This window comes from Aotus nancymaae, unplaced genomic scaffold (genome assembly GCF_030222135.1).
Source record: "Aotus nancymaae isolate 86718 unplaced genomic scaffold, 86718_ANA_hifiasm-v0.15.2.pri h1tg000040l, whole genome shotgun sequence".
Taxonomy (NCBI): Eukaryota; Metazoa; Chordata; class Mammalia; order Primates; family Aotidae; genus Aotus; species Aotus nancymaae.
In genome coordinates this window covers 106542043-107695475 of record NW_026988454.1, presented here as the reverse complement: position 1 = coordinate 107695475, position 1153433 = coordinate 106542043, and the positions used below count along the sequence as shown (strand labels likewise).

Sequence of the window (1153433 nt, the reverse complement as noted above, 5' to 3'; positions counted from 1 at the left end):
GTCTTCTATTTTTACACAGTCCTTAGGAGTGGGGTTAGGTGTCCCCTAAGAGCACATGACATTTATCTTTTGATCTGTGTTTTAAATAATTTGTAGATTACTGGTCCGTGGGGAACTTACAGTAGTCACGGTCAGCCTCTCTTGCATGCTGACATAGGGTCAGGTGTAATCTCCAGGTTACTGGCAGGGGCCTGTGTTAAAGAGTTTATAGAGAAGTTACGCAGTGATGATGATTATCTAACTACTCTAACTTTATGCTCTTTTATACTATCCTGTTATTAAACATATTTATTGACCATTATCTGCCAAGCAATATGTGTCTCTCCAGGGGTAGGAAAGTAAAAAGATATTCCTGGATCTTAGAAAGCTTTCTGTTTAGGGATCTAATGATAATTATAAATACACAAAGAAATAAATGGATTACGTCCACTGATTCTTGTAGTTCCTTCCTATTCTCTGAAGGTCACAGCAGATGGTGTTTGTGTTCATTAATCATTTGTGAAATTGAACATTAGCAGCCCTGGGATAGTCATGGTTTTTGACAAAGTATTAACATTCTTTAGGCCTTGCAGGTTTTTCACTGGTATTGTGAAAGGTTTAGACTGTGTCATCACTCCTGTGCTCCACCCATACTGCTCTGAAATTCTCTGTGATCCCTTATTGAGACTATCGTAAAATAATGTTAACTAAGATTTCCCCAAAGCTTCACTGTGAAGCTTATTATTTCCACTTCTTTGGCCAAATTTTCATTTCAAAGGCTTTTCGTTCTTAACATCAGGTTCCTTCTCTGATTACAAAGACATCACTTACTACTTGGGGAAGAAAAGGCAGCTTTCAAAGCACTAAAGAGTGGCACCTTCGATCTCAATGGTAGTAATGTAATCATTAAACATGAGGTGTTTGAGCTGTCATTTATATTCAGGCACTAGAAATGATGGCTTTAATTCTTAACCGCATGTTACTCCAAATACCTAATCTCATTTGACTCATTCGACAGTTGTTTCCAGATGTTTTAAAATACTATATTTTTCTCTAATAAATATAACTTCTGAGTTATTTGTTAAAGAAGAGTGTAATGTGGCTAAGTTGTTTTTAGAGTAAGTAACTGTTTAGTGTTCCCTCATGATTCTTTTTTTAGTTTCAACCCTTCCTTTCCTTTTTCATCTTTATTGGCCTTGTCAAGTTTTTTGTTGCATCTCATCCTTTCCTCCTTTTGTCCCTTCTCTTCTTTTTTCTTCACGCTTCTCTTCTCTTCCCTCCCTTTTTGTTTTTCTCTTCCCTTCTTTTTTATCTGCCACTTCTCATTCCTTCTGATTTACCTTTCTACCCATTCGTCTTTCTTCTTTCTTCTCTCCCATTCCCTACTTCTTTTTTTTTTTTTTTAAAAAAAAAAAAAAAAAACTACACATTGCCCTGTGCCTATCTTCTTCACATTGCCCTGTGCCTATCTTCTTCACATTGCCCTGTGCCTATCTTCTTCATGGGACAACAAATCAGGGATCTCTCTCCACTCCTCCATGATCCGTCTCTACAACATAATTTCTAACAAATGCACAGCGTGAGTGCTGTCTGGACGCACCACAATCGGGTGTTATACTGTCTTCAATAACTTTATTGTTGTAACTAAACATGTTCTGTGTTAAGTCGAACAATAGAGAAAAAAAAAAAAAAAAAGAAAAAGAAAAACACATGTCAAATCCCACCACCTCAGAGATAACCATTGTTTTTTTGTTTTTTTTTGTTTTTTTTTTTTACAGAGAGAGAGAGAGAGAATAGGAAGGAGGAAAAAGGAAGAGAAAGAGAGAGAGAGAATGGGGAGGAGGAAGAAGGAAAAGAAAGAGGGAGAGAGAATGGGAGTATTGCTTTCTTGCCCAGGCTAGAATGCAATTTAGTAATGGGTATTGAAAAGCTCTTTTATACTGATAATTATACTTAATGATGTAGTCAGGAAGGAATAAGGGAAGAAGATAACAAACAAACAGCCAACCAATATTTAATTTAAACCTATGAAATGCTATGCGATTACTGAGGAGTGATTTACTTCCAATTATATAGTCACCTTTGGGATAGGTGTGAGGTGGTAATGTATGTTTTGTGTATTTGAAGTGGAGAGTTCTATAAATGTTTATTAAGTTTACTTGTTCCGGGTCTGAGTTCAAGTTCTGAATATCCTTGTTAATTTTCTATCTCGTTGATCTATAGAATCGTTAGCTCTTCTTGTTGCATTGATCCTTTTGCCGTTATGTAATGTCATTCCTCACCTCTTTTAATCTTTGTTGCTTTAAAGTCTACTTTATCAGAGGCGAGAATTGCATCTCCTGCTTTTTGTTTATTAGTTTATTTTTACTCTCTGTTTGATTGGTAAATCTTCCTCCTTCTCTCTGAGTCTTTGTGTATTGTTGCATGTAAGATGGGCCCGGATGCAGCATACCGATGGGTTTTGGCTTTTTATCCAATTAAAATATATATAAGTTTAATATCGGCGTTTGATGCTAGCTGGCTGTTTTGCCCATTAGTTGATGTTAATTTTTTATTGTGTTAAAGTTCTTTGCTTTTTGATATATTTTTGGAAAGGCTGATATTGGTTGTTCCTTTATATGTATAGTGCTTCTTTCAGAAGCTCTTGTAAAGCAGGCCTGGTGGTGGTGAACTCTCTAAGTACTTGTTTGTTCACAAAAGATTTAATTTTTCCTTCGCTCATAAAGCTTAGTTTGGCTGGATAGGAAATTCTGGGTTGAAAGTTCTTTTCTTTAAGGATGTTAAATATTGGTCCCCACTCTTTTCTGGCTTGTAGGGTTTCTGCTGAGAGATCTGCTGTAAGTCTGATAGGTTTCCCTTTATGGGTAACCTGACCTTTCTCTCTGGCTGCCCTTAGTATTTTCTCCTTCATTTCAACCCTAATAAATCTGGCGATTATGTGCCTTGGGGTTGGTCTTCTTGAAGAATATCTTTGTGGTGTTCTCTGTATTACCTGGAGTTGAATATTACCCTGCCTTGCCAGGTTGGGAAAATTTTCCTGAATGATATCCTGAAGAGTATTTTCCAACTTGGATTCATTCTCTTCATCACATTCAGGTACACCTATCAAACGTAAATTAGGTCTTTTCACATAGTCCCATATTTCCTGGAGACTTTGCTCATTCCTTTTCATCCTTTTTTCTGCATTCTTGTCTTCTCGTTTCATTTCACTGAGCTGGTCCTCGACTTCTGATATCCTTCCTTCTGCTTGATCAATTCGACTGTTTAAACTTGTGCATACTTTGCGAAGTTCTCGTGTTGTGTTTTTCAGCTCCATCAATTCACTTATATTCCTCTCTAAATTGTCCATTCTCGTTAACATTTCGTCAAACCTTTTTTCAAGGTTCTTAGTTTCTTTGCATTGGGTTAGAACAAGTTCTTTTAATTCACAGAAGTTTCTTATCACCCACGTTTTGAAACCTGCTTCTGTTATTGGAACACACGTGTAATCTATTAAGCCTTGTTCCGTTACTGATGAGGAATTGCAATCCCCTGTAGAGGGAGAGGCATTCTGATTTTGAGTATTCTCTACCTTCTTACGCTGGTTTCTTCCCTTCATTATATATTTGTCCGTCTGTCGTCTTTATAATTACCGACTTTCTAACTGGGTCTCTGACGTCCAACTTGTTGATTCCCTGCGCCGAAATCTGAGCAATCCACTGAGCCGGCCAAAACAGCGGTGTTAAGATTGATGGTGCTTTTCTTCCCGGGAATCTCCGGACTCTGCACCAAGAACTGGCGTGCTAAGGCACCAGCAAAACCGCCACGCCGGCCACAAGAGTCGCCCTGGCGACCCGTGGATCTCCTCCACTGGGAATCTCCTGGTCCGTGAGCAACTAATTTTCGTCTGAAAGTGTGGCGTCCTCTCGTTCTTTGCGCTTTCACTGGGAGGTACGTGCCCGAGCTGCTAATCATCAGCCATCTTGGATCTCTCTCCCCCTACTCCTATTTGTCTATTTCACCGTCTGTTGAACTACCTATTTATTTACAGTTCTTTATTTCTGTCATCTTTATCAGCTCAGTTCTCTACTTTGGTATTCTAAAAATCTGTACAAGTAAAATTAGAAGCCTATCTCATTATATTGTGCTTTGCTTTATTGTACTTTGCAGCAATTGCATTTTTACTGATTGAAGGTTTCTGACAACACAGCCTCAAGCAAGTCTGTCAGTGCCATTTTCCCAAAAGCACGTCCTCTCTCTTGGTGTCTCTGTGTCACATTTTGGTAATTCTCACAATATTTCAAGCTTCTTCATTATTATATCTTTTGTGGTGATTATCTCTGATGCTACTCTTTTAATTGTTTTGGGGTGCTACAAACCATGTGCACATATGACAGTGAACTTAATTCTTAAATGTGGTGTGTGTTTTGACCGCTCCACCAACTAGCCAATTCCCCTGTCTCTTTCCCTCTCCTTGGGCACAATATTGAAATTAGGCTACTTAATAACTCTCGCAGGGCCTTTAAATGTTCAAGGGAAAGGAAGAGTTGTGTGCCCTCACTTTAAATCAAAAGCTAGAAATGACTAAGCTCAGTGAGGAAGTCATGTTGAAAGCTGAGATAGGCTAAAAACTAGACCTCTTGTACTAGACAATTATCCAAGTTGTGAAAGCAAAGGAAAAGTTGTTGAAGGAAATTAAAAGTGCTACTCCAGTAAACACATACATGATGAGAGAGCAAAATAGCATTATTGCTGATAGAGAGAAAGTTTTATTGGTCTAGAATTCAATTTTGTTCAATCTGTGGCCTGCAGGCCACATGCAGCCTAGGACGGCTTTAAATGCTGCCCAACCCAAACTTGTAAATTTTCTTAAAAGATTATGCGATTTTTGTTGCAATTTTTTTTTTTTTAGCCTGTTGGCTGTTGTTAGTGTTAGTGTATTTTATGTGTAGCCCAAGACAATTCTTTTTTCAATATGGCCCAGGGAAGTCAAAAGATTAGACACCCCTGGATAGATCAAGCCAGCCACAACATTCTCAGCCAAAGTCTAATCCAGAGCAAGACTTTAACTCTCTTCAAGTCTGTGAAGGCTGAGAGATGAGGAAGCTGCAGGAGAAAGGTATGAAACTAGCAGAGGTTGTTTCCTGAGGTTTAGGGAAAGAAGCTGTTTCCAAAACATAAATGTGCAAAGTGAAGAAGCAAGTGCTGATGGAGAAGCTGTAGCAAGTTATCCAGAAAATCTAGCTAATTGATGGAGAAGGTGACACTAAACAACACATTTTTAACGTAGGCAAAACATCCTTCTAGTGGAAGAAGATGCCATCTAGTATTTCAGAGCTAGAAAGGGGAAGTCAGTGCTTGGCTTCAAAGCTTCAAAGGATAGGTTGACTGTCTTTTTAGGGGCTAATACAGCTGGTGACTTTTAGGTTTAAGCCAGTGCTCATTTACTATCCCAGAATATCTAAGGTGTTTAAAATTATTCTAAATCTAGTCTGCCTGTGCTCTGTAAATGGAACAACAAAGCCCAGATGAGAGCACATCTGCTTACAGCAAGGTTTACTGATTTTTTAAGCCCAGTGTTGAGACCTACTTCTCAAAAAAAAAAAAAAAAAATTCCTTTCAAAATATTACTGCTTATAGACAATGCACCTGGTCACCTAAGAGAGCTGATGGACATTAACGTTGTCTTCAAGCCTGCTAACATAACATTTGTTCTGGAGCACATGGATCAAGAAGTGATTTTGACTTTTAAGTCTTATTATTTAAGAAATACATTTCATAAGGCTATAGCTGCCATAGATAGTGATACCTCTAATGAATCTGAGCAAAATAAATTGAAAATCTGGAAAGAATTTACCACTCTACATGCCATTAAGAACATTTATGATCCATGGGAGGAGATCAAAATAGCAATGTTAACAGCAGTATGAAAGAAGTTAATTCTAACTCTTGTAGATGTCTTGGAAAGGTTCAAGACTTTTGTGGAGGACATAATTGCAGATATCGTGGAAATAGCAAGGAAACAGCAAGGGAACTATTAATAGAATTAGAAGAGGAGACTGAAGGTGTGGTATGGTTTCTTCAGTGTCGTAACAGTTTAATGGACGTGGTGTTGCTTCTCACAGACAAAGAAAGTGGATTCTTGAGATGGGATCTACTCTCTTGGTGAAGGTGCTGTGAACATTGTTGAAATGACAACAAAGGGTTTAGAATATTATAAAAACTTAGTTGGTAAAGCAGTAGCAGGGTTTGAGAAGATTGACTCTAATTTTGAAAGAAGTTCACCAAATGTAAAATGCTATTAAACAACATTGCATGCTACAGAGCAATCGTTTGTGAAAGGGAAGAGTCAATCTATCTGGCAAACTTTGTTATTGTCTTGTTTTAAGAAATTGCTAAGGCTACTCCACCCTTCAGCAACCACCACCCTCATCAGTCAGCAGCCATCAACAACATGACAAGCCCCCCCACTGGCAAAAAGATTACAACTTGCTGAAGGCCCAAATGATCGTTAGCATTTTTTAGCAATAAGGTATCTTTTGACTAAGGTTGTTCATTAGTTTTTTAGACATAATACTATTGCACACTTAATAGGCTATAGTATATTGTAAATATAACTTTTATACACACTGGGAAACCAAAAAATTTGTGTAACTCGTTTTGTTGTGATGCTCACTTTATTGTGGTGTCTGGAGCCCAATTTGTAATATCTTCAAGGTATGCCTATGTATGAAAGTCAAATTTTATTTTCTAATACAAGGCGATTTTTATTTTTTAATAGCTAAAATAGAAATAAAATGGACAATTACTCTTTAAACATTGTAAGGACAATATTCAACAATATGTTTCTAGTATTATTACATTTAAAAATTTTTTCCTTTTCTTCACAATGGAACATATGTGCAATGGTCATTTGATCAAAACCAAAGATTTGCTTCTTTTGGCACATACAGTGAAGTCCATCTTGCTTTAATTATATTCAGATTACAAACATCCTGTCACTAACTTCAGGATTTTCATTTTTCCAGTTTTCAAAATTTATTGTAAGTTCAAATTGCAATAAAATATTTAAATAAGTGTGCAAATACACAGTAAAAATAAATACAGTGATATTGAAACTGCATATTGACATGCTGGCAGCCCCATGTACAGTAAAATGAATAATTAGTAATTAATCGATTAAAGACTAGAATTATTAAAGTTGTTTTGAGTGTCAGTCTCTCATGCAGAAAAGTTCAGGATTTTGAAATGTCAGAAGAGCTAAGTAGAAAATCACTTATACATATAATTGAAAATTACAGCATATGGCCACAACTTCTATGTATGTTAATGTCAGAGAAAAACATCAGATCGTATACATTGAAAGAAATCTAGAAAGTGCTTTATTGCAGAAGCACTTATTTGTGTGGTACTAGGCCAATTCATGTACACTCATATCTCAGTATATTCTCTGAGAAATCTGTCACCTTTGGTTCATACTCAAAGCCATAACTCATCACTCTGTTATTAACATAGAGCCTTCAAACTATTTGAAATTCTATATTTTGTTTATGGAGTGGCTTTACTCCTATTTAGCATGTTAAATCTTGTTTGTGAAGGAATTAGAATAAGACATTTACAAGAAAAGAAAGGAGTTAAATCTCTCCAAGGTCATTGGATCCAAAATGTGATTCCACAGAAATTTGGAGGGGATCCAAAATATGATTCACCAAAAAGTAGGGGCAGGAGCCCTTGAGATCCTAAGTATGTGTGTGGATGTATCACACACAGAGTAAATGATCTGATAAAATCATTAATTACTTGAGTTAAGTGAATCATCTTTGATTTGAATGTAACAATGTAGAAATGCCATTGTATCCCAAATAATTCAGTTTATTTTGTATACATATGAGAAATATTTTTAATTTGTATAGAGCATGGTTAAAACTGAAACAAAGAGAAGATAGGTTTAGATAACATAATCAGTGATGATTCATTCCACAAAAAGGGTGCCAAGGTCTTTTCACTTAAGATACGTAGTGTTGCAGCAATTGCTAAAATATTGGCCACAACTCTTTGGGGAAAGCTTAATTGAGAGACTAAGAGAGGAGCCCTGTCTTTGAAATTAGTTAGAACTTTGAGCTGCAAAGGGGTGGAAACCGCAAGATTTACCCATGGACTCACGCATCCACACACATAGGTATATTGTGCAGAGTGGTAAGTAAGCCAATGATAGTCGCGATACGGTCAAGTTGTCTCCTTCTCCCTCACTGTTTTGCTGACATAGGACTTAAGGACAAATGAAAGTGAAATGAGCTGCCAGGTGCATTTTCTGGTTCAGATGTGGTTTAAGCAACTATGACTAGCAGAGTTCTATAAACATCAGCTTTGTCTCAGAATTGCAGTCTTGCAAGTTAGCCCCACTGTCAGCGGAATTAAGCACAATTATAGAGAGAGAAAGCTGGGAAACCAGGTTACTGTTCGTGTTTAAGCCACAAGTCCTAGAAATCTGTCTATACAAATCCAGCAGCATTTTACACATTTAAAAGATATAGTTCTTTATTTCTTATTTATTAACTTCCCTATGCGTAAGTGCTCTATAAACAAGTGAGGAAGCCAACGAAAAAGGTTATTTTGAAAAGAATAAAAAGTTGAACTAGAGTGGACTAGTTGTCTGATCAGATTTGTTGTCAGTTTCTGGGGTAATATAAAGAGAAAAGCACTTTATTTCAGTTGTGATACAGCTGTCTAGGCAGGCTTGATTAAAAGTGAATCCTAAGGGAAACTACTAATAAAGAATTGGTAGGTATTGGGATTATTTTAGATATTCTGATTATTTATATGGCTCTTTAACCAAGTTAAAACTAAAATCTTTCCAGGCTAGATATATTATTAATATTTAATGTTATTTGGCATTCTAACTAAATAAATTGGTGTCCACTTATACACTTGACACAAAATTATTTCTGTTTTTAAACCTCTACGTTATAACAGTCTGAGACTGCTCTTCTGCCACTAAATGTATATAACAATTTTACTTTTAATGAAAAGCTATTCCTAACATAACTAAACAAAATACATTTTCTTAAGACGTTTTATTTATAGTTTCTCATTTATAGTTGAGGCACACTATCCTTGTTAAATATATTTGGGAAGTCATTTTAAGAGTTCATATTGGAACACACATTTATTGGTTTTCCTACAGCATTTACTGTGCAAATGTCAGCATGCACCAAGAGTGACTTTATTGCCTTAAATAGACTCAGAGGTGGGACAGGAGGGCACATGACACATTCAACATTTCACTCCATGGGGCTCTTGTTGCCTGTGGTATTTTTGTCCAAATATGTCTTTGTTATAAATTATACTGCATTTCTGAAACTGAGGTTGAGAGAGACCGAACCCTACTTCCTGTGGTGTTCAGGGAATTATGTATGAGTGTTGTGAAATGAGGAGGAGGAGGAGGAGAGTCATGGTGGATAAGTAAAGGGTAGGTCCATAGATTTCTAGTTATTTCTCCTTAATAATTATACTGTGAGGGCAGAACTGAATTTACTTGTGATGTAAAAGAGTAGGTTTTATTCAAGACAGTGATGATACCTAAAATATGGAATAACCAACATGATGAGGCCACTGGTAAATTAGAACACATCAACTCAGTGACCTTTAAGCAGCTGTTACTCTACTGAAGGGGGTAGGAAATAGCACATAAATAAATAAATATTTTATTTACTTTGCATAATAAGTGTTATAAGTTAAATAAAGCATGGTGAAAAGATTAAGTGTGGTAGAGAGAGGGTGGGTTCTCTCTGCAATGGGTAGTCTGGAAGACCTCTCAGAGAAGGTAGCATATGGATAAGATAGAAATGAAAAAAAAGGAGCATTCCAGGCAGATGGGGCAGCTAGTACAAAGATCCTAAGTTAGAAATTAACCCAGGAGGTTAGGTGTAAAGAAAGAAAACCTATCGGATATCCAGGGAAGATGTTCACAAACCAACTGGATATATGAGTCTAGAGCAGAAGGGAGCAGTGAAGTCGGGAGTTTTGCAAGACATTCGTGGATATAAGACCGGACGGGATTATCCCGGGGAGAGTAATGAGAGAAGAGCGAAGAGAGATGGCGACTCCCAAGTCCAAACCCTGACAACAGGAGAATGAATAGCTTTGATGGCATTTGAGGAAAATTCTTAGTCTTCTACATACCTCGGCAATGGTTTTCAAATACCATTGGAGTTAACAGTAGTCACTATTTAAAAGTCATTTCCCCTACCTATTCAGCATTTTCAAGAGAAGGAGATCCTCATCCTGTTGCAAGTTTTGCCTGCCTTCAGATAGTGAGAGATGCATTCTGCTTGAAAAAGAATCCAGATTTACATCGGGATGACTTATTGGATAAATTTAATTAAGCTTTACACTGCTTTGTTATATCAAGTTGTAAAATACAGAGTTCAGCTCCCAGGGGCTGCTCTGAAATACATAATGACTTCAATTTCACTTTATTGATATACTAAATATCCATAACTATAATTTATTTAAACATGCAATTAATCCTTTCTTGCTATCGAAATAAGTTTACGTAACAAAGTTGATACCAGAAACACAAGAAAAAATGAGTCATGCTTTATAGCTAATTTGTATCACTACTTGGGTTGAAAACACAAGACTTAGTACTTTATTTTCTTATGATTAATATAAATGTACAGAAACTTTGCAGAATGACTTTAACATAATTAAACAATGGAAAATGCAAATTTTACAGAGAATCCTGAGATACCTGATATCACCTTTCTTCTGACAAAGTTCTCATTTGAAATTAACATCTATGTTTTTGATATAGATCTACCCATTTACCTAATCACTTTTATAGTACTCAATGCATTCCTGGCTATTCTTTCTGAAGCCCTTTAAAATATATTTTAAATATAAAATATAATTTATATTATCAAAAACCTAACCTCAGTTTAACGTAAGCAAATATCTGTTCAAATATTAAGAATTTCTGTATGGGTATTATAATTCTTTTTTCTTCCCCGCAAGATGGAGTGTCACTCTGCCCTCCATGCTGGCGTGCAATGGCACGTTCTTGGCTCACTGCAGCGTCCGCCTCCCAGGTTCAAGTGATTCTCCTGCTTCAGCCTCCTCAGTAGCTGGGATAACAGGCGCCTGCCACCACTCTCAGCTAATTTTTGTAGTTTTAGTAGAGACAGGGTTTCACTGTATTGGCCAGACTGGTCTCGAATTCCTGACCTCAGGTGATCTGCCCTCCTTGGCCTCCCAAAGTGAGCTAGCCTGAGCCACTGCGGCTGGCCATGGGTATTATGATTAAAAAATTTTTTTTACAGTTTCTAGTTTATAGTCAGCTCTCACTCTGTTACCTTCAGTTATTAAGACAGTATATCATTAGCTTTTTTAACAATTATGTACTTACTGAGCATTTAGAATTGTGCTAAACAGACATAATCTCTGCTGTCATAGGGCTTACAACCTAGTGGAGAGGGTGGAGGATGATGCATTTAAATAATGCATGAGACGGGATAACATGTGTCGGGGATTACTGTGGGAGCTCATTTCAGTGGCTGCTGTACTAGCCCCGGAGAGTTAGGGATGACACCGTGTTTCAGTGAGCTACTTACTGAGCCCTAATTAAGTATATCTAGTTATTTTAATTTTTTTTCCTTTATGAATCTGTACTCACATGGCTTTAGTTTGGATATTCTATACTTGTTCATGTTTTTCTCTGTAAGAATTATTAAACTTTGACATGAAGCATTTGAATCACCAATTACAGCCAACTTATTCTGTGAGTGAGAAAAGAAGTGGTTATTGTAAACTCAAAAATAACTGTTGAGGTACTTCTTTTACAAAATCTTTCCCCATTGCAAAATAATACATATTCATTGATAAACATTTGTTAAATACAGAAGAGTGAAAAGAAGCTTCAAAAAACCACCTGTGGAACCACCACTCAAATCCACTCTCGTGTGTGTGTGTGTCTGTGTGTGTGTGTCTGTGTGTGTGTGTATGTTTCTTTTGTTTTGGGGTGAATTTTCTGCAATTATAATTTTGCTCTTACATAGTTTTGTAGCCTGCTTGTTAGCTACATAACATCATAACAAGCTTTTCTGCATGCTATTAAAACCACTAGAGGCAGCTTTTAACATTCTTGTTTTGTTTTTGCATTTGATACTGGTGCTGATAATGTTGCTTAGTTAATTTAGGAAAAGAATGAAGCTGGAGATTCTAGATTGGTAAACACATTGACTTACTGAGAGGGGGATGTGCTTAGAGAGGGCATGAAAGCTTCCCATTCCCCCATACTCCTATACCTTGCCCTATACATTTGGCTCTTCCTGAGTTGTGTGCTTTATAGTATATCAGTTAAAAAAAATTGTCAAGGTGTTTGTAAATGCAAAGGCCCAGAATGTCCTAAACAATCTTGTAAGAGAAGTACAAAGTGGAGAACTTACATTAAGTAACTCTAAGACTAACTATTAAGCTATGGTATATGATTGACAAAAGAGATCTATGGAACAGAATAAAGAACCCAGCAATAGACCCTCCCTATATAGTTATGTCATATTCAACTAAGGCATGAAAGAAATTCAGTGGGAAATAGAATGTCTTTTCAGTAAATAGTCCTGTAACAACTATATTATGTGTGTGTGTGTGTGTGTGTGTGTATAAATATGTATGTACATAATCCTGTCACACACCATATAGAAAAATCAATTTGAGATGAATCAAAGACCTAAAGTTTAAAATCTGAAACTGTAAAGCTGTTTAAGGAAAATGCTTCATCAAAATGTAAAACTCTGTTCTGTCCATGTTCATGGCATGTTAACCACAGACCCTCCTGATCCTTGACACATTGCTCTGCTTATCCCTGACCCTCTCCAGGGCTTCTTGAGGGTATTGTGGTTGTTCATGTTATGGTCTCAAACTCCTGACCGGAGGTGATCTGCCTGCTTCGGCCTCCCAAAGTGTTGGGATTACAGGTGTGAGCCACCGTGCCTGGCCATGGGTAGTATAATTTTTTTTAATTTATTTTTTAGAAGTCTCCAGTTTATACTTTGGTCAACTCTTACTCTGTTACCTTCAGTTATTAAGGCAGTATATCATTATTAATTTGAGGTGGATTTGAGCAAATATTTCTTAAGATGAGAGTTTAACATTTCATTCTTTAAACTTGATCAAAATGTCCCAGTATAGAAGTGGCCTAGGCTGGGCACAGTTGCTCATACCTGTAATCCCAGCACTTTGGGAGGCCGAGACAAGTGGATTAATTGAGCCTAGCAGTTCGAGACCAGTGTGGCCAATATGGCAAAACCCTGACTCTACCAAAAATACAAAAAAATTAGCCAGGCGTGGTGGGGCGTGCCTGTGGTCCCAGCTACTCTGGAAGCTGAGGTGGGAGGATCAGTTGAGCCCCAGAGGTGGAGGTTGCAGCGAGCCAAGATCGTGCCACTGCTAACAGAGCGAGACCCCACCTCCAAATCAAATGAGGGGACTGGTCCATGATGTGGTCATTTGGGTTCTTTCTGGCTCTAAGTGTCCTTTGAGTTTATAAAATGATGGAGGAAGCGATGAATCCCTGTTAAAATGGCCCCAAATCTAGTTGGAGTGTTTCTGGACAGAAAGGTCCAGCTTCTTGTTCTCGCTGTCCAATAACGAGATGCAGACACACTGGCAAGAAGGGAGTTTATTTCTGCAACCGGTTACAGGGAAAAGGGTTGAGTAACTCACCAGACCAACTCCAAGATACAAGTTTTTTTCTAGTGCTTGTGTACATTTTAAGCTCCATGCCTACGTGTGGGAGTACACCTACAAGCCAGAATGTTTCATTCAATCTATATCTAATCTTTAACTAGAGTCTGAGATCTGGAAGGTTTTCTCTAGAGTCTTGGAAAGTTTCTGAAGTCTGCCCTAGTACAATGTATATGTGTACAAAGAATGCTTTTATTCAATCAGACATTAGGGTCTGAGAAAACTCAGGTGGGGTCATAATGGGTTTGTTTTCATATTCTAGTTCTTGTACTCAGGCACGAGTTTCTCCAGTTCTTTAATGTTTAACTTATACATACATCAGAGTTATAATGGAGGGTTAGTGGAAACTGACTCTTCTGGTTGCTGATGGGAACCTGGCCTGCTGCAGAAAGCCACAGGTTTTTGAGAGGCTATAGGTCTATTCAGATTATTTGACCAGCCTGGGCTGAGCACGGTGGGTCACAGGAAGAGGGGAACAAAAGCAGGAGGTGTAGCCCAGCCTTTGAGCAGCATCAGGGTATAGTTGGGGTGATGATCCAAGGCACACCCTAAAAGCAGTGAGGAAAGTAACCCTTGCTGAGGAAGCTAGGACTGTGGGAAGGACACTAGATGGCAATCAACAGAACTGAGTTCTTACCCAGGATGTGCCTTTGAGTGTGTGGCCCCTGGTGGACATTTTCTTCCTCCTCTGTAAAATGAGTGGTTAGATGGATCAGCAAGTGTTTCTTTACAAACTGTCATCAGCCGGGCTTGGTTGCTCATGCCTGTAATCCTAACACTTTGGGAGGCTGAGGCGTCGGATTACCTGAGCTAAGGTGTTAGAAACCAGCCTGGACAACATGGTGAAACCCTATCTCTATTGAAATTAAAAAAAAAAAAATTAGCTGGGCGTGGCAGCGCGCACCTGTAGTCCCAGCTACTTGGGAGGCTGAGGCAGGAGAATCGCTTGAACCCAGAAAGTAGAAGCTGCAATGAGATCGCACTATTGCAGTCCAGCCTGGGTGACAGAGTGACACTCCATCTCAAAAACAGCAACAGCAAAACCCTGTCATCTTGTTTTCATTACTTAAATACTTTAAAAAATTAAAATTATTTAAAATTAATAATAATTTTAAATTATAAAATAATTATAAAGCAATATAAATTATATAATTATTTAAAATAATTTTAAAAACTAATGCAAAAAAATAAATAAATGAAGCTGAACTTTGAAGGCTGATTCTGGAGAAACTGGGAAGAAGAATAAGAGGTGAGTTCTTGTCACTCTGGTGTAGGGAACACTTTTCCAACCACATGCTCACTGCTGAGCAAGCTTATGAACCTCCCAGATCTTTTGAGCAGGCAAAACAAATGCTATTTTGGAATTCCGACGTGAAGACTATTTCAGAAACCCAACTTGTTATCCTATAGGACTCTCTCCAAAAATGTGCCCTCTGCTTAATTATGAATGTAAAGAGGGGTTTCAGAAAAACACACACACACACACACACACACACACACACACACATTCACAAAACATAAAAAAACACACAAAACATAATAAGAAACAAAAATAAAGGTACCAATTCTATTTTTATGTAGCTGTATTATTAAATGAAACTTCATCTTAGATTATTACCTAACAGCTTTTAGCAGTTTTTATGACAGATATACACTTAAAGGCCTTCATCTCATTTAGTTCACATAGAAACCCTTCGAGGTCAGTACTGTTATTTTATCCTTTTTCCTGCTGAGGAACATGAGGCTTAAAGCCCTTAAGTAACATGACTGAGGTTTTATAACCAATACGTTTCAGAGTAGAGGCCAAAACCTGTGCCATCTTACCAACTATGCTACTGTGATTTTTGTCATCTGGTCCTTAAAATAATTCTACTTCGCCACTTTATATAATTGAAGACTACCCTTAGTGAGTCTTCCAGTGTTCTCTTTGGACTAAACGTTCCAATTTTTCAACTACTCTTCATGACATAATGGGTTCCAAAACCTGCCTAGTTCTGTGTGAATGTGGTTAATTTTTTATATAAATTCAAACCTCCAAATTTATTGCAGTTAAACTTAATAATGTTCATGTTGATTTATTATTTCACCACTTTGTCACTATTTTAATGTCTGTTTTGGCATCTAGCATATATGTTTTTTGTTGATTTCTGCAGATTGTTTTAATATGTGTCTATCCATCCAAATGATTACTGATCAGGGCCACACAAGAATATAGCACTTTGGCATGGCACAAGACACGACTTCATCAGGACAGCCTTGTAGTTTGGATGCTGGTAAAATAATAATTTAATTTTATTTGCATTTTAAGCCGTGCATAAGCCTTTGGAATTTGAGCATTCAGTATAAGCTCTCTCTGTAAATGGTTTATTTTTTTAATATGAATTTGTTTACAGGAATTATTCAATAAGTGCTTCCAAATGACATTGAATAATTATGTTCTAATGTCATTAACATATATTGTTTTATTCCCCCTCAACATCAAAAATTCCTATACTTTAGATCTGAGAAGGCAAATAGCAGCCAATACCAACAAACCCTGGAATTATGCTGTTGTGAAAGTGATATTGCTATCCCCTCCCTCCAGTTAAAATAAATTGAGGAGATAAAGAATAATTAGGTATTGAGCAAATGGGATTCCCATTTGAGATTTATAAAATGAATTGGAAGTATGTTTGTTGTTTTTATGAGTTTGATAAGATGGGTGATTCTACTGGTAATCCGTCTGTGGAGATGTTTGCACCTAATACCCTGTGACTAAGTGTGTCATGTATTTATATGCTCTGTGACCTGCTGAATATCATGCTGTGTGGATGACTGTAATCTGACCTATTGGGCCATGTTGTCATAAGTATTATTATGAAGCCAGCTTAGAATCTTTTAATGAGTTTGGATGTCAACAGTAGATATCAAATTGCACTTGACAGCTTGAATATTATAGTCAATTTTTAATTTAATAGAAACTTTTTTAATGTTTTAATTGTCATCTTAAATTTCTGGTAATCAGATGAGAAGACAAACACAATCTTGACAGCTGAAGAAAGGAAAGATATATGATTTTCAACTGTTGTGGACCATGGATAATAATTTTATATGACAGAGATGTTCTGAAACAATCCTTTATGAAACATTTTCTTACATTATGTAGGTAGACATTTGATACGTATCATAAAGTCAATTACCAAAAGAAAAGACAAATTTAAGATTTTTTTCCCCCTCAATATATGAGTTTGCAAAGTGTTTCTTAATGAAATTGCTTAACATTAAAGTTATATTAAATAACTAATTTATCATATAAGCTACAAAAACCAATTATTTCTAAATGGTAAATTTACTTGTTAATTTAAGTTTATTTTGAAATTTTGAAGGTTTTAAAATAAAAACATTTTGTACACATTTGTATCAGCTGCCTAGTGCAGCTGAAGAAAGTACCAAAAATATTGGCTTAAAAGAGCTGAATTGATTCTCTCATGCTTCTGAAGACTAGATGTTTGGAATCAGGGTGTCAGCAGAGAGCCCTGCTCTCTTTGAAGTGCTCTAGGGGAGAATCTGTTCCATACATTTCTGTTACCTCTGCTCTTGTAGGCAATTCTTGGCGTTCCAGTCTGCCTCTGTAGTCTCTGCAGTTCTCCCTTTGTGTCTGTCTCTGTGCCTCCTCTCTTCTTATAGACACAAGTCATGTAGTCATATTGGATTAGGACCAGCCCTGTTCTAATATGACCGCATCTTAACTTGATTACATCTGCAAAGACCTTATTTCCACATAAGGTCGCATTCACTGATACTGCAGGTTAGGACTTCAACATATCCTGTTGGAGGATGTAGTGCAACTCATAAAGCTTTCAGTAGATGGAAAGAAACAGCTTAAAACAGAGATTGGAAAATGGACTGCAGTGATGTTAACACCTGTGATCTTTTTTTAATATTTGTTTCAGTCAAAATTCTGACTTTGGGTTATTGGCTTAAACATTAAGTAATTACAGCCTTAGACTTTTGATTTGAGAAAGTTGAAATTTCTCTTTGGAATATTTTTCCACTGACCCATTATTTCAGAAGCCTTTTCAGTGAATCCTCTGAGATCAGTTTGGTTGTTTTATACTGTAGATTATTATATAGTTACAAATTGTATGATATTGCTGATGGTATGAAAAAAATCTCTTTTCAAATCTTTAAATCTCTTATGATCAAATTTATTACATATGTATAGTAATTATACTGTAACAGACTGTGAACATGTAAAACAGTCGCCATATCATAATAATAGTAGGGTCGAAGTGCATTACCTTACTTATTCCTTAAAATACCCCAATGAGATAAAGACTGTTGTTGTTATTCTGTCTACCTCTGCCTAAACTGAGGCTTATGGACATGTGTAACTTGTCCAAGAGCTTCATCGTAATTGATGAAGCAGAGTTTTAACCTGGAAGTTTGACCCTACAGGTGAACTCTTATCTTCTGTGCTATATGTTTTTTGTTTTTCTATCTAAGGCTCATGACATTGCTCATCAGTAAGTTTTTTTCATTAAACTTTTTATTTGGAGATAATTGTGGTTTCATATACAGTTGAGGGCAATAAGCCAGAGAGATTCCTTGTATCCTTTACCCAGTTTTCTCCAGTGCTGCTGCCTTGCAAAACTATAATACTGTATCACAACCAGTATGCTGACATTGATACTGTCAAGATATAGAATATATATGTATATTTTTGTGTGTGTGTGTGATGGAGTTTGGCTCTTGTTGCCCAGGCTGGAGTGCAATGACATGATCGTGGCTCACTGCAATGTCCGCCTCCTGGTTTCAAGCAATTCCCCTGCCTCAGCTTCCTGAGTAGCTGGGACTGCAGGCATGCACCACCATGCCCTGCTAATTTTGTATTTTTAGTAGAGACAGGGTTTCTCCATATTGGTCAGATTGGTCTCAAACTCCCGACCTGAGGTGATCTGAGGCTTGGCCTCCCAAAGTGCTGGGATTACAGGCATGAGCCACCATGCCTGGTGATATAGAATATTTCTATAACTACAAAAATTCCTCTGATTGCCTGTTTATAGCCACATCTACCTTTCCCACTGTCATTTTAAGATTGCAGCATCTTACCAAATGGAATTATACAGCATGTAAACTTTGGAGACTGGTGTTTTTTCATTCAGCATAATTCTCTGGAGATTCATCCAGGTTGCTGCATGTATCAATAGGCCATTTATTTTACTACCAAGTAGTATTCCACAGTGTGGGTGTACCAGAGTTTAATATTCACCTGTTGAAAGATGTTTGGGTTGTTTCCATTGTCAGGCTATTATGAATAGAGCTGCTATAAACATTTGTGCACAGGATAAGTTTCAATTTTTCGTGGATAAATCACCAAAGTGCAGTGGCTGTGTTGTATGTTAGTTGCATGTGTCATTTTATAAATGAAACTGCCAAACTGTTTTTTCAGAGTAGCCCAATTGAAATAAATTTTTATGACTTATTTTATATCCTTTGTATTTATAGAATTTCATTGGACCGTACGTTCAATATCAAATGCAATTTTTAATATTTTTTGAGGCATGGATTTGTAAGGGTCACTTTTTCTCTGGAATGAGTCATTTAACTGTTAGATAAGTCTGCTCAGCTTACACGGCATAAGGATTCTTTTTTTTTTTCTCTACTCATTAATTCTGTGTATGATAAAAGAATATACTTCTTAGGAGTTTTTATTAGTTATTAATAAAATAATGCCTTTTAAAAATATATTTGAAGGCACACCTAATTAATTTTGTCCTTAAAGCCCTCTTAATATTCAGGGATTGAACTGTTGAGAGTGCTTTGTTAAGTCTATAACTAAATACGGGAATATTTTATTGCAATACTTGCTATGTAAGTGCCATTACCTTGATGTTCTCTGATAAAATTTGTTTATAGATGGTTCCTTAACAAGTATTCCTTGCAAATAGCTCTCGTGATAAGTATCTCTAGACAGTGGCTAGAACATAGCCTTTCCACCGGAACAGTATCAAATATATTTCATAGTAATCTTAACTCTTGTGCATAATATTGTAACCTCATTGCTCATTCTGTTATATTTTTCATATATTTTTCTGCGTGGTATCTGGCTATTGATTAGTCTTATCATCGTAATTATAAATAAGTTTTACTTCTCATTTCCATTTTTTTTACTTCAAATTATCTATGTCTTCATGGTTTTATTTGGTCTTCATGCCTTTTGAGATCTATGATTTCAGAGTTTACACAGTTGCAGAATGAATTTTTTACAGCTGCAAAATGTTTATTTGCACAGGTATAGCTCAGAAATTAGTATTTTAAAAGTACTTTATGCATTTTAACTTCCAAATAGGTAACAGTTGTTTAACATCACATAGGAATTCAAAAGTTACATTTCAAAAATAAAATGAGTAAGAGTTTAGGAAACTTGGATTGTTTATGAACAACTAGTATTTACCTATGACAGATGTGATGTATCATGTAATCACCAGATATTTGTTCCTTCATGGACTAGAATTTCACTGAGGTACAGTGAAAACTGCACCTCACCAAATCTTAGAAAACTATAAGCATAAGAATTGAGTCATTCCAGTGAATGCAAATCTTAGTTTTATTTTTGTTAAAAATGAGCATTATGTGCAAAAGAGAACTTTAATGAATGTTGAAAGGTTATTAGTGGTATGATATGAATATGAAGTCGGCAACTTTATGAAGATTTCTCAACCTTGGCACTGTTGACATTTTGGTGGGATTATTATGGGTGGCTGTCTCATGCATTGTAGTATGTTTAGCAGTATCCTGGGTCTCTAATCATTAGATGCTAGTAGCCCTCCTCCTCACAAGTGATTCTATTTAAAAATGTCTCCAGATGTCACATAAGGGGCAAATCTTCCCTTTTTAGAACCATTGAACTTGAACGAAATGTAATTGGGAAAAAGATGACATCGTAGAATGATTGAGAGATTTATGAATGTTTCAGCATGTATCCCTAGTACATGTCAACAGATTAATTTTAATTAGGTAGCAAAAGAAACAAATTTATTTCTTCGTGCGATAGTTTTTATACTAGCAGACAAGCTAGGTGTTCTTCCTTTTTCTCTTGGAGAAGAGAATGTTTCTGTAAAGCTTTACCATAATACTGCTTAGGGCAGGAAGACTGCCATCCCCAGAATTCAGATGCTGCATTGTGGAGCCAAGGATCCAGGTGTAGTTCTGGTTCTCTGGGTTTGGATTAAACTGTGACTCAAGCTGAGGGCTCTCCAAGAGACAGACAAGAACATGTTCTATTTTTATTCCTGTGTCGTCTTTACTCTTTGGGCTTTCTGTACTGTTAGACTTTATTTGTAAAACTTCTGAGCCCAGAGATGGGAACAGGATTGTTTCCACTAAAATGGTAAACGGAGACACCTTTTGTCTTCTGTGCTCCTCAGTTCTATTAGTTGCTAGATCTTTTCTGATCGTTGTTCCCCAGCAAAATTCATTGCTCAGTTGTCCATTCTTCAAGACTTTTCTGTATGATTAGTTTTTGACTCTTGTTCCATCTTTTTAGGTAAGGAGTTAATCAGTGGAAAAGGTTTTCTGGCCTACCCTCTCAAATCAGATTTGAATTTTGGTAGGCCTGAGACTGAAAAGACTGAGTTAAGTGGAAAATATAAAATATAAAATTGAGGCAGAGTCACTGACAAATAGATATCTCTTCAAGTCAGCTTTTCAATGCTTGTAGCACATCATAAAGCTATATCTTGAATTCGCAAAATGGAGATCATGACTTCAAAAGACTGGAAGGTCCATCATCTGATTGAGACAGCCCATTCCAGTATCTCACACAGTGTGAAGTAGTGACTGAATGATTGAATGAAGAACATTCTGTGGGCATTATGAGGGATGCAATGTGAGCCTGGATAGGCAGATTTTGACTCCTAAGAGAAATTCCTAAATTATCTTTCATGTCTTAAATTTCATTTCATGTACTCTGAATCTCAAGGATCCTTCAGACCATCTCTGGAATACTCTGTCTACTTCCTCACTGGGTTTTTGAACACTGAAACACTTTCCTTGCTATCTGTCTCTTCTCCAGTCCCCTGCTTCTGCCAGAATTGTTTTAAACAGAAGTTTTGTTGAATCACAAAAATTTGTGTCCTTCCATTCTTGGCTTTATCTTATCTATTCAATTTTATCTCTTACTCTTAGTAAAAAGAACCTGTTTTCCAGCACGCCAGGTTTTTTTTTATTCTTTTTTCTTTTCTTCTTGATTCCTGAATGTATCAAACTCTCATATTTCTTGTGTGCTTTTGCTTATGTTTTTATCCTTGTATAGAATGGACATATTTCTTCTTGCCACCTGATCAGATTCTTATTCATTGCTCCAGGTCCAGCTGAAGCCCACCTCTTGCTCAGGGCTGTTTATAGCTCATTTTCTCCCTATTGATCTCTCCTTTTATTCTTAAAGCACTGAATATGGGCATTACTTATTTTGGCCCTTAGCAGTATATGGCTTTCTTCAAAGTGGTAACTAACGGTTTTGTGTGTACAGTTTGCCTCCTCAGCTAATTAATACATTCCTGAAAGACCAGTGTTTTGTGTTTTTAACATTATATCTAGCATATTACTGTATGCATGACAGGTACTCAGTAGAGGCTTACATTAATGGCTGGCTAGGCATTGATTGTTTTCTAATTGTTTTAATTTGAGATACCTTGGCAAAGGAAAATCCAACAGCAATCTGTAAGAGAAATCTGCTTAGGTTATTTGTTATAGATATATGAATTGTGGTGCTATTAATGTCATTTTGGATATGAAATGTCATTTTGAGCTGCTGGTAATGGAAATGTATAAATAAAAGATAATAGTTGATATGTATCATAAAACATTCTATTGCGGAATTTTAACTTGATCTTGATTTTCTTCTTTTCAAATACCAGGTACTTCTCACCACTGCGTGAACGGACATTTGACAGTGCCATAGCCAAACATTTGCAAGCATGGAGACCTCATCTATGCTTTCCTCATTGAATGATGAGTGTAAATCTGACAACTACATTGAGCCTCACTACAAGGAATGGTATCGAATAGCCATTGATGTTCTGATTGAACATGGGTTAGAAGCATACCAAGAATTTCTTGCCCGGGAACAAGTTTCAGACTTTCTTGCTGAGGAAGAAATTAATTATATTTTGAAAAATGTCCAGAAAGTTGCACAGAGCACAGCACATGGTACTGATGATTCCTGTGATGACACATCATCTTCAGGGACTTACTGGCCTACTGAGTCTGATGTGGAAGCTCCAAATCTTGACTTAGGCTGGCCATACGTGATGCCCGGACTCTTAGGGGGTACCCATATAGATCTCCTTTTTCATCCACCAAGAGCACATCTACTTACAATAAAGGAAACTATTCGGAAGATGATTAAAGAAGCAAGAAAGGTAATAACATTTCTATTTTGAAATGAAAAATTTGAAACGTAGAAAAGTACAGAGAGTAATATAACAAATATGTATGTTAATGAAAGAATCTCTATATGTATAGGCCATGCCTATTATTTTTAGGAAATTTACCTGTTGATACAGAGGAAGGTTGTATTTCCTATATCTTGCATATATTTAGGAGAGTGGCATTAGGTACCTGCTAAAGAAAGAGATTTGCTTTTCTTCATAATGTGCTCAAGAGACCTCTTCTCCCCTAAGACTAAGGTATGTTGACTGGGAATAAGATGATTTGGCACTCATAATTTGAAAGCATCTAAATTTTTCTTCCTCTCTAAAAGAAAGTAGTTGGTGGATATGCTGAAGTTTTCTTTGTGCATAACAGTACTGAGTACTAATTCTTATTCTGAATGTGGTTTATGCTACTAAATAAGCCATAAGTTTACTTGTCTGTTTTCCTGAGTTGTGTGGAAACAGTATAAAATCGTCATAACATAAAATTCTAAAGTAAGATTCTGAGATATTTAGCATTTTAAGGCTTTGGTGTTCTTTATCAAATATTTATATTGTCTTATACATCTCATAAATCTTGTTTTAGAGCTCGTGTAAAACTGTAGAACTCTTTAATCAATCAACAAAAGTTACTAAGAGTTTTCTGTCTACTCAGCACCATGGTAGGTGCTTTGGAGACTACAACAAAATTCCCCAAGCTCAATCTAGAGTTTTAAAACATATGGGCAAGGCTGACTATGGTGGCACACGCCTGTAATCCCAGCATTTTGGGAGGCTGAGGCGGGCAAATCACTTGAGGTCAGGAGTTTGAGACCACTTGGTCAACATGGCAAAACCCCATCTCTAAAAAAAACAACAACAGCAACAACAACAAAAAATAAGCTGAATGTGGTGGTGGGCACCTGTAGTCCCAGCTACTCGGGAGGCTGAGACACGAGAATTGCTTGAATCCGGGAGGCGGAGGTTACAGTGAGCTGAGATCATGCCACTATACTCTAGCCTGAGCGACAGAGCAAGATTCTGTCTAAAAAAAATGTATGGGGAAAAAATTACAAGTTTTAATTACAAGTGTGTATTTTTTAGTTATGAACTGTATGTTACAAAAATTTAGATCTAAAAGGGACCTTAGGAAGCATGCATGCATGACATTGCTTTTTTCTATACCAATAAGACACAGAAATGCTTGCAAAAGTATGCTTTCATGAAGTACATAAATATAAGACCCTTGAATTCCTCAGTGACATGGCAGTTTGCAAGACAGGCAAGTAAAAGTTAGCGATCATGTAGGGAGACACAGTGTTCTGAAGCTAATGTCCAAGCTTTGCAGAAATGTGGTAATTTTTTCCCTAACCCTTCTGAGTTCAAATAACCTGTCTTTTAACTGTATTAACTCCTTTATATTAAATAAAGTACTAATCCATTCCAGTTGTTAAAAATTAGCTATAGAATCAGGCTCATTCTAAGTGACCACACTTTTATTGAGTGTATTGAATGGTCATTCAGTTTTCTAAATTGAACCATGAATATTTTTTTAAACAGTATTATCCTGGGCTCTGTGAAAAAGTTATATAACTGCATTTTGTAAGGCAACATACAAAATTTGAGGAGATGTATATGTGAGTCTTTGTAATGGCAAAATAATGAATATCAAGTATTAATGTTTGCTAATTTTGTTTGGGGACATGATATGCTTTTGAAGCACAATGTTAACAGAAAATTGAGAAAAATACATCAGTGAAGATTAAGATTCTTATGGTGGTAACTTAGTAGTAATGCATTTATCAAACTGCATGATAGCTAGTTTCATTTGGGGCATTGCATTGCTGTGACACAAAATATTAAATCAGGAGATATCATAAGTTTAGCACTCACTGGGAACTGAACATTAGTCATGGCCTTTTGATGTATTTTTCTTTCTAATGTGGCAGCTGTGTATTTAATGAGCCTCTAATATCTTCTACCTGGTCACTATCTGTTGAGAACTCCCACTTGAATTAGCAAGCTGAAGAAATTGAAGTCCATACTATAAAACAGTAATGTGATGTGTACTTCTCTTTTATAATATCAATATGGCATAAAAATAAGAAATTGTGTCTTTTTTTCTACTTATATGCATATATCTAAGCTGAATTCAAAGTAAGAGAATTATTTGATCTTGTAAACTGAATATACTGCCAATCTAATATAAATTATAACAGATGACTTAACTTTTTGTGTCCATGTTTTTTGTTTTGTTTTTTGTTTTTAACACAGAGACAATGTTTTCCTCTGTTATCCAGGCTGGTCTCAAATCTTGGACTCAAGTGATCCTCTTACCTCAGGCTCCCAAAGTGCTGGGATTATAGGCATGAGCTGCTACACCCAGTTGTTATTTTTTAAGGTGTTGAGGAATGTGTTAGTTTCTACCTGGATGCAATAAATATTGAAGACAAATTGGCTATCTTTGCATGGAATATGTATTTCTCAATTATTTTGGAAGATTCTTCGTATGTCCCCATATCTACTTAAAGATTTTTGAAGGATTAAATACTCTGGAAAAAAAGTTATTGACCCCATTTTAAAAAGTTAAGATTCAAATATTATGAAATAAAAGCTTGCCAGAACACATTGCTTTATAAAGAGTAAATGTGGTTTTCATGACTATCATTAACTCAACAGATGTCATGCTCTTATTATCTTTCAGAATCAATGGGAGCTTAATAGTCATCAGGATAGGCTTTCTGTTTTTGAATTTTTTTTTTCAGAGGATAAATTATCTTTATTGGTAACTCAGTTATTACCATGTAATTGCCATGGCATGGTAAAGGGATGATCTTCTTTTTAATAAAGTGTTTGGATAATGTGTATTTTAGTGGATAAAGTTTTTGTTTTTGTTTTTGTTTTTTTTTTTGCTTACAAATATCTCAGAAGGAGTCTTTTGGTAATCAACATTGTAAAACTCTACAGAGATATGAAGCCAAACCAGTAGGGCTAGACAACAGCAAAACAGAACCCAGGAAAAGATCTCAGATAAGAATTTAACTCCATTTTCACTTTTTTGTGTTTGCAATTGAGATAAGATACTTAGGAAAATCATGCCATTTTATGGAAAAATCTGAAATTAATGAAAAGAATGTAAAAGATATCTGCTTAAAGGCCCAAACGTTTGAAGTCTGATTATAAACACCAAGTTAACTTTCCAGTCTCTTGTGAAAGGAATTAAAAATGATTCTCAGTCTCAACTGTTTTTACTGGAAAGAGATGAAACATTTTTTGTTTTTGAATTTTAGTAATGTGTATGCTCTCATTTCTAGCTTAAGTTATATAGTTAAATGACCTCTTGATCATTTTGATTTTATAAGCAGAATGCGATCTTTATAGTATTTCAAAAATCTATACTTTTTTACTTATTAATTTTGTTTTTGCTATTTGTCACTTAGAAGTTGTTTAGAGTTTTTGTTTGTTTTCTTTGTTTTGTATGTTGCTTATTTTGTTTGTTTGAGAATTTCCCTTTAGGAAAATCCAATTGTAGATGATATCTTGTGCGCTAAAGCAACATATTTTAATTTACTGGTTCGTTTTTTAAAACCCTTTCTATTTTTCACTTTGTGATTGACATAATTACATTTGGGTCAACTTTATAAAGTCTGATAGTGTCTAGCAAGACTTTTCCCAGGTAATTATGTGTCTGTCAAGAAGTGTTCCCAAGATGATATATGCACATATTCCTAATTACTGTGAACTCCTCCTGTGAAAACATCCCCTCTAATTACTTTAAAAAGTCGTCTTTCATTAAAGCATTTTTTTCCTATCCGCTCAATGGTACGTATTTACAAAGTTATAACTTCTGAGAGTCTTGAACATCTGAATGTTTAACCACAATGTTATTTGCATCTTTGTTTCCTAATTCTAGGCTAGCTTTTTAGGTGAGATGTGAATCTTAGTCTTGTGAAATATGGAATCAAGACACATAAGCAAAAAAGTCTAGTGAGAAATAGGGCAGAGTAATTCTCGATGCACTCTGTACCACATTACCTGAGTTCAGGGCTTGGTTCCTCATTGAGTCACTGTTCTTGGGTGTGTCTATTATGGCCTTGGAAGGTATTAGTGATATAGAGAAATATTAACCATCGGTTGGCCCCGCAGCTGCAAAGAGGAAGATGAACAGATGATAGGGAGTCTTCCTGGAAGTGAGCTGATGTTGTAAAAGTAGACTAGACTAGAGGCTTTGTCGCTAGGACTCAACTAGTGTAGCATTAAACAAGTCATTGTACCTCCTCAAGTATCTTCATTTATTTAGGAAAAGATATAAAGCAAAAATGTTTTCATATTTTAAAAATCTGGTGTTTCTATCCAAATCTCTAACATTGCTTACCAATTTAAGATTATTTTGATATGTTATACTCCTTGTTCATGAATTAGTTCATGATAGAAATGATTTTTATTGTGTCATGATATGTTACTTCCATCTGCATCCCTTTGGAACCATGCCCTGCCCAGCTAAGTGATATTTATATATTTATCTGTGCTGTCATTAGACTAGAATTATCTCTGTCCTGATGTTGCTAATTTTTGTTAAGAATTTCCTCTCTACCCTATCCCTGTCCCAGCTCTCACTGTGAATTTTATCATTCTTTGAATTTGAGTCAAAATTGATTTCTTCCTGGAAATGTATTTTGCTTAGTCAAATTTAATGACATTACCATCCTGGAACATTAAGTTGAACATTTCTTCTGTAAACAAAATGCATTCTTGTTAATATATATTTATGTTTGAGTATGTGTGTGAGAGAGGGAATGAGAGGAGAGGGAGGGAAAGAAAGGGAAGGTAGAAGAAAGGGAGAGTAACAGGGTGGGAAAGAGAGGAGAGGAGGGAGGGAGGGAGAAAGAAAAAGATCTGGTTAAAATTGCACTGACTTCATCATGACAACTATTGCTGTGTCTGTATGGCAATACTCTTGTCTTTAACAAACTCCTGGTGCTATACAGAGAGACACACATTTCATATCTATTTTATGTTTGTTGAAACAAAAAATTAAAAAATTAGGAAAAGATGAACATGAAATTGTTATATGAGATTTCCAACTTGGTTGCACACCAAAGTCATCAGTATCTTAGGAATTTCAGATGTTTTACTCTGCAGTGTATTATTAGGTAAAGTCTAAGGATCACCAGTGACTTGTATTTTTAAGAAACTGTCTTTTAAAAATTGACAACTTAGATAAGAATTTAGCTTTAAAAAAAAAAAATAGTTACTTATAGGTGTCAGTAAGTTTACCAGAGACTTTGCTTTGCTAATACTAACCCATCCTCTATTAATAGTTGGAAAGGAATAATTTAAAAGGCAAGTTATTTAGGAGTACTCTTTTTTCTTTTCTATTCTTTTTTTTTTTTTGTTGAGACAGAGTTTTGTTGTTCTGCCTAGGCTAGAGTGAATTGGAGCAATCTTAGCTCACTGCAACCTCTGCACCCCAGGTTCAAGCGATTCTCCTGCCTCAACCTCCCGACTAGCTGGGATTATAGGCGCCATCACCATTTCCGGCTATTTTTTGCATTTTTAGTAGAAATAGGGTTTTGTTGGCCAGGATGGTCTCAAACTCCTGGCCTCAGGTGACCCACCCACCTCGGCCTCCCAAATTGCTGGGATTGCAGGCATGAGCCACTGCACCCAGCTGGAGTGCATAAAATTTATCTGATTAGGAGAAATGTTTTTGAGACTATTTTCTTTACTCAGCTGTTACTCTTTAGTACTTTTAAATTCACTCTCTCTTTTTTAATATAAAATAAGCTGTGAGAAACAGTTTTTGTAGAGACTGCACATGGTGTGTACAGTCTTTCTCTGAGCTCTGAGGTAGTCTTATTGACTACGGTACAAAATGTAGTTCTGTGTGTTTGGGGATCTCTGAAGGAGAATTTTTTATTTTTTGTGATTGTTTATATTTACTCATTCTTTCCTGTCTCTGGTTGAAAATAAAAACCACTTATTGAGTTACCTGCTGAAATGTGTAATATTTTCTGATGATACACCTTTAGTAGTTTGTAAGAATGGCAAAGCTAATTGTCATCATAAAACTTCATCTTGAAAAACTGAGATTTCTTAATGCCTAAACACCTAAATTCCAGAGGGGTAGAATTTAGCAGTTTTACAAGCTCAAATGCCTTCAGGGCTAAGCAACAAATATAACTGCAAAGGAGAAAGGGCAGGTGGTATTCCAATGGGGAATGAAAGGAACATGGAAGAAGAGATGACTTGACCTGACTTAGGGCATTCTTTAGGCATTTGTTACAGATGTGATGAGCTTAGGACCTTAGGTACAAATGTAGGCATCTTATCAAAAGTTAAGTTTCATGAAAATAAGGGGATATTACTTTACTTGTCTGTCCTCTCAATGAGGTGTAAAAGGTCATTAAGATTTGCTATGGGAGCCTTTTTGAGATGATGAGGGCTGACATTTTCACACACCGACATTTTGCATTTTAAGGATTCTGCCTGGTCTCTTAGAGTTGCTACAGATCCATCATCAGGCATATATTTTTATATCAATTTTTGATGTCTTTAACTTGTCATTCTTCAAATTATCTTGAAAAAAATGTTGCGACTTTTATCCTAAGGACTGGAACTCATATCTGATTTTGAATAATGAATTTATGTTACATAATTTAGTAACCGTATCAGGTAATATCTGTTGAGCACTTATGTGTTAGGCACTGTGCTAAGCACTTTACATGCATTATCTTAAGTTGACCTTCATAGCAACCTTGTGAAATATGTTCTTTTATCATCCACATTTTACTGATGAAAAATACTGCTTTCATGTGGTAGGTTGGTCGGTGGTAATGAAGCAGAGTGAAACCAAAATGATCATGACTAGGAAGTGGTAGTGATTACATATTCTTAATCCGAGATGTTTGAAGACCTGGTTGAGACAGTCTAAGACTGAGATCAGTTGGGTGTAGATGTGGAAGCATTGGTTTCTAAATAAGCCAGGTATAAGGTATCATGTGGTTGTTATTAGAAGTCAGAAGTAACTCACCTGGAACTGACAAAAGTTCATGATAAGTAGATGAGGCGCTAGTACCTAGAATACAGACCGGGCCGGGAGGCACTGAAAGAAGATGTGTTTCTGAGTTCAAATGTAAGGTAAATTTGAAGCAGGAAGAAAAGGAGAATCAGGTAATATAGTTGTCCTTTGGCCTCTGCTGTATTCAGCTATGAGGGAAATCAGTAAGTCTTTGGCCAACCTTATAGGTTAAAGGTATTGCAGGCCATTTATTCATTTAGCAGTTATTTTTTATTGCCAATGATGTATCAGATACTGTTCTAAGTTCTGAGAATACATAGGAGAGTAAAGTACCAAAGAAACCCTGCCTGCCCTTGAATGAAGTTTACCTACAAATGGGGATAATCAACTAATAAATAAGGAGTGCTACCAGGAAGAGGCGAAACACAAATATGGTTGAGTAAAGGGAGCTGGGGGTAGGGATGGAAAGTAGTTTGCAATTTTAAATAGAGTGCTCGGAGTAGTCCTTAACAAAGTAATATTTGAGCCAAGATTTGAGAAAAGAAGGAATAAGGATGCATATATTTGTGGGCAGTACACAGGAGACATACGGGAAGCTTTAGGATAGAGACACAGCTTCCAGCAGAGGCCAGTTATTGGATCCAAGAGAGCAAAGAGGAGATGAGTAGAAGATGAATCAGAAAGGAAACATGGAAACTAGATCTTGGAGATCCTCACTGGCCATTTTAAGGAACTTAGCTCTGGTTTTTGTAAATTGGGAATCCACTGGAGAATTTTGAGCAAAAGAGAGACATGATCAATTTTAAACCTGCTGTATTTTAAAAGGATACTTCTGGCTGCAGTATTTAAAATTGACTGTAGAGGACTAAGAATGAGCATATCAGATATTACTAACATAATTCAAGTATGGGATGATGGTATCTTAGATGGTCAGATGGTGGCAGTAATGGCTAGTTTTTAGGTATATTTTGAAGGTAGTGAAACATGGGATGTGAAATAGGTTGAAGAATATAAGATGACTTCAGCATTTTTTGCCTGAGCAGTTGGAGTGATGGCATTGTCATTTGAAGCTGGTGTCAGAGACCCCACAACTGGGATCAGGAAGAGGCATAGACACTGAGTTATAGAGACTTTTAAGTTACCACTACACCATAGCCTTTGGATGGTTGATCTGTAACCCCAGTCACTGACACTTGGCAACACATGTGTCTAAATATCTCTAGATGAGGGTTCACATTGGAACCCAAATAGTGAGACTGGCTTGGAGAATAGACCTGACCCTGAGAACTTAATTAACTTGGATAAGATTCACATGCAAAGGAGTGGGTAAATAGAGAGTATGAGATAAGAACAAGACTGATTAGATGCTCTCCCAAGACCTAATAAAACAGGAGGTTATCTACCCTGCTGAGAAGCAGAACCTCCCAACACTTAGTTTTTACAAACAAACTTTACAGGCGGTTATTTCGCAATTCCCTTATGCAGGGTCAGGTGAGTGGAAGACACACAAGGAGAAACTGGGAAGGGGTCACGTAGGAGGTTGCATTTTTTAACAGGCCATTTGGATGCATGGTTTTGATAAGTAGGAGATGAATGGTGGAGAGCCTGGCATTTTCAGACAACAGAGGAGTGTGAGAGAAGTGGGTGGAAAAAAAGGAAGGCAGAGTTGTTGAGAGAGGTTGATTAAGGTCAAATTGTGAAGGTCCTTTGATCAAACTTTGTGGAAGTGAATAGTGAGAAGTCGTGAGATTTTTTTAGTGATAGTGATGTTGTTAAATCTGATTTTGGACATATTAATATTTTGTTTTGGTTAATTAACACATGCAGAAGAATATAAGACAGGTTGTAACAGGCAGTGGGATAATAATCAGTAACAATCTGATAATAAGTTGAAGCTGACTGAAGTTCAATAGCAAACAAAATGTCTTTTCGAAGGGAAAATATATCTTCAAATTCCTACTAGAATAGAAAATAAATATAACTACTTAATTCTGTATCTTAAGGAAGGTGACCTTTTTTGTTTAAAAGCTATTTTTTAAGATGTCTTAATTATCTGATTTTGACTTAATACAATTTATTTCTGTCCAAAAATTTTTTAACTATCTGCATATAGTTTAAGTCTACATATGCTTATTGAGAGGCCCAGCTATGTGTAAGGTGCTCTGTTAATTCATACAGATGGGGGAAAAACCCACTTCAAGTGATTTAGAATCTAATGTTTGAAGGATAGGGTAAAAGATTCATGGGAAATATATAGGTAAAATCACGTGTGTTTGTGGGCATCCCCTGATGAGCTATGTATTATATAGGGTCTGGATTTTTTTCCACCTATTTACTCTTTAAGTATCAGAGGATTATAGAGACAGTTATTGAAATTTTAAAGTAGAAAAAACATGACACAGATAAAATGCCTCCAAAATATTTATTAGCGCATGTGTTTCACTAATGCAACAAATGTATATATTGAAGGTTTATTTTTTGTTATTATCAGGGTACATATATTCCTTATAGGCAATGTGGAAAAGTTCAAGAAAGAGTTAAGAAAAGGCAATCATAATTTCCCAATAGAGATAATCACTGCTACTAATGTTAGAAATTTTCTTATCTATTAAGTAGACAGAGAAATACATGTATACACAAATGTACGTGTATGTATTTTAATATCTTATATAAATCCCTGAAATAGAAGATTCATATGTGATATACTTGAGATCATATATTGTATAATATTTTAAAAATTGCCTCCTGTCTTTTTTCACTTAGGATTTTTCTTACAATAAAATAATTGATTTCTTGTACTAAAATTCAATGGCATAGCAAAATAAGGGGTAGCGGGAGCTGCCTTGTCTCCCACAGAATTTAAAAACAGTAAGATTGACTAACAGGGCAGTCTGTTTTTTATTAGAGCATGTGCTGACAATTGTAAATAATATTAGTGATAATATACTCCTTCATTACTGCCACCTCCACCCATTTCTTACTCATCCCTCTACCCCTTGGCATACCAGTGCTGATACGGTGAGAGTCTCATGGTAATATTCCTTCACAAATGAAGAAAGCCTCATGACTGTTTTTGCGTAATCATCAATAAGAAAAATTGGTAACTATGCATTTTCTTTTGAAAATGCAAACTTTCCTTTGGGCTATATTAATTTCATATTAATAATCACATGTTGATTCTTGTTCTTCCTTGAACTCAAACACAGGCAGTAAATAAACTTGATAGGGAAAACATTGTCATCTGGCTAAATATCAATCCAATATGTGCTGCTGAAAAATATAATCATAAAAAACCTGAGTCATAATAGTCATATTTCAGCCTGCTGAATTCTGGAGCAGTTACTAAAAAAACAAAAAAACAAAAAACAAAAAACTGAGGTTTGTGATCATGTATTCTTTTTACAGCTGGACAATGGGGATTTTAGAAAGTCCAAAGTCACCCGTTTGGCAACCATAAGCACTGACAGCAGTCGGGCATCTGGGTTTCTATTCTAAGATTATTGTATCATGTTGCTTCTCTAGTGGGAAGAAGAAATTTGTTAATGACACCCCTAATAGCTAATGTTTAATGCTATGTGCCAGGCAGTGTTTGAAGCACTTTATATATACTAATGCACTAAAACATTTATCTTCCCAACATTTGTCTAACATAGATAACTTTTTTGCCCTTTTTTAGAGGTGAGGAATAAAAAAGTTAAATTTTTTTTTAGGCTTCTGAAGTAGAAAATGGCAGGTCTGGTATTTAAGCCTGAGTAGAGGGCTCAAGACAGAGCCTGCTTGAGCTTTTATCCATTATAGTATATTACCTCTGATAGACCACTCCAGGCTGGCGCCATGCAAACCAACTGAACATTCACAACAATGCTTTTGTGCCAGTATTACTGCATTTCATTACTGGCTGTCTGCCAGATGGACTCCAACTCATAAGCATGGCATATATGATGAGGCTTTGTGCTTTATCTCCTGCCTCCCTCAATCACTTCCACTCCAGGGCTACTGGGTCCTGCTCTGGGCCTTCCATTGTAGAAGTATTCCTTCTTGCTTTTGTTCATGATTATTCACCTCCTTGGAGCATCCTTTCCCAACTTTTTGCCTCCAATTCATCTTTTAAAAATCCATGTTAAATTATACGTGTTTGAGAAAACTTTGATTCCCTTACCAGACTTCAATTAGTCATTCTCTATATTATTGTCACTTTATACTTGTTCTTTTTTAAAAAAATTTTTTTAAATTTTTTTTTATTGTACTTTGGGCTCTGGGGTACATGTGCACATCCTGCATCCTGCAGGTGGTTTGCTGTCTCCATCCTCCCCGCCCCCCCAAACCATCACCTATGTCAGTCATTTCTCCCAGTGTTATCCCTCCCATCCTCCCTGTCCTCGACTGTCCCTCCCCTTCCCTCCCCTCCCCTCCACCCCTCACAACCTAGCCCAGTGAGTGTTGTTCCTTTCCCTGTGCCCATGTGTTCTCATTGTTCATCACCTGCCTATGAGTGAAAACATGTGTTTTGGTTTTCTGTTCTTGTTTGTGTCAGTTTGCTGAGAATGATGGTTTCTAGATTCATCCATGTCTCTACAAAGGACAGAAACTCATCATTTTTTATGGCTGCATATTATTCCATGGTGTATATATGCCACATTTTCTTTGTCTAGTCTATCATTGATGGGCATTTGGGTTGGTTCCAGGTCTTTGCTATCATAAACAGCATCACAGTGAACATATGTGTGCATGTGTCCTTATAATAGAACGATTTATAATCCTTTGGTATATACCCAGTAATGGAATTTTTGTGTCAAATGGAATTTCTATTTTTAGATCCTTGAAGAATGGCCACACTGTCTTTCATAATTGTTGAACTAATTTACACTCCCACCAATAGTGTAAAAGTGTTCCTTTTTCTCCACATCCTCTCCAGCATCTATTGTCTCCAGATTTTTTTTAATGTTCGCCATTCTAACTGGTATGAGATGGTATCTCAATGTGGTTTTGATTTGCCTTTCTCTAATGACCAGTGATGATAAGCATTTTGTCATATGTTTGTTGGCTGCATACATGTCTCCTTTTGAAAAGTGTCTGTTCATATCCTTTGCCCACTTTTGAATGGGTTTGTTTGTTTTTTTCTTGTAAATCTGCTTTAGTTCTTTGTAGATTCTGGATATTAGCCCTTTGTCAGATGGGTAGATTGCAAAAACTTTTTCTCATTCTGTTGGTTGCTGGTTCACTCTAATGATTGTTTCTTTTGCTGTGCAGAAGCTCTGGAGTTTAACTAGATCCCATTTGTTTATTTTGGCTTTTGTTGCCATTGCCTTAGGTGTTTTAGTCATGAAGTCCTTGCCTGTGCCTATGTCCTGGATGGTGTTGCCCAGATTTTATTCTAGGGGTTTTTATGGTATTAGTTCTTATGTTTAAATCTTTAATCCATCTGGAGTTAATTTTTGTATAAGGTGTAAGGAAGGGGTCCAGTTTCAGCTTCCTGCATATGGCTAGCCAGTTTTTCCAACACCATTTATTAAACAGGGAATCATTTCCCCATTGCTTGTTTTTGTCAGGTTTGTCAAAGATCAGATGGTTGTAGATGTGTGGTGTTGCTTCCAATGCCTCTGTTCTGTTCCATTGGTCTGTATCTCTGTTTTGGTACCAGTACCATGCTATATTGATTACTGTAGCCTTGTAGTATAGTTTGAAGTCAGGTAGCGTGATGCCTCTAGATTTGTTTTTTTTGCTTAGGATTGCCCTGGCTATGCAGGCTCTCTTTTGGTTCCATATGAAGTTTAAAGTTGTTCTTTAAGATGAGATATGTTCTCCATTTTGTCATAGGACCTATGTTTTTTTTAGTGATTTTTTTAAACTACATTGTTTTTCTTTTTAAATTTATTTGCAATAATTTTTTATGCCGTATATGAATTATTTACCAGACACATATGTTGCAAATGTCTCTTATATCACATAGCTTATTTGTTCACTCTGGTAATGTCAATGGGTTAATGCTGATAGTGTGTGTGTGTGTGTGTGTGTGTGTGTGTGTGTGTGTGTGTGTTGGATTAACAGAAGTTCTTACTTTCAGTGTGGCCCAATTTTTTAATCTTTTTTTTTTTTGAGGTTAGCTATTTTTGTGTTTTATCAAAGAAATACTTGCAGCTGGGTGCAGTGGTTCATGCCTGTAATCCCAGGACTTTGGGAGGCTGAGGAAGGCAGATCACTTGAGACCAGGAGTTTGAGACCAGCCTGGCCAACATAGTGAAAGCCTGTCTCTACTAAAAATAAAAATTAAAAAATTAGCTGGATGTGTGTGGTGCATGCCTGTAATCCCAGCTACTTGGGAGACTGAAGGCATAAGAATTGCTTGAACCTGGGGTGCAGAGGTTGTAGTGAGCTGAGATCATGCCATTGCACTCCAACCTGTGCAGCAGAGTGAGACTCCATCTCAAAAATACCTTTTCCAAGATCAAGAAGATGTTCTCTTTAATTGCTTAATTGACCTCTAGAAGTTTTATTTTGTCTTTCATATGATGTGAGGTCAGGGTCCATTTTGAATTCCATATGAATATGCAGTTGCTGCCATATCACTCTTGTTATAACTCAAGTGACCGCTTATATATGGGTATATTTCTAGACTCTATTCTAATTTCATTGATTTTTTTTTTTTTTTTTTTTTTGTCATTTCTCTGCCAAGACCACAGTGTCTTGGTTATTATTGTAAGCTTCTGCATTTGGTAGTGTAAGTTCTCCAGGATTGTTCTTTTATCAGTATTGCCTTGGCTACTCTAAATCTTTTGCTTTTCTGTAGGAATTTTAGAATCATCTTGTCAACTTTCCAAAAAAAGTAATGTTGGGTTTTTGATTGGGATTTCATCGCATTTATAGAACAGTTTGAGTAGAGTTGAACTTTACAATATTGAGTTTTCTAATCCAGGAATAAGATATATTCCTCTATTTAGTTATATGCTTAATTTCTTTCTGTACAATTTTGTTGTTTTCCATGTATAGGTCTCACATATTATTTGTTTGATTTATTCCTAATTATTTGTTATTTTTAATCCTGTTAGAAATATTTTTTCATTTTAATTTTTTTTCTTTTTTGCTAACATACAAATATACTTTTTGTGTATTGACACTGGGTCCAGTGACTGGATTGATGTATTTATTAATTCCAATAGTTTATATATAGATTATTTTGGATTTTCTAGATATATTATCTGTAAGTAATGGTAGTTTTCTTTTTCTCTTTTCCAACCCATCTAACTTTTAAATCTTTTGATTGCCTTAGTATATTGGGTAAGTGTTCGATTGCTATGTTTAATATAATGTTGAATGTAAACAATACTTACTGTAAAAATTTTTTTAAAAAAGAAACTATCATGTATAGGAACTTCTAGTCCTGAAGAGTTTTTATCATGAGTTGTTGGTCATATGATTCTCCTCCTTTATTCTGGTAATATGTTAAGCTACATTAATTGATTTTTTAGAAATATATCACCAATGCAGTCTTGGAATTCATTTGAATTGGTTGTGTCATTTGTGTTTTTTTTCATTTAATTTATTTATTTTTATTTTATTTTAGGTTTTGGGGTACATGTGAAGAACATGCAAGAATGTTGCATAGGCACACAAGTGGCATTGTGATTTGCTGCCTTCCTCCCCTTAACCTATATCTGGCATTTCTCCCCATGATATCTCTCCACAACTCCCCACCCCCTGCTGTCCCTCCCCTATTTCCCCCCAACAGACCCCAGTGTGTAGTGCTCCCCTCCATATGTCCATGTATTCTCATTGTTCAACACCCGCCTATGAGTGAGAACATGCGGTGTTTGATTTCTGTTCTTGTGTCAGTTCGCTGAGAATGATAGTTTCCAGGTTCATCCATGTCCCTACAAAGGACACGAACTCATCCTTTTTGATGGCTGCATAATATTCCATGGTGTATATGTGCCACATTTTCCCTGTCCAGTCTATCATCGATGGGCATTTGGGTTGGTTCCAGGTCTTTGCTATTGTGAACTGTGCTGCAGTAAACATTCGTGTGCATGTGTCCTTATAGTAGAACAATTTATAATCCTTTGGATATATATCCAGTGATGGGATTCCTGGGTCAAATGGAATTTCTATTTCTAGGTCCTTGAGGAATCGCCACACTGTCTTCCACAATGGTTGAACTAATTTACACTCCCACCAACAGTGTAAAAGTGTTCCTATTTCTCCACATCCTCTCCAGCACCTGTTGTCTCCAGAATTTTTAATGATTGCCATTCTAACTGGCGTGAGATAGTATCTCAATGTAGTTTTGATTTGCATTTCTCTAATGACCAGTGATGATGAGCATTTTTTCATATGTTTGTTGACCTCATGTATGTCTTCTTTTTTAAAGTATCTGTTCATATCCTTTGCCCACTTTTGAATGGGCTTGTTTGTTTTTTTCTTGTAAATCTGCTTTAGTTCGTTGTAAATTCTGGATATCAGCCCTTTGTCAGATGGGTAAACTGCAAAAATTTTTTCCCATTCTGTTGGTTGCCGATTCACTCTAATGACTGTTTCTTTTGCCGTGCAGAAGCTGTGGAGTTTGATCAGGTCCCATTTGCCTATTTTGGCTTTTGTCGTCAATGCTTTTGGTGTTTTGGTCATAAAGTCCTTGCCTACGCCTATGTCCTGAATGGTTTTGCCTAGATTTTCTTCTAGGGTTTTTATGGTGTTAGGTCTTATATTTAAGTCTTTAATCCATCTGGAGTTAATTTTAGTGTAAGGTGTCAGGAAGGGGTCCAGTTTCTGCTTTCTGCACATGGCTAGCCAGTTTTCCCAACACCATTTATTAAACAGGGAATCCTTTCCCCATTGCTTGTTTTTGTCAGGGTTGTCCAAGATTGGATGGTTGTAGATACGTTGTGTTGCTTCTGACGCCTCTGTTCTGTTCCATTGGTCTATATCTCTGTTTTGGTACCAGTACCATGCTGTTTTGATTACTGTAGCCTTGTAGTATAGTTTGAAGTCCGGTAGTGTGATGCCTCCCACTTCGTTCTTTTTGCTTAGAATTGACTTGGCTATGCAGGCTCTCTTTTGGTTCCATATGAAGTTTAAGGTGGTTTTTTCCAGTTCTGTGAAGAAGGTCATTGGTAGCTTGATGGGGATAGCGTTGAATCTGTAAATTACTTTGGGGAGTATGGCCATTTTCACGATATTGATTCTTCCTAACCATGAACATGGAATGTTTCTCCATCTGTTTGTGTTCTCTCTTATTTCGTTGAGCAGTGGTTTGTAGTTCTCCTTGAAGACGTACTTTATGTTCCTTGTTAGTTGTATTCCTAGGTATTTTATTCTCTTTGTAGCAATTGTGAATGGCAGTTTGTTCTTGATTTGGCTCTCTTTAAGTCTGTTATTGGTGTATAGGAATGCTTGTGATTTTTGCACATTGATTTTGTATCCTGAGACTTTACTGAAGTTGCTTATCAGTTTCAGGAGATTTTGGGCTGAGACGATGGGGTCTTCTAGATATACAATCATGTCGTCTGCAAATAGAGACAGTTTTACTTCCTCCTTTCCTATTCGAATACCGTGTTATTTATGTTAAGCTTGATTATATTTGCTGTTATTTTATTTATACATTTTGTGTTTATGTTCAGAAGAAATACTGGCTTGTAGTTTTCATTTCTTATCATTGTTCCTTCTCAGTTTTTAGTGTCAAGGTTATGCTGCCCTCATAATTATGTTTTTGTGTTTTTTGTTTTCCCAGTTCTCTGGAAGAGTTTGTGTAAGATTTAAACCTTGAATATTAGGAAAAATTTGCCAATTAAGTTATTTGTGCTTAAAGTCTTTTTTATGAGCCTAATTTTAATTCTGGGTTGAATTTCTTCAGTAGGTCTATGGCCGTTCAGATTTTCTTTTTTTTTTTTTTGTATTGTTTGGTTTTTATTCTTTTTAAGTTATGTTTTTTCACATGAATTGTCTAGTTTACCTAAGTATTTTTATGTATTGGCATAAAATTATTTATAATATCTCCTCATTGTATTAATGACTGTTGGATTTGTGATGATTTTATCGTTTCATCTTTCATATTGGAGGTTTTTTTTATGACTAGTTTCTTGATTTTCTTTTTCGGATTTAGTGTGTTGATTTTTTTGTATACTGATATCTGATCTCATTATTCCCTTTTTCTTTTTAAAGTCCTCTTATTTTTCCAGGATTCTTGAATACTTGGAGTATTAATTTTCAGTGTTTTACTTTGTAATATATGAATTGGAAAATAATTTTTCTTTAAAATAGCTTTAGGTTTATTTTGTGAGATTTAATATTTATATTTGCCCTATTATTTACTTAAATGATCTTATAGTTTCAATTTTAATTGATCCTTTGGTTGCTGGATTATTCAGAAGTGTTTGTTAAATTTCCAAATAGTTTTGAATTTTTATCTTTTTGCTGATGAATTTTATTTGAATTATACTGTGATCAGATAATTTCCTCTGTATGACTTGTGACTTTGACAATATTTAAAGTATGTTTTATGATTCAGCCTGTGTTGCATTTTGGTAAATGGTTCATGAGAATTTGAAAAACACAGTTAACCATTGAACAATGTGAGTTTAAACTTCATGGGTCCATTTATATGTACATTTTATTCAACAAACACAGTAGGCTTTTTTTAAGGGTTCTGCATCAACAGCCAAATGCAAATTAAAAATACAGTATTCTTGCAATGCGAAACTTGCATCTATGCGGGCTATTTCCTAATGCTGGTTCTACAGGATTGACTGCAGGACTTGAGGATGCACAGAGATTGGAACATACAGAGGTCCTCGAACAAATCCCCTGTGTATTCGGAGGGATGACTGTATTGTATATTCAATAGCTGTTAGGTTTTAGGTGAAGTCTTCTGTTCATTAAGTTTTATTCTTGTATAGTCCTCCTTACTTTCACTTTGGACTTTTTTGTTTGTTTGTTTCATTGCTTGTTTTATCAATGATTATGGACCTGGTTATTACTAATTGTAATTTTTTTAAAGGAATATTTTGAGACTCTTCTTAGCTACATAGAAATTTCTCTTGTTTTGAAACAGTTCTCTTTATCTCTTAAAAAACTTCTTTATAATTTATTTAATTTGAAATTACATAACTATTTAATTTTAAAAATTAGTATTTTATATGTTTGTATATATAAAATGTGTATACATATTTTATATGTGTCTATGTGCACACACACACATACACTATCCATTGTATAGTATATATTTTCATCCGTCTATGTTCAACATTTCTCTGTGTAATTATGATATGTTCCTTATAAACAGTGTATAGTTATGTTTAAAAAATTAACTTTAACCACCTTTTGTCCTTTAATTGGTATAATTAATGTATAACATGTAATTACTGATTTCTTTTACTCGCCTCATCTGTTCTTTTTTTCTGAATTTTTTTGTAGGATCATTCAAATAGTTTTTATTATTTAGGTTCCTCATTTATGAGCTTGTTTGTTCTGTGTTATTTATATAGTAATAAATTTGCATTCTTGACATTTAGTATTAGAATTTAGTATTCTTAGTACAATCTAGACAGTACAAGGACCTTTGAAAGCTTTAATTCTACTAATGCCTGTCTTGCATCTTGGTCATTATTGTCATGAATTTGATGTATGTTTTATATCCAAGATATTTTTATTATTGTTTTAAGTTATCAATATTCATTTAGTTATATATACATATTCACTCTATCCAATGCTGTTCATTCCATATTTATTAAGATTCTGTCATCTGGGATAATTCTCCTTCTTCCTGAAGAATTCCCTTTAGGAATGATTTTGGTACCAGTCTGTTGGCAGTTAGTCCTTTTGCAATTTTTTAAAAATATGTTTATTTCTCTTTCCTTTTTCCAGATAATGTATACGTGGTCTGGAATAAAAGTTATTGTCATTATTATTGTTAATTAGCACTTCAGTGACCTTGAGTTATTTTATCTTTTGGCTTTCATAGTTTCAGTTGTAAAGTCATCTGACTTTTATTGTTGCTGATTTAAAGGTATATTTTTTCTCTGTCTACTTTTAAGGATTTCTTTTTGTCATTCATTTTTAATAGCTTTAACATTATGTAACTAGGAGAACACTTAAAAAATTTTTTTCCTCCTTGACATAATAGAGCTTCTTAAATCTGTATCTTAAAGTTTTTCTGCTGTTTTGGAAATATATTAGGTAGTGTCTCTTCAAATATAGCTTCTACTTTCTTCTGTTTCTTTTCTTCTTCAAGGAATTCTAATTACAGTTCTGGCATACATTGTTTTTTTTTTGTTTGTTTGTTTGTTTAACCATGTTCCATCTATCTCATATTCATTTTTGTGTTTTTTATAATTTTCTCTCTCTGTACTTCATTTTGTGTATTTTCTACGTAGCTATCTTTCAGTCACTAATCCTCTCTGCAGTTGAATCTAATTAACTATTAAACCCATCTGTTGAGTCTTTATTTTGGTATTGATATTTTTCAGTCCTATAATTCTCATTAGTCTATATATTCAATTCTCTGTTGAAATTTTCTTTCTTGGCATCTGTTGTCTTGAATGCTTCAATAACAGTTATGTCAGAGTCTGTTTTTGATAACAGCAATATCTGGATCACCTGTAAGCCTGTTTCTTTTGTCTGTTTTTATTTTCTTATTTTAAGCATTTCCAACATTTTAATGGATGAAAACCATCCTGCATTTTTTTTTCCTGTGTCTTATTTTCCCAACATTTCTTTAGGCAGTGCACATAATGAAACATGATTTTAACCATTATCCCAATGAAATGTTGTCTATTTAAGCTACTTACGATAAATCCCTGTGTTTAAAATAATGCTACTGTGGGGTATTGGTTCAAAGACCCCCACACCCCTCCCCCTACCAACCTGGAATATCAAAATCCATGAATGTTCAAGGCCCTTATATAAAATGATATGGTGTTTGCATATAACTTACATACATCTTCCTGAATACTTTAAATCACCTCTAGATTGTTTATAATACTGAGTACAATGTAAGTGCTGTGTAAATGTTGTTAGACTACATTTCAAAAATTTATATCTTTATTTTTTTTTGATCATATATTTTCTGGAATCAGGATCACAGATACAGAGGGCTGATTGTATATGCATACATATGAGGATGTATGTGTAGACTTTTCATTTTCTTCATAAAAGTAGAGAATGATCTCCAAGTTGTTGATAATACATTTTCAAATGTTTAGCTCTATTGGAAACATGATAGAGTTTAAGTACTCTTGGCCAAGCCTTAAAAAATTAATTATGGGTGTGTATTTTAAATATGGGATTATAAATATCCTACAGACATACGTAATTTAGTAGTAAAGTTTTTCATAACTATAAATTTTATATTTTAACTGTTTACGTTAAACTTGTTTTAAATGCATATGTATAGTCATGATCTATTCAAAACATGAAAAGAAAGCCATAAATAAAACCAAATACAAGAATTTTATTGCATCATATTCTTTACAGTTATTCTAGAAAATAATTATGTTGTAGATCACATAGGTTTGGAAAATGTAATGTCAAAAATTTTTTTAGTATACGTTCATTTAATCTGATTTTAAAAATCATTTGGTACATTGAAATAATAAATGTTTTATTTAACCAAGTACATCAACCTTTTTTTAAGTTACATTTTCATAATTTATTTCAATTCTCAGCAACCCAAGTTGAAAAACTGTGCAGCTAATTCCCAAAATAAAAGATTGCCTTGTCAGCTGCTTCTTTCTATTTTTGCAAAATTAGACCAATTCTCATTCAATCAACAGAGTTTTTTAAGGATTTATTTACATAGTTTCACAGTAGCAAAATTCCTGGAGCTCAAAGTTATAGATTTCTCAAAGCTTTGTTTGATGTTAACTTGTATGTCCATATTGTTTTATTGTTTAAGGGTGAGATCAAAGAAATTAAGAGTCTAAAGAATTATTTTAACATAATAGTACAGGAAATATGACCCAAAGAATGCACTCATCAGTTACACATGTGAAATATCTCAACTTCAGAAGCAGAAAAAGTCCATTCCCTGCTCTCCCCACATCTTCCCCCACCACCTGCCACCATCATAGTAGAAGAATTCTATAGGTTGCCATAACCTGTGTATCACTGCACTCAACTTATGTCATCAATGAGAAGAAACAGTGATAAGATCAGTTAAAAAATTTACACATTTTAGGAGGCTGAGGTGGGTGGAGCATGAGGTCAGGAGATGGAAACCATCCTGGCCAACATGGTGAAACCCCATCTCTACTAAAAAACACACAAATTAGCTGAGTGTGGTGGCACGTGACTGTAATCCCAGCTACTGAGGAGGCTGAGGCAGGACAATTGCTTGAACCTGGGAGTCAGAGGTTGCAGTGAGCCAAGATCATGCCACTACACTCCAGCCTGAAAACAGACTGAGACTCTGTCTCAAAAAAAGAAAAAAGAAAAGAAAAGAAGTGTACATATTTGTCCTGTACATTATCATTTTAAACTAGACTGAACCTTTTTATTCTCCTTTCCTCAACAAATCCCTGCTGTTTAACAGGGGCCATTCAGGATGAATTTTAAACTTCCCGTCTTTCTACCCTCAAAAGCCTAATTTCAGCTACCTTTTCTTCTAATTTGTTTTCTTCAGAGAAAAAAAAATAAAGTTGTGATCTTGAGCCTCCTGCGATTCTATTTACTTTTTATACCTTTAATTTGTATTTATGGTTGCCTCTGTGTTTCATCATGACAGTCCTCTAGAGTGAGTTGCTTGTCTCCCTACTGCTATTGTCTCAGGTTATTATTCCTTTTTCCTACTTTTTAACCATGATACATTTTTAAGGAGTAGTTTCCATCAAGGGCTCTACTTCCTTATTTCTCTTTGCTCCCAACCCTGCAGTCTGAATTTCGCTTTCCTTCCTCTCCTAGCCTGTGTCTCATAGGCTACTGTCATCCACATGGCTGAGACATGCCTGCGACCTTGTAATATCCTTTAGTCTCTTCCACTGCTCTGTAAGTAGTTGGCCTTTGATTCTCTTACCATTGGTTTCTATGATATTTCTCTCTTTGTTCTTTTCCTGTCTCTTCAACTGTTGTTTCTTGATTTTCTTTGCTCTTTCCATCTGTTGAAAGTGAATGTTTTAAAGACTTTTAGCCTTGGGTCTGTTCTCTGTGTTTTATTTCTTACTGCTCCTTTCCACTTTCATACTTGGGCACTTTCGCTGTTTCCAACCTGGTGTGGCCTGTCTTCTGCACATTAGCCTATGTAATTCTAGCTGATGGTCCAGCATCTTTACCTGTGGCCCCGGCCTATCAAATGCAGCATATCCAAAATAGTAGCTAAAAGTTTGGGAAACTCACTAAACTTTTTCTTATCCTCTCTCTCTGCTAAAGACATTATCACGTTCTTAGATGCTAAGACTGCGATGTCTTGAATCACATATTCATTCCTTTCTCATTGTATACCTTCACTTTTGTCATCAGGCACTGAGCTGGATTTCTTTCTTTCCTTCTTTTCTCTATGTTTTTTTTTTTTTTTTTTTTTTTTTTTTTTTGAGATGGGTTCTCATTATGTTGCCCAGGCTGGTCTAGAATGTCTGAACTCAAGTGATCCTCCTGCCTCGGCTTCCCAAAGTACTGGGATTATAGGCATGAGCCAGCACGCCTGGCCACAGGCACTGGGTCTTGGAAATTGCCATGTCTACCTCCTCCTAATGCTTTCTATTGCTACTATCCGTGTTCTGCCCTCTACGTTTCATAATTAATTACAACAGTCCCCTTAACTTATCTTGCTAAAGAACTTTTCTGCTTTATCCAATATTCTTAAAGCCACTGGCCTGAATGATCACTGATCATATCATTCTTTCTGAATATGTCTCTCTATCTTTGCACTCTGCAAGTGCCACTGAAGCCCTCACTTCCTCCAACAGCCTGCCTTTCTAGATTTAACATACTACTTTTTTTTTCTGCCTCTGAATCTTTTTTTCTTTTAACTTTTATTTTAAGCTTAGGGGTACATGTGCAGGTTTGTTATATAGATAAAATCATGTCACAGAGGTTTGTTGTACAAATCATTTCATCACCCAGGTATTAAGCCTAGTACTCATCAGTTATTTTTTCTGATCGTCTCTCTCCTACCCTCCACCTTCTCCAATAGTCCCCATTGTGTGTTGTTTCCCACTATGTGTCCATGCGTTCTCATCATTTAGCTCCCACTTATAAGTGAGAACATGTGGTATTTGGTTTTCTGTTCCTGTGTTAGTTTGCTGAGGATAATGGCCTCTTTCTCCATCCATGTCCCTGCAAAGGACATGGTCTCTTTCTTTTTATGGCTGCCTCTGAATCTTTCGTTTCTTTTTTTCTCTTTCAAAAATACTCTTCTCCATCTCCTCCTATTAATATTTTATATATATATGTGTGTGTATATGTATATATATGTGTGTGTATTTGAACACCAAATTTAAATGTTACATGTGATAATTTTAAAATATGTTTACAACACTTCAGCAATCCTCCCTCCAAAAGATGGAGCCAATTGCCTTCCTCTTAAGTATGGATGGGGCTTAGTGACTCCCTTCTAATGGGTAGAACATAGCAGAAGTAATGGCATGAATCATGGGTTATAAAGGTATCATGATTCTGCCTTGCTCTCTTTTGGATTACCCACTCTTTGGGAAGCCGGCTGTTGTGTCATGAGGTGTCTCAGGAGCTGAGGCCTCCCACCAACAGCTGTGTGAATGAACCATCTTGGAAACAGATACTCTTTCTCAGCCAACTTTAGATGACTGCAGCCTTGATCTTCAAGAGTCTGTGAGTTGGCACCACCCAGTCAAGCTCCTCTCAGTTTCCTCACCCACATAAACTGTGTGGCAAGAAGTGTGTGTTATTGTAAGCCACTAAATTGTGGTAACAATTTGTTATGCAGCAATAGATAATAAATACAGTGTATATTCTAGGAGATCTGATCTGTACTAATAAGATAATATTTCTCCTGAGAACTTTTTATTTATGCCATCAACCTGTTCCTTGTCACAGTCTATTCATATTGTGGTTGTTAACACATTTTATAATTTTGTGTATTAGGGCAAATTTTCCCAAGTCTATACTGTTTAATAACACATGTAAGTACATAAAAGCTCAAAATATGAAGCAAAGTTCTGATATCTGTTTAGTATCTTAATACTTCATATTTTGGGAGATTTCTAGATATAGTTGTTTATAATCACAAGATGGTTCTTAAAAGACATCCTCATCTTAAGTTTCACATTTCTGATTATGCCATATGTCTAACATACATGAGCCAATTAATTTTGATTCTACTACAGTAAGTTACATATAAAGCCAGTGTTTAAATCCAAATTAAAATACGTGAATATGTATCTATGTGTGTACAGGTAGATAGATAGACAAACATATGTATATATATAGAATAGAGGAAAATGATTCTTTTTTACAAGAACCTTCTTAAGTTTAGTGTCAAGGAGTTTCCTTTGATAATATTTATATGCAGAGAAACATAAAAGGAACCTCCAATGAGTAATTTATAGTGCACATGTATATATATGTGAGGTCTGAATATTTATTACTATAGCCATCCTACTTCTGTTTAGTTTGGAAATGATTTGACATTCTAATCACTTGAAGTGCTATAAGTGATAAAAGATCATTCGTTTTTTTCTCACTTTATTTTGACCCAAGTCAGTAAGTTTTATTATGGTCAAAGATCAACACTCTTCATTATTCTGTGAAGTAAACTGTGTTCCTTTCCATTTGGTCCTTTGTATTTTTCTGTAGAAGCTTAATTTAAGTATGAGGGGGAAGACTTCTTTCAGAGCTTATATTTATGTGTGTCTTTTGTGCTTTCATCACGTAAATGCTGTATATAGGTAGCCAGTGACCTTCAGGGATTGTAGCGTCTATTGATTTAAGTGGTTCTTGCAAGTGTTCTGTATCTGAATTCAGGAAGCAGTGAATCCGGCAAGAATTACAAACTTAAATCCTAGGAACTTTTTTTTTTTTCCTGACAGAATTTGATAAGATGCTACATGGGTCTATTTGGATTCTGATGAATCTCTTGATTTTGTTTAGGATGATAGTCTCATAGGTAATTTCAGGAAATATGTGCTTTCTGTAACTTAACATATTTGTATGATGTCTGCTAAAAAATGCACACTCATGCCATACAAAATGTACAAATACAATCTAGTTTATGCAGGTGTCTTATACTTGAGAGAACACAGTTAAAGAGATTTTAATTAAGAATTTGTGTCATCTTAGGGAACCTAAGAAATAGAACTCCACAGGGGTTTGGCCTCAACCATCTGGTGTTTAACAAATTTTGATTTTTACTGGAATAGAATACAAAGCCTACTACTTAAGTTGTTTTGTTTAGTTGATGATATACTGAAAAGGGTAACATACCCTTAGAATTTAGGATTCAAATACAAAGTGGCTTCTTTGGACAGAAAACTGTTAGAAAGAAGCAGGGACAAATCTCATGTTGTGCTTTTTGAAAAGACACTGTGAGGCAGGTTAGGGCGGTGGTCAAGAGGGTAAACTTGGGATCTAGACTGCCTGGCTTTGAATGTCAGCTCTACCACGTAGCTTTTACAAGGTCTTATGTATGATGCTGTACATGCCTCAAAGAGTCTTTCACTTGATCTTTGAAAACATTGTGGGTAAGGTATTATTTTCCCATTGTTCACATAGAGACTGAGATTTCAAGAGGTTAAGTAATTTGACCAAGGTCAGCAGCTGAATCCAAGACTGACACCTAAGTCTCTGACTGCAAAGCCTAGGTCTTAACTCATGTATTACCAGGGGTGTTAAAAGTACTGTATCGTGTAGATTCTGTAATTCAGGAGAGATGTAGGAAAACAATATCCAAAGCCTAAATCAGTGAGAAAAACATTACAAAGATATATTGAAGAAATGCTTACTATTGAGTATGAAGAGAACAAATTTGGTTTACCTAGAAAAGCCATGGTCTTGGAAAGGTCTTGAATGAATTCAATAGCATTTCAAGGTCTCCACAGTCTTTATTATTTTAGCCTTGCATAAAATTCTATTATACTTCCTTGGGACTTGTACATTTATTTTCGTGAGACATAGTGTCTTTTTCATATCCTCGGGTAGATGTACCAAATTGGTGCTTCTGACTTTTACTACTTTTTAAACTTTTAAAGCAGTATCTTTTAAGCAATATTACTTTTACAAGCAATATCTATTCAAACACAGTTATTGCATCAGAGTTTTAACACACATTTACATATCCAGCATCTTATATTCTGAAACTGAATATGTGAAGTTGACATTCATAGTTTTTATTTTGTATGTAGTGTATATGATGTGTATAATGGTTGTTTTTGTTGAGAGGGGCTTCAACTGAATTAGGGAAAAATGGATTCTGAAACCTGTAACCGGTAACATGGTATAGATTTAAAAAAAAAAAAAAAACAGACAACCATTGATAAAATAATTTATTAGTTGATTATAAAAAAGGAATAATCTTAACATTCTGCCTTTCTGGATTTGACTACCTTGTAGCATCCATCTAGAATGATGCAAAAAAAAAAAAAGAAAAAAAAAACAAGAAGCAAATTATCCACTGAGCAGCCAAAACAGACATGCCAAACAAAAGCTTGTTGGTAGAAGAGGCCTCCTGGTTCTACCCCAGAGCTCATTTACCCTTGTTTTACACATAATTCAAATAAGTTCCCTGATCTTTATTCCAAACCCAGATCAGATTACAAGTATGAAACTGGAACACAACAGGCCAATCCACACTGACAAGAGAAGGGAGTGTTAGCTTGACATCTAAGAGGAAAACAAGCAAGAGGAATACTGTTAAGCATACGAAGAATACCATAAACACAGCAGCATAAAGCAAAAGAATATGGCAAATGCCACTCTCAATATCCTTTAAAATTGTCAATGTCTCAGAGTATTTTTAAATAACACTAAATTAAAATTATGTTCTGTATACTATTTCTGAGAAGTCAGGAAAGTATCTTCTATATTTAATAATATTTTCCATTTAAAGTTGACAGAATGAAAAAAATAAAAATAATTTGATACTTTAAGAAGTCACATTTCTAAAACTGTCAGGAAAACTTTAGCCACAGTCTCTGGAAGGAAGAGTAACAAAAATCAATTATATTTGTTGAAAATTAAGCATAATTGGATATTATAGTTAAGTCTAGATTGTTAGAGGTCATACTGGAAGAGTAAGAATGTACAATACTATGAAAATATATTTGACACCATCCTGTTAGTATTTAGCTAGAATTTGTCTCTGTATTGCCTTCCCCGGAGTTCACCTTTTATCGTTACTGTTAATATTATTGTAACTGCCAAATTTCTTCCCTTGTCCTCTCTCTGAGACCCTTTAAGCTTTTTTATATCCTCAGGTAGATATGCCAATTTGTGCTTCTGAATTATTTTACTTTTTAAACTTTTGTTTAGAAACTGTTTGTCCCCAGTAAACCTGAGGACAGCTTTACCAGCTAATACTGCTGTTACACATGGGTGTGGTAGTAACCATGTTGTGATCTAAAGTTAAAAAAACAACAAACCAAAAAGCATCTGGACAGTGGGGAAATCACATATGGGAAACAGTCATGGGTATGATGATTAATCTAAAACAATATTTATAATCTCCTTGCTGATAATGAAAGTCTTGATTGCATTGTTAAGTATTCTCAGGAGTTTAAGTGTTACAAATAGGAAAGCCTTAAATGAGGTGCAAATTTATGACATTTACTTATATATCATTTTATTCTCTATAAATAGAATATAGGGATATAAGGCTCTAATTTTTTTTTTAGAACTTTTGACAGAAATCGTAATAACAGTTTCCATCTGAAAACTGCAGATGTCTGGAGAAAAGCAAAACAACATAAAAACCTGGCTGTTAAATTAGCTGTCAGAGTCTGGTCTAAATGTTTAATCTCTTATTGGGTAGCGTTATATTCTGGAATTTCTTAGTCTCTTTTTTTCTGAACTGGTAAGATAATGATTCAGTAAAAAAGAAATGTTAACACAAAGATGTCTAGAAGAAAAAGAATGAAACAACTCACGTGCCGTTTCACCATCAGTAATGCTTTTGGGAAGCACATAGGGATTAGATAAGTGTAAAACAGAAATGTTGCCTAAACTACTTATTTTCTAATCAGCAACCTTAATATTTAAGGAAATTTGGTGTTATAATTACAGCATAATCCAGAAAAACAATTATTTGGGGACAGAGAAAAGACTTGAATGAATAAGAGACATATCTGAATTATTATACATGTTTAAACTAGATTTATCAGACAATTGAAAGATTATGTTATCATGTATACATTTTGGTTGTATATAACTAATACATTTATTTTTTCTCTCTCTATTCAGTAGGTCTTTCTTCGGGTGGCTAATGATATATTCTTCCTCCCCTTTTGGGTGTTAGCTTAAATAGGCTTTCTAAGGATTCAATGTAGCTTTGTCTATATTTCCTTTTAGAATTAATGCTTGAGACAAACAAGGGGTGCCTGACATACTTGAACCTTCCTTTTGCTATTTTCTGATGTTCTTCTCCATCCAACCTGTCTCTAGCTCAGAAAGAAATTCCCTGCCAACTCCACAGCAGTGAAAGAGTATCAGGATTTCCTGGGAGACTTATTGCTAGCTCTGTTCAAGTGTGAATCAGGGTTGGTCCCACCCACTCTACATTGTTTGTGGACTCAGAAATGAAGATGGCTGGTCTTTGTAGGTCATTTGTTACTTGCTAAGAAATAGGACAAAGACCACAAAAAGTGAAGTGCCGCCCATCATTGCTAATTCATGACCATTGTCTTCTGGACATCCCTATCTGAGTGTTGCATAGACCCCAAATTAGGTACTTACTTCCCCTACTGAAGGCCTTATCGCTACTCCACTTCTGGATTGCTTATTACCATTTATATTTTCTGACTAGGATAATGGTATTACCATCTAACCACTCATTCAACATAGTAACATTGAAGTTATTTTTTAATTCTTTCCTCTTTCCCATACCTTTCTCTAATCCCGTCCAAATTTTTGTCAAGACCTGTTAATTCTGTCACCAACATACATCAGATTGGTTCTGTGTTCTCCATTCGCAGTGCCACATGCGGTACTTTACAGCTGCATGATCATTTGCCTGGACTGTTTCAGGAACCTTTTAACTTGGAGGTGGTCTCTTGCAGTGTTCCTTTTGACTTCTGTAAGGTTTAGTTAAAGTGTCTTTTCTATTAAGCATTTCCTGAACTTTCTAAGTTAGTTCATTATTGTCTTCAATGTGCCCCATGCACATTTTCTGTAGCACTTAATCATGCAGTGACTTAAATCTTTGTTTATGCCTTTTGCTCCAACTAGACTTTGAAGTCCTTGAGATAGGAACCCTCCTTATCCATTTAAAATTTTGTAGCTCAGAGTAAATGCCCAGCATATTTCTTAAATAAAAATGAGAAATAGAAAAAGTGAATTTTAATTTGTCATGAAATCTAGAGTTAGTCATATAAATAAAGTAGAAATTGAAAAGGCTCTATTGTTTTTGAAGAATGTTACATGTAACTGGTGAATGGGAGCATGGGTTCAAGGCTTTTCTACACATTTTTAAGGATTTCAGAAATCACAAGCATGAGTAATTTTGCATTGACATTTTAGGATTCTTTATTTGTAGTAAATGCAGCAACTCTCCACATGAATTCAAAATATGCATTTTATCTTTTGTTATACCCAGTGACTTCAGTGTTCTCTTCAACTTGTTTCTGTCAGTGTCTTCATCTGTTTAGGACTGCTGTAACAAGATACCATAAATGGAGTAGCTTTTAAATAGCAGATACTTACTTCTCACAGTTCTGGGGACTTGGAGGTCCAAGATCAAGACACTGGCAGATTGAGTGTCCGGTGAGGGTCCACCTCCTGGTTTTAGATGACTCTCATGTTGCTGTGTCTTCACATGAGAGAAGGGGTAGGGAGCTCTCTGGGACCACCTCTATAAGGGCACTGATCCTATTTATGAGGCCTCCCACAGGCTCCACCTCCTAATATATTGTCTCCTTATAGGTTAGGATTTCAACATAAGAATTTGGGGAAAACACAAACATGACTGTTACCATAGCAATGTTTTGTTCAATAGCTAGTGAAAGTACCAAACTGAATACTGCACAAATGTTCATTTTCAATTTTTTTCTGACTTGAAGGTAAGTTAAGCTCCAGGAGTGAAATGACCCAGAGCATATATTTCAATTATAATAAAATGAAACAAGTTACATTAAAACGGAAACCTAATATAAGAAGCAAGTTAAAATAACTTATCCTATGATATATAGTTTAGTCATGATTACAAAACACAGTATCACATTTCAAAGCTAATTTTTGTCAAAATTAAAATTTGTTACCTAAAATATAATCACGTACATAAAGTTATTGATGTAAAATCATTTCTGTAGCACACATAACCTTAATGGTGGGGCTTCCTAATATTTAATGTTTTCATATAAATACAAGTCACAACATGAAAGCAAGAACAAAGAACTCGTCTATTTTTAGATCATTGCCTTTCAGTGAGTTGGAGTGATGAGAAAAGGGCAAGGCCCCGTCCCACCCCATGCCAGCATATCAGAATCTCTGTGGGGTCTTTTCAAACTGCTCATTTTCTCTGGCCTCAGTAGGAAGCACCAGGTGTAATGTGAGCTTTTGCCTGAAAGGAGTGTACTATTCTTGAAGGATATTGAAGCAGAAAAAATGAGAGTACTGTTGGAGGAGGAAGTTAATAGCTGATCTGATTTCTGTTTCGTAGTTGAAAAATACAAAAAATAACCCGTATTTTTAAATATTCAAAATGAAGCATTTATTTTAAAGTTACTTGGTACCGCAGATTCTGTCTTTGCCCGTAGTCAAGTAAGTGTTGTTGATGGGTAAAAAAGGGAGACCAGATATGGAAATAAGTATGTGTCAGTGAGAACGTACACATATATGTAACACACATACATAGGAAATCCAATGTTTAACTTAGGAAGGCCGAATTGACTCTGTAGCTTGCAGCTAAAAGATGGTATGCCTCAAAAAATGTTCCTTTAACAAGAAAGTGAGAGATGGCAAAACTGATGAGTGTGATAGACCACCCCATTCTACTTAGTAAGAATGGCTGGGAAGTGTGGGTAAAGAACCACAAGCAATGTATCCATGTGTGTATCCAGTAAATAACAGCTGACATTCATAGGCTCAACATTCAGACAACTCTAATTGTGTATTCAGACATTAAAGAGCAATCATAGGTCAAAATTTAAAATTTTCTATTGGAACATGACTGCTCTTTGACACTATAGAAGTGTTGCGTTACTAACAACAAAAGCTATTGTCGATGTGTGGAAAGAACTGGGCATCTGTTTATCTAGCCAAGCCAGGATTCTTGAACAGACTAAAACAAGAAAGCCTGAAGGTTACAGATGACAAATAATTCAGAATACAATTTATATTGATCCTACTTTTCGGGCTGTTATCCTTGACAACTGTTGTATTCCTCTTAATACGTCTTCTATGTGTTCTTAGACTGTAAACACCAGTGGGACAGGGGAATCCAGTAAACACTTGGCTCGGTGTAGAATATCAGTAAGTAAAATTGTGTCAGCTTTACAACGTTTCTCATGATTTTTTTTTTTAAACACCGTATTTTATCCTCTTGAGCAAATGTGATAAAAGCTGGTTATAAGGCAAATAGTTTTATCCCTGAAAACCATTATGTTAAATAATTTTCTGTCATGAAATAATGTATAACACATCATGTATTTACTGAGAGAAGCTTTTAAAATGTGGAGATGCAGCAATAATATGATAGAAAAAAGTTGATAGCTTATACAGGTTCTTACTAAAAATAGCACTGTTTTCTTATTTATTTATTTAATGTTGAAACATAACATGAAAGAAACAACATAAAAAAAAGAAACAGTATTTGCTGGTTGAAGTTATGCTGTCAAGGTGCTAGGTTCTTTCGTGCAATGACCTTGAGGAAAATTTAGTATTATACATTCAGATCATTTTTTAAACCAGATTTATAGAGAAGCAATTTAAGGTAATTAAGCACTTTAACTCTGACAGGTTGATGTTATTTAGTGACAGATGTGTCATTTTTATGACAAACAGCTAATTTGAAGACTGTATTTCCTTCCTGTAAAGCCTTTACAGGTCAGCAGTCTTCCCATTCATGGTCCCTCTTACTTTGGAATCATGACTTTATTTTTATTCATAATATGCAAATTTGCTACCTTTTGCCTGAAATACTTTCAGCCCAGTTACTTTTTATTTTATTTAACTCATAGTGAAGGGATTGGTATATTGAGTCAACCATTATTTCCTATATATGTATGTTTTGTTTTTCACATTGACACCAAGCTATATGTTTAAAGATAGCAGAGCAATTGTGCTCCATGATCTGACTCAAAAAAGTAAAGCTTTGTCACCAAATGCCCTCAAGTTCCATTTCGGAAGCGTTTGCAAATTTACAAATTATGAATTTATTTATTCTTAATTATATTTCTCAATCTCCTGGCCTCAAGTGATCCTCCCTCCTCAGCCTCCCTCAACTCTCATTCTGGATCATATTTCTATTGTCTTGACTCTACCAACTTCTACAGGTAGAAATTTCATAGGTTCAATATCTGCTGTATGAAATTTCTTCTTTTCTGGGGTTACATTATTAGGAATTGTACAGGTGTCATGATTTCAGTCTTCAACTCTGTTATGATCATTGTCTTTCTGGAAGTTCTAATTAGTTTGTTTTTCTGGAGGCTACACATGCCCTCATTGATCATTATAGTTACCTTGCTTTGATATTTTTCTACATTTTTTTCCATATTTTTATGTTTGTCCTAAGATTAAAAGGACCACAGAATTCCAGGTAATAGCTCCCTTTATTTTGTGTGTCAGATTGTTCTCCTCGTTTTATTTCCAGTACTCTACTAGTGATCCCCACATAACCTGTAACTCAGTCAGGCAGATTAAGTCTTATTAAGACAGAATTTTTCAAGGAGTGCTGATTACTGTACTTGCTTTCTCACTTTGTACAAGAATCTTGAAGGGTTCTTTAGCTTTTCAGAGTAAAACAAATGATTGGTTCAGAATAACTGAACTCCAAAAGTGTAAGATGAGATTTATACACTTTATTTTCACAAATATTTAATACAAGTACATTTTGATAACTAGAAAAAATAGACTAAGTCAAATTGATGATAATATTCATGTAGTACAAGAAGATATATAGAAGATAATACAAATAACCTGATACAATTTGCACATAATTATAGATTTGTTTCTATGCGTGTATTTCCCTTTATTTCAGTGAGTTTATATTCAGCATTCTTTGAACTTGACTTATTTTTGTCATTGTTTTTCATTATATAAGTGTATCATAATTGTAATGCCTTATTTATTGGACATTTAAGTTTCTCACAAATGTAAGTGTAGAGAGTATAGTACTGAATGTGCAAGTATATACAGCTCTGTATATCTAAATAATGCTTTTCCTTAAGGGTAAGTCCAAAGAATTGAACTGGTCTGGCAAAGGAGTATGGCTTGGTTACCTTTTCACTGTAAAGAACATTGCTAGATTGCCATTTAGCAAAATTGTCTCCATTTCTACTATCACTGAGACTTCATGTGAGTATTTCTCATACCACCTGCTAACTTTGAGTGTTGTCACTAGCTTCAATTTTTAAAAAAGATGATAGGCAAAACATGATAGTTTAATTTGCAATCATCTGTTATTGAAGTCTTTTGTATCTGTTGATATGTTTCTTGGCCACTTATATTGGTCTTCATAATTATTCTTTTAGGGTATTAATCTTTAATATTTCCTAACTACATTAATATAATATTTCTTTGGTTCTTACCTGTTGTAAAATCATCTTCATAAAAACCATCTCAAATGTGTTTTTTACTCATTCTTTATTTTTTTCTGCATATCTATTTACTGGTCTGTTTCTTTTATGTCAGTCACATACTATTTTATTCTAGCATAATAGGCTGTTTAATTACTATTTTCTCTGAAAATTTTCTATGTAGTCTCACATTTCATTTTTAAGGCCAGTATTGTAATCATTGCCCCATATGTTTATGTACCTCACATGTACAGGGTAGGTTCTCATGTCACTTCCCAGCTCCTCCTCACTAAGAGTGAGTGTCGACCCTTATCCACATGGCTAGGAGAAGCCTTTTTTTTGTTAGGCTGAAAACTGTCCTCTCCTTACTAGACTGCTGTTGTGCCCTTTCATTTGGCCAAGATAATTCGCTGCTTATTTAAGGCTTCTCGGACTAATCACAGTTTAAAGTCTGTTTACATGTTGTTCATTCCTCAATTGTTAAGTAATGAGTCAGTGTTTTAAAAAAATTATAAATGACTCTTTCGCTCCTGAAATACTTTACAAAGTAGTTGGTCTTCACAGTTTTTAGTGGTGCTAGAGTATGATGATCAATACATATGCTGATATGTAGGCAGTTATCAAGTCCATATGAGAAAACGAAACTTTTAAAAGCAACCAGTAGCATGATCTTCCGCAAATTCTAAGCTACCTGTTGAGTGAATCTACAGGCACTACCATTTCTATGTAGAGGTACCGTTTTCCAAAGGTTAAATATTCTTCTAATCTAGAACATTGCCTCCCCTTACTTTCTAAGACAATTTAAGGAAAACACTCCTCCCCATTCCTTGCCCCACTCCACAGCTCTGTTTTAATATCTCTAACGGTGCCTGTCAGAGAAGAGAGCCCAATACATTTTTTGATAAAAAATAAACGTATGGATATTGGCCTCACCTCTGCCCATGCCAGTCATTACCATTTATTCCTTGGGTGGACCAAAGATGTTCTGACTGACGGTTAAGACATTAGACTAAGAGACTCAGATACTAAAGACAGTAGGACATTAGCCCTAGGGCTGTGAAGCCAGAACATGATAAGAGCCAGAGTTTGGCCATGGCTTTGCAAACTTAATGCAAACCAAAGTTGGTGTGGTAGGAGTGGGTGGCAAATACACCAGCTTTGTGGAGAAGGCAAGCAGTAAAGAGAAGCAAAGGAAAAATACATCCCAAGGAGCAGGGAAAGAGGAATAAAGACAGAAGAAAATTAGAGGAAAAGAAGAGAGCAGAGAAAGAAGGAAAGAGGGGGTAGAAAGGAGATCAATTGTCTGAAAGAAAGGAAAGACATTCTGGCAAGGTGTAAAATGATTGCCATAGGTGGTAGCAATGGTGGTTAAGGCAGGACTGGAATAGGTGGATAGGAGTAGCAGCTACATGGCACCTACTGGGAATAAAGTCTTTTCTGCATTTACTCAAAGAGCAAGTGGTAGAGAAAAAGAACCTAAGGTGAGCAGGGAGCATTTATTTGCTGCAAAGAAAATACAAGATGGTGGGGCTGTTTGGAACCAATGTTGCCCCTGCTATTCTGGGAGTAGCACAGCATAGTGGTAAAGTCATAGCTTTACTACTGACTGGGTGCCGGGAATCCTCAGGAAGCCAGTTCCCTCCCTATATGAAGCTCACAGTATGTGTGCGATTGTGCTGAAAGGACTAAATTATGAACCTGAAAATTTATAAAATTGACAAATAATACTTGTATGTATTTATCAGGTACAATGTGAAGTTTTAATATATGTATACATTGTGCAGTAAGTAAATCAAACTAATTAACATATCCTTTACCTCACAGTCTCTCTTTTTTTTGTGGTAAGAACTCTTAATATTTTTTATTCTTGGCTGTTTTGAAATACAATACATTATTATGAACTATAGTCAACACACTGTGCAGTAGATCTCAAAAATGTATGCCTCCTGTCTAAAACTTTTTGCGTGTGAAATAGTCTTTACTATTTTCTTAATTATACACTTGAGAAAATAAAAAGTTTAGAAAGGTTATGTAACTCAGTAAAGGCCAAAACTTATATGTTAACAAAATAAATAATAGAGGAAGATTTAAGAAAATTAAATAAAACTAAAACCAATATCAAGATTCATCCATAGGATCACAATCTTTTATCATCACAATCATAATATAAAGGAAATTCTCCACTTTTGTTTTTCCCCATTTGCCCCTATAAACATGTTTTTCTCTCCTATTGGAAGAACAAAATCCCACTGTTTTTCCTATTTATGTTTATTATGATTTTTCCTCTTTCTTTTCATGGTTAAGATTCTATAAAGAATAGCGTATATGTATTCTCCCTGACATTCTTCTTTTGCATTAATTCCACTCCACCTACTATTTGAAAAAAAATTTCTTATTAAAATAACCAGTAACATTCTAAATGAAGACACTTTGTTTCAACTGATCAGCCAGTTCTATCTCTATGGAAACTGTAGATTCTATTTAAATGACATTTTCAAAGGACCACAACATACAGACTGTCTAGTTGAATTTAAATATAAACTAGGTCATTTATACTACTAAGAGCAGATAAAAGTGCCAGAATCTGTGACAATTATCCTATATAGTTAACATACATGAAATGAATTGAGTTGGTGTTTTGGTACCTATTTTGTCAGATTTTATCATCTAAATTTAACCTAAGAAAACAATTATTTTTGTTTTTATTGATTTATTGTTTTGATACAGAGTCTGGCCCTGTTGCCCAGGCTGGAGTACAATGGCACGATCTTGGCTCACTGCAACTCCTGCCTCCTGAGTTCAAGCGATTCTCCTGCCTCAGCCTCCCAAGTAGCTGCGATCATAGGCACATGCCACCATGTCTGGCTAATTTTTGTATTTTTAGTAAAGACAGGGTTTCACCATGTTGGTCAGGCTAGTCTTACTCTCCTGACCTCAAGTGATCCGCTCGCCTCAGCCTCCCAAAGTGCTGAGATTACGAGCGTGAGCCACCATGACTGGCCGAGAAAACAATTATTTTTAGACTGAAAACTCAATCTAATATAGTATAGTGTATAGTTAAAGCAAGACTAGTTATTAACTATTCTCTCAGTTAACAGATTATTTTTAAAATGGTGATTTGATAGAGGATGTTGCTGAAAATTATATTTAAGTCCAAGTAATATGACTACATAACAACATACTGGAATAATACATTCACAGGTAGAGTGGGTATTATATAGTCTCTTTGTCTAATATATATTTGTGAACCCTTTTGGTTAGACATTCTTTCCTGATTATATTGAAATCCATTCTGTTTTATGAAGGCCCATTTCCATTTGTTCTATTATTATAATGCATTAAGGGTGAACAGTACCATCAAATTTAAACCTCATTACAGTTATATGGAGAAAGCCTACTTTTTAATATGTGCTATGCATCCATTATCAGCCTGTGCCTTTTCTTGCCAGTTAACTGTAAAATAAAACAGACTAGAAACATATTCCAGCCTCTTTTGTTGTTTATTTAGGTTAGAAAAGCTGTTATTTACATTAGTGTTACTATGTTTTAAATCAAACATTCCTATCATTGTTTTATTTAATCAAATTGTATTTAAGAATATGCTATTTTTTGTAGATTATTTTATTTACATACCTCAATGGTTTGAAAGTATTTGCATGGAAAATAACCAAACTACTACAAAGCTTTATTAAATGTGGCTAAAATATAAAAAGTTAAAAAAAATTCAGTATGACTTAAGTTTTTGAGTGACATTAGTAACCATTCTCAGAAACCTAGCACTGTATCTCTTCAGTTCTTTATTCTCTTTGCTCTCACTTGATCTTCACTTTCAATTTCAATACTTAACATCTCATTAGCTTTCAACATAAGGAACCTTCTGACAGGGTGAGACCGAGGAAGTAGAAGAGAGGTTTTGATGATATTTTCATATAGAATGTTTTATGAAGATTTTTATTTAAAAACAGTGTTATAGAATTTCAGAGTTTGAAGACACCTCAGAGGTCAGAGTTGACCTAATTTATGTATTGTTCAATGTACGATTTTTTTCTGTTCCATGCAAGGTTCCAGTTAAACACTGTAATGTTGCCAAATATTGGAGGATATATTAAGATTTGAAAGAATCTTGATTTCTGAAGCTAATATATTTTTTTATATGGCTTGGGAAGAGACCCAAGGCCATAAGTATTATGAGAACACATTTAGCTTTAATAAGTTACCATATGATTTTTATCAAAGGAATGACATAAGACAGATATGATGTAGAACTCTGTTATGAAGCAAAGTCTACCTGAGGAATAAAAAATTACTATTACTTATTTAAGGTTCTCCTTGGCCATAATTAGAGGATGAAAAAAAGTGGGCTCGATACTTTCAAAATAACAAGGCAGCTATTGCTGTCTAATTTGTTGACCAAGTGGATATTTCTGCCTTCTTAGGATTTCATGGGAAAAAAAAAGTCTAGCAATTACTGACAGGAGTGGGTGCAGTGTAAAGAATATCTTTTCTACTGATAGAAGTTGTATTTAGTGATTTCATGTTCGCTCTCAAACTTCTTATTCCCTTATCACTCTTCTTTCTTTCCTGTATTTCTTTATTAGAAACTAAGCAATTTCTTCCATGAGCTATTGTATTTTCACTGTTGAGATTCTAACTTTTAATAGGTAGGGTTCTTTCATTTTGAAAGTTATTCCTGAAGTATAGTTCTACTACTAAGGAGAAGAGCTCCTTTAAACACTCTGAAATCTGTCTTATCAATATTATATTCATTTAACATAGAGGAATATTTTCTGATTTCTGGTTTATTCTGATGACATATTTTTTAATTTCTAAATTAAAAATTTAGAAATTATAGTTTATTATAATTTCTCATTAGAAATCATATAATTTCTAATTAAAATGAGGTAGATTTTTCAAATAACTACTTGAAGTTATATTGTTTTAGAAAGTTTCTAACAATTTTTGCATCTAGTATCATTTATGAATATATTAAAAATCATAAGGGGTTTATGTACTTTTATAATTTAACTTCTCAGACTTGAGATTCTGTCCTAGACTTGCTTCAGCTATAGCTCACCATGGAGACAATGTATAATTCAATGCTACACCCAAATAACAGTAACATGGAAGTTGCCAGAACTTTCAGGCAGGATTCCAGAACATGGGGTACAGGTGTATTTCAAGAGTGAACTTTGAATCATACTATTCCTTGACCCTTCTTATTGGATGGAGCATAACCATACATCCGTGATCAATTTGGAGTCTATGTTCTAGAACCCCTCAGGTATACCCATTTTCCTTTGATTCTGGTAGGAGTCTGGAGTCATATGGTATAATAGTGGAGTACTGATCTAGAAGAAAATGAGTTCTAGTAATAACTTCATCACTTACTGTGTGATCTTAAAAATTTATTTCTATAATGTTTAGCTTTTTATTGCTGATGTCATTGGTGTGTGTCTGTATTAACGGAGATGATACTACTTGTCTAACACAACTCATTGGGCTGTTTTGAGAAATTTGATATTTACAATATCTTCCACAATGCAAGTGTTATTATTCCAAACTTACTAAGATTCATGTTTTTTACATTTATTATTTGTAGCATTTAGAATATATTTTAGGTTATACTTTATTTGAATATATGGCAGGTGACCTTTAGGAGTCTTCTAGCTGGTTCATACAGGTGTTCATGCATAAAATATTACCTAGAACGAGAAGACCAGTAAGCGAAGTAATAATAATAGTCTGTATATTCCAATCCAACTCCCTCTTGGAATGCTGTAGATTTCAAATGAAAACTATTAGGTTGGTGCAAAAGTAATTGCAGTTCTTGTAATTACTTTAAATGGTGAAACTGCCGTTACTTCTGCACCAACCTAATACTATGAGAGATTTCTGAGGTATTGCTTCATTTAGAAAATTACTATTTTCAGGAATTCAAAAGAAAAAAATTGAAATATTCACTAAATATATTTATTTGCATGTTTAGTATTTGAAAATAACTGTACCTGGTACTTTGGAGAAATAACAGTGAATAATAAGTTGTATTGAGTTATATTAGTAAGTTGGATGGGATACAATAATGAGAGGTCCACGCCTACCCTCAAGTAACTTATTACCCCCCAAGAAAGTAATAAGTAAGCAACAAGGCCGAATACAATAACCTTTATGCTAAAAGTATACCTAAACTGTAGAGGAGCATAAATTAGGATGCAGTTACTTTAGGCTCAGAGAATTGGCAAAGGCTTTGTTAAGAGGCCTGCAGGAAGGCTGTGCCTTTAAAGATGAGTTGGATTTTCACGGAGAAGAGAAGATGGGGATTTTCAACAGAAAGAACCACATAAGCATGGTATGGGGAAGTACATGGCCATGAGAGCAGAATACGTAGAAGATACAGTAACATGGTTTGAAAATAAGAAGAAAAGTTAGTTTTTGATAAACACTGAATACCATTTAAAAGAATTTTTATGTGATTCTGTAAATTATTTTTAGTTTATCTGAAAGATAGATTGGAAATTGAAAGCCAGGAGCTTTTTTCTGAGTCCCAAACCTTGAAAACCAGCTCACCATAAGAGTTTCCACCTAGCTGTTTCACAGATGGCTGGAACTCAGCGACCCAAAGCCAGATGCATTCTTTCCAACAGTCTCCCTATGTCTGTCATTGACAACACCAATCACCCCACAAGAAGCCTGGAAGTATATTCTTGTCATGTACCTGACCATCCAATTGACTGTCAGGTTTTATATTTGCCACTTAGTTTCTAAATATCTCTGGAATCTGAGTCCGTTGTTCTACATCTCAGAGCGTGCTATTCTCTGTACCCGCCCCTCCTTGATCTATTTTCCATCCTTCTCTGCCCTTTCGTTTTCCGAGGCTGATGGCACCGACTGCACCGACTGCATCGCCTGGGCTTCCTTGCTGCTTTTCTGGTGATGATGAGGTTGCCGAGCAGAGGCTCCAGCAGGAGAGTAGAACACTGGAGCGGGGCAGATTCACTTTCTATTTGCTTGCTTGATTTTTCTCTTGCTCCCTCACTCCTCGAGTGCCAGAGTTCTGTCTCCCATGCTGATTTCCTTAGCCATACTCACAATTCTGTAAATAGTCTTTTCATAAATGACTCAATTTTGTAAATGTCAGCATTGGAAACTCAGGGAAATTCGGATTCCCGCCAGAACCCTGAATGATAGAATCCCCTTTGCCAATTAAGTTAGATGCTCCTTTCTGGACTTCTGCAGCAGATTTCTGACTGGTCTTTCTGTGTGCAGACTATGTTTTTGAAGAACTGTTTTTTTTTCCAAACACGGGATGTAACAGCAGTTTGTAATAATAAGAAAATATTCATAATGATCAACATGCAACATACGATATCACATATAGAAGATGATCTCAGCTTTGTAAAAATAGGCATATACCAAGATGAAAGGGAAAGAACCATTTTCCCTGATTGTGAAATTATGGCTATTTTTCTTTTCTTGTCTGTTTTCTGTTATTTTTCTTCCAAGGGTACAGAGAAGGTGACCAAGAGAAGGAGAGAGAACGACACACAGTGTGTGTGTGTGTGTGTGTATGTGTGTGTAATAGAAAAATATTTTATAAATTTTTAATATTGAATGTTACCAACTATTTGTTTGTTACTTTGTTTTTTGATCCAGATGTTAGAATTAAAAGAAATACCCCTAAACTTTACTTAGGAAGTTTGAGTTAAAGTAAAGAAGTAAGAACAAAAGGCAATCTGACATTAAGTCTAAAAAAACATTAGATGATCTTTTAGCTGGATAATTAGTGATAAGGTTATCTTAAGAAATAGGGTTAGGGGCCTGTTTTAGATGGTCACAAATTGTAATTTAATTTGAAATAAAATATGTTATTCAAAATGTTACATATTGTCAGGAATTTACATTCAGAAGAATATTTTACAAAACCCTTGTCTTCCCTCCTCTCAGATGACACAGTATTTTGGGCTTCTTCTTAATATTTGGCTTTGTTGTGTTTAATCAGGTCAGTAATAATAGCTTAAGATTATATTTTTTACTGAACTGCTTCATGTTTTAATAATTTGGATAATTTTTCCTTGCTGTGACTATTGGGATGTTTTATTGTCCATCTGATATAATTTTTTCTTGCCATTTGATCTGTTTCTGAAAACAAAGTTTCAAGAAACCTAAATTATAGGCATATTTAAATTGTCTCAAAAATATTTCATTTGCCCAAGTTGAAATTCCAATTTGAATGTTGCTTATCACAACAGATATATCTTTTTACTGTTATTTGTGTCCTTATGTATGAAAGATGAAATTATTCATCCTTTGGAAATATGTAAAGTTTAAATAAGTTTTTAAATGACATTTCATATTTTTGGTACAATAACCACATTTAATGTATTGCACCAAGATAATTTTTATACTGTTTTTTCCTATGTTTTGCCCTCTGTCTCATTTTCTTCTTCTTTTTTAATCATTAAATTTCATGATCCCTATGTTTATAACTTAACTGTCTGCTTGAGGATATATTTATATGAAGCATATTTTATTTTCTCAAATAACGTATTTATTTAGAATATCAATCAGGTGTGATACATAAGGCTATGAAACTTTTTGAATATCACAAATAAAATGGTTTGGTTTAATGTAATGAAAATGGTTGGAGTGAATGTGGTTATTTTAACTTTAGATATAGGCAATCTCATTTTCAATAAAATGTCAAGTTTTAGATGTAAAATATGTAACAAACAGAAACAACTTTCCAAACCAGAACACTGACAAGTTCTTTTTTATGAACCTACCTTAGGAAAGTAAGTAAATTATATTTCATAATTTCCCCAGCCAAAAAAAAAAAAAAGATTCTGACAATGAGATTTTAATTATTGCTTGAAAACTTGAAAATAGAAATTTTGATAAAATACTAACTGCATCCGACAGCCCAATTGAAAAATATTTTCTAAGTTTTATAATTTAAAGTACATATTTATATATTGTTCATCTGTTTATAGATTATCTGTTTTCATTTATCATTAGGTGTTAAATACTTGTGAGAGGAATATTCAGTTAGTATTGTAAGTAACATGGCTGAAGTTGTTCAGTTTAGCCTGATGGGCCCCTGAAAATTTTTTTCTCACATTTTTAGCTTTTAGAACAACTGTTTCCTACCACCAAAAGTATGCTGTCTTTCAAGTTTCAGGCTTGAAAGTGAAAAATAATGCATAATTTGTAGAAGCTGTTGGTGTGAAAGTATCTTAGAGAAGAACGAGGAATAGTGGAGTGAAATAAACAGGAGATTAGGTAGATAGAAATTGACTGTTGGGTACACATGTAGGAATATATTACATTAAATACAAAATTGCTGCTTTACCAGTTCATGACTTAATGTAACTGCTTTACATTTAAGTTTTTTATTCAAGTGGAAATTACTAAAGAATAAATAGGACTATATTTTTGCTATGCACTATATTTTATTTTTTATGCTAGGTTAATTAATTGTTTATAGTTGACTTCAAAGTGAAACAATTATCACCCAAGTAAAGAATGCAACCTCTCAAAACGGGAGTAGAAAGTTTTGTTTTGCTGTATTTGTTTTTTTAATTGTTGGAAGAATAGTTAAGGTCAACATAAATTAAAAATAATGGCTTGAGATATGTGAAACACCTCACCAATCTTCTCTTTACATTTGGAGCTATTGATTTCTATTCTTCAAGTTATTGTCACCAACATTGTTATTAATAGTAGCAACTATTTAATGCTTCCTTACCACGTGTCAGTTCTCTAACAACTTGGTATTCATAACATCAGTTTTCCCAGTAACCCCATGGTGCAGGAAGTAATTATTTGATTTTATAGATGAGGAAATTGAGGCTCAAAGATAATTTTCTTCTCTCAGTTTACCTAGTAGAAAATGGCAGATCCCAGATTCAAATATATATGCAGAGACAGACACTTGTGGAAGAAAAGGAAATGCTGCAAAGTGACCTAGGGAGAATAAGGACAAAAATAAAAAGGGAAAATTTAGCAAGGATGATATATGAGTTTAAAAGAGATAAAAATAGAAGAAAACATGAGAAAGGGAATAAGATAGATGGAGTGAAAGCTAAGATAGGTGATTGAATACTTAATATCTTCTTATGGAAGTTTTCAAACATGTATGAAGAATCAGTTTCAGTAATTATCAACTTGTGGTCAATTTTGTTTCCTTCGTATCTCCCACTCCTGCTGAATTATCTTAAAGCAAATTTCATGTATCATATATTTTAAATTTTATCTGAATTGTTTCAGTGTGTTTGTCTTTTTAAAAAGGGCTTTTTGAAAACATATCCATGTGTAATTATCAAAGCGAAAGAATAAAAATAATCATTAATATTATCACATATCCAGTCAGTGTTGATCTTTTCTTGATTGTTCCCTAAATGCCTTTTTACAATTGTTTTGTTGAAATCCAAACAAGGTCTGGTCCACACATTGCATTTTGTTGATATGTCTCTTAGTAATCTTTTAATCTGTAATTTTCTCTCTTCCTTTTTGGTAAATAGGGGTGGGGTATTTTCTATTTTCTAGGTGTCTTTTAAACATAAGGTGCCAATGGGTGTGTTTCTATTTACATCAGCAAAGTACTGTGAAAAACTAGAATTTTTTCATGAATTATGTGTTGTATAACATTGCTGCTAGAAATGACAAAAACTTAGGTTATGTTACATATTAGAAATACCAAGTTTCATGACGTAGTAAAAAATAACCTATTTATTTATATCTTGAACCCAGCACTTACCTTCTGTCTCACCCTAGAGGTCACTTGTGAAACTCACTGAATTTGAATTTTTTCCTTATGCTGATTTCTGGTCTCTTTGCATTCTTCTTATCAATTTATCAGTCTCTTTGAATGCTGTTTGGGCATATATGTCAGAACCCATATGTCTATTAACTGAGGAATCTCTAATCCTGAGTCAAACCTACTTCCTGCATCAAAATTCCTGTATCTATAGTTAAAAAAAAAAAAGGAAGCATAGATAGTTACATGGGTGGATGTGAAGATGGATAGATGGATGAATGGTTAGATGGATCAATAGGTAGGTAGATTAAAAAGTAACATAACTTTTTATCACATTGTTTTGACTTAGTCTGATGGCTTTCCTTACCTTATGCACAAAAGTGAAATACTACTTTTGAATTTTAAGTGTTCTTATAATGCTACAATAATTTTCCATGAAATGTAGGTCTCTACACACTAAAGATTTCTCTGTTGTCCATCAGAAGCAATTAGCCATTGAGTCTTGTCACATCATCCTTTACAACTTTACCTCCAATCCTCCAACCCTTTTATTCCTGCTTTCGCCATCCACATTGGCATCTTATGCTAGACTAGGACTGAAACCCCCTAACTCCTCTACCTATGGCAGAAACTCCCATTTCTGACTCATCCTGTGTATACAAACACATTAATCTTCTCAGGTGTTGTTTTAATCATGTAATTCTTTGACTATAAAGTTATGAATGGGTCCTTGTTGTGCCTTGTAGAATCCATAGTTAGCCTAGCATTCAAGGACTTTCCTCTGCAATCTGGGGCAAATTTACCATTACAATCTTTCTAGCTTTATCACCATCTCTTTCTTACTAGAATTCCATTTCCCAACAAAATTGGGCCTCTAGCTGTTCCTGCTGTAGTGCTGCTTTGCTGTCGAACTGTCCTAATGAGTCTGCTCCTATTCCCCAAACCCATCCTCCTCTTCATGTACTATTTTTCAATTTTCCTTACACAGAGGAATTCTTCCTCCTTTCCTTCCTCTTTCTCTTTCTTCCTGCAGTGCCCTTCACTCCTTTTTTCATGACAGACACCCATTTATATCACTAAAGTACAAAATAATAGCTATCTCAGGACCATGGAAAATTACATTACTGAGAAAAAGCTACCTACCACGAGGTCTCAGGGGGAAATTTTTTTTTTCTTTAGTCACTTTGCCAATATCTAGATTCTGAACCTTAAACTTAGAAAGTAAAAGCCTGATTCACAAATTTATATTGACTAAGCTTGGAACACTGATGTCTGACAAAATAATTTCATTTTACAGTGCCAGTCGCAACTGCTCGATAGCCTTTAGATTGGTGTTTTCCAACTGGCTCATTCTCTTTTGGTGGCAATATATACACTAAGTCCCAATATATTTGAAAACTATAAAATCAGAACAAGAGGAGCTAATAGGATGTTGAAAATGCATCTGACTCAGATGCCATTACTAAAACAAATATACCTAGCCAATACTATAGAAAGATCAAGTTCATGCCTTTTGATACCCCTCCTCTCTTCTGGATAGTACACAGATGAACATGGGCAGTATTTGTCTCTGTGACTCTACTTTATTTGCATGACTTACCAACCAACTTCCACATTTTTCTACTGAAATGTCTACTTTTATATGTTATGTTGCTATCTTTCATCTGGCTATTATTACATCTTGCAGATCTTGCTGTCTGCTAAGGGACTTTGAATGCCAGTGCTTTCATTTCTTGACATTTAATTTTTAGAAGGCGGTCTCATTTCCCTTATTAAATGAGATCCACAGGGATGCCTCACTCAATGCAGGCCCTAGGTACTGATGACACAAAATTCTTAGTCATAAGCAATTATTCTCTTACAGTAGTTTGTTCTACTGTATTATATACATTTTATGGCAAGTATCATAATGATTTATAGTTCAACGCATGAGTCTCTCAGTACTGTATACTCTTCAAGAACAGGTGTCATGTAGATACTGCATCCCAACAAAAATTTATTGAATACCTGAAATATTTCAGTTATAACTACCTCAGAAACTAGATATAGCAGAGTAAATACTCTCAAGCTGAGTAGTTAATTATGGAAAGATCTAACTCAATCAATAATTACAAAACACATGTTTAGAAAGTTCAAATATGTTTTAGTCCAACCCAGAGGTTTTATTTACAACTAAAGTTTTCACTTAACTCTAAAATGATATTTTTAAATTTTCACTTTTAAATATTCTCTTCCCAATGTCTTCTTTACATAATTAAATTAATAATTTAATCCTTTCTCATTTTAATGCATGCTTGTATTCATGACTGGTGAAAATAAAAAAGCTAGAGAAAATTAAAAATATATAACAATGATGTACCTTTTGCCTTCTTGTTCAGAATTTTTACCTTGGTCAGAATTTTGAATAGGCTTTCTTATTTCAAATTAACAATTTTAAATAATAATTATTATAATACTTATTTTCCCTGTAATAAGTTTTCTTTTAAGTACCCTGTAATAAGTTTTCTTTTAAGTGAAAATGACCAATTATGTATACATATATAGTACAAAAGTGAAAAATTAATAGCTATTAAGAAATTAAGTAGAAAAATGTTTGTTACTTTTAATGCATGACTAAAAAGGTCTCTTAAAAAATTCCACCCGAAACTCTTTAAAAAATATAGCACTATCAGATGTATCCCAGTTTTTACTCTGAATTTTGATCCCATGTCACTTACTAAATATCTGTAAAATTCAATATGACAAAATTTTAACATTTAAAAATATTGGTGATGGGTTATAGATACTTGTATTATTCCTTCAACTTTTCTGTAGGTTTGCCAATTTTAATAATAAAATTGAGAATGAAGGAAAAAAGTCATATATAAATATTACATTTTGATATTCATTCCTAATGAAGTGATTCTATGATAATGAAGTATTAGAATACTAAAACATACACTTTGAAAAATTATGAATGCTTCATAGTTTCCTAGTAAAGTCTATTATTACTATCAAATAAATATATTTCTCCTTATGTTTTTACAAATACTGCCAGAATTTAAAACTGGGCCTAGTACTTCAGTAGCAGCAAGTCAGAGAACACTAGGATTTCTATCTCTGTAGTAACACAGCACACATCTTTATTTTAAAGAACATCTGTATTAGTCCGTTCTCACGCTGCTATGGAAAAATACCCGAGACTGGATAATTTATAAAGGAAAAAAGTTTAATTGAATCATAGTTCTGCAGGACTGGAGATGCCTGAGGAAACTTAACAATCATGGCACAAGGGGAAGCAAATGCATCCTTCTTCACATGGCAGCAACAAAGAGGAGTACAAAGTGAAGTGGGGGATTGCCCCTTATAAAACCATCAGTTCTTGGGAGAACTAATTCACACAAGAACAGCATGGAGGTAACCACCCCCATGATTCAGTTACTTCCCACCAGGTTCCTCCCACAACTTATGTGGGGATCATGGGAATTACAATTCAAGGTGAGATTTAGATGGGTACACAGCCATACCATATCAACATCCTTCTGACATACGAAGATTTGGATTGTGCACAAAGTTAGGAGCATTTTAATTGTTTTCTGGTTGAACAAAATCTACTTTGGCATCGCCTCCTCTCTCTCTGCCAGCATCCCCTCAAATGGTATAACTGTCAGCAGAGCTTCCTCTTATTCTTTATAAGGTGCATCATTTGTGTGATCACAGAGCTAGCTTATTCTAATATAGGAGAGGCTGAGGGGTCTTGAGCTTATTTTTCCACCACTGATTACTCCATCCCAATCGTCTGACATCTTGGCTTTGAGGGCCTGTGCTTGGGACATTTACCAGACTAAGTCTCAAAAAAAGTAACTTTTCAGGAAGTAGTGAGGAATTTAGAATATAAAAGATGATTGAATTGTTGAAATCAGTAAAAAAACTATGGCTCATCTTTGCAGTGTCTTTTAGGCCTACTCTTCTTTCTTTTTCCTCCTGATTCCTTGTAGATTTCCTTATTAGAGCAAAAGTTACTTTAAAAAACAAAGATGCTTACTTGCAGGGAGCCGACATAAAGATTTGCTTAAATTGGACAAAGGTAAAAACGTGATTTATTTTTTGTGGTATTAAGTATTTTCAAGTCTATGATACGGTGCAAAGAATGTGGAAAATAATGTATGCAAATTCCCTTCTGAGTTGCTGTACGTATGCTAGTATTCGTTCTGTAAATTCATGTTGCCATAACAGAACCCAAACATTCCCTGACATTTCCAATTGACTTTTGTTACAATACCCTAGATATTTCCCCCACTTTCACCAAGCAAGCTATGTACAATGTACCTTTTAATCCAGTTGCTAAAGAATTAGTGAGATCTCATTATTTACAATTAGGACTATAGATAACAAGTTGTGTTTGTATTCCCCTCGTGATATATAAATCAACTTTGAATAACAAGCTGCCAAGATGTCTAGTGTGACAGTTCTCATATTTTAGTATTTATAAATGAAGCTCTAATACTCTTTTATGATATCACTTTAAATCTATGTCTATTTATATTATTTTATCCATCATAATCTGGAGTGAATGAATGGTTGTTGAAACCATAGAATTTTGAAACCTGGTATATGCAAGATATTCTCTGATTTATTTGTTTATTATATTTAGAGGTGTGTGAGACTCAAAGTCATTTCAGTAACTTTCCCAGAATCACTTAATTTATGGCAGACCAAACCAGTACATATATAGATATAGCAATTAGGATAGATTCCTAAATATCTGAGAAATTATTAATACATCTATAATGTAAAACTGTAAGTTACTAAGCAACACTGTAGTGCACACAGTATATTGTATATAAATTCCATGCAAAATACATACTCTTACTTAAGCTGTAGAAGGATTTGGATCAAAGGTACTTCTTTACATCAACCTCATTTTTTTTTTCCTGAAATCATTTAGCTCATTGCTTTTGACAGGGTTTACAGACTTGGAAATATATGTCCCTTAAGTGATCATTTCCTTTTATTTCTGTTATTTAATTCTTAAAAGTTTTTCAATTGTGTTGAATATTGTTATAAATACTGTTAGTATAGAGCTCCATTAATCTGTTTTTTTAAAATTCAAACTCCCTATTAGTTTTTCTTCTGCTGAAAAAAATAAATCCTCCTCTCTGTATATAGGCAATTACAAAGGAAGTCTGAATCCCCTCAAATGAAACATAAAAGATATAATATGCAATTCTGAGGGTGATAATGACAGTTGTGTGACTAAAGAACGTTAACCTAAGGTACACTTGAATTTCGTTAAGTATCTAGGTCATACAAAAACATATGGCTAATAGCTCTGTATTGCAATAGACTACGAAGTGACAAACAACGTAGGATTCAACATAAAATACTGAAGATAGTGAAGCATATTTATAAGGAAATGCAAGTTTTCAATGACAACATTGTGATGAATGTTTTCTATGAAATCTATCATTTATTGTCATTTTTCTTATTAATGGTTTCTACCACACTTTGTGGTTATTTTGTGCATTTATTAAATTACAATAAAAATCATAAAGAAGGCTTTACATTCTCACTCAATTGTATGACTCAGTAGAACTTAGATATTTTCAGTATGCGTATTACTTTCAGACACATTTTCCCAGCACACTGTTTTGATAGATACTCTCTTTTCTAGCACTTTTATTGGTCTCCAGACTAAATGTAATAATGAAGCAAATTTTCAAGATCTTTTATAATCTGTATAGATCCTATGTAATAAAATTTATTTCATATTTGTGAGCATAATGATCTTTGTATTTAACTTTATGTTAATTCAATAAACATTTGTTAGATTATTACTCTCATCTTTTTTACCTTTGCTGCTGTATCTTAGCAATGCTAGTCTTTCTCTGTGGATGGCTAAAAATAATTTTACTCATTATTTATGGCTTATCCATGAAGCCCTATCGTCTAGTTCATTCTACTGTATACACACCTTTACAACCATGTACATATAGCCAGTTTATATTACTTAACACTTGATTATGTACTTTTTTGAATGGCTTTAAATTGTGTAATGCATATGAACTTATCAAAATATTAATTGACTGTGTATATAATATATACTGTTGGTGACCTCTGGGGTATGGACCACTTCAGGAAAATTTAGTATGGTAAGAAACATAAGTGAAAACGAATGTCCCTGGGTCACAATCTTGGAAATCTTTAATACTAAAAGATGAGAAATTTTATTCAAGTCTTCATGACCTGGGATATCGTTCTAAAAGTTTTCTAAGTCTCATGTTTCTGATGAATGCATTTCTTTATTTACCTTTTCAAATTATAATGTAAGAATTGTGAATTTGTGACAAGAACTGTGAATTCATGACAAGAATTAAGAAGCAAGAAAAAAATTAAGAAATATATATACTGTCATGGTAGTTTGATGAATACCAATTAATATAACTGGTTTCTGTATTAATATAATCGATTGATGTATATTTTGAAAAGCCTGGGCTAATCAGGCATGTAATTTTTCTCCAATTATATACAGCAATTGTGGCCATGTGTTCAACACAGTGCAATTTTGATAACTAACCAACCGTGTAATAATTTCAGATCAAGTTTGGCGAACCTCATTTCTAATTATTATTCTTTCCCAGGAACGTAACCCACCATTTAAAAACAAAAAAGAAAGCTACATTTTATTTTGCCTTTTTCAGCATAGCCGAAAATTACTGTAGATTTCAAGTAATTTTTTTCACACATCAACTGAGAGTGCAAAGAATCAGAAGCCCTGAAAAGCAACCTGGCTTTTTTGACATCAGATAAGCTTGTCAGAGATGTGTCATCTAGTCTCCTGGATCCTGATCCAGCATATTATTTGTCATGCAAGAAAGACTGTCATTTGTTTTGCCTTTAGTGTGACAGAAACATCCATTGGCTGAGTGACTTCAATTATTTTTTGCAAACAAAACCCTTTATGTATCCTAAATGTGTTTTTGTTCACATCAAATGTCTATCTAAAGTAATGTGTTACATGAGACTATCTGGCAAATTAAAAATAAATTTTTAGATATGCTAATTAAAGAATACCATGTTTTATAATACTGTTTCTATATTCAAAAAAAGTTCTGGTTAAAAAATTAGTGCCAGACTGCAGCAGACATATATTTTTAAAAGTTATTTTGTAAAATAAGTATATAATATGGACTCAAAAAATGTTAATGCCCATATTAATGCATAGCTAATGCATTAAATTAATAATTTTGGGTATGATTTTAAGACTTTTTGTGTTTTTGACTTTATGGAAAGTAGTCTAAAACATGGATGAGATTGTTATCACTAGTTTCTCCCTTCATCTGGCACTTCAAACCATTTATAAATAAGAAAAAGATTGTGGGAAGCTACTGGAATGATTGAAATTGTTCTTTCTAGAGAAAATCTGATGAGTATTTTTCACAGGTAGTTTGAAGAATGTCGTCACAGATAGCATTTGAGCATGGTCCAGTATTTTGTTTAAACACTGTAATTAGAGTAAATAGAAATGATTTCCTATGTTATCCATAACTTTGCTCATCTTCTAACATATTCACAATGTATCCATTACATTATGCTGTATATTACCATTTGCCTATTCTCAGGTCATCCATTCCCTCTAATTTCTTTACAATTTTTGTTCCCTGGTCTCTGTCACTCTTTTCAGCACTGTTCATCTGACTACCACCTCTGTTTCTATTTGTTGCCTACCATCTCTAGTATCTGCTAGTAAAAAATATTCTTATCTTTTTAATTTTTTTAAACTTTATGTTATAAAAAGTTTAAAAAGTAGAAGAATAGTATATGGAGCCCTTATGTACAATCAACTATCTTCAACAATTATTATTCATGACCATATTTTTTCATCCATTATAATGGGAAGTAAATATAAGGTATGATGTTTTCATCTGTAACTGTATTAATATGTATATTTTAAAGATGAGATATATATTAAATCTTTAACAATAATCCTTTAATAGGTAATGTTCTTCAATGCCAGCAGGATCTAAAATTCATCTGTCCTACCCTCATTTCATTGCCTCTCACATTCATGACATCTTCTTTCCTTTCAATATCAAGCTTAAAGCCCATGATCAGTCATTTCAGCCACTACACATTATATACACCTTCAATTTCCCTGCCCTCTTTCAGTGTGTTATACACTCATGGCAGAACCACAGCCATGGCTAAAGCAAACTGTCTGTCTACTGCATTACTACAGCCATGCCACTAAACATGGTTGAAGAATAACTCACAACCACATTGACTGGTCCCATATTAAATTTATGACCTGTTGAGTCTTAAAGCTAAACAGCAACCATATTATATTTTCTTAGTCTATTTCGTTTTTGACTCTCCTAGATGACTACGTAGTGCCCTTTTTCTCAGATCTTTAAAATGTCTTCTGGAATCTTCACTCTGAGTTGAAGACCTTGCTTCCCTCTACACTGAGAAAAATCAAAGAACCCAGAAGAGAACATCCAAAGCACCACTGTCACACTATCTCCCCACCAGCATCTCCACCTTTATACTTACCCCTCTGGCTTCATATAATAGACCGTTAATTACTAGTCTTTACTCTCTGTGATATATATATCTATATCTCACAGTCTAGTGCAAACGTAATATATATTTATTTTACGTTTGCACTATAAAATATAGTGTACTACGTTGTGCTATATTTTATCACTCTGTGATATATATATAAATAGATATAAATAGATATATCAGTGATATATATATATCTGTGATATATACAAGTAGATAAATCTGTGATATATAAATATATATATCTGTGATATATATAGATATATAGAGTGCACTATGTTGCACTATATTTATTTTATCACTGTCATATATAAATATATATATATCAGTGATGTATATAGATATATATCTGTGATATAGATACACATATATCTAATATATATATTATAAAATAAAAAATATATAATTACTTTATGTTTGCACTAGACTGTATACCTTTTGCCTACTAAAAGACATTGCTCCAGACATTCTCCCCTTCTCCACCTCACCTCCCACCTTGTCTTGCACTATTAATTTTACTCTAATGTAACATTTTATTAGCATAAAGACATACCATTATTTTTGTCACCTTAAAACAACATGTTTTTAGATTCTACATATGAGTGAGATCATGCAGTATTTGTCTTTCTGTGTTTGCCTTATTTCACTTAAAATAATGCCCTCCATTATTGTAACAAATGTAACAGATAGGATAATTGCATTCTTTTTATGGCTGAATAGTATTCATTTATACACACACACACACACACACACCCCACATTTTCCTTGCACATCTGTTGATGGGCACCTAGGTTGATTCTCTATCTTAACATCATGTTGTACATGCTAATTACATGCAACTTAATGTCAGTTAAAAAATAAAAAGTATAACTTCTTCTGATTCAGCTTTACCCCCACCTACTGCTCTATTTCTCTGCCTCCTATTGTAGTCAAATTACTGAAAAATGTTATCTATATCTGCTATATCTAGTATCTGCCTCAATTCTCTCTTAAGCCTTCCACTGAGGCTTTTGCTGTTCCCTCTCCACTAAAACTATTGTTGGCCTAACAGTAGGATCAGAACTTTCGAGTTCACCCTCCTTCCTACAAATGCACTGTCTTTATTGGTGTTCAGGATTCCACCTGTCCTTCATTTCCTCAGTCTCCTTTGCTGGTAGTTTTTCTGGTATTAGAAATTAACTTGGAATGTTAATTTTAACATTCTTCTTTACTTTAACATACTTCTTTAGCACTTGATACTTGGTCTTCTTCACTTCTCCGTTTTCTCTCATGTCTTATATTCAATCCATCCACAAGATCTTTGGACTCAAAAATATCCAGTTTCTGACCATTTTTCTTCATCAGTGACACTACCATCCTGGTCCTAAGCATCGTCACCTCCCACTTAAGTTGCCCTAGTAGTTGTAACTGGCTTCCCTGTTTCCATCCTTGTTAACAACATTTTAACAATCCTGTTCTTAACATGGTAGCCAGAACAAGCCTTTCAAAACATAACCAGATCACTTTATTACTTCAACTCAAAGCCTTAATGGCTTACAGTCTTATTCAGAAAAAAATACTGAAGGCTTTTAATGCCTTTAAGACACTGTGATAATTGTCTCATTCTCATTTCATTCCTGCTATCTCCTTTCTGTTTTTTGTATTGCCAGAGCAGAGTTGCTGGTTTCCTCTGCCTGCAACAATCTTCCTGAAGATAACAATGTGGATAATGTCATTTCCTTTTACCTCTGTTCAAAGGACACTGTCTCAAAAAGACCTTCCCTTCTGAATATCCAGGAAGCCATGATCCCCTATTCTGCTCTATTTTTTCCCCAAAAAACTTATAGCTTGCTACATAATTGACTTATTTATTATCTTTATTACTTATTATGTCTTCCCCCACTAGAAAATAGAAGCTTCACAAGGGCACGATTTTGTTTTTCTTGCATGGTCCATAGTAGGTGGTCAATAAATACGACTGGCACGTAGAAGGGGAACAACTTCTTAAATGATTTTTCCCCTTCTTCTAGCAGTATTTTACTTTCATTTCAACAATCGACACAGACTCTACAGGGACGTGTTCTTTAGGGCATTTCCTTCTCAATTATATCCCCTTTTAATTCACTTTTTTCTTTTGCTTATATTATCTGCTAAACTCATTTTAGGCAAGTACTGTTGACCATTAAACAACATGGGTGTGAACTGCTTCAATCCACTTATATGCAGATTTTTTTTCAACTAAACATGGATAGAATATCCCAGTATTTATGGGGTGTGAAACTCACATATATGGAGGGCTGCTTTCCATATACATGGGTTCTTCAGTGCTGACTGTGGACTTGAGTATGTGTAGATTTTGGTATATGCAGAGGTCCTGGAACCATTCTCCCAGTAAACTGAGGAACAACTGTATGTTTAATTTTTTGGTCTTCAAGTCATCTTATACTCTTTCTCCATCTTTCATCTTTTCCTGGGTATATTTCTATTTCTAGGATTTTTTTTTTTCTCTGTCTCAGTTCCTGAAGACCTTTATTCTTAATGACTAGTACAAAAAATCCTACTTTCCCCTGGAAATGTCTTTTAAGAAAAATTGTAACACTGGTTTCAACCTTGTCCCATTTATCTACCTTATAGACAGTCTTGAAATCCATGATTTGGATTCGCTCATTTTTCAAAATCCTACTGAAATGCAGATTTTCTTTAAATTAAAGCTAATATGAAAATGACATAGTGTTACAAATCTACATATAGTTATTAGCTTATTTTTAGTACGATTTTCTCTATTTTAGAAAATGAAATGAATATTTGTATGTACATATATATTACATATATGTACATTTCTATAATTAATGGTTTTATTTTATCTGACCTTTACTGAAAATAAGCAATTTCTTAATCGTTCTCTATTAAGGATCTAAAATTGTTTCATATTCTTATCTTTAACAGGTCATTGCTTTAGTGATGGATATATTTACAGATGTGGACATTTTCAAAGAAATAGTTGAGGCATCAACTCGAGGAGTATCTGTATACATTCTACTTGATGAGTCCAATTTTAATCATTTTCTAAATATGACTGAGAAACAAGGTTGTTCAGTTCAGCGTCTCAGGGTAAGAATTATGTGTTTTTTCTCAAGTATTTTGTGTGTCATTTTCAACTCAGTCAAATTTAAGGCATGTTAAGATAGATGAATGTAAAAGTTAAAAAGAAAAAAGTATCCATATTTAAGGTGATGGAATGACTGATCACAGAAAGGTCCCCTGTACTTTTCAGAATGTGACAGAAAGCACATCTTAATGAGGGCTTTGTATTGTGCTTTTATTGATTAATATTTAATACATCAGTTTTGCATGCACAGCTTTGAAACCAATGACTCAGGTGCTTCTATGGTTCAGTATGTATTGCTTATCAGAATCATTTGGCATAGTATTTTCTGTTATTTTTGACTTTTTAAAAGTGAGGTTAATTTTAACTTTAATTTATCATCAAGGCATTATAACCCAAAAGGGCTTATTATAGTCAGATCCTGAGTGATTTTTGATGCCATTCTATATAAATATAAAGTGAAATCTCCTATTTAAGCTATGTCGAAATGTATATTTTAAATGATTATTTTTCTTAAGGATTTAATATTTGGGAGTATTTTTTTAACTACCTCAATAATTTTTTTTTGCATTATGGTTCTATCATGATATGGATTTTGGTTTTCAAAATATTGTTTTCCTAGCCTTAATTTTTCTTTTTATTTATATATAATTCTAGAATATTCGAGTGCGAACAGTAAAAGGCCAAGATTATCTTTTTAAAACGGGGGCAAAATTCCATGGAAAAATGGAACAGAAATTTTTGTTAGTTGACTGCCAGAAAGTGATATATGGTTCTTACAGGTAAGATCATTATGTTTACCTTCAGTATTATCAATCATTTAGATGATTTATTAGATTCACATTTCAATATAATCTGTTAAGCTCTTTCTTAAAAATTAAAAAAAAAAAAAACTTCACTTGCATGGGAAGTGAGAGACCTAGGTTTGAGTTATGGGTCTGCCACTAAAGTGCATCAAGATCTTAGGCAAATCATATAACTTCCTTGAGCTTCAGGTTCTTCATCCAAAAAATGAAGACATTGACCAATATCTAAGCTTCCCCTACAGCCCTATGGTACCAACAGTGGTTTTGCTCCTTATGGAAACATTACATAGTATGGATTTAGTTACAATCATTTGTAAAAACAGAAGCTATTTACTACTTTAAATAGTGGTATTGGATTTTTCTTATTTGATATTCTTAAGAATCTGATCAAAGCAGAACTGGCTGCCCAGTCTAGGTGAGGCTAGCTTGAGAGTGTAAGCGCTGCCCTAATCTTCTCTTATAAATAAATCCCTGGCTTCAGTCCTGAATGAGATACATAGTGATGCTTCATAAACAGGCAAATAAAAGCACCAGCAAACACTCACGAACTGCTAGGTCACGTAGACAGGGTAGCTTCGTTATTAAAGACCAAGGGAAGAATCCAGAAGAGCTATGGATGTAAACATGAATGTGTAAGGCAAAATATTTGTCTCCTGTCTTAATTACAAAGTCCATGAAAAGGAGGTAACACATTGAAATGGTGGCCTTGGGCAGGTTACTTTATTTGGTTGTACTTTATTTTGCTCAGCTATAAAATGAGGAGAATCATAGAACCTGCCTCATGTCATTGCTGTGGGGATTAGATGAGTTAATGCATCTCAAACCCCTAATGTTAACTATTATTTTAGGACTTGATCTGTTACTTTCTGCCAATTCTCTCTTTAATCTCTGGCCCCTTTTTTAAAAACATGCTGTTTGGAGTTCCACATGAAAATATGTTATGAGCAGAAAATACAACTAGTGCTTGAAATTAGTGAGTCCTTTTAAAGACTCATTATGTGTGAATATATTTGTCCAGACTCACTTGGTTTTAGAGAGTTTTTCATTCAACTTTTATTTAAAGTTGAGAGTTCACCTGACTTATAGAATGATTGTTATTTAAACTCATAATTAATACTATTATTGTTATTTAACTTTTAAGATTATCTTCAACAGTCAATTTACCTCAACTTTGTTTTGCTGTCACTAGGTATTAATAAGTGCTAGTGTTGCAATGACTGTGGCTTTGATTAATGTGGGGGAAAATCAAACAACAGCAGTGACCAAAAAAAGAAAAATCATGTGTCTATATCTTTCTGTCTGTATCAGAAGCCAGAGACAGAATTTAAGAGGCAGAATTAATGGAATTCCCAGGACCATGGATTATAAAAATTCATCACAACTCTTAACTAACACTCTATTCTCTTTGTTATCTCAAATTCATTTTAAGTATATATTTTTAAATAATGCCTGGTTGTCAATCATTGCCCTTTTTATTATTTCTCTGACATTATCATTGACCTTTCCTATTGCTAACAATATTTGAACAGGATGTGGTAGACTAGCTATGAACTAGTTTGGTTAAAAGCGAATTTCTTTTTGGTTTAAAAACAGCCTTTGTCCCTCATATTCTAGTATTGCCATTGTTTTCCTCATAGGCAAGTTGAAAATGCCTTCTTTAATTCAGTATTCTTTGCCATGGGATGTCATTGAACTCTAAACTCCTACCATTCCTAGAGAGGCCCAGAATCTATATCTACTACAGTTACACATTATGTGACAGCTCACTCATCTTGATGATGATTTTATCTGGAAAACATGAGGAGTTTTTTCATAACATGATACTAACATTGATGAATGTTTAGTAAAGCATTGTCTCTAAATCAAACTGAGAGATAATTTTATAGGTTTTTAAATTTCTAATCTCATGAGGTTGATAAAAGTTACTTTCAAAAGACAAGTTGACTGAAGTTGGCAGCTCTCAGGTTCCATTTTTTTTTATTATATTTTAAGTTCTGGAGTACATGTACAGAACGTGCAGGTTTGTTACATAGGAATACACATGCCATGGTGGTTTGCTGCATCCATCACCCCATTATCTATATTAGATATTTCTCCTAATGCTATCCCTCCCTTATGTCCCCAGCCCCTGCTGTCCCTCCCCTAGCCCCCCAGCCCCCGACAGGCCCCAGTGTGTTATGTTTCCCTCTCTGTGTCCATGTTGTTTAACACCCACTTATGAGTGAAAGCATGCAGTATTTGGTTTTCTGTTTTTGTGTCAGTTTGCTGAGAATGGTGGTTTCCAGCCTTATCCATGTCCCTGCAAAGGGTCTCATCCCTCTTTATAGTTGCATAGTATTCTGTGGTGTATATGTGCCACATTTTTTTTATCCAGTCTAACATTGATGGGCATTTGGGTTGGTTTTAAGTCTTTGCTATTGTGAACAGTGCTGCAATAAACATATGTGTGCATGTGTTTCTTTATAATAGAATGATTTATAATCCTTTGGGTATATATTCAGTAATGAGATTGCTGGGCCAAATGGTATTTCTGGTTCTAGATCCTTGAGGAATTGCCACACTCTCTTCCACAATGGTTGAACTAATTTACACTCCCACTAATAGTGTAAAAGCATTCCTGTTTCTCCACATCCTCTCCAGCATCTGTTGTCTCCTGATTTTTCAATGATCACCATTCTAACTGGCATGAGATGATATCTCAATGTGGTTTTGATTTGCATTTCTGTAATGACCAGTGACGATGAGCATTTTTTCATATGTTGGCTGCATAAATGTCTTCTTTTGAGAAGTGTCTGTTCATATCCTTCACCCACTTTTTGATGAGTTGTTTATTTTTCTCTTGTAAATTTGTTTAAGTTTTTTGTAGATTCTGGATGTTAGCCCTTTGTCAGATGAAGATACTGCAAAAATTTTTCCCATTCTCTTGGTTGCTGGTTCACTCTACTGATAGTTTCTTTTGCTGTGCAGAAGCTCTTTAGTTTCATTAGATCCCATTTGTCTATTTTGGCTTTTGTTGCCATTGCTTTTGGTGTTTTAATCATGAAGTCCTTGCCCATGCCTATGTCCTGAATGGTATTGCCTAGGTTTTCTTCTAGGGTTTTTATGTTGTTAAGTCTTATGTTTAAATCTTTAATCCACCTGGAGTTAATTTTTGTATAAGGTGTAAAGAGGGGATCCAGTTTCAGCTTTCTACATACGACTAGCCAGTTTTCCCAACACCATTTATTAAATAGGGAATCCTTTCCCCATTGCTTGTTTTTGTCAGACTTGTCAAAGATCAGATGGTTGTAGATCTGTTGCGTTACTTCTGAGGCCTCTGTTCTGTTCCATTGGTCTACATCTCTGTTTTGGAACCAGTACCATGCTGTTTTGATTACTTATCCATCACAATGAAGTCGGCTCCCTCCCTGGGATGCAAGGCTGGTTCAGCATACACAAACCAATAAGTGTAATCCATCACATAAACAGAAACAAAGACAAAAACCCCATGATTATCTCAGTAGATGCAGAGAAGGCCTTCGACAAAATTCAACAGCCCTTTATGCTAAAAATTATCAATAAGTTAGCTATCAATGGAATGTATCTCAAAAAATAGGATCTATTTATGACAGACCCATAGCCAACATCATACTGAATGGGCAAAAACTGGAAGCATTCCCTTTGAAAACAGGCACAAAACAAGGATACCCTCTCTCACTACTCCTACTTAACATAGTATGGGAAGTTCTGGCCAGGGCAATTAATCAAGTAAAAGAAATAAAGAAATTTAATTAGGAAAAGAAGAAGTCAAATTGTCTCAATTTTTAGACAACATGATTGTTTATTTAGAAGACCCTGTCGTCTCAGCCCAAAATATCCTTAAGCTGATAAGCAACTTCAGCAGTCTCAGGATACAAAATCAATGTGCAAAAATCACAAGCATTCCTATACACCAATAACAGACAGAGAGCCAAATCATGAGTGAACTCTCATTCACAAAGAGAATAAAATACCTAGAATACAACTAACAGGGGATGTGAAGGACCTCTTCAAGGTGAACTGCAAATCACTGCTCAAGGAAATAAGGCAGGACACAAACAGATGGAAAAACATTCCATGCTCATGGTTAGGAAGAATCAATATCGTGGAAATGGCCATACTGCCCAAAGTAATTTATAGATTCAATGCTATCCCCATGAAGCTACCATTGACTTTCTTCGTAGAATTGGAAAAAGCCACCTTAAATTTCATATGGAACTCAAAAGAGCCCATATACCCAAGACAATCCTAAGCAAAAAGAACGAAGCTGGAGGCATCACGTTACCTGACTTCAAACTATACTACAAGGCTACAGTAATCAGCTTCCATTTTTAACCACACATAAAGATCATCATCGTTAGGTCCATGCTGCAACCAGCATACTGTTACTATTTAAACCTGATGGACTGTAAACCCCCAGCCAGGAACTCAGAATTTTTAAGTTAACTTCATGACTAATGTCCGACAGTGTGTTTAGTGGATCTGGGAGTAGATAGTTTTTTTATCCATGGAAATATTTGCACATATTTCTTAAAAAATCAAATATTATTAAAATATTTACAGTACAAAACAGTGGTTTTTGTTTTCCATCTCTAGCCACCTCTGGTCCTGATCTCCAGATGCAGTTGTCAGTTCTTTTAGTTCTTCTGATACTTATTTCATCCCTTAAATAACATGATTATATTATTCTTTTTTGATTTACCAATTTCACATATTATCTTAGCTTTTGATATTTGGAGAATTGTATTTCCTACATATTATTTCTTCTAGTCCCCATTCTTCCAATATAGTTCTATCATAATTTTTGGTTAAATGAGAAGTCCGGGCCTACATTGTTGAAACTGTCATAATGGATCACTGATGAGCCAAAGAGTGATGTATTTTTTTTTTTTTTTTCATAACAAAGTTAATAATGGCCATTTTGTTTTTATTCATTGTCTTTATTTTCTATTCTTTTTAAAAAATAAAAGTAGTTTATAAAACGTTATATAAAGAAAACATGTATTAATCCAACTGATACAAAAGTAAAAGAAAGGATGAAAAAACAACAAGCTTTGTAAATATGAATAATATATTTAAATATTTTTTGCCAAAACCAGAAGATATATATGATACACGTAGAACTTTGATTGTACCTTCTGTTCAACTATTGGTATAAAACCTAGCAGTGAAAATAAATGAAAATAAAAATGTTATGGAGCATGGATAAAAAAGTGTGATGATTTGTAGATAAAATTGCTGTTTATATAGAACACCCAGAAAAAAATCTTGTTTTCTATTTGTCTGTTGCTACTTTTTTCTTCAGTTGACCACACAGATTTTGCAGCGCATGAATGACTTTTCCCAAATGCTCAGTTACCGCCAACCATCTGTGACATCCCATCTGAACTAGCAGATCCTTAAATTGGAAGCACATCTGGGGGCCTGGTATTTCCCATATTTCTAAGTGATTTGATCCATGATTTCTTAAATCGCATTTTTCCTCGCTTTTGTTTCCAAGTCTTCATTTTTCTCCCAAGATTGCTCAAGGACTTTTAAGTTCAAAAATTTATAATTCTAGGTCATTTATGGCTTAACATGGGATGGAACTCTAAGTTGAACCATTTTTCTTCTGAATTGGTAAGGTATCCCATAGTCAAAGTTGCTGCTGAGAAGTTTCAACAATTACTATTAGTCACATTCGTTTCATGCAGCCATTTTTTCTTTCCTGAACCTTTCGGGATTTCTCTTTTTTCCCTATTAGTTTGTTTTTCTTTTTTCCAGTTTCTTGAGGTATAAAGTTAGGTTGTTGCATGAGATCTTTTAGCTTTTAAAAAATGTTTTATTGATACAAATATTTGTACATATTCATAAGGTATAGGTCATATTTTATTGCATGTGTAGACTAGGTAATGATTAAGTCAGGAGAGATCTTTTAGCTTTTTTAATATATATATTTATAGCTATAAACTTCCCTCTTAGTACTCTTGCTACATCTCATAAATTTCGATATCTTGGGTTTTTTATGTTCATTTGTCTCAAGGTATTTTCTAATTTCCTTTGTGACTTCTTTTACTCATTGGCTATTCAAAACTGTGTTGTTTACTTTCCACATATCTGTGAATTTTCCAGTTTTCCTTGTACCATCGGTTGCTAGTTTTGTTCTGTTGCGGTCAGATAAGATACTTTGTGTTATTTAAATCTTTAATTTGTTGAAGTTTGTTTTGCTTAACATATGGTCTGTCTTGGAGAATGTACCACGTGTACTTGAGAAGAATGTATATTTTGCCTTTGTCAAGTGTTCTGTATGTGTCTGTTAGGTGCTGTTGGTCTGTACTCTTGTTCAAGTTGTCTGTGTCCCTTTTGATCTTGTGTGACATTTGTATTCATTATTGAAAGTGAGCATTGAAGTCTCTTACTAATACTGTGTTGCTGTGTTCCCCTTCGATTCTGTTAAAGGTTGCTTTGTATTTTAGGAGCTCTGAGGTTTGCTGTACAAATACTTATAGCTGTTATATCTTCTTGATGAATTGACCCCTTTTTCATTATATAATATTTGTCTTTATCTCTTGTAAGTTCTTTTTTAAATTAAAATTAAATTAATTTTATTTTAATTTAAAAATGTTATTTCTTTTTTTTATCCTCTTTTAGCTTACATGTATCCTTAGTTTAAAGGTGAGTCTCTGGAAGATAGCATATATTTGGATGCTGGTTTTTTTTAATCCATTCAATTTATGTCCTCCAGTGAGGTAATTTAATCCATGTACCTTTTAACTAATTACTGATAGAGAAGGACTTACTATTGTCATTTTTTTTTCTGTATATCTTATAACTTCTTTGTTTTTCTTTCCCTCTTTACTATAGTCTTTTGTGTTTTGTTGATTTTTTTTCACACATATGCTTTGATTATCTTCTCATTTCCTTTTGTGTATGTTCTAAAGATATTTTCTTTTCAGTAGTCACTGGAATCACATAAAACTTTTTAAAGCTATAGCATTCTGTTTTAAACTGATAACTTCAATCACATGTGAAAACTCCACTCCTTTATAGCCCTGTTCCTCACTTTACGTAATTGTTGTCACAAATTACATCTTTATATATTATTTACCAATAAGCACAAATTTTAAGTTTTTTTTTTTAATCTTTCACATTTAAATTCTGTGAACCATATCTGCAACAGTGCATGTCACTTCATTTGTCTACATATTTACTTTTATTGGAGAACCTCATATTTTCATAAGGCTTTGTGTTGCTCTCTACCATCCTTTTATTTGAACTTAAAAGATCCACTTTAGCATTTCATATAGAGTAGATCTACTAGTAATGAACTTCCTCAGATTTCAGTTATCTGGGACAGTCTTAATTTCTCCTTCCTTTTGAAGGAAAGTTTTGTTGGACTCTTGGTGTTACCAGTGTTTTTCTTATAGCTCTTTGATTATATTTTCCTACTCCATTATAGCCTGCAAAGTTTCTGCTAAGAAAGTCACTGATAATCTAATGGATGCTCCCTTGTATGTGACAAATCACCTTTCTTTGATGCTTTTAAGATTTTCTCTCTGTCTTTGACTTTAAACAGGTCTGATTATAATGTGTCTTGGTATAATTCTTTTTGGATTTATCCCAGTTTGAGTTCTTTAAAATTCACACGTCAATTTTTTTCCTCAGACTCAGAAAGGTTTTGTCCAGTATTTCTTCAAATGAGTTATCTGATTCTTTGTCTCTCCTCTTTCTCAGCTTCTCATAATGCATATACTGATCTGCTTGGTAGTCCCATAAACTATTTAGTATATCTTTTTCTTCGTTCCTTTTTTTTTTTTTTTTTCCATTTTGCTCCTCTGACTCAGTGATTTCAGTGACCTGTCTTCAGGTTTATTCATTATTTCTTCTGCCTGATTAAGTCTGCTATTGAACCCTTCTAATGAATTATTCAGTTATTTTATTTTTCAGTTCTAGAACTTCCTTTTAGTTCTATTTTATAGTTTATTTTTGTTGATATTTTCATTCCATTGATATATCATTTTCCTGACTTTGTTTACTTGTCTGTGTGTGTATGTGTTGTTGTTTTTGTTTGTTTTTAGTTCATTGAGCATTTTTATATCAGTTATTCTAAATATTTTATCAGGTAGTTCATAGATCTGTGATTCTTTAGGGTCAGTTTCTGGAGTTTTATTTTATTTCTTATGATTGGGCTGAGTTCCCCTGCTTCTTCATATGCCTTGTAATTTTTTGCTAGTATTCAGACATTTTAAAAATAAGCAGTCACCTCCCCCAGTCTTTGTATACTGTCTTTGTTTGGGCAAAGACCTTGACCATTGAGCTCAGTCACAGATTTTTATATTAAAAGATCCTGATTGGCATTTTGACTGGCATGGTTTCTGAGGCCTACATTTACTAATACTGTATAAAGTGAGTGCAGTGAAGTCTGTCCTTTAGTGATTGAGGCAGCTGGCCACAAATCCTGTTTATAGCTCTTGGCATCCTAAATTACACTTATTCAGTAAACCACAGAGATAACAGTCTGAAAACTTACAGACTCTTAAAATATATGCATTAGCATAGCTGTATCTTACATTATATCACGTTAGAGCTATAAAGCATCGCAGCTATTATGCTGTCCATATCCTTGCGTTCGACATAAGGAAAGTGAAGCCCAAGCTTGTGTGGCTACAACTCAGCAGAAGCCAGGCCTCTCGACTTTTTCTCCAATACTAGCTTTACTACATTCTGCCACCATGGTATATATGAAATATAATTCAATTTTTATGCCATAAAATTTCAACACAGATGCAAAATACACAGCAAGTTTCCTATCTTTCTTTCTTTCTTTTAATATTCTACTTATTTATTTCTTTAGTGTTTTGGAAACAGTTGGTTTTTGGTTGCATGGATAAGTTCTTTAGTGGTGTTTTCTGAGATTTTGGTGCACCCATTACCCAAGCACACTCTACACAATGTGTAGTCTTTTACCCCTCACCCCTCTCCTACCCTCTCCCTCTAGTCCCTGAAGAGGTCATTATGTCATTCTGATGCCTTTGCATCTTCATATCTTAACTCTCACTTGTAAGCGAGAACATAAAATATTTGGTTTTCCATTCCTGAGTTACTTCACTTAGAATAATGGTCTCCAATTCCATTCAGATTGCTGCAAATGCCATTATTTTGTTCTTTTTTATGGTTGAGTAGTATTCTATGGTATATACATACCACATTTTCTTTATCCACTTGTTGGTTGATGAGCATTAATGCTGGTTCCATATTTTTGCTATTTCAAATTGTGCTGCTATAAACATGCATGTGCAAGGGTTTTTCATAAAATGACTTACTTTCCTCTGGTTGGATACCCAATAGTGGGATTGCCAGATTGAATGGTAGTTCTACGTTTAGTTCTTCAAGAAATCTTCACCCTGTTTTCCATAGTGGTTGTACTAGTTTACATTCCTACCAGGAATGTAAAAATGTTCGCTTTTTATCACATGCATGCCAATGTCTACTAGTTTTTGATGTTTTAATTATAGCCATTCTTGCAGGAGTAAGGTGGTACCTCATTTTTAATTTGCATTTCCCAGATAATTAGTGATGTTTAGCATTTTGTTTTGTATTTTTGTTGGTCATTTGTGTATTTTCTTTTGAGAATTGTCTATTCATATCTTTTGCCCACTTTTGATGTGATTATTTATTTTTTTCTTGCTGATTTGAGTACCTTGTGGATTCTGGATATTAATCCTTTGTTGGATGCAGAGTTCATGAATATTTTCTCCCACTCTGTTTACTCTGCTGATTATTACTTTTGCTGTGTAGAAGCTTTTTTATTCTATCTATTTTTGTTTGTTTGCTTTTGTTGCATTGGCTTTGGGGTTCTTGGTCATGAACTTTGTATAAGCCAATGTCTAGAAGAGTTTTTACGATGTTATCTTTTAGAATTGTTATGATTTCGGGTCTTAGATTTAAGTTTTTGACCCACTTTGAGTTGATTTTTGCTTAAGGTAAGAAATGAGGATCCAGTTTCATTCTTTTACATGTAGCTTACCAATTATTCCAGTACCATTTGTTGAATAGGGTGTTCTTTCCCCACTTTTTGTTTTTGTTTGCTTTGCTGAAGATCAGTTGGCTGTAGGTATTTGGCTTTATTTCTGGTTTCTCTATTCTGTCCCATTGGTGTATGTGCCTATTATTACACCAGTACCATGCTGTTTTGGTAGCCATAGCCTTGTAGTATAATTTGAAGTCAGGTAATGTAATGCCTGTAGATTTGTTCTTTTTGCTTGGTTTTGCTTTGGCTATGTGGGTTCTTTTTTGGTTCCATATGAATTTTAGGATTGTTTCTTCTTGTTCTGTTAAAAATGATGATGGTATTTTGATTGGAATTGCATTAAATCTGCAGATTGCTTTTGAAAATGCACAGCAAGTTTTTATTTGGAATTCTGGAAAGTAGTGGATTCAAAGCTATAATCTGAGTTGCATTGTTATTTAAAATATAAATATGAGGATGGGAAGACATGTATTATAAGCATGGAATGATGGAAAATATTCTAAATAATGGTAGCCAAAAAACCATACAAAAACATATTTTGTGATCGTTAAGTGATACTTTTTAGTAGAACTGTATGTTTTTATCAATCTTTTAACTTAAATGATTAAAATTTTTCCTTTTTTTTTTCTCCCCCGCCCCCAGCTATATGTGGTTATTTGAGAAAGCTCACCTCAGCATGGTTCAGATAATCACAGGACAACTTGTTGAGTCTTTTGATGAAGAATTTAGAACTCTCTATGCCAGATCCTCTGTCCCCAGTTCATTTGCTCAGGAAGAATCAGCAAGGGTGAAGCATGGCAAAACCCTCTGGGAAAATGGCACTTACCAGCATTCAATTTCTTCATTAGCATCTGTTTCCAGCCAAAGAAACCTTTTTGGTAGACAAGACCAGATTCATAAACTAGATTCTAGTTACTTCAAAAACAGAGGGATATATACTTTAAATGAGCATGACAAATATAACATAAGAAATCACGGATACAAACCTCATTTTGTTCCAAACTTTAATGGTCCAAATGCGATACGTCAATTTCAACCCAGTCAGATCAATGAAAACTGGAAAAGGCATAGTTATGCTGGGGAACAGCCAGAAACAGTGCCATACCTCCTACTTAATAGGGCTCTGAATAGAGCCAATAATCCACCTGGTAATTGGAAAAGACCTTCTGATAGTCTCAGTGTGGCATCCTCATCACGGGAAGGCTATGCACGCCACCACAACACACCTGCCCAGAGTTTTGCCAATCGACTTGCACAGAGAAAAACAACTACTCTTGCAGACAGAAATTCAAATGTTCGGAGGTCTTTTAATGGGACAGATAATTATACCCGCTTTTTGCAACAACGAATGCCAACTCTTGAACATACCACAAAGTCATTCCTACGTAACCGGAGAATTGAATCCTACTTAAATGATCATTCAGAAGCTACACCGGACTCAAATGGATCAGCTTTAGGTGACCAATTTGAGGGCTGTGATAGTCCTGAGAATTTGAAGGCCAGTGCCCTTTATACTCATTCTCGGCTTCGTTCCTCTTTAGTATTTAAACCCACTTTACCTGAGCAAAAGGAAGTTAACAGTTGTACAACTGGCTCCTCAAATTCAACTATCATTGGTTCTCAGGGAAGTGAGACACCTAAAGAGATCCCAGACACCCCTACACATGTACAGCACTTGACAGACAAACCCTTGCCAGAATCAACTCCAAAGCTCCCTTCGCAGTCAGAGGCACCAAAAATGCACACCTTGCAGGTTCCTGAAAACCACTCAATAGCCTTAAATGAAACTACAAACGGCCATACAGAATCAAATAACTATATATATACAACCTTGTGTGTAAATAAGCAGACAGAAAATCTGAAGAATCAACAGAATGAGAATCTGCTTAAAAGGCGAAGTTTCCCATTATTTGACAACTCAAAAGCCAATTTAGATCCTGGAAATAGTAAGTATTGTGTATATAGTACACTTACCAGGAATCGAGTTAGACAACCAGAAAAGCCCAAAGAAGATTTACTGAAAAGTTCTAAAAGTATGCACAATGTGACTCATAATATGGAGGAGGATGAGGAGGAAGTTACCAAGAGAAACCCTCCAAGCAGCACTACTACCAAATCAATTTCCATTGCTGCTTTACTTGATGTGAATAAAGAGGAATCCAATAAAGAACTCGCTTCAAAGAAGGAAGTTAAAGGTTCCCCAAGTTTTTTGAAAAAGGGATCTCAGAAGTTAAGGTCATTACTTAGCCTTACCCCAGATAAGAAAGAAAATCTATCCAAAAATAAAGCGCCTGCCTTTTATAGATTGTGTAGTAGCTCTGACACGTTAGTATCTGAAGGTGAAGAAAATCAAAAACCAAAGAAATCAGATACAAAAGTTGATGCATCTCCTAGAAGAAAGCGTTCTTCCTCATCCAACTCTCAAGGCAGCATCCACAAAAGTAAGGAAGATGTCACAGTTAGCCCATCTCAAGGGATAAATGCTCCACCAGATGAAAATAAAAGCACACCTTCTCCAGGCCCAGTTGAAAGCAAGTTCTTGGAAAGGGCAGGAGATGCCTCTGCCCCAAGATTTAACACTGAACAGATCCAATACCGAGATTCAAGGGAGATTAATGCAGTTGTTACTCATGAGAGAAGACCAACTTCTTCTCCAAGGCCAACACCCAATGAGCTTCTACGAACTCATTCAACTGACCGTCGTGTCTACAGTCGTTTTGAGCCATTTTGTAAGATTGAGAGCTCTATTCAGCCAGCAAGCAACATGCCAAATACCAGTATAAATCGCTCAGAAATAAAATCTGCGACTAGGGGCAACAGTTATGGCAGGTCTAGTCCAATGCTTAATTACAACACTGGCGTTTATCACTCATATCAACCGAATGAGAACAAATTTCGAGGATTTATGCAAAAGTTTGGAAACTTTATACACAAAAATAAATAGCTATTAAGATGCAAAATGCATGAGGCTATAAATATTTGTCCAGAGAAAATTGTGGACAGTCTTTGTAACATGCCAATAGATTTCCCTAAGAACAGAATGATGGGTATGATGTATATGTTCACCACTGTACTATATAAAGTTATTTTTCTGTGTGATGAAGTTAGGGTCTGCTGTATGTAGATAGAATTTCTCTGTAAACACATAATTTGTAAGTGGTAATGGTAAAAATATCAGCTATATTTAAATCATTTTCTTTAGACTGAAGATCTTAAGTCTCACTTAGAGACTTTTGCAGATGGTGTATGGTATATGGATTTTAACCATTTCCTTTTAAAAAGGTCATACTACTCTCAGTAATCCTTTATAATATGTCTTTATAGTGTTTTCATATCTTCAAAAATATAAGCAAATGGGACAAAGACTTTTTTTAAATTAACTTTAAATTCTATAGGATAACTTGTTATATTTTCTTAGTATTAATTTTTCTGTGGGGCATTGTACAGCTATTTGGGCAACAGCAGTACCATTTAAACTATTTTTTTAAAATTTTGCCTGAAGTGTTTGCAAAGTATCATCCTCATGTAGTATAATGACATTCATAGAAATTTATTTTCCTAAGCCTTTGAAAACTGTCTGGGATGTGCTTTTCACTACTCTGGACCCAGGGAGCCACACTCCTCTCATCCTTAGGCTGCTGATTTTTTTATAGTCATTCCTTACTTCATATTTATAACAAACCAGTAGGAATTTAGAAAATCTGAATGATTACCCCTCCTTTCTCTATTGTATAAAAGCTTTTAGAAATGTAAAATTCTGCCTTAATTTTTGTTAGATTGCCATGACAATGCTAAGGGGGTCTTGCTTTTGAAAATTCTTGATTTTTTTTTTATTTGAAATGGAATCTCACTGTATCACCCAGGCTGGAGTTCACTGGCGTGATCTCAGCTCACTGCAACCTCTGCCTCTTGGATTCAAGCAATTCTCCTGCCTCAGCCTTCTGAGTAGCTGGCATTACAGGCAGGCGTGGTATCACCACGCCCAGCTAATTTTGTATTTTTAGTAGAGACAGGGTTTCACCATGTTGGTCAGATGGTCTCAAACTCTTGACTTCATGATCCGCCCACCTCAGCCTCCCAAAGTGCTGGGATTACATGTCTTGCTCTTCTTTAAGTTGTGCCACATACGATATGACTGCATAGTGTTTTCATAAGAATATAATTGGGAAAATGAGAAGTTGTACTAGCCTAGTTCTGCCACGATTTAAGGATGATATTCAGATTATAAGATACCCTTTTTCTTACAATAACAAAGTATAAGCTCTGTATCTGTTCCAGAGACTTTAACTTGACTTTGCTTCATTCACAAAGAACAGAATTCAAGAAGCAATGTATCCTGTGAGAAGTGTGAAGTGTTTTTATATCACTTTAAATATATTACTTAATATATTCTAAGTTGCTGTGTGGAGCAGTAGACTATTGTTTTAAAAATGCAAGATTGAGACAAAATTTTAATATATCTCATTAATTAAAATAATGGCATTAAAATATCTATGTCATTAAAGTAATTTTCCATAGTGTTTAGAAACCATGAAAAAAAAAAAAAGAAGAAAATATGACAGGAAAAGAAAACCTAACAAAGCCCAGAACCCACAGTTAACCAAACTAGACTGACTTTGTTATTACCCATTCTTTGTTAATATTGGATGGGGATTTAGGATTATGAGCCATTAGGCAGTTCTGAAACGGAAGGCTCTGAAATTTAGTGCAATGTAACTTTGAAACTGAAATTATATAAAAACTAGAAGTTTAATCATGTTTAATTACAACCAAAAACCTGTTGCCCTTTTGTACAGAAATTTCCTTAATTTCAGGAAATATAGATAGCTTATGGAAACATCCTTCTAAATAGTTTCTGAGCTCTTCCTCGTAAGTGGAATTGAGGAGTACAGAATGATTTATTTCATCAACCCATGACAGGTAACTTAGGCTTTTGCACAGAAGATTTATTTTTCTCTGCCTTTTTTAAAAAACGTTTTTCTTGTTTCTTTTTTCTTAAAAAATACCTATATTTCAGAATACGTACATAACTTATCAAAGCCTCTGTGGCCAAGAAACTTTCCAGGGATAAGACTGAGCAAAAATATAATACTTCAAAAAATTTACAGCTACTGTTGAAGTTTTAAGCAGACACCATCACAGTTTGTGGATGAAATAGTTTTAAGCCATATACTTTCTCCCCGTATTAACATTGGGGGACCGATAATGTCACTTTGATGTACTTTGATATTAAAGTTTGGTAGTTTTTACTCTCTACATAGTACTGTACATTGGTTTGTAAGCAGAAACACAAGACAAATGGGTAAAATTTCAAAGCAGTTCTTGGCAGACAGCTAGAGAATAGTGTAAGTGACCTTGTATCTGAATACGCAGCTATCCCTCTGTTACAAGTTTGGGATTAACCATAATTCTGACATGGTGTTGAGGTATGGGTATATGTTGTCAGTCTACACTTGTGGAAGCAAATACCTTGTTTATTCAAGAAGATGTCTAGTGTCATCTAGATAAATAATGCAGAAAGTTTAATTCTGGCTGAATTGATCCACCTGTTCAACTGTCATTCCACAAGTATTTCTGTGTTCTGTGAATATCTGTTGATTTCTTAATGTGCCTGTGGCTAAGGGATGCAAAGTAGAATTGTTGTTTTACATTGACTATAGGTGTGACATGTACGATGCTGTTTTTATTTTTAATAACTTTATCATGATATTCAGGTAGATTCTGGATTCTAGAATATTTAAAACAAAAAGGATAAAATGATAAACTGAAGAGTCAACTTGTTAACTTTTCTTTTTTAAGAGATGGGTTCTCACTAGTATGCCCACTCTGGACTCCAACTCCTGGGCTCAAGCTTCCTGAGTAGCTCAAAGTTTTATATATGAACAATGTTATAAAGAAATATTCTTCCAAATGAACTTTTGTTTTTAGATCAATAAATAAATAATTTTGTACAAACATCAATATATCGTAAGCTGTTTTTTTTTTAATCTTTATACTCTACATTTCTGCATTCAAGCTCAGTCTTTCACTTAGTTATTCTAATCAGGAATTTAGATGTGTACATATTTTTAAATATTTCTCCATGAACTTTGAAATCATCTGTAAAACATTGTTTTGATTAGCAGTTTCATATATGAATTAATTCATATTTGAAATTCAGTGGCAATTCTCTTCCCTTAAGCAAAATACATACACACATTCTCTTTATTATTACTGTAACAGTGGTTACATTAAATAATTTTTACTTTTTTTTTTTTTTTTTTTGAGACGAAGTCTCACCCTGTCACCAAACTAGAGTGTAGTGGCATGATCTTGCCTCACTGTAACCTCCACCTCCTAGGTTCAAGTGATTCTCCTGCCTCAGTCTCCTGAGTAGCTGGAATTACAGGCACCTGCCACCATACCCAGCTGATTTTTGTATTTTTAGTAGAGATTAGGTTTCACCATGTCGGCCAGGCTGGTCTCAACCTTCTGACCTCAAGTAATCCGTCCCTACTTGGGATCCCAAAGTGCTGGCATTACAGACATGAGCCACTGCTTCTGGCCTAATTTTTACTTTAAAAGACAGAGAATCTCAAAAAAAAAAAAAAATTCTTTTTATCACAGACTATGATATAGTTGAAATAATGTGTATTGCAAATTAAAAGTTGTATCCTTTTGAAGGCAAATATGCTTTTTAACTAGTTAATGAATGGTAGATTCTGAGTTCTAGAATATTTAAAGTAAAAACAATACAAATTAATCATAAATGTCAATGTTTAAAAAAAACCTAGTTCAGTTAGAATGGTAAGGGAAATGGATAAGACTTCACTCTTGTGGCCATCTGAAGGGAAAGTTACAAATAGGTTCAGTTGGTTTAAGGAGTCAAAGACCATCCTGAGTCATTGGACCTGGGCAAGATGGAAGGGCATTGAAAGGGATATGTATGTATCCTGTCCAGTGAAATACTTCACATAAAGGGAATTACCTGAGCTTCAAGCAGTGAGAAACAGAAGCAAGAGATACATGGAAGATTATTTCTGAGTCAACAAAGGGGTAGTATGCTAAGCTTGGACATTTCTCCTGTAAAATTAATGTTTCAACAATCTGGTTCATTTATTTAATACTCATACTGGGGATCTACTTTGTTCCAAGTATGTAAGTTATAGTAGGCTTTTGATGGAAAAAATAAAAATTTACAAAAAAAAAAAAGGAGGTTGTATGGATAATCAGAGGCTCCCAGCAAGTTTTCATACGTGTTTTAAGAGTACCCCAAACTTAAAGCAAAAGTCTAAGTTACTTGAGGGCCATTTGTCCTAACATACTTGAAGTACTCCTAGTGCCAGAAAAAAGCGTGTACATAAAAAATACCTGATAAATACTAGATGTGTGAATCCAGTCATTTCCTAGCTGTACTTAGATATAGTCCATTAATATTCACACATTAAAATTGACATTTTATAACTACCTGAATAGGTATTTTTATTAAAAGATGTAGATAGGTTAATGCAGCAGGGATTCTAGTTTTAATTTCAGCCATATTAACTCTAGAATCTGGGCATCTTTAAAGATCCAGCAGTACTAGTCTTCCTAGGATATTATTTTTGTTCAGGAAAGAAAACTGACGAATTCATCCTGAAGGAAAAGAGAATAGAGCTCAAGAAATTAAGTTCAAAGGCAATTGGCACATGGGGGAAGGGAATGGTGATTTCGTGTTAGTCCTTTAGATTGTCAGCTAACGTAGGCAGATTGTGTGGAAACATAATTGAAGAATGGCTCCTCTAAAATCTCTATAGTGAAGACAGCCTGGTGTCAGGAGTGACAGCAGTAAGGACCTTCACTGAGGACCTCAGAACACTTGACATCTTGCTTTCAACAGCAGCTCTTGTGCTGTCGTTGAAATATTATAACAACTGCAGTTATAATATACAAAATTTGGCTTGGACAGAATGACCACTATTTTATTTTCATTAGAAAGAGGTAAATTTAGAGCTGGGCATGGTGGTACATGCTGTAGTCTCAGCTACTTGGGAGGCTGAGGCAGGATAATTGGTTGAATGTGGGTGGCCGAGGTTGTAGAGAGCCGAGATTGTGCCACTGCACTCCAGCCTGGTGACAGAGTGAGAGTCAGTCTCAAAAAAAGAAAGTTAATTTTTAAAAAGTCCAACAACAAAACCTTTTGGGGATTTGTTTTAAAAAACATTCAGTTTATACTTTAATTTTAGCATATTTTGCCTAAAAATTCCCTTTTTTAATATAAAAAAGCATTTTAATAATCTGTATCTCAATTCAATTGGTAGATTCAATTAGACTCAAGAGCCTACATTTTAGAAAGGAACTTTTTTGTTGTTGTTTGTATATTTTTGGTTTGTGTGCTAGTTGTTTTACACATTACCAAAATTTAATATTAGTTAACTGCTAAGGCTATGTCAGTTATTAAATTAACTATTCTAGTTAGTTGGGATCTACCATAAAGCTAAGAATTGAATGTACTTCTATAAAGGGAAAGTCGAAAATACTTGAAGTTTGATTTCTTGTTTTTCTCCTTCAAGCAGAATTTAATGTTGCTTTTTAAACACAGAAGGAAATTGTCGTTTTCCTAATTCATGTATGAAAATAATTATTTTGCTTTGCAAAGCATTTAAAAAATGTGTTTCATGTGATAGAAAATTAAACAACACTGGCTACACCATGTGCTTTCACAATGCTTGACACAGGGAAGGGACTTAATCAGTGCTGATCTCATTTGATTTTCAGAGGAAAAATTTGAGAGAGATATTTTGCATTATAATTTAAGGTGAAAGACACTGTTTTGAAACAAAATTAGAAATAGAAGAAAGAGCACAGAGCAGGTGAGAGGCTGAATGTTACTTCTGTCTTCTGGGAAATCACTTTTTGACACTAAACTTATTTGTGCTTGGTTTCCTTCATATTAAATAAAACGTAATATTTTACTTTGTGGGAATATGTAAATATTAAAGACATCTACCTTATGAAGGCAAATATTAGCATAGATCATCATCCCTCTTGCATTGTTTTTTTACTTAGGTAAAAGCAGTAATAATATTTAAGTTCTTAGTAGTTCTCTTCACTGGACTTAAAGTTTGACAAAAGGGTAGATTTCCAGATGCTGGAATTTAAGTATTTGAGAGTAAAATATATTTTAAAATGTCATCTAGCTTAAAATGTTTATGTATGAGCTTTAAGGGACCTATAACCAGAGGTCAGAGACTGGCTGGAATAGAGTGATTTAGAGGCAGAGCATGCCAGTAGCAGGTGCTGCTCCTAGTGCCCCCAAGACTGGACGTGTTCTGATGCAGCCACCCTGTGACATGCATAGAGTAACAATGACTCCATCCGTCAGAATGACAGAATCCATTTCTTGTTGGAATTCTAAAGACAATGATTTAAGATACTGTAAAAGGTTTTAATACCTAATGAAGCTGGGAAGTTATTTTTAAGTTATCTTTCATGTCAGGCAGGTACAGGAATGGGATTCTGCAGACCTTCTACTACAATAGTAACATATCTCAGTTTGGTTAATGGCAAAATCTGCATTTAAAGGTGGCAACCAGGATTGATTATTATGCATACTACCTTACAGATTTTAGATTAGTTACAAACTTTTCCATGTTAGACTCCATATTGACTCATCAAATTCATGCAAAGGTTTTTTCCCCCTATAATATTACTCAATATATATAATCAAAAACTACTTACAGGTCGGTTTTTTCAAGTGCTTACCTGATTATTTTCTTTTTAAACCTAGAAACTACCTTGTTCTTATTTCTCCCTATACCAGAGTAATACGCTAAAGAGCTAGGATGAGTTGGTATTTTAATTCAACATGCACAACATCAAATTAGCTATCACACATCAAACACTGTCTCCAGAATTATAGGGTACAGGTCTCAAATACCTTAAAAACATATCTGTAGAAATAATGTAAATAGGAACAATTATTGAAGGGTTAGAGATTATAGCACAATGTATAGGTGAACATATTTATTTTTGTCAAACTTTGTGATTTTAAATGTAGTAGTATGGATAACATCTTTTAATCCAAAAACTGATACGTTTGTTACTATTTAGATGCCTATATGGCTTCCTAATATCAGGAACTTAAAAATATCAATTTTTTATTTTTAACATATTTATTTGATCAGATAAAATTGATTTGAGGCTTGAAAATAGGCCTGAGGCAATAAATTTATTTGATCATTTAAAATAAGCTTGAGGCTTAAAAACAGGTTTGAGGTAATATACTTATTTTATCAGTTAAAATAGATTTCAGAGTTCAACTAAGTTGGAGGTGACAATAAAAAAGGCAGTTCAGTAGGACTGCATAGGATTCAACAGTATCACTAAACTAAGTGCTCCAATATAAAAAATGCTTATCATTTGTTGATGGCACATCTCAGGAGGCCTAGCTTGTCTCATAGAAAACAAATGAACTGGGTAAAGGGAAATGTATTTATTAATAAAAATAAAATGGCATTTAATTTTTTTAATCAGAAAAAAAATGGGTTGCATAAATCTAAGTAGTGACTTGGGATGCTTGGAGAACATATGAAACTGGAAGTTTCTCTGTAGTTGCAAAGCTAAAAAATAATCAGAATGTAATGCTAGAAAGCTCAGCAAAACAGAGAATTGGAGATGATTGTACACAGAACAGAACATAGGGAAGAGTGTACATTGAGGAAGACTCTATGTTAGGGTCAAGTTTAAACAAAGGATACAATTTAATCATCTGAGACAATATTGTTAACAGTATTGTTTTATTCAAAGCAATGTTCTTCAAATAACTAGAATCAGAAGAAACAATTGTCCAAGGAAGGACAATACATGAAATCAAAGCATAACTTTGTCCATGACCTGCCTTAATCTTCAACTATTAGACCAACCCCAGAAAACTATTCTACAGCAGATTTTATGATGAGCGCCATATGATGAAATTAGAATACTATCAGGGAGATGCTTAAAAGATTAGGAGCTTTATGAGAAGGTTAATATTTAATATGAATTACGGAAGATTTTTAAAGTGGGCATTGTATAAGAGGGACATTAATTCATGAAGGATTATTTCATGACATAGCACAATGTTTGCCATTATTTTTTAGCAAATACTGAAATAAATTTAGTGGTTCATCTTTAGTAGGCTTAAATTAAAAATAGAATAGTAAAGGAAATATTAGAGTATATCACAAATAGAAACAAGTATTTGATGTCATCTTAATTGTTCATATTTGTAAGTATTGGTCATTATGGAAAATGTATTTCTTTTTAAAACTATTGTTGAGAATTTCAAACATATACAAAGGTGAACAGATATTTGAATGAATGTTCATTATCTATCACCTGTCCTATATACCTATTGATATGGTTTGGCTGTCATCCAAATATCATCTTGAATTGTAGCTGTCATAATTCTCACGTGTTGTGGGAGGGACTCGGTTGGAGATAATTGAATCATGGGGGTAGTTTTCCCCACACTCTTCTCATGGTAGTGAATAAGTCTCATGAGATCCGATGGCTTTATAAGGGGAAACCCCTTTCACTTGGTTCTCACTTTTCTCTTGTCTGCCACCATGTAAGATGTGCTTTGCACCTTCTGCCATGATTGTAAGTCCTCCCAGCTTCATGGAACTGTAAGTCCATTAAACCTCTTTTTCTTTATAAACTACCCAACCTCAGGTATGTTTTTATCAGCAGTATGAGAACAGACGAATACCCCTATTAACCTGTGGATAAACCTGCCTTGTCCACATTCTTAATTACTTCACCATTTTGCATTGTTTTGGAGTACATCTCACAAGTCATATCTGTGTTTTCATTATGTATCTGTAAAATTTAAGGATTCTTTTCTAATGTAGCTATGAGTATAAATTATTTCTTAATATCATCAAACATCCAAAATGTTTTTCTTTGTTTGGTCATAGTCAACATTATACTTCACTTGAAATACATGTCCTTAATATTATACATTGAGGATTGACTTGATATTAGATGTGGAAAATTTCTGACAAAATATTTGATTTAATTTTTGATGGAGATGAAAAATGGCAAATATGGTGTATTTTAAACATCAACTTTTTCTTTACATTGCAAGTAAATAAGGAGAAAACTGGTATCTTTCCAGATTTGTAGTCCTTCCTCAAATATGTACAATTTACTACTCATTTATCAACCTTATTCAGACATCACTAGAATTTTTATTTATAGGTGTAGTTACTAAGCATGTTTCCTTATATTGATTTGTTTATTCACTGAAATTAAATGTCCATTATTTGCTACATAAACTAGAGTATACTTATCATCCCTTTTCTCTGGGAGCACAGTTCAGTGAGCAAAGAGTCACAAACACACAACTAGCATGCCACATGAGAAGCCATAGTAGAGATACTGCATACCAGTAAGATAAAGAAAGAGAGATTCTATGCAGAGAAAAAAACATATACTGTACAGAGAAACAAAAAAAGTATAAAAGGTATTTTTCTAAAATAAGCGTGTGTGGTTTGAACTCAGCATTTATGGGGGTGCAAAGGAGAAACAGTAAATGTTAGAAAATAGATTTTAGAGCCAAATTGTAAGGGGTCCTATGTACCTAGCTAAAGTTTAGGCTTTATCTTGGAAGCAGTGAGGAATTTTTGGAGGTTCTTAAGTAACAGAATGGCCTTTATTTTTATTTTTGGTAAAAATAAATCTCAAGAAGCGATACAGAAGATGAACTGGAAGGAGACTTGGAGATCAGCTAGGCAGCTGCTGCAGTAATCCAAGAAATTTGTAATGAGCAACAAACCAATACAGTGGCATTGGGGAAGAGTAGGAGAAAAATTGAGAAATATGGAATTAGAATAAAAATAAATTTATTTTTATTTTAAAGGGGGCTGAATTTTAGATAATTTCAAGATTTTTATCTTGGGAAACTGCATCGTCTTTTTAACTTAGATAAGGCATGTAGGAGGAAGAGCATGCTCGATGTGTGTTTGTGTGAGGGGCATGGGGCACAGTAATGATGAGTCATTGGCAGTTGAGTTATGTTTCAGTTGACCATGAGACACCTGGTTATAGGTACATAGCCATTAATGATATGTACCTGGAGCTCAATGGAGAAGAATGAGATAGACGGGGAAGTAATCTGCGTTGAAGTAGATAACTGAAGTGATTAATTCACTGGGTAAGATCGTGCAGAAAGAGACAGACAGAAAAAAAGAAGTAAAGACAGAAGAAAGAGAAGAGAAAATGGCAGGTATTTTTTGGCTTTTTTTCATTAATGTCTGCAAAGTAAATGAGTCTTCTCTGCTAAAAATTTGTTTATTTTATTACATGTTGTGTCTTTCAAATAGAGACTTCGCCTAAAATCTTTACTTGGAAACTCCTGATTAAAATCCATGATGCTTGCTATATATCTTAAATACTGCTTCTGCATTTATAATGTGTATAAATACATACCAAAATTTCTCAAGGTGCCAATAACCATAAAACTGCCTTAGGCTGAAGGTAACCACCAAAGAAACTTTTGATGGCTCTGATATTCTAAGTGTGTCATCTGTTGAATTTCTCTTCATCCAGATGGTCTATCATAATGAAAACTCAAACTGAAAAGTGCAACATTTTCAAAGATCTCTTCTAGCCTGATATCATTTGTTGAGTAAAGTTATTATATTTCACAGTAGAACCAGGCTTTAGCAGAGTGACTACCGCAGAACTATAAAGAAAGATCTAAGAGCTTGAATTAGAACTAGAATGACATTTAATGGGGCATGGAGTAAGTGAAGTTTCTCCAGTTGGGTTGATCAGAGGAAGGCAGAACTTAGAATACTGGAAGTATAATAGAGATGTTTTGTTACCAGTAGAGATGGTCCAAAATAGAGATGGTCAACATTTGGAAATACAAACAAAGAGTAAGATGAGTCCCCCCAAATATTGGCAAAAGGAGAATATAAACTGATGGTTTATCTCAGAGCAGTTGACATAGATAGTTATAGCTGGCCACAAGGGCCATTCATTCTACTGTTCCTTCTTCCTTCTGGGATTCTGATAAGAAAGCACCTGATGCCCCACCACCTTCAAGGTTTGTCTGAGAAATAGCATGACACTTAGACGTGGCAGGCTGTTGGGTGCTTCCTAATTGCACTCCTATCCTTCTCTGCCCCAACCCGTCCCTCTAACCTAACCGTGTTTACTCTCATACACCCTACTAGTATTCTTCCATCCTGGTGGAGAGTGGCCTATTCAATGACTTAGTCTCTGACTAGTTTGCTTAATATTTAATTATTTCACCCTTGCAGAATAGGAGAGAGTAGTCAGAGGCACATGCTTGGGGAGACATTGTATATTCTATGGTAAGAAATGGAAATGTAAGAATGAAGCAAGTTCGGGCGCGGTGGCTCATGCCTGTAATCCCGGTGCTTTGGAAGGCCGAGGCTGGTGGATCACGAGGTCAGGAGATCGAGACCATCCTGGCCAACATGGTGAAACCCCGTCTCTACTAAAAATACAAAAATTAGCCAGGCGTTTGGCACGCGCCTGTAGTCCCAGCTACTTGGGAGGCTGAGGCGGAAGAATCGCTGGAACACGGGAGGCGGAGATTGCAGTGAGCCGACATCGCGCCACTGTGCTTCAGCCTGGCGACAGAGCAAGACTCCGTCTTAAAAAAAAAAAAAAAAAAAAAAAAAAAAAAAAAAAAAAAAAAAAGAATGAAGCATAAATGCTTCAGAAATAGAAACTTGGTTTGGTAACTAGACAAGGTAGAATTAGCTACTTTGGTAAGTTAGATTGGCAAAGAGCATCATAGCACTGAGCTTCAAATTATGTATCTAGAGTTACCTTGAATATGATAAAGACCAGTTTTGGAGATCAAAATAAAATTGAGCTTGAATTTATAGCAAAAGTGGAACAGATAGGGCATTGTATAAATTGCATTTTAATTTAATCAAAAGAGTAAAATAGACAAGACTCGAAAGCATCTGGAAAAGGCATCAGTGGCAAACTTAAGTTACCTAAGCATGATTTCATGTGTTTGCTCCCGAACATCTTCATTACATACATCAAATTTCCTTTGTTTAAGACCAAGAGGCCTTAAACTTTACTATGCATCAAAATTGCTTGAAGAGCTCAGTAAAACTCAGATTTCTTGATGTCACTCCCTGAGTTTCTGAGTCAGTAGGTCTGGGGTGAGCCTGAGAATTTGTGTTTCTAAGTCCCTGGATGATGCTATTGCTGCTGGCCTGAGCATCATAATTTGAGTCATTGAATGCTAATTTTTTTTAGTAATACTAAGAAAACTCTTAAGTCTTAATTTCAGGAAAGGTTGCACTACTGGAATTTAATGTTGAAATCATGTTTAATAAATTGCACAAAGATAAAATATTAAAAGTTATTTTAGGAATTGTTTTCCTTCTTTATCATCTTTCATAAAACCTATCTCTCATGCACATTATTATACACATATTTGATGAGCTCTAGTTTATTTAATTGTATAGGGAAATACATTATATGCTCTTGTTTGCTAGTTCTACACACACACACACACACACACACACACACACTTCCTAGGAGCTGTATTTGGTTAAATTAGATTATATTTCAGAGAAACAATACTTCTTCCATCTTCAAGCTTAAAAATAGTTTCCCACATAAAATGTTCTCTCTTCAAGTTTTATAAAGTTAATTTTTTTGCCTTATCCAAATTTGTAGATTTTTGCTTACTTAGCTATAAAATGATATGCATGTCAGAAGTGGAGAGGAATTATATCTGTACTAGTTTATCTCATTGAGACAAATGTTATTTGTCATTGTACTAATTCATATTATTTTAAATAAATAACGTGAAATTAGACTGGGAATTGTGTACTCTATATAATTGCAGTTTTATTAAAATTTAATATGTCATTTGAGAATGACATTTTTTTTCTCTAAAGATTTTACCATATTCGTGACAAGGCAGCTTGTTTGCTGTTTCTACAGAGCTCTGTGTTTGCAATCAGTTTGATCTGGCTGCTTTGCAGAAAGAAACACACCCTCAAATACTGTGTACTTCAAGTGTGAATTCTGAAATTTTTGAGAAACCCATAGCATCATAGATAATTCTAAAAATTTTGAGTAGGAAACAATAAGGTGCTCCTCATAAGAGCCTCATTTTCATAAATAACAGCAGAGTCCAATTAAACTATCTTTTCACTTTTTTTTTTTTTTTTTTTTTTTTTGAGATAGGGTCTCACTCTGTCACCTAGGCTGGAGTGCAGTGGTGCAATCACAGCTTATTGAATCCTCTCAGCTTCCTAGAACCAAGCAATTCCCCCTTCCAAGTGGCTGGACTACAGATGCATACCACCATGCCAGGATAATTTTTTAATTTTTATTTTTTGCAGAGATAAGCTCCCATCTATATTGCTCGAGTGAGTCTTGATCTCCTGGTCTCAAGCTTTCGTACCACCTTGGCCTTCCAAAGTGATGGGATTACATGCATGAGCCACTGCACCAGTCCAAACTTTTACTTCTTGAATCAATTTTGTATAATCACAGTAAAGAGTTATTGGGTAGTTGTGTTGACACTATTCTAAGATGATGCACTAGAACTATCTTTTGAAACCACACTATTGGTTTATATATTCTGTTCAGATTAAATTTAAATAATGAATTTTAAGATATATTTGAATGCATATGACTTAGAGCAGGATCAAAAATTAAAATAAAAATGGAAAGATAATCAGGATTGGAAATTCTGTGCATTGTTACAAATGAAAGAATACCAGGGACTCATAGGCTTGAGAGAGTTCCCTTTTCATAAAGCATGCTAAGTGGACAAATGTTAGCTTATTGAGGCCAATTAATAAATTTAAACTTTACCAGCATTAATTATCCATTCAGAAATATCTGCCCCACAGGATGGGAGAGTCATAATAGAGACAACTATACAATAAATCAAGACTCAGTAAAATAGTATTAACTGGTATTTACTGAATGCTTATAACATGCTAAGTATTTTAAGTACATTATCTTAATTGATCATCATAGAAATTTTATAGCCTCAGTTTTACTAGCATCTCCATTCGCCCAATGAGAAAACTGAAGCTAGAAAACTCCTTTAATGGTCTCACAGGACAAGGAGCTAATTAGAGGGAGAATTAGAATCTGAACTGAGAAAATTAGCTTTCAAAGTCCATATGAGAAAAAATAATTTTAAAACAGAGTCATCTTTCATTGGATTAATCGACTGTGGTTCAAAATACATTGTATGCCCATTAATGTCTTAACCACAAAGACTGTTCAGATCAGATTTATTATCATAAATTTAGTCATATTTATCTATTTACTCTTTAAAATTAACTTATTAATCTACAAAATATAGATATGGTTCCTAGCAGAAATATTAGAGACAGGGAAAAAAGAGGAAAATGCTTGGATACTGTGATTGCATCTAAAAGCAAGATAATACTGAAAACTGTTCAGACTGGGCATGTTCTCCAGTGCTCCTGGTATTATATCCTTATCCTTTTCTTGCTTTAGGAACTTCAAGTTCTTTTCATGCATAGTCCTCTTACTTCTCCCTCAAGTTCCCTTTCTCCTTATTTTCCTTTTCTTCAAAATATAAATTTCCCTCTCTGCTACATGTATATCTCTCTTCATCACTGCAAATGATGAAAGCAAATCAAACATTATAAATGGCGAGGTTTGCTTTAGTTCAGCACAAGAAACTACGTGGCACATATCGAATTTCCCTGTGTCTGTCAAACAAAAGCACACAGCTTTCCTTGTAATACACATTTCCACAATTAAATGTTTTACTCAATTTTAATGAATGCTTTCTCGTTTATCATAGAGCCAAAATCAAAAATATCTTTTAAAGATTTGGTACCTGCTTTCAATGACTTTACAATACATAGGACTATGCAGAGTGACTGAAGTAAATTAATAGCTGTAATGAGAGACTGAAAGTGCAGTAAGAGGCATGTACACAAAATGCTAAGAGGACTCAGAGGAGGGAGAAAACATAACGTGATGAAAATTCATGTTTGCTTACTGCTTGAAAATAACTTAGTCTGGAAGCTAACTTTGTCCAAAAAATGAGTCAAAGATATACCAAAAAGTGAAAAAGAAAGTTTAATTTTTGGGCAAGATCTTTACTCTGTATCATTTTCTAATAACTGTCTCCCTTCTCCACTTAAGGTAAATACTAGTTTAACCAAAGTAGTGGTCTTCCAAGCTGTGCTGTTTATCTTTGCCACTAAGTCATAAACATAGATATCCTACCATCTAGCATAACAATAATTGGAGGACAACATCTTCCAGAATGGGTAGCCATGAAATAAAATGCAGATGAAGTGTTTCAGTCCAAAGATCCTAATACCATTGACAATGTGGATGGCATGGGATACAAATTACAAATTTGTTAATTCGTTAATCAATATGTAATCCCAAAACTAATTATTACTTAGCCACTGTGCCCCTATCTATACATGTCTGCAATTATTTTAAAAAAGATGTTCCTTAATCCTTCATGCCCCTGCTTGAGTGTCCTAACAGAATACAAAATAGTACTCTTGAATATTAGCACTTTGCCATTTATATAGTTAAAACACCAGGCTGTATGATTGTTTTAAACCATAATATCTAAAATTTAAAATTTGTCAAGGTGCAAATTAAAATATAAATGCATTTAAAAGTGGGTATTAAAATGAATATTGAACATTAGAATGTTGCCGTGAGAGAATAATTCTGACAGTGTAGTTTTTTTTTTCTTTGGTTTAATGGACCAAATCTTGTTGCCACTATTTCTGGCTTTTGAAACCAGGAAGGGATTATTTTTTCTCTTTACTGGTAATTAACTGAATGTATAATTTTGAATAATCATTTGTTAATTATTTCTTGGGCATGGTCCCCATACCTTTTATCAAATTTCAAAAGCCTAGCATATGTGCTGTGCTTTTGAAGTTAGGTTAAAAGTAGAAGTGTTTATATTATGTGGCTGGCAACCGTTCCACTTGAACTAGGACCAGAACTTCACTGTGCTGTGCAGATGTCAGCAAAACAAAACACTCTCCTAAATTCAGCAGCACACCACTTAACAGAAGTGGTAGCAGTCACCTTCTGCCAAACCTTTCTGCAATGTTCTAGATAGAAAATATGACTAAAGAGTCACTAAAATGTGATTCACTTTCCATGTGTGAAATTCACTGATTTTATAACAACCAAGCGCTTTAGTGACAGTGTGTAGTTGTTAAGAGTAGGGTCTCTGGGAGCAATCAGACATAGGTTTTTATATGTTTCACCACTGATTTTTAGAGTAGCCTTAGGTAAGTTACAGAATTCTCTGAGCTTCATTGTCTGGTAAATGGGGTCAGCAAAGCTTTCCATAAAAGGTCAGATATTAAATATTTTAGGCTTTGTGGGCCATAGGGTCTCATTATAATTACCGGACTCTGTCTTATAGAGCCTAATCAGCCATAGATAACATGTAAACAAATGGATGTGGTTGTGTTAGAAAAAACACTTTATCTATAGATGCTGCAATTTGAATTTCATGTAATTTTAACATGTCACAAAATACTATTCTTCCTTCGATTTTGGTTTCAACCACTAAAAAATGTAAAATCCATTCTCAGTTCATGGACTATACAAAAACAGGTAGCAGGCCAGACCCATGAACCATAATTTGTTAAATTCTAATCTATAAAACTGTAGTAACAATATAGCTCTCTTACAGAGTTCTGATGAAGAGCAAGAGAGAGAATGCAGGTACAATTTTGTTAGCATTATTTCGTACCTGCATTCTCTCTTACAATTTCTATTTAGGTAAGTGTGGATTTTACAAACTAGTCATCCTAGAAGCCAATTTGTACTGTTCAACTATGTTGTTATTGAGAGTAGTTTCATGTACACCTTTAGGGATAGCTCAAGAGACTGCATTAGACTCTCCTTCAGGCTGAGTTCTTGGCAGCATGAGACATCAGCACAGAGAAGCATTTTAATGCTCCAGGTGAAATCAAATGACTTAGCTTTGTAGCCAGGCCCTTGGTGCCACGGGACTTGAGTAATTCAAGGCTTCAGAAAGACCAACAACAACACTGAAGGCAATCTAATTTAGTGGATTAAACAAGGTAGCAAATGTCATTCACATCAAAGGATGTTTAAGTTTCTAAGTCAACAATACAAAGTATCCTTGTGATAAATACATTCAGAATTAGTCAAGTAAGCAGAGATTTACAGCACAGATTCAATCCATTGGGGATCTGGCATACTAAGCTCAAAAGTGCAATATCAAACATAGAGAGTAGAGATTGAAGTTGGCTGTGAGTTGGTGCATATTTGAATTTCCAGTGCTCAACAAGATGCCCCACCTGCCAAGTTTACAACAGTCACTTATTTCACTGATGGAAAATACTGGTCCTATTTGGTTTAGGAAAAATAATAGAAAGACTTATCTTTTAGTTCCATATGAAGTTTAAGTTGTTTTTTTCCAGTTCTGTGAAGAGGGTCATAGGTAGCTTGATGGGGATAGTGTTGAATCTATCAATTACTTTGGGCAGTATGGCCATTTTCACGATATTGATTCTTCCTAACCATGAGCATGGAGTGTTTTTTCATCTGTTTGTGTCCACTCTTATTTCCTTGAGCAGTGGTTTGTAGTTCTCCTTGAGGAGGTCCTTTACAGCCTTTGTTAGTTGTATTCCTATGTATTTAATTCTCTTTGTAGCAATTGTGAATGGGAGTTCACTCTTGATTTAGCTCTCTGTTGGTCTGTTACTGGTGTATAGGAATGCTTGTGATTTCTGCACATTGATTTTGTATCCTGACCCTTTGCTGAAGTTGCTTATCAGTTTAAGGAGATTTTCGGCTGAGATGATGTGGTCTTCTAAATATACAATCATGTCATCTGCGAATAGAGACAATCTGATTTCCTCCTGTCCTAACTGAATACCCTTTATTTCTTTTTCTTGCCTGATTTCTCTGGGTAGAACTTCCAATACTATATTTAATAGGAGTAGTGAGAGAGGTCATCCTTGTCTAGTGCCAGATTTCAAAGAAAATGCTTCTAGTTTTTGCTCATTCAGTATGATATTGGCTGTGGGTTTGATAAATAGCTTTTATTATTTTGAGATATGTTCCATCGATACCTAGTTTATTGAGGGTTTTTAGCATAAAGGGCTGTTGAATTTTGTCAAAGGCCTTCTCTGCATTTATTGAGATAATCATGTGGTGTTTGTCCCAAATGCCCATTGATGATAGACTGGACAATGAAAATTTGGCACATATACACCTTGGAATACTCTGCAACCGTAAAAACTGATGCCTTTGCATCCTTTATAGGGACATGGATTAATCTGGAAACCATCATTCTCAGCAAACTGACACAACAATGGAAAATCAAACACCACATGTTCTAACTCACAGGTGGGTGTTGAACAATGAGAATACATGGACACAGGGAGTGAAGCACCATACACCATACACCATACAACAATACGGTCTATTGGTGGGGACTAGGGGAGGGACAGCGGGGGGTAGGGAGGTTGGGGAGGGATAACATGGGGAGAAATGCCAGATATAGGTGACGGGGGGATGGAGGCAGCAAACCACATTGCCATGTATGTACCTATGCAACAATCCTGTAAGATCTGCACATGTACCCCAGAACTTAAAGTACAATAAATAAATAAAAAGACTTATCATGAAACATGTATGAGCCAAGCACTGCACTGTTATTTGCACATATAATACTTCATTTAATCTCTAATCAACATTCCACCGTATGTATTACTCCAATTTTACAAACATAGTAATAGGGCCAGACCGGGTCTATCAGGATCCAAAGCTCATTCTTTCTTATAGCATTAGAAGGGTGAAAATTTTCCTCTTTAATGTCCCTATTGTCTCTCAAAGTTCTGATAATCTAGCAAAAAATGTGCTAGTAGAACTAAACTGGCTTAGTAGAAGAAAGCAAGTTCTCTAGGTAAAGGCAGTGCTGGTATTCAGACTCACCTGGATTTTTTCATTTTCTAACCAGCCATTTCTCTGGCTGAAACCTTCCATCATTGCATAGTCCACGGGTGTTACTTGCCATCTCATAACTTCTCTGTAAATACATAACATATTGCAATTAGAGACTGCTTTATCAAAAAGCTAATAAAGAATGAGTAGGAGAATTCTTCATAGTGTATGTGGAGAAGTGCTGGGAGCATGGCGTGATGCCTAGGTTGGGTTCTATGCTCTGTTCACCAATGGTGGCCCTTGGGTTGAGGATGGGCCAATAGGCTACCGTCTTTGCCTTCAATAGTTAGATCTATGCCCAGTAGATGACATCATTCATCTGGACCCCAGCTTTGACCTAAAGAAGAGGGAACTGACTCAGAGTCTCCTCCATTGCTTCCTATCCAGAAGTTACTATGACCAAGCTTCATAGTTATATCGTGCTCTGCACACCAATGGTCTGGTGAGGGCTGGAATTTCAAGGAAGACACAGTCAAGGAGGATCAATTGCTGTCTTTCAGTTCTCTGATGACTGTCCCCTGACAAGGAGCACTATCTGAGCTGATGTGGCACTATTAGTAAAGAAATGTGATATAGACACTCTTTTGTGTCAATAACTGTTAAGAGTATACCCAACTTTCCATCAAGCATGTCAGAAGAGAGACTGAATATTACCTTTCTATTTCCTTTTTAGAAACTTATGTTACAAAATTGTTGTCATGGGAAGAGACAGTCAGAGGGTATCAAAACTTGTAGGAAATAAAGTGTTAGATATACAGATTATTAATTAATAATACTAACATGTTCTTTATTTTTTGAAGCTTAGGATACTCAGTTAATTTTTTAAATTTGCTGAGGTTCCTTTTTTCATTTCTAATAAATATACAATTTCTTCACTTATCATTGTTCATATTTATATAATCTTTTACTTAAAGGGCAGGCCCCTGAATTAAAATGCTTCAGGCATCACAAAATTTTAATCAGCGGAGTCCAAGGGTATGTTTCTTTTTTGGCATGCAATGGTGCCCAGCCTGATTTTGCTTGCTTCTTTGATAAACAGAAAACTGAAGGATGGGGAGTTGTGTCTTCTCTACTGCAAACTTTTTGCTTGTTAATATTTTTATAATATGTTTTTCTCACTGTCTGTGTCACTAGTGGTATGTCTGTGTCACCTCCCATATGTTCCCTGCCTTGGTCAGAGATAACTTGAAAATGGGCAACATCGAGCTTGCCTATGAACATTTTACAAGTTGTGACTATAGGCTTGAGATCGATCCATGTCTCATTTTAAAAATTGTTAGATGGGAATAATAGTTCCCATTTCACATAGCTGTGTTGAACATTAAAATCAGGCAAACAAATGGCTCAGAATGTTTCTGGCTTACAGGAAAATTTCAGTAAAATGTTACCTAACATTATATTTATAAGCATTATTTTTGTTAAACAGAACTGTAAGGCTGGAGCTGGCTTATCATTCTTTTCATGTTTACAATGGTGACAAAATCTTCCTCAAGGGTATAATTTGATAGAAGGCAACAACAAGAGAAACAAAAAAATAAGTGGGAGCTGTGTTTGATGAAGGAGGAATGTGATGAAAGATGAAAGAGTGATGTGTGGTACTAAACTGGTCCATCCACTGGCTCTGAAGGGCATGCCACCCCTTATCAAAAAGGGCACTAAATACATCTGAGACAATAGCAACTCTGTTAAATGTTCATCCTTCCAAGGCGACTACTTTGACAAAGTTCTGCAGACACAAACACATAGATGTCTAAGTTCTATTGTGTCGATAAGCAAATCAGACCTATAACTCATACAGTTCCACTTGAGTCTGCCCAACTCTCTTGATTAGAAGTCAGGAGGGGTTAATAGACATTCTGCCAGGCACATCTTAGAGCATAAAAGAACACAATAAAGACTGGCAGCCTGACAAACATTTCATAAGAATAAATGCAAGTAATTTTGAGTTCCTGGGAAGAAACTGTTTTATAAATTCAAGGCAGCCTTATATGTAACTTACATCCTGATGCTATTAAAATTGAGCTTGAAATATAAAAGAACAAAAAGCCCAGTCCTGCACAGTGTAAAGAGGAAGTAATATTAAATGATATTTTGTTTAAAATTATGTGTCTGAATTCATAGCTAATAATAATAAGAAAAATAAATTATTTCCATATAGTTAGATAAAATGCTCATACTGGCATTAATACAAAATAAATTTCTTAGTACTAGTGATGATATGTAGATTAGTTCTTTGAATGCTTTTTTCTGTAGTATGTAGTTATTTATTAGGTTGGTGCAAAAGTAATTGCAGTTTTTGCCATTGAAACTATTAGGTTGGTGCAAAATTAATTGCAATTTTTCAATGGCAAAATCTGCAGTTACTTTTGCACTAATCTAATGTTAAACATGTATTTCAGCCGGGCATGGTGGCTCAAGCATGTAATCCCAGCACTTTGGGAGGCCAAGGTGGGTGGATCACCTGAGGTCAGGAGTTTGAGGCCAGCCTGGCCAAGATGGTGAAACCCCATCTCTACTAAAAATATAAAAATTAGCCTGGCATGGTGACAGGTGCCTGTAATCCCAGCTACTCAGGAGGCTGAGGCAGGAGAATTTCTTGAACCCGGGAGGCAGAGGTTACAGTGAGCCAAGATTGTGCCACTGCACTCCAGCCTGGGTGACAGAATGAGACTTGGTCTTAAAAAAATAAAATGTATTTCAGTAGGCCAAATTAACAAATCCTTCTTATTTAAAAGTTACATGACCGGATCCAAATGGCCGATTACTAGCAGCTCAGGATTGTAGCTCCCAGTGAAAGCGCAGAGAATGAGAGGATGCCACACTTTCAGACAAATATTTGTTGCTCACAGACCAGGAGATTCCCAGCGGAGGAGCCCCACGGGTCGCCAGCGTGACTCTTGTGGCCCCGGTGCGGTGGTTTTGCTGGCGCCCTGGTGTGGCAGTTCTTGGTGCAGAGTAAACGGGACTGGGTCCCCTTTTGGTTGATGTTTGGAACACCGGGAAGGCAGAGTCGCCCATTCAGCTGATTGAAAAAGGGACTCAAGAAGGAAGCCAGACCAGAGATTCCCAGGCAGGAAAGCACCATCAATCTTAACACCGCTGTTTTAGCCGTCACAGTGGGTTGCTCAGATTTCGGTGCTGGGAATCAACAAGTTGGACGTCAACTCAGAGACCTAATTTGAAAGTCAGTAATTACAAAGACGACAGGTGGATAAATTCACAATGATAGGAAGAAACCAGCGTAAAAAGGCTGAGAATACCCAAAATCAGAATGCCTCTCCCTCTACAGGGGATCACAGTTCCTCATCAACAAGGGATCAAGGCCTGATGGAGAACGAGTGAGTTCCAATAACAGAATTAGGCTTCAGAAAGTGGATAATAAGAAACTTCTATGAGTTAAAAGAACATGTCCTAGACCAATGTAAAGAAACTAAGAACCTTGAAAAAAGGTTTGACAAAATCCTAACGAGAATAGACAATTTAGAGAGGAATATAAGTGAATTAATGGAACTGAAGAATACAATATGAGAACTCTGCGAAGTCTGCACAGGTTTTAACAGTCGAACTGATCAAGCAGAAGAAAGGATATCAGAGGTCAAAGACCAACTTAATGAAATGAAATGAGAAGACAAGACTAGAGAAGAAAGAGTAAAAAGGAATGAGCAAAGTCTCCAAGAAATATGGGACTATGTGAAAAAACCTAATTTATGTTTGATAGGTGGACCTGGATGTCATGAAGAGAATGAATCCAAGCTGGAAAATATTCTTCAGGATACTATTCAGGAAAACTTTCCTAACCTAGTAAGGCAGGACAATACTCAACTCCAGCTAATCCAGAGAACATCGCAAAGATATTCCTCAAGTAGAGCAACCCCAAGACACATAATCATTAGATTCACCAGGGTTGAAATAAAGGAGAAAATTCTAAGGGCAGCTAGAGAGAAAGGTCAGGTTACCCATAAAGGGAAGCCTGTCAGACTCACAGCAGATCTCTCAGCAGAAACCCTACAAACTAGAAGAGAGTGGGGGTCAATATTCAATATCCTTAAGGAAAATAATTTTCAACTGAGAATCTCATATCCAGCCAAACTAAGCTTCATAAATGAAGGAAAAATAAAATTTTTCATGAACAAGCAAGCACTCAGAGATTTCATCACCACCAGGCCTGCTTTACAAGAGCTTCTGAAAGAAGCACTATACACAGAAAGGAACAACCAGTATCAGTCATCCCAAAAACTTACCAAAAGGTAAAGAGTATCTCCATAATGAAGAATCTACATCAACTAATGGGCAAAACAGCCAGCTAGCATTAAATGACAATATTAAACTCACAAATATCAAGATTAATCCTAAATTTAAATGGATTAAATGCCCCAATCAAAGACACAGACAGGCAAAATGAATAAAAAGTCAAAATCCATTGGTACGCTGTATCCAGATCCATCTCATAAGCAAGGACACACAAAGACTCAAAACAAAGTGTTGGTGGAAGACTTACCAATCAAATGGAGAGCAAAGAAAAAAAAAAAACAGGAGTTGTAACTTTCGTCTCTGACAAAATAGGCTTTAACAGTAACAAAGACTAAAAGAAACAAAGAAGGACATTACCTAATGGTAAAAGGATCAATGCAACAACAGGAATCAATGATCATAAATATATATGCACCCAATATAGGAAAACCCAGATACATAAGACAAGTTCTTAATGACTTATAAAGAGACTTGGACTCCCGCACAATAATAGCGGGAGACTTTGACACCATATTGTTAATATTCGATGGATCAATGAGATAGAAAATTAACAGGGACATCTATGATTTGAACTCAGACCTGGAACAAGTAAACTCAGTGAATATTTATAGAATTCTTCACCCCAGGTCCACAGAACATACATTTTTCTCAGTATCACATTACACCTATTTTGAAAGTGACCGCATAATTAGAAGTAAATCACTCTTCAGCATTTGCATAGCATTTCACAGATTTAAATGAAATATTGTTTGGCTGTTTGTTTATTTTCTTCTCTTATTCCTTCCTGTCTCCACTGTTAAGCACAATTATCGGCAAAAAAGAGGTTTTTAACACCTATTTTTAGATTGCATTCCAGCCTGGGCAATAGAGCAAGACTCCTATTCTCTCTCCCTCTTTCTCTTTCTTTCAAAAAAAAAAAAAGAAATTCCTTATTTCTCACCTTTTTATTTCTCCAACTTATACTCTCTCTCATTTCTTTTCTAAATTCTGCCTTTAAGATCATTTTACTATCATATTGTTCTGTCTTCTACCCATTCCTTCCCCCCCACACACAAAAAAAGTTACATATCCTTTAGCAGTTACATCTTTTGCCACATATTTTCTCTGGTATATTAGAAAATGACGTTGCTTTTATATTTTTAATGATATAGCTAAATGTACACATACCGAAAGAAAACAAAAAATTGTATTGCAGAACTGAAGGACATTTAGAACATTCTACTTATTGAGCATTTTCACATTCATTCTTAGAAAAATCAATTTAATTTTTAAAGACATAATTTTCCTTTGATATATGGAATAATTTAAAATTATATTACACTATGTAAAATAATCTTCATAATTTCTTCCCACACATAGTTTGCATTTGACATTCATAATTGTGTCTCTAAAAATCAACCAGGGAAACTATCTTACTTAAGGTGATTTCTACATTGGTTAAATCTGCAATTTTCAAACTCTCCTATGACTCAAAACAGATCTCCAGGTGATTCTCATATACTAAATTTTGAGAAACTTTTGTACTAAACTATGGCAACTCCAGATTTGGGCAGTTACCCATCATGATTTTGCCTTTTCTCTCATATTTTATTTGACAGTAACATATATATTTTTCCTGCATAAATTAACATCCATATTATATCATTTATCTTATTGGCATTGTTCCAATGTTCTAGTGTTCGGAAAGAATTACAAAGCAGACACTATCTTCTGAGAAACACATAAAAATTATTTTAAAAAAACACATTAAAACCCTCTTTTACATAGAATGTGTTCAGATACTAGGCAGTTTCTTGAATTGAATTTGCTGTCTGTAAACTGCTCTTTTTAAGGCCACATCTATGAAAGAATCAAGATGATTTTAGTAAAAATGTTTGCATTATGAGATGTACTGAGCAGCATGAAATCTGTAGGTAAAATGTTTTGAACTCTTCTCTTCTGCTGTAGTTAAAAGTGGAGATCCTGTCAAAATGGTCACTCCAAGTTTAGGTCCATGATGATTGTATTCCCTGGAAAGCTCAGAAAAGGATGATCTTTCAATGATGCCAATGACACACTGCTCTCATTGGTCCCAGTTTGACTTTGAATGCCAGGCAGAATCTCTATCCCCGCAACTCAGCATGAGGCAGGGAGCAGAGGGCTGGCTGGAGAAAGGGTAGGACTATGTTGAACTGGTCATGGGGGCTGCAGTCTTCAATGCTATCATCAAGATTCGGGATGCTCAACTCAGCTAACTGAAAGCTTCCTCTACCCGCCATTGCCAGAGTTTCCCAATTGCTGTTACACTTTCTACTTGCCAGCCCCATTTCCCTACTAGGCTCTGCCTTGACCAACTGACCCTTGATGCTGTCCAAGTTCTGTGTTCCTCTCCCCTGGAAAACACTGCCATGAGTCATAAACACAAGTTGAATCCACCATGTGCTCAGCATTTGCATCATCTTAAGTGAGTTTCTCTATTAAGAGTTGAATTGATTTGTAGTTGCCACATCAGACCTTTTGAGGATGGACCTGCTTGAGCTTCAGTTCCTTTGGTCGGATCTTCTGCATGCTGCAATTTTATTCTTAGGCATTGGGTAAGCCAGGGTCAGCTGTCAGTTTTGTGATAAAGTTGGCCAAGACCTTATCTCTGTTTCTTACTGAGATTTCAGCAAACCTGAAATCTGAATTGTAGTCACCTGAGTTAATCATGTGGATATATTGATCATAACAAGATTATCACACTGTGGCAAATGCCTGGCCTTTCAATCTTCACTCTTTCTCATAAGCCTCTGAAAAAGACACAAATTGACTTAAAAGCTCTTACTGAGCCTGGCATAGACTTATAGCTCCTCTTAACTAACTAACTACTATGGCAAACTACTACTAATAGATCAGAAGAGAAAAAAAATCCTGAATCTTTAAAGACTTATTTTCTACAGAAAGACCCTTTTCTCCAAAGAGCTCTTTAAAAAATTTGTAGACCCTTCTTATGCAGTCTTGATAAATGTGATAGGAATTAGAGAAGATGGAAAGGGACAGAGACTTTTGATGAAAGTGATGCAAGTTAAGGTCTTTCAATAATTAAAAGACCCTCAGTACTAGTTAGAACAGCAATCCTTTCAAGAATATTAAGAGTTATTTCCTTCTCTGAACTTGAGTTTTATTTTTAAAGAGCATCAAGAAGAGTAAATTGCCAGAAAAATTAGAGGTATAAACATCCAGAAAGGGATATCCTATCCTTCAATTCCCTATAAAATATGATGCTAAGCAATGTGAATCTGCTAGTACTAGTACTTTCAGTTTCGGCTTCATTTGGGATTTGTTCCTTGTCCTGCCAATTCTGAGCAGAGGCTCATGGTTCTTTCCCAGTAATTGGGGGTGGAACACAGAGAAATGCTTGGACTTTGCAGATGTTGGGACCTCTTTCTAAAATATTCATGCATCCTGATTTCTTTCATTGCCTTAATTTGGCAGATTTTGTGGATTTTGGATGATTTTCAATGATAACTCCCTAAATTTAGATTACTAATCATAAAGTTATTTTCTAATACTAACACAAAATACACAAGCAATCATAAACTGTTATTAAAGACACAAAGTGATTATAAGGGTGAAACTGTAGACTTACATAATTTTATCCCTTTTTTATATGCTGCTTATTTCTTGAAAGGGATATTAAGAGGTTTATTTGCTAAAACCAAAATCCACAGTGTGTAATTCCTTTGCATTCTATAAAGAGGGATGATCAGTACATGACAGAGGTCTCGGGGTTCACTGAAATTTTTACGAGGATCTCTGATAAGAAATGTCTTTTCCCATTGCTCTGTATCCTTCCAAGCCCATTCACTGCTTACTTTGCTTGTTGTAACTACTAATAATTTCTATTTTAAGCTAAGTCCCAAAGCTGGTACAGAAGTTCCACATCTTGTATTCGTTTATGGCGAAGTTTAGGATATTATGTCTTCAGTGGGCAGGGAGGTAACATTAGTCACTGTGAAATACCAGGTATTGCTTAATTGTGAGTCCTGAGCAATGCAGTCAACTGCAGAGAGAGCATCTCATCAAGTGGTAGGAAAAAAAAAGACTAGGTGTGGTGTCACATGCCTGTAGTCCCAGCTACTTGAGAGGCTGACGTGGGAGGATCACTTGAGCCCAGGAGTTCAAGGCTATAGTGAGCCATGAATGTACCACTGCACTCTAGCCAGGCCAGCATCTCAAAAAAAGTATCTGTGGCTAAAATCTGGCTTGAAGTCTCCTAGATTGCTGTCTCTAGTACTAGCTGAAATAGTAATTTATTCACATTCTGTCATCATACTTACGAGTTTTTGTTTCCCCCGTTATTAGCTATGAGACTTTAGCTACAAACAAGTCCCTCATTTCCTCAAGTCTCAGGGACACAATTTTATTTGTCACAGCTACCTCTCTGTTCAGGTGTAAGATAATTTTGTGAAAGCACATTATGAACCATAAAGCCATATAAAGGTGAAATATTATTTTCTCAACAACTACACATCAGATGTTTACTATCAACAAATTAATACAATTAACAATGTACCGTACACCAAGAAAACTGTAGGAAACATGGTTCTTTTTCTCAGAGAGATAACCTTCTTGAAGAAATAAAACTACTATGCCGAAACAATCTACAAAAATATAAGAAAATATCATTATTATAAATGTAACTGGTATGCTGCATTCATTCACTGGGGGAAAAAGTTATGCTTTTTTTCCTACGCTTATTTTTAAATGGCACGAGCTCTAAGTAGGAGTAGTTTTCCCTCCAAAATTAGCCTCAGTTCTTATAGAGCAGCTCTTTTATTCATACCTACAGCCTTCAATCCTAAGGCACACCCACCTATGCTACGTACAATGGCTCCACAGGATTCCAGCATCAGCCACACAATGAACAAAGCTTCCATGGCAATTTTGGGTCATGGGCCAAATCCCTACCTTAAAACAAAGTTTCCTTTTGGGTAACCCTGGCATCATTTTATCAGGGCAAAAATGTTTTTCTATTTTAAATATTCAAACCTTAAAAGAAAGGAGTAGATGTTTCTTTCACAATACTTTTAGTTTTCTCCTTAATCTCTAAGTAAATTTCTGGATGCAGAGATGTACAGCAGGTAAGGCACTGCATTCATAATATACCACCAGTCAACACCAGCGCCTAAGCCAAAACAAAATATACCATGACTTAGGTCATGTGCTTTTTTTTTTTTTTTTTTTGCGGGGGAGTGATAACTGGGATGGCTTTCCGGTGACACTTCCAAAACTGAAGACTTGACATCTCTACCACAAGAGAGAGAAACAGCCAATAGTATTTGAAGAACATTTATTCTGGATAAAAATAAATAAAATTTTACAGTTTTATTTACCTCAATAATAATAAAGGTATTGAGAAATTCAAGGTAGGGAAGTGGCTAATGCTGGATAAAAATTAGCAGAAAAATATTCTTGGAGGAAGTTGAAAATATAGACCAGTAGATGTCCCATTGGTCTTCTAAGAGACAATTTAAGTATTATAACAGACCCATCTTTTGTTTGAAATTTTGCAGTGTTTCTCTGAATTCAGTATCATAAAGATTACTGAATTTATCTGAGGCAGGAAATTTCTGAATTTCTGAGGCAGGAAAAAAAATAATATCTTGGAAGAGTAATGCAACATCAATGATTACCTCAGATTTAATGATTTTTTAAAGATGTTTTGGTATTAAATCATTATTTCCCTCAGAATAACAACAAAAGCTAATATATTAATATAATCTGGTGTTAAATATAGCAATAGTGCTTATATTTGTTTTAGAAAATTTTAAATGTAAGCCTTCCATTTGGAAGAGCAGCAGTGTTGATACAGGTGGGCCACTAGTCTGTAATTTTGGATACTTTTTGGCTTAGAATAATCTCCACATGTCAAAACTGTTAATTCTGCTGTCATGAACTGAATGGACAGGGCCAAAAAAAAATTACTCACCATGAAAGAAAGGGTATGTTTTTTCCCAGTATGATACCACAAAGTCATGCTGAGGTAATGGTTTAGGACTGATTCTGTAACAGGGTTACCTCTGAAATTCATTCCTGCAAGTCTGCCTGTGGATGAAATACCATGTGGCATATGCATTTTAAGTGTGATAATAAACTAGAAAACACCATGTAATTTAATATAGAGATCTAAATAATAAACAATGACACTGATTCCAAATGACTTTAAAATCAAAAGTCTTTCTAGACATAATTCACAATGTGTACCAGAGCACTACTTTCTATGTGGGTCGTCAAAAGGATAAGAGTTTAGGGGATCAAAAATATTAATAATTCATTGCACCCAGATTTCTCACTTACTGCCTTCACATAATTAAAGATTTATTTTGATAATTAAATCTATAATCCATGTAGTGATTAAATAATGCTTAGTACCTCTCAAGTACTTGATTGATATCTCATTCAATGCATCTTACTGAGATTTCCAAGACCACCTAAATTACCATATGTATTATATATTTTTGTTTCTTGTATTTTGGATTCAGACTTTGAAAAGAAAGCCAGGAAACTGGCTCTAGCTTTGTGCTATTGTTTTCTACTTTAAATGGTTACTACTGCTTCCAAGAGAGGTCTCTCTAAACAAAAATTACAATATTAAATTAAGGAGGCAATTTAAAGAGTCACTATGAATATAATCTAACATGATATTTCTGACACTTCTAAATGATCCTGAATTTTTTCTTCCTTTGTTGCTTCCAGTGAGCCAGGGTGGTGACAGCTGCTTGATTCTGCTTTCCCTGCATTAGATGAAGTAGTTTATCATATCTCCCATACGAGAAGATTGGAGAGGTGCTGAAAATGTCTTCTATTCTGTAATTACTGTCACCCCACAAGCCATTGATGTAAATTAAGCCTACCTTAAAATCACCCCTTTTCTTTTCTTCCTTTCTTTATTATTATACTTTAAGTTCTGGGGTACACATGAAGAACGTGTTACATAGGTATATATGTGCCATGGTCATTTACTGTATCCATCATCCCGTCATCTACATTAGGTCTTTATCCTAATGCTATCCCTCCCCTAGTCCCCCACTGCCTGACAGGCCCCAGTGTTTGATGTTCCCCTCCCTGTGTCCATGTGATCTCATTGTTCAACTCCCACCTATGAGTGAGGACATGCGGTGTTTGGTTTTCTGTTCTTGTGTCAGTTTGCTGAGAATGATGGTTTCCAGCTTTATGCATGTCCCTGCAAAGGACATGAACACATCCTTTTTTATGGCTGCATAGTATTTCATGGTATATATGTGCCACATTTTCTTTATCCACTCCAACTATCTTTATCAACGATAGTTGATGGGCATTTTGGTTGGTTCCAAGTCTTTGCTATTGTGAATGGTACCACAATAAATATACGTGTGCATGTGTCTTTATAATACAATGATTTATAATCCTTTGGGTATAAACACAATAATGGGATTGCTGGGTCATACGGTATTTCTGGTTCTAGATCCTTGAGGAATTGCCACACTGTCTTCCCCAATTTACACTCCCACCAACTGTGTAAAAGCATTCCTATTTCCCCATATCCTCTCCAGCATCTGTTGTCTTCTGACTTTTTGATGATTGCCATTCTAACTGGTGTGAGATGGTATCTCATTGTGGTTTTGATTTGCATTTCTCTAACGATCAGTAATGACGAGCTTTTTTTCATATGTTTGTTGGCTGCATAAATGTCTCCTTTTGGGAAGTGTCTGTTCATATCCTTTGCCCACTTTTTGACGGGGTTGTTTTTTTCTTGTAAATTTGTTTAAGTTCTTTGTAGATTCTGGATATTAGTCCTTTGTCAAATTTGGAGATGGAGAGATTGCAAAAATTTTCTCCCATTCTGTAGATTGCCTGTTCACTCTGATGTAGTTTCTTTTGCTGTACAGAAGCTTTTTGGTTTAATTAGATCCCATTTGTCTATTTTGGCTTTTGTCACCATTGCTTTTGGTGTTTTAGTCATGAAGTCCTTGCCCATGCCTACATCCTGAATCATATTGCCCAGCCCTTTTCTGTAGGAAAATTTCCAACTATTGAGAAGACATCTTTAAGCAATAACTTACAAATTCAGTATGTTTGATAATTGAGAAGTTTAAGAGAGATGTTCAGAATCAAGAGATAATCTCTTTGAAGAAAGACATAGATATGGCATCAATACTTGGCAAGTGAGTTATGATGAATTGAATAGTGTCCCCTCAAAAGCATACACTGGCATCCTAACCCATAGTATCTCCAAATGTGATATTATTTAGGGTCTTCACAGAGATAAGTTAAAATGAAATCATTAGAGTGGGCCCTACACTGATAGGACCAGTGAGCTTTTTATAAAAAGGAGAACTTGAAATTGGGATAGACTGACACAGAAAGAAAATGATGTGAAGACACAGGTAGAACATCATGTGAAGATGGAGGCAGAGACTGAATTGTGCTGTCACAAGCCAAGTAACACCAGAAATCCACAGCCACCACCAGAAGCTAGGAAGAGGCAAAGAAGGATTCTTCCCCACAGGCTTCCAAAGGAGGATAGATGGGCCCGAGACCTCGATTTTGGACTTCTGGTCTCCAGAACTGTCATAGAATAACATGTGTACTATTTTCAATCATTCAGTTACTGGTATTTCTTACAGCAGCCCTAGGAAACTAATACAAGAAGAAAAAAGCTACCCAGACATGAAATAAAAGGAAAGGATGCTGAGAAATAAAGTAAAATATTATTCAGATAATTACTTATTAAAATAGCTTCTCTTACTATTTATCAGTTTATTATCTCCTCACTGCAGATGATTTTTGAAAATACATAACATGGTTTTGAAACCTAAAATAAATTCATCAACTAAAGCAAAACTTCTTTGACATTTTCATAAATGTCCTTTCAGTTTTTGCTTTGCTCATATGTGCATTTTTTAGGTCAAAAGAAACCTATATACATAATTATATTTTATTTTAAAGATGTAACCTATTGTAAGCATTTCCCCATAAAATGTCTTTGTAAACACCAATTTTAATGCCTACAGAATAGTCTATGATGTTATTGAACGCTAATTCACTTAACTATTTTGTCAAAGAATACTGTTTTTTCTTCCATTATAAATTTTCTATAAAACATATCTTCATTTGAATATATTTTAAAAATCTAGTCTTATATTTGGATCAAATGGTTAAACATTTTGGGCATTTGAAATGCATTAGCAAACAGTTCAATTCCAGAACTCATCAGCAGTATATAATAATGTTTATTTTACCACATACTTGGCAGAAATAAATATTCTCCTTAAAATTTATTTTTATGTGTGAATTTAGCATATATAAAAGTTTCTCAGGTTTTTAATGTCTACATTGTTTACTATTTGGATTGTACTTCTGTTTATTTATATTTATTTTAATCATTTAAGTTTCCAATTTTTTAAAATCTACTGAAACCTTAATTTTTAATATATTCCTATCAACTATTTTTGTTGTTTATTCCAAATGTCCCCTTTGTATTACTTCATTTAATTCTACTCAATTATTTATTTCTTAATGTAATTCAGCTTTGAATTTTTAAAAAAGTCAAATCTAAAGCTGATTTTATTTCTCATGTTTTCAGATGGTTTTAAACTCAGAAAGTTGTTTAAGGATTACTTTAATGTGATTAACTGAGTACACACTCTAGGCAACCCTCTCTTATCAAATGCTCAGCAGAATACTAAACAGAAAAAAAATTCATAGAACTAGGAATAAAAAATTCATAACCTCAGTGGACCAGAAATGAATCACTGAAACGTGGCAGACAACAGGATGAGATTAAAGGAGGGAGTCACAGCTCAAAAGTTATATACAAGAAAACTGATGATAGAAAAAATAAGATGGTACGTTGGGGGGGATGTGGGGAGAAGTTTTTCCAAGCTTGGACGTGATGCATGTGTTACGGAGAAAGGGACCATGAGTCAATAAGCAGAGTCTTGGTAGATGGGGATGCCCCAAAAGGCATGCAACCCTTCCCTCTCTCTCTTAGTTTTAAAGGCCAGGTAGAGGTTTTCGAGGGCAGGCAAAAGGCAAGAGATTGGTCATTTGGGTCAGAAAAGCATGGGGATGTACTGAAGAGCTAGAGACACCCAAGAAGAAATGTAAAATGAAAACGTCTGTGACCAGAAGATTAGCTTCTGATGTAGTTCTCTTTCTTTTTTTATAACATATATATATATATATATATATACACACACACACATATTTTTTTAAAGTATACTTTGGTTCTGGGTACCTGTGAAGATCATGAAGGATTGTTGCATAGGTATATATATGGCAATGTGCTTTGCTGCCTCCATCCCCCCGTCACCTATATCTGGGGTTTCTCCCCTGTTATCCCTTCCCAACCTTCCTACCCCTCGCTGTCAATCCCCTAGTCCCCCTCAACAGACCCCAATGTGTGATGCTCCCCTCCCTTTATCCATGTGTTCTCATTGTTCAACACCCACCTATGAGTGAGAACATGCAGTGTTTGATTTTCTGTTGTGTCAGTTTGCTGAAAATGATGGTTTCCAGATTCATCCATTTCCCTACAAAGGACACAAACTCATCATTTTTTATGGATGCATAGTATTCCATGGTGTATATGTGCTACACGTTCCTTGTCCAGTCTATCATCGATGGGCATTTGGGTTGGTTCTTTACTATTGTAAACTGTACCACAATGAACATACGTGTGCATGTATCTGTATAATAGAACAATTTATAATTCTTTGCATATATACCCTGTAGTGGGATTGCTGGGTCAAATGGAATTTCTATTTCTAGGTCCTTGAGGAATTGCCACACTGTCTTCTACAATGGCTGAGCTAATTAATACTCCCACCAACAGTATAAAAGTGTTCCTATTTCTTCACATCCTCTCCAGCATCTGTTGTCTCCAGATTTTTTAATGATTGCCATTCTAACTAGCATGAGATGGTATCTCAATGTGGTTTTGATTTGCATTTCTCTAATCAACAGTGATCATGAGCATTTTTTCATATGTTTGTTGGCCTCATATATGTCTTCTTTTGAAAAGTGTCTGTCATGTCCTTCACCCACTTTTGAATGGGTTTGTATGTTTTATTCTTGTAAATCTGTTTTAGTTCTTTGTAGATTCTGGATATTACCCCTTTGTCAGATAGGTAGATTGCAAAATATTTTTTCTCATTCTGTTGGTTGCCAGTTCATTCTGTGATTGTTTCTATTGCTGTACAGAAGCTCTGTAGTTTAATTAGATCCCATTTACCTATTTTGGCTTTTGTTGCCAATGCTTTTAGTGTTAGAGTCATAAAGTCCTTGCCTATACCTATGTTCTGAATGGTTTTGCCTAGGTTTTCTTCTAGGGTTTTTATGGTGTTAGGTCTATGTTTAAGTCTTTAATCCATCTGGAGTTAATTTTAGTGTAAGGTATCAGGAACGGGTCCAGTTTCTGTTTTCTGCACATGACTAGCCAGTTATACCAACACCATTTATTAAACAGGGAATCCTATCCCCATCGCTTGTTTTTGTCATGTTTGTCAAAGATCAGATGGTTGTGGATGTGTGGTGTTGCTTCTGAGGACTGTGTTCTGTTCCATTGGTCTGTATCTCTGTTTTGGTACCAGTACCATGCTGGTTTGATTACTGTAGCCTTGTAGTATAGTTTGAAGTCAGGTAGTGTGATGCCTCCAGCTTTGTTCTTTTTGCTTAGGATTGTCTTGGCTATGCGAGCTCTCTTTTGGTTCCATATGAAGTTTAAGGTATTTTTTTTTTTCTAGTTCTGTGAAGAGGGTCATAAGTAGCTTGATGGGGATAGCATTGAATTTATAAATTCCTTTGGCAGTATGGCCATTTTCACAATATTGATTCTCCCTGACCATGAGCTTGGAATGTCCTTGCATCTGTTTGTGTCCTCCCTTATTTCCTTGAGCAGTGGTTCATAGTTCTCCTTGAGGAGGTCCTTTATATGCTTTGTTAGTTGTATTCCTAGGTATTTTATTCTCTTTGTAGCAATTGTGAATGAGAGTTCACTCTTGATTTGGTTCTCTGTTAGTCTGTTATTGGTGTATCGGAATGCTTGTGATTTCTGCACATTGATTTTGTATCCTGAGACTTTGCTGAAGTTGGCTTATCAGTTTAAGGAGATTTTGAGCTGACGTGATGGGGTCTTCTAAATATAAAATCATGTCGTCTGTAAATAGAGACAATTTGACTTCCTCCTTTCCTAATTGAATATCCTTTATTTCTTTTTCTTGCCTGATTGCTCTGGGTAGAACTTCCAATACTATATTGAATAGGAGGGGTGAGAGAGGGCATCCTTGTCTAGTGCCAGATTTCAAAGGGAATGCTTAGTTTGCCCGTTCAGTATGATATTGGCTGTTGGTTTGTCGTAAATAGCTTTTATTATTTTGAGATACATTCCATCATTACCTAGTTTATTGAGAGTTTTTAGCATAAAGGGCTGTTGAATTTTGTCAAAGGCCTTCTCTGTATCTATTGAGATAATCATGTGGTTTTTGTCTTTGGTTCTGTTTATGTGGTGCATTACGATTACAGACTTGCGTATGATGAACCAACCTTGCATCCCTGGGATGAAGCCTACTTGATTGTGATGGAAACCTTTTTGATGTGCTGTTGCAATCGGTTTTCCAGTATTTTATTGAAGATTTTTGCATCTATGTTCATCATGGATATTGGTCTGAAGGTTTCTTTTTTTGTTGAATCTCTGCTGGGTTTTGGTATCAGGATGATGTTGGTCTCATAAAATGATTTGGGAAGGATTCCCTCTTTTTGGATTGTTTGGAATAATTTCAAAAGCTGTGTTACTAGCTCCTCTTTGTACGTCTGATAAAATTTGGCTGTGAATCCATCAGGAACTGGGGCTTTTTTGGTTGGTAGGTTATTTATTGCTGCCTCAACTTCAGTCCTTGTTATTGGTCTATTCAGAGAGTCAACTTCTTCCTAGTTTAGGCTTGGGAGGGTGCAAATGTCCAGGAATTTTTCAATGTCTTCCAGGTTTACCAGTTTATGTGCATAGAGTTGTTTGTAGTAATCTCTGATAGTAATTTGTATTTCTGTGGAATTGGTGGTGATATCCCCTTTGTCATTTTTTATTGCATCTATTTGATTCTTCTCTCTCTTCTTTTTTTATTAATCTGGCTAGCGGTGTGTCTATATTGTTGATCTTTTCAAAAAACCAGCTACTGGATTTATTATTTTTTGAAGGGTTTTTTGTGTCTCTATCTCCTTCAGTTCTGCTCTTATCTTAGTGATTTCTTGTCTTCTACTAGCTTTTGAGATTTTTTTGATCTTACTCCTCTAGCTCTTTCAATTTTGATGATAGGGTGTCGATTTTAGACCTTTCCTTGCTTCTCACATGGGCATTTATTGCTATAAATTTTCCTCTAGACACTGCTTTAAATGTGTCCTAGAGATTCTGGTACATTGTGTCTTCATTCTAGTTGGTTTCAAAGAATATATTTATTTCTGCCTTAATTTCATTGTTTATCCAGTTGTCATTCAGGAGCAAGTTGTTCAGTCTCCAATGTGATGGTGTAGTTTTGAGTGCTTTTCTTAACCCTGAATTCTAATTTGATTGCACTGTGGTCTAAGAGACTGTTTGCTTTGTTATGATTTCCATTCTTTTGCATTTGCTGAGGAGTGGTTTACTTCCAATTATGTGGTCAATTTTAGAGTAGGTGTGATGTGGTGCTGAGAAGATATATATTGTGTGGATTTGGGGTGGAGAGTTCTGTAGATGTCTATTTGGTTTGCTTGGTCCATATCTGAGTTCAAGTCCTAGATATCCTTGTTAATTTTCTGTCTCATCGATCTAATATTGACAGTGGAGTGTTAATGTCTCCCACTATTATTGTGTGGGAGTCTAAGTCTCTTTGTAGGTCATTAAGAACTTGCTTTATGTATCTGGATGCTTCTGTATTGGGTACATATATGTTTAGGATCCTTAGCTCTTCTTGTTTCATTGATCCTTTTACCATTATGTAATGCCCTTCTTTGTCTCTTTTGATTTGTGTTGGTTTAAAGTCTATTTTATCAGAGACTATGATGGCAACTCCTGGTTTTTTTTTTTTTTTTTTTTTTTTTTTTTTGCTCTCCACTGGCTTGGTAAATCTTCTTCCATCCCTTTATTTTGAGCCTATGTGTGTCCTTGCACGTGAGATGGGTTTCCTGGATACAGCACACCGATGGTTTTTGACTTTTTATCCAATTTGCCAATCTGTGTCTTTTGACTGGGACATTTAGCCCATTTATATTTAAGGTTAGTATTGTTATGTATGAATTTGATCCTGCCATTTTGATGCTAGCTGGTTGTTTTGCTCATTAGTTGACTCAATTTCTTCATTGTTTGCTCTTTGTCATTTGGTACGTCTTTGGAGTGGCTAGTACTGGTTATTCCTTTCTATGTTTAGTGCTTCTTTCAGGAGCTCTTGTAAGGCAGACCTGGTGGTGATAAAATTTCTCAGTAATTGCTTGTTCATAAAGGATTTTGTAATAAAGGATTTTGTTTCTCCTTCTCTTATGAAGCTTATTTTGGGTGGATATGAAATTCTAGGTTGAAATTCTTTTCTTTTCTTTTTTTTTTTTTTTTTTTGAGATGGAGTTTCACTCTTGTTACCCAGGCTGGAGTGCAATGGCGCGATCTCGGCTCACCGCAACCTCCGCCTCCTAGGTTCAGGCAATTCTCCTGCCTCAGCCTCCTGAGTAGCTGGGATTACAGGCACGCACCACTGTGTCCAGCTGATTTTTTGTATTTTTAGTAGAGACGGGGTTTCACCATGTTGACCAGGATGGTCTTGATCTCTTGACCTCGTGATCCACCCACCTTCGCGTCCCAAAGTGCTGGGATTACAGGCGTGAGCCACCGCACCTGGCCGAAATTCTTTTCTTTAAAGATGTTGAATATTGGCCCCTACTCTCTTCTGGCTTGTAGGGTTTCTGCAGAGAGATCTGCTGTGAGTCTGATGGGCTTCCCTTTTTGGGTAACCCGACCTTTTTCTCTGACTGCCCTTAACATTTTTCCTTCATTTCAACCCTGGTGAATCTGATGATTATGTGCCTTGGAGTTGCTCTTCTTGAGGAATATCTTTATGGTGCTCTCTGTATTTCCTGGATCTGAATGGTGGCCTGGCTTGCTAGGTTGGGGAAGTTTTCCTGGATAATATCCTGAAGAGTGTTTTCCAGCTTGGATTCATTCTCTCCATCACATTCAGGTACACCTATCAAATGAAGATAAGGTTTTTTCACATAATCCCATATTTCTTGGAGGCTTTGTTTATTTCTTTTCACTCTTTTTTCTCTATTCTTGCCTTCTCATTTTATTTCATTGAGTTTATCTTCAATCTCTGATGTCCTTTCTTCTGCTTGGTCGATTAGGCTATTGAAACTTGTGTATGCTTTGTGAAGTTCTCATGTTGTGTTTTTCAGCTCCATCAATACATTTATATTCTCTCTAAGTTATTTATTCTCATTAGCATTTCGTCTAACCTTTTTTCAAGGTTCTTAGTTTCTTTGCATTGGGTTAGAACATGTTCTTTTAGCTCAGAGAATTTTCTTATTACTCATCTTCTGAAGCCTGTTTCTGACAATTCTTCAGCCTCATTCTCTATCCAGCTTTGTTCCCTTGCTAGTGAGGAGTTTTGATCCCTTGGAGGAGGATAGGCATTCTGGTTTTTGGTGTTTTCATCCTTTTGCACTGGTTTCTTCCTATCTTTGTGGATTTATCTACCTGTGGTCTTTGTAGTTGGTGACTTTCAGGTGGGGTCTCTGAGTGGATGTCCTTTTTGTTGATGTTGAAGCTATTTCTTTCTGTTTTTAAGTTTTCCTTCTAACAGTCAGGCCTCTCTGCTGTAGGACTGTTGGAGGTCCACTCCAGACCCTGCTTGCCTGTGGATCACCTGTGACAGCTGCAGAACAGTAACGGTTGTTGCCGGTTTCTTCTGTTATCTTCATCCCAGAAGACTACCTGCCAGATGTCAGCCTGAGCTCTCCTTCATGAGGTGTCTCTGTGGATATACGGGGGTTGGAGAGCTGCTTGAGGAGACAGTCTGTCCCTTATAGGAGCTCAGGTGCTGAGCTGGGAGCTCCGTTGTTTCATTCAGAGCTGCTGGCTAGGTACATTTAAGTCTGCTGCAGTGGAACTCTTAAACATCTTTTTTTTCAGGTACTCTGTTCTGGGAAGATGGGGCTTTATTTATAAGTTCCTGATGTGCTGTTGCCTTTTCTCAGAGATGCCCTGCCCAGCAAGGGGGTAGTCTAGTAACAGTCTCCCAGCATAGCAGTTGCTGAGCTGCTGTGGGCTCTGCCCAGCTGCTGTGTGAACTTCCTTGTGGTTTTGTTTACAGAAGTACAGTTAGAACTGCCTTGGTAATGGCAGACTGCCTCAGTAATGGTGGACTGCCTCAGTAAAGGTGGTCTGCCTCAGTAGTTGTGGACTACCTTGGTAGTGGTGGGCTGCCTCAGTAATGGCAGACACCCTTCGCCTCACTGAGCTGTACCATCCTGGGTCCAGCTGTGCTTGCTGCAAAACTCTCAATCCAGAGTATTTCAGATTGCTGGTCTTTGTAGGGGAGGTACCCATTGAGCCAGATCACCTGGCTCCCTGTTTCAGCCCCCTTTTTTTCAGTTGAATGGATGGCTTTGTGACCCAGGCATTCCAGGCACCAGTTGAAATGTCTTCCCAGATTTGTGTGAGTTTTTGTGTGGAGAACCACAGCGCTGGCTGAAACAGCCATGCTGGAAACTCATGGTACTTTTCAGCTCAGGAATCTCCTGGTCTGTGGGCAGTAAAATCTCATTTGGAAATGTGGTGGCCACTCACCCTCTGTGTTGTTCTCACTGGGAACTGCATTACATATCTATTCCTAGCTGATCCATCTTGGATGTTTTTTTTCAATGTAGTTCTTTCTATAGCATCCTGCCCCTCACCAGTTTTCCTAGTAAAATGAGTACACAAGAAAAAAAATGTATCTGGGCATGTAGCAATGAAATTCTATGAAAAATAGACCTGAATGTCAAGAAATAATACCTAATGAAACAGCATGAAAAGAACACACAATTTTAGAAATGACAGAATTATCCTCAAAGTGATGAAGAAATTTAACACATCTCCCAAAACACAAAAAGAGCTAAGAGGATGTTTTGCAAGTACTAAAAGTTGTTAAAATAAATAAAATTAGCAGATAGAATAGATGTCAGAATGGACTCAAATGATTAGTGAATTAGTGAAGTACAAGACCAAATAAAAAATCTTTCCTAATAGAACCCATAAAGGACAGAGAATTAAAATGTATGAAAATAGAAGTTAGGAAACAAGGATGATAGATCTAAAAGTTTTAACATATGTCTAAAGAAATTTCATTATAAATATAATACTCAGAAAGGAGAAAATAATAATTACTATCAGAATGGAAGAAAGATATGCATTAATCTTGTTAACTGGGTGCTTAAGATATTGTAAAAACATGAAACAAAGCAAAACATCATACCTAGACATACTGGTAACATTTTAGAAAACCCAGGATAAAGTGAAACTTACTATGAGCTTCAAGATGAATGAAATTATAAACTCTAAGGGACGAAGTATCACATTAACGTTGGAATTCTAGTTGATAATTCTGAATATAATGGATCAGCACCTCTACTATCTAATTTTTTTTAAAAAAATCTCATTTAGAATATTCTAGAACCAAATGATTATATGCGTTAGGACGATATGACAGTTTCAAACATCTAGGACTCAAAGCTTACTCTCAAAATTCCTAGGTGAAGAAATATCGTAGAATAGATTTTTATCACAAAATGAATCCAAAAGGAAGACAAAGAAAACAAGAAACACAAAAGAATGAGGAAACTGTAAAGATTATTGAATTAGACCAGAAAATTGAGGTTAGTTCAGCCTGAAGATGGTAAAAAATGATTTCATAAAGCATTAAGAAAAACTGATAGTCATTGAATGCATCCCAACAACAACAAAAAAGATAATTGCACATGCAAGAAATGAGAAAAGGCAAATTTTACTTGATTGGAACTGTAGATTAAAACAAAAAGTTGCTTCTTTTTTGTCTACTAAATTGGAATGATACAACAAGTTTTATGATATAGGAAAACTAGAAATATTTTGTCCCATGATATAGGCAAACTGGAAATATCATTGATGCAAGCTGATAAGGCTTTCTGGTTGGCAAGCTATATTAAAAGTGATTAAAGTTCAGTCTTTTGATAAGGTATATTATTGATTGGATTCTTTAGTTGCCAGCAACAGAAACATTGGCATGTGTATATGTTTGTGTGTGTTAATTCTCATTATTCATGGTGGCTATGTTCCGTAAAATTACCATGAATATTGATTTAGAGGATATTGAACTATTACTAAAAGGAGAAATACTGGATTAGGTTACTGTGAGCCTCTGGTCACAAAATTTTTGTCACTCCCAACATCACTTATGTTATCTAGGTTTGTTTGCCAACGTCTTTGAAAAACAAGCCAGTCTCATTACCTTTGAAAACCTGCTCTTCTACATAACCCTTTTTCTGTGTGACAGTTGGCAAATGTTTTTTAATTGCCTCACCTGCCAGTTTAAATTTTCCATGTAGCATTGCTTTTTGAAATATGCAAACCTACCACCACTAGCTGAGAAGGGTTTAACATTTTCTTGACTGTGGTGACCATATATATATATATATTTTTTGGCTTTTAACCTCACAGCAATGCTGACCACTATGCTTCTTAAAAATTTGTAGTCATCACATGAATCCACACATTAACTACTTTTTAAAATCTTTTCCATAGTTTCATTACATCTTGTGTCCATGTTACTTTAGCACTTTCCAAAGCAGCCTCATGTACACATCAGTGAGTTTCCTTTCTTTTTGTAGACATACTGTATCATTGACTCATCATGTTGAACTCATGGCCAACAGCACTGTAACACATGCCTGAACAAAGATTATATATTACACCTTTCTCCTTAAGGAACATCACAGCCTTCTTGTGCTTAGAAACCAAGACAACGTTTCAACATAACACATAAAGACCATTTTATACATCAAAGTCACCCTGAGAAAAGCACAAAAATGTGAAAATGGCATTATGTAGACCGTGAAAGGAGCACATTTACCATGTGAGAACTGGTATAAGAAGGTGGAGATTTGCCTTGTTCTATCCCATCTGAGAATTTATGTGTGGGTGACTCCAAGTTTTCAGTCCCCTGTAATGTCAGCATATGACCACAAAGACATAGTAAATGTTAATTTTGGAGTTACAGATATATTTTAGCATGCAGGCAAATTGACAAGTACTGAATAATGAGGATTGACTGTGTGTATGTGTGTGTGTGTGTGTGTGTGTGTACATGCATGCGCAGAGGGGGAGAGAGGTTTATTAGAAGGATGTGAGTCAGCACTCATAGAATTAAAGAAAAATTGAACAATGAAGCCTAAGAAGTGGTATGGAACAAGGCACATGGAGATCTAGTTGGAAGGGAATTGCAGAAAGTCTCATCAGATGTCATAATAAGCGTGAATCAGACTTATGGATTTTCAGTGTCATTCTTTCTGAGATTCAAATTCCAGGAAGAGAGTCTGATGGGTCTTGTTAGGTTCATAACTCTCCTCAGATCTGGCAAAGGTTGAGTACCAAGGGTGACATCTCATCAAGACTGCAAGCATCGGACACTTGAGTTGCTATTACTGAAATAAGATGCCATGAATTTGAAAATGCAAAAAATAACATGTGCACTCTCTTCTCTATATCTGCTTCCTTAAATTTATACCAAGAAAAGAATCGTGGATTTAGGCTGGTGTTTATGTTGAAAATACTTAAACAATTTAAGTCAGAGTCATCTGATAGTTTTTTGTGCCAAGATTTGAAAACACATATTTACATGATTTCTGTTGCTGCATAAAAAGTTACCCCAGATAGTGCTTAAAACATTTATTAATTATCTAATGGTTTCCATGGGTTAGGAGTCCAGGGATGGCTTACTGGATCCTCTTCTCAGGTTATTGCAAGGCTGCAATCCAGGTGTTGGCTGGACTGCATTCCATTCTCAGGATTCTCTTCCAAGCTCATGTGGTTGCCGGCAGAATTCCATTTGTGTATATGTGTGATTATAGGAAGTCTCTATTTTCTATGATTTTGTGTGATTATAAGACTGTCAGCCAGGATTTGCTTTCTGCTACCAGAGGCCATTTGCAGTTCCTGGCTATATGGCCTCTCTTAGTCTCTCTCTCCACATGACACCTTACTTTTTCAAGACTTGTAGAAGAATGTTTCTCTTTGGGGATGGCTAAACTGTTTTTTTTTTTAAATTTTTATTTTTTAAAGAACTATCTTGATTATATTATATCTATTCAGGAAAATATCTCTTTTGATGAACTCAAGGGACCTTAGTTTTATCTGTAAAATAGTTGCACCTGTTATGGTGCTAATGTCCCATTATCTCTGCCAGATTCTATTCATTAGAGTCAAATCACAGGGAAGAGAATAATGCAGGGTGTAACACCAAGAGCTAGATCATCAGGGGCATCTTAGAGTTCTGTCTACCACTTTGAGGCATAATTAATTAATTGAAAAAATGTTTTATATACAATAATTAATTTAGAAAAATCTAAAACACCTCACATAATATTAAAACAGTGTAACAGTTAAAGGACAATGTAGAACTAAACTAAATATAACTAATGGTCTTCCCCTGAGTTGTATAATTAAGCATGATTTGTATTTAATCTTCACAACTTATTTTTAAATTCCTATTTTCTTCAGTAAGCAAGTGATGCTTTTATAATTAGAAAAGTTCTATCTAGGTTAAGAGCATGGTCACTGGAACCAACTGACTGAATTTTAATTGAGATCTGCAATTTAAAAGCTCTGTGATTAGGGTAAACTATCCACACTGAGCCTTTGTTTTTGTTTTTTAAATAAACAATCTGACTCCATTTCTGTTGTTTGAGTGCTATAAGTTTTTAAGCCCTTCCGCCCCTTATGGCTTCCCTGCCTCCTTTCTAGAGAATGTGATAAGAGAGCCTGAGGGTTCCTTCCTTTGGTTCTCATAAAAAGTTTAAACCGTACAAAAACCTTAAAAGTCAAGCCAGTCTCCTTTCCCTACTCTCCAGCCATTTTGGGACTGCTTGGGAGCCTGCCCTCTCCTCAGAAAAACTCATTATGTGAGTAACAAATATCTTTATACCCTCTGTGCATGTGTAGTGTCATCGTTCTCAACAACTCAACCAAATTTTGAGTGAGGAGGGTCCATTCTGCTTTTTTCAGGGAGACCACAACACTTTATTTGTGAAATGGAGTTATGAAGAGGATTGACATACTCATTTATTGTAAGGAGTAAATTTATTAATGTATAGAAAAGCACATAAAACAGGACTTGTACATAGTAAACATCTTGTAGGTGTTACCTGTAGATACTTATAAAAACTATTGGCAATCTGATTATTTACTTTATGTTGCTTATTCTGCAAACCACAATTGTTTAACAAATGAAAATTAACATAATGTTGTATGCTATAGCAAACATTTTTAAAGCCCTTTAGAAAAGAAAAATAATTAAATGCTATATACTGTAAGGCAATCTAGAGAGTAAATTGTGTTTTTAGTCATTTCCAAAATTAAAGAAAATTGACTTCATTTATTATAATTTGAATTTTGATTATTTTTAACTTTTAAATAACATATTATTATATATCAAACACCTATTTATCTAAAACTTAAAGCTACAGCATTCTTTTGCAAACACTTTTCCTTACTCTGTGGATACATAAAATGCTTATAAATGGATTAGAATTAATAATTTGTTCTTTTTAACCAGCTTCTCGAATTTATTCACTGGGCATCTGTTAGGCTTCCCATGTTTAAATCTACAAGACTATAGAATAAAAAATTATTAGAATGATGGTTTATGGTGTTAGAAATTTTTATTTCAGCTCTATTCATGATTGTCAAAACTTGGAAGGAAGCAAGATGCCCTTCTTAGGTGGATGGATAACCAAACAGAAATAGAAGTACATCCATCGATGGAAACTATTTAGAGATAAAAAGATATAAGGTATTAAGCCACAAAATAACATGGAAGAGCTTTCAATGCACTTTGCTAACAAAAAAGCCAATCTGGAAAGACTATATACTATATGCTTTCAACTATATAATGTTCTGAAACAGCTAAAACCATGAGCAAAATAAAAAGATCTATGGTTGCCCAAAGCTCAGGGGAGAGGACATTAAGGATACATAGATGGAGCACAGAAGATTTTTATTTACTATTTTATGTAATATTGTGATAGTGGATACATGTCATTATATACTGCTCAAAAAAGAAACTTGAGGCCAATATCTTGATAAACATCAATGCAAAAATCCTCAACAAAATACTGGTAAATTGAATCCAGCAGCACAAGAAAAAGCTAATCTACCATGAGGAAGTAGGCTTTATCCTGGGGATGCAACATTGCTTCAAATGCAAATCAATAGGCATGATTCATCACATAAACAGAACTAAAGACAAAACCACATGATTATCTCAATAGATGTAGAAAAGACTTTTGATAAAATTCAACACATCTTCGTGTTAGAAACTCAATAAATTAGGTATTGAAGGAACATATCTCAATAAGAGTTTTCTATGACAAACCCACAGCCAACATTATACTGAATGGAACAAAGCTGCAAGCATTTCCCTTCAAAACTGGCACAAGACATGGATGCCCTCTCTCAACACTTCTATTTAACTTAGTATGGGGAGTCCTAGCCATAGCAATCAGGCAACAGAAAGAAATAAAGGGCATCCAAGTAGGAAGAAAGGAAGTCAAACTATCTCTGTTTGCAGGCAATATGATTCTATATCTGGAAAATATTCACAGGCCTAAAACTCCTCCAGCTGATAAACAACTTCAGCCAAGTTACAGGATACAAAATCAACATATAAAAATCACTAACATTCTTATATACCAACAACAGCCATATCAGAAAGGCAGTATCATTCACAATTGCCACACATACAAAATTAAATACCTAGGACTATAGCTAACCAGGGATAGGGAAGTTCTTTACAATGATAATTACAAAACACTGCTCAAGGAAATCAGAGAAGACATGAACAAATGGAAAAACATCCCATGATCATGGGTAGAAAGAATCACTATTATTAAAATTGCTATACTGCCCAAAGCAATTTATAGATTCAATGCTATTCCTATTAAACTACTAAAGACATTCATCACAGAACTAGAAAAAAATTATTTTATAATTCACAGGGAAACAAAAAAAGAGCCTGAATACCCAAGGCAATCCTACACAAGAAGAACAAAGCTGGATGCATCATGTTACCTGACTTCAAACTATACTACAAGGCTACAGTAACCCAAATAGCATGGTACTCATGCAAAAAAAAGCCCATACCAGTGAAACAGAATAGAGAGCCCAGAAATGAGGCTACGTATCTATGACCATCTGATCTTTGGCAAAGCTGACAAAAACAAGCAATGGGGAAGACTCCCTATCCAATAAACGGTGCTGGCATAACTGGCTAGCTATATGCAGATTGAAGCTGGATCTCTACCTTTCACCATATACAAAAATCAACTCAAGATTTGTTGAAGATTGAAATGTAAAACGCAGAACTCTAAAAACTCTGCAAGATAACTTAGGCAATATCATCCTGGACATAGGAAGAGTCAAAGATTTCATGACAAAATCTAGTAAACAATTCTCGAGAAAAATTGGCAAGTGGGATCTAATTAAGCTTAAGAGCTCTACACAGCAAAAGGAAGTATCAACAGAGTAAACAGGCAACCTAAAGGATGGGATAAAATATTAGCAAACTGCATCTGACAAAGGTCTAATATCCAGCCAATATCCAGCATCTGTAAGGAGCTTAAACACATTTACAACAGAGAAACAAACCCATTAAAAAGTGGACAAAGGCCGGGCGCGGTGGCTCATGCCTGTAATCCCAGCACTTTGGGAGGCCAAGGCGGGTGGATCACAAGGTCAAGAGATCGAGACCACCCTGGTCAACATGGTGAAACCCCATCTCTACTAAAAATACAAAAAATTAGCAGGGCACGGTGGCACGTGCCTGTAATCCCAGCTACTCAGTGAGGCTGAGGCAGGAGAATTGCCTGAACCCAGGAGGTGGAGGTTGCAGTGAGCCGAGATCGCGCCATTGCACTCCAGCCTGGGTAACAAGAGCGAAACTCTGTCTCAAAAAAAAAAAAAAAAAAAGTGGACAAAGAACATGAACACAAACTTCTCAGAAGGAGACATACATGTGGGCAGGCAACAAGCATATGAAAAAAGGCTCAATATTACTAATCATTACAGAAATGCAAATCAAAACACAATGGGGTACCATCTCACACCAGACAGAATGGCTGTTACTAAAAAGTCAGAAAACAATAGATGCTAGCGAGGTTGCAGAGAAAAGGGAACACTTATACACTGTTGGCAGGAGTGTAAATTAGTTCAATCATTGTGGAAAGTGGTAGGGAGATTTCCTCAAAGAGCTAAAAGCAGAAGTACCATTCCATCCAGCAATCCCATTAATAGGTATATACCCAGAAGAATATAAATCATTCTACCATAAAGACACATTCATGCAAATGTTCACTGTGGCACTATTCACAATTGCAAAGACATGGAAAAATGTCCTTCAATGACAGATTGGATAAAGAAAATATGGGGACTCCATGTTTGGGTCCCCTTCCATGAGCACTCCCTTCATGGAAGCTGTCCTCTCTCCTGGATTTCTCCTCTGGAGTCCCCTTCCACATTCTCTCGTGGAAGCCTGTCTTCCCCTCCTAAACTTTCTCTCTCTCTCTCTATTCCCTTCCACTCAGTGTGGATGCTGCTTTCCTCTCCTGGATTCCATCTTTCTGGATTCTCTCACTCAGTGTGAGAGTTAGCTGTTTCTTTGTCTCTCCTTCTCCTGTTTCTCTCTCTCCAAATAAATCACTTTCTACAAACAAACAAAAATGGTACATATACACCATGGAATACTATGTAGCCACAATAAAGAATGAGATAGATCATGGCTTTTGCAAGAACATGGATGGAGTGAATGCTACTATACTTAGCAAACTAATGCAGGGGCATAAAACCAAATACCACATATTCTCACTTATAAGTGGGAGCTAAATGATGAGAACTTACAAAGAAGGAAACAACAGACACTGGGGTCTACTTGATGGGGGAGAGAGGAGAGGAGAAAGAATTAGAAAAGATAACTATTGGGTACTGGGCTTAATACCTGTGTGATGAAATAATATGTACAACAAACCCTCATGCCACATGTTTACCTATCTAACAAACCTTCACATGTACCTGCAAACCTAAAATAAAAGTTGAAATTTAAAGTCTATTCATTTTTTAAATGTTAGAATGATGTGAAACATTCTCAATTTTCTTTTAAATCACCAAAGAATGATTCAGTTATGTTGTGTTAGACCATTTTTGCATTGCTATAAATACCTGAGATAATTTACAAAGAAAGGAATTGTATTTTGGCTCACAATTCTGCAGGCTGTAATACCACAGCACCAACATCAGTTCAGCTTCTAGTGAGGCCCTCAGGAAGCTTACAGTCATGGTGAAAGGCCAAGGTGGGAGTTGGTGTATTACATGGAGAGAGCTGGAGCAAGAGAAAGTGAGGAAGGAGGTGCCACACTCTTGAACAACCAGATCTCATGTGAACTTGGAGCAAGAACTCACTCATTACCCTGAGGAGAGCACCAAGCCATTTATAAGGGATCTACCCCTAATCCAAACACCTCCTACCAGACTCTACCACCAACATTGGGAATTACATTTTAACATGAGATGGAGGAGACAAATATCCAAGCCATTTCATATGCTCATCATTATGTATCATTTTTATTATATTTATATCTTAAAATGTTGTTTTGCTCATGGTTTCTATTACTTCTACCAGTGTTTCAGAACAATTAAATAGGTAATATATTTTCTAAATAATCTAGATAAATGACTGACATTTACTACTTTTTTCCTTAAAATTAAAAGAGTCTCACAAAAGTTTTTTTCACATGCTGTATAGAATTATATACAAATGAGAACAGCAATATATACCCAGAGGTATTTAAGTTGTAATAAAATAGTGAAACTAGAAAGAAAATCCATTCCCTCATTAAATCACTGGCATGTACTGTTCCCCTGTGTAGAAGCAAATCATTAAAGCCAGAGAGTTATATTTAGACACAACACCACAGTGAAAGAACCCTATTCCTCCAGGAATATTGATTCTGTCCTTGAATTTCAGTGAATCAGGCATGTATTCTTTTACAACGTGCCATACATATTATTTCTTATTTATCCAAATAATTTCAAATAGAAGTGATTTAACTCTTAATTAACTTATTACTGCCACAAATATGTTTATCCAGAGACGAATTCAGGAGTGAGGAGCATAGAGATTTGAGGATGTGTTTACATGACACAGGGTGTGTAAGGGAGTGGTTAGATCTAGGTCTATGCTTAAGACATAAGTATTTTATTATACTTATATGATTTAAGATATTAGTATAAAAAATCATCAAAGCATCAATGTGCTTTGCCTCTCAGTGGCTGGGTGTAGTGTGTGGCTCACTTTTTGCCTCATGCATAGTAGAAGCTCAAGAAATGTTTGCTGTACATATACCATGGTAATTTGTAGCCAGCGTTCTTAGAGCTAGCCTAATTTGTGTGTAATATTGACTCTGCTCATCATTGTTTATGTGATTAGCTACTTGGATAAATCACATTACAGCTCTGAGCTGAGTTTCTTCATCTGTAAAATGAGGACAATAAGACCTACTTCTTAAGAGTTTAAATAAGATGGCATTAAAATATAAGTTCCGCAAAGTCTGGAATGTTTTGTTTTGTTTTGCTTTTCTACTTGGTTAATTGCTATAACCCAAGTGTGTAAAATGTGCTTCATGTGTATTTGGTGTTCTTTCTGTCTGTCTATTATCTATCTATCTATCAATTTATCCATCTATCTGTGAATTTAATGAGCTAAAATTGCTTAATACTTGCTAGATTGTTATAAGACTCTTCAAGTAGTGTAATTTTTACAACAATCTCATAAGATAGGTTTTATTAGTACTTTTTTGTGATAAAGAAGTGAGGCAAAGATAAGTAAATAACTTGCTAGAATGCTGCATATAGAGAATTCAAAGTATTTATACTGTGAGTCATATTGTAAATATATTCTTTACTGCAGACATGGTCATAGAAGGTTTCATCGCCTGTTGGGTAAAACCTATCCCAAGTTATATTGTTAAATTTGTGGCAATCTTCACCCCCACCTTGTGTGTCAAAAGCCACCCCCACTGGCTTTGAACATTTATGAGCTAAAGTTTAAGAATTGCCTTTAGAGAATAAAGTGAAAAAATGAATATATAAAGATATTTTAATGTACATAACTTTCAAAATCAAAAGCAATCTAATGGCTGCTTCCAGAGGAAGAACCCCAATATGTAGTCTCATATTCTAGGAGGAGGCTGAAGGTCCTAATCTGTGAAAAGGATCAAACAATAAAGAAGACTGTTTGCAATTTATAACTAAGTAACCTGTTATGATCTCTGTATTAGTTCATTCTCATGCTTCTGTTAAAAACTGCCTGAGACTGGATAATTTATAAAAGAAGTTTAATTGACTAACAGTTCCACATGGCTGGGGAGGCCTCAGGAAATTTACAGTCATGATGGACGTGGAGGCAAACATGTCATTTTTCACATGATGGCAAGAAGGAGAAGTGCTGAACAAAGAGGGAAAAGCCCCTTATAAAACCATCAGCTTTTGAGAGAACTCATTCATTATTATGATAACAGCAGCATGGGGATAACTGCCCCCATGATTCAATATCTCCCACCAGATTCCTCCCATGACACAAGGGGATTCTGGGAACTATAATTCAAGATGAGTTTCGGGTGGGGACACAGACAAACCATATCCAGCTCCCAGCTTCCTTTCTCTTCTTACTTCAACCCATGGGCTGTGTACAGGACTCCTCCCTTATCTGTGGGGGATACTTTCCATGACGCCCATTGGATGACTGAAACTATGGCTAGCACCAAACCCTAAATATACTGTTTTGTCCAACCTGATAACTGAGGAGGCTACTGAGTGGTTAATGGGTGGGTAGTGTATACAGCATAGAAATGCTGGACAAAGGGATGATTCACATCCCGGTAGATGTTGTGAGATTTTATCATGCCACTCAGAATGGTACACAATTTAAAATTGAACAATGACTTTTTTCTGGAGTTTTCTGCTTAACATTTGCAAAATATGGTTGATCATAAGTAACTGAAATTGCAGAAAACAAAACTGTGAATAAGGGGTGACTACTCTATATGGTAGTCCAACTATTGATTACAGTTCCCAGTATTCCTTTCAGCTAAATGTGGACATGCAACTAGGTAACCAGGCAATGGAATATGAATGGAAGTAATATGTGCAACTTCTGATTCAAATGGTTTTAAAATGTAGGTGCCTTTTCTCTTCTTTTAAGACAGGATGTAGATGTGAAGCTGAGGTAGATTTGACTAAGGAAAAGTTCAGCATTTTTGAGGATGACAGAGTTGGGAGGTACCTAATTGCCTTAATGACTCATAGAGTAGGGTTGTTTACCCTGTTTGGCTCACTTAGCTACTTTGGGACTTGTACATTTAAAAGCAAAAGTAACTTCTGTTTTGTTTTAATCATGAAAGGTTGAGGTCTGTTTGTCCTAGCAGCTTAGCTTATATTCCAAATAATGTATTGTTCAAACTAAAATGTAGGTAATAACAGTTACTTATTGAACTTATATTTTGTGCTTGGCCTTGTGCTGTATGTTTTGAACGCATAATTCTATTTATGCCTCAAAACAACCCAATGATGTATATACATTATTCTAAGACTTAGCTGAATTTCTTTTTTTCCAGCAGTTTGCTGTCAACCACAAGTCAAGAAGTGAGAAAGCTAGAATTGGAACTCAGGTTAGTATGACTCCAAACCTTGTGAATTTTAATGCAAAGTAATCCCACTTTTAGCATTTCCAACCATTCTTTTAGTCTCTCATTATAAAATGAGGTCTTCTATACCACACCCTATAATATCATTAAATAATTCTAACTGAAAAGAAAATGTTGTTGTTCTCATGACACTAAATTAATTTGTGCTAATTTTGTTATTTCCAGCTTGGTTTCATTTATTTACAAAGTATCTATTGAATATCTACTTTGTGAAGACTGTTTCTATAGTTAGAAGAACAAATTAGTACAGTACTTGTCTGGCTCAGAAAGTGGGAGAGGGCAGTGTACAAGTGGATCATTACATAACACAGTTCAACAACACAGTCTGTGTGTCACTTAACAAAATCTTGCTCAAGAGCAGACCACATATACAATGGTGGTTCCATAAAATTACAGTGGAGCTGAAAAACTCCTAGCCTGCCTTGTGACATCACAGCTGTTGTAATACATAGCATAACACATTACTCATATATTTGTGGTGATATCTGTGTAAACAATCCTACTGCACTGCCAGTAGTATAAAAGTATACAGGCTCAGAAATGTCACTTCATAGATTCTACAAACAGTGTTTGGAACCTGGTGAATCAAAACACAGGTTCCATTCTGTGATATGAAACAGCAAATCACAAAGCATTTTCACAGATAGCTTATGTCTAGTTTTCAGAGCTAGAAACTATTTACTATTATGTACCACATACTATTATGTATGATACACAATACTTGATAATAAATGACTATGTTACTGGTTATATATTTACTATACTACACTTTTATCATTCTTTTAGAGTGTATTCCTTCTACTTATAACAAAGTTAACTGTGAATTAATGGCTCCAGGCAGGTCCTTCAGGAAGTATTCCAGAAGAAGGCATTGTTATCACAGGAGATGTTAGCTCCATTTATGTTACTGCCCTTGAGGACCTTCCAAGGGGACAAGATGTGGAGGTGGAAGACAGTGACATTGATAATTTGCCCCTGCATAGGCCTAGTCTAATGTGTATATTTGTGTCTTAGTTTTTAACAACAAGTTTTAAAGGCAACACAGCCACCCTTTCCCTGCCTAAGCATTTCATCTGTGACCTGTTGTCCTTCTGAGATCCCAGCCTCCAGAGGCCTGTGATCTTTCCTAGGGCTCCCTTCACTGTCAGTGCCAACATCCAGCCAAGCAGGGAGCCAGGAGACTGGGTATCTTTGTGGATTCTGCTACTGTTTCTGTGGGAGGGAGGTCTGAGAAAGCCTGTCATGCTCGGCAGCTGTTGGCCTCCACTGCTCTCATTGATGGGGACTATCCTCCCTGTCAACAGGCCCTCAGTACAACTGCCCCACCCCTGCCTAATTGTTTCAGCTGTGTCCCGGTGCTCTCCTGAGAGACCAATTCCTAAAGTCCTGTGATCTTCCCTTGCACTGCTCTCATCTGAATGTTCTACAGCTGCCTGAGTATTCTGCCTGCCCCTGCCAGAGTGTTCTACCAGTGGCCTGGGAGCCAGCCCTCCCTTCCTTAACTCAGCCAGCACCTGAAACCTGAGGACCTGAGGACAAATCCACTGATCTGGACCTGCTCTAGTCCCTGTAGGATTGTGAGCACTATCCAGGGGACCATCTAGGGGCCTGAGGATTGGAGGAATGCCTGGCCCAGTACACAACCACTGGCATCTCCACACCAGCCTATACCACCACAGCTGACACTCACTTATATGTGTTGAAAGGCAGAGCCCCTCTTTCTCTCTATACAAAGCAGCAGTATTCAGGTATCAGAGAACAAGTGAGCCACAAAAATGTATCCACCCCAAGGTCACTCCCATGGAGACCTTGAGACAGGTATTTTCCATGGCTCTCAGCTACATTGTGGCCTGGAGATAGATAGCAGTATCTTTCTGAACTGAGAGTCCCAAGTCCTAAGAGAGGGATGTGACAGGGAAACAGTTCACATTCCTGCCTGCCCAGGACAGGGAGTTGGTGCAACCCCGTCCCCACTGCAGAGACCTCAGCACATTTCACCAGGAGCACAACCATCACCCCCATCAGGGCTGGTGCCTTGCTTGCCATGGGTGAGCTTGGTAGTTGGTGGTCCAACTAGGCCCAGCTTCGTCCTCCCCACCCTTTCTACTCCCTGCTGACCATGGAACTTCGGGCAAGGGGCACTCCACAGAGAAGCCCATCACCTGAAACACCAGAGAACACCTCCCAATAAGCAAAGATCAAGCACACACTCAACTGCTGTTACAGCCAACCCTTACATGTCAGTGCCACCTACTGGCCTGGAGGTTGAACTGCACATCACAATACAAAAGCTACTGATAGAAGTGCACAGGGCTAAAAAAGTAAAGCCAAAAGAATCCTAAACAACAGACACCACCGTCATACTTTCAAGGGTTAGGAAAAAAAAAATCCTACCCAAATAAAAGTAAATTCAAAAATAAGAAGTAACAGCTTCTCCAGGTGAAAAGGACCCAGTGTAAGAACTCTGGCACCATGAAAAACACAGTGTTGTGACACCCCTCAAGAATCACACTACCTATCTAGCTAGCAATGAATCCTAACCAAAGTGAAACTTCAAAAATGATAGATTTAAAAATTTAAATATAGATTGTAAGGAAGCTCAATGAGATCTAAGAGAAAGGTGAAAACCAGCACAAATAAATCAGAAAAGCAATGTAGGTTATGAATGCAGAGATAGATATCTGAAAAAAAAAAAAAAAAAATCCCAAACAAATGGAGCTTCTGGAAATGAAAACTTTACTGAGGGAGTTACAAAATACAGCTGAATGCTTTGAGGATAGTCTAGACCAAATAGAAGAAATAATTTCAGAGCTTAAAGACAGGTCTTTTGAACAAATCCAGTCAGACAAATATAAAGAAAAAAGAATTTTAAAAAAAGCACAATTTTTAAGAAATATGGGATTATGTATAGTGATAAGTTATATGCATTCCTTTTTTTTTTTTTTTCTACTTTGGGCTGTGGGGTACATGTGCACATCCTACATCCTGCAGGATTGTTGCATAGGTACATACATGCCATGGTGGTTTGCTGTCTCCATCCCGCACCCTCACCATCACCTACATCAGGCATTTCTCCCAGTGTTATCCCTCCCCATTCTCCCCACTCCTCCACTGTCCCAACCCTCCCCTCCCTTCCCCCCTCCCACCTAGCCCTATGAGTGTTGTTTCCTTCCCTGTGCCCAAGTGTTCTCATAGTTCATCACCCACCTGTGAGTGAAAACATGTGGTGTTTGGTTTTCTGTTCTTGTGTCAGTTTGCTGAGAATGATGGTTTCTAGATTCATCCATGTCTCTACAAAGGACATGAACTCATCATTTTTTTATGGCTGCCTAGTATTCCATGGTGTATATGTGCCACATTTTCCCTGTCCAGTCTATCGTCGATGGGCATTTGGGTTGGTTCCAGGTCTTTGCTATTGTAAACAGTGCTGCTATGAACATATATGTGCATGTGTCTTTATAATACAATGATTTATAATCTTTTGGGTATATACCCAGTAATGGAATTGCTGAGTTGAATGGAATTTCTATTTCTGGATCCTTGAGGAATCACCACACTGTCTTCCACAATGGTTGAACTAATTTACACTCCCACCAACTTTTCTCCACATCCTCTCCAGCGTCTGTTGTCTCCAGATTTTTTAATGATCGCCATTCTAACTGTCATGTGATGGTATCTCAATGTGGTTTTGATTTGCATTTTTCTAATAACCAGTGATGAGCATTTTTTCATATGATTGTTGGCCTCATCTATGCCTTCTTTTGAAAAGTGTTTGTTCATATCCTTTGCCCACTTTTGAATGGGTTTGTTTGTTTTTTTCCTTGTAAATCCGCTTTAGTACTTTGTAGAGTCTGGATATTAGCTCTTTGTCAGATGGGTAGATTGCAAAAGTTTTTTCCCAATCTGTTGGTTGCCTGTTCACTCTAATGATTGTTTATTTTTCTGTGCAGAAGCTCTTAAGTTTAATTAGATCCCATTTGTCTATTTCGGCTTTCGTTGCCATTGCTTTTGGTGTTTTAGTCATGAAGTCCTTGCTTGTGCCTATGTCCTGAATGGTGTTGCCTAAGTTTTCTTCTAGGGTTTTTATGGTGTTATTATGTTTAAATCTTTAATCCATCTGGAGTTAATTTTTGTATAAGGTGTAAGGAAGGGGTCTAGTTTCAACTTCCTGATACAGCTAGCCAGTTTTCCCAACACCATTTATTAAACAGGGCATCCTTTCCCATTGCTTGTTTTTGTCAGGTTTGTCAACGATCAGATGGTTGTAGATGTGTGGCATTGCTTCCGAGGCTTCTGTTCTGTTCCATTGGTCTATATCTCTGTTTTAGTACCAGTACCATGCTGTTTTGATTACTGTAGCCTTGTAGTATAGTTTGAAATCAGGTAGCGTGGTGCCTCTAGCTTTGTTCTTTTTGCTTAAGATTGTCTTGGCTATATGGGTTCTCTTTTGATTCCATATGAAGTTTAAAGTGTTTTTTCCAGTTCTGCGAAGAAGCTCAATGGTAGCTTGATAGGGATAGCATTGAATGTATAAATTACTTTGGGCAGTATGGCCATTTTCACAATATTGATTCTTCCTAATCATGAACATGGAATTTTTTTCCATCTGTTTGTGTCCTCTCTTATTTCCTTGATCAGTGGTTTGTAGTTCTCCTTGAAGAGATCTTTTACAGGCTTTGTTAGTTGTATTCCTAGGCATTTTATTCTCTTCATAGCAATTGCAAATGGGAGTTTGTTCATGATTTGGCTCTCTTTTTCTGTTGTTGCTGTATAGGAATGCTTGTGATTTCTGCACATTGACTTCATATCCTGAGACTTTGCCAAAGTTGCTTATCAACTTAAGGAGGTTTTGGGCTGAGACAATGGGGTCTTGTAAATATACAATCATGTCATCTGCAAATAGGGACAACTTGACTTCTTCTTTTCCTAATTGAATGCCCTTTATTTTTTTTTCTTGCCTGACTGCTCTGGCTAGAACTTCCAATACTATATTGAAGAGGAGTGGTGAGAGAGGACATCCTTGTGTAGTGCCAGTTTTTAAAGAGAATGCCTCTAGTTTTTGCTGGTTCAGTATGATATTGGCTGTGGGTTTGCCGTAAATAGCTTTTATTATTTTGAGATACGTTCCATTGATACCTAGTTTACTGAGAATTTTTAGTGTAATGGGCTGTTGAATTTTGTCAAAGGTCTTCTCTGCATCTATTGAGATAATCATGTGGTTTTTGTCTTTGGTTCTGTTTACGTGGTGGATTATATTTATAGATTTGCATATGTTGAACCAGCCTTGCATCCCTGGGATGAAGCCTACTTGATTGTGGTGAATAAGCTTTTAGATATGCTGTTGCATTTGGTTTGCCAGTATTTTATTGAAGATTTTTGCATCGATGTTCATCATGGATATTGGCCTGTATTTTTATTTTTTAGTTGTGTCTCTGCCAGATATAGGCATCAGGCTGATGTTGGTCTCATAGAAAGAATTAGGGCAGATTCCTTCTTTTTGTATTGTTTGGAATAGTTTCAACAGGAACGGTACCAGCTCCTCTTTGTACGTCTGGTAGAGTTTGGCTGTGAACCTGACTGGACCTGGACTTTTTTTGGTTGGTAGGCTATTAATTGCTGCCTTGACTTCAGACCTTGTCTATTCAGGGTTTCAACTACTTCCTGGCTTAGTCTTAGGGTGTTGCAAGTGTCCAGGAATTTATCTATTTCTTCTGGATTTACTGGTTTATATGCATAGAGCTGTTTGTAGTAATCTCTGATGGTAGTTTTTATTTCTGAGGAATTGGTGGTGATCTCCCCTTTATTGTTTTTTATTGCACATATTTGATTCTTCTCCCTTTTCTCTTTTATTAGGCTAGCCAGTCTTTATTTTGTTGATCTTTTTCAAAACCAGCTTCTGGATTTATTGATTTTTTAAAGGGATTTTGTGTCTCTATCTCTTTCAGTTCTGCTCTGATCTTAGTTACTTCTTGTCTTCTGTTTGCTTTTGAGTTTTTTTGATCTTGTTCCTCTAGCTCTTTCAATTTTGATGATAGGGTGTTGATTTTAGGTCTTTTCTTGTTTCTCACGTGGGCATTTATTGTAATGAATTTTCCTCTAGACACTGCTTTAAATATGTCCCATAGGTTCTGGTACATTGTGTATTCATTCTCGTTGGTTTCAAAAAACATTTTTATTTCTGCCTTCATTTCATTGTTTATCCAGTCATCATTCAGGAGCAAGTTGTTCAGTCTCCATGTGATGGTGCAGTTTTGAGTGCTTTACTTAATCCTGAGTTCTAATTGGATTGCACTGTGGTCTGAGAGACTGTTTTATTTGTTATGATTTCCATTCTTTTGCATCTGCTGAGGAGTGATTTACTTCCAATTATGTGGCCAATTTTAGAGTAAGTGTGACATGGTGCTAAAAGAATGTGTATTCTGTGGATTTGGGGTGAAGTATCCTGTAAATGTCTATTAGATCCGCTTGGTCCAGATCTCCTTTCAAGTTCTCGTTATCCTTGTTGGCTTTCTGTCCTGTTGATCTGTCCAATATCGTCAGTGGAGTTTTAAAGTGTCCCACTATTATTGTGCAGGAGTCTAAGTCTCTTTGTAGGTCTTTAAAAACTTGCTTTGTGTATCTGGGTGCTCCTGCATTGGGAGCATATGTATTTAGGAAAGTTAGCTCTTCTTGTTGCACTGATCCTTTTACCATTATGTAATGCCCTTCTTTGTTTCTTTTGATCTTTGTTGGTTTAAAGTCTATTTTATCAGAGAATAGGATTGGAACTCCTGGTTTTTTTTGCTCTCCATTTGTTTGGTAAATCTTGTTCCATCCCTTTATTTTGAGTCTACATGAGTCTTTGCACATGAGATGGGTCTCCTGAATACAACACAACGATGGGTCTTGACTTTTTATGCAATTTGCCAGTCTGTGTCTTTTGATTGGGGTATTTAGGCCATTTATATTCAACATTAATATTGTTATGTTTGAATTTGATCCTTCCATCTTGTTACCGGCTGGTTGTTTTGCCCATTAGTGACACGGTTTCTTCATTGTGTCATTGTTCTTTACCATTTGGTATGTTTTTGCAGTGGCTGGTACTTGTTGTTCCTTTCCACGTTTAGTGCTTCCTTCAATAGCTCTTGTAAGGTAGGTCTTGTAGCAATGAAATCTCTCAGCAATTGCTTGTCCGTAAAGGATTTTATTTCTCCTTCATTTATGCAGCTTAGTTTGTCTGGGTATGAAATTCTGGGTTGAATGTTCTTGTCTTTAAGGATGTTGAATATTGGCCCCCACTCCCTTCTAGCTTGTAGGATTGCTGCTGAACATCCACTGTGAGTCTGGTCTTTCCTTTGTGGGTGAATTGACCTTTCTCTTTGACTGCCCTTAGGATTTTTTCCTTCATTTCAACCCTGTTGAATCTGATGACTATGTGCCTTGGGGTTGCTATTCTTGAGGAATATCTTTGTGGTGTTATCTGTATTTCCTGGATTTGAATGTCGGCCTGCCTTGTTAGGTTGGGGAGGTTCTCTTGGATAATATCCTGAAGAGTGTTTTCCAACTTGGATTCATTCTCCCCGTTACATTCAGCTACGCTGATCAAGCTTAGATTAGGTCTTTTCACATAATCCCATAGTTCTTGGAGGCTTTGTTCATTTTTTTCACACTTTTTTCTCTTATTTTGCCTTCTTGTTTCATTTCATTGATTTGATCTTCTGTCTCTGATATCCTTTCTTCTGCTTGATTGATTCGGCTTTTGTAACTTGTGTATGCCTCATGAAGTTCTTGTGCTGTGTTTTTCAGCTCCATCAAGTCGTTTATGTTCTTCTCTAAGTTGTTTATTCTCTTTAGCATTTTGTCTAACCTTTTTTCAAGGTTCTTAGTTTCTTTGCATTGGGTTAGAACATGGTCTTTTAACTCAGAGAAGTTTGTCATTACCCACCTTCTGAAGCCTGCTTCTTTCAATTTGTCAAACTCATTCTGTCTTGTTTTGTTCCTTTGATGGGGGAGTTATGATCCCTGGGAGGAGAAGAGGTGCTCTGGTCCTTGATGGTTTTATCTTTTTTGCATTGGTTTCTTCCCATCTTTGTGGATTTATCTACCTTTGAGCTTCAAAGTTGGTGATTTCCGGAGGAATCTCTGACTGGATGTCCTGTTGAGGTTGGAGCTATATCTTTCTTGGCCTGTAGAGGCACTCCTGGACTGTCTCAGATTCAGTCAGGTTGCTGGGTGGGTGGTCCTTCCCTGGAGTTTGTTTGCAGGTGAGATAAGCCCCGCCTTCCCAATGGCATCTCTCCTTCCCTGAGCTCAATCTTCCTGGTTGGGGTCAAACTGGTGTATTTGCTGCCAAGCTCTCTAGCGCATGGGCTTTAGTTTGAGTTTTGTGGGGAGTGGGACCTGCCAGGCCTTATGGCCTCTTTCCCTGCTTTCAACTCTGCCTCTTTCTGTGGGATGGTCTGTCCCCCTGGCATTAGTCCAAACTTCCACTGGCAACTTGTGGAACCCAGCAGGTGCCATCACTTAGATTTGCATCGACAACCCATGGCTCCCCTCAGTCTGGTGGGGCTCTTGTGGACCATGGGTTGCAGGAGGGATGAGGTAAGCACAGGATCTGAATCAGAGCATTGAGGGGGTGAAGTCCCTGACCCTCCTAGCTGGCTGCACGTTCTGGTTGGGGACACGCCCCTCCCTGTCTTGGTTTGCCCTCCCTGGGTGGCTCTCACCCTGTGGCTCCTTTCCTGGGCTATTATTAGTGCCTTACCTGTCCCACCGAAGTGAACCCGGCACCTCACTTGGAATCATGAAATCCTGTAGTCCTCTGCATCTCATTCGCTGGGAGCTGCATTCCATTGTTGCCTCCTCTCAGCCATCTTGGCACACCCTCCCACATTATATGCATTCTTGAGGGAGAAGAAAAAGTAAAACATTGGGCAAACCTACTTAAGAAAATCTCCCTGACCTTCCTGGAGATATACACATCCAGATACAAGAAGCTTAGGCACACCAGGAAGATACTTTGCAAAATGAACGTTATCAAGCCATACAATCATCAGACTTTCCAATGTAAATGTGAAAGAATCTCAAAAGCAGCAAGCGAGAAGAATCAAATCACATTTAAAGGAAATTCCTTCAGACTAACAGCAGACTTCTCAGCAAAAAACTTACAAGCCAGAAGGGACTGTGGTCCCATTTTCAGTATTCTTAAAGAAAACAATTGGCAGCCAAGAATTTTGTATCACGCTAAACTAAGGTTCATAAATAAAGGAGAAATGAAGTATTTCACTGACAAGTAAACACTAGGTAAGTCATCACTAGACTGTACCTATAAGAATTGCTCAAAGGAACTCTTACATGAAAATAAAAGGACAGTACTCACCATTGTAAAACACATGTGAGTACAAAGCTCACAGGTTCTATAATTACACAATTGAGACTACAAAGCAGCTAGGTAACAACACTATGCCAAGAGCAAATCCTAACATATTTATATTAACTTTGAACATAAGCAGTTAAATTCTCCACTTAAAGGATATAGATTAGAAAACTGTTTAAAAAACAAGATTCAATTATTTGCTGCCTACAAAAGACTTATTTAGTGGGTAAAGACACCCACATACTCAAAGTAAAGGGGTGAAAAAAGATATAGCATGCAAATGAAAAACAAAAACAAGCAGGAGTAGCTATAGTTATATTATACAAAACAAACTTGAAATCAACAACAGTGAAAAAAGACAAAGAAGGTCATTATATAATATTATTAAAGGGTCAATTCAACAGGAAGGTATAACTATCCTAAATACCTGCTCCCTTGCCGGGCGCGGTGACTCAAGCCTGTAATCCCAGCACTTTGGGAGGCCGAGGCGGGTGGATCACGAGGTCGAGAGATCGAGACCATCCTGGTCAACATTGTGAAACCCCGTCTCTATTAATACAAAAAAATTAGCTGGGCACGGTGGCGCGTGCCTGTAATCCCAGCTACTCAGGAGGCTGAGGCAGGAGAATTGCCTGAACCCAGGAGGCGGAGGTTGCGGTGAGCCGAGATCGCGCCATTGCACTCCAGCCTGGGTAACAAGAGCGAGACTCCGTCTCAAAAAAAAAAAAAAAAAAAATACCTGCTCCCCACACCAGAGCACCCAGGTTCATAAAATAAATACTACTAGATCGAAGAAAAGAGATATATAGTAATACAAAAATAGTGGAGAGTTTACACCACACTGACAGCACTAGACAGATCACAGAGATAGGAAAACAAATAACAAAACTCTGGAACTAAACTGAGCTCTAGAGCAAATGGAAGTAACAAATATTTACAGATCGTTCAACAACTGTAGAATATACATTTTTCTTATCTGTGCATGGAATGTTAACAACTGTAGAATATACATTTTTCTCGTCTGTACATGGAATGTTCTCCAAAATAGACCATATGCTTGGCCATAACATAAGTCTCAATAAATTTTGAAAAATCACAATCATATCTAGTATCTTCTTGGACCACAGTGAAATAAAATTAGATATCAATACCAAAAGGAACTCTTAAACCTAAACAGATACTTGGAAAATAAATAGCTTCCTCCTAAACAATCTTTTAGTAAATGACAAAATTAAAGCAGAAAAAAAATTCTTGAAACCAATGAAAATGGTGACATCGGATATCAAAGTCTCTGGGATATGGCAAAAGCATGCAAGTGGAAAGTTTATGCCATTAAGTGCCTATATCAAAAAGATAGAAAGATCTCAAATTAACAACCTAATGTCACAGCGTAAGAAACTAGAAGAATAAGATCAAATCAAACCCAAACCTAGCAGACGAAAAAACAAACAAATATCAGAGCAGAACTAAATAAAATTGAGAAAAAATAATAATATAAATTGTCAATAAAAGAAAAAGTTCATTTTTGTTTTATTGACCATTATGACCATCTATAAAACTTAAAAAAGTTTCAAACATTAAAAATAAATTAAAAATTAAAATATTTTGTAAAACTTATAGGATAAAGACACAAAAAAGAATATATTTCTGTACAGCTGTAAAATGTTTTAAGATAAGTGTTAAATTGGAGTCAAAAATTTTAAATATTAAAAAGTTGAAGTAAAAACATTGCAGTCAGCTAAATTTAATTTATTATTAAAAAGAAATTTTTTAATAAACTTAGTGTAACCTCATTGTACCTATTTGTAAATTTTATACTAGTGCACAGTAATGTCCTAGACCTTCATAGTTGCCTGTCACTCACTCACTGACTCACCTAGAGCAATTTCTTTTTTGCATTTTTTTTTCCGCCAAGATGGAGTCTCACTCTGTCACCCAGGCTGGAGTGCAGTGGCATGATCTGGGCTCACTACAACCTCCGCCTCCCAGGTTCAAGCAATTCTACTGCCTCAGCCTCCTGAGTAGCTGGAATTACAGGCTCCTGCCACCACACCTGGCTAATTTTTGTATTTTTGGTAGAGATGAGGTTTCACCATGTTGGCCAGGCTAGTCTCAAACTTCTGACCTTGTGATCTACCTGCCTTGGCCTCCCAAAGTGCTGAGATTACAGGCCTGAGCCACCACACCCAGCCCTAGAGCAACTTCTAGTCCTGTTAGCTCCATTTATGTTAAGTGCCCTTTACAACAGGTACACCTTTAAAAAATCTTTTATACTATATATATATTTTTTTTTACCATACTTTTTTTATGTTTAGATATGTTTAGATACACAAATAACATTGTGTCACAATAAAAGCCTACAGTTTTCAGTATAGTAACAAGCTGTATATGTTTGTAGCCTAGGAGAAATAGCTGTACAATACAGCTCAGGTGTGTTGTAGTCTTTACTATCTAGGTTTGTGTAAGCACATTCTATGATGTTTTCACATAATCAAATCACCTAACAATGCATTTCTCAGAACATTTCCTGTATCCTTTTTCAAGCTACTCATGACTGTATAATTAAATTATTAGAGAATATAGGGATAGCATAGGGTAGCTGGAAAAAACTTTGCATAGTACAAAAATTTAAGTTGATGTTGAAGAATATTAAGTTTTGATAAGATGAAAGAGAGAGGGCATTTCAAGTGGAAGGTGAACAGCATAGGCAAAAATTTGGAGCCAAACTTGAGTCTAATATATTATAGACTCAATTATAATATATCTGAGAAATCAATTTCGTGAACTTAAGACTGTCACTATGTAGTACAACAAGGAGCGATCAACTTATATTGAGGCTAAAAGGTCAAGAAACTGATGTATGACTCTGGAACACTTGATTTTTTAAAAATCTCAAAATATCATCAGGATTGAAAGATTAAATGGGTATTTAAAAAAGATTCATTGATCTGATTTATGAATTGTGTTCAAAGGAGGAAGTACTGAAAATGGGGAAAATAGTTCAGTTATTGAAGTAATCCAGGAGTAAAATGGATATGTAAATACTGATTTACTGGGTTGAAACTGGAAATTTTTTAAAATGTTAATACTATAAAAGAAGACTATGTAATAATTGAAGACTGATGAGTAAAAATGATATTGCAAGTGTTGTCTCTAGATCACTATTTGGTATTTCTAATTCAAAAAATTACAGTGCTATAGGCAACAATTATTGGGTATCATTAATAGCTAAATATTCTCATCCCCTTTGTCCTATTATTGAGAGGTCAGGAGGGTTGAAAATGGAAGAAGTACTGTTAAGTTGGGGGTACTGAAGGATAGCACAAAATGGCATTGAGGAGTAGGGAGATGTGAGGGAATGCCTAGGTAGAGTGGCCTTTCTTTTATGATTTGTTGTTTCATTTGTTTTTGTTTGCTTTCATAATTTCAGAAGCAAATTTCAAGCTAAAAAAAGATTGGGAAATGATCCTTGACTAGATATCTAAGTTGTCTCAAAATTTCTAACAATTCTCCTAGTAACAGAGTAACTGACTAGTATTTGTTTTATGAATATGAAAATTATTACTTTTATTGCTTAAATACTGGTTTAAACATGAGAATCCTAGATGGTTTTTGCTCTGCTCTGTAGACTTTTTTCCCTTATCCAAAGAAAATGTATTAGTGTAAAAAAACCTACTTGCCTTTCATGTAATGTATAGTTGTTGGATATTGCATAATCATCTATATTATATACTCTTCCAAACAAGGATCCTCACATTTTATGCCACTGTATATATTTTTCAGGCTCAGGTAAAATAAATGTAAAAAGTTTTTTTCACAAATTAAAGTTTGATATTTTTCTACACAGATTTTACATTTTATTGTAGATGTACTCATATAGTTTTTATACCATTTACCAGTTGGCTGCATTCCAATTCTCAACATCTATTATTTCTGTAACATATACCAAGAAATTTAATTTATGTATTAATCTTTTTGTTAAAGGCTTTCTTCCTACTGAGAAGACAGATGAGATATTAAAATAAATCCCTTCAAACAGAGTCCCAGCACGAATGCACCACAAAACAGGCAATGCTTTTTCAAATCTCTAGTTGATGGTCTCATAGTATAAGAAAACTTCAGACTTTTCGCTTGTAAAAATAAAGTGCATAATCAGGTATAGTATAAACACATTTATTTTGAAGTGAAGGTACAGAGTTGGAGAATTAAAAATAAAAAGTTTTGTTAGTTTCTCCCTCTATCTCTCCCCTTCCAAAGGAACACCATTATATGTATTTGTGCACACATTCAGAATTATTCACCGTCACTCAAATATGGCAAAAAGAAAAGTTCAAAGAGAGAAGAAAAAAATGACAGAGAAAATGATATGACTGTTTCTAGAGTCAGCTTATTGGAATTTGTGTTTTCCTATCAAAAGTGACAGAGGTAATAAAAATCAAAACTTCTTGATTATAAAGACATCATCTCCAGTTAGAAGCAGAGAAAAACACATTGGGTGTTTATTACTGAAATGTAGCTGATGGCTGTATGATGATAATTTTTAATAAAATAATGTTATTTATTATTTATCCAGCAACATTAATAAATGTAAAAGAAGAAATTAAAATTTATGTAATAAATTTAGTATCTCAGGAATTAGTGGGAACAGAAAGATAAAAGTTAGTACCCAGTATGAGATTTGGGCATTCAGTATGTGGCATTGAATATCCTAATCATAGTAGTTGAATTGGTCAATTTGACAAAAATAAAAATAAAAGATATAGCACAAGGAGATCCATAAGTGAATATTGACTTATTAGATCAGAGAATCAGGTGCAAAGAGTAAACCAAGGACAGTAAAAGCCAGAGGTTAGATAGCATAACACGACCCAAACATGTTTACAGATAATGTTCAGTGAAGGTTATGTCTTGTCAGTAATAGCGAGATCATTGTGTGATGAAAGCTAATATGAGACTGAGCACAGCACAGAAGAAATCTAGGATCCTAAAACAGCAGATGTAAGAAATCCAAAAAATTTAAACCACAGGACACAGAAAAAAAAATAAGGCAGAATGAGGCCTGGGATTTTTGTCTCTAGACACCTGTGAAGAAACAACTTGCCTTTCCTTTATTGTGGAAGACCAAGTAATTAATCATTAACTTCACCTGTGATACATTCATGGTAATTCAGTGTATATATGTATTTAAATAATTACACAAAATTCTATTGAATACTACGTAGAGTGTTTTCTTTTCACATTATTCTTTCTGGTTTCTAATTGCATGGTTAATAAAGTGTCATGCCATTGCAAATGGGACATATCTAAAATAAATTTGGCAGCTGGCCATATGATTTGTATCTTGGGGGTCTAGGCAGAAGTTTTTTTGTATAGATCTTCTGACTTTCCATATAGGCAAACCCATATTACTCCAAGAGTTCCTGAAAACTAGTTCTATTTGGATACTATGGAGTAACTGACTCCTACATGTGACTCTGCAAAGGGAAAAGGATTATTTGCTATTTTGATGAGCCCATTCTAGCACTTAATATAACCTTTCTAAGTTATTTCATTGGTTTTATATTTCATTCCCAAGAAAAGGCAAATTATCGTAAGCATACTTTACAATGAATAACAAAAACAAAGGAAAGGCTGTGGTGGGTGGAAAAATAAAAATAAATAGTTATTCATATTTTTTTACTTATCATTTGAATTTGGACATGACTTTAAAAAAAACCAAAAACCTCTATTGTCTTAGTCCACTTGGGCTGTATAACTAAGTACCATAGGTGGGGCAGCTAACAAACAGCATTTATTTCTCACAGTTCTGGAGGCTGGGGAGTGTTCAAGATCAAGGTGTGTGTAGATTTGGCTCTTGATAATGACCCTCTTCCCAGCTTGCAGACAGCCATCTTCTCACTGTGTACTCACACACTGTTCCTAAGTGCATGCTTATGGAGAGAGTGAGAGACAGAGAGAATCTTCCTCTTCTTATAGAGGCACAAATCTCATCACGAGATTGTGACCCTTGCTAATCTAATTATTTAGGTCTCAAAGGCCCTACCTTTGAATACCTTCATGTTGGGGGCTAGGGCTTCCACATATGAATTGAGGGAGAGTACTAAGTCTACATTTTTTCATTTTCTTAAACTGTATTTTTTACATTTTTCTCTTAAGCATGACTCTTCCAATATTTCTAAATTTTGAAAGGAAGAAATGGTCAGGTCAATGCTTTGCCTTCCTTTTTATTTTAAATTCAGATCTTAGATTATAATTTTATAAATACAAATATTCTCTCTCTCTCTCTCCTCCCTTTGTCCTTTCTATTTCCCATCATTATTTGTTTAAAAAGCCTTAAAAAACATGACTTACAAGAACCTCTTGCAATTTATTTTTAAAGAACAACTATCTCAGATGAAAGACAGACTGAAACTCTTTGCAAAGTTGTGAAAGGAACTTTTTATATGCTAAAATCAGTTGTCTGTTTAAAACATTATTTAAAAATAGATTGTTGTTATTCCCTGCAATGTATCATTATAGCAAATATGGTCAGTGCCTCATATACATCTTTTACATTCAGCCTTTTAGCCCATGACACCCCAACTTCCAACTTCTAGTATAGAATAATATTTGCCTGTAGTCTCTCTTGGCACGAGAGCTCATTCAGCCTGAGCCCAGCACTGACAAAGATGTTGAGAATTTAATGGTACAGTGGAGTGGATAAAGGTCCCAGCTGCCTCAGCTGTGAGCTATGTGTCCTACACTTGCTCTTAAAGTTTGCTAGAACAATCAAGTTCTAGTGGTCCACAGTAGTAATGTTCTCGATAACATACATTTAATGTCCCCTTCTCCTTTTTTGTCTCGCTTCCCTATATACCTGTATTTCTTGATAGTCCCTCCCATGTAAACTGCTTTTCCTCAAATATTAGCTTAGGATCGAATTCTGGGAGAATTCAGACTAAATCTACCTCATTCCAAATATTTATGGAAATGGTGAAATAGTACTTTTGTAAGTAAGAACAGAGTCTGAAAAAGTTTTTTTTTTTTTTTTTTTTTTGGAGATGGAGTCTTGCTCTGTCGCCCAGGCTGGAGTGCAGTAGTACGATCTTGGCTAACTACAACCTCCGTCTCCCAGGTTCAAAGCAGTTCTCCTGCCTCAACTTCCCAAGTAGCTGGGATTACAGGCAAGCACAGCCATGTCCAGCTAATTTTTTGTATTTTTTAGTAGAGACAAGTTTCACCATGTTGGCCAAGATGGTCTCGAACTCCTGACCTTATGATCTGCCTGCCTTGGCCTCCTAAAATGCTGGGATTACAGGCGTGAGCCACCGTGCCTGGCCAGGAAAGGAATTTTCTTACAGAAGTTTAAATGTAAATGTAAATATAAGGAGAGTGATTTAAAACAAGGAAAATTCTGTTAAACTGAGCTGAAGCAATGGGATTTTATCATCTAAATTTTATTATTTTCAATTAGGTTTAAAAACGAAAGTTAAAAATGTTCTTATTAAAGGTCTCACAATACTTCTGTGGTTCTATTGACTCCTTATTTTCGTTCACTTTAATTCACTTTATTTCAGATGTTCATTATATCCAGACAGAGTGAACAATGCCAGAATAAATAGATAAATAAATATATATGTACATACATATACTTCCCTGAAGAGCTTAAATAGTAGTTATGATATCTATGTGAAACAGAATTAACTATCACTGAATATCCTGATTAGCCTTTTGAAATAATTGGAGTTAGATGAAAATGTAATTGTTAAAATGAAAAATTTGAGAAATTCTATTCTACAGGTCCTCTACTGGAATCACTATATTTCCTCTCAGTATCAGGGTCTATGACTTCAATTGCCAGCTAATTGCTAATGTATCCTAAATTTATTTCTCTATCCTTGACTACTCTTCTGAATTCTAAAATTATATATCTTTCTACTTTCTGTTTCTATTTTGTTGCCTAATAGGCATGTCAAATCCATTATGGTTAAATTATGCCTCTTCTGTTTGGCCCCAAAACCTATTTATCCCCAATTTTTTTCCTGTAAATCTGTAGAGAGCCCATTTATGTAACCAGTTGTTCAAGAACCTACGTCTTATTAAATTCAGCAGCTAGTTATGTTGCCTGTAGCCTCCAACCTACCTTGCAAATGGACTGTTCTCTCTAGCCTCATTGTCCCCTGACAATCTAAGCCTGTATCACTTCTCCTTGAGATCAGTATTCTTCCAATCTTGCTTCCATACAAGCCATTCTCTATTTAGCAGCCAGAAAGATCTTTCTACAAGATAAATTAAATTACATCATGCTTCTTGCCTTTTAGAAATCATACATTGACTTCTATTACAATTAACATAAAGATTCCTTGCCATTACTTCTATCCCCAATGTCATCTTCTACCACTGTTTTCCCCATTCACCATGTTCCATACAAACCATGCATAAAAGCCTCTTGATGTATTTCAAACAAATCAAATTCCTATTTACTTTAGAGTCTTCATACTTGACACCTGAAATACTTTGTTTGCATATCTGCACAGGTTGGTTTCTTCTTTCTACTCAGTTTGAACATGCCTTCCTTATTGAGGCCTTCTTAGCACCCAATCTAAAGTAGCTCCATCTGGGTACTCTTTGTGGCACTAGGTGTAAGTACCCCTAGTTTACTAGATATCATCAGATTGTTTTGTAAGTTTCACAGCTAAAGAGACCTCACCGTGCTGAGCACCACTGTATTTTCTAGTACCTATATCACTACCACATATCAAACAGGTGCTGATGAATATATATGTATAATGAGTATATGAACAAATAAATAAAAATAAAGGAATTTCCTGTAGATGAGGTACATGTTATCTTCAGAAATGCTGAGAGAAAAAAATAAGAGGGAAAGGGAAGATGATTGTGGAACAATATTCGTCAGGTAGGACTTTCTGAATGAGGTGAGTCACATTTGAACTTGAAGAAATATGGGCTTTGTTCTTGGAAGATAAATTTATGCAATAGACCTGTATTTCAAATAGATATTTGGAGATGAGCAGAGCTATTTCCAAATGTGAAAGAGAAACACTGGAGTAGGAACAGGGGCGTTGTAGAGCAAGACTGGTAAAGCTAGCTTTTAGTCTACAGGCTGAGTTCAGATTCAGCCTGGGGAATGAGAAGTTTGTAATGGTGAATGAATTACATTTTTAAAGAATCTGAATAATTTAGCACCTCATCTCGGAAAAAAAGCCTATAGTGTCTGGTATTTCAAGTGTTTTTCTAAATTGGTGCCTGGAACAAGATGTTAGAAGTGAGAACTTTGGAGACAAACAGATGTGAGTGTATGTGAAGGCATTAATTTGCCAGTTGTCTGACCTTGAACAGTTACTTAATCTCATCTCCTGCACTCCAAATTGCAGTGTTTTTTGCAAGATTAATTTTAAGAATATAAATAACTCAATGTCACGACTGACACCACAAGGATTAATAAATGTGTGATCATTATCATATTAATTAATATCTTAAAGCATAGTATCTGATGTGAGTTTCAAACCTGTTACTCAGATTGCTGATTTCACTATAGTAGTACCAGCCAGCTCATTATCTTGTCTCTCCACCCACCACTTGGGTGCTGACAAATGGTGATATCACTGATAAAAATGGTAGAACAAGCTTAGTTTCATAAATGTTTTGTAATAAAGAAAAATAAGTAGAATTACCTTATAGGTGGCAGAATAATGACATTTTGCATGTCACAAATTGCCATGTGGCTAAACCCTTAAGTGAAATATTAAAAACTAAGCTATATAAATTAACTTTCTCAGTCAAATCTTTGTACTCAACTAATAACGAAATGACAGTATTCTTGAAAAGTTGATTCATTCACTCACAAACACTCACTGAACACTGACATTGTGCCAACCAATGGTCTATATGCTTAAAAGCAGACATGACCTTTATTCTCGCTGAGCTTATGGTATTGTGGAAAAGACAAACATTAATAAATAATTCAAAAAACTAAAATTACACAGTGATAAGTGCTATAAAGAGAGTTACATGATTCCATGGAATTCCATAATGAAGAAAGCTTACTAGAAACATAAATTTCTATAAAAATATTTATAGGTTCTATTAACTTGAATTAAACACATGGCAAACTGAGAAAAGGGATCTATTATAAACCAAGTTAAAAAATATTTTTTAAAGTTTAGTCTTGGTAGTTTGCTTTGCTTTCTTCCCTCCTGCCTTTATTTCTTCTTAAAAAAAAAAAAAGGAATACATGTGCAGAATGTGCAGGTTGGTTACATAGGTATATGTGTGCCTTGGTGGTTTGCTGTACCTGTTGACCAGTCCTTTAAGTTCCCTCCCCTCACCACTCACCCTTCAACAGGCCCGGGTATGTCTTGTTTCCTTCTCTGTGTCCATGTGTTCTCAACGTTCAATTCCCATTTACGAGTGAGAACATGTGGTGTTTGGTTTTCTGTTCCTGTGTTAGTTTGCTGAGGATGATAGCTTCCAGCTTCATCCATGTCCCTGCAAAGGACATGATCTCATTCGTTTTTATGGCTGCATAGTATTTCATGGTGTATATGTACTACATTTTCTTTATCCAGTCTATCATTGATGGGCATTTGGGTTGGTTTCATGTCTTTGCTATTGTAAATAGTGTTGCAATAAATACATGTGTGCATGTGTCTTTAGAGTAGAATAACTTATATTCCTTTGAGTATATATCCAGTAGGGGAATTGCTGGGTAAAATGGTATTTCTGGTTCTAGATCCTTGAATAATTGCCATACTTTCTTCCACAATTGTTGAACTAGTTTACATTCCTGTCAGCAGTGTAAAAACATTCCTATTTCTCCACAACCTCACCAGCATCTACTGTTCCTTCACCTGAATGGTATCTCATTGTGGTTTTGATTTGCATTTCTCTAATGATCAGTGATGTTGAGTTTTTTTTGTGTGTGTATGTTTATGGGTGGTGTAAATGTCTTCTTTTAAGAAGTGTCTGTTCATATCCTTTGCCCACTTTTTGATGGGATTGTTTGTCTTTTTCTCATAAAAATGTTTAAGTTCCTTGTAAATTCTGGTTATTAGATCTTTGTCAGATGGGTAGATTGCAAAATTTTTCTCCCATTCGGTAGGTTGCCTGTTCACTCTAATGATTGTTTCTTCTGCTGTGCAGAAGCTCTTTAGTTTAATTAGATCCCATTTTTCAATGTTGGCTTTTGTTGCAATTGCTATTGGCATTTTTGTCATGAAGTCCTTGCTCATGCCTACATCCTGAATGGTATTGTCCATGTTTTCTTCTAGGGTTTTTATACTTTGGGGTTTTACATTTAAGTCTTTAATGCATCTGGAGTTAATTTTTGTGTAAGTTGTAATGAAGGGGTCCAGTTTCATTTTTCTGCATATGACCAGCCAATTTTTCCAGCACCATTTGCTGAATAGTAGATCTTTTCCCCATTGCCTATTTTTGTTTGGTTTGTCAAAGACCAAATGGTTGTAGATGTGTTGTGTTATTTCTGAGGTCTCTCTTCTTCACCATTGGTCTACTAATCTGTTTTGGTACCAGTACCATGCTTTTTTGATTACTGTAGCCTTGTAGTATAGTTTGAAGTCAGGTAGTATAATGCCTCCAGCTTTGTTCTTTTGCATAGGATTGTCTTGGCTATATGAGGTCTTTGATTCCATATGAAATTTAAAAGTTTTTTTCTAATTATGTGAAGAATGTTTATAGTAGTTTGATGTGAATAGCATTGAATCTATAAATTACTTTGGGTTATATGGTCATTTTCATGATCTTGATTCTTCCTATCCATGAGTATGGAATGTTTTTCCATTTGTTTATGTCCTCTTTTACTTCCTTGAGCAGTGGTTTGTAGTTCTCCTTGAAGAAGTCCTTCACATTAACTGTATTCCTAGGTATTTTATTCTCTTTGTAGCAGTTGTGAATGGGAGTTCATTCATGATTTGGTTCTGTGCTTGCCTATTGTTGGTGTAAAGGAATGCCTGTGATTTTTTGCACATTGGTTTCATATCCTATGACTTTGCTGAAGTTTCTTATCAGTTCAAGAAGTTTTTGGGATGAGATGATGAGGTTTTCTAAATATAAAATCATGTTGTCTGCAAACAGAGACAACTTCCTCTCTTCCTATTTGAATACACTTTATTTCTTTCTCTTGCCTGATGGCCCTAGCCAGAACTTCCAACACTATGTTGAATAGGAGAGGTGAGAGAGGGCAACCTTATCTTGTACTGGTTTTCAAAGGGAATGCTTCCAGCTTTGGCCCATTCAATATGACATTGGCTGTGGGTTTGTCATAAATAGCTCTTAGTATTTTGAGCTATGCTCAATCAATACCTAGTTTATTGAGAGTTTTTAACATGAGGGGATATTGAATTTTATCAAGCCCTTTTCTGCATCTATTGAGATAATCATGTAGTTTTTGTCATTGGTTCTGTTTATGTGATGGATTATATTTATTGATTTGCATATGTTGAACCAGCCTTGCATCCCAGGGATGAAGCCGACCTGATTATGGTGAATTAAGTTTTTTGATGTGCTACTGGATTCTGTTTGCCAGTATTTTATTAAGGATTTTCACATCGATGTTCTTCAGGGAGATTGTCCTGAAGTTTTCTTTTTTTGTTGTGTCTCTTTCCAGTTTTGGTATCAGGATGATACTGGCTTCAAAAAATGGATTAGGGAGGATTGCCTCCTTTTCAATTATTTGGAATAGTTTCAGAAGGAATGATACCAGCTCCTCTTTGTATTTCTGCTAGAATTCAGCTGTGAATCTGTCTGGTCCTGGACTCTTTTTGGTTGGTAGGCTATTTATTACTGCCTCAATTTCAGAGCTTGTTATAGGTCTATTCAAGGATTCAACTGGTTTAGTCTTTTGGCCTGTTCAAGGAGTCTTCCTGGTTTAGTCCTGGTAGAGTGTGTGCATCCATGAATTTATTGATTCCTTCTAGATTTTCTGGTATATTTGTGTAGAGTTGTTTATATTATTCTCTGGTGGTAGTTTGTATTTCTGTGGGATCAGTGGGAATATCTTCTTTATCATTTTTTATTGTGTCTATTTGATTCATTTTTCTTTTCTTCTTTATCAGTCTAGCTAGTGGTCTATCTAATATGTTGATTTCTTCAAAAAACAAACTCCTGAATTTTGAGAGTTTTTCATGTCTCTCTCTGTCTTTTTCAATTCTCCTCTAATTTATTTCTTGTCTTCTTCTAGTTTTGTATTAGTTTGCTTTTGCCTCTCTAACTGTTTTAATTGTGATGTTAAGGTGTCCATTTTAAATCTTTCTGACTTTCTGATGTGGGCCTTTAGTGCCACAGATTTCCCTCTTAACACTGCTTTACCTGTGTCCCAGGGATTCTGGTATGTTGTCTCTTTGTTCTCATTGGCTTCAAATAACTTCTTGATTTCTACCTTAGTTTAATTATTTACCCAGGAGTCAGTCAAGAGCAGGTTGCTCAATTTCTCTGAAATTGTGTTATTTTGAGTGAGTTTCTTAATCCTGACTTCTAATTTGATTACACTATGGTCTGAGAGACTGTTTGCTATGATTTCAGTTATTTTGCATTTGCTGAGGAGTGTTATACTTCAAATTATGTGATTGATTTTAGAATAAGTGCCATGTGACACTGAGAAGAATGTATATTCTGTTGATTTGGGGTAGAGAATTCTATAGATGTTTACTAGGTTCACTTGATTCAGGGCTGAGTTCAAGTCCTGAATATCCTTGTTAATTTTCAGTCTCATTGATCTGTCTAACACTGAGAGTGGGGCATTAAAGTCTCCCACTATTATTGTGTGGGAGTCTAAGTCTCCCTGTAGGTCTCTAAGAACTTGTTTTATGAATCTGCATGCTCCTGTATTGGGTGCATATATATTCACCCAATAAATATATTGAATTTTAGCTTTTCTTTTAGCTTTTCAAAGAATAGTTAGCTTTTCTTGTTGAATTGTTCCCTTCACCATTATGTAATGCCCTTGTCTTTTTGATCTTCATGTATTTAAAGTCTTTTTTTTTTTTTTTTTTGTCAGAGATTAGCATTGCAACCCCTGCTTTATTTGCATTCCATTTTCTTGGTAAATTTTCCTCTATCCCTTTATTTTGAGCCTGTGTGTGTCTTTGCATGTAAGATGCTGAACACAGCACACTGATGGGTCTTGACTCTTTTTCCAATTTGCCAGTCTGTATCTTTTATTTGGTGCATTTAGCCCGTTTATATTTAAGGCTAGTATTGTTATGTGTAAAATTTATTTATTTATTTAAGATGCAGTTTTGCTCTTATTCCCCAGGCTCAAGTGCAATGGCATGATCTTGGCTCACTGCAACCTCAGCTCACTGCAACCTCCGCCTCCTGTGTTAAAGCAATTCTCCTGTCGCAGTCTCTCGAGTAGCTAGGATTACAGGTGTGTACCACCATGCCTGGCTAATTTTTGTATTTTTAGTAGCAACAGTGTTTTACCATGTTTGTCAGACTGGTCTAGAACTCCTGACAAATGATTCACCTGCCTTGGCCTCTCAAAGTGCTGGAATTACAAGCATGGGCCACCGCACCCAGCCTATGTGTGAATTTGATCCTGTTATCATGATGTTATTTTCTTGTTTTGCACACTAGTTGATGCAATTTCTTCATAGTGTCATTAGTCTTTATATTTTGGTGTGTTTTTGCAGTGGCTGTTACCAGTTTTTCCTTTCCATATTTAGAGCTTCTTTCAGGAATTCTTGCAGGGCAGGCTTGGTAGTAACGACATCCCCCAACATTTGCTTGTCTGAAAAGGATTTTATGAAGCTTGTGAAGCTTAGTTTGTTTGGATATGAAATTCTGTTTTTTTTTTTTTTTTTTTAAGAATGTTGAATATTGGCTCCCAGTCTCTTCTGGCTTATAGAGTTTCTGCTGAGAAGTCTGCTGTTACTCTGACGGGCTTCCCTTTGTAGGTGACCTGGCCTTTCTCTCTGGTTGCCCTTAACAATTTTTCCTTTTTTGACCTTGGTGAACCTGATGATTATGTGTCTTGGGGTTGAACTTCTCGTGGAGTATCTTATTGGTGTTCTCTGTATTTCCTGAATTTACATGTTGGCCTGTCTTGCTAGGTTGGGGAAGTTCTCCTGGATAATATCTCAAAGGGTGTTTTCCACTTTGTTCCATTCTCCCCGTCTCCTTCTTGTACTCCAATCAATCATAGGTTTGGTCTTTTTATAAAGTCCCATATTTCATGGAGGCTTTGTTAATTTCTTTTTATTCTTTTTTCTCTATTCTTGTCTGTATGTCTTATTTCAGTAACGTGGTCTTCAAACTCTGATATCCTATCTTCTGCTTGGTTGATTTGGCTTTTGATACTTGTGTATGCTTCACCAATTTCCCCTGTGTTTTTTAGCTCTATCAGGTCATTTATATTCCTCTGTAAACTGGTTATTCTAGTTAACAATTCCTCTAACCTTTTATCAAATGTCTTAGCTTTTTTGCATTGGGTTAGAACATGGTCCTTTTAGCTCATCAAAGTTTTTCATTACCTATCTTCTGAAGCCTACTTCTGTCAATTCATCCATCTGATCCTCCATCCAGATCTGTGGCCTTGATTAGGAGATGTTGCTATCATTTGCAGGAGAACAGGTACTCTGGCCACTTGGGTTTTCAGCATTTTTTCATTGATTCTTTCTTGTCTCCATGAGTTTGTCTAGTTTTGGTCTTCGAAGCTGCTGACCCTTGGATGAGGTTTTTGTGGGAGCTTTTGTTATTGTTATTGTAACTTTCTGCTTGTTTTTCTTTCAGTAGTCAAGTCCCTCTTCTGTAGGGCTGCTGCGGTTTGCTAGGGGTTCATTTCAGGCCTTATTCATCTAACTTGCTCCCTTGCCTGGAGATGTCACTCAAGGAGGCTGAAGAGTAGCAAAGATGGGTTCCTGCTACTTCTTCTGGGATCTGTGACCTCAAGGGGCACCAACCTGATGCCAGTAGGATGACTCCTGTATAGGGTGACAACCCCCGTTGCAGGGGCTCACCCAGTTGGGTGACACGGGGAGCAGGACTTGTGTTATGGAGCACTTTGTCCCTTGGTGGAGAGGGTAGTGTTTTGCCGAGGGGAAACCCATTTGTCTGGGCTGCCTGGATTCCTCTGAACTACCAGGAGTAGAGGCTAAGTCTGCAGGTCCACAGAGACTGTGGCCACCCCTCTCCCTAGGGGCTCAGGCCTAGGGAGAGCGAAATTCTGTCCCTGAGCCCCTGGCTGGAGTTACTGGAGATCCTGCGGGGAAGTCCCACCCACCGAGGAAGGATGGGTCAAGGCTAGACCTGAAAAGGCACTCTGACTGCAGACCGCCACAGCAGGTGTGTTGGGCTATGAGAAGTCTTGGGAGCAAGCCGTCCAGCCTCCCCGGCTCCAGCTAGGTAAAAGCGCAGCCTAGAGTTGTAGAAATGAGTACCACCCTTCCCCATACCCAGGAAGTTCAGCATGTTAGCCAGTTGCAAGTCCCAGTACTGGCTGCTGCCTCTCCTCCACGGATCTCAAATGGTTTAGACCGCAGGCAGCTGCAGCGGGTTCTGGTCGCCCCTCCCCCGGGCGTGCTTAAACAGATTCCAGCTGAGAGGCTGTAGGAATCCACACGTTCTCGGGCTAGGACGCTAGGTGCCAGAGGTAAGTGTTCGTGAGTGAGGTCTTGGGATCCATGGGGTGCACGGTTCCGGTTCGTGGAAGCAGCAGTCTCGCTGACTGGGTAGCAGCTCATTCACTGCCTCCCCTGTCTTGCGTGGAGGGGGTCCTCTTCCCCGTGTGGCTCTCCGGTGGGTCGCCACACCACACTGCTCTTCCTTCTCTCCGTGGGTCACGCCAGCCTTCTAGTCAATTGTGGTGAGAGAACCTGGATATCTTTGTTGCCGGTGAAGGCTTCACACGCTTAATTATGTTTTTTTTTCCCCTATGGTAGGCTCCAGACGCCGCTGCTTTTAATTGACCACCTTGACCCCTCCCCGAAGTTAAATATTGTTTCTGTTTTTTTTATTTTTTATTTTTTGAGACGAAGTCTCACTCTGTCGCCCAGGCTGGAGTGCAGTGGCATGATCTTAGCTCCCTGCAACCTCCACCTCCCTGCTTCAAGGGATTCTCCTGCCTCAGCCTCTCTAATAGCTGGGATTACAGGGATGTGTCACGACACCCAGCTAATTTTTATAGTTTTTGGTAGAGATGGGGTTTCACCAAGTTGGCCAGGCTGGTCTCAAAGTCCTGACCTCCGGAGATCCACCCACCTTGGCCTCCCCAAAGTGCCCTGGGATTACAGGCATGAGCCACCACGCCTGTCCTAAACATTTTTAATGAGAATTTACTGAGATTATATTTAGCTGTTTTTCATATTGGCATAGGACAAGAAATTAAACATAGCCATTTGGTCTTTATTATTTACCACATATGCATGCACGTGTACATATATGCATGTATGAATGAATGTACGTATATATACTTGTGCTGCTTCATTCACCCCAGGATTTCTCAACTTACCTTCTCTGATACAATGTTTACCTCAATAAGAATATGTAGGGCTAAAAAATTAATCTCATGGAGGCAGAATAGAAGGGTATTTAGCAAAGGCTATGAAGAGTGTGTGTGTTTGGAGGGAGATGAAGAGAAGTTGATAAGTACAACTGTGCAGTATGATAGAAAGGATAAGTTATAATGTTCAATAGCAGAATAAGGTGACCATAGTTAACAACAAGGTATTGTATGTTTCAAATAGCTAGAAGAGAGGTCTTAAGATGTTCCCACCATAGAAATGATAAGTGCTTGAGGTGATGGATTGCCTAAATACACTGACTTGATCATTATGCATCCTATGCATGTAACAAAATGTCACAGGTATTCCATAAATGTATATGTACAATATTATATATCAATCAAAAGAATCTTCTATCATTGCTAGTGCTGGTGCAACATAAGTTCTCCCTCCTGTTTGACCATTTTGAGGAATTGCTTGTGAAGTGGTGTTTCTATAACAAACATCAACAGACTTCACTTCCATTTGTAAGTCAGTGACTCGTAATAAATTCTACAGTTTAACAATTTTTCCTAAGTCTAGAACTATATATGCAAATTAATACTAGATATTGGCACCTAAATGTCACTCTTTGGGGACGAAATTCAAAGTATCTGAAACATTATTATTCTTCAATTTGGATTCTCCTCATGTAATCCAGTTCTCAGTGAACATCCTCACCATCCATCTTGGTAACTTTACAACTTTGCTAAAACTTCCGAAACAAAGTACCACAGTCTGGGTGGCTTACGTAACAGAAATTTCTTTTCCACAGTTTTGGGGTTAGAAGAGTGAGGTAAAGGTACTGGAAGGTTTGGTTTCTTCCAAGGCTCTTCTTCTTGGTTTACAGGTGGCTCCCTTCTCACTGTGTTTTTGCTTGATATTTGTCTCTGTTCATCCCTTGTAAATCTTTGTGTGCCCCTATTTCCTCTTCTGCAGGCCACCAGTCAGATTGAATTTGGATCCACCCTAATGGCCTCATTTTACCTTAATACTTTCTTTAAAAGTTCCAAATACCATCACATTCTGAGATACTAGGGGGTAGGTATTCAATACAGGAATTTTGGGGGGACACAATTCAGCCCATAATAGTACCTGTATCAGAGTTTTAAAGGCTATTCTAGAGTATTTACTTTTCCTCATTACTTAATATTCATTTGGTGAACAAGTATTATCATTGTCAACTCTTGAATATTATCATATCTTCCCCCTTCTTTGTATTCTCATTGCTGCTGCCTTAGATACAGCCCTAATCTTCTCTCATCCGTATTGCATCACTATTCTGATTTTCCTTCCTCCAATCTAGTTCTTCCTCCATGTTGTTCTCTATATTGTTATTAGAGCAAGCTTTTTTGTTTTCAACATTGAAGCCCTTCAATGGCCAGCCCTTGCCATTGCCCTTGCCATTACCTGCAGAAACTATTCCTAGCACCGTTTTATCCTAATGATATCAGGCTGGTTCTTATAAGGGTGTAGGGTAATTTCTTTCCATGAATATGTACATATCATTACTCAGGCAAAGAACCCAAGAACGTTCTCTATCATTTCTGAAACTCTTCTCTGAGCAACTGACTTCTTTCTCTGTTATTCTGTCTCATAAAATTTAGCTTCTATCACCTTTTTAAAATAGAATTTTCTGTCTTCTCAACTCAGACTGCCACGCTCTGTTTGGATTTCCCTGTTCTGCACTGTGGCCTGTAAACTGCCTCCAGGCATTAAGCTGGGACAAGCCTTGTGTTCATCTCATTTGGTTTCCTGCTGTCAGGGGTCACAATTCCATGCTTCCTGGTGTCCAGTACCTGAAAATTGTTGCTTCATATATTTTTTATCTAGTTTTTAAAAGTTGTTTGAAAGGTAGAAGAATGAATACAATCCCTGTTAAAATTCTATCATGATCAGAAATAGAAATTCAGCAATATTTATATTTTAAAAGACAAAAATATGAGTTTATATTGATATTTACAGACATATTTAAAAATGCACTCTCTTTAAAATGTATACTTTTTTGTTAACATAATTATTTTATCATACAACATGTATAGAATAATTTCAAAATAACAATTTTACTATAACTAGAAACCAATGAAAAAACTGAAATATGATTAATTTTGCTTAGCATATATCCTATTGGAGACATTGTGATCTAAGTCAGATGGAATTATTGTTTTCTTTTCTGACAGATTCTAATGGAAGGACATTTTGCATTATACCTGATCCATGTTTCTCAAAACTGTCAAGGTCATCAGAAATAAGAAAAGTCTGAGAAACTGTCATAGCCAAGGAGGAACATGAAGGAGACATGATGACTAGATATAATGGGATGAGATGCTAGTGCACATACACACACGCACACACACACACACACAAGTAGATAAAAACTAAGGAATCTGAATAAACCATGGACATTGTTCGATAACAAAATACTGATTTATTAGTTGTAACAAAGGGATGATACTAATGTAATATGGTAATGGTAGTGGAAACTGTGTGTGGTGGGGGCACCTATGAAAACTCTCTGTACTAAATTATTCTGTAATTTTAAAACTGTTCTAAAAATAGTCTACTCAATTTTTAAAAAGCTGATTTAAAACTTAGTAGCTTTACACCATTATACTCCAGCCTGGGCGACAGAGCAAGACCCTGTCTCAAAACAAAGAGACAGACAGACAAAAAAACTTAGTAGCTGTTAATAGTAGTGAATCTTTGTTTTCCTTTACCTTGTCTTATAAAATTACATGTTGCTTAATTAGAAATTATTTTATTATAACTTAAATGAATAGAATATATATTAATTTCAGAATATATTTTAATATGTTCACATATAAATAAATCTGTTTACAGTTTTCCCAAAAGGCTAATTCTATGGTGAGAACAATTAAAGCGTTTTAAGCGGAAAAATCATAGTTCTTTCACTAATTATACCAATGTTTTTAATGTAAAAATTTCCATGTGTTCTGAGTCTTTTTTTTAAAAAAATTTCTATTCTATTTACTTTCTGTTCTTAATTTTAATATAATTATTTATTTTATTATTTCTTATCTATTTGCTTTCCCTATTCATCTGCCAGTACTGCATTGTTTTAATTATAGAGATTTTTTAAAATATTTATTTAGGGACCATTGTATTTTTATACATTGATATGTCACTTAAGAGCCAAGATACCATATGCATTAGTTCATGGAATTGCCAATTTACAAAGAAGCCAACATTATTGGAATGATATTTCTTTCTAGCAAAAGAACTTGACACGTATTTCCATGGTAAATGTATTACTAAAGCATTCTCAATCTAGTATTTGCAATGGCTGTATTTAGGTTTCCTGGAAATGAAAATTTATTTTTTTAGGCATGAGTTTGTTTACATATTTAACTTTTAAAATATTACAAGTTACTTTAGAAAAGTCTAATTATTTCCTTATATATAAAATAAAATGTTACATATTCAGAAAATTTTCAACTCATCTTCACATTGAATAAATGAAATAATACTATTAACTTATGTAGTTTTTATGCTTTTAGCTTGCCTTGTAGGAGGCTTGAATCACACACCCTTAGAAGATTATATGCTCTGATAAAATATGTTTAAGAAGATCACACTAAAGTATGGTGCCTCAGAAATAAAAAGAAGTTGAGAAAATAGCTCTCTGGGCTGCAGGTAAATAAATCTGTATTAAATACCAGCTGTTGATAGCTATTTAAATGTTAGTCGTGCCTTTGGAGTATTAAAGGGCAAGCATCACATTTATAATGTTAAAAGTTTTTGAGTAAATTAAAGGTGCAAATGTGCTTAGCAATTAGCAGTACTGAAAACATGTATTACTGATCTGAAGTTCTTCCATATCATGTATTTTATAAGAAAGTTTTAAATTTTAGTCTGAGGTTATTCATATTTCAATTTAGCCTGAGGCAGACATAGCAAGATTTGGAATGCATAGCTTCCTTCTGGTTGTATTACAGTCTTTCACTGATATCAGCCAAATTGGATTTTGCAAAGCTTACATTATTGCATTTCAGAAATTTTAGGTCATGCCATGTTCATTTTTTAACTTTAATTTATGCATATTTGCCTTTCACTATTCATTTAATGAAAACATAAGCCAGCTGGAAGTTCTCAGTGATTCTCTAGTCAGAAAAGCCAGCATCATGAGCAGAGTTGTGTGAAGAGGACTATACTATTTCAGAACTATCCCAGCGTAATTGGAATGCCTATATATAGACTGTTATCCAGTACAATAAATTGGCACCTGACCCGGTCTATTAATAAACAGCATAACCAAGTCAAAGGCAGAGTAGAAGAACAAGAGGCACAAGAGGGTGACAAAAGGCAGTTTGAGAAGACTGTATATAAAAGACTACTGCCTCAGCTCCACTTCCTCCTCAGGTGTGCCTTCTCCGGCTTTCAGAGTCTACTCAACTCATTATCTCGCTTGGAGTTGCTGTAATGAGTCAGTGAGGTGGCAAGACAGCAGATGGGATGAATAAACAATTACACAGCTCCTTAACAAATGTGTCCCCTCTGCCACTTGAGTAAGAGGAAATTTAGTCAGGGTGAGATAATGAGTTAAGGTGGAAAAATGCTTTCTAGGTGGCATCCACCTCACTAGTCAATCCCCTACCCCCACCAATGCACGAAATAAGATAACTTGTCCGCAGACACTGTTCATTCTCGTGAAGCACAAACTTAATTGAAAACCATGTGTTTTATTGTACATCGTTTTGTGTCCTGGGTGCTTAAGTATTTTGCAGAATGTTTTTTATTAGTATTGGCAAATATAGAAAATATCATTAAGTGTTTCGTAAGTACTAAATATGACAGGTTGTTATTTTAAAGCATCAATGTGTATATACTCATTACCAGGACGTGATATATTAAAGACAGTTACTACAAAAGTTGGCATTTGTTATATTGTCAAGATTTGCCAAAAAAAATTGTTTTCATATCTAAAACTCAGTTTTAACATTAGAATTACTATTTTAATAAAACAAATGCTTATATACATAGTTACACATATACCTAATTATTTATTTAAGTAGATGTTTGGTAAATACCTGTTTTCTCTAGTCAGAAAAGCTAACATCATATACAGAGTTGTATGAGGAAAAATATATTGTTCCAGAACTATTTCAGCATATACTAGGCTGTAATCTAGCATAAGAATTTCACATCTGATTCAGTCTATTAATGGCAAATGCTAATACTTTAATTAAAATAAAATATTTAATATTTTAATTTAAGTGATTATTATTTTAATTGATATTAGTATCTATTTAATTAGATGTCTTGATAAACATTTATTTAATGAATATGATAGCATTGAATTATAGGTTAAATTAAGCATCTTTTTGATATTTGTTTGAGACTGTCAGGTGGACATATGTGGACGGATAGAGTAATATTTGTTGTCGTTATACTTTAAAAATTACAGCTGTTTCTGCTTCAAAATATTTGTTACATTTTAACCAGCAACAAATTTGTAGAACTATTTCATTATCTGAAAACAAAATAAAACATTAAGTTATTAAATATTTGCTGTACACTATTTTTAGAGTCCTTTTTAATGTTGTTTTTACTCTACCTTTTTCAATGGCATGTTTTTATTAAAGTATCCATATTTTTTCTTGCATTTGGATCATATCAAAGTTCATAGGCAGCCAAGACAAGGAAGAAAATTTGCTATGTGCAAAATAAAATATTTGACAGCAAATTGAATCTTGGCTAACTGATAAACCATATATATAGTTACTACAATTTACTGAGTAGTTATTAGGAATTTGCCCTTGTGTTAGAAGAGAGAAATAGGATGTTGACACTATTTCTCTTAAATACATTGTGCCTTTTAAAGCTTTCCTTTGCATTGATAAAAATGTGAAGAAAAAATTAGAATTTTAAAAATTGCTATAATTCTTAAATTATAGCAATGCCATTTATGTCCGCTGCATATAAATCTTGAGTGCTGGAGATAAAGCTCTGTTCCTTGGCCCAGGGATCAACAATCTTTAGAACAGAACTTTCTAGACTCTCTGGCACATACTACACCCCAAACTGGCAAATGGTCATATCTGCAAAGGTCAATGTACTATGAGGCTTGGAACAATCCCTGATGACTAAGATGGAAAAAGAAAAATCAAAATAGAAAGCAAGCATAATGTTACTGATCAAATTTTGTTTGAGAAGCAGCTGTTATCAAATCTTTAATTCAGTTTGAAATGAGTTTTCTATATGTGGTATAGACTCATAGTTAAAATAAAAGTAGGTGAAAAGTCTTATTCTCAAAAAGTTAGTTAAATCTGTTGATAGACACAGTGTCTCTCACATTTGAATGAACCATATATTTGTATAGCATTGCCAGATTAATATCTCTAGGCTGGAAATCTTCCCCGAAGTACAGACTCAGTATCCTGCTATCTATTTGACACCTGAGGGCCTAATGGCCGTAATTAATATGTCTTCATAGTACCCCTAAAAAGTTTCTTTACTCTCAGACTTCTCCATGCTGGTTAATGGCAATGCCATCCTTCCAGCTGGCTCAGGCCAAGAACTTTGGAACCTTCATAATCCTTCCCTTTTTCTCATCCTGCCTACCTGGTTCATCAGACAGCCTCTTGGCATTATTATCACTCACCTGGATATCCTGAGAGCCTCCTACTTGCATCCCTTATAACCGCCTTTCCCCAACAGTTGTTTTTTTTTTTTTTTTTTCAGGGCAGCAGTTAGAATGATTCTTTAAAAACATCCATCTGATTATGTCATACTTCTATTCAAAACCTTGGAGTAAATACCAAAGTCCTTAAAATGGGCACGAGGTACTACCAAATGAAACTTCCCATTTTCTCTCTTAATCTTGGGAAGAAAGTACAGAGAGTTTCCATATCCCCACACTCAGTTTCCTGTACTGTTAATATCCTACATTATTATGGTACCGTTGCTACAGTTAATTTATGAATATTGATACTCTGTTATTAACTACAGGCCATCCTTTACACAGATTTCCTTAGTTTCAACCTTGTGTTCTTTCTCTGTTTCAGGATCTCATCCAACATACCACATTACATTTATTTTTTGTATCTTCTTAAGTTCTTGGCTTAAGGTGAGTTGAGTTTCTCAGACTTTCCTTGATTTTGATGATCATGACTATTTCTGCTTTGAGTAGTAGTGTATATCATTTGCAGAAACTGGGATCTCTGTTATGTTTTTCTCATGATTAGACTAGGGTTATGCGTTTTGTGGGAGAGGAGGTAAAAAGTCATTTTCAACACATTGATTCAAGAAGATATGCTGTCAATGATATCACAATTGATGGTAAACTTAATTTATGACTGAGTTAATGTTTGTCATGTTTATCAACTGTAAAGTTAATGTTTTATGCCCCTTTCCATATGTTATTCTTTGGAAGGAAGTTACTATGTGAGGGCGACATTTAAGTAGCTATGCTTTACTTCTATGAGGGCAGGAAATCTACATCAGATATTTAGCCGCCTTCTACACAGGGAATTTGTCTCTTCTCCCCCATTTACTTTTTTATTCGATTATTTAGGTTATGAGTATGAACGCTGGATATTTACTTTATAGTTTAGATTTTGATCTAATACTATTTATATATTTTATTGCTCGAATTATTCCCGCTTTGTTTACTGGGCGCTTTGTTAGTTGGCGCCTATGCTCCTTTGACTGTGTGTGTTTCATACTTCCTTATGTTTTGACACTTACAAGTTGCTCCAGGATCATACTTTTATTCCTGCTTCAGTTCTAGTATTAGGCATTTCTCTAAGATTCCTGCTATGAACTGAATGTTTGTGTTCACTCCAAAATTCATATGTTGGCATTCTAACATCCAATGTGATAGTATTAGGAGGTGGGGCCTTTGAGAGGTAATTAGGTAACAAGGGAGGAGTCTTTGTAAGTGGGATTAGTGCCCTTATAAAAAAGACCACAGAGAGCTCTCTAGTTCCCTTCCCACCTTGTGAGAATACAAGGAAAAATCAAAGCATTCAGCAACCTGTAATAGAGACCTCATCCCAGACCTTAACTGTCCTTGTGCCCTGATCTTGGACTTCCAACTTTCAGAACTGTAAGAAATACATTTCTGTTGTTTATAAGCCCCCACTCTATGGTACTTTGTTGTAATAACCCAAACAGACTAAGATAGTTTCTTTTATTGGGAAATTCTTTTAGAAACCACAATCTGAGTTCTGGGTATGCTCCCTGTTACTAGACTGGCATCACTTCTAGGCCTACTCAGCTGACAGAACAAAAAAATTCATGTATCTACTAACCTTTGTGCCTGTATATATCTGTAAATATTTCTATATGTATCTGTGTTTATATAAAACTAAACATGAGTTCAGAGTTCATACTGATGTCTTCTATGCTAAGCTATTACCATACGGATCATTCCAGCCCCCTCCTCATTCTTATCTATAAATTCCCACTCTTGGTTCTCATTGTCCACTTACCTAATTGTTCAATTCTAGTATACACGTATAACAGTCTCAGAGTTGCTAACCTCTACTCCCATGAAAAACAACTTTATCAACTAGAGTACAGGCTTGCATACAGCTTCTTTTATCTGTAGTCCCACAAATTTCACTTATTTCCAAAGTCAGCAAATTTTTCTCCTATCCTTTTCAGTTAGGCTATTTTAATACATTTTAAATATAGCTAAATTCTTTTGTCATTGTCTGAATTTTATAGTGAGATCAACTAACTTCCTAATTTAAAAAAAAATTATAGACTTTAAGATACACTCTGTGTAGTAAATTTCTATTTTACAAATGGTTTTCACAAATGCTTAGTGTTTTGTAGCATACTTTATTGAGTTATAGAGAATAGTTTCACCACCCTAAGAATCCCCTGTGTGACACTTACTAACCCTCTCCAAATCCCTGGCAACCATTGATCAAGTTACCATTACCATTATCATTGGTTGCCTTCCCAGATTGTCCAATAAAGAGAATCATGGATTAAGCCATTTTCACACTTTGTTCACTGAGCAATATATATTGACATTTATTTATATCTCTTCACAACTTGATGGCTCATTCATTTTTATCACTGAATAGCATTTCATTGTATGGATATATCACAGTTTGTCTATTCATATCTAAAGACAATTTCTGATGCCTCCAGTTTTTGGTGACTATCATGAAAGCTACTGTAACCATTTACATGCAGATTTTGTGTGGACATGAGTTTCCATATCAGTTAGATAAATACCTAGCAGCAGGATTATAGGATCATATTGTGAGACTACATGTAGAAAGAAATTGCCAAATTGTCTTCTAAGTTGGTTTCAGCATTTTGTATTCCCACCAGCAATGAATGTGAGTTCTTATTCCTCTGCATTCATGCCAGCAATTGGTATTGTCAGTGTACTGGATCTTGGCCATTCTAATAGGTGTGTAGTTGTATCTTGTTTTATCCTTTGTATTTTTCTTGTCACAGTTGGTTTTGTTCATCTTTTCATAAGCTTATTTGCCATCTATTTATCTTCTTCGGTGAAATTTGAATCTATTTCCTCCTTTTAAAAATTGATTTATTTTCCCAGTTTTTATAAGTGTTTTTGTATATTTTGGGTACAAGTCCTTTACTAGACCTATCATTTGTAAATTTTTTTTTCAGTCTGTTACTTGTTTTCTTGTGTGTTTTAAAAGCATCTTTTACAGAGGAAATGTTTCAATTTTAATGAGGTCCTAATTTTCACATTTTTTTTCTTGTAGCATACTTTGAGTGTATCTAAAAACTAATTCTCAATCCCAATCTCATATAGATTTTCTCATATGTTTTTATTTGTAAGTTTTACTGTTTATATTTTACATTTAGGTCAGAATAAATTTTGAGTTATTTATTGTTTAAGATATGTCTGTCTCTAGGTCTTTGATTTATTATTACTATTTTGTTGCTTATGTGTGTCCCATTGTTTCAGTGCCATTTGTTGAGAAGATGCTCCTTTCTCCATCTAATTGCCTTTGCATCTTTGTCAAAAATCTGTTTTTTATATTTATCTGGATCTATTTATGGGCTCCTTATTCTGTTCCATTAATCTATTTGTCTATTCTTTCACCAATACTGTATTATCAATATTATATCACGATTACTGTAGCTAACTAGTCATTACTGAAGTTAGGTAGTATCAGTCTTTCAACTTTTTCTCTCCTTCAATGTCGTGTTAGATATTCAGTTTTTTAAAGTTTTTTTTTGGTAAAGTTTATTAATAGAGTCAGTTTGTTTATACCTATGAACAAACTTGTGGTTTTGTCTGGGATTGTATTGACTCTATACGTTAATTTGGACATAATTGACATGTTAATAATACTCAGTCTTGCAATCCATCCAGTAGAATATCTCTCATTTATTTATTTCTTCTTTGATTTATTTAATCTAAGTTTTGTAGTATTATGCATATAGTTTCCTGTTTTGGATTTTTGTTTTTTTTCTTTAGATTTTTACATAAATATTCTTTTTCTGGTACTATTATAAATATTCTTGTTGTTTGTTTTATTTTCAAATTTCAATTGTTAATTACTGGTATAGAGTAAAACACTTGCCTCTTAAATATTAATTTTGTATCCTATAACCTTTCTATACTCAGTTATTTCAGGAGATTTTCTGTAGATTGTTTGAAGTTGTATACATAGACAATCATGTTATCTGTAAATAAAACCATTGTTTTTCAATCTGTAAATATTTTATTCCGTTTTCTTATCTTATTGCAATAGTGAGATCTTTCAGTATGATTTACATAGGTGAGATGAAAGACAACCACCTTGCTTTGTTCCAGATTGTGGGTGGAAATCATGCAGTCACTCACCAACAAGTGTGATGCTAGCTGTAAGGTTTTGTTTTTTTTTTAATGTATTCTAATTTATAGGCCAAGACAATATTTTTCTATTATTATTCTTTTTGGACAGTGTTCATTATGAATGGATGTTGATCATTGCTTTTTTGGTGTTGATGTACTCACATGTGTTTTCTTATTCAGTCTGTTAGTGTGATAAGTGATTTAGCATGATATACTTAACAATGAAAAATATCGTTTCAATTCAGTGACTTTAATTTTAGCTTACTACTCTGTTGATCTATTAAATAATATTTGTCCAACATCCTAGGCTTCTTATCAGTCTGTGATTCTAGATGGAAAAATTATGTTATTTGTATAAAATTGAATATCTGTTATTTTTAAGTGAGCTTATTTGTTCTCTCTTTCTCTATATACATACAGAACGTACAGTTGTTTTGAAAGCATTGACAACCTGCACAATTTACAATATTGTATTTTTTCCTGTAAAAATAACTCATGTCTATGAAATCAACAGAAAAAAATGAAGTTAAAAAGTTGTAGCTGTTTTCTATGGCTGAAAGTATTATTATTGTAGAATTGTGTGCCACAATTTCTTGTGCTTCTAATATGATTTTTTAAATAATAAAGTCACCCAATTTATTGAGAAAACTTATAGCACAAAATGATTTTCCTATGATAGCAATGGAGAAAAGAAACTCTATGGTAAGACATTGGGAAGAAATATGGTTATCTGTGGTCAGCTGAATGGAATTAGTTGCTTCTTAATATTCTATTGTTATTATTCATAAAATGTATTCATTCCTACTTTATTTTCAATACTTTTTGTTAAACAAGTGGTGGCAATCATTTTCCCACATGACAGACATTTATTCCTATATTTGAAAAATGAATCCTAAAAGTTAGCAGAGAGGTATTTTGTTGGCATTATTGTTAAGTAATGTTGTTTCTTTCTGATCATTGAAATAAGATATTTTATGCTCTATTTTGTTCTATCAAATTAGCTACTTTGGGGACATATGTAAACACAAAATACATAAGAAGTAAATAAATATTTTGTTTCATCTCCCTAATGGTATTCAGTGTTTAACAATTTCGTGTATTTTTAAAAATACTTTATATAAATACATACATCTATACACACATACTTTTATATCATTGAAACTATAATTGTTCTAATATATTTTAAGTATTTAATACTTAGAAATTTTCTACAATTTTGTTTCTGAAGAAAGAGAATTTCTAATGGCTTCCTAACATTTTATCATATGAATGTGCTAGATCTACTTACTCTTTCTTATTAGTGCATATTTGGGTTTCCTCAAAAAAGTACAATGCAGCAAGTGTTGTTGAAAAAACTATATAACCACATGCAATAAGAATAAAGTTGGATCATTATGTTACATTATATACAAAAATCACCTCAAAATGCATTACAGACTTAAACATAAGGCCTGAAACCATAAAACTTCTAGAAAAAAAAACATAGGGGAAAAACTCATTGACATTGACCTTAGCAATGACTTTTTGAATATGACACTAAAAGCACAAGCAATGAAAGCCAAAATAAACAAATGGGACTACATAAAAATAAAAAGCTTCTGTGTGTCAATGGAAAAATCAGTAAAATGAAAAGGCAACCTATGGGTTAGGAGAAGATTTTTGCAAACCATATATCTGATAAAAGGATTAATATCCAAAATATACAAATAACTCACACAACTCAATAGCAAAAAAAATCAAATAACTCAGTCAAAAAATTGGCAAAGGACTTGAACCAATATTTTTCCAAGGAAGACATAAGAATGACCAACAGGTATCTGAAAAGGTCCTCAAAATCACTCATTATTAAGAATATGCAAATCCAAACCACCATGAGCTATCACCTCACACCTATTACAAAGGCTGTTATGAAAAAGAGAAGATGTAACATCTTGGCAAGCATATGAAAAAAGAGAACTCTTGTACACTGTGGGTGATAATGTAAAATGGTACAGCCACTATGAAAAACAGTATGGAGATTCCTCAAAAAAATTAAAGAGAAGTACCTTTAATGCAAGAATCCCTCTTTTGGATATACCTCCAAAGAAAATGAAGTCAGTATCTGAAAGAGATGCCTGCATTCCCATATTCATTGCAGCATTACTCGTTATAGCCAAGACAGGAAAACAACCTGTGTCAATCAACAGATGGATTAAAAAAGAAATTGTTACATATATACATATATATATATAATATATATATGTGTGTGTGTATATATATATAATATGTATGTGTGTGTGTATATATATAATATATATGTGTGTGTGTATATATATAATATATATATATGTGTGTGTATATATATATTACTCTTACAAAAGAAGTTGTTTGTGACAACATGCATGAACCTGGAGGACATGATGCTAAGTGAAGTAAGCCAGGTATAGAAAGAAAATCTGCGCATTATTTCACTTGTATGTGAAAACTAAAAAAGTCAAACACATAGAAACAGGAAGTAGAATGGTGGGTTACCAGGGTCTGGGTGTGGAGTAAATGGGGAGATGTTGGTCAAAGTGTACAAAGTTGCAGTTATCTCGGATGAATAAGCCAAGAGATATAATCTACAACATGATGACTATGGTGAATAGTATCGCATTTTATACTGAAAATTAGCTACAAAAGTAGAATTCAAGTCTTCTCACCACAAAAGTGTATTCACTGTGGGTCGATGGATGTACTAACTTGCTTAATCATTTTACTGTGTGTATATATATCAAAACATGATGTTGTACACCTTAAATATATAAGATTTTTATGAAAAACAGTAATTTAAAAACCCAAAAAAGATTTCTATGTGTTTCTTGTCAAAATTTTCCATTTCTTGTATGGCTTTGTACAGCTAAAAATATACAATCCAACTGTACCAATCTGGGTAGACTTTAACAAATTATATTCTATTTAGAAGAGTTAAATCAATCTATATTTCATATAAAAACAGTACATGAGATACTTTGTTAAATCTAATTCAAAATTAGGGAGCATCACTAAAAACGAGTAAAAAGCATCTTTGCCAATGTAATAGTCAGGAATGGTATTTTGTTTTGATTTACATCTTAGATCTAAGTGAAACTTGACGTTTATACATTTTGCTTTTTTTCTGGCATGGGTTTAGGGTTTGCCTTTCCACTTTTAGCAGGTCTTTAGTAAAGAGATGAAGTATTTATCTTAGAATGACTATGCATATTTTAACCATCTTGTCACTTGCCTTTTACATTTATGGTCACTTATCAAGAAGCAGATAATTTAGTGTAAATTGACCATTTCCTCTGCACATCATTCATTGCTTTTAAGCTTTGTATGATTTTTACCAGTTAGAGATAATTTGTGTTTGTTTCTTTTAAAAATAGCTTTATTTGTAAATGTCAACCAGAAGTTTGTTATAAGATGAGGTTTTAAATTATTTTTTAAGATACATACTTAACCTAGTATTTGAGCAATGTCTACGGAAGATCTCTGTCAAATTATACATATGTGTGCTTGTATGATATGGTTGTGACCCCACCCAAATCTTACCTTAAATTGTAGTTCCCATAATCCCCACATTCATAGGAAGGACCCATTGAGAGGTAATTGAATCATGGTGGTGGTTATTCTCATGCTGTTCTCATGATAGTGAGTTCTCATGAGATCTGATGATTTTGTAAGAGGCTTTTCCCCTTTTTGCTCAAACTTCTCTTTGATGTTGCCGTGTGAAGAAGGACATGTTTGCTTCCCGTTTCACTATAAAGTTAAGTTTCCTGAGGCCTCCCCAGCCATGTTGAACTGTGAGTCAAGTACAGCTCTTCCTTTTATAAGTTACCCAGTCTTGGGTATGTTGTTACAACAGTGTGAGAACCGACTAATACAGTATATGTGTGCATGCCTGTGCATGTTTTCATTTCTTCCATTGCATTAATCTGCCTATGGGTTTACATATAGCCAACGTGTTATGTTAATTATTGTAATTTCATTAAAGACTATCTTTTAATATCTTATAGGTCAAGATTGCCATTACCATTCTTCCTTTGATACATTTTCACATCTTACCTGTTTTTCATATAGAAAAAATTTAATAATCATTTTAATCATGTTCTAAGATGTGTCTTATTGATTTTTTAATTAGAAATACATACTTTAAATCTTGGTAACAGTTCACTTTTTATATTTTCTTCATTAATTTATATTATCTTTCACAGAACACATTTTATCAAGTATCATCCAAGTAGTAGGCACAGAGAACACACTTAACAATATTCTTACAGTCTACTGTGCTATGTCTTTCAGTTTATTTAAGTATTTAGTAATATTCTAAATGGTAATTTATAATTTATTCTTATAGGTATTTCACATTGTATAATAAGATCATTTTATACAATGTAAGCTATAATATGAGTGATAGTAATTGTGAGCTATTGTTTTCACTTTATTTTATACAGTTATTACTATTTTCAGCTTTTTTCCTTATATTCTTTTTTGGCATGTAAACTATATGATAGGTTTCATTTGCTTTAATCTCATTTGGTAGTTTGGAAAATGTTTATTTTCCACTTGTCATCTTTTTAAAAACGTACAAGTATATTTGCCTGGAAATAGGAATTTTGCCACATTTTAGTATCTTCCATTTATGGTCTTCCTGGTCAATAATGTGTATTTTTATGCTCTTTCTATGAAACTTCACATTGTTAATAACTTACTTGTATTTGGTAGAGTATATTATCTTGGTTGCAATATGATTTATTTCTTTACCTAGTCTTGAACTAGGCAAGAAATATTTATACAGTTTGTTAACAAATTTGTGACATTTTGGAAAGTGTTTTTTGAAATAATTATTATATTCTCTTTACCTCATTGTTTTAGGTGATTTTAATAGAAACAGAAATATTTTCTACATTCCAAAATATTGCAAATATTTGTGGGTTGAGGCTGAATGTGACTCTGCAGTTACTATTGATTTCATTTTCTAAATTTCATAGGCAAAGTGGAACTTTTACATTCAAAGAATATGAAATCCAAGAGAACTGTCATATATGGGTCTAGTCCCTCTGAAAGAAACAGATTCTAGAAACTCAGGAGAGTGTAACCATGTCTCAAAGGGGTGAGTGGATAGCATTTTGTTTTCTTCATTATTATTATTAATTTTTTTATTGCCATAGGTTGTTGGAGAATAGGCGGTGTTCAGTTCTTTGGTGGTGATATATACATACATATATATATACATATATATATATTTACATATATACAAACACACACCCACACACCCACACCCACCACAGTTTCTTAATCCACTCATTGATTTGGTTCCACACTTTTGCAATTGAAAATTGTGCTACTATAAATGTGTGTGCAAGTATCTTTTTCATATAATGACTTCTTTTCCTCTGGGTAGATATCCAGTAGTGGAAATGCTGGATCAAATGGTAGTTCTACTTTTAGTTCTTTAAGGAATATCCACACTGTTTTCCATAGTGGTTGTACTAGTTCACATTTCCACCAACAGTGTAGAAGTGTTTTGTATTCACTGCATTTACACCAACATCTATTTTTTTTTTTTTTTGCTATGGCCATTCTCGCAGGAGTAAGGTGGTATTGCACTGTCGTTTTGATTTGCATTTCCTTGATCATTAGTGGTATTGAGGATTTTTCCATATTTTTGTTGGGTATTTGTGTATCCTCTTTTGAGAATTGTCTATTCATGTCCTTAGCGTGCTTTTTGATGAGACTGTTTTTGTCTTGCTAATTTATCTAATTGTAGATTCTGGATATTAGTTCTTTGTCAGATGTATATATTGTGAAAATTTTCTCCCACTTTGTGGACTGTCTGTTACTCTGCTGACCGTTCCTTTTGCCATGCAAAAGTTCTTTAGTTTAATTAAGCTCCAGCATTTGCTTTTCAGTTCTTGGTCATGAAACTCTTGCCTAAGTCGATGTCAAGAAGGGTTTTTCCAATGTTGTCCTCTATAATTTTTTTTTTTATTTATTTTTTTGTGATGAAATCTCTCTTGTCTCCCAGGCTGGAGTGCAGTGGTGCAGTCTCAGCTCACTGCAACCTCTGCCTCCTGTGCTCAAGTGATTCTCCTACCTCAACTTCCCAAGTATCTGGAACTACAGGCACCTGCCACCACACCCGGCTAATGTTTTGTATTTTTAGGGTATATAGGGTTTTACCATGTTGACCAGGCTGGTCTCGAACTACTGACCTCTGACCTCAAGTGAACCACCCACCTTGGCCTCCAAAATACTGGTATTACAGGTGTGAGCCACCACACCCAGGCTTGTCTTCCAGAATTTATATAGTTTCAGGTCTTAGATTTAAGTCCTTGATCAATCTTGAGTTAATTTTTGTATAAAGTGAGAGACGAGGATCCAGTTTCATTCTCCTATATGTGGCTTGCCAACTGTCCCAGCACCATTTGTTGAATAGGGTGTTTTTTCCTCACTTTATGTTTTTGTTTGCTTTGTCAAAGGTCAGTTGTCTATAAGTATTAGGGTTTATTTCTGCGTTCTCTATTCTGTTCCACTGGTCTATGTGACTATTTTTATGCCGATACCATACTTTTTTGGTGACTATGGCCTTATAGTATAGTTTGAAATCAAGTAATGTAATATCTCTATATTTGTTCTTTTTGCTTGGTCTTGCTTTGGCTACACAGGCTCTTTTTTGGTTCCATATGAATTTTAGGGTATTTCTAATTCTGTGAAGAATGATAGTGGTATTTTGATGAGAATTGCATTGAATTTGTAGACTGCTTTTGGTAGTATAGTCATTTTCACAGTATTGATCCTACCTATCCATAAGCATGGGATATGTTTCCATTTGTTTGTGTCATCTATGATTTCTTTCAGCTTATTTTCTTTAAGATACATTTTTGTTGACATTTACTTATAGGCAATCTACTCCTGAAAAAGCATTTTTAGTAGCTTTATTGAAGGTTAGTTGATGTGAAAAACTGCACATATTAGAGTATACAATTTGATGATACTGGGGCTTGTCTGCACAGAGTCCTGTGATGGGAACCATCTGTGGGCCTCTCAGCCATGGATACCAGCACTTGCTCCCATGGAGGCGGTAGCAGGGGTAAAATGGACTCCGTGAGGGTCCTTAGCTTTTGTTGATTAATGCACTATTTTTGTGCTGGTTAGCCTCCTGCTGCTAGGTGGCGCTTTCAAGAGAGCATCAGTTATGCTAGTATGGGGAGAAACAAATGGTGGGCAGGACCCTAGAACTTCCAAGAATGTATGTTTTGTTTCTTCAGTTACCAGGGTAGGTAGGGAAGGACCATTATGTGGGGGGGCAGGGCTAGGCATGTCTGAGCTCAAACTCTACTTGGGTGGGTCTTACTGCAGTTGCTGTGGGGGTTGGGGGTGGTTTCCACATCAATGGAGTTATGTTCCTAGGAGGATTATGGCTGTCTTGCTGTGTCTTGCAGGTTGTTAGGGAAGTGGGGGAAAGCCAGCAGTTGCAAGCCTCACCCAGCTCCCATGCAACCGAAAGGACCCGTCTCACTCCCACCATGTCCCCACCAACAGCACCAAGTCTGTTTCTAGGCAGTGGGTGAGCAGGGCTGAGAACTTACCCTGGGCTACCTGCCTCCCAGCTGTGAAAATAAGTAGGGCTTTCCTTCTTTTCCCACCTGTGGAATCTGTACACTGTATTCATGTCCTCCCCTAAGTTCTGGCCAGGAGGCTTCTGGATCAGTTCAAATTGTTGAAAAGTCAACTGGAGGTTTTCTTCTCCCTGTGGCTTTTTCCAGTGCCTCCAGCAGCCCTCCTCAAGGACCCTTGTGAGACAATGCAGAAATGGCTTGATAGGGGACCCAGTGAGCCCACAGGGATTTTCCCACTGCGTCCTGTAACCCTGTATTTTGCTTGGCTCTCTAAACTGACTCAGCTTCAGGTAAGGTCAGAATCTTCTCCTGTAATCTAGACCTTCAGATTCCCCAGTGTGGGTGTGTGTTTGAGAGTGGACAATCTCCCTTTCCCACTTCCATAGTTTGGGCACTCACAGTATTTGGGGTGTCTTCCAGGTCCGGCAGGAGCAATCTGTTTCCTTTAGAGAGTCTGTGGGTTCTCTTGGATTTCCTAATGTATTCCTGCAGTCATTTTAAAGCAAAAGTTCATGATGCAAGCCTCACATGCTGTTCTGTCTGAATAGGAGCTGCAATCTAGTCCTGTCTCCTGTCCACCATGATCCCTAAAGTTCTAGTGTTTTGTTTTCTATATTGGTGTGAGTGCTATAAGCATAAAGAGTTTATATATATATCCCCCTGTGTAATCTGTTTTATGATGTAATAAAATGTAATCTGACAATAAGGTTGTCTGGGGTTTTTTCCCTGTTAAAATGGATCTGTACATTTTTCTAATTTGGGAAATATGGTACTAAGAGTTTTGAGGAAGACAGTTTAAAAACCACTAATCTAGTATGCTTTTTTTTTTTTTTTGGTGTTTAAATGGGACATTTTTCTAATCACATCACCAGATTCTCTGTGTCCTAAAAGAAAAGCCATGGCACAGTGCTTTACTTTGAGAAATTCCATCTCCATGAGTGTATAAACCTTTGTATAATCTGTCTTTCCAATCTTTGTTTTCTGGTCCTTGTGGAATCCCAATGGCTTACTATAAACTTGTTTTTGAAACTCCTTCTCTTCCAAGTTTTATTTTAGACATTTGGATTTTTTTTCTTTTAAAAATAGAAATACAAAATTTAATATAATGGAAATCTACAGTAAAATAAAAATTGATTTAACAACAAGCAATTATTGAGTACTTGTTACATACACGATATAGTGCTGGAAGTTGGAGGCAAAAATATTAAAAAGATACGGTGTCAGCATTAAGAAATCTTACAGTTTACCTAGGAAAACAAACACATGTGAGGGAGTCAAATCAATTTATAAATATGGCCTTTTGATCACTTTATTTGAAACAGATTATTTTGTGGGGGCTAGGAGGTGAACTGTTGAGGACTTTTGCTCTTAAATCTGTAGCTTTTATCAGTTTGCACTGAATATTTACACAATATAACAGATAAACTAATCCCCTTCCATGCTTCTTTCTCATTTTCTTTCTTTCTTTCTTTCTTTTTACTGAATCTTGCTTTAATCTAAAATTTCCTTTCTAGCTATTGCCATCATTTTTCCCTCTGAAGTTTCTCCAGTCTCACCTTTCTTATCAGGTTCACATATGTCAGTCTTCACCTTCCACTGCATTTCTTGCCCTCTAAACTGACTTTTAACATTTGCCTCTGTTTTGCATGTGCTTTCAAATTAAACGTTTTATTTTCTTTAAGATACATTTTTATTGACATTTACTTATAGGCAATCTACTCCTGAAAAAGCATTTTTAGTAGCTTTATTGAAGGTTAATTGATGTAAAAAACTGCACATATTTAGAGTATGCAATTTGATGAGTTTGGGTTTATGCATATACCCATCATCTGAGCTCCAGTCTCATTCATCAAAATACCAAATCTCTCCTTTTTGGTGCTGAAAGGATGTCAAATAGAATTGTAGGGTTTTTTTCCCTTCTACCCACAAACTGTTGACCTCCTCATATTATTTATTTGCTCTGTTGCCCAGCCTGGAGTGCAGTGGTGTGATCACTGTTTCCTTCCACCTCACCCTCCCACGCTCAATTGATCCTCCTGCTTCAGCCTCCTGAGTAGCTGGGACTATAGTACACTACTATGCCTGGCTAATTTATATATATAGTAGAGACAGGATCTCACTATGTTGCCCAGGCGGGTCTTGAACTCCTGGGCTCAAATGATCCTCCAGCCTTGGGCTCCAAAAGTGCTGGGATTACTGTAATGAGCTACCACAACAGGCCCCTCCTCATATTTTTGGTCGTGGCTTGATTTTAAGATTCCTTGTTTTTTTCTAATTCTATTTTACCTCTAATCCAAATTTAGCCCTTGTCTCTATGATGAAGGAACTTCAAACTGGACTGCTTGTCACTACTGTAATTAGTACTACCTTTGTCCCGGTCACTCTTTACCAAGTTGCTTGACTCACTCTAATTTCTTAATGGGCTCCAGTTTTCTACATCTGTACTTCTGTAGTCTATTTTCCTATTGATTTCTACAGTCTTTCCTTCTCAGCCAGAAGCATTTTCGTTATAAATATATCTAATTATATCACTTCTTTGGTCCAGCACTCTAAACTTGGTCTGCCCGTCTCATTTAAAATAAAGATTGGAATCCTTGCTAAGTCCTACAGAGTCCTACACAACCTGGCACCAAAAATACCTCTGCTCTCCCTCTTTCTACTCATCCCCCTCATTCCATGCACTAGACTGCCTTGTTTCAGTTTCTCAAACACCTCAAGGCCATTCTTATCTCACAGCCTTGACATTAGCTCTTCTCTTGCCTGGAAAACTCCACCAATGGCCTTTACATCATTTAGGCCTCATCAATGGTAAGCTTCTCAGAGAGGACTTCCCTGCACACACTTTTTCCAATAGTACTTCTCCACATGTTCTATTCCCTTATTCCACTTAGTTATCATCATAGTGTTTATAACCACATAAAATTGTATCATTTATTTATTTTTGTTTTTTCTCTCTCCTCCTCCTGCTACAGAGCTTTCCCCATAACATAGAGACTACTTAGATTGCATTTACTTTTCCTCTGACAAGAATAATGCTGATACATGGTAGATGGTCAAAATATTGTTGAATAATTGTTGTTTCTATGGCTTTATTAGTAGAATAAAGAATATTTTTATGGAATTTTAAATATTTATAGAATTTATAGAATATGCTAATATTTACTTTTAATATGTATAAAATACTTCATACAATATATATCTTTCTGTATTTCTCAATATAATTTCATAATTTAAATATATCCTCTACCTTTTATTTACATTTTTTATTAAGTATTTAATAATGGTATTGGTAACATATGGAAGGGAGATATATCTTTAAATGCTCATTTTAATGTATGCTGTTCTGAAGTCTTATATACATGACCCACATTTCTTAATTTTATTTTTATTTATAGAATATCTTCAATATTCTACATATATGTACAGCAGCTTCATTTTCAAATTTTCTTGTTTATTTTTGTTAATAAAATATGTTTAATATTCTTTCCTTCTCTCTATATATTTTCAAATGAATATTTCTCTTCCAAATTTTATATTGAAAATTTATCTTTCTGATTGCATAGATTAAAAGTTTGAAAATGAAATGAGCATCCTGTGAAATGTTGTTCAGTTTCAGAATAACTGAGCATTATGTGAATGTCTTGAATATTTTCTGTTTTTGTTTCTTTATTGCTTTCTTTTCTATTAGATGAATATTCTCTAGTGTAGCATTTTAATTCCTTTAATAGTTACATTTTTTGAATTATTTTCTTAGTGGTTGCTCTAGGGTTTACAATAATAATCTTATCTAAATCTATCTCAGAATCATATTAACATATTCCAGTGACACATAGAAACTTTACTTCTACATAGTTTCAATTGCTCATTATTTTTATGTTTTGTTATTAGATTAATAGAAAACCAAAGGTATTCAAAGTTCTACAAATCAGCAGTATTCTAGTGCTAAACTCTGCAGGATTTGTAGATCTTGTCAGAACTTATTTTTTGGCTTTGTTTTGGTGAATCTACATCTATGGCATGATCCTTGCTTTCTGGTGTTTCAGCTGGATGCCAGAAATGTCATTGAGGTTTTTAGAAAATACCTACAACCCGGCAGGGCTAAAACTCCTACATCCTCTACTGCTGTTCTTCCTCTAGATCTGTTATTCTTCTATTTAAAAAATTATTGTTTATTACTTTTTGTAGAGATAGGGGTCTTACTTTGTTGCCCAGGCTGGCCTTGATCTCCTAGCCATTTTCAAACGATCCTGCCACCGTGGCCTCCCAAAGCACTGGGGTGAGTCACCACGCCTGGCTGAGATCCGTTATTTTTCTGTCTCTGTTCCATTGTCAACTATTTAGCAGCCCGAGGTGAGCTCATCCTGTGCATATACAACCCATTCCTCAGCAATGGACCCAAAAGGACACTCACATGAACTTGGAGTCCTTCTTGTGTTTCTTCTTTCTGAACTGCTTCCCTACAGATGCCAACTGCTTCTGTTATTCTAAATGCTGCCTTTCTAGCTCTGTAAGACTACTGTGTTTGCTTAAACCCTGACTTACAGTCAGCAGATTGTTCCCAGTGTTCATAGACTTGTACTGCCCATTTCTACTGCATGGAACAGTTTCCTTATATACAGATTTATGGCAAAGGGCTTTTAAGAAAATTTGTCACTTTACCTAGTTGAAAGTCTAAAGTTTTTCTTATATTTCTATCTTTAATAATAAGTCTGGTGTTCAAATAATCTCATCAGAAATCTGCTTTCTTTGGCATTGACTTCATTCTCTAGTAGGACATCAACCAGTATCTTCACACTTGCAAAAAAAAAAAAAACAACAGTTTATTATTCCTGTGGGGGAAGAATCCCCAGTAGTTCCAGTTGAGGTCCCTGCATCTATGTTTTTCTCCTAGATTAGATCATATGAACATCTTAAAACCAACATTGAAGGCAGGAAAATGAATTGCTCTGAGTGGCCTAGTTGGGAACGTTGCCCAGCTGAACTCAGGTGTGCCTACTCAATGCAGTAAAGCCAAACATGGACATTGGCATTGAAGTGACAGAAAGTGAGGGATTTTTTTATTGTAGAGCACCAAATACAGGAGTTGGACAGATAATGTTTAAGACCCCAACTCCCCTATGGTTTATGAGATAAGAGGTTTTAAAGATTGGGAGGCAGAGGTTATAGGCAAAGTTATAAGTCAATATATGGGGGCTACACATTGGTTTGACCTAAAATGGTGGGGCATCGCAAAGTGAGGAGCCACAGGTCCACAGGTTATAGGTGTATTTAAAGATTTTTTGATTTGAGATTAGTTATGGAAGTGAAGCTTTGTCTAAAAATTCAGAATTAGCAGAAGAGAATGTTAGTTCTGGCTTATGAGAGTGACTTTCTTTGGGGCTCCACAGGAAGAAATTTAGAAGAAAGGAATGTGGTCAGAGTTTAATCTTTGGTTTTCTCTTATCTGAGGTCTGTGTGTCAGCACATAAAGGCATAAACCTCTTAATCTGAGATCTGTGTTTGGTGAGGGTCTGGGTTTTTTGAAAAACAACTTGGGACATATGTCCCTAAGTTAAGATGTTATCTTTAGTTTATATAGGGAATCATTCTTGTGACTCTATTTTTTTTGTTGGTTATTATTTTAAGCTACTATTAACTTTTTGTTTATGAACTTGCTGATTTATTTTGTGGGACTTGCTAGGTGTCTGGAAATTCCTTTGAAAAAAATTTAAAATTTTTATTTTTATTTTTATGTTTTGGAGGGGATACCTAGCAGCCCCCTAATAGGATTCCCTGTTTCTTCTCAATGTCTAACATAATTGTGGATTAGGACTAATGCAAGCTCTCTGAATTACAGGGGTTAAGAATGGGAAGGAATGCTCTCTGAAAGAATTGGAATTGTTGCTTACAAGAAGGAATGGGTCCCTGTAAGACAAAATCAACAGATGTGATCTATGTATAAGCTTGTATTATTATTTAATAGATAAACCAGGACACGTTTGAAAGTGAAACTTTTCACAGAAACTATTTTTAAGGCGCATTAGTCATCACAGTAAGTGACTCCTAAACTCATACTAACTTGTAAAACAGAAGAGCTAGGTGAAACTGACATATAAAAGAGAAACTGATTTAGCAGGACTTAATGTGTTCCAAAGCCCACTGACTGGTTGAGCAACTTGAGTAGTTTACAAATTCTCACCAATCTCTGCCAGACCTTCCTTCCTTACTTTTTCCCTAAAACCACTGTACATGACTAACCCCAACCTTCACATTCCCTAAAACCACTGTATGACAAACCCCAACCTTCAAATTCCCTAAAACCACTCTATATGACTAACCCCAACCTCAAATTCCTCTTTTGAGACACTCTGAGACTCTACCAAGGCAGTGCTCTCCTATGTTCAACATGTTAAATAAATTCAGCTTCATATGGTCAACAGGTTTCACTGATAGTCTTTGTAAGGAGACTACATGATGTCCAGGAAAGTGACTAGACTTTTAAAGTGAAAACATGAAGTCTGTTGTGGCTGAAGCTGAGTGAGTAAGAAGAAGTATAATGGGAATTAATTTGAGAAGGTAAGAAGCACACACCATGGAAAGCCTTACTGGCCATTTTCAGGATTGATGTTATTCTAAGTGAAAAGTGAGACGCTGAAAGATTTTGAGAAGAGAAATGATATACATTTACTTCATGTCAAAGGTCTTGCTCTAGCTGTTGAGCTGGGAAAAAAAATATAGGAGGACAATGGTAGAAGAAAGTTGGCAAGTTAAAAAACTATTGAAATAATCAAGTCAAGAGATAATGGTAGCTTGGCCAATGTGATAGCAGTAGATATAGTGAAAAAAATATCAGACTTTGGATATATTTTCTAGATGTGGACCAATGGAATTTACTAATGGGCTAGATGTGGGAATAAGAGAAAAAGAACAGTCAGGGTTGATTCCAAAGTTTATGACCACAACAATTAGAAGGATAAAATTGCCACTTTCTTCTTGGTAAAGACTGGCATAGTACAGGCTTGTGAGAGAATTTGAGTAAATCAGTTTTAGACATTGCTGTGGGAAGAATCGTGGTCTTCTCAAAATTCATGTGTTGAACACCTATACCCAGTACCTTATATTGTGAATTTACTTCAATATAGAGCCTTTAAGAGATAAAGTTAAAATGAAGTCATTAAGACGGGTCCAAATACAATGACTGGAGTCACAAATGAGGACATTAGGACACAGACACACACAGGAAGCAGACAACCATCTACAAGCCAAGAAGAGAGGTCTCAGAAGAAACCAACCCTACGGATACCTTAATCTTGAATTTCTAGTTTCCAGAATTGTGAGAAAATGAATTTCTGTTGTTTAATCCACCTAGTTTGTGTCACTTTATTATGGCGGCCCTAGCAAACTTGGGAGTCATTGTCATACATAGGGTATTTAAGGATATTAAACTGGGTGAGATTATAAAGGGAATGACTGCAGAGAAAGAATAGAAGAGATCCAAGAAACAAGCCCTGCAAAATTCCACTTTTAGAGGTTGGGGATAAGAACAAAAATGTCTCAACAAAAGAAACTGCAAAAGAGTGACCACTCAGGAAATTGACAGACTAAGATATCCTAGAAACCAAGTCAAGAAATGTTTTATACACAGGAGTAATTAATGAATTGTTTTAAAGCCCCTAATTGTGCAACAGGTGGAAGACTATGAATTGCTAATTATATTTAGAAATGTGGAGATCATTGGTGACTCCATCAAAAGAACCTCTGATGAAATGGGAGAGGAGGTAAAAGTCTAATTGAAATAGGCTTCAAGTGGAGAAAGAGAGATGTGGAATTGAGACCAATTTACTTTTTTGTTTTATTCTGTGTCTAGCACAGAATCTGTATATTAGAATGAATCTGTGAATTAGATCTTAAAAGTTTTAATCTGATTTCCACATCTACAAAGGTAAAGCACAGAACCTTCATGGAAGTGATCTTTTAAAGTACCTTGAGAAGTTTCCTGCTGAGTTTCTCAGAAATCTTTCAAAATGTTAGTCATGATATGCTTTTATAGAGAAATTTACTTGGAGAATAGCATCCCTATCAATTATGTAATATAAGAATATGTCTCTGAAATTTTGTATACTATAAAACAGTAATAGCTTCTTTAGAACGCTATTTACTGTTTTTCATTTGATACTTTAATGGATTTCCTCAGAACACAAATAAATTACATCAAATAATTTCAACTGAAGAATTGTTTATATAAATTAGATTTACTAGTAAATTCTATTAATATACCTTTTTATATCAAGACATAAAGGCATTGTTTTAGAAATACAGACTTTCAAAAGAATGAAAACATTATCTAATGCCATATGGGACTTTTCTGTTACCTAGCAGCTTTAACTACATTAGGTTTTATCTGTTGGTTATTTAGGACATTTTAATATCAATCTGAATTGTGAAATTGTGGTTAATGCAATTTTAGCTGATAACAAGTAGATAGTCTGTGGTTTATTTTTAACCTTTTTTCTTAGAAGTTATTAACTCATTGTTTAAAACATTTTTTATTTTTCAAATCAACATAGTGCACATACATATTTAGGAAGCGCATAAGTAATATTTTGATATATACAATGTGCAGTAGTCAAATCAGGGCAATATTCTAGCACCCAAAACATTAATCATTTCTTTGTGTTGGGAACATTCAATATCCTCTTTTCTAGCTATTTGAAACTATATAATAAATTATTGTTAACTATAATCAGCCTCCATTGCTATAGAACACTAGAACTTATTCCTCCTATCTAACTGTAATTTTGCATTTCTTAACAAATCTATCCCTAGCCTCTCCTCAGTTTCACTTTCTCAGTCTCTAGTAGACATTAGTCCGCTGTCTACTTCTGTAAGATCAACATTTTTAGCTTCTGCTTATGAGTGAGAGCATGTGGTTTTCTCACTTTCTGTTTCTAGCTTATTTAACTTACCATAATGATCTCTAGGTTCATCCATGTTGCCCTGCATTTCATTCTTCCCTAGGGCTGAATAGTATTCTCTTGTGCATATATGCTACGTTATCTTTATCCATTCATCTGTTGATGGACACAGGTTTATTCCATATCTTAGCTGTTTTGAATTGTGCTGTAACAAACATGGGAGTGCAGATATATCTTGAATATACTGATTTCCTTTTCTTTGGATGTACACCCAGTAGTAGAATTGCTGGATCCAGTTGGAACTATCATTTCAACTAGAGTGATAGTTCTAGTTGTAGTTTTTTGAGGAAATTTCATATCATTCTTCATAATGATTATACCAGTTTACATTCCTTCCGATAGAATATAGGTTCCCTTTTCTCCACATCTTCACCAGCATTTGTTACTTTTTTATCTTCTTCTTAATAGCCATTCTAACTGAAGTAAGATGGTATCTCATTGTGGTTTTGTTTGCATTTCCCTGAATGCAATGCTGTTAGGCATTTAAAAAATACATTTCTTGTCTGTTTGTATGTCTTCTTTTGAGAAATGTCTGTTCAGATAGTTTGTTCATTTTTAACTAAATTATTATTATTTTGCTGATGAGTTGCTTATGTTTCTTGTATATTCTGGATATTAATTCCTTGTTGGATAAAAATGTTGTAAATATTTTCTCCCATCCTTAGGTTGTCTTTTCATTCTGTTTTTTTATTAATTGGTGTGCAGAAAACTTTTAGTTTTATACAATTTCATTTGTCTACAAAATTAATGCTTAAAGGACAATTGCATACTGAGGATGTTTCTAATATTTAAGAGCAAAAAGAGGCTATGTGGTAGATGTTATTAATGTATCTTCATGTTTATTCATTCATTAAGCCTGCTTTCATAAGTTCCTCTTTTGGGCCCTACATTATGCTGGCTATTCTAAATAAATAGGCTAAACAAACAGGCATGGTCCTTACTTCACAGATCACATAACTAGTAGAAGAGAAGACTAACAAATAACCAAAGAATACATAACTAAAATTTGTGATAAGCTCTACCATAGTAATGATATTAGCAGTGTAATTTCTAAGGTCAATTAATAAAAGTGTAATTGCTACTTGGGAAACATTTTATGAAAGAAACTGTAAAAAGATTTTAGTGGTCTATAGAATGCAAAGGAAAATACTTGAGATGGCATGATCAAGAAAAATCAGAGATGATAATTAATTTGAGATTTGGATAATAAGAGGAAACCCTTTAAGTAAAGAGTAGAAGACAGAGTGCTCCTAGCAAAGTCTTGAGTTAAAAAAGAATTTAGAAACTGAAAAATAATAGGAGCTCTCACTCACTAAGAATGAGAGCTCGTGTGGTTTGAAATAAAATTATAAAGACAGGGAGAAAGATGATCTTTTTTGGCCTTGTAGGATTTCATGCTAAGCCCAATGGGAGACTTTCTAAAGGTTTTAAACAAAGGAAAATAATGTTTTAGAAAGGTTGCTCTGCTTTCTGTGTAAAAAATGAATCACAAAAGTGTGTCAAGGAGACTGGAGACTCCAGAAATATTCTAAAGTAAGAAAGGGATTGTGTGGAGGAAATGGTTGTAGAGGTAAGTAGTGGATCGAACCACTTTTGGAAATAGAATTAAATGGACTTAGTGATAAATTAAATATACAAGATATGACAATACATTTCCACAGGATTTATAAAATCTTCCACTGAAGAATCTCATATTTTATGTGCCTCTCCAATGAACGGAAGAACAGTTATTTGCTATTCTAGAATTATGTCTAAATAAATGAAACCACTGTTTATGATGCTGATGTTTGTTTCTCAGTTATTATGTGCTCACATTCAAAATTCCTTAAAACATAAAGAATATAATTAAATATACAACTGAGAAGGATACATCTTATTAGTCAAACAGGAAAAGAATGCTGAATAGGAACTCTTTATAAAACACACACACATGCAAACAAAACAGACTCCTTTAGAATGCAACTCTTAAAACATTTTTTTCCACTCAGACACACAAAAAAATGTATTACCTCAACTTAGAGTTTATCATCTAAGGCATTCATTATAGGGCCCAGATGAAAGTCATGGCCTTCTTATAAGTAGAATCACTATTAAAAATCTATTCTTGGATTTCAGATGTGACTAACTAGTTTAAATATCTTTACAGCTTAGATCCATGCTGTTGTATTATAATAAGAAATAGTATTTCTTACCTGCTTACTCCGGAATTTCATTCTAGCTAACACAATGCATAGTTGAAACCAAAGAGAAAGAAAGTTAGTCAATAAAACTGCATTTTAGCTTCTTTTTAAAGACTTTTTCAATCAAAGATTAAAGAAAATAAATTATTATTTCTCTCATTTCTCTCTCTCTCTTTGAAAGAAAATAAAAGAAATGTCCCTTTTCAAGAAAATGGTGTAGGAAGGCAAAATGAATATAACTGATGCTGTTCTCTTTAGTTTCATCTTCAAATAAAACTCTTATCCAATTCAAGGAGAAAGATCTTTCTGGATATATGAGAACCAAATCAGTACTATTCATTCAAACATCGTATGGCTCTTTTAAAATGCCATAACCCAATGGATAATCTGGTTTTGTCTTTCTTTTAAAAATTTGATTTTATTGAGATTGGTTTTAAATTTATTCTCAATTCATTCTCCTCAAAACTTAAGCTATACTGTAGAACAGTTGAAGACACAAGAGATTTTAAAATGGCAGAGAAATAGGTGTGTACTCTAGAAAGCCTGGTGCACATTTCAAAATACTAGGAATAATTTTTGAGAGAAGTAAAGAACGTTTATTTTAAAAACTTGTTTCTGAATGCAGAAAACATGTTTTCATAAAGATGAACATCACAGTGGCATTCTTATTCTTATTCCATTATTTTAACTTTGCTAAGTGGAAAAAAATAATGTATTTTTTAAAAAGTGCCAGAGCAGCAGAGGATTTGAAATAAGAAATTAGATGTTTTTTCATTTAATACATTTTTTAAGGGTAGCTAATTCTTTTGCACAGTTGGGGAGATGTAAGAATATGGGGGCAGGGTGAAGTGAGGGTAGGGGTTAAGAGGGAGGGGCTTTAACCTTAAGTGGAAGAAAATTTTTACATCGAACATCTCTGAATCTGTAAAGTTACAAACATAGATGCCATCATTACTCCAGAAGGTTATGGAAAGGCAAAGTATAGTTGAGCTAAACTGGCTGTGATTTCCAGTAAGACTACCAATATTGTGTAAATAATACCTAGTTGACAAGGAATTGGAAGATCAATATCTTTAGTAGATGTTAATCATAGGTCAGATTAGGATACCTAGAGAGGTTATAGTTTAGCCTTCGTGGAAGCATACTAGGTGCATACTCCCAAGCTCTACCGGGCTTCCAAAGCATTTGGGTAAAGAGTGAGACCAGCCTAGGAGCAAGCCCGTCTCAGTTCAATGTAATTACCTCTTACAGTAGCTTTGTTCCCCAGTAGCAGAGGTCAGATTCTTATCTTTGATTTCCCTGAACAGCAGGAGTTGCAGCAACTGCTTAAAACTTGTTAGGAATACAAACTCTTGGATCCCAGCCCAGACTTAAGTCAGAAACTCTGGGGCTTAGGGCTCAGGAATCTGTGTTTTAACAAATCCTCCAGGTGATTCTGATGCAAGCTAAAGTTTGAGAAACACTTACACAGAAAGAGTTTTTAACCTTAGCATCCTTAAAAAAAAGTTGACTCATGAGTCCCACACCCAGACTTTTAATTTAATTATTCTTAGGTGCAGTCTGGATATTGCAATTTTTAAAATCTCTTGAAAGGTTTCTAGTGTTCAACAGGGTGGAAAATCATTGACAAAGGGAAGATTTGAGTCTCCAAAAGTGCATGTTGCCTCAATGGAGCTGGCTTTCTAGATGATTGTAATCAAGTCTTTCTTTACCCACATAGCCCACACAATCCTAATTTTCACCCTCACTTAATATTTCTTCAAAAACTGTTCAGAATGAAACTCTGAAATGATGTGTAATTTCTTGCAGACTCAAAAAAGGAAGGTGGGAACAAATGTCACAGGTTCCTCAAAACTCTGGATGAGGATTTTCCCTTCTTTCCTTTCCTTTTTCCTTTCCCGTGAGAATGTGACTCATTGCTGTCTGTTCTTGGTGTCCACATTTAAGTTCATTAATAGGTTTTCTCACATGGTGGCTTTGTGACTTTGTGGACTTCAGGGAGTCACTTTTCCATCATATTTTATTATATATCTAGGAAATCTGGCACTAGATAAAATGATTCATCCTTCTAATTTTCTACTTAAAATATTAAATTACACTATAGTCTGTGGTGTTCTGTAACATTCATTTCCTCTCAGTGGTGACTGTCACTGTCAGCTTTTATATCCCTCATCTTTGTTCATACTGTCCTATATATCTACAGAAAGAATATACATATACTTTTAAATTGTCACAGTTCTACTTCTAATGCTTCATTCAGTTGGTGAAAATTACCAGGTTTTATTGATCATTTTCATGACGAATGACTCAGCCATTTGTACAGATGCTTTATTTCAAAAATACTTGTGGAAAAGCCATTTCGAGATAATGAGATGGCAGCAGATACTCAGAAATATAATGGGTCATGTGTATACATAGCAGTGGCTTCTCTGAACCTTCCAGTGAATGTTTCGAGACAATAAATCCTTAGTCAGTTGGATCATTAGTTCCCTTAAAAAATCAGTACCCTTAAAAAAAAAAAAAGTACAGTTTAGCAGCTGGAAAGTATAGATTGTGGAGTCAAACTGTACGAATGAAGTGTGAGGCCCAGCTTTGTTGTCTAACACATGTGTGACCTCAGATAAGCTATCTAATCATTTACTGCCTCTATTTTTCATCTTTAAACTGGGAATGCAAATTATATTCTCAATTATGAAAGTCTTATGGATTAAGCCAGTTAATGTATGTAGAGAACTTAAAACAAGCCTTTTCACATATTAAGATCTCAGTACATCTTATTGTGTGTAAAGATCTTGCTATTCTCACATTCAGATTCATAAATCTAAGTTTTAAAAGTTGGAATCACTAAATAGTGCGAATCAAAACATAAACTCAAATTAGATTGCAATCATCTTTATATCTTTGAGAAAATTTTAAACAAATGTAATAAAACCCCTTGATTTTCACTGCTGTATCAAATTTTGGCTGATTGTCCCTGTGGGGACCAGTCACTGGGATCCCTCCATGCTCTCCACTAAATCTCATACAGATGTGATGCTCCCACAAGGTAGCAAGAAAGGAGAGAGCAAAAAAAGTATAGTTTTGCCTCAAAGTGCTGGTTATGAGCAGAGACATTACTAGAGTAGAAATTTAAATAACAGTAATAATGAGAATCTCCTGTCCAACAAGAACAAAACTTCATGGTTGAAATTACATCCAAAGCATCAAGCCCCTCTAATTATATGGAATGCTGAAAATAATGAAAACACATTTCTTGCATGGTTTATGGCTCATAAAGTATTCTTTTTATAATGCATTTTATTTGTGAAATATATTATGTTTTACAAATTATTTATATAGGTTAGTTCATTTCACTCACCCAACAGCAATGTGAAGGTAAAAATAAATGTCTTATACACAGAGCAAAGGACAATACCAGAACTAGACATCACACTCTCTGAGTTCTAGCCACCTTTTCAACTAAGTGCATTAATGTCATCAATTCTGGTGCTCCATAAAACGTTAATTCTATACATATGCAGAAATTTTGGGACAATCGTTCAACATTAACATTGTTTTATATTACACAGCTTGCATCTTTTTAATCATTTATAATTTGCTATTAAATAGTATATACAAAATACTTTGGTAGTCTGAACTATTCTACTAAAACGTCAAAAAGATAATTTGTATTGTACAAAGAAAATTTTTTTTAAGTTTTTGTTTCTAACATTATTTGAAGTATCTTCAGTAGTTACATACATTTTGCAGGAGAAAAGCGTTCCTCTTAGAAGGAAAAGCATTGGAAGCACAGAGGATAACTGAAAACAATTGACTGCACAATTCCTTCCGGAGTAACTACAGTAAGTCAGTTATACTGAATATATATATTCATATATGTAGGATATAAATGTATGTGTGTATATATGTATCTTTAGATATTTCTTACATATTCAAATCTGGTAGTTACTGCTTTTGTATACATTTTTAAAAGAAGGAATCTTGAAATAACTGGTATTTGGGTTTTCAGTGAATTTTGTATTGGCTCAATAATTATATAACTATAGTATTTGAAGAGAGAGAGCACGGAAAAGTTACGTTTTCATTATAAGCATGTTGGGGGAAAAGCCAAAGAAACATAAGAAGAGGACCATGTAAAAGATTAAGAACACGTACCATATCAAGCTATTTTTGCGACTGACTGGTTGTAACCAAACAATCAGATCACATCCATGTGGATATAGGAGAGGGATAGAGCTGCCTTTAGGAGAACAAACATTTTCACTTTCAGTTCTACTGGGAAGAGACTATTTGTGAGGAAGGATTAAATGGACAGAATTTAAACTATGGATGTCAAGTAAAGAAGTGGGGGAGAAAACTTAGTGTCTTTGAGCAGAATGTTGTCCAGTTATTATTATTATTATTATTTTAAGATAGTCTCACTCCGTCACCCAGACTGGAGTGCAATGGCATGATCTCAGCTCACTGCAACCTCCACCTCCAGGGTTCCAGCAATTCTCTGCCTCAGCCTCCTAAGTAGCTGGGATTACAGGCGCCTGCCACCACTCCCAGCTGATATTTTATTTTTTGTATTTTCATTAGATACAGGGTTTTGCCATATTGGCCAGCCTTGTCTTGAACTCCTAACCTCAGGTGATGCACTTGCCTCAGCCTCCCAAAGTGCTGGGATTACAAGCATGAGGCACCATGCCCAGCCTGTCCAGTTATTATTCATAGGAGTAGAGAGAAATAATGTCACTGCGGATGGTGGTGAATTTCTCGTAGCTATTCAGAAAGGTCGGGGTACTAGAAAGGATTTGTTCAGGTAACCAGGGCTGTGGATGTTTTGGCACTAGTCAAGTAGTATTGATGGTCACCTGTAGGAGAGAGCTTTGACCAACAGGAACAAAGTTACCAGCATGGCAGAAAAATGTGGAGATGGGGCCAAAACACCGAAAGTCTTATCTGTAGGCTCAGGAAAGAAAACTTTCCTGGAAAGTTTCTGCCTGGAAAACGTGCAGAGTTAGCTTAAGCACATTTTGATGGGGACTACATTTTGTTACTAGGATATTTCACTGGTAATTTGGCTATATTTTAAATAAATGAGACCTTTGTTTTCAGATGTTTGTAGAACTATGCCATAGGGATTAGGGATGTTAGAGTTACACTTCCCAAAAGAAGCAAGGTAACAACTCTTCTCAGTTTCAGTGAGCTTTATAAGTCTAGCAGAGCAAATGACATCTTTCAAATTAGTTTTCTTAGAATGTAGGGCTCCAGTTGTACATACATAACCATTTTATCCACTTTTTAAATGATTAGGAAAAAATATAGCATGTATACTCCGCTTCAACTTATGTTTAATATTGTTGTGTATTCACTATGATAAAAGAATATTAGAGATGAGAATTCAAGGCCTGGATAATTAAGTTACTTGTTCAGAACTTTTTTTTTTTTTTTGACAGAGTCTCACTAGGTCATCCAGGCTGGATGTAGTGATATGCTCTCAGCTCAGAGCAACCTCTACCTGCTGGGTTCAAGCAATTTTTCTGCCTCAGCCTCCCAAGTAGCTTGGATTATGGGCATGCACCACCATACCTGGCTATTTTTTTTTTTTATTTTTTATTTTTCGTAGAGATGGGGTTTCACCATGTTGACCAGGTTGGTCTCAAACTCCTTACCTCAAGTGATCCACCTGCCTCGGCCTCCCAAATTGCTGGGATTACAAGTGTGACACCTGGCCAGTTAAACTAAATGTTAATCAAAACACTCTATCTTAGAAAAAGTGTCATGAAGAATAAGTTATTTAATTTTGTGATTCTTCACTAACATGAAATGATTCTGAATTAGTCACTAGGACATTTTGTCATTATTGAAATAGATAATCACTGCAATTTACAAGATTTTCCTCCTGGACATTTTTCACAGATAGGAAAATATATCTTCTAAATAACTCTTGTTTTATTTTTCATAGGCTTAAGTTAGGGGAAAGGGAGCAAGTAACCTATACCATTATTAACAGGGACAGGGAGGGTGATACCTAGATTGGCTTTTGGACTGATGCAGTCCAGAATTCTTCTAGGGGTTCCTCACACACACTGGGGTATCTCTGGATGATTGAATACTTTCTAGACTTTATAGGATACTCTCAGAGACTCTAGATCAGATCGAATATCTGAAGTATAACACAAATTCTTGAAGGAAATTCAAACACAATCTAATCAGACTCCTGGTCTTCATTTTCTAATACCATCCCATTGAAGACTAACATGCTATAAAAACCTGATACATGCTAGAGTAATCTTTCTTACTTCTCTGCCTCCTTACCTCCCTCCCTTCCATTTTTGCTTCTTTCCTTTCTTCCCCTCTCTGCCTCCCATCCTTGTTTTTTTCCTTCTACAAGACTTATTTATTGAGTAGCCACAGTGTACTTAGATTGCTCTGGACAGATACAGCTAAATAAATTACATAATACGTAACATCAAGATGCCTGAATTGTCACATTAAATGGCGATACTTCAATAGAAGATATATCAAAAGAAAGTTATTAAAATAACAAATGAGTGACACATAAAGTTATTTCTTAAGTCTGCCATTTTCTCTGCATCCGTAGTGTCTGCCTTAATTTATAATAGTATCATCTCTCACATGAACTACTTCAAATAGTCTTTTAACCATTTTCTCTACCTCAAAGTTTAATTCTTATCATACAATTTTCTGTTGTTCTATTAGATGGCTTTTAAAAATAATAGTGGTTAGAATTTATTCTGTATTTACTTAGTACCAGGTAAGTTATCTTAAAAAAACTCTAAGATGGAGTACGATTGTCATTTTCTTTCTCAGACACAGCCTGACATGTGGAGAAGTTAAACATTTGGCCAAATTCATTCTAAAACTAGGGAAGCTGGGGAGCGAGTCTAGGTTGCGTGACTCAGGGGCCCTTACTTTAACTGATCTCTGCAGTGCTTCAGATTAAATTTGAAGTTCTACTGCTTCAAACAAAAGCAGCCTGATTTACAGAATGGTTCTCATTGTCTGTAGTTTAAATGTCCAAATCCTTTTTATGGCTCACGATTAACTGACATCTGATTTATCCCTGGCTTACACACTCTGGTCCCTGCTTTAATCCCAGGTCTCATATAATTTTTCTCATTCCAACTCCATGAACCAAATGCAGATCTGAAATGTTAGCTGCTGCGTGGCAGTTTTTGAGAACACTGTTTGCTCTATCCATATTCACAATGGCTAACAATTACTCATTATTTAGGGCTCAATTAGAACATTGGATTTTTCTCTCTTTTTTCTTTTCAAGATTTTGTCTTCCCTTTCACTGGAGTGCATTTTCTGACCTAAGTTTAGCAAAGTCCTCCTGTAGCACTACAGTGTCCTGTGTCTGCACTGTCATATCATTCAAGTTAGCTTATTTGTTATTAAGTTCAATGTCCATCATTAACACCAGATTGTGGGTTCTATGGGCATCAAAATTCACAGAGAATTAGAAACTAATTCTAAAGCAAGATTGAAACTATGCAGATAAGAAAAAATACAATTTTGTACTTGCTGAAATATGATCCCTGATGTTGGAAGTGAGCTTACTAAAACGCATTTGGGTCACTGAGTGGATTCCTCATTAACAGATTAATGCCCTCCCTTGGTGGTTGAGTGAAGGATTAGTTCTCATTCTGTTAGTTACTGTGATAGCTGGTTGTTAAAAAGATCTCGGCACCTCCTCCTCACTCTCTTGCTTCCTGATTTGTCATGTGATCTCTGCACATGCTGATTTCTCTTCACTTTTTTCAGTGGGTGAAAGCAGCCTGAGGCCTTCAGTAGACACAGATACCTGATCTTGAACTTTTTCAGACATCAGAAACATGATCCAAGTAAATCTTTGTTTCTTACAAATTATCCAGTCTCAGATATTCCTCTATAGCAATGCAAAATAGGCTAAGATAGTTGTTCAGAAGTATGTTGTTTAATTTCCATGTATTTTTACAGTTTTCAAAGTTTCTCCTCTTAATGATTTCTAGTTCTTTTTTCATTATGATCTGAGAAGATACTTGATATGATTTAAATTTTTAAATATGTGTTAAAATTTGTTAAGACTTGTTTTGTGGCCTAACATATGGTACGTCTTGGAAAATGTTCCATGTGCTAATGAGAAGAATGTGTATGCCGTAGTTGTTGGATGAAATTCTTTATAAATGTCTGTTAGGGCCATTTTTAAACTGTCTAAAATACAGTTTAAATCCAATATTTCTTTGTTAATTTTCTGTCTGAATAATCTGTCCCGTGTGAAAAAATGTGGTGTTGAAATATCCAAATATTATCATATTGGAGTCTCTCCCTTTGGATCTAATATTAGCTTTATATATATGGGTGCTCTGTTGTTAGGTGCATATATATTTAGTATTCTTATAACCTCTTGCTTAATTGATTCATTTGTCATTATATAATGACTTTGTCTCTTTATAGTTGGTGATTTGTCATTTTTTTGGTGTATGTGTGTGTGTGTGTGTGTTTTTCTGATGTAAGTATAGCTACTCCTGCTCACTTTGGGTTTCCATTTGCGTGGAATGTTTTATCCATCCCTTCACTTTCAATCTATATGTGTCTTTAGAGATGAAGTGAGTTATTATAGGCAGCATAGAGTTGAACTATGGTTTTTATCCTTTATTTCAGTTTATATCTTTTAGTTGGGGGATTTAATCCATTTACCTTCAAGGTTACTATTGATAGGTGAGGACTTATTCCGGACATTTTGTTAGTGGTTTTCTATCTGTTTTGCATATCCTTTGTTTTTTTCTCTTTCTCATTGTGGTTTTGTGATTTTTCTGTAGTGGTAACATTTGACTCTTTTCTCTTTTTCATTTGTATATTTTCTCTGTCAGTGAGTTTTATACTTTCTTGTGTTTTCATGATGGTAGATATTATTCTTTTGCTTCTAGATGTAGGTCTCCTTCAAGAATTTCTTGTAGAGCCACTCTAATGGTAATGAATTCCCTCCATTTTTATTATTTGTTTGGAAAAGACTTTCTGTTTCATTTTTGAAGAACAAGTTTTCTGGGTATAGTATTCTTAACTAACAGTTTTTTTGTTTTTTCCCAGCACTTTGAATATATCATGTCATCCTCTCTGGACCTGTATAGTTTTTACTGAAAAATCCGAGATTCCCTTATATGTGATTGGATTCTTTTCTCTTGCTGTTTTAAAAATTCTTTCTTTGTCTTTGACTTTTGGAAGTTTGACTTCTGTGCCTTGGAGAATATGTTTTTGGGTTGAATCTGTTTGGGGATATTTGAGTTTGCTGTATCTGAATGTCTTCCAAGACTTGTGGAGTTTTCAGCTTTAATTTTGTTAAATAGATTTTCCATGCTTTAAATTATCTCTTCTCCTTCTGGAAATCTCAGAATTCAAAATTTTGGGTGCCTTATCATACCTAATATGTTGTATAGGTTTTCTGCGTTCTTCTTTCTTTTTGGTCTTACCAGGTTATTTCAAAATGACTGTCATGAAGTTTAGAAAGCCTTTCTGCTTGATCTAGTCTGTTGTTGAAGCACTCCATTGTATTTTTATTTCATTCATTGAATTCTTTAATTCCAAGATTTCTGGGTTTTCATTAAAAAAAAAAGTAACTTCCGTTACATTTCTCACTCACATCATAAATTAGTTTTCTGATTTACTTGCATTTTTTATCTCTGTTCTTTTGTTTTCACTGAGTTTCTTTAATGTCATTATTTTGATTTATTTTTCAGACATTTCACAAATTTCCTTTTTGGAGGAAATTTGTTACTAGTGATATTGTGTTCTTTTGGAAGTGTTATGTTTCCTTGCTTTTTCATTTTTTTGGTGTCCTTATGTAGATATTTGTGCATCTAGTATAACAGTTGCTTCTCTCATTGCTTATGGGTTGGCTTTCTTAGGAAAATTTTTTTTTTCTATAGATGGACTTATAGTGTTGGTTGGGTAGGATGCTTTGGCTTTGATTCTGTGTGGAGGCAATAGTGTAGTATCCATATGATTTATTCAGCTGTTATTAGCATCAGTGGTGTTTGTGAGTTCCTCTGTGGCTTTCATTGCAATTGTTAGAGGAGGCTGTTGTTAGGCTTTGCTGGGGATGGGAATGCCAGGCAGGCTGGCAACTGGGCACCAGTGGTAGCAGTGGTGAGCAAAGAAGGCCTGTCCTCAGGCCCACAGATGGTATGTAAAGATGCTTATAGTGGTAAGTGGGGTGGATCAATCATCAGGCTCTCAAATGTTCTGCTCAGGTGCCAGTGACAGTGGGTGAGGTAGGCCTGTTCTCAGGCTCCTGAATGAAACCATTCATTCAGATGTATAGACACCAGCAGTAGTGAACAGAACGGATCAATCTTTGTGTCCCCAGATGCTGTGTGTGAAACCTGGTGGAAGCATCAGCAGGTAGTGTGGGCCTCTCCTCAGGCCCTGATGATATGTGCAGGTGCAGGTTGTGGCAGGTGGGTAGGATTGATCTCCAGACCTCCAAACAGTATGGTTGGGCACAGACAGCAGTGGGTGAGGTGGACTTGTCCTCAGGCATCAGGTGTTAAGCACAGATGCTGGCAGTGATGACAGTGGACATGGCAGCTCTGTCCTCAGACACCCTGATGGTACATGTTCATGGCAGTGGCAGCAAGTGGGGTGAGTCAATTCCTAGGTCCCCGTAAGATTTGTGTGGGTGCCAGCAGGTGGAATGGGCCTTTCTTCAGACTTCCTAATGGTGTAGTGTGGGCACCAGTGGCAGTGGGTTGATTGCCAGGCCCCCAGATGGCACATTTGTGTTCAGGAAGTAGTGGTCATGGCAAGTTTGTCCTCAGGTTCTGGATGACATTTGTAGGCTTGGCAATGTCAGCTGTGGGCAGGGTGGCCTTGTCATCAGGACCCTGAATGGTGCATGCAGGCACAGGCTATTGCAGGTGGAGTAGGTAGATTCCCAGGCCCCAGACAACATGTGCAGAGACTGATGGTGGCTAGTGGGGCAGGCCTATTCTCAGGCCTCCAAATGGTGTATATGGAAGCCAACAGTGGCAGGTGAGGCAGGTTGATCCCCATTGCTCCCAGATAACATAGTACAAGTAGTAGCCAGGGCATAACTCTCCTCAGGAACCCAGCTCTTTAGGTCATTTTCATCATTCCCTACCCTGCTCTCATGCTCAGGGCCAGAATCTTTCAAGGAGGTGCATGTAAATCATGAAACCAGGAGCTGCCATGTGTGTGCCCACCTGCCCTTGCCAGTGCCCTTGCCCACCTGCCTCAGCCACATATCTGAGTCATTCAGTGCTTCACACCAAGAATCAGTTCTTTTTTTTCAGTAAATGAAAACTTATGAGTTAAATATTTATTTCTCAAAATTGTAGTATGTTGAAATCCTTTCAGTATCTTAGAATATGAACTTAATTTGGAAATAAGAAAATGTGGCACATATACACCAAGGAATACCATGCAGCCATAAAAAACGATGAGTTCATGTTCTTTGTAGGGACATGGATGAACCTGGAAACCATCATTCTCAGCAAACTGACACAAGAACAGAAAATCAAACACTGCATGTTCTCACTCATAGGTGGGTGTTGAACAATGAAAACACATGGACACAGAGAGGGGAGCATCACACACTGGGATCCAGTGGGTGGGGATAGGGGAGGGACAGTCAGGGAGGCGAAGGATAACATAGTGAGAAATGTCAGGTATAGGTGATGGGGGGATGGAGGCAGCAAACCACCTTGCCATGAATGTACCTATGCAACAATCTTCCATGATCTGCACATGTACCCCAGAATCTAAAGTACGATTAAAAAAATTTGGAAATAAGGTTATTGCAAATGCAATTGGTTAAGATGAGATCCTACTGGAGATGGGTAAATACTTATACAATATAACAAATGTCCTTATAAGAAGAGGAGAAGAAACATAGAAACAGAGACACACGGAGAGAAAACAGTCATCTGATGATTGAGGAAGAGATTGGAATGATGTACCTACAAGCCAAGGAATCCTAAGGATTGCTGAGATTCATCAGCAGCTAACAGAGGCAAGGAAGTATTCTCTCCTACAGGTTTCGTTGAAAGTATGTGCCTGCCAAAACCTTTATTTCAAACTCTTAGTCTCTGGAGCTGTGAAATAATACATTTTTGTTATTTTAAGCCACTCAATTTGTGGTACTTTGTTATAGCAGCCATAGAAAAACAGTTTACTAAGAATATAAATATTTAAATTAACCTGGTAAATTGTATGTGCCCAAACATATACTTAACAATGACATGATACAGTCATTTCTTTTATGGTAAAACTGCATTTTTCCCCTTATACCATACATAAAATTAAATCTAGGTAGATAAAGCCACTAATGAAAAAAGAAAACCTTCCAAGTTCTTAGAAGAGTACCTTGAAAAACATATTTAAGATTGCCTTTACCAGTGTAGGAATAGATTTATATTTTTAAAGGCAAACACCGTGAAGTAAACATAGTTATGTAAAGACATATTAATTATAACTTTTTATAGCTGCATTATTTGCAATAGCCTCCAACTAGAAATAGGACAATGAATAATTAGATTGTGGTATTTTTATGCAATACAGTATTATACAGTCATGAAAATGCATGAACTAATAACAAGCTACCCTTATTAGCATGTAGGAATTTTATCAACATAATCTCAAAATAAATGTAATTTGCAAAATAATGCAGAGTATATAATTTATATAGATGTTTTAAAACATTTAAAATAACAATGTATTTTACTTATAATACAAACTTATGAAGAAAAATGCCCAAGTAAATCATGTTGATGGTAACTTCATCTCTGGTAGTGGGAACAAACCAATGGCCAGAGAGGAAATCTAAGAGTGTCTCCATGTAATGCTTAGTTTTGTATTTATCATACCTTTCAGGTTCTTCTTTATGTTATAATGATTTTAAACAATGACATATTTACAGTCCAGGTTGACTACTTCTGACCCACTTAAAATTTTAGTAATTTCACAGAATGTTTGTGTATCCTTGAAGGAGACTCCCTTTTTTCATGGAGATCTCTCTTAGAATATCCTCTCTGAGGGCACTAGGCAGTAGATTGATACCTCCCTTATTAGCCTTCTTCCTTTTGCCCGTAGGTCACCAGGTGAAAGCTTTCCTAGTTGCTATGTTTTTAAGACATGCCTTTGTTTTATATCCCTCTGAAATGAGTCCTTGCTTTTATTTCTCTCACTGAACAGAAAAGCAAATAACTCCTTTTTAAAAAACTTTTCTAAAAAAAAAAAAAACTTTTCTTTTCTTTTTAAATTGCCTTAAACCTGGCATGGAAAAATACATGTGGTTCACTGCTGATGACTTTTACATGTTCAGATGTAAAACTTTTACAAGTAGGTGCTTTTGCATCTACAGCCACTATTACAGGCTGAGTGCTAATCATTTTCGAATTCCTACCTGCTCAAAATATGTTTTGTAAATATTTCTAATTTCCAGGAAATTAGATAAGTAACAGTCATGCTTTTCATATTTGCTTTTTAAAAAAGTGGCTGCCTTGTCCCATTGTGAAAATCTAAAATGACTTATACTTTTTTTGTAGATTCTTACTTAGTTATTTCCTCACGTGCCCTTTGTCTTCCCATCCTCCCACATACCCTTTCAGAATCTGGCTAAGAAGGAGTTGTCATTCATTGGTCATGTAGAAGGATTATTTGAGGCAAAATACATTTGTAATTTAGGAAAGTTACCTAAAATATATTACTTTTTGAGATTTTTCTATTTTCACGTCACAAAACAGGGGTTCTGCTCAGTCTACCATAGGAATAGAATAGGAAATTATATTTGACCTTCCAAATATGTTTTACCAATGTTTTTGCCTGCCATTGCAAGCATCAAATGACTGGACAGGGCACCAAATAATGACATCATGGAGCTGTCCATCTTTTTACTGCCATCGGAGGTAGGCTTCTTGGACCTTGGATTCATTGTGCTGCTCTTGTGAGGAGGAAGAATGACACCAAACAGTGACTGTACACAACTACAGTGGAGTAATCCAAAGAGGGTCAGTCAAACTCATGTTATTTACAAGCACTGAGAATCAACTTAATGAACTGCTGTTGAATGAGAGTAATGGAAACTGTGTTGTCATAAGGGAAACAGAGATGGAAGACTAGACTGGGGTGTTTGCATAAACATTTTCAGGGGGCAAATTTTAAAATCACAGAGAATATAACTGCAGTGGAAGACCACAAGTTGTGTCAAAAACTAAGTAAAGGGTTCTGGGACAATAACGTGGAAAGAATCTACAAGATTTTATTGTTAAAAAACAAAAATCAAACTCCTTCAGCACCTATAGATGGGGGGGGGTGTGTGTGTGTGCGCGCGTGCGCGTGCACGTGCATGCGCACACATGTGTGTGTAGGAGGTGTAGTTGATCACTGTTCCAAAAGGCAGTTTGCACAGTGATTGTACTCAAAGTCAGAATCATTCATCAAAGACAAATGCATACTCATTTAATTTAACGAGCCCTTAGGATTACTCACAGACTTTTCAGTTACGTATTTGTATGTTTATTTAAAGCACATCTGAAGAGGTTGCAGTCATGGCTTTTTGGCTGAATGCTGCAGGTCAGCCCAAGAAAAATAGGCAAGGAAAAGGGTTGGACAAGGAGAAGGGTTCAATGGAAAGCAACAGCTAATGTTCCAGACTTGGCAGCAGTCAGGAGGACAGGTGGCAAAAATCTTTCATGCTGAAAAGCAGTCTGAAAGGTGACATTGAACATGGGTAATAGAGAAAGGTTTAGCACTCTGATTCCCCAATTTAGAAATGCTACTGAGAACCCAGTGTTCCATAGAACAAGGATCAAAATTCTCAGCTAAAGGCACTTTGTATGTAGAAAGGAAAAGGGCATTGCTATAAATATCAGATGCTTTATTGCATGGCGTGCCAAAGGGAAGATAACGAAAGCAGTATCATATTCTCTAAGGGTGAAAATGAATCTGGGGTGAATACTTCTACCAGAATCACAGAAGTGTGGATGTTAAAACACAAATGTGGGATCTTTAGCATTTTACAAGTATAATTGCCTTTAAAATTCAGACAAACTGTGTAGTACTGGTAACACAAATGTATAATATAGGGATAAAATGTTCAGATTTTAGGACAATATTAGAGACCTTCTTCAGGGTTTCATGCAAGTGATTAAATTCTTCAAGGACTTTGAAAAGATACATAAGAAAGCGAAAGAGAAAGGGAGGAGAATTGGAAACACTTATTTGAAAGAGGATGTAGAGAAGGAAGATGACGGAAAATTCAAGGTAATGAAGTAAACAGACAACTCATGTAATCTTTGATATAGAAAACTACGGAAATGTAGACTCCTGAGATGTAAAGACTGGAGAAAGGTAAGAAGAAGAAATCAGATTATCCTATCACCAGAGCTGTAAGTATCCATCACCAAATCCCAGACTGGCTACCCTCAGTGACAGTAGAGGCAGGAATAGCATTTCCAGTCAGTATTCAAATGCTGCCAGATAGCTACCAATGGATATAATTTTTGCCATCAGTTGGGCTCTTTTTCATGCCTGGATACTATTTAATTTCCCTGAATATTTAGAATTTCATATACTTCCTTTTCCTTTTTCCATCATTGGCACTCATTTTTCCCCCAATCCTTTATGATAAGCAGTTGAGTTTCTGAGTGAAATATCCTGATATTCTGAAACCTGTTTTTTTTTTTTTCTGTCTGTGATATTTCAGCAGCTTATAAATCTTCAAGGGAACTTTAGATTTCTGTAATTTCTGCTCTAAGATTTTGCCTTTATTTAATTATTTTTATTGCATACATTTATGTTGTACAACATGAAGCTTTGATATACTTATCCTGATATACATACATATAATGAAGTGATCAACAGAGTCAAATTAACATATCTGTCATCATATAATTACTTTTTTTGTGGCAAAAGTATCTAAACCCTACTCTTCTGGAAAATTGTCAGTATATAATGCAATATTTTTAATTATAGTCTGCAAATTGTACATTAGATCTCTAAATTTATTCATCCCACATAACTGCAAGTTTGTATTATTTGACCTATATTTTCTAATTTCTCCCTTTCTCCAGTTCACCCCAGTAACCACCATTCTATTCTGTTTCTACATCTTCAATTATTTTTCAAAATTTCACATATAAGTGAGAACGTAAATTTTCCTGTGTTTGGCTTATTTTACTTAGCATAATATCCTCTAGGTTCATCCATGTTTTTACAAGTGGCAAGGTCGTCTTTTTAAAGGCTGAAAAATATTCCATCGTATATACCTAATTTTTTAATTCATTCAACTGTCAACAGATTGTTTTCAGATCTTGACTATTGTGAATAATTGCTGTAATTAATATGGAAAAGCAAATATCTTTACAGGTAATAACTTTATTTCCTTTGAGTATATACATAGAAGAGGAATTACTGGATTATATGATTGTTTCATGTTTAATTTCTTTAGGATTTCCATACTTTTTTTCCATAATGGTTGCACAAATTGACTTTCCCATCAACAGTGTACGAGGGTATCCTTTCCTCCTTGCCCTCACCAACACTTGTTATTTCCTGTATTTTCGATAAAAGCCATTCTGACAGGTGTGAGATGATATCTCATTGTGGTTTTTATTTGCATTTTTCTGATGATTAGTGATGTTGAGCACCCTTTTATATAATGCCTGTTACTCATTTCTGTGTCTTCTTTGGAAAAATATCTATTCAGTTCCTCTGCTCATTTTTTAATGATGTTATTGTTATAATTATTACTATTATATGCTATTGAGCTGTGTGAGTTCTTTACATATTTTTATATTAACCCCTTAGCAGATATATGGTTCACAAATATATTTTTCCAACTCAAGCCATTTCATTTTGTTTAGTGTTTCATTTGCCCTGGAGAAGCTTTTTATTTTGATGTAGTCCTATTTGTTTAGTTTTGCTTTTCATACCTGTGTTTTTGGTGTCATATCCGAAAAATCATTACCCAGATCATTGTCAAGAATCTTTACTTCTATGCTATTTTTCTTCTAGAAAACACAGTTTCAGATCTAATGTTGAAGTCTTTAACCCATTTCCACTTGATTTTTTAAAAGATAAGGGTTCAATTTTATTATTTTGCATGTGGATATCCATTTTTCCCAACATCATTTATTGAGAAAACTATCCTTTCTCCATAGTGTCTTCTTGCTGCTCTTGTTGAAAATTAATTGACTGTACATACCTGGGTTTATTTCTGACTTCTCTATTTTGTTTCATTGACCTATATGTGTCTTTTTACGGCAGTGCTGTAGTGTTTTGATTACTATTGCTTTGTAGTAGATTTTCAAATTAGATAATATGATGCCTTCAGCTTTGCTCATTTCATTCAGTGTTGCTTTGACAAGTCAGAGTCTTTTGTGATTCTATAAGTAGAAAATTTTAAGATTGTCTTTTCTTCTACTGTGAAAAATGTCATTGGAATTTTGGTAGCATTTGCATTGAATCTGTTGGTCACTTTAGGTAGAATGGATATTTTAACACTATTGAAAATTCTTAGAATCCATGAACATGGGATATCTTTCCACTTATTTGTGACTTTGATGTTTTCATTAATGTTTTATATAGTTTTATGTGTACATATATTTTACATCTATGGCTAAATTTATTCCTAAATATGTAGTTTTATTTTATTTTTGAGATAGCATTCCTATACACTAAAAATAAACTATCTGGAAAAAAAAAATCAAGACATTGCCTTTTAAAAGACTTGAAAGGCAACCCAGTGCTTTCTCTGGACTGGACTCTCGAAGCCTTCTTGGCATTTCTTCCCTTCTCCACATTCCAGCGAGCACACCACAGTCTCTTCTTAGTAAGTGCAGGACCCAGACACTTAGGACTTTTTTTTTAGAACTTCTTTTCTATTCCTACTGATTATTTTTTCTCTAGCTGTCTCTCAGCCCTCCATCTTTACTGCCATCTGCTGGTTATGAACAGCCTTGTTCTTTAAATTAACAGCCTTGTTTTAGATCTACTTACTTAATATCAGGAAATAACCACAGCAATAATACACAGTAAAATATATATATTTAAAAATTATTGTGGACAAAACAAAAATTTTTTATATTGTGGAACTTTATCAAAAAACAAATAAATAAAAATGGATTTAATATTAGATAGAGATAACTGTTAACAAGGACAAAATTAAAAAGAGAAAGGAGTATAAAATGTCTTGGAGGTAAAAGTTTGTGATTGTATGTAGGGAAGACCTCTTTAAGAAGGTGACTTTTGAATAAACACTTGAGGAATTGGCAAACCAGCCATGTGGCTATCTTGTGAAGATCATGCTAGACAAAGAACAGCAGGAACAAAGGCCCTGAGGTGACAGCAAGCCTGGCATATTCAAGGCACAACAGAGGAGAAGGCATTATAGATGGAGAAGCAGCGGTGAAGGTTGTGAGTAGTTAGAGAAGTTTTCAGAGAGGTCATGAGAACCAGTGCAGGTAGGGCTCTTTTGGCCATTGTAGACATTTTGTCTTTGATTCTAAAGCAGGGTTCTAGATAAAAGAAAGATATGATCTGTTGCATATTTTAACAGTACTATTCTAGTTGCTTTATGGATAATATATTGTGTCTTAGAGATATCAACAGACTTACTTAACTTTCTGAGACTTAAAGCCCAAGTGCCTAACCAAAAATATATCTAGGTATACTGGTCAAATTGGTAACAAAAGTGGTTTAACCCAGAGTCAGTGAGTAAGACTTATGGACTTTATAGAATAATTTTTTTTTTTTTTTTTTGAGACAGATTCTAGCTCTGTTGCCCAGGCTGGAGTGCAGTGGCACCATCTCAGCTCACTGCAACCTCCACCTCCTAGATTCAAGCAATTCTCCTGCCTCAGCCTCCCAAGTAGCTGGGACTACAGGCACACACTGTCATACCTGGCTAATTTTTTTGTATTTTAGTAGAGACAGGGTTTCACTGTGTTGCCCAGGCTGGTTGTGAACTCCTGAGCTCAGGCAATCCACCCGCCTTGGCCTCCCAAAGTGCTGGGATTACAGGCATGAGCCACTGTGCCCAACCAAATAATCATGCTTCTTAAAGTATTGCGAGAAGATTGAAAATGCAACCTAAATGTAGAATGAGCAAGCCAAGGAAGCTATACATGAAATGCCTCTGTGACAGCAGTTCTCAAACTTCTTGATTTGGAGACTTCCCAGAATTTCTTATTCTTTAAAATTATCAAGGACCCCAAAGACCCTATGATTATGTAGGTTAAATACATTGATATTTACCATAATGAAGATTATTAATAATGATACTTTAAAAATAATTATGTGCTTGTTCACTCAAATAAGACAATAATAAATCCATTATTTTATGTTTACACAAGTAACATATTTTTTTGAGCAGTAACTATATTTCCCAAATAAAAACTTGAGTGAGAAAAGTAGCATCATTTTACATTTATGCTAATCTCCTGACGCCTGGCTTAATACATGACAGTTGATTTTTCTAATCTGCTTTACCATTTCTTCTGCTGAGAAACCACACACCATATAACTTGTGGAAAACTACACTGTATAATAAAGAAAGTATGAGAGTAAAAACCCAGATAATGCCTTTTTTGATTATTAAAATATTTTTGACCTGTGGACTTCCTGAAAAATAAGTCTCTGAACTACACTTTAATTTCCACACTACTGTAAAAAAGACAAGTTATTATATGTGTAAGGATCTACTTTGCTTCTTAAAACCTATGCCAATGTCTCAGTAATAGAGGCAAGACGAATTATTCTAAATCGGAATAAAACAGAATGAATATAGTAAAATTGTTCTTGGAAAAATATCCTAACCATGTGAGATTTGCACACCCAAATTGTCTTATATTGTTTAATTTAGCAAATTCTTTGTCTTTTTGTTCAAGTTTTGTTAATTTTATTTAGGAAATACATAGAATATTAAGTTATTTCAGGGGCACTATCTTTGTCCTGAAGTGTAACATTTTGGCAAGAGACAGAGTGAGAAAAGAAAAATTATGAGGAAGTAAAATGATTTGGATAAAGACCAATTCCGTGGGAGTAATAATTGGTGAAAGATCCTTTTTTCCTATTTTTATTCATGACTTGGGACAGAGTTTTAGTCATGAAGGTAAAATTTTTTATACTTCAGTGGACATGATGAGGTCTCCAAAACTACTTAAACTAGACCTCTCGATTCAATTTAAAGTCATATTCCAACATCTCAAGCTAAAAAGAAAATTGCAATCTTTAATTCTATTTCTGTGAATTTTTGAGGCAAATTTCAACAAAGATTCAATCATATTTTTAAATTAATTCAATCTTACTTTAAAAACAATAACATTTTATACAAATATATGTATAACAAGAAAAGTCTTTACTTCAGGAAAAAAATCTATCAGCTACTGTTTTATAGTGATCTTAATTTCTTTTAGTATATTTAGTGGCAGAAATTGTTTTATTTGATTGTGTTTCCTTTAGGAAAAAAATGCCCTTTTATTAGTTCGTGAACTATTACTAGCTTTCATAATACAAAATTTAAAAGGATTAACTTTCTACTTTGTCAAAATTATAATAGTAACCCATATTTAAAATATAATCAGAAAAAAACTTAAGATTTGGACATTGTATTTTTGATTTTTATATTACATGGTAGTTACACCATAGTGACTTCATAACAGAGAACTTAGTTCAATAGTTATTTTTATTTTATATTAATTCCTCAATTATTTACTTTTATATTACGTAGGACATACAAGGATAAGCAGGTTATATGTGATTTAATATTTAATCAGCACTTTAATAAAAATAATTTAAGTTGACACTGAAAAGAAATGTGACCTACAACATATCAGGGCATAGCAAAGCTTATTTTCAAAGCATGTGCCAGCAAATATGTATCTTGATAGGTACCTTCATTCACTCTGCTCTCAAGTTGTTATCTGTTATTCTTCAACACTTTCATGCTTTCTTGTTTTCAAACGTTGGGATAATAATATTAGCATGATTGTAGACCATTGTCACCAGGCAGGAAGCAAAAAGGGAATTATGAGAGTGGTCAGCATGTATTTTGTCAAGGGAAGGGGAAGCTTAGAGTAGAAGTGCCTTTGTATGTCAGAGGTGCGCCTTAGGAAGAAGAGGAGAGCAAAAGAGATAAATTTGAGTGTGGTTATTGAGAGGAGTTGATGGCCTTTGTCACAATGATTCTAACAAAATAGATTTTATCATAGGGCTTGACTTCGGTACATTTTGCATTTATCAGGAACCGAGCTTTATCATCTACAGTTTCCCTCTACCCCATTCTTAATCCTCAACCCCTGTACCCATTTTCTCACCACCTCATGATGTTAATTTTGTATTTAAGAATGTATCGCTCTTGTTTTAAAATAATATTTCAAAGGGCCAGGCACGGTGGTTCACATCTGTAATTCCAGCACTTTGGAAGGTCAAGGTGGGTGGATCACGAGGTCAGGAGATCGAGGCCATCCCGGCCAACGTGGTGAAACTTCGTCTCTACTAAAATACAAAATGTAGCCAGGCATGGTGGTATGAGCCTGTAGTCCCAGCTACTCAGGAGGCTGAGGCAGGGAAATCTCTTGAACCCAGGTGGAGTTTGCAGTGAATGGAGATCGCACCACTGTACTCCAGCCTGAGTGACAGAGAGAGACTCCGTCTCAAAAAAAAAAATTTCAAATATATCACCCTTTTTTGTTTTAATACAAATAGTTTAATAAATTCACTATGCTAATACTTTTATTTTCTACTCTTTAGAGATTTGTAAAAAAAAAAAAGAAAAAAAGAAATTATGTTCTCCCAGTTTCTAGTCCAGCATATCAGGAGTTAGGATGTCACCACTCTACCCTAATAAATACAGAGATGAACGAACTGAAAAATCAACTGTTTTTCGATCTGTAACAGAAGTGAGGACACAGGGCAAACCAGTGTCCCTAGGATTGGAAAGACAAATAGGCAAAGACAGGGTCATGGCTTACTGGAGTACAGACTCATGAACTGAAACTTAAATGGGAACAGGTGCTAGGGTAGGAAAATGGAATTGTAATTGACTAATTGCCGGAAGCTTAGTGTGAACAAAGATGATAGATAAAAGCTTCAGGTAGACCTAGTCACAGGGGAGCCCATACAGTTTTGTGAGTTTTATCTCCCGGAAAACTACTGAGATCTCAAGTGAGTAGTTGAGATTTTAGCCTCATGATTCCTGCAGTTGGATGGGAAAAGGAACCATCTTGAAATATGTCAGATATTTATTTCCTTAGCAAGGTTTGCCCTCAGGAGAAAGTATTTAACTAGAGCTGACCTATCTGGGAAAAAGGACATATTTAATTCCAGCTGGCTCTAGCCTTCCACTTGTAAGAAGAAAAATACTAAACTCATACCCACTCTAGTCACTAGGAGGTAAGGGTAGTAGATTGAGAAGCACTTCTGTTTACAGTCCTGAAACACAGGCTTACTAAAAGACTGAAACCTAATCAAAGACTGTAGAATGCTTTTCCTCCCTATACTCGTTACCTTCACATTACTAAAGTTCTATTTACAGCAGTTCTTTTACCCAATGCATCATGTTGGCTATGTAGAAAAAATTACCAGGTATACTAAAAGGCAAAAAATAAAGTTGGAGGAGACAGAGTCTCAGATATGACAGAGATATTGTAATGATCAGATTGGGATTTTGAAACAACTATAATTAATATGCTAAAAGCTCTAATAGATATAGGCGACAGAACACAAGAACAAATAGGCAATATAAGCAGAGAGATGGAAATTCTAAAAAAAAATCTTAATAGAGATCAAAAACACTATAACACAGATGAAGAATGCTTTTGATAGATTAATTGGTGAAGTGGACATGGAGGAAGAAAGAATCTCTGAGAATGAGGATATCTCAATAGAAACCTCCAAAGCTGAAAAGCGAAGAGAAAAAAAGACTTTATGCCCAGAATATGCAATAACCATGGGAAATTAAAAAAGGTGTAACAGACAGGTAAGGTGCATAACAGAGTAAGAAAAAAAGAGAAAGAAACAAATGTTTGAAACAAGAATTTCTGAAAACTTTCCCAAATAATTGTCAGATACCAAAACACAGATCTAGGAAGTTTAGAGAACACCAAACAAAATAAGTGTCCCCAAACCCTACACCCAGGCATATCATACTCAAACTACGGAAAATCAAAGATAAAGAAAAAATCCTGAAAGAAGCTAGAGGGTGAGAAAACATATGCTTAGAGAACAAAGATAAGAATTGCATCTGACTTTCAGAAACTATGCAAGGAAAAAACTAAAAATGAAACTGAAAATGTGTGGAGCAAAACATTTAAAGTGTTAAGAGTTTAACCCATCAACCTACGATTCTATACCCTGAGAAACTATTCTCTAAAAGTGAGGAAGAACTAAAAATCTTTTCAGATAAACAAAAATTGAGGGAATTTGCTGCTAGTAGATCTACCTTGTAAGAAATGTTTTTAAAAAGTTATTTAGAAAGTGAGAAAAAGATATAGGTCATAAACTCATATCTACATGAGAGATTAAATAATTGAAGGTAAAATAAAAACTTTTAATTTTCTTATTCTTAATCTAACAGATGTTTGTTCCAATTAATAATAGCAACAATGTATTCAATTATGTATGTTTATGTGTATATATGACATATATTATATATATGCTTATATACTAGTGAAATGAATTACATCAATGATACAAGGGATGGCAGAGAGGAATTAGAAATGTTTTTTAATTGTAAAGTATTTATGCTTCCCATGAAATAGAACAATACAGAGTTATTTGAAAGTGAATTTGTTATTACTTGTAAATGCATATTGGAAACTCTATGGCAACTACTAAAAAAATTAAGAGAATAATATATAGTTTCAATTTGTTAGAAGGAGGATGTTGAATGTTCCCAATACAAAGAAATGATAAACATTTGAGATGCTAGATATGCTACTTACCCTGATCTGATTACTATACAATATATGTATTAAAATAGAACTAAGCACGTATAAGTATGTATAATTATTATTTGCTGATTAAACAATACAATTTAAAAAGCAGAAAAGAAGTATAACTGATGTACTAACAAAAGAGATAATGTGGAATTATATAAGATATTCAATTAAAACCACTTCTGTGGTTTTTTGCGTTTTGGCAGAAAGAGTGAGAGACAAAAGTAAGAAAAATGAATAAGAGCAACACACAAGAAATAGTAACAATTATGGTAGATATTAAACCAACTGTATTAATATTACTTTCAATTTCAGTGGTCTAAATACGCCAACTAAAAGACAGAGATTGTCAGAGGATATCAATAAGCAAGGCCCAACTCTAAGTTGTCTACAAGAAACCCACTTGAAATATATAACACATATAGATTGAAAGAAAATAGATGAAGAAAGGTTTGCTGTGTCAACACTGATTAAAAGAAATCAAAAATACCTATTTTCAATTCAGACAGAGCAGACTTTGGAGCAAGGAAAGTTATCAGGAATAAAGAGGGACATTACATAATGATAAAGGGGTCTCATTTCTCCAAGAAAATATAACAATTCTTAGTGAATATGTGCTTAATAGGGTACATCATTGCAAAAAAGTGTCAAATTACATGAAAAAATGCTATAAAAATCACAAAAAGAAATAGAGGATTCCACTTTTATAGCTGGAGACTTACCACTCTTCTTTTAGAAGTAGATAGATTCAGCAGACATAAAATCAGGAAGGACATAGTTGAACTGAACAATACTATCAAACAGATATAATTGACATCTATAGATTATTTAACTTAACAACCGCAGAAAACACATTCTTCTCAAGCTCATGTGGAATATTCACCAAGATAGACCACATTCTGAACCATGAAACACACTTTAACAAATTTGAAAGAATAGAAATCAAACGTCTGCTCTAAAACTGCAATTTAACTAGCAATCAATAACAGAAAGATAACTGGAAAATCCCCAAACACTTGGAGGTTAAGCAACACTAACTAATAAATGGGTGAAAGAAGTCTCAAGGGAAATTTTAAAATTATTTTTAACTAAATGAAAATGAAAACATGACATATAAAAATTTGAGGATGGGAAGGGATAACACCAGGAGAAATGCCTGATGTAGTCGATGGTGGGCAGGGGGGATGGAGACAGCAAACCACCGTGGCATGTATGTACCTATGCAACAATCCTGAAGGATGCAGGGTGTGCACATGTACCCCAGAGCCCAAATTACAATAAAAAATTTGTGGGTTTGTGGGATACGGCCAGGCACGGTGGCTCATGCCTGTAATCCCAGCAGTTTGGGAGGCCAAGGCAGGTGGATCAAAAGGTCAATAGATAAGACCATCCTGGCTATCATGGTGAAACCTCATCTCTACTAAAAATACAAAAATTAGCTAGATGTGGTGGGCATGCAGCTGTAGTCCCAGCTACTTGGGAGGCTGAGGCAGGAGAATCACTTGAACCCAGGAGGTGTAATTTGCAGTAAGCAGAGATCGTGCCTCTGCACTCTAGCCTGGTGACAGAGTGAGATTCTGTCTCAAAAAACAAAAATTGTGGGATATAGTATAAGCACTGCTTAGAGAAAAATTATAGCATTAAATGTATATATTAGGAAAGAAGAAAGATCCAAAAGCAATAATTTAAGATTCCCTCTTAGAAAACGAGTAAAAGAAGAGCAAATTGAATTCAGAGTAAAGAGAAGAAATCCAACAGAAATTAATAAAATTGAAAATTGAGAAGCAATAAACATGAAAACAATAGCTGACCTTATTGATCTTTAAGAAGATCAATAAATCAATAACCCTCTAACCAGTTTAAACAAAAAAGAGAAGGGATAAAAATGACTAACAGCAGAAATGAAAGAGGAGTATCATTGTGGATTTCATGGATATTAAATGGATGGTAAAGGAGTACTATGAACAGCTCTATGCCCTTAGATTTGATAACTGACATAAAATTAATTCCTTAAAAGACACAATCAGCAAAACTCAAACAAGGAGAAATAAGTGATCTGAATAGGCTCCTATGTATTAAAATACATAATTAACAACTTTCCAAGAGAAAAATCATCAGGCCCAGATGGGTTCACTTGGTGAATTATATAAAAAATTTAATAAAGAAATTAATAATAAAGAAATTGCACCAATTATCTACAATCTCTTTCAGAAGACAGAAGCAAAGAGAATATTTGCTAACTCACCTTATTAGAGCAGAGTTACCCTAATACCAAAACTTGACAATGACATCACAAGAAAATACTGCAGATCAAAATCTTTCAGGAACAGAGGTGCAAAAATTTTCAATAAAATATTATGGAATCCAACAATGTATGAAAAACACTATACACCACAATCAAGTGGGATTTATCCCAGGTATACAATACTGGTCCAACATTGAAAAATGAACTAATGTAATTCATCATATCAAGAGACTAATGAAAATCATGTTCATAATATAATATTCAAAAATCATAATCATAGATGCAGAAAAAGCATTGATAACATCTGACATTGATTAATGATGAAAATTCCCAGTAACAGACAACCTACAGAATGGGAGAAAATATTTGAAAACTACGTATCTGACAAAAGTCTAGTATCCAACATCTATATGGAACTTAAACAAATTTACAAGGAAAAGCAATCCCGTTAAAACGTGGGCAAAAATATAAACAGCTTTTTCAAAAGAAGACATAGATACAGCAAGCAAGAGTATTTTAAAAAGCTACATATCCACATGTTTACTTATATAACAAATCTGCACATCCTACACATGTACCCCAGAACTTAAAATTTTAAAAAAACTCCACATCATTGATTGTTAGAGAAATGTAAATCAAAACCACAATGAGATGCCATCTCACACAAGTAAGAATGGCTATTAATAAAAAGTCAAAATGTAACAGATGCTGATGAGGTTTCAGAAAAATGTGAATACTTATACACTGTTAGTGGGAGTGCAAATTAGTTCATCCATTGTGGAAAACAGTGTGGTGATTCCTCAAATAGCTAAAAAACAGAACTGTCATTTGACCCAGCAATCTCATTACTGAGTATACACCCAAATGAATATAAATCATTCTACCATAAAGACATATGCACACATATGTTCATTGCAGCACTATTCACAATGGCAAAAATCATGGAATTAACCTAAATGCCCATCAATAGCAGACTGGATAAAGAAAATGTGGTATGCATACATGATGAAATACTGTGCAGCCATAAAATGAATGAGATCAAATCTTTTACAGGAACATGGATGGAGCTGGAGGTCAGTATCCCTAGCAAACTAACACAGAAACAAAAACCTAAATACTGTGTGTTCTCACTTTTAAGTGGGAGCTAGACGATGAGAACACATTGACATTAAAAGGAGAACAACAGACACTGGCACCTACCTGAGGGTGAAGTTTTGGAGGAGGGAGAGGATCAGAAAAAATAACTATTGGGTACTATGTTTAGTATCTTGGTGATGAAATAATATGCAAAGCAAACTCCTGTGACGCAAATTTACCTGTGTAACAAACCTGCATATATACTCCTGAACCTAAAATAAAATTAAAAAAAAAAAAAAAACAGTAAAATAGGAATAGAGGGAAACTTCTTCAACTTGATAAAGAATACCTACAAAAAACCTGCAACTAACATAACTCTTTTTGGTAAGAAACTACAAGTTTTCACTTTGAGATCAGGAACAAAGCAAGGATGTACCCTCTTACCATTGCTTGTCAACATCATACAGGAAGTACAAGCTAATGCAGTAAGACAAGACAATAAAAGGAAGAGGATACATATTGAAAAGGAAGAAACAAAACTGTCTTTGTTTGCAGCCAACATGATTGCCTATACAGAAAATCTGAAATAATTGACAAAAACTCCTGGAACTAATAAATGATTATAGCAAGAGTGTAGGATATAGGGCCAAGTCAATAGCTTTTCTATGTACCAACAATGAACAAATAGAATTTGAAATTAAAAAACACAATACCATTTAAAAAACACTCCCAAAGATGAAATACATAGATATAAATCAAACAAATGGAAAAATGACAAAATGTTAGAAAAAAAACAAACTAAATGGGGAGTTATTTCATGTTCGTAGAGAGAAAGACTCAATATTGTCAAGAAGGCAGTTCTTCCAAACTTAATCTATAGGTTCAATGCAATCTAAAAGTCTCAGCAAGTTATTTTTCATGCTATATTTTTCAACTTTTATTTTAGATTCAGGGATACTTTGTGTGATGCTGAGGTTTGGTTAATGAATAATCCCATCACTCAGGTACTGTGTATAGTATATAACAGTTATTTTTTCAACCCTTGCCCCCTCCCTCTCTCCTTCGTCTAGTAGTCCTCAGTTTCTCTTGTCATCTTCATGTCCATGAGTACCCAACTTTTAGCTATCACTTATAAGTGAAAACATGCTTCATGAACCTAAAACATGTTTTCTGTTCCTGTGTTAATTTACTTAGGACAATGGCCTCCAGCTGCCTCCATGTTGCTGCAAAGGACATGATTTTATTCTTTTTTATGGTTGTGTTGTATTCAATGGTGTATACATGTGACATTTCCTTTATTCAATCTACACTTGATGGGCAGCTAGGTTTATTCCATGTCTTTGCTGTTGTGAGTCACACTGAGATGAGCTAGTGCATCTATCTTTTTGGTATAATAATTTGTTTACTTTTGAATGTATCTCAGTAATGGGATTTCGGCAAGATACATATGTGTATGTGTGTGTGTATGTATATATTTATAGGCACATAGACACACAAACTGATTCTAAAGTTTTTCTGTATAGTCAAAAGAATAACTGACATAATATTAAGAATAAAGTTTGAAGGGCTGATACTACCCTAGTTCAAGATTTAGTGTAAAGCTATACTAATGAAAACAGTGCTGTATCAACAAAAGAATAGATAAGTATATCATTGGAACAGAATAAAGAGCCAGAAATAGACCTACATAAATATAGTCAACTGATCTTTGACAAAATAAGAAAGGCAATATGATGGAGAAAGTCTTTTTAATAAATTATATTGGAACAACTTGACATCTGCATGCAAAATATCTTGATGCAGACTTTACAACCTTCACAAAAATTAGATCAAAATGAATTGAAAATCTAAATGTAAAACATAAAACTGTAAAGCTCTGACAAGATAACGTAGGATAAAATTTAGGTGACCTTGCTTTTGGAAATGATTTTTTTTGGATACCACATGAAAGTCGTTATCCATGAAAAAAGGATTGGTAGGCTGGACTTCATTAAAATTAAAGTGTTTTTTGTTTTTTTTTTCTGCAAAAGATACTGCCAAAGAATAGAAAGATAAGCCACAGAATAGGGGAAGATGATTTCAAAAGATGTATCCAATAAAGAATTGTTATCAGAAATATACAAAAACCTTTAAAAGCATAGCAATGAGAAAACTAACAATCATTTAAAAATGAGCAAGAGATCTGAACACATACATTGCTAAAGAATGTATATAGATCCCAAATAAGCATTTGAAAAGATGTTCTATATAATAAATCATCAGAGAATGAAAATTAAAAAATAATGAGATACCATATACCTATTATAATAATCAAAACCCATGATACTCATAATACCACATGCTAGTAAGGAGATGGTTTGACAGGAGCTCTTATTCATTGCTAGTGGCTGAACAAAGTGGCAGAGCAATTTTTAAAGGAAATTTGACAATTTCTTACAAAACATAACATATTCTTACTAACTATGCAATTCAGCAATTGAGCTACTTGGTATTTACCCAAAGTTGAATACTTATGTTCACACAAAAAAATTGAACAAAATTATTTATAGAAGCTTTATTTATAATTGCCAAAACTTGAAAGCAACCAAGATGTGCTTCAATAGGTGAATGGAAAATAAATTGTGGCACACCTGGCAATTGAATGTTGTTCAGTGATTTTAAAAAAATGAACTATCAAAGCATAAAAATACATGGGTGAAACTAAACTGCATATTACTAAATGAAAGGCCAATTAAAAAGGCTATGTACTGTATAATTCCAACTAATATTCTGGAAAAGGCAAAACTAAAACTGTAAAATATTAATGGTTGCTAGGGATTGTAGGGAGGAAGGGATAAGAGGGGCATAGGATGGTCTGGGCAATGAAACTACTCTGTATAATACAGTAATGGTAGACACGTGTCATTATACTTTTGTCCAAGTCCATAGAATATTTAATACCAAGAGTGAATGCTAATGTAAACTATGGACTCTGGGCAATAATGATGTGTCAAAATAGGCTTATCAGTTCTAACAAATCTACCCCTCTGATGGAGTATGTGGGTAATGGGAACCCCTATGAATGTGTGGAGTAGGGACTGTATGGAAAATTTCTGTTTCTTCCTCTCAATTTTGCTGTGAACCTAAAACTGTTCTAAAAGTATGAGGTCTAATAAATTTTTTAAAATATGCCAATTCTACATTAAAATACCTTAATGTTCTACTTTGAGGATTATTTTCCACATTTCCTGGGCCATACAATTCTTGTTGAAAACAATCAAAGAATGCTGAGCTTTGGTTTCCCAATTGCTATATGAGATCTGCCATCAAAATACTCTGCTTTCTGTAATACCCCAGAGCTAACTTTCCTATGTACTCAACTCTGTCATGTAGGGAAGATTTTCTCGCTAGCTGTACTATAAAATAACTGAACTACTAGCAAAAGGCTCTGTGGAAGGTCTTAAAGAGTCTCAGCTGAGAAGAGTAGAAAGTTATTCTTCTGTTATCATAATTATTGGAGCATTGCTGTGGATCACAGAACTTGACAAGCAGTCTCTAGTTCATAGGTCATAGCTACATTGTCCTTCTGCTATAACAATACTGAGATTCATCACTTTCCCATAGTTCTATTGTGGTCATATTTGATATTCTCTTGTTTCCTTAGCATCAGATGGCCATAGTACACAACTGGGTAAGTTTCTAGAAAGGGCCAGCTGTGAAAGTCTAATTTAGGATTTTAGGTAGGTTTTCAGAGCAAGGTGGCAAGTTTAGGTAATTAATTAAGTACTGTACATGAAGAAGGTGGTATTAAATCTATGCCTACTAAACTGTAAGTTCTAAGAGGACAATAACATTGCTGCTTTGTTTTCCCAAAGTATTTGACTAGCTTTACAGTGCCACACATAGATTTGGCACTCAGTAAATTATATTAAACGTATGAATGATTGATTAGGCAATAGATGAGTATTGGTTGGTTTGTTTATTTGTTTTTTGAGATAGTCTCGCTCTGTCACTCAGGTGTGTAGTATCATGATCTTGGTTCACTGTAGCCGCAACCTCCCATACTCAGGTGATTCTCTCACTTCAGCCTCTCCAGTAGCTGAGAATACAGGCACATACCACCATACCTGGCTAATTTTTTATGTTTTATTTTTTGTAGAGACAGGGTGTCACTATTTTGCCTCAGCTGGTCTTGAACTTCTACACTCAAGCAGTCCTCCTGCCACAGTCTCCCAAAATGACTCAAGCAATCTTCCCACCTAAGTCTCCCAAAGTGCTGGGATTACAGTCATGAGTCACTGCACCCAGCCCCATGAGTGTGAGTTTTTATGTGTGTAGCTATTTACTACTTTCTTCCAGAAAAGACAAAAGGCAACTAAGTATTTAAGAGAGACTTAGCAAATTAGAGCTTTAGAATCCTGGGACCTGGGTTATTTGCTCTCATCCCAGTTTCATAACACATGTCAGGTTGAGTGAAGAGTAGGTCCACTGGTATAAACAGTGGGATCTCTGAGGACTGTCAGTAACAGTTGAGTCAGATAATGATACAAAATCACAGGAATCCGAAGTAGAATAAAGAAAGTAACATGATGGAACCTAAACATATTTTTGGTGACAATTTTAGTGTGCTGTTTTTGATGGCTCTTATGGCCCACTGGCTTTATTTCTCATTGTAGAATTTACATCATCTTGTATCATTATTCCAAACCCAACAGGGAAATTAGAAGATGAGCTTAAATGGCACTGAAATGTTCTGAGACAAAAAAAAATTAGATAGTGGCTAGACACCTATTTAAATGTTTATGCCTGGAGACGGATTCTATATTGCATTTAAATGGTACATGAGAAAAAAACTAATGAGGAAATTTTAATGACATAGAGACAAAATAGTTTTAAAATTTAAAGCAAAACACTTCTGTAATTAATACTATTTCCTAAAATACGAACAGCATGTGAATTTAGTAAATTATGTAGTTTCTAAAACTAATGCAATTTAATTGTAATGCTTCCCTTTTGTCTAATACTTTGTCTTACTTTGCATATATTCCTATTACCAACTTACTGATACTTCTTGCCAGGAAGACATTGGTTTTTACTTTTTATTTGTTATTTTTACCCTTTATTTGTATAGGTAGTTTCACTTTTTTAAACATGTTTAAGTTTATTCCATTCCTGTAGCAATATGTGTTCTACAGTGAGGAGCCTGTTTTTTCTGTGGGACAGAAAATGATTAATGTCAGTGGAGAGTAATATCTTTTTATATATCACAAATTGTCTAAGGTTGCAAGAACTCAGAATGCAATGATATTACTGACCATTGGTCATTATAGATGGAAATATTGTCTATTCAGATATACTTTCTGTGATTTCTATAAAAATAATAATGGTTTATATCTTCCCAATCAGAAAACACAAAGGTTATTTCAATTTAATTTTTATAAATGCTAGAAACATAAAAGAAACCAGACAACTCTAAAGATTCAGGGCATCATATGTTGATTTGTTTTAAAGATTGGGAAAGAAAGATATATTTTTCTTACTCCTAGATAAAAATCAATAATTTTGTTTATGAGTTACTTTCAAACAGTAATCTTTTATATGCTTAATATTTATGAAGCAATGAGTAGAAAAGAAGCTCCCATGACCAAACTGATTGAAAACATTAAGAAACCTACACATAATTCAGAAATTTCTCAGTGCATTAGTAAATTATTAAGACTTTTTTGTTATTAAGGAATTAGAACAATTTATAATTTTATAATACATCAATGTTTCCTCTGTCCCCCCATTTTCTTTTTTGTTTTGTATTGGTTTTAGCATATCAAAGTATATACGGTCCTGAGTTACAGATATATTTTATAGTGGATTAGATTTTAAAAGGTATTTAGAAACAGAATTGGATTTTAAAGGTATTTTCTCTTGCATTTTAGATTGCTTTATCATACACTTAAACTTCAGTGAGAAAAAAGGCTCCTCTAGTCTAGCAGTTTCTTTGACTAAGTGGTCACTATATCCAATATTTGCTCTTTGCTATTATTTTCCTCTGAAAGGTGTACAAATTTACATAATTATGGCTAAAAGTACTATTATTCAAACACATGGAATCAACCTAAATGCCAATCGACAATAGACTGATAAAGGAAATGTGATACATAAACATCATGCAATACTATGCACCCAGAAAAAGTAACAAGATCATGTTATTTGCAGCAACATGGATAGAGCTGCTGCCCATTGTCCTAAGTGAACTAATGGAGGAACTGAAAACAAAATACCACATGTTCTGACTTATAAGTGGGAGCTATGTGGACACTTATTGGACAAAATTTCAGGATACAAAATCAATGTACAAAAATTAGTATTATTTTTACTTACCGACAAAGTCGAAGCTGAGTGCCAAATTAAGAATACCATCTCATTCAAAACAGCCACCAAAAGAATAAAATACCTAGGAATACATCTAACCATGAAGATGAAAGATCTCTACAGCGAGAATTACAAAACACTGCTGAAAGAAATCAAGATGACACAAACAAACGGAAAATAATTCCATGCTCTTGGATGAAGAATGAATATTGTTAAAATGGCTATGCTGCTCAAAGCAGTTTATAGATTCATTATTATTCCTATCAAATTACCAATGAATTCTTTTACAGAGTTAGAAAAATATATTTGAAAATTGATATGGAACCAAAAAAGAGCCTGAACAGCCAAAGCAGTTATAAGCAAAAAGAAGAAAGCTTGACGCATCATGTTACCTGACTTCAAACCATACAACAAACCTACAGTAACCAAAACAACATTGTACTTATACTACAACAGACACCTAGAGCAATGGAACAGAGTAGAGAGCCTAGAAATAGAGCCACATGCCTACAGCCATGTGATATTCAACAAAGTTGACAAACAAGCAATGGGGAAAGGATTTTCTATTCAATAAATGGTGCTGGGATATCTGGCTAGCCATATGCAGAAGATTGAAAACTGGGGGTGGGGGGATTAGGAAGGGCTAACATTATGAGAAATGCCTAATATAGATGAGACGGAGATGGATGCAGCAAACCACCATGGTATGTGTATACCTATGTAGCAATCCCATATGATATGCACATGTGCCTCAGAACTTAAAGTATAATAATAAAGAAGATTTAAAACTGGACCCTCTTCATTTCACCATATAAAAAAAATCAACTCAAGATTAATTAAAGACTTAATGTATAAGGTCTTTAATTAAAAACCATAAAAAAATTAAAATCTATAAAACCCATTGAGGAATACATAGGAAATGTAATTCTGGTCGTAGGCCTTGGCAAGGATTTCATGATGAAGATGCCAAAGTGATGGTAACAAAACCAAAAATTGACAAATAGGATATAATTAAACTGAAAAACTTCTCTACAGGAAAAGAAACTATTAACAGAGTAAACAGACAACCTACAGAATGGGGAGAAAATGTTTTTGAGCTATGCATCCGAGAAAGGTCTAAAATTCAGAATCTATAAGAATTTAAACAAATTAATAAGCAAACAACAAACAACCTCACTTAAAAGTGGGCAAAGGACATCAACACATACTTTACAAAAGAAGGCAGACCTGCAGCCAACAAGCCTATGAAATGCTCAGCATTACTGATCATTAGATAAATGCATGTAAAACCACAGTGAGATACCATTTTATCCCAGTCAAAATGGCTATTATTAAAAAGTCAATAACAGATGCTGGCAAGGTTGTGAAGAAAAGGGAGCACATACATTGATGGTGATAGTGTAAATTAGTTCAGCGATTGTAGAAAGCAGTTTGAAAATTTCTCAAGGAACTTAGAATTACTGTTCAATACAGCAACCCCATTATTGGGTATATACCCAAAGGAATAAATCATTCTACCATAAAGACACATGTAGGCATATGTTTATTCACTGCTGCACTATTTGCAATAGGAAAAACATGGAATCAACTTAAATGCCCATCAACAGAAGACTGGATAAAGAAAATGTGGTATATATACATCATGCAATACTATGAAGCTGTAAGAAGAATGAGATCATGCCCTTTGCAGGAACCTGAATGGAGCTAGAGGACATTATCCTAAGTGAAATAGGAACAGAAAACCAAATATCACCTGTTCTTACTTATAAGTGGGAGATAAACTGCATATGCATCCATGTAGAGAAAGGAACAACAAACACTGGGGCCTACTTGAGGGTGGAGGGTGGGAGGAGGATGAGGATTGAAAAACTACCTATTAGAGACCATGCTTATTACCCAGGTGATGAAATAATCTATATACCAAACCTCCATGACATGCAATTTACCTGTGTAACAAATCTGCATATGTACTCCTGAATCTAAAATAAAAGTTAAAAAAAAAAAAATCCTGGTCAAAGGAAAGGAGGTATTAGCAGAGATTCCTAGAGAAGTTTATGTTTGATTTGCACCATAAAGGAGCCATAACTATGAAAGACAAAAACGAACTAGATACCATTGAAGTATTTAAAATTACATATTTCCACTATTTTATTAACAGCCATTAGGGTGAGTGGGTTAATGACAGGTAGGTATTGAAAGCTTATCAGTTTTCAGTCAGCATGCTGAGATCTAAATGGTTTCATGTCATCTACTTGTTATAGATTTGATTGTGTCTCCCCCAATTCATATGTAGAATCCCTGACCTCCAATATGACTGTATTTGGAGATAGGGCCTTTAAGAGACATTTAAGGGGGCCATAATGGTGGGGCCCAGATCCATTTCAACTGGTGTCCACATAAGAAGAGGAAGAGGTACCAGGGATTCCTGCACACAGAGTAAATAGAGTATGAGGATACAGAAGGAATGTGTCTGTCTGCAGGCCAGAAAGTGAGGTCTCACCAGAAACCATTCATGCTGACACCTTGACCCTGAACTTTCAGCCTCCAAACCCGTAAGAAAATAAATTTCTGTATTTTTAAGTCACCAAGCTTGTGGTATTTTTTTTTTTTTTTTTTGACAGCCCTAAACAGACCAATAGAGATTTTAGAACCCTGGCTAATAAACCTCTAAACCACCATATGTTGTATGAGCTATTACTATTCTCATTTTATTTTGAGAAATCTGTGGTTCCAAGACTTTATTATCCATCATTATGATCCCTAATCACATGGATTTCAATCTGAATAATATGATGTCATAGCGTATACTTGAAGTAGTCATTTGTTTTCCTTCTACTTTAGTTATTAAATTCTAATTTTATTATCTTGTGATGAAATTCTGTGATTTTAATGATTTCAACTTTGGAGAATAGAGGCTTTGAATATTAGGTCAATTTTTGACTTCGAGAGCTTGAGTGTAAGCATCTGTGAAAACAAGTCTGTTAATCATATTAATTTCTGTATGTCCACTTGTAGGCTTTGTTTACTTTGTTTCATGTACTTCATGAATTTTGATGCTGTGTAAATTTATTCGATGCATATTCATGTCAGTTAGTTGTTTAATGTAGTGTGTAAATGTTATCACTAAAGTCTTTTTCTCCTTTATTGCTCTCTGCCACAGTTTACTTTTTCTGTTAATTGTATCATGACCCTTCTTTAAAAAAATGAATTCCTCAGTACTTATATGCCAATATTTTATGCTTTATATATTTTCATTTACTTTATTGTAGAAGTTTTTCTCATATATAGCATCCACACTTTTGCACTTTTAATCAATTCAAGATTAAAATTTTAACCATTTATCACAAATGATTTTACATGTGTCTTTGATTTAGCACTTTTATTAATTTTATACTGGGATTTCTGCTTTTAAATTTCTTGTTGCTTTTTTTTTGAACATTTATCTCTGTGGCCTATATTTTCTTGCCTTTAAAATAAATGATTGAGTGTTTTCTTTCTGATAATTTGTAAGGTTTGTGGCTGTTTTAGCACTTTTGGTGATTAATATCTTAAGCAATATATTTATCATAAATATTTGATTTAGCAGCTGTAACAAAATCATTCATATTTACAGGATGTACCTCTCTGCTTCTGACATCAATAGTCGGATTATTTCTACATTATCAAAGTTTATAACATTTAGATTATTTCCTGCAACCACATTTTGCAGAATTGTTTACTTATAGCCAGTCCCTTTACCATAAGTATGCTATCCTTCTATTTATATTTTGTGTGGTTAGAGTTCGTCAAGAAGTAGCTCTTTCTGGCTGGGCACAGTGGCTCACAACTGTAATCCCAGCACTTTGGGAAACTGAGGTGGACAGATCACTTGAGGTTAGGAGTTTGAGACCAGCCTGGTCAGCGTGGTGAAACCCCAACTTTACTAAAAATACAAAAATTAGCCAGCATGGTGGTATGGGCCTGTAAACCTAGCTACTTGGGTGGCTGAGGCAGGAGAATTGCTGCAACCCGGGAGGCGGAGGTTGCAGTGAGCTGAGATCGCACCACTGCACTCCAGCCTGGGTGACAGAGCAAGACTCTGTCTCAAAAAAAAAAAAAAAAAGAAAGAAAGAAAGAAAGAAAAAGGAAGTAGCTCTTTCAAAGAAGATAGATTTTAGGTTTTGAACTCTCTTAGTTTATACAGGTTTGAAACAGTCTGACTTAGGCTTCAAACTGATTAACATTTCATCAGTGCCTAAGATGTGCAAGCCATTATTTTGAGGATATTTCAAATGTATAATTTAATTTTATATGGAATGGATAATGCTATTTCAAATGTTCAGAAGAGAGCACTGAGGCAAAGCAAGGTTAGGTGAGTTACTCACAGAAAAAATACTAGAATTTTACATCCTGGGATAACAAATTGTCTGATTATGCATTTACTAGAATTCACTTTATTTCTCTGAGGACATTGTAGGTACTATGTGTTAGTCCATTTTGCATTCCTATAAAAATATGTGAGATGGGGTAATTTATAAAGAAAAAATGTTTGTTTGGCTCTCAATTCTGCTGTCTGTAAGACTGGGCATCTGAAGAAAACCTCAGACTGCCTCCACCCTTAGCAGCAGGTGAACAGGAGCCAGGGTATTCAAAGATCACATGGCAAGAGAGGGAAGCAAGATAGGGGTGGGAGGAGGTGCCAGTCTCTTTTTAACAACCAGCATTTGTAGGAACTAATAGAGTGAGAACTCACTCATGAGGATAAGGCACCAAGCCATTCATGAGGGATCTGTCCCTAAGACCCAAACACCTCTCATTATCCCCACCTTCAATATTGAGGAGCAAATTTCAACATGAAGTTTGGGAGGACAGATATCCAAACTATAGCATATTGCTACAAAGGAGTCAAAAGTTTTTTACTTATAGATGGCTTTATTTATTTATTTTTGCTTTACCATACATACATTCCTTTGCAAAAATAGAGCATAATATAGGTTTTATTAATTATTGAAAATATTTTATTTCTTATATTTTATGTTTCATACCTTTTGTTACATTCCAAGGATGTTTTACCTTATTTTGTTTTGTGCCTCTTTTATAAATGTAGTCTTCTGTTAATTTCTGTAATAAACTTAAAGCACATACACATTTTCTTGATTTTTTAACATAAGCGTTATCTTCTGCTTTCCCCACTGTGAAAGACGGGAATATTACTATGACTGAAGTTCTACTCGCCATTTCTTTCTTCCTCTGCTGCCCTCACCTCCCCTTCCTCCTCTTTTGTTCCTTCCCTTCTTCCTCTTCCATCTTCTTTCAATGTCTATTCGCAATTCTTGGTATTCTTTGGCTTGAAGCTGCATAACTCCAATATCTGCATGCATCTTCACATGGCCTTTCCCTTGTTTCTTTGTGTTTCAAACTTACCTCTCCTTTCTCTTATAAGGGTACCAGTCACTGGGCTTAGGACCCACCCTGAATCCAGGATAATTTTATCCCACAATCCCCACTATATCAATGTTTTTTTTTTAATACTTAAACACAGTTATTACAAGATCTGTGCTAATACCTGTCTATGTTAATTTCATAATTTATGTCATTTCTGAGTCTGTTTCTATTAAGTAATATTTCTTATGTGTATCAGTCACATTTTCATGTTTTTGACATGCACATTAATTTTAATTGGCTGCTGGACATTGCAAATTTATGCTGTTTAGTCTTTGCTTCTGTCCTGTTTTAAAGAGTGTTGGTCTTTTACATGGTTGACAGTTAAATTAATCGGTCTTCATAATTTGTTGACTTTACTTTTAAGTTTTGTTCAGAGTGAGTCTAGAGTAGCCATTACCTTAGGGATGGTTTAGATGCTTTAATAAGGTGTGCCCTGAGTGATCAACAAGATCTTTCTACTCTGCTGGTGGAAATTTCAGTGAATTCTAGTTCTGTATGTACTCTGGGGACTATTCCTCTTAAAACTCACTGTTTCTCCCTTCCATGACCTCATAGAGTTGAACCCAGATATGTCTATCTTATGGGACAGAAAAGAGGTCATAGAACTCCATGCAAATCTCTGGAGCTCTTTGTTTTTTGCTTTGTTTTAAAAATCTAAGATTCTCCAATCTAAAACTTAATTCTGCAACTTCCAGCTGCCTCAGCTTCCCTGAAATCTGCTATCTGTCAACTCAACTCAGTGAAACCAACATGCCCTGCAGTAAGGTATTTGCTTGGGCAGAAAGTTGGAGTGATTATAGGTCTTTCTTTATTTTCTTTCTCTTAGAGATCACATTATCACATGGGTTGCATCCAGTAAATGGAAACTGTTATTTTATAAATTTTTTCTAGTTTTCTGGTTGCTTAAGATGAGACAAATATTCACTTTCTGATTCTAGTGTCCCTGTTGTATATTCTTACCTCTGTAAAATTTTCTTGTTACTGTGTCTTCAAATTATACAGCTGTTTACTTATATCTTTTTTCAATCTTTTGAGTTTGTTTTCAATTTATTTTAATGTCTCTTTCCTTCAGTAAGTCTTTTGCTAAAATACATTTGCTTGCCTCTTTTGTTGTTACGTTCACTTTGTAGGGGATTGGTGGGTAAGTAGTATCTATGTTTTTATTTCTATTCAGACGTTTTCTGTTTATAATTAATGAGAATGAGATTTTGTTTGGACCTTCTCTTTTTCAGACTTGTATGATAGTCAGAGGCATGACTTGGAGTAACTGTTCATTTGGTCATTCATTCTTGAAACACTTTCTTATTAACTTTACCATGTTCTCTGTCTTGGTGTTCACTTTTTGCATCATATTTCCACATTTTATTTTGTTTCATTTATTATTATTATTTTTTTTGTAGAGACAGTGTCTTGCTCTTTTGCCCAGGTTAGAGTGCAGTGGTACAATCATAAAGCTCACTGCAGCTTCAACTTCCTGGGCTCAAGAAACTCTTCTGCCAGAGCCTACTCAGTAGCTTGGACTACAGGCATATACCATCATGTAGTAAAAATTATCATGGATAATTTTTAATTTTTTTTTTTTTTTTTTTTTTTTTTTGTAGAGACAGAGTTTTGCTATGTTGTCCATCCTTATCTCAAACTCCTGGCTACAAGTAATCCTTCTGCCTTGGCCTCCCAAAGCACCGGGATGATAGGTGTGAGACACCATGCCCAGTCATCACATTTTATTTTATACGTCAGCAGATGAATCACCTAGATGATAAATCTGCAGTAACACTTGTGTCTTACAAGTAACCCTGTGTCTTACTTGTGTCTTTAGTTTGTATTTTATTCATTTCTTCTTACTCACGTTGATCATCAGCTGCAGAGCTAATTTTCTCTCTTGTTTGGGTCTCCGTCCAATTCACATACATCCAGTTTCTCTGATTTTTAAGTGTTCAGATTGAAAAGCACAATGAGCAATGCCACTATTGAGTGAAATGGTAACATCAAAACTTACCTCTTTTTCTGCCCCCCTTTATTTCTACCTGCCGTAGATTCTGCAGTCAAGTAACTTATTTAGTTTCCTGTGACTTGTTCATAATCTATCCTTTTATTTTGAATTAAAAACTTATTGGTTATGGTTTTTCAATAACTCTGTGCTTCCATTCAAATCAATCCACCCCCTACTCAGATTCATAGAGATAAGCACAAATTTTGTGTCCTTTATTATTTTATTAATATATCTTGAAGATTTTTGTTTTTGTGGTCTATGGTTGTCCATTCTCTTTCTCTCTCTCTCTCTCTCTCTCTCTCTCAGATAGATAGATAGATGAATAGGTAGGTAGGTAGGTAGGTAGGTAGGTAGACAGACAGGTAGACAGACAGATACATAGACAGAGTCATTGTTATTTGTTTCTTTGCGTATTTGGGTTATTTCCCTTGATTTTCGAAATATCCAACTATTCTCTGCCAAGATAAATGTGAGATTATGTTTGCACCACATGCTGCAGTGTATACAACAGGTGAGAAAAGCCAAGCTAGATATACGATATCTTACATTCGACTTATTTTACCTCGATAAGGTAATCTTTTCTGATGAACATAGATTGGCAGATACATGCAGAAAGTAAAGTTAATTGCTCTCCTTGATTTTGAGAAATTATCTTAGCAGGGTTAAAGCCTTACTTTCAAATGAAGAGTTTGTTTGAATGTGCGTGTGTAAAAATGGAAATGGGCGATAAACACTGCTTCAGCTACATCAAAGAAGATGTTACTAGAACTACCCCTTAAGGCCTTGTGCTTCTTATTTGTAGTATTATCACAGGTTGGGAATCCACTCTGATTTTTTTCTGACATGACAAAATTGCATTACCTGTTGTCTATCAAAACTTTTTCATCTCTTGAGCATTTATCAATTATGCTATTTCTCATTAGGAAAACTAAGTTACCTGTAGCCCTGACTCTTGGGATCTCTCAAAAGAATATTATGTGAATCATGGGTCATTTAGCTGTCAGTACTACTTCTTATTAAACAAGATATCTCCATTCCCTGGTTGTGGGGATATGTCCCGGTCTCAGCACTATTTTATTCCAAGGGCCTTGTTTCTTTGATACCTCCGAAAGGCTATCATCAGCCACTTTGGTGACCCTATGTCATATATCTCAAATCATAATTATCTTGACTTTGAGGACTGAATAGGAGAGGCATCTATTCTCCTATTTTATTCATATCTTTCTTCCTAACAAAAGCTTAATCGTCTCTAATAGAGATGTCTCCAAGTAGAAGTTGTATGATGCAGTGTGTTAGGCAAACAAAAAGCACAAAGCCTGCAGAACGTCCTTTATGCTAACACTAACGATGTATAGCTACACCATGCTGAGTACACTGAGCAATAACAGGAGGAAGTGTAGCAAATTGGAAAGAGTTTTTACTAGTGTTTGAACTCCCTTCCAATTTTGTTTTAATTATTATTTTTCAATAAAATATATTCATAGTTACTATAGGATTTCAATCAAATCTGAGTTTAGAGTGAACAAAATTTAAATAATCTTTTACTAGTTTACCATAATTAGAGACATTTGATAAATTAACAATGGATTATATATGTTTGGATATAGAATAGTATGCAAATTTTTGCAATCTTGGTCATACAAAGTAGATGTGTAAAAGAGGTGTGATGGGAGAAGAGAAAAAGGAAGATGGAAGTGTAGAGGAAGAACATTCTCATTTTTCATAGAATAGCCCAAAAATTACTGAAGTTAATAGAATAATAATAGAGCTATAAGAGTAAAATTTAAGTTGTAAACATAACCAAAATAAGGACTTAAGAATGTATCTATGTGTATGTGTGTGTACATATATACACACCTAAACATACATATGTGTATAATGGTAGATTAGGAGTGTAGTGTGAGAAATTTCTCAGTTTTGCAGTTGAGAGTCAGTTATGTTGTTTAAAAGTGATTGCTCAATGTGCCTATGTATGACATTTAAATAATGGTATTGTTTAAAATTGATACCTCAAGACATAGACACACACACACACACACACACACTCACACTGAAAATGTTGGGACCAACTGTTGAAAAGGCTACATGAAAGGAGACACAAGTTTTTTTGCCTCTGGGGGTTGGCTTTCCATAATAAATTCTTTGCTTTTTTTTAAAAAAAAGCTTGTTAATTTTAGACCTTTAAACATCTCTTTCTGGTTTTGTGAGTACATGTCTTTAGTTCAGGTTGAAGTATTTAATTCTGGTCTCATATTTTTTAATGTAAAAATTGAAAGTCAAAGATAAGAATAGATTAACAGAACATATCTCCAGAATTTTGTAAATCCAACCACCCCCTTTAAAGTGAAAACACACAAATTTATGCAGCACATTGTCTGGAATATGTCTTATTTCTTATGATGCCATCTTGAAGTAGAGGAAATAGTGTGAACTTAACGGTTAAAGTGACCTGCGTTAAAATACTGGCTGCACCATCTAACATCTTTACCTTCTGATGCCACCATGAAGATTAAAAGAGGTAGTTCATTTTAAATGACTAGTTCAGTGTCACATAGACAGTGCCAATTAATATTAGCTTTCCTCAGCCGATATAAAACAGCACATAGAAAAGGAATCTAGTTGAATGAGCACCTCTTATTTAAATGCTGAAGAAAATAAATTGTATAGGCTACTAGAAATCAACTTTTGGAAAATAGTAGGTACGTTAATATTTTTGTCATACAAAAACAAAGATAAAAATGCAAATTATTAATCAACAAAACAATGTGAGAGGAAAATAACAGTTGCATCTTTTTCCCTTTGTTAAAAACACAATATAATATGAATGACAGTAGGATACCTTTCTGAACATAATTTATAGCTTTGTATGAGAAAGTTCATTTAACCACATTTATTAAAATAAAATATTCAAATATGTTCCTTTCTCATTTTAATACTCAAAATAAATGAAGTTTCTGGTGCTTCTCACTTTATTTAGAGAAAAACATCCAAATGCATATTTAGGAAGAAAATTATTTTACTTGGAGAAGTTGAGTTTAATTAACATGATGGAAAGATAAATATCTATTTGGGAAGGTATTTTTTTGATAATAAGAAATCGGAGCCTGAAATGAAGTCAGGGAGAACTAGATGTAGAAAATGAGGGATCTATAGCTTCAAATAGAATCTTGTGGCACAGATTCAGAAAATGAAAAGAAGCTGAAAAATCAAATGTCAGTAATGCAGGAGATTTAGAGAAATTTGGGGTCACAGAAACTGCAGGATGGAAAGATTTTTCCCAAGTAGACAAATCTGTGAATGGGTGATTGAAGGGCTCAATGGTGAAGAAAAGGCCATGGTAATAATTAATCACTTACTTTTCAGAGAAATTCTTTCAGGGTTTAGGTAAGTAAAAACTGGGTCTGTGGGAGTCAATCCAGTAAACTACACTCTGCTAATGAGTTGTCCTTGGAAAGATCAAGCCCTAAAACAAAAGAAAATTTAGGTAGCTTTGATTGGCACGTTTTGGTACAGTTTGGTCTGTTTTTCATGTAATCAGTGTAGTGAAATTGTGTTATAGCAAGCACAGAGTTGTTGTTGATGAAATTGCCTTAATCTATGTCTTGGTTATTGAATCTGTTTTAAAATCATTCTGTGTTAGGCATGATTCATTGAAAAATATCACAATTTGAATACTGGCACCACTTAAGAAAGTAGCTTGTTACTTATGAACTCACTGAGTTCATAATTTCAGAATCAACAGAGTGATTGCCAAACCCAACAAAGGCCAGAGTCATGAAGGAGTCTGCCTCGAAAGTGACTATATACAGAACAAACCAGAAGTGCCACTTAACTCTGCTACCTGGGCAGCACACTGCTTCAGAGCTGTGCTGAAGGACAGAAAAATAGAAAACAAAATTGTTAATGTCATCTGTGCTTTGGAAAGCAAGGGCTAGACATTTTTTTTACCATGTTTTGCTGGAATTTTAGTGAAAGAGTAAATCAATATAAATATTCTCCAGTTGGTTACTCATTCTTCATCAGACGAAATTCAACAAATATGTATTGCATATCTTGCATGTGAGAAGTACTGTCACATAAATTCGATATTTTAAATTTGAGTGTAGCCGTTTAAATTGAAACTTGACCTATTTACATTTCTTTTTAGCTTCAGTTTTATATAGTGTATTGTTCTATCTTTTTCTTTTCTGCATTCTTTCTACCAACCACCACACTGGTCAAAACCACCATCATCTCTCACCTAGTTTAATAGTCAGCACTTTGTAGTTTCCGGTGACAGAAATCCAAATGATGACTTAGTTCTCCTTTCTGTTGGGTTTAGCTTGATTAGTATGCACACTCAGAAGTTCAAATTTACCTGATCTTTAGCATCAGCTTTCCCCAGCAAGGGAAGAGTTTCTTTCCTCAGCATCTATATTAGCTCCTCAAAAAGAACTGATTTTCCCCCTTTGGGTATATTATTAAATCCAGGACCAATATAATGATGAGAAAAATTGCTACTCTGGGCATCCAACCTCTGGATAGAAAGAGTGAAGTTAGCTTCAGCACACCACTTAGATTAGAAATAGGGGTGAGATGGTTCCCCCAAAGACATAAAAGATGAAATTAAAAAAAAAAAAGACTCACCCTATCTAAATCACTAGAGTCATACTCATCTCTTCACATTCAATTTTTTTCTCCCTTATCAATTCCTAAGTAAAAGTCTTTTTGAAAAATTATCATGACAATTACCTCAAAATAAAATAAAATTTCAAAACACCGAACAATAATAATAAGAGGCAATGTGATTATATATTCCCCATATTTGAAGTCTCTCAATGGTTTCCTATTGCCCTTAAAAATCATATCCAAAATCTTGAATGTGTTTTTAAGACTTTTTTAGGGTAGCCTCTGCCCCTCCAGATTTTCTGTGTGCCACCCCTTAGGCCCATGCTCCCCACTCAGCCATGTGGGTCTTCTTTCTGTGTCATTACAGGGTACCATGAAGTTAGTGGTTCTTTTTTAGAAATTCTCCTAAACCCAACTAATTCTTTCATTACCATGCTTACTCTACTCCCCACTGCTCTCCCCTGAACGCATCCTTTCACGCAGTCCACATTTACTGATTTTCAGATCTTAGAATAAAGATTACTTCTCAGGGCATTCCTTTCCTTCTGTATGAGATTCTTTAGATATATGTTGCCACGGCACTGTGCGTTTCTTCCTCCTAACACTTAGAAACACTTGCTATTGTTTTCTAAAAGTCTGCCTCTATTTTCTTTGACAGATTATTAATCCCATGAGGTTAGAAACCAATTCTAGTTTTTCTCACCACAATATCATCACTGTCCAGCATAGAACTTGGCACAGAGTAGGAGATACAGAAATATTTGTTGTATAAATATATATGGATCAATTTTAATTTATTGTCCTGCATGTGACAGTAGTTTACCCTCTCTTAGAGGTGCTTTTACTTCTTTGATGTAGAATCTAAATCTGTGAGGTATGAAGGTGATGAATTCTATTTGAATGAATTCTATTTGAATGAAGCAACCTAACTTGGTTGGTTTTTCTGAAATACAGTTCTAATATTACAAGGTACTCCATGTGTGCAGAGCACTGTCTATAAACAGTCAGTATATTTTCATGTTAAATAGTTAAACGTATTTCTTTCTTGAGATACTTTTGGGAGGCTGATATTATTAATTCTGAATAATTAATTTCAGTTTACAACTGTTGACTATTAAATTCTGACCTTAAATAACTTAATTCTGGTCTCCTAGCTATTAAGCAGTGACTGGGATCCAAATCAGATTCAGACAGAATCTGTCCTACTTCAAACCCTAATGTGTTTCAGTACTTCATTCTCTGCATTGCTGGTTCCTTTCTCTTGTTTGAAGATTCTTTAACTTGGTCAAGAATTAGGCTAGGGAGTAGTATTTGTGATTAATTTAATTCACTTGATTTCAAAAATGTATTTAATAGGCATGTTCTGCCAAACACATTGCTGAATACACAGAAGAAAACATACCTCTTACCATGTAAGTCTTTGATTATCTTAGTTTATTTGGGCTGCTAACAAGATGCCATAGACTGGGTGGCTTGTAAACAACAGACATTTATTGCTTACAGTTCTAGAGGCTGAGAAGTCTAACATCAAGGTGCTGACAGATGTGATATCTGCTGAGGGCTTGCTTTCTGGTTCACAGACGGCACTTTCTCACTGAGTCCTCATATGGTGGGAGGGACAGGCAGCTCTCTGGAGCTTTTTTATACAAGGGCTCTGACTTCTTCATCTAACCACCTCCTAAAGGCCCTATCTGGTAATACTATCACATTGGTAATTCAGTTTCAACATATGGATTTGAGGGATAATCATAATCATAGTCATTCAGACTGTAGCAATGATATATTAGGGAAAAGAGAATTAGGGAAGGGAAAAATAACTGAGAGGAGATAATTAGTAGGGTGTCATCAGATAATTAGTGTTCAAGGATCTTGGAGAAAGGAGAGGTCATTGATAAATGGCAAAAAAAGGAAAGCTCCAAGTCCTCCAATAGCAGTCACTTGTAGAAGATGGCAAAAATAACTTCAGGACAAGATAAGCATTCATAATAAGGTATTTAGGAACCCAAAGTATATTATGGTACTAAAAATAACAGCATACCCTGGCAAGATTAGAAAGTACACATAGATAAGTAAGAAGGTGAAAAAAATTGGAGAGATGACTCTGATTAGTAATGCCTTAAGTTTGGAAGATAGGAGAGTCAGAAATTAAACTCGGAGCCTACTGACAGTTATCCAGCCATGAAATTTTTGGTCCTGGATGAGGGCAGTGATGGTATGTCTTACAAACATACAGACTCTGAGACTGATTAGAGATGGAATGAAAGAATAAAAAAAGGTGTTTGGAAAATTGTTTTGGCTTAAACTTTATAGAAATAGGTGTGCTATGAACAGAAATGTGGAAATTAAATGATGAAACTTGGGTAAGTGCAAGAGTTGTTAAACTCAAATGTTTTCAAGAACCAGTCAAGCAGTAGGCAGGCATAAAGCAGGCTGGGGGAAGGAGGAAAGAGGATGATGGGAGACAAGGAGAGGCCAGTTGATATTCAGCAGCAGCCATTGGGAGATAGAAGTAATCAGATCATCTGACTTGCCAAGAAAAACTAAAAATTCAGAGATACCCTCACTTTAAGTGTTGGTAAATAATTCATTTTTTAAAAGGTTAACACTTTGTGGTCCACATAAGGTATTTACATATGCTTTTGGTAAGCTTTGGGGAATGATTAATGATATCTTGCCAGGAAACAAAGGCCTTCGGTCAGGATTCCATGGCATTAACATTAATTCAGTGGTTTTTAGGCATCACTCTTGATGGGACTCAATGAATTCCTATTTCACAACTCAAGAAAGCAAGAACAAAGGAAAACAAAAACATTTACATGCTTTTTTCTTGTCCTTTGAAGTTCTGAAATATATTACAGTTTTGAGTGGCTTTCTAAGCCTTTGTTTACAATCTCAAATGGACTATATTATACAACCTGAGTTACTCAGACATCTATTTTTTTATATTTTTGGTACAAATTCAGTAACAGCTTTGATGTGTATGTTTTGTGCTGATCTGCTGTATACATTTCAGGTGCTCCCTTTAAATCTCTGAAAATACAAATCCATGGTGTATAAGGGATGTTATTTTATAGAAATATTTAAGTGAAAACAAATTATAGCATGTCTTCTGAAAAAAATGTATTTATTAAACAAATATTTCTTTCGTAGAAAGTGTTAAAAGACCAACCAGTTTGCATGTTAAAAGAAATGGCTTTCTTTATATATATTAATGGAAAATCTGAAAGACATACATTTGAGAGAAGAAATTCAATGACTTTAAGATCATTGATTTGAGAATCCTGTATCTCTCTTTCTGTTAGGTCCATATTTAAAAATAATAGTTTCACTGCATGTCTGATGAGAATCTCTTGATTACTTTACAATACTTTTAAATGTACCTGCAACTATAGGGATGTATGGTTGTTATGGGGTAGAAGAAATTATTCCCCATTTTGATGCCCTTCCTTCATATTTGGGATGGGTCCAAGAGAAAGATAAACAACAATAATAATTATGCCACTACAATCTGCTTTATAATATAAATACTTTGTTAATTAATTATTATCTTAAATGATTTAATATCAAAACAATAAAGTTTCCTACCCATTTCAAGGGGTTGCAAAACAAGTTTGTTTTTTTTTTTTTTTTTTGTAGTTAGAACAAGGAGTCAAACATCCTGGGTTCAAGTTAGTCTTCACCACTTATAGTCTTAGGCAAGCCACTTATACAACTGGGAATGAAATAGTACGTCCTACACACAGTTGTTCTCCCTTATGTAGTTGGGAAGAAAGTAGCACTTACTACATAATAAGTGTTGCTCTGAAGTTTCAGTGTAACGCCATCTGCAAAATTTAGCCTATTGCCTAGAATAATAGTAAACCCCCTGTATGGATCAGGCAATATTTTATGTGCATTTCAGGCAACTGAACCTTCATTACATATCATTTGCAGCTTCTTGAAAATTCCTACTATCTATCTTGATATCATACTATTTTAAGGATTCTGTTGCATATACATGTATGGATTCAAATTATATCATATATTCACTGACTGATGAATATCTCATAGTAATCACTGAAAAGAAGTATTCAGCATAGCATTTACTAAAGGATAGGGTAAAGCAGTATTTTTAGGTTACTGCTGAAAATGCCATTAGAAATATCTTCTATTTGAGAGTAGAGTTGCATATATATATGAGAGTAAAATGGTTTTGAGTAACCAGTTAGTATTTTCTATTGGTCAAAGGAAATCCCAGTTCAAGTGTTTTCCTCAACTAAATCAGATTACTAATTATTCTGTTTTTTAATGTGTGGATTAATATACTCAAATTACTTATACCATCACAAGGAACATTCTAGATTGAAATCTAAAATTCTGTTTTCACTGCAGCAGTCTTGTCAAGTGTACTGAAAAAAAAGAAAAGAGAAAAATATTATTATAATGCCTTGAAGTATTAATGAAAGTTCAGTCTTAAGAAATTTTGCTGAATTTGTCAACTACGGACCATTCTTCATCCTTAAAAATGCATGGAATTACTCACCTCCTCCAGCTCTTACAGCTTTGTGCTGAATATTTTCTCCTATGAAGACAGATAGTAATTCAACCTTGAGTTTAAAAACTCTTACCAGCACCTTCCCTACCAACCTATCACAGCACAGCAAGATCTCAAGGTTACTGCTTATGTCATTACAAAAGAAATTATGAAATATAATAAAAGTTAGTGTTTTCAGCATTCCTTTTGACTCATTGAAACAAATCAAGAGGTGAACACATTGAAGAGTTATTTTCAGTGAAGGTGCAATTTGAGCATTCAAAGTATGTACTTACTTTAATTCATTTATTATGTATTTTTCCATTTATCCAAGTCAATTCAATAAATATGTATTAAATAACAACCATGTTTTAGAATTTGTCCTAAGGAATATTCTGATTATTAAAGATAATTTATTAAATATTTTGCCACTATTTTTCAATGTTTTGTTAACCACCAGGCCATCTACAAGTTACGTTTTCTCAGACATCATCATGGTAAATATATCAAGCTAGTCCCAACAAAACCCTGCGTTCAATTCAGCCTATCTGCTGATATTTTACACAAACCTTTTGTACATGCCTACATGCCCCTTTTGCTGGTATCACTCATGAGGGCTGGAAAGGGGCTTCTGTTTATCTTATCTATTAAAAAAGATACTTAACGTTTTCAATCTCAAACAGATGTGACTATCTGTAATTCAGGGAGTCATCAAAGCACCTTCTACTTTGACCATCTTTCTTTCCAAGGCAATTCTGCAAGTGATTATAAAAGGCACATAAGCAAATTACTGCTTGCTGGTTTATCTATATTTGTCATTTTCTTACTTTCGATATAGATGTCTTGTTTGTAGGTACAAAATATATTCTGGTAATTATTGTTTAAAATTTTATGATTTTTAAAAAAATTGATCATTTATAAAGTCTTACAGTATTATTTTTGCAATGGAAATTAACATGCTTACATAAATATTCAAATGCTATAAAAGGATATATGACTCAAAGTAAGTCTCGTTTCTACCCAGACTTCTTGCCTCCTAGTTATTTGCTCCCCAAAGCAACTACTGTTACTAGCTTCTTGTTTTTGGTTTCAGAGATAATCCATACATTTATGAATATATAGGTATCTTTATTTTTATCTGTGTCTCTCTGTCTCTTTTCAATATATAAAGGGATAGGCATAAGTAGATACACAGATAGATGACGTATAGCTACAGATAGATGACTTATAGCATGAACTGCACAAATGTATTTGTTTCTCACTTTTCTCTCCCCTACAGGTTCTTTTTAAAGCTATACACTATGAATTATTTTCTCCTTGACTTTTTTTTAATTGGCAGTGTATTTTGAAAGCCCTAATCTTTAAAAAATGTATATATTAGTATTGTTTCAAAAATAATACTTTCACAAAATGTTTGATTTGCTTTAGGTTTCTTTCTTATGATATCAAGTTTTATACATACATAAACTTCAAACAATAAGAATAATATTTTAAATATGCATCCTGATATAGCTTTGATTTTCTAAATTTACTGCTGATTTTTACAATCATCTGCTCATTGTAATTAGATGAGTGCTGATATCATTTTCTGTTTTGCTCACGGTCAGCCTCTGGAAGTATGCTACGACTATTGTAGTACTTCACAGGTGTTTCTAAATACGCCTTATAATTTTGCACATATTCATTTGCTTATGATTTGCTATGCTTAAAATTTTCTATTTTAAACCACCTATCCATAATTTTGGTTGAAAATATAATAGCACTAAAATCAGAAAAGAAAATAAAACTGATACATGTTAACTGTTTTATTATTATCAATCAATACATTTATGATGATGAGGTAAAAGTAAATAAAATTTTTAAATTGCATTTAAAAAAATTTTTTTAATGCTACATGAAATCAAACTGCTGTATGATAATCAGTGGTTTTATTCTGAAGGCAACTTTTTATATTGCTTCATAAGGAGATAAACTATATCCTTCAGATTGGGAAAATGGTGGATAGGAGGCAGGACTAACTTGCGGCTCCCACTCGGACAGACAGAACAACATGTGGAGACTCACATCATAAGCTTTTGCTCCAAGAACTACCACAGGAACATACCAGTAAAACCAAAAGCATTCACAGACCCTTTGAAAGAAGTAGCTTGTTGCTGTAAACTCTGAGAGACAGCTGAAAAATGTGACAGGGAAGTCCACCTCTGAATACACGTTCTCACCTCAATTCATTGCAGCTCTAGGTAAGGTTAAATTCTTCTAGGTGAGGTTAAATCCTTCTCTCCCTTGAGAACTTAGAGAACTGATACAAATTTAGAGAGCTGAAAAAAATATAAAAGTAGAAGCAGCAGCAGGAAGAGCCCTATAGGCGCTCCTGGCCCCTAAGGAAGCCCAGGGAACCCATTTCTGGCTTTATTTCACAGGTGTCCTTGGGGAAGGCTGTCAGTGGAATTGGGGAAAGACCAGGTTTTGACTTTATTTCACAGGTGTCCTTGGGGAGGGCTTCCAGTGGAATTGGGGAGAAGGAAATATCTGGCTGACTTTTGTAGTAGTTTCAACAAGAGTGCGAATTTTCCGGGGCAGAATGCGGGTGTTGGGGTGAATTTAATAAAATTAAAATTATATTGAGTACTCTCTCAGACCACAATGGAATAAAACTGGAAATAAACTTCAAAAGGAACTCTCAAAACCATGCAAATACATGGAAATTATGTAACATGCTCCTGAATGATCTTTGGGTCAACAATGAAATCAAGATGGAAATTTAAAAATTCTTTGAACTGAACGATAATAGTGACACAGCCTATCAAAATCTGTAGGATAGAGCAAAAGTGGTGCTAATAGGAAATTTCCTAGCCTTAAATGCCTACATCAAAAAGTCTAAAAGAGCACAAACAGACAATCTAAGGTCATACCTCAAGGAACTAGAGAAACAAGAACAAACCAAACTGAAACCTAGCAGAAGAAAAGAACAAAGATCTGAGCAGAACTGAATGAAACTGAAACAAAAAATACAAAAGTTAAATGAAGCAAAAAGGAACTTATTTGAAAAGGTAAATCAAATTGATAGAACATTAGTAAGATTAACCAAGGAAAGAAGAGAGAAGATCCAAAGCTCAATTAGAAATTAAATGAGAGATATTAAAACTGATAACACAGATATATGAAAGACCATTCAAGGTACTAGGAACACCTTTACATGGGCAAACTAGAAAACCTAGAGGAGATGGATAAGTTCCTGGAAATATACAAGGCTCCTAGATTAAACCAGGAAGAAATCAAATCTCTGAACAGAACAATAACAATCAGTGAGATTGAAGTCGTAATTTAAAAATTGCCAACAAAAACCAGGACCAGATGGATTCACAACTGAATTCCATTAGAAATTCAAAGAATACTTTTTTATATGCAGCCATAAAAAAGGATGAGGTCATCTACTTTGCAGAGACATGGGTGAAGCTGGACACCATCATTCTCAGCAAACTGACACAAGAAAACAGAAGACCAAATACCACGTGTTCTCACTCATGAGTGGGTGTTGAACAGTGAGAACATATGGATACAGGGAGGGGAACATTACTCACTGAGGCCTGTTGGGGGATGGGGGAGCTAGGGGAGGGATAACAGGTTGTGGAGGGATTGGGGAGGGATAACATTAGAAGAAATACCTAATGTCAATGACAAGGGAATGGATGCAGCAAACCACCATGCCTTGTGTATACCTAGGTAACAATCCTGCATGATCTGCACATGTACCCCAGAACTTAAAGTATCATAATAATAATAAAAGAAAAATAATTTCAAGGATTAAATAAAAAAAAGAAAATCAAATAATAATTGGTACCAATCCTGTTGATACTATTACAAAAGATAGAGAAAGAGGGAATCCTCCATAAATCATTCTATGAAGCCTGTATCATCCTAATACCAAAACTGGGAAAAGACATAATGAGAAAAGAAAACTGCAGACCAGTGTGCCTGATGAACATAGATGCAAAAATCCTCATGAAAATTCTAGCTAACTGAATCCAACAGCATATCAACAGCATATAAAAAAGATAATCCATTATGATCAAGTGGGCTTTTTTTTTTTTTTTTAGGAGTTTTGCTCTTGTTGCCCAGGCTGGAGTGTAGTGGTGTGAGCTCAGCTCATTGCAACCTCTACCTTCCAGGTTCAATTGATGCTCCTTCCTCAGACTCCTGAGTAGCTGGGATTACAGGCATGTGCCACCATGCCTGGCTAATTTTGTATTTTTAGTAGAGACAGGGTTTCTCCAAGTTGGTTAGCCTGGTCTTGAGCTCCCTATCTCAGGTGATCCGGCCACCTGAGCCTCACAAAGTGCTGCGATTACAGGCATTAGCCACCACACCCAAACAATCAAGTGGGTTTTATACTAGGGATGCAGGAATGGTTTAACATACACAAGTCAATAAATGTGATGTACCACATAAACAAAAGGAGAAAAATCATATCATCTCAATAGATGCAGAAAAAGCATTTGGCAAAATTTAGCATCCCTTTCTGATTAAAACCCTCAACAAAATCAGCATAGAAGGAACATACCTTAAGGTAATAAAAGCTATCTTTGACAAAGTCAAAATTATACTGAATGGAAAAAATGTTGAAGGCATTCCCCTTGAGAAATGAACCAAGGTGAGGATGCCAACTTTCACCACTTCTATTCAACATAGTACTACAAGTTTTAGCCAGAGCCATCAGTCAAGAGAACAAAATAAAAGGCATTACAATTGGTAGAGAGTAAATCAAACTGTTGCTGTTTGCCACTGATATGATTGTATAATTAGAAAACCCTAAAGACTCATCTGAAAAGCTCCAGTACTGATCAATGAATTCAGTAAAGTTTCAGGATACAAAATGAAGTTATATGAATCAATAGCACTGCTGTACACTAACATGACCAAGCTGAGAATCAAATCAAGAATTCAACCCCTTTTATAATAGGTGCAAAAAAAATACTTAGGAATATACCTAACCAAGGAGGTGAAATACCTTAGATCCCATTTGTCTATTTTGGCTTTTGCTGCCATTGCTTTTGGTGTTTTAGTCATGAAGTCCTTGCCCATGCCTATGTCCTGAATGGTATTGCCTAGGTTTTCTTCTAGGGATTTTATGGTGTAAGATGTCATGTTTAAATCTTTAATCCATCTGGAGTTAATTTTTGTATAAGGTGTGAGGAAGAAATAGGAACACTTTTACACTGTTGGTGGGAATGTAAATTAATTCAACCATTGTGGAAGACAGTTGATGATTCCTCAAGGATCTAGAAATAGAAATACCATTTGACCCAGCAATCTCATTACTGGGTATATACCCAAAGGATTATAAATCATTCTATTATAAAGACACATGCACTCATATGTTTATTGCAGCAGTGTTCAAAATAGCCAAGACTTGAAACCAACCCAAATGTTCATCAATGATAGACTGGATAAAGAAAATCTGGCACATATATACCATGGAATACTATGCAGCCATAAAAAGGATGAGTTCATGTTCTTTGCAGGGACAATGGACAAAGCTGGAAACCATCATTCTCAGCAAGCTGGCACAAGAACAGAAAACTGAACACTACATGTTCTCACTCGTAAATGTGTATTGAACAATGAGAACACATGGACACAGGAAAGGGAACATTACACATTGAGGCCTGTTGTGGGAGGCTAGAGGAGGAATAGCCTTAAGAGAAATACACAATGTAGATGACAGGGTGATAGATGCAGCAAACCACTATGGCACGTATATACCTATGTAACAAACCTGCATGTTCTGCACGTGTACCCCATTACTTAAAGTGTAATAAAAAATAAATAAAACAAAATAAAATGTCTCAGGTATTCAAGAATTTTTAAATCCAAATTTATTTCTTGAAACCTCATGATTTTTTGTCTCAAGACATTTCCATTTTTTTAACTTTTACAAAATATTGTCAGTATATTTGCTTGTGCTATGGCAATAGAAATTTACTAATTCCAAAGAGAAATGGAATTATATGTAAAGCTTGAGAAACTTTCCTCATCTAGGATCTATGGTGTGAATGAGGAAGTTCTTTTATTTATATGAAATGGCCGGTAAAACAGGTAGACTATATCACATAGTATAACATAGTTTACTGGCATGTATGAGACTTAAATTATTTTATTAACGCAAATTATTTTTGAGTCAACTAATTTTTAGTCTGCATAATCTTGAAAATGTTTCAATGTGTTTAGATTTAATAAGAAAAAATATATTTTTTCACAATTTTTTAATTTTAAAAATATTACAAGATGGTAAAATACCTCTAGAGGAGACAGAAAAGGAGAGAGTTAGAACTAAGAGCAAGAGGCAAAAAAAAAAAAAAAAATGAAGGAAAGAGGAGAAGAAAGGAAAAAAGGGAACAAGAGAGAATCACAGAGAGAAGTTTTAACCAATTTGTGGTTACAATTAAAAATCTTTCTTCTTGAAATACCAAGAATACAATTAATCTAAAAAAAATTATAATGTATTCAATTATACCTGGACATAAGCTTCCAAATAATTCTATTCAAAAGTAGTGGTTATTCTGAATAGTACTGTAAAGAGAGAGAGAGAGAAAAAAAACCTCTTATTCCAGTGGTACAGTTCAGAAACCTCTCCTCAAAGGTCATAATTATGAAAGGTACTTACAGTCTAAATGATGAGTTCCAAGTGATTAAGTTGGTTCAGAAACCTCTCTCAGAACAATAATTATGTCATAAAAGGAAAAGTGTGAAGAAGTCAAAGGCCACAGACAGCAGTTTTCCATCATTGCAAAATGGGCTTTCCTCACTCATTAGAGACTGGACATTAAATAAAACATCTGACAAAGACTGGGACATTCCATCTACAGTTGAAAATAAAAGAGAGAATCAATGAAAAAACTACATGTACAGTGTGATGTCAGATGATCAAATAAAAAGCGCATTAAATGGACTGAGAAAAGCTAAGTCATGATAATTATCTGAACATGGACACCATTTAGATAATGTCTGGAATATGGATCCATATTGTAAAAATGTCAAAGTTTATAAACCAAGGGAAATGTAAATGTGAGTAATGCTTAAGTACAAATTTATAATATTTTAATGCACTTGAATATATTTCTATATTAGATATTTGTCATAGCTCTGATAAATTAAGCGAGAAAGTATCATGGTAGCAGCTATTTTACTTTATAAGATAAATCCTCAAAGAGATTGAATCAAACAGATCTAAAGTCTTAAACAAAGGATTAGAATACAGTCTACTGAATCTCAAATAAGTGTCTTTTTTTTGTTTTTGTTTTGTTTTTTAATGATATATAATCATTGTACATATTTATGGGGTACATGTGATATTTTCTATTGTGCATGCAATGCATAATGATCAAATTATTTAGGATATTCATCACCTCGAACATTACTATTTGTTTGTTTTGGGAACCTGTAAAATCTTATCTTTTACCTATTTTGAAATATGTAATAAATTATTAACTATAATCACCCTATTGTACTTTCTTTAATTACAGAGCAATTGCACCTGTTGTAATTATTTTCTGCATACTCTCCATCCATAGGATTTGACTTCCTGGTTCTACCATGTAGAAACTGGAATTTCTATTGAGGTTTTAGCCAACATGCTGCACTTGACCCTGGGATAAAATCTCAAAAAAATATGGAAAGTGGAAAACATATCCTCTTGCCAGTTGCTTCTTCAAATTTTGACTTCCCTCCATAGTCTTACTGTTTTATCTTTTCTCTGTTTTTCTGTCTTTAAACTTTTATTTTAAATTCAGGCGTACATATGCAGGATCTACAGGTTTGCAATATAGGTAAACTTTTGTCATGGGGGTTTGTTGTACAGATTATTTTATCACCCATGTATTAAGCCTAGCACCTACTTGTTATTTTTTCTGATCATCTCCCTCCTCTCACATTCCACCTCCAAAAGGCTCCAGTGTGTGTTGTTACCCTCTACATATCTATGTGTTCTCATCATTTAGCTGCCACTTATAAGTGAGAGCATGTGATATTTGGTTTTCTGTTCCTGAGTTAGTTTGTTTAGGATAATGGCCTCCATCTCCATCCGTGTTCCTTTAAAGGACATGATCTTGGGTTTTCTTATGGCTGCATGGTATTCAATGGTATATATGTATCACATTTTCTTTATCCATTCTATCATTGATAGATATTTAGGTTATTCCATATCTTTGCTATTGCGAATAGTGCTGCAATGAACATATTTGTGCATGTGTCTTTAAAATAGAATCGTTTATATTTTGGGGTACATACACAGTAATGAGACTGCTGGGTTGAATGGTATTTCTGTCTTTAGATCTTTCAGGAATTGCCACACTGTCTTCCACAATGGCTGAAAAAATTTACACGCCCACCAACAGCATATAAGTTTTCCTTTCCTCCACAATTTCGCCAGCAACTGTTTTTTTTTTTTTTTTTTTTTTGACATTTTAGTAATAGCCATTCTCACTGGTGTTAGATGGTATCTCATTGTGGTTTTGATTTGCATTTCTCTAATGATCATCAAGGTTGAGCTCTCTTTATATATATATATATATATATAAATAAAATTGCATTTTAGGTTCTGGAGTACATGTGAAGAACATGCAGGATTGTTGCATAGATACATACATGGCAATGTGGTTTGCTACCTCCATCCCCATATTTGGCATTTCTCCCCATGTTATCTTTCTCTGACTCCCTACCCCCCACTGTCCCTCCCCTATTACCCCTGCAACAGACCTCAGTGTGTGATACTCCTCTCCCTGTGTCCATGTGTTCTCATTGTTCAACACTCACCTAAGAGTGAGAACATTTGGTGCTTGATTCTCTGTTCTTGTGTCAGTTTGCTGAGAATGATGGTTTCCAGGTTTATCCATGTCCCTACAAAGCATATGAACTCATCGTTTTTTATGGCTGCATAGTATCCCATGGAGTATATGTGCCACATTTTCCCTGTCCAGTCTATCATCGATGGGCATTTAAGTTGGTTCCAAGCTTTTGCTATTGTAAACAGTGCTGCAATGAACATACATGTGCATGTGTTCTTATAATAGAACAATTTATAATCCTTTGTATATATACCCAGTAATGAGATTGCTGAATCAAATGGAATTTCTTTTTCTAGGTCCTTGAGGAATTGCCACACTGTCTTCCACAATGGTTGAACTAATTTACACTCCTACCAACAGTGTAAAAGTGTTCCTATTTCTCCACAACCTCTCCAGCATCCCAGCATCTGTTGTCTCCAGATTTTTTAATGATGACCATTCTAACTGGTGTGAGATGGTATCTCAATGTAATTTTGATTTGCATTTCTCTAATGACCAGTGATGATGAACATTTTTTCGTATATTTGTTGGCCTCATGTATGTCTTCTTTTGAAAAGTGTCTGTTCATATCCTTTGCCCAATTTTGAATGGGTTTGTTTGTTTTTTTCTTATAAATCTGTTTCAGTTTTTTGTAGATTCTCAATATTAGTCCTTTGTCAAATGGGTAGATTGCAAAAATTTCTTCCCATTCTGTTGGTTGTTGTTTCACTCTAATTATCGTTTCTTTTGCTCTGAGAAGCCCTGGAGTTCAATTAGGTCCCATTTGTCTATTTTGGCTTTTGCTGCCAATGCTTTTGGTGTTTTAGTCATGAAGTCCTTGCCTATGCCTATGTCCTGAATGGTTTTGCCTCGATTTTCTTCTAGGGTTTTTATGGTGTTAGGTCTTAGGTTTAAGTCTTTAATCCATCTGGAGTTAATTTTAGTGTAAGGTGTCAGGAAGGGGTCCAGTTTCTGCTTTCTGCACATGGCTAGTAAGTTTTCCCAACACCGTTTAATAAACAGGGAATCTCTTCCCCATTGCTTATTTTTGTGAGGTTTGTCAAAGATCAGATGGTTGTAGATGTGTGGCGTTGCCTCCAAGGCCTCTGTTCTGTTTCTTTGGTCTATATCTCTGTTTTGGTACCAGTACCATGCTGTTTTGATTACTGAAGACTTGTAGTATAGTTTGAGGTCAGGTAGCGTGATGCCTCCAGCTTTGTTCTTCTTGCTCAGTATTGACTTGGCTATGCAGGCTCTCTTTTGGTTCCATATGATGTTTAAGGTGTTTTTTTCCAGTTCTGTGAAGGTCATTGGTAGCTTGATGGGGATAGCATTGAATCTACAAATTACTTTGGGCAGTATGGCCATTTTCACAATATTGATTCTTCCTAACCATGAGCATGGAATGTTCTCCATCTGTTTCTATCCTCTCTTATTTCTTTGAGCAGTGTTTTCTAGTTCTCCTTGAAGAGTTCCTTTACATCCTCTGTTAGTTGTATTCCTAGGTATTTTATTCTCTTTGTAGCAATTGTGAATGACAGTTTGTGCTTGATTTGGCTCTCTTTAAGTCCGCTATTTGTGTGTAGGAATGCTTGTGATTTCTACACGTTGATTTTGTATCCTGACACTCTGCTGAAGTTGCTTATCAGTTTAAGGGGATTTTGGTCTGAGACGATGGGGTCTTCTAAAAATATGATCATGTCGTCTGCAAATAGAGACAATTTGACTTCCTCCTTTTCTAATGGAATACCCTTTATTTCTTTTTCTTGCCTGATTGCTCTGGCTAGAACTTCCAATACTATATGGGATAGGAGTGGTGAGAGAGGACATCCTTGTCTAGTGCCAGATTTCAGAGGGAATGCTTCCAGTTTTTGCCCATTCAGTATGATATTGGCTGTTGGTTTGTCATAAATAGCTTTTATTATTTTGAGATGTTCCGTCAATACCTAGTTTATTGAGAGATTTTAGCATTAAGGGCTGTTGAATTTTGTTGAAGGACTTTTCTGCATTTATTGAGATCATCATGTCGTTTTTGTCTTTGGTTCTGTTTATGTGGTGAATTATGTTTAGAGACTTGCGTATGTTGAACCAGCCTAGCATCCCCAGGGTGAAGCCTACTTGATTGTGATGGATAAGCTTTTTGATGTGCTGTTGCAATTGGTTTGCCAGTATTTTGTTGAAGATTTTTGCATCTATGTTCATCATGGATATTGGCCTGAAGTTTTCTTTTTTTATTGCGTTTTAGGTTTTGGGGTACATGTGAAGAACATGCATGATTGTTGCATAGATGCATATGTGGCAGTGTGATTTGCTGCCTTCCTCCCCTTCACCTATATGTGGCATTTCTCCCCATGCCAAAATAGACAAATGGCCTGAAGATTTCTTTTCTTATTGAGTCTCTGCCACATTTTGGTATCAGGATGATATTGGTCTCATAAAATGATTTGGGAAGGATTCCCTCTTTTTGGACTGTTTGGAATAGTTTCAGAAGGAGTCGTACCAGCTCCTCTTTGTGTGTCTGGTAGAATTCGGCTGTAAACCCATCTGGACCTGAGGTTTTTTTGGTTGGTAGGCTATTAATTGCTGCCTCAATTTCAGCCGTTGTTATTGGTCTATTCAGGGTTTTGACTTCTTCCTGGTTTAGGCTTGGGAGGGTGCAAGTGTCCAGAATTTATCCATTTCTTCCCGGTTTACTGGTTTATGTGCTTAGAGTTGTTTGTAGTAATCTCTGATGGTGGGGGATATCACCACAGATTCCACAGAAATGCAAACCAGCATTAGAGGTTGAGCTTTCTTAATATGATTGTTGGCTGCATATACATCTTCTTTTGAAAGATGTCTGTTCATATTTTTTGCCCACTTTTTAATGATTTTTTTTCTTATATATTTATGTAAGATTTTTATAGACATTGGATGAATAGTTTGCAAAAATTTTCTCCCATTTTATAGGTTGTCTGTTTACTCTGTTGATAGTTTATTTTGCTGTGCAGAAGCTCTTTAGTTTAATTAGATCCCACTTGTCAATTTTTGCTTCTGTTGCAATTGCTTTTGTCAACTTTGTCATGAAATCTTTGCGTATGTCCATGCCCCAAATGGTATTGGCCAGGTTGTCTTCCAGGATTTTTATAGTTTTGTGTTTTACATTTAAGTTTTTAATTCATCTTTAATTTTTGTATATGGTGTAAGGAAGGGGGTTCAATTTCAATCTTCTGCATATAGCTAGCTAGTTATCGTAGCACCATTTATTGAATAGAGAGCCCTTTCCCCATTGCTTGCTTTTGTCAGGTTTGTTGAAAATCAGATAGTTGTAGGTGTGTGGTCTTATTTCTGGATTCTCTATGCTGTTCCGTTGGTATATGTGTCTGTTTATGTACTAGTACCATGCCATTTGGTTACTGTAGCTCAGTAGTATAGTTTGAAGTAGGGTGGCATGATGCCACCAGCTTTGTTCTTTTTGCTTAGAATTACCTTTGGTATTCAGGCTCTGTTTTGTTTCCATTTGAATTTTAAAATAGTCCTCTCTAGTTCTGAGAAGAATGTCATTGGTAGTTTAATAGGAATAGCATTGATTCTATAAATTGCTTTGGGCAGTATGACCATTTAACAATATTGATTCTTCCTATCCATGCCACATGGAAATATTTTTCATTTATTTATGTCATTTCTGATTTATTTGAGCACTGGTTTGTAGTTCTTGTAGAGATCTTGCATCTTCAGAGTTAGCTGTATTCCTAGATTTTTTTGTGTGTATGTGTGAATCTGCCTGTTTTTTATTTACTTTTCAGAATATCCATGTAGATTAGTGTCAAAGAAGATGTTTTACAGATATTTTAGGTGTAATCAGTAGGATAAATAGGGAATAGTTAGACTTACATCACTGTAGCACACTAGTGTTGATTTAAGATAATAGCATAATCATGAAGATATTTGGAAACATCTAAAAATTAACAGGAATAGATGCAAGTATTTCATGCACCATGCTTCCAAATCTAATGCTTTATTTCTGCATCTGATACTGAAGACTTCTTAGTCTTGAAATTTTTTGGCTTCTCCTGGTTCTTTTCAGCAATTCTGATGTTTGTTTTGTTTTGGTTTTATTTTGGTCAAATTTTTGTCAGCCTAAATCTTAAAGTCCAAGTTTCCTGGAAAACACTTTGGCATGATGCTTTGTTTATGCTAATTATGCAGTTTCATCAACTCTCCTCCTTTGATTACTGCTTACATGCTGATGACTCATAAATCTCTCCAGCTCAAACCTTATCCTAAGTTTTCTCACTCATAGATAGAAATGTTGACTAATCATATCCCCTTGTGTATCCAAATCTCCTCAAAATCAACATATCAGAAGTGGAAACTCCTTCCTAAATGTGTCAATTTCCACAAATATGCCACTAATATATAAGGTAAAGGCTTAAGCCTTACTTGTGGAAGTCCAATTCAGTTTTCACCAAAACAGGTTTTGAAATATAAGTAAGAGTTAATCAAATGAAAATGGCATGAAATCCCATGGTAGATTTAGGAGAATATGTGTGAGTTGGTGTTATTAAAATAGTGATGAAACTTTGCCATAAATGGCAGTATTAGTTATATAAACTAGAAATCTACAAGTTATGCCATAGTCTCTTCTTTTCCAGTCTTCGTATTCTGACATACACAATATCATGTTCTATAAATATTTTTTGGCACATCTTTTTTTTTTTTTTCCTTTTCTAGTTATTCCTTCCACCAACATCTAGTCTGAATAAAAGCAATGGCCACTTATCAGGTTCCCCTGATGCCAGTTTTGTTTGTTCTTAAATGCATCCTCTAGGCTCTTTTTAGTTTGTCCCTATAAAATACAAATTTGATCATGTCTTCTCAGCCAGTATTCTTCAATCATTCCACTTTTCCTGGAAGATGACATTCAAATTTCTAAAGAAGTTACCTTTGAGAATAAGTTCTCTTTAACTTTAACCCATTAGTCTCCATACTCTTCTATTTACACTGCTTTTCCCTTACTTTGGATTTAGTAATGCTAACCCACATGTATTTTCCTGGACCTCCCATTGGTTTTCACACCATCATGTCCTCATTTCTTTAACCCCGACTAATGTTTCAAACTCATTTTAAGCGTCAACTGAGATAGACTTCTGCAGGTAAGCATTAATCCCTTCCTTCATCTGTCAGTACTTTCATCCTTATCTACGTCAGAGGCACTGATCTATAATCTTTGATTTAAACATTTGATCATTAATCTGAGGCCTTTCTCTAAATTATGGACCTCTATATCTAGCTTCCTACCTAATCTCTTCACTTGTGAATCTCAAAGGCAGCACAAATTCAGTGGGGACAATATATAATTGCTTCTACTGCTGATTATTTTCTAGTATTCCCCATGCGGTGAATGTCACCACCATGTAGTCACTTTTACCAGCTGGAGAATTGCTAATCTTTTTTTCCATTTTCCTCTCCTTTATTCTTTAAAAGCAACCCAACCAGTTTCTATGAATTTAATCTCCAATATATTCCTATTTCTTTCAAAGATATCATCATTTGTCACATGGGCTATGTGTCCTCTTCATTCACAGTTCTCTTCCTCCTGTTTATTTCCAAGGCTGAAACCAAAATGATACTTTGAAAGTTAAAATCTGATGATATCAATCCTATGCTTACAATATTTCAATAACATCTCATTACTTTTAGGGTAAAGGCAATTGTTCTTAACAAAGCACATAGAACACGGCCTGGCCTTTAAATCTCCAATCTCTTCCTTGAAGAGGAATGATGTTTCCTTGAAACATCAAATGTTTTCTCCTTTCACAGGCCTTTTCTATGTTTTATATAGTTTTCTTTTCCTGCATTACTAATCTCCCACCCCAACACATGTATACATAGAAATGACTTATAAACACTACTGTTTTAAGTTGTCAGGTCGATTATTTTATCACGGACACCATCTGTGGCTTGGGCAAATCTTCATGTACAAAAGAAAGATGCTTGAGATTCATGAATCATAACCATCAGGATTTAACAGTTTCCAGAAGGAACTGGAAAGAACTAGAGCTAGGTAAATTTCAAAACAAAAATTAAGATTCCAAGTGGCGAAATTAAGCTGATGATTCACTAAGAGTGAGGTTGACTTGAATTAAACTAGCACTATGCAACTATCAACAAGGCTTAATGGATAGTTTCAAATATACTTAATAGCACATCAGCATTTTCTGCAATTAAAGATCCTTAAAAAATGTCACATCTTTAAGGATCAGCTGAGTGTTTTTACATATATTATTACTGTTATTATTCATCATGAATACACAATAATTCCCCTTTTATAAGATTATACCTTTTCAGATTTTTCCTGTTTGGGGAATTTATTCGGGTTATGAAAAGAAAAACGAATGTAATTTATCTTTTAAAAAAGCATTTATTTTAAACATTCAAATTCTAGATGTTCCTCAGAAGGTCCAAAGATAATTTAATTTGTATGAACTTCTTCAAAGATATTTGTAACTTAACAATCTTGTGTAGGTATTAAAGTTTTTACAGTCTCCTAAATTCATATAATTACTTATGTGGTTTTAAGGATGATAGCTATGAAATATTTTCAAAATTTAAAGTCATTAGTAACATCAAGTTTATTCATATAACACTAAAGTCAGTTAATTTATCATTTCAACAGACAAAATAGGGAAAACTTTTAAGTGGAAATAACAATTTTGAAAATAATTCTTGTATAAAATTTCACTGGGATAAGAAAATTAATATGTTTTAGATGTGCTAAGAATAGAATTACTCTATTGACAACAGAGTAATATAAGAGCACTTGTTGAAAAATAAGATGTCTTATCCACTTAGTTAATTATTTACTCTTTAAATATTTGTCATGCCAATACTGTGTGAAAAACTCTGCACGGGGTGCTGAGGATGCAAAGGAAAATGAGAAACTCCTGTTTCCAAGGAGCTAGTTAGTGAACCCAGAAACGAAGCAACTATGAAACCATGTGGCAAGCTTTAAACTCAAGTTAAAGGCAATGCATTTTAGGGGCACAGATGAAAGAACAATACCTTAAATTCATACTCTCAGCAAGGTTTTTGTGTAGACTAAGTAAACAGCATGACTTGTACGTGTGTTTTTGGCCGATTTTAAACATATATAGATATCCCTCTAATAAAATTAGTTTATTGAATTGAATAACACTTTAATTTTATATTTTTGAATAAACAGAAAAGTTAATGACTATCACAAGAATGAGTCTATTAAACACATTTGTATATATAATTTGTTAATTTGATAACAAGTAGTCATAATAAAAGTAAATTTGAGGGCAATCATTGTGTCTCCTAAACTCTTCATTACAATTCACATATTTTAAGTGAGATGAGTAACTTAAGAGTAGCAAGTAGGTTTTAGCCCTGATTAACTGCTACAGACTGTCTGAAGTGCAATAGAGAGAAGAATTCTAAAGATGTCTGGGCAAAGTGGAAAAGAATGTAGTTATTGATTATCTATATGTGCTGTGGGCACGAGAAAGGGAAATATTGACACACTGTGCATGCCATCCCTGGAGTAGATCAACAGCATTAGATGTTACACATTTAGCCTCAAGAACGGGGAAACAGACAGAATGTGATGCATTAAAGTTAAATGTTTTTTGTTGGGGGAGAAAGAGGTTGTAAACAGTCATTTAAAGATAAGCTACTCAGACTAAAATCAGCTCTTAAGCTCAAGGGAAAGAAGAAATGGTTAGGGAGTAAAGGAATGGAACAATGGAAGCCTACTCAGACCAACTCCATTTAAACCTCTCATTTATTTTTTGACTGCAGTTGTAAAGAGAAACAAACAAACAAAATGTTTGAAAGTGGAATTGCCTTATGTTTAGATGGGGTTGATCTTCATGAGATATTCTTTGCAGAAAATAAATCAACCAAACAGTAACTTTTAAAACCATGGGTTTTTTAAGTTAACTGAAGACTTTTGAACACCAATAGTGGATAAACTAGTGTTTCGTGCTGTTACATTCAAGCAATCCTTAAAAACTGGAATAGTTGATAATCTCAAATTAAGATCTCTGAAATTCTAATATCCACTGTGCAACAGTAGTCTTAGCTTGGTGGAATAATAAGCTTGATTTAATCGCCGATCAATACAGCATGTTTGTATTGAATACAAAATCAAATTAACACCAATAAGAAAAATGGTAGGACTTATTTTTAAAGTAAAATTTTTTTCCCTCAGTACAGTCTATCAAGCCTGACATTTCCTGTCTTCTGTGTCTTCTTTGCTCCTATATTTTCATTCTTTTTTCTCACACATTTTTATGCATGCAAAATTGAAGCTAACAGACCCATATTCTTTCCACTTGCTTTATTTCCATAAATATATGGGTGTAAGAGAGAAATTGTACACATATACAGACCACACACACACACACACACACACACAATCAAGCCATTTCTAAAATTCAGAAAGGGTATGCATAAAGTTAGGAATAATAAATGTCCAAAGTAAAATTATGATATCCATTTCAAAGCTTTCTTCTATTGCTGCATAGTGATCTGAAAGTCAGGAATAACTTATTGATGACTTCACTAACCTCAGTTTTCATGCCAGTATAGATACCTGGTGGCAATGAAACATTGTAGCTTCTAAGAAAGAAGACATTGTTATATATCTACATGTATTGTCTATCTATATATCTATTTATCTTTATTTCTATCTACATTTCTATTCATCTAGGTATATTTGTCTTGCTATTCTTTTGATCTCAAACATAGCTTTTTGTAGTAGGAATACATGTACTACTTGGTTACCTTTAATAGTTCTTTCTTAAATAATTTAATAATTTAACAGAAGTGAACCTAAATGGCTATTTTTCTTTTATAAAAATATTTCTTTATTTTATTCTATTGCCATTGCCATAATGTAGTATAAAAAGTGGTTTTTACAAATAGTTTTCCTTATTCGGCAAGCGAGAATATTTATGATTTAATTGGTGAAATGTTACTTAATAAACGTAACTGTCCTGATGAAAATCCAGACATCTTAGGAACATACATTTCTTATTTCTTTACTTTTTTCTTTGATCCCCCCACTTCTTATATACCTCTTCATTTCTCCACCAAAATTGTAGCAAAACAAACTAAACACATTTTATTTCTATGGGTATTTAGTGAATTTCATAAATTGGGTGGCACTGCTTTTAAGTTGAGGACATTGATTATTTGTTTTTTTTGTTTTATATTTTGCTTTTATCAAACAACCATCCAGTCCTAACCATTTCATCAGTTCATTTATGCACAATCTTTATTAAGAAACACCATAGCATAGTGTATTTTCTCTCCATATATAGATAAATTTTATTGCATTCTACAAAGAATAATACTGTAATCTATTTGGATAAAGGCATTTGCATATTTTTTACTTTAATTATCCTGTGACAAATATACATGTCTCCAGTAGACAGCTAGTTACCCTGTGAATCGCTACTTCACATTCACAGTTTGTTTCCTTACCTAGTAAAGCCAAATTCGTCATTATCTTCATCGAAAGATATAAAGGTATGTCAATGTAGGCTGTAAAATAAATCAGCAATGTGGTTTACTTTATATTCTCTGCTCATGGCAAAAATAAATGTCCCTTAAATAAGAAGGTCATAAAGATGCAAGCACATGCAAAAAATTTTATTTTAAAGATGTCATAATAACTTACAGAAAATGACACTGTACACTTTTATTTTTCTTACAGAGACATAATCTATACTAAATGAAACATTTAAAAGTCTACAAATGAACTTGCATATCTTATTACATTTTAATTCAATTCACTCTAAAATTTTCTATCAACATCTTATCAAGCCAAATAGAACACAATATGATAAAGAAATTTATATTTGTCATTATTTATTTTTCTCGGTTTATTGAGATATAATTGGCAAAAAATGTATAATATGATAATTTGATGTCCATATACATAGTGAAATGATTAAAATTAAGTTACTTAACACATACATCATCTCACATAGGTACTGTGTGTGTTTGTGTGTGTGTGTGTTGTGTGTATGTGTAGTGAGAGCACAAGATTTACCCTCTTAGCAAATTTCAAATATATAGTACAATGTTATTAATTATAGTCACAATGCTATATATGAATAAGATCCCAGATCTTATTCATCTTAAAACTGAGAGTTTGTACCTTTTGACCAACATCTCCCCATTTTCACCACTGTCCTTCCTCTCCCAGAGTCTGGTAACTACCATTTTATTCTCTCCTTCTATGGGATCAACTTTTTAAGATTCCACATATAGGTAACATCATACAGTATTTATATTTCTGTGTCTGGCTTATTTCACTTAGTATGATGTCCTCCAGTTTCATCCATGTCATTGCAAATGACAGGATTTCTTTCTTTTTGGTGACTGAATAATATTTCATTCTCCCTCTCTTTCTCTGTGTGTATATGAAATATTTTCTTTTTTATTCATTTGTCAGCAAACACTTATGTTATTTCCATATCTTGGCAATTAATAATACTGCAGTGAACATGAGAGTGCAGCCATTTCTTCTGAAATCTACATCCTTAGAAGGAAAAATAAAAACAAAGCCTTCTAATTACTCCAACAAGGATGAAGTAAGCTTCACTAGTAGCAAAGAATGTGGTGGAAAGCCCAGAGTAATGAAGCAGTGGAAAGATGAGGAATTAATGAAATGGCAACAGAAAGGGAATTGTAAAGAATCTACTGTAAAAAAACATTTGACCAAGTTTGGCTATTAATTGGTTTTGGAACCAATTAACACATGCATCATCTCAAATAGGTGCCATTTGTATGTGTATATTAATTGAGTTTAGAACAAAGAAATAAAAATGACTTTGAGGTCTCATGCTAGAGTATCGAGTAAAACACAGTCTTTTATTAGAAATAATGAGAAAAAGATAATTTTATAGAAAGATTTCAGTTTGGATAAAAATTATAGTTAGTTCACCTAAATGTGGTCTCCCATGAAAAAAAAACACAAATCTAAGCCCAAAAGGTTCAGGACTCTTGAAGACCTCTAGCCAATCAGAATATCATAAAACCTTCATAATACCATTACTTATCTGTTATGGCTTAAATGTGTTCATGAAATTTGCCCCAAAATTCATTTATCTCTCCTCTCACAAACTCCTCCATCTTTAGGGCATCCAATTACTTCAGTTTGTGTTAGTTGGAGTTGGAGTTTGGGTTAAAATTTTTGAATTTCATTAAAAGAGGGCAATAGATAAGTAAGCCTTATAGTACTTGTTATATCTTGATCCTGTTTCTAAACACTGCACATATACCAACTCCTTGGTTTTCAGAACAACTGTGTAAGTTATATGCTATCATTTTACCCATGTTATAAATGAGCAAACAGGCTTAAAGAAGTTTTAAATTCTAGGTAACTCAGCAAGTAGTAGAGCTGGAATTCAGCCTGGTTTCAGAAAGCTCACTTTAAACTGCAACCTAGAGGGTCTCTAAGGACTGCAGTAGCCTTGCTTCTTCACGGAAAAGGAAATTTGGTAATAACTTGAGGAATCACACTATATCCCCAGCATCTTTTATATTGAGAGAACACAAGACATGGTCAATTTTCATGGCTTTAAAATGTAGAACATTAATTGCATGTCTGCTTCCCTTCTCAGTCTATTTGATTAATAAAAGAAATATCTAATTAACGGCTACCAGCTATGCTGGTCTATTTGCTTTGCTAGACTGGGGAATAGGGTTTAAGTATTCCATACTAATAGAAATTGATCTCATACTCTCTTAACACATAGTTTACTTTGTATTCCACATTGTACTGAAAAAAAATATAAGGGAGTGTCTTGATTCTCTGAGGCTCAGAGCTAGTTAAAGGAAAAATATATAGACAATTTTGAAACATCTGGTTGTCATGGAATTGAGCTTGAGTCTTCAATGCCTGATTCTAAGCCTTGAATTTAATTACTAGAGTAAGAGTATGATTATAATAATGAGTCAAACTAACTAACGAAGAATGGCATCCTGTTCACGTGCACACTCTAACTTTGGTCTTCATTTACTTTGTCTGTGGAGTACAATGTAGGACATTGGGAAAAGAAATTTCTTTAGTTGAGAAGTCACAATTACGAAAGAATCAAAAATATGTCACCACATTTATGAATATAAATTACAGAATAACTCAGCATATACTATGTAATTTGATTTTCCTAATTACTCTTTAAAATAGTTAAAATATATTTTATCATCTCTGCTTTAGGAAGGAAGAAAATAAAACTCAAATTTAAGTGATTTACCCAAGTTGATAAAGCTACTAACTTGAATATAATTCAGGTCTCCTGCGTCCGGTTCCTGTGCAGCTTTGACTACAGCCTTAGTATTATTCATTAGGATAAGCAGTAAGAAAGTAACCCCCAAATCTCAGTCCTTAGCACCTCTAAGGCTCCTTTCTCACTTACACTTACATGGCCTTCTGGATTCATAGGGTGTCTTACTGGACATGGGACCCTAGCTGATGGAGCTTCTCCATCTTGTGGCTATGCCATCTGGAACTTGATGTGTCCTCAGTTGCTGATACAGGGGTAGAGGGCACTGAAGGGTCTCAGACCACCAATTAAATGTTTCATCAGTTCTTCTCATAAACCATTAACCAAAAATAGTCACATAGTGGAAAATCTCATTCCTCTGTGAGACCAGAAAGGGAGGAGAATTGGATGTGGGTGAGCACTAGGAGCCTTCTTTCAATATGACCTTGGATGACTAATAATCAAAGGTATGCAAATGAGCATTAAAAAACCCTTATGAAATAATTCCCCATAGCAGGGCTTTCTGCAATTAATTCCTATTTCTATGACAGAAATGCCAGAACTAAGAGATAAAAAACCCTTTAGAGTAGATCCAAAACACATCATGCATGCTAACCACATTTAAAGTGCAAACAGCCTGAAAGGCAGCCAGCTAAAACCTTCCTTACACTCTGAAAACAGTAGCCTGTATTGCTCTGAGATTGTGGATCCAACTGAATGTCAAAACAGAGAGAAGAAATAAATATATTCCTTTTTGCTTATTAGTTAATTCATTAAATTTTTTTCCTGAGAGCAAGACATTACGAAGTCCGAGATCTACTGTGAAGTATTGTGATACTTCAGACAGATAGGGCTGTGATTATTAATCAGTATTAATCAGTTGAACTCAGGAAACCTGAGAGAGTAGCTAGGTAAATGACCTGAACCATTTTATGTCTTGGAAATCCAAGAGACAGTATGATTTAGTGGAAAAAGAGTGTTCTGTGGGTCAAATGTCCTTGCTCTGGTTCTTGATTATGCCATTCACTGAGCCTCAGGCTGGCTGACTATAAAAGAGACATGAATATTAACACCTTACTTACTGGGTGACTGTGAGCCACCAATGTGACAGTATTTATAAAAGCACTCTTTAGGCTGTAAAGCACCAAAAATACCTTAGTTGTTATTGGAAATGTTTGAGGTTTATATAGATTTTTAAAAAGACTAAATTTCATGACACAGAAGAACTGCCATCTGACAGTGAAAAATGTGGCCATAGGAACTTTAGCCTTGAGTTTCTTCATTTCCTAGTTCTTAAGGCTGGCAGGTTAAATGCAGTATGTCCTGTTCTCCCTTCCTCTATGCAAGTGCAAGACAGTTCGAGCTTATTTTATGATGTAGAACAATGATCACTTTTAGAAATACATTTTTAAAGTTCATTTTACATGATCAGTAAATAAACCATGTATTCAGCAAAAAATAAATAAGAAAGAAGCTTTAAGATTTTAAGCAAGCTGAAAAAGTAGAATACTTACACTTTTTCTGTCCTGAAAGATTTGCCTATAAAGACATTTCATATGATCAATGTGATGAGACTTAACCCATTTTATGAAAGATGTAGTCTTCCTATTTGCCTCTAGCAAGTAAGATAAGCTCCTTTTAACAAAATGTTGTAAATCTTAGATCCTGCAGTTTTAACTGCTAAGGTGAACTTAATCAAATGAATGAATGACTTGGTCAAATACGTAAGACACTATTAATTCCTTGAATGTAAATCTCTGCTGCTTAAAACATGTGGCCAGTGTGGCAAAGCAATATGTGCATGCTGCTTGCTATGGTACTAGTATTTTATTTAAGCTAGTCGATTGAGAAATACATGTTAAAGTGTATTTTTAGTTACAATCACTGGTTGACATATATAAATTCCTTCTAAAATCCAATCCTCACCTTTACATTTTATTTAGAGCCAGAATTTAAACTGTGTCATTTAAAACTGCTTAAGCAAACAGAGGGTTAGAGGGCTCCCGAAAAGAAAATCATTCTTTCTATAGAAAGTTACTTTCCAGCACACTTATTGAAATATTTCCATATGGATAGCCTAACATGAGCAAAGCTCAACCTTGCCATGTCTCTTGCCTCTCAACTGTATATGTTTGTTCATTTATTCATTTAACATATATTTGTTGAAACCTGTCTTTGCTAGGCACTCTTCCAGATGCTATGAATAGAGCACAGTAAGAGGACAGAAAGTGACTTTGGGTTTGGGAGACCCTTGACATATGGAAGCCCCCTCTGAGGAGTTGGTGGTATGTGGAGACCTAAATCACTCAGCCAAACAAAATTGGAAGTGTAAATTGGGAGCACAGATTTCATTTGTGTCTGGAAGGAGAGAGTTTCAGGCACAAACATAGAAGCCCAAGGTAGGAGTGGCCCTGGTGTGTTGAGACAGAAGTAAATGTGGCTAACCTAGAGTGAGGAAGTTAAAGAAGGTCCCAAACATATGTCCTGAAAGTCCTCATAGGTCAGAATGAAAATTGTGGATTCATCTTTAGATGAGATAACAGCCACTGGAGGTTTGGGAATAGGAGGAAGGGATGAGACTAAGTTTGTGTTTTAAGGACTACCCTGGCTGCAGCCTAAAGAATAGACTAAAATAAGTTAGTGCATACAGGGACACTAGTTAGGAGACAACTGAAGCAAGCCAGAAGCCCTCCTCTATGTACCTGAGATTCAATTATTGGTATTTATGGGAAGATTGATATACTAAATTAACCAAAGACTGGAAGCCCCAGTAACCTGGTTTTGATATCACTGAGCTTATGACTTTATTTGGTTATTTGTTTAATATTCCTTGAGAGAGTTGGTAAATTCCAAAATCTTTAAGGTCTCAGTTCCACTTATCAGTAAAACATAATAGCTGTTTTCCCTTCCACATGCAATGGTGGCAGGATCAAAGGAGGTAATGTGTAATAAAAGCACTGGGTAAACCATAAACTTCAAAGGATGGTGTTTTATAAATGTTAGGCATTATTATGCATAATTACTGGTGTTGATTTGATTTTCAGAAGAAAACCCCTGTTTTCTTTAGATTGGTCAAAGAGGAGCCAAGCAACATTCCAAATTACTTGAAATCTTGCTAACTAATACCCAGAGTAAAGTAGGTAGACTCAGAAGACGATCGTTGGAGATTTTTTTTTTAGAAAGTGTGTTTTTCCTTGAAATTCAAGAGGTATAAAATTGACCAATTTGAAATACTTATAGCTGTTGGGGTAGCTTTTAAAAGTGTCTCCGTGAAATGTCAGAGTTGTCATTATGAAAGTGAGCCATGGTGGTTTAGTTAACTATGTCAAAGCTGCATCTCGGGACATGAGCACACCCATGCATAGTGCATATTATTCCTGGGCGCACCGACCTCTTATTGAGACAAACTGAAAAGCAAAATGATATGGTGCTCTGATGGTTGTAGCAGAATTTAATCTAGTCATTTTTTAGTGAGTGGAAAACCAACCAGATGTCTCCAACAATCTCCTTGTCTTTCCACATTACTTATTGCCCAGTCTTTTCTTCATTATATTGAAAATATTAAGGCCTATAGAAAATATTAAGGGCTACAATTGAATTGACTGGACAAGGAGTTCTTGTCTGTCTTTGTGAGTTCTAGTCTATTAGAGTCCTTTGCTCTGTATTGACTAATTATTCCCTTATAATTAGATTCAGTTCCTCTCCAAGCTTTTCACTCAAATCTTGCCAAGGTTTTCTGAGGGATGACTCCACAACCAAAACCTTTCTTTTCAGAAACAAGTGGAGATGAGCAAGGGTAGAAGGAGAAATCCGTTTTGAAAATGTTGCCCTTCACTCCCATGACGAATTTTTCAGCTAGCATCACAACACATTATTTATAATCCCAACTAGCATTTATAAATATTTAGATTTTACAAAATGCTTTTTAAAACCTGTTCAAAAAATTATCTCTCTCTCAAACACACTCACACACACACACACACACACACACACACACAATGAATGATCTAGCATGATTTTGTGATGCAGAAACTGAAGTATATGTACAAACGTATATCATAGAACCAGGAAATTAACCTGTCTTTCAAAATTCCAATTTTTTTCTACTGATTCATAGTTGCTTAGAAAAAGTGTTAGTATTGTCTTGCAAATGTATACGCACAAGTAATTTAATAATTTACTTACAGGCATATCTGCCCTGATGGAGATTAGGCACATAGAGGAAAAGAGAATTCGGAAATTGGCTGTGCCTAAGTTAGAATCCCTGCCCTTTCACTTACTAGCACTTCAACAAGTGCTTGTTGATTCAACAAATATGTATTGATCATATATCAAGTGACAGAAGCTTTCCTAGAAAAATGTGTTAGAAATGGCTCAGGTTTTCATGGTCTAGATGAGAAAACCAGGAAAGAGAGGCAAATACCTAAGTTTACAAAGTAAAGTTATAAGAAGAGATAAATACATGTAAATTATATTTTAATTACCTGTCTCTTATGTCAAACTGTGCTCCTATTGCTAATAAGTATACTAATTTTATTTAAAGAACATTACTTTTGTAAAATATTATTTCTATAGAAGAGCTTATAATTGATTTAAATAAAGATATGTCCCAACTGGATAATTCTAGGTTGTAAGATGTTTGAATCCAACTGTTGGATATTCAGAAATCTACAGTATTCATATTTACAGAAGCCTAGAGAGCAAACAATACAAGTTGACAGAATTTGGAGGAATAAGTCAGGAAATAAAAGCATTATTTTTAACAGAAAATGTATTAGGGGTGACTGTTAGCTTGTGCATACACATTCAGAACATTGCAAATATGAGATATGTACAAAGGAATTATTGCTTAAAAAAAAAAAAAGTAAAAGCTATAGAAACCCATGTAAAATACATACCAGAATTATTCTTCATAACTTAAAGTACATCAAACACCAAGAAATGGGAAATATATTATAAAATTATGTTGATAAAATATTCCATATTATAATCAAAGAAAGTACAAAAAAGTTCAATGTGGTTAATTAAATAGTAAAATCAAGATGTGACATATGCCAGCAACATAAAGCAAATTAAATAGTGAGATTTATCTTCCTCAAAACAGAAAACAACTTATTGAAGAGAATTAGATAAAGAGTTCCAAAGAGAAATGATGGCATTTGTCAGAGTACCTTTCAGTTGACCATTTAATTTTTAAATATTTTTATGTTTAAAACACATTAATGGTATATTTATTTTCTTGGATATAAAACTGTGTGTCAAGGATTTTTAAAACCTTACTATATAACTATATGTAAGCAGTTAATAGAAAACATCTTTTTCTTGTTTTAGAAACATTGTTTTCCACGTGTGGTTTAGCATTTTTTTTTTAATTAAAGAGGTAGCACTGAGATAAAATGCACATGCCAATATTTAATAATAATGTATTCTTTCCCCAGTGTATGTTACCAGACCCGTGAGTCATCTACATTTATTCCTATTCAAGGAAATGTCTATGATTCAAGCCCATTAAAAGTGGTCAACAGAAAGAATATTTTAGGGTAAGGAAATAACATGTTTGAATAGTACATATTTCTATTCCCATAACACCTCAGAATTTGGGCACAATCTACAAATAAATAAATAGATAGAGGCAGATTTTGATAGATGATAGACAGACAGATAGATAGATAATAGATAAATCAACCTGAACATTATATGTGAAACATTATATATATAAATATTTCTAGATAATCATAGAAGGTTTTAAACTATTGGGTGAAATGTGACAATTCAAATATTTTTAAGTTAAAAGAACAGCAGTTTCTGGTATTTACCAATTATGATATAATTAAATAATGTCCTGGAGAGCTTAGAAAGTCAACCTTTCAATTATGCTACTTCTTATAGTATGTTCTAGGTAACTAGCCTTTTAGTTTAGGAACTCTGTCATCCTTATCTACAAAGTCTTCTTTTGTATTTTTCCCTAGAAGTTAGAATAAAATGCTTTCCTCCAGTTTTTATAATTATGTCAATACAGCGTATCCCATAGACCCATCATTTGGGTCTTGCTATTGAAATGTTCATTCCAAATGTCTTTGCCTTTCCTGCAAGATTAAAACAAAAACCAATTTATTCTACAAGAGGATTTGCCAAAGACCAGAAAGTTATTGCCTTGCTTAGAAAATGTTTTCTATTCCTTTTTAGTTTTTTGTCTTATTTGGAATTGTGTGACTGACACAACCTTGCAGGGATCACAGCCAACCTAATGAAACATTTTTATTGTAATAACAGCTAACATTTATTTAGTGAATGTGCTTTGTGACAACTCTTTCCAAATACTTGACCCTTAGCATCTCATTTAATCCACACAATAATTTGATGAGGATGGGTAACAATGAGCTTCATTTAATACATAGAAAAATGAAACATATAGCAGGGTCAGCACCATGTTCAGGATCACTTATGTACTGTGGGTAGAGCCAAAATATGAACCCAGGTAGTCTGGTGCCAAGTCTTACTCCAGCTTTTCTATGATAAGGATTAAAGCCAAGTTTTGGGCAGCATTTAGTCATTATCAGCTTTTGTTCTCAATCTAGGCTTTTATATTAGTTTTATGTAATTTTCAAGTCCTTCAAAAATGAATAGAAGTCACACATTAGTCATGCATCATGTTTGGGAAAAGGAAACCATAACAGAGCTTGATTTCGATGCATTTCATTTCAGTTCTTTTATAAAAGTAAGTGTGCGTTGCCACCCTTTCCTGTACTGCCTTTTCATCTTCCACCATGACAGCTTTTTCTGCCTCTTCTGCAGACTCATCTTTTATGCGTCCTTCAAATATTGGTGGTGTACAGCAGTGGACCCCAAACTTTTTGGCACCAAGGATCAGTTTTGTGGAAGACAGTTTTCCTACAGACCAGCAAGGGGAAGGGGCGGGGGATGGTTTCAGGCTGAAACATCCACCTCAGATCATCAGGCATTAGTTATATTCCCTTAAGGAGCGCGCACCCTGCATCCCTCGCATGGGCGCTTCACAGTAGATTCTCGCTCCTATGATAATCTGCTCCCTCACCTGCCCACCCACCCGCCAGTATCCCTGGTCTACAGGATCTTTGGCTCAGGACCTTTCTCCATAAATTTCCAAGTGATATGACCAGTCAGCACCAAAGACTACCTGTTACATTAGTGGCTTCCAAATCCTCTTTTCTAGACCATGCTTATTTTGTGAGCTCTGGATTAATATATATCACTGTTTCGCTAAGAGTTATGCTAAGATCTTCTACAGGGATAAAAATGCCAGAATAGGGAGTCACCCGTGTTCTCCCTATTCAAACTGCCTTTTCTTCCCATTTTTTAAAAGTAATTATCCTCTCCATGGGCATATAACCTCAGAGAAAAGCCACCAGTCTACTTTGTTGCTTGTTTCATTGCCTTTCCCAGTCATAGTCTTCTAGTTACAAAGTATGTAGATTTTACTGACCAAATTCTGTTTAAATATGCTCCCTCCTTTTCATTCCTTGTTTTACTCATCTACTTTATCTTCATATTCTGACATATTGATTGTGTGATAGACCCCAAATCGTCTTTTTTTTTTTTTCCTCAACTGGTTTCATTTTTCACCTTAAAACCAGGTATCCCTTTACAAAACAAAGAAAAACCAAAACACATTCTTGACGTTGTTACATGCCACAGTCTAATCATTCCACATATCCACAGAAGGTGTCCTGGCTTATAGTGTGGCATACAAAGTCATCTCATAACATTCTTAACCAACTCCCTTTACCCTTTCTCCTCTCATACGATACCAAAGCCACATACCATACCATATTCTCTTCCCTGAATATAACACCTCTTACTTATTTTTTTTTTTTAACTGATATCCAGTCTCTTGGATCTCTCTTTCCCCTTATACTTACAACAACAATCCTACATTTCTACTCATCATATAAATTGTAATCCCTCAACAACAACAAAAAATGACCATCAGCAGGAAAATTTTTTTTTTCTCTTTGGTAGCACTTTGTGTTCTATCTACTGCTAGAGATAAGTTGTTGAATTTTATTTTTCTTAATTTATTGATTTTCCAACATAAATTCCAAGTTGAACAAAATACAGTATTAGTTGTACAGGCCATATAAAAATCTTCCCCTGTAAAATTGCTTGGTACATGGTAAACATGCAACAAATGCTACTAAGCTAATAAATGATTGAATAGTGGAGAACAATTATAAGATTTATATGGAACTGGCATATATTCAATGTTTATATCAGAGAGGGATAATATACAGTATAAAATGTCTAATTTGGATGCCATAAAAACCTGAAGGAAGGACACTGGCATTAATGCAAAAGTAATAATTCATTTGTATAGTAGCAAACAAATGCCACATTGTTATATAATTTATTTTACTGTACTAAAAAAGACTTGCAGGCATTAATTTTCACAATACAGATTTATAACAAAACAATGACATTTCAAGGTCAAAAAATGCTAATTCACTCCTGGGCAAATGCAAGACTGCCTTATTGGAAAGAAGTTAAAATAATTAATATTGCAGATAAAGTACCTGACATTTGATTAATAAAATCAGAATATCAGATTAAAGCAAAGGTTAGTTAAAAAAAAAAAAAGCTTTTTTTCCTCCTTAAGATGACTGTTACAGCCATTTTTTATGCCAATATATTTGTCCAAATTAATTTCTCTATATTATTCTGCCGAGGGATTTTGTTTAATTTCTCTCAAAATTCAAACTGTGTTTTCCAGATTTTAGTATGCATATGAATTACTTGGGGGTCCTGCTAATAATACAGTCTCTGATTTAGTAGGTTTGGAGTGGGGCTCATGTGTCTGCATATCTAGCAAGCTCCAAGGTGATTCTAGTGCTTTTGATGTGTGCACCATACTTTGATACAAAGTGTTTAGGGTAGTATTTCCATATTTTGTTGTACCTTGGAATAGCCAGGGGATCTTTAAAAACAACTGATGCCTAGTTTTCACTGCCAGACACTCTGATTTAATTGTATGGGATGCTACCTAAGCAATGAAATTTTTTAAAAATCCCAAATGTTTCTAAGAGACAGAATAATTTAGGGAGCTACTAGCTTAGGGGATATTTAAAATTATTACATACTTATTTTCTCCCAAAATGTAAGGTAATAATCTATTCTAATAAAATTATTTAATTACTTATGTTCAGATATTATAAATACAAAATATAGTTATTTTATTAGTTATATTTGTAGAGTATCTGCAAATTCATATTTGGATAAAAGTATAATATATACATTAATTCATATTTTATAAAAAATCTGCATAATTGATGAAAATAAATGCTATATTGTTACTTTTTCTAGTGAATATACAAGGGGAATATATGCTAACTAATAAACATAATGGCTTAAGAATACTATAGATTTCCATATACACATGCATACACGCAGTTATTTACTGATGTATGTAGCACTTATCATGGGTCAGATAATGACTTAAGTGCTTTACATATAAACTCACACCAACCTTATGAAATAGGTACTATTATTATCCCCATTTATAGGTATTGAAACTGAGAGGTATTTTGGCTAGGTGACAAAACCAACAAGAGGCAGAACTGAGATTTTCAACCCAAAGGTCTCTCAGGGTCAGTACAATGGACTGATATATGATGCTATCTTTTAATAATTCATTTTGATGATCTGTTGGGTGGATTTGATACTTCTTCCTTTTAATGTAGTGTCCCTTTGAAATTATTTCTTAAAGATGATGATGATACATAGTTATTTGCAATAAGAAAAGAGCTGATTGTATCTTACATGACTTTGTATCTGTTCTGGATGTAAACAGTTTAGCTCTGGGAAAGGTGTTTTACTGAAATCATGATAGGAGGTAGAATGAATCTGTAGAATGTGCCAGAATGGAATTGTTAGAGTTTGTTGTTAGAGATCATTTCTTTTTCAATAGAAATTAATGTCACTGATGTTTCCAATGGTGAGGAAAACCAAGGTTTATAGTACCTTTATTTACAGTAGCCAAATTATCTAATATTATAAGACTGATTAAAAATGGCAGCAAAGGGCAAAATTAATTTCAAATGTAAAAATACTCAAAATTTATTTTCTACTACATAGTGGTTGTGTGTGTGTCTTTGTACTCATTTATTTTTGTGGGAACTGCATCAATCTCTTAAAAGTAAATGATGACCAAAAGAATTCTAGAGGGCCTGTTTTGGTAAACAGGAGCTGTCTTCAGAACTCAGTTCCTCCCACAGTCTTTGATTGGAAATTATAGAAGAGGGCATTCCTTGCTCTTACATCAAATGAATGTCAGACACTAACAGCCTTACTTATCACTTACCTACCATGTGCTTCTCCATGTTACTTCAAACTTAAGTATAACAATTGTTATGCTGGAATCACCAGATTTTAAGAACCACCACTTTACAGGGATAACTGCACTGCAATTCAATTTTACAGAGAACTTCAATTATAAGAAAATAAAATGACTATTTTTGATAGATACTTGTTTCTTTTTCTTTCCTACTTTATGCTTTAGTTGTGAACTTACATATTACCACAAAATGAGGCAAGTTAGTATCTTTCACTCCAAACATTTGCATGAATACTTATAACATTAAGGCAATTGTCTAGTTGATTAGTGTAAACATGGCCAGAGGACCTTATAAAAAAGTAAGCTTTTTTTGTTCCCTGTCATTCCTTATGTTTGCTGTTCCTCTAAAGCTGTTTCTTTCTTTTTCTCAACCAAGTAGAGTTTTGTTTTGTGGAAAAAACATATTTTAATGCTAAAATTCCAAAATCTGTTTTCTCATAAATGTTACTGTTTATCAAAAGAGGTCATCAGTGTGTTTCACATTTGTACCAATATGGGCACCCAGCAGGCTTTAATATTACACAGCAGGGATCTTCTCTGAGACAGTGCAGATGTGGCCACTCTTTCCAACAAGTGAAAGAGGACACCACTGTGGGGAAAATGTGAGGTGAGCGAATTGCTATTACGATTAATACTTCATGTGCTTTCTGCTCCCTTCTTTCTATAAAGCATAAATACAAGAAAGGACAATTGAGGACATAGCAAAATATCTTGACAAAGCCAAACAGGTCATCCATAAATGAACAATAAATTAGAAATTGAATGTAAACCCTTTAATGCAGGTTTTAAATAAAATTTGCCAGCAGCATTTATATCTTGATATCATGAAACCAATGCTTTGACCATATAAACAACTTTTAAAAATATTCTAATGATAAAAATAAATTCAAATATACTTTGAGGTAGGATTTACTCATATTTCATTTCTATATTTAATTAAATCTATGTACAATTTGAAGACCTACTCTCAGAAAATATTTGAATATGTTATTTAAACAAGACAAATGTACTTGGCTTTCAGAACTTCTGACTGGAAATTACTTAGAATGTTTCATAAAGTTAAATCACTTTAATGCTGTATTTCACTAAACTTTACATTTTTAAATTATGATCAGTGTTGTTTGTTAAAAACAAAAAAGTATATTGCAATCATTTAAAGATTCTGTCTTTTACAGAAGCACCAAGGAATATTGCCAGTCATGATGTCACTCTCAGGTCAACCTCAGTTTCCAGGATGCAGCCCCAAAATGTGCTTACCAATCAGCTCACATTCTGCTGGCAACACGTTGATCACATACATTTAATATTCTACATTAAAAGTTTTTGCTAAGGTATGATTAACATTAAAAGTTGACTCTAAGTATATACAATATATACAACTTGATGAGTTTGGAGATAAGTAAATACTCAGAAAGTTGTCACCACAGTCACATCCATAAACACATTCATTAACTCCAAAGGATTCCTCCTACCCTTCTTCTTAATATTACTATTATTATTAATTTTTTGTGTGTGATAAGAACACAACATAAGATCTATATTCTTTGCAAATATTTAAGTATATAATACTTGAATAAGTATACAATACTTAGTATTTAAGTATATAATACTTAAATAAGCACTTCTGTAAGTACTCTGCTATACTGAAGAACTCTGAAACCTACTCATCTTGTATAATTGAGACTTTTTACCCTTCGGTCACACCTCTCCATTTCCATCTCCCCCAAGGCCCTAGACACCTCTGTTCTACTCTCTGCCTCTATGAGTTTGACTATTTCAGATTTCTTGTATAAGTGAGACAGGAGCATTTGTCTTTTCATGTCTGGCTTATTTCTCTAAGCATAATGTCCTCAGGTTCATCCACATCATTGCAAATGGCAGGATTTCCTTTTTAAAGGCTGAATAATATTCCATTTTATGTATATATCACATTTTCTTTGTCTATTTTTCTACTGATGGAGATGCAGGTTACTTCCGTGCCTTTGCTATTATAAACAATGTTTCAATAAACATAGGAGTACAGATATCTCTTTGAAATCCTGATTTCAATTCCTTTGGCCCTGTACACATTCCTTAGAGGATACTACAGGTTTATTTCTAAACAACTACAATAAAGTGAATACCCCAATAAAGTGAGTAACACAAATGTTTTGGTTTCCCTGTGCATATGAAAGTTATGTATGCCATACTGTAGTGTACTTAATGAGCAATAGCTTTATACCTAAAAATTAAATACCTTAATTAAAAACATTTTATGACTTAAAAAAATGCTGACAATCATGTGAATCTTTAGTGAGTCATAATCTGTTTTTCAGACCACAGGGTCTTGCCTCAATGCTGATGGCTGCTAACTTATTAGGGTAGTGATTGCTGAAGGTTGGGGTGACTGTGGTAATTTCTTAAAATGAGACAACAATGAAGCTAGCCACATGATGGACACTTCCTCTAACAAAATTTATCTGTGTAATGCAATGCTGACTGAAACCATTTTACCCACAATAGAACTTCTTTCAAAATTGAAGTTAATCTTCTTAAGTCTGCCATTGCTTTATCAACTACATTTGTGTAATAATCTAAATCCTTTCTTGTCATTTCAACAATGTTCACAGTATCTGTACTAAAAGTAGATTCCATCTTAACAAACTACTTTATTTCCTTATCAAGAGAAGCAACTCATCTCATAAAGATTTGTCATGAGATTGTAGTAATTCAGTCACATTTTCAGACTCCACTTCTAATTCTATTTATTTTGCTATTTCTTCCACATCTGCGGTGACTTCTTCCACTGAAATCTGGAGCTTCTCAAAGTCATCCATGAGGGTTGGAATCAGCTTCTTCCAAATCCTGTTAATGTTGATATTTTGGTTCTACCCACGAATTACAAATATTCTTAATGGCACCTTGAATGGTGGATTATTTCCAGAAATCATAAAATTTACTTTCCCAAGATCCATCAAAGAAATCACTATCTTTGGGAGCTATAGTCTTACAAAATTTATTTCTTAAAAAAGTAATACTTAAAAATCAAAATGACTCTTTGATCCATGGAATATAAAGTGATATTTTGTTAGCAGGCATGAAAACTACATTAATCTCTCTGTAGATCTCTGTTCAGACCACTTGGGTAACCAGTACATTATCAATGAGCAGTACTATTTTAAAGGGAATCTTTTTTTTCTAATCAATAGGTCTCAACAGTGGGCTTAAATTATTCAGTAAACCATGCTGTAAACACATGTGCTGTCATCCAGGCTTTGTTGTTCCATTTATGGGGCACAAGCAGAGTAGGTTTAGCTTAATTCTTAAGGTTATACCTGCATAACCAAGTTCTATTTTTAATTAATTATTTGAGGAATATTCACACTGCTTTCCATAGTGGTCACGTCAATTTACATTCTTCACAACAGTGTACAAAGCTTCCCTTTTCTCTACATCCATACTAACACTTGTTATCTTTTGTGTTTTTATTAATAGTAGCCATCCTAACAGGTGTAAGGTAAAATTTCATTGTGGTTTTGATTTGCATTCCCTAGATAATTAAAAGTGTTGAGCACCATTTCACATGCCTTTTGGTTATTCATATGTTTTCTTGAAAAATTATATATTCAGGTCTTTTGTCCATTTTTAATTGGTATATTTTTGTTTGTTTATTTGTCTTTTGCTAGAGTTATAGGAGTTCCTTAAATATTTTGGATATTAACTCTCTATTTGATATATGGTGTCTTAATAAGTTTGGGCTACTTTAACAAAATACTATGGCCTAGGTAACTTAAAAGAAAACATAAATTTATTTTCCAAAGATCTGGAGGTTAGAAGTTTGAGATTAGGATGCTAACATGGTAGGTTTAGTGAGGTCCCTCTTTGGGGTAGTATCCTCATATGGTAGAAAGGCAAAAGAGCTCTCTGGAGCCCCTTTTAAAAGTGAAATAATCCTGTTCGCAAGGGCAAAGCTTCCCAGAGGCCTCACCTTCCAGTATCATCACATGGGCAAAGAGCAGTTCAACATATGAATTTTGAGAGGACACAAATATTTGCATATGGTTACCAGGTATTTTATTATATTACATAGGATGCCTTTTCATTCTGTTGTTTTCTTTGTCATGCAAAAAAATCCAAATTGTCTATTTTTGCTTTTGTTAATTGTGTTTTTGGTGTCATATCCACAAAATCATTGCCAGAGCTGATGTAAAAGTTTTTCCCAGTGTGTTTTTTTCTAGGAGCTTATGGTCATATTTTAAGTTTAAATCTAATTCACTTTGAGTTGATATTTATATGTGGTGCAAGATTAGGGTCCAATTTTATTTTTTTTTTTACATATGGATATCCAATTTTCACAGCACTGCTTGCTACCCTCACCAAAGAACAGCTGTCTATGAATTCATAGGTGTATGTTTAGGCCATCTGTTCTGTTCCATAGGTCAACATGTAGTCATATATCACTTAACTGCAGGAAAGGGATACATTCTGAGAAATGCATTATCACATGATTTCATTATTGTGCAAGCAACATAGAGTGTAGTTACAGAAACCTAGATGATATAGCTTACTACACACCTAGACTGTTTGGTATAGCTTTTTGCTCCTAGCCTACAAACATGTATAGTATATGATTGGATGCTGAATATTATAGACAATTGTAGCACAATGGTAATCATTTGTGTATCTACATATATCTAAACATAGAAAAGGTACAGTGAAAATATGGCATTATAATTTTATGGAACCATCATCATTTATGCAGTCAGTCATTGATCAAAACATTATTATGCAATTTGTGACTATATCTGTTTTTATGATAGTACCATGCTATTTTGATAATTGTAGCTTTGTAATATATTTTGTAATTAGGAAGTGTGATATCTCTGTGTTCTTTTGACTCAAATTTGTTTTGGCCATTTGAGATCCATACTGGTGGATTCTAGTCATTCAAAACTAAGAAAAACAAACAAACAGAAAAAAATTAAGACCATATTAGCAGAAGAAAGACAATAACAAAGGTTAGAGCAAAACTATGTGATACGGAGAACAAAAAATTAGAAAAAATTGACAAAACTAAAACCCACTTTTTTGAAAAGATAAACAAAATTAACAAACCCTTACCTTGACTAAAAAAAAAAAAAAGAGACTCAAATAAGTAAAATTGGAAATGAAATAGGATACATTACACCTGATGCTAAAAAAAGATCATAAGGTATTATTATGAACAACTGTATACCAATAAATTGGATAACCTAGAAAAAAATAAATTCCTGGAAATATACAATCTACCAGACTGAAACAAGAAGAAATAGAAGCGTGAACATACCAGTACCAAGTAAGGAGATTGAGTAAATAATCAAAAACCTCCCAACAAGAAAAGGCTAGGACCAGAGACTTCACAGATGAATTTTACCTAACATTTAAAGTATTAGTAGCAGTCATTCATTATTATACTATTTTAAAAAGAAAGAGGGAACATTTTCTAACTCATTTTATGAGGCAACATTATCTTGATACCAAAAGTAGACAAAAATACTACAGGAAAATAAAAACTATAAATGTAGGAGTTAGTATGAATATAGATGCAAAAATCCTCAATAAAATACTAGCAAACTAAATTCAACAGTACATTAAAAGGAACATACACCATGACCAATGAAATTTCTCCCTAGGATGAAAGGGTAAGTCAACATATAAAATTCAATGTGATATACCACCTTAACAGAATGAAGTATAAAAATCGTATGATCATTTTCAATTGATACAGAAAAAGCATTTAACAAAATTTGACATTGGTGAGAAATTGAAGCTTTTCTGTAAGATCAGAAACAAAGCAAAGATGCCCATTCTTGCTTCTTCTATTTGGCATTGTACTTGAAGTCCTAGTCTGGGCAATTGGGCAAGAAAAAGAAATAAAAGCCATCAAATTGGAAAGGAAGAAGTAAAATTACCTTTGTTTGCAGATGATCTGATCTTATGTGTAGAAAACCTTAAAGATTCCACAAAAAAACCAGCTAGAGAAAAAAAAAAAAAAAAGAATTAAGTACAGTTGCAGAATGAAAAATCAATATACAAAAATTAGTTGTAATTCTACATAATGGCAACAAACTATTTGATAAGGCAATTTAAAAACAAACCCAATTATAATAGCATCAAAAATAATAAATCTTAAGAACAAACTTAAGGAGGTAAAAGGCTTGTACACTGAAAACTATAAAATGCTGATAAAAAAATTAAAGAAGATATAATAAATAGAAAGACATTACATGTCATGGTTTGAAAGAATTAACATTGCTGAATGTATATACTACCAAAGACAACCTGTAGAGTCAATGCAATCCCTATCAAAATACCAACAATTTTTTTTTACAGAAATAGAAAATCTTAATCTCAGCACTTTGGGAGGCCGAGGCAGGTGGATCACGAGGTCAAGAGATCGAGACCATCCTGGTCAACATAGTCAAACCCCGTCTCTACTAAAAATACAAAAAATGAGCTGGGCACAGTGGTGCGTGCCTGTAATCCCAGCTACTCAGGAGGCTGAGGGAGGAGAATTGCCTGAACCCAGGAGGTGGAGGAGGTTGCGGTGAGCCGAGATCGTGCCATTGCACTCCAGCCTGGGTAACAAGAGCGAAACTCTGTCTCAAAAAAAAAAAAAGGAAGAAAGAAAAGAAAACACAATCTTAACACTATTTAAACCAATTAAATAAATCTATAATTTTAATTTGACCAAATGTGTTATAATGAATTTCCTTTTATTACTTTGAATTTTTCTTTTTGAAATTTCAAAGCCTGGTTCCTAACTTTTATATGAAATACCAAATAACAAACTCACTTAATGAGCTCTGAGTCAGTTTTAGTAGTCAAACTTGTATTTAAATAGTGTGTTACATATTTACACAAAAAAGCCAAGGGGGTCTAAATCAACACTAATTCACATAACTACTAGCAATCTAAAATATCAGATGATAATTTTGCTGTTGTCTTTCAGGGAAGGTATTCAACCATTGGTATTACATGTTTTATATGAATGTGTGGTGTTTTATTTCAGAAACACTTCTCTGAATTGCCAAGGCCTAAGAGCCATTCATTTCAGAGGTGTGCGGAGGTGGTAGTCAGACATTTTCTACATGCATAATGTTAATTCATTCAAACATTAAAGAAAAATGTTTGTAAAGAGGTTAATTTTCAAGGTGACATAAAAATCAGATTGAATCATATTTATTTTAATTTAAACTCGGTTATCTTAGGAAATGCACATTGGTTTTGAAGAATATATGAACAAAGTTTGATTCATCTTATCTATATAAACATGAGAGAAATACCTAGATGAGAGTGAAAAATGACTAATTTTGTGACCATTGTTATATCATAGAATTAACTGGTTCTCTTCTACTTCTAAGCTGCGTGAGCTTGAAAAGTCCTCTAAACTTCAGGTACTATTCTCACTTGCAAAATGAGGGGAAAAACACCAGCACTTTTAGTATGGTGTTATGTGGATGAAATTTGTTAATATATGTCAAGTGTGTAGGTTTTATGCACTTTATATACAGTATTAGTAATATATTTGTTACATTATTATAGTTACATTGTTATTTTTGTTAATATTATTGGAACATTACTGGAATTATTGTGGCTCATTTTAAAGATGCTGCAATGGAGACCAAGAAAAATTAAGTATAATAATCCTAGTTAAGGTACAGCCGTTTCTAATGACAGCTTCCACTTGCTGCTTTTACTCCTACCACCTACATCAATTCTTCTCATAATTCGATATAAATACTATAACTTAAAATTTATAAAGAACACACAATCTTATTTATTATAACAATTTCTGTGGAGTTACTGTTAATCCAGAGATGAGGAATCTAAAACTCTAAATTATCAAGCAACTATTCCAGCTTTAAATAATAGTAAAACTGGTATCAAAACTAGAGTTTCTCTATGAGGCCAGTATTACTCTTATACCAGAGAAAGACAAATCTTTCTCTCTCTTTCTCTTTTCTCTGTCCCTCTCTCTCTCTCTTTCTTTCTCTCTCTCTCTCTTTCACACACACACACACACGCACCAGATCAATATAAGTTATAGATGTTGATGCAAAAATTTTCAGAAAATTAATAGCAAACTGAATCCAGCAGTATTTTTAAAGAAATATACACCGTGGACAAATGGGGTTTATTTCAGGGATATAAGGTGGGCTAAACTTAACGAAAATCAACCAGTGCAATAAATAATAGTAATATATTTTTTAAAAGAATAATTATCTCAATAGATGTAGAAAAAATGACAAGATCCAACATGTTTTCAAAATAAAATCGTTCCACAGACTAGGAATAGAAGGGAACATTTTCAACTTGACAAAGAACATCTACAACAAAACCTCAGCTAACATCATATTTAATGATGAAAGACTAAAAGCTCTGAATGCTTTCCCTTAAGATCAGAAAAAGACCAGGAGGTCTATAATTCTATTCAACATTAGAAAGACAGTTCTAGTCAAGTAATCATAAAATACAAAAGGCGTTTAGATTAGAAAGGAAGTAAAATTTTCTCTGGCAGATGACATAATCTTATATATGTAACCCTAGAGATTACACACACTCACAACTACTGGAGTTAATAAATGAGTTCTGCAAAGTTGCAGGATACAATAACAATTCTCAAAAAACACTTGTATTTCTGTATACTAGCAAGGAACTCTGAAAATAAAAATAACAAAATGATTCCACTTAGAGCATCAGAAAGCATGAAAAACTTAGGCAGGTATTTTTTAAGAATATATAAGTTTTATGTACTGAAAAATATAAAATGTTGTTAAAAATAATTTAAGTGAATCTAAGTACATTGGAGTTTTCTGACTCCAGGCCCTGGTTCTTGGGAGGCATCTCTGAATCCACCCAGGACTAGGGAGAACGTGTTGCCCTGAAGAAAAGGACACAAGTCTGACTGGCTTTGCCACCTGCTGATTATAGAGGCCTAGGGCCTTGAGGGAACATAGGCAGTAGCCAGATAGCAGTTACCATGGGCACTGGGCACAACCCAGTGCTGTGTTGACTTCTGGTTTGACTCAGCACAATCTAAGGGTGGTAACCACATGGGTGCTTGTATAACCCCTCCTCAAGTTCCAGGCAGCTCAGCAGAGAGAGATACTCTGTTTGGGAGAAAGTAAGGGAAGAGAATAAAAGTCTCTGCTGGTAATACAAGGAATTCTTGCAGATCTTATTCAAGCCCTCTATGAGTCTGCAAGAGCCAAAGCATTTTTGGTCTTTTGAGTGTCCTCAGTGCAGATATGGTTGCAATGATCAAAAACTTCGATTATAACACTCAATTCCCTTTGGATACCTGAAAAGCTTTCCCAAGAAACACAGATGCAAACAAGTTTTGACTGTGAGGACTACAGTAAATACCTAACTCCTCAATGCCCAGAAAGTGACGAACATCCACAAGCATCAAGACCATCCAGGAAGTGGCTGGCAAGATGACTAAATAGGAATAGCTCTGGTCCATAGCTCCCAGCGAGATCAATGCAGAAGGTGAGTGATTTCTGCATTTCCAACTGAGGTACATGGATCATGTCATTGAAACTGGTTAGACAGTGGGTGCAGCCCACAGAGGGTAAGCCAAAGCAGGATGGGGTGTCACCTCACCCAGGAAGTACAAGGGGTCAGGGAATTCCCTCTCTTAGCCAAGGGGAAGCGTGAAGGACTGTGCCATGAGAAATACTGCAGTCCTGCCTAGATACTCTGCTTTTTCCCACAGACCATGAGATTCCCTGGGTGCCTGCACCACCAGGACCCTGGGTTTCAAGTACAAAACAGGACTGCCATTTGGGCAGACAACGAGCTAGCTGCAAGAGTTGTTTTTTTTTTTTTTTTTTTTCCCATACCCCAATGGCACCTGGAACACCAGCAAGACAGAACCATTTACTCTCTGCAAGGAAGCTGAAGCCAGGAAGCCAAGTGGTCTAGCTCAGTGGATTCCAACCCCACAGAGCCCAGCAAGTGGAAATCCACTGGATTGAAATTCTTTCTGCCAGCACAGCAGTCTGAAGTTGACTTGGGATAGTCAAGCTTGGTTGGGAGAGAGGCGGCAGCCACTACTGAGGTTTGAGTAGGTGGTTTTCCCTCACAGTGTAAACAAAGCCACTTGAAATTTGGAAGTGGGCAGAGCCCCACACAGCTTGGCAAAGCTACTGTAGCCAGACTGCTCTCTATATTCCTCCTCTCTGGGCAAAGCGTCTCTGAAAGAAAGGCACAAGTCACAGTTAGAGGTTTATAGATCAAACTCCCATCTCCCTGGAACAGAGCACTTGGGGGAAGGGGTGGCTGTGGGCATAGATTCAACAGACTTTAAAGTTCCTGCCTGCCAGGTCTGAAGAGAGCAGCAGATCTCCCAGTACAGTGCTCAAGCTCTGCTAAGGGACAGACAGCCTCCTCAAGTGGTCTCTGATCCCTGTGCCTCCTGACTGGGAGACACCTCCCAGCAGATGTCAACAGACACCTTATACAGGAGAGCTTTGGCTGGCATCTGCTGGTTTCCCCTTTGGGACAAAGCTTCCAGAAGAAGGCCCAGGCAACAATCTTTGCTGTTCTGCAGCCTCCGCTGGTGATATCCAGGCAAACAGGGTCTGGAGTGGACCTCCCACAAACTCCAGCAGACCTGCAGCAGGGGGGCCTGATTGTTAGAAGAAAAACTAACAAACAGAAAGGAATAGCATCAACATCAACGAACAGGAAATTAGCAAGGATATTCAGGACTTAAACTTAGCTCTAGACCAAGCAGACCTAATAGACATCTACAGAACTCTCAACCTCAAATAAACATAATATACATTCTTCTAAGCACCACATTATACTTATTCTAAAATTGACCACAGAATTGGAGGTAAAACACTCCTCAGCAAATGCAAAAGAATGAACATCATAACAGTCTCTCAAACCACAGCACAATCAGATTAGAACTCAGCATTAAGAAACTCACTCCAAACTTCACCACTACATAGAAACTGAACAACCTGCTCCTGAATGACTACTGGGTAAAAAGCAAAATTAAGGAAGAAAGAAATAAGTATCTGAAACCAATGAGAACAAAGAGACAATGTACCAGAATCTTTGGGACACAGCTAAAGCAGTGTTTAAAGGGAAATTTATAGCACTATGACACCCTAACATCACAATTAAAAGTACTAGAGAAGCAAGATCAAAAAAACTCAAAAGCTAGCAGAAGACAAGAAATAACTAAGATCAGAGCAGAACTGAAGGAGATAAAGACATGAAAAACCCTTCAAAAAATCAGCAAATCCAGGAGCTGGTTTTTGAAAAGATTAAAAAAATAGATTGCTAGCCAGACTAATATAGAAGAAAAGAGAGAAGAATCAAAAAGAATAAAAAATGATAAGGGGGATATCACCACTGATCTACAGAAATACAACTACCATCAGAGAATGCTATAAGCACCTCTATGTAAATAAACTAGAAATTCTAGAAGAAATGGATAAATTCCTGGACATATACACCCTCCCAAGACTAAACTTCAGGAAGAAGTCAAATCCCTGAATATACCAATAAGCAGTTCTAAAATTGAGGCAGTAATTAATAGCCTAACAACGAATAAAAGCCCAGAACCAGAAGGATTATCAGCAGAATTCTACCAGAGGTATGAAGAGGAGCTAGTACCATTCCTTCTGAAACTATTCCAAACAATACAAAAAGAGGAATTCCTCCCTAACTCATTTTATGAGGCCAGCATTAACCTGATACCAAAATCTGGCAGAGACACAACATAAAAAGATAATTTCAGTCCAATATCTCTGATGAACATTGATGCAGAAATCCTCAATAAATTACCGGCAAACTGAATCCAGCAGCACATCAAAAAGCTTATCCACCATGATCAAGTTGGCTTCATCCCTGGAATGCAAGGCTGGTTCAACATATGCAAATCAATAAACATAAACCATCACATAAACAGACCGATGAAAAAAACCACGATTATCTTTATACCAAAACAGATATATAGACAGTGGAACAGAACAGAGGCCTCAGAAATAATGCCATCTACATCTACAACCATCTGATCTTGAATAACCTGACAAAAACAAGCAATGGGGAAATAATTCCCTATTTAATAAATAGTGTTGGGAAAACTGGCTAGCCATATATAGAAAACTGAAAGTGGACCCCTTCTTTACACTTTATACAAAAATTAACTCAAGATGAATTAAAGCCTTAAACGTAGGACATAAAACCATAAAAACCCTAAAAGAAAACCTAGGCAGTACCATTCAAGACATAGGCATGGATAAAGACTTCATGAATAAAACACAAAAAGCAATGGCAACAAAAGCCAAAATAGACAAATGGCCTCTAATTAAACTAAAGAGTTTCTGCATAGCCAAAGAAACTATCATTAGAGTGAACAGGCACCCTACAGAATGGGAGAAAAAATTTTTGCAATCTATCCATCTGACAAAGGGCTAATATCCAAAATCTATGAGGAAATTAAACAAATTTACAAGAAAAAACAAATAACCCTAACAAAAAGTGGGTGTAGACACTTCTCAAAAGAAGACATTTATGTGGCCAGCAAACATATGAATAAAAACTCACCATTACTGGTTATTAGTAAATTGCATATCAAAACCACAATGAGATACCATCTCACACCAGTTAGAATGGTGATCATTAAAATGTCGGGAAACAACAGATGCTGGAGAGGATGTGGAGAAATAGGAATGCTTTTACACGTTGATGGGAGTGTTAGTACAACCCTTGTGGAAGACAGTGTGGTGATTTCTCACTGATCTAGAACTGGCAATACCATTGACCCAGCAATCCCATTACTGGGTATATACCCAAAGGATTATAAAGCATTCTACTATAAAGACACATGCACATGTATGTTTATTGCAGCACTAGCAGCACTATTCACAATAGCAAAGACTTGGAACCTACTCAAATGCCCATCAGTGATAGACTGGATAAATAATATGTGACACATATACACCATGGAATACTATGCAGTTATAAAAAAAGGACAAGTTCATGTCCTTTGCAGGGACATGGATGAAACTGGAAACCATCATTCTCAGCAAACTAACACAGGAACAGAAAAGCAAACACCGAATGTTCTCATTCACAAGTGGGAGTTTGAACAATGAGAACACATGGACACAGGGAGGGAAACATCACACACTGGGACCTACTGAGGGGTGGGAGGCTATTGGAGGGATAGCATTAGGAGAAATACCTAATATAGATAATGGGTTGATGGGCTCAGTAAGCCACCATGGCACATGTATACTTATGTAACAAACCTGCACATTCTGCACATGTATCCCAGAACTTAAAGTATATAAAAAAAAATCAGGAAAACATGACATCACCAAATAACTAAATAAGGCACTAGAGACCAATCCTAGAGTGACAGAGATATGCGAACTCTCAAATGGAGAATTCAAAATAGCTATTTTGAGATAACTCAACAAAATTCAAGATAGCACAGAGAAGGAATTCAGACTTCTATTATTTAACAAAGAGAATGAAATAATTTTTTTACATCGTGCAGAAATTCTGGAGCTGAAAATTTCAATTGATATACAAAAGAATGCATCTTATCAGCAGTACTGATCTTGAAGAAGAAAGAATTGATAAACTTGAAAACAGACTATTTGAAAATATAGTCAGAGGAGACCAAAGTAAAAAATTAAAAACTGTGAAGCATACCTACAGCATCTAGAAAATAGCCTTAAAACATGTATCTAAGAGTTACTGGCCTTAAAGAGGAAAGAGAGAGAGGTAGAGAGTTTAATTCAAAGGGGTAATAACAGAGTATCAGTATTCAAATACAAGGTTATAGAACACTATACAGATTTAACCCAAAGGAGACTACCTTGAGACATTTAATAATAAAACTCCCATTCAATGAGAAAAGTATAGTCCTTTCAATAAAAATGTTAGAACGATTGGATATGCAAAACATGAATTTGGTTACCTTTCTTATGCCATATACAACCCCCTCAAATAGATTAAAGACGTAAATATAAGAGCTTAAACTATGAAACTTTTAGAAAGAAAAGCATGTAAATTTTTGTGACCTTTGATTAGGCAATGGTTTATTAAATATGATGCCCAAAGCAAAGTCAACAAAATGTGAATAAATTGGATCTTATCAAAATTTAAAACTTTTTTGCATCAAAAGATACTATCAAGAGTGTGAAAAAAAAGCTACAAAATAGGAGAACATGTTTGCAAATCATGTATTTGATAAGGGACTAGTATACAGAATATATAAAAAACTCTTACACCTCAACTATAAAGAGACAACCCAATCTAAAAAAAAAGGCACCTAATTTGAATAGCTATTATTTCTCCAAAGTAGATATACAAATTCCACAATGATGTTAGCTGTGGATTTGGTTTATATACTTTGTTATGTTAAGGTAGATTCCCTCTATGCCTAATTTATTGAGAGTTTTTATCATGAAGAGATGTTACATTTTATCAAATGCCTTTTCTGTGTCTGTTGAGATGATCGTGTGTTTTTTGTCCTTTATTTTGTTGATATGATGTATCACATTTATTGATTTGCATATATTGAATCATCCTTGCATCCCGGGATAAATCCCACTTGATCATGTTGTATTATCTTTTTGATGTTTTCTGGATTTACTTTGATAATATTTTGTTGAGGATTTTTGTGTCTACGATTATCAAAGATATTGGCCTGTAGTTTTCTCTTTTTGTGTTGTTTCCTAGTCTAATTTTGGTATCAGGGAAATGCTGGTCTTATTGAGTGGGTCAGGAAGTCCAAAACAGTTCTTCTTTAGTGTTTTGGAATAGTTTGAGAATTGTTAGGTTTTTGTTTTTGTTTTTCTATATATATTTTTTATGTTTGGTAGAATTCAGCAGTAAAGCCATCTGGTCTTGGGCTTTTCTCTGTTAAGAGGCATAAAACACACACAGACACACACACACACACACACACACACTTAAATATCACTTCCCACCTACTATAATAGCTATAATTTATAAAGTGGAAAATAACTCATTTTGTTAAGAATGGGAAACCTTGAAACCTTCGTGTATTGACAGTGGTAATATAAAAGAATCTTGCCATCGTGGAAAACAGTTTGTCACTTCCTTCCTCAAACAGTTAAACATAGAGTTACTATATGAAATAATTCCACTTACAGGCATGTACCCAAGAGCATTGAAAACATAAGTTCACACAAAAACTTGTACAAGAACGGTCATATCAACATTATGTATAATAGGCAAAAAGTGGAAATAATCTAAATATTCATCAACTGTTGAATAGATTTTATAGATTATATAATTAAATACTGTTCAGCTACAAAATGATAAAGTACTGATACACACTAAAACATGGAAGAACCTTGAAAACATTAAGCTAAGTAAAAGACGTCAGATGCAAATCCCACATGTTCTGATTCAATTTAAAGAAAATTTCCAGAATAGTCGAATCCATTGACGTAGCAACTTGATTAGTGTTTGCTAGCATGTAGGAGGAGAGGAAAATGAGTAGTTATGTGGTTTCTGGAATTAGTAGTGCTGATTCCAGAATCACAATTCCTCTTTTTGTATTGTTTGGAATAGTTTCAGAAGGAATGGTACTAGCTCCTCTTCGTACCTCTGGTAGAATTCTGCTGATAATCCTTCTGGTTCTGGGCTTTTATTCGTTGTTAGGCTATTAATTACTGCCTCATTGTTGTGCTGACACAACAATGTTGATATACTGTAAACCATTAAATTATACCTCTCTAAATGGTTAAAATTATGACTTTTATGTTATATGAATGTTAATTAGAAAAGAAAAAAAAATCTTAACAACAAAGAGAAATTCCCACACAAGGCAGGTTTGTTTCCACAGTGCTATTCAATGCAGTTCAGTGATTGCATTTGTTCAGAGTAAAAGCAGGTCACATTGCTATTAACATTGGAGTCCAATACATAAAACTCTTTCACCGTAATTATATGGAGTTTATTGTATGTATATTTATTAAAATAGAATTAAGATGAATTTCACTGACACAACAAAATGGATCTATTTTTTTCATATGGAAAAAGGAACGTGTTCCTTAATAGCTACATGCCCCACCTGCTGCTTACCTGAGTGAATTTCCTCTAACTCAGACAAATATAATTACTTTCAAGGAAAGGAAGCCCAGAGGAGTGAGATCCAGAAGAAAGAACATGTATTGAAGGAACACAGAATTATTTCAATGAACCCAAACCCAAGATTACAGGAAACTGTCATGTGACTCTGGGACTGATGTTTGAAAATACACGTATTTTGCTCCTACTCTTTCCTTCTCCATATCACACCCTCCAGAGCACCTGACAGTAATGGATAGTTCTGAGGAGGGTATCTCGAATGGGCAGGTGCTCCCAAAGTTATAGTTTGTATTGTAATATTTGAAACTCCCTCTTTTTTGCCCTCTATTATTATTTTTGCAATTTAACCCTTTATTATTTTAAAAAGGAAACAATTTTTAGATTATGGAAAGAGGAAGTGAATTAATAAAATAGCACACTATACATAAAGATTGCTAATTCATCTCCGGTCTAAAAATTAGGTAATAGGCAAGAATATACATATCCAGGAATTTACCAGGAACTTCCTTGGTGTTATTTAAACCAAGGTGATGCATATGTATATTTTTCACAAAATAGTCACTGTTTGAAGAAGGAATTTCTCCCTTCAATTGAGTTCAGGCCTAATCAACAAGTAGCGATTGGCCAATAGCTAAAGGCAAAGTGCTGTGCTAAGTTGGGGAATACAAAGCTGAATGAGAAAACATTTATGACCTTTGGAGAAAAACAAATATCTTTATCTCAGAGATAGAAGGAGATTGATTGGTTTGGAGGGAGATGTTATCTTGAAGAGTATAACAAGTTCCCCTACAATTCTACTCTTCATTACTATTTAAATACAATTGGAATTTTTAAAATATGTAAAATTAATTTAATTTTACAAATGTTTTTGTTAAGAATAAAAACTTTATTATTAGTAAAGGAAAAGGACACAGCTGGAAAATTGAAAACATTTTGGTTCTTTACTGTGAAAACAGAATCGAGTAACAGCAAAAAGTGTATTTCTGGAATTGGACCTTGACAACTCTGTTTAAACACTCCACCACTTTTTGCTATATGATCTTGGATAAGTTGCTTAACCTCTTTGTGTGTCAATTTCTTCATCTGTAAAATTGGAATAAATGTTTTTTTGAGACAGACTAGAATGTTGCCTAGACTAGAGTGCAGTGGCATGACCACAGCTCACTGCAGCTTCAACCTCCTGAGTTCAAGTGATTCTCCAGCCTCAGCTTCCCAGATACCTGGAACCACAGGCACATGCCACCATACCTGGCTAATTTTTTTAAAGTTTGTCATAGAGCTAGTGTCTCGCTAAGTTGCCCAGCCTGGAAAATTGGAATAATTCCTAAAATCTTCTTCCTAGAGTTGTGAAGATCGGTTGAGTTAATGCAAGTAATGTACTTGACAGGGAGCTTAGTCCATGTAATCACTCAATGAATACTAACATTTCTTGTCTCACAAAAAGTTACTTACATCTGTCTGGCACCAACTGCCTCTCTCACTTCCCATACTCTGGTTACTATTCATTCTTCAGTTCTCAGCTAAGACAGTATCTTTTCCATATAGTTTTGTTGACACCACTTTGGGGAAATAGATGTCTCTTCTGCTTGCATGTTCAGGCCTTTTTATGTATACACCTTCTTTACTGGCTGAAATTACTTGCCTGCTACTCTGTGCTTTTCATGACACACTGAGTAAGACAGGAAGAGTGTTTGTCTATGCTCAACATAAGATAGACATGTAATGGGAGCTTCATATATATTTGTTGAATAAAAAATATGAGGGGAAAATAGCAGACCTAATAATGCAGGACAGAAGGCGCAATGGAACGGAGGAGAGAACCTTGTCTGAGAAGAGACATAATTAAAACAGGGCACAGGAGGGCATAGAGGGACATGAAAAAAAGATTGGATGAAAAAGAGATAGAGAGACACAAACGTTTGTAGTAATTTGTGACAAGTGGCTTTGATTGTTTATGGCCTAATCTTTTAGGGCATGAAGTTATTTCATTCTCTGTAGCCCACTGAGAGTTTATACAATAACACATGTTATAAGGTGTCCCCTTCTCCCTTTTTATAAATTTTCAGACCTCCTGTGATTTGAGACTTTTCTAGAAGAATTTAGCTCAAGACCATATTGGTTTTTTTTAAACATAGTGTCTGGAATCAGATAAGTTCCTGCACGGCTAATGCATTTATTTTGGGAATACATAAGCTTGATATCATTGTTACCAACAGTGCTCAGAGTTGATTTTATTTTCATTCCAACAGAAAGGGAAAGAAAGCAACTTCTTTCATGCTTTCATGCCACTCTGCATCTCTCTACCTTCACAGGGTTTCTCAATAATGGCAACATTTCCAATTCACCAATAAATTAAGAGATCATTGAGGCTAAACTAGTCTTATTAATCCTTATACCCCAGCTCCTAGCTGACCTCCTGGGAACATGATAGATACTCAGATACTCTTTACTGAAATACATATAGAAAGTTAATATAGGCCTGCAAAAAAGATGGTCTCTCACCTGGAATAAGAGAATAAAATCTAGGACAGTTATATCTGAGAACTCTAAACAACTTAACTACAACCACCAAGAAAAAAAAATTCCCTGGATTTGAGATTTACTTTTTGTTCCCATTTTTAATATGTTCCAGTTAGTTGAAGAGCTAAAGTAAGTGACAAGAAAAATCTAACCTAGGTATTTAAACGGAATTATTCTGAATGTTGTGAGCTACATTTCTTTTTTACCTTTTATTGATACATACTATGTGTATATATTTATAGGGTACATGTGATATTTTGTTACATGCATAGAATGTGTAACGGTCAAGCCAGAGTATTTAGAGTATCCGTTACATCAAGTGTTTATTATTTCTGTGTGTTGGGAACTTGTTAAGTCTTCTCTTTTAGCTATTTTGAAATGTACATTGACGTTAACTATCATTAACACAGAGTAATTCATATGCATAGCAAATAATATTTGCAATAGAATATCACATATTTACAAATATCATTTAACAATCATTTTCCAATTACTTTATATATACAAGGCACTGGTCTAAAAATATCAATTCATATAAATCTTTTAAGAACCTTAAGAGGATATCATGGGACAAATTTAGAGCTTTCTTTTGTGTTTGTGAAATGAATTGATTCCTTTTCCCTACATCCAGCAGAAAGACTTGAAGAAAAGAGTAATACCTAAGAACTAGAAATTCCTTTTCTGTGTTTCAAAAGATATCAAAAGATCTAAGGAAGATGTTCACATCAAAAATGAGTATTGTAATATTTATCATCTATGATGCACTTGCAAAAAAGAAAACAATAATAATTTGAAGATTTAAGTGAATTTTTAATGACATTGGAGTACCACACATTTAGAATAAAGCACCAAATAAATCATAGATAGAAGGAAATGGAATATTTGTAGGATCAAGATAAATTTAGCTTGTCCTAACATAAAGCAGGTATCAGGATAAAAGCTTGAAAATATTTTCATTTCTCCTTATTTATAACTTCAACTTACTGCAATGATTAATTGTAGGTAAAAGACTTAGAAAGAGAATACTGAAGTATAGACTGCTTGCAGTGCCACAAAATGTAAGCTAATGACACTGACTACTTAGGAAATAGCAGGCTGGGTCTATATTTATAGATTGTCAATGACAAGGAATTTGCAGTTGTTAACGAATATAGATCTGAACTTAAGTTGCAACAACCTTTCCCACTTTCAGATGAATAGTGCGTGGAAGAATAAAATGCAGATATTAATAAATCAGAGGAAGATATTGCACCAGAGTATAAAGTTGGCAGATTTATACCAAAGAACTTGAACAAAGTCACAGAAAGTCTGCTTGTCACATATAGTGGGTGACAACAGATCTGGAGAAATGGCTGATGCTTTGGATAATAGCATTAGCATTTAAGGTCTGTTTAAATTTCAGATTAACAAAATTAAATTAATATATGCACATATCAATTGGGTATTCTGCTTATATATCACCTCTTAATAGAGCCATTTTGACCAATCATTTCTAATGTGACCTTTGGGATTTTCTATTCATCATCACTTCATCCTGTTCGGTTTTCATTATAGCATCAATCTCCTCCTAATGTTTTCCCTATGTATTTATTAGTTCATTTTTTTAAATCTCACTTTACTAGAAAATAAAATGCATGAAAATAGCAACCTGTTTAACTTTGTATCACTAAGAGTGGAAAAAGAAACCTCAGGAAATATTTGGTAAAATAATAAAACGCCCATTGATGCACTTCTCTTAAAAAGAAATTTAACTAGTGCAGATTGGGAAAATACAACAATTTTTCCTTGTAAAACATGATATATATAGAATAATAGAAGTACTAGGTCCCAAAAAGTATTCTATAAATAGAAGAAATAACAGATGGTTTTGCTGCTGATTAATCCATTGATCTTTCATAAATCATCTAATTTCCCCATGAACAGCTTCCTCGTTTATAAAAGAGGGTTAGTAATAGCTAAGCCCCCAGGGGTTTAAAAAATGCATATAGAAGAATTTTACAAACCATAAAGCATAAAACAAATGTGAAAAACTATGATTGGAGGAGGGGGTGGGGTAGTTAACTAAATCTCAGTGTAAACCATTAGTGTCTTGTGTGTGTTGAAAAAAATTACATATAAAAATTGATTGCATCCAAAAAATAATGTACTTTTTGAACTGGCAAGACTCAAACCATATTATTGTTACTTCCTCCCAGCTATGCAGTTTGCAAGATATTGACAATTGTCTAAAGGAAGACCAAACAGATATAGGTGGGAGCTACTGTCATTTGAACAACACTGAAAAAAAAAATACTAAAAAAAAGAAACATGACAGCATGTAAAGGAGGGCTAGAGCTGCGATGTTTATTTTGAATATGTGAAACATTGTCATGTGGAAGATTTATTCTGTGTAGCACCAAGATGCAAACGAACTAGGGATTAGTGGTAAAGGACTCAAAAAGGCAAATAGTGGCTTCAGATCTTGGTTTAATGTAAGGAACAGTTTTCTCACCTTTAGAGCACTCCCATATGGGTGGAGGTAGTGAACTGTGGTGGTCACATCCAAGCTAGATGGGGACATGTCAGCAATGTTATCACAAGGCTTCTACTCTTAAGCTGAAGTTCAGACAAGATTTGCAGGCTCTTCCCAAGTGCAAGATTGTAATTACTCAATGACAATATTTTTACCATGTTTATTAAGAATAAAGGGACCATGAATTCATATTCTAACAAATCCTGGAATACTTATTATTAGAGACAAAACCAATGTATGAGAGAATGGCAGGTGACGTCAGGCCTGAATCCATGAGAAGAAGACCCAATGGGGTGTGGTATTCACTAGAGAGAGCACTTCTGCTTAGATGACTGCATCCTACAAGGAATATTTACTATAGTTTAGTATATTGGTTGTCTGTCTTGCTTGACAACATTAACTATGATCATATTTATGACCCTTGGTGTCCTTCAAGAATTTGTTGCTGTATTTCATATGACAACTGTTGCAAATACAAATTCCAGCTAAATAGACCCTTCAATTCAAAAACAGTCTCATTCTCCAGTTTTAAGAAGAAAGGGAAGAAGAAGATGCCTTGAAGACTCAGAAAATGCTAAGCTGGCAAATGTCAAATGTTAAAATAAGTTTATATTAAATGTTAAAGTATTTGCCTGGAATGACTTTTCCATTGTCCTGCTTGAGAAACGCAGAGGTGCCTCCTTATTACTTTTATATTTGCTTTACAAAGACAAATGTGTCATGCTCTGTATTAAACGTATGTTGACATTTTTGTCATATCCACAGACGGATGCATGTCTGCGCATGGTTTATAATAAGTGCACGTAAACAAAGAGAAAATAAGTAGAAAAAGGGAGAGATTTATTAACTCCTCCCAGAAACAGATGAAATTAGTTTTCATTACTTTTTTTTTTTTTTTTTTTTTTTTTCAGCTTCAGCTCTCCCTCAGCGTGTGAGGAGGCTGTGGGCTGCGGACTGAGTGCTGGAATGAGGAGTAATTGAGCTTCAGCTGAGCCGGAGGTAGCTTTCTCCTCCCGGTGTCATTGCTGCAGCCTCCAGTGCCCAGTCCCTTGTTCCTGAGCTGCCTCTCTTCCCGGTGCAACATCGCCCGTCAAGACAGCAAAGCCGCCGCAGAAGTTGCCCGGCAGAAGACTCCGGAGGCATTGGCTCAGGAACTTTTCACGTCATTTTCTGCTCGGGAGCCCCTTCTCGCCTCTCCGCGCAGCCTTTCCCACCGCAAATCCCCGGTGCTCATGGGGCAGGCGGAGAGGAGCTTGCAGCACTGAGCGGAACCGGACTCGAGCCCGTGATGTCCGGCACCGAATTGGAGGACTGCCCCCCTTGTCGCAACTGGTCATCTGCCTCGGAGCTGAATGAAACTCAAGAGCCCTTTTTAAACCCCACCGACTATGACGACGAGGAATTCCTGCGGTACCTGTGGAGGGAATACCTGCACCCGAAAGAATATGAGTGGGTCCTGATCGCCGGGTACATCATCGTGTTCGTCGTGGCTCTCATTGGGAACGTCCTGGGTGAGTCTCCTCCCGGGCATCCCTCCCGGGGGCTGTCACCTCCCCTCCGCCCCTCGCTGAGAAGGCTCTAAAGAGACCCCTCCCTCCCCCTGGGAAGCAAACAAAGAGGTCGCTGCTCTCGGGTGGGGTTTTCTAATTAAAGAAAATATAAAAAGTTTTCTGATTTTCCAAACCAGGACCGAGCCCTGGAATGGGTTATTCCCTGTTCTGCTGGAAGGAGGGGAAAACCGCGTTTCTTTTTCCGAGCACCTAGATTACAAGCGCAGGGAGAGGGGGCCGCGACAGGGATCTCCAGGTGGATTTTGTTGAGTGGGGGGAGGAATCAGTCATCCCATTGTGTACCGTGGCTGGGTGCTTCAGCGGGGTTGGGAAAAAGCAGAGGTTGCAGAATGCAAAGCTGCATCCCTAAGGAGCAAGCTCTCTTTGGCTGTGGAAGTCACAAAGCGTTTGTGAGCTAGGTGGCATTGCCCTTCGGTGAGGAGGTTTAGCCTCAAGTCAAGAGATGGTAATGAACCAGCAGGGAGTAGAGACGGAGGCAAAGCAGGGAACTGCACTCACTCATTGAAGCTGAATTAAACAGAAACCATGCCTGGAGCAAGAAGAAGGAGGGGCACGGGAGAGAAGTACCACAGAGATCTCAATCATCCATTCAGCCAAATATTGTTTTGCTTTGTTTTCTTTTCAGTCTGCTTGTTGCCGGGCTCAGGAATTATTCATGCCAACTGTTTGTTGTTCGTATTGTTTTGTTTTCCCCAAAGATGAGACTAAGCTTAATGCTGGGCTTTCTATTTGTCCCTGTCTAGGTCTGTATGCAAACACAGGTTTCCTCGACCCCACCCCCCTCCGCCTGAACAGTTTGTAAGGGTTGGGGAGGGGGTGAGATGGGAACATAGTGACTGCGGTGATGGAATGTGTCAGGGCAGGGGGAATCTACCTCAAGAAAAGGGGCTTTGGAAGGGAAGAATAACTTGAAATAAATTGTGAATGGAAGGAGAGTGTACCTTGATGAATGAAGAATAGAAGGCTGGGAGACTTTTCACATGCAGAGGGCAGTGTGGAGGAAGTCCCTGCTGAAAATGACAGGAGAAGGAGGAGGCTAGCAGTTGCTCTTGATTTTCAGTTATAACAGGGGAAGAAGGTGAGTGAGGTGAGAGGCTGGGAGGCTTTGCAGTCAAAAGCAAAGAACTTGTAGCTTCAATGGAGACTGACAAGGAAGTTATCAAGCTTTCAGCATTCATCTGATTTTTATCTTCTCTCCCAAGTGTGTTGATCTGGGTAGAAAGCATCCAGAGTAGTCTCTCACCAACTCAGCAGGCAGAATAGATGATAGTTTGTGAATGAGAATAATTCTCCAGAGAGTTGATACAATATTATTTGAGGAGACAAGAAACCTCTGAGAACTTTAGTACATTTTAAAATATTATTTTTAGACTGTTTACCTTTGGTCGATTTTTAAAAGTAAAAATGAAGGAAATCTTTTTTAGGACGCTAACAAAATGAAACAAAAGAGGAAATACACATGATTAGAACTGTTGCTACAAGCATATGTCTGCTGATAATAATTGCAATCTTGCTTTCCTTCTTCTTGCTACCCATCCTTAAGATTACATCTCTTATGTAATCCCAGCACTTTGGGAGGCCGAGGCGGGTGGATCACGAGGTCAAGAGATCGAGACCATCCTGGTCAACATTGTGAAACCCCGTCTCTACTAATACAAAAAAAAATTAGCTGGGCATGGTGGCGCGTGCCTGTAATCCCAGCTACTCAGGAAGCTGAGGCAGGAGAATCGCCTGAACCCAGGAGGCGGAGGTTGCGGTGAGCCGAGATCGTGCCATTGCACTCCAGCCTGGGTAACGAGAGTGAAACTCCGTCTCAAAAAAAAAAAAAAAAAAAAAAGATTACATCTCTTAAGATACATGGCTACCAGCATAGCAACATTTTACTACATTATGACAACACTTGTTTATAAGTGAATAATGAAAATTGAACATATATTGAGTACCTATTGTGTGCCAGATCCCTTCATTTACATTCTCTCCCTTAAACATCAACATAACCCACATTAGCCAGAAGAAACAAGACTTAGAGAAATAAAATGACATATTAAGGGACATAATTTAGATTCAGTTCCATTTATTCTGACCTCAGATCCAGAATTCTCCATTGTTATTCCACTCTAGAGCTAGAAAGCATATAGAAAATAGATTCTCTGCTCCTGATTGTCTGCAAGCTTATTGGATGTGTTCCTGTTCTCCCCTGCATCAATGCCCACTGCCAATAAAGTACAATGAGGGGTTAATGGCACTATCATTCTCTTCACCAAAAAACCTGTCCAGAGAAGCAGTATTTTTTTCCTTCTTTCTTTCTTTCTTTTTTTTTTTGAGACAGTTTCGCTCTTGTTACCCAGGCTGGAGTGCAATGGCGCGATCTCGGCTCACTGCAACCTCTGCCTCCTGGGTTCAAGCAATTCTCCTGCCTTAGCCTCCTGAGTAGCTGGGACTACAGGCATGCGCCACCATGCCCAGCTAATTTTTGTATTTTTAGTAGAGACGGGGTTTCACCATGTTGACCAGGATGGTCTCGATCTCTTGACCTCGTGATCCACCCACCTTGGCCTCCCAAAGTGCTGGGATTACAGGTGTGAGCCACCGCACTCAGCCCAGTTTTTTTTTTTTTTTTTTTTTTAAATGAATAGCTATAAACAGCAACTATTTGCCTTCCTTATTTTAATTTTAGGCTGAATCTTTGTGATAAAATGTGCTCTTCTTTGCTGTTATTGCATGTTTACTTTGCACAGGCCTTGTAATGAATAGTCTCCATAACATAATTGCATAGTTTAGAGTTACATGTTTGCTAGCCTGGGAAATTTTAGTTTCAAGAAGGAAACACCTCTACAGTAAGGCTACTTGTTTCACAATGTCAAGGAAGATAGCCCTGTCCACAGCCCCAAGTGCTGAAATGGCCAATTCCATTCAGCCTAAAAAGATTTACTCAAAGCACTCTGCTCTCAAGAAACTGACAGCTATTTTCCTCAGAACTGAAGAACACTGAAATCCTCTCTGTTTGAACTGAAACTCATTCTATTCTGCCATACTTCCTGAAAGTTGATGAGGTTTAGGTCTGACATTTAAACAAATGAGTAGTGTCATTACTCACAGACAATTTCCTGCTCTTTGATGTCACTGTCAAACTTGCAAAATGAATTAGATTGAGAATTTTTTTTTTTTTTTCCTCTCTGCTATAAGTAATTTTACACATAGAGTGGTAGGACAGGATGTCACGTGATTTATGCAAAATAAAGATGCAACATTAAGTATGAAGGTGAAATACCAAGAGGGTAGGCAGCAGATGTAATCACTGAGCCTTCAGGCTCAGTCACCATTTGTACTTTCATATAACTAACTACTTGGAAAATCTCAATCTTTTTGGGCTTACAAATATAATACCATGTGTTAGAAGTCATTTTCCTTACAGTGTCCTTTCCTGAAGTGATGTAATTGGATATGCTATGAGAAGCATGACACATTCTTGATCGTCCTCATCTCTTTTTCTTCTCCTCAGAGTCCCTCTCTATCATTATGCCCCCTCTCCACTCTCATATACTCCTTCCAGAAATGGAAAGTGGTTTCCTGAGGAATAAAGATTTAAATGGAGTTTTAGGAGTATTTACTTTCCAGTGAAAAGCTGTAAGCATGTTTATTGTGGAATTTTAAGTTGCAGGGAAGGATCATGGGGTAAGGTTCTTTTTGGAAGGAGTATCTTTTCAGTATCTTCAAAATAATGCCACCTATTAACTATTCCTAAATATGTATTCTATTACAGCTAAGTAGATGTAGCAACTTATTCACTTTGTGCATTTTAAGCATTAGCATTTTTTTTTAATTAATGTGTATATCGGGGGAAGCATTGGGGAAATGTAAAGAAATGTAATTGATGTTAATTTTTGCTCTTGATTCCTTGAGTGAAAATTTGGGGGAGAAATGTGTTCTAGTCAGTTCAAGCATTAAGTAACTAGGGAAAATGATCAATTTTCCGCCTCTCTTATGTCTGCATATAAAGATATCATAAGTTTCACCTGGTATGCTTCTATCATATCTGTTATTGTCTCCATATGAAAAATGGGAAACATGTAATAAATGTCCACACCAGTCCAGTTATGCTTCTCGCTTCTTGTGTGCCATTAGCAAGTTATTGAACTATCCAAGTCAAATTTTTATAATTACAAATTAAGATCGATAATGCCTGCATTGTAGAAATAATATCAGGATGTAATATACAGATATCCTCTATAAGGACATATAAAGGAATACAGGCACATGCATTTTTTTTGGCACATAGACAGTAATTAACATCAATTTTTATCTCTTAATTTTCATGACTGAACTTTTTGTGATGTGGTTTATAGCCAGCTTCTGCCCTTATGGCCACTCTGTATCTCTGTAGCTCTTTGTAGCCTCTGCCCCAGCCTTTTCCTTAATTGCATATTTTCCTAAAAGGTGTGAATAAAATGATGTTGGCACATGTTACTCTCCTTTTCCACACTAGCTCCACCCACCCATCTCTTTCATACTGATTACTTAACATTGCCTTGTTGCCTTCCCATGAAAGCCATTTATAACTATTGGAATAGTTTGCTTTCTTTCCCAGCTTAAATTTGCCTGCACTGGTTCCCATTCATTTAGAGGTTTTGAGTTGTTAATAGGCTGGTCTATCACTTCTAATGTTTTAAATAACACACACATTGGCAATATATTAATTCAACTCATACATTGCTAAAATACATAGTGAAGTATTCATAGTTAAAATACATTGTCCATTTGTCCATTAAATAATTTACCAAATAATCGTTTATCCAAATTAGATGTGTGGAATGGGAAAATATTTGTAATAGGGTTGCTTCCTACAGGCTTAATCTTGTGTCATATGTGTAAGTGGTAGAGATGCAAGTTCATGCTACTCTTAAGGCTAGGCACATTTATTTTCTGCTTCTCCTAATGCCCATTTTAGTTTTGTAGGTGTTTGTAAACCTGTCCTTTCCTACACAGGAAGCAAAAATGAGTTTCTAGCCTCTTTTTAGATGTAGAAATAACACATCACTCATCTCTGCCAAGACTCAATATAAATCATGAATAGTGACTCTAAGAGTTAATATTAAATATTAAGCTTTAAATTTGTTGTACATTTTAGTTGTAGAATGCAAAAATGCTTATCTGAATAAGAAACTGATACCTATGCATTTTTGCTAAAATCTTAATGCTTAGTCTTATTTAGTAAAATAAATTATATCTTTGACTTAAAATCCTAATGATAACTTTTAAGATAGCTATTTCATAGATAACAGCAACATTTATCATGGACAGACAATAATGAGAGTACCATGTTCAACTGATAATTTAAATGTAATGAGTTCTTTCTGTATTTGAAAAAATATATTTGGAAAATGGGATAATAAAAAAGTAGCAATTTTTGAGAGACCAAATCTAAAATTTAAATACAAACACAATGCTCCAGTTTTTAGAAAACTGTCTTGATTTTAGTAGTGCTTGCATAAAAAATTGTATCACATGTTCTTATATTAATTTAAGTTAATTTGTATTTTAGATTGTATTTGAAAATTATCAGGTACTGCAGCTGTGTTAGCATCCCAAAGTCTTCATATTCTCACTTGGCTCAGAAACATCCACTGCTGATGTTATTTAACTAGTGAGAGAAGACCCTTCCATGTTTTTTTCTTATAGCATTTTGACATCATCTACACCCAAAGGAATGCTGGCTTTATTAATGGTTCACTGGTATGGTTCAGTCAATGACATGTGATTGGTGGAACTGAGGGTATTTGTCTCCAGTTCCTTTTCTCACTGCAAAGGAAAATGATGAATATTTACTGAGTACTATATGCTAGGTCCTCTGTGTCAGGCTCTACTTACATATACTCTATTGATGCCTTACAACAAACTTATAATGAGGAGATTAATAGCTTTTACAAATAAGAAAAATGAATTTCAAAGAGCAATGTTAACTTACTTAAAAGTTTAATCAGACAGTAAATAGTAGCACTAGGTTTCAAATATGGAGTTAACAAATTCCGTGGTCCGTGTTTATTCCATTGCTTCATCCTGCCTCTTTCCCTAGCTTCTAACCCTGACTGGAGAAGCACGGGGAAAAGGAGGAAGGAGGAGATACTTAGATGTGCCCTCTAGACAATTTACAGAGTTGTTTGGGCATGTTGCCATGCTATTTTTCTGATAGACTACAGTTCTCCAGCTCTGAGGATGAGCTCATTTGATAAGCTAATCAAGGTCAAACTAGGGTTACTTTACAAGAGAAAAATTCAAGGTAAAATAGGTGCTGCCAAAAATGCTTTTACCTGTTCAGGGGGGTGACTCACTGGAAAAAAAAAATGTTAGGTAATTGTGGCCAACGATTATTTTGTTATTGAAAGTGCTCTCTTTAGACACAATTTGAGGCTGAGGGCCTAAACACTTAAGACCTCATATAATCTAAAGATACTTGTTTATTTTTCTTTTGGTCATGCATTTTCAAAGAAATAGTATTTATTTAAACAAATAATGTTGCCATTGATTTAATTGAATAGGTCAATTTATTTATTTGTTTTTTAATTTTTTGAGAAGGAGTCTTGCTCTGTAACCCAGGCTGGGGTGCAGTGGTGCAATCTTGGCTCACTGCAACCTCCACCTCCTGGCTTCAAGCTATTTTCCTGTCCCAGCTTCCCTAGTTGCTGGGATTACAGGCATATGCCACAATACCTGGCTAATTTTTTTTTTTTTTTAGTAGAGACAAGGTTTCACTATCTTGGCCAGGCTGGTCTTGAACTCCTTACCTTGTGATCCACCCATGTCAGCCTCCCAAAGTGCTGGGATTACAGGCATGACCCACTGCACCTGGCCTTAATAGGTCAATTTCTGTATCACCTGATAGTGTTCCTGGAGCAGAATAATGTTCTATATGTACAAAGAGGCATTACCTGTCACATCAGACATGAAATGACCTTTAGACACTGACTCTGGAACACTTTGAGATGCTATTGGATGCTATTGTATGCTATTGGATGAAGCACATGACACATATGGCCAGTCTTTTGAATTGCTGACTCTGAGGATAAAATTTGTTCATTTCACCTTTTTGTTCACACAATGAGAAGTGATCTCTTAACCAAGTAAATGGATTAAATGGATATTTAAAATAACATTAAATTTCTTGCCAGAAAAGCTGTTCTTTCATGAACAAAAAACAAATTGCTCAAAATAAATGACTACATCTTTATTCCTAAAAAATGTTTAGAGATTATTATTGGGCCTTTACACATAATTTACTTTCAATATTAAACACATGAGAATGATGTTTAATATTTATATAGTATTTTACTCTTCAGAAGATATACTTTCCATATTCTGTCTCAGTTATTCTTCACAACAACATTATGAGGTAGAGCTTTTTTCATGAAAAAAACTCATGTGCTTGAAGTGATTTAAAATCACTGTGGAAGAAAAGTCTGGGCACACAGAAAAACCAAGTGGTTGTGTGTCAGCTTGGAAAAAGCTTGCAAATTTCCTGTATTTCAAGAGGCCAGGATAAGGCATATAATTACCGTTTACTGGTTTTCAGCTATGCTTTGTTTGATATCTGATTTTGTCAAAACTCCGAGGAAAAAGTCATATTACCACACTTCATAAACTTGTTAAACATAAAATAAAATAATTTCAATGTTTTAATTTACAGTAAGAGTTTATTCTCACAAGTCCTCAAAATTTCAGTTATCACAGTCTTTTTTTGTAGACAGAAATCCGTGTGGACTGTTATTGTTCTGAATAGCTAGGCTATGCCAGAGTAGCAAAGAAACCCTGAATTTTCATTGGCTTAGTACCACAAAAGTTTATGTCCTGCTCATTTAACATCTAAGATGGGTTGGAGAGTCTATTTCATCCAATGAATGATGGTTCAGGCAGCCTCCACATTTTGTGCACCATCTCAAAAAGGTGGACTCTGTGGTAATCAGTTTCCAATAACCACCACCCACCCCCAAACCCCACTTCCTGGTAGTCACACCATCGTGAGGTTCCTTTCCTTATTATGCCAGAATTGGTCTGGGTGACCAATAGCTTATAGCAACAGTGAAACAATGTCACTTTCAAGATTACATAACAAAAGCTTACAGCTTCTGGCTCAAGTACTCACTTTCTCTCTAGCTCTTGGATCTCTTCTTCTGGAGGAAGTAAGCTGCCTTGCGGTGAGCAGCTGTTGGCTGGAGTGAAAATCTCCAGCCAGCAGCCAGAGAGGAAATACCGTCTGTTAACAACCTCATGTGTGAGCGTGGAAGCAAATTCTTTAGACCAGGTTGAGTCTTGAGATGACTACAGCAGCACCGCTTCCCCACCCACCCCCAGCTTGACTGCATCTTAGTAACAGACACTGAGATGAAACTATTCAGCTAGGCTTCTTGCAGATTCCTGACCATTCAGAACCTTTGTCATAATACATTTTTGTTGTTTTGACTTATGTTTCGGGATAAGTTGTTGCACAGCCTCTGAAGTGAACTAGAAGAAGCATACGGACTCTTAACTACTTTTGCCAAAAATTAACTCTTGTTAGTCATGCGCATACCCATTTGGCCCAAATCAATCATATTGTATCAACCTAACTACAAAGGGAGTTGGGAGATGGTAATGTCTCTGTCACTGAAACTATACAATAGTTAGAAGCATTTTTAACTTGCATAGACTCCAAACAAGAGAATTCGAAGGAATTTATACCACTAAGATAAGCTGATAGGTATATCATTCCAATTTGGGTCTCTGAGAATAGAGGTAATTGATAATGTTAAGAGACTTTGTGCCAATTATTGTACTAGGATTGTGGGTATAAAGGTAATATAATCCAAGGAACCTGTACTCTTTTTGAAAGACAGACATATAAACACATACTTTCAAAATAATGTGGTAAGTGCTACTATGACAGATGGGTACACAGAATGTAGTCGAAGTATTTGAGAAGGACACTTAGCTCCACTGGGGGATTAGAGAGAGTTACTGGAGGAGATGACACCTAAACTGAATTTTAATAGATGATTTCAAGTTACCCAGGTGAAGAAAATTGGGTAAGGATGTTCTAAGCAAAGGAAACAACATAAGCAAAATCAAAGAGGCGTGAAATAGAATGAGCTATGAAGAAAGTGTTAGGCATTGGGTAACTAATGTAAGTACAGATGAAGAGAGTCTGGAAATGAGGCTGAAGCAGTAGATAAGGATTGGCCATAAAGACCTTGTGTACAATTCTTAAGATCTAGGCTTTGACGTTGTTTAGGGGGAGCTGTTAAGGGATTTTAAAGAGTGCCATCACTGGTTTGCGTTTTCCATGAGAGCATTTTGAAGATAATGTAGAGAATAAATACAAAAGGGGAAAGACTAGAGAAGGTTTTCACACTGGGGTTTGCATCCTGTTTTGGCTCATCTAATGGCACTCGTTTTAATGAAAACAAACAAACATACAAACTGACAATAAAGAACATAATCCAAATTCTCCAGATAATTACTTCCAGGAGCTTTCTATGTGCTACATAAGAAACAAAGAAAGAAAAAGATAAATAGAGTAAATGAAGGAAAAGGAAGAAAGACAAAGAAAGAATACATATTGGAAAAACTGTGGCTGTTTTTGTTTTGCTGAATATTTAAATTTCAGAAGCAATTTTTCTTTTTCTTTTTCTTTTCTTTTCTTTTTTTTTTTTTTTTGAGACAGAGTCTTGCCTTGTCAACCAGGCTGGAGTGCAGTGACACCATCTCAGTTCACTGCAACCTCTGCCATCCAGGTTCTCCTGCCTCAGTCTCTCCAGTAGCTGGGACTTCAGACATGCACAATCATGCCCGGCTAATTTTTTACACTTTTAGTAGAGATGGGATTTCACCCTGTTACTTAGGCTGGTCTTGAACTCTTGAGCTCAGGCAATCCACCCAACTTGGCCTCCCAAAGTGGTGGGATTACAGGCGTGAACCACTGCACCCAGCCTCAAGTTTTCTTTAAGATGTATCTTTCTTGGAACATATATGCATGAATCTTGCATGCCATAGCTTTATTAATATTTTCCAATATTCTACATGTTTTTTACTATAATCATTCTTACGATTAGTTACAGATTGGGGTTTCAGTGAATCACTGTAGTCCAAGCCATTTCTCATTTGAGCTTCTACATCACATTTTGGCCTCACTCTGAAACTCAAAGATTAAAAATTTGAGATCTAAGAAACAATGTTTTCCATTTTTCAACTAAATCCCCACTTTTTTCTAAATTTTCGACAACTTTCTAAACATTCTCACTTGAAAATTTATTTTAAATAACATTTATTTCATTCATATAATCAATGAAGTTGCTACATTGACCCCAGGTCAGCCCTTAGCAAATTTCAGTGAACATTTCCCTACAGGTTGGCATGGTAACACACTTCAAAATTTCTAAATCTGTGGAACAGCTTAGAAGCTTTTTTTTTTTGCTATTCCTAGTTCACAATGGAAATACAATAATGATTAAACATTGTAATATCCTTTTCTAGATTCTTAGTGAGCTTTTATTCCTACTCAGTGACTCTAAAATGAATTTATAAGGCGCATGGTTTGTAACCATGTGAGACCTTGATTTTATCACTACATTGCTAGAAATGGGGTCAAAAAGCCACTGGCTTTAATAATTTAATTCATCAATTTGGAATGAATCTGATGAGTCAGCCACTTTGGTAGAAAACTATATTGCTCATAAATACTATTCTGAAGGTAATTTGTCTTTCTTAAAATGTGAAGACTGTGCTAATCTTTCTGGGCAGGGGTATGGAGGTATGATTAAATGCTTAAGAAACCATTTTGTGGTTGCATGCAACTGAACCAACTTTTCATTATTAAAAGTAGATAAAAACTTAACCTCCTCAATTACAATATTTTATACAAAAGTTTCCCAATTTTACATAGACTGAAGATAAAAGTACGTTAACAGATCTTAGCAACTCGTTCAGGAAAATAACTTCTTAATTATTGAAGCATTTATGTGTTTGGGCTTGATTTACACTTTGGACACAGGAAAACCTAGAGAGAATCTCGTTCTTTGAAATCATCAGAGAGAGTGATGGTGACTCAGAGATTCCTGAAAATCAGCAGATTTCCCTAGTTTGCAAATGTATGTGTTATTTTTTTCCCCAGGCATAATGAACTTTATAACAAGAAGCCAAATCATCTTAGAGAAAAGGGGGAAAATAAAAATTTAAGAACATAAAAACCTATAAATAAAAATGTGTACATGCCTCACACATGTACACACACAGTTTGGGGATTGGATGATATGAATAATATAATTAATACACCCTGATTTTTCATGCAGGATTGAGAAAGTATCTTCCAGATATTAAAAATGCTAAAAACTGGACAGAAGGCCTTGAGTTTCCCAAATTCAAGACATATTTTCAACTATCCCCTGAGTAAATGAACTATAACCTTTACAGAAGTAAAAATCATAAATATATTAAAGATGAATAAATCCTTGAATTAACAGCCATGCAAGAAGGAGTATCCCTTGGGTGATTGATCATTGTAGCATAATTTCTTTTCCTTGAACAGGCAATATTCCTTGACAATATTTCCTTGAACAGAATACAGTGTTTCCCTAAACAATATATGCCTGCTCTAGAGTTTTCACAATTGCTGATCCTCCTATGGCTGGTTCCTGCTCAGCACACAACACTTCATTGGAGTTCTCTTAGAATGCCAGCTTTAAATCACTACTTCCTCATGTACTGTGATAGTATCCCATTTTAGTTTTTGTCAGGTTTGTCAAAGATCAGATGGTTGTAGATGTGTGGCATTATGTCTGAGGCCTCTGTTCTGTTCCATTGGTCTATATCTCTGTTTTGGTACCAGTACCGTGCTGTTTTGATTACTGTATCCTTGTAGTTGTATAGTTTGAAGTCAGGTAGCATGATGCCTACAGGTTGTTTTTTGTTATTGTTATTGGTTTTTGTTTTGTTTTTTTTGTGTGTGTGTGTTTTGTTTGTTTTTGCTTAGGATTATCTTGGTCATGCAGGCTCTTTTTTGGTTCCACATAAAATTTAAGGTGTTTTTTTTTCCAATTCTATGAAGAAAGTCAATGATAGCTTGATGAGGATAGCATTGAATCTGTAAATTACTTTGGGCAGTATAGCCATTTTCCCAATATTCTTTCTTCCTAACCATGAGCATGGAATGTTTTTCCATCTGTTTGTGTTCTCTCTTATTTCCTTGAGCAGTGGTTTGTCGTTCTCCTTGAAGAGGTCCTTCACATCCTTTGTTAGTTGTATTCCTAGGTATCTTATTCTCTTTGTAGCAATTGTGAATGGGAGTTCACTCATGATTTGGCTCTTGGTCTGTTACTGGTGTATAAGAACGCTTGTGATTTTTGTACGTTGATTTTGTATCCTAAGACTTTCCTGAAGTTGCTTATCAGCTTAAAGAGATTTGGGGTCTTCTAAGTATACAATCATGTTGTCTGCAAACAGACAATTTGACTTCCTCTTTTCCTAACTAAATATGCTTTATTTCTTTCTCTTGCCTGACGGCCCTGGCTAGAACTTCCAGCCCTATATTGAATAGGAGGGGTGAGAGAGGGCATCCTTGTCTTGTGCCTGTTTTCAAAAGGAATGCTTCCAGTTTTGCCCATTCAGTATGATATTGGCTATGGGTTTGTCATAAATAGCTCTTATTATTTTGAGATACATTCCATCAATACTTAATTTATTGAGAGTTTTAGCATAACAGACTGTTGAATTTTGTTGAAGGCCTTCTCTGCCTCTATTAAGATGATCATGTGGTTTTTGTCTTTGGTTCTGTTTATGTGATGGATTACATTTATTGATTTGCATATGTTAAACCTGCCTTGCATCCCAGGGATGAAGCCAACTTGATCGTGATGGATAAGCTTTTTGATGTGCTGTTGGATTCGGTTTGCTAGTATTTTATTGAGGATTTTCACATCAACATTCATCATAGATATTGGTCTGAAATTTTCTTTTTTAGTTGTGTCTGTGCCAGGTTTTGGTATCAGGATGATGTTGGTCTCATAAAATGAGTTAGGGAGGATTCCCTCTTTCTGTATTTTTTGGAATAGTTTCAGAAGGAATAGTACCATCTCCTTGTTGTACCTCTGGTAGATTTTGGCTGTCAACCCATCTAGTCCTGGACTTTTTTAGGTTGGTAGGCTATTAATTGCTGCCTCAACTTCAGACATTGTTGTTGGTCTATTCAGTAATTCAAGTTCTTTCTGGTTTAGTCTTGGGAGGGTGTAAGTGTCCAGGAATTTATCCATTTCTTCTCGATTATCCGGTTTATTTGCATAGAGGTGTTTTTAATATTATCTGATGATAGTTTGTATTTCTGTGGGATCGGTGGTGATATGCCCTTTATCATCTTTTGTTGCAACTATTTGATTCTTCTCTCTTTTCTTCTTTATTAGTCTGGCTGGTGGTCTATGTATTTTGTTGATCTTTTCAAAAAAACCAACTCCTAGATTCATTGATTTTTTTGAAAAGTTTTTTGTGTCTCTTATCTCCTTTGGATAAGTACGTTTTTTAAAATTAAGCATTGCAGGCTTTAAATTTCTTCTATATAAATATTTAAAATAAAACTTCAATAATTTGAATTGTGTTTTTGATTATTTTGTTTTATATCTTCAGTAACTTACACATCAACTATTTTATAGATATTCTAGTAATGATTATGAAAGACCATTTGAAAATCCTTCCCCAGCACTGAGATATCCTTGACATTATTAAGTGATTTATACCATGAAATTATATTGCTCTTCTCAAGAAAAGCAAAATGAAATTTACAAACTTTGGTAGTTTTTTGTTATTTTATTTTCTCAAGTAAGATGCACCAAGATTTCTTTAAATGATATGCTGTATTTCTGCAATAAGCGAGAAGAATGTGTAATTTGCAAAACCTTTACTTAAACTTTTTGTTTCAGAATAATTCTTTGTCATTTTTATAAAAGTCTAAGCAAATACTTAAGGATCTGTGTCTCAAATGAGGTGAGACAGCTGTGACAGAATGTTGCTATGACTCTGTACTTTGTATAATAAAAAGGGACAGACTTATCCCCACCTGAGCCTGGGATGTTTCCAGCATGCCTATAGAACCTAAGATTTAGGAATCCTCTGTCATTCTCGTCCATTGCTCATGACTTGTGCCAATTCTAGGGTTCTGGACTGTGCAAAACAATTGAAAAAATAATCACACTTTCAGGTGGAACACAAGATGAGTGTTGATAGTAGCTGCACAGTTCTAGACACTTTAATATAGAATAAGAGAAACACCAAGCCCTTCTGTGTAATTCTGGCTTTCAAACTCCTAAAATGTTCATCATTATAAATTTTTAAAAATCAAAGTGTAACTTCACCCAAAGAAAGAAAATATTGGTAATTCTAGCATACCCTAAAACAATTGAACCAAACTTATTAATATTTATTATTATTGCAAATCAGTATTGACAATAAAATTTACAGAACAGATTTTTTGGAGTTTTTATACTTCCCTTATTACATAGCTCTTCAACAAAAATGTTTATCATACACTGTTTTAGTTAATCCTACAACAACTAGTGTGATAGGGCCACTATTTCCTTTTTTTTTTTTTAACAGATAGTGACATTCAGTATTAGAGAGCTGCTATTGTGTTAGTTGATTATCAATTGGCCTTTCCATTCCTGAGTTGTGAGTAAATGCAGTCTTACGTTGCCCTCTTCCATTCCTCCTTTGACAATACAGCTATGCTTATTATCTGTGTACCAAATTGAAAAAATATGACCTGTGGGATTTAAACAAAACACAGTGTCATGCACATTTTATGGTAAACTTAACCAAAAGAGACTTGAGTTCCATAACTAATTACTATTGCCTCAGAGAACTGTAACTCCTTGTAGGTACCTGGTTACAGGTACTAGATGGAAAGAGGAGTGAGGAATACAAGACTAAGGGTCAAGCCAGACATAGATTTTATCTCTTGGTAAATAGGTATTCGGAAGACTGCTCTGAATGCTGAGTTAGCATCAGCAACAGTAGATGTATCTGCAGATTGTTGGTTTGAAGTCATGCAAACATATCTTTATCATCCAAATGAAGGCAAAAGCAACATAGAGCAGCAGAGGGATAAATCCAACTGTAGCAGCAAAAGGTGCACAGAAAAATAAAGCATCCTGAGCCAACACACTGACTTTCTAGGGCTTATCTAATTTGGAGCTATTTCCTTTTCTTATTTCATTCAGCAAATATTTATTGAGCACCCACAATGTGTAATCTGTTCTATTACATTCTGTGGAGGAAATACAGAAGTGAATGAGGCATGGTTCTTACCTACAAGGAATTTCTAATCTTGTGGGAGAGACTAACATGTAAACAATAAACTATAGCATGAGGATTATTGAAGAGGCATATGCTAAGTCTCAGAATATTGAAATACAAGAGTTGGGTTTGACATGGGGAAAGAAATACTTCTTCTCTGAGGAGGTAGCATGTTGAGGTATTGTTGACCATTTTGAAAAGTTCCAAAGAATGAAAAATTCCACCTACATTGGTGAAGTAGTAAGGTTAAATGCATGATTGCTTGAAGACACAAGAATAATTATGCATAAACAGTTAAATCATTCAGGGAATTCCAATAATACACAGATTTTTAAAAACACTTTTCTGGGTAATTTCGAGTAATAGGGTCTCAATCTGCTCTGCCGCTTTCAATTGTTTTCGTAGCCTTCTTTATTTTGTGGGTATCTGGCCCAGTCTTGTCTGTAGTGTATTATGGTGGATTGAATTAAACATATTTTGCAATCCCTGGAGTGATTTTAAAAAGAGTGTTGTGTTATATCAGAGTTTCCAAAGGGGGATTAATTTGGGGGCAATCTTAAGAATGGATTAAGGTTTTAAGAGACCAGACACTGGGAAACCAGTTAGAAGCCTGTTGAGACTCTTCAGGAAAGTTATTGTGAGAATCAATTCAAGACAATGGGATAGAATATGAAAATAAAATGAAACAAATATGAGACGCACTCTGAAGGTAGAAGTTGGCAACTCATCAGATGTGAGGAATTGATAGGAACAGAAAATAACCTACTGATTAATAGAAATTTTCTACCAAAGAAAGTATAGTGACTATCCTCAGCAAACTAACACAGGAACAGAAAACCAAACACTCATGTTCGCACTTATAAGTGGGAGATGAACAATGAATACACATGGACATAGGGAGGGGAATATCACACACTGGAGCCTGTCATGGTCTAGGGAAGGGAGAGCATCAGGATAAAGAGCTAATGCATGCAGGGCTTAATACCTAGGTGATGGACTGATAGGTGCAGCAAACCACGATGGCACATATTTACCTATGTAACAAACCTGTATATCCTGCACTCGTATCCCAGAACTTAAATTAAATTAAAATTAAAAAAAGAAAAATTACAATAATTGTCTTGTTTTTTTCTTAAAATAGGAAATACATAATATATCAACTGTAGTCTGTGGAAGGGTCATGATGAATTGGACAAAGATATATAGAGTTTGAATTGCTAGAAGAGTATCCATATGCAATTATCCAGCAGAAATTAGGGCTTGTTCCCCAACATACTATTAACAATCAGTCAACTACTCTGAGATATTTGTTTTTCTGTGTGCTAGGCAAGCAATATATATAGTTTATGTGAAAACTTTTTAGAAAATGCCTTCTGTAATAATTAAAAGCTTACAAGGGAATGTAAATCTCTTAATGTGGCAAGACCTTTTTGTCACAGTAAATAAACTTACCGGTTCAAAAAATATTTATTATGTGCCTATTGCAGCAAACAAAACAAAGTTCCTTCTTGTAGGGAACTTATATTCTAATAGCATTTAGTATATATTTTGACAGCTGAACCAACAGGATTTGCTAATGAATCGCCTTATGGGTATAAGAGAAAGAAAGGAGTCAACATTTTCATGCCAGGTAGGTTGATGGGGGTGCCATTCACTGAGCTAAGGGATTGTGGAGTAGGAGTATGTTTGAAGCAGGGAAGGAGAAGACTTGAAAGTTTGGTTTTGAGCATACTAAGTTTGATACAGTACAGATAAGTGTATGGTGTCCATTTGAACATGAAAGTAGGAGCTCAGGTAAGGAGTCAGGTATGGTGAAACAAATCTGATAGTTATAACCAATATTATCTTTTGCATCTGTAGCTTTTTATACATTATCCATATGTATCAAAGACTATAGAAGGAACTGCTTAGTGAATAAGAAATTATACATAATCTCTTTTTTACAAGTTATTTTGCCTTGGTTTTCTTCTGTGTGAATCATCACAGCTACATTTTCTTAAATCTTAAAAAGGATTACTTTGAATGATGCATTTACAAATCCAGAAAACAAAAACTGGGGTACATGGTAAAAATTCTGATTTCAGAACCTACGCCTGACTTATCTAGTCAGAATTTCAGGGAGTGAAGAACCTGGAATCTACACTTTAAATAGGGCCTCAGTTCACCAAATATGAGAATTCCTATGACAGGAAAAAGTAACCTCCTGTTATATTTGATGGAAGCCAATTGGCAAGCCAGTAGTTTTATATTTAACAAAAATTCTGTTGTGTCAATAAAGAGCTGTCAAAGGGGAGAAGATTAAAACACCTATCTTGAAATGGAATTTGGCAAGAAAACAAGAAATGACAGCAAAAAGACCAATAAGAGGAATCAGAGGCAATGAACAAAGGAGCAAAGGTGTGGGAACCCAAAAAGTTTTCTTAGTGACAACTTTATAGTAATATTTTTAGTTATATTAAATTTAAAGTAGAGTTATTAGTGTTTACAGTGAAATAATTTATTATTATATTAAGCCAACAATATACTTTTAAACTTACACAACTTTACAAATAAAAGGACATCTTAGAAGTATTGGCTACTGAGTAGAACTCATTGCAAAATAGAATAAGTAGCGCAAAGTATTAATTATTCTGTATTTTCTAGCTTATGATTGTCTATATAAAGTCAGTCTTCCAGGATTAAAGTGAATGTCACTTCTTTTTACTGTGTGTCCTTTGAACTGTTAAAATCTGCAACATATTGATATACAGAGTAAAAATAATCAGTTATGTCATGGAAAGAATTGAAGGGTTGTTACAAATTTAAAGGTATTTCACTATACAAAAACATTGTGAAATACTGGCACTAATTTAGACCTAGTAGCTCTACTATATTAAATCATAAATGTCAGGAGTTATTGGTCACAAAATAAACACCAGAATTATATGACAGTCTAAAAAAACATAAAAAAAAACTTCAGCAATAATATCGAAGATATGGAAGTACTAGAAGAATAAGGATTAAGACAATAAGTAAAAACCTCCTCCAAGGACTGGTCTACACTAAGATTTTAGAAATGCAATTTTTTTCACAGAAATATCCTTAATCCTCTATATAGAAATGGGGTGAAAACACAAGACTTCAGCAAGTTCCATCTAATCCACTGCAGACATATGGTTACCTATCTTTTCTTCAATATATTGGAGTTTGCAAATATTCTACCTTCAAAGAGTAGGTGTTACCAAAACATTGTGTGCAAGATTTCTAAGATTTGAAATAAATTTGCTATAGTAGGTTAGAGACAAGACATTTTTACTTTAAACTGTAATAATTCAGATTTAAAATATGTAAGTCTAATTTTTTTCTCTTCATTGCAAATATATCTTATGTATACATAAAATCCTGTGTATACTTATATAAATTTTAAGGAAATATCTGAGGTATTTAGTAATAGATAATTTGAGTCTCTTTTACATTCAGTTCAAGCTACTCAATTTTTGTTTTCATTCCAACAAAAATATGTAGGATCTATCTTAGCTTTTGCTAAGGAAGTAATTATTGGCTGGGCACGGTGGCTCATATCTGTAATCCCAGTACTTTGGGAAGCTGAGGTTGGCAGATTGCTTGAGCTCAGGAGTTCAAGATCATCCTGGACAACATAGTGAGATCCTGTCTCTATTAAAAAAAAAAAAAAAATTAGCTGTGGGTGGTTACACACCTGCAGAGGCTGAGGTGGGAAAATCACCTGGGAAGTTGAGGCTACAGTGAGCCATTATTCTGCTACTGCACTGTAGCCTGGGTGAGAAAAAGAAAGTAATTAGCTTCAACACTGTGCACACACACTTTTCTGCACCAAATTATTGTTTTGTATTTACATAGAACATTGATAAGATACATATTGATTGACAAGAAATTTAAACTCATTTTTTACTAAATCTAACGGGCTTTCTCTTTTACATGCAGTTTCTAAGAATAATTTGTTAATCTACATACTCAATATAACGTAAGAACTGGATATATGCTGTAGTTACTGGCCATTTTTCTGCTAAATATTATCTTTAGCACTAAGCATGAGTATGAGGAAATAATATCTGTGCTCAGATTTAAGAAGTGAAGAAAATATACTGGAGGTCTTTTGGACTGCAAGGACTAATGACTGCAAGGTCACAGGGACTGATGCCTTTCAAAGTTCAGGGATAACCATTTTCTAAGAGAATATGTCAACATCTTTCGGCCTGGAACTTGATGTTCTGCTGAGATCTAATCAAGGGGATATGCTGCTATTGAATAGGTAAAAACTAAATCAGAATAGTGAGAGATTATTCCTTTGTTCATGCATTCATTCATCAAACACATATTGAAAGTCTATTAATTGGCAAGCACTCTTCTGACATTAGAAGGAACAAAGATAAAGATACCATCATTAACCTCAAGGACATGAAAGCATCATGGGACAGACAGAAATGCAATATATTAAAGTAAAACGCAATGTAGTGTTTACTATTAAAGAGATATAAACAGAGGGCTGAGATATAGGATCATATAGATAACATGTGCTTAATGGATGAGAGGGAAACATTAACTTCAGGAGGTAGAGCAACAAAAAAGTGAATGACACAAGGGGCAAAAGAAAAAGCAGAAAGTACTGCAGAGGCAGGACATAAGAAGCTAAGCCTTTGCTACCTTCTATTATGCACAGAACGACAAAGAGAAAACACCAACAACAAGAGCAACAACACCACTTTGGATTTGAAGGTTTTTTGTTTTTCTTTTGTTTTTTGTTTTTTTCCCCTCCTATTCCAAGTAGTAAATCTTGGGATTTATTTACCTTCTGGCAAACCAGAGTTTATAGAGGCATTTCTGTGATCCCCACCTCCTCACCCCATTTTTCTGTTTTACCTATGAAACTTGATCAAAATACTGTCTCCACATTTCTCATAAAATACATTACTTTAGTTTTCTATTATTTCTTTTTAGTTGATTTAAAAAATAGGTCATTCATGACCTATTTACATTAGCATCACTAATTTTAATCAAAGTAAGAATATGATAGTACAGTGTGAATTCCAGTAATATTAATAATAAAGGGTTTCTCTGACCTTTCCTCCTTTGCTCCTCCCTGATGATTGGTTCTGAGCTTTTAATCACTTCAGCAATGAAACAGAAAAAGGACAAAAATCTCAAGTAGGTTGTCTGTCTCTGTAACACCCAATAAGGTTTTTTTTTTCTCTAACAGACTTAAAATAGTGCCCTAAAAATGTTTTGTTTAATTTATCTGAATTCTCTTTCTTTCTCATGATCATAGATAATTCAGCTAAAAAAAGAAGGAAACAAAAATAAACATTGTGTTCCACATTTGTATTATCAACTTTATTAGGAAAGAGAAGTAGAATCTTAAAAACCTTAGAATGAGGGTTTCCAAGCTAGTTTACAGACTTGAGTTTTATTGGCAATACCTTTACGATGCATATATTATTAGAAACACGGGTTATTGGGCGGGCGCAGTGGCTCACGCCTGTAATCCCAGCACTTTGGGAGGCCGAGGCGGGTGGATCACGAGGTCAAGAGATCGAGGCCATCCTGGTCAACATGGTGAAACCCCGTCTCTACTAAAAATACAAAAAATTAGCTGGGCATGGTGGCGCGTGCCTGTAATCCCAGCTACTCGGGAGGCTGAGGCAGGAGAATTGCCTGAACCCAGGAGGCGGAGGTTGCGGTGAGCCGAGATCGCACCATTGCACTCCAGCCTGGGTAACAAGAGCGAAACTCCGTCTCAAAAAAAAAAACAAACAAACAAAAAAAACATCGTCTATGGTAGAAGCATACGAGACCAGCTTTCAGAGACAAAAAGAGATGGAGAGAGTAATGTTATTAGTTTTAGACCTAGTCATTCAGGCTTTCTCCACTCCTTCCCAGTTACTTAAACTTTATTTTGTTTACATTTATCAGATTTGGACAGCTGTACTTCAAAGTACTGATTAAAATAGGAACCAACCTATATTATTCAGGTTGTGAGAAGGAAGAAAAAGAGAGAAAATGAGGTTAACAAAAGAGAATAAAGAGAAAGAAAGGAGAAATGAAACAAGAAGCTCTGACTCCCTCTCCTCTTCTACATAGTTTTCACTTCTCACAGATTGTTATTCTCTAAACTTATGTAGAGATTAGAGTGAGGATGATGTATGCACTGTAATATGGGTGGTCTTCCAGAAAGCCTTGACTGAATGAGCCAGGGGGGTTGTTGCTTTCTCAGTAACATCAAATTTACCTGCAAGCCTGATACAAATCTAACACTAACACTATACCCAATATTATCTATAGCCCTAACTGCAACCTAACAACAACCCTACCTCTAAACTTCAAAACTAAAACCAATTATGATTTTACTCCCATCTTCCCCTAACTTTTACCCTAAAACCAACTGTAAAATAAATTCAACTCTATCTCTAAACCAAAGGCTGAAACTAACAATTAACTAATAATTTTATCTCTATACTCGACTGTGAAACTAACCCCAAACCTAACTCCAATCCTGTCTCTAACCCTAACATTAACCACAAACTACTTTTAACTCTAATCTTAACCATAACCTCAATCTAACTCTTGATTCCAATTGTAATCTAAACACCAGCCCACCCCTACCCTTTTATCCCAAATCCATCTGAAACCCTCATCAGAACACAAATTCCAATTCTACTTGTAACCCTAACCCTGATTCTAAACATAGGCCCAAATATAACTCTAACTCAAAGTCAAAAACTAAACAAACCTTATCTTGAAATTCAACCTTTACACTAACCCGAATTCTATCTGTAATCTTAACCCTAATATTATCATCAAATCTATATCCAACACGACCTCTAACCCAAAACCTAAACTAACCTTAGATCTAACTCTGCATCTAATTATAACCCAAACTCCAGACTGTCACTTACCATAACCCTAAAACTAACCTTGACCCTTTCTCTTAACCTGCACTAACACTAACTGTAAACCTAGCTGTAACTCTAATTGTAAACCTAACCTGATGACTCACTCCGAAGGTCCCTCTAATTCTAGCAAAATACTCAATCCTATCTCAATTCCACCCCAACCCCAAAAGTAAATCTGAACAACTCAAAATGTACCTCACGTCTTAACCTTAACAAAACTCTACGTACAGCCCTAATGTAACCCTAACCCCAATTCTGGCAATAACACTGACACTAAAACAAACCCCAATCTGCATCTCTACCCCATCACCAACACTACCCAAAGCCCAATATTTAATGCTAATCATTGTCTCAAAGTAATTTCAAACCTATCTTTATCTCCAACCCTAACCCTAACAATAATCCCAAACCTATCTTTAATCGTACATCTAGCTCTAAACCTAACCCCAACCTTAACTCTTACCCTAACTCTAAAATTAACCCCAACACTATCTCAAACTGTAACCCTAATGCTAACCTTCAGCCTACTTTTAACCCTCACCCTTAACAAAATCCTGCACCTAAACTCAACCCTAACCTTAAACCTACCTCTAGCCCAAACACTAAATTCAAACCTGAATCATGACTTGAGCATACTAGCACCCACAAGTGTTCTGGGTGTCACTTCTTTGTGTCACTCTCGTCTAACTTTCTTTACTAATTTTGGATAAGGAATCAGAAAATAATGCTGTGGAATCAGGGTCTTCGAATTATTGTGTTATCCATAGTTTGTCCTGCTGCAAGTGATAAAACACTGAGAATTAGCTTAGGAAAAAAATAAATAAATGTTGGGGTAGGGTAAGTAGGAGAGTTATTGGTTCAAGGAACAGAAGAATGTAGGATTGAATTTCACAGATACCTGGATTCCCTAGTCCCCATACTGCCATCAGGATCTGGTCTGTCATTGATTCCAATTTCTTCCTCTTCCCTGTTGGATTCATTCTTAGGTTTCCTGTGGCAAGATGAAATGGTCTCAGGCCTATAGCACACTAGGATCAAATACAACAGAAGATAGTATTTCTGTTTTCCTGGTTGCTCAAGCCTAAATTCCAAGGTTAGTTTCTGTTAAACCTAGTTGACTTTGCTCAGGTAAGAGGTACACTAATGTGAAGAGTGGGAGACTTGGTTAAGGGGGTTCTCTGAAAGAAGAAATAGGTTACTGTAAATAGGAGAATGAGAAATTGATTTCATAATGGCAAAAATACACATGACTACCACAAATGTCAGGAAAGAATTTCCTGTGATGATTATGTAGCCCAACGTTCTAATTTTTAATTTTGTGATTTTGACCAGTTTTTTCTCTTTTTAAAGCAACATTAAAAAAAAGTTGTTTTTTTAATGTCATAAAATTGGAAATAGTTCACATTTTGTCTTTGAAAATTAAAGAGTACCTCAAAAGACAGTTAGGAAGGGGAGGATTGAATCCTTTTAGGAATGTAAATGGTGGTCTTCTGTCTCAGGCAATGTAGATGCTCGCTAGGGAATAGTTGACTCATGACTGGTTTCTTTCTAATTCATTAATATGAATTATTTCAATCTGTAAAGTTATCTCCTTTCTTCTCCTTATCCACTTAGAGCACACATATTCAAATTAATGTATTGAACTAATTTTTCTAGTAATACATTCTATATATCACAAGAATGGCAGTTGGAAGATGAAAACAAAATACAGTTATGCATTTAGAGATAACAATAGTCAACATCTTTAAAGTGCATTTCAAAATAATTACACTTGTTTTATTTTGAAAAAAATATTAAGAAGTTGTAATTTGGGGATAATTTAAAACTGGGGGAAAAACCCTTCATCATAATTGACAATATGAGAAAAATATTATATTAAAATTCTAGGTTTCTCCATTGTTTGCATGAATAAAATGAAAAATTTATAAGGGAAGGATTTAATCAGTCAGTCAAAAATCTAAATTCATCATAAGTTTATTCATTGCATGCTATCAATGTGCTCAGTACCTGAATGAATGTATTAAATAAATTCACATCTTGTGTAATGAATGTAAATGAGCAGAGCATGGTGATTAAAGGTTGGTATTTGGTGCTGGATAGACTAGAGCTTTGCCACTTACTGCCTAAGTGAATATTGCCATTCATCAGATTTCTCCACCTGTCAGGCCCACCCTGTTATAACAAGATTAAAATGTGTACCATTCTTTAAAAGAATTTATAGCCAAATGTAGATGTTTCTTTTTTTTTTTTTTTTTTGAGACGGAGTTTCGCTCTTGTTACCCAGGCTGGAATGCAATGGCGCGATCTCAGCTCACCGCAACCTCCGCCTCCTGGGTTCAGGCAATTCTCCTGCCTCAGCCTCCTGAGTAGCTGGGATTATAGGCACGCGCCACCATGCCCAGCGAATTTTTTGTATTTTTAGTAGAGACGGGGTTTCACCATGTTGACCAGGATGGTCTCAATCTCTTGACCTCGTGATCCACCCGCCTCGGCCTCCCAAAGTACTGGGATTACAGGCGTGAGCCACCGCGCCCGGCCAGATGTTCTTTTACAGTGTTTTCTCTCTCCTTAAAATGTCCTTTTTATTCTCAATTTTACTATATATGTTTTTGTACTTGTCTGCTTTCTTGTGTTTTTTAAAAAGACTTTTTCCTGATTTGGAAGATGGGACCCACAATTGTAATTCTACTAATGGTTATCTTTTCAGTCTATTAATTGCTTCATAAAGGATATCTACTGCTCTTTTTTCTTCTGCCCTGCTTATAATTTTCCATGAGTCCATGTATCTTTTTACAATGTCCTTAGTCTTAGTCTCTATAAGACTAAGACTAAATATAGTTTTTAAGTTAAAAACCATAATTTTTTATTTTTGCTATTCATGACAAGACAATTAGTATAATTTTGATGTTGCTTGTCTGCAATTATAGAATCAATATAGTTTAAATAATATTATTATATATTCTTTAAATTTTATTGTGTGTATTAGCTTTCAGCGTGTTCTTTAATTCTGTATAGATATTTAGACATTATTTGTTGTTCTGTAATTTATTTCAATATTCAATTATAGTTTTTTAATATTTTGTTATCTAGTGTTGTCTTAATTTTGATATATGTATTGATTTTGTGGCTCCAAATCCCTCTTTCCTATCAAAGAATGCAATTTTTTACTTGGATAAATAAGAATCAAATCCCCTCTGCTTGCTGCCATATCACATACATTCATGGGTATAGAAGGAGTTAAGCAGATGAGAGCAGGAATTAAAGTAGACTTGTTTGTTAGGTTTTCCCACATTTTAGAAGAATAGACATCTTTTTTCCCCTGCCTCGGTCATTTAAGCTTTTTGTATTTTGGATTAAGTATAGGCAGGGCAAGTGTTTCAAATATTTTCATTTTTCCTTGGTCCCATTTGTCCTTCTCTGCTTTAGGCAGAGAAGCACATGGAGTCCGAGAACGTGCTTTTCTATCCAGCTACATCAGTAATACAATTAGTAAAATTCTACTTAAACTTAGCCCTTTGCTGTTCTCTTTTCTCTGTTTAAGTCACCCTAATGATTCTGGCAGTTTTCCACAGTACCATGAACAGAAAGCTTGAATAAGGTACATCATCTAGAATAGTCGTATATGTTCACTTCAAAAACATGTTTTTGTGGAATTCTAAAGGCAAATCTCAGTAGTGCAATTCTAATTTACAATGAGAACAAACTAAATGACTTTTTTGATGATTCTTTTTGCTCATTTATAAATATATTTTTAAATGGTATGTGTAATATATAAATTACTCTTTTTCTTACATAGCTACCTTGATTAACTAGTGGTAGAAAGATTAAGCAAAACTAATTTTCATGAGTGTAAATGAATTAATAAGTGACATATGCAATGCTTAGGGGGAATTTGCATAAATCTATGCTGGATATTCAACCTCTTGCTTAGCCAGAAGATAATTAAAATATTTTATACTTCAAGAAGACCTAGTTTTCTGAATTATTTATATCCACAAACTCAGATTTTATAGCAAGTATCTAGAAAAGTAAGTCAGAAACATATACTATTAACAGGACTTATATTGCTCAAATTTAACATTTGATTCCTGCTTTTATTGGTTTTGAAAATGTTTCTTGACCATGGATCTGAATAATGAATGTATTCAAGTAGCAATTTTAAGAATGTAATATTCTTAGAAAGAAACTGTAGATACAATGACATGAAAAAATTAAACACCAGCTCCTGCACTCACAGTAGAGGTAAGTTGAAAGTTATAGGAGAGCTCATGGATTCCCAGATTTGGAAAGAAGAGAGTAGGAAAAAACTTTTCAGATTAAATAATATATTAATTGTGTTTCTAAAACAGCTTTGGTAGTCTTAATAAAATAAATACTGTTTTTATTTCCATTTTTGCTTTTCAGGCAGGAAATGGTACTTGATAGCTGCATATATTTGTTTTGTCTCTTTTCACCAACTACTCTTGCTAAATTCTCTCAACGCACTCACGAAATTAAAGCACATTGGAAAATACCTGTTAACTGTCTGTAAATACAACATGTTCCCTTTTGTGGAGGTGATAGACCTTCATCAATGGAATAGTTGATCTAAATCCTAGTCCTCATTATCTTGCCTTATACATTCTTGCCTTAGTCAGTTTGGGCTGCTCTAACAAACTGCCATAGACTAGGTGCTAGTAGTTTTACAAACTACCCATTAAAATCTTTATTTGAATTTGTAATATCTGAAAACCACTGTATAAATGTAGTATGTAGAACAGAATGTTTTTAGTGCAATGCAACTTTGCATTTTATCTGTAAACCTCCATTAAAGAATATGTAATATCAAAATTTTCATATTGAAGAATCACTTAAAATAATTGTAAAAATGTAAAATTGCAAGACGATTATAAACAAAACAATGATTTTATGACTGTGATAGGACCTGGGAAATTTCCTCATCTCCTTTTTTAGAAAAGTATTATATCTATTTATAGTTATTTTATGAAACTAGCTAAGATTAATTATGAAGAAAAGATACAGATTTTCAAACACAAACTAGAATTAATGGGAACTGTGTGAGACTACAAAGAGTTTAATAGTTATTTGAGTTTAAAAAAAAAAAGAGTGCATGGAGTATGGTGAAAAATGGCATCTACCTACTAGGATTTGCAAAGCCACTGATTCTTCTAAAAATATCAGCAAACCCAGAATTAAGCCTGTGTTCTTGGCTCATTGTAACTAGATCAAAAATAATGAAGGCAAAGTAAAGATATATGACATTTGTTGAAAGCATGAAGTGTTTTATATGCATTATTATAGATCAGAAAGATTTTTATCATTTAATTAATTTCAGAAACTTCTTAACATGACATGTTCTTCTTGAAAAGATCACATCAAAAAAGGCAAAAATAATTGCGTGGTTATTGTAGAATAATTTTTTTGTATTTTCATTGACTTAGCATAAGTTTCCAAGTTCAGGATTTATCATGCAGTGAGAAAAAGTACACTTGTCTAGAACACGGGAAACTTCATTATATTCCTCTTTTTATAACTAATTAATGTAAAATTAAAATATGTCTAATCTTCTGGCCCTTAGTTTGCTTTTCTATAAAATGGGGGGATAGAAAAGAACTTCCAAATTATCTTATAAATCTAAGAATCTTTGCATTTAAATAGGGAAATTCATAGATTATTGAGATGGAGTCTTGTTACTATGCATTATAGCAAAGTTGGAAATAAATTCTGAATTTTATTTCATTTATATTGATCAATAAATTATTACATTTCCCTAATAAAATAAGGAAAATTGATTTTCCTGAGAGTGTGTCTAGCTTGTGAAATAAAAATGCTCAATTATGAAAGCATTTATTGGCATTTTGAATGAAAAATGTAATATGTAGAACAGAATGTTTTCTTTGCCTTGAACTTGGTTAAATGTAGAAATTGATAGGTTATTTTCATGAATTTAATAATTATCTCTCTTTGCAATGGTCTCCATATCAAGTCTGAGAAATATTACTGTGATTTGTTTTAAACCTCACCATTTGAAATAAATCTAAAAATTCAGTTAGGTTATGAGCGTATAGGACACAAGGACTACATTGATAGTTTTGTGGGATTGTAATTAGGACAAGAGAGTAGAAATAATAGAGAGAAAATTGTAGCTTACAATAGGAAGAACTAAGAATTGGTGCAAAATGATGGAACAGGCTGGAAGAATGATATAACCTCCTACAAATGTTTAAGCAGTTCATTGTACCAGGGCTATTATACCAAAGATTTCCTGTCTTGAGTGGAAGGTCAGTCAAGGTGACTGATAAATTTTCTTCTAACAATAAAATAGACAACTCACTTTTTTTTCTAACCTTTAAGAATACATCATATGAAAAGAAGGCAAGCAATAAACTACTTCTGAATGTTAACATATATCCGCATTCATTTTGAAAGTCTACTACAACTATAGATATTAGAGAAACAGTTTGTAGTATCTGTGATCCTAGAACAAATTTAGCTTTTAATATCATATCAACTTTTTTGTTTTAGTATCTCTTCCTTGGAACTAGTGGAACTTTAATGGCATCATCATGTGATATGACTTGAGATTTATATTTGGAAGAGCTTTGAACAATCATGGATTATTACCTTAATGAGAGGATATTAAGTCTAACAAGAGCAATTTCTTTACAAAAAGAAGCAAAATTCTGAATTGTATCCGTAAACCTCCATTTAAGAATGAATTACTTGGCCTGGCACGGTGTAATCTCAGCATTTCATGAGGCCTAGGTGGGTGGATCACTTGAGGGCAGGAGTTTGAGACCAGCCTGGCCAACATGGTGAAACCCTGTCTCTACTAAAAATACAAAAAAATTAGCTAGGCGTGGTAGCGTGTGCATGTAATCCTAGTTACTCAGGAGGCGAAGGGGAGACAATCGCTTGATCCCGGGTGGTGGAGGTTGCAGTGAGCCAAGATTGCACCATTGCACTCCAGTCTGGGCAACAAAGTGAGTCTCCACCTCAAAATATAAATAAATAAAAGAATGAATTATGCATAAATGTGTCTCACTGATGATCAAATTTAATCCCTCAAGCTTATGCCTTTTGATGGAAACAAAGGGGTTTATCTAGAGTTTTATCCATGATGTTATCCATGTCATCTATTGATTTCTGCTTTGATTCATGTGGACGAAGTTACACCTCACACTTCAAGTTGGTGTCAGTCTTCCCATTTTCTGCTGTGATGTGTATTCAAGATCTCCAGATTACATCTGTAATGTAGTGCAGCCACAATTATTTATGGGGTCATGTAGATGGACTCAAAGATGAGTTCTTTTTTAATGAGCATCAGATTTAGATTAACTATATAAATGAAAGAACCATGCGTCAAAATGACAATTGTGTCAAAACATTATTTACTAGAATTCACATGGAGCTAAGCAGGAGACTTGAAATCAAGGACTGTTTTGATTATGTTGTAGTTTAAACCATGTCTTTTGGACCTTAAATCAAGTCCCAATCATGTATGCTGCTACTGAGGCATCTTTCAGAAAGGAGGTATGAAGTACTGAAAAATATTTACAAAGTGAAAACTATTTTTATCTTACTTATCATGATTCTTTTATTACATATGCATTTTCTAAGATAACTATTGCACATCAGTTTGTACTATGTTAATATAATAATAAGGTAAATCAAACAATGTTTTCTAAATCCATTAAAATAGAGTTCCCTAAGGGAGTTAAACAATTACATTCTACCATATATTATTGGCATGCTTCAAGAGAAATGATTTAATCTCCAGGCTATTAGAATCCATGAACTAGTGAGTCATATAATAAAGGAGGCTTAATCATGCTATTTAAGTGTCATGGAAAAAAGTTTATTGGTCAGGAAAAATTACTTAAAAAGAAAGTTATAAAATAGCTCATTAAGAAAATAAAAAGGAAGCCCACTTGGACAATGAGTGAAAATGACAAATTCAAGTTTTAAAAATATTTGATTTCTGTAGGATTGCGTTATTGTTTCGGTTTGTTTTTCCCCATAAGCTGCTCTCAGAAACTTTTATTTTGCAGGAAGAAGCTGTCATTTTATCCTGGTGTGTGTTTGTTCACATGCCACACAGTCAATCTATAATGAAGAAAGGAGAGCCTTGTAGGAGGCAGGGCCAGGCTGTTCATGCTTTTAAACTAGGTAGCCACAATGAGGCTTGAAAACTGATTCTTCCCAATGTATTATACATCCCAAAAGAAATGCTGAAGTTCCTTCCTCTCTTCTCGCTGTTTCTGCAAATCTTACCACTTCAAGTGCTGGCAGTACTTACTGTGAAGTAGGTTTTAATATTGATTTAGAATTTCTTTTTATTTAACTTGCAATTTGTGCTTGGAAAATGATCTGCTTTTTGTTTCAGGTTTTTAATGTTTTCCAACATGATCTTCTTGCACTCCAGTGAGTTCATTTATGAAACATTTAATGTCATTCCTGTCTTTAAAAACAGTGTATTCGGTTAGAACAAAAGTGACCTCCTGCATAGAGCTCATGATGGTTTATAATTGGTCAATTGGTTTATAATTGGTATCATTGGTAAACTATTAACTTGACCAGGTTTGTGAACTAATAAAGGGAGTAGCAAACTTTCAGATTAAAACAAAATACCTCATTAAAAGGGGCCGTCCACCCACAAAATGCCTTTTGGTTTATTTTTTGGAATGGCACCACTTGAAACTATCTAACTCAGTATGGTCACTTTTATGGTAATAATAAAACTCATATACAAAAGGATTATTAGAAATGGGTTATTTCTTAGGCAGGTATGCTTATTTAAAGTATGTATAAATACGTACTTTAAACTACTAAATACAAATAAATTAATAGTACAGTCATTAGGATGGGTCTGAGTGTGTTACTGTTGACATAGACTTTTGGGGTTTCTTCCTAGCTTAGACTGATACATTTCACTGGGGACTTGCTCTCCAAACACACAGGACTTAGATGGCCAGCAGACAAACTCTGTGATGCTGTAATTCTGATCCTCACTGAATACACGAGAGGTGGACATCTGGTCTGGGACAATTCAGATATTTTTTCTTAAAATTTATACTATAAATTCAAAAATAGCAACTCATCTCTGCCATTACTTATAGTAGAATAAGATCCACTGTTGCAGTGGAAAATGAGAAACCCAGTCCACAGGGAGAGCAAACATGGAGAATAAAATAAGTAAATGAGGACAGGAAAAATGCCAAAAAACATAGACATAACCCTGGTAGTTTTCCATTTCCTGATCACTGTCCCTTCCTGTGGCTGGATATAGAACTGTCACTAGGCTTTATAAGACGTATTTGCATCCTTGTGACAAATTTCTCCTTCTTCTCATAAACTAAAGTTGGATTATTTTACTTGCAACAGCAACAATAAAAACCTTGTTGGGTACAACCTGATTTTATTAACTTCTCCAGGATTTAAAAGCCCTTCTGAACATTGATTGGCATTGTTTTTACTTCCTAAGAATACACTCATGTACCACGTAGTGACATTTTGGTCAATTACAGACTGAATCTACAACGGTGGTCCCATGAGATTATAACACCATGTTTTACTGTACTTTTCTATGTTTAGCTATCTTTAGATACACAAATGCTTATCATTGTGTTACAGTTGCCTGCAGTGTTCAGTACAGTTACAGGCTGTACAGGTTTGTAGCCTAGGAGCAGTTTGCTATACCCTATAGCCTAGGTGTTTAATAGGCTATACCATTAGGTTTGTATTAGCATACCCTATGATGTTTGCACAATGATGAAATAATTTAAGGATGCATTTCTCAGCATATATTCCAGTCATTAAGCAAAGACTGACTGTATTATTAGATCTATTTTATTTTATAGCATTTGATCATGAGATATGTGAAAATAAATATAATTTTTAGAAATACAATAACTTTCAAATCATGAACCTTCAATCTCACAAGCATTTTGCAAAGCACCAAATGGTGTAAATCAGATCACTTGTTAAAGCAACCTGGAATTAATATGCTGCTCAGTTCTGGAAAAGGTATATCCCCCATATATAGATGAGAGAATATAGACATTTTATCCCCCCTCTTCTTACAACTCACATTTTACTGAGTATTTCATTTACTTCAGGAATTATATGCTACCTATCTTTAACTGTTACGGAGTGGGGAAAAATTCCAAATGCCTTGGTCTTATTAAAAGCCCTTCATGAGGTGGCCCAATCTTTTATGACTTTTCCTTTTCAACTGTGCCCTCCAGCCTTATTTGATTTCTCTCAAATTCTTAAACAGGGCATACTTCACTGACCTTTAAGCTTTTGCACATGCAGTATTGATGTGGAGCTTCCTGGCCAATTCCTAATGTTCCTTCAGGCCTCAATTTAAACATCACTTCCTCTGGGAAACTTTCCATTATTCCCAAGGTTCTGGGGTGTGTTCTTGCATAGCATGCTGGACTACATGTCACAATGCCTATCTTGTTTCACTGTTACTATTTGATCAGTGACATCTTGCCAGGGAGCCCCTGAGTATTGTGGGAGCAGAAACCATGGCTATCTTGTCCCCTGTTTAGCACAAGGCTTCTCTACAAGTGGGCTTCTATGAAAGTAAGTTCTCAAGAACAATAATAACAAGTGTTACATTAATAGTCACCCACACACAAACACACACACATACATGTAAAGAAATACCTTTCTTTCTCCACATTGCAAGATCATGCTGAAGAGCCAGCATTCATGAAAAAATTCCTGTGCAAAGATTGAGAATGAAAGATGAATAAGAGGTATCTTTAGAACTCAATTATGGCCTCAGTTGTTCCCTGAATATGAGGCTTGCTGCTAGAGTGAATGAAGGAATTTTGACTACTTAAGACTGTACAAATTTGGAAATGACTCCAAGGTAAACATGGTTAGATAACTACACACGCCATTCCCCCTTTTTTATTACTATAGGAATCCCAACTTCATTTAAGTAGTAACATTCCCAGCTTCAGAGATGAATCATGATTTTTCTAAAGCAACAATATCAATCCTCTTTCCCTTCCCCAGTGATTGGTATGGAAGTGGGCATGTCAGCAAGTTTTAGCCAATAACATGAATTCAGTTTTGGATCTCCTAAGAAAGATTTTGCTTTCTGATAAAAAGCAGAAACAGGAGAAGATTCTTTCGGGCCTTTTTCCCCTCTTCTTGGCTTGGAAGTAGTTGTGAGAGCGTATGATACCCATAGTTTAGGTACACATTTTATAAATATATGATGTTTTATATGTTTATTTAACCTAATGATAAATAAACATAGAATGGAGGAAGACTGAGTCTGTTTTGCTTCACAAGGTGTTGAATCAACTCTGAGATATAATTTATCTGGATTCTTAAATAGTAAGTGTCTTTGTGGTTTAAGCTGTTCTTTGCAAACAGACACATCACAAGTAATGTTATCTTCCTTTAAGCCAATCAAAATACATTTGACAAATGGCCACCTAATTTAAAATTCAAACAATTTGAACATCTCAAAGTCGGTATCTCAAAACAGGTACTACAAAAGTGCTCATGTGTTCATTGGGGATAACTTCCAATGCTCTTTCACTGATATTGTAGCTATGACAATTGATTTCCAATTCCATGTGTATCAGATAGTTGAAGGGTGTCTCTCAAGGGACAGAAGAAAGTAAGAGTACATGAAAGAAAAGAGGAAGAGGAACAGAGAGAGCAGACAGGAAGGAAGAATAGCAGGAAAAGGTCAAAGCCTAGGCAGAAGTAAGAAGGAGCTACTACAGAACGCAAGTGCCTGAGGTGTTGGAGAACACAGAAAGGTAGGGTGGAATGAAAAGGAAGAAAGCACTAAATAGCAGCAGATAGAGTCTAGGGGTTTCAGGGATATTGTTAATGAAAGATCGGGTTGGAATAGGTAACAGTCCACCTTGTGGCATCTTCTTAAAATTATCAACATGAAAAGTGAACAATAATTATTTAAATTATCTGACATATGGGTCTTGTCATTTATTTATAATTTGAGGAGAATTAAAACTGATCTAGTTGCTGGGGAGTGACATCAGCATAAAATATTTTTACTCAGCATTGCTGTAGTGGGATTCTCAACCATGGCTCTTTCCCTGTGGCAGGTCTCTTCCTGGGTCCCCATGCTTTTAGTTACATCCTCTGAAATCTAGGTGGAGGCCATAATAGCCCTACAGCTCTTGCATTCTGTATCTCTGCAGAATTAGCACCAGGTGGACACTGCCAAGGCTTATGACTTTTGCTTTCTGGAGCAGTGATGTAAGCTACACTTGGGGCATCTTGAGCCAGTTGGAGTGGCTGAGGAATGGTGAGCTCACATGAAGGGAGCAGAGGAGTCTTGAGCCGCCCTGGGCTACAAGCCAGTGGAGAGTACCCTGGGCCTATCCCCTGAAACTATTCTACCTTCCTTGGCCATATAAGCTACCAAGACTGAATCATGAATAAACAGAGAATCTGAACAGATCTATAAATAGTAAGGAGATTAAATGAATAATCAGAAACTTCCCAACAAAGAAAATCCCAGGCCAGAAAACTTCAAAGGAGAATTCTGCCAACATTTAAGAAAAAAATTTAACACCAATTCTTCTCAAACTTCTGCAAAAAAACTGAGGAGGAGGGAGCATTTTCAAACTCATTTTATGAGTCCAGCATTACCCTGACACCAAAACTAGACAAAGACATTACAAGAAACACACACACCCTCACACCAGCTAGAGGCCAATATCTCTGATGAATATACATGCAAAAATTATCAATAAAAATTAGCAAACTGAATTTAACAGTGTGTCAAAAGGATCACACACTGTGACCAAGTTGAATTTGTCTCTGGAATGATGAATGGTTTAACATATGAAAATCAATCAATGTGATACACTATATTAACAGAACTAAGGATAAGAACACATGATAATTTCTATAAATGCTGAACAATCATTTGACAAAGTTTAACACCCTTTCAAGATAAAAATACTCAACAAACTATGAATAGAAGGCATATACCTCAACAAAATAATAAAGGTCACATATCAAAAGCTCACAGATAACACCATACTCAATGGTAAAAACTGAAAGCTTTTCCTCCAAGATCAGGAACAAGGTAAGAATGTCCATTCTTACCATTTCTCATCAACATAATTCTAGAAGTCTTTGCTAGAACAATTAGGGAAAAATAAGAAATAAAAAGTACTGAAATCAGAAAGGAAAGGGAAAATTATCTCTATTCCCAGATGTAATGATCTATATGTAGAAAATTCTAAAAATCACACCAGGAAACTATTAGAACTAGTAAGTTCATTAAAATTGCAGAATATAAATACAAAAATGCAAAAATCAAAAATGCAAAAAAAATTCGTTATGTTTCTATACAGTAGCAACAAACTCTCTGAAAAAGACATCAAGAAAACCATCCCACTTACAATACCATAAAAATGACTAAAATGTTTAGTAATAAGCTTAACCAAGGAGCCTAAAGACTTATACACTGAAAACCATAAAAGCATTGCTGAAAAAAGTTTTTTAAGACACAAATAAATAGATATTCTGTGTGCATGGGTTTAAAAAGTTTATATTGTTAAAATATGCACACTACTGAAAGCAACTTATAGATTCTATGCAACCTTATCAAAATTCTAATGTAATTTTTCTGCAGAAATAGAAAAAACTTCTAAGAATACCAGATACCTACAGTATCTGGAGAAAGAAGAACAAAGTAGGAAGTCTCATACTTCCTGACTTCAAAACATACTCCAAAGCCATTGTAATGGAAACAGTTTAGCACTGGCATAAAGATGGATATATGAACTAATGGACCAGGATAAGGGCCCAGAAATAAACCCACACATACATGGTAAAATAATACTACACAAAGTGTGAAGACTATTCAGTAGGAATAGGAAAGTCTCTTCAACAATGGTGTTGAGAAAACTAGATAGCCACATTCAAGAGTGAAATTAAACCATACTAAAAAAATCAACTCAAACTGGATTAAAAAATACAAGATCCAAAATTATACAACTCATAGAGAAAAACGGGAGAAAAGTTTTATACCATTGGTTTTGGCAATACTTTCTTGGATATGACACCAACGAACAGGCAATAAAATCAACAAAAAATAGATGAGTGAAACTATGTTAAATTAAAATTGATGTACAGAAAATAAAAAAAAATAACAGATTGTTAAAGCAAAATATGAAGCGGGAGAGCATATTTACAAACGATTTATCTTAAAAATATATAAGGGTCACCTACAACTCAATAGCAAAAAATTAACCCAGTTCAAAATGGGCAATGGACCTGATGGATATCTCTCCAAAGAAGATGTAAAAACAGCCAAGAGATACATGAAAAGCACTTAATATCATTAGTAATCAGAGGAATGCAAATCAAAACCACATAAGATATTACCTTACATCTGGTAGCATGACCATTATAAAACAAAAGAAACAGGATTTTAAAAAAAGTGTTGAAAAGGATGTGGAGAAACTGGAACCTTTACACAGCCACTGTGAATAATGTTTGGAAGTTCCTCAAAAAAATTAAAAATAAAACTATATGATCCAGTAATCCCACTTCTATATATTTTTCCAAAAGATTTAAAAACAGGATCTCAAGGAGACATTTGTGCTCTTATGTTTATGGTAACCTTATTTACAATAGTCGAGAGGTGGAAACAAATGAAATATCTACTGACAGAAGAATTGATAAACTATGGCATGTACATATCATGGACTATTGTTCAGCATTACAAGAAAAGAAAATCTTATAATATATGTTACAACATAGATAAACCTTGAGGACCTTATACTAAATAAAATAAACCAATCACAGAATGGCAAATACTGCATGAATATACTTATATGATCTAAAGTAGTCAGTCATAGAAGCAGGAAGCAGAATGGCAGCTGCCAGGGCCTGAGGGTAAGGATAAGTGGAAAGTTGTAGTTCAACAGGCATCAAGTTTAAAGCATGCAAGACGAAAAAGTTATTTAGATCTGATGTACAACAATATGCATACAATGAACAATATTGTACTGCTCATTTAAAAATGTGTTAACTTTATGTTACGTGATTTTTACCACATTTTTATTGAAACCAAGTTGTTAAAGAATTTGCCAAATGGAATTGTAGTGATATGAGTTCAAATAAAAATAAAAATGAGAAATAGTATAGTCTACTTAATTTGTTAATATAACTATATTATCATTTTAGAGAACTTTAAGCAGACTATATAAACTAATGTTTTTGGATCTAATGATCTATTTCTTCTAGTTTGTTTCCCAATTTTATGTAGCTAGACTACCAATTAATCTCCTAAAATTATTGGCACCATATTTCCCATTTTTCCAGCTTTTTCATTACTAACTGCGATCCTTGCAGCTGTATGGATGTGATGCCAAACAATTAAATCGATCAATTCTGTGACAACAAGCCATCTGGTTACTTTAGTGAATAGGCCTTATCTACCTTTAATAAATTGATTCTATTCTCTTTTGTGCCTTCTCTTTAAATTGCCATTATTCTGTAACCATAAATTAAAAATAGAGCATTGCTTGTAAAACATCCTGAGGAGTTTTTAACACTATAAAAGGGAAGGCATTTCCTTTGTTTGGCGTTCTTGGACCCTAATTAGCATTTAGGGACAAACTGCACTTGCAAAATTATTTTCAATTAGTAGAGGGAAGAAAAGGATCTTTTTATTATTATGTATTTGTGACTACATTTGTTACTTATGTTACTCTTGTGTCTAAATTTAACTCTAGATTTATTCTCTGTTGATATTTCTTATAACTTGAGAGTATTTTAGTTTTTCAACCTCTATATGGTGGGCAGTCACTCCAAATTTAGGTTAAACTGTAGGTTGATTTAAAAATCTGGCAAAGATGCCGAAAAATTCTGGCAACTTACCTGGAAAAAAAAAAGTAGTTACATTTTAGTACTTATTTTACCTAATTGACCATGTTATTTTATTCATATCAATATGGACAAAATTATTTATTTGCAGCGCTGTTAATGGCAACAATCTACATGCCAAATTTCTACTTAAGCAATGAAATAGTTGAGCAAATCTGTATTTCTACATGGGTGAATTTCCTACAACTCACACTTCAAAGACAGTTGCTGACATTTTTTCAATGAGAGATTTTATTAGATAATGAGGCATCTTAGAGTTACTTGTAAGTATTATTTAGTCTTAATTTAAATTTAAATGAAAGTCAATTCAAAGTGTTGTATTTTCTTAAATTTTGTTTTATAAATATCAGAAATTAAATAGGACTACCATATGATCTAGCAATCACACTTCTGGGTATATATGTCCAAAGGAAATCAGTTCAGTATGTCAAAGAGATGTTCACACTTTCATATTCATTGCAGCATTATTCACAATAGCCAAGATATAGAATTAATCTAAGTACCCCTCAATGGATAAATATAGAAAATATGGCATTTATACACAATGGAATGCTATTTAGCCTTTTAAAAGAGGGAAATTCTGTCATTTGTAACAACATAATGAACCTGGAAGACATGTTAAGTGGAATAAGTCAGGCACAGAAAGACAAGTACTTTATGATCTCACTTATATGTGAAATCTAAAAAAGTTGAATTCATAAAAATACAGAATAGAATGGTGATTACCAGGTGCTGGGGTTTGGGATGAGATGTGATTGGGTAGATGGTGGTCAAAGAATAAAAAATTTCACTTAGGAAGAATATGTTCCAAAGATCTATTGTACATGTTGAATATAGTTAATAACAATATTTTGTATCCTCAAATATTGCCTGAGAGTAGTTTTTAAATGTTTTTGACACAAAATTTGATAATTATGTGAAGTAATACATTTTTTAATTAGCTCCCTTTAGCCATTCCGCAATATATACTTATTTTTAAAACATCACATTCTACATGATAAATGCATACAATTTTTATTTGTCAACTTAAAAAGTATTAAAAATTTAATGCAGATAAATAAAAAAATTAGGAATTAAGATAAAAAATTATTTATATTGTTTGTTATATATTTACATAGGTATTTCTTTATCTCCATAAGTGCATTATACAAATATCCAACTAGAAACATGACTTTATAAATGGTGTATATGATCTTTTATCTCCCTAGTTATAATTTTAGCCCCATCCTTTTTTTTTTTTTAAGAAAACACATTCTGCTCATTCTTGTCCTCATCTTTCTATGAGTTAAATTAGTCATTCTACTCCATAGTAATGCTTTTGCTTTCTGAGACCATATGGTGAGACAAAGGCATATGGGTTGTTATAAGCATGGTCTGTGTAGACAAAGCATATAACTCCATACATGCTTCTTGAGAGATTCTAATATAATATGTGCCAGACCCGTACAAGACATAGAGGATAAAAACATGCACCCAACACAGTCACTCCCCTTTCATGCATTCAACAGTATTCAAGTACCTTGTAATGCTAATGCAGTCCATTATAATTTCATATACATAAACTAATATTTTTAAGGTACATGAAGATTGTGTTATAATTAAAAAAGCCTTAATGTATTTTTAAAATTACTGTAATCAAATTGAAATGATAATTCCTTATTTTCTTAATCAATCAACAGAAACTAAAAGTATAACTTCTGTCAACTTCTTTTAAGTATAAATGTAATTAAATGCCTTGGACATTCTTCACATTACACAAGGATCTTTATACTTAAGACGTTTGGTAAGCCCTACTTGGGCTTATCATTAAGAAAACATTTTCAAAATCTTTTCATTTGGTCTTCACCACTATGCCGTGAGAAAGACAGTGGTCCTCACCACTATGCCGTGAGAAAGACAGCCTAAGCAGTTTTGTGATTCCTCCCTAGTTGGGCATCCCTGCGCAATGAGAGGGACAAACAGGCAGTTTTAAGGTCAGAAACCTCAGGTTGCAGCATCGTTGGGAGATTTATAAGAGCAGCTTTTATAAAATGTCACCAACTCATACATCTTTAAAGGATGTGCTGAATATTGTGCTTTGACATTCTTAGTTTTCTTCTTTCCTATTCTCCTCCCTCCTTCTCTTTGTGCCTCTACGTCTTCATTAATCCCATATTACAGTACAAGGCAAATAATAGTGCTCTGAAATGCCTCCTATTTGTTCAGGATGAAGTCTGAAAAATAAAAACTGCTTTTTTGTTTTTTGAGATGAGGTCTCACTCTCTCTCACCCAGGTTGGAGAGCAATGGCGCAATCTCAGCCCACTGCAACCTCCAACTCCCGAGGTCAAGTGATTCTCCTGCCTCAGCCTCCCAAGTAGCCGGGATTACAGGCACGTGCTACCATGCCCTGCTAAGTTTTGTATTTTTAGTAGAGATGGAGTTTCACCATAATTGGCCAGGCTGGTCTCAAACTCCTGACCTCAGGTGATCTGCCCACCTTGGCCTCCCAAAGTGCTGGTATTACAGGTGTGAGCCACTGCACCCTGCTGAAAACTGCAATTTTATCTTAGGGCACAGGTAAGCATACAAACACCCAAAATCATGTATTTATGTTTAGTGTCTGAGTCATATGTGCTTGTAGAGTGATACCAAATTCTAGGTGTGATTCTTTACATTATCAAAGAATTCATAAAAACAGGATATGAAGATTATTGAAGGTCTTTTTTTCATTAACAAAATAACTTTTCTTATTTCAAATTTAACATTTAACATATCTATTTCATAAAAGTTATGGAATTTAAATTTTAAAATATGAATGAAGAAAAGAAAAAATCAGCATAACATAATAATAGTTATAATTGATATTTACTATTCTGCTACTTGGATTTCTTACTTAGCCCTTGCAGTTTTCTATGATTTTTTTATCCATGTGTTACCGTTAGGGCTTAGAAAGGTTTAGCACCTAGCCAAGGTTATGCATTCTATTAAGTGCTTGATATCCACTTACTGAAAACTATTTATTGATTGGGAATTAGTCATGGAGATATAATGAGTTGTTTTGATTAATTTTCACATTAATCCCAAGGGGTCAGGCTTAGTTTTAGATTATTTAAGTAGATTGGCTGAGTTCACCAAAGCTATTACTATGGGAACCTTAACTGAAATCCACCTCTATCCAATGCTATTTCTTTTCCCTCAACCCCCAATGTGTGTATGTGTGTGTGTGACTCCACACATAAAAACCTATTCTAATTTTATGCAACATGGAAAGTGTTCATATTTATCATGTGTTTGAACAGGGAATTTTTTACTGAGTTAAATATTATTCCTGTGTATTACATACAATTAAATATTTGACTATTGACTGTCTTTGTATGTTCATCTATTTGTTTCCTTCCCCATGAAAACTGTATCAGTCTGAGAACAGATACTATATCATATGCATCATTAGTTTCCCCCTGGTGCATAATACTTAATATAAATTAGATGCTGTCGGGGGAAAAGGGGACACTAAACAGGAAGAGTCAATTTCTATTGTGAACAAAGAAAGAAGACGGGAAGATAAATGGAATTAAATTAAAAATGAAATTGAGAGTGTAGGTAAATCTACGTAATGAAGATACCAATAACATAAGAAGAGAAATAAGATTGGATATAACAATGATTATTTTTCCTAATAAGTAATTATCGTGACAGTTGGAAGACACGAGATTATTTAAGCACTGGCTACAGTCTGAAAGATGATGTGGTAGGTTAGTTGTTTGGGCCTAAGGCATTGTAGTACAAACAGACAGTGAGGGAGGAGTCGATTAAGACTTACACAAATGCAGAAGTCATGGTTGAAGTAGTGAGGGGATTACCAGGACAGTGATGAATAACAGAACCTCAGCAGAAGGAGCATGTGGACGCACAGCATAATATGAATAATGATAAGACCAAGGGAAAAGAAGCCAAGCAGAATGGGGATAGAAAAACGGTTTGAAATTTATGTATAAGAGCTGAATGAAGAAAGTTATTAATAACACTTACACAACAAAGAATTTCTACATAGAAGTTGAAAAGAAAGCAAGAAAATTTAGAGTTTAGGAAGAAAAAATTAAAATATTAAATGTTAATAGGTAATTTTGTAGGATTTGAACACCTTGAACCTATAATTTCAGTTTTTGATGCTGCTTCTTATGCATCTTTGGCTGGAAATGTATATCAAAATGTAAGAATGTATCTTACAGTCTGTGACTTTTGAGAGGTCAGTGCCATATTATTCACTACATGCATTCTTTCTTATTGGAACCACGATAATTTCTTCAATAATAATGTCAGTAGACATTATAAATAAACAAAAAAATCCAATAACATGCCTCGATGCTTTGCAGCTATCACCCCAATAGCCCCTGAGACCTTGTTACATTCCATTTATCTGTGGAAGTCTTACTCAACTTTCTGTATTAATACCAATAAATTTCTTAGGCAATTAGTAAGTTCACTTGTATTCTTAAACCTTCATAAAGTGAAAAATTAAAATTTTTAATCACTTTTTCTAAAACAATTCTTTTACAACGACTTTTCAAGATTTTTTGTTCTATTTGTTGACAAAATAACTGATATTTTAATGAAAGTAAACATGTAGAAGTGACTTAACCAACCAAAACTTGCTATTCATAACTTTTCAGCACTTCTTTTAGGTAAGTTCAGGAACAAAATTTATATTCATTTTATTAATCCACTATGTAGGGTTGCTTCACTGCCTTGCTTACTGTGCATGTGGATGAGGCTGGTCTTCTTGGTGGGATGCTAAAAGGAGGAGGGATTTTTGTATATCAAAACCACAGAGCTATCACCTCACCCTTGTTAGGATAACAAATGTTAGCAAAACCAAAGATGACAAATGTTAGCAAGGATGTAGAGAAATTGGAACCCCTGTATACTGTTGATAGAAATGTAAAATGATGTAGCCACAATGGAGGTTTTTTTTTTTTTTGAGAATGTGTCTTGCTATGTTGTCCAAGTTGGCCTCAAACTCCTGGACTCAAGTGATCCTCTTACCTCAGCCTCCTGAGTAGGTGGAACTATAGGCATGAACCACCATGCTGGCTTGGAAAATTTTTATTTTCCTGAAAAAATCAAAAGTAGATTACCATATGATCCAACACTTCCATTTTGAGGTATATATTCAAAAGAATTTAAATCAAAATCTTAAAGAGACATCTGCACTCTCACATTCATTGCAGTACTATTCACAAAACAGCCTAAATGTCCATCCGTGGATGAATGGGTAAAGAAAATGTGGTATATGCATACGATGGAGTATTATTCAGCCTTAAAAAAGAAGAATATGTTTCTGAATGCAACAGCATAGATGAACCTGCAGGACATTATGCTAGGTCAAATAGGCCAGGTACGGAAGGACACTTATTGCATGATTCTACTTAGATTAGGTATTGGAAATTATATTAGGTTAAACTCATGGAAACAGAGACTAGAATGGTGGTTGCCAGGGGCTGGGAGGAAGCAGAAATGAGGAACTGCTGTCCAATGAGTCTATTGTTTCAGTTATGCAAAAATGAATAGGTTCTAAAGATCTGCTGGACAACATTGTGCCTACAGTTAATGATGCGGTATTAGGCCCTTAAACATTTACCATGAGAGTAGATGTCACATCGAGTGCTCTTTTCATAATGCAAGTAAAGTAAAATGAAATGAAATATAATACAGCAGTCTTTGCACACACAACTACACAGGCAAAAACTACTTGGGAAACAAAATGGAAGGTCCCCAGAGTTATGTGAAGGAAGTCGGGTATGTTACAGGGTCAGAATGACAGTACTTGGAGTTCTTTGACTAGTCAGGCACCAACCAGCAATACTTTCATGCCTTAATTACAGTTTACTGCTGAATGAGAGCTCATATTTATTAACCAGGATATGGATAGACTGAGAACTTTAAATAATTTTCATTCAGTTCCACAAAAAACTCCATTCTGTTTTAAAGTCTTTAGTACAGATTTTAGATGTAATAAACTGCTAAGATTTTACCAACAACTATAGATATAATAAATGGTTTGCTTTATGGGTTGTTTTACATTAATGTCTCTAATAATAATAACAATAGCAATAACAAAAATGAGTTTAAGATGACAGGAGTCTTAGGACTTCATTACTCAGGGCATAATCCCTAGAAAGCAGCAGTCATCATCTGACCCAGAAACTCCCAAGAATTTGTTTAATACTTTAAAATGTATAACGTAAATTAAAGAAAACATGAGTAAATGGTATTGTTTCCCCTGAATTGAACTAATCTGAGATGTGTTGAAAGAATACATTAAAATAATTTTCCACTGTTACCTAGCCTGATGACTGACATAGGTTAATTACTACATAAATTCCCACTTCCATTTAATACTGATAAACAGATTTAAGAGATTTAAGCCACAATACATAGTTTTGTATTTTGCACGAAATGGATAATCACATTTTAAAACATGTGTAAGCCAAATTTGCAAACTTGAAAATTGTCTTCAATAAATATATGTTGAACAAATGAATCAATGAATAAAAATTCCAGGCAAAAACTCAGGTGCAGCTCAGTCATCTGAATGTTATTATCCAATGAAACAATTCAAAGATTTTTTTTTCTGGTTCACTTCTAGCCAATAAGACCAAGGTTCATTCACTTAACCTCTGTATAGAATCATTTACTAGCGGCTGTGAGGCAGTGAGAAGTATCACATCTATTCTTTTCCCTAATTAGCCCAGTTAGTTGGTACTCCCCATAACCCGAGACCCATAGGCCCTTGCCATTTCTAGACTAGACTGTCATTCAGAAATATAGTTTAGGCAAGCACTGGTAAAGATACACAGTTTTTCTAAAACACATGATCCAATCAATATTCTACTTATAAAAGTCAATTACACACACTTCAGTAATGAAGTAAAAAAATGAAATTTATAAATAATACTTATATTCATAATAATAGACATATACAGGTATTCTATTAAAGGAACTTTTTAATGTTTGACCAGTAAAAATTTCAATATCCCTTTTTATTATGTTTAAGTTATAGTAATAAAATTAAACATATGAAGAGAGACTAATACTGTCTTTTAAGAGAAGTAAGTATAAAATATCCATATAAAATTATTCACTACATTATTCTCTTTGTTTTAATGGCAAATATAATTAAAAGGAATAACCCACTTTATTTAACTGAATATCTGAAAATGTCCCACTTACTGTTTTCTAATTTTAACTATGGAAAGTACTTGCATTTTTTTTTTTAGGAAAGGAAGCCAAGATTTTTTTGAGACGGAGTCTCGCTCTGTCGCCCAGGCTGGAATGCAGTGGAGTGATCTCGGCCCACTGCAACCTCCGCCTCCCGGGTTCAAGCAATTCCCCTACCTCAGCCTCCCGTGTAGCTGGGACTACCATGCGCATGCCACCGTGTCCGGCTAATTTTTTGTATTTTTAGTAGAGACGGGGTTTCACCGTGTTAGCCAGGATGGTCTCGATCTCCTCATCTTGTGATCCACCCTCCTCAGACTCCCAGAGTTCTGGGATTACAGGTGTGAGCCACCGTGCCCAGCCCAGAAGCCAAGATTTTTAAAAATAAAAATCTGCTTTGTGTGTCTTTCCAAATTAGAAGAGAAATGTATCATCTTAATATACCAGATTCAATTATAAAGACTTACTCCATCCAAAAAAATTGAGAAGGAAAAGAAATTGACTCACTTGTAAAAGAAAAAAGATTGTCAAGGCTTACAAAATTGTGAGATGGTGAAATAAGAAACTAAAGACTAGCCAATACGAGCTATTTTGTTAGACAAGCCTTCCATTTAATAAATGCTGTATCAACCTAGCTCTCTATTTTTAATCGTACATTTTGTTGTTGTAAATTTAACTATACCTTATACATTCTATAATGGATGTCCCTTAAATACATCAAATTTAACATGTTCCAAAGGAAACTCATAATCGCCTCATCTCCACCTCACTCTTGCCGTGATCAATCTCTCCATTTTTGTTCATTGTCCATCATCTTCTACAGAACAGATGTGTCCTAATTGATTTTTCTAAACACATTTTGGTATACAAAATAATTTCCTTTTTTTATTTCAAAGATCTAGTCTGACAAACATTTGGCCTCAACCTATAATAAAAACTTAACAATACTTATAGTTGCTTCAAAGAGCATCCTCTCATTGTCATTGTGCAACTATTTACATTAATTTGCATGTAATTCAGTTGCATACTCATTTACTGGGGTATGAATATTACTTAGTCAAATGGACAATTAATTAATACAATCTTTATACATTCCCTTATTAAAATGCACCACACAATTTCTAATTTCTTGGGAGTTCTCACTAAATCTATGGGATGTAAATTTTGAAACAGCTGCAGCTGTTTATGCCATTGCTCTCGTTGTCCAATAGAGCCAGGCAGATACTTTTTTGTTGTTCTTTTCTTGAATCGAGTCAAAATTATAAATATAATTTTCTCTGACATATTGTCTAAAATGATATCATCTTACCTTACTCTGTATGAGTTCTAAAACTAGGAAATGTTTGTTGATCTCTGATTGCAGATCAAGTTTGACTATCAAATACAGATTATTTCAGTAAAACTTTTTAAATATTCAGAAACAGAAAACTTGATGTTGGATGATAGAGATCACTTGTGAAGAACTTTATTAAGTTTTATCCTGTTGAAAAATATATAACATTTAGTGAACATCTATCTTGCATTATGTTCCAAGCTTTGTAACAACTATTTTTAGGTCCATGCAAACAGTCCTATGAAATAGATACAAGTATCTCAATCTTATACATGTCAAAACTAAAGCATAGAAATGCTAAATAACTTGACCAAACTTAGTAAGATGTTGAAAGTGAAGTCTGAAATAGATTTTTAACTCTGAAGTGCATAAACTTTACCTCTATATTATCTATTGTGTTCAAAGTGAATGATTTTAAAGATTAGGCTTTTTTTTCCTTTCAGAAAAAATGTTTTTACCCAATTCTAGATTCTTAGCAGTACTTTTTTTAAAATTGTACTTTAGGTTCTGGAGTACATGTGTAGATCACGCAGGATTGTTGCATGGGTACATACATGGCATGTGGTTTGCTGCCTCCACCCTCACGTCACCTATACCTGGAATTTCTCCCCATGTTATCCCTCCCCGACCTTCCCACCCGCCCCCGCTGTCCCTCCCCTAGCACCCCCAACAGACCCCAGTGTGTGATACTACCCTCCCTGTTTCCACGTGTTCTCATTGTTCAACACCCACCTATGAGTGAGAACATGCAGTGTTTTTCTCTTCTTGTGTCAGTTTGCTTAGAATGATGGTTTCCAGATTCATCCATGTCCCTACAAAGGACATGAACTCATCGTTTTTTTAGTATTCCATGCATAGTATTCCATGGTGTATATGTACCACATTTTCCTTGTCCAGTCTGTCATCGATGGGCAGAAGAAATGAATGCCTGATGATTCAAGAAAAGTGACATACATTTTTTAAAAAGTGAGAGATAAGAAATGGATTTTTGAAAATCAGTAAAGCTGTTTTGTTTGTTTGTTTGTTCCTTTATTTTTGAGACTGAGTCTTGCTGTTTTTGCCAAGACTGGAGTGCAATGGCATGATCTCAGCACACTGCAACCTCTGTCTCTTGGGTTCAGATGATTCTCCTGCCTCAGCCTCCCAAATAGCTGGAATTACAGGCACCCACCACCACGCTCAGCTAATTTTTAGCACTGTTTAGTAAAATGGAATTTCACCATGTTGGCCAGGTTGCTCTCGAACTCCTGACCTCAGGTTGTCCACCGTTCTCTGCCTCCCAAAGTGCTGGGATTACGGGTGTGAGCCACCGCACCTGGCCGAAGCTGGTTTTTAAAAGGGGTCATTGTACATCATTATCAATTTTCATTTTAATGTCAAAAATTCTGAGGGAAGAAGAAGCTTGAGACCTGGAGTTTGAGATCAGCCTGGGCAAAATAGCAAGACTCCATTGTTACAAAAGTAATAATAAAATAACACTAGTCAGGACTGGTGATGCATACCTATAGTTCTAGCTACTTGGGGAGCTGAGGTGGAAGGATTACTTGAATACGGAAACTAGAGGTTACAGTGAGGGATGGTTGTGCCATACACTGTAGCCAGTGCAAAAGAGCAAGACCCTGTCTCTAAAGCATAATAAAGAAATAAATACATACATACATACATAAATATCAGAACAAGCTTAAATTAGTAATATTTGAGGGAGATGCATATAGTCTTTGCTTCTATTTATTTACTCAGTTATTGAAACTATATTAAAAAATAAAAAGTAAAACAATTTAATATGTAGTGAGTTAAATATGTTACAATAATTAGCAAATCCATGGATGTTAGTTAAATATATATTACTATGAAATGTAAATCAGTGTGGTTTGTAGCAGAGCCTAGAATTTTAATCTTTGTGGTATACTTACACCATCACAGAAAGGTTTGCCTTCAGTCTCTAGATTAGGTGCAAATTCATTTAATGTGGCCCATCCTATTATCTAAAAGGTCATTCTGTTGTTTTCAGCCTTCATCTAAGACATGCTCAGATTCTATTTCAGGGATTTATGTGAGCAAAATGATATAAGGGGCCAAAGTAGAAGTAGGTGCTATGCTTTACCTACGTTGAGTTATTTTTTTTCTCTCTAGGATCAAGTATTAATAATAAATACTCTAATATCAAAAAATAAAACCTGAGTCATATAAATTTTACACAATCAATGTCAGTCACTCAGCCACCATTGGGAATCTACTATATTTAGAATGAAACACCTGACTTATAGAAAAAAAAGTAAAAGATTGGTTTTGTAAAATTACACAATTTAAGGAAAAATGGGCTCTCTATATTAGATAGTTTTAAAAAGGATATAAAATGCTATAAGAAGAGGTGGGAAAAATGGCTAGATTAATTTGAGATTGCCTAGTGTTAAAATAAGTCCAGATTTAAATCAAGTTTAATAATTCTGAAAAATATCACATCCTAAAGAGGCCATCAAAGTGCCCCATAAATTTAGATAAAACTTCTGTAAGATAATGAAAGCCCTAGAGAGTAATTTCTACTTCTTTTTCTAATTGGCAGCAAATATATAAAAATGATACACCAGAATATCTAATACGGAAAAAAATGGAAAAAAATAACAGGTGGTGTCAAATGTTGGCAAAAATGCGGACAGCTGGGGCACTTATACCAGTTGTAAATGTAAAAACTGGTACTGCAACAAGCACTTTAGAAAACTTAATGGCAGTTATGTAGTAATGGTGTCATATGCTTACTCTATGACAGCAATTTCACTGTTAGGTATGTAACTAACAGAAATCTACACATATGTGTCCAAAGACATACAGAAGAATGTTAGCAGCAGCCTTGTTTACAACAGCCCTTAATTAGAATGAACCAAAACGTCCATCAATAGTAGAGTATTTCAGTGATAATATACTCACACACTGGAATGAAAATGATGGAACTACTGCTACACATACAACCTAGATCTTACAAACATAATCATTAGTGAAAGAAATTAGACACAAAATAACACATAAATTTTGATTCCACTTAGATAAAGTTAAAAACAGATAACAGTTAATCTGTAGTGTTACAAATCAGTATATGGATTGCCTTTTGTTTGCAGGGGGGATATTAGTGGAGAGGAAATATGAAGAGAACTTCTGGGGTGCTGGTCATATTATATTTCTCAGTCTGAATAGTAGTTACAAGGGTATGTACACTCTGTTGTAATTTGTCCAGTGATACATGATGGTTTGCACATTTTTATACATGTGTGATATTTCAATAAAAATATCTGAAAAGCAACAACAGCAGCGGCAACAACAAAGCCTATTAACCACAAGAAATAATTATATGAATTGTTTTCTTCAAATAAATGTGTTGAAAATAATTTCTCTCACTCTTTGGCATGCATTTTGTCCTCTTTTGATATATCCTAATTTTAGGTTTGTTGAATTTATCAAACCTATTGTTTATGTTTAATATATTTGAGGAAATCTATTCAAGAAATGCTTATCTACTTCAACATCATATCAATAGGAAATTTAATTTTTTAACTGTCAAATTTAGATCTACAAGTAACCTGGAATTTATGTTTGTGTGTGATATGATGTAGCAATCACATTTTTATTTTTTTCTATGTAGATATCAATTTATTCAGTATGATTTATAGAATAGATACTTCTTTGATAATGCAGTACATGGCACTTTTGTAATATGTAGGTGTGGATCTCAACTCTTTTTGTTTGTTTTGTTTTTGTTTTGGATCTCAATTTTTATTCTGTTCCCTTGATCTACTTTCTATCCTTGTATCAATACTATACTGTTTTGTTTACTGACACTTTGTATTAATATTTGATAGCTAATAGTGTGAATCCTTTGAATTTGTTTTTCTACAATATAATACTAATTTTGGCTCTTTGTATTTTTATATAAATTTTGAAATCAGCTTGCCAGTCTTTACTAAAAGAAAGCTAAAATTTTAATTTGGAATGCATTGAATCCATATATCAATTTTAGAGAAAATTTATGGCCTTTTATCCCCCTATCTATTTATCATATTCATTATATTTTACAATGTAGAAATTGTATGTATCTTTCATTAATTTTTTCCTAGATGCCAAATATTTATTATTCTATTGTCAATGGTATCATCTTTTTAAATTGTATTTTCTAGTTTTATTTAATAGAAACAAAGTTGATTTTTTATATACACAGTATATTTTATATATCAATTTCACATAGCTCTTATGTATTGCTTTATATTCAGCAAATGTTATAAAGGTATTTATTAAGGTTAGTAGTTTATCTGGAGATTCTTCTACACTTAATAAGTATGCCATCTGTGGGTAATGATAGGTTTTATTTAATCCTTTTAACTTCATTATTTTGTTTATTTTTATTGCTTTATTATCCTTGCTCCAGCACAATGCTGAATAGAAATTACCATAAAAGACTTTGTGAACTTATTCCTGATCAGTAAGGAAAAGACTATCTATAGGAATTAGTAAAATATGTGTAGATATTCTCTTTTGAGAATTTAGCTGTCAATCCCAATATGACAACTTGGAGGTGATGCATTTTTTTTCTTCCTGCTTTAAGATTTTTTCTTTTGTCTTGGTTTTCAGCAGTTTTATAATATAAGTGAGTGTGATTTTCTCTTATATTTATCCTGGTTGAAATTTATAGTGCTTCTTAAGTCTATAAATATATACCTTTAATTAGTTTAAATAAATTCTTGGATAATATCTTCTGCCTTGACAATATCTTTTTAAATATGGCTTTTGCCTAATGCTACTTCTATACACACATATTGAGAATCCAATCACATGTATAATAGAATTTTTGCCATGTGTTACTTGCATTCTTCTGCATTTTCCTTTTTTCTTCTCTGTTCTTTAGCTTGGATATTTTTTATTAGTTTGTATATTCCTATTAGATGGTTCTATCTTATCTTTCTGTTAAATCCATTTGTTGTGTTTCCAGTTCACATATTTTTAAGTTCTATAATTTTCTTCGACTATTTTTCTACTTTTATATTCTTTATCATATATCTAATTTCTTGATATTATTAATTCAATCATTTTAAAATTTCTGAAATATTTTATGAAAAATTGTATAATGTATTAGATGTTACAGATAATGTTTTCTTCTTTCATAGAGAATTTGCTTTTGCTTTTTGCTTTAGCCAGCAGCTAGCGTTGGGACAGAAAACCACTATCCAGTCAGTCACGGGAGGCCTTGGAAGTGGGGCTTCATTCTTCAGGAGAGCTTGTCTACTTCAGGATTATCCCTATTAGAGTTCATAACTTGGAGTTACAGCTGAAAGCCAGGGTTGTTTACCCGCTTGATAAGCCTTGACCGCCAATTACCATCTTATTTTTGTTTAGACTACTGAATTTCCTGCTCAGCATCTCATATTATCAGTTTTGTTCTCTGTTTCTCTTCTCCTTTCTTAGCTAGTATTTGCAAATTGCCAAAAACTTTGAGAAGAAAAGAGGTGCTAAATGCCAGAACATCTCCCTTTTGCATTTTCTCCAGGATATTGGCCTTTCATGCCCTTGCCGCCTTACCTTAGCAGCTTTCGTATGTCTCAAAGGAATGTGTCACCCTTCTGGTTATTTTAAGTGGGATGTTTGTTCTGTAGCAAGTTTATCTGCCATTACCAGAAACAGAAACTATTTTGAAATAATAAAACAAATGTATACTTTTGTACTATAACATTTTGTACTTCAGAGAACAGTTGGCATTTCCTGGATATTCCCAACCAGGAATATCTGGTTGAAACTACAGTTTGCTGGAGATGATTTCAGTTCTCTCCTTCTTACCCGAATTCTCTCACTTGTTGATTTTACCCTCTCCACAAGCTTTAATCACAATTTCTATTCTGATGAATCACAAATATTTACATGTTAAGAAATTATATCCTCTGAAGGATAGAACCGTAAATCCAAATGCCAACTGGATATTGACACTAGGATAACTCACAGGTGCTTCAAAATCACATATACAAAGTTGAATTTCTCATCTTCTATCTACTCCTCCAAATAAAGCTACCTCATTATCCTTTATCCCCTAGCTCATTGAGCATCCCCAGCTGTCAAACAATGTGTCTGCTAATCATCCTCAGTTCTCTTTACTCTCTCATGACCACATCTAACCCCTCACTGAGGCCCGATATTTCAACCTCCTTATTATTTTTGGAATTCACCTTTTACCATTTTTTGGTTACCAACTTACTTTCTTGGAATTTTAAAACTGTCAATATTGATCTCCCTGCTTCCAATATAAGGGCATATACTTTCCACACATTCCCCCTAAGACATCTTGAAAAATAGTAACAGGATGCTGCCATCCTGTTGCTTAAAATCCCTCAGTAATTTTGTAATTTTCCCACTGCCCCCTAGTCTGCAGGACAATATCCAGATATTTTGACTGAATACGCACACACACACACGTGCACACACACACACACTTCATGATTCATAAGTTGAGTTTAATAAAAAGAACATCTATAAGACAAAAACAATTATAGTTAGAAATTGTGGTATGGAAAGTAAGAGAGAGATCCAAGAACTAGAGTTATAACTTTGAATTATAATATTGGGTTCGTCTTCTATAGATGAGACATAAAGTTTTGAGAGTCAGTAAGAGCAACTAAGGAAAGATCATGAAAGAAAAAAAAGACAAGGGACTTGAAGACTATGTGGTGAAAGATAAAAGCATTTCTCCAAAAATATCCCCAAAATAAGTTCATTGTAGGTAGCAAGATGAACAGAAGTCAAGTGTCTTGGGGAGGATGGGATTGTGCATGTTAATTAATGCCAAAGGGTGAAAGACAAGGAGTGACTATATGGCCCTGAAGAGCTCTGACAATAGGGTCAAAATCCAGATACATTTCTTTTTCTTTTCCTTTTTCTTTTTGTAGATTGTACTTTAGATTCTGGGGTACATGTGGAGAACATGCAGGATTGTTGCATAGGTACACAAATGGCAATGTGGTTTGCTGCCTCCATTCCTCCTGTCACCTACATCTGGCATTTCTCCCCATGTTATCCCTTCCCGACCTCTCCACCCCCCCACTGTACCTCCTTTGTCCCCCACAACAGACCCAAGTGTATGATTCTCCCCTCCCTGTGTTCCTGTGTTCTCATTGTTCAAAACCCACCTATGAGTGAGAATATGTGGTGTTTGATTTTCTGTTCTTGTGTCAGTTTGCTGAGAATAATGGTTTCCAGATTCATCCTTGTCCCTACAAAGGACACAAACTAATCATTTTTTATGGCTGCATAGTATTCCATGGTGTATATGTGCCACATTTTCCTTGTCCAGTCTATCCTCGATGGGCATTTGGGTTGGTTCCAGGTCTTTGCTATTGTAAACAGTGCTGCTATGTACATATGTGTGCGTGTGTCTTTATAATAGAATGATATATAATCCTTTGGGTGTATACTCAACAATGGGATTGCTGGGTCAAGTGGAATTTCTATTTCTAGGTCCTTGATGAAGCGCCACACTGTCTTCCACAATGGTTGAACTAGTTTACACTCCCACCCTAGTGTAAAAGTGTTCTATTTCTCCACATCCTCTCCAGCATCTGTTGTCTCCAGATTTTTAATGATCGCCATTCTAACTGGCATGAGTTAGTATCTCAATGTGGTTTTGATTTGCATTTCTCTAATAATCAGTGATAATGAGCATTTTTTCATATGTTTGTTGGCCTCATATATGTCTTCTTTTGAAAAGTGTCTGTTCACATTTGCCTACTTTTAAATGGGTTTGTTTGCTTTTTTCTTGTAAACCTGTTTTAGTTCTTTGTAGATTCTGGATATTAGCCCTTTGTCAGATGGGTAGATTGCAAAAATTTTTTCCCATTCTGTTGGTTGTTGTTTCACTCTAATGATTGTTTCTTTTGCTGTACAGAAGCTCTGGAGTTTAATTAGGTCCCATTTGTCTATTTTGGCTTTTGTTGCCAATGCTTTTGGTATTTTAGTCATGAAGTCCTTGCCTATGCCTATGTCCTGAATGGTTTTGTCTAGGTTTTCTTCTAGGGTTTTTATGGTGTTAGGTCTTATGTTTAAATCTTTAATCCATCTGGAGTTAATTTTAGTGTAAGGTGTCAGGAAGGGGTCCAGTTTCTGCTTTCTACATATGGCTAGCCAGTTTTCCCAACACCATTTATTGAACAGGGGATCTTTTCCGCATTGCTTGTTTTTGTCAGGTTTGTCAAAGATCAGATGGTTGTAGATGTGTGGCGTTGCCTCCAAGGCCTCTGTTCTGTTCCATTGGTCTATATCTCTGTTTTGGTACCAGTATCATGCTGTTTTGATTACTATAGACTTGTACTTTAGTTTGAAATCAGGTAGTGTGATGCCTCTGGCTTTGTTCTTTTTGCTTAGGATTATCTTGACTATGTGGGCTCTCTTTTGGTTCCATATGAAGTTAAAGGTGGTTTTTTCCAGTCTGTGAAGGTCATTGGTGGCTTGATGGGGATAGCATTAAATCTATAAATTACTTTGGGCAGTATGGCCATTTTCAGATATTGATTCTTCTTAATCATGAGCTTGAAATGTTTCTCCATCTGTTTGTGTCCTCTGTTATTTCCTTGAGCAGTGGTTTGTAGTTCTCCTTGAAGAGGTCCTTTACATCCTTTGTTAGTTGTATTCCTAGGTATTTTACTCTCTTGGTAGCAATTGTGAATGGGAGTTTGCTCGTGGTTTGGCTCTCTCTTAGTCTGTTATTGGTGTATAGGAATGCTTGTGCTTTCTGCACATTGATTTTGTATCCTGAGACTTTGCTGAAGTTGCTTATCAGTTTAAGGAGATTTTGGGCTGAGATGATGGGGTTTTCTAAACATACGATCATGTCATCTGCAAATGGAGACAATTTGACTTCCTCCTTTCCTAATTGAATACCCTTTATTTTTTTTTTTTCTTGCCTAATTGCTCTGGCTAGAACTTCCAATACTATATGAAATAGGAGTAGTGAGAGAGGGTATCCTCGTCTAGTGCCTGATTTCAAAGGGAATGCTTCCAGTTTTTGCCCATTCAGTTTAATATTGGCTGTAGGTTTGTCATAAATAGCTTTTATTATTTTGAGATATGTTCCTTCTTTACCTAGTTTATTGAGAGTTTTTAGCAAAAGGCTATTGAATTTTGTCGAAGGCCTTCTCTGCATCTATTGAGATCATGTGGTTTTTGTCTTTGGTTGTGTTTATTGATGGATTATGTTTATAGACTTGCATATGTTGAACCAGCCTTTCATTCCCCAGATGAACCCTACTTGATCGTGATGGATAAGCTTTTTGATGTGCTGTTGCAGTCGGTTTGCCGGTATTTTATTGAAGATTTTTGCATCTATGTTCATCATGGCGATTGGCCTGAAGTTTTCTTTTTTTCTTGAGTCTCTGCTGGGTTTTGGTATCAGGATGATATTAGTCTCATAAAATGATTTGGGAAGGATTCCTTCTTTATGGATTGTTTGGAATAGTTTCAGAAGGAATGGTACCAGCTCCTCTTTGTACATCTGGTAGAATTCAGCTGTGAACCTGTCTGGACCTGAACTTTTTTTGGTTGGTAGGCTATTAATTGCTGCCTCAACTTCAGCCCTTGTTTATGGTCTGTTCAAGGTTTCAACTTCTTCCTGGTTTAGGTTTGGGAGGGTGCAAGTGTCCAGGAATTTATCCATTTCTTCCAGGTTTACTGGTTATGTGCATAGAGTTGTTTGTAGTAATCTCTCATGGTAGTTTGTATTTCTATGGAATTGGTGGTGATGTCCTCTTTTTCATTTTTTACTGCATCTATTTGATTCTTCTCCCTTTTCTTTTTATTAGTCTGGCTAGTGGTCTATTTTGTTGATCTTTTAAAAAAAACCAGCTCCTGGATTTACTGATTTTTTGAAGGATTTTATGTGTCTCTGTCTCCAGTTCTGCTCTGATCTTAATTATTTCTTGTCTTCTGCTAGCTTTTGAGTTTTTTTTTTTTTTATTTTGCTCCTCTAGCTCCTTCAATTTTGATGATAGGGTATCGATTTTAGATCTTTCCTTGCTTCTCTGGTAGGCATTTATTGCTACAATTTTCCCCTAGACACTGCTTTAAAGGTATCCCAGAGATTCTTGTATGTTGTGTCTTCATTCCCGTTGGTTTCAAAGAACATCTTTATTTCTTCCTTCATTTCATTGTTTTATTGAGTCTACATTCAGGAGCAGGTTGTTCAGTTTCCATGAAGTTGTGCAATTCTGAGTTAGTTTCTTAATTATGAGTTATAATTTGATTGCCCTGTGGTCTGAGAGACTGTTTGTTATGATTTCCATCCTTTTGCATTTGCTGAGGAATGATTTACTTCCCATTATGTAGTCAATTTTAGAGTAGGTGCAGTGAGGTGCCAAGAAGAACGTATATTCTGTGAAAATCCAGATGCATTTCTAAGACACTACACTGGGAACAGAGACTTGCAATGATTTATCTACAAAGAGTAAAAAGATATGGGTAACCAAAAAGCTGTCATTTCCTCCAATACAAATTTCACTGAAGTAAAACTGTAACTACCAGGTATAACCATTAATAGAACTATAGATGCTAGGACTGTGGGACCTTCCGTCTTCCTAACCTTCTCCTCAGGCTAGCCTTATAGGCCTGTGATGATCTATTAATAGCACTGCTGTTGCGTTCTCTGATAGGTCTTGTACTGAAGGCTTGGTGCCAATTTGTGGTTGAGCCCCTCCCTGGGAGAAATCATGCCACTCAGAGACAGCTGATAAGTCATGTCTATTTTCCCACTTTCTTCACTGTATTTTTCCTGTCTGAAGAATTTGTTTATGGATTTGATTCTTATAAAGATAATAATCTACAGGATTCAGTTGTATAGCATTCCTCTATGCATTTCCTCCCTGCATATTTGTGTGTGTGAAGATACTGTCTTTCTAAATTCCTTTCAAGACAAATTATTAATGTTATGTACTAATTATTCTCCACTGTACCTAACCGTTATCAACACTACAGATACACCATTGGTCTCTGTGAGAACTTTTGTCAACACTAACATAGTGAGCAAGTGCCAATGAGAAAATATTTGTCTAATTAGAGACTTTTGTATTTTCTTTAGGAAATAAAAACTGAAACACATTTTAGATATATTGGATATATTGCTATTTGTACATAGGTGGTAAATTGTTTTAAAAGTATTATTCATATTCATATTAGATAACCTTTCAGGTGGCACATTTTACAACACAGATGCACTTCTTTTTTTTTTTTTTTTTTTTTTTTGAGACGGAGTCTTGCTCTATCGCCAGGCTGGAGTGCAGTGGTGCAATCTCGGCTCACTGCAACCTCCGCCTCCTGGATTCAAGCGATTCTTCCGCCTCAGCCTCCCGAGTAGCTGGGACCACAGGCACGTGCCACCATGCCCGGCTATACAGATGCACTTCTTAACAGTCCTCCATCCGTCAGCGTCATAAAACAAGAAGTGGCACGTTTGCATGCAGTTCTTCTGAGACAGAAATGTATAGGCAACTTCCAAGGTGTATAGGTGGAGAATGGGAGATTGAGAAAGGCATTTTGGCCCAGGAAGAGAAGAGGGTAAACTAGCAATGGAAAGAAGAAGGGCCAATGCCATAGCAGTGGGATGGAATGAAAAACCAGAAAAAGAAAAATGCCTCAGGATTTGGAGGAGAGTTTATTTTACCTTTTTAAGATAATACTTATAGTCAACTTCCCAGCTTCTTAAATCTGGACACTGTAATGATTCTCCATTCCATGACCTGTTTCAAGACTGATTTTTGGAAAATTGGAGTTAAATGTAGGCTTTTTTCCTTCTGTATTCAGTTGTATTTTTTCCTTTTTCATTTAGAAATATTGTTTTATTTCACCTTCCGTTCTTTATGTTTAATTTAGAATATGTTGGGCATTTTATCCTTTTTTAAACATTATTTTCTATCTAGAACATCTAACTTGAACAACTATACTCAGTTGTACATTATAAAAAATATTACAATGAATTTAATGCTTAAAACTCATTTCGGAAGTGACAATGGAAGCAGTTTCAAAGGCTTTCACTGACACTTTGTGGCAAAAGAGGGAACTACAGTATATTTTGGACAAGTTTCGTGATATGTGATTTTTTTTTTTTATTGCGTTTTAGGTTTTGGGGTACATGTGAAGAACATGCAAGATTGTTGCATAGGTGCATATGTGGCAGTGTGATTTGCTGCCTTCCTCCCCTTCACCTATATGTGGCATTTCTCCCCATGCTCTCTCTCCCCAACTCCCCACCCCCCCGCTGTCCCTCCCCTATTTCCCCCCAACAGACCCCAGTGTGTAGTGCTCCCCTCCCTGTGTCCATGTGTTCTCATTGTTCAACACCCGCCTATGAGTGAGAACATGCGGTTTTTGATTTTGTGTTCTTGTGTCAGTTTGCCGAGAATGATGGTTTCCAGGTTCATCCATGTCCCTATAAAGGATATGTGATTTTTTAATGTTTATAATATAACAAATAACAATCAAGAAATTGTTATGTTATTTATTTATTTATGTACATAGGTATGTAAATTAAACAACCAAAAAAATTGCCAAGTGTTTTATTAAGATAACATCTAAACTGAAATATCACAACTTACTACAAATAATACTTTTGTTTCACAAATAATTTAAATTTCATATAAAAATCACAATTGTTGTGTTTAACATTGCATTAGTCTATTGAAACTAAGGTATTTGGAAAAATTGTGTTTTCTTTCAATGTTTTTTAAAATGCCATATTTATAAAATGAGTCATTAAGATTATCTCTGAACATTTTCATTTTCATTCTGTATTGAAGGTTTTTGAAGAACATCATTATTAGTTCAAAGTTTGTTTCACATTTTGTAGTCTGTCTTATCATAGCAACAATTTTTTTTTTTTTTTTTTTTTTTTTTTTTGGAGACCGAGTGTTACTCTTGTCATCCAGGCAAGTGCAGAGGTGGGATCTCAACTAGCCACAACCTCCACCTCCTGGCATCAAGCAATTGGATCAAGCCTCAGCCTCCAAGTAACTGGGATGACAGGTGCTGACAACCACACCCAGCTAATTTTTGTGTTTTTGGTAGAGACAAGTTTTCACAATGTTGGCTAGGCTGATCTCGAACTCCTGACCTCAGGTGATCCACCTGACTTGGCCTCCCAAAGTGCTGAGATTACAGGATTGAGCCACTGTACCCAGCAGGCAACTAATTTTTTAAATTATGGTAAAATATACATAATATACGATTCAACAACTTAATCAATTTTAAGTATATAGTTCAATGACATTAAATATATTTACTTTAAGTGCAACTATTACCACCATCCATCTCAAGAACTTTAAAAATTTTTTAGACTGAAACTCTTTACCCATGAAATAATAATTTATAATAATAATAATAATAATAATAATAACTCCTTCCCCATTTCTCCTAGCCCCTGGGGGAAAAAAGTTCTACTTTCTATCTGATTTGATTGCTCTGAGTACCTCATATAAGTGGAATCATGTAATTCTTGTTCCTTTTTGTTTTTAACTTATTTTAATATAACCAAAATTAAATAAATAAGCAAATTCTTAAAATAAAATTGATATATTTAGTACAAATCCTTTGAAGGCACTCAGTAACCCACTAATTATGTCCCATGCCCAATCACATCTCAGTATCACAAATATTGTAGTCAATTATTAGTTGACATTTTAGGGCCCAAGTATATGTTTAAAAAGAGATGCAATCTTGCATATGTGGTTTACATGTTCTTAATCAAGCCTTAGCACCAGCATATCACCTTGGTTTACATTTGTCTAAGTGCAAGTATTGGTTTTAGAATGTAACTTCGCTAATGTATAATCTGCAAGATACTAAAACAAAAGCCAGTTTCTTATAAGTGCAATAATGGCAAAGTCCTTTTTAAAAAATAATGTATTATTTTCCCATTTGAATATCACTTTAGTCTTTAGCTCATAAAATAACAAGAAAATAACTTAAATCAAAAGACTCTATCTGAATATTATTTTGAAAACATATTTTATGAAGATATCCTTCTTTGCATCATGGGCTGCAGATGTTCTCCTGCAGCTTGAGCCACTTTCCATGTTTTACAGAGAATGTTCACGAGCTATATATCATCCGAGTCTTTCAGAGAAATCTGGTAAGAAATGATAGTCTGAAAGATAAAGGAAAAAAGGAATTTGTATCTTCTTGGCACTTCTGCATTTCAAAACTGCTATTTCAATAAAGCCCATGTTAGAGGGGGAATTCAGGAATTCATTCAATCTTCGTTCTTGCCTTCTGCTATCTTCCTCCTCCCTTGTATGCTCAATTATTCCTCACTTAGTCCTGGTTAAATAACACAGGCTTTTAAATACAGACTAACTGTAAATTGACTTTAATATTGGCGTATAATGGATATCACAGAACTGATTTAAAATGTGGTATCAAGTTCAGGTCCTGGGACTAATCAGAATTCATCAGAGGATAGTACATGGCGAATTGAGAACCATAGCTTACTTTATGTCTAAGAGAATATCGACAAGCAGCTAAGTTCTCTGTGAGCACTTAGATTTCACTTCAAAGGAATGAAGAAAGTAAATTCCCTGGTTAGCCATTGGGCCTTTTCTCTCCTTTTAAAGAATTTGCTCATGGGAAAATATACCTACCAATGGTAGCAACATACTATAAGTTTATGAGCAAATCAAGTCCATACATAGTTACTGCAGAGTATATTATAGGCAGTATTTTTGTTGGAAGAAAAGCAGCAGAAACTTAGCAAAGTAAGGGAAAGAGAAAAGGCAGCTTATAATGATAAAGAGCCTTTATGCCAGTAGAGAGAGAAGAAAAAATACACACAAAAATATATAATGATCCGCAATAATTTTAGAATGCAATTTATGGCCATGAAGAGTACAACATGTGATTAGGTATCAAAGAAGATAATTAATTTTGGCTAATTGAAAGATATTTTGTGAAGCAGAAACTTTTTTATTTGGCTGGTTGCTCAGTTGATTTTGGATAGTTTTGGGTACTAATTCATTAGTTAAAAAGATACTGAAATGGAGCATGGGCCATTTCTGGACAGAGGAATGGCCTGAGTGATGGCCTGGGCATGGAATATGTTTGATACATAGTGAAATATCAGACTCACTCTGGTGCTCTAAGTATTTTATGGGAAACATTATAAGGGATAAAGGGCAAAAATTAAACTGGCACTCAGTTACTATTGGCCATCTGAAAATGATGTACTCTCCAGGAGAAAAGAGAGCGCTCACTGAAATGGAAGAGTTAATACAATAAGACATTGTGCCTGTCTGTGCTGCATTAATGGATTTCATACATTTTATGATATTTATTATTTTGTGACATTTATCCATTAATGACATTAATGGTTAAAATATATAGGAGTTCAGACAGGGACAATGCAGGGGAAACTATTAGGAGGTCACTGCAATACTCTAGCTAATGGTTACAACAATCTGACATTAGATATTTGCAATAGGAATAGAAAGAATGTAATAAAGGAAAGAGATATTTTGGGGATTTCAAGCCTAATTAATGGGATAAAATGGAAGGTTATTATACTTCAGAGAAACAAAGTCCAGTGATAAGTTTAAGTTGTATAAATTTAGTGTGCTCTCAGGAGAAGGTGATGTTTACTTTGTACTTTTAGAACCTTGCATGGTTGAGTGGGTGACTGAATAAACAAATAAATGTTTAGCACAAATTTAGAGGATGTGCACTTGTAGATATTTATGTAGTTCTGAATAGTCCATTTAAAGACAGACACCAGGTTTTCTTCCAGGGTTTTTAGAGTTTCAGGTTTTACATTTAAGCCATCTTCAGTTGCTACTTGTATTTGGTGAGAGATGGGTCCAGTTTTGTTTTTCTGCATATAGCTCATCCAGTTTCCTCAGCATCATTTATTGAATAAGGTGTCCTTTCCCCAGTGTCTATTTTTGTTGACTTTGTTAAAGATAAATTGGTTCTAGGTATGTAGCTTTATTTCTGGGTTTTCTATTCTGTTCTACTGATCTATATATCTATTTTTATACTACTAATAGTATCATGCTGTTTTGGTTACTATAGCCTTATAGTATAATTTGAAGCCAGTTCATAGGATACATCCAGCTTTGTTCATTTTGATTAAGATTCATTTGACTATTTGGGCTTTTTTTTTGTTATTCAATATGAATTTTTGGATTTTTTTTTCTAATTCCATGATGGAATACTTCTCAGCAATAAAAGAAAGCAAGATATCATGTCTTTTGCAGCAACCTGGATAGAAATTGAGGCCATTATCTTAGGTGAAGTAACTCAGAAACAGAAAGAAAATATCACATGTTCTCACTTATAAGTGGAAGCTACATTTTATATACTCATGGACATAGAAGGTGGAACCATAGACCTTGGTGACTCAGAAAGGCAAAAGAGTTGGAGGAGGCGAGAGATGAGAAATTATCTAATGGGTACAGAGTACACTATTTGAGTGAGGAGTATACTATAAGGCCAGACTTCACCACTATGCAACATACTCATGTAGCAAAACTGCCCTTGTATTCCCTAAATCTATAAAAATAAAAATAAATAAAATAAATACAGGTACTGATAATCTGAAATGTGATCACAATAAAGAGAGCAGGGTGATGAGAGGCAAAAGCCTATTGTTGTATGTGAAGGGTTTGGTGATGTTTATCCCAGAGAAGCAAAGCCTTGGGAAATAGACAAAGCCACAGTCTTCAAATATTTGAATGGAAATAATGTGAACACAACAGTTAAGATATTTTTAAATGGCACAGTAATATCTAACACAAACTGAAAATTCAAATTTATCCAATTCTCCCAATAGCTTTCTTTATAAATATCTTTTTTTTCTTTTTATTTCTTCTTAGGAGTGAAAGGTAAATAATCTAGCATCTATACAAGGGAATCAATGTTTATCTATCTATATGTATTTCCATATATATGCATATGTGTGTGTGTGTGTGTTTGTGCGCGTGTGTGTATGTATATGTATATATATTCCCCCAATAGTGTGCCTTGGCTGTTAAGAAAGCTTACAAGATCTCAAACTGTCTTAATAGAGTGACAGTAATCAAATCAATTATCCTTCTTGTTGTTCTGGGTAGATTGCACCTAGAGAAATGATGGCAGTTACAGATAATATAAATAGAAAATGGTAGTTACTGATAATCTGAAGTATGTTCAGAATAAAATAACCAGGGTGCTGCTGGGGGATGAAAAATCCAAACGTTTCACATGATGGAATCTGAAGATCTATAAGCTGGAGAAGCATAGGCTAGGGAAGTGGGCATAGCTGTGGTCTTTAAATACTTGAATGAGTGCCTTTATGAGTTGAATCGTGTTTCTTCAAAAAAGATACGATTAAGTCCTAAAGTTAATTACCTCAGAAGGTGACCTGATTTGGAAATGGGGTCATCGCAGATATAATTTGATATGGTAAAGTCATATTGTAGTAGGGTGGGCCTTTAATCCAATATGACTGGGATTCTTATAAGATGATGGTCATGTGAAGATAGAAACACAGTAGAATGTCATGCACTGACGAAGGCAGAAATTAGAGTTATACTGCTGCAGGCCAAACAGCACTAAAGATTGCCTGCAAACCACAAGAAAATAGGGAGACACAAGGAAGAGTTCTACTACAACTTTCAGAGACAGGACAGCCCTGCTGACACCTTGATTTCCGACTTCTAGCTCCAGAACCGTGAGACAGTAAGTTTGTATTGTTTTAAGACACCTGTTTTAAAACAATACAGACTTATTGTCTCACAGCACATTGTTTATGGTACTTTGTTACAGCAGCCCTAGAAAATGAATACCAGCACAATGTAAATAAATAGGTAAAGTGTATTCATTCAGTTTCAATAAATAATTAGGCCCTAGTAAGTAGAAATGAAGGGAAAACAGAACATGAACAAGAACTTGCTAGTAGTTAAAGCCACCACAAAATGAATTCAAGGGCTCCAGCAAGTTTTAAATTTCCCAATTTCTCAGTATTATAAATGTTCAAGCAGGATGAATGAAAGATGGTACAGAGGTGGTTATCCATGCATCAGACGGAAGGTTAGACTGAATAATCTTCAAGTAAAAAATTGTACGATCCTATGTTAAATCCCTGTCAAATAGAGGTTGGTAGCTTCCTTTTCATTTCTGCTTCAGTTAAGACGTCACATGGATGACATAGCATGATGGGTAAGACTTAAATTCAAGATCTAGTACTTAGTTTTACTTTTACTTACTCTAGTACTTAATTTTTTCTTCAGTAGGCCCCTTAACCTCTCTCTCCTTATTTTCCCACCTGTTAAACATAGATATTAATACTATTCACTTTATAGTGTTATTATGATAACACTAGTTAATAATTTAAAATGTTTAGAACAAGGCACAGCACATAGTAATGACCAAAGAAGTGATTTTGAACATATACTTGCTCTAATGTTGTCTAGATAGAATGGATTAAGTCTTCCTACCAGTACCATTCCTCATGTACAAAATACAGAGTTGAAAGTTTGGAAATAATTGCATTTTTTTCTAAAAGCCCTGTGCATTTTTCTAGATCTGAGATTGTACTATTTGGACAATTTGTTGGCCAAGTACCAGAAATATAATATTTTTGCCAATTTTCTCATAACAAACTATGATAATGTGTTTTTCAACTGCTAGGATGGGTTTGTGCATGTATGAATGTGTGTGTGTGTGTGTGTGTTTATTTGTGTCTGTTTCAAGTGTTTCTAGAAAATAAATTACTCAATGGCATCATTTTCAAATAATAAAGATTGCAGTTACCTTGATTAAGGTTCACCTGAGTTTTTGGATATCACCATGCAAGAGTTAGAGGATGACGTAAAGTTTTCAAAATTAAATCCTCCAAAATCCAGGTATTTTGTTAAATTGAGATCTGTCGGTAGCTGACAACCAACTTCAGCTTCAGGAACTAGTAAGAACATCTTCCAGTGTATGAAACTATTAATAAATGTTACATAATTATCAAAAGAAATCCTCATTCATTGATTTAAATTTAACAAAATGAGGTTTTATTTATTCACTATATAAAGATACTAATCCTTGCATTATTTGCGTACATGAGTGACAGCCCTGATAGGTTTGTGATACCCCAGACAAATTCAATAACTTTCAGTGAAGCAAACCCATGAATACATGTGAAGTCAGTGTGTACACCTGTATCATTCCAGAGCCAGTGATTATGTAACTTTTATATATATAATACCAAGGACAAAGAATGGAGGAACTGGATGTTCTTTCAGCAAAGAGCAACTGAATGAAACAGCACAACTTTTGAACTGGGGATATACTACAAGGCTATGAGGGAGGTTGGCTATGAAAGTATTGAAAAGTATGTTTGATTGCAGGGTGTTGTTTAGAGGCCCTAAGGGTGATAGGAAGGAGACAAAATTGAGTGTCTGGAACTTATATGTGCTTTTTTACAGCACTCTCATTTTCACCAAAGAAGGCAACCCACGTGATGAAAAGACCACAAGTGTTGGAGCTAAAGCCAAGTTATAGCTGTAGTTTTATATTTTGTGAACTTATGTGTCCTCAGACAAGTTTCCTGTGTCTCAGCTTCCTTTTTAGTTTTTTGAAAGGGAGTCTCACTCTGTCTTCTGTCGCCAGGCTGGAGTGCAGTGGCGCAAACTCAGCTCACTGCAACCTCCTCCTACCCGGTTCAAGAGATTCTCCTGCCTCAGCCTCCGAAGTAACTGGGACTACAGGTGTGCACCACCATGCCCAGCTAATTTTTGTATTTTTTTTTAGTAGAGAATGGGTTTCACCATGTTGGCCAGGTTGGTCTCGATCTCTTGACCTCGTGATCCACCCACCTTGGCCTACCAAAGTCCTGGGATTACAAGTGTGAACCACCATGCCCAACTTCAGCTTCCTCTTTTATAAAATGTGGGTAATATCATTGTCCCTTAAGATTGTTGTCAGCATTAAACAATATAGGTATATGAACCATCTAGCTCAGTATTTGGCAGTGGTAGTAGCTGAATAATTGTTGACTCTTACCATGAATAAAAAACAATTTGTTAAAAGTTCCAAATGCAGGGTTTAGGAGTAGACATGGGCCAAGGTCATGGGTCGGGATAAGGCAAACACTACAGTTCAGGGAACATTGCTAGCTCCTAATTTATCTCAACTCTGCAACCATTTCTTGAGATGCTGCTACATATTGAGTACTGAGGGAATAGAAAGATGGATTAAAGACCATTTAAAAACTTCTGGCACTTGCAATTTGAAATCAAGTGAAAATAAATACAGTCTTGTTATTTATTGAGAAATGTCATGCAAGGTAAATGAATTGATTTTAAGCATGTATTTGGCATTCACACAGATTGACCGATTCAATGAAAACACAGCACAGCCTTCAGTTGTTTTTACTTTTAAATACCTATTTGTGGACTTTATAGAAATATTAATTAGCTTGACATTGTTTCCTCACCAATACCTATTTTCTTTGTTAAGTGACTGTTCCTTTTTCTTTTCAAATTAGTTTGTGTGGCAGTGTGGAAGAACCACCACATGAGGACAGTAACCAACTACTTCATAGTCAATCTTTCTCTGGCTGATGTGCTCGTGACCATCACCTGCCTTCCAGCCACGCTGGTCGTGGATATCACTGAGACCTGGTTTTTTGGACGGTCCCTTTGCAAAGTGATTCCTTATCTACAGGTAATTATTTTTCATGCTTTTTTGAAGCTATTAAATGTTTAGTCATAGCCATGCCCCTTATGGTAACTTAACTAGTGAGTTGAGAAATATATTTGCCTAAGGCATTGGCAAACTGAAGGAAAAGAATATTTGAGAATATTTGGGAAAACGAGTTAAATTCCAGATAAAGATAAAGCAACAAACTGCCAAATCATCATTAGATGCTGCACAAACATTTTACTTTTTTGGTTCCTAATTTCCCTGTTGTTAAAAAAGAAACTTGAACAAATTAATGATTTAACCAATTAATGATCTCCCCAACCCAATTATTGATCTTTCTTTTGAACCAACTAATGATCTTCCAGTCCAAATCATTGAGGATATTTGGTTTTGCAAGTGATTTTATTTTATACTGAAAAATTAAGACCTACTTGATCAAATCAGTGCCATGAACAGGCTTCAGTGTAGATTCTAATTCAAACTACCAGAATTGGAATCTCCGTTCTGCCGTTCACCACTTGCATGCTATCATGCCAAATAATTGTGATTCACTTAAAGGATGATAATTTTAATGAGATCTATCTCATATGGATGTTGTGACCATTTACTTAGATAATTAATATAAATAACTTGGCATAGTGATCGCCCTTTGGAAGATGATGATCTTATAAAAATGGTATGTTCCCAATAAACCTCAATTATTAGCATCAGAATCATCATTAGCAGATGTTTTCCTTTCTTTGAGTGAAAATAACTTCTTTTTCTATTTAATTGCCTTATCAGTAATTAAGAACAAATACTTTCAGAGATTAGTGTTCTGATTATTATTCTAGCTCTAAAGTTTTTGAAACAAAAGATTTATAAGATAATGCTCACATTCACACATCCATCCGAAAGGATGGACTTCCCTTAGAAATTGGACAGCGAGTGAAATGGTGACCACTGTCTACTTGTCTTCCTATAGCCTTCCTGCACCCTCAGTTGTTTCTGCATGCAGTCTCTCAGATGGTGATTATAATATTTTAAGGAAACAGAAAATAGGCTTCCAGTAACAAAAATTTAGGTGGGGCACAAATAACCTATTACTAGACATTATACTGATTAGGCTTTTGGAATGAAATGTTGCAAAGGAATATTTAGTTCAATAGTTCCTCGATTACCTCTTATAAAAAGAAGTGATAATTGTTTAAGGTCAAACATCGTTTATAGAATAGCAAGTGAAAAATACTATAGAAGTTATAAGTTCCATACATATATTATGTTTAATTATAAAGTTAGTTTGAGTCTGCCTGCTAAAAATCACTACAGGATTATAAAATGAACAGTAGCACATTTTTTTTTTTTGCATGAGGACAATAATACATGGATAAAAGTTCTTACTAATTTTTCTTCTATGAGGATGGAAGAAATGAAGGCTCTGGTGGTACTTTGCATAGAGGCACTAGGAAAATAATACATTTCAGAGAATTCTAATATTTCATTATCTCTGTGGTCCTTCCAGAAATCCTTTTACTACTCTCAGTTTCAATAAATACCCAGGATAATATCTTGAGGATTCTCTTAAGTTTTGGGGTAGCTGCAGTTGCCCAGAATGTTTAATTGACTGGGAACATTTCATGTTTAATTGACTGTGAACATGAGAGATTCCCTGATGGGAAGTGAAGTGATAAGGGAGAGGTGCAGTACCCAGTGGGAGGTGCAGTCACGTGCAAATGCACAGTGATAGCTTTTTGCAGAGCAGACATCTCAGAGTCCTGTGAGTATTTGCACTAGAGGACAGAATCGAAGCAGTGTACCAGTGAGTAATGGAGGGCATGAGTATCTCTTAAAATCACTGACAGTCCTCTTTCACACAGCAGAACTGCTTAACAATTCCTACAGTCCAAGTAACATCATCATCTCTGGAAGGATTCTGTCTGCCTCTCTGCAAACAGTGTCCAATCCAATCAATTCCTTAGCTCACCCTCTTCTCTGTAGAGCAAGGAAAAAAACTACTGAGTAACCACATGATGAAAAAGACTAGATCCATAGATCTATTTGTTACACCCTCTAACATTACTTCTTGACAGAAAGGTGTAAATGCACAAAGAGATTGGTGTACGGATAAAACTAGTATCTCCAAATTCTTGGTATTTATTGCCCCATTTTTCGTAGCAGTTTTCCAAATGCAATGAAAAGTTCCAATGGGCGATAAACATACAAATCTGAGCACTTTTTCTCCCTAGTTGTGACATTCTGAAACTAATGACTTACATTTTTGATATGATATTTATGTCTTACTGAATATTTAAAAACATGTTACATAATGCCCAGCCACATTTTAAGGTTATTTGATTGCTTATTAGATTATTTGGGCATTTACTAATTTGCTATAGTGTATATGTTCTTTTTCTTCTAAATATAATACAGCCTTTAGATTTATGAGTGATATACTATAACACATTGGTATATGCACAAAAAAACTTAAAAATCTCACAAATGTTATAAAGCTTAGCTGAATAATTAAAGTGACTCTTTTGTATCTTTAATAATTGTCTAACTCTGAGACCATTAACATATATTAGGCTATTTGCCGAATAATTATCATCTATTTCACTTCTCTTCCAACAATGACAACAGCATTGGTTACTTTTTCAGAGAGGTTTTTTTTTTTAACTGCAGAAGAAGCTCTACACAGAAAATGCCATTAAAAAAAGAAGCCAAGTGAGATGTGGGAAGTGGTCAGTGGGTGGTCAGACAAGCTCCCTTTCTCTCAGTTACACTTTGCAACCTTTCTATTAGCGCTTACCATCCAAATCTGTGATTTGGTAAAATTTCCATTTTTCCTTATAATGAATCTTTAAGATCCCTTTAACATATCTATTTGCTAGTATAAAACAGTGAACTTCTCTGCTAAAAGTAATCCCCAAACATTACCCTGTGCAAAAGGTGCCTACAGTACAGGTCAAAGGCCAAGTACCTGAAGGCAGAAGAACGTTCCCTCTCACTCCACTTCAACATTCATAGTCCACACTAGATTCATTTCTCAAATGACTTACTATTCCATTGACTTGAGCTATTACCAGAATTCACATGAAAAGACACCCAGAAGTACACTCTTAGAAGTTAAAAGCAGTAACAAAACTTTCAGTTATAATTGCTTATGATAAAATGCAATTTTACATCACCTCCAAGAAAATCTTATAAATTGCACATAATTGTATATTAATTTGTAAGATGCACAAGCAAATATAGCAGTTCAAGCAATGAATATTAACTCACTGAGTGTCAAGGGTTCAGTCAACGGATTGGTTCATTCTACCATTCGATCAATCACACTGGCATATATTCCCCCCTTTGCTATGTGACAATGGGCACAGCTCCCTAGGTCACTGTTGGCACTGGATGCCAGTCTTTTAAGTAAACTGGTATAAAGTGATTATTATTATCTAATGGCATTAGGAAATACTAGAAATGACATTCATGTTAGAACCATGCTACAGCTATCCATGTTGGTTAGATTAATAGGTTATAAATCACTAAGCCTTGATGAATACTTTCTACTTCTAATTGCCAGAGAGGATAAATATATCTCTGACCCAGAAGCTATGAAGAGGCGACTGTGCAAATCTACACAACCATAGTTCTATTCCCAGGTTAGCAATGGTATTGAGAAGCCCTAGGTGCCTAGCTTATTTGCAAAGAAGGAATGGAGGTTGTAGAGAATAATGTAAGATTGGTTTGAGAGAGAGATTTGAAGGTACTCTAAAGTAGCACCAAGAAATTTCCAGGAGTCACCAATCAACCTAAGTCCATTCTCATATAGTCCAGCCCTTTAAAATTACACTTAAAATGAAATTAGTCACCAAGAATTTAGCAAAGGTTAGGCTTTTACTTGTGATTCCTATGAATATTCTTCTCTGAAAAGCAATCTGTTTCAATTAATATACAGAATTTCAGGCTCAAGAATGAAAGATAAAACTAAGAGTATAATCATCATTATTATTATAATCATAAATAATAGCAAACAAGCACCACTTATATGCCAGCCCTGGAATAGACACTTTACATCTCAACTAACTGTCCATACAATTCCATGGTCAGGCACTATTAATCATCCACATTTTACAGGTGAGAAAACTGAGGAATAGAGAGGTTAAGTAAACTGCCCAAGAACACTCAGTAAGTCAGATGAGATTTATGCCCAGAAAACCTGGTTGCAGACTTCATTCTAACTATACTCTGAGGCCTCTCCCATAGAGAAACAAAAGAATCAGAGTTGGTAAGAATCTTATCCTGTTGATTACCTTCATTTGGCAAACAAACACACAAACATACACATGCAACACACAACACACACACACACACACACTAGGCCCAAAGGTGTAAAGTGAGCGACTCAATAGTGTGCAGCTAGCTGATCAGAGAGAGAGAATAGATGGATCATCCTGACACTTAGCCCACAGAGTTTCTGCACTGTTGCCCTGGCTCTTAGATCTCTTTCACTCATTTGTACCTTTAATCAACATATCAACAAGAAAGGCCCTCAGGTAAAAGACAGAAATATTTACCCTTTCTAAATATTATGAGATCAATATAACCAGGACAGAAAAATAGAGGAAGATCACTGGACCACATATACTGTCTTCAGTTAAGGCTCACCACTCTGTTAATGGATTAACAAATATTTGTTTTAAAGACACATGTAAGTATAAGTTCATTGCAGCACTATTCACAATAACAAAGACATGGAATCAGCCTAAATGCCCATCAATGATAGACTGGATAAAGATAATGTGGTACATATACACCATGGAATACTATGCAGCCATAAAAAAGAATGAGGTCATAGCCTTTGCAGCAACATGAATGGAGCCGCTGTTATCCTTAGCAAACTAATGCAAGAACAGAAAATGAAAAATCACATGTTCTCATTTGTAAGTGGGAATTAATGATGAGAACACATGGACACACAGAGAGGAACAACACACACTGGGGCCTTTCAGAGGGTAGAGGGTGGGAGGAGGGAGAGGAGCAGGAAGCATAACCAATGGATATTGGCTTAATACCTGGGTGATGAAATAATCTGTACAACAAACCTCCAGAACAGACATTTACCTATGTCACAAACATGCACATGTACCCCTGAAATTAAAATAGAAGTTGAAAACCAAATCTTTCTTAAATGCATAATACACATCAAATGTTGTATCAGATACTGGGGACAGTTGTGAAAAAAAAAACAAAAGCAGTCCCTTCTACCATACAACTTTGTTCCAATCGAGAAAACAGACAATAAATAAGCAAATTAAGCAGAATAGTCTACTACCTTATACATGCTGCAAAGAAAATAAATAGTAATCTGTAATAAAATGTAAAGGAAATCAAACTTTTTTTATAGGGAGATTCTGAGAGTGATATCAGAATCGATATTTCATCCAGTATAAGAGAGCACATTAAACATAATCACATCAAATAATTACGTGAATATAGGCATTTTAAACATGTTTCTTTGTTATTTCCTTAAAGTGCCAAGTTAAAGAATCATTTGTGGCATTGTTAATTATATAAAAATTTTATAAATAATTTTATAATAATTTTATAATTTTATAAAAATTATTAAAAATTTTTGACTGGGTGAACCTATTAGCTTTTGGAGTCACATTGCCTAGGCTAGCAGTGAGCAAACTGTAGTAAGGAGATCCACATAGAGAGTTCTCTTTTAACATGACTCATAACTTTCCTAATACACTAATGTACAAATAGTCCTTATTATTTGAAAATATGAAATAAGCTACCCATAATTTTTAAATGTTAATTAAATATAATTTCAATCAAATTTCTATATGATAATTTAAAAGAAAGATGTTATTCTTTATAAGTGAGGCTTTTCCAGTTTGGAATAAACGTATGTGTTTTATTTTCTTCTGTGCGAGTGTATGGTTTTTTCCAATCAGTGGAAAAGTTACAGGGCAAAATAATTGCAGCCACTATTTAAAGAATGCCATATTATAAACTAAGCCATTTGGAATTTTAAAAAAATTATAAAGTTATCATCATACCTTTTCATGTTTAACAATAAATATGCATTTAAAATTATATTTCTAATATTTCATTTTTCTTTTTGATGTGATTTCTTTTTAAGTAGAAAGCACTTGCATGGATTTTTTTGGCAACTTTGAATTTGCTTATATATTGTGACTACCTTTCTTGTTTAGTAAATATATTAAGAGTAATTCTTTTAACAGCTGGTGCTTCTCTATTACTATGATGTTTCTTTTTCCTAGACTGTGTCGGTGTCTGTGTCTGTCCTCACACTGAGCTGTATCGCCTTGGATCGGTGGTATGCAATCTGTCACCCTTTGATGTTTAAGAGCACAGCAAAGCGGGCACGTAACAGCATTGTCATCATCTGGGTTGTATCCTGCATTATAATGATTCCGCAGGCTGTCGTCATGGAGTGCAGCACCATGCTCCCAGGCTTAGCCAATAAAACCACCCTCTTTACAGTGTGTGATGAGCGCTGGGGTGGTAAGTACCATATGGCGCATGAACTGGCATTTATATTACAGCAGCAAATTGAAAATTGGATTAGCATAGCCATTGTAAAGCTAGGCTTATATATCTTATTAGCATTTGTGAATACAGTTTTGCAAGAGCATCAAAACCAACTTGAATTTCAAAACAATTACACAGAATAACTCTATCTGAATCCTTTAGAAATGTTATCTATTGTTTTCTCATTTTCATATCTTTCAGATAGGAAATGAAAGGAGATTATTCTACAATTCAGATTTGATTATTTTAGTTTTTCTTAAACTCCTTAAAACAAAAAGCAATACAGAATACAAATCCAATTATGTATTCTGGAATGATCTGAGTTTTATAAGATGGTGCAACCCTGTATTGTCTAAAGTGTCAGGGTCTCTAATGGGCTTCAAATATAACTGGATTTTTTCATTTTAAGACCATGTCCTGGTTCACATGGTCCTGAGAATATGACCAGAGTCAGTATGTGGTTCTCTAAGTCAAATTATCCAAATTTGACTATTCAAATTTGACTATTCTCTATTCATAATACATTCAATTGGTGAGTTTTGTTACTAGGATAATTATTATCCAATTTAAGAATTACGGGGGCCAGGCATGGTGGCTCATATCTATAATCCCTGCACCTTGGGAGCCTGAGGCAGGTGGATCACAAGATCAGGAGTTCAAGAGCAGCCTGGCCAACATGGTGAAACCCCATCTCTACTAAAAATACAAAAATTAGCTGGGCATGGTGGCACCTGCCTGTAATCCCAGCTACTCTGGAGGCTAAGGCAGGAGAATTGCTTGAATCGGGACCAGGGAGGCAGAGGTTGCAGTGAGCTGAGATCACACTGCTACTGCACTCCAGCTTGGGCTACAGAGCAAGACTCATCTCAAAAAAAGAAAAGAATTATAGTAACTATGAATCAATCTGATTCCTCATCTAACGTGTATGATGTGAAATTTATATAATCAGGTTTAAAGGCTTTATGTTTCTTTGGTTCAAAATTCTTAGAATCAGTCTAAGGTTTTTGTGTGACAGTGAGAACACTTCTATCAATACCTGATGTTAGCACAAGTCTGGGCAGAGGAAAGAATGACAGAAAGTAAAATAACCCTGCATTTTAGCATAGCATGCACTAATTTCAATATATCACATGAAATCTGAAAAAAACAATCTGACCTCTTCTGTGTAAGTATACTAAAATGGCTCATATTTAGGGAATTTTTACATTAGAAAATAATTTGTTTATTAGAAAGATGTATCAAAACAAGCAGTGCACACCGGGGATTAATTATGGGTAATATTCTTAAATATTATAATATTTGAATTTCTATTACTTCCTACCTTGGTGTTTGTACTAGAACACCAAAAGGAAAAAGTCAATCACTGATGAATTAGGCATACTACAGCAAGATAATATTTAAGAGAGGCTGGGATTATTTTATACACTGTCGTAAGACCTATAATAACTAATATTTTACAATTTGTTTTATCTATTGCCCCAAATATCAAATCTCTCTCTTTTATTAGGATTTACTTTTCCTTTTTAACATTGCTTTTTTTTTTTTTTTTTTTTTTTTTTTTTGCTTTTCTTTCCTCTGGATCACATTCAGTTTTTCCCAATTAATAGTGCCAACAAAAACAAAATAAATGGAAATTTCCAAAATGGTAGGAATATTTATTAAATGTATAACTTAGTATATGTCAGGCATTGTGCCCACCTAGAGAGAAACAGACTCTGCTTAAGGGAGCACACTCTATATAGTAAGGCTCAAAGGCCAACAAACAAATTTTTATAGGGTAATCAGAATTTTTACATAGTTATATACAAAGTGCTGAGAACAGAAATGAGAGAACAAACTAAACTTTGTCCATGTGAACAAAAGCTTACAGAGGAGCTGCTAACATTTTAGCAAAACTTTAAAGATAAGCAGGAATTCTCCAGACTGGAAGAGGGAAAAAGATGTCCAGAAAGCAAGAAAACCCACATCATGGGTACTACATTACGAAGAAGATAGAAAGTGAGTCAAAACTTGTAGTTTCTGGCAGGTAGTCTAAATAATTGAGTTTGGAAAGAAGATGGGTTGGGGACTGACTGTGACATGTCTCTTACACAATTCTTTTACATTGACTTATATTTAGAAAGCCTAAAAAGGTCTTTCTCAGAATCTTGTTTTAAATTCAATAATAAATTTAGTCCTAGAGAGATAATATTATTTTTTCAAGATTATGAAGCAAATATGTACATTTAAATCTAAAGCTTCCAACTCTTAAGTTGGAATTCTTTAAGTTATAGAGATTGCAATTAGATAAACATACAAATATTTTTCCAGTATTTTTTCTAAAGTATTCTGGCAATTAGTTTCTGCTTTTATAAACTTTTCTGTTTTAATGTTGCTCTGAATAATCAAGTAATGGTTACCTCCATTAACAAAAAGATTGCAATGCCATGGAATCCTGTTCAGTTATTATGATTAAGTAAATAGAAGTATGATTTTTAAATTACCTCTGAGTGATAAATATAAATACATAAAACTCATTTCTACGCTTGTATTTTATTACCTAACTCTAGCAAGGACATTTTTATTAAAAAAGAAAACAATTGTTGAATATATAAAAATCTAAAACTGGCCTTCAGAAGTCATTTAAGAAAATTATTTGAAGATGATTTTATAATAGCCCATAATTAAATGTGTATAAAGGCTAAAATTAAGTATTGGATTGAATTGATGATCCACAAAATCCAACTTAATAAAAGCTATACAATTAATTTTTCAAATATTGAATGAAATTGCTAATAACCTCATGTTTTTAAGAAAAACATAAAATAATTCAAAGCACATTGTCTTTTTTAGTAGACGTTTGTTATGATGATTTTTACATAGCATGTAAAATGATTGTTCATGTAAACTATTTATAAGTCCATGTTCAAATTATAACGTTAAACCTTGGCATATACATGATTTTCACAACTTAAAAACACCATAGGAAAGTATATTTTACAGTGTCAGCTCTCTAAATTCAAACATTTTTAAAGGCCAACTGTCATTTAGCCTAATTTTAAAAACTATTGTAAAATATCTTGTATTATTTCAGACATGATCTATGTTTCTTATCTTTATTCTAAGTTAAATCAAAAATGTAGTTATAAAATAGAGAGTAATATCATAAATATCCTACAAACAATATTACAGTGGAAAAAAATTCAGAAAACAATTTGGTCAGTTGATACATATCTATCAAATAACCTTTGGAAAAGTTCTGTAAATGCTATTTTACATATGGTGCAAAATAACTGAGAACTCTATCTAACTAAAAAATTTACCATAAATATGTAATTGTGTATGGATAAATGATTTCTAAAACTAATTATATTCATTATTGCCTATTACTTCTTCATAAAAGGACCATAAGCCTTGATTTCTGGCAGACACGCACAACACTCAAGAACTATAAAGAATCTTAATACTTATTTTAATAATTTTTAAAATACACATTTGTATGTTCACTGTTTGCCTCAGTCATATCGTTTCATACTTGTACAGTTTTTAAATTGTTCCAGAATTAACCCACAATTTCTTTATTACTTGGTTTGTAAATTCATAGTTCTACAGAAAAGATCCTATAGAAAGAAACTCTTGGCTAGGTGGGGTGGCTTACACCTGTAATCACAGCACTTTGGGAGGACTAGGCAGGCAGATCACCTGAGATCAGGAGTTCGAGACCAGTCTGACCAACATGGTGAAACCTTGTCTCTACTGAAAATACAAAAAGTAGCCAGGTGTGGTGGTATGTGCCTGTAGTCCCTGCTACTTGGGAAAGGGAGACAGGAGAATTGCTTGAACCCGGGAGACAGAGGTTGTATTGAGCAGAGATCACGTCGCTGCACTCCAGCCTGGGTGACAGAGCGAGATTCCGTCTCAAAAATACATACATACATGCAAACCAAAAACTCGTTTTATACCCTCAAAGTTATAATTGCTTCACTATTCATTCATCCAGTGTTTAATTAGTATGTACTATGTACTGTTAGTCAAACATTGTTCTGGTCACTGGAGATTGGTAATATCTCTTTTTTTGAATCTTAATGACAAATTGTTCTTTGGTGGGCTAAAAAAATTGGAGACCCTTTTTTAGTCATAGTAATTATGGCATCTGACCTATTTAAGGTTTGAAAGCATATAAATATGTATATATGTGTATTAGTGGGAACATTTATTAAACATTTATTAGAGAGGAAATAGTAAAATATATTAAAGATTCAGGTAAACTTAATGAACCCCTAAACTTTAAAAAGACAGTCCAAATTGAATATTGGGAAATTATATTTAATTTACTTGTTCATTCAATTCCTGACAAGTGTACTATGAAAGAGGAATGTTTGTAGTTTTAGATAATTAAGATAACATGCTGGTTGAATAATGGACCCTAACTCATTTGAGAGAAATTAAGTTTTGCCTGTCAAATATGTGATATGACTCTTTAATCTCTGATTTCAAAGACTAAAGATCCACGTTTGTTCTTTATTAGTTAGTTTCATATATATAAAATATTTATTTAGATTGTGCCTATTCATCAGTTGAGTAAAAACAGTAATTTTTAACGGTTATCAACATTTAAAATACTGTTTTTTATATTAAAGCAATGCTTTTGTGAAACAAATTTTGTGTAGCTATTTTCTAGGTCATATACAAATGTTTTAAACACATTGAAGACATTGCTTATCAAGTGCAGAAAGACTTCAAAGAGATTTTCATCACACATAACTTAAAATTTCAGTGGCATTTCTGGGTTTTTAATCAGCTTAGACTCTAAGTATGAAATGAGGAATTTAAGACTATCATGTTTCCCCAATTATCTATTATAATCTCCTTATTAAAACAATCTATCATACCCTGGAAGGATAATTTTGCTTGATCAACTTTTTTCCATATCAGTGTTCATTATCATAATATACATTTAGCAGTCAATTACATGTTTTTCTAATTATTCATAAATATACCAAACACATAAGGAGCGTTTGCTACCATCTATTCAAAACGCCTGTTATCACAGTGATGCTGACCATAGTTGCGGTTGAAAAAAAGTTGACTATCAAATCTAGTTTCCTCTATGCAGACATCAGGGCTTCACTCGTACATAAGTTTCAAAGTTATGTAGATTTTTTAATGCGGAAAGCTCATGTGATACTTCTTCAAAACAAATAAAAGTTTAAAGCCTGTTAGTTGCCTGAAAGTGCTGAGGTCACTTTCAGATTCCTTTGAAATTGGCCCACCAAATGCTGTATGGGCTGTGGCACTTCAAAGGGAAAGACTGTTTGTTATTCCTCCAGTCAGAATTCTTGAATTTTATTGCTTTTTATGTAACTGGCCTGTTTTACAGGATCAACTTGAAAGAAAGTTAGAAACTGATGAGGTAGGTGAATGCTACCTGGGCCAGAGAGAAGCTAAAAATGACACTTCAAATTGGTCTCTTAGACCTAGGAACTAAAAATCCCAAATTTAGCCGGGCATGGTGGTATGCACCTGTAGTCCCAGCTGCTGTGCCTGCTGAAGATTGCAGGGCAGAAAGACTTCTAAACCAAGAGAATATGGGTTTAGAAGGATGAATACTGGTGGCTCACACCTGTATTCCAAGCACTTTGGAAGCCTGAGGTGGGTAGATCATGAGGTTAGGAGTTCGAGACCAGCTTGACTAACATGGTGAAACCCCGACTCTATGAAAAATACAAAAATTAGATGGATGTGGTAGGATGCACCTGTAATCCCAGCTACTCAGGTGGCTGAGGCAGGATAATCGCTTAAACCCCAGGAGACCGAAGTTGCAGTGAGCTGAGATGGCACCATTGCACTCCAGCCTAGGAGACAGAGTGAGACTCCGTCTCACAAAAAAAAAAAAAAAAAAAAAAAAAAAAAAAACAGGATGAATACGGAGAACATTAGACTCAAACTCAACTGCATCTGAAAGACAAGGCTATGGAAATAAGATTGTGAGGGATATTAAACTCCTAAATATGTTCAAATATAGCAAGAATCAAATGCATGATTGCTCAATAAATATTATCTATTATGACAGACACTTTACTTATTATTGATTAATCCTGACTATAAACTGCCCTTATCACAAACTTGATCACATAACCAAGCTTTCATGCTTCTACATCCCCATTCTGAAGTAATGAAAAGAATAAAATGCATAGAGGTAATGGCATTATTCCTCAATAACAGTATGGGACCAATCCCCTTGCCAATAGAAAAAGTCAACGTATATAATTTTTAGAAGACAAACAAAACAGACTCTGTTGTGTTAGCATTCACTTAGAATTATAATGAGTTATTACATTTAACATCTATGGAATCTATGCAGGATATATTGTTTCCTCTTTTACATTGCAGTAAAAGTAGATAGACCATTGTGATATATTCCAATACTAGTACAAAAATATCTTCTAAAATCTACAGGAAACTCAAACAAATCAGGAAGAAAAATGCAAACAATCCCAACAAAAAGTTGGCTAAAAACATGAATAGACAATTCTCAAAGGAAGATACACAAATGGCCAACAAACATGAAAAAATGTTCAATATTGCTAATAATCAGGGAAGGGCAAATCAAAACCACAATGCAATACCATCTTATTATTATTTTTTTTCTGTTTTGAAACAAAATCTTGCACTCTTGCCTGGGCTGGAGTGCAGTGGTGCGATCTCAGCTCTCTGCAGCCTCTGCCTCCCAGGTTCAAGGGATTCTCCTGCCTCAGCCTCTCAAAGTGCTGGGATTACAGGTGTGAGCCACCGTGCCCAGCCAATACCACCATAGTCTTACAAGAATGGCCATAATAAAAAAACCAAAAAATAATAGATGTTGGTATGGGTGTGGTGGAAAGGGAACACTTTTACACTGCTGGTGAGAATGTAAGCTGCTACAACAAATATGGAAAACAGTGTGGAGATTCCTTAAAGAATTAAAAATAGATCTACCATTTGATCCAGCAATCTCACTACCAGGCATCTACCCAGAGGAAAATAAGTCATTATACTAAAAAGATACTTGCACACGCATGTTTACAGCAGCATAACTCACAAATGCAAAAATATGGAACCAGCCCAAATGCCTGTAAATCAATGAGTGAATAAAGAAAACGTGGTATGTATATACCATGGAATACTACTCAGCCATGAAAAGGAAAAAAATAATGGCATTCCCAGCAACCTGGATGGATTTGGAATCCATCCATAATTCAGGGATGGAAAACCAAACAACATATGTTCTCACTCATAAGTAGGAGGATACAAAGGCATAAGAATGGTACAATTGACTTCAGAGACTAATGTTATGTTTAATGTTATAAAACCTTAAAATTCTCATTTTATTAAAAGTACATTATGTATTTTTAATAAAAGCACACACCACAGACATACTATGCATAAAGAAGAATTTTGTATATGTTGCACAAAAACAATCATTGTCAAATTTCTATTGTATTTAGTTTTCAAAATTTTTTTCACATTTGTATTTGGAGATACAACTGGGAGCAGTCTCCCATTTCTCAGGGAACTTACATTCTAATGAGGAAGAATCAATTGTTTATATTTTCTTTCCATTTTAATGAAAGCATTAGTTATTAGGTTTTCATTGAGTCATGTCCATTTTGTATATGAAAGTTTACAACAATCCAAATTAATTTTGTTAATAAGCCAGATATAATCAAGTCAAATAAAAGGCCTTTTAATAACTGAACACTTTTGATAGCAGAAATTAACAAATAGCTAATTGTTATTTCTCTGAGTACATTAAGTGAAATTAAGACTTCACATTTGGTATACTCAGTGTAGGTGGATATACCTTTCCTCAGAATATACACATATACTGAGTAAAGGTAAGTTGTTAAATATTACGAATTTTTTTTCTCATTTGCATATATACTAAGACAATGAAATCATATAAAAGGTAAATATGTACTTTGAAGAAAAGCATTGACATGTATTCTTTTTAAAAGTCCATCAATTGTAATGTAAGATTTTGTTGTTTTGACTTTCATCCCAGGTGAAATTTATCCCAAGATGTACCACATCTGTTTTTTTCTGGTGACATACATGGCACCACTGTGTCTTATGGTGTTGGCTTATCTGCAAATATTTCGTAAACTCTGGTGTCGACAGGTATGTAATTTCAAATAATTTGCATGTATTATTCCTCCACACATAATTTGTTATTTGTTATTCCTTCCAAATAATTCGCCTGTGTTTTTTAGGATGTACTTATAAACAAAATTTAAGAATGCATTGAACCAACGTGACATGTTCAGAAAAGTATTATATCGTGTGTGCTTCTAAAATAATGAGAACCTAAACATAGAAATATGTCTGAGCATTTTTAGATTAATATTTAGGAAATGTATTTTAAAATCTGATTGGTACTTTACATTTTAAACAAAATTTAATGTCTGTGATTAATTGACTTTTGTTTAGGAATAACAATTTTGCTTTCTATGAGAAATAGCAAATAAAAATTCCTTTAGAGTTTTTTGAGACTATAAGTCTAAGAGGTTATATTTTTAATCAGATTTATTTAATACATTTGAGCATACAGGTTAAATCTCCAACTTGAAAGATCTTATTTTTTAGAAGATTATAAGACTCAGGCAGAATGTATAATTTTAAAACTGTATACAATGCTGATTTGAGGTTACTGTACTTTATTAGATGATTCTGTCTGCTCTATCAGTGAATGTTTCTATTCGTTCACTTAGTTATTCATTCCTCAAATACATATCATGAACTTTTGACATAAATGTCTCATGAAAAAGCTAAAAATTCTACTTTTTGCTGTTGAGTAATTCATAGTCTAGAGGAAGGGCATAGTCAGATGCAGGGTGAAAATTACTTTAAATATAAGCACAGAGATTCAGAGCAAGATGTCCTAAAAGGGTATCTAATCCAGGCAAAGTAACATTTAAGTTAAACCTTGATGATTAGAAGGAAATCACCAACAAACACATTTAGTGGTTTGTAAGATAGATAGAGACAAAGGATATGGCTCAGTCTCTCGAGTTTTGTAAAACGTATCCTAAAATGCTACAGTTCTTTAGATCTATTTCTCTCCTTCTCTAAACTTACAGCCAGTAATAGTTTAATCAGGTTTGTGGAAAGCTGTCCCGTTAGTCTGTTTTCTCTGACACATTTTATTCAACTGAAAAGATTTACTGGAGTCATCTTAATTCATTAAAAAGATTTCACAAACACTTTATTTGGTCTTGGAGGATGTGTGTTTGTTTTTTAATCAACCCTTGTTATTCAAAGCACTTTTGAAGATCATCTTTCACTGATTGGATATGAGCAACACTCATATTTTTCAACACCATGTAGCTTATAATTTCAAAATTTTCTCTCTTCTACTTTTACAAAGAAGTCATTTTTTATGACCTTATCAGTGCAACCAGTAGCAACATTTTTTAACACTTCATTTCCCATCATTTTTTTTACTATAAAAACAAAGTGGACCACTATAAAACATGAGTGGTGATTTTCTAGATGTTAGTGACAGTTTTCTCAGCACTCTTCACCTGCCTATGAAGCCAGTGCTTATATTTTAGGGTGTTTGTTAATGCAGTTTCCTGCTTTTTAGTACCTATACCTATTGTTGTATCTGTCAAGTTTCATTAGATTATTCTTCTATTAAAAAATGTGGTTTACAACAACAGTTCTGTTTCACTCATATTACAGGTCAGTGGGGAGGGGTGGCTGGGGCACTGGGTTCTATGTGTTTTCTCATTCCAGAACCTAACCTAAAGAAACGGCACTTTCTGTGACGTGCCATTCTGAGACTGACAGAAAAGAAAACTGGAAGAAAAGTGTATTTTCTCTTAGTGTCTTTTATGAACCAGCAGGTGTTACATCTCATTTTTCATTGGCTAAAACAAGTCACGTGGTTGATCTTGACCATGAATTGGGAAGCATTCTTCTCTGACAGAAAGACACTACAGGTCACAGGGCAATGGGGAGTTTCCTACAAGCTGGGGATGAATAATCTGGAATGATACACTATAGAGAAGTCAAAAACACAAGGGCCAGACTGCATGAATTTAAATCCTGACTCCACCACTTAGTAGTTCCATGAATTTTATAAATGACTTAAATTTCTGTGACTCCCTTTATTCACTTTAAAATGGGGTTGTATAGCGTCTTCCTCATAGGTTTGTTAACATGCATTTAGGTGTGTCCAAGGGAGGGAACACAGTTGTGGGTTCTTAGTTTCTGTTTCTGTTTGGGCCAGTAAAGCCCTTTCCTCATCCCTCTTCTTGCTTATTGCCAGAGACAGAAACTAAAAACCATGGCTTCAGGCTGCTAACAGCCAGAAATAAAACAAAACAGAACTACAACAACAAAATAAGGTGGGTTGGACAAGCTTGCTTCGATGAATTGACTCAAGTGCCTAAAATATAGAAAGTGCTCATTAAACAAAATATTTTAATAGATGTTGTTTAATAATGGCCTTTCAACTAATCGTACTTATTTTTCTAAAATAACATGCATGTGTTGAATTGATGTATGTGACTTTTTTTTAATGCATTTTGAAATACTAGTATAGTACTTCTTATTTGTCTGTCTTCTCTACTCTATAATATAAAGATAGTCTCACTGTCTTCTTTGTATCCCTAGAAATAGCACCTGCTCAGCACACATCAGTAGCTTTTTTCATAAGAAAATTGAGTAGAAAAAGAGAAAGTGCTGGGAAAGTTTCAACAGAAGAGGACATAGAGAATCTATTGATCAGTTACTCAGATAAAAGTTTGTAGAAATAGATTAGAATTAGAAAAATTTCTTGAAGGGAAAAAAACATTTAATGAACATGTAAGAGAAAAGATATTTTAGATTTGGATGGAGATTTTGTTGGGGAATGTTCAGTGTTAAGATTATCCCCTATTTCTTTATTTTTACTAGTTAGTATGCATTGTATAAAATAGATGATTATAATTTCTTATTTATCTATTTACATATTGAGATAACTTTACAACTTTAAAGATTGTAATGTGTCTGTCTTGTTACCATCATATCCCTAAACTTTACTTGGTACCATCAGAGAAAGTATTTTAAAAAGTTTTTTAAGTGAACAGGTGATGCTAAAATCCAAAGAAATTAATTTTCCACCACTTAAGCTTAAGTTTGAAATTTCCCAAACTCTAAAATAAATTTTAAAAATAAATTGCATTACAGATTCAAAAATAATCCATATTCTTTTCATGAATTATCCTGATTAGTACAAGCCACCTGATTCAGAAGATTTGCAGTAAAATGCTTGGGCTGTGAAACTAAAATCATTTACAAAACAGATTGAAATGGAAAATGCTAAGTTCAGCTGCCCTCACTTTAGCTGCCACAATAAAGTGAATTAATCCCAAATTGGTGGTTATGTAGAATTCCACTTGAGCAACTCTCAATTTCCAACTGTTAGTATCTATAAACAAAGTTGTAAGGCGTTGTGTGTGCCATAGGCTACATCAAGTGAGCCATCAAATAAAGAGCTTGTCCTATTTGCTTAAAATTACAGAGATGCATGAAATCTGTTATGTACTTTTGAATTAGTAAGTGTAAGATTATTAGTGAGCAAATTGTGTGCCCTTGTCTGACTTTCTCAAGAAGTTTAAGCCTTGTTAAAAAGAATTGGCTAATGTTTTGCTGTAATCAACTACTTAAATTCTTTCTCTCTCTTTTTTAAATTATGTTTTTATTTTTTGAAATTTGACTCAGAGTACTCTTGACTGTAGAATTTCAGTCAAGAAATTCTACAGACTATGTGTTAAAACTCATTTTTTTAAAGAACTTATTCTTAGCTTGCTTGGCCCTTTCATTTTTCTGTCAATTTTTTTTTCTACTTCAGATCCTTCATATAATTCAACACTAAATCTTAATCATCATGTGAACTTGTGTGAATTTATTTCACAATTATTTATTAAGCACATACTCTGTATCTGGTATGGTGTGAGGTACTGAGGATGGACTATAATAGATACTTTGGTCTGAAACTATAGTTCAGCTTTTCAAGACCTTTGAAAGACCTTTCTCTTTCCAGCTTTTATCACAAAGTTTTCTGCTGCTTTTTATTCAGCACTCTTCTAAGAGAACTTAAGATAAATAATGTTTGATGATGATAAATCAGTCTAGTGTGACAAAATAGACAGCAAACAAATTACAATTGCAGGGGCAGAATCAGGAAGGCGGTAGCTCGAGTCCATGCAAAAAAGTATTAAAGAGCACCAGTAAAGGTAACTACATAGGTAAATACAGTAGACAGTATAAACATTTTTATCTTCTGTCATCTGACGTAAAGAACAATTGCATAAAATAATAGTTATAAAAACGTGAAGATTCAGATTATAGTGTATACAGATGTAATACAAAAAAGGAGGAGGAAATGGAGCTATATTGGAGCAAATTAGTTTTATACTATTAAAATTATATTGACATAATCTAAGCACATTGTTTAGATTAAATTGCTAATTTTAATCCCTAGTGTTACCACTAAGAAAATATTTTTTTTGAAAAATGTAGAAATATAGGTAAAGAAACAAAAGAATTAAAATGGTATACAGAAAATACTCAACATCAAATAAAGCAGTAGTGAAGAAATAGAGGAACACAAGAGATACAATATATATGTCACAAATAGTAAAATGGCAGATATATTTTCTTAACAATTAAAATAAATGTAAATGGATTAGATACTTCAATCAAAGGACATAGATTGACATAATAGATAAAAACCAACCAATAATAAAAAATCCCATGATCCAACTTTACACTGTTTAGAGACATACCTTGTATTCAGATATACAAATAGGTTAAATGTAAAATAACAGAAGAAGATATACTAAAACAATCACAAATAGGGAGTTAATGTGGTTAACTAAAATTAGACAAAAGAAACTTTAACAAAGAATATTACTATACGTTGAGAGGGACATTTCATAATGATGATAGAGTCTATCCATCTGGAAGATATAAAAGTTGTAAACATACATACTTTTAACAACTGAAACCCAAAATACACCAAGCAAAAACTAGTAGAATTCAGGAGACAAATAGGCAGTTAGACAATTAGAGTTGAAAACTTTGATACTCACAAGCAGTAATAGATTAAAAAAAAAAAAAAAAAAACAGGCAGAATATTAACAGGAAAATAAAAGATTTAAACAAAACTATGAAACCACTGGACTTAACAGATATTTATAGAACACTCCATCAAAGACAGAAGAATGCATATTTATCCCAAGTGCACATAGAACTTTCTCCAGGTTATAAGAAATGTCCTAAAGCAAGCCTCAATACGGTTTAAACAATCAAAATAATCAAAATACATTTTCCTACCGTGATGGAATTATATTAGAAATTCATTATAGGAAGAAAATTTTTGAAACTCACAACTGTTTGAAAATTAAACATCACACTTTTAAATAATCAATAGGTAAAAGAGGAAATCAAAAATAAATTAGAAAATGTTTTTGGATGAGTGAAAATGAAAACACAGCATATATACACATACAAAATACAGCAAAACAAGTGCTCAGAGAGAAACTGATAGCTGTAAGCATCTATATTAAAACAGAAGAAAGACTGTAAATAAAAACAACCCTCCAAAAGAAACAAACTAAACCAAAAAAAAAAAAAAAAAAGCATGAGAAAAAATCAAAGCCAAAGCAGATAGTAGGAGAGAAATAATGCAGATTAGACAGGGTATAAACGAGGCATAGAAAAACAAAAGAAAAAATATATAATCCTGAAAGTTGGTACTTTGAAAAGATCAGAGAAAATGACAAACCTTTTCCTAAGTTAATCTAGAAAAAAGAGAGGAACAAAAATCACTAACAACAGAAATTATCTTCCCAATTTGATTTGCTTTTGCTTATCTATCACTACTGTCATTACAGAAATAAGAAGAGGATAAGAGAACAGTATGAAAAAATTTATGCCAGCAAATAGCCTAGATGAAATGGACAATTTCATAGAAGATAGAAGCTACTGAACCTGACTTAAAGAGAATTAGGAAATCTGAGTAGAGATTAAATTAGTAATCAGGAGACTTCCCACAGAGAGGAGCCCAAGTGGCTTCACCATTGAATTCTACTTAACATCTGAACAAGAATTAATGCCACTACTTCACAACTTTTTCCAAAAACTACTAACAGAAGAAACACTCTCATTTCCTTCTATAAGGCCAGAATTTCCCTGATATTCCACAGACATTACAATAAAATAAAACTACAGACTAATATAGTTATAAATATAGATGTGAAAGTATTCAACAAAATGCTCTCAAACCAAATCCAACAATATATAAAAAGAATTATACCCAATAAATCAACTGTGAATTAGTGTGCCATTGGAAGGTGGGTTTAACATATGAGAATCAATCAATGTAATGCAACATATTAATGAAATAAAGCTATAAAGTCACATCATCTTAGTAGATGCCGTAAAAGCACTTGAAAAAGATGCAATATGTTTTCATGATAAAAATAACCATCTGGGAATAAAGGGGACGTCCTCAATTTGACAAAGATCATCTATGAAAACTTGATAGCTGACATCATACTTAATGGTGAAAGACTGAATATTTCCTTATTAAAGTCAGGAACAAGACAAGTATGTCCGCTATAACCATTTTCATTCAATATTGAATAGAACTCATTCTCTGCAGGGCAAACAGGCAAGAGATATTATTAATGGTAATAAAAAATAAAAGTCATCAAAATTGCAAAATAAGAGGTAAACTATTTCTACATGTAGATTAGGTGATATTTTATATAGAAAATCCTAAAGATTTTGCAAAAATATATATATTAGAACAAATAAATGAGTTGAGCTAGTTTTCAGGATGAAATATTAATATACAAAAATCTGTTTTATTTTTATACATGAGCAAAGAAAAATTCTAAATGAAATTAACAAAAATTAATTTAAATAGCAATAAAATTAATCAAATACCTAGAAATAAATTTAAGAAAACAGTTTAATAAGAGACTTTGGCCAGGCTTGGTGAGTCATGCCTGTAATTTCAGCACTTTGAGAGACTGCGGTGGGAGGATCACATGAGGCCAGAAGATCAAGACCAGTATGGTCAACATGGTGAAACCATGTCTCTACTAAATATACAAAAATGAACCATGTATGGTGGTGCAGTGCACAACTATAAACTCATCTATTCAGGAAGCTCAGGCATGAGAAGCATCAGAACCCAAGAGGTGGAGGCTGCATTGAGCAGAGATTGTACCACTGCACTCCAGCATGGATGGCAGAGTAAGAAGACTCTTGTCTTAAAAAAAAAAAAAAAGAAAAAGGCTTTAACATAAACATCTATATTTAGGGACTGTCCAGAAATTATAGAAACGTGGATTCCATGCAGCAGTTAAAATCCCCTATAAAGAAAATTATGAATTCACTCTATTGCTGAGGATTCTAACATAGGCAACAAAGATCCAGGGAGAAAATTACCCTATTTTTGTATTTAAAAGGTGCATCTATTCAATGATGTGGTTCTAGTCTCTATGTAGGAAACAAAAATAATCAAAAGGAAATAGCTCTGAATTATTAAAAATAAATATGTTGATCAAATCAATAAAATAAATAGATAATACTCCTTTGATATTTTCAAATCCAATATATGAATATCATTTACAGTCCTAATTATTAGAAACTTCAATGAGTAGACCACAGTTATACAAGTTTCTCCAGTCAGTTCAGAAGTATTTCCATTCAACCATCAAATAGTCCATATCTGTAAAATCTTGTTCTACATCACCATATTCAGTTTCAGTAGGTTTACCAGTGCAATCCTTGAATCATATGTAGTACAGGTTAAGCAACTCTAAACCCAAAACCTAAGTCCAGCTGCTCTAAAATCCCAAACTTTTGAGAGCTAACATGATGCCAGAAGTGGAAAATTCTCCTTCTACCTCATGTGACAGGTCATGTCAAAGTCAGCCAAAACTTTGTTTCATGCCCAAAATTATTAAAAATGTTTGATAAATTTATTTTAAGACTATGAGTATTGAATGTTTATAAAACATAAGTAAGTTTTGGGTTTAGACTTAAGTCCCATCTAAAAGATACCTTATGTATGTGAAAATAATCCAAAATCAAAAAAAAAAAAAAAAAATCCCACATCTGAAACACTTCTGGTATCAAGAATTTCAGATAAGGTATATTCAATCTGTACACAACATGTACACCTTCAAGTACAAAATACTGAAGAAATAAAGAAGGACTAAATAAATGAAAAGATATTCCATGTTCATGGATAAGAAGATTAAATCTTGTTAAAATGATCTCCAAATTAATCTATGAATTCAAAGCAATTCCTATTAAAATTCCAAATGGCTTTCATGTTTTGTGCACAAATTGACAAACTGATCCTAAAATTAATGTGGAAATGCAAGGGACAGAGAATAGCCAAAATAATCTTGAAAAAGAAAAACAAATTGGAAAACTTACCTCTGAATGTCAAATCTTAACAAAAAACCACAGTAATTAAGACAGCATGGTACTTGCATATGGCTAGTCATATAAATCAATGGAATAGAATTCATAGCCCACAAATAAACTCTCATATTTATGATCAATTGAGTATTGACAAAGGTTTTTAACACAGTTCAATGGGAAAAATCATAGTCCTCACAACAAATGGTGTTAAGAAAACTATGTATCCAAATGCAAAAGAATGGAGTTGAACCTCTCACCTCACATCATATTCAAAACTTAACTCAAAATGAATCATAGACTTATATGTAAAAGCTAATCTTTTACTAGAAAACACAAAAGCAAATCATCATGACCTTGGCTTAAGCAGTAGGTTCTTAAATATGACACCTAAACCACAAGCAACAAATGACAACATAGATACATTAGACATTGACAAAATAAAAACTTTTGTGCTTCAAACTGCACCATTAAAAAGGTTAAAAGCCTATATAATATCTGCAAATCATATATGTGTTAAGGGATTTGTACCCAGAATACATAAAGAATTCTTATGAATAATTTAAAAAACAATTACAAGTAGGCAAAGATTTGAATAAACACTTCTGCAAAGAATATATTCAAATGGTCAGTAAGCACATAAGAAGATGCTTAACATCATTAGTTATTAGAGAAATGTTAATCAAAATCATTATGAGACACCTATTCACACTCAATAGCATAGACTTTTTTTTTTTTAAAAAAAGGCAGTAATCATTATTGGTAAGGATGTGGAGTAATTGTAATCCTCCTACATTGCTGGTGGGAATGCAAGACAATGCAACTGCTTTGGAAAACAGTTTGGTAGTTCCTTAAAATCTTAGAGAATTACCACATTACCCACCAATTCAATCTCTAGCTATATACCCAGAGAATTGAAGACATGTTTACACAAAAAGTTACACACCAATGTTCATAACAGCATAATTCATAGTAGCCAAAAAGTAGAAACAATCCAAATGTTATCAGTGAATAAATGGGTAAACTAATTGTGCTATATGTAAGCAAAGAAATATTATCCAGCTATTAAAAGACATGAAGCACTGATATATGCTACAAGATTGATGAATCTTGAAAACATACTAAGTGAAAGAGGCCAGGCACAAAAGGCCGTATATTAGATAATTCTGTTTGCATGAAATGTTGAGAATAGGCAAATATATAGAGGCAAAATAATTTGTCCTTGACAGGAGCTGGCAGAATAGAAAATAAGAAATGACTGCTAATGGATTTGGAGCCTCATTTGAGGGTGATGAGAATGTTCTAGATTAGACAGTGATGACGTGATGATAGTTGCACAACTCTATGATTATTCTGAAAATCATTTATTTGAACCCCTTAAAGCAGTGAGGTTTATGGTATATGAATTGTATCTCAATAAACCTTTTTTTTTTTGAAGAAAGCAAAAATGATGGGATATTTTAAAATATTTAAAATGGAAGAATTCTTTCCTTTTCTTTTTTTAGGAAGTTCTTCTGCTGAAACCACAGGAAAGCAAAGAAAGGTTAAACACACAATTTGATATGTTAATGTAATGAGAGGGTTATTTTTCCCGTATTTCTGATTAAAGTTTTTTTCTGTACTCCTATGGACTTTAAAATGGTCCATAGAAGTGCAAAAAATGAGAGAACCTATATCAAGTCCCAGAGAGCAGAGGGAAAACCATTTTTTACAAAGAAGTCATAGACTGTGTGACAGCATAATGTTGCGAGATAACAGACCTGGAGTTGGACAAGGGGCAGGAGGCATAGTGAGAAGATCAGGTACTGCAGTTGTCATCCAAAACGGCCATCTGTACACTCTGAAAGTGGAGCTATTCATAGTGAGAATGAAGCTAAGAATGTGTTAGGGATGAATGAAGGGACAAATAAAATTATAGTCCTCATGGTAAGAATTTAGCATGCAAATCTTAATTCTAACAGAGCAGTACCAAGGTAAACAAAAAGTGTGTCAAGAAATCATGGAATTTAATCTGAAACTCTTCCTCAGAGTTGGAACATAGTCATGCTCATATGGTGTTGGGTGTAAGGGGCAAGAAAAATGTTTATGTTTTCCTGCTGAACAGGGAAAAGTAAGGAGGTTATTGTTTCATATGAGATAGCGAGTGCCTACAAAATATTTGTTGTACTCTATGATGATGAAATGGATAATGGTTATAGAATACGGTAAGGGGAAAAGAGCCTCGTCCTAGAAGTTTCTTAGCACTTAGCAAATGGAACAGGCGTTTGCTATGTATTAAGAAAAAGCATCATCCAAACTCTCAGACTCATCCAGCCACGAACTTAACTCTGTTCCTCTCCCTCCTAGATAAAATTCTTGATTTATTTCCATTTGTCATTTTTTTCTCACTCACCGCCATCTCCACTGATTTCTCAGCCCACTTCAATCTAGCTTCGACTTTCATCACTACGGTGAAACTGCTTACACAAAGGTCACCAATGATTTCAAAGCATATGTACTTTTAAAGTTTATTGCTTGGTCTTTTGCCAGCATTAAGCAATGTTACTCGTGATTTAATTGCTCACATACTTTCTTCCTATATTGACTTGAATACTTTTTGCTTTGAATACTGACCTTTCCTTCCCTCGCCAGTAAATGCCACTTTCCATGTTTTAAATGAGGTGAATATCAAATATATACATCAGACTAGTCCTCTGGGATACACACAAATACACATAAACACTCATTGTACCTTTATTATAAATCTTGAAATGAGTTTTTATAAGTCCTGCAACTAAAGTTTGAAAAATAATAAATTCTTTTTTTTTAATTGTTTTGGCTATTCCAGGTCTTCTGCGATTTCATAAAAAATTACAATCAGTACTTTAATTTCTACAGAAAAGACTGTTGTGATATTGAATGTGATTAATAGCATTAAATCTATAGATCAATTTGGGGAGCACTGCCATATTAACAATACTAAGCCTTTTAATGCATGAGCATAATGAATCTATTTAGGAGTTATTATCCCTTTGCAATGTTTCATCATTTTCAGTATATATTTTGTCAATATTTTATGAAATGTGTGCCTCAAGCACATTCTTCTGTTACTGAAACTTTTAAAATTTAATTTCCCATTTACTGCTAGTATATAGAAGTGCAATTAATTTTTGTCTATTGATTTAGTGTCCCGCTTCTTGCTAAATTCTTTTATAAGTTCTAGTGGGTTTTTTGTGGATTCTTTAGGATGATCTTTGTAAGCAATAATTTCTTCTTAATAGAACCAATCTGTAGGCATATTTATTTATTTATTTATTTTTCTTTCCTTCTTGTATTGGCTCAAAGTCCAGTACAATATTCAGTACAAATGGCGAGAGAAGACTTGATTTTTTGAGTGGTAAGCCAACACTTCATTGCTAGAATAAATCTGATTGAGCAAGTCGTATCATCCTATTTTGATATATTGCAGGCTTTGATTTGTTAACACTTTTAAGGAGCTTTCTATCTCTATTCATGAAGGATATTTAGTTGTTAGCTGTCTTTTGTTGTCATATCTTTAAATTATCAAAATAAATGTGGCCTCATGAAATTTGTTGAAAAATGCATTTTCTGTACATTTCATCAAAAGTCTGAATAAAAGTGGTTTTAGTTATTCTTTACTGTTTGATTGAATTCATTAATGAACCTATCTGGGCCTGGAGATGCTTTTGTAGCAAGGTTTGTAACTACAGTGTCAGTTTTGGTCAACTTTGTCTTTCAAGGGCTTTGTCCGTTTCATGTATGTTGGCAAATCCGTTGTTTATTCATAATATTTTTAATGTTTGTAGCGTGTTTGCGCCTTCCTCATAACTTTATCCTGCTCACAAACACTTTTTAAGACTGAGTAGGTTTTAAGGTGCATCATATACATGCTATTTCTAATTCATAACTGTGGTAATATATTTTTCAGGGTATATTTTTGTGTTAAATATGATTATAAAGTTTAGTTATAATTGTGAAATAAAAGCAGGGTATGTGTATTTTACTTAATTCTCCTCAGTGTCTGCTTAATTAAAATCTATAAGGTTTACAATACTGTAGTTTTAGGGATGCATTAAGGATTATTAATGCATAGTTTCTGGAACTCAGTAATGTCAGTTATTCCTCTTGATTTTATACTGACTTTCTCTGGATTCTCAGTGTCTCTAAATAGCATATCGATGGAGAAATTTAGGTGTCCTCAAAATGAGTGCAGGATTCAGCATCTTCTATCTTTATTTAGGTCATCATTTAAAAAGGGCATCACTACATTTTATTTTTCCTGATTTCAGGGACCATAACTATGCTCACCATAGCTGTTTTTTCTTTATGAGAACTGTTGTTTTCTTTGTTGTTGTTTTGTTTTTGTTTTCTGAGACAGAGTTTTGCTCTTATTGCCCAGGCTGGAGTGCAATGACGAGATCTCAGCTCTTACCGCCACCTCCTCCTCCTGGCTTCAAGCAATTCTCCTGCCTCAGTCTCCTGAGTAACTGGGATTACGGGCATGTACTACCATGCTTGATTAATTCTGTATTTTTAGTAGAGACTGGGTTTCTTCATATTGGTCAGGCTGGTCTCGAATTCCCGACCTTAGGTGATCGGGAACTGTTTCTAATGGTTGCAGAAGTCATCAGATGCAAAATGTTGATTCTCTCCCTCAGGGGAACAGTCAGTGATATAATCACTAAAGTTTCATTGATCTCTCAGAGAACATTTAGAAAACAGTTCAGGATCATTTAGCAGACACATATCGGCTTTTCATGATAGAAGTATTCTGGAACTTTCAAACATTCATTGCTAGAGTTGTTTTTAAAAATTTCTATTTAAAATGAGAGTCACAGAAGAGAAAGTTCCTATCTCTCTCCAACCAATGGATTAAAAGATTGAGTTGAACCACTACTATGTAAAAAGGGTTGTCTACATCAGAAGACATACAGAGCGAGAAGACAAATAATTTATCAGATATTTTCCATTTAAGGGCAGGTTTCTGTATCATTTGCCTCTTCAAGAGAGAATATGGTCAAAGGAAATGCCATATTAATTTATCTGTGTGGACATCTATGTAAAATTCTGTTCTCAAATTAAAGATTATTGAACAGACTTTGATCTTGTGGTGTAAAAAGCAACAAAATCTGTCCAACATCTATTCTGAAAGACCACAAGGACACATTGTTCAGTACTGGTTTGCAGCACAGAGACAAAAAGCAAAAGCTGAATAATCTCAATGGAATGAAGGTGGCCTTATCTTGTGCTTGTTGACATATTTTCCTCTTTAAAAAATTATGCATGCTGAATTTTATTGCTGTGTTCATTAAACCCTATCAATCTTCATGAGCTCACAATTAAGAAAATATTATACTTGGAGGGACTCCCTGCTATCATCAAATAACTTTGAAAAGAAATGGAAAAGTACAAGTTATGTAACCATTCTTACAAATTCCAGCTATTTAAAATAATGTAAGACCACAAAAAAGTGCATTTTAGAGGGCTGGACCACAAAATTTGTTTCAAACAATTTTATAACTACAAATAGTGAACAACAGAGAATACTTGATTTTATATACATATATATACACACACACAAAACACACACATACACATATATACATATACATGTGTATATATATATACGTGTATATATATATCTCCTTTCATTCAAAGGTTTGCTTTGTCTGAACTTGAGAAGCAGAAAACCTAAAAAGCTATGGGTAGTTGACTCCTATCTCTCTGTCTGGCAGCAGATGGCAGTATTGATACGTGAAAAGAAATCCATAAAGGTTGCTTGATGTTAGTTGCTGGGTTTTCCTTTGCTTTAAACTTTAGTATCTGAGCTGAACAAAAATTCCTAATAAGATAATATGGCTGCCATCCCTTTATCATTCTCCTTTCCCAGGCTTTTATCTTTTTACAAGGAAATATCTTTTCCACTTGCAGCTTTCTTTAGACATTGACAAAATTTTGATGTTTCAACTTTTTTTCCACCCAAACTCCTATTTGGCATTCGACTGAATTAATGCCAAGCACATACTAAGCTCAGCAAATGTTCTGGAGAAGCAGGCGCTCACAGCTCCCAGACCTCAGGCGTCTGGAAACCTTTCCTGACTGTGTTTTCTAATTACTTCCTCAAAGTGGAACTTTCCTAAGTCAAATTGCAATATGGGTCTGTCTCTTCTCCTTACAGATCCCTGGAACATCATCTGTAGTTCAGAGAAAATGGAAGCCCCTGCAGCCTGTTTCACAGTGTCGAGGGCCAGGACAGCCGACCAAGTCCCGGATAAGCGCTGTGGCCGCTGAAATAAAGCAGATCCGAGCCAGAAGGAAAACAGCCCGGATGTTGATGGTTGTGCTTTTGGTATTTGCAATTTGCTATCTACCAATTAGCATCCTCAATATGCTAAAGAGGTAAAACGTATCTGTTATTTGAAAATGAAATAGGCTGCCATTTCTTGGTTCTTAATTAACTTTTTTTAAATACCAGCCAGAGAAAAATCTAAACTTTCTGCCTAGATACCTTGCCAGGCCCGAAGACTCAGTTATGCTGTTGCCAGCAGGTACGGCGAACAGCCTTTAAGAGTGCTCAGACATGTGCTCTTGTCCATGCGTATTCTCAGTTGCATGGCAGACATAAAACAGATGTTTCTCCAATCTCTTCAAACTAGTTGCTAAACCTTAGATGCAGACAAAGTTCTAATGCGTAGTATCTCATTTACAGCTTGTAGTTCTTTCTTGATGAGAACAAATGGGTTTTCTAAAACTTCTTTTTCAAAAACATAGCCCCTTGTGAGAGAATTCTATCTTAAGGATAGAAAAAGATAGGAATCTTTTGTTAGTATTTGAATTATACTTAAAAGTGCATTGGTGAGCACTTTAAAAAAAAAAGCAATCCAGGCAGATGTGTATGTCGAATGTCTAAACAGAAAGAAAGAAATTGATTTCCTGAAGTCACTGAATCACCTCAGGACAAATATTAATAAAAATCAGTTGGAGAAAGTATGTTATTTGTTATACTGCAGGCACAACTATTAAGTTTAAGACATTGACCAACGCCATCAACAGCAGATACAGAATCAGTGGTACCCAGTAAACTTCATGACCAGCCAACTTTATTGGGAATTATCAAAACTGTTGCACATAGACTAGTCCCAAGGCAATACCAATTCTGTTTATAACAGGCTTCTAACTTAAGCTAGAATTGCTCCTCTCCCTTTTCCCTGATTCAGAGTCAGTATCATATTCCTCACAGCTGGGAATTCTGGAGAGAGGGAGCATTGGCTGGAGTGAGAAGAAAGGTGGTATAACCAGCTGCAAAGAGTTCTCATTCTGTTTGGCCCCTGTTTTTGATTGTTTGATGACTTTTTCAATGAAGAAGAAATGGAGAATAAAATTTTCTTCAGTAATACTATTTCCTATAGTCCCAGCCTTAAAGATACATAATTTTTGTGGCCTGGGTCCTTGAGATATATGCTGGCTCACAAGAAAACAGAAATTATTTTGCCCTTCTTATGTTTTCATCCTTTGCCTCTTTTTTTTTTTCTCACAGAAATTTAATACAAATTTATTATGACCACTTGCTAGATAGTGTCTTCTGCTTTTAAGAACTTTATAAACATGTTATGTTACTGGATGGGTTTTCTTCTTTCTCTTTTTAATCTTCTTTCTCTTTTAATCAGTCTAAATTGAATTTACCTCTCTCTGGGTTGTGTATTTGGATTCCTGTATCTCAGAACTTGCTCCGTCTTTTTATTTCCAAATACTTTTTTGGTCAGTAATATTTGTCTTATTCTTCTGACTCAAATCCCTTCCTTTCCAAGAAAAACAAATAACTTTCAAAGGAGCAAGGCCATGTTAAATTTAAAATATTTCAAGTTTTGGGGCATCTTCCTCTTTTCTACAACATAAAAACTTTTGAAAAAAAGAATTTGAAAATTGTTTTTCTTGTTACCACACACATTTTTTTTTTCAAATGTTTGTATCTTTCTTTGTCCTTGCATGTTAAATTTGTTTTTTCTTTCTCCCACAAAAACCATTCCTAGCTTCTTCTCCTTAAAACTTAACTTTTTGCCAGATTAGTCAAAACCATTTTCTTTATAGCAGTTCAGGTTTGTCCAGGATTTCAAAGATATTTTGAGATGAAGAGTGATAACATAGATAAAGAGTGATAACACATGTCTTTTGTTCATATTGTTTCACTCTATATAGTATTTTTGTAAAAGTCTAGTACTCTTTAGAGCATCACCTTATATCATAAGTGCATTTTTATCATGCTTTCTTGTTGTAAAACACACACACACACACACAAATGGGGCACAAATCGCACAATCAAAAATGGAGACTTTAGCAGGAAAAATATATCATCTTTGTCCTACAATCTTATTGAGTAGCTGTAAGTTATCTGTTGTAGGTTAGTGATTAGAATTTGATAGATGGGATATTTCTAAGTATGGAGAATTTTTTTAAATAGTCTTTAAGGTTAGCATAATAAAATATTTTTTAAAGTTTAAAATATGTGAAAAATTCACACTCATTAATTTAAAAAAAAATTACCAAATTTCTCCCTATTGAGAACTGTTTCGTCTCTGGGTATTAAGGAGTCCCAGAATGCAAGTTTCAGATAGTCCAGGACGATTGGACTTGAAGGCATATGATACTTTGATCAATACATACATGAAAGTAGGAAGAAGTATTTAAAGACTATCATTTAGGAGTGATTTTCAAATGATACACATAATGGAATATTAATACAACATAACTCAATTGTATTTAGAAAATGAAATAAAGAAGATATAAATTCAACTTCTGTATTCTTATTCACGGCAAATACCACGTCTGCTATTTTTGGGGAGGGAGAGAACCTTCTCTGACCTGGCTTGGCTTTTGATCTATTAATTGTGCTGTGGAGGTTCTGTTCAGGCACTGAATTTATTCTAAACCAATTATGGGTTCAGAAACCAATCTGTGGTCAATGCCTGCAACAGAGGAGGACAGGGGTCAGACCAACCTCTACTAATAGCCTTGTTCACCTTTGAATTTAATTATTTTATTAAAAGGTACTTTTCTGTTGTTTTTTTTCCTACAGAGTATTTGGGATGTTTACCCATACCGAAGACAGAGAAACTGTGTATGCCTGGTTTACCTTTTCACACTGGCTTGTGTATGCCAATAGTGCTGCAAATCCAATTATTTATAATTTTCTCAGTGGTGAGTTTTCAGCTGTTTCTTCTATAAGCGACAGTTCTAACCAAGGATGAGGAATCAATGACCACTCTTCAATTATATGAAGAGTTCAGTTGCTATTCAAGATACTTTTTCCCCTGACCTGATTTGTCTTGAGCGTGTTCCTTTTTGAAGTAAAAATATGTGTTAAATATATGATGATTTTATGTGGAAGAATAGAAATTCATTTTGTGGTGTATTTATTAAATCACATGCATCTTCCAACTTTATCTTTGGCTTTCTGGTTGCATAGGTTGAAAAAAAAGCAACCAATTAAGTTGTTGAGAAATAAAAAATCTAGCACAATGTCTAAAGCTCTGAACCTCACACTAAGCAGGTAAAGTCTATGAGGAAGTTATAATGAGAAGTGCTTGAAGCAGAAGTCACAGGACGATGTCAAAGTCAAAGTATGGGGATAAGAGTGAGCTAGAGGAGGCAAAATCACTGATAACTTGTTAATGTGACTGCTATCATACTGGGCCCAGGAACTTTCATCTTCTCATTTAATCACTAATAACTCAGTGGGTAACTGAGCCTAAAAGAGAAGAAATGATGATTCCTAATAATGCCATTCACAGTAATAAAAGTGATTGATTCATTCTCATAGTTCTCCAATATTTCTCATGTAATTCGAAGACAAGAAATACCCTCTCCAGTATTTTTCCCTCTTCACTTTTTGTTCTTTCTTATCTAGATTATAAAACTGGAAATTTTCTAGATATCTGAGTGTATTTTTTTCTAGATATTTTATGGATTTAATTGTTTCAATATTAGTTATTTAGAGTAAAACACAGGGGTAGTTTTTGTATGATTTTGGCTTTATGTGACATGTTTCATTGTATTTACTTATTAAATGTCTCTGAGCATTCTTCTACTGATTATCACTTCCATTATAGTTATGTAGATAAAATATACCAATATGCATAAATATATGAGGTTTGAGTATAAAAGAATGAGACAAACTCTAAGCACCATACATGAAAGGCAGCCTCATTATTTTATGGAAATACTTCATTGTTTTGAGAGTCTACCAAGCTTCCAATAAACTCAATTTCCTTTTACTATTTTCCCCATTTTGCAAAATAGTACACCTCATTGTTAGTTTGGCTCAAGGGAGCAACTCAGTTGTACCCTATTCATGATTTGTCGAAGCATTTATGCATAATTCCTTTTCCTTTCAATCTCTCTGGTTTGCCAGGAAAATTTCGAGAGGAATTTAAAGCTGCGTTTTCTTGCTGTTGCCTTGGAGTTCACCATCGCCAGGAGGATCAGCTCACCAGGGCAAGAACTAGCACAGAGAGCCGGAAGTCCTTGACCACTCAGATCAGCAACTTTGATAACATATCAAAACTTTCTGAGCAAGTTGTGCTCACTAACATAAGCACACTCCCAGCAGCCAATGGAGCAGGACCACTTCAAAACTGGTAGAATATTTATTTATACAACAAGGATACTTGAGTAAAACTATCCTTTTTAAAATCACTGGGAACAGAAATTTTATTATCCTATTGATGTGAAGCTAAAATTACTTGTGAATTCTTTTTTTTTTTTTTTAATCTGATGCTCTTTGGAGATTAAAAAAAGTCAGTGTAAAATGATTTCTAAACTTTTGATTTAAATATGTTAGAAGTTTAACCTTCAACCAAACTTATTTGAGACAATTCCACTCTTAGTTTCATGTATTAGAATGTGTGTCAATTAAATGTTTAAACATTTCTAACTCTTCTTATAATCCCTTATTATTTTAATCTCTTATATTTAAATTGGTTCCTAAAAATTACCAAACTCTATCCAATGATTTTTTTGCTACTAAAAGAAGTAGCAATTACTAATTCTGAATTAATAATAGACATATGTTAGTTGACTTAATAGTTTTTTTTGAAAAACCACAAGACTGTTGTTATAATGTGATATCTAAGAAAATATTTATATATAAAATAGCATATTGTATTAGGTAATTCAAAAATTATCTTTCAAAACTACATACTCACTCATTTACACAATTTTCTCAGGTTTGTAAATTGACCATTACTAACATTTCTTGTCTCACATATGGCCAGTGAGACTCTATTACAGTAAAAGTTTTAACATAATTTTCATCTATAAGAAAAGGCTTTAACACTTAAGAATAAGCTAAATCACATCATTATGTTCTTTTAACAACAACAACAAAATGACATAGTCAACCTTGCTGGATTAAATTAAAAATGCACCACTGTGCTAGGTGCTAGGGAATGAGGTGGGACAGATGCAAACTTGCATTCAAAAGAGCTGCAGTCTAGTGAGGGAGACATGTTGACAGAGTGCAAGGCAGCAAAAAATCTGGGGGCCAATTCTTGGTCATGACAGACTAGTGAAGCTACCAAGGACAGTGGTCTTCACCAGAAAGTTTGTAGCACAGTTGCATTTTTTTTTTCAATTTAATTACAGTGACAGTTGATGTCAGTGGATTCCATCTGGACCTGGGGCTGAGTACCAGGTAGTTAAAGAATAGAGGGGCTTGCTCATAACTCACACATAAATCAATAGACTATCATATATTTTGTAGAAAATGTGAGATCTAGGAGTCAAAGGACTGAATATTCAAATTTATTTCCCTGAAAAATTCTTCAGATTTGCATATTTACCTGAAAATTAAAAGTAAAATAAGTGTTTATGAAAGATTATTTTCACCTCATATTATGGTAACAGGTGTTCTGACTGTCTTGAAACAAAAGATATGGAGCACAGTATAAAAAAATTCATAGAAAATTAATTTTTGTTATTTACTCATTTTGTTGTTACTCTCAGAGAAAAGTAATACGACCTAATTATCCACAATTTGTTTTCAAATCTTGGAATTTGGGATTCTGTTACCTTGTGCCTTTTATGACTCAAAGCAAAAACTATCTTCTTATACAAGGTTTATTGAGATCATGTTGTAAAATATCAGCACTATATCAGTGAAAGCAAAGCATTTTAACTCTCTCCTTTCTCCCCTTTGTATATTTCAGAACTTCTTTTCTTGCTTATGCTGCATGAAAGGAGAGTTGTAATTTTCAGATTGTGATGACAGCACTTTAAATAGTTTGAGGATAACTTCAAATAACATTGATAATATGCCTTAATAGCCATGTAATAGCTCAGAGGAAGAGTAACTTCCTTAGACTCAAAAACACTTATTTAGAATTTAAGAGAGAAAAGGGAGAGGGATTGGGAGGGAAACGGGGAGAGAAAGGAAAAGACTAAGAGAGCAGCAGTTATGTGATAGATGGAAAGTCAGAATTCCTTTGCTCTAAATCAGTGATTCTCAAAAATGTGGTTTCTATACCATCAGCATCAGCATTATCTGGGAACTTACTGGACATGCAAGTTTCTACCCTATCCCACACCTACTTAACCAGAAACTTTAGGGGTGATAGCCCAGAAGCTGTGTGTTAACAAACCCTATAGGTGATTCTGAAGCTCTTTAAGATTTCAGATCCACTGTTTTAAGTGATACCACTTGACATCAGTTTATTAGCCTGCGTGAAATAAAGTCTTTTACTGCACAGGTATCTATCTATAACAGGGGCCACCGTCATCGCTACCGTCAATGTGGCTGGATGTCTGAAGGAAAAAACTAAGTATCAGTGTTGATTCTCACTCTTGTCATCTTTTTAGAAAAATAACAGTCTACAAAACAATTGCTACTGTGTTACAAGTGCAGTGTGAAAGAAGACTGGTTTTAAGGCACTTGTGTGCTTTTGTCCACCTGGATGACTTGAGTTTTTAAAAGTTTCAAATCCCTATCTTATTTAAACTTACTAAAGTGTTTTGCAGAAACTGATAGATACTTTCTAAGAATGATCATTGCCTGGAAGGAGAAATAAAATAAAATAAAATAAAACCAGTACTTGAAAGAAACTCTGGGAATGTAGTAGACTATGTACATAGCACTCAACATGTGAATCCAGGAATGCTTCTAAAGGGTCTAGATTTAGTATGATTACCTTAGCAGGGCAAATGATAAAGAAACAGGTGTTCCCAAAACCTGCCAATCTTATGAAACAAAGAGGCAACTATTTACCTCATTATTTGCTAATGACACAAATGCAAAGACATCTTTCTAAAGAAATATGTTGGGACTGTTTTATGCTATATCTTGAATGTGCATCTCTCTCTCTTTTTTTTTTTTTTTTTTTTTTTGCTATATTTCAAAGATTTAAGTTGTCAATGTCATTGAGCTATTTTTATCAATAGGAATGATATAATTTTATCTAACACCGAATCCATTTTAACTTGTTATTTCTGAATTTCTACAAAACCATGAAAACCTTCATACTTGAATATTATTCTTGGCTAAAGATTACTCCTAGTTTGTGAGGAAATTTACTTCTAAATTTCTAAAGCATGGAGAATTTATTGGCCATTAAACACCTTTTATAAATTATTGATGAGTTAATTGCAAGTGGCAGATACAATGACCTTGAATATCACTCCCGGTACACATTGTTTTAATGAAGATTAAGGTAAATATGTTTATAAAATTTGTCAGGCTATGCTTAAACCTGAAATATCAGAATGGCAAAAAATCCCAAAGCTGTTTATGGACCCAAATTGTGAGGAGGGCTATTACTATTTTACTACTAGTGTAATAATAGAATGCACTTGATGTAAATTGTAGTAACAATCAACTGCATTTCAAAAAAGAAATCTTACTAGTCATTACAATTGAGAAAGCTTTTCAGTGTCAGTTAGTTTTACAACAAATGCCTTTTCTACTTCCTACAAGTCACAAGTCAAAAAAAAGTAAATTCCACAAAGTTTTATTCAATTAGTTTTCCAATTGCATGAATCCAAAAAAAAAAAAAAATAGTTTTTTTAGAGACAATATATCAATGGAGAAAATAAAATAGAGTAGAAAATAGAGTAGAAAATCTACTCTATTACCTTATGTACCACAAGAAATAAAGTACAAAGGCATGAAAAACACTAATTTCCCAAAGTTCAAAGAGAATTGTTTTACAACTACTGCTAATAACAAGGGGTAACAACCCCCTCCACTTGCCACGTATTTCTAGTCTCTTAAGTTTTCTTTATACTCTTTGGAGTTAAATGTCTTTTATGTTTTTCATGAAATGTATTTCTATAATTGTTGTATCCCATGTGTGTAACATTATGTCAGTTGTTTAACAATTATCTTATATCTTGAAATTCTTTATGCCTGATTGTACTGTGTCTTCATGAAGAAGTTTCTTATCAAATCCGATCTGATTACACACTTACTGCTGTAAAGGATGTGCATTATGTAGTTTTTAAGTAAAAACCATATTGAGAATTCTATAATCACATTCACACTGCCCCCTCTATTGTATGAAAAATCTTGTTGTTGTTGATTAGATAAGTTGGATATTCACTCATAGTTAATGTCAAATCTTTGCAGTTAAGGATTGAATTAAGCCCTCTGGTGCTGTACCTAATGATCAAAACATTTTTTCCAATAAGTTTATATAACCATGGATAATCATGATATAAAAGGTTTCTAATGTTGTTTTTAAGAGCAGGTACTATAACAAAGAAGGTTATCACTGGTACAGAAATATTTCATAAAAGTTATGAAAAACAGATACAATAGAGCATTAAATTTTGGAACTTTTATCTGAGTTGAGAGAGTCTACATTGACTGAGAGAAAATCATGACCTCATGATTTTCAATTTATTATCATCAGACTAGTAAGTAACATTTATGTAATTAATTTTTTTCTGGGCCATTTTGTGTAAGACATTTAGGATTATTTCATGTTCACTGATAAATTTTAAAATGTATATTTTCTGTCTTTCAAATTTTATCTAAATAATTCTGAGAAATTCCAGAATCAGACACTTAGGATATTAATTTAAAAATCCATTTTTATTCAGCACTGTTTATTCTAACTTTTATAAAAAATGAAGCCAAAGTAACCCATCAAGGTAAATACTTGACTCCTAGAAAATGTGATTTTAGTAGGGGTCTCAAGAGTGAGTGAACCTTTTCCTGGTGATATTATAAGAAAAACACGTTATTCAGTGGTAAGAACAAACTTTGCTCTAAGTAATCCATTAGCACAGACTAGCTACTTGACCACTTTTCCTTCTGGAGCCAGCCCTGAAGAGCATCTTCATTTTTATCCAAGCCAATGGCCATGTGTGAGAAGTTGGGTAGCAAAATTCTGGAAGCACCTCTTTGGTCTTGCTCTCCTTTCACTGTTTTTTCACTCTCCACCTGTAATGCTCACCCCTAGTTTCACCATGAAGCTAAGTATCAGCAGACCTCCCTCCACAGTATGCCTTGCCCTGCAGAACTCCTGGTCCTTCCTTTAGCCCAACCTCATCCAGTTGCCTAGGCTTGTGCTGTCTCCTGAGATGAACAAATGGCAAGTAGCTAATCTGAGAACAAATGAAGCAGAGCTGACAAAAAAAGTAAAACATTTACTTTTTTATATCAAATTTTTTTCTTTTTTTGAGACAGAGTCTCGCTCCATCGTCAGGCGCCAGGCTGGAGTGCAGTGTCGCGATCTTGGCTCACTGCAACCTCTGCCTCCCAGGTTCAAGCAATTCTCCTGCCTCAACCTCCCGAGTAGCTGGGACTACAGGCACACGCCATCATGCCCAGCTAATTTTTGAATTTTTAGTGGAAACAGGGTTTCACCACGTTGGCCAGGATGGTCTCGATCTCTTGACCTCACGATCTGCCCACCTTGGCCTCCCAATATATTTTTTAAAGAAAGCCATTCATTTTCTTCCCAAAATATTTATGTTTATATGTGGTCTTCTGAATCTGTGTCAACTCTCTTTCCAAGCCCTAGTAAGCTTCTTGCTTCAAGCTGGAAGGGATCCTAGTTTTGAGAATCTTATTATGTTAAGGCCATGGCAGGTTAGTGGGGAGACATGTCTGAGGAGGTACCGCTTGTGACACCTTCAGAAACAAAACAGCTTTTGCATTACTTTTTATAGGCCCAGGCCCTGAGCAATAGCAAAACGTTAACACTTAATTTTTTTAAAAAAAGAATTGTTTATTAGGTAATCAATTTCTAATTAATTTCAAAATATTTAAGGTAATATTTTAATCACCGAGGAAGGCTGGTACAAACAAAATGTTTGTGGAACTCGAAAATCCTCAACTGTGCATAGCAACATGAAGCTTACCTAACTTATTATAGATGAGATAATGAGAACATCTTCAGTAAAGAAGCGGTGTTCCTTTTCACAGGGGCACAGATTTAAAAGCTCTGTTTATCTGGTTTTGGTAGACTAAGTGAAAGACTTGCCTATAAAGCTGAGTCTAGATCATATAGCATGTTCATTATGAAGTGGAAAAATTGCAATTTTTTCTTTATTTCTGCTTTTCTAGAGAGCTTTTTCCCTTAAGAATAGATTTTTATTTTTCTTTCATCCTCTGTATTTTTGTTTGTTTTTAACTAAAAGTCATATGGTATAACAATTTGAGACAAGTGAAAAGGAGAGATCCGTAAGCTGCCTATCTCCTTCAAAATTCATTGCCAGTAATCCTTAGGAATATAAAGTTTCTTGATGCCGAAGACATTCTCATTAGTATTGCTGCCTGTTGTTTCATTGGTTCCCTAGAACAATGCCTGGTACATAAAAGTTATTTGATAATTATCTCTTCAATTAATGAATTAATAATAGCTGCATGACAATTCTTTCCCCAACTCATCATTTTGCTTCATTTTCTCGTAATTTCTTCAATGTGTCTGTGGAACTATCTTTCCACTGTGAACAAAACACTCAATATTCTGTGTCTATAAAGCACGTATTTTGTTTTACTAAAATTAAACTATACTTTGAGAACACCAAATCCTAATCTCTAACCATCTTCAAACTGGCAGGTAGCACTAGTATTCTTTTTGCTCACCAAATTTATGCCCAGGCATCTACTCTCTCTTTCATGATTAAAACCTGGCGTCTATAAGAGGATCTATCATGGTAAACCTCTCTTTGTTACTGACGTTTACCTGGCATCTGTAAGAGGATTTATCATGGTAAACCTCTCTTTGTTACTGACGTTTTCAGCCTCTTGGACTCTCCTCCCCTTGCTTACACTCATTGGCACCTGGCTGGAAGTCATATTCTCTAGCCCCTGGGTCAATGTGGGTAATGCATCCAGAAATGCAGCTTAACTCTTCCTTAGTCTCTTTGATGTGACTGATTTTTATTTCTACATTTCTCCATCAAACAACTCCGTTTTGCACAGTACAGATCACATGCTGCACCATGTCCTTATCTCCTATAACAACAGATCCTCCACCGAAATGCAGAACTCTATGTTAAGCCAATATCTGCTTCTCCATCCTTTCCTCCCATCCTTTTCTTCCTACTATCACTTACCTTTTCAACCCCAAAGGGACTACTGGATTCTTTACCCTTTTATTTTATCTGAGTCCATCAGTCCCATCCTGGACTTCCTTCCTTCTCTACTCAGAGAACAGCAAGATGATCAGGTGAAATTGCACTCATGACTAGATATTATTTACTTCAAACAAATTCTTACTATGTGTCCTGATGAAATCCTTGACAGTTTTCATACAACAGAAAGCCTGCTCTCTCAGAAGACAAGAGAACTGAAAAGAAATGGTTGATGTAAGGTGCAAAGCCCTCATGGAGTTAGGTGGCTAGGCCAGCACAGCCAGGCACTGTTCTCCTATTCAGAATTGCAATCCTGATACTCCAGATGAGAAGTCTGCCATGACGCTAGCCACAGCACTGTATATACCCCATCTCTGCTATTATGAGCCCACATTAGTTTTTCTTCTGCTTCAGAAATTGTCCTAAAAATAATTTTATTATTTACAAATTATTCTTAAAACCATATAAATCTGCTTAATTTGATTTTTCAAACCCTCTACAGTCTACACTTCTTATTGTCCAACCTTTGCTTTTAATTGGGTACATTTTGAGGCAGAAATAATCTCATTTTCAAAAATGTATTAGCTATTAATAATCTTTTAATTTATCTTCTAAAATTGTGAAGTATTCACTTTAAATGCATCTGCAGCAAGGACTTTTTACATAAATTCTGTAGCTTTATTACTTCCATTGAGAACTGTTACTAGAACTTACCTCACTGTATGCTGACATCTTGAAAAAGCAGCAGAACTATTTATCTGATTAGCAAACTAATCATATTGCATGTTTTCCTTCTCTAAGAGAAACTTTTTTCATGTGCTCAGTCATACATTTTGGTGTTTAAGAGTTGATTATTTGGTTGGGTGTGGTTGCTCATGCCTGTAATCCCAACACTTTAGAAGGACGAAGCAGGAGGATCACTTGAGGTCAGGAGTTTGAGAGCAGCCTGGTCAACATGGTGAAACCCCACCTGTACTAAAAATACAATAAATAAATAAATAAACAAAATAGCAGGGCGTAGTGATGCATGGTTGTAATCCCAGCTACTTGAGAGGCTGAGGTTGGAGAACTGTTTGAACCCAGGAGGTGAAGGTTGTAAGTGAGCTGAGATCACACCAATGCACTCCAGCCTGGGCAACAAGCAAGACTCAGCCTCAAAAAAGCAGAAGACAAACAAACAAAAAAGAATTGACTTATTTAATGAAAATATTTTTATTAGAAAATTATCTTTCTCTTTACAAAGTATGTATTCTTTCTCGCATCTATGTAGTCTACCAATTCTAAAAGCACGCTTTCTTTATGTGAAAATGTAGTCTACACTTTTAGAATGTATTATTACAAGGAAATATCTATCAATCATGTCTCCTTTGCTCATTTTGTTTTGAGCTGCTATAAAGGAATACCTGACACTAGGTCATTTATAAAGAAAAGAAGGTTATTTGGATTATGATTCTGCAGGCTGTATAAAGAGCATGGCAACAGCATGCTCTTCCCATGGACTATGAATATTCAGCTTCAAATGCCACCTCACGGTTGTTACATCCTGTTGTTGAAAGAACCCACCTCTTTCTTACCTTCTTGTCCCTAAGTTGTGTTCTTCTTATAACTTATTTTGCACATAACCCAAATGGAAAGAGATCATAGAATTAAGAGGATTGAGAAAGACAAAATACTTCCTTTATTCCATTGGCAGTAATCTGTGATTCAAAAGTTAACAACATCCTGTGTATTCTTGTAGGAGATTCTTTGATGCTTATCATTCATCAACTTACATGCAGGTTAAAACCAATCCTGAATGCAACTTGTTCAGGTAACTGGAGCCATCTTCCTATCTCTTTATTTTTCAGAGAGTGTGGGTAAGTCCTGCTATGGATACTTATATTGGTTCTGAAGTTCAGTACTTTCTTAAGAGCCATGATCTGGCAAGGTGTTCCTTAACAAGATTTTTCAACGGGATGACACGTTAATGAGTTCTTTTTCCTCCTTTAAGTATTTGAAAATTTTGGTTTAATACAAAGTTTAAATATAATGAATTTAGAATTCCTTTTCCTGTTACAGAGTACAGAATAATAGTTAATATTTTGTATATATAATTCAAGTCATGTTACCACTAGGAGTGTCCAGAATAGACCACTGAAACAGCCTTCTAGCTACTGCTATCAAACAGTGCTTTAAACAATATTTTAATTAAATAACATTATTTTCTGTAGCTATAACTCAGTAAAACCATCAACCAATGTTTGTACAACTTGATGTTCCCATCCTAACATTTTAGCTTGTATAAATCAGAGTTTCCTATTTATGGAGACACTTTATCCAATCTTATTGTTTTTATTATTCAACCAGGTGATCTTGGAGTTTATATCAAACTAGTAATACTTGAAACTGGGCTTTATATGCGTGATTTACTGGGGTGTTTGCTTATACCTTGTTTCCAAGCTAAAAGTATTGTGACCAGGGTGTGTTAGGCTGTTTTGAGCTGCTATAAAGGAATACCTGATAGTAGGTCATTTAAAAGGAAAATAAGGTTATTTGGATTATGATTCTGCAGGCTGTATAAAGAGCATGGCAGCAGCATCTGATTCTGGTAATGCCCTCGGGAAGCTTTTACTCATGGCAGAAGGCAAGGGGAGCCAGCAAGCCACATGGCAAGAGATGGAGCAAGCACAAGAGGGAGGAGAGGTGCCAGACACTTTTTAACAACAACCTCTCACAAAAACTAATGGAGTGATAACTCACTTAATACCGGGGATGGCACCAAGCCATTCAGGAAGGATTTTCCCTCATGACCAAATACCTCCTACTAGGCCCAACCTCCTACTAGGCCCAACACTGGGATCTCATTTCAACATGAGATTTCAAAGGGATGAATATCTAAACTATATCATCAGGATTTTCTGGCAGGGACTACCAAGACATTTCTGCTTCAAACTCCCCTGAGATTGTTAAAAATGCAGATTCCTTGATATCATCCCCAGTACACTATTTAGTCTGAGGTGAAACTCAAGGAATCTGATTTAACTGATCTAGACTAGCATTTGACCATTTATTTATCATCTGGGATTCTAGGAAGTCAACAGCTTACATGTTTTAGAGCAGATTTCATTATAATTGATCAGAAATGTTTGGAGTCTGTGTGCTTCTCTGTCTACTTCTGACTGGGTCCTCTTTGCCTGATTCTGACTGGATCAGGCAGAGTTTCATTCAAGCCACTGTCCTTGTTTGGCTTCTTAATGTTCAGAATATTTTAACACAATCTCAATTTTCTAATAGCTAAATTATATGACTCTGTTCTTGTCTGGTAACACAGCTGCAGAGCTTATAGCTTGTAGTGAATACCAAGAATGAAGTACTCAGTTCCAGCTGAGCGGGGTTGGTGGTAGCTCTTCTGAGATAGTCCACCCCAGCATCCAACCACCAAGTATTTATTGAAAGAGTTGTATTCACTACAAACAACATCCACTAGGTGGTCATTTGAGTGGGTGACTAAGTCACCTGTGACTTTGTACACACTTAAACTGCATTCTCAGGAGGCTGTTTTCAGCATTCCTTATCACACCACACAGTCCATTCCCTGTCCTGTTTTCAGGAACAAGGAATTTCATTCCCATGCACAAATAACATGCACAGGGTACCTTGGTATTTTTCTATGCCCCAACCTCAAATGCCATGTTCATAAGCTTGAATATGTTGCTGTGCGGCCCCTCCATCTCCCCCTTCTTTAATTCTTAGAGCATGCTGGTCACCCAATGCAAGGTAAGCTTCTATCATTCCTCCCTAGTCATAGATGTGTCGGGTGGTAGCACAGAGCCATCTGCAGATGCCTAGCAAACAAATACAAAAAAGAATAAGTATAGAAGCCATGACCCAAATGTGTATGTTCAACCCAGACAATCGAGTGTTTGGGTTTAACCATTGACAGCCTTCTTGTAATTGCTGCAGTGTACTTGTTTGTAATTGCTGTGACCTTTCTTCAAGTTGTTTCTTTAATTCACACTCAAGAGTGGAAATTTGAGAAGACAAATTGTTGTGATAAGCCCCATGCAGATGTGCTTTTCTAAATAACTGCAAGGAGGAATCTCCTTCCCAATTCTGGGTTAACTTTATGGGCAGCCACAATTCTTCATGCTGTTTTAAGTTCATGACATAGGTCATATTTAACTGTGTAATGTTTTGATGAGACAAGGATGTAGCATACCAGCTACTTGGAGAGACTTTAATACTATAAAGGATTGATTCTGCTCTATGTTAGGAAGACCTTGCCCAAACACAAATATATAAGGGTTCATAGTACAAATCAGGACTGTATCAGTACCATTATTGTGCAAAGAGAGGGTATAATTGCCACCATTAGTGATGTACTCACCATCTGAAAGAACCCATTCAAAAAAGGAAGAACTGGTCTCCAAATTTGGGTATGAGCAGGGCTTAAAGCTTGTTTCCCTTTTAGTTGTAATATTGGTTCTGAAATCCCATACTCTGACCAGATGAAAGAACTATTGGAGGGTCTCCCAAATCCAAGTCTGATTTGCAGACATAAGATTACCACGGGAACCCCAATCAAGTAAGGTGCCATTATCAAACAGAGGCCCTCTGGACTGCCTCAAACTTTCATCACCAGTCCCAACTCATATGGCATATGGGAAGATCAAGCACTTTTGTAGCTTCGTTAGAGACCTCAGTCAGATTAGTGGTAACAGCAGAAATTAAGGTCAATTTGCAGGCTTAGCATCCTTTTTGGGCTGATAGTAAAGATACTCCTGAGGAATGAGAGTAACACACTTGTCATGTGCTATTGTAGAAAAACAAAGAGGGGGATTACTAGACAATATTGTCAAGGAGTCATTAAGTTTAATCCAGCCTAAATTTTCAGTTAAAGGGTAAGACAGGGGCATCCATCAACCTCCTGTCCAAGAAGAATCATTAGATGAAAAAGGCAGGTCAGCATCTCACCATGTAATAACATTAAAAACAGGGGGCTTTAGAACATGACTCCAATAAACATGTTCTTGAGCTGATCCCACTTGGCAAAGGACAAGAATTACCAGCCACCCTAACATCCATGTCTGTCTTACTTTCTCAGACATTTCCCCAATTACTGCCAGATACAGAAGAAACCAATTCTCTGCAGTTGCAGGGGATTCCATGGTGGCAAGTCAGATAGTTGCTTGTTGATGCAATCTCTTTAGCTGTCCTCAAGTAATGTCAGATACCTTCTGAGTCATCACTGTCATTACTGGTTGATTCTCCAATGACAGGTTCTGTTCTCAAGGAAAGAGCCCATATTCTCCCTTTTTTGTTTATTAAGATATACTTTAAGAATTTAATGAGCTCATTTAACAATGGCCTAACACGTTGAGTTATAAGGGATGTTAGTTTTATGTTGTATGTTTTGAAGTTTCAATGCATATGCAAATCGAGCACTAAGATAGTAAAGTCCATTATCAGTATTTTATAGTTTGTGGAAGGCCTAAAGTTATAATAGATTCAAACAAATGAGCAGTTGCATCTTTAGGTTTTTTCTCCTGTCTAGCGGGGTAGTATGTATCAAGTCTGTATAAGTGTCTACAGTAATGTGGAGAAATTTAAAATGTCCAAAGAGTGGGTACTGAGTAACATCAGTTTGCCATTTAACCTTAGGCAGCAAACTTTGTGGGTTGGCACCAAGTCCTAAGGAAAAAGGAGAGACAGAATGCTGTTGGCAATCAGGACAAGTTTTAATAATTACGCGAGCTTGAGCAAGTGTTAAATGACACTTAACACTTCCATTCTGTGGGCATTCTGATTAAAAAAAAAAAATGCATGATCAGCTTGAGCTGGCAAAAAAGCAGGAAAGTGCAAACCACATTTGTGGTCATACCAGAGCATCCGTTCAAGGGTTTCCTTCTGATAAGGAACCAGGTAACCTAGAATGAGAGAGAATATGTGTAATGTAAAAATGGTGACAATAGGCACAGAGGAGATCTTGTGCTGCAGGAAACAAAGCTAGTAGAGATTCATTAGTAATACCCTTCATAAGTCAAGATCTAAATGAGTAATGCCATACACCGCATAAGCAGAATCACTAATTATATTTATGTCTTGGTGAGGAAAAGTTTGTAAAGCTGATATCAGGGCACCTAACTCTGCCTGTTGCATAGTTTAAAAATGTTCCTGGATTTTGTGTTGTCAGTTTTGCATGGCATCTTGCCACACTATAGCTGCCTTTTTTTTTTTTTTTTTTTTTTTTGAACCATCTGTAAAGATAGTAGTGGATGAAGCAAGGGCTCAGAGACAACAATAGGCACAAATTTAACAGGGACAGTTTGCAAAAAGTTCAGAAGCTTAGAGGCTGGTAAGTGGAAGCTGATATTACCAATAAAGTCAACCACTGCTACTTGCCAATCAAGATCATAAGCTAAGAGAGTATGAAATTGTTCCTTAACCATAGGAAAAGAGGGTCAGATCCTGATGACTGGATGCAAGGTCAGCACTCCTTTATGAGAAGAGAAGCTATTAAGTCTGTGGTGTTTTGTATATGTTCAGATGGATTATGAGACAGATAAATAGCACATAAAATACAGAAATGGCAAAAGATACAGCCTACTGTTAAACTAAGGCATGGAAGGGGTGGGTATTTTAAGAGATTTGTACCATATTTTGGCCCTTGAAAGTTATTAGAATGTGACTGCAAGTCTCCAGGATAGTAAACCTGCATTGAGTTAGCTTAATTGTGTAAAAAGGGGGGAAAAAAACAAAAAACTTTTTAAAAGAGTCTTTAGTTGCTGGTCATTTTTTTGCATTAGCTTTAGCTGGAATATCTTAGAAGTGAGCTTGGGAAAGCAGAGATGTGGCTGTTCCTTTTTAACAGCCTCTCTTTTTAACAGCCTGCCACCTGTTGCTATTCTTTTTAACAGCCTCTCTTTTTAACAGCCTGCCACCTGTTGCTATTCTTGCCCTGAGAGGAAAGAAGGAAGAGTATAAGTAGCAGTAAGAGGCCAGAGAATAACCAGGTGGTAAAGTGTGTGTGTAAGCGTGGAAGCAGGAGGCAAGAGGGTAATAGGCTGGGAGAAGACCACTCCCCATCCCCCAGGACACCTACACTTGGAGCCAACCTTGTTAGGTAAGGTACTGATACTGGGCTTTTTTATTATTATTATTTTTACCACCGCCAAGCAGAGAGACTTAGGAGAGGCAAACCATGGTGAGGACGAGTCTCAGGACCGGGCTGGAGCTGCCTGCAGCCACCCAGTGACTTGGTTTGTGTCTCTTGGCCTTCCCTCCACCACCACAAACCCAGAAAGGGGCAACTTGCCCAGACTGCCAGTGATAACATGGGCACTCCATGGCATCTTAGCAACTCTCCTGCCCCAGGCCTCTGTGGGCAGCAAGAAAGCCAGAGCTTTCTGGGATAAAACCCCGGAGGCAGCATGCAACTCTCCCTTATGCTCCAGGGAAACAGAAAAAAGACAAAGCCAGAAAGGCCGATGCTGGAAGTAGGAAGTGGGAACTTGCATATTAGGAAGAAAATCATAATCAGCCAGTTTCCTTCCCTCTCAGAGGCACTTCTCCAGGGAAGTTTGTCGAGGAGATGTGGCCACCAGATCATATAGATGTTCGCTGAACCGGGTCTTATCCTTGGCGGCCTCCAATCTCCTCAAGGAGCATGGGAGGTGCTGTTGCCTGAACGGGGCCAACAGATGCAGGTCCCCTTAAGGGTGGGTGAAAAGAGGACAATAGCTTTTCTATAGGGGCAGGAAAAGGCTCTGGTCCATCCTGATCCTCACTAGAAAAAATGTCTTCCTCATTCCCCATAGAATAGGATGAAGTGGGGAGAGAAGTCTCTCCGTTTTTCTGGTGTCTGTTTTGCCGTCTTTAAATCTCCTGAATTCCCTTCAGGTGGAGAAGATGAGCAGTTTGACTCACCGCAATTTGGCAGATAAAGAGGCTATAACGCAGAGCGTACCAGCGCCCAGGTGGTCAAAATAGTAACGTTAGTAAAATGACCTTGCTCATATCCTCATTTCTGGCAGTGACCCACCAGCTCCCTTAATTATAAATCTAAGTCTCCTTGATCAGGAAACCAAGTGCATTCCTGCCAAATTAAGAGTATAAGCTTGTGTAGGGCTCCAGGCTCTATAGTGTACTGGATAGGCTTAAGTAGCTGTTGCATTGTTTTAAAAAAAATACTTTCTCGCCGGGCGTGGTGGCTCACGCCTGTAATCCCAGCACTTTGGGAGGCCGAGGCGGGTGGATCACGAGGTCAAGAGATCGAGACCATCCCGGTCAACATGGTGAAACCCCGTCTCCACTAAAAATACAAAAAATTAACTGGGCATGGTGGCGCATGCCTGTAATCCCAGCTACTCAGGTGGCTGAGGCAGGAGAAATGCCTGAACCCAGGAGGCGGAGGTTGTGGTGAGCCGAGATCGCGCCATTGCACTCCAGCCTGGGTAACAAGAGCGAAACTCCGTCTCAAAAAATACTTTCTCTTATCATTTCTTGACCCATGATAACCCCTGATATTTTACTCATGCATCCTGTCCTCCTGATTGGAGTCAAAACTGTCCCTTACTGGGATTCCCTGAAAATTGATGAGCTCTCCTCCTTCATAAGTGTTCCAGCTGAGCGGAGCTAGGGGTAGCTCTTCCTAGAGAGTCTGCCCCAGCATTTGTCCACCAAGTATTTATCAAGAGGGCTTGTATTAAACTACAAACATCCAGTAGATGGTCATTTGAGGTGGGTTACTGAGGCACCTGTGACCTTGTACACACTCAGACTGCATTCTCAGGAGGCTGTCTTCAGCATTCCTTGTCACACCACACCCTCCATTCCCTGTCCTGTTTTCAGGGTCAAGGAGTTTCGTTCTCAAGCACAAAGAACACATACACAGTGCCTCGGTCTTTTTCTATACTCTGACCTCAAATGCCATGTAAGCTTGAATATGTTGCCGTGTGCCCCCTACACATAGCTGCATTCCAGGCTCTTGTCAAGATTCAGAGATATTCTCCCACTTACAAATTGGTAACTAACACCATGTGATCCCAAAAAAAGTTCTAAGCCAAAGCAAAACTCTTCCTGCCACAACCAGATGATGTTACCTTGGACTTACCTATAAATGGATTTCCAAATCAGAAACTAACTGGAGGTAATTAGAAAAACCTAGGGAACTTATAACCATTCTTTGCATGTCAAAAGCTATGACAGAAAATAACATTTCTGGAGAATATTCTGTAAGATTAGGCAGTTCTTTATTTCCTCCAGCTTATTTAAAGTATATCCTTATATTAGCCCTTGGTGGACTGTGTCCTTTTATTGCACTATATGTGTGTGGATGTGTGTATACCATCACTTTGGTATGGTGATTGCACCCTTCCTTGAGAAAAATTGCAAAAAGAATATAAGAACATGTTACCTTTACTTAAAAGTATTAGGCCAGGCACAGTGGCTCATGCCTGTAATACCAGCACATTGAAAGGCCAGGTGGGTGGATCACGAAGTCAGGAGTTTGAGATCAGCCTGACCAACATGGTGAAAACTTGTTTCTACTAAAAGTACAAAAATTAGCTGGGCATGGTGGCACCTGCCTGTAATCCCAACTACTCAGGAGGCTGAGGCAGGAGAATCGCTTGAACCTGGGAGGTGGAGGTAATGGTGAGCTGAGATCTTGCCACTGCTCTCCAGACTGGGTGACAAAGTGAGACACTGTCTCAAAAAAAAAAAAAGTATTAAGGACATTTTCATGACATTCCAAGGTTATATAAAAGAGTATATAAAAAGAAGTTTCTGCCTGGACTTAGTGCCAGGAATACTTGTACTTTTCTTGCTTGCATCTTAAGAACATTGCATAATAGAGTATTTTTTCAAATTGTGCTTGCTGTTCAAATTGCCTGCAGGAAGGATCAGAGGCAGATCTATAACATGCCCAATCCCACTTTTGCATATAGGATATTATGGCAAACATTGTATGTGCTAATTCTATCTGGCTTCACTTTATATTCCTGTCTGCCTTCATTTCCTGGCATTTTAATGTTTTTAAAACTGTATTTTTTACTTAAATGAATTTTGGAGGAAATAAATATAAAGTTTGTTAGAAAACACGAACAAGAATAAAACCAACAAACATACAAAAAAAAAAAACTCATCATAACTTGTCATTAGAGAAATGGAAATCAAAACCACAATGAGATACTATCTCATGCCAGTTAGAATGGCGATCATTAAAAAATTTGGAGACAACAGATGCTGGAGAGGATGTGGAGAAATAGGAACATTTTTACACTGTTGGTGGGAGTGTAAATTAGTTCAATCATTGAGGAAGACAGTGTGGCAATTCCTCAAGGATCTAGAAACAGAAATTTCATTTGACCCAGCAATCCCATTACTGGGTATATACCCAAAGGACTATAAATTGTTCTATTATAAAGATATGCACATGCATGTTCATCACAGCACTGTTTACAATAGCAAAGACCTGGAACCAACCAAATGCCCATCAATGATAGACTGGACAAAGAAAATGTGGCACATAAACACCATGGAATACTATTCAGCCATAAAAAATGATGAGTTTGTGTCCTTTGTAGGGATATGGATGAACCTGGAAACCATCATTCTCAACAAACTGACACAAAAATAGAAAATTAAACACTGCATGTTCTCACTGATAGGCAGGTGTTGAACAATGAGAACACTTGGACACAAAGAGGGGAGCATCACACACTGGGGTCTGTTGGGGGAGCTACCGGAGGTATAGTGGGAGGGAGGGTGGGGAAGGGTTAATTTTCTTTATCCAATCCTCTGTTGATGGATACTTAGATTGATTCCATATTTTTGCTGTTGTGATAAATATGTGAGTGTAGGTATTTTTTTTAAATGTAATGGTTTCTTTCCCTTTGGATATATACCAATTAGTGAGATTGCTGGATCTAATGGTAGTTCTATTTTAGTTAGTTAAGAAATCTCCATACTGTCTTCCATAACGGTTGTACTAATTTACATTTCCACCAACAGCCTATAAGCATTCCCTTTTCTCTGCCTCCTCACCAACATCTGTTGTTTATTGACTTTTTAGTAATAGCCATTCTGACTAGTGTGAGATAATATTTTTTTGTGATTTTAATTTGCATTTCTCTGATGATTAGTGATGTTGAGCATTTTCTCGACATTACTATATTTGTCAGTGCCATTTGTGTTTTCTTTTGAAAAAAGTTCTTATTCTTTGCCCATTTTTTAATGGGGTTATTTTTTTTTTTTTCTCGTTGAGTTGCTTGAGTTCCTTGTAGATTCTGAAAATTATTTCTTTGTCAGATCCATAGTTTGCAATTTTTTTCCCATTCTGTAGTTTGTTCACTCTGTTGATTATTTTTCTGTCTAAAAACTTTCTAATTTAAGTCCCATTTGTCTATTTTTGTTTTTGTTGCATTTGTTTTTGAGGACTTGGTCATTTTTTTTTTTTTTTTTTTTTTTGCCTAGGCAAATGTCCTCAAGACTTTTTCCTAGTCTTTCTTCTTGTATTTTTATAGTTTCAGGTCTTATGTTTAGGTATTTAATATATCTCCAGTTAATTTTTGTAACTGGTGAGAGGTAGGTGGCCAGTTTCAATCTTCTGCATATGGCTATCCAAGCTTCCCAGCACCATTTATTGAATAGAGAGTCCTTTACCCAGTAAATATTTTTGTTAGCTTTGTCAAAAATCAGTTGGTTATAGGTGCATGGTTTTATTTCTGGGTTCTCTATTCTGTCCTATTAATCTATGTGTATATGTTTATATTGGTACCATGTTGTTTTGGTTATTAAAGCTTTGTAGTATAATTTGAAGTCAGATAATAGGATGCCACCAACTTTGTTCTTTTTCTTTAGGATTGCTTTGGATTTTTGTATTCTTTTTTTTTTTTTTTTTTTTTTTTTTTTGGTTTTATATGAATTTTAGGATTTTCTTTTTCTAATTCTATGAAAAATGACATTGGTAATTTGATAGGGATTATGTTGAATCTGTAGATTGTTTTAGACAGTATGATCATTTTAATAATATTGAATCTCCCAATCCATGAGCCAGGGGTGTTTTTCCATTTGCTTTTGTCATCTAGGGTTTTTTTCATCAGTGTTTTGTAGTTCTCCTTATAGATATCTATTACTTGTTTGGTTAAATGTATTTGTAGGCACTTTACTTTATCCTATTTTTTGTAGCTGTTACGAATGGAATTGCCTTCTTAGTTTGGTCCTTGGAAATGCCAACTACATTTAAAATCCTTTTCCAGTTGATGGATTTCAGGTCTTGATGAACATCTTAGTTGTGATTTTCTCAAGACTGAAAAAGTAAATATTTTTTCAAGACATATAATGAATTGTCCTCTCTCAAAGTTTTAATTCGATAGCCTGTTAGATATACATTTAGAATCTTGTAGTACTAGTTTTCTTTGAAATTAATTGTAGATCTTAGCTTTTTAATTTGGGCATTTTTTTCCCCCTTTAAGGACCTAAGTTATCAGGACCTAAGTTTTTAGACAGGAACCACGTTATATTTAAGAAACTTGTGAGCCAAGTCCTGGGCCTAGCACAGTGCCTCATAAGATGTAGACCCTCAAAACACTTTTGTTGACTAAGTTAATAAATGAAGAAGCTCCTATCCAGGGTTGTGCTTTATTTCACTCAATTTTTAAAAGTGCTAAGAACAAGAAGAGACCTTGTTAATTAGGAAAAACAATAGTATTTACTACTTACCTAAACACTGTACGAAGAAGGGATATACAGATAAAAAGGGTTAAATCTCTGCCCACATTAAGCTAACCCTTCTGTAAAGAAGAATGTAAACACAGCAAAAAATGTGTTTTTTTAGGTGCTAGAGATTAGATAGGATAAGAAACTTCTGGCTCTGCCTAGAGTTAAGTGGCTTTGGGAGAGGCTTTTCTGTAGTTTAAAGGCAGAGGTGAGGAAGGCCACTATAAGTATAAGGACTGATTCACAATGGGATGGGGTATGAAACAGCAAGAACCCTTCCGGAAATTACACACAATTTAAAAGGAAAATGGGAGTCTATGGCAGAAAAAGTAATTGAACAGGAGGAAAAAAATAGATAGCAAAAAGCATTTTATAATATTCAAGGAAATTTGAAGCTTGTGTTATATAATGAGAAACAATTTAAAAATTCTATTCAGAGGGGTGACATGATGAGATTTCTGTTCTGGGGAGTATATTAATAACCTTGTAGCTGGTGAATTTGAAAGCTAGACCTCAAAAATTTAGATCTCAGATAGGCTTTTATGGAAGTATTCATCCTCAAGAAACATGATTGGAACTAAACCAAGGCAGTGGCAACAGGGTTGGAAAATAAACACTAGATTTCATATCTAGATGAAGATTTGAGGAATAAGAGAGCCCACATTAATGTTTAATTCTATTTACAATGGATCCCAGCCACCATTTGCTTTAACAGAGGTGCTTTTCCAGTAGCCAAGAGTACTAGGTGCTTTAGATACGTTTGTGAAGTTTTCCTCCCTTTGTTAACATGCGTTTTTACTGTCTGTGTGTAGGTTGATGGGAGAGGCAGAGTTAAGATCACACATAGAAGTTCAGTCTTTGAACTGCCTTCTTTCTCTTTTCCCCCAAACAATGACCCCCACCTCTTCCTTCTGGCATATGTTGCCTCAAGACCCTAACATTGCTGCCAATCTGCTGGTCTTAGAGCCAAGAATCTGCCACCACCTGGCCCACCACAGCCTGCTCTGCTAGCTGCTCTCCTGCCAATGCTGGCCTTGATGTCCAAGTGTAGGTTTTGAGGGCTCTGTTCTCTCCCCTTCTCTCTTTGAGTGTGTGTTTCTGAGTGTGTGTGTCTCCTGTAAGGAAGAGAAAGCAGGCCACATTTTCTCCACTTATGTTACATACTTCCTGGAGTGTCTCATATCAAAGCCTGTCCCAAGTCCAAGCCTTAGAAGCTCTTTACTGGCACAGTCTACACTTGGGTTGTTACCTCCCAAGGGTTACCTTGCTGTCAATTGAGATTTTAACATCTCATTATAGTACTCCAACCATGCAGTCCCTCATATCTTGAAATCTGTGCCTTAGCAGCAGCAGAATCGGGGGTCTGTGGATTCTGAATCCAGACTGTGTCAAGCCAAAAGGGTGACATTCTGGGATATTTAATAAGTCAGAGAATATTTCCCAGGAAGATATTTTTTGAACCACTTAAACTAAAATACAACTGAACTGAGATCTCTGAGCAGAAAAAATGATCTTGACAAGAATTAGGCTAAGCCACATCTCATGACATAAATATTCACATATGCATATACATTAGCAGAGTCAAGACAAAAATTGAATTTTTATTAGAATTAACTTTACAGAAAACAAAGTTCAAATGACTGGCTTTAAAAAGCTGAAATTTACTTGTCTTTCATTTACATGCAATCTAGGGGAGTTGGGGGAAGATTGGTTTGTAGGTTTCCCTTTTTCAGTGTGCCAGGCTCCTCTGTTTCTGCCCCATATCATTAGAGGGAGGCTTTCCTCCTCAAGATTGCCTATGTGCAAGGTGGCTGTTAAAGCTCTATTTTTATGCCCAAATAGTAGGAAGAAAGAGAAAAGAAAGAAGAAATGGAAAGGCACATAACATCTGTATTTTCCCTTTTTAAGAAGCTTTTCTCCTCAACCAAACATAGACATGATGGTTGTCAAGGAGCCAAGGATATAAAGTGTTTTATTTGGGCTCATTGACACTTCAGATACAATTAGGGGAAAATAATAGCACAGATATCTGATCAAAACTAACAGTACCTGCTGCAATAATGATTACATTTCTAGGAAATAAATGTTAAGATTATTGAAAAAAAGGAGTAATAGTTAAGGGAAAACTTCTTTTTTTTTTTTTTTAATTTATTTATTTTTTTATTGCATTTTAGGTTTTGGGGTACATGTGAATAGCATGCAAGGTTGTTGCACAGGTTCTCACCTGGCAGTATGATTTGCTGCCTCCCTCCCCTTCACCTATATCTGGCATTTCTCCCCATGCTATCCCTCCCCAACTCCCCACCTCCCCACTATCCCCCCTCCCCCCCAACAGAACCCCGTGTATAGTGCTCCCCTCCCTGTGTCCATGTGTTCTCCTTGTTCAACACCCGCCTATGAGTGAGAACATGTGGTGTTTGATTTTGTGTTCTTGTGTCAGTTTGCTGAGAATGATGTTTTCCAGGTTCATCCATGTCCCTACGAAGGATGTGAACTCCTCCTTTTTAATGGCTGCATAATATTCCATGGTGTATATGTGCCACATTTTTCCTGTCCAGTCTATCATCGATGGGCATTTGGGCTGGTTCCAGGTCTTTGCTATTGTAAACTGTGCTGCAATGAACATTCGTGTGCATGTGTCCTTATAGTAGAACGATTTATAATCCTTTGGATATATGCCCAGTAATGGGATTGCTGGGTCAAATGGAATTTCTATTTCTAGGTCCTTGAGGAATCGCCACACTGTTTTCCACAGTGGTTGAACTAATTTACACTCCCACCAACAGTGTAAAAGTGTTCCTATTTCTCCACATCCTCTCCAGCATCTGTTGTCTCCAGATTTTTTAATGATCGCCATTCTAACTGGCGTGAGATGGTATCTCAATGTAGTTTTGATTTGCATTTCTCTAATGACCAGTGATGATGAGCATTTTTTCATATGTTTGTTGGCCTCATGTATGTCTTCTTTTGTAAAGTATCTGTTCATATCCTTCGCCCATTTTTGAATGGGCTTGTTTGTTTTTTTCTTGTAAATCTTTTTTAGTTCATTGTAAATTCTGGATATCAGCCCTTTGTCAGACGGGTAGGCTGCAAAAATTTTTTCCCATTCTGTTGGTTGCCGATTCACTCTATTGACTGTTTCTTTTGCCGTGCAAAAGCTGTGGAGTTTGATTAGGTCCCATTTGTCTATTTTGGCTTTTGTTGCCAATGCTTTTGGTGTTTTGGTCATAAAGTCCTTGCCTACGCCTATGTCCTGAATGGTTTTGCCTAGGTTTCCTTCTAGTGTTTTTATGGTGTTACGTCTTATGTTTAAGTCTTTAATCCATCTGGAGTCAATTTTAGTGTAAGGTGTCAGGAAGGGGTCCAGTTTCTGCTTTCTGCATATGGCTAGCCAGTTTTCCCAACACCACTTATTGAACATGGAATCCTTTCCCCATTGATTGTTTTTTTCAGGTTTGTCAAAGATCAGGTGGTTGTAGATATGTTGTGTCGCCTCCGACGTCTCTGTTCTGTTCCATTGGTCTATATCTCTGTTTTGGTACCAGTACCATGCTGTTTTGATTACTGTAGCCTTGTAGTATAGTTTGAAGTCCGGTAGTGTGATGCCTCCTGCTTTGTTCTTTTTGCTTAGAATTGACTTGGCTATGCGGGCTCTCTTTTGGTTCCATATGAAGTTTAAGGTGGTTTTTTCCAGTTCTGTGAAGAAGGTCATTGGTAGCTTGATGGGGATAGCGTTGAATCTGTAAATTACTTTGGGCAGTATGGCCATTTTCGCAATATTAATTCTTCCTAACCATGAACATGGAATGTTTCTCCATCTGTTTGTGTCCTCTCTTATTTCGTTGAGCAGTGATTTGTAGTTCTCCTTGAAGAGGTCCTTTACGTTCCTTGTTAGTTGTATTCCTAGGTATTTTATTCTCTTTGTAGCAATTGTGAATGGCAGTTCGTTCTTGATTTGGCTCTCTTTAAGTCTATTATTGGTGTATAGGAATGCTTGTGATTTTTGCACATTGATTTTGTATCCTGAGACTTTGCTGAAGTTGCTTATCAGTTTCAGGAGATTTTGGGCTGAGGTGATAGGGTCTTCTAGATATACAATCATGTCGTCTGCAAATAGAGACAATTTGACTTCCTCCTTTCCTAATTGAATACCCTTTATTTCTTTTTCTTGCCTGATTGCTCTGGCTAGAACTTCCAGTACTATATTGAATAGGAGTGGTGAGAGAGGGCATCCTTGTCTAGTGCCAGATTTCAAAGGGAATGCTTCCAGTTTTTGCCCATTCAGTATGATATTGGCTGTCGGTTTGTCATAAATAGCTTTTATTATTTTGAGATACGTTCCATCGATACCTAGTTTATTGAGGGTTTTTAGCATAAAGGGCTGTTGAATTTTGTCAAAGGCCTTCTCTGCATCAATTGAGATAATCATGTGGTTTTTGTCTTTGGTTCTGTTTATGTGGTGAATTACATTTATAGACTTGCGTATATTGAACCAGACTTGCATCCCCGGGATGAATCCTACTTGATCATGGTGGATAAGCTTTTTGATGTGCTGTTGTAATCGGCTTGCCAGTATTTTATTGAAGATTTTTGCATCTATGTTCATCATGGATATTGGCCTGTAGTTTTCTTTTCTTGTTGAGTCTCTGCCGGGTTTTGGTATTAGGATGATGTTGGTCTCATAAAATGATTTGGGAAGGATTCCCTCTTTTTGGATTATTTGGAATAGTTTCAGTAGGAATGGTACCAGTTCCTCTTTGTATGTCTGGTAGAATTCGGCTGTGAGACCATCTGGGCCTGGGCTTTTTTTGGGTGGTAGGCTCTTAATTGCTGCCTCGACTTCAGACCTTGTTATTGGTCTATTCAGGGTTTCGACTTCTTCCTGGTTTAGGCATGGGAGGAGACTACTGTCCAGGAATTTATCCATTTCTTCCAGGTTTTCTAATTTATGTGCATAGAGTTGTTTGTAATAATCTCTGATGATGGTTTGAATTTCTGTGGCATCTGTGGTGATATCCCCTTTATCAGTTTTTATTGCATCTATTTGGTTATTCTCTCTTTTCTTTTTTATTAGTTTGGCTAGTGGTCTGTCTATTTTGTTGATCTTTTCAAAAAACCAGCTCCTGGATTTATTGATTTTTTGTAGGGTTTTTCGTGTCTCTATCTCCTTCATTTCTGCTTTGATCTTAGTTATTTCTTGTCTTCTGCTAGGTTTTGAGTTTTTTTGATCTTGCTCCTCTAGCTCTTTCAATTTTGATGATAGGGTGTCAATTTTAGTTCTCTCCTTTCTTCTCATGTGGGCACTTATTGCTATATATTTTCCTCTAGAGACTGCTTTAAATGTGTCCCAGAGATTCTGGTATGTGGTGTCTTCATTCTCGTTGGTTTCGAAGAACATCTTTATTTCTGCCTTCATTTCAGTGTTTATCCAGTCAACATTCAGGAGAAAGTTGTTCAATTTCCATGAGGATGTGCGGTTCTGGGTGGGCTTCTGAATTCTGAGTTCTAACTTGATTGCACTGTGGTCTGAGAGACTGTTTGTTATGGTTTCTGTTCTTTTGCATTTGCTGAGGAGTGATTTACTTCCAATTATGTGGTCAGTTTTAGAGTAGGTGTGATGTGGTGCTGAGAAGAATGTATATTCTGTGGATTTGGGCTGGAGAGTTCTGTAAATATCTATTAGGTTTGCTTGTTCCAGGTCTGAGTTCAAGTCCTGGATATCCTTATTAATTTTCTGTCTCGTTGATCTGTCTAATATTGACAACGGTGTGTTGAAGTCTCCCAGTATTAATGTGTGGGAGTCTATGTCTCTTTGTAAGTCTTTAAGAACTTGTCTTATGTATCTGGGTGCTCCTGTATTAGGTGCATATATATTTAGGATCGTTAGCTCTTCTTGTTGTATTGATCCTTTTACCATTATGTAATGTCCTTCTTTGTCTCTTTTGATCTTTGTTGCTTTAAAGTCTATTTTATCAGAGATGAGAATTGCAACTCCTGCTTTTTTTTGCTCTCCATTTGCTTGGTAAATCTTCCTCCATCCCTTTATTTTGAGCCTTTGTGTATCCTTGCATGTGAGGTGGGTTTCCTGGATACAGCACACTGATGGGTTTTGGCTTTTTATCCAATTTGCCAGTCTGTGTCTTTTGATTGGGGCATTTAGTCCATTTACATTTAGGGTTAATATTGTTATGTGTGAGTTTGGTCCTGTCATTTTGATGCTAGCTGGCTGTTTTGCCCATTGGTTGATGGAGATTCTTCATTGTGTTGCTGCTCTTTACCATTTCGTGCGTTTTTGGAGTGGCTGGTGCTGGTTGTTTTTTTCTATGTGTAGTGTCTCCTTCAGGAGCTCTTGTAAAGCTGGTCTGGTGGTGATGAAATCTGTGAGTACTTGCTTGTTCACAAAGGATTTTATTTTTCCTTCACTTATGAAGCTTAGTTTGGCTGGATATGAAATTCTGGGTTGAAAGTTCTTTTCTTTAAGGATGTTGAATATCGGCCCCCACTCTCTTCTGGCCTGTAGGGTTTCTGCTGAGAGATCTGCTGTGAGTCTGATGGGTTTCCCTTTGTGGGTAACCCGACCTTTCTCTCTGGCTGCCCTTAGTATTTTCTCCTTCATTTCAACCCTGGTGAATCTGATGAATATGTGCCTTGGGGTTGCTCTTCTAGAGGAATATCTTTGTGGTGTTCTCTGTATTTCCTGGACTTGAATATTGGCCTGCCTTGCTAGGTTGGGGAAGTTTTCCTGGATAATATCCTGAAGAGTATTTTCCAGCTTGGATGCATTCTCTTCGTCACATTCAGGTACACCTATCAAACGTAGATTAGGTCTTTTCACGTAGTCCCATATTTCTTGTTGACTCTGTTCATTCCTTTTTACCTTGTTTTCTCTAATCTTCTCTTCTCGTTTTATTTCATTGAGTTGATCTTCAACTTCTGATATCCTTTCTTCTGCTTGGTCAATTCTGCTGTTGAAACTTGTACATGCTTCGCGAAGTTCTCGTGTTGTGTTTTTCAGCTCCATCAGTTCATTCATATTCCTCTCTAAGTTGTCCATTCTCGTTAGCATTTCATCAAGTCTTTTTTCAAGGTTCTTAGTTTCTTTGCATTGGGTTAGAACATGTTCTTTTAGCTCACAGAAGTTTCTTATTATCCATTTTCTGAAAGCTGATTCTGTCATTTCATCACACTCATTCTCCGTCCAGTCTTGTTCCCGTGCTGGTGAGGAGTTATGCTGCCTTGTAGGGGGAGAGGTGTTCTGGTTTTGGGTGTTTTCATCCTTTTTGCGCTGGTTTCTTCCCATCTTTGTGGATTTATCCGCCTATTGACTTTGTAGTTGCTGTCTTTCTGATTTTGGTAATTTTAAGTCTGCAACAGCTGAACTCATAAACCCCCTTTTCTTCTCCCCAGGTGTTCTGGCCCAGGGGTTTAGCACTTTATGTTTTTCAGCTGTGTTGCTACCGTTTTCCCTGCCCACAAGGTGGCAGTCTAGTCACACTCAGCCTGCAGAGGCTTCGCTGAGCTGCTGTGGGCTCCGCCCAGCTTCTGTGTGAGCTTCCCTGCAGTCCTGTGGGTGTATTTAGAACTGCTTCCGCTATGCTGGCCCGCCCCTGTAGTGACGGAGTCTCTGTAGTGGCGGGTTGTCTTGGTTACGGAAAATTGCCCCGGGAACTGCAGGGTGTTTCCCAATGGAGGACGCCCCTCCCCCACAGAGCTGGACCATCCCGGGTTCAGCCGTGTTTCCAGAGGGGCCCTCTTTGTCCTGTAATCTCTTGGCTTGCCTCCTTGCCACAGTTCCCCTTGCTGGCCCAGAGGGGACACAGTCTCGTTCACTTTGTTCAAGGAGCCGCTGCTCCCCGTCCCCCGTGCAGGCCGAGCGGCTGCTCCGGTCCAACCAGCGGCACTGGGAATGCGGGGAGCTTCTCCGCGCAATTAAAATCCGCTGCCCTGTGTGCCGCTGCGTCAGCCGAAGCAGCGGCTCTGAGATTCGTGGCACTCCCTTGCCCGGGGGTCTCCTGGCTTGGCTCCCTGCTTCAGTTCCCCTTTCTGGCTCAGAGGGAACTCTGTCTCTCTCGCTCTGCGCAAGAAGCCACTGCCCCCGCTCCAGGGCGTAGGCTGAGCGGCCACTCCGCTCAAACCAGCGGCGCTGGAGACCCGTGGGGCTTTTCCCCCTGTGAATCTCCTGGTCTATGGGCAGTAAAAGTCCGTCTGGAAATGCGGCGTCCACTCACCCTCTGCGCCTACTCTCGGAGCTGCAATTCCGACTTCCTCTTAAGTGGCCATCTTGGATCGATCTCCTAAGGGAAAACTTCTTAACAGTCTGGGACTAAATACTTTAAATGATTTAAGATAAAAATCTGAAAATTGGTAGAGAATTGGGGAGAAAAAGAGAATATGAACAAATCATTCAAGAGTAAGAAAAATGTCATAAAATTACTAAGAGCATAAAACCAACTATATTTTATTAGATAAAAATAAGTGGATTGAATAACTCTATTAAAATAAATTCCAGCCATACAGTGTTTATAAGAAGCGTACTTAAGGTGATTAGAAAAAAATAAATAAAACTAAAATTAAGCGCAATGATCTCCTAGGGAGGTGAAAGCAAAAATAAACTCAGATATTATTATCATTAGACAAAGTAAAAGTTAAGCTGAAAACACGACAAAGAGGGACATTAAATAAGGATAAATATACAATCCATGGTGGCAAACCTTTATAAACTTGAAATTATATTAACAAAACACAAAAAATAAAAAACTAAAATATGCTGATAAAATGCACATTATCAGGTAACAAGAATGTATTTGTTGTAGAAAGTAATATATCAAACTAAAATAAGAATATATGTGTATCGATGACATGTATATTATACTTTGTAGCCTACAAAATAAGAATATAAAATTTTTTCTTAAAACTTTGTACATTTACAATAATAATTTGTCTACTCAGAAAACCTTGGTAAAGCCAGAAAAATAGAGATATAATAAGACAACTTAATAATAATTTAGTAACATTAGATAAAAGTGAAAGAAGTATCATATTGTGGTTGTGAACATAAACTCTGGTTATCCTAGTTTTGTGATCTGGGAAAGTTAGCTATCTTCTCTCTACCTCAGTTTAATTTTCAGTAATATTAGGACAAAAATATTTCTACATCATCAGTGTTTTTTGTTGTTGTTGTTGAGGAATACATGATTCATATGTATTAAACACTTAGATCCATTGTTGGCATATAGTATGTATAAATAATCTCAGTATAAATCAGTGTCAGCCTAAAGATTAAGACTGTGATCTTAAATAATACTAGATTTAGAATAAAAACAAAACTGAAAAGACATTAATAATTAAAAAATAATAAAAGAGAAGACTTTAAACATAATGGATGGAAAGCAGCTATACCAATAAAAGAGAAAAATGTGGAGTATTATATGTTCTTAATGTTTAATTATAAAAATAAACTAAAACAGAATTTTTAAAATTAAATTTTGGAGGGATCAGGTCAGATAAGAGAAATTTCTGTTAGCAGCAGGCTGTATTTTCTGCTAATAGAGAATTGTGAAAAGGCGATTTCATAAATGTGGTAAATGTTTGTAATAGCCATCCCAGGAACATTCTAGGAACATCCTTGTAACTAGTGAAGAAGTACTGTTGGGCAGTGTCAATACACTGGTTAAGAATAGAGTTTAGGCTGCTTGCAGTGGCTCACACCTGTAATCCCAGCACTTTGGGAGGCCAAGGTGAATGGATCACGAAATCAGGAGATCAAGACCATCCTGGCCAACAAGGTGAAACACCATGTCTAATAAAAATACAAAAATTAGCCAGGCGTGGTGGTGGGTGCCTGTAGTCCCAGTTACTAGGGAGGCTGAGGCAGGAGAATTGCTTGAACCCTATAGACAGAGGTGTAGTGAGCTGAGATAGTGCCACTGCACTCCAGCCTGACAACAGAATGAGTCTCTGTCTCAAAAGAAAAAAAAAAAGGGTAGAATTTAAAACAATACCAATAAAGCCAAAAAGCTCAGTGATGCAATTTTTTTTTTCTGTATGATTCAGTAATGCAGAAGGAGAGATAATTAAACTTGGAAATTGACATACAGTTATCCTTTGTCGTTGCTGGGGAATTAATTCCAGGACTCCCTATCGATATGTAAATTCACAAATACTCAGGTCCCTTATATAAAATGACATAGTATTTGCATATAACTTACACATACCCTCTTTATACTTTTTTTTTTTTTTTTGAAATGGAGTCTCTCTCTTTTGCCCAGGTTGGAGTGAAGTGGTGCAATCTCTGCTCACTGCAATCTCTGCCCCCCAGATCCAAGCGATTCTCCTGCCTCAGCATCCCAAGTAGCTGGGATTACAGGTGCATGCCACCACGCCCAGCTAATTTTTATATTTTTAGTAGAGACAGGGTTAGCCCCTTCTGATCTTGAACTCCTGACAGGTGATCCACCCGCCTCTGCCTCCCAAAGCTAGGATTACAGGCGTGGGCCACTGCATCTAGCCACCCTCTTTATACTTTAAGTCTTCTCTAAATTACTTATAATACCAAATTCATTATTAATGTCTATGGATATTGTTGTATTATTTAGGGAATAATTACAAGAAAGCAATACCTGTATGTATTCATTTACAGATGCCTTTTTTAAAAAAAATTGTTTTTGATCCACAGTTGGCTGAATCTATGGATAGAGAACCCAGATTTACTGAGGGCACACTATATTTAGAGTACTTAAGGATCACAAGGGACAAGCATTTGAGGGTACTGAAGAGTGTGAAGAAATTTCTAATCTTAGGGTCAGGCTACAAGGCAAGGAAATGAAGCCAGGAGATGATTAGAGAATAAGAAAATCATACAAGACTAGAGATTATGTTGAAGTGTAAGAACATAATTAGAGTGAGAAACATGAGTCAAAGGAAAAGGGGCTTGGTGCTTGAGAGATGCGGCAGATTGTATCTTTCAAAGATGGCTATACTAATATATATCTCATTCCCCAAGCTCTTTTTACAATGCTGTATTGACACTCCTCCATCTGGAGGTGGGAGCCTATCTCCCCTCCCTTGAAACCAAAAAAAACTTTGTAATTGCCTTGACCAACAGGTTGCAGTAGGAGTGATGCTTGATAATTTTGAAAGCTAATACACACAAGTAAATACTGGCTTTCATTTGGCTTCTTGGAATATGTGCCGTGGAAACCCTGAGCATATTTGTAAGCAGCTCAGCTATCCTAAAGTTTCTGTTCTGGGTAGACCAAGTGGAGAAATTACATAGACATTGAGATATATTCAGTGGGTCTCAGAGGTTCAAGGCCTCCCAATTCAGGCATCAAAAAAGTGGAGAAGAGGCTTTCAAGATTGTCCCTCTGAAATAATTGTCTAATTGAAACCTCAAAAGAGTCCGTGAGCCAGAATCACCCAGCCAAGCCACTCTCAAGCTCCAAATCCACAGACACCATGAATGATAGTAAGTCATTATTGTTGTTGTAAGGCACATAAGTTTTGGGGGGTGATTTACACACAGCAAGAGAAAAAAAAAACTAATGAATGGGAAACATGGAAAGATGAGCAAAATAAAATAAAATAGGGAAGAATAAAAGGAGAGGAAAGTAATATTGTAGGAAATAGGCAATAGGATGACCTTCCAAAGGAGTTTTTTTGCTGAGCATTTTAATGAATTAAAGGTCAGATTAAATTGGAAGGTATCAGGTACAAATACTATTAATGCTAAATTCTATTTGTAGTAAGTCAGCTATTTGTAAATTATGCATTGGAGATCAACTTCACATCAACCAAAAAGTTAAGTTTATTTAGAAATCTATAGAAGAAGGGGAAAAAAAGCTATTGGAAAAGTTTTTAAGTCAATTCCATTATATAGACAAAGTCTTTTAAGGAAAGGGATTAAAGTGAAGGCAAGGGGATGTGCTTAAAAATGATATAACAGTCTGGGAGTCATGGCTCATGCCTGTAATCACAGCACTTTGGGAAATCCAGGCAGGAGGACCTCCCAAAGGAGGTCTTCGAGTTTGAGACCAGCTGGGAAACACAGAGAGACTCCATCTCAAATTTTTAAATTTCTTAAAAGAAAAAAATGAAGTAAAATCATGTCTTATTAATTCCAATGAAAGTGGCAGACAGATTTAGAATATGGATGAGAGAGAAAAACTAGAAATATCACAACAACAGGAAAGAAGAAAACTGGTCTCTGGAAGGGTCTTCTAATTTAGAGAAAGACAGACGATAGCAAACAGAAAAAGTTATAGATGCAACCCAAAAGCTAATTTGATTTTTATTTTCAGTCAGAAAAGTGTTTTAGGCATGAACAAGTATAACCTCGTATTTCCAGTATCCCTTTGTTGATCTCACATCTCTAACCAGATACTGCCTCAATTCTCTGCTTCTCTTTACAGCAAATTCCCTTGAAAGAGAAACTACCTGTTATCAGAAATTCCTCTGCTTCAATTTGATCCTGAATCCACTTCATCTAGGTCTTCCTTGCCAAATCCCACAAATATTTGTCTTATTAGGGTCACGTGGGACCTCCACATTGCTAAATCAGTATTTTATCCTCATTTTAATTGAGTTACACGTTGTTAATTACTCCCTTCTCCTTGAAACACTTTCTTTACTTGGCTTCTAGGATGCCCTGTTCTCATGGATGTTCTTTCACTTCACGAGGCATTTCTGTTTGTTTCTTCAATAGCTTCATGATCTTCTATATATATATATTATATATATATATATTTTTTCATATTGTTTCTTTCACTTTTATATTTGTTAGTTTAAGAAAGAAAAGACAATTGAGACTATTTTCAAATTGAAGGACCAGTGTCACTGGACAGGAGAAATTATGTGACAGATATGAGAAGATACAAATGAGACAAATTTGGTTCATATAAAGTTCTTGCTGAGGTCTCACACCACTAAGTCATGATATGGATTGGTTGGTTGGTTGGTTTCATGAATAGAAATTGCCTGACACCACATTTTCACTTCAAGGCATTGATTAAGTTTGGGGTCAAAAGTACTCAGGTGACTCAAAGCAGAAGCCTTTATCCATAATGAGTAGAACTGAGTGAAGCCTGCATGAGAAGTTTGAATTTCCAACAGGAACTTCATGTGTTTGTTCCACTTCTTGTGTTACAGATCTCACAGTACTAAGATCTTATATTTTAATGTGCGCCGCTAGCCTCCCAACTAGGTTTCCTGCTTTCACCTTAATTCTCTATGGTTTATTCTCTACAAAAAAGCAATTATAATCCCTGAAAAAAAGGTCAACAAAATTCTGTCACTACTCAATACTCTCCAAGGGGTCCTTGTTTTATTCAAGTAGAAAACTGAAGTCCTTACCATATGCCCATAAATTCCCACAGGATCGACCCTACAGCCCCTCTGGCCCTGTCCATTCTGCCTCTTACCCATTCTGCCCAGCCACTGAAGCCCAATAGCTGATCTGTGAACACATCAAGCATGTACTTAATCTCAAGGCATTTGCAATTGCTCTTCCCTCTACTTGTAATCTCTCATCACTTATTCTGAATGTCTTGTTTCTGCAGTTGATTTACTTACTTGACTTATATAAAATAGTAATTCTTACTCCCATAACTCCATTCTGTCCTATCTTCTTTGCCTTGACTTTTTTTTTTCTTTTTTTTTTTCTTGGAGTTACAGATACCTAATGTAGATAGTATTTACTTTTGGTTTTTTATGCTTTCATTAATCACCTAAAATATAAACTCCAAAAGAGGACCTATTCCTTTTTTATTATCTATCTAATATAGCTTGGATATTTGTTCTACCCTAATTTCATGTTGAAATGAAATTCCCTATGTTGGAGGTGGGTTCTGGTGGGAGGTATTCGGATCATTGGGTGGATTCTTCATGGCTTGGGCCATCCCTTTGATGAGAAGTGAGCTCTGGCTCTGATTTCACACAACATCTGGTTGTTTAAAACTGTGTGGTTCCTCCCCTGAACTTTCTCACTTGCTCCTGCTTTCGTCATGTGAAATATCTGCTCCTGCTTCATTTTCCTCCATGAGTAAAACTCTCTGTGCCCTCTACCCCCAAGAAGCAGATGTCCCTATGCTTCTTGTACAGCTGGCAGAGCCATGAGCCAATTAAACTTCTTTTCTTCTAATTACTCAGTCTCAGGTATTTCTTTATAGCAATACTTGGCTGGCTTATTACCTATCTCTAAAGCAAAAGCTGGGCTTGGTATGTAATAGGTGTTTAATAAATATTTATTGAATAAATAAATAAATAGGGTAAATAAAGTTTAAAACATCATAATACAACACTAGGTAGATATGATAGTTTTGTTATTTACATATGGACATTCAAAGGTCTCTGTGGTGCACTGTTAAGGGAACAAACCAAATTATCAAACCCTCTGTAGAGCACAGCTGTGTGAAATACATATGGTGTATGTTTATACATATGTCTAGAAAAATTGAAAGCTATATATCAAATATTATATCTTTTATCTTTAGGAGGCTAATTACATATTTTCAATTTATTTTTTGTAATTTTCTTTTTATATTTTAACAATTATAGGTTACTTGTATAATCACAAAAGACAGCTGAATAATACTTTTTTTTAAATCAACTTTTAAGTTTTGGGGTTCATGGGCAGGATGTGCAGCTTGGTTACATAGGTAAGTGTGCCATGGTGGTTTGCTGCACAGATCAACCCATCACCGAGATATTAAGCTCAGCATCCATTAGCTATTCCTCCTGATGCTCTCCTTCCCCTCACCCCAATGACAAGCCCCAGTGTATGTTGTTGCCTGTCATGTGACCATGTGTTCTCATCATTCACCTCCCCCTTATAAGTGAGATCATGCAGTATTTGGTATTCTGTTCCTGTGTTAGTTTGCTGGGTATAACGGCTTCTATCTTCATCCATGTCCCAGCAAAGGACATGCCCTTGTCCCTTTTGATGGCTGCATAGTATTCCATAATGTATATGTACCACATTTACAACTGAGTAATTTCAACAACAAAAAAATGTACTATTACATGGATAAAATGTTTATATTCTCTTCATAGAATTTGAGCCACTTGAATTTTTGCTTTAACACTTAGAATTTGGAGGGTCTGTTTTCTTAAAAAAATATTAACACTTTAAATCCAGTAAGTAAATGTAGAAGTTTGGTAAAAATAGTCAGCAGGGAATGCAGAATTGATATTAACTTTCACCAAATTTTTGTTCACATTATTTTCATCTACAATTTATAAATGATTAATTCTGTGCTAACTGTGCATTAAAAATGATACATATCATACATATGTATGTATATCAAAAATCTAAGAAATGTAGCCAAATATGGTTACACATAAGTAGTCAAATCATGGTGATTTTTAAAATTTTCCTGATTTTACAATAAAAAAGGATGCTGTTTTTATTTTAATACACAGGTGTATATACAAATATAACAGTGATGCTTTAAAAATTTAATAATTGTAAGTAAAACTTTTTTAATTCTTTTTAGATTCTTCAATAAATCTAAGTATTAGTCTTTATCCAAATATTGATACTACAGTTACCCAAAAATTCTGGCAATTTGTCCCTTTAGGGGAGAACTAGAGAAATCACTACTATACACACTTACTGTAGTATTCAGTGCCCTTCCTCAAGGGGAATTAGTCTATCTTTTTTTTCTAAAGTCATACTGTATCTTTAATTGACAAATAATGATTGTATTTATTCACAGGGTACAATGTGACATTTTGATGTAGGCATACCTTGGGGAATGATCAAATCAGGCTAATTAATGTATCTGTCATCTCAAATACTTATCCTTTCTTCATGATGAGAGCATTTAAAATCCATTCTTTTAGCTGTTTTGAAATTTGCATTATTGTGTAACTATGTTTTCCTACAATATAGTATAATAGATCAGCAGAAATTCTTTCTCCAATCCAACTGAAACTTTGTACTCTTTGACCAACATCTCCCCTTTCTTTGTCCATCCTCCTACCCCAGCCTTTGGTAACCATCATTGTACTCTGTAATTCTTCAGTTTGACTTTTTAAATTGCACATAAAAGTGAGATCATGCAGTATTTGTTGCTTTGTGCCAGGCTTATTTTATTTAGCATAATGTCCTCTGGGTCCATTCATGTTGTCATAAATGACAAAATTTCCTGCCTTTCGAAGACTGAATAGTATTCCCTTGTTTACATATACCACATTGTAAAAGTCCATTCATCTGTTGATGGGCACTTAAGTTATTTCCAAATATTGGCTATTGTTAATAATGCTGCAGTACACATGAGAGTTCAGACATCTTGTTGACATGCTGAAATTAATTCCTTTGAATATGTACTCAAAGGTAGAATTGCTGGACTATGTGGTAATTTTAGTTTTTTAGTAACAGTCATATTGTTTTCCAAAATAACTGTACTAGTTTGCAATACCATCTACAATGTACAAGTGTTCCTTCTTCTCCACATTGTCACTATCACTTGTTAGTTTTCATCTTTTTGATAATAGCCAGTCTATCAGATGTAAGATAATATTCATTGTGATTTAATTAGCATTTCTTTGATTATTAGAGATGCTAAGCATTTTTCCATATATCTGTTTACCATTTTTATGTTTCCTTTTGAGTAAAGTCTATTTAAGTTCTCTGCCCATTTTTAATAGGATTATTTGTTTCCTTATTTTTGTGGAATTTGAGTTCCATGCATATTTTAGATATTAGCCTTTTCTCCAATGTGTAATTTGCAAATATTTTCTCCCAATCTGTGGGTTGTATCTTCAGCCTGTTAACGGTTTCCTTTCCTGTGCAGAAGCCTTTTAGTTTGATGGAATTCCATTTGTCTATTTTTGCTTCCATTTCCTGTGCTTTTGGGGTCAAGGAATCTCTGCTCATACCCATGTCATGATGGTTTCCCCCTATGTTTTCTTCTAGTAGTTTTATAGTTTCAAGTCTTACATTATACTAAGTCTTTAATCCATTTTGAGTTAATTTTGGTACAAGGGCTGGAATAAGGGTTCATTTTGATTCTTCCAAGTGTGGATATCCAGTTTTCCCAACATCATTTACTGAAAAGTCTGTCATTTCACCATGGTGTGATCTTTGTACCTTTATAAAAAATTAATTGACCATAGGTATGTGGGTTTATTTCTGGGCTTTCTATCATATTCCATTAATTGTTATATCTAGTTTTATGCAGTACCATGCAACTTGGATTACTATGGCTTTTAATGTATTTTAAAGTATGATAGTATGATAACTTCAGCTTTATTTTTTCTCAAGATTGTTATTTGTGACTATTTGCTCTCTTTTGTTGTTTCATATACATTATACAATTTTTTTTTATTTCTGTGAAAAATGCATTGGAATTTTCATAGGAATAGCATTAAATCTGCTTTGGATAGTATGACCATTTTAACAATATTAATTCTTCTAACCATGAGTTTGCGCTAGCTTTTCATTTATTTGTGTCATGTTCAGGTTTTTTCAACAATGTTTTATAGTTTTTAGTATATGGACATTTCACTTTCTTCATTAAATTTACTCCTAAATATGTGTGTGTGTGTGTGTGTGTGTGTGTGTATGTGTGTATTAACTAACCATAGACATGTGGGTTTGTTTCTGGACTTTCTATTATATTCTATTGATTACTTCTAAGTGACTCTGTGTGTGTGTGTGTGTGTGTGTGTGTGTGTGTGTGTGTAAGAAACTATTTTAAATGTCATTATTTTTAAAATTTCTTTCTCTGGTTGTATATTGGTGTATAGAAATAATAAATTATGTAAGTTGATTTTGTATTCTACAAATTCACTAAATTTGTTAATTAACAATTGTTTTGGAGGAGTCTTTATGGTTTTCTATGTATAAGATCATGTCATCAGCAAACATCTTCATTTCTTCATTTCCTATTTAGATGCTTTTGTTTTCTTGCCTAATAGTTTTGACAAGGCCCTCCAGCACCATGTTGAACATAACTGATGAAAACATACATCCTTGTCTTGCTCCTGATATTAAAGAAAAGGCCTTTAACTTTTCACCCCTGAGTATGATGTTCACTGTAGGCTTGTTATATATGGCCTTTATTGTGTTGAGAAACATTCCTTCTATACCTGATTTTCCAAAGTTTATCATGAAAGGATGTTAAATTTTTTCAAATGCTTGTTCTTCATCTATTGAGTTGACAATATTGTTTTTATTCTTCTGTTACTATGGTGAATCACATTTAAAATTTTTTTTTTACTTCTGTAAATTTATTTTGTGATAGATAGAAAATCGCATCTGCAGACTTAGAAGCAGAGTGAATCTAAAAAAAAACTATTTATAATTATTATGAGTACATAATAGGTATATATTTTCATGGGGTACATGCGGTGTTCTGATACAGGCATATGATGTGTAACAATCATGTCAGTGTACTTGGAGTATCCATTACCTCAAGAATTTATCATTTCTTTAATTAGGAAATTTCAATTTTATTCTTCTAGTTATTTAAAATATACAAAGAATTATTATTGACCGTAGTCACCCTGTTGTGCTATCAAATACTAGATCTTATTCATTTTATCTAACTATATTTTTGGATCCCTTAACAATCCTCACCTGATTTGCATATGTTAAGCCATTCTTTCATCGCAGGGATAAATTCCATTTGACCATGATGAATGATTCTTTTAATGTACTGTTGAGTATAGTTTTTAGTATTTTGTTGAGGATTTTTGCATCCATAATCATCAGTAATATTGGCCTGTAATTTTCTTTTCTGGTAGTGTCATAGTCTGGCTTTGGTCTCAGGCTAATGTTGGCCTTATGAAATGACTGTGGATGTATTTCCTTCTCTTCAGTTTTTTAAAGAGTTTGAAAATAATTGGTATTAGTTCTTCTTTAAAGTTGGGTAGAATTAATTTATGAAAATATATTTTACTGGGTTTTTCCTTCATAGCAGACTTTTCATCACTGATTTAATTTCCTTGCTCATTACTGTTCTGTTTATATTTCTGTTCTTCATGATTCAGTCTTGGAAGGTTATGTATCAGAGTATTTATCCATTTCTTCTCCGTTGTTCAATTTGTTTGCATATAATTGTTCACAGTAGTCTCATGATCCTTTGCATTTTTGTATTATCGATTGTGATGTCTTTTTTCATTTCTGATTTAGTTTATTTGAACTATCTCTATTTTTTCTTAGTTAATGTAGCTAAGTTTTGTCAATCTTATTTGCCTTTTTGGAAGACCAACTCTGAGCTTTACTGATCTCTTGTATTGTTTTCCTAATTTCTATTTCATTAATTTTTGCTCTGAAATGTTTCCTGTCTTCCACTAACTTTAGCCTTAGTTTGTTCTTCTTTTACTAATTCCTTGAGAGGTAACATTAAGGTGTTTATTTAAGATCTCTCTCTCTCTGGCTGTCTCTTTCGATGTGGGCATTTAGTGTTACAAACTTTCCTCTTAGAACTGCTTTTACTGAATCCCATAAGTTTTAGTATGCTGTCTTCATTTTTGTTTTTCTCTAAATATTTTTAAATTTATTCTTTGACTCAATAGTTTTTCAGGAGCATGTTGTGTAATTTCTATATATTTGATAATTTTTCTTGGTTCCTCCTGTTATTGATTTCTAGTTTCATATCATTGTGATTGAGAAAGATACTTGATATGATGTTGATCTTCTTATATTTGTTAAGACAGTTTTTGTGGTCTATCAATTGATTTATCCTAGAGAATGTTACATATATCCTTGAGAAGAAGGTATATTTTGTTGTTATTGGATGAAATTTTCTGTATATGCCTGTTAACTCCATTGGTATAAGTATAGTTCAAATCTAATGTATTCTTACTAATTTTTTGTCTAGATAATAGTTCTGTTGTTGGAAGCAGGATATTAAAATTACTTACTATTATTGTGCTGCATTTATGTCTCTTTTCATATCTCTTAACCTTTGATTTATAAATTTAGGTACTTCAGTGTTGGGTGCATATATATTTACAGTTGTTATATTATCTTGATTCATTGATCTCTTCATTACAATATACTGACCTTGCAGTTTTTTTTTTTTTTTAACCTAAAGTCTATTTGGTGTAAATTAAGTGTAGCTACCCCTGTTCTCTTTTATTTGCCTGGGACATCCTTTTCCATCCCTTCAGTTTCAACCTGTGAGTGTCCTTTAAGGTAAGGTGAGTCTTCTGTAGGCTCATATAGTTGGACCTTGTTTGGTATGTATCATGATACTGTATGTCTTTTGACTACAGAATTTAATCCATTAATCTTTAAAATAATTATTGAAGTAGACACAGTGGCTCACGCTTGTAATCCCAGCACTTTGGGAGGCCAAGGTGTGCAGATCATGAGGTAAAGAGATTGAGACCATCCTGGCCAACATAGTGAAACCCCATGTCTACTAAAAATACAAAAAAAAAAAAAAATTAGCTGGGCATGGTGGTGCATGCCTGTAGTCCCAGCTACTTGGGAGGCTGAGGCAGGAGAATTGCTTGAAATTGGAAAATGGAAGTTGCAGTGAGCCAGGATCACACCTGCACTCCAGCCTGGTGATAGATTGAGACCCCTTCTCAAAAAACAAAACAAACAAACAAACAAAAAAGTAATTATTGAAAGATGAGAACTTGCTACTTCCATTTTGCTGTTTTTAAGTTGTTTTCTAGATCCTATTTTTTTCCTTATCTCGTTTCTTTATTTGTGATTTGATTGCTTTTTGTAGTAATATATTTTGAATTTTTCAAAATCTTTTGTGTATCTATTATAGGATCATCCTTTGTGGTTACATAAATAATCTTATAACTATAACACGCTATGCTAAGTTGATAATAACCTAAGTTTGATCACTTACACAAAGTCTATACTTTTATTCCCCCTCCTAAATTTTATGTTTTTGATACGATTCTTTACATCATTTTATAATATGTATATGTAACAAATTATTGTAGTTGTTTCCAATAATTTTGCCTTTTAACATTTATACTAGAGAAATCCTTGATTTGTTCACCATCATTACAATATTAGAATGTTTTGGATTGGAAAAATGTCATCATTTTTACAGTGAGTTTTATACTTTCATATGTTTTTCATGTTTCTATTTCACATCCTTTTCCTTCAGCTTGAAGAACACCCTTTAGCATTTCTTATAACACAGGTCTAATGGTGATAAGCTCAGCCTTTGTTTCTCTGAGAAAGTCTTTAACACCCTTTCATACTATTTAAAGACACATTTGCTAGGTATACTATTCTTGATTGACAGGGTTTTGTTCTTTTTTTTTTAGAATTTTAAATAAATTATCCCACTTCCTTGAGTTTTCAAGGTTAATGCTGAGAAATTTGCTGATAGTTTTATCAGCGTTCTCTTATATGTGACAATTCAGTTTTCCTTTGCTGCTTTCTATACTCTCTCTTTGACGGTTTTGTTATGATGTGGCTTGGTATGGGTTTCTTTTTTAAAACATTTTAGATTCGGGGGTATAAATGCGGATTTGTTGCAAGGGCATATTGTGTGATGTTGGGCTTTTGTTGATTCCGCCACTCAAGTAGTGAACATAGTATCTAATAGGAAGTTGTTTTCTTTGTTTGTTTTGTTTCTTTATCTCTTGGACTTTATCCTCCTTTTCCATTTTTTGAGCATGCAGTATATATGGTTTCTGTATTTATGTCTGTGTGTACCCAGTGTTTAGCTCCTACTTATGTGTAAGAACATTCAATATTTGGTTTTCTGTTTCTGTGTTAATTTGCTTAGCATAATAGCTTCCAGTAGTTCATAGTTCATCCATGTTGCTGAAAAAGATATAATTTTGTTCTTTTTTTTAATGGCTTCACAGTATTTAATGAAGTATATGTACTTGGTGTAAATTTCTTTGGATTTATTTTATTTGGTGTTCTTTTGGATTTCAGTATCTGTCTATTTTCTTCCCCAGTATTGGGAAATTTTCTGCCATTATTTTTTGAATATGTTCTGTGCTTGTCTCTCTCTTCTTCTCCATACCTATAATGTGTATATTGTTCTGATTGAGGGTGTCAATGTGTCTCTTAATATGTGTTCATTCTTTCTCATTCTTTTTCCTTTTTCATCCTCAGATTGGATGTTTTCCAGTGACTTGTCTTTGAGTTCACTGATATTTTCTTCTTCTTAATCTAGTTTGCTGGTTAACCTTTCTGTGGATTTTTTCAGGTTAGTTTAATATTCTTCAGCTCTATGATTTGATTGTTACCTTTTTATACTTTCTCTTTGTTGAAGTTCTGTTTGTTTTTGCGTTTCTCTGTGGACCTTAGTGAGAGTTATCATAATCATTATTTTAAATTCTCTGTTACATAAATTACATCTCATCCATTCACTTGGGTCAATTCCTGTACACTTATTTTGCTCTTTTATTTGGAATATATATTTCTTGTTTCTTTAGTTACCTTGACTCTGTGTTGTTTTCTGCACATTAGACGAGACAGCTGCCTTTCCCAGTCTTTCAAAACAGGACTTGTGTAGAAGAAAAATATCACCGGTCCATTTGACAAAAAATTTTAATGTGCCTCTCAAAGCTTTATGTTTGTCCAGGTCGCTGTTTCTGTTATTGGTAGCTTACAGGAGATTGAGATATGCCATGTCCTATCAGTTGTCTGTGACCAGTAAAATAGAAGCCAGACTTTCAAAATGTAGACAGAAAAATGCAAGCATGAGATGTGTGATCCAGTTCCTTCTATCCTCATGTTGAAGTTGGGTGCAGGTGTTAGTTCACCACTCTCTCCTCACGAAGTCAGGGAGAGGCTCTATGGAAATTGCCTGTATTAGTGTTAAGGCTGCACTTTTTGATTCCGGGAAGATAGCTTTTGGAAGTGTGCCCATTCTTTGTCTACCTCTTTGTTATCTGTGATCCAGAGAAAGTTAGGAAGGCAAAACTCCACCATTCCCAAACAGGCTGTTAAGAATTTAGTCCCTTGGGTAGGAGCTATAGAAGTTGTGACACTTAATTTGTGAACAAACTCTTTTTAAGAATAGGTAGACTATAAAAGAATAGGAAGAATAAATAGAAGTATAGAAGTTGTGACACTTGGTGTGTGCACAAACTCTTTTTAGGGAAAACAGGCTGGGGGCATACCAAGCTCCTGCTCAGACTTCCTGAAAGCTGTTAGTCTGCCTCTTAGCTCTGCGATGCAAACTAGAGGTTAAGTTGTCTAGTTGTCACTGAATGGGTGTGCAGTAACCTGCTAGAGAAAAAAAATATCTATTTCCCTAGTCTTTCCTACTCTTAGATCCGGAAGTTTTGGGATCTTGTATTTCCGGTAAATGCTATAAAAGTTAGAGCATTTTGTGGGTGAACACACTCCTTCTAGAGAGAATTGGGAGAGCTAGAATTATTGCTGAGTTGAGCTGGATGTTAGTTAGAAACTAGATTGTGAAGTAGCCACTAGGAGAGTATGCTGTAAACCTCTTCCAGGAGAAACAGGTAGTAGCATTTTTGGAGCCCATCTCTGTACTAATTTACAGGATTAAAGCTCCTGAAAAAGTGCTTGTACACACACATAAAACTGCCACATTTTCCTGTGGTCTAGATAAACTTGTGTATGCCTAATTCTCTCTAACTCCCAGAGTTGGTGAATTAGAGCCAAACTGTTGGGCACCTTATAATAGGGGTGCTATATGTAAGGTCCCAATTCTCTCCACAGGGAGAATCTAGTGTTAGTGATTCCAATTCTATGGTAAAATTCTTGAAAGGGAGTCCATGTTCAAGTACACCTCAGATTTGTATACCCATTTGAAGTACATGTTTGAGGTTTTTTTTGTTTGTTTTTTACTTTTTTGAGACAGAGTCTCATTCTGTCACCCAGGCTAGAGTGCAATGGTAAGACCTTGGCTCACTGCAGCCTCCACCTCCTGGGTTCAAGCTATTCTCCTGCTTCAGCCTCTCGAGTAGCTGTAACTACAGGCACTCACCACCATACCAAGCTAATTTTTGTATTTTTGGTAGAGACAGGGTTTCATCATGTTGTCCAGTCTGGTCTTGAACTCCTGGAGTCAAGCAATCCACCTGCCTTGGCCTCCCAAAGTGCAGGGATTGCAGGTGTGAGCCACTGCACACGGCCATGCATGTTTTCTCTCTTGCCTGGTAGGCCTGGGTCTCTCAAATTATTTCTGAATTTCTCTCAGAAGGAATTAATCAAGATGTTCATTATGTGCGTTTGTGAGTATGGGAGTGCCAGGAGCTTCCTAGTCTGCCATGTTGCTGACATCAGTCTAAGGAAAACAATTTATAAAAAGTTCAAAAAATAATTGTAGATACATCTGAGTGTCTTAAATATGAATACTTTTATTTTTCAAATGCTATATATGTGTACCAGAACTTTACAATGGAAAAATTATTTTGAAAAGGAAAAGATTATTACAACATCTATAGATCTGTTTTCAACAGCCTTAGCAACTTATTAACAATCCTTGTATGTTACTGTCAGACATTTCCCCCATGGAATGTCCAGATCCCCTTTCCAATGCATTATTGAGAGAGCTGGCCTTACAAAATTGCCCAATCTGGAATACAGCAGGACCATACACTACCCCCATTCAATCATCTCTCTGAAAGACAATATTGGCAATGTCTGACCACAATTCAAAGGTTACTACCTCTTATAATAAAAGGACTAAAACATATTAAATTTGAGTATAAATGTGTAATGTTTTGAGGTGATCTGGTATGATGTAGGTTTTCCTTCATTTAGTGCTAACCTTGCTGGATCAGCAGGTACATAATATCTTTTCACATTGATAATTAGAATGTGCAGTAGACTCTAATAGTTACATAAAATGGGAAACAGAGAACAGCAAATAAGTTAAGGAAGTTTAAATGGATTAAGAATGCTTTTAATACTTGGTGTTAATTATGGTCTTACAGATGTAACAAAATTTCTGAAAATCTTACCCAACTAATAGAGTAACACAATCATCAACAAAACACAACCCTGGAGAGTTGCTCAATTTTAGTTGAAAGGAGATACCACTGTCTCAGGCAAGTTAGACTGATATGATTGAGTATATTATTTTTTGCAAAAAAGCAAGAATGTGACATATACTTCCTTATGAAAAGTGATACATGGGGATTATTCTAACCTGATACCATTAAATATTCAGATTACATAGAATAAATTATGGGACCAATCCCCTTTAAATATTTTTAACCCCCATTTTGATGTTAGCATACCTACATTAAGATACTGGCTAGCATTTACCTTTTTTAGTAAGTAAATAAATTCACAATATCAATAATACTTCCATTTATATGTCCTTCAAAACCAGTGAGGACGAAGACACAACATACCAGAATCTCTGGGACACATTTAAAGCAGTGTCTAGAGGTAAATTTATAGCAATAAATGCCCACATTAGAAGCAAGGAAAGATCTAAAAGTGACACTCTATAGTCAAAATTGAAAGAGCTAAAGGAGCAAGATCAAAAAAATTCAAAAGCTAGCAGAAGACAAGAAATAACTAAGATCAAAGCAGAACTGAAGCAGATAAAGACACAGAAAACCCTGCAAAAAATCAATAAATTCAGGAGCTGGTTTTTTTCGAAAAGATCAACAAATTAAACAGAAGTACTGCTAGACTAATAGAAAAGAGAAGAATTGAATAGATGCAATAAAAAATGATAAAGGAGCTATCACTGCTGATTCCACAGAAATACAAACTACCATCAGAGATTACTACAAACCACTCTAAGCAAATAAACCAGTAAATCTGGAAGAAATGGATAAATTCCTGGACACTCACACCTTCTCAAGACTAAACCAAGAAGAAGTTGAATCCCTTAATAGACCAATAACAAGGTCTAAAGTTGAGGCAGCAATTAATAGTCTATCAACCAAAAAAAGTCCAGGACTACACAGGTTGACAGCAGAATTCTACCAGATGTGCAAAGAGGAGCAGGTACCGTTCCTGTTGAAACTATTCTGAGTAATACAAAAAGACAGAATCCTCCCTAACTCATTTTATGAGACCAACATCATCCTGATACCACAACCTGGCAGAGACACAACTAAAAAAGAAAACTTCTGGTCAATATCCATGATGAACGTCAATGCAAAAATCTTCAATAAAATACTGGCAAACCGAATGCAACAAAACATCAGTAAGCTTATCCCTCATGATCAAGTAGGCTTGATCCCTGGGATGCAAGGCTGGTTCAACATACGCAAATCTATAAGCATAATCCATCACATAAACAGAACCAAAGACAAAAAACACATGATCATCTCAACAGATGTAGAAAATGTCTTCAACAAAATTCAACAGCTCTTCATACTAAAAACTCTCAATAAACTAGCTCTTGTTGGAATGTATCTCAAAACAATAAAAGCTATTTACGACAAACCCATATTCAATATCATACTGAATGGGCAAAAACTGGAGGCATTCTCTTTGAAAACCAGCACTAGACAAGGATGCCCTCTCTCACCATTCCTGTTCAATATAGTACTGGAAGTTCTAGCCAGAGCAATCAGGCAAGAAAAAGAAATAAAGGGTATTAATCTAGAAAAAGAGGAAGTCAAATTGTCTCTATTTGCAGATGACATGATTGTATATTTAGAAGACCCCATTGTCTCTGCCCAAAATCTCCTGAAACTGATAAGCAACTTCAGCAAAGTCTCAGGATACAAAATCAATGTGCAAAAATCACAAGCATTCCTATACATCAATAACAGACAGAGAGCCAAATCAAGAGTGAACTCCCATTCACAATTACTACAAAGAGGATAAAATACCTAGGAATACAACTAACAAAGGATGTGAAGGACCTCTTCATAGAGAACTACAAACCACTGCTCAAGGAAATAAGAGAGGACAAAAACAGATGGGAAAACATTCCATGCTCCTGGTTTGGAAGAATCAATATCATGAAAATGGCCATATTGCCCAAAGTAATTTACAGATTCAACACTATCCCCAGCAAGCTGGCATCAACCTTCTTTACAGAACTGGAAAAAAACACTTTAAACTTCATATGGAACCAAAAGAGAACCCACATAGCCAAGACAATCCTAAGCAAAAAGAACAAAGCTGAAGGCATCATGCTACCTGACTTCAAACTACACTACAAGGCTACAGTAATCAAAACAGCATGATACTTGTACTGAAACAGAGATATAGACCAATGGAACAGAACAGAGGACTCGGAAGTAACACCACACATCTACAATCATCTGATCTTTGACAAACCTGACAAAAACAAGCAATGGAGAAAGGATTCCCTGTTTAATAAATGGTGTTGAGAAAACTGTCTAGCCATGTGCAGAAAACTGATACTGGGCCACTTCCTTACACCTTACACTAAAATTAACTCCAGATAGATTAAAGATTTAAACATAAGACCTCGCACCATAAAAACCCTAGGAAAAAAACTTAGCAAAACCATTCAGGACATAGGCATAGGCAAGGACTTCATGACTAAAACACCAAAAGCAATGTCAACAAAAGCCAAAATAGACAAATGGGATCTCATTAAACAAAGAGCTTCTGCACAGCAAAAGAAACTATCAGTAGAATGAACCAGCAACCAACAGAATGGGAAAAAAATTTTGTAATCTGCCCATCTGACAAAGAGATAATATCCAGAATCTACAAAGAACTAAAACAGATTTACAAGAAAAAAAGAAACCCACTCAAAAGTGGGTGAAAGATATGAATAGACAATTTTCAAAAGAAGACATTTATGAAGCTGACAAACATATGAAAAAATTCTCATCATCACTGGTCATTAGGGAAATGCAAGTCAAAACCACGTTGAGATACCATCTCACACCAATTAGAATGGCGATCATTAAAAAATCTAGAGACAACAGATGCTGGAGAGGATATAGAGAAATAGAAACACTTTTACACTGTTAGTGAGAGTGTAAACTAGTTCAACTGCTGTGGAAGACAGTATGGCACTTCCTTAGGGACCTAGAAATAGAAATTCCACTTGACCCAGCAATCCCATTGCTAGATATATATCCAAAGGATTATAAATCATTCTGTTATAAAGACACATGTGCAAGTATGTTCATAGAAGCACTGTTTACAATAGCAAAGACCTGGAACCAACCCAAATGCCCATAGAGGATATACTGGACAAGAAAAATGTGTCACATATACACCATGGAATACTATGCAGCCATAAAAAACGATGAGTTCATGTCTTTTGTAGGGACATGGATGAATCTGGAAACCATCATTCTGAGCAAACTGACACAAGAACAGAAAACCAAACACCGCATGTTCTCACTCATAGGCGGGAGTTGAACAATGAGAACACATGGGAACATGGAGGGGAACATCACATACTGGGGTCTGTTGGGAGTGGGGGACTAGAGCAGGGACAGCGGAGGGTGGGGAGGTTGGGGAGGGATAATATTGGGAGAAATGCCTGATGTAGGTGATGGGGGGATGGAGACAGCAAACCACCATGGCACGTGTATGCCTATGCAACAGTCCTGCAAGATCTGGCCATGTACCCTAGAACTTAAAGTACAATATATAAATAAATAATAAATGAATCCATTCTTTTTTTACTACTAGATTGAGGGCCAGACCTTACACAGTAATAGTCTTCTAAGGCAATCTTATTTTTTGGAGCTGTTTTGGTTCTCTTGTAGACAGCCAGCCTATCTTACCAAATGATGACATGACCTAAAGGAATGACTGTTTAATCATAATTTTTAACTTCTTCAATGAATTGGATGATTTTGTATATAGAGCATTGAATCATGAGTCTTGTGCCTTGATAAATGGTGTCAACCAACACCAAATCACACAAACCAAAAGTTCATTTCTCCTTCTCCTCAACCCACTCCCACTATCTCAAATGGTCACCAGATCCTGTAAATTTTAATTTCTTAAATTTCTTGGATCTACTATTTTCTCTGCATCATTATACTACTTTTGGTTCAGGCCTTGCCATGTCTCTCCCCTAAACTACTGACACAGCCTTATGACAGGCAGTTTGCTTTGTTTCCAAACCATCTTCCAATTTTTGCTCAAGCAAAATTGCTCAAGCAATTTTTCAAAACCCAATCAGGTTACTCCCTTCTGAAACTCACCAAAAGCTTCTCTTTCTTCTGTTAAACTCTAGTCTTCTTGGTAAAGCATAAAAGGCCACCCATAATTAGCACTTATCTTTTCCTCTTCATTCACTGAGTCTTAGTAATGTTAGTCCATCTGAAGTTCCCAGAACAAACCTCAGAGTCTTGCCTCCTTGAGGTTTCTTAGCTTCTGCCAATTTTTGTTGCCCTGTCCTTCCATTCCTGGCCACATCTCATCACGTTGTTAGTGAGGAGCTTGATGGGCAAGTTATGGTGACATAAGTATACCTAATAACAATACTATAATATATTGTTAGGCATACTTATGTTATACCTTATAATATTATATAATATTACTAGGTATACTTATGTATAATAATAATTATTATTATTTGGTGAGGACCTCCAGTAAAAAACAAGTGTTGGTTTTTTTTAATTTCTCAAAAAAATACTGCATCATGTTTATTTTTATTACTCAATGTCTTAGAACTCTATTTATAGGTCTTTTAGCCAAGAAACTCATGACCACATGTATGTCTTCTTTTCAGAAGTGTCAATTTTAGGTTGACTAGATCTGAACAGATTCCTCCAGACAGTGGTATCCTGCAAAAGTTTTAAGTAGGCAAATACAGTGGTAATGCAAATGTGACTGGGTAGAGTAGAGGGTCATTGAACAAAAGATTTAAACAATTTTATGTGACAAAACGAAATGCCTTTTAATATGAAGTTTTTTTCACTGATTTATCATAGAGTTTTAACAATTTTTCTTTTTTTTATCTTTTTATATGTAGCTTAATTTGCATCCTAGTGTATCCGATTCATGAAACTAGGGTCTATTCCTCATTTTTGTTTTTGTAGAGTCTTCGATGCAATAGTCTTTTAGTAAATTCTGCTGTCTTTTGACAAGGTGTGAGGTCCAGTGCATTTAACTGTCATAAGAATTATACCTTAGATTTAAAAAATTATTAAAAAGCAGTTACATAAATTCAGGGGATTTTGAATTAGAATTTCAGAGGCTTTGGATGCCTCAGTAGCAGCTTGGATGTGATGGCAAAACCCAATAAGTAGAGCTTACGACTAATCATGAAAATTCCCACCAGAGCAACGGTACTTTCTTTTATTGTGTTTATGTATTACAACATTTTACTTGAAACATAGAATAAATTTTAAAATCAGGCACAAATAATTAGAAATTACTGAAATCGATGATTCTCTCTCTAGAGTGTTGTGATTCAATAGCAACTTTCATTAAAATAATTGAGAGTATTATTTTCAGTGATATTAAATTGGGATTTATTAATCTGAGGTGTCTATAATTTGCCTGGCGTAAAATTGTGTTATCTTTTTACTAAACTCGTTGAAATTCAGTACTTCCTGTGCTATCTTTGTCACTAATAGAAATTACATTTATTTTTATATGACACTGTATTTGTGGAAGTTCTCTCAAATTAGGATCTATGATAATCACTTCACTGAAATTACAGTATTTTTAGACTCACTTGGATCTTGATATTGACTTCTGCAATAGGGAAGCATATATATTACTTATCACAAATTTAAAACGTATTTTGACAAGTACATTTTAACATACTTAATTTCCTTTGTAATCTTTAAAAAATTTTTGCCCTTAAAATATTATTCTGAGAAGGATTCTATACGCAAAGAAGATGAATGGCATAATGCACAGGCATTAACTGGTAACACAGCTGATATTATTTCATATTGGAAAAGCAGCTATATGCCCACAAGTGCTTTCTATATTTATAAGTTATAAACCTCAGCAGCTGTATTTGTTTGGCAAAGATTAGCACCATTCACTCTGTGTATTACTTCACTCTAGAAAGGAGTGCATTCTGTATCACCTTCCTTGAACAGAAAATTGTTATGTTATTCTCTTCATTTGTTTCATAAGTTTATTTTTTTTGTGTTTGTTCTTCTTTAAACTCAGCACTTAGATGCTTTACTACGCATGTGGCTTTTGGTGCCCCAAGATCCCTTCAGCTGCTTCTTCTAATACCAGAATTTTCCTTCATGATGCGCCCCTTCTGCACCATCAGTTTCTGGTTCTGAATAGGACCAACTCCACCTACAACCCTGTATCTGTGATACTGGACATAAGGTAAGTTTCTTTTGTAAAACTGATGGGCACTTGACACATCTAGAACTGATGTGACTTAATTCTGCAACTTTAATAAGCAAAGAATAACACTTTCTACTCTGCTTTCTAAGAGAGAAGGCTGTTAGCCAAAGGCTTGACAGTCATCTTCCCACCAGAAGGAAAGAACATTTGTGGAATGAAACTGGTAGAGAAAAAAGCAGCTAAGAGACAGGAGGAAACAAACAACATAGACCCAGAAGAAACAGTTTAAAACACGGCTGAAATTAATTCTTCCCCTGGACTCTTCAATTATGGTAGTAATCAACTCTGTCTCTAGCTTAAGTCCTTTTAATGTAGAGATTAGTTTGTGGCCAGCATTGGAGTGATTTCTCCAGCTTGGTTTAAAATCTGTTCCAGCCTGAGGAGTCGAGGGAAAATCATCTGTTTAGGGGTCTCTACCTTGGATCTGAGTCTTGTTGTGAATATCTTTGATGGTTGCCAATAAAAGTTTTTCTTCCTCATTTTAAAAATTAACAATAAAGTTTTAAATCAGTAAAAAAATAAAAAGTTGGCTTATATCAAGAAGAACAATTATCTTGGTAGACGTCATTAGAGAAGTTTAGCCACTCAGTCCCTTGAAAAGAAGAAAAGACGGATTAGTTTTATGATATTATAATTCTTCTGTTAGGTAATAATTAAGCCAGTGGATGTAATTTTTTTTGTGATGTAAGCCCCTCATATACATAATTTATATTACAGCAAACATTAATATGATCAATACATTTTACAGAGGAGTGAATAACTTCCAATGTTAAGTCACTTATCTTAGATCTATAGAGAAAAACATTGTTGTAATTTTTGTTTGTTGGACTCTAGAATCTGTGTTCTTTTCATTATGCTTGCTGAAAACAAAATGTACTATAACTTCTCTACTAGTTTAAAATAAACATGAACAGTATGCAATCAAAAACTCAATTGTGTAACTGCATTAATACCTCTCTCCCATCCCTGTATCTTCTTACTTTCTTGCTGAAGTAGCATTTTATATCTTTTAAGCATTTATTATAGAAAGGTCTTCAGGTGATTTAAAAATAGAAGTCTCATGAAACCCCAGGGGAGGTAATGTGCTGTAGGTTTACTTGAGGAAGGGCATATCCAAATTAATACATAAGATAAATAAGTCCCTCCTGAAACTAGGAAAAAAAATAGTTGTCAAGTGATGAACACAAATGTGGATGATTATCCTTCCAGTGGAACACAGAATTGCTGCATCACTGGAAAGAGTAAATTTTTTTTTACACTGTAGCTGTATTTGGAGGATATGAGATACTATAGCTGAAGTGGCATAATTTTTAAGCATACTGGGATTTGTGGCACATGTAATACAACATTCCCTGTTTGGGAAGTAGCTTCCCAGTATGTATGATGTATATCAGGCTAATTCTAGTAGAACTTGAATTTCGCATACATTTTCCAGGGCTACTATGCCTTTCTGCTTTTCCATACCCTCAAATGACATGAAATTGCCTTAATGAGGCTAATTAAAAATGTGGAAACTGAGTATGCTTGTGTCTTTGAAAATTTTGGGTCATATTTGGGAGGCTTTTAAGTAGCGTAATATTTTAGTTAAAGAGTATCTTTTTTATGAATGTGCAGATTATGTATCATTTCTTTTAGTATTTAGCTGATGGGCTTTCTTAGAGGCATAATATCCTAATATCCAAGACCAGCACACTCAGGAGAATAATTGGATTTGAATATAATTAGAATAGTCACAGCTTAGGAAACATTGGTGAGGAAATGATGACGTAGGAAGCTGACTTGAACTGGTAATGGTTTTAGGAAGCACACAGAGATGCTGACGCCTTATTCTGGACAGTTACTGTTAAGAAAGTTGTCGGAAGAAACACATCTGCCTTTTTTTTCCAGGTAAACAGCCGTGAGTTGTCCAGAATGATAGTGCTCATTTTCTTGGGTAAGTGAAGGGTGCTTCTGGTTTATCTGAATTACTAATAATACTAATTCTTTGTAAACTGAACACCATCATGCTTAAACTTAACAGCAGCTTATAATATGAAGTACCAAGTACATTACAGATTTATACTTTAACATGATTTATTCCTCTTGCAAAAATGTACACTCACTTTTACTTATTTCTAACTCTATAGATAATGCAGAATGTGAAAACTGCATTAATCTCTCAGATGGTTTCTGTGTATAAAGTGACCCAATGATTTTGAGCTATTTATTAGGATTAATGGGATTCACACATGTGTTAAAACCTTTTAGAAATAAAACCTTCCAGTATCTGTTTACAAGTTATAAGATGAAAAATTTCTCACTATTATCTATTTTATTTATTTGCTTTGAAATTAAATAAAAATAAGACTAATTTAAACCATTCAATTTCCTACAGTGTTAATATTTGCTAACAGTCATTTAGTGGAGTGAAACAACTTAACATTATATCAAAATGCTTCATATTTTGATTAATTTTTATAAACTAGAGCTGAAGCGTGAACTTTTTCTCTTTTATTGGATCCTATGAATGTATTATAAGATGTTGATGAAAAATAACTTATTTTTATTTAATGCAGAATCCATGAAAATCTATTTGCTAGATGTGTGACTGGAGAATATTTTATATCTTCTTTACCATTTGGTAGAATCTATAAACTGAATTCAGAAAAGAAATAATTGCAAATCTTAGCTGGATAGTAATTTTAAACATATGCCATTTTATGTTTAAGCTGGCATATACATGATGAATAAAGGCATAATTGTGGGCAAGAAAGCAAAGCAGTTTACTTTAAATTGTGTTGAACGTAAATGGAGAGTCAAATCAAGTCAAGGAAACTTAAGAAGGAGAGAAATCCCTTCTATATTTTCAGTTTGTCTTTGGTTTAAGTAATAGTTTTCCATTATTCCAGAATTTTGCTTTTGTACTTATTCCTAATATATTTTCTTATTTTTGTAAAGATTTTGAATATTTATTTACTTTTTTTGTTGTAAAGAGAAATATAGGAAACTTTAATTTTTACAGATCAGTCAGCAATATAATGAAGCTCACAAAATACATTATAGACTCATTATGACCATAGTTGAAAAGGCAATGGCCTCTTATTTTCATCTTTTATTTCTAAATTAACTTGACACCAGGTTTCGTGAAGGAAGGAAATAATTTCTTAACATTGTTAGAACTAAAATTTTTCTATTTGATAGGTTGTATCAACATTTCCCGTATTATACTCTTTAGAATGCTTGTCAACATTATCTAAATGAGTCTTATAATGAGGAAAATATCTGTTGGCAAAGAAATGTGGAAAACGATGAACTTTAAAAACTGAGAGCATTTAATAGGACAATGAACCCTATACTTATTTAAAATAGTGATAAAATTTGCAGCACTATCCATCTTAATAATTTTAAAATAGAAATTATTTTTCATTGAGCATTTCAGGAGAATTCTTTTAAAAATCCTAGGTTAAATACAAAACCACAAATCATAGGAATGAATAAGACAGATTTTGGAAAGGTAAATTTATATTTTTAATTCCTGTGGAGCAAATCATTGAGGTGGTTTTCTTATCTGATTCAATATTTTGTCTGAGTAGAAAGTGCAAAAAATCCTATAAAATAATCAATTAAGTAGCTTATTAAAAAAACAAAAATGTGAAAGGAAATAAAACATATTTGGGAAAAATAACATGTAGAATTTCTAAGTGATCATTACTCTGAAGTACTGATGAAGTTTTGATGATATATCCAGAAGATTATCACTTATAAGATGCTTGAGGGAGCTTTTCACAAGATATAATGATTAATGGCAAATAAAATACCATTTTCTTATAAGTTGAGTTTATGACTTCAAATTCCTATTTCTGCCTTTTTGGAAAACTGGATTTGGCAAAGTAACTTTGGACTAGGATCAAAAGGGTCCTCTTTTTCTGTTTCTCGGCTTGCCAACTAAGGAAAACAAGGGCTTGACTAAATGAGGTTGCCCATGAACACAAGAGAAAACAGAAAGCTGATGTGTCCATTTCCACTCCAGCCCTCAGCAAGAAAAATGTTACCAAGCTACACCCATGGGCCTAATCTCCAAATGCAGTGACCCAGCAAGTAGTACACATGGTCCAATCAGTTGTCTTGGATTCTTCTTATAAGATGAGATTTGGGAAGAGGTAATATTTAAAAAGAAAAAGATTTTAAGGCCTTACTTGAAGTCTATCACTCTACATTGTCACAGGTGATTCATAATTAACAACAGCATTTAAAAATTCAAATAGTTTGGCTCTTAGTTATAGCTGGACTCTCTTTATGACAGTTACTATAACTGTCTCTGTAACACAATTGCGATCTCCATATTTTTTTCTATTAATTGATTTGGCTAGTGTCACTTAATATGTTTGCAGAGTCAATTTGACTAACTTGTATAACATATTAAATTAACATTGCTATTTTCTTGATTGTTTTTAGAAAACTTGCTGAAACCATTTCTCTTCTAGCAAAAATAACTTGTAAATATCTGGAAGGTCTTATTTTTAGATGTTATCAGTTATTTATATATCTTATATATAAACAACTAATAAGTTGGATATAAGTCAGTATACATGTATTGGATACTCATAGGTCATCATTGTGTTTGGTGGTGAAAATACAGTTATAAATTATCCTTAATGTCTGCCCGGGTAAAGCTGTGCAGTACGGTGGTGGAGATAAGCACGTGAATATACACACTGCAGAACAGTAACTTCTGTAATTGGGGGATACCCACGGTTCTAGTAAAATGGATTAAAGATGTCAAATTCAATTTGAGTATGGAAAAAGGGGAGTATGGAATTCAGGTAATGTTTCCTGAAAATAGATAATGATTGTGTTCAGATTTAAACAACAAAAAGGATTATTCCAGAAGAAAAAGAAAGGGAATACTTAACAGGGACCAGACGGTAAGTATGCGGCATGGATCATTTGGGAAACAATAAATGCTTGAGGCCTTCCAGATTGCACATGGTGAGGAATATGAGAGCCCTGTTATGAGAAATCATTTAAAGGATATAAACAGAAAACTGGCAACACTAGAATAGTGCATTAGGTAGATCAGGAGTCATAACTTACTTGAATAATGTTCTGAATAAGATTCAAACTGGAGATGAACTGGCTAATAAGTTAAAAAATGCTCAAAGTGAAAGTCAACCAAATTTAGCAACAACGAATATGGGAGAGTGAAGTTGAGGATGGAAAACAGTCTATCACAAAACCAAGATTTCTATTTGCTTATGTTAATTGTGGCATGAATTGTAGATGAAGTAGAGTGGTCTACAGCAGAACAAGGATGATGAAGACCCTGTTAAAGTGTTTCTGAAACATTCAGGTAGAGATAACAATTACATATCTGACTGGAGCACTGGAAGTACTGAGATTGAATTACACATTTGAGAATCATCAGACTAAAGATTTTACTTCCAACCCTAAGAGTACTTGGAATTTTCTGCAGATAATATATAAAATGAAAATAGAAAAGGTCCGATAAGAGAACCTAAGCTAAAATTACGCTTTACCAGAAGAATGAAATGATCTGGGAAGAATTTTAGCTGTGGACAGAAAATACAAGGTAGATAAATATCAAGAGAACAAGAAGGCTGGACTGCCAAAGGAAGAGTTTCAAAAACAAAAAGTCAGCAAAATGCTCAATGGTGACATAAAGTCTTAAAACCTTTAAGTTGGATTTTAAAGGAGTAGAGGCATTTTTTAAGAGTAGTTTTAATGGAACAATAGTAATAAAAATAAATTATAAGTTAAGAATAAAGAGATGATGAGAAGGTAAAATGAAGAAATTTAAATTATTCATTTAAAAATCATAAGGACAAATATAGATCTACAGCTAAAGAGGAGGTTAAGATTATTCTGACAATCAATAATTTCACTACATGTTAGTTTCCATAATTCTGCTCTTTATCATTAATAACCTAGACTTGAAGAAAATGGATGCCATGCTGACATTACAAACTTGTTTTTGTTGTTGTTATTGTAATTCAAGCTGTGGGCCTAAGCTTGGAAAATGAATACACTTCCCAAAGCAATAATTGCACATATTTAAGACAACAATGCTTACGTGACACAAACGGATGTAAGCATGCTTGGAGAATAATGGAAGATGCCTGCAGTGATTCAGGTAAACAAGTCACTAAAAATACACTCAAATGATTTATTTTTATGAAAATAAAAATAACATTTGATATTTTGTCATTATCCTAGGCACTAAGGTTTTCTCTAAGTATCTTACTCAATCTTGACATCCAATCGATTCACTTTTAATTATGTATTAGCAAATTTAATTACAAAATGATTTTCTTAATTACTAATGGGCTTTAATTACTGATACTGAGAGCAGTGTTATTCAAGATTTCAGATATTTTCTTACCTCTCTCACCATCTATAATTCTACAATTTTATGCATGCTTCTCAGAACCATGGCAGCATTTTTTCAAACGAAAGATTATTTTGATTATATGTCATGATAAAATAGAGAAAATGAAAGTTTCTATAATAATAATTGTGTATTTGTCCATGTATAATGTACATTTTATATTCTTGAAACATATATACAGTATTTTCAATTCTATGTCAAGAACAAGTAAAACTATGGTTTTGGTTTTTAACTTGTCCTACCTTACAAACGTTTGAGGGGAGGTTCAAGAATTGAGAATGTGAAGATTGGAGAGTGACTGATATTTTCTTAAAAAGAAAAAATATATATATTTTGAATATTCAAATAGATAAATAAGCATTGAATGGGAGCATTGTAATAAAACTCCTTTTATTAAAAGCAAATAGAATAAACTGACTATGGTAGAACATAGTTTATACAGTAGAACACTGTTATGCAGTATAAGTTCAAAGGCATAATTTATTTGCTCAAAGTAACAACTTTAAGATGAGGACAGAGGATGACAGAAATAATTTATTTGTTTTGATGATTAAACTTCTTGCTACATTTTATAAGGCAGTTTAAAATATGTTGTCAAAGTATTATATTTAGTTGTCACAAATTGTAACTTATTTATTAATTTTAGTGTACAAATAGCAAGTTGTTTGCAGCAATATTTGCATAATTATTTTATGTATAAAGCTGAAATATACATATTCTCAAAGGTACAATTGAAATAAACTCAAGTAGTTTTAGTCAGAATAATAAAAGAAAATTTGCAGGTAGAGGAATATATATTTTTAAATTAATGCTGAAAAATCAAATATTGGTAATTATGAAAGACTCATTCACTTATTCAATAATACTTACTGAGTGCTATGTTCCAGGACCACATAATTTTTAATGATAAATTTAGAACCACCTGCACATCTCTTACTATAGTCTTAGAATGACATGAAAATAAAATATCAGATTAAGACAAAATAGCTGATCAAATAGATAAGCAGACAAAATGTTAAGATTAAAGAGCATTCTGGTCACCTCGGGTAGGAATAGCCTTATTTTTACTGAAAAGCAAGAAATGACATTCTAAGTTGGAGCAAAGCTATTTTAAAATGCAGAAAGTTTTAGTATAGAAAGTACATTATGGAAAATATTCAATGAAAATAGATGTTTTTCTTAAAAGGTAACTTATATGGACATCCTATAGTAATCCCAGATAATCTTACTACATTAATTATTCAGATTAATATGTTAAAAGTACTTTGGGGAGGAAGAATCCATATTTGTAATCAGATTAATATCTATAATGTTATGTTTTTGATTGTGAGATCCGGGTGACACCTGCAAGATGAGGAATTCATCATACTGTAACCTGAGTATCCAGTACTTAGTGGAAAGCAATTTCCAGTTTAAAGAATGTCTCTGCACTGATGACTTCTCTTGTACTGTGAACAAACTGCTTGGAAAAAAATGTATCAATAAATCAGGTAATATTTTGTTATAAGAAATGTTTATAATCATGAAAAAGAAGGCTACAATTTCAAAATTAACACTATGTAATCTGATTAATTTTTTGTAATTTGATTAATTCATTTCAAAGTTTTATTATTTTTAAAATTTTGTTGGTACATAGTAGTTGTATATATTTGTGGGGTACATAAGGTTTTTTGATACAGTTTTTGATGTACCTTGGGATTTTGTGAGGCATTAGACCTCAGTAAACACATGACATATTTCTTAAATTGCTAACCACAGTTTTAAGCTTCATTTGAGTCATTAGAATTATGATTGACTCACTCAATTCTTATATTTGTGGGGTTTATTGTGGCTTTGCACAACACCTGGATGATATAAGACAAATAAGATATTATCTTTGTTGTTAAGGAACTCAGAGTCTCCTGGGAGAAATAAAAATTTAATTGCTAGAGTTACTTGTCTTTGCATAGGAACATTTACTCAGGCTAACACACTGGAGTAGTGGTGATCAGCTAGTCTGGATGTACCTTTGAGGGTACAACAAAGACATTCCAAGAGATGTGCAAGATCAAACAGTTCTGAAGTGAACAGTTTTTAGTCTTTAATGTCCCTATGTACTCTGAAAAGTAGTCAGCTGAGGAATGCACCTGTTATCACAGAGTCCTAATCTCTTCTTTTAGAATCAACCTTCTCTCACTTTATGAGAGGTAGATTTACCTCTCATCATCTCCATGGAATGATCTCATCGTCCAACCCATTTAATCATTCCTGGTAGGCTCATTGGACAATTTTCTGTTCCATAATTTTGCCTTTTCCGGAATATCAACAATTGAAGTTATGCAACATGTAGCCATTTTAATTCAGTATATTTTATTTAACATAATACATTGGAGATTCATTGATTTTTCTCATGCACAAGTTTTTTTTTTTTCTTGATGAGTAGTATTTCATTGTGTAAGTATATCACAGATTGGTTATCCATTCATTATTGAAAGTAAATTGCATTATTTCCAGGTTTTCAGGGATTAAAAATAAGGCTGCTATAAATATTCACATACATGACTCATACAAACACAAGTTTTATTTCATTTGGGTATGAAATTGTGGGGTCACGTGGTAAGTATGTACTTAATGTTACCAAAAGCTTCTAAACTGTAATTCAGATTTAATGTAACCATCAATGTATAAAAGTTCCAGTTGCTTCACATCCCCAATAGCACTTTTTTATTGCCATTCTAATATATATTTAGTGGTATCACATTAAGGTTTTAATTTACATTTAATAATAATGTTGAGCATATTTTTATGTGCTATGTGCCATCTATCTATCTTATTTGGTAAAATATTTTTCAAACTTTTGCCTATTTTTAAATTGGTTTTGGTTATTGCATTGAGTTTTGAGAGTTGTTTCTGTATGTTGAATAGATTTTTTTTATCTGAATATGTGCTTTGTATTTTTTTAGTCTGTGTCATTATTTCCTTGAGTGTCTTAAAAAACAGAATTAAAAAAATTGTGAAATTCAGTTTGCTTTTTTCATAGATCATACTTTTGATGTTGCATCTAATAAACATTTCACTAATTCACATTAACAAAGATTTTCTCATATGATCTCGAAATAATGTAGTTTTAGGTTTTATATTTAGGCCTATGTTACATTATGAGTTAATTTTTGTATACAGTACAAGTCAGATTTTTTTTTCATGTAGATATATAACTGTTCCATTCACATTTGTGGGAAATAATACCAGTTTTAGTTTTCTCAAAAGTCATTTGGCCATATATTGGTGGCTCTATTTCTAGACTTTCTATTCTGTTCCATTGAATTAATTCTGTACTTTTGCAAATATTCTACAGTCTTACTGTAGCTTCACAGAAAGTCTTAAAATCCAGTAGTGTGATTCCTTCAACTGTTATTTTAAAAATAATTTTGGCTATTCTATTTATTTGTCTTTTTAAAAATATTTATTTGTTTTTGTTGTTGTAGTTACTGTTTTTGAAACAGGGCCTTGCTCTGCTACCCAGGCTGGAGTATAGTGGCCCGATCTTGACTCAGTGCAGCCTCTGCCTCCTGGATTCATGCAATTCTCATGCCAAAGTCTCCTAAGTAGTTGGGATTACAGGGGTGTGCCACTATGCCAGACTAATTTTTGTATTTTTAGTAGAAACTGGCTTTCGCCATGTTGGCCAGGCTGGTCTCCAACTCCTGGGCTCAAGTGATCTACCCACATCAGTTTCCAAAAGTGCCGAGATTACAGGTGTGAGCCACCTGACTGGTCCACTTTGTCTTTCCATAAAAATTTTAGAATCAGCTTGTCAATGTCTGCAAAGATATCCTGCTGACCTGTTAGCTAGATTTACCTTGAAATTATAAACCAATTTACTATGATGAGTGTTCAGATCCATTAATTTATAACTTTATTAATTTAATTCATTGTTTTCAATGTATAATTCTTGCACATTTATTTTAGGCTTCTACAAACACACTTCACTTTTGGTGCTGTTGTAAATGGTAATTTATTTTACATCTTGACTCTCTATTGATTATAGCGATTATATAGAAATACAATTGACTTTTATATATGGACCTTACTCTATGACTGGCTAAATGCAACTATTAGTTCTTTCTGTTTTTTTTTTTGTTTTTTTTTTTTTGTTTTTTGGTAGAATCTGCAGGAGATTCTACAGAAGTAGTCTTGTCATCTATAATAGAGTTTCACTTTTCCCTTTCCAATCTGCAGTCTTTCATTTATTTTCCTTGCTTTATTGCCCTAACTAGAGCTTTCAGTGTATTAAATAGAATTGTTAAAAGTGCGCATCTTGCCTTTTCACCTGTCTTAGGAAAAAGACATTCAGTTTTGTACCATAAAGAGAGAGTGTGTGTGTGTGTGTTCTTTGCAGGTTCTCTTTATCAGATTGAGGAAATTCCTTTATATTTCTTTTATATTTCTGGTTTTCTTTGTTTTTGCAATAATAAATGGATAAATAAATGCTGATTTCTGCAAATGCCTTTTTCATTTATTACTGTTAATTACTTCAAACATTCATCTTTTCTTTTTGTTGGGAATATTCTAATATTTCTGGCTACTTCAAAATATATAGTAAATTAGTGTTAACTATAGTCTCTCTGCTGTATTATCAAGTACTAGAACTTATTCCTTCTATGTTACTGTGGATTTGTACCCATTAACCAACTTCTCTCCATTTTTCCTCCCCCATGTCTTGCCAAGCCTGATCACATTTTTTTCCTTTAGTTTTTTATATGCTGAAATTTATTATTTGATATTTGACTGTTGTTCCAGCCCTTCAATTCAAGGCTAAATTCTGTTCAATCATGGCATATTATTCATTTTGTTTTTCTGGATTCAACTGCTAATATTTTGTTTAAATAACTATGTTCATGAAGTATATTGGCATGTTGATTTGTTTTCTTATAATGTCTTTGTGTGGTTAGGTATCTAAATTATGCTGACCTTGTAAAATGTACTGGGAAGGATTTCCTCATGTTTAGTATTCTGGAAAAGTATAAAAAGAATTGGTATTATTCCTTCCTTACATGATTGATTTCATTAGCCAAGAAAGATATCTGGCCCATGCTTCATTAAAACGTTTGAAAATATAAATTCAATGTGCTCACTTGTCATAAGACTATTCTTGCTATCTGTTTCTTCATGGGTGAGCTTTGGTAGTTTGTGTCTTCTATCTGCTGAATTTATTTTGGATTTTTATTCTTAAAGTTTTCAATTCACTCTCTCTTTTTGGTTTCTATTTCTCAACAAAGTTGCTGCTAGTACTTCCTAATTGTCCTTTTTAATGTCTGTAGCAGTTGCAGTGATGTCCTTTTTAATGTTTAGATATTGATAATTTGTGTCTTTCCAATTTTGCTATTTACTGTTTCTCTGTGTGTATGTCTGATTTGATTTTAAGGTGCTCCCCATTTTCTTGCCTTTTAACCTAAAACCTTGAACCACTGATTTGAGATTTTATTCTTTCCTCATATAAGCATTTAATACTATGAATTTCCTTCCAAGTACTGATTTAGCTATAGCCATACATTTTGACATGTTGTTTTAATTCCTATTTATGTCAAAATATTTTCTTCTGTTCCTTGCAACCTCCTTCTCCTGGATTCAAGCTATTCCCCTGCCTCAGTCTCCCAAGTAACTGGGATTACAGGTGCATACCACCATGCCAAGCTGATTTGGTATATTTAGAAGAGACAGGGCTTTGCTATGTTGGTCAGGCTGGTCTTGAACTCCAAACCTCAGATGATCCACTTGCATTGGCTTTCCAAAATGCTGGGATTACAGGCATAAGCCACTGTGCCCAGGCAGAAGATTGTTTAATTTCCTAATATCTGAGATTTATCAGCTATTTTCATTATTTATTTCTGATTTAATTTCAGTATCATCAAATAAAACATTTTATATGATCTCAATTGTTAATTAAAATAATGGCCAAATATCACCTGTACAATGTGATACATGGTATAGTCATCTGTAAGGATACACACATACACACCATAAACACAATGTCACTTATATGATGTGATACATGCTACACACATGATAAGGATACACACATACACACACATAGACAAAGTACTAAAAGCTATAGAGTACAAAATAATGGTGACTCAGAAGACTTCACAGAATTGTCAGACTTGGGCCTTTTAGGGTAGGTTAGGTTTCATTAGGGAGGCAAAATAAGATGGGTATTTTAAACAGAAGAAATAGAATGAAGAGGCGAACATTTGGGGAGCAACAAATCCCTTGTTAAGCTGGCTAGCAGAATGGAAAAGTATTTGATAACCCTGGAAAAAAAACCAGATATTTATAAAAAGGAGGAAAACTGAACTTACAAATCTTTGTAAAGAGATTAGACTTCAAACTGTTGTTATGAGGAGCTGTTACGTATTTTAAATAGAGGAATATATCATCAGTTTCTCAAAAGATATTACAGGCATTAAGGCAGGAATGCGGGGGGTGGGCAGAGAAAGATGCAGGTCAGGAATACCAGTTAAAAGCCATCAAAATAATTTGAGATAGAGGTGATGCATGCCTGAACTAACGCACTGGTCCTGAGAATTATAATAAAACTCCTGGTATATTTATGAATAATAATCAATAGAATTGGTGACCAGTTGGATATGAGGAGTTTAAATGTATTAAGCATAATCTCCAGGTGGCTAGCCTGGGACAAGGAGATTGCTATACACTGAGCCAAGAAATGAAAACTTGTACAGGACTGTGGACAAAAGTGATGAGTTGTAGTCTGAAAACACCACTGCATTTGAGCCATGCTTTGGAATATTTGAGTCAGGAATATTAGTATTTTTTTTTTCTAACTTTGCAATGATAAAAAAAAGTCTAAAAATTGTAAAGGAACATGTCTCATCAAGCTAGCATTGGGAAGCAGGGATCTTGAGGAGAGAAATCTAAAATAGAGATACACAAGTTTATAAGTAGATACAAAACATAAAGGAGAATAAGGCTGTCTAGGAAAAAACACAAAGGGAGGAGAAAAATATTTTCAGAACAATTTTATGATCTAGTTGAAGAAGTCAAAAAGAAGTTTTTAAAGACAGGAAAAGAAGTTACAAAGAGTGGAATTTTTGATGCCAGTGAAAGAGAGGACCTCATTTAACCTAAAGACACCTACACCACACAACTATACGTGGGGAATTACAGCTTGAACATATGAATTTAGGGGGTATGGGACAAACATTCATCCACAACAGTGAGTGAAGCTGCTGTTTACTTAAGCCTACAGAGTAGTTTCTTGAATGTATTTTAGTCACTGGCACAGCCTTACTGATCAGACCCAATTCAGAGGTATTAATCCATAAAAAATGTTCAGCCTAGACTTTTGTACCTGTTACAAAAGCTATATGATTTACTGGGATCTGCTTACTGGGATTTTATTAAATATGGAATAGTAGCACAGAAGTTGGAACCTCCAGATCTTCCTCAGAGAGATAGGATGATGGGTGGCATCAAGAAGAAAGAGTGATTCTCAAGCTGAGGCTTAATCAATTAACCAAATGAAAAACAATGCCTAGTGAGAATAACTTGGACAATGTAAGGAATCTGGAAGGCTGTGACACACTTGGGGGCAGAAGTAAGTTTCTTGTGATAGTACCATCTTGTATGTGCACTAGACTAGTAGGTAGGAAATATGAAAAAACAGCTCAGATTAGTACACAATCATGAAGGGACATTTATGCCATAACAGAAGTTAATATCTTAATATCCAATGAAAACATAATAATTTTCCCTTTAAAATGAAAATCATATCATCTGATTCCCTTGCCACTTTATGGATACATTAATGTTCCTTCTGTTTTCTTTTGGCTTAATTTTATATGTCTGTATTTCCTTCTAGGCTATGAGATGCTTGATGACAGGGACTGCAGATTTGCATCCTCAGTTTGTCACCTGGTACATAGTAGGGAACCAACCAATGTTTCTTTAAAGATCTTGAAATTAGATGAACACTGAGTTCATTTCCATTGATGAAATTTTCCAATACTATAATTTTAATTCCTAAGAACTCTTGGAGGGTAAGATAATCAGAGATGAGATTGGTTTTAAAATTGTATTCAAACTAATTCAAACTACCTTACTTAACGAGGGTTTTGATGTTGGGTGGGGGTGGGAGATGGTGCTCAGAAAATATTCCTCCTGTTTTTTTCTCCCCAGTCAGTGTCCACTGTTTGTTTACTCTGTGCACATGTCTAGTCACTAGCATTTGTTTAAGTCTTGAAGTAACTGAATCCTCAGAGTAGGGATGTTTAGCTCACTTGAATGATATTTCAGAGGCTTATTTTCTTCATCTATACCATACTAATTTGAATAACAAGGGTTAAATAAGCGTTAGATAACCTTGTATGTACTTTTGCTTGAATATACGTGGGCTTTATTCATTTATAAATGTAGCCCACGTTTTCCTAGGAAATTTAGAAAATTGTTCAATAATGAAATAGTTTTTTTGTTTTCCTTCTAGATAACATGAAAGAGGATAAATTCAAATGGAATCTAACTACACCTTCCCATGGTGGTAATGTTTATACGTTATTATTTTGATCGGCATTGCAAATGCTTGACAATATAATTTAAAATGCAGTTACCTGACTTCTTAAAGATATGTTAATTCAAAATAAATTATATGGTTTAACAGTTCTAATATAACAAAATACAACAAAATCATTTCATTTCTTCTGCTAATGATGATATTAAAGCAACTACTTTTCCCATTCATTATAAATTTATAGATGTGCTAATACTTAATAATTAAAACCAAATAGTAGGTTGGGCATGGTGGCTCACACCTGCAGTCCTAGCATTTTGAGAGGCTGAGCTAGGTGGATCCTTTGAGCCCAGAAGTTTTAGACCAGCCTGGAAAACATGGCAAAACCCTGTCTCTACAAAAACAAAAGAAAAAACAAAAATCAAAACTTAGCTGGGCATGGGGGCATGTGTGCCTGTGATCCCAGTTCATTGGGAGGCTGAGGCAGGAGGATCACTTGAGCCAATGAGATGGAAGTTGCTGTGAGCTGAGATCATGCCACTATACAATAAGACCTTGTCTCAAAAAACAAACAAAAACCCAAATACTACATATTGATTACATTTCATGGATATTTGTGATCATATAAGTTATTTGGCACCAACTGTTTTGTGCATACTTGTGTATATGTAGAAATATAAACATTTATATATGCTAGAATAACTGTGTGGAGCCTCTATTCAAGATTCCCCTCACAAAAACGTACAGCAGAACAGGAATCATTTTGCCTTGAGCCAATGAGCTAACCATAAGCTATATAGTTCAGATGCAGTATCTGAAGATTTATTGTTTACATTTGAAAACCTTGGACCAGGAGATTTTTTCTTCAGCTCACTTTTGGCCCTACACACTTCCCATCACTCTGGATCACAATATCCCATATAGATGAAAGATGATTCCAATAAGTCTACTATTTCTCAGTAAATGTATACTTGTTCTAAAAAATGTAATGTTTGCCAAAAATAGGACATTGGTACATCATTGTATTTTGCTCATAGACTTCTCACAGTGTTTTATAGATTCTGCATGTACAGTTTTGTATTTACTTTTCCACAACCTGGGCATATCATTGCTTTCAGGATTCAAAAGGATGTGGTCCTGTTTGGAAGTGGCAGAGGCATGTGTAGGGGATGTGGTCTGTAATGCACAGTTGGCCTCTTACCTTAAAGCTTGCTCAGCAAATGGAAATCCGTGTGATGTGAAACATTGCCAAGCAGCCATACGGTTCTTCTATCAAAATATACCTTTTAACGTTGCCCAGATGTTGGCTTTTTGTGACTGTACTCAGTCTGATATACCTTGTCAGCAGTCCAAAGAAGCTCTTCACAGCAAGCCATGTGCAATGAACATGGTTCCACCCCCTACTTGCCTCAGTGTAATTCACAGCTGCCAAAATGATGAATTATGCAGGTGGGTAAAAACACTCATACCTTACTTTCTTATTTTGGCACCTTATTTGTTACAGTCTAGTCCTAACACTTGATCTCGTTACATTAGCTAGAGTTCCCACCATGATCCAATAGAGTGTAAATAAAGCCAGACAATTCATATTTTTTTGAATCTGTGGTATATGTACAGCATTATCTTTGAAATTCAAATGCAAAATGGATTTTTGAAATTAAAAATTCAATATGTCAAAATGTGGTAGCCATGAAATGGTATTATAAAAATTTTGTATTCAAGTTAGACTAATGAATTGGTTAATATACCTGACTTATATATCAGCTTTTTAAATTGTTTTTTGGTTTAATTACATACAGCTTTTATAAATCTTAGTATTTTGGCAAGGAGACCCTTCAAACTTCAAAATAAATTCTTTCTGTCTCAGGCTGGAGATCAGGAAGAAGAAGGTAGCTTAAATACTCACAAGAGTGGTGCAAGGTCAGAGATAACCAGGTCCACACATAGTTGTATCTTTTCATAATGTTAGGCTTTAATTAATACTGTTCGATTACAAAAGCCACGAGCTACATGGAGTTCCCAAAGAGGCAATCTCCTTAGTACTTCTCATTCACTTTGTCGTCAGAGCCATAGGCACACAGGCTCAAGCCACTCCACAAATCAGTCAATATTGCAAACCGTACATAATAGTATAGTTAATCAATATGTAAGTATTATAGGTTAAACATTCCACAGCAAAGTAACATTTAACATTAAGAGAAAAGGGGCAGAGAAGATGGTTAATGAACAAGTCCAGGAAGAGTGACAAAAACAAAAAGATTCTTCTGGTCTTATCTGGGCTGTCCATTGATCTTGCAAGGAAGAGTCTTTGATGTAGGCAGAATCGTTGGCAGTAGATGCTGGATGCTTATCATGAGCAATGGCAAGACAGTGTCAGGTAAGATGGCCATTTTGAGCTGCTGAAGTCCTACTCTCTTTACGGCCAGAGTCCTCTTGGGAGGACAGATAGTGGAAGAGTATGCTTGTTTATATCCTTATCTGGTTGAATGCCGTCTAGTTTATTTAGCAAAACATTTTGTGCCTGTTGGAAAAGCACCCTATGAAATGCAAGATGGAATCTTTTTTGGAATTACTTATGTCAAGGATGCTCTATACAAGTACGGTTTGGACATCCCTAGCACACATGTATACCATGATTGTAGAAATATACTCATTCTCCTCTTTCCAACCTCACACCTCTGATTACTGGGAGAGTAATGTTAGTCATTTATTTATTAATTCAAAAAAAGTTAATCAAACACCTACTACTACTCTAGGCAATGGTGAATAAGAGAAACAAATGCATATCTTATAGTCCAGGGAGAAGACAGATACTAAATTTAAAAATGTATATGCCGTTTTAAGTCAGTGAGTGCTCTGGAGATTAAAAAAGAACAGAATAAAAGGGATTGTGAATGGGCTCAAAGAGTTGTGGGGTAAATGGGGTGGTCCTAACAGGAAGCATTTTACCATACTTGAAGTGAGAAAATGGGCCTCTCTCAGTAGATAATCTAAGAGAAAAGATATTAAGCAAACTCACCAGCCAGTGCCGAGGAAAACATGTACATGTCATGTCAGAAAAGCAGTGAGGGTAGAATGTGCAAAGGGGAAAGAAAGAGGATGAGGTGAGAGATTTAACTGAGTGGGTGCAAACAAGCCTATATCATATAAGGGCTTGAGGGACACTGCCTAGGACTTCAGACATGTAGGTGGCTCAATGTGTGATTTGTCATATTTGTCCCCTTGTTTCAACCACTGGCAAAAGAGAAAAAAGTAATGACATCAACTTCCTGAAGGTTTTTAGTAATACTCTTTCTTTTAGCTTTTTAACTATGTCTGCTGTCATTCTCAGCCACTCTAACTTGCAAATTAGTTCCAGATCTTGTAAACAGTTGTTAAAAAGAACTGCTTCCTTATAGCACACATTCTATGAAATTAGTGGTAAGGAGCTAAGCAGAGTCCTAGAGCATTGACATATTTCTTCAACTCATTACATAGGATACCAAAGTTCTTAAAATTTTATTCAAGAATTTTTCATGCAAATGTGTGTCAGTTATTTTAAGGCTTATTATTTTTCTTGAGTGAATAATAAAGGCAGTGAAAAAATTTTATAATGCAACTTAAGTTTTTCAAACTCATTTATCATCTCAAAAATCCTTATTAGAGAGATGTGATTTCTTTTTACATATTTTAACATCCCTAACATATTTGAAATAAATATTAAGTCAATGACAAAGACATTTGTCATAATTTAAGTCCCAACAGGTGGGGTTTTTTTGTTATTGTACATAAAATAATGATATCACCTAAAATCAATGAAATATGATAAACATATTTGATTACACTACTTTTCTCCCATCAAATGAACTAAAACTATTACTATTCTGCCTTTCTAACTATCATATTTCTACATCAACAAACCTAATAATATATTAACCAGCCAGGGCCAGAGGACACCATTGTTTGAATGGCTATCACTATAAAAATATCAGATTTATTCACAGGTGGGTACCCAGCTTTGCCTGATTCCAGTGCCAGGGCTTTAGATACCCTATCTAGTTATCTGGAAGCCGTTAGCATTCAACCTTCAAAGCATGCTGTTTCTGAGTATACACATCAAAGAAAATACTTTAATAGCAAGTGATGGCTCTGCTTCTACAGTCCTTGAGAATTCCTGTGATAGACTCTGAACCACACACACTTACACTAACCTCCCCTTGGTATCAACACCTTCTCAGATGAAATGACAGAGTTCATAATTTTCCCCAACAAAGACTCCCAGGTTTAACCACCTTTTCAAAATATTTGGTGTGGGGTCTGGAATGGGATAAGCATTCAAAAAACGTCATCTCCCTTCCTCTCACTTTTGAATATTGCACACTTAATTTTTATATTGCAAGGTACATATACATATTTCCTCACATGCAATTTCTTAGATTAGTTCAAGAGTAAGGACTGTGTGTCTTCAATTTCCTTTCACTATGTGCAAATAGTCCCTTAATGAGTACTTTAGAGAGGTGACAGAAATGTTATATAATATTAGTAGTCAATGTGAAAAGACAAATCCTATCATTTTCCCAAGCAAATTTTGCCTTAGGGAGATTTCTAGCATTTATATTAAATTATTGTTAATGTAATTCAGGTGAAAAACATATCTCCAAGTGGAAAACCACTTCTTCAATGAGAATATTAAGCCCTTTATGATACTTACATTTTTGCAGAAGAGCCTGTATATAGGCAAAGCAGGGTACTTCAGTTTTAAAATATAATTTCTGTCCCTGTTCCAGATTTTTCAATTCATGATGGAATTTGAAATTCCTTTTTTTTTTAAAAGCCAAAGAGGACAATTTAAGAGCCATTTCTCAATTAATTTTCTCTAGTACAGATACCCCCTCGGAGGTGAGATTATGTCTTGCCAATTTCACAAAAGCCTGGGTATTTACAGAAAATTATAATACATGATATTTTTATATATTAACTCAAAAAAGTAATAACAAGGTATTTGGAAAATATTCTAAATACTTTAAAATAGGTATATATTCTTTATTTAATTTATTTAAAACAGATGGCATCATATTATATACTTCTCTGTACATTATTTTTGTTATTTTTCCCTAAATGTGGATTAAAGATCTTTCCATAATTGCATATAAGAAAATTCACACATTGGGGCCTGTTGGGGGTAGGGGGTAAGGGGAGGGAACTTAGAGAATGGGTCAAAAGGCACAGCAAACAACCATGGCTCACGTATACCTGTGTAGTAAACCTGCATGTTCTGCACGTGTATCCCATTTTTTTTAGAAGAAATAAAAGAAAATTCTCAAATTTTTGAATGGCTATAGAGTATCCCATTGCAAAGATGTAGCTTAGTTAATTTGCTTAGTCTCTTTTGGACATTTAGACATACCCTAAGTATCTCATTGGTAGCTATTGTAAATGGGACTACTTTCAAGATTTGCTTTTCAGATTGTTTGCTGTTAGCATATAGAAATGCTACTGATTTTTGTATGTTAATTTTATGTCTTGCAATTTTACTCAATTTGTTGATCAGTTCTAAGTATTCTTTGGGTCTTTTCAAATATAAAATTATATAATCTGCAAACAAGGATAATTTTTCTACCTTTCTAACTTGGGGTGCCCCTCCCCACCTCTTTTTCTTTGTCTAATTGCTCAGCTAGGACTTCCAGTACTACGTTGAATAACAGTGATGGAAGTAGGCATCCTTGTCTCATTACATATCTTAGAGGAAAAGCTTTCAATTTTTCCCCATTCCATATGATACTAGCTATGGGTCTGGTCTGTCACATGTGACATTTATTCTGCTGAGGTATATTCTTTCTATATCCAGGTTTCGAGGGTTTATCATGAAGGAATGTAGAACATTATCAAATGCTTTTTCAGCATCAGTTGAAAAGATCATTAGTTTTTGTCCTTCATTTTGTCGATATGTTGTATCAAATTGATTGATTTGCATGTTGAACCATCCTTGTATCACTAGGATAAATCCCACTTGGTCATGATGAAAAAATCTTAATGTGTTGTTGAATTTGGTTTGCTAGGATTTTGTTGAGGATTTTTGCATTAATGTTCTTCAGGAAAATTGGCCTATAGTTTATTTTCCTTGATATGTCTTGTCTGGTTTTGGTATAAGGGTGATACTGGCCTCATAGAATGAGTTGGAAGTATTCTTTCCTCTATTTTTGGAAACATTTTGAGTAGAATTGGTATTCTTCTCTAAATGTTTCGTAAAATTTAGCATCAAGTCCTAGGTTTTCTCTTGCTGGGAGACTCTTTTTTTTATAGCTTCGATCTTAGTACTTGTTACTGGTCCGTTCAGGATTTGGATTTCTTCATAGTTCAATCTTGGTAGGTGGTAGGTGTCTACAAATTTATTTATCTATTTTAGATTTTCTGATGTATTGGCATATATTTGCTCATAGTAATCTCTAATGATCCTTTAAATTTTTGTGCTATCAGTTGTAATGTTTCCTGTTAAATATCTGATTATTTGTTTAGATCTTCTGTCTCTTTTTATTAGTCTGGCTGATGGTTTGGAGATTATATCTTTCCAGAAGACCAACTTTTCATTTTGTTAATCTTCTGTAATTTTTTTTGTTTCACTTTCATTTATTTCTTCTCTGATATTTATTCATATTTATTTTTTACTATTAATTTTGGGTTCAGTTTGCTTTTGATTTTCTAGTTCTTTAAGATGCATTGCTAGGTTGTTTATTTGAAGTTTTTCTTTTCTTTTTTCTTCTTTTCTTTTTTTTTTTTTTTGAGACAAAGTCTCACTCATTACCAGTCTGGAGTGCAGTGATGTGATATCAGCTCACTGCAATCTCCACCTCCCTGGTTCAAGTGATTCTCCTGCTTCGGCCTCCAGAGTAGCTGGGATTACAGGCATGCCCCACCACGCCCAGCTAATTTTTGTTTTCTTAGTAGAGATGGGGTTTCACCATGTTGGCCAGGATAGTCTTGATCTCCTGACCTCGTGATCCACCTGTCTTGGCCTCCCAAAGTGCTGGGATTACAAGCATGAGCCACTGCACCCAGCCTGAAGTTATTCTGCTTTTCTCATGTAAGTGCTTATTGCTATGAACTTTCCTCTTAATACTGCTTTTGCCATATCCCATACGTTTTGGTATGTCGTGCTTCCATTTTCATTGTTTTAGTAAACTTCTAAATTTTATTCTTAATTTCTTCATTTGCACACTGATAAATCAGGAGCATATTGTTTAATTTCCATGTATTTGCATAGTGTTCAACATTTCTCTTCCTATTGATTTCTAGTTTTATTCCATTGTCATCAGAGAAAATACTTGATGTGATTTCAATTATTTTGAAATTTTTAAGACTTGGTCTGTGAGCTAACATATGGGTTATCATTGAGAATGATCTGCATGCTGAGGAGAATAGTGTATATTCTTCAACTATTGTATGAAATGTCCTGTAAATATCTAAAGGTCCATTTTATCTATAGTGCAGATTAAGCCTGATGTTTCTTTGCTGATTTTCTGTCTAGATGATCTGTCCATTGCTGAAAGTGAGATGTTGAAGTCTCTCTCTTTAGCTCTAATACCATTTGCTTTACATGTCTAGGTAATGCAGTGTTGGTTGCATATATATTTACAATTGTTATATCCTCTTGCTGAGTTGAACCTGTTGTCATTATTACGTTCTTTGTCCTTTTTTATAGTTTTTTGTCTTAAAATCTATTTTGTCTAAAAATGTGTAGCTACTCCTGCTTTTTTTTTTGTTTGTTTCCATTGGCATAGAACATCTTTTTCCATCCCTTTATTTTCACTCTATGTGTTTCTTTGTAGATGATGTATGCTTCTTAGAGTTAACAGATCATTGGCTTTTTAAATTTTTAAGCCATTTAATCCATTCAGCCATATTATGTCTTTTATCCAGAGAATTTAGTCCATTTACATTTCAAATAATTTTGGTATCCAGTGTACCAAAGTAGTATTTTTTAAATTAAATATTATTTAGTTATCATTTTGGTATTTCATGATTAATTTTCTGAGTGAAAATTTACCTACTTATCTGTAAGTAGCTAAACTATGCAATTTATACTTAGTAAAACACATATTTAAAATGAATAAATAGCGTATAGGTACAGATGTATTCCCTATCTAAATGATAGTCAAAACTTCCAAAAGTTACATTTAGAAGATACCTTATATGTAACCCTTAACTGCATTGAAGGAATATGTTTGTTCTTCTGGCCTAAAAAATATATGTTCAGAAAATTTGTAGTATTTCCTTAATTATAAATTTAATATACATTAATTAAAGTTCACTATTATATTAAAGAGCTTGTACTCTAAGATGAATTAAATATTTAATTATGAAAAACAATGCAGCTTCTTTTTTTAAAATAGTAGCACCCATGTGGACAAATAACCTCATGAAAATGTCATATACTCTTAGGGCTTTCATACATGTTTGATGGCATCCTACTCAAGAAAGATTAAAAGGCAATTTTACATAACAGATATTAAATTGAAAGATTATTATTCTTGCATCCATTAATAAAAATATATTCTTATTGTTAAAAATTCAAAAATGAAATTAGCGTACATTATCCAGACTTTTATTCAATGTTATTACAGGAATAATCAAATACATAGAAAACTAATACCTCACAACATATTGTAAATTCTAATTAGTCTGCTTAGTCTGTTGAGAAAGTATAAAGCACCTCCCATCCTGTGAGATAACAGACTTGAAAGGTCAAGTAACTTGTTTGAAATCACTTGGTGTGACACAGTGGCCAAAGACTAGCCACAAAACTATATTCGGCACAAAATATTGCCAGTAATCTCTGAAGTAGTTTATACCTTAAATCATCATACATGGAATAAAGTTAGTCATAAAGGAAAATCCATCCAGGGAATTCTCAACTTAGCCTTTGTCTTTCATCACACACACAAAAAGACAATAATTCACAAGATTACAATTTCTCCCATACTCCCTATGGGAACTTTTCAAATTACAAATTTACTTCTCAACTATGTACTAGCATCTTAAAGGCATTGTGTTTTACGTCATTCATTAGGTGACAGGGGATCACATGTTAATGTGAAATAATATTATTTGAAATTTAATTACTTTTCTTCACTCTTTCTCTAGGAGGCACTATAGAACATTTCAGTCAAAATGCTGGCAGCGTGTGACTAGAAAGTGCCATGAAGATGAGAATTGCATTAGTGCCTTAAGCAAACAGGACCTCACTTGTTCAGGAAATGATGACTGCAAAGCTGCTTACATAAATATCCTTGGGACGATCCTTCAAGTGCAATGTACCTGTAGGACCATTACACCAAGTGAGGAATCTTTGTGCAAGATTTTCCAGCACATGCTTCATAGAAAATCTTGTTTCAGTAAGTTCCCCAAACAAATTTCTCTATCTGTATATATTTTGTTTTTGCCTATACAGTACAAAGTGGTAATCCAGCACAGAAAATTTATTTACAAAGATTTTTTTGTGTTTCTTATTGCATTTGAAAATTTGCTTTCTAATTATGTTCTGTGTATTTGCTATTTTACCCACCTGAAAATAGTACATTTTTTAAATTTATATGATAGGTCACTCTTAATTATCATTTATTAATTTCAATGTAAAAGCATAGAATGTTTACTCTATCAGATAAATGGATATATTAAGTATCTGTTGCTACATAACAAATCACAAGTATCTATACTTGTTGTAAAACAATGGCTTAAAACAGTAACCATTTATTTGATCACATTTCTACATATTAGATTTGGCTCAGCTGGATGACTCTTCTGGTGGTCTTTTTGGGGGTCACTCATGTGCCTATAGTCATCTGGTACCTATAGACTCTGCTGAGCCTGTTTGGTCTGAGATGGTATTAGCAGACACCATTTGCTGGGATGGTGTGGTTCTCTTCCATATGACATCTTCAGCAGTATAGCCAAAAACTCTTACATGGCAGCAGAAGACTTCCTAATGGCTAAACCCCATTATGCAGCTATCTAGTATCTGCTACTCTCACATTTGTAAATATTTCACTGGACAAAGCAAATCACAGTGGTGAACCTCAGAGTCACTGTGGGAGAGGACTGCATAAGGCTATGAATATTCAAGGTCAGATTAATCATGAATCGTTACTCTAACAACCTACTATAATTTGTGGTCCTGACCTACGTACAATATATTCAGTCTTCAATTTAGTTTTTCTCCCCTTGGTCTTTAGCATATCTTCTGATCAACCTATAATGTGAGATGGAAAACATATTTTCCAAAGTTATTGTTTAATTTAGGGACAAGAAAATTGATATTTAGGAATTTAAATAATTTGTTCAGCATCTCAAAGTGAGCAAATGGTCAAGAGGGACCTTTCTGAGTCTTAAGGAAAGAACCTAAAGATGTGATCATGTACTAATTCAAAACCTCTCTTATTATCCATCTTCAGGGTTAGACCATGCAACCGTCTATGTCCCCAAACTTCCACAGCTCCCTACCCACTAGGTCCCTAGTTGTAACTACCATATCTACAGGTACTGTTTTTAGAAGGAAATAATGGGTATTTACTGTTTCATAGCAAACCAAATCTTTATATTTATTGAAAGTGTTTGACAGATATATATCTATACCTACATCTGTATTTATATCTACATCTGTATACAAATATGCATTTATACATTTATATTTCTATTTTTCTTTAAAGATACTTAGAGATGTACATTACCTAATGTGATAAAATTGTGATTTGTTGTATATTAGGCAATAGACACACAACTCAGAGTGTATGGTTTTGATTTCAACAGTGTTTCCTGTGGAATATTCACCACAATTTCTATAATTAGCACTACAGATATATTTCAGCTGAAATCATGATACAGAGAAGAATTGCAGTGTTGTATAAGTCATAGTCTCTAATTTTCCTCTCTTACTAATATTAGTTCTGTTGAAACTGAAAGTATTTACAATGAGTGGCTCATAAGATTACAGCAGGAAAATATCAAATAACCGATTTGGTATTTACCAAATTAAACTAATAGTAATATATACTGTTACATAATAATGGTTATTTATAGGCTCTTTCTCTATATTAAATTGTATGAAGAAACATGTTGACTCTTAGGTTATTAATGACTCAGTTTCTTTGGCATAAATTCTCTAAAACTACAGGTCTAAACATTCTAGTTCTAAACCTGTTTTTCTCAAACATAATTCAAATTGTGTTAAATTTTCATACTGTTTGGCTACTATAACATTTTCAGAGCAAAACATTTGAAGAGGCACTAAAGATGGACATTTAAAAATCCCTAAACATTGAAGCACTATATGAATGCTTTAGAAAAATGAAAATTCAAAATTATTTCTCTTTTCTTTACTCACCTAGGAAGAGTCTAAACTGTAGGAAGTTTTTGCTCCACATATTACCTACTAAGACTAGGAATTTCAAATGATAGGTTTATAGAATTAAAGGGATCTCAAAGGCCTTTGGTCACAGTTCTTGGTAGATTTGTCCCTTGGTATCCATGAGAAATTAATTCCAGGACTCCAATACACACCAAAATTTGTTCAATTTCAAGTCTCTGATATAAAATGGTGTACTATTTGCATATAACCTATGAATATCCTTCCATATACTTTAAATAATCTCTAGATTATTTATACCAAATACATGATTTCCATGTAATGCTATGTAAATAGTGGATATAATATATATTTTACATTAATATTATATTTTATTGTTGTGCTATTATTTTAAAATTGGTTCTTTCTCCCAAACATTTTGATCCAAAGTTGGTTGAGTCCATGGAGGCAGAACTCTCAGATACTGAGTGATGTCTGTACTTGAATTAATAGCAAAAATTCCGAACAAAACCAAAAACCAAATCCTTAACGCCTTGCCAATTCTAACAAATCTTTATCCATTGTCTCAAATATATGGAAGTAGCACAAGGATATTTTTTGAAGAAAGTATGTCTCTCATCCTTGCCCTGACTTCTCATATCAGCCAAGCATTTTCATGCATTTTCAAAAGATCCATCATTACAGTATGTTTTCAAAACCTTTTAGCTTCTGCTTTCTTTACTTGAAAGGGTCAGAACTGAGTAGAATTGAGAGGACAATGAAGGGAGGCTTTTCGGTTTGTCACATTTGCTTAATTAAATGCATCATTTCTCAAACTCATTTGACCTCAGGCCACTCGTTTGACCTCTGTATTATTCGTTTGAGTAATATAGAGGTCAAACTCATTTGACCTCTGTATTACTTTATTATATTAGGTCTGTATTTTTTTATGTTAGCTCTGTACTCTCTTTTTTATGTAATATACTCTGTTACAAATTTTTATTGCTTTATTCTATTGTTCTCCAATGCTGACCACTACCCACTACACTGGTTTTAAGACTTACTAACATGTTGTTCACTTTCTTGGAACATAAATTTATCTCCAGATAAATTTATGAGACTAAATTGCTTGCCTGGGGTTCTACATTGGGGTGTGGTATAGTCATGACCCTGGCTGGTTGGCTTGGAGCCCACTATGTTCTCCTGTTTGTGAAATGATAAAGAAAAAACAAAAAAAGCAAAAACAACTTGTATCTGTTCCATATCCTCCAAAGCCCTGTTAGTCCGAACTTCATAGTTCTGTTCTGAGAACTAATCTTTGAAAATGCACTGAAGAGCCCTTGTCTGTTCCTGTGCACAGGACTACACTCAGGCAGAAGAGCATCCTGAACATATCATGTGTTCTGTCACCAACCTCCACTTACCTGCTAACCTCTGGATTCACAACAAACTTACTTGTCTGCAATATTCTGGAGCACAGAACAAATTTGTGGCACTTAGAGCTAATAGAGAGATGAGAGACATGGCAGAGTGAGGAATTTGATAAGAGACAGAGGACCATAAACACACAAAAAATGAAAGGATCCATTATTGTGTTTAGTTCATTATACTGAAGGAATGGGGAGGATATACCTTAAGCTGATAGAAATGTTCTTTTTGCATTTCCCAGAGCATTTTTTTTAATACCAGTTGTATAGTCGACTAAAAGAGATATGAAATATCACCATTCTGCCCCTAAAGACTCATCTCCTTCATTTGAATAATTAAAAGAAAAAGGAGACAGAAGAGAAGGAGGAAAAGGAAGGAGGAGGAGGGAAGGAGGAAAAGAAAAAAGGAAAGAGGAGCAGGAGAAGTAGAAGAAGAGAAGGAGGAGAAAGGGGAGGAAGAAGAGGAAGGAGGAGAAGAAGGAAAAGAAGTAGGAGAGAAAAGAGGGAAGGTAGAGGAAGAGGAAGAGAAAGAGGATTAAGAAAAAGCAGATCAAAACCACATTGAGATACCATCTCACGCCAGTTAGAATGGTGATCACTAAAAAATCTGGAGACAGATGCTGGAGAGGATGTGGAGAAATAGCAACACTTTTACACTGTTGGTGGGAATGTAAATTAGTTCCACCATTGTGGAAGATAGTGTGACTATTCCCCAAGGACCTAGAAATAGAAATTCCATTTGACCCAGCAATCCCATTACTGGGGGTATATATATATATATATATATATATATATATATGTGTGTGTGTGTGTGTGTGTGTGTATGTGTGTGTATATATATATATGTATATATATATATGCCCAGTATATATATGTGTGTGTGTGTGTGTGTGTGTGTGTGTATATATATATGCCAAAAGGATTATAAATCATTCTATTATAAAGACACATGCACATATATGTTCATTGTGGCACTGTTTACAATAGCAAAGACCTAGAACCAACCCAAATGCCCATGGATGACAGACTGGATAAGGAAAATGTGGCACATATACACCATGGAACACTATGCAGCCATAAAAAATGATGAGTTTGTGTCCTCTGTAGGGACATGGATGAATCTGGAAAACATTCTCAGCAAACTGACACAAGAACAGAAAGTCAGGCACATGTTCTCACTCATAAGCAGGTGTTGAACAATGAGAACACATGGACAAAGGGAGGGGAGCATCACACACTGGGGTCTGTTGTGGAGAGCTATGGGAGGGACGAAGGGGTGGGGAGGTTGGGGAGGGATAACATGTGGAGAAATGCCAGATATAGGTGACAAGGGGTTGGAGGCAGCAAACCACCTTGCCACGTATGTACCTATGCAACAATCCTGCATGATCTGCACATGTACCCCTGAACCTAAAGTACAATTGGAAAAAAAAAAAAGGCAGAAAACCACTGTTTAGTAGGGATGGAAAACATAGCAATACAAATGTGTTACATGCTTAAACAAATTCAGAGAATACAGAAATAATCCCATTCTCAAGAGATAGCCAATGTTAATAGGCTTGGTGTATATTCTTTTGAACTTTTTCTTGTAATACATGCAACTTTGAATACCTTGTATGTACCCAAACATGTCTCCTTTACCCTGACACACACACACACACCCCACACACATTTTTAAGGCCATTAAACTATACTTACTGCTTTACAGCTTGCTTTTCAAACTTAAAAAATATATGGTAGCCCCATTTTCAAGTATTTACATATATGGTAGCTTAATTAGTTTTTAAGATCACATCATATAATATAGCTACAACATAATTGTTAAGTAATCTCCTCTTGATGTGAATATTTTGTTTGAATGCAATTATTTTTACAGACGTTGCTGCAATAAATGTTATTGCACATATTTACTGGCATTTCATTAGAGTAGGTTTCAGGTGGTGAAATTACTAGACCATAAGATATGTGAATTTTTAAATTTGGTAGAAACAAACAAAAAAGTTTGTTCTAATTCCATTTTTAATGAGACAAATTTCATTATTTTTAATTTACGTTTTTAGTATAAACAATATGGAACATCTTTTCAGTGACTTGTTGGAAATATTCTATTAATTCTTACCGATGCTTATACTGTGCTTAAAATATCCTGCTTCTTTGGTCTCAGTAAATGACACTTTTTGCCTGTGTGAGCTGTTTGTATGGCTATGTGAAGAGTTACTGATCTGCACACCTCCTTAATGATCCTGATGACAAAGTGATGACCTGGCATATCATAGTTTCCCCCATTCTCTAAAACAACTAGGACCTACAGAAAAAATGTGAAATATAAATGAAGATAGTGAGCAACCTTGCCTTGTTCCTGATCTGGAAGAGAATTATCTCATCATTTGCCATTAAGTCTGACATTTATTACAAGTTTTTTGTAGATAACTGCAGATTGGAATAAAGAAATTCTCTTCTATTCATGGAATGAAAATCACTTTTCAACAACAAATGAATGTTAAATTTTATTAAATGCTACTCTACTTTTGAGGATCTCATCTGAAACATGTTCAGTACTTTTTAGTAATTGTCTTGTGGTAGAGTGATTGGTCATGGTTCTAATATTGTTAGATTACCAGAAATAGAACTAAAGTATTCATTTCTAAACACATTCGAGAATCTCTATTTGTACAAAAAGAAAAGAAAGAACACACAAAATAAACCCAACTTATTAATTAGCACACTGTCTTTTCCCTTTCACAGACAAGTTTTTCAGAAGAGTTGCCTGGGTTCGTTGTGTCAATTCATTCTTCTCTTACAGGTTGATTCACACTTTCTAATCTGGCTTCTGGGTTTAGATCCACTCACAAAAGCAACTTTCCCATAGGTTATCAACCACATCCATTTCAGAGGTCCTGGAGGTCCTTGTCTTATTTGGATTTCAAGCTACCTTCAGAACAGTTGATGCACTTTTCTTTCTTGATATACTACCCTCACACCTTGGCTCCTATTCCTCTGATCAACCTGAGTGCTCCTTTTATTTCTACCTTGTAGGCTTATCCAATTGGCTAATTAACATTTGTGTTTCAAGACTCAGTTGTAGATTCTCTACTAAAGTAACTCTATAATCTTCCCCAAGGAGATCCCATCTGTGGCCATAGCATCATCACTTCTTACATTGACTTACAGTCTTTAAGGAAGACCTCTTTTCTAAGATACCAACTCAATTGTCTGTCCACCTACTTGATATATTCTTTGGGATTTTGAGATTATGATATAACAAATAAGCTTCAGAACCTCAGTGGCTTTACAGAATGCAAGTTTATTCCTTGGGAGTGTAAGTCCAATCATCATTAACAATGTTTATTTAGAGGACTAGCCTCTTTGCAACATGCAGCTCTACCTCTGCATAGGACCTCCAAGTCTTCGCTATTCAGGTGAGGATAGGCAAGTACAATATGTAGAATGTGTCACAGTCATAAAAGAGCATTTTATGGTTTGATGGTAGCAACAGTGCACATTACACACACTCACGGTCCACTCTCCCCAACTCAGCCACATGGCCATACCTATCTCCAGGGACATAGGGAACTAAAGTCTAGCTTTGTGCCAGGAGGAAAGGCAAAAGTAATTTTTGTTGTTGTTGTTGTTGTTACATTGTTGTTTTTAAAAAATTTATTTATTTTACTTGAGGTGCATACTATATCTGGCATTTCTCCCCATTTTATCCCTCCCGCAACTGTAATTGTTAATAAACAAGTAAGTCTCTGCCACAGTTTACCCTTCCTTTTCCCAAATATCCATTGAAATTTTATGTTCCCATGGAGAATACGCTTATTCCTTTTCCAATAAAGACATCTTAGTGTTTTTCAAATTTTTATTCAGTGTCAGCCACCAACTCAAAGGCCCACATGTTGAAAAATGTGCAAGCCAAGTGTTGTGGTGCCTTGTAGTAGGCAGGCAACCCACTGCCATCTTCCTGACACAGACACTGAACACTAACACACCCAAACCCCCACTTTATACCTACATGTAGTATCAGGGACAGCATAACTTCAAAAAAACCTTCTAGTCAAAATCAGGAAAAATAGGAGAACAATACCACACAGTGAGATCCTATATCATAGGCATTGTGCAGCCTCTCTGGCAGTGTGGATTTCAGTAAGGAGACCATACTGGTGAAGAACCACCCTCTATGACTCCTATTTTATCCTCTGAAAGGTTCTTCCTTGACCATTTTTCTCCATGGCCATGTCTGAAATAGGTTTGGGTGAGTACACCCACCTCAGGGAACATGGAACGCTCATAGCCAAATCTTGTTCATACAGTTTGAAGGATTAAACGTTGTTTTAAAGTTTAACAGTCACAGACTTTTGCAAGCAGACTGGTGGCTCCTTTGGCAATATAATCTCTAAAAAATGTGTTAGGTTTCTCATGTACTTGCTTTTTATCAGTTACATGTGCCAGTATTCACAATAAAAAAAAAATTTTCTTGACTTAGTTCCCAAGTTTGCCTTATTTCTTTCCTTCCTCACCTCTGTGCCTCTCACTCTCTCATTTAATAATTTAAGCTAATCTAAACAATAGACTTGTGTAAAAAGGTAATACCCTTAATCTGATACTTGTTCCATTATTGAATCAATTTATTTAACTCAGAAATACTAGGCCCTTTATGACTGGAGATATTTTCTTTTTTCCTTCAACTTTTATTTTTAAGTTCTGGGATACACATGCAGGATGTGCAGTTTTGTTACACAGGTAAACATGTGCCATGGTGCTTTGCTGCACAGATCATCCCATCGCCTAGGTATTAAGCCCAGTATCCATGAGCTATTCTTCCTGATGCTCTTCCTCCTCCCACCACCCCGCCGACAGGCCCCAGTGTATGTTGTTCCACCGTGCATCCATGTGTTCTCATCATTCAGCTCCTATTTATAAGTGACCCATGCAGTGTTTGGTTTTCTGCTCCTGTGTTAGTTTGCTGAGGATAATGGCTTCCAATTCCATGCATTTTCCTGAAAAGGACATATTCTCATTCTTTTTTATGGCTGTATAATATTCTGTAGTGCATAAGTACCACATTTTCTGTATCCAGTTTATCACTGATGGTCATTTGGGTTGATCCCATGTCTTTCCTATTGTGAATAGTGCTGCAGTGAACATACATGTACATGTATCTTTATAATACAATCATTTATATTCCTTTGGGTATATACCCAGTAGTGGGATTGCTGGGTCAAATGGTACTTCTACTTCTAGATCCTTGAGGAATTGCCACACTGTCTTCCACAATGGTTGTATGGTAGTTTTGATTTTCATTTCTCTGATGATCAGTGATATTGAGCTTTCTTTCATATGTTTGTTGGCCACATGAATGTCTTCTTTTGAGAAGTGTAATTCATGTCCTTTGCTCACTTTTTAATAGGGTTGTTTGTTTTTTTCTTGTCAATTTATTAAATTTCCTTATAGAATCTCGATATTAGATCATTGTCAAATGGAAAGATTGCAAAAATTTTCTTCCATTATGTGGGTAGTCTGTTCACTCTGATAGTTTATGTTGCTGTGCAGGAAGTCTTTAGTTGAGATACCATTTGTTAACTTTTGCTTTTGTTGCAATTGTTTGTGGTGTTTTCATCATAAAACACCATTTGCCCATGGCTATGTCCTGAATGGTATTGCCTAGATGTTCTTCTAGGGTTGTCATAGTTTTAGGTTTTACATTTGTCTTTCATCCATCTTGAGTTAATTTTTGTATATGGTGTAAGGAAGGGGTCCAGTTTCAGTTTTCTGCATTTGTCTAGCCAGCACTCCCAGCACCATTTATTCAATAAGGAGACCTTTCCCTCCTGCTTGTTTTTGACAGGTTTGTCCAAGATCAGATTGTTGTAGGTGTGTGGTCTTATTTCTGAGCTCTCTGTTCTCTTCTGTGTGTCTATGTGTATGTTCTTATACCAGTATCATACTGTTTTGGTTACTGTAGCCTCATTGTATAATTTGAAGTCATGTGGCATGATGCCTCGAGCTTTGTTCTTTTTGCCTAGGACTGTCTTGGCTATTTGGCTCTTTTTTTGCTCTTTATGAATTTTTAAGCAGTTTCTTTCTAATTCTGTCTAAGAATGTCAGCGGTTGTTTAGTGGGAATAGCATTGAATCTATACATTACTTAGGGCAGTATGGTCATTTTCATTATATTGATTTTTCCTATCCTTGAGCATGGAATGTTTCTTCATTTGTTTGTATCCTCTCTGATTGCTTCGAGCAGTGGCTTGTAGTTCCTGATGATGTCCTTCACTTCCTTTGTTAGCTGTATTCCTAGGTATTTTGTTCTTTTTGTAGCAGTTATAAATGAGAGTTTGTTCATATTTTGGCTCTCTGCTTGCCTGTTGTTTGTGTATAGAAATGCTAGTGATTTTTGCACATTGATTTTCTATCCTGAGACTTTGCTGAAGTAGCTTATCAGCTTAAGATGCTTTTGGGTTAAAACAATGGAGTTTTCTAGATATAGGATCATGTCATCTATTAACAAAGATAATTTTACTTCCTCTCTTCGTGTTTGAATACCTTCATATCTTTCTCTTGCCTGATTTCCCTGGCCAGAACTTCCAATACTAGGTTGACTTGGAGTGCTGAGAAAGGGCATCCTTGTGTTGTGCAGGTGTTCAAGGGGAGTGCTTCCAGCTTTTTCCCATTCAGTATGATATTGGCTGTAGATTTGTCATGGATGGCTTATTTTGAGGTATGGTCCTTCAATAACTAGTTTATTGAGTTTTTAACATAAAGTGATGTTGCATTTTATCAAAGGCCTTTTCTGCAACCATTGAGATAAGCATGTGGTTTTTGTCTTTGTTTATATAATGAATCATATTTATTGATTGGGGTGTATTGAACCAAACTTGAACCCCAGATATGAAGTCAACTTGATCGTGGTGGATAAGCTTTTTGATGTGCTGCTGGATTCAGTTTGCCAGTATTTAATTGAAGATTGTTGCATCAATGTTCATCAAGAATATTGGCCTGAAGTTTTCTTTTTATGTTGTTGTACCTCTTCTAGGTTTTGGAATCAGGATGATTCTGTCCTCATAAAATAAGTTGGAGAGAAGTCTCTCCTTCTCAGTTTTTTGGAATAGTTTCCTTAGAAATGGTACCAGCTCTTTGTATCTCTGATAAGATTCAGGTGTTAATAATATCTTGGTTGGCAAGCTATTTATTACTGCCTCAATTTCACAACTTGCTATTGCTTTATTTAGAGATTCCATTTTTCCTTGGTTCAGTCATGGGAGTGTGTATGTGTCCAGGAATTTATCTGTTTCTTCTAGATTTTCTAGTTTATGTGCATGGCAGTGTTTATAGTATTCCATAATGTTTGTCTGTATTTCTCTGGGGTCAGTGGTGATACCTGCCTTACCATTTCTGATTATATTTATTTGATTCTTCTCTCTTTTCTTCTTTATTAGTCTAGCTAGCAATCTGTCTACTAATTTTACAAAGAAAACCTCAGCTCCTGGATTTGTTGATTTTTTGAAGGTTTTTCATGTTTCTCTCTTCTTCAGTTCATCTCTGATCTTGGTTATTTCTTGTCTTCTACTAGCTTTGGTGTTTATTTGCTCTTGGATATTTTTCAATCTTAGCTTTTACTATTTGGGACCTGTGAGTAGTCAGCTTTTTAAATGTTAGGGGATCCTTATTTTAATGCCTCTGACCTTTGCTTGAAAACCAGCCAATTTCTACCTGAGCTCATTTCTCTTTGGTAAAACCCTGTTCATTGCAGCCAAGAGTGAGCCATTCATACTATTATTCCAGTTCTTTCAAACCACCTTACCTTATGCTACTGGCTGGGTGGATATCTGATCTCCTTTGCAAGTTGTACCAAATAATTTGCCAATTCAAAATAAAAAAGGGTCTCTATCTTTCCAGCTCCCAATAGGCATTTTCTTACTACCTGACTGCTAAGACAGTTCTACATATCTTAGGTTTATACTATGGCAGCAGCCCTACTTCAAGTTGTCAATTTTTATATAGGCTAGGCCATCACTAAGCCATCACTGATAACACATCAAATACCAGTAGACTGCGATAATTCATTTCTAATTATTACATAGGGAAGAGGTAGGATGGGTTGAGTGAGTTAGAGGAATTTAGGTGTTATACAGCTATTTAGTGATTCCAAATGTTTCTACTTTATGGCTTTACCCTCTTCTAAGTTCACAGATACTGCTTTATTCATCCTGCAGATTCATAAAAAGGCATTACATTGGAGATTTTTAGAGACCAGTCATAAGTGCATTGCACATGTACTTCTGTTTCTAGTTATCTGTGGGGAGGCTGGGAAATGTAGTTTAGCTCAACACCTGGGAGGAAGAACAGTGAGTTTGGTGAGTGGCTTGCCAGTCTTTGCCACAGTATTCCCAACAAAGCATAGAATCTGTCTTTCTAAAACTATTCCTATTTAAATACCATTTGTACCACTCTATTATAGATGCTGAAAGTTCTGAAATTATTTTTGAATATGGCTAGTATGTATGACAGAGGACAAAGCATAAAGCAATGACTTGTGTGCAGTAGTTTATCTGGAAGCACATGTAAGTGAGATGGGGTGTCAAAGTACAAAGATGCAATATTGAGTTGTTTTCTAATTCAGGTAACAGAAGTTTGCTTCTTTTGCAACCTTCTAAAATGCTTTGTGAAATACAGAACTTGATTCATAGGAGAAGAAAGGTGAAAGCATTTGACCTTTGGATCCTGTCCCTTACTTCTTTGGGGTGACCCCACTAGCTCGATTTCCTAAAACTTGGATACAGTGTATGCATTTCATGCTGCAGTGGCAGCAAAGCACTGGGAAGAGAAAAATGAGAAGCATGGTACAATGTCCAAGACGAAGCACTCTTAGGTTGTAGCTACACAAAAATATTAGGCATTCTATGAAGCATTTTGATGGTGGGGAAGGAAGACAAATCCATATCCAAAGTAGGTGTAAATTCTAGTTGGAAGCATCACTACCTCTTTCAAGTAGAAGGGTTATGGTATCATGAATCTGCCATCAAACTGCTAAAATAAGATCTCAGTATATGTGTCTGTTGTTGCTGGAAGTTTCGCCATTCAGCGTTGGCAGAATGCTGACTGATCAGCCTTAGGGAGAGGAAATACATTCTCTCAGGTCAATGCATAGCTGCAATCCTTGCCACCGTGACTACATTCTTCAAGCTCATCGCACAATTATGGTCATGGAGGGTCTTCTTTGCTGTGGATACTATCTGCAAGCAAAAGTCTGAGATATAAAAATATGCCCACATCATGCCACTACCATGGGTCCTTCCACAAGTCTTTTTCCCTCATTCCCTTTTTTACAATCTTCCAAGTCTGCTTTTTTTATCACTTTGATGAAGCAATTTTCCACTGATCATGAATCTTACTTCTAGCCACTTCTCTTTCCATACAAAGTAACAGTCAAGAGTACTGCTCATGTTCTGCCTATGGGAAAGATTTCCTTTTACCACTGTCTTCTACAGCCACCTCTACGTGTGTTTGTAGTCATCTGTGTATGGACAGTAAGTACTGATATACTGGGCTTGTCTTTCTGGGAATCAATTAGTTAACAGATATGATAATACCCAATAGGACCTAAATTTCAAATGGCAAGGAGTCTTATAATGAAGATGGAATAGCCTTGCTTCAGAGCCCAAGGTGTCTGTGTTGTAACTCTCCTATTGAGTTCTTGCCAGAGACTCTATATACCATCCTGAGAGCTTGAATGAGATTAAGTGTGTAAAGTGATTATTAAATAGCAAATACTGTGTATACGTTAAAGACTCTGATTTTTTTTTTAACTTTTATTTTAGGTTTGGGGGTACACGTGAAGGTTTGTTACATAGGTAAACATGTGTCATAGTGATTTGTTGTACATATTATTTCGTCACCCAGGTATTAAGCTCGGTACCCAAAAGTTATGATTTCTGGTCCTCTCCCTCCTCCTCCCACCCCCATCAATCAGGGAGACCCCAGCGTCTGTTGTTTCCTTCTTTAAAACTCTGCCTTTAAAACCATTATTTTGATTCTGGATTATGAGTTGAACCATTAGGCTTCTGTTATTTGATGCCTTACAAAGACTATAATGAATAGTGCTACAAAATTTTAGGAATTTATTTTTTATGTTTTGCGTTTTCCCCAGATTTATTTATTTTTCAAATTGATACATAAATTATATGTATTTATATACAAGATAATGTTTTGAAATACACACACACATACACACACACACACACCCTGTGGAATGGTTAAATCTAACTAAAAATACATAACCTCACATAGTTATCATGTTTATGGTGGGAATACTTTACATTCACACTCTCAGCATTTTTCAAGAATAAAATAGGTCGTCATTAACTATAGTCACCATGATGTACAATAGATCTCTTAAATTTTTTCTTCTTATTAAACTGTAATTATTCATTATTTGACCATCATTTCCCCAACAACCCTTACTTTTAAACCATCCATCTATTCTTTACACCTATGAGATAAACATTTTTACATCCCACATTTAAGTGAGTTCATGTGATAATTGTCTTTCTGTGCCTGGCATTTTTCTTTTAGCATACTGTTATCCAGTTTCATTCATGATGTTGCAAATAACAAAATTTCCTTTTTTCCATGGTTGAATAGTATTCCATTGTGTATGTAGATCACATTTTCTTAGGTTCATTCCATATCTTGGCTGTTGTGAATAGTGTTGCAGTAAACATGGAGTGCAGATATATCTTCAGCACACTAAATTCACTTCCTTTGGATATATGCCCAGTAGTGGGATTGCTGGGTCATTTGGTAGTTCTATTTTTAATTTTTAGAGGAACCTTCATGCTGTTTTCCATAAGGGCTGTCCCAATTTATTTCCTTCAACAACGTGCTATGGGTTTGTATATTAAGGTTTCACTAAAGCCAACTGATTTCCCAACCCTATTAGTAACAATCTTTCTATTATTATGAAGAAACATATGGTCACAAAAACAAGTCCAAACTGTTGAGGAGTATTACTAGACATTTAAATTTTTGGTTGTCAAATCTGGCTAATCCTCAGAAATATAAAGAGAGTGTATTGAAAATACAGGTATTTAGTCCTAACCTCACTAATTCTAATTCAGTAGGACTGAGGTAGAGCTCAGAAATATGTATTTAAAAAATCATCCAGGTGGTTGTAATTTTCAAGCAAGTTTGGGAATCCACACTTGGGAAAAACCCAGTCACCAGCCATACATCCCAAAGTCTCTTTTCACTTACACCTCTCAGGGAGTAAGAAATGTCTGTGCTCAGAAAAGAAAGACTAATAAGACTAATATCATGTGGCTCCCAAGGTGGCCTGCTTCACTCCAGTGCCCAAAACAATTGTTGGGACAAATTAGCCACTCAATAAGTAGTGAATGAATGAATGAGTAAATGAATAAAAGCCTATCATATTTCTATGGCAGCACTGATCTTGAATTTGGTCGTTTTTCTTTGCTTTATTGGAAGCCTCCTGATAATACTACTTCTCTATTTAGAGCCTTGATTCTTTATGTTTCCATTTAAGCTGGAATTTTTAATTCAAATATTTGAGCAAAAGAATTAGGAATTAACAAGACCAGGCTGCTACTGTTCACTTTAATAAAAACATTTCTAACTCCTTATATTTTCCAACACATTTCCTTTTTATAGATCTGCTCTCAAAAAGTCTGAGTGGTAGGAAATAGTTTTACGGCTGATCCTTGAGTGGTGTCAACATTGTAAATAAGCAACTGATCATAACACATTTTTGTTTTTAAATGTGTGCATCCCTTTAATGATGGATATGGTTAGCTCTATTAATGACAGAAGATTGTTCCCAAGACTTGCAGAACCAGTTGGCTTTTGTGAAATATTAACACAAAAACTCTTCGAAATGTATATAGTCTTTTAAGAAGCTTTAGAAAATAACCTTTCTGTACCTGTTTCTACCATTTCATTTCTTTTTATAGCCCTACTTCTCACCCATCTGTCTATTGATCCCTCATGTTAGATGTCAAGATGCTAGCAAGATTGGCTTATTCATCTTGCTTGTCTGCATTCAATGGGTAGATGATTTATTTGGCTGCATTTCATCCTGCCTTACAATATTTCATCTGTCTATTCCCAGTGAAGGTCTGGATTTAAAAATAACATTCCATTAGTGAGCATTTTTATAGAAAGTACTTCAAATACACCCTTTTATATATGGAGGTACATGTACATAGTCTTACATTTTTTCCTTAGTACATAAAATTTTAAACTTAATTTTACCAAAATAATGTAAGGACTGTGCCAAATGGATTAATAAAAGCTCAAACTAACTTTTATAAATACTTCTTATAATTTTTACTATTATCTGATCACTGTCTGAAGAAAGAAGATTACAGACCATAAATAAAACAGTGAGCTAAGTGAATTGTGAAAGACATTTCCATTGCAAAAACTCCTCTCTCTTTCTCTCCCTGTCTTATGCACACATATATACATACATATATACATAAATGCACATACATCACCTTCTAGTATAGCCAATTCATATAAATTAATATTTCAGAAGCTTTATGTTACGTTTTGGCTTAAAATAAATCACTTCATCTAGCCAAAACCACTGACTTTTTCTTGGTTTCTACACAAAACTCTAATTCAAGTCCAGTTTCCTTCAAATTCAGTCCAGGTGCTAAAAAAGCCTCTTGTTTTTCCAAGGAACATTCAGCAGAATTTCTCTGTTCTGTATTCATATTTATAACATAACCTGTAAACAGTCCAGTATTTGGTATTTTCTGGATTAAAATGACTCCATGGTGAATTTGTAGTCCATCAAATTCCTAGACATTCACTTATAAATGTTTGTTTTCTATCTTAGAAATAAGTGATTATTCCTTAAGGATCTTGTTTTTTATTATTTGCATTATTTTGAATTCTGTAGAGAATAGGCATATGTTTTAAGTTAGCAATAAAAATAATAAAATCAAATAAATGTTTATTTAAATTTAGTTTAAATACCATCCAACATAAAAATGTTGATTCATAGTAAACTCTGCAACTTTTAGATTTTATGCTATTTGATATATATGCTTAGAATTCTAGATACTTTTTTAGGTTGGGTCCTCAGGGATAAATCAGTGTATTTAACCATTTTTAACTCTCACATCTGAAATAAACAGTTCCCGTTCTTCCACTTTACTTCCTCAGACTGACTCTTACATTTTGATTAAAAACAATGATCAGCAACAATGACTCTAGAAGTCGAGTTTTGTGCTTGGAAATGTAAATAGACCTTATTATAAGACCACAGCCATAGAGAGCGTGTAGCACCAGTATGTCTGGATTCAAATAATTTTTTCATCGTTTACAGGATAAATAACTGTAGGCAAGTAAATTCTCTCACTTTCCTTCAATTTCCAATCTGTGAAATGAAAATCACAATAAACATTTCTAACTGAGAATGTTGGTACAAAGATTATATCAGGAAAGAAATAGCTGGAACATAGTAAAACTCAGTAAACACTACCTCTTAAAGATTTTGAGGGGTTTGAAAAATCAAGCAAATCAATACTTTTGGAGTCATTATGATGTTAAACAGGTAATAAGGGAAGAAAATTTCTGGATGATCTACAGTATATTTTCTTAGATTAAGTGATTTCTTAAGTATGGTGTTATCTTTGAGTAATTTTAGGGCAGATAATTAACTGGGGCTATTAGTTGCAAATTTCACTGTACATAAGAATCACATGATTTCCAGTTAAAATGTAGGTTCTGATTCATTAGGTCCGAGGTAGTACCTGAGATACGCATTTCTTTTTTTTTGTTTTCTTTTTTTATTGCATTTTAGGTTTGGGGGTACATGTGAAAAACATGCAAGATTTTTGTATTGGTGCATACATGGCAGTGTGATTTGCTGCCTTCCTCCCCTTCACCTATATGTGGCATTTCTCCCCATGCTATCTCTCCCCGACTCTCCAAGCAACCAGGGGAAGCTGATGCTGTTGGTCTAAGGATCACATTTTGAATATAACAGCAATTACCTTAACAATTTCTTGAGGACATTTAAAAAATTAATTTACTATCCAATCTCATGTACAATTATGCACTGCATGATGATGTTTTTGCCAAAGTCAGGCTGCATATCGATCGTGGTCCCATAAAATTATAACACTATATTTTTACTGTGTTCTACCTTATTAGAGTATGTTTTACCTTCTCTATGTTTAGGTACTTCATAAATACTATTGTGTTGCAGTTGCCTGCAGAAGTCAGTGTTCAGTAACATGCTGTACAGATTTATAGCCTAGGAGCAATAGGTTAGACCATATAGCCTAGATGTGTAGCAGGCTGTACCACCTAGGTTTGTGTACGTTCTCTGATATTTGCACAACAGAATCTCCTCATGATGCATTTCTCAGAATGTATTCTGCTCCTGATTATTAAGCTACACATGACTGTATATACCTTCCTGTCCTCTACTGGGAAATAGACTAACCTGATTGACATGATGCAGTTTCTAATCCAATGGGCTTGAAAACTGGGGTATTTACATTTAGGACAAGTTCCCAAGTGATGCTGAAATTGTCCAGGTACCACACTCTGAAACACAGGCTTAGAGTCCTCATTGATTCTTTTCTGAAAATCAGGTGGCTTCTGGCAATGCTCACTTACTTAAATCATAAACATAGCATGCACTACTGTTACCTCCATAGGAAGAGGTTCAACACTAGTTTGCTTGAGATACCATCCCAATGTTTTTGAATTTGCTTACCAAGTCCGTGGAACAAAAGATCTCACTCATAAGTGGGAGTTGACCAATGAGAACACATGGACACAGGGAGGGGAACATCACACACCAGCGGGGGTAGGGAGTTGGGGAGAGAGAGCATTAGGAGAAAAACCGAATCTAGATGACAGGATGATAGGTGCAGCAAACCACCATGGTACATGTATACCTATGTAACAAATCTGCACGTTCTGCACATGTATCCCAGAACTTAAAGTATCATAATAATCTCTTGCCCTTTTAAAGCAACAGCTAAAGAGATTGCTTCCCCTTTTAAAACATCCCCAGATTCAACAGAAAGACAAGCCTCGTTTTTTTGTGTTTTATTAAGTGTAAATAAACTATATTCCAGAGGCATTAGTATCAAGATTATTATGTTATAAACATGAAAAAGTAGACTTGGATCCCTGGAAGAATTCCCATTGGCCCCACAATTTTACTGTCCACATTGATAGAGTCAGAAAACATCTGAACACTCAGTGTCATCACTAGATTTTCAGCATCAAGCACACTGTGTTTAGAAAGTAGTGAAGAATTTGTGCTTCACATTGAATAAAGTTAGACTTGGAGGTAAAGAGCAACCAACAGATGTGTGTGTGGGGGGGAGATCAGCTGGAAAAGGTTATTTGTTTAAACATCTAATGTCAAACCTGAATACATTTGAGTAAGTCATATTTTCCATGGTAACTTTTGCAACTTTAGAGGTCCTTTGGTCATGGCAATTAGAACGTGCATCAGAACTTTGCAAACAGGAAAGTCTCTGTCCCTTGAGTTCATTCTAGATTGTCCTAACTTTCTCCAAAATACAGCAAAAATGTCATACTCAGCTTCCAGGTTAGACTATGAAGAATGCTCCACCGTTGCATATGGTGTACTTGGGACTGTCCTGGAAGGCATCAGTCTTTTGAATAGAGAGGTGGAGCCTATAGATGAGGTCCACCTGTGTAATTGGCTTTACATTTGCCGTCACTTCTAACAGAAAGCACCAGAAATATCAAGTGTTTCCCTTTGAGCACACTACTACCTTCCTCAAAGAAACTACAGAAATAGTGAATGACTAACGGCCAGAAGCATATCATGAAAACATTACATTAATAGTATTAGTATAAGAATCTGGACAAACTCTTAAAAATAATTATCCCATCTGACCAACAGTAAGGAATCTTTTCATGGATCTGCTTGCCACTTTATCTCAACATTATAAAATAATGACATGAAAAGAATTGAAGCTATAAAAGATGTATCTTAAAAATGTAAATTTAATAAACATCTAGGTCAGGTGACATGGCTCACACCTGTAATCCCAGCACTTTGGGAGGCCGAGGTGGGTAGATCATGAGATCAGGAGTTCAAGACCAGCCTGGCCAACATGGCGAAACACTGTCTCTACTAAAACTACAAAAATTAGCCAGCCACGGTGGCAGGCACCTATAAGAGTCTAGGAAGCAAGTTTGATCCCTACTTCCAGCAGGTGGTGTAGAGGAAATTAGTTATCTTCTCCCTGGCGTTCATGTTTCTCACATATTAAATTCTAGTAAGAATTTCACAGAAATAGATGGTCTTTGATATTAGGTGTGTTCTGCTAGTTTTGGATTAGGCAACTGCGGTTAAGTTCAGGGCCATTTAAGCAAACTCCAGACTGACTGTCTATATGGCCACATCTGGGGTGACTATTTTGTAATGTTAAAAAGACCAATAACCAATCAATAACTTTCCTTTCCTATTATTATACTAAAATTTTAAGAAAGTCTGTATTCTTTCTTTCTTTACCCTCAGAAAAATTCTTTCAGAGAGCTAAATTGAGATTTGGGATAAAAGAGTTTTCTCTAGTTCCAGATTACTTATCTTTTATTGCTTTGTTTAAAAAATTCTAAACAGCTAATAATGTGTCCAGACTCAGTAAACAATCATAACAAGGCATGTTTCTTTGCTTCTAGTACTTCTATGTTTGAATCTATGAAACTGCCTATTTTTAAGCAAGGAAAACAATAATTTTCACCTAAGGGACATTCAAAATATGATGTGGAACTTTTGTGATCTACAAATCCAGTAAGTTAGCCATCATTTGCCATTTTAACCAGGAACTATTGTAAATGTGTGTGAATTTCAGTGAACGTATATGTCTGTTGGCTCTGTTTCTGTAAGTACATGTGCATAGGGAATTTGTATCTGTTTTAATTTGGGCAGCTTAAAATTAGATTACTGAGAGAAATCCAGCTTCCCTTCATCTCTCTCAAGATTTGACTAAGAAAGGCATCATATCTGGCTGCATCTTCCACCTTTGTTGGCTAAGATTTCAACCAGATACTCTAAGATATTATCTGGAAGATTTTATCTTAGGACCTTTCAAAATTCAAAACTCCCTTAAGAGAAGAGACATGGAGGAATAGTTCCTAAAGATGTAACCCATTCCAGTGGAGACAAAAATGCTGGCTTTAGTTTCACCACTAGGTTTACTTGCGCTCAAAAGTTCCCATTAAAACCCAGCTGGTTTAAATTTTGTCTGCAGACCTGAAACCCTGCATGTTTGGCTAAGGCTTCCTATTTTGCAGTAAATGCTTCACAGGGCTGTAATCTGGAAATATTGAAGTGTACAAACCCTCAGCAGAAACAACAGGAGGACAGCTGTCTTCTACCTTCCCTTTCTCCCAAATCTACTCTTAAAGGCATAGGTGTTGTTAAGGGAGGGGAAAAAATCTGCCACTGAACATGAAATGTTGTATGAAGCATCATTTGACTACCTTTGTTGTTTGCTCAAAGCCAAAAAATAAAGATTAAAGAGTTGCCATTGATAAGTGAGACAATTCACATGTTAGTATTGCTAGAGAAGAAAGGAGCATTACAGATAAAACAACAAAACAATACTGTTACAATTTGAACAACAACAGCCTTCAGTATATGAAATCATAGTGTTATCTTTTCCATTTTCCACTCTTATACTTTCATTGGCTTTGTACAATCCTCTTGTTGCCTATAATTGGGAATAGAGTTAGTGCCAAAGCTGCATTAAACAAGCAGTCTTTCCTTTATACTTTCTGTGCTTTGTGATTGTGTATGTGAAGTCATAAAAATCATTTATTATGAGCATGTGTATTCGTGGCTTAAAGAGCCAAGTATTCTTGTGACAACAGTATAATAGTATCAGATGTATTGCCATAAAACACCATATGTGGGCACTTAATAGTTACTGCCCTGGCACCTACATGCTCGGATATCATCTTAAAGAGGGACTTCTTAGAAAAAAGGAAGTTTGGTACTTAGACAAATAAAGCTCCTTGGATGAGATAGGTGAGTAATGAGTAGACATTTGTAAAGAATCCATTGATGATGCCAGAGTTCATCTTCCATTAGTATCAGATTTTCTCAACTCATCTGCTTGAGTTCCTTTCATGAGTCCAAGAAAATCCTTTACAACATTGCAAACATCAATAAACATCTCTCAGGCTAAAAGTTGTAAAAATGTTTTAATATCGCATTTGTAGTTAATAAGCTGTAAAAATGAGCACAACATAATTTTTATTCTGCTCAACCATTACTCTTTGGAAAGCATTTATTTAGGGCATTTTGTATAAATCATAGTAAACAAATTAGTTTTCAAACTAGATAGAAGAATGTAGAGTGGATGAAAGCTGCTGCATAGCACATACGAACCCTTGGTGATGTTTTGAGCCTCTGAGACAGATACTGCTTCCTATTGTCTCTGTCCTTTGTTCTAGCTTCTGCCTTAGGGTGCAATGGTTTCCCTTGGTTGCCACTGAATCTAGAGACTAAGCTTTCCCAATCACCAATGCACTTCAAGTTTGCCATAACTCTGGGACTGATGTTCTACTACTGCATTAGCACCTGGGTCAGGTGGCCAGACACTTGCTATAGACACACTATAGTGTCTTTCAAAACAACTCAGTTGCCAAAGGAGGCGAGAATCCACTAGTTCCTGACTGCATGTCTGCATTAGTTGGGAGTGAAGGCTATCTGCAACAAGAAAAGCCACATAATTCGGTTGGTAGGGTTTTCTCACATGGCAACTATTCTTAGTGATACACTGCTGCATGTCACTGGGGTCTGTGTAGGAAGATGCTACTCTTGATGTTTTAAGTTTCCAGGCCAGACATGATTCAGTCCCTGCATCTCTATTCACTAGCTCTTTCTAGTATAACAGACAGTCTAAAACTTACAATGGTATTTTGTTGAAAGAACATATGGTAGCTATTACACTGAAAATGTACACTAAGCATATGTCTACAACCCTAATAGCTACTTCCAACACTTCCACACAACTGCTTCGACTCAGTCAATTTCTCTCACTGTTCTTTGGCCCAAACTGCCATTCCAGCACCCCTACCCTAAAATGGAAATATTGTTCCTTTTAATTGTTTTTGTTATTTTAATACTGCCAGGTAGCCAAAAGGGAACTTTTGAGGTGGTAACATCTCTTACTGATCCAAATATGTTTTTCTTCAGTTGGTAAAACTGGCTTAGCATGTCTGGTTCTTCTCCACCAGCTGATTTTCAAAGGAGTTTACATGTTAAACATAGAACTCCCCAACCTCTCCCTCTTCCAGTCCTTCCCCCAGCTCACCTCACAAATTAGGAACTTCAATTCTACTAGCACACTATAATGTTGTTTATCATCTGATTTCTCTTTTTCATTTCCAAAATCATGAGTTTTTCTCTCTCTATGAGTTATCTACATCCTGACTGTATAAATATCTTTAATTTTTTTTATTATTTTTTAAACTACATGTTAAGTTCAGGGGTACATGTGCAGGTTTGTTATACAGATTATATGTCATGGGGGTTTGTTGTACAGATTATTTCATCACTCAGGTATTAAGCCTAGTACCTATTAGTTATTTTTCCTGATCCTCTCTCTCCTCTCACCCTCCACCCTCCAAAAGATCCCAGCCAGCATGTATTATTCCCCTCTATGTGTCCGACCATATATTGAAAGGGCACAGAAAAGTTTTTGAAATTATGGATGGCTAGTACTTATCTCTACTTTTCCCTTTCCCTATTAAATCAAAACCTGCAGCAATAGAACCCAGAATCTTCCATTGCTCCATAGGTAATACTTACGGTTTACTAGTGGTTACGCTAGCAAAACATAATTTCTTAATTAAAAAAAAAAAAAGCTCCTGTTGTATGTTTACCTTCTGCAAGATACCTCACAAGTCTTGCCTCATTTAATCCCCACACAAAAAAATAAGTATTATTATTCTAAAATTTCCTAGGATAGAAAACTGGAGCACAAAAGAGTCAGAAAAAAAAGAAGGAAAAACAAAAGTAGAAATTTTAGAGCAAGGTCTTCAATCCATGGTTTGAAGTCAAAAGTTGACCCCTTTCTACTATGCTGCCTATTCTTCACTGTGCTCTGTTATCTATGTTTCCTAGGAGCCTATTTTTATTTCAAATTCTAATTATGTATTTGTGGGTATATGTAAAGTGATATATCAGCTGGAAAATCCACATTTACAGAAGGCGCTAATACCTCATATGGTAATGCACTATTGTAAGGTGTTTATGAATAAAGGGAATGTGGCCCTAACTGATGTGGTATAATTTAAATCTCAGTAGAGATAGTAATGTTACATCCTATACTTTTGAAAATATGGTGGACTTTAAATTAACACTGGTGCATAATAAATGAGGAGTGACTGCAATTAACACATATCTCACTGCCTAATGTTTCCCAAAAAAGAAGGGAAATCATTCCCATTTCCAAGGTGGAAATATTCTTCAAGGCTCTCCTAAACTTTCTCCAAGTTCACTTTCCTCCTTTCTCACCTTTCTTTAAACCCTTTTCACTTTTTCTTTTTTCACCTGCAAGCCTATTGACAGGTATATAAGAGAAGAGAAAATAAAAAGCTAGTGTTTTTTTTTTTGTTGTTGTTGTTTTTGAGACGGAGTTTCGCTCTTGTTACCCAGGCTGGAGTGCAATGGCGCGATCTCGGCTCACCGCAACCTCTGCCTCCTGGTTTCAGGCAATTCTCCTGCCTCAGCCTCCTGCGTAGCTGGGACTACAGGCACGCGCCACCGTGCCCAGCTAATTTTTTGTATTTTTAGTAGAGACAGGGTTTCACCATGTTGACCAGGATGGTCTCGATCTCTTGACCTCGTGATCCACCCGCCTCGGCCAAAAGCTAGTGTTTTTTAAGCACCTATAATCTGTCAAAATTTTCATCTGTGGTATATTACCCCCCTTAATTAACTTTTTCTATGTTATACACTAACATGCAATTGCCAAATTTCAGTGGCATGCAAAAGCAAAGATTGATTTCTAGGTCACGCTACATGTAGGCACCTGTGGGGGTGACTGCTGAGGTTCTGCTTCCCATTTCTAGACTCAAGCTGAAGGCACAGTTGTTATTGGGAACATGCCATTTTTATGGAAAAGATAAAAACAAGCCACAAGATCACTCTTAAACGTCTGCGTGAACATAATATGTGTTCTTTCTGCTTACATTTTTGACAGATACAAGTCAAGGTGAAGCGCAGTAGTGGAGTAGTAAATATACACCTCCCATAGAAAATGGTGCTCTAACTCACAGGACATTGGATGGTGGATGTATATATCTTTACAGCAAAAGAGAAGTGAATCTTTATAAAAAAAATACAATCCATCCCAATTCCCTTTCTATATAGGAGAAACATGAGGCTCAGAGGTTAAATAAACTATTATAGACTAGTGCATCTAGTGGACGACTCATTTAGGATTGTACTCAAGTTTTTTCTAATTGCACAGCCACTGTTATTGCATTTGCATGGCCAGGTTGAAAAGAGGGGACAGACTTAGTTCTCTCTTCTATTATTTTTTCATCTTACATTCCAACTATTTTCTAAAACATCATGACATCTTAAGGACCTAGGAATAATCTTTGATTTAATCCTCTTCATTTTTTCATATCAAATAAAACTCAACATTGTCTAATGCTTAATAATGATACAATTTTTTGAGCACAATTTCAAAGTTTCTTCACCTATTGTTTCATTTAATTTTGAGTCGTAAGTTTTGTGGTAGGCACTATATCATTTTAAAGACAAAGGGCTAGACATGATGGCTCACCCATGTAATCCTAGAGCTTTGGGAGGCCAAGGTAAGAGGATTGTTTGAGGCCAGTCTGGGCAATAATAGCAAGGCTCTGTCTCTAGAAAAAATTAAAGTAAGTAGGGTGTGGTGACATGGCCCTGTAGTCCTAGCTACTTAGGAGGCTGAGACAGGAGGATTGCTTGAGCCCAGGAGTTCAAAGTTGTACTGAAGTATGATTGTGTAAGCTGGGCAACAAAGCAAGGTCATATATATATGACCTACCACCCACTGTCCCTCTCCTAGTCCCCCCCAACAGACTCCAATGTGTGATGCTTCCTTCCCTGTGTCCATGTGTTCTCATTGTTCAACACCTGCCTATGAGTGAGAACATGCGGTGTTTGATTTTCTGTTCTTGTGTCAGTTTGCTGAGAATGATGGTTTCCAGATTCATCCATGTCCCTACAAAGGACACAAACTCATCATTTTTTATGGCTGCATAGTGTTCCATGGTGTATGTGTGCCACATTTTCCTTGTCCAGTCTATCATCGATGGGCATTTGGGCTGGTTCCAGGTCTTTGCTATTGTAAACAGTGCCGCTATGAACATATGTGTGCATGTGTCCTTATAGTAGACCGATTTATAATCCTTTGGATATATACCCAGTAATGGGATTGCTGGGTCAAATGGAATTTCTATTTCTAGGTCCTTGAGGAGTCACCACACTGTCTTCCACAATGGTTGAACTAATTTACACTCCCACCAACAGTGTAAAAGTGTTCCTATTTCTCCACATCCTCTCCAGCATCTGTTCTCTCCAGATTTTTTAATGATTGCCATTCTAACTGGCATGAGATGGTATCTTATCTCAATAAAAAAAGGATAAAAACATGAGGGAGAAATCTCAGTAACTTGCCTAAAATGACTGAGTGGGGGTGAAGTAGAGCTTGTTTTTAATCCATATCGGATGCTAACACTTGTGCTACTATGCTCTGCGTCATTCTGCTTTCCAATGAAAATCTCTGTTTTAAATATAACCTACACTTTCTTGACTCCAGCTTCTGTTGCCTATTTTTAGTTTTTATCCTCTATGTCTAAGTTTCTGCTGTAACTTTCTAGTTCGATTTCACTCACTCAACCATCCTATATACCATGACTAGACTAATTCTTAAACTCTGCCTTGGTCACTTTTGTGTGCAGAAGATATTCATTGCTCTCACTTCTTCCCACTTTCCTACTTCCCTCATCTAAACTCCTTCATCTGATTTCCAAGGAAACCCAGAGTGCAAATTATTCTTATTTCTTGCAAGTTCTCAAAGTGTACCATTTACCTGGTTGTCGCTTATTAATTCAACTTGCTTTATTCATTTTTCTCCTTACTGGAAACTACATCAAGAACTTTATGAGAGCAAGTTCATGTATCATTCTATGAATATTTCCCATTATTGATTGTCATTATGCTATCTTTGAAGTAGGAAGTAATTACTTACTTAGGTAATCTTTACTTGGGTCCAAAGTTGGTGCCAGCAACCATCACATGGTTCTGTGGACATTTACAGGTAGCTGGAATAAATGATCCATGAATTCAGTTCTGGTTCTGCTGTAATGGCTCTCCTAAATAGACAGCAGATTCTAAATTCTCCATATCTCATGGGGACACATTGAGAAATTGAAGAATGTCAGATTAACTGGCAGCAAAAGGGATTGATGTTGCATCATATTGAGCTCTCTGAGGAACAGTAGGAGTAGCATTTGAAAGGTCAGGCATCTTTCGAACCACAGGGTGAAAAGTTTGCTTGAACACATGGACACATAGAGGGAAACAACACACATGGGGGCCTACTGGAGGGTGGAGGGTGGGAAGAAGAAAAGGATTAAAAAAAATTACTAATGGGTCCTAGGTTTAATACCTGGATGATAAAATAGTCTGCACAACAAATCTCCATGACACAAGTTCACCTATGTAACAAACCTACACATGTACCCTTGGACTTAAAAATTAAAACAATAGAATAACATAAAATAAGTAACTAAAAAAGAAAAAAAAAAGAAAAATTTGCTTGGCTTCCAGAAATAGAGACGAAGATAAATCATGGTGCCTGACAGTTGTATATGTGTGTCCAGTAGAGGTAAGGATTATAAATTAGTACTTTCATTTATCAACACTAAATATTTTCAGCACTACGTTCTCTTGCCTTTTATTGACTAAGCAAAAATAAAGATCCTCAATGAACATCTTGTGCCTGCACAAAGTTTATAAATCCTTGCAATTTAATCACATCCATGTTTTCCAATTTGTTTTCTTGGATTCTAAAATATGTCCCCTGGAGAAAGTGAATTTAGGCAATTTATACAACTATATTATGTTTAAAAAAACTGAAAAATACTTGCAGCAAAAATTTATATACTATGTCTAACCCAGAATTTTCTAAATTCATTTACTTGTGGGTTCTTTTGATTGCCTAACCCATAAAAGTATTTTGCAGAACTAGTGTTTTATGGTGCATAAAAACTCTGCCTCTTCCAAAAAATTGTGAAATTTACTGTGTCCCCTTGAAAATAGAAAATTACAGAGGGTTCTACTCTAGTAAAATGGCCTGGGAAAATCTTTTCCAGGAGGTGGTCTTTAGGCAGAACCTGAAGAAAGAGAAGGAGTCTGCTCTAGAAAGAGACAATAATAAGGGATAAGTGCTCCAGCAGTAAAGATAATATTTAATGTGCTCGGTAAACTACAAGGAAGTAAGAGAGAGATGAAGGAAGGAAAGGAGGGAAGGAGGGAGGAAAGAAGCCTTTTGGTGGCTGGAATGAAATGGGCAAAGACAAGATTTAACGTCCCAAAGAGATTTCTAGGGTTTAGATCATGTAAGACTTTCTAGACATGGTAGAGTCTTTAGGTTTTTATTTAAGTTCAGTGAGAGGCCATTTGAAAATCTGAAGTAGGGGATATAAATGATTTCATTTGGATGTTTAATAGATCACCCTGATTGCTTTCACTGGAGGCAGGCAGAAGTGAAAACAGAAAAAACGTTGAGATTATTGGGGATAGTTGTTGAAGCACCTCTGTTGGAATATGAGGATCACTTTAGCTAGTTCAGTGGAGTTTGCAATGAGGAAGAATAAAGATACCTATTTACGTAAAGTTAACAAGGCAAACTGGCTAACAGGATACGTGATTGAAAGAAGGAGAAAAAAATCTAGGATAATTTCCAGATTATCGGAATGATGTGGATGGGCTATATCATTTACTGAGATGAGAAACACAATGAGAGAAGTTAGTATAGTAAGAGGAAACCTAAATTTAGTTTACAACTTGTTAAATTTGAGATGGTTATAGGATATACAAGCAAAAATATCAAGAAGATAACTGAATATGAATCTGTAGTCCACTTAAAATCATTGGAAAATTGACATCACTCAGTGAGATTATTAGGTTTCTTCTTACTAAAGGGGAAGTGCAGGACTGAATCTTATTAAAGGGAAGGGCCAGGGCTGAACTCCAAACTTTTGAAGTTGAAGACAGCAGGATAAGCCAATGAAGAAGAATATTTGAAATAGCCAAGTAGGCCTTAACTGATCTTGAAAGAACAATTTCAGTGGAATAGTGAAGCAAAAACCTGTTTGGAAGGGTTGTAAAGTGAAATGGGTTGAGGAATAGAGACAATTATCGAGACAACTCTTTCAAGACATTTGCTATTGAAAGATAGTCACAAAAGGAAAAAGGTAATTGTCCTATTGACAGTTTAATGCAGTAGTATGAGATCTTTTCAAGATGGCTTGAAAATGTACTAATGACAAAGGAAGGAGAACTAGAGGTAAGAAAATATTTTCTGAGCCTTCAGCTTTTGAATGGTCTTTGGGTAGTGACCGCAAAGACATCAAATCTGGTGTATTTTCACACCACATACATCAATACTGAAAGAGTGCATGTGGATCACTTCTTAAAAAAATCTCCACTGTCAATAGTAAATGCTCGCTAAATACTTGTTGAAGAAAGATAGGAAAGAGAAAAGGAGGGGGAGAAGGAAAAGAAGAAAAATGAGAAGAACCAAAAAGGAATCCCATATTTTATCCTTGTTTTCCCTTCTTTTCTTATTATAATTGTGCCTTCTTTCTGATGGAGTTCTCCAACAGCTGTTAGCCTAATAATAATTTTAATACATTTTAATCCTCAAAACAATCTTGCAAACATAGGTAATATTATTTTACATATACAAAAACCAAGGCTCAGGAGAATTCATAAGATGTTTTAATTGTTTTAGATATCTCTAGCCCAGTGGCCAAGATGATTAATTCTTTGCACATCAGGAAACAAACTTAATTGTAAGAATTAACCTCCAGGTAAAATAATTGCTTAGCAAATTTTTGTTGATTGGGTGACCATGTGGACTGCAGCTGGGAGACTAAATTTATATTTTAAGAAATGGTGAAAAATATCCGAGTTATGTGAAGACACTTGACTAATGCCAGTTAAAGATAAGAAAAAGCTAAACATAAACAATCATACACTACACGGTGACAGATGTGCTATTTCAAATGTGAATGTTGCAAATATACACTCTGTGGCCTACTAGATAATTGCATGAGCACAGTATTGTGATAGCCTTCTTATATTGTACATTAGACAGACATAGTATCTATTCACAAAAAGGTTACTCTCTAAGGATGATTAATAACATATTTCATACATTATATTGAGCTTTCTCCTACGGATTTGCAAATATGTGTGCAGGGAAGAGATACTGCAATTATTCATTTCTTTTCCATTTCAAAATTCAGTAATTTATAAAACTTTCTGGATTATCTCATTATTCCAAATGACTATGAAGACTCTCTAAAAGGTATCTCTTTTATTTTTCCTAACTCTCTTGCCTCCGTTGTTTTCAATCAGCCTATGAAAAGAATGTATATATGTAAACTAGCCAGGTAAAATTTTACACATTTTCCAAAGTGTAGACGTTAGTGAGTTACTCAATGTCAAATGAAGACATCAAAACCTATCTACAATGGTACTGTCACTTACATATATTTTTCAGTAAAAATATTCCATACATTGAAAATCTCCACATATGAAATATAAAGTTTTGAAATTTATAAATTACAGTACAAACTATTTTCATTCATCGTATTTATTACAAACTCACCTAGTGCTTGTGTATTTTATAATTCTAAGTAAAAATTACTGATCAATTTTGTGAACTTAGTTTTTTTCCCATTAAACTCATTCTAGATACAGGCATTTTCCCCCCAAGCTGACTCTTCTAAATTATGTTTTAATTAAAATGAAATGAAGGTCTGTAAATTTGCAGTTGGTGATATGTTTAATCTCTATTTCAAATTATATCTCAAGTATTCTGACATTTATTTCTAAATCACTGCTTTGTCTCTGATCTACCACAACTTTTACAATGCATTTACCATTTCATATCAATTATACAAGGAGCGTTTCAGTCTCCATGAACTCTCAACTACTATTGCACAAGGATTTTGGAAAAAAAATAATACTAACGCTCACCTCTCCATAGCTCATTTGAGGAGAATACTATCTAAATTTGTTCCTAATGCAAGATTTAATTTAATCTTGATTTCCCATCAAATGTACAGGGATTTTACAATATAGTTCATAATCGTGTTTAATTTCTCCAGGGTACAACTTAAGATAAACAAGTCACTGACAGTGTTTATCTATAAATATAGCAGATGGTGTAGGACTGAGGTTAGTTATCAACTTTGCCGACTTTAATTTCATGGTTATAAAATGCTGTAAACCTCACTGTTTATAAAAGGCAGGGAAGGAACCCCAGTGGGCCTCAGTAGCCAAGAAACCCTCGGTAACATTAATCTCTCTAACTGATATTCGGTATCCTCCTAGGGTGCAATATTTAAGATTGTGGAGTGATTGCTAGACGCATTTAAATTTTCACTGGGATCATTAGCTAACATTTCTGTCATTGATCTAATATAACTTTGTTAATGAGTTCCATGTGAGAGGAATTTAGTAAATGAGATGATTCTTTCTAAACTGTGCTAGGTGAATGTTTAACAATCACTTAGGGCAGTTACATATCTTTAAAAAAGGCCTTTTTTTTCAAAATAATAACTTTTTTCTTTTGCAAAGATGAACTGTGACATCCAACTAGACTAAATGTACTTAAGGATAGAATTTCATAAGGAAAAACTATAGCATCATTTAAATAATTAGTCATCTAATATATATTTAGGCTATAAATCTAGCTGCAACTTTTCTTTAAAAAGGCCATAGGACTTAAAAAGAAGTAAAGCTGTTGATTCTTCATATTCTGAATTGATTTAAATATATAATTTTATTGTGATTATTTGTTTTGCTGAAAGTCCATATAATCAATGTGATTAAAATTAATTTTTAAAGGACCCCTTATTAAAAGTATTATTTAAAATTTCTCAATTTTTTTCATTTCAACTTTATAGTGAATAATAAATTATTTTACAGTCACAAATGTAATAATAATTCACAACTTCTACCTTTTGAGACAGAGTCTCACTCTGTTGCCAGGCTGGAGAGTGCAGTGGTGCAATCTAGGCTCATTGCAACCTCTGCCTCCTGGGTTCAAGACAGTTGTCTTGCCTCAGCCTCCAGAGTAGCTGGTATTACAGGCATGCACCACCATGCCTGGCTAATTTTTGTATTTTCAGTAGAGACGGGGTTTCACCATGTTGGTCAGGATGGTCTCAATCTCTTGACCTCATGATTCACCCGCCTCAGCTTCCCAAAGTGACTTTTACATTCTTAAGTGGTTTACTTTTCATTCTAAGAAGAAAAGGCATTTTGTTTTTTTTTTTCTAGAGTCAGGGTCTTGCTTTTTCACCCAGGCTGGACTGTAGTAGCTTGCCCACTCCTGGGTTCAAGTGATCCTAACACCTCAGCCTCCAGAGAAGTTAGGACTATAGGTGTGCACCACTATGCCCAGCTAATCTTTAAATGTTTTAGAGATAGGATCTTGCTATTTTGGCCAGTCTGGCCTCAAACTCCTGGACTCAAGTGATCTTCCTACCTTAGCCTTCCAAAGTGCCGGTATTGTAGGGATCAGCCATGGTGGAGGCTTCTTAAATAGATGATAATCCAATATGCAAGTTGGAGACTAAAACTATTTGACTAAAAAAAAATGGCTTAACTGTATTTGAGTTCAGACCACTTGAGAATGAGTTTTCTAACAACAAAATCCTTGGTTACTTTTTTGGTCTTATATTGGGCTGCTTCTCTCTGATCCACTCTGGGAGATTTATTACTGTTCTGAAACTCCAACCCATCTGTCTACTGATTATTGTTAACATAGTGCTCAAATCTTGGCTCCCAGTAAGTTGTCTTCTGAACACCAGCAGCCCGAGGTGGAGAGAGAACTGAATGGAACATTTGGTAATACAATCATGTACCTCATAAGGACATTTTGTTCAATGACAGACTATACATCACTGGTCCTGTAAGATTATAATACCGTATTTTTATAGTATCTCTTCTATGTTTAGATGTTTAAATACACAAATATTTACCATTGCATTAAAGTTGCCTATGGTATTTAGTCCAATAACACTCACTGTGCATGTTTGCAGTCTAAGTGCAAAGACTATATTGTATAGCCTAGGCCTGTGGTAGGCTATATCATCCAGGTTTGTGTAAGTATACTCTGTGATGTTCACACAAGGACAAAATTGCCTAAGCATTGATTCCTCAGCACATATCCCCACATTAAGCAATGCATGGCTGTAGATTTTCTTATCTCCCTTCCTGCTCAGAACCTGTTGTCACCAGTTTTCACTGGATGTAAAGTCCCACTGTTTGATACATTCGGTTTTGTAAACAGCTGTCTACTCAGAGTCGGGTCTCAAAAATGCATGAAACATCTGTAACAGAAGATAGCAAAACCTCTCTAAAGTGGAAGCTTTATCTCATTTTTCTTACTGGCTCAACACCAACTTTAATGTTCATTACATAAATTGGTTACTGAGCTGTTGGTGTGTTTGACATTCATATTTGTGTCCAATTAAGTCAAAACTAGCAGTGATTTCACTTTAAAGTTATCGATAAAAAAATCACCTAAAAGAGATCTATCAGTTAATTTTAACAATTGCATCTTTCTGTCTTTAAAGTAGAAAAGCCAGAGAAAAGACTGCCTGTACAGGGAAGGATTTCTTTTTATGACCTGGCTACTCTCAAGTACGATTTCAGAGTTGTGAGGCTATTGGAAACTGGTTGGAATGTATTTCTCAGAAACATGGCCAAGAAGACTAGCGCCTCAGAATGGGCAGGAATGCTCTGAAGGGGGCAAAAATAGGTAACAGGAGAAACTGAAAGTTTAACTAACGGAGAGAAAAAGAAAAAGAGACAGAACAGGGGAAATAAGCAAAACTAGGTATTCCAGTATCTGAGTGTAGAGTTACATGGAGAGGCTGGTTTAGGGACTATCTTTTATGGGAATTTATATACATAGTAAGTAGGTCTGAGGAAAATGAAATATTCTTAAAAGCACATTAAAACAATCACTCTCATAAAGAAAGGATCTTTTTCAATTTCCCAAAGGATGGTCTAAACTCACTATCTTTTATTTTTCTTGTCTGTATATAAGATACAATGAGTTATGTTATAAAATATAGTCATTGTACTAATCTTGGTTTGTAAAAAAAAAAAAAAGTCTTATATAGGGAAATTATCTGATTAAAAGGGAAAAACAAGCTATTAAAATTTAGGAACATTGTTTCTAGTTTTATTCAAATCTATCAGATTAAAATAATGTAATAGAAATAAATTGCTGCCTTATAAGATAAAGCAAATTGTAACCCATACAATGAAAATAATGTATAATATGTAAATACTTTCATCTCATTTTTATGATTTTATTTCAGATTATCCAACCCTGTCTAATGTCAAAGGCATGGCATTGTATACAAGAAAACATGCAAAGAAAATCACTTTAACTGGATTTCATTCCCCCTTCAGTGGTCAGTTAAAAATCAGTCCTTTATCATATTTATATTATTTATTTCCTCTAAAAATCCAGTGCTTATTTTTTTCTTAATCTTTTTTGTTTGTTTGTTTTCCTAGGAGAAGTAATCTATGCTGCCATGTGCATGACAGTCACCTGTGGAATCCTTCTCTTGGTTATGGTCAAGCTGAGGTAACTGAATATAAATCAGAAGGAAAGGGCTGAAAGGGAGTCACTTAGCTGTGTTAAAGCATGTTGCACAATGGCTGAGCTTACAAAAAGCCTGAGAATGAAAGCTTCTCTGTTAAGACATACTAAATCAAGTTTTATGTGACATAGGTTCATGGAAACGTTACTTTCAGTCTTCATACGTAAGGGAAATGTGATCATAGGAGATTTTTTATGTTGCATTTAATAAGCACACATGCATTGTATGTTCCCTCCAATTAAACTCTTATCAGTCTTTCCCCTTGGCTTCCCTACCAAATCCAAATTGAACTTTGCTGCATTCATTATCCAAAGTATTCGCATGATTGATAGGCTCACATAACTGACTTGTTGCTTACTACATACAATTTATATTTAACCAAAGATGTATTCTTTACTCAAATTTCTTATATGCTAATACATTTTGTTTTTAATATCCATTTATTGAAAGAGACATTTAATAAGACCACACAGAGTGCATTAGAAAGACATTACTGTTGCCTCATGTTAATTTATTCTCCAAATCTTGGCTGCTTTTATTGCTGGAATGTAGTAATGCTCCAGCAGGCATGTGAGACATTGAGATGAGATATACATCAACCTCTAGATTTCTAAATGTCTAGGGTTTAAAATTTTTCCACTTATTTGGCATTTACAACTATACATAAAGGAGTGTAGACTTGCCTTTAATTAAAAAAACAAAAATCTCTTATTTAAAGATCAATCATGTCCATTTGCTTATTCTTTATACATATGGGTACATGTCTGTAAAATTTGAGTAGCATACATATTAATGAAGAAATATACATAAGTGTGTATAAGGCCATATATACATGAAAGTACATACACAAACGATATTCTATCAGTAAGGCTGGACCTTTCAGAGGAACAGAAGTATTCATTGGAGATTTACTTATGGCATTTGACACCTAGAAAGATTAATTCAGTCAACTATACAATGCATGTAAACATATCTTGCTCCTCCAGAGATCTCAGACTTAAAAAGGCCTTGACAATCAGGCAAATAAAAGACTAACATGAGAAGTTGTATGGTGATACTAAGAGGTCAGGTACATACAAACATCCTAATTTATCTATTTTTAAATGCAGTGCCAGCTAAACAAAATGTATCCACTCTTTGGATCATTTAATTTGATGTTAATGAAACCAGTACCAAAACACACTACTTTTCTCCAAGGTCTTAAAAGGTATATTTGTACGAGAAGATATTTCATGGGTTCTGAGATATGGTTTGAAAGCCAAATAATTGGAGTCCATTGCTAAGAGAGAAAAATAGCATTTGGAATTTAAGTCCTTGAGAACACTATTCAGTTACTATGCCTGCCTAGATATTCCATGACAAACATTGTTTCAAAGAAATATGGACAGTTTTCTGGCCTAGCAAAAAATCTTCCTTTAATGGTTCTCAATCTTTACTTCTTAACTACATACATAATGTGTAAAGTTTACACCTGTTCCATGATCCCATTGGTTTTTACATATTACAGTTGTGCTACAAATAAATAAGGTATAAACTGACTACTCATAATTCCCTATGTATTCACTGTAACTTCATCTCCTTTCTCACCTGCTTAAGAGACATATCCTTTTTTAGTTGGCATTGGGGGTGTTATTATGGATAAATATTTTGAATTAATTCTAATGTGTATTTTAAAGCAAATTATTTGTACAATTAAATATATTTGCGTTTAGTTACAAATCATGTCCTTATAATTTAAAATTTATCATAATGTGTAATCTGAAAACTCCAGACCTAAGGTGAAAGAGACCAAAGTTAAAGCCATTATAAAAAGTACAAACTGAAACACAAGCATCACTGGCAATAAAACCTGTGTTGCCCACACCTGGACAATAATGCTCCCTAATGAAAGAAGGATAGTTGCTATTTCAGACATTGTACACTCATCTAAGAGTCAGGCCTAATCTATGTGAATACCTATTTTCTGTAAAGAATAAGATACTTGTATTTGTTTCATTTCATGCTATATTAAAACAGCGATAAGCCTTCAAAGAAGTTTGCAGAGAAACAACTAAAATTTTAAATATTTGTGAAAAAAAGGCCTTTACAAAAATGATAACTTGGACATCATAGTTAGAGGTGTGATGCTCCTTAGGAAGACCATATAATATTTTACTATTGGGACTTTACATTCTGAAACTTAATTAATTTTTTCCTCCAGGTGCAGACTCCAGCAAAAACACAAACACGCACAAGCACATTTGTGAAATCCTTAACACGGCATGTTGTTAACTTTTACTTTTACTTTTATACAGAACTTCCAGAATATCAAATAAAACAAGAGATCCTTCACCGATCCAAATACCTGGAGAACTCTGATTCATTAGGAGTCATGGACCCATAACAATCACTTTCTTTTTCAACTATGTTTTTGGGTGGGGGGAGTTTCACCCTTGTTGCCCAGGCTGGAGTGCAGTGGTGTGATCTCGGCTCATTGCAACCTCTGCCTCCCTGGTTCAAGAAATTCTCCTGGCTCAGCCTCCAGAATAGCTGGGAATACAAGTGCCAGCCACTATGCCCAGCTAATTTTTTGTATATTTAGTAAAGATGGGGTTTTGCCATATTGGCCAGGCTGGTCTCAAACTCCTGACATCAGGTGATCTGCACATCTCAGCCTCCCAAAGTGCTGGGATTACAGGCACGAGCAACTGAGCCCAGCCAACAATCACTTTCTTTAAAGCAAATCCAACAGCTGATCAACACACTATTCCATCTATCATCGAGAAGGCAAATGATAAAACATTGGTTTAAAATATTTTGGTTTATTGAAAACATTGGTTTATTAAAATTAAAATATTGGTTTTAATTTTTAATATTGGTTTATTAAGTATAATATGGCATGGTGATGTTACTTTTTTCTTAATACTCAAGAAAAAATATACAGTGGTATCTTTTACAACACTGGAATAGAAATAAAGTTACCCTTGAAGGCAAAAAGTGTTATCCCAAGTCATATTTTGCATAATTTGCTTTATGATTAATATAAACTCATATTAATTAGTTGCATACTAATATCATACAGTTAGCAGGTTTTCTGATCAATTATATAAGTTCCCATTAACTTGTCAAAAAGAAAATGTTAATACATATATCCAGTTTCTGTGTTATTTGTATATTTTGAACAATTTTGAAATCAGTCACTAGCGTATTAGCATTGACTGACTTTCTACATATATCTGATTAAATGAAAATGTTAAAAAAATTGAAAGTGACATGTTTGAATTTTGTAATTTGAATATTGTTGACTTTTACTTTTTGAGCTTGATATCTCCATTTTACTCTTATAAAATGTAAAACAACTACACTGGCTTAAACAAAGTCAATGTGTACTTCGATAATGATAGAGTTTCGTGAATTAAATCTTTCTAGGCTAACTTCTGCAATAATAAAGTAACACTATCATTGTTACTTTCTATAATATTCCTATACTGTGACTTTTGGCCTGGTTTGACATCAGAGTATAACTGTGATTAGAAAATTGTAGAAAATATGTTTATTAGTTAGAATCTTAATACTTGTTTTCAATCATCTGCAATTATACTGGTACATGTTACTCAGAAAAACCATGAGGCTGCATTATCTATAGGGGCACAGAGGCACAAATATCCAATAACCAGAAGATATTATAATAACTGTGGCATATTTACAATTAAAATTTAAATGGTTTCTGCTCATTTGGTCTCATTTCTATGCTATTCACTACACTTCAGATTAAACTGTCTACATTAAATTAAATTTGAAGTTAACATTTGGCTATGTTTACTCAAAGCAATTGAGAAGCCATCGTTTATCTTTTAAAACAGAGAAGAATAATTTGATGAGTCACAGATGTCTCTCAAGGAGTTCTGTATATTCTAGTGGCTATGCAGAGTATTAAAGTGAAGAGAATGCAGGGATTTCCATCTCCCGATCACTGCTATTTAATTTAGGCATGGTAATGTCTGGGAATACGCACACTGTTCTATGAAAAACTGAGAAAAGAAGTCAAGTTGCTTCTAGAAACATGCTTGTGCTTAGCAGAGAAGGGGAGAACAGACTGTAAAAGGGATGGCTTCCCTAGGAAACGGAATCTTGCTTCTTAGAACAACAAGAATAAGTAGGCAGAACCTCAGAAGAGGGAATCAGCATGAAGAATTGAGGGCACACTAAATAGTCACCTGTCTCTAGAGCAGAGTCCAAATTGAGAAAGTGTAGGACATACAGCTAGGAAACATCAGGACTAAGACACTGAGATACCAGGCTAAAGAGACACTATAAATGTCGAGTGTGGGCCTCTTAGGACATGGTCCCCTCTTCATTGTCTTTCACTCTTCAGTCCTCTGGGAAGCCTTTCCTAATTTGTCCTTCCCTGTAGGTCAAGGATCCTTGTTCAGTGCTTCCCAGCACCGGGTCCTCACCCATCTTAGACTGCTACACTTCACTGCCATGGCTTCATTTATTATTTTTGCTTAGTATATTATAAGCACCCCGACTGAGTCTGTTTGCTCATCTTTGTTTTCTATTCCTTAGCACATAGTGTATGCTCAATAAATAAGTGTACGGTGACAGAGTTGCTTCATTTGGAATGCTAAAGTGCTGCAAAATAATTTTGAGCAGATTTTTGAATAAAAAAAGTTATGCTAGCAGATATAGAAATGATGGACTAGAGAGTATTAAAACTGATGTTGAAGAGACTGCTTAAAAATGTACTAAAATAGCTAACACATATGGAAAGCACTAATTTATTGCACTGTTATTCGTTCAACACTTACTAATTGAGCATATACTATGTATCAGTCACTGTACTAGGAACTGGAGATACAATTCTGATCACAGTCTTCTAGGAAATTTGAAAAACAAAGTAAACAAAATAAGTTTTGAAAGTGATAGATGCCATAAAGAAGTGAACAGGCTGCAGTGATAGTAGAGTGATGTGAAGAGAAAACTTAGCATTGATGTGAGAGAATGGAAGGCACTGCATAAATCTCATAATTTAGAATCAGTGGAGACTTGGGGTCAGATATTTGTATGAGCTGAGATTGTAAGGATCATGGTAGGAATGAGTGTTGAATATACTTTTGTGCCATTAGGTAAAGCAGGGTGCCAGTTAGAAAACTGGCTCATACAAGTGGAACTTGGAATGGGAAAGGGCAATATGCTAGTTATTTTAGGGTCTGTTTCAATCTTCCTCCACCTCTCACACACTCCTAGGAGGCTGATATATATGCAATATAGGTTCCTTTGTCCTAGGCTTCCATTTGGTTCAGTCCATGGTGAGAAATGGTAGAAAATGGAGGAGAAATCCTTGTTGAGATGTCCCCACAGGCTGGCTGTTTCCTTTAATTATTTCTATCAGTGTGGCCTTTTCTATACACATCTTTCCTCTATCCCAATAAACCTTTCCAGTCCTTCTCCCTGTAGGCTTAGTGGTGTTAACAGCTCAGTTGTTGTCAGACCTGAGTTACTGGACTCTGCCTTGAGGTTTTTCAACTATCCACACCTGTATAAAGACTACCTAAATCAAGCATTCTTAAGAGTCATTCAATTTCAGGTAACTTGCAGTTTCTTCTAATTGGAGTATGCCCTCTGCTTCCTGGTTCCCTGACACTGGTAAATATTTCAAGTTTAGACTAATTGACTTCCTAATACCAGTGACAAATCCATGTTGAGTCACCTAATGGTTAACTGGAAAATATGATTCTAGCATTGGTAAGTGGGATCAAGCTAGAACCACTAAATTTCAACATGTCCAGTATCTTCCTTACGTCTCTCTCATCCCAGATGAGACAGCAAGTTTACCATTGTGATTTCTGGGGAAAAAGCAAAACAAAACCCAAAAATGCTGTAGGAAAGGATAGCCAGATCACCTGGTGGCACAGATCACAGACCTCTCTGCAGAAGGATTTGACCACTGATGAAATTCCCTCCAGAGTGTTCTCTTTCTCTATAAGCTTTTGTACCCCTAGCTCCTTCTGCATATTTATCCACAGCCTCTTTTCCTTCCCGGAATCCGGTCCATAAACACCCACAGGTGTTCCTGGGACCCAGGAGTCAGCAGAGCAGTACCAGCTGGAACTCCACGAGGTGAGTCAGAAAGGTCTCTCCGGAAAGGGCTTTAGGGCCATAGGAAAACAGGGACTTTGTGGTTATGCCAAAGCTGAGGCTTGCGTCTGTTCCTACTTTTGAATTCCCTGTGTGAATCCTGAGAAACAGATCCTGGGGTTATTAAAACATGTATCCCTTTTCATTGTCATGTACAGAGAAATGAATACAAATGACTTGAATGAATAGAATACTTCTTTTTTATTTTTTTAGAATAAAAATATTCTAAATTTTTCAACAAATGCAAGAATTAAATCTGAGTGACTGATGGTCAAACGATGGTATCACTGCTTTAAAGGCAGAACCAGGTTGGCATGTACCCTGTGGGAACCAGCATTGCAATTTTTACGTATCCGTATCTGCTTGCTCTGCTCTTTCACAACTTGTTCCCCCTCGGAACTCTGAGATGAATACCATCTGGGCTGCAATGATTTACTACACTTGAGTTTCTCAAATTGTTCCCAAAGTGCCTCTTGGAGGCTTCAGTGTCTATTCAGACCACACTGATTGCACCCCAAAACTTAGGGTAGTAGAATTGGTGTTTCTAAAACCTCCTCAGGCAAGTCAATTGCCACAAATGTATTTTTAATAAGAGTTACCATAACACAGTTGTTTATAATCTTGGTTCTACTAAGAAGGAAACATGCCTTTAAAACACAGTGGCTTAAAATTATACTTCGGAAATATTGTCAGATTTAGATATAGGTAGTAAAGTTATAAAACTTCATAAAACTCTCCATCCAGTGCATATAATTAGGTTAATCTGTCTATGAAGTATAATACATAACTATCTTGAGTATAATGGATTACTTAATATTTGCATATAATTTTAAAATCTACACCAGCGGCAATAAAGAAAATATTTTCTAAATATTTTATGTCTAGGTAAAAGCAACTATAAATATAAAGCAGCCATCTTTCAAGTGTAATTTTTATTTGTAAACCCAGTTTGCTTTGGATATATGTATATAGCACATATTAAGCAGAGTTTTTTATTCACAGCTTAATGCTTTTAAACATTAAACTCACGTGTTAGTTTCTATGGGTATGCATTGTTAAAAGAGGTTAAGGAGAATATATTCTCAAAATTACCCAAAATTAATTTCCATAAAATAATATCGGAAGACAGAAAAAAATCTACAGATTTATTTAGGATGACAGTCAAACAAAATTAACATTAAGATATTTTTGAGATTTCACTGGAATTTTCTAATGTAAGTTACCTTGCTGTTTTTGCAGAAGTTATATGACTGGTTTTGCAGTCTATTTTTATAAGGTCCATATAATTAAATGTTTAGTGAATGCTTAATTACCTGTGTTACATTATTTTAATGCTTTGAAACAAACATAATTTTTACTCTTCTGGCTGAAAATTCTAATTTAGTGAGTATGGAAGATAATATGCCTCTTAAGGGTAGCAGAAGGTATTAAAAGGGCATTGTAAACACAAGAAAAAGAATAGTCATAAATTCAAAGGTGGAACACATATCTACAAACACCACATACTTATTGCAATATAATTATTTCAATCAATGGGGTTCCAGAAAATAGTAAAAGCAACTAAACTGTATAAGATTATTCTACGTGCTTTCCAGGCATTATGTAGTTTCATCCTGACAAAAACTCTGTGCCAATTGTCTATTTACAGAATTAAAAAACAAAATCCTGATAATTAAAGAAATTAAGCAATTTCCCAAGCTTCAGAGCAGAAAATTGGTAACTGAGCACAGATATATCAGATTTCAGAATCTTCCATCTTATTTTCTGAACTCTATCACCAGCCACTGCCAGCTGTAATTATGTAATTCTTATACTTTAAAAAAGGACCAGGAAATATCTGTTTTAAATATTCTTCTCTAAATATAATTTTTATTAACTTACATATCTGAATCATATATATAAGTTGGAATACTAACATGAAGTCCAGGGCAAAGCATCTCCAGGGTTGGTTGACTTAATGGCTGAGTGATATCTTCAAGGACTCAATTTTTTCTTTTCTGCCATGCTTACAGTTGCTGAGTTGATGGTACACAATTCAGGATTTATTGGAAGACATAGAAACATAGGAATTCAAATTACTATAATTGACTTAGTAAGAATTTTCCGTGAATTACCTAGGAGAAGGGTGGACTCCGAAACAAAATCTATTAGCAAGGATGAGCAGGAGAGGGCTTTTGGATAGGTCATCAATAGTTTCTGCTAAAAAAGTCTAGATTACTTTCATCAATTAGTTATGAAGCAAAATGGCTTCAAAGAAATAAATCAGATTAGTTTGGGTTTAGGTTCTAGTATTCATTTTGTTATTTGGAACTAAATAGTCCACACCTGAGACAGTGTTTCTCTATGTATACTTCTATGGAAATGCACAAGCTCCACTAATTTAGGATTTTCTATTAATGAACAAAATTTGTCTAATAGTAAAAAAAAGTTGTTTTGTGTCAACAAAGTAAATATCATCTTTTCATGAAAACTTTTCCAGAAACTTGTGGATCATTCATTTACTGGGACAGAAAGAGATTAAAGTCTGTGGAGCTGACAGTTAAGTTGCAGAATACAGTGACTAGTGGAGGAATCATCACCGCCTGGGTTTCTCCTTGATATGGTCTGGCTGTGTCACCACCCAAATCTCATTTTGAATTTTAGCTCCCATTATCCCCATGTGTTATGGAAGGCACTCAGTGGAAGGTAATTAAATCATAGGGGTGGGTTTTTCCCCTGCTATTCACATGATAGTGAATAAGTCTCACAAGATTGATGGTTTTATAAAGGGGAGTTCCCCCCACACACAGTCTTTTGCCTACTGCCATGTAAGATGTGCCTTTGCTCCTTTTTCACTTCTACCATGATTGTGGTGCCTCCCCAGCCATGTGGAACTGTGAGTTCATTAAACTGCTTTTCCTTTGTAAATTATGCAGTCTCAGGTATCCTTATAGCAGCAGGAAAATGGACTAATACACTTCTCTTTTCTGAGAACTGCATTCCACATAGAAATACTCTTTAGACTACTCATCTATTGGTTAGATATCTTTTTCTTAATAGCTCAGACAAGGCAAAAGAATAAATGCTTCCCAGGCAGTAAAAAGGATATGCCAAGTAAGTGTACCATTAAGAATAGGAGGGGAATGTTTAGAAGCCAATGAAGAGATACGATATATAAAAGTAAACAATGGGAAATAAAATTCTACAAAGTGAAAACATAAAATAGTTGTTTGTTAGGCACAGTCTTCAGAGATACCCTATTCTCTTGGATGAATCAAAATTAGTCTTTGCAAATAAAAAGTGATAGGAATAAAATATTAAAATTTAAAGATATATAGTAGGAAAGGAAAGCAAAATGTGTAACTTCCCCTAATATCTCAATGACAGAGAAAGAACATGGACATAAGCTTTGAGGAGTTTGACAGAATGAAATGATAGATTGGAAGACATATTTATCTAGCATTTTCATGATTGCATGAAACTTGATGCAACTGGGGATGTGGTATAGGGTAGTGGTGAGCAGAAGTGACCAGAACTGGGAGTCCTTATTATTGGCAGCAATATTGAAATACAGGTGTATTGTTTATTGTATAGCGAATTATTTTTCATATGAAGTATTCTATTTCACTATATTTGTTCTTTTAACGATGCTACTAGGTAACAAAGGAAACAAAATGTTGTTCTATATAATTATTCATTCACTTGATCATCTTAGAAATACTGCACATTTCTTTCATCATAAGTATTAATCTTTTTCTATTTTTCTTCTTTCTTTTCTTTCAACTCATTTTCCTTTTTTCTTACTAGGAGGGGAACAAGCTCAGGAAAGTTAGCAACAGGGAATAAATAGAATGCTCTGAAAACAGCTAACACATTTAGCTCAACTCTTTATTTTATTTTATTTTATTTTTATTTTTGAGACAAAGTCACACTCTGTCCGCCGTGCTGGAGTGCAATGGTGCAATCTCAGCTCACTGCAATCTCTACCTCCCAGGTTCTAGTGATTCTCCTGCCTCAGCATCCTGAGTAGTTGGGATTACCAGCACTCCACCATCATGTCTGGCTAATTTTTGTATTTTTAGTAGACAGGGTTTCGCCATGTTGGTCAGGCTGGTCTTGAACTTCTGACCTCAGGTAATCCATGCACGTCAGCCTCCCAAAGTGCTGGAATTACAGGTGTGAGCCACCGCACCTGGCTTAGCACAACTCTTTTAGTGATTTAATACCCAATTATCTTTCACAAATATATTTTGAGGGAAATAAAGCCAGGAATGCTTATTGATGTAACAGATACAAGAAATGGGGAAAACCTAGAATTCAATGTGTTTACACAGAATTTTTTTTGTGCGTGTGCCTGGAGTAGAGTGTGACTAGCAGAAAAGGAAAATATGTGTTTGGTCTTTTTTTTTGTTTTTGTTTGTATCCAGCTGTATTTTAAGGTAGATGTAATTGTTCAGATATTTTTAATTGGCAGTTGTTATATAAAAGTAGAGACCCACAATGAAGTCTACCTCAGCTGGGCACAGTGGTTCATGCCCCTAATCCCAGCACTTTGAGAGGCTGAGGCAGGTGGATCATGAGATCAGGAGTTTGAAACCAGCCTGGCCAATATGGTGAAACTCCATCCCGACTAAAAATACAAAAACTTAGCCAAGTGTGGTGGCACACTTTTGTAGTCCCAGCTACTCAGGAGGCTGAGGCAGGAGAACCTGGGAGGCAGAGGTTGCAGTGAGCTGAGATCCTGCCACTGCCCTCCAGCCTGGGTGACAGAGCGAGACTGTCTGAAAATAAAAATAAAAAATAAAGTCTACCTCAAATTAGTGTATGAATGTTATTTAAAATCACGAGAATGGAAGAAACTATGTAATAAAAAAAGTAAGAAAAGATGGAAAATGAACAAAAAATGACTTGGATGATTCCAACACATAGTGATCTGGAAGAGGAAGATGAGAAAGTTTGAAAGCAAGGCTACTGTAAATGGGTGGCTAATGAGAAATAAAGGCTATCGGAAATAAGCCAAAAGTGTAGAGATTCTCAGGATGGAGGGCAGGTTCAATAATGTTGGATATTGCCAAGAGATTGAATAAAATAAGGTCTAGAATTTAATTTTGGCTTTGGTAGAAAGAAAGTCACTGAGATCTTAAACAGATCTTATTGGTGTGGTGGAGACAGAGGCCCAGTTGCCGTAGATTGAAGAGAGACTGGGGAATGAGGAAATGAAGGCAATGAATACTTACAAGTCTTGTGAGAAGTTTTACACTCAAGAGGACCATTACAATGGGGTGTTTATGTGGAATTTCTGTAAAGTATGAGGTCATCAACAGAACTGAGAGGACGATGTTAGAGATGGGAGAAGAGGTAGATTGTGAAATGGTTATCTTGGGGAACAAGTTTACTAGGGAGTATAGGAGAGGCAATATTGCTAAGCCTGCCTGCATTCAAATCCTCACTGACTCACATATGAATTTATGACTTAGATCAACTACCTAAATTACCTGAACCTCAGTCTTCTCTACTAACAAGGAAATTTCCTGTTAATTTCCTTAACAAGGAAATTAATTACACTTACCTTACAGGATTTGAAAGGAATAACTTTGTTAATATGTATAAAGCCATTAGTGAGAGGTATAGGTAAATTTTCTACTAGGCAATGATTATAATTTCTCAAATCACCTGACATTTTTGAGAGTTTTAGTTAAAAACACAAAATATGTCAGTATAGTTGAATGATTTTCTCCATTAGATACAGAGTGCTAGATATTACCACAGCTGGAGTATTTCAGAGTAAATTTGATGGAGAGAAGAAGCTGCAGCAGCAGAAGTTATCTGCCAATGTGTGGTTTAACGTTGAGCCTTTCTGGAGGATGATGGGAAGACAGTAAACAGGTCATGGATGGTTAAACGTATTTGGGGCGGCAAAGCATAGTGGTCTCACTAGAAATCAAAGAGTTGTCAGAAGGAAAAAGCTGGTTCTGGTACAGGTGGTTATTAGGCATGAGCAGGGCAGGAGAGGGCTCTCCTGGAACCCACTAAAAATGTCCACTTCTCTAAAATGATAATTTGGCAGCACCAGGGAAAAGCCATTTCCTGATGGTCCACACCTGTTAACATTAAAATGTTAATTGAATGCAGGCCCTGGGGAGAAGCACGCTCCTTGGGCATGCGCGTCAAGAGATAAAAATGGTGGAGTATATTCTGTCAGAAGCACACTCCACTGGAAGGGGAAGAAAGCCTCAGATGAGTCTGCATTTAACTTCCTGAACACAAGGAGCCTGCTCAGTCTAAAAAGGTAAGGAAAGCAAGGGGCATGCGGAAAGCCACCCTAAAGAAAGAATCATGGGGAAGAGGTGAGCCTGTAAGTCGTAAGATCAAATTTAAAGGCTCTTTTTTGCTGTCTTCTTTTGCTCTCTTTTGTTTCTTCCACCTTCAGGTATCGGATTGGGTCTCTTTAAGGGAATTTTCCTTTTTTTCCTGTTCTAAAGCCTTTCTAAATTTCCACTCCCGCTCTGAAACTTGCCTTGGTATCTTTCTGGTTTATGCCCCTCAGTTGAATTCTTTCTTCTGAGGAGGCAAGGACTAAAGTTGCTGTGGAACTGGTGTGGATTCACTGCTGGTAACTGGAAGTAACTCGGATCTCTTCCACTGCTAACAGTTGGAGAGAGCTGGAAAAATGGGGGATGGGGGTAAAATCAATTTCAGAAGTTATAGTCACTAGAAGTGTTAGAATGGTCATCTGAGTCAGAGGGAGCATCAAAAGAAAATATTACATATAAATGAACTGGACAAGAACTAAGAGGTTAGGGTATCTGTGGAAATATTAAGGCCACTAAGGATGATAATAAGAGTAGAGATATAAGCCAGGCATAGCAAGACAAATTCTGCACAATCTTGAATGTGGAGTGTAACAAAAAAATCAAACTTAGAGTAAAATGGTAGTTACCAGAGACAGGAGGTTGAAGGGAATAAAGAGATGTCAATCCTCAGATTAAAAATACACAGTGCTTTCGACTGTGACACATAATTGAATCAGAACCTCTAGGAAGAGGCATGGGTATCATTGAGTCTAAATGTTTCTCAGGTGATTATAATGAGCAGACGAAGTTGAAAACCACTAAATCAATGATACTCAAAGCTGGGCCTGCAGATCAGCAGTGTCAGTATCATGTGGAAGCTGTTAAAAATGCAAATTCTTACCCCAGCAGACCAATTAAATTAGAAACTCTGGAAGTGGAACCCAGAAAGCTGTGTTTAACAACCCCCAGGGTGATTTTGATGAGGACTGACATTTAAGAACAATAGCACTGGGCCAACTGCAATATGGCTGGTGCCTGGACACTCCACCCCATAGTCCCATTAATTTTGGGGAGTTTCTTCCCACAGCTCATGTATGTCAGGAACTTGAGGTGGGTTTTATATTCTTCTTGATTCCCTTTTCTGCTTCCAAAATGTTTCCCCTTATTGCTACTTCAAAATACCCCAAATCATTGAGGAGAATGTCATTAAACTTGGTTGGCTATTTTTTTTCATTATCTACTTCACTTACTGTATTAGACTGTTCTTACACTGCTAATAAAGACATACCTGAGACTGGGTAATTTATAAATGAAAGAGGTTTAATTGACTCACAGTTCCACAGTTCAATCATGGTGGAAGGCAAATGAGGAGCAAAATCACGTCTTATATGGTGGCAGGCAAGAGAGAGTATGCAGGCAAGCTCGCCTTTATAAGACCATCAGATCTTGTGAGACTTATTCACTATCATTAGAACAGCATGAGAAAGACCCTCTCCCATAATTCAGTTACTTTACACTGGGTCTCTCCCACAGCGTGTTGGAATTAGGGGAGCTACAATTCAAAACGAAATTTGGGTGGGGACACAGCCAAACCATATCACTTACTGTGCTTCCTATAATCCCTTCTCATTAATGATTCCAGTGTTTGACTCAGTCTACCCCCAATTCTTGTGTTTCTTCTGTAAAAATTGTATATATTTATGATAATAATGTCTTGATATGTATACACAGCATGGAAAGGCTAAATCAAGCTGTTGAACATATGCTTTACCTCACATGCTTATTTTTGTGTGTGTGGCAAGAACACTTAAAAACTACTCTCAACTATTTTCATTATTCAACATTTTGTTATTAACTGTAGTCATCTTATTTAAAATACACGTTTTGAACTTATTTCCTTTGTATAAATGAAATTTAAATGATACTCTGTATCATGAGCCCACGATGCAGAATAATTGAATGAGAGCAAGGAGAAAGTACCCCTAAGAGGTTAAAGATGTAAGGGAGTTTGCAGATAACAGAGAGTGAATTCCTGAAGCCCAGTGGCAGGATCTGAAAAAGGGCAAGGAGGAATGAATGGAAGACAGGATCCTACTAGGAAACAAAGAGTGAAGACATAAGCACAAAACAGTGGTTGGTCTGGAAAGCTGGGACTTCCCATAGCATTTGAGGCTTTCTTGGATTTGTCCTGAAAATCACCATGAATAAAGGATCTTGGAATGATTGATGTAATGCAAGCTGGAATGTTGTGGCGGTCTGAAGAATTCAGAGTGGCCAGCCTTGCCCCTAGCTGGAGAGATCATTAGACATGAATTCTTCTTCCCTCATGGGAAGGAGAAAGGAAGTTTTCAAGGGAGAAGGAGAAACAAGCGATGTCCCAAGCCCTTGCAAATTGTGACCTTGTAGGTATTGCACAATTATATGGTTTGAAGCCCTATTCTTAGTACTAAAAGAAAATCTGCAAGTGATACTCATATTCAAACATAAATACAAAATCCTATTTCAAAAGAAAATAGAAATGGATGAAAATTATCTGATTATCTGATGCCCTATGGTTGGCTATAATGGATTTGTTCAATTGAAAATAGAAAGCTGAAGGTCAGCAAGATATTAATAGGCTCAGTTTACTAAGCATTTCCAAAGCCTGCTACTGCAGCAAGAAAAACAGTTCTTCTGGCCTGCTGATTGGTGCTTGTTTCTACACGAAAATAAAAAGTTTTAGTTAAAATAGGAACTTAGGCCATGTTTTCACCAGTTCTTGTTTAGAGTAATATAATAGCTCCCTAGTTTTTCTGGCCATGTACATGCTCGTCCCTCCAATCTGACAATTTTTTTTTAGATAGAGTTTGGCTCTTGTTGCCCAGGCTGGAGTGCAATGGCATGATCTTGGCTCAATGCAACCTCTGCCTCCTGAGTTCAAGCAATTCCCCTGCCTCAGCCTCCTGAGTAGCTGGGATTACAGGCACACACCACCATGCCTGGCTAATTTTTTTTTTTTTTTTTTTTTTTTTTTTTTGCATTTTTAGTATGGATGAGGTTTTACTATGTTGGCCAGACAGTTCTTGAACTCCTAACTTCGGGCAATCTGCCAGCCTCAGCCTCCTAAAGTGCTGGGATTACAGCATGAGCCACTGCACATGGCGGACAATTATATTCTCACCTGTCCATGTATTACTTAAAATGTTTCAGTGCTTTCAGGCTGCTGAGTAAATTACTTGCCATAGCTCTAAAGCTAAAACTAGCATAACTTCGTGATTGAAAGCACAGTCCCCAGACCAAGACTTCCTGGAGCTGGAGTTAATTATTTCATAATGATTAGCTGGGTGATTTGGGGCAAGTTAGTTAAACTGTGCCTTTGTTGCTTATGTATAATAAAGAAATAACATAGTACTTCTTTCATAAAGTTGTGAAGATTAAATTACTTGGTACATACAAAATGCATAAAACTGTGTTGATGTGGAACAAGAGCTCTGTAAACACTAGCTATCATTATTGCTCTTCAAGCAATTTCTATGTGATTGTCGGCATCTGTCTCCCCCAAACTCATCTGCCATGAGGCTACAACTCACTCCCTGGGTTCCAGCCATAAGGTATTTGTTTTCATCCCTTACAACTAATAGGATTATTTTACCAGTAAACCTTCATATTAGGTTTATCATCCATTTAGAATCCTTATTTCTCTCTTCCACAAGTTAATTCCCATGTATCATTCAGAATTTAGATGGTCACTTCCTTGGAGAAATTGTCACTGGCGTCTGTGACTAGTAGCCCCTCTTCTAGCACCACGTACCTCTCATTTAAAACAATTATTACATGTGTGATCATATATTTGTGTGGTTATTTGATTAAGCCCTTTTCACCTCTGCACCCTCAAGCTACATGAGGCCAGAGACCTATTCTGCTTTGCTCACCAGTGTATCAGCAATACCTGGTGCAATTCCTGTTAGAGAAATGCATCGGTTTTGAACAAATAAGAAACAACATTTAGAAATTAATATAAATTTGCAACTGCTACGTTGGGTGAACATGGGTTAAATTCGTAAGTATATAACAATAAGTTTTATTAAGAATTAATTTTGCTTTTCAATCACATCCAAAATATATTCTGTGGGTCTTTGAATCATTGAGCAGGAAAGAATAAGAAAAGGAACTATTAAAACTAATTTACATATTTGTGTATAGACATTTATAAATTTGGTAACCGTAACCAGATTTTGATGATATATTATTAGAATCATTAGAGACCAAGCATTAAAGTAAAAGAATACTACCCTTAATCTGGGGTATTTGATGTAATGCCCATTTGGACAGGCAGCACTTGGAAGAGTTGGCTTTTGCCACTGGTTTCAACTTTAGTTTTCTATCTTCCTTGAGTGACTTGGAGGTGACAGTGTACAAAGAATAAAAAAATTTAAAGTAAACATTTTAGGAAGAGAAGCATAATTTTACAAATAGATCTTTCTCTCTGTCAGTTCATTTCATAATGCCAAATTCTCATCTTCTGCTGCTTTCCAATATGTTACTTGTTGATTTTGTGTGTGTGTGTGTTGTTAAGACTCTATACTTACTATAGTGGCAGGTCTAATTTAATTTATAACTTGGCTGACACAGGAACATCTGAGATAGTTAGTTCTATGTCATTAAAGAAATTAAAAGGATTAAAACATTATACTACTACTTTACAACATATTACATGAAGTACCCCAAGATAGCAAATATTTATCTGTATATTTATTCATAATCTGGTGTCAGAAGCCTTTGATGCCCCGATGATAAGAAAAATATCTTAAAATTACCAAGAAAGGTAACCTAAACATTTATTCATATTAACTAAATCCCTGTAGAATAATTAATCAGTTATTTTAACTTTGAATTTTCAATTGGAGAACTCATCTCTTTTACTCTTCTCTCTCCTTAAGAGGGTATCTTTGTGAATGAACAGCATGCCGAGGTGTGCATGCTGCCTTCTGGATCTTTGGTGGTCTCTGCTATGGAATGACTATCTTGTCTGCTCTCTGGTCATACTGCAGCAAAGTCTGCTGAGGAGTGGCTGGTCCATCCTGATAATTTGGATACCAGGGTTTCTTCTCATGGCTTCCAGTTTTATGGCTTCTGTATACAGTGGCTCCTTTGTCTATGATTCTTCTGGCTCTCTAGAGAGGATCTCAACTCTCCTGCATTCCTCTAGAGAGTGAAATACCTACTTTCTCTGCACATTGACATATTTGGTTGATTCTAACCTCAAACCCCTCCCTCAGCTATGGCTTCTTTCCTGCTGGAGTCTCAGTGCCATGCTGATTTGGCAATATAATCAGTATCAATGCACAGCTTTGCTGAGAGGCAAGAAGTAAGGCCCTCTTATACTGGAATTTCCCCCAAACTTATATAGGTGTGAGTGTTGTTCTTCATTTCTACCCTGACTGCAAACGCATGGTAGGATCAATCATGGGTGGGATGGGATGGTGAGGGGGAAGGGGAAGTAATCTTGGGAAGGATTTGGGACAGCCTGCCCTCAATTTCTCCAATGTTGAAAGCTCCTATCTACTGTGGTCTTTTCCTGTAACATATCCTCCACAGTTTTTACACTATAATTTTAGTATGGTTTTACAACTCAAGTCTGCCAGAGTAGGATCATGATACATACAAGGAAGTTTTAAAAATACAGAAAACACTACTCACTTGCTCTCAATAAAACCTGGCTCCCAATGCTGATTTTTTTTAATGTTCTTGAAAAGACTAGCTTTTAAGCTCAAACTGAACAATGACTTCTTCATTCTAGGACTCTATCCAACCTATCCTAAGGGTGATGAATACTGTCATGCCACTGGTTTCAGAGCTGTAGAGCATCATAAGTTAAGGAAAATTTTTAAACATCGGTGGCTTAAAATTATCCATTATTTCCTATAACTTACACGCAATGGCTCAATTAAAAGCTTGTTCAAGAAAAAGAAATCAGATGAGAAGAACTGAGAAGACAGAAAGGAAAAAAGAACAGGGTGCCATGGGGTATTAAAAATTGTACTTTTTTCCTTTCTGTTCATCTCCTGTATTATCTTAACTCTATTGCGGGTAGAAGACAAGAGAGTTATTATTATGGTAGAGAGAACCTCAAATATAAAACCACCTGTAAGGTAACACTTTTGTAGACTTTATAGGCTAGTTGCCTCATTATCATCTTGAAGTCATTGTTATTATCATTGCCACAGATCAATCAGAGAAGAAGACCCCAAGTCAAACATTTCCCCACATTTGATTCCATTGGCTGGTCAAATAACCCTTTTGTTAAGATCTGTAAGAAGCTGAGATTTCTGAACTACAAATGGTTGGATTCCATTTAGCAAATGATTTCTTTGTATATATCACAGACACTAAATCTGGTATCTAGATATGTTCTTTTTTATGATATAGTTGCTAGAAAGCTTAGAGGTCCATTTGCACCTAATCTTTAGAAAGTATTCTTGATTGTACAGATTTTTATTTTTCAATATCTGTTTGTATTTGCCTTCATTGTCAACATTAATTATAATAATACTGCTACTAGTGATGGGTGTATAACGTAGGATAGGATGGGTTATTCTACAGTAACAAGCAACAATGGAATATCAGTGGATTACAATAACAAAGGTTTATTTCTTGCTCACACTTCAAGCCCAGACTGCTCTATTGCCTTCACTGGGAAGCCCAGGCTGAAAAAACAACTTTTCTGTGAGATATTACTGGAAGGAAATGAAAGATTATGACAAAGCACATGTTTCATTTTAAAACTTCTGTCTAGGAGTAACATGTCTTTCCTGCTCACACTTTGGCCAAAGCAAGTCATATGACTGCCTAAATCAGTAAGGCAAGGAATTGTACTCTTTCCCCAGAGAAGACAGGGGACACCAGGGGTAACAATACAGTCAAACAAAATAGATTCCATTTACTTAAGTGATTATTTAATGTAGTATTCATCCAAGATTTATATATTTAATACTCATCAGACTTCTGTTTGGTTTGTACTAGGTTTTTCTTCATTTTATACATGAACAATAATAAGTTTGTTCAAGACATTTGTTCAAAGTTATACAATTGATAAGAAACTGAGTTGAGATTGGAACTGGATTTTTTCTATTCTAACCTCAGTTTTCACTCCTATATATTAACATATCTCTTCTGGGATAAAGAAGAGGAATGCATTTTTAAATATAAGAAACAAGTAAGAAGCTGAATGATCTACTTTACTACTCCAGAGTTAAGAAAATACAGTTTGGTGGCAGTGAGTTTGCCCCAACCCTGCTTGAAGAATCAATTGCCAATGGGTCAGAGTAGCTGCTAATAAGCTAATAATCTCTCAGTAGCAGCTAATTAACCTGCAACCTCTGGGCACCTATCAGTTGGTGTTCAGAAGACTAATTAAATAAGAGGTCAGCTGGGATGGCTCAAAGAGGTCAAAAGTAGATTTTTGAAGTAGAAAAATTATATACATTAAATTATGTGTATAAGAAAGTACCAAAGCGGGGATTAAGGTCAAACCTATTTGATTTTTGTCTTTGTCTTTGTCTTTTTAAAGATGCCATCCTTTTACACATGAAAACAGACCTGTGGCTAGCCAGTTGGCCCAACATCATTTATTAAACAAGTATTCCGCATTGCTTGTTTTTTTCAGGTTTGTCAAAGATCAGATGGTTGTAGATGTGTGGCGTTGCCTCCACGGCCTCTGTTCTGTTCCATTGGTCTATATCTCTGTTTTGGTACCAGTACCATGCTGTTTTGATTACTGCAGCCTTGTAGTACAGTTTGAAGTCAGGTAGCATGTTTCCTCCAGCTTTGTTCTTTTTGCTTAGGATTGTCTTGGCTTTGCAAGCTCTCTTTTGGTTCCATATGAAGTTTAAGGTGATTTTTTCCAGTTTTGTGAAGAGGGTCATAGGTAGCTTGATGGGGATAGCATTGAATCTATAAATTACTTTGGGCAATATGGCATTTTCACAATACTGATTCTTCCTAACCATGATTATGGAATGTTTTTCCATCTGTTTGTGTCCTCTCTTATTTCCTTGAGCAGTGGTTCATAGTTCTCCTTGAAGAAGTCCTTTACATCCTTTGTTAGTTGTATTCCTAGGTATTTTATTATCTTTGTAGCAATTATGAATAGGAGTTCACTCTTGATTTGGCTCTATGCTTGTCTGTTATTGGTGTATATGAATACTTGTGATTTCTGCACATTGATTTTGTATCCTGAGACTTTGCTGAAGTTGCTTATCAGTTTAAGGAATTTGGGGCTGAAATGATGACATCTTTTAAATATACAATCATGTCATCTGCAAATAGAGACAATTTGACTTCCTCCTTTCTTAATTAAATACACTTTATTTCTTTTTCTTGCCTGATTGATCTGGCTAGAACTTCCAATACTATATTGAATAGGAGTGGTGAGAGAGGGCATCCTTGTCTAGTGCCAGATTTCAAAGGGAATGCTTCCAGTTTTTGCCCATTCAGTATGATATTGACTGTGGGTTTGTCATAAATAGTTTTATTATTTTGAGATACGTTCTATTGATACCTACTTTATTGAGAGCATTAAGCATACAAGGCTGTTGAATTTTGTCCAAAGCCTTCTTTGCATTTATTAAGATAATCATGTGGTTTTTGTCTTTCATTCTGTTTGTGTGGTGGATTGCGTTTATAGACTTGCATATGTTGAACCAGTCTTGCATCCCTGGGATGAAGCCTACTTGATCGTGATGGATAATCTTTTTGATGTGCTGTTGCAATTGGTTTGCCAGATTAGGCATAGACAAGGACTTCATGACTAAAACACCAAAAGCATTAGCAACAAAAGCCTAAGTAGACAAATGGAATCTAATTAAAGTCCAGAGCTCTGCACAGCAAAAGAAACAATCATTAGAGTCAGCCAACAACCAACAGAATAGGAAAAAATTTTTGCAATCTACCCATCTGACAAAGGGCTAATATCCAGAATCTACAAAGAACTAAAACAAATTTACAATAAAAAAACAAACAAACCCATTCAAAAGTGGGAGAAGGATACGAACAGACACTTTTCAAAAGAAGATGTATATGAGGCCAAGAAACACATGAAAAAATGCTCATCATCACTGGTCATTAAAGAAATGCAAATCAAAACCACATTGAGATACCATCTCATGCCAGTTAGAATGGCAATCATTAAAAAATCTGAAGACAACAGATGTTGGAGAGGATATGGAGAAACAGGAACACTTTTACACTGTTGGTGGGAGTGTAAATTAGTTCAACCATTGTGAAAGGCAGTGTGGTGATTCCTCAAAGATATAGAAATAGAAATTCCATTTGACCCAGCAACCCCATTACTGGGTATATATCCAAAGGATTATAAATCATTCTATTATAAAAACACATGCACATGTACGTTCACTGCAGCACTGTTTACAATAGCAAAGACTTGAACCAACCCACATGCCCATCAATGATAGACTGGACAAAGAAAATGTAGCACATACACACCATGGAATACTATGCAGCCATAAAAAACAATGAGTTTGTGTCCTTTGCAGGGACATGGATGAATTGGGAAACCATCATTCTCAGCCACCTCACAGAAAAACAGAAAATCAAACACCGCATGTTCTCACTCATAGGCAGGTGTTAAACAATGTGAACACACGGACACAGGGAAGGGAGCATCACACACTGGGGTCTTTTGGGAGGTACTAGGGGAGGAACAGTAGGGAGTAGGGAGGTAGGGGAGGGATAATATGGGGAGAAATACCAGATATAGGTGACAGGGGGATGGAGGCACCAAACCAAATTGCCATGCATGTACCTATGCAGTAATCCTGCATGTTCTACACACGTACCCCAGAACCTAACATACAATAATATATATATAATTATATTTAATAGTCATAAAGAATTTATTCAGAAATTATTTTAAATATATTTATAAATAAACAACAATGTAAGAAAACACCTTTTGTTGATTAAAATTTCTTCCACATTTTCTTATAAGTACTATAATTATGTTAGGGATAGACTTAGGCCTAGAAAACAAATAGTGTATGTATTTAAATTATTTTATAAACAATCTTAAAATTTTCTGATTTCCAGAATATATGACCATGTATTAAGCTCATCCTTGAATGTCTCGATACATACTATGCAGCTCAGACTAAAAGTAACAGGCCCTCAAACAGTTGGATAACGTAATTTTCATTTTCCTAATGTATACCAGAATCTAAATTGCATCTTTCCTTCATTTGAAACCAACCATTCAGTTATGGTAAACTGATTTGATGGGAAGTTTATCTTAAGACTTATATAATTTTTGTCCCTTGTGTATCATGCTACTTGGGGAATATATTTTCTAGGGATAACATATGGTAGAACAATCTTTCAGGTTACCTGTCGTGACCCTGAGTTTGCATCATGGGAGTAAAATATGCTTCCAATTAAAATTGTCCTATGGGGATGCTATTTTTTATGAATGCAGGATAAAGAATAGCAAAGGAGTCTGGGCTGTATTTGACAGCTGAGGTAAAGCACCTTGAATCAATAAAAATGCTTATTAATTCCATCCAAGTACTTGCCATTGTTTCACATTGACATGATTCTATATATAACTAGATTTGGAAACTTCTAATACAGGTAGTTGTCCAGATTAATGCCCAATATTCTTGAAAAAGGCCTACATACTGACAAAAATAACATCAAATAAATAATTGCATGCAGAAGTTTGTGGTTTCTGTTTTAGGTGCCTTGAAGTCACAAAGAAATTTAAAAACATAATTTCTTTTCCTAAATGATGCTCCTAAAAATAAGACGTATAATTTTAATTTAAGTCTATGTAGACCAGGGCTTATGGAAGTTCTATTCTTAAATACATGAATTTATTTTCTTACAACCATGATCCAAGCATGCACAAGCTATTTTTTTGGTTGAACTCTGCATAATGCTAAGCCTCCTAAACATTCTACAGAGTCAAGTAAAATCTGACTGAGAGTGATTTATCTTTATTTTTCTTTATTCTTTTCTAAGCACAGTCTTTCAGATTCTTTCATATTTGGTATATTATTCAGTACAAAGCAGAATTATTATGTTACACAAAGTCATATCAATTATTTAATACAGGCATACCTCAGAGATAGTAGGTATTTGGTTTCAGACCACTACAATAATGCAAATAACTCAAGTCACAGGGATTTTTGGTTTTCCAGTGCGTATAAAAGTTATGTTTACCCTATGCAGTAGTCTATTAAGTGTGAAATAGCATTATTTCTAAATAAACAATATACATGCCTTAATCGCAATATTTTATTGCTAAAAATTGCTAATGCTCACTGACCATTCAGGGAGTTAGAATCTTATTGTTGGTGCAGGGTCTTACCTTGATGTTGATGGCTGCTGACTGATTAAGGTGGTGATTGCTGAAAGTTGGGGTGGCTGTGGCAAATTATTAAAATAAGACAACAACAAAGTGTGCCAAACTGACCTTCCATTGATAAAAGGATTTCTTCTTTCCATAATAGATTTCTCTATAGCATGCTATAGTATTTGATAGTATTTTACACACAAAAGAACTTCTTTCAGAACTCGAGTTATTCGGCCAGGTGTGGTGACTCACGCCTGTAATCTCAGCATTTTGAAAGACCAAGGTGGGTAGATCACCTTGGCTCAGGAATTCGAGACCAGCCTGGCCAACACGGTGAAACCACATCTTTACTAAAAATACAAAAATTAGCTGGACATGGTGGTGGACACCAGTAATCCCAGCTACTAGGGAGCCTAGGCAGGAGAATCGCTTGAACTCGAGAGGCAGAGGTTGCAGTGAGTCGAGATTGCACCATTGCACTCCAGCCTGAGTAACCAGAGCCAAACTCCATCGCAAAAAAAAAAAAAAAAAAAAAAAAAAAAAATTTAATCTTCTCAAAACTTGCCTCTAATTTGTAAACTAATGTTCTAAATTCTTTGTTGTTATTTCAACAATATTCATAGTATGTTCATCAGTAGATTCCATCTATACAAACCACTTTCTTTGATCATCTGCAAGAAGCAACTTCTCATCAGCTCAAGTTTGATCAGGAGATTAGGGTAATTCAGCCACACCTTCTGACTCCAGTTCTAATTCTAGTTATCTTGCTGTTTCCACCCGATCTGCAGTTACTTTTTCCATTGAAGTTTTGAATTCCTCAGTCATCCATGAGAGTTGGAATCATCCTCTTCCAAACTCTCAGTTAATATTGTTTTTATTTCATTTCATGAGTCACAAATGTTCTTTATCACATCTAGAAGAGTGAATCCTTTTCAGGAGATTTTCAGTTTTTGTTGTGCAGATCCATCAGGGGAATAACTAGCTATGGAAATATATATTTCCATAACAAAATATATTTCTTAATTAGTAAGACTTGAACGTCAAAATTACTCCTTGATCCATGGGCTGAAGAATGAGTATTTTGTTAGCAGGCATGAAAACAACATTAATTTCCTTATACATCTCTATCAGAGCTCTTGGGTGATTATGTGCATTGTCAGTGGGCAGTAACATTTTGAAAAAAACGTATTTTACTTCTGACCGCTACGTCTCATTAGTGTGCTTAAAATACTTGGCAAACCATGCTATAAATAAATGTTCTGTCATTTAGGCTTTGTTGTTCCATTTCCAGAGCACAGACAAAGTAGATTTAGCATAATTCTTAAAGGCCTTATGATTTTTTGAATGGTCAATGAACATTGGCTTCAGTTTAAGTAACCAGCTGCGTTAGCCCCTAACAACTCAGTCTGTCCTTGCAGCTTTGAAGCTAGCATTTACTTCTCCAATCTATGAAAGTCCTAGATGTATCTTTTTCTAGTGGAAGGCTGTTTTGTCTACACTGAAAATCTGTTGTTTGGTGTAGCTGCCTTCGTCAATGATCTTAGCAGGATCTTCTGAATAACTTGCTGCAGCTTCTTCATCAGCATTTGCTGCTTTACCTTGCAGTTTTGTCTTATGAAGATGGATTCTTTTCCCTAAACCTCATTAGCCAACTTCTGCTACCTTCAAGCTTTTCTTCTGCAATTTCCTCACCTGTCTCAGCCTTCACAGAATTAAGGAAAATCAGGGACTTGCTCTGGGTTAGGTTTTTGACTAAGGGGATGTTGTAGCTGGTTTGAGCATCTGTCCAGGCCTCCCAAACTTTCTCTGTATGAGCAAAATGGCTTTTTCACTTTCTTATCTGTGTGTTCCCTGGAGTAGCACTTTTAATTTCCATTCAGAACTTTTTCTTTGCATTCACAACTTTTCTAACTAGCACAAAGGGTCTAGCTTTCAGCCTATCTGGGCTTTCACCATGCCTTCCTTTCTAAACAAATAATTTCCATCTTTTGATTTAAAGAGAAATCCATGACTCTTCTTTTTACTTGAACATACATAGGCCATTACAGTGTTGTTAATCAGCCTAATTTTAATATCGTTTTGTCTCCGTGAATAGAAAGACCCAAGGAGAGAGAAATAGAAAACACATACAAGTAAGTTTGCCATCTTATGCAGGCATGATTCATAGCTCCCCCAAACAATTACAATTGTAACATCAAAGACGACTGATCACAGATCACCATTGTAGGTATGATAATAGTGAAAAGGTTTGAAATACTGTGAGAGTTACTAAAATGTAACAGAGAAACAAAGTGTGCACATACTATTAGAAAAATCGTGCTGATAGACCTCGATGCAGGTTTAATTTGTTAAACCTTTAATTTGTTAAAGGTGTAATTTAACACAAGCCTCTAATTTGTTAAAAACAAAAAGAAAGAGAAAAAAAATTTGTAAGCGTAATAAAGCAAAGCATAATCAAATGAGATATGCCTATATTTGGTCTTCATGATGCAGGGTTTAATTTGTTAAACCTTTAATTTGTTAAAGGTTTAATTTAACACAAGCCTTTAATTTGTTTTAAAAAAAAAGAGAGAAAAAATAACCCAATATCTGTAAGCGTAATAAAGCAAAGCATAATCAAATGAGATATGCCTATATTTGGTCTTCACTACATGTTTCTAATTTGTTATTATACCCTATTTTTTTCCTGGATCATATTTTACAGTTTACCTACTTACTCACATCTCAGTATACATATCCAAAGATACAGTAGTTTTTCTTTTGCTATACTTGCTACAGCCCATAGCCTCCATTAGAATATCAACTGTTTGGCCAATAACAGGGGAAGAGTTAGAAATCCATCCCCATCCTTCCACAAGAATCTGAAGATAATTCAAGAATTTTAGAAGATGGTCATGAAGATGGTCATCATTCCAAATCCTCCTTAGCAGCCAGACATTTGGAGGAAGGAAAACATGTCTCTTTCCTTTATATTTATTCAGTTCTAAGGAATATGTGTTGTTTGAGAAACATTTATTGAACTAATGATATCATATCATATAGTAAAATTAATTCCTGTTAAGTAATTTTGTCTTTTGTAATTTATGACTTCTTTTATTAAACAAATTGATGGGGGAGTGATTGTTGTGTCTCAAACACTAACCACAAGATCATAGAGAGTACAGAGATTTGAAGCTCTAAACATAATATCCAAGCAGATGCCTAAATGAATTCTTTGCATATTATAATCTATGAGCTTCTTATTAATTGGACATCCAGATTCCTCCATTTTCCCTTGTGCTTCAACCACATTAGCTACTTTGAATTTCCAGAAATTCATCATGCTTCTTCCTTCCAGAGAATTCTTCAACATGTGTTTTCTTCACAAGAAATATTTTCTCCTCTTTCTCTTCTACTATATAGCACCTTACTCTTTTTTTAGATCTCATCTCATGAATCATGTCCTTTGCATGGACATATTTGGTTATATTCTAGAGAATATGATGAACTTAAAGAAAGACAAACTTCTCCTTCATAGCACTTATTACAAGTGGAATTGTACTTTTTATGTCAATCTCTATCTTAAGATTACTTATCTTAATTTTGACTCACTATTCTCAAATTCTAGCATCTATAGACAATTGTGTACCATTTATAGATGTATTTATAACATCAGTTATCAGATCTTTGCCACAGCATCCAAGTTAGAGAAAAATGAATTTAGAGAAAGACGAACTTCTTAGAGAAAGATGAGCTTAGAGAAAGAGGAACTTCTTCATAGCACTTACTGCACGTGCAATTGTCATTTTATCTTAATTTTTATGATTACCTCATTAGACCATTCCATAAAGAATCATTGATAATTTTACTCATTGTTATATCCCTAGCACACAACACATCCTTGCCCCTACTTGGTGAGGTTGACTTAAATAGTTGCTTTACCAGAATTCAGTCTCACCCATTTTCATACGTAGAATTATGATTTTGTTTGGTGTTGGAGTACACCCAAATACACTTCTTGAAATCCCAGGCTCTTTAACAACTAAGTGATTAGTTGTGATGTGACACAGTTATGGCTGATGAAACTCAGGGTTCCTGGGAAACCTATAATTTTAGAGATACACAGCAAGATTCCTATTTTTCTTTCATCTGGCCTTCAACGTGAATGTAAAGTTTGAGTGGTAGCTATCTTGGAACCATTAGGAAATTAGTGTGAAGATGTAAGCTAACCTGTTTCCAAGCTAACAAGGATGATGAAGCAGAAAGATGGCATTTATTATAGAGTATTGTAAACTCTCACATTGACAAGATGGACCTCGCCAGAAAACTGGCTCAGTTGTTGAGACTGATAATGGCACACCCAACCAAGAGAGTGTGAAGAGATAAATTACTCACATATTAAACTTTCTGGAAAGAATAGGATAGAAAGCAAAGCAGATCCAAAAATAGCTTCAGTGAAGGAAGGTGTGAATCTCCCTGGGCTTTATTGGTTGGGGGATAAAGCCAAGGCGAAGATTCCTGCATAGCTGAGCTTTCCTGCTGGTGATCACACGGTGGTTTTTACTTCCTCATCAACACCAATGGAGGGAGTACCTGGGCTTTCTTAACAGCTTGCTGACACATAGCATAGAAAGAGAAGAAGACCTGAAAGTTGTCAGTGGTTGTACATCACCACTGACGTTTTGTTACATGGGGTATTAGGACAATAAGTGCAGCCATGTGCTCTGTACTCTTGTTACTTGCAGATGAACACAGTCCTAACTGTACATTAAGTGCTCAATAAATATTAAATGATGAAGAAATGAATGGGAATTTATAAGGTAGTCAATTGATTAGACTTTCAGGGTCTCAATTTGTCGTGTGTGCGCGTGTGTGCGTGTACATTATGGCCTTCAACTTGGGTGTTGTCAAAGATGAGAACTGATATTATAAATAAATCTATGAATGGTAGATGATTGTCTACAGAGGGTGGAATTTGCTGACAAATAGTCAAAATCAAGACAAGTAATCTTGAGGAAAATATAGACATAAAAATAGACAAGCATATAGGAGTACATAATTTGCCAGAAAGAACTATAATTAAGATTAAATAAACTCTTCTAGAAACTCCTTTATATTTTTCCACTTGAGCACTATTGATTACCAATAATATAGGCTGATCTAGACCTTGGGCTCCATACAGTGTTTCCTAGAAAACCCTGTCAAGTACATGAGATATACTTTAGAGTTACCCAGTTGCATCTATTCATTTGACCTGTGCATCTATACCTGTCAACTTACAGAGTACACACAAAACTTTCCCTGTGTAACCTTCCCAGCACTAGAGTATAATATCCATCAAGACAGGCATTGTGTCTGCCCTATTCGCCATTGAAATGTGAGAACTTAGCAAAGTGTTTATTTTACACATATGCACAATAAACATTTGTTAAATTAATGAATAAAATTCTGAATCTTATAGGCAAATAAGAACTCTGATTTGTATTTGTGCTACTTATTTTTCAGGAGAACTTACAAGTTCATTCTCAGTTCATGATCTTGTATGTGAGACTGGTTTAGCAAGAGTGGTTCAGACACCAGCTATATCTTAGCTGCTTACGCTTTGCTACACCTCCCCATCTTCAAGTATTTAGAATAGTAATTAAAATGGGAAATTTCAAGAGGTCCCTTAAAAGGAAGTGTACTCCCAAATTAGGAAAATGAAGGCACAACTTTTCAAAACAGAATAATTTAGGTTATTCAGAATAGGGCTTATATTTGACCATTCACATCTCAATAGCAACTAAAATTGTTGCCACCATTTATAGTAACATTCCCAATTTCTCAAGGTAGCAAAGTCATGTAAATTACTTATGAAATGCTACAATGTCTCAGACATCATGAGAGATACTGGGGATATACAGGTACATATGCAGTCTCTGTATTTTAGAAGCTCATAGTCAAGTGGGCAAGACTTACACATAGCAAATAATCACACGAAAGGGTGATCAAATTTAAACAAATTGTCATGGGAATGTGCTGGATGAGTACAAGACACTCCAGGGAGAGAAGAATACTGAAGCCCAAGAAATGAACATAAGAAAAGAAAGGAGCCCAAAACTATTTATTTGTTTCGAGGAGGTTTGAACAGAGGTAATAAAAGGGAGTGTTTAAGTAAATAACAGGAAATTACGCTAGATGGTATATAGAATCTATGTTAGAATTGGCCCTGTGTACAGCAAAGAGCCTATAAACTGGGGGAAAATAAGTTATATTTGATTTAAGCAAGGTAAGTCCAAACAGAACAATACTTCCTACAGAAATGTTAATTCTTTAAATAATTGGGAAATAAAGTAGAAATTTTCACTTACCTGGGAATCACATATTTTTAATAGTTCATCTTTATTTAAATAAAGAACATGGCATTATACATGGGTTATAAGAAATTTAAAAGTAAGGCTGGGCATGTTGGATTATGCCTATAATCCCAGCACTTTGAGAGGCCAAGGCAGGCAGATCACCTGAAGTCAGGAGTTTGAGACCAACTTGACCAAATAGAGAAGCCCCATCTCTACTAAAAATACAAAAATTGGCCAGATGCGGTGGCACATGCCTGTAATTCCAGTTACTCAGGAGGCTGAGGCAGGACAATCATTTGAACCCAGGAGGTGGAGCCTGCGATGAGCAGAGATCACACCATTGCACTCCAGCCTGGGCAACGAGAGTGAAACTCCGTCTCAAAAAAAAAAAAAAAGTAAAAGTAAAATAAAATATGATTTTTAAACTAGCAGATAAGTGAATGATATGCTTCCAAAATCACTGCCTTGCAACTCTAGACAACTATTCAAACATTCTGGCAATAAAGCAAATGTATTTATTCACTGCTCACTGAAATTGTCTTAGAAACATCTGACAAATTCTTTTGAGTTACCTGGAAAGTAGGATTTGTTTTTTCCTTTTTCAGCCTAGATTTTATTTTTAGAAATAACTGAATGTCATTTGGACAAAAATCTGGTGAATAAAGTAGACAAACTGATTAATATCATGCTAACTAAATTAATAAGACAAATATAGTTAATATTATATTTGTTCATATAAGCACAATATAAAACAAAATTTGACTCTATAGTGGTGATATTCGGTTTCTTTAATGGAAGAGACTCGATGCAATTCCAATTCAAAAATATAGTGTCGATGTGGAGAAATAGAAGCACTTTTACATTGTTGGTGAGAGTGTAAATTAGTTCAACCATTGTGGAAGACAGTGTGGTGACTCCTCAAGGATCTAGAAATAGAAATTCCATTTGACCCAGCAATCCCATTACTGGGTATATATCCAAAGGATTATAAATCGTTCTACTATAAGAACACATGCACACAAATGTTCATTGCAGCACTGTTTACAATAGCAAAGACCTGGAACCAACCCAAATGCCCATCGATGATAGACTGGACAGGGAAAATGTGGCACATATATACCATGGAATACTATGTAGCCATCAAAAATGATGAGTTTGTGTCCTTTGTAGAGATGTGGGTGAACCTGGAAACCATCATTCTCAGCAAACTGACACAAGAACAGAAAATCAAACACTGCATGTTCTCACTCATAGGTGGGTGTTGAACAATGAGAACACATGGGCACAAGGAAGGGAGCATCACACACTGGGGTCTGTCAAGGGGAAATAGGGGAGGGACAGTGGGGAGTGGGGAGTTGGGGAGTGATAGCATGGGGAGAAATGCCAGATATAGGTGATGGGGAGGCAGGCAGCAAATCACACTGCCATGTGTGTACCTATGCAACAATCTTGCATGTTCTTCATATGTACCCCAAAACCTAAAATGCAATTTTAAAAAAAAGAAAAAAAAAATATATAATGTCATTAAATTGAATGTATAGCTTCTCATAATAACAACTTTGAAGGACAACCATGGCTGTACACACTAAATACCCAATAAAAATGGCGCACGGTTATAAAAATTCAGAAGGTTCGGGGAACAGTCCCTAGCCAGTCAAGGGTAAAAGACAATTTCCAGCCAGGTGAAGGGGCTCATGTCTGTAATCACAGCAGTTTGGGAGGCCTAAGCAGGAGGATCTCTTGAGGTCAGGAGTTTGAGACCAGCCTGGCCAGTGTGGCAAAAGCCTGTCTCTACTAAAAATACAAAAATCATTCAAGTGTGGTAGTGCATGCCTATAATCCCAGCTACTCTGGTGGCTGAGGCTTGAACCCAGGAAGGAGGCAGAGGTTGTAGTCAGCAGAGATCATACCACTTCTTTCCAGCCTGGGTGACAGAGTGAGGCTCTGTGTGAAGTTAAAAAAAAAAAAAAAAAATGTCCAGGAGGTAGAATATCAAGAGGCTTTTAATGACTGGATGGACATATCTTCTCCACATATGTACAAACCCCTTACAGAAATATATCTATCCCTACTTAGGCTCTTAGCATTTGTTATCACATGTTTCTTCCTTCTTCCTCATGCCCATAATTCTAGCTTGAACTACTCTCATCCTTGAATTCTTTGAAGATGTTTACAGTTGAGAGAAACAAAGACATACCGTTCTTTGATTAAAGGAAGGTCCATAGATACGTTTTTCTGTGTACTAATGTGATAGGTACTGAGCATACAGTCTGTTATAAAAGGAGACAGATATTGGTACCCTACACCCTCCCTTCACCTCTGGAATATACACACATTTACAGTACAGATTTTGTGAGATGACTACCAGATGATTCAGTTTTATCTAGACAAAGCTTCTGCGAAAAGCAGGCAGTGATTCTTTGTATTTCTGTGGACCTCTCTGAATGCTGCTGGAAGGTCTGCCCAACAATCTAATACATTGGCATTAGCGTACAGATAGTGAGAGGTCACTCTGAAGGCCTTCTGATTGAAGACACCTTTTCAGGATTCATGCAGTTCAGGATAATGTTCTGGCTGGCTACCTATGATATTTTGCTCTGCCTCATTAATGACAAAGGCCTTAAATAACTAGCTGGAGAAGGAAAGTTCAGATGACATGGTAATCAGAAGTTTTGATTTATTTCCTCTTAATTCCTAGAAGGGCATAATCCCTTTTATAAGCCACATAAGTTTGATACTATGGCTCAAGTCAAAAAAAAAGATGACCCTCAGAGAAGCAAAGAATAGTACTCTTCAACTAAGCATGCAGTTCTGCTTTAAAATGAACCAGGAAGAACAAGAAGAAAGCAGAAGCTTTCTAGGTAGTCCGCCGAATAAATACAACTAATATGAAAACAGATATCAACATCTATCTGCTCACCTGTCCAACTGCCAAGAGACTGAAACAAATTCCTAATGTTAACGAAATTTTTGACTTTAGATGATGCAGAATATAGAGTTCAAGCCAGTTATGATATTTCTTAGATAATTTTTTTTCAGCAGAAGTCTCAAAACAAGTTCTATAGCAAAGTACTGCCATATGAAGTACAGGAAAGAGTTAGGTCAGCACGCATACCTCAGTGGTACAGCATAATAAGGAAAACATGGGACTCTGGTACCAATTTAAGACTATGTGGTCCTGGAGTTTGATGGTGAGCTGTCTTTTTTGGGATTATTGCAGGCCCTTTAAGACAACATACACTTTACATGGAACAGGATATAGAAAGAGAACCTCCCTAATTATTAACTCACAATGGAGGGGAAGTTCCACTCCAGGGCAGTGCTATAAGAAAAGAGAATAGAACTGATGATTATTAACATTTATCGATTACTTCTAAGTACCAGGCACTTTGCCAAACACTAATAAGCATTATTTCATGAAATCCTTCCAATAGCTGTATAAATAAAGGCTCTTGTTTTACAGGTAAAGGAAGTGAGGTTTGAAATTAGGTTTAAAGACCTTAGGTAAATTGAACAAGTTTGCATAGAGTAAAAGAGCCACGACTCAAAGCTGAATTGTGTGCTTCCAGAGCCTGAGATCAGATGGTGCCAAAGAAGAATCGATAGAACCCTGGTGGAATTTTTCTTAGACTCAAGCCTCCTGGAGAAATCCTAATGATGAGGCTATTCACATGTCTCTTAGAACTTATGAAGCTAGAAACAGTCAAGGGAAGAAATGTGGCAGAGGACATTGACATCTGTTTTGTAGACCTCACTTCTCTCTTGTCAGCACTGTTCACACTGGAAATGTAGGCTGGAAAGGTATGGCTGTTTGGATTATATGAGCGCTAGTTCAAAGTAATGCTTTTTTGTGTAGATATGAGGCATTCAAGAAACCAAATCGTATTCATTTTTCTCCTTTACTAATTACAAATGTGGTAAATCACTGCCTTAGAAGGGCAGTGATTCTCAAACTTTAGGGTTTTTCAGAATCCCCTGGAAGATCTGTAAAAACACAGATTACTGGGCCTCAGCCCAGAGTTTCTGATTTAGACATCTGTGTTGGAATTTGAGAATTTGCATCTCTAGCGAATCCTAATTTGAATTCTAATGAGTTGGTTACATAATTTGGATGTGTATCCCCTCTAAATCTCATGTTGAACTATAATCCTCAGTGTTGGAGGTGAGGCCTGGTGGAAGGTGATTGGATCATGAGGGCAGATTTCTAATAAACGGTTTAACATCCTTTGGTGCTGTCGTCATGATAGTGAGTCCTGAGTCCTCTGAACATCTTGTTGTTGTAAAGTGTGGTACCTGCTTCCTACTCTCTGTCTTGCTCCTGTTTTTCCATGTAAAGTGCCTGCTCTCACTTCACCTTCCATCATAAGTAAAAACTTCCTGAGTCTCTCCCAGAAGCAGGTGCTGGAGCTATGCTTCCTGTACAGCCTGCAGAACGATGAGGTTCAGCCTCTTTTCTTATAAATTACCCAGTCTCGGGATAGCAAGGCAAGGACTGGCTAACACAGTTCGTGTCCTATTACTGTCCTCCATCTCTGGAGTATACGCAGATTCACAATCCGGATTTTATAAGCTGACTCTGAGATGATGCAGTTTTCTCTGGATGAAGCTCCCGAGAAAAGCAGGCCATGTTGCTGATGCTACTGCTCCTGGGATCACACTTTGAAAACCATTGCTCCAGAGTGGAGATTTTCAACTAAATTTGCACATGAGAACTGCCTTATGTACAATTTTTTAAATGCTGATGCCTGAAGTACTACTCCAGACCAATTAAAATATCCGAGGGTGAAGTTCAGGCATCGGTATTGTTACGCTCCTCTCCCATCATCCACTGATTAATCTAATGTACAACATGAATCAAGATCACAGATAATAAGTTTGTGTGTCAGTGACAGAAAATTAAGGGCGTGTCTCTGCTAAGACTGGACTCTGAAGTACCTATACATTACTACGGGAGTTTAAGGAATACTGAAGTAATGAGGTCTTGATATCAAATCATTATGAAATTTTTATCTCCTAATCATATAGATAACAGCTGGTATAACAGGCTTGCTTTTCTTTGATGACATGTTACAGTATACTTTTAAATAGGCAATGTAGTTCTCGTTTCTTCGATAGAGAAGACACAGTTTACAGAAGTTTGATGAGAAAACTAAACTTTCCTGGTCATATCTGGAATGGTGTATTATACGTGCATGTGTGTGCGCCCCTGTGCATGTGTGTAAGACAGAAAGGAATTGCGTGCACTTTTTAATGCCCATAGCAAAGCTAATTAGTTGTTTATTAGAGCTGTTGCCTCTTTACCTCAGGAAGGTTTTTATTGCTATCGATATAGTCAATTTGTTGTTATCAATTCCAGCAGTTTCAGTTTTACTTTATTCCTGCTTAAAAAGATGTGTATTTCCCTTACAGTTATGGTTTACCTAAATTTTCTTAACCTCTTTCATGTATATATGCGTTCATTCCTTAATTCAGTCATTCAACATATGACAAATATGTCTGGGACATATAAAATATGTCTGGGACATAGTCAACATATGACAAACTGGGACAAATAAACCCTAAAAATCTAAAACTGGGACAAATAAACCCTAAAAATCTATTAAGGGCTCAGGATATATTTCATATATATATTTGAATATATGTTATATATATATATATATATATATATATATATATATATTTAGAAAACAGAATTCATTTAGAATAGTTTTCTTCTTTAAACTCCCAAATGTTTGAATTAAACGCATTTCTATTCTTCACTCCAATTAACATTTATTGGTATTTACTGCCAGACCCTAGCACTATGTTCTAGGCACTATGGAACTCAGAGTGAACAAGATAGCAAAGCCCTTGCTCTCATGGAGTTGGAAAAAGAAAGAACAAATAAATAAGAAGGTAAACATCCTATAATTAATAATTAAAACAGTCGAGGTGAGAGAATGTAACAGGACTTGCTTTAAACTGAGTTGTCCAGGAAGATTCATTAAGGAGGTCAAATGGATGCTGAGACCTCAGTGACAAGAGGGAGCCAGTCATGCCCAGGGAAAGAGCCAGGGAAACAGCATTACAGGCAGAGACAAAATTAAGATAAAGGACCTGAGATGGATCTGAGTGTGCCTTGTTCCAAGATCAGAGAGAAGACAGTGGGCTAGACTACAGTGCACAAAGTGAAAAAATGGGACAAGGATTTTGAATATACATGAAGCTTGAGATGCCTGTTAGACACCCAAGAGGAGGTATCAAATAGGCAAGTGCTTCTCAAAGTTAATTTGCATATGAGTCATATAAGGATCTTGTTTAAAATGCAAACTGGGATGCAATAGATATGGAGTGAAATCTCAGATTCTATATTTCTCAGAAGGTCCCAGGGAATGATCCTGCTGGTCCTGGACCACATGTTGAGTTGTGAGGATGTAGGCAGCTGTGCATTTGTGAGTCTGCAGTTAAACATAAAGAGAAGGAAGAGGCCAAAAAAATAAATAAGGTAGAGAAAAGAAAACCAGAAAAGAAATTCTCTTTAAGCTATCAAAGGGATGATGGAGATGGTTTGTGTGGGGAAAGGATACAAAATACCTGTAACAAGCTTTCTCATAGTACATGTGATGTGGTAGCATCAGCGTATCCATGGAAGTGTCTCAGCAGACTGACGTGGATGCTATGTAACTGTGCTCTAGACTGTACTTGGAGTTTCTGACTACTTGCTCTGCCTTTCAAAGTCTATGGTTTTCATTTCAAAACAGCAATGTTTTCCCCTTAATTGTTACTATAAGAGGTTTGTAATAAGAGATGCTTTTCCAAATATCTCAAATTAAGAACTGTGCAGCTTTGTAAGAGATAGGAAGTCAGTCTCCTCAGAATATGGGGTACATATCTAGCTGTACCCGCTAAGGGCAGGTGTCCCATTACTGCCACAGTGCGCAGGGTCATGTACTTCATGAGAAGAGATGCACAGGGAGATGGAACTGAAAAAGATTCATAAGCAGCTTGGATTTTGTCTGCTCCCTGCATTTCCCCCAACTCCCAAAACAGAGAGTTGCTCTCAGTATTCCCGCTTCAGAACCATGCAACGTAATTATAATCAGTATTTCTCTTATTTTCTTGAATTTATTTTTTTCAATGGTTTTAATGAATGTTTCCTAGAAAGTTCACAATACTCATTTCTATTTTTCAATTTTTATTCAAATTTATTCAAAGATCATATCACCTGGCTATTACTAGAAAGGTCTATATAAATACTAGAACTGACATTTCAGATCCATGTGTAATAATACTGCCCCCATATAATTTGCATAGGTTACAGAAATGTTTTTCTTGAATAGTTCTCCTGCTCCTCATCTCTGTCTTTGATATATTAAAGCTTACAATTTCTGGCAATAATTTCTAGGGCAATAAACAAAATTTCAGCCACTTCAACTTTTAAAATAACCACTAAAAAAGTCAACCCCAAAAAATCATGTGATGTAATCAAAGCACCATGAATCAAAGGAAAACAGGCATTTCATTAACTTAAAACTATCTTAATATTCTTAGGATCACAATGATATTTCCTTGTGCTATTTGAAAGTGATCTGAAAAGTATAAAAGCAGATTATGATACCTGTATCAACCTATTCTTATCACTGCAATTTAGACATCAGGACAAAAATAATAGCTTACAATTTCTCAATAGTTGAGTAACACCATGCTGGTTTTTACTATGACTGATGAAAGGTAACGTATGGTAAACTGGATGCATGTAACAAACACGGGAGGTTGTAATATGTTTCCAGGATATGGCATCTTGCCATTGGCCATAGCCTCTTGGAAGCAGATAAAGTCACTGAAATAGTTAACAGATGTTAGCCATACTTGAAATATGAAAGTTCTATTGCTAAAATTATGTAGGGTCAGATGGAGATTTGGCTTTTGGTCCATAACTTAACTGACTTGGCAAATGAATAGTTGAGATCCAGAGGCATAATGCATAATATTGAGGCCACACACTCTGCATATTATGCAGGAGCTCATAAACTACTGAAAATGTGTACACTGTGCTAAGCCTGCTTGATTAAGTATTAACACAGTATTTGATTCTTGGGGAAATATGAAGTCGACTTTCCAGTCTACTAAATTAAAAAGTTATTTCTACAAGCGCAGAAGAGACTTTGTTTCCAAGTTCAAAAGTATGACAAGTTTATTATTTATCCTCAGCTTGCAATTTACCTGATGACTGATACTGCTTTTTGTTGACTTAATCTATCCAGTTATAATCTTTTTGAAAAGTATCTCTTTTTTGCCACTCTTGTCTATTACTTCACATATCAGAAAAGTTGACATTAATGATTTTCAGATGAGTATTGTAGCTGAAATTGATCTTCTCAACCTTAACTCATAAATCCACTGAAGTCAAGCATTGAAGGAGGCTTGTGCTACTTTAGAGTTTGTGGTTTTATTCACAGCTTTGCAAATAAAGTCACCAGCTTCCATCACTTTGTACAGATTCACACCCTGGTGAGGAAAAGAAAGAATACCAGGAAGGCAGAGGAATTAGAGAAATAAAAAACAAAACATAGCCTTTTAAATTTTATTAGTAGTTACTTAACCATTAAAATTACTAAACGAAGTGGTGTTGGTCATTATCAGTTCTGGGGCAACATGTGTTTTCATGAATAACGTTGTCAACATTTTAGATTTTTCTGCTTTATTACAGCATATCTTGAATTTGACCCTTGTCTAATAATATAGGTAGACACACTTGAATAACATCACAATTCAGGCTGGTATCTAAAGTCTAGGAATGACCATAATGGAACTACAAAAACAGTCTACAAAACATCAGTGAAGGACAATCAAAATGATAATGTTTTGGAGAAGTTAATAGATAAGAACTGACTTAGAAAAAAAAAACTATCCTCTTTACTGTATGAAGAAACAAACTTGAAAAAGCCGTAAGGATTACAGAAAAGGTGAATGCATATATATACATATATGTTTTTTAAATCAAGGTCAGAAACACTAGTATGATATTGAAGAAGCTAGTTGCAAGTGAAATAAAATGAAGTAGTATTTAGTATACATCTGGAACTCATTTGCCTGAGAGGTTGCACTGTCTGAAAGTATAAACAGAATCAACAAAAGCTTAGGAAAATCCACGGATGACAGATATGCAGTTGGGTATTAAGGCCAAGTTCAGGGCATGGTCTTGGCTTTGGTGTAATGAAAGGGTCACTATCAAAGTCTCCACCCAGCACTTTTGTCTCAGGAGGAGGCAAAGCATTAGGAGGATTAAGCACAAACTTGCCCTTACATGGCATTTCGTAAGTTTCTATGTTCTCCCTCAATATGAACTAGAAACGCTGTGGGCTTAAAATGGAAAATAGTCAGTTTTCCTTGCTTTTAAAAAATACTCTTTAATAGCTATGGAAGTGTGTCACGGCTTTTCATAACCGAGTATCATTTTAGAAATTAGAGGCATTTCAATATAGCTAATTATGTATCTCTTTAAAAATTAAAAATATTTTGTAAAATGATACATAAATTATTTTCATGATGTGTTTTTATTATAAAGTTGTTTTCAGGATACTAACATTTGCTTTGGTTTGAGAAATTTGGTTTTGTCATGGTAATGGATTTACATGGAGTATCTGTTAGGCACATTTTTAGTTTAACATCCTTAATCTAGTGATACTTAAATTTCATAAACAATTAACTTCAGATGCCTTTCACTTATAAATTACAGCCAGCAAGGGTCGATAGAGAGATTTTAGTTATTAATGTTTTTCTTCTCTTTACAGTAATTCCATTTGTAACAATTATGCAGTAGAATTTGTTGATTTCACAATAAAGAAGATTTTTGTTTTGGCTTTTCTCTACCACTTTATTTAATCAATAGATATCATTTTGAAACAACACTGTATATATTCTTAAATCGTTTATCAGGTGCTTAAATATGCCTCATGTACTACGATACTCTCTGGAGTTTCAAGAACCTCATGTAGAATGTGGTTTCTGCCATCATGATCAAGCAGGCAATGTGGACTCGTAACAGAAAATTCTGTACCATAGTTAAAGCCACAGATAGAGATATGCCCAGGTTATTATGGAGGCAGAGGTGTGAGGCCACCAACCCAATGAGGGGCAAAAAAAAGCAGAAGGGAATATGTCAGGGAAAGCTGCAAAGAAAGGTAAAGCCTGACCCGAGTTTTATACTAACAGTATAAAAGAGGATGGAGGATGTATGGGGCATTGTTCATAGGCAGAGAGAAGAGCAGTCCAAGATAGCTTAATAATATCATGGCATATATGGATGAAGATAAAATAAATCATTAGTACTAGAAAAAGTATTAATAGGCCAGATTGTGTGATAGAGCACAGCCTTGCTTTCAGGAAATTAGAATCCACTGGTGAGTGCTCAAGGAGAAGTGGAGTCTATTCATACTTGTATGTTAGGTGTAATCCTTTGATGGTAACTTGGAGGATAGATTTAAAGGCAAGTCTGGAGCCAGTGATGAGTATAGAGGATGAACACCCGGGAAAGGGATGCAGACCTGCATCAGTGTAGTCACGGCACAGTAGTAAAGAGGGGACAAACAACCAAAAGCTATCAGTGGAGTTCGATTTAGTCATCTAAATTTCTAAGAAAGGAACTATTTATGCTCATTTTATGTCATTGGCTTCTGATAGTAATGATTAAAATATGATATAAATAATATTTCTAACCAGAGAAGATAGGCAATAGCTTTTGGTGTTTACAAGCAACAGCTGTTGGTGTTTAGTGCCAAGTGAAATCAGTCTTTCTATAAATATGTATTGAGCGTCTTTATGCCATAGGCAACAGGTAGGAATAAGCTGTCATAATTGCTCTGTGGTTGTATGGGAAGCTAGACACATAAACAAGATAATGCTATAAGCTTTTGGTAAGTTTAGAGGGACTACAGAGGGGAACAAGAAAACACTAAGGAGAGGGACGAACAATTTGACCTGGGGACAGACAGGGAGATGCTAGATGGCATTTTTTTAGGATGGTGGTGACTGACTTTCCAGGTGAAATGGAATACGAGGTATAAAGCCATTTCATGTGGCAGTAGAAACCTGAGCAAGGGGTAGAAGTGAGGAATAAAATGCTATAAAACTGTAGACTTGAAGCAAGTTTAAGCTGCAGGCATGTCCGTGTAAGTAGAGTGATGAAAAGGAGGGGTAGGAGCAGCAGAGAGTAAAATCCATTTTATAATACAGATGATGATTTTACATCTCAGAAATTTTAAATGTCTAATCATCTGTGATTTTTATATCTTTTTCTTAAATAAAGCTGTTCTATAGACTAATAGGTCGTGCTAACAATCATTGGACAAAACAAGATGCTGATTGTGATGGATGTGGTTATATAGCGTGTGACTTTTCAGGTACAACTTGCAATGAGACTGTTCTTGCCATCCAGGGTCTCACATGCTAAGCATTATGAAGCTCCTCTCTTTCACTGATAATTTACAAAGTGTCCTGGGATTTTTTCCAGAAGCCGTAGTTGTCACTGTGAGACAATCAAGATCTCCATTTTATCCAAGAAAAACATCCATACAAAAAACAAAACTGCAAAACTCAAAAATCTTAAGAGCAAAGACACAGACTCCAACTCACAAAGTGTGTAAAATCGAATCAGATACATGAAAAAGTACTTTAGAGGTCATGAAGCACTATAAAAATGTGAAATAATAGCATTAATGGTGATTGAGCTATAGCGATGAGTTACTTCATAAAGCCCCCAAAAGAATTTTTATTGTATTTTCCTACTGTGCATTTTAGCAAATAGCAAAATTGTAGTAAAACGTTGACCTCGAAATTGCTTCCCACATCTGAGAAGCATTGCAACTTGGGGCTGCAAGGAATGCATGAATATTAAAATATGTTAAAGCAACTTACTGTATTGAGCCCCAGGCCATTAAGCATATATATCAAATCCTCAGTGGCTACATTCCCAGAAGCACCTTTTGCATAAGGGCAACCACCTAATCCGGATACTGCAGAGTCCACCACGTTAATTCCCATCTGGAAAACAAACCAAACCACCTAAAGCTTGTATGTTTATGGCATGTAAATTGTTGCATTTCTAGTTAACCTGTGGTAAAGAGCAAATAAGCAAAATCTGAACTGGTTATTCAAACATGTTACTTACCCAGCGGCCTCTAGAACAGTCCCTGGAGTGCTTATTTCTTTTATGGCTAATCTTATCTCTGAGGCTAACAGAAACTCTGCTAAGGCTCTCTGGAACTAGAATAATCTTTGATCAAAAGTAAAATGGTATTGTTTGTTGATAACAGCTCAACTGTAGGTGGTGAAGCTCAGAGTAAGGTTAATTTACTTCAGGTTTTCACATACTATCCAATTCTCTAGATTTATTCTAAAGGCATTTTATAAGCAACATGAAATACTTTCAACATTCGAATTCAACATCGAAATGCCTTAGATGACTGGTAAGTGTAGGGTAGGGGAGGGAGAAGTCGCTGGGTTTGAAATAGGATTTTGTGGGCTCACTTTACTCATTCAACTTACCTAATCTTTATTCATAGAATCATTACTTTGCACACAAAACTCCACTGCTTTAAAAGGAGGAAGAAATATTTAAGAGGCAAAACACTCACCACCAGCAGTAACACCAGCTCATATTTATTGGGTCCTCAGTAAGTGCTGGATGCTGTTATTAACAAATTATGTGTATTAATTCACAATTATCCCCAAAACCCATTCTTTCTTTGAATTGGGGATGCTTGTATCATCCCCAATTCACCGAAAGAAAACTCAGGTACAGAGGGATCAAACAATTTACCCAGAGTCAACATCTGGTAGGTGAAGTCCTCTGTCTCCAGGAAATCTACACTCTGCCTTGATTTATAGCTTTTGGGAGCATGAGAGTTGGCATATGATTATGTGCTTAGGGATATCATAGGTGGAAGGGCTCTGTGTGTGCTGGAGAAGTTACGGAAGACATGAGCACAACAGGGTCTGAGAAGGGTCCTGGAGTTCAAATGCTAATAATATGAGAAGAACAGAGGCAGGCATGCCATTCCTCTGTGAAAGGTAACAATTTGGTAATCAGAAGGTACAGTAAAGGCTAATTTGATTCTTCACTCTTGGGCATTAAAGAAAAAGTAACATGACCACATAGAAAATGAGAAGCACCTGGAAGCAGAGCTCTTGGCCAACCAACTAGATGAGTGTTTCTTAATCATAGGTCGCTGCTACATCCCCAGAGGTTTTGATTCAGAAGGTCTGGGCTGGGACTTGGCAATTTGAATTTTTGACAAGATCCTGACTGCTGCTGCCCATGTGGGAATCTCTTTCTCCCTTCCTTCCTTCCTTTGCTGCTTTACTTTTTTTGATAAACTTTTGATTTTAAAGTAGTTTTTGATTTTTACAAAATTTGGGAAGATAAAACAAAGTTCTTATATATCACTCAGTTTTCTCTATGGTTAACATCTGTTACAGAAAACATTATTCAATAATGCGTATTAAAGCACAGCAAAGATGACTTCTTTAGGAACACTGCAATAGGTACAGGGACCACGTGCAATGCAGGAGAAATAGCTTGTGCTCAAATCCAAATACAGCATGGGCAAGTGAGAATTTATGGCTAAGGAGTGGAGTTGGGGTCAGTGGATTAAAAATTACTAGGAGAAAAGATCAGGGGTGAACGGAATTCTGGCTAAATTGACCTACCAGGATTTTTGCTGAAGACAGGTCAGGATGATCAGACGTGATCTTCGGGTTGGTGGAGGAGGAGAGACCTAATCAGATAGGGTGTTTAGATATTGAGTGTAGGGGTCCTTGTTAAACTGACTTAGCAGAAATTGTTAAAACTGGATTTTATAAGGAAGTGCAGAGGTGGGCTTAGAAGAAGTTTTAGAGACTGACTACAGTTTAGTTTCTTTGTCATATCTTATATTATTATGGTCTATTTGTCATAACTAAAGAACACATATTGACATGTTTTTGTTAATTAGAATCCATACAATATTCAGATTTCTTTAGACATTTAAAAATACATTTCTGGCTGGGCGCAGTGCCTCATGCCTATAATCCCAGCACTTTGGGAAGCCTAGGCAAGTGGATCACAAGGTGAAGAGATCCAGACCAGTCTGGCCAATATGGTGAAACCCCGTCTTTACTAAAAATCCAAAAATTAGCTGGGCATGGTGACACGTGCCTGTAGTCCCAGCTACTCAGGAGGAGGAGGCAGGAGAATCACTTGAACCCAGGAGGCGGAGCTTGCAGTAAGCCAAGATTGCATAATTGCACTCTAGCCTGGTGACAGAATGAGACTCCCTCTCAAAAAAAAAAAAAAAAAACATTTCTAAAGACATTTTTTAACTAATGTCTTTTATCTGTTCTGGGAACTTACCAGTACACCATATGACATTAGTAGTCAGGTATCCTTAGGCTCCTATGATCTGTGAGTTTCTCTGAACTGTTTTGAGTAGTACAAGCCATGTTTGTTTATTTGTTTGTTTTTGTGAGATGGAGTCTTGCTCTGTCACCCAGGCTGGAGTGTAGTGGTGCGATCTCAGTTCACTGCAACCTCCGCCTCCGGGGTTCAAGAGATTCTCCTGGCTCAGCCTCTTGAGTAGCTGGGATTATAGATACATGCCACCATGCCAGGCTAATTTTTGTACTTTTAGTGGAGATGGGGTTTCACTATGTTGGCCAGGTTGGAACTCCTGACCTCAGGTGATGTGCCTGCCTTGGCCTCTCAAAGTGCCAGTCATGTATTTTGTACAGTGTCCTTCGATTTGGGTTTGTCTAAGTTTTTCTCCTGTTAAGACTGGAGTTACAGAGTTTTGGGAGAAGACCACAGAGGTGAAGTGCCATCCTCAAAGCATTATATCAAGGACACATAATGTCAATATGAATTATGATGGCTGATATTAACCTTTATTTTCTGGCTGAGGTGGTATCTGCACTATAAAGTCTCCCCTTAGTCTTTCCATATTGTATGTTTTGGAAAAATGTCACTATGCATAGCTCACAAAGAATAAGGAGTATCTACACAAAAACTTAGAATTCTTCTTTATGGGAAATTTGTCCATTTTCTCATATTTATTTATTCTAACATATATTTCTGTCAGCAAGAACTCATAGGTAATTATAGGCATTTATTTTGCACTTTGGGTTATAATCTAATAGCAGTTTATGTCTTTTGTGCAAATTGTTGAACATATGGCCACTGGGAGCTTTTTCAGTTGGCTCTGGTGTCCTTCAGGCATGCCGAAGGGACTGTGGGTTTTAAACCACTTTCCTAGAGTTTCCTTTGCAAGACTTAAAAGGATACTTACCAAGTCTCACAAAGGAAGAACTACAGTCCTTAAAAAGCCCTAGAATTCTTTGGGACCTAAGGTAAGTTTAAAAAGGATAGACTGCTTTTTTTACCTCCATTTCTTCTTCTTATACTCTTCAACATGGAAAGGTCTCCATTGCTTTCTTTCCATTACCACAACATACATTACATAATGATCTGACGAGCTTAGTCATATTCAGCAGTAAAATACTGGTACACTTAGGACAGTTTTCATTTCCTATGTACCAAAGCAGGAAGAATAAGGAATTATACTCTAGAAGTGAAATTTGTGGCATTGTCCGGTAGTTGAAAAAGGCAAATATTAAGATGTTGGCCCATCTCTGGGAGTTTGCCATGATAGAAACAGGCAGGGACATTTATTTACTTAGATGTTAAAGCCGATCTATTTGGTGCACCTGAATGTGTATCAACTTAGGAGCCAGAAATTTCCGTGATTCTGCTCCTGTCAGCCCCTTAGAATCACCTGGAGCCCTTTTCAAAGGACTAATGCCCAAGCTTCTCCCCAGGGCAATAAATCAGAATCTCTGTCCTAAAATCCCCAGTGATTCTCAAACCCCTAAGGTAGAGTTTCTTATCTATCTCACCCTTTATCAATCCGGGAGTATGAGTCAGCTTTAACTTTAGAGAAGCTTTGTACCCTGGGGCAGCAAACAGTTAACCAAGACTGGTCAGCATTTCAAGAAAACCAGATTTTGAAAGAAGACCTAAAATAGTATGGATTAGCAAGTCAGAGGAATCAGCATGATAGGTGAGAAATAGCTTCAGCCTGAAATGTGGATGATTCACTTTTGGGATCTGGAATCCACGTATCATGTTCCTTTTCACTACTGAGGATCAAGACCCTGCAACTACAGGAGTCCCAGAAGGGAAACTTGTTACCTTGTCAAAAGAACAGATTTTAGTCTTAATTGGCCTTTTGGGAAGCAGTGAGGAAACAACAGCCATTCTTCTATTTTGTAACTAAAGGCCAATGTAACCTATTGTTTGGGAAAAAGTGAAAGATGTATTTACAATAGAAAAACCAGTATTACCACAGAGGAACCATAAATGACCAGTGTCACACTAGAGCAAATATAAATAACCAGGAAAGCCAAAAAAAAAAAAAAAAAAAAAAGTTCCACCTCACATTAAATCAAAGATTTTGAGTGAAAACTGTAACACTGCATTTTACACTTTCAGACAACAATTTAAAAAGAATGTTGGCAACAAAATAGTATAGCATAGAGCTGAAATATATAAAACACTCTACAACTTCAACAATATGGACTAATTTCACAAACACAAGCTTGTTTGAAAAAAGGCTCAAAAGAAGACATATAATATGATTTCATGGAGATAAAGTCCTAAAATAGACCACACTAATCAAAGCATTGAGAGGCTAATAGTTATCCTTTGAAGTGTGAACATAAATGGACACAAAGAGGGCTTTGAGGGTGTTGGTAATACTGCATTTTTGAACTGAGTTGATTACATTGATAATATCAGTTTGTGAGAATTCATTGAGCTTATCATTTATACACATTTCCATATGTGCATTATACTTAAATAAATATCAATGAAAAAAAGGCAGTGTTGTTGGAACTGAAGCTAAATGGGCAAACCTAAACTAGGAGGAATATACAGTAAATTGGAATCCTTGTGGTGAGCAATTGATAAGTCTTCACTTGTCCATAGTCTTTGTCCCAGCAATTCCTTATCAATGAGTCCTTTCTAGAAATATTTAACAAATTCTAAGAAACTCTCACTAGATAAAAAATAAAGACAAACACATATGGGTGACGTATGTTGTATATTTGTTTTGTGTAGGATATACAACACGCACACATATATTTATATAAAGACTCTTCATAGTATTTTTTTTAAGAATGAAAATTTGAGAATCATCCAAATGTCTCACAATGGAGAATAACTTTATGGTGCAGCTATAAAACAAAATGATGATGCTATTTAACTGCACGATTAAGTGAAAAACAGGTTAGAACATGTTCAACAGTACATAGAGTCATCATGTAATTTTCTAAAAGCAAAAAGGATTTGGGAGATATAACATATGTTAACAGTGATGATCATGGGTGCTATGATTACAGATAATTTATTTTACTTTAATTCTATCTCTGTTTCTCAATGCCTCCACAATGAATGTTAAGTACCTACATAAGTAGTAAAAGTTAAAAATAAAAAGTCTTTGAAAATTTTAGCCAGTAGTAAAATGACAGTAAATAAGTGAAAATGAATGTAAATAAGTCCAAGACTCTGAATTTATTCATATTTTGCAATAACAGATCTTCCTAGGATCTAAGACTACAGAGCTAACCTGCAAACATACTCTGGGTGAAGGAAGACATTCTGAGTAAAAGAGGACATGTAAAATGATCTTTTTCTTTTTTTTGAGACAGAGTTTCGCTCTTGTTACCCAGGCTGGAGTGCAGTGGCGCGATCTCGGCTCACCGCAACCTCCGCCTCCTGGGTTCAGGCAATTCTCCTGCCTCAGCCTCCTGAGTAGCTGGGATTACAGGCACGCGCCACCGTGCCCAGCTAATTTTTTGTATTTTTAGTAGAGACGGGGTTTCACCATGTTGACCAGGATGGTCTCGATCTCTTGACCTCGTGATCCACAAAATGATCTTTCTGACTTTTCTAGTACCAGGTTAGCTATAGACACAGATTCTCTTTCAGTAACCTCTATTCACAAATTGACTCAATTCTAAAAGCAATATGTGGACTTAAAGTTTAAGTAAGCAATTTTAAAGAGTTTATTCAAGGATATATTACCATAAAGGAGAATATTAAGGCATCAGTTCCTTTTAAAGTCTCTCTTTTTAAAAAAAATCACAGTACTTTAAAAATATTTTAATGCAATTTCCCCTAAATTATCTTCTTTATTAAGTGTATAATCTTCTTCGTAGAAATAAAAATATTTTCAATGACAGTGTTATCCTTATACTAAATTATATGCCTTTATTTCTAAACAACCTGCTTTGGAAATTTCTAGTCATAGTCTTCTAAGAAAATTTTATTTCACTATGTATGTTTTCTTCACATCTACTTCCTTATTTCATCAGAAATAATTTTAATATGATGTAAACAAGCTCTGAACAAACTAGGAAAACATTATTTCTTTTTATTGTTTTCTTCTTTATTATTAAGAGTGGGAAGACATTTTTATGTAACCATTGAAATTATATTATTGTGTGTTTGGAAATAATAGATGGGCCACTTAGCTGATTTTACTACATGAGAGACTTTCAGTATTAAAGGATTACTCTTGGAAAGATGGTCCATTTCTCTCCTTTTCAAGCACAATTACTACTTTAAGACTCAGGTTTCTGGTGTGTGTGTGTGTGTGTGTGTGTGTGTGTAAGAACACAGCACAAACTTATGTTTGCACCATATATCACAAAAGCACAAGTTATTCTTTATGTCTATTTTTGATTTTTTTTGAAGATAAGTCCATTTTTAGATGAGTAACCACAAGGTGGCACTATAGCACCAAAATCCACCAAGTTAAAGTCCAGCATTTATAACCTCACTGTGTTGCAGTCCCTCAAAATTGCAAACAAATACATAGTTTTATATTTATTAAACAAGTTATCTACATTTAAAATAAAGACAGGTTTACCAATGGTGTAGAACACATGAAAATGTAGTTCAATATATTCAGTATATTTTTATTCTTCTCTGATTTAAAGTGTTTAACAAGCACATTCTTTGTGCCAGGGACTTGGAATACATTAAAGTCCTGTGGTTCACACAATTTAGCATGATAAATTAAAATGACTATATATTTTGTCTGTCACTGAGAAGTAGCTTATGATTATCCAATGAGAAGCAACTGTTTCTAAGGTTCAGAGAACCAATGCTTCCTAAATTATATACATATTTATATATATATTTATATATAACACATATATATAGCATATTTAATTACCTATTTATATGTAACATATATAATATATAAATATATATAACATATGTATATTAGTAAATTTGTATAATTATAACTCTAAAGACTGAGATATCCTTGGCTTCTCCTTCTCTCAAAGTTCACAATTAAAGCTATTAACCCAGTGGCCCAGGATACCATTAACTGGGTGAATTCAGTTAAGTGTGCTCGGTCAACTTGAGCTCTCTGCAAATGTACTTGGACTTTAAGGCCAGAGGAAAATGAATAAAATGTTAGTGGCAACATTTTCTGGAGAAAAGTAAATTGCCTGTAGATATATCATAAACATACCATGTCTGTACTCTAATCTTAGGTGAGCTCTGAGGTGTATTGATGATGTGTGATGTTCTAATGCTCAGATGTTACTGATATGCTAACTAAAAGTACCATCACAACTTTTTCTTGTTGCTATAAGATCTTATTGCCCAAATAAAATGAATAAATGCAACAATAAAGGGAGTAAAAAATATTTTGTAAAATTTCTAATCTGTATATTTATGTTTTTAAAATATTTATAAAACCTAAAAATTTTAGATAGTGAGGTTACCAAAGTCCCAAAAAGCAATTAGAGCTGTATTTTTTTTGAAGTCATCTGTATTTTTTACCACCTAAGATCAGCATTTTCTTTAATAATCTGTAGTGTTAGATTTAATTTAAAATAATAAAATTTCTGAAATGAAAATTATTTTAACATGAATATTCACGTAAACTATCAAAATGTGTTTATTTTCCAATATTTTCTTCTCAACTTGTTTCTCATAGCCAATATTCACTTTACCAAAGAATTGAAATTACCCATACATGAAGTATTACTCCTACTCCAGTGCCCAGGCCAAATAATACTAACACCAATAAGCCCAGATCTTGCCTTAAGATGTGTCTCGAGGATTCTAAATAGATACTATGTGAGTTATTGCCCACTTGAGAGGGAACCCTATCTGCCATTGATGTGTATAGTGAACATAATATATGTAATATGTAAGCGACAGATAGTGAACAGTTAGCATAACTGAATTATGCCAATGTTTTAATAAACAGTATATATAAAAATTGGTAAATAAGATACATATAGATATAGGGAGAGCTATGTTGAGGAATGACTAAACTAATGTGATTATTAATCAAAATAATTAGACTTCTCATCTTTAAAACTGGTTTTCCTAAATGCTTCACTCCTCCTTGCCTTCAAAAGGAGATAGATTATATTCCTACCTTCACTGGATACATTCAAATTGAGATAGAAATGGGAGTGTGAACATGGAAGTAAGAAAAAAAAAAGTAAAAGAATTTTCTATTTCTTTAAGACTAAAAATAGTAAATACTATTAGAAAACATTTGCTCAATTGATTATAGGGTTTTCACAGGGATTGTATCATGTGCTTCACATATGGTAAAGCTCCACAAAGTCAACCTGAAGTGATTAGTGACGCATTCCCATTTTACTGATGAGTAAACCGAGGTTCACGAAGGGCAAGTGATACGCCCTGCTTCATATGTTTAGTATGAGGCAGAGTAAGAATGCAAACCCAAGTTTATCAACTGTGTGCTACTGCACAGTATTAATAGTTAATATTAAATACCAACTATATGCCAGACACATTACTAAATACTTTACATGCATTGATTCATTTAATCCATATAACAACTCCAGGGGGCAGGGTGTGAATTAGGAAAAGAACATTGACAAATCAAAAAGCTTCCTTTTCTTATGAGACGTTCTAAAAAGTTTCCACACAAGTTGGCAACATTAGCAAACAACTTCAGAAAGTAAATATTTGCTGTCCTAGTGATTGTATTTCTAGGAAGTTAGCCCAAGAAGATAGCCAGAAATGGTTCAGATAGATTTATGTTCAAGGGTGAATATTTTTTGTAATATTACTCATAACAGTGAAAATAAGTTCATAGGTTAAATGTTAAAAAATAGAGCCAGAGTTAATAAATTACATAAGATTGGCTATTATGAAACAGTACAATATTTCTGTACAATAAAATATATATACAAAAGCATATAATATAAATCTATAAACAGTACAATATTATATATACAAAAATATACAATGGTTGAAAAAATTAAGAAGAGGAAATGGAAGATAAAAGAACAGGATACTAACTATAGTTCCATTTATTTGTGTTTCTATATATTTTTTCCAATCCTCTATAATAAATATATGCCACTCATATATTTAGGACAAATAAACTTTATTGATAAAGTTTTATCCTACTCTTTTTTTCTTAGACATTTCCTTCCTCTGCCAGTATCATACCCCCAAAAGTATACTGGTCTATTTTAGGCTCACCTTGGTTGAATTCCATTCAAATTCTACAGATGATTCATCTCAGAATCATCTGCTTTTGCCTGTTGTTGATTGGATATAGCTCCTATCACTTTAATTCTGTAGCCATCCATGCTCTCTAATATCTTGGAATAAAATAATTAGCCCAGTGCTCCTCAAACTGTAATGAACATAACGATTTCATTTAATAGGTCTGAGGTGGTACATGGGAGTCTGCATTACTTACAATCCTGAGTTATGCCAATGCTCCTGATCCCCAGAACGCACTTGAGTAGCAAGACACAACAGATCTTCCTGGAAACATCTCAGATGTTAATATATTTAGCTTCAGTCACAGTGGCTCCCTCCTGCCTTCTGCAGCTTTTCTCAGAATGGTATCATCTGAGTATTGGAATCACCTGATGTCCTAGTTAAAAATGCAAAGTTTTAGGTGCTACCTCCAAAACTGAATTTTTCTTGTAAAATATATTTATTGTTTCAAGATCCAAGATGGTTTCTATGGCTAAAACAATTTTTTGACAATTTGTAACCTTGTGGCTGAACCGTTTATCTGTGGCAGATAGAGCTAGTTCATCACCAAAAGTCTGTTTCTTCTTCCAGGACCCTCAGCTAGCTGACATTACCAAGCTGCCCTGTCCTTAGGTATGCATGTGTGACTACAGTCTAGCCAATGGCATGCAAGCAGAGTGATACAGCCCATTTCTAAAACATGTTTTCTTAGAGACTGCAAGCATCCTTTCTCTTTAATAGTCAAACACAGATGACATTGAGGCCTTAGGGAATGGTGAGCCACAAGGAAGCAGCAGCCTGAGTTCCTGCATGACTACTTGGAGGAGACCACACACCCATTTACCAGGAACTTGTGTGGTGGGCTGTGAAATCAGTGAGAAACAAGCATCTATGGGTCAAAGTCATTATCACATGTCACAGACAACGTGATAAAAGGAAGAAGGGAGCTGAGGAAGAAGTTGAGGTGGGTATGTGTATAGAGAGATATGGTAGTTATGTGAGGTGTGTAAGTAGAAAACCATAAAAGACAGAGCAAATTAAATGGAAGTAAGGAATGATACCATGAATAGAGGAGACAACTAACAAAGAAAAAATATTATAGATTAGGATGAGTTTTGGGACCGGGACAGAAAGAGGGAAGTGAGCCAGGAAATTTACAGAAAAAACTGTCCTTTGAGTTAGGGTGTAAGTAGAGACAACATATATCCCTTAACAGAGATATGTTGTTAAAGGAACAAGGTCCCTGAAGCTTTTGTAGAAAATAAGTAACCAATCTCAAAGACATAGTACTTGAGTTCATTAGCTGAGAGTCCTACAAAGAGTTCATCTCATTTCTAGCTTCCTGGCACTTACTTCTTTTGGACTCGTTTTGAGGTGGGCTTTCATACCAGCATAGCCAATTGGAACGGATATACCAATTGATATAAGGTTAGATTAAAATCTGCCACTTTGCTAGCTGCTTTCTATTTGCTCCACATGTTTTTAAATTTGTTTCTCCTCTTTTCTGCCTTCTCTTCTGTTAATTATGTTTTATGATTTTATTTGATCTCTTCTGTTGACTTAATGTTTAGATCTCGTTAAATTGTTGAGTAGTTGTCCTCTCATTTACAATACGCATCTTTAATTAACCATAATCTATCTTTGAATAACCAGTCACGCATAGGGAAGGAGCTTCTAACAGTGTATTCTCCATTCCTTTCATGTATCCTTTGTGCTGTTGTTTCTCTATCTGTTACTTTTACATAAATAAACTGATAATATATTGCTACTCTTTTTTACGTTAGGCAGTTGGTTATCTCTTAGAGCAATTAAGAATAAGGGAAAAATAATCTCATCTTGACTTACTCCATTTCTGAGTTTCCTGAAGGAATTTGGCTAGAATAAAAACCTTAGAGATCCTAATTTTGTTTTTTTGGTGAAAACTCACTTTTTGGAGGTGGGAGAAAGAAGATGAGTTAGTGAAAGAGACAAAGAGTTCAGGAGGAAGTTCAATGTCACAAGCCAGGGTGGAAAAAGCTTCTGTAAATACATACCACAGTGATGAGTGCAACAGATGGTTAAGAAAATTGACAGCTGAGAAAATCCACTGGATTTATGCCATTGACAAATTTTGAAATTGGTCATCTCAGCAGGGTGGCAGGACAGGGTAGAGCTGGCAGTAGATTTCAAAATAAATGAAGAGCATACAGCCTAGTGCTTAAGAAATCAATTTCAAAAGACAGACTTCTGTTTGAATCTGTTGTGCCATCTTAACTGTGTGATTTTGATAATGTCATTCAACCTCTCTGTTCCCTCAACTGTAAAATGAGGATAACAGTACCAATTAACAGGCTTGCTGAGGATTCTATGAGACCTTTCGTGACATGTGCTTATCACGCAGGTTTGCACATAGCATAATGCTAGATTTTAAACGCATATAACAAGGATGTAGAGGCAGACAGAGGACCTGTGATTAAAGGAAGAAGAGAGTTGAGAAAGAAGTTGAGGGGGGTATGTGAATAGAGGAATATCGAGATTGTATGAGATAGGCAAATAGAAAACCATAAAAGACAGAGCTAATTAAATGGAAGTAAAGAGTGATGCCATGAATAGAGAAGAAAATTAACAAAGAAAAACTCTTCTAGATTAGGATGAGTTTTGGGACTGGGGCAGAAACAAGTAGATGAGCAAGGAAATTAATAGAAAAAAAATTGTCCTTTGAGTTAGGGTGTAGGAAGAGACAATATATATTTCTTAAAAGAGATATGTTAAAGGAACAAGGTCCCTGAAGCTTTTGTAGAAAATAACCAATCTCAAAAACAAAGTAATTGAGTTCATTGACTGAGAGTCCTACAAAGAGTCCATCTTATTTCTAGCTCTCTGACACTTGATTCTTTTTTTTTGTTTGTTTTTTATTACATTTTAGGTTTTGGGGTACATGTGAAGAACATGCAAGATTGTTGCATAGGTACACATGTGGCAGTGTGATTTGCTGCCTTCCTCCTCTTCACCTATATCTGGCATTTCTCCCCATGCTATCTCTCCCCACCTTCCCAGCCCCTGCTGTCCCCTCCCAACTCCCCACCCACTGCTGTCCCTCCTCTATTTCTCCCCAACAGACCCCAGTGTGTAGTGCTCCCCTCCCTGTGTCCATGTGTTCTCATTGTTCAACACCCACCTATGAGTGAAAACATGCAGTGTTTGATTTCAGTTTTCTGAGAATGATGGTTTCCAGGTTCATCCATGTCCCTACAAGGGACAGGAACTCATCGTTTTTTATGGCTGCATAGTATTCCATGGTGTATATGTGCCACATTTTCCCTGTCCAGTCTATCATCGATGGGCATTTGGGTTGGTTCCAGGTCTTTGCTATTGTAAACTGTGCTTCAATGAACATTTGTGTGTTCACTGTAGTGTCCTTATAGTAGAAAGATTTCTAATCCTTTGGATATATACCCAGTAATGTGATTCTTTTGGACTCAGCCCTGCCCTGCATTCACAATAGTCTTCAGTGTGTACACAAAGAGAGAGGGATGGAACTAATAGTTATAGGGAAGAGGAGTAGGAAGAGAAGGAGGCAGACCATAAACAATATTGTGCTGACAATGTCTATCCAGGTGGAGGTTCCCATGTATTTTTTATATTAATCTGCAAATCATTGACATTTACAACTAGATAATTTAGCCAAAATCCCTTATATGTTGAATGATTGATTGATTTAAAATGAATTAAGCACCATAGTTCTTACCAAAGAGCTTTTGGAGGTTATCAAAAGTCACATAGGTGGTCATTTATAGGCAGTTATAGTGATGGATATAGAACTTAAGCCTTTCTGTTCCTGGAATTTCAGTAGGAGGAAGGAGGTAAAAAAAACTTCCAGTTCCGAAGTAGATGTTAGTGGGAGACCTACCTAATGTGAAAATACAACTAAATGTTAATAAGTTCTGTTAAAGTATGTTAAAAGACAAAATAATTGAAAACAGTGGTTCTGACAGGGAATGAATAATGTTATAAATATTAATAAGCTAGGGATGGCTTGTGAGAATGTACAGACCAAATTTTTGAAAATAGTCAAAGCAGCAAGCAGTATATATTAGCTTCATGATGTCTGGAATTTCAGTTTGTCTCAGTCCATTATACCTTCAGCATATGGCATAGTACCTGGAACATAATAAGTTGTTATTCAAGTATTTTTGAGGGCAAATTGAACAAATAATGAGTATACCACAATACTGTATGTAATATCAAGACCTGGGTGCATATAGGATTATATATGGTAAAAACTGAACTTGAAGACACAACACTACCTTTTTGAGGACACAAAAATAAAGGAACATTTGAGTGGATCACTATCTATCTCTTTTTCTCCCTAAACCTTCTTCTCCTCTTGGGAGTGCCTGTCATAAAGAAGGACTTCTGGAAACTGCTCAGTGACTCTTTTATTAATCTTGGCTGCAGGTGATTGGACCTAAATTTGGTCAATCACAGTCTTCACACTCAGACTTGGAACAGAGACAAAGGCAGAATCCATCTTTCTAAGAGGTGAGATGTACAGCAAATGAGCTGTGGACCACTAAATTTTTCCATGAATAATGGAGAGCAGAGAAATTCAATCTATAGTAAAATGAGAAATGAAGCATGGGTGAATCAGAGAACCATGGCCTGAATTTCAGACAGCTTTTCAGTCCTTCCTGAGGTCCAGCTGCATTCTCTTACCTGCTTTATTTTTAGAAATGGGTACTATCATAATCATCCTCATTTATAATTGAGGAAACTGAGGCATAGAATGTTTAATATGATCATGTATAATGTTACATGTTTGGTAAAAGGTAAAGCTGAGATTCATAATCAGGTAAAAAAGACGTCTTTCTAAATATCTGTTCTTGACTTGTGTGCATAATTTCTCCAAGAAGTTTCCATGAGACACCTCTTTATCTTCATAATGAATTTTCCTGTTGTTTAAAGTAGCCTGAGTTGGCTACTGTTCCTAGGAAACAGACTGGTAACTAGTATCATTAAGTTAATGACCTGGCAGAGAAGATATTCATTAATATAAGGAACTTTAATACAAAGGAGAATGTAGGAGCTATTATGAGAATTATAAACAAAGCTATTCAGAAACATCAGTGAGACAGTTCGTATATTTTGTAGTGGAGCAAGGAAGGGGTGGAGGAGAGGAGGGATAGTGAAAATGTTAAATTGTTTGCCTCTGAATTGGGCTTTGAAGGATATTGAGGAGGGTGGGGAGATGATGTGGGAAGAGGTGTTCTACAGAGAAGAAACAATGTGAATAATCATACATAACAGTAACATGCCAAGTATGTACTAAGAAGATTTTAATGGGATGTTTATTGTAGGGACTCTTGGGATTTGGATGGAGTACAGTTCCTGATCATGGGGGGCCCTGCGCCTTGCTGTAAAATAGGAGCTTCATTCTCTAAGACATGAAGGTCTATCTAAGGTTTATGAATAATCATGCCATCACCAGCGCTTTCTTTTTTTTCTGATTTTGCTAGCAGGGGAGCAATGATTGAGATGGATAGAGGCTGAAAAGTATGTAAGCAGAAACACTTGTTAGAAAATTAATGCAATACATCAAATCATTAGTGATGACTATTTAAAATGAAGCAGAAAAAGATATGTTAAGGAATAAACTTGAGAAAAATTTACAAGGTAAAATACCGTCTAAATGAATGAGGAGTGACTGAAGAAAGAAATACCATTAACAAGGCACTGAGATCTCTAGCTTAACAACAACTTAGTGGAGGGAATCTGTTTACTAAAGTGGGATATAGAATCACCTCTAGTGAAAGGTGAAAGTTGTTTTTTTAAAAATCATTATAGACATAGAAAACTGGCTATTTACCACATGATGTTTCCTGAAGCATTCCTAAGTATTCAAAACTAATTGAAATTCACATTTATCTTTCATTAAGTAACTTTTTTTCCCTCTTTCCCATGTGTAGTTGGAGTGATTTCATATCTTTGGTAATGTTTATATTTACAGTTAAACATCCTTGTAACTCAAATAATTGGATTCCATTGTTCAGTAAAATAATTTTAAAATATATGATGCAGTGATTCCTTGGTCCCTGGGAAGAGCATGAGGCTTCCCATCTGCTGAGTACCAAGGGCAGGGTCAGGGGTAATGAGCGATAGGAATTTCATATGGGTTTGGTGGAGCCCTGTAACAAAGGAGAGTGGTCTTGCTTTCAAAAGTGTGTACTGGAGGGTATACAAGACTCAGAAACTCCACATGCAGCTGACTGAGGTAATAGGGCAGCAAAGGGTGAATTAGACACCTAGTCAGTGGCTTTCAGGCAACTTCAAAGAATACAGAACACTCAAACCTGGCATAGAAAGCATACAACCAATTCTCATTTCCCCAAAAGAGCTGAAAGATAACTGGTGGGTATGAGGGAACTAAAATCATGACCCAGAATGTGGCACAGAGTATAGGCTAGAGTTGGGTGGATCATGATTTGGGTACCGTCACAAGGACATAGTTGAATGGGCCGGATAGTCACATCTCGGGGGAAACAGGGAGGACTAAGAATGTTTGCAGACCAGGTAATTCCCCATTAATGCCAAGATGATACTTAAGCTCTTTTCAAACTTAGCTCACTCAGCGGAGGAAGGGGAAAAAGGATAGGAGGAGCTTGAAACACTGTTTTAAAGGAGAAGTGGCTAAGCAGATTTACAGATGTATTCCACCATTTATTAGGAGACATCTATTTTGGGAGTATTATACTTCAGAATTCATTAAACTGGACACTTGTATTTTCACATAGATATAAAATATTATTATGTATTTTGTAAAGTACAAAATATTGTACAGGCCAGGCACAGTGGCTCATGTCTATGGTCCCAGCTACTGGGGAGACTGAGGAGACAGGATCACTTGCCTGGGAGTTTGAGACTGCAGTGAGCTATGATTACACCACTGCACTCTGAAGCCTGGGTTTCAGAGTGAGGCCCCATCTCTAAAAAAATAATTATGATATTATTTCCTCATATGAGTATTACCATTCACATTCTTCTTGTTAGTTTCAAATAGCTCAAATTCAACTTGGTTTCTAAATGACTTAGCAAGGACCTTGCTAGACTGAGAGCCACAATTGATAAAATATCTAACAAGATATTTATGTTAACAATAGTATTACTTTTTTAAAGCATTGGGTGCAACTTGGAGGAAGAAGGAAGCCTGTGAATACATAAAATTTTTTTTTCTGGCACTAGAAATAGTCTAGTCGAAGGCACCAGAAATGATGCAGTTGAAGCCAGTTATTCAAAGAATGCAGGAAAATAAACATAGGTATAATTACAGTTAACTATATAGGAAAAGAGCAGCTTTGGAGCAAACCTGCAAACCTAGAAAACATGATATAACCTATGGTTGAGGCAGTTGCAGATAGTTTCCTTGGAAAAGGCTCAGAGATAGATGAGAATTGTAGTTGCATAGTTCAAGATCATAATGTGGTCAAGAAAGCAGACATATTCTGTATGATTCCAGAGGCAAATAGACAGATGTAGATTTTGGTTGATTATGGGGGATAACTCCCTAGCTGTTTAATGCTGCCCAAACACAAATGGGTTAGCTTTCAAAATAATGATCTCCTTGCTACTAAAGTATTAAAAGACAATCTAAAGGTTGCAGAAGGAATCCCTTCTACTGTTAGTGAAGGCATCAGCTTTGATGGCTCTAGGATTTTCTCCAATCCTATGTCTCTCTGTGGATGCATATTGAACTTGCTTTGCTCAATTATATCTAATTCTGTCATCGAATTCTAAACATAGCCAAAAAAATTAGAATATTAAGGGCTTTTGCTATTATAGTTTTGGGCAACAGCATTATTGTGATAGATTCATTTCTTTGGCATCTGAAGATAGGATGTACAAATGCTAAGCAAAGACACAGTGACTTAAGGGGAAAGTCAAATGCATATAAGCTTCCAGATGGCATGCAACCATGATGGCCAGTGCTAATGGCCAAGAAAAAAAGTCATATAAGACATAATTTTTAAAACACTTGCTGAAGATGCTCATTGAAGAGTGCCAAACCCACACATACTTGCTGTTACAGCAAAGCTGCCAAATACCACTAGGCCCACAAAAGCTCCTGTATAACCTGTAACATATTTTACGTTTCTGTTTTTACTTTAATGCTTCAAAATACCTGAAATTCAATGTCATCTTTATTTAAAAATGAAAATATATAAGAAATAAAAATCTTTAGATCTGAATCAAATTCAAATGCTATTTAACTCAAAGGCTAGATAATTCTAAAAAAAACCACACATATAGGGTATGCAGGAAAATGCACAAAGTATTAATCACGGACAGATGAATGTCCAAAGAAGAATAGGAGTTCTTCCTTGTCCATCACATCTTTGCTCTTCATCACAAGAGTCTGATTCCTTCAGGATGCATTTCCCCAGTTCCGATATCAGCTGGATTCATAGAGTTCAGCCAACAGAAAACTCTGCTCTTAGGAAGAAATCAGAATATTTCCCACTAACAGCTTTCGGTGGTTATCTCAAGCAGAAACTGTATTTTCTTTGCGGCCTCCAATGCCTTCTGTTGACCATGGACAGACTCATCATGGCTCCAGCTCTCTCACTGTGACTCTGGATGCTGGGATCCAGTAACACTGCTCCTTTCTTTGTCCATCCAACGACTGCTATTGCAACAGTGGTTTCCTGCTACTGCTACTCTCATGGAGTACCTCCTTAAGAGTGAGGCAAACAGGGTGCAAATTGTAGGATGCCATTCAGCCACTCAGTTGATCAGCAAGTTGAAGGGTGCGATCAGCAAGTGAGAAAGTGCCTCCTAAATGTTGTGTTCTAGGTACCTGGTTTGCCTTACCCCATAGGACCTGCTAACCTCTGGGATGCTTTTTTGTCAGATGTTCAGTTTTATACTTCTCCTCTCACCTGTGTTTCCCACAATCACTTTTGTGTCTTCTGTTTTCTGACTGATCCCTGAAAAATCTAATCATCCTTTCCAAGGAGTTGAATCTTGAATTATTTTCTACTTAACTCTTATCAAAGGCAGACTGGGCGAAGTGATATTAAAGAAATGCACTTTATGAGATTCACTGTCCATCTTCTAAGTATTTTAGTTCTATCCTCATGCCAATTCAGTTCACCAGAAAGTTCTGGATCTCATTAGCTCAGACTCCTGCAGAGATAGCTTCCTTGAATCCCATTTTCAGCTTATTCAAAGTCATGACAATAAATAAATAAATAAGTAAAAGTCTTGTGAAGCAGGACTCCCCCCGCCCCACATTTATTCTTAAAATCCCCACTGGAGACATTGTCCATTTATTTTACTATGTTATATTCTTTATTAGCCAGGATAAGTAGGTTGAGTTATTAAAGCCAAGAGAAGGGCTGGAGATAAATTCATTGGTTCTGTTAAGTGAATTATAGAAAAAGTTTGGTTGGTTAATCTTGGGAAACACTGAAAAGAGTCTCCAATTTTATCCTTCCTTCTGTGTCTTTCATCCCTTCTTTTTTTCCTTCCTTCTCTCTCTTCATCTCTCTCCCATCATTGTTTTTTATCTGTGTGTTGGCTTTATTCTTTCAAGTCATCTATGTCAAAAGTCACAAAGTTTTATATAAGAGAAAAGAGCTTTTTTTCATAAGCTCTAACTAGAAAACTTTTGGGACAGTGATCTTTATTAACCCACCATGAGTCACACATTCATCTGTGCACAAGTAACGAAAGTCAGTGCACTAGAATATGAAAATTTCCCTCACTGGGGCCACAGGAGCACTTTGTAAGCTAGAAGTTGGGGGAGGAAGGGAGAAGGACGCTACAATTTCTGGGCCTTCACTAGAACCGCATTTGGAGTGATGACATATTTTCCTAGAAGTGGGGTATTATTTTGAACGGGCTAAACAATAAATATTCACTAGATACCTTTTCTAGAAACTATTCAATCTATTCCATTGAAAGTATAATACCGGAAAAGAATTTATTAGTGTTAAGCTCTCATGTTTTAAGTCTTTGTTTTTAGGAAACTTAAAATGACATGTAATGCTTGCTAGTGGAAAGTATTGACCACATCATTGAACAGATATTTATTGAGTTCCTATATTGTTCTAGGTGCCACGTATACAGTAGTAGAAAATAAGGCATACAAAATTTGTGCTCTCATGGAGCCAGTTTTATAGTAGAGAAGAAAAGCACTTATGAAGGCTAAACAAGATAATGATGATACAGGAAAGCAAGTGACAGGGTAGAGATGCTAATTTAGACCATTTTGTCAAGGAACATTGTTCTGATAAAGGAGTATTTGAGCTGAAACCTGAATGAAGTAAGAGGTTAACCATGAACTGGTCTGAAATAATAGTGTGTGAGGAAGGTCAGAACCAAATGCCTTGACAAGGCGGGAGGTATTTGATGTGTTTAGACAGAAGTAAGGAGACCACTGTACTTGGAGTAAAGGGGACTGTGGAGACAGTATTAAAAAGTAATATCAGACACATACTAGGGTCATGTCTTATGAATAAGTATTTACTAATCAGGTCAGTATCATTAGTGAATCACTTTGAAGTCCCTGCTAGCATTTTTTTAATGATAAGAATAGAAGAGAAAATATTGTATTTTGTGCATTGCCCTTTCTTCCATATCACAAAAGACTTTGCTGTTTGATAGACCATAGTGTTTTGGATAAGTAAACCGCATGTACTAGGGAGAATGCTATAGGTCAAAGCTTAAATGAAGCCATTAACAAAATAATTTGAATAATTTGTGTCACATGTATACTTTCTTGTCCCGTAAAGTATGTTTCAACAAAAATCTCCTGTACTTTATAACAGAAGATTTTAGCTTCTTACTGGAAAATGCAATATTAATTTTATAAATGTCTACTAGTTGAATGAGTTCAAATTTCACAAAGCAGCCTCCTACCCTGTCAAAATTAGTATAGAATGAGAGCTTTTAAGACAGCATTTGTATTTATGTAAGTGAAAGAATAAATCATGCTATCAGCCAACATGTACTAATTATTCACTCACAAAAAACTTAGCAACATGTACTAATTATTCACTCACAAAAAACTTAGCACATTAACATATTTCAGATGTAGCCCTTGACTTAAGACAACTTAGAATCTAGTAGAAAAGATACAATGTATATATGGATAATTAAAAGGGAGATTATAAGAAGTGTTAATTCAGGCCAGCTAGGAAAATATTGTTGAGAGTTTAAGGAGGAGAAAATTATTTTAGACTGGTTAAGTTGAGAGAGATTTTATAGAGGAAATGACATTTGAACTTGGCCTTGAAAAGTGTGGAGATTCAACAAGCAGAGACCGAGGCATGGGGAGCGGTCCTTAAAAAATATAAACAACATCAATGACTGAACTTGTTAATAGCAGTTTCCTGTTTACTGATGTTTGATGTTAGTTCTGACATAATGCTGGATCCTTCCTGCTATGTAGCACACTTCGGTACACGTCTCCCCAAATACTATGTAATAACTATTTATTAAAACGTATTTATTAGTGGTTTCTATGTACAGCCCACTGTGAGGAATATAAATAGGAATAAGATACACTAAATTGAGATATATAAATCCAGATGCTCACTAATATAAATTTTATAGAGCCTTATGATGCATATACACATACATATACTTACACTTCTCAAATTTCACTCAAATGTTATATCGTTGAATATGTAAATATCCAGATAAATATATAGATATAAATCTATATCTGGCTATGTTACTCTGTATATGTATGTGTATATGTCTGTATTTTGGTTACGCTATAGAGCAACTATTTAACTTAAAATTCTCATTTTAGAGAAATTTTTTACAGCTAATGTCTATAGAAAATCTGTAAGTACTATGGTATTTCTTAAGAAAACTATGTCTGCTGTTTCTCAGTATTTTAGACTTGTACCTAATCCTTTATCAATTATTCACATTATCTAACGTGTCCAGGAGGAATATATATCAAGGTTTTTGAACCATCTAACAAATGCATACATGCCTCTTTCATATATAGCCGTGTTTTAGAAATTTTACAGAGGTGGGACTCTTCCAGACAGTCTCTCACTAAGGATAACAAATGTAGAAAACTATACACAAAAGGAAGTACAATAAAGTACAGCTATATTTGCAAAGACTAATTTATTTTAACACATATAAAACCAAAAATATCATTATTTTCAAGTTGGTATTTAGCTCTAAACCAAATAATTTATGTATATGAGCAATTTGTTTCACATTACTAAAGACAAATGACAGACATTTGAAACTCATAGAAAGCACTAAAGTTAAATTTTAACAGTATTTTTATCTGTTTTTATCAACCACATCTTTGTAAACATTACTTAAAACCAGATAAGAGTTGATGGAACAAACATAGTAGCAATGGCCTTTGGTTTTATTTTCAGTTCTTTATTAACTGGATGGTTGACTGTGAAAAAGTTGCTTAATTTCTTTGAACCCTACCTTCCATTTTGGAAAAGTGAGCTATTGAAATAGTTCCCTTGGAAGTATTACTTTCAGAGTATATATATAACTATCTGTAAAAAAAGAGGAAGGATTGAGTTTATGGTTGCTCTCCTAATTGTAAAGGAAGTGACATATGGTTAAGAGCTCCCTATAAAATTTTAATAAAATGGCCTTTGAGGTCCCAATATTTATATTTGCCAAATATCATCTGATTATGGAATGGTATTGTTTTGCACATGGTAGGCAGGCAGCCTATAAATGTTTATTGATTAAATGAACATATTTTGTGCTTCCAATATATTATTCAACTGATAAAATAATTAAAAATTTAGAAATGCCATGCATATTTAACATAAAGAGAAGTGCATGTTTATTATGCAATAAATCTTCATGTTTTTCAAAACCAAAAAAAAGCTCTTCTTGTAAATCACAATTCTAAACATTTTGTAAGTCATAGATTGTTCTAAGAACCTGAAGGAAATATGATGTCATATTACTAGAAAAAAAATTACATGCATAGACACATGCTTAAAATTGTATATATTGATCTGATCCATGGCAAAACACTTTTCTAAAATAAATCTGTTGAATTCACTTAATTGTCACCCATATCTAAAGGCAAGGGGACAGTATTCTGTGGTTACTTGAGCTCTGTAGTCCAGGTATACAATTTTTTTGTGTCAGTATATTTTAACACAGCAATTTTTGAAGTTTAGTATGATGATAAGTTTAAATGTCAACATTGCTTATTTATTGTAACACTAGCAACATTGAAATATTTATCTGACCAAGTAAGCTAGGAAATATCTCGGAGACATATAAAATATAAGACACAATTTCTTTTTATGAAAAACAACTTAATGTGTTTTATTAAGACTCTTGCCCTTAGGGTGCTGCTACAGGATTTGGAACAAAAATGATTTAACTCTCTGCCCTGAATGTAGAGAAAAAAATCTAACTTGTATTAAATAGCATCTATTTTGGAGTGCTTTGTTGACAAGCAATGTAAACATTCTGAAGAATAATGTTCCACTATTTTTATTTTTAGTAATCTAGACAGGCATCTAGGGAAGTAAAGATTTTTTTTTTTTTAGTGTAAATTTTTTTTAAGAGTCAAAAGAAGAAATATGTGAAACCTATTCCTTAGTTATCTGAAATCTCCAACTGGGAGAAACATATATACAGTACTTTTAAAGTTTAAAGAAATGAAACAAGAAAGGCAAACCACATTATAATTCTCTGAGTAAAATAATACTATGTCCACCAAACACTATTGTTACCATGAAAGTCTGACTAGAGTTTCAGTGCCTGCTAATTAATCCTGAAGGTGGATGGGGGAGGCTGCAATCAAGTATATTGAAGATGCTGCTAAATTTGAAATACAGTAAGGGTTAGGCAGAATACTTGGAATATATTAAGAACAAGAATATAACTAACTTATTTTTCATGTTGCTTTGACTAGTAAAGGTACTTGCTAAAAACTGGTTTGTTTTGGTATTTCATTTAAAATTAAAATCATCATGTAAACAAGAGAAGGTAACCATGATTTTATCAGAACTTAAAGCACCATGACATTAGATCAAGATAGATGCAAAGTAAGTTTGTATTTTAAGTGTAACTGTCAATAGTCAAACTTTAATTTGACTATTTATATGGAAATAATCTAAAAAGTATTCAAGGTAGTCAATTAAAAAGTGATTATTCTGTATGTTCTAAAATAAATATCTATGAAGAACTACTCAATAGCACCTTGCTAATGAAAACAATAATATCTCTAATTTTAGAAGAAGACAGTTAAGTAGAGGGAAAAATAAATAAATATATAATTCAGGTTGGTTGTTAACTACTATGGCAGTAAGTTCATATGATTCATTGTGGTCCATATGAATGACATTCCTATCAAATACAGCAAATCAACACCAAACATTCTTCGCATACCATCAGATATGCCATATATTCATGTGAGTATGGGGCCTTTGGGGAATTCTAATGCCATATTATGTTAAAAATTAGAATAAACAAATAAGGAAGACTATATGACGATACCTCATAAGTGTTGAAATGTGGTCGGAAAGACTGCTTTGCTTCTCTATGCTTACTTTTCTTATTTTTTTTATTACACTTTCATGTTTTGGTTTACATGTGCAGAATGTGTGGGTTTGTTATATAGGTATACATGTGCCATGGTGGTTTGCTGCATCCCATCAACCCATCGTCTACATTAGGTATTTTTCCTAATGCTGTACCTCCCCTAGACCCCTGCCCCCAACAGGCCCTGGTGTGTGATGTTCGCCTCCCTGTGTCCATGTATTCTCGTTGTTCAACTCCCGCTTGTGAGTAAGAACATGCGATGTTTGGTTTTCTGTTCTTGCAATAGTTTGCTGAGAATGATGGTTTCCAGCTTCATCCATGTCCCTGCAAAGGACATGAACTCATCCTTTTTGATGGCTGCATAGTATTCCATGGTATATATGTGCCACATTTTCTTTATCCAGTCTATCATTGATGGGCATTTGGGTTGGTTCCAAGTCTTTGCTATTGTGAACAGTGCTGCAGTAAACATACATGTGCATGTGTCTTTATAGTAGAATGATTTGTAATCCTTTGGATATATATCCAGTAATGGGATTGCTGGGTCAGATTCCTCATCTGAAATGCCATCTGCTCTCTTGGGAGCTTGCCTTCCTCAAAACTCTCATCTTTATCTGTTGCACTACACATGAAATAACTTCCTCCCTTCCTATGCTCACCATATATGCTCAGTCCCTGGGTTTTCTCCCTTTCTCAATTATACCACATCTTAGCTTTCTCCCCTGACCCCATGACCTCTCGAACTCTCAGGAGTAGTTAACTGCAAAATGTGTAGACATGGCACTGATTCCATCACAATTAAAAACATTGTTTATGTAAAGGAAAATTGTACTTGAAAGGTACAAAGAATCTCCTCCCGACTGGAACAATATGTAGGGTCAAAACTCACTGGGCTTTTGGTGCTGAGTCCAAATAATGTATATACATAAACACACACACGCGCGCGTGCACGCACACATACACACACACACATATATTTTTTGAAAGGAGTCTCTGTTGCCCAGGTTGGAGTGCAGTGCAGTGGCATAATCATGGCTCACTGCAACCTCCACCTCCAGGATTCAAGGGATTCTCCTGCCTCTGCCTCCTGAGTAGCTGGAACTACAGGCTATGCCAACCATGTCCAGCTATATTTTTTTTTTTGTATTTTTAGTAGAGACGGGGTTTCACTATGTTGGCCAGTCTAGTCGTGAACATTTGATCTCAGGCAATCCGCACGCCTTAACCTCCCAAAGTGCTGGGATTACAAGCATGAGCCACTGTGTTGGAACACAAACGATCTTTACCTGAGAAGAGAGATAAATGATATATGAAAAAGTGGCCCTTACAATGTAAAAATTGCATGGCTATTTTAAAGTGAATTTTAAAAGACGTTATATTTCATGATTTAAGTTATTTACTTTTATACTTTAGGTTCCTTACTTTAGAATGCTCTACTAAAGAGGAAATTGCAGAAAAGTTATTCTGAAACATACACATTTTCAAACAACCTCCTTCAGTAAAATAAATTCTAATACAACTGCTTCAAGATATACTAAAAGAAGCATAACATTTTTGGCTTAAACCATTGGGGCAACTGCAGACCTTTCACGCGTTTAAAACAAAATGTCGTCTTTCTTCTTTTCCTAAATCTAGTAACCCCCAGGCATCTCTCCAGTTGGAATAATCACAGAAAGAAAGTGAGCTTTGTTTTTTGTTCTGTTTCTGATTGAGCTGTCCGCTTTTCTACTCCACGTATTACTGCTTTCCTGAGAGAACACTTGGGATATACTTTCAGAATAAAATACTTTCAACCTCTTTTGAATGTTTTAAATCTCACTTCCAGGGCAATGCTTTGTATGTACAGAATCATAAAATAAAACACAGGAAGAAAAAATGAGAATATGAAACAGGTGGAAATCAAACTACACAGTGCTTTAGACTAAAATATCTTATTTTGATTATAGCTTGTTTCATTCCTCACTTGTTCAAACACTTTGAGTTTTAAATATTAAATTGGTAAAGGGGCTCTGTAGATTACCTAGAATTAATATTTTAAAAGATATGCAAATCGAGGGACAATAGCTGTGAATAATAACATTCGATTCCAAGAGAATTTAATTTACTAGTGTATCATATCAACTGAAAGCATAATGAAATCTATGTCATTAGATGTTTATAAAGAAAATTCAATGGTTTTTAAAAATCTCATAAGATTATTATAGATAAAAATATTAGACTCCTAGTTGCACGTAGAAATCAAATTGAAAAGGAAAAAGTGAAAGATGTAAAAAATCCTATCCTGTGACTGTAACACTAACTAATGTGCTTTTAGTAATTTAATTATTTTTTGAGTTTAAGAAGATGTTTCTACTGCTAGGCCTCTGTATAGATACATGGATAACCACCTACCGAATATTTTTAATAAATATAACCTACTACCAACATCTCCAAAACACAAGTAAATTGCATGACAATAGCCTCACACTCAGTTCTGAATTTGATTCAATTTCATTCAGATTAACAATCTACTCAAGATTAATGTTTAAAGGTTTCCTCCTTATAGATATCTATAGACGCTCCCAAAATTTCCTACAGGTAAACTCAATTTCCTACCAGTGTAAGAGTTTTGACACTTAGAGCCCAGCCCTTCCCTACCCTCTCCTTCTTTTCAGACTTTTGGAATTACATGTTACTCCTCATCTCATCCCAGGTGCTGCGAGCCTACATAGGTTTCAGAATAGAATCCGTCCTGGAGGCTGCTTTATCATAATTAAGTCTTTCAATTTGGTAAGGCAGGTTCTCCTCTCTTGTTCTAAAATGCGTCGTCGTAGTTTACTCTGTGCTCTTTACTCCTCTATCTGTAGGTTAAATTTGGTCATCAAGTTTCACAAACAAGGCTACTAGGGATTCCATTTGGAAGTTTATAAATCAAACTCAGGACAATTGCCATCTTTAAGATACCAAATTCATTCACCTGTGAACATTTGTATCTAGCCATTTATTCTGATTTATTTGTATTTCTTTCAGTAACATTTTGGAATTGTGATATATAGGTTTTACAGCAAAGGTTTTAATACGTATTTAGTTTAAACACATATCTGGTTTCTTCTAGTACTTTATCATTTTTGCTGCTAACTTGAATATTATATTTTTTGTTTTATGTATTGATTGGTTATTTCTCTGTAGAAACACTGTTATTTTGAATATTTTTAACTGAAATTTTGTCAAATGCTCTTATTACTATAAATATGCATATTAATACATATACAAGTTCATTTTATTTTTTATATATATGTATGTGTGTGTGTATAAATATATATAGCCATTACTTCACACACAAAAACCAGAGTTATCCTTATTGCAAATTATATGATTACCTATATGAAAATCAAAGAGAATACATGTCATTATAGATAAAAAAATCATTTGCAAATATAGATAATTTTTGTATTCTTAATTATTTTTTATCATTTATTTTTCTTATTTTAGTATATTGGCTTAAATCTCCTATGTAATCCTGAAACAGTGATGGGTACCTTGCTTGATTTTTTTAATTGATACTATTTCTAAGAATTAATCATTAAGTACAACATTCATTGTAAGTTTTTGATAGATACCCTTTATGAGCTCCAGGTGGTTCCCATTTACTCTTAGTTTGTAAAAGGTTTATTATAAGACAGTGTTTAGATTTATCAATTTTTTTCTGTGTTCCTTAAGAAATGTTTTTCTCCTCTAATTGGTAATGTTCTGATTACATCAATTCCCAGAGATTGAAGTAATCTTTTATTTATTTCTGGTATAAACCTTACTTGGTAACATAAGGTTTACTCCATTTTGAAATAGATACTGAAACTATCTCTTGTTTTCCTCTAGGATTTCTTTTTGTTTTTTATATTTCTGTGTATATTCATCTATGCTTTAAGGATTGCCTGAATCCAGAACCACTGTCCTTAACCTTTATCCTATACGGACATTACTAATACAGGTTAACAATTTTGCAAAGACATATCAAGGTAAAAATACAAGTTTGTTGAAAGTATGCCAGACTGTAAGATTCTAGACTACCTGGTCCATTTGTGGAGATGTTGCTTCTCTGGGCCCTGGGACTGAGATCCAGAACCCTACTCCTTAAGTCTCTATGGGAAGCAGGACAGGAATTTGAGCGAGATTATGCCTGATGGACTTAACTATTTTGACTAATCAGGAGGCAGTATCACTGGCTATGCAGGGGGAAACATAGTTTTTTAGGAAGCTTGAGGAGAGATGAACCTGACAGCAGTAGTAACTGAGGGGGATGAGAGAGGCAGCATCAAGAACAAGAGCTTTGTGAAGTCCCATAGGAAACTGATGACCAAGTCCCATTTCTTTGAGCTAATCTGAGAATGTGAAATGACCCTTACACTTGGCCTCTTCTGTTTATACTGTCCCTGGCATAGTTTGGGCCCAAGTGTCTGCTCTGGAGGACAGTTACACATTTAACAAATGGCTCTACATGACAACATTTGATCACCGGTCACCTAGTCACTCATGCAAAAAGCATGCAACTCAGCTGTTTCTTCCCTCTCTCTGGCCTTCCATCTTAAGTCAATTTTGAGGTCCTACTATTACCTCTTAAGTGAATTTCCAGTATGCCCTTTACTCCTCTGTACTATGCACACCTTCTACACAAGAACTCTAATATCTCTTTCTTGATTCACTGAAAGAGTCTACGATCTGATCTGTTTTGTTCTATGCTCCTTAAATCTACTTTCTATAGATATACCAGAAAGAGTTCTAAAATACAAATCTAAAGTGCAAATATCACTTCCCTGCTCAGAACTCTTGTGGTCCTCCATTACCTGCAGGATAAGTTTCAAGAGTTTTACTCTTATTAGTGAGACCCTTGAAGTTTTGGCATCAGAATGTATTTTTCAGCCTCATCATTTATCATTGTCTTACATGATGTAATTTTATCACTGTCTTTAAGTTACCATCCCCTTGAACATGATGCTTCAACAACATAAAATTTCTTGTTGGCCGGGTGCCGTGGCTCACGCCTGTAATGCCACTATTTTGGGAGGCAGAGGTGGATGGATCATGAGATCAGGAGTTCGAGACCAGCCTGACCCACCAACATGGTGAAACCTCATCTCTACTAAAAATTTAAAAAATTAGCTGGGCGTGGTGGTGCACACCTATAATCCCAGCTACTCAGGAGACTGAAGCAGGAGAATCACTTGAACTCAAGAGATGGAAGTTGCAGTGAGCCGAGATCGTGCCACTGCACTCCAGCCTGGGAGACAGAGTGAGACTCCAACTCAAAAAAAAAAAGAAATTCTTGTAAATTCCTCCACACTGTTTCTAAACTCTGTAGCCTTAACATTTGTTTTTTTGCCTGGAATCGTTGTCTATATATTTAGGTAATTCTTCCTCAACTCAAGGCATTGCTTCTTCTAATAAGCCACATTTCTGAAGTGGAAATTATGGCATCAACTAATAAAGGTCTCACTTTAAGAAGCTCCTGAACACATATAAAAACATTTATTCTATGTATTTCTACACCTGTAGTTCAACTATATCACCTCCAGATAATACAAAATATATTTTTTCCGTGTGAATATTTTCATCTTTTTTTTTTTTTTCTTTGCAAATGTTTCATCCAAATGTCACTTTAGGCTTCTTATGTACAAGCATGTGGAAATAAGTTGCCATGGCACCTGAGTGGATATTATTATATTTCTGCTCCACCTTATATCCAATCCCAACTAGAACTAAATCACATGCAGATAAGAACCAGAGCTCAATTAAGGAGAACTGGCACAAGTAGCAACGTAGAGCTTCTGAATTTTAAATCACTTTGTAAAGAATCCCAGAGTGTACCCTCATTAAGTGCAGGGATGCTGCTCATTTTGTACCCCTAGGTACTATGGCATCAAGTAATCATCTACAATTCCACAAGGAAATTGAGCTAAGATATATTACTCATCAGGACATATAAAATGGAGTGTTTCTATTGAAACTAAATCTTGACAGTATTGAATCATTCCCTGAAAATAGGTGTTGAACATAAAGCATATACTATATGCTAGGCCAGTGGTAGAGGCTATGATCAATTGTGATGCACAGTCTTTCTCCTTACTAATGAGTGGTGCATTGATATGTAAATAAGCAGTGGAGATACTATGTGACCAGTACTCTGTCAGGCGAGGTGCCATGTGGTACAGGAGCACCTCCTAGAAACATGAGTCTTTCCAAATTGTGACTTGAAAGATAAATAGGCATTGTCCAGAGGTAAAGAAAGTGAAGTGCACCATATAGAATATCTGTGTGAAGGCCACCACTCCAGGGGATTTGGGAATGAGAAGGAGCATGACAAGAGACAAGGCCACGCTGGCAGATCAAGGGCAACCTAACAAGGGTTAGGATCTCTTTCGCAGACTTGATATTAAGGCTGCAATGGAGCCACTAAAGCTTGTACACAGAATTTGAGTTCTTCCTCACGATGTACATTATAAGGTAACAATAAATTTAGGTTTAATGATTTTTTAATTGCTTGAAAATAAATGACCTGATAGTATTTCACAAATACAAACACACCCCACCATAAGGTTATAGAACAACCAGTCATATCTAGCATCTAGCAGAGAACAATGCCTTATGGAAGGTGCTCAATAGATGTTTAATAAATTCCTGTGAGGAATACAAAGATGCAGTCATAATGAGATGTTGCAACATCCAATTGTAATACCTATCTTTTAGAATCAGGATTGAGAGGAGCCAACCTTCTAGTGGAAAGGTAGAATGATGGAGTGACTGTTCTGATTCTAACATGGAGATTAGATGGACTGTTACCTGGGGAATGGAGCCAATAGAGAAGGATGAGAAAAGCTAACACATCCGGTGCCTAATATGTTCCCACATTCATTTAATCCTCACAACAGCTCACAAGTACAAACTATTCAAATTCTAAATTTACAGATAAGGGAACATGGAATATCAAAAAATTAAGTAGTTTGCTTAGGAAGACAAAAATCAAGTGCTTGTAACTACTATGCTATACTCTCCCTTTTACCACCTAACATACACCAGAGAGAATCAGGGATAAACAATCATGAGTTGATTTATCAGAAACAATAGCTGTGCTTTATTTTCTTTAATTTATTTAGCTATGCATTTATATATCTATTTGCATATTTATTTTGACTAGAGACTACAAAAGATGTTTGGAAATAGGGGAAAGAAAACCTCTTTAATAGCATGTATTTAGTAGGGAACTATGTAGACCTCTATTTAATTGTGCAGCATTTCCTTTTTCTATAATTGGTTTTCTGAGTTTAAACCCAGAGCTTTTGAAGACTATTTTCAAATTAGAACAAATATTAATGCTAAAAAGAGGAAAATCAATGGAATCAATAACAACTGGAAAAAAGGAGAAAGAAAGGTTGTCAAAACAAGAAAAAGAAAAACTTAGAAGGTAGAGACAGCTTCTATAATCTTGAAAATCTTAAAGATCTTAAGATCTTGAAGCCTGACATTTATCTATTTAAGGGAAGCCCATAACATGGTCAGCACAATTTTATTTCACATCTACATATTCACATATTAATATATTTATGCAATGATTATAAATGTCACTTATTGATAGTGTTTATATATATGCGCGCTTGAGCAAGTGTGGGAGTTTACAATTCATAAGGAAAGGAAGAGAGGATGAGGAAAGGAAAGAGAAGAAATGACTTGCTACTGTTCACTGATTTTCACTGGCCAAATGGAACAATTGTAAAGGTGGAGAAATTATAAAACTCAAGAGTAAATAAAAAATCCAGGGGCTTCTTATGTCATGGGGTCGATGCAGGTGCATATTCATTCATCTTTTGTCACATTTGGGAAATGAAAATTCTATTTCATATTCAAATGCCATTAAGTTATTTACAACTAGATCTGGAAGTTTCATATTTATCATCATGAAGTATAAAGCCAAATGTCCCTTTTTCAGGAGCACCAAAGATTAACCGATTAGAATGTTTTCCACATGTCCATTTTTACTGTCAAGAGAATTTTAAAGTTTTCCAGCTTCCGCAACTGAGCCAGATGTCAGTGGGTCCCACAGTGAAATAAAATTGGCAGAGTAGCCTTCTCATGACCCTGGGGTTGTTTTATCAGGGATCACTTTAATGTCTAAGAGTCATTCCTTGCTAAAGATTCTAAAGGTTTTGGGTCCAATCTGCCACAATTACAGAAATATGCTGACTTGGTTAAACCACTGAAATCCAGAAGTATTTCTTACAACTTTTCTCACATCACACTATAATTGTTGTTTGTGTTGGCACTAGAATAGTACAGGGTTTCATTTCCACTGTACGTTTCCGGTCTCTGGTTTCAGAAACATCAGTAGAGAATATTTTACCAGCCACATTTTGTGTTGTGTAAACAAGTCCTGGTGATTTACTCTGTTGGTCTCTTCACTGTGTTCTCAAATGACTATGGTCTCAAAGATATCAGATGGACACTTTCTAAAATAACTTTAGGAGTTAGCACAATTTTTTAAAAAATGTTGTAATTGATAGCTTTGGTTCAGAAAATCATGGCAAAAAATCCAAAACTGGTTATATTGACATATTTCATTCTTTTTCTTTAACTTTTAAATTTCTGCTACCGTTAATAGAAAAATTATGTTTAAGTTAGACACAGTTTAAAACACAGTACAATAAAATGAACATGATTTTAGTCAACATACAGCTTAAGAAATGAGAGTATGTGTTCTGTTTTCACACTGCCATAAAGAAATGCCTGAGACAGGTAATTCATAAAGGAAAGAGGTTTAATTGATTTACGGTGCTACATGGCTGGAGAGGTCTCAGGAAACCTACAACCATGGTGGAAGGTGAAGGAGAAGCAAGGCACGTCTTATGTCGTGGCAGGAGAGAGAGAGAGAGTAATGGGGGAACTGCCAAACACCTTTAAAAAACCATCAGCTCTCATGAGAACTCACTATCATAACAGTATCAGGAAAGTTGCCCCTATGATCCAGTTGCTTCCTACCAGGTCCCTCCCTCAGCACATGCAGATGACAATTCCAGATGCGATTTGGTGGGACACAGAAGCAAAGCATATCAGAACATCACAGTACTTTTGAATCTCCACGTGAGACTTCCTTCACTGAATGACCCCTCTGTCCCAGAAAATTCTGCAAATCCTTCTCCTGTTTTTCTTTAAAATGTTACAATATAATATGATTGGCAAATTTGTCTGTTTTTGGACTTTACGTAACTAGAATATTACTTTATTCTTCAATAACTTGCTTTACCCACCCACTATTGGATTTTCCAGTTCAACTTGTGTGACTGCACATAGCTGTCAATATTCCTTGTCTTGACTACATGATTTCTATTTGTGTAAATATGGCACACTTTGACCCATTTCCTTTGAGATGAATAATTGACTGTTTCAGCTTTTATCATTATAAACAATTCTGCTAAAAACTCTTTTTCTGTGCGTTCTGCTGCATAGAAGAGATTTTCCAGGTATATACCAAGCAATGAGCTGCTGGGTCACAGAGTACACACATGCTCAAATCACTAATAGTACGTGAGATTTTCTGTAAGTCTGCATCTTTACCAACATTGGATATCATCTGACTTTTATATTTTTGCCATTACACCAGGTATGAGATGAAATCACATTTAAATTTGCTTTTTTTCAGATTAATGCTGAACATGCTTTATGTGACATTTGTGTTCCCTTTTCTGAGTAATCCCGATGTAATTCTTTAACAATTTTTATTTTATTTTTTCTTTTTTAAAAATAAGCTTTTACGTTTATAACATACACATAGAGAAAAGCACAAATCATAAGCATACAGATCAATAAGTGTTCTCAAAGTGAAAATACCACCCAGGGAAGAAAATAGAACATTAGCAGCATGAGAAGTCGCTCTCATGCCTTCTCCCATATCATCCTACTCCCATCTAAACATCTGTAAGCGTGGATTACTTTTGTATGTTCTTGAATGTTATAAAAATGTAATTGGCAAAAAATTAGCTGGACATGGTGGCGCATGCCTGTAATCCCAGCTACTCAGGAAGCTGAGGCAGGAGAATTGCTTGAACCCAGGAGGCGGAGGTTGCGGTGAGCCGAGATTGCGCCATTGCACTCCAGACTGGGTGGTAACAAGAGCGAAACTCCATCTCAAAAAAAAAAAAAAATGTAATTGGTGGGAGGATCCAAGATGGTTGAATAGGAACAGCTCTGGAGTGCAGTTCCCAGCAAGAAAAACACAGAGGGTGATTGCCCACCCCATTTCCAAACAAATTTTCACTGCCCACAGATTAGGAGATTCTCGGGCCTAAAAGCACCACAAGTTTTCAGCATGGCAGTTTCAGCCAGTGCAGGCTTGGTGCACAGAAACTCACACAAATCTGGGTGGCCATTTCAACTGGTGCCTGGAACGCCTGGGAGACAGAGTCACCAATTCAACTGAAAGGGAGGGGGCAGAGACAGGGAGCCAGGTGATCTGGCTTGGCAGGTACCACCCCCACAAAACAAACAATCTGAAAGGCTCTGCATTGAGAGTTTCCCAGCAAGTGCAGCTGGACCCAGGATGGTCCAGCTCAGTGGGAGGAAGGGCGACCACCACTACCAAGGCAGTCCACTACGGAGGTCATTCACACTGCAGATGGGCAGAGCCTGCGACAGCTCAGCAAAGCCTCTGCCGGCAAACTGTGACTAGACTACTCCGTGTGGGGCAGAGCATCTATGAAAAAAGGCAGCAGCATGACAGGAACTTATAAATAAAGCCGACCTTCCTAGGACAGAGCACCTGGGAAAAGAGGCAGTTATGAGTTCAGCTGCAGCAGACTTAAAGGTACCTGCCCAGCATCTTTACATGGAATAATGGAGCTCCCAGCACAGCACTTGAGCTCCTATAAGGGATACGCTGTCTCCTCAAGCAGCTCCCCAACCCCCATATACCCAAAGAGTCACCTCATAAAGGAGAGCTCAGGCTGACATCTGGCAGGTACCCTTCTGGGATGAAGATAGAAGGTAACTGGTAGCAACCCTTACTGTTCTGCAGCCCCCATGGGTGATCCCCAGGCAAGCAGGGTCTGGAGTGGATCTCCAGCAGTCCTGCAGCAGAGGGGCCTGACTGTTAGAAGGAAAACTAAGAAACAGAAATAACTTCATCACCAACAAAAAGGACATCCACTCAGAGACTCCATCCAAAAGTCACCAACTACAAAGACCACAGGTAAATAAATCCACTAAGATGGGAAGAAATCAGCACAAAAAGGATGAAAACACCAAAAACCAGAATGCCTCTCCTCCTCCAAAGGATCACAACACCTCACCAGCTAGGGGTTTAAGATGCATGGAGAATGAATCTGATGAGTTGACAGAAATAGGCTTCAGAAGGTGGGTAATAACAAACTTCTTGGAGCTAAAAGAACATGTGCTAACCCAATGCAAAGAAACTAAGAACCTAGAAAAAAGGATAGATGAGATGCTAACTAGAATAAACAGCTTAGAGTAGAATATAACGACTTGATGGAGCTGAAAAACACAGCACGAGAATTTCACGAAGCATACACAAGTTTCAATAGCCGAATTGACCAAACAGAAGAAAGGATATCAGAGATTGAAGATGAACTCAATGAAATAAAAGGAGAAGGCAAGAATAGAGAAAAAGGAGTGAAAAGAAATGAACAAAGCCTCCAAAAAATATGAGATTACGTGAAAAGACCTAATCTCCGTTTGATAGGTGTACCTGAATGTGACAGAGAGAATGAATCCAAGCAGGAAAACACTCTTCAGGATATTATCCAGGAGAAATTCCCCAATCTAGCAAGCCAGGCCACCATTCAAGTCCAGGAAATACAAAGAACACCACAAAGATATTCCTCAAGAAGACCAACCCCAAGACACATAATCGTCAGATTCACCAGCGTTGAAATGAATGAAAAATGCTAAGGGCAGCCAGAGAGAAAGGTCAGGTTACCCACAAAGGGAAGCTCATCAGACTCACAGCAGATCTCTCAGCAGAAACCCTACAAGCCAGAAAAGAGTAGGGCCAATATTCAACATCCTTAAAGAAAAGAACTTTCAACCTAGAATTTCATATCCAGCCAAACTAAGCTTCATAAGTGAAAGAGAAAGAAAATCCTTTATGGACAAGCAATTGCTGAGAGATTTATCACCACCAGGCCTGCCTTACAAGAGCTCCCAAAAGAAGCACTAAACAAGGAAAGGAACAACCAGTAGCAGCCACTCCCAAAAAGTACCAAATGGTAAAGACCATCGACACAATGAAAAATATGTGTCAACTAACAGGCAAAACATCCAGCTAGCATCAAAATGGCAGGATCAAATTCACACATAACAATATTAACCTTAAATGTAAATGGGCTAAATGCCCCAATCGAAAGACACAGACTAGCAAATTGGATAAAATGTCAAGACCATCAGTGTGCTGTATTCAGGAAACCCATCTCATGTGCAAGGACACACGTAGGCTCAAAATAAAGGATGGAGAAAGATTTATCAAGCAAATGGAGAGAAAAAAAAAGCAGGTGTTGCAATCCTAGTCTCTGATAAAATGGGCTTTAAACCAACAAAGATAAAAAGAGACAAGGGCATTACATAATGGTAAAAGCATCAATGCATCAAGAAGAGCTAATGATCCTAAATATATACGCAGCCAATACAGGAGCACCCAGATGCATAAAGCAAATCCTTAACAACCGACAAAGAGACTTACACTCCCACACAATAATAGTGGGAAACTTTAACACTCCACTGTCAATATTAGATAGATCAATGAGACAGAAAATTAACAAGGATATCCAGGACTTACTCAGATCTGGACCAAGCAGACCTTAATAGACATCTACAGAAATCTCCACCCCAAATCCACAGAATATGTATTCTTCTCAGGATCTCATTACACCTACTCTAAAATTGACCACATAATTGGAAGCAAATTACTCCTCAGCAAATGCAAAGAAAAAAAAAACAGAAATCATAGCAAACAGTCTCACATACCACAGAGCAATCAAATTAGAACTCAGAATTAAGAAACTAACTCAGAACTGCACAACTTCATGGAAACTGAACAACTGGCTCCTGAATGTCGACTGGATTAACAATGAAATGAAGGCAGAAATAAAGATGTTCTTTGAAAACAACGAGAATGAAGACACAACGTACCAGAATCTTTGGGACACACTTAAAGCAGTGTCTCAAGGGAAATTTATAGCAATAAATGCCCAAATAAGATGTGAGAAAAGATCTAAAATCAACATCCCGTTGTCAAAATTGAAAGAGCTAGAGAAGCAATATCAGAAAAACTCAAAAGCAAGCAGAAGCCAAGAAATAACTAAGATCAGAGCAGAACTGAAGGAGATGGAGACACAAAAAATCTTCAAAAATTCAATAAATCCAGGAGCTGGATCAACAAAATAGACCACTAGCCAGATTAATAAAAAAGAAAAGGGAGAAGAATCAAATAGATGCATTAAAAATGATAAAGGGGAGATCACCACTGATTCCAGAGAAATACAAACTACAGAGATTACTACAAACAACTCTATGCACAACCAGTAAACTTTGAAGAAAGGATAAATTCCTGGATACTTGCACCCTCCCAAGCCTAAACCAGGAAGAAGTTGAAACCTTGAATAGACCAATAACAAGGTCTGAAGTTGAGGCAGCAATAGTAGCCTACCAACCAAAAAAAGTCCAGGTCCAGATGGGTTCACAGCTGAATTTTACCAGACATACAAAGAGAAGCTGGTACCATTCCTTCTGAAACTATTCCAAACAATACAAAAAGAAAGAATCCTTCCCTAATCATTTTATGAGACCAACATCATCTTGATACCAAAACCTGGCAGAAACTCACCAAAAAAAGAAAACTTCAGGCCAATATCCATGAAGAACATAGATGCAAAAATCTTCAATAAAATACTGGCAAACAGATTGCAACAGCACATGAAAAAGCTTATCCATCACGATCAAGTAGGCTTCATCCTGGGGATACAAGGCTAGTTCAACATACCCAAGTCTATGAACATAATCCACCACATAAACAAAACCAAAGACAAAACCACACGATTATCTCAATAGATGCAGAGAAGGCCTTCGACAAAATTCAACAGCACTTTATGCTAAAAACTCTCAATAAACTAGGTAACAAAGGAACATATCTCAAAACAGTAAAAGCTATTTATGACAAACTTACAGCCCGTATCATACCGAATGGGCAAAAACTGGAAGCATTCCCTTTGAATTCTGGCACTAGAGAAGGATGCCCTCTCTCACCACTCCTATTCAATGTAGTATTGGAAGTTCTAGCCAGAACAATTAGGCAAGAAAAAAAAATGAAAGGTATTCAATTAGGAAAAGAGGAAGTCAAATTTTCTCTATTTGCAGACGACATGATTGTATACTTAAAAGACTCCATCATGTCAGCCCAAAATCTCCTTAAACTGATAAGCAACTTTAGCAAAGTCTCAGGCTACAAAATCAATGTGCAAAAATCACAAGCATTTCTATACACCAATAACAGGCTAACAGAGAGCCAAATCATGAGCAAACTCCCAATCACAATTGCTACAAAGAGAATAAAATACCTAGGAATACAATTAACAAAGGATGTAAAGGACCTCCTTAAGGAGAACTACAAACCACTGCTCAAGGAAATAAGAGAGGAAACAAACAGATGGATAAACACTCCATGCTTATGTTTAGGAAGAATCAATATCATGAAAATGGCCATACTGCCCAAAGTAATTTATAGATTCAATGCTATCCCCATCAAGCTACCAATGACCTTCTTCACAGAACTGGAAAAATCCACCTTAAACTTCATATGGAACCAAAGGAGAGCCCGCATAGCCAAGATAATCCTAAGCAAAAAGAACAAAGCTGGAGGCATCACACTACCTGATTTCAAACTATATTACAAGGCTACAGTAATAAAAACAGCATGGTACTGGTTCCAAAACAGAGATATAGACCAATGGAACAGAACAGAGGCCTGGAGGCAACACCACACATCTAGAACCATCTGATCTTTGACAAACCTGACAAAAACAAGCAATGGGGAAAGGATTCTCTGTTTAATAAATGGTGTTGGGAAAACTGGCTAGCAGTGTGCAGAAAGCCGAAACTGGACCCCTTCTTGACACCTTACACTAAAATTAATTCCAGATGGATTAAAGACTTAAACATAATACCTAACACCATAAAAACCCAAGAAGAAAACCTAGGCAAAACCACTCAGGACATAGGCATAGGCAAGGACTTCATGACTAAAACACCAAAAGCATTGGCAACAAAAGCCAAAATAGGCAAAAGGAACCTAATTAGACTCCAGAGCTTCTGTACAGCAAAAGAAACCATCATTAGAGTGAACTGTCAACCAAAATAATGGGAAAAAAAATTTTGCAATCTATGCATCTGACAAAGGGCTAATATCAAGAATCTACAAAGAACTAAAACAGATTTACAAGAAAAACGCAAACCCATACAGAAGTGGATGAAGGATATGAACAGACACTTTCCAAAAGAAGACATATATGAGGCCAACAAACACATGAAAAAATGCTCATTATCACTGATTATTAGAGAAATGTAAATCAAAAGCACATTGAAATACCACCTCACACCAGTTAGAATGGCGATCATTGCTGGAGAGGATGTGGAGAAACAGGAACACTTTTACACTGTTGGTGGAAGTGTAAACTAGTTCAACCATTGTGGAAGACAGTGTGGCGATTCCTCAAGGACCTAGAAATAGAAATTCCATTTGACTCAGTAAGCCCATTACTGAGTATATACCCAAAGGATTATAAATCATTCTATTATAAAGACACACGCACACGTATGTTCATAGCGGCACTGTTTACAATAGCAAAGACCTGGAACCAACACAAATGCCCATGGATGATAGACTAGACAAGGAAAATGTGACATATATACACCATGGAATACTATGCAGCCATAAAAAAATGATGAGTTCGTGTCCTTTGTAGGGACATGGATGAATCTGGAAACCATCATTCTCAGCAAACTGACACAAGAACAGAAAATCAAACACTGCATGTTCTCACTCATAGGTGAGTGATGAACAATAAGAACACATAGACACAAGGAGGGGAGCTTCACACACTGGGGTCTATTGGAGGGGGGCAGGTGATGGACAGCGGGGGTGTAGGGAGGTCAGAGAAGGATAAGATGGGGAGAAATGCCAGATGTAGGGGATGGGGTGATGGAGGCAGCAAACCAGCTTACTATGTGTATACCTATGCAACAATCCTGCTTGATCAGCACATGTACCCCAGAACCTAAAGTACAATAAAAAATGTAATCAAACAATATACTTTATTATGTCTGATTTATCATTCACCATGTTGTTTTGAAATTCAACCATGCTGTATGTAGCAGTTTTTCATTCTCATGAAGACATATATATATCTATATCTATATCTATATATATATATCTATATATATCTATCACAATCTGTGTACTAATTGTTTTACTGATGTGTTTTTGGGTTGCTTCCAATTTGGAGCTACTATAAAGAGTACTAGCATGAACATTCTTGAACGTATCTTCAGTGAATACATGCAGACATTTCTATTGTTTATATACCTAGGAATGGAATTGCTGGGTTCTAAAATATGCATATTTTACAGAGTGGTGGCACCAATTTAAAATTCCACAAGCAGTGTGTGAGAGTACCATTTGTTCCACATTTTTGCCAGTGCTGGGTATCCTCAGACTTTATAATTGCAAACAGTCTAGTGGCTATATAATACATCTTCAAATAATACTGTACTATTTTATTTGTAGCACTAATACCTTGTAAGTATCCAAATTCATTCCTCCCATCTTTTATAATATTATCACTTCACTTACCCATATGCTACAATTACCCTGTACCTTGTTACCATTATTAGTTTGAATAGTTATTAATAGATAAGAATAATTAAAAGATTATATTTTATTTTTATATATTACATCTCTGATGTCTTATTTTTCTTTGCATAGATCTAATTTTCTGATATATATGTAAGTATCCTTCTCTGTGAAGACTGTCTTTTTACATTTCTAGTAGGGCAGATCTCTTGATGATGAAATCTTTCAGTTCTTGTTTTTCTGAGAAAGTCTTTGTTTCTACTTCACTTTTGAAGAGTAATTTTATTGAATATAGAATTCTAGGCTGGTGGGTTTTTACTTTCAGTGCTTCAGTTACTTCATTCTACTTTCTAGTTGCTTCTCACTGAGCTTCCTGGATCTATGAGTTCATGGCTGTCATTGATTTTGGAAAGCCCTCAACCATTATTGCTTCAAATGTTTATTCTGCTGTGTTCTCTGTCTCTTCTCCTCCTGGTATTTTAATTATACATGTAATAGATCTTTACAGGGCCTTTTAAACTTAATGTAATCATTCTTGGATAATGTATTCTGAATGTTTTTGCTATTTTTTCCTTTTTGCATTTCAGTTTTATGAAGTATCTGCTGACATATTTTTCAGCTTACTGATTCTCTCATTAGCCACATCTAGTCTACTGAGGAGCCTATTAAAGGTATTTTTCATTTCTGCTGGGTTTTTTTCTAGCATTACTTTTTTATTCTTTTTTTTTTTTTTTTGGAGCTTCCATCTACATGTTTACATTCCCATCTCTTTTTTGCATGTTGTCTACTTTTGCCAATAAATCCCTTAACATAGTAGTCATAGTTCGTTTGAATTCCCTGTCTCATCATTCCAATATCTGTGTCATACCTGAGTCTGATTCTGAGGGTTGCTTTGTCTCTTCAGGTTGTATTTTGTTCTTGGCTTTTTGTCTGCCTCTGATTTTTTGTTGCAGTTGTTGAAAGCCTACACATTGTATCTGGTAATAGTAACTGAGGTAAACAGGGTATGAGTGTGAAATTGTATGTTTATCTGTTTATCTGGCTAGGAGTTTTGCTGTGTTTCATGTTTGCTGTAGCTGTAACTGCCAGAGACTTCAAATTTCTCTAGTTTCCTTGTCTTTGCCTTTTCTATTTATGGCGGGCTTTCCTAAGTTTCCTCCTCAGATAGGGTCTGCTTCTTGTAGTTCTTTCTACTGTAATCCCTGTTATTATACTGGAAACCTTTTGTTGTGGTGATAAGGTGTGAAAGAAGAAAAGCATTCCTTAATCTTGCAATTAAATTTCAGACTTGTAGTGCGCCTGTGCGTTTTAAATGTTGACCTTCCCGAGTGTTTCTCCAGTGATAGCAACTTTTGTTTATCCCTTTGGTGCTACAGGAAGTGTAGTGGGGGCTAGAGAGGAATGAATACCCTTTCCCCAGCTGGGATAAGGTTCTAGTAATTTCTTTCTATCTACAATAGGCCTTTGTAATAGAGAATGTTCTGGTAATATTTCACAGTGATTATTCTTTCCCTCTCCTTGCCAGAGTCACAGAAAGGTCTTCTCAAATTCTCACTTTTAGAACCTGATAGGAGGTGAGACTCACAAAATTAGTGATCCCCTTAAAACTCTTGCTTCAAGTGTTTCTCACTTTTATGCTTATCCACACTCAGACTACAGTGATTTGTCAAAATTACCAGTTAGGGAGATCTCGAATGTGCAGTTCTGCATTTGCTTGTCTCTCCAGATTTCAGGGCAGAAGTTTGTACCTAAACCCCAGTTTTCTGATAGATCCAAGAAAGGTTATTTAGTTTCCATTTGTCAAGCTTGTCCATGCTGTAAAAATGAAGGTGATTTCCAAGCTCTTTACCCTTGGAGCTAACACAGAAGCTCACAATGTATCTTTTTATGAACAGAAAATCCTAATTGTAGTATAGCCTGTTTATCATTTATTTTCCATTGTTAGCCTTTTTCATGTGTTATGTAATAAGTCTCTGTCTATGCAAAATATTCTTCTCATGTTATTTACTTCATATTTAGACTTATAATCTTTGTGTATAAAGATTAAGATTCTTTTTTCTATATGAATATCCAGTTGAGCTAGCACCATTTATTGAAAAGATCATGCTTTTCTCACTGAATTGTAGTCATGATTTTATCACAAATCAGGTAACTGTGTATGTTTGGATTTCTTTCTCAGCTCTCTTTTCTGTCTTTTTGGTCTGTATGTCTATTCTTGTATTGCTATTATGCTGTTTTAATTATTTTAGCTTTATATTGAGATTTGTTATCTGATAAGTTCTTTAGATTTAAAGTTCCTCTTTTGGATTATCTCTCCATTTACTTAAATTTATAAAACTTCTATTCATAGTGTTATGTTACTTTCTATGTAGCAGTGTAACATGTCTGTTGTTAAATCTATGCCTTACTGTTTTATATTTTACTAATATTGCAATTGGAAATGTGTTGTTTCATTTCAAATATTTGTTACTAGTATATATAAAAATACTGGTAATTTATACATATGTGCTTATATTCTACAATCTTCCTAAATTTATTTATTGATTTTAATAGTTTACCTATAATTTACTTTGGAAGTTTGAATACACAATTACGGCATTTGAAGTCATGATAATTGTATTTCATCCTTTCCAACTTGCACATTTTGTTCATTTCCTTTCCTTATTGCACTGGCTAGAATACCTACTTCGCTAAGTATGTCAAATAATTTACTTCATCACTTGAGATAATCACAAGATTTTTCTTTATTTTATTAATGTGGTAATTCTACTGATTGGTTTTCTATGTTGAACCAGAATATCTGGGATAAATCCAACTTGGTTGAAATGGATTAGTCTTTTAATGTGTCACTAGAGTCCCTTTGAAATATTTTATTAGGATATAGTGAAATAGATTTGGCTATGAGTTTTCTTTCTTGTAATATCCTTGTAGGATTTGTGATCAAGGTTATACTGGACACAGGAAATGAGTTAGGAGGGGGTAGAGCAGTGGAACTCAGAATGACTGCATCTAACATCACACTGTTGCCTCTACAGCAACAGCTGCTCTTAAAGCATGTTATGGATTTGCTCCCCTTATGTGTAAGCCTTGTTTTTAAAAATTATGGGAAAAAAAACAAAGACCGAATAGTAAAAAATGCTGGATGCCTAAATGTCTTTTAATGGAAGAATAGATAAGTAAATACATGAGTTACAGTATATATACATTACATAACCATTGAGATAATCATACATTTTTCATTTTAGTATTTTTCATGGTAAATAGATATATTAAAGATATTAAAGAAGAAATCTTTCCCTAGAAATTGATTCTTCACTATTATCTTTCTACCTAAATTCAGAAAAGGAAGACTATGGCTCTGACCATCTTTGTGCCTCTGAATTGCTCTCTTTTTTTGCCTACCATCTGCCAGTGAATTGAACTATGCATGGCTTTAAGTAGTTTTAACCTTAAACCAAGTCTAAGCTGAAAGATATCTCTCATCACCTAGTTGACACGTGCATTTTGCAGCTGAAAAGACTGAGTTTATGGAGACAGGGACCATCCTTACCAGGCTTGGGCTTCATACAAGGACCATTTACTATGCAACAGGAAAGTCCTGTGGCAGCCTTTCCACATTTATCATGGGAACTTTAACTGTCAGGCAGTCTAGTATCTGCTGAGAAAAAATTTTGCTAGTCCTGTTATCTTAACCACAACACTTTAGACACATATAAACTACACATTTTTCCTAATTTTATGCTTGTATTTTGGTGCTGCCTATTTTGTTTGCATTTCACTATGTGCTGTGGTTTATTTAAAATATGGAATCCTAAGAAAATGTGGACAGTTCAATAAATTTCCGGAATCACTTTCATGGACCAATCAGTTACTAATCACTTGCCACTCTCATCCTACGTTTTCCATTTATGTAACCAAGAGTGATCTTCATGTAATCTTACTCTTTCCCTTTATATTTTCCTTTATATCCATTTTTTATATTAGCACAGCAGGTCAGAACAATGTAGACACTCATTTAGAGACATTTAATGATTTCCTTTTTAGAATGAAAAAAAATAAACGACTTCAGTATGTGAAAACCTGAATATTTAAAGGATAAGCAAAAAGTTAATTGCAAATGTATGTGCATGTCGATTGCTTTATTCACTTTAGCTTACCACAGTTCGACAGAATTTGTTATAAAGTCCAGTACCCACTAATCTAATCCAGAATTTCTCTGCTTACTAAAGAAGGCAGTCTTTCTAATGGGATCTTGGATTACTAAGAAGCTCAGAATTCTTTTTATGAATTTACCATTTCACATCCCCATTACCAACATTTTTTTCTTCAAAAATTTAAAACAGGTTCAAATGCTTGCAGAGGTAAAAGAAGTAAGAGTTTCCCCAATGCTTTCTTTTAGTAGTTTCACAGTTTGAGGTCTTAGATTTGTCTTTCTTGGGTAATACCCTACAAAGCAAAGGTGGACAAATTACATCAACTTAAAATAATGTAATTTTAAGAGATTTCATCCGATTAAAAAGCTTCTGCATAGCAAAGGAAACAACAAAGAACCCACAGAATGAGAGAAAATATTTGAAAACTATCCATTTGACGGGGATTAATGACATGAATACAAACTTCACTTAATCTCACTTATTTGTGGAAGCTAAAAATTAAAATAATTGAGCTCATGGAGACAGAGAGTAGAACAATGACTACCAGAGGCTAGGAATGGTAACGTCGTAAGGAGTGGGAATGGTTAATGGATATAAAATAGAGGGAATGAATAAGATCTAGTATTTGATAGTATAACAGGAGACTACAGTCAACAATAATTTATTGTAGGCTGGGTACAGTGGCTCATGCCTAGAATCTCAACATTTTGGAGGGCTAAGGTGGGTGGATTGCTTGAACCCAGAAGTTCAAGGCCAGCCTGGGCAACTTGTGAAACACTTTCTCTACAAAAAATACAAAAATTTTCTAGGTGTGGTGCTGCATGCCTGTAGTCCCAGCTACTTGGGAGGCTGAGGTGGGAGGATGACTTGAGCTAGGGAGGTCAAGAGTACAGTGAGCTATTTAGCCTGGGTGACAAAGTGAGACCCTGTCTCAAAAAGAAAATTTATTTTACATTTAAATATAACTAAAAGAGTAGAATTGGAATGTTTGCAACAGAAAGGGTAAGTGCTTGAGGTGATGGCTACCCCATTTTCCTTATATAATTATTATGTATTGTATCCCTGAATTAAAATATCTCATGTATCCTACAAATATATACAACTATGTACCCCCCAAAATAAAAAAAAAGTGAGATACAAGAAATGAGATCTACACTCTTAGAGTATGCTCAGTCCGTGTAAGCTAGTGAAGGCATATAATTATATGCATTGTATGCCTGAATCAAAATATCTCATGTATCCTATAAATATATACAACTACTATGTAGCCCCCAAAATTAAAAAAAAAATAAGTGGGAGACAAGAGACAAATGAGATCTCCACTGTTAGAGTAGGCCCAGTGTGTGTTAGCTAGTGAAGGCATGCCTATTTTAAGGGACCCCTTGCAACTTAGTTCCAATCTATTTTTTTTTTTTTTTTGCCATGCAATAACATAAACTCACTTTATAGACAAGTTTAAAATTTAATTCACAATAAAACAGAATTTCAATATTAATTTTCACAATTTTGGAAAATAAGCAATTTTTTCTATATCTATCTGTATGTATATCTGTCTATCTATGTATTTGTGCACCCAGACCAAAGAATAAAGCAGTATTAATATTTGCCATAAGATAATTCTTTACTAGTGTTCTTTTTCAATTGAACATTCAAGTCAAATGCCCAAGAGAGGCTCCTCCTTCATGTGCCTCCCTCTTACTGTTTCTTCTATTTTTTACCCAGTGCACGTACAAAATTTCCTCAAAAAAATAGTGCTTTTATTTCCACTTCTTCATAGAGTCACATCTTCCCACCTTTATCACATATGCACCCACTCGCCTGGAATTTGAGACAGAAATGCATTTCTAATACTCTGATTCTACAATAAGACACCATGATTTTAAGTAAGCTAAAAAACACCATTATCACTTTGGCAAACATTAATATTTGTAAATCACAATTATTTTGAATTAACATGGTTTTAGGCATACCCTTAATCCTTAGGAAGTTCTGTGTCTTTTTTTAAAGAATGCAAATGAGGCAATAGTGAATCAAGGTAAAATTTAAGAAGTTGCCTTCACCTCTTTATTGAAGTTATATCTTCGTAAATAAAAATAGTCCTCTTTCTTTTTAATATTTCATATTTTTTAGTGGATTCAGCCGTAGACATTCTTTTAAAATTATTCTATTGGCCTCCTTACAGCTGAAGTGGGTATTAACACTTATAACTCTAAGGTCTGTTATCTATAAAGCCTTGTATATTTTCAAAGAAAAGTGTTCCAAAATGTCTATTTAGAAAAATAAATAACATTTTCTTTCCTTTCAGAATAGAAACAGTATTCTTTTAATTTGGACCGTCAACTGAAAGCCATGGGTTTTGGTTACTGAAACAAATGTTTCCTTTAAGAATGTTTACTGAACTGAAAACATTTTACTAAGAAATGTGAGCTTTATTTAGTTATCTGTAGTTACTGTGAGATCAAAGTAAAAGGAACCTAATTCTCAAAGCATCCTCTTCAAACCTCAAATTTATTTCACCTCAGGAAATTGATGTCGTGAAAATATTTTCCATATCCTGCAAGGAAAGATTTCCCTCAAGAAATTTCTCATGGTATTCATAAGCTTAATATAAGTAAATTTTAACTTTTATACACAAATCAATATAAGAATGTTCTGAGAAATTTGAATGAAGAGAGGAGCGATTGATAGAACTCAAGGAAGATACAGTTCAAATCTGAAAGATAAACAGAAGTCTGTATTATAATGATCCCAATCCAGAAGAAATCTATGGAATCATGGGCCTTCTATAGGAAAAAAAAACAACCAAATTTCATTTTTATACAAATAATAACTTGAATAAATTGAAAACTACACCACTTTATTGGATTGGATCACTGAATATTATCATTAAATCAATTCTTTGTAAATTAATCTATGGATTTAATATAATGGATGTTTGGGGGATGTAGTTTTGAACAAATTTAGTTTAAATTCAATTAGACTATATATATATGTAGTCTATTGATATATATATATCGATATATATATTAGATCAATATATATATATGTAGTCTATTGATATATATATAGATATATATATTAGACTACATATATAGTAGTATATACATATATATACATAGTATATACATATATAGTAATATTTATATTGATCTAATATATATATCGATATATATATATCAATAGACTACATATATATAGTCTAATTGAATTTAAACTAAATTTGTTCAAAACTACATCCCCAAAATATCCATTATATTAAATCCATAGACTAATTATATATATATATCTCAATGGTCTCTCTCTATATATATCTATATATCAATAGTCTATATATATATAGTCTATTATATATATATCAACAGTCTATATATATATCTATTATATATATTTATATAGAGAGATAGATATATATATCTATATATATTTATAGATAGATATATGATAGATATATATATCTATATATATTTATAGATAGATATATGATAGATATATAGTATATATATAATAGATATATATATCTATATATAATTGTGTGTGTGTATATATATCAATAGTCTATATATATAGTCTTATATATATCAATAGTATATATGTTAATAGTCTATATGTATCAATAGTATATAGATCTATAGTATATATATCTATAATATGTATATCTATATAGACTATTGATATATATAGACTATATATATGAAACGATTTATATATATATATAAACAAAAAGGATTATTTTATTTATTTTTTTGAAACAGAGTCTCACTCTGTCACAGGTTAGAGTGCACTTGCACAGTCTCGACTCACTACAATGTTCACATCCCAGGTTCAGATGATTTTTCTGCCTCAGCCTCTCCAGTAGCTGGGACTACAGGCACGTGTCACGTACTCAGCTAATTTTTGTATTTTTAGTAGAGATAGGATTATACCATGTTGGCCTGGCTGGTCTCAAACTCCAGACCTCAGGTGATCAGCCCACCTCAACTTCCCAAAGTGCTGAGATTACAGGAGTAAGCCACCACGCCTGGCCAAGAAGGATTTTATTAAAGGACCAAGACATGTTATGTCAGATTTAAAATGTAATATAAAGACACATTAATGAAAAGTGTGGCATTTGCAAGAAATAAATAGGTCAAAGAGATGGAAAGAGACGAGCTGAGCTGGGTTGAAATCCTGATTCTACTATCTTTCAAGTAGGAAACATTGGACAACTTCCCTAACTTTGCTAAGCTACAATTACGTTATTTTTTTAAATAAATAAAGTTATAAAAACTATTTCATGGGATTGTCATGAGGATAAAATAGAATAACTCGGGTAAAACATTCCAAAAATTATTAATTTCAGTTATTGTTATCACAGAATAGAAATTCCAGAGAGAGACTCAATTTAAACATAGTATGTGTCATGGATGAACATTTTGGATTAGTGGGGAAAGAATGGGTTTGGTAATAAATGAATAAAAAATGTGTTTATATAAAAATAGATTTTTATATTTTACCTTGAATAAAAAGTCCAGTTGAGTTACATATTTTATTGGAAGAAATGAAGTTAAAGAAAAGATAGGAAGTCATATACATCTTCTTGGTGTATTAAAGATCTTTCTAAGCATAACTCCAAAAGCAGAAGGCATAAAGGGATGACAATGTGGGCAATCCTTGATCCTCATCAAACCTGACCCATATATAGCATTTAATGCCTCTTTCTTCTTGGAACCCGTTTTTTCAGACTCTAGGGCTCAAGACTCTCAGGTTTCTCTTACTTCAAATATCACCATTTTTCAGTCTCCTCAAACTACTCTGCTCTGATCTCTTAAGGATGGAGTGTATCTGTGCCCCATTTATCATCTTCTACAGTCTGCTGGATTTAAATATGATCTATATGCCTCTTATGTCCTCAGGGAAGACTTCATATCCCCTCCCAATTCTTATATATGCAACTGCCTACTCAAAAGCTCCATCTAGATGTTTAGCAGATTTCTCAAATATAACATGCCCCAAACTGAAATTCTAATCTTTGACCACAAATATTGTCCACTCAGCATTTTCCGTCTTGGTTGACGGCAGTTTCATCCTTCCAGTTGCTCAGGTGAACAATTGAGTGTATTTGTGATCCTTACTCTACATCTAATTCACCATGAAATAAATTCAAATTTAAAAATACATTTATGAACAGACACTTTACAAAAGAAGACATACACGAGACCAACAAACATATGAAAAAATGCTCATCATCACTGGTCATTAGAGAAATGCAAATCAAAACTCATTGAGATACCATCTCACGCCAGTTAGAATGGCAACCATTAAAAAATCTGGAGACAACAGATGCTGGAGAGGATGTGGAGTAATAGGAACACTTTTACACTGTTGGTAGGAGTGTAAATTAGTTCAACCATTGTGGAAGACAGTGTGGCTATTCCTCAAGGACCTAGAAATAGAAATTCCATTTGACCCAGCAATCCCATTACTGGGTATATATCCAAAGGATTATAAATCGTTCTACTATAAGGACACATGCACACAAATGTTCATTGCAGCACAGTTTACAATAGCAAAGACCTGGAACCAACCCAAATGCCCATCAATGATAGACTGGACAGGGAAAATGTGCCACATATATACCATGGAATATTATGCAGCCATCAAAAACGATGAGTTCTCATCCTTTGTAGGGACATGGATGAACCTGGAAACCATCATTCTCAGCAAACTGACACAAGAACACAAAATCAAACACCGCATGTTCTCACTCATAGGTGGGTGTTGAACAATGAGAACACATGGACACAGGGAGGGGAGCACTACACACTGGGGTCTGTTGGGGGGAAATAGAGGAGGGACAGCGGGGGGTGGGGAGGTGGGGAGAGAGAACATGGGGAGAAATGCCAGATATAAGTGAAGGGAAGGAAGGCAGCAAATCACACTGCCATGTGTGTACCTATGCAACAATTTTGCATGTTCTTCACATGTACCCCAAAACCTAAAATACAATTTAAAAAAAGTAAAAATACATTTAGAATATGCTTACCACCTCTATATTTACCACATTTATGCAAACCATCATTATTTTTTTCCTGAACTATTGCAATTACATCCTTTCTAACTTGTCTTTTAATTCTTATTTTGCCCCCTCCTTACAGTGTAGTCTCAACAGAACAGTCAGAATAATCCCTTTTGAAATGCAGTCTAGAACTGCTCAAAACCCTGTAATTTTTTTCCATTTCACTCAGAGTAAAAGCCAAAGAATTTACAATAGTCTACAAGTATCCTCTCTTCCTCTCTTCCTTACTCACGTATCTCCAGCCACACTGGCCACACTGGTGTTTGCTGAACACATGTTAGAATCTTGACTGTAACTATTCCCTCAGACTGAAATGCTCTGTTCCCAGTTGTGAAGTAATACCCTTATCTACCCCAGTTATTTGCTTACATCTTTTCTTAAAATCGTCTTCTGAACCATCTAGTTAATACTGCAACCTGCCTTCCTTCACCACCCCTCCAAATTTCCCATCCTCTGTTTATTACTGCATGTTCTCTTTAATATTTGCATAATTTTTATCACCAATTAATATGCTCTAAACTGTGCTTCTATAGGTGTGTGTCAGGGCATGAAGGGAGGCTGTTCCTATCATCTGTACTCCCCTGCCTGAATATGAGCTACTTGAAGACATGACAGTGCTTTCTATCATGCTTATGTGCCTAGAACAGTATCTGGTAGTAGTATGCATTCAATATATGTTTCTTAAAATAACTTCATAAATGAATAAACACAAATGTAATGCACATATGTATTAACACACAAAAAGCAAGCTTTGAAAAATAATCCTACCATATATACACACATGTTAGATGTATACCTTAATATTTAAGTAATAATATCTTAACATAAATAGCTCTTAACATTTATGAGAAAAAACATTTCAATACAAAGAGCAGACAAAGAACAAGAACAACAATTAATTAAAAAATACAAATAATCATTAACCATATGAAAGAACAGTTCAGCCCCACAAAACAAATGCAAACAGAAATTAAAATGGCATATCAAATGTAAATCGAGTTGGCATATATTTTACATTATAATATTATATAAACCTAGTGAGTGTATAGGCTGGAAATAGCCTTTCTAAAAACTCTTGACTGACATAATATATCAAACCTCTCTAATGATCTTACATTTTCCCTGAAAATCCATTCTAAAATAAGATGAATAAAATATTAGAAATAAGAATGTTCATTTTCATTATATTAAAATAACTGCTCCCAATCAGAAGTGGGATCAGTTAAATTAATATACACATTTAACATACACTTATGTGATGGTAGGCCATTTTGGTTTTAAAAATCATATCTGGAAAAGTTTCCGTAACAAGAATGCTAATCATAATATATTAAGCAAAATAAACATGGACCTCATGACTATTACCTACATGGATATACATGCACAATATGTATGTGTGTGTGTATATATACATCTATGAATATTATGTAATACTTATATATTAATACTTAATAATTTAACACTAGTTTCCTCTGTGTGGTAGAATTATAAGTAATTATTTTTGTGATTTTCCATATTTTCTAAATATTTGAAAAATAAACTTTTTATTTATTGGGAACAAGCCAATAAACTCAACTACAACTGCTTTGGTCAACAATAAAGTAGTAGATGTAAAGTTCAGGCTTCATAGTACACACTGTTTTATTTGCCAGGCAGGCCTCCCAGAAGTCTACTTGCCCAATAGGCTTCTGGAATACATCTAAAAATTATTCCCACAATATTTTGAGGGTCAACCCTAAAGCACATCTGTGGCCCTGTAAAACATGAACTCATAAAATATGGATTACTATCATTAGCAAATAGGTCTCTGCATGTGTTCTTATAAAGCTGGCATTGCCTTGGAAAGATCGATGTTTTAATGACATCCATCTATTTTCCAAACTTGTACCCTTAGCGTCATTATTCACTGTCCTTCTCTCTAACCCTTATCTTTTACCATCCTCACTTTACATACACTCACAAGCAATTCTTAGTCTCACTGCTTCTGCATGGGAATAACCTCTCTCATATGATTCCTCTACCTTATCTTTCCCCTTGTCTGTTTGGGCTGCTATAACAAAGTGCCATAAGCAGGTGGTTTATAAATAACAAAGATTTATTTCTCACAGTTCTAGAAGGTGGAAGTCCAAGATGAAAGTGCCAGCAGAATCGGTATCTGGTGAGGGCTGTTTTTAGCTTTGTAGATGGTGCCTGGTACCTTCTTTCCTCCTACCATGTCCTCACATGGCAGAAGTGGCAAATAAATTCCTTTGAGCCTCTTTTATGAGGGAACTAATTCTATTCATGAAGGCAGTCCTGATCACCTCCCAGAAGCCCCTCCTCTTAATACCATCAAATTGGTGATTAGGTTTAAACATGAACATTTTGAAAACACAAAGATTCAGACCATAGTACCCCTCATCATTTTTCACCAGGAGCAACAGGATTGCAAAAGTGTTCTCTTTAGTCTCTGGTCTCCAGAACTTTTGTACTTTTTTTTCTTTACAGTACCCAGATTCATACCAGTCCATCCTCTACATAAAATTTAGACTAATTTCTTTAACACAAAAAAATTAATCAAATGATCCCTAATTAAAAACCTCCATTGGCTGTCTATTGCCTTCAGTATTAAACAAAACAGACAAAAACAAGAAATACCTTACCCCGTGTTTCCTGCCAAGCATCTCCTCTGGGTTACTATAACACTTAAAGTTTGTCTCTGTTCCTACTGGAAACTCTCCAAGGTTGGTAACCTAAGCTTAGACTTTTTCTTTTTCTTTTTTTTTTTTTTTTTTTTGACAGAGTCTGGCTCTGTCACCAGGCTGGAGTGCAGTAGCATGATCTCAGTTCACTACAACCTCCACTTCCTGGGTTCAAGTGATTCTCCTGCCTCAGCCTCCCAAGTAGGTAGGACTATAGTCGTGCGCCACCATACCCAGCTAATTTTTGTATTTTTAGTAAAGACGAGGATTCACCATGTTGGCCAGGATGGTCTCAATCTTTTGACCTAGTGATCCACCCACCTCGGCCTCCGAAAGTGCTGGGATTACAGGTGTGAGCTACTGCGCCTGGCCCTTGAACTTACTCTTGTATGTATCCTTCCCAATACTAGGCCACCTGACTGAATTAGATTATATGCATACATTAGTACAAATACACACACACACACACTCTCTCTCTCTCTCTCTCTCTCTCTCATATAAGGTAAATAAACTGTAAAGCAGAATAAAACATTTTTCAATACAATGGATGAAAATGAAATTTTATTTTGGGCTAGGATGACACAGGGTACTGTGATTTTTACATTTCTTGGGAAATCTGTTAAAAGTTCCATCAGAAAAAGACACAAATTTTATAAAATTGTATTACTGAATCTGAAAAGTCTTTAGTAGAAGTAGGTAGCCATAACCTGATTCTTACAGTTAATCATATTTATATAGATATTTTTAAAAGTTAAGTCAGTATAACAAATTTAGAATGTGGATAAATACAACTTGACTTCTTGCCTATGCAATTTGACATGATTCTCATATTTTATTTGATAGATTAAAAAATTATTGAGGAAAAGGTGGTGTTCCATCATGATTTTAAAAAATTAACAGGTTTACCTAACAGCAGAGAGACTGAGAGACTGTTACACAGAAGACAATCAACAAACATTTTTTAGGTTAAATTCATATTTTAAAATAATTCATAAAATAATTCTAAATGATTCCAATTGATAGAAATAATTTATATTGTATATTATGCTCTCTATTGAAGAGAAGTTTATAAATAAATAAATAAAACCTTTTTCAGTTCCAGATGAGAGTTCCAACTGTTTGACTTAAAATTATTAAATTCTGTTTGACTTAAAATTATTAAATTCTCCACATCCTCCAATCCATTGGTTTTCAATCTTTAACCCAACCTTCAATGATACTATTAAATAAATCTGGTATTCTAAACTGAGCAGTAATTTTATAAGAATGAGCCAGTGTGATCTAACAATATATATTACTTCTATTTTGTTTAAACCCAGAGTTAGAAATATTTTGGCAATATATGAGAAAGTTGTTCAACTAATAAAGCTAAGAGGTTCCTGAATTTGGGCTATTGGAGTTATCAGTGCTTCCAATCGTGTGTGTGTTGGGGGTGGTGTGTTTAACAGCTGGGCATATAACCATTAACTGGTTATATTACATTAAGCTAAAAAAACAGTCATGTGAATAGTAGTTTATGTTCAATACCATACTGGCCAATTCAAACCAATGTTCCAAAGGAAAAAGGGTGTGTTACATTATATTCAGGGGCAAGAATGTATATGCATAAAATTTCCTTGTAAATATGAACTTTGAAGTGAGAGAAAAAAACATGAAAAGAAATTTAAAAATAAAAAGCTTAGTATGTTTTATGCAAACACCATAGCATAACAACAAAATTTCCAAATTAAGGCCATATGTGTTAAGAAATATGCTAAAAGTGTTTGGTTAAAAACAATATATTGAAAACAAGATTAAAATAATAAGATGAGACATTTACAGAATAGGTAAGAGGTTCTCAAAAAGGTAATACACCAAAGGAAGAATCGTATCATTATCTGGCCTCAATCTTTACCATAATATAAATTTAAGCCCCTAGAACAAGAAAGATTTGACTGAGAAGAAACTATTAGTATTAATAGATTATGCTTTCTTTTCTCAAAGGTGATAAGAGCAAGGAAAAATCATTTTAAAATTAAGAATGATTATTTTTTAAAAGGTAAAAATTAACCAGAATGAGTTGTCCTGATTTTAAACTTGAATTATTATGTCTGAAGAAAATAAGGCAACAGCTGAAACCTAGGATTAATGTCATACTAGGTGCAATTAGTGATAAAAAAAAAATATCCATCATCTTTCATTTTTGGAATTACTATGATCACACTAATTTAATCAAATTTGTCAAGAAAAGCAAACAAAATATTTTGATTATTGGTTTTGAATCAAAGAAAATTTCATGAAAAGGGTATGAACATATACTTTGATTTATCTTCTAGTGTAACAGAATTATTTTGCATGTGAGGAAATACAATTATCCCAATATCATATTCTGTAGCTAATAGAAAAGTCAGTGAAAACTAAAAGTACCCGTTAGGAAGACACTGCTTCAGGAAAATGAAACAGAAAACCACAACACCTGACCCCATGGAAAGTGAACAGCTACCAGTCATATTCTCCATCCTGTAATCTGTCAGTTTCATGAGCCTCTACTCTACTTCTCTGTGTATATCTGCACTCCAGGACTGTGCCTATGACCTTCTCAGCCTCTGGATCCCCAAGAAGATGTTCTAACAATTCAGTATGTGTTAGAGTTTCCTTGGTCCAGTGAGATGGGACTTCTGGAAATGGAGATCACAATATATGTTATTCCCTATGCCTACTCTTTTATCCTAGAGTGTCAACCAACTGGAAATTAATGTTGCTGATGTAAGTGTGGAAACAATGATTTAAAAACAAACAAACAAACAACAACAAAAACCACACAACTGTTAAATAAGAATAAAAAGAAAAACAAGCAAACAAAAAACCCTTCTACCGATGAATCCAGTCTTCATTCTTTTTTACCTTTCTGACTCAGTAAGCACTTGACAATCGATTTTCCTACTGCTTGACCCTTTGATCAGCTTGTAGGAAATGCTGTGGGAGTGGCAGGGCATATTTAGACGTGTTTACTTTCTTTCTCAGTGAGCTTTACTCTCTTGGTGAGCTTCAAGTTTATGCTCTAAGCATAGTCTGTTGCATGAAGATTAACCACTTTCATTTTTAGCTTATTACAGTCGAATGAGAACTCTTGTATGTGTTATTTTTAAATGTTGATTAACTGGATGTCAGTTTAAAATTTCCTCTAGCTCAGAAGCAGCTTTTTCCAGCTATCCATTATACCTGTGGATATCTAGAAATAGATGAAGGTTATATTATTCCTAAAGACAAAAACTAAAATGATCACCTATTGACAAAATCAGAGAGATGCTTATGTTAATAAAAAGATGTTGGAGATGAACGAAAGCAAATAAAATTATTAGAAAGTTTATCCATTTTACCCATTTTTTACCATATAAACAACCCAACCCCACACACACACACACACACACACACACACACGCACACACACACACATTGTACCCCTCATCATTTTTCACCAGGAGCAACACAATTGCAATAGTGTTCTCTTTAGTCTCTAGTTTTTAGACCTTTTCTACCTTTTTATCTTTACAGTAGCCAGTTTCATACCAGTCCATCCTCTATATAAAATTTAGAGTAAGTTCTCTAACACAAAGCATTAATCAAATGATCCTTAATTAAAAACCTCCAGTGACTGTCCATTGCCTTCAGTATTGAACAAAACAAAACAAAAACAGACAAAAATAAGAAATACCTCACCCCATCTATATGTATATGTATATCTATATGTATTACAAGTGGTTGGATTGTTTATATCAGTGGTAAAAAGGCACTTTGTTCATCTTTGTTCATTCAGACTTCTGTGGCTCGGGAGCCTTGGTTATATACACTAAAAAGTCAACAATCCAACCAAGTGTGTTGTTATCAAGGCATCATTCTAGAAATACTGCATCTCATCTCAGTTTTGTACAAATCAGGGAAGTGGACATCATTACATCCATTCTTACAAATATGGAACTGAGAAACAAAGAGGTTTAAATGACTAGTAATGGAAATTTTAAAAATGTCTTCTTGAGAAGCTGAAAAACAAACTCTGTGAAGAAAGATTTGTTATTTGGTGGCATTTAAACATGGTTTGTTAAGACTCAATCTAAAAACGGAAAGCTTTTGATGTAAAAAAAATTAGGTAAATAATTTGATCTTTCTAAAAGTATAATAAACATAAGAAAAACATTGAAAAGGCACATTAAAATTTATTAAGTTTAAGAGAGAAAAGGACATACAGTGCTTCTTCAGAAGAAATCTAAATATTGCCTGCTGTCTTTATGCTGCCAGTCAATGCATTGCTATTGTTTCCGTACTGGATCTCATGTGTTTCCTTATTTCAGTGAAGAAAAATAGAGACTGAGAAATTAATTAGATTAAATAATTTGTTAACTGGCCTTTTACTTAGGTACTTGGCAGAAGGTTCAAGTTAAATTTTTACACTAAAAATTAAGATAAGTATATTGGGCCACATCCGTTTCCTCTGTTACTAAAATGCTATGCGTTTTTGTCACCTCATTTTCTTTCTCTTTTGGTTTTGAGGGATTGTAAATATCCCACATTAGATTCGATATGCTCAGAATAATTTCTCTATATTAAATAATATGATAATTATTCTTGAATTCCATACAACCATCTCCGGTCCCATAAATCATATATTTAAGTAATAAAAAAAACACACAATAAAACCCAGGAACCCAAGAAAAAATCCTTCTACTACACTATTAGTGTGTGCTTTCCAGACTGAGGGGGATGTTCCATTTATAACTTTCATTCGTTTCCTATCACTGTGGCCAAGTTTCCACTTATTACATGTCTCCTTGCCTTAATATTAACTTCTAGTCTGAAGCACTGTAAACTGTTTCTCTACTCCTAAATTAAAGCAAATGATACCTAGTCCACATTCACCACTAATCTTACTAGAAGCCACTTCAAAGATTCCATTTTTAAAAAATGAAGTATGGCTTCTGCTTCCTAAAGCCAAGGTTGGCCCTATTCTTAATGAAGTTAGATTTTCTTTGATTCTCCTTCTATTCAAACACTGACAGTTTTCTTAATATATTTTCTTCTTCTCCTCTACAGTTAAGCCTGCTTGTTGTGTTTTTGTTGTGGTTGTTGGAAGAGGGGTGAGAAAAGGGCACTGGTGAAAACCTTTCTCAGTGCTGCTCAGGACCAGTACACGTGTGTCTGCAATGACATTCCAGTACCACATGTGGCTCTCTTTCATAAACATAAAAGTTTCAAAACATCTGAACACTGTCTCAATTACCTACAGTTTCAAGAGAGCAGTTGTGGATGTATCTTTCTTATGTTGTCAGTGTGTTACCAAACTCTATGCCAGCTGATGGCAGGAAAGACAGAAAGCTCTACAACTCTTTAACTTTTAGTTTCTTCAGCACATCTCTGCTTTTTGACCATGTTTTCAATCATTTATAGTAGCTTCTCAGGCCTCATATCATGTTGCTTATTATGAAAGCTTCTTTTACTCTCTTATCCATGTATTTACACTGTGACTATAAATTAAGCTCTGGGTCAATGTAACACAGAACTGGAAGTATACTACTGCTTTCCTATGCCCCTTCTGCCCCAGCGTCCCATGTACACAATAGAGCTTGTGCCCATGGTAGAAAAACAGAAAACACAGATCCTGACACTTAGACATTCTATCACAGGAGCTACTGAAGGGTATAGTATAAATCTCTCCCCAACACACACACACACACACACGTGTGCATGCACACACAAACACACAGATCTTAAATAGGTCAGCTTAAGCTAAAGATATGTTCCTTAAAATATATATTTTTATATATTAATATATAGAATATATTATTTTCATATTTTATATAAACAATATATTAATAATACAAATTTTATATGAATATATATGTTTTTCTGGCACATACAGTGCTACTAACCCATAAGCATTTGAAAATAACTCATCTGCTTAGGTCTTTCCAGTTCTGCAGGTATGTGAACTTGAACCCTAAAGTGACATGAAGGTCTACAAAAGTCTGTGTAGTATAAAGAGACGTAATATTTCTCCTCCACTCATAGCCGAGGCCACGGGCCATGAATATGCTTGCTCTCTCTCTTTATGGGGTGCATCTTTTGCTGATTCACCCTTTGACTGGGTGTGGTCTTTTGGGGAGTGCTGGCCTTACACGTGTTCTCATTCTTCTTCCTCATCTTACTTAGGCCCAAGGTTGTTTCCTGTCCCCTGTATGGCTGTAATAAGATGAAAAAATGGCCCAGAATTTCAGTCCCAATCTCTCTGAAAATAGAGACAGTGCAATTCAACCAATCTAGCAAATGTTATAAACCTTAATTTATCTGAATACATTAGTCTTCTTTTAATTACTAGGACATAATCCTCTCCTTCTCCAAGGACTTTTCTCCAAAAGATGTTTCATCAGCTTAAAACATTTTTTTCACATACGTGCACACACACACAACACATACAGACCATTTTAGGGTTAGTTCCTTTTCATTTGTTAGATAAGATTTCAACAGTTGCTTCTTCAAATAGACCTTCCTTAACCATTAAAATTGCATTGGGATATCAGCAATGTTTTGTTCCTTGGGCATTTTCAAGAGGCAGATATAGTCCAGAAGCAGAAGTTTGGGGTCCCAGATTTTGTACTATAGATCTTTATTCCAAAGAGCTAAACTGTCATTCATTCTATAATAAATATGCTACACAAATAAATGATTATTCTAAGTGTTAGAATATAGAAGATATATTCATACAGAGAAATGAGAGAGAGAAAGACAGCCCTTCAGAAACACTTATTAAGTTACAGTTGCAGCTGAACACAGGATCCTGAAGTGCTGCCTAGTTTTCTATTGTTTCAGAAATTAGAACACCTGGGGAAGGAAAATTGTAAAAATTCCCACGCCTAATAGACCATGGAATAACATTTTCTCTTTTCTCTGATTTAATAGAATGTTCCTTTCTTGCTTCCGGAGGATAAATAAGGATTTGTACACATATGTTACAAAGTCAAAATAAGCCCTTGTGGAACTTGATCTTCCCATTGATTTTTAACTTCTGCCAAACAACTGTAGACTTGAGGACTGTGATATTAAGCTTTACATATTGGTTTTCAGCCTCACCAGAAAGCTTTTATATAGTCTTATCTTGGTAGACTATATGGCCTTCAAAATCTTGAATTCTAACAATATCAAATGAATCTATTTTTAGCTGCATTTAAGAACCTGACATTAATTTAAAAATAGCATTCTTTTAATGCTACTATGTCTATTCTTTCAAAAGAATAAATTTAAAATAACACAGAATGTAATAAGCAATTTGTAATCCTCCAACTTTCTAGATCTCTTCATTTTATCATATGATGGAATATACTTGATTAAAAAGCATAAGTTTTACAAAAAGTAAGCTTGCCAACATCAGGAAAACATTTTAAGCAAAATACACTATATTTCAGCACCATATCTTCCCATCATAGAGCATGAAATCTCCAAAAAAGAGCATTCGTTTTATGATTATAATAGTCTACTATTTTTGTGTTTTACACTGCTAAAAATGCCATCATATTTCACTCTATTAAATGTTATGGTTGACAGAATATAAGAAAAAAAACAAGCAGACATAACTCTGCTAAGACTAATACTTCTAAAAAGAAGAGATTACAGATTTTATCAAATCAAATTAACAGTAATAAGACATATCCATTGACCTAAAAAATGTGAAATTTACAAATATTTCCCAAGTGCCTGTCATGTGCAATGCCTGTCATTTTAATCTCATGTTAAATCTCATTCCCAATGCCTGTCATTTTAATCTCATGTTAAAATGAGATTCATAACATTTTATAAAAATTGTAACAATTCATCTCTCAGTATGTTTATATTGCAGATAAAGATGCACACCCTATGCACACACGTAACACACAAAGAGTACAAAATACCTGAAGGGCCGTAAGGATATTTGCTAAGGCTTGTCCATACGTGTCATGACAGTGAACAGCAAGAGCACTTGGTGGGATTTCTTTCATCACACTTTCCAACATTCTTTTCATACTTCCTGGAGTTCCCACTCCAATTGTGTCTCCTAGAGAGATCTCATAACAACCCATGCTGTACAATCTCTTAGACACCTGTTGATAAAGGTGAAGTGCTAGTAAAATAATGGAAGTGAAGAGATTCAAACACTCTTGTTCCTCAACTAATATCAGCTAGAGGTAAAAATTACAACTAAGATCATTTATGTCCACGAAAAATATATAATGTATTTTCTGGTCCTTTTCTTTGCTAATTATATTCTAAACAGTATATAAGACTTTGACATTACTGCAATCTTTTTCTAATATTCAAGTTTGCCTTAGAGTCATATCTACCTATCTTTTTATCCAGCTATTTGTTCCACTATGAAATTATAAGTTCCAATGTCAATTGTGGGAGGCTTATGTTTCTTAACACTATAATCAAGCCAAAGCATTACAGGTTTACTTTGGAAGTAGTATTTCTCAAGGTATTAGTTTAGGTGTCAAAAGGTATATATAAAACTGATGCATAAGCTACACAAATTTGAACTCTGTGGATACACTTGTACAGGGATTTTTAAAAATAAACATATGAAATTTTTTTCTGGAGATTTTCAACAATTTGAAAAAACCTCCAGACAAATCGCATAGCATAAAAATGTCGAAAAAATAAAAAGGTATGAATACATAAATATATGTCAATACTATTCTATTTTTCTCATTTACTACTATAAAATAGTACAAATATATTATAAAAAGTTAGGATTTATCAAAACTCATGCATACAGACACAGACTGTAGATAGTGCCATTTGCAGTCAAGAGAAATGTACATGTAATGATTCAGTACTAAATCATCACTGCGTAAAATTAACTGTAGTACATACTGTACTACTGTAATAATTCTGTAGCCACCTCCTTTTGCTATTTCAGTGAGCTCAAGTGTGGGTATCCACTTAAAATCCTGGTGATGTTACTCATCTCTGTATGAACAGTTCATCTCTCCAGTAAATTGCATATCACAGTACAAAGTGATCTCTTGCAGTTCTTATGTGGTTTTTATATTTAGTGCAATACCATAAACCTTAAATAACACCAGGAGACTCATAAGAAGTGCAACTAGTGACACTGGACGTGCTCCCAAGAAGCAGAAAAAAAGTTATGACATAAGAAAAAGCTGAATTGCTTCATATGGACCGTAGAGTGAGGTATCCAGCTGCATTTGCCCACCATTTCAAGATAACAAAAAACAAAATAAGTGTTAATTGATGGGTTACAGGCTGTCACTCAACGGTAAGCTATTAGTAGTGAAGTTTTCAGCAGCAAAATTATACCTAGATTTTTTACTGTGCTTGTGGTGTCTCAGGTTCCTAACCTCCAAATTATTCAGGGATCAACTATATTAAGTTCAGCTCTTTCACTAAGTAGCTTTGCAACTGGTAAAGTCATTTAATATTTCTGGCCTAATTTTTCTGGCTTATAAGTACATATACTTGTGTGAAGTAAATTGCAAGATCTCATCAAGCTGAATAATGTTACTTTCAAAGAGCAATATGAATTTGCATAAAGGCAGCATGGTATTTTGACAAAGACATGGGTTCTGGAATCAGAAAGACCTAAATTTAAGTCTCAGCTTCCAGTCATCCTACTCATGTGACACTGGGCAGAAGATTAGCCTATTTAACACTCAATCCCTAATCTGTAGAATACAGATGACAGAACATCTTCTTTTAGTGTATTTTCTATGCCTTGCTTACTTTGTTTTAAAAACAACATGATAAGAGCAATTTAATAATAACATATTTGGTTTTAAAAGTGAAATAAGAATGTATAAAAGGGATTTGATACATAATCTGGCACATGATACGGATTCGTTCATTCATTTATATGTATTTTGTCAATGCCTGTTTTATGCCAGGCACTGTGCTAGGTCCCAGGATAGAATGGAGCAATGAATATTGACATGGCTCATGTTATTACAGATCCTGAAGTCAAGTGAGGATAGATCTTAGTCAACCCTGCTGAGGAACAAATCAATACTAGCTAAAGTAAGAATTTTCAAGCAAAGAAACAGGATTCTAAGAGCATGAGCAAAGGAAATTGATCTATATCTGTCAAGATTAGGATCTATGTGACAACTTGAATTTAAGTAAACTTTATTATAAAGTGCTTACTGACTTATGGAAGAGGGTGAGAAGGAAGGATCTGAGAAAAATGTTCCAGGAAGAATATTAAATTCAAATGTTAATGGGTTCCAGGCAGCTGACATATAAAATGCAAAGAACATTCCAGGTAGGGAAAAAGCTAAATGCAAAGGGCAGTGTAATGAGAAAGCAAAAACTGAGGAGGGAGGCGATGAGAGGAAGGACCAGAGGCTTAGACAGGGTAATCACAGTTTGAAGTAGTAATTTCAGAGAGAAGAGAGTTAGTTGAACTCAAAATGTATTAGGATGACACAAAAGGCCCCTTTAAGGTTTCTGGTCCTGAATTTTTCCTATCTGCCTGTTACATGACTCTGCAGTAGCACCTTAGGCATTCGGGTACAGAAACAGATCCTCAGCCGAGGTGTGTGTGGTTCATTCTTATGTGGTGCACAGTGAAAGGAAGAAAGCAAGTCTGCCCCTAAGCAGAGGTAGATCCAGGTTTTGTGGGCCAGGCTGAAGTTATACCCTTTGGAGGTATTCTTTAAATAGAAATACAATTGTGAAGGTAGATTAACAACAGAACCTTAAAAGGGTCCCATGCAAGTGAAAAACTACAAAATCTGAATTTTGTTATTTCATAGTATATGTGCCTCTGTGTGCAAGGGTCTTGTGTAAATAATAGATAAAATGATATCTTTCATTGGAAAAATCTGCAGTAAGTACAAATGAGTGCACAAAAGAGGAATGGCTTTAGCTGAACTGAAAGTTTATATCCTGACTAAATCTGGATTTTCTTATAAGGCAGTCTTCACTGCTTTGGTGACATTATTACTAAATTTGTCATAACTAACAACTTTAACAACAGGTGTATATTAATGTACTTTATATACCGATAAATTTCTGAGTCAGTCTAATATAATCTCAAAGATAGTACATGTATTCATTGACATTAATAATAAAGGACAGGAAGAAAATAAGCTTTAATAATCCGGGCCTTAATGACTATAATCTGTTGTAAAATTGTTCTGGAATAGCAGCAACTTAATCACAGCAGTAACATCTACATAATCATGAAAGAACAAAAACACAAAAGTAGTGTATCTACTCTGATATAATGGGCCAACGTATGCAGGAGAAAAAGAGGAATGCTACCTAAGAAACCAAGGCAAGTTTAAGTGTTTCTACACAAACTACCCGGATGTTCTGATGGAGATTGAAAAGCCCACTCACTACGTTACAGCCATAGAAAAACAAAACATATTTTTATTCCTTCCACCTTTGAGCAGCCAAATTATAGGACTCAACTGTCCCTTAACTTTGAAGAGTTATAGTCAATGTACAGGACTTCAGTGTTAAAATGAAACTGTTAGTTAAGTGATCAAACATGTCTTCAGGGCTCCTGTCTTAATCTATGGGTTCATGCTATGCAGATACAATAAACAGTAAGAGCAATAGCCCACTTTTAAAAATAATATATATCATGTTACCATAAACCACAAAAGCTGGAGATGTAGCTTACTTCTGTCACTTTCTGTGGTGTAATGCTTCCTTCATATGGACAGCCCAGAGCACAAGACACATACCTAAATTAAAAGTAGAGCCTTATAAATATGCATGTGGTAAATAAGCCATTTCCATTTTATAAAAATTAAGAATTAGCCAAAACTGCATAAAGAAAATTTATTTTGCACTATTACTTCATTATTATTTTTTCCTTAGACCAAATCAAATAAAGTTTAGGGCATTTTCAATCAACTCACATTTTTATCTTTCTATAATAATTACAATTTGATATACATTTTTGATGGCAGATGGAGATAAATTATAAGTGATTATCTGTGAAGTTACTCATACTGTAGCAACATATTAACATTCAAAGCAGAACATAGCAGTGAAATACATGGTTTTATTTAAACAATTACATACACTCAACTGTCAAATATCCGGGTCTTTAGAAACATAGAGGGAGATCATGTAGAAGACTAAGTGAACTTTTCTCTTTACTCCCATCTGGATATTTTGGCCTTATTTAGATACAGTCACTGATCATCTAAAAGTCTTAGAACTGGGCATAGCCTCAGAGTCTTTCTTTTCTCTCTCTCTCTCTCTCTCTCTCTCTCTCTCTCTCTCTCTCTCCCCCCCCCCTCCCCCACTCCCTCCCTCCCTCTCCCCCTCTCTCTCTCTCTCCCCCTCTCTCTCTCTTTCTCTCTGTCTCTGTCTCATGGGTTTACCTAAACCATTTCAAACAGAAGAGTGACTAGTGTGTACAGAAGGCTCAGAATAACGATATTCTCTAAATTTCTTTGGTAACTTATTCTAATATAAAAAATCAAGCCTTTCCTGCAAAGACAAAGATTCATTTCAATCTTGAATAATTAAGCTTCAGGAAAAGTGTTCTTTAGCTGTTTTCAGCTCAACATCGATCCCATTTTATTAAACTTACTTCAGAGATGTTTACAATTCTTATATTGAAATAATGCATAATGAGTCTCACATTTAGGAGTGAATGAAGCAAGCTGCATAAAAGGGAGAGGGTTGGTGGGAAATGAGGCTGGAGATCGAATATGTGGGGCCACAATATGAAAGGCTTTAGAAAGCAAAACCTTTGAATGCCATTCAAAGGGGTTTGGACTTTGAGATCACTCAAAATCACTTTAGACAGTGAAAATTATTAGGTAAGGTAGTGGCAAAATCAGATTTGTTTCTCAGAAATATAACTCTGTGGAGGCGCTGGAAGCAGATGACAGAGAAAAAATAAAGACAAAAACACAGGACAGTATATTTCCTTAACTCTAATATGCTATTGATCGGAAGATGCACTGTGAATTTCCTAACAGTCTTTGGAGTAGAAAACTAAAAACATATTCAATGATTCAGTACACAGCCATTGAGTCTAAGATGTAACCAAATTAGGTCACAGAAATTATGGAAGTGTTAAACTGTCAATTGACAATATGTTTTAGTATTAAATAAGTAGTTATATAAGCCACTCAAGCAGTTATGAGGGATAGGAAAGGATAAAGAAGGACAAATTCAAGTAAAATTTGAAAGTTATGCTGGACAGGAAGCTCATCCTTCTGCTATTCCAATCACCATAATAATCTAAGTTTATGCTTTAGGTAATCTGTACATTTAATCAAGATGTGTGAAAATAAAATGTTCTTATATGAACATAACACTGGAGAAGGTGGCTAAGGATGGAAAAGGAGGAACAGTTTTAATACACATGTAATGATTATAATAACATGCTAAAAAATAAATACATTGATTTTTGAAACCAAAACATCTAGATGTGAATAAATAGAAAATCCAAGCTATTCATTTACATGTTCTCCTTCTAAATGTGAAAAACAAAATAAGCATAACAAATCCAAAACAAAACAAATGTCTCCTGCATTTTCCAATTATTATTTGTCCACAGCTCCCACTTCACTGACAGAACCTTAACCCTCTATGTGAGCATTTTTGTTTTCATTCAAGTTTTCCCTCCAGGACGTTTCTGTGCCTATGTTTCTGAGACCTTCACACTCTGTTGCATTTCATGTTCATGTTCTTTTCTCTATCTTGTGAGAGAACATTGCTTTGATATTGTCACACATGGGGCTACTTTCTTCATGGTTAATTCTCAACTATGTTCCCTTAACTGTATGCTTTAACATTCTAAAGCAGAAGTTGGTTCACTAAGGCCCAGAGGCCAAATCCCGCCTATCACTCTTTTATAAATAAAATTGTATTAGAATACAGCCATGCCCATCTGTTTGCATACTTATCGATGGCTGCTTTTACACTACAGCAAGAGGTGAGTAGTTGCAACAGAAATCATCTGACCCACAACACCTAAAATATTATTGTCTGGACCTTTACAGTAAGCTTGCCAACCCTGTCTAAAAAAGTTAAGCCACTTTTCCTGAGTTTTGTGAAAAGGCCTCCACCGTCATAAAATAAACTGAATTATCTTCTTTGACAAGTGGCCAAAGTCAGCTTCTGGACTTCCGCTCTTCTCTAACAATCTATTACAATGGTTCTCAACCTTTGCTGCACAGAATCACCTTGGTGCTTTAAAAAAGACAAACACTGATGCTTAGGATATGTTCCAAAACAATTAAACCAGAAACCTAGGGAATGAAATCCGACCACCAATATATTGTTTTTTATAAGCTTTTCAAGTTCTGTTATACTGCCAACATTGAAAAATCACTCAACTATTAGCAATACTGCCTCACCTGGATTGCCGCACTGATTCCCAGTGTAAAAAGTTATATTACATTGATCTGACAGTATCCAATCTCAGGAATTTCCTCACTACTGTCCCATAACATTTTTGTTCAACTTTGCCTGGTGGTTAAGTTTTACCCAGACCCGTTCCAAATAATTTCTACTTTTCTGAAGCTGCAAACTCCAGTTGCTCCATTTATTTTTTTTCATCTTATCCCTCAATTCTGATTCAATGTTTTTGACTTAACTGAATGGTAGTTTTTTCCTAAGAATTTCCTGAATGGTAGAGTTGAATGGTAAGAGCCTGAATGGCAGATGTTGTAGACTGTTTTTTCAGCAGTCTTATTTCATTTTCATTCTTGAACAGTAGTTTGACTAGGTATAGAATTCTATGTTGAAAGTTATCTTGGCACTTTGAATATATTATTTCACTATATCTGGTCTCAGTTATTGCTAATAAGAATTTTTCCATCAAGCTAACTTTATGGTAATCAATTTTCTCTACTGTTTTTAGGATTATCTGTTTTTATCTTACCTGCATTTTACTATTAGCTATCTCAGGATTTGCTGTACTTATTCAATATTAACATTAATGCTTTTCCTAATTTCTAGAAAATTCTCAAGGTACTGCCTTTTGAACATATTTCTCATATCTATTTTCTCTGATTTCTCCATATGGAAATTCCTCTAGGCATTTTCTACTAACCTCACTTTTACAGTTTCCATTAATTTATTTTCTGGGCTTCATTCTTACAATTTTCTCAAATCTTAATTGTAAGCTAAGCTGCATGTACTCTACTGTTCAATTAATTCATTCACTGTTGTATTTTAATGAATATATTTCCATTTATAGATAATGCTTCATTTCATTAAATACTAATTTTGTGTTCTGTAAAGATCTGTTCTTAACGCTCTTCCTTTGCCTCTGTAAACATTTTATGTGGTTAACTTACAATCCCTTTTTCAGATTGTTCTGTTACCTTCTGTTCTGCTAAAGTTTCTTTCTGTTGTCTCCTGTGTTTGTTTCATTTGTCTTATATTAGTTTGTTTTCTCATGTGCTTTATAGTTGTTATTGAGAGTGTCTTTTCATGATAATTTTAGTTTCTGTAGGAATTCTTTGAGCATCTTGAGTTATTTTAATGATCCTATTGAAGGAATCCGATTGCTTTCTGCCCTTACCCTATGGAATTTATCAGTTTTTGAACAAATTTCAACCCTAATTTATCAATTTGGGTTTCCACCATTCTTATGTGTCATAAATCCACAACCCATAAAAATAGCTAGCATGGGTTTCGTTGATTTTGCATTGGAAAGGTGGTACCGCCAGACTCCAAGAAATAGTTCCAAATTCATACCTTTTCAGAACATCTAATTTTTCCCATGTAGACATTAAAATCTCATTACCACACCACTAAGTACTCTTTCTTGGATAGATACCCCCATATGCTTCTGTGGTATCAATGTACATGACTACTACATTTGCATTGATGAAATCTGAGACTTTTTTTTTAAATTTTCTGAGCTAGGTGATATGTTTTAAAAGTTATAAAATTTGTGTGTCTGTAATGAGAATGGAAAAGGGGTCTTTGAGTCAGCTAAGTCCTACATAATCCCTCTTGCTCACCATTACGCCCATTACCCCAGGATCAACCCCAGAGTTCCTCATGCATATTAAAAGCTTGATGCATTCATATAGCATATCTAGTTAAACATGTCTGAAATGGTCACCATTCCTATTTCTCTTACATAAACCTGTTTTCTCTGCATTTGCCATTTTAAAAAATGACATAGTTATTCTGAGGGTCAGCCCTGCTAAGTCACTTGATAGTCACCTTTGCAAACTTACTCAATAACCAAAAGTTAGCTGATTCTTCCCCTCCAGACTCCGTGGCATTCAGCCTCTGCCAGCAGCAGCTTGAATGTACAGAACCATTCCCAAGAGCCCTCTCCTAAGTGCTCTCCTTATTTCTAGTCCCATGTCTCTCCATTTTACTTCAATTTCTAATGTCAAAATTATATTCTTAGGGCATGGATTAAATTACATATTTTCCATGTTGAAAATATTTAATGGCTTGCTATTTTCTACTGAATAAACTGGTAATCTGTGAAACTCCAATCCAACTTTCTAACTTTCTTTTACTATATGTCTACATAAAAAAACTTTATTTCAATAAAAATAAACTTCTTTCTGTTACCCAAACATTTCCTGAGATTTCCCTTCACTCTGTCTTTGCTCTTTGTAGATTCCATGCCCTGCCTAAAAAAAATTATTATTTTGATTATGTTTTCATACACTCATATATTTTTAATGACTTCATTGTACTGGTACCTTCTTTATGAAGTTTCTCTAAATCACTCCAGAGATTAGAATTAACTTTAAACTTTAATAGTATGGATCGTTATCTCTCTTAATGTATTTGCTAGTTTGGGCAGTACAATAATTATTTTTGTACATAATTTATTTTCTCAGTCTGCTAAAAACTCTTTGAAGTTATGCTGAATTTTCATTTTCATAGCCCACATGGTATCAGAAGGCAGTATATTGTTTAAAACAAATACAGTCATCCCTCAGTGTTTGGGGGGGATTCTTCCTATATTCTTTAAATTGTCTCTGAATGACTTGTAATACCTAATGCAATGTAAATTCTATGTAAATAGTTGCTATACTGTATTTTTATTAGTATTTTAAATTTTTTTATATTTTTTTATTTTTTATTTTATTTTTTTTTTTGAGACGGAGTTTCGCTCTTGTTACCCAGGCTGGAGTGCAATGGCGCGATCTCGGCTCACCACAACATCCGCCTCCTGGGTTCAGGCAATTCTCCTACCTCAGCCTACTGAGTAGCTGGGATTACAGGCACGCGCCACTATGCCCAGCTAATTTTTTTGTATTTTTAGTAGAGACAAGGTTTCACCATGTTGACCAGGATGGTCTCGATCTCTTGACCTTGTGATCCACCCGCCTCGGCCTCCCAAAGTGCTGGGATTACAGGCTTGAGCCACCACGCCCGGCCTTGTATTTTAAATTTTTAAAAAATATTTTTGATTCATAGTTGGTTGAATCTCTAGGTGCAGAACCCATGGATATTGAGGGTCTACTGTACTCAATTGCTATTTCTTGTATGAATAAATACACAAATGTGTTAGTTAAAATGTAATTTTTACCTTCTGAATACTTGTCTAAGACATTCCTAATTTTCATAGTAAACAAATATGTAAGGGATATTTATGTTCTAAATCCTGTAGCCAGAAATAATAGCACATATTTGAGAGATCAGAACTTGGAACTCATTTTTTAAACATTATTCAGATGACATAATAATCATCAACCATATTGAAACTAATTTTACTAAAATTAACAAAAAACACAGCATTACAATAAATCCTGTGGAAGTAAATATGAATTGTTTTACTTGTGTTTGCGCTTGTTGAGGTCATTTTTAATAGTGTATAAAAATATGATAAACAAGACTTGAGACGTTTTAGTCTTTAATAATCTTAGCTAGAAGAACTAAATCATGAAAAAGAATTTACAGTTAGGCCTTATCCAGGCCCAGATTCTCACTATTATCCCATATTCCTCCAATCATCTTGGCAAAAATTGAAACAAAAAGTATAAGTAAAAGCCATGCATAAATGTCACAGACATTTGGAGTGGAGTCAATTATTGCTTATCCTCAGGAGAGGACAATGCCAGGAGTGATTAAATTACATGAAATCTCAAATAAGGGGAATTAAGGCATATAAACATAGGAGTTACTTCACTACATTCATGCAGAATACACCATCCCATAAGCAACACAAAATAACATGCCATTATTATTAAATGAATGAACAATACATTTTGAGAGCCTGTAATACATTTATCACTGTGGATAACATACAAATTAAAGACTATTTCTTAGCATCAAGGGGGAATTCTGCCAAGATTCAATTTTTGCTCTAGAATATTTGATTGATTTTATTTCTCCTAAGCCTACTATTAAAATACCATGTATTTAAAATATCTTCTGTATAAACTGTGATCTCTCTATAAATATGTGCAAAGTTTAGAAAAAAATTTTCGTGTACTTTATACATACTTCTTTTCCTAAAGCATATATGCCTGTTAGGTTAATGAATTAATCTACTTAGTTCCTGATGAAATTAAAAAGTAAATTTGTATTCAAGTTAGAATATTTTGGGGTTTTCTTTGAAAGAAAATGGCATAACCTCCTTCAGCAGTTCATCCTTGGAAAAGCTGCTCCATAAAATTTTTAAACATATGTGGGGCTAGGCTTAAAATTGTGTAATCTGCACAATAAATCCATTTTACCAGTGGCAAACTGAGCCTCAGGTAAATAAAATAGTTTGCAGAATACACATAGAATAAACTGCTAAACTAGGCTTTAAAATCAAACTGTTGGTCCAACTTGAAGGCTGGGTCTTTCTACTACATCAAATTAGCTGTTTACAATGAGAAAGCTTCTTTGTGTCAAGCTCAGATTCCCACACTAATTACAAGCTCAGTCCCTGTGAAGCCAGACATAGAGACTGGTTCAGACTGATTTTTACATTATCTTTACCTTGATCTTATTTTCTGTCATACCTTTTGAAACTTTCTATACCTTTTTGCTTTATTTGTCTTTTTACTTTAATTGATAAACTACCTCATTTTATTCTTTGTGTTTTTGCCTCTTAAAATGATGGATCCTTAGAGTAATTTTTAATTACATGGCCTCAGCCCCACCCATAGCCACGTGGAAAGGTGTTAGCGTCCCATACTGGTATAGTAGCCTTTCTTTATCTGAAGTTTCACTTTCTGCAGTCTTAGTTATGTGTGGTCAACCATGGTCTGAAAATAAGAAATGGAAAATTCCAGAATAAACAATTTATAAATTTAAAACTGTGGGCCACTCTGAATAGCATGATGAAATCTCATATCATACCATTTGAGATGTGAATCTTCCCTTTGACCAGCATATAGATGCACCCAGCCCATTAGTCATTTAATGGTTCTCTCAGTTATGAGATCAACTCTATCTCAGTACCTGTGTTTAAGAAACACTGATTTTACTTAATAATGGGCCCAAAGCCCAAAAGTAGTGATATTGGCAATTTGGATATGCCAAAAAGAAGCTGTAAAATACTTAATTTAAGTAAAATGGGGAAAGTTATCAACTCAAAAAAAAAAGAAAAAACATATTGTACTAGAGGTTGCTAACATCTATAGTAAGACTATAAAACTCCTATCCATAGAATTGTGAAGAAGGAAAAAATAAATTCATGCTGGTTTTGCTGTTGTACCTCAAACTGCAAAAATTACAGTGACATTATGTGATAAGTTCTTAGTTAAGATGGGAAAGCCATTGTGTGGAAGACATTAACAGAAAACAAGTTCTGACTGAGGATTGTGTGTTGTACCAGAAAGCACTGAGCCTGTAAGACTTCAGCAAGGGATCTCCTGAAACTGGTGACTCTAAGCCATTACTGCAGGTAGAGGATATTTACACAGATTCAGAAATAGGTTTGGACTCAAACATACAAAAATTACTGGAGAGGCTACATCTGCAGATTAAACTTTATTATACATATGTATGTAAAGGAAAAAAATAGCATATATAGGGTTTGGTATAATACTATCCACAGTTTCAGGCATCCACTGGGGGTCTTGGAATACATCTCCTGTGGACAAGGGGGACTACTCTAAGTGTCCTTTGGACAATTCTAACTGGGACCTGCATGGCAGACTCCCTGCTCCCCGAGCCCTCAAACTAAACACAATTCAACATCTGAATATGTTCCCAATGATCTGGGCCAGACACTTCAGGTAATGTTTCAGGTTCCATTTTATGATGATTTATATTGTTTGCTCTTCAGAAGAAATTTGTAAAACAGTCTCTCTTTATAAATAGCACGATTATGTATAAAATATTATTTTATTCACCAAATTAAACCAATTTGTAGTTTGAGACTTTTCTCGAAGTTGTGTATTTCCTGGCTTTTGACTCTGCCTCTAACTAGCCAAGCTCTCAAATTTTTAATGATCCACTTAAATCTCAAGAGACCTGAAACTTACATAACTGTGCAGTTTGTTCTCCTCTGTTCAAGAAGAAAGACATTTTATTTCATAGCTCCCATATTATATTTTATATACTTCAATGGCATGTCTGCTTTTGAAAACAATAATTAAGAAAAACAAAGCATCAACGTTAAATTCAGCTGCTAGAAACCAAACTAATCTTGCCTTTTTGATCTCGTGCTAACACTTTAATCGCCACTTTTTTTTGGCCTACCCACTCAACATGTTTAGCTTCTAGGTTGTCTGTACGGTTGATTGATGAGTCTAGAAGTGAGAACTTCGGAGGACTGGTCACATGAAATGACTGGTGAAAAGCGGATTCTAAACATCAGTAAATATGAGAAACTCAGTCTAATACGGCCATCTTCCAGCCCTACTTTAAAGAAGTCCTATATTTGGAGGGCTTGGTTAACAAGGATAACTTTGTTTAATTCAGATGTCCACAAATTTTTGAACCATGAATTCTCTCCTTTCCTCTACCTCCACCACTGTCTTAATTTTAATGTAATCCTACTCAACATATTGAGTAATCCTTTGGGAAAATCTGATCAGATATTTTCAAGGTAAAGCTCTGCACTTGGCTCATTTCAATCCCTAACTACATTTTTTAAAAATAAATTTTTGATTCAATTTTGAATTAATTGAAGAATGCCTAAGATTAAATCTGTTTTTTATTGAATTACATTAAAAAAGTTGAATAAAATTAAATATAAATTTACCTAATGCTTAGTATTTCTGAACTTTATTCACAGTGCTTCTTCCAGATATTCTTTGTGTTCCAATTTCCTATGAATGATGTTTATTTATTTATTTTTTAAATTTTATTATACTTTAAGTTCTGGTGTATATGCAGGTTTGTTAAATAGTTATACACTTGCCATCGTGGTTTGCTGCATCCATCACTCCATCATTTACATTAGGTATTTCTCCTAATGCTATCCCACCCCTAGCTCCCCGCTTCCTGACAGGCCCTGGTGTGTGCTATTTCCCTCCCTGTAGCCATGTGTTCTCATTTTTCAACTCCCACTTATAAGTTAAAACATGCAGTGTTTGGTTTTCTGTTCTTGTGTCAGTTTGCTGAGAATGATGGTTTCCATCTTTATCCATGCCCCTGCAAAGGAAATGAGCTCATCATTTTTTATGGCTGCATAGTATTCCATGGTGTATAGGTGCCACATTTTCTTCATCCAGTCTATCTTTGATGGGCATTTGGGTTGGTTCCAAGTCTTTGCTATTGTGAACAGTGCCACAATAAACATAGGTGTGCGTGTGTCTTTATAATAGAATGATTTATAATCCTTTGGGTATATATCCAGTAATGGGATTGCTGGGTCAAATGGTATTTCTTGTTCTAGATCCTTGAGGAATCACGATACTATCTTCCACAATGGTTGAAGTAATTTACACTCCCACCAACAATGCAAAAGCATTCCTATTTCTCCACATTCTCTCCAGCATCTGTTGTCTCCTGACTTTTTAATGATCACCATTCTAACTGGTATGGGATGGCATCTTATTGTGGTTTTGATTTGCATTTCTCTAATGACCAGTGATTATGAGCTTTTTTTCATTTGTTGGCTGCATAAATGTCTCCTTTTGAGAAGTGAGAGATAGATCTTTTTCTCACTTTTTGATGGAATTTTTTTTTTTTTTCTTGTAAATTTGTTTAAGTTTTTTGTAGATTCTGGATATTAGTCCTTTGTCAGATGGGTAGATTACAAACATTTTGTCCCATTCTGTAGGTTACTTGTTCACTCTAATGATAGTTTCTTTTGCTGTGCAGAAGCTCTCTAGTTTAATTTGATCCTATTTGTCTATTTTTGCTTTTGTGGCCATTGCTTTTGGTGATTTAGTCATGAAGTCCTTGCCCATGCCTTTGTCCTAAATGGTATTGCCTAGGTTTTATTCTATTGTTTCTAAATAAAAGTAAATTTGTACTTTTATTTAGAAAGTTTACTACAAATTCTTCAAAATGCTTTTGAAGAATTTGTAGTAAAGTTAATCTCATGATAAAAGCTTGTAAATGTTCAATTTTCTATTTCATGTGATGCACAACTCTGTTTTCATACTTATTAAATTCACTTTGTTACATACTTGTTTCACACTGACATCATATAAAATAAAAGAAAAAAGGATGTTAAAAATAATTTTAAATTATCGTAAGTGACTTTATGGACTATGAACATTTACCATTCAACCACAATCTGTGCTGAATTAATTTCACACCTAGGGACACGATTAACTTTCTTGAAATTACTTGTGTAAATTACAAATCTACTTCTTGCCCAGGTATGGCAAGGCATAATCTAGCAAATGAATATTTAATAACAAAAAGATATTAATGCTAATTTCATGAGAAATGATGAAATACATTCTTACTTAAAATGTCTACATGGAGGCTATTTAGACACAATTGCACAAACCCAGATTACAAATATTAACCGCTGCTTGGTATGTGTTATTCTTGCACACAGCAGTGCCAGAATAATATATAAAGTTAAAAATGTATAAACCCTTAAACAAACCATATGTATGAAAGAAAATAGCTTTAACAGATGTCTTATTTTAGAGTTTTATGTACCGAATTTTGGTGGCACATAATGATGATGGAATCGTTCTTCCAGACCTAGGCCTCAGTTTAACAGTAGAATTTGGAAAGGAATTTCTGTGGGCAGCTTCTTGCTGCCCACTTACAAGAATATGAAGCTATAAATGCAAGTGTTCCATAGAGGTAGATCATCCAATGGAAGGGATTTGATACATTTGTCATAAGAAATGCTGCCTACTAGTCACAGCGTACTTAAAAATGGAGCCCTAAATCGGGAGACTCATTATCTCACTTAATAACACTGGTATTATCTTCAGGATCAGGATTTGAGTCCATACTGAGATTCTACATTAGACGAGGAGAACATGAAACACAAACTCAATGCATTGTGACCTAGATGTTCTGGCTAACTCAGCAAGCAGGTTGCAAGTTTTTGAATAAATGTGTTTAGTTATAATTTATCTCTCAAAGGAAAAAAAAAAACAAAACAGTGTTTTAAGGGAGAATATTGTGCCCTGACTTCATGGCACTTAGGAAGATTGTCATTTTAAAGGATGAGAATTATATAGAGCTGAACTAGTTAAAAAAATAACTAAACACAGATTCATTACAGTTCTAGGAAAATCTGACTCCTACGTCCTCCTAAATATTAAGCACATTTTATTTTAAAAAATGACGAAAGTATGACATTATCACATCTGACAATTGTCTTTGTTTTTCTGTATCTAAAAGTAATCTATGCTTGTCTATATTAGTTAAATTACTAATTTGCCTTCAACCATTATCATTATTTCACATCTTTATCTGGAAATTAAAAAAATATTAACAGGTACAATTCACAAATACATATTTTAAAATTTTATATTTTTTAAAACAATGAATGAATAATTTTGTGTGGCTCATAGGAGTAATGTTAAATATGCTCTTCTTTGAACTTTCAGTATAAACTTTCAGAAGGTTAGTCATGAATCATATCATTCTAGGCCATTTTATAAGAGAAGTATAAAATGTAATTACATAAAAAACTTTCATGGGTTATGCTTTAATATACAAACCTGCTGACCTTGTAATTTTATAATTTCTATGTATAAGCATTTTAACCATGAAATTAATAATGGCAACTTACTGAGAATTTAATTTTTAAATTAACACTCTCACAAAGAGTGAGCATGTGATTAATATCACTTCAATAAAGAGAAGTTGGTAATCACTTTAGACCAAAAGTAATACATTCTGAACATCTTATATATTAAAGCACTACTTCATATCTTGAAGTATTTCCATTTTAAAAGAATCCTGGCAAGCCAGTAAATACCATTGATAAAGGGAAAATAATCACTTTTATCCCAGGCTTTTATTTTTCTTTGCCTTCTTAACCTTCTAAAATTTAGACAGTTAATAGAAAAATTACCTAGATGTTTAAAAATATGTCACATGTACTGCCCACTAAAAATAAAATCCAAAGTGCATACATTTCATTTTTCATTTGCATATAATGTATATGCACCAGTAGTTAGCTGACTCTGCATTTTATGTCACTGATTTGGCATGGTATCTTTTTACAATGTGTCCCAGATGTTATGTAAAGTTCTGACCATGTGTTCAAAATGTATACACATGCATGTGTTGTATGTGTGTTTCAGTGGGTGTGTGGGGGAATTTAACAATAGCCTTCACAACTCTAATAAAAGCTACTATTTAGACCATATGAAAGTTTACTATTTTATAAAATTTAAATAGTTTTAGTGAGCTTTTATAAAACGTGTACTACTTTATCGCCTTTAAAGCGGACAACTGATGACATAAATTTTCTGGATGATTGTCAAGTATATGTTGATGCAGCTGTTGCCATGCAAGACATGCTGAAGCATCTACTGCAGTTTCAACTAGTTGAGCATGGCTCTCTTCATGAAATAGGTACTAACGGCTTATGACTTACAGTGATGAATATCTAAAATATAGATTGCCAGTAAAAATAAAATCTTATTTAAACTTTGTAAGAATTGTGGGGAGGAAGAAGATATTTTCAACTATACAAATAGGTACTGAACTCAAATACTAAAAGGCACATTTCTGAAAATGAAAAGTGTTTCAGAAAATTCAGGAGTTGTTCTCCAAAGGTACAAAATCCACACTGGAAAACATACATTTGTCTACAGTATAATTCTACAGTAAGTCTCCAATGTACTCTACTCATTTGGTTTTACTGTGGGTCACTTCTTGTTCGTCAAAGCCTGAAAAACTTTTTAAGCCACAGCACAATTAGAAGTTTTCATTTTTCTGCTGAGGCAATATTATTTGTCAAACAATGAGTATTAAGAGGGTTTAAGATTTTTATTAACTCAATTACATTATTCCATTTTACAAGAGAAAGCTAGGATGATAAAAACTTACTTCCTATAACTTATATTTGCATCCATCTTTCAACACTAAAAAAACCTATTTGAAGAGCAAGCCACGTGAGCACTTTACTTCTTACAGTCACATGCTTTTTAATTTTCTAATGAGAAAAGCTTATACTCCACTCCATGCTTTAAACACATATTGAAATAGAATACAGTCGTCGTCTTTATTTTAAAGAAAATAGAGGTAACATTTGTATTTGAATTGAATCCATCCCCAGCTTTCAACCTTCTATTTACCAGTTGCTATGCACTTTATCTTGTTAAGATACGTGTTCATCATATCTCCATATGTATAAAATTAATTCAAAAAAGCTAATGTCTTAGAAACAAATTCTTCCTTAAGTAACACACACACACACACACACACACACACACACACACACACACACACACACACAAATGCATTATAGGTTTCACAGCAGATAGGCCTGGTTATAATATTTGAAGCAACTATTGGTCCTGGAAGCAAGCAACCACCAAGGCAGATGTTTCCCTCTCTCTTCCCTCCCTCTACATCTCTCATCACTGCTGGGAACCTCCAGTTTCCATTTCTGCTTTCTGTCACTCTGTCTTGTCACTGATTTGCATGTGGCTCCATCCTAGGAACCCCAAAATAGTTAACTCAGTGACAAAATCACATCATCTTTCAATACAAGAAACCATGTTTGATATTCCATTTCTAAATTCCTGAGAGAGAATGTTAGGTTTGTGGATCTTGGATCAGTTTTTCTTTTCCATGTCCTGTAATTGTCATCTCTTAGAATGAACAGCTGATAAGTTTCTACAAGAAAAAGGCAAGGCGAGGAGAAAAGGATTGATATATCTGATATCCCTGAATTTACAGAAAACATATATAATAGAATAGTAGAGAACTAAAAATTTATATTGATCTTCCATAAGCAATTTATCAAGTATTTTTAAACAGTGTTCTGCAAGATACTATGTAGGTGCTTTAGGATCACCCAAAGGAAGTAAAGAAGTCAGCCATTGAAGGTCAGAAAGAATGGGTAAAATGATGGGCCCAATTTCCCAGAGCAGCTCAGAGGCTTAATTTTAAGTCTGCTGTATTCTATTGAAGTTCTACATAAAATACTCTTTGAAGAAAAAGTCGTGTTTTAAAAAAAAAATTTGGAAACCACATTAGATGATTCTTTTCCAAAAGCTGTTGTGAGTTTATACCAACTTATGAGCACATGTAGGCTTATATAAGAGGGCTTCGTCTGGGTGATAGCATGTTAATAAAATAGTTAATACTACCAGATTTGCATGCTAGTTCCTCTAATTTCAATTGCATTACACATTCCATAAACTAGATACTCACTAATAATCATCAATGATGTTAATGAGATCTAACTATATAGTGATTGCCCTGATTAAATAAAGTAGAAATATGATATTCTATGTATATTTTAATAAATGATATAAGAATGTCTAGATAATTTATGAGTAAGCTTTAACAATAAACATTAACAAAATAAAATTGTGGGATTTCATACAAACCCTCGTGCTGGAATATTCATCTGTCTTGCAGACTTAACAACCTCCTCAAACTTTCCCATGCTTTCTTCAATGGAACAGTTAATGTTCTTCTTGCTAAAGGACTCAGATGCAGCTCCAAAAACTGATATCTCAGTGGCTCCAGCAGCAACCTGAAAAATACATAATTTACAGCCAAAGCTAATGATTTCAAAAATGTAAATGATGGTGGTAGAAGAAAGATGAACTATTCTATGAAGGCATACATGTATTCTTGAACATTTGCCTTAGAATTTAAAATTGGATACCTCTTATCTTGCCACATAATACTCTTTTGAAGTGTAAAAATATTTTATAATAACAGAATAATCCGCAAACTGCAGTATTCATAAGTCTGTGAGGCACAAAAATCACAATGAGGTTGTCCTATTTAATTTTGCCTTTTATAAATGATGTTTTAACTTCAGAAATACTATAACTCTAATTATGAACAATACTATAACCCCAATAAAACCTTTCTCCTCTATGAAAAATTATTTAAAACCAATTATTAAAACGGAGGATACTAAACACTTTCTGTTTTCCTTCTCTTCCTACAATTCAACAGAAAAATATTTTTCCAATTCATTATTTAGATTTTGCCCCCAGTTTTTCTTTGATCTCCTAACCTAGCTTTTATTGTTTTGTATCCTGACTTTTACAACCATACTCTGTGTACCTGATGCTTTGATCCTTTTGCCAGTCCTTAAATCCAAAATATTAATCTAATCAATTTCCTTTTTGCACCTTTTGTCAACTTTATTCCTTCCTCCAGGCTTCTCCAAAGATTTGTTTTCAAATGTCAAGTCTCTTAGTCTCTCGGCTGGATTTTTAAGACCTTCTGTTAATGTACTTCTAGCATTTGGCCTTTGTTCTCCCCACTTGCTAATCCGCCATTAATATATGGAGGGAGAAAAACCTAAAAACTACCTTTTCATCTTTCCTTAAACATTTAAAAAATATTGGCTTCTATGCCTCTATCCAAAATAAATTTTCAATTTCTAAAGTAAAAACCCTATTAGTGAACATCTACTATTTGTCTGTACTGTTTTTAGTACTATGGATGTGCTTTTTGTAATCTACAAACTATGTAAACTAAGCATTGTTATGCCCATCATACAGATGAAAGAGCTGTAGCACAAAAAATGGTAAATACTTAGCATAACATTGCACAGGCAGTAGAAGTTCTGGAGTCATGTTTTGAGCACAGAATTGCTTAACTTCCAAGTCAAGATTAGTTCTACTCCACTGTTTGCCCCTCTAAGTTAACATGAGGGTGTCCTTTCAGTATCTTCTTCAGTGTAAGTTACGTTCATTTTGTTATGACTACTATGACACCAAAGTTACAATTTTTTAAATGACTTTTTAGACAATGCAATAAAGATTTCATCAAATCCAACCCAAGGGAAAAACAAATGGTTCTAACAAAATACACCAACAGGTAATATAATGATTAATTAATATCGCACAACCTCAGCTTTACATAATACAGTTTCACATACAGAAGTGAAAAATATTCATTAACACCAGAAATAACTGCTGCCCAATATTTGCAGTAAGCCCACATAAGGGTAATGCCTTAAAATTGAAGAGACTCTTCTCATATGTAAAATTATTAAAGCCTTATTTAAATTATATCAATTTCTAAGTAACAGAGGATCAAAAGTAACAAACTAGGAGATAAATAGGGAAAGTAACTCGAGCCAGAGACAATGACAATTAGCCTCACCTAGAGGTAGAAAATAACAAACACAAAAAGCTGACCAACAAAGGTTGACAGAAATAATAAACAAATTCAATAATAATTATAACTATAAAAATTGCATTGAGAAATGCTTAAATAGTATTCTATATTATTTAACAAGAAGCACAAAATACACTTCTAAAAAATTTCATGAAAATGCAGAATTTTACTTTTGTGTTTTAATTTTTGAACAGTTAAACTAGAAGAACCAGGTATATAGATCACCTGTATCCCCGATGCTGTGAGGACATGGAACTCTATGTCTTCATGTTAGTACATTAGCATATATTTATATTACAGGAGAGTTACATATGACACAATTTGAACTTTGTAAATATCTTTAAAACAATAAGAGGAGTATAAATTTTAGAAATATTAGTAGCACACTTACAGCACGCTGAAAACCCTGAAGATTAGGGGTAAGGACCGGATAGCGAACTCCTGGATATTGACGAATGCCTTTCATTACTTCAGTGTGATCGGCCATCTTAAATACACAATAGTTATATGTAAATATGTAATTTCTAATATGTAATGGAGAATCATTTTAGTTTCAGGTAGGTTATAGTTACATAGGTAGATTTTTTTAATTAATAACTGAAATTTAAAAATTATGCCAGTGAATATAAAGAAAAATAGTTCTCAGTGTCATACATGTATAATAAGTAGAGATGAATTTAACCACTTTACAGAATGGGATCTGGTAAAATGAGTTATTGCAGACAGGAATTTGGAACTTTACTATTTTCACTTGACCAATCTTTATTCTCTTCCTTTCATTTCATGGTCCAAGGTTGAAATACTCCTGAGATTGGGGAGAGTTTGAAAAGCAATATGCTCTTCATTTACCACCAACATGAAAATTTTATGTCCAAATAATTTTCAGTGTATGAATTTTACAATGTTTAGTAAAATGTAAATTACACGTGTTCTTTAGTATAATTTAACAAGGCTAAGATCCCAGAATGTTATTTGGTGAGCATTGGTGTTTTAGTTAGTAATAGTTATAAAGTTTTATGTAGTACTTTCATAGTATTACCACATGTTCTCACATGTGAACAAATTAATACAGTAGATAGAGTTCTCACCTGAAAAATTTAACCTCCCCTGTCAACGTTTTGTTTTCTATATCTCTAAAAAACTCAACTTTGAATTAAAATATCAGTTACCCATTTGCCACAAAGTCTATGAAATAGCTTCTTAAAACAATAACTATTAATCAGATCCCATAATCATCACACAGAGAAATTACCATTGACATAACCATGAGCCTTGCATATTTAAAAATAATAAATTATGGCATGAACAATAAATATGAGGAATAATATGTAAGCAGTGTAAAGTATACAAAATAAGCATGGAAAAAGCTGTGAAAATACACCAAACCACAATTAGAATCCTCAATATAGAAATGGCAGAAATAGGACTATTGGATTTTCTTTGTATATCTTGGCTTGTTATCATCAGAATGCATTATTTTCAAATTAAAAAAATTAAAAACATTCCAAATAAAAATGCTTTTTAAAATATAGCTAAACACATTTGAAAAATATTACAATATTAAATATAACAATACATATTAAAATATTTACTCCTATTGATCCTCTTGTCAACTCTCAAATGCCAGCAGAGTTAAATTTAATGCTTTCAATTAGTATACTTTGAATTATTTAAATGAGTTTTTAAATACATACAAATTTGAAATTAAATACCTAAGATGCAAAATAGTACCTTCCTTTGACTGCCATCATGCCTTATTCACATTTAAGCTTTCATGTTTCATTCATAAACACATTTATTTGTGTTTACCAGGTGATCCTTTCTCACTTATTTCTATGCTATTGTAACCACTATCCCTTACATCACCCATTCACATCTTTTCCAAACACTATCTACCACATTCATTCACAGTACATAAAAGTGATAGCTCTCATTTCATTCTAAATCTATCTGACTTTAATCTAGATGTTTATTGAGCTCCTACTATGTCCAAAGCTCTATGCTAGGTCCTGTGGAAAAATAAAAATACAGACCTTACTTTCCTGTGGGAAAATGAGGTTATTGTGCTAAAGTGATTATCAGTATAGTTGGGGAGACAAAACAGATAGACATGGAATGTTAGCAATTCAAAGAAATATACTGGTTGTAAATCAGATCACAGATTGTAAGAGTTCAGAATGAATAAAGGTTGGTATGGCCTATAATATACTGGGAGAATTTAAAAGAGCACATGGGATACAAACTACAGTCCTTGACTGTGGCATTGTTCCAATGAAAAAGAGCCACATCAATATTTCTGGTCCTATACGTTCTTCCAGGATCTCACCACTTTTTACCAAGAGGTAGACTTTATTTACTGTTTTCCTTGAAGCTGGGTAGGCTGTGATTGCTCCAGCTATTAGAGTGTAGTGGAAATCATACTATATGACTTCTGAAGCCAGGTTATAAAAAAGGATACAGCTTCCATATGGCTTTCCCTTTTGCGGAAAGCCACTGTAGGGAAATCAGCCAACATCCTGTAAGAAAGTCCAAACTAGCCTACGCAAAGAGGCCACATAAGAAGACCCTCATGGAGAACCCATGTGAAGAGGAACTGAGGCCCCCAGTCAATAGTGTCAACCCCTAAATTTCTCATTGAAGTAGCCTCCAGATGACTTTTGCCTCTGGCATTTGAGTCATCCAGCTGAGGCCCTAGACACTGAAGACCAGAGACAACCTGTCCCTGATGTCCTGTTCAAATCCTGGCCCACAGAATTAGTGAGCATAATAAATGTTTACTTATGCCACTAAGTTCTCAGGTAATTCATTTCACAGCCATAAATGGTGGAACACTGAAAAACCAATAGGGTTGGAAAAGAAAGAGGGACGGTTGCATAAGTGGTAACATATTATTTGGCTCAAGGAGATTATTAGTGAACAATAGGGGATAAACTTACAAATGAAGAGGAAACCACACACTATAATGTGTCTTTGAGTTAGGTTCATGTTAGTATAAAGATACTGATTTATCCTGAAGGCAAGTAAGCAATAGAAAGCCATGGAGAATGGGTGTTGAGAAAGGTGACCACTGGACTAAATGCAGTATTATAGAACAATTAATTTGGGGGAGGTGCAAAGGATAGTCTAGATAGAAGAGAGGCAACTCTCAGGTAGTTGTGAGAATCCAGCTTGAGACAAGTTCTGTGGTAGAAAAATGGTATTGGGAATAGAACTAAAGAAAAATGAAGAGGACACAGTGGTTAACAACACAGAGGAGCACTTTACTCAAAATTGTAATTCTCACCGTTTTATAGCCTCCTTTTGTAAATAGTTTGTACATATTTAAACAGTTATTGATTGCATATCCATGTATTTAGCTTTTGTGCTTGATGCTCTTTAGAGTGTGAGCTCTGTCTCTGTTTTTCTAACATGCACACACAAATGTGCATGCATTCACAAATTATAAAAAGAAAATTAAAGAACTCATTCCTAACAAGTAGAAAGAAAAACAAAGCTTTAGGATGTTGTAATAAAATTTAAAGCAACACTACAGAATATTGTTGATCGATATTACTCATGCTTAAGCCTAAATATTCATAGTAGGTATAAATATTTATTAGAGACATATGTATTTTCATAACAAAAGTTAAAGAGCATGTTCCTAACAAAATATGGATTTGGATAGAGATTGGCAGTATGTCATAAAGCAGAGTAATGAGCAAAGAAACAAATTTTAATCTACAATAAATATAGGTAATGTTGGCCTATTTTAATTCATTCTGCACATAATTTAACAAAAATGTTGAGATAATGTGAAGAAGTTTATATAATGAAGCAAACAATAGTTTAGGAGATGTTTTAATCAATAGATCAAGAAACTGAACAGAGATGATAATCAAGTTCCCAGGTCATGAAAGCTAAATGTTGATAATCACTGAAGATATCTTAATAAGATTATGATAAATGCAGAAAGTAGAATCCAAAAAAAAATCACTACTTTTACATTTAAAAAAATGCTCACACTATAATAAGGCCATTCAAGAAAATAATAGTATTCTGTCTTAATTTAGTCAATAAAGGCAAGTAAGTAAAGAGCTTTAGGAAATCCTGATAGAATATAATTTTATTACAATGAATAAAAAAGAGCAGGTTCCAATTAAAGGTATAAAGTCCTTGCTTTAATTTTTTTTTTTTCCTCCTGGGGAGTTTATGTTACACTTCAATCTTGATGTTATTTTAATGTCTAAAGTTTAACTATAATTTAAACAATGAAACTATTCATTTACATTACTGTTTTGAGATTTTAAAAACCCTTCCTACATCTGGTTTTATTCAGTATATTTTTTCAGATTTTATGGTGATTTTAAATATTTTAAATGATAAAAATTCTCATGATTTGGTTAGTAGCAAGTTTTGCCATCATCTACACACAGTCTGGAAATGGCAATATCTGTATATCTCTAACCAAAAAAAACAGGTCTACCATGGTTAATCATTGTTTTAAACATGCACATTTTGATGTGGATCCAAATCATCACGATATTTGGGTAACATTTTGCAAGAGTCTTCAAGATATGCAAAGCATCACGAGGATTATAGCATAACAAGCTTAGATATTTTATTTGCTACTAACTCCATCATGATGTTTTTAAACTTGAACTGTTCATACTATACACATTTAGACATCCTACCATGTTGTAATTACCTGAATACTATAATGTGTTTTAAATATTTAGGCTTTTGATACGTTCTCCAGAAAAAGACAATGGCTAAAATACAGCTTAAGTGTTGTTAGTGTCCTCAGTTCACTCAAATTCCCTCAGATTATTGGAATTTCAAGATAACGCACATGAGTATGCAGTAATAAACAATGGAAGAGTTTCTCGAAAACTTCTGAAAGAGAATCATATTGGAAGTTTCAACTTGTTTTTTGTAAATAGACTACAGCATACCCAGTTTTATTCAGCTTTGCTTTACTGTACTTCACAGGTACTGTGTTTTTTAGAAATTGAAGGTTTGCGGGAGCTCTGAGTTGATCAAATCTATTGGCGTCATGTTTCCAACAGAATGTGCTCACTTTGTATCTGTGTGTCACATTTTAGTAATTCTCACAAAATTTAAAACTCTTTCATTATTATTATATTTGTTATGGTGACCTGTGATCACTGATCTTGGATGTTATATTTGATCTTTGATTGTTATTATTTTGTGGCACTATGAACCACACCCGTATAAGATGGCAAATGTAATAAGTAAAGGTTGTGTGTGTTCAACTGCTCTATTGACTGCGTATTCCCCACCTGTCTTCCTCTTCTCATTCCCTGAGACACAACAATGTTGAAATTAAGCCTATTAACAACCTTAAAATGGCCTGTAATGTTCAAGTGAAAGGAAGACTCACATATCTCTCACTTCAAAGTAAGAGCTAAATATCATTAAGTTTAGTGAGAAAGGAATGTTGAAAGCCCAGAAAGGTCAAAAACCAGGACTCTTATGCAAAACAGTTAGAAAAGTTTTAAATGCAAAGAAAAAGTCTGAAGGGAATTAAAAGCGCTACTCTGGTTTACACACAGATAAGAAGAAAGTGAAACAGCCTTGTTGCTGAAACAGACAAAGTTTGAGTGGTCTAGGTGGAAGATTAAACCAGCCACAACATTCCCCTAAGCCAGAGCCTAATCCAGGGAAAGTCCTAACTCTCTTCAATAGTCTAAAGGCTGAGACTGGTGAGGAAGCTCCAGAAGAAAAGTTTGAAGCTAGCAGAGAAGTTTAAAGAGGCCATCTCCATAATATAAAAGGGTAAGGTGAAGCAACAATTGCTAATGACGTAGCTGCAGTAAGTTACTCAGAAGGTCTAGTTAAGATTACTGATTAAGGTAGCTACACTGAACAACAGATTTTTAATGTGGACTGTCATAGTTAGACAGAAGTCAATGGCTAGCTTCAAAGCTTATCAGGACAGGCTAACTCTCTTGTTAAGAATTAATGCAGGTGATGTCTTTAAGCTGAAGCCAGTGCTCATTGACCATTCCAAAACTTCTAGGACCCTTAAGAATTATCCTGAATCTACTCTCCCTGTGCTCTAGAAATAGACAGAATCTAGATGATAGCACCTCTGTTTATAGTATGATTTAGTGAGCATTTTAAGTCCAGTGTTGTGAACTTAAGGAAAAAAGATTATTTCAAAATATTACTACTCATTGGCAATGCACCTAGTCACCCAAGAGCTCTGATGGAGATGCACAAGATTTATGTTGCTTTCATGTCTGTGACACAACATCCATTTGCTGCTCATGGATCAAGGAGGATATTGACTTTTATGACTTACGATTTGAGAAATACATTTTGTAAGAGTAGAGCTACCATAGATAGTGATTCCTCTGGTAGATGTGGGTAGAGTAGACAGAAAACCTTCGGTTAAAATTCACCACTTTAGATGCCTTTATGAACATTTATGATTCACGAGAGGAGGTTAAAGTAGCAACATTAACAAGAGTTTGGAAGTGTATTCCAATCTTCATGGATGAGTTTGAGGGGTCAAGACTTCAGTGGAGGATGTAATTGCAGATGTGTGGAAATAGCAAGAGGACTAGAATTAGAAGTACAACCTAAAAATTTAACTGAAACAAACTAAAAATGCAATCTCATGATCAAACCTGAACAAATGAGGAGCTGCTTCTAATGGACGAGGAAAGAAAATGGTTTCTTGAGATGAAATCTGCTCCTGGTGAATATGCTGTAAATGTAAAGGGTTTAAATATTACATAAACTTAGTTGTGAAAGAAGCAGCAGGGTTTAAGAGGACTGACTAATTCTGAAAGAAGTTCTATATAGCGTAAAATACTATCAAGCAGCATCACATGCTAGAATGAAATTTTGCGTGAAATGAAGAGTCAATTGACCCAGCAAACTTGTCTTATTTTAAGTAACTTCCATCCGGGCACAGTGGCTCATGCCTGTAATCCCAGCGTTTTGGGAGGCCAAGGTGGGCAGATCACGAGGTCAAGAGATCTATCCTGGCCAACATGGTGAAACCCCACCTCTACGAAAAATACAAAAATTATCTGGGCATGGTGGCGCATGCCTGTAGTCCCAGCTACTAGGGAGGCTGAGGCAGGAGAATCCTCTGAACCCGGGAACTGGAGGTTGCAGTGAGCCCAGATCGTGCCACTGTACTCTAGTCCAGCAACAGAGCAAGACTACATCTCAAAGAAAAAAGGAAAGAAACTGCTACAGCCCCTACCACCCTGATCAGTCAGCAGCCACCAACAGAAAAGCAAGATTCTCCACCAGCAAAAAGATTATCACTTGCTGAAGGCTCCGATGATTATTAGCAGTTTTTAAATGATAAAGTATTTTTAATTAAGGTGTGTATATTGTTTATTTACATGTAATGCTATTGTAAACCTGATAGACTACCACATTTTATAAAAGTAACTTTTATATTCATTGAGAAGCTTAAAAATTTGTATGACTAGCTTTGTTGCAATATTTGCTTTTTTGCAGTGGTCTGGAACTGAACCCACAATATTTCTTTTTTTAATATATATATGTATATTATTGTATTTTAGGTTTTGGGGTACATGTGAAGAACATGCAAGATTGTTGCATAGGTACATACATGGCAAGGTGGTTTTCTGCCTTCCTCCCCATCACCTATATCTGGCATTTCTCCCCATGTTATCACACAGTATTTCTAAGGTATGCCTCTACTAACTTACAATTGGGGGGAATACAAAATTTAACCAATTTTTTAAATATCATGAGACCTCATAATTGATTTTTACAATTTATTTCAATATTTTAATATTGTTCCTTTTTAATATTTATGCAGTTACTACATATCTAACTTTATGACATAGAAAAATGAAGCAGATGCAGTCCTTACATGGATAGGATATACAGGCTAATGAGAGAACATATATGTGTTTGTGTGTGCATGCATATGTACATATTATATATACATATATACCAAAATAGAAAATAATCAACTATCATGTGATCTGAAATTCTATGCAGCACAGATAAGAAGCATATTTCTTAACAAACCAAGGTATGATTATGACAATATTTTAGTTGCACCTTATCTAGGCCAAATGTAAATAACTTGGGGGCCTGTTTTTTAAGAGAGTAAAACTATTCATTGCATTTGAAACTATTGAAAACTACTTATAGAGCAAAATTATTTAGATATGCTCATATGTTTTCATGATAAATTATTACTTTTTAGTGTGCTATAAAAGGAACATGTTTAATAACCTAAAGCATACTGTTTATTAAAATACTTCAAAAGGTTATAGGGTGAAACTTTTTATAGGAATTAATTTTTACATTTTTCCAAGTATACAATTCTTTCATTTCCAAGTCCCATGAAATTAAAGGTAAAAATACCTATCACCCTTTACTTCTCTTCAAAATGACAGTTAGAGAAAATAGAATATTCACTGAATACATTTTACTCATTTTCAACTGATACCATGCAATATGGGATGTTCAATAAAGTGAAATAAATATTTATTGTAGATGTAAGTACATAAGGAACTAAGAGTTCTTATTTCATTTTTGACAAGAGTCGACTCCTATTCATTTAGATTTTGATAAATGATTAACTTCCCCACTCCCTGGCCCTGAACAAATGCAATTACAAAGCTACTGCATGTACAGGTCTCTAAATTCCAGAGCTGCATTTGTAATATACTTTTTATATGCAATTATCTCATACCCATTTATGATACATGTCACTTCTACATTTACTATTTTAACTTAATAAGAAATTAGTCCACTATACGTTTGCAAACTACAGAAGAGGAGAATGTTTTAGGTGGTTCTGTAATAACACAGAAGTTATTCAATATGTTTTTGTAGCTCTGCTGAAGATGAGAAAATTTAATTGTGTGATGGAGTGGAAATATTAAAAGTTAGCACAGTTGTTAAGTGACAGAAGAGTTCAGAGGAGGATGTGAAATTCATGTGAGAAAAAAGTGCAAAGATATTCTGTCTTTACAGTGATATCTACAGAATTATATAGCTTGACCACCTCTCTTACAACTAGATCTTGTAACTTAAATATAGGACTCTCTATTTTGTATCCTTTTCCCTGGCCTGGTCAACTTGACATGACTGAGTCAAGCGTCATCAATGAGTGAGCCTTAGCCAATGTCTGTCTCCACTCCACCTATCTGCTAAACGGCTCAAATTGTTTCCCTACCTTGCCATCTAACAAGAGAGATTTTATGCTTTGTGATAGTATACTAGGTAAGAAGCTAGCTGAGAAGTCCTAGGAAAACAAGGAAGGTATAGCCAGAAAATCTAAATAATCTAAATAGACGTGGTGTTGGGGAAGCACAGCCTGGGATTTGAAAGGTAGGCTGTAGTGCCAAGATACTTTGACTGCTCTATATCAGTGAAAAGGTGTGAGATGAGAAGAATAAAGAGGAATTATACAAAGTATTGCTGTGATATTGCAGGCTCTCCTGCAATGGTCTTCAAGTAACACATAGCGATTGGAATACCATTTAATTTCTTAGGTTCCTATATTTCTTTATGTATAAATCCAGGCCAGACTCTGCCACTTGGAAGATCTCACAGTTGCTACACAGTTTCAAAATGTTGATGTAAATATTCTCATACACTGAAAATATATAAAAGTCAGTGTATTTTATAAGATATAGTATACAATTTTACCGCGTATTAAAACTCACTGTAGAGTTGAGCAATGGTGCATATTCACCACGTAAACGTCCTTCACTATCTGTCCTACACTATAGAAGTATGTAATGTCCTACCCTACAGAAGTATGTAAATACTTAAGGAGAAACAAAATTCAAAATGTATACAACCAGATGCTAGTTTGTGAAAAATTCTTCCAAACATTATACACGTACAGTTGTAAGGAAATGAATCTGTTTTCATCAATGTGAAATCAAATGGAAATTTTCTTCTGCCAAAAATATATTCTATATAACAATTATACTGTGCATATATTTCTACTTTTAATTGCATAAAAATTACAAAACAATGAAATATATCAAAATTCCTCCATGTTAAAGGTATAAAACTCTAGTAATTCTTTTAAAATAAAGAATATGTCTTTATATAAAGTTACCTATAACAAAGTATTAGATTACATCTTAATACATTACTAATAATGAATTATTAAACTGAAAGGCATTTTTCTAATCTATAAATAAAAATTTTTATTGACGGTGCTAGAGAAAAGACAGTTATCTGTCTATATGCTCCATAGAAAACATCATAGTGTTGACCTTTGAAGGAGGCAAACAAAGAATGTATAGTTAAAAAATAAGAGAAAATTAGTACTACAAAATAAAGTCAGATGCCCACTTAAATTTTTAAAATTAAAATTTTATTTTTCTTAATTTTGAGATATATGTAATGTGTGTTAACTTTTTAAATTTTATAATCGAGTTATTTTTTCTCATTTAAAATTAATATTTATTTTCCTATATAATGTTGTATTTGGTATTTATAGTCTTTTTAAAAAAAAAAAAAAAAAAAAAGTCCTCCAGATTAATTTATTCAGCATCTGAAGTTCCCTACAAGTGGTTGGCCACATGTCTGCTAGTGATTTGCAGATCTCACCCAGAGACAGGTGGCCCTGAACCATCCAGACATATCCATTAGCAAGAGCACAAGCAGTTGCTTCATTTGGAGTGTTGGGGCATAGATAGTGGTAAATTACTCTCAAAATTGAATGATCCCAAAGATTAGCTCATACTTTGCATTTTGCCAGAAACAAGATCCTTGAAGAGAAAGAACCTGAGACATAGCTAATGACTGCCCCTTGGAAAATTTCTATTTCCTGATTCCAGTGTTTGTGATGAGGGACCTTGACAGACGCAACAAGGCTAAACTTTACAGCACTTCCAGAGGCACTGAATAGGAAGTAAAGGAACCAATAAAAAAAAGAGGAATAAACTGTAATAGTATGGGTTTCTGAGTAGTATAATTAATATTGATACCTGTTATAGAAGTAGAAAAAATGATCAAAGAGTTGAGGAATAGTATTTGAAGGCTCCTCCTAACCCTACCAACTTGACCTCCTCATCATTCAAAGACAGCTCTGCCACTGTTGGCATAAATCTTTCTTTTCAATCCACAGACTTAGTCTCTGCTGGTCCTAGTGACACCCACTGGGATATGGAATCAAAAAACCAAAAAGAATTCTAGAGGGCCTTAGAGGCATAATGAAAAAAAAAAAAAAAAAGGACCATTTAGAGCTCTTCTAAATGTTTAGGCTCTAAAACAGAGGTGAGGTCTAAGATATTTTAAAAGGGGGATTTTTAAAATCCTGTGGTAGGATAAGAATTAGGTCCCTTCTAATATTCTATAGGAAACATGAGTGAAGATTGGAATGACTTAATTATTTTGACATTTTGAGCATGCCTTCATATGTGAAAGGTTAGCGTGTGGCCCCAAATTTTATTTTAATTTCTAACTAAGAGAAGTAAGGTCGTTTATCTTGTTAGCTAAGCCAGAGTTACTGAGACTCAAAACTGGAAATCTCTTAGAAAACCCACTTCCACCAACTGGAACCGACTCAGGGTTCCAGTTGTGCTTAGAGCTGTGCTTCCAAACAGCTGTGCTGTGCTTAGAGCATTTACTGCAGGGTCCAGTGTGCTTAGAGCTGTGCTTCCAAACACTGCTCTGAGGACTGCCTGGGTCAGAATAATCTGGGATAACTTTTAAAATGCGTATTTCTGTATCCTATACTGGCCACAGTGAACCAAAAATCTCTGAGACTGTAAACTGGAAATCTGCACATTCAATAATTTCCTCCAGTGCTTTATAGGCATAGTTAAGAAAAGTCTGCCACTCCTTGCTGGGGTGAGGAGTAGAAGTTTTGGAGTAGATTTCTTGTGTAACCTACACAGACCTTACAAAGCATATTTTTTTTGTTGTGCTTTACAATGAACATTATCATGAGAGTACTGTGGTCAGGTGACACCAATCCCAACTTATTGGACTCTAAGAAATGGATGTCACCTTAGATTTGACATCTATGACCAATATACAGCCAAGGAAAGCCTTCTATTAAGGTTATCCATACCCCCACTGGAACTTTGTTATTGTTTCCTCACTATTGAGAATCCAGAATAATTTGCAGCTAAGCCTTTGAAGGTCTTGAGGACTCCAGACCCCTATTTTTAATTAACAGCTCACCTCACTCTTATTGAAGTGTTCCCGGCTTGCCTTTGAGGATAGCACAATGTTTGCAGCATTTTGCCTGCTATTTCATATCTCTGATCCTTTGCATTATTCCTTCTGCCTAAAAATCATTGTTCCCTTTCTTATCTAGTTAATTGATTTTATTTTTCTAATATTCAACTCAAAAATTCCTCTTGTATGACACTCTCAACAACTAGCTTGACTTAGATGTCTCTATACTTCCTAACTTGCTTTTTGCATATATGTATACATATTTAGTAAGAGCAGTGATACATACATATATCACTGCTCTTAACAAATTTTGTATAATTTTTGGTTCATGTGTCGCTTTCCATTATTAAGTTATTAGCTCTTTAAATACTTTGCATTAAATAAGATTTAATCAATGATTGTTGAATTGAACTGACATTTCTCTTTCTTGGTTTTATCCTAATTTGAATTCACTTTGAATTCAATCCACTTTGAATTGTGATTTTTTCCCACTGATTCTTCTAATATTTTATTGCTAATAGTGATGGTAATAATGGTGAAAGCACCTTTACTTTATGCTGAGTTACATGTTAAACCTATAGGTATTTAATTCTTTATGTGATATCCCTTTACACATTTTTAACAGTCTAATAAGAGACTTCCTCCTAAACTGCGATCACTTCAGGCCCATAAAATGGGGATTCACCTCTGAATAAAAACAAAATTAGGCTTTCCTTATTGAAGTAGGAACAGAGGGCCTAGAATTCACCCTAGAAATCAAGAAGGTTGGTTTGGCCTCCCTTAAACCAACCTTGTTGATTCCAAACCTTATTGATGTCTAACCTCAACAATTTTTGTGGATAACTAACCCGTGATATTAGAAATAAAGAAGATCACCCAGCTGATGAATGCATGTGCCAGGCAAGGATCCAAGTCTATCTGACTGCAAAGCGTGTTCTCTAATACCTCCTTGAAAAACATGTATTCCATATCATCTATCTTCTATGTCATCCATATATTCTGTCTTCATCTTAGTTGCTGCTAAAGATTTTGCACATCAGAATACCAAAGGTAGAGCCCCTAGAAATAACTCACCCTCAGGCTGAAGAGTTTTGTGGCATATTTTATCATCTAGCCCAATATCTCTCAAATTGAATTTGTCATAAGCATTATTTGAGGTGCTTTTTAAAAATACAGATTTCTTGGACCTATTGTTACAGATTCTGATTCTGTTCTCCTGTAAGATCCAAAAATCTATAGTTGCCAAAACTTCTCAGGAGATGCGAGACATCAACAAGGTTGGGAATCAATAAGGTTGGCTTGAAGGGGGCCAAATTAGTATATTCTAGGCCCTCTGCCCCTACTTCAACAAAGGAAATCTAATTGTATCTTTATTCAGAGGTGAATCCCCATTTTGTTGGCTGCAAGCTAAAGTGATTACAATTTAGGAGGGAGCCTCCTTAAGAAAAAGAACACAAAAATATCTAACTATTGAAAATTTCATTAAAACTTATAACAGATGATGAAATTGATAGGACCTCTCCTACAGCCTGAAAGGGACCTTACCAAATCTTTTATGGTAATTTTCTTGTTTGTATCATATATTGAAGTTCTATATAAACCTGACCAAAAAAAAATTTCACTGATAAAAACCAAAGTTTGGAAAATACCAGTTGGGGTAAAATTTCATATCTTGCTCGAAGCAATACCATCAAGATAGTCAAGGATATTTTTGAAATACAGATTCATGGTGTCTGTAGTATTTCTGTTTCTACTCCAGAGATACTATCAACACATAAGTGAGTTCAGTTTGGTGTATCCTATTATTGGTACATCCATAATATTTCCGAGTGCATCTCATGTTCATAAATTCTCTGTTTAATCAACTCTCCTAAATTTTGGATTTGCTAAATTTTGGATTTGCTAAATCTCCTAAATTTGCTAGGAAGCAGACATAAACTCATGGACATCTAAGCCCCCATTTCTTCTTCTCACTATTATAGATTGCTTAGTAATTTTCAAAATATATTTTTGAAGGATTCTTGCTTTTCTTTGCCCCATCACCAACTCTATCACCCAGGACAATATTTATATCTCTTCAAAATGTGTGTATAATGTCAGAAGTTATTTGTCTACAGTCTCCAGTAGCTGGATTAGATGCAACTGATAGTATTACTTTCTGCATGCAGGCGTAAAACAGGAAAGAGACATAGAGCATGCAATTTCTTCAACACATGCCATCGATTACTATAAAAATGTAAATAATGTGGTTTCAGACCCTATAACTCAAAACTCAATTTGAGCAGTGACTCCTCTTAAAGGCAATACATTCATACGTTCAGTAATGAGAAAAAATGAGACTAGAGGTCTTCCTGACAACCCTGGGTGAAAATGCTCTAGCCAGCTATGAATAGCACTGTAGCCTGGGTACTGTAACCCTGTCTCATTCACAGACTTCTTGCGCAAACCCCATATATCTTAGCCTCAGTAGCACAGAGGAAATCTTGGTCTGCTTGAAGAAATAAGACAGTTTTAATAAATCATAGTCTTACAATAATAAACACAGGAAATCTCTGGAAAATTGAACATCCAGTTTTTTTTTCCTACCCAATACGCTGTCTTGGCTGCCAAAGCTAAAATAGACTGACACCATATTCACAAAACTTCTTAAATCCAGAAGACTTGAAACTAATTTGGTCTTGTGTATAATTTCCTGTATTTCCTTACTCAGCATTACCTTTGTGTACTAAAGACCTCTGTACTGCCCTCTATCGGGTGAAATGCACATATTTCTCAAGAGTGACCCAAATAGAAGCATACAGCCCATACTCTTCTATTGTGAATGCAGGCAAGGCATTTTAGTCATGATTCACTAACATCTACAAGTATTCATTTTTAAATTAATAAAATAGAACCAAGCTACCAAAATGAACCTGTTAGTTATAAACTGGGAGACCAACATTCTGGATAGAGAAACAAAAGTCATTTTATTCAATAACATTTCCTAGTTTCCTAAGATAAACATAATAAATATGCATTAGTTATTCTTTGTTCAGGTCAACGCCTTTTGTGACCACCCTCCTGGTCTTCCCATGTCAAAACAATCATGTTCTCAACATCCTTCTGAAATAGGGCAAGAAGTCTCAAAGCTCCCAGTATAATTTTCTTTCCACTCAACTATGCTGCCTCTCATATATCATGTCTTTATGTTTGATAATAACACTGTCAGGGTTGTTATTTCCCATGCATGAAAACAGAAGTGATTTTTAAAATACTGTATTTAATTGTAGTTACTGTTGATAGACTATAAATGAAGTTTCTCTTCTATACTTACACTTCTTTCTGTAAGCCAACTTGCCCAGAGTGGAGGGTAGGCCTGGATTGTTTGAAGAAGACTAACTCACTGGTAATTAGACACTGGTAATAAGTAACGAGACACTGGCTCTTGCGGGGGAAAAAGGGTCTTATTACCACAAGAAGCAATGCCATCACTGCAAATTTGTGGTTTGACCATCATATGGATCTGGAGATCTCTGTTTTGGTATGAGACACAACTTTAAAAACACTGGCCAGAGTGCTTGACGACAAGTTGCTTAACATACCCTGGTTACTAAGTTCTATTTTATAACTAATTTACAGATATTCACTTGGTTTTAAAATACCATATGTATGAGTTTGAATTTTTTCATTCATTTTGTTCTAATTATCTATTTTAATCTTACATTTACCTTATTAGGTACATATTATGGTAATTATTAGCAACGACTTATTATTCAACAAAGAACTTGTTTGGGTCCAACAAAGAACTCAATACATTTTGAATAGAGACACAATAAAAGCAATAAATGGGTGGGCGAATAAACTGAAACAATCCAAGGCATAGAGAGATAAAAATACTTTGCCAAATCATACCATAAATAAGTAAGAGTCAGGTCTCAGATTTTGTATTGCTCCACCAGAAAGCATGGGTTAAACAGACGTAAAAAGTGATAAAACAAACAAACAAACAAAAAAAAAACTTAGGAAACCTGAAACCTGGAGGATCAGCGGTGGTGGGGTGGGTGGAGGGGGGATGACTATATTTGGGCTACTCAGAAATATATGTCTTACTACGTGTTATAAGCAGAATTCAATGTAAGACGCATCCATCTTGACTAATAATAGTGTTAAATTTATAAATAGATTCCACATTATAGCAGTATGAGAAGGTCTGAAATAAGTAGAATTAGTGCTGTAAGTTTATTAGCATGAATTTGCTTCAACAAGTTGATATTTCAAAGTTCTTAATTATAGCCTATAAGCTTTTGCAATGACAAATTTAAATTTGTCCAAGACATTTATAAAATAAATAGCATTCTTCAAAGTATATCTTATATATTAACAATAAAAATACCAAATATCCATAGATATTACAAAATATTCTATTATTCTAAAAATTTTAATTCTAATCAGTGTTGATAGGTCAAATATTCAAGATAAACAAATTAAGATAAAATTTTTCAAAGCAAAGTAAAATCAAATATTTTATAAAATAAGTTTTTGATTTACAGGCATACTCTAAATAAAAAATGTATTTATATTATTTACATTCTTTTTCTTTTATCAAATTTAAAACAAGTGAAACATTAGCATATATACATTTCAGTAATGTGTAAGTTTTGACATGTAAAATCCATTGTCTAATGTCATATCGAGGATACAGTATTACTTTTGGCATTCATGTTTATCTTTCTAAGTCTCTTTGTTTACTACATATTACTTCTAAAGATCATCCCAGCAATTTAATCAGATAATTTTAGATAAAGGTGTGTGTTTCTAAAAATTAGAAAAATCACTTTATTTTTATTTCTAAAAATTATTCAAATAACTCTTTATGAACATCAGCCAAAACATGTCTTTAAAACTCATTATCTTAATTATTTAAAAATAACTGCTATGATATATTTCATTTTCAGTGCTCAAGGATACATGGATAATGTATTCTTGAAAATGAATGCCCCCAGAACATACTGAAAACTGGTGGGTTCTCCAGATCATGCTTAATATCTTAATGCTTTAAAGTTTAATCTAGGTTTTGAGTAATGGATGTGATTCTCCAAGTGAGTAAGTTGTAACTCTGGCACACTGGAATTAAGTATTACTAAATACTTTCGTTCCCTCTAGTCTAGTCCCTAGAGCATACTCTGCCTTTCCCAAAGTGGATTGCACTTAAGTGGCTTAGGAGTCAGCTCAATGAAATGAGTTTACACTAAAATAATATCAACAATGTTTATCAACAGATTATTCAGAGTAATGCAAAAAAGATCACTAATAAGTCAGAATCAAGTCTTTCTGAGCCAAACCGGACCTCTATTTGGGTTTTAAACAATTACATACAGACCTCCCAAATGTCAGTGCATTCATATAGTTCTACAAGACCAAATTTTAAGATACTCTTCATCAGATACAAAAGTGGAATTTCAATGTGACCAAAACAGCTTTGAAAGGTTTTTTTCTTGTTTTTTCATGGAAAAGCTTATTTAAAAAATTGACCAACATGATGAACTCAATACAATTGAATAAAAGGTGAGGTAAAGCAGTGGTACCCAACCCCCAGTCCAAAGATCAGCACTGGTCTGTTGTCCGTTGAGAACTAGGAACAGTGCCACACAGCAGAAGGTGAGCAGCAGGCAAGCAAGCGAAGCTTCATCTGTATTTACAGCCACTCCCTATCATACACTTTACCTCCTGAGCTTCACCTCCTGTCTGTTGAGCCACTGCATTACATTCTCATACGAGTGTAAACCCTATGGTGAATTGCATATGCGAGGAATCTAGGTTGTTCATTCCTTAGGAGATTCTCATGCCTGATGATCTGTTACTGTCTTTTATTTTCCCCAGATGGGACCATCTAATTGCAAGAAAACAAACTCAAGGCTCCTACTGATCCTACATTATGGTGAGTTGTATAATTATTTCATTATATGTTACAATGTAATAATAATAGAAAAAAAGATACAGTAAATGTAATGCCCTTGAATCATCCAGAAACTGCCTGCTACTGTCTGTGTAAAAATCTTCTTCCACAAAATGATTCCTTTGTGCCAAAAAGGTAGAGGACCTTTGAGTAGAATATTTTATTTTAATATCATGTTTTGATTATTTTTATAAATCTAAGAACAAAGAAAACCCAACTTGTTAGTCAAAGTGTAATTGAACAAATTAATTACCATCCTATTGAAAAGCAGTACATGCTGAGCATAATAATCTTTGAGTATAATATTTTTAGGCTAGTGGGGATAAAAAGGCCAAAAAACTTGAATTCTATGTTCTGCTTGAAAATGTAAGTATATTAAACAATAAACTTTCTACCATTGTTTTCATCGTAAGCTTTGCTTTTTCTTAGGATACAGTAGTGGAACTATGTCTCAGCTAGAGTAGAAGTTGTTGTTGAATGCTGGGTAATACCAAACAATGTTAGCAACAGATATTTTCCCCCATTTTATTTCAGATTAACCTTAAAAATGTTCAAAGAGAAAAAAAAATAGTTTCCACCATGCCAACAAAAAAATGTTCACATTCTTTTCTGAGTGAGACAAAGGATGTTTTAGACATTTATAAATATGCTTTGGGCAATTGCTTCCCCGATGTAGTAACAGTACAATGATATGATTGTAGAATGGAACAACTTTAAAGTATTGCATTTAGACTTAATCCCTACTTAAAAACACAGGAATTGATTAGCAGCCCCTACTCTTGACCAGAAGAATTCAGGAATTGATATGGTCTCTATTTGTAAAGATACAGTAAATAATACCACTATTGGATAAGTAACACTTGTATAGGATATAAATCAAATACACTGCCACATTCTAGAGAGGGTCTAGTATTCAGAATATTTATTATATTGTTTTAGTATCCAAAATATATACTATTACATTATTTGCATTCAATAAGAGAAAAGTTTGCAAATTTAGAGAAACATTTAACACAGCAACTTCAAATATTTCAGGGTGTTTTGTGCTAACAAAAGAGCAACAAAAATCTAATTGCTACCTTTCATTTCTAGAGTACATTGATATTTTGCTCTAAAAAGAGATCCTTCTTGTGCACATTATTTCAAAAGTAAGTAGGTATTCATAAATGATTTAACATATAGAACTGAATGATATGTGCATGACAGACAAATCACAGAAGTTACAACAAACTCTGAAAAGGTGTCAGTACAGAGTTAGGACTTTGATGAACAGGTCTGTACATAAAAACAGCTTCAGAAACACATGGACATAATTTCATTGACAGTGAAGACAGTTATTTGTGTGGCAGTGTGTGCTCACCGTTTTCAACACCTCTTAATCTCATTTAAAGCAAAACAAATTAATTTTATTAAGAGAGTAGAGAGGAGTAAGGTAAGTATTGGTAGCCATGACAGTTCTAAAATAGGTTTTTTTTTTTAAATGTGGGAGTTTTTTGCTTTATCTGTGAACTGTACTTATTATTTAATTATTAGTAAGAAAAAGCATATAATTAGGGTAATTATTAGGCCAGTTTTAAAAACATAAGGGTGGCAGATAATATAAAGGCCCCAATGGTATTTCCCCTCCCACTGGCTCTTCCAGAATGCTGTGACCCAATATAGAGGTGGTGTCTGTCCCCTCCTTTTGAAACCCGGTGGGCTTTGTAACTGCCTCAACTAATAGATTATGAAAAAGTAATGCTATAAAATTTACAAGACTTGGTTATAAAAGTTATGCCACATTTGCCTGCCCCTTAAGACACTCATCTTTGGAGCTGTGAGCCATTTATGTTAGGTGTCTAAAGCTTCTATGCTGTGATAAAGTCCAAAGTAACCCCTGCAGGAGACCACATAGAGAGGCTTTCAGAACACATGAAGAGAGAGGTAGACAGCAGGCCTGCAGCTGCCCCAGGCCCCTGCCCTTGCTGTTCCAGCTCTGACCACTGTCTGTCCCACTGTGAGTACCCAAGAAATCTCTAGCTAGAGATGCTCAATTGAGCCATTACTGAATTCTTGATACACAAATACCATAAGCAAAAACAAATGTTATCATTTTAAGCCATTAAATTTTAAGATTATTTGGTGTGCGGGTAATTAGAATAACCAACACAAATTTACTAGCATTCAAGGATATGTAGCAATTACATATATTTGAATACGTACTCTTGCGCAAACACATGTAATATTTCCCACAAGCTGCATAGTCAGTGAAAACACATTAGATCAACTGAAGCAATGTAAAGAGTCTATGGTTCATGCCATTAAATACCGGGAATGAAATTAGGTGACCAACAGTGTATATGCTTGTTTTCTATTTTCTTGAAGAGCTAACATATTTTATCTATGTGGATCTAGCTCTCAGAGCACAGTTTTACCTACATTTAACTTTCAATGACCATTTGAGATCATTTACTAAAGAACTAAGTGTCTTCATTCTTCCCTGAGACCAAATATTGGACACAGTAATTATTTGTTTTATAAGAAACTCAACCTGCTTGTATGAGTTGAAAAACAAAATAAGCCTCATATATTTAGAAACAGAAAATGAACCATGACAGCTCTTACAAGGAAGAAACACTAGTGTGTGTACCTACTCTACCAATTCAGTAGAAAAGACAAAAATAGGAAGACTTCACCAAGAAATATTCTCAGTGATTTTAATTGACTGGTTCCTAAGGATAACTGAGTAATTCAGCACATCTGTATCTCATAAAAATATGTGGAAGACCCACAGTTGCTGAGTAGGTCATCAATTAAGTGAGAGTTGGGTCACAATATGGTTTTGACCTCTATGCTGGCATCTTAGTGTGTGGGTGAAAATACTGTTCTATGCACAGAATTGAGTATTTTAAGTCAGGCTCATTTGGAGAGAATTTAGTTTAAGTCTCACTCCCTCTTTCAGCCTGCATTCTCCTCTTGCCGACCTATCTGGGTAAAGGACTCCTATAGCACCAGGGAATAATAACTGTGGTCTTGGTAAATTTCATCAGGAACCTCTTTGGGGAGGTGACAGAGGCCAACTCATCAGTACTACAATGGATGATGAGTCTTACTCTGGAAACTTTCCCAAATGTAAAGTTTTTCTGAGTGAACTGTGCCTTACAAGCAAGCAATCTGGGGGCTCTCTGCCTCCTTTCTGTCTCGCTGTCTCTCTCTTTACCACCCCCCCACAACACGTATACACACCTCTTCAAAATTACCTCCTTTGACTCTTCTCCACACCTACTTTGCTTTGCTCAAAAAGAAAAGAGCTAGGAGGAGACATTAGGAATAGACTCGGTAGCAGAAGCTACAGTCTCCTACATCTCATCAATGTAAATCTGAATTTTAAACTTCAGTCCAATAAATGTGTTTTCAATGCCAGTAAAGAGCTACTTGTATCACACACCTAAAGGAAAGTAGGGGTAAGTTTACTCATTCCTTCTTGCTAACATTGTGCATAGTCACTCATTAGAATGACTTGAAAATAATTATTAGTCCTTTACATATATTTCTTTCTACTTTTATAAAGAAAATCTCTCTTCATTCTCCGCTGTTAAGACTTGTGACCCATCTAATCCAACAGTTAAAAAATAGCTAATCTGGGAGCAAATATTTTTAAACTAAGCCTTTGCCTATGGCTTACATAAATGTACGTTATATATATTTCATGTATTTTTATTTTTAAATAACTGATATTCACTTTAATCACTGTGAATAAAAAGATTTACAATCAAATGGCTAAATTAAAGATGAATGTAAAACTCTAGTTCACTTTTTAATAGATTTTATTTATAGCATAAATGGCTTACTACTAACAGCCACATTCCAAAGTTGCAATAAACTTTATCTATTTTTATAAACATGTTTTCTTTCTGGTGCTATTGTTCATTCCATCTAAGTGAGGGGCTATCTGAACTTATTTCAAATGTTCTTATATTTCATGTCACTCTCAGGAAAGCTTTTTTCAGATAAGTTGTAAAGAATGTGTATTTTTTAATGACAGGTATTTTATCATCTCTAGCCATTGAGGTTATAGGTGTGGGATCCTGTTTTATATGGCACCCTGCTACTGTGGAACTTTTCTTTTAGCTGTTTGAGTTAGAAAGTCTTTGCCAAACAAAACAGTAGGAGGGAAACTGTAAAAAAGCTTTAAAATCCTAAAAAAAGAAATAAGTGATCAAACAGCAATCTAAACATCAACTAGAGGACTATTCCCATGACCTACGTTTGAAGGAAAAATATAAGATGCAGCGAATTAATAGAATACCAATTTAGAGCCACACACATTATCCTTAAAAGTAGAAATTATTTCAACCAATATATATGTAAGCTGTTGTTCTAAAATTATCGTCAAAAATCTCAGACGTTATTTTAAGTTAGACAAGTCTGACCTCATAAGATATTTTTTCTAAAATAAGAGAGTAATATAAAATTTCAAAAGAGAAATTTTAAAATGCTCTGCTCAGAAAAGCTCAGTGAAATCTGAAATCAAATTGCAAAAGTAGAATATCCTCAATATTTGCCTTTGACAAACATTTGATACAATACATAGCAAGTGACTGATAAAACTTTGGAAGATGAATTTTATATCTTTCTTGGATTCAGACACACTGATCTTTCACAAGTTTGTGATTTATTTAAACCACTTAAAAATTTGGAATGTATGTAACCAGATGAATATTAAAGTAAAATATATAATATAGTCTTTAGTATTTGAAAGGCAGAGTGTCTTCAATTATTGAACTTGAGCTCAACTCAATATTGTAACTATATACATACTTTAATCTCCAGAATAAAGGCTGGTTATCAGAAAAGGCAGTTAACTTGTGTGGAGCCCAAGATCAGCCAGTAAGTCTGTCTGTTAGTCAGCCATTCCCTTAAGTAACAGCAGTGAGCACTGGTCAGGAGTCAGGTGCTCTGGGCTGTGGGTATTCATACACAGGGACAATTCACGTGCCTTATAATCTCCAACACTCCAGTTCTGCGGGCATTGCTGCTGGGATTTCCAAGGTTCAGAGAGGTTAAGTCACTTACTCAAGTTCAAGGCAGAATGTGAACAGGGACACAGTTTTAGAAGCACTTCCTCTCACCACAGCTGTCCTCAAAATCTATGTGAGGGAATTCAGTCACTTATACAGTAATACTTTGAGCCTAGGAAGAGTTCATTAAATTTCAATAGGTTAAGCCCTAAATTCAACTCGGGAACAAACCTAGAATAAATCGTATCATTTTATAGTCCCATCACACATATCTACTTAATGTGAGGTCAGGAAGCATTTTCCAATTACTTCTCACAAAGGGACTGCCTTTTTCTCTCTTTTGTCCATCTTTTCTCTTAACTAGCTATGCAAGAAGTGTGGCCTTCTAGAAAGGATTTCCCCTTCATCCTTCTTAATGTCACTGGGTATGTCCTAAAACAGTTTAAAAAATAGTCTATCATCAATTTCCACTATTGCACAATACGAGAATGTGGCCATGAACAATATTATAGGAAAGACTATTTTGTAGGCAGCTTTATAAAACCACTGAGAAATAAGAGAAGTTCAAAGATGGCTAGCAATATTTAGTACTTGAAATATAACTTTGGTTGGTCAATATTCGTCAAATACTATTACCCAAATCTATTCTCTTTCATAACATTAATTCTAACGTTATAGTAGCCTATCTAGTTTCTCTCCAGCCATAATCAAATATGTGAAATTAGCAAAGACTGTATCAATGACAGAAGTAACTTGATGAAGATAAAAAGATAATAAAAAGGTCTAGCACTCACTTAAAATTATTAGTGGCTAGCGAAATAATAGCTAGCATTTTACAAATTGACAATTTTAAGATCATATGTCTAGCTTAATCAAGCTAGTAGTGTTGTCCTAAAAAATATTTTTGTGACCTTCATTATACAGGACCACGTACATGAACAACGTGAGAGTCAATTGCTCATACCAGAGAACTGAAAGTAATATGGTATTGTTCTCTCAGGCTGATTGATTCATTATTTATTTTACAATTATTTATTGAGCACAAACTTACTATGTACCAAGAAATGGGTATACAGTGATGAGGAAAAGATAAAAGATACATAAATGATCACTACTTCTATAGTAAGTATGGTATAGGTAGTGACTAATCAAAAATATTTACATGTTATATATACACACACATATAGAGTATCAATATATACTATATAAACAGTGACAATAGGATAAAGAAAATTAGTTTCTTTTGCGGATAAAGGTAACCCTCTGTGAAAGGTGACATATTACTACTACTCTTAATCCTCCTGTGGCTTCTGTTACTTCAAATGTAGTACAATTAAAATGCCTTTCATGTTTTAAGCCTTGTTTATCTAATTGAGTTCTAACTGCAGAGAAATGCAGAAATGTAGATGTACATAAGCAAATATAGGTAAAATCCTATATGGACAAAGAAGCAGACGTGTAGAAAGAGGACAAGAAGTAGTTTGGTTTAGCAGTAACTTCCACAGAGTAATACATTTAACACTAAAAAGGGAAAAAAGGGAACAGGTATAGACGGTCTTGAATACCCAACCAGTTTCTAGGCTTTGTCAATGGGAAGAAGGGACCCATTAAAGAACTCGGAATGTGACTTTGTGACCTAAAGACAGAAATGTCATTTGACCCAGCAATCCCATTACTGGGTATATACCCAAAGGAATATAAATCATTCTGTCATAAAGACATATGCATCTGAATGTTAATTGCAGCACTTTTCACAATAGTAAAGACATGTAATCAACCCAAATGCCCATAAATGTTAGACTGGGTAAAGATAATTTACTACATATATACCGTGGAATACTATGCGGCCATAAAAAGAATGAGGTCATGTTCTTTGCAGGGACATGGATAAAGCTGAAGGCCATTATCGAACACATTAACACCTCAACTAACACAGGAATAGAAAACCAAACACTGCATGTTCTCGCTTATAAGTGGGAGCTAAATGATGAGGACACATGGACACACAGAGGGGAACAACACACACTGGGGCCTATTGAAGAGTTGAGGGTGGGGGAGCAGAGAGGATAAGGAAAAATAAGTAATGGATACTAGGCTTAAGACCTAGGTGATAAAATAATCTGTGCAACAAACGCCCATGACAGATCTCTACCTAAGTTACAAACCTGCACTTGTGCCCTTGAACTGAAAAAGAAAGAAAGAGAGAGAGAGAGAAGGTAGGGAGGGAGGGAGGGAGGGAGGGACTTCCTTGTGATGAGACTATAAAATGATATGATTTATTCTAGGTTTGTTCCCTAGTTGTGAATAAAATTCAAAAGATTAATTTATTAAAGGAAGGAAAGAAGGAAGGAAGGAAGGAAAGGAGGGAAGGAAAACAAATATGACTTTGTGAAAGCTAATATTTCTGGAAGATTATTTTACAAGGAAAGCATAAAGAATGGAGAAACAGTGCTTGTAAATACCATTTAAGAGACTACTGCAATAATTTTTTAATGAGAGCCTGAATCACTAAAGTATCAATGGGACTGAAAAGAAGAGACACGTATAGGCCGTATTGAAAAAGAAGACATTTCATACATCAGTGTCTGTTGTGGACTGAATGTCTGCATCTTCTCAAAATTCTTATGTTCAAATCTTAACCTGTAATGTGATGATATTAAAAGAAGGGGTCTTTGGAAGATAATTAGATGATGGGGGTGGAGCCCTCATGAATGGTATTAGTGACATGTTAAGAAGAGACATGGGTGTGCTCCCTGTCTCTGCTCTCTACTATATGAAGATACAATGAGAATCTGGACATCTGGAAATAAGGAAGAGGGTGTTCACCAGATATGGGATCTGCCAGTGCCTAAACATTGGACTTCCCAGCTTCTAGAACTGTGAGAAATAATTATCCTGCTGCTTAAGCTACCCAGTCTCTGCTATCTGTTATATAGTATCCCTAACTGACCATGACAGTAACTGGGTACAAAGATGGCTCTTTAAAGATTCAAGTCCAGGGTTTTAAGGAAAACAGTTGCACTCCTGGCATAAAGCAGGATGGAAAATAAATTCGATTTTAACCCCGTGAGATTGAGGTAGAGATGGTACATCCACCTGAAGCTTATTAGGGAAGGCAGGACTAGAAATGCAAATGTGTTGTCCTCATAGATGTGACTGTTAGTGTTGGAAAGATAGCCAAACAAAGAAGATAGGCAGAGAAAAGTACTGAACACAGAATCTTAGGGGAGCCTTAAACTAAGAGGTGAAGAGAGATGTCAGAGATGACAGAGAAAGAGCAACTGGGGAAATAACTGACTCATTAGAATAGAGAATAATGGAAATTAAGGAAATGATATCAAGAGTAGTTGGTGAAACTAAGTGCTGTGGAGAAATTAAGGGGTCCAAGGACTGAGAACAGGCGCTGGATGAGGAAGAGAGAGTGTTTTACTGGTTGCTGATTATTAGTGATGTTTCAAAGATCAATCAAGTCTCAGAAGTGATGACTGCTGCCACATGCCAGAAAACTTGAGCGAAAGCTCTATCGTTTTGTCATCTTTCAAGGCAAAATTCTAGATGACTCTCTGCTTTTTCTTCAATGATCTATTTGATGCTGTATCCCTATAGCAAATACAAGGGTCAAAAAAAAAAAAAAAAGCAAAGAAAAAGGAGTATGTCTCTCCATTTCTCACTCATTAATGTGGTATTCTGGAAGGAAGCTATCAGGATACTTATTATCATTTGCTTCTAACAGACAAAATGACCAATGCATTCAGAGATGTTCAGATTATTTAGAAAGTCAGCCAAAAAATGATAAAGATAGGGCAGACCCCCTAAAATGCTATTTCAAGGCCTTGTCCCCTATTCATTATATTGAACCATGCTCACACAGGCTTAGTATAAAGTTCCAAGTAACTTTTAGGATGTCATCAAAGGGTTTTTATTTAATCATATCACAGTCCACAGGCTAATATTTTGTAAGAATATGGACAATTAGTCATTATATCAAGTTAATATCGCAGTATTTACTAAATAATTTTTGGTAAAGTTGAATTAGGATCTAATTAAGAAATTATGGGTTTACATACCTGTGGTACCCATCTGGAAGACACAAAGCTAGTCACTTCTATTACAGACAAGCCAGTTTGGGAAAGTCGATTGATAAATTCAATTTTTATATCTGTAGGAACTATAACCTATAAAAACAAAAGAAAATGTTTTATAAGTAAGTTATATAGGGTCTATTGAAGCACAAACAGAAAATTCCTGAATCAAAGTGAGTATTATTTGTAATTTATAAATTCAAGTAGCAAGTGACAAAAAATATATAATCATGTAACATATGAAATCCATGTAAATCTTTAAAATCTTAAACCTGTTACTATTTAGACAGCATTTGAAATAAATGGTGTAAAGCTACCTTTTCATTCTGCAATCCATCCCTAGGTCCGACTTCTACTATTTTAACAAACTCAGGGAGCCCAGATGACTGGGATGTTTCCTGAAGGACAAGAAAATATAATTTTTAGATTGTTACACTTGCTTATTTGAAAAGTCAAACAACTGAACTTTCTTATACTCTTACCCCAGAGAATTAAAATAGTGAGAAATCAACACAATGATAACATGAAAATACACTATTTATATTGCCTGCAACATGAAGTATTTTTTTTCTCATAACCAAGTGATATTTAGTCTAGTCGTGAATAAAATTCAAAAGATTAATTTATAAAATATAATTGTAGAATATTTACTCGGTTCCTAAAGAGCAAATCTGTTGGGTGATTCTGTGTATGACGATAAATTGATCACCGTTAAGTTTATTTAAAAATTACATATTGGTCGGTCGCGTTGGCTCATGCCTGTAATCCCAGAACTTTGGGAGGCTGAGGTAGGTGGATCACGGGTCAGGAATTTGAAAGCAGCCTGGCCAACATAGTGAAACCCCATCTCTATTAAAAATACAAAGAACTAACTGGGCATGGTGGCGGGCCCCTGTAATCCCAGCTACTTGGGAGGCTGAGGCAGGAGAATTGCTTGAACTTGGGAGGCAGAAGTTGCAGTGAGCTGAGATCACACCACTGTACTCCACACCGGGGCCACAGTTCGAGACTCCATCTCAACAACAGTAAAAACAACAACAAAAATTACATCTTAAGCCAGGTGCTGTGGCTCATGCCTGTAATTGCAGCACTTTGGGAGGCTGAGGCATATGGATTGCTTGAGCCCAGGAGATTGAGACCAGCCTGGGCAACATAGTGAAACTTCATCTCTATTAAAAGAATATATATATAAATTAGCCAGCGTGGTGGTGGTGTGTCCTGTAGTCTCAGATACTCTATTTGAGAGGCTGAGATGGGAAGATTTCTTGAGTCCAGGAGATCAAGGCTGCAGTGAGGAGTGATTGTGCCACTGCATTCCAGCCTGGGTGACACAACAAGACCCTGCCTCAAAAAAATAAAATTAAATCTTTAAGTTTAAAACTACTTCTACTTCTACAAAAAGGAATACATGATGCCATCCTCCATACCATGAACTTGATTGTGGATTTAGTTTTGAAGACTGGGCCCAGAAAACTGAGACTAGAGAAGACAGTGTGCTGTTTATTTATTTATTTTTTTAATTGTATTTTAAGTTCTGGGTACTTGTGGAGATCATGCAGGACTGTTGCATAGGTACATACGTGGCAATGTGGTTTGCTGCCTCCATCCCTCAGTCACCTATATCTGGCATTTCTCCCCATGTTATCCCTCCCCAACTCCCTACCCGCCGCTGTCCCTCCCCTAATCCCCCCCAACAGACCTCAGTGTGTGATGCTCCCCTCCCTGTGTCCATGTGTTCTCACTGTTCAACACCAGCCTATGAGTGAGAACATGTGGTGCTTGATTTTCTGTTCCTGTGTCAGTTTGCTGAGAATGATGGTTTCCAGATTCATCCATGTCCCTACAAAGGACACAAACTCATCGTTTTTTATGGCTGCATAGTATTCCATGGTGTATACGTGCCATGTTTTCCTTGTTCAGTCTATCATCGATGGGCATTTGGGTTGGTTCTAGGTCTTTGCTATTGTAAACAGTGCTGCAATGAATATACGTGTGCATGTGTCTTTATAATAGAATGATTTATAATCCTTTGGATTTATACCCAGTAATGGGATTGCTGGGTCAAATGGAATTTCTACTTCTAGATCATGGAGGATTCACCACACTGTCTTCCACAATGGTCGCTGTTTATTTTTTCTCTGTGTCAAACAGCACAGTTACCACCTAAGTGCCACTCCCTGAAAGATAGACCCCTAGTGGAACCTAAACCACAGTAACCCACTGGGAGCAGCCTAGCTCCAGCCAAATGTAGCAAACACCTTGTTCTACCTCTTGTTAAAATCTGACATGGCAAATGGTCTGGTTTCTGAAACCTCTGCCTCTAGACTAGGTATTATGGATCTAGTGTAGAAGATATATTTGCCTTCTAAATATGCCCATTTAGAAGGCTGTTATTTAAAATAGGGGGAAAATGAAACAGCCTTTGAAATTTTATATTGCAGTTAAAATCAGAAGCATACTCCATCTTCTCAGACTGTACCAACATAATCTCTTGGTACCTCTGAGCCAAGTTAAGTTTGGGTAACCCATCATCAAGTTCTTCAAGAGGATAATTGACAGAATCAGCCCAGCCCCACAGAATCTGTGTTTAAAAGGATTTTGTTTGCATGTTTTTGCCTTTCATCAAGAATGATAAATTCAAGCCAACCAGTTTATATTGTCTCACTCTGTCCTCGTAAAAATTACAGCATACGTGGGTAAGGTGGCTGTTGTGGATGCAGAACCAAATTCAAGTCAGTGGCACAAAAACATATTCAAGAACCATTTTTAGGGTCCATAGCTTTGACTGGTATTATCAGCATTCTGAGCTATCAGCAAAGAAACCCTGATGGTCCTGGTCACAATGTTTACAGATCACTCTCCACAATACCTATGAAATTAGGCAATTCAATAGCAAAAAAGCAACCTAGAAGAAAAAGAATGTTCATTTCTGTGTTTTCTGTGCAGGTTGTGATGCATGAAGTTAATTTGAGAAAGTGGAGGGATGAGAGGAAGGCCTGGGGTTCCTCAGCTTTAGACTCCATTTGGATGACAATCATGAAATCAGGCCTAATTTACAAGGTGTCTATAATAATAATAGTATATAATAATGAGTATGTTATGATAATTACATAATTATAATAATAATTCATATGACAGTAATGAATCATTCAACAAAAACTCCTGCCCATAACTAGCTTATATTTTAGTGCTACAGCAATCTGGAAGCAACTGTGAGGCAGGGATGGGGAGGGATGTTTTTCTTATACACTGAATATATGAAAATTAATGAATGACTTGTAAGTTACAAGGAATTGGGTTGTGTTTTACTGTAGTCCGGAGAAGTTAGAAACATACTCCTTAAACAGGCCAATAGTCTAAAATTTATTTTTATGGCATTTAACGTCCTATGTTACAGAGCTCAGTGTATCCTGTTTAACGTGCAGTGTAGTGTATGATACTAGCGAAAAAACAAAAGATGTTTTATCCAGAGTGAATGTTTCAAAAGGCTATGTTTCATGGCTGAATGTATGCCCACATTTGGCATCAGATTTCTAATGGTTCACTTTCATAGAGTAACAACAAAAGAAACACTATCTTGCATTTATATGTTACTTTACTTTTCCAGAGAACTTTTCTATCTACATTTCATCTGTGAAGCTACTCTGTGAGGTAGGCAGACCTGAGAGATTAAATGACTTCCTAAGTTTACCTAGCTAAGTTCCCTGGCTCTTATTCTAGTTTTCTTTAGGTTAAGATTAAATATATCACCAACTATTGAGTTATGGTTGAAGAAAATAATAATGAATCATTCTTTTATACAGAACATAAGTAATGTGCTTCACTCATATTTTTCAATCTTACATAAAATTAAATGGAAGGCGTATTTTGAAGGGCATTTCTCTGAAATCTTTAGAGTGTGTGTGGGTGCATGCCAGTGTGTATGCTTGTGTGTGTAACATACACATTTCTCAGCAGTAATAATGGATGACTTCTATATATACAGTCAACCCTTTTCATGGTGATGGATATGATTGCTTATTAGTCACCCTACAAATTCTGCTTTTTTCCCCTAGGAAAATAATATCATCTATAGTAGAAATTTCTAGACAGACTCGCTTAGGTTTCATGCACTTCATTTCTTGAGGAATAATTTTTTGTGTGTGAGGTCTTTATGAATATTGAAATATCCTGTTTCACTGCCAGTATTGCCAGTAACTGCTATGATGTTCAAATCAAATGTTCCATTACACAGATAAGAGGTCTGAATCAGGAAATTGTGACTTCCTTTCAAAATTAAATTAAGACTTTTTTAAGGGGACATTAGAGATCAGATTTTCCAAAAGAATCTATTTTTGTTGTCTCATTTGAAATATGCACATGGTGCATTTTGTGGTAATGTTAAACTCTCCAATTATGTTATTTGTTATTTCTTGGATATTAATTTCTGTTTTAATCAACTATAATCAGAAACACATAAACTATTATCATTTATAAAGCAGATATCCATAGTAGCCTTGGTCCTCCAGAACAATCAAAGGACATTTATTTTCCTGGGTGTCTCTCTAGAACGGAAGGTTGACTTAACAAAGCTGATGGTGAAAACTTTCTTTCAGAATACCTACGTGCCAATGTTGATTCACAGGCATAGATTGTACTACCAATAATAAATTATTATTAAACTGAAATCTTTGGCAGTTTAATAATAATTTATTTGTAACTATGTAAAAATAAGTCGTAATGTGTTATTATGTTATCTAAGACTCCATGAACAATAGGTCTTAACTTACTAAATCAAAAAGTAAAGAAAAGTATCTGCTTACTTTCTAGCAGTTTTTGGACAGCCAGAAGAGAAGTGGGGACTGTGCTGTACTTAGTTTTCAACAGTCTTCAGTAAAAGCTTTAGCAGAGATTAAAAACAAGCTCTAGAAATGTCAAAAGCCCTCTCTATATGTATATTAATATTCATTCTTGGAGCTCAATGGAAAATCAGTGCAGAGTATGAGTGGAGACATACAGCATAACTAAATATGATTTCTTCTGGAAATATATACATTTTATGAATACTTGAATCGATCAAGAGTAGTTACAAAAAAAGCATAGGAAAATTACATAAGGGGCATTTGCCACATATGACAGATTGAAATGTAGTAGAAAAATGGACAACATAAGAGCATCTAAAATTGCTTATTAAATTTTTTGAGTGAGGATTTTAGTATCTGTACCATATGCCTTCACTTGCTAGTTAAATAAATTAAATTTTTAAAGTAGCTTGAGCAATAAATGCATGCAGTTGTTTAATATTCATCAAGTATTGTTTTAATATAAAACAACTATTATGAATAAAACAAACTATGAAGGATGAAAATAGAAAATATAAGTAGATTAAGATAGATAATATTAAATAGATTAAAGAGAATATTAAGTAATAGTGAAAATGGAAAATATTAAGTTTATAATACATGGATAGTAATAAAATAATAGGAAAAAACAAAAATGAGACAAAGTACATATAAGAATAAACAAACCAAAGAAATCAAGAATAGGAAATTTTAATGCAAGAATTTAATAAAGCACCCAATGAAAGCATTAAAATAAAATAATTCAAAGCAGAAAAACTTCTGTGAATTGATAGAGCATGAAATGCTGTAAACATGATAATGCTTCTTTAAATTGTGGCTGTTATTTACACTATTTAGTTTTAATAAATAAAATTATTTATTTTTGTATTCATGGCCACTTAACATTGAAATAAAATAAACTTTATGAAAAAATAGCCAACATGACCTGTAGGTTTTTCATTACAATTATGATCATTATCGCTATATTGAAGGTTAAAATCGTAATAAAAGTGTTACTTTCAACATCAAAAGGAAATGTTTGACTTCAAATACTTTATATAGAAAATTTCCTCTCCTTAGTGGGTTCACCAATAAAATTTATTTGATCTCACACTCTCCCATCTTGCTGTCAGTCCCAAAATTTATTTTAAAAACTGCTAAAATTAAGTGTGAGTGTGTGTGTGTGTGTGTGCGCGCGTGTGCACGCACGCTTATGTGTGTGTGTATGTGTCTGGTGTATTTGGTAAAGCTTAATTTTATGGGATAAAATTGTGATATGCCAAGTTTCCTCATGGAAATATTTTCTGGGATGATTCATTTCTGAAAATACTGGCTTATAAAAGAAAATGAAACTATTCATGTTAAGCCAGATACCCCAGCAGCATGTCTTCATAGCCACAAAGTTGAAGGAAACTATTAAAATGCATAAATTGTTAGCTATCAAGTCATGCTCCTAAGATAGCATAGCAGTGTGTTAGCTGAGGACGCTTGGTTTAATATTTGGCTGAGAAGACATAACACGTCATTCTAACTTGTTATTTAAATTGGGGCTATTATTATTTACAAAGACAATCAAATTTCTTTACATAATTTTTTTTGTTATACCGTGTTGGTTATACAACAATGGCAAGTCAGGAAATCATATCAGTGATGTGCTAGGAGTTTTTGGCTTTATAATACACTCTATTAAGCACAGTAAGATTACTCATTGATCCACACAGTTATCAACCCAAATCCATTCAAATTTCAAATAAAACTTTTCAGATATTAATGAAGCTTCCATCAAAATACAGCTTTATGTAATGTTTCTTTTCTGTTTGGCTAAAATAAAAATGTCTGAGCATTTGCGTAATTACAGACACACAAAAGTTATCAGAAAACAACAATCCATGGTACCTTATACTTCAGGATATGTGAACAGTGTTTTATATCTGTTGGAGATAAATTGTTGAGTGCAAAAGGTGGCAGAAGAAAGGGTTGAGAGAAATACTACCCTATCCTAATAAAGTTAGGGGAAACCTTTACCTTTGGAAATTTTTATTTCTGTTATTAATAGACTACAGTGGATGTTGTGAGATGCTGCTCAGATACACCTAGGAACGAGGCATTCTCTGATATTGGAGTTTTGGCAGCTGATGGCATTTCACTGAGCCACTTTTCTGTAATTGCCCTCAGCTACAGCGCCACTTTATCCAAGGTCATACCCCCATCCTCTGATCATCCAATAAGTGGCTTATGCAGGAACACAAAAGGCTCATCACTTTGCCTCAGGGTAGTAAAACTGGAAGGGCCATACCAGCTACAGGATCCCTGTGTGACTGATTGAAGCGCTGTTGTGACTACATCATAGTTCAACTTCTTCTTCTACCTAGTTTTATATCCTTTACTTCCCTACAGTTATTGAATCCAAAAGCAATAACATCCTGCAAACAAATCCTTGTCCAAAAGCCTGTTCCCAGGAAACCAGACCTAAGAAAATTAGTGCCAGGAGTGAACTGAGGAAATAGTCTCTAAAATGGGATTTGGGACCTAGATCAGTTGCTGGTTAACTTTCAGATAGTTCATATCCTTCAAAGTAGATGGGATATTGCTACTCCGTGGTAATCTGCAGCAGTGTAGTTGTTAAAATATTCACTGATTCTCACTCGGGGCAATTTTGCACCCCAAGGGACATCTGGCAACACCTGGAGAAATTTTTGGTTGTCAAAATTGCTGGACACTACTGGCATCTAGTGGGGTAAAAACCTTACAATGTGCAAGACAGGACTCTACAACAAAGAAGACATCCAAAATTCATAGGGTTGAGGTTAAGCCCTCCTGACCTCTACAATAAAAACTAATGAAGGACATAGTTCACCAGTTAGTTTTGGTTAGCTGCTTCATTGTAAAAGTCACGATCCCTTGCATAGTCTATACATCTTAGCCAGTTTTCAGACACACACAGACACACACGCACACACCTGACTGAAGAAGCAGCCCGATGTTTATGATGAGGACCTTGTAACACTAAGATCATTATATGAAGTAATTCATACAGTCTTTTCCCAAGGGGATCTGTAGCCATTTATTTGAGTAAATTTACACTGGGTAAAGAAGAATACCAAAAATTTCAGATTCTTGGATACAAGGTTCAAATGGACAATGATACTTGGAGACCCAAAATATTATTATATCCCCCTTGTCAGAATGAGAAATATGAGGGCCACATAATAAATGGAGTCTCAGGTTCTTATTCCCTGTGGTTATTTCTCAGTCCCTGAGTATATAATCGGAAATAACATATTTGGTATTTGGAATAGCCATTACTGCATATTAGTTCCATGACTCATAATGTAAGAGCTATTGTAACAGGGAAGAGCAAGTAGAAGCTTCCGAAATCCTTCTGGCCTCTCCTTCAGCTGAGATAGTTAAAAAAAAAAAAAAAAAAAAAAAAAAAAAAAAAAAAAAAGAGGAAGGGGAAGAAGGGGGAGGAGAAGAAGAAAGCATATCAGGAGAAACAGCAGAGATTATTACCATCCTCAAGAATCTAACGAAAGTAAAAGATGTAGGGGTGATGGCCTCATCATGAACCTCCTCTAATCACCAGTACAACCTCTACCCAAACCAGAAGGATGTTATGATTTTGGAGGATGACAATAAGCTACCGTAAAGAAAACCCCAATCATAGCTTCTGTGCCAGTTGCAGTATTTTTACAAAAGCAAATTAACACTGCCTTATTTAAATGGTATGCAGCCACCAATGGGTGAATGCATTCTTTTCTATACCTGAAAGAAAGGACAGCATTAAAATTCCAATTTGCTTGGGATAGACAACAGTAGATTTTATAGAATTCTCTCAGTCCTATATTCACTCACCTATTGTCTGTCATAATATATTTCAAAAGACCTGAAATATCTGGACATTCTGCAGAATGTCACATTGATCCACTGGATTGACTAAAGTTCTAACTCTTTGAAAGGAAACTCAATTAAAATGAATTAAGAAATTGTAAAAGTAATTTAAGGGGTCTTTTAAAAAATGCAGGCATCCAAAAACACACACACACACACACACACAAAGAAAAATGATTGCTGAATACTCATTACAGAATCTAAAGTATAAAATAGACAATACTGGGCCGGGCGCGGTGGCTCACGACTGTAATCCCAGCACTTTGGGAGGCCAAGGGGGGTGGATCACGAAGTCAAGGGATTGAGACCATCCTGGTCAACATGGTGAAACCCCGTCTTCACTAAAAATACAAAAAATTAGCTGGGCATAGTGGCGCGTGCCTGTAGTCCCAGCTACTCAGGAGGCTGAGGCAGGAGAATTGCCTGAACCCAGGAGGCGGACGTTGCAGTGAGCCGAGATCGCGCCATTGCACTCCAGCCTGGGTAACAAGAGCGAAACTCCGTCTCAAAAAAAAAAAAAAAAAAAAAAAAAAAGACAATACTATAGTGAACTATCTCTGTAGAGCAAATAGACGTAGTGTAGAGATTTAAATACTAAACATGAATGCTACCAGTCCTCCATTTCAGACTCGGGGCAGACAATAGTAATCCAATATACAGTTTTTCACAATGAGTACTGGTGCATCTTCTAGGCCTTCTCAACACCGCTATCTACTCCAGTATCTACTATCCAGGTAGATACTACCTCCTAAATTCAGGTATCTACCATCAATAGTCTGCTCTGCAAGGAAACATCCATTTTCCATCTCTGATATAGTGAAAAATTCTATTACCACTCTGTACCTCATTTACTCATCTATTAAAAAAATGGAGGTTTCAATAGCTAAAAGGAGTTGTGGCAAAGCCACTCATAGCACTGTATGTATATATGTGATGGCCATTATGCAAATAATAGGTATAGAAAAAATACTTTTTGTTCATTTATTTATCCACTTACCACTGACTGGATATCTAATATGTGTAAAATCCTGTGCTAGAGCTTGGTCAAAGAAAGCCAATTTGGATAGAGATTAATTTTGAAGGCGATACCCTTGTTAAAATCTTCCTGAAATAAAGCTTTAGTTTCTTTAGCAGGTGTGTTTCCAATACCTCTACGGAAGCAAATCTTAGAAAAGTTTTAAAACTGATGGTATAGGCCGGGCACAGTGGCTCACACCAGTAATCGCAGCACTTTGGGAGGCAGAGACGGGCGTATCACCTGAGGTCAGGAGTTCGAGACCAGGCTGACCAATGTGGTGAGACCTCATCTGTACTAAAAATATAAAAAATTGGCCAAGTATGGTGGCTCATGCCTGTAATCCCAGCACATTGGGAGACTGAGGCGAGCAGATCACCTGAGGTCAAGAATTGGAGACCAGCCTGGCTAACTGGTGAAACCCCATTTCTATTAAAAATACAAAAATTAGCCAGGCGTGGTAGTGCTTGCCTGTAATTTCAGCTACTCGGGAGGCTGAGGCAGGAGATTGAACCTGGGAGGCAGAGGTTGTGGTGAGTTGAAATCATGCCACCACATTCCTGGGTGACAGAGGGAGACTCCATCTCAAAAAAAAAAAAAAAAAAAAAAAAAAGATGACGCAGTAGGGGATCCAGAGTGGTGGTGAAAAACTTGAGACAAACAACCTGGCTCTACCATGTACTGATGAAAAAAACAAGAGAAAATAATTTAGTTTTCTTACTGTCTTCTGTTAAAAGTGGGAATAATAATGGCATTTAGTCCATAAGTTTGTTTTAATGATTAAATGAGAATGTGTATGCAAAGCATTTAGCAAGGTGTTTAATGAAGAGTTAATACTTCATCAATGTTTGTCACTTGCCTTTTCATAAGGCTAACATGAAGACATGGAACTTTTTTTTTGATATTTTGCAAAAACGGTAGCTTAAGTTACTCCATTTATCATTTTAAAATATAACTACTTGTTTAAAATTTGCAATGAAAGGAATCATTGTTGATAGTAGAGCAGATTACCTTACACAGTTCTTGCCACAATCAAAATAATACATGGAAATTATTCAAGTTCTTTCAGCAAGGAGCTCAAAACACTTTGGAGACATTATCTCATTTTGGAACCTGCCAACAATTTTATCCACCTACAGTGCTGACAACATCAGCTCCACCCATCCTGTTCCACTTGGCAATGTCAACCTCAGTTTGAACATTTGAGAGGCAACAGAGGTGCACTCACTTCAACATGAGGATAAATGAGAGCTCGTATTCAAAAGCTGGCTGAATAATGCCATAAGTGAATACAGGGGGCATAGCTATTTACTTGTTAGAAATGTTTTTATGGTAAAAATACTAATGTAAAAGGCAAATTAAGTACATTAATAATTATGATTGGCAACATATGCTTAGAGGCAAGAGTATCAAAAAAAGTCTTAAATCTTCTTCACAAACTAGGCTTTAATTTCTTCTTGTATTACAGGGAGTTTCTTTTTAACTTCAAAGCATAGTTTTGGGGTGTAAAAAGATCTAAAATTTTCTTAAATGCAGTACCTCTTGCAGAATATGGAGCTGGCAGATTAACAGTTAGACATTCACATCATAGGATAAGATTTGAGTTGACCTACACCCTCAAGCAAACAAGACTTCACAATTCCTTTAAGCAACCCAGTTACTTATTTAGTCATTGTTCTTGGGGTACACTAGTGATTCTAACTGCCATTGTAATTAATGCAATGAAAAAACTCTACCTCAAAATCTATCAGAATTTTCAGAAGCCGTAATATTTAGGACATTCAAAGTATAAGGTCAATGAAATATGCTCAGAACAATCCATGCAGTGGAGGGGGACTTAGGCATTTTGAAGCTGTGCTGATACACAGGACCCCTTTAGACACCATGGCCAGGGGAGGGGTCCTGCTTGCCCAACTCTAAGGGATCTGTTCTAGAACTGATACTTAATCCATTCCTCTACAATCCGTCCTTCCACAGGCTTCCTGTTCTTTGGAAATACACATGAATTCATCTTTGATTCCTCTCTTCTTCTCATACCCTATATCAGATCATGTTCTATCTTTAAAATAATGATTTCTTACTTGGATAACTGCAAGAAAATTATAAGCAATCTCTCTACCTCCACTATTGCCACCTCCTCCGTAAGGCAGAAAGCAGCCTTCCTAGCACTTCATAAACATCAACCAAATCACATCACTTCTCTGTTCAGTATCTTCTATAACTTTCCATTTCCCTCAGAGAAAAATCCAAAGTCTTTGCCATGGCCTTGGAGGCCCCCATGATCTTGCATCTTACCACCTTTCTGGTTCCTTCTCCCATTCATCCTTTGTCTCTGCTGAAGCCACATTGAATTATTTGCCATTTCCCGAACACCAAGGCATTTGCATTTGCTCCTGTTGAACTGTCGTTCCCCTACATATACGTTCTTCCCCTATGTATAGCTCATTTCCTCACTGCTTATAGGAGCTCTGCTTCCTAAAAATACTCCATAAAATAATACCAAAAAGTCAGCAACAACAACAAACCCACAACAAAAAGGAAACTCCACTCTCGACCTCCCTTACTCTTTAATATGCTTCTAGCACTCATCAGTAGCATGTTATATGTGCATTATTTATGTCTATTTCCTGTCTCTTCTTTTCAACTAAGAGCCCCTTGATGGCTCTTAATTTTGTTAGGTTCACTGCTGTGTCCCAGTCTTTAGAAGTGAACCTGGTATATAGCACACACTCAGGAAACACTTATGGAATAAATAAATGGGTATAATTCATCCAATCAGAGTTCAAAGAAGTGATGAATTTTTTATCAGTCACTTAACGAAGGATGTTCATACTCGTGTTATGGCTTTGAAAACTAGTAAAAAGTCACTATACATAGTGTGCCCTGATACTCTGGGGAAGACAAGTAGAATCATTATTTGCATATTAGTTATTCAAGGGAAGCCTTCAAAAACACTTGGAATGGGAGCTGCATCTGGTGAGGAAATGTTGACAAAAAAAAAAGTCGAACACTTAGATCACTGCTCTTTTAAACAGGATGTCCCATGGATCAAAGGAATATACATGTTTCTGTTGTGGGGGTTCTTTTGGGCAGGATGAGGTAGAGTTGAACATTTTCATTGGTATTATGGCCATAATAGATAAAGATTCTTGACCCTGAAGGCCAGTATGCAGGATCTTCGGGAAGTTCTCTAAACTAGAAGGAGAAAAGTTGGAATTATTGTTAGGAATGTCAACTTACCAAAGACCCAGTGGAGTTCTGTAACTATTGATAAGCTATTGAAAAGCTCATCAAATCATTCCTTTATTTCGTGAGCCCTGGCAGACAGCAGTGGACAGGAAAGACAAAAATCCCTGTCTTCACAAACTTACAGACAATAGTAAAAAATAATAATGAAAATATATAGTGTAAGTGTCATAAAAACAAAGAAATGAAGGAAGGAGGAGAGGAACTAAGGGAATAAGAAATAGGTTACACTTGGAGGTTGCAGTGAGCCGAGATCGCACCACTGCACTACAGCCTGGCGACAGATCAAGACTCCATCTCAAAAGATAAAAAATAAAAGAAAAAAAAAAAGAAATAGGTTTCCATTTTACATAAGAATTGTGCTCTGAGGAAAGAATAAAATGAAGTAAGTGGTGGGGATGGGTACAAGGGTATACAGATATCCTAGGAAACAGCCTTCTAGTCAAGGGGACAGCCAGCACAATGTTGTGTGAGTTGATTGAGGGAAATGTGCCCAGAATGTTAATTGTTCTAGCCAGAGCCAGAAGACCACTGTTAGATGGAGAAGAGTGAGCAAGGAGTCAGGAAATAGCAAAATGGTATTGGAAGTGTAAAGAGGGCCTGGGTGAAGATTTTTGTTACCAAGCAGATGGAAAGCCACTAGAGGGTGAGCTCTGGAGCAGGGGAGTGATACGATCTGAGGTACCTCTGATTGAGCTCACTCTGGGGATTTTATTGAGAATAGACTGAAAGGTGCCCGGGCAAAAACAAGAAGACTAAGAATTAGGAGTTCATAGAAATAATCTAGATGAGAGATGACAGCTGACTGGATTAGGATCATTCGTGTACAAGGGCTGAGTGGAGACCCTGAGGGTTCATTAGCTTCTTACCCTGTCAGAGTAAGTCTCTTGACGCCCAGGCTGGGCAGGGCAGATGCATACCTTATATCTTGATTTCCCCTGGAAGTTTGATGTAAAATGCATAGAAAGTTGGAATACTTATGAGAGGGAAATACTCCCAAAAGTAATAAAAAGTAAAGTAGATTGTTAAATGTAGTCAAAACCTGCTTCTCAGTTAAACACTTTCCTCCCTTCCCCCAGAATACTACTAAATATTTTCCTACAGGAAGCTTTCTCACACTTTATAAAATTAGATTCAGTCACCCTAGTGATACCAATATTTTGCTGTCTCCATTTTACTCCCAAGAACCCCAAAACTGAGAATTCATCTACAGATATTAATTTATACTAAATAGTCTTATACGAAGATTTATTTGTATATTTTTTTCCAGCCACTAAGCTTTAAAGTATATGGTAGTCTTTAATCTAATCCTACTTAAGGGGATGAGCCTTTAAGCCAGACACTTACTTATACAGCCTTCCTGCCTGTAACATCTAACATCAGGCTGGTCCACCGCAAAATAACCACACTTCAGGTTGCCTGGCAGTGCGTCTGTGCTCTTGGGCAGTGCTTGCCATCAGCAACTCCAGCTCTGCTCTCAGCCATATCTAGATTGCTTCTCACTCACTGACCCCTCACTTGGCTCCGCTTTCTAACACACTGACCTTTCCCAGCCCTGATTCTAATTAAAACTTGTGTTTTGTTTCTTAAGGGCTCTGTACCCAGCTGATGAGGTTACTACTGGCTTTATTATACGTTTCTTTCCAGGTGGCCTATTTCATTTTAGAGACACCATATTTTGAACCCCAGAGGTGTCTCTAATGTTGGGAATGTGAGCAGGCTGGTGAGGGGTGGTCTGGGGCCACTGAATTTCTAATCCTTCTTAAATCACGTCATGTGTGTATTTGCTCATTCCATGTAAACCTAAATCTAGCCGTGCTTAAATGTTCTCAGTATACAAGGGGGAAAGGGGTTTGCAATAAATTACGTTGCCTGTATAGAGTACAGCTGGTGCCTGTACTGTACTTAAAAGTGCTTCATGTACTTGCAGACTGTGCCTAATTTGTTCCACAACCTTCTATCCTCAAGCTGAACAAGTGAGAAACAGGATACTTAGATAAAAGTTTAGCTTGTTAAGCTCTGTCTAAAATATTGCTGCCTTACTCAGGATTTGGTTGGAACCTAGCTACAGAACCCCGTTGTGCTTCAGACTCCATTTAAAGGGACAAAGGGAATTATGAAAGGTCCAAAAAATGATTAAAGCTCTTCTTATAGGTGGGACAAGCAAGGCTAAAACATACTGGAAATGCGTAACCAGAAGCATATAGAAAACTAACACAAATGTATAACTTAAATGTGTGAATGGTTACCCTACTAAGATTAGTGTTTACGTCAAATTTTATTCAACAAAGGATTAAATTTAAACTATACATTGAGGATGAAAGTTTCTTAAAGTGAGGGCCATTAAATACTGATGGATTATTGTTAGATGAACGCACTATCACCGATTTTAAAAAGGTGGTTAAACATCTCTGTTTGAGGTGGTCCTGGTGTTTACCTGTTTTCTGAGGGTGATGAATCCTATCTCCATATTCTCTCATTATGTCCTTGTTTAGACCATAAATTACATGATTATCACACTTAAATTTACTATATAAATGTACTCTGAAAGAAGACTTAATGATTTTATACTTCCATCCCAGCTCTATCAGTATTCATACATTTCACAATGACAGAACAAGGTCACTGTCAAGAAAAAGAGGAGCCTTCCTAGAGATTTGGCCAGAAGGTTAAGTCTATGTGGCAGAGACTGCTATGAACATGGATAGACAAAACTCTGCTACCACCGCCACATCTGAGTGTGACCTTCCAAGTGATTTCTGGACAATGGAGTGAAGCAAAGTCATGTTACTTTCTGAGTGAAAAGGTAGGAAGTGAATGTATCCTCCTGTGATCTCTTTTCCCATCCTCCAGCTAAATGGAAATGACCTAGAGGAGACAAGGGATACAGGAAGGAGCCTGAAATAACCAGATCATTCACACTGGACTTGAGCAAAAAATTCACCTGCAATTATTATAAGCCACAGAGGATATGGGGTTGTGAATTACAGAGTTTAGTTAGACATACTGGTTAATTAAATCTAATTCTTAGATGTGCGGAGATTGAATCTTGTGTTTGTAAGAACTCTATACATTAAAATTAAAGGACCTCTAAGGGATGGTTAGGAAGGAAAACTAGAGCCAGAGAAGGACACTGGCTTCCTTAATGCTGCCTTATCTTTCTCTGTAATTTCTCACTTTTCCAGATGCTCAAATATCTGGCATCATGAAGGAAAACATATATTCAGAATTAAATTAAATTTTGTTTTTAAAATAAACATGAAACTTTGAGGACAAAATAAACTACTTCTTAAATTATCTAAACCAAACCTAGAGCTTTGTTTATATATTTATTGATTCCTGTATTTACTAATTCATTCATTCATTCATTCACAATTGAGAGTGGGAAGTGTCATTGAGCAAGATAAATGAGCCGGAAGACATAATTGTTCACAAGAAGAGTAAAACAAAATTTTTGTTCAAAGTAATTTAAATCAACACTGTCTGCTGCAGCATAAGTAAGTTATCAAACTTCTAAAGCAAAACCACTCACTTGATCAAAGCCTTGGATTTCCATTTCCAAAGGCCACAGCTTTCTTAGGACTTTAAAGTAGGGCCAATATAACTAGAGCAAAACTATAAAGGTGTAATAGCAGAATGTCTTTCCAAGTCTAGGAAATGATGCCCAGTGGCTCTGAATAACTAAACATCATCACTGTCCTTCACTGTTCCAGAAAAATACTTCCCAGTGTGTTCTGTATTATGTGAATCTCATGTTCTGCTTCATGTGATACCTATAAGCTGTTCTATCCAAATTCCAATCCATTTTTTTATAAGTTTAGCTGTGATCTATAGTTCATTCTGTTAAGTCTTTTCCATAATCCCTCCGTTCCATATTATATATACACCTTCAGTGCTTCCTTCCCTCCCTCACATCCTAACACCTTCATTTAATCGCCTCTTAATCATTTGCCTGAAAAGTAAACCTTCCAGTCACTTATTGTTTCCTTCCAGATGCTGCTGTTGAATGACTCCCCATGGACTTCACCTAACATTCCATCCATGTTCATTTGGCTGTGCAGACTGTGGTTCCAGCGCTCCAAAGCTTTTAAGCTCTTTCTTTCCAAGAAAACTCATAGCTAACACCATTATTTCCTCACACAAACAGCTAACATCTGCAGACTGAAACACCAAAACAAAGAAAAAAAATTTGCACACTTCTGCTAAACCTTTATCAGTCATCTTAGACAATAAATCAATGTTCTTTTTAATTTCTAGTAAAAAATAAGCCAAAGTGGTTGATTTCAATTTCCCCTCAAAGGAATAGTTAACATTCAGGTTATAACTGAACTAAGCCTCTATTTGAAAAACTAATCTCTAACACAATTTATCAGGTTGTTCAATTATGTTTAATTTTATTCTGTATATAAATAGTTTATTTCAGCTGCATTATTTAATTTAGTCAGTCAACTAAAATGTTCCAACACACTGTATATTCTAAACAAATAGTATGTAATGTTTATCAAAATCATTTCTTCCCAGAAGATTCTCATATTAATAACAACTTGGAATATATCTAAACTATATTATCTTACAAAATCATCTTTAAAACTTTGATCCTTTTTGTCCTGCAATCTCAGGAAATTTAGATTCCTTATCTAAAAGAAGGAAATATGTAAATTACATTATCTTACAAAAATTGTCTTTAAAACTTTGATCATTTTTGTCCTGCAATCTCAGGAAATTTCGGTTCCTTACCTAAGAGAAGGAAATAAGGGTCCTACAAGTAAGACTAAGAAAAAGACTCCAAGCCTCCTAGTTCCCAGCTGTTTCCTATATAGATCCTAAGGCCCTTCAGCCATGGACTTTTTAGATCAGTGGTTCTCATACTTTAACATTCATATGAATCCCCTATAGAACCTGTTAAAGCCATTTCCTGGGATCATCTCCAGAGATTATAATTCATTAAGTTAGACTGGGTTCATGAATTTGCATTTCTAACCAGCTCACAAATAATGGTGATGCTATTGAACCAAGATGCTCTATTTGAAAACCATATCTCTCACCTAAAAGCCAACTTAAAAAAAAATTATATGATTATGTTTAAGTAACAGTTTATCATCAGCAGCTGTAAAATTGATTTAAAAACTTCTCCTATCAGCATAATGCAGCCCATATAAAAATTTAGATTCCAATTTCTATATTAATATCCATTCTAATTCCATATTTTGAAGAGCACTTTCTAATTTCTTATTTTATGTCATTTAATTTCATACTACTCTTTCATTTCTAAGTGAAAATGATATATCATTCCCCACTTGGACCATGCTAGGTAGGTCTTCTCAGCATACAGTAGACTAAATAATGGAAGAAATTATAAACTATAACACAAATATTCTCAAATAATTCTATAAAATTTCCTTACAAAATTCATAAGTTATTTTAAATTTTTCTATCCTTTAAAGTTCCAGTGGTATTTTAGAAGTACCAATATCAGGAACATCTACATATATTACAGGGCACTGAAAGAACACACACACAGAAACACTATTTTTAATGCTGAGTACTTTGAAAACAATGGGAGTTGACTTTTCAGCAAAGGCCTCAAGATCTGCTGCCACCAGCAGATGCCCTGCCCTGGAAAGGTCTCCTTTCAGTTCTTGTGGAGAGAAAAGGTTGGAACGTCAATAGCTGACTTACATGGATTTTGGCCAGTAATAGTAAGACTTGGCTTTACTGTCCAAAGCTACTTAAGAACAAATTTAGAAACTTAAAATCATTGGAAAACTTACTTGAGATACTGTTTTACAATCACAAGGACACTCAAAGACAAGAGTAGAACAGGCTAAGCAATTATCTACAAGGCTGATGAAACAGAGCAGGATAGTGGAGATTCTACCCTATCAATGCTTTCTCATAGATATCTGCTTTTCAGTGGTTTCTCTCGGTTCTTATTATACCAATCTCATACAAACGTTCTCAGTTGCTGCAGGTCCTAATTTCTCTTTGGCCAACTTATTCCTTCCCCTTGAGAGCTCTAACTCCAAGAAAAAAAATGCTTTGATATACTACCATTTACTCAACAATAGTAAATATGTCCATATGTAAAATATTCATATACATAAACCTACATACATAAAGACAAATATACTCACAAATATATTTGGATATGGATAATGTCAATTTCAGTGGATATGTGTATATGCACACACATGATGATACACAAAAACATATTTACAAGAACAAGTCCATAAGCAGTGAATGTTTGCTCTTATGAAAATTGTTAACAACTGAAATTTATAAACATTTGGAAAGTATTCAAATGTTTAGTTGATGATAACTAATAAATTATAAATTAGTGATATTAAAAGTTGACATGGGCAGGGGTGGCATGAGGTGGGGGGAATTAAAGCTGAAATGTAAAAAATAAAACCTACACCCTATAGACCAAATATAATTAGGTTCTGCTGCAATGATAATACAGACAGGGAAACTGTATAAGATATGCCACGTTTTTCTGGTTTTCAATTCCTATGATTCCTATTGTATGGGAATTCTATATTTTATTGATTATACATAAATTTTTCACACTTATTTTTCATTCCTGGGGAATTAGTGAAATATTATTTTATGGCATAACTCAGTCCATTTTAAACATTTTAAACTTTGTAAAAGTGTTTCCAGTGTTCACTTTCTTCTGTCCCTGCTGATTGATAGTAAATGTTTCCAACCAGACTATGAATCTAAAGATAGAAGAAGGTTTTCACATGTAGTTTGAATAATCAAAGAACCTGATACCAAAGTTTACATATGGCTGCATCAAAACTAGCTAAATAGGAGTTCATACAAAATGAATGACAAGGATTATATTTTATTCTCCTTTCAAAACAGTTTGAGAAATTGCTAGGTTTTTCCTCTTCTCACCTTTAGTAAAAGAGGGAGAGGTGCCTTCAAATATGATGAGGCTCAGGGCTTCCTGAGAGGTCAATAGTGCAGCATCAACATCATATACTCTGAAGCTCCTTTGGAGAGGAGGAAAGAGGAGCTGTTGAAACAGGGCATTGAAAACTTCTGGCTACCTCAACATTTAGCATGTGCAGCAGTTTTTTGAAGTGCTAAGCAAAAATGGAAAGGCAGCAAAGCTTCATGAAAGTGTATTCAGTGATAGCATAAATTCAAGCTAAAGTGTTTGGTCACAGTGTGACTGGCTCTGGGCTCCTGAGATGCCTCATTTTCCAAATGGAAGTATACTGAAGCTCTTCTTAGGGGTGGAGTTGTGGGTATGAGAACAACTGCCTTGTCATTATGTTTTTCTATACATTATTTTTTTATTCTCTGATCAATCAGATCAATCATGTATAATTTGTTGCATTATCTTTACTTTTGTTTCTTGTGAAAATGATGGAAAATTATCTTTTTATATGTCTCAAACAACCCATATCTTATTAACCAAGACTTTCATTAACTTCAAAATAGCACCTCAGCACCTTTTAGGCGACCGTTTTCTTATTCTATTTATTGCATTATACTCTACACACTATGATTTCAGATGGTCTCTTATAAACAAGATTAAATATTCAATGGTTTGAAGCAAAGGAAATATATTTTCCCAACAGAAGTTATCCAGGAGTTTTCATTATGTATATGAAGTTTGCATTATACAATATTTGGTATAAATGCAGTAATACATTTTACATAAATTTGATCTCTTTGATGACTTTGAGTCAATTATACATGCTCTGATTTTGAGCTACTTTCTGAAGAACTAAGGAAGGATGTATGTATCAGAAATAACATATAACGTTGAGTATTGATGGTGTGGCATGTATAGTTCAAATGAAAAAGGTCATGAAAGCTCCCCTCTCCCAAAAAACACTATGGAATAACTTTACAGAGTCTCTGAGAGAAGAGTGATTAATTTAGGCTCTTCCACCTTAGCCTGTGAATGTTGGATCTCAACATGGATTAATGATGGAAGTTGAGCTACTTCATCCTAAGCATTTGTAACCAACTACAGTTTGTTTCCTTAAAGTGATAGCTTAATCTAGAACTTGATTAATATGTTAAAAGAAAAAAAGTTATTTTCGAATGAGTACTAGATAAATAATTGTATTATTACAACCTAAGTTCCGACTAGTCAATAGACTGACATTATGTGGTGAAAACAATTCAGGCTTTGGCTCCTGGTGTATGTTAAAGTCCAGTACCTCTACCAGGTGAGGGGCCCGGAGTGGGTTTTATTAACTCTCAGAGCCTCCATGTCCTTATATTGAAAGTGAGAATAACAGGATCTTCTTTGGAAAACTCTTAAGAGTTCAAAAATTATGTAAAGCCTTTAGCAAAGTCACTGAAATCATTTTGCTATTTGGTAAAGTGGAGTTAATATTACTCTAAGAGTATAATTTTTCAGATTCATGTTAATAATATTCTATTCATGGTTAATATAGTATTTTGTATATCATATATTATTTCATTTGTCCCACGTGATGTCAGTTGCAAATTGAGAGCAAGTACGTTAAAATAATACTACTGCCTTTATATAATACTTTTTGATTAAGACAAACTATTGACATTTTATTTAATAAATTGTCCCTATATCTTTACCATCAAAAGGTCAACATCTATACACATTCTTCAAAGAGCAAGTGGATGTAAGGGATCTAGCTCTCTAGAGATGAGTATTTATGCAAGCTTTATGTTCCATCTCCTTTAGCTCAAGTTTTCCTTTCACCATTTTCTAGAGCATACATTTAGCAGAATTATATTGAATTAAATATTAAAATATTGTCATAAAGGAATGGGGGCTAAATAATACCAGACATTCATGAGTGAAACCCTGAATAACTACATCTGTTTCTCCATAGGTCTTGAAAACGTCTTTTTAACACAGTTCTAAAACCTAGGCAAATAGAGTTCCAAATTACTCTCAGCTTTAACATTTGAGCAGGTCTACAGTTTTCTGTAAAATGCAAGGTTTGAACTGTCCTAGATCATTTTTTAAATTAAGGAGTTATCAGCCCTTACATCAAAATTCTCAAAAGTAGAAATTGTGTCTAACAAAAATAAGATTCATATTTTGACTTCAACATTAACCTATGATCAGCTTCTATTTCACAGTGAAATAAATATGAGATTGAGTAAAGAATTTAAAAAGTGAATGCCAGACTCTGTACACCCAGTGGGTTACAGATGTATGAAAGTGGTGGCAGAGAGCCACTCCACTTCCTTCAAGGTCCAAAAACATTTGGAAGGAAAACCCAGAAGGAAAAATGTCTGACAGACATGTTCTCTTTGGGGCTTCCTGCCTCATTGTTTGCCAAGCTTCCTAGACCCTATTGCTTCTTAATAAAGTTCACCAAAAAGACTTTATGAAATGCTGATTTCATAGAATAAAACTCATGTTAAAGGCGTTTTTACGTAGCTGAAGTTTTCTGCCATCTGCATTTCTCTACTTCACCAATTCAAGGAAGCGTGACTTGGAAAGTTACAAGCGTAAGGTGACATTTGACGCGCTTACTGTTGGTGGAAAAAGGAACCCAAACGCTGAATTCTAAACCGGAGACCATAGCTTAGACATTGCAACAGAGAAGCTGCTTAACCCTGGGGGGATCATTATACCCTTCAATGCTTCTACGCCTTCTCCTGTAAAATAGAGTCATGTGAACATGCATATCGTGCACTGTATGAATTAACTTAATAGAAACACAGATATGGGAAAGAAACTAAAAGCTGAATTCTAATTTCTCTGACCTTTACAACAGTAGCCAAGAAAAGAAACAAATAGGCTTTCAAATTTTCTAAAAATGCCACCAGATTTTAAAAGTAGGCATTATAATCTAATATGGAAAATAATAAGAATTAAGCTACTAATTTTACTACTCAAGGATATAGCTGATGTAATTAAATACATATTTTGCCAATCACAAAGGCAGTTAATTGGACTAAAATCACCTAAAGTTTAATACCAGGAATGTTGGCTATATTTGCTTCTATAAATATTTAATAAAGATCTAAATATTTAGGTCCTTGAGGTAATAGAAAAGTAAATAAAATATAGCTACACCCCTTAAAAAGACCTCAACATAGCAGTGCAAATATTATGTATTTAATAAAGAGATATTTCATTTGATTCAACCATACTGTAAAGGGAACATGAGAAAAACAAGGATGGGTCTCCTAAGTACTATAAAAGTATTGGAATTGGCCACTGGGAGAGGTGAAGGATATAAAAAAAAAATACAGTCAACACCTGTAAAAAGTGAGTGAGCTTTCAAGCTCATCAAATTTGAAAGAAAATATATTTTAAAAAATTATAAGATTATGAGATCTTAAAATTATTTTTTGTAAAGTGATGATAGCTTAGATGGATGAACACAGATAATAGTTATAAATTTATACGTATTTACACACACACACATAACTAAATGAATAACTCCCATGATTTTGCTCCATTAATTCCACCAAAATTGTCCATCATCTTACTCTGAACAGGAATGCCTTCTGTCTATCCAAATCCCAGCTGACCCTCATATCCATCTTCACCACAAAGACTACTATTGTTATCACTAACTGAATTAAGCCAAATTAAAACAAGTTTACAGGCTTGTGCTTTTAAATGAATTACAAGAAAGAATTACAGGGGGAAAAAACGTGATCTGAATAAACAGCAGAATGGAGGAGCGAGCTTTCAAAGGAAAACAGCAACAGTGAATGAAAATGTGGCCTGGGCCATGTCTTTGATATAGGAGCTCCAGGAGTTCTGTTACTCATAACACTTTGCCCCTCCTCTTCCACAGTGATCCTTACAGCCCTGCTAGCATCAGAGTGCCAGAACCCAGCTCCTCTTCTCTCTTAACCAGGGAAGTAAACCTCAGTTCCTTGCATGAAAAATATGTTTGGAACTCATAGCTCTGGTCCCTTCATTATCGCTTAGTAACCACAGTTTTTGTTTATTTATTTAATTTTCAGAGAATTTTTCTATTCTTGTTATTACTTGGCAGTCATATAAACTATATGGGGGGAGAAATATTTTGAAAATATAAACCTCCATGAACCTAAATAATTCTAAAACTCATCTTCACATAAAATTCTCTTTAAAAATAGTCTGATTTTGGAACGAGTGTTTTGGAAACAAGATTCACTAATCGATATTTTCTATAAGAAATAATGTAAAAATTGGCTTATAAAAATGGCTAGATCCAAGAGAAGAAATTAAAAACACCTGAGTTTACATTTGCAACTAAATTCTGATCACTTAGAAAAGGGAAGATTGTCCAAAAGGATAGATGGCAACCTTCTGGCAATTTAAAGATAATTTCCTTCTGAATGATAATGAATGATTAGGTTCCACCCTGTTGAAAAAATAATCCAAAGTTCAGAAGTGGTCTTATTTAAATATCCCTATGTAATTGTTCATCAAATATCACAAAACCAAACATCCATAATCACAGGAAGATAATCTTGATGCCTGAGGTACCTAAGTATATATTTTAAAAGTGCAAATTCTGTTTAAAGGCATTGAAATTTACTTATATTTTAACTGCAATTTCAACCAAACAAAATATTTCCAGGGACTATATTGGGCTCCCCTAGGCTGGTAATTTGCAACTCCTACATAGACTAACAATACATAGAACAGTGGTAGGAAACTGGAATTCTAAACTTTGTTTTCATTATTAGGGTTTTAACCAGGCTGAATAATCACTTTCAAATCTGAATTTCTATAAAAATGATAGTCTCCAAATACACAATTTTGCTTTATATCTTTTAAAAACCATGGGTCATATGAGAGTATCCCATGAAGATATGGGTGTGCACAGTCTAGCCCCTGGGTTGATTAGGAAAAGTAAAATTAAACACATAAAACCCAGCTAAACTTGGAAGGGGATAGATACGGAAAGAAGAAAGGGTCAGGGAAAGTTACAGCACAGAGTGAATAAGCATAAAGAAAGCCAGAAGACTTGGAGGAGCTCAGAGCTAATGAAAAAAACAAGAACATAGAGTAGGGGGAGGGAGGGATGTGAAAGCCAGCTGGAATCTGAGAAAGCAAGAAATACAGGAGCCAACAGAAATCCAAGGACAGAAAGTATTGAAGATTGAAGGGAACAGGAAATTTATTGGAAACCAAGTTGTTTTTCCTTTTGTATCCAATGCAATTCTATTCCAGGCAGAACTCTAGTCCCAACCTCAAAAAGGATAGAAGGGAAGTCAAAACTCATAGCAATCTTTTTTTTATGGGCAGGAGCCAGGAGCTCTGGAAAGACAGATTAGAGGAAGTATGACCCTTTGACAGACGATATAGGGGTAGAGGAGTAGCAGCACCATCCAACACAGTGTTTACTGAAATTGGGTTAATTAGAAATAAAGATAATGGGCTCCAACTCAGAGCTACTGAATCAAAATCACCTCTATATTTAATAAACACTTTAGGTGACTCTTATCACAAGAAAAGTTTAGGAAGCACTGGTAAAAAGTACAAGCTTTAGAACTAGAACTGCCTGAGTTCGAATCCTGGTCTGCGGTTTACTAGCTGTTGATCACAGGCACATTATTTAACCTTTCTGAAGCACAATTACCAAATCTGTAAAATGGATTATTGTGAGGATTAAATGAGTTACAGGATGGAAACAGGTAGTGCTGGGTTCATACTGAGCATTCTGTAGTGGTAGCTGTATAGCTACAAAAGTCCTTATAATAAGAAACTCATACTAAATAACATGTTACTTGATTAAAATAAAAAAAATAAGGAGGGTATAAGATGGCTGTCTCTTTTATGAAACACCAAGGAACACACTTGGTAATGTCACAGAGACCAAGCCACACTCCCCCGGGATTCTGGCCTTGTTCTTAGCATGCACTAGCCAGGCATTTCCCTTCAGGAATCAATAGGTGAACAGCCTTAAGCTTTCCTTCAAATGTGCCTGTAAGTCAAGTCAAATTAAAGGTGGCTTTAAAAGCTGGATTCTTCATGCTACAGAGATGAGGACTCTCTTAAAATGCAATAAACCCAGGACTTGGCTGAGGCTGAGATACCCAAAAAGACTCACAGCCACCTCAAGACCACTGAGATGTACTCACTTGATAAGTCACTTATTTTACAGTCCTGCTTTCTCTAGTCATTTCCCAATATATTATTCCCAAGAATTCCACTCCTTCTGTAGAACCCTGCATAGTTCTCTGACTTTCCTGTTAGAGTAAGATTCAAGTCTTTTTTATTTTACAGCTGTAAACTCAGCTCCATACATAACAAGTTCTATCACATTTTCAGCCTCTTTACTGAACAGTCCCATTATATCCTGGCCTTAAAAGAGGTCTCAATTACCCTTGAGGAAGTCATCTCTCCTGTAACCCTCTCAAGGATAACCTGTCCAGGAGACAGGTTAGTTCTCTATTCTCTGCTTAGTGACTGGAATTAAATCTCCTATTCTTTGCTTAGTGACTGGAATTAAGGATGGCATTTTTAAGTTCCATTACTTCTTGAAAACTCTCACTTCTTTTTATTAATTTAAAAGGCCCTGCTTTTGGAATCTATGTGATTTGGCCATACAGTCTTTATCCCTGCTTGATGATTGGTATTCTTCAAATATCGAGGCCATTAGAACTTATTTCACCATCATTCCCTTCATCCCAAATTCTGACACCATTCTGCGCCATATTCAATGTCCTGGTGGACCTTCCATCCAATATTTGGTTTTCAGTGAAATCCACTGGACTTTTACTCCATTCTGACCATGATTTATATGGTCATAAAAAGGGCTTATTATTGTTTGTGGCGGCTTACCTATTAAGTCTATGACCACAAATACTGTATTAGTTCATTTTCATGCTGCTGATAAAGATATACCTGAGACTAGGTAATTTATAAATAAAAAGAGGTTTAATGAATTCACAGTTCCATGTGGCTAGGGAGGCCTCACAATTATGGTAGAAGGTAAAAGGGATGTGTCACATGGCGGCAGGCAAGAGAGTATGAGAGCCAAGCAAAAGGGGAAGCCCCTTATAAAAACATCAGATCTCACAAGACTTATTCACTACCATGAGAACAGTATTGGGTGGAACACTCCCATGATTCAGTTATCTCCCACCAGGCTCCTCCCACAACCTGTGGGAATTATGGGAGCTATAAATCAAGATGAGATTTGGGTGGGGACACAGCCAAACCATATCAAATACCTACCCTTTTAACTTTCTAACTTTATTGTGGACATGATTAGATCTTTAACCTCAAGTAAATATTACGAGTCTTTGGAACTCCCTATTTTCACCTCATCTGTCAGATGCCTTATATCAACAAAAAGAATCTTGAAAATGGTAATATTCCTGGTGCATATTATTTGAAGAATCATGGTGTAATAATTATACAATCTTTTTCTCAAGATAAGTGAATTTGTTCCTTAAAATATATATTTTGCTCTGAACAATAGTATCAATTTAAATATAAAATAAGAATACTGAAAAGACATAAACAGCCTTAGAAATAGGAAATGTAAAATGGTGAGTGAGGCTGATAGATATGGCAGAAAATAAGATAAACATAATAATAGTCAGATCAAACATGAATTAAAGTTAAATTCATCTAATTAAAGATACAGAGTAATCATATCAGCAGCTTATAAGACACTTAAAACAATAGAGAAATGGCTATGTACAGTCTTAAAGCACTTACTTTTTTAAAAGACTAAAATCAAATTAGCTAATTATTTAAAGAAAATTAAAATACTAATAGTACAAAAGAATTTTTTTCAAAAAATAGAAATCAATTGCCAGCACATCATACATATGCATAGACAGGTACAAACATATACATATAGTCAAGAGGATAAACAAGTTCAGAAGATGCTTCTGAGTAAAGTTATAAAATATAGGAAGACTTATAGAGAGATAGAGAGAGAGAATGTACCCAAATCAGAAAGGGGCAATGCAAAAGATAAGATTATACTTATAAGAAGAAGAAAATACTTTTACCAACTTTATGCTCATAAAAGATTTGATATACATTTATGTCACTAAAGATAAAATATTATAAAGGACCTACTTTATTATTTAACGCTTTTAAAAAATACTTTATTGAACTCAAAATTTTATTAATGTTTATTACATATAAAGAGAGAGTAAATCGTATGTTGTTCTTCAAAGAGCAGATACTAAAATTGGGCATAATATTACCTTTAACATTATTTAGAATATATATTCATTACCTTTATAACTTGTTCTTCATACTAAAAACCATTTGGAATAGTAACTTTTTTCTATGCAGTATTTTTCATGAAGCAGATAATATTTTTATTCTTTCTTTGGAATTCAAATTGGTAATCTAGTATGTATGTTAGTTGGAATATAACAAGTTCAAGTAGTATGGTAGATGAATATATTTTTACAATGTAAACTAAATTGTACAATTTGTATTTTTAATTTCCTCATTATATAGTTAATCTTTCAATAATGGCTGTCTAGCTTGTTCACAATAAACCTCTCACTGACAACAACTATATTAGTTGGATAAAATATTAATGAAAAACACTTATTTAATAGTCTCTGAAATTTGGTTAATGAGTATTTCAGCAGCCAGTATACTATGCAGAAGAAAAAAATAAAGTGGTGAGCCCAACAGTCAGCATAACTTTTCTTTTTGAGGCATTTGCCAATTCTGTATCAGCAACTGAGAAGCTGAGACCATCAGAGCTTCCAGGAGCCTTACAAGGCTGGAGTGGAAATAGTTTGAATGGTGGTAGGGAACTAAAGCCTATCTTTTAGAAATCATAGAACTGCTTTAACTCAAAATATAATAACTAACATTAAGACCTCAATAAGTTAGATTAACAGCAAATTAAACAAAGCTGAAGAAGAAATTAGTGGACTGGAACATAAATGAGAAGAAAATGTTCAGACTGAATATGGAGAAAAAAGAATGAAAAATAATGGGGCACAGAGAAAGTTCTAATATTCTTCAAATTGTAGGTCTAACTGGAGAGGATTTAAAAGTAAACAAGAAACAGAGACAATGTTTGAGCAAAAATGGTTAAAAAGTTGCCAAATGCGAAACCCCAACAAACATTAAGTCATAGATCCAAGAAGTGTTACACATCATTAGCTGATAAATACAAAAGAAAGTATGCCTAGACATGCCATAGTCATACTATTAGAAACCAAATACAAAGAGAAGAGAATGAAAGATAAATTGTCAAACGACCAAAAATAAGACAAATAGCTGATTTCATTGTCTCTGGCTTCCACTGCATCTGTTGAGGAATCCGGATTTGTACTGCTATCATGTCTTATAATTTTTTAGATAAAATTAACTTTATAGTAAACATTAATTTATATTTATAAACATTATATATGTGTGTGTATATATGTACATAATAGTGTATATGTATGTATATAATTTCAAAGAAAGAAAAACTGAAATAAAAACAATATTAGTACATATTTTTACTAAAGAAAATATTGAAACAAATACTTCTGGTTGAAGATAAGTAATTTAAAAGTAATCTGATGAAAGAATGGAGATGAAGAAAGAAATAAAGAGAAAAGAGAAAACAGGTGCATAAATATAAATGGACAGTGACTGTATACATATGTATTATAAATATACCATATAGATAATATATGATAACAAAAATATAAAAGGCAGAAGACAGCAAATGAAGTTAGAGTTGTATTTAGATTTTTATTAAGTTATAATAGTACTAATATATTATTTTAATAAGCCATGGTTTTATGTTGACATCTTACAGACAGCAATTAAGCGTATACTAAAAAAAAAACGTATCACTAACATGTCAATTCAGGAGGAAAATGAGAAATTAAAATGCTACATAATTTCAAAAGAAGCTGGCAAAAAATAAAAAATGATAAGAAGACAAATAAAGAACATATGAGACAAATAGAAAACAGTATGATGGCAGTTTGGTCCCTGTCCGAAAATTCTTCCTCAAACATCCTAAGATATTTAGTAACTGTACTAACAACTACACTATTGCAAGCTAAAAGTATAAAGTTACATTATCTTCCAATTACATTTAAGCAGAAATATAATACATTTAAATTCCAGAGACCCTTTAGCACCAAATAACTTTACTTTGAATCATAATTTTTGCTGACAGCAAATGTAACATAAAGGATCAGACTCGAATATAAACTAACTATAAATTTAATCTCACATAATCTACAATTTTATTTTTAGAAATATAATAGGTTTGAAACATTGTTTATATTAGAATTTGGGTCTTTGGAAATTTTATTTTTGCAAAAGGGCATTAATATGTGAAGAGATTTAGTTATTGCTTAAGGAACACTTGAAAATCAAAGGGGGATCTCTTTGCTAGGAACATTAAATGTAATCAAAACTTTAAAATATACCAATTAAGCCAGCTTCATTATACTCTTTTTAAAAGAAACAACTACAGAAAATAAAACGTCCTAAGAGATATCTTGAATTACAGAATGAGCAATTCTAACTTCTTGGTCTATTAAGGGAGTTTTCTGCGAAACTACTGTCATTAGCAAAAACATAGAGACTCAAATAATTTACTTAGTGGATCTGTGGTAGAATAAGCCTTTTATTCATATTTATTCTTTTTATATTTGATAATACATTCTTAAAGTTCCAATATGTATATGTGTATATATGCACACACACAAAATTTAACTCTAATAATTTATCAGGGACATATTATCTCTAATATGTAAACTGAAAAATAAAGATCTGGTCATGCTCTTGCACAAACAAAATCATGGGATAAGTTAGTAGCAGAAAAATATCTGGGTGTTCAACCTTTTATTGCACACATATGAGATTATTTCAAAAAACAGAATATTCTGTCTGTTCTAACTGCAATCAAATCATTTCATATCACAAGAGTCAGGTTGATTCATGATTCTCTCTGCCAGATTCAACAATAGAGAATTGGTTAAGCTCTCTGCTGTCTTGACAGACTCCAGAATTCATTTTCACCTCATCTCTCCATTAAACCACTATTACGTCCTATGAGACAAAAAGGTAAAAGAAAAACAGCAGTAATACTCATTGACTGGTGCTAAGACCAAACTCTATTTATCATGTCTCCATTCTCATTGATCTTGTATTAATTTAGCAAATATTTACCATGATGCTACAATGTGCCAACCATTTTGTTGGACCTTGAACAAATGCTAAGAAGAATTACATGGTGTTCATAGGCATGTGATACTTATGGCCTATAAGAGAAAACATTCATTCATTTGTTCATTCAACAAGTCTTATTGACCATTAAAAAATCAACCAGACATTCTGATAAGTGTTGAGAATCCTGTGGCAAATTGCTTCCTTACTTTCATTGTGCTTAATGTCTGCAAAGTAATTAAATATCAAGTAATCATTAAAATAAATATAGAATATGTATTATATATAATAAATATACTACTATACAATAAAAGTATACAAAAGCTTCTGGCATTGAGAGTCTGGGAGAGATGTCATGAGAAGGTAACATGCAAGTTGAGGGCTGAAGATTAATTAGAAGTTAATTTTTTAAAAATAGTCTTCCTAACAGAGACGAAAGTAAGCAAACGTGGTTCCAGATGGAACACAGTTTGTTAAAGAACTCGAAGAAGGCCACTGTGGCTATGGTGGCAAGAACAAAAAAGAATAGCTTAAGATGATGTTGCTGAGAAGTGCAGTGAAAAGATCATTTGAGGTTTAGAGAACACATTAAAAGTTTTGGTGTTCATTCCTTAAAGCAATGGAAATTCACAGATGGTTTTGAAACAGGGAGGGAAATAGCATTATTTTCTTTGAAATAGGGAAAACTTTCCAACTAGCTATATAGGCATCAGGTTGAAGAGGGATTCCTGGAAAGTAAGAAGACTACTGCAACAGCCCAGTCATCCGTATGAGAGATAATGCCATTTTAAAATTGAATGGTGCTTCGAAGTTGGAAAAAGGTATAGATTTGAAAGAAATTCAAGAAGTAAAACTGCAGGACTCAGTGATACATTGGGTGTGAGGGAAATGAAAGAAGATAGCTTCTGGTGTATGCTTGTAGAACTGAATGAATCATGATGACATTCCCTGCAATAGGAAATACTGGAGAAAGTCCAGTGTTGGAAGGAGTAGAACATTACTAAAATTTTGAAAATGTTGAATTTGAGTTGCTTTTGAGATACCCAAGTGATGATGTCAAATGAGCAGCTGAACATCTAGACTGAAATTCAAGAAAAAAAAAATGGGAATGTAAGTCTAGAAAACACTGGTGCACCAACAGTAACCAAAACAGTGAGTGTAGTAGTCACTCACACTCACAGTAGGGAGAGTGACGATAGTGATGAGGAATCTGGATATTTACCCAGTAGATAAAAGCCACGGAAACTGCCAAGGTGACTGAGAGACCAGAGACATAGGGCTGAAAGCAGTGAAGGTTTGTTAGAGCAGAAGTCTAGGAAGATAAAGTTCAAAAAGCCAGGTGTCAGATGTCAGTGCTGCTGTGAGTTCAAATAGGATGAGATAGAAAACAATTACAATTCAACAGTATTGAAACTAAAACAGAATTACTTTAAAAATTCCTGAGAACACAGAGAAAGGGGCATAACTTTGGAGGGATAAAAGAGCTGTACCAAAAAAAAAAAAAATTAAATCTGGACTTGAGAAACAACTAGGAGTTTCTAGGAAAAGCAGTTGGTGGGTAAAAAGGCAATATTTATAGAAGGCATATCATTTCTTCAGAAAGGGACAAAAAGTCTTCATTAAGCTGATGAATGTCCCAAAATTTTATTTTTCAGGAATCCTACTCATTTTAATTTAACCTGCTTCCATATCTTAATAGGGCAAAGAAGACATCCTTACCTGTTCTATCATTGTTCCTAAAACCCACAAACTGTGTAAAGCAGAAAATAAAGGGGGAGAGATAAATATAATATTCACTCAAAAAAATTATATAAAGTCTCAGACTTAGGAAATATAAGTTAAGAATTCCTGATTAAATAACGGCCTGAATAAAAAAAGTCAAGAACATCAAGATAAAAGTTACAACAGGAAGGCCAAAATAGAATGTAGGAAAATTAAATAGCCATGTTAACATGTGGGAAAATAAAGGATCACTTTTCTCCTCTACCACCGTCATCAACAGGTTTTAGAGTTAGATGACCACAGCCATCTTTTAAGTAATGAGAAGCAAAATACCTCTAAAGAACACAAATGCTGAATTCTAATTTGTAGACATTAGATTGCAATTTCACATATGATACACCAAACTGATAATACACAATAGAAAATGAATATCTTATATGAAAATAGTTGATTTAAAGCCACATAGTACAATTACGCTTATTGACAGAAATATTACAATGACATAACTTATTTTGTTCACAAGTCAAATCAGAAATAATCTGCATCCAGCACCTGTAGTTCAACAGCAAAAAGTCCTCACAGTGCTCCTCCTTCACTCCATGTTTCAACATTGTCATAACAATTATTAGTTACTTAATATTTTGTGGAATTTTAGATTTTCAGCTTTTTTAATGAAAAAGTTAATTTCTTTATCTGACACCTTTTCTTTATCTGACACTGGTTGAGAGTGCATTAAATCGTAATATTAAGTTGCCTATTGTCTTAACATGGGCTTTCAGGAACAATGTGGGAATAAGTTTTAGTCTGAAATTGCTGTTATTTACACTTTCTTTCAAGTTTGTTGAAGCACAAATACATTTGGGATAATTAATGTTCTGACGGATTATTTCATCCTACTATGTCTTCTTAACCTTCTACTGGTTTCATTCCTTTTTCTGCCTCATATTGTGACAAATGTGCCGTCCTTGTTACACAGTACAAGGAGCTCTGAGAATAAGGGCAGTATCCTTGAAGGAATAGGTACCTATGAATACAAAACGTATTACGTAACGCATCCCTTTCCAGGAAAACACCGAGAAGGAATTGTTTCCTTTAGGCGACCAGTAAAGGGTCACAAGTAGGGATTTTGCTGGGTCTAATCTCTAGAGGTGGGTCGTTACATTGACAGAGGAGAGATGATGGGAAACCATTTAAGGAGTGGGGCCTGACACGACAGACCTGCTGAGGGAAGGTCCCTGGGGTGAGGAGGTGACACAAAGGGAGGAGGGCACCAAAAGGCTGCAGGGAGAGAGGCTGGCTGTCAGTGCGCATGAGGGTGGGGACACCCTGGGCCGCGAGGTGGTACCTGCGCGGGGTCGAGCGCCCCTGCCACTGAATCCCCGATCCAGAGATGCTCCCGGAGAAGCTGCTGGTAGCTGAGGCAGTGCTTCACCGCAGATGGCACATTCCCCATGGTGGAGCCTGGGGCGGCAGTCGGCGAGGGGAGGGAGACTTGACGAGGATGAGGGGCGGGCACCACTGGGAAACTGCGCCAGCTCGGGAGCGCGCCCCTCCGGTGCACGGGCTGTGAGGACCAGAGCTGCTCTGCGCACTGCGGCGGCGCCGAGAGGGCGGGGAGCAGGGCGTGGCAGGTGGCTGCGCCTGGGGCAGCGGGTCCACCGGGCACCTGCGGCAATCGTCAGAGATACCAGGCACCTAAACAGGAAAGAAAGGAGCTGAGCCAGAGGATATTCAGGGGTGGCGCATTTCCCGCACTACACTGAGTGCCCGGGACGGACTGTATCTGCACATGCCGAGCTACTTCTCACCTGATTCAGATCAGGTGTAGAAGAAAAGGGATCTAAAATAAAAGAAGGGGGCGTGCATTTTTGTGTTGGTGAGTTTGTTCATTCTCAGCTGCAGCCTTAGGTGCTCAAGTGTAGATTTGCCCACCATTGAGCTCACGGAGTTCACGTTTTATAACAATAAACTCTATTTAAAAATGTTTTTGAGGCAATTGGCAAGGTTAAAACATATCCAACAGTCTTAAAAAAGTAAAAGATAGACAGCCTTAAATTAGGGGAGGTGTCAGAGGTACTCTCAGAGGTACGTTCCTAAATCAGAGGTAAGCTGTCAGTAAGCTGGTGCTGCAGTTAAGCGCTGAAATGGAACTGTGTGTTTAAAAGTCTCATGGCACAAAATTATTAAAGCCTGTAGAACTAGATTTATCCAAACGGAAAATTCTAAACAAGCTATTAGGATATTAGAATTGCAGAATTTTTTAGTGTAAGAGTATGAAAAATAGCCTTGGAGCAGACCACTGTCCTGCCTTCCCCACCCCACTTTCAAATGTACACTTATTTATATTGTCACACCCTAATACTCTTCTCAGTGGGTTCAGTGGTTTGCAGTTAGAATGACATGATCATCAAGAATAGTCTCGTGCAGGGTACCTAGGGTCTGCAAGAGACACAGCCAGGATGTCTGTGGCCAGGAGTACCCTCGGCCCTGTTGGCTGACTGAGCAAATATAAACCAGGAGCCAACTGATGCACACCATAGTATAAACACACAGAAGAAATTTACCATCCAAAGTCAAACCATCCTTACCTCTTGTGTGTTTCACAGGTGGGGGATTGGGGAGCAGGCAGTGACACTTCCACAGCTAATAGAAATAAATGAGTTAAGGGAGGAAAAAAACAAAGAGTGGAAGAAAAATCATGTAGATCCTTTGATAAAACAGTACTAGAAAGGGCAAACAGGATGAGGAGGTCATAGTCCTCACACAGTTAACCAAGGATATTTAGAATATTCTCTGAACTGCTGAAGTGAAGTCATGCAATTACTGGATGCACTTAAAACTCTGTAAAGCACAAAAACTTTGGTTGTTTGTACTTAAGCATGACTATTATATAGGTGTACATTCATAGAACTAAATCTATTAGATGCACCAGCAGAGCTCAGCTATTTGCCCACCTACTTCTCACCTGGTTCAGATCAGGTGTAGAAGAGATCAGCTGTTTGTTATTTTTTTCACTGCAAGTGAAATGGAGCATACTGGTTACATCTATGCTTACTATCATTTTTCTCTCTATATTGAAATTCTGCAACAAGGAACGTGATATTGAAAAGAATCTTAAAAGATCCAAGTTGAACAACGATAATTTAGCAAGGCAACCTTCATAATGGAGTCAACAATTATTTCAAACCTCAAAAAGGATTGTCAATTAAAATCAAAATGAAGTCTAAACTTTTAGAGAATCAATCCTCTAAGATAAGTCAGATATTATATGATCCTCTGCTACTAAGAAAAAGAACATTTAGGGGAAAAAAAAGCAACTTTACTGCTTAATAGTTTTCTAAATTAGAAGGGTCTGAACAAAATTTTATATACCAGTTAATTGACCATGTAGCATGTGTTTTTTACAGAAAAATCTTATAAATAAGAAAGCATTTGTTGACACATTTTAATTCATATCATATGAAAAATGCTGTGATCTCAAATTTTTAAACAAAATCTGTACAAATGCCAAAATCATAAAGATCAAATATCTTAAGAATGTTTAATCTAATGAATAAACAGGAGTGGAAATATATGTGCTTTTACTGGTAAGCAAAGTTTGATGTTAATTTATGAATGCTTAAAATTTATAAATTTGAAAAGCTTGTGTTCTTGTACTTAGTAGTAATGTACATCTTTCTGTTTTGATTACTCAAATAAACATTTTCAATATGTACCCCTGTTACTTGCAACTCTAAAAAGCTCTAGTTAAAATGAGAATAAAGAGAATTCTGTGGAAGGTACTGTAGTTCTCTTTTGCCATATAACAGGTTAAGAAGCTAGATCTCCTTTAGAAAAATAAAGAAACCACTTGTTAAAAACTCCAAGGAGGGGCCGGGCGCGGTGGCTCACGCCTGTAATCCCAGCACTTTGGGAGGCCGAGGCGGGTGGATCACGAGGTCAAGAGATCGAGACCATCCCGGTCAACATGGTGAAACCCCGTCTCTACTAAAAATACAAAAAATTAGCTGGGCATGGTGGCGCGTGCCTGTAATCCCAGCTACTCAGGAGGCTGAGCAGGAGAATTGCCTGAACCCAGGAGGCAGAGGTTGCGGTGAGCCAAGACCGCGCCATTGCACTCCAGCCTGGGTAACAAGAGTGAAACTCCGTCTCAAAAAAAAAAAAAAAAAAAACTCCAAAGAGAGTCAGTACCATATCCCAAATCTGCACTCTCTACTATGCTTGCTGCATCATATGACTAAGCTACTTTTATTTCATTGCAGTTTACTCACTCAAATAGAAGAAGATACAAACATTCACTGCAAATTAAAGTTAATTAAATTTTGTTTTCTCTAGTGAGTTTATTAATGATTTTGCTATGTGCAAAAACATCCAATTCAACCTGTCTCTCCTGAATTATTCTTGACTTCCTTCTGTCATTAATCCTACCAATCTGTCAACAAGTGACGTGAGTTAAACATCTTGCTCTCTTTCTTTTGCTAAGAACTTCTCTCTGCTCCACTTCCTTTCTATTTGAAAAGCAGCACCATACTGCAGTGTGAAAGAGACTAAGAGCTGGTTCAAAATTATCTATGATGGCAGCCAGGCTTTAACAGAGACTGACTGACCCTGGACAACTTCTTTAGCATCTGTTTCCATATGTGTAAGAGGGGGACAATAACAGTTCATACCCATTGAAAAAATTAAATGACAGAATATATAAAGTGCTCAACATGTGGTCTCTGGCACATAGTAGGCACCTAACAAATGTTAACTATTATTAATACAGTAGTCTGGTTTCCTGGGTTATTTTGCATTTACCAATTCATACTGTATAGCCTGAGAGATTTTTGAAAATATGTATCTGATAAACATTGCTGAACTTAAAATTCTTAGAGGTGTTCCATAACCTCTGAACAGCGGGAGGACGTCATGTTTCTTAAAAATGGTTCAATGAATATATCATGATGAGACTCTTTGCAATCTTTGCAGCCTCCACTCCTACCCATTTTCTAAACTTAACCATAACTTCAGCAATATCACATTAAGTACAATTCCACAAGTTTTAGAATTGTTTCATATCCTTTCACTCTATGTTCCTTTTTATAGCAATTTTGAGAAATTCAGAAGATACGTAAAGATATCAATGAAGACACCCATTGTTCTAATTCTAGAAACATTTAATACATTTCATTTCAGAGAGAAAAAAATTAATATTTCTTGTATATACACACTTACATATATACACACACATATATATATAGTTATTGTAGAGCCAATAGCATCATGGTTTCAAATAATTAAAAAGGGAAAAACAAAAAGTATTTACAGGAAATATTATTTTTTTCTCTTTGAAATACATATACACATATATCTATATATGTGTGTATATATATATACACACACACACACATATATACACACATATATATACATACACACACACACATATATATACATACACACACACACATATAGATATAAAATAGGTTGCTATCTTGTGAGTTTCTTTGGTCCCAGATGCACACACATATATGTATAATCGAAATCATTTCTTAAAATAACTTTCTAAAATACAACATGTTATTTATTTTTTGAGAGAGAAGTAGGTAGCTAGAATATGATTATATGAATGTTTGTATTTATAATTATTTGATTAATTTGCCAAAACAGCATGACAGTGGAAATCCTCCACTATAGCTCTGTTTCTGTCAATTTCAATTTATATTTCTTAAGCTTTTCTTTGTACATGCAAAGCAAATACATATACAATACAATATTTACATGGTTGGTAATTTGCCTATATAAACTATCTTTGATGAAGCTGTTTATTTTTCTATAGGAATCTTTCATGGGTTATTGAAGTATTCCTAAAGGATGATTTTACTTTTGTTTGGGATTTCTAATGGATTTAACTTGATGCTAAGATTTGTTTTTTGTTAACATCTTAACTTGGAGTCTCATAACGATATAGTAAATATAGAACTTAAAATCATGCATGATGGCACTTGCTTTCAATCTTCTTACAGAGATTTACTTTCTTACCCACAGAACCAGGTGAACTTTTTTTCATCTCTCATATGTGGAATGATCTTTTGAGACCAGTGGTTCATGTTTATGGCCCAGTTAGCTACCCAGACTTACATGGTCATTGGCTTAAATGTGCATTTCCATGTGATGCTTAAAACCTCAGATCCTGACTATCCGGGCCTGTGCCTTCTTGTGATCCTCTTGGCAATACTTAGCTTCTGAGATTGTTCTTGATATCAGTGTTTGAGGGGAGGGGAAAGAATCTCCCTGATAAGCTCCATATTTGCCAGAATTCTGACATGAAACTTTTTTCTGAGTACTATATTTGTTCCATAATTTTTCATGTATTCTGGAGTTCCTAACACTTCTAAAAATAAAGATAGGGAAGAAGAGATGCTAAACGAAACTAAGAACACTGGATTTAACTCAAAGAGCCTGTGAATCTCATGATTTAGTTCTGATGTCTTGACTAATCCACAAGAAGGAAAACTAAACAGAAGCCTCGTGTTCTACACTTACTCCCATTCTTCTCCCTATGTCTTCTCTGTGTAAAATGACCACTATAAATTACTACTGTATCATAAATTACAGGGTTGTTCATTGTCTGTATTCTAAACAAAAGGTCTCAAAAACAGAGTGAGGAATGATTTGTGTTTCAGAGATCAGTCAACCCCAAACTAGGTAGACTGAATATATCAATTGTCTTGAGTGGCAGGTACTTGGGTGAGAAGGGTCTAGTTAAAACAGGTTGCTATCTTGTGAGTTTCTTTGGTCCCAGAGATGGCTATTTGAAATTCTCTATGCTGACAGCATGGATAGAATCAGAAGCAAGTGAAGGAATCGAAGTTTTTATAGTAACAAATGCCAAACTGACATGTAGCCAAGATACTTACTGAGCAGGGATAAAAGACACATATGGTGAATCTCAAACAATGATTCCATAGAACTTTGGCGAGTATTACAAGAGTGATGTGCTACAGCCTTAAACAACAAAAAAGAAAGTATGAGAACAACTTGGTTACCAATACCAAATGATTACCTAAGGGGAAAAAAGCTTTCATCATATCAGTTTTATCGATGAAAATTTTAGCTATCTTCTCACACATGTTATGTCTGGCTGATCTAAATTGATGAGATGGATAACAGAGTGTTTAAAAACATTCTTGGCACTTGGTTACTAAAATCAAAGTTCCATTAACAATACCATTGTTCTGAAACAGAGCATTCTTTTGAGAATAAGTAATGAGTTCTATTTTACCACAATGACAACCCACCCCAGGTGATGAGTACCTGGCACCAAATACTGAAATCAGAACAAAGCCATAAACCACATTTCTCCAGATGTAGGAGTCTATTTATTCTCTCACTAATTCAGAAGGATCCGAAAGCATTAGCTTTGCCAACCATATTGCAAAATAAAAGTCGCAGACATGAACTGCTCATTAACTAGGTTTACTTTGTTAGATGCTTGCAGTCCACATATTTTTTGCCAACAGATGTGAAAGTATTTTTTATTCCAATAACTACAAACTCAAACTTTACTTGGAAAATATTTTAGCGATTACTTGATACATTTTGGTGGGTTATAATAGACACAATCTTAATAGGTAAACTTTATTATCTCTTACCCAGAAATTATATCACTCTTTGAAACTGTATCGAGTACTATTGAATGAGAATATAATTCAATATCAACTATGATTACAAAGCATTTAGTATTTTGCCTTGCACATAGTAAGTGCTCAATAACTCAGCTTTCTTTTTCCTTTCATTTAATCAAATTCATCCATTGTTAAGAAGACATATGTAACATTGTTCCAGCTAATAGGAGTCTGTTAAAACCAAATTTAATGATTTCTATAGGACCTTTGTTTTGTTCACTACAGATATTGTCAAAATGTAATAATAGCTAATGAAAATAAGTATGAATATATATTTAAGATTAAAATATGCCTTCTTAACTTTAAATACCTCACATGCCAGTGGCAGCATCTGAAGAGAAATAACTAAAATAAAAGAATGCAAAGCATATCTATTTTAATTAGAGAAGTATAAGAAATTAAATTCTAAAGCTGTAGGATCTAGCTACAAAACATTACTTAAAGTATAATTTGCATATTCATCAAATGTGAATTGAATAATTAATGCTTAATAAATACAGGATCGTATAATACTGTGTGGAGGGTAATGATGAACAAGGTAGTCAACACAAGAAACTTCTAATCTAGTAGTGAAATATAATGTGTAAATATCTAAAATAGGGCAGTATATTGATAAGTGCCAAGTGGTAATAATAAGTTTAGAAACATAGAAGTAAAGGCAGTAGATTCCTTGTTTAGCTGTGATAATAAGAAAACACTTGAAGGAAGGAGCCTGCATTTTAGAGGATTGGGTCGACAGAACCTATCATGATGAAGAGACAGTGCAGGGGAGGGCTGAACAAGAGCATCTGAACACAGCCTCATTATTACCAAAAACTATCAAAAGGTGGAAATCACTTTTTAATAAAAATCTTCATAAAATTGTCTGATTTAATGAGATTTTTATCTCATGATTATTTCATGGGTTGTTAAAATATTCCTAAAGGATGATTTTACTTTTGTTTGACTGGGATTTCTAATGGATTATACTTGATGGTGCTAACATACTATAGGTAAAATGATCATTTTTATCACTCCACAGATAAACATAAGCACAAACATTTTAACATATGTACTAAAGACACCAAAGCATTTATTTTGCAGTTCCGTTTTAGATGTCTTAAAGTGTGCCATGCCTGTTCTCAAGGGCAGAAAAGGAAAGATAGTATTCATTAAGTGCCTAAAGCTATGAAGCACTTCAATGGATATTTTAATTAAGTGTATGAATTGTCATCTCCATTTAACATATGAGGAAACTGAGACTTAGAGAACTTGAACAAACTATTCGGAAGTAACAAGGAAGTTCAAAAAGTACTTTAAAAATTAAGCCTTTGCTCTTTGTCATCTCATTATTTTCAAGAATAAATAATAAAAAGACACTTCTTATATACATGGTCATTTCCTGTGTGTAATATCTATTAGCAAAAGAAACCTTTGCTCAGAGATGTTAAATTTTTTCTGAGAGAGCTACTTTAGAGCAGGAACTTAAATTCAGTCTTCTGAGTCTTCATTCTAGAGATTTACACACTATGTGAAAGACTCAATCTTGTACTAAATATGAAGCCCAAGAATCTTTGCAGATCTGATAACATCATAAGTACTATCCATGAGAAAATCAAAGTGAAAGAACTGTTAATATCTTCAGCACCAATGAGTGTTCTGTCTTCTTCTAGGGTTTAAACTTGAGTTCTAAGTTAAACTTACAGAGGGGCACTTCATCTTGATAATCATGCCTGGTGGGGGTGGGATTTCTCTTTTCGTAAATCATGCAAGCCATGTTTTTTATGGCTATACATTTATCAAAACATCTATGTATCAGATAGGAATTAAGATTTTTGAGTTTCTGTTCACTTTTTTTTTGTTTCTTTTTTTTTTTTCCCTCTTTGTGGCCTGGCATACTCATTAATACATTTTCCCACATATCTTGTGGTTTTGTTTTGTTTTCCCAAACTAATGAAGTTTTACTCTACTACTTAAGGAAGTTTTTTTTTTTTTTTCCATTAGGGAAAACATAATTTTCTTGCCAAAACTTTCCCAGAGTTCCCATGGAAGTATAATTCTCTAAAGAATTCATTAAAATGATTGGATAATGCAATCCTTTTCTTACTAGAATGCCATCACTCCATGAACATTTTAGTTGAATATTGTAAGGGTAGAAAGTTATACCAGTGCTTTATCAACTGGTATTATTCATTTCCTATATTTCACTAATCTCGAATTGCCACTAAATTTACACATGAAAATGCACCAATATGGAGTCATTACTTTTCAAGGCAATAATCTATAAGTATTCTGTAATAAAATACTAATTATTATAAATTTCAGATTATATTTGGAAAACTTTTTGCTCATTCACTTACAGCTTGAAATTACTCAAAAAATTATAAGCCAATGCTAAAGACCTGGGAGGGAAGAAGGTCAGGGAGAGATAGAACAATAGGCCTAAAGCAATATTCCTCAGATTCCCCTTCTGCTCCATTAGGAAGACATTCCTCTAATGTCTTCCATTTTGCCTTTTTCTCTTTTAATTTATTTACTACCATTTATTACCTTAATTCTTATACTGTTCTCTCAGAAACTTTTCTCTATTACATAGTTATAAGTTCATGAATATATCTGATTCTTGGTAATTCATAGTTTGCTTAACAAAAGCTTAGAAGATATGGATTGACTAAGTTAGGATTAATGAAGGTTATATGCAACATTTTGAAAATGTTTGTTGGTCTTTATGCTTCATCTTCAACAATAGAATAGCTTAAATTGGTGTTTTTCAAACTCAACACTATTGACATTTTGGACTTGATCATTCTTTATTGTGGGTGATGTCCTGTGCATGGTAGGAGTTTTAGCTGCCTTCCTGGCCTTTATTCACTAGATCCCAGTAGCCTCTGAGATATAGCAAGCAAAAATATCTTTGGACATTGCCAGATATCCCCTAGAAGGCGAGATCATTCCTAGATGAGAACCACTGGTTTAAATGATGGTGATGAGGACTGTTACTAACATCTGCTGAGCATTTTTCAAGTGCCATTCTAAATATTTAAGTGCAAGCTGTCTAATTCATGAGAAGGGTCTTATGATTCCTATTTTACAGATGAGACTATTTGAGCACAGAGAAGTCAGCTAAGTTACTACTAACACATGGCTAGTAAGTAAGAGAGCCAGAATTCAAACCCAAGAAGTTTGACATGTGAGCCTACTTTTTAAGTTGTTGGGCTATAGCTGTCTAACCAAAAATTACACTAAGCTAAAGTAAAATCTATAAAAAACATGCATCATATAAGATTAAATTTTTTCCCATGATTTAAAACATTAAAACCTTGGAAAGGAGACTTCCTACAAATTCAAAACCTCCCTAGATAAGTAAGTTTCCTTATTCCCTTTATCCTGTTCATTGAGCTGTTGAGAGCCCATCAAAGCTGAGATTCCCCAGACAGATATTTAAAGACCAGGTCAAGAAGTCAGATTCCTGGGATCACATCCTTACAGAACCATATTCATGAGTATGAGACCCATGAACATCATAAAGCTGCTTACATGTTTTATTACTTTATAACCATCATTGAAATATTAGAAGATGTTTTTAGCACCATTAGTTAAGAAGAAAACAATTACAATTAGTTTTTTTAGAATTTATCCTGTTTCCCAGCATTCAAACTCATTTCTTTTTAACATTTTACAAATAACTGCCAGCAAAATAAAATTTATTTTATTTTACCTCTCCATCTGAACTGCATGTGGCAGAAGTGATATTTCTATTATCACTTATATAAATTATGCTGTGGGATAACAAAAACTATCCCACAGCATAATTTATAAAGGTTGCATCCTTATAAGCACTTTGTCTTCAGGAAATGTAAATTAGCTTGTTTTAAACCTGTTTTAATTAGTTTTGGGCTTGCCATAAAAATTTTAAAGTAATATAGTGTAAAGACCAAGGTTTCATATCTAATCAAACACAACTAATGTATATAATGTGAAATACATGGTATATATTACCTTCCAAGTTTCTTGGACAGTTGATTGAAATGGTAATAAGAATGTATACTTAACTTATACTTGCATGTGCCAGGCACTGTCCTAACAGTTTCTTATTAGCTCATTTATTCCTCCTAATAATCAGTTAGGTTGGTATTTTTAATATTCCCATTTTGGAAGTGAAAAATCAGAACCACAGAAAGGTAAATTACTTGACTAAAGTCACATTGCTAGTAAGTGATTTAACTGGCTTATAAACCTAAATGATTTGGCATCAAAACTTTTCTGGTTATTACTTATATATACTGCCTTACCAAAGAAAAGAAATTATTACCAAACATATTATTCATCATTTTGTTAGATGAATCAAATTAGAATATGTGTATTTTACAGACACTGGAGAAAAAATGTATTTAGTCTCAAAATTGTACCACCTATGAAATTCTTGGCAGCAGAGAGTAAGAATTTTTATCTTACAAAGAAATGAATTAATAATTATAAAAAATTTTGAATCTAATGATTTTGAATTATTACTTAGGTAATTTATTTTTCTTCTTTCCGTCTCACTAGTTCAAACGTCTGTTTCCCCATGTCATCACATTATCTAGGTCACTGAGAACACGTGTCCCAGTTTTCTGGTTCAGGTCTAGTTTACACTACCTTGGTGTCCTCTACTGTTCAGAATTTCCTGAATTTATCATTTTTAACCAAGAATTTTGTTTAATAATTGCATTAAAATGAGCCAAGGTGAGTTAGGTCAACCTCTTCATTGTACTTCCAGCTTCTGCTACAATCTCTTCTTCAGTATGTGAAACATTTGTTCTGAGGATAGAGTTCTCACTTTAACACATGGTTAAATGTGCAGAAAAACAAACAACAAACCTCTTTCTTTACTTGATCATTTCCAGATGCAACATATCTACTTTTCCCCTTTCAAGTACAGCATGCAGGCTGCCAGCTGATAAAATATGATTTGAGATAAGCAACTAGGGAGACCTAACTCCCTCTGGTATTGGATGGTGATGGTGGGAGAAGAAATCTATCCTGTTGCCCTGATGGTCCCTTAGTTTAACAGCAAGTTGTCCCATGACCTGTGCCTAGTGTTATGAGATGCTTGAAGCTGTCAGGACACTAATCTTCTTGGTCAGAGGGAAATACTTAATATTACAGCACAGGTATACATGAATTGCATGAGGAGATGAAGGCTAAGCAGTCCTGCTACTACGTATACGAGTAGTAAACAGTATTTACTTTTAATTTCTGTTAATGCTTTCTATTTTGCAGTAATATATGTCAATGATAATTTCTTAGAAAAATAGAAATGTACATTAAAAAATAAATTTATAGTACTAAATGCCCACATGAGAAATGAGTAAAGATCTAAAATTGACACCATAAAGTCACAATTAAAAGAACTAGAGGAGCAAGATCTAACAAATTCAAAAGCTAGCAGAAGACATGATATAACTAAGATCAGAGCAGAACTGAAGGAGATAGAGATACAAAAAAAAACTTCAAAAAAATCAATAAATCCTGGAGCTGGTTTTTTTAAAATGTCAACAAAATAGATAGACCACTAGCCAGATTAATAAAGAAGAAAAGAGAGAAGAACCAAATAGATGCAATAAAAAATGATAAAGGGGATATCACCACTGATTCCACAGAAATACAAACTACCATCAGAGATTACTACAAACACAGCTATGCACAGAAACCAGTAAATCTAGAAGAAATGGATAAATTCCTGGACACTTACACCCTCCCAAGACTAAACCAGGAAGAAGTTGAATCCTTGTATAGACCAATAACAAGGTCTGAAGTTGAGGCAGCAATTAATAGTCTACCAACCAAAAAAGTCCAGGACTAGACGGGTTCACAGCCGAATTCTATCATCAGATGTACAAAGAGGAGCTGGTAACATTCCTTCTGAAACTATTCCAAACAACACAAAAAGAGGAAATCCTCCCAAACTCATTTTATGAGACCAAAATCATCCTGATTCCAAAACCTGGCAGAGACACACTAAAACAGAAAATATCCGGCCAATATCCATGATGAACATTGATGTGAAAATCTTCAATAAAATACTGGCAAACTGAATCCAACAGCATATCAAAAAACTTATCCATCATGATCAAGTCACGTTATCCCTGGGATGCAAAGTTAATTCAACATAAGCAAATCTATAAATGTAATCTATCACATAAACAGATCCAAAGACAAAATTCGTATGATTATCTCAGATGCAGAGAAAGCCTTTGAGAAAATTCAACAGCCCTTTATGCTAAAAACTCTCAATAAACTAGGTATTGATGGAACTTATCTCAAAATAGTAAAAGCTATTTACAACAAACCCACAGCTAATATCATACTGAATGGGCAAAAACTTGAAACATTCCCTTTGAAAACTGGCACAGACAAGGGTGCCCGCTGTCACCACTCCTATTCAATATAGTATTGAATAGGAGGTTCTGGCCAGAGCAATCAGGCAAGAAAAGAAATAAAAGGTATTCAATTAGGAAAAGAGGAAGTCAAATTGTCTCTATTTGCATATGACATGATTGTATATTTAGAACACCCCATCCTCTCAGCCCCAAATCTCCTTAAGCTAATAAGCAACTTCAGCAAAGTCTCAGGATACAAAATCAATGTGCAAAAATCACAAGCATTCCTGTATACCAATAACAGACAAACAGAGAACCAAATCATGAGCAAACTACCATTACCAACCGCTACAAAGAGATTAAAATACCTAGGTATACAACTAACAAGGGACATAAAGGACCTCTTCAAGGAGAACCACTGCTCAAGGAAATAAGAGAGAACACAAACATTTGGAAAACATTTCATGCTCATGATTAGGAACAATCAGTATCATGAAAATGACCATACTGCCCAAAGAAGTTTATAGATTCAATGCTATTCCCATCAAGCTACCATTTACCTTCTTGACAGAACTGGAAAAACCTGCCTTAAACTTCTTATGGAACCAAAAAAGAGCCTGCATAACCAAGTCAATCTTAAGCACAAAAAAACAAAGCTGGAAGCATCATGCCACCTGATTCAAACTATGCTACAAGGCTACAGTAATCAAAATAGCATGGTACTGGTACCAAAACAGAGATATAGACCGATGGAACAGAGCAGAGTCCTCAGAAGTAATGCCACGTATCTACAACCATCTGATCTTTGACAAACCTGACAAAAACAAGAAATGGAAAAAGGATTCCCTGTTTAATGAATGGTATTGGGAAAACTGGCTAGCCATGTGCAGAAAGCTGAAACTGGACCCCTTCTTGACACCTTACACAAAAATTAACTCCAGATGGATTAAATATTTAAAAGTAAGACCTAACACCATAAAAACCCTAGAAGAAAACCTAGGCAAAACCATTTAGGACATAGGCATAGGCAAGGACTTCATGACTAAAACACCAAAAGCATTGGCAACAAAAGCCAAAATAGACAAATGAGATTTAATTAAACTTAAGAGCTTCTGCACAGCAAAAGAAACTATCATTAGAGTGAATCAGCAACCAACAGAATGGGAAAAAATTTTTGCAATCTGCCCATCTGACAAAGGGCTAATATACAGAATCTACAAATAACTTAAACAAATTTGCAAGAAAAAAGCAACCCCATCAAAAAGTGGGCAAAGGATATGAACAGACACTTTTCAAAAGAAGACAAATATGGGACTAACAAACATATGAGTAAATGCTCATCATCACTGGTCATTAGAGAAATGCAAATTAAAACCACATTGAGATACCATCTCATGCCAGTTAGAATGGTGATCATTAAAAAATCTGGAGACAACAGATGCTGGAGAGGATATGGAGAAATAGGAATGCTTTTACACTGTTGGTGGGAGTGTAAATTAATTCAACCATTATGGAAGACAGGGTGGCAATTCCTCAAGGATCTATAAATAGAAATTTCATTTGACCCAGCGATCCCATTGCTGGGTATATACCCAGAGGATTATAAATCATTCTGTTATAAAGACAAATGCACACGCATGTTCATTGAGGCACTGTTTACAATAGCAAAGAATTGGAACCAACCCAAATGCTCATCAATGATAGACTAGATAAAGAAAATGTGGCATATATACACCATGGAATACCATGTAGCCATAAAAAAGGATGCATTCATGTCCTTTGTAGGGACATGAATGAAACTAGAAACTATCGTTCTCAGCAAACTGACACAAGAACAGAAAACCAGACACCACATATTCTCACTCTTAAGTGGGTGTTGAACAACGAGGTCACATGGACACAGGGAGAAGAACATCACACACTGGGGCCTGTTGAGGAATGGGATAGCTAGAGGAGGGACAGCAGGGGATGGGGATATTGGGGAGGGATAACATTAGAAGAAATACCTAATGTAGATGACGGGGGTATCGATGCAGCAAACCACCATGGCATGTGTATACCTATGTAACAATCTTGCACGATCTGCACATGTACCCCAGTACTTAAAGTATAATAAAAAATAAAATAAATAAAAAATAAGTTTGGAATATCTGCTTCTCATGGAAACTAGAAAAGATTTTATACTTTGAACAAATGGTTTTCCGTATTTACCATCTACCATGAAAGTTGTACTGACCACATGAAAATCACAAGACACACATCTACTGAAGCACAACCATTTTAAGAAGACTATGTACAGAGACAATATCTGAACAAACATAAGTAGAGAGGTGAAACATCTATCTATAAAGCCTGAATTTTCATTTCGATAAATGACTATTCTAAATAAATGCTGTCAAATTACATTTCAAGAGTGTTTGTTTTCACATGTAAGTAGTGAGGAAAGTGCTGCTAATATGTCTACTTCAAGAAGAACTCTGTAAAAGGTGACATCTATTTATTACTTTACTCTCAGAAGTTTCAAATAGAAAAGCAGTTGAGCTAATGAAAATAAAGCCTTAACTTTGTTCTTCATAGGATTCATAAAATCAAGCTAAAGCTATGGAAATTTTATTCAACAAGGTAAAAAATCTGACTTTAATGTGAATGCTACCATAAATTCAGTTAAAAGTTCAAAATATTGAAGATGAAATTATTTATTTTTAATGTAGTAACATAAATAAAATTTTCAATGGAGCACAGCAGTATAGTAAGAGCAGTGTTCTTACTAAAGAATGTATGAAGAAAAAATGTTCTTGGAATTGGCTGGGAAAAATACATAATTCATGAATATGGCCAAACTCTGAGAAATACTCTGTTAATCACAATTGAAGATAAAGCTTTACAATTTTATATGCTAGGAAATATATCATTGATCCACAATATTTCAACACAAACTGATGTTAAATAATCCAGCATGATAATATAACAAATATAACATTTACTCTTCAATGGCCATTTTTTATGTGATTTTAGAGATTTTTGGAGCCTTCGTTAACTATTTTGTAAATCAATGTTAGTCTTCAACAAGTTATCAAGTGTTTTGTGAAAGATTTATCTACATTGTGACAGCATTTTGTTAAAAAAGGAATTGAAAATTCAGGCGTGATGGCTCACAACTGTAATCCCAGCATCTTGGGATGCCAATGTGATTGGATCACTTGAAGCCAGGAGTTTGAGAGCAGACTGGATAACATGGTGAAACTCTATCACTACCAAAAAATACAAAAATTAGCTGAATGTGGTGGTGTGCACCTGTAGTACCAGCTACTCGGGAGGCTGAGGCAGGAAAATTGCTTGAGCCTGGGAGGCAGAGGTTAAAGTGAGCCAGCATCACACCACTGCACTCCAGCCTGGGTGACAGCAGTGAAATCCTGTCTGAAAATAAATAAATAAATTGAAAATATTTAGTACATATAATAAATTAGCTCCAAAGGCTTCAGGTTTTGGAAACTTTAACAAATTGCAATTGTAGAAAACAAAGCTTGCAGACAGATGTCTTTAATATTTATCTCTAATACAACAAGCTTAATAATAAATATTACATGATGTAAAAGATTTGAGTCTGAGAATTCATAATATCTTGAATTTGATTGCAGCTTTGTAAGATCTTGAGGAAAGGACTCAGTTAAGTTATGCCTAAACACCTAAGATATAGAAGTTGTAAGATAATAAAAACATAGTAAACATTTGGGAATGTCGTAGATTAGCAGTTTAAAATCTTAACTACATTTCTTTATGCATATAAATTACATATATACTTAAAACAAACTTTATGTCTCAAATCTGTTATCAGCAATTATTTCATGAAGTTTATATCCCTAGAAGTTCAATTTGTCATTAAACGATCTTTTGCCAAGTTGCCATTTTACATTTAAAACAGCTGTGACAAGTCTATTTACTATGTAGACATTGAAAATCAGTGAGGAATGCTGAAATATATATAGCCTGTAACTAAAACCAGTTGTTAATTTATCAGCATAAATGTTTAAATACTACCATGTAAATGAAAAATATATTAAAATAATGTGTTACACATAAAAAGTAAAATATAATGCACAAAACCTAGTGATTCTTTTGACCAGCAACCAAATATGTGTATCATTCGCTTCTCAATATTTCATTTGAATTTTATTTCAAGGTTAAGGTGCAGCATGTTGCAGCATGAATAATGTAAGATCTTCCTTAAAACTAACATATGGAAGTGAAAATATTGTGATTTTTGGCTTCCATTACAAACATCATGTCAATAAACTTAATAGTATTTTAATTTAAACATTCTGAAAAAACTTAGATTCATATATACTTTTATAAAAATTATAAATTGAATGCCTCTATGAGAATTCTCTTTTCATCATAAGAGCACTAAAGGTATATTGAAAGAAAAATGACTGGATGTGATTCATAGACGTTTTCTATCTATGACAACATAGCTTCTTACATAACAAGGCACTTCTAAGAATTAATCCCAGATTTTCATATCTGATTAAAAAGCATACAGAAGTTGATAAGAGGGAATTTAAATACAAAATATATTAAAAAGTTGGAAAGAAAAGGGAAGGGAGGGGAGAGGAGGAGAGGAAAGGGGACTGGAGAAGACGGAGGGAGGGAAGGAAAGAAGGAAGGAAGAAGGGAGGAGGGAGGGAGGGAAGGAAGCAGGGAAAGAAGAAAGAAGGAGGGAAGGAAGGAAGGAATTAATTGTAAGGAATTGTGAGAGCTTGGGGCTCATGGCCCAGAAAATTACATGTATTGATTCTACGGAAATCTGAAAATTTGAATTTCTATACTTATTTCATTATATTTGAGGAATGGTAGAAAGGAACTACCAATGACAATGGGAAAATGAAGTAATTATTTTCAAAACTAAGGGCTTACAATTCCAGGAAATACGCTACTTGAAATTATAAATAAAACAGTTTGTAAAATTTGAAATATTCATTATGGCTAGCACAACTTTACAAAAATAAATCACTTTAAACTGACTTCATTTTTTGACAGCCTGATTAGCTTAGTAAGACAAATAGAGTTTAGATCTGTATATTTCACTTTAATAAGACAAACTCATAAGTGAACATGATATATAAAAGGAAATATTTGTGAAAATTTGTTATAGAGAGATTAGACTGGTCTGTGTGGCTAAAAGGATTAAAATTTGGATGAGTGTTTAGAAATCAAGGCTCACTGTAATGAAGAGTATGTTTTCCACAATAAGATCATGATCAACTAATCATAATTCAAGTCTTATAAGGTCCTCATCAGCAGATGTGTGCAAATACAGGGGCTTACAATAATAATAGAATAAACTTGTTCTGTAAAAGAATATGTCAGTTATCTATTGCCACTAGGGTTGCCAAATGTACATACAGAACATGTTCTGTATTTATTGATTTTTATCTATGTCCTGTTCTGACTTTGACAAGATACCCTAAATATCCTTTATTTAGCTTTTGTTGAAAAAAATTACAGAGCAATTTTTCTGCCACAGTAATTGGTGCTTAAGTCACCTAAATGCCAACAGTAGTTGAAAGCGATACTCCACAAATGAGCTCAACTGCAATTCTACACAACACACAGTCAGCTTGCATCACACTCCATTGACCAGGTTTCTGAAACTCAACCAGTCAATAGCAGCCTTTCTCCTCTTACCACGCTAATATAGCTGAAAGCATTGAAACCATGTCCACTTCTGAAAGACCACCAGTGTCCAAATATCAAGCTTTTCAGAACCTTATAGAAGACCAGTTCTGGCTTTGTAGTCGTACCTCACAAGTACGGTTCTCTGTTGAGGCAAATGGGAAGTTAGTTAGTTCATTTATTTTTAGTTTTCAAGCTTGGAAGCCTTTAATGTTTCAATCACAGATTACAGTTAGTAATGAGTTTGCATTCAGGAGTAATAAACACACTGTTGTGGATGTGAAATTATCAAATGAAATCTTTTCAATTCCTGTAGTGATTGCTATTACTTATTTTTATGTGTGCATATTTGTATCCAAAATGCAAGGGTGTATTTTGTGATAAATTATCTGAATAATAACATTGATTAAAATGCAGCCATAAAAAAGGATGAGTTCATGTCCTTTGCAGGGACATGTATGAAGTTGAAAACCATCATTCTTAGCAAACTAACACAGGAACAGAAAACCAAACACCACAAGTTCTCTCTCATAAGTGGGAGTTGAAGAATGAGAACACATGTACACAGAAAGGGGAACATCACACACTAGGGCCCGTTGGAGGATTGAGGGCTAGCAGAGGGACAGCATTAGGAGTAATACCTAATGTAGATGACAGGTTGATGGGTGCAGCAAACCACCATGGCAAGTGTATAACTGTGTAACAAACCTGTACGTTCTGCACATGTACCCCAGAACTTAAAATATAAATTAAAAAAAAAAGAAAAAGAACTCTTGAAGCTCATTGAGTAGTACGCATTTGTTAATTCCCTATTGAGACTAATGGAAACTTAGAAATAAGCCAGCATACTCCAGCTACATCTGCAACTAGTACCGAAGTGATAAACAACGTTGTTATGAAGATAAATTCAGATAAAGAAGGCAAGTTGGAAGAAGTTGGAAGAAGATTAGCCTTCCATATTTGATACTTCCAACAGTCTTTCAGCCCAAATGACTGAATATACTACTACTGAAAGTATTTTCTGATTCCCAAACTGCAAGAACATTTTCAAGTCCTCGGATGAAATCTACCACAATTAAAGAAAAATAAGTGCTAACTCCAATTACTATTACAGAGATCATCAAAAATATAAATTCCTTGCCTTTTTACAGCATAACCATGGATGCAAGTAATCACAATGCAAAAAAAAAAAAAAAAAAAAAAAAAAAAAAAAAGAAACGATAGAAAATTTTGCAGAAACACTTAGTGAAAACAAATGGACTCCCGCCATGTGAAAGTGATACAAGTATACATTTAGTGAATATTTGCTTAAAGGTAAAGACAGTGCTTATGCAAAGCTGAAGCAAAGCAGGAATGATTCTGTGAAAGATGTTGGCTCTCTTGTCCGTATCCTAATAAAGCTCTCAATTATCATTTGATTTTTTATTGAAGTTAAAGTGGTTGTTACAAAATTATTCTCTTATTTCACTGTTTATTCTGTTTAAACTGATTAAATAATTTTTGTGACTACATTGGCATTAAATATTATTTAATTCTCTCACATTCAAACCCTGATGACTCTCTTTTACAAATGCAGTTGAGAGAATCTTCACTTTTTTAAAACCTTTATAATCATATTTCAATTCTGAAGAAAAGGCCTCCAAAATTATTGTTGATGTTTTAAATCCAGTAAGTGAAGCCTAGATTAACTTTTAAGCAAAATAGTTATGCAAATTTAAAAAAGAGCAAACAGTGTTATTGAAGTTGCTTAAACAAATTTCTTGAATATGGTAAAGAAAGAACTTAAAGCATAATAAAAAATTAAAAAAAAGAAAGAACTTTTGAAAACTGTACACGTTTAGGTGTCGAAGCTATTTTTGAAAGAGGCAACATTACTTACCAACAGGAAAATAAGCTCTGATTTGAAGTGTAAAATTGTTCAGATATTTCTTCTCTTGACTACCTTTTGAAATAAATTTAATTACATTTGATTTTGAATAGATTTGATTAAATAATTTAATTCTTATATATTGATGTTAGTAAATACTATTAAAGCATGAAAACAAGTGAAATAATCGTGTATTATTGAAGATAACAATGTTCTTTTTGTTAGCAGACTGCCTTTTAAAAGGTTATTAATCAAGATTTGCAATGTAATCCTAAAGAAAAAACAAATTGACCTGAAAAATAGTTTTATATGCTTCAGCAAATCAAATTGGAAAATAATTTATCACACTTGTCAACTTTACCCCAATATGTGTTCTGTAAACCAACTTATAATGCTAATGTTGCCTGCATTTTCTCATTAATGCTCAATGAATCAAAGAACAAAATAAATTAGATTTAACTATTGTAGAAGCTATGTTACAATGTAAATGAAACACAGACTGCAACTACAAGAAATTTGATAAGCAAATTATGCAAAACCAAGGAGTTGTTTATAGAGCCAAATTATGAGGAACTGTTTATAGAGCCAAATTATTAAATTACATACCTCTTTCTTAAACTATGAAGAAATACTTATAATTTATTTCAGATAAATGAAACATAATTTTTAAAATTTTGTGTCAATGTAACATATCTTATTAGAAATAATTTAGATTTACCTGGGCATGCTGCATTTTATTTATTAAATATGGCAATCCTAATGCCACAAATGACAGTACCTCAGTGCCATACAATAAAAAGTATTTTTCTTGTGAATTATGAGTGCCAGTCAGTTAGAGGGTGCTGCTCATTTGAGGTAGGCTAGGCTAGTCTTGGCTGGGTTTTCTCCAGCATCTACAGTTAGTCACTGAAAGGTAAGGGACCAGCTGTTCAGGAATGACCTCACTGGTCTGTATGACTGATAGGTAACTGGTGACTGCAGGTATGCAAGTGACTGGGCTGCATGACTCACATTATTCTGCAGGATAGACTTGGCTTGTTCACATAGCAGCTAGGAAGGTTTCAAATAAAAACAGGGCAATCACACAGATGTCTTAACTGGAACACTATAAATCCCACTGCATTCTGTTAACCAAAGCAAGTCCCAAATTTAATCTAAACTCAAGGAGTAAGGATATCAACTTTACCCCTTGAAGCCACTGCAACGTAGAAATGAATGTAGAATTGTGGTCATTTTTAAAATCAGTCTACCACACTGTGATTCAAGCTGTTTAGCTCTAAAATTTTTTTTTCCTTGTATGTCCATTCACTTTCAAAATTTAAAATATTGTTGACTGAAAGGTAAATTGAATATAAATTAATGCTTTAAAAATTTGGCTTGGCTAGTAATCACTGATTTTGAGCAAATTTCTTAATTGGTGTATTTTATAATGTTAATTTCACATACTAAATAAAGACTATACAATACCAATATTTCAAACATAAGTAATGTGGTTTGAGCTAAATACTTTTCTACACTCTTGGTTTCAATCTAGATGAATGCAGTCCATTCAGTTCGAATGTGTTCTCCTTATAAGCCTTTCCTTACAGTTTCTACAAACATTTATTCATTTTTTTCTTTTTTTGAATTTTAAGTTCTGGGGTACATGTGCAGAACATGCAGATTTGTTACATAGGTATACATGTGCCATGGTGGTTTGCTGCACCCATCACCCTGTCTTCTATATTAAGTATTTCTCCTAATGTTATCTCTCCCCTGTCCCCCATCCTTTGCTATCCCTCCCCTAACCCCCACCTTCTGACAGGCCCCAGTGTGTGATGTTGCCCTCCCTGTATCCATGTGTTCTCATTGTTCAACACTCACTTATAAGTGAGAATATGCAGTGTGTGGTTTTCTGTTCTTGTGTCAGTTTGCTCAGAATGATGGTTTCCAGCTTTATCCATGTCCTTGCAAAGGACATGAGCTCATCCTTTTTCATGGCTGCATAGTATTCCATGGTGTATATGTGCCACATTTTCTTTATCCAGTCTATCATTGGTGGGCATTTTGGTTGGTTCCAAGTCTTTGCTATTGTGAACAGTGCCATAGTAAACATACGTATGCATGTGTCTTTGTAATAGAATGATTTATAATCCTTTGGGTATATACCCAGTAATGGGATTGCTGGGTCAAATGGAATTTCTTCAGGAATTGCCACATTGTCTTCCACAATGGTTGAACTAATTTACACTCCCACCAACAGTGTAAAAGCATTCCTATTTCTCTACATCCTGTCCAGCATCTGTTGTCTCCTGATTTTTTAATGATCACCATTCTAACTGGTGTGACATGGTATCTCAATGTGGTTTTGATTTGTGTTTCTCTAACGATCAGTCATGATGAGCTTTTTTTTTTTTTTTCATATGTTTGTTGGTGCATAAATGTCTTCTTTTGAAAAGTGTCTGTTCATATCCTTTGCCCACTTTTTGATGGGGTTGTTTGGTTTTTTTTCTGGTAAATTTGTTTAAATTATTTGTATCTTAGCCCTTTGTCAGATGGATAGATTGCAAAATTTTTTTCCGTTCTGTTGGTTGCAGGTTCACTCTAATGATAGTTTATTTTGCTGTGCAGAGCTCTTAAGTTTAATTAGATCACATTTTTCTATTTTAGCTTTTGTTGCCATTGCTTTTGGTGTTTTAGTCATGAAGTCCTTACCCATGCCTATGTCCTGAATGGTATTGCCTAGGTTTTCTTCTAGGGTTTTTATGATGTTAGGTCTTATTTTAAATCTTTAATCCATCTGGAGTTAATTTTTGTATAAGGTTTAAGGAAGGGATCCAGTTGCAGATTTCTGCATATGGCTAGCTGAAACTGGATCCCTTCCTTATACCGTATTCATTTTTAAATATATTAAATAGGAGAAATAAAAGCTCATTAATAAAATGCCTCTTATCTCTTAGATTTTTCTTTGGCTCTTCATCTCTTAGATGTATGAATAAAACATAGAAAGATTATGATAAATAAAAATACTTGGTCAAATAATGTAATCAGCAGAAAGTATGCATTGCATAGAGGAGAGTAGAGCTAACATTCTATATTTGCCTCTCTGGCTCCAGGAGAAACCTCATAGATCTTGTAGCATGAAGACTTTTTATTGAATGTTATTTATACCCACACGAACAATGAATATTCAAAACTATAAGCTGAAAGAATAATGTTTCCATTCTCTGTGAGAATTCTATTTTAATAAGTAGCATTGGCACTTTGATATATTTTCTGTGTTGCACTCTTTGTATAACAAAGCAATACAATGTAAAACAAAGTCACAATCAACAACTGAACAAACAAAGTAATCAAATAAAAACAAGGCAAGGACACAGATCTCTTAGCTGGCACACTATAAATTCCACACTTAAATACAAATGATGAGATGATCCTGAGAAGTGAACCATTGCTATCACCATATATTGAAACCAGTTGGAAATGAGTCTGCTAATGTCTAAACTACATGTGATTTAAAATCAAAAGATATGAAAGTTGAGATCTGTATATTATCTAATAAAATAACATTTCTTGTTTAAAGGCACGTAATTTTTTCTAAAACAATGGTTATCATCTGGAGAAGATTGATGATGGGCCTTAATACAGAAATTTTGATTTGGTAGGTCTGCAGTGGGGCTTGAGAATTTGAATTTTTAACAAGTTCCCATGTAACAATGCTGCTGCTGTTCCAGAGACCAAACTGGGAATTCCTGGTTTAAGAGAGACTGGGAAAATAGTATAAAAATGATATCATTTCTTATTTTTGAGTATTAAGTCTACCATCTCTTCAGATAAATTATTCTAGTTGCTAGGCAACTAATAAAGTCATTCTAGTTTCTAGTCAACTTATTAAAACTATCAGTACCAATCTGAAAATAGTACTATTGAATATTACATAGCCTAAAAGAATATTTTAACTTTTCCTTTATAGTAGGTTGATGTATTATCCCTAACTCAGTCTTACTTGATAATTTCAGATATTTGGCACTCTTTTGAACTTCTTTATTTAGGTTATAATTTAGTTTAAGTCTTATCTCTAGTTCACAAACTCCATTTATCTTTTAAAGAATAGGGAGGTATTTGTGAGCACTAGTATCTACTCATATCAGTTGTTCTCATTGCTCAGTTCGAGAGAATAGTTTTGCAATCTCTTGTATATACTCAACACTAGAATCTACATGTTATGAACAATGAATTCTACTCAGTCATCTTAGCATTGGATTTATTCACTCAATGATTTGGGAAACAGAAAATGTCCATACCTACTCAATTTTATGTCATCATAGAAGGTCTTCTTGGGGAAAATTGGTGGAAACAATTGGTGGTATCTTTCCTGTGGCCCACCACTAATTTTAGTCTTTTATTATTATATCCCACTGGTCTGAAAGTTATTAGGACACTGAAAAAACCAGTTACATAAGCATGTTTATGTTTCTATAAAATGTATATATGAAAAATCCATAACTCTTTTTGTAGCTTAGATTTCTGCCACAAGAATGTTTTACTTTTCCTTACGAGGGGCAAACTAAAAAGCAGTGGTTCTCTCAAATATTGAAGTTAGATGATTTTCTTAGCAAAAATACTCAGTAAAGAAATGTAACTTGATTTTATTCCACAAGTACATACAAAAGTTATATTGATTTAATATCTATTCCCATAGAGAAGTAGTTTGTTGGGTGTCTGGAGAGTTTGGTGAGGAGAAAGGTTATTCATAAAATTGTTTCATCCAAAATTTTCCTTTCGTTTTTTTTCTTCTAAAGGAAAGCATTTAGCAAAAAGTAAAGGGCAGCAAAGGAGTTGGCCCAGTTGCTGCAGGCTTCGCCACTAGTGAATGTTTTATCTACGGAGCTCTTGCCAAGTTTCCTACTGACAAAGAAGCCCTGAAATATGAACTTTTAAGTCAGTTCATCAGAAAACAAATATTACATATAAATTAGTTTGAGGAAAAGAAAATCGTATACATTCTTTAACTTCCATAGTTATTTTGAAACAAAACAAATGGTTTGCCAAATTATGAGCAAGCACACATAATTAGTACATTTTAGGTCTTAATATTGAATTTATATTTCTAGATTAGATTGAATTCACTTTGTGTTTCTCAAGTTTTCTAGGTTTATATATTGTAACTTTAAAATTACATTTTAAAGGCTGCATTTAATTTGCAAAAGGTTTTGATCAAGACAAAATAAATTTTTGAAAGTTAGTATATTATACTAGAGGAACATATTAAAAATAGAATGAAAAACAATGGATTTTTCAAGGGCTGTTGACAAATGAAACTTGTAATTTTAAGTTTTTCTTAAGCTTTTTTAAAGTTTTTATGTTAATAACAAATGAAATATTTTTCTTGAAAATGTTCCAATTGGAAGAAAACCCAAATCTATAGAACAATTATCATTATTGTCATAGCAACTATGAAGATTTTACTCTCTCTGAATACAGGGAGCTATATTGGTGCTTCATAATCCCCAACATTCACACAGTGGGCACTACATTACAGGGAATATTGTAAGCATTTTTACATGTATTAATTTTCCACAATCCTATGTATAAGTGACTGTTTTTTAGTGAGAAAACTAAAGTGCATGGAAGTTAATTAGCTGAAGATGATGTAAGTATAGTTGACATTATTTGTTGCCATTTAAACTCATAATGTACTATGCATGGTAAACATGGAGATCTGCTGTCCAGATTCCACTAAAAAGAAGTAGTAGATTACAGTTACTAGAAAAGCATTGGGAAGGCAGATAGCCTTCAGCTGGCAGTACTTACAAGAATTGCCACAGTGCAGAGAGTAGCACATTCCCTAAGGTGGCCTATGTTCAATGAGGAAGGAAGGGAAGGGTAAAAAAAAGACTTGGCCATTCTCTCTAAGATGGGCTAACTCTGCCTGGCTGTATTAGCTACAGAGGCCGTCAGGCTTTCATTACACGTTGACTACTCCTTTTATCCCATCCTGCTTCCCTTCCTTCCCTTTCACAGGTATTAATTCCTAGAATATTTCCTAATAAATGTCTTGCACGCTATACTCCATCACAGTATCTGCTTTCCAGATAACTCAACCTAGAATGATATTTCTGCGTAATAATTAAACACATTTGTATCTATGTTACACATTTCTGATTATATAATATTGTAATAAACATCCTTATATTTATAGATATTGGTGAAAAATTCCTGTTCAAATATGTCTGATATTTTTTATTTGATGCCTAATTTTGCTTGAGTTTAGTATTATACTTCTTATCCTAAAAACTCATTTTTATATCTTGATTTACATATCATGATTCACAATAGCTCTCTAATTATAAGTCTTCCTACCAAGTCTAACAGCAAATCTTCTAATATTGATGGTTTTCTATTTTCTGTAGTGCCATTTTCTCCATGAATAGTGCGTAACCAGTATTACCATTGCATCAACTCTCTAAATCATCTTCCCAAACTCCTGAGTTAGAAATCCACTCCAAATATTGCAATATTTATTTTCACAATTTTTTTCTGTTATGTAGACATTGAGTTTATTTTCCATCAATAATATGCGTGCTTTGCAATTTCCCTCCAGCAAAATAACAATGTAGTGCAATTTTTTTGCTTACATTTTTGAAATAAATGAAATAGTGTAAGATATTCTCTTTATCAATTTCCTGTTTGATGAGTTGAAGAGGTTCAGGTTATTGAAGAGCTAGCCATCCAGTCCAAAGATCATTCTCCTGTGTACTTCTATTGCTACTTTTTAAACATTTCATTGCTCTGTAAATCCTCTACTTCATTGTGAGCTAAAAAAGGAGTAATGGAAACAAAAACCAAGAATTAAAACTACAGACAGAACTTCGCCTTTCTGATTAAAAAATTTGGTTGCAGGACATAGCAAAATCCAAACAATAAGTAAAAATTAATATTTGAGATTTCTCAATGAGTTTTTTATACACATGACATATGTCTACCATTGGGACAAATATCCCATTTAATGTTAAAATAAAAAATATTTGTATATTTTATATTTTGGACAGACAACCATATTTTTAGATAAAAATGCTGAGAACTGTGAGTTTTCAGAATCAGTTAGTGGTAGATAAGATTTGAATGAAAGTATCTTGGTTCCTAGCCCAGTGTTCTACCACCCATGCTGCATGGGCTACCTAGACACAGTTTTTTATTTGATCTTCCATACAGTATAAACTAATAGTTCTTTAAAAATTATAAAAATACTTAGGCAAGTATTCTTATATGGCATGATCTACATTTCTACATGAAAGATTTTATCACAAATGTAACTCATGCTAAAATTAGTTTTATCCTTTGTTGTAGACAGAATTCCCTCCCATATATATACATATATACATATGTATATTAAGTTTATGTATACTTAATATACATATGTATATACATATACATATTTGTCCATATCCCCCAAACCTGTGAATATGTTATCTTACATGGCAAAGCAGACTTTACACACGTGGTTAAGATAAGGAATTTGAGTCAGGGAATTATCCTGGCTTTCCAGATGGGCCCAATGTAATCACACAGCACCTTAGAAGAGACAAAGTTTAACATCAATGAAAAAGATAAGGAGATATCACAGTGAAAGGCAGATAGAGAGAGGAGAGAAGATAGAGATTTGAAGATGGTATGTTGGCTTGATTTTAACCCACTGAGACTCATTTTCAGTTTCTAACCTCTAGAACCATAAGATAATACATTTTTATTATTTTTAAGGAATTAGTTTTTGTTAATTAATCAGCAATGGGAAACTAACTCTCTGCTTTTCTGATATACTACACAGGTGCATGAGATGAGTAGCAGTAGAATAGCCCACTTTTGTTGTTATGCTTCAAATGGAGATAAATATTTATCACAACTTCACAAAATTTGGAGCTAATTTTTCCTGTTAAAAAAAGTTTGAGGCCGGTGTGGTAGCTCATGCCTGTAATCCCAGCACTTTGGAAGGCTGAGGCGGGCAGATCACGAGGTCTATCCTGGCTAACATAGTGAAACCCCGTCTCTACTAAAATACAAAAAATTAGCCAGATTGTGCGTGGCTGTAGTCCCAGCTACTCGGGAGGCTGAGGCAGAAGAATTGCTTGAAACCAGAAAACGGAAGTTGCAGTGAGCCAGGGTCGTGCCACTGCACTCCAGCCTGGTAATAGAGTGAGACTCCGTTTCAAAAAAAAAAAAAGTTTGAAAAAGTAAATTTTGCATTTCTAACAAGAATTACTCTGAGACTTTTCATGAGCACAAATAACTCTCAACTACATTTACCTACCACAGTTTGGAAAACCAATTACCAATATTTATAGGAGAATGCTTCCATCATTTAAAGTGCAAAAGAAGTTTGGATGAGTAAGTACTGTGGTGGATGCTGTAGTGTGCCTCCAGATTCTCCTTCTGAGAAGGAGTTGCTGCGCTAGCTTCTGGGGATGCTGATAACAGAAAGTCTTCAGCTGTCAGTCTCCTCAGGGATTGCCTGAGCTGCACCAAGGTCATGCCCTTTCTCACAGCAGCCCACACACAAAGACTGGTCCCTGTAAGGCAATAAAGGATCAGCATCTCAGCCCAAATGAAGACAATGCCAAAGACCATTCTAACACCTAAAGCTCCCAGTGGGGTCAGCTGTGACTGTGACTACTCACTCTTGCTTTCTTCCCTTCCCTTTCCCAGGTGTTGATCCCAATAGCCTTCCTTAATAAACATTCTGCAAACTAAACTCTTCCCCAAAAACCTACTTCTCCTAGAATCCAGACTAGAAGAGATAAGCTTCTTTGAAACCTGTTCCACTAAATATTTGTGAGTTGAAGAACAAGTCATCTTTTCGGTCACTCAGATGACACATCTATAAGATGAAAGAAACAAAACACACTAAAACCCTCAGCTTCTTCTCTCATTCTAATCTCACATAAAAAAAAAATTAAATACTTCTGTTATTTTGATGCACTAATTCCAGTCCTCTTTTTGCTACACCAAGACCATTTTCTCTCTACTTAATGCACATTAATTTGCTTCTTATATTAGTAAACATCTAGGATATACATCTTGGCACTTTCACTTCTCATACAGTTTTCCTACTCTACCTCCTTAGCCAACTAGAACCTACTGCTTCTACTTTTTCTGATCTTCTTTCAAAAGACTCATAATATGTCCTTTAATATATACTCCATGGGACACAATTACTTACACGGGTACATATATCATCTTTAAAGAAGGTCAGCGCTGTTGCACTAGACTCTGCCAGAGACACATTTTGAGTTTACAGGATGAATATGTCAGTGACTCCAGAGAGATTTGTGGATGTTTAGTTTCTCCCTTGCCCTGGTCCAGACTGAAAGAAAGTTTATGTTTCTCTGTTAGAGAATCAGCCATTCTTCAGATAAAGTTCATGAGAATTAAAAAGAATTAAGGAGAAAACATGAGGCTAATTGGATTCCCCCAAAATTAATTTTAGGGCAGCCAAGAAGACCAGTTAAAAACAGCAAATTTTTTTTTTAAAAAAGCCTGACATTATAACTCCTCCTTTCTTATCCTTTTCATCCAACATGTGTATGAAAATTAAGAAAAAAGAGCTCTTTTCCAGTCTCACCTAAAATAATTTCTAAAACGAAAACCGTGTAAAACCTAGGGCATTATAAAGCCACTCGAACAACAATTCTTAAAGTTGCATTTAAGCACATTGAAAAGCACTAATACAGGGTGGGGCCAAGATGACCAACTAGAAGCACCAGTGATGGGAAACATCCACCGAGAAGACCCAAAACAGTGTGTGAATCCTGCACCAGCAACCAAGGTATCCAGGTTCTGTCATCAAGACTGACTAGGCAGTTAGTGTGCCCATGGATAGGAGTGAAGAGTAGGGTGGTTGGTGTGTCAGCCCACTGAGAGCTACACGGGGCAGGGGAGCCCCTACCCCCAGCCAAGGGAGGTGGTGAGTAAGCGTGCTACCCAGCCAGGGAAACCATGCTTTTTCTTCAGAACTGTGCAACCCATGGATCGAAAGATCCCACTCGTGAGCCCACGCCACTGGGGCCTTGGGTCCCAATCACAGAGCCTTGCAGATTCTCAATACCACTCAGCTGGGAACTGCCTAAGGCAACAGAGATCCCCAAAAGAGGGGCAGCCATCACCACTGCTGCTGCCTGCTAAGTCTTCTGAGCTCCCTGGGGAAGGGGCGGCAGCCATCACTATGAATGTTAGCTTCCTAAGATGCTAAGCTCCCAGGGAAAGGGCAGCCACCATCACTATATATTGAGGATGCACTTTTCCTCTGCTGGAGCTGGAGAGAATGGATAGCTTGGTCCCAAGAGATATTCCCCACAGCACAGCAAACTGGCTATGGCACCTCATGGCCACACAGCCTCTTTTAGGCCAGACCCTGACCCATTCCTTCTCACTGGGTGAGGCTTCGCTGCAAGAATTCCAGCAACTCCAGACAAGAGCTCAGGGACAGAACTCTGAACTCCCTGGGCCTGAACTCCTAGGAGAAGGAGTAGATGCCCATCTTTGCTGTTCTGTAGCCTTAAGTGACATCTCCAGGTGCCAGAGTGAACCAGATGAATAAGGCCTGAAGTAAACCCCCAGCAAACCCTATAGAAGAGGGACTTGACTAAGGAAAGCAAACAAAGAGAAAACAACAACAGCATCAACAAAAAATGTCCCTACAAAAGGTTCATCTAAAGGTCAGCAGCTTCAAAGATCAAAACTAGATAAATTCATGAAGATGGAAAGAATCAATGGAAAAAATGCTGAAAACCCAAAAGGTCTCTTGTCCTCCAAATAATCACAACACCTCTCCAGGTAGGGTACAGAACTTGATGGAGTATAAGATACATGAATTAACAGAAGTAGTCTTCAGAAGGTGGGTAATGAAAAACTGTGCTAAGGTAAAGGAGTATATCCTAACCCAATGCAATGGACCTAAGTACCATGATAAAAGGCTGCAGGAGCTGTTAACTAGAATAACCAGTTTAGAGAGGAACATAAGTGACCTGATGGAGATGCAAGACACAACACAAGAATTTCATGAAGCATGCACAAATATCAATAGCCAAATTAATCAAAGGGAAGGAAGAATATTAGAGCTTGAAGACTATCTTACTGAAATAAGTCAGAGAGACAAGATTAGAGAAAAAAAAGTAAAACAGAATGAAGAAAACCTCTGAGAACTATAGACTATGTAAAAAGACTGAACCTATGACTGATTGGAGTACCTGAAAGAAATGCAGAGAACTGAATCAAGATGGAACACACTTCAGTATATCATTCAAAAGAACTTTCCCAACCTAGCAAGACAGGATAATATTCGAATTCAGGAAATCCAGAGAACCCCAGTAAGATACTCTATGAAAATATCAGCACTAAGACACATAATCATCATATTATCCAAGGTTGAAATGAAGGAAATAATTTTAAGGGCAACCAAAGAGAAAGGCCAGTTCACCTACAAAGGGAAGCCCATTGGACTAAAAAGGGAAGTCCATCGGACTATATCTATCTATCTATCTATCTATCTATATATATATATACACACACACACACACACACACACACACACATATATCCTATTGGTTCTGTCCCTCTAGAGAATCCTGACTAATACAGTGTAAATGAGATAAATGTCCCCAGTAAAATGACAGAGTGACAAATTAGAGTGAGTCAAGACCCATCAGTGTGCTGTATTCAAGAGACCCATCTCACATGCAAAGACACACGTAGACTCAAAATAAAGGGATAGAGGAAAATATACCAAGCTAATGAAAAGCAGGAATAAAAAGCAGGAGTTGCAATCCTATTCTTGGATAAAACAGAGTTTAAACCAATAAAGATCAAAAAAGACAAAGAAGGGTATTACATAACGGTAAAGGGATCAATTCAATAAGAAGAGCTAACTATCCTAAATATATATTCATCCAATGCAGGAGCACCCAGGTTTGTAAAAAGAATTACTAGAGACCTTCAAAGAGACTTAGACTCACACACAATAATAGTGAGAGACTTCAACACCCCACTGTTAATATTATATAGATCAATGAGACAGAAAACAAAAATATTCAGGACTTGAACTCAGTTCGGGATCAAGTAGATCTGATAGATATCTGCAAAGCTCTCCATCCCAAAACAACAGAATATATATTCTTCCCAGTGCCACATGGCACTTACTCAAAACTCTATCACATAATTCAAAGTAAAACACTCCTCAGCAAGTACAAAATAACTTAAATCATAACAAACATTGCTCAGACCACAGTGTGACCAAACTAAAACTTGAGATTAAGAAACTCACTCAAAACCAACCAACTACATGAAAATTCAACAACCTGCTTTTGAATGACTCCTGGGTAAATAATGAAAGTAAGGCAGAAATCAAAAAGTTCTTTGAAAACAATGAGAACAAAGAGACAACATACCAGAATCTCTGGGATGCAGCTAGAACAGTCTTAAGGGGAAAATTTATAGCACTAAATGGCCACATTAGAAAGCTAGAAAGGTCTCAAATACACAACCTAACATCACAATTAAAAGAACTAGAGAAGCAAGAGCAAACATATTCAAAAGCTAGCAGAAGACAGAAATAATTAAGATCAGAGCAAAACTGGAGGAACTAGACACACAAAAAATTCTTGAAAAAAATCAATATATTAAGGAGCTGTTTTTTTGAATAAAAATAATACAATAGACAGAAAAATAGCTAAACTAATAAAGAAGAAAAGAAGAATAATATAGACACAATAAAAAAAGATAAAGGGGATATCAACTGGTACCATTCCTTCTGAAACTACTCCAAATTACTGAAAGAATGACTCCTCCCTAACTCATTTTATGAGGCCAGCATCATCCTGATACCAAAACCTGAGAGAGACACAACAAAAAAGAAAAATTCAGTCCTGATGAACATCAATACAATATCATCAATAAAATGCTGGCAAACTGAATCCAGCATACATCAAAAGTTTATCCACCATGATAAAGTCGACTTAATCCCTGGATGCAAGGCTGGTTCAACATATGCAAATCAATAAATATAATCTGTCACATAAACAAAACCAGTGACAAAAACCACATGCTTATCTTAATAGATGCAGAGAAGGCCTTTGATAAAATGCAACATCCATTTATGTTAAAAACTCTCAATAAACTAGGTATTGATGGAACAGATCTCAAACTCATAAGAGCTATTTAAGACAAATCCACAATCAATATACTGAATAGGCAAAAACTGGAAGAATTCCTTTTGAAAACCAGCATAAGACAAGGATGCCCTCTCTCACCACTGCTATCCAACACAGTATTAGAAGTTCTGGCCACAGCAATCAGGCAAGAGAAAGAAATAAAGAATATTCAAATAGGAAGAGAGGAAGTAAAATTGTCTTTGTTTGCAGATGACATGATACTATATCTAGAAAACTCCATCATCTCAGCCCAAGATCTCCTTAAGATGATAAGCAACTTCAGCAAAGTCTCAGGATACAAAGTCAATGTGCAAAAATCACAGGAATTTCTATTTACCACCAACAGGTAGGCAGAGAGTCAATCATGAATGAACTCCCATTCACAATTGTTACAAAGGGAAGAAAATACCTAGATATAGCTAACAAGAAATGTGAAGAACCTCTTCAAGGAGAACTACAAACCACTTCTCAAGGAAATAAGAGAGGACACAAACAAGTGGAAAAACATTCCATCCTTGTCTATAGAAAGAATTAATATCATGAAAATGGCCATACTGTCCAAAGTAATTTATAGATTCAATGGTATTTCCATCAAACTATCATTGACATTCGTCAAATAATTAGAAAAACTACTTTAAAATTCATATGGAACCAGAAAAGAACCTGTATAGCCAAGACAATCCTAAGCAAAAAGAACAATGCTGGAGACATCCTGCTGCCTGACTTCAAACTATACTACAAGGCTACAGTAACCAAAATAGTGTGGTACAGTAACCAAAACAGACACATAGACCAATGAAAAAGAATAGAGACCTCAGAAATAAGACCACATATGTACAAGTATCTGATCTTTGACAAACCTGACAAAAACAAGCAATGGGGAAAGCATTCCCTATTTAATAAATGGTACTGGGAAAACTGGCTAGCCATATGCAGAAAACTGAAACAGGACCCCTTCTTTACACCTGACAAAAATTAACTCAAGATCGATTACACACTTAAATGTAAAACCCTGAAACATAAAAACTCTAGATGAAAATCTATGCAATACCATTCAGGATCATAGGCATGGGCAAAGATTTTATGATAAAATCACCAAAAGCATTTGCAACAAAAGCTAAAATTGACAAGTCGGATCTAATTAAACTAAGGAGCTTCTGAACAGCGAAAGAAACTATCCTAAGAGCAAACAGGCAGCCTGCAGAATGGGAGAAAGTTTTTACAATCTACCCATCTGACAAAGGTCTAACATCCAGAATTTACAAGGAACTTAATCAAATTTACAAGAAAAAAGCAAACAACCCCATCAAAAGGTGGGCAAAGGACATGAACAGACACTTCTCAAAAGAAGGCATTTATGCAGCCAAGAAACATATGAAAAAAAGCTCAACATCACATACTATTAGAGAAATGCCAATCAAAACCACAGTGAGATACCATCTCACACCAGTCGGAATGGTGATTATTGAAAAGTCAAGAAACAACAGATATGGGTGAGGCTGTGGAGAAATAGGAACACTTTTACACTCTTGGTGGGAATGTAAATTACTTCAACCATTGTGGAAGACAGTGTGAGAATTACTCAAGGATCTAGAACCAGAAATACGATGACCCAGCAATCCCGTTACTGGGTATATACCCAAAGGAATATAAATCATTCTATTATAAAGATACATGCACATGTATGTTTATTGCAGCATTATTCTCAATAGCAAAGGCATGAAACCAACCTAAATGCCCATCAATGATAGACTGGATAAAGAAAATGTGGTACATGTGCACCATGGAATACTGTGGGTCCATAAAGAGAAATGTGATCATGTCCTTGGCAGGGACATGGATGAAGCTGGAAGATATGATTTTCAGCAAACTAACACAGCCATAGAAAAACAAACACCTCTTTTTCTCACTCATAAGTGGGAGCTGAGCAATGGGAACCCATGGACACAGGGAAGGGCACAACACACACGAAGGCCTGTCAGCAGGACAAAGGCAGGGAGAGCATCAGTTCAAATAGCTAATGCATGCAGGGCTTAATACCAAGGTGACAAGTTGATAAGTGCAACCCACCATGGCATATGTTTACCTATGAACAAACCTGCATGTTCTGTACATGTATCCCAGAACTTAAAATAAAAAGCAGTGATACTTCTGTTTTAATGAATGAAAATTATATTCTGAATAATAACAAATATTGAAAAATACTGATATAACTTTAATAAGTCATTTTTCTATAATATCCACATTTCCTTCATATGATTTTTCTATTCGATTAGATATATGTCAACTTACATGGAATATGCAGATGCATTATACAATAAAATTGTTATAATTATAACCTCATTATTGTCTTTATTTTAAGATTATGCATGATCTCAGGAGATATGTATGGGCTCACATTGACAAGGGATGGACTTGTGATGGTTAATACTGAGTATCAACTTGATAGGATTGAAAGATGCAAAGTATTAATCTTGGGTGTATCTGTGTGGGTTTTGCCAAAAGTGATTAACATTTGGGTTAGTGGGCTGGGGAAGGCAGATCCACCCTTAATATGGTGGACATAATCTAATCAGCTTCCAGGGAATATAAAGCAGGCAGAGGATCAGGAAAAGGAGACATGGGCCTAGCCTCCCAGACTACATCTTTCTCATATGCTGGATGCTTCCTGCCCTTGAACACTGGACTCTAGATTCTTCAGTTTCAGGAATCCTACTTATTCTTCTTGCTCCTCAGATTGCAGATACCTTATTATGGGACCTTGTGATCATGTAACTTAATACTTTATAAACTCTCTCTCTCTGTATATATATACACATATATATATTCTATATATATTAAATATATACAGAGAATATATATAAATATATATATTATATTATATAATTATATATAAAATAATATATATATTTATATGGTATATATAAAAATATATAGTATATAAAAAATTTCTATTTATATATATTTATATATACTATGTATATACTTTATATATATACACATTTTTATATATGGTACACACACACACAAATATATATATATATATTTATATATTTCTTATTAGTTCTATCCCTCTAAGAGAACCCTGACTAAACACTAAATTTTTTTTCATTTTATTTTATTTTATTTTGAAATAGAATATTGCTTTGTCACCCAGGCTGGAGTGCAGCGGTGCAATCTTGGCTCACTGCAACCTCTGACTCCTAGATTCAAACAATTCTGCCTGCCTCAGCCTCCTCAGTATCTTGGGTTACAGGCACAAATCACCATGCTTGGCTAATTTTTGTATTTTTTAGTAGAGATAGGGTTTCACCATGTTGGCCAGGCTGGTCTTAAACACCTGACCTCAGGTGAACCTCAGCCTCCTTCAGCACTTTAAATATGCTATGTCACTCTGTCCTGGCCTGCAAGGTTTCCACTGAGAGGTCTGATACCAGATGTATTGGAACTTGATATGGTTTGGCAGTGTCCCCACCCAAATCTCATCCTGAATTCCCATGTATTGTGGGAGGGACCCACTGGGAGATAACTGAATCATGGGGGCAGGTCTTTCCCATGCTGTTTTCATGATAATGAATAAGTCTCACAAGACCTGATGGTTTTATAAGAAGGAGTTTACCTGCACAAACTTTCTTTACCTGCTGCCATCCATGCAAGACTTGACTTGCTTCTCCTTGCCTTTCACCATGATTGTGAGGCCTCCCCAGCCATGTGGAACTCTATAAATCCATTAAACCTCTTCCTTTTGTAAATTCTTTAGTCTCAGTTATGTCTTTATGAGCAGTATGAAAATAGATTAATACAATAAATTGGTACCAGTATAGTAGGGTGCTGATGTAGATACCCAAAAACGTGGAGGCAACTTTGGAACTGGGTAACAGGCAGGAGTTGGAACAGTTTGGGGGGCTCAGAAGAAGACAGGAAAATGTGGGAAAGTTTGAAACTTCCTAGCAATTTGTTGAATGGCTTTGCCCAATATGCTGAGAGCAATATGGACAATAAAGTCTAAGCTGAGGTGGTCTTAGATAAAGATGAGAAACTTGTTGGGTACTGAGGCAAAGGTGACTCTTGTTATGTTCTAGCAAAGAGGCTGGTGGCATTTTGCCCATCCCCTAGAGATATGCAGAACTTTGAACTTGAGAGAGATGATTTAGTGTATCTGGTAGAAGAAATTTCTAAGCAGCAAAGCATTCAAGAGGTGACTTGGGTGCTGTTAAAGGCATTCAGTTTTATAAGTGAAGCAGAGCATAAACGTTCAGAAAATTTGAAGCCTGACAATGCAATAGAAAAGAAAATTTCATTTTCTGAGGAGAAATCCAAGCTGGCTGCAGAAATTTGCCTAAGTAAGGAAGAGCTGAGTGTTACTCCCCAAGATAATGGGGAAAATGTCTCCAGAGCATTTCAGAGGTCTTCACGGCAGACCCTCCCATCACAGGCTTGGAGGCCTAAGAGGAAAAAGTGGTTTCTTGGGCTGGGCCCAGCGTCCCTGTGCTGTTAGCATCCTAGGGATTTAGTGCCCTGCATCCCAGCCACTCCAGCCACAGCTGAAAGGACCAACATAGAGCTCAGTCTCTGTCTTCAGAGGGTGCAGCCCTCAAACCTTGGTTACTTCCACATGGTGTTGAGCCTGTGAGTGCACAGAATTTAAGAATTGGGGTCTGGGAACCTCTGCTTAGTTTTTGGAGGATGTATGGAAATGCCTGGATGTACAGGCCTAAGTTAGCTGAAGGGGTGGGGCTCTCATGGAGAACCTCTGCTAGGGCAGTGTGGAAGGAAATGTAGGTTGGAGTCCCCACACAGTGTCCCCACTGGGGCACCACCTAGTGGGGCTGTGAAAAGAGGGCGACTGTCCTCCAGACCACAGAATGGTGGATCCACAGACAGCTTGCACAGTGCACCTGGAAAAGCTGCAGACACTCAACGCCAGCCCATGAAAGCATACAGGAGGAGGGGTATACCTTGCAAAACCACAAGGGCAGAGCTTTCTAAAGCTGTTGGAGCCCCCCTCTTGCATCATTGTGACCTGAATGTGAGACATGGAGTCAAAGTAGATCATTTTGGAACTTTAAGATTTGACTGCCCTCCTGGATTTTGGAAAAGAATGGGACTGGTAGCCCCTTTGTTTTGGCCTATGTCTCCCATTTGGAATGGCTATATTCACCCAATGCCTGTACCCCCATCGTATCTAGGAAGTAACTGACTTGCTTTTGATTTTACAGGCTCATACAAGGGACTTGCATTGTCTCGGATGAAATCTTGAACTTTGGACTTATGTGTTAATGCTGAAATGAGTTAAGACTTTGGGGGACTGTTGGGAAGGCATGACTGGTTTTAAAATATGAAAACATGAGATTTGGAAGAGGCCAGGGGTAGAATGATATGGTTTGGCTGTGTCCCCACCCAAATGTGGGGATGTGTGAATTCCCATGTGTTGTGGTAGAGACCTGGTGGGAGGTAATTGAATCATGGGGGCAGGTCTTTCCCTTGCTTATTAGTGAATAAGTCTCAAGAGATCTGATGATTGTATAAGGGGGAATGTCCTGCATGAGTTCTCTTTGCCTGCCATCATCCATGTGAGACGGAACTTGCTCCTCCTTGCCTTCCACCATGATTGCCAGGCCTCCCCAGCCATGTGTAACTGTAAGTCCAGTGAACTTCTTTCTTTTGTAAATTGCCCAGTCTCAGGTATGTTTTTATCAGCAGCATAGGAACAGACTAATACAGAAGTAACTAATATATGTTACTTCCTTCTTTTCTCTTGCTGCTTTTAGGATCCTTTCTTTATCTTTGACATTTGAGTGTTTGATTATTAAATTTCTGTAAGTCATCTTCTTTGGTTTAAATCTGCTTGGTATTCTATAATCTCTCTAAGTTTGGAAAGTTCTCTGTTTTTATCTCTTTGAACAAACTTTCTATGCTGATCTCTTTCCACCTTCCCTTTAAGGCCAGTAACTCTTTGATTTGCCCTTTTCAGACTATTTTCTAGATTTTTCAGTATTCCTCATTCTTTGTGAAGATGTTTCCTGTATGCATAGTTGTTCAATTTGGTGTTCCTGAAGGCTGAGGGGTAGGCAGTAACTTGAGTGTTCTGTTTGGCCATATTCTATAAGGAATTATTTGTATCATTATAACCCAAGAAATTTTCCCCAGAATGAAAAATAATGCTAGAAAGACTCCAAGATCATGGTTTTCTGCCAAAAGTCAGGACGCTAAGTCAGGATGCTGGTTTTCTGGCAAGGTAAAGTGATATAAGCAAATAGTGTTTTTAAAAGAGTAAACCAACGTTGATGAGTAGAACAGGCTAAAAAGTTTAAAATTTTACAGCAGGAATAATCATTAGGAAGCTCTGCAGTGACATTGAACTGGGGGCAATGGGAAGGGAAGAGGCATGTACGAAGCTAAAAGATATTTAAATGATCTATTGCCAAAATAAGAAATAGATATGAGAAAGGAGAGGCAAAAGTGCCAAGATACTGTTTTTAATTCAAATTCCTCAAGTGTCTGAAACATTCTTCTGAATAAATTTGTGAATATAAACACATTTTACTTATATTTGCAAATATTTCACTCAAATCCATTCTGTATTCTTATATTACTTTCAACCCTTCTATTTTTTGATCTATAATTTGATATCTTTTAACTGAAAGAAGGCAAAGATTTTTTTTTAAATAACGCAAGCCTCATCCTCAGTGATAGAAAGCAATGTTAATATGTACAGTTAATGTAATGCAAAATGGTGTTCTTGATTCAAAGTGTCAACCAGCAGTGGAGAGCAGGAAGGTCATTAGCCAGATGACAGATATTAATAAAACTGATAGATTTAGGTATTTGCTGAAAATGTGTGTGGAGGGGAACGGGGAGGAATGTTTGCTAAAACATTTGCTCAGCCACCACATCCAGCAAGAGTAATAAGAAATGAACAGGAAAGAGAGATCTGAAAAAGCATGCACCATATAGGTCTGAAACCTCAAAATCCCTGAGTAAGCTTTTGCTACTTGACTTTAGCACTCTTTCTTCACTACTGTGAACGCAGCAGGAATTTAAGACAAAGAGGAATTGGAGAACTGACTTGAAAGATCTTAACCTGTGTAACCAGAAGTGATAAATGACATTTCTAAAATGTCTAAAATGTTTCTTCCCAACATTTCCTGCAGTTGAGATGTTCATGATAATGAATGTGAACACATCAAATATCTTTCCCACATAGATCAGTCTGTTGATATGTTTTCCAAATTCTAGAACCTTACTTGATTGAAATAATAAGAACCCTTGTGGCACACTGAGTAAATTATTCACCCATATGTGGTCCATTGAATTCAAATCTTGGAAATGAAAGATTCCTCAGAGGAGAATTTTAGTCCCTAGAACATGTTTTACTTCCTTTGCTCACCATTTAATTAGGCCTTTTGTGAATAATAGCAACACTCCTTAAAGTGAGGATGGAAAACTGTACTCTATAAAATAAATTTAAAGATGAGGATTTCTAAATATTCTAAAAACAAGTGAGATAATTTATTATCTCTTAAAAAATCTTACCTTGATTTTTCAAGTAAACAAATCCCTGAATATAAAAACTCAAAATCTCTGTAAAGCACAATTGTATGTGCCTATAAAATGAAAATAGAGTGATTTAGACAAAACACTTAGAACTATATTGTCTAAATAGACAAAATGACCTGATTCAAATAGATGTTTCTCTTGTCATTCTCAAGAGCTCTGAGTAACTTACAGAAAAAAAGAATCAAACGGCCATGACAACAAAAATAGAAAAAAAAATCAAGTATATATGGAACTTATTTAAAGTAAAGCTTATCTCTCTGTCCATATCTAATGAGAGGGCAAATAGACAACTGAGACTTAGCTTTGAATTATACACACTTACATCGCTAAGAGAAACACCCATTGGGTCAAGTCCTAACCCTTACTATGAAACATTGCAGAACTAGGGACTGTCAAAAATTAGTTATAGCCAAGACCCATTACGAGGGCCCAGCCAAGAATTCTAGATAAAAAATTTTCCTTCATTTTAAGGGAATATACCAGCTACAAACAAGGGACTACGTTTCATATGTATTATATTTAATATTCTGTAGTTGAACTGATTATCTTATGAACTTAATAAGACTATATACTTCCTTACCAAGGTGCAAGCTAGTCATCATTTAGATGCCGTTCTTACCGACAGTTAATTTTTGCTTTCACTTAAGTTTCTGGAGAAGGTGCTGCATTATTTTGAATCATCTGCCAGGCATCTTTCGCAGGATTTCTCCTTTATGACATCACTAGGAGAATGGGACAAGAAAGAAAGAGTAAAGAGAGCTCAACCTGTAGGACAGAGGGCATAAAAGAAAAATTCATTGTTCCAGCCCTATTGATGCTGGCCATTTGCTGAACAAAAATAGTGTTGTTTAATAAGAAAGGTGACCAGAGAAGTAGAATTAAACTTGTGGGCAGTTGGTAGCGGCCATGAGAACTGAACACAGAAGCTGCTCTAGGAACCCATTCCTGTCTTCCAGCATCACCCACCCTCTGACCCAGATATTAGCCTGATAAGAAGTAGCTGGAAGTCCCCCAGCAGCATATTGAACCTCTGGTGTATCCATTCTGAAACACTGAAAATGTCAATCTCACAATCAAGTATAGCACTAGAGTTTAGGGTACTTGTTTTATTTTTATGACTGATTAAGAATATGACTTAGGACATCACACAGATCCCAGTCCTACACACGTATTAATAAAATGGAGGCTGCCTCAAAAGGGAATATAATTAAGGAATCATTAAAAACATTTTAAACTGAAAAAAGAAACAACATGTTAAAGCATATTTTGAATGCGTATGTGTTCAAAATGTCCTACAAGTATTATGCAGGGTATACATAAACATTCAGATAAAGATCATGGTGAAACATCAATGGAACTTTGAAGGTTAATATGAAAAATGAGTAAAATGTACAGTAACTTGTTCTCACTAGGAACAAAGGGTCTAAGTTTCCTAGCTATACCAGTGGCAGTTCACTCAAATTTCCATATGTCCTTATTACTATACACGCTTTGTTTCCAGTGTTACAGCTGGACTCACAACCTAAATCTTTTAAATTCAATTGCTGGTAAGCTAAATAACTTATGGCTTAGTGTAAGGATTCATATTTCTTAACTCTAAGCAATGAGTTGTTGCCTGTGGGGATGTGTTAAACTAACATATGAGTAACATGCCCCTGGAGAATTCAAACAAAGGCGGCGTCTTGCATTCACACCAGGTCCCTCATGTATTTTTCTCATTGCAATTACAGGCAAAATGGTATCACTTTTAAATCTATACAGTAATAAAGAAAAGAGAGTAGGGTCAAAGTGATGAACTGTTTAACAAATTTAATAAAATAAAACAAGCTCTGTGAAAAAGGTAGATTGAAGAGAGAGTTCCTGGTATCATTATTCACTTCTGACAGACCCACCTGGAGTATAGGACGGTGCAAAGAGCTTCCTGCAGTGATATAAACTTTTAAAACCTTGAGTCAGTTGTCCCTCCAAAGTCGACATAAGTGTGATAATAAAATTACTTCCTCCACAAAATACATTCGAAGATTCTCTTTTTAAAAAGCTGGCTAAAAAATGAAAACAAATGAATCATTATTTTTGGTATATGTATTCAAGGAATTCCTTCTATTTTCAGAGTATCTTGTTCCCATTTAAGACGTTTCAGCCAAAGAACTAGCATACATCTGTCAAAGACAAAATAACAACAAATATAGCTATAGACCTAACTAGCTTTTATTTGAGATTAATGAATCAGCATCGCCTCCATTCTACAGAACAGAATGAGAGCTCCCTCCGGGCAGTGGTAGAAGATGGGGTTTGTAAAGCCGTGATAAGGAAGCAGAATGTAGAAAACAAAAATAAAAAACAACATTGGTGAACATCAGGTTACTTCAGGTTACTTTCTCTAAGAATTAAAGCTGACGGCACTAAAATATTATGCTGTGGTAGACTAGACTCTCGTGTTCAGGAAAAACTGGTCTGTTTTGGGATTTATCTGCTTTCTTAATGTTTTGGTTTGATTATGCAGCATTTAACATCAGTAACTCCATTTTGACTTGATTTGGTTTGTTAGGGCCTGGTTTAGAAGCTCAGTCCAAAACAATGGCCTCCCCTGATTTCATTTAACACACTCTTCTGAGTAGAGATCATATCTGTATTTTTCTGAGTAGAGATCTCCTGTATTCTTCCTAGAATAGTGAATGCTCAGTACGAACATCAAAATGATACACATTCCCCTGATCTTCCCTCTATAATTTGACGTGTGTGTGTGTGTTTGTGTGTTTTCCTATCAGCTTTAAATTGATACCATACATACCTGTATGTACACCATATTTGATGGAATTATTCATTAGAGAATGAAGACTAAATCATTGTCACAACAGTGGCTTTATGAGTCCAAGATGAAGGGCACTAAGAATATATATAAGACAAGATGCACCATAGATACCCAAAGCATAATTTGCTTTGTCCATATTACTGCCAAATGTTGAAACTACAAAATTCACCTTGAACGTGATTTAAATAGCTGTCACTCTAGGATTTGATGCTTTACAAAATGATAAAATTAAGTCTCCATTGCAATGTGAGAATAAACCATAGTGGCAGAGTGAGATAGGGACAAGGTGATATTAGATATTAGAAATAAGAAGTTATTTAGAAACATATTTTCCTGCATTAAGAAAGACTTTAATATGTAGCTTTCAAAACTACCTCAAGTGACAAAACCTTAGTTTAGACAGAAGCTAGCTTAGAGGTAAACCTAAAAAACAAAAACAAAACAAACAAAAAACGCTTTCAGTCTGAAACGAGTCCTGGATACTTTTATTTTCAAACTCTGTTATGTTTTAAAAGTCATGTTAACTTCTTGAAAACTTCATTTACTCATTTGTATAATGTAGATAAGGCTGACTAATCCACAGGCTTCTTAGACAAATGACAGGAGACATGTCAAGTGAAAAAATCTGTTTTGATATATTCCTAATCTTGTTTTGTTTTAGGTAGCTTTAAAAATATAGAGAGAGTAAAAGAGATAAATTAAATCGTTTAGGGAATTAAGATAAATAAAAAATGAAAACAGAGGAATAAAGCCAAGCATACAATAAACACTAAATTTATACCATATGGTCCTAAATATTGCTAAGAATTACTTGCAAATTTAAATTTATGTGTTCTAGCAGCCCAGGCAAATACAGGAAAATGACAATATTTACAACATCTGAAAGATAAACAGCATAATTATTTAGTTAGTATGTTATCATTTTGTAAATTCTAGTTATAATTAGTAATAATTATTTTAACTGTATTTGCTTTAGTTTTCTTATTCATAAAATGATGATAGTTATACTTGCTGCAAAGAATTGTTAAATGATTAAATTAAGTAATTAATGTGACTGACCTATAGGACAATCTCAATAAATGTAAGCTACTATTACATTCGTAATAACAATAACAGCATAACCACTACCATTATTGGTAACATTTTTGCTGCTACTAGCAAGACAGTACCTCATTAGCAAACATTTAGTAAGCATTTACTATGTACCTGCACCTTGCTACAATAGCTATCTCATGAATTCTTTAATTCTGTGAATATTTATTGAACATCTACTAGATGGCAGCCCTATTCTAGACACAGGAAATGCTTTCTGAACACCATGTTTCTGAGCCAAATAGTCTTATTTCAGGTCCTTCTGGAGCTAGAACTCCACTGGAGAAGACAAGCATATTTATTTTTATTTATTGGTAAGGAAGTAGAGATGAATATAGTCTATGCAAGAGCATATCATAAGGACAGGCAGTGCTGGAAATGGAACTTAAGTTGCTGTTCTCTGCATACTAATTTTTTCAAAATTGTTTGTTTTAAGGTTATAATCTCCTAATAATCACGTAATTGTTCTCTGCTCTAGGTTTTCTTCATTTTCCTTCATTAGTTGCATAAACCAGGAAAAAGAAGGGTAATGACAATGAAAATGATGGAGGAGAAAGAAAAGAAAAAGGGAAAGGAAAAGGAGGGCCAGGCCTGGTGGCTCACGCCTGTAATCCCAGCACTGTAAGAGACCGAGGCAGGTGGATCACCTGAGGTCAGGCGTTCAAGACCAGCCTTGCCACCATGGTGAAACCCCTGTCTCTACTAGAAATACAAAAAAAAGAGAAAGAAAGAAAAAGAAAAAAATGAGTTGGGCATGGTGGCAGCCACCTGTAATCCCAGCTACTTGGGAGGCTGAGGCAGGAGAATCACTTGAACATAGGAGGTGGAGGTTGCAGTGACCCATATGTCTTTAATCTATTTTGATTTGATTTTTGTATAAGGCAAGAGATACAAACCAAGTTTTATTCTTCTGTATATGAATATCCAGTTTTCCCATCAGCATTTATTGAAGAGACTATGTTTTCCCTAATGTATGTTCTTGGCACCTTTTTCAAAAGTAAGTCACTGTAGGTATGTGGATTGGTTTCTGGGTTTTCTGTTCTGTTTCATTGGCCTATATGTCTGTTTGTATGCCAGTACCATGCTATTTTGGTTACTATAACTTTTTAGTATTAGCTGAAGTCAGGTAATTTGATTCTTCCAGTTTTTTTCTTTTTGCTCAGAATATAGTTGGCTATTCTGGGTCTTCTGTAATTCCACATAAGTTTTAGCTTTGGTTTTCATATAGCTCTGAAGAATGTCATTGGTATTTTGACACAGATTGCACCACATCTTTAGATTGCTTTGCTGTTATGGACATTTTAACAAGATTAATTCTTCAAACCTGGGAACATGGAATGTCTTTCCATTTTTTGGCATCCTCTCAGTTTCTTTCATCAGCGTTGATTGATTTGCGTATATTGAACCATCGTTACATCCTTGGGATAAATCCCACTTGGTCATGAAAAAGACCTTTTTAGTGTGCTGTTGAACTCAGTTTGCTAGTATTTTGTTTAGGATTTTTGCATCAATATTTATAGAGATAATGGTTAGTAACTTTTTAATGTATCTTTCTCTGATTTTGACATCGAGGTAATACTGACTTCATATAGAATGAGTTTGAAAGTATTCTTTCTTCCTGTATGTTTTGGAACAATTTGAGTACAATTGGCATTAGTTCTTCTTTAAATGTTTGGTAGAAATCAGCAGAGAAGCCATCGGTTCCTGGGCTTTTCTTTACTGAAAGATTATTTTTTTATTATGGCTTTAATCTCATTACTTGCTATTGATCTTTTCAGATATTGGATTTCTTCATGGTTAAATCTTGGTAGGTTATATGTGTCTAGGAACTTACCAATTTATTCTAGATATTCCAACTTATTGTCATATAGTTACTCAGAGTAGCCACTAATAATCTTTTGAATTTCTGCGGTATTAGGTGTAATGTCTCCTTTTTCATCTTTAATTTTATTTATTTGAGTCTTCCTTTTTCTTCTTAGTCTGGCTAAAATTTTGTCAAGTTTGTTTTTCTTTTCAACAAACTTTTTATTTCATCGATCTTTTGTATTGTTTTCTTAATTTCAAATTTATTTGTTTCTTCTCTGATCTGCTTTTCTTCTACTAATTTTGTGTTTGGTTTGCTGTTACTTTTCTAGTTCTTCAGGATGCATCATTCAAGTCTTTATTGGACATTTTTCTTCTTTTTTGATGCAAGCACTTACAGCTATAAATGTCCAAACACTGAAGAACATTTATAAGCATCAACATCATCCAGGGAAACATGACCTCAACAAATGAACTAAATAAAGGCACCAGGAATTAATCCTGGAGAAATGTGTGTGTGTGTGTGTGTGTGTGTACTCTTTTCTTTTTCCTTGATTTCTCCCAAATATGTGGAGTCTCTCTTTCTCTGTGCTGAGCCACCTGGAACTCAGGTTGTGATGATGCAAGCAACCCTGTGGCCACCACTACTGTGCCTGTACTTCATCTTACATGAAGCCAGCACAGCACCAGGCTACCTTGCCTTGCTGAGGTCCTTCCCTTCAGCATGGTAAGTTCCCCCAGGCCCTGGGTATGTCTAGAGATGTTGTCTTGAAGCCATGGAATAGGGAAAACAACCTTGGCAATTTGCCTGATGTTCTGTTCTACTGTAGTTAAGCTGGCACTCAAACCACTATGCAGAGTCCTTTTCGTTCTTCCCTCCCATTTCCACAGGCAGAGGAGCCTCTCCCTATGTCTACCACCACAACCTGTCCACAGGGTGTTCTGCCAGGCCACCACCAATTTTCACTTAAAGCCCAAAGGTTCATCTGTCAGCTTGTGGTGAATGCTGCCAAGGCCTGGGACTCTCCCTTAAGCGAAATAGGCTCCCCGCTGGCCCAGGTTAGGTCCAGACATTCCAACCCAGAGCCTCGGCCCGGACTTGGGGAACCTAACAGCCTGCTTGTTGCTCTACCCTACCGTGGTACAAGGCAAAGTCACCTTTACTTTTCTCTCTGCTTTTCTCAAACACGAGTCTTTCACTGTAGCTACCACAACTGCAAATGTGCTAGGTGTTCCCTAAAGCCAGCATGTCTGGAAGCCCAAATCCTGCAGCATACTCCGTCAGTATCACGAGTGGTCAGAGCCCACCTCTTTAGCCAGCACGTGATAAATCTTGCCAGGACTGTATCCTTTCTTTAAGGCAGTGGGTTTCCCTTTTGGCCAAGGATGTGTCTAGAAATGTTACCTGAAAGCTAGGGCCCAGAATGGGGCCTCACAACTCTGCCCTATGCCTTATCCTAATGTCACTGACCTGGTATCTAAGATTCAAGACAAAGTCTTCTTTACTTCTTCATTCTCCTCTTTTTAAGGAGAAAGGAGTCACTTTCCTTACTAAGAACTGTGCTGCCTGGGGTTGGGGAAGGAATGGCACAACATTTCCTTAGCTGTGCCAGTTGGTTTCTCCCTAGATCATGTGCCACCCTAGTTCACTGGCTCTAAGCCCAACCTAGGACTAGGAGCTACCTAGGAATCGCAGTCCTTGTGACCTAAACTGTTCTCCCAGTTTACATAGGACCCCAGAGCACTTAAACCCATGGCAGCAAGGCTTGTCAAGAAACTCAAGTTACGACTACAGGGATAGGTGACACCCTTCTGACTAGGGCTGGTCTAACTGTTGCCTCCATGTACAGGTGCTGGCTGAGCCTAGCAGAGCTTTGTTCTCTGCTGTGACAGAGCAGTGCTGAGTTCAATGTAAAGTCCCTGCACTCCCCTTTCCTGAAGTGCACAGATTCTCTCTCTGGGCCACATGGCTGCAGTGGGGATGAAGGACGGGTGGCACTGTTGATTCGACACTGTCTCTCCTGCCCTCCTCAGTGACTCTTTTAGCGATATGAAGTTAAAACCAGGTTCTGTGATGGCTCATCTGATTTTTGGTTCTTATGGTAGTAGTCTTTTTCTATGTGCAGATAGTTGTTAAAATTTGGAGATCAATGGTTGGGATGGGGGAGATAAGTGGTATGCACTTTTATTCTGCCATTTTGCTCCATCCCCTGAATGAATTTTGATCAGTCGGCTTTCATATGCTTCTAACAAGAGATCCATTTTTGTGACTTTCGTCTTCCATCTATCTCTTATAAAAATTTTGTTTTAGCTAAGAGTACTCCAGTGTTTTCATACCACTATTAGTACATCAATATCAATACTCATTAAAAATCTGGTAGACATTTTTAGGTAAATAACAACTGATTTTGAATGTATAATGTCTGGATGTTGAGAACTCTGGATTTATACAAAATTGAGACACTTCAGTTCATTATGCAGACACAATTTTAAGGAAAAAAATAAACCTTAAGAGAATAAACTGCTGTGAGAATAGAGAATAGAATGCTCTCCATGAGATGGAAAACAGGTATCAATGTCTGTGGTGAGGAACTCTTAAATGATTCTGTGGTTCTGCAGGTGGTTCTTCAGATAATTAGGCTTGTCAACTATGTCCATGTTCTGCAGTTTGTCTAACATTGTTCCTGTTTCACAGAACTTGAAACTCATACAGCTGATGGCCAGGGAAATCTCATGGCCTTCACAAGTCATATGCAAATTATTCCTTTTTTTAAATCTTGTCTACTTGGGAAAACAAGGGCTGCCTTTGTCTTTCTTTTTAGAAATTCTGTAACTATCATAAAAACAAGAAAACATCCATGAAACAAATTGTCAAATTAAGAGTGGATCTTAGATTGTTACTTTCCAGGACAGATTTTAGCACATATGTTGCAAATACCTTATTTTTTATCTGTATGCAAATGTGTTATTATTAGCTCACCTGAAGAAACAATTAGCACATTCCTTATTTTATTTTACCTACTTGCTTTAAATAATTGTGGCTTGATTCTGAAATCACCATTCTTTCCCAAAATGGTGCTTGTGAAGGAAAACTCATGTTTACAGGGAAATAATGAAATCCATATCCAAATTGATTTCTAAAGTCCATATTATATCATTGCTTTTTCATTGCCACATTTAAAAAAAAAAAAAAAAAAAAAAAAAAAAAAAAAAACCTGTTTCCAAAAGTTTGTGTCATTCAGCTTGTTTCTCCTATGGCAAGAAAAGAATTCTTAGCTACTAACAACAACAAAAAAATGTTCCTCCCCAGTATATTTCTTGTTGTGTAGCAATAATCTTCCTGTGAGACAAAGGTCTTCAACTCTCCAGGATACGAGTAAACACAGAAAGGAAACAATTTTAAGAAATCAGTTAAATTTTAAAGTAGATTTTATGAAACATAAAACAGGAAAAAAATGAAATCCAAAACAGTTTGAATTTTCAAGAGCCAGATCTTAGAGAAAAAAATACTTTTCTTATTACAAAAGACATGTCTTCAAATAATAAAAACCAAACTACCCTACAGGTAGAATTTAGATAATAAAAACAGGAGTAGGAAAAATGTATGATACCTAAAATAGACAAAGCCAATCCAATTTGAGGAAGTAAAAAGACTTTTAAAAGATGAGCAATAGAATTAAGTAAACCTTTTTGAGAATCCCTAAGAAGGTACCTTGTTCCCAATCTCAATCACAGGTAGAGCCCTTAAGCTATTACCAAGAGGAACCCTGGATGAAGTCAATGGTAACCCAGAGCAGATGAACACTTACTGTTAGAAAGAGCTGACCCCACAGGGAAGTTCCACTTCCAGCATAGCACCCAAAGTTCATGATTACAAATGGGACAGAGTCTATCTAAGTAAAGAGAAAACCTGCATTAACCCTCCTATTCCCTTGGGGACTCATGAAGAAAGACTTGAGAATGTTTCATATCCCAAAATAATTATGTTGAGTTTGACATAGAGGTGGAACACCCATGGAGATTTCTGATGGTGGGAAAGAGGGCAGTATCTTAATGGTGAGCATGGCCAGACTGGGATCATCATCTGATCATAAGCTTGGTATCATAATTTGAGTATCAACTAAAGAAGGTAAATGACAACAACATGGCCCACCACCTAATCCTACATTTCAGCAAAAGCCTACATAAGAAAGTACTGATAATTGTGAACTAGGACTGAGTTCCCCAGATACTGAACAATATATAATCCTATGAAAGGGAAAGAGGAGACTGAACTGACTGAATTTGACTGAGTTTATAATGAAATTTTTTGAATACTCACCAGTTTGTGTTTCTCTTATAATAATTATATAAATATGTATTATATAATTTATTATTATTAGATTAAATTTTCTGTTGCTGACTCAATAAGGACTAGAAGTCAAAATTTGAAGTTATTTATGAAAATGAAGAAAATTATATTTTGCACAACAGAATAAGTTGCTGATGAACATATATATACCCTAATGTCATCTATCAACTAAATCTGGTTCCTTGAAAACTTTAGCATGGAGTACTCTCTTCCTCGCAACTAAATGTTCTGCCATCTCCTTGGTGATTTCAATGCCATAGAAGATGATATATTCGACAGCATAGCTTACCAGTTGTTTGACTTCCCGTAAGTGCTTGATCAGCACTTCAATGTTACTGTCCAAACTGGTACCTGGAAAACAGCAGGATAGCTCATCTCTGAAATATTATATTTGAACATCATATTGGTCATCACAACTTTTCATCCTTCAGCTTGTAGATGTCACTTCATCAAATTTCTTCTTCTCTGTCAGTTCTTTCCAGGATTCATTCCTTATAATATTCACTTTAGTTAAATCATGTAATCACCTCTCCTCCTCATAACCTTAAATGAGGTATTCTGTGGCCTTGCACTGATCCAGTCTAAAAATCCCAACCGTGAGTCAAATGGTTAATTTCTCTTGCACTTACACTTACGGGTACTGGGCACTGTTGGAGAAAATTCTAAAACCACACAGATTAGCCATATTATAAATTTCTTTTTTCTAGTCTAAATTGGGTCCTCAGTTTCGATGATCAGTATTTCTCTATTTCCTGAATAAGCTATTTTTCCAGTTCCCTACTACATATTTTCAACCTACTCTAATTTTATCAGATCTCTGATCTTTCTACTTATTTTAGTTTAGTAGCTAGACTTCCCTTCTACTTATTAGAGAAAACATAATCTACCAGTAAAAAATTACTTGAATTTACTCATCAAATCTATTCACTTACCTTAATACATGCGTACTATTTCCCCCAACCTCCACCTGCTCCTCCTGTTACAATTAGATGGAACTCCTTATCCTAAAGTAAATCCTCTCACGCATACTACAATTCTATATCCTCTCTTTCAAAATTTTTATTTTTACTGGATTCTTCCCATCAACATTTAATTATGTTCCAGTATTTCTTTACAAAGATAAATAGGTGATAGAGAGATATAGATAGGTAGGTAGGTAGGTAGGTAGGTAGGTAGGTAGGTAGGTAGACAGAAAGACAGACAGACAGACAGACAGACAGACAGATAGATAGATAGATAGATAGATAGATAGATAGATATACTGCCTCCACCTCAAGTTTCCTTAAAAATACCACCCTAACATGTTGAATGAAATATATATTGACTCTTTCTCCACTTAATTACCCCTATTTGTTCCTCAATTCACTGTATCTGTCAACCAACCACCTTCATACTTACCAACACTTGTTTATACTATGGTCTTGGCAAAGTTTTCTACAGATTATCTTTGCTAAATTATTGAATTACTTTTCATTGTTATCTTAGGTGACCTCATTAGGTGAGAGCATTTGAAAATTTTAACAATATTTTCTTACCACAAACATCTACTCCTGTAACATCTCTCCTAATTTAATACCCGTTTTAACTCTCTCCTGGTTACACATTGGTCATCCCTTGCTATTTGCTGAGTTCATTTCCACATATCATTTCTTCTTAATCTCCCAAGGTAATCTTATATATTCTCTTGATTTCCATTATTATCCATATGCTAATAATTCCAAAATAATGTATCTCTCCAAGATCTCTCTACTGAACTCACCATTTAGAAACCCAACTTCCTACCAGGATATTTTTTTCATTGTCTCATTAGAATCTCAACTTTGATATATTCAAAAAGTTTCATTTACAAAGATGTCCCTCCTATCTCACTGAATAACATCATTACCTAACTTATTTCACAAGTCAGAAATCTAGATGTCATGTTTTACCATACCCTTCTTTATGGATCAGGTCTAACTTTATAGATCATGGTAAAATTTTAGACTGCAGTCTTAGAATTATAGGAAACAATTGTTGGAAGAAAATGTGTTCATCAATATCTATCCTTTTATTTTTCTTCCTGATCACACAGCTAAGCCATATTCCTCAGCCCCCATGCAGTTATCTGGGGCATATGACTAATTTACTAGGTGAGAATTATAGGCACCATTCACAGCCATGGCTGCTTAAACATCTTGTGTACTTTCCTCCACTATTTGATATCTCTGTTTTTATCCATCTGCCACCCAGATCCAGAAGACCCAGTGGAAGATTCAGAGTCTCTGTGGGGTAATGGAGCCACAACACAGAAGGAAAGTGGGTCTCTGAATCACTATAGTAAATAATGCCCACTGAATTGTGATGCACGAAGAAATAAACAATTGTGTTAAACTAATCAAAGTTTCTTCCCCCGCCCCCCCCCAAAGCAAGCAGTGTATCCATTGGAAGTTTCTGAACATAGTAGTAACACAATATGATTTCAAAGATTGCTGAGATTTCTGTGTTGAGAAAAGCACTAGCAGGCAATGAGTGAATGCTGATGAAGGGAGACCAGTTAAATTTTTATTGCAAAAATCTGAGTAAAGAAAAATGGCTACTTTGACATGGTATTTCTTGTGGCAGTGGTAAGAAGTGATCAGATTCTGAATATTTTTTTAAAGAAGAGACCACAGAATTTGCTGATAATTAGATATAGAAGTGTAGGATGTACTTTGCCCATTTTTTTTATTGGGTTGTTTGTTGTTTTTGTTTCTGTAAATTTATTTAAGCTCCTTATAGATGCTGGTTATTAGACCTTTGTCAGATGCATAGTTTGCAAAACTTTTCTCCCATTCTGTAGGTTGTCTTTTTACTCTGTTGATAGTTTCTTTTGGTTTGCAGAAGTGTTTTAGATTAATGAGATCCCATTTTGTCAATTTTTGCTTTTGGTGTTTTCATCATGAAATCTTTACCCCTGCCTATATCCTGAACAGTATTGCCTAGGTTGTCTTCTAGGGTTTATACAGTTTTGGGTTTTACATTTAAGCCTTTAATCTATCTTGAATTAATTTTTGTATATTGTATAAGGAAGGGGTCCAGTTTTAGTCTTCCACATATGGCTAGCCAGTTATCCCAGCATCATTTATTGAGTAGGGAATCTTTTTTTCATTGGTTGTTTTTGTCAGGTTTGTCAAAGATCAGAGACTTTTAAGTGTGTGGTCTTATTTCTGGATTCTCTGTTCCATTGGTCTATGTGTCTGTTTTTGTGCCAGTACCATGCTGTTTTGGTTAGTGTAACTCTCTGATATAGTTTAAAGTCATGATCACTGTAGCACTATTCACAATAGCAAAATATAGAATCAATGTAAATGCCCATCAATGATAGACTGGATAAAGAAAATGTGGTATATACACCATGGAATACTATGCAGCCACAAAAAAGAACAAGATAATATCCTTTGCAGGGACCTGGGTGGAGCTGGAGACCTTAACAAACTAATGCAGGAACAGAAAACCAAATACTGTGTGTTCTCATTTATAAGTGGGAACCAAATGATGAGAACACATGGACACATAGAGGGGAAGAACACACATTGGGGCCTTTTGGAGAGTGGAGGGTGGGAGGAGGGAGAGGATCAGAAAAAAATAACTAATGGGTACTAGGCTTAATACCTGGGTGATGACATAATCTGTACAACAAACCCCTATGACACACATTTACTTAAGTAACAAGCCTGCACTCATACCTTTAACTTAAGGTAAAAAAAAAAAAATGTATAGGATTTGTAAGAGGAGAATCAATAAAAATTCTAAAATTCCTGAGCTCCCATTTACTGAGCTGAGGATGAACATTGATTTGAGAGAGGATTGACAAGACGAGAATAGATGAAAAATTTATGGATAAAAATGCCATCAGGACTTGATCTTCTGTCTGCCCTCTACCTCAATGTCTTTATTCTCACTTGCAAGTAGAACCCAGGCAAATTCTGTTTTAAAATCTTACGTTAAATTCTACATAAAATGGCTGCTTTCTTTTGCCAGTACTCCCAACAAAAATATCTCTGATCCTAAATTGAATAATGTGCCCAAACCTGAAACAACAACCTCCTGTACCCCCAACCCAATGCAAACAGCATTGGGAATGAGATGGGAATGCTTTGTGGACCTTGCTCTTCTGTCACTTGGGCACAGAAATAAATCATTCCTATGCAAACCCAATGGGCTGAAATTTGAGAAGTGTTACTGTATTATGGAAATGTGGTATACATATATCTAAGAAGGTTAATGGATATGGAAAATCCAACAACAATGACAAGAAAAATATATGAAACCTCTTTATATCAATTATCTACTACAGGGACTGGACATGGTATATAGCTAAATCATTTATTTATTCAACAAATATTTTTAAGGCATTGGGATATGTTCTGGTAATAAATGATAAGAAAAAGTAGACATGTTCTATGTTTTCACAGGGTTAAATAATTCAACAAAGAAGAGAGACTTGAACCAATAACTCACTAAGCAAAGTATAATTATAAACTTGGTAGGTACTATGAAGAAACAAGTATATTCTAGGATAGAATATCAGAGAACAGTGAGACAGATTGGGGCATCAGAGGATCCTCTATGAAATTTGTAAAGATCATTCTGACTTCAGTGTGGAGAATGAACTGAAAGAGGGGGTATGTGTAAACAAATTAGGAAGTCATGTTAGCAGTCTAAGTAGAAGTCAGTGGTTGAGTTAGCATGATGTCAGCACAAAATGAGGAGAAGGGGACACATGCAATGGATATTTATGAGAAATATCATATCATACGTGGGCAGATATAGGTAATGAGAGAGAGAAAGGTCAAGGGTTACTCCTAGGTTTCTAGCTTATGCAGTTGAGTGGATAGAGATGTCATTCTCTGGGAGAGAGAATACAAGCAGAAAACCCCAGAAGATTAAGGCAGCAAAGAGCACTCATTTTTTGTTAGATGAAAAATTCAGTAGAATATATAACACAGCCCCCAACTAAAATCATTAATGACTTCATTGGGTATAGTCTCAAAGATTCTCTGGGCTGAAAATTGAAATTTATTTCCCCCCTCTCTCTCCTTCTCTCTCCAAAGGGCAAATTGCCCTGCACAGATAGAATCGGAAACATATGTCTTAAATGTCAAAATGAATGCTAAAGAACATAACTGGCATAATTGCTTAATTACTACTTGTCATGTAACTGAAGAAGGAAGGAAATGCAATTAGATGTAGTGATTTTTTCAGATGCCTCATATCTATCACATTTTTCATTTTACTGTTCGAAAGATGTATGTGAAGTACCATTTTTCATTGACTGCCTTACTTATATGTTTAATATTCTCATGTTTTCTTGTGTGTTCATTTCTTTATATCCTATTTCTTTATTTCTATTTATCTATTTATCCTTGTTCTTCACTTTGTGCTGTATTGAGTACTAGGTGATTCCTTCCTGAATACAACTGAAAGGTAAAGTACCCTATAATATCCTCTAAACGTAAAGTTACCAAAGTATTTACCCCTTGAAATGTCAGTCTATAATGCAGCTGTAAGATCACTTATAAATCTTCTCATATTTTGGACTACTACTTTCTGAACACATGCCAGAAAACTACAGAAGTTTGGAATTCATTGAATTCACTACTTCCACAGAGTATTATGGTACCCAATGGGATAGAGAGATAATTAAACTTCTAAAATAAATGCATCCTTCAGTGTTTTTATCCTGGCTAAACTGTCTTCAAATTCAAGAGGGAGTCAACTCAATAATTGGTTTGTGAGCTGAATTATTTCATTTATGCACCTCACACCCCTACGTTACTAACAAATATTTAGTGTGTTACAGACTCTGTCTATGGTTTCAGAAAGCCAGGAAATAGCCAAGTCCAATAATTTTATTATTTTATTTTATGTTCCTGGGTACATATGCAGGTTTGTTATACAGGTAACTCATGTCACAGGGGTTTTTTTTTTTTTTTATCTTTTTGTGCAGATTATTTTGTCACCCAGGTACAAAGCCCAGTAACCAATACTTATTTGCTCTGTTCTCCCTCCTCCCACCTTCTACTCTCAAGTAGACCTAGTGTCTGTCTTTCCCCTTTGTGTCTGTGTGTTCTCATCATTTACCTCCCATTTATAAATGAGAACACGCCGTATTTGGTTTTCTGTTCCTGCATGTTTGCCAAGAATGATGGCCTCCAGCTCCATCTATGTACCTGCAAAGGGCATAATCTCATTCGTTTTTTATGACTGTGTAGTATTCCATAGGGTATATGTACCACATTTCCTTTATTCAATCTATCGTTGATGGACATTTAGGTTGATTCCATGTCTTTGCTATTGTGAATAGTGCTGCAGTAAACAAATGCGTACATGTGTCCTTGTGGTAGAATGACTTATTTTCCTTTGGGTATATACCCAGTAATAGGATTGCTAGGGTGAATGATAGTTCTGTTTTTAGCCCTTTGAGGAATTGCCACATTGCTTTCCACACAGATTGAACTAATTTACACTACCACCAATGGAGTATAAGCATTCCCTTTTCTCCTCAACTTTACCAGCATATGTTTTTTGACATTTTAATAATAGTCATTCTGACTTGTGTGAGATAGTATCTCATTATGGTTTTGATTTCCCCTAATGATCAGTGATATTGAGCTATTTTTCATCTGCTTCTTGGCCACATGTATGTCTTCTTTTGAAAAGGGTCTGTTCATATCTTTTGCCCACTTTAATAGGGTCGTTACTTCCTATATATTTGTTTAAGTTCCCTATAGATGCTGGAGAGTAGACCTTAGTCAGATGCATACTTTGCAAATATTTTTGCTCACTCTATAGGTTGTCTATTTACTCTGTTGATAGTTTCTTTTGCTGTGCAGATGCTCTTAAGTCTAATTGGATCCTATTAGTTAACTTTTGTTTTTTTGTGTGTGATTGCTTTTGGCACCTTTGTCATGAAATTGTTGCCAGTTCTTATGTCCAGAAGTCTATTTCCTAGGTTGTCTTTCAGAGTTTTTATCATTTCGGGTTTTACATTTAAGTCTTCAATCTATCTTGAGTTTATTTTTGTATATGATGTAAAGAAGTTTTCCAGTTTTAATCTTCTACATTATAGGCTAGCCAGATATCCCAGCACCATTCATTGAATAGGGAGTTCCTTCCCCAGTTCTTGTTTTTGACAGCTTTGTTGAGGATTAGATGATTGTAGGTGTGTGGCCTTATTTCTGAGATCCCTATCGTGTTTCATTGGTATACATATCTGTTTTTATATCAGTATCATGCTGTTTTGGTTTTGTAGCCCTGTAGTATAGTTTAAAGTCATGTAGCATGATGCCTCTAGCCTTATTCTTTTTGCTTAGGATTGCCTTGGCTATTTGGGCTCTTTTTGGTTTCATATGAATTTTTAAGAAGTTTTTTTTCTAGTTCTGTGAAGAATATCATTGGTAGTTTGAAAAGAATAGCATTGAATCTGTAAATTGCTTTTGGCAGTATTGCCATTTTAATGATATTGATTCTTCCTATCCCTGAGCATGAATTGTTTTTTCATTTGTTTGTGTCATCTCTGACTTCTTTGAGCAGTGGTTTGTAGTTCTCCTTGTAAAGATCTTGGTATTTTATTCTTTTTGTGGCAATTCTGAATGTCTCTTGGCTGTTGTTGGTATATATAAAAATGCTAGTGATTTTTATATGTTGATTGTGTATCCTGAAACTTTGCTGAAGTTGTTTATCAGCTGAAGGAGCTTTTGGGTAGAGACGATGAAGTTTTCCAGATATAGAATCATGTTGTCTCCAAACAGGAATAGTTTGCTTCCTTTATTCCTATTTGGATGCCGTTCATTTCTGTTTCTTAGCTGATTGCTCTGGCTAGGACTCCCAATATTATTCTAAATAGGTGCAGTAAGAGAGGGCATCCATTTTCTTGTGCTGGTTTTCAAGGGGAATTCTTCCAGCTTTTGCCCATTCAGTATGATATTGACTGTGGGTTTTTCATAGACCTCATTATTTTGAGGTATAATTATATAGACCTCATTATTTTGAGGTATAATTCTTCAATAGCTAGTTTACTGAGAGTTTTCAACATGAGGGCTGTTGAATTTTATTGAATGTCTTTTCCAAGTCTATTAAGATTATCATGTGTTCCCTGTTTTTTATTCTGTTTATATGAGGGATCACATTATTGATTTGTGTATGTTGAAGTAATCTTGCATCCCAGGGATAGAGATAAATTTTTTTTTTTTAGGTTTTCCAAATAGCTTTCAATGATAAAGTTCAACAAATAAAGTAAAGCACTGTAATTGCAGAAAAATATGCCAGAATTTAGAGGTAAAACAGTATAGGGGCCAAGGCCAGAAAAATTTATTTGGACATTCAGGGACTAGAAAGCCACTATCCCATTCTCTATAGTGTCTGAGAAGTTGACTGAGAACCAATGAAAGAAGGGCATTTGTTCTTCTTCATCCTACCATCACCTCAGTCATTCTGTTACCTGGTGACAGTGACTTCTCTCCTCACAACCAATCTTCCCTGGCTGAAGCTCCTCAGGCTCAACAGGCAGCTTACAGCTTCTCCAGCTTTGTGATTCATTGACCAAGAATGTACCTAAGGAGACCCTGTGGTGTAGGTGGGGGGATGAAGTACAGCTACCTGACAGAGCTGTCCTGGGAAGATGCCTTTCCAAGTAGCCTCACAGGGTATGCAAAGCTCTCTCCTAACTCCCCAGTGTGCTCTATGTATTGGTGACTCCGCTTGGAGATTGTGAAGTCTCAAATCAGGTCCATCTGTTTTCTCCTTAAAGGGGTTGCCAAAGGCAAAGGCAATACAATTTCTGCCTGGCTTTCCAGAAATCTTTTTGATGTGCTGCTGAATTTGGTTTGCAAGAATTTTGGTTGAAATTTTTTGCATCAATGTTCATCAAGGATATTGTCTTGAAATTTTCTTGTATTTGTGTCTCTGCCAGGTTTTGGTATCAGGATGACGATGGCCTCATAGAATGAGTTAGGGAGGAGCCCCTCCTCCTCAGTTATGTTTTAAAATAGTTTCAGTAGGAATAGGTCCAACTCTTCTTTGCACATCTGGTAGAATTTGGCTGTGAATCCATCTGATCCCGGGTTTTATTGTTGTTGGTGCTGGTGGTAGGCTATTTATTACTGATTAAATTTCAGAGCTCATTATTGGTCTATTCAAGGAATCAATTTTTTCCTGTTCAATCTTGGGAGTGTGTGTACATGAGTTTATCTATCTCTTCTAGGTTTTCTAGTTTGTGTGCATAGAGGTGTACACAGTAGTCTCTGAAGGTTGTATTTCTGTGAAGTCGGTGGTAACACCCTTTATTGTTGTTTGTAATTGTGTTTATTTGCCTCTTCCTTTTCTTTTTTTTTAATCTAGCTAATGACGTATCTTATTGATTTTTTTCCAAAAACACATACTCCTAAACTCATTGTTTAATGTTTGTTTGTTTGTTTCTCAGTCTCCTTCAGTTCAGCTCTGATTTTGGTTATTTCTTGTCCTCTGCTAGTTTTGGGGTTGATTTGCTTTTGCTTCTCTAGATTTTTTAGTAGCAATGTTAGGTTGTTAATTTGAGATATTTCTACCTTTTTGATGTAGGTATTTAGTGCTATAAATTTCCCTTTTAATACTGTCTTAGCTGTGTCCCAGAGATTCTGGTATGTTGTATCTTTGTTCTCATTAGTTTCAAAGGCCTTCTTAATTTCTACTTAATTCCATTATTTACCCAAAAGTTATTCAGGAGCACATTGTTTAATTTTCATGTAACTGCATAGTATTGATTTCTATTTTTATTGCAATATGGTGTTTGGTACAATTTCAGTTCTTTTGCAATTGCTGGGGATGGTTTTATGTCCAATGTGTGGTTGATTTTAGAGTATGTGCCATGTGGTGATCAGAAGAATGCATATTCTGTTGTTTTCAGTGGAGAGTTCTGTAGAGGTCTATCAGATCCATTTGGTTCCATGTTGGGTTCAGGTCCTGAAGATTTTTGTTAATTTTCTGCCTCGGTGATATCTAATACTATCAGTGGAGTGTTAATGTCTCCTACTATTATTGTGTGGGAGTCTAAGTCTCTTTGTAAGTCTCTAAGGACTTGCTTTATGAATCTAGGTACTCCTGTGTTGGGTGCACATATATTTAGGATATTGAGTCTTCCTGTTGAATTGAACCCTTTACTATTATTTAATACCCTTCTTTGTCTGTTTTGATCTTTGTTGTCTTAAAGTCTGCTTTGTCTTAAATTGCAACTGCAACTCCTGCTTTTTTTCTGATTTCCATTTCGTTGGTAGATTTTCCTTTATTTCTTTATTTTGGGCCTATATGTGTCACTGCATGTGTGATGGGTCTTTTGAAGACAGCATATCAATTGGCTCTTACTTTTTTATACACCTTGTCACTCTGTGCCTTTTAAACGGGGCATTTAGCCCATTCACATTGAAGTTTAGTATTGATATGTGTGGATTTGATTCTGTCATTGTTTTATTAACTGGTTACTATGTCACTTTGTTTGTGTGGGTGCTTCATAGTGTCAATGTTCTATGTATTTAAGTGTGTTTCTGTATTGGCTGGTAATGGTCTTTCCATATTTAGTGCTCCTTACAAGATCACTTGTGAGGCAGGTCTGGTAGTAATACAATGCCCAGCATTTGCTTATCTGAAAAAGATCTTAGTTCTTCTTTGTTAAGGAAGCTTAGTTTGACTGGATATGAAATTTTTGGTTGAAGATTTTTTTGTTTAAGAATATTGAATATGGGATCCCAGCATCTTCTGGCTTGTAGAGAGAGCTTCTGCTGAGAGGTCCACTCTTAGCCTAATGGTGTTCCCGTTGTAGGTGACCTGACTTATCTGTCTAGCTGCTTTTAACATTTTTTTCATTCACTTAAACCTTGGAAAACCTGATGATTATGTGTGTTGGGGATGGTGTTCTTCTGTAAAATCTTGCAGGGGTTCTCTCTATTTCCTGAAATTGACTTTTGGTCTCTCTAGTGAGGTTGGGGAAGTTTTCACAAACAATATCCTAAAATACATTTTCCAGGCTGTTTACTTTCTCCCTGCCTTTTTCAGGAATGACACCGATTTCTAGATGTGGCCTCTCTACATAATCTCATATTTCTTGGAGGTTTTGTTTGTTCCTTTTCATTTTTCTTCTTTATTATTGTCTGACTTTCTTATTTCAGCCAATATTAAAATTTCATGATTCTTTCCTCAGCTTGACTTATTCTGCTCTTATTACTTGTAATTTCATTATAAAATTCTTGTAGTGTGTTTTTCATCTCTATCAGATCAGTTAGGTTCTTTTTATACTACCTATTTCATCTGTCAGCCTTTGTATTAATAGTCCGTAGGTAATCCTCAATAAATGCTGAGTGATTTCAGCATAGCTGAACTTCCATTCACCAACTTCTGATAACTGATTCAGTTCCCTCAATATCTTATGTCCAAATAACCATAAACAAAGTTTAAAAACAAACTACAGAAAATAACTTGAACATATAGTAGACAAAAGGCAAATTACCTTATATGTGAAATATGATTCTGCAAATCGCTAAAAAATGATCAATGATCCAATTTTTTAAAAAGGGCAAAGAGTATGACTATACAATTTGTAGGAAAGGACATACAAAGGGCCTTTAATCATCCTACAAATGCTTGACTTTAATTCTGTTTCACATTAGACTTAAAGAGCATTAAAGAAAAAAGAAGCCATTTGTTTATTTAGCCTTTAAAATTGAGAAAGATATAAAAGTTTGAGAATGATAATGGGGAAGTGGGCATTGTCTTACATTGCTGGTGGGAGAATAAATTGAAATAATTTACAGAAAACAGCTGGACAAGAAAATCCAAAGAACATGGACAATTCCTCTTTAAAAAATTATCCTGTAGGCATAAGTACATTGCTAAAATGAGCAATTTCAGCATTTTTTGTGTCAGCAAAATACTATAAATTAAAATGTTCATTGGTTGAGCATTTGTTGGACAAGTTGTATTATGCGGTCATTTAAAAATAAGGCACTTGATTCCAAAAATAACATTCAGTTAAAATGTGACACATATAATAATTGTGTGTATGCTAGTATTTATTTTTTAAAATACATGTAACCATACTTACTTATATACGTACTATCTCTAGATGTATACATAAAACAGTATCAGTGATTACCTACAGGAAAGGGAATTTAAGAATGCAGGCATGGATCAGAGAGAAATTTAATTTTCATATGTATATATATTTTATATATATATATATAAAGAGATTAATAAATATATGTAGGCCTTAGTAAAATGCTACTAAAACTATGTGTATAAAGTAAATCCTATTTATAAACAATCAAATTTAAGTATTTTGATTTAGCTATTACTTTGTAGCCAGCTTTCTCAACACTTAGGGCCTTATTATTTAACAATTTCTGTGGGTCAGCAGTCTGGACAAGGCTTAGCTGAATGCCTTTGACTCAAGGTCTCTCATGAGATGCATTCAATTTGTTAGTCAGGCTGTAGTCATCTCGAAACTTTGCTAGGGCTAAAGGATACACTTCCAAGCTCAGTTACGTAACTGTTGGCAGCCCTCAGTCCTTTGCTCCTTTGGCAGCTTCACAGGTATGGCAAATCCCACTACATGGCAGCTGGCCTCTCTTAGAATGAGAGATGAGACATAGAGTGAGAGTGAGGTGGGGAGAGGCAGAACGAGAAAGAAAGGGAGAGACCAGGAAAAGTCATGGTCTCTTTATTAGCCAAACTCAGAAGCAGTATCCTATCACTTCTACTCTATACAATTAATCAGAAGTGAGTCATCAGGTTCAGAGCATACTCAAGGAGGAGGAGTTTATGCAAGAGTACAATTACTAGGGAATGGGAATCGTTTCCCCTCTCTGCTTAGAAATTGCCTACAACGTACATATTTTTGCATGTCTATGTTAACAGGATAGACATGGATCTCAATAATGCAAGAAAATTTTGAAATTATCTTCAGGGGCAAACTTTTTGTTGTTATTGGTTTGATTTTTAGAGGCAGACAGGTATCTCTTAAAGTATATTCTGAAGACTATAATAGATAATCAAGTTACATAATATTATTTTATTCCAAATAAGGGTGTGACTATAAAATAAAAAAACACTCCCTTGTTGAGTCATTTATAAGTTTTCATTCACCAGGGCAGATACAAGATAATTTAAGTGCACACATTTTCTTAATTAGGCTGTTCTTTTATGTTTTAAATAGGGACATGTTAGTAGGATTATAGTTGATTGGGGAATATAAGACTAGGAAGAGATTTCAATGCTGAACCAAGTGATACTCCCTCTCTTGGTAATTTCACTAGCAAATTATCTGCCTCCTTCCCCACCCCACAACTTTGCAGCTGTTGAAATTACTTCTTCAGACAAGGCCAGACCAAGCCTTTCCTTTTATTCTTGTCGGAAAATTCTCTAGGGCTTTTAACGAGAATTAAAACATTACTGCAAAGTCATCTCTCAAATCTCTGCTGTGGTGCAAAATACCTTTATGTTAACTGAACTAGTTACATGAAGAAATTACTTAAATTATTGCTATAAGTCCTGAATACAGGCTATTCTAAAATTTCTCAAGGTAAGTCAATGAAACGTTTCATTGAAACATTTATTTTTCTGATCTCTATGTTATGGTATATTAAAAAGACAAAACAATATACCTACTATAAAGTTGGACAAATTGATAAATTATTAGATATACAGCTGAAACCTACAGGAAGGGCGACATACTGTCTCACAAGAACCATACGAGAAACTATGGTTCCCTTGACTAGAACATAAGCTTCTGAGAATGAAATAACAGAGAGAGGCAGAGGAAAGGAATCCCTAAGCTCATAACTTTTCAGCTCACAAGCTTTTCCCCTACCGGAATGTACTTTTATAAACCCTCTTTTTTGGTTCTGAATCAAGCGTGGACACTAAAGTCCCAATTGTATGCTAAAAAGTAATGGAACCAGCATGATCCAGCCATGCAAATAATTTTATAAGTAGGGCCTAGAAACAGCATTAACTAAACAGGATGATATGCCAGAAACAGTCTCCCATTTCAAGAATTAACCCACAGGGTACTCAGTAATCAGTTAACTCTCTTCAAGAAAAACCACATTTTTATCCACTCAAAGTTTCAGAAATCAGTTACTGTACTTTGTGAAGTGCCTGAGTTAAAGTCAGGGTAGTCAATGACCTTAAGCAAAAGCAGTTACATTTTCTTTTCTCACTCCTTGCCATGTCAAAGAAAAAAAAATTACATGTTATTACATCTAATATTACATGTTAAAGCCTTGTAAAGATTAGGGTTTTTATTTTTTTATTATGAGAGACCAGGCCACAAATTATCATAGATTCATAGCAGGACTCATTTATTTTACTCTAATATTTTCTAACTAACGGAGCATGAAGGACTCACACAGATATTCTTTCCAAAGCAATAAAACTCCAATTATTTTCTCTGACCTATCATCTTAAATGTTTGATTTATACCAAAAGGAAACAAATCCTACTGCATGGGTAGCAGCCAGTTTAGAAAGCTGCACCAGTTAAACATTTCAAAATTTTTGGACCCGCCATCTGCCAAAACTGCATGGAACATCCCTTAACCAGACATGGGAGGAGAGTACCGAAAGACATCGCAATTGAGTCTCTTTTACAACATTATACACAGAGCCAAGAAACATTCACATTTTTTATTTTTTCAAAAGTTTGGGCTCCTGCACATCATGTTCTTAAACAGACTAGGTTATAAAAGTCATGAGTTTCCATTGACCTTTGCCTGGCCTTCTTAACTTTGAAGAGCACTGTATCTTTTGTTTGAAAAGAAGCATAAGTGGGTTTCCAATAGAGATATTCCAGATTCTAATTACCTTCTAAGTCCACCACATACAAGAAGGTAGGCAATATTTACCACTGAAAAGCCTTTTAATTTACAAATAACTTGCAAAGGATTGCATCACAAATCACAAAATATTCACTAGTTGTAAACAAGTAATTTTCATTTTGCTCAACATTGAAGATACGTTTGATTATCTTAGCAGGCAAAAATAAATGCCTTTATTTTATTGGCATATTAAACAATTAATAATACTAAGCATAACTGAAGTTACCAAGTGTTTACTATTTACCAGTGTTTACATTTACCTCATTTAATCCTCTCAGTATTTCTACAAGATTGGAATGGATATTATCATCCTCATTTCAAAGATAAGAATCCTGGATCCAGAGACGTTAAGTAATTTATCCAAGCCTACTCAGCTAGTAAGTGACAAGAAACGATACAAAGGAGGCATTTTCACATCAGAGTCTGTGTTCTGTACTGCTACACATTAAGACATAAATACTTGAGAGGGAACGAAGCCAGTTTGTGCTTTGTTGTTGGTGGTGGTTTTTTCTTTATAGCACAAAATCATAGAAAAGAAATATATATAACATTTTAAATTCTAAGCACAGCTAGAGGGAACACTGTCTATATTTTCCTTATCTACCAATGTTCAATGCCACAATAAAAACACATAAAAATACCAGTTAATTTCACTAAACTTTCTATGTATAAGAACAAATGAATGCTTTTTCTATCATAATAGATGACACATTATTAGTAAATAAATCAGGACTGATATTTCTTTTGTCTTATACAATACACTCTAAATGTAACACACATTTTTCATTTGTTTCTTGGTTGCCCAATACCTTTTGAGTACCCTGACTATGCATGGGGAATTTTCCTCCGTGAAATAGAACCCACAGAACTCACTTCTACGGCACACTTACACTGTTAGAAATATAAGTATACGACTTGGATTGCACAAATTAAACTCACCTATGAGAGACTTTGATTTAGATGTGAGTGACTTGAGTAAGAAGGCATTTTGGGCAAAAATGAATGTTTGTTTGAGTTCTGGCTTTGGAGATAGAAAAATCACTCCTGCCGGCCGTGGCTGTTGTGAGAAAGCTGAGTTTCTGGTTAGTGCCAGCTTTGTTCTGATCCTCCACGATCTGTGACAGGGTTAACAGAATTGTCCCTAAAACATAGCCTTCAAGCTAGTTCTTAACACTCTCAAAACTTCTGTAAATTACCCAATACCTTTTAAAAAGTTTTCTTCTTATCAATCAGAGTCAGCTTCTATTGCTTATGTGAAGACCTCTAAGTTAGGGGCTCTGGTTCTGGGTAAAATAGAGTAAACACACGCCATCCCGGCTCTCTCACTGTACTAAGTATAAAAACTGGACAGATTGAATGTACTGGGCTCTGAGAAGTCTGAAAAGGAAATAGCAATATGTGGATAAAGAAAAGATACCAGAATTCTAAGCATCACTAAACCTGTGGTAAGTTTACATTTTTTTCCCTTTAGTATCCTTGACCTGAACTCAAGGCAGCCAAAAACCCAGAAGTGAACAGTGTGGAAAAAAGTGAGCTTTAGGAGAAGCCTGGCTCAGGGAACAGGGAAGGAAACTGCTAAATCTAGAGAAAGCAGAGAAATCAGCCAAGTGGTTATTTTTCTTTCATTTTTCCTGTATTCACTCATGACTTATCCCCCAGGCATTTCATTGGTACCACAGCAGCAGCAGCAGTAGTGGCTGGCAACAGGAATCAGTAGGGTATACAACTTTAGGGAGGGAAACCTTCCTTTCCATTTGGTAGAGCTGTGTCTGCAAAAGGGTGAGGACAAACCCATTGCTTTTTTCCTCTTCTCCCTGTCTTCCTACCACATGACCTCAGACTTGGCACAATAAGAGAAGTGGATAATATCTGGCCAAAGGACCAAAAACTGGAGCCTGTGGAAACCAGAAAGTTTCAAGAAAACAGTAGGGATGAGGAATTTAAAAAAAAACATGAAATGTATTAAACTCCTGGAGTCACTCTCAACCTGAACATGCCTGGATCTATCATTAGTAGCATACAAAAGATTTGCCAATTGAATTAATGGATCAATTTCCTTCCAGGTCCCAGGTGGAACAGGGAATGATGTACACATAAAACAAATTTGAATAACATTGCAACAACTTTGGAAATTAAACTGACTTTGGAAACAGCTTACAAAAGATGAGTTGATACATGTAGCCTGAGCCAAACAAGTCAATTGCCTGCTAAACTAAAAACATCAACTTTCTCTATGAGATTTAAACAAGACTCAGTCTCACATATTCAAAATGCCTAGTATGTAATCCAAAATTACTTGGATTATGATGAAAAAATAATCTAAAATGACATGGTAAAATACAATCAATAGACACCAGTAATAACACAGATGAAAAAAGCTTTAAAACACCTATTGTAAGAATGTTCAAAAAGCCATAACAAAGTCTTGAAACATATTCAGATACAAAGTATCAGCAAATAAACAAAAGAGACAAAGAAGAATCAAACGGAAGTTTTTTAAGGAAAAAATATAATAACCAAAATTAAAAGCTCGCTGGATAGAATAAAAAGCAGAATGAAAATGACAGAGGAAAGAGCCAAGAAACTTGAAGGTAGATCAATGGAAACTGTCCAATCTTAAAAGGTAGAAAAAATGCTTTTAAATGAACAGGGCCTCAAGGAAATGTGGAGCAACAAAAAATATTTAACAATGATGTTGAAGCCAGGAGAGAACAAAGAGTCTAGAGGTTCAAAAATGTGAAAAAGTAACAGCTAAAAACATTCTAAATTTGGTAGAATACATAAGACCATAAATTTAGGAAGTTAAGTAAACTACAAATATACTCAATCCTAAGAAATTCACATTCAGATCCATTATAATGACAATACTGAAAACTATATTCAAAGAAAAATTCTTGAAAATGTTCACACACTCAAAAAGACACATTACCTATAGGAGTAGAAACATGTGAATGACTATGGATTTCTTATTAAGAGCCATGGGAGTCAGGCAGGTGTCACAAAATATTTTTCTTTAGCGTGAAAAGAGAACTGTCATTCCTGAATTCTATCTCTAGCAAAAATATCCTCCCATAATGAAAGAGAAATAAAGATATTCTCAGATGAAGAAAAACAAAGATAATTCAATGCCAGCAGGCCTGCCATTTAAAAGAATTACTAAAAGTACTTCAGACAGAATAGAAATTATACCAGAAGAAAACTCTTCTGGTATATCATGAATAAACAAATAACAACAAAATGGTCAATGTCTGAGTTATATTATGTTTTTATTCCATGTAGGGTCTGTTAAATATATTCGATGCTTGAAAGCAAAGAACATAACATTGTTAGGATTTCCAGTATATGCAAGATATAATGAATAATACACCTACATCATAAAGGAGGAATGTAAAGTAATTTATATGGTTGTAATGTTTCCATATTCCAACAGAAGTGGTAAAATACAAATTCCTAATAGACTGCTAATAGTTTAGTATGTATTTATAATCCTTAGAGCAAGCACTATAAAACATTGTAAAAAGAAAAATACATTGTGAAAATTACAATAGATAAAATGGAATAATCCAAAAGAAGGCAGAAAAAGGAAAATGTATAAAAAATAGGAAGCAACAGAAAGTAATAAAATGGTTTGCTAATAAATAATTGCATTATACATAACTGCAACATTAATAATTGCATTATATGTAAACAGTCTAAACAAACAAATTGCAACAGAGATTATCAGAGTGAATAAAAAACATGCCCCAACAAGATGCTGTCACGCAAAAACTCACTTGAAATATAATGATATGGACAGATTAAAAGTAAAGGAATTCAAAGAAAGCTATAGTAGCTATATTAATACCAGACAATGTAGACTTTAGAGAAAAGCAAATTACCAGGAATAAAAAGGGAAATTACAAAATGATAAAAGGGTCGATTTTAAATATGTATTTGCTTCTGATAAGTGAAATTTGAAGAAGGATCCTTGACCTTTTGTCTTTGTATAATCTACCTTCCTTTGAGTGTGAACCGAACCTGTGAATAGGATGAGATACCACTCCCGTGAATATGTCATGTTACATGGTAAAAGGAATGTTTCAATTGGGTTGAGTCTAAAAGCTGAAAGTTTTCTCTAACTGGTGGGAGCAGTCAGAGAGATTTGAAGCATGAAAAGGACTTTATATGCCATTGCTCTTTGGGACCCAATAGAATCCATTTGGACTTCTGACTTACAGAACTGTGAGGTAATAATGGAAGTTATTTAAAGCCATTGAGGTTGTGATAATTTGTTACTCTGCAATAAAAACTAATACAACCTCTAACAAGAGTTTTTACATGAAGCAAAACTAATAGAATTGAAAGAAGAACATGATATTTTAGTTGAAGACTTCAACACTCCTCGCTCCTCTCCTAATAGTAGATATAACTAATGGAAAACCAGCAAAGATATGTAAAAACTTAAACTTGAGATTTTTCATTTATTCATATTTAAATGTTGGAGGTTCTATCAGCTTGATCCTTTGAGAAAGAACTATGTGGAGTCAGGTACCTAGGAAACTAACAATGGACATGGAACATGAATGAAAAATAAACTTTTATTGCATAAGCTGCTGAAACTTGGAGATTTTTTTTTATGGCAGCCATATCTTCTCCTTGTTGATACAGTCCATCATTAGAGTACTGCTTAAATAATTACAAAACACAGTGTAATGAAATATAATATGAAGATTACATAACTAATATAGGACAATTTTTAGATACATTGTTGGTGGAAAAAGTTGTAATACAAAAAAAGGGAAAAATATGCTAGCATACAGGGTATGCGTTTGTAGTGGACATGTGTTTATATCTTCATATGCTCCTGATTAGCCCAGAAGGGTGTATAAACTGACAATATTGATTACGTCTGGGAAGAGGAACAGGATACCAGGGGACAGTGGAAGATTTTCAGTGTTTGTATTTTTGTACCTTTTAAATTGTAATTCTTGAGAGTGCATTATTTTTTCAAATATCAATAACTGATCTTGATGTTATTTATTCTGTATAGTCTTAATTATGTTTAAAATACATTTACATAAAAGACAACAAAAATAAATGAACTACTCTATTACCCTTTAAAATTATTGATTGCTTAAAATTTGCAAGCTTTTATCTGTCATCTACATTTTCTAAAATAAATATAAATTAATTTTGTGAATTTAGGAGTTTTGGAAAATGAAAATTTATTAAGCTCAAATTCTCTTAGTTTATAAACTTTTAATTTCTTTGTATGGCATCAAATCCTTCACCATTTATATCTAACCTATACTGTTTTCCTTTATAATAAACCTCTATTATAATCAAATTGAACAGCATTCTCTTTACTTGAACACATGAAGAATCCTGTTTGTTTCTAGTTTAAGGGTATATAATAACACAGAGAGAGCAACAAAGGCAAATTGGAAAGCTTTACAAATCACTTTCACCTAATTGCCTTGTTACATAAGAAGTACTATTCAAACATGCATATACCACACCAAAATTACTCTTATATGTAATTGCAAAATACTATAGTAATACAGAGAGACTATATTGATAAGAGACTATATGATGCTTAAGGTTTCCATTGTGTGTTATTAATTAGCGCTTCTGCATGTGTAAAGTAAAATGGTCCATTTAGCTATAAAAACTGATCACCAGTTAAGTGCATGTTACACATTCACATGGAAAACATTTAGGCACGCTAATACTGGAATTTTTTCTTATGTATATAAGGACTAAGATTTCTAATTTTCCCATTTGACAATAATTATTAACAACTCAGTTTATATACTGGATGCTTCCTACAGCTCTTTCTCAGGAGAAGTAAAAAGAGATGCCTTAGCAGAGGCCTTCAGCTGATATTTATACAAACCTCCTATGGAATCGGCGTCCGAATATAAAACATTTCTTATAACAGCAATATTTTAAACCTAATTTGAAAGCTCAGAGGTTTCTCGCTCTTTAAGTGAGGCCTGCCTCCTCGTAGCTCCTACATAAATATGCAAGGAGGCAGGAAACTGAGTTTCTCTCTTAGTGGAGAATTCAGCTATACTTAGCCTATTGGTATGGTCTAGAAGCAAAGTAAGCATAGCGTAAAAAGCCATGTGCACTTATCAGCCTCGGCTTGCAAGCATTACTGAGCCTGTACTATGTATTTTGTATAGTGATCAGGCTCTCCCTGTGTCCAGTGATTATCAATCTTACAAAAAATGAAAGAAAGACCAAAGCTACTTACATAAAGATAAATGATGCAATATGATATAAAAAAATGTTAAAACAAGATGGAAATAATGTTCTAAACCTACACAAGGGTAAACAAACATGCTCTGGAGAAAATAGCAAACAACTATTAACAGAATTAAACAAGCAAATAAAAAGATGAGATTAAAAAGCAGTCATTTAAAAATATTTTTAAGATTAATAATTTGCTACAAATGAGATGTGAATAATGCATAACAGCTAACAATTTTAGTAGTGATGTTCCTTAAAGGATGATGATAAAAATAATATAATTGCAATACCAGTAGTAATACATTTGTCTGCTCATTGTGTGTCAGATACTTTACAAAGTATTTCAAATATATTATTACATTTAATATGATGTTAAATGATCCCTTTTGTTTTGAACCTAATGTTATGGTCTGTTTTGTTTTTTACCATTTTATAGATTAAGAGACTTAGGTTTTAAAATATTCAGAACTTTCAAAGACATCAGAGAGAGAAAAAATGCCAGAGGCAAAACTCAAAACATATTATCTTAACTACTGTACTATAAAAAATTGTGTTAATATCAATGAATTCAAATGGAATAAGACTGATATTTGGTAGGTTGAGGGTAAAGAAGGACAAAAGGGATTGCTTTCAAAGCTACTAGCATGTCATAATGTTTCTAGTTGAAAATGATGTTAATACATTATCAAATTATTCTCTAGATGCCATTGTCTTTATATATTCCTAACTCTCACAGGACTTCAGGGAATCAATAGAATATGGTGTCAAGTTACAAAAAGGAAATGCAAGCTAGTTCCATGACTCATAATGGCCTTTCGGTACAAAAGAGATACCTAACTCAAGGTAGAATAAATGATTTGCTAAGCGGGGTGTTATAAGTGATATGATCGTGCCTGTGACTAGTCATTGCTCTCCAGCCTAGGCAACAAAACAAGAATCTGTCTCTTTAAAAAAAAAAAAAAAAGATTTGAAAAATGTTCAACTTAATTTAGGTCATTGGTAATGAGAATAATTTTAAAATAGGCAATGCAAATGTATTAAATTGTGAAAAACAAAAGATCCCAAGGAATCTGTAAATTTACCTTTACTCCATGTTATTATCATAACTAACTACAAGGTTATGCAAATGAGCTAGATAAACATACGTTGTTGTAATTTATGTCTTTCCTAATTTAGGGCTCCACAAATGTGGGGCAGTGATAATGTGACCATAGGGTTGCATCCAACAAAGTTAGCAAGGGTAATAGGAACTGTGAGAAAAAATTCAGGGTTGGGACTTTTGAAGGAACTGAAAAAGAAAACGTTAAAGAGAGACATTGTAAAAGCATGATGTCCAACAGCTGTTCTCCTTTTCCAGCAAACCAAGAGGAAAAGGAGACAGGCTTCAATTAAGGCAAGAGAAATTTAAATTTGACATCTGCTGAGTTGGCATAATGATCCCGTATTCTTTTGAAAGTGGAAAGAAATGAAGAAATCTATGAGTTTAATGTTTGAAAGTATTTTTTAAACAATTTCATAAAAGACAAAAATCCGGTCACACTGATACATGCTGAAGAAGGAAACGAAAACATTTACTTGTGCCTAGGAAGTATTTCGTTGCATCATCCAATGGCATTCTAAATAAATATCTTTGATCAAAAGAATTAAAAGTTCCGTGTAAACATGAGCATAAGGTAGAATGGAATAACTGGAAGTTCTAGGAAGTTGTACAGGATGTGCTGAAAATCTTACTCACCGGAAGTTTCTATAATAAATTTTATCTTTGTATACAGGCAAAAGAAATAATACTGGGGAACACGCACATTTTTTATCCAATCTGTTCTTACCCTTTCTGAGTATACTGGTACTAACACTACCAGTAACAATAAAAAGTTTTCCGTTTTTGGAATAAATTATGTCTTCTCAGGTGTCAGTAGCAATATTCAAACTGACTAAAATGTCAACGATTGATTCTTTTCTAAAGGATGTAATGCCTAGATATCTTACTGTGATTCTTGGAATTCTAGATTCCAGTTTCCCAAGGCATTTGAGAGAGCAAGAATGTGAAATAACAAGTAATAAATGAACTTAGGCGGGAAACATATGTGGTGATGATCACTGCCTCTCTCTTCTCTCATGCATTACTCTTTGAAACTCTTAAAATTCCTTCAATCCATATAACCTTAATGACATCACTCTGTGTATGTGTGCTTATTTTTATTACATCTGAATGCAAAATAAAATGGGAATATTTTATGTTATTGCTCATTTTAATACTGTAACTTTAATTACATCATTCTTTGTGTTTGTGTGTGCTAATTCATTGTATCTTAACACAAAATAAAATAGGAATGTTATTTACTTTATTATTCATTTTAGAATTGTTAGTAATGCATCATTTTCCATTTACATATCAAAGCTCTGAGCTGCAATGCTTTGAATCAAGAATTGGATGCTTATCTGGTCACCTACAGCCAATTTTGCCTGAAGATTGGCCTTATGTGTTTGATTATTTCCAAATAGTTAAGGCATATGCTTTTTGAGAAAGCACACTACATATTTTTAGAATTTCATTACTCAAGGCCACAGCTGGTTAATACCAAACACCACTCATTTTCAAACTTTTTGTAACCATTTAAGTAAAATTCTCCACATCACAGAACGGATACTCTTATGCTCAATGTACAGCATAAAAACAAGCAATAATAAACAAAAAACAATATGTCTCAGCTACCGTAAACTACTGACGCTAGAGACAGGCGTAGCAAATTTTCCTTCATTTCTCTTCCTCCTTACCTTCTTATGAGAAATGGCATATCAAAACTGGTCAATATTCAGATCTTTGTCTTCCAAAATTTTAACACTATATTGCCTCATAAAAACCTGTGGATGCCGAGTTCATTAAATAGCCTTGTGTTGAGGAAGTACTCATAGCAACAGTATGGCCTAAATTTTTCCCTTTTCCTCACCCCTTCTCTATGGCCCTTTTCAAAGCATTCTTCCCACTTATTACACATTTGCCTGCACTTAATAATGTCAGTGGAGAGACAGCATGGCATCTAATGCTGAGCATGTTATTTGCAGTATCTGAAATCTCCAAAGTTGTAATAATCCTCATACATTTTATTGAAACAAACACTGCACTAAAACTCTTCAATTTGCAAATGTTTTGATTGTCCACAGTTTCCATAAAAGAGCCAAAGTAACAGCTTGGTTTTCAGAATAAAAACAGTGTCTTAATAAAGACAATGTAGAAACAGTTCAAACTGTCTATCTTGACGGAAGTTAAGTTCCTAAGAGATGGTTCCCATATGCAGGGAGAAAGTGCTTTACCTGCTTTTGCATTTGCTTGGCACTTGGGGCCTATTTATTATTTCATACACTTGGACGCAACAGCAGCTAGCACGTAGTTATAGTGGATTAGAGGGGTGGTATTGTGGTAGATACACTCTGAGTGTTAGCAAATGTTCACATAATTGTTATTTCTAGTGTTTTTCAAGCCCAATAACAGGAAAGTTTAAAGCTATGACTACAAAATACTTCCAGCTGGGCACAGTGGCTCACCCCTATAACCCTAGAACTTTGGGAGGCCAAGGTGGGAGGATCACTTGAGCTCAGGAGTTTGAGACCAGCCTGGGCAACATGGTGAAACTCTAACGCTTGAGAAAATTTTAAAAATTAGCCAGGCAGAATGCTCTGCACCTGTGGTCCCGCTACTAGGGAAGCTGAGGTGGGAAGATTGCTTGAGCCCAGGAGTTCAAGGCTGCAGTGAGCCTGGGTGACAGAGTGAGACCTTATCTCAAAACAAAACAAAACACCCACTCCCAACATACAAAATATTTCCTACATAATAATCTTTAAAGCCTGAGACAAATTGTGAGGAGAAATTTACTCCATTAAAATTCACACTTTTAACATCCAAGTTTGTTTTTCTTATGATATTAAGCTTACTATTTTAGAACAGACAAATATTTGTCTTAGATTTCTTGGTTTGGGGATTCCACTAAATTAAGTCTTCAACTGCAGTATGTGTGTCTTTAATTTGTCAGAGAATATTGTAATTCCTACATTAGGGCTATACCTGTTATCAAATGATTACACAGGGAGGTACTTATTTTGCTAAATAACTTAATCCAATCTACTTACAGCTCAATTTTACACTTCATTGAGAGTAAGTGTGAAATAAAACCGAATCTATAAATGATAATGTCACAGTAACCTTTGCTTCAAAATCCATTCATATTTATTTCACCTAATTTTCACATTTATCCAATGAAGTAACTGTGGAAGACATTATATTTTATGCATCTTTGCTTGTCAATACTGGTTTTCAGCTCAATATCTATCTGTAACATGTAAGAACTTACTATGTGACCGTAATGGATGAGGTTGATGTTGATTACTTAGGCACTCAGTGAGACTGTGTCATTGTACAGACTAGATTCATGGACATACTCTAGCCCCCAGACTCTTCTCATAATACCGTGCTGAAGTCAATTATGAGGTTGTTAAAAGTCAGGAAGCTGCCCTGTGTGAAGAATTATTAACCAATCTAGGTCAGGTGTTGGCTCTTATGGCTGGCATTTTGAGAACCAGAGCTACGGGTAAGGTCATATTAAGTAGGAATATAAATACTTGGTACTTCCAATATCTGGGAAGATCATTCAGGTCTATCTTTGTTTTCCTCCACCAAATCCTTTATCAGAGATACAGCTACACAGATATTTTTAATTTACTAAGGCCAGCGAAAGATCATTAGCACAAACTTTAGTTTCCACACACATTATTTAACACAACATAATCAAGAAATAAAACGAAATACAAGGAATGAATAAACAATAAGTTATTAATAAGCCTGGTTTATGGTCTTAAGGGGACCAACCTACGTGTAATGACTGGAAGTGATGTAATAGTAAAATTGCACCTAAGCCATCAGGTAAAGAGCCTACGAAATCTGAGAAGCTCACTGATACTAGGCAAGAAAAAGGAACTATCAAGAGAAGGAGGCTGTTTTTCTATATGCCACCACATTAGCTCAGTCAGTTAAAAACAAAAACAAACCAAAAAACTTGTTTTATATCATTCAGAAAACCAGTAATCGCATTGACTTTCCAGTTTGTTACTATCATTAGACATGGCCCGAGGAAAGAAACAAGGTTGCAACAGAATTTTAACAGAAGTATCCTTATTTACCAGTTAGATAACAAACAGAAGCGGAGGGTGGAGGAGTAAAGAGAAATGAGAGGGCATGTAAGCATTATTAAATATTACTGGTATTTTGTTGAGTATAATTACTCCTGTTAACGTTAATATGCTCGGTGCTTGTCTAAGAATCAAACTCACTGGACTCATGTCCATGGTGTACTCTAGAGCAGTAACTTCTCATATTGTAATAGGCATGCAATTACGTGCGGTCTTGTTAACATGCAAGCTCTAATTTAGGAGGTCTGGGCTGCTAGGAGATGCCACTGATCCAGGGACCACACTCTGAGCAGCACTGTTCCAGGCAATCCATGCTAGCTAAACTGAAGGTCTTCATAACAGCTTTCTTCTTGTCCCACAATGGATTGTTACGAAGAGGTTAAATATTTTCCCTAATTGTGCTTCTGATTCCCAAAGAATAAGATCCCCATTGTAAGCAGATATTATCAATGTGACTTATACTACAAACTGTGCTGTAACAAGCTGTGACCCTGATGAAATTATAGAATTTAAAGCTATCTATCTGCACACTGGAGCTCTATAAAAATGTGATTTTTAAAAAATGGGTTTTAACAACAGATGTCCTGTTTTTCACGTGAAACCGCTCATGCCTCTCTATATTCAATGTGTAAATATGTGAAACAGATAAATGAGAAAGAGAATACCTTTCCTCTGACATTGCATGTGTGTAATGATGCTGGGAACCTTCTTAATACCTCTGAGAAAGCCCTTGGGTATGAAAACAACTTTTCCAGGGGAAAAGTCCTGTCACCTTAAACCAAACCTGAGACTAAGGCCTCACACATAAAGTAAACCACGAATGAGTCCTTGCTGTCTTTGCTCGTCAATACTGGTTTTCAGCTCAATTAACTCTGTCCCTTTCAGTCCATTTACCACACTGCCAAAAGTAATTTTGCCTAAATATCATATTTCTAATGTTACTCTCCTGTCCAATAAAACCTTCAGTGCTTTCTACTGCTTTAGAAAACAACACAGTTACTAGCACAACATTCAAGATTTAGAATTAAGCATGGGTTCTAATTTACTCTGAGGCACAAGTCCCTTAAGTGTGGATTTATTTTCTCCAACTACAAAATAAGGACATACAATTGGGTTGAAAGACATTTAGAAAAAAAGTAAATGAGCTTTTTGTCAAAATTATTCTTTAGTAAAAAATGAATCAAAATAGTCACTCTCCTGGCCCCCCACCACAACAAACTAGTTACTTTGAACCATCACTGAGAAGTATTATAATCTTTTGATTTTGGGGAGAGTTCTTCATTCTTTTGTTATAATATATATATATGCAGATACACACATATATATACACACACACACATATTTTTTTTATATATATATATATATATATATATATATATATATGCAGGCCTATTTTATGTACAATTGGTCCTATCGAATAATCAGATGAAGGCATTCTACTGGTAATTTCCCCTCAAATCAATTCAGGTAAAATTAGATATTGATGTTCTTAACAGAATATCAAAATTTGAGAATTCATTATCAATTTCAGTTCTGTGGCCATACATACAATTCAAAATATACATTAACTGAGTTAAGGTGATAAAAGTGAGTTGAAAAAAACCCACAGGATTCAGATCAATTAAACTGTGTATTTTGCCTGCATTAGAGTCACAAATATGAACAGCAAATATTGTGTGTATCTCACAGCTGTTTTGTGCAGTGTGAGCAGCTTCTGAACACCTAAGGTGATTGCACAGCAGGTGGGCAACAGCTGGTGTGGACTGTTTAAGGTTTCTCTGAGGACACATTTCTTCTCCACCTCTCTTTTCTTGGGTCCTTATCTCAGTTTGTAACCAGCCAGGTGGCCTTGGTTGCATCTTCAGCCAGCAGGGAGCAGGAAGTTTCAAGGAGGAAGGCAGAGCTCCTTGGTCATGTCTGTGTTTTTGATGGTAGAGGCTTCTCTATCATTTTTTCACTCAGTCGGTGGCTAATGGGCTGGAGGCAACTGCAGAACTGCAGCCAGATGTTTTAAACCTCCCATGTCCACGATCTTCCCCTTTTTGTCCACTGGAATCTGTATTTCTTCACCACATGCTGGTGCCCACATCAATCCAATTCCAATATTTTTAGATGTCTTATCATGGGACCCCACATTTGTAGGATTTTCATTGTAATCAACTATTTAATTGTAAATCAATTATTTAATATTTTTTTGTTTGTTTTGAAGGATTTTATACTTGTTTGATGTTTTTCTATTTTATTTTCTTTCAAATATTACTGCGTTTCCCTAAATAGGTATTAGTGATATTAAGTTGGTTTCTAAATCAGTATGCATTTTCCATGCAAGAATCATAAAATATGAACTTAATGGAAATAAAATCAAATGAAAATTTTAACTTTTTAAAATGTTAACATATTATTAAAGGAAGTACAATGGGATGAAAAAGATTGTGGGAGACAGAAGGAGAGTTTGAACAGGACAATCCTTCCGAATAACAAATCTTTAAAGTTGTATTATTTTGTTTGTTGACTCCATTCAGTTACTATTGTTGGAATTACAAAAATGTAAAATAAAATAAAAATCTTGATGCTATCACAAATACAAGAAAAATAGCAAATACAAGAATATTTAAAAAATTATAAAGCTGTTCATAGAAAATCAGCCATAAGATGCACATAGTTTTATATACTTTCAGATATATTTCTATGCACATAACCCTGAATTTACAGAATAGAGGCTTGCTTTTTCCCAGGCATTCAGCTAAACACTATTTTATATAACCTCTTATAATCATCACAACAACTTTTAGGGGCAAATATTATTCCCATTATTTTTATATAAAGTAACTGAGGTTTAGAGAAGTTACAAATTATTCTACTACACTGTTATGGCATAATGTATTTAACTAAATAATTTATGTTTGAAAATTCATATTTTAAAACCTTTTAACTAACACAAGGAACTCAGATTAGGACAATGGCCTAAAAATAATTTCAAATAATTAATAACCACAAGAACAAAACTTTATTTTACAGTTTAGCAGTTCTTGGATACATATTCACATTTATACCTTAGCTTTTTTTTTTCCTGCACAGTATTGTACCTTTACCATCAGACTCTGCTAAACACCTTCTGTGTGTGAGTGTGTGAGTGCATTTAGTTTCCACAATAACACTATAAAGCAGATACATCATCCCCATTTTACAGAAGAGGAAACTATAGATCAGTGGGGTTAAGTAGCATGTCTAAGATCACAGATGTACAGTACAACACATTTAGGGTACAAGCCAGGTCTGTCTTGCTGCCCAGCTTTTCAACATCAGTTCATCAAATTGCTTCACTCCACTAGAGTCTCTTCAAATAACAGAAATGGCGAACATCAGCAAACTGGCGCTCTGCACCCTCCCTTTTGAACCCGCAATTCTTGTATCCTCCAAATGCTTAAGAAAACATATCATCAGTTTGGACTTTTTTTTTTTTTTCCCCCGGAGATGGAATCTTGTTCTGCCACCCAGGCTGGAGTGCAGTGTTGTGGTCTCAGCTCACTGCAACCTCCACCTCCCAGGTTTAATCAATTTTCCTGCCTCAGCCTCTGGAGTAGCTGGGATTACAGGCACACGCCACCATGCCCAGCAAATATATATATATATATATATTTTAATTTTTTTTAATTTTTTTTTTATTTTTAGTAGAGACAGGGTTTCACCATGTTGGCCAAGCTGGTCTGGAACTCATGACCTCGTGATCTGCCCTCGTCAGCCTCCCAAAAATGCTGGGATTACAGGCGTGAGCCACCGCTCCCAGCTGGACTTAGTTATCTTTAAGTCTGTTTTAAATTTACCTCTCACCCATATTCTAGATTTCAATGCTATGTTCTCATGCTTTAGGTGTTCTTAAATATTCAAATGGCCATGAAGATAGATAGAAGAAATGATCAAATCACCTGTTACTGTTATATTGTTTTGATCACAAACATGCAAACCAAACCCTTTTTCACCTCTTCAAGAATTTTTTTTCTTTTAAAGAGATTGCAAACAAAAAGTAACTTAAAGTAATTTAAAGTAATTTCTTGTTAATAAAATTTATTTTTCTATTGAATTTCTTGTTAATCTTTAGTCACTGCCTTTAAACCTCAGTTCCCCAACCCCCAGGTCACAAACCAGTACTGGTCAGTGGAAGCCTTCCGCAGAACAGGAGGTGAGCAGCTGGTGATCAGGCATTACAGCCTAAGCTCCGCCTCCTGTGAACTGGGTCCAGGGGATCTAAGTTGTATCTGATTGTGAAAATGTAATGCCTGCTGATCTGAGGTGGAACAGCTTCATCCTAAAACCATTCCCCCAACTTCATCCATAGAAAAACTGTCTTCCACAAAAACCAGCCCCTGGCACCAAAAGGTTTGAGGGCTGACGCTTTCCACCTTTTTTAACTTTATAATCTGTCAAAGACTAATTTTGCCAGCTGTTTTCATTTGGTTAGTATTTTTCTTTCTCTTTCAAACAATCTGTAAAGTGACTTCTGGAGGTGTCTTCTGTAAAAAGGATATAACATGATTTTTATAAGCTAATCTACTTTCTTTTTTCACACTTTAAAAGTTAATGGCAGGGGCCGGGCGCGGTGGCTCAAGCCTGTAATCCCAGCACTTTGGGAGGCCGAGGCGGGTGGATCACGAGGTCAAGAATTCGAGACCATCCTGGTCAACATGGTGAAACACCGTCTCTACTAATACAAAAAATTAGCTGGGCACGGTGGCGCGTGCCTGTAATCCCAGCTACTCAGGTGGCTGAGGCAGGAGAATTGCTTGAACCCAGGAGGCGGAGGTTGCGGTGAGCCGAGATCGCGCCATTGCACTCCAGCCTGGGTAACAAGAGCGAAACTCCGTCTCAAAAAAAAAAAAAAAAAAAAAAAAAAATTAATGGCAAAATATTACAATGAGAAAACTAGTTTTTCAAATTTTTATTTTGGGAAATTTTAAACACACACAAAAATAAAGCAAATAATATAACAAATTTTCATATATTTATCACCAAACTTCAACTAGTATCAACAATTTTTAATTTTTCAGTGTATTTCCCAACATACTATTTTATAGAGAAAGTATTTTTCAACATATACCCTTGACCTATTAACATGTTTTGCAATTGATAAATATGGAAACTATTTCTACAACTTTTTTTTTTTGGATTTTTCTTTTTCTGAATCAAAATTTTAAGTTCCTTTTTATCTTTTGTTTATCATACATTTTATTTGTATTCTTTCAGTAACTGCTCCAAAAAATTATGTTTTTAAATTAACAAAGCCTAATATTGATTAATGTATTTTTTCTGCTACTGAATACCTTTGATATGGTTTGGCTATATCCACACCCAAATCTCATCTTGAATTATAGCTTCCATAATCCCCACCTGTGGTGGGAGGTATTAAATCATGGGGATGGGTTTTTCCTGTGCTGTTCTTGTGATCGTAAGTCTCACGAGATCTCTTGGTGATATAAAGGGCAGTTTCGCTGACTACTCCCTTTTGCCTACCTCCAGGAAGACGTGTGTTTGGGTCTCCTTCGCGTTTCACCACGATTTTGAAGCTTCCCCAGCCATGTGAAACTGTGAGTCTATTAATCCTCTTTTTCTTCATAAGTTACTCAGTTTCTGGTATTTTTTCATAGCAGTATCAAAATGGCCTAACACAACTTTAAAAAGAATTAACTTTATATCCTAACCCAGATGCTGTTGTTTCATATTTTATATTACTTTCTATACATACTCAGGCAATTATTTTTAATTTACGTAGTCAGTGTTTGTTTCATGTTTACAACTCGTTGCTTCTTGCTTTTTTCTATTCCTTCATTTTGGGTGCAATTTCCTTCTTCAAAGTACTGCTTCGGTCATTTTCTGAGTAATGGGCCTGGGAATGGTAACCACTTGAATTTGTACTTTCTCTAAATATGCATCTACTTTGCACTCAATGTTGAATGATAGCTCGACTGAGTAGTCATTTTATTCTCCTAACCTAACAGTATCTCTAGAAAAGGAAAAGCTAAAAGGAAAAGTTAAAAAGATTAAAAAAGTACAATTTGTCAATATTTTTCTTACATGTGTCTTACTGTTGGTGTCATATCTAAGAAATATTTGCCTAATCCAAGGTCAGAAAGACTTTTGTCTTATAAAGGTTTTTCTTTTATTTTAGGTGTTTAATTTATAACGTAATCAGTGCATTTTTGCAAATGGGTGTTCTGTTGTTCCCCCACCATTTGTTGAAAAGACTATCATTGTTCACTGAATTTCCTTTGCGTTGTCAAAAATTAGTTGTCTATACATAGGTGGATCTGTTTCTGAATTCTTCGTTGTTTGATTGACTTTAAAGTCTTTTTGAAATAAAAATACCTTGATGCCAGTATCATGTCTTGATTACTATAACTTTATATTTTTTGAAATTATCAAATATGAATTCTTCAACTTTAAAAAATTTTTTTAGTTATTTTGGTTATTTTTCTCTTTTGTATGTCCATACAAATTTTAGAATATATCAATTTGGAAAGAATGGCATCTAAACAATATTGATTCTTCCAAGCCATGCCATGGAGTATCTCCTCATTTACATTTTTCAAATGTCTCTCAGTAATGTTTTATAGTTTTCCATTTTAAAGTCTTGCACATCTTTTGTCAGATTTATCCCTAGCACTGATATTAACAATGTATGCTTTATTTTTAATTTCAACATTTCTTTGTTTATTTGTAATATATAGAACTGTGCTTGAATTTTGTATATTGATCTTGTATGCTGTAATATTGATGAAATAGCTTAATAGTTCTAGTAATTTTTGGCAGATTTTATGAATATTCTGTATAGATGAACATGGTATCTTAAATACATATAATTTTACTTCTTATCTTTTTTTGTCTCATAGTACTGGCTACAATCTTTAGTATAATGTTTAACAGAAATGGCAAGAGCTGACGTACACGTCTTGTTCTTGATCTTAGTGGGAAAGTTTTTAACACTATTAAATATAATGTTAGATTTCCGGATTTTTGTTGGTCCCCTTTGTCATTTTTAAGACATTTTCCTTTTTTTCTTATTTCATTGAGAGGTTTTAAATTTATTTTAAAATCAGAAATGGAAGTTTGATTTTGTCAAATACTTTTGAACAGTCTATTGAGATGATCATATGGTTTTTCTTTTTCATTTACTTATAGAGTGAAACTAAAATTTTGTTCAGAACTGGTGATTCTATGATCATGAGAAAGAGTGGTCTGTAATTTCGCTTTCCTTAAGTGTTTTTGTTTGGATTTGATATTAATGGAACACTAGTCTTATCAAATGAATTATGAATCTCGAAAAATCTGTGTAGAATTATTATTATTTTATCCTTAAATGTTTAGTAGAGTTTGCCTCTGAAGCTATCTGAACTTGAAGTTTTCTTGTAGAAATATTGTTTTACTACAATTTTAATTATAGACACAGTACTATTCAGGCTATTTTTTTCTTGAATAAATTTTGGTAGTTTGTTTTATTCAAAAAAAATCTATTTCATCTAATTTACTAATATATTAGCATACAGTCATTTACATTGTTCTCTTACTGTTGTTTCAATACCTGTAGAATCTCTAGTGGGCCATCTTTCCATTCCAGATATTGGCAATGTGTATCTTCTCACTTTCCATCTTATTTTCAGATTAGTCTGGCAAAAAGTTTACAGATTTTAAAAATATTTTTAAAGAAACAGTTTTTGGTTTATTGATTTACCTTCTTGATTTTGTTTTCTCTTTGATTAATGTTGGCTGTGTCATTATTTTTTCTTATTCTTTTTTGTGATTGTTTGTTTCATAAGGTGGAAACTGAAATCACGTACCAAATCTATCTCATTGTTTATCTTAGTATTTCATGCTCATAGAAAATAATGCGTATTATGTTGTTATTAGAGGAAATGTTCTGGAAATGTTAATTAAGTTGGTTGTTAATGTTACTCGGTTTTCTATGTTTGTGCTGATTTTCTGCTTATTGGTTCTATCAATTATTGAGTGAGGGATATTAAAATCTCCAGCTACAGTTATAAATTTGTTTCTTACTCCTTGTAGTTCTATTATATATATATATATGGAGAGAGAGAGAGAGAGAGAGAGACAGAGAGACAGAGAGACAGAGAGAGACAGAGACAGACAGACACAGAGAGTTCTGTTCCTCTAGAGAACTCTGACTAATACAGTGTGGTTATTCATATTGCTATGTTTGAGTTTATCATCTATCATTTGTTTTCTATTTGTTCCACCTGTTCTTGTTCTCTATCCTCCTTTTCTGTCTTTGGGTTAATTGAACATTTTTAATGATTCTGATTTATTTCCTTTTTTGACTTATTAGTCATAACTTTCATTCTTGCAGTGGTAGCTTTAGAGTTTATCGTACTTGTTAGTCTACATTCAAGTGATGTTTTACTCTTTCTCATGTGGTATAAAAATCTCAAAATGGTATATTTCTGTTTCCTTTTTCCCAGACTATAGACTGTTTTTAATACATTTTGTTTAGTTATGTGTTATAAATCTCGTAACATATTGCTATTATTTTTAACACTTAATTATCTTTAAAGAGGTTTAATTTTAAAAATTTGCACATTTACTTACATAGTTACCATGTCTGGTAATTCTCATTACTTTGCGTAGATCTGTATCCCATCTGGAGTCATTTTCCTTCTACCTGGATATATTCTTTTATCACTTCTTATAGTGTGGGTTTGCTGGTGTTGAATTCTTTCAGGTTATGGATTTTTTTTTAACTCTTTATTTTATCTTTGTTTTGAAAGATACTTTTGAAGTATATAAATTACATGTTTTTCCTCCTCCTGTACTGTGATTGAAAACTCTCTCAAGGTAATATGCTGTGAGAATCATAGGGCTCACCTCACTTGTTTTTATTCTGTAATGTCACATGAGAAACCAAATTGAATTCTGGCAGCATGGTATAATGACTCTATAGATTAAAAACAAATTCCCATAAAAAAATAAGTTAAACACAGAGAATTAAGCTAGAGAGAAGAATAAATCATTGCTAGGGCCAAATTCCATTTGCATACTTCTAATAGCCTTATTTTAAAATATCTTTTATAAGCTTATAGTTATTTCTAAAAGGAAAAATAAAAATAAATTACTTAGTGTTAAAATATGTATGTGTGTAACAACATTATAATAAACAAGTCAAAGTTTTTTTTAATATTTGTTATTTAAAAGAAATGTACAATCTTTTGGAAAAATAAATTTGGTTATCATAAATAACAGTATTCTGGCCAGGTGTGTGGCTCATGCCACCACTTTGGGAGGCCGAGGAGGGTAGATCACCTGAGGGTGGAGACCAGCCTGGCCAACATGGTGACACCCTGTCTCTACTAAAAAATACAAAAAAAAATTAGCCAGGTGCTGTGGTACATGCCTGTAGTCCCAGCTACTCAGAAGCCTGAGGCAGAAGAATGGCTTGAACTCAGGAAGTGGAAGTTGCAGTGAGGCAAGATCGCACCACTCCACTCCAGACTGGGCAACAGAGTTAGACTCCATCTCAAAAAACAATCTATAATGGATGGGCATTTGGCTTGATTTCAAGTCTTTGCTATTGTGAACAGTGCAGCAACAAACATATGTGTGCATATGTCTTTATAGTAGAATGATTTATAATCCTTTGGGTATATACCCAGTAATGGGATTGCTGGGTTGAATGGTATTTCCAGTTCTAGATCCTTGAGGAATTGCCACACTGTCTTCCGTAATGGTTGAACTAATTTACACTCCTACCAACCCCATCAATGATAGACCAGATAAAGAAAATGTGGCACAAATACACCATGGAATACTATGTAGCCATAAAAAAGGATGAGTTCATGTCCTTTGCAGGGACATGGATAAAGCTGGAAACCATCATTCTCAGCAAAGTAACACAAGAACAGAAAACCAAACACCACATGTTCTCACTTATAAGTGGGAGTAGAACAATGAGAACACATGGACACAGGAAGGGGAACATCACACACTGGGATCTGTCAGAGGTGGGGGCTAGGGGAGGGACAGCATTAGGAGAAATACCTAATGTAGATGATAGGTTGATGGGTACAGCAAACCACCATGGCACATGTATACCTATATAACAAACCTGCACCTTCTGCACATGTACCCCAGAACTTAAAGTATAATTAAAACAACAACAAACCAGTAGTCTATATGATAAATATAAGTAATATAACTTTTTTCAATTATATTAAAATTTTTTAAATTACTTTATTAATAGTAAAGTTCATATGGTTTATCTTGAGGTTACATGTGACATGATTCAGCATCAAAATCCAACTAGGTTTAAGTGCTGTATGAAAATTCAATTTTCTAATACCTGTGGATTATCAGTCAGTGGTAAGTGATTTGTACGTGGATGACTGTTGACATTTTAGAGAACTGCAAAATAGTGAATCTTTCACTCATGAATCATTTGTGTCTTTAAAAATGTAGACTTAATTTCATAATTTTATGTCAAAGCAGGCAGACATGTATAAAATATTTCAGGCGTTTTATTCATCTGTTTCATTTCAACAGATAAGTATAGAATTAAATATAAATTTTCCACTTTAATATAAAGCCTCAGTTATTTTTACAACAACAAAGATGGATTCTATGTGTAAAGTCAATACCTCTGCTAGTGCTAGGTTCATGCTGTTGTTTCAATTTCTCCTGGGCAATGCACCAAATCTAGAATTTTTTTTTTTTTTTTTTTACTTAAAAGACCACAAATTGGGTGGAATGTATACTGCTTGGGTGATGGGTGCCCCAAAATCTCACGAATCATAAGTAAAGAACTTACTCATGTAACCAAACACCACTTGTTCCTCAAAAACCCATAGAAATAAAAAACAATTAAAAAATCATTTTCCATACATATGTAGATTTATTTCTAAACTCTCTATTCTGTTTCATTGGTCAACTTGTGATTCTTTATGCCAATAGCTCACAGTCTTGATTAGTGTCATTTTGTAGTAAGTCGTGAAATCAGGTTGCGTTAATCTTCCAACTTTGTTATGCTTTTTCAAAATTGCTTTAGCCATACTAGGTCTTTGCATTTCCATGTATAATCTAGAATCACCTTGTAAATCTCTAAAAAACATACATTTGAATGGCTATGACATTTTTAAAAACAGATAATAATAAACATTGGTGAGGATGTGGAGTAATCGAAACTCTTATGCACTGATGGTAGAAGGTAAAATGGTGTAGCTGCTATGGAAAATAGTATGACAGTTCCACTGGGAATTAAAAAACAGAATTACCATAATATCCAGCAATTGTACTTCTAGGTATAAATGCCAAAAAATGAAAGGCTGAGACTCAAAGTAATATTCATATACCTGTGTTCGTAATAGCATTATTCACAATAGCCAAAGGTGGAAGCAACCGAAGTGTACATTGTACATTGATGGATAAATAGATGAGCAAAATGTGACATGTAGATATCTATGTATTAGCCCTACGAAGGGAGGAAATTCTGACACATGCTACAAGATCAGCGAACCTTGAAAATATTATACTATGTGAAATAAGCCAGTCTCAAAATGGTAAATACCTAGAGAGTTCAACTTGATAGAGACAGAAAGTAGAATGGTGGCTGTCAGTGGCATGGGGAATGGGAAATGGGGAGTTTTTTAAAAATTTGGTTTAATTGTTGTACATGTTTATGGGGTGCACTGTGATATTTTGATACATGTATACTATATGGAGTGATCAATTCAGGATAATTAGCATAACTCTCAGATGCAAAATTACAGCTAGTTAGGGGAGTTACTTTTTAGTGGGTCCAGAGTTTCCCTGTGGGAAGATGAAGAAAGGTTTGAAGATGGGTGGTAGTGACAGTTGCAGAACCGTGTGAATGTACTTCAGGTCATTGAACTGTACATGCAAAAATGGTTAAAATGGTACATTTTATGTTTCGTATACTTTACCAAAATTAAAATAATTAAACATTAAATAGGGTGAAAAAAGAATTTAAAATCAGTTGTTTGCAAGTCCTCCCATAATGCCCTTCTCTTTTTTTGTTCTTAATATACTCTAGATTGTAATGTTATGATTTATCCCTTTCACTTCTGTTGCAGCCTACTGTTTCTCCTCTATGAAACATTACATTTCTTAGGTTTATGGACTACTACCATCCCAGCCTTTGCAGTCTAATCTAAACACACTTGGGTGACTTATCTTATAATTTACAAACAAACAAAATTGAAACATTCTTTGCATAGTCATGTCAAGTTACATTTTTAATCTAATTTACACTATTTGCCAGTTAAAATGAGCATTATCTTCACGAAAGAACAATTGATCTGTTAATGATTTTAGGCAAGAAGAAGTTTATTTTATCTTAATCCAGCCTGTAGAAAAGCATTTCCTTTTCTTTTATGTGGTCTAAATTAAGTAAAAACATCATACTCTGAGCAAAGAAATCATGGAATGGGCCCCTTGCTATTGTGTCCTGATGTTAATGTAGAAGAGGGACTTCATGACTGGAAGGCATCCGTGATATTAAACAGGCCATGGTGCTGTGAAGTGCTGAGAGTGGTCATGCCGAGCAACAGGCCACAGGAATGCAAATCATCCACAAAGCCAAGAGTGGAGCTAGCAGGTGGCCTCGCCCATTCATCTGATGTCAACACTTTATTCAGCTCAGGCCCTTTAACATCTGGGAAGGCCCATTATTGCTTTTAATTAAGTTGAATACAGGCCATGCAGTGTTCTCTTCTTTAAAAAAAAAAAAAAGTCACAAAAAGAGGTATCTTCTATACACTGAGGGTCACTCTCCTTATATAAATAAATAGGGACATTTAACTTAGATCATGTGGAGGTTTTAGTTTCTCAGATTTTTCCATACGTTATTTCAGCATTTTATAGAAAATATTTATTTGGCTTTTGGCAACAGATCAGATTTTCTTTTGGGGAAAAATGAGTTCTTTTAGTTCTCTTATGATTAACATTTTAGACCTTTGAAATATTTCTACTTTAAGGAGTTTTGGAGTAACCATAATATATCATTTCAAAATTAGTTTATAGAAGATTAACCTATAACAGTGGAAAGTGTCAGCTTATGGAATTAAGTCATTTTCTGAGGTCTGAATCTAAAGCCAAAACCATTTGTAAGTGTAATTCTGCCTGTAAGTGCATACATACATGCACCCACATGCATATTGAATATTTCAAGTTATGTAAAACAAGTCACTGTCAAAAACTATTTAAACCACTACTCTTTAAGAGCCTTGTAAGTGTGAAATTTCTTAAGATTTTCATGTATAGCAAATATTTAAATTAGAAAGGCCAGCCAAGGTACAAAGTATTTAGAAGGTTCATTTAGAATTTCATAACAAAGATCTTATAACTTAATGAGGTTAGTATTTTCCTCCTTTAAATGTCTTTGAGAGAATTTTGCCTTCAGAGGTAAAAATGTTCAATGTCTTTGTGGGAAAATATTGTTTTCTGTTGGAAATAGGTTAAACTTTGCTGTACAACCAACCAGTTGTTATAAATTTTAAATTGTTAACCAATGGCATAATTTTTACTGAGTCTAGTAAAGTATTAAGAGAATCACACTAAGAAATTCTTGAAATCATAAATGATATCTTTATATCCAAATCCTTATACCTGTTTTAACATATAATAGGTATTTAATATGTGTTAAGAAATGAAGGAAGAAAGGAAGGGCTGAAGGCGGTTCTAAGTGTTAAGGATGAGTGACAATGTAAAATATAGAAATGATATATATCGATAAAATAGAGAAAGATGAAACTTTCTTAGAAGTCTTTTGAGCAGATTCTTCAACAGTCTTCAAGGATTTTGAATGACATCTTGTTACTCTTTTCTGCTAATGTAGCTCTCTATCCTTATGTTTTTCACCTTTTTGGATGCAGACACACCTGTAAAACTTCTTCTAAATTAACATCATAGAGTCCCATTCCAGACATACTTATTCAGACTATCCCATTTAGGAGCCTGATATACATACTATCTATGGAAACATTCTGGATGGTTCTCATGCCCGACAAATACCAGTAACCACCACTTTAGCAGCTCCAAACTGAATATTTTTCTTTCAAGATACTTCTTTTTAACCTCTATTTTAACTTACACTCTTCCCTCATCCTCAAATGCTCTTTTCTCCTTCTATTTCTAATCAAAGCTTAAGGATTTCCATTAAGTTACATATCCCTTCCTCCAAAACTAAAGCCCCCAGAAAAATAATTCTTCTCGGACCTCTCTTAAATCACTTTGCTTGTAGTTAATAAGGTTGATTACTCCAGAATATTTTTCAGCACAGTAAATGTGATTCCAAGACTTCAATGTCAATAGATCCCAATAAAAGCCATTATTAGAGAACTGCTACAGTCACAAAGGACTTGTAGGTATTTAGACTGGGTAGACAAGGGTCATCTTGCCTTCATTGAGAATGCCCAGGCCCTCAGACTCATTCAGATGGCTCTCTTCATCCATGCAAAATAAAAAAGTCTCAAGCTCTCTAACCGTGGCTGAATGTCCAGCCTCCTTAGGCACAGTACACAGCTATTCCTCCTATAGCCATGGGAGGGAGGAACCCAGGTTTTGTCTTCTTGGCTTAAGTATTGTTTACTTATGCAGTTCCTAGAGTGAGTTTCCCAACGGATCTCAACCTCTATAGTACAATCTGTATAAGGATTATTATCAAGACGTTTCCAGAAACACATAAGAGTTCTTACTTCCCAACCCACTAAAAGGGCATCTAGTATTCTGAACACAGATCTACATATACTTTTGAGCTCCTTTAAGAAGGCAAATGTACCTGCCATTCTGGCATCAGAATTAGGTTCAGGTCTCTTGCTAATAATTAGAAGGACAGAGCCTTATGTGCCCAGTACCATTAAGAAGGACTTGGGTTCTTAAGACTTGGAGTCATTAATCTCTAGATTGATTAACTAAGGTCTGATGGTGAGAGGATGTTGAATCCTGGAGCAAATCAATCCTGTGCAAGGTGTGGTGGCAGAATGGGATAATAATAGAGTGGGTTAATAACCTCTCAATATATTATCCCACTATAGAATTTTTAACCAGTTACATAGATGTTTATTTCTCTATCTAAAATGTCAGTGATCTTGTTTGAGATTGGCAAATTCATTTATCCTGAGTTATATACTAAACTGCTTGGTTATGAGCACTGTGTTAAATGCTTGTGATAACAGGGAAAATAGAAGCTATCAATCCCTACCCTCATTATTCATGTAATCTGGTGACTCAAGTAGACAGGTAATTACAATATAGCATCCTGTGATGTATATTTGAAAAGTATAGAAGGCTATGGGTGTATATGAGAAGGGCTATCTAAGCAAGGTTTTCACCTTTAGAACATAGTGCCTGTAGATAATTGGTGATAAGTAAACGTTTATCAACTAAATAATTTTAGAAAAAAATTGAAAAATATGTTATAAATGTCATCACGCATTCTTCGGGGTGGATAGGCCTTTACTGTGAAGGCGATACTTTTAAAATTTGTGAAATGGAAAGATAATTCTTTCTCCACTATAGTATTAAATTCTGCTTTGAGAAATAATAATTATCTTCAGAAAAGGGGAATGCTGTTGGAGTCTACTGCTATTATCTGGACTATAGAAGGAATAAACTACATATAAAAATCACATTGATGAAAAAACGTCAGTGGCATCAGAATTATGTTCAAGTCTCTTGCTAAGAATTAGAAGGACAGCCTTATGTGCCCAGTACCACTCAGAAAGGCTTGGGTTCTTAAGACTTGGGAGTCATTAATCTCTAGATTGATTAACTAAGGTCTGATGGTGAGAAAATGTTGAATCCTGGGGCAAATCACTCTTGTGCAAGGTGAGGTGTCCTAAAAGGTGGTGAGTATTTGCACAATACAGATTAGAAGAAAAGCAAAATCAGATGGAGTCTGGCAGGGAGTGCTTGGTTGGCAGTGGAGAAAGCTGACTTTAAAGATAGGGTGTTCCTCAATATAGACCCATGGGTGTCTAGGGAAGCACAATTTAACAATGAAGTGATTATCTTTCTCTCCTACTTTAATTCCCTATAATTACTACCAAACTTTTAGAAAAGTTTTATATAAATCATACCATGTTGAATGGTGACGGTTTGAGGAATGAGACAAGGTGGCACACTGAAGGCGCTATACCACGCAAAAAATTGATTGCTGCTGCTTCTGTGGGACAGAACTATCTCTATAGAAAATTGCGTCTGGAAACTTGAGGCAGTGATCAGTAATAAAGTGAAAGGTTTTCCACAGTGAAGCTGTAAGCAGCATGGAAGGCTCAGATACTAAGGAACGTTTTCACACTACCCAACTCAGAAATGAAATAGCTGCCTCTCTTCCCCTAATATTTTCTAAAGGAAAAAAGAGGGAGGCAGATGATTAATTATTCTAATCAACCTTAAGCAAAATTCACACTTTTGTCTCTCTGGTTTCTAATTAGAAACATGATAATACCTTGCCAGCTTCAGTGGACTGATGCGGACAAAAAATAAATCAGTAAAGGAAATATAAAAGTTCTATAAAGACAAAAAAAAAGACTTTATCACTGTACATATGCTAGATTATACTCATGATGTGTAGCAATGATGGGATAAAGTTTTAAATTTTAAAGTTCAAGTGAATCCTAAATCAACTTAATAAGAATGTGTTGGCCTATTAAAAGTTTCATACATGTTGCTGTGATAATTAATAACTAAAAAGAAAACTGATGGAATCCTGCCAAAAATGCTGCAAAAAGACGAGCATTTTTAAAGTGTTCTCACCAAAAAATGTGTTCTGAAGCTCAAATGTGAATGTTTTAAAAAATATTATACTAAACATATAATATGGTAAACTTACCTTCTAATATTGTATCTCTCCTTGTCTTTCATACTTACAGAAGATTCCATGTCTGTTTAACTCCTAATTAGCCATGGTTGGTAGGCCATAAGGACTTCTGGAAGAGGCTATTCATTAAGGATATTAAAGTACATGTATAATAGATTTTCTTCTATATGTTGTAATATATATCCTCAAATTTACTATTATGAAACAAGGTTTTTACTCCAGAATTCAAGTATTTCTTCAGAAATATTTTCTGGCTGACTAATTGAAAGTATTAGTGGAATTTCTTTCCCTTATTCACTGCAAATTGGAATCTATATCATTTTATTTACCTGTTTGTATTAACACTTTACAAATCAAATAAGAAAGTTGGTACTAAGGAATTTATTTTGCATGTTTAAAAATTTATATGATTCAAAGTTCTAATAAAAGATGCCTCTACCAAATTTCTGTACTTTTTCTCACTCTTTGTGGGGAAAGACAATCTTTCCAAAACTCTCTTCCATCCTTGCTTTTCTCCAGTTTTTATCTGAATCAGTAGAAGAACTGAGGGGCTTGGGATCTCAACATGGTGAACTGAGCTTTATGGCCACAAATTAGCTTCTGAATCATGCTGGTTTCTGCTGCAGTCACAGGTCTGATTAGGTCCCCGCTGGTTGTTCATTTAGATACAATATGATACGGTAAAGGGAGGCAAATTTTATTGGAATAAAGTAATGTCAGGGAAGAGCAAAGGAGAAGAGTTTGAAGGGGAGGTGTTCACAGTTTAAGGAAATGTAATGCGACTTCAGTAAGAAGACCCATTTGAGAAGCTAGCTAACATAGCCACATTTTTCCTCCCATTGATTCTGGGGCAAACAGTCTAGAGTTGAATCCAAGCAGGGTTAGGTTTCTGCTAAACTAGCTAAAAGTAGAATAGCAGGGTCAAGAGACTCTGAGTCTAAGGAGATATTGTCTTGATGACATCTTTGCTGGGTAAGGAGAGAGATCAAGACTTGAAGACATAGAAAAGCAAAAAGTAGTGGGGTTGATGGATAGGAAAGAAGCATTACTAGAATTGCAGTGTTAGAGAAAGTAAGCTAGAAAGTAGAAAGGAAGCATGGAACGTAGAAAGGAGACATGAAATTAGACTTATACAGTTACTGCAGTTATAGTAATATCTAAATATGACAATGGATGTTGGTAATTTTGGTAACTGATAATTTGACTACATATGAATCTGGAGTTGTTGCTAATGTATCAAATGAATATCTCTTAAAAATCAATAGGTAAATGAAAAAAATCCCAATAAAATTGGTAAATACAGGCTTAGGCAATTCTCAAAATAGAAATACAAATTAGTAATAAACATATGAAGAACTATTCAAGCCAATAAAAGCATCTTTCAAACTGACAACAATATTTGCAAATTCTTGCATCCAATATTAGCAGATTTATAGTTACAAAATCATTCTCATACAATGGTGATGTAAAGGTTAAATCAGAACATTCTCAAAGTAACTTCGGCAATTATTTTTAAGAACCTAAAAATGTACGTAGCCTTTGACTCACTAATTCTGTATCCAGGAATTTGTTCTAGGACACAATAAGAAATGTGATTCTAATTATTGTTATTTCAGCAATTATTTAGTATTAGTGAAACATTGAAAATAGCTTAAATTTGAAACTTCTTACAGGAAATGATTAATGATAGAATGAAACATTCAACAATCTTTGAATATCATTTTCAAATAAAATTTGATAACCAAAAAATTATTTAGAATGTACTAGCAAAAGCAGGCTTCAAAATGCACACAGAGATTGTTCTAATAATTATCTATTTCTCTGTACATATGTGTGTTCAGTGTGTTATGTGTGTGTACAGTAGTATGCATAAAGCCTGGAAGACAAACTCGGTTGTGCTTGTCTCTGGATGCTGGATGACTTAAAAAATACTTTCAAGCTGGTCTCAAACATAGCAAAACATCATATCTACAAAAAGAGAAAATGAAAATAAAATTTAGAAAAATAATTTTAATAGTATTCATATGCAAGACCATATGAGAACACTCAGCTACAGCTTGAGAGAAGTCAAGTAGAAGGAGAAGTGAGATAAAAAGTTAGAAAAAGGAAGTCTTGACATCATTTGGGTTTCTGGATTCAGTCATGTATAAAGAGTTCCCTGTTATCCTTCCCATGATTTTATTGACTATACAAATATGTTTCTCCCACTTCGTTTTTTATTGTGTTTTGTTTTTCCTTATATAGATTTCAACTGGGTTTCTATCACTTGAATCAAAGGGTGGTAGACAAGGTTAATACAATCACTATTATGAATTACATAGCAATGAATTCTGGCATATACATCTTTTTCCAATTTGTTTCCATTTTCTTTTAGCCTCCTAGAAGGGACTGAACGTATCAAAATCTCACTGGCTACTGTGGCAGTTAAAAGAAATACAGCATAGAGATGTCATCCCAGGGTAAGCCAGCCGTATAGTCAGGGGTTCAAAAGATAACCATAAGTAAATGTTTTCATCATCTCTAGTTTTTAAAGTCAAGAAACTGAATTTTCATTAGCGAAATCAAGTCTCAGAGATAACCATATCAACCCTAATAGAAGTGCCAATTTATGGAGTCAGAACTATTACCATTATGCCAAGTAAAATATCCGTGGCATTTGATTAATGCAACTCTTTCTACAGGGAAGCAAAATCCCCCCACCCACTCTGGGGACAATGTCCGAAGACATGTTTTGTTGTCACAACTAAGGACTCACACTAACCTTTAACCAGCAGAGACCAGGGTGCTGCTAAGCATCCTACAAGGCACAAAACATAGTCTCTATGCTGAAGAATTATCCAGCCCTAAATGTCCAGAGAGCCAAGATTGAGAAGCCTACAATAGAGACATGCACTTGACAAGTGATTGATTATCCCAAAGGATCATCTTTATAAATGGGAAATACTAGACACAAAAATTTTTTGACCATTATAATCCCTATTTCTAGGCTCTATTTATCATTTCCTAATACAAATGCCTCCAATAAAGGTACAACACAGTTAATTACAAATTTCTTGGTTCCGAACACATTCTACCTCTGCCTCCCTAGAATTACAACCAAGTCAACTTGATTGCAGTGCTTCATTCACACGGAAAAGCTTTATCATTGGATATGCATATTTCAGTTTTTCCAGAAATAGTCAAATTGGTTGTGTCAGTTTACCCTTTTCCAACAGTTTTACTCCATAAACTAACCAGTAGATGGAACTTTTGGACTTTAAATATTTGTCAATCTGAATGTAAAGTTGTCTGAATTCTAGGGAAATGAGAATCTTCTCAATAGTTTAATAACCATTCTGGTTTCTTTTATTACAATTTGTCCATAATATTCTTTTTTAGTTTTTTAATGTTTCTTATAAATTCATAGGAATCTTTATAATTTCCTAGTACCTAATATTTTTTTTCTGTTTAACATGTTGTAATACAATTTAGTAATGTTTCTTCTTCTTTTTTTTTTTTCGGTGTTTTTTGTTTGTTGGTTGGTTTTTGGAGTCTTTCATTGTTGTTATTGTTTTGAGACAGGGTCTCACTTAAGATGTCCAGGCTGGAGTGCAGTGGCGTGATCTTGGCTCAATGCATCCTAAATATTCCAGGCTCAGGTGATTCTCCCATCTCAGCCTCCTGAGTGTCTGGGAGTACAGGCATACAACACCATGTTCGGCTAATTTTTTGTATTTTTAGTAGAGACTGGGTTTCACCATGTTGGCCAAACTAGTCTCTAACTCCTGGACTCAAGCAATCCACCCATCTCGGCCTGCCAAAGTGCTGGGATTATAGGCATGAGACACCACCACCAGACAGTAATGTTTCTTTATCATTACAGTCTTTGGGATTGAAAAGACATTTCAGATTATCTTCATTTTTAGTCTAGAAAAATATATAGCTGAGTGTTATCTCAAAAAAATACTACTCCCTAATAGTTTACTAATTCCATAGAAGTAGAAATAATCATCAAGTATTATGTTTGAATAAATTTTTGACTTTTAACAAATATGTTCCAATTGTAATACAAAATCTTCTACTTTTACATATTTATACTGCAAGGAACTTTAATAAGTTCTTTTGGTTTTTTTTTACCTTTTATTTTCTTTCATATCACAGATCTTTTGTGATAAGTTTATCAGTTATTACTTATATTTATGCCACTTAAGGTGGTCATAAATGTTTCACCTAATCATTTTTTTAAAAGAATATGATGTAATTTACTGTTGTTCACTTTAACAGAGGTTTATTTTATTTTACATAGAACGGCTTGGCACCTCTCTCATTTGCTGACTCAAAAATATTTATTGCATGCACTCTGTGTGCCAAGTAGTGTTTTAAGTACAGAAAATACACTAGGATACAAAACAAATTTAATTCCCGACCATATGGATCTAACTTAATGGAGAGGGAGGCAAACAATAAAGATAAACATGTAAACTATCAGCTAGTAACAGTACTAGTAAGTCTAAAAATGCAGTATCTGCATGGAGCGTAAGTGAGGGAAGCGTGATTTTCAATGGAATAGCCAGAAAAGCCTCGCTGAGGTGACATCTGGGGAAGACAGAGAACTGTGGATATAAGGAGAAAGGGCATTTCACCTAAAAGGTAGAATGAGAACAAAGCCCCTGAAACATGAGGCTTTAGGCATGAGGCTTAGATAGCTAGAGATAGAACTAAAAAGAGAAAAATTGGACATAAGGTCAGAAAGATCATGCAGGAGCCAAATACAGATTTCTAGCTTATACCTTGAAAAAGATGGGAAAGCTCTGGAGGGTTTCAACATTTGATTTAGATTTTAATTGGATCACTAGAACTTCTGTCACCAGGAAAGTCTTCCAGGAGGCAAGGGCAAAAGCAAGATGAATAAAAAGATGTTGTCTTCACTTTTCTCTCTACCCTTTCTCTATTTATTTATTTATTATTTTAATAGAGATAATGTTTCACCATATTGGCCAGGCTAGTCTGGAGCTCTTGGCCTCAAGTGATCCACCCCTCTTGTCTTCCCAAAGTGCTGGGATTACAGGTATTAACCAACTACTGTGCCCAGCCCACCCTTTCTGTTTTTAACCCACTCCAGTGGGTTGTTTGCTGTAACTCATTTTCCTAGTAAGGGCGATAATAATCTCCACCTAGGTAAATTCAATTGTCCATTCTAGTCATCTTCGTGAACCTTCAGCACTTTGGCCTTGATAGACTTTCTCACTTGGCTTCAAGGATAGCATAATCTTGCCCTTCATCTCCTAACTTCTTGGCTCTTCCTTAGTTTTCTTAGCTGATTTCACCTCATGTCCCCAGACTCTTAATGTACAGAATCCAAGAGTTCATTTTTTGTTTTCTTATCTCCAACTGCACTGATTCCCTGCATGATCTCATCCAATCTCCTGGCTTTAAACATCATGTAAATGATAGCAGTTCCCAAGATCTATTTTTACGGAGACTATTCTATTGAATAGTATACACCTATATGTATACTAAACATCTCAAAAATCACTCTGCCTAACCAAAATCCTGATGTTCATCTCTCGTCCTTCTCTGTCTGCTGCCTTATTCATCTGAGTCATGCCAGTTTCATTCTTCCAGATTCTTAGGTAGAAACTTTGGGTTCTGAAATTAGAATTTGAAAACTAAGCTACAAATATAAATAGAATTACCAGCACATAGATTGCTTTTTTAAAATACCCTAAAACTATGCTTTTGCTGGTGTATAACAGAATAGTCACATAAAGTATCTTTTTGTTTCTGTAAGGAACTCTTCAATACAAATGTGTTTCTTACCTACATCTTAGGTTGAATTTCTAACACTTAAGCATTTAATTAGGCAAATAATATTAATAAAGCAGTAATTTGTGAGTAACTATATTAGGCAATAAATATAAAGTATTATATGGCTAAACACAGATTTTTCTGAAGAGATTTGACTAGCTGGTCAGTTTGAAGCTAACTAAACTAACAACAGTTATTTCCTTTTTTCACTCTTTCTCTGAGATCCTGTAATCAATTTCTTAATAATTTTTTAAAGATTATTTTCCCAAAAAAGGTAAAATCATTACTCTCATACAGATATAAAATTGACATCTGTAAGATGTCTTATGTTATTCATTATTAATGAAATAAGTGGGCAAGTGTTAAACCTGCTCAAAGGAAAAGCCAAAGAACAGACACATTTATAGATAAGGAATATTAAAATGGATTTGCAAATAGGCACAAAACTGGCTTTTTATATAGTGGAGCAGGAAGTCTCCATCTGACAAAATTTATTTGTCTGTCTATAGAGAAAAATTATTTTGGATCACTAGAAAGTGCAATTTAGGGAGTTATAAAATAACTCCAAGAGAGTGAAGGGCATAGAGCCCTGTAAGATTACTTACAATCTCCTCCCCTGGCTTCTCTGATTCTAATTCTGATTCTAATCCAGTTTTTCATTGGAAACACCCAGTAATCTTTTTTGCTTATTCCAAATTTTCTCTGTAAATATTCATACCCAGTATCGGTCATATAACAGAATAAAAACCTGAAAACTGGAGAATAATAAGTAACATGAAAAGAGGAAATTATTATTTTTTATTAATGTGTATTTAGCTTCTACATAAGAAATGAAATTATGTTTAACATAAACATAGTAACAATTCTTCAAAAAATTTTCTTATGACATTAAAATTATAATTTTAGTTATCAAGTTTATATTCAAATCTATTTAATTATAATTCAAATGATAATAACTCAGACTATGACACTATTCTCTGTTAAAAAAACTTGAGAAAAAATTGGCTTTTATTGTCTTAAAGATCGTTAATTAAATAACTCCAGTTAAATTTATATATATGTGGTATAAGAAAGAATTTCTACTCTTTGTTATCTATCCCTGGCCTAGATCTTCAAAAAACTTGGAATTTCCTGAGTGGAAATTTTCTGAGTGGGAGTATTTCTTAGGTTAATTAGGTGACTCATTATGGGAGCCTTATGCAGATTCTGAATGGGAGTTGGTCATTGAAAATACCTCCCACTTCATTGTGACTAGAGGGTTGAAACTTTGGGACAGCTCAATCTCAGGCAAGAACCAGGTGGACTGGAATTTGAGCTCAATCACATGGCCAATGATTTCATCAATTATGTCTGCATAATGAAACCCCAGTAGTGCTGAACCTGCGATTTAGTGCAGCTTTTGGATTGGTGAGCACATTGATTGCAGAGAGTGCAACATGCCCAGATTCTATAGAAAGAGCACAGAAGCTCTGTGCCCCTACCCCCACCCCAATCTCAGACCTTACATATATGCCTCTTCCATTTGGCTGCTCGTGATATGTATCATTTATAACAAAACTGTAATTGTAAATACAGTGATTTTGGTGAATTCTGAGTCATTCTAGCAAATTATCAAGCCTGAGAGGAGGGGTGAGAACTCCTGACTTTATAACTGGTCAGTCAGATGTGCATGTGGCCCTGAGATTTGAAGCTGATAACTGAAGTGAGTGTAGTCTTGGCTTCACAACTGTTTGTACAAATTTGTGGGGTCTGTGCTAACTCAGGATAGTGTTCAGAATTAAAGGCCACCTAGTTGTCAGAGAATTGGTTTTAGGACATAATATGTAGATACTGAGCAGCATAGAGCATTAAGTCAGCAATAATGGCAAAGTATGTTGAAGCATTATTTTTAAGAAACTCCTAAGTGACTGAATTTCTTACTGAGTCTATGTGATATTCGATTATCAGCTCAAGTCAATTAAAATAAAGCTACAAAACAAACTAAACTCATCTATTTATGAGTATTGAGATCTATTGCACATAAATTACAATAACCTTTCCTGAAGCAACTTTTCCAGAGGGTTTCCTTTTCTACCCATATAAAAACACAAAGAGGAAACTTGTGGACCAGTTCTTCCTACTGCAAAAAAGGAAAATGGCAAGTGTCCAGTGGTTGTGAATAGTGTCAGTGGTAAGCCTGGATGATGTCGGAACAAAAACTACTTTTTAAGTTATCATATTTCATTACTTACACAATTTTCTGGCATCAGTGCATCTTGACTTCATCTAACCAATTTTTTCAGCCATCTACAAAATAAAAAAGTAAGCCTTTTACAAAGAAATATTGGGTAAAATAAATCCAGATATAAACAGTATGTCTACAGGATTGTTATAGCAGCTCCAATTATAATGAAAGCAATGTTTTTAAGCTTTCTTGCATTATGAACATAATGCTCCCAGTATTACAGAAGCCAGGAGTCTATTTATAATGGTCTGAGCTGCCCTCACTCACTACACCAAATCCTTAGCATGCAAACTGAGGCCAGAAAATCAAGTTTCCAAATTACACCATGCAGAATGCCAATGCAAGTTTTTTTCATTTCCTAAAGCATTAAGACTAAGAATGTAAAAGACTAGCTAAAAAATGCTTATCCTTGAATATTCAGATGTGTAAAATAAAAAGCAAGCATTTAGTCTCTATTTCTTTATTTCTTGAATCACATATGCATAAAGCAGCACTGAAAGTATTTCATGCTGATTTTTTGGCAAAGAGGAAGCCTTGTAAAGAATTGAAACAACACAGAAGAGTTAAGTCCACATAAGACATCAACTTTGTCTTGCAAGACAGTAGAGAGATCTTACTGATTTCAAAAGAAAAAAATAAGTGCTATTATGTTAAAAAGTCTAAGCATAAAACTGCTAGAAAAAAAAGCACTACAATTATATCTGCTATCTAAATCTCAGTTAGTGAAAGAAACAAAATGATTAGGTGGTTGATTAAAATCATTCTAAAACTGTGTTCTTTTTACTGAGTAAAATTGGTTCCTTGAAAACTTTCATTTCCACATAAGTCATAATGAGAACACTGGTTTCATACCTGCATGTTATTAGGCCATTTTGCAAACAGAAACACCCAAACTTTGGAATTTGAGCTAATTTTCTTCTGTTTTCCATTGCAACTATTGAATTAGTACCAAACCATCGTAACTGTCTGTTTTTTATTACGCAAGTTAAAAGCTATGAAGCTCTGAACATTTCCATTAAAAATGTGTTACTTCCTAAAAGTACTAAAAGTTTCCTTAGCTTGGATATGTCCAAAGTTTCTTCTAATCCAAAAATGAATTCTGAACAATTTAATTTCATATTTTCAATTTGGAAAGAGTAAATCAGTAATCATAGTTTAGCAGACATTGGTTTTTGTTTTTTAAACCCAAGAAATACATGGATGGATGACCTTCTCCTCTTCAGTAGGCATAAAACGTAAAACGTGTAACACCCAACTGGACTCACAAATAGCTTCTGACACCTCATGCCTACAAGCAGGAGAGACGCTAGGCAAAACTTCAAGGCAAATGAAATGTCTTCTTGTAACCCTTAAGGTCCTTTTCATAGCACTTCACAGCTTCAGAATCCCTTCTATTCTATGATCCCTTCCTTACCAAGGGTTCTTTTGAGACTTTTTATGTTTTAAAGGGCAGTTTCTGAAGAAGGCAATGCTTAACAAAAAGATATGAATTCTGTTAGAGGTATTTCAAGTATTTCATACTGCTTCGTCAGCTTCCACATTAGGCTCTTTCAGCCTCTGTATGATGGTAGGGAAAACTGTCTTCCCTTCATAATAGTGAAGCTAATGATTAAAGGATGCTTAGGATTGATCATTTAACCCAGAAATATTTTGATGACATGGAAATGCTATCTTTTAGTGGATGGCATTCATTCTTTATGAAAGTCTCTTTCTGAAGCTAGAACATTAAAATTTTTTTTCTTTCAGGTTATCTATTAATCTGTCTCTCTTGCTCTTGATAGATTTCTTTCTCTGCAATTCCATCCTAATTTTAATACTTTACCCCAAACTTCTAATTTTTAAGTTATTTCTTGGAGTATTTATAAGCCTAAGTAACCTTGTGAAATTATATTAGAAGACAGTAAGTATTCTTATTGAGAAAATACAAAGCTCAAAAACCATTTATTTTAGAAGTAATCATAAACACTACTTCCAAAATGCTCAGTCTTTATTACAGCACTTGACCTGGGTTAGCCTCAAAAAAAAAAAAAAGTCTTTTAATAGTGACTAATATTTTCTGTTTGTTTAAACAATATTTTATTCCTGGTGAATTAGTGAGCATTTTGATCTATTAAATAATCTCTTATGTTTTTAAACTATTTTTAAGTGTGTTCATAGCACATTTCTGTGCAATTCATTTCTCCACAAGTAAATAAAATTTAATTTAACGGTGTTATTTTGTTTTTATTATTTTAAATATTTTAGTGTGTTCCTGAATAAGAAGGCTTTTTAGCTTTTAAAAATAGAAAAAGATAAGAAAATGCTGTATTTTTCTTTTATGACTCTAGCAAGTCTGTAACCACAAATATTCATGCCTAATGATTATTTTATTTACCAAACTAATGTGGTAAACATATGTGTTCTCTATGGGCATATATAAAGTTCCAATAAAAATTTCACTTATTTGAAGGAAAGAGAACATGTATTTTTGTAGTAATCTTTAAGTTTTTTTTTCCCCAGACAGAGCCTCGCACTATCACCCGGATTGGAGTGTGGTGGCATGATCTCTGCTCACTGCAACTTCCTCCTCTCGGGTTCAAGCGATTCTCCTGCCTCAGCCTCCCAAGTAACTGGGATTACAGTACCCACTACCATGCCCAGCTAATTTTTTGTACTTTTAGTAGAGATGGGGTTTCACCATGTTGGCCAGGCTGATCTTGAACTCCTGACCTCATGATTCACCTGTCTCAGTCTCCCAAATTGCAGGGATTACAGGTGTGAGCCACCATGCCTGGCCAGTAATCTTTAAGTATATTTCTGATTATGTTATTTGACAAATCAGAAAAGAAACCTACTCCTACATATCTTAATGTCTATATTAACGTGACTTCAATGGTCTTTATGGAATTGTCTTTTTTGTTTACTACAGGAACTTTTGAAAAGACTTACGACTTTTCAATAGAAGTCATAAACAGACAGTTAATCTAGCAAGAGTCTTTGAACCTCTTGCCTAAAAATTTTGGCATTGCTGCTTGCACCAATTATAGCCTGTTATGTCATAAGAGTTTTCCAAAGCTAATCAAGCTCCCTCCTACAATCCCTTCTTCCTGCCGAGTTCACTCCATTGCTTTCTTGAACCAAGCTTCAGAATCTCAATAAAATTCAATCTTGCCCTTCCTGGTCAGAGACATTCCCAAGGCTCTGTTCAAGTGTTATTTTCTCACACTGCAGTCAGCAAAAAACATAACTTTGTCTTATCCACAGTTGGTAATATATGAGGAGCTGGCATTCAACATAAACATAATTTTAAACATTTTTCTCTCCCTCAAAATACACGTATTTCTAAATTAAACACAATTTTGGACATATCATTTTAAGTTGGCTGGAAAACATACTTTTTTTGGAATCTCTTTGAAAAGTTCTAAATAAGTGTGTATTATAGCTTTAAAACTTTGAAATGGTTACCTGAGTAATATGGTAGTAAAAGGTTTACGGAAGAGGAGATGAGGTTTTTCACATTATAAACAAAGTAATAGGAATTTTTCTATAAACTTTTTCCAAGTTATTTTAAAGGTCTGTTTACTGTGTTTGTCATAGAGTTTATGAAGCTTTACCACAAAATTCAAAGCACTGAAAAGGTCATTCACTACTGTGTTCAAAGGAGTTGGAAAAAATAACATTTGTGAATTGCCCATCTTCTTTTTAGAGAGAAGAAACATACATTAATTTCTTTGAAAAGTGTCATGATTAAAGTGCTTATGGTAACACCTTTCTGAAATTTACATATAGGTCTACATTCATGACTCATTCCACTGGACCATTCCATATTCCCACAGTGTTGCCCTAATGCAGAACCTCATACACTACAGTTCTGTTCAACAGCAATGACAGAGCCAAATTCATGCTTCTTATTTTCAAAGACCTGTATTTCTTAAGTGTGGGATCCATGTCTTCTACCCATTAAGTAAGCAAGAAGTATTTAACTGAAACCACTTAAAGGAATGAGGTAAAGGCAGACCAAGAAAGTGGAGAGATGTCCAAATGGGAGAAACAAGTGAGAAAGAGCTCCCAGGATTTATGAACTTCTAGTAGAGGGTAAGGAATATGTGGAAACACATGCACTGTTAGGTTAAGATAAAACAGGAAGTCAGAGATACAAAGACACACAAGTGTACTTTTATTGTCTAGAATCTTGAAGATCCTTGTCAAGCTCACTTCTTAATTACACAAACATATACATACAATCATCATATGATTGTTAGTTCACTTACATGCTAATTGGTAAGATTTCTTAAGGAGAGTTCTAGTCTCTTTGAAATTAGCTTAAAATTGATGCCTAGGTATGAAACATTAGTTTTTATAAAGGCCCATTCTAAGGATGGGCCTTATTGCTTATTTTAAACTTTGCCTTTATGCTTTATCCCAGGTAGACATGCCTTTCTTCAAGAAGTATTCCACTTAAACTCATGTGTACACACAGGCTGCAGGATATTCTTAAGTAGGTAGATTGGTTTATAAATATTCCTTCTTTTGTTATACTTTAAGTTCTGGGGTACATGTGCAGAACGTGCAGGTTTGTTACATAGGTATAGACATGCCATGGTGGTTTGCTGCATCCATCACCACATCACCTACATTTCTTCTAATGCTATCCCTCCCCTATCCCCCAACCCCCTTATATCCCTCCCTTAGCCCCCCAGCCCCAACAGGGCCCGGGGTGTGATATTCCCCTCCCTGTGTCCATGTGTTCTTTTTGTTCAGCACACACTTATCATTGAGAACATGCAGTGTTTGGTTTTCTGTTCTTGTGTCAAGTTTGCTAAGCATGATGGTTTCCAGCTTTATCCATGTCCCTGCAAAGGACATGAATGCATCCTCTTTTATGCTGTATAGTATTCCATGTATATACATGCCACGTTTTCTTTATCCAGTCTATCATTGATGGGCATTTGGGTAGGTTCCAAGTCTTTGCTATTGTGAACAGTGCCGCAGTAAACATACGTGTGCATGTGTCTTTATAATAGGATGATTTATAATCCTTTTGGTATATGCCCAATATAGGATTGCTGGGTCAAACAGTATTTCTAGTCCTAGATCCTTGAGGAATCACGATACTGTCTTCCACAATAGTTGAACTAATTTACACTTCCACCAACAGTGTAAAAATGTTCCTATTTCTCCAAATCTTCTCCAGCATCAGGTGTCTCCTGATTTTTCACTGATCGCCATTCTAACTGGTGTGAGATGGTATCTCAATGTGGTTTTGATTTGCATTTCTCTAATGTGTCTCTTGTGGACATTTAGTGCTGTAAATTTCCCTCTAGACACTGCTTTAAATGTGTCCCAGAGATTCTGGTATGTGTGTCTTCGTTCTCATTGGTTTTAAAAAACATCTTTATTTCTGCCTTCATTTCATTATTTATCCAGTAGTCATTCAGGAGTAGGTTGTTCAGTTTCCATGTAGTTGCATGGTTTTGAATTTCTTAATCCTGAGTTCTAATTTGATTGCATTGTGGTCTGAGAGACTGTTATGATTTCCATTCTTTTGCATTTGCTGTTGAGTGTTTCACTTCCAATTATGTGGTCAATTTTTGAATAAGTGTGATGTGGTGCTGAGAATTATTTATATTCTGTGGATTTGGGGTGGAGAGTTCTGTAGATGTCTTTTAGGTCCGCTTGATCCAGATTTGAGTTCAAGTCCTGGATATCCTTGTTAATTTTCTTTCTCCTTGATGTGTCTGATATTGACAGTGGGGTGTCTCCCACTATTATTGTGTGGGAATCGAAGTCTCTTTGTAGAGAACTTGCTTTATGAATCTGGGTGCTACTTTATGGGGTGTGTATATATTTAGGATAATTAGCTCTAGTTGTTACATTAATCTGTTTACCATTATATAATGTCCTTCTTTGTTTTTTTTTTTTTTTTTTTGACCTTTGTTGCTTTAAAGTCTGTTTTATCAGAGATTAGGAGTACAACTCCTGCTTTTTTTTTTTTTTTTTCCATTTGTACAGTAAATCTTCCCCATCCCTTTATTTTGAGTGTATGTGTCTCTTTGCATGTGAGATGGGTCTCCTGAATACAGCACACCAATGGGTGTTGACTCTTTATTGGATTTGTCAGTCTGTGTCTTTTAATTGGAGCATTTAGCCCAGTTACATTTAAGGTTAATATTGATATGTGTTAATTTGATCCTGCTATTTTGATGCTAGCTGGTTGTTTTGCCCATTAGTTGTTGCAGTTTCTTCATAGTGTCAATGATCTTTACAGTTTGGTGTGTTTTTGGAGTGGCTGGTACTGGTTGTTCCTTTCAATGTTTAGTCTTTCCTTCAGGAGCTCTTGTAAGGCAGGCCTGGTGGTGACGATATCTCACAGCAGTTGCTTTTCCATAAAGGATTTCATTTCTCCTTCACTTATGAAGCTTAGTTTGGCTGGATTAGATTGTCTGGATATGAAATTCTGGGTTGAAAATTCTTTTCTCTAAGGATGTTGAATATTGGCCCCACTTTCTTCTGGCATGTAGGGTTTCTGCCAAGAGATACATTGTGAGTCTGATGGGCTTCCCTTTGTGGGTAACCCAACCTTGTTCTCTGGCTGCCCTTAGCATTTTTTCTTTCATTTCAGCCCTGCTGAATCTGATGATTATGTGTCTTGGGATTGTTCTTCTTGAGGAGTATCTTTGTCGTGGTCTCTGCATTTCCTGAATTCAAATGTTGGCCTGCCTTGCTAGGTTAGGGAAGTTCTCCTGGATAATATCCATGAGTGTTTTACAACTTGGTTTCGTTCTCCCTGTCACTTTTAGGTATACCGATCAAATGTAGATTTGGTCTTTTCACATAATCCCATATTTCTTGAACGCTTTGTTCATTTATTTTCACTCTTTTTTCTCTTATCTTGCCTTATCACTTTATTTCATTGAGTTTATCTTCAGTGTCTGATATCCTTTCTTCCACTTCATTGATTCCACTACTGAAACTTGTATATGATTCACAAAGTTCTCATGCTGAGTTTTTCAGCTCTATTAGGTCGTTTGTGTTCTTCTCTACTCTGGTTATTCTAGTTAGCATTTCATCTAACTTTTTTCATGGTTCTTGGCTTCTTTGCATGGGGTTGGAACATGCTCCTTTAGCTCAGAGAAGTTTGTAATTACCAACCTTCTGAAGCCTGCTTCTGTCAATTTGTCAAACTCATCCTCCATCCAATTTTGTTCTCTTGCTGGTGAGGAGTTGTGATCCCTTGGAGAAGAGGTCGGTTTTTGGAGTTTCCGCCTTTGTGCGCTGGTTTCTTCCCATCCCCATTGATTTATCTACCTTTGGTCTTTGCAGTTGGTGACGTTTGGATGAGATCTCTGAGTGGACATCATTTCTATTGATGTTGAAACTATTACTTTCTGTTTATTAGTTTTCCTTCTAACAGGCCCCTCTGCTGCAGGTCTGCTGGAGTTTGCTAGAGGTCCACTTCAGACCTTGCTTGCCTGGGAATCACCAGCAGGTGCTGAAGAACAGGAAAAATTTCTGCCTGTTCCTTCCTCTGGTAGCTTAGTCCCAGAAAGGTACCTGCCAGATATCAGCCAGAGGTCTCCTGTATGAGGTGTCTGTCAGCCTCTGCTAGGAGGTATCTCCCAGTCAGGACACATGGGGGTCAGGGAGCCACTTGAGGAAGCAGTCTGTCCCTCATCAGAGCTTGAATGCTGTGCTGAGAGATCCACTGCTCCCTTCAGAACTGCCAGATAGGGACGTTTATGTCTGCTGAAGCTGTATCTACAACTGCCCCTTTACCCAGGTGCTGTGTCCCAGCAAAGTGGGGCCTTTATAAGTCCCTGACTGGCTGCTGCCTTTTTTTCAAAGATGCCCTGCCCAGCAAGGATGGATTCTGGTGACACAGTCTGCCTTCAGAGGCCTTGCTGAGCTGCCATGGGCTCATTCACACGCTCACTCACTGTGTATATTTCCTGGTGACTTTGTTTACACAGGTAAGCTTAAAACTGCCTACCCGAGCCTCAGCAGTGGCGGACACCCCTCCCTCCGCCAAGCTCGAAAGTCCCAGGTTGACCTCAGACTGTTGTGCTGGCTGTGAGAATTTCAAGCCAGTGGATCTTGGCTTGCTGATCTTTGTGGGGGTGGGACCCACGAAGCCAGACCACTTGGCTTCCTAGCTTTGGCCCCCTTTCTTGGAGGAATGAGTGGTTCTGTCTTGCTGGCATTGGAGGTGCCACTGGGGTATGAAGAAAAAAACTGCTGCAGCTAGCTCAGTGTCTTCCTAAATGATCGTCCAGTTTTGTGCTGGAAACCTGGGATGCTGGTGTGGTAGGCACGAAGGGAATCACCTTGTCTGCGGGTTGTGAAGACCATGGGAAAAGTATGGTTTCTGAGCCAGAGTGCTGGCGAAAGTCCCTAATGGCTTCCCTTGGCTGGGAGAGGGAGTTCCGCGGCCCGTTGTGCTTCCTGGGTGAGGTGACACCCCACCCTGCTTCGGCTCGCCCTCCTTGGGTTGCACCCACTGTCCAACCAATCCCATTGAGATGAACCCGGTACATCATTTGGAAATGCAGGGATCACCTACCTTCTGCATTGCTCTTGCTGGGAGCTGTGCACCAGAGCTGTTCCTCTCAGCCATCTTTCCAGCAATCATTACTTCTTTTTTAATTAAAAACAAAATGAGATAGTTTCTTTTAGATCCCCTGATACTTAACTGTAAATCCTTTTCATATGTGTAGGTACACATTGGTCCAGAAAGTTTGAAATAAATTTTATTATATAAAGTTTGGAGATAATAGTGGGCTAGTCATTTGAAAAGCACATAACACCTTTCTGGAGAGAAATGCTGGCTTTTATTTGAGAGCAGTTTATCAATTGCCTGGAAGCATCACTCATCTTTGTCTGATGTCCCTTCTGGCTCTGCAAGCCCATTATATTAAAAAATTTAGATTTTATCTACCTTTAAAATGTATGTCATTTAAAAAATTAGATAATGAAAAAAAGTAATACCTGAAAATTTGATTAAAAAGAAAGAATGTAACCAATTTTTGTTTTATTTTGGAGGGGGAAACCTATAGGAGATTTTGCCATTCAGAGCTAGTAGAGGATGGAAAGTTTGGATCAAGATTAAATGTAAGAATTTATAGAATATGCAAAATTTCTAACACAGTCCATGCATACCATAGACTCTCAGTAAGTTTGAAACACTAACTTGGCTCTCAGTATTTTAAAACACTCACTTCCTATTCTGTGCCAATGACTGTGTACCCATTTACTTGCACTGCATAATCCTCACACTATGAGAAAAATTGGGATATCATTCTTCCCATTTTCCAGCTAGAAAACTGAAGTTGGGAACTTTCCTAAGGACAAACAGCTGATAAATGGTAAAGGGGCTTTTTAATCTAGCAGTCTGGCTCCAGAGTCTTGGCTTTTAACCACTGAATTATACTGCTGTTTCAATTGTTGTCATTAATACAGTTTCTTACAATAGGAAACCCTTTAAATATTCATTATAATGAAAAATGAAGTGAAGAAAAAGTAGAGATGCATAAAATCAAGATATGCCATGTAAGCATATGTAATTATTGTTGTTTGACTTACATTTTAAAAAGCTGTATGACATAGTACCTTTGAAGTTTGACACTTAGATTTGAATTCTGACTTTCCTATTTACTAGTTGTTTAAATTATTGCATCAATATGAAATTTGTTTATTCACATTCAAAACCACTTACCTGTAAGGGTTATTGCAAGGATTAAATTTGTTATTAATGCATATAAAATGCCTAGTAGATAATACACACTCAGTAAATGATGGCTGTGATAGCCATAGTAGGAGTTTTTATGTTCTTTCTACTCACTCTTCTATTTTTATTTACTCCCTCTTCTGGAAGGAGAAAAGCAGAGGTGCACAGAAAGATCCTTAATGACCCAGGACCTTGTACTGTGAAGTATTCAACTGTCTGAGTGGGGAAGACAGGCATAAACTATATGTCCAAGGCCCTGGGGCCAGAGGAATGATTATTAAAAGCAGTGGATTGAAAAGGCAGATAATCTCAACTGTAGAAAGTGAAGAAGCAGATGAGGCTGGAGAGGTGTCAAGGGACCAAATCACAGGGCCTTGTCAGCAATGTAATGAAGTTTGTCTTTATCCTAAGGACACTGGAAAGTCACTGAAAGCTTTTCATGCAATAAGGTACCTGAACAAATATGCCACATTATTATCTGACTGCAGTGTGGAAAACAGAATTAAGAGGCAAAAGTGCTATCAAACAAGTTAGGATTTGGGTTTTTTTGTTTATTTTCACCATGTCTAGTCTAAAGAAATATGATCTGAGTGTAGAAAGGTGCTGTGGGAGATGAGGAGGTGCTTTAGGGATCCACTTCACACTGCTTAATGAATTATTACACTAGGAAATGAACTTCAGTGTAAGAATTATTTTTTTTCTTTTCATGGCAGCATTTCCGTCTAAATCAATTATCCCCAATTGTCATCACCCCCACTTTCTCTTTTCTCAAGCAATATACTTGCACATTTTTACAAAATACTTTGTATTTAATTGGACTTAATAAAATATAAAAAACCTCATAAAGAGAAGTATATAGAAGAATAAATTAAAATTTATGAATTATAGAATGAACAATAGAGAAAATCTTGTGTCTGTATGTACTTGTTCCATGCAAATAATTAGAAACATTTGGTAAAGAAGTCAAATGGATTTCTACCTATTTGGCCTATTTTTAGAGTCAACAGGTATTTTTATTTGTTGTATAAAAATTTATTGAATTTATGAAGTACCCATTTGGTGCAAATTTCTATAAGTGACACTACAAAAGCGACACAAAATATTTTTCAAAAAAAAAGGTTCTTTCTGAGAAGATGCTATTCATTTGAAAGTTTATTTAAATAAATTATGTATTATAATGACTCCAGGAAAAAATATAGCCACTTCTAGAAGTCCTACCCTTCATTGATTTTACCCATTTGCAAAGCAACAATTACATCACAATAAGTAAAAACTAAAGATTCAAAAAAGAATGAACCAGGTTTTCTAACCTAGAATGACTACAGAAGTTAATTTAAAATTAAAAGCAACATTTTGTCTCACTAGAGACCATGTTATATGACATATGAAGGACTTATTTTAAATTGTATCAAATGTAAACTGAAATGTCATCCTTTACTTATTTAAGGGGTCTCAATTTACTTACCTGTAAATGAGGATAAGCATATTCTTTTTGAATTGTGGAGATTGGATGAAATATTGTGTGCTAAATGTCTAGCTTGGTGCATAACACCTAAAAGGAATTAACCATAATTAACAGACTAACAGGCAGATCCCAAACTAAATCTGCATTTGAGACCAATGCCTTCTTTATCTCAAATATGAATTCATTAGAGTAAGTAATGGAGCACATTATTGAATGCAGGATTTGGGGTAGATATACCAGAAATAATAAAGAAGCAGGGATGGATTGTGTAGGGATGAGAATAGGCAGTATTTCTTAGTGTGGCTCTTGATCTGAGACTTTTTTTCCCTGGTTAGGAAGAAAAAAATAATACAGAAAATTTACACATATAAGATTTTGGATGAATTTAAAATGGTTACAACATCCTGGAGAATTAAACTAATCTCACCTATGATAAACCCCATCTTTAAAGTAAGGATTTCAATGTAGAATGATTTAATCAAAATGTTTAAAATAAAATAGCAAAGGATTCATAGAATTACACACTGTTTTAAAAGTGTACTGTAGTTGCTGTAGATTTTCCTCACATTTAGGGTCAGGATTTGAGGCTAGACAAAAGGATAAAGATGATTCAAAACACTAGATTAATTTACTTTTAACTAATTATAATTAATAACACTTCAAGACTGTTTACATTTCTGCTGTCATCCATATGCATTAGCACCAGGTTAATGTGATAACCATGAACCAAATAATAGCTTGCATAAATCTCCTCTGTATTCAGATAGCAAAGTCCATTGCCCTGTTCTTACTTCCTGGAAACAACCTTTGATCTTCAGATCAACAGTAAAAATAATTACTGGCATTGGCCAAACCAGGATTCGTCATTTCTGTTCTGAGTAGCTGCACAGCTGGAGACAGATGTGCAGGTCTCTTTGCAAAGATCCGAAAGGATCATCTCCAAGCGTTTATATCATGCTTGTCATTCGTTTATCAGAGGCCAAATGTTTTTCTTTGTAAACGTGTGTAAAACATTCTCAGAATTTTAAACAATAACAAATCAGGGCTGAATGTGGCCAACATGCAAAAAGGAAATCTCCCATCTGTCCAAATCAAACAGTTGTATTATTAGAAAATGAAGGCTAAAAACTGTGCACATACACAGAGACACATATTATTTTAATGTAGATTTTCAATAATTGATCCAGCAGAAGGACAATATACAGAGAACATGCCAAAAGTTTAAGCAAGAAGAAAACAGTCTGTTACTATGGAAAAATGAAAATACATTTTAAAACATGTTAGTTCATGAAGTTAATTTTTGTTGTTAAATTTGCTTTTCTTCTTATGTGTCAATGTTATTAACATTTTAGGAACAGTAAATCACATTAATTCAATATCTTGTGTGAAGTTTCATTTTTGTAATTGATACCTTTAAGTGTCATTTGTTGAAGAAAGATTATTCATTTGCTCATTGAATATTGTGTAGCTTAATAAGTCCCAGGCACAAGACTAGTATTATGTTCTAGGCATTGGGGATACCATGTTCACAAGACAAACTATGATGTACAGGATCGCATGAAGACTCTCAAATTCAACTGAGAATAAAACAGACACTAAACAAGTAAATAAAGTTAGTTTCAAGTTGTAATTGATGCTAGAAAGACAATGAAACAGAGTAAGGTGACCACTGAGAGAGATGGGGTGGCGGCACCTGTTTTAGATGAGGTACCTGATTGGTGGGATTGGAAGACCTCTCTGAGATTAGTGTCTTCAGATAAGACTTAATGATATGAAAGAACCAGTCATGGGAAAGCCTAGCATTAAAAACTGTCTAGGCAGAATGAGCAGCAGAGCAGCGAGTGGAAGGGTCCTGGATGGAATGAGCTTGATGTACTCAAGGAAGAAAGAGAAAACCAGCATAACTGGGGCAAATAAGCTCAGGAAAATTTGGCAGGCACTGATGTTCACTGGGCCTTGTAGGCTCTGGTAAGCAGATCCAATTTTATTTTAAAGATGATTTGGGATTTCTTTCTAAGCGTATTTTGATTCTTTTCCCCTGAAGAGCATTGACAGCACGGAAAAGCTAGAACTCCCTCTTTAATAAGTTACTGAATAGGAAAGAAAAAGATATAATCAGACCTATTCTAACATTTAAAAAATTACAGACTCCTCTTGATTTGAAAAAGAAATATATAATCTAGCCAAATTATTTTCTGCTCATCTCTTTAGGCTATTGTTAAATGCATGACGAAAAGGGAAATTTCAGGTTAGATTTCATACCCCCAGGGGCTGATTTTTACATTTTATTGAATTTGGCTCCTGGATCATGTGATTTGAAAGAGCTGATTTTACTCGGGTATCACACAGACACAGACTAAATAAATTTGCAGCATTTCAGGAAATCCACTGTTTTTATTCTAGTTGTTCACCAGAGTTGAGCCCTTTTCTTGCTCACTTGAGAAATCACCATTCAGAGGTCGTAACTTACTTGAAATTAGCTCATGATTGACAGTCTTAAAGCTAAGCAATAAGTTCCCAAAGAAATTAACAGCACTTTAACTAAAGAATCATTAACTAAATTGTATTTTAACTTATCTTCCTAAAGTCAATAATTTTATTCTTATTAAAACCGGATGCATGATTTGAGAAATAACTAGAAAAATATAAAGAAAAATCTCACATGAATCCTACCACCTAGAGTTAGTCACAATTAATATTTTGGTTCCCCCTTCCAACTATTACAGTAAGCCTTTGTAGAATCAGTCTACCTACCATTTTATTACCTATTTGCTTTTTGGAGAACTTAATTTACTATGTACAAAGATTTGTATTCTTCTAAGACACAGAATTATAACCTGATGAACCACAATTTATGTAACTAATATCCTACCACAAGACCTTAAAATTGTTCTAAATTTTTTTCTTTTTGTAAATGGTTTCATAAACCTCTTACAACCTATTTGTTGGGGCACATTAGGCACAAATTAAACAGGGCTTTAAATGAAAAAAATTGCCTAGGTTAACAGGAGCTAAGGAAGTCTACTAATGCTAGTAGCCATTTGCATTTTTGTCTTAAAACTGGATCATAGAGTTGGAACCCTTTTTACCTTTTTATTCTCCCTGGGCAAGTTAATAAGTGACGGAGTAACTTTAAAATAGGGATTATGGTAACCTCCTCTGTCCCATGGACAGAGCAGGCATTATACGTGCAATTTTCATGGGAGATAATTGTGTGGATCAAGTGCAATACCTCCTCAGGGTGTCAAATCTCATAGTTACATGGACAAACAAAAGGCTCGCTGATTCTTTTACTAGTTTCAAGAATGTAAAGCAAACTTAAGTTCAGTTATTAGCCATGAGTTGTTTTTGTTTTGTTTTTAAGTGGATCTAGATATACATTTTTCACTACTTCCCTAAAAATTTGTCTGCTGAGAAAACTAAGAAGGCTATTTAAACACTTTAAGATAATTTCATTTTAAGAAGTCCAGCTAGTAGAAAGTAGTATAAGAGGGAAAATCTGACCAGTTTGACTCTCTTTCAGATTAAAAAAGTTGTTTCAACTACTGTCAAGATCAGTTAGTCAGTGGTCCTCCTTTAATGGAAACGATTAGCAAATCCTATATTGGAAAATTCTTCAGTTTCCTGCTTATAGCTTTCTTATGGAACTTCCCTCTAGATGACCACAGAGCACAGAGGTAGCTTCCGAAAGATATACTCTTGGAGTGGAGCTTCTCTTGCTTTACAGCCAGAGTTTATTATTATTTTGCATTTGACCCCAAGCTGGGCCAGTAAGATACCCTTCTCCAAGAATGTGGAATGCTTGTCTCCTCCATGAGTTTCTTTAAGGCAGTGGTTCTCAGCCAGGAGTAATTTTGCCCCCAAGGGGGGAATTTGGCAATGTCTAGAGATATTTTTGTTTGTTACTACTTGGAGAAAGTGGGTATTGTCATTTAGAGAGGATAGGTCAGAGATGTCACTAAACATCTGACAGTGACCAAGACAGTGCCCACAGCAAAGAATTATCTCGTCCAAACTGCTGGTAGGACCAAGGTCAAAAACCCTGGTTTAAAGTAAGAAATGTCTAATCTTTGGAAATGGAGTGAGACCTGTGCTCTGTACTGTAGACTGGAGAGCAGGGGTAGTTGGTTCACAGAGAAAGAGAAAAAATAAACAGTTTCCCAAGAGAAGTACAGACAGGAAAGCTAATAGCTTCTCAGTTCTGGGTCCCTGTATCTTGATGGAATGGCTACAATCCTACCTCTGGTTTTGTGAGGTGTTCTGTAGTATTCTTATATTAATTCCTAACTAGAAACTAATATGCTAGTTATCTAGTATATTATCTGGGTATAAAATAAAGAGAAATATACTTCACTTCAGGGATGTCCAATCTTTTGGCTTTTCTGAGCCACATGGGAAGAAGAATTCTCATAGGCCACATATAAAGGACGCTAACACTAACAACAGCTGATGTGCAAAAAAAATAAATAAATTTGAAAAAACTAGGACTCTAGGAATTATCTAGGAAGATGAAGAGTTTTGTGAGATGAAGTCAAAATTTGTAATTTTCTTTGAATTAGTAGGGTTATTAAATCCTAAGATAGCTTTTAAAATTTATTTTATTTCAGTAGCTCAGGGCCTTATTTCCTTGCTACTTGCTCCTGCTTTGGATCTGTGCTGTAAGAAGTGGTTCCAAGTAGCAAGAGCTTAACTCGGTTCTTGCTACTTGCTCCTGGTTTGGATCTGTGCTTTAAGAAGTGTTTCCAAGAAAATGTACTGTTTAAACAGAATGTAAATACAGGATTACTGAATAATGCACAAGCAGAAAAAAAAATACGAGAAGGAAAGGTCCCACCCCAAGAACAACATAACGTACACTGGAAAGTGGGAAGAACAATTAAAAAGGCACTATTACAGGTGAAAAAAGTGGGCTCATCATAGATTTAAATTGTATAGAAGAGAGTAGAAATAAAGATATAGAGCAAGCTTTTTCAACCTGCACCCCGTGGACCACAGGCAAACCAGGACATCTTTGAATGCAGCCCAACACAAATTCATAAACTTCCTTAAAACATTATGAGACTTCTGCAATTTTTTTTTTTTAGCTCATCAGCCATTGTTGGTATTAGTATTCTTTATGTGTGGCCCATGACAGTTCTTTTTCTTCCCATGTGGCCCAGAAAAGCCAAAAGATTGGACACCCCTGAAGTGAAGCATATTCATTTTATTTTAGACAAGTTAACTAAATTGCCTGAGCCTGCATTTTCTCATGTGGAAAACTAGGGTAATAAAAGTGATCTGAGTCTGACTCTATCAATAGGAAAGAAAGGAAACCGGCTTTATTTTCTGAACAATTTATGGTACCATCCTGATCTGTCCTGAATAAAAAGAGAGCTAAGCTTTAAGTACATTTAAAACAAGCCACGTGTTTATCAGACCTCCCACTCTCCTTTCGTCCCTCCTGCTCCAGAATCTCTTTGATTCATTTTATAAAATAAGAGTTTTCTTGAGATATAATTGTATTATCATAAAGACCCTTTTAAAGTATTTAATTCAGTGATGTTTTTAGCATATTCTCAACCTTGTATAACCATCACCAATAACTCCAGAACATTTTCCTCACTCCCTAAAAAACTTTATACCTATTAGCCATCACTCCTCATTCTCCCTCCCAGCAGCACTAGGAATCTGCGACTCCACTTTCTGTCTCTTCAGATTTGCCTATTCTGGATATTTCATACAAATGGAATCATATAATATGTAGCCATTTGTATCCAGATTTTCTCACTTAACCTAAAGGATTCAAGTTTCATCCATGTTTACCATGTATCCTAACTTGGTTTCTTGAATCACTGCTTCGTTCTTCTTTTCTCTGTCAATGGAAGGCCTTAGCTGCAATGGTCCATATGAAGGAAAATATGACTGCCAATACATCCAGAGCTTAACTTTAAAATACAGATTCACTCAATGAGGAGACTGGTTATACTCTCTGGCATCCAAATGCAGAGAGAAGAGCTTGGAATGGATAAACCTTGATAAGGTTCATGTTTAGATTAATCCATTGAGACTAGTGTACAAATAGCCTGTTTTGGATACTTCCTTGGTACCAACCAACTGTAACCAGGCAAAAAACACAAGCTTATAAAAATGTCTGATTTTATCAGAGATTAGGATTGCAACCCCTGCTTTTTTTTGTTCTCCATTTGCTTGGTAAATCTTCTTCCATTTCTTTATTTTGAGTCTATGTGTGTCTTTGTATGTGAGATGGGTTTCCTGAATACAGCACACTGATGGGTCTTGACTTTTAAACCAGTTTGCCAGTCTGTGTCTTTTGATTGGGGCATTTAGGCCATTTACATTCAATGTTAATATTGTTATGTGTGAATTTAATCCTGCCATTTTGTTACTGACTGGTTTTCTTTCCCATTAGTTGACTCATTTTCTTCATTGCATTTTTGGTCTTCGCCAACTGGTTTGCTTTTGCAGTGGCTGGTACTTGTTCCTTTCTTTGCTTAGTGTTTCTTTCAGGAGCTCTTGTAAGGCAGGTCTGGTGGTGACAAAATCTCTCAGCAATTGCTTGTCCATAAAGGATTTTATTTCTCCTTAACTTACGAAGCTTAGTTTGGCTGGCAGGAAACAACAGATGCTGGAGAGGATGTGGAGAAATAGGAACACTCCTACACAGTTGGTGGGAGTGTAAATTAGTTCAACCACTGTAGAAGACAGTGTGGTGATTTCTCAAGGATCTAGAAATAGAAATTCCATTTGACCCAGCAATCCCATTACTGGGTATATACCCAAAGAACTATAAATCATTCTTCTATAAAGACACATGCATACGTATGTTCATTGCAGCCCCGTGTACAATAACAAAGACCTGGAACCACCCAGATGCCCACTGATGATAGACTGGACAAAGAAAATGTGGTACATATTCACCATGGAATACTATGCAGCCATAAAAAACAATGAGTTTGTGTCCTTTGTAGGGACATGGATGAATCTGGAAACCTTCATTCTCAGCAAACTGACACAAGAACAGAAAACCAAACACCACATGTTCTCACTCATAGATGGGTGTTGAACAATGAGAACACGTGGACTCAGGGAGAGGAGCATCACACACTGGGGGCAGTTGAGGAGGTTAGGGGAGGGACAGCAGGGGGTTGGGAGGGTAGGGGCTGTGGGGAGGGATAACATGGGGAGAAATGCTGGATGTAGTATACATCTAAAGTAAAATAAAAAAAAAAATGTCTGATTTGAGGAAGCCTTGCGAAATAGAGATGGAATTGGATCTGGGAGGTACATTTTCCAGAATATTTGGGAATAGATTGGTGAGCGGATTAAATAATGTGCTTAGTATAATATGTATCTGTTGATCTAGTGAAAAATAAAATAGATATTTAAAAAATGGACTACATACCAATATAAGACTTCGCCAATTAGTATATTCAAGAAAAGCTTAGATATTAAAGAGAAATTGTGGAAATATAATGAAAAAAAAACAATTGCCAGGGTTTTTATTAGTGGAGATTATAAACATTTTCCTTTAATGAACACTGCTAACAACTTTTAACTGTTTTTCTAGGAAGATGTAGAGTTTCATGAGATGAAATCAAAATTTCTAATTCAAAAGAAAGGTTATATTAGATAGTGATTAAGATAACTTTTTAGTTTTATTTCAAGAACTCAGGTCCTTATATATTATAAGCATCCTAAAAGCAGAGATGCTTTTAAACACCCTATGCTACCATCACTATTAAATATTGATTGATTTATAACACAGATGGTTGATTCACTTAAATATTCTTCTGCAGCATTTTTTCTGCATAACCTATAAAATATTTTTTAAAATCCTTGCATGTTATAAAATTAACATCTTTTTATCACTAGTTTATTTGGTTGCAAAAGAGGTTATAATTGGTGCTTGCAAATACTGAATTTTAGAACAAATTGTTAAATCATTTGTTCAAATAAAACAATTCAAATGTAAATATAATAGCTATTTGGGGCCTACCATTATAAATTTTGAAAATATATGAGAAGATAATCAGAAATTTTACATTACCTATTTTATTTTACATCATACTTTCAATCTAATTCTACCCCCAAATATTATAAATATATTATCCTACCTAAATAGGTTAAATATGGAATATCTTGTCATAACTATCTACAATAAAAGTATGTATGTAATTTGAATTAAATAACATTATTTTCTGTAACTCTAAAATTTTTCAAGATTCATTTATTCAGATTATTATTGAATAAATACGTTTAATATATATTAATCATAAAAATGAAATTTCTTTGAAAGTGGATTAATAGAGGCCAGGAGTGGTGGCTCATGCCTGTAATCCTAGCACTTTGGGTGGCTGAGGTGAGCAGGTCATGAGGTAAAGAGATCGAGATCATCCTGGCTAACACAGTGAAACCTGTTTCTACTAAAAATACAAAAAAATTAGCCGGGCGTGGTGGCAGGCGCCTGTAGTTCTACCTCTTCTGGAAGCTGAGACTGGAGAATCGCTTGAACCTGGGAGGCAGAAGTTGCAGGGAGCTGAGATGGCGCCACTGCACTCCAGCCTGGGTGACAGAGAGACTCGTCTAAAAATAGTGATAATAATAAAGTGGCTTAATAAAATTGGTGTGATTCTAAAATTATATAGATGAATATTTTCATCATTTTAATGAGACGACTCAACATAATTTATATAGCTAGTTTTCACATTTGAGGATATAAATTGTATGTAACCACTTCAGTTATCCATAAATAGTTACATAGGAAAAAATAATTCTATCTCCAGAATTACTATTTAATTTGAAATACCCCTTCAAAGTTTTATGTTAAAGTTACAATGATATTTATATTAAATACTAACTTGTGTGTGTGAGTGTGTGCGTGCGTGTGTGTGTGGCACCCAGACTGGAGTGCAGTGGCGCAATTATGACTTACTGCAGCCTTGACCTCCTGGGCTCCTGCAGTCCTGCTCGCTCACCCTTCCACATAGCTAGTTTCACAAGGACATGCCACCATGCACAGATCACTTTTCTATTTTTATTTTTATTCTTTATTTTTATTTTTTATTCCTGTTTGTTAAATCTTATAGATGTGGTAAGAAAGAAGGACTAGACTGATTATGATTTCTCTTTTTTTTCTCTCTGTGTATCTATATCTATATCTATATCTATATCTATATCTATATCTATATCTATATCTATCTATATATTGTACTTTAGATTCCAGGGTACATGAGCAGATCATGCAGAATGGTTACATAGGTACATATATGGCAATGTGGTTTGCTGCCTCCATCCCCTCATCACCTGTATCTGGCATTTCTCCCCTTGTTATCCCTCCCCAACCTCCCTACTCACACTGTCCCTCCCCTAGTCCCTCCCAACAGACCCTAGTGTGTGATGCTCCCCTCCCTGTGTCCATGTGTTCTCATTGTTCAACACCCACCTATGAGTGAGAATGTGTGGTGTTTGACTGTCTGTTCTAGTGTCAGTTGGCTGAGAATGATGGTTTCCAGCTTTATCCATGTCCCTACAAAGAACACGAACACATCGTTTTTTTTATGGCTGCATAGTATTCCATGGTGTGTATGTGCCACATTTTCCTTGTCCAGTCTATCATTGATGGGCATTTGAGTTGGTTCCAGGTCTTTGCTATTGTAAACAGTGTTGCAATGAACATATGTGTGCATGTGTCTTTATAATAGAACAATTTATAATCCTTTGGATATATACCCAGTAATGGGATTGCTGGGTCAAATGGAATTTCTATTTCTAGGTCCTTGAGGAATCACCGCACTGTCTTCCACAATGGTTGAACTAATTTACACACCCACCAACAGTATAAAAGTGTTCCTATTTCTCCACATCCTCTCCAGCATCTGTTGTCTCCAGATTTCTTAATGATCACCATTCTAACTGGCGTGAGATGATACCTCAATGTGGTTTTGATTTGCATTTCTCTAATGACCAGTGATGATGAGCATTTTTTTCATATGTTTATTGGCCTCATATATTCTGTTTTTATTTTTATTTTTTGAGATGAAGTCTCACTTTGTTGACCAGCGTATCTTGCACTCCTGAGCTCAAGTGATCCTTTCACCTTGGCCTCCCAAAGGATGAGATTACGTGTGAGCCACTGTGCCTGGCCAAAAGTACTTTAAATAAAATACCAGATTATATCTTATTTAAATTATTTCTAATTTTGTTGCAAGAAAACAAATTACATGAATTGCAAAATGTTTTATTATATAGTCATAAGAATAATGATCTTTTTAGTTACCCCAAAAACAAGTGTCCCTCAGTTTTGTGCCTGGAGGGAGGTTTTTACCCTTAAAAGCAGTGTGCCCTAGTAAGAATCAGGATGGGCGAGTGGGGTGTGTTTATTTTACAACTTGGGTAAAGAAAGGGCAATAGTGAAAGGGGTAATTGGAAAGGAGTAACAGCAAACTATGTTCTCCAGGTAGATCAATTTTACAGTAGTACAGATGGAAGTTGAGAATATGGATACTGATTCCTTTAAAAATTCTGGGTCTGCCTAAGTCCAGACCCAAAGGTCTGAGTGCCTCAGTTTTAAGACAGCTGGTCTTGAATGGTGGTCTCCAAGTGAGGTGCATGAATCAGAAAGGATGCATAAGACCGTCCACAACAATGCACAGGAATAAACCAGGGTTATGTTTATATTTTGATCCAAATTTTGAAAAATCATTTTTTTGCATTATAAAATATATGCATTCACCCTGATACCCCTTGTATCTAGCATTATAGTAAGTCCTAGGGAGAGTGAGTACCACATGATCACTCATTTGTTTTCAGCATATTGCCACAGATTTAACACCATTGTTTGCTCTAGTGAATTTTGGGCTTTTATTATTACAAATAACAGAATCTTTATAACTCTGACATGAAATGGAAAATGATTGTAAAAAATCTTCTATATTCCACATAGATTCAGCAGTTACTGCATGACAAAATATTTTAAAAAGTTGTTGAATATAAAACTTGACCCAAAAAAGGATAAAGAAAAAAGCATAAAATACTATAATACATTTTACCATGTGAAAAATTAAGAAGGTATACTCATAAAAAATACCAGAAAACATGTATAAAAGTAAGCAACAATCCGACAACAGATATTTCCAACTCATATTGCTAAGGATTCATATTCTGGATGTACATTTACAACTTCTACAAATCAGTAAGAAAGCATAAACTACGCTGCTACTGCTATTTTACATAAAATGAATAATAGGAATTTCACAGAATAGGATACAAAAATGGCTCTAATCTTACAAGATGTCCAATCCTAGTAGTAATTAGAAAACTGAAAATTAAATCCAAAATTAAATACCCTTTCATATCCACCATTTGTCACTACTGTGTGTCCGTGAGAATGTCAAAGAAGAATCCTTTTACTCTTGCTTGTATAAGTAAAAAATTGGGCAACATATTTGGAATATGGTATGCAACACATAGGAAGGTTGAACATGCGTGTAGCATGTAACCAAGAAAGCCTACTTCTCAAGAGTTATTTTAGGTGCCAGAAGCTTTTACACGTGTTTTCCCAAAGATATGCATAATGATGTTCATAACAACCTTGTTAATAATAGCAAAACAAACAACATCTGGCCAGCCAAACAAAATACCTTTGAACAATCCTAAAGTCCATCAGCAGTAGAAGTAGACAAATAAATGGTGGTGTATTTGTACAATGGAATATTGTTTGGTAGTGAAAATAGATTAATTACAGTCATAGACAAAAATACGTTAAAATCACAGAGATATACTGTTGGACAAAAGAAGTCAGAAATAAATATATGGGGTGATGATATTAAGTTCAAAGCCAAATAAGCTACTGTTTACAATTTTCTACATATATGTATGTATAAAGTCTACAAGGAAAGCCAGAAAATTCAGCATTATGGTTAACAGGTTGCAGGGGGAGGCATTGGAAGAGGGCAAGTGAAGTCTTAGATAAGGAGCTTTTAGAGTACAAGATTCTAGAAATGCCAGATACAGGTGAAGGGGAGGAAGGCAGCAAATCACACTGCCACGTATGCACCTATGCAACAATCCTGCATGTTCTTCACATGTACCCCAAAACCTAAAATACAATAAAAATAAATAAATAAATAAATAAAAGATTCTATCTTTTCACTTGGTAGTGGCCATATGGATATGCACATTTTTTCTTGTTTTAAAATTATACATGTAATTTTTCATTCACTTTTGCATATGTGGTATATTTTACAATTACAAAAATTATTATTGCCCTCAAAGAGGGAGGGAAAGGATATGGGTTGTGGATTTTTATTTTGCAAAAAAGACAGGTGTTTCAAATGTGCTGACGCTTTCTGCAAATGATAACTGGCCAACATTTGTATGTTGCCAGAAACATATTTGCGGATGGGGAGTGAGGAACATGTTTTATGAAACCTTCAAAGTAAAATTAGCGTTATTAAAAAGGACGTGAGAGAGAATTTTGCAAATTTATTTTTGGAAAATTCTATCATTACAAGATTTGTGGTAAATAATGTGCCTCACCTATGAAAAATATAAGTGTACATATATAATTTGAGAAAAGAGTATTAACTGCTTTTCAAACATTCCAAATGAAAAGTTTCAATAGGTTTTTAGAAACATTATTAAAATTATTAGAGTAGTACAGCTTCCAGGTGATGAGTGCACCAAAATCTCGCAAATCACCACTGAAGAACTTATGTAACCAAATACCACCTGTTCTCCAAAAACCTATGGAAATAGAAAATAAAAATAAAATAGAACAACTTCAAAATAATATACAAGAAAAATCAATTGACATCAAAGAAGATGAAAATTTATTAGCCAAATTGCAAGAATTTTAGATCTTTATGTCATTGTGAGTTTTCTAGTTACAATGGCATGAAAACCAAGCTTGAAAGCAAAAGAAACACCCTTAAAATCATAAAATACTCCCTCTGAATGAAGTAAAAAAAATAAAATAATCATAAGATATGCTTAAATTGGTATATCATACATTATTAAACAAATATTCTAAAATTCATGAGATGCATTTAGTTACATTGCACTTACTATAATCTTGGTGTTTGCAATGGTTTCTACTGTTCCTAGATAATTTTAAAATTCCTTAAATACTGTATTTCAAATGGACTTATTTCAGTTTTATCAGTTTATTTCAAAATCTTATTTCAAATTTAACAGTTTAGCTCATCTTTTAAATGTATATTTGGGGTATACCATAATGAACAATGATTGTCTGTCATTCCAGTGGTTTATGCATATAATTTATATATGAATAAATATACACATATTGTGGGTTCATGCTACAAAAGGTTAGTGATAAGAGTGCATGATCCTAAAAAGTTTGGAGACCAGTGGTCTAAAAATCTTGTTTGATACATAATAAATATTACACTTCCCTTCTGAAAATAAAAAATGCACATTAGTCAGAATTCCTGCCATAAACAAACCTGTTTAAATTTCTTAATTCAGTATTTTTCAAGTATATATTGCAAATCTCTTTTTTTTCTGGAACAGACATTAATGTCCTGTGGAAGTGGAGGTGGTTTTCTATGTAGTAATACTCTAAGAAATATTTAAAATACTACATTTCAACATTTATATTGTTAAATGTGCATGCAGAGAAAGTAATTAAGGAGAACTATAATTATACTTACATTATTCAGGGGGCTGTGCTGCAGCTAAAGGAAAGGAAATGAATTCTAAATAGTTAAATTATTTATCCATGTAGAACTTTGTCATTTGTTTATATTAGAAACATATGTCATAAATTGAGAGAGAAATTCTATTTCATGTACATTTTTGAAGGAGAAAGTTTTGACTTTGTCTAAGAATGACTGTCATATGAAAATGAAAACAATTAAGCTTAAATTAAATCAACAGAACTCATAAATTCAGGATAACAGATTTATGCTGCCCTCCATAGTGTTAGCCATCAGAATTGCCATATTTAAAACCATGAAGTTAAATATCTCTGAGGAAAGTTCACCAATCACAAAAGAAAATCATTCTCACCTATTAATATTTGGCATCAAAGAGCATTATGAATTTGATCACCAACTTTATTCTTCATATTTAGATTTTAATTCTTAGTCTGTTTTTCTTAAAGAAATTCCTAAATGATTTAAACTGTTACCGCTGAAGTTTCTCGAAAGGACTTTATTGAGCATATGAAAGTAATTTTAGCTGATAAGATTTATTCCAAAATAAAAATTGACATTTAAATATCAGTTTCATTCCTTCAAATAGCTGCCATAGTAGAAGTGCTTCTAAATGAATTTAGAACATGTTAAACATTTGAGATACCCTTAGGATTACATATTTTATTAACTAAAAGAGACTAAAGGAAATATCTTTTAGGCAATTGAAATGCTAAAAATTGCAAATATATATCATCTTCATTCTTTCAAAAAGTATTTGTTACCTAAATTACTAAAATGAGTTAATACCATTGAAAGATTAATTTTAGAATATCTGTGTGGATAGCAAACCAGCATAATGTTTGACTTTTTTTTAGCACCAGAAAATGCTAATTTGATTGATATTTTTTCACATGAAAAAACAATGAGTTGTTTTACTCAGTCTCAAACATGTGATACACAAAGTGGAATGGCTGGAGTAAACATAAAAACAAGAATCTGACCCATAAGGCTTTGAAGCTCTTTACACTGCTGATTGGGATCCAGTCCTAGTATATTAATATATATTCTGCAAACTCCTATGCTTTACATTTATGGAAATCTTTACCATTAATAAAAGAAGGAAGTAATTTTCAATGTCCTATATATATTCTTGTGTTCTTTGGGAGAAAAGGTCAAAGGATAGAAGTCTACTTCCATCCAGAGAATCATCAGAATTAAGGGGAATGTCTCTTAATTATGAGGAATCATGACATCATATATATATATAATTTTATATATATGGGTACATGTGCAGAATGTACAGGTTTTTTACATAGGTATACACGTGCCATGGTGGTTTGCTGCATTCATCACTCCATCATTTACATTAGGTATTTCTCCTAATGCTATCCCTTCACTATTCCCCACCCCCTGCTATCCCTCCCCTAGGCCCCATCCCCCTACAGGCCCTGGTGTGTGATAGTCCCCTCCCTGTGTCCATATGTTCTCATTTCTCAACACCCACTTACATGTGAGAACCTGTGGTGTTTGGTTTTCTGTTCTTGTGTCAGTTTGCTCAGAATGATGGATTCCAGCTTTATCCAAGACCCTGCAAAGGACATGAACTCATCTTTTTTTATGACTGCATAGTATTGCATGGTGTATGTGCCACATTTTGTTTATCCAGTCTATCATTGATGGACATTTGGGTTGGGTCCAAGTCTTTGCTATTGTGAACAGTGCTGCAATGAACATACATGTGTATGTGTCTTTATAGTAGAATGATTTATAATCCTTTGGGTATATACCCAGTAATAGGGTTGCTGGGTCAAATAGTATTTCTAGTTCTAGATCCTTGAGGAATCACCACACTGTCTTCCACAATGGTTGAACTAATTGACACTCGCACTAACAGTGTAAAACCTTTCCTATTTCTCCACATTCTCTCCAGCATCTGTTGTCTCCTGATTTTTTAATGATCGCCATTTTAACTGGCACGAGATGGTATCTCAAAATGGTTTTGAACTGCATTTCTCTAATGACCAGTGATGATGAGCTTTTTTTTGTGTTTGTTGGCTGTATAAATGTCTTCTTTTGAGAAGTGTCTCTTCATATCCTTGGCCCACTTTTTGATGGGGTTGTTTTTTCTTGTATATTTGTTTAAGTTCTTTGTAGATTCTGGATATTAGCTCTTTGTCAGATGGGTAGATTGCAAAAATTTTTTCCCATTATGTTGGTTGTTGGTTCACTGTAATGATAGTTTCTTTTGCTGTGCGGAAGCTCTTTAGTTTAATTAGATCCCATATGTGTGTTTTGGCTTTTGTTGCCATTGCTTTTGGTGTTTTAGTCATCAAGTCCTTACCCATACCTATGTCCTGAATGGTATTGCCTAGGTTTTTTCCTAGGGTTTTTATGGTGTTAGGTCTTACGTTTAAATCTTTAATCCATCTGGAGTTATTTTTTGTATAAGGTGTAAGGAAGGGATTCAGTTTCAGCTTTCTACGTATGGCTAGCCAGTTTCCCCAAGACCATTTATTAAATAGGGAATCCTTTCCCCATTGCTTGTTTTTATCAGGTTTGTCGAAGATCAGATGGTTGTAGATGTGTGGCATTATTTCTGAGGCCTCTGTTCTGTTCCATTGGTCTGTATCTGTTTTGCTACCAGTACCGTGCTGTGTGAATTACTGTAATATAGTTTACAGTCAAGTAGCACGATGCCTTCAGCTTTGTGTTTCTTGCTTAGGATTGTCTTGGCTGTGCCTGCTCTTTTTTGGTTCCATATGAAGTTTAAGATTTTTTTTTTTCCAATTCTGTGAAGAAAGTCAATGGTAGCTTGATGGGGATAGCGTTGAATCTATAAATTACTTTGGGCAGTATGGCCATTTTAATGATATTGATTCTTCCTAACCATGAGCATGGGATGTTTTTCCATCTGTTTGTATCCTCTCTTATTTTCTTGAGCAGTGGTTTGTAGTTCTCCTTGAAGAGGTCCTTCATATCCCTTGTTAGTTGTATTCCTAGGTATTTTATTCTCTTTGTAGCAGTTGTGAATGGGAGTTCACTAATGATTTAGCTCTCTGTTTTTCTGTTAATGGTACATAGGAATGCTTGTGATTTTTGAACATTGATTTTGTATCCTGAGACGTTGCTGAAGTTGCTTATCAGCTTAAGGAGATTTTGCGCTTAGACGATGGGGTCTTTTAGATATACTATCATATCATCTGCCAATAAAGACAATTTGACTTTCTCTTTTTGTAACTGAATACCCTTTATTTCTTTTTCTTGCCTGATTTTCCTGGCCAGAACTTCCAATTCTATGTTTCATAGGAGGGGTGAGAGAGGTCATCCTTATCTTGTGCCAGTTTTCAAAGGAAATGCTTCACAGTTTGCCCATTCAGTGTGATATTGGCTGTGGGTTTGTGGTAAATAGCTCTTACTATTTTGAGACTCCCTCCATTGATACCTATTTTATTGAGAGTTTTTAGCATAAAGGGCTGTTGTATTTTATCGAAGGCCTTCTCTGCATTTATTGAGATAATCGTGGTTTTTGTCTTTGGTTCTGTTTATGTGAGGAAGAATGACAGTTTCTATCCTTCTACATGATTAAATTACCTAAAGTCAGTGTACCATACGAACAACTATGAAATCACCAATATTTAGAAGATAGTACTGTGCTATTTTTTACCTTTGAATTAAATATCTCTAAGGGATTCTCTGTCATAGAAGAAAAAGAAGGAGAAGAAAAAGAAAGATGGAATGGGAAAGAGAGAACTAACTTTGTACAGACTTTTGAAACACACAGTTTTGCTATTTAAAAACTTCTTTGCATGGAACTCTCTTTCCTGTGCAAATGTTATTAATAACACGTACATATTATTAATATAAATATGGACTGGGACTGAGAAGGGTATTTAACAAAGGAAAGCTTATGAGTAGTGAGAGGAAGGGCTGAAGTTGTTTATAAAAGCTGGGAGATGCAATGTTCTTTCCATGCATAGTGGAGTCCTGCATGTTTATTTTAATACTTGAGTCTGTTAGCTTTCTTGAAGTATTTATTAATGGTGCTTACACTGACTTTCAATAAAATCCATAGCTGCTTCCTATTTCTATATATACAGCACTCTCATTGTGTGAATTTTTAACAATTTACATATTTTTGCTTAAGTCAAACAAATTAGTTTTATACTTTTAAAAGACTGATAACTTGAAATAACACATTCATTTCTACACATTACATGCAGTCACAGTACTAATATGTATACATGACTGTCAGTCATGCCAAAATGGGGAGCACTGAAGCATGTACTGCAGTGTCTGTGGTCTGTATAGTGTGACCCTGGTTTATAAAATGCCAGTTTCACAAAAGAAAATGTTAATTTGTTTGAGAAATATTCTATTGACTTAAAATTTAATTCTGTAATCTAGCCTTTTTTGTTTTTAGGAATGTCAGCCATAACTGTTAAAAATGAAGGTTTAATCAAACTTGGTGCTTGGCCCAGATTGTCACAGTTGGGAAGCGGAGTGCATCATTCAATGAATTCCGGAGCCCAGGCAAAGACAACAAGTATTTACCAAAAGCTGTGAGGGCTACTGAAATTAGAGAAGTTTAAGGAACCAAGAATTGAACTAGAAGCAGAGTTCAGTGAGCTTTAGAAATAAGTCCAAATCAGGATCCAGAAAACGTATCGGAAGGTAGAGGCATAGAAACTGGCAGGGGAAAGTAGGTGGAAGCAAAGCAGGGAAGGCTTTTGAACAGTCGTCTAATAGGCAATGCTACTGTCTGAGGCTGGCATTCAGAAACTTATTGAGGGGTGGCCTATAAAGCATCTGTCATATAAAGGACTGCCAGTTTGGACTGCCTCAGATATTTTCTTTTGGGGTCACATTTTCCCCCAGGCAAATTAAATTATAAGCAATTCCAGAGAAGAAAGAGTCTCTTTTAGCTTTTGTCCATTTAAAGGAGAACAATAGCTGGGCACGGTGGCGCGTGCCTGTAATCCCAGCTACTCGGGAGGCTGAGGCAGGAGAATTGCCTGAACCCAGGAGGCGGAGGTTGCGGTGAGCCGAGATCGCGCCATTGCACTCCAGCCTCGGTAACGAGCGAAACTCCATCTCAAAAAAAAGAAAAAAAAAAAAAAAGGAGAACAAAACAAGGAGTCAGAAGAACTTGATTTTGGTTTTAGTGTTTGCATAAGTTTTCTATTGTTGCCATAACAAATTACCACAAACTCTGGCTTAAAACAACACAAAATTCTTATCTCTGAGTTCTTAAATCAGAAGTCTGGATTGGCCCAACAGGTTTCTCTGAGTTTTACAAGGCTGCAGTGAAAGTGTCAGCAGGATAGGCTTTTACCAGGAGGCTCTAGGAAAGAATCTGCTTCCAGCTTCATTGAGGTTGTTGGCAGAATTAATTTCCTTGTGGTTGTAGAACTGAGGTTCACATGTCTTGCTGGTTATTGGCTGGTGATTGTTCTTAGTTGCTAGTAGCTACCCACCACATTTTCTGGTTCGTGCCCCTCTTTCTCCATTATTCATAGTTCAGCCTGCCCTCCTGCCTCACCTCTGCAGCCTTCTTTTTCTGCTGCATCTGTCTAGCTCTTTTTCTGCTTCCCTAGTCTGGCTGTGCTATTTTCATTTCCTGCTTTTACGAGTTCATGTGTATATTAGTCTGTTCTCATGCCACTAATAAAGACATATCTGACACTGGGTAATTTATAAAGAAAAAAATGGACTCACAGTTTCACATGGCTGGGGAGGCATCACAATCATGGCAGAAGGTGAAAGAGGAGCAAGGCACATCTTACACAGTGACAGGCAAGAGAGTTTGTGCAGGGGAACTCTATAAAACTATCAGATCTTGTGAGACATAGTCACTATCATGAGAACATAAGGGGAAGACTGCCTCATGATTCAACTACCTCCCACTGGGTCCCTCGCACTATATGTAGAAACTATAGGAGCTACAATTCAAAATGAGATTTGGGTGGGGACTCACCCAAACAGTATCAGTGTGATTGTATTGGGTCCACTCAGTCCAGGATAAACTCTTTATTTTAAAGTCACCTGACTAGCCAGCAGAATCCCATCTTAACAATATCTATGTTAGTGTGTATTAAGTAACCTAGAATGGGACTCTTGTGAGGACATCTTTAGACTTCTGCCTACGATTGTTTTATTACCAAAAAAATTGCATGATGCTGGCAAAGCAGACATCTGCTTTGTATCTCCTCTCAAATAGTTTCCCATTGAAAAACTCAAAAATTAGTCCGAATAAATGTTAACTTTCTCCTCCAGCTATCTGTACCTAAAATCACTTGACTTTGGTATAATGCCATGTCATCAGTTGCTGCCCAGTGAATATTTGTTGTTTGAGATAAAATAAATAACCTTAATTGTTGAATATTTGAACTTACACTTTTTGGCTTTGTTTTACAAAATTGTATTCTAATAAAAGTTCACATAATTTGTTATTTATACATTATATATCTAAGAAAAAGTTCATATAACATTCTGAGTAATTCTAGCACAGAGTTTTTATAAAAATAAATTCACTACCAAATTCTCTAACTTCAGGACTGGCAAATCTTGCTTACTACATCTTCCAGTGCTAGACTTGTGACTTCCACAATATGCTTCTACTTCTGTATTTTGGTGTAGAATGTACCTATGGCTTAGCTACTGTAAAAGATGAGAAATTTACCAAAACTGCATTTCATTACTTTCCTCCACTTACATCCCTCATGTTGGTCATTATGGCAGATTGTATTTTCCACAATAGTATCATTAAGATCTCCCACCTCTCCTCTTACAGCATGATGCTGATTTTCCACACATCAACATGTGGGATGTTTGTGCCCTCCCCTTGACTCTCACAGATCTGTGAAAACGGTAAAAATGTGGCTACTTGACTTCCAAGGGTAGGTCGTATAAGACAACCAGCTCTCTCCTGGTTCTCTGGAGATGCGTATTCTTGGAATACAGCCAGTATGCTCTGAGGAAACCCAGATCACAAGTAGAGGCTATGTTGAGGTGATCTAGCCAATAGACCCAGTTGAGGCTCCAGCTGACAGCCAAATCCAGCACCAGACTCACAAGAAAGCCTTGGAGATGACTCTTGTCTCCATTATCATCTGTCTGTAATTACATGAGACACCCAGCTTGAGAATATTTAGCAGAATCTGGTCAATCCAGAACCATGAGAGATAATAACATAATTATTGTTGTTTTAAGCTATCAGGCTTTGGGTCAGTAATAGGTAACTAAAACAGCTATATCTATATTTTATATTCTTAAGTTTTATTGACTCAGCATTCTGACAGAAGTACAATTTTTGTTTTATTTGTTGAATAATTTTAAATACTTTAAAATAAAAATGGAATTTAGCATATTATGGTTATATATTAACAAATGCAACTCAGTAAAGAATAAAGAAATGAGATTAAGTACCTAGGGGGGAAATCATACTTGTCACTAAGTCCCCAAAACTCAAAGAAAAATGTCTCAAACACAAAGGCCCAATAAATTTTCTGCTAATATGTTTATGGTCATAATCAGCTATCATTTTTCTTGTACCTGAAGACATCTTCTTTTTATGGCACTTTTTCCCCATTTTTCTTTCTTACTGTCCTTACATTTCTTAAGTAATTTTTTTAAAAATAAATTACTTAAGGAACTTACTTTTCTTATGTAACTTTTTTATTAGGAATATATGAGTGGGAAATACTCGGAATTATATACTTTTAAATGTTTTTATTTTATACTCTTGCTTTCTTGATAGTGTGACTAGATATGAAAATTTAAGTTTAATATATATTTTTAATTTAAGACATTGTATTTTTTCTTATGTCCACTATTAATCATTAATCTTAATTGTTTTGTATGTAAGCTATTTCTTGATCTCTAATGGGTGTTGGATTTTTTTCTCTTCAGTGGATTTTAATTTTTCACCTAAAATCATTCAGATGTAGGTCTCTCTTAGTCTATCCCTTTTGGGAATTGGAACTCCTTTTAATTTGAAGAACTATGTTTTATGGCAGCTTGGAAAAAATATTTTTTATATGTATACACACACACACACACACACGATCGGTTTCTACCATCTCTCTTTTCTCTGCTTCCAAATATCACATAAAATGACCTCCAAGACCTATATATCATTTCTCTCTTGCTTTCTCTCATGCTTTAATGTCTGTCTGTAGCTTTGCATTTGGGGGAGTTCTTTGCTTTTATGCTGTAGCTCACTAGTTTGGTTAATTTAACCTAACCTATTTTATTGTTCATTCATTTGATTTGTCTCATTTTTAGAGATAATATTTATCATTTTTGTCTTGATATCTAATTGTTTTTTAGTAACAAGCTGTTATTAATTTATTGATATAATATCTCAAATCTCTGTAAATATACCCTTTGTTTCTTAAGAGAATTCCCCCCAGTCCCAAGATATGACATCTGGAGCCAGTTTTGCTTGTCACAATTGTGAGTGTTGCCACTGGCATCTAGTGGGTTGAGGTCACAAATGCTACCAAATAGCCAGTGATTAATTCCTAGGACAACCCTCCACAAAAAAGAATTATCTGTCCCTAAATGTCAGTAGTGGCAAAGTTGGGAAGCCCTGGAATATACCTATTAGAAATACGAAAAGTTCTCTTTATTCCATATATAACATTTGATTCCTCTGGATTTGATGGATATATTTTCTTCTTTCTTTTTATATTGTGGGTTTTCTTCCCCCAAATATGTGTTGATCTTAGCTGCTAGTTCTCAAGTATACAAAATTGAGTCATATAATTTTCTCTCTGGTTGTGTTTGCCTATTTTCCCAAGAGCTTCTTCTTTATATAAGAGAGTCAACCACTGATTTCTCTTAGGGAGCAGGGTCATGTCAAGAAATCAGTACCACCGTAGGGTGCTTCGGTATAGAGCAGGCAGGCTAGAGATCCCTTCCATTGTCAAATTAAGAAGAGTTTTACTCTGGAGATAAAGTATTTTACTGTATTTCACTACTAGATGAAAGTTTTGGTTTCCTTCTTTTACTTGATATTTTCTTGGTGTCTGACGTAAATGTCCGGAGCTATTTCAAATCCTTCTCTACTTCTCTCTCAGGCCAAAACTCATTCTAGAATACCTCCCCAGATAAGTGTTAGGTTCTAGCTTGGAGACAAATACTACTGCTGTCAGCCATGTCATCTGCATATATTCCAGAGGAGGAGAAAGAAAAAGTAGGTCTCTCTAGGCCCAGCTATTAATAAAGCGGTTGTTTAATTAATTAATTTTCATGATGATTCCCAGGTCCCTTTCCTACTCTTTGTGTTGATGTCATTGAGTTTATAATTTCTCAGGGGCTCCATCAGGATTGATTGCTCTCACTTCTGGAAACTTGGCTTGAATTTTTCTGCTCTGTTTTCTCCATTAATCCCATTCCACCTAATTTTTAGTTTCCAGGGTTTGTTTAAACTTTCTGGTCCACTGGTAGTGCTTTTTTATGTTTCCCAACACCATTATTGTATTTTAAAATGCTGATCCTAACCATTTTGTTGAAACAGTGTGCAAGAAGAGAAATAAACATGTAAAACAGAAGCTACCCTGAATCAATTATAGACCCAACTTTCATAGATGTTTGTCAGTTTTTTATTGTCAGCCCCCATATTAAGTCATGTACCCTGGTAGCACATCTTGAGTATGTCTTGTGCAAGTGATTTATTTATTGACAGATGCTCCTAGGGAAATGGTATGGAAGTAGATGGAGCAGGATGGGGGAAGAGGAGGAAAATTGCCAAGTTTGATAGGCAGAACACTGCCACACCCAAAGATGTCCAAGTCCTAATCCCTGGAACCTGTAAATTTATTACCTTAGATGGCAAAAGGTACCTTACAGCTGTGAGTAAATAAAGGATCTTAAGATAGTGAGATAATCCTGGATTAGCCAGGTCGGCCAAGTATAATCACAAGGTCCCTTAAAAGTGAAAGAAAGAAGCAGGAGTATCAGAGACTAAGAAAGAGTTGAGGATGCTGGTCTTGAAGATGAAGCAAAGAGCCACAACACGGAACACATATGGCTTCTAGAAGATGGAAAAGACGAGGATATTATTCTTGCTGAGAACCTTCAAAAGGAACACAGCACTGTCAACACTTTGACTTGACCCCAAGTAACTAACTTTGGACTTCTCAGGCAAAGTCCATCAGAGAGCATCTGACCACACGAGAGTCCTAGGGTGTAAGCGCTGCCTCAGAGCTTACTGATGACAAGGGGCTTAAGACTTTGATACTGACACACCTGTACATTTTCTGGTTATTTATAGTTAAATTCCCAGGTATTTCTGGCTCTCCACCTGAGATGGGGAGAGCATGCAATTGTCAAAAGGGATTCAGAGTTCTGAAATGAGCACTGACATTATTCACTAGGCCTCTCTTCACCTAATCTTCCTTTTAGATATTCAGCTGTTGTATATGTATATTCAGAATCATGGAGAGGCAATGCATATCTAACTGTCCATTTACAAGCCTAGCTCTCCAGCAATCAACTGATTCTCTATAACCCTACTTTCCAGTTTTCTACCCAAAAGAGTCCTATTTTGACTAAGATACAATCCATTTCTATTTCTTGTAACACAAAATATGAACAACCAAGCAAATGTAGAGTGGGAAATCATTCTTCAGAGAAATGAGGTGGAGTAGAAGACAGAAAAAGTCTTGCTTCAAGGTGGGAATCAAACATTTTATACTACGAAGTCTTAACACTTGATTAAAGATATAATCTAAGGTACTAAGTATTAGTGTCTTTGAGAGGCATATATCTGCGGTATTGTGAGTCTGGTGCTAGAAAATAGTATAAAAGGCATTAAAAAATCAAAGGCTAAGAGATATGTAAATAATTCTGGATTTGAAAAATTAACAACAAAAAACAATTTACTAATTTAAATACTAAGTATTAAGCTCAAGGCAAAATTCCAGTAACACCCATTTTGATGTCTGAATCTCTGCCCTTTATCTAATAAATTAACCTAAATGAGATTGTTTAATGTATTCTTTTGCCTACTAATGCATTTATAATTGGATTATGTTTATAAAATGTTGGCACCTGTCTAGATGTTAGAAATAAAAATAAATAGTATTGTACATATTCACAAACAATCTTTGCCTTCAGATAGCTTAAAGTCTCATAGTGTAGGACAGTTATAGGAACCTAAATATAAAATAAACATATCTTAGTAAATATAAGAGATTAAATATATCATTTGAGTTCTTTGATTTCATTAGGATAAGTCTGATAATAATGCAATTCTGACAATTAGATTATTAAAGATAAACAGGTTCAACAGGTGATATGGTTGATTAAGTAGTTACCTTGAAAATTTGGGACAGTCAAAATGCCCAGTCTAACTCACAAATTTCTTTCCACCAATACACTCTCCCTGATTCCACAAAGACGTTTCCTTCAACTTTTGTTTGAGGAACTAGATTACATATCATCTTCACCATGCAAAAAAAGCAATTGCCTATATTTCATCAGATCAATGTGGTAATTAAATATATAAATATTTAACGAGCTGTTTATTATTTCATCCATCTCCATTTTTCTCAAGTCAGTATGAAACTCAGGCAGTTGTGTGATAGGAATTCAAGACTCTCATCGGTCTAAGAAATTAGCTTGAAATTTAATTTTCATATTGACACTTTATACAATCTTAGATTTAGAATTGTTGATTTGAAAATAAGATTCTAATGACAACATAAAACTATTTTGCTATCCTAGAGACTATTCTCACTTATATTCCAACTAAGTAACACAATCAGGTTGTATCTATTTAGGGTAATTGAGTAAGTTAATTTTAAGAATTTTCCCCAAAGATAGTCGAATTTAAATCTTAAATCCAAAGTATTTATGATTAATTTGCCTAGGTTTTAAATTGTATCCACAGATTTTGTGGTAAAATGGAAGTTTCAGTGGCCTGACAGAATGCTTATAAATTGGCTCCGTATTTCTGGTTCATCAATTCAGTTGGGTATGCTGAAATCTAGAAGAAATAAATTATAATTCAACTAGATTGATCTCTTTCATAAGCCAAAAATACTTCAGTCAAAATTTTAAAATGTTAATAAATGATTTTTAAAAGATCCTCATCAAAATTCAATACTAATTTAAATGATTGATATGACCCAATTACCAACATATTGTAGGTCTCCCTCTATTGCGTTTGAAATACTTCTTGTAAGCATTTTTAGTATTCTTCTTCTGCTAACAAAAAACCTGCTATGACATTTATTTATTTTTATTTTTGTTTTTGTTTTGTTTTGTTTTGTCTTTGAGATGGAGTCTCACTCTGTCACCCAGGCTGGAGTGCAGTAGTACAATCTCCGTTCTCTGAAACCTCTGCTTCCCAAGTTCAAGCAATTCTGCCTCAGCCTCCCAAGTAGCTAGGATTACAGATGTATGCCACCACACCCAGCTAATTTCTGTATTTTTTTGGTAAAGACAGGGTTTCACCATGTTGGCCAACTTGGTCTCGAACTCCTGACCTCAGGTGATCCACCTGCCTAGACCTCCCAAAGTGCTAGGATTACAGGTGTGAGTCACCACACCAGGCCTATGGCATTTATTTGTATTAAACTCACTTTTCATTGATTCTATGTTGTATATAGAACTTTTAGCCAATTTTCAATAGTTTATCATTGCTGCTACTGTTTCAGAGGTCATTTATTTTTGTTGCAGCTAATGTTGTCTTTGCCATGGAGATACAGACACAATGCCATTGGTTGGACTTCTGTAAGAAGAACATAGCTAGAGGTTCAAACTCAATATTACGGAAAGAAAATCCTTTGGGATTGATCCTTTGGGATTGATCTTGGCCAAGAAAAGTCCAGTAACTGAAAGCATTTGTATCTCCATGTGACCCAACAGTACAAAAGTATCTTCTCCACTGAATAGTTTCTAAATTTCCTGTTATCAAATGAACCAGTTTCAAATTGTATCTGAGGTTCGTATATTCATATTGAGTCTTCATTTTGTTGACACTGAAATATATCACTTGAGGTAAGATGAAGCATTGAACTAAATATACCACCCTTACAACTTCCCAGACATAAACATACTGAGACCTAGTGATACATGGTATTTGGTTTCTTAAGGAGAATAGAGAAGAGACAAAAGGAGTTTCTGGCCTCATAGACCCATGCAGATGTTCCTAAACTGGACTGGTAAGAAATAGGAGCCTTCCAGATTCCTGAAAGGAAAGGAATCTGAATTGGTATGATGTTCTAAGGGAAAATTATTCTCTTACAAGAGAGCTGGAGGCAGATGAAGAATGTAGTCCTTCTATTCTACATATTTTCCAGGACCACCTCTTGAAGGATGTCATATAGTGAATCCTTTCCTAATGGATTTATTTCACTATAGTTTACTCTTCCAGAAAAATTGCCAGTTGTAAGTGTTTTGAGTTTATAAATGAAGTTTTAATCTTGTATCTCTCACCCAAAAAATCATCAGTCATATCAAAAATTACCTTATGTTACTTAAAACACAAAGAGCCAACATCCAGCCAAATAACTATATAATACAACTGTATAGGCAAGACACATATATCTGTATATATGAATATATAGTTGTATACAGCTATACAAATTACAAAACAAAATATATTGTCTAGTAAGAGATAATATCTCTAAGTCTTAGGATTTTTCTACCATGTAATTAAATTATAAATTCTCTTTTTCTTCCCCAAGATATTTACTAAGTACTAACTTAAAAAGAAATTTTAAAAATCTACTTGGGAAAAAACGTAATCTTTAGGTTCCCCAAAGTGACAATTTGAGAACTTTCAACAGAAATATATTACTCGTTCTTGCTACTGGTACTAAGGGAAGATAAAGTACATGATGGAGGACTATGCATTTACTTTCTGCAAAACTAAATAATAGAGATCATGTAAAAGTAGTTTCAACTATAAGTAAATTTTGTTTGTTTAAAAAATAGAATAATAATAATCACTTTTGTGATTTGACAACCATAATAGAATTTACTTAATATGCACAGCAAAATTAATTTCAGTTTCTTCTTTTTCTATTATAATGTAATATGGAATGTGATCTTAAGAGTAGATGTTGCATTTCATTCCTATGGAAAACTTAACATATATTATTCTAGAACTAAGCTGTAAAATACATTGGTCTTTGTGCTTGCCCAGAGCTAACATTGCTGGGAAATTAGAGCATAGTAATATTTACATTGAGAGCCTTTCTTATATCAACAAAGTGTTTTTCACCACTGACAAGGAGAAGAAAGCTCATGAAGCAAAGTAATAACTTATGTTTATAGCTCTGTAACAGTAAGCTAAGGTCACAATAATGCTGTGAAACAACCAACCACAAAAATCACAGTGGAATACACAAATAAGCACTTAATCCTCACAAGTCTTCAAGTTACCTACGGGTCAGCTAATCTAATCTGGCAGAGCTTAGTAGCTCTATTGATTTTGCATGTGATCTTTCATGTGTCCTTAGGTTTTTAGCCATAAGAGTTTCTCTTCTTTCTCCAGGAACAGGAGGCTCGCCTAAACATGTCCTTCTTAGGTTTTTAGCCATAAGAGTTTCTCTTCTTTCTCTGGTAACAGGAGGCTCGCCTAAACATGTCCTTCTTATGGCATTAACAGAGGCACAATAAACAGAGCCGAATCACACAAGTGTTTTTCAGGGCTTTATTCATGTAACACCCTTCAACCTTCCATTGGATAGAGTAAGTCATGTGGTCCAGTTCAAAGGTGAGGAGTGGAAACTTCAAAGTTCGAAAGCAAAGTGTATAGATGTGGGGAGTGATGACCAACTGGGTCTATTAACACAGTCTACCATAAGCCTCTCTGGAGCACAGAGGAGTCTCCTCCAGCTTTCCCTCTGGCTGCCTTCTCTAACTCTATTGGCCCTGAGAGACATCATACTCGCCCTTAGTAACTTTTATTTGCTTTTGGATACATGTGATATCATTTCTCACTTAACCATCTTATGGAAACATTCACAGTTACTTTTAATATAATCAAACCTCTTGATTCATAAAGGCCTCATTCAGAAAATACCTCTTTCAATCTGCCTATTTAGGGAAGTGATTTAGGAGAATGTGATGTCTGAGGCTTATTCTTTGTAGAAATGTGTGGGATGCTGCAGGCCAACACCTGAGCATCACCTTTAATGAGGGCCCTAGTAGACATCAGTGCACAACAGCGTGACTGTAACAACCACATAGCAAAAGATAACAAAATGTGTGGGCAATGGATATTCTCCTACCTGGTCTCCTGTCCCCCATCCATTCTCTAATTAAAGCTAGGGTAATACTTACATTCTTTCTTTCTACATTTTTGGCTTTATTACATTACCTCATTTTAAAAATTGTTTAAAATGTTTAAAATTTTTATTTTATTTTATTTTATTTTAGGTGTATACTATATCCAGCATTTCTCCCCATGTTATCCCTCCCCTACCCCCCACAACTGCCCCCAGTGTGTGATGCTCCTCTCCCTGAGTCTACCCGTGTTCTCATTGTTCAACACCCACCTATGAGTGAGAACATGTGGTGTTTGGTTTTCTATTCTTGGTTCAGTTTGCTGAGAATGATGGCTTCCAGATTCATCCATGTCCCTACAAAGGACACGAACTCATCTTTTTTATGGCTGCATAGTATTCCATGGTAAATATGTACCACATTTTCTTTGTCCAGTCTATCACCGATGGGCATTTGGGTTGGTTACAGGTCTTTTCTATTGTACACAGGGCTGCAATGAACCATACGTGTGCATGTGTCTTTATAGTAGAACGATTTATAGTTCTTTGGGTATATACCCAGTAATGGGATTGCTGGGTCAAATGGAATTTCTATTTCTAGATCCTTGAGAAATTGCCACACTATCTTCCACAATGGTTGAACTAATTTACACTTCCAACTGTGTAGGAGTGTTCCTATTTCTCCACATCCTCTCCAGCATCTGTTGTCTCCAGACTTTTTAATGATTGCCATTCTAACTAGCATGAGATGGTATCTCAATGTGGTTTTGATTTGCATTTCTCTAATGACCAGTGATGATGAGCATTTTTTCAATGCCTGTTGGCCTTATATTGTCTTCTTTTGAAAAAATGTCTGTTCATATCCTTGGTCCACTTTTGAATGGGGTTGTTTGTTTTTTTTCTTGTATATCTGTTTTAGTTCTTTGTAGATTCTGGATATTAGCCCTTTGTCAGATGGGTAGATTGCAAATATTTTTTCCCAATCTGTTGGTTGCTGGTTCACTCTAGTGATGGTTTTTTTTGCTGTACAGAAGCTTTGAATTTTAATTAGATCCCATTTGTCTATCTTGGCTTTTGTTGCCATTGCTTTTGGTGTTTTAGTCATGAAGTCCTTGCCTATGCCTATGTCCTGGATGATTTTGCATATGTTTTCTTCTAGTGTTTTTATGTTTAAATCTAATCCATCTGGAGTTAATTTTAGTGTAAGGTGACAGGAAGGGGTCACACTGCTGGACTTCAAACTATACTACAAGGCTACAGTAATCAAAACAGCATGGTAGTGGTAACAAAACAGAGACATAGACCAATGGAACTGAACAGAGGCCCCAGAAGCAACACATGTACAACCATCTGATCTTTGACCAACCTGACAAAAACAAGCAATGGGGAAAGGACTCCATGTTTAATAAACGATGTTGGGAAAACTGGCTAGCAATGTGCAGAAAGCAGAAATGTTTTAAATTTTTTAAAATTTCTTCCTGACAGGCTATATACATGCAATGTGACAGAAGGTAAACAATGAAGATGAACAAATTTCAATAGTTTCAGCAATTACTTTGGTTTGAACAAATTTAGGTGATTTCCACAATTATCTAAACAATCTCTTCTCCCTGAAATTGTTTAGATTTCAATTCCAGAGTTTCTACAATGAGCTTATTACTTTTACAAGGATTCTAATAAGAATCAAAAATAACATTACAATATTAGGCTTTCTGATTTCCCATCTTGTATGTTACCAAATAGCAAATAACCAATATTTGGCTAAGAAAATGTTCAGTTTCTTTAAAATAAATAATGTATTTTATTCAAGGATGAAGTAGCTTCATTTGAAGTTAATAAAGGACCACTTTCATGTTCTTCTCACTGACTTGATTAATATGGACTTGAACTGTTAGGAATTTAGGAGGAAAGATGTACGAACATGTTCAGAATGCTACAGAAAGACTTACTTTGGGAATATTATTAAACCCTGATGCATTCAGAAACTCAGGAAATTTGATCAGTTATTCAAAAAAATCATCTCAAAGATAGTGTACTACTAATTCCAATATTAAAATGATTTCTTCAAGGCTTGTGTGTATGCAGTGAACTCTGTTAGCCGATTTGTTTGTCTTAGTAACTTCTTGCTTCCTACAGTCATACCCCATGGTAAATTTTAATGGAGTTTGCTCAAGATTCTCATGCCATAAGAATTATGGCTACCACTCATTAACTCTTCTCTTTGTGCCAAGAACTATATTTGAAAACATTATTGCAAATATTCACAGGAACCATCAGATAGTTTTTTGTTACTATTCTCAGTTAAAAATGAGGAAACATGCTCCAGGATGCTGAGACTTGTATGGTATGTTAGAGATCTATGATTTTTTTAAATAGGAGATACAAAGTAACTGAAGTTTTTTAAGCAAGAGAATAACATATTCAGAGTTACATTTTGGATAAATTATTCTGGTAGCTGAACTTACATAACCCTTGGTTGATTTGCAATGAGCAAGAATCAAAATGGATGCTTGGTAGGTCATGATACTCTAAGTAAGAGTTATAAGAAACAATACAGGCTAGAATTAAGGTACTGACCTTGTTAATAAGCTTCAGCTTTTTAATTTTTTTAATGTATAAACTTACCATAGACCTTTCTCAACAGTCTTCCATGCAGCCTTTACAAATATATAACAACTGACATGCATATAAAATCATTTTTGTTATTCTTGCCAAAATTTGTGGTTCCCCACTATACACACATTTTCACACTGCAGTCTGATTGCTTGTATTAACTACAATAACGGCTAATGCCATAATGAAGAGAAACTAAAGTGAGAAAAATCTCTCTCGCTCTGTATATTTCTCTCTATATATCTCTCTCACTCTTTGTCTTTCTCTCTCTCTACTGACTGAAATATCCCACATTTCAATACGAGGGTAGGGAAAGAGAAGCAATCAACTTTTTTGATCCAAATGAAAAAAATACGGTACACAACACTTCCACTCCCATTCTTTAGTGAGCACTTAGTTACGGGTCCAGAACTAGCTGCAAGGTATGCAGCTAGTTTCCAACAGGGCAGCTATCTGTCTAGCATGAATAGAAAAAAAGGGATTTGAAATGACAACTAAAAGCATACAACAAAATTCTTAAGTTTTTATATTATTCTCATAAATAACAATTCTTCAGTTATTTTAATTGCCCTCCAAATACTTTAAACCTTTTCTCCTATTATCCAAGTCCTGGTCTATCTGACTCTTTCCTACATATAGGGTATTATTTTCTGTTGCTGTCATTTAAACCTTATCGTTTCAGTAAAAAATAAATAAAACCCTCCTTCTTCCTTTCCCTTTTATGCTTTATGCTTATACTTTCTACTAGATAGCAATGCATTCTGATCTCCAAAAACCCTAAGCCTGCATATCTTCTAGTCCCATATTTAATGTTTCCTCTGCTACAGAGCCTGACTTGATCTGGCCAAACAGAATAACCCTTATTCCACTGAGCATCTTGAGATCTTAACTTATATCACTTCATAGGAGCTAATCATTTGATTTTGTAAAAATTTAAGTACTTCTGTTATTGAATATTGCACATATGCAAAGTAATATATAAAAATAAATGTGATACACTCTTACAGTAATAACCCCCAATTTGTTCATGCCTCTTGTAGCTGTGTTTTTGTGTAGCTATCTCCCTCTGAGGTAAAAATCATATATACATTTTAAAAAATTCATAAGATCAGATTTTTACTATAATTTATACTAAGAAATATCGTTATAAATATCTCCTTCACCTGTTAAATACTTTGTCATAATTTTGAGGTAACCATTACCTTGAATTTCAAAATTTTTAAATCACTCCCTTGCTATTCCTTAATGTACCTACATATATATGCCTAAAGTAATGAGTTTTGCTTTATTTTGAGGTTTATAAAAATAATATACCATATGTAATCTTCTAAGATGTACTTTATTTCTACAACATTATGTTGTGGGTTGTGACTATTTTAAGTCGTGACTATTTTCACTGCTGTATCATGTGATATATTTGTCCATTTTCTACAGATCATTATCTGTGTGACATCCATATTTTTTTAGTTATACATACATGTATTTTTTTTTCTCCAAGATAAATAGTTTAGTCATAAACCTTCTTGCATAATTTCCTAGTTCAGATCTCTAGAAGTGTTTCCAAGGTAAATATTTAGGAGAAGAATCCTTAGGTGGTAGGTATGTGAATGTACTTCTTAACATTACTATATTAATGGCTTTCAAAGTTATTTTCCCAATTTATACTCCCACCAGCAACATAATGATACATAATAATACTCTCTTCAACAATGTTAAAACATTCTTTAAAAATTATTTGCCAATCCAGTGTGTATGGTGACATTACTTTGGTCTTCATTTGTCTTTTCATAAATGTTAGTGGAGTTGAACATTGTTTTATATATTACTTGGCAATAACTGACTTGATAACAATTATTTCAAAACAGATAAAGTATTTTTCTTTCTGAATTGATTGTTTGGCACTCTTTATATCATTATGAGAAGATGCTTGAAAGAAAAAGTAAGACAACAGACTTCTTCAATGTGTTCATTGTAGTTTAACACACAGCCTACTTGAGTAAGCTCTTTCAAATCAACTCCTACAACATTATCTAGGATATAGCGTTCCCTGTGAGAGCCGTTAGAAACCTTGAATAATGAAACAGATAAAATACAAAGCATTTTAGAAGACTTCAGACTCTAGAGACAAAGTTTGAGGTACTAATATTTAAAACTAGTAAAATTGAAATAAGAGAAACCAGCACAGATTTTAAAAAGGCATCCAAAAATATCTACACATTTTATTAAATTAATATTGTCACAGAATACATTATGTCTTTTAATGAAATACCTTAACCCAATAATATTTACCACTTACAGAATAATCACACTAATACTACAACATCTACAAGTGTTTGGATTAGTATTAACATTGTTTCCCCATGACACAAATTCTTCTGGGCCTGTATGTACTATTCTTTGAAAAAAAAAAAAAAAAAAAAAAATTTCTCGATAACTAGGTTTTAATGCAAAAAATATTACAAGTTTACAAAAAGAAAGTAGATGTAATTTTAGCACATAATAAAGCCGTGAAAACCAAGTAAATCTTAAGAATATATAAAGGAACTTAATCGAAAGTAGGCAGAACTATCTCGTCAATGGTGAGGGATGAGGATGATCAAATACTAACATCACTTCTGCAAAGGGTTTTTCAAAGCCTTTTCTTGGAGAGCCATTTTAATGTTCAGTGGTATTTTAAATCAGAGAAACTCTCTTTATGTCTCTCCTAAACCTTTCATGTTACTATTTAAGCTCTTTTTTTTTCCTCACTATACATAAAGACTTGGTGAAGAATACATATTACTTTTTTGTTTGTTTTTCATTAAAAACTCATATGCATGTAACATGTACATCCATGAAATGTTATACAAATGTTTCCAGATGTTTAGCTTCATCCATTTTTTTCTCACTGCTGTATTCATTTTCCCAAAAGTTTCAGCAAGTGAAGACATTTAGTACTTAGATTTTTATTTTCTGAAAAACAGAGATTTCCAATTGACCCTTCTCATTAAACAGAGATAACTTGATTTTCGAAGTCCTGTGCCATAAGAAATATACCTAGCACTATGCTGATGGACTTCACCTCAATACCTGTTTACCACAGGTAGACCCTAGGTATGATTTAGCTGAGTAATAAAAGTTGGAGAAGCGTTCTTATTTACTCTCAGTACCTGGCACCTGCAGTGGTGATCTCGCTGATAATATGGTTTTAAATGCCATTACATGCTGATGACTTACAGATTCATATCTCTGGCCAGCCTGTCTCCTTCACTATCAGGACTTATATTTCTTACTGCTTTCTGGGCATCTCACTCTGACATAAACATGTCCGTAACCAAGTTCTCAACTCCCTGCAACAATTCCTTTCTGTCCTATGCTGAACCCAATAAGTGATTCCTCCTTCCTTCCCGTTACTTGAGCCATATTGTAACTAGGTTTTTTCTTGGATGTTGTGGGTTTTTGGCCTCTAACTCTTTAAAGAATAAGTGGTGGGGCCGCTTCAGCTGCACCAGATGCTTGCAAAAGTAAAATATTGGGCCCAAAATATGTTACAGAAAGGTAATTTTATTTAGGTAGACAAAAGAGAAGGAAAAGGGAAGAAGAGAAAGGCTTCCACGAAGAGTGTGGATGGGGATTCCAGAGGGGAAATCCCAGAGGGAGTTACCACCATGTGGGAGAGGATTCCAGAGAGCTGGAAATCTGGCGCAGGTGAGGGGATACAGACTTTTATCCTGGGAGAAACCCCCACCTTCTCCAAGACCCTGGGCCACTGAAAGAAGTTCCTTAGAACTTCCTCTGTAGTGATTGAGTTTTAGTTTCTTCCCATGCCTGTGAAATTCAAACATAAACCGTTGAGTCTCCCAGATGGAGAGAGATGGGAGCAGGGCATGGCACTGGGAAATTCTTGCCCTTAAAGCTACGCCCTGTCATGGACCTGGAAAGGGACTACATTTCCTCAGTATTAACAGGAGTTGTTCTTAACTCACTTATACTTTGGATGTTTCGTCCCCCCAAATCTCACGTTGAAATGAGACCTCCAGTGTTACAGGTGGGGCCTAGTGGGAGGTGTTTGTGTCACGAGGGCAGATGTCTCATGAATGGCATGAAGTCCTCCAGGTGGTTCTGAGTTCCAGCAAGATCTAGTTGTTTGAAATAGCCTGGGAGCTCTCTCTTCTCTTGCTTCTTCTCCTGCCATGTAACATGCTGACTCCCCTTTTTGCCTTGCACCATAAATAAAAGCTTCCCAAGCCCTCACCATATGCCAAGCAGATGGTGCCATATTTGTATAGCCTGAAGAACCATGAGCCAAATAAACCTCTTTTCTTTAGAATTCACCCAGGCCAGGTATGTCTTTATAGCAATGCAGAATGGACCGATAACTCCACTCTCTTCTCACATCCCATTAACACACCTTATCAGCTCTGCCTGTGAAATATTTCCAGATTCCAATGACCTCTCATCACCTCTCCTGTTACCACACTAGTCCAAGTTATCATACTCTCTAGGCCTGGCTTATTTCAGTGTCTCCTAACCTGTCCTCCTTGCTTTCTGCCTTTACTGTGACACCCAGTATTCTCCTCACAGTGGCCAGATTCCTTTTAAAAGATGAGTCATGGCCTCTTCTGCTCAAAACCTCCAAATGGTGATGCATCTCTGAGTGAAACTTCAAAGTCCTTCCAATGGCCTTCAAGATCCTATACAATCTGGCTTCCTACTATCAGCCTACACTTATGTTCTTCCTCTTTTCCCATCAGTCATTCTGCATGGCCACCACAAACTCCTTGCTTTGTCTCCAAAATGTCAACCATACATTTGCAATTGCTGCTATTTTTGCCTGAAATGCCCTTCTGATGGATATCTACGTAAATCATTCCTTTTGTCTCTATGCCCAACTCTGTATCACCACTTTATGAATGAGGCAACACTTTTTACCTTGATGGGAAGCTTTTTTTTTCCTGTTAAAATGTAGAAAAACTAGATCATCCTATGGGCTTCATAGTGTGTTTCTTTTAGCTAGATTAGCATACTCCAGAAATGAAAGATATGGGGTCTACTGGTTTTAAAATAAGGAATTTAGTCCCCTCACTTCCTTAATTTTGATGACATTCCATTTAGATGTGCTATTTATTTACCATTAAAACAATAAATTAGGCCATTTTCCAATTGTGTCTAAATTATTTTTTGAGCACTAACTCTGAGAAGATCTTTGATAACTTTGTAAGAAATTAATAAATGAATGAACATGCTGAGATTTCTCTATCTTTCAGTGTAGAGGGAGTATATTTCCAAATAACTGTAGTAGCTGACATAATGTGATGATGTGATGCATGTATCAAAAAAAAAAAAAGAGTGCTATCGTTATTTATTAGAGGGATTGAACACACATGGTTTGGTGTATTTGGTCATTTTGAAGGAATTTTCAAATGAGAAACGTCTCCAGGAATCAGCAGAATATCAGCAGGCAAAATTTAGAAAGGACATTCCTGGTGAATAAAAAAATGTTTCCAAGACCCAGAAGCTTCATTGCTGCATTGGGGGATACAGAGTAGTTAAACTTGTCTTCACTTTATAAAAGCCCTCAATAATAGAAGGTTAGCATGAGATGAGATTCACTGGTGCCCTTATGTTCGATAGCCAAGATTTTTCAAATAATTTCTCTTTCCATCGTGACATCCTTGGAGAAATGCTTGCCATCTCAAATAAACTATTTAATGTCCTAAGTAGAACACCTTAAAAAGGCTTATTGACCTCAGTGTGTATTGTTTGATACAATATTGTTGACTTTCATCTTTAAAACAAGAAATTGTCAAATAACCAGACTGAAAAACCTTAAGAAGAAGATGTGAATATATGGCAAGATTAAAGTTCTAATTTATTAATTTTAAGCAGGCAATTTAAAAACCAAATCTAGAAATTACTTAATGAAAAGATCCAAAAATTAAACAGGACACAATAGTATGTCCTCATATTCAAAAGGAGAGCACTCTGTACTCACTGGTGCAATCTTCCTAAAGGACATACTTTGTTAATTTTTAAACTTGAACACCTCAAGGACAAAGAAGAAATAAATTATTCAAAGATACTAATGTATTCTTGCCACAAATGTGGTTTAGTTTAACAAAACTATTTTTTAAAGTGTTTGAAATAATCAGTTTTCAAATGTCTTGATATGATTTGGCTGTATCCTCACCCAAATCTCATCTTGAATCAGAGCTCCCATAAGGGACCCAGTGAGAGGTAATTTATTCATGAGAGTGGGTTTTTCCTGTGTGATTCTTGTGATAGTGAGTAAATCTCACAAGATCTGATGGTTTTATAAAGGGCTGTTCCCCTGCACACACACTCTTGCCTGACACTATTTAACACATGTCTTTGCTCCTCCATCTTCCTCCATGATTGTGTGGCCTCCCAGACATGTTGAACTGTGAGTCTATTAAACTCCTTTCCTTTATAAATTACCCAGTCTTGTGTATGTCCTTATAGCAAAGTGAGAACATACTAATACACCTGTCGTATTTTCTTGAAAATATTGTATGCAGTGTTCTATATATGTCCATTAAGTCATGTTCGTTAATAAGGCATCTGCTGTATTCCCAGTAACCTTTTTTGTCCTGTTAATCTATCAATTAATAGGTTTGCTAAAAGTCTTTCACTAAAATTGTATACTTTCGATTTATCCTTATAGTTCTAACAATTTCTAGCTTATACACTTGTAAGACATACCATTAGGTACACTTAAGCTTAAAATAAGAATGATGATTGAAAACGTTATCAGTACGTGTTGATCTTCATTGTTTCTAGTAATGATTGTTTTGTGTTAAAAGTGTAAATACACTTTATACATATGATTAAGTCAGAGTTTTCGTTTCTGTTGTTCTTATCCTGTTACCTATATTTCCTTTAATTTTACTTTAAACTTTTCTGTGGTTTTGGGTCTTTAAATAGCAAGTAGCTGCTTGTTGAAGTTATTTTTAAATCTAATATGATAATAGTGACTTTTTAATCGACTTACATATAAAATTTTATGAGTTTATCTGGATTTCTGTGTGTGTGTGTGTTGGGGGGCAGGGTCTTACTCTGTCACCCAGGGAGGACTGGCTTGATCACAGTGCCCTGCAGTCTCCATCTCCTAGGCTCACGTCATTCTCCTACCTTAGCCTCCCATGTATCTGGGACTACAGGCATATGCCACAATGCCAGGCTGGTTTTTTTGTTTTGTTTTTTTATGTAGAGACAAGGTCTCACTGTGTTGCCCAGGCAGGTTCTGAACTCCTGAGCCCAAACAATCCTCTCACCTTGGTCTCCCAAGATGCTGGAATTACAGGTGTAAGCCATCACACTTGGCCTGGATTTTGTTCTGTCATATTATTCTATGCCACATTTCTCTTTTAATGTTTCTCTTTTAGTCTTTCCTCCTTTTTTTTAATTTTGTTGAAATAATTGTGTTTTATCACACTGCAATTACTGGTTTAGAATAGGGGTCAAAAATCTACAACTCAAAGACCCAAATACCCTCCAACCCATCTTTGTAAATAACCTGCACTCACTCATTTGGGTATTGTTTACGGTTTCTTTCATACTACAGATGCAGAATAGAGTAGTTGGAACAAAACTACAAAGCCTCAAATACTTACTGTCAGGTCTCTACAGAAAAAGTGTGCTGATCGTGATTTAGAAGATACATATTGTTTTGCTGGTCTTTTATTTTTGCACTTAACACTTTACCATGAATTCTGAGGACAAATCAAATTGAATCATCATCATCAAGTAAAATGTAAAATGTGTATTTGCAGTCATCTACCTTCTAGCATACATTCCATAGTTCCATTCTATTTTAAACTCTATCTTAACTCCTTTAATACTATTCTAACTCTACTCTGCTTTTTAACCATGGTTGTTAGACAATATTATTTATCATTTATGCATATATTTCTTTTTATAATTTATTTTCTTTCTTCCTAAGGTATAGCCATTAGCAGTGACTTTGCTATTAATGGTAAATTCTTTTTCAGTTTCAGTTTTATTTGCTCAAAAATGTTTTAATTTGCCCTAATTATTGAAGATAGTTTTGCTGGATACAGAATCCTAAATGACAGTTATTTTTCTTTAGCCATTTGAAGATAGTAATTACAAGTTGACTGACTTTAAAGCTGAGAAAACAGTTTGATTGAAAAGTCAACTGTCCAAAAGTTGTCCCCAATTTTCTGGAAGACTGATTAGATGGATGTTAGAATTCCCTTTAATGCCTGTGTATGTTTAGTTCTCTGTTAGATTTTCCATCTCTTTATCTGGCTTAATGCTGCCTTAAGATCTGTCTGCCGGCTCATTATTTCTCTTGTTCTTGGTATCAAAACCAATATTTATCACATCCAATAAAGCTTAAAGATTTTTCTTTTTAGATGTTCTATTCATTTAAAATACTTTTATACTTAAGTTTTTATTCTTTATAAAAATCATATAAAATATGCTTACTTATATTCTATATCCAATAATTCAGTAAATAAGGCCTTTATGAGTTTGGTGTTATGCTTTTTGATTTCTTATAACTCTTATGGTGCTGTGTTTGTACATATGTTGTGACACTTTTTGTTTGGTTTGGTTTGGTTTGGTTTGTTCTTTTAGTGGTTTTTTTTTTTTTTATTTAGTGTAAGCTTATATTTTGAGTGGGAGCTCCTTGAGTCCTAGGTTGAATGTCGAGTTCCAAAAGAGAAATTTTGCATTTGCTTCTCTCAAATGCTTTTTCAGCTTCACTAATCAGATCAGAGACTTTTAAAAGTTAAATTTATGCCATGACTGCACACGAGTATATGTGTATGTGTAGATGCCATACATAGTGTGACTTTTAGTCACACGTTTAGGTAAAGGCTGGCCCATGATCACTAATTCCCAGTGATATTTTCCTCTTCAGTCTAGAGCCAAGACAAACTTCCTTGGTGTCTGGCCATTCCTCATTTTCTAATTAATGTTAAGCTTTCTGATCTGAGCTCCTGCCCTGCATAGACCTAAGGCTTTGTCTCTTGCCCCATGGAATGGTCATTGAAACCAAAGCTCCAGGCTAATAGAAATTAGAAAAGCCTACTAATGCAGTATTCATTTCTCCCCTGGACAGTGTGTGTGTGTGTGTTGGAAAAAGTGTAGAGATATGTAGTCTAAGCTATCTCACTGCCCTTACACCAAAGTTTGAGAATTTTTCTCCTACTCAGCTTTTTCTTTAGGTACCTGAAAGAAAATAAATACAGTCCAGCTGTTTAAGTAAGTTCTACTATATTTCACTGTATAGTATTATCTACAATGAACTGAAAAGAAATACATTGTTTATGTCCCACTAAACCCTTGGGTTAGATACTGCTTCCAGACTACTTCTTGAGGCTCTTATATGCAGTATTATCTATTTTATTCTATTCTCTATAATTTGCGGAAGTTGAGGCTCTATCTTATCAAACCATCCCCTACATTGACCTTTCAGTGCTATATTTTTTGAGATCGAGTTTTGCTCTGGTTGCCCAGGCTGGAGTGTAATGGTGCCATCTCGGTTCACGGCAAACTCCACCTCCCAGGTTCAAGTGATTCTCCTGCCTCAGCCTCCCAAGTAGCTGGGATTACTGGCATGAACCGCCACACCAGGGTAATCTTGTATTTTTAATAGAGATGCAGTTTCAGCATGTTGGTCAGGCTGGTCTCAAACTCCTGACCTCAGGTGATCCACCCACCTCAGCCTCCTAAAGTGCTGGGATTACCAGATGTGAGCCACCATGACTGGCCCAAAATTGATTTTAGGCTGAGTGCCTCAGTGAAGTTGAAACAATAATGCAAAAGTTAACATACATGCTTTTAATTTTTGAAATTTCTTTGTAATTTTTAAAGGCTACATCTGATGTGACTTTTCCTGTCTTTGAAATCTGTCTTTCAAACAGCCTTTAATAAATATCACAATAGACTTTAAAATTTTTGTAGAGACTTTGCTATTTTTTAAAAATTGCTAACTTGGATATAGCATCATATTCTACTTAAATAGCCTTTGACACTTACTTTTTATACTTTCTCTTCAATTAGGATCTTAAAGAAACTTGATAAACACAGATGTACACCTCTATAGCAACAATATATATGCTTTATCAGCAAAGGTATCTTCACTTCTAACTGTAAAAAACCAGACCACAATAAAAATTGTGAAAGGAAAAACAAGTAATCCAAAATGGAAATTAGATAATAGATGGAGCACTGCACTGAACAGCTATGAGATAGTTACATGAGTTTGGGAATGAGGATTTCTTCTGCCTTGAATGGAACTGCAACATAAGCTAATTATTCATTGTAAATGTTGTAGGAGATGATATCTGCCAGCTTGTAAAGTACCCAGTAGCGTCTGGCTTGGGTTTGATGATGGTGATTTTAAGGATTATAAAATGACAGTTCTTGGTTGAGAAAAAAAATAATTTTGGATTTTCTGCCTGTTTTCTTTATTCCCTTAGTTTAATGTAGACTATTTTTGCCTTAGTTTTAAAGAACTTGAGTATTTATGATTTATGCCCTTCTGTTTCCAAAAAGGATTATGGTCACTTTACAAAGTAAAAACAAGCATAAAGCAAAAAAAAAAAATAAATAAAACTAAACAATCAAAAATGTCAGTACATCATTAACTAACTAAAAAGACCCTAATGAAGACCTGTTAAAATAGGCCAAATTATTCTGGTTTCTGGTAATAGCTTGAGTATCACCAAGGTAATACTAAGAGTTTACTGTAATAGTTGTTAGAAAATAATGTGACTGAGTATATGTGCATATTATACACATACGTAATTTTAGAAATGCAAAAACACTGATGCCAATCATTTCCCTTCTTATATAGAAAAGAACAAATGAGGTATTTCCCCATTCTAATTATTTTTTGCTATTTTTAAAATTTGCTGTTTGAACAGATTAAGAAAATCTTTAATTCATGTATTGTTGCTTTGCACATTTAATAGAGTGAGATAATAACAACAAAAACAATTTTGGCAATTAAGAACAACAAAGAATCGTGATCCACAAACACTTTACATTTGATAAATATTGTTATAGTCTCAATTTTATGATATACTTACATTTTGTATTCCTCTTAAATAAAGAACCAAATCAAGAACAGCAGAAACTAGCATCTGTTTAATATATTTTAAAATATGGAAATATATTTAAACAGCACATTTAAAGAATAAAATAGACTTCCATTTCTTATTCTCTCAATGGTACACTATTAAAAATATATTACTTAATGTACCCCTCAATATAGTTAGTCAAATTTTCTTTAAAATGTATTTCAAAACAACATTCCAATATACCTGAATTACAAACAAAGCTATAACATTTTTGGAGACATTTTTGATGTAAATTTTGTTTGAAAGATCCAAAAGGATGATTAATAAATGGTGCTTTATGATTACTATAGATTAACTGTAAATAAGCCTAACCACAAAGTCACCATAAATAGCAAGTTATCAATCTAAAGATCATTCTTCAAAAAGTTAGTGTGTGTTACAGAAAGGCCTTAGAGGGCATTCTAATAGATAGAGAAAATAAATTAATTTTAGAGGGAAGAACACACACAAACACACAGACACACAAACCAGAACCTTCCTGTTTGGAACTATTTGTGCTTGGAAGAAGGTTTACAAAATCCCTTTACAAAATAAGGTTTTCATTGAGCTCACTCTCAAAGATATGAAAAATGAATTTCAGCTGTTCTTTAGAAATGGCAATTCTGTCAAAGCCATTCTGGGACTTTAGGTAATTTCCTCCAGTTTAGTTTCAGTGCTTTTACTCCTAAATAAAATCCCTTGCATCACATCAATCAGCAAACTCAGTTACAAAGGAGAGCTAAAGAAATGGTTCTGTCGGCATCTTCTGCTCTTGTACATTTTATGCATGCAGGGACTCTTGCCTGTGGGGAGGAAAGTGGAGCACATGTAAATGTTTCTTTATTTTGGACTAGGTTTTTAAATCTGAAAATAAAAGTCTGCAGCAGTAGTGTTCTAGATAATAGGCAGACATGATTTATTTGAGGTAAGAAGGTTGTACTACAATTAGTGTTAACTTGGAATGCTATGGACACAGGCTCAAGCCTGTCTGCTGAAGCTTTGAGCTCTTTGCAAAATCTACACTCCACAAGCCAAAAAGAAACATGCTCCTACAGTTACACCAGTTCTGTTAAAGCAAACGGTTAAAACAATTATGTGCAATCTTTCAGCTTCTATGTTCTGCCTACCGTTTATTTATTCAAATCCAGTTCAACATTTCACTCTGTCTAATGAAGCAGGAACTCTAAAAGAGAAATTGTGTTTATCCAAGCATTTTTGTTTGGGTTGTTACTTTTTTAAAGTCTTATTTCTAAATAAATATCCTATCATGGTTTCCATTGGCACAATATAACTAAATGTATTCAATTTCCTTCTACAATATTAACAGTCAAAGGAGTTCTGTCTAATCTCATAAAATTATATAAAATTGTATTAGAAAAAACGTTGAAATGGAATTGAATGGACTCAGCATAACCCATGGAAAATTAGACTAGATGATCTATTGTATACTGTAGTTGCCTAGAAAATAGGTTTTAATGATAAAGCATCCTCAAAAGAGAATATATACCTTTAAATAAATAAAAATGACTATATACATGATGTCGTACATAGGAAAAGAGTCAAAATGAGCCAGACTAATTTTAGGAAATTCCCCTTTTGTCTGAAAGTATGCTTTTTATTGCAGCCATAAATCTTAATACAGATCTTTTTATTATTATCAATATTTAATATTAGTGGCAGCCACATGAGCGTACTACCATATTTCTATATTTTTTCAAAATGACATTGGAGCTGTCATCAAAGTACAGAACAGAGATGGCGTTTAATTTTGTTGGAGCACAACAAGGCTTTGGTACGTGGTCAGGAAACATCAGATGAACCTGGGAAAGAAAGAATGCTTTGCTTTATTAAATAAAATACACGTTTTTTTGCAGTTTTAAAATGATATGCTTATCACTCACAATCAGTCACACCGTTAAGCTGATTGCCCTTCTCCCATTTATGTTTGATGACGGGGGTGGGAGACTGAAGGATGTATTCTTAAGCATTAACATCTAGAATCAACCCACCCATTTCAATTATGTGTTATAACCTTGAAAAACATCTCATCAAATAAAGAAAACTTCCTCTACAGAATATCCAGTGGAAGATTTCCTAGGGAAAGAACACAGCAGCTAGCACTTTGTTGCTTTTAGTTGAAATGACTCTTTCTATATATATCATGAGGAATATGGAAGTTATAAGTGCAAATCAATGAAAGCACATAGTTGACTGCAGAAAGATTTGGACCTAAGACTTATCTTTTAAAAGGAAAATTAAATAATCAAATTTTATGCCAACTCTTAATTTTCCATGGTAAAAGAAGCATAAAAATTATAATAAAATAAAATCCAGATATAATCCAATACTTGCCTTAAAGCCATGATTTCAACTCTTCACAGAATTTTTTTTATCACATTGGCTGGAGTTTAATATCCATTTGCTTTTTTTTCCTCCCTTGCCCGCCCCCTAGACAAGTGCCAGAAACCAGGCAATGCTAAATCAGAAGCAAAGGGCCTAACTACTTTACAAATTGAACATTCACCTTCCCAAAAGCCTGAAGAGGTGTCCGTACATGAAAAGTGAAATACTTAAGGGTTGATACTAATTTTGATCAGACTGGCAGTCTGCCTATGATTTGAAATAATTGAGCCAAGAGCCAGAACACACTTCCCCGCTTTCCCACCCACCTATTCTGGCCCTTCCCCCAGAGGAGTTTATGGGAAATCCCACTGATGAGTCTTACGGGATCTACAAAAAGCAAATGCAGCCTCTTATAGTTTTGGCTGTACAACATGCTGGCTGAAATGATATAGGAGCCTTGCATGTGGACAGAAACGGCAGGAAAAATGAGGTGATTTGACATGAACTTGAAATTTCCTAAGACCTCACATAACTAAAAGTTGGACAGTTTCTATAAATTTCTGATGTAGCTTATGTCCTTCATCAGCTTTATCTTCCATAACCCACACATACATGATTGATAATCCTGCTGTTTCAATGGCCTTGGCAGCCTACCGAAAAAAATGGATTGTTCTTGAATGGTTTCTCAATATATTAGTCACAAACATGCTTTCCTCTGTCTTCTTGTTTCATGTCCTTCACAGAACAAACAGAAAGCATGCACAACACCAGGGGAAAAAAATCTAACTTCCCATATAAGCTCCAGTTTTGCAGTGACTTATGTCCCACATCCAAGGGTGGAGATGCAGAGCAGACTCTTGTTCCAAGTTTGTGTCAGATTTTTTTTTATGTTTGTTTTTCGATACTTTACTACAGCCATAAGAGCTGAAAATACGTATTTATTTATTTGTTTTACAAAAGAAGAATGAGAGAAAGGAGGGTATTTGACACACGGTATTTTTCAATAAGTAGACATTGCTTAGCCTGAAGGAATATTTGATACATTAGATCCATATCTAAGGAAGCAAAAATCTGCTTTCCTCGTCATTGAAATGATGATAAAAGGAGGCAAAGAACTTTCTGAGAAATTAAGTAGCATTACTTTAACTCATAGGAGTTATTCTTTGACCTTACAGAAAGACAGTGATCATGAAGTTCTCTTCAAAGGATGAAACAACAGCATTCTTCTTTATCTGATATACTTTCATGTGAACATGAATTCTCATATACAAACAGGAGAGTTAACTTCTTAGAGATTGTTTTTAGTGGTAGAAGTTTGAATGCAAAACATCCATCCTTGGAAGGCCTACCTACTCCCCATACTCCTGGAAACACTATCCCATAGAAAGAAGTGCTTATATTTATAGACAGCAAAGCTGAAGTCATATCAGACCTTAAAATCCCCCCAGGAATTTACTCTATACCTTGTATATGGCAGTAAAGTAGGCAATCTCACTGGTCATGAATCAATAAAAAGAACATTTATGAATCACTTCCTATCAAAATGTATATTTGCCTTATCTTTCTGTTTCTAGCCCAAGGCTATTTCCAACTTTGACCGTGCTCATGTTCTATTGTTACAGATGTGCATTTTTTGGTATCCAGCCGCTATTCTGTACTATTTTATGAAGTCAATAAAGATGCCAGCAAATATCAATCATTCAAGTATTTAATTTTATCAGTTCATATATATCACTTTTTTTTATCAAGAAGGAAACTGGGTTATTCTTTACTTCAGCTTTAAATTAATTGTGGGGGAAAAAAGCAAACTTCTAGGGAGTCAAATCTTCACAAATTCTAAGAGTAATTCTTTCTTTTTCCATAAATAAGACGCACCCAGAAGGATAGGTTTCTCTACTATCTACTTTTCTCTTACTACCATCCACCAAATAATTCCACTCCCATCAAGCCTTGATTCTAAAATAATGTGTTCTGTTCCATTCTTCTTAAATACAAAAGTTAAAATTTTTATATTAGCCCAAACATTAATTTAAAATTGTATCACATAGTCTGGCATGTCTTCTAGAACCTGTCATTTAGTCTTCTGGACATTGTTCCTTTGCCATATCAATAGGCCAGATACTATGAGGTTCATCAGACTCTCAAGTGGTTTCATGAGCTCGTTAGGTAGAATGCAATCAGTTAAGTCAACCCTTCAGTACCCTATTCATAAAAATAAGCCTAGATTATTACAGATTTAATCACTGCTAAGTTTCTGAGATTGAGGAAGAAAGAAAAGGAAGTATAATTTCTACTTTAAAGATTACAGGAGAAGGAGGAGGAGGAAAACAATAAGAAATAAATTAGTTTCCTACTTGTATACTACACTGAAAGATTTTTATAATACCAAAGTATGTTATAGAACATTCTTAAATAATTAAAGTAAAAACCTTCAGATGAAATTTAGTACAGCTATGACTCAATGTTTTTGCAGTGATTACTAATAAATTGCTAGGTTAGAAACAGCCCCAGGGAACCTGTGTGCTTAGTCATACTGTGTCGTGAATAAACAGTTCAGGATGACCATTTCATGTTATTACTCCAGTTTTCCTAGCTGAATCCTTCCCCATTGTGTAATTACGATTACTCTAAACCAGCCTGGGTTTCCTGACTATACTCACAGTTGTCACTTCAGCTCTAAAAAGAAACAAATGAGTTTGGGAATATAAAATAATGCATTAATAATTGTAAATAGATGCTTTCCTCTAAAACAACTTTATAATGTGTTTGCATGCTAAGCTGTTTTCAGTCCTTCAAAAACAAAGCTTACCAGAGTCTGAACTATAGCATGGTTGGTGGCATTCATATGGGCGTTAAGTGGAAAAGAACATTCTCCATCACAATAAAATGCAGCATATCCTTCTGGTGCTATAATCCAGTCCTGACATACACACATAACAAGAAAAAATATCACCAAAGTAAAAATTTAAAAAAATTCTTAAAAATAATTGAAATACATTTTATCTGAATAGGTTTACATTGTTGGGCCAACAATTATTCTAATAGAATAACCCTTTCCCCACATCTTTAAATTTTAAGCTGAAGTTTACAACAAAGCTATAAATATTTTCACAAGAAATTGTTCTAATTTCTCCCAAGAGGTAGTTATGTGAAATATTCATAGTAGGTATTAAACATGTATTCATGAATAAAACCATTATAAGAAAATAGCATTCTAAATATTAAACAGGAAATGATGAACTCTGAAAAGTTCAAGTGAACCCGAAAGAAAAAGAAGAAACTTAATTGAGATCATTCTCATTGCTTCTTAATAACTCAGTTTTAGAAGCCTGACAACATCCTAAAGCCTTAGTATTTTTTCTGCATGCTGTTTTTCTTTCCATTCATGCATTTATCGTCTCTTTAGGAAAAATGAATTGGAGCAAATTCCTAAAAACCGAACATGAAAAATTTTGGGAAGCTAAAGAAGTGGTACATGAATGGGTGCCTTAATATTTTCTCCACAGAGAAATAAAATTTGGCACAAATGTAAGAATTATTGAGTTATTCATGTTGAAAGTTTATCATAAACTTTGAATATATTTACTTTATTATACTTCAAGGTCTGGGGTACATGTGCGGACCGTGCAGTTTTGTTACATAGGTATACATGTGCCAAGGTCGTTGGCTGCATCCATCACCATGTCATCTACATTAGGTATTTCTCCTAATGCTATTCTTCCCCTAGCCCCCAACCCCCGACAGGCCCTGGTGTATGATGTTCTCCTCCCTGTGTCCATGTGTTCTCAGTGTTCACATTTTCAGAGTGAGAAAATGTGGTGTTTGGATTTCTGTTCTTGCGTCAGTTTGCTGAGAATGATGGTTCCCAGCTTTATCCATGTCCCTGCAAAGGACATGAACTCATCCTTTTTTTAATGGCTGCATAGTATTCCATGGTGTATATGTGCCACATTTTCTTTATCCAGTCTAACATTGATGGGCATTTGGGTTAGTTCCAAGTCTTTGCTGTTGTTAACAGTGCCCCATAAAGATATGTGCACATGCATTTTTACATTTTAGTAGTATTTCTGAATATGGGAGCTCATATATGAGAATCCATTGTAATAGAATATTAGAAGTCTTAACATTTCAATTTAAACTGTAACCACATAGAGCCGTTAAAAATTACTTTGGTGAAATTTTCCTCCTCATCTTGTTTGTAAAGACCATCTAAAAGATAGCAATATAATTTTTAAGTGCAAGAAAATAAAATTTCTGTACATCTACCCCATGACAGGGACATAGAGTTGAGGGCTCTATTTCCTAGGTCAATAGTTGATGACCTTCTGGGGCTTTGTGGAGTTACTTACACTAATATGAACAAATCTATTTATAATAAACTTTGGAATATTTAACAGCACTCTTTTTTTCTTTGTAAATATCATAGTGTTCTGTTTCTTACTCAGCATAGTTTTTTGTGTGTGTGTGAAACCTACTAATCATGTTTCAGTGGTGAAAGGTTAACTGAGAAATGAAAATAAAGTATGTAAGCCATATTCTATATGGTCATGTCAAAAGTCGTTGGGTACTATATTGGAAAATCAATGCCAAAGACTATGACTTCCTAAATATTTATGATAATGCAGGAAAGAAGCATCAAAGTTGACCAAAAATTCTTACCTGCCATCCCAGATCCCGAAAGCTCACATAGAGTTCGTGCTTCTTACAGGCTTGTTTTTGCTCACTGGTGTTAAAATCTGAAGATAAAAACCATATTTTAAATAAATGGTTGCTTACCAGTTATACTAATATTTCTTTTGTGAGATCACTGGTAAGACTTTTTAAAGGAGTTTTATTTGAAGTTGTGAAACATGAATTTCAATCTTAAAGCTAGAACTTCTTAGCAACCATGTGAACTTCAGTCAAGTCATTTGTCCAGAGTTTCTTCTTCTGTGAGATGTAGACAATACCATTTACCTTATGAAGCTCTAACAAAGATGCTGTTAGGCCAGCTACATGACAGGGTACAGTGTGGAACCTGCCATTCAATGAGTTCCATCTGCTCAATGAACGATTATTCATTAATTCATTCATACTCTAGTGGTACTTAATATATATATTAAGTTGAGCTTCTAATCATCCCCCAAAGTACTTAATATATATATTAAGTTGAGTTTCTAATCATCCCCCAAAGAGCATCAAATCATCCCCCAAAATCCTGTCCCCCTGTAGACTTCATTGTTGACTGATGATAGTTGCCTGGATTAAAAAACAAAAACAATAAAACAATCAAAACAGTCCTCTTTTTTTTCTTTCATTTACACATCCAATCTGTGAGGAAATCTCACACACTATCTTCAATATGTCCAAAATGCACCTGCTGTCATGCCCTTCATAATTGGTTTTGGCCCAAGCCACCATCATCTCTGGCGTGAATTACTGCAATATCCTTATTGCTATTCTCTCTGCTTCTGCCCTTGCTCCTCTACAGCAAACTAGTCAAGTGGACCTTTTAACAAGTAAACTTAATTACAGCACTCCCCTACCAATCCCTCTATGGTCCTCATATCACTAACTGAAATATTCTCAGAGTGGTTACAAGGCTCTATGCATTTTGTACTATTACCCCTCTGACTCATTTCCTGTCACTCTTCTTCTTCTTCACCTTGATCCAGCCACAGCACCTCCTTGCTGTTTCACTCAGAGTCAGCCTTGCTCCCACTTAAGAGCCTTTTCTCTCACTAGTCCCTCTTCCTGGATAGCTACATGGCTAATTCCTGCATCTTCATGTCCTTGCTCAAGTATCCTCTCAACAAGGCCCTCACTACCCTTTTAATATTGCAACTCTCACCCTGATACACTTGATTTCTCTCACTTTGTCTGATTTTTTTTTCATCTCAATTACCACTTTTAGAAATGCTATTGCATTTCCTCATTTATTTATGCATTGTTTCTTGTCTGTTTCCTCCCACTAGAATGTAAGCTTCATAAAGGCAAGGATCTCATTTGGCTCTGTTTTGTTCACTGATGTATCCCTAGTGCCAGGAACAGTGCCTGGAGTACAATAAACATTAAAAAAAAAAAAGTATCTGAGGAGCTAACTGACAAATTTCTCATTGTGTTCCACCAGTGATTTGAGGCAAGTGAAATACTGTCACTACATACTTTGGAATATAATCTGAAATACCCGTAACATTTTATAATTGTTTTAAATGATTAAGTATAAATACAGAATTTCAATCTTGCATCTAGAATAAAGTAAAATACTGAAGAAACAGATTTATGAAACATTTTTCATTGTTGTCTTATCTGGGGTTTGCTCACATGTGTACAAATAACATTAGAAAAACTAGCCCACTTTGATTATTTCTAATATAAAATATGAAAGAAATAAATGGTGACCTTTCAGTTTAACTACTTTCAACCTCTAATGAAAATATAGGTATATTAGAGCTCAAAGGAGCCCATCATAGAAGCCCTCACTTTTCATGGTTACTTCAAATAATGATTTGTTTAATGTTACTCTATAAAACAAGCTAATGATTAAAATTTCAAATCAAGGTATTTTTCTAACTTCTAGGTTATTTATTCCTACTATGCAATTACCTTATTAAAACTGATTAAATAAGTAGAGAATGGGAAATGGAGGAGAGAGAATTTATTTAATACTCTACACTCCATTTCTTCAGGGAAATATCTCCCTTGGAGCTAAGTTTGTCCAGGGAATGCACAAATGCACTTCAACACTAAACATGAAATGGATAATTTTCCTCCATCACTTTTGGAGAAAAGTAATTAATTCTACTATTGGTTCGATTTCATAAACTCCTTGATATATAAAATTGTAAAAAAATGTTGGCTATGCAATGGACCAGGAGTCAGCAAACGTTTTCTTTAAAGAGACAGATAGTAAATATTTTAGGCTAAGTGGTCTCCCTTGCAACTACTCAACTTTGCTGCTGTAGTAAAAAAGCAGCCATAGACAATATGTAAATGAATGGGTGTGGCTATATTCCAGTAAAACTTTACTTATTGATACTAAAATTTGAATTTCATAATATTTCCATATGCTGCAAAATATTGCCGTTCGCTTTCAAACAAACATTTAAAAATGTAAAGATCACTCGTAGCAGTTCATACAAAAACAAATGATAGACCTAATTTGGTTATTGGGCCTTACTTTTTCAAACTCTGCATTAGATAATGGAATTTTTATCTTTGTCTTAATTAAAAATATTAAATATGAATAACAACACTGTAGCCAATAAGACATACATGTTTATATGAGAAGTCAAAAACTACAAATAAGGTTATTTGAATTCTATGTTTATAAAAAGTAAAACCTAAAAGTCAAAAGATTATCTGTTCTATATATATTTATCTTTTAATGCAGGCTAAGTGATATATATAATGTAATATCACATAAATGTAACAAGCAATGAAATTTATAACCAAATCTGGTTCCAAGAGTCTGATTTCATAGAGCATTAGGATCATATGCTTATTCTGTCAGAAATAAAAATTAATGGATAGTGAGTGAAGTAAATGTTGTACCCAAACTAGCAAAGCCTGCAGTTAGGTTGACTCTAAATGCTTGGGTGGAATACGCTGTGGAAGGAAGGGCAAGAAAATTAGATCTATGTCTTTTAAAATACTGATGGGCAGCCTTTAGGAGATTAATATGAAATGGATATAATTCTACTGTTAATGAATCTGCCTACAAATGAAGAGTCATAGCATAAATTACTAAAATGTTCTGCAGTCCACACTAGAAAAGTAAGCTAACATGACTTATCTATAGTGCAGGTGTTATTAATAATATTTCTCCTTTTTGTCTCTTAATGGTAATATTAGGAAGCCAATGCCAAAATAGTAAAAATATCATTAAAAAGTTTATGCAAATTTCTTTGTGGTCCATTTCTAGATATTGTATAAATTTAACCTTTCCTTTACTTTGAATTTCTTTAGTTTGATTTTTTTTGTCTTAGAATAAAATTATGAAAAACAAAATAAAATATGTGGAGGTAAAAACAAAGAAAATCCTGAATATGAAGCCAGAGGAAAACTAGTACACTGTTGGTGGAAATGTAAATTAATACAACCATTTTTTGAGGCTCCTCCCAAAAGTAAAAGTAGAGCTACCATATAATTTAGCAATCTCACCACTAGGTATATATCCAAAACAAAGGAAATCATGTTGAAGAGATATCTGCATTCTCATATTGATTGCAGCACTGTTCACAAGATACAGAAGCAACATAAGTGTCCATCAAATGGATGAATGGATAAAGAAAATGTGATACGAATATACACAATTGCTTATTATTCAGCCATCAATAGGATGAAATGTTGTCAATTAGGGCAACATGGATGAAACTGGAAGATGTTCAGTCAGATAAGCCAGGCACAGAGAGACAAATATCCCATGTTCTTAGTCATATGTGTAAGCTACATAAATGATCTCATGAAGATAGAGAGTGAAATGGTGGTTGCCAAAAGCTGGAAATGGTTGCAGGAAGAGGGGATAAAGAACAGTTGGTAAATGGACACAAAAATACAGTTTTTAAAAAAATACTGATAGAAGAAATCAGTTGCAATGTTCAGTAGCACAGTATGGTGACAATGGTTAACAATAATTAAGTCTACATTTCAAAATAACTAGAAGACAATGGTTAGAAATGTTCTCAATGCAAAGAAATGATAAATATTTGATGGGATGGATATCTTAATTACCCTGATTTGATCATTACACATTATATACATCTATCAAAATATCACATGTACTCCATGAATATGTGTAATTATTTATCAGTGAAAACAAATTCCTGAAATCTGCTTGGACTTTCAAAGTTCTGCATGCTAGTTCCTGGAAAAAAACATAATAAACATGGGCTAGACTTGCTGTAAGCTGGATAACAAATAAGTCTAAAAACCTTCATATACCTTTTTTTTTCCTTCAAAACATATTATTAGTGTCTTAAGGGGATGAAACATAGATATAGCTATAAAAGCAAAGAGAAACATTAGAAACAAAATTTAACATTTAACCACGGTGACAGCTTAAATGAACCAAATATGACATACTGCTGTTTAAAAGCAAAAGAGATGTTAGTTTTTTCACTTATTTTCCAAAGAGAAAAAGGGGAAAAGGAAGTTGAAACCTAAAGCATCAGGACAGAAGACCTTAGTTTATTTATGAAAATTTTAAATGACAAATGAAGGTACAAGAGTTGAAAAAGCAGGAATGGTGCTACCATAATGTGAATTTTGATATGACCTTGGGGGTAGAAAAATTCATGATAAACCCAAAAACAAATAACAATCCTACTCAAAGCTCAGGGGCTTTAAAATGCTATTGTTCCTTTAGTTTAATCATTCTCTTCTATACTCAGTGAATTATTCACTTGAATTTGTACACAAGCCAGTAGTAATTACTGTTGTTTATTTTGTAGAGGTTGTAACATGATTTTGTGTTGGTGTAGGTACCAGTGTACCTAATGTGTTCGCATAACGCTGCTCTGCAAAATATCCATGTGGATCACGTAATTAACGTTCTCACCTTAGAGCTCCTTGAAGTAAAAATCTATCCACAAACCTGATTCCAGTTGCCTGCCAGATACCTCTAAAGGACAGTTCCCTGATGCCTCCTGCTCAACTTCTGACCTCACACTCAATGTTCCCTATTTTTGTTAATGGGACCATCAGTCACCTAGTGGCTAGGACAGAAAATTTAGTAAGCATCTTGATTCTCAGTTTTTTCACCCTCAGATCCTACGTGAAATAGATCCATAAAGCCCCATTAATTGACGAATTTCACTACTGAATCTAGGTATCCTGTTGGAAGCCCTTTGCACTCTTGGTTGCCTCATACTTCCTCAATGTCCTGTTCTGGTAACGTTGGATTCTAAAATAACACTTTATCCCTGCTCCTCTTTGACATCTCTGATGATAATTTTTTGGCTTATTTTATGGAATTGCTTTTTCCCCTTTGACTATACTTACAGTGTTGATGTTCCCTAAGGAAGCTCCATCTTACATTTTTTTCTTTGTCTCCTGTGGCATTCGGTCAGCCTTATCCTACATCTAACAGTTTGGCTTACAGCTATATCCTTTCCCTATACATCCACTTACTCTCAACACTCCCCTCTCCAGAGTCCTGGGTTATCCACCCTCTTCCAACCCCTGCTGACCCTATCCCATGTGTTTTGGTACATACATCCCTCTCTCCAGTCTATGATCTTCACTGCTTGAAGTATTATGCTAGACTTTTCATAATTATTTGAGTTTTCTGTCTCCTCCCTTGGCATTCCATTCTGTACTCTGTGGTCAAAATTAACTATTTAAAATGCGTACTGATTACAGTTCTTCTTTTTCCAATTGTCTATGCAGACATCACTGCTCCATATAACCACACACCCTACTCTTTATAATTAGGCCCCTGAATAATTTCCTACCTGATATCACAGTCCTGTCACATAAAAATGTATGCATAACCCAGTCATTTGACAATGCTCCATGGCTCTACAACTGTAGAGCCATTTCATTTCTACGATCTGAAATGGTTTCATCCATGTCAGTATTTCTGGAAAATGTCTACTTGTTCTCAGATAAATCCCTCATATAGTATTTTGGGCCATATAGTTAATATAGTACATAGCATATATTTTATAGCATATGATGCTGTGTCTGGCATAGTATGGGAGTTTATTTGATACTGAATAAAATACGATTTATAAGAAATGATGCCCAGGTATATTCTCCCTGTGGATTTTTCCTAGAGAGAAACTTGACCACAGACACAATGCTTTGATGTCTATTGACAAGTCTTTTTAAAAGTATGTAGTTAATTGCTAATATAGATTAGCCAAATTAGGTTAAAGACTAAAATTTCTCTTGCTTCTAAAGTCTCAAAAGATAAGAAATTCTGTGACCACAACTATGCATACTTACAAGAGAGAGTGAACTTCTAGTTTTCTCTGACGTAAGAGTCTGAATTATTTATGTAACAGTTCTATAAAGCCAATTATAATGTCCAGCACTTAATGAGCATTTGCTATGTACCACTATTTTAAATTAGTTATATATAATAACTCATTAAATATTAAATGATAGATTATAGATAAATGTATAGATCCATAGAGCTAGCTAACAACATATATGCATCAAAATACTTGTTTCAGGAGGGGTTTCCAAAATTTTTCATGATTCGGGGCACAGATAGCAACTTTTAATAATAGTTACTGTCATAATTACGTATATTAGAAATATTCTCACTTGTGCAGCATTGCAGGATTTTCAGTACAGCATTTATTTTCAGAGTCCCAACTTGGAAAAAAGCAAAATTTCCTTTTTGAGTGAGATGATTAAATAAACTGATGCTAATACTAAGTTACAACAGTTAAAATTACCTCACATTATTTGAAGTATGGCTAAACATTCTTTTTTAAACCAGTAAAATATATATTCATGTAATTAAAAGCATATAACAAAAATATATTTTCTCAAATGAAATGAGAGAAAGGTTTGTACCATGTTGGTATCAGCATATTACGGTAATCTATTATGTATGGATTAGGTAAACAAAGGAGAACTTTAGCTTTTTTTATGATTGTATTATTTCTAAATACTAAAAACATGTATTAATTACATAATATAAAACATTCTATGGAAATAACTTCAATTAATTCTTTTCTTGTTTTGACTACTATCTGTTGTTCCAACATGCATAAATTTACATTGTATTCATTAGGCAAGAGACAGTGCCTATCAAAGTTGAGAACCAGAGCAGAATGTTTCGATTTTAGTAACTATGGATTGTATCTGATTTACAATGCTTTGACTTAAGATATTTCAACTTTATGAGGGTTTGAAAGCAATACACATTCAGTAGAAACCAGGCCATGAGTACCCATACAACCATTCTGTTTTTCACTTTCAGTAGAGTATTCAATAAATTGCACAAGATATTCAAAATTTAATTGTAAAACAGGCTTTGTGTCAGATGAGTTTGCCCAACTGTAGGCTAATGTAAATATTCTGAGCATGTGTAAGGGAGGCTAGGCTAAGCTATGATACTTGAGCTTATGATATTGTAAACTTTTGCTGCATTTACTGGGATATAACCCCATTGTAAGTCAAAGAGCATCTGTATACCAAGGACTTGCTTACTAAATTACCACAGATTTAGGCAGGGCTACCACATGATTTAATTCTTTTTCAAAGATTCTCAGTATCTAGCATGCAATAAGCAATCTTTCTAAGAAAGTTCCATAATGATCCAGGACTTGCCATTTGCCCTGTTAGTTCTTTTAGATTCTTCATACAGGCATATGTCAGAGACATTTACTGGGGAGATACTGTAAATTTAGTTCCAGACCATGAAATAAAGTATCACAATAAAGTCAGTATCACAATTGTTTTTATTTTCCCAGTGCAAAAGGTTATGGTGGCCAGGCATTGTGGCCCACGCCTGTAATCTCAACACTTTGGGAGGCCAAGGTGGGTGGATCATGTGGTCAGGAGATTGAGACCATCCTGGCTAACATGGTGAAACCCCTGTCTCTACTAAAAATACAAAAAATTAGCCGGGTATGGTGACTCAAACCTGTAGTCCCACCTACTTGGGATGCTGAGGCAGGAGAATTGCTTGAACCCAGGAGGCAGAGGATGCAGTAAGTGGAGATCTTGCCACTGCACTCTAGCAGTGGGTATTTGGGTTAGTTCCAAGTCTTTGCTATTGTGAACAGTGCTACAATGAACATATGTGTGCATGTGTCTTTATAGTTGAATGATTTATAATCCTTTGGGTATATACCCAGTAATGGGATTGCTGGGTCAAATGGTATTTCTATTTCCAGATCCTTGAGGAATCACCACACTGTCTTCCACAATGGTTGAATTAATTGACACTCCCACCAACAGTGTAAAAGCGTTCCTATTTCTCCACATTCTCTCCAGCATCGGTTGTCTCCTGATTTTTTAAATGATTGTCATTGTAACTGACATGAGATGGCATCTCAAATTGTTTTTGTTTTGCATTTCTCTAATGACCAGTGATGATGAGGTTTTGTGCATATGTTTGTTGGCTGCATAAACATCTTCTTTAGAGAAGTGTCTGTTCATATCCTTTACCCACTTTTTGATGGGGTTGTCTTTTTCTTGTATATCTGTTTAAGATCTTTGTAGATTTTGGATATGAGCCCTTTGTCAGATGGGTAGACTGCAAAAATGATCTCCCATTCTGTTAGTTATGAGTTTCCTCTAATGAGAGTTTCTTTTGCTGTGCAGAAGCTCATAAGTTTAATTAGGTCCCATTTGTCAATTTTGGCTTTTGTTGCCATTGCTTTTGGTGCTTTAGTCATAAAGTCCTTGCCCATGCCTATGTCCTAAATGGTATTGCCTATGTTTTCTTTTAGGGTTTTTATGGTGTTAAGTCTTATGTTAAAATTTTTCATCCATATGTAGTTAATTTTTATGTAAGGAAGGGATCCAGTTTCAGCTTTCTGCATATTGCTAGCCAGTTTTCCCAACATCATATATGAAATAGGAAATCCTTTCCCCATTGCTTGTTTTTGTCAAGTTTGTCAAAGATCAGATCGTTGTAGATGTCTGGTGTTATTTCTGAGGCCTCTACTCTGTTCCATTTGTCTATATCTCTGTTTTGGTACCAGTACCATGCTGTTTTTTTGCTGTAGCTTTATAGTATAGTTTGAAGTCAGGGAGTATGATGCCTCCAGCTTTGATTTTTTTGTTTTTTTTCTTTTTTTTGCATATGATTGTCTTAGCTATGCAGGCTCTTTTCTAGTTCCATATGAAATTTAAGGTAGTTTTTTTCCAATTCTGTGAAGAAAGTCAATGGTAGCTTGATGGGGATATCATTTAATTTATAAATTATTTTGGGCAGTATGGCCATTTTCATGATATTGATTCTTCCTAACCATGAGCATGCGATGTTTTTCCATCTGTTTGTGTCCTCTCTTATTTTCTTGAGCAGTGGTTTGTAGTTCTCCTTGAAGAGATCCTTCACATCCCTTGTTAGTTGTATTCCTAGGTATTTTATTCTCTTTGTAGCAGTTATGAATGGGAGTTCACTCATGATTTGACTCTATTACTGGTGTATAGGAATGCTTGTGATTTTTGCACGTTGATTTTGTATCCTGAGAGAGACTTTGCTGAAGTTGCTTATCAGCTTAAGAAGATTCTGGGCTGAGATAATGGGGTCTTCCAAATATATAACCATATCATCTGCAAATAGAGACAATCTGACTTCCTCTTTTCCTAATTGAATACCCTTTATTTCTTTTGCTTGCCTGACTGCCCTGGCCTAAAAACTCTCAACAAAGTAGGTATCAATGGAATATATCTCAAAATCATAAGAGCTATTTATGACTAACCCACAGCCAGTATCATACTGAATGGGCAAAATCTGGAAGCATTCCCTCTGTAAACTGCACAAGACAAGGATGCCCTCTCTCACCACTTCTATTCAACATTGTATTGGAAGTTCTGGCCAGAGATTATATCTTTAACAATGTACATACCTTAGTTAAAAATTATTTATTGATTTAAAAAATGCTAGTCATCATCTGAGTCTTCAGCAAGTTGTAATCTTTTGGCTAGTAAATAGTGGTCTTGCCTCAATGTTGATACCTGTTGATCATGGTGGTGATTGCTGGAGGTTGATGTGGTTGTGGCAGTTTCTTAGAAGCAACAGCAAAATTTGTCGTGTTGATGACTCTTCCTGTCACAAAAGCTTCTTTGTAGTGTGCAAGGCTGTTTGATAGCACTTTATTTTGTGTAGATCTTCTTTAAAATTGGAGTTGATTCTCTCATATCTTGCCACTACTCTAGTAAATAGACTTATTTAAAATTCTAAATCCTTTGTTGTCATTTAAGCAATGATTACAGTATCTTCACCAAGAATAGATTTTATCTCCAGAAACCACTTTTTTTTTTCTCAATCATAAGAAGCAACTCCTCATTCATTCAATTTTATTATGATTGCAGCAATCTAGTCACGTCTTTGGTTCTACTTGTAATTCAGGCTCTCGCTATTTCTACAAAATCTGCAATGACTTCCTCTGCTAAGTCTTGAACCCCTCAAAGCCATCTAGGAGCTAAGAACCAACTGCTTCTAAACCCTTGTTAATGTTGATATTTTGACCCCTCATAAATCATGAGTGTTTTTAATGGCATCTAGAATGGTGAATCCTTTCCAGAAGGTTGCCCAGATTATCCAGGATAATCATTATCTATGAAAGCTATAGCATTACAAAGTCAGTTTTTAAAATAATAAAACTTGAGAGTCAAAATTATTCGTTCATCTGTGGACAGCAGAATGGATGTTGTGCTAGTGAGCATGATAAAAACCATTCATTTCCTTGTATATCTCCAGCAGAGCTCTTGGGTGATGGAGTACATTGTCAATGGGCAGTAATATTTTGAAAGGAATCTTTTTTCTGGTCAGTAGGTCTCCACAGTGTGCCTAAAATATTTAGTAAACCATGCTGTAAACAGATGTAAACAACAAAATCCAGGTTTTGTTGTTTCATTTGCAGAGCCCAGGAAGAGTAGATCAAGCATGATACTTAGAGGTCCAAGAATTTTCAGAATGGTAAATGAGTCAACTCAATCTCTCCAGGTATATTAGCCCCTAACAAGAGAATCAGACTGTCAAAAGTGCTGAAGCCAGCCATTGACTCCTCTCTAGCTATGAAAGTCTTCTTCCAACCATCTTCTTCCAAAAGAAGGCTGCTTAATCTACATTTAAAAATCTGTAGTTTTGTGTAGCCACCTTTATCAGTGATCTTACATAGATTTCCTGGATAATTTGTTATCGCTTCTTCATCAGTACTTGCTGTTTCACCCTGCACTTTTTTTGCTTTGGAGATAGCTTCTTTCCTTAAACCTCATGAACCAACATCTGCTACTTTCAGACCTTTCTTCTGCAGCTTTCTCACCTCTCTCAGCCTTCATAGAATTGAGGAGAGTTCCGGCTTTGCTCTGAATTAGGCTTTGGTATAAAGGACTGATGTGGCTGCTTTGATCTTCCATGCAGACTACTCAAACTTTCTACACATCAGCCAGAAAACGATTTTGCTTTCTTATCATTATTGTGTTGATTGAGTTGTACTTATAATTTTCTTCAAGTGCTTGTTCTTTGCAGTCACAACTTGGCTGTTTGGCTCAAGAGGCCTAGCTTTCAACCTATCTGGACTTTCAACATGCCTTCCTCAATAAGCATAATCATTATTAGCTTTTGATATAAAGTAAGAGATATGCATATCTTCCTTTCATTTGAACACCTTTAAGACATCATAGGGTAACTAACTGAACTTACTTCAATATTGTTGTGTCTCAGGGAATAGGGAAATCCAAGAAAAGGGAGAAAGAAGAGGTAATGGCCGATTGGTGGAGCAATCAGAACACACACAACATTTACTTCTCATCTTAAATGGGTATAGTTTGTGGTGCCACAAAACAGTTACCAATAAATATCAAAGACCACTGATCACATATAACCATAAAAAATAAAATAATACCAATAAAATGTTGAAATATTGCAAGAATTACCAAAATGTGAGGCACACAAGCAGAGTGAGCAAATGCTGGTGGAAAAAATGTCACCAACAGACTTGGTTAACGCAGGATTGCCATAAAACTTCAATTTGTAAAAAACACATTATCTTTGAAACACAATAAAACATAGTATGCCTATACCCTATTCTTTTCAACACTGAATAAACTCCTTCAAACAGCATCATATTTTGGAGCCTTTATAAAACATCTTATCAACCTCGTGCCTTTATATCTTCAGGAGTAGCTGGCTTAGAATTTAGTTATTGGCACCATTTTCTTCCCTCTCATGCACAAATTTAAAGAAATATCCATTGTGCTGCCTCAACATGAAACAGGAAATATCTCCCACAATCTGTCTTAATAATCATCTTACCAAAAACCTGAAAGGGAACAAGCAGTAGCGGGCAGTTTCTGCAGGAAAGCTGGAAGTAGTGGTTCTATGTACCTTTACTTGAAAAACGAAGTTAGTTTTTCCTATGCAGTCAACACATTAATATATTCAACAAGTATTCTGGGGATTCCTATTTTGTGCTGGTTACTATTCTAGACTCTTCCACAGGAATATGGAAGAAAAAAAGAACATTGAGAAGTCAGAAGGCAAAAATTATTGAAGCAGAAAATAAATAGGATAAAGACAGCAGAAATGATTTGGATTTTAATTCTTCTGTACAAATTGAGATTTTTAACATTTTACGATATGCTTTGCAAAAAACCCCGCAATCAGGCAAACATGCAATATAACTGTCCTCCCTAACTCCATCCCCACCCCACTTCTTATTCATGGAGCCTTTGTACCATATTTTATTGTAAAATTCTTGTTACTATTATAACTTTGTTATTTATATTTTGATAATTTTTAAATTTCACTGGCATTTCAAGTCTCCTAAGTATCAAATTTTCTGTTCATATTAGCATTCCCTTTCCTTAAAGCTGTGTCTTTTAGGCCAAATCCTATGTGGATTTTCCCAGACTGCTTGATTACTACCTATTGAAAGGTTAAGTCTTATAGACACAAACCAGCTACTTTCTTTCTTCTTATTATCAAAATATGAACACACTCCAAAACCATCTGCCACATATTTCACAGAAATGGTTGCCAATGATAAAATTTCAAAAAATATTGGTCTATATTATAATAATTTTGTACTCCAAATGGTGTTAGGAAACTGGTGAAAAGTTACGTGATTTCTGCTCCATGTGTTTTATTCATCTATGGTTATAGATGTACATTTGTTTCTTGTGGTCAGGAAGAGAAGATAAATAGAGTTAACCAATAGGGAAAAGGACTTTGATGATTTCAGTCACTGGAACGCCTCTGCCAGAGTCATTATGAGCTCTAATAATAAGTATGTGACTTATGCTTTTCCCTTTGTAATTTCCTCCTAAATTATTTACTATTCAAGGTTTAGCAAAACTTTTTCTTAGTACACTCTGCTACATTAAATTAAAAACATTTCAACCAAACTTAGAACCATTCTACATGAAAAGAAAAATAGACAAGTTTGACAGCCTAATATTTACAAGGAAGAAAAGGTCTTAGAAAGTTATTTTTCTCCATCTTTCATATTAAGTAATTACAACTTTTTGCCAAACTAAATATCTTGTGAAGATCTTTAAAAAACAGCTTTGTAATAAGGCACTAGTGTCATGCTTTACTCTCAAGTAAAAACAGTGGTTAAATTCCTTTGTTGGAAAATTATTTTAAAGTAGCATTTTACAAGTAGCATTTAATTCAGTATAATGCAGTTTCATATAGAAATGTTCCCTCCTGCTTCTGTTGCTAGACACACAAATAGGACTTTTTCTATCATGATTCTCCTGGTGCCTACCCTTTAGGAAGACTCTAATGAATCCCACTTAGTAATTTTATGGAGAGTCTCAGAGCAAAAAAAAAAAGAAAACAAAAAACAAAAAACCGGTCTTCATCTATATCTTATGTAAACACTCATGCATGCTTGAGTCATAAATAACTGCTATATGATCTGTCGTTTTCAAGTAACCTGGGAAAAATGGAGATACTAAGAATAATGACAAAGACTGAAGTTAGAATTTCAATTTGCTGAAATAATACACATAGGAATCATGTCCCTTTTGTACATCAGTTCACCCATCTTGCGTGGCAGAGTACTATGCATACATTGTCCATTAACACAGAAGAATTCATATTTGACAAATAAGTATGTGGCACTAAATTGAGATGTTCCAGGATGAGTTCCCCCTTCAAATATATTTATATACACAAATAAATTTTTTGACTAAAATAGCTACCACTTTCATCTAACAGCTTATTGTTTGCATCCTGAACTAAACAAGGTACTTCTTGCTATAAATAATAGAATTAAACCACTACAGATTTTGGCACTTCGTTGCTTTCTGATCAATTGAAGTTTGATCCTTCCCCTATAATTAACAGATTAATTTGCAAGGACTTTGACATCAATTGTGCATTTGTAATATTTTGTTGAAAGATTGTGTGTGTAGACACACCTGAAGAAAATTATCTAGACAATAGTCCTCCAAATAATAAAAAATAAAGATTATTTTAATCATTGTCTTATCTATGTCTTTCTCCTGCTCCTAATTTCAGAAAAATAAAATCTAGTGGCATAATTCACAGGTATTGACTTAAGTACTAAAGAAAAGATTTTATGTTGAATTTACCTAGTTGACCATCCATTGCTTGAGAGGCCCTGAGGAAGTTAGCTCAGCAAGTTGTGTAGCTCCGTTCTGGCTAGATTTTGTTGATCTAGGCATTTCATAATTTTATTACTGCCATCTTGATTTTAATTTGAACTGAATCTTTCAACAAACGAAGGCAAGTCACACTTACTTTAAAATGAATTACTGAGTGATTCACTGAGGAAACATTCTGGGATGCTAGAAACATCACTGGAAGATTTAATATACTGTCTGAAGGTATATACAGCGGGTAAATTTATTGTGGTTACTTGATTTGCAACATGAGACCCCATAACTCTCTGCGTACAACTGCTGCTTGGGTTTTATCTTACCTCCAACACTGGACATTCTGGAGGAGTCCTGATGAGAGCTGGATTTATTGCGGTTTTGATTTTTTCGTTTGTTGGCTGCTCTCACCGATCGAAGAAGTACCTCACTCGCCTTGAAGAAGGCCACCATGAACGGTTGTTTGGACTGAGGTCCCTGTCTTCCCACAAGACCAGCGGATTTTACGTTGATACTACGACCTAGAACATAATAGGGAAGCACTTGGTTTATGAAAAAGAAAGAACATTTACCTGATGTGAGAATTCTGAGGGTACTTTGAAAAAGGGAAACATTTTAAAACGTGATCAGAATGCCTTCCTCGCAAGCCAAGATTCTTATACATACTGAGGCTTACTATTACAGACAGTTATCCATGCCGGTTTTTTCATCTCGCTTCATTCTTCCACCAGGGAACAGTCTCCAGCTGCTTTCACTCGGTAATAGCTTCTCAGACCTTCGAGTCAGGAATACTATCAATTGGAAGATTTGACTACTCATTTGCCTGGAAATGTTCACATTTAATAACAATTTAAGAAATATTAGCTATGGGCTCTTCTGCACTAAATGCCCTATAATTTTCCCTTAAGTGATAAAAGCCGAATACTTGGCAGGGTGTTTCTACTTTCTCCAGCCTATTCGAAGCCTTTCAAGTGTTAATTAGTGCTGATAGCCTTTCCACCTTCACCTGGGCCAGTGCCCAGCAACCTTTACTAAGCTGCACTATACTTAAAGCTCTTCACCAGTCATTCCGGAAGCCTAGTCTGGGGATGAGGTCTGCTTTAAGCCTCAATTATTAAAAGTAGTGGCAAAAACTGCAATTATCTTTGCACCAACCTGATAATTATCAATATGAAGTACTGTGAAATATACAGAAATTTTGGAATTCTTCCCCTTCTGAGTTTTGACACAACTGAAATGTTTTCTGAAAAAAAATTCAAAATAGGAAAAACCAAGCCTGGAGACTCTCAGAGGAAAAAAACAATCCAAATGAGCTTTGAGACTCAAATTTGCCTATAAACTAGTCTGTGTCTCAGACCCTTATTAGTTCTTTGATGTGGCTATATGTACAACCAGGACCTATATAGAAGTGAGTTAGAAGTCAAGGTGCCCTAAAGATAAAGTTGATACGGTACCTCTCCCATGTGGCTAGTAATAATAATACTTAAAACTATGTCAAAGAGTGCTTGCTATGCTAAGCATTTTTCTAAGTAGTTTCCAGGCATTATTTAATTTGGTTCCACAAATGTCCTAGAGTTAGGTATTACTAGTTTCTTTTCATAGTTCATTTTATTAGGCTCTTCTAATTTGAAATAATCACTGAAAATTATATTTATATATATATATAAAAAAGAAAACCATTAATATCTGGTTCAATGAAAATCATTCAAAGATGATAAACCTTAAATTGTAAACTTAGTTGAGAATTACTTAACATATATGCAAAGTCGCTACTCTAGATACAGAAGTTACCAATCTTTTTAAAAAGAGTAATACATAATGTGGTGAAATAGGTGTATGATTGACTCTGACTTGCCCCATGAGAGATGTGCATGTTTTCTTAAAATATTTATTCAGTAAAAACTGCGGAGCAACCTCAGTCCATTATAAGACCTGACCCACCTTAGAAGAAAGAAAAGGAAAGCAAGTCCCTGAAATGGCATCAATGGCATTTTAGCAAATAAACCCTTGCTCTTAACAAAATTTATTTTGGCAGCATAAAAACTTTTGTGTATACTTGTATTGTGCAGAGACCTTCTACCGTCAGAAAATGAGACCGTGTCATATGAGGCTGTGCAGCTGTTGAGAGGGACACAGAGGTCCTTTAAACGTGGAGGTATTGGTTAAAAGAAAAAAAAAGGCTGAATCAATTCAGACAGCGTAGGTATCCTCCACCATTGTCCTACAACCTACTGGGAAAAGTTATCCAATTTCTACAGGCATTAAAATGGCCATCTGCCTCCCAAATGCCACTATCCTCAGTCCTAACAGAGAAGGGACTTACAAATAATCAAAGCAGTAAACCTTAAACAAATAAGCATATAGATTTCTCTTTTAAATGCAAACTTACAGTGGCTCTATGCCAGAGTCTATATTTCTTAGAAAAACTCTATCACTGGCATAAATGAAAGAGGCAGTTTGATTTGTGGTCAGAGCAGTTTCCATTCTACTTCCACTGTAACAAATGTATTAATTCAGCTCAGACTTCCTCCTTCTGGCAGCCCTTTCACTGTAAAAAGAGAAATTAGAAGTTCTAGCCAAATACCATACCTTGAACTGACCCACTTCAATACATAAACACTTTTACAACATGTTTATTCAGGTGTAGCACTTGAAATTGGTTTAAGATGTTTCCAGTGACAGAGAGCTCAGCAAAGGAAAAAAAAAAGAACTGAGAAACTTAACTGTTATAGAATAGAATAACTGGCAATCTGTTCTTTAAATTTTTTCATTTTTTTTCTGTCTTGGAGTACAGCATAAAAAGTATTTGTAGCAGCTTTTATTTTGATATTTTAATGAAGTGTTAATTTAACAGGAACTAAATTTTTACTTGTATACATTGATGACTGCAGAAATCATTTTTAATATATGATCTTTCTAATACTGAAACAGGTTGTTGCAAGATGTTCAGAAATGGAAGACAATAAAATTAATTTTCCATTCATTACAACACACACTGACTCTTTTATAGTTAAATAAGCACTTAACAAGAAGTTCCAAGTTTCCTTTGGTTTGCAAGGGGGTTTCTTTTGTTATTTTTCCAAAGACTTGAATATTTTAATTTTTATCTGTGGAGAAATAATACTGCTCTGAAGATTTATGTTCTAAAAACTGTAAAGATGTGTGTATGTTACAAATAGAGGTTTCTTGGGTTTTACAAAGGTGGATATTGTATGTGAAGCAAAGTGCCCTTCAAACCAATGTGACCTCCCTTTAAAATTACTTTTAATATTATTGAGTTTCCTCTTGGTTTCCTTTTTACTTCAGCAATGGGGTGACTATTAAGATTCCATAAGTTAATGCTTGTTCAGTTACCCTTGGTCTTCAGCAATACCATAGAAGCATTAACTATTTGACCTACTGTTTCAGACACGATACACTTAAATTGATTATGTTGACTAAACCTTTTCAAAAACTGAATAGTTGTTTTAATAAAAGTACTGATAGAAACCCAGACTACACTGCATGTATTAAAAAATAGTAAATTCTTTATACAATTTTATTTGAACATTTTAAATTGTATTATTAAATATATAGTATGTTTTAGATATATAGCTAAATAAACCTACCTAAAGCATTCTGATTCAGAAAAACATTACCTTTACACCTTTACGAGTGTGTATCACCACAGATTTAATTTTCAAAGCTGTTTCTTATTTTAGAGAAGTTTCTAGCTTAAAAATATACACAAAGATTAAGTACTTAATATACAGTAGAAATGAAAATGGGGTGAGGTAATGAAAAGAACATTAAAGGATGACCAGCTTGAGCCCAAGCTTAGTCACCTTAAGATTCAAACACACCCAGGCATAGCTAGAATAGTGATAGGTTTGATTCACCAAGCATATACTTGAAAGAAAACTGAGCAATTTCATTGTCAAGAAGTCATCTAAGGAAAAAGGTGAGCCACAGTGATATATTTTTTTAAGCCTATAACCCAGAGTTACTTCTGGCACAGCTCCAATAGATACATGTTTAACTCCTAGAAAGAAAGAGAATCAAAGAAAATCTAATACATAATTTTCACCCAAAGTCACTAAAATACTAGGAGGACAAGGTAGCACTACTTTGGAACTTCATTAACAGACTGTGACACAAGTGGTGAACAAAGATTCTGTCTATGTAAGAATGGCTTCTGAGCAGTTCCACATTGGGTCAGGATGGCAGCAACAGAATGAGATCCAAAGTTATCTTCCATGTCAGCGTCAGCATTGATTTCAGAGTGTAGTACCAGCTCAAAGCTGAGCAGAGCAGCAGTCTGACAACACTGGGAGTTTTAATGTGTACCAATAACTATACCAAAGCAAGAGACAATGCCAGTGATGGGATAAAGTGGCTTCAATTGCAAGGGAAAAATTCCTTCGTATGATATCCATCTCTTGATGTGGACACTGGAAAGAGGGTAGGGATGGGATAAAATGGCGTTAATTGCAAGAGAAAAATTCCCTCGTATGATATCCATGTCTTGATGTGGACACTGGAAAGAGGGTAGGGATGGGATAAAGTGGTGTCAATTGCAAGAGAAAAATTCCCTCGTATGCTATCCATGTCTTGATGTGATCTGCTAAGTGGATGGGGTGATAATAGTAAAGAAAAACTTGGTTGCTGGAAACTGTTTAAGCTTAAACACACAAATGGGAGGGGAGAAGATAGAGCAGAGAGGAGATTGGAAAGGTTCTTGAAGGATGTGCCAACATTCCAGTGATCTTGCTGGTGGCAGTCGGACCCAAAGAAACATTGTTTATTCCCAATTATTCCAGGTTTGGGTGTTATATAATAATTGGATTATGAAATCAAAGTGGTAATGATGATAATTGTAGGAGTCCAGAGTTTGGTATTGGCATAGATACTGTCTTTTGGATTTACAAAAAAAAAAAAAAAAAAATTAAATCTTTGCTTGTGGAAAGTTTTTTAAATAACTATTTGTACCTTGTCCATCTTATTTCCTCCTCAAAATTATTGTACGGAATCATAGTGAAACAATTTGAGCAACAAATATAGGGGTATTTTATTTTACAGTTTTATTAACTCAGTGAACAAAGATACGGTTGGGATGATATCTTCTAAGAAAATATTGCTCTATTCATACAGAGATTAAGAAGGATGTAGATAAGGCTGGAGCTCTGAACTGCTAAATTTTGTCATAATTGAGGCTGGAGATTCAAGCCTTCTAGATCTGCTACTCTAACCCACATGACTTCACATAACTATTGAGGTCAGGGTATTGTGGTCACATTTGCCTAAAAACACAACTGAAACTATTTCAGATTTATAGTCACAGGGAAGGTAGGCTGGCAAACCAAAGTTCTATCCCAAACTCACTGGTTTTGTATTTCAGACCACTCCTTTTGGAAAATGTGACTTTTAAAATGTTTATTTCTTTAAAAACAGAGTTATTAAAGGAGATTCTGACATAAAACAGCTCTTCAGAGACATGTTGATGTTATAAGGATAAGTGGTTCCAAATATGATCATTGAGTTTCCCTCTAGGATACACAGTTTGAAAAACATTCATTTGAGGATTTATCAGAGTCTAAACGTTGATATCACTTTGAGAAGTTAGCATACATTCCAGTTTGTTTTTTACTCCACTAAAAACCACAGTAATTGACTGCTTAACCCAAAACACCTGTGATGGAACTGGTACACAAATGATCTTTTCTTCATTTCAAAAAAGACTCTTGCAGTGTCCATTATGGACTCCTTAGCAGGAGTCAAATCAGGGCATTGTCTCACATGCACACATCTATCTGATCTTCACTTATTTTCAACCTGTGATTAAATTTGATTCTAGTACTCTGAAATTATGGATTCTGTGACTCTAAATTATACTAGAATTTTACCCTTTTTAGAAACTGATCATTTAAAATGTACAGAATTCGCTACCCAGCGTATAGACTACATCATATTTATATCAGATTTTAAGGAATGTGGGGAAGATAGAATCGTGTCTACTTAAATCTCATATATACTTAAATTTACTATCACCTTGAATTAAGATATTGTAATCTAGCTACAAAATCTCGACCATGTTATACTTTGTAAAACTTAAAATTTGCACTTTTTAAAGTTCTATTGTAAAAGCGCAGACCTGTTGCCAGACCTAAGTACACAGACTTGAAGTTATCACAAACAGAAATTTAGCATTCCTCCTTATTACCTTCTTGTTTTTCAAATGGCTTACATGGCTTTATGAATTCAAACAAAAACAAGGAAAAGCTGGGATTTTAAACTATTTTTTAAGAATTAAAATTTAACTTTAGAGTATGAGATAAGATTTTTGAGTGATTCTTCACAGTGATTCTGGAGTTCTGTTTAACAAATGAGGTTTGTTGTACAATACCTTTGCTGGACTTTTCTCATCTCTTTTTACTGACATTTAAAAAAACCACTTTGCCCATATTATATATTGATAATTATATATTATTAGTAATATGTGAAAATCCAAGGAAGGGACCAATGTAATAATATGTACAGGCAAGCATAGGATTCTTGGCTCATAAGTAAAGGGGGAAAAAAGACACACTGGAGAAATGAAACAGGAAGGGCTACTGGTAGCAGTATGCTGACACTGGTAGGAACTATGAGCTGAGAGTTTTCTGTGGATAAGAAATGTGGTTACAACTCCTGGTAACAAATAACAGTAGAAGAAATCCATTTTGTTATATGATTGGGGTGTGTTAGGGATAAAGAGGTTGAAAGGAGAAAGATTTTTTAAAGTGTTGACATTCTTTCTAAAAATTTTGAAGAAGATACTGTCATGCCCCACAGTTTGATAAAGTGATGGGCTTGGAAAACAAATGGGGACATGTGGTCAGAAACATTGGCATGATAACTAAAGTCCTGAAGGGGGAGATACACAAACCCTTGAGAACCTAAGCTCATAGACTCCAGGAAGGAGGGTCTGAGGACAGAGAAGCCAAGAACCCTAAAGCAGCATGCTCAGAGGTTTGTGCCCAGTTGTGGAAGCTGTCCAGAATGCTGAAATGTTTTATTGCGTGGAGGGCAGGACTGAGGTCATGGAAAATGATTAGTCTCCTTCCATGGGACATCACTCTGAAATGAGGAGCTTACTGTCTTGGGCATGACAAGCCCAACAAATGTGTTTTACTTGGGCCCTATTTCCAGCTGATGGAAATATGAATCTCATGCTAGGAATTGTAGTTTACCTCCACAAAAGCACTTACTGTTTAACAGCTCTTGTCTTTATATATAGCACCTTTCCCCTGAGGTCCTATGAACTTTACAGACATCATCTGTCACATGCCCCAGAAAGACTGGGTAGCAGTTGGTCTTATAGCCCTCATTTATTTTAAGAAAGCAGAAACATTCTTTTCACAAAACCATGAAATATTTTTAGTCCTTTTCTCCAGTTATTACGTGACTTTTCTTTTCTTTTTTTTTTTTTTTTGAGACGGAGTTTCGCTCTTGTTACCCAGGCTGGAGTGCAATGGCGTGATCTCGGCTCACTGCAACCTCCACCTCCTGGGTTGAGGCAATTCTCCTGCCTCAGCCTCCTGAGTAGCTGGGATTACAGGCACACACCACCATGCCCAGCTAATTTTTTGTATTTTTAGTAGAGACGGGGTTTCACCACGTTGACCAGGATGGTCTCGATTTCTTGACCTCATGATCCACCCGCCTCGGCCTCCCAAAGTGCTGGGATTACAGGCTTGAGCCACTGCACCCGGCCTTATTATGTGACTTTTTAAAATAAAAATTGTATGCATCTTAAATGAAAGAACCTTTTCCTTTAGAAGCCTGGGAGATTATAACAAAATTAGAGTGAAGCAGATTTTCAGCAGAAATCAACCGAAAACATTAAAAATTCTTTCTTTGTGTTATAACATCAATAACAAAAAGCTTTTAGATGTCAAACACATTTTAGTATTCCTCAGTTTACCTATAGTGATTAAAGTGGTCTTGGAAACTCACTTAGAGTAGGTACTTGGGAAACTTACAAAGATCTAAAGGAAATACTCCTTTTACCATCTACTGTATAATTTCAAAAAAAGGTTTTGTTTTCTTTTTTCTGAGATGGAGTCTCGTTCTGTCACCCAGGCTGGAATGCAGTGATGTGATTTCAGCTCACTCCAACCTCAGCCTTGAAGGTTCAAGTGATTCTCCTGCCTCAGCCTCCTAAGTACCTTGGACTACAGGTACACACCACCTTGCCTGGCAAAGTTTTTGTATTTTTTTAAGTAGAGACAGGGTTTCACCATGTTGGCCAAGCTGGTCTGGAACTCCTGACCTCAGTTGTTTCTCCCACCTCGGCCCATCATACAGAAAACCCTATTTGTTAAATGTTTGACCTTCCCTTTTTATTTATATTTGAACCTATCAAATGCTCATAGGCTACTTTCAGGGTCTTTGGATCAGTCTAGTACCAGCAAAATGAAAGAAAAATAAATTATTTGGCACCCAATAAAGAAGAAAGTGAAAAAGAAAAGTTAAATATATTTTCTAAAATATTCAGTAGAGAACCGATACTGAGATACCAAATGCAACATGCCATAGTAGCTACTTCTGCAGGAAAACAATTTGAAACCTGCTACCACAGAGAAATAATAAATGTTTAAAGTGATAGCATAATGACTAAATCAAACTAATTAAATCTATGTGCACATGCATTGAAACACCACATTGTACTGCATGAATATGTACAATTACTGTTTCAATTATAAATTTTAAAATGTGGAGTTTTAGTATGTGGAGCTTTTCCTCACATATGAAAGCTGATTGTAAAGCATTCTTCTGAGTAAAGAAAAGCAGAATCTTTCTTCACCAGGTTTTCATATCTCTGGCTATGGCAAGAATGCCATCTAACCTGCCCCACATAAGGGACCAGTTACAAGGTGAAACCTCACACCACCGTGACTCCTTGCTGGCCCCCAGAGCAAAAGCATCCAAAGCCATTTGCATGCGAAATAATAGCTGGTTTTCAAGAGTGTTTTCCTTGTGCTCTATCTAGGTCAGCAGTATCATCTGACCTCATAGCACAAGTAGAACTTTGATATTTCTATCAGTTGTGTGACTTGAGAGAAAAATACTGTGAAGAAAACTTCTACATATAACCATAACTGGTAACCAAGAGTAGTAAGAAGCATGTCTCAAAGTATCAGGGACATTGGGAATTGAAACAGCCAATTCAATACTTCTGAAATTAAGAGAGAAGCACCAGCTGCCATATCTTGAAGACAGGTATTTTACCAGTTCATTTGTATACATCTTATTTACTCCTCACAGCAAAGCAACTGTTATCCTCTAAATGCTTAAAATAAGGCTCAAAAAGTCAGATTTTTAACTCAGCCCTGTCACACTACTAAAGCAGCTTGGTTTTTCCTCTAAGTACACAGTATCCCCTTTTTAGAGACTGGTTGATACTTTCATCTTGAGTTTCTGTATACTTTCACCTTGAGAGCAATGGAGGAAAAATAGCCTGTCAGTAGCATACATATTGGTATTGTAGTTTTCAAGAACAATGTTACAGCTGCTTGTTTTGTTTAGTTCAGGATCAGACTTTCCTTAGTAAGAAGGAAGATGAAGACTCAACACTTCTTACCAGCCATAAGAAGGCAGGTGGCTTCCCCAGTTCTTATTTCACTCTAATTGAGACTTGTCACACTGAGAAATTAGCATACATTTTTAAGCAGTGGGGATATATAATTTAATTATCAAAGTATTTTTAGTCTAATCAAAATTTTGATTGCCACTTCCAGTATATGCTACTGAATGTGATGGTTAATGCCTTTGCTTTTTGTCTGTCTGTTTCTGTTTTGGTTTTCCTCTGTCTCTTATAATCTTATTACCGGCATGCCAAAATTTAACTCTCAGCAGCGTAGAGCCACAGTGGTTGCTCATGCCTTATAATAATCAAAGGTTCTCTTTTCTTCCAACTCATGCTCTCCGCTCAGGATACAAACACCAGCACTACTGCTATTTTTGCAATGTATCCTTGAGAAATATGTGTCAACAATAAGTTAAACCTAAGTAGAAAGAACAGAAAAGACAAAGCGAACTCTTGTGTATAATGACAATAAGTAACATTTTATATTTTTCATGACCCTCAATTAATATTACCATGAAAATATTTACTCCACAGGTCATTAGTTTAGCTACAGAGTCTAGAAGAGAAAATATAACAAACAACAGAAACTGAAATATGTTTCTGACTTCGGCATTTGTTTGGTAAGATTGGTGTTCCATAGTTACTGTTCTGAATTAGGGAAAATCAAAAACAGAAATACAGATGTAGCCAAGCACTTCAATACCCCTATTCGTTAAAAGAAACCTTAAAAAATAGCAAAATATCTATTTCGCCAGGTAGTGAACCACAGCTAACTCCTGTTTGTCACCGCTTACTTTAAATCAGTAATTTTAAAACCTTTTTTCATATACGTGTTTTAGTTGTGATGCTAAACTTTGGATAAGCAAACTTTGTTAACCATATGGCTCTCATTCAAATACAAACAAACTAAATCAAAACAAAACCTAAGACTTCTGAATTAAGTTACTGTGATCCACCAATGTATGTTAAGATGTTCTTAAGCACAATCAAACCTGCAGGTCTCCACTTACAAATGTTACCTGCTTTGGGACTTGAGAACTGTTGTTTCTTAGTACCTAGATTATGCCAAACACTTCACATATTATTCTTTGTAAAATTTTTACTGCCATACAATTATTTTAAGAGTACATAATAAAGAGATGCAAGTCTTCAAAGGAAAAAAAAAGGCTAGTTTTAAAATGTCGTTTATATAATGGAAATGATAAAAACAGCAGAATTTAGTCTTTCAGTTTATTATTCAATATATTCTATAATCAATATCTATTTATAAAGAAACATTATTTTCTGCTTAGAAATCATCATACAAGACTAAACTAAGAGGGGGTTCATTATCAAGTTCTAAATAAAGAAATTTGACTAAATTTAATTACATGTTGAAGGGAATGGCAGAAGAAAAGTTTGTTTTTCTCCTTTCCAATTTATTCATTTATCAATATAACTATAATTGCATAAAGGGACAAACAAAATATTGAAGAGGTTAATTTAGAAAATAAAAAATATGGCAGAATTACTATTAGATTTTGTGGGCCAGGTCACAATTAAACTCCAGCTAGAAAATATAAAAACCCAAAACTAATTCCCAACAGCTACAGAAGAAAATTCAATTCTGTTTCATAGTAATCATTTTTAATGACACTTTTATTTGGAAATTATAAAAATAAAATTATATTTTAGTTCAGAATTTATAAAGGATTTATATAACTTGTAAGAGCATATCACAGGCTGACTCTGAAAATAAATCATTTTTAGATTTATTCTTAAGCTAATTTTACTCATGTACAAAATAGGTTAAGAAGTAGGCATTTCATTTAAAGAGCATAGCAAAATGCCTAACACTGAGTAAGCTCTCAGCAATGTTAGTTTCCACTAATGTTATTAATATAATTTCAGTTGTCTATCATGGTTTAAATACTTACTGAAAATCAATTAAAGATACACCTAGAAAGTTAAACCTGGAATAACCATGTAGAATTCAAAAATACTAAATATTAGCATAAAATAAAAAAAATTGATATTGGCAAAAGATATTGCTGAAATCAGCATATAAAAAAGTGGATGTTTTTGTAGATAGAAAATAAGTTTTGATAAAAATTAGTTTGAAAATACATGGAGTATATTTTGTGAAAATGCTATGTGGTTAATAGGAGAATTAATGAGATCTTTGGTTGAACAAAGTAGAAATTTAACAGTGATTCATTATTTATGTTCAGTTACTCCTGCCATGAAAGACATATTAATGATTTTGCTCATTTTTATACAGTGGGCAAATGACAAAAAACTAAAGCATACAGGAAAGATTTATGTTCTCTGATGTGCTTTAAGACATTACGTGAGTTAGAAAACCCATGGGTCACAGCTTACATGGGTTTGGAAAATTAACAAATACTGATTTCTAACCCCAAGGGAAATCTATGTCATATTTATTTTCAGTAGAAATCTAGTCATTTTTAGCATAAATGTACAGGAATTCTTAATAGACACTTTTGGTAAACATTCACATTAAAATGAACAACACAGTTATTTCTCTTAGCCATCTTTTAAATATTTCTTGATTTCAGGCAAAAAAAAATATGATTTTTAGAAAGTAACATAGGGACACACATAATTTGTGTTTTGAGGTTCTGAAATCTGATGGAAATTTGATAGAAGTCACTCTAAAATGTTCTGAAAAAATTGTGACTGAGTTTTATGTTTTGCTATGATACTAAAACATTTAGTACGGCACTTAAGAAAATACAATCCTGCCAAATGTGGTAAGAAGAGCTCTCTAGAAAACTTAATAATTAGAAATTTTCAACTATGAATTTATATTTGATCCCTGACACAATTCCTTGAGAATGCATATGCCTGGGTTTTCCATGTCTACACATACACACATGCACAAAGAAAAACATATCTACCTTTCTGATTTCTCTTTACCAGTTACCCCATCACTGGCTTTATACAATATCTTAAGTTGAGGTTTGAATATAACTATTTAATACCAGCTTTCTCTAAGACAATACATTTCCATTCATTGTACCCTCTCTACATATAGTATATTTATATATATATGAATATAATGCTTAAAGTATAAATATATGCTTAAAGATTACAGATGGCTTACCATTATATGATGCAGCAAGGTTGTAAGTTACTCTAGAAATTACCCGAAACTTTATCTTATGCAATATAATTCCTAGACAAGAAGTCAACTAAATGGTGACTTCTTGAAGTCATGTAGAGCTTCTTCCTCACAGAACAAACAATTTATAGCCATTAACTTCTATTATTAAGGCTTTTTTTTTCTTTTGTAAAGAGCCCTCAGTTTGCCTTTTATGCACATTGATTTAACTTCTGGACCATAGAGAAAAAGTTCAATTTTATTTATTAATTTCCTTTCTTCAAGTACTTGAAGATAACTATTCTTCCACTATCCTCCTAATGTTTTCTTAAATATTAATCCAGAAGTCAATATCTAATTATCCTTAAACATTACACAATACATAAAGAACTACTTATTTATAACAATATTTATCTACAACAAATTATGAGCATATGTTCTTTTTTCCTTTCAGAACCTCTAGCAAGATAAGTGATTGTTTCAGTTTCTTAGATGTAGACACTCTCTCATTTATTTATTTAAAACCAATTGTCATCACCATAAATTCAGCAAAAGGGGAGCCATATGGTTTTATGAACAAAAATGACTTAATTACTTTAAAAGATAAGATTCAGATAACAGAAGGAAATATTATCAAATCTTAGAATGTTTAAAAGATCCTCAGATAAGTGGACATAATTCAACTTTTTGAACTTAGATAAATAATAATGAGAAACTGTAGTCAAAACAGCAGGAGAAAAAGAAAAATATCACCCTTGATCTCAGAATTTCTTCTGCTACTTATTAGCACTGTCAGCTGATATTCAGATTACCCAGCCATATAGATCATCTAACCTTTGACACAGATAAATTAAACCTCTGACAACACAGAGGCTTAATTTGGAGCTCTTTTCCCTGAGGTAAAAATGATTGTCTTAGGGATATGAAGAATAACACAACAAATTTAGCCGGATACATCCATTTAAAGTAGCAGATTCTAAGACTTACTAAATCTAAGTAGATATTAAAAACTCTGCATTTCTCACACAAATACACTTCAATTTTATAAACTAAAAAGAATATTCAGTTGTAACTTACACATTTGTTTAATATATAATCACATGAGGACTTTAGATACTGGAATATATGTTTCTAATTAGGAATATACTGCTATTCAAAAGATGCGGCAATTTTGGAAAAACTGATTTTAACAGAATACATTTTGGAGCTATTACTGGATATTTTAATTTGGAAAATAAATGTTATCAGTATGTTAAATTACTGTGCATGTAGGAATAAAAAACAACCCAAGGTTGTAGAAAAAGATGAATCCTGTTCCTTGTTAACATAGTTTTAACAGTTGTCAACTATTGAGAATGAACAACAACAAAAAATAATCACAGGTTGAAAACTAGAGGATATAGCAACGCCCTGGGTAATAAAATGTCAAATTACCCACTGTCAAGTTAATTGTCCAGATTAAAAGAAAGACTTCATTTGAAGTTTGCAGACTAATATTGCTGAAAATAAAAGAGGATTAAAATGTTGGTCCTTTAAAAAGTCTCTCATTTTCTAAAATCTAAATGTCAAAATCTAAAATCTCAGCTTTCCGATCATATTCTGGGAAATACCATTATATAGTGGAGATTTTTATGTGGCTTGCTATAAACATCAATACAACATGTAGCAGGAACCATTGGACCCTACATTTTATCAAATACGACTAAACTTTATTTGATCTTGTGTTCTGTGAACATTAAAATCCTGCTTATAATTCCTTTATCTTTGTAAGCATCCATTTTACTGTTTAATGCTTACTAATAGGTTTACTAAATCAAATACTAGTAATTTGTACTGAGGCATTTTTAAATGGGAGTGTACGCCAGCATTTAATAAATTAACCCCATATATAATCTTACTGAGTTACAAGAAGCTTGTTGCCCTTATTTTCATTGATGCGATTAGTAATCTCCAAAAACATGTTATTTGTCTAAGAACAAAATAGGTCTCAAAAAATTACCATATTAAGTACTAATAATGTAATATTCTATGGCAGCTATGAATATAAGCATCAATCATTGGTTGATGCCAGCTAATATAAGCATCAACTAATCTGACACTTATGTCTGAGTGTTCATTTCTATTGATTGCATACCCTGGATTGAAACAGGTTAAAATTTTCTTATAACTATTTTATCAATCAGTGTTATTAAACATGAGCCTAATAACATAACTGCCTATATACCCTGCTGTCAACTCAAAGCTTCAGAATATATAACAATCTGATATTTTCCCTGTGAGTTTATTGAAAATTTATTTAAATCATCTGTAAAACCTCCACAGTAAAAGAACTAGTCCCAAGTTAAAGGATTGATAACCAGAGCTAATGTAAGTGAAAAGTCTGTGCAATCTCTAGTCCAAGTCATCAACAGAACTTTATTACTGCGCTGCCATGTGCTAGGTATGCCAGGTACTATTATCTAATACAACCTCACATTCCTTATAAGGTAATTACTATCACACTCATTTTATTGATGCAATGGCTAATATGGGAAATATTTTATCAGAGCCCAGATTTTAATCTAGTTTTTCTAATGATTTCTTTTTAAATTTTTATTTCCAGAATGTAGCTATCTGTTCATTTATCCTCATCATTTAAATTATTAAAACTTCAAATTCTAAGCAATAAGTTTCTAAGTTTTACATTTAAGTATCAGTTATAATTAAATTTAATTTGACAGTTTAATACCTCTGAAATCTTTTTTTTCTTGATTTGGGTGCAAAATTTAGTGAGACTTTAAACTTTCTGACTTTAAACCCAAAGTTTTACCTTGATGTGGTTGAAAATTATGCTATGACTTTGTTTTCAAAATGGCTTTTACAGTCCTACTTCTAAAAAATAACCTTATAATGTATCTTGGACACTAAACAGCTCTCTGACAAAACAATATTTTGATGAGTTGAATACCAATGAATCAGAAACATACGGATTGAATTTTTCTCAATGTATAAGCAAGTTTGAATAGAAAGAAAAAAAGTCACTGGCAAAATTCATTCTGGGCATTGCCAAACCATAAATGTCTGAAAGCATAGGGCTTTTTAAAAGACATTCTAATGAACCCAAAAATACTATCTTTGTTTTTCCATCTCTAAATTATTCTATAATCCCAAGTTTGAAAAAAAAAAAAAAGAATCTACTTGGAAGGCTTAAACTATATAAAGTATAAAACAATGGAAAATAAAAGTGTTTGGGGGGAAAACTCAGGTCTTCAAATTTAGATTAAATTGCTATCTGTGTAATAAAACGTGTGCATATGTGTGTAGGAAAAATCATTACTGTAGACTTATTAGCGATGTTAATAAAGACCTAGGATGTCACTTAATTAATGTATCATTATAATGTAGGGAACTGGATATCTTACAATAATTTAGGACAGATTTAAGCCTACTCATTTGCTATTAAAAACACAAATAGAATTTATATTATCATAGAGGTTTGTTAACCACAATGAGAGAATGCTTGAGAACTCGGAAACCAATTTCGTAAAATTGGATATAACATCTTGTCTGGAATCTCTAAATTTTGCCATTAAGAAGTAGCAATAGATTTTTTTCCTTTGCTTGTTCGTATGTTTGCATTATTTTGCTGAAACAAACATATGGAGTTCTGAGAATTATCTATTCAGCATGAAAAAAATAATAAAATATTCTTGAACTCTCTTGCCAAATCTATTGCAGTTCATTTGTCAAATTTCTAAAAAGAGTATTTCATAAACTGACATAATTTCCACAGGCTCTCTGAGGAATCAAAATGCTACTTTTGATTTCAGCAGCCTTTTGATTCCCAAAATACATTTAGACCTTTTTTGTATTTTTTCTTCACAGGGGCATGCTAAACAAAATTTAATAATACACATCACTGACTTTCTCCTCTCCTTATGATTTAAACTATTTAACTACTGTACTGTGGTTTGCTCTACAAAAGTCTGCTCCTATGTTATATCAGACTGGTTTAGTTACTAATAATCCAACACTTAGAGTTCGGAATGTCTTCTTAAGAGGAACATGTTCAGTGGCAAGTAATCTCCAAGTGGCTTTTAATCACAAACTGACTTAGTTATTTAAGATATTTTCAATACCTACGACCTGCATCGAGCCAGACACTGAGGGTACAAGTGTGAATGAATGATACATGTCCCATGACCTCATGAAACTGACATTCATTCAAACCTATAATCACAGTGGTGTTACTCTGATTAAAGTAATGTTTAGTTCTTTTTATGACTAACAATCAGTCTACAAGAGAATATTACATTTAGTTTATATTTCATATTCCTTACATGATTTGTTTATGGATTACTTGCCTAATAGCATCTGCAACCATATTTTATACGTGAAAGTTTTCTGGCCAATTCTGGACTATTAAATTTTTCCAGCATATACCATGCCATTTTGCCATGCTGTGCATTTACTTACCTTTTCCTCATCCAGGAATGAATTACCTTGTCCTCACCATCACTTCCCACACTTCTATGACTTCCCTTCCTCTTCATCTCTATTTCTGAGAATCCTAGCTGCTGATCCACTTTAAAGACCACCTACCTCTACCATGGCTCCTCTGGCTCCGTCCCAGGTGTCTTTAGCCATGTATGTTCTGCTTCCCCTTGGTGTCTTTTTTGTCGCATTATTTTTTAGTATTAGGGCAGTTTATTCTAAAATCATCTACCTATATCTTTCTCTTAGGTGATACGTCTTTGTAACCTGCCGTTTTGCCTGCACAGATACTCAATAATTGTGCATTGGACAAATGGATAAATAATAGTCTACGAATGAATTTGAAAGCAGACTTTCCTATCATCCTTTCATGATTTTCAATTCCTTATGCTTAGAAGAAAACATTCAGAATATATTATTGAAAATAAAAGATGGTCTGTCTGCTCTGAAGCAATGTCACGTTGAGAACACCAGCAGTGGTAATGAGTGAAGCTGTGATAAGCTGAAGCATCTGGTTATTCATATTTATAAGGAAATGTCACATGTATGTTCTTCACGAGGTTGCAGTTAATAAAACTAAGGTGCCAGGAGAATCAGTTACTTTCCCAAGGCCATATCTGCTCCACGTCTGGTTAAAATATGTTTTAAGTATTGCTTAAAAGCAAAAAGCCAGCTAGTCTAGGATGTTTAACCATTTTAAAACTCTCCGTATTAGACAATATCAGAGATAAATAAAAGCAACAGAAGACTGTGTATCTCAAACCTAACTCTTAAATATAGAATTGGGAAACCTTTTAAAGGAGTAAAACATTAGTTTACTCTAGGATAAATAACACACAGTAATTTAAGTAAAATTACCCATGCAATATAGAGAAAATCAGAAAGGGAAAGTTAAAATACAGAGTAGTTCTCAGAAAGAAAAAGATAAATTGAAAACAACATTGAAGTTAAATTATGGAAATAGTAAAGGAAAGAGAACCAATACAGGAAAAGAGAAGAGTAGGGAAAAAAAAACAAAAAGGGAAACTTTAGAAAATCCACATGGGGCATGAGGGAAGATGGAAATTAAAAGGAAACACGCTGATCATATTTCATAGATTTCTTGATTTGTTTAGATAGACATTTCAAGCATATCCCCAAAGAGAAGAGTGGGAGAAGCATATACCACTAATTTAATTTTTCTTGTTTGGCCCACATACCAGGGAAGGAAGGATTGGCTTACCTCCCCAGTACCGATTTCCCAGTCACATTTCTGACCATAAATGTACAGTAGCTTAACATTGTAAGAATTCTTGGAAGATTATTTAAATTTGTGCTTTTCGCAGTCTACATTTATAATGCTTGAACTCTGGGGATCCTTTAATGATAATCTTAAAGCCATAACTGGACTCTAACCTATAATCCAGAATACGTAAATTGTTTATAAAAATTCAGCATCATAATTAAAATATAAGAAAAAATCTGGATTTGAGGGCAGAGGAAAGATCTGAAACCTTGTCTATAACACTTTCAGTAAGAACTTTCTTTTTCTAGATCAGGATTTGAGGTCCATAAAACGTTCACTAGAGGCTAACCCTTTAAAATGTTCGATTTGTGTGTGAACTTCATTATGTATACACAATCTTTGCAGTCACAGCATCGGTTTTGGTATTATCCATAGGCTGTGAAACTGGCTACAGGTAAAAGAATGCCATGATGAAGTCTTAAGTACTTATAGCACTAAATCTCCTTGAAAAAGATTCAAGACAAACACAACTTTTACTTACCTCTGTGGTTTATTAAACAAGACTTTTGTGTAACACAGCAAGGAAAGATGAGGGAGGCAGACTGTAGGCCTAATGTTTTTCTTGTATTATCTGTGATAACTAGAAAAAGTGAACCTTAAATAAAATACTTCCTCTTATTATTATTTTTTAATTATCCTCCCTGTCCCTGGCAGTGACATTTTTATAGAGAATAAGTGCACAATGTTTATCTCTGTGATTTATGTTTAAAATTAAACATTAAATTCTTAAATATAGCACACCATTAAATTATGTCTTATCCTCCTATCATGACAAATATAATTTTAAATGACCTGCAATTCTAGATTTTAATATAGAGTGTTAGAACTTTGATCAAAGTGCAACAAAGTTCTAACTATATAGGCCTTGACTTCCGGAGCCCTCTAAGTAAATATGTCAATGTCCCTATCACCACAGCCTGCAAATTCCGTTCCATGTATCTGAATTGCCTGCCTCACAACTTCTTCCCCTAATCACATCTTTGTATTTCAGATTATAGGTCAAATCTAGCTACTGTCCTATGTTCACAGATCCATTGAACTCCTCAGTGTGCTGTGATATGCATTCACTAATATTACTGTGTTACTACTACCTCGTGCATCACTCAAATGCAAGTCTCATAAAGCTATCCGCATTTGCTCACTTTTATAACTCTAGAATCTAGCCAAATGCACAGCATTTAGTAGGTGCCCAATAAATACTTATGAGCGTAAGTATTTATTTCTTAAAAGAGAAGATTTCCTGCAGACCCTTCCACAGGTAATTCTGAAGCAGTCGTCTTCGATCAACAATTGCAATATGTAGAGAACTAACTTGGCATTAATTTCTGCAATTTTTTGTGACTCATTGCATCCCCATCCTCTTTCACTTGGTATTATTGATAGCTCCTTTACTTTCCTAGTATCTTTTTTGATCCACATTTATCATTGTTTTAGTTGAGCTTTAAGATATAATTTGCATATAAAAATATTCATTCTTCTTTGATGTACAGTTCTATAAATTTTTACAAATTATATAGTTGTGTAACCACTGCAATCAAGATATAGATCCATATCACTTTATTTATGTCTTTCTTTTGGCATTGTTATATTAGAGTAGTGCTACTTGCTTACGTATACAGGTCTTCAACACTAGACTGAAAATTCCTTAAGAGCAGTAGCAGAACCAACTTCTTCTTTACCTCCCACCCTAGAGCCTGACAATAAATGTATTGGATAGATGTGTTCTAAATTAGCTAATATAGTATTGCATTATCCTACGAAATGTGCCACTTTGGACATCATAAATATAAAACATATTGGTTATACTGCACAAAAAACAGTAACTCTCAATGTGTCAAAACAAGCTTCACGGAAAATATATAAAAATCAGTGCTTACCATCCCCTGTTTCTGCACAGAGCTGTAAGCCCAAATTGTTCTGTGGATTAATCACCCAATGATTGCTGGTCACAGTGATATCAAAGACAAGCCAACCCACATCTAAAGCTTGGGCCGTTCTTGTGTCTAACAAGAACAGATCTGCATCCCTAAAAAGAAAAGGAACAACAAAAAAAGTTAAAAGTTTAAACGAAGATCATTATTTCCTAGACTTAAGGGAAAACATTACAAAAGCAGTCTTTAAAATAACAGGGGTTTAACTAAAGAACAAGGGGGAACAAGTGACCCAAGTGATGAGTAATAAGATATAAATCCCTTTGTTACTGGGCTCCCAACCAAACCTGGTACAGATTAGTAATCACTATCTGAAAGTAATTCCCATTTTCCTGCTTTTCATTGGCCTTTACAAACTAATGTAGTGCTCTTAATTTGATTCCTGGTCATCATTGTTCCTGGTAACTCCCATCTATAAGTAGTCCTCAAAACAAAAAATTAAACTGAATAGAAACAAATGAAAGTAGCTGTTCCAGCTTGGATGAATGTGAAGTCTCAAATGAATGGAACACAGGCAGGATGTAATGTGATCATCTGTTTTTGAAAGAGTTTCCTAATATTTTTTCTTTTTTTATTATATAATTATTTTATGGATACCAAACACCAAGAGAGGATTACAAAGTACACCACTGGATTAAGGGATAAATCCCATGAGTTAAGTGGTGCAATCTATGAGGACTTGTGTTAATATCTTCTGCAAGTGTAAGTTCCCTCAGGACAGTAATGGCTATGAATATGAACTTAAATATTTTAGAATAATCTGTAGTGTTTGTTATTAACATTTATACTGAGATTTTTGAATCTTAATTTTAGCATTATATTTATAAATGTATAAATATATGTTGAATTATGAAGAATAATTTATTATTCCCTTATTACAGGCAGTCTCTGAGCTAAAGATACCTATTTCTGACATTTAATCTTTACAACAGCTCCTTCGTATTGATAAAATTCAGGCTCAGATAGCTTAAGTGTAAAACATTGTATCTCCCTCAAGGTAGAGTTAAAATAACACCATTATGCATTTTATGACCTTTGATACAGTATTGAATCTATTTAAGAGCATATTATTGACCTAGAAAAAAACATAGCTATTCTTAAGCTGTGTTAAATACTATTTTACTGAATATTCTGTCTGTATACATCATAGAAGTCACTTAAAGGGTGGTTTAGAAAATGTAAAAAAAAAACTTTTTATAAATCATACTTTTTTTAGAATACTCCAAAATTTAAAATGAAACCATTTTAACAAAAATGAAGTTTAAAAATGTGTCAGTATCTTAAAAACTACATCTTTGTTTTCTAACTTGATTTGTACTTTTTTCTATTAATCTGGAGAAATTCAAATAAATGTAATATAATTAAATCATCTAAATGCTCTAATACAAACTATGAATATTTTATTCTCTTTTCACAATTACAGTCATAGTGTTTACCAAAGGAAGGTTTGAAACACTTTTTTCATATCTGATATAGTACTGTTTTAGATACTACAGACACATGACAAGCATATAGTACAAAGCAATAACAAGATTCCTTTTGTTCTCACTAGAATTTGTAGAACCCTTTATAGTCCCACTGTGATAGCATGTCAGTTCAATTCTTCCTCTTCCACCTAAATTGAAAAATCCTCCAAATAAGCAGACAAGAAAATGAGAATTGTCTTAAAGCTTTGAGATATTTGGTGAATATCTCTGAGACCTTAATCTTAGAATTAACTCATTTACACTGTTCACTTCTTAAACAGGAGCAGTCACCCTGTACCTTGGGAAGAACTTGAGTGCTACACTGATTTCAGGTCTGCTTTCATTTGAAATATGGCAAAAATGTCCTAATCAATTCTGCAAGGCTCATAATGTCATCCCTTGGCATGATATTAATCAAGACATGAAAAACAAAAAAGAACAGGAGGTAAATTTTCAGAAGCAAAATTAACATATTTCTTTAGGTAGTCATTTAGTAACATTTTCTATTATTTTTAAATTGTACTATCTCTTCAGGAAAAAAAAAAATCCCCAAACTCTCCATGTTCAAGTCCCAAAACTTTACAGCATGTCTATGAAGGAAACAGTTCCAGTTTTAATGTACATATTTAGAAAAAGCATCAAATATGGCCTAAATATCCAAATTTCAGTGATGCAAACTGCAATTCATTGGAAAGTAAATCTAGGAAGATGAAGTGGTATGGTCTAAAAATAGCCATGTCTTTCTAGTTCACCTCTGAAAAGTGAGGAAAGTTCAATTGATTTCGTAAGTGCCAGTTTCCTATTAATGGTCAAAGCTATTTCACCTTTGACTGACAAATTCTTTAATTTCTCCTTTCTCCTTTTATATAAGAAACTCCTCTGCATTACCTATACACAAAAGAATAGGCTTGAGGAGAATCAAGACTATGACTAATAAACACAGCAGTAATAATTCTGTAAATTTTACTCATATAGCCCCTTTCACAGCAGTTTTTTAAAAACAAGTCCTCCCACCCCATTCTGTAGAATTTCTTTTGAAGTGTAAAATTTCTCCACTAAAATACGGCATTTATACTACCGGGAATAGTAAAATATCCTAAGTATTTCCCATGAACAGTATAAAAAAACTTGTTAAAGCTGTCCTGCCTCACTAGTTTTACCTGACTTTTTAAAAGAAATTCTTAAAATATACAACAAAAGAACATTTTAAATAGCAATGCATTTAAGAACAGTGCAATAGAGAGAATACATGTGTGCAGAAAAATATATTTATTTGTAGCAGAAATAATTCCATAAATCCTTTAAATAAGGTGCAGTTACAATACTGAAATTAAAGCCTACATTATAGTAAAGGAAAGCCCATTTACATGAATGTACATAAGCAAATATTTCAAAATGGCATTTGTGATGGTTTCATAAGACTGTTATGACAAAATACCAAACTAGGGTTTGCAACTGGTTTTCTCTCATTTCTGGAGGCTAGAATTCCAAAATCAAGGTGCCAGTAGGGTTGATTCTCTCTGAAGCCAGAGGAAAAGATCTGTTCCAGGCTCTCTCCTTGACTCCCGGATTGCTGTCTTCTCCCTGTACTGCTTCACATCATCTTCCCTCATATGCATGTCTTTGTGTCTAAATTTCCCCTTTTCTTAAGGACACCAGTCATATTGGGTTAGGATTCATTCTACTGACCTCACTTTAGATCAGTTGCCTTTGCAAAGATCCTATGTCCAAATAAGGTCACATTCTGAGTTATTGGAGGCTAAGACTTCAACATATGGGGGAGAGGGCACAATTCACCTCAGAATACTATTTAAAAGTGGTATTTTTTTTAAGGCAAGAAGGTAAATATTCCTGGATTTGAATAATCTGTCTTTATTGACAATATAGCACTTACCAGGATGGAAAAGTTTTCAAAAAAAAAATATGTGAAAGTAAATTTATATTAATAGAAATCACAATGACTAAAATTTGTATTTTTCTTTATCAGTTAAAATTTCCACGTTCATCTTGAGTATGATACAGATCAGCATGATAATTTCCTATGTAGTTAATAAAGTCAGCATGTCATTGTTAAATACAGAGTCATGTTTAACAGATAACGTTAGATTTGTAGCATCAGATAAACTTATCAGATATGAAATATTTAGGAATATTAAGTATAGCTATTCAAGGTGAATAATATGTAATTAATATATACATATATTTATAGTCAATGCAAATACAGTTGAGCAGATCTGACTCATCATGACCAGAAGTTTAAACCTGTCTAGTTATGCATTGGTTATTGGTGTGTTTGTGTGTACTTACTTGCATGAGTGCCTTTTATTTTAGTGGAAGAAGAAAGAGTTTTGCATACATGCATTGAGAATCTTAAAATACCAGAAAGATAGACACTTCACTAAAGACTAAGCAGCAGGAGCCAAAATTCAGCAAAATTTAAGTTACTACTATTAGCATAACTCTTCTGAAAATGCTGATTGGTGGAATGAGAAAATTGAAGCTACATAGCTAAGAAATTTATCATCTTTTTATCAATATTGATGTAGCACTATAAAGATTTGGAGATCAGACAGAGCTTGAACAATTAAGGAATTCCTCAGTCTCAGTTTCCCTGTATATAAAAATCGTATGATAACCCCTGCCTTAATAGGTTTTATCAAGATCAAGTACAATACTATGAACATCTTTCTGGTTTAGAGGTAAATTACACTTAAATCTGGAATCTTTTTTATGGTCTGCCATACTACAAATGTCTCAAAATGCTTCATTTTGACCTGTGAGGTTTGGGAGAGTATTATCTATGGAGGCACATTACTTTCTAATGACCTTAGCCAGTGTTAATTTGGTATTCTGATAGATGGCTGCTAGAATTGGTTACAACAAGAGGGACGAAGAGAAAGAGGAGCAGAAGGAAGAGAAAAGGAGAAGGAGGAGGTAGAGAAAAGAAGGCACGAAGAAATTTTAAAAGTATTTCAGAGAGTGTTGTCTTAAAAATTCAACTATTGACTCTCTTTGTAAGTGTAACAACTGTGGAGGGCAAAGAGACTCCATTTTGAAAGCTAATCGACTCTACTGGCTTCGGATTAACTTCTGTTCTGGGAAAGCCTCTAAAATTTCCTTTTATTTTCCTTGTTTATGAGCTGGTACTTACCATAAATTCTGCCTTTAGGCCAAACAACCTTGATGTTATCATACTTCAATTTTCCAACAGTTCCCATTGGAACCATCCTTTCTCCCCTGTAGTATATAAGCCCAAGTTCTCGGGCAGTGGTGTAGGAATCCACCATCTCAACTTGCTGCTACCCGAGACACAGACATGGCTTCTGTTCATTGAGTCCCTAATACATATTTGTTCCAAGGAAACTGGTTTTGTCAGCCTCTCTCTTCAGCCTCTCAGATTCCTGGGACTGTAGGGTAGGTTTGCACAGACCTCTCTACAGGGAACACAGGGAAACATCACTCTTTTAAAAGGCACTTTAAAAAGCACTTATATACACTTTGGGAGGCCGAGGCGGGTGGATCACGAGGTCAAGAGATCGAGACCATCCTGGTCAACATGGTGAAACCCCGTCTCTACTAATACAAAAAATTAGCTGGGCACGGTGGCGCGTGCCTGTAATCCCAGCTACTCAGGAGGCTGAGGCAGGAGAATTGCCAGAACCCAGGAGGCGGAGGTTGCGGTGAGCCGAGATAGCGCCATTGCACTCCAGCCTGGGTATCAAGAGCGAAACTCCGCCTCAAAAAAAAAAAAAAAAAAAAAAAGCACTTATATAACACCCTTTCCTAATATAAGAATAGAGTCAGAGGTTGCACTGTGGATATAACATTTATCCATTTAAATAAATGCAAAAAAAAAAAAAGAACGACAAACACACATACACACACACACCCCACCTGTGGAGTCCTGTACTTTTGATAGCACAGTATTTCCAATGACAGTATCATATACAAATACAAGAAAAAGCTACTTTTCAAACAACATAGATGGATCTGAAGAGGATATTAACATTGTAATATATGACTAAAATTGATTCTAGTGATAAAGACATGTCAAAGATGCATGAGACAAGTTTGAAGAAAAAGCTATCATATGTATGTTTTGTGAGTGAAACAAGGAATACTATATTATTTCATGTAACATTTAATATGTATGCAAAATATTAACAAACTATTATAGTTTTGTCTATTTTAATTGTATCCATTATCTATGTTTATACAAAAATCCAACTGTATAAACATTCAAATTCTTCTAATTTGTTTGATCTTTTACTTGATAAAGGAAACATAATTTTTATATGATTATATCAGAATAATGTGTTCTTCTTATAATTAGGTATATAAGGAATGCAAACAGCTCCAGTAGTACACCATGCATGTAGTACTGGAAATGTTAACTTTCTATTTTCTAGTCAACTGAATAAATGGAGTCTTTTCATTATAAGACAGAAAAAAAAATTTGACCAAGAATATTTGATGTGAAATCAGTAAGTCTGGGATTTTAACTCTGAAAGTGACCAAAATCACAGAATACTAGAACTAAGTGAGATATAAATTACTGAGCCAAACTATGCTTTTCATAAGGCAATTTAGAGAGAAGTAAAATAATTTTCCATGTTCACTTAGTCAATAGGAGGACCAGAACCTAGATTTCCATTTTCAGAACATTTTATCTTATAAAATATCAGCTCTCTTTACTCCCAAACCATGAATCAATTGCTTTCCTTATCTTGAAAGAAATCACTGATATTTGGACTAGAGCACTGAAAGGTTGATCTGAGCCACTAGCCTAAAACAAAATGGACAGAAACAGCTAAGAAGTGACTTTAGCTATTTCACAAATCCATCTATTAATTCATTTATTCACTTTTTCAATTTAACATTTTTTTACTCTCCATGGTGGTTTTATACTACATCAATTCAACTAAGTTGGAACTACTATGTACGGTTTGGCATTAGGGCTGGCTACAAAATAAACTTGGGTAACATTTAGAAAGTGGTAGTGAAGCCGTACTCATATTTATACTTAGAAGACTACTGTGTGATCAAGCCTTATTGCAACTTAGACATACTGTGAAGATTTGCTGGTTCATCTTATTGGTATTAGGCATGCACCTCCTTCAGATGCCACAAATTCTCCTCATTCAGTTTCTCTGAATCCAGGGCAAGGCATCTGCTTCCAAAAGGAAAAATTGGTGGCTAGAAAGTCACCTGCATCATTGAAGTTGGAGACTTGGAGGTAGGTTCTACTTTGGCCTCATGGGTTCCAGATTATCTTCACAGGTTTGTTTTTGTCCTTGTTTTCCCCAGTTCATCTTTCTTTTCTGACTCTGACCTGTGGACCTTAATCCCAGCTTCAGATGCAGAGGAACAGACTTAAAATAGACTGGTTGGCTCTAGGAATGCATAAGGTGAAATCTCTGCCGTAAAGCTTTGCAGAAGCATTTCCCAGGGGGATAAAATCTCCACTTTGTGTTTGGCTAATTATATTGGACCACTTGCTTCAGTACTGGAAGGACAGTTCTTTATTCTTTCTGGAAAAAGTGCTCTGGATATGAATCTGCCTTCTTTGTCCATGATGCTGCTTCTAAAAATTACCACACATGTACTTTCAGAATGCTTTATTCACTTATTCATGGAATTCCATACAGCATCACTTCTGATTAAAAAAAAATTGGCTCACGCTTATAGAAATCACTGGTCTTCCCATGTTTCCCATCAAAAGGATGGCCTTTTGAAGACTCAGTTATGCCACCAGTTCAGTACCAATATTTTACAAGGATGAACTGATATCCTTAAGGAAGCTTTATATTATCTAAATCAGTAACCAATATAGGTAGGATGACAGTTTCTCTCATACCCAGATGTCTCATGGTCTAGAAATCAAGGGGTGGAAATGGAAATGGAAATGGTTCCTCTCAACTCACTATACATGATTCAACTAGCAAAATCTGTGCTTCTGACTCCCAAGACATTGGGCTATGTTGGTCCCGAGCTCTTAGTTCCCAATGGTACAACACTAACTCCAGTGTCCATATCAGTGGTTCTGTTAAATTGGAAATTGAAACAGCTACTTGGCCACTTTGGCTCTTCATGCCAGTGAATCCAGAAGCCAGTAAGAAGTTACTATAGCATGTGAATCAATGATCCTAAATATCAAAGCGAAATTGGACTACTACCACCACAATATGGGTAATGAGGAGTATGCCTGGAGTACAAGAAATCACCTGGAACACCGCTTAGTACTCTCTTGTCATATGACAAAAGTCAGTGGAAAATCAGTTCATTGCAGGCATTATTGCTAATGGCCCAGACACTTCAACAATGAATGTCTGATTTACCTTACTAGGTAAGGAAAAATTACCAGTGATGGTGCTTGTCAAAGCAAACAGAATATTGATTGCACACTAGAAGAAGGAAATTATAAATATCAGCAGCAACCATGTGACCAAATACAGAAATGACAATTGTAGTATTTCTTCCTTATTTTGATATTAATATTTTTTTTATTAAATGAGAATTTTTGTGATTTAATGGCAAAAACCACAAGTACTTTTGCACCAACTTAATATATATTAAACAATTCTTTTTTTCCTCTTTTCTTCCCATCTACCTCCCATCTAGTATAAGTGGTGTTGATAGTAGCTAATCATGTATTTCAATATTGAAGTTACAGTACTTCAAAGGAGGAGTATGCCTCAGCTAGAAAAGGAATAAACAACATTCAAAGACAGATTAAAAGGCAGAATTACATTGCTATTATGTTTTTTAGAAGTTATGAATGGTGTTGGGCATGGTGGCTCACACCTGTAATGCCAGTACTTTGGGAGGCCAAGGTGGGCAGATCACCTGAGGTCAGGAGTTCAAGACCAGCCCGGCCAATATGGCAAACCAAACCCTCTGTCTCTACGAAAAATACAAAAATTAGCCAGGTGTGGTGGCGGGCACCTGTAATCCCAGCTACTCAGGAGGCTGAGGCAGGAGAATTGCTTGAACCTGACAGGCGGAGGTTGCAGTGAGCTGATGTCATGCCATTGCATGCCAGCCTGGGTGACAAGAGTGAAACTCCATCTCAAAAAAAGAAAAAAATGTTATGAATGGTTATAAAAGGTGCGTACTAGTGACAAATTGACAAGGATGGACTGTTGTGGTTATGTATGCTGTCTTATTAGGCTAAACAGAGATAACAAATCCCAGAATTCCCTTGGGAATTTGGGGCTGCTTTAAAGTTAGCCATCAGAGAAATTTGCACAAGAGTTGGGTAGTGGAATGGAAGCAGCAGCCAAGTTTATGATTGGATGACTGGTAAAGTACCAGGCTTTTGTGCTGCTCGCATACATTGTCACTGATCTGCTAGCTCACCTTACTGTTGGGAGCACCTAGGCTTTTTCAGCTTCTATGTAATAACCACTCCATCAGCTTCTCCGAATCCTGTCCCACTACTCCTTTTGCAAGATCACCTCCTTCAGCTTCTCTACATCCTAAGCAAAGGAGTTTGTGGAATTCATGGTGAAGCATACCAATCTTCCTCGCAGGCCATGGGTTCCAATTTGTCCTTGGGGCTCCAGCGTATCCTATAAAGTTCTAGTTCTTGTTCTCTCCAATTCTATATCTATTTTTCTTCCCAGCTACCTATGGGAAGCTAACTTTAGACCCAACCCAAGATGCAGAAGCAACAGCCTTACATGAACTATTTAACCAGGTCTCATGATTGCAGAAAGTCAAATCCCTATAATCTCTTAATCCTTATTACTCACAATGATTTTATTTTTCTGATCAATCACTATCTAGCTTACTCCCTGTTAGGGGTTAAACTGTGTCTTTCAAAAACATGTTGAAGTACAAGTTCTTCATACTTGTGAATGTGATCTTACTTGGAAATATGTCTTGCAAATGTAATCAAGTTAAGATGAGGTGAGCTGTATTTCAATACAATCAGTATCCTTATAAAAAGAAGAGGAGAGACACAAAAATAGAGACACACTGAAGGAAGACAGTCACATGAAGATAGAGGAGACTAGAATTACAGTAGCTTCACACAGCCAATGAACTTGTGGGCTACCAGAAGCTGAAAAAGGCAAGGAAGCATCAATCATCCTCTAGAGGTTTTGGAGGGTGCCTGGCCTTACCACTAACTTGATTTGTGAAGTCTAGACTTCAGAACTGTAAGAAAATAACTTACTGTTGTATTAAGCCATCATAGTTTTTAGTCATCTGTTATGGCAATTCTAGGACACTAACACACTCCCCTGGTTAGGATATTTCACATATTAAATAGGAAATGCTTCATAATATCAAATACTGAGGAGAAGAAGAAGAAAGAAAAAGTATCCATAAGATTTGGTAAAGAGGAGGCTGTTGGTAGATGACTAGTTGAGTTATGAAAATCAAATTGCAGTTCATTGAGGGGTGAATTAAATACGCAAAAGAGAAGGAACTGAAAAAGTTTTAGATCTCTGAATATGGTATGATGTAGAAGGGACAAATAGTGTGGAATCTGGGGGAATAGGTACAAACAGTCATGTAGAGGGATCTTTAATGTGAGAATCATGAGGCTACATACAGGACGCATTTAAGTTTGTATGTGGAAGATAGAATACCTCGTGCTATTTCAACGTAAGAAGAGATATATGTAGACAATACTGAATGTCTTCTGGAATAAGCAGATGCTTATTTACCTCTCTACAACACTATCCTTAGAATTCAAATGCTAAATTTCATTATAAATGAAATCACCTCTTAGAAAGAGACACTGGGTAAACTAATATGCACTGGGTGGGATGCCCATTCATCTTTTGCTGAAATCTGTTGTATCAAGAGTACTATATTATATAGACACATGGCAAAAAATGTTTGCTTGTTTTAAAAATATAATTGAACATTTCTCATTGGTATCATGTACCAGTAAGGTGTAAGACTCACAGATACTTATTTATTTTACTTTAATTTCTGAGATACAAGTGCATAATGTATAGGTTTGTAAATAGTTATACATGTGCCATAGTAGTTTGCAGCACCTAACAATTCATCATCTAGGTTTTAAGCCCCACATGCATTAGCTATTTGCACTAATGCTCTCCTTCCCCTTGACCAAATTTATTCATGTCCCTGTAAAAGGCATTATCTCATTCCTTTTCATGGCTGCATAGTATTCCATGGTGTATATGTACCACATTTTCTTTAACCAGTCTATCATTGATGGGCATTTGCATTGGCTTCATGTCTTTGCTTTATAGTAGAATGATTTATATTCCTTTGGGTATATATCCAGTGATGGGACTGCTGGGTCAAATGGTATTTCTGGTTCTAGATACCTGAGGAATCTTCCACAATAGTTGAACTAATTTACACTCCCACCAACAGTGTAAAAGTGTTCCTATTTCTCCAGGGCTTGCCAGCATCTATTGTTTATTTACTTTTTAATAATGAACATTCTCACGGGCGTGAGATGGTAGCTCTTTGTGGTTTTCATTTTCAATTCTCTAACAATCAGTGATGTTGAGCTGTTTTTCATATGTCTGTTGGCCACATAAACGTCTTCTTTTGAGAAGTGTCTGTTCACATCCTTTGCCCACTTTTTGATATGGTTGTTTTTTTCTTGTAAATTTGTTTAAGTTCCTGGTAGATTATGGGTATCAGACCTTTGTCAGATGGGTAGATGGCAAACATTTTTCCCCTTCTCTGTAGGTTGCCTGTTCACTCTGATGATAGGTTTTTTGTGGGTTTGTTTGTTTGTTTTTGCTGTGCAGAAGCTCTTTAGGTTAATTAGATCTCATTTGTCAATTTTGGCTTTTGGTGTTTTCATCATGAACTCTTTGCGCATGCCTATGTCCTGAATGGTATTGCCTAGGTTTTCTTCCAGAGTTTTTATGAATTGGGGCTTTACATTTAAGTCTTTAATCCATCTTGAATTACTTTTGTATAAGGTGTAAGGAAGGGATCCAGTTTCAGTTCTCTGCATGTGGCTAGCCAGTTTTCCCAGCACCATTTATTAAAGAGGGAATCCTTTCTCCATTGCTTTTGTCTGATTTGTCAAGATCAGATGGTTGTAAATGTGTGGTGTTATTTCTGGGGTCTCTATTAGGTTTCATTGGTCTATCTGTATGTTTTGGTACCAGTACTATGCTGTTTTGGTTAATGTATCCTTGAAATATAGTTTCAAGTTAGGTAGCATGATGCTTCCAGCTTTTTTTTCTTCATTTTCTTTTAAGATGGAGTCTCTTCTGTCACCCAGGCTGGAATGCAGTGGCGTGATGTCGGCTCACTGCAACATTCACTTCCCAGGTGCAAGCGATTCTCCTGTCTCAGCCTCCCAAGCAGCTGGGATTACAGACACATACTGCCATGCCTGCCTAATCTTTTTGTATTTTAGTAGAGATGGGGTTTCACCGTTTTATCCAGGTTGATCTCGAATCCTGAGCTCAGGAGCTTTGTTGTTTTTGCTTAGGGCTGTCTTGGTGATACAGGTTCTTTTTTGGCTCAATATGAAATTTAAAGTAGTTTTTTTCTAATTCTGTGAAGAACATCAATGGCATTTTGATGGGAATAGTGCTGAATCTATAAATTACTTTGGGAAGTATGGCCATTTTTTGATATAGATTCTTTTATCCACTAGGATAGAATGTTTTTCCATTTGTTTGTGTTATCTCTTATTTCCTTGAGTAGTGGTTTGTAGTTCTCCTTGAAGAGGTCTTTCACATACACTGTTAGCTGTATTCCTGGGTATTTTATTCTCTTTGTAACAAATGTGAATGGGAGTTCACTCATGATTTGGCTCTCTGCTTGTCTATCATTGGTGTATAGGAATGCTGGTGATTTTTGCATATTGATTTTGTATCCTGAGACTTTGCTGAAGTTGCTTATTAGCTTAAGGAGTTTTTGGGCTGAGACGATATGGTTTTCTAAATATACAATCATGTATTCTGCAAACAGAGACAATTTGATTTCCTCTCTTCCTATTTGAATACCTTTAACCCTTTATTTGTTTCTCTTGCCTGATTGCCCTGGCATAATTTCTAATTCTAAGTTGAATAGGAGTGGTGAGAGGGGGCATCCTTGTCTTGTGTTGGTTTTTAAAGGGAATGCTTCCAGCTTTTGCCCATTCATCATAATATTGGCTGAGTTTGCCATAAATAGTTCTTATTATTTTGAGATATTTTTCCTCAATACCTAGTTTATTGAGAGTTTTAACATGAAGGAATGTTGAACTTTATCAAAGGCTTGCACCTACTGAGATGATCATGTGGTTGTCATTGGTTCTGTTTATCTGATGGATTACATTTATTACTTTGTGTCATTGGTTCTGTTTATCTGATGAATTACATTTATTACTTCATCCCCTTGCATTCCAGGGATGAAGGCAACTTGATCATGGTGGATAAGATTTTTCATGTGCTGCTGGATTCTGTTTGCTAGTATTTTATTGAGGATTTTTACATTGATATTCATCAGGGAAATTGGCCTTAAGTTTTCTTTTTTTGTTGTCTCTCTGCCAGCTTTAGGTATCAGGATGATGCCGGATTCATAAAATGAGTTAGGGAGGAGTCTTTCCCTTTCAATTGTTTAAAATAGTTTCAGAAGGAATGGTACCAGCTCCTCTTTGTACCTCTCTTAGCATTCAGCTATGAATCTAGCTGGTCCTGGGTGTTTTCTTTGTTTTTGGTTAGTAGGCTATTTATTACTGTCTCAATTTAAGAACTTGTTATTGGTCTATTCAAGGATTCCACTTTTTCCTGATTAAGACTTGGGAGGGTGTATGTGTCTAGTAATTTATCCATTTTATCTAGATTGTATAGTTTATTTGCATAGAGGTGTTTATAGTATTCTCTGATGGTAGTTTATATTTCTATGCATTCACTGGCGATATCCCCTTTATCATTTTATTATGCTTTAAGTTCTGGGGTACATGTGCAAAATGTGCAGGTTGCATAGGTATACACATGCCATAGTGGTTTGCTGCATCTATCACCCCATCATCTACATTAGGTATTTCTACTAATGCTCTCCCTCCCCAATCCCCTGACTCCCTGGTATCCCTCCCTAGGCCCTCATCCCCCGAAAGGCCCTGGTGTGTGATGCTCCCCTCCCTGTGTCTATGTATTATCATTGTTCAACTCCCATTTATGAGTGAGAACATGCGGTGTTTGGTTTTCTGTTCTTGTGTCAGTTTGCTGAGAATGATGGTTTCCAGCTTCATCCATGTCCCTGCAAAGGACATGAACTCATCCTTTTTTATGGCTACATATTATTCCATGGTGTATATGTGCCACATTTTCTTTATCCAGTCTGTCATTGATGGGCATTTGGGTTGGTTCCAGGTGTTTGCTATTGTGAACAGTGCCACAATAAACATACATGTGCCTGTGTCTTTATAACAGAACGATTTATAACACTTTGGATATATACCCAGTAGTGGGATTCGCTGGGCCAAATGATATTGCTATTTCTAGATCCTTGAGGAATCCCAAAATGTCTTCCACAGTGGTTAAACTAATTGACACTCCCACCAACGGTGTAAAAGCCTTCCTATGTCTCCACATCCTCCCAAGGATCTGTTGTCTCTTGATTTTCTAATGATTGCCATTTTAACTGGTGTGAGATGATATCTCAATGTGGTTTTGATTTGCATTTCTCTAATGACCAGTGATGATGAGCTTTTTTTCATGTTTATTGGCTGCATAAATGTCTTCTTTTGAAAAGTGTCTGTTCATATCCTTCACCCACTTTTTGATAGGGTTGTTTTTTTTTCTTGTAAATGTGTTTTAGTTCTTTGTAGATTCTGGATATTAGCCCTTTGCCAGATGGGTAGATTACAAAAAAATTTTTTCCCATTATGTTGATTGCCAATTCACTCTAATGATAGTTTCACTTGCTGTGCAGAAGCTCTTTAGTTTAAATAGACCCCATTTATCTATTTTGGCTTTTGTTGCCATTGATTTTGTTGTTTTAGTCATAAAATCCTTGCCCATGCCTATGTCCTAAATGGTATTGCCTAGGTTTTCTTCTAGGGTTGTTTTTTTTTTTTTAAATACCATTATTACTATAATTTTTTTATTGCATTTTAGATTTTGGGGTACCTGTGAAGAACATGCAAGATAGTTGCATAGGTACACACATGGCAGTGTGATTTGCTGCCTTCCTCCCCATCACCTATATCTGGAATTTCTCCCCATGCTCTCTCTCCCCAACTCCCCACACCCCACTGTCCCTCCCCTATTTCCCATCAACAGACCCCAGTGTGTGATGCTCCCCTCCCTGTGTCCATGTGTTCTCATTGTTCAACACCCACCTATGAGTGAGAACATGCGGTATTTGATTTGTTCATGTGTCAGTTTGCTGAGAATGATGGTTTCCAGGTTCATCCATGTCCTTACAACAGACACGAATTCATTATTTTTTATGGCTGCATAGTATTCCATGCTGTATATGTGCCACATTTTCCCTGTCCAGTCTATCACTGATGGGTATTCAGTTAGTTCCAGGTGTTTGCTATTGTAAACAGTGCTGCAATGAACATTTATGTGCATGTGTCTTTATAGTAGAACGATTTATAATCCTTTGGATATGTACCCAGTAATGGGATTGCTGGGTCAAATGGAATTTCTATTTCTAGGTCCTTGAGGAATTGCCACACTGTCTTCCGTCTTCTAGGGTTTATTATGGTGTTAGGTCTTATGTTTAAATCTTTAATTCATCTGGAGTTAATTTTTATATAAAGTGTAACGAAGGGATCCAGGTTCAGGTTTCTGCATACAACTAGTCAGTTTTCCCAATACCTTTTATTAAACAGAGAATCCTTTCCCCATTGATTGTTTTTGTCAGGTTTGTCAAAGATCAGATGGGGGTACATGCGTGGCATTGTTTCTGAGACCTCTGTTCTGTTCTATTGGTCTATATCTCTGTTTTGGTACCATTACCATGCTGTTTTGATTACAGTAGCCTTATAGTATAGTTTGAAGGCAGGTAGTGTGATGCGTCCAGCTTTTTGTTGTTGTTGTTGGATTTTGTTTACTTAGGATTTTCTTGGCTATGTGGGCTCTTTTTTGGTTGCATATGAAGTTTAAAGTGGTTTATCCAATTCTGTGAAGAAAGTCAATGGTAGCTTAATGGGGATAGCATTGAATCTATAAATTACTTTTAGGAGTATGGCCATTTTCATGATATTGATTCTTCCTAACCATAAGCATGGAATGTTTTACATCTGTTTGTGTTCTCTCTTATTTCCTTGAGCAACGGTTTGTAGTTCTCCTTGAAGAGGTCCTTCACATCCCTTGTTTGTTGTATTCCTAGGTATTTTATTCTTTGCAGCAATTGTGAATGGGAGATCACTCATGATTTGGCTCTCTGTTATTGATGTATAGGAATGCTTGTGATTTTTTGCACACTGATTTCATATCCTGAGACTTGGCTGAAGTTGCTTGTCAGCTTAAGGAGATTTTGGGCTGAGATGATAGGGTCTTCTAAATATACAATCATGTCATCTACAAATAGAGACAATTTGACTTCCTCTTTTCCTATTTGAAAACACTTTATTTCTTTTTCTGGCCTGATTTTAACTGGCCAGAACTTCCCATACTATGTTGAATAGGAGTAGTGAGAAAGGGCTTCCTTGTCTAGTGCCAGATTTCAAAGGGAATGCTTCCAGTTTTAGCCCACTCAGTATATTGGCTGTGGGTTTGTCATAAATAGCTGTTATTATTTTGAGATACGTTCCATTGATACCTAGTTTATCGAGAGTTTTTAGCATAAAGGGCTATTGAATTTTGTCAAAGGCCTTCTCAGCATCTATTGAGATAATCATGTGGTTTTTGTCTTTTGTTCTGTTTATGTGATGGATTATGTTTACTACTTTGCTTATGTTGAACTAGCCTTGCATCCCAGGGATGAAGCTGACTTGATTGTGATGGATAATCTGTTTAATGTGCTGTTGGATTCAGTTTGCCGGTATTTTATTGAGGATTTTTGCATCAATGTTCATCATGGATATTGGCCTGAAATTTTCTTTCTTAGTTGCGTCTCTTCCAGGTTTTGGTAACACGATGTTGGTCTCATAAAATGAGTTAGGGAGGATTCCCTTTTTTAGGGAGGATTCCCTTTTTTGGTATGGTTTGGAATAGTTTCAGAAGGAATGGTAGCAGCTCCTCTTTGTACCTTTGGTAGAATTCGGCTATGAACTTGTCTGGTCCTGGACTTTTTTGGTTGGTAGGCTAGCAATTGCTGTCTCAATTTCTGACTTTGTTATTGGTCTATTCAGGGATTCAACTACTTCTTGGTTTGGTGTTGGGAGGGTGTAAGTGTCCAGGAATTTATTCATTTCTCCTAGATTTACTGGTTTATTTGCATAGAAGTATGTCTAGTAATCTCTGATGGTAATTTGTATTTCTGTGGGATCAGTGGTGATATCCCCTTTTACTTTTTATTGTATCCATTTGATTCTTCTCTCTTTTAGTCTGGCTAGCAGTCTATTTTCTGATCTTTTCAAAAAACCAGCTCCTGGTATCATTTATTTATTTTTTAGGGTTTTTTTTTGTGTGTGTGTCTCTTAACTCCTTCAGTTCTGCTCTGATCTTAGTTATTTCTTCTCTTCTGCTAGCTTTTGAATTTGCTAGTTCTTTTAATTGTGACATTAGGGTGTTGTGTTAGATCTTTCCTCGCTTCTCTTGTGGACATTTAGTGCTATAAATTTTCCTCTAGACACTGCTTTAAATATGTCCCAGAGATTCCGGTAAGTTATGTCGTCATTCTCATTGGTTCCAAAGAACATCTTTATTTCTGCCTTCATTCCACTGTTTATCCAGCAGTCATTTAAGACCAGTTATTCAGTTTCCATGTAGTTACTGAGTTCTAATTTGATTGTTACTATTTCCATTCTTTTGCATCTGCTGAGGAGTGTTTTATTTCCAATTATGTGGTCACTTTGAGAATAAGTGCAATGTGGTGCTGAGAAGAACATACATTCTGTGAATTTGGGGCAGAGAGGTCTGTAGATGTCTATTAGGTCCACTTGGTCCAGATCAAAGTTCAAGTCCTTGATATCCTTGTTAATTTTCTGTCTTGTTGATCTATCTAATATTGACAGTGGGCTGTTAAAGTCTCCCACTATTATTATGTGAGAGTCTAAGTCTCCTTGTATGTTATTAAGAACTTGCTTTATGTGTCTGTGTACTCCTGTATTGGGTGCGTATGTATTTGGGATAGTTAGCTCTTCTTGTGTCTATTTAATTCTTCTCTTTTTTCTTCTCTATTGGTCTAGCTAGTGGTCTATTTTGTTAGTTTTTTCAATAAACCAGCTCCTGGATTCATCGATTTTCTTGAAGGGTTTTTGTGTCTCTGTCTCCTTCAGTTCTGCTCTGAGCTATTATTTCTTGTCTTCTGGTAGCTTTTGGATTTGTTTGCTCTTGCTTCTCTAGCTCTTTTAATTTTGATATTAGGGTCTCAATGTGACCTCTTTCCTGCTTTCTGATATAGACATTCAGTGCTAAAAACTTCCCCCTTACCACTGCTTTAGCTGTGTTTTCCAAGATTCTGGTACATTGTCCATTTCTCGGTGGTTTCAAGGAACTTCTTGAATTCTGCCTTAATTTCATTATTTACCTAGGAGTTATTCAGGAGCAGGTTGTTCAATTTCCATGTAGTCGTGTGGTTTTGAGTGAGTTGCTTATTCCTGAATTCTAATGTGATTGCACTGTGGTGTGAGAGACTGTATGTGGTCAATTTTAGAAAAAGTGCCATGTGGCACTGAGAAGGATATATATCCTGTTGATTTGGGGTGGAGAGTTCTGTAGATGTCTATTTAGTCCACGTGATTCAGAGCTGAGTTTGAGTTCTGAATATCATTGTTAATTTTCTGTCTTGCCGATCTGCCTAATATTGACAGCAGGGTGACTATTATTGTGTGGGAGTCTAACTCTCTTTGTAGGTCTCTAAAAACTTTAATAAATTGGGGTGCTCCTGTATTGGGTGCATATATATTTAAGATAGTTAGCTCTTCTTGTTGAATTAATCCCTTTACCCTTATGTAATGCCCTTCTTAGTCTTTTTTGATCTTTGATGTTTTAAAGTCTGTTTTGCCAGAGACTAGGATTGCAACCTCTGCTTCTTTTCTTCTTTCCATTTGGTTGGTAAATTTTCTTCCATCCTTTATTTTGAGCCTGTGTGTGTCTTTGCATGTGAAATGGATCTCCTGAATACAGCACTCGGATTGGTATTGATTCTATCCAATTTGCCAGTCTGTGTCTTTTAATAGGGGCATTTAACCTATCTACATTTGGGTTAATATTGTTATGTGTGGATTTGATACTGTCATCATGATGCCATCTGGTTATTTGATGCTGTTTCTTCATAGTGTCATTGGTCTTTATATTTTGGGTTGTTTTTGCAGCAGCCGGTATCAGTTTTTCCTTTCCATATTTAGTGTTTCCTTCATGAGCTCTTGCAAGGCAGGACTGGTGGTAATGAAATGCATCAGATTTTATTTCTCCTTCACTTATGAAGCTTAGTTTCCTTTGCTATGAAATTGTGGGTTGAAAATGCTTTTCTTTAAGAATGTTGAATGTCGGCCCCGACTCTCTTTTGGCTTGTCGAGTTTCTGCCGAGAGGTCCACTGTTAGTCTCTGTGCTTCCCTTTTTAGGTTACCTCGCCTTGCTCTCTGGCTGCCCTTACCATTTTTTTTCCTTTATTTCAACCTTGGAGAGTCCGACAATTATATGTTTTGGGGTTGATCTTCTCATTGTATATCGTAGTGGTGTTCTCTGTATTTTCTGAAATTGAACGTTGGCCTGCCTGGCTAATATCTGACATGTGTTTCCTAACTTGGTTCCACTCTCCCCATCTCTTTTAGGTACTCTAATCAATCAATTCTAGGTTTGGTCTTTTTACATAGTCTTGTATTTCTCTGAGGTTTTGTTCATTCCTTTTCATTATCTTTTCTCTAATTTTGTTTTCATGCCTTATTTCAGCAAGATGGTCTTCCAACTCTGATATCCTTCCTTTTGCTTGGTAGATTTTTGTCTACTGATACTTGTGTATGCTTCATGAAGTTCTCATGCTGTGTTTGTTTCTCTCTAAACTGGTTATTCTAGTTAGCAGCTCCTGTAACCTTTCATAAAAGTTCTTAACTTCTTTGCAGTGGGTTGGACCATGCTCCTTTAGCTCAGTGGAGTTTGTTACTGCCCACCTTCTTCTGAAGCCTACTTCAGTCAATTCATCCATCTCATCCTCCATCCAATTCTGCACTCTTGCTGGAGAGGCACTGTGGCCTTTTGGATTTTCAGTGTTTTTCATTGATTCTTTCTCATCTTTATGAGTTTGTTTAGTATCGATAGTTGAGGCTACCGACCCTTAGATGGGTTTCTTGTGGGGACTTTTTTCACTGATAATGATGTTGCTTTCTGTTCATTTGTTTTTCTTGCAATGGTCAGGTCCCTCTTCTGTAGGACTGGTGCAGTTTGCTGGGAGTTCACTTCAGGCCCTATTCATCTGGTTCACTCCATCACTCACTGGAGATGTCACTTGAGGTGGCTGGAGAAGAGCAAAGATGACTCCCTGCTCCTTCCTCTGGGGCCTCTATCCTCAAGGTGCACAACATGATGTGAGTAGGAGCACTCCTGCATAGGGTATCTGATGACCCCTTTTGAAGGGTCTAACTCAGTTTGGGGTTATGGGGAACAGGACCTGTTTAACAAAGTACTTTGTCCTTTGTGGGAGGAGGTGTGCTTTGCTGGGGGGAACCCACTCTTATGAGCTGCCTGGATTCCTCAGAACTAGCAGGAGCAAAGATTAAGTCTACTGGTCTTCAGAGACTGTGGCCACCCCTCGCCTAGGGGCTTAAGCCCAGGGAGATCACACTTCTATCCCTGAGCACCTTCTTGGAGTTTTAGAAGTTCCTGCAGGAAGGCCCTACCCAGTGAGGAGGGATAGGTCAAGGTCAGGCCTGAAGAGGCACTCTGTCCACAGTATGCCACAGCCGGTGTGTTGGGGATACTTCTTGGGACAAAGCTGTCCAGCCTTCCTGGGTCCAGCAGGGAAAAAGCAGAGCCTGGAGCTATAGAGATGGCTGCTGCCTTTCTCCTGCCAGGGGAGCTTAGTGTCTTAGGCAGTTACCAGTCCCCGTGTTGGCTGTCGCCCCTCCCCCAGGAGCTCAAATGGCTTAGACAGCGGACACCCACAGATGTGGTGCTGGTCACTCCTCCCCCTGTAGATTCTAGCTTAGTGGCTGTTGAGAATCTGTGTGGGTCCATGGATGGGACCCCAAGCCCTGGTGGTGTAGGATCACGAGTGAGTTCTTCTGATCTGTGGGTTGCACAGTTCTGTGGAAGAAGCACGTTTTCCCAGGCTAGATAGCATGCTCACTCACCGCCTCCCTTGGCTGGGGCGTGGGGGCTCCTCTGCCCGGTCAGACTCTGAGGCGGGCTACTGCACCACACAGCTCTTCCTTCCTCCTCATGGGTCATGCCAGCTACCCAGTCAGTTCTGATGACAGAATCTGGATACCTTAGTTGCTGGTACAGGATCTGCATGTTGTAATGGTTCTTTTCAAAGGGAGCCTCCAGTCACTACTGCTTCCAGTTACACCTGCACCACAGATACTGTAGAGAGCCGCTCTATCCATGTACCTTTATGAATCCAGGAACCACAGTCATAGATGGAATTGGTGCTTGCTTAATTTGAACACTGACTTGCTATACTCAGGCTTTGCTTAATATTAGACAAAATAATTATGTTCTTTAAAGTCACCTTTTTAAAGTTATCTTCTCCTGTAAATGCAGATTAGAAGATGATTAAATGAATCTTCTTTAATTTCTACCTCATAAATCTATTGCAAGGACAAAAGAATACACAAATAATATACAAATTACTGTAATTGCTACTTTCTTACGAAAATACATGCATAGTGTGTAAGAGTATATAATGAGTTGTATGTATTATTCTTGCATCCAACTCATTATAGTCAGAAGTGATTTATAAAATTACTAATGTAAATGTTATTTAACACATACTTACAAACTTTGGAAATATAGAAATTTATTCATTTTATTTAGCTTTAGGAACATTTTGGGTATCTAATCCATAATAATGCTTTACCCCTCAGTCCTACTGGAGAAAAAAAATTGGTTGAAAGCTTATCAAAATCATTTTATAATCAAAAAGAAGACCTAAGAAAATATTAACCCTGGTTGTGGTTTCAATTACATAATTATATGTATATGTGTGTATGCATGCATGTATTATATATATACACGCATACACACACACATGCATATGAAGAGAGAGAGAGCCTAGTTATCCAAGAGTATAGCCACATTAATTTTTTACATACAAAGAGAAAAAGGATAGTGAACAAATAGGATAGCCACTCTACTATCTAATCATGAAGCCCTTAAACCTAGTCCAGAAAAGCTTTAAGAAATCATCTAGAAGCTACACCAACAAATTTTAGAGGAAAAGATGCCACACTATTTTACTTTCATAAAGTATGAACCTTATAGACCACAATGACATCTCCACTTTTCTCAAAGCTTCTATTATTATAAAACTATTTCACTGTCTTCTATCTCCATTTTTCCTTCAATAGATTATCAAGTCCAGTAAAAATATAAGGATGGCCACCCAAGGAGAAAGCATACATCTCTCTCTGGGTATTTGTCATAATAAATACCAGCATATTATTCAAGAGACTACAAATTAATAATGGTAAACTCTAGAGTTTATAACATCAAATGTTTTTTTTTCTTATGAGAAAATTTTAGCTTATATGGACTAGAATTTGATATGGGTCTCTGATTGATGTTTTCAAATGGTAAATTGCTTTATTTCCCAAAATAAATGCAGAAGTATACAATTCTATAAATCTTACTAATCATTAATTTTCAAAACATCTGAGATTCCATGTTGCATTTAAAAAGTACAGATGAAAACTGGTAGAATAGTAATATTAGGTACCACTGAATGAAAAGCATGGCAGAAATGAAAAACACAAGTTGGATTCTCACTAACAAAATTCAGTCACTTTTCACTGAAAATAATTTTTTAATTGCCAAGACATTTTTAATATTAAGCAGGTTTCCTGGCATTACATCATCCCATATTTTTCCCCTGCAGAGAAATTTAAACATGTGCTACCAGATACACACCCAAGAGGTCCCCTCATTCAACAAGCAGAAAGGACATGAGACTATTATACAGACCGTCCAACCATTTTTCATGTAATAAATGAGCAGTGTACCCAGTACAAACTCCTAAAAACTCTTTCATCTTATGAATCTTATGATCCAAAATATGAAATGGACAAAGCAAAATTCACTGATACATTAGTTTATGGAACAAAGTATTTCCATTTTAGGTTTATATCTTAAATCTCCAAATAGAGCAAGATTTCTCAACCTTGGTACCATGGACATTTTGGATGGAACCACTCTTTTGTGAGGTAGAGGAGCTGTCCTGTCCACTGTAGAAGGTTTAGCAGCATTCCTGCCCACATCACACCTACTCGTAATGCTAGTAACAATACACACACATACATGCCTCCTGTCAATTATGGATGACAAAAAAAATGTTTCCATACATTGCCAAATATCTCATAGGGACCAAAAGCACCCTAGGTAAGAACTGCTAAAATAGAGCATGATCCCTGCACACTGAAGAGATGCAAGCTATCCTTGTGTAGTATTCTACACACTTTACAGACAACATCATCTACCTTTTGAGTATCCTGCTCTGGCACCCTGCTCTCAAGAGCCCAGGAAATCTTCCTGAGTGGAAAATGTCAGAGTACCTTCTGAAGTATGTCCACAGAAAAATCACAAATCTTGGAGGAGGAGGAGGGTGGAGATGATGTACATATAAAGCTGACTGTGAACTGGAATGATGACAGCTTAATTAAATATATCCAAGTACTGAAGGTGGCTAATGACATTGAGCAGGCTAGCTTAAAATGTTTTTATAATGGAGTACAGAAATTTATATTCATAGCAAAGCATTAGGGAAAGGTTGATTCTACATAGCACTTTTTCTTTAGGGAATACATAAATATACATATTTGTGAAAAAATTAGTTCAAGTAAAACACCACAGTGCCAGACACATGGTGAGTGTCCATTAAATGTGTAAGTGCTGGCTGCTATTCTTATTAGTAGTAACACTGTCATTGATAATTTTGTTGCTGTATTAATTTTAATTCATTATATGCTTAAATATTTTTAGTGCTTAGGAACCTTTCTTCTGGGATACACCTCTCTCTCTCGCTCCCTATTCTTTCCCCATTTGTTGTTTTGCCTGTACAAAGTTCTTACTCTTCTTGAAAAGTTCAACCTCAAAAGTGAACTCCTTTCAGAGGCTTTCCCTATGGTCCCTTACCCGTCCAAGTAAAAAATTGACTTTCTCTTCATTTCTATTTCCATAACACTTAGTGCATATTTACATCATCATTCTTAGCACATTGTATTATAGTTATTAAAGTCTGTGTGTGGCAGGCCCACCACAGTCCCTGGCCTCCAGGCTAGGAGCTTTTGAAGCCTTATTTACTTGGCCTTATGTCCTCTGTGCTTGCCACGTGGTAGACGCTCAACTAAAGCACGTCAAACTCAGCTGAATTATCTGGAAAATTCAATCGTGTGGAAACCTCATTTTCCAATAATGTCAGATATATGAGGTGTGACTGAAGAGCAGTGCCTTCTATATAGATTTTAGGGCTGTCAGCCTCATATAAAAAGATTAAATAAGTGAAATGATGCAAACTGTATTAACTTTGTACCAAGTAAAATAAAGATTCGGATAAATATCAGAACATTCCTTTAAATTACATACATTTAAATATGAGTAGGGATAAACTGGGAAGGTGGGAGAGATGGTAGGAATAAAATATATAATTTTAAAAGCTGTAAGTCTCACTAAGATAAGAAAAGAGGTGACATAATGGATCTGCCGTATTTTAAATTTGATTGCGTAACACTGTCAAAGAATTCATAGGCTAGATGGTTAATAGGTCAGACCGTGTCTTGAATATAAAACATATCCATAAAACATCAGTCCAAATTACTGTACAGGTCTCCCTCACCAGCCACTCCTAGGCAGTACCTTAGGGAAAGGAAACTTTACATATGTGAAAACATATATGCGTTGTCAAGCAAATTACATTAGAGAGTAAAGTCTACCCTGAATTTTCAATTGTTTGAGTTTAATTGAAAATATGAAATAGCCAAAATCCACATAGAAGTTTTGAGAGGTGACTCTGCTTTAAAAATAACCACAGGTACTAGTTCCTTTTTCTGCTTCCATTTTAGTTCCTTAGAAGGATATAAAGCCATAAACAATACTTAAAAAATTAATTGGATTTTAAAATTACTTTCATATACAAATTCTTTCCATTTAACCTGTGGTCATGTGATATGTAAATCAAGTATTTTTAACATAATACTCTTCTAAGATAATTAAAGTAAAAGTTCCAAAGTAGTGGTAAATTTTTTCAAAAAAAAAAAAAAAGATATTATGTATCCTCATTTCCTATGAGAAAAACAAGCCTTCCCTAGCTTAAAAAACAAAATGAGAGCAACTAATTTTTAAATTCTAGTGTTTTTTGTTTTGTTTTGATTTTTGATTCTACCTGGAAAAAGCTTGGAATGCTATTTTGTAAAGGTATCTGTGCCATAAATTTGTTTCATTACCTTTGTTCTCTCAACTACATTTATGCACATTTCTGCTTATACTAATAATGTTCATCATAAAAATTTAAAAAAACATAGAAAGTAATGAAGAATTAAAATTTAAATTACCCACAGCTGGCAATGAATATTTGATGGGTTCCTTCAATCTGTTTTGTATATAGATTTATTTAAATTAGTACAATAATGTATATAATTATGTTTCTCGGTTTTGGTCAATTAACATTTGACCATTTTTCAGTGTTAGTAAATATTTCTTAAAAATGTAATCTGTATTTGCTCTCTGTTTTTCCAAAAAATTGTAGCTTAACATTTTTCTTGTTTAAACAGTAATACCGTGATAAACACTTTTACATGAATCTTTGTCTACATGTGTCTGTCTACATGTGTCTGTATCTCCACTGTCTCAGTAAGATAAATTCATACAGAAACTCTCATCCCACACTACCCTATCCCCATACTTCTTCAAATGTACTTTTTAAAGAGTTTGACTACCTATCTAAAACTTGTATTTTCAGCTATTAAGTTTACAGAAAGCTTCAATGACACTGCTATTAAATTGGGTGGCACTTATTTTATCACTACACTTTAAAACCTACCACTTTATTTTGCACACATTAAATTATGCAATAATTTAGATAAAGATCCCTAGCACATTTTACTTATTTTTATATAAAGGTAGGTGTCAGCAAATAGTATCTCATGTTATAAAAATCACTTTTTGCCATTATGTATATAATTCTGCAAACTGAAATAGATGCTCATACAAAGTTATATGACAATATATTGAAAATATATTTACCAGTGTATTTATTATCAACTATGGTCTTTGCATTGGGATATGCATTAGCCCTTCCCACATCATCTAACATTCCTTTTCTTGTCCTGAAATACTTTTTCACTTGCTTTTTGTTTTTTCAGATTTGTAAACTGAGACTCCAAGAAATACAGAAATTTCCCTATGTGTGAATTCAAAGTCTATGCCCTTATGGTGCTATGTTAGTATTTTCTATGGTGACTATCAAGTCCTTCATAGAAACCCGAAATATTCTTTAAGACATATTACTATTTCTGTATATCCTTTCCCTTAAACATCTTTCTTTGGAAAAAAAGGTGGAGTGCAAAAAGTGAATCGTGCATCTACAGGCAATAACAGGGTACAGGATTGTATTTTCTTACAATCCAGAATAATGAACTCCTGGCAATGAACAAATGCTTATTTTTAAATTAAAAAAAATGAAAAAAATTTTACTAGAGATTATTCAACCTGATCAGCAGTATATAAAATTGAAGTACGGGTGGGCACAGTGGCTCATGCTTGTAATCCCAGCATTTTGGGAGGCAAAGACAGCTGGATCACCTGAGATCAGGAGTTCAAGACCAGCCTGACATACATGGTGCAACCCCATCTCTCCTAAAAATACAAAAATTAGCTGGGCGTGGTGGTGGGTGCCTATAGTCCCAGCTATTCCAGTGTCAGAGGTTGCACTGAGCTGAGATAGTGCCATTGCACTCCAGCATGGGCAACAAGAGCAAAACAACTCTGTCTCAAAAAAAAAAAAATGAAATATGAGGTATGAGTCTCTGAGTGCGAATATTTCAGGATTGAAAAAATAGTAACAAACTTCACATACATTAGCAAAAACCAGTATCACAGAGGACAATAAATATACCCTAACCCTAGAAGATAAAGTTAACAATCATAATTCAGTAACACTACTAAACAGATGTTCAAAAATATGAACTTGGAAGAACTGAATTAAGATTGAATTGAATTTTTTAAAATACTGTTTAGTAAACTAAATAGAAACGTATCCAATCTATATCATCTCAGAGTTTAGAATGGCAGTGGAAGAAAATGCCAGGCAAAGATACACATGTACTTTAGATTTTACAAATCAAGTCAAAAGAATTAGAAAAAATATGAGTGAAATCCTAAATCTGAGAGAAGATTTAAACATTTGTAAAACTAAAAAGACTTAGCCAAATTATACCCAAGAATAACTAAAAGAACATGTAGCTACAGTAGCAGAAACATTGTGTAATATTTTTTAAATCTGGTATAATAAGAAAAATACCAGAGGTACAAGATAAACAACTGTCCCATTTTTTTAGAGAACTGAAACTTCTCTGCTATCCTCATCAAGCTACCATTGACTTTCTTCACAGAATTGGAAAAAAAAAAAACCATAAATTTCATATGGAACCAAAAAAGAGCTTGCATAGCCAAGACATGCTTAAGCAAAAAAAAAAAAGAAAAAAAAAAAAAAAAGCTGGAGGCATCATGCCACCTGACTTCAAACTATACTACAAGTCTACAGTAATCATCAAAACAGTACAGTTCTGGTACAAAAACAGAGATACAGAGCAATGGAATAGAACAGAGGCCTCAGAAACAACACCACATATCTATAACCATCTGAACTTTGACAACCCTGACAAAAACAAGCAATGGAGAAAGAATTGCCTATTAAACAAATGGTATTGGGAAAACTGGCTAGCCATATGCAGAAAGCTGAAACCGGATTACTTCCTTTTCCCTTATACAAAAATTAACTCCAGATGGATTAAAGATTTAAACATAAAACCTAACACCATAAAAACCCTAGAAGAAAACCTAGACAAAACCATTCAGGACATAGGCATGGGCAAAGACTTTATGACTAAAACACCAGAAGCAATAGCAACAAAAGACAAAATGGACAAATGGGATCTATTTAAACTAAAGAGTTTCTTCACAACAAAAGATACTATCATTAGAGTGTGCCAGCAACCAACAGAATGGGAAAAAATTTTTGCAATCAAATATACATTTATATAAGTTAGCAACCCATCTGACAAAGGGCTAACATCCAGAATCTACAAAGAACTAAAGTAGATTTACAGGACAAAAACAAGCCCATCAAAAAGTTGGCAAAGAATATGAACAGACACTTTTCAAAAGAAGACATTTATGCAACCAATAAACATATAAAGAAAGCTCATCATCACTGGTCATTAGAGAAAAGCAAATCAAAAGCACATTGAGATATCATCTCATCTCACACTGCTGAGAATGACGATCATTAAAACGTCTGGAGACAACAGATCCTGGAGAGGATGTGGAGAAATACAAACTGTTTCACACTGTTGGTGGGAGTGTAAATTAGTTCAACCATTGTGGAAGACTGTGGCAATTCCTCAAGGACCTAGAACTAGAAATTCCATTTGACCCAGCAATCCCATTACTGGGTATATACCCAAAGGATTATAAACCATTCTATTACAAACACACATGCACATGTATGTTTATTGCAGCACTGTTCACAATAGCAAAGGCTTGGAACCAACCCAAATACCCATCAGTGATAGACTGGATAAAGAAAATGTGGCACATATACACCATGGAATACTATGCAGCCATAAAAAAGGATGAGTTTATGTCCTTTGCAGGGACATGGATGAAGCTGGAAACCATCATTCTCAGCAAACTGACACAAGAACAGAAAACAAAACATGGCATTTTCTCCCTCATAAGTGAGTGTTGAACAATGAGAACACATGGACACCATGAGGGGACCATCACACACCAGGGCCTGTCGAGGTTGGAGGGATAGAGGAGGGCTAACATTAGGGGAAATACCTAATGTAGATGACATGGTGATGGATGCAGCAAACCACCATAGCACTTGTTCACCTATGTAACAAACCTGCATGTTCTGCACACGTATCCAAGAACTTAAAGTATAATTAAAACAATTTCCCAAAACTATAAAGTCAGGTGAGCTAAGCATCAATATCCATAAATATTCCAACATGGATTGTTAATAAAAACGAGCATGAGTTCATTCAGAAATAAACTTATTAATAGGCTCTTAGTTTTGTATCATGTTTGTTATGTGTTAAATGATACCATTCACATCCTTAGAAAATAGAAAAGTGAAAGTAAGCTCAAAGGGAGCTTCATTAGATGACATTCAAAAATACACTGAGAAGACAGAACAGTGGGCACACAGAAAAGATAGAACTTTTAATTGTGATCAGTGTAAAATTCTGCAATTAGACATAATTAATAAATATATTCTAGAGGATCGAAAACTGGTATGCTAATCGTTCCTGAAAAAAAATACTTAGGATATAAATAACCAACTACAAACTCAACATACATAAAACTATATATGACTGACCAACAATAAATGTAATTGAAACATTTTAGGATACGTATATGGAACTAGTGTTCCAGTTTTGAGTAATAATGATTTCAAAGCATTGAACCACACTGAGGAAAATGGTAGTGCTGAGAATGAAAAATAAATAACTTATACTATCTCTACTTAAAACTCAATCAAAGCATGGAAACAGACATAGAAAAATAATTATGAATAAAGCAATTTGTTAGTTTTGGCAATATTATTAACTAACATTTGGAGTATTATTTTCAATTCTCACTATCTTTGAAAGAAATTATTTAACATAAATATAATAGAGTATTCACTATATATGCCTGGCCCTACAAGAAAATAATATCTTAATTTTATAAATGGACCCATTGGATTGAGATTTTATAAAAACTTAACTTATCCACAGACAAACAGCTAGTCAATGTCAAAGTTGAGAAACCAGTGCAGGTCTTTCTGCCTTGAAATTACTGCTGTTAAAAATAACAATGCCTATCAATCAGTATGTATTACAGTGAGTTCTGCTGAACCAGTGTTGCACAGAATATTAGTAAGTACTACTAACCAATGAATCCATAGCTAGATAATTCTGAGGAAGACTAGCTAAAATAAAGTTGATAGAGCATAGGCATTCACGCACGGGTGTGTGTATGTTTTCACTGTAAAGCCTTTTTAAGACGTTAATATTCTGATACTGTGAATCTCCTATAGGATAGTCTAACTGGCAGGCTTTACAAATATACATGATCTCAGAAGACTTTTATTGTTTTCTTCATTGAGTATTGCAAGGGACTGGTGTTTCATGGAGTGTCTATTGGGTGTTCTGCCACACTAGAAGACCAAGTCAAATCTAAAGGTCAAGAACTACAGAGAGTCAACAAGAAAAGAACAGGGCACGCAGAAGACAGGATATCAATCTTCAAATAATTGTCTCATTAAAAAAGGACTTATTACTTCATCAAAGGATCATCTAGATCTGAGGAATCAAAGCTACTGGGAGAGAGGTATCACCTCAATATTGGATTTCAAACAGATTTTGATAGATGATCGATCGATCAACTGATCGATCACCCTGAGCTGTCTGACAAAGGTGATTACTCACCTGAAAAATGTGTTATTGAAGCGATTTCTGCATTGTATTAAACACCAGAGAAAATGACTACGGTCCCTTTTTAAGGCTGGAATTCAATGGTTCATTTGCAGTCATTATCAACTGAGGTTTTTATGCATTTAGTATTTCAGACTGTCCATTTTTCTACCATTCTGAATTAACCATCTTATAGACAAGAGGTCATCAAAATACACATAACAACATACAATGTTTACACTCATGCCAATGAAAAAGCAGCGCTTCTCTAATTTTCAGAAAACCAAGTAACTTCATTATCTTAATTATGAATTTCATGTGAGTAGAACAAAGGAGTTTTCTGGAGTGAAGGACAAATTTGCAAAATGAGACAACAGACCTAGAAAGCACATTTTGAGAAGCACGAGACTATTTAGTATACAAATGCTAAAACTGACCTTAACTTTTGCTTTCAGAGAACTAAATTTAACTCACTGTATTCTGATTTTCTTATCCTACATTTAAACAAAGTAGTGTCAGGAGTAGGGAACAGCTTAGGAATATAGAAGAAAATTTTCAGATTGATTAGACTTACCTTTCAATGTCTCTACCTGGCTCTAAATGTTACTACGCTGCCCAAAAAAGATAATTTGTTGATAGATCACATGAGCTATCAATGACAGTTACTAAAATTTTACATGTTTGCCAGGATAATAAGTTAAATAAAAGACTATACCTATTTGTGTATTCCTTGATGATTTGATATATGCTAATCTTAATGGTTTCATTTTCAAATCGGTTGTTGCTCCGGTCCTTGTATATCCGGAATTCAGCTGCTGTCACTGCCTCTCCATGAGGAATTTGGGTAAGATCAAATCGAAATTCTTTGTAATGCCTTCGCTGGTGAGAAAAATCCTTGTCTCGTTCAACTGAAAAAAAAGGAGGTTGGGGAGGAAAAAAGTTAGTCCTTTATAAAATATGGAAATTAATAATAAATTCTCCAGCTTTGAGAATGAAAACAAACAAGCAGGATAGTATAAAACTGGAAAAACACTAAAACCACAAACTCAAACGTGTTTCCAGTTAAAGGAAATTCCACAAACCAACAGCCTTTTTCAAAGGCAATATAACCTCTGTGGTTTTATACGAATTCCTGGATCCTAAATGGAAAGGTTATCCAAAAATGTTTTTAAAAGTGAAGGTTGTAAAATGATTACTAGTATGTCTCAAGTATCAGAACACAGAAAATTTTCTACAGAAATTCTGAATATGTTATGGTAACCTCCAGGGTTCCAGGTGAAGTGAGTAGGGAGACAGCACAGCCACGGGAGGGAATCATGAAAGAGGACTAAGGAAATTCAAATATCCAGGAACTGTGTTTATGGCATTTCAAAGTTCAAGTAAATAAAGCAAACTAATTTTTACAAAAAAGATTGTTTCTAAAATGTCTTCCCCAGAAAAGCTTTTCTCCTTTCAGCAAATAAAATTTTCTTAAAGACAGTTTTTTGTTTTCTCCTGAGAAAGGTCTCACTCTGTTGCCCAGGCTAGGGTGCAGTGGCGTGTTCACTGCTCACTGAAACCTTGACCTCTCACGAACAAGTGATCCTCCCACCTCAGCCTCTAGAGTAGCTAGGACTCACGGTGTGTACTACCACACCCAGTTAATTATGTTATTTTCTGTAGAGGCAGGATCTCACTATATTGCCTAGACTGGTCTCAACATCCTGGGCTCAAGCCATCCTCCTCCTTTGGCCTCCCAAAGTGCTGGGATTACTTGCATGAGCTACCCTGCCCCGTGTTGTTTTAAAGCATTTTTATAAATTCTTACCCCTGGTGCAGTATAAAGTCTCCCAAAGACCTCAGTCATTATTCAGAATTGAGAAGGAAACCTATTTCCCCTCTTTAGCAACCTTCCAAACAAATGAAGTCAAAGAACTGTTCCTTTTGGAAATATTAAGAAATGCTGAAGAATTTGGAACAGTTAGTACCAGATGTAGTATATTATAATAAGCTAGTGTATTGTACAAGTGGTATAAATTGACTCACAAGCTCAAAAATTGGTATTTTTTAGAAGATTATTTAAAATTTATAAAACTGCTACACATATATATGAAACTTAGGATCCTAAGCTACAAGCATTAAGATTATAGAAGTGAAAAGATGATAATGACCATCAGGAATGATGCTGGGGAGCCCAGGCTGCTAGACCATCATGTTCCAAGTCCAGATGGGTGGCCACATCTGAAGCTCCTGACAAGGGAACCCACAATTCTTTGCCTTCATCCTCCAAAAAGTCTCTGGTTTATCTTCCCCAGAAGAGTAGAAGGTAGTTTAGGACAGCAGGAAGCTGATTCTCACCTCCATCTCAGACTCTAAAGCAGGCATACAGAAAAATGTAGCTACATTTGGGGGCATATTTTTAATTTTATAGATGAGGTCTCTCTATGTTAGCCAGGCTGGACTCAAACCCCAGACTCAAGCCATCCTCCCGCCTCAGCCTCCTTAGTAGCTGGGACAACTGTAGGTGTTCACCACCACACTCAGTTGGAAGCATTTTTGTCCTATAGAGCTTGGCAAGGATGATGCACTTTGGCTATCTGACTACACTAACACCACCTCACGTGGTTCATTGAAATTGTTTTCTTAAAATATCATTATCTTGGTCCTAAGAATCATCCATTTCCAGAGAGATCATGAGTTAACTTTTCCTAAATAAGGACAGAAATCCCATTTGTAAGATGTTATTTTGGTCCATAACTTAAAACTCTTGTCTGTCTTCTCTGGTGATAGTGCAGACTGCACACTCCTCCTTCCTCTCCCTTTTGTCCATTTGACTGGGCTGTATGAGCGTGAAAGTCTAAGGTGAGAAAACACCTACTACCTAAGTAGCTAGTAACTGATGTGCACGTAAGAATGCTAAAACCAGCCACAACTTTTGCTTTCGGAGAACTAAATTTAACTCACTGTGTTATTTTCTTATCCTAAATTTAAATGTAGTAGATGGCATCATGTGACCATATCTAAATAGCCTTTATGTGCCAGACTATATTTTCAGTATTTTATCATTTTATTAATATTAACATATTCATAACAGCCTACAAGATGGGTTCTCATGTTATCCTTATTTTGAAAATGAAGCAACCGAGGAGACGTAGCGAATTAATACATTACCAAAAACTTTGAACCCAGTCATTTGGTGTCACCAAGCCATGGTTGTTAAATGTCAGGATGTGCTGAGTCTGCTTACACACTACTTCTCTGTCCTCTTTTATTAACACAGATCTAAAATCTTGTATTTACAAGTCCAAAATCCAAAACATTCTGAAAACTACACATTTGTTTTCATGCTCCTTTGACAGAAGAACCAGAAGTTACCTGATATGAAGTGATTTACAATCTCTATTTATCCCAGTTTAAATATTTATATAAATAAATAAATATTTATTGCTTTGCTGCAGAAATTGTCATGTGTTTGCCTAGGTGGCACTGTCCCAGACCCTGCTTGACAAATACTATACTTCATGCTATATGCACCAACCAGCCATTTAAAAATACATTTTCTCCATTCTGAAAGGCCATATTCATAATTCTAAGTGATAACAACCATTATTCAATTTTTCATTAACAATAAATGGTATATTTAAACTTTTAACCAAAAAGCAACAACTTAGAGTCCTAAAAATAAAGGCCAAGACATGCATTTGTTAGGATCCAATCTAAAGTGTGCACCTGCTTAATGCAGATGAGTATTGAATTCATGTTATGTAAAGTCATCTACCATTCTGGAATCCCCTGTGAGATGTTAGTGTAATAAAGTAGAAAGCTAGAGTTTCAGCCATTATTATAAAATTTCAGTTTTCTAATCCAGGCTATTTAACTTAAACCCTTAAGGGGACTCATTTTCAAAGAGTTTAATAAAATGTTGTATTCAATATACCACACAGAACGAAGTCACAGACCTGTCTGGTGACTCGGATTTTTACATCCTACCGCTTTGAATCATAATTGCAACAATAAATTCCATGGGACATGCTGGAGTGAGTAATGGATAAAACTTACAACCTAATGATGCCCACAAATATTCAACAAGGTAATCTCAGTTACCTCAAAGAGTAACACTAGGGAGGTGGCAAATATTAATATCCCTGACTTAAGAGTAAGAAATTGGGTGATGACAGCTCTGTGGTAACAGATGTCTATCTCCTACAGTTTATCATAAATCTTTATTCAATACCTATACCACCTACATATAATGACATCCTACTGTTCTGCACTTAGAGACTAGTTCTTTGTTAGTTTCCTTAAACGATGTCTTTCAGCAGTATGCAAAAAAAGTGAAGAATAAGCTAAAGAATAAGGGATTTGATCACCAAAGGGTATGAAGCTTCTAACACAACACAATGCATAATCCAGAGAAGTCTTCTAATACTAGTTGAATGAAAAATTGCATGAATGGATCAAAATCCGGTCATCTCTTTTCACTCGGCAACTCCTGCAACTCAGCTGAAGCCATGGTAACTTATTTAAGTATCATTTGCATGGTACATATTTCATTTAATCCTCCTGACCCTACTTTTGTCCATCAGCTTTACAACTTGTCAAAGAGCCCAAAATTGTTACCTGGAAGATAACAGATCTCATCCCAGGATTTCAGTTTCCAAGCAAAAACACAACCTGAGTGTGTTTTTCTGAATATTTTGTTTTCTTATGTTTTTCAATCTAATTACTTCTTGGGAAAGCTGACCTTGTTTTAGTGCTTTCATTTTACTCTCCAAAGAACCGTTCTCTTTATGATGCTCCTATGATAGAGACATTCTGTTCTTTCTGGACCAAGCTCATTCTTTTAGAACACACCTCCTATTTTTTCTTAGCAAATGTATTTTTGTTTACTTATTTAATATTGATTACATTTTTATCTAAGGAATTTTTATGGGTAAACAAATCATTATATAAATATGAATATATACTATATATGTTAATGCGACATCATACTTTTACAACCATATGTGGAAATTTAATTGTAGCTTTTTTTTTTTTTTTTTTTTTTTTTTTTGAGACCGAGTCTCACTCTGTAGCCGAGGCTGGAGTGTAGCGGCACGATCTCGGCTCACTGCAACCTCCGCCTCCTGGGTTCAAGCGATTCTCCTGCCTCAGCCTCCCGAGTAGCTGGGATTACAGGCGCATGCCACCATGCCCGGCTAATTTTTTGTATTTCACCACGTTGCCCAGGCTGGTCTTGAACTCCTGAGCTTAGGCAATCCGCCCATCTCGGCCTCGCAAAGTGCTGGGATTACAGGCGAAAGCCACCGCACCTGGCAATTGTAGCTTTTAATTTTGACGTAATTGTGATTCACCAGCAGAATTCTTCCATTCCCAACCTTTTATTTACCAGAGCTGCTACCAATATCAAAACTCCCAAAGTATATGAAAAAAGAACAAATCACACATTTAACACTCCTTAAGTGTAAACTTTTTATAGGAAGGATCTTTGTCTTATTCACATTGTGACAAATTTGTTAAATAATAAGCATTCAGCTTTTCTATATATTACAGTATGCTATAACTCACTGCAATGGTAAATAGCTTGGGAAGATTAAAAAATACACAAATGAGCTGGGCGCGGAGGCTCACGCCTGTAATCCCAGCACTTTGGGAGGCCGAGGTGGGTGGATCACGAGGTCAAGAGATTGAGACTATCCTGGTCAACAAGGTGAAACGCCATCTCTACTAAAAATACAAAAAATTAGCTGGGCATGGTGTCGTGTGCCTGTAATCCCAGCTACTCAGGAGGCTGAGGCAGGAGAATTGCCTGAACCCAGGAGGCGGAGGTTGCGGTGAGCCGAGATCGCGCCATTGCACTCCAGCCTGGGTAAAAAGAGCGAAACTACATCTCAAAAAAAAAAAAAAAAAAAAAAAAACACACACACACACAAATGAGAAGGAAAAAAACACAGAGAAAGGTGTACTATTATTGGCTTTGAGATTCATATAGTTGGCCCTTTTAGTTTACTCTTTAATATATATTTTACACCAAATACCATGAGTTTCCAGAATCTTATCAAATATAAATAAGTCTCCATAAAACCCGTAATCACATTCCCTATTTGGTGGTGAAAAAGTGTCTCTTAATTACCATATAAAAACAAATAAACAAAAAAAGCAGAAGGTTTGGCTCATTTAAGCCAGAACCAGACTTGTTAAAGGGGATAGAAGGACACAGAGTAAAGACATACTGAGACCAGGGGTTAATGCTTTTTTCCTAGTACCATCCCTTATCTCAGACCAAAAATGACATTTCTGTCATGTGAGAATAGAAAGAGTGTTTAGTAACAAACACTTGTACCAATCAATTTGCTTCTAATAATTATGTTTAAAAGGAGAGCACAGCAGCCTGTCCAAGAGGGGGTGCATTTTGTCAAAGGGTCATACACAGAAGTCACTAATCCAGACTCTTCTCTCATTGTCATTTATGACACACACGTTTTGAAGATTTCCAGGTGTAAGCCATTCAATATCACCATAAAAATGAAAACAGGAAACTTTACAATCATAGATCATCCCAAATATTATCATGTAAAATTATTACTTTCAAATAAGTCCATCAACATAGGGTTATTTGAGCTGATGGTTGTCAACAGTGCCCTCTAAAAAATTTTTTTAAAGTTGTTTTCCGACACACACACTCTCACAGAAAATAAACCATCAAAACATCAGCAAAACTTACACGTTTTACCACCCAACTCACAAAACATAACCATGACGGTGAATACACTTCCTTCTGCTTCTATAGAGCAGGGCTTTTTTTGTGTACCCCAAACTTACCATCTCTATGAAACTACAGATCTATCTAGAGAAAAGAAAACTACACTGCTAGAACAGAAATAACTTATTATTTTGGTTTAAAAAGTGGTAACCTCAAAGCATACAAGATGTAAAATATGAATCAGATCATTCACATTCCATGATTAATGGACTGATAGCGAAAAGAAGCAGAATTGCCTTTATATAAGCACCAAACTATGTCCTAAGTGCTCTAAATTGTCAAAGTTCTGCAAAGGTTAAACTCTGTTTAAGACACACACTGAAGACTTTTATTGTTGAGATACAACTTAACAGAAGTTAATGACTGATTGAAGTTTTTTCTTATTCCCCTCCCAAGCAGATAGCTCTCCGAATGACTTTATCACTAATAGAAACTGGATGAAAATGTCCTGGGCTAAGTATTTTCATGTCTCCATTATCTGAAGAGTAGAATTAATTAACAGGATTACAGTTTTATCTATGTAGTGATTTATCTGCAGTTTTAAGGAGATGCATTCATGGCCAATCAGTCTTAATCTCCCACACAAGAGCTGTAACTTGGAAGACACAAATAGCAGCAGTAGCTGTAAGGCAAAGATAGCATTCTCCCAGGAGCCTAGCCAGCTGTTGAAAGAATACAGATCACTGTTTGCTGCTGAGTGCAAAAAATCATTAAGAGATTACTCATAGAATTATTACTTATCTGTGTTGCATTTTAAAAGAGAAAAAAAGCAAAGATGTCATGTGACTACCAAGATGCATCACTCTGCAAGATATCCTTCACTAACTAGTCCACTGAAATACATAAACCTGGTCCTATAAAGATTTATTTATTGGCCAGTGAAAGAATATGTACATGTTTTCCATGAATTAATAACCATTCCAGAGAGTGTGGCAAACTCCAGATTCCAGAAGTCTTACGGGCCTCTTAATACACAGTAATGTGTGACCTGAATGAAAGAAAATTGTCCCCCTGAATGTTTTGTTTCAAAGAATAATTTCAATTGACTTTCAAATTTTCTATAGTTATGATACTCTTATAAAAACTTCATGAATACAGCTTTATAAAGAAGTAAAATCTCAAAGAATGATTAGTTAAATAACTGTAATACTCTACCATAACAAATTGATTTTCAAAATCAATTTAAAATACATTGCATATAATTTTGAAATTTGAGAAATTTAATTGTTGGTTGAATATGTATGAGTTTACTTTAAGTATATAATAGTTTGGAAACAGAAAGAATTAAATCTTACATAAAAAAAGCTCTGAAATGGGAATGAAATTGTTCTCAAGGTATTACTGTTTTCTTTAGATTAGACAGGCCTAGCAATGAGCTTTCAGCAGTTACTTAGAATACTATAACAACAGCTATACGTACCAAGCATTGGTATTAAAATTATATATTCAATAATTTAGTTAATGATAAGTAATAACAATAATGATGGCGTTAATAAAATAAATTTTAATTTTTTGTTTCTTCCTCCTCATTTGATCCAACAAGGTGGAGCTTCCATATCTCCCTCATGGTACAGATAAACACTATTAACTTCCTCAGTGTTACAGAGTTAGTTATCACAAAGCCAGAGACAATATCTAAATCTTATTACTCATAATTTAATATTCTTTGCATGAAAGTTTCAACTAATAATAATTGCTACTTCTCTCTCAGGGCAGAGTTCTCCTGTTCCATTCCAGGAACAATGCTTCGCTTGAGCCTTACTCCCAAGCTCCTAGGCTCATTCTTAGCGTGCTCTTTCCTCCTGTGCATTTAGTTTCTTCCTTTTTCCTCTACCTTAAGTCAGTGTCATGGAGACAATAGGACACTGGGAGCACACTTGCAGATGAGCGAAGTTGGGTGCATTGACTTGTTTTAACTTGTGTTATGGGATGAATGCCACGGCAAATCTCAGTAAAAGGCTGTTAGAAAGGATTCTCTGGGATTGTGTTAGGTAATATAGTAGAAGGTCCTAAGAGGAAGGGTGATTGCCTCTGGCCTGAGTGCTCTCAGGAAGCAGAGATAAATCAATCATTTGGTACCTTAATAAAATTGTTTAGAAGGTAGTAATAAGAAATATGGAGTAAAGCTTTGTAATTGGAGAAAAAAGCAATCATCAGTAATATTATCCAGGAAAGAAACTGTTTGATCATTTTTGAGATGTATACAATGTTTTTGTTTATAATCTGTGCTCAAATTGTGGAATAGACTATTGTGGAATACTCTTGCTTTTGTCTTCCTCCCTCAACATCAGAGAGAAGTCTTCTTCAACAGTGATGTTCTGTGAAATTATTTATGACCAACAGGAAATCTGTGCCAGTCCAGCTCCTAACCACAAGGCCTAGTCCATAGATCCAAGCTATGTCCTAGCCATCAAGTACTAATGGTCTCTTTCTTTCTTCTCATATACACTCACCTTGATTATCCTAAAAATATCTACTTCGCTACTTCTACATTTATTCAATCTCCAAATATTTATTAGGTACCTGTTCTGGGCCATACTCTAATAGTTAAGGAGATAAAAGAAGAAAAGACATAGGAGCTCAGGGTTTGAAAGCGTAGACCTACTCTACGGTATTGTCATACAGATTAAATATTTCCCATGGGATGTTAGGAGATGGAGATGGACAGAGATGGTTATCTTAGCACAGTGCCTAGAACATACGTGTTTTCACAAAGCAGTAGTAATCATGGTATTAATCACTTTCTACTTGCATCATTATTTTGTCACCTTACATTTACTACATGACTAAGATGCTTGAGGGAAGTATGCATGTTTTCTTTTTGTTTTGCTTCTTATCTTCATATTTCTCCACATATCCCATATAAGACTTTTTAATGTAGTAAGTGGTCAATGAAAATGTAATTATCTAAAATTGCTTACTGTCCTAAAAGCCAACGATGTTGTTTAGCAGTATGTTAATGTCTTTACCTAGAATAGAGATTCATTAACAAGAGATTAATCTTATTGTGTTTTTTAATAAAAAGTTTGTTACTGTGGAGTAAAAAGAAAAAATTCTGCAAGCTACGTTTCTACAACAGTGGATAAATGATTGTATTTACTCAGTATCTTGTTTATATATTGGTGGAACACATAGTAGCACATATTTGAATGTTCACAAATTGCCAAGAAATATCAGTCTAATAAAATTTGCTGGTTCTTACAAGTTTTTTTAAGTCTTAAAGTCATTTAGTTATTTTTATCACTAAGGACAACAATGCATTCTGAAGTATTCAAATAGCTTACTATTGTTTTTATTATGAGCATTTTATAAAGGAAAAATTATTAATTGGATGTTAGAAGCAAATACACATCTTTTTGGGGGTTCAGTCTTAATATTAAATGTCAAAAATTAGCTTAGAATGAGTACTCACAAAGGGTGGTACTTAACTGATTCATTCTGTATAATAATAAATGGTTGATTATGAATGAGAATATTTATTACACAAATAATGGATTTCAGTTACACTGTGTACAAATATTTGAGAATGTTTTGTGTTTACCTATAAGAAATTACATTATCTTACATGACTGTCTGATAGCCATCTTTTGGTAAATATTTAGCTCTTACATTTTCGTTAGTGGAAAAATTTGTTCCTTTTATAGATTGTTGGCAGCTAGAGGTCAACCATTATATTCTCACCAGATTTCACTAAATGATCTTGTGAATTCTTCTGCTCCATCAGTAAATAAAACAGTTTTTAACCACCTGAAGGTGACAGAGGTTACAGTAGGTCCATGTTCAGAAAAGACTTTCCTTTACATCTTGAAATCAGTGAGTTGATAGTTTATCTACAGTGAATATTTGTGGTTACATGACAAAAACAGGTCAAAGGTTTTGTGAGTTTTCTTCTGAAATTGCTCAGTGCCTTCTCTAATGACTGATAATTGAAAACAGAGATCGGGACTACCAAATGTGGTGGGTGACAGATAAGCAGTAGATTAATGCCAATACTTGGTTACAAGACACTAAAAGGTCAGAAGTCACATGAATTAGCTATTGTGCTACTGTGAAAAGACAGACATCAAAAGTCTATTATCCCCTTTAATAGCTCTTAGCCTAGATTGAAATCCATTCTCTCTTCCTTACGTTATAATTTAGAAGTAATCTCCATGGCATTTTACATATGATATCAAAGTGAAGCCACTTACCCTGAGTGTATCAATAGTTGGAGTTTGCATATTTTATTTACATAATAAAGATTTTTAATAAATCACATATTTAGTGTATTCAGTGTTCATTATGGTACATTTTAGGAACATTTAGAAAAAAATAATACTCAATGGAATGAATACTTGAAAAAAATAAAGTTGACAAGTATATTACATTTATTTAATATTTCTCTATGGGGGAAATGAAGTGGGTTTAAGACACCGTTTGTATAGTTTAAAAGATATGAGGATGTTTGTAGCTGAATAAACAAATATCTTTCTCAAATCAACCAGTTTAAATTTTAAATTGCTATAATTATAGAGTTCACTCAAGTTCAATTTGTGGTTCAATCTGTCATATGAAACAAAGACAAACTATAAATTTTTCTGCCAAATGGGTTGCATCAGTGAAGTTTGGCACATGGACGTGTAATCACAAAGAAATGTGATTATCATATTGACTAATATAAAATTAATAGAGATATATTATTTAGTTTTACAGGTTTCTAAGATTAGGAATAAAACCACAAGAATATATGACATATACACTCTAAAATTAATATAGGACTAGCTGATGTATCTATTCTGTTTAGGCAAAAACCACAAGGGGCCCATGTTTGTTTCCTAAGAAGTGATTATTTGCTGTCTCCCCCAGGAGATTGTAAGCTTGATAACAGCAGCACTTTGTTTTACTTACTGTTGTACACTCATCGTAACCTCAATCCCTAGCACACAGTAGGTATTCATATACATGTATAACAAACACAGGAAAGTGTTGGTTTTGTTTTTTTCAGCTTTTGTTTTTGTTTTATTGTTTAATAAGGAGGCTAAATCCAGACTCTGCCATTCCAGTGAATTCAAAAGCAGAACTCTTAACCATCTACTATGTCATAGCCCTGCTCATACCACAAAATAGCATTAATATTAGTTATAATGGTATGTTTCTTTTTTTACTTTCTTCTTCCAAATAAATGCAAATAAACAGTGATAGCTAGGCGGAATCCTAATGTCACACATTTATTTTCAGTTTCACACTACTTGTGTTGGTACTTAAAAACGTATGCTAATGTAATAGAATCTCTGTAATTAATGAATATACTACTCTTAAGAAAAAAAGGTAATTCAGAAAATATGTAACAATGCAAAAAAATAACATTTATCTGATGGTTACTATCATAATTGTATTAAAATAATCTACAGAAAGACTGCATTGTAGAAGACTGTGGTTTTTAAATATAATTTCTATATTCGCATTATTTTCTTATGCATTTAAAAATACTCCTCCAAACTGTGTATATGTAATGTAACCATTTCTTTATAGTTTTGAAGCTTCTTCTAAGGTATAAAAAACAGTTGATCCCTTCAAAAGTATGGTTGTTTTGTGTGCTTCTTTTATATTTGGTTGTTACAACTGCTATTATGTGTCATAAGTTTCCCTAACATCATCCTTAGAAATTAAAGTTTATTTTATCAGTCTTTATGTTTACAGTCAGAAACCGGAATATCTAATACATGACTTGATAACATCTCTTTATATTGCATTATTAAAATTGTAAGTTATATGAATCAATGTATTGTATTTAAAGATGTGTTGTATAATTGGAGAGTTACTTCAGAACATATGTATATTTAATAAAGATGTAACAGGTGCCAGAATCAATAAGGAAATCACATGATCTTCCTACATTTTACTGAATGAGACCGCACTGTAATCAGAGTCAAGGGGATCCTTAGTGGTCTCAGTTCACAGAGTATTCACATGAACAATCTCATATTTGGGTTGATCTGGTTTCACACTCTTGGGCTTTTCCTTTGTATTGGGATTTCAGGTCAACCACAAAACTCAGAGCAAAATTCAGCTACATATCTTTGAGCAGTATCTGGTTTTGAGTTCAAATATACAAACCCTTCAAGTTTCTTAAGATGCACACCTGGAAAGAACAATAAGTCTTTTGAGATTTATCTTAGACCATCTTATTTTAGATTCAAATTTAATAATTTCCTGAGTCTCCGATCCAATTTTATGTTAGTTATCAGATGGTCTGTTTTCTGATGCTTCTGCTGTTAAGTTTGACTTGTTCTTAATGTTATTTAGTAATCCATCTAGCTAACTCATATGTACTGTTATAGAAAACCCAAATTTACAATAGAAAAGGCTGACTTAAAACTAATTTAAGCAACATATTCTTCAAAATGGTCAGGAATTGATAATACCTACTTCCTCCAGAAATGAATGTATAAAGCAGATGTTAAGTTCGAGGTTACAACAAGCATGTTTGAGTATTGGATGTTTACAAAGCAGGTAGATTCTCAGGTCTCCCTTCACATTTTGTGCTGTTGAGTGACCATTCTTTTCTACATGAGAAGAAGTTTAGACATTTTTTTTTTCCCTAGAGAAGGGAAAACAGAGGGTTCGTGACTGGCAACACCAGGCCCAGTTAGAGTGCGTTAGCATACTCAAGACAGAGGAACTAGAGAAGTCTATTCATCCTGAATGCTCAATTCTCAGTCCTCTTTCCCCACTTGGTTCCCAGGATGTTGACAACCAGGTTTACACCTTCCAGGCAAGAGAATCAGAATCCTCTTTTTAAAATCTGATGAAACCAGAGGTAAAGACTAGGTTTCCATAAAATGGCAAAGAAACAGTATCCTAAAGGGAAAATAATACTGACAAGTTCCACTCATATGCTAAATTTCCAATCAGCATTTTAATATCTCACTATTAAGTAAGCACAGATAACCAAAGATTCCCAGATAGCTGAGAAAATTCTCTACCTTGAGATATAAAGGTAAAAACTGGTATTTTTAAGGAAAGGAACTTGAAGGAACCTACTAAAAACTACCTTATTTTTCTTTGAGGGCTAAAAGAAACTACTGCATCCATGGAAAAAGTATTAATATAACATGCTGTAAAATAGAAATAGTCAATGCTAAAACACCTCTTGGAAGTAAAGCAGAAAGTCAATCTCAGTTTGAAAGACTGAGTTGAGCAAATTCTCAAAAGAGAGAGCAATTAGAAGTGGAAAATAAGAAGACTTTACAAAGTAAAAGTCCAGAATTAGTCAAATAATAGTTTTTGGAAAGAGTGATGAAGAAAAAAAAAAAAGGAAATCATCAAAGAAATAGTTCATCTCACTGATCTGAAGTACAAAAAAAAATTTGAGATTAAAAACAAGTGTTCCCAGCTCAGTAGACACACATCATTGTGAAAATTTAGGACATTGGAGGCAAACAGAAGATTTTGCAGTCTTCCAGAGACAAAATACTAATCATATATAAAACAAGGAAGTAAACCAGAAAGAAGACGAAGAAATGGGTTATAGGAAAGAGAAGGTCTAACACAGAGAGAGACAAAAAATAATGCTTATGAAGGGAGATTTCAGGTCAACAGCTGTGCTACAGGAATAGAAGGCAAATAGTCTGTATTGGAACAGTGTGACTCAACAGAAAGATACATTAAGGCTAATATCACAAAGATTCCATTTACCATTTGCAGCATCTTTTGGACCTGACAACGGCCTGTTGAGCCAGGACTTGAACTATACCTATAAGTAGCTCTCCTGACATGTCCTCACGAAGTTCTTTCTCTCTCCTCAAAGCAAGGCTGCCTCTTGCGTCATTTGAGAACACTCCTCCCCAGTGAATTTTTGCTTTCTTTTTTTCCCTACTCCTGAGAGCTGGCTGTTGATCACAATGAGTGAGCCTGGAAACGGAGAATGCAGAAAAGCTCAAATTCCCTTACCATGTTTCAGTTGGCTGGACTGTACCTGGCCTTGCCACATGGCAGATCCCCCAAATCCCCAGGACACAACCTCCCCAGAAAGAAGTCTTTAAAAACTGTTAAGCTAATTAAGCCAAGATTTTACTCATAGTCTGTGTTTATCTTATCTTCTGAAAAAAATTCACTAAGCACCTTTATTTAAATATCTAGCTTTGTGCTTCTCATCTGTTTTAATAGTAATTGGTTTTACATTCACTTATATGTGAAATACATTTTATAAAACATGACATGTCTAACTGAAGAAAAAATAATTTAATCCAAGTTCATATATATAGTAATCTATGGAGCATGCATTCAAATCTGTACCTGAACACATCACTGCCTCCTATGAAACGTTCCAGGAGGTTACTAAATTTCTTTTTGAGCTTTCTTTTTGCTCTGTCCCAATGTTAATGCAAATTCCAAAATTCTACTGTCTCACTTTTCCTTTGGGTTTTGTTCCTTCAAACATAAATCATAGGCCGGGTGCAGTGGCTTGTGCCTGTAATCCCAGCACTTTGGGAGGCTAGGGCAGGAGGATCACTTGAGGCCAGGAGTTTGAGACCAACTTGTGCAACACAGCAAGACCCTGTCTCTATAAAAATTTTAAAAAAAATAGTTGGGCGTGGTGGCGCATGACTATAGTTCTAGCTACTCAGGAGACTCAGGCAGGAATATAATTTGAGCCCAGGAGTTCAAAGTTAAAATGAGCTATGATCATGCCACTGCATTCCAGCCTGTGCAACAGAGCAAGATCCGGTCTCTAAGAAATAAAAAATAAATAAATCAGAAAGATTAGGAATATCTAACACTAGGGAGCATTTTCTGTAATCTGCATGGCATTCACCACAGTAGAGGATTTTAGACTCTGAAAAATGCAAGTGTTATTCCTACAATCATATCTAAGTACAACAAATATTGGTCTTGTGTAGAAACATCAAGTGTATTTAAAGTTCTGCTTCATTTTCTCGCCCCTTGATGTGTGTTCACAGCCTCAAATAAGGCATGACTTTGAAAACCTATCAACATCACTAACCAGCCTTGTCACGTTGCGTTTAACACATGGTGAAAACAAAAGTTATCTCAAACCTAAGATGTGTTCGACATATTTCCAGTTATAACTGGCTTTATTCTTTTTCTGCTTTTGAAGGAAACCAGCAAAACTTAAAATAACTCTAGGAAGCCATGTAAATAATCATTACACAGAACAGAGCTGACAAGAGTAATGGAAATGATTAGGTGAACTCATCTGAACGAGAGACTGAATGCACCTTAAAGAATGGGGCTAATAAAGCTCATTAATATTTATTACCTAATAAATTCAAGCAATATGTAAACAGGACAGCAGTCTCCAAAGAATGAAAGTCTGCGTCATTAACAATGTTAATAATGGCACAGAAACTAAAGAATTACAGTGTCTCTTTTCTTCTCATCCAAAATCATGCAGGATATTCCATATTCAGTCATGGAATCCTAACGCATTTTTGAAGCTTTGGTATATATTCAGAAGTCCTACAATGTTCAGAGAATCACTAACAATAATGATGCTGATTATAAAAATTTTAACATTTATGAGACATTGTGCAAAAAAACTATAATTTCATTTACTACAATATGCATTTAGTAAACAAAAAAAGAGAAAAACAGTTTTTACATCTATTGGAAGATTATCTTTTAGCCACCATTCTGAACAGATGATAGGGGAACAAAGAGGAAGGTGGGGAAATGGGGAACAATCACCTAATTACCCTCTAAGGTGGTTGGATACTAGATGAAATATAGGTCATGGAATCAGCATTAATTGAGCACTTTTTTCATCTGTGATTAATGCATCACTTGTTGATATATTAAATTGCCCTGTTCTCTTGAAGTCACTTTAGGCTAGACTTTAATAACAGAAACTTCCTTTCCTCTCTCCTTTAATCCTGCTTTTCATTACCCCAGTTATATTCTGAAAATAAAAATCAATAATAAAAGTAAACATTACTAATATTATCTGCATTAGACTGATAAGTAAAACTAGATATTCACATGTAATATGCCTTGCCTCTTGTCTCTGGCACAGAATGCCATCTTTACTGTTTTTGAGGATTCTGAACTACCGCTAAGAAAAACTTGCATTCAGCTGCTTTCATGGTTTTTTTTTTCCAGGCCAATATATATTCATTTAGATTATGGCTATAAAAATTCAACTATCATTTTATTAAACTTTTTCATATGGCAAATACTGTACTAGCTGTCAAGGGAATACACACCATCCTTTTCCCCCAAAAAAGTAAAACTCATAATTTACAAACCCTCATTGAATTATTTATAAAAGTAAATAAAGTAACATGCTTAAATGGACAGAAACAGATTCTATATGTGCTTAAATACCAAACAACATAAAATTCTCTATGGAGTGAGTTTGAGAAAAATTCATTGTGAATAGCAATTCTTATTTAGTCTTTTGACAAAACTTCATTTGCAGAAAAATATTTACCTTATTTTTCAAGGTATTACCTGAAAATGCTTTTATGAGAACCAAGACCCTTTCCCAATTTTTTTCCACCAAATTCTCAACAATGAAAACATATGAAAACCCAAGATTACATCAAAAGCTTATAAAAGCACATGCAAATGTGTAACAGGAGTGAGGCAAAACTTCCTAACTGAGAGAAATTATTTCCTGGATTTCAAATGCACATATACAGAAACACTTTGACTTGGTTAAGCAATACTGTTTTACATTTAGCATTACACACTAACTTGCAAATCAACTCAAATTGTATTCTAATTCTCTTCATGTTTACTGAGCACCTATTATGTACAAGCTGCTCGGCTTGAAATTGTAAATGAAAAGCAGCTTTCATTGTTAAGAATATATATTACACACCGTACTTTTGTGTTTAATGCTAAGCTCTGTTGTTCATTGCTCAGAAGTATATGGTCCTACTTTTCCTTCTCCCTCTGTCTGAGGCTTGGATTATATCCAATTTCTAGAAATCCACTTTTCCTTTCTAGAATGCCAACTATAGCCTATACTGTGTTCGAGAGAGAAAGACAACAGTTAGAGCAAATTTGCAACACTTGAAAATAGCTTCAGTGGCAAAAGACTAAAAAGAATTTTCTGTCAGAAACAATTTGGGCAAAAGAGTTACAAGCAGTTTTCAATTTAAATATGAAACTAAAGTGAGAGATGAATTTAAAGTTAAACAGCATTAGTTTGTAACTAAAGAATGGGAATGTAATCTATACGACTTATGGTATGTTTTCAATACATTTTGAATTAACACAACACAGTATTTTATTTCTTAAATATTAAATAATATCATAACATTATCTATATGTTTATTTAATGTAGGCTACCTGGCTCAATTTTCCCAACCAAAACAAAACCAAAAATTTAACAAATTTGTAAAGTTGATTAAGATACCCCAAAGACTCATAAAATATGAGAGAATGAGCAAGTGTTTTAATTATAGATGATGTTTATTGAGTGCTTAAAGTATTTCATGAAATAAATTGAGGTCTACAGACACATTGTTTTATTAAGTACTATAGAAATCAACAACTACAGTTCAAACTAATCTTTCAAAGTGATTATTATTGAATTCATGCAACAAAATTGTTAGCATTAAGTGGCAAATACTAACCAAATTATATAACCTATACATGTGTAACTATTTTGCAAAGACTAGCAGGATATTTTAAAAGTAAAAACACACAAAGAGAAACCTTTCTCTATTACTGTAGAGAGGTTTAAATCTAGAAGTCCAGCATAAAAAATCTAAATTGACAAGACTTTGTTAACCAAGTGATACGATAAATCAGTCAGAATGAGATGTTTGTCTACTGACTTTGCAGATTGCCAGTTGACAATATTTAGGCTGTAAAGATCTTAACTCCCTAACTAACCTCAACCCACCTACACACACACACATACACACATACCCTTAGGCATTACTGGAAGACCTCCCAGGTTATCTTGTTTACCCTCCTAGCCCTAAGACTGGTGCCAACTAACATATTCCAGAGATTGCTGTCAACCCTGCATTCACACAGCTGCACTTTCATGCCTTTTTATTCCAGTGCAAAGAATCAATGTTAGGCAGTTCCTTGAATCTATCTCAAATATTGTTTCACACTAAAATCTAAAACATTTCTTAAACTCAACTACAGGGATATACAATTTTAAATTAGGCAAAATATGTAGAAAAATAAAATAAAGGAATTGTAAGTAAACTTCTCCAAATTCATAAGAAGTAATGCTGTCAAATGTGCCTTTTGATATTGAAAGTATGGGAAGAATTACTGAAAATTATGTAACTAGGAAAAGTTTTAACTATTTTTTTTTTTTTAAGACAGAGTCTGTTTCTGTTGTCCAGGCTGGAGTGCAGTGGTGCGATCACTGCTCACTGCAACCTCTGCCTCCTGGGCTTAAGCCATTCTTCCTGCTCAGCCTCCCAAATAGCTGGAACTACAGGTGTGTGCCACCACACCTGGCTAATTAAAATTACTCTTTATATCCTTATACAATATAACTAATTTAGATAGATAGGTAGGTAGGTAGGTACGTAGACAGATAGATAGATAATACATATAATTTACTTTGGGCTAAATCAGCCAAGTCTTTTAAATCTGTTTCATTAAATACTGCTTTATTTTTTTTAACTTTTTCATTTTAAATTTTTGTTGGTACATAGTAGATATATTTATTTATGAGATATATGAGATATTTTTATACAGGCATGCCATGTGAAATAAGCATATCATTACTAATAGGGTATCCATCCCCTCAAGCATTTATCCTTTGAGTTACAGATGATCCAATTATACTCTTTCATTTCTTTAAAAATGTACAATTAAGTTATTTGGTGGACCAGATGGATTCAAAGCCGAATTCTACCAGAGGTACAAAGAGGAGCTGGTATCATTCCTTCTGAAACTATTTCAGACAGTAGAAACAGAGGGAATCCTACACACAAAAAAAAGAAAACTTCAGGCCAACATCCCTGATGAACATTGATGTGAAAATCCTCAACAAAATACTGGCAAACCGAATCCAGCAGCACATCACAAAACTTATCCCCCACAATCAAGTCAGCTTCATCCCTGGGATGCAAGACTAGTTCAACATATGCAAATCAATAAATATAATCCATCACATAAACAGAACAAATGACAAAACCCACAAGATCATCTCAATAGAGAAGGCCTTTACAACAGCTCATCTTGCTAAAAACTCTTAATAAACTAAATATTGATGGAACGTATGTCAAAATAATAAGAGCTATTTATGACAAACCCACAGCCAATATCATACTGAATGGGCAAAAACTGGAAGCACTCCCTTTGAAAACCAGCACAAGACAAGGATGCCCTCTCTCACCACTCCTATTCAACATAGTGTTGGAAGTTCTGGCCAGGGCAATCAGGCAAGAGAAAGAAATAAAGGGTATTCATTTAGGAAAAGAGGAATTCAAATTGTCTCTGTTTGCAGATGACATGATTATATATTTAGAAGACCCCATTATCTCAGCCCAATATCTCCTTAGGCTGATAAACAACTTCAGCAGTCTCAGGACACAAAATCAATGTGCAAAAATCACAAGCATTCCCATACACCGATAACAGACAAACAGATCCAAATCATGAATGAACTCCCATTCACAATTGCTACAAAGAGAATAAAATACCTAGGAATACAACTTACAAGGAATGTGAAGAACCTCTTCAAGGAGAACTACAAACCACTGCTCAAGGAAATAAGAGAGGACACAAACAAATGGAAAAACATTTCATGCTTATGGATAGGAAGAATCAGTATCATGAAAATGGCCATACTGCCCAAAGTAATTTACAGATTCAATGCTATCCCCCTCAAGCTACCATTAACTTTCTTCACAGAATTGGAAAAAAACACTTTAAACTTCATATGGAACCAAAAAAGAGCCCACATAGCCAAGACAATCCTAAGCAAAAAGAACAAAGCCGGAGGCATCATGCTATCTGACTTCAAACTATACTACAAGTATACAGCAACAAAACCAGCATGGTACTGGTACCAAAACAGAGATATAGACCAAAGGAACAGAACAGAGGCCTCAGAAATAATGCCACACATCTACCACCATCTGATCTTTGACAAACCTGACAAAAACAAGCAATGGGGAAAGGATTCCCTATTTAGTAAACAGTGTTTGGAAAACTGGCTAGCCATATGCAGAAAGCTGAAACTTGATCCCTTCCTTTCACTTCATACAAAAATAACTCAAGATAGATCAAAGACCTAAAACCATAAAAACCCTAGAAGACAACCTAGGCAAAACCATTCAGAACATAGGCATGGGCAAATACTTCACAACTAAAACATCAAAAGCAATGGCAACAAAAGCCAAAGTAGACAAATGGGATCTAATTAAACTAAATAGTTTCTGCACAGCAAAAGAAATTATCATCAGAGTGAACAGGCAACCTACAGAATGGGAAAAAATGTAGGCTGCAATATCCATTTGGCTAATGGATAATGTCCATTCTGACTAATATCCAGAATCTACAAAGAACTTAAAGTTACAAGAAAAAACACCATCAAAAAGTGGGCAAAGGATATGAACAGACACTTTTCAAAAGACATTTATGTGGCCAACAAACATATGAAAAAATGCTCATCATCACTGGTCATAAGAGAAATGCATATTAAAACCACAATGAGATACCATCTCATGCCAGTTAGAAAGACGATCATTAAAAAGGAAACAACAGATGCTGGAGAGGGTGAGGTGAAACAGGAACACTTTTACACTGTTGGTGGGATTGTAAATTAGTTCAACCATTGTGGAATACAGTGTGGCAATTCCTCAAGAATCTAGAACCAGAAATACCATTTGACCTAGCAATCTCATTACTGGGTATATACCCAAAGGATTATGAATCATCCTATTATAAAGACACATGCACACGAATATTTATTGTGGCACTGTTCACAATAGCAAAGTCTTGAATCCCACCCAAATGCCCATCAATGATAGACTGGATAAAGAAAATGTGGCACATATACACCATGGAATACTATGCAGCCATAAAAATGGATGAGTTCATGTCCTTTGCAGGAACATGGATGAAGCTGGAAAGGATCATTCTCAGCAAACTGATAAAAGAACAGAAAACCAAATACCTCATATTCTCACTTGAGTGGGAGTTGAACAATGAGAACATATGGACACAGGGTGGGGAACATCACCCACCAGGGCCTGTCATGGGGTGTAGGGCTGTGGGAGAGATAGCATTAGGATAAATACCTAATGTAAATGATGGGTTAACGGGTGCAACAAACTACCATGGCACGTGTATGCCTGTGTAACAAACCGGCACATTGTGCAATGTATCCCAGAACTTAAAGTATAATTTTTAAAATATACAATTAAGTTATTATTGACAATAGTCATTCTATTGTGCTACCAGATATGTTTTATTCATTATTTCTATTTTTTTTGTACCCATTAATCAAACTATCCTCATCTCCCTGACAGCCTCCCACTACACTTCCCAGCCTCTAGTACTCATCCTTCTACTCTGTATGTTCATGAGTTCAATTGTTTTGATTTTCAGATCCCATAAATGTGAGAACATGTGATGTTTGTCTTTCTGTGCCTGGTTCGTTTTACTTAACATAATGATATCTAGAATCATCCATGTTGTTGTAAATGCCTGGGTCTCATTCTTTTTTATGGCTGAATAATACTCCATTGTGTACATGTTTCACAATTCCTTCGTCCATTCATCTGTTGATGGACAGTTAGGTTGCATCCAAATCTTACCTACTGTAAACAGTGGTTCAACAAACATAGGAGTGCAGGTATCTCTTTGATATATTTATTTCCTTCCTTTTGTTCTTATACCCAGCAGTGGGATTGCCGAATCACTTAGTAGTTCAGTTTGCAGTTTTTCAAGGAAACTCCAAAGTGTTTTCCACAGTGGTTACACTAATTTAGATTTCCAGCAACAGTGTACAAGGGTTCCCTTTTCTCTACATCCTTGTCAGCATTTGTTACTGCCTGTCTTATAGATAAAAGCCATATTAACTGGGGTGAGATGATATCTCATTGTAGTTTCGATTTGCACTTCTCTGATGATCAGTGATGTTGAGCACCTTTCCATAACCCTGTTTGCCATTTGTATGTCTTCTTTTGAGAAATATCTATCCAGATCTTTTGCCCATTTTTGATTGAATTATTATACTTTTTCTTATAGAGTTGTTCGAGCTCCTTATATGTTCTGGCTATTAATCCCTTGTCAGGTGGGTGGTTTGCAAATATTTTCATACACTTTGTGTGATGTCTCTTCACTTTGTTGATTTTTTCCTTTGCTATGCAGAAGCTTTTAATTTGATATGATCCCAAACACCTGGGGATGTTTTCCAGATCTGGACCTTCTCCAGATTATTTATATCATTTTAAAAATCCTTATCATTATAAATTATCTATCCTATTATTCCCCCTTGGAAGCATCTATAGAATCATTTATTTTCATGATGCTTTTGCTGCCATGCTTATCTAGAACAATTATAAACTGTAAATAATATGTTCTACATTGTTTTTAATTCTAATTCTGTTTTGGAATTTCATCCACCTCAACAAAAGCTTTAACAAGCAGTTGTACAGAAATTACAGAGATGGCAAGTCTTTTAACTATATGATTTAAACAAAAGAATAAATTCTTCACTTCAATTACAGTGCTGTTCTATTAGGCTTTTTTGAAATTTAAAAAGAAAAAATCACAGAATGCAGCAAAATGAGAACCCAACAGAAGCTACTATGGGCCATTTATAGCCACAAAAACCACACACACACACTCACACGCACATGCACAGGCACACACAAACGTGCAGGCTCCCTTTTCATGGTACAACGTTAACTTAAACTTTTGTATAAGGAAGCTGTGTCCTCTTTTTGCACTATTTTGTGGTGGTTTCAGTTGCCATGGACCATGCAAAGCAAGGACATTGTTCTGATATGGACCAATTTTATTTAACAAGGCACTGGTCAAAGGCATGGACTAGCTCTAGCTATGTATTCACGTGCGCGTGCGCGTGTGTGTATGTATACATAAACATGATATATACAAACACTCACAAAATACACACATGAAGTATTATTCTCTGGCATATTTTGTCTATGCTAAAGCTTTTTTCATTAGAGTCACTTTCACATTCATGTTAAAGAAAATGTGGAGTAACTGCTCAAATTCATATATTTAAGTTTAATAGAACGTTATTAATTAAGACATAGTGAAATGCACAGATCTTAAGTTTACTATATAATTTGATAAGTTTGATCAAATGAATACACTTACCTACCTGAATTCCCAATCAACATATAATGAATCTCCCTAGAAAATGTTTTGGAGATTCATTCATGTTCTCGAATCTATCAATGTTCATTTTCTTTTTAGTGCTAAGTATTATATCATCTTGTGACTATGCCATTACATATCCAGAATACATACATCTATTGATGAATCATAGTGTTATTTCAAATTTAGCGCTATGTGAATAAATCCCCAATAAAACTTTATTTTTATTTATTTCATTTTTATATATTTAGGGGTTTTATTTTTATAAGGTTTTAATGTTTTATTTATCATTTATTATTAATTTATTTCAAGGCAGGCTCTCACTTGATCACCTAAGTTGGAGTACAGTGGTACAATCACTGCAGCCTCCTGAGCTCAAGCAATCCTCTCTCCTCAGCCTCCCAACTAGCTAGGACTACAGGCATGCACCACTGCCAAGCTAATTTTTAAATTTTTTGTAAACACAAGGTCTCAATATGTTGCCCAGGTAAGTCTTGAACTCCTGGTCTCAAGCCATCCTCCCACCATGGCCTCCCAAAGTGCTGGAATTACAGGAATAAGCCACCATGCTTGGTCTGTAAACAAAGGTGTTTAATGTCTCTTGAATAATGTTAATTAATACATAGGAACACAGCGTTGTGCCATATGCTATATGTACATTTTCTTTACCAGTTTTATTGCTGTCATTCTTTTTAAATTTTGCTATTGTAGACAGTGTAATTTTAATTTACATTTCCCTAATGAATGCTATTAAATACCTTTTGATACTTTTTTGCCATTCATACACCAATAACAGGAACTCTGCCTCCTGTTAAGTGTTTGCTCAATTTTTTGTCTATTTACTATTAGGTTGTTTATCTTGTAATTACTTATTTATAGAAATCAATATAGACTTTAGACAACAGTCCTTGGTTCATTATGTATATTGACAATATTTTGTCGGAAGCTTTGACTTTACTTTTCTTAATGGTGTCTTATAAACAGAAGTTTTTTATTTTATGAAATCATAATTTATCTCTATTTCAGCTATGTTTTACAGTTTTTAATATAGAAATATTACCTTTTGTTAAATTTATTTTGATGCTTTAGTCAATATTTCTTAATTTTATTTTCTTATTGTTTGATGTTAGTATACAGAAATACAATTTTTTATATTAAACTGTATTCTGTGACCTTGCTGAATCCACTAACTTTTTTCCACTTTTATTAATTGTGTAGGTTTTTCTTAGGACTTTAAAAATACTCATTTTGTCAGCAAATAAAGAGTATATTTTGTCTTCTTTTTAAATCTTTATGCCTTCTATTTCTCCTGACTTATTTTCCTGGTGAAGACCTCCAATTCAATGTTGAATAGGCATGGTGAGCATAGATAACCTTACTTTATTCTTTATCTGAGAGGTAATCCACTCAGTATTTCACTTTCCAATATAATGTTAACTGTACATTTTGTATAGGTTTTCTTTGTGATACTGATACTATTTGTCTGGTATTCTGACACTTTTCTTCTAGCATTTCTTATAATGTAGACTGAAAGTAAAAATATTTCAAAGCAAAGCATTCATTTAAAATAGTAAATAAATTATCTACTTTAGTCATGTTTTCCTATAAAAGTATGGATTGACTTTATCTTTTTAAAGTGTTATCGCTTTGTCATCTGATTTCCAATGTTTCTAATGAGAAAATTAGCCATAATTTGTATCACTGATTTACTCCATATAATGTGTGTTTTTTCCTCTGGCTGCATTTAAGATTTTGCTTTGTGATTTTTAACTGCTTAAAGATAATGTAACTAGCTGTACATTTCATAGTATAGCTCTCCTTAGGCTTCACTAAGCTTTTTAGATCAGGGGTCTCTAACCCCCAGGCCACAGACTGGTACTGGATGGTGGCCTGTGGGAACTGGGCCGCACAGCAGGAGAAAAGCAGTTGGTGGGGGATCATTATGACCTAAGCCCTGCCTCCTATCAGATCAGCAGAGGCATTAGATTCTCTCTCATCGTAATGTGAACCCTACCGTCAACTGCACATGCAAGGGATCTTGGTTTCGTGTTCCTTATGAGAATGTAGTGGCTGATGGTCTGAGGTGGAACAACAGTTTCATCTCGAAACCATCCACCACCCTGATCCATGGAAAAATTGCCTTCTACAAAACTGATCCCTGGTGCCAAAAAGGTTGGGGACTGCTGTTTTAGATCATTAGGCTGATGTTGATGTTTTTCACCAAATTTTCAGTTATGTTTTCTACTCATTTATATTCTCTCCACTCCTTCTAGAACTTCTTAAAAGTTATTTTAATCCACTCAACAGAATCTCATTGGTCACTGAAGCTACGTTTTTCTCCAAAGAAGCTTGATTCTCATTTGTTCAGTTTAAATTATTTCTATTAATTTGTCTTCAAGTATAATAGCCCAGAGTCCATATATATTGTTTTACTTTGCTAAGATTGCCACAACAAAATGCCACAGACTGGTTAGCTTAAACCACAAAAATGTATTTTCTCAGAGTACTAGAGGCTACAAGACCAAACTCAAGGTGTTACAGGTCTGGTGGTGGTGGTGGTTTGTTTGGAGGCCTCTTGTTGGCATGCAGATGGTCACCCTCTTGGTGCCTCTTCACAAGGCTGTCTCTCTGTGTATAAACAACCCCCGGTGTCTTTCTGTGGGTCCAAATGTCCTCTTTCTATAAGGACATTAGCTCAGTTGGATTCTGTTTCATCCTAAAGGCTTTATGTTAACTTAATCTCATCTTTAAAGGCCTTATCTCCAAATACAGTCACTTTCTAAGGTACTGGAAGTTACGGCTTCAACATATGGAGAGAACAAGTTCAGCCTACAACAGAGAGAAAGAGCAAGAAGGAGGGAGAAAAAGAAAGATTTTTCCATCTTTAAACATATTTATACATTTCCAAATCCTTGTCTGCTAATTCAAATATCTGTACCATCTTGCAGTCCATGTCTATTAACTGCTATGGTTCATGACTTTACAATACTTTTTAAAAATTTCAGTTGGACATTATGAATGATATATTGCAGAGAGTATGTTTTCATTTTCTAGCCTGTTGAAGTTTGTTCTGGTGACAACTAAATGTCTGGTGAATCCTCTTAGTCCTGTCAAAATTCATTTTGTGATTTCTTAGAGTGGATCTATTTCAGTTTGTTCTTAGTTCTAAGTCATGGCCCTATTTTAGGTATCTTTACTCCTAGATGTGGCTTTTCTGGGGTCCTAAATGTCCAAGAAGTCAGCAAGTTCTCTCCACTCTAATTGGACAAGAAAGTTCATGTTTACGTGACTTAGCTTCTAGTGTGCCTGTTCAAGTCATCTCTGTAGCAGCTGCTCTCTGCTAGGCCCTGCAGAGACTCTCAGCCTACACATGCAGAATGCAACACTCCCCCAGGTTTTCAAGGAAAGCTCAATGCCTCCACAAAGCACCTTCATTTATAGTGTCTTTCCTGGAAAATTCCAACTGCCTCAGGAACCCCAGCCTCCAGTCACTGCCTCCTCCAGTTCACTGGCTGCTGCTCTCAGCTTAGGTTTCATCGTCTTGCATTATGCCAGCCCCTCAAAAAAATGTCCCAACACAGAAAACTTGGGCAAATTTGGGTCTTCTTGTGTGTGTACACATTCTGTTCAAGACTGTAATCCTCCACTGTCTGATACCTAGAAAAGATGCCTTATATTTTTTTTTACAGTTTTACTGGAATTATTGTGTTGTGTTCTATTTCTTAGCTTTGAAGGTATAAGTCTAAGATTAGTCTGCCATAGCAAAAACAGCAAATATTTATATATTTCTTAAATATTTGAGCTAAAATTACATAAATCAACTGTAAAATATTATTTCTCTTCACCCATTTGATTGCTTCATCTTCGTTCTGAGCTGAAAAGAATCTGATTGCTTGTTTACACCAGATGCAGCCTCCTAAGAATAAACATCATTAAATCGTCTCCCTATAATTGACACAGATTCTTATGAAAACTTTACAGCAAAAAAGTAAATAAAATAAAAAGCATTAAGACTTTTTTCTAGTTTGCTTAATTTTAATGAATAATTTGCATGGCAATATTACACTATGTAAAACACTTTTTTCTCCAATGTCATAAGTTAGGATAAATATATGTAGACTTACTGATAAATGATTAGCTTTTAAAGCAGCCTGGCTGTTTCATTATATGTTTCACAGAGGCATACAATTTTTAAAAGTTTCCTTTAAATATTAAAGTATTTTATAAACTAGATAATTAAGACATTTCTGAAGTCAATAAACTAAGATTAAGAATGCATCTCCATAATGACATTTGGGATCTCAATTTTCAAATACTTGCATACCTTCTTAACCATTTGGTCATACTTATTGTAGTAAGTTTTTTTCTCAAATTCATAGATAGGTTGTTTTCTGCCTTAATGTAACACATTGAGGCTGTGTTTCATATAGATTAAGATGCCTTTATCTCTAAAGAACTAAATGGTTTTTCTATAAGAACGATCATTTAGGAATAGAAAAAAAATCAACTATAGATTGATTATTATTTCCATTTTATAGTGGAGTAATCTGAGATTAAGAGGAAAAAATAATCTGGAATAGAAGAAACCTTTTATCTGGTGTACTATCATATCTAATGCAATCTTTGATACACAGTACTCATTTAGTCAATTTGTGTTGTGTAAGTTAACAAGGCTTTTTAATAGTGCCTGAGCCAAGATTTAAATGCAGGTTTGCCTGACTTCAAAATTCATACTCTTATTATCCTGCCCTGAATAAAGTAAGCTGACTTGTCTAAACAATTTTAAAATACAAATTACGACACTCTGGTTTTTTCAAAGAGAAATTGTCCTTAAATTTTAATAGGTATCAATCATGGCTTTTCATGAAAAGTCAAACCTTAGTTCCATTCACATCTCTATGAACATATACTCTGAGGGTGAATGATCTACAGAGAAGCTTGAATATGAATCGGTATTTATAATACAGGAAGGGTTGTTTTCAGTTTAATAAACTTTCCATCCACCCTTTCAATAAAGTATTATATTATTTATCCTAACACAGCAGGAAGCTGAGTTGACTGTTCTGTCTTCTAGATTAAGCCACCTCCCCAACTAAGATTTTACATTAAGAATAGGAAAAGCAAGTGAAGTTTGAAGCGGGTCCATTGATGATTCATCTCTTTCAACTGTGCTGTTGTCACCATGCCTCATTAATCTTCTTTTGATTTGGATAATCAAATAAAAACATCATCAAATTTTCTTTCCTAACACATCAATCTAAATACAGCAAGCTTTTAAAATTAAAATAAAAAATTATCAATATAGGAAAAATAGAGTATCATAAAGCTATACAATTTATAGCTACAACAGATTATGCATACTTGTGAATTCATTTTTAATATTACGTATTTAACTTAGAAGTAATTTCCCTTTTTATAATGGACTTTTTCCTTGAGAGTGATTTTATGAGTTCTACAAATTAAGAAATAACTTTCTTTTCCAAACTTGCAACTCCAAAATAATTCACAGCTGATTATTAAAATTCAATATGAATTTAATAAAAGAAATACCAATGCCTTTTATTAAAATGTGTATAAATCACATTATTTTCTTTAAAAAAATTGAACTTTAAAAAGTTAACTCCAGATGGATTAAAGATTTAAACATATGACCTAAAACCATAAAAACTCTAGAAGAAAACTGAGGCAATACCATTCAGGCATAGGCATGGGCAAGGAATTCAGGACTAAAACACTAAAAGCAATGTCAACCAAAGTCAAAACAGGCAAATACGATCTAATTAAACTAAAGAGCTTCTGCACAGCAAAAGAAACTATCATTAAAGTGAACTGGCAACCAACAGAATGGGGAAAAAAATTTTGCTATCTACCCATCTGACAAAGGACTAATATCCAGAATCTACAAAGAACTTAAATTTACAAGAAAAAAACAACCCCATCAAAAAGTGAGTGAATGATATAAACAGACATTTCTCAAAAGGAGACATTTATGCAGCCAACGAACATGAAAAAAAGCTCATCATCACTGTTCATGAGAGAAATGCAAATGAACCACATTAAGATACCATCTCATCCCAGTAAGAATGGTGATCATTAAAAAATAAGGAGACATACGGAAGAGGATGTGGAGAAATAGAAATGCTTTTACACTACTGGTGGGAGTGTAAATTAGTTCAACCATTGTGAAAGACAGTGTGGCAATTCCTCAAGGACCTAGAAATGGAAATACCATTTGACCGAGCAATTCCATTACTGGGTATATACCTAAAGGAGTGTAAATCATTCTATTATAAAGACACATGCACATGTATGTTCATTGTGGCACTGTTCACAATAGCAAAGACTTGGAATCAGCCCAAATGCCTGTCAATGATAGACTGAATAAAGAAAATGTGGCACATATACACCATGGAATACTATGAAGCCATAAAAAAGGATGAGTTCATGTCCTTTGCAGGGACATGGATGAAGCTGAAAACCATCATTATCAGCAAATTGACACAATAACAGAAAACCAAACACCACATGTTCTCACTCAGGTAGGTGTTGAACAATAAGAACACACGGACACAGGAAGGGGAACATCACAAACCTGGCCTGTCAAGGGGTGGGGGCCTAGGGGAGGGATAGCATTAGGAGAAATACCTAAGGTAGATGACGGGTTGATGGATGCAGCAAACCACTGTGGCACGTGTATACCTATGTAACAAACGTGCATGTTCTGCACATGTACCCCATAAAGTTATACAGTTAAACTCTTGTCACATTTTGAAACTCTACTTATTTCATTAAAAGAAATATATAAGAAAAAAACTTATATAGAAAAAAAGTAATAATGTTTAGCACCAACCAATGTGTTTTCTAAAAGAACTAAATGTTTAGCTAAAAATGTATACTTTGAAATATTGACTTTGACACATTTAATTCATTTTAAGTTCATTTCAAAAACAAGACACCTTGTATATATCATATAGCTTTAATTTCATTCACCATGTACATGACTATCAGTTATATTTATTATTGTCTGTACACATCAAAAACCATAAACAAATGCTGTTCTTCAAGTTGTTTGAAACATACTAAAATTTGAAATCCCCTAAAGGACATTCAGCAAATTTTATGGCTAATATCTTTATACAGCACATGTACATAATAAGAAACAGAGCTGTCATATTTACTTCATTGGACATTTATAATAGATTTATATTTTTGCCAAGAAATTTGAGTTTCACAACAAATCAGTTATGCTGAGACAATAATCATGAAACTTTATTCTGAATTATTCTGAGATATGACTTTACCATACAAATTACTTGACATCTGAAAGAACTAAATCACTCTGTAGCAAATTCACCTGGAACCTACAATGGGTCTGTGGAGCAACCCTTGAAAAAATAATCTGGATGCTTTGATGTAGTGATATAATTAGAAGGTGAGGGGATTTCCATTGATTGTGTGAATTTGTAACACTTAATGTTAAGGTGAGTGTCTCCTACTACCTTAAGATGTTTTTTATTTACCATGCAGATCTCTGGGTGATAGCAATATTGTACTGACACTTTAAAATTACTTTACTGTCCAATATATGCACCTTGATTAAAATATCAAGTTGAACCACCATAAAACCACTGCATGAAGCCCTTGAAGGAAACACAATGAATCTAGAATTGGTTCCTCTTATGGAGGGAGAGAGGTTGTGATGCTTCTGCCTTTTTATAATTTGGAGGTTACACTGTGAACCCCCTGGACTCAAGTTTATCAAATTCCTTCATGTCAGTCTTTTTGAAAAACATATACTGGTCAATTAGGCAGCTATTCTGAGCTCTTTATTTCCATACTTTTATAGAAGAAGGTATTTGGGAACAAGAACACCAAATTCAATTTCCTCTCCTTCCTGATCCTACTTCTACTTCTGCTCCTCTTTCTAAGGCACAGAAGATGTTGGAGGCAGCAATGCTGTCTCCTCGATGGAGTTTGGAACTATGTAGAGACTTGGAATTTAGCTAGAAGAGCAAGGGCTATCTTCTAACATGACTCTGTCATAGTGAAAAATTAATTGTCTTGGTCCCCCCACTCAGTCTTTTAATGGCCCACTAGACTAAACTCCTATAAATATAATTTGTTCATTCTTTAGTCACTAATAAGAATGAAGAGTTTTTACAACAATGTACATGAAAATACCAGTAATTCAGTAAATGATCAACTTGGAGAGCAAACCTTAAGTGAGGCGAAGAAATTGCCTTGAAATGTACAACTCAAATATTACATGCAGATAGTAAACAAAATAGAAAGGGAAATATAAATATTGATTTAATCTTCATTTGGTTTATATTTTATTTGGTGTTATTAAAGACACATGGTAGTTGTTTAGGATGGTTTTCACTTACCTCATTAGAGAGAAATGCTGCCCAAAGTAGTTTAGAAAAGATAGCACCCTGAAGTGTTCATGGTAGCATTATTACACCCTCATGTGAAAAACTATAATAGTCTCTCATTTTCTCAACTTCTCTAGATCATTTCTCTTGTCATGTATTTCTTCTTCAATTAAACCTACACTCATATTCACACACAAATTAGTATCCTCTGTCATGTGCAACAGACCCAGTATCTTATTATTTATCGCCTCACTAATTTATATGCTGAATCTCCCTGAATGTCTGCTCTTGCATTTTAATGTATTTATTTAATGGAATGCCTTCTAACATCATGTCTCGTTAATTTGAATATCTTCATTACTGGTAGGTGCAAGCATCTGATTTTTTATTGTTTTATCTACCAAAGTAATAACCACGTTTTTATATAGTCAAATATATAATATTTAAGAATAAATTATTTTTCTTTTATTCTATTTTTATGTATATGCCTCAGCTAGTATTTCATAATCATATGTAAGCAGATTATATTGTTCAATGATTTTCATTTCAGGGAAGTAAATATTTGTAATTAAAAAGTAGCTTCTATATGAAATTATTACTCTAAAATAAGAAAAAGGAAAGTAAGCAGCAAGGGTAACCAGCAAGGGGCCAAGACTAGTCCCAAACATTGCATACTCTCTATTCCATTATCTCATAGACTAGACACTGCAGTTCTTATTTTATCAATATAAAATATAACATTCCAAGAGATTTACTTGCCCAAGTTACCACAGTTTGGAAAGTGGTGGAACTGAAATTCAAAGTCATTTCATTCCATAATACACTAAAGCCCCTGTAGTCATCTTTGCCAGACCCAGGATAAATATCCATGATTTCTCATCTTGTCCTGTCATTCTGTCCCAGCACTTCATTTTATGCTGTTTGTAATGTGTACTTTTCTATCCTGAGACAAAACTTTTATGTAATATGTCCTACTTACCCTGATTGCCTTGAAAATATCAATACAAAATTAAGCTTACAAAGCAGTGTTGGCATACAATGGAACTGATCATAGGTTTGCATCACCAGGAATGCAACAGCCTTAAAGGTAGACTGATGCAATTGCATTGCCATTAGTCATATTGTATCAAAACTGAAAATGATATTTATTAAATTCCTGGGCCAAAAATGGTGCTGTTATTTGTTGACTTCAAAGATAAATGTATTGATGGGGAAAAAATCAATGTATATAAAAATGCAATATTTTTTACTTTTATGTTAAGAGAGTTTAGAATCCAGGTTTTAATTTTTTTCATCTATAGGAATGTCCAGGAGGAGATCAGAAATTTTATAAAAAGCAGTCAATTCTTTATTATGTAGAATGTCCATTACTTTAATGTAGAGTCTTAGCCATCAAAATATCAGTGATGCATCTCAATACTGTAAAAATAAAAATTGCACCCTGAAATTTTTTAAAGGACTCCTAGGGCAAATAGCATGACTTCCATACCTTTTTCATATAGATCACTAATACTGTTAGTTAAGGGTGCTTTCAGTTCTACTTCAATTAATTTTCCTTAGAAGAATAATTGGATTTTAATTTGTGCAGTTAATCTTTTAAGCCATTATTTTAACAACAACTTTTTAAAAACTTCTATTTACTTTTCTAATCAAAACTGCGGGTCTAGCCTAAGTTAACATTTAGACTTCCCTGTGTGAGGTCAAAAGTTTCTACTTTCAACCAGAATGCTTCTGTGTGTATATTTCTGTAACACTGCTTGTAAAATATTCTGTTTGTTGTTCTATTTCCTGGAAGACCACCCTAATGTAGGAATAAATATCCTGCAAAAACTCACCAACTCCTGGTTTCTGGTTGACCAACAGCTGTCACTTTGGTATAATCATTCAAAGGCCAAAAGAATGCAAATTTGTAAACAAAGAAAACACTGTATCCCAGTCACTACGCTTGAGTCCCTATCTTTTCCATTTAGTAATAACACACAAAATTAAGATAAGTGATATACAACTTGTAATTTACAATATTCATATTATTCATATATTCAATGTATTCATACACCTACATGTAAGTCTATCTACGATATGGTAAATGGCATCACAATGAAAAGAAAGTTCTTATCTCATTTGCTGCTGTAACCTCAGGGTTGAAAACATTGCCTGGCATGTAGTTGGAGGTTAATACATATTTATTGATGACTGAGGAGCTGGGCATTCATGCTGTGCGCCATGGATGATCATAATTGGTTTTGTTGCAGAAAGATAATATCTCCTGGTTTTCAACTTCCTTTTCTATGTCATCTTTAGTCTCTGTCAGCCCTAAAATGCTATGATTTTAAATATGAGTCAGGTATCAGGTAAGACAAAGGATGCAGCAGGAGTCATTTTTCTCTCATTTCCAGTCATAAAATCAGAGACTGCAGTATTAGACCAGCCTCTTACCATTCATTTAGTTCAAATATGATCCTCTCTAAATCTTACCTAAGAAATTAGACTGTCACTGCTTGAATATCTTTGGTAACAGAGAATAAACACACTTCATCTTTGAACCACTGTGATTGTTACAAAATGTGATTGCCATTCATTTATCTCTATTTTAGAGTATATCTAATCATACTTCTACGCAAAAGCAATTCAAATATTTGAAGATAACTATTAGCCTCATTGCAATATTTTCCTTCTCCAAGCTAAATGGTCCATCATTTATTCTTTCAATAAATATTTGTTGTGACACTACTGTGTTCCAGGCACACTGCTGTAGTTTGGGGCTACAGGAGTGAAGAAAAGAGGCAAAGTCCCTGTCTTTATAGAGTTCATATTCTACTGGAGAAAACTGGAATAGCAAGGGCTAAGAATTGATGAATACATAAATAATGTCAGGTGCTGATAAAGGCCTTCTTATGTATGTGCATACCTACATATGAACATACATATATGCAGACATGTGCACATATGTACCAGGATAATGGAATAGAGAGTAATATGAATGTTTTAGATAATATGATTGAGGAAGAAATCTCTGAAAAACTGGCAATTTACTAACATGAAAGTCAACAACATACATAGATTGGAGAGGAATATTTAGGCAGTGTGAATGGCGGGTGCAAAGGCCCTTTGGAAGGATACCATCTTGTTTAAGGAAGAGCAAGAGGAGCAGAATAAAGCTGAGTGAGCTGCAGAAAGAGCTAGCCAAAACAGATATTATTTAGGGATTTGTAGAACAGAGTAAGAAGTCTGAATTTTAATCTATGTAGGATGAAAGCTTTTAAAAGATTTCCTTCAAGCATTCCTAATTAAATGATTTAGAATACCCTCACACCCTGCATTCACCTCCTATGAACTTGTTGAACTTTCTATACATATAATGGAGAGCAGAAGTGAATGAAAATCATCCTAGATTTCTCTGATCAAGAGGTAGTGGAGGACTATTTCCATCCCACCCTTGATAATTTATTCTAATAATAAAACCTAAACTTATAGTATATTTTCTGGTGGACCTATCAATTTGTTTCCTCTGAAACTTGTGGTTAAACAACGTTTTGAAGTCCTCTGCATACACAGTATTTGTCAAGGTCTGTCAGTGCCATACTTTTTAGTTTTTCACCAAGAACAGCACTTCAAGTTCACCTCTAATACATCACCTTTTCTTGAACAATCTGGATTCAAACCTCATTTGTCATCTACAAGTTGTAAAACCTTTACCAAGTTACTTGACTTTTAGCTTTTATTCATCTGTAAAATGGGGATTAATCATAGTATTTATAATTTTGTTGTTGAGGATTAAATGAGTTAATAGATATCAATTGCTTAGACTTGCCTGGCAAATGTCAAGTAGAACATAAATGTTTACCTGATAGAAAAGCATATATTATGTATGTATTTAGAGATATGTAGTTAAATAGACAGACCGATAGATAGAAAGAATAGGTAGGTAGGTAGATCCCAATCCAAGATATTTTTAATATCCCTAACCAGGGATGATGGGCCCCAATGATATATACAGATCTTATATATTCACACCACTGCTTAAGTTACTACTTTATCCCACAAAGTTTCTCCGTCCCAAATTTTAACCAGTGTAAGCCTTATTTCGTGCACATTTTCAAACTTCTGTCTACTCAGAGTAATCCTTTACTCTTCTGACAAAGCATTCACAGTAATGCTTATTTTATAAAGGCACTGCCATTCATTATAAGCTATGTCTGTCCTTTGCTACAAATTCTTTCAATACATATTTATTTAGCATCCACTAAATGTGTATCTGGAGGCTGCTCAGTATAGTGATTAGGAAAGTAGGATCCAGTCCCATCTTTTTAACTCATTAGTTGTGTAAATGTGGGCCTCTCCAAACCTCAATTTCCTCATTGCAAATGAGAGATAATAAACAGTTTATAAATAATGAAATGTTTGTACAGCATCTAGCATTTTCTGCACTGCATAGCAGTTGAATGGTAAAAGATAGTTATTACCAAAATTACTGCTTTGATCTAACAGACTGAATTTCTTAAAAGCAGTTCTGTATATCCTTTATATTCCTTAGAGTAAAAAGCATAGTGGCACAAAATATTAATGTTGTGAACTTTTAGTTTCTTTTTTTTTTTTTTTTGCTTTTGTTACTTTAATGGAATAAAGGAAAGAAAAGCTATTTATCATTTTTTCTCCTAAATTTCTTCTCCCCATTCTAAGCAGTTAAACAGGTCTCTGTGCTACTTTTTCTTTCATGGATGATCATGCTTTGTAACAGAAACAGAGCTTACTTACGCACAACTTCCCTTCATGGCTTCTTTTAGTCCTATGAGTGTCATGGAGTGAGGAATATGCTACGTATCTCACAGGAGAAGAGAGAGAGGCAGAAGCAGCAGAGTAAGACCAGAGAGGGTGTCCAGAGCCAGTTCTCCCATGGAGGTAGGTGGTAGCACCTCTGGAAGAAGTGTGGAAAGCTGGCTTGCACCCCAGGGAATATTACTAGAACATTTCTGGAGAGGAGAATAGGCAGCAGAACCACTGAACTGCAAAAGAATCTGTGGACTTGGAAAATAAAGTGGACTTCTGATTTTCTTAACAAAACTTCATAGATGATTTAGTGCAAGTATTACTTTGGTAAAAATAAAAATCAACTTAAGAAGATTAAGTATTACAAAAAGACTCTTAAATTTTAAACACTTATCATGGCCACAGTGTTAATACTGTGATTAGATGTCATAGAAAGCATCTGCATTCCCTCTACTAAATCACAGAAAAGATTTCTTAAAAGGTATGAAAAGCCTGCTTTTGTTTAAGTGTGGGCCACGTCAGACATTAGGAAGTTTATTTTATTGCAAACGTATCTTGAGTGAGTGACTCTGAAAGAAAGTTGAAGATTCTATCAATGTTTCAGTCAATTAGAAAGAAATTGTATTAGGCTAAATTTTCATGCCTCCCATTCCACCCCCTCAGAAAGATTTTTATATATACCGAGCACTTATTAGTAAAATAAATTTAATTTCTTTCGGTTCATGTATCTATCTACTCTCACGATATTAAAATTGATCCAATTTCGGAAGCATGCTATATTAAAATTTGCTGTACACAAATACTACACTGCATCTACTATTATAGCAATATATAAGATATTAAAATATTTAGTAGGGCTTTACAATGCACATTAAAGTTTGGTAGGAAGATTACTAAACTTACACTTCCACTAGTTCTTAGCTGATTTTTAAGACGAGATTTTTTTTTTTAATATTTTTGTCAAGATCCAAGAAAGGTTCAGTTAAGAGTTTTAGGCCAGGCGCGGTGGCTCACGCCTGTAATCCCAGCACTTTGGGAGGCCGAGGTGGGTGGATCACGAGGTCAAGAGATCGAGACCATCCCGGTCAACATGGTGAAACCCCGTCTCTACTAAAAATACAAAAAAATTAGCTGGGCATGGTGACGCGTGCCTGTAATCCCAGCTACTCAGGAGGCTGAGGCAGGAGAATTGCCAGAACCCAGGAGGCGGAGGTTGCGGTGAGCCGAGATCGCGCCATTGCACTCCAGCCTGGGTAACAAGAGCGAAACTCCGTCTCAAAAAAAAAAAAAAAAAAGAGTTTTAGACTGATAGTAAATCTATATGCAGATACAAAGACAACAGTTCATCTCTTTTCTCATTCAGAAAATTGTCACTTAATTTATACCAGTTTTTATATATATAAAATTTAGTCATGAAAATCTTACATGTTCTTGTTAAGGGTTCCAAGTCAACTTTCCACACTATTATTTTGGTGTTTTTTTCTACATCTACTGTCATTGGTATGTAATGTTTTCATCACAGTCTCTAAATGACTGCTCTTTACATAGAAGCAATCCACTGTGTTTTCAGTCTTATTTATGCTCTCTTAGTCATACCAATTAATTTTAGTATCTTTTCAGTCTATTCCTAAAGTTTACTGTCAACTATATACGGTTAAGACTTGTAGCATTTTTCAGAATTCCAGACCTATGTTAATTATTGATAGTAATAATGAGCACACTATTTTGTTGTCATGCTCTGGTTTTTTTTTTTTTTTTTTTTTTTTTTGCCTTCATTCAGAATTTCATTAGACACAATTTCATTATTAAAATGTTTGTTGCTAATTTGTGATATTATTTATCATATGAGTAAATTATCTTTCTATTCCTAGTGCTCGCTTACTCTCACACTCACTCACTCTCTCTGACTTTCTTTAATAGGAAACAGAATCAAGTATTATTGTATGCCATTAATTTCCTATTAACGTCATTGGTGTACCAAGATTAGGTAGTTAGAGCAAGCCACTCTGGGTTCAGGAAAAAAAAAAAAAAAAAAAAGGATTCTCTTTTCTGAAGAGGATTCAAAAACAATAATATAACCAACTATTAGTCATTCTGCTATTTATTATCACCATGCCTCCAGCAATTATACACAGTGTCAATGATAAAATACTCCTCCCAGAAAAAAAATGTGTTAAAGTTTTAAAAACTGCTGTTGTGACTGCTGTACTTTCATAATATGTATGTAAGCTTGCAATTAGAACATTTTTATTGTTTATCTTTTAATAAACATTGTATTCTATGGAAGCTAATGTGGAGAACTGCTGGTTATACAATCAAACCCAATACTCACATGGGGTGAGTAAGAATTGAAGTACGGTTATATTTTTTCTTTACAATCACTGTGCTATCATTGTTTATAGCAAATCTACTATTTTCTTGCAGGAATATGTAGTACCACATGACTTGGATACAAAAATAGCACCCTAACCAACCAATTTCAAACTCATTATATACTTAGAAGTTTTTTCCAAATATAATATAGCTTTATTGTATTTATTTTTTGTATGGATATTCTAACAAACATTTTGAAGTACGGTTATATTTTTTCTTTACAATCACTGTGCTATCATTGTTTATAGCAAATCTACTATTTTCTTGCAGGAATATGTAGTACCACATGACTTGGATACAAAAATAGCACCCTAACCAACCAATTTCAAACTCATTATATACTTAGAAGTTTTTTCCAAATATAATATAGCTTTATTGTATTTATTTTTTGTAAGGATATTCTAACAAACATTTTCAAACGTGAAAACTCTGGAAAACCACAACAAATCCAAAGAAATAATGAAAGACTGCATTATAATTTCTAAACTTGGTGGAGAAAAAGGGTTTTATGAATTTCTAACAAATTTTTTTATGTTTAAGACATTTTCTATTTTTATATATGTTGTGGTGTGCATGAAAATAATTTCTTGAAAGTTAGATTTAAATAAATTATTTTATCAAATAGGAATGAAGACAGATTAGGAAATCTGTACATCCTGTTACTAAACACAAATATATAAAGATCATTTTGATAAAGTCATTGACAAATTTGCAGAAACCTTAGAAATGAAAACCTTTCTTATATAATTGACCAAGATGTTAATATTGATCAATATTTTTCATTCAAAAAAATGCAATGGACAAGTGTTAATTCAATGTCTCTTTTTTATACTGCATTTTATTTTTTAATTTTATTGGCATTCATACACATATGTATGTGTGTGTATATATATGCATATATATTTATCATTCAATAAAGACAATTTTCACTGTATTTTCTTTTTATCCTTATTTTACTACATTCATTTCACAATTATTTTTGAAGATAATTTTGTCACATAGAGGAGCAAGGTGTTGAAATGATTGGATCTGAATGTCAAATATTTTAGGTATGCCATAAATTCAGATTAGTTTCCTAATTTTACCTTGTATGCTTTATTGAATTGACAGATTCCTTAAAATTAAATCATCCTTTTATTTCTAAGATCAAAATCAATTGGTAAAGACAGATGACTCTTTTAAAAGTACACAATTTCAATTTGCAAGTTTTTTAATTAAGATTTTTCCATAGTACTTTTGATTTTGATTTGCAGATCATTTTAAATAAAGTTTCTGCCATACAAAAAGACTCTCTTTATTTTTCTATGCATGTTATGCTAATTTATTAAAACATACTATGCAGTTTTCCATATTTTTAAAATATTCTGGACCAATTTATGTAGCATTTGATGTGTTTTTTATTTTTTTATCTCTCCCCTAAAATGACAAAGTTCATCTCCTTTAGAATTAAAAAAAAAAAAAAAAGAAAAAAACTTTAAATTTTCAGCAACTACCAATATTGTTTAACTTTTTATGCTTCTCATTCTTGGAACATCTTGGTAAGATTTTTTAATAAGGTGGGTGGGGCATGCTTGCTCACACCTGTAATTCTAGCACTTTCTTTTACTTATTTTTATTTATTTATTTTGGGGAGAATGTGGAAGGTCAAGGTGGAAGCATCACTTGAGCCCAGATGGTTGAGGCTGCAGTGAACAAGGATAGCACCAGTGTACTGAAGTGTAGGTGACAGAATGAGACCCTCTCACAAACGAAAAAACAAAACAAAAAAGGTTTTTAATATATTAGATGTTAGCATAAAGTTAATATAATAAAGTGTTAATGAGTATTTATAATGTCATTTCTCTTTTTGTTTCAGATTTTTCTAATTATGTTAAGTTTACCCGAAGTTTGTTGATTAGTTGGTCTTCCAAATTAACAACTCTTAGATGAATTAATCCTATTGTTTCTGTTTTCTAATTCAGTAAATTTTGCTTTTGCTTCTGTATGTAGTCCTCAGGATTTCATAGAGTATGTTTAATCAAATGCTCACTTTATTCATATAAGTTTATTCTGATCATTTTCTTTTTGTATGAAAATTTCAAACACATTAATTTATCATACAGTACTGCTTCAGCTGCTACTTTTATGTTTTGATAAATTTCATGTCTTTTTTAATGTTATTCCTTAAACATTTAATTTCCTCTCTTAATTAGCTATTTATTTTACATAGCTATTTTATGTGTTTTATGAATACTTGATTGTAAATATGGCATATATATGCCTCTGTGATTTGCTTTTACCAATGAAATCTACCACTAGTCTTACGGCTTTGACAAATGCAGAATCGGTGATCACCAGGACAATCAAGATACAAAATAGTCCATTACCTGCCCATGGCTCTTTTGTAGTCAATCTTTTACTCCACCTTTAATCCGTGGCAAACACTGATATGTTCCCATGTCTATAATTTTGCTTATCCTACAATTTCATACAAATGAAATTATACAGTATATAGCCCTTTGGGTCTGGGATTTTTCACTTAGCTAGGTGTGTTTTATGTTTCAGGATTATCAATAGTTCTCCCCTTTTTTTGTTACTGAGAAGTCTAACTAATGGATGTGTCACTGTTTAACCATTCAGCCACTGAAGGATGTTTGTGTTGTTTCCAGTTTTGGAGAATTATAAATACAATCACTATAAACATTCATGTATAGGTTTTTGTGTGAACCCAAGGTTCCATTTCTCTAGAGATGAGATTTGTGTCATAATGGCAAGCATAAGTTTAATATTATAAGAAAAGTCTAAGACGTTTTCTACCTGGCTGTATTAAGATATTTTGTGTAAGATAAAGATGATTAGAAATTTAAGTAAAAATTGGTAGAAACAATTTTACGATGTGTAGTGGTATCTCATTTTAGTTTTAATAGCAATTCTCTAATAATTGATAGTGTTGAACATTTTCTTACATGTTTATTGATTATCTAGAGTTTTTATATTTTTAAGTTTATATACCCTGATTAGTGATTATCTGTTTCATGGAATCTCAAAATTTATATTCTCTACATGATTTCATACATATCAATATATTTCAAAGTATAATCCTCATTATGTACCATTTAATTTAATCTTATTAATTGTATTAAGTATGTTATTTTACACTTGTGTGTGTGCTATTAAGTAATATTAATTCTATGGAAAGATTTTATACTACAGTTTTGTTTCTACCAATTTTTACTTACATTTCTAATCATCCTTACCTTATACATTTTAATTTATTATTTTCCATGTACAGGTTTGGCACTGCTGGAGCTTTGTAAAGTTCTATGTCATTCATTATCATAGTGACTTGTTTTGTTCAATGTCATTCAATTTTTTGAATCCTATACTATTATAAAATTTTGAACCCTGTTTTCTTCTGCTTGTGCAGTCCTGAAATATCTTATTCCTTTATTTGGAGTTTATCAAACAACTCAACTGCTTCTTAAGTTGCATTATTTTTGCAGTTAGTATCTTACTTGAATTTACATTTATAATTGTTACTTAAATGCCTTTTTAAAAACTATGCTCTGATACAGTATTGACACTCAAACAGTTATTATGTATGATTATAAAATATTTAAAACTAAGAAAGGTGATAAGAAAATAAACATGTATTACAAAAACCTATAATTTAGAGATCAGATTTAGCCAAAACAATAATGCAGCCATACTTTGGCACTCTTTCATATCCTTTAGAATACACTATCAATCTAGAAGAGGTCAAGATGCTAAAAGTGGGTTTGGAATATCCTACCTCACTGTGATCATTTAAATAATTGCTAATGGCTAAAATTTCCAAAACATCTTGAGATTCTGTGAAATGCTTTGACTCAAAAATCAAACTTGATACTAAACTAGAAAGTATATAATGTATGGGTAAATGCATGCAATTACTACTCAATTAAAAAATAATGTGTATGTTTGTTTAGTAATTCTTGTCTGCAATCCCAAAATGACACATTTAAATAGTATAATAAATGAGGTAGTATAACTCTGCCATCCAAATTATTCTCTGCTCATATGTATTTAAGCATTTTTTTGTTTTTTTGATGGAATCTCTCTCTGCTACCCAGGCTGGAGTGCAGTGGCACAATCTCGGCTCACTGCAACCTCCACCTCCCAGGTTCAAGATATTCTCCTGCCTCAGCCTCCTGAGTAATGGGGACTACAGGCACAAGCCACCACGCCCAGCCTATTTTTTGTATTTTTAATAGAGATGAGTTTCACCACATTAGCCAGGATGGTCTCCATCTCCTGACCTAGTGATCTGCCTTCCTAGGCCTCCCAAACTGCTAAGATTACAGGCGTGAGCCACCTCACCCAGCCTACTTGAGCAGTTTATAATTAAGTTACAGAAGGTTCTTTGAACATAGTTATTTAGACCAAATCTATTTGCTCCCTGATTTTAATTATAAAACTCTAACTCCATTTAGCAATTATTTCCAAAATAGAATATTGATGGTATGTTTTTAAAAAATATCAGAAATGTCTTCACGTCATTTTTATTTACAAATAACAAGTTGGCTGAAAAGAGATCAAACAAAAAAGGGAAAAAGAAGTAAATAATCATTAATATCTAGTCACTGGAGGAATTTCTAAGCATAAGCTGCAAACTTAAAACTTGACAAAGAGAAAATATAAAAGATGAATAAATATCAGAAGAAACACAAATAAAAGAGATGTTTTAGATTATCAAGAATGTAAATATATAATATAATTCAGGTTTCATTTTGGTAAAATAGTACTAACATGTTCACTGGTACAAATAGAAATTGAAACAAATTTATTGAAAATGCAAGTTAGTATATTTCTCAGGAGGCTTAAAGGTGTGTTTATTACAGCACTATTTACAATATCAAAGACTTGGAACCAACCCAAATGCCCATCATTGATAAACTGAATAAAGAAAATGTGGTCTCTACTAAAAATACAAAAAATTAGCTGGGCATGGTGGCGCGTGCCTGTAATCCCAGCTACTCGGGAGGCTGAGGCAGGAGAATTGCCTGAACCCAGGAGGCGGAGGTTGCGGTGAGCCGAGATCGCGCCATTGCACTCCAGCCTGGGTAACGAGCGAAACTCCGTCTCAAAAAAAAAAAAAAAAAAGAAAATGTAGTACATATACACCATAGAATACTATGCAGTCACAAAAAAGAAGGAGTTCATGTCCTTTGCAGGAACATGGATGAAGCAGGAAACCATGTTTCTCAGCAAACTAAAACAGGAACAGAAAACTAAATGCCGCTTAGTCTCACTTATAAGTGGGAGTTGAACAATGAGAACACATGGACACAAGGAGGGCAACATCACATAGTAGGACCTGTCGGAGGGTGGGGGAAAAGGAGAGGGAGAACATTAGGACAAATACCTAATGCATGTGGGGCTTAAAACCTGTATGACGGGTTGATAGGTGCAGCAAACCACCATAGCACATGTAACAAACCTGCACATTCTACACATGTATCCCAGAACTTAATGTAAAATTTAAAAAAAATATTTAAAGCGGTATAGGATGGCAAGTGATATAGCAAGGATATTTAAACACTGGTTAGTTTCAATAATCAATGTTCCTGGGTTGATCTTTCTCAGGCACTCCTCAATATAATTCTGTGTAATTGCATTAAAAAATCACACCTTGGAGAGAGATCCAAGATGGCCGATTACTAACAGCTCAGGATTGTAGCTCCTAGTGAAAGCGCAGAGAACGAGAGGACAACACACTTTCAGATGAATTTTTGTTGCTCACAGACCAGGAGATTCCCAGCAGAGGAGCCCCACGGGTCACCAGTGCGACTCTTGTGGCCGGCGCGTCGATTTTGCCAGTGCCCCAGCGCGGCAGTTCCCAGTGCAGAGTAAACGGGACTGGGTCCCCTTTTGGTCTACATTTGGAGCTCCGGGAAGGCAGAGTCGCTTATTCAGCTGATTGAAAAAGGGACTCAAGAAGGAAGCCAGACTGAAGATTCCCGGGCAGAAAAGCACCAAGAATCTTAACGCCGCTGTTTTAGCCGGCGCAGTGGGTTGCTCAGATTCTGGCGCTGGGAATTAACAAGTTGGATGTCCACTCAGAGACCTAATTTGAAAGTCAGTAATTACAAAGATGACAGGTGGATAAATTTACAATGATGGGAAGAAACCAGCATAAAAAGGCTGAGAATACCCAAAATCAGAATGCCTCTCCCTCTACAGGGGATCACAGTTCCTCATCAACAAGGGAACAAGGCCTGATGGAGAACGAATGCGTTCCATTAACAGAATTAGGCTTCGGAAGGTGGATAACAAGAAACTTCTGTGAGGTAAAAGAACATGTTCTAGCCCAATGTAAAGAAACTAAGAACCTTGATAAAATGTTTGACGAAATCATAATGAGAATAAACAATTTAGAGAGGAATATAAGTGAATTAATGGAACTGAAGAATACAATACGAGAACTCTGCGAAGTATGCACAGGTTTTAACAGTAGAATTGATCAAGCAGAAGAAAGGATATCAGAGGTCGAAGACCAACTTAATGAAATGAAATGAGAAGACAAGATTAGAGAAGAAAGAGTAAAAAGGAATGAGCAAAGTCTCCAAGAAATATGAGACTATGTGAAAAGACCTAATTTACGTTTGATAGGTGTACCTGAATGTCATGAAGAGAATGAATCCAAGCTGGAAAACATTTTTCAGGATATTATTCAGGAAAACTTTCCTAACCTAATAAGGCAGGACAATACTCAACTCCAGGTAATACAGAGAACACCACAAAGATACTCCTCAAGTAGAGCAACCCCAAGACACATAATCGTTAGATTCACCAGAGTTGAAATAAAGGAGAAAATTCTAAGGGCAGCTAGAGAGAAAGGTCAGGTTACCCATAAAGGGAAGCCTGTCAGACTCACAGCAGACCTCTCAGCAGAAACCCTACAAACTAGAAGAGAGTGGGGGTCAATATTCAACATCCTCAAAGAAAAGAATTTTCAACCCAGAATCTCATATCCTGCCAAACTAAGCTTCATAAATGAAGGAAAACTAAAATTTTTGCAAATAAGCAAGCACTCAGAGATTTCATCACCACCAGACCTGCTTTACAAGAGCTTCTAAAAGAAGCGCTATACACAGAAAGGAACAACCAGTATCAGTCATCTCAAAAACTTACCAAAAGGTAAAGAGTATCTCCATAATGAAGAATCTATATCAGTTAATGGGAAAAATAGCCAGCTAGCATTAAACGACAATATTAAACTCACAAATATCAATATTAATCCTAAATTTAAGGATTAAATGCCCCATTCAAAGACACAGACAGGCAAATTGAATAAAAAGTCAAAACCCATTGGTACGCTGTATCCAGATCCATCTCATAAGCAAGGACACACTAAGATTTAAAACAAAGTGTTGGTGGAAGACTTACCAATCAAATGGAGAGCAAAAAACAAAAAACAACAACAAAAAAAAACAGGAGTTGTAACTTTCATCACTGACAAAATAGACTTTAATAGTAATAAAGACTAAAAGAAACAAAGAGGGACATAACATAATGGTAAAAGGATCAATGCAACAACAGGAGTCAATGATCATAAATATATATGCACCCAATATAGGAACACCCAGATACATAAGACAAGTTCTTAATGACTTATAAAGAGACTTGGACTCCCGCACAATAATAGCAGGAGACTTTGACACCACATTGTTAATATTTGACGGATCAACGAGATAGAAAATTAACAGGGACATCTATGATTTGAACTCAGACCTGGAGCAAGTAAACTCAGTGAATGTTTATAGAATTCTTCATCCCAGGTCCACAGAACATACATTTTTCTCGGTATCACATTACACCTATTTTGAAAGTGACCACATAATTGGAAGTAAATCACTCTTCAGCATTTGCATAGCATTTCACAGACTTAAACAAAATATTGGTTGGCTGTTTGTTATTTTCTTCCCTTATTCCTTCCTGTCTCAGCTGTTAAGCGCAATTATTGGCATAAAAGAGGTCTTTAATACCTATTTTTAGATTGCATTCCAGCCTGGGCAATAGAGCAAGACTCCTGTTCTCTCTCCCCTTTTCTCTTTCTCTTTCTTAAAAAAAAAAAAAAAAAAAAAAAAACACGCCTTTTGCTCTAATAATTCATTTTCTAAGAACAGATTCTTAAAAATGGTCGGGAATGTTTATAGATACATGAATAAAGATAGCCACTGCAACACAGCACACAATAGTAAAAACTAGAAATATTGCATGCCCAACAATAAAATACTGTTTATGCAAATGACAATGAATTGTCTAGCTGATATATTCAGTCATCAAAAATATATTCATAAGGAGCAAATGAACAAATGAGAAAACCCAAAAATATAAAAATCAAGAATAAAGGGTACAACCTTACATAAACAGTTCAACTATTCAAAAAATGTATTTTTAAAGTATAAAAGGAAATGTACAAAAACATCAATAATAAATGGCTCTAGATAATGGAATTGTAACTTTTTTCTGCTCCTTTTTATTTTGAGATAAAAATGACTACAAGGTCAACAAATTGAGTATCATAACTTTCTGCTGGCTTTATTTCCCTAAATGGATTTTACAAAACAGTGTTTCTCCATAAAGGAATGTTTCTCCCAAATACCGGTGGTCAATCATGTGAAACATTGTAACCTATATTCTCCTTGCAGAGATTCATAATACTCATTAGCATAATAAACACACTGAGGAATCCTATCCTGAAAACATAAAAACTTATTGAATTAGTTTATTTGCATAGGTCAATTTTATTTGGCCAAAAAATTTCAGACAACCCCTCTTAAAAGGACAGAGAAATGTTTTGATGGTTTGTCCCTATAATCCTGGCCCTTTGGGAAGCTGAGACAGGCAAATCGTATAAGCCCAGAATTCGAGACCAGCCTGGGCAATATAAGAAGACTTGATCTCTAAAAACTTTTCAGAAATCAGCCAGACCTTATATTAAAGTAATCTTCTAAGTGGTGTTGGGGTGTCCTCTCCCAAGTGGCATGGGTCTGTAGTCCCAACTACTCAGGAGCCTAGGTGGGAGGATTGCTTAAGTCCAGGAGGTGGAGGCTGCAGTGAGCGAAGATCACACCACTAAACTCCAGCCTGGGTAACAGAGCAAGACTCTGTATCAAAAAATGTTTTTAAAGTAATGCTTTCAATGAAATACATTTTAGGAAATCCTGACAAAGAACTTTGATTAAAAAGAATAAATGATTGAAAGTGGCCAAGAGATTTGAATATAATTATAGCTAAGCACATGTTTTATCACATGTCAATGAAATTAGTCTAATAAAATTTCAATGTTTGACCTATTCATAAGTTCATCTGACTTCCTAAGCATGTCTCAGACTAAATAATTAGAAATCAGGTATTAAGACCCTTCACACTTCTACTATTACAATTGGGCTACTGGTAGATTGGGTAGGAGTGGCTAAAGGTAAAGAGAGAGACAGCGAGATAAAGAAAATAGAATTTTTAAGAAGCAGCAGGTGACGTCTTACATGCTCATTTTTACTCTTTGCTACCTCTTGGCTTGCTTTTCAAAGCAGAGTCAGTTTTCAGTCATTTAGCTAAAAGCCAGTATGTTAACAACTATACCTGCTTTTCATAATTCATTGTTTGGTTCCCTCTATTTGGTAGTGAGAGCTGAGGATAGCCGGGTCTGAACTGTCCTCATGTACTTCTGAATTTTGCTTTGAGAAATTTTGTAGTTTCAGAAATATTTTCTTTTGGCAAAAAAAAAAAAAAAAAATCCCGTCTTTACCCTTTAATTCATAAGATACAAAAGGAACAGAAATAATCATTTAGCTTTTGTGTGATACCGGGGCAGTGAGTGAGCTATGGAAAGAAACTGACTTTACACATGCAAGAGATTAGGGCTGTAACTGCTACAAATCAAAGGATGTGTATCAAATATGGGGTGTTGTTAAATATTATGTAGAACACAGGAGAGTCTCAGCCATGACTAGCAGAATGAAGCAGAAGTTACCTGTCAGTTTCTAGCCACAACAGTATGAGATTCCTAACTTGTAAGTTGTAGATGTTCCTGCAGCCCAAACTTCCTCTTTAGTAGGTTTCTACTAATTCACTGGCCAATCCCAAATGGGCTCAGAGAAGCTGAGGCAAGGCGCTCATACTTAGCAGCAGGGCAGCCCTGCTTATGTAGCCTTCTTGACTGGCCAGCAGATTGGACATCTTCCAGCATCTAAATAAACTCACTGTTACTTTATTCCAATCTCCAGCTACTTCTTTTGAGATCTATTACTATTTGCAACGTTGATATTTTACCTCTTTTCTATTTTGCCAAATGTTACTCTTGTTTATGCCAAATCTGTTTTTTAAAAGTGGTAATCAATAACACAAATCAACCTTTTCCCTCCTTATTACTGATCAATTACATTGCATGTCACAAAGGTGAGTATCCTTGATGTCTGCAAAGTGCTTCTTTTCCTCTGCTTCATGAGTATTTCCCTCCTCTGGAAGGCCAGCAACAAAACTCATCTATCAAAAGACCGTAACAGTTGAACTCCAGGGAGAAGATTCTTGGTAAACTCATTATTAGAGACTTTTCCCTAAAATATTTTTATTTCATTTTATGACATTTTATGTCCATTACTGATGAAGTGAAAATAGACCAAATTCAATATATAGTATGTTGGAAAAATATATAGAACTCTACAAAGAGTTCAAGCAATATCCTCCACAACAGCAGCCTTCTCAATAGCATTGGCAAAGGCAGCACAGCGTAACAGTGACTAGCTTGAGTTCTGAATCATGTTCCTTCTATTATAGGAAGTAAGACTTTGGACAGAGGACTTCAGGGTCTCAATTTCCTCATCTACAAAATTAAGTTACTTAATAAAAATTTAAAATGTTAGCACCTGAAATGCTATTTGCATGCTCTCTTGCATATCATAAGCACTATGCTACCTGTGGCAAACAGAATATCCACTAGAGCAAAAATTGTTACAAGTCTTAACTTCTTCCACTTCTATTATTTCACTTTGATGATTGAATGTTTTGTTGATGTGAACTGATAGGTGAACACTAACAACCGTGATGGTGTACTAGTACACTTATATTCATATTTTGATGTAATTTTTAACTTCACAATCACAATAAACTGTCAGGAAAGAGTAACGAAGTCATGGAATACTGGTGAATTTTTCTTGACAATCAACCTTGAGTAATCATTGCCCATTGCCCACTACCATAAGTAGATTCAAGGAAATGTATGAAAGTGGTCCTTATACCAATTCTCAGGAGCCCCTTTTACTGCAATTTATAATTGTATCTCCACTGACTCTCATTAGACCCTGAAACTACATTATGTTCAATGTATATAGTAACAAAGTAAACACTATATACAATCTTCTTAGCAGTAAAATATGGGTGAAAATCTTTATCAAACACAATTGAAGAAGTAAGATAGAGCCAGGGGTCAAGATTTAGACAGCTCCAACAACTTAATTTTGAAAAATTGTATGCCCTGTATCCTTATTTCCTGAGTACAACACAAATAATGAATGTTTGAGCCACACTTAACATTTTAGAATGTACCATTAGCATCCAGTGTAAAATCTAGATCTTCTTTTCAGGTATTTCCTTGAAAACCACTGGAGCCTCCATAACACTAATTTCTCACAGCTATACAAGCAGGCTTCTAACAGACTCTCCAAGCTTTGGGGCAACTTGATTTTACCTTTGCTCCAGACTTTTTGGACTAAAAGGCTTCCTTGGGTTCTGTTAACTGATAACAGGCTTTTAGAAGAAAAAAAAAGTTTCTTTAAAGGGATTTTTATTAGTGTTTTTAATTTTACTTGGTGCTAGATTTTTGGTGTGATTTATTTAAAGTATGTGACATTGAGCAAACGAAAAAAAAAATCCTGGCACAAGAAGGAAAGATTCTGGGCCTGGACCTGGCTCCTTTGCCCTGTGATCTTGGCAGTAAAACAAGCACAGTCTTTCGCACAGTGTCTGGCCCAATAGTAGGTAATCAGCTTGTATTTGTTAGATGACTGAATGAATGACCTTTCAGAACTCCAGTTTCCATAGATGTGTGTTGTGGTATCATATCTACTTCCTTGAGTGCTATATACTGCAGTAATTTAAATCCAACTGTATAATGTGCATAAAGATTCTTTTTAAAAATATAAGCCATTATTACTGTTGTTAAAAGTTGTATACTTTTTATCTTTTCAAAAGTGGGTTACAAAGAGTATAAAAGAGTAATGGCAAAGAATATAAAAATTGTAGCCAGAGCATGGCTCCAGTAATAGTTCTGCCATTCACTAGCTGGGTGACTTTTGTAAGTTATTTGCCCTCTGAATACCCTCAATTTTTACATCAATACATTGACAGAAAATTATTTTCCCATGGAATTAAGATGTAGATAGATTGAAATAATGCATAAAAACCACAGAGTCAAGTCTCTGTCATGGGAACTGCATTTATTGTTGTTATTGTTCCTGTAATTATCACTGTTAAAAACTATACCATGACCTGACAATTTCATATACAGTTAGGAGTCACACATAATGACAATGTTTAGATCAGCATGGATCGTATATCCAACACTGGTCTCATAAGATTATAATGGAGCTGAAAAATTCCTATCATTTAGTGATATCATAGGCATGATAATGCAGCACAACAAATTATGTTCTTTTCAGATATGTTTCAAAAAACAAATACCATGGTGTTACCATTTCTTACAGTATTCAGTGCAGTAACATTCTATAGATACGTGTAGCCCAGGAGCAATAAGCTTCACCATCGAGCCGACGTGTTTAAATAGGCTATGCCATCTAGGTCTATGTAAGTACTCTCTATGATACTGGTATACTGATGAAATCACCTAAGGAAACATTTCTCAGAATGTACATACCCATTTGTTAAGTGATGCATAACTGAAATGCATCACACATACAAAAAAAAGGCTCACTTAATTCTGATAAATAAAATTCCTCAATGTAAATTATTGAAGAATAACTTTTTAATGTAAAGTACAAACAGAAAAACCTTAAATGGTGATTTGAATATATCAATATATATGTAGGTGGAATCTATACTTATTTTAATAACTTTACTCATCACAGTTAAAAATCTAGCAGTGATTATCTACTATGATTTGAATATGTCCTCTCCTAAGCTCACGTTGAAAGTTGATTCCCAATATGGCAGTTTTAGGAACTGGAACTTAGTGGGAGGTATTTACATTATCAGGGCACTGCCATTATGAATAGATTAATGTCATCTTGTGGGAGTGAATAAGTTATTGCTCACCTGGCAATGGATTAGTCCCCTTGAGAGCAGGTTGTTATAAGCCCAGCCTCTCTTTTGTGTTTCTGCCCATGCTCACATTCCCTTCCACTTTCCACCAAGAGTTGAAGCAGCACGAGACCCTCATCTAATGGGCTGCCTGATCTGAGATTTCTCAGCCTCCAGAATCATGCGCCAAACAAACTTTTCCTTATAAATGACTCAGTCTCAGGTATTGTGTTACAGCAACACAAACAGACTGAGACATCATCTTAATGACCTATCTTTCAGCATTTTATCAAATAATGAGAAAACAATAAATCTATGTTTTCCCACTCAATGTATTATGAAATATCAAAAATCAATGTGATGATTTTACAATGTGCAGCCTGTAATAGAAGATGTCCACAGTTTATGTATGGCCATTTGTGTGGCTTTGGAGAGCAAACAAATACATTTTCGTCCCATTTGAAGTATTATGTTATTATAACAACTCAAGAAAATTAACAAAAATATCTAACAGCCTCATCTGAAAAAAACAACCTAAACACATAGTCGAGGAAAGTCACATGAACGGTATTAAGTAGAAACAAAATTATAATAATGATTTAAATAGTAATGACAATAGCTACAAATTATAAATCATAAATTCAGACATGATTTGAGTTACAGACAATACTAAAAGCTCCAGGATTGAAACGTTATTTGAACAGAGTGACTTTCCTGTTTAGAGTTTAAAACTTTATACACCTAAATTTTCATCATAAATTATCTTAAAAATTAAAACCCTCAAAATAAGTTGACTTATGAAAATACACATTAAAAACTTTTCATTTTTTTTCAGTTTTTCAAAGGGTTTTTTATAGAGTGTCCATGTCTTTACAACCACCTGTCTTCTAATTGTATATTATTACTTTGGCTTCTGATCAGTTTCCCCTTCTCCTTAACAAGCAAGGAAATGGAACAGGTAATATCTAAAATTAAATATCTAAAATTAAAATTAAAATAGTTCTAGGACTCTGACCAAAGGTAATATGAAAAGCACCTTTCAGTAGCTAATCACAGAAAATGTTGCCTTTGGTTCCTTAGAGGAAAGAACCACAGTCAGTCTCATGAAGGCTCTGCCACAGATTGACCTTTTCCAAAGCACCCTAGTCGGGAACAGAGTCCATCAGCTGTCCAACTTGAAGAAAGAGTTAGTGAAATTCAAGGTTTTTCTTTTGGACAGAGGAAAAATTATGTGCATAATGTTTTAGAATTTCAGCAAGGCATGTATTTGACAAAGTCTGGTGGGCTAAAGGTAGATTTTCTCTAACATTGAATCTCCATAGTTTATTCTAGTAGAAACAGTTTTAGTAGCAATTGAGAGCATTAATTGAGTATTTATCTCATGTAGGCTCAAAGGCCTAGGACTTTATCTGATACAGTCTTAGCTAAAATTCTGTATTATTAGCTCTACTTAGATGAGGAAATAGTTTCAACAAAGTGAAATGGTTTGCTCAAGGATACACAGCTGGAATTAAAACGAGTCTGGCTCCAAAGCCATAACACTGAAACCCTACTGAAACAGTTAAGGGAGAACCAAATGATCCTTCTTCACCCAGAGCAAAAAATACATCTACAAAAATTTTGACATAAAGCATCTTTAATTAATAAACTTCATTTCTTCCCCACTAGATAATCCTTTCGTGCCTGCATCAAGGGCATCTGCAGAAGAGTCTACACAATTTCTGAGTTGCACCCTCTCTTCCTCTTTTAATAATTATATAAGTGAAATTGCCAAATGTAGCAACTTTGATAGGAAACACAAACTATACTGGATAGGAGTTGTTCTATTCAGTGTTTCTCTGTGATTGAGGCTTAGTGCTTGATTATTTATGAGAACTAAATAGCTGACATACCTGCTCCTCTAATAAATTCGGCCTCTGAGTCACAGCAGCTCTGTCAGAGGAGAATAAAGGTAGCAAAGAAGAAAGACAATAATCCCTATCTACCTCATTCTAACATTATTTTTGCCTGCAACATTAACTATGGAATGTGAACGCTGCATGTGAGAATATCAGATGATTCCACTCAGAATTCAAAAAAGCTTTAACACACCGTCATGGGTCATTTCAGGAGGTAAGGCACGCAATTGAGAATAAACAGGGATTTGAAAAATATATTGCTCTTCACTTTGCTCTACATACTTGCATTATATTCTACTCATTCCCATACTGAATTTTTTCATCGGCAATTGCAGTCCGCAGTTCATATTGTGATCTGAAAGTGCTATTTTTTCTTGTTTTAGGGGATTTTGCTTTTTGGATAATTTTTGCTTTAAATTTCAATTTTCTCTAAAATGGTTTTCATTTATCAGCTGAAATTACTGACCCATATACAGTTCAAGGATTTTTTTTCAGCATGGCATGCTTCTATTTATCACTTTATTTCACCAACTCCTGAAGTAATTATCTCTCACACTAAATTATTCTCTCTTGAATTTTATTATAAATTACTAAAAGATTAACATATGTATCGGTAACTTGCACTGAAATTGAAGTAATTCTAGAACCCTTGCTGACTAAGCACCCAATGTTTATTTATCTACTTGTGCCAAGTATCTTCCATTTGTACCTCAAGATCCACTCTCCACATTTTCCTGTTCTGCTTATTCACACCAAGAGACTAACTTTTAGGAACTGCATCAATGTGTTCTGTGGCTCTCTGGCTTTCAGTGAGGATGAACCAATGGATGAGCAAAATGTATGGTCTGGATATTTCTCCCTTGGTATCTGTATCCCTCCCTGCTGAGTGTCTAGGGATTCAATGCATGCCGTCTTTCTCCCAGTGCCAGTTTCTGTCGGGAACCTTCCCCACATATCTCTCCTCTGAGCTTTCTGGTAACTACTTATGCTCCCTGCTCAGGAGTAGTGAAGGCTACCCTGCCATCCCAGGATACTATTTTATCCTTTGTTTTGCCACAACAAAACAAAACAAAAAAAACCCTCTGCCCACAACACTATAAACATTTTAACATTATTTAAACTCTCCTAAACAACTCAGTTTACACATTCTGTCTGTTTTCTTCTGGGAATGCTGATATACCTCAGTGGGTGGGGCAGCGGGGGAGTGATGAATGGGACATGGTTTCTGTTGCCACAATATGTAATCAAAACGTGTAGGACTAGCATCATGGGCAAGTGACCTGTGCGGTTGCACAGGGCCCTGGGCTTAGAAGGGCCATGCTCTTGGTGTAATACTCCGCTGCCACCATCTTGAAATTCTTAATAATTTTTGAAGAAGGGGCTTGCATTTTCATTTGCATCAGGGTCCACAGATTATGTAGCTGCTCCTGAAAATTCTCTCAATATTTCATCGAAAAAGGTGATCTTAATATCTGCACTTTTTAGATAAGGAACCAGAGGCACAAAGGATTTAAATAACTTGCTCAAGTTCATACTGCTAGTAAGCATGGAATATGGGATTCCAATCCATTCTGGCTCTCTGTATACTACCCTACTTCTGCGATGGAAGCACAGAAAACAATTAAGTTTAATTTATAATTAAACTTTAAAGTCATGTGAGCAATCATATGCCATGAACTTAAGATTCTGGAGATGGCTGTGTCTCCTATATAGAAAGGGTAATCACAGAGTGAGAACAGAGACAGAAAATCTGCGCAACAACACTGAACTTCTTATATCATTATAGCATTAAAATAGCTGCAGGATTTTGCACGTGTTAGTAAATCTTTTCTTGATTTAAATGTGTCTTATAGTCTGAAGAAAATCTAAGTGGGATTTACATCTGTTGATGTTGACTTTTTACAACTATTTTCTATATTCCTAACAACTCCAGGAAATCTATGTAACAAGAACAATAAAAGTTGCTAAAATTTTTTTCCAGAAAGAAACTGAACAAACACAATATCAAAGACAAGGTTCTTCACTGTCTTAGAAGTCATAAAACAGCACAATCTCCAGTTTAATTTCTAAATCAAACTATTCAGAATTATACAAAGTTTTGGTTTCTAAGAGTTATGTAATATTTATTTAATTCGCTGCCTTCCAAGCTGAAGTTAATGCATTTTTTTTTTATTTTGGGGGATTTGTTGTTATTGTTGCTGTTTTCTTTTCTCCCCAAACCACTAGAGACCTTTCATACTAATCTACAAATAGTCATTTTTTTCCCTCATTTTAAACATCATACATTTGAACAAATTTTGTTTCTGTCTTTTAAAATTATCATTTATCCACAACTGCTTGGGCAAGACTCATACAAACTAGGGGTTACTACTACTTGGTTAGGCAGATAGTTTGAAACATCTCTGAAAAAGGCAGGTGAATACTCCACCATTATTTTTATCTTACTGTCAGACTTTGTGAGCTGAATCTTAAACATCCCAATCTAACATCAAAATCAAAACAGATCCCTTTTCCCCTAAATAAATGAGCTGGTTGTCAAGGCTGACTGGTGTGTTTTAAAGGATAACTTAGCCAAGGGTATTATTTTAAGAGATGAGCAAATGGGGAAACCCCACAGCCCAGCCAATAAAATATGAACTTAAGGTGCAAAGAAGCACTCATAAATATTACTTAGAACAAGGGATTCATTGTTTCCCTCCAACCCTTTCAGTGATTCCTCTGATCTCAGCCCCTCTCCTGTGCGTCAGGGAAGCCTCTTCCTTTAACCTGTGGTTTTTTAAAGCTGAGCTACTGCATTATTTATGACTGTAAATGTGAGTAGCCTGTCTGTATGCTCCTTGTACACACACACTAAGACAACCCCCCTTCTTCCCCACTTCGGTATTTTAGTGTGTAAGCATGAAAGGGTTTTCCCCTTGAGCTGATGTGGTTGGGGATGTTGAATTAGCTGCTGTTTAGTATGAGGTAGACTGAGGATTTCCCAGCACCTCCTCCACCTGCACAACTCAAAGACCAGCCTTTAATGACTCATTTCATTCCCTTTCTTTCTTTCACGTACTTTTTCAAAAATATTTTATTTCTTGCTCTGTCTCATCCTCATTGCTGTTTGCCTCTAAATCTTACTCTACATCTCTTTATTCTTTCTTATTATCTGTTCTCAAAAGAATTAATTTATTCATGGAAGTGACAGTATTAAATAAAGATCATATAAGCAAAAGCTTTTTATAAGCTAAACAGGAATGGCATGTTTGATGAGTGTTATTTTTGTTCAATGTTGGTTTTTCTTTTACTTTGCTTGAAATTTTCCCTTTTAAATGTTATTTTATAAAATAAAGGCAAAACACAATTAAATCCTGTCAATGGGATCCTTAGGGAGAGATGAGGAGGCCAAGAAGAATGGGATGATAGAGAAACAATTACAGGGATGGCAAGAGCCAGGGCAGTTCTGATGCCCTGGGGAGCTTTCCTCCCAGTGGGTGGAGGCTGCAATTGGCACATTGTAACCTTTTCCTTCTCAACTGGAGAGAAAACAGGAGAGTGTACCTCAATTCTCAAACTGTAACTAATTGATTTTCAACTAATTTAAGCCTCTAGCAAACCAAGACCAAAGGCAGACCCCAGGAAGGGTGGGAGTGGTAAGGAGAGGGGTGCCAAGAGAGCCTGGGGCTACAGAGACCCATAACGAGGAGGAAAGGCCAAAAAATGCTGGGATGAGAAGGGAGGTGGGAGGGTGTTGATATTACAGAAAATGGAAGAATGAAAGGGAAGGAGTGAGAGGTGGCGGCCAAGGCAGTCCCAAGTCATTCTCACTTCCAGCTAATACTTCTCATTAAATTTTTAAAACTTGATATTTGTGAATGACCATTAAAATTCGCAAAAAACGTGTTTAATTAAACTATGATTATAACTATCTCTGGCAACCCAGAGTTTGTCTGTCATGCCAGTCACTTGACAATCAACCATCTTTAAAGGAGAACAAGAATCCCGTTGGTCATGATTATGAATGTGAAGGGTTGCCGGAGAAAAGAGAAAAAGGACTCCACACTTAGCAATATTTTTCTCTCCAAAAGTTAAAACTTTAACAGAATGATTGTTGCATTATCCATTATTAGCATTAGTTACTCCAGGCATAATTTATGAATATGTACTATAATGGCTTTAGATTATCTTTCCTTCCAACCCATCCCCCTTCAAAAAAAAGTCTTCCATGTGTTTATGGGTGTGTTTATGTTACGCAAGTGTTAATAACTGTTGGAGAGACTACATAGATAGGCATCTTTAGGTAGATTTGTATATAAATTCCTCTCCACTGGGCACTTGATTCAGCCAAAAACAACAATAAATATCAATGATGTCTTTCAAATCTGTCAACTGAGAACATAAGCATTTTTTTTTCCAGTACCAAGAGAACTTAATGATTTGAGGAAGCAGGCAAAAAAGGTTCAATTTAAAGTTTTTGAAGGTGTTTTTTTTTTCTGTCATTATAACATACTAATTATGTTCTTTTAAGATATTTAAAAAATTAAACAACACATTTAAATATTTTCATGCTTGGAATAATGTATTCTTGAAATATAAACAGTAAAAAAAATTAATAAACTCAAAGTTCAACTTTTTCAGAGGAATATGTAGATACAAAGAAAAATATAAAAGTAATTTTCCTGTTTTTACTGCTTTTTACTTCCTCTAAAACATCTAGTGTTATGTTATTATGGTGATACTATCACCAAGAAATCAAATAAAATTGGCTTCTCACTAAAAGATCTTAAAAATACACTACACGTTTTCTTTATGTAAACAAGAGATAAATATTGTAAGCAAATTATCTAATCATGTTTTTAACTTGTATTGTATTTAATACATATACTAACACTTAGCACTTTTGACAAAAAGATGGTTAAAAAGAAAAAAAAACTTACCAGAAATAAATTTTGTTACCAACGACATGTTATATTGACTAAGAAAAAATTTCACTGATATTCAACAGCTTTAAAGAAAAAGCAAAGAATTCAACCTATAAAATTTAATACTATAAGACTGATAAAAGTGGTCTAAGAGTAAAGTATACAATAGAAGGAATATTTCTCTGCACACAATAATTTATCTTTGTTTCTTCAAAATGAACAGATCACTAAAGGTTAAAATGGTGTAGTTGGTTTCATATTCAGATGTTTGCATGCCTTAAGCAATTTACTTACATTTTATTTTTCTTTTAGTAAATTCAAATCTATTTTTTACTTACGAATATAAAGCTAATCTCATCTGAATTTTAAACGGTAGATATTTTGTTAAGCATGATTCTGAGTTTGGGTTAGTTTTAGCTTCATGAGCAAAACTATATTGAAAAAAATAATTTGAGTGACAAGATAACTGTAGAAAATCCACTATTTGACTTGAAAGGGACAACAAACAAGCATTTTTTAAAAGGATGCTACTAGATCCTTTTCATATAGTTCTTCTAATTACAGGAAATGTCAACAGATTCTTTTCACATATTTAAATATCCAGGTGGCTTCCTCGTTACAAATCTCTTGCCTATTACTAATTTGACTCATTTGTACTTAGTCTCAATTACATGTATATCTTTTAAGGTACTGAAAAAAAAAATCTAATCCTTTGTAGTCTTATAAGAACATGAAATAAACTACAGTTAATATTTGCTAATGGATGTTACATTAAAAAACTACTCATACTCTTATTGCAACTAATAAAGTTATTACACATTCACCTTTTCTCAGTATGCTTATTAGCTTACTTTATAATAAACGAAATGCAAAAGTTAAAGCTTTTTACTGAGTAGTGATCAGTTATAAAGTTTGGATGTATTAGAAGACATGGTCAAAGGATAATTAAGCTGTGGTTTAATTTTCCTTAAAGTCTACCAAGAAAAACTCACCTAGTATCAGAATCAGTTTGTCAGTAATTTCATGTAAGACATTTAGTTTGGAATTATTAAATGAAGAAGAAATAATATAGCTTGTTATTGAGTATAAAGCAATGCTCAGCAATTCAAGCATGATAAAAATAAATATACAATTTCTCTAAGGCTTATAGCTAACATTGTTTCTCTAGAATCAAATGAATAATTGTGTTTCTTCATATAGGCAATAAACTAATACACCGCTATGTTATTATAATCTGAACAATGTAACCAAAATGTCATTTATTTTAAAATGTGTTTCTGAATAATGAAAAAGTTCTAGGAATCAATGAATAAAACTATTATTGGCTTTGACTTTCTTATTCTATGTAGATTTATAAAAAGTAAGCACATAAATTCAAAAATCATGCTTACACTTCTCTTCTGAATGATCAGAACAATTCCAATAAAATATATTATGACATTCATGACTGAGCTATTGTTTATTAAAATATATGACTAGCATATCCTTCTTTGTCAGATTTTAGATGATCTGACCTGATTTTCTCAATGGTTTATAAATATATAAATTTTGCTACATTGAAATTTTTCTATTAAAATATTGAAACTAATTTAAATTCTTGACTAATACTTTAGAAATGCTACAAAGCAAAAGGTACCACAAGCTACATTTGCATGTACCTTATACTAGGTAAAAGCAATCAAATTAATTTGAATTTAAGCTATATTTTAATGGCTAAAATGTTCCATGTGAAGTCGGTTAATTATATGTAAAAGAAAAGGCCTCCAGGACACCTGATTAGTGCAACAAATGATGACTTACTACAACTTAATAATGAGAGCTTTGTCTCTAGTAACATAAAACATATGATTTATTAAGTACCTCATCCTTCATGCTAGAATTGCTAAGAGCATATGAGCAGAGTATATGAAGCAACACATATTATAAAAGCATCCATGTGTTATTAAGATTTCTTCATATCTGACTATTCAAAGAATATTTCCTTTGAGATGTTATATAAGGAAGTTTTTAATTAAGTGTTTAATAAAACATGTAAATTTTAAGTCAAAGCAGATTGCATTTTTAAAACAAAGCTCTAAAAGTTCTAACATCATAAAGTTCTCAATTCTTCTCAGTGGATTAAATATGTTGACAGAATTTTTAATCTTCAAAAATAAAATAGGTTCAATGTTATTCTCCTTTGAATGCCAAAAGATAGTAAATTTCACCTTCAATTTTTATTAAAACATTTAAAGAAAACAACGGCCCTTATAAAATAATTTAAAATTGTGAGAGGGAATATTGGGAGTTAAATTATCATTTGACATTGTCAGTATTTAAAAACCACCATAAAGTGCCAGCTTTAACTAAGACATAATTTTAAATTTTTTTAACTAAAATTGTTGCTATTCACAGAAAATTTCAATTAACTATTTTATATCATGTAGAAGGAAAATTTTGTATAGGTAAAGACCACTAAAGCATGTCTTACATTTTTCTTGCCTGTGAAAAAAATCAAGTAGGTATAACGTACTTTACTCATTACATTTAAGAAGTGTTAGATTGAAATTTTATTTCTGAAATATTTATTACAGAATTTCAGAATCCCTTCCTTCATTCCTTGATAGTTATCTTTTATGGTGCTATTCAATCTTGGTTAATTTTATATCTGTATTTTTACAGTAGTTGCCTCCCCTAGGTGAGAGATTTTTAAGTAGTATGTGAATATATACTTATATGTGCTTTAAATCCCTTTGGGAAAAAAAAGTGGTTCTGAATGTCACTTTTACTTTCCCATCTGTAAGTGGTTTTTTCTTCTTTTTTGCCCATAGCATAGCTATCCTCATAAATTTCCCTGTTTTTAGACTACTGCCTTTGCATTCATGTATTTAAGAGAGGTTGAAATTTTAACAAAATCTGAAAAGACCCACACTATAAGTGTTCAATTTTAACTATTCATATTAAATACACATATATGATGTTTTGCCTAAGGCAAAATCTTACATAGCATCAATGAAAGAAAGAAAACAGAAGCTAGAGAGGAGAGTTAGAGAAAATGACTTTATATAAACATGACCACCTACCAAGCAGCTCCTTTACCATTAGGAAAACTTCCACTTTTTAATAGCATAGATGAACAAACAAATGAACAACATACCTAAGTTGACAAAGCTCATGACCATGTCAGCATCATTCAGAAAGTTGGTATCATGGAGGCTGGCTAGAGGAGGGCTCTGGGTGGTCAGAGGAGCCGTCCGAGATAACTGTATGCGACGAGGATACCCATTGGGAGAGGCCGGGTATCCCTTTCTTGCCCCTCTGGTCTCTTCTGCCAAGGATGCCCTCACTGAGTACTCCGACTCTTCAGGATTTTCTTCATTGGCCATGGCATTGTAGAGGTCCAGCATAAAGAGAGGTGCAGAGGATGCTTGTTTTCCAGGTGAAAATGGTCTGGGTCTGTGAGGCAAACCCAAGATTGAGAGAATTTCCCTTTGTATTTCCCGTCTTTCATGGTTCCGTAGTCTTCTATAAATAAAGCTGGAGTGAACATGATTGTCTCCCAAACCTCCTTTTGCATAACCCACTAGAACCCAGCAGCTCCAGAGGAAACCCACAATACCCTTAAGTAAAAATACAGTCAGATGCATTTTTGTCCAAAAGCAAAAGTTGATATTTTTAGTCCTTCTTGTCGTCTTAAAAAAAAAAAAATTAAGTTTCTAGGAGGTACACTTTCCCAGTAGCAGAAAAAATAAATTCACCTATTCTTCATGACAGTGACATTTCTGAGCACAACATCGCCACTGATTTTCCTGTCCTATTTTAAATATTTTAGAATGTGTCAAGAGTAGTTACTTCTAAGAAAGCCGAAACTCTGATTTCCAATTATCCACAGTTGTTAAGAGTTTTCGCTGCATTGATGTAGCAGAAGACGGCTAATATTATTTGATCAGATGACCTATTCATTCCTATATGAATTTATGATAATCAGGCCTTTGGTATTTGAATTAACAGAAGTTGATCTTCTGATAAACTGTAGTTCCCAAAGTTATCTTCACTTGCTCTTGAGTTCTTCTCAACCCTTGAGCTCTTTCCAAGACAAATCCTGATTTCTGAATCACAGATCTATGCTGATCTGCACCTTGGTGTTGGAATATATATCTGTCCGGCAGCCTGGTGATAACTTTAACATCTTTTGTGTCGTCTTAGTGTAAAATAATACTCTAGGTTGTACTATTCAAGTAAATGTGTTTCCCTGAATTTACTTAAAATCCTTCCTGTAAGTCCATTCAATCCCTTTCTCCTTCTTACTGTTAATTCCACCTCCAGCAGGCACAAATATACCAGCCCTCTTCAAGAGAGATCTAAAGAGTAATGTAAGCACAACCCTGCTGGGAAAGAAGAGGCTTCTCATTGTAATTTGAAACTGGTAAAGCAAAAAGAACTTAACCCTTTTGCTACCAGAAAAGTCTCCATTTTCACAATTTTATAACCACGCATCTAACAAAGAATAGTGATGCATGGAGCATACAAATTCTAGGGGAAATAAAAGGCAGTTTTCAGGTAGTACACTGAAAATTTTGCCATCCACTTTACACAGTACTTCTTTAGATCTTTTTTCTTAATGACATGTACTTAATACACTTCTGTATTAAGTCTCAGGTTGTGCCTACATTAGCTTGGTAATCTCAGTTCTATGTTCAAGACTATTTCTAGTTTTTGTAAGTCATTAAAATACACTTCTTAAAAAATAGAAGGATGAGTTGTAAATTGAGGTTAATTTGCTGTTTCTTAATGATAGATTCTTTAAAAATAAAATACAGAAGAGAATTAATCACTAATAAATATATTCTAGCTGCCAAAGTAGTAGTTGTAATAATTCAATAATTGATTAAATAACCTAGCTTTAAGTGTCTTTAAGTATTAACATTTTAAGCAGAAAAATATATTCTTATTTTTCTTATTAAATCAGTAAAGTTGAAATACAAACATCCTAAGATGTAGTGTTGTGATTCATAACTTTTAAGTCATTTCAGTTGAAATACACACAGACTTACAAATTAGGTATTTCCCATAAATTGTACTCAGTACTTTGTTTTAACCCATGCAAATAAACACAAATCAAATCTTCATGACTACATGCAGATTGAAATTTGAGTGTTTAAAATTTGATGGGTAAAATGGGGAAAGTGCACACCTTTCTAAAATACCATACTTAATCCAAGGAAATGAGCAAAGTACGTGTTTATCCTTAATGTTTAATGCCTTTAAAATTTGGAAGTCTACAATGTTTTTGTGCAGCTATAATTTTCCTTACAGGCTCTCACTTAACCTTAGGGCTCACAGTACTTTCATTGTCTGGGATAGCATTCTGATACCAATGTAAATTTATCGAGCAAATTCTAGAGCTGTTATGAAATTTTAATGTTTTTCCTTTACTCTACTTAGAGGCGCCTGGTTTCTTGTTTAATTTCTTTTTAAATATTTCCTCTGAGTGTATAAAGAAAAGTCATATTTCTCACAAGTCTTCAGTTATTGGTGAATGCCGAATACTGAAAGGGCTTGCAGAATCATATTGTATGCATCAATTTTATTATACAAAGTTATTACACAAAAACTTGATGTTGCTATTTAATATTTGCTTTACTTAAAATTATTTATTACTAGTTACGTAGGATGCCACAGTAGCAGACCCAAATGCTGACATACATGGAACACCCTTATAAAATGGATATCACAAAGACTAGCAGTAGTGCAGGTTGAAAGTAAGTTAAGAAATACCACTTCAAAAAGAAATAGTTTAAATTGCTAAAATTCTTCACATTGCTTATTTAATATCCAAACCAAACTAAGAAACAAAGTTAAATCAATTACTTTAAGACAAAAAGTTTCTCTGCATTTATAAAGCATCCTAGATAAAGGAGGCTACAGTTCTCTATATTTTAAAATAAATCAAGGTTATGAATTTGCTTCATTTGTCTCTAGAGCACAGCATAGAGTTACAAAGTAAAAACTGACCACACTAGAAGAAAGAACTCTTATTATCTTCCATATGTGCTGATTTTTTTCTAAGATACATGTGAAAAATAAAAATGAGACAAGGCATCACAAGTCTTAAAAACTCAATTTCCCAAAGCATGATTTATAATATCAATCAGTGTAATTATAATTTAATTGCTTCACCAGGCAGATAGCCTACCTCTATATTGGAAATCAGTTGCTAGTATTCTTAGAATATGAAGTAATCACCCTCCCCACCGACCTTCCTTCCAACTCAGACTAGATTTGGCAAACACTCATTTTTCAAAAAGATCAAAATGTGCAATGAAAGAAAGAAAATAAAGAAAAAGCCTTCCAGGAATAAAGAGGAAATAGTAACCACCAAACCTAAAGTAAGATTCATTTTCAACTAAAAGTACATGTATTTTACCCCATCCTTTGGATTCTCAGGTAGACTTATATGTGAGAGCAATTTGAAAGATAAAGTATTTTGCAACTGCGAAGTATAAACAGTCCACATTTCAGAGTACGTATTTAAAGTTGTATAAGGCATTGAACATACGGAATAAGCATATGCTGAGAAAGAAGACATGGGGACAGGAAAAACACCCAGAGCATGACAAAAATTGTGTCTGAAGATAAGCACATTTCAAGAAAAGGAGCCTTGTAAAAATCTACCTTTCACAATGTACTATTTGCCTGGGTATATTCTAATGTCAGTGACCTTCTGGTGAGGAACAGAGACACTGGAATACATGTTAGAAGTATTTCTCCACTGTCATTCTTTGTGTTCATTTTTATCTTTCCCTCATTAAAATTTGACACATTTAGTACATGGATATATAAACCAATTACGTCCATGCAACCAATTTTTTTTTTTATTTAACTTTTCAAAAGAAACTTGCTCCAAAAAAGTATGAAGCATTTAAGTCTGTTTGGCTCTAGAAGGACCTTTTCTATTTCACTTCTGGTTTTTTGTTTTTTGTGTTCTTTTCTCCTTGAAAACATTTCACCTTTCTCTGTATTAGGAGAAAAACTTCCTAATAGAAAGATATGACTGCAGTAAAAGACAAATACCCAGTGTAAATGACATCTGCTTTCTAAATTGTCTCTCAGATTAAAACAAAAGTCAAAATCCTTTGAACATGCTCATAAAATCCTAAGCAAAAGCTATCTCAGATTGTGTTGGAGGGAGTAAGAGGAAAAGGTAGAGATAAGGCCACTTAGAAGGTTGAAGAGACTGGAAGCAGTGGGAGAATTTAGGGAAGGTGGGTCACCTTCTTGAATCTTTTTGGTGACTACATGCACAAATGCATAACAAAGCAGCATCTATGATATTAAATTGCTTCAGTTCACTCTCTTTGGTGAAAAACATATAAACAGAGAATATGGTGTAATCCAAAGGAAGGCAGAGCAGTTCTACAACACCACCATCTGACTTAGATTTGCCTATTATAACCCGAAAGCGACTGTAATCATGGGCAGCATAGGCTTTTGGTCCATGTTGATTACCACTTGTTAAAGAAGTCTTGGAAATGCATAATAAAATACAGTCACCAAAAACTTTTGAAATGTTTGGTATTTTTAATGGATGGTGACAATACTGAACAGTTTTAAATGAACAGAAGATTTTTCAATATGCTTTGTAATATTACATGCTCCTAAGATTATTTTTAAATTATTCCCTGAGAGTAGACCTTATCCTATCAATAGATTAAGGTTATAAAATGATTATTTAAATGTAGTTATTAATCAAAAGAGATTTCTACTTTTTTCTTGAGTTATCAACTATAATGCAAACTGCATGAAAATAAGGGCTGAGTTTATTTTGGCCACTGGTGCAAAGGAGTACATATTAGTGGATCAGTTAATACTTGTATAACAGTCTATTTTCTTAACAAAGATTAATAATGTTCCAGGGATTTTTAAGGGCAGTTCTCTCTGAAGCAATAGTTGTAAGGATTCATTAAGCTGATGAATTGATGAATTGCTGCATCACTTAGTAGGGAGGCTCCCCTAACCTTCTAAAGTTTCCTTTCATAAAGAAACGTGCCAATTACACATCTTACCCCAGAGTTATGAATCCAACTACAAACTTCTGTCAATACTAGGCAATTGTAATGAATCAGAAGTGAAAGCATTATGTAAAAAATTATATTAGAACTTGCAAAATACCTTGGTCTATCACTATAAGGACAGCCTATTGAATTAAAGTAGCCCTTGACTCAAATGAGCAACTTGTAGTCCTGTCAGTTAACACCCTGGTTCCTTTGCACTGTAATTGCTTATTGTGTTTTGTTTTGTTGGTGCTGTTTTTATGACCCATATTACAATGTGAGAAGCCCTAAAAATGACTATTTTTAACAAACATTAGTAATTAACAGCATCAACAAACAAAAGGCTTTTCTACTTTTAAATCTTTAAGGAATTTCCATACTGTTTTCCATAATGGTTCTAAGAATTTATTTTCCCACTAGCGGTCTAAAAAATGTTCCCTTTTCACTGCATCCATGCCAACATCTATTGTTTTTGACCTTTTAATTACGGCCATTCTTGCAGGAGTAAGGTGGGTCAGTAGGTACATGCAGACATGAAACACACAGTAGATCCAGGGATGAGGTGGAGTCTGGAGCATGGAAGAATGCACTAAAGGCATGTTTGTGAGTACTAAAGTAAATGCTTATAAACCCACACTATTTATACTTTTATAGATGGCTGACTCTAACTACAAGCATCTTACCAATAAGTTGACCACATCAAAATCTGTGGTAGTATGATAGTTCATGAAAGGCACAGCTGCCAATTTACCCCAAAAATTCCCATGACCAGTATGTTGATCCTCAGTGAAAACTAAAATCTATAAATGTCACTAGTCCTGACATATTCACAATGAGACAATTTGAAGAAAATTTAAAAATTACCTAATGCAAAATGGCCTTGATGGCAGACTTACTATTATCTGTAATGTTTCCATTAAATGGCCCTACTGTTTCATAGCTTTCTTTTTTACTAGGAAGCAGACAATATTTTATAGGGTCGTCTTCAAAACTTTTAAGATAAATTTAAAGCCTAACAAATTGGTCCAAGATATATGACAGAAACTGTCCATCAGAAATATAAAGAACTTGTGTGTATGTCATCCAAAATCTATGAACTGTGATATGAGAGAATGTGGATTATCTGCTTCCTAAGACATAATACATTAAGGAAATATAACTAATAGTAGAGAACATAACAATAATTATTAATATTCAAGCTATACGTGTAAATATCCCTTGAACACAAAGGTTCTCAAACCAGGCTTCACATTAGAATCACAAACTGGGGACAGGAGGACAGCTTAAGAAATACTAAGTGTGGGGCCATACCCAAGACCAATTAAATCACAACTCTTGAGAATGATCCTAAGCATCAGTATTTTTCAATACTAATATGTAGCCAAAGTTGAGAATGCCTAACAAATAATCTTGGCAACATATAATTCACTGCACATATAATAAACTATACTTCAGTATCATAATAACAGCTTCAAATTTAGAGCAAGAATTTTTATTTTTTCCCTGATTGCTGCTAAGTTTCTATGGTATGTAACAAATTATTCTTTGAATGGATACACAATGCTTGCATTAAGAAAACCTTTTGCATCCATTTACAGACTAAATAGTAGGCTATTCCATACCTACTACAGCAGTAAATAAAACAGTTCCTACTCTTCCCAAATTTAGAAGTCAGCTGTTTCTAGAACAATTTCTTTAGGTATTTGTATTCAAATACTGAGCCTAAAATGCAGCTTCTTAGACACAAAGTGCTACTGTGTCACAGAGGGAATAAGAATATATTTTTCAAAATGGTATCTTCTTATTGTATAGTCCTCTGCTCTTATTTGTAGTTTTTTTCTTAGATTATAATATCATGTGAATTATAAAGCCCCCTCCACTATAAAACTTTAAAATCTAATTTTAAACAATTTAGTCATTATTTGAACGCATATAACAAGAGCCCTCCATGCCTATACTGGATACATTCAGTTCTGAAGTTTTCCCACTTTCTTGGTTTTTAGAGAGAGCTGTGTGCATGCACATGCATCGTCCTCAGAGGTGCATGTTTGTTTCTGAAGTTACCTCTTACCCTGTATCTCCTTTCCATCTTCATTTCCCAGTAACTTTCTACATGTAAAATGTATTGATTTTATCTTCGTATACTTTGCATTCTCTTTTTATCTTTTGTTCCTCCATTTTACAATAAACTCTTTATCTTGTGTCTCCATTTTTAAAAGCCTTATCCCTCCTAGTTTTCTTATCTAGAACTCTCTTTCAAGTGTGTAACTGTTTTCTTTATCTCTCACCTTTCACCACCCCTTTATTCCTACAGAGAGGGATTTAATCCTACCATCTCTTCTTCTAATCTCCACTTCTTTCTTCTTTATTCTGTCTTCTAGAACAGTTGTATTTTTATAGCTGCGCGTTCATCAGCAAGGCAGTGATGACATCAATCTGCAGTATAATAATATTCTTCCCACCTTATAAATTCATTTGACTTTCAAACTCCTTTTGTGAAAACAGATGCAAATATTGTACCCTATTTACTGAACCCAAAAAGATCAGTGTTTTCAGATGTAGATATAAATCCTTTTGAAACATTCACAACTCTTTCACTATTTCTGGCCAAAATAATAATAATAATAGTAACTCTAAATTTGTTTTTTAGAGATGGGTCTTACTATGTGTCCCATCCTGGAATGCAACAGCTATTGACAGGGATGATCACAGCACACTACAGACTGTAACTCCTGAGCTCAAACAATCCTCCTACCTTTTCCTCTTGAGTAGCTAACACTTAAAAGCATGCACCACTGAATCCAGCAATAACTCTGAATTTTAATGAGATATGGAGCCTCATAGTAAAAATACAAGAAAATAACCTAAGTAGCTGTTGAAATTATATCCTGTCAGTTCACACTTATAATGAATAATTATCTTTGAGTCTAAGGAATTAACTTCTTCCCATTCGATAATTTTATATTTTGGCATAAGATATTTTCTCTTAATAGTAGGCTCTAGTCCAATATGCAGTCTCACTAAATACTGTGTCTTCTAAAAGTCTTCTAAGATTTTTACACCTTCTCAAAGAAAAATTGTCTTTAAGTGATGCTTATCAATTGTATGTTTTCCTCCAACCACTTCTAGGGAAATAAAGTTAAGCCAAATTGTCTACAATTTCTACTATAATCCAGAAACTTTATATGTAAATATACTACACACCTACACATATTTTTAAGCATGCTTCTTAAATCAATGATAAAGGCATATTAGAAAAAGATCAATCTGATAACATTCCTTAAACAAAGTCAGACAAGTGTCAATACTCACAACTAGTCAGGCTTTTCAAGAGCTGTCTAGATGCCCAAAGTTATTTCATGGGTATCTAGAGTAGGTCAAATATTCGCAGCTTTCTCTATAAAGCTAAATATGCAGATTTCAATGCGTGCTTGCTTCTGCAATGTAAGTCCAAGAACACACTAGCATAATCTTCCTGCGAAACTGAAATATAAATCATCCATATATGATAGAATCAGAATCTCTTAGAAGGATAAAATCAATAACTACAGGGCATAAGCTTACAACTCATTACTTTATGATATGAACACTCTATCTTTGCAGCTATCCAAATGTCATCTGGATGCTTGAAACTTTTTAGTAGAAAGCTTCTATACCTTATCACTTATCATGTACTCAAAGAATGTTGTAAAAATTCTTCAGTTCTCATTGCTTACAGTTTTTCCACTTCCATGACTAATGCCAGGGATATTTAAGAAGCATAGTGCTTGCCAAGGAAAGTGCATAGGGCTTAAAGCCAGGAAACAAGATTTTTATCTTGGTTTTGCCACTTACTGTCTGAATGACCTTGGAAAAGTCACAATGGAGTCTCGCAACTACAGAGTAACAGCAAAGAGTCACTTTTCTGAATCTAAGTTTCTTCATCTGTGAAATGGAGAAAATAAGAGTCCTTTTTCATGAGGCTGTTGAACCCATTAAATGAGAACATGTATGAGAAAATGCTTCATAAAAGTCAACATGTTTCATAACTTATTACCATGGGCACTTGGCCCAGTAAAATTGAGATTCCTGTGAGCTTTTCCATTGGTTACTTCACACTGACAGCCTGGGACTCAATGTTTGTATTCCTGTTTCATCATTTGATGAAGAGTAAAAGACTTAAGAATTACTATGAAAAGATCATTTCCCAAAATAAGATTGTTATGTCTATGGATAGACAAAGTTAGACAAAGCCATGGATTTCATGCTGTTATCTTTCTGTACAATCTCCTAATATCCTGAAGGATATACAGCATTTCTCTCCTTGGTGATATTTCTCATTGTTTTAACAGCACGTTGCAAATCTCTTCCTATGGTATCCCAGTGCAGCAGCAATAGAGAAAAAATAGGCTTGATTCACTAACTGCTCTTCCACTGTAAAAGGAAATAAATTTAAAATGCACATCTACCCTGAGATTTTCCATTAGTGTTAAGGGAGGTTGTCAACTTCTGAATATGATGAGTGAAAAGAGAAACAGCTTGTTCTTCTTTGAAGGAGGCAATACACAACCAAGAGCTTGGTAAAAGAATCATCTAAAGCCTATAGACAATTACCTACAAGAATGTGGTATTCGACAGTGGAGACATTTGCTCTACACAATTGAGCGTATTGGGTTTTGAATTAGAACTGATTCAAGTACCAGTTTTGCTACTGTCCGCTTTGTTACATGTAAGAAAGGTCACTTAACACCTCTACCTCAGTTTCTTTACCTTAAAAAAGGGACATTAACAAGATGTATTTCAGAGGATTTTTTATGATCTTTAAATGATGCAGAATGTGAATATCCTTTAATAAATATAAAGTGATCATTATCATAGCATGTGTCACATGTGTTATTCAGATTGCTGTGGAGAAGTATATAATTTTCATACCTTTGCAAAGAGATTGCCCAAAAGCATTTAGCATGCTACTGCACATTTAGATTTTTTTTTAAATATGGTGGTGAAGGGCAGTTACAGCATATAGCACTTTCCACACAAATTTTACTATGGAATCATAGTATCTAAGGAGCTAAGAAGGTGATTATCTAAGGAGCTGATTGCCATCATGCAAAACATATCCTAAGACTGATTTTCAACCAGAACATCTGGAAAAGAATATATCTGTCTTGTTATAAGTGGAGAGGCAAAATAACACAACAATTAAGAGCCTCTGCTCAGGAACTAGACTAAATTTGTATCCTGACTCCACCATTTCATAATTGTGTAACCACTTTCTGCCTTAGTTTCCTGATCTGTAAAGTGGAGATAATGGCAGATGCTATCACTTAGGGTTTTATGAGAATTAAATAAGTTAATAAACATCAAAAGACTTGGCATGACTCCTGACACAAAATAAATAATAAATGTCAAGTGTTACAAGATTTTACTACTTCTTGAAGGATGGAACTTTCTTCTTATGTATTATTGTAGCTTCAGTGTTACAGGAACAGATTTTGGCATAAAGACATCCAATAGAATGAATATGCATAGAATGAAATTTATAAATTGGCTTAAAAACATTTATAAAGCATCTATAAACAATGACAACAGTTTATCATATAAACTGTAAAAAAGTTTATATGGACCACTCACAATTGTGACAAACACTAATAATTATTCATTAGTAAAGTCTTTTACTACTTTACTAATATTGTATCAAAGTCTAAGAAATGTTTGTCACAATTGTGACTGGTCCATACAAACTTTCATACAGTTTATATAACTGTATAGTTCAATACACAGTGACCAAAATGCTTATCTACTAAAGGATATTTTCTTATGCCAATATGATCTAGAACAACACTAAATTCTTTGAGAAACACTACATATAAGTAAGCAAATACAGTACAAATCCAAGGTGTAAAAATCAGTTTGTGGCTTTTGCTCTGTCTTTTCCCAAGTCTCACTGACTACCCGTAGACAATTTGACTGTCATTTCCATTCTTGCAACTGAGAAGTGAGTAGAAGAAAGATAAAATTATAACTAGCGTAAACTTTTCTGTCCTAGAAATCTTCCTTAGGTCAGTTAAGGAGGCCTACATGAATAAACACATCATTTAAAAAGACTCTGCCACCAACATTGCTAAATGAAAAATAAATGCATTTTATTCGTTTTGATAAAATTACAAAAACTTATTTGGGCTTACCAAATAAAAATAGCTATCATTCAAATATGTAAAGGCTTTAAAACTTGTTTCAAAATTGCTATGAGTGGTTCATTAATTTATATTTAGCATTATTTGCCAAATATATCTGTCATAACTTTTATATACATATTTAAAGATAAAATTCTCAAGTTCAAAAATGTAATTATAATAAATGGTAGAATTTACTTTTTCCATGTTTATGAAAGCGAAAATGAAAGTCTTTTGGTGTTCAGACCAAACTCAAAAAAACAAATCCCTAAACTTCTGTTTTAGAATTTTGATGCCAAGCTTTTGCTAAGGAAGTAACAATCCACAGCACTGTTGCAAAGCTCTAAAGAAATGGGTTTTTATACAAACACTGACAGGCTCTGACCATCAGTGGCATTAGAAGGCGCCACCATAATTGCAGTCTCCTTAAGACATAACTTATTTCAGGCTAAGTAGGAGAGCCAATATTTTGTATTTTAATTAAGGAACCTGGATTTTGTTTGTAATAATTGACTGTTAAGTCAATTCTTGCCAGAATATGCTTGTAAAAGAGAATTTGTGCCTCCAGTAAGCTTTCATTTAAGATTTTTTGGAACAGATTTAGAATTTGGAATTGAAATCTGTTTCAATTATTTATGTTAGCTGCTTTCATTGTAATACTAATAGCTGAAGATTGTATTTGTATATATTTTCAATAGATGAAAATGTTCTTAAATGTTTATTATTTGCTTCCTGAAGAAAATGTTGAAGGATAATGATGAAAATATATTGTCTGTTATAAATTTGCAATCCAAACTGTTTCCCTTATTAACTACTTAGACCTGAAGATAAAGCATTGTTTTCATAGAGTTATAAAATAAATTAATCAATATTTAAGACAGAGAACACCAAAGAGACAATCTAGTAACAAATAAAGTATTTTAAATGTAAAATACCCATATGCTGATGTTGAAAATGTTCTCATTTTTGGCTGTTCAGATCAAACTATTCTATACAGTAAACACTTTAATGTTCTTATTTTCAAAAAAATTCTCAATTATGATTATTTTAAGTACATGTAATAATAGTGGTATTTATTAATACTTGTTTTAAAAGTTAATTAAAATATAACTGAAAATTTTACCTCTAGAGAATGAGTTTCCAAAGGAAACCAAATGGAATACTGCCACCTCTTGGTTATATAAATTGTAAAGTTGCAGAAATTTACTGCAGCCTTTTTGAATGGAAATGTTTAGACACACTTTAAGCTTTTAGAAATAATAATCCTATCCCTCTTGCTATGAAAATATACATCTTTAAATTTTCTTTTCATTTACAGTCCTTTAAGTATTTTACTTACCATTTTGCTAAGTTTGTCCAAAAACTCTTGAACTTTAGAACCTGGAAACAATTCTTCATGTTTATTTTGTAAAGAATGGCAAGTAATGACCTTGTAATGAAAAACACAAAGGGACTTTTATATACTGTGTCTCTGTTGTGAACATTTCTATTACTTCTCTTTATACCAAACCACACCACTAACCTACAGAACAGAATTTTGCAAGGACACACTCAAATTTGCCAAAACACTAATTACATTTCTTTCAGCTAGAAGGATTTATACCTTCTCACCCCATAAGTATTTTATGTACACAGTTTTAAATTGTAGGGTAAAAAATTATACTGTAAGTACCTAGGTACATCTAGAGACCCATTTGGTGGTGAAAAGAAATGAAAGACTCTACATAGACATAGATTTCACTAAAGACAGGATCTGAAATTGTGAGATTGTCTAAGCATGGGGTCAATGTAAAACAAAAGAAATCAAGAATGGGAGGGAAAATAAACATTAATAAATAAGTAAAGGAATTGGTTCAACAACAAATTATATTATCGTTTTCATTACAGTTCTTACAACCTGACTAGTAACAAAACACATCTCTTGCTACATAAGTAAACAGTAAATAACATGTAATCAAAATAATGAGGTGAAATATATAGATGAGCTTAAAGGAAAATAAGAGAAATTCCTAAGTGTCAACAACAAAGAAGAAATGTAAAACCAGAGAATCTGCAAAATGACTCAATAGATGTTTAGGGGGTTCAGGAAAGCTACATTTCTAGGGGATCCAGATTAAATGTCCATATAGAGACAGGAATATTACCTTGGACTTACATGAGGATAGATGTTGAATGTGAGATCCTTATAGAAAGCTAGGAAAATAAAGGGGCGACCTCTGAGCAACTAAAGAGAGAGATAAAATAACAACCCCTAGGGAAATGATATTTGATTTGGCCTAAGGATCTAAGTGAAAAAATAAAAAATTCTTCTTTAAAAATTAAAACAAAATAGTTCATGGTACTATCCTGTTCTTAAGGATAGTGATAGAATTCCCAAGCCTCAATATTAAAAACTTGTCTTAAACCAGTTGAACAAACATAGCATAGATACATGTTAATAGCTTCACTTTAAGCACCTAGAGTCCACAGTATTCTACACAGGGAGAAAACACTTATTAAAATTGAAAATCAAAAACTACAAACCATATGAGGAAGCAATTTAACCTGAGCAGGAGTTATCAAGTAAGACAGCAGGAGGTATTGCACACCCCCAAACTGGAGGGAATAAAACCATCCAAAAAAACTTTTAAAACTATGCTTAAAATAGTAGATAATGATACAACAGAAGAAATAAAACTCATCATTTTTTTAAAGCAGGACATTGAGAAAATAACAGGAGGGTCTGAAAACTAACAAAAATCTAATAGAAATAAAAATATGAGCACCAATTTCTTTAAAAATCAATAAATGGTCAAACACATTTCACACAGCTGAAGGGAAAAACTTAATGAAGATAGATCTGAGAAATGTATCCATATGTATTGCAGAAAGATAGAGTAAGAAATACATAAAGGAAAGAGTTGGATATCGATCTTTGCAACACATGGCAGATTTCTCTTAAACAGGGTCTTTGTCTCAATGTACTAGTTAGAGATTTCAATAACAACCATCCTAATAGTCACCACTATTAATACTATCAAGTATTGCTTGAAACAATCATAGAAAAAATTTCCGTGATGCAGAGGGCCAAATAGTAACAATGTCTTCAAAATTGTTACAGAATATTCATATGTTCTTCAGTGTAAAAATGTGAATACCTCAAGAAAATGGTCTGGGTTGAGGTCCTGATACAGATAAATGGCAGCCTCTAAAATGGCCCCTGGTCCATCTGCCTAGTGTAATCCCCTCCCATGAAGTGTGGGCCAAACTTATGGATTGCTTCTAATGAATAAAATACACAAGAACTTCTACTGTTAGATGATAAAATGACTAACTTCCAACTTGAGTGTTCTCTCTTTCTCACTCTCAGACTCTCCGTCTCTTGGATCACCAGGTGTCCTGTGGTGAGGACTTTGAGAGAGCCTCTGAGGAGACCCACATGGTGAGGAACTGACGCCTACTAATAACCACGTGCATGAGCTTCGAAGCAGATCCGAGTCCTGCCAAAAGCCACATGAATAAACGTGGAAGCAAATCCCTCCACCCACTCACCACCCCCATCAAACCATCAGAGGATATCACAGCTACACTCAACAATCTAACCACAGTCTCACAAGAGACCTTAAGCCAGAGTTATCTATTTATGTCACCAGATTCTTAATGCACAGAAAATGTAAAATAATAAATGTTCATTGCCTTAACTTTCTATGTATAGGGATGTCTTAGTCTATTTTGCTGCGGTAACAAAATGCCTGAGATTAAGTCATTTGTAAAGAGCAGCAATGTATTTCTTACAGTTCTGGAAGCTGGGAAGTTCAAAATCAAGGTGCCAGCAGTCTGTATCTGCTGAGGGCCTTCTTGCTGAGTACTTAACATGGCAGAAGGGCACACTATTTCCTCACATAGCAGAAGAAAAAAAATGGCAAAAAAGGTCTAACTTAGGCCCTTTTTAAGACAATAATTTATTCATAAGGTCTTCACTTCCCCCAAGGTCCTATCTCTTTATATCACCACAATGGAGATTGTTTTCAACATGAATTTTGGAGGGAATAGACACATTGAAACCATGGCAGGGAGTAATTTGTTATACAGCATTAGGAGTTTCTTTACCTAAGATATCCTCTGATTTAGAAAAATTATTAGCATCTCAATATTTATAATGGAATGTTAAATAATATCAACTGAAAATCTACTTTCTACAGAATACGAACCTGTCATAAATCAATCTTACAGATATTAATGTTTTATACTCATCAAAGAAAATAAATACAAAAACCTGTTTTATGATTTTTTTTAAAATTTTTTATTGTACTTTAAATTCTGAGGTACATATGCAGATCTTGCAGGATTGTTGCATAGGTACACACATGCCGTGGTGGTTTGCTGTCTCCATCCCCCCGTCACTTACATCAGGCATTTCTCCCAGTGTTATCCCTCCCCAAACTCCCCGCACCCCTCTGTCCCTCCCCTAGGCCCCACCCCCCAACAGACCCCAGTGTGTGATGTTCCCCTCCCTGTTCCCATGTGTTCTCATTGTTCAACACCTGCCTATGAATGAGAACATGCAGTGTTTGGTTGTCTGTTCTTGTGTCAGTTTGCTGAGAATGATGGTTTCCAGATTCATCCATGTCCCTACAAAGGACACAAACTCATCGTTTTATGGCTGCATAGTATTCCATGGTGTATGTGTGCCACATTTTCCTTGTCCAGTCTATCACTGATGGGCATTTGCACTGGTTCTAGGTCTTTGCTATTGTAAACAGTGCCTCAATGAACATACATGTGCATGTGTCTTTATAACAGAACGATTTATAATCCTTTGGGTATAAAGGACTGCTGGGTTAAATGGAATTTCTATTTCTGGATCCTTGAGGAATAGCTGCATTGTCTTCCACAATGGTTGAACTAATTTACACTCCCACCAACAGTGTAAAAGTGTTCCTATTTCTCCACATCCTCTCCAGCATCTATTGCCTCCTGATTTTTTAATGATCCCCATTCTGTCGTGAGATAGTATCTCAATGTGGTTTTGATTTACATTTCTCTAATGATCAGTTATGATGAGCATTTTTTCATGTTTCTTGGCTTCATAAATGTCTTCTTTTGAAAACAGTCTGTTCATATCCCTCACCCGCTTTTGAATGGGTTTTTTTTTTCTTGTAAATCTGCTTTAGTTCTTCGTAGATTCTGGATGTTAGCCCTTTGTCAGATGGGTAGATTGCAAAAATTTTTTTCCATTCTGTTGGTTGCTGGTTCACTCTAATGATTGTTTCTTTTGCTATGCAGAAACTCTTAAGTTTAATTAGATCCCATTTGTATACTTTGGCTTCTGTTGCCAATGCTTTTGATGTTTTAGTCATGATGTCCTTGCCTATGCCTGCATCCTGAAAGGTACTGCCTAGGTTTTCTTCTAGGGTTTTTATGGTGTTAGGTCTTATGTTTAAATCTTTACTCCATCTGGAGTTAATTTTAGTGTAAGGTGTCAGGAAGGGGTCCAGTTTCTGCTTTCTGCACATGGCTAGCCAGTTTTCCCAACACCATTTATTAAACAGAGACTCCTTGCCCCACTGCTTGTTTTTGTCAGGTTTGTCAAAGATCAGATAGTTGTAGATGTGTGGTGTTGCTTCTGAGGCCTCTGTTCTGTTCCACTGGTCTGTATCTCTGTTTTGGTACCAGTACCATGCAGTTTTGATTACTGTAGGCTTGTGGTATAGTTTGAAGTCAAGTAGCATGATGCCTCCTTGACATCTTTTTGCTTAGAATTGCCTTGGCTATGCAGGCTGTCTTTTGGTTCCATATGAAGTTTAATGTGTTTTTTTTCTGGTTCTGTGAAGAAGGTCATTAGTAGCTTGATGGGAATAGCACTGAATCTATAAATTACTTTGGGCAGTATGGCCATTTTAACGATATTGATTCTTCCTAACCATGTGCGTGGAACGTTTTTCCATCTGTTCGTGTCCTCTCCTATTTCCTTGAGCAGTGGTTTGTAACTCTTCTTGAAAAAGTCCTTCACATCGCTTTTTAATTGTATTCATAGGTACTTTATTCTGTTTGTAGCAATTGTGAATGGGAGTTCGCTATGATTTGGCTGTCTATCTGTTATTTGTGTATAGGAATGCCTGTGCTTTCTGCACATTGATTCTGTATCCTGAGACTTTGCTGAAGTTGCTTATCAGCTTAAGGAGATTTTGGGCTGAGACAATGGGGTCTTCTAAATATACAATCATGTCATCTGAAAATAGAGACAATTTGACTTCCTCTTTTCCTAACTCAGTACCTTTTATTTCTTTTTCTTGCCTGATCATTCTGGCTAGAACTTCTAATACTGTATTGAATAGGAGTGGTGAGAGAGAGCATCCTTCTCTAGTGCCAGTTTTCAAAGGGAATGCTACTAGCTTTTGCCCATTCAGTATAATATTGGCTGTGGTTTTGTTGTAAATAGTGATTATTATTTTTAAGGTATGTTCCATCAAGACCTAGTTTATTGAGAGTTTTTAGCATAAAGGGCTGTTGAATTTAATTTTGTTGAAGGCCTTCTCTGCATCTGAGATAATTATGTGGTTTTTGTCTTTGGTTCTGTTTATGTGATAGATTACATTTATAGATTTGCATATGTTGAACCAGCCTTGTGTCCCTAGGATGAAGCCTACTTGATTGTGATCGATAAGTTTTTTGATATGCTGTTGCATTCAGTTTGCCAGTATTTTGTTGAAGATTTTTGTGTCGATGTTCGTTATTAATATTGGCCTGAAATTTTCTTTCTTAGTTGTGTCTATACCAAGGTTTGGTCTCATAAAATGAGTTAGGGATGATTCCCTCTTTGTGTATTGTTTTTAATAGTTTCAGCAGGAATGGTACCAGCTCCTCTTTGTACATCTGGTAGAATCCAGCTGTGAACCCGTCTGGACCTGGACTTTTTTGATTGGTAGGCTATTAATTGCTGCCTCAACTTCAGCCCTTGTTATTGGTCTATTCAGGGTTTCAACTTCTTCCTGGTTTAGTCTTGGGAGGGCATAAGTGTCCAGGAATTTATCCATTTCTTCCAGATTTAATGGTTTATGTGAATAGAGTTGTTTGTAGTAATCTCTGATGGTGGTTTGTATTTCTGTAGAATCAGTGGTGATATCCCCTTTATTGTGTTTATTGCATCTATTCGATTCTTCTCTCTTTTTCTTTATTAGTCGGGCTAGTGGTCTATTTTGTTGATCTTTTCAAAAAAAACCAGCTCCTGGATTTATTGATTTCTTCAACTGTTTTTATTTGTGTATGTATCTCTATCTCCTTCAGTTCTGCTCTGATCTTAGTCATTTCTTGTCTTCTGCTAGCTTTTGAGTTTTTTTTAATCTTGCTCCTCTATCTAGCTCTTTCAATTCTGATGATAGGGTGTCAATTTTAGATCTTTCCTAGCTTCTCATGTGGGCATTTATTGCTATAAATTTCCCTGTAGACACTGCTTTAAATGTGTCCCAGATATTCTGGTACATTGTGTCTTCATTCTCATTGGTTTCAAAGAACTTTATTTCTGCCTTCATTTCATTGTTTATCCAGTGTCATTCAGGAGCAAGCTGTTCAGTTTCCATGTAGTTGTGTGGTTTTGAGTGAGTTTCTTAATCCTGAGTTCTAATTTGATTGCAAAAGAACAGAAATTTCTGTTCTTTTGCATTTGCTGAGGAGTGATTTACTTCCAATTATGTGGTCAATTTTAGAGTAAGTGCAATGTGGTACTGAGAAGAATGTATATTCTGTGGATCTGGGGTGGTGAGTTTTGTAGAAGTCTATTAGGTCCACTTGGTCCAGCTCTGCATTCAAATCCTGGATTTCATTGTTGATTTTCTGTCTCATTGATCTAATATTGACAGTGGGGTGTCAACGTCTTCCACTATTATTGTGCGGGAGTCTAAGTCTCTTTGTAGGTCATTAAGAACTTGCTTTATGTATCTGGGTGCTCCTGTATTGGGTGCATATATATTTAGGATAGTCAGCTCTTCTTGTTGCATTGATCCTTTTACCATTATGAAGTGCCCTTCTTTTTCTCTTTTGATCTTTGTTGGTTTAAAAAGTCCATTTTATCTAAGACTAGGATTGCAACCCCTGCTATTTTTTGCTCTCCATTTGCTTGGTAAATCTTTCTCCATCCCTTTATTTTGAGTCTATGTGTGTCTCTGCACATAAGATGGGTCTCCTGAATACAGCACACCAATAGGTCTTGACTTTTTATCCAATTTGCGAGTCTATGTCTTTGATTGGTACATTTAGAGCATTTACATTTAATGTTATTATTGTTGTTATTGTGTGAATTTGATCCTGCCATTTTGTTATGGGCTGGTTGTTTTGCCCTTTAGTTGATGCAGTTTCTTCATTGCATCATTGGTCTTTACCATTTGGTACGTTTTTGCAGTGGCTGGTATTGGTTGTCCCTTACCATGTTTAGTGCTTCCTTCAGGAGCTCTTGTATGGCAGGTCTGGTGGTGACAAAATCTCTCAGCATTTGCTTGTCCATAAAGGATTTTATTTCTCCTTCACTTACAAAGCTTAGTTTGGCTGGATATGAAATTCTGGGTTGAAAGTTCTTTTAAGAATGTTAATATTGGCTCCCACTCTCTTCTGGCTTGTAGGGTTTCTGCTGAGAGATCCACTGTGAGTCTGATGGGCTTCCCTTTGTGGGTGACCTGACCTTTCTCTCTGGCTGCCCTTAGCATTATTTCCTTCATTTCAACCGTGGTGAATCTGACAATTATGTGCCTTGGGGTTGCTCTTCTGGAGAATTATCTTTGTGGTGTTTTCTGTATTTCCTGGATTTCAATGTTGGCTTGCTTTGCTAGTTTGGGGAAGTTCTCCTGGATAATATCCTGAAGAGTGAAGAGTGTTTTCCAGCTTGGATTCATTCTCCCTGTCACCTTCAGGTACACTCATCAAGCATAGATTGGGTCTTTTCACATAATGACATATTTCTTGGAGGCTTTGTTCATTTCTTTTTTTTCTCTCTAGTCTTTCCTTCTCATTTTATTTCACTGAGCTGATCTTCAATCTCTGATATCCTTTCTTCTGCTTGATTGATTCAGCTATTGAAATTGTGTATGCTTCACAAAGTTCTCGTGCTGTTTTTCAGCTTTATCAAGTTGTTTATGTTCTTCTCTAAGCTGGTTACTCTAGTTAGCATTTCATCTAACCTTTTTTCAAGGTTTTCAGTGTCTTTGCATTGGGTTAGAACATGTTCCTTTAGCTCAGAGAAGTTTGTTATTACCCACCTTCTGAAGCCTACTTCTGTCAATTTATCAAACTCATTCTCCATCCTGTTTTGTTCTCTTGCTGGTGAGGAGTTGTGATCCCCTGGAAGAGGACAGGTGTTCCAGTGTTTGATGATTTCATCCTTTTTGTGCTAGTTTTTTCCCATCTTCATGGATTTACCTACCTTTAACCTTTAAAGTTGGTGATTTTGGATGGGGTCTCTGAGTGTACATCCTTTCTGTTGATTTTGAAGCGATTTCTTTTTGTTTTTTAGTTTTCTTTCTAACAGTCAGGCCCCTCTGCTGTAGGACCACTGGAGGTCCGCTCCAGACCTTGCTTGCCTGGGAATCACCTGCAGGGGCTGTGGAGGAGCAAGGATTGCTGCCTGATCTTTCCTCTGATTGCTTCCTCCCAGTAGGGTACCTGCCAGGTGTCAGCCAGAACTCTACTGTATGAGGCCTTTTTTTGGTTATTCAGAGGTCAGGGAGTCACTTGAGGAGGCAGTCTGTCCCGTCTGCCTGCAGAGCCACTGCTGGGCTTCCTTGGACTCAGCCCTGCTGCTGTGTAGGCTTCCTCTGGCTTTTGTTTACACAGGTGAGATTAGACCCACCTTCGCAATGGCGAATGCCGTTTCCCCCACCAAGCTTGATTGTCCAGGGTCGAGCTAGAACTGATGTGCTGGCTGTGAAACTCTCAAGCAAGAGGGCTTCAGTTTGCTGGTCTTTGTGGGGGTGGGACCTCTCAAGCCATATCAGTTGTCTCCCTGCTTTCAGCTCTCCATCTTTCTTGGGGGTGGGTAGATCTGTCCTGCAGGCACTCTCAACGCTAGTTAAAACTTCTGCCCAGATCTGTTCTGACAACTCACAGTGCCAGGCCAGCCACAGCTGTCACTCAGATCTGTGTTAGTAACTCGCAGCGCTTTTCAGTCTGGCAGTGTTTTCCTGGACTATGGTTTGTAGGGGCCATGGGAGAAGCGCAGTATCTGAACTAGAGTGCTGAGGGGGTAAAGTTCCCAATCTTCAGGCCAGTTGCACTTCCTGGGTGGGGAAGCACCCCACCCTGCCTCGGTTTGCCCTCCTTGGGCTACACCCACTGTCCAACTAGTCCCGTTGAAATGAACCTGGTGCCTCAGTTGGAAATGCAGAGATCATTCACCTTCTGCATCTCTCTCACCGGGAACTGTGCTCCGGAGCTGTTCCTATTTGGCCATCTTGGCACAAGTCCTGTTTTATGATTTTCTTTAACATGAGCTAAGAAACAAGTCACTTAGAAAAGATCACTTAATGAGTATGCCACGAATACACTTCTTGAAAAAATTTGCTTTTAAGGATAAAGTATAATAATAAGCCATATTAGTGTCACACATCTATGATACTGATGCTGAGAACGTTGTTCATCTCTACATAAACCCCTATACAAGCATCACATGAAATTTTTCTTTTAAAATTTAGTTCCAGGGAGACATGTTTCTTTTGGAATTTTATCATTTATTTACACATTCATTCAATAAATACTTTATTTATTACCTTAACATAAGTTAGGCATTTAAGATGGTACCAGGAATACATTTGTTAAAAGTAAAGTATCTCTGCTTTCATGAAAGTAACTTTATTCTTCTAAGGAAGAAGTGAACATTAAACAACTGACCACATAAAAAAGATGATAAAGTAGGAATTTCATCCAATTTCTTAAAATGGCAGATTCAGAAATCAAGGAGAGGAGCTAGACAAAAATAAGTATTTTCAAAGGAGGTTTATATAAAAATCAGCTAAACATCAAATAAGTTCCTCACTTCCAGAACAGAAAGGGGTCAGAAGTAGAAGACTGGTGGATAGCAAATTTCTCTTCCTTTTCACGGGAAACAGCTGAGGATGGTTATCTGCCTCTAACTTCAAACTTAACTACAGAGGCTTCGAGGAGTCTCCTCAGAGAACATATGTGCACCTTCAAGTTGGAAGTTGCCATGCCTCACATCTGGGAAGTGTTACGGCAAGAAACAACTGGTGAATGGCTCTGATGGTGAGGCAAAATGTGGGAGCTAAGTTGGAATAGGCCTGTATGCCCAGAATTCAATAAAGCAAAACAAACTTAAAGGTTTCTTTGGACCAGATGTGGGCCACAGGTGGAAGGGACTCAGTGTATTGCAACATATTAGGGCCCATCCCATGAAACTACCTAGAGTGAACTGGTTACAGTAGAGAGAAGTTAAAAGCCACCCTGGATTCCTAGAGACTACAAAAATAAATAAACCATAGGTCAAAACATCACGTACATCAAGAAATAGCCAATGAGAAATCTATCCTGCTGGAGGGTAGCAGTGGGTCTTAAGAATCCCTATGACCACCTTTTCTTAAATCCACAAGTCATTTGAATGGTTTCTTTGGAAAAATGTCTTTGACCATTTTTAAATTGTTTGTGATTATTTTGCCGTTAAGTTGTGCAAGTTCCTCATATATTTTCTATAGTGACCTCTTATCAGATATATAGTTTGCCATGACTTTCTCTTATTCCACAGGTTGCCATCTCATTTATTGATTGTTCCTTTGCCGTGCAAAAGCTTTCCGGTTTCATGTAGGTATCTCTTACTTAATTTTACTTTTGTTGCCTGTGCTTTTGATGTCATATCCCAAAAAAACTATCATCAAGGGGATTTACCCCTATGTGTTCTTCTAAAATTTTTGAATTTCAGGTCTTATTGGTTTTCTTTAATCTATGTTGAGTTAATTTTTGAATATGGTGTAAGACAAAGATACAATTACATGTAGATACTGTTTTCCTAACACCATTTATTGAAGAGATTTTCCTTACTCATTGTATATTTGTGATGCTCTTGTCAAACACTGGTTGACCATATATGCATGGGTTTTTCTTCTATACCTATTCTTTCCCCCATTAGTCTATGTGTATGTTTTAGTGACAATACTATACTGTTTTGATCACTACAGCTTTGCAATATTGTTTGAAATGAGGAAGCATGGTGCATCCAACTTTGTGTTTCTTTCTCAAGACTGCTTTGGATATTTGAGGTCTTTTGTGGTTCCATACATATTTTATGGGGTTTTTTCTACTTCTGTGAAAATGTCATTGGCATTTTGATAGGGATTATATTGACACAAAAATGACGAACAAGTATATGAAAATGTGTCCAACATCATTAATCATCAGAGAAATGCAAGTCAAAGACAAAATGAGCTATCACCTCGTACCTGTTAGGATGACTATTATCAAAAAGAAAGGCAGTAAGTGTTGGTGAGGATATAGAGACAAAGGTACTATGGTACACTGTTGGTGGGGATGTAAATAGGAACAGCCATATGGAAAACAGTATGGAGAGTCCTCAAAAAGTTAAAATAGAACTACCATAAAATCCAGCAATCCATTTTTAGTACATATCCAAAAAAAAAATAACAGTATCTCAAAAACTTATTTGCACACCCCTGTTGAGTATGCATTACTCATAATGACCAAGATATGGAAGCAACCTGTGCCAATCAGTGGATGAATGGATAAAGAAAATGATGTATGTATGTGGAATATTATTCAGTCACAAAAGAAAGACATCTTGCTATTGTGACAACATGGATAAACCTAGCAGACATTATGCTGAGTGAAATAAACCAGATACAGAAAGACAAATATTGTATAATCTCATTCATACGTGGAATCTAAAAAAGTTGCACTCACAGAAATAGAGTAGAATAGTGGTTTCCAGGGGCTGGGGAGTGGAGGAAAGGGAAAGATGTTGACCAAAGGGTAAAAACTTTTAGTTTTAAGATGACAAGTTCTAGGGATCTAATGTATAACATGGGTAATGATGAATGTATTAATTAATTTGATTATGATAGTCATTATGCATTATATATACTGAATCATTACATTCTATACACTGAACATATACAATTTGTATTTGTTAATTAAATATTTTTAAATTAAAAAAAATTCACATAAGAACTTTTTACAAAAGAAAGGGGTCAGTGTTGACTACCTACAGGCCCAGAGAATATAAAACAAGCATGGGAAATTTTGCAAGTAAGCAATAATCTGTTGCTTTTATCTTTCTGTGTTACTTTCCTATGGCTTCCATAACAAATTACCGCAAACTGGCTGGTTTATAACAACAGAAAGGTATTATCTCACAGTTGAGGAGACTAGAAGTCCAATATTAAGGTGTGAACAAGGTGTGCTCTCCCTGATGGCTCTAGGAGAGGGCTCCTTCTTTGCCTCTTTTAACTTCTGATGGCTGCAATCTTTGGTGTTCCTTGATTTACAGATGCATCGCTGCAGTGTCTGCCTCCCTCTTCACCTGACCTTCTGTATGTGTCTGTGTCTCCTCTTCCTCTAAGGACACCAGTTATACTGGAGTTAGGACTCACCCTACTTCAGTATGACCTCATCCTAATTAATAACTTCTGCAAATAGCCTATTCCCAACTGAGAATGATGTTGTAGTTTTGTGTGGACATGCGTTTTTGAGGACCCTATTCAAATCAGTACAGTTCCCTACCTCCCCAGGGTTCAAATTCCCAGAGTGCTCAGAAAAGAAATCAAGTGGTGGAAGAGGTGAGCAGTCATTGAGAGAAAAAAAACTGACCATTTCACCTTCCCTTTTTCCAGCTAGATTACACATATTCATTTTCCTCCACCTTTCGGTCACATTCACGTTCAAGTTTCTCAGACTTGCCACAATCTCCCTTGCTGTAAGGCTTTTATACCGCTGTTCCTTCCATCTGGAATACTCTTCTCTGTAACAACTACTCACCTAAATTATGCCTATTCCTTCAGCATTCAAAAGAAACATCACTTCCTCAGGACCCAAATTCTAGTCATCAGTGTCTTACCAGATCATCATGGTAAAGCTTTCATGACCATATAAACCAAAAAACAAGTTATGGCAACAGTGATAGAATAAGTGTATATACATACACACACGCGCGTGCACACACACACACACATATATACACACACATATTTTACTGTATTATTATATCATATAATATGCATATATATGAGTATACAAATATAAACTCAGGTATTAACGTAATTACAAAATGTGCTGTTTTGGAAAATCCATGTTTTAAATTCTTATATTTTGCCTTTCTTGTTTTCCCATGAAGCAGATGGAAGTTCTTTTTTATTTCCCTTAATTGTCCAAAATAAATTTTAAAATTCTAAAGGTAGCAATTTTACATCACTAAAATTTGAAATTATACTGGGAATCACAGAGAATCTAATAAGACTTTCATATGGGCCACTAGAGGAAGAAAACCTTGAAAAAAATACCCACCAATTAAAAAAAGGATTTTCTTTTCACTAAAACTGCCTGTTATCCTGTGTTTTTGACTCAGTTACTCTCAGAGCTTCTGAGCCTGTTTTTTTCATGTATTTCCTTGGATCTCTACATCGTATTTCTCAATCCATTCATTCACTAGAGTCCTAGAGTCTTAACCTACAACAGTCCAAATGGTCACATAATTCAGTGTTATCCTTCAAAAGATCTCTGCATTTCTCATCTTCTTAATTTTTTCTTTTCTTTTTTTTTTTTTTATTTCAGACTTAGCCTTGCTCTGTCGCTCAGGCTAGAGTTCAATGGTGCAATCTTGACTCACTGTAACCTCCACCTCCCAGTTTCAAGTGATTCTCTTGCCTCAGCCTCCCAAGTAGCTGGGATTACAGGTGTCCACCACCACACCTGGCTATTTTTGTATTTTTAGTAGAGATGGGGTTTCACTATCTTGGGCTGGAACTCCTGACCTCATGATCCATCCACCTTGGCCTCCCAGAGTGCTGGGATTACAGGTGTAAGCCACCACGGCTGGTCTATCTCCTTAAAATTTTAGCATCCCCATCTGCATGAGTATACTCACAGTAGCTCTTCAGGATTGCTTAGCTGCCTCAGACATTGACACTAATTCTATACCTTACTTATCTTCAGCTAATGCAATAACTTCTTGGTAAGTTTTAATAAATCCTAAAAGTAATTCCCTTTCAATCTCAAAATGATTGTGTATCTGTTTTCTTTTTCTCTTCTACGTCATGCAAAGAGGTGCCTCCCAAATCTTCACAGTGTCCCTCTATAGTTGCTAAGTAATTCCACACCATACTGCCTTGCCAACATTTATCCTTCACCAGTCATTCCTTTTTCAGTGTTTTCTACCATCCTGCCTTTATCATTTGCTCCTTGTTTTCCAAAATCTCAATATAATACAAACTTTTGTGTCCACCTGTCAGTCCTTCAAATTATCATTCAATTTCTCTCCTGTCCAAACTTCCACTATTTTATCACGATGTATATGGTCACCTACCAGTATTAACTTATTGTCCCTACAGCTTAAACTATTTCCTTACATGTCAACTCTCATCTCCTAGTTATAATATAAAATGGATCTCCTCTATTCTTAACTTCTCTTGTATATCCCTACCACAGTTTTAAAAAATGTTTTGTAGATAAAGGATATCACTATGTTGTCCAGGTTGGTCTCAAACTCCTAGTCTCAAGCAATTCTCCTGCCTTACCTTCCCAAAGCACCAGAATTACAGGCATGAGCCACCACACCAGCTCCCAATAGCATTTGACACTGTAGTTATAATATTTAACAATGTTGACTCATCATTCATTGTGAATTTTTTCTTCTCTTGAGATATATGGCACTGATTCTCCTTATTTCCCTTTGTATATTTAGAAGAGACTTTGATGTGTCTTTTTCATTAATTCTTCATCCTCCTATGACCAGATAGATGATATACAGATAAACAGACACCTACTTTTCATAGCTTCAGCCAATACCATGTTGAAGATTGTTAGTAAACCAATATCTCTAGTCCTGATTTATTTCTGAACTTCAAGTCCCACATTTCTAGTTTCTCACTGGGTATTCAAAACTAAATTAACCAATAGCTCCTTAGTCTCAATATGAACAAAATAGAATTTATTTGTTCACCTTTAAAACCTGAGTCCCCTGTATTCAGTAATGCATATCCCCTGCATCATAGCCACTATCAATTAAGCGTTTTCTATGTTTCTAGTACTACGCTATGTCTTGTCAATGTCAATATAAAAGATATAGTTTCTATACTTTGCAAAAAACATAGTTTTTATCCTCAGATCTAGTGGAGAAGATGGAAATATACAATTTAGTGTATTTTAATAGCGCTAAACCCAGATTGGTGTGTTTATCCCAGACTTATGAAAATAATAAACAAATTTCTGAAAGGATAATATCTAAGCTATGTCCTGAACAAATGTAAATCACCAGCAGAGTTCTTGTTTTTCTGTGTGTGCTCACCAGTTATTTAACAATATTCAATCTTGCATGTGCATCTAAGTGATCTCTAGAACTCTTTCCAAAATGAAATGCCCGACCTCACCCGAAAATCCTGTTTTGCCAGTGTCATGGTAGGAGCAAAACTATTTTACCTTTCCAAAGCTCCTCACTTTAAGCTGTGGCACTGATTTAGGGTATCACTGACTGGTTCACTAATGGAAAGAACTAAAATCAACTACAGAGAAAGATTTCTCTTGAAATCTTTCAAAAGCAATCCTTAGTCATAATAATGGGAAAATACACAGCTGCTCTCAAATTGTCTTATAACATTCTTGCTGCTATAACAAAATACTTGAGGGTGAGTAATTGACAAATAATAGAGATTTATTTCTCACAGTTCTGGGGAATGGAAGTCCAAGATCAAGGTGTTGGCAGGTGATGTCTGCTGAGGGCTGCTTTTGTTTTCCAAGCTTGACATCTTATTGCGTTCTCTGACAGGGATGAATACTGTGTTCTTACATGGTGAAAGGGATAGAAGGGACTAACTTGACCTCTCAGGCCCTTTTAGAAGGCATGAATTCATTTGTGATGGCAAGGTCCTTATTACCTAATTATCACATAAAGGCCCTACCTTCCTACCTTTTAATATTGTAGCATTGGGGATTCAGTTTCAATAAAAATTTTGGAGAGACACAAACACTCAAACCATAGCACATAAGTTCCCTTCTTTCATGAAGTCTTTCAAGATCTTTCCCTCAATTCCAGAGATACCATCTGTGACACATCTCTATTGATGTCCTATCAATACACTTATCTCTTGTGTCTGCCTCTTCCATTAGATAATGAGTTCCTTGAGAGCAGGGATTTTTGCTTTTACATCTTTAGGATTCAGTACTAGACAATACTAGGTACACTGTTAGAAGTTCCAGTAATGTTTATGGATGAACTAATTAATGAGAATTACTCAGATGAATACTGGCTAATAAATATGCTAAGAAAATGTAAGAGCAAATATAGGGATCAGAAAACCATGCTTATTCAAAGGCAGAATACAAGGATGGTTGTAGGTAGAGATGAGGCTGGAGAGGCAAGCAGAATCTGATTGTAAAGATCTGTGGATCCAGTGCTATAGTCTTTGGACCTTATCCTAAAAGTCATAAGGAACTTCTGAAGAAAGTTTAGAAGTATAGTGTAATTGAATAAATTTAAGTCATATTTTTAAGCTATGCATTCAGGTGGGCAAAAACAACATACTTTTTCTTCAATCTCAATTTTGAATCTTCATTACAATTCTTTAGCCAATTCTATGGAAAAACAGTTATTTCAAATTCAAATGCCTTCTCTGCAAGATTTTCCTTCCTTCCACTCCCGTTTCTCTCTGGTGGGTATTTAATTTACGAAAGAAAGACATCTGGTGTCTGGCCGTTGTTAACTGTCCATGCTGCCATCTACTGAAATGCAGAGTCAAGCATAGCTCTTGGGATTCTAATTAGGTCAACTGGATAAATGTTATATTACAGTTCACTAAGAAAAAAGTTAGAAGGATAAGAGTTCGCCTGAGGAGGGGTCAGAACAGAGAATGTTATCTTTGCAGGGCCTCGATTACAGTCAGAAGATTAACTCAAGTAGGCAGATAGACATCTGGGATCTAGAGCCCAGGAGAAAAAGCTGAACGAGAGGCAATTTAGAGATTCATCAACAAAATGCCTGGCAAAGATAGGTACTCAATAAATAGTTGCTTAAAAACATTAGAAATTAAGTTTGAAACTATGGGAATGCATGTATAGAACTGTTAGATGTAAAGGCCGAAAACAGAAAGTTAGGAAACACCAACATATATGAAATAGGTTAAGGAAGCATTGTTCTTTAAATAGCCAAATATGTAGGAAAAGAAACTAAGAGATAATGGTGTCACAGAAACCAAGATAGGAGAGATTTCAAAAGGATGAATTAATTATCATTATCAAATAGCTTAGTGAGGTAAAGATAAGGAATAGAAATTATCTAGCCTATTAAGCCACACAGAGATCATCATCAAAGACCTTTGCCTAAAAAATTTTGTTGGAGGGGTGTAGATGGAAGCCAGACTTCAAAGGGTATGGAAAGCAAAATAATAAAGAAATATTTTATAAAAAATCAGAAGAGTAAAAGAGAGAGAGAGGTTTGCTACCAAAGACAAAATTCGAGTGAAATTTTGAATAGTTGATTGCATTTAGCATTGAAAAACATAACTTTTTCACTAGTCAGTTTGTTAGTGTCACATAAATATTTGGTTATACTCTTCTCTTCATTCAATGCATAACCTGTATCAAAATCAGTTGCTAAATGCTTTTCATTTTTTCCCTGAAGTTTTACATTTCTTTCATTCTTCTCTTGTGACTCCCGTGAAGTATAGTACCTTTTTATTCTTCCTTAAGTCACCTTGTGCAACGTTCTTACTGACTAAAGTACTGCTTTCATCATGTCACGTCTTCACATTGTTTTTGGTACTTTCCTATCTCCTAACAGGAAAACTAAACACTACTTTTATTTATGAAGACAAAATTTTAAAAATCTCAAATTGTTGCTCAGCTCAATAGCTATAAACCTCATTTTTAGAAGACTCTACCACTGTTCATGCCATTTCCTATACCTAGAGATAATGCTGTCTTAACTTTTTCCACTCTCCAAATTCCACTCATCATCTAAGACTCACTCTGGAAGTCATCTCAACAATGGTATTTGCTTTCATCTCCTCAGGAAACAGAGATCTCTCTTTCCTGGTCAAGGTGACAGTCCTGAATTTTTACAACCTCATCACCCTCTTATGCTGTTTGTGTTGAAGTTACTGGTATCTTTAAATCTTCTATGAGACAATAAACAACTTAGGAATGTGTCTTGTGTATCTTTAAACCATCACAAAGCCTTACACAAGAGATGTTCAACAACATCATTAAATATATGTATCTGTTAGCTAGCAATGTTAGTGCAAGAAAGGTCCAAAAACTAAAACAAAAGCAGGTGCAAAAAAGAGTGAGACAGAATTATTACTGTTTATTCAGTAAACTGAGACATTCACAAATCATAGACTCCTTAATCAGGTCCATAACAATCCATTTAAAAATGAATTTATGATACACAAATGATAATGATACTAATAGTAGAGTCTCCAACATACATTAAAAACACTATGAAACTATGCACTTTGAAAGAATTCTTTACCTTCTGGCCAGTGCTAGAGAGGTAACGGGTCCTGCATGCTTATTATCCTGAAGGAGTGTAGTAGTGAATGAAGTTAAGAATAATGGTCCCATGGAAAGCTTTTGAACTAAGAAATAGTTCCAGTTTGAATCAACAAGTAAGTCTGGAACTTGTTTTCTTTTTCAAAACAGTTTGTTGTTACATAGTATGGGATAGGAAGAAGGTAAGCCACAGAACCTCCTCAAGAATCATAAAGTCTAACGGGAGAGGCAGAAAAGTTGATGATAGCCTGAGATTATCACCCAGCCTCAAAGGTCCAGCCCTAAGCTTAATATGTTCAGGGAAGCCACCAGAAATCAGTCACAACCCCACTGCTGTCATGAACTGACTGTTTTCCCAGAGGGCCATGTGTGCAGCCCCTCCGCCTCTACAGACCAGAGCTGGAAACCCTCTCTTGGATAACTCCAGGGTCTTCAGCTCTGGCTCCTCACCCTGTGGAGTTTGAGTCTCCCAAGCATGATGGCTACAACCTAATGCAGATGGAGAGCCAGGTCATCTCCTCCTTCTCCTCCATCCTGCGAGCATTTATGCTGTCTCCACCCCTTATACCCCGCACGAATGCACTTCAACTCAGATTTACTGCAGATCAGAGCTGTTCAGTAGAAATAACCATTTCACTTAGCAGAGCCACAAATACAATTTTAAATTTTCTGGTAGCCACATTTTTGAATGTACAATAAAATCAGTGAAATTGATTTTAATAATAATCCCATATGGCCAACATATTAGCATGTAAACACGTTATCAAAATTATTCACATATTTGGCATTTTTCTACTGTCTTTCAAATCCAGTCTTGTATTTTATACTTATAGTACATTTCAATCCAGAATAGCCATATTTCAATTCAGACTTGTCACATAGTGACTATCGTAATGCACAGCATAGCTCTATATATTTGACATCCATGGGGAGACTGAGACGAGAAAAGATACATAACACAATACAGTTGGGCATGTCTGCCTTGCCTACCCTACACCAACCTAGTTACCAGATTCTGGAAGGAACATGTGGTCATCTGAGCCCTTCCAGTGGGAATTATCATGTACACTTACCTTGAGAACCTGGAGGTCCCAAATAATGTCAATTATAAACAGTAATATTAAATATCTTCCTTATTCTTGATTCAAAAAAAGTGTAACTGACATTTTTCTATTAAGTATATATGTTCTAGATTATTAGTATACACTGTGTCTTATTCTTAATTTGCAATGTTAGTCATCAATGAATTTTTATTCTTATCAAATGATGTATGTACTTCTATTGAGAATACCTGAATTTTTTCATTCCTTAATCTGTTAATGTAGCAAATTTCTTACTATACTTTCTAATGTCAAGCCAAATTTGAAACTAGAATATAAGAATTAAATATTGCTGGTATATTATCTAAATTCAGTTTGCTAATGTTTTGCTTATGGATGTTTGCCTTTATGTCCATGCGTAGATGGGCTTGTTATTTTTTTTACTCCATCTAATTTTGATATCAAGGTTACTTTAGTATTGCAAAAATAAAAAATATGTGGTTTTCTATTATCTAGAAATGTTTATATGACCAAAATCATCTATATTTTAAAAGTTTCTAGAACTCATTTATAAAATTGCCTAGATCTGATGTTTTCTTTGTAGGAAGATTACTAATTCATTGTCTTTAACTGTTATTTAACAACCCAAGTTTTCTCTTTTCAAAAGTAGTAAGAAAAGACAGACTAAAAGAAATGCTATACTACAGATACCGATGTAATTGTTGTCAAAATATAAAAATTAAGAGGGATGAAGAGAAATCGAAAAGAAGAGGTGGTAGGCCCTAAGTTAAGACAGATGACAGAGGAGAACAGGCTGAGGGTGGCCAGGAGGTGGAAATCCTGACACAGTGCATCATAGGAGCATAATTTCAAAAGCATCAACTGTGTAATATGTTCATGGAGAAGCAAGTGTTCGAGTCTGGGTGTACTACATAAAAAAAATAAAACAGAAGAAAATGAAAAATGGACTGGAACTTGAATTCAGTGCTCAGGTGTTTGGGCTTGACCTTAGGTATTTATAGGTTGTCAAAAATAATGGAACTGTTTCCTTGTCTGAAAGATTAGAGCTGCCTAATACTGTTAGGAACTCACATGCGTTGTGCTCTTGTTTACTTTTGTCGACATTTTCTAAGTTTACAAATTATTCTGTGGTATTCCGAGAAAACTAGTGCTAGTAATGGTTACATCACATCTTGAGTGCCTTTGCCATTAAAATTTTATCAGAAAGGAGAGAATCAGGCTCATTAACCACTTATTTCCTGGATGAAATAACAATTGTCATCCTACATAAAAAATAAAATGGAAAAAGTGTAAAATTTTAACTAGGAGTTGCTTTATCATGACCTTACATTATTTCTGCCCTAGCCAGTTTAATGCTAGAAATTGTTATAAATTACTGTGACACATAAAGAATAAGATACTAGTCCTGGCCCAGGAATTTAGCAGCTTGATAACTCAGAGAGCGCCTGGTATGTGCCATGCACCAGGCTAAGTGTTTTGCATATATAACTTCATTTCTCCTCACTACAATTCTTTTAGTTAGATACCATTTCTTTTGATTTAATAATGTAACTCAGGTTCTAAAATGTATACAGTCAACACAATTTTAAATTTTAATATTAATTTAAAAATAAAAGGTAATTTTTTTCAAAAATACTTGTTAGATAAAACAATGTTTAATAAGTTATACAAGGTCATACACATATTACTTGGCAGACACAGAATTGAACCCAGGTCTCTGATCCATTGACCATGCTCCAAAATATGTTTTATTGACTGTCTGCAACATGGTTCGTAAAATGCAATATTGACTACTAGAAGAATGGGGTGACTGTTATTTAATAAATCTAAATTTCTTATATAACTCTGTAAACTACTTAACTCAGCACAAGGTACATAAGAAAACAGTTAAAAACAGTCATTACTGCTAATATAATTAATACTATATATTAATAAGATAAGTCTAGCCAAAATGTTAAGCAGTAAAATTTCCGGTATAAAAATTGAATTACTGTGCTGGAATCACCAGATGACTGTAAATTCTTCACTTTGCTTAGGAATAAAGGAGCTCTGGGGAGAAGGCTCTACATGAAATGGATATGGAGGCTTTGTGTCTGCTGCAGAGACACAGAAAGGGTAAGAGCCAAGGCATTCTTAGGAAGAAAAGTTTAGAGTATTTGTTTTTCTTTCCCTAGGCTCAGATTTCCAGAGGCCCCAAACATAAGCAAAAGAAGGAAAAAAAATACAGTTGAAAGGTAAGGTTTAGATAAACGTGACTCATTTGTTCAGAGAAAAAGTTCGAGTTCCAAAGAGATAATGGGAAGGAACACCCTTGAGGACTGGGGCAGTCAGAGAGGAGGCCCAGGCTGGGTCTTTTTTAAGAGACATGTCTATTAGGTCAGATGAGTCAAATAGAGATTTTGAGGGCAGAGAAAGCTTGTAAACCAAGAAATAACTCAGAATTAGTCAGGAAGCTCATGATAGCAACAGAAGCAGAGGATGGTGCAGTCTCATCTCCTCACCAGCTAGCAGTCAAACTTGAGTATTCAGTGTTCTTCCAAACGATATCAAGGTGGAGGTTTTAGAAGTTCTCAAACTAAACATTTAAGATAAAAATTATTGTGGCCTTATCGGGTGGTGTTTAAAAACAAAGGACAAAAGCAAAGCTATATATAGCTTGGCTCTGCTCTCTATGTGTCTATCAGCAGAGGAGGAAGCAAATGAGAAGAAAAAGAACAAATGTAATTAATAAAGAAGAAATAACACCCACACCTCTGATTCTGGGAAAACTTACTATAATGCCTAATTCAAAAGAAAAATTAAAAATGCAAACAGTGAAAATACTTTACCCAGAAGAAAACTTTTACTTTTTAAAGCATTTAGTAGTAAAAAACTATTATGTAACAAAGTATCTAAAGAAAATTAATTTTTTTAAATGAATTTTTTAAGGGACCTATGGAAGAGGATCTCTTATTTACTGCAATCTTGTTCAAGTTGAAAGTTGAAACAGAACATTTCCCACAAACTTAGAAACAATCTATTTAAAAAAAAATTAAGCATCTTACAAATGAAAGACAATTGATTCATTTCCTTCTCATTTAAAATAAATCCCAGTAATTACTTCGACTAATGAAGGGCAATGATCCTGGTTACAGCCCAAACCTGCAAGGTTATAGCCAGCTAATATGAGGAAGCAGGTTCATTTAAATTTTTCTCTAAGCACTCTTTAATTTTTTTCTATTCTACACTTTCTTCAAGGTGGGGAGGGCCGGTGGAAATTTCGTTGGGTGACACTTTCTTTTATGTGTGTGTTAATTTAATAAGGCCAATAACATACTGTCAAAGTCAATTTAGGCTGTTATAAAAGAATACCATAGACTGGGTGACTTAAACAACAGAAATTTCTTTCTCCTACTTCTAGAAGCTGGAAGTCCAAGATTGAGGTACTCAAAGATGAAGTGTCTAGTGAGGGCTCTCTTCCTGGTTTGCAAAGGGTCATCTTCTCCTTGTGTCCTCACATAGTAGAGAGAGATCATCTCTTTCCTGTTTCATCTAAGGGAACTAATTCTATTAAGGAGGACTCCATTCTCATGACTTAATTACCTCCCAAAATCCTATCTCGCAAAACCATCACACTGGAGATTTAAGCTTCCACATATGAATTTTGAGGATGCACAAACATTCAGTGCATGGAACATACCAATAACTGTCAGAACTCAACTGTATTATTAAGAATATTTTCTAGTCTCAGGATGCCAGAGGTGTAAAAAGAGATGTCATTCTACTTTCTATTTCTTGACTTAAAATCTTCATCTCCACCACCACCAGGAGCTCAGAAATTTTTTTCCTCATTAATTATACTTTTAAAATTATTGTTTTCCCTTGAATGGGCACTAAGATGCACAGAAAGCATCCTCCTCAGACTTAAGAGTAGGGATGAAAGTTATGAATCGTACAAACAATGGCATTGACATGAATGGAAGCAAATACACATGGGCAAGAACAGAAATGTTCAAGGGGACAAGGGGTAAAGGGGTGAACTCATAATCATTTCAGACATGCTGCTATTTTATCTGAGTCCTTAGGGAAGACTATTCTTTATTACAGAATGATCTTCCTTTAGCTAAAAAGACTACCCATTTCAATTAACTTTGTTCTGTTTTAAGAGGCTTGGGCCAGAATTGGCACAGGAAGGAAAACAGAGAAATCTATTCAGTCATTAGATAAATGAACTGCCACAACAGATTGTGCAACTAATTTTCCTCTCTGTCAAAAATGGATCAATATACCACATTTTCTTTAACCACTTATCTACTGATAAGCACTTAGGTTGGTGTCATAGTCTGGCTTTTGAGAATACTGCTGCAATAAACACGAAAGTGCAAATCTCTCTTTGACATACTGATTTTCTTTCCTTTGGATATATACCCAGCAGTGGGATTACTGGATCATATGGTATTTCTATTTTTAGGATTTTTTGGTATGTTAAGTGAAATAAGCCAGGCACAGAAAGACAAATACAACATGTTCTCACTCATATGTGCGAGTTTAAAAAAAGTTTATCTCAAAGAAGTAGAGAGTAGAATAGTGGTTATCAGAGTCTGGAAAGGTTAGCGGGGAGGGAAAAATAGGAAGAGGTTGGTTAATAGGTACAATATTACAGTTAGATAGCAAGAATAAGTTCTAGTGTTCTATAGCACAGCAGGATGACTATAGTTAATATATTGTATATTTCAAAATAGAAGACAGAATTTTTAATATTACACGCACAAAGAAATGATAGATGTTTAGGGATGATGAATATGCCAATTATCTTAATTTGTTAATTACACTTTGTATACTTGTATCAAAATATCACATAGGCCCATGAATATGCACAATTATTATATCAATTAAATTTTTTTAAAAAGAAATCTATAGTAGCTGAGAAGAAAACACAGATCAATAGGAATTTCAGAAGGTATGGGAAAGGAGTTCTCTACTTTTACAAAAGCAGGAAACAAAATAATTCAATTTGTGCCCCCAGCAACTTTGAGCAGCTCAAGTGCAGGGTGCATTTTGAAGAAAGGCAGAGCGAAATGAAATTAGGAAAACTGCACAAAACCGTTAGTATTATTCAGACCAAATGCTACAGGACTATTACTCTAATCTTCACATTCAAAAATGTCATAAATGTTTATCTTGATGTCATTCTCTTGTCAAAATATATTTTTCTTGTTTAAGGGGAGATTGCTCAACATGTAGATTCCAATTTACCTTTGGCTCGGAAAATGTTCTTCCTTCATTTCTTTGACTATTACTTTTTTCTTTCATTTAAATTAATTTCAACTTTCATTTTAGATTTAGACAGTACATGTGCAGGTTCACTGCATGGGCATAATGCATGACACTGAGGTTTGGAATACAAATGATCCCGTTACCCAGGTAGTGAACACAGTACCCAATAGTTGATTTTTCAACCCTTGTCTCTCTCCTTCCCTCCCTGCTCTAGTAGTCCCCAGTATCTGTTGTTGCTATCTTCATGTTTGTGAACATCCAGTGTTTAGTTCCCACTTGTAAGTGAGAACATGCAGTATTTGGTTTCCTGTTTCTGTGTTAATTCACTTAGGATAATGGCCTACAGCAGCATCTGTGTTTCAGGAAAAGACATGCTCTCATTCTTTTTATGGCTGCATAATATTCTATGGTGTCTATATGTACCACATTTTCTTTATCCAATCCACTGTTGATGGGCATCTAAGTTGATTCCATGTCTCTGCTATTGTGAATAGTGCTGAGATAAACATACTAGTGCATGTGTCTTTTTTGCAGAACAATTTATTTTCTTTTATACATATACCCAGTGATGAGATTGCTAGATTAAATGGTAGTTCTAAGTTCTTTGAGAAATCTCCAAACTGCTTTCCACAGATGAAGTAATTTACATTCCCAGCAGTTTATAAGCATTCCTTTTTCACCACAGCTGCACCAGCATCTGCTGTTTATTGACTTAATAGTAGCCATTCTGGCTGGTATGAGATGGTATCTCATTGTGATTTTGATTTGCATTTCTCTGCTGGTTAGAGATTTTCAGCATTTCTTCCTTTGTTTGTTGTCCTTGGGTGTCTTGTATTGATAAGTATCTGTTCATGCCCTTTTTTAATTTTAATTTTTTATTTTCATGGGTACATAGGAGATATGTATATCTATGGGGTTCATGAGATATTTTGATACAGGTATGCAATGCACAGTAATCACAAGAGAGTAAATACGGTATCCATCAGCTCAGGCATTTATCTTCTATGTTAAAAAAAAAATCCAATTATGCCTTTTAGTTATTTTTAAATGTACAATTAAATTTTGATTGACTAGGAGGATTTCTGCCAAGATGGCCAAATAGGAACAGCTCTGACCTGCAGTTCCCAACGAGAGCAACCCAGAAGGTCAGTGATCTCCGCATTTCCAACTGAGGTACCACATTCATCTCATTGGGACTGGTTAGACAGTGGGTACAGCCAAGGACGGCTAGCTGAAGCAGAGTGGGGTGTTTCACCACCTGAGAAGTGCAAGGGTCGGAGAACTCCCTCTCCCAGGCAAGGGAAGCCATTAGGGACTTTCCCAATACTCTGGCACTGTGGCTCAAATACTCTGCTTTTCCCATGGTCTTACAACCCACAGACCAGTAGATTCACTCCAGTGCCTACAACAGCAGCGGCCCAGGTTTCTAGCACAAAACTGGGCAGCTGTTTTAGCTGCAACAGTGTTTTTGTTTTCTCATACCCGAGTGGTGGCTGAACACCAGCAAGATAGAACCACTCATTCCCTGAAAAAGGGGACTGAAGCCAGGGAGCCAAGTGATCTGCCTCAGCAGGTCCCATCCCCACAAAGTTCAGCTAGCTAAGATCCACTGGCTTGAAATTCTTGCTGCCAGCACAGCAGTCTAAGCTCGACCTGGGACATTTGGTGGGGAAGCGGTGATCGCCATTGCTTAGGCTCAGGTAGACAGTTTTAATATTGGCTGTGAAAACAAAGTCACAGCAACTGGCTGGAGCCCACAGCAGCTCAGCAAGGCCTCTGCAGGCAGACTGTCACCAGACTCCCTTCTTGCTGCACAGGGCATCTCTGAAAAAAGGCAGCAGCCAGTCAGGTAATTATAAATAAAGCTCCCACCTTCCTGGGACAGAGCAACTGGGAAAAGTGGCAGTTGTGGGTTTAGGTGCAGCAGATCTAAATGTCCCTGCCTGGCAGCTCTGAAGGGAGCAACTGATCTCCTAAACAGCACTGGAGCTCTAATAAGGGACAGACTGCCTCCTCAAGTAGCTCCCTGATCCCCGTGTATCCTGAATGGGAGACACCTCCCAGCATAGACTGAGAGACACCTCATACAGAAGAGCTCTGGCTGACATTTGATGGGTACCCTTCTGGGACAAAGCTACTAAAGGAAGGAACAAGCAGCCATCTTTGCTGTTCTGTAGCCCTGTGGGTGATTCCCAGGCAAGCAAGTTCTGGAGTGGACCTTATTCAAACACCAGATCTCCAGCAGAGGGGCCTGTTAGAAGGAAAACTAACGAATAGAAAGAAATAGTTTCAACATCAACAGAAAGGACATCCACTCAGAGACTCCATCCAAAAGCCACCAATTTCAAAGACACAGGTAGATAAACCCATGAAGAAGGGAAGAAATCAGTGCAAAAAGGCTGAAATCTCAAAAAACCAGAATGCCTCTTCTCCTAAAAGAAATCATAACTCCTCACCAGCAAGAGAATGAAACTGGATGGAGAATGAGTTTGACAAATTGATAGAAGCAGGCTTCAGAAGGTGGGTAATAACAAACTTCCCCGAGCTAAAGGAGCATATTCGAACCCAATGCAAGGAAGCTAAGAACCTTGAAAAAAGGTTGGATGAAATGCTAAAAGGAATAACCAGTATAGAGAACATAAACAAGCTGAAAAACACAGCACGAGAACTTCGTAAGCATACACAAGTTTCAATAGCCAAATTGATCAAGTGGAAGAAAGGATATCAGAGATTGAAGATCAACTCAATGAAATTAAGTGAGAAGGCAAGAAAAGAGAAAAAAGAGTGAAAAGAAATGAACAAAGCCTCCAAGAAATATGGGAATATGTGAAAAGACCAAATCTACCTTTGATTAGTGTACCTGAAAATGACCAGGAGAATAAAACCAAGCTGAAAAACACTCTTCAGAACATTATCCAGAAGAACTTCCCCACCCTAACAAGGCAGGTCAACATTCAAATTAAGGAAATACAGAGACCACCGCAAAGATATTCCTTGAGAAGAGCAACCCCAAGACACGTAATTGTCAGATTTACCAGGGTTGAAATGAAGGAAATAATGAAGGGCAGCAAGAGAGAAATGTTGGGTTACCCACAAAGGGAAGTCCCTCAGACTCACAGCAGATCTCTTGGCAAAAACTCTACAAGCCAGAAGAGAATGGGGCCAATATTCAACATCTTTAGAGCAAAGAATTTTCAACTTAGAATTTCATATCCAGACAATCTAAGCTTCATGAGCAAAGGAGAAATAAAATCCTTTGCAAACAACTTCTGAGAGATTTTGTCACCATCAGGCCTGTCTTATGAGCTCCTGAAGGGAACACTAAATATGGAAAGGAACAACCAGTACCAACCACTACAAAAACACACCAAATTGTAAAGACCATTGACACTATGAAGAAACTGCATCAACTAACGGGCAAAACAACCAGCTAGCATCAAAACGACAGGATCAAATTCACACATAACAATATTAACCTTAAATGTAAATGGGCTAAATGCCCCCATCAAAACACACAGATTGTCAAACTGGATAAAGAGTCAAGACCCATTGGTGTGCTGTATTCAGGAAACCCACCTCATGTGCAAAGACACACCTAGGCTCAAAATAAAGGGATGGAGGAAGATTTACCAAGTAAATAGAGAGCAAAAAAAAAAAAAACAACAACAAAAAAGCAGGGCTTGCAATCCTAATCTCTGATAAAATAGACTTTAAACCAACAGAGAACAAAAGAGACAAAGAAGGGCATTACATAATGGTAAAAAGATCAATGCAACAAGAAAAGCTAACTATTCTAAATACATATGTACCCAAAACAGGAGCCCCCAGATAAATAAAGCAAGTTCTTAATGACCTGCAAAGGGACATAGACCCCCACACAGTAATAGTGGGAGACTTTAACACCCCACTGTCACTAGTAGACAGATCAATGAGACAGAAAATTAACAAGGGTATCCAGGACTTGAACTCAGATCTGGACCAAGTGGACCTAAGAGACATCTACAGACCTCTCTGCCCCAAATTCACAGCATATACATTCTTCTTAGCACCACATAGCACTTATTCTAAAATTGTCCACATAATTGGAAGTAAAACACTCCTCAGCAAAAGAACGGAATTCATAACAGTCTCTCAAACCATAGTGATATCAAATTAGAACTCAGGATTAAGAAACTCACTCAAAACTGTACAATTACATGGAAACTAAACAACTTGTTCTTGAATTATTGCTGGATAAATAATGAAATGAAGGCAAAAAATAAATATATTCTTTGAAACCAATGAAAATGAAGACACAACCTACTAGAACCTCTGTGACACACTTAAAGCAGTGTGTAGATGGAAATTTATAGCACTAAATGCCCACAAGAAAAATGAAGAAAGATCTAAAATCTACACTCTAATGTCCTAATTAAAAGAAATAGAGGAGCAAGAACAAACAAACTCAAAAACTAGAAGACAAGAAATAACTAAGATCAGAGCAGAACTGAAGGAGATAGAGACACAAAAAAATCCTTCAAAAATATCAATAAATCGAGCTGCTACTTTTTTAAAAGTATCAACAAAATAGATAGACTGCTAGCCAGACTACTAAAGAAGAAAAGAGAGAAGAACCAAATTGATGCAATAAAAAATGATAAAGGGGATATCACCACCAATCCAACAGAAATACAAACTACCATCAGAGAATACTACAAACACCTCTATGCAAATAAACCAGTAAATCTAGAAGAAATGGATAAATTTCTGGACACTTACACCCTCCAGTACTAAACCAGGAAAAAGTCAAATCCCTGAATAGACCAAGAACAAGGTCTGAAATTGAGGCAACAATTAATCTCCTACCAACCAAAAAAGTTCAGGACCAGATGAGTTCACAGCTGAATTCTACCAGACGTACAAAGAGGAGCTGGTACCATACCTTCTGAAACTATTCCAAACAATAGAAAAAGAGGGAATCCTCCCTAATTCATTTTATGAGGCCAACATCATCCTGATACCAAAACCTGGCAGAAATGCAACTAAAAAGAAAACTTCAGGCCAATATCCATGATGAACATTGATACGAGAGTCCTTAATAAAATACTGGCAAACCGAATGCAATAGCACATCAAAAAGCTTATCTATCACAATCAAGTTGGCTTCATCCCTGAGATGCAAGGCTGGTTCAACATATGCAAATCTATAAATGTAATCCATCATATAAACAGAACCAAAGACAAAATACACATGATTATCTCAACAGATGCAGAGAAGGCCTTTGACAAAATTCAACAGCCCTTTTGCTAAAAACTCTCAATAAACTAGGTATTGATGGAACAAATCTCAAAATAGTAAGAGCTATTTATGACAAACTCAAAGACAGTATTATACTAAATGGGCAAAAACTGGAAACACACCCCTTGAAAACTGGCACAAGACAAGGATGCCTTCTCTTACCACTCCTGTTCAACATAGTACTGAAAGTTCTTGCCAGGGCAATCAGGCAAGAAAAAGAAATAATGAGCATTCAATTAGGAAAAGGGGAAGTCAAATAGTCTCTATCTGCAGATGACATAATTTTGTATTTAGAAGACCCCATCATCTCAACTCAAAATATCCTTAAGCTGATAAGCAATTTCAGCAAAGTCTCAGGATATCAAATCAATGTGCAGAAATCACAAGCATTCCTATACATGAGACAAACAGAGAGCCAAATTATGAGTGAACTCCCATTCACAATTGTTACAAAGAGAATAAAATACCTAGGAATATAGCTAACAAGAGATGTGAAGGACCTCTTCAAGGAGAACTACGAACCACTGCTGAAGGAAATAAGGACACAAACATATGGAAAAGCATTCCATGCTCACCATTAGCAAGAATCAATAATGTGAAAATGGTCATACTGCCCAAAGCAATTTATAGATTCAATGCTATCCCCATCAAGCTACCATTGACTTTCTTCAGAGAATCTGAAAAAAAATCTCAAATTTCATATGGAACCAAAAAAGAGCCTGCATAGCCAAGACTATCCTAAGCTAAAAAAACAAAGCTGGAGGCATCACACTACCTGACTTCAAACTATACTACAAGGCTACATTATCAAAACAGCATGGTATTAGTACCAAAACAGAGATATAGACAAATGGAACAGCACAGAGGCCTCAGAAATAACGTCACACATCTGCAACCATATGATCTTTGACAAACCTGACAAAAATAAGCAACGGAGAAAGGATTCCTTATTTTATAAATGGTGTTGGGAAAACTGGCTAGCCGTATGCAGAAAGCTGAAACTGGATCCCTTCCTTAAACCTTATACAAAAATTAACTCCAGATGGATTAAAGGCTTAAACATAAGACCTAACACCATAAAAACCCTAGAAGAAAACCTAGGCAATAACATTCAGTACATAGGCATGGGCAAACATGGCTAAAACACCAAAAGCAATGGCAACAAAAGCCAAAATAGACAAATGGGATCTAATTAAACTTAAGAGCTTCTGCACAGCAAAAGAAACTATCATTACAGTAAACCAGCAAACAATAGAATGGGAAAACCTTTTTGCAATCTACCCATCTGACAAAGGGCTAATATCCAGAATCTACAAAAAACTTAAATTTACAGGAAAATAAAACAAGCCCATCAAAAAATGGGCAAAGGATATGAACAGACACTTTTCAAAAGAAGACATTTATTCAGCCAACAAACATACCAAAAAAAGCTCATCATCACTGGTCATTAGAGAAGTGCAAATCAAAACCACATTGAGATACTATCTTTTGCCAGTTAGAATGGCAGTCATTAAAAAATCAGCAAACAACAGATGCTGGAGAGGATGTGGAGAAATGGGAACAGTTTTACACTGTTGGTGGGAGTGTTGAACCATTGTGGAAGCTAGCATGGCAATTCCTCAAGGATCTAGAACCAGAAAAACCATTTGACCCAGTAATTCCATTAGTGGGTATATACCCAAAGGATTATAAATCATTGTATTATAAAGATACATGCACATGTATGTTTACTGCAGCACTGTTCACCATAGCTAAGACTTGGAACCAACCCAAATGCCCACCAATGAGAGACTGGATAAAGAAAATATGGCACATATACACCACAAAATACTATGCAGCCATAAAAAAGGATAAGTTCATGTCCTTTGCAGGGACATGAATAAAGGTGGAAACCATCATTCTCAGCAAACTGACACAAGAACAGAAAACCAAATACCACATGTTCTCACTCATAAGTGGGTATTTAACAATGAGAACACATGGGCTCAGGGAGGGGAACATCACACACCAGGGCCTGTCAGGGAGTGGAGGCTATGGGAAGGATAAAAGGGGGTGGGGGGCTATGGGAGGGATAGCATTAGGAGAAATACCTAATGTAGATGACAGGGTGATTAATGCAGGAAACCACCATGGAACATGTATACCTGTGTAACAAACCTGCATGTTCTGTACATGTACCCCAGAGTTTAATTTAAAAAAAATTTATGATTGACTATAGTCACCCCGTTGTGCCATGTTCATTTCTTTTGCCCACTGTTTAATAGGGTTATTTGGTTTTTGCTTGTTGAATGTTTAAGTTCCTTAGATATTCTGCATATTAGACTTCTGCTGGATGCACAGTTTGCAAATATTCTTTCTTTTTTCCTTTTCTTTCTTTTCCCCTTCTTTCATTTTCCTTCTTCAGACAGGTTCTCACTCTGTCACCCACACTGAAGCACAGTGGCACTATTGTGACACCATCATGGCTCAGTGCAGCCTCGACCTCCCAAGCTCAGTGGATCTCACTTCAGCCTTTCAAGTAGCTGGGGCTACAGGAACACACCACCACAATCGGCTAATTTTTGTATTTTTTGTAGACACAGGTTTCACTGTGTTACCCAGCTGGTCTTGAACTCCTGGGCTCAAGGGATCCCCCAACTTCGGCCTCCCAAAGTGCTAGAATTACAGATGTGAGACACCATGCCCAGTCTAGTTTGTGAAATTTTTCTCCCATTTTGTAATTTTGTAGGCTGTCTGTTTACTCTGTTGATAGTTTATTTTGCTGTGCAGAAACTGATTTTTGGTTTTTTTAAGAGCAATGATCTATATTCAGGTTCTGCTGTTTATGTTTTTATTTTTTAATTAATCCCCAACCTCTACACATTTTATGAGAATTTAACTTTCGTGTATCAGAGTGTTATCAGACCACACTCCTTATAACTTTTAATGCAGGTTTTAATTATGTTATTGCATGCTTAATTTTCTTAGCTCACATAGCTAACTCCTTTTGTGTTTTTACCTGTTTCTGAATCAGGTTCTCATTTATTCTCTGTCTATCATCTTAATTTTCTATCTTCATTACTTTTAGAATGATCTTGTAAGCATAGAGCTGCCAAATAATGTTCCCACCTTACTGCCAGCTATCTGGGGCCCTTGGGTCCTTGGATGCAGGTTCTTTTAAATGTCTTAAATTACAACAGTGAAAATGAATCCAAGTGGAAGGTTTCTTCTCTCCCAGTGGTGCTCTTGCCTACTGTGGAAGTCTTCCAGAATTCTCTATGCTAACCTACTTCACCAAAAGGGAAAATTTCAAATTCGTCTCTCAGAGGTCTCATCAATCTATACCATATCAAGCACAAATTCCTGAAATGTCATGGCAAAGTTACAGCATTTTCCCCTCATTCTATTACTTTTTTCCTAACAGGTCAGAATGTAAGAGGGGGAACTAGAAGTCAGTGTTTAGGTAATCATTTTATCTGACAGTTCCTCAAATAGATTTTTCAACCAAACGTTTTAACCATCAGGGAAGTGCACAGGCACAGTGCCTCACACCTATATCCCAGCATTTTGAGAGATCGAGGCAGGAGGATAACTTCAGCCCAGGGGTTCCAGACCAGCTTGGGAAACAGTGTGAGACCCTATTTCTAAAAACAAACCACAACAAAACCTGGACATGGTGATGCTTGCCTGTAGTCCCAGAGGTACTCCGGAGGCTAAATAAGAGGATCACTTGAACCCAGGAAGCCCAGGCCTCAGTGGGCCTTAATTGCACCACTGCACTCCAGCTGGAGTGACAGAGCAAAACCCCCATCTCAAGAAATAAATAAATAAAAATAAAAAGTAGAGAAGTAACGTTAACTTTTCAGGATTTCATGTTGCTAACATTGGTTTGTGTATCCCTGTAACACTAGCCAGTATCACTAGGAATAGGTGATTTTTTAAGTATATCAGCCGAATATACTTAATGGCTGAAGTTCTTACTCAGAAAATGTGGGAAATCAGCCCATCTAAACAAGCTGACTCTCTCCTATTTGTCATGATGCTACCAAGAATGAGCCAAGCAAATATTTAGTAAGAGTTGACAGGCCAGACTCACTGATTTCACAGAGACAAGGGAAGTAACCTCCCCAAAATCAAGTAAAGACCTAGGCTATAGACCGTCCTCTTACAGGGCTTAGTTTACTTCCTGTTATAAATTTTTCAGGGGTAAGCAAGCCTCTTTTCACAGGGTCAGCTTACCACCCTGCACTCAGCAGGACAGACAGCTGTACTCAAATTGTCCACAGTCCCGTCAGGTAGGCTGACCTTACAACTAACTGACAGCCAATGTTCTCTCCTGCAGACTTGAGATTATCCTCATTCTTAACTTGAGTAATCATCCATGATTCGTTTCATTCAAACATTTCCCTCAAAATTCACACCAGTTGCCCTTACCTGAGAGAAGCTCCATTTTCATTGGTTGTGTCAATCAATTTTAGGATCCCAAAAACTACAAAAGGACAACTGTAAACTGCTCAAAATTATGTGACTTTTACATCTCTAGTGTCAAGTACAGTGTCAGACTTTAAGTGCTCAATAAATATCAAGAGCTCACGTGATGACAGATGCTTTCTGTCATTATGTCTAAGTGAGACAGTTAATTCCATTCTTAAAAGTTTTATCTTTTCAGTGCCCTTAATAGCATTTTAAGAGAGGATAGAATGTCCCTTCTATACAAGGTCTAACCTTGGTTCTATGAAAACAGCCAAGCCATTTTGACTTTTCTTCAGTTTATTTCCATAAGACACTTAAGAATATTTTGATATTTGAGAGAAAATAAAAGATTATTTTGGCTTGAATGAAAATTCATTTAATTATTAACTACTTACAAAGAAAAAGTCAAAGGCTAATTGAAATTCTTTCTCCGCGCTTACATACACATTTTTAAAAAGCTAATATTAGAATTTTCATTGTAATATAAACTGAAAATGTTTATTTTCATGCAAATAAACTGCCTCACCATTAATGATATTTTAAACTTCACCTGAACGTACTGTCAATGATGTTTGGATGGTGAAAAAAATTAGTTGTTGCATCATATTCCATGTATAAAATATTTATTTCTTCACAGCTTCAAACTGTGAAACTGGGTCAAGGTAGAGACAATGGGTTAATAAATGTGGTATTTTTAAATAGGAGCACATATTTATATTTTTACATATATCTAGATATTTATAGGTTTACTGATATAAGTAGGTTCACTGTACCAGCTGTTATTTTAACTTTTTTTACTTTAGTTCCTTACTATATCATACCAGAGTGGTTTAAGTCCAGCACCTTATTTCATAAGTTTATAAAAAAAATAACAAAAGGAATAGTTTCATATTTGTCAACATGAAATAATTCATCAAAATTGTAATCTTACAACATTCTAATTGTATTGTATATCCTGTTTACATATTACATATACTGTGCAAAATATGGAAGATAGTACGGATTGAGTCAATGTACCAGAGGTGTACTAATAAATGTTTAAAAATCAGCTGGCTCTTGGTGATGGTGGGGGGGGTGGTCTGCTGTGAATTATTTGTCAATTTTCATGGTGTAAATTTATTATATATGATGAAAATTATATACATTATATAGATTACTATTTAAATATAGGTATAATGTTTCCATATCTATCTTTCAGGTACGGTTCTGAATACAAATGCAATATCAACAGTTAGATGTATCTCACAATACTTATAATGGGACAAGTGAGCCTGAGGCCAACTTCCCCTGCTGGGAGGCAAAGTTGTGAGGATCTGAGATGTTCCTGCACATCACCCCACTCCCCCCTTTCAGGTTCCTGGGTACTGGCAGGTACAGCTTTCTAACCCCAGGAAACCAGCTCTCTTTAGGTCTTAGACTTAGTAGTGCCCATAGTAACCATAAAGGAAGCATGAGGAAATTTTGGTGAATCTGTTATCTGATGCTCTGGAAATTTTCCCGTAAGGGCCAGGATGGGATCCCCTCCTTCAGTCATCCACACATTTTGTAAGTCTTTGATTTAAACCTTTTCTGCTTAAAATTTGCTATACAACTGGCTTTGTTGGCACCCATTTACAACTTTAAATTGTTTTATTTCTGCATATCTGGTCATGTCCTCTCCTCAATTCTCTGATATATCAGCTAAAATATTATGTTGTTATGAAACCTCCATAGACAAAATTGTTTTTTCTCTTAAGCCCTATACCTCCTTGCCTTTCACCTCTTATAACAAAGTGGTTTCACTTTAAAATTTAGACAAGTTCCATCAGGTTGGCAGGACAGGTGAGGTAGGCACAAGTAACACATCTTCAAGAAGACAGTAAGCACTCAGAAACAATGTAATCCAAGCTAAATACATATAGAAAAACAAAACTGGTTCAATACCAATGCTCTCATTATCAGAGGGTCCAGGTGATTTTGATACATGTTTCCTATTCCTAAGGATTTATTTATGTCTAAATCCCAGGGAGAGAGGGAGGTACTATTGGCAAGCAATAATAAATGACTGCTTCACTAAAATTCTGACTATTATTGGTGTACATGCCAAAAAAGTTGAGAGAAATAATTTTCCATATTTGGAGTTGCATGCCATAGCTATAGAGCCTGAAGACCACCAGCTCTCCCAGCTCACAAAGGGTCTTCACGCAGCTCACAGAGCAGCTTCAAGCTACGACATCTGTTTGGCACCACATTTTCAGAAGCTGATTCAACAGCAACTTTGGCAGACTGAGATAAACCCTTTGGTTATCAATCACGTTGCTACTTATGATTTTGGAGGCACAGGATAAAAACTCCCATAGGGGTCTATGAGAATGAAGAGAGACAGTAAGTGGGATTCACAACATTAAAGATTTTGATTTCAACTAGTAGCTCATGTGAGGCACCTACCAAGATTGTTGAGCATGCATAATCAAATTGTTTCAGAGGAAAAAGAAAAAATGGCACATGGCTACTGTGGCTAAAGCACCTTACCGTAAACACCTATAAGCACCATCTATGGACTCTTAGAAATAGCTCAAAAATAGTTTTCATGATGGGGACTATAATAGAAAGAATAATGTTTGTTATTAAAAATATGATTCTACATTTACTTATAGGTGTGCAATGATATGTATATATGTTATTTTCTTTACCTGATCTGAACTGTAAACTTCTTAAAGCTAATTTATGAATCCCACACAATACTTAGCACATTGCCTCATACGTAAGTGAACAATATATGTGTCAGATAAATGAGTGCCCTTTTTTCTCCATATTTTTCTTCACCACAAAACACGTACATACATACACAAACCCTGCCAACGTTGTAAATCATATTAATTCAAATTTCACTAATGTATAATTTATAATAGGTATACATAAAAATATTGGGCTGAAAAAACTCAAAGTACTTTCAAATGTGTTTTCTTATTTATAAATCACAAGATTTTTGTAGATAGTAAAAGTAGTCATGTTAATTTTATATGCAAATGACAATTTAGTATCAATAGTTTAATTTTCACTTTATATAGTTATTTCACTCAATAAAAGTATAGAAAAAATTTAAATCCCACTTAATGTTGTTTTATGCTAATTTCTCTAAAATATGCTGTATTTTTGAATGTATACAATAACTCCAATTATCTTTTCTTTTAAAAAAACATTTAGAAGGGGTTAAATCTTCAATATTTTAATGTTTATATATGGATGTAGCCAGTCATTTTTCCTTTGGTACAGGCAATTGGAGCTCCCTTTTCAAAAATCAAAGTGAGTAAATACATTGGCAATTCCAATGAATGTCTTTAAATATTAGTTCTGCTGAATTCAAAAGAATCCAAGTGATGTCATATTATACTTTTATTTCCTGTAGAGAGAGCAGTCTGGTATAAAACATGTCTATCTTAAAGACAACCTCATAGTTTACAACTACAATTTCTAAAGCAAAACATGACAAAAACATGGCCTAAGGTGATAGCATTGTGTCAGCAATGTTTTAAGTCACAATGAAAAGCCTGTACTTCACTAAATTTGCATGCATTTCATATTCACCAGTAACAGTAGCCATTTAAGACTATGGGAAAATGTATACATACACACACACACACACACACACACACACACACACACACACCCCTCCTTAAAATTATATCCTAAGAAGTTCTTAAAAATAATACTCTCCAAAGAGGGAGCTTTGAATAGGTTTGAGTCAGAGCGACAGGAAAATCTGCTAATCTCCTATCAGGCAGAGAGTTAAATAACAGTGTTATTAGAGATTTTGATGATTTTGGAGGCAGATTTAATAATGATATAAATCAAATGTTAAAATAATCCCCTAAGGAAACTTACTTCATTTGGGAGAAAAATAAAGTTTCACCAGTAACCATAGTGAGTTGATATTATTGCAGTTGTTTTTATAAGTTGTTGCCATGACTTTTTTGACTTTTGGGCTAGATTTTACTCAAATACAACAGATGGCAACGATTACACTTCTGTAACTTTTTTTCCCTTGAATAACTAAACAGAGCACAATAAAATAAACAGGGTTATACCCCAGAGAGTTTTGTCTTGTTTCACATTTTATTAAAACTAAAAGTGAACAAAGCAACCAAAAACAAATATTAAGACCTTCATGTATCTCAAACTGCACCCAGATTTTTAAAATATTAAAATATTCTTTTTTTCACTTCCTTCATGGTTACAACAAGGCTAAAACAAAATAGAACAAAGATATTGTAAGAAAGCAAGCTGCAACATTGACAGAATGGTACTCAAATTGGAAGCAAATGTTAAACATTTATAAAGTTTCTCCACATGATACATCTTCCTTGCTTCAAAATTTGAGTCATCAATTTAAATATAATTAAAATTTGGAAGAAAAAAATCTTATCACAGAATATTTATTTCAAACATTTTCAGATTTACTCCTTAGTATTATATGATATCTCTCCATACCCTATCTCTTTTCCTTCATATTTGATTAATTTTCAGAATCCAAACTAACAGGTACAAAGAAAGTCAAGTTTTGATTACTCATCAGAAGCATATTTTAAATTAATTCTGTAAGGATTATTTAATGAAAATCACATGCTTAATAGGAACACACTCTAATAAACAGAGCACTTATTTAGATGTTAGAGGTTAGAGTGCATTTTCCAGGTGTTTAAAATAATGTGTGTCCTTAGGTGAATCATTTAACTTTTATCTGTATTTTTTCATTTTGGTAAATGAAGATAATCCATCCTCTGACAAAATAGAATTTGTATATCATGCTGAGATGCTGATATAATTAGACAAAGACTTTAAAGCATCCTGATAATATCAATGTTAAAACTATTAGTTATCATGATTTCACTGGCATAGGTAACAGCCTTTCTTAAATACTGTGTGGAATGGTTCTAAAGTGCCAGGCTGCCTTTTTAGTGATCTCATCAGGATTTCTTTCTTTGGTTAACAGCTTGAGAATCTGATGGAATAAAGTGTTCTGACTGAGCAATATCCAAAGTATTTGCCTGTAAAATTTTTATTTCAAAACACTGCAAAAATTCAGCAAAATGATCATTTAAAGTAGATTAGCAGAACAATTCTTAGTGAGGGTTAAAAATCTAATCCTAGTAATTATCTACACTAAAATATCAATTAATTGCTAAGTATTGCAGATTAGAGGCCACTGATCCTAACACAAAAAGACTGAAGTGTCTTAGTATATGTTTCCTAATTATATAGGTAATATTATATTTGACGATTATTTTTAAAATGTGGAAAACTATAAAGAACAAAACAGAGACAATCATAAGCATGTGTAATGCTTAGAAACAGTTTGATTTTTATTATATTCTTTCAAGGTTTTTTTTTATATTCATGTGCAGAAAGTCCTCTATTTACATGTGTTTGTTTTTCTGGAAATGTATTTACAAGTTAGAGACATAAAATAATTTTTTATATATTATACCTAAATATATCAAGTTATATTCCCAAAGAATGAAATTCACACACACACACATGCACACCACACACATAATACAAAGCCTACTTGATACAGTTCAAATATGCCCAGGTTTGTCTGGCAGGCAGACAAGATCACAGACAGTCAGAGACTTCACAGGAAAACCCTAACAGAACCCTACTAGCCGTGCCCACTTGACCAAAGCTGGCCTCATCTCTCCTTCAACCTTCTGCAAAGGACACAGAATCAGAGATTCCTCAGCCCCTCCCTACCCAGATAACCTGAGTGCCTGGACAGGACATTGGGAAACAAGAGCTGTTCGTCCCTTTGCACACACACAATAGTCATGGCCTCCATGGAGATTCCTCAACAAACCTAACAGCAATCAGAAGAGCAGGGCATGGTGGTAAGCTGAGCAGATGATTTGTCTGTTAGACAGACATAGGACCAGCCACACATGAACCAGCTGAAACACAGTCAAGGCTGCAGCAACCTGCCCTTTCCTGTACTCTGCTATGTGATGTCTCAAAAGCGTTCTGCAAAAGATACACATCTGTATACCCGTATGTGTGTGTGTGCAGTCATGTGTGGCATAACAAAGGGGATATGTTCCAAGAGATGCATCATGCTTAGGCAATCTCATCATTGTGGACTCACACAAACCCAGATGGTTTAGCCTATTCCACACCTAGGCTTCATGCTATAGCCTATTGCTCCTAGGTTATGAACGTGTACAGCATGTTACTATATTGAATAATATAGGCAACAGTAACACAATGCTAAATACTTATGCCTAAGCATAGCTAAACATGGAAAACATATGAAAAATGGTTCTGTAATCTTTTGGGACCACCATCTTACATGAAGCTCATTGTTGAACAAAAAATCCTATGTGGTGCATGACTGTATATACATGCATAAGTTTTACTGTAACATTAAACTATATAAGCTTTTTTAAAAATATTTTATGTTGCACATTGCATTGTTTTAAGTTACTCTCACTTACATTAAGAATTGTATCCTTCAATTATTATGGCACCCAGGGAAAGTCTTATTCCTACAGGTGATTTTTTACAGTCACATTGAAAAAAAAACAGAGTCAATGGAGGAGGATGAAAGTGCCCATTCATTGGCCGGGCGCGGTGGCTCACGCCTGTAATCCCAGCACTTTGGGAGGCCGAGGTGGGCGGATCACGAGGTCAAGAGATCATGACCATCCTCACCATGATGAAACCCCGTCTCTACTAAAAATACAAAAAAAATTAGCTGGGTGTGGTGGCACGTGCCTGTAGTCCCAGCTACTCGGGAGGCTGAGGCGGAAGAATCGCTTGAGCCAGGAGGTTGCAGTGAGCCGAGATTGCGCCACTGCACTCCAGCCTGGAGACAGAGCAAGACTCCGTCTCAAAAAAAAAAAAGAAAGTGCCCATTCAAATATTCCTGATGTAACATCCTAGTGCATGGAGGAATAGGATGGTTCTATAATTATTTTTGGAAGAATTACATAGGAATATTTGAATGAGATTTGGAGTAGGAAATCCAGGTCAAGTTCAGGATTTTTCTAGTGCTAACTGGACATTAGACATTGGAAATGATACAAGTTCTCCTTTAGTCAGTTTGCTTAGTATTTCTGGTAGATTAAAAATTATAAATCCATTCCTCCCTAAATACTATTAAAATGCATGTGGGAGTAGAAGTTGTAGATGAAGCAAAAACAGGCCAGGAAAAATATTTAAAAAGAACAAGACAGAAAAACTGAGGACAATCAGTTCATAAATGAGGTCAGGCAGAGGTGCAGGGGGCATTATTGTAACCTTAAATTGGAGGAAGAAAGGGTTTTAGGAAAGAGAGCGATAGTCAAATGTCAGATGTCTCAGAGAGGTCAAGAGAGAGAAAAATACAGAAAATTGTCATTTTATCGAAGTAGAAAGAGAAGGAGCTGGATCTCCATGAATGTGACAATCATATTCTTTTCAGAATCTTTGCAGTGAAGGAAAAAGGAGCAATGGCATTTGTTAGCCAACTGACATCCATAGTTCTCCTCTGTATATTTGAACAGGGTCTAGTATATTCACTTAATTTACAGGTGTCCAATCCTGAATGAATCGATATTCTAAGAGTTGTGTCAATTGTACCCAAAGCCCTAAATACACAAAGGACGATGGTAAACTCCTCGAAAGTATGTAATTTATTCATCTATGTAGCTCTAGAAACTGGTGTAATGCCAGACTCTTTTTGAGTGCTTGATAAATGCTTGAAGCACAACACGATCATAGATCTTTTGTGTCACTAGCTGTGTTTAGAAAAGCTCAAGGAAGGATGTGGGTTTTGCACTGGGGAGTGGGTTTGTTTTATTTTAGTCAGATAGAAATTTAACTTGCTTCTAAACAAAGAAAAGAAAACTAACAAGGAGCATACAGAAGAAATAAGGCGATTACCAACAGATTGAAGTTCAGTAAAGAGATGGAAGGGAATGGAATCCAGGACCCAGGTGGAAGGGCAATTCTCTCCACCAAAGGGCATGTAATGGAGATAGGGACATATATATAGACATATGTCTATGTGACTGTGAGTGGGGAGGGCACAGGAGTGGGATAGGAAGGAATCTGGAAGAGTATCAGTGAGGTTACCTGCTGACTGTGAGAACACAGAATGGCATTTTTGACTTGAGTTGGACTGGAATGATTTGAAATAGTTGTTGTGGGCTGTTTGTGGTAAGTGCAAGAAAATGCTTTCTGTATTATGAACACTTCCACAAACTTAGATTCATTTTGCTATGTATGTACATGTGCTCAGATGATGAAATTTAAATGTAATTGTAATAAGAAACCAAGCTGTATCGATGTAAATACATAAAAACCTCTACATTCTACGAGAAACAAATTACTAACAAAAAAAATTTATTAAAAAAATGTGGAAACACAAATCACTGAAGAAAAACAAGGAAACAAGTACTGGGCAAAATTCAAGAGGATTCAAATAATGTAAGTTAATGATGTCACCATTTTGCCATTCAAATGAAGTTGTGTTCTGTAAAAATTATACGGCTAATACATGTTTATGTAATAAAAGATTAACAACAAAAATACCCCAAAGGAAAAAAAATGTATTATCACTTAAAATTCCAATATCCAGAGATATTGTTTAAATTTAACTGTATCTGCATTCTGATGTTTCCCGTGCACATACATATGTAAATTTGCAGTTAGTGAATTTGCAGTTAGAAATGCGTATAACATTTATTGTTCTAAAACTTGCTTATTTCACTTAATGTCCAATTAATATCTTTTCATGTTAATAAATATCCACACAATTATTAATAGCTATTCATCATCCCATATCATAAAAATAACAACATTTATTTAAACAAACATTTTTCTTGATGTTTTGTTTAAAATTTTTTCTGTAACAAAGGATTCATCAAGGAACAGTTTTCTATGTGACACTTTTGTGTGCCTGTATAGTTAATTTCCTAGGGGAAAATTCTTTAAAATGAAATTTGAGTCAAAGACTTCACCCGTTAAACCTTTCGAAACCATTTTCCTCCAGAAAGGCTGTGCCAGTATTTGCTCCTCAGAGCAGTATCTGTGGTTCTTCATTTCCCTCTACTCATGCCAACACTTGGTTTCATCCTTTAATCTTTGCCAAACTAATAAACAAAATATGCTGCTGCTTAACTTGCAATTTACATTTCTTTAAATACAAGTGACACTGCAATTTTTTTACTTTGTTATATGATAATGTCTATTTCTTCTTTTTAAAATCAACATCCTTTCCCTACATAGAGTAAATATGTTTAACAGTAATAATATTCAATGCTGGCATCATCTACTATTGGTAAAATTATAAGCTGATACAACTATTATGGAAACACATTTGGTAATAAAATAACTGGAAAACAATAAAGTGATTTTTAAATATGACAATGACAAATAAAAACAACCCTTTTAAAAAGTGGGCCAAAAAACATGACCAGACACTTTTCATACATGCCGCCAAGAATCATATGAAAAAAACTCAACATCACTGATCATTAGAGAAATGCAAATCAAAACCAGAATGAGACACCATCTCACACCAGTTAGAATGGCTATTATGTAAAAGTCAAAAAACAACCAATGCTAGCAATGTTATGGAGAAAAAGGAACACTTATACACTGTTGTTGGAGAAATAAATTAGTTCAACCATTGTGCAAGACAATGCAGTAATTCCTCAAAAACCTAAAAATAAAAATTCCTCCACCAAGGAATCCCATTACTGCTTATGGGATATTCATCATTCTATTATAAAGACACATGCACTCATATGTTCATTGCAACACTAGTCACAATAAAAAAGACATGGAATCAACCTAAATGTCCATCACTGATAGACTGGATGAAGAAAATGTGGTACATATACACCATGGAATACTATATATCTATAAAAAAGAATGAGATCATGTGTTTTGCAGGAAGATGAATGGAGCTGGAGGCCATTATCCTTCGGAAACCAATGCAGTAACAGAAAAGCAAATACCACATGTTGTCACTTAAACATAAGAAATAAATAGTAAGAACTCATGGTTACATGGAGGGTAACAATACACACTGGGGCCCATCAGAAGGCAGAGGGTAAAGGGTAGGAGGAGGGAGAGGATATGAAAAAATAACAGTTACTAGGCTTAATACTTGGGTGACAAAATAATCTGTACAACAAATCCCCATGATACAAGTTTACCTATATAACAAACCTGCACTTGTACTCCTGAACTTAAAGTTCAAAATAAATATGACAATGTTTAGGAGTATTTCTGTAAAACATATTTTTACAAATAAATGATTTGTGTTAGAAAATGGTACATTGTTAGCAGTGTTCCTGGACATTCAATAAACATTTGTTGAATAAATGAAAAATCAATATGTTTAATCTTATTTAATTGGTTTTATAAAACAGTAACTACTACACATAAACTGTGAAGGAATATATTATATCATCTTACTTTGCAACAGTTCTTTTCCCACTTAGAAAACACAAGAACTAAGAGTTCGTGAAAAAAGACCTCTTATGGTGGTATTAATTTTAATTTCTCTGATTACTGAGAAGCTTTTACATACTTTTATGTGTTTCTTAGTCTTACCCATTTTGCATCTGATGAAATATTTGCCTTTAGCCCAGTTTTCTGCTCATTTGTCTCTTATTGATTTGTAGAAGCACTTTATATGTTCCAGATACTATTCTTTTGTTATCAATATGTACTGAAAATATAATTTCCCAGTCAGTGATTTGTCTTATATTATTTCATTAAGAGTTTTTAATTTTAATAAATCAAGATAGGGCAACAATTTTCTTTATGATTAGAAATTTTTGTATCTTATTTAGGAAATTTTTTCTTATTCTCAGGCCAGAAAGATATTTTCCCATACCTTATTCTAAAAGTTTAAGGTTTTATGTCATATTTAAGTAATCTGGATTTGACATTTTAGTAAGTTGTAGGCAGGAATCTAATTTTGGTTTTCCATCTATATACAAATAATCCCAGAATTCCTGTTTCTAAATGCCACATTTGTGAATATATCAAAGTTTCATATGTGCTTTAGAACTCTCAATGCTGTTTCTTTTGTCGTAATCATTCGGTTCAAAATATTTGTAAATTTCTATTCGAATTTCCCATGAGCTACTTGTAAGGTGTTTTAATTCACAAATTCACGCATTTTGAATTTTGTCTCTTGCTTATTGGTTTTAAACTAAATTGTATTGTGATCAGAAAACATACTGTATATGACTCACTTTCTCCTACATTTATCCCATTGGTCAGAATTACTCACACAATTTTACCTAGATACAAGGGGTCTGGGAAAGTATTTTTCCTGTGTGCCAATGGGAAAATTTTAATAGATTGGTGGGCATATAGCACTATTCTGCCATATGCCAGGACCCTTTTCTTAGTTCAACCCCCTCAACTCTGTCAAATCTTTGCTCAAATTATTACCATCTCAATGATATTCACCCTGTTAATCCTATTTAAAATTTTTTTAACTTTTTTACACCTAATACATTTTACATAGACCTGTATTTTTTCTTTTTATAGAATTTTCTACCTTTTAAAATATTACACATTCTGTTTCTCCTGTTTTTTGTCTTTCTCCTCCCATAAGAGTGTAAACTCGCTAACAGATTTGTTTATTGATATATTCCAAAGGACTAAAACATGTACATAATAGATACTCAGTGAATATGTGTTGAATGAATGTATCCTCTAGTTTCCTTAGCTGTGTCTCATATGTTGTTCAACTTGTTTATTAATTATTTGGCTTCGACATTTCATTTTTTTAGATGTTTTATTTGATTCTTTTTCAATTCTGCTATTTTATCATCTTTTTCTCAGCATGATTTTCTAGTGTATCTTTATTTCTTCAAAAATTGTATTAACAGTCATTTTAGATTATTAAGCCCTTGAGGATCTCAATTATTGTTGTTTTTGCTTACTCATGGTAGTTTCTTTCATTTTATATTATATTTATATTTATATTATATGATTTTTCAAGGTGAGCTTCTCTTGAGTAGAGGAGCTACACAGTCACATTGTAAAAAGACTGAATTCAGGACTGAGAAAAGGGCAACTGCCATTTGGAACACAATACAAGGATAATTCTCCTACTTCTTGAATTTTCTTCAGCCTGAAAGCTTGACTATTCAAGAATATATTCATTGCCTAATCTTTGTTTCAACTGGAGGATTAACCTCAGCAAATATGTGAACTGAAGTTACTGTTGATGCTTATACCCTGGACTGTGTCAGGGGCCTCATGAGTTTTATTACCCCGCCAATGTGCTCTTCAAGACACCTGCTTTCCTGCATTTTTGAACTCCTTGCAATTCTTAGGCCTGGTTCTTCTTGGTGAAGGCAATGCCTGCACGTCAACTTGCAATAATTACATTTTTCTTAAGTCTGTGAACAAGCCATATGAATTCAGGGTTTATGTCTCCAAATTTTCTGGAGTCTTAATTAAATTTGGGACATTTGACCTAGCACTGCCTATTTAATTATTGTATTAAGGATATTTGAAAGTAGAGCTTTATAAGTATTAGGATCTTTCCAGTTTAAAGCCAGCAAATTTTGCTCAATGCACTTTGCCTCAAAGACTTGTAAGGATTCTGTTTTCCATAGGTACTCTAGTTTGTATCCGCCAAAGCCTGGTTGCTTTCCTGTTGCACTTTCAATGACTCCTTGCCTTTAACCAAGCTTGAATAATCCCATTGCTATAAAAATCCACTAATCTACAGACACCGACCAAAGTAAAACTGTGTGTTACCTAGGATTTAAATCCTTTTCCCCATTCCTTAGCAGTAATAAATACTCTATAATAACCACCAATAGTTTTTAAAGCCTTGCTTATACATTGAAGTTCAAGCTTTAATACTCCATGTGTAAAGTATAACCCCAATTTGGGAGAAGGAGAAGCTGAAAATGTATGGGTCCTCTTGCAAGGACACTTGCTCCCAAGAAGGAAGTGAGAGGAGCTGTACTGAGCATGCCCAGGTTACTCCTTCCCAAATTTACCAGTCAGTTCAATAATTCACGTTTTCTGAAAAGAATGTAGAAAAGGAAAGAGAAGGTGAAAATATGTAGAGTAACTGCATTCCTTTAAAAGAAAAGACGACTTTAGGAGGTAATGAAGGTATACCAATTTAGGCTAGGAAACGAGGTACCAGGTAGGGAAAAAGTAATTTGGTATATTTTGTCATTCATATTATTCAACCCAGTGTCAAAAGAAAATCATTTTATACAGCAAAGTGAGCTGTAGAAAGTAAAAACTGAATTAAATGCAAATTTTATAGCATTGGAGACTTTAATTTTACTTTAATTTCTGGGATACATGTGCTCCAGGTGCAGGTTTGTTACGTAGATATACATGTGCCATGGTGGTTTGCTGCACTTATCAACCCATCATCTAGGTTTTAAGCTCCACATGCTTTAGGTATTTGTCCTAATGCTCTCCCTCCCCTTTCCCCCCACTCACTGACAGAACCTGGTGCATGATGTTCCCCTCCCTGTGTCCATGTGTTCTCATTGCTCAACTCCCACTTATCAGTGAGAGGATGTGTTGTTTGGTTTTCTGTTCCTGTGTTAGTTTGCTGAGAATGATGGCTTCCAGCTTCATCCATGTCCCCGAAAAGGACATGAACTCATTCTTTTTTATGACTGCACAGTATTCCATGGTGTGTATGTGCCTCATTTTCTTTATCCAGTCTATCACTGATGGGCATTTGGGTTGGTTCCAAGTCTTCACTATTGTGAATATTGCCACAGTAAATATACCTGTGCATGTGTTTTTATAGAATGATTTATAATCCTTTGGTATATAACTAGTAATGGGATTGCTGGGTCAAATGGTATTTCTGGTTCTAGGTCCTTGAGGAATCACCACACTGTCTTCCACAATGGTTGAACTAATTTACACTCCCACCAACAGTGTAAAGGTGGTCCTATTTCTCTACAACCTCGCAGCATCTGTTGTTTCCAGACTTTTTAATGATTGCCATTCTAACTGGCATTTTTTAAAATAGCCTCTGATTTATAGAAAGAGGGCTTTCTTTTACCTCAGCTATATCAGTATAGATAGGAAATGTTATTTAGCTCTCCACATAGGGACACAAAGGAAATTTTTACTATCCTAATCATGACTTTCAACTAATAGTGGTCAGGCACACTATAATTTAATCATCTCAGATAAAATATGATATAGGTCACACAAATATTAACCTGATTTTCTAACTTCTCTTGCAGCTGTGTGTGCCTTGTTGGTGAATCTAGAAGATGAGTAGAAACGACTTACATCACTTTCAGGCCTGGCCCACAAAACCTCCCATATGTATCCTCCCTCCCTGGGAGTTATTTTCCCCTGTGCTAGAATAATACCAAGGTAGGGACTGCTGAGTTCAGGACACTGAAGGACTTGAAGGGATGTATTAGAGGTTCTCTGGGAGGAATTGGAACCATAATATGACCACACTATGGTGTGAGTAGAAATTTTCAGAGACATGAAAATAAAGAAGAGTTGAGGAAATTCTGGAAGTCTCCTCTTCTGAAAGTGGTTTGTGATTTAAAAGCTAGAAATTAATTAGTTTGTACTCATGGCAGCATGCATACATTGTAAGTCTTTTATTGTGCAGTATTGTAGAGTATGCCAAATTTACTTACACATCAAGTTTAAATTTGTACACTATAACCTAGATGTAAAAAAGTGCACTTTTAAAATCCAAAAATGATATCATCTTATTTTGAATTTCAATTTCTACTCAGTAGATAAAACAATCTATCAAATACTTTCAGGGAAGCTTGGTTCTTTTAAGTTCAACAGTCTCTTTTAGGTATTCCTAATTCAGATATTTTATTATGTAAACTCACTTAGTTTTTAATTATTCCTGTTTTCATTCTTCCTGCTTCCTTCTCAGGGAAATCTATGGTCTCTGGGTTTAAGCTATGTTTCCCTAAAATCAAGCTTCATTCAATTAGTCACTGAGAAATTATCTGCCCCAATTTGCTGAGATGTGCTTGGTCCCACCTGGTTAATTTGACTTTTGTGCTAGCATTGGCTGCTAAAATCTACTCTGCCTCCATGACACCAAGACACACTCTTCTGCCACCTTCTCAGTCTGGTTCCTTTAATCACTTGTATGTCAGGCAGCAAGGCACAGGAAACTTCTGGGTTACCTATACACAGTGCTAAGAGAGAGAGATATAATCCACCTTAGCAATATTTTCTTAACTTACAATGCTCTCCAACCATATGGATCTTTTGATTTTTCTTGAAGACACTTGTCTTGGGGACTTTGCACATGCTAAGAGTTCACACTCTCCCTTTAGTTGGGTTTCTGCTCAAATGTTAGTCCATCGGAGAACTGCTTCCTAACCACGCTTCATAAAATATAGTGTTCCTTCACTCTCCACCTTTTTTCCTTTTTCTTTAAAGTGCCTATCATTACCTAACATGGTGACTATTGATATATCTGCGTGCTATTTTAGCATGTAATCTCCATGCAGGCAGAAATATTATCTGTCTTTTCTTCCGAATTTCTAGTACCTAGGAAATTATAGGCACACACAAAATATTTGTTGAATACATGAACTAGACTGTATCTTTCTGCATATACTGTATATCATATACACATATGGTTAGAGACTTCAAGAGCAATAAAATATATGGAAAAAGTTGTAATGTGGTGAGATTATAGGTGGATTTTCTTCCATTATTTTTTAAACTATAAAGTTTAGAGTTATTAATAAGAGTATGCATCATAACTTGGGTCTAATGGTACTTTCTCAGTCTTCAAAAGTGTTTTGTGAGGATAAAATAAGGAAACAAACATGAAATTGTTCTGTAAGCTGTAAAGATTTTGATTAAGGGAAGATTCTGCATAAATGTAAAATTATTTGAGCTAATAACATATGGTAAGTGTAAATTATTAAGATAATTCAAAGCTAATAAATGATATAGATTAATTTGATAGGTCTCCAAGTAGTCCTTATTATCTACCTGTTGGATTATCTACATTTTACTTTTATAACCTTCATTCACATCTCCTTCCCTCCAAGTTTCTTCTGTTTCTTAGTATGTCAGATAAACTTTGAATCATTTCCTGGATTATATATGTTCTCCAAACCACCTCTGTAAAATATGTCTCATATATAAAAGCAAGCCAGAAACATTTTACTAAGTATTATGAGCTCCAAATTTAATTTTACTGGAGAAGATAAGAAATGTCTTCAGACTATATTTGTAGGAGAAAAAAAAAAACCCTGCCTTTACAATTAATGACAAAGTAATGCTCAAAATATTAGCAATGATATTGACCTATAGTGCATTGAAAAAAGTAACAGAGTAATATATGAGATATTACAATACATTAGACTGACAAAACACCTTCCTTGGCTTCCTATGTGGCTCCCCAGGGAGGAAGCTCCCCCTAAAGCTTGAATAACTTTTCTAAAACTTTCTGCAGTGTCATATCCCCTTCACACTTCTTATTTTACATTAGATAAATATTGTTCTTTCTCCAGTATTTCTATCTTTTGAACACACTGGCCTCTTCCAAGAATACTTAACTAACAGCTGTAAAGTTCATTATTGTATCATTTATGGCTATGAATTTGAGCCCATAAAGCCAAGAAACTTAAAAGTAGACTATTATTCCTTAGAAATACAAGGTTATCCCTACAAAAGGGTGGATGAGTAGCACAGTCTCACAGGTAGATAATTTATGCAACGATCAGAAAAATAAACAGTGAGTTTTTTTAGCATTACTTTTATAAAAAAAAATACATGGTATTTCAGTTAGAGACTAATCAACAAGGTGGTTAATGGGCTTAGCTAAGTGCCAATTACTATGATACAACACACTTGGTGGAAAAGCACACTTAATACCATTTCTCCAGAACCTCTTCCTACAAGCCAAACAGCAAACCTTGGTTTCATGTATTTGAATCTAACATTATCCACTAAATGATTTACCCTTTTGCTTAGACTTTTTGTCTTATGAAGTTAATAGATGTGTACTGTACCAAATGTAAACAATACAGAAAGTATCTAAAAGAAAACCACCACCACCTACCAAAGTATCACTGTTCATAGACATTCACCAACATTTTGGTACACATCCTTCCAGAATTCTATGTGTATTAATTATAAACATGTATCACTTTACACAAACAATTTCATTTTATACATGTTGTTTTTACTCTGCTTTTTCAATTCAATACATTATGTGTGTATGAATACGGATAAACATCACACTTTCTCACAGTTAGATAGTACTCCATCATATAAACCAGCAGGGGTGAAAAATGCATATGCCTACAATACTCAGAATGGCAAACACCCCATTATTACATTTCTTTTCAATAATTTTCTTGAGTCTTATATTTTTTTCTTTCAAATAAACTATGAAAACATTTTATCAAATGGAACTATTAGCATTTTGATTGGATTACGTTGACTTATAGACTAATTTAGGAAGTGTTAATAGTATAGAAGTTTTTTATCCAAGCACAGGATGTATCTTTCCATTTATTAAGTCATCCTTTATACTCTTTAGTGGACCTTGTTTATTTCATATAGTATTTTTTGGTAAATTATCCAAAGGGGTTTTAATTGTCATTGCTCTGTTTTACTTTCATAATTTTGTTGTTGCAATTGTATAATGGGATACTTTTCCTGTTACATTTCCCATGATAGTATATAGATGTTATGTATGAGCTGGACTGTATGCATTTGTTTCTTGCTAACCATCTTACAGAACTCTCTTGTTCCAACAGTAGAGCACTGATTTGAAGACATTGTTCTGAGTCAAACAAGGAACCATGGGCTTGAGATTGCCTTGTGTTCTCTCTGAAGCCTTAAGTATATATTCAGGTTCCAATTCTCTTATCTATAAAGTTAGGATTTTAATGGACTCTACCTAAGGATATTAGGAGCATTACATTTGATAAAATATGCAGTGTAATTTTCATAGTGATTTTAAGTGTTCAATAAATGTTAGTATAAGTAGGCATGATTCTAGTAATTTTTTATGATTCTTATGGAATATAGTCACATAATGAAACCTGGTATATTGTTCTGTCATTTATAATCTGCTTTTTATTTAAATATATTTAAGCAATATTCACTGATAGTAGTGGAAATGAGCATTTTAATCTTGCTCCTGACAGTACTGTAACAGACTCAAATTTTGTACCATTATACATAGTGCTGCCAATTGCTTTAAGATTTATATTTTCAAAATCACATAATGTGTATGTACTTTCACAGAAGTTTTTTCTTTCTTTATCAGGAATGTATATTTTATAATCCTTTAATATCTATTAACTTGATCATTTTTTTCCTATTCCACATTATGGCAAATTGTAACAATTATTGTTCTTGTTTTGATTTGCTCGATATTTCAAGATTTTGAAATAGTAAATAATGATAATTGCAACTAGTCTGGGGTTTTATTTTTCTGTGCTGTGTCACTAATATTGAATTTGTAAAAAAAAAAATACATATATTTGACAAATTTTGTAAGGGGGGGCTCTGGAATAGCTGAAATCACATAGAAATATTTCATGCTTCTAGGTTTTCCTCTTAAAACTAACTAAACCTGGCACTAGTTTCTGTGGTGATTATTTAACAATTTTTCTAGTTTCTTCAGTGGTTATTTAGATTTTTCTATTTCTCCTCTGGCAAACTCAATTTTACCTGTATTTGCTGTATGTTCCTAGAAAAGCACCCAAATCATCCAAATTTTCAAATTTGTTAGCATGAAATTTTACTTACTATTCTTTATTTATTATCTTAATCTCCTCTTTATCAGTGATTGCTTCTCTTTTCTCATCTTTAATTTGCTGTCTTAGTGTTTTTCTCTTCCCCGATCCTCTTTCTTTACATACAGAGCACTGAACCACCTGATGAACAAAGACCTCAACAAATGCAGTTTTTTCAAGCCAACAGACAAAATATAAAATTAGACTTCAATAAAAATACTTCTAGGTGAACTAAATTCAGGACCACCTTTTTAAAGAACGGGCTTCAAAGTTAAAGGGCTCTGATTCAAGTTCTTGGCTCTGGCAGTTATTTTTATGTAATGCTGGTGAATTAAGTAATCTCTCTAAGCCTCAGTTTTCTTCTTTATAAGTTTAGGATGGCAATATACTTATCTAATGCAGCTGCTTTTTGATTTAACCTAAATAATTCATAAAAGGTGATTAGCACAGTGCCTGAACAGGCAGGCAATAAACTTTAACTTCTATTTTTATAATAACTGTGATTTTTTTATTCTAATGATAACTAACTTGCCACAGTGGTAGGAGTGGAGAGGATTCTTCTTCACAAATAACAATTTAATAATCAAGCATTAATCACAATGGAAAATTACAAAAGCTAATTTATGAGACATCTGCTCTGTGACCTCATAGCTTTGTGACCCCAAGTTACTTATACCTGATGGATTTATTTCCTTATATGTAAAATAATTGAGGTGATATAAGATGTTCCAAATTCTAGGAATAGAGTAGATGCTCAAGAAAGGTTAATTGCCTTCTTTTAGGTGCATGGTATGAATGAAAACACTCTCTCATCCTTAAAGAGTTGGGGATCAGGCAGAAGCAGAATGGGCCTGTTCAGAGTCACTTTCTGCTAACTTTCTCCACTGTGAATCAAAGGAAAATGTCTAGTTCAATCCAGTCACAAGAACATTTGATGAAAACCAAGTCTCTGATGCTAGAAGGGAAATCTACAGTGGCAAGACACCAAGGCTCCCACTGCTAATGTCAAAATGCACTCACTCCATTTCAGCCTGGGCCTTCTAGAAGCAGCTTTACATAAGACTTCTACTAATGTCCTTGGTCACTGTCACATGCTCACCTCTCTGACCATGTTTCATCTTCTGGTACTATCATGTCTACACTGCTATACTACTTCAAAAATCCATTTTCCCACTGTTACCTTCACCATCAACCTGAGTTGATTCTATTTATTTAAACCAATCTCACCTTCATTCACCTTTCCCTGCATGCTCTCTGCACCTGCATTCTTTAAGTAAAACCTGGTTCTCCTCAGAGATCAATTTTCTGCCACAGCCTTCTCAGTTGGTGACTTCTCTTCTACACCCTAGTTCTTTGCCCCTTCATGTTCATGTACAAAATTGCTCTTCTGAATTTTAAGGCTGTTGCCCTGGCTGCTTGACTATGTTCATTCCCATATTCAATGAATGTCTTGACAGAAGCTTCCTACTCCTCCATTCCTCACCTGCCAAATGCAAAGTGTAACCACACTGTAGATGTATGTGCTCCAAAGCCCTTTGTCTTTAGCTTTTCATCTCACGCCACACCCTTTACCTGCATGCTACATGTAATCCCATGTCTCCAACTATCATCTATAGTCTCATGACCCCTTAGTCTATTTCTATATTCCACATAGTTTGAGCTTCAGACTCTATAGATATATTCTACAGAGGCTGAGGTATGGATTTAAGCCATCTCCGTATCTTTATCCAGTTATCTCAGTGACTGTGTTTACTACCTGTAGTTTCCCCATTCTAATCAGCAAATGTCATCCTGATGGATTCCCTCTCCCTTCACTTTCCAAATCTGAGCAGCCACCAAGTTCTGAGAACTGCACTTCTCAAATCTATCCACGTCATTCACCCCACTGACACCACCTTAGCCTAGGCTCCAATTTCTCATACGCAACAATGTCCTTTCCACTGGCCTCCTGACTTCCAATCTTAGCTCCTTCAAATCTATTCCCCACAGTGCTGAGAAGATTTCTTCTAGAATTCTAATCAGGTCATGCCATTTTCTGCCTTAAAGTTTAATGGCTCTTCAAAGTTTCTGAGAAAATCTCAAGCTCCTTGGCATGGACTAAAAAGGCCTTTACTAACTGGACCTCCTTCGTAACTCACCAGATTCCTGCACTTCCGTGATTGATTTATGTGTTCCCAATATGTGAAACACCTCACCTCTAGATTATTCAATATGCCAACTGGCATTACTCTAGACCATGTCTTCCTAATCCTCCATCCCTTCACAGTCTCTCCCATCCAAATCTTGCCAATTCATCTTTCAGTGAGCAGGATGAATCAGTTTTGGTATTTCTCAGGGAGCTCTGCCCAAAGCTCTCCACATCCTCATCTAGACCACTGCCCAGTTTGGGTTAAATGTCCCTCATGATAGCTCACCTATAACTCTGTGCTTCATTCTGGGATAGCAGTTACCAAGCTCGACTGAAATCAATTGCTTACTTAACTGTGCCACAAACTCAGTCCCCTCAGTAAGTCTCCACTGTCAGTTGATTGAAGTTAGAAGCTTTGGCTTTACTCATGTCTAAAACCCTAGTGTAATGCTTTCAATTGGGTACATAAATATTTGACAAATGAAAGGAAGAAGAGAAGAAAATGGAAGGAGGCGGCAAAGGAGGGGAGGCGGCTGGCTGTCTGGAGCAACTGAGGTATGCAGATAATCCCAGATAGTTCCTACAAACATATCATACTTGTACAGGCAGGTCCTGATCAAAACTATCAGGAAAGATCAGGCACACCATATATATTTAGGATAGACAAAAATATCTAGCAGGATTTTTTGGTAGGTTTTTAAAAACCTACCAAAAAATTGTCAAATGTTTGGTAAGTTACCAGGATGGTTAATTATAGGTAGGTATTTTATCTGGTAAACAAGGCTGGCTATCACTTTTACCTTAAGATAAATGGTTCAATATATGATAAATATGACTCCAATATGATTTTTATGTATATCATACTATTCAGATTTAATTCTTACAACCATACAAGGCAGCCACATTATTATTATACCTATTTTATAAAGGAGAAGCCTGAGGCAAGAAAAGATGACATAACCTGCCCAAGATCACACTGACAGGACAAGAGTTTGAACCTAGATAATCTGACTCTTTCTTTTTCTGAGACAGGATCTCTCTCTGTCACACAAGCTGAAGTGCAGTGCTGCTATCACGACTCACTGAAGCCTCAATCTCCCATGCTCAAGCAATCCTCCCACTTTAGCCTTTTGAGTAGCTGGTGGGATCACAGGCATGCACTGCCACAGCCAGCTAATTTTTTGGGTTTTTAGTAGAGCCAGTATCTCACTATGTTGCCCAGATTGGTCTCCAACTCCTGGGCCCAAGATATCCTCCCACCTCGATGTCCCAAAGTGCTGGGATTACAGGCATGAGCCACCATGCCCAGCCAACAGTCTGACTCTTCAGCTCATACTCCTGTTATGCAGCACTGTCTATATGTCACTCTTAATTACAGTCATTCATGTTGAATCACTTTCCATTACTGAATTTAGCAACTTTTTCTAGAAGAAAGAAACAAAAAGCGACACACACACACACACACATGCACGCACGCACAATCAGCGTACAACTGTGGGGGCAGTATAGGCATTTTTAATGTTTAGAGCAGGAGTTTAGGTAAGGAGGTCTAAGAATTATGGCCGAAGTATTCAACTGAGAGAAGGGGTTGGGCCTCTTACTTTCCTACCAGATAACATCCTAAATATGTGTTATTCTTTAGAACTACTCAAGATCTGGGCTCAGATGAATGCTTGCCTCCTCATTCTTCCCTGGTTATGAGCCAAGGCATAAGACATCATTACTCTTGGATCCTCTCCCTCCTCCCAACTTCCAAACAGCTACTCCAGCTTCTAAGACTCTACATTAATTTTACTTTAGTTTTATCTTTCTGTGCTGCTACAGATGAACAAGAGGTACTATTTCAAAGAAATGGCACCTGACCAATTTTTTCCTCTGAATACAAGCAAGCTCATCCAGTTGTTCCAGACCCATATTTAATAGCTGATTAAATGGACGATGATCCATTTTTGCAGCTGATTTGTAAAATCTGTATTGCATTAATAAGTTGCCTTTAAAGTCTTTCTATGGTTAATGAAAGATACTATATTCCTCAAATGTTTGCTGTGCTACAGAGTTTGGAGACAATAAAGCACTTAGTTTCCCGGGATCTTCTTACTCAACCTAGTGGCTCATTCAGTATAAACTCTACCAACTCCCTGACCCCTTAAAAATTCTAGTACATACATAGTATATTGCATAGAATAATTATTTTGAAAAACATTGGAAAGCTGAAAATAGGTATTTAAGAATAAAGACACACTTAAGTAAACATTAAACACACAAAGAGATTAACAACAAATTTAGTTTTAACTTTAAATGTCATATGGTAAGCATTAATTAATTTTGCTAGCCTTCTTTTCATTACACTATTTTTCTTTTTTATAAATCACCCTTTGGTTTTCCAAAGATTTGGACTTCTTTCCCTCCTTGTATATGTACTCTTCTAAGGATTCTGTGGAGACTTATAAAAATGTTTTCTTGTATCCCAGATGGCTCTCTTCTTTTGATTTTTATTTTTTTTTTAGAGGCAGTACTACTTAATAGCTGATGGTTAGCAACTCTTCTACTGAGTGGACTGTTTTTGGTGCTTAACAGGGAATGCAACTCTCCAAGGAACCATGCTTAAAGAAAAACACAATAACCACCTATCCGCATCATAGTAGCCAACTCTCTATTAGCGAAAGTTGGAAGAGTTCTTATTAATGAATATCCACAAGATGTTTAAATTGAGTACAGACACAGCTATACATACACACAGATACTTTAATTCAGGACATTGATTAGGTTTGTCAATACTTTTTTTATACATCAGAAAATTAAGAAATAAATTTAAACTATGAGTTAAAACAGGGCCAGATTTTAGAAAAACTATTTCCAAGTACTTGAATCCAGTTCTGGGCAACCACAGTTTTAAAGGTCCAAATCTCCTTTACCATAGCAACAGGACAGGTCTGGTTGACAAGATTCCTATCCCAGGACACATCACACACAATCAGTCTCATTAACCTGTGTGGGTTTTTTGTTTTTTTTTACTTTGTTAAGTTTATTTCATACGTGCATTTTTGTGTGCCACATATTCTATGTCTGACCTCTATTACTGCTCTATCCTAATATCCCATACATACTTAAAACCAAACACAGGCTGGAGTTCCATCTTTAAAAACTAAACAGGCATTTTGGACAACATATTCTTAGCAGTGGGACCTGGACAACATTTAACAAACATGGTAGGGAATGTTCTTACTTTGCATTACAAAAAGGACAGCCACGTATCAACGGTTTCTAAAATGAAATAAGAGAAAATCTGTAACAGCCCATCAATGACAGACTAGATAAAGAAAATGTGGTACATATACATAATGGAATACTATGCAACCATAAAATAACAGTATTATGTCTTTTGCAGGGACATGGATGAAGCTGAGGACCAGTATTCCTAGCAAACTAATGCAGGAATGGAAAACCAAATGCCACATGTTCTCACTTACAAGTGGGAGCTAAATGATGGGAACATATGGACACATAGAAGAGAACAACACACACTGGGGCCTATTGGAAGGTGGAAGTTGGGAGGAGGCAGAGGATCAAGAAAAATAATTAATGGTTTCTAGGCTTACTATACCTGGTGGTGAAATAATCTGTGCAACAAATCCCATGACACAAGTTTACCTATGTAACAAACTTGCACATTCTGTACATGTATCCCTAAACTTAAAGTTTAAAAAGAAACTCTTTAAACTGTTTTCTTAAAGAGACTTCCTCCACTACCAGAGAACTTAGTCTTCTGATCAGTCACCTGGAAGCAATTTTCCATATAATTGATGAACTTGGCTTCCACTTTGGGAAGAGAACCATCTTTTCCTATACTTGCTTACATTTTTGCTTTAATATCTTCTACAGAACTGGGTCTTTTTGTGTTTTAGAAGTTTTTTCCTTTTTTTTTTTTTTTTTTTTTTTTAACACTTCTTGACCTTTTGATCTTAGCTTTGATGGTTTTGAGTCTTTCCATTGTATTTTGACTTTTGTGCATTTTTGGCAGGAATATATTCTACAGATTTCTTCACTGAAATTTTTTCTTCAGTTTCCTCATCATCAAAATCATCATCATCATCATCTTCACCAGCATCAAGTTTTACTTTTTTCAGTGGAACATTGTTATCACCTCCAGGGGAAGATCACTTTCAAGATACAGTTAAGAGTTTCACATTCTCCTCTGCTTCCCGATTCATCTTCTTCCACAGCTACTAATACGCACAGCCCCTGAACCACACTTGAACCGTAAGACCATGGGTGGTGTTATTTCAAAGCCCACAAGGAAAACCGTTGGCTGTACAGACATTTTCAAAGTTGCCAGTGTTAATTGGACTGCCTTCATAACTTACTGCCTCTGTTTCAACAATGTGCAATTTATCTTTTGCACAGGGCCCTAAACTGACCATTCTTTTTTTTATTATTGTACTTTAGGTTCTGGGGTGCATGTGTAGATCATGCAAGATTGTTGCATAGGTACACACATGACAATGTGGTTTGCTGCCTCCATCCCCCCATCACCTACATCTGGCATTTCTCCCCGTTTTTCCTCCCTGACCTCCCCACCACCCGCCCCCCCCGCTGTCCTTCCCTTGGCCCCCCGAAATAGACCCTTGTGTGTGATGCTCCCCTCCCTGTGTCCATGTGTTCTCATTGTTCAACACCTGCCTATGAGTGAGAACATGGATAACTGGTGTTCATTTTCAGCATTATCCACCTTAAAGTGTTCATCTTTGCTGGTCTTTAGTTCACAACCAAAAAGGTAATTCTGAGGCCTCAAGGGGATCCTTTCCATGTCCATTGAATCTTCCATGGGGTGGTTGGTGGCACTCAAATGGGAGAGAAGGCAGATGGAGATAAACAACTACTGCTCCAGAGAACAGCTGTGCAAGACAGAATCACACCAGGGCTTAACCTGTTTTGTTTTGTTTTTAATAAGCTACCCACTAATCATCTGTAGATGGCAATATAGTTAAGCCATCTGTTCTGGTTATGGATTGAGCTGTGTCCCTCCAAAACTCATAAGCTAAGGTCCTAACCCCAGAACATCAGAACGTTACTGCTTTTGGAGACAGAATCTTTAACAAGGTAATTTAGGCAAAATGTTGTTATATGACTGGGTCCTAATCTAATATGATTGATGTCCCTCTAAGAAGATGTTAGAATACAAATACAAATGCACAGAGGGAAGACAGTGTGAAGCTATAGGGAGAAATGGCCATCTACAAACTAAGGAGTTAGGCCTCAGAAGAAATCAAAAGTATTAACACCTTGAACTCAGACTTACGGCCCCCAAAACTGAAAAGTAAATTTCTGTGGTTTAAGCTATCCAGTCTATTGTATTTTGTTATGGCAGCCCTGACAAACTAACACAGACACATGTCTGGTTCACCAGATTCCTATCTCAGGGGATATCACATAACCAGTGATGTTATTATTTTCCTTAATCACCTAGTTGGCTAATCATGTGTAATTGATAATACAGTTGAGCTGACCTTGAACACATAGCATACTTGCAGCTTCAGACAAAGGGACTAACTGTGTACAGGAATCAGCAAAATATTTTGAAGGTCAAGAACTAATCTCTGTTCACTAGTTAAAATTGTCTTAACATAACCCTAGCTGAAAACCCCACAAACGAGGAGGAAAAAAAAAAAGCCATTCATTCTATTATCATTGAGAATATTGTCAATAGGAATATGGGCAACATCTTCACTTTAATCTAGGTTTTCCTATTTCTTACAGATTAATTGTCCTTTAGTCTTGATATATACACAAGGGCCTCGTGTGGGAGTCTCTTGTCTTATAGGGTCTTCTAAGTATTGCATGGGTATACTGCAGTCCCCTCAGTAACAACTAAGACAATTGTTCTAATTATAATTCTGTATTTGAAATGGAAAGTTCAACTCTTATAAAGAAGGTATTTTCAGCATCTCAGAGGATAGCAAACGTTTGGGCACTGTAAAGTAAAATCCACCTCATTTACTCCTGTATAATTGCTTAGTGTAACCTATTACCAATATTATGAAAAGAAAATGTGTAAGCCCATAAATACTTTGTACTTTGGAAATTCATTGCGAAAGTGGTTCAGTGAATCTTGAGAGACCCCTATTGACTTTTTTAGGTATTATGAGAAATCCACCAGTGTTTAACATACACTTTGTCTGCATTCCCTTGTGCTCGCGAGCACTTGTGTAAGTTACAGGTGCTGGCGATCGGGGTAATGTCTTATTTGTCTTTATCTTTGTTTCCTAGAGCCTACACATAGTCCACTGCCATTAGAAATTCATTAAATTATGTTCGTTAGAAGTGAATTACTTACAATTAAGAGGCTCTGCCTTGAGACTAGGTTAAATGTATGAGAATTTATAGAAAAGAAACAGGGACTATTCAGTTCCAAGAGCAGAAATAGAGTTGGGTTTCAGATTCAATTGAAGCCTGGGAACTGAATGCTGTCAAGGTTCTTCCTCCATCTCTCTTCTTGTCACCTATCTTTCATTTATACCCTCTGTCCATTTCTCTAGTCCATACAAAAGAAAACATGGCTGCTAGCAGAAACCAAGTTTTAAATGCTGGAGTTTTTCACCATGTGTAGAAAGCCTGCTTTGATTAGCCTCCAGTCCAGATTCTCTAGTGGGCTTTAAGCAAAGGAGACAGCTGCAAGTCTTAGAAGAAAACAATAAACAGACACTCCCAGTAGAGTCTACACTCTAAATGAGAGAATGAATAAATGAAGGAATGAACAAATGTATTAATAGCTCTCTGGTACCAGAATATTAAAATAATACTGAGAAGACAGGAGTATATAAAAGTACTAACCTATAAATCACTTTATTGATTCTGTAAGTCAGATGGCTGTGAGGCATTAATATATTCAATATGACAAACATTTTCAATACGATTTTAGAAAAGGTTGTTAGCAAGAGAAAATGCAAGAAATATTAAATAAACCAAAACCTGATTCATTAATATAACTATTTTATGGTGAAGCTGGGTTTCAGAAAAATCTTTAAAGTATGAACATGGCTTTTGCCTTTTAAAAAATGACAATTTGAAATTTATACAAAATATGAATGAGTTTGACTACAATATTGGAATACTAGAAAACCGCAAAAATTTATTTAAAAGGTACAAAAACTGGTATTTTTAAATTTGTTGTTGTTGTTTTGGGGCATCTGGTAAATTTACTTTTATTTCAGATGCATGGTCACTGTTTTCTCAAAAGCAGATTGGATATGGATTTAACGTTTTCTTCACAGGATTCTTCCCTCTGTCACAAAAGTTAGAAGCAAACACTCTGGAGGTTTTTCTGAATAATTAAAATAATATTTAAACACCATCCTATAGTCTGCCTCACGGGAGTTTCTCAGTAAATATTTGTTGAAGGCATGACTCTCCTCTGCTTACTTTTTTAACTCTCTGGCAGCAGACAGCACAGTTCTTGGACAATTTCTGAAGTGGATGAAGAAGTGAATGACTAGTGAAGTGTAAAGAATGGAGAGTGAGAGGATTTATATGAATTTAGAATTTCTCTGTTAAAATTATAAATGGTTATGTAAGAGATATTTGGTTTGTACTTCAGATAAAATTAGGTGTTCAGGGAAGTGTTGACTTCTTAAAGTCAAGATCTCCCAAGCCTGAATGATTCCAGAGCAACTTAGTGACTCACTAACATTCTTGTGCACCACTGAGAACCAATGTTCAAGTCATAGAATTGGGTTAGCAGAGAATAAATCATCAGAAAATGTCAGAAAATAGTTCAGTTCTTTAAAGTATCAGACAGCCTGATAATTTTCAGGAGTTTCTGGAAAAGTATATAAATATAAAAACAAATAATATATACATATATATACACACCTAAGGTAGTGAAATAACTACTGGAAAATTTCCAAACACCAATGTGCAAGCTCATCCTAATGAAATGTAAATGAGATGTCTGTCATGTTGACAAGGAGACCACCATCACTTAGTCTGCATTCCTCATTTTCCCTATGTATTCCTAGAGTTGAATGTGACAAAGTAAAAATAACATCCTACCTCCCTCTTCATGTCTCTCGGAGCTCCTGTTTGGAACTTTTATTTCTCCTTCTCATCTTCCACACAATGGTCCTTTCAACCAAATAATCTCTCATTTATCCAAGTAAAATCCTGGATTATGATTTGCATTTTCCTTGTTTTTACTGAATAATAGGATTGAGGTATTACACGTCTTTCTAGTTTACCCTGTATAGTGGGAGTATTGTTAATAAGAGGTGTGATGTGTTCATGTAGAGATAGATTTCATTCCGTTTCCTTTCTCTATTTAATCTAGAAACTGGGAGTTTAATCACTCTTCTCTGACTAAAGCTTGCACTTACATGGTGCTACCAACACAATTCAATGCAGGAATCAGGTTTAAAGAGCCCATAGGATAAATTTCAGTTCTCAGTTTCCAAATCCCACGAACCATCTAAATAAACTTTAGATGATTTGTTAAATATTTCCTTTCAGCATTCATTTAAAATACACAATAACTATTGTGCTATACTTGATTAATGGCCAATTACATGTTCTAAATTATAAATCTGGCATAGTTAACCAGCAGTTGATTTTACTTATAAAATAGGGTATATATTTTTTATTTTGTTCAATGTTTTTAGGGGGGTTATGTATGAGTTTTATTACCAAATTGCACATTACTACTGAGAATGCTACTAACCAGTTAAATTCCTGTTAAGCAATCAAAGATGAACTCGCTATTAAAACTCATCTTAAACTTTCAGTTTCAACAGACATTACTAATTATTCTTTTCAACCTTTCATTCTCTAAATATGTCATTGATTTATTTTTATTCAAAGGAAATTTTGAACAATTTCATTCCACTCACCATGTCCATTAAATACCTACAGTATTGTAATGATAATTTAATAGGCCTAGGATATTATTTTTACTCACACTGCTTTCCTATCTAAGCATAAGAATTCAGAGACTTGATTTATTTTATACAGTATTTTAAGTGCTTTAATAAATTAGGCTTCTTCAATTTTTTTTTACTTATTTTAAAACTAATCTCAAACTAGGCCAACATTCAAACATTCACATTTGCTGTTAAGAGTCAAGAAAGATGTTATTTAAGACCAACAGTACCTCTTAAACTGATAACAAAAGAAAAGCCAGATGATATGCTCAAATAATTAAAGATTTTGAAGTTAGGTTTAAGTCAAAATTTCCAAAGATATCTACTGTATCCTTAAATTTATCATTATTGGTTTTATATTTAATCTATATATCAAAATTAAAGTTAAGCTAGTGAATTTATAAAGTCATGCAACTAAATTACCCAATAAGAAACTTTAATATGTGAAATGTCATACCAAAATGTCCTCTAACATCTTACTCTTTATTCAAGGGTAGATTTCTGAAAAACTAATTTCTAATGCAAAAAAAAATTTCATCAATTTAATAAACTTATGTTGTAGAACTGGCTTCTGAGTTAGATTTTGTAGTTTGAGTCTAGCCTGTTTCAGTTTTTACATAGCCTACTTACATTTTTTAATCAAAATATTTTACAGCAGCACATCACACTGCCATGTGTGTACCTATGCAACAATCTTGCATGTTCTTCACATGTACCCCAAAACCTAAAATGCAATAAAAAAAATTGGAAAAAATATATATATAATATTAAAAAAAAATTTTACAATGGGCAGTATGAAAAGAAGAGCATAAAAAAAGTGTATTTATTTGGATACAGCTGAAAATAAGAAGAAATGGGACCAATTGCCTCACTCCCCAATATTTTACTTGTGAACCCAACAGATGAAATTTCCTAAATATTTGTATTTCTCAGATTGAGTGTTGCTAACTTACCTTGGGCTAGTTCTCTTCTAGAACCCTGAGAATTCACAGAAGTCACAGGAAAATCATTGTACATTTCATAAGATGTGGGTTGGGGACTTGGACAAATTTTACTCACATGTTCAAGTACAGGTCTTTCCACACAAAAATTAAACAACTGGTTATATGCATCCCTTGCAGCAGACACTACAATGAATGTGATCGTCAATGTGAATAGCTTAGAATGCTACAAAGGATAAGCTAACTGAATGCCTCGAAAGTATTATCCACTGGTCAGATGGTCAACTTTTTTCAGTATTATTTATAGTTGCACTTGATTGCAGTTCTGTAAGGCTTGAGCATTCATACACCTCACCTGCCTTGGCAAGCCTATTTTTGTGACATGGCAGCACGGATATAACACTATGCATTAAAAGCACTTTTTGTAACAAGTTTAATACCCTAAAAGGAATGCCAATTAAGTTTTGTTAACTGTGTCATCAACTTATCCTAGTACCTCAGTGTTCATTCCTGTTACCTGCATATCTTCTTAAATAGCTGTTATTAATTCCTATTTGTTTTCCATTGAGTGTACACTACTGAATAAGTGTAGGAGTTTTATGTTTACCATGTGAGTCCTGCAACACTAAAGATATTTTGATTATCAGTCATGATGGCAATTTCTGTATAAAAGAGCCTTAAATGGAACATTGTTTTGAGATCAAACTCCCCACCCTCACAAAAATGGCCACGTTGCAATAAAAATTGTGGCATATTAAAACACACACACACACACACACACACACACACGATGACAACAACAGCAAAAACTTCTATTAAACAACATTAGGTGAAAATAATGACAATGAAAATAAAAGCAGTACATACCAGAATCCATGGGATATATTTGAAGTGGTGATCAAAGGAAAACTTCTAATACTGAATGCTTTTGTCAGTAAAAATAACTAAATGAATTTATTTACCATTTAAAAAAACTAATGAACAACAGGATGACAAAGTAACCCAAAAGAGAACATAAGGAAATAAGGTAAAAAAGAAAATAACGAGGCAGAGTCTATAATAATAGTACATCCAATTAATAAATCAAAAATATGGATTTTTTGAAAAAATTAAAAATGTAATTACTATTACCTAGGTTGATCAACAGAAACAAAAGAACTCATAAGAAACAAGCAATGTCAATGGAAAAATAAACAAGAAAAATTGTTAATCAGAAAAAAATAACTTACTGACATCTACACAAATACATTTTAAAACTTGGATAAAATAGATAATTTTCTAGGGAAATACCAACTACTACAATTCACATTATTAGAATTAGAAACCTTTCAAAGACCAATCTCAAAAAAAAAACCAGTTATTAAGAAACTATAAATTTTCCAAGGCTGCTGCCAGAAATTTTCACAAACTTAATAACTTAAAACGGAAATTTTTTATCCCACTCGGTAGACAGAAATCTACTATCAAAGGTTGGCAGGGCCATACTCCTTTTGAAGTTTCTAAGTAAGAATGCTTCCCTACTTATTCTAGCTTCTGGTGGTTGTGGGCATTCCCTGGGCTGTGGAAGTGTGAATTTAATCTTTACCTGCACCTTCACATGGCCTTCTCTGTCTGTGTCTTCCATCATTTTCTGTCTCTCTTTATAAGGATGCCTGCCATTGTAATTAGGGCCCACTCTAATTCAAAATCTTGTCTTAAGATCATTACCTTAATTATATCTGCAAAGACCCAAAGACTCTTTTTCCAAATAAGGTCATCCTCATAGATTCTAGAAATTCGGACTTGAACATATCACAACAGGAACTACTCCACACACACACACACAAACTTCAAATGGTTTTAGAGGATAATTCTGTCAAACCTTCAAACACCAGAAATGTCCAATGCTCTATAAATTATTCCAGATAAAACAAAGGAAAAATTTCAAATTCCTTTTATGAAACAAATGTTACACTGAAACCTAAACCTGATAAAGACAGAAAAAGAAAATTACATACCAGTATCTCTCATATAGTCATATGTAAAAAATACTAAGTAAAATGCTAGCAAACATAATACAATACCAGATATTGAAAATGCTACACAATGACTAAGTATATTTATTCTAAGAGTACAAGGTGGTCCAATATTAGGAAATCCATTACTATCATATACCACATTAATAAATCTATGGAAAAAAATCATAGGATTGTCACCAAAGGGGCTAAGAAAGTCTCTGACAAAATCCAATGCCCATTAATGATAAAAAAAAAGAAACTCAAAAATAGAAATTGAGCAATATTTCTTAATATTGTAAAATATGTATATCTTAGTCTTAAAGCTAGTGTCTGGTTTAGTAGAAAAACACAGGAGACGTTTCCCTAATATCAGTAACAAGGCAAACATGCCTACTATCTCCAGTACTATTCTACGTTATAATAGAGATATTAACTAATGCAATTAGACAAAATAAATAAAGGCATATGATGGGTTTAGAAATAAGTAAAACTATTTATAGATGACATAAGAGTATACCTAGAAAATCTAAGAATCATAAAACTAACTCAACATAAATAATTAAGTGAGGTAGCAGGATACAAAATTGAGGTAAAAAATTAAAGACCTTCAAACACACAAATAATAACCAAGTTCAGCTATGTAGGAAGAGAAACTTTCATTTATAATAGCAACAGAGAATATTACATACACTTAAGAACTGTGCATAACCTAAAAGAACAAAATTTACCATGCCAAAAGACACAAACTAAAATTTGCACAAATGGGATATCATTTCCTATTCTTAGACAGGAAAATGAAGCATTATAAAGATGTTAATTCTCCTTTTGTTAACTTATAAAAGTAATGCAATGGTAATAAAAATACTAATAAGCAGATTAGGAGTTAGAAATGTTAATACTAAAATTTATATAGAGAAACAGCATGTAATACTTATGAAAATATGGACAAAGAACCAGTATGAGTGGGGACTAGAAGACTACCCAATCAAATAATAAAACATATTACAGAGTATAATTAAAACAACAGAGTCCATAGTACTGGCTTACAAAGACAAATAGACCAGTGAGACACAATAGAAAGCCTAAAGTAGATCCAAATATATATGGAAGCTTAGAAGATGATAAAGATGGCATCTTAAATTAACAAAAATACGAACATTTTAATAAATTTTGCAGGGACAATTTGGTAGTAATCTAGAAAAACAGAAAAATACATTCACACCTTGCACCACACACAAGAATAAACTTCAAATGGATTAGCCATCTAAATGTAAAATTTGAAATCGCACAAATACTCTAAGAATGGAAAAGTTCCTCTTTCACCTCAGGGTAATAAAATAAAGGTTATCCAACATTAACTCCAAAGTCAGAGACAATAAAAGAAAAGATTGATAAATTTCTCTACATAAAAATTTATAAAGAAAATACATGTTTTCCATGGTAAAGAACACCATAAATAAATTCAAAAAGCAATGAACAAATTGGTGGAAAATATTTGCCACATATACCACAGACAAAGATATAAAATCTCCCAATATATCAAGAACTCTTAATAATTGAGGAACAAAGATCCAAAAGAATCTGGTAGAAAAATGAGAAATAGATATAAACAGAAAATTAATACGAGATACATAAAGATAACCTTCAATGTATGAATAAAGTTTAAACTCAGTTATAATTAGAGAAATGTAGATTTTAAAAACACTGAGATGCCATTTTTAAATGCAAAGTTCCAAAAGTTTGAGGACATGTCCTGTTGGCAAGGCTATGAGGTAAACAGGCACATTCAGATATGGCTGAGGTAATACAATTCTGAACTCTTTGCAAATTTCCTGAGTCCAAAGATATTTTCAAATAATAATTTTAAAAAATTAACAATAAAAACCCAAAATTTCCGTAAAGGATGACATAAGCTGAAAAAATATGTAACATAGAAATAATCATTTTGTTGTGAGGCCCAAAAAGAGATAAGTGAAACTGCACTGAAAAATCATAAAATGTTATTAAAATATAAGATATTTTGAAGAAATTCTGAGACAGAAGCTTAAAGGAGAGATAGATGCTGTCAATGATATGGGAGGTCTACAAATCCAACTTTGGGGTAGATAGCAAATATTTAATATAATTATTTTAGGAGCCAGTTAATTTGCTATTGTCTTTTACCAAAATTCTAGCCTTCTGTATTCTACCCTGTGATGCTGTAGCTAAAATTCTGCCAACTACTTTTCCCACATTCCCTTGCCAGTTAGCTTCCTGTTAAGATCTTTCAATGGTAGGCAATGGAGGAAAACCGTAAGGCTCTGGGGAAGGAAGAAAGGTCTGTCCTCCTGTTCTCCACTTCCTGCCAGCATTACCTCTGTAGCTGCAGACTTGGCCCATTCCCTGTTTCGTGCTGCAATCCTAGCACCAACTTCTCCACATCACCTCAGAGACACCAACAGTAACCAGCAGACTATTTTGGCAGTCCAAAAACCAGCTAAGCCAGGTGCCCACCAACCGAGTCTTAGTCTGGAACCATCAAAGTACCCACTTGTAAACTGCTTCAGCATTCTCAGTCCCACCAGGTCTCACCCCCTTCAGAGGTCTGACACCCTCGAGGACCCCTACACGCTCAGCACACCTTCTTCAGAATCCCACTGCAAACTGAATAGAGCTCCCCTCAGAGCTCTAAAGCACCAGCTTCACTGAGAACCTTAGGCAAACTCATAGTTTCTGTAACCTGCCCCTTCCCTGTTTGACCCTAGCTTCTTCCTGCAGTCATTCAACTTAAATACCATAGTATTGCCTTTACTCTTTAAGCATTCCTACCCCTATATACCAATTCCCGTAATCTACTCTGAAATACCTAGCGAGGCTTCTGCTTTTTGTTATCTGACAGACTGTTTTAGAAGGCATTTTTGGATTTGGGTGGAATTTTGTTTACATCCTATTTATTAATTTAACATTTATTAGGTTAATACTTCACTACTGTGACAAGTAATAACTATCTAAAGATGAAAAGGCGTAGTTCTGCCTTCAAATGTCACAATAAGTGGATGAGGTAAGTGTGTAACGGAGCAACCACCAAGGGGATGAACTCTATTACAGAGGAAACTTTGTGCCGTGAGTGCACATGAGGAGGCACAGTGTTCAAAAGAAAGGTTTCCTCGGGGCTGACGTGAGAGCCTTACAGGTCACTCAGAAGTCAGAAAGAGGAAGAGGCACGTTGTCAGAATGTTTGGAGAACGTCATAGTTTCAAGCAATGTTGAGTAAGTCCTGTGATATAGCTTAGGGGAGTGACTTAAACTGAAGCTGAACAAGGAGACAACTATGGTCACGAAAAGCCTTCAACAACGTACTCATTAATATGAAATTCTTCCTGAAACACTATAGAGCCATTGAAGGGTTCTAAAAAGCTACCCCTTTTATTATTATTTAAATAGCATTTTTGCTTTGCTTTCAAAGAAAAGATTAATTAGCCCTTTGACTCACATTCCAGAAACAAGTTGATTAAAGTACAAATTTATAGAAAACACTAATACAGATCTTAGTGTATGCCAAATGCTGTTCAAAATAAGTTATACTTATTAACCCATGTAATCTTCACAACAGCTCTATTAGGTAGTTATGATTATGATTTTCAGTTAACAAAGAAAATTGAAGCTCAGAAAGACTAATTGGTACAGGGTCCTAGAGTTTGTTAAACTGCTAGAGTTAGGTTGTCAACCTAGCAATTATGGCTCCATGATCTATGTTCTTAACAACTAGGCTACAGTGCTTCACGTATCTACATATGCTGTATGTGTGTTGTAAATGATCTATGCTGTTGACACTGTGCTATAATGCTACATAGCATGTGTTTGTATGTATATGTGGAAAAAACATGAAACAAATATTCTAATACAAATTACATACTCTACATTTTACTCTGCGCCCCTTTCTCTCAATTAGTAATACACCTTGAAGGTATTTCCTTAACAACACAGCTGGATCCACTTTATTCCTAGGGACTGCACAGTATTCCATTATGTGAACATTCCAAACTGGATTGAGATATTTCTACATTGATAAATGTTTTATTTACAGGTTTGGGTCTTTGAAATTATGCTGCAACAAAACTAGTATTAGTGGAATTATTCAAAGGAAACATTTTTAATACTGAAAAATAACACAAAAGTACTCATCATAAATTAAAGCATTTAACAGCTTTACCATCATGAGAGTTTCTGTTACCCCCACATTCTTGGCAATGACAAGTTTTCATCAAATTTTGTTTTTAAGTGTTTTGCCCATCTGATAAGTAAAAAGTTATCCTACGGCATTTTTTAAATAGCCTAACGTGATGAAAAGGGGGTTTTGGAAAGCTCATGTTCAGAGGATATGGAGCTTTGCTTGGTCACATCAAGACTCAAGACAGAAGAGACGAATAGGAAGCCATTTCAACAGACTGTGTAAGAGATGAGGACTGCTTAACTGGGGCAGTGCCTGGAATATATTAGGGGAAATAGATATGGTAGAGGCACTATCAATAAGCCCAGCTGTTGAGGAGGTACAGCAATAGGCCTTTTTCCCTGACACTTAATATAGTGTGTTAAGGGTAGGCGAGACAGTGGAAGGATTCAAGAGTATCTCCTAGGTTTATGAATTGGGAAGCCAAGGATGATTATAATGAAAGTAACTGTCCTATGAAACACGGAAAAAAGCAAAGATTTGGGAGCATGCCAGAGAAAACGGGAGTGATTTTAAAAGTCCCTTAGAAATCTAAGATTCTATAAATTATTTATGGAAACCACCTTCATCTGTGGTGGAGGCTATTTCAAAATATTCATTAATATTTAATGTCACTTAATGAATTATGGAATTTTGCAGCGCTATGAAATGCCTTAAATCAAATTAACCAGCACACTTATGAAACCAGAATACTATGCTACTCTGCCAGCGTATTCTTTTCGTATTCTGCCATCTAGTGAACAACAATCATTTGTACAACCTGGCCTGTAAACTGGTTCTTCCAAATTTAAAATAAACACGCACACACACACACACACACACACACTCCTTCATTTTAAGCCTTATCATATATATTGGCAAAATCTTCTTTCATGATATTTTACAAACGAAATTCCTAAACATAGAGGAAATAATAGAGTTCATCAGCTTAATCTGCACATTTCACCTTGGGCTTATTTGAAATTTATATTTTTAAAGTCATGGGAAACTCACAAGTTTCCTTTACATTATACCATCTCCTTTTATCATTAAAAACAAAAACATAAAAACAAAACATTTACTTGTGAGCCACTTTCTTTTCTGTAATATCTTTAAGTAAATTATCTTTCTCCTCCAATGAGCATTATTTAATATTATCAAGAGTTTATTATCTGAGAAACTATTGCACATGATACACTAGAGATTGTATTTGAATGTTGTGAAAGTACCTTGTACAAATTTACTTTCTTGATATTTAGTTATACCAAACCTTTCCTGATTTGTCCCAAAGTGGTCAACTCATTCTGTGCTCTTAGCGTACCTTCACGTCACCAGTATTATGGTAGTATTATAGTATATTTTACATATTCACTTTCAAGCCTGTCTTTGCAAAGGGTCATGAATTTCTTGATTAAAGGGACTATGCAATATTCAGTTTTACATCTCCAATAACTCTCGTGATGTATGGTATTTATTGGTTTTCAATAAATGTTAACAAATGATCTAAAATGATTGAACTGAATTATCGACAGACGTTTGAAGCTTAATTTTTGTTCAAGTTGAAATAATATGTAAAGTAATCAATCACAACATTCAGCTTCCTTCAGAAGCCCAGAAGAGAAGTGAACATATTGCCCAAGTGCCCAGAGGGCCCTAAAATATAGATGTGTGTTCATCAGACTAATTGGAGATGGGTAGATGAAAATCCTCCTTTGAAATCTGCCCTCACAGGCAATGGCATTATTCCCAGGCTTGTCAAGTTCTTTCCCTTGGCAGATCTCTGTGGTCCATCTGCTGACCTTAAATGCTGAAATGCTCTCAATGTGAATATGCCTTATGGACATCTTTATTCTGAGTGGCCATACCAGCAGAATACATAAATCTGAGCTATTTCAGATTGCAAATGGAATTGTTCTCAACAGTGCTTCATTGCCTTATGGATAATAATTTTGGATGAAAGCACAAACTCATAAAATTAGCTCTGAGTTCAAATCATATTAGTAATATACACTGTTTGCGAGTCCTTTAAATTCATCTGTATTTCTGAACTCATTCATTTTACTATTTCCAAGCTATTTCTATGGAGTTCAAGTAAAGACCCCATCTACTTTGTAGTTTTTGAAAGTCCTATTAGCAAATTCTGTTCTTTTAGGTAACTGTTTTCATTTTTCTTATAGTTTTACCAGCTCCAAGTTTTAAGAACTAATCCATCAAGCATTGGGTTTCTCATGGCACACACTGTGATGAAGCTGGGGTGGGTGAGGAATAAAGTTGTGGTCATCCAAGTCTGTCTATGATTGGATAGTAATTTAAACTTAGAAGGAAAAATTAGACATTTTCATTTGGCCCCTATTCCCATCCACAGTTCCTATTAAATTTATCTGTAATAAGACTGATATCTTGACAGGCATGACATTTGTGTCTTAATTCTTAATTGATTCCGGACTTTGGAGGTGAAGAAAGTAGCATAATGTATTATTAGCTTTCTTAGTTATCAACATACAACATTAATTATGCTTTCTTCTTTTCAGCTATTGCTACTGAGCTGGCTTTGATTTTCTCAATTATCATGAGGTACATCATCTGTGAAATATACTGCTTCTATTATCATCTTTACGATAAAAAGCTTGATAAGTTACAAGCAGAACCAATCAGTATGAAATAGGAAAATAAGACTCAAACCATTGTTAAAAGAAAATTTTAAATAAAATAATTAAAACTTTTAAGAAGATTCAATACTTCAGAGACTCATAATGTGAAAAAAGACAGACATGTTAGAAAGAGGAGTTTGTCTTGCAGAAAAAAAACTGGGATAATAGAACTACCCCAAGAGAACCATAGGAACTTGGAGGAATACACAGTTTTAAACAATCAACAGATTCTCAAGACAATAAAATACACCTGGCAATTGAGACTTTACAAGGAATGACAGTTAAGCCATTGCCTAAAGGCTTCTTGGATGATGAAGGGCCAGTAGAGCCTTTCAGGGACAGCTTGTGGTGTCCAATTATTCTCCAGATAGAAGACAGTCCACATGCCATAGAATCAAATTGGACACTGACTCACTAAGTCAGGCCAAAATCTTTTGCCCTTTCAAAGCAGTTATTTGTTTATAGCTATTGCTTTGAATCTGTAGGATTATCTTTGTTTATAAGTATACTTATGGCCAAAACTTCCTCAACACTCAGCTCCTGGGTGACTTCCATGATTTCTAGGCACCAATATTCAAATTGCCAAGCAACTTCAAACATGCTATTATTCTGCTTAGGCATTTTTATTCGAACATCTACGTTGGTATTTACCCTTTGTTGGCCTCTTTTATTCCCAAGTTATTCAAGTTTTTGAGACTGCAGTTCTTTTCAGAAGCCAGTTGTTGCCCTAGATGATAAACACCAGCCAGATCTAATGATCATCAGGAGTTCTGAGAGAAAATGCTTGTTTCTGGGAAAGGGAATTGGAACATGTAAAGAGGATCAGGAACATGTCTTTGTGTATGCATGTGTTTGTAAAGAACTTTAATATCTAACATTATATATAAAACATCAGATTCTAGAACTTAGGGGATAGAGTATGTTGGTGAAATTTTAAAACTAAGTGATACCAACAAAAATGTTTGTAAAATTCTTACATTAATGTAGATCAGTCTGATCCTCAGGCCAGTAGCATCAGCATCACCTGAGAACTTATTTGAAATGCAAATTCTTCTACCCCTCCCCTGCTCAACCAGATAGAAACTCTGTGGGAGGGATCCAGCAGTCAGGGTTAACACAAGGTCTTCAGGTGATTCTGATAAATGCTAAAGTTTGCAAACCACTGGCATAGACTTATAAATAAGTTAAAAATTCATCCTAAGTTATTTCTGAAGAATCTCATTCACACTTTAAGAATAGTGGGAATATGAAATGATTAGAAATTAAAGAAATAAAAACTTTAAACAGTTACACGGTAACTACTGACAACATTTGATATTACTAGTCGGAACTGACAAGTGAATTAATTGTAATTGACATCAGTTTTTATGTAGCTACAATATTTTTTAAACATCTCTTAACTTTGTAGAGACTGTCTACTAAATAGCAGGTATAGAACTAGTATTATTACATTTTATTTCTGCTCAACTACTCTTAAAAAGAAGTCAGTAAAATTTTCAAAGGCAACAAATTCCTTTAATGAAACCAAGCTAACCAAGAGAAAATCAAATAAAAATCCTTGTGCTTGAGAAGAAAATATCAGATGTAAGAAGAACACAGAAGAGAAATCAACAGCTGGGCTGAGCAACATAGTGATAAGGCTCAGATGACTGGAAGAACACCAGGTTCCTTTGCCTTGTGCCGATTTAAATAGAAAGAAACGGGACACACATGGAGTGGTTTTAAGTGAGTGGAGAGTGTAACAGGCAAGAAAGAAAGAAGGAAGACACTCCTCCATGCAGAGACAGAGGGAGCAGGCTCCAAGCCCAGAGAAGAAACCCCAAGTGCTGGGATGATGTGTCGGGGGAGGGGAACAGGTGGTTATATTAGGATATTAGGAGGCTGGAGGATGTGATGTCTGATTTGCATAGGGCCCAGGGAATTGGTTTGACCAGGTATGTCATTCAGGTGGCCTGCCAAAAAACTGGCCCTCCCACTCTAGCCTTTAAATAAGCAAATATAGAGTGCCATGATGTCCTGCACATATGGGGTTATCTGGGGACAGCCTTATGCTTGGCACAGGGGGTGACAAGGAGAAAAAGGTGGAATCACCATATTGGATAGACCCAGTTTCTAATGGCCTGCATTTGCATATCACAACTTGCCTGTCTGACACTTCAAGCTGCTCTTCTGCTGGACAAATGTTTCTGGAATGGCTTTAAAAGAAAAAACTTTACCAAGGACCCCTTATCCTCTTTACTGGCCTAAAATAATAACTCCTATACTACTACTCAAGTCAGGGAGCAGACCAAATTAAGCCAGAAGTCTCAGACACAGAAGTTTTCACTTACAAAATGACTGAAATTTAAGTTATGAGTAATTGCAGTATACTGATAATGGGGCTTGCTACACATTCTGAATCTAGGGGCATGTATAATAAGGAAGGAAATTGATGGAGCAGGAATAAATTTGGCCAATGGAGTACTAGCCACTGGTGTGAGAAAATGGAAAATGATGTCTATCTCACAGATAAAAACTTACTGAACGGACTTTAAGATACAGACTGTTGACAACCCACACTGAATGATGAGCCGCCATCTAGGGATGAATTCAAAGACAGATAAATAATTTGGCAAATGTCTCTTTTTCCTTGCAGTTGACCAAAGCTGGATAAAAAGCATATGCACAACTTTGCCTCAGGAAGTGGAGATCCTTAAGAAAATCCATGAACAAACAGGCATGACTCTGAAATCAACTTAACGATGAAGCCTATACACTGGAAGAGGAGGGAAGGCTGTGCAGAGAACAGACTAAAAGGCAGATGATTTAAGAGAAACAGGGTGAGTTGCAGGAAATGCAGAGATCCTACAGAAACCATATTGCTCATCCTCTGAAGACCATCTTTGCCAATGTCTTGCTGCTTCTCACAGCTCTTAAGGTGTGTACCACAGGAAACCTGCATGTTTTCATTATAGTTCATGTAACTTGGTTAATTGACAAATGCTATAAAATCAATCCCCAGGATAATATATTGTTTCTTTATAAATTTTAAACAAAAAGATTTATCTCCATTTTTCACCTACTTATTAGTTTACAGAAAGACCCTTTGGGTAAATTTGTATTTTGATATAAATATTTGGCGCTGAAGACAAAAGGTAATAATAATTACATTTTTTAAAACAGTGTCATGATAATGGTAGAAAAGCCTCAAATAGGAAGCAACGGAGTAAAAAGAGAGGTAGCTGAAACAAACTTAGATGTGGTGAAAGAGAGAACTTATCTACACCAAGGAATGCAAGGAGACCTGGTAGGAGCTCTTCCTTTTATCACCAAATCTAAATGACCTGGAACCAGCTTATTCTTCTGCAATGAACATGGTAATTTGCATCAAGTAAGTGATGAGATCTGTTCTGAATGTTTTCATTAAGTCGCTTTCAGCCAGAAACACAATTATGACTATTTCTAGACTCTCTGTTCTCTTTCCTGATCCATCTGCTTATTGATACTCTAGTAAAGCACAGTTTTTGTTTCTGCCACATTATAAAATATTGTAACACTGAGTTGGGACTACTGTAACTTTATTGTTCATCTTGTTAGAACTTGTTCTGTATAGTTTAATGTTAGTATATTTTCAAATTAACTTATCACTTTGTGCTCACTAAAAATAACATCTTATTTTTCGTGAAATTGTATTATAAAAATATAATAAAGAAGTATAAATTAAGACAGTGTTGATAACTTAATACTACTGAGCCTTCTTGTCCAGGAGCAAAGTATGTCTTCATCTTCACTTTCACTTCAGTCTCTTTCATGCCTTTCATTACAGTTTTTTACAGTTATCTTGATATTGGTGGTGCACAATTATTTTTGTTTCTACAATGTTTTTCTATTTTATGTTTTTACCAGTAAATTATTTGGATGAAGAATTCTATTTTTGTTTTCTGAGTAACTTATTTTGTAATCATGTTTAGTTGTTTTTTTTTTCAGTTCAGAAACCAAGTTCTCATTTTTTCCAGTGGTGTAATTGTAACATCTGCAAAAGCTGAAGTTTGTATTCCTACCATTTATTTTGTGCACCTTCCTAATTGCATAAGCCAGTATTTCTGGAACAGCCCTGACTAAATAATGATGATAATGGCAGTTTTTATACCATGCATTACAACTGAAAAGAAAGATACTAGCCTTTAGTTTGAAACAAATTTTACTATCAAATTTTAAATTACTACTGTTTTATAAAAATTGTTGACTTATTAACAATTTCTGGCCAGGTGCAGCAGCTCACACCTGTAATCCCAGCACTTTGGGAGGCCAAGGCAAATGGATCACTTGAGCCCAGATGTTCCACACCAGCCTGAGCAACATGGTGAAACCTGGTCTCTACCAAAAATACAAAAATTAGCCAGGCATGGTGACGTATGCCTGCAATCCTAGCTACTCAGGAGGCTGAGGCAGGAAGATCACTTGAACTCAGTAGGTGGAGGTTGTAGCGAGCCAAGATCACACTACTGGACTCCAGCCTGGGTGACAGAGCAAGAACCTATCTCAAAAGAAAAAAAAATTCATATGCTTTTTCTTTTTTATAGATCTCAAGAGTCTCACCAAAATAAGGATGCAAACATCGAGTTATGAAATATTCAGTGTCAGATGCAAACCAGTTCAACACACTGGTCAACTTCTAGTTCTAAATCAAAACTGCTGTGCAGAACCCACTACTACCCTCTTGATTTCTCTAAGTTCTGCTGTGATAAAGAATACTCAACCTTGCTTCCTTAGAGGACAGGGAGCAGAGTTCTGAAATTGAGCCGTGTCTTTTTCACAATTAGGTTGCCGAAGACTGTATGACTTCCTCCATGTAATGATAGACATGTATTTTTTAATAAAATAATTGATTCAATTATTCTTATCAACTACATTAGTCATACATGACTTATACCCAGAAGAAATGGGTCTTGAAGTTTTACGAGTGACAGAGAAACAAAAGTCAGGAATTTGGACTAATAGCATGAGTAGTTTCCGTTAATTTCAGACTCACAGATTCTCCCATAAATTTAGGTTAGGAAAAGAAAGATATTGAAGGCAAAAATTTCCCATGACAGGTCACATATTCATTTTCCAAATATCACACAAGAAAAGTAAATATAAATATAAATCAAGTGCCTATTATGACAAGACCTTGTGCTCACTGAGCATGGCTCTTAAGGCAAACGCAAGAATTGCATCTCTGGGAAGACATATTCCTCATTCTGTGAAACCTTTTTAATAAACAGAATTCAACAGTCCTAAGGCTGAGTAATGTCAAACTAAGTGAACAGAGGAGCCATTTTACTTCAAAGCATGTTTCATCCAAGAACTCCACATGCTAGAGGGGTTTTTATCTTTCATTCTAAAGAATAGAAAAGGCTAAAGAAGTTAAGTGACTTTCCTTGTTGACTGTGCAACGTATTATTTAGATGCTAGGTGTCATGTCATCAAGTTTTATAGATGTATAGAATTACTGTTAAGCCATATATGAGAAATGAAAAATATATATATATACAGAGAATTTCATACTGAAATGATCTATTTTTATAATGATATAGAAAAATAGATTATTTCAACACATGAGATATAAAATAGATGATTTTATCCTCTCTACTATAATTCATACTTATACAGGCTCTATAAGTTCTTCTAGGTTGTAAAATATCTTTTGTAGAAAGAGCTAAGTATTAGTACATGGAATTATTTTCAGCTCCTTATTAATATCATGAGACGTTGGAAAACAATAGACTTTAATATATAGGAGCTTTTGCATACTTTAAATATTATGGTTTACTTTTTAATATTTTCAAGCTTTTATTCTTGAAGATCATAGACCTTAATGATAAATACAAACAATAAACAAGGCAGCAAATTGTGCCAATAGAAGAAAACTAATCATTGATAGCATGCTTTTAATAGCCCAAATTAAATCAGATTTTCTAGGAACAAGAAGTGAAAGTGTCACTTTTTTGGCATGAAGCTAATAAGAACAAAGCTGTCATAAATCTTTGTAAAGACTTTTCCAGAATGCATAATAATTGGTTATGTTTAACATTTGCATCTGCTTTAGAAACATCTTACTCAAATTGATACCTTTCCCAATTGTAATTAATGCAGAACCTGAGACATACTAGGATCTTGATTTATTTTAGTTTCTAAAACTCTTTTGCAAATTACTTTGTCTTTCATAATGTTGTTTCATAGCTAGATGGTACAACAGCAGACATGCCCTTCAATTAGTATTTTAATTGAATTCATTGAGTTCACTAGGAACCTGATTACACCTGAATAAAATGATACAATTTAGATGCTGAGCCACCCAGGCCAAGAAATGTATCCCATGGAGACTTATCAACAGACAGCCAACCCAGGAAGTCCACATCGAACAGCAAGCTGGACATAGCCATTTCTTCACCAAAATACTCAAGTCCTGTACACACACAGAACTTTATTTAGAGGACATTCCACATTATTTAAAGAAGTAAACAAGTTAAGAGTAGTCCTGTTTTGTCACCCTTTTATCTTTTTATCCTTCCTTCCTGCCTACCTGCCTTGTTATTTAATTCTTTGCTTCTCTTTTTTAAATTTTTTTTCTTCTCTCTTTTCCATTCCTTTCTCCCTTCTCTCTGGAAAATTAAATATATTAACAAAAATTAAAGATAACAGAGTATTTTCCATTTCAAACTGAAAAATGAGTTGTCCTGTAGGAAAAACAAACAAACACAATGCAACATGACACTTCTTAACAGAAACTGGCCATAATTCCCGTGGATATTCAAAAAGAAACAACTTAAAATTGAGAATGTTAAACAGCTCTATTAGTCAACCTATATTTCTACAACAGAAGTTTTTTCAATAAAGTTGTGAGGTGGAAGGAAACAAGCAGAAGTTAACAGAAGTGAAGGAAAACAGAGCATTCAACAAAAGAACCGTAAATTTCAGAATTAAGGGAGATTCTAAGTTATTGTTATTATTAATCGGCAAGTCCATGTCAAATGGCTCACTATTTTCTGCTGAAGAGCTTTTGGCAACAAGAATACACAGGCTACCTTCTGAACCAGAACCCGAAAAATGCTTCAAAGATTAATGAATGCAAAGATAATTCCAGAAATATCTGGCCATCAGATATTCTCACAGAAAGACATCCAAAAGACAGCTTGGTTATGCTGCCCTGTGAAAGCTGTTAGTTTACATATAAGACTCACTTTTGGTGAAAAAATTTTTTTAAAAAACCCTAACAAATAGACCCAGAAAGATCAAGCAGGGAGGATTCTCAAGCACACATAACTGATAACAGTAACTATCACCAAAGACTGTGCAAAAAATAGGATTTTGCACAAAGGCCATCACAAACTTACACAAGAAATACTTCTGCAAGGACATCTGCCTTGCAACTGCATGTCCAACCTCCAGCTGGCGCCATTCTGTTATTGATCCTTGTAGCCAAGAATAATTATGTAATGCTCCTCATTTTTTCCTTTAAAAACCTTCATCTGTCTTCACCTCTGTCAATACGCAGAGTTTACTATGGCATGTACATTCCCATTACAATGCTCTATTCCCAAATAACTCTCATTTTCTTTTAGAGAGCCTCTCTCTGTCATTTAGATTGACAGCCCTGAGCTGACAGATTATACCTACTTATGTCTGAAGATTAACACAACTTTCTTTTCTAAACTTTGCCAAAGGGAAATGCCTAAAGTAAGTATATGCCTCTGGATAATCACCCACCTTGTTGTAGCACATCAGCTGAGGTTTCTGGAAACACATCTGCCTCTGATCTGAGCTGCACTGCAGATCATCATTGAGATGTGACCAAGATAACTCAGGGGGTTTTGCTCATTCTCTGAGAGTGGTAAAAGATCTAATGACCCCTTGATCAAAGAGGTGTGCCAAGAAGTTATCTGAAGATTTCAGACCTGCCACCTTCTGATTCTGAAGGATTAACTGAGAGAGAAAGAAAAATACCTGGCTCCCATCAGGATATTAAGGTCACTTCATTGATACACAGTGGCCACAGTGTTTCTTTATTCACTCTGTGTTAATGGTAAAATGTCTGACCCTCTACTGAAAATGGAGTAGAGAGACCACTATTTATCTGAGATTGCTCTGGTTTTAACACTGAAAGTCCCAAATTCCAGCAGACTCCCAGGTAATATGGTATGGTTACTTTATATATCTGAGATAGATGTCTCTTCCCCTCTGTATAAAAAGGCCTGCAGAGATGCCAAAATGAGACTATGAATAGGGTTCCACACACGTGCTGGTGACTCTCAGCATGGATGGAATAGAATTACACAGTTCTGGATCCAAATCCAGAGAGGCCCTTGTTATGACTTTTTTTTTCTCCGAAAACCCCAGAAGTACAAAATTTGATTCCCAAGAACAAATATGTCACTATAACAACTCTGCTTTTTCTTCTGAATCTAACAGACAAACTTATTTTTCACTATCCTGGCACCGTACACTTTTAAACCAAACCATTCAATTGATCACTGATTTTTAGCTAAATGAGGAACACTATTTAAATAACACCCTGCAGTACCTGCATTGTACAACACAAAAACCCTTGTGCCCTATATTAATTAATGAATCTCAGGTAAGTAAATTATTTCAGATGTCATTAGAACCGTTTTATTTAAAAATCCCTATCATAAAAGTAAAATCTTCCCTTTGTTTTATAACGTATTCTTCGCATTGGTCCTTTCTCACATTGCTACAAAAAAAACCTATGACTGGGTAATTTATGAGAAAAGATATTTAATTGGCTCACAGTTCTGCAGGCTGTACAGGAAGCATAGTGGCTTCTGCTGCTGGGGAAGCCTCAGGAAACTTCCACTCATGGTGGAAGGCAAAGGAGAAGCAAAAGTATCTCACATGGTGGGAGCAGGAACAATAAGAGAGAGAGAGAAGAGGGTGAGGGAGAGGAGCTACACACTTCTAAGCAAACTATCATCTCTTCCAAATTTCTTCACCAAGCCACTTCAGTCCTGAAACTCTCACCAGGAAGAGGTTCTTTGTCTGCTTCTGGATATGGGTAACCCATCAAGTTTTTCTTTCCAGCTAGTTTTTTTGTTGTTGTTGCCCCATATGAATAGTGATTTTTCTTAAGGAGGGATGCAAAGGCAAAGTTGAAAATAAAAAATTATATCAGTGAAATAAGCATGCTGAGAGAAAAGGAAAAATATATAAAGATGCGTTCTATAGGGGAGGAATATTCACATGAAATCTAACTGGATTCATTAGAGACAAAACACCAGATTAAAATATCTCAACACACCAGGAAGGTATATTTTATAAAATACTACCATAGGTATTTGCATTACAATTATCTCTTCTTTATTTCCATAGGGATAGTACCAGGCATGTATCTGAATATTAGAAATATTTAACGACAGCTCAAAAGAGGAAGACCAAAAATGGAGACTCCCCCAATTAAGGGAGCATTCTGATTAAGAAAGTATGCTTCACACGAGCACTTTCTATGACTGATCTTTTTTAGTGTTCTATACAAAATTTTTGAAAATGTAATTTAGTAATGGTTAGGAATTTATGTCTATGTACAACAGGATTTTATACAGTATATTATCCAGAGCTATTTCCTAAAAATAGCATACCCCCAGTTGTTTCTCATTTTATTTCCTTAAAATATCATACCTCCAGTTGTTTCTCATTTTATTTTTGTTATAAGCAGGCATCGACAAGATGGAACTCATCATTGAGATCCACATTTCTCTATGTCCTATTATTTCAACAAGCAGAGCCCTTTTTGTGTTTTACTCTATCTTGTATTTTTATACTTAGTAACATAGAGAGTATATCTATATTTAGTAACAAAGTTTCTCTTTCTTTGAAGTTAATACATTTTTCACAGAGTAAGGACCATCATTAAGAGTCTATTTTGTGTAATTCTGTCCTGAATCTCTGTTCCCTGAATCTTGATTCTTGAGAAATATTCATTCTCAGTTTTTTGCCAGTGCCTTCCTAATTTTTTACAACCTTGGGACAAAATCCTAAATATACCCTAGATGCACCATTAAGAGAAAGAAAAGGAAGAGGAAGCACATTAAGGAAAATAGACAGCAGAGACCATAGTTTTCATTTTCAGCAACTTGTTCTAAACTCTAATTGGTATTTTCTCCTTCAACATTGATGCACAATTCTCCTTACCTTTGGCCACCGTTGAGCTGGCGAAGTTTTTCCTCTGGTGGCGTGATTTAAACCTTTATCCTTTGTTCTGAGGAAGCCTGTGTAGGATGCAGTAATACAATGTTAACGTTTACAATTGACTACAGTAGTAGAATGAAATATGCCTAAGCATCCTTCCCTCCATCATCCATTTCCACCCTCCATCCCAGTCTTGATTTCTATGCATCCATTTGATTTCAACAATCCATTTCTTCTTGATGGTCAACATTACTTAACACAGCATTTTTTGCCTATTTCCCTAGTAAATTCACAATGACTAGGCAGCAATTTCACATGCAAATTTAGAGTGGAGGGAGAATACACATCTCCCCACTTTTCCCTTTGTCTTAGGGAAAAAGAAATTTCTACCATCCAGTAAGTGCATTCTTTGCTCATTCTCTTACTATTCTTTTTGGATTGGGGAATTTGGGAAAAGGCATTTATGACACCCTGCTCACCTTCTGGGGCTCTCTATTAGCTCAATGTATCTTCCAGTTACAGATGCCCTGTCCACTATCAGGAGAAACCACTTTGCCCCTGTCTGGGATGCAGGTGACTGTGATACCAACAACTGGGTGGACAGGCCTATGTACTTCATCAAAGTTAGAAGCTCCAGCATGGCCACACGCCTGCACCCCATCTGTCTCTCCAGGTTCAGTCTACTCTCAAGCTGACAATTTCCCCTCCTGGCGTCTGACTTCTATAACTATCTTTCAATTAGTTCCAAATTTGGATTTGGAGATGTGATCATGGTTAACCCCTTCTAAACCCCAGACTACTCATTAAAAGGAAAAGATCATGCCCAAAGCAGAGCTTGGATTTTTCTCAAAGGTAATGAAATAGGAACCTTCTCAACTGCTACTACACTTTGATTCCTAAGTGGAACAGAAAATCAGGAACAAACCATGAGAGAATTTTACAACATTAGAATCTAGGCCATTTTATAAGAAAATATAGCTGTAGTTTGGTTCTTCTTAATGTATGTCAATTCTCAAACTATCAAGGACACAACATAATATATATTAAACTGTAAGGGGTTTTTTTTTTTAAGTCTTACATGATTTTGTAGGTTACATAGAGCATCTTTCATTCTTCGTGTTTAATAAACCAACTAAAATAGTATTTTTCACATGGACTCTAGAAGATAATCACTTTAAGGCATTACCCTAACATTTTGGGAACCTGGAGTAGTTTTTTATTATTAATATTGTCTTAAATTGATTATGGTGCTGTGATGTGGATGTGTTAAGATTTATACTTTGTGTAGGGGGCACACGCAACATAATCAAGCCTATGTACACGGCATTTGAGGTCAGGGTATGGAAAAATACTGAGACATTCTGTGTATGTTATTTGTGCATGAGAATGAAACTCCTTGACCCTGAAAACAGGACAGGGAGTGGAGTGTGTGGTGTGATAAGGAAAGCTGAAAACAACCTCCTGAGAAAGCAGTTTGAGTGTGTACAAGGTCACAAGTGTCTCAGTAACCCACCTCAAATGGCCATCTAGTGGATATTTGTAGTTAATACAATCCCTTTCAATAAATACTTGGTGGAGGGATACTGGGTTGGACTCTCTCAGAAGAGCTACCCCGTAACCCCACTCAGCTGGAATTGTATGAGTACTTCATTCTCAGCATTCACTGCAAGTTATAAGCTCTGCAACTGGTGCCCCTGACGTGATAACCTTGAAGTTACACGTGAAGGAGGAGAGCTCATCAATTTTCAGGCAATCCCAGAAAGAGGCAGTCCTGACTCCCATCAGGAGGATGGGACACACGCGTAAATATCAGGGGCTAGGTTATCATGGGTCAAAAAATGACCAAACAGCAGAAAGTATTTTTTGAAACAGCACAACAGCTACTTAAGGCTATCCAGTGCACTGGAGAGCCTGGAGTTCTACACAACCTTATGCTCTTATTTCGGCAGGAATGCCCTTGGTTTCCTGACCAAGGAACCTTAGATTGGGAGTTACGGGAGCAGGTAGGTCGCTGCCTGAAAAGAAGCTATGAACGAGGTCATTTTACTCGTGTTACTATTTTGACCACCTGGGCACTGGCACGCTCTGCGTTGTATCCTCTTTATCTGCCAAATTGCGGTGAGTCAAACTGCCTATCGTCTATACCTGAAGGAAATTCAGGAGATTTAAAGGAGAAGGAAAAACAGGAACCAGAACAACAGGCAGAGATTCCTCTCCCTCCTTTATTTCCTTCTATGGAGAATAAGGAAGAGATTTTTTTCTAGTGAGGATAAGGACAGACTGGAGTCTTTTCCTCCCCCTATAGAAACGCCTTTGCCTTCTTTTCCTTAACCCATAAAGAGACCTCCATCTGTTGGCCCCATTCAGGCAACAGCGCCTCCCTTCCTCCTTGAGGAGATAGGAGGCCACCAAGGGATGGCTCTTGGTTAAGATCCCCAGTCAGCAAACATCTTTATGATCGAGTAGCTGCATCTCCTTGACAAACTTCCCTGATGGAGAAGTGCCTCCAGGAGGGAAGGAAACTGGCTGATTATGATTTTCTTCCTAATATGCAAGTTCCCACTTCCTACTTCCAGCATGGGCCTTTCTGGACTTGTCTGTTTTCTGTTTCCCTGGAGCATAAGGGAGAGTTGCATGCTGCCTCCGGGGTTTTATCCCAGATAGCTCTGGCTTTCTTGCTGCCCACAGAGGCCTGGGGCAGGAGAGTTCTAAGATGCCAAGGAGTGCGCATTTGGTCACCTTCAGTCTGGGCAAGTTGCCCCTTCCTCAGTTTGTGGTGGCGGAGCGGAGGCCAAGAGACACAGACCGTGTCCCCGCGTGGCTGCAGGCAGCTCCAGCCTGGTCCTGAGGATCCTCCTCGCCATGGTCACGCACCGTAATTACTGTTCCCAGAAAGTGGCTGCTGCTTGCTGTGCGGCTGCTTTTCCTACTTCTGCCCTTCCCTGCCACCCCTCACAGCTGACAGCAGTTCCTTGTCTTCCCTGGCCCCCCTGAGGAAAGGGCTAAGAAACAGTCCATGTGCACCCCGACCTTAGTAGCCTAAGGTGGGCAGAATGGTGTGGAGCAGCCTAGAGTACAGAGCTCTGGGGGGAAGCCCGCTAATAAGGGGCGCTCTCCCGGAGCCAAATGTTAAATGCTAAATAGGCTGAGGTGGACGAGCTCTGGCAGCTACTGTCATCAGAAGATAGACGCAGCCGTGTTTTGCTTTTTTATAAAATGTTTAAAAACACTGTGGCTAGGAAACTTAGAAGCAGACCCTGTGCCGCATGTCTGCTCTTCCCTTGAGCCTCGCTGCTTGGGGTGGTAGAAATAATAAAAAGCCTAGTTTATCTTCATTACCTTACCTAACAGGGTTGGCTCCAAGTGTAGGTGTCCTGGAGGATGAGGGAACAGGTCTTCTCCCAGTGTTACCCTCTTGCCTCCTGCCGCCACATTTACACGCACACTTCACCACCTGGTCATTCTCTGGCCTCTTGCTGCTACTTATAGTATAATGGCAGCAACAGGTGGCAGGCTGTTAGAAAGAGAGGCTGCCTAAGGAGCCCGGAGCAGATGGGAAGAACCTGGCCACAGCCTACTTTCCCAGCCCCACTTCTAAGAACATTCCCGCTAAAGGCTAATGCAGGAAAATGGCCAACACCTGAGGACATTTTTAAATTTTTTTTTTCTTTTTATTTAAGGTAACTCAATGCAGGTTTATTATCCTGGCAACTTGCAGTTACATTCTAAAGACTTTCAAAGGGCCAAAATATGGTAAAAATTACTTAAACTATTTGTCCCTTTCATGCCTTAGTTTAGCAAGTAGGCTTTATCTTTTGCCATTTCTGTATTTTATGTCTCAAAATCCCTCTAAACACATACCAGAGACCAGATTTAATAGCCTCTCTTCTCATAAAAGAATGCCAACATCGCATCCAGTCGTCAGGATATGACCCTGCTACTCTTTTCCTACCGTCAAGCAAGAAACAATTTCATACTCTCTTAGCTTGTGATCTTGATTGCCAAGTAGCCGTGGCTGAGTTTATTGGTAATATCAGCTTCCACTTACCAGCCTCTGAGCTCCTGAACTTTTACAAACTGTGCCTCTTAAATCTGTTTCTATTGTTGTCTCTGAGCCCTTGCTTCACACCACAACTGTCTTTACAGATGGTTCGGGAAAAAAATCAAGTAAAAGCAGCTATAGTGTGGCAAGATGCCATGCAAGACTGGCAACACAAAAAGCAGGAACATTTTTAAACTATGCAACAGGAGGAGTTAGGTGCCCTAATATTGGCCTTACAAATTTTCCTCTCCAAGACATACATATAGTTAGTGATCCTGCTTATGCGGTATATGGCATTACTCATTCAGATCTTGCACATGTGAAGGGCATTACTAATGAAGCTCTATTAGCTTTGTTTCTTGCAGCACAAGAGCAGCCTGTGCCTGTCGTCACTATCTTCACATCACCCATATTTACTCTCATTCTACGTTACCTGGTCCCTTATCAGAAGGGAACCCTTGAGCTGATGCTCTGGTACAACCACAAATGTGGTTTGCAGATTCTTCTGCACTTTTGCAAGCTCAAGCTGATCATGATTTTTTTCATCAGAATGCCTGTAGTCTTAAACAACAGTTTCATTTGACACTTGCTCAAGCTCACATGATTATTAGAACCTGTTCCGATTGCCAATGGCATTCTCTCTCTCCTTTTTCCTTAGTGCTTGGTTCCAACCCATGAGGTCTGGTGCTCAATGCTCTCTGGCAAACTGGCATTACTTAGTATCCACCCTTTAGATGTTTTAAGTTTCTCCACGTTACCGTGGACACTTATACAGGCTTAATACATGCTAATCCCCAGACGGGAGAAAAAACTAAAGATGCAATTGTTCATTTGTTTAGATCTATGATGATTTTAGGCCTTCCACAGACTATAAAAACTGATAATGGGCCTTGCTATGTTGATGCTCAATATGCATATGCATTGCACCTTTGGCACATACAACATAAAATTGGCATCCCCTATAACTCAACCAGTCAGGCCATTATTAAATGAACTCATTAAGCTTTTAAAGTATATCTTAATATACAAAAAAGGGGGAATATGGGGCTCTCTCCTCAAAAACAGGACCTGTCATTGGAGAATCAACCAGCAATGATGGTGATGACTCAGAAGGCATCTGGCATTACCTGAAGACAGCTATAGAGATTGGATCAACAAGCAACTATCTGACTTGCCACCGTGGAAGTCCCTGCAACTGTAGAGAACCAGTTTGTTCTGTATCTGGTGGTAACTGGAGAAATGTCTGAGAAAGTAAGACAGACATGGATGTTAGGGTGGCTGGTAATTCTTGTCCTTTGCCAAGTGGGATCAGCTCAAGAACATGTTTATTGGAGTCATGTTCTAAAGCCCCATTTTTAATGTTATTACATGGTAGGATGCTGAGCCACCTTTGTTATCTAATGATACTTCTTCCACAGGAGGTGGATGTATGTCCCTGTCTTATCCCCTTAACTGAAAATATGAGATGGATTAAACTTAATGACTCCTTGACTTTATTGTCTAGTAATCCCCCTCTTTGTTTTTCTACAATAGCACATGACATGTGTTTTTCTCTCATTCCTCAGGAGTATCTTTACTATCAGCCCGAAAGGGATACTGAGCCTGCAAATTTGACCTTTATTTCTGCTGTTACCACTAATCTTACTGAGATCTCTAATGAAGCTACACAAGTGCCTGGTTTTCCTACATGCCGTCCAATAGGGACTCTTGATGAAAGTTTGAGGCTGTCCAGTGGTCTCCATGCAGGCAACATGCGCCACATCAGGGGCCTCTGTTGGATAATGGCACCTTACTTGATTGGGGTTCCCATGATTTATCTTATGTTTGCAAATCAGACTATTGGATTCAGGAGACCCTCCAATAGTTTTATCACCTGGTCAGAGTATGGGCTTTCAGGACCAATATTATAACTAAAAGGGAAACAAGCTTTATGCCCTGCTCGAACCCATGTTTGGAGACTAGTTCTTCCTTTTTTGAACGGGTTCTTTCACATGGTAAGTACATTACTAGTGGTAGCAACTATACTCTCTTTTGCACAATAATGTTACTGATACAGTCCTGATTTGTACTGCACACTTCTATATACTTCTATTTGGCTAGGGTTTCCTAATATAGAGCAGAATCATTTTACAGTATTAATGTCTCTTCCAGTAGTTGGTATGCTGCATGCTTGTCTCATTGAAACGTTACACAGTTACATACAACCTATGTTATGATCTTAATACAGCATGCTGAATTTTGGCTGCCTGTAAATTTAACCTACAGCTGGGAGGGAGATTCCACCTTGCAGTTATTTAGAAAAGCACATCTGCAAGGGGCTTATCACAACCATTTGTCTTCTCAAATTTCCACTCTTGAGTGTGAATTAAAGAAACAACTTGAAGAATGGTCACTGCAATTACAAACAAGTACCCTTCAGCAATTACAAGAAGGCTGTCAATGGTTAAACCCGAACACTTGGTTGTCTGGGTTGAACATACACATTTGGGTGATGGCTGCTATACTTATTCTTTTTTGTATCTGTTTGCTAGGCATCTGCAGATGGCTCTGTGCTGCCACCCGACGCATCTACAACCAGGAAAGAATGATAGAAGCTTACCTGGCATTGGATGACCAGCATGCTCTAAGAGTTAAGAGGGAGATGTGAGGGGAGTGCACAGCAACATATTCAAGCTTATGTACATGGCATTTGAGGTCGGGCATAGAAAAATACCGAGACACTCTGTGTACTTTATTTGTGCAAGAGAATGAAACTCCTTATTGACCCTGAAAACAGGACAGGAGTGGAGTGTGTGGTGTGATAAGGAACGCTGAAAACCGTCTCCTGAGAATGCAGTTTGAGTGTGTACAAAGTCACAGGTGCCTCAGCAACTCACCTCAAATGGCCATCTAGTGGATGTTTGTAGTTAACACAAGCCCTTTCAGTAAATATTGGGTGCAGGGATTCTGGGGCGGACTCTCTCAGAAGAGCTACCCACTAACCCCACTGAGCTGGAATTGTCTGAGTACTTCACTCTCAGCGTTCACTGCAAGCTATAAGCTGTGCAACTGTGTAAATGAATGACTAAAAACTGAAAGGCTACATTTAATTAAATTATCAAAACCTGTGTTATAGTCGCCTTTTTAAAGACTTATTTTCTAACTCATTTTACTAAATAACAAACTCACTGAAAATACGTTAAAAATTAGTGGTGAGAAAATGAGTATTTCTTGTATATGTTGTGGCATGTCATAAGATCATTATCTAAGCATAAACCATTAATATGGTTAATTTCATTTCATGGCTTTAAAATAGGTTTCCCTACATTTCAGATAAGAATGATGACCCAAAGAAGTGAAGGTTTAAATATAATCACTTTGATTTAGAATGAGTTCTCTGAATATTTAAATAATATCCAAGTTGTATACATTTCTAAAGTAATTACCACATTGGATATATGGTTGTTAAACTTTAAAAATAAAAATCAATTATAATAGATAGCCTCCTTAAGTACTTGAACTATTTATTTTGAATAAAATTGTTCAAATTATGATTAAGCATATGTTATTAATAACTTCAGTCTAGATTGATGGTTTTGAATTCATTATTATGTATGTTAGCCTTAACTTTTGGTTTTATGATGACATTTTTAGTGATTTTCCCCATTCAAATTGTATTATCCTTTAACTATTTGCTGCCCTAAAAGAGGAAAAACAACTTCCATTCGGATCAAGTGATATCTACCTGTTTAATTCCACACATGCCATTTTATCCCTTCCTCTGAAACTGGTTGATAAGCTCAAAGGACCAGAGAAAGTTTTGCTGGCAGCCGTAGTAGCTGTTGTAATAGAAGTAGGAAAGAATTCAAGGTGAAGGAGAAATAAACTACCTTTATTCTTTATTTTTCTTGTAAAATAGGGTAATGGTAGGGGATGAGAACATGAGAAGATACATTAAATCCAAATTATATTCCTTTAGGATTCCCAATTGCTTGCTTGTACCAGCATATTGTGTTTCTTTTTAACCTTCAAAAAGAGTTATTGTTTTTACTTTAACCACTTATAAAATGTTGTATATTCATTTGGGATACAATAAAACGTGATTGTAGTTCTGGGCAGGCAGTAAGAATAATTTTCATGTGATCAATTCTTTTTGTGATTTGCTATTGTAGTAGAAAATGTTTGTAATAGCAAGAAAGACTAACTTTATACTATGATGTCCTGTAGACACAATTTTCCATGCACTGAGCCAAAATCTGAGTTAGAACACATGCAAAATGTTTTACAGGGCAGTAGTAGAGTGGGAAGTGGCCAAAAGGGAGTAAAAGGAAAATCAACTTGGTGTTGAGACAGACCTGCAATTGAATCCAGACTCTTCCACCTGGTATCCTGGTTTCCAGTTTACTCTGGGCAAGATACTTAATATCCATAAGCCTCACATTCCTCATCTCTAAAATGGAAATAATAAGTACCATCCAATAAGGTTACTGTAAGCTCTAAGCACCTAACATATCTGGCACTTACAAGGGATTCCATAGGTATTAAAATATTCCTCACTCCCTTTCTCTCCAAAATATTTTCTATTAATAAGTATATTTTTAGTGAACAATTGATGCCAGCAAAGACAGCAAATAGAAAGTATGGAGGATAATAACGTTTCTTCCTACATAATTAATTTCAAAATAAGAAGCAAATAGATGACATATGCAAACCAAAGTCAATTTTTGCTGAGTGTTTTTCCCATCTTGTAACACTTTACTTCATTAACAAACGTAACTGTATACAGCTTCCCTAATCCGCCTGTGCACTGTGATTGTTAAAATTCTTGGCAGCTGGATGTGCTAGAGATGAGAACAGATAAACTCAATTATAGCCAGTGAGGCATGCTTTATAGAATACTACCTTGCCTCTTACTACTTGGATTTAGCTTGTCAAAACTAAGAAATGAAAGGCTTAACTTTCCATAACTTTTCCCTCTGATTTTACCTATAATAGTCTTGAATATCCTCAAAAGTGCTTTTTATACCCCAGAAAAGATATCCACTTCAGATATTTTTTTAAATTTTCAATGACAAAATATCAGTAACATATTAACTTTACCAGCCAAAGTCTGAACCAGATATGAATGATTCTTTAACTTTTTATCACATGGTAAGTTGAACTCAACAATTTTTAATTTGTTTATAAAGACACGTTGTTAGCAACACTTGACTCTGGAGAGACACAAAGGAAACTCAAGTCACCCCTGCTGCCCAACCCCTGCATCATTGCTGCTGCTTTTAAAAAATTCACATACTATATAGCGTCCCTGGGCCTGGTATTTAGAATAAACTGATCTCTAAGTCCTCTTTTAGTTCTAAAATCTTGTATGAGCATCTTAAGTATTTATTAGGCACCCTCTATGCGTTTGTCCTATTAAGGTACAAACTAAGCACAAAATAAAATGTTTAAGGTAGGAGATTAAAATCCATGTTGCCCTCCAACCTCAGTCCCTGACTAAAAATAACTAAGTTCACTTGCTTAAAGCACAAAATAAGTAAATTTTCATTTGGGTTTTTAACTTACTAAATACACGATGTACCAGGGAGTGAGGCTGCAAAAATAAACAGAATAACCATGATCTCTGTCCTAGTAAAGCTTAAAATTTAGAGTGGAAGACAGACAACTATAGACTTGAGATAAGAGTTTCCATAGCACAAATCTTTGAATGTTTGAGGTTTCTGGCTTGGACAACAGAGCGAATGGCAATTACCATCAACACCCAAGAGAGAGCACACACAACTGTAAAAGATTAGAAGAAAAATAATGAGTTCAGTTTGGAATATATTGAGATGTTAGTGTCTTAAAACTCTAAAAATGCATACAATTATATGTTTTAAAATATATAAATGTGTGTTTATAATTATATAACTTATATAAAATATATGTTGTAATAATTTTATAATTTATATAAAATATATGTTTAAATATATGCTATATATTTTTAAAATATAATGTAAATATATATAAAATATATGACCTTTCCTTGAATCCTAATGTTTGTCCTAAATTGGAATCATTACATACAGGATTAAGGAAAGTGGGATCTCCTACGGACATTATTTTGAAATTTCAATAAACATTCAACCATATGAGAGAGAGAGAGAGAGACCATGTTCTAGTATTGGCCAAAGCAAGAAAAGTCCCAGATATCAGGTTCCTTTTAAGACACCGGTAAGACATGGAAAGTAAAATCTAAGTACAATTAGAAAGATGATTTTGGGGTTGGGGCATTCATCTTACTTTTTAAAGATCAAAGTTGAAAATTACTTCTGTGATTGGAAATAATCTAGTCATAGAACGCTTAACCTCAGAGGTCTATAAGCTTGTCTCTTCATTTCATCTTTAGTCCCATGAGTTGGAAGAAATCTTTGGGTCAGACACCATCTGTGTCTTTCTAAATGTTCAGTAGTAGTGGAAGAGCAATTTAAAGCCCTCGTTTTGACTAGGTTGGAAACAAACTTTCTCAAAAGAACAGTAAAAAATAGGCATTGCTGTGGGAAAAGTTTAATTTTGGAATAGGGTTTTTAATTATCACCTAAAGTTTAAGTTGAATTAATACAGGAAAAGTTAATTACACTGTATTTCATTCATTCTAACTTCAAATTCTTTCATACTAAAATAGTCAGTGACCTCTGAAATTGGTATCTTAATCGGCCATCTTAAATTTGCTGTCATTCTGGTACCATTCTCAATAAAACTGTTATATCTAAGCATGTACCAACTTGGCAATAGCTGTTTCTCTGGTCACAATTTAATAGGTTTGTGCATTTGGGGGATGTGTCTTGGCTGTAATCGCCACAAAATGCCCTCAAAAAGACTGTAGTATTATTCAACAATGAATACAAAGTTGCCATATAACCCAGAAAAATGTGGACACAGTCTAGTGTAATATAAAGTAACCATGTGTCTAATAATTATAAAACAACTTTTTCAATCATTATGAAATTAAAATTCCTAAGTGATAAGAAAGCATTTATTACTGTTTAATTGGTAATGTATTTTCCTTCTTAGTCATACAACAAAGAATACAGCCAGTTACAATGAAAGGCATCTATACTTGAAATGAAATGCGATAAGTTAACACATTTCCAAAGCATGTCATTGTCTCTTCAAATATTCAGTTGTGGATCTGTTTGATGTTATTTTGGTCTAGTTGATTATTTCAGGTTATTTTAGAAATAGAGTCTAGATCTCAGTGAATCCATTTTGTTTTCAAGGTAATGTACTTGTTAGTACTACCTTATGGCAGGAAATCCTAATTATTCTGGAAGTATTTTAAAGGGAAAACAATTTCAAAATTGATGAAACTTTAAATTTTAAAGTAATACATTGTGACAAATGTCCCAGACACTTTTATGGCCCTGGAAGAATAGTTGCACTGGACTATACAGAAGAATTGATATGGTAGATTTAGATTCTGAGTAGTTTTTTCCAGGGACTTTAGAGAAATATTTCTAAGTCAACATTTGTCATTTAGAAGGAGTGTAAATTTCAGTAGTTCAAGTTTTTTAGATTAGTAGCAGATTATTTATGCATGCCATAAATACTGAACACCTATTTCTATAAGAACTACACTGGATTTGTGACAGATGCAAGCATAAAGAGGCAAAGCTCCTGTCATCAAGGAGCTTATAGTCCGGACAAGGAGCTGAAATGTCTCTACAAATAACTGTAACTTGAAATGATAAAGAGCTTCGAAGGACATATGAGTCAAAGGCAGCAAGATGCTGACATACCTATTTTGAATGAAAGTAGGAAATATGGAGAGATCGGACAACTAATACACATGTGTAATATGAAGGGCTACTTTTAAAAAAGTATTCTTTTTCAAAAGCAACTTCAGTTTTCACTTTTAAATAATTATTTTTAAACTAGGGGAATAACAAGAAAAATAGAAAGTACCAATATTGCTTTGGCTTATGATGCCACAGCAGTAAATATTTTTAATGTAATTTAAATTTGAGTTGTGTTTGAATAATATATCTCCTTTTACAATATATTAAAATTTTAAGATCCAAGTTGAAGTCATTTAAATTTTATAATTTTTTATCAGTGATTTCAAGGTCCTTGCTGCAATAAATAATCAATTTTCTACTAATAGGTTAATAAAATTATTCAGTGCCTTTTCTTTTTATGTACTTCAATTAAATACATTTTTATGTTCAGATACTTTTTTTGATGATTTCTTTGCTATCACCTTTGTATGGAACTCTTCATTTCACTTTCTACCACTTTGCTTTTTACCACAGTTATTTATCAGCTTGTCTTTCTAGAGAGCTCATGAGTCCTTAAAAGCAGAGACTACATCCTACTCACTTTTCCTTCCTCAATACCTAAAAGAATGCCTGAAATTTATCAACACTTCAATAACCATATCTCAAATGAATGCACTCATGGAAAATGCCTATACTAGCAGAAATTTAAAAATACAAAGAAAGCATAATAAAACATCTTGGCTCTAGTGCTATGTGTCAAACCTCAATTCCAGAAGATTATATATTTTCCCTATATCAGATATTTTTAATTTCGTAAAATACTCTTACATTTTCAAATGGAACAACTTGCTCCATGGAAAAATCACTAAACAGAAAAATAGAGTGATACATGAATTATTTGAATTCATCTGAAGTGAATCTGGTTAGAATTGTAAACTGTAACTGAATTATTTTCCCAGGAAGCTACTGAAAAAAGGTGTGAATACTACACAAATGCTTTTTATTTACTGCAAATTAAGCTTAAATGAAGTTTGTTCATTTTCATTACTTCAGAACTCTTACTGTTGCTGTTGACAACCAACTATTGGTTCATTCTATACATAAAAATATACAGATAAAATAACTATTACATAGATAAATATTCTTTATATTCATTCCAAACATGGGTGGAATGTTAAAAGATAAAAAATACTTATAGGGTTGTAGAAGTGAATGCAGTATGCTAGGGTTTTGTTTTCATAGTATCAATGCATCAAAAAAAATATAGTTGGTAATCTTATATAAAAGAGAAAGCAGATTTAAGGTTTATTTATTTAATGTCATAAAGAAAAGTGATTTTAAATAGTGACATGTAAAAAAAGATTATATTACTTTCCCACTTGCTATCTACTAGTATTAGTGATGAGAAATAAGTGATATTTTTAAAAGAGAAACTGTTCAAGTTATAAATTTGTTTTTGTTTTTATAGTTCTATTTCAACTAGATGCAGGTTCTTTGTTATCATGAACTATATCATTCATCTTTTTATCTCCAGGACCTAGTCTAGTGTCAATATTTAACTGACAAATGAATGAACAGATCCCATCATTGACAAGAGCTACATTCATGATGCATTATACTAATCTAGTATTTATGATAGACTTATTCTTTATCAGTTAAGAAACACTAAATTAATTTGTGTCTTAAAACATATTAAAGTAAATCAGAATTGGATAAAGTAGGATTTGAACACTTCATTCCCAATCCTTCTTTTTCCCTCCCTAGTGTCATTAACAATTACCTAAATGAATATAGTCCTATCTTTTTCTATGCTTATTTAAACACATATACATATATTTAAACAAAATATAGATATTTAAACACATGGACATATACGTACTTTTAAACAAAAATCGAATCTTGTTACACATAATGCTTTTTAAAATTTTACTTAGAATTAATTCAAATACCTTAACATTTATCCATTATAAAATCATTGCTTCCTAGTGATTGTACAGTTTCATACAACAATTACCACATTGAAATTTTGGAACATTTTTGCCCACTGGAAAAGAAACCTTAGCAGTCATTTCCTCTTCCCCCAGTCCCAACCCCCAAGTCACAGGCAACCACTACTCTATTTCCTGTCTCTGTAGCCTTTCTGGTCTGGATATTTTATATAAATGGAATCATGCAATAGATGGTCTTTTGTGTCTGGCTTCTTTCATTTAGAATGTTTGGAAGTTTATCCATGTTGCTACATGTATCAGTACTTCCTTTCCTTTTATTGTCCAGTATTATCCATTACATGGATAAAGCATATTTTGTTTATCCATTCACCAGTTAATGGACATTTGGGTTGTTTCCACTTTTTGATTTGTATGAATAATGTCCCTATGAACATTTGTGCACAAGTCTTTTATGGACATTTGTTTTCATTTCTCTTGGGTAGATACCTAGAAGTGGAATTGCTGGGCCATATGGTAACTTTATGTTCAACATTGACAAACTGCCAAACTATTTTCTAAGTGACTACACCATTTTACATTCCCACCAGCAAATATAAGAATTGCAATTTATTCATATGCTAATCAACACTTGATTTTATCTATACTTATTATTGCTGCCATTTTACTGGTTATAAAGAGGTATTTCATTATGGTTTTGATGTGCATTTCTCTAATGTCTAATGATGATGAACATCTACTAGAGTGCATATTGAACATTCTTTTATGGTCTTTGAAGAAATATCTATTTCGAGTCATTTGACTATTTTTAATTGGATTATTTGCTTTCTGGTTATTCAATTGCAGGAATTCTTTATATATTCTGGATACAAACTCCATATTAGATATATTATTTCCCAATATTTTATCCCACTCTGCATGTTGTCTTTTTACTTCATGTAAATGGTGTCCAAAGCAAAAAATTTTAAATGTAACGAAGTCGACCTTGTTGATTCTTTTTCTTTTATCATTTGTGGTTTTGGTTTCGTATATAAGACATCCTTGACTAATCCAAGGTCATGAAGATTTGTTCCTATGTTTTCGTTTTTGTTTTGTTTTCCCTAGGGGTTTTATGTTTTGACTCTTACATTTTGTTCATTGGTTCATTTTGAGTTCATTTCTGTGTATAATGTGAGATAGGGCTCCAAATTCATTCTTCTGAATGTGGATATCTAGTTGTCCCAACCTCATTTGTGGAAAAGAATATTTCCCTCATTGAATTGCTTTATTATCTTGTTAAAAATCAATTGACGGCCGGGCACGGTGGCTCACGCCTGTAATCCCAGCACTTTGGGAGGCCAAGGCGGGCGGATCATGAGGTCAAGAGATCGAGACCATCCTGGCCAATATGGTGAAACCCCGTCTCTACTAAAAATACAAAAAAATTAGCTGGGTGTGGTGGCGCATGCCTGTAGTCCCAGCTACTAGGGAGGCTGAGGCAGTAGAACTGCTTGAACCCGGGAGGTGTAGGTTGCAGTGAGCTGAGGTCACGCCATTGCACTCCAGCCTGGCGCCTCGTGACCGAGTGAGACTCTGTCTCAAAAAAAAAAAAAAAAAAAAAAATCAATTGACTGCTAAAGTAAAAGTTTACTTCTGTATTCCATATTATTATGTTGATCTATATGTCTATACTTTTGCCATCACCATACTGTCTATATTATTAAAGCTTTGTAGTAAGTTTTAAAATTAGACGGCAGGGTGCGGTAGCTCATGCCTATAATCGCAGCATTTTGGGAAGCCGAAGCAGGCGGATCACCTGAGGTCAGGAGTTCAAGACCAGCCTGGCCAACATGGCAAAACCCCCATCTCTACTAAATATACAAAAATTAACAAGGTGTGGTGGCAGAAGGCTGTAATCCCAGCTGCTCAGGAGGCTAAGGCAGGAGAATTGCTTGAGCCTGGGAGGTGGAGGTTGCAGTGAGCCCAGATCATGCCACTGCACTCCAGCCTGGGTGACAGAGCAAGACTCTGTCTCAAAAAAATAAAATAAAATAAGTAAAACAAAACAGAACAAGGAAGTGTGAGTTCTCCAACTTTATTTCCATTTTCAAGGCTTTTTGGCTATTCTGGGTCCCTTACATTTCCATATGAATTTTAGGATCAGCTTGTCAATTTCTAAGGAGCAAAAAAAGCCAACTGGTATTTTGGTAGTGATTGTATTGAATCCACAGACCAATTTGGAAAATATTTCTATTTCAACAATATTAAGTCCTCTGACCTGATTCATGAACTTCAAATGCTTTTCCATTGATTTAAATCTTCAACATTTTTCAACTATGTTTTGTAGTTTTTGTAGTACAAGTCTTTAAGTATTTTGGTAAATTTATCCCCAAATATATGTATTCTTTTTGATGCTATTGTGAATGAAATTATTGTGGTAATTTCATTTTTAGATTGGTAGTTATTACTGTATAGAAATGTGATTAATTTTAAAATATTAATTTTGTATCCTATAATCTTACTGAATTCATGTATTACATCTAGAATTTTTTTTTTTTTTTTTTTTTTTGAGACGGAGTTTCGCTCTTGATACCCAGGCTGGAGCGCAATGGCGCGATCTCGGCTCACCGCAATCTCCGCCTCCTGGGTTCAGGCAATTCTCCTGCCTCAGCCTCCTGAGTAGCTGGGATTACAGGCACGCGCCACCGTGCCCAGCTAATTTTTTTGTATTAGTAGAGACGGGGTTTCACCATGTTGACCAAGATGGTCTCGATCTCTTGACCTCGTGATCCACCCGCCTCGGCCTCCCAAAGTGCTGGGATTACAGGCTTGAGCCACCGCGCCCGGCCACATCTAGAATTTTTTAATACATATTTTCAAAGTTCCTTTTTTTCACTTCACAATATATGAATATTTCTAACTTTTTCAAGTCAATCATACATGCCTTTTTAATTTCCATTTTAATAGTTGTCTTGTATTTCACATTATTTTATAACAAAATATATTTATCAATTCCCCTGTTAATAAGCCTTTACACTGATTTGTCTTTTTTTGTTATTTTGCTATCACAAAAATACTAAAATAAACATTTTTTATTATACCTCTAACTACTCACTTGTCTTTATAGTTTTATGGGTCAGACGCCTGAAAAGAGAATTGACTGGTCATAGTATACATTTATCTAAAATGTTAGCAAATATTGCGAAATTATTCCTCCAAAGAGTCCAAATTTCTCTCTCATCAAAAGACAAGACAGATTCTTAAGGATGAACATCAAAACAATGAATAATTCTTTATAATTGTCCTTTAGCTGGGTTTAAAAAGTCCTCTCCAAAAAAGCAGCAAGATCGCTCCTGTGATATCAAATTAGAGTTTAAGTAAAGATATTCAGTATTGCTGGTGAAGACATCTTTCTTTTTAGACACTTTTAACTAGAAATAACAGAGAGGAACTAAGAGGATTTACTGTAGTTCAATTAGTGAATCAAACATGCCGAGAAGCTTTCTGACACTTTTGCTAGCAGATTCTTAGGGGAATGTAGTTCATTAGGTCTCAAAATATAAAGTGTATGGTTGGAATTCAGAAACACTTACTAACTAGGTATAGCTGTATACTAAACAAGTACTTCTCAAAATAAGTGATTACTTGAGTTTGTATATACCTACAAAATGATACATATGTCATCTATGTGAATATTGGTGTAAAATGGTTAAACCCTCTTGCTGCTGCCAAAGGAAGTATATTTTCTGTGATATTCCAAAGAAAGTATGATGGTGTCACCCACCAGGAAATGCTTCTTAGTTTACATCCCTAGTTCTAAAGAGAGTTTTGAAGTATTTTTCCATTGCCTCATCACATTCCCATACTTTGTAGAATTGTGCAGAAAAAAACATAATGGGAACAAAATTTTTTATAGGAATTACTTAACAATGATTATATGCTGAGTAAGTATATTAGCATAAACTAAGATCTTCTGCCTTATTGGTAAGAAGCAAGAAGTGAATTGAACCCTAAGTAAGAAGACATAGGGAAATGAGAAATGCCCACCATCCCAGCTTATAACTTATAACCTTAGCCACCAGATAAAGGTTTATTAGTAATTTTGTTTTTATTGAGAAAGAACTAACTAAAAGCAGAATTCAAGGTACAGGATTTCTAGCTGAAATGTATGTATTTGGAGCTGAATTAACACTAGAGTAAAATCTGAATTGCCTACAATTTGTCAAGATTTCTTTGTTCTTAATCCAAACTGGGTTTTTAGCTTTCATCTCAGCTCCAAAGCACATAACTGCTAAACAATTTCCATATGGAAGCCATTGCGTTAGGAGTTCTGGACAAAACAATGATACATGGTTGCCTTAAAGGAGTTTACCATACAGCTGGAGAGACAGGCATGCAGATACATAGATAGAGCACAAGATCCTATAAATGTCTATAAATCGTTATTTAAAGATATACATTATAAATTTAATAGAGTCTCTATTCTGCAAACAATATAAAGCTGCAATTAACCCTTTAAAGCTATTTGTCAAAGTAAGTGTAAGTAATTATATTGCTTTATTTAATTTTTAAAGTAGTAACCCCTTTTAACTAAGTGGATCCATCTTGTTCACTGTATCTTCAGCATTTGTAACGATGCTTGTTATAGTAAGCATTCACTATCCCTCATAAATACATAATATATAAAGTAGTGCACCACATAACAATGTTTCAGTCAACAACGAACCACATATACAACAGTGGTCTCATGACATTATAACGAAGCTGAAAAATTACTCTCACCTAGTGAGGAGCTAGTTATCATAACATCATAGAGCATCACCTTTTCTAAGTTTAGGTATGTGTAGATATACAAATTGTGTTCTAATTGCCGACAGTATTCAGCAACATGATGCACAGGTTTGTAGCCTAGAAGCAATAGGCTATAACATATAATAGGTTGTGTAGTAGACTATGCCATCTAGGTTTATAAAGTAGTTACATAAAGCCTAGATGGCATAGCTGACTACACAGTGTACTTACATAGCCTATTACACAGTGTACTTACAGTTTACAGTACTTAGTACACTGTACTTACATACTGTGCCTAAAGAGACATAATCACCTAAGGAAACATTTCTTAGAAGAAATCCCTGTCATTAATTGACACACGACTAAAATTATTATTTGTTGCCAGGTGTGGTGGCTCACACATGTAATCCCAGCACTTGTTGGGAGGCTAAGGCAGGCAGATCAGGAGGTCAGGAGATCAAAAGCATCCTGGCTAACATAGTGAAACCCATCTCTACCAAAAAAAAATGCAAAACATCAGCCAGGCATGGTGGCATGCACCTGTAGTCCCAGCTACTCAAGAGGCTGAGGCAGGAGAATAGCTTGAATCTAGGAAGCGGAGGTTGCAGTGAACCGAAATCGCGCCACTGCACTCCAGTCTGGATGACAGAGCAAGACTCCGTCTCAAAAAAAAAAAAATTTCCTATTTGTCATTTCAATGAACATTTTAAAAGATTAGTGGAAATAATTTTAAAAATTCAAACTAATGCATGAAAAGATTAAAATAGAAAATAAAGATAACACAAAATTCAACCAGCTTTGTATATAGTCTAAAAGTACATACTTTTGCTCAGATTTGTGATGACATTCTTAGAAAATTATTGTAATTGTAATTGCTGTGTTGGAAGTATATTTACACATTGCATTGCAATGCTATCCTCAGAACAAGCTGACATTGCCTTATACTTCATTCACTAGCATATGAAATTCCTATTTCCCCAAAATGACCCAGAATTTTGTCAATGCTTCCTTTTTGGTCAACCTGATATGTGATCAATAATTTTGCATTGCTATTTTCACTTGCATTCCTGTGATTACAAAAGAAAGCATTTTCTGTTTATTTTCCTTTAATACTTCTTTATGAATTGGCTCTTCTTGAACTTTTTTTCATGAACGTGTAAATTCTGTTTATAGCACTATTATATAGTACCTTTTTCCATCATATATTGCAATTTTTTCTATTTTGTACATTTGCTTTTAATGCCATACACTATGTGATTTATCATCAATCTATCATTTATGCAACAAACCAACAAAAATTTTCCTCTTAGTTTGTGACTTTGGTGTCATTTCAAAGGCCATTAACAACCCAAGATAACATAATTATTTCCCTGTAATATTCGTAGTTTTATTTTCTTTAAAATTCAGTGTATCAATTGTTTTAATGTAAGCTTGGAGTATCAATTCAGATTTTTTTCAAATTAGCCAGCTATTCTAACGTCATTTGATAAATAGGGCAATAGCCTTCAAATGCTACATTTGTAAGACCAAAAAAAATAGTGACTGTAATTTTTTTAGTTCTGTGTTATTTATCATTATGTATCTTTTGACAGTAGTACCACAGTTTTCAGATTATGGTATCTTTAGAATACCTTTTGTATTATAATACCTTTTGTATTTGTGTTTATTTGAAAGCCTCCTCTCTTTAGGTGAGCATTCCAAAGTTTCTGTCCCATTCTTTCATTTTTATTTATTCTGATAAATCTTAAAATGTTTTAACAAGGTATTTCTCACCAAATCTTACTAGAATTAGTTCTGCAATTCTCAGAATATTGTTTAAAATTCTCCATGAGGTAGTTATTGTGCTCAATTTTATTTTAACATAATTTGAATAAGCATGGGAGTCTTCGCAAGAAAAAAAGGGAATATGTAGAAAAAGAAATCTGAAAGAGAAGATTCACAAAGTCAAAAATCTTGTCAACAAAGACCCCTAGATCTTTCCTTGCTAGGAAAACCAACAAAAATAAAATGTGTTTTTTACACCACCAGAGGGCAGTGCACTCTAAATAATTGATAGCAATCCTGAGCTAAAGCCCAAAGTTTTCCTTCTCTTGAAGATGAAATTTACGTAATAGACTCTAAGTTTATTTTAAACTATCTGAAATAATTATAATCCTTAAATCTGATATTAGCAGTATGACATTTATTTATAATAGAGAATATTCACAAAAATATAGTAGCCACTGAATTTTTCCATATTAATATTACAGTCTCTGCCTGCCCAACCACATTGCTAAAGATCTACATAAAACCTTAAGGTGTTCTGTATGAATGAGAACTCCTTGAAAACAGGAGTGGTCCGTTCCCAACAGTTGTTTCTTTTGTACATGGACAGGACTCTGTTTATTGTAAATACTCAATATCTAATGAATGAAAAAAATTAATAAATGATTTGTAGTCTCAGCCCTACTCAATTTCTGAATTAATTCAAATGAAACCTGCACTACACTATAAGCTATTGCTACCCTTAGGCAAGTGGGTTCTCTGCCCTGAGCCCTGCATTTCACCTGGGCCTCTTCCAGCAACAACCCTTCTCCCCCTGGCCAGGATTACCCTCCTTCCTATGGACAGTGAAACAGGACTACCTTTCGCGTCATACTCTGGGTATCTCAGACAGATGCACTGAAGCCCCTGTGTAGTTCTACTTCTCTAAGCCCATCTTACCCAGAGCAGATCATGTAATGGGTATGCACAGGGCAGACCCAAAGGGTGTTTGAAAGGGTGCTATTTCTTCAGACTATGGACAGAATTTTATTGTACAGTCTGGGATTTATGGACCATATAGATTCAAGGAGAATTTTTTCTCTTTATTCCTTGTTTCTGGGTCATATAGTGTTTAGCAATAATTATGTATTAATTGTATCATTTTAAATCATAGAGAGAAAGATATGGAATTAAAACCCACTTCACTTGGAGACAGACTAGATCTACAGAATGTTGGGATAATTGATATTGTATATTTTGCTGACAGGGGACTGGTTGAACAGCATTATCATCAAATGAAATTTGGAATTCTAAAAGAGGAATGGGCTTATGAATATGGTATAAGAATACTAAATTCTGCAAAGAGCAAGTTGTATTGAAGACCTGTGTAATATCTGTGTGCAACTATCTAGAAAGCAGTCAGAAGTTTTTGTGGAGGTATCAAGAAGAAGGTTTTGACTAGATCATGCATTTTTGAGAGGTGTCTATGTATAGCTAACAATATGAGCAAAGAGTCTACTGAGGAAGCGTACAGAACATACAGAAAGAATAAGACCAAAGTTAGTACCATTTTAGAATAAGAGAGAAGAAAATGACAAAGAGCCACCAGTCAGGAGAAGGATCAGAAAAGCAGAAACGGAGGAAAAGTTTCAACAAATATGAAGACTTCTTGATGTCAAATGGAAGAGAAAAGTCATAAACATATTCTTGCAAGCACTGTCTGGATTTGATCATCGGGAGGTCACATGTGACCTTGGAGATAGTACTGTCAGTGAGCTGTCATAGTGAAGTCAGAGCTGCAGGCAGAAGGAAAGAGAGATAAAGAAATAAAGCTAACAGCAGTGTCTACCTTTTTAAGACTTCTTCCCTGGAGATGATAAGCAGAGAAAGAGTGCAATACCTTCCAGCTTGATGAGAGAGGCTACTTTCAGAAGAAGCTGTAGGCTAATAATAAGCGAATCTGAAAATTTTCACCTGAAAATCTGCTCCCATTAGAAACACAAATGCAACCTCCATCTCTGCTCTTTTTCTGTTCCTTCTTGACTCTCAGCCGCCAACATCCATCAAGTGATATCAATTAGAAATCAAACATCAAATTGAAAAACTACTTCCTGTCAGTGACGTAGAGTTTCTCTTCCATGAAGATTAACTATAACGTTGGGCTTTCATTCATCATCATCATCTTTTTATCATTTTCTTGGAATGTAACTCCGGTAATTGAAATCTCAATTTATTAACAAGACAACAGACAACAGGGTTCTAAGCAGTAAGTAGTAAATGAATTTTCATGGATTTGTTATTGGTGTAATTCAAACACCGCTTCTTGCCTCTTACCAGAGTCGCCTTCTGGCATATGCTGCAAAATTCCCCTGCCCTGCTCCTCATGGTCCTCCTCTTATCTCACACCCAGCTTGAAGGATGGGCCATTGCTAATTGAGCAGGTTATATCCTGCCACTGAGTGGACGCTGCTGTCTTTTTGTAGATGTCCACAGGAAACAAGGCTGTGAACTAAATCTGATACATTTTAGAGCCCAAGAAAGGAACCCTAAGAAATTGAATCCTACTCCCTCCTTAAATGTTTCAAGCACTCTCCAAAACAACTCCTTCTGAGCTATTCTGTGAGCCTCTCCACCCTACCTTTTGAAACTCCATTTGCTTCTCATGATATTCAACTACCTTCTCTACCCACTCCCATCCTTCTAGCACAGTTCCCTAAATCTGATTTATTCTAACCATTTAATACTCTGAGGCTGAGGACCAAGGGATAGTCAGCAATATGACTGATGAGGAACATGAAACCTCCTTTCCCAAAAGAAATACTGTGTGAGTTGGGGAAAAGGCCAGTGGGTACTACACGTCCCACAAGATCCTTAGAATCCTTTGGGTGCCCAGCTGCAGGAAGACCTCAAAGGACACACCTCTAGAGGACGAAGAAAAATTGTCAGACGGAATAGCTTGAACCCATAAGGAAGCGTGAAATAGTTTCCCAACTGCCTCCAAGCTGCTTCGTAATTTGGGAAGCACCTCTGCCTCCTCTAATGCAATGAGTCACAAGATTAAATAGAGCAGTAATTGTACTTCTCAAGGGTGGATCCCTTAAGAAAAAAGACGTTTGGAGATAATTGTTCTACCAAGTACTTAATAAACTTCTTTGCCAAATACCCTTGTTCTCAGTTTCCACCGGCAGGGGGTGGGGCAGAAGGGGGTGGTTTATGCTCCAGTTACTTCTGCTTATTTCATTTAGGAAGAAAGGCCAAAATTCATTGTGATGTGATGCCCAGGATACCAACTGACCCATTTGACAGTCTTGATGAGCCATCTGTTTTTGTTGTAGCCAAAATCTTCTCATCACAGCATCCTATGGTGAGCAAGAGATATGTTTTTAGACGTTATCCTTGTACATTTGTATAGCACCTGTGATATGATTCAAGGTATCCTAATGGGCATACCAACACTTGTTAAGTTTATTCATTTAGCCAAACTATTTGACTGTCTTGCGGTAGTTGTGGGAATTGTGACTGACGTTGGGAACATCAAGTTGAGTAAGAGATGGGTTCCTGCCTAGGATCTTACAGAGAGCAAATCATTAGCCCCAAAATAGTGTGATTAGTGCTGTGATAGAATGAGGCAAAAGGAGTGATGGGGAAAGAAAGGAATCACACTTGAGGAAATCAGGGATAGCTTCGTGGAGAAACGATCGCTAAACCTGGGCAGGCATGCCTAAAGAGGAGGAAGCATTATTATAGCCCAGAAAAGATAAAAGCATATTCTGGTAGTGGGATCAGTCAAGGAAGATAAAAGAGATAACCCACTTAGAGAATTTTAAAAGGCTTAGTATGACTAGAATGCAAGGTTTAATGTAAGCAATTTTACTTTTATCAAACAAACTCAGAACGTGTAGCAGAGATATTTATTTTGTTCAAGGAAGAACGTCAGTGGTAGAATATTCAATAGAATTATTGTATTTGATCTGTTAAGTTCAGACATTTTAGCATATAGCATATATAGTGTATTAGGATGTTTTACACTGCTATAAAGATACTACCCAAGACTGGGTAATTTATAAAGAAAAGAGGTTGAAATGACTCACAGTTCCACATGGCAGGTGAGGCCTCAGGAAACTTATAATCATGGAGGAAGGGAAAGCAGGCACATCTTACATGGCAGCAGGCAAGAGAGAGAGTGTCAAGGAGGAACTGTCAAACACTTATAAAACTATCAGATCTCATGAGAACTCACTCACTATCATGAGAACAGCATGGGGGAAACTGCTCCTGTGATCCAATCACCTCCCACCAGGTCCTTCCCTGAACACATGGGGATTATGGAGATTACAATTTGAGTTGAGGTTTGGATGGTGACACAGAGACAAATCATATCATACAGTTTGGGGATTTGGGCTGCTAGCACTCAGAAACCCTCAAAATACATTTTCTTAATTACAAGAACTTTTCTTTATGAACTTTTTATTTTAGAATAGTTGTAGATTTACAGAACACTGCAAGATTGTACAGAGTTCTCACATACCCTACACTCAGTTTTCCCTGTTATTAACATCTTGCAATAGTATCATACATTTGTTACAATTAATGATCCAAAATTACTAAGTAAAGTCCATATTTCATTCAGATTTTCTTAATTTTTATCTAACGTCCTTTCACTGTTTCAGGATCTTGTCCAGAATATCACATTACATTTATTTGTCATGAGCTTCTGGACTCTGAGTGTCTCAGATTTTGCATGGTTTTCGTGACATCGGCAGTTTTGAGAAGTAGTTGTCAAGTATTTTGTAAAATCTGCAACAGTTTTGGTTTGTCTGATGTTTTTCTCATGATTAGACTGAGTTTATAGGTTTCTGGGAGGATATATAAACTCTTTAGCAGAAAACTGCATGGGTGAAAGGGAAGGCTGTCCTTAGGCAAAATTGAAAAGTGGGTACAGTTCCCACTAAACAACCATTTCCCCACTACATCCATGCACATTTTCTCCCCACTTCCCCAGCCCCCATGATGCAGTGCTATCTCTTGTCCAGTACGCCACCCCTCTCAGGTTCTTACCCGAAGAATGCTTCCTCTGCCTTTCCCTCGCTGTCTGCATTGGGGCTCACTAGCTCGCTTAAGATCCTACATTATGCCTCCCTCACTCCCCAGAGCAACTGCACATGCTACTCTCTGCCTAGAAATTTCTCCACAATATTCCCCACACCTCTAAATGGCCACCCCATTACATTCTACACCCCTATTGACCTCCTTTTCGTACTTCCTGTCTCAGACAAACATCAGGCTCCTGAGGAAAACCATCTTGTCTCTTGTCATATACAAGAATTGAAACTAAATGGATTAAGGACTTAAATCTAAGATCTCAAATTATGAAAGTACTAGAAATATATACATATATATATATATGAGAGACAGAGTCTCACTCTGTCACCCAAGCTGGAGTGCAGTGGCAGAATATCTGCTAACTGCAACCTTTGCCTCCTGGGTTCAAGCGATTCTCCCACCTCAGCCTCCTGAGTGGCTGGAATTACAGACGTCTGCCACCACGCCCAGCTAATTTTTTGTATTTTAGTAGAGACAGCGTTTCACCTTGTTGCCCAGGCTGGTCTCGAACTTCTGACCTCGTGATCCACCTGCCTCGGCCTCCCAAAGTGCTGGGATTACAGGTGTGAGCCACTGTGCCTGGCCAGAAACAATTATATTCCTGATTTCTTTTTCAGATTGTTCGCTGTTGGCATGTAGAAATATTACTGATTTTTGTATGCTGATTTTGTTTCCTACAATTTTACTGAATTTGTTTGTCAATCTAAGTTTTTTCGTGGAGTCTAGGTTTTTCCAAATAAAAGATTATATCATCTACAAACAAAGGTGATTTGAATTATTCCTTTCCAATTTAGATGTCTTTTATTTCTTTCTCTTGACTGACTGTTCTAGCTAGGACTTCCAGTACTATGTTGAATAATATTGCTGAAAGTGGCCATCCCTGCCATATTCTAAATCTTAGAGGAAAGGCTTTCTGTTTTTCCCTGTCCACTATGATACTGTTAGTCTGTCTTATGTGGCTTTTATCATGTTGAGGCATGTTCCCTCTTTGCCCAGTTTTTTGAGGGTTTTATCATGAAGGAATGTTGAATTTTAGCAAATATTTTTCAGCATCAGTTGAGATGATCATATGGATTTTGTTCTTCATTACGTTGCTGTGTCACATTGATTGATTCGCATATGCATATGTTGGGCCATGCTTGAATACCTGGAATAAAGCCCACTTGGTCATGATGAATGTTCTCGTTAATGTGTTGTTGAATTTGCCAATGTTTGGTTGAGGGTTGTTACATCAGTGTTCAGCAGAGAAACTAGTTTTCTTTTGTGATATGTCTTTATCTGTTTTTTGGTATCAGGATGACCTCATAGAATGAATTTAGAAGTAGTCCCTCCTTTATTTTTCAGAAGAGTTTGAGCAGGATTGGCATTAGTTCTTCTTCAAATATTTGGTACAATTCAGCAGTGAAGACATCAGGTCCTGGGCTTCTCCCCCTGCCCCAGGAGACTTTTTATTATGGCTTTAATTTTATTATATGTTATTGATCTGTTCAGCTTTTGGATTTTTTCATGGTTCAATAGTGGTAGGTAGTATGTGTCTAGAAACTTTTCTATTTCTTCTATATTTCCCAATTTGTTGTCCTATAGTGCTCATAGTAGCCTCTAAGGATCCTTTGCATTTTTGTGGCATTAGTTGTCATGTCTTCTTTTTCATCTCTGATTTTATTGATTTAGATGTTCTCTCTTTTCTTGGTCTGGCTAAAGGTATTTGTCAACATTGTCTAGCTTTTCAAAACACAACTTTTTATTTCATTGATGATTTGCATTGTTTTCTTCATTTCATTTATTTCTGGTCTGATCTTTATTACTTATTTTCTCTACTATTTTTGGGTTTGGTCTGCTCTTGGTTTTCTATTCCTTTAAAATGCATCATTAGGTAGTTTATTTGAAGTTGTTCTACTCTTTGCTGTAGGCGCTTATAGCTACAAAATTTCTTTTGGTACTGCTTTTGCTGTTTCCCATAGGTTTTGGTATGTTCTGTTTCCATTATCATTTGTGCCAGAAAATTTTTTAATTTCCTTCTTAATATCTTCATGGACCCACTGGTCATTGAGGAGGTTATTGTTTAATTTCCATGTTTTTGTATAGTTTCTAAAATTATTCTTTGATTGATTTCTAGTTTTATTCTCTTGTTGTCAGAGAAGATACTTAATATAATTTCAATTTTTAAAATGTTTTAAGACTTGTTTTATAGCCTAATATTGGTCTACCTTAAGAATGATCCACGTGCTGGGGAGAAGAAGGTATATTCTGCAGGCATTGGATGAAATATACTGTAAATATCTCTTAGGTACATTTGGTCTATAGTGCATGTTAAGTCTGATGTTTCTTTGTTGATTTTACATCCAGATGATCTGTCTAAGGCTGAAAGTGCCTATTGAATTTCCAACATTATTCTGTTAGAGTCTGTTTTTCTCGTTAGCTCTAATAATATTTACTTTATATATCAGGATGCCCTAGTGTTGTGCAGATACATATTTAAAATTGTTATATTCTGTTGATAAATTGACCCTTTATCATTACATAATGACCTTCTTCATTTCTTTTTATAGTTTTTTTAATCTATTTTGTCTGATATAAGCATACCTGTTCCTGCACTTTTTTTGGTTTTCATTGGCATGACATGTCTTTTTCTATCCCTTTATTTTCAGTCTAGATGTACCTACACACCTAGACTGAAAATAAAGGGATAGAAAGTATGTTTTTTGTAGGCAACAGATCACTCGGTCTTGTTGCTTATTCACTCAGCCCCTCTTTTTCTTCTGATGGGAGAGTTTAGTCCATTTATATTCAATGTTATTATTGGTAAGTAAAGACTTGCTCCCATCATTTTGTGGGGTTTTTTTGGGGGGTTGTTTTGTGGTCCCTTCTCTCTTATTTTTTCCTTTGTGTCTTCTTTCTAGTAAAGATGTTTTCCTCTGGTGGCATGTTTTAATTTCCTTTTTTAAATTTTTTGTGTATCAATTGAGGCTTGCCAACAATAGCAGTTACTATAACCAATTATTTTAAGCTGATGACAACTTAACATTGATTCCATAAACAAACTGACTAACAAGCAATTAAGGAGAAAACTAATAAAAACTCTACACTTTAACTTTGCCCCCTGCTTTTTACCTTTTTATTGTTTCTATTTATATCTTTTACTCTCTTGAAAAGTTGTTGTAGTTGTTGACGGGTTCATCTTTTAGTCTCTCTGCTCAAGTCGTGAGTAGTTTACATACCACAATTACAGTGTCATAGTAGTCTCTGTTTTACTGTGTATGTATTATTAACAGTGAGTTTTCTACTCTCACATGATTTACTTTTGCTTGTTAACATCCTCTTTGCTCAGATTGAAGAAATTCATTTAGCATTTCTTATAGGACTGGTCTGGTGTTCAAGAAATTCCTCAGCTTTTGTTTGTCTGGGAAAGTCTTTATTTTTCCTTCACATTTGAAGAATACTGTCACTGGATATACTATTCTAGGATTAAAGGAGTTTTTTATTTTTAAGTACTTTAAATATGGCATGCTGGCCCTTGAGGTTTCCACTGAAAAGTCTGCTGCCAGGTGTGTTGAAGCTCCATTGTATGTTATTTGTTTCTTTTATCTTGCTGCTTTTAGGATGCTTTCTTTACCTTGAACTTTGTGAGTTTCATTATTAAATGTCTTGAAGTATTCTTCATTGGATTGTATCTGCTTGCTGTTTGTATTAGTCCATTCTCACATTGCTATAAAGAACCACCTGAGACTGGGTAATTTGTGAGAAAAAGTGGTTACTTTGACTCATAGTTCTGCAGGATGTACAGAAAGCATGGCTAGGAGGCCTCAGGAGACATCATCATGGTGGATGGTGAGTGGGAAGCAGTCATATCTTACCATGGCAGAGCAGGAGAGAGAGAGAGAGTGAAGAAGGAAGTGCCAGACAATTTTAAACCATCAGATCTCATGAGAACTCACTATCACAAGAGCAGCAAGGGGAGAATCCACCTCTATGATCCAATCACCTCCCACTAGGTCATCTCCCAACACTTGGAATTACACTTCAACATGAGATTTGGGTGGGGACACAGAGACAAACCATGCAGTTTCTCCCTGGCCCCTCCCAAATCCCATGTCTTTCTCAAATTTCAAACACAATCATGCTTCCCCAACAGTCCTCCAAAGTCTTAACTCATTCCAGCATTAACTCAAAAGTGCAAGTCCAAAGTCTCAACTAAAAGGCAAGTCCCTTCTACCTAAATAGCTTGTAAAATAAAAAACCAGCTTATTACTTCCAAGATACAATGGAGGTACAGGCATTGGGTAAATGCCCCCATTCCAAACAGGAGAAATTGGCCTAAACAAAGGGGATATAGGCTCCATGCAAGTCTGAAACCCATCTGTGTAGTCATTAAATATAAAAGCTCTGAAATCTTTTTTTAACTCCATGTTTCACATCCAGGGCATGCTGATGTAAAAGTTGGGCTCCCAAGGCTTGGGCAGCTCCGCGTCTGTGGCTCTAGAGGGTACAGCCTCCATGGCTACTTTCAAAGGCTGTCATTGAGTGCCTGTGGCTCTTCCAGGTGCATAGTGCAAGCTGTCAGTGGATCTACCATTCTGGAATATGAAGCACAGTGGGCCTCTTCTCACAGCCCCCCTAGGTAGTACCCCAGTAGGGACCCTGTGTAGGGGCTCCAACCCCACATTTTTCCTCCACACTGCTCTAGTAGAGGTTCACTGTGAGGGTTCCACCCCTGCAGCAGACTTCTGCCTGGACATCCAGGCGTTTTTTGTATATCCTCTGAAATCTAGACAGAAGTTCCAAAACCTCAACTCTTGACTTCTATGCACCCACAGACCCAACACTACATGGAAGCCACCAAGGCTTGGGGCTTGCACCCTCTGAAGCCACAGCCTGAGCTGAATATTGGCCCCTTTTAGCCACAGCTGAAGCTAGAGAGGCTAGGATACAGTGCACCATGATCCAAGGCTGAAAAGAGCAGAGGACACCTGGGCCTGGCCTATAAATTTTTTTTCCCTCCTAGGCATCTGGGCCTGTGATTGGAGGAGCTGCTGTGAAGGTCTCTGAAATGCCCTGGAGACAGTTTCCCCTTCACCTTGGCTAGTAACATTTGGTTCCTCTTTACTTAGGCAAGTTTCTGCAGCTGGCTTGAATTTCTCTTCAGAAAGTAGGGTTTTCTTTTCTATTACATCATCAGACTTCAAATTTCCCAAACTTCTATGCTCTGCTTCCCTTTTAGATGTGAGTTCCAATTCTGAATAATCTTTTTCATGCATGTGAGTATACACTTTTAGAAACAGCCAGGTCACATCTTGAATGCTTTGCTGCTTAAAAATATCTTCTGCCAGATACCCTAAATCATCTCCCTCAAATTAAAAGTTCCACAGATCTCAAGGGCAGGGGAAAAATGACACCAGTTTCATTGCTAAAGCATAGCAAGAGTGATCTTTACTCTAGTTCCCAATAAGCTCCTTGTTTCCATCTGAGACCCTTCCTCTGCCTTGACTTCATTGGCCATATCGCTATCAGTATTTTGGTCAAAACTGGTCAATAAATATCTAGAAAGTTCTAAACTTTTCCTCATCTTCCTGTCTTCTTCTGAGCCCTCCAAACTGTTCCAACCTCACCCATTATCCAGTTCCAAATTTGCTTCCACATTTTCAGGTATCTTTATATCAGTTCCTCATGCCTGGTACCAATTTTCTGTATTAGTTCATTCTCACATTGCTATAAAGAGCTGCCTGAGACTGGGTAATTTATGAAGAAAAGAGATTTAATTGATTCACATTTCTGCAGGCTGTACAGAAAGCATAGCTGGGAGGCCATAGGAAATCTACAATTATGGCAGAAGGGGAAGGGGAAACTAGCATGTCTTACCATGTTAGAGCAGGAGAGAGAAAGCGAGTGAAGGGGAAGGTGCCACACACTTTTAAACCATCAGATCTCATGAGAACTCACTGACTAAGACAAGAACAGCAAGGGAAAGATCCATCCCCATGATTCAATCACCTGACACCAGGTCCCTCCCCCAACATTTGGAATTACAATTCAACATGAGATTTGGGTGGGGACACAGAGACAAATTATATCACTGTTCTATAACCTTCTTGTATTTGAAAATTTATATATTTCTCTATGTTTGGGAAGTTCTCTGTTATTTTTCCTTTGAATAAACATCCTATCCCATCTCTCTCTTGACCTCCTCTTTAAAGCCAGTAACTTTTCAATTTGCCCTTTTGAGACTTATTTTCTAAATCCTGTAGGTGTGCTTCAGTATTTTCTATTTTTTTCTTGTCTCCTCTGATTGCATATTTTCAAATAGCTTGCTTCAAGCTCACTCTTTCTTCTGCTTGATTCATTCTGTTAAGAGATTTTCATGCATTCTTCAGTATGTGAACTGCATTTATTAACTCCAGAATTCCTGCTTGATTCTTTTTAATTATTTGAATCTCTTTGTCAAGTATATATCATAGGATTCTGAATACTGACTTGAATTTTATTGAGTTTCCTCCAAACAGCTTTTTTGAATTCTGTGTCCAAAAGGTCACATATATGCAACTCTTCAGGATTGGTTCCTGGTGCTTTATTTAGTGTGTTCAGTGAGGTCACATTTTTTGTGGTTGGTCTTGATGACTGTGGACATTATGGAGGTCTGGGCATAGAAAAGTTAGGCATTTATTATAATCTTCACTGTCTGGGTTAGTTTTTACTTGTCTTCTTGGGCAGGCTTTCCAAGTATTCAAAGACACTTGAGTGTTGTACTCTATGTTTTTGGTCACTGCAGCTGTATCTGCAATATGAGACACCAATCCAGTAACACTGTGGCTCTTATAGACTCATAGAGGTGCTGCCTTGGTGGTCTTGGAAAAGATCCAGAAGAATTGTCTGGATTGCTTGGCAGAGACTCTGGTCCTCTTCCCTTACTTTCTCCCAAAAATAATAGAATCTCTCTCTCTGTGCTCAGCTGCCTGGAGCTGGGAGAGGGGTGACATATGGACTCCTGTGGCCACCAACACTGCGACTGTGCTGTGTCAGACCTGGGTCTAACAGAAGGCCCATGATAACCACTTCCTGGCTACTGCCTATGTTCACTGAAGGCCCTAGGGTTCTACAATAAGCAGGTGGTAAAGCCAGCCAGGCTTTACCGAGATGAGGTTTCACCATGCTGGTTTCACCAGGCTGGTCTCCAACTCCTGACCTTAGGTAATCTGCCCAACTCAGCCTCCCAAAATCCTGGGATTACATGTATGAGCCACTGTGCCTACCTACAAAGCTCTCTTTTCTCTTCTCTCCCTTCTTTTCAAGCAGAAAGAGGAAATATCTCCTGGAGCTGTGATTTGTGCTGACTGGGGTCAGTGGGGATGGCTGGTGTAAGTACTACATTGGCCACCCTGGCTGGTATTTGACTAGGTTGGACGCCCCCAGGTCCACTGGCTCTGAGCCCAGGACTTGCCCAGGAACTTCAGTCATTGTGACCTACATTACATTTCAAGTTTATTTAGGACCCCAGTGCACTTTAACCCATGGTGGCAGAGGTAGCTGAAATACAGGTTGCAACTGCTAGAATGAACGAATCCTCTCTGGCTAGGACTGATCCAAATGCTCCCTCTATGGGCATGAGCTGAGTTCTTGCCAGTGTTACTTTCTTTCTTATCAAGAAAGCACTGAGTTCCACATAAAGTCCCGCAAACACTGCACTCTCCCCACCCTAAACATACAGATTCTTTCTCCATGCCATGCAGCTGCTGCTAGTGGGTGAGGGAGGGGTGGTATTGGCATTTCAAAACTATCTTTCCTACTCTCTACAGACAAACTTCTTCTTCCTCTTTCCTCCCCTTTTTTATAAGCAGAGGTGCCTCCTCCTGTGACCATCACTGCCTCGGACCCACACAAACACTGCCTGGCTAGTTAAAACCAGGTTGTGTGATTGCTCACCTCAATTTTTGGCTAGTTGATCATTTTGGTGTTCCTGCAGAAAGGCTGATTGGTAAAGTCTTCTATTAGGCCATCTTGCTGTGCTGGAATCCTCCAAAATATATTACAGATGAAACACTATAACCATCTATTCCATTATGTTTTCGGCCTGGAATAAATGCTAATGTAAGGACTACATATTCTAACTATATTTTTGAAACACTGGACCTAATTCCATTTGCCTGAGCTAGCCAAAAATCCACTGTCTCAAAAGCATGCAATGGTTCCTTACACATACATACCTCCCTAATCCCAGAAAAACAAAGAGTGGTTTCTGGAACTGAATCGCTTAGCAATTGCTTTTTGTCTACAGCTGATACAATCTTGGAAAATGTGATTCTTCCCATAGAAGAGAAGCCTATAAATTAGCCATAGGGTAACAATTCAGATAATTTCAATTTTGTCATGAAAAAAATCAGAAAGCAGGTCTCTTTTCTATACATTAATAAAAGTTCTATTTTCTTTCCTTTTTCTCTTCTCAATTTCACCAGAATTGTTCTCAATTAGCTAAACTGACGTTATTTTATCTTTTAACCCTCAGTCAATCAACAAACATTGATTGAGTGTCTATTGTATCCTGCTCACACACCAGCACCAAGCACAGTCACACTTCTTGCTCTCAGGGAACTTACAGAGCTTACGGAGGCAGACGACAAATACATACACATGTACACATCAGTAAGAGTTTAAATGAAAAAGGCCTCACTAAGTTGGACTTGAGCTTTAAATAACAAGGAAAAATTTAGCCTTGAGACATTGTAAAGAAAATGCATTCCAGGTGGAGAGATTTGCAAGGGCAAGGCCCCAAGACTGCAGCAAACTGAGTATGTTTGAGAAACAAACCAAAACTCAATGTAGATGGAGCATCCTGATAGAGGAGAAGGACAGTAACAGATCAAATAGAAGCAAGTCAGGACCCAGATCTTGTAGCAATTTGTAGGCAGCAGTAAAGAGATGATCAGGTTTTACTCCAAGGAAAATGAGAAACTATTGAAGAATATTAAGTCAGAGATGGAATTAAGCCATAATTTACATTTTTGAAATATTATTCCAGCTACAATGTGGTTAATGGATTATACTGTTGAAACTAGAAACAGAAAGGATAACTAGGAAGTTATTACAGAAATCTAAATAAGAGCAATGATGGCCTGATCTAGGATCGTAACAGTTGAAACAAAGAGAAATTAAATTTAATTTGGAAAGTCAGCTGAGAAGACCTGTGGATGGATTCAATGTAGGAAATAAGGAAGAGATAAATGAGAGATAACGCCTATGTTTTGGACCAGGCTTCCAATAGGGAGGAAGATTATAATACCTATTAAGCAAGGGGAAAAACTGTTTGGAGCAGAGGGAGGTGGGAGGAAGAAGCAATCAAGTGTTCCTTGTTAAGCATATTAAATTTGGAATACCTAGTAAAGTTTACAGACAAGGAACACAAAGACAATTACTATGTTCTAGCATTTAAAGTTCAGTCCTTATTTCAAAGTGAATCCACCTTTAGAAAGGACCTCAGAAATTATCTTATTCATCTAACATTCACAGCATAGAACTGGCCTACTTACTGATCAAACACAGAGTTAATCTTCTATGTATCATTCTGGATACTTGTTGAGCGTTATTACAAAGAGTAATAACAAAAATAATGGAAGTATTACCATCCAGAGATCTTCCTACAGTTTGCTTACTGTTAAGAATCACTTAGCACTTTGTATGTTCGTGACTGATTTAGTTAGGTGAAACTTGATTCTAAGAGCATGTCTTCAGAGAGGAGTTAACTAAAAAGGATAACTGTTCTAAGTGTAATTGGATTGACTTCCAGTACATTAAAAGGACGTTACTGAAATATCTGTTGAAACCCAAATAGAATCTATAGTTTAGTTAGAAATATTTATTGTACCAATGTTTATTTCTTAGTTTGGATGAATGTATTATGGTTATGTGGGATGTTAAGGAAAGGAGAGTAAAGGTATACAGGAACTCTCTGCAATAGCTTTGCAACTTTTGTGCAAATCTAAAATTCTTCCAAAATAAGAGATTATATTAAAAAAAATACAAAGATGCTGATATATGTCATGTAACCAAAATGGATGAAGTACCTCACAAGGATCTAGAACTAGGAAAGAAGAATGAAATAGTGCTGATAATCATATGCAGAATATTCACCTTTGATAGCAATTGAAGAAACACAAATCCACATGAGATATAATGTGCTTCTTATGCAAGCACCCAATTTATAATGATAACCAATACTGAGTAGAGTTAGGGAAAAAGATCCCTTAATACACTGCAAGGGATATTCATCATGTTAGGATCTTTATATTTAAGCTAATAGAAAACTTGCCCAACACTGGAATAAGAAAGGAATTTTTTGGCTCAAGAATCTGAAAAGTTTAAAGTTAAGTAAAGTTTCAAGTGAGAACTGGCCCAGTATATAAAAATTGAGATTCTTTTTGTCTCTCCGTCTTGACCCTAATGTTATCTCCACATGTGCATGGGACTGTAGCAATTCCCACAGCTGTATTTTTCCTCTTTGCACCAGGAAGCCAAGAGAATTATTTTTTCTGATAGTCTTGAAAGAGAAAATATTTCTTACCTCAATGACCTTAGTTAAGTTATGGGGCTATATCCCTGATCCATTCACTCTGGCCTGAAGGATGACTTCACAGGGGCCAATCCTTCTAACACCCTCTAGATGAGACTGTGAGAGGGAAGGTCCATTAAAGGATAAAGGGGGTGGAGAACACAATTAATAATTCCTTGAAGGAGTGCTATAATATAATGTAACTTTTATGGAAGCTTTTTAAAAATCATGAATTTCAAACATTTCCAGCATTTACATTTATCTCAAGTAATCAAAGTTATACAAAGAAAGGAAACATGCACAGGAGATATTCTGGTAATTTTATATATATACATTTTGAAATAAACTAAATGCCCAGCATGTATGTGTGTTACATGAGTTACAATGCATTGCATAATGGACAATTATGCAGCTGGTAAATGTGATGTTTTAAGAGAATATTTACTGGTAAATAAAGATCGTACTGTACTACTAAGTTCAACAAATAATTATAGATGGTCTACTGGGATACATCAATGAAGAAAAGAGACAAATATATCTGCTGTCTTGCCTTTAAAAGAAAAATTAATAATATTACAAAGAGCACAACTTGAGTTTTTAAAAAATTAAGATTCTCAGTTGCATGCACACATATATATCTGCACAACACCAAGATTTCCTATGACTTCACACAAATATCTACAAAGTTGTACATCAGGGTTAGAAGTAGTAAGATTTGTTTTTTCTGTTTTCTTCTTTACTCTGTTTTCCAAATTATCTACCATAATCATGTATAGTATTTCCTTTTAAATTAGAAAATAAGTAACAAGTTTGTCTTTTTTAAAAAGTAGATATTGACTTGTGCTGATATCTTGCCATTTGTAGAACACCTGCTAAATATTTAATTTATTTCTTTTCATTCTTACATACTTTGGGGTTAGGTGATGAAAATGGAAGAGAAGAGAGGATGTTGAATCTATTATTCTATACTGAGAACTAATTCTATCTAATTTGCTCAAATCAAACACTTCTTATGTCAAACATTCATTTTAGTAAATGTCAATGATAAATTTATATTCTACAAGACAGAATTGCTATTTTTAGATCTGAGAAAAACTAAAATTGGATGCAAGGAATGGACATTACCTATTTTTATTATCCAAGATATGATTTTAGAGAGAATTATAATTTCATATTATAAATTCCCACAGCATGACTTCTGTCATAGATTAAAAATGACTCTCGTACTGTCCAAGACATTTTGTATTAACCTTGGTGTGTAAATTCCAAAGTCATTCCCAGAGTAGAGATGTTTTTAAAGAAATTTCCCATGAGAAAACAAAGTGTCTGACTTTCAATAATAAGAAAAAATGAAATGTTCACTCAAATGACCAACTTCTCTAAGTTAAATACTCACTACCATCATCAGTGATAACAATCTTCTTTACATGTATGAGCTAAAGTTTTTAAAGAAAGCACATCCTTTGGAATTAATTCCTATACACAGATCATATTATGTATTAAACTGAATTTGAAGAACTTCGACCTCTTGGGGTTGAACATTTGGTCAAATAAGACCATAAAGATTTCCTGGAATTTGTTGGATGAGTGATAAGTGAATCCAAACTTATTCCCAGGAGCATTACGACTGAGTTTCTATTCCATCACGTATTGAACAAAAATCTCTGAAAACTCTTTGTAATCTGGAAAGTTTAGAAAGGTCTTAAGCATGTGAGGTGTTTTCTGAACATTCTGACATCCTAGTTTGAAGGATTAACGATTCCCTCCTAATTCCCAGAAGATTCTGTTGCAAAGCTGGCCTCAGATTTGTCCCAGAAAGAAACAAGAACAATCTGCTCACTAGATCCTTTGACACTTTTTCTTTTGTTATTTTTTGGACACCATCTAAAGAATCTTGATTCATTAGTAACAAATATCAGGTGTGTCCATTATTTTCATGAACAGGATGCCCAATGAAATTACACAGGTTTCAGGTACTTCTCAATTCAAAATATGTTTGCAGATATTTGGTAATAATAGATTTCCACTGTATAACAGATCCATAATCATTTAGTATGGGGGACTGTTTAAAATATGTGGAATAAAACAACTGTTTCCAGAGTAATGGAGCGCCCATTTATAAAACAAAGGAAGACAGCTTAGCCTTTCCATAAGAAGTTTAACTTTTTTTGAAGCAAGAAACTGTGAAGTTACCAAGGCCAATGGCAGGCCCATATTTACTTAATAGATCTTTTCGGCAAAAAAGTAATTAGAAATAATATCAGGGATAAGTATTTAATTACTAACTAGATTAATAGTCTATAAATTTTATTATCAGTATTTTTATGAATTTCTCAGAAATGTGAAACTTTTAATAATCTATAATCTCAAGATTTGGAAAACAGATCAACTTTTTAAAAAAAATTTTTTTAAAAGACTCAAACATTGTCCAGAATCAAGGTCCATAGAACAATGGCAGTCAAAAAGTCTTCAAGGTAATTTTTAAATTTTTCTGCAAAACATCCTAACAATAACATCCAACTATTTAATCCAGCAGTTAAACATTAAAATACTCAGCTAACATTCATGACTCAATAATAAGAATTACCCACTCAGCAGAAGTCCAAGAAGTTGTTCTAACGCCTAATACAAATGACAGTGCACAAATGGCAATTAAACTGAAAAAAAGTCTGTTCTGGCAGTTAGAAATCACATATTATCCTTCAACTGCTGTAACAGAATATGCTATTAGACAACAAAATGTACAGAGTACAACTGTGTAGCTTTATAGAAATATATTATTTAAGATTAAAAAGTAGAAGGAACTAATTAAACTAACAATCAGGTAATTAATTGCTTAGTATCCACAAAGATGAGCATCCACAAAAATGTGAAAAGCACATTAAATTGTCCTGGCCTTGCTCTTCAGGAGTTTATACTCTGGACAGTTCAGGTTAATTTGGATTTTGCATCTGCAATTAACAAATTCTATTATCTTCTACACAAATTATATTTACTGTAACCCTAGCAAAGCTTGAACTTCAGGATCTTTCATGTGCATGGGTTTCTTTCAAGGCCCTCGAAGGGGCCCTAGCAGTGTATTTACCTGGTGATATGTTTTTGATCATTTAACTGCAACCAGGTGAAATTCCTGTTTCTTTCCACAAGGAGCTTTTCTCCATCATACTTTTCCTCATGTTGGATAGTGCTGAAGTGACCATGGGCATTCAGAGGATCTGGCTAAGGGTATTTTCAGTTGGCTATTCCTTTAGTTTTGACTTGGTGGGATATATCCATGCAGTTTGAAGTCATTCTCCAGTATGGTTAAATACTCCTTAACCACATCAGTGTACACATGATGTTCAGGAGCTATGCTACTACGTCAACTCATCCAGCATCAAGTCACAATTATGCAATACAGAAAAGTCATGATTCAAAAATGTCCTGTGGCATCTGGCACTGGAAATGTTGGGTAACAAAGGAGAAACAAAATTATTCAGTTTACCCGTGACCAGATGAGTATCTTAGATGAATTCATACATAATCAAATCTAATAAAATGGCAATGTGGCTTTAAATTGTTCCAATATTTTAAATATATTATCTAAATAACATACATTATATGTTTATAAAGTACATCGTGTGTTAATATTTGTAGCTAACATTAACACTATACCAGATATAGTTCTAACCACTTTACGTTTGCTTGATTCTCAAATTAAACTGGGGAGGTAATATTATCAACCCATTTTACAAAAGGAGAAACTGAGTGAAAAATCGCACATTGTTCTAACACAAAATAAAACTAAACTTGAACACAGCTTCCTTACTAGTATTCATTTACTAGTAACATTTGTTTTTCTCTTTTGCTTTCCACCCTTTGCTACCACAGCACTTCTCACCTCCTGAAATAACAAATGGGTAATAAATATAAGTGATGAAATCAGTTTAGTGTTCTAACATTCAAAACAAAGCTATTTTTTTAATTAGATCACCTAGAATTTAGACTAATATAGAAAACTTCTCTATCATCTTCCTTTCCTAGCAGGTACACTTCTTTTAGCCTTCCAAAGGATTTGATTTTATACTGAGATTTTAGTTTCAACTCTGTAATTTACATGGACCCAATCTCCTACTGCCACATAGAAATACAACCCAAGTCCCTGGAATATTAAGAATGGCACACCACTATCCATGGCCAGAGTACTTGGAGCATTCCATGTAGATCATCAGAACTTCATTTTCTTACTCCTAAGTATTTCCCTTTCTTTTGAGCTCTCCTATCTATTTTGAGGAATACTGTGTTTTAGCAGGGTTTTCATGGTTTTTAAATTTGGAAACTTACAAGAAACCCTCTTCTCATTTCTGTTTCCCTTTCTTCTACCATCCACTGAGTCCCTGCAAACACATGTTACTACTTCTTTTTATTTGTTCAGAGCATTTCTCATGTCTTATTCACTTTTTCTTAGGTCACAACATTTTTTTTTCTTGCCTGGAGAAGGGGAGAATGGTTGGTGGGAAACATGAATTTAGGGAGAGAAGAATAAAAACATACTGATTAAAAAATGTTAACATTTTATTCCTTGTAACAGAGACTGAGTAGATCTTCCAGTTGTGTTTCCTTTTCCAGGGCAGTCAGGAAAAGGGTATTTCCCAGCCATCCTTTCCATTAGGCTGAAGCCATCTGAATTGATTTCACTTAATGGGGTGTGAAAGGAGGAGGATGCTGCACTTTCAGGTCTGGCCCTAAAAACTCCAGTGATATCCTCCATACACTCTCTCTCCTTTTTCTCAAATACTAGAGCCAGTATTCTCTATGGAAGGAGCTTGGATCCCTGAGTTACTGACCAAGAGCAGCCAACAAAGGAGCTGCTTGACTGATAGGGTTTGGCTGTGTGTACTCACCGAAATCTCATGTTAAAATTTAGTCTCCAGTGTTAGAGGTGGAGCCTGGTGAAAGGTGATTGGATCATGGGGGTGGTTTCTCATGAGTTAGCACCACCCCAGTGCTGTCTCAAGATAGAATTCTCATGAGATCTGCTTTTTTAAACGTGTGTAGCACTTCCCCCTTCACTATCTTTTTCTTCTGCTCCTGCCACGTAGGACATGCCGGCTTCCCCTTCACCTTCCACCATGACTGTAAGTTTCCTGAGGCCTCCCCAGTCATACCTCCTGTATAGCCTGTGAAATCATGTGCCAATTAATCTCTTTTCTTTATAACTACTCAGTCTCCGGTGGTTCTTTAGCAATGTGAGAATGGACTAATACACTGACCCATCCTACAACTGGGTGTCAGTGAGGAATTAACTCTTATTGTGCTTAGCCACCAAGGTTGGAAAGTTTCTGGCATTAATTATCCAGATGAATATATTCCTACTGCAGTTATTTGAAACATATACTTAGTTTTAAACTGAGATGTTCAAGTGTGTGGTAAATAAAATAAGTGACCCCATCTGGAGTCATATTTGTTAATTTTACTTAAAAATGCCTATGTAGAATCCCATTTGTAAGTTTATGTATCAATTTTTATAATTATCTATTGAATGTGTATTCCAAGTCAGACATCAAAATTTCAAGTGCCCTTAACTTTTCAACATTATCCATTTATTTTGCCTTAAATATTGATTACAACATTTCTACCAGCTGTATACTTGTACAATAGCAATCCCAAATACGTTCACTGATTTAAAATAAAATTGATGACTTCTTGGAATCTGAAGTAAGTGACAAAAATCTTGAGTTGATATCAGAGAAAGCAGCAAAGTAAATCCTCTCCCATTCCCAGCGCCAAGCTGGATTTCAAGCTGGCCAAGATATACAGATGTGTGAATAACTCTCTGTCTATTCTCTAGAGAAGAAAGAATATAAATGCTGTCAAACGCATACAGATAAATTCTTTATCCAACTAACGTTTCTAACTAATGTTTATTGTCTGTGAATGTGTGTCTATATATGTATTTTTAACAAAAAGCAAAATGTTTAAAACTGAACTTAATAGCATTTTCATATATTACAATATCTCAAATTGACTAGCTCTAGAAAAACCTATTCCTGTATAAGTAAGAGTTTGAATTCAAAATGAAAACTACAAATTTATTTTGTTTTACTCATGTATCGCTATAGCATGGTAATCGTTTGAAAGCTGTGTAACATTTTGAAATTGATGGCAGCTACATTTTATTTCTTTGGAAAGCTATCTCATGTTGTTTCATAACATTAGAGAATTTTCTAGTGGGGAGAAGCTTCCAAAATTTTCACTTTGACAATGGGGAAACAACAATGAGATACTGTCTCACACCAGTCAGAATGATTATTATTAAATCAAAAAATAACTGATGCTGGTGAGGTTGAGGGAAAAACGAATGCTTATACACTGCTGGTGGAACTGTAAATTAATTCAACCATTGTGGAAAGCAGTGTGGCAATTCCTCAACTTAAAACAGAATTACCGTTAGATCCAGGAATTCCATTACTGAGTACACATCCAGAGTATTAATCATTCTACAACAAAAATACATGCACGTTTAAGTTTACTGCAACACTATTCACAATAGCAAAGACATAGAATCAACCTAAATGCCCATCAATAGAAAACTAGGTAAAGAAAATGTGGTACATATACACCCATAAACTACCACCCAGATATAAAAACAAATGAGATTACGCCCTTTGCAACAACAAGGATGGAGCTAGAGGTCATTATCCTAAGCAAACTAACACGGGAACAGAAAAATCAAATAACACATGTTCTCACTTACAAGTGAGAGCTAAGCAATGAGAACACATGGACACAAAGAAGGGAATCAGACACTGGGGCCTACTTACAGGAGGAGAGGGAGAGGAGGGAGCCGATCAAAGAAAATACCTATTGGATACTGTGCTTATTACCTGGGGGGTGAAATAACCTATAGACCAAACCTTCATGAAACAGTTTACCTATTTAACAAACCTGCACATGTACCCTTGAAACTAAAATAAAAGGTTTTAAAAAAAGAATGTAGAAATAAAGGCAAAGCTTAATTATCTTGCTCCAAGTCTTAGAGACAGCTGCTGGTGTCAGATATGCCTATAAAATCTCATGTTTTGCTTCCCATTTTCCTTATGTCTCATTAGAGAGATCCTCCTATTCCAAAATAAATCTCAAAACTTTAAAAATCATTTTAAGTTCTACTTTTTTAACTTTTCATATACATAATCTTAATATATGAGAGCAACTTTCCACAACAAAATGTCGTATAATTTTTTGCTTTTGTGATTTTCTAAATAAAATTAGCAACTAAAAATTTCCTCAAATGTATGCCTATAGAAAACTATAAGTATTATTTCTTAATGGAATCCCAGGGTCATAAAATCTTTAATTTTAATAAAGGAATTTTCAGTTGTTCTTAATACTTTTATAGCAAACGTGTCATACTTTAATATTGAGATGAAATTTGAATTTCCAAATGCAACAAGAAACAAGCAGAATTTTGTAAGCTAACTCATATGGAAGTTCTTTTAGATAAGAAAGTCTCAAGTTTTTAAACGTATTTTTAAATTTTAATTGACAAATAATAATTATGTATATTTATGGGTTACAATGTGGCATTTCAATCTACGTATACATTATACAAAGATTCAATCAAGTTAATTGACATATTCATCACTTCACCAATTTATCATTTTTAATGGTAAGAATGTTAAAAATCTGTTTCAGCAATTTTGAAATATGCAATATGTTATTAATTGCAGTCACTATTCAGTGCAGTATGCCACTAACACTTATTCCTCAGTAGTCTAACTTAATCATTGCACCCGTTTATCAACATTTTCTCTTTCCCATCCCTCATCCTATCCCCCAGCCTCTAGTAATGACCTTTCTACTCTTTGTTTCCATGTGATCAACTTTTTTAGATTCCACATACCAGTGAGATCATACAGTATTCGTCTTTCTATGCCTAGTTTATTTTGCTTAGCATAATGTCTTCCAGTTCCATCCCTGTCCGAGATGACATTTCTCCCTTTTTTAAGGCTGCATAGTATTCCATTGTGTATTTATATTAGATTTTATTTATTCATTCATCCATTGAGGGACATTTAGGTTGCTTTCATATCTGGGCTATTGTGAATAAAGCTAAAATTAACATGGGAATGCAGATATCTCTTCAAAATACTAATTTAAAATCTTTTTAACAAACAGCCATGCATTACTTAACAATGGCGCTGTGTTCTGAGAAATATTTTGTTAGGCAATTTCACCATTGTGCAAACACCATAGACTGTACTGACACAAACCTAGATGGCATAGCCTACTACACACCTAGGCTATATAGTATATCCTACGGTCCTGGAGGCTACAAACCTTTACAGCAGTTACTGTATTGAATACTATAAGCAATTGTAAGACAAAGTTAAGTATTGCATTTCTAAACATATGTAAACATAGGAAAAATACAATAAAAATATGGTATTATAATCTTAGGAGACCACCATTGTATATGTAGTCCACTGTTAACCAGACATCATTGTGTGGTGCATTACTGTATACCCAGGTGTAGGATTGCTGGATCATATGGCAATTCTATTTATAGTTTTTTGAAACCCTCAAAGATAACTCACACTCAGAAGCTGTTAAATTGTTGGCCAGGTGCGGTGACTCACGCCTGTAATCCCATCACTTTGGGAGGCCAAGGTGGATGGATCACGAGGTCAAGAGATCAAGATCATCCTGCAACATGGTGAAACTCCGTCTCTACTAAAATACAAAAAAATTAGCTGGGCGTGGTGGCGTGCACCAGTAGTCCCAGCTCCTCAGGAGGCTGAGGCAGGGGAATCCCTTAAATCCAGGCCGCGAAGGATGCCATGAGCTATGCCACTGCACTTCATTCAGCAGAGCAGCAAGACTCTGTCTCAAAAAAAAAAAAAAAAAAAAGGAAGCTGTTTAATTGTCATCCGACTATAATTTTTTTCTACAGTTTAACAAACCACAAATTGTTCAGCTGCAGAATAGATAATTTAAGCTATTTTAGCATTAAATCTACATACGTGTAAATTGCACTCTTGCTTCTATTGGTGAGGCTAGCCAAGCAATGAAAATATCTCCAGTTTTAAAGAAAAAAAAATGTTTCTGGTTTTAAACTTATTTCATAGGCTAAACTGATTTGCAACTTTAAATGTTAGTAGGTTAATAAATCAATCAAAAAATTTTTATTAGGCAGGATTCGCAACATTTGTTTCCTGTCTCTCAGGGCCCACTATCCTTTGTTGCCTGATGTCCAGTATCTTGAAAACATTTGTTTCATAAATTTTGTCTGTATTTTTCTTTTTCTTTCTGTTGTTTCAGGAGGGGAGGTAGTTTCAGCTTCTGATACTACTTCCAGGCTGGAAGCTGCAGTATTTAAAAACATTTTAACAAAAAAGGATTCATGAAAAGTTTTTGAAAGCGGGAAAGCCTTGAGATGAAATCATATATGGTGACTTGCTAGTCATTGTAAAGTAGCACACAAAATAAGAATTAAAATTTAACAGACTTATTATTTAACCCAGGCACAAGGAGGCTGACTTAGCTTACTTAGAAAATACGTGGAAATTGATCATTTTACTTATCAGTAAACTTACGGTAATTTTTGCTGCAGACACAAAGCAATCACTCAAAAGTTTATTTATTGCTCCATCATAGGACCCAGGGCAATGAAGTAGCCTCTCTCTGGAATATATCTAGTTTGATGGTAGAGATAAATCAGAAAGTGCTGAAACTACAAAATGTGTTATAGCTTCTTCTTAAAAAGGGGACAAATCATGTTCACCCATCTTTTATTGACAAAACTCATGACATACTTATCGTCATTTAGGGAGGGCTGTGCAAGGAGGGGTCCGTGTGTAAGGTTTCTGAATACTGAGAACAATAATAAAATCTACCATGCTCAGTAAAAATTGAACTAGTGATTCTTACCCTCTTTTGAATTCTTAGGGAGGTTTGGACTCCCTTTTCAGAAGGTCCAAATATATAAATAAATAACAAACATAAATATTTCTCATATAATATCCTGGGCTTTGTGAAACCCCTGTAATCTTCCCAAGGACCAAAGGCAACTGGCTGTAGGTTAAGAACTTCTGATTAAATAGCTTTGATGTTTTATAGCTTCAGGCCTGGAGAAATTTTAGACAGGTATTACAATTTTTGATAAAATTGGAAGGTGGTATTTTGAGAAAGCAAGAAGATACTCTAATCCTGCTGACTATAAATTATAATCTGTTTGTATATACATCAAAATATTCCATGGACTAAATATAAATGAATGGATTAAACATTTATGATACATAACATTAAAAAGTTATTTAATCTACCATTATTTATGCTTCATTTTCAGAAATATTCATTGAGCCATCTTAACAAAAAATGTTCTTTCAACTAAATCAAGTTGCTAAACTTCATTTGAACTTTTAAGTCAGTCACTTGATTCAGCCTGTGAGAATAACAGAACACCTGTTAGCCAAGCAATGTTACTTCTGCTTCTTTTAAGAAATCTTGCCAAATTTGTCATACTGTAAGACTACACATGCTCCATTAAAAGAGAAGACTGTGATAACATTGAAATAAGAAATAAAAGAAGTATTATTTCATTGCTGTTTTGATGACTGGAAAAGAAAACAAATCAAGAACAAGAAGTACCAAAGAGGCCAAAGAGTAAATTATTTTTGTTTAGGACACAATTTTATTAATCCCATTTTGATCTGTATTTTTTTGTTATTTATACTGATAATCATCATAAAGCATATGAAAACAGGTGAGAAAATATTTACTGGCCTAAGAAAAAATACTGTTTTATGTTTTTTAAATATTTAATTAGAATTTAGATAGCTCAAAATTAAAAAGGTATATTTAATAACAATGAAAATATAATACATGAATTTTCTTAGATCTTTTCAGGACAAGGCAGAAAGCAAATAAATTAATAAAACATGATGCCATAATTGAATGGACATTGCAATAATCAGGTCCCCAAAATTCAAAATAGAAAAATTCTAGGAGCATTTATTTACAAATATGGAGGAAGGGATCAATACCCTGACCTTACTCTCCAGCCTCCATCTGATCTACTGGGGCTTCTCATTAGTAAAATCCACCTTGAAGAAACCAGAAGTCAAAGAAACTATTTGATGTGAGGACTGGATCTGGAAGTACAAATGGGAGGTTCAGCCCAAATTTATAAATGTGGAATTAGATGATTTTGAGAAAATTAACTAATATGATCATATGAGTGTATCATACTCTAGCTATATATCTTTTAATTTCAAAACAGGATTAAAAACTATTTCATCATTATTTTCCCCTACTACTTCTGTGAAGAGAAGGGATGAGTGAAGGGAGGGAGCAGCTCCTCAGAGATGCACAGTCTTAATGGCCTATAAAGTCCTTGCAGCAGGATGGTACAATTTATGTGTCTTTCGATCCTAAACCTACCATGTATTTACCACACAATATATATGTATTGAATCAATTGAATGGATAAGCAAACAAATTATATTTAAATGGGATGGGATGAATGTAAATAAATCTTAACAGCAAAAATGAAAATCAATATAACACAGATTGTGAACCCTAAATGTAACTTCATTGGTGGTTTCTTATAAATTTATGTGATAGAGAAATACTTTAATTCTTTAGCACCTTGCCCTAGGTTTCAAAATTATTATCCCTTTAAATAATCTCCTATAATTTTCTACATGTCTAAATATACAATGGGCCCTATGTTTTCAATTTGTGTTATGGTAAGGTTCTCAAAATTTATCATCGCCAATTCCTCCAGTTTTCTTTGGGTATTATATTGTAACATATGAATTCTAAATGAAAACAGGATGATTTGATGGAATGAATGAGTACTCACTTAGGCCACCCAGAGAAATAAATCTCAACACTTTCATGAGAGCCATGGGAGCCTTGTTCTCTTGGATGCAATTTGGCTCATCCAGAGAGCAATCATCTTTAAATAACGTAAGTAGAAGTCATGTCCCTTAGAGAGCAAAAACGTGTAGCTAAACCCATTTGTAAGTAAGTTTTCACTTGACTGAAAACACTACTCCATATGTAGTTCACACTCTGCAAGCATGTATCCTCAGGCTAATTATGAAGTCATTCTTCTCTGTTCCTTTCCTTTTCCTTCCCTCTTTTCTTCTATTCCAGACACCACCAATAAAATATTGTCAAGTAACATAGTCACTTATATGGAAAAGCAAGGAAGGCCATGAGTGTATGTATAATTTGCCAACTCTAATGACTTTATCATGAACCTGACAATTTCTTGTTTCTGTGGGGTTTTTTTGTTCTTATTAGTGCTATTATTATTCAAAGTTTATGTATTCTATCTTAAGCATAGATATGACAATAATATCACATATAGGGTGGATGGTGGAGGGAGAAATCAAAGAAAGGGAAGGAGTGCAAGAGAAAAGAAAGAAGAAAGATGGGGGGAAATAAACAATCTTCTTTTACTTATTCATAATTCTTGGATCAGATTTTTTTACATCGAAGTAACAAAAAATGGAGAAAATGTGCAAGGGAACTAATACATCTCACCCCAAATCTTCCAGAATCTTAAACAGATCATGGTCGTAGTTTGACAAACTCTAAACTAAGAAGGAGAAGGAGCTTTTTAATGCAGGTATTTCTTACTAATTTGGGTAAACTCTAAAGCAGAAATAAACACTTAGGGGAAAATATGTAAACGCCACAGGCAAGAAAGACCATGGACTTTGGAGTCAGATTATGTAAATTTGAGTTGTAACTGACTTCAACGGTGTCTTTTGACAAAGAAACAGGATTCTGATCAGTTTCACAATTCAATATCTGTAAGATGAGCTAAAAACAATGACTAAATAGAAGCTTTTCTTGGAACTGAGAGAATTTCTTCTGGGTTTCTCAGTAAGAAGACATTAAGTGATACAGGAAAAACAAAACAAACAAAATATTTTGGGTATATGTGACCTGTAAGAATACTGTCAACACTTCTACAGTGTTCCCAACATTTTGAGGGCTAGTTGAGTTACTTCCTTAAATCAAAACATTCATCTTTAGATGGTGGCCTTCAACAATCAACCAAAGTAACTAATAATCTTATAAAGCAATTCAATGCAGTTTATTACCAAGGGGTATATTTTGAAGACTAGTTTATCTAAGAGGTTACAATATGAAATTATATTGTTTAAAGCTAGACATTCTTTGGGTGATTGAAGTTTTAATGATAGGAATTCAATTACATCACTTCACTTTAAAACTTAAAAAAAAACTGTTTTCAAGCATACACATGTCCTAGGATATAAGAGAAGCTAATATGGGTTGAGCATAGTGGAAAACTGGGGAAAACACAAGATGAAAATGTCAAAGTAGGAAATATGAGGTAACACAGACCCTGCTTAGCCATGATAAGAAATTGTATTTTAATCTCAGAGCAACATAAAGCAGTCGAAAGGTTTTAAATAGAGGAATATGTTTCTATATTCAATTTGTGTTAAAATCTTATGGGCTAGACTACAATTTTACAAGGGCAAGGGAAGGAATCTTGTCTATTTATCTATTTGATCCTTAGGCATCTAACATAATGCATGATATATGGTATTTGTCAAGCTAATTTATAAAGGCCTTTATGGTTGATTAACAGAGCTTGTGGGGAATGTGGCATTTATCACTCTTCAATGATCCCTGACTCCTGATATTCATACTGCTGTATAATCTTCTTTCTTGGAGTGTAGACAAAAACCGTGACTTGTTATAACCAACAAAATATGTCAAATGTGATAAAATATCATTTCCTTGATTAGTTTTCATAATATTGTATCATATTCCTAGCTGACTTTCTCTGTCACCTTCTTGACTTGTATGCTTTGATAAAGCAAGTGCAATGTTGGAGAGATCCATGTGATAAAATATAGCCAACAGCCAGCTAGGAAATGATACCCTCCATCTATCAACCCTTGAAAACCTGAATTCTGGCCAATTTCTCCACTTGGAAGTAGATCTTTTCCCAGTAGAGCCTTGAGATAAGACCCTAGCCATGGCCAAAACCTAGATTGCATACAAAAGACCCTGAAGCAGAAGGCCAGTGAAATCATGTCCAGACTCTTGACCTAACAAAAGTGTACTATAATAAATGTATGTTGTTTGTACTAATATATTACATAGCAATAGATAACTACTGTGAAGGGGGTGAAGTTCAGTTTATAGGAACTCATTCTTCTCTGGCAAGCTCTTTAACATATAGATGTGGCTGTTCTGAAACCATTTTTTGGGCCTGGAGACCAGACACCCTGAATATATTATAAATTAATTCATTGGTAGTCTTCTGACCTGAACTGGTCCACTCAGAACCTGTCTTCCAAGAATTTCATGCTTGCAAGAGAGAGACAATGGGGTAGAGGTACATTACATCACTAGGGTCACTCCAGAAGAAAAGGCTGAAGAACTTCTACTTATGAGTATAATTTAGGAAATAATATTTCTGCAACTGGCAATGTGGGTGGATTTCAAAAAGTCTACAGATTTAGACGAAAGAAAAAGAAAAACCTAGAATCTATCCATAAAACCTTTTCAATCATTATTCAGGTATAAGATAATGATTGCAGAAATGTATGGCCCCATAATCAAATTTCTCTAACTCAAGGAAGATGCCAGTTCTGGCTGAGCACAGTGGTTCATGCCTGTAATCCTAGAACTTTTATGACTCTACAAAGTACTCGCAATAAGAAAAAAGAAAGCAAAACAAGAAAATACCATTATTTGTGGTGCTGCCACTTGATTCTTCTCCAGAAGAGGGCAGCTCTAAGGAACAGGAAGGGAAGACAGACACAGTAAGCCTTTTAAGCTCCCGGAGACCCAGTTACGTGAATATTGTAATTAAGCCAAGTCAAAAGAGATACTGGATCCAAGAAAAACTCAGATACAACATTTAGAAATCTACTTTTTGATATAATACAGGGGGAATAAACCTGGATTATAATTGACTATGACTTTTTATTAATCTTAAATCATCTATCAACACAGTTACTAATATGCGAAAATCACCAACAATCTAATAGGGAACCTGAAAGTTTCCTCTCTAGTTAAAAGAAGCAATATTTTTGGTTCATAGTTAGGCACTAAATGACACTCAAAACTTCAGTGTCTATCCAGGGCACCAGGAGGCAGCAGCTACCCTGAACAGAGAGATGGTAATCCAATTAGCATGGCATTCTTTGCTGAATGGTGAGAGCATGGAAATTTGAATAGCCACTTTCCTTCTCTTAAATGTGTATTCATTATCACAAGAAATGGAGAAACTGACTTGTAAAGTTGGAATGAGATGAAAGATTGGTTTTCTGTGTGGTCTTTCTTCTTGGAGTCTAATTCAAACTATTTACAAAGTCTACCGAAAGCATAACAAAGAACAATGGCAGAACTCTGAATTATTTCAACCCCTTCTTTTTTTATCCCTCAAGTTGTACACAGACATAACCATCAAGATCTAAATTTCCCCCTTTATTTTGGAGAGAATATCTTGCTGAAAGTCTCGTGTGTAGATTTATGGTATAATTTGGCCCAATTTCCTGTCTTAAGGGCATTCAGTTTTGTTTGTCATATTTTTCTGGCTCACCAGCCATTACTTCAACTGTTGTTTGTTAATGTATCTGTTAGCATATTCTGAAAAAGACCAAAATTATACAAATAATTTTGAAAATAGGAGAAATAATTTCATTTTTAATGAAATAATTGTGCTTTGGAAAAAATATGAATAATTGGCTATCTAGATACCACAGAAGTTGCTAAATTTACATAAAATATTTATAGAATCTAGATGGAAATAAAATATCTAAATATTTGTGTAAGTGAAAATTACATCATAAAAAATGTTAAAACGCTGAACAGGAATTCAAGAGACAAATATCGAAACTAGTGTTAACAAATAGCTTCAACTCAAGTATGAAGTCCAAATAACAAGGCCTATCTAGAACACTTTGTTGAGAATGAGTTATGGGCCACATCTGTGTTCAGCAAGGAAAATACTAATTAGCAATTTTTGCCATGGATATGTATGGAAAGCAGTGTGCACTGGGTAGAGGACGAAGTGGTGAATGTGTGGCATCCCTGTCTTAGCAACATTGCCCACAACTAACCAGCTGGGTGATTTTTTTTTCTAAGTCCTTTTTTCAGCTTTGTTATTGTGACATGGTAAAAGCCCCATAAAACTGCATACCTCAACCATACCTCGGCTTTCTATTGAAACTGCTCTCTGTAACCCAAATGTGATAGGCAAGCAGTCCAAACCCATGCCATCTTGGCCCCTACGACTTGTAATAAGTAACTAAGGTCTGTAATTTCCACCCTACCCAGACAATGTGTAAACAAATGCTAATCTTGACTTTTGTGAACCACTTAAGTAACAATCAGAATGTCAAAAGTTCCCTGGCCCACAGAGTGTCCGGAGCCCCTCACCCTCTTTGCCCAGGAGGTGATTTACAGAATCCACTAGCCCTCAGAATGTCTGAAGCCCCTCACCCGCTGCCCCTCACCCTCACTCCTGAGGTGGTTTTACGGGTATAAAAGGTCTTGACACCCTCCTTTCGGGGCCATGGGATGGAGAGACACGAGTCCTCCATGGCCACCGGCAATAAAGACCCTGCAATTTGGCATACTTTTGTCTTGGTGTTGACTTTCTATGCTCGGGCCAGTACAACATTATTTATAAAACAATAGGGTTGGACTTTATCATTCTAAGATTGTTTTCAGTTCTATAATTTTATACATGTGCAAATTACACTCATGCATGTTAAGAATAAGCACTTAAGATTATTGATAACATACATACAATGTAATATAGAACTCATCTTGGCAGTTTTTTCAGAAAAATTTAATGAAAATAATTCAGGCTTAATTGTCATAAAATCTGATTCAAAAGCTTGGTAAGAGTTGTGTTTACTGGATAACGTTACAATTATATGCCACACATGGTTTTACTAAAACAAAATCAAAATGTCAAAGTGTTTCATGAAGAAATCATTGTTTCTTGTTTTCACACCAGTAGCTAAAATAATTCCATAAAGAAGTCTCATAACATTAACATAAAACATCAAACACAGTTATGAGATCTGTCTAAGAAGACTATCTATTCCCTTCACTATTAAGGATTATACAACATGTATTAATTTGAAGGCACTAAATAAATCATTTTTTAAAATCCAATCTTATCAATTTTTTGTTTATGTCCAATCTTACAAAGGAGAAAAATGATGCAGTCTATTAGAAGGGATAGCAATATATAATAGGAAAGAAACACTATAGTGATTATAGCAAGGCAAGGCATCTTAATATAGTGTTTTAAAACAAAACTGTGTTACATTAAACTAAATGTGGTCTGACGATGCCTCTGTAGTTGCAGTTTTTACAGAAGGAATTGCAACTTTAGTATATAAACTAACCAAAAGCCTACTTTAGGCATTTATTTTTGTAACAAATAGCTGAGTCTCAGCCAATCAAGGAGCCAAGTTTTAGTCAATCACAGGTTTCCTACTGATCGGATCATATTCAAACAAGGCAAATGCCTAGCTGTAACCAATCAAGCTGTAACCAGTCAGACTGTTTCTGTACCTCTCTTCTGTTCTCCATCTATAAAGGCTGCCAACCCACATTGCTGAGCTCTCTGAGCCTCTTCTAGTTCTAAGGGCTGCGGATTCTTGAACTGTTCTTTGCTCAGTTAAACACTGTTACTTTTAATTCATCTGAAGTTTTCTTTTTGTTTTGTTTTTAACACCTGAATTCATGGTATCTAGTGCTGTGTTCACTCAAAACTAAAAAAGTCCCAAACTTACTATAAAGTACTGTCCATTGAATGACAGGGGAATGCCTCTGTCACTTAGACCTCCTTTTATTTGGTACTTTTATAGATGAAAAGAGAATATGTAAAATATATAGAGAGATATAGATATAGATATTTTTTCTACCTAACAATTGTTTTATTCTAAAATGATTAAAAATATTTAAAAACAAAAAACCCTCAGAGAAAATTTGTGCTGAACATACAAGCTAACTAATAGGGCAGCTGAAATTCTTCTTTAGAAAACCAGGGCTAAAAATTTAAGTATGAACAGGAATGAGGATTAGTTAGTTGAAGTGGAAAATCTAGAAACACTGCTGACAAGGTAAACTTTTCTAAATTTGGAGAAGATCATCACAAGTTCTAACACATGCAAAGAAAATCATTTGTTTCTTCTCTTTATTATTTGTTATGAGAAGATAACTGAGAATGTACAATTGAAAGGGGAGTTTAAAACTAAGCCAAATAGATCAGAGAAAGATCTGTGCAGCAAACAACTAAGTTTCCTCAGATGCGGTGTTGATAAACAGTGGCAAGAGATGGAGTGAGGAGAGCTGGGAAAGTTCTTAGTTCTTTTCCTCTGAAGTCTTAAGTAGGTTGTTACTCTCATGAAGTCCTTGAGTCCACTATGAGGTAGATAGACAAGGTATTTTCTCTAGAGTTATTCTGACTCTAAAATATAGAATTTAACCTCTGAAGTAAAACTAAAGGGTGACTGATATTATTAGATTTGTGAGCAGAGAAGATCGTACTCAGATTTTTCATATCTTATTAAATAATTTTTGAATACAGCTTTCATAAAGTCCCTCTGGAAGAAACTGCTGGTTTTTTATCAAAATCCACTTTTTACCTCCACAACAAAATGTTATTGCTGGGCACATTATCTAACTGGGAAGACACTTCCCAGCCTCTTTTGCAGCCCAGTCTGGCCATGTACGTAAATTTCTCTCCACTGCAATGTAAATAGAGATGATGTGAGCCATTTCCTTGTCTTTGTTTTAACACTGTTATTTATTACTTTTTCTCCCTTCCTGTGTACTGGAACACACATACCTGTGACCCAGTTTTTAGCATACAGATGAGGACAATGCCCTGGGAGAAGACAGAGTAATAAGGTAAAAGAGACCTGGGTCCCTGAATCACTGTGTGGATCTGAGATTTCTCAACAATTTGGTTTATCTAAGGATTGTTATGTGAGGAAAGAATAAAATTTTTTCTTTAAGTCAGAATATTTGGGAGATTCTTTGTTGTAGTAGCTTTCATACTAAAAGATTTTCTGCAGATTTTTTAAATTTATTATAAAGTGTGTGTGTGTGTGTGTGTGTGTAAGTTAGATGTATAGATACAAATAAAAAAACAGTGACTATCCTTGTACCCTTCACTCTTATAATAAAACATTACCAACATGGCTATGTCTTTTGCATACTCTTTATTAGTCCAAATTTTTCCTTCCCCCAACCTCCAAAGTTACCATCAGGTAATCTTGAATTTGATGTTTATTATTACCACACGTTTTCATAGTTTCACTAAATATGTATGCTTCCTTACATAAGGTATAGCTGTATTTGCATGCTTTTTCCAGAGGGACTTTATGAAAGCTGTATTCAAAAATTATTTAATAAGATACAAAAAATTTGAGTACAATCTTCTGTTTTATACTATTATTCAAACGTTATCCTTATCTGCTTGGAATCTTAGTTGCAAACACAAAAGAATCTACTTCAGCTACTTTACAAAAGTAATTTATCATAGAATATTATGTAGTTCATAGACTCTAAGATTCGAAGAAAGTTAGAGTCTGAAACTACACAGTCCAATACATCACAAAATCTTATCTAATAAAAACACTCATGCTTCTCATCAGCAACCATGAAGCTATGGGATGTAGAGGAAATATTTTTGTTTCTGCACTGTCTGGGCTTTCTGAATAAATTTCCTGATAACTCAGCATCTTGGGATAAGAGCCAGGGTTGGGAAATAAATTTACAGTGGAGTAGATGGTGAGAGAACTCTAGAGAGATTTAGCTAACTCTGGATAGTTTACATTTTAAGAGAAAATTAGCCCCAGGACCTTGGAGATATCCATAGCTTACAAAAAGCCAGGGAGATATCCAAGGCTTGTGCAGCCCTTGGAAAGATGTATGTGCATTCCAGAAGGTGAGAGTAAGAACTCGGGATCCTTTACACTCCATCTCTGGAGGGCAAAAGTTTTCCTCCCTTTTTGGAGGGAAGGGGAAAAACAGCTGTCTCTTTCTCCCGTATGTAAGAAGAGAATTCATTTTTCTCTGTCCATAACTGAGAAAGTAGTTACTCATACACAAGATTTTTCCACCTGGCTTTCATCATATCACCCCAGAGGTAAGGGATAATTACATGCTTATTTATTGTAAGGTAATAAATAAAAAATCTCTCTCTGATCCAGAACACTTCAGTTGTGCATTCGGAATAAAATTAATAAACATGAATAAAACAATCCCAGCAATGTCTAGGACCAGACACTAGAAATTCTCACACTGCTTCTCCCTAAAAGCACTATACATCACCTCTCTACTAGCCAGATGCTTACATCAGATTACTAGAGAAACAGGCTCTGAGGTAGAGATTTCTGTGCAAGGAGTTTATCAGGAAACACTCTCAGGAGCAACACCTATAAAAAAGTGAAGGAAGTGACACTGGGGAGAGAGAAAACTGTACCAGAGCCGTAGTTAAGCCCATAGGGAGCTTTGGACATTCAGAGTCATCCCCAATTTAGACCAAGAGGTTGGACCCCCAAAATTTAGCAGTCATTAGATACAAACTGTCTGGAGAGGTGACAGAGGCAGTTTCCTTTGGCTGCCCTTCAAGAACAAGGCTCAGAGACAGACAAGGCTGAGTGTTATCAGCAGCAACACTCATGGCAACTGCAAAGTGAGTGCCTTAATCTTGAACAGGGAATCTTGGCACTCCCCTATGACATCAACCATACCTAATCACATCTTCCAAATGTGGCTACCTCCTCACATTGCTCATGTCTAAATCTAAGACCTGCATGGATGTATCTCATGGAAGGACTTTCAGAAGTAGTGTAGTCAGAAAAGGTTTATCTAAATCCACATGTATATTCCAGTAAGAGCAAAGGGCTTCCCTGTCCATGATGGAAAGTGTCCACCATACTAATGTTATCAATTGGCTGCCAATCCTCCAGAGTATGCAACTGTATTTTGACAGGGCAGGAATTGGGAAGTGGGGAGGGAGGTGATGTCAGCATTGGGCACTACCACTAAAAACCTACATGCTTAGCAGTGTCAGTAACCTGGTGAGCTCTCATGAAGAAACATCCATGTTGATCTGGAAAGACTTTGTATTACAAAAGATTTACAGTCATTTCAAACTATGGGTGAGACTAGACACAGAAATAAGAAAATAAATAAGGTTTACTTATCTAAGTAAGACTTTCTTATCCTACTATAGAAAAAAGTTATTGCAATCAGAATATTGCAAAGGGATTAGGACAATTATCTTTTAATAAATATTGGTATAAAATTCCATGTTCCCCTAAAAGAGAATAATTGCAGGTGAAAAATCTGATCGAATCTTATGTTAAGGTTTCTGGAAGCCCAAATGTTCCTCTTCCAGCCCAATCTAATATATTTAAAACTACAGAATTTCTTCACACAGACTAATCTGGCTAGGTGCCAATGATCATACTACCCAAACTTGGTAGATTATACTAATCTTGATGATATGCAGCATAAAATACGATACTAGATTACAGTATAGTTCAATCAGTGATTCCATTATCAAGGATCCATTGATCACCCCTGGCATCGCTAGTTTTTGTGCCCTCCTGAAATCAGGGCTAAGAAACTAGAGCAATGATTGTATCTATTGACATTGTTCCTGTTGGCCCTGAAGGTGTACTGCTGTCTCTGCTGGGTGGAAGCAACTCTTTCAGAACCAGTTATCAAAATGAGGGGTGGGGATGGGAGTAGTGAGAATACCAAAGGCTGTGTTAATTTGATCTGGTAAAGAGACTGTATTAGTCTGTTCTCTTGTTGCTATAAATAAATGCCTGAGACTGGGTAATTTATAAAGAAAAGAGGTTTAATTGGCTCACAGTTCCACAGGCTGTACAGGAATCATGCCTGGGAAAGCTTCAGGGAGCGTTCACTCATGGTAGAAGGCAAAGCTGGAGCAGGGACCTTCACATGGCTAGAGTAGAAGGAACCGGAGTTGGTGTAGAGACGCCACATACATACTTTTAAACAAACAGGTCTTGTGAGAACTCTATCATGAGACAGAACTAGAGGGATGGTACTAAACCCTTAGAAAGTACCTCCATGATTCACTTACCTCCCACAAGGATCCACCTTCAATATTGGGGATTACAATTTTACATGAGATTTGGGCAGGAACACAGATCCAAACTATATCAGAGGCTACCTCTACAATGGAGTTACCACTTTACTAAGTACATTTATGACCCTTATTCTTCAAGGCCCAAGTAAAACAGGTGAGCTAAATGAACCTGCAATAAAGATGGCCGTATCTGCAACTTACAGTTTTCAATAGTGGAATGAGTCTCTTATAGTTCCCTGGAGTTGTAGTACTTCTTACATTTTGATAGGGAATTAGTACTGCAGAATCTACTCCTTGACTCTTCTTCCATAATAGTCTTCATTTCATTTTGGAAATGTGCTGAATATATCTAATCTAACAATAATTCTTTAATAGGAGATAAATAGTGGACAGCTAAGTTTCACACCTGATAGGCCCACTGTGACATGGTCTTGAGCCAAAAGTCCATTTATTTCCATTTATTAAACCCTGGATGTAGTTTTGCTTATTTTTGTTTAATCTTTACAACTAGAATAAGGCTCATATTAAATTAACTTGTCTAAACTCACAAAGTTGGAAAACTAGGACCATAACTCAAGCTTCCTGATGCTTAGTTCTTTTCTCTTTCACTTTATCAAGCATTAGTGACAACAAATTATGATGAATTTTGACTCTAAAGAAGAAGGGCCATTTACATGTAATATGATATAGTCTTAAGTACTAAGAAAGCCAAAATAAGATTACATCTTTTCCAAACAGTGCTCCAGGCAGGACACCATTTAGATGTCTTTATCCTCTTCCTTTGGGAAGAGTAATAAAAGTGCGAGACCTCCTAATCTATAAATGATGTTCAGCCTGAAGACTTTTCTGACTAAAATTTCACACTTGAGAATGAGTATCTCTAACTTTCATGACAGGATGTTGACTTGGTGATGCCAACTGCAATTGTGCCTCTCTAGTCTGACTGGCTGCCTCTGTCCAGTGCAAGTTCCTACAGCACAACTGGGATTTAAACAAGCCCCATGCCAGAAACACTTGCCCCAAAGGTTTCCCCACTGAGTGCAAAATAAGCTTCCATTTGAGAAGCTCTATTTCAGTTGCTGGCTAATGAAACTTTTAACAATAACAAAATGCTTTATTTGCAAATAAATCACAAGATAGAACTACAGTGCAGAAAGACACATCATTTATGAGAAACGATGCAGATCAGGAGCTGAAATAGGACAGAGATGACAATTTATAAAAATTATAAAGAACTTTAAATATATTTTTTTAAAAACTTGAGCAACAGCAGTTTGCTAAGTTTGTATCTTTTATGAGAACAGAAAATTTAGCTAAATTTTAAGGGTGAAATACTCACCCAGGAAAATCTGGTAGAAGATAAATGGAAAACTCATGTCTTTGAATAGGAAAACTGATGCTATGAACATATTCAAAAGCAATCTATGCTAGTAAAGAGCTTTATCATTTCGTATGCATTTGGATATAGATATGACTCCATATTTCAGTCTGGCTCCATTCTCCACTTTAAAAAGGAAAGAGAAAAGGAATAACAAGCTGCTAGGTTGGCTGGGACAAATTACTTCTCAATGAAGAAATTTGTTGCCATGTGGCATCTCATTGCACTTTGGTGGCCCTTAACTCACAGTATAAGAGAACATGATGAGAAATAAATAAACAATTTATCCTTCTGTAGCTGCTCCCCACTCCATTTCATGAGAACAATTCCCTCCTTTACAACAATTTGCCCTTGAATAGAAATTGTCAAAATGGCAAAAGCGGTTAAAAATCAATCCAGAGACAAAAAGAGCTTGCTCTCCTACAAAAGCTGCACTTCTCCTTGCTGCCGTCATGTGAAGAAGGACATGTTTGCTTCCCCTTCTACCATGATTGTGAGTTTCCTGAGGCCTCCCCAGCCATGCTGAACAGTGAGTTGTTTAAACTTCTTTCCATTATAAGTTACTCAGTTTCAGGTATGTCTTTATTAGCAGTAGCAGCATGAGAATGAACTAATATACATGGTATGTCTTTTTTCTAACCACCTACTTTTAATCTATATGTATGTTTATATTTAAATTGGGTTTCTAGTAGACAACATATATTTGGGTCTCATTTTTTAAATCCACTTTGATAATTTGTGTCTTTTAATTTAAAATCCAATTACTTTTTAAAAATAATTGAATTATATCTACCATATATGTTACAGTTTACTATTTGCTGCACCTAATCTTTGTTCCTGATTTTGTCTTCTACTCTTTATGCCTTTGTGGTTTCCACTGAGCATTTTTTAATGAATTAACTGCCCTAAAGTTTGCATTATACATTTATAACTGATCCAACTCCATATTCAAATAACATTATATCACTTCACAAGTAGTGTGAGTACCTTACATTAACAAAATGATTCTAAACCCTCCCTCCTTTCCTTTGTATTATTGCTGTTCCTGTCATTTATTTCATTTACACATTGAAAATACCTAAGAAAATATACATATACATAAGTATAATCAAATGCATTATTGCTATTATTATTTTGAACAAACTGTTATCTGTTAGATCAATTCAAAATAAAACAAGCTTTTTTTTAAATTGTACTTTAGGTTCTGAGGTACATGTGCAGATCATGCAGGACTGCTGCATAGGTACATGGCAAGGTGGTTTGCTGCCTTGATCCCCCCATCGCCTATATCTGGTATTTCTCCCCTCTTTATCCCTTCCTGCCCTCCCTACCCTCTGCTGTCCCTCCCCTAGCCCCCCCAACTGACTGAAGTGTGTGATGCTCCCATCCCTGTGTCCACATGTTCTAATTGTTCAACACCCACCTATGAGTGATAACATGCAGCGTTTGGTTTTTTGTTCTTGTGTCCGTTTGCTGAGAATGATGGTTTCCAGATTCATCCATGTCCCTATGAAGGACATGAACTCATCATTTTTTATGGCTGCATAGTATTCCATGGTGTATATGTGTATGTGTGCCACATTTTCTTTATCCAGTCTATCAAAACAGCATGGCACTGATACCAAAACAGAGACATAGACCAATGGAACAGAACAGAGGCCTCAGAAGCAACACCACACATCTACAATCATCTGATCTTTGACAAACCTGAGAAAAACAAGCAATGGGGAAAGAATTCCATGTTTAATAAATGATGTTGGGAAAACTGGCTAGCACTAATGTGCAGAAAGCAGAAACTGAATCCCTTCCTGACACCTTACACTAAAATTAACTCTGGATTGATTAAAGATCTAAACATAAGACCTAACACCATAAAAAACCCTAGAAGAAAACCTAGGCAAAACCATTCAGGGCATAGGCATAGGCAAGGACTTCATGGCTAAAACATCAAAAGTGATGGCAACAAAAGCCAAAATAGACAAATGGGATCTAATTAAACTCCAGACCTTCTGTACAGCAATGGAAATAATCATTAAAGCAAACCAGCAACCAACAGAATGGGAAAAAAATTTTGCAATCTACCCATCTGACAAAGGATTAATATCCAGAATCTACAAAGAACTAAAACAGATTTATAAGAAAAAAACAAAAACCCTTTCAAAAGTGGGCAAAGGATATGAACAGACACTTTATAAAAGAAGACATCTATGAGGCCAACAAACATATGAAAAAATGCTCATCATCACTGGTCATTAGAGAAATGCAAATCAAAATCACATTGAGATACCATCTCACACCACTTAGAATGGTGATCATTAAAAAATCTGGAGACAACAGATGCTGGAGAGGATAATCTAAGTTTATGACCTACATTATTTTTATTTTCTCTAAAGAACTTCTTTTAACATATTTTACAAAGCAAGTCTACAATAAGTTCCCTCAATTTTTGTTTGAGAAAGTATTTGACTCCTTCACCATGAAAAATTCTAAGTTAGTGTTTGTTTCTTTCAATGATTTAAATATTTTACTCCAGTTTCTTCTTACTTGTATGGTTTCTGAGATGTCAGATGGAATTCTTATCTTTGCTCTGTATAGGTAAGGTGTTGTTTTAATCCCCCTCTGGCTTCTCTCAAGATTATTTCTTTATATTTGACATTTTCTAGTTTAAAAATGATATGCCTCGGTGTAGTTTGGGTTTTGTTTTTGATATTGCTATTTTGTATTTATACTGTTTGATGTTCTCGGAGCTTTGTGGATCTGTGGTTTGATTTCTGACATTAATTTGTGGAAATTTTCTATTAATATTGTCTTAATATTTCTTCCTTCTCCTTCCTTTTCCTTTGGTATTCCAATTATGCCTGTGTTAACTTTGCAGTTGTCCCACAATTCTTTGCTATTTTGTTCTTTTTTTTTTCACTCCTTTATCTTTGCATTTTTAGAGATTTTTATTAAAATATATTTGAAGCAGAGATCCTTTTCTCAGCCATGACCAGTCTATTAATAAGCTCATCAAAGGTATTCATCAGTTTGTTACAGTGTTTTTAAAATATCTTTATTACTTTTTTAGTTCTTTCTTAGAACTTCATCTCTCTACCTACATTACCCATGTCCTCCTGTATGCTGCCTACTTTATTCATTAGCTCCCTTAGTATCTTAATTGTAATTGTTTTACAATTTTTGATGTGATAGTTCCAATGTAACTGTCATATCTGAGTCTAATTCTACTGCTTTCTTTGTCTCTTCAAATTGTGTTATCTGAGTTTTAGTGTGACTTATAATGTTCTTAATAGTTAAACGTGGTATACTACTGTGTAAATGAAACTAGAAGGCCTTTAGTAATGGGCTGGTAAGGTGTCAGTGAAGGAGATATTTTCCATAGTCCTAGGATTAGGTCTTAGTATTTTAGTGAGCATGTTCCCCTAGACAGTGAACTTCACAGTGGCTCTCAGTCCCCTACTCCTCACCCCTTTAGGTGGAACTGGATGGCAAGGGCTGAAGTTGGATATTTTTATTCCCCAGGTCAGTTAGGCTCTGATAAAATCCCAGAAAATCAGGATCTGGTTAAATAGTATCTTTTTTCAAGCAGATTTTGTTAAGAAGGACAGAATATATGGTGGTTTTTAAAGGGTTCCATTTCCCCTCTCTCTGCTGGAAGCACAATGAGATTTTTTCCTGATATTCACTGTGAGAACCTTACAGAGCCTCAGGTGATCAAAATCATGAAAGTGTGGGGGCCTTTTAATGACATGGTCCCCCTAGAGTTCTTATCTCTCAGACCTGTCCACACTGAGCCTTCAGCAATTCATCAGTTATAATAGTCCCAAGTTTTCTTCTCCTGGCACTGGTTCCCACAGAAGTTTCTAATAGCAAGTTCTCGAGGAAGTTGTGATCCTCTGTATTCTCCTGTCAGTTTCTCCAATTTGAGGAGCAGCACTTCTCCCTGTTACTTCATTTCTCTTAGGCATCTAAAAACGGTGGTTGATTTTTCACTTTGCTTAGCTTTTTACTTATTGTTAGAACAGAGTCGTGACTTCTAAGCTTCTTACAAGCCAGACTGGAAATCAAAAGTCCCAAAAGTATTTTTAAGAGGAAAAAAATAGTAAATCATTTTGTTATGAGCAAAGCATGCTTTCAGATGCACAATGGCTACTCAAGATCCTTCTGTATTGTGATTTCACATTTTGAATTTAAAT

At 35.2% G+C, this 1153433-nt stretch overlaps 5 protein-coding genes, 1 long non-coding RNA gene and 1 pseudogene across 13 annotated transcripts; 4 read left to right on the top strand and 3 right to left on the bottom strand.

Annotated features, from left to right (window-relative positions):
- The first annotated feature begins 22602 nt into the window (after positions 1–22602).
- Positions 22603–96130, top strand: FAM83B (family with sequence similarity 83 member B). Its single transcript, XM_012441642.2, has 4 exons — positions 22603–23105; positions 79177–79341; positions 79994–80118; positions 90812–96130. Exons 1-4 carry the CDS (start codon positions 22662–22664, stop codon positions 93111–93113), a joined length of 3036 nt encoding a protein of 1011 aa, XP_012297065.2. The 5' UTR covers positions 22603–22661; the 3' UTR covers positions 93114–96130.
- A 91943-nt stretch (positions 96131–188073) lies between these two features.
- On the top strand, positions 188074–410514 carry HCRTR2 (hypocretin receptor 2). Its single transcript, XM_064360422.1, has 8 exons — positions 188074–188160; positions 305485–306084; positions 373312–373490; positions 379736–379979; positions 388030–388145; positions 402637–402857; positions 405532–405653; positions 406867–410514. Exons 2-8 carry the CDS (start codon positions 305862–305864, stop codon positions 407094–407096), a joined length of 1335 nt encoding a protein of 444 aa, XP_064216492.1. The 5' UTR covers positions 188074–188160; positions 305485–305861; the 3' UTR covers positions 407097–410514.
- Positions 410515–421032: 10518 nt separating this feature from the next.
- Positions 421033–520212, top strand: GFRAL (GDNF family receptor alpha like). Its single transcript, XM_012441649.2, has 11 exons — positions 421033–421134; positions 457699–457869; positions 459778–459823; positions 463886–464020; positions 465607–465765; positions 472758–472811; positions 473900–474230; positions 481902–482152; positions 516191–516286; positions 516390–516462; positions 518773–520212. The coding sequence occupies exons 3-11, from the start codon at positions 459802–459804 to the stop codon at positions 518834–518836; spliced, it is 1185 nt and encodes a 394-aa protein (XP_012297072.2). The 5' UTR covers positions 421033–421134; positions 457699–457869; positions 459778–459801; the 3' UTR covers positions 518837–520212.
- Positions 520213–553543: 33331 nt separating this feature from the next.
- Positions 553544–702575, bottom strand: HMGCLL1 (3-hydroxy-3-methylglutaryl-CoA lyase like 1). Of its 5 annotated transcripts, XM_021665434.2 has the most exons (10): positions 702333–702473; positions 700488–700577; positions 668529–668609; positions 668197–668304; positions 641430–641525; positions 639280–639428; positions 624069–624132; positions 620332–620520; positions 558430–558555; positions 553544–555021 (listed from the first exon to the last, which is right to left on the bottom strand). In XM_021665434.2, the coding sequence occupies exons 1-10, from the start codon at positions 702438–702440 to the stop codon at positions 554920–554922; spliced, it is 1113 nt and encodes a 370-aa protein (XP_021521109.1). In that variant the 5' UTR covers positions 702441–702473; the 3' UTR covers positions 553544–554919. The 5 variants fall into 5 exon arrangements, with proteins under 5 accessions (XP_021521109.1, XP_021521106.1, XP_021521108.1 ...); XM_021665431.2 differs by lacking the exon at positions 700488–700577 and having other exon boundaries at positions 553545–555021; positions 702333–702575; XM_021665433.2 differs by lacking the exons at positions 553544–555021; positions 558430–558555; positions 700488–700577 and adding an exon at positions 602662–603971.
- On the top strand, positions 658858–920214 carry LOC135268360 (uncharacterized). Its single transcript, XR_010336713.1, has 3 exons — positions 658858–659111; positions 785130–785197; positions 920102–920214. It is a non-coding gene; the product is annotated as an uncharacterized LOC135268360 (long non-coding RNA).
- On the bottom strand, positions 858248–1069097 carry BMP5 (bone morphogenetic protein 5). 4 transcript variants are annotated; one of them, XM_012441611.2, is made up of 7 exons: positions 1069046–1069097; positions 931298–931490; positions 900165–900313; positions 880146–880340; positions 865237–865313; positions 863387–863497; positions 858248–860054 (listed from the first exon to the last, which is right to left on the bottom strand). In XM_012441611.2, the coding sequence occupies exons 4-7, from the start codon at positions 880270–880272 to the stop codon at positions 859905–859907; spliced, it is 465 nt and encodes a 154-aa protein (XP_012297034.1). In that variant the 5' UTR covers positions 880273–880340; positions 900165–900313; positions 931298–931490; positions 1069046–1069097; the 3' UTR covers positions 858248–859904. The 4 variants fall into 4 exon arrangements, with proteins under 4 accessions (XP_012297034.1, XP_012297031.1, XP_012297033.1 ...); XM_012441608.3 differs by lacking the exon at positions 1069046–1069097 and adding an exon at positions 993339–994551; XM_012441610.2 differs by lacking the exon at positions 1069046–1069097 and adding an exon at positions 993265–993298.
- LOC135268310 (nucleophosmin-like) lies at positions 1064725–1065464 on the bottom strand (annotated as a pseudogene).
- Positions 1069098–1153433: the final 84336 nt, after the last annotated feature.

What these genes read in the sequence shown, in the direction of transcription:
- GFRAL (XM_012441649.2), top strand. Translation starts at nt 459,802, where the DNA reads ATGATAGTGCTCATTTTCTTGG. An exon ending in AAAATGTATCAATAAATCAG is followed by an intron (nt 465,766 to 472,757) that starts GTAATATTTTGT and finishes TTTTCCTTCTAG; the next exon opens with ATAACATGAAAGAGGATAAA. An exon ending in CAAAATGATGAATTATGCAG is followed by an intron (nt 474,231 to 481,901) that starts GTGGGTAAAAAC and finishes CTCTTTCTCTAG; the next exon opens with GAGGCACTATAGAACATTTC.
- HCRTR2 (XM_064360422.1), top strand. Translation starts at nt 305,862, where the DNA reads ATGTCCGGCACCGAATTGGAGGACTGCCCCCCTTGTCGCAACTGGTCA. An exon ending in AAGTGATTCCTTATCTACAG is followed by an intron (nt 373,491 to 379,735) that starts GTAATTATTTTT and finishes TCTTTTTCCTAG; the next exon opens with ACTGTGTCGGTGTCTGTGTC. An exon ending in TATTTATAATTTTCTCAGTG is followed by an intron (nt 405,654 to 406,866) that starts GTGAGTTTTCAG and finishes CTGGTTTGCCAG; the next exon opens with GAAAATTTCGAGAGGAATTT.
- BMP5 (XM_012441608.3), bottom strand. Translation starts at nt 993,828, where the DNA reads ATGCATCTGACTGTATTTTTACTTAAGGGTATTGTGGGTTTCCTCTGG. An exon ending in CATGAGCTTTGTCAACTTAG is followed by an intron (nt 931,491 to 993,338) that starts GTATGTTGTTCA and finishes CTTTTTTTTCAG; the next exon opens with TTGAACGAGACAAGGATTTT. An exon ending in ATGCTATAGTTCAGACTCTG is followed by an intron (nt 860,055 to 863,386) that starts GTAAGCTTTGTT and finishes TTTCTTTCCCAG; the next exon opens with GTTCATCTGATGTTTCCTGA.
- HMGCLL1 (XM_021665434.2), bottom strand. Translation starts at nt 702,440, where the DNA reads ATGGGGAATGTGCCATCTGCGGTGAAGCACTGCCTCAGCTACCAGCAG. An exon ending in CCGTGGCTTTTATCTACTGG is followed by an intron (nt 668,610 to 700,487) that starts GTAAATATCCAG and finishes CTTGTCCTTCAG; the next exon opens with GAAACATCCCAGTCATCTGG. An exon ending in ATATCCTTACGGCCCTTCAG is followed by an intron (nt 558,556 to 620,331) that starts GTATTTTGTACT and finishes TTTGTTTTCCAG; the next exon opens with ATGGGAATTAACGTGGTGGA.
- FAM83B (XM_012441642.2), top strand. Translation starts at nt 22,662, where the DNA reads ATGGAGACCTCATCTATGCTTTCCTCATTGAATGATGAGTGTAAATCT. An exon ending in TGATTAAAGAAGCAAGAAAG is followed by an intron (nt 23,106 to 79,176) that starts GTAATAACATTT and finishes TATCTTTAACAG; the next exon opens with GTCATTGCTTTAGTGATGGA. An exon ending in GTTCAGTTCAGCGTCTCAGG is followed by an intron (nt 79,342 to 79,993) that starts GTAAGAATTATG and finishes ATATAATTCTAG; the next exon opens with AATATTCGAGTGCGAACAGT.